The 1,153,433-nt window shown below is 36.7% G+C and overlaps 1 protein-coding gene and 1 long non-coding RNA gene across 3 annotated transcripts; one reads left to right on the plus strand and one right to left on the minus strand.

Annotated features, from left to right (window-relative positions):
• Positions 1 to 73,958: 73,958 nt before the first annotated feature.
• On the minus strand, positions 73,959 to 951,020 carry IL1RAPL1 (interleukin 1 receptor accessory protein like 1). 2 transcript variants are annotated; one of them, XM_039335732.1, is made up of 11 exons: positions 950,046 to 951,020; positions 830,447 to 830,552; positions 512,260 to 512,539; positions 427,347 to 427,533; positions 425,257 to 425,410; positions 282,743 to 282,817; positions 116,073 to 116,205; positions 114,667 to 114,812; positions 97,175 to 97,318; positions 80,342 to 80,512; positions 73,959 to 77,189 (listed from the first exon to the last, which is right to left on the minus strand). In XM_039335732.1, exons 2-11 carry the CDS (start codon positions 830,526 to 830,528, stop codon positions 76,471 to 76,473), a joined length of 2,091 nt encoding a protein of 696 aa, XP_039191666.1. In that variant the 5' UTR covers positions 830,529 to 830,552; positions 950,046 to 951,020; the 3' UTR covers positions 73,959 to 76,470. The 2 variants fall into 2 exon arrangements, with proteins under 2 accessions (XP_039191666.1, XP_039191665.1); XM_039335731.1 differs by having other exon boundaries at positions 950,042 to 951,020.
• A 122,671-nt stretch (positions 951,021 to 1,073,691) lies between these two features.
• LOC120304770 lies at positions 1,073,692 to 1,078,427 on the plus strand. Its single transcript, XR_005555824.1, has 4 exons — positions 1,073,692 to 1,073,768; positions 1,075,731 to 1,075,773; positions 1,076,357 to 1,076,429; positions 1,076,829 to 1,078,427. It is a non-coding gene; the product is annotated as an uncharacterized LOC120304770 (long non-coding RNA).
• The last annotated feature ends 75,006 nt before the right edge of the window (positions 1,078,428 to 1,153,433 follow it).

Genomic DNA, 1,153,433 nt, shown 5'->3' on the forward strand with positions numbered 1-1,153,433 from the left:
CTTTTGTATTTTGATTCCCTCCCTTTTGGAGGGAGGAATGGACATTTTATGATCTGGGGAAAAAAAAAATCTGGTGTCTGTGAATAAAAGCACCGGCGATCATCTTTCCTTTCTGCCAGCTCACCTTGATGCATTCAGTACAATTGCTTTTTTAAATAGCGCTTTCGGATTGTATTTTTTTTTAATCTTAGCTTTTTTTTAAAAAAAACCTGGGGTTGGTCTCTGCCCTTGCGTGGGGGGGGGGATTGCAAGCACCTTAACTGAGTCTCCCCACCCCTATCCATGGGATTTTCCTCAGGGTTGCTAACAACTGTGTTCCTAACTTAATAACTGCAGTGATTCACTTAACAACTGCAGCAAAAAATGTCATAAAATGGGTGCAACTCACTTAACAACTGCCTTGCTTAGAAAACAGAAACGTTGGGCTCAGTCGTGGTCATAAGTTGAGGACTACCTGTAGTTGTGGAATTCCTTTTGTTGGATGGTTCTATCTTCTGGAGTCTAGAGTCTGATCCTGCATATCAGATATTTACATTACAATTCATAACAGTAGCAAAATTACAGTTATGAAGTAGCAACGAAAATACTTTTATGGTTGGGGGTCACCACAACATGAGGAACTGTATTAAAGGGTCGCGGCATTAGGAAGGTTGAGAACCACTGCTCTAAGTGATCTAAGGCCAGCCTCCTTTGAAGTCCATTGACTCTTATCTGGTATCACATTGCTCAACCATTAGTAGATCAGCTTCTGGTGTATAGACAGTATGGAATAAATTAGTAGTACTTTGAAATCTACCCTGGCTCCTGATTTCTTGAACCTGACAATGGCTACCTAATAATGATCCTCATATTTGCTGAATAATTAATGAGTGTTCTTTAAATATGATTTTAAGGCAACTATGTAGCTAGTATACTTAACTAGTATGGTTATCAGTCACAGGATAATTCTTGATGGTTTTGTTAAATCATGATATATTATGTATATAGAATACTCATAATTTATGAAGGAAGTTCTATGATTTAAAAAGTGGCAAAGTTAGTCTGGCAAACCTATTCTTGCTAAATCTATTCTTTCATTTTATAATTACAATGTTGTTTTCAAAGTAATTAAAAAGCTATATATTTATCATCTAAAATATTTTCAAGTATCAATGGCATACTGAATGATACATGGTTTCTCAAATGTTCCTGTTTTTCTTTTTTAAAATAAAAGGTTTAATCTCCTCCAGTTATCTACTATTTTACCTTTTCTCCAGGATTTTCTCAATGATAATAAGTTAAGTTACATATTTGGCCAATTCCTTTAGTAGATGCAATTGCAGATTTTTCCATTTTTCCAGGTAAAATTTTATTTGGTTTAATATCCCAATTTCTAGTCTATGCCAATTGGAGTAGATTCATTTTCTAGCCTGGTGCCCTGTGAATCTGTTCATAAATTTCCTACTCAACATAGCAATTGCCTGATTACATAGCCTTATCTAAAACAATTGTCTATTAGATTTTGCTTGTAAAATGTAGGTTAAATATCAAATCGGTCTTTCTAATTTATCGAAGGATATCTATTCCTCATTTGTCTTTAATCTTCTTTAATCTCTTCTTAAATCTCTAGCTTTTCTAATCTACATTCCAAGGTTAAAAAAATCAAACAATTATTGTTATGTAGAATATGTTTATGCATACTTAAATTGTCTAAAAAGAAGAAAGGTGAAAAGTAAATCTTCAGTTTAATTCAGTGTTAATCTACCATGTTATATTTAAGGGATTTTACTCTCAATGCAAGACATGATATTAAAAAAGGTTAGTGACTAAACAATTCATGAACAATGCTGTAAATATGGGAGTCAAATCATTGTAGAACGCTAAATAATATGGGTGACTTGACTGTGCCTTCACTAGTAACTGTAGATTTGTTCTTAATTACTGACTTAATCTATTGATACAAAGTAAAGATACATTTCTGCATACCTTGCTGAAATATTTTTTTAAAAAATATTTTTCAAAAACTTGCTTAGGATAGTGTCAGTTCTACTCAAAGAAAGCAAAATTGTGTAGCAAATTCCAGAAGGTAAAAAGTAGCAGCACAGAGTTGGGGAGTAATGTAGTTGAAACAGGACCATAGAGAATTAGTTTGGTGTAGTGTTAAAGACATCAGGTTAGACATGAATGACATCGTCAGTTTGACAAGGAGTCTGACAATGTGTAGCCAGTTCTAGAGTTGCTAGATGAACTGAAATACTGCCTAAGTGGCTGGTAACCAGAAACACAGCTGCTGCTGGTCTCAGAAGATGAGCTACCACTCCTTCCCATTGCATCCTGAGTAATTGCATTCCAAGAAAGAGCAGAGCAATGACCTTTTAAAAGAAAGGAACCTCATCTTCCAAATGAGCAATACCAGGTTGTTTCTATTTAAGAAGAACAGCAAGCTCAACCTCTCCTTTGACAATAACCATTTCTTTACCCAGAGTCTTGACTCTCAACTCTGGATCTGGCGCTGCTAATGACTCTTCCACAATATTAGGACTTTGGACTTTGCTTGACTACTCTTGTGCCTGCTATTTTGCATGTGTAACTCAGTCAAGGCAAACTTTCTGGATTTGAGGGGACTTGATTTCTCTAGTCTAGTGTGTGTGCATTTGCACTCACATTTCCTTTGCTGCTTGCTTATTTCCTTCCCAAACCTCTCAATAAAGTTTGCAACCACCTCTCTGTATGTTTGTGGTTGAGACAAGACAGTAAGTTCTTTGGGCACAAAGACACCAAGGAGATTTTGGGTTGGTCACTCCTTGTCATCCAAGAAAGAAGTCAATGATTTTCATTTCTGAAAATCTTGCCCAGAAAACTGCACATCCAGGAAATTGTTAAGACAGACTTCAAGCATGCATAAATACATACATGCATATAAACAAACATATACACACAAAGTGAATTTGATGCCTTAAATTCCATCAATAGTAAAGATGTAGCAATGAGACTGCTAGGATGAAAATGCTATTTTCCATTGCCTCCAGAAGCAAAGTCTCTTGTAGATGTTCTCCTTTAGAGCAGTATGTTTTAACAATTAAATCAGGTATTGATATTTTTTAAAAGAAGTTAATAAATTCCAGTACTCTTCTGGGGTATTTTTGTTCTTTTCAACCATATATTCTCTTTTTCCATAACCTGATTTTCCAATACTGACATTTTTCAGCACTCCAAAGAGATTTAGATCTTCATTTTATTCTCACATGGAATGGAACATGATAGCTATTTTCAATTTCTTAATCTGTAGGCATTTTATTTAACTGACTTCTAGTCTCATGGAAAACAAAAATAGTAAATATGTAAATATTTGCAAATGGACGAGCTATTGTTATGAAAAATATGATAAAGCTACTTCTGTGGTGGTACAATGGTTAGAATGCAGTACTGCAGGCTGCAAGCACGTCAGTTCTTAACGGCTCAAGGTTGACTCATCCTTCCATCCTTCCGAGGTCAGTAAAATGAGAACCCAGATTGTTGGGGGCAATAGGCTGATACCGTAAATTGCTTAGAGAGGGCTGTGAAGAACTGTGACGCGGTATATAAGTCTAAGTGTTATTGCTATTGCTACTTATAAATCACTTTTTGTTTTTGTTTTTCATTTTACTTGCCTGTGTTTTTAAATAATTTGTTAAAATGGAAGGTGGAAGAGGAAAAGGAAAATATAGAAACAGCTGTGTATTTTAACCTTGATAAGGACAAAATTACAACAAACATATTGAATTATGCAACATCTTGAACTAGTAGTTAAATTTAGCCAAAATGTTTAGTATAAGGAAGTATGTCACTCTTATATAGTGTAATAAAGTCAATAGCATACTTCTTATATCTGATATCTACATCATTTATCAACTTATTCCTGATATTCTTGTAGATCAGATATGCATAGACACAGGCCCAGTGCCACAGATAGCTCCCAAAGCTTAAGGGCCAGCCTCTTACGTCCTCCAAATCAGGTGTTGAATTAGGATTTTGCAGTGTTTTAAATGAGGAAATTTAATAAATACACTTGAAGTAATATTAGCTGTATTAAATTTAATGAAATCCATTAGGTTTTTGTCCAGACTATGATAAAATGCCTACTTGTACATCTCTTTCAATTGCAAATGACAAGACTTTTCATATCATCATGTTCTCTCATGATACAATTTAGTGTTGAAGTATATGAGAAGATAATAAGCACCACTTTTTAGTAAGAAAAAAAACAACACCAAACTTAGTGAAGAACTAAGGTTTGCTGCAAGGATGACCTGCCAAATTAAACTAAGAAAAGAGGAAAAAAGTGAGCAAATCAATCTTGCTTTCAAGCAACTTTTTAAAATAACCTTATGGTAGCTTTGTGTTTCACTGGATTTTTGAATAAAATAATAACAAAAACATTAAACTTTAATCAGCAAGTCTGCTCCAAATACTATTAGGCAATATTCTATAACAGAAAAACAGACTCTCAGCTCTATACACATAATCTTTTAAGTCACCTTTAACTTTGTTGAGATTTCAATAATATTCTAGTAAAGTCCTGCCAATCAGGAAAGGAGACCACAAAGTTCTATAATGAATCATTTTTTCAATGGCAGTTATTCAATGGCAGTCCATCCTATTAATTATAGTTAATAGGATGGACAAGCAGATTAGTTGGTTATGGATTCAGAGGGGGAAAAAACCTTCTGCAATATTCACTATAGAATTACTTAAATGCCAATAAAATAAAATTAAAAAAATAGACTAGTGCATGTCCTCCATTATCAGTCAGTCTTAAGCCTATAAAGCATAGTTTATATTTTGTTCTATAAAAAATAGGAAAACAAAACTGTAAGAATTTTAAAAATGTTACGCAAGTGGTTTTTAGTTAATGACCACTTTTTCAGTGACCACTGAACTTACAAAAGTGCTGAACAAGAGGTACTGATGATGGGTCCTCAAAGTTCCAATTGTCACAACATCCTGTGATCAGGTTTTGCCACCTTTTCTGCTGGCTTCACAAAAGCAAAGTGAATGGGAAAGCTGGCAGGAAGTCCTAAGTTGTCGTCAAGTGAGGTCCTCACTTAATGACCCACAGTGCTTTGTTTATTGAGAAGACCAGGAATTTCTTGAACTGACATCCCTAAGCAGTATTGTCATGTTATATCATGCTTTATAACTGCATCTCTTAGCAAAGAAATTCCAGTTCCAACTACAATCATTAAGCAAGGACTACATGCGCACTTTTATTTATCAGTTGTTGTGGAACTAGATAATATACAGTATATCTGAGATTGCTCATTAGACTTTCCCTTTTTTGAATATTTTATTTTCAAGTTACAATACAGGATTTTCTCACTGAGAAGTAGTAGTAGAATTTTTTTTATGATCCTGTAATCCCTTTTATAGGGGTGGAGTTAGGGCAATTGAATGGAGCTGAGCATTTACTGGCTGGATGCCTGACACCTAAGCAGAGTTCGTAGAAGATATTTTCTCTTTGTGCTCTGATGGAGAAACATCTGTTACTGGGATTGAATTCTCAATCTTCAAAGTGGAAGCAAGCATCTTCACTTCTTGGCCACAGCATTGCTCTGAAAAGAAGTAGTAGAACTATTTCAAATGAATAATTTTTGGGGACAAATCTCTCTCAATTAGACTAGGAATTCTATATCTCAAAACAATGCAATAAAAGAAGTTGAGTAACTCAGGACTAAGTACCATAAATAAACAGAATATATTACATTGACACAGTGGTGGGATTCAGCTGGTTTGCACCGGTTCAGTAGAACTGGTAGTTAAATTTTGCTGAGTTTGGAGAACCGGCTAAATGCACACTGCTTCCAGAGGCCCAGGTCTGCATCCAATAAGAGAATCAGTTGTTCAGGTATTTGAATCCCACCACTGCATTGACAGTCATTTGTAAAAATAAAGGAAATATTTTTTCATTTTAAGTATTTTCAATGCAGCAGGGTTTTCCTCTAGACTGCCTTTCTGATTTGCTTAACATCTGAGATTAGGCTAAATTGTGATGAGAAACCTAGTGTCTGTTCATGTTCTTATTGCTCCCAAGTTAACTATTATACATCGTTGGTTCTATCTATTTTTAACTATGCTACTTGTGGCAAAACTGCTATCATATATTTTTGCCTTCTCAGAAGATTCTTCAAAGCTTTAACAAGTTTCTTTTGTATGTGTAATATAGAAAAATGTTCAGGTCATTTTCTTGATTTATTGTTGGTATGTTTCTTTTAATTATTAAAAATCAGTCAGGTTTTTTTTTTTTTTGGTTGTCTAGTATAACATCTTGTTTCCATGTAATTCTTGTAGCCTGTCATTTGTAATTTCAAATCTCAACTCAATCTCTATCTTGTGAAGTAATACCTGTTGCTGTTCCATAACATTTTTCAAGAGGCTGTCTATCCATAAACTGAGAGATCACTGTTGACATAGTTAATATTAATTTCTGATTCTATTTTAAAAATATCCTTCAATATTTCCAGTGTCATAATATTTTGTGCCATTCTGTAATTTTTAGTCACATTTATGTATTCTCCTTTAATCAAAATCTTTGGTTACCCCTAGTGTCCAAAGCTTAAAATCTTACTTTTTTATGTTTTCTTTAATAAAAAAACCGTCAAAGCAAAAGCATTTTCTAATTGTAAGAATTCTTTATAATTAATTCCAAAAACTTATATCAAATGTATCTTGATCCCTAGTCTATTTGTAGTTTTCTAAAATCAAAGTTATATTCTACCGTTTTCTGTTTATTTAAAACAAGTTCTTAAGCTTAAAGTAGTTAATTTTCTTTCATTAAGGATCAAAGGCAAATATTCTCAGTGTTTTCAGACTTGTTGTTTCAAAGATTTCTAATGGTGGAAAAGTAATTAATAATCAGTTTCTAAGTATGATTAGAAAAGGAAAGTGATTGTTCTTTCAAAGGTGACAGCTGCAGTTTGAGCAACATGACTATTCCCTCATCTTTCAGTGCTCAAAACCTGCCATAGACCACTGCCTTGCAGTCTCCCCATTAGGAGCAATAGTTCTTTTAAGAACTCACTGACAAAAGTGATTGCATAATCTCTGTAGAAGTCATATATTAAATACATAAAATAAGAAACAATTATATAGAGCATTTGTGAGTGATCTCTGGTGTTCTCCTTTGTCCAGAGAGGTTCAAAGATCTGGTTTACTTGTCAGTGTCTTTGTTCTTTCTATGACCATCGGCTCTGCTTTTTGCAGATTACTTTTCACTATTTTTCCTCCAAAAATTCAAATCTGCAGCAGGAATCCTGGAGTAGTGTTGGTTTATTCCATTTTGGTTTGGGTTATTTACCAGATTTATATTTTGACCCACTAGTAGGACATCAACATTTCACTCATAGATATAGCCAATTTCATTTCTTATAACAATTTATTATAAGCTGAAAAGAAATGGTATTACTAGTTTCTCTTTCAAAAACTTGTAAGAATATACCCTTAATCAGTTTTAGAGGTGTTCAAAGATTATATTTCTTCTTGATGTATAGAGGCTATATTGACTTGTAAAATTCAATAAAATACATGTGTTTTCACACAATGGTGTTTTCTTAGTGTATTTGTCATTAAAATTATAATTAGGTGATATTAAATACACTTTTATTCTAGATATCTTTTTTCATACCAGTTCTCTATAATTAAATGATATTTTTTCCTTTGATATACATTTCTTTTTAAGTCAGCAAAGCTATTTTAGATAAACATTGCTTTTTATGATTTCTCGGCAAAAATCTAGGGACTCAGTGATAAATGTGTCAAGTTCAAATGATTATATTTTTGAAAACAAAGCTATTACTGCATCTAAAAATATAGAAAAAGTAACCATGTAATTACCTAATGAAATCTTTGGTTGAATTAATTAAAAATTTCCACTTCAAAACACATGCAAGGGTATATCATAAATATTGTATTGGAAGGTATTTTTTTAAAAGAAAGAGACATTTTGCTATGGTGACTTCTTCCAGGTTGCTGAAGAATTACTATAATACAAATCATCACCATCATCATTTTAGTCTATCCACTGCCGGATGAAGGTCTCTTCCTCATGTTTCCAACATCATACTTGCTGATGTTCTTGGTCCATCTTATTTTAGGTCTCTTTCATGGATGCTTTTTATCAAGTGGGATCCATTCTATGACTGCCTTGGTCAGTAGCATTTCTTTTCAGACAGTTTCTCTACTCTTGCTTACAGGAAGCTGCTACCACACAAGGAGGGTAACTGGATAAAATGTATGTTTTTCACTTATGTACAGATATATATTAAATATTGCTACTTCTTTATCCAAGAACTATCCTTTCAAGGCATACAAAGCAAAAAAGTATATCTACTGTATATATTTCTAAAGATTAATATTCCAGCTTTCATTCTGATTATTATTCTTAATTATATGAACACTGTCTTGGTTTACAATTTATCAATCAATAGGTACATTTCAATTTGAAAAATGTTATTGTGTCTGCTGTTTTATTCTAAGTCTTACGATAAAAATAGCTGAAGTGCTTGAGGAATAAAAGTGTTTCCATAGCACCTAAACATAAGGCATCATGTGAGCATCTCCAGGGAGAAAAGCCTGTTACCTTCAAGTGGTTAATACCCAAAACAGATTTTTTTTTTATGTCTGAACGTTACTTATAAAAGATCAAGGGCAGCTGCTAACTTGATTGGTGGAGAAGGAGACAGCCACTCATATCTGTAAAACTTCCTTACCTGTAAAACTAGATGTCATGGTTACTACTAGAAAGAGTAGTAAGGCTATAATTAGAATAGTATGAATATACATCAAGCTTTGAGCATAATATTATGTACACACAGGGCTTTTTTTGTCATAGAACGCCCAGAACGGAGTTCCGGCACCTTTTTTTGGATGAAACCTTGTAGGGTAGGCAAGGCGGATTGTATGACATGTGTGAGTTCCGGCACCCCCCTTTTTTTTTTAGAAAAAAAAAGCACTGTGTACACATATATATGTGCTTAAAAGTCAAAATCTGAAGTTCAGAGGAAAAACAATGATCTCACATGGTTTTGAAACATTGTCCTATGTGGAAGAGGGAAGGGAAACTTTGTTTGCCTTGCTATGTCCCAGAATTAGAAACTGCAAATTTCATTTGCAAAGTTTGGGGTGGAAGAAACAAAACTGCTTTGGTTTTCAACCTGGTGATAACGAAAAAAGACCCTGGACTGCTGCCTTACGTTGTCTCTTTCAATCAATTTTTCTGAACCTTAAAACACATTTGGTGGCAAAGATGAAATATATTAATGCATTACAATGTTCTATATTTTTTATATTGAAGAAAAGCATATTATATTTTCTGACACTTTAATTCCTATTTTGCTAATATAGAGTAGCACTATTTAGTTGTACTATACCCCAGCCTATTTTTTAAATATGCAAATAGATTTTGCAGTTGCAATGTCAGAACAGTTTCATGGTCTGCTATATGTAACACAGAAACACAAAAACAGAGCAGTCAATATTATTTAAATGTAACTTTGTAATTCTTTTATATCTGGTCTTGATCTTGGGTCTTGGAAGTTAATGGTAGTTTTTTGCCTAAATGGGTCTGGCCCACCAATTATACCCATTCTTGCAGAAAGTAGATCTAATCATAGTGCATAAGGTATAGTGACATCTTCTCTGCATTGCTGGAAGGTACTGTTTATAGGGATGATATTGAACAGTATTTGTAGAATACAAATGGTTCTGAATGCTTCACCCTCTTTATTGACAAGCACTGAACATATAAAATGTGTTACTCTATCATTGAAAGAGCAGCATCCACTTTCAGTTGTTTCTGGGATCCATTTTAATTTTTGGTTATTGTCCTTTAGATCTTAAATGGATTAGGAACATAACATTTATAGTCTACCTTTTATGAACTTGTGCATCTGCTGAGATGATTCTCAGAGGACGTCTTGTATTCTTAACAACTCTTAAAATCCATCTGGCAAGACTAGGAAGATATATACAGTCTCTTGAAATACTTATGAAGGGAAGTTCTTTTCCCTCATTAAGAATCTTTCAGAAGCTGGTGAAGACTATTCTGCCGGAGCATCCAGTATTTAATCAAATTGCGATTTCAATATTTTTTGTATCATTATTGCTTTTATTGAGGCTTCTTTTCTGGCCATTTCATGATATGATTTTATTACTGCTGTAAAGTGTACAAAAATCTGGTCTTGGTGGGTTTAGAATATTTTCAATAGATGAATCTGTTTATTGGGAATTTTATACACATAGATTAACTAAAGAACTATTGAATATTCCACTGAATATAAAATGAATAATTAGTTTCAATTGAATAGGTACACTTCTAAATCTGAATTTGTATAATTTTGGGGAAGCTTTTTGGAAGGGTTCATATTTTTCAAAATCCGACTTCTAAGATAAGTCAAGGTTGCTAATATTCAGAATGCTTTCTTTAACATCCTACAGTCATCTACAATTTTAAAGATCTGCATTGATGATAACGTTAATGATACTGTAGTAGAATATTTAAAAGGCCTCAAAATATACACCAATGAATTTTTAAAATAATTATTCTGATTAATAGGTGAACAGCAAGTACTGCTGAAAATGCAGTATCAGCATAAGAATAAGCATCCCTCCTGATTTTCACCTTGAAGTCATTTTCAAGAACAAAGTTTCTCAGCATGACAGATCTAATTTCAAGAAAACTCTTTACAAATGTACTATATTCTATTCTGAGTTCATCTAAGGCAGCATTTTTCATGTGCTAGTAAGCTAAGGGTGTATAATATAATTTGAATTGATTGAAATTACATGGCAATCTAAAGACATGTTTTTGCCATAATTTTTTTTTTGTAAAAGATTTTTTTATTTTCAATTTTTTCATTACATTCATAAAAAGTACTTCAGATAAAGAATAAAGTAAATTTATACACACAACTTTCGGTATTGCTCACCCATCTCCCCCCAAACTGCATCCACCCTCTAATCTCTTCTCTCACTTCCCTCTTTCCCTCTTCTTCCTCACTCTCCCCCTCTCCTCCTTCTCCTCAACCTTCCTACTTACTTCTTCCCTTCCTCATATCTTCTCACTCCGGATGCGATCCAGGGGAAATGCCCGAGCAATTCCTCTCTCCAAGTTAAAACATCAATATTATGTACAAAAAAACCCAACTATTTCTACTTATCTGACCTATTTAACCTCCAACCCATCCTCCCCCCACCCCCTCCCCCCTCCATTGCTTCCTTCCATTGCAGTGAGCTAGTCTGTAATGCACAGATTTCTAAACCTCAAGGGAAAGAGAATTGGCTTCTGAGAAAGGGTCTACTGAAAGAAAACATGGAGTGTTACCTCTTTTACCCTTGGTTATTTTCTCCGAATTAGGATGATTTATGTTTTAGAGCCTGACCGAGAGAAAAATATATTAAAATGAATTCAAATCCTTTAGGATAAAATCATTAAGTAGAAGAAAAGATTAATATCCTCTCTTCTTTGTGTCTCCCATTAATTTTCTATGACAAACATGGATTTGGGATTCCTGTTCTTGTTTTCTTGCCCTTCTACCTGAGACAAAAGGTGGCAAGTTACACAAATGTCCTAGCTTACATACATATAGTAAACACATACATGTTCATATGCATAAGACTGCTTCCAAACTTCTTCCCACTTCCTTGCTGCATATTAACATCTCATCTTCCTCATATTGCAAATCCACTAGTCAATAAATCATACAGCATGATTACCTTTGATAAGGTAATCAAATCAATCCTGGATAATTTTTTTAAATGAGCAATTTAGAACAATCAATAAAATGGTTAACATGAGCTAAAATGTTAAAACCTTTTCATGTAAACCGTATCTGTGCACTGCAGAAGAGGCACAGATGTCTGAAGTACCACTGAGTAAGGAAAATAGAAAATGAGCAAGAGAGATGGTCCATGGTTATACACAGAATTACACGGAAAATACACATTATCAGAATTTCCATTTATGTAAAAACAAATAACATTCTGCAAGGAAAACATTTGTTTGAAGAAAATTGTATAGTATAAAACATTGAGCTGTGACAAGATAGAGAACAGAGAAAAGAAGCAATATAAAAGAATAATATATCATTCTAAAGCCAGACCCCAAAATCTGATTTTAGGTTGATATTATTCACAGAGAAGTAGATACACTCTGTGCTTAACATATGAATTTGTCAAAAACATGTTTCTCTTAGTGCTTTGAACAGTTTATCAGCTATATCCTTATGGATGTCAGATCTCTACAGTTAAAAAAAAAAACACCAGGAAAGAAAAATGTCTCACAGAATATATTAGGTCAGCTGATATACTTGGCAGAGGCAGATAGGAGGAACAGTTCTCTAATTATACCTTTGATTAGAATTTAGACCCCATGAAACATCTTATGCTCGTACTGGAACATGTAAAAAAACATTGCATACAGTATTTATTCCATATGAACTGAGTATGAGCCTGTGCAGTTATTCCATACAGCTGTCTAAATAAATGTTACAATCATCATGGTGTCATCTCATATAGTGAAGCAAAACTACAAAATCAGCCTAAACCCATTTATAGCTGCTTGTGTATTTAATTTAACCTGTATTTTTAAAGAAACATATTAACTTTCTTAATTTTATGCTCTTGAATTTTATGCTACCATTCTTAATAAGAGTTGAAATTGGAAAGATAGGGATTAAGGACACAGCATCATTATGGAACCAGTGGACATATATCTACGTTGTAGACCTGGAACCAAGCTGCTAAATTAAAGTTTAAAAAATGAGAGAAGATACAAAAATCATATGAACCAAAAATAGATCCATCTTTCCTTACAGTCTATATTTCTTTATCTGCTTCCTGGATTTTAGACTGATTTGTCCTTTTCCTTGTTTATCACAAGTCCCAATTTTATTTTGCCTTCCCCCAGCACATTAAATCTAATTTTTAGAATCTCTTTTTGAAGAAATTATTTTGTAAAATTGAACAAAAATTTTGTTCTTCACTTTCTTCACCTAAGGCTTTCAACATTGTTCTATGCTGATCTAGCTCTGCTTGAAGAAAGATATTGTTGAACATGAATCATACCAAGCTGTAGCTGCAAACCAGTAATAAATCCCTATTCTAGTACATAAGAGGACATCACTGGGCCAACATATCTGAACAATTTGCATCCAATTTCCAATATTCTTATTTTTGGGAAGGTTGTTGAGAAGATGGTCAGACATCAGGTCCAGAGAATACTGGAACAAATCAATTATCTGAACCTTTTTCAGTTTGATTTCAGGATAGGATATAGTATGGGAATGATATTGGTCATGTTTGTCAATGACTTTTGGTAGAGCTGGAATAGATGTGGTAGATTCATCCTAGTACTATTTGACCTCTCAAGGATCACGATGTTTTTAATCAAGTTGATCGTGGTATTTTTCAGGACAAACTGTTGTGAATGTTGTGGTGGCTATACTTTTTTGGGGAGGGTTGGTCTCCATTGAAACTGAGAGGGAGAAAAGATGTCATGGTCTTTCATTTGTGGAATGTTTTAGAGGTTGATGCTCTTTTTCCTTTTGTTTAATTTCTACATCTAATAGCTGGGAGAGATTATCCATCAATTTGGAGTCAAGCTTCATAAGTATGCTGATTGTACATGTCTGCTATGGGTTGACTAAATTATGCTGTTGAGGGCCTGCCCCAATATTTAGAATTCAGATTAGAATTCTGAAGGTCTGATTAACAGTTACAAAGATTTAATGTCATAAGCTTGGCTATTTGAAAGACTGCCTATCTCTAATTGCTTCTGACCAGTGAAACTGGGCAGTGTTATGCTTCAAATTCCTTTTATAAACAAGTTTAATTTATCAGAACCCAGAGGTACACATTCTCTGCCATAGCCCCTGTCCTCCAGAATAGCCTTCCTCCATATGCTCCCACCCAGATGACATTCAGAAGTCATTGAAAATTTCTCCGAGGTCTTGAGGAAGATGAAGATCAGGCCTTTATACAATCTTTCCTTTTCCTTTTCCCCTCCACCTCATTTTATTATTAACATATCCAACATATCTTTGTCTTTTAGTTTCCCCACCACAAAAAAGGAAAAAAAAATGGATCCAGGAAATTACAGACCTATCAGCCTGACCTCAATACCTGGGAAGATTGTGGAAAAGATAATCAAACAACGAATCAGCGAACACCTAGAGGCAAACAAAATCACTACTAAAAGCCAATATGGGTTTGTCAAAAACAGATCATGCCAGACAAACCTTATTGCATTCTTTGACCAAGTGACAAAATTAGTGGATCAGAAGAATGCTGTGGATATAATTTACTTGGATTTCAGTAAGGCATTTGATAAAGTAGATCACAACCTACTACTTGATAAGATAGAAAAAAGTGGGTTAGACTGCATCACCACCAGATGGATTCGTAGCTGGCTGACTGGCCATATTCAGCATGCGGTCCTCAATGGAACTGCATCTACATGGAGGGAAGTGTTTAGTGGGCTGCCCCAGGGCTTTGTTCTAGGCCCAGTGCTCTTCAACATCATCATGAATGATTTGGATGAGGGGATAGATGGGGAACTCATCAAATTTGCGGATGACATCAAGCTGGCAGGAATAGCCAACACTCCAGAAGACAGGCTTAAGATACAGGAGGACCTGGACAGACTTGAACACTGGGCACTATCTAACAAAATGAAATTCAATGGTGAAAAAAGTAAGGTTCTACATTTAGGCAAGAAAAACCAAATGCTCAGATATAGTATAGGGGGTACCTTGCTCAACAGTAGTAACTGTGAGAGGGATCTCAGAGTCCTAGTGGACAATCACTTAAATATGAGCCAGCAATGTGCTGCAGCTGCCAAAAAGGCCAACACAGTGCTAGGCTGCATTAACAGAGGGATAGAATCAAGATCATGTGAAGTATTAATACCACTTTACAATGCCTTGGTAAGGCCACACTTGGAATACTGCATCCAGTTTTGGTCACAGCGATGTAAAAAAGATGCTGAGATTCTAGAAAGAGTACAGAGAAGAGCAACAAAGATGATTAGGGGACTGGAGGCTAAAACATATGAGGAACGGTTGCTGGAATTGGGTATGTCTACTTTAACGAAGAGAAGGATGAGGGGAGACATGATAGCAGTGTTCCAATATCTCAGGGGTTGCCACAAAGAAGAGGGAGTCAGGGTATTCTCCAGAGCGCCTGAGGACAGGACAAGAAGCAACAGATGGAAACCCAATTAAGGAGAGAAGCAACCTAGAACTAAGGAAAAACTTCCTGAGAGTTAGAACAATTAACCATTGGAACAACCTGCCTCCAGAAGCAGTAAATGCTGCAACACTGGAAGTTTTTAAGAAGAGACTGGATAGCCATCTGTCCGAAATAGTGTAGGGTTTCCTGTCTGAGCAGGGGGTTGTACTCTTCCAACTTTATTATAATTATTATTATGGATCATCGCACAGTCAGCCAGATATTCAGACTGGATTTGGCATTTTGTCTACCTATCGAGTCTTTACCCAGGACCTGGGATAGGCAGATGTGGATGTTTGATGGTATTACAGATATCGTCGCAGGATGGAAGCAGTTCCTAGTAAGGCCGCCTTTTGCAATTGACTAATAGCGAATTTGTCAATGCCAATGGTGTTCAAGTGGTGCTCCAGTTGTTTTGGGATTGCACCCAAGGAGCTTATCACTATTGGTACTACCCTTGCTTGCTTTTGCCACAGTCTTTCTATTTCTATTTGTAGGTCTTTGTATTTTGTTATCTTCTCCAGTTCTTTCTCTTCTATTCTGCTATCTCCAGGCACTGCCACGTCCACTATCCAGACTTTTTTGTCTTTCTTATCGACAATTGTTAAGTCTGGGGTGTTATGTTGCAGGTGCTTGTCTGTTTGAATTCTGAAGTCCCAGAGCAGTTTAATTTTATCATTTTCTATGACTTTCTCTATTTTATGATCCCACCAGTTTTTGCTTACAGGCAAATGATATTTTTTGCAGATCTTCCAATGCACCATTGTTGCTACTTTGTCATGCCGCTGCTTGTAATCTGTGCAATCTTCTTGCAACAGCTTACCAGGTGGTCCACTGTTTCTTCAGCTTCTTTGCATAGGCGGCACTTACTGTCTGTTGCTGTCTTCTCAATTTTGACTTTGTATGCATTTGTCCTTAAGGCTTGGTCTTGTGCAGCCAGAATTAGTCCCTTGGTCTCTTTCTTCAATTTTTCTGCTCTTAGCCATTGCCAGGTCTTGTTATTATCTGCTTTCCCAGCTATTTTTTTAACATATTGGCCATGTAGTGCTTTGTCTTCCCATGCCTCTATTCTGTTCTTCATTTGGTCTTTCTTGTAGGCCAGTTTGGTCTTTCCAGTAGTTAGTAAGCCTTCCTGATATACTAATTTCAGTGCATCTTCATCATTGTTCTTCAGATATTCTTCCAAAGCCATTTTTTCTTCTTCAGCCATCTGATGTACTTGTAGCATTCCACGCCCACCTATTTGCCTTGGTAGATAAAGTCTATCAATGTCACTTCGTGGATGAAGGGCATGATTCATTGTCATTATTTTTCTGGTCTGCCTATCCATTGCTTTTAGTTCTGCTTGAGTCCAGTCCACTATTCCAGCTGTGTACCTAATGACTGAATTGCCCAGGTGTTGATTGCCTTTATGGTATTTCCTGCATTGAGTTTGGACTTTAAGATCTTCTTCACTCTCTTGATGTATTCACCTCTAATCTTTTTCTTGACTTCAGTGTGCTTGATGTTGTCAGCTTGAAGGATACCTTATTATTATTATTATCAATCATCGCACAGTCAGCCAGATGTTCAGACTGGATTTGGCATTTTGTCTACCTATCGAGTCCTTACCCAGGACCTGGGATAGGCAGATGTGGATGTTTGATGGTATTTATTTATTTATTTATTTATTTATTTATTTATTTATTTTCAAATATTTATATGCCGCCCAATCCCAAAGGGCGGCGTACAAAGTTAAAACAATCATAAAACAATAAAATAATACAGTCATACCGCGAGTCCGATCATATCCCGGCCCCCTGGGGACATCAGCCCCAGGCCTGCCGGAACAGGAGAGTTTTAACGGCTTTCTTAAAGGCCGGCAGGGTGGGAGTAGTTCTAACCTCGGGGGGAAGTTGATTCCACTAGGTCGGAGCCACCAGAGAAAAGGACCTTCCCCGAGGGCCCGCCAGCCGACATTGTCTGGCCGACGGGACATGAAGGAGGCCCAATCTATGGGACCTCACTGGTCTCTGGGAGCTGTGCGGCAGAATGCGGTCCTGTAAGTAACCTGGCCCTATGCCATGAAGGGCTTTGAAGTTGATAACCAACACCTTGAATTGCGTCCGGAGACCCACAGGAAGCCAGTGCAGCTCGCGGAGGATAGGTGACATGTGGGCGTACCTTGGCGCGCCCACAATCGCTCTCGCGGCTGCGTTCTGAACTAACTGCAGCCTCTGAACGCCCTTCAAGGGTAGCCCCATGTAGAGCGCGTTACAGTAATCCAGCCTTGAGGTGACAAGGGCATGAATGACTGTGAGTAAAGCCTCCCGGTCCAAATAAGGCCGCAACTGGTGCACTAAGCGAACCTGTGCAAAGGTCCCCCTGGCCACAGCCAATAGATGTTGTTCCAGATTTAGCTGTGAGTCCAGGAGGACACCCAAGTTGCGTGCCTGCACTGAGGGAGGTAAATTTGCCCCCCCAGGACTAAAGATGGACCATCCAGTTGGCCTTTGGGAGGCAAGACCCAGAGCCACTCGGTCTTGTCAGGGTTGAGTCTAAGCCTGCTCACCCCCATCCAGACCCTCACATCTTCCAGGCACTGGCACATCACATCGACTGCTTCACTGAAAGGACACGGGGTGGAGATATATAATTGGGTATCATCCGCATACTGATGATACCTCACCCCGTGTCGCCGAATGATCTCACCCAGCAGTTTCATGTAGATGTTACAAAGGAGGGGGGACAGGACCGAGCCCTGAGGCACCCCATGATCGAGGCGCCTAAGGGTTGATCTCTGTCCGCCCGCCAACACCAACTGCGACCTGTCAGAGAGGTAGGAGGAGAACCACCGCAATACGGTGCCGCCCACCCCCACCTTTCCGAGACGACGCAGAAGGATACCATGGTCGATGGTATCGAAAGCCGCTGAGAGGTCAAGAAGCACCAGGATAGAGGAATAACCCCTATCCCGGGCTCTCCAGAGGTCATCGGTCAGTGCAACCAAAGCAGTCTCAGTGCTGTAGCCGGGCCTGAAACCAGATTGAAAAGGGTCCAGATAATTGGTTTCATCCAAGGATCGCAAGAGTTGAGACGCCACCACCTTCTCTACAACCTTCCCCACAAAGGGGAGGTTGGAGACGGGACGAAAGTTCTTCAAAACAGCTGGGTCCAGGGAAGGCTTCTTGAGGAGGGGCCTCACCACCGCTTCCTTTAAAGGTTGCGGGAAAGACCCCTCCATCAAGGAGGCATTGATTATCGCCTGGAGCCAGCCTCGTGTCACCTCCCTACTGGCAGAAACCAGCCAGGAGGGGCACGGGTCCAATAAACAGGTGGCGGCATTCATTGCCCTCACGGCCTTGTCCACTTCATCAGGGGTCACAGGCTCAAACTCGCTCCAGATAACATGACTAAGACCAGCCCCTGGCAACTCGGCTGGCACTGCCCAGTCGGAGTCCAGGTCTCTCTGAATCTGAGCGATTTTGTCCGAAAGAAACTGAACAAACTCCTCAGCTCTCCCCTGCAAGGGTTCCTCCACCTCCTCCACTTTAAGAAGGGAGCAGGTCACCCTAAACAAGGCGGCCGGGCAAGATTCTGCAGACGCAATAAGTGCGGAAAAGTGAACACGCTTTGCCGCCCTTATCGCCACTAAATAAGTCCTAAGATAGGCTCTTAATAGTGATCGGTCAGATTCAGAGTTACTGGCCCTCCAACGTCGCTCTAGACGTCTCTTGTGGCGCTTCATCTCCCGGAGCTCCTCAGTAAACCAAGGCGCCCTCCAGGGACCATCACCACAGAGAGGTCGCAAAGGCGCAATTCGATCCAGGGCCCCGGATGCCACCTCATTCCAGGCCGCAACCAGGGACCCGGACAAGTTGTGGACAAGGGAGTCAGGTATTTTCCCAAGCTCCTCCTGGAACCGCTCTGGGTCCATTAGGCGCCTGGGGCAGAACCACCTAGTCGGCTCCCTCTCCCTGCAATGGGGGAGTGATGCTCTGAAGTCCAGCCTCAATAGGAAATGATCTGTCCATGACAAGGGCGAGATCTCTATTCCCCTTAATTCCAGATCATGTCTCTATTGCCCCGAGAGAAACACAAGGTCGAGTGTGTGACCACCCCTATGAGTTGGATCCTGAATTACCTGGGTCAGGTCCATGGTTGCCATGGAAGCCATGAACTCCTGCACCGCCTCTGAGCGATCGCTGAGTGATGGTAGGTTAAAGTCCCCCAGTACTATAAGTCTGGGGAACTCCACCGCCAACCCGGCTACTGACTCCAGCAACGCAGGCAGGGCTGTTGCAATGCAGCTGGGAGGTAGGTACGTCAGCAGCAAGCCCAACTGAACCCGTGAACCCAACTTCAATAGGAGGGACTCACACCCAACAACCTCCGGGGCAGGAATCCCACGAGGGCTCAAGGACTTCCGAGTGATGATTGCCACTCCCCCACCCCTGCCCTGATGTTGAGGCTGATGAAGCACCACAAACCCATCCGGGCACATCTCTGAGAGGGAAACAGCCCCCTCAGGGCCCAGCCAGGTTTCGGTTATACATGCCAGGTCCGCCCCGCTGTCCAATATTAAATCACGGGCAAGGGGGGCTTTGCTGACAACGGACCTGGCATTAAGCAACAGCAGCCTACAATTAGGGCCCTGTACTCCCCTGTCACTAGTACTACAGGATGAGCCTTTTGAGGGGCCGGAACAAGGAATCGCTCTAACATAGCGAGTCCTCGTTCCCCAAAGATGGCCTGCCCCTCGGCTCCCGCCATATCTGCCCATCCCAGTCATGACCGGGATGCTCCGACCTTCTCCCCTCCCCGGAGTACCCCCACCCTCATCAGCCTTCTCCCTTCCTGACCGGACTCGCTTTCCATACAGACCAAGCCCAAGGGTAAGTCCTGCCCCCCCCTACTTTTGCTATTGCACTCAGCAATTACAGGTATCGTTGCAGGATGGAAGCAGTTCCTAATAAGGCCGCCTTTTGCAATTGACTAATAGCAAATTTGTCAATGCCAATGGTGTTCAGGTGGTGCTCCAATTGTTTTGGGATTGCACCCAAGGAGCCTATTACTATTGGTACTACCCTTGCTTGCTTTTGCCACAGTCTTTCTATTTCTATTTGTAGTTCTTTGTATTTTGTTATCTTCTCCAGTTCTTTCTCTTCTATTCTGCTGTCTCCAGGCACTGCCACGTCCACTATCCAGACTTTTTTGTCTTTCTTATCGACAATTGTTAAGTCTGGGGTATTATGTTGCAGGTGCTTGTCTGTTTGAATTCTGAAGTCCCAGAGCAGTTTAATTTTATCATTTTCTATGACTTTCTCTATTTTATGATCCCACCAGTTTTTGCTTACAGGCAAATGATATTTTTTGCAGATCTTCCAATGCACCATTGTTGCTATTTTGTCATGCCGCTGCTTGTAGTCAGTCTGTGCAATCTTCTTGCAACAGCTTACCAGGTGGTCCACTGTTTCTTCAGCTTCTTTGCATAGGCGGCACTTACTGTCTGTTGCTGTCTTCTCAATTTTGACTTTGTATGGATTTGTCCTTAAGGCTTGGTCTTGTGCAGCCAGAATTAGTCCCTCGGTCTCTTTCTTCAATTTTCCTGCTCTTAGCCATTGCCAGGTTTTATTATTATCTGCTTTCCCAGCTATTTTTTTCATGTATTGGCCATGTAGTGCTTTGTCTTCCCATGCCTCTATTCTGTTCTTCATTTGGTCTTTCTTGTAGGCCAGTTTGGTCTCTCCAGTAGTTAGTAAGCCTTCCTGATATACTAATTTCAGTGCATCTTCATCATTGTTCTTCAGATATTCTTCCAAAGCCATTTTTTCTTCTTCAACCATCTAATGTACTTGTAGCATTCCACGCCCACTTATTTGCCTTGGTAGATAAAGTCTATCAATGTCACTACATGGATGAAGGGTGTGATTCATTGTCATTATTTTTCTGGTCTGCCTATCCATTGCTTTTATTTCTGCTTGAGTCCAGTCCACTATTCCAGCTGTGTACCTAATGACTGGGATTGCCCAGGTGTTGATTGCCTTTATGGTATTTCCTCCATTGAGTTTGGATTTTAAGATCTTCTTCACTCTCTTGATGTATTCACCTCTAATCTTTTTCTTGACTTCAGTGTGCTTGATGTTGTCAGCTTGAAGGATACCCAAGTATTTGTAGTACTCTTCCTCATCCAGACTCTTAATGTTATTTTCGTGGGGCATCTTGATTCCTTCAGTTTTCACTATTTTTCCTTGTTTGATAGTAAGTGTGGCACATTTGTCCAAGCCAAACTCCATTACAATATCTTGGCTATATATACGGACAGTGTTGAGCAGCGATTCTATTTCAGATGATGTTTTTCCATACAGCTTCAGATCATCCATGTAAAGGAGGTGGGATAGTCTAGCAGATGTTTTTGATGTTTGATAACCATGTCCTGAGTTATTCAGTATTGTTGACAGAGGAAACAGTGCAATAACAAATAGTAATGGTGATAATGAATCTCCTTGAAATATTCCTCTCTTGATATTAACCTCTCCCAGCTTCTCACCATTGATCTGCAACTGTGTCTTCCATTGTGCCATCGATCTTTGCACAAATTTTCTGATGTTTCTACTGACTCCTGTTATTTCTAGGCACTTGATTATCCAATCATGTGGCAGAGAGTCAAATGCCTTTTTGTAGTCAATCCATGCCACATTCAGGTTGGTCTTCCTTCTCTTGCAGTTTTCCAAGATCATTTTGTCTATTAGGAGTTGATCTTTTGTTCCTCTGCTATTGGGGCGGTTTCCTTTCTGCTCAGGTGGAAAGAGATTGTTTTCAACTAGATGCTGTTGTACTGCATCAGCTACCACACCAGTTAGTAATTTGAAAGTTGTTGGTAAGCAGGTAATTGGCCTGTATTTACCTGGTGTTGCCCCTTTTGCTGGATTTTTCATTATTAGGTAGGTTTTCCCAGTTGTTAGCCACTTTTCAATTTCTCCTCATTGTAGTATATTGTTGAATGCTTGACAATGAATGGGTGTATAACAGTTAGATGTTTCAACCAAAACCCATGCAGTTCATCTTCACCTGGTGCTGACCAATTTTTGATTTTCTTTGCTCTTTTTTCTACCATTTTTGTTGTTATTACTAGTTCTTTCATTTCAACTTCTGTTTTATTTGCATCCACCTCTTTTAACCAAGCCGCATCCTTGTTGTATTTCTTTGGGTTATCCCATATCTGCTTCCAGAACTGCACTGTTTCTTCCTTGTCAGGTACTGACTGATTCCTTGCAGTTTCTCCATTGATGGATTGGTAGAAACGTTTCTGATTGGATTGAAATTGGAGGTTCTGCCTATAGTTTGCAATTCGAGCTTCATATCTACTGATTTTCCTGGCTATAGCTGTTATTTGTTGCTTTATTATTTCCAGTGCTTCCTTGATCTTCCTTGTTTCTAAGTGGTATTTCTTGATTAGGTATTCTTTGTCTTCTTGTTCTTCAGCTTCTTTTCTTTCATCTGTTCTAGCTTGCTTGCATGTGATCTTAACTTGCTGATCTTATTTTCTAGTCTAACCTTCCATTTTTGTGGTGCACTGTTTGTTTGTTTTTCTTTTTTGTTGATTTTGCATCCCAGGTATTCTGTTATAACTGCAGCTGTGCTGTACATTAGTTGGTTTGTTTCTTGCAGTGAATTGGTGCTTATACTTGCTATTGCAGTATTTGCATCTTTTAATGCTTGTGCTAGCTGTTTCTTTGGAACAAGCTTCAATGCAGGCAGCCTTATTCTGTTGTTTTTGTGCTGTTCTAGATGCTCAGTTATTCTTTGTTTCAATTCTTTTATTTCTTTAGTTAGAGGGTTTTGTTCTTCCTGAGGTAGAGGTGCCTGGTTTCCAAATGAGAACAGTTGTATATCTCTGCTGGATTCCTTCACTGCCAACTCCCCTGGTTTGCCTCTACATTCTGAATTACTTCTGGTAAGGCTTTGATTTCTTTGCCCTGGGTAAACCTTTGCAGTTCGTCCAATTCTGTTTCTGTAAATACTTTATTTCGTGTTATAAATCGGCGTTGATCTGCTAGTCTCTGTTCTGTTATTTCTGATTCTGGATGTTGTTCTTTCCAGAACTGGTGCATTCATTTTAGATATACTCGTCTTGTTGGACTTGATCTGTAATAACAGATCATTATTTCTTTGTTTTCCATCACTGTGTATCTGCGACGGGTAAACACCTTTTCTTCCAGTAGTTCTGCAGCTGCTGGCCCTGGTTGCTCAGCCAACAGTCCTGAGTCCTGTAACCCATTTTTCACCAGATATCCAGAACTCCAATATCTAGCGCGGACCTTGTTAACCCGGTCGACGTCCGAGCCGGTATGGCATTCTGAAATTTACGTCTCACCATATTTTTTATGGGAGAGACACTCTTTGTCTGACTCCTCTGATGAGACCTGTACAGTATGGTTGAACCTCTGGCATAGCTCTCATCTTCCTCAGAGTACACAAGCCCCACAACCACGTCAAGGTAGTGCCTCACTGGGGGAAGGTAGTGCCTCACTGGGGGTTGTTATTATTATTATTATTATTATTATTATTGATCATCGCACAGTCAGCCAGATGTTCAGACTGGATGTGGCATTTTGTCTACCTACCAAGTCCTTACCCAGGACCTGAGATAGGCAGATGTGGATGTTTGATGGTATTACAGATATCGTCGCAGGATGGAAGCAGTTCCTAGTAAGGCCGCCTTTTGCAATTGACTAATAGCGAATTTGTCAATGCCAATGGTGTTCAAGTGGTGCTCCAGTTGTTTTGGGATTGCACCCAAGGAGCCTATCACTATTGGTACTACCCTTGCTTGCTTTTGCCACAGTCTTTCTATTTCTATTTGTAGGTCTTTGTATTTTGTTATCTTCTCCAGTTCTTTCTCTTCTATTCTGCTGTCTCCAGGCACTGCCACGTCCACTATCCAGACTTTTTGTCTTTCTTATCGACAATTGTTAAGTCTGGGGTGTTATGTTGCAGGTGCTTGTCTGTTTGAATTCTGAAGTCCCAGAGCAGTTTAATTTTATCATTTTCTATGACTTTCTCTATTTTATGATCCCACCAGTTTTTGCTTACAGGCAAATGATATTTTTTGCAGATCTTCCAATGCACTATTGTTGCTACTTTGTCATGCCGCTGCTTGTAGTCAATCTGTGCAATCTTCTTGCAACAGCTTACCAAGTGGTCCACTGTTTCTTCAGCTTCTTTGCATAGGCGGCACTTACTGTCTGTTGCTGTCTTCTCAATTTTGACTTTGTATGCATTTGTCCTTAAGGCTTGGTCTTGTGCAGCCAGAATTAGTCCCTCGGTCTCTTTCTTCAATTTTCCTGCTCTTAGCCATTGCCAGGTTTTATTATTATCTGCTTTCACAGCTATTTTTTTCATGTATTGGCCATGTAGTGCTTTGTCTTCCCATGCCTCTATTCTGTTCTTCATTTGGTCTTTCTTGTAGGCCAGTTTGGTCTCTCCAGTAGTTAGTAAGCCTTCCTGATATACTAATTTCAGTGCATCTTCATCATTGTTCTTCAGATATTCTTCCAAAGCCATTTTTTCTTCTTCAACCATCTAATGTACTTGTAGCATTCCACGCCCACTTATTTGCCTTGGTATATAAAGTCTGTCAATGTCACTTCGTGGATGAAGGGTGTGATTCATTGTCATTATTTTTCTGGTCTTCCTTTCCAATGTTTTTAGTTCCGCTTGAGTCCAGTCCACTATTCCAGCTGTGTACCTAATGACTGGAATTGCCCAGGTGTTGATTGCCTTTATGGTATTTCCTCCATTGAGTTTGGACTTTAAGATCTTCTTCACTCTCTTGATGTATTCACCTCTAATCTTTTCTTGACTTCAGTGTGCTTGATGTTGTCAGCTTGAAGGATACCCAAGTATTTGTAGTACTCTTCCTCATCCAGACTCTTAATGTTATTTTCGTGGGGCATCTTGATTCCTTCAGTTTTCACTATTTTTCCTTTTTTGATAGTAAGTGTGGCACATTTGTCCAAGCCAAACTCCATTACAGTATCTTGGCTATATATACGGGCAGTGTTGAGCAGCGATTCTATTTCAGATGATGTTTTTTTTAATTATTATTAGTATTATTAGTATTATTAGTATTATTATTATTATCTTGACAGACAATGACTGGCTCAAGGTTATCCAGCTGGCTTTCATGGCTAAAGAGGGGCTTGAACTCACAGTCTCTTTTTACTGTTCTTATTTCTTAAATATAACAGTCATTTGGATTTGGCAATCTATAAGCTGCATTAAATAAATAGTAGAAAGGAGTTATATACCAAATCTCTGCATGACAATGCCAAAGTTATTCCAAGTACTGCATTCCCTTGATTCCATCTCCTAGTAATGGAATGGCACTTATCTATAGCTGCTTACACTGTTTTTACTACTGTGCTATTATGATATCCTTAGCAAATTTTAAAGCCCAAATCACAAATAATGTTCATTTACATGCTTTTATAAGCACATAAATAGTTTCCCAAAAGAAATACAGAAAACATTACTGATTTTGAATATTCAGCACTAGTGATGATTAGACATGCAAAGTCAAGTTTTAATGACACTGATTCACTGGCAACAGATGAAAAATAATGTTACTTTAATATGGGTTAATGTATGCTAACACACACATACTATATTTTTTCATTACATTAAAAAGTGTATTACAGTTCAAATGACTGTGATTGTACAGTATAATGACAACAGAATATGGTATTATCATGTAAAATAATATTTATTACAATTATAATGTATAGTTAAGAACCAGAAAATTAGCTGCGTTACACTCAATTAATGCTTATGTAATAATGAGATTAAACAAAGAATGTTACCATATATATATTTAAATGAGACTCAAACATGACCTTGTAACATCAATGTAATTAAATATCCCAATGTAATTTGATCATGCATTTGCTCTCACTATAATTATTAGTTGTGCAACACCAAGTTATAACTGTAATCAGATTACAAAAGTCAAATACTGAAATTGTATGAAAGTTGATTCCCTTTATGAAAATAGTCACTAGTGACATGCATCATGTTATTGCCCTAGATGCTGAGAAGGATTGCTATGTTATTCCAAATGCTAATTTAGGCAAGTTTAGGTTATTCACTGAGGCAGTATATTGCCCATAGCTATTGTCCCTACATTATGTTTAAGCAATTATTCTGTCATGGATGTGAAAATTGTTCTTATGATAACCTGAGTTCTCATTTAATCTCTTTAATTCAATTTTGCACCTCTGGCTTCTAAGGTAATTACAGATTGTAAGTATCTCCGTTACTTAATATGTATTTTTGACAGCAAATTTCTAAGAACTGTAAATTGTGCTTACTGAACTTAAAATACTTTTTAAGTCAGAATACCATTTTTCAATTGGCCATCAGTACTACACAGGTAGTAATGTTAATAAAATGCACAAATTTAAAAAAGAATTAAATTCTAACTCTCAAGACCAATTCAATTTTCTACATTTTCATTAAATCCACTTCAAAGTCCCAAACTTCTATAATTTCTTGTTTAGAATTCAATATTTCATAGCTTTATTTTTTTTCTACAGGAACAGCAAACATGATATCATAAATATGTACCAAAGAGTGCCAAAGTTATGGATGATATTTCTATAATTTTTACACATCTGCACATACTATTTGATTATTGCCAATACTATGCTATGAATCATTTTGTTGGGATTTTGCAGTAGTTGACATTGAGGCTAGTGAGAAAATATATAGGCCTTCTAGAAGATTACAAATTAGAAGTATTGTTTTATTGTGTTCCTACACCTATCTGAATGGAAATTTCCAATGGATAGTCATGAAGGAAAAGAAATTGAATATGTAGTTGCTCAATGTAGCATTCAATTACTTTTGATCCTCTACTCTGTATTATTATGAATATGAAGCAATCTGGAGAGATCATCTGTCAGTTGGGGTAGGTGGGTGGGGTAATATCAGAATACTGATGATACACAATTTTACATTGTGCTGCAGGTCAAGATACAAATAATGTAGAAGTTTTGAGTTTGTATGTGATGGCTGTGAAGTTTGGATGGTAAACAGTTTAAGTCTTGGCAAGAAAGAGCTGCTATTTGTAAAGGTGTTGCCTTTTCTGTGGCATCTGTGGCTCTAGACTGAGTAGTCCTTTATGTACAGAAGCAAGTCCATGGTGCACAACTTTTGCTAGACTCACAGCTTTGGTTTAAACAACAAGTAGAAGCCATAGCCAGGAGAACTACTTCCTTGTCATAATTTTACCTGGTACCAGAAACCTCAATGATAGTGACTCATGCCTTATCATCCCATGTCTCAATAACTGCAACACACTGCACATAAAGCGCTGTTGTTTCTATACTGTATAATATTTCTTTCACTGTTTATCTATCTATCTATCTATCTATCTATCTATCTATCTATCTATCTATCTATCTATCTATCTATCTATCTATCATCTATCTATCTATCATCTCTACTTTTTTGCAGTTTGATTTCTTGTTCTGTATACTTGCGTGTACATTCTGTATTTAAAGTCCTAGATCCTAATAATCAATTATCTTTATAACTATAAATTTGTTACTTCTAGTCACTTCTGAGGTACTTTATATTTTCTCTTTCCTAAGGACATCTTTCACCATCTTTTGTTGACAAATCCAAACTTTAGAAATGGGGAGAAACTAGATCATTTCTCTTCCTATTCTTTCCCCAGGTGCTTTAATTATTTTTTCTTTGACTGCCTTGTTTCTGGTTTTGTTTGTTTGTAAGAAGCCTGTTATTGCACCTGGCATTGTATGGCTGACCTGTGTTTATGAATGCTGCTGGTCTGCTACTTTGGCCATACTGTATTGCTGTATTTAGGAAATGTTCTGTTCTGTGCGTTGGTAAGGCATTGAGACGAGGCAGGAGTCATAACAGTTGTTACTTTATTAAGCTTCAATAAAACCTCAACAGAACCACCAACAAGATGGTGCGGATCTCTTTTATACCCTTTTGCAGGGACAGTATCAGCCAATAAATGCAACGTATTTTTCCTGCTTTGCAGATGCGCAATAGGCTGGTGACAGCCTGTCTGGCCCAGGCAGCCACGTGGTCTGCCCGGGTCTCTCTGCAGCTTCCTGCACCTGCTCTGTTAATCAGAGGCCCAGGACATAACACCCCTACCCTCTTGGTTAAAAAAACATACAAAACTATTGTTAACTATGCCAATTACTCTTTTTTAAGCATGTTCTAATTTCTAGAGAACTACTAGGCCCACCCACTTACAGACAGGAATCTTAAATAATCCTGTAAGAACTTTGGAGGGCCTCTGGCTCGCTCTGACCATCTCGGAGCTGCTGCAAGTGCCTGGTCTGCAAGCTTGCTTGCCAGGCTCAGCAGACCAGGACTTTGAGGCCCAGTAGATATAGGTGAACCCGCATCTTGCTGACTGGCCTGGTCTGGTAGACCCAACCCTTTGTCCATCTGACTTTGGCTGGGTCTTTCCGGTAAGCCCAGACCAGAGTTCCTTGGTGGGGTGGAATTCCCCAGGTCCACAAAAGACCCCTATTGGGAGCACTGTCCTGTAGGCACAGGGCCTGCAGTAGGTGTGGCATGAAAAGCCGGTTGCGTGTAATGTCCCATGGACCCAATGCCAGAGTCAGGAGCTGCCTCATTGGCAAAACTCCTATTTGTAGAGTGCAAACCCTTGCTTTAACAGAGAGACTGAGATCCACGATCGTGATCATGGTCCTCCCCCCCCGAGAGTAGAGTCAGGAGCGGAAGGGTGACTAGGTAGCCTCCATCGCAGCTGGTCAATGTGCTGACGCAGCACATGACCATCTTCCAAGGCCACTTCATATGACAGTGGCCTCATGACCTTGCAGACCACTGCTTTCACCCAGAGATGTCCAGGTCCATAGTTCCTTGTCCAAACCAGATCACCCACCTGTAGTCTCCTAGGTGCCTGTGGCTGTGACACCTGTGAAGTCACCTGGTCTGGGTGCAACCTGTCCAGTTTGGTAATGAGACAGCGACGCCAGCGGAGTTCAGCTGGAGTCTTGCCTGTAGCTGTGCAAGGTGTGGTGCAGTGGCAAAGGAGAAAATCAGCTAACCTGTGGTGCCAGCTCCTGTGAGTGAGCCTCTTCACGGCGTCTTTGGTTGTGTGCACCATGCGCTCAGCTTAGCCATTGGAAGCCGGATGAAAGAGTGCTGAAGTAGCATGATGAATCATGTTGGCTTGCAGGAAAGCCTGGAACTCCGAAGAGGTGAATTGAGGCCCGTTGTCAGAGACATCTGGCAGCCCATAAGAGGCGAAGATTCCTTTCAGTACCTGGATGTCGTAGTGGACACTGGAATGACCTCTAGCCATTTAGAGTGACTGTCCACAACAATAGGAAAGAATTGTCCCTGAAAGGGGCCAGCGTAGTCGATATGAACCCTCAACCAAGGAGCATGTGTGTCCTCCCACCTATGTACAGGTGCCTGTGGCATTTCAGGCCTAGACTGTTGGCAAATGTGGCACCCCTGGACCTGGGTCTCAATCTCCTTATCAATCCCAGGCCACCAGAGATAGCTGCGTGCAAGAGTCTTCATCCAGACTATGCCCGGATGTCCCTCATGCAGAGATTGCAAGACTATAGTCTTCCATGAGGTAGGGATCACTATCCTGCTACCCCACAGGACACAACTCTTAAAGGTGGATAGCTCATGCTTCCTTTTCCAGAAACTCAGGAAATTAGTGCCAGGGTACGTGTCAGGCCATCCTGACAGCACCCAGTTCAACACGCGTGTAAGCATGTGATCAGTGGCTGATTCTGCAGCCACATCCCCTGCAGTGAGGGGAGACTCAGGCAAATCCTGGATAGCCAGGATGTGGTTAGCTGGAGCAGGATCTGATTCTACAAGCTGTAGAGGCAACCTACTAAGGCCATCTGCATGGCCCATTTCTTTGCCTGGTTTGTGAACCAGGGAGTAATCATATGCAGAAAGGAAAATTGACCACCTCAGCATTCTAAGAGAAATTATGTGTGGGGTTTGCTTGTTCATTGTGAAAAACCCCAGCAATGGCTTATGGTCTGTAAAGACCGTGAAGTGGCGACCATACAAAAAGTCATTGAACTTTTTTATGCCAGCCACTATGGCCAAGGCTTCTCTGTCTATCTGTGCATAGTTACGCTCCACAGAAGACAGAGTCCTTGAATAGTATGCTACAGGAACTTGTGTTCCATCAGCCTTGAGGTGACTTAAGACAGCCCTGATCCCATAAGGGGATGCATCGCAGGCTATACACACCGGCAGCTGCTCATTGAAATGAGCGAGAACAGCATTTGAAGACAACAATGCCTCAGCAAAACTCCTTTTGTGGACTTGTGTGCCGGTGTAATGGCTTTGCCACTGCAGCTTTGTGGGGGAGGAAGGAATGGTAAAAATTTAGAAGCCCAAGGAAGGCTTGAAGCTCGCTCTTCGACTTGGGACTTGGGGCCTGCTGAATTGTTTTGAGCTTAGATTCAGCAGGATGGATGCCTTTGGCATCTATGCAAAACCCCAGGAATTCAGTGGAAGTTACTCCAATTTTGCATTTTTCCTGCTTAAACTTCAGTCCCGCTTCACAGAAATGCAGCAAAATGGACTGAAGCCTTTCAGCCAGATTTTCGAGTGATTCCCCAGCGATGAGGACATCATCGAAGTAAGGACAAACTCCCTGAATATTACAGAGCATTTGGTCCATCACACTTTGAAAAATGTCAGGGGCTACGTTAACCCCAAACTGCAGTCTTCTGACTTTGAAAGCTCCCTGGTGCGTTACGCTCGTCTGGGCCTCAGCCATTGCATCATCAACCGGTAACTGTTGATAGGCCTGAGCCAAATCGAGTTTGGTGAAAACTCAGCCTCCTTTAAGTGATGCCAAAATGTGGCTCACCACAGGCACTGGATAAGAGTGCTGCTGTAATGCTTTGTTTAGCATGCATTTATAGTCAGCACAAATGTGGACTTCCCCATTGGCCTTGAGTGGCATGACTATGGGTGTTTCCCATGGACTGCTATGCACAGGTTCGAAAATACCTTGCTGTAGCAGTTTATCAAGCTCGGCATTAATATTTTGCTTAAGCGCAAAAGGCACCCAGCGAGGCTTAATCCTAATCGGTGCAATGGAGGGATCTAACCGCAAAGCAATGGGAGGCCCTTTGAACGATCCATGCTCTGGGCTGAACATGTCAGCAAACTCCTTGCAAACTTCTGCAAGGCCTGCCGTTTGCAAGCTGTGTAGCCCAGTCACTTGAATCCCAAGTGCCTTGAACCAATTGAGTCCGATTAGACTCGTGCAGTCACCCTCAACCACGATGATATCCAGAAATCCCTCGAAATGCTTACGCTGCACTCTGAGCATGGCCTCCCCTTTCACACTGACTCGGGAATTCTGGAAGTCAGTTAAGATAAGATCCGATGGCCTGAGTTTAATTCTCTGGCTGCTCCTCAAGTTGATCTGCTTGAGGGTTTTCTGGGAAATGATTGACAGAGCTGAACCCGTGGTCCAGCTCCATCATTAAGGGGAACCCCCTGCAATTTGACATCAAGACACAGCTTCTGCTCTCAAAACACACTTGCGGGACGCGCAGAAGCCCACCCTATTCTGGCTGGGGACCCTGATACCTTTCTGAGGTAACTCTTTTGATAGACGGTCCTTCTTGTGAACCAAACAGATGGTGGCTATATGGCAGAGCGAAAACGGCAGTCGGAGCGCTTGTGGCGTCCTCCACATCCGAAACACCAAGGGAATAGAACTGCCTTGTCAGACCCCTTGTCAGCTCACTCTTGGGGCCTTCTCTGGCTGCTGCAGACAGTCGACTTCATTTTCGGAATCCAGTTCGGATACCTCTTGAGCAACCTCTTGATGGATGGAGCCCGAACTTGTAGGGTTCTTGAAAAGCCGCAAGGCCTGAACAGCTCCTCCCGCTGCTTCATCAGCCGTGATCCCCCTTAGCGCATCTTGGAAAGAAATGCATGACGCCATGCGATCACTGAAAGTTTTGGTTCAAAATGCTCTCTTAACATTTTCTTAAGTTCAGTATAAGCGATGGATTCCAACGGTGCTGGGGTGACTAGATTCTCAGCAATATCAAATGTCTCTTGCCCACAGACACAAAGTAACGTTGTGGCTTTGAGTCCATCCTCCTGAACTTGGTTTACCCAAATGTAGTTTTCTACCCGGGCAACGTATGAACTCCAACGTTCAGAGTGCACTGTATCGAATTCGGACAGATGCCCAATCTTAGCCATCACTCCTCCTTGGTGGCCTCGTCAATGCATCGTGCTGCTCTGGCTTGTGAAGGGGTTCCAGAACAAATCTTGCCAAACTCTCCTCCAGCGTTTTTGTATTGGTAGGCAGAGTCACACAAGTCAGAACGCTGAACTTCCCAGCCTTCGGCCTTCCTCGGTGAGTCAGCACAATCCCACCCTCATCGCCAATGTTCTGTTCTGTGCATTGGTAAGGCATTGAGATGGGGCAGGAGTCATAACAGTTGTTACTTTATTAAGCTTCAACAAAACCTCAACAGAACCACCAATAAGATAGCGTGGATCTCTTTTATACCCTTTTGCAGGGACAGTATCAGCCAATAAATGCGACATATTTTTCCTGCTTTGCACATGCGCAATAGGCTGGCGACAGCCTGTTTGGCTCGGGCAGCCATGTGGTCTACCCAGGTCTCTCTGCAGCTTCCTGCACCTGCTCTGTTAATCACAGAGCCAGGACATAACAGGAAGCTTCCCTGGTGTATTGGCATTTGCTGTCTTTACTGTCTTAGCCACAAACTGGCATTATTGAAACAATATGCACCGTGCCATACTTGAAGGAAGAGGCTGCTAACAATACTCTTGAACTATATGCTACTTTCTGTGATCTACCACTTATTCATTAGTGGTTTATCCTTTCTCACTTCTATGTTCTCTTGCACCCTGTTTATGCTCTTTGTTGTTGTTCCTCTTCTTCCACTCCTTATATATGGAGTGAAATTTATATGTATTGCAACTCCTTATATATGGAGTGAAATTTATATGTATTGCACAATCATGCACCACACATACAGATTTATTTGTATCTAGTACAAATGGCAAGATGACATCTCATCCAATTCTATACTGTATGTTTCTATCTATAAATATGTCCTATTGATTTATTCTTAAAAGGGAGTATCAGATCCGACTTCACTTGATTTTTAAGTCACTAACCTGTTACCATTTTAATTTGCAGATTACCTCAATACCCAATCAATAGTTAATAGTAAACTTATATTTTATATATATTGAACTAATGACTGTGTTGCTGCATGATGCAAATTATCATTATGAATGAAAAATATGCTTTTATCTGATTTTATCATCAGTTGGAAAATGGAAAATCATTGGTGTGTTCTAAGATAGACAAATTACCTCATGTCATTGGAAGTTGAATGGCATACATGTTTAAAAATTATAGTTGGTTGCATAGTCAACCAGTTGTTTAGACTGGATTTGGCATTTTCATTTACCTATCAACTCTTTTCCTAGAACCTGGGATAGGTAGATGTTGTTGTTTGATAGTGTTAAAGGTATTTGCCACAGGATGTAAGTTGTTCCAAGTAAAGGTGCCTTTTGCAATTGATGATTTTATTAGTACTGATCATGTTCAAGTGATGCTCCAGATATTTTGAAATTTCATTCAAGTCATCTATTACTATTGATACTATCTTTGCTTTCTAGCTCTACTTGTATTTGCAGACCATTGTAGTTTGTGATTTTCTTCAGTTTTTCTTTTTTCTAATGTGCTGTCTCCAGGTACAACAACATTCACTATTTCTGATCAATAATGGTTAAATCTAGGGAGTTACAGTATTAGTATGGTTCATATTATTACTATTGCTCATATATTTTTTAATTATTACATATGTATTCATTGGTGTTTTTTATTATCTGGAAACACATAAATTTCATTTAATATATATAAAGATCAGTAGTTAAATGAAGAAAATGCAATCATAGCAATATCTGGAAAAGTCAAGCAAAGGTCACAGAGCTGAGACTATATTTCTCATTTTGCATTTTGCATTTATATCTCTCAACTTAGCTCCTAGTAGTAGCCTGAGAGCATTCCAATTTTTTGCTTTGCAAAGGGAGAATGGGAAGAAGAAAGGAAAGAAGGGAGGAAGGAAGGAAGGAGAAAAAAGAAAGCAATAGAGAAAGCAAAGTATTTGTAACTAATAGTCATTGTCCTAGTAACAAACTTGGCTGAAAGAGCCAACTACAGTTGTGATCTGCTACTTAACATAATTCTGGAAGGATTCTTCAAATGCTCCAAAATCTTAAGTGCTAAACAAGCACCTTTACTACTTTGCTATGAACTTTTCTCGATACAAACTGAGGCTTCATTCATTGTCTTGGCAAAGATAAATCTACAGAATTTATGACAGTCTGAATCTATCTAGGCTTGGATTTTAGATATTTACCAAGGAAGTGTTTAAATAGCAGATTGCCCAGTCCAGACTAGTAATTCAAGGGAGCCATACAATACATTTATAATCTAGATGACTTCCGAAAAGTCTAAAAATGTCTATATCATTGGTTGAACATTAGAAATCATTCCTGAGTACACAAAGCCATTAAACTTATCCAAAGCAAAATTGATACATAATGTGAAAGTATCATTCGGCTTTATCTTGATCGGCATGTTCTTTTCTATGTATACAATTGAAAATTATTCTCAGTAGATTTATATTTATGCAGATTTCCTTATTTTTTTTCTAGATACTGAGGGGAAATGACAATAATAGAAGGAAACAAAATTATACATCACATCTATTCAAAAAAAGACATTCCACTAAGTATTTTTGATTGTTTTTCTGTGCCCCAATCTGAATAGTTTTTGATTAGAGACCAGATGTGTAGACAAATAGGGATTACAATCTCCCACACTATATCCATTTGTGGAGATCGGTGTGGGGGCTATATTTCACATAATTTACATGTGTTAAAATTTTTAGTATGAAAGGCAAATTCTATGGTGTGTATATATGTAAATTTTACTGTAAATTTTATATATGTAACTTTTAAAACTTGTGCAGAATTTTTAAGGTGTTTCTTTTCTGTTTCTCTGATCCTGTGAATTGACATTCAGTATCAGACATTACTTTTTATATCTAGTCATTGCAAGTACAACATTTGAAATATCACCACATAACGTATTATAAAAATATATCCAAAACAATATGCCTTCCCTTTTTCTAAAACAGGAAGTTCACACCAGAGAGTAAAGAAAAAAATACACTTGCAATTTAGGACAGAATGTTGAACAGTTTGTACATTCAAGATGTGTTCATGTTTGAACTGAAGGATAGGAACATTTATTCCAAAGTAACAGTATATTAAATTTTTGCATAGAAAATGCTCTTATTTAGAGCTATGCTAGGCTTACAAGCTCCTTTTCCATTCTCCAGTATTCTTAAATGTTGAAGTATTAGTGATGTTTTGCTGTATCTTTTAAACACGCACATCTGTCTTCAATCAGAAGTCCTACATTAAATATTTCAAAGAATTAACTCCACTATCCCAGATATAGTCAGGTTCACAACTGGATCATGAAAAATAAATGGTAGTACAAAAGAATACCAACTATGGAATCTACTATTTTTATTGCTGTTTTTTTTTTAATTTGAAGAACTTTCTCTCTGCCAATCTCTTTTTTCCTCTTCCTCTCTTCTGCTAAAGTGCTATGTTTTAAATGTAAATGCCCTAATCCTTCTATTATTAAAGGTACTAAATGCATACTAAATTAGTATGCATTTATTTTTTTATATGTAATTCAATGTGATTAGAATAACACAGAAAATATTAGCACTGTTTAATTTCCCCACCTCCCATTTTGAATGCATTTCATTTCAGAATTATTGGTGTTCCCCCTCCAATGAAACTATTAAACATTCTAATACACAAGCTGGAAGATAATGCAACTTTGTCCCCTAGGAGTTAGCAGCAAAATTGAATGCAGCAGGGATTCAACATTAACAAATCTATTGCTGTAGCTCAGAAACTACAAGCAACTTAGAAAGCAACCTAAACACTGTTAGGGATCTGTAAATAGCAGCTATAATTGACTTGCTTAAAGCAATGAACAAAAGTAAGAGATAGCACAATTATAAAAGTTATCATTTAGCACCTCTGTTATTTAAAGATTTTTTGAAAACTTAACAGGAGCCAGGTTTAAAACAGAGAAGTTTAGATTTAAGTAAAGATCGTATAAAGAACCAGACTGGTGAAGTAATTAAGGCATCAGGTTACAGACTAAGGGATTATGAGTTCTAATCTAGACTAAGCAGGAAGCTAGCTGGGTGACCTTGGGGCAGTCGCGTTCTCTCAGCTCTAGGAAGGAAGCAATGGCAAACCAATTCTGAAAAAACCTAGCCAGGAAAACTGCAGGGACGTGTCCAGGTAGTCTCAGAGACAATTGAACAGAAGAAAAAAGGAAAAAAGAACTTATAATCAAAAAATGTGGGGATGGGAATAGAAAATACATTCCTAGACATGGTAACATGTAGATGTATAGTTCCATATCTCTCCGTCTCCTATCAATCCTATACAGACGTCAAATGCTAAGTAATAGTCAAATCCAAGGTTTGTGTATTTTTAAGTTTTCCTATAAAAGTTGTAACAAAAGTTCCAGCAATTGAATGTAATTAGTAGAAGAGAATATAGGTAGCTCAGGATTAAACTGCCCAGTGTTCCCTAAGCTTGGTTGTTCTTTTGGAAATATTTCAGTACCAATGTAAGTAGCATTGTCTAAGTGAGGGAGAGTGGGATTTGCTGGCTAGGTTATGTAGCTTACGTTGCGGGTCTTAGTGGGGGTGTGACTTTTTCTTTGATGGTTCCTTGATTAGGATAAGTTTCTTCTCTGATTGTTGATCTAATGTTATTTCCATATTATTGGCTGTTGGCTACTAGAAAGGATGTATTCTAAACTGTTTGTTTCTTCCTCGGCTTTGACTGAATCTTTTAAATGGGATTTACAGTAAATAGGGTTTATCTCTAGGTGTCTATTGAATTGCTTGATCTTCAGTGTAAGATTACAGAGATCTATACATGTATTCTGTCAGTTGTTATTCATTGCAGATGTCATCATCATTGTTTATTAAATGGGAAGACTGGTCAAAAACTGCAGTACAGATATTTGATTATTAAACTGATATGCTCCCCAACTTTCAATGACTTGGGATAGCTCACACAATCCCACATGATGATTGATACAGTCCTTATATTGTATGTTGTATATAACTTCTTTTTTTGGTCTTCCTACAGTACTAGATCTTTTGCATTACTTAAACTGTTTTTGGAAGAATATTTTTTGTTTGTGTACTACAGTGATGCTGAATAGTAGTCTTTTGGTAGTCTCAGAAATGTTTTTGATGAAATATCCTTTAAATAAGTTGCACTGTTTTTGTTATAGTGTAATTAGATACTCATTAAGTTGAAATATGTTATATAGGTGATTTATTTCCTCTTGTTAGTATTTTAGGTTACTGCAGTGTGATTGTGCTTATATAAATACTGTTTTTTTTAACAGTTGTTTTGTTGAGTGGGTTGTTTCTTTGGTAGTTTAGCACTTGCTTAGAATGAATTGTTTTTCAATAACTTGGAAAACAATAATGTAAAAACATTATTCAGACAACACAAACATATTGTAATAATCTGATCCACAGATACACACAGTATATAGCAAACTCCACTCTCCCTCATACTGATAATGTTATTACCTCTAGTGAAATATGTGCAAGAATAGAACTAAGCTCAGAAACCACAAAGAACTCAATGATAATAATGTAATATTTTGAACACATATTCCCTATTATCACATAATGTCTTAATTTTGAACAAGCAGAATTACAGAATGAGAACATGCATTACATGCTACAGTGGAAAAGACCTGCTATATAAAATAGTGGTTATACAGTCCTTCCCTAAAGTTCATCTGCACAAAGCAAGGCATATCAAAGTACTCTCATGTTTTTGCTATTGAAGAATGAATATAGAAAGGACTCTGGGAAGTTGAAATCTATTTCAACAAAGCAGAGGCTTAGTGTAAGTGTACTTGCTAACATTTTATGTATTTGTGCATCAAAATATTTGCATCTCATTTTTTTATTATTCAGAGTTAAATTAGGTGATGGCAATTTTGTTTTTCCATTTTATGCATGCTGGTTTAAACACAAACAAGGGACAAGACCAACCATTTCTTTTGGGTTGAAAAATCAACCTAGATTTTGGTGATTTCTTTCAACACTGTGGGGCTTCTGTACTCTACAATCAGTACATCCAGTTTATCAAACTACTGTTAATAAAAATTGTATCAGTGTAGATATGTCAAAAACCTGTCTTTCCATCCCCAAAATGCTGGTTTGCTGGTGTTGGAAAGGTTTGATCAAAACAACTCAGCCTGTTTTTTTAACATTATAAAAGATAAGGGATAGGAAAAGAAGTAGAATATTTCTTCCATTCACACTCTTAATTCTATCCAAATCCCTAAACTGGCTTAAATTGTGGAATTTTCATACCACAATATCAATTTCTGCAGCACAATTTGGGGTCATCTTCTTTTTTAAAAAAACTCTTAAAGTTTTAAAGGGCATTGTAACTTTAACAACTCAATTGGCACCTGTGTAGAAGGAAGTGGTCTGGAAGATTTGGGGTTGGATATCGTTTTAAAGTAAATACTTGGTCAATTAAAAAAATGTGGCATTATAGGATGATTTGTCCAATCTTTTTTCTTATCCTCAAATTTGTTTTGTGGTGTTAAAGTATAAGTTGTCTTTTCCAAATCCAGTATTTCTTGTAATATTTTTTCCACTTGGGTTAAATCATACTTTGTTTTGTTAGGTTCAATCTTTAAGTCTCTATTCTCAAATTTGTATTCAGTTGTCTGTTTTATCTGTTCCTTCTCTGTTGTTGTTTCCTGGAATTTTTTTTTGTTGTAAAGTTAAATTGGAGATGAATTGGTTTATATTTTCAAACATATTTCGGATTTCTTTGAGGTTTGAAATCATTGTTATTTGAATTAGTTGCAACTTATCATATGTCTCCTCTTGAAAAGTATTTATTTTTTTCTTGATAAATTCTTTCTATAAATCTCTGATTTTCCATAAAGACCAAGAATCCAAATTTTCTTTTCTCTACAAACAGCTTTGGGGTCAAAGGTAAATAGATACTTGTAATCCAGAAAGTTCAAAAAAGGTGTTTTTTTCCCCCTGAAGTTTGTAAGTCTCACTTTGTCTGCAGCCCTGATTGTTTTCTTTTTTTATCACAGCTGTTCGCTATTGTTAGAGCTTTGAAGGTCATAAGTTATTAGTTTTTTTCCAGATTTTGCCAAGTCCTGCATGAAAACTATAGCTGTCATAGTCTCCATCCACCACTAGATGTCAGCACTGGTTTATTTTTCAAATTTTCAAAATGAACAAATTGTCTCTAAAATGAGAATTTTAACCATTCAGTAATTTCAAACTTATCCAAATTTAGGTTTATAGTCATTTCATTTCATTTCAATATATTTTGGTCCTCCATAAAAGGTTTAATTCACCACTTCCATTAGTGGAAGAGTGGGGCAAAAATCCCCTTCCTTTAGTTTCAGAGGTTTTTTGCTTCTTGGGATTTTTTCTTCTTCAGGAAAGTTGATAAGTAGGATAGAGAAAATCAATGTTCTTACCCAGATTCAAACATGCTTAAAATCAGCTTAAAATAATGCTTTTGACTTAAGTTGCTTGCAGCTTGGGCTAGACTCTGAAGTTAGGCTGGCCTTTCTCCTGTTGGTTTCTGGAAGGCTTCTCCTGGCCTGATCAGGTTGACTGCTGTCTCTCCATGCTCCCTGGGACTTCCTTCCTTTGTTGCCACCTCTTCAGGGTGGCTTCTGGCACATTTAGGGTCCCCTAACAGGAAGAAACTCAGCAGAAGGGCACAGAGTCCTGAACCCCTCGACTGCTGTGCTGCTGCGCAGGACCAGAACTCCCTGTGGAATATGGCTTTTAAATCTGGTGACATGCTTGCACTTAGAACAGCCAGAATAAATCTGAAAAGTGCCATAAAAGGTGCAAAGCAAGCCCATTGCCAGAAAATTCAGAACTTTTTTCAGGACCCAACAAACACCAAGCGAATGTGGCAAGGAATCCAGGCCATTACAGATTATAAGGTGACTCCATCGAGATTCAAGGGATGACACAGACTTCCTAAACCAGTGGTTCTCAACCTGTGGGTCGGGACCCCATTTGGGGTCGAACGACCATTTCACGGGGGTCGCCAAACAATGCAGTCCGCCATTTTTCCCCCTTTTCCTACTCCCTTTTATTCTATTGGCTTTCAAAAGCCAATAGGAATTGTCCAGGCTGTCTCTGCCCTGCTGAGCCCGCCAAAAGTCCCATTCTGCAAACAGTGCTGCACCAGTTGGGTAGTCTTCGACTTACGACCGGTTGAGTAGTCCTCAACTTACGACTGGTTGGGGGGGTCGCGGCATTAAAAAGGTTGAGAACCACTGTCCTAAACAAACTGAATACAGTTTTTGGTAGATTTGAGGCATCAAATAGCACTCCTTCTAGGAAAGCTGTGCCCAATCCTGATGAGCAAGTGCTAAACTTTGATGTTACTTCCATTCAGAAAACACTGCAGAAAGTTAACATTCGGAAAGCAGCAGGCTCAGATAACATCCCTGGTCATGTCCTTAGGGAATACACAGATGTGCTGGTTTGTGTTCTCACAGACATTTTCAATCTCTAATTGAAGCAGGCAGTGGTCACATCGTGTTTTAAGATGGCCATCATCTTGCGAGTGCCAAAAAAGTCCACAATTACAGGTCTCAGTGACTACCGTTCGGTTGCACTGACATCCACCATTATGAAATGCTTTGAGAAGCTGATAAAGGACATTACTGTATCTAACCTCCCACTAGCATTTGACCCACTGCAGTTTGCCTACCGACCAAATTGCTCTATGGAGGATGCTATTTCTTCCGTTCTTTATCTGAGCTTGAAGCACTTAGAGGAAAGAAATACTCATGTGCATTTGTTGTTTGTTGACTTCAGTTCTGGATTTAACACAATCATTCCCCAGCATCTAGTAGACAAACTGGGGCCTTTTAGGCTTAAACACTCTTTTGTGCAACTGGATTCTTGATTTTCTTACCAACAGACCCCAATATGTGTGAGTTGGAACAAATACCTCAAATACCATTTTCTTGAGCACAGGTTCTCCTCAGGGCTGCATCCTAAGTCCACTGCTGTTCACCCTGTTGATCCACGACTGTTGTGCTAGGTTTGCCACCAACCATATTGTGAAGTTCGCAGATGATACAACAGTAGTGGGCCTTATTTATGATGACAATCAGGGTGCTTACTGCAAGGAGGTTGAGGGATTGGTAATCTGGCATAAGGAAAACAGCTTAGTTTTAAATACCAGAAAAACCAAAGAGATCATTGTCGATTTCAGAAAAGGCAGGCATAGCTACACTTCTCTATGCATTAACGATTCCCCTGTGGAGATGGTTACCAGCATCAAATTCCCTGGGTGTGCAGTTAACAAGTAGGCTGGCTTGGTTGCTTAGTGAGACACTGGTGAAGCAGGCATAGAAGCACCTGCATTTTCTGCATTGTATGAGAAAAGCACATCTTCCTTCTCCTTACCATTTTCTACAGGGGGACGATCAAGAGCATCCTGTCATACAGCATCACAGTCTGGTTTGGAAGCAAAAAAAATCTATTCTTTTGCAAATGTATGTTATAGCAAACTATCTAGCTGCAAACAATAAAAGGGGGGAAATGTAATTTATGGGGTCAAAAAATTCACAAAATATCCCTTCTCCTCTCCTTTCTTAAGGAAGGCAAAAGTTGTCATATCAGAAATACAGAAAAGAGAATATATGACAATTTGTCTTAGTTTTCAACAATTTTGGGGTGTATCAGAAATGAAACTGGAGGATAATTTCTGAAAGGTAAAATGCAGCAGGGCCAAAAGAGGAAGGAAAAAGGGTAGGTGGAGAGAATAAAGGGGTCTAGCTAATTATGGGAAATAATAATACTTGTAAGCACTATAGCAGTGAGTCACTGTTAAAAATGTTAATGGATTTTTATTCATACATAATTATGAGAAAGGACTGAATATGCCTGAAATGGTGTACTATGCTGAAACTGTTAAATATACTGATGATAATTTCAGTTGTGAAGGAAACAGCGTAAATGCAGGCTAAAATGTGCCATTAAGAAAATGTATGACATATGAAATATGCAAGGGTAATGCAAAGTGCAGTTAGAAAAAATGATGGAAATGTGAAGAAGGTTGACAGATGATATTTAAACTGTGAAACTTAAACAGGGAAAATGATTCAGACACTCTCTTTCATTAAGAGAGAGAGAGAAAGAAAGAGAGCAAAAACTGCTGTTTGATTTTCATTTGCTACTTACATAGGACAGAAAAAAATAAAAGATCACTAGTTTTAATGAAACACTGGATGACAGATAACCCAATACCAGGAAACCAAGATGAAAACTAACGGAGTCTGGGAACAGAACCCGTATTCTTTTTGCTCATAATATGCATGCCAGAAAAGAACATGGAAAGGAGGGGGAAAGTGGAGATAAAGATCTCCATTATACATACATATTCTAGATCAGGGATCTTCAAACTTGGCCCTTTTATGACTTGTAGACTTTAACTCCCAGAATTCCTCAGCCAGTGCCAGTAAAGGACAGTGCAAGATTTACCTTGCTAGAGAGTGTGTCCACTGGTCACAGCTGATTAAATATGGTTTATATTAATAACCAGGAAGTATATTTTCCAAATGCTTTTAAACTAAACCTGTGAACAGATTCCCTAGAACAGACATGTCAAAGTTGCGACATCATGTGATGTTACGTGACGTATCGGAACTTTTTCCCCATTATCGGCAAAATGGTCATGGAGGTAATGCAGAGTGAGTGAAGAGAAAGATGCATGCATACAACAGCTTATAATACATCCCACATAAACCTGTCTTAATCTTTCATTGGTAGAGGACAGGAAGATGGTAGAGGACAGGAAGACCTGGAGGAACGTTGTCCATGGGGTCGCGATGGGTCGGACACGACTTCGCAATTAACAACAACAATCTTTCATTTTATTCAAGGATTCCTTTTTTATTTTCTAAACAAGTTTTGTCTCTCTTTTTATGATCTCAACTTTATTTACAAGTTAAAAACAAGAAATAAAAACAACAACAATCTTATGCAACAATCAAATAATAACATATTCTAGAAGAGAACAGGGAAATGTGAAAACAAAACAAAAATTGGAACAAGATATTGGCAGAAAGATTGACTGATGGACATTTACACAAATTCAATCTAAATATACAGAGGACAAAAAATTATATGAAATCCAAAAAGAGCCGCAAGAATTTTATAAAATTATATGTGGAACAGAAATAAAATTAATTAGCAATTTATACAAATACCTATTGAGATATAAAATGGAAGACAAGGTTGTCAAAGACACAATGATTAGATGGGCAAAAAATTTCGGATATAATATAGAATTGGAGAAATGGGAAAAAATATGGAAAATAAATATAAAATTGACTATGTTGGCGGCATTCAAGGAAAACCAGTTGAAGATGTTTTACAGATGGCATCTTCCACCAGCAAAGCTTGCCAAGATGTTCCAGAATAATTCGCCAACATGCTGGAAATGTAAAAAAGTACATGGAACATATTATCATTTATGGTGAACATGCCCAGTTGCAAAAAAATACTGGACTACAATAAAAAAATGGATCAAAGAAATAATAGACCAACCCATAGACTGGAGACCAGAGATCTTTTTGTTGGGTATTTTAAACAAGAAATACAGTAAAGAAATATGGTACTTAATTTTACATATAACAACGGCGGCAAGAATAGCATATGCACAGTGCTGAAAAAGTGTGAATATACCATCAGAGGAAGAAGTGATAAGAAAAATCCTGGACTGTGCTGAGATGGACAAATTAACAAAATAGATAAAAGAAAAGGAAGACACAGAATACTATATAACATGGAACAAGTGGTATGACTGGTTGGAGACTAGAAATAATAGAGGAGAATAAATATGGAAAGGTCAAAAGTGAAAATATGTGTATAATAATGTATAATAATAATAATATGACCTATTCTTAGTAAGAAGTAGAATATGAAGGAAGAAAATGTAAATAAGAAATAACGGAGCAATAAGGACAAATATTCTAAAGAAGAATAAGGGGGAAAATGTAAATAATAGAAGATTACCATTATGCAATCGCTGTTAAAAAAAAAAGGGAGAGGAGTATATACTCTGTGTGTGTGTGTGTGTGTGTTATGTTTTGCTTTGTTTTGTTTTGTTGGTTAAAAATAAAAAAAACAAAAAAAAACATTCTAGAAGAGTGATTCCCTCCCACCCACACATACATTGTTACACAATCATAGGACATTCCTTGGGAATGCACTTTGGTGTTCTCCAGCATGATTGGATGGAGAACCCACGGATGGAGTTGTCTTAATCTATCTGCTCCAATTAGACTAAGTCTGAATCTTAGTACCGCCCCCGCTGTGCCAATTGCACCCCAGTTTTAGACTTCATCTCTTTGCTCTAAAGACGCGTTTTTTCTTCGCTCCTGGAGCAGAAGACTGCAGTAATTTCTCATTCACTTTGATTTAGACTAATTATTTCATTATTGATTATTTTATACATTTAACCTTTTTTTTCCATTATCTGGAGTTCACTCCTCCTCAAGCCTGGCTGCCCGGCTGGGCTGACAGGCTCGGCACCTTCCTGCATGCCCTTCCCTTTCAGCTCATTTCAGAGAACTTTCACTTCATAAATTAAACAGCTTTAAACAGCCGTTTTCACAATCCCCACCAGCCAGCTCTTCGTCGGGGGCCTCCGAATTTTAAACTGCCGCCCAGACGATCTCCCTCACAGTCAGCTGTTCATCGGAAGATCTGTTTCACAGAGACAAGCCTCGCTGACTTCCCGGGACTCTGGAGATGAGGGTAAGCCTTGCTGATCGTCAGGGGGGATCCATAAGCAGCGACGCATGTCATCAGGCCTGGAGGGATCATTTTAAGGTCCCTCAGCCACAGCAGACGTTACCAGAAAGGGGGGCTCTGCAAATGGCAAGCTGCCGGTTATTTCAGACCGCTGCCCAGCTGATCATCTCAATTACCCTCAGCCGCATTAGGAGCCCAAGCGTTTCTTTGGAATGAGAGCTCATTGCAATTAAGGCTTCAGACCTCACAGGCCTCCTCCTCAACGGTCATTTTGGCATGCAGACGGTTGCGGCCGCCATTTTGAGGCAGCTGTGGCCGCCATTTTGAACAACCACTGAGGCCTAACTGCCTGCAGGAACATTCCAAAGGACAGTTTTTTGACGTGTTTGCAGCTGTGGCCGCCATTTTGACTGACTACTGTCATTCTTATGAACCCTGACTGAATTGGGGAGGGCAAGCTCGTTCCGGAAGGATGCACTGCCTATCATTAACCCCCACTGCCCCACCCTCACCTGGGCCGGATTGTCTCTGCTGGGCTCCCTCAGTGATATTACAATGCTGAGAGGGGGGGCGTTTTCGCTGAGGTTGAGCCCTCAAGGTGTATTCATCAATCACTCAGCATGGCAGAAAAAGCTTCCACCGAACCGGCCAAAAGGAAACATGCTACGGAGGCAGGGGGGAGAAATACCTCAAAACGAGCCAAGTCAATCAAGGAAGCCAATATTCAGCATATGTTGGAGGATGAGTCCCACAGGTTGAGGGCAGTTTCCCCAGGTCAGACAGGCACCACCACAACAGGAAGGTCCATCTTTGAACCCCTTTCCTCACATTGTGCCTCAGCCCCAGGGGCCTGGTCTCCCCCCAGGGGAAGTTCTCAATCTGAATCAGTCACAAGGGCTGTTCCAGGGACACAAGGTGCAGCTGGTCAGGACACTATTACTTTGGGACCTCAGGCTACATTCACTCCCATGCAGTGGGGCTCTGCTCTCTTGAAGCTCAGACCTTAAATCCTGAGCAACTTCAGGCCATGATAGCTCAAGCCGTGGCTCAGTTCATGGCTTCTACCACTACACAGCCACCCAGAGCACCTCCACAGTCCATATATCATTCCCAATCTCCAGATATCATTGATGAAGCGTCATCGGACTTAGAATCAACAGGGGCTGAACCATCAGGCCTGATGATTATGATGAAGGCATTACTCCATCTGACCCTGCTCCTCCTGTCGATCTCTTAGACTGTTCACTCTTTAATTCTTTATTACTCAAGGCTTGCACAACTGCAAACCTTCCTCAGGAACAGGAGACCCCACCTACAACATCCAAAGGTCCTCACGCCATATATGCTGAGCCCTCGGTCTCTCAGAATCATATTCCCTGCCCTCCCTTTTTTCTCAACATAGTTCAGAAGCAATGGGAGAATTTAGGATCTCTTTCAAACCCTGGAGCCATAGAAAAGACACTATTCAATGTGGCTCCTTCCCTGGCCTCCTTATTGGAGATTCCCCAGATTGATGAACCCCTAAATTCACTGTTCCCCAATGCTAGCATTCCAGGGGATGTTAATGAGGCACTTGGGGCAGAGGATAAAAAGATTGAGGCTGCCTTACGCAGGTCCCATTTGGCGTCAGCCTGGGCAACAAAGGCATCAACATCCATGGCCTTCTTTGCCAGGGCTTCAGTCTTATGGCTACGTGAGCTCCAGGACATGATTCCTCTGGACCAACTCAGAGCTTATCAAAATCTGGGTAAGTTGGTTGCTGCATCCCAGTACTTGGCCGACGCCTCTCTGCACACGGCCAGATACACTGCCCGGACCATTGCTGTGGACATCACAGCATGAAGGCTCCTTTGGCTCAGGAATTGGTGAGCAGACACCAAAGCCAAATGGCGTCTCGCCTCTAAACCTTACACAGGTGGACATCTCTTTGGTAAGGCCCTAGAACCTTACTTAATAGAAGGTAAGGACAAATGCAAAACTGTTGTTAACTCAGCAAGGAAAGGAGATAAGCGTTCGGGGAACAGTCTATCGCAGGGCAATTACTGAAGGCAGCCCTTTCGGCCAGCTCCATCCTGGGATTGGGCCCAGGCATCTCGTTCTTTCTTTCAGAGACAAGAACGACAGCAGGATCGTTCAGCATACAGAAGCCGACCACAGGTCCAGACCAAGCGGCCCTTTCGAGGCGCAGGGGGTCGTTCCTTTAAACGAGGCAAGTGATCTCACAGTCTCACCTCCTATAGGAGGCCGGCTGACCCTTTATTCCAACACTTGGGCAGCCACTACTACAGACTCATGGGTGTTAGACACAGTCACTCAGGGTCTGAGACTAGAGTTTTGGTCCTGACCACCTGACAAGTTCCGCTCTTGCCCTATTCCCAGGAACAGGACTAGAGCGGATCTTATGTCAGAGGCCATAGCTTATCTATTACAAATACAAGCAATTGAACCAGTACCACAAGACCAAGAAGGATGAAGGTTCTACTCAAACCTCTTCATCATCCCTAAGACTTCGGGGGGCTGGAGGGCAATCTTAGACTTAAAAGGTCTAAACCTTTACCTGATGTATAGGAAGTTTAAGATGCAATCACTGCAATCAGTCCTGGCTAGCATCAGACAAGGAGACTTCCTTACGTCAATAGACCTGACTGAGGCATATTTGCACATTCCTATTTTTCCTGACCACCGTAAATTCCTCAGATTCAGCTATGCCCAACGCCACTACCAGTACAGAGCCTTACCATTTGGCCTCTCATCAGCACTGAGAGTATTCACAAAGGTACTGGCAGTGCTAGCAGCCCACCTTAGACAGATTCCAATTAGAATTCAATGCTATCTAGATGACATATTGATATAGTCATCATCATTCCAGAACGCTCAGTCAGACCTCGCCCTAGCCATCAAGACCCTTCAGGAGCATGGGTTTTCTGTTAATTTCAGAAAAGCCATACTGTACCAACAACTCGGCTCCTCCATCTGGGCGCTATTATAAACACAAACAATTGTACGGTCTACCTATCACAGGACCGATGGAACTCTATTCAGACCCTTGTACGACGGATCCGAAAGGACAGAGTAGTAACGTTGGCCTTGTTATCACAGCTACTGGGAAAGATGGTGTCCTGCATGCAAATTGTGCCATGGGCACGTCTCCATGCCAGAGAATTACAGTGGCTTCTTCTTCCATTTCAGAGACTTCACACCAGCACATCCCACCAGAAGGTCTGAGTTCCACGGTCGTTGTTGAACTCCCTTTGTTGGTGGGACTCTCCAGCACTGTCATGGGGAACAGAATTTAAAGAACCAGACAGGATTACCATCACCACAGACGCAAGCCTGTTTGGGTGGGGGGGCACACCTCCAGACACACAGGGCTCAAGGTCGGTGGTCCAATCAGGATCTAAAGAACAATATAAACTGGCTGGAGCTCAGAGCGATACATATGGCCCTAAAGAGATTCAGCAGCATAGTACAGGGCCAACATGTCCTGGTTCTAACCGACAACATTACAGCCAAGGCCCATGTCAACAGACAAGGGGGAACAAGATCCAGGCCTCTCATGCAGGAGGCCAAATTGCTGAGGTCTTGGGCAGAATTGAATCTTGCTTCCATCAGGGCAGAGCACATATCCGGAGTGACCAATCAACAGGTGGACTCACTGAGCAGAGACACCGTGGACCATGCCGAATGGCAACTGGACCCGAAGGTGTTCAGAGAGATCATGGACAGGTTTGGTTCCCCAACCTTAGACCTTTTTGCCTCCTCAACCAACTCACAACTTCCCAGATTCCTTTCCAGGTTTCTGTCTCCATCTGTGGAGGGGACGGATGCGCTCCGCAGTCCTTGGCCCAGGGAACTGCTTTATGCCTTCCCTCCCTTACCGCTTCTTCCCGCCACGATCCGGAAGATTCTTCACGAATGGGCAGAGGTCCTCCTGGTTGCACCGCATTGGCCGAGATGTTCATGGTTCGCCGACCTGATGGAGCGCTCCGCCTCCCCTCCTTGGAGGATCCCAGCAAGTTGCATCTCCCTCATTCAAGGGGAACTGCACCATCTGGACCCTCAGTGGCTCCAGTTAACCGTCTGGCACTTGAGAGGTAGGCCTTAGGCCAAAACTCATATTCGTCAAGGGTCATAGCCATGATTCAGCAATCCAGGTGACCCTCGACGAATAGAATATATGATGCCACATGGAAGAGCTTCTGTAATTGGTGTTCAGGTCACAAAATTGACCTCTTGGCCGTTTCAGTGCCAATTATCTTAGAGTTCCTGATGGATGGCCTGGACAAAGGGCTCTCCACAAGCACCATCCGTAGACAGGTAGCAGCACTTGCCACGGTAATTACTTGTGGCAATGACTCTTTGACACATTACCCCATGATACGCTCCTTCCTAAAGAGAGCTAACAATGCCAGACCACCAACTGTACACAGATACCCCTCATGGGATCTTCATCAGGTTTTACAGGCTCTTGTTTCTTCACCTTTTGAGCCTATTGACACTTGTTTGTTTAAACAATTATCGATGAAAGTGGCATTTCTTGTTGCTGTAACTTCAGCCAGAAGAGTTTCTGAGCTGGCTGCTCTTTCAGTGAGAAAGGACCTGTGTACTTTCCATAATGACAGGGTAACCCTTAGGCTAGACCCCTCCTTCGTGCCCAAGGTTAATTCCTTGTATCATAGGTCACAGGAAATAGTTTTGCCGGACTTCTGTCCTAACCCATATAATGACATAGAAGTACAGTGGAAGAAGTTGGATGTGCGCAGGGCCTTACATTGTTATATACAGAGAACCTCATCTTTCCGCAAAACTGAGGCTCTATTTGTGTCCTTTCACCCTTCGTCACTAGGACAGAAGGTTTCTTCATCCACAATAGGCAGATGAATTAGAGCTTGTATTTCTCTGGCATACCAGACTCAGTCATTGCAAGCTCCTAGACATATCACGGCCCATTCCACCCGAGGCGCGGCTACTACAGTGCTTGGGCTACCCAGGCCTCCATAGAGGAGATTTGTAGAGCAGCAACATGGGCCTCGCCCTCTTCCTTTGTCCGTCACTACAAGATGGACAAATATGCCTCTTCTACGGCTTCATTTGGCCGCAAGGTACTAGAACACGCATTAATATCGGACGGGACCCAGGCCCAAACTAATTCCCACCCTTAGGGACACAGGGCTTTGGTATGTCTCATCCGTGGGTTCTCCATCCAATCATGCTGGAGAAAGGGCGTTGTCTTACCTGAACGCCTTTTCTCACTCCCTCCTATAAGGTCAGTTAGCCTGGTTCCGATATTGATCAGACGCGTCGGACTAAAGTCTGAGTATCGCCTTAGCCTAAAACTGGGGTGCAATTGGCACAGCGGGGACGGTACTTAGATTCAGACTTAGTCTAATTGGAGCAAATAGATTAAGACAACCCCATCCGTGGATTCTCCATCATAATGCTGAGAAAAGGCATTCAAGTAAGACAACACCCCTTTTTCAAATGTTTCTGCACCCTTTTCCAGCTATTTCATTTGATGTTTTCATATACTGAATGAAATGTAATTAGTAACATATGATGTATTAAATTCTGTAATATCAATCTCCCCTTCTTATCCTATGACACATATGTTTTTTCTTTTCAAAAGAGGAATTATTTTTCAAATATACAGCCAATTGTCAAATGTTTCCAATTTAGTAACTGCCAGGTTAATGTTCTACTGCTCTCAGCACAAATATAATTCATGCAGTCTACCCTATTTTCAGAGAAAATAATGTATGTGGCCATCAGTGCTGTCCCAGTTATGTAATAAGTGCCTATTGTGAGTACTTAGAACAATGACCAGTCAGTTAAATTTCATGAATATTCTTTTTTAACATCAATGCAATGATGTTAGCATAGAGAGAAGAATGATATTCACTAGTGTTCAAAATGAGAAATATAATCATGCCTGTTTCATCAGTTCTTGTCTGAATTTTTAAAATGGAAATAGGAATGTACAAAGTAATTTTAATAAAAATATAATGAATGTCATATCTAAGGCTTCAATTTAGATCAAAGTAGAGTAAGACATATGATCATTATCACTTTGACTTTGGGGGGAAAAGGATCTCAAATGATTTGTGCACTTTAAAGATTCCTCTTCAAATAAGTTAAGGCTACAATTCTGAAGGTATTTTCTGTAGACTAGTCACAATGCTTCATCAGCCCAAAACTCTCAAAAAATCTCAGTTTCTCATTGTTTTTAATGATTCTGGAAGCTATGGTTGAGTAGCCCATTTCTCTATCTCACCCAATTATTTCTTCTGACCATACATCATTCCAATGATTTTTCCTTGTGGCTGTTTCCTTGCTTTGCTTCCACTTTCTTCCTTTCGTCTACATGTTCTTTTCTGCTTTTTCTTTTTACACCATTCAGTCATTCTAGATTCTAAGAATAAATACGACAGAAATAAAATAAAATTCATGTCTAGCAATCTGTCACGATGCAGAACTGTATTTTTGATTGTACTTCCAAATAGTTCGTACTAGTTGGATACCAAAAAATTTTAAAGTTTATTTTTAATTGCTCTAATGCCATAAGAAATGATTGATGACAAGCATGCCATCATTTTGTCACTAAGAGACAAATAAAGAAATGAAAGAGTAAGCATTTTCACAGCATGAAAACTGCAGGAATGAGAAGCAAGAAACTTTGCACAAATAATATCATTACCTTTTTTAATCAAGTAGATGTCTACAATAAATAATTAAATCTGAACTATTACAAAGATTTTAAAAAATTGCTTTCACCTTTTAGCGTTGCTAACATTTGCTTTAATCTTGCATTTAAATGCATTCTAATTAATAGTGGCTTCATAATATGATTTTTAATTGATGGAGATATTGTTGCAAATGTTGTTATAATTGGAAGAATTATTGACTTGAGTGAAATGAATAATATTTTATTTTGAAACTGCATTTCATAACTGGATATTGGGTTTAGCCTGAGCTTTAAAATAAATTAAATTTCATTATATTCTTTTAAAATACAATGGTTAAATTATATATAAAATAATTGTTTGAAATTGTTTCCTTGTATAGCATGATTTGTAAAAATGAAAAAAGAACTTAACAGTAATATAATACACAACATTAATTACAAAAAGATGTTATAAATGGTATAAACTAATATCCTCTGATTGACTGTTTTTATGATGATCATAGAAAGCATTAATTCATTAGGCATTTTAGATGTTATTTTGATTTGTAGCAGCTTTTTAAGATCCTCTTCAGTACCATAATGAATTCTTTTGTTTGCTCAAAAGGATGAGAGCCTGTTCAGCAATACAGTAGGTGTCACAGAAAGCCCTATATGCTGGAAAGATGTGTGCCAGAGTTTTATGCAGCTCTAGAGGCAAAAAATAACCAGTACTACTTAATTAGACATGCTTGGACAGGATCATTGACATTAGTACATAAAACATAATGCACATAGTATGAACACTGTGTATATTAAACCAGCTGATCTGACAATTCCAGAAGAATAACACTCCAAAGGTATGTTGGAGCATTGCTTGTTATCTGAAGCAAAATAGAAAAAAAAAAATGGTTCTGTTCTTTAATAGTCAAAAACAACAACAAAAATATTTGTGATTATTAAATGGATTTTAATTAATAGTGGCATGTTGTTTCAATACTCTGGTGTGGAATCTTTAATTTAATTCTGAATGACTTAGAGCCTAGATTTCTAGGACAGTTATAGCACTTCTCTTTCAAATAAATGCCCTGAATAATAAGAAAGAACAAGATGGAACCTGTGGAGTCACAAAATCTTTCCAAGTTGGATGCATTAGAGTACTTTGAAAGTCACCACAATATTCCTGTTCTGTGCATTAATATTAATTATCTATACGATTTGTAGTAACTTAGAATGATAATAATCTCTTCATGTATTGATTTTGGATTTATATCTTATTCTTAATTTTTACAGGAGTTGAGAGCATACAGTATAAGATCAGTAAATTATGGCATGGAGCATCTTGCCCATTACTTTTACCACAGCAACAGAGAGGCAGGGTTCTAACAAATAAGTTGACTCCAAGCTCTTACAGATGCTCAGAATTTGCATTTATATAGTTCTAATACTAGTAGGCATATTTGTAACAAAATACATTCTATATCATTTCATGAAGACAGAGATCTGTCCTTTCTAAAAGCTGATCTAAAGAATGGAGTAGCTATTGGCTTCATAGGTAAATAAAGCCAGCTTTCTACATCGTAGTTCATATAGAGATGGAGAGATGCACAGGCTGTTTTGTACACCTGACAGACAGTTGGATTTCTGTGGTTGGTACTTCTCAGTTTTGTCAATTTTCTTTCCAGCTTAGAAAGGGAAGATTTAAACACATGAAATTGTTTATGTATTTAATGGATCCTTCATGGACCAGTAGTTGCAAAGGCAGAACAAAAAACTAATATTTATTTTACCTATTTTCCAATTACATGCAGCAGGATAGAAATTAAGCAATCAGGAAGCATTACAAAAAGCCACTGAAGATAAAAAAAAAGGTGAAAAAGAGCTTTGGCATCTAAGCTGTCATCTGATGGAAACTATTGCTAGCAACTTTACTCTCAAGATATAGAAGTTTTTCTATGTCACGAGTGTCAAACTTGCTATGTCACGTGATGTGTCGTGAAGTATCATGACTGTTTTTGCATTGGGTGGGCATGGCCTCTGTATGATACAACCAGCCCATGGGCCGGCAGTTTGACACTTCTGCTCTATGTCCTTCATTTTATTTATACACACACACAAATAGGTTAAAAATTTTCGATGAACTGAAGATTTAACTTGCAGGGAACCAATGTCTTGGATTACTTGTAAAGTGCCTTTCAGAAAAGGTGCCTGGATCCAGAAGGTATTTCTGTATCTTTATTTATTTTATTTATTAATTTCATCAATTTATAAGGCTGTCTAATAAAAAAATGACTCTAGGTATCTTACAGCAAGTTTAAAACCATATAAAATCATCAACCTTTACAAACTTTATAAACTAAACAACTAGTAAACAATGACAACCAGTCAACTCCATAAAGCAGGGTTGTTGTTTTAAAAAAAAATTCTCATAGATGGACTTGCTCAATGCCCTTGTCCAATGTCAATGGAAACAGCTAATTCTTCAGGGCATTTCTAGAGGCCAATAAGGCTGGGGGAGGGGGAAATAAGCTGCTCCACAACACAGGGACCATGATAGAAGAATTATGTTGTCATCAGATGACATTGTGGTCTGTTGGATTTTGTGGGACAGACAAAATAAATAGGAGACAAGTGGTCCTGCAAACAACTTGACTCTGTACCATGAATGACTTTTAAGATGGCAACCAGGACTTTGAATTGCTCTTAAAAGACTATTGGAAGCTAACGCAGCATGTGGAGAAGTATGTAAAATGGGCATACTAAGGCACACTGAGAAATATTTAAGCTGTTGCCTTCTGGGCCAGCTGCAGTTTTTGAGTGGTCTTTAAGGGCATTTCCAGCACACTGCAGTAATTCAAACAGGAGGTGACTAAGGAGTAAGTGAAGATGGCAGAAAAGACACCATTTTGATGCACTTTCCATTGCAATTTCTTGTCTCCTGAAGCTTTGATATTTTTAGGGTTAATTACTTTTCTATAAAGTTTAGAGAGTGATCAATTAAGACTGATAACAAATTAAAAGAATGTTCTAGTTTTATTCTGAATAATAATGTTTTCTTGCCTTGGGCGTGAAAAAAAATCGTTCCTTATAATTTCAGCTTCTGGACTAAAAGATATAGAAATCTGAAAGCTGGACATATCTTCACTTAATATTATCTCTAATATCTCTTCATGTTCATTTCCCCCCTTCTTGAATTGCACTATTTTCTTGCAAGTATTTAAATTCCCTGTTTTATATTATTTATAACAAGTGTTTCTATGAATTTCAGTTTTTAACAGATTTTCTTGTGAGGCTTTCACTGAGCCCAAACTAGATGCAATTTCTGCCTTCTCCCAGATGCCTGAGAATAGGTCCATCAGTTTCCCTCATTTTTTAAAAATACATAAGACCGCAGTGTGATTCTTCCAATTCATCCCTTTTACCCATTTTAAACGTTCTTTGATTATGATTATTTCTAGGTGTTTAGCAGTTTGTACCTCCCTTTCTGTTATTCTTTTAATTCTTCTGCATTTGTACATCTACTTTCCCAATTATATTTTAATAAAACTCAGTGATTCATTATTTTATCTTCCAGCTCTTCTCCCAACTGACCACCACCAGTTCACTCATTCTTTTTTTCTCATTCTCTTCTTATGTTTGCTAGTTTATGTATAAAAATAACTGCGTTCTTTCCCTTGAACTTCTATATATCTGTGCAAGCATCTATGGCATATTTTTTTCCAATCATCATCATCACCATCATAATCTTTTATCATGGTAGAAGACCAGCATAAGGAAGGCGGGGTAACATTTTGTCATGGGTATGAATTCCTTGATTTTCAATTTCTTGTTTTTCTATTAAGTTCAGATATAAGAATCATTGAAGACTTTGTCCATTTTAATAATTTCCTTCTCTCTCCACTCTAGCACCTTCCATCCATCCATCTCCGCAGCCAGCCTTCCATCTATCCCCCCCCCGGGGGGGGCTTTGAATTCAATAGATTCACATTTGAGTACAGCTGGAGAGTATCATTTGGCTAGAGATTCTTAAAAAAAATATTTACTAAAAAAATCAGCATTACTAAATTCAATGAGACCCATTTCCAAATAAACATGGCATGTTTTATTTTGTTTTGCTTTGCTTTATTTGATTGATAGTTGAAGACAGCCAATCAAGCTGGGAAATTAACATGATATCGGGGTTGAATTTAGTTATGTAAATCAAAAGAATGGATGCAGGAACACAAAGTGTTTTTCCAATCAGTTTTCAGTGAGTTGCTTTTAAGGCCTTTACATTTTTGTAAATACAACACATATTTCATGCATCAAGAGATACAGTGATTTAGCCCTAAATAATTTGACTGTGGTAAGAATTTAACCTCTTGACTAAGACCAATTGTTCATTCTTTCCTATATTGTAGTACAGTGTCCAACTGAGTCTAATCATTGGTCTAACATTTACAGCATCTATTATTTTCTTTTTATTTCTTCAGCCAACTGGAAATGCCAATCTTTTGCATGTATCAGGATGGCTTCTGCCACAGAGTTGTATCTCTTATCCATTCCTCAATCAGTCATAATACCTTAATATTAAGTCTCATTCAATACAATTGTATTCTTAGTGCACATTCTGGAGTGTTCTGAAAATATAATAAGGAATTAACTAGTTTGGAATATATTTCTATATTTTACATTCAGTATCTCTTTTATCAACAGGAGAATGTATTGAAATGTTTTAATATTTACAGATAACATTTGAAATCCTTATATTGAATATTCATTAAGCTTTTATGTTCAGCATTATTTGAGCATTATGAATGTTTGAGCATTATGAATCCCAATGTAGTATTCAGAAGGTTGTGAAATTCTGTGATTAGGACAGTTTGGCCAAGTTTCTAAGCAGCTTTTGGTTAACTCAAATCAAGCAGTTTATTGAATAAAATGATTGAAGTGATTAAGTGAATTTATTTGGATGTATTCCAAATGTTTTGACAGCTTGTTGGTATTTTCTGGCTTTGTCAGTCCCTTAAGCTTTCTTGTAGCTCTTCTTTCATATTTCAGTGGTAGTTAACATTAACAGATCAAAACTGCAACTTGGCTTTTCCACCTTCTAAAGCTGATAATGATGTGATGTCACCAGGTGTAATGGGCCTAATTTGGGCTAGATTTGCGGGGCATTAAGAGTGGGAAAGAAGGCTAGATGCTACAGGAGGAAAATTACTTTAGCTATGTCCATAAGACTTTCTTATTTCCCTCAAATTCCTCAATAATCCATACAATACACTTTTTAATATTACTGACTTAGCCAAAGCATTACTATAGTCTCTTTTAAGTTGAGGAAAATAAACAGCATGACTGTAGCTATTGCATCTACCTCTTTGAAGAAAGGGATTACATTCTCCAGTTAACCACTGAAGTATGGGGTAGTCTGTAGTAAGATGTCTCAGGAACTGGCCATAGCTGCACAATTTTTTTTTTTGAACTTTAGTTTTGATTTTTCGGTGCATCTATTCAATGCCATTTTGACTATTGTCTTCACATGAGTTTGAAGCAGATTTTAACTATTTTGTAATTCTCAGTTCCTACATTCTTTTCGTTTTGCAGCTGAGGTTTGGGAAAATGCCTCCTAGATTGTTAGGAGCTATTTTTCAGAATTCATTTACATAGAAAAAAATTAACAGGAGTGAAAGCCCAAAGCAATAAAGAAATTTTTTTTTAACTTTTGACAAATGAGAACAAAATATATATAGCATAGCTGTCTATATTTAATCTATAACACATGAACAAGACTATCATGTTTATCAAATGTTCCTAATTCCAGCTTTAAATAAGTAGAATGTTTCCCTGAGGCCTTGTTTATTTCACATGATTGCTTACAGATTATTTATAATGTACTATTTTCATGGTAATTGTCTGCTTCAACTACATTTCAGAGTCATTCAGCACTAATAGAAATGCAGTAGGCATTTACCATGGGATCAGTTTCTGAGTTTTTATTCAGCTTGTTTGAAGATTTGTCATTTAAATAGGTTATATTAGGGAAAATCTAGCATGGGATAACCTTATTATCACATAAATAGTTAAGAGTAAGTTAAATACAAATATTTGTAAAAAACAAAGTTATGGAGGTTTTGAAACTTAAAAGTGAAAACATTTAAGTATATGCATATATCTCTCCCTTGCTATATTTATTTGCCTATTGGAAGTCCTTAACATTTAAATTATCAAGTAATTTCACTAGGGTTTGATATACATGGTAGAACTTTCTATATGTTTTACATCTGACAGACATCATGCCATCTTTTCCCCCATCAATATATTTTAGAACAGTGGTTCTCAACCTGTGGGTTGGGACCCCATTTGGGGTCGAACGACCATTTCACGGGAGTCGCCAAACAACGCAGTCCACCATTTTTTCCCCTTTTCCTTAGCTGTGCTACTCCCTTTTATTCTATTGGCTTTTGAAAGCCAATAGAATAGACTCTCTTGAATAGAGTCTAATTCTATTGGCTTTCAAAAGCCAATAGGAATTGTCCAGGCTGTCTCTGCCCTGCTGAGCCCGCCAAAAGTCCCATTCTGCAAATGGTGCTGCACCAGTTGAGTAGTCCTAGACTTACGACCAGTTGAGTAGTCCTCAACTTACGACCGGTTGGGGGGTCGCAGCATTAAAAAGGTTGAGAACCACTGTTTTAGAGATTATATAATTAAACAAAGAAAATGCATTCATTCTTTGAAATATGGTTCTTCATTTTATATTATATTTCTTATATCTCCCAGGGAGTTTTCACAAACATTTTGTGGAAGGCAGTTTAAAAAAATACACATCCTGTTTCAGACTTACAAAACAAAGATAAGATTTTAAATAAATCTGTGGGCTCAATCTGGAGCCCAGAAACATTGTCAGAAAGAAATGTATAGTATCCTAGCATTCTTGTGGATAAACTGTAATTGTAAAAGGTGTTCAGGCTTTCCTCTTAAGGAGAATATTAAAATAAAAATTCTGGATTGAAATTAAATTAACATTAATTAAATCAAAATAATAATAGCATGCAACAACTTTACAATATTTGACATTTCTGAAAGAGGAACTGCCAAAGAGAGAACCATGCCTCACCAAACAGGGCAAGCTACTGAATAAAAATAGGGAGCAAACTCCACACTCATTATCACTGATGATATTACCTAGTTGGGTAATGAAATATCTGCAGGAAAACAACCAAGCAGCTCAGTTCAATCCTCAGCTACACATATTTCCTTCAAATTGTGGTGCACTCATGATAAACTATTTGCTTTGATCAGGAATGATAGGCATATAAGAGATTGCTAACATTCACTACTGAATTGATCAGCACTTGGTCCCATGAGTCCATTTTGAATCTGATGTCAATTGCAAAACTCATTGTTGAAATGTCTGTCCTAATTTTCTTTTTCTTTTTTTGTACTTTTACAATCATTTGCTTATTTCAATAACTTGCTGATTGATGAAGAATATCAGGGAACAAAGAAGACTGTATCATTTTGATGCTTTGTGGTGCCTTGTAATAAAGACAATAATCAATAATAATATATTACTTTTTTCTTTTCTATTTTTCATGGATCTAAGCGTCTAATAGATGGTTATGGTGTTAGTTTATTTCTAGAAAGAGCACAGTTGTTAATCCTGGTATTCATATCAATTGAGATGGTTAAAATAAGAAGGAGGCTTAGTGGAAGCTGATAGATATTTCCCACTATTCCACTGTCCCTTCCCAGCTTCCAGAATATTTTATTTAATACAGGCAGGAAACCCTGTGTGATTATGATAATAATCTTTTCAGCCTCTTTCTAATCTTAAACTAATCTTAATCTCTAATCTTAAACTAATACATAATAACTAGTTTAAAGTTTAAAATTGATTTATTCCTACTTCCACCAAAGAAGTAGCATCCTGCCAGTCAAAGATCGTTCCTTATGCACCAGGTTCTGAATAAAAACTGCTGCCACTAACAGCGGGTGGAAGGACTTGACCAAGACACTGAAAATGTTGTGTAGAAAAAAGATCAGTATCAACATTTTATCTACTCAATCCAAAGATGCTATCCTTGGTTCCTCATTACTTTGACTTAAAACTGATGTGGTAAATACAATATTTTGCTCTTAATGATACAAACCAACAGTATTTGTCAGTACAATTATCATATTGGTACTGCAATTTTACTCTGAGTGAAAAAAAAATAGAAAGATAGAAATAGTAAGAGAGATAGGAATAGGTAGATATATAGAAAGGTATGCATATATAGATATATAGAAAGGTTATTTCTATATTAGTATGTTTTTCATACATATTTGTAATTTTTAGAAATTGATGACAATCTTTTTTCTATGAAAGGTTTGCATAGGTATCTTTTGCACTAATAGTTCTTATTGCTATTTCTCCCATTTTTGCTACAGGAATAGTTTTAAAATGTAAAGAATTAAACTAGTCAATTGTTTTAAATAACGTCTATCTACTTCCATTTTAATTAAAATGATAGAACATAATATTTGCCCTGGAGATTAAATCAGTCATGGCAGTGCTTTTAAAACCAAATAAACACATTTCTTGAAATCCCATTTTGAACACTGCGTAAGTATGTATTTAGAGATAAAAATCTTGATTAAACAGTTGTATAGAGTTCTTCCTTATCTTTTTAAAAATATTTTTATTAAAATGTTTTTAAAGGGAACTTAAAAAATAATGAAAACAAAGGTTAAGTAAAACAAATGAAAGGAAAAGAAATAAATAAAAAATAAAGTTACACATGCAACAAAGGGGGAAAAACTACAGGAAAAATAGAAAAGAAAGAAAAAAGATATACAAAGAAATAACTTCCTATCTTCATTACAGCAATTGTGAGTATAATTATAAATTTACCCATTCCTCAATGTTTATAACTTAACTTTCTTTTTTCTATAATCTATCCTGCCTAATAATCAAAACCATAACTCATTTTTCTGTTTTTTGCTGTTTTATGCAAAAAGTCCATAAGAGTTTCCATCAGCAATAAACAATGTGTTATTTCTGATCAAAGACAAATTAGCCATCTTGGCAAGTTCATCATCAATCATTCTTCCACTGTGGGTGGCATCAAATCTTTCTGTCTTTTTGCACACAATAATTTTACTACAGTTATCTTGTACAAAAATTGAGTTCCACGACTTTTCTCCATCTCTTTGTCCATCAATTTCAAAAGAAAATCTCTGGTTTCAATTTTATACAGAATTTTATATGTGTACCTAGCATGATAAAAATGTCCCTTCATGTTGTTTACATTTCCAACATAAATTGGAAATGTTTTCATATATTCCAGACTGTTTCTCTAGTGATATGTACCAATGAAAAATCATTTTGTAAAAAATATCTTTAAAATTATAGTGATGCTTCTGAACTAATATTTTTTTCTATTTTCCCTCTGTATTTTATAACCATAATTTTAGTCCACTTGATCATATATTCTTTCACTTCTTGTTTCAAATTTCACTATTTATCATTTGTATATAATTCTATTTTAAACTCACTCTTACAATGTTCAAAACATATATTCTTTTATCTATTTTAAAATTGCAACAAGTGTAAATAAGAAAATGATTGACAACTATATCCTCTGCCATCAGTTCTTATCTTGATTTTATTTTACATTTCCCTTGACATAGTTCTAGTATCTCATGATAAGTTAGCCATTTATGTTTGACTATTATTTCTCATTTATAAAATGCTTCTTGTGCTGTGAACCACAAAAGTGTTTTCAGGAACAACAGAGGTTTGCATTTATTCCATATTCTCATGCATAGACAATGTTTTTAAAATCCACATTAACCTTTCCTTTATCATACCACAAATATCTATCCAAATTTCAGTTTGTGTACTAACTCCAAAAGTCTTCTACTTTTCAGCAAGGTCCACCCTTTTGTTCAAACAAAACAGTAAGCTGAAAAATAGAATTCAAAATCAGAGAAACCCAATCCTTCGCTTGCATCTTATAACATCTAATATTTAATATGGCTTTTTTCTGTTGCCTCACAAATATAGATTTATCCGTTCATTATTTAAAAGGTACATCAGTTGTTAAAAAGGTATTGTATTAAACAAGAACATCGTTCTAAGCAAGGTATTCCTTTTCATCACAGAAATTTATCCCATTGATGATTGTTTTAGTTTCTTCCCTTTTAACATCTTTTTAAACTTAATTCTATCTTTTAACATAAATATTTTGAAATAACATATACTATGTTTATCATAGTGATACCTAGACATTCTAATTTTTTTTATCAATTTTAAAACTTGTTTAATTCATTGATTATGATTGATTTTCTATTTTCATATTTTTCTTAAGACTTACATCTTCTGTTTATTAATCTTGAAACCTGATAATGCACTAAAATTTTATTTTGTCCATTAATATTTCAAATCCCTTTAAAGGACCTTCCAAAACCAACATCAAGTTCTTAACATATAATCTATATCAATATTTTCCCAAACCCATTGAGGAAATAATATTCAGGTTTTATGGTTAAATCATCCAAACTTGTAAACAGATAATATTATCTTACAGTTATAACAATAGTCTAAGCAATCAGTGTAGATGAAACCATTGATTGGACAAGGAATACCCACTTGAAAAGAAAGAAGAGCTATATTTTGGGCTTACTATACAGACAATATAATTTACATATCCCATATTTAAAAGCTTTGCGTCAGAAGAAACACTATAAATCCCTAGCAGCACCAGAAAATGAGCAACTTTTCATATATCTTAGACCCAACTGTTAGGAGCAGCACATGGGCAAGACCCTACCAAATTCTGGAGGCAAATTGTTGATGCCTCAATAATGAGTCATACTGAAGCAATCACATGGGAATCCTGCTTTCAAAATCTAAACGAAGATGTGAAGTTGAAACCCCCCTAGCTGGAACTATGAGATAAACCTTTGCCTGAGAGGTTTGCCAGTTATTGCCTTTGAGGTCCACAAACTAATTAGACAATTAAAAACAGGGAAACTCCTGGGGTGGATTTGATCTCTGCTGAGCTGTTATGCAAGAATGAATGGTGGATTCCCATTCTAGCATCTCTTTTTACTTATATTGGCTAAATCTGCTTATATCCGTAGTGACTGGGACTTGGCTATAATTATTCCTTTATTTAAGAAAGAGAAGAAAGATGACCCAGTCAATTACTGCCAAGTGAGCCTCTTTAGTTTAATTAATAAGATCTATGCCAGACATAATTACTGAAACTTCTGGACTGAATGGAAGATGAGATTCTGAAAAATAAAGAACTGGCAAAATTTAGAGTGAGTTGCTCTGTGCTAGATCATTGTTTGATAGTATCCCACCTAATTGAAAAATAAACTTAGGGTTCTTAGTCAGCCCTGCTCATACTGTACATTTTAAACAGGTTTTGATTTAGTATCCAGGGAAATTTTTGCCACAGACCTAAATTCTATACAACTGATAGATGTAACCTGTAGTATATCTACTATATAATCTATGGTATGCCTAACAGCAGTTTGTGTTTTGTAGGAATGGCTGATGGGGATGACAGGAAATAAAGCAAAACAAGATCATGTACTTTATAAGGGTTAAAAAAGGCCCAGGATATGGGAAGTCTGACAAACAAGCATTTTGTTTTCTGTGTTTAGGATTTGTAGTGCAATACAGGAGAGGGTAAAATACACATACTGCCCAGATGTTCCTTTATGCCCAAAGAAGCCCAACAATAATTCTTACCATTTTTTCCCTCTAGTGATTCAGAGAATTACAGCTGAACTGTGGATATTTCTATTTGTGGTCAAATTATTGGACCAACAACTCCATGACGCTAAGCTAAACCTAGGTATCAGTTACATTAAACTTGTAAGAAGGTAATTTCTTTTGAAAGCTGCTTCAGATAACAAGATAGCTTCTTAAGACAGCCCTATGGCTGGAGACATGACAGTTGAGGGCTGAATCAAGGTCATTGTTATGTCCCGAGCCTTGCAAACGGGCTCGGGGCGTTTGCAGGCAGTCCCGGGCAGGTGCAAGCTGCCCGGGACCAGACAGGCTGTCGCCAGCGCCTGTGCGCATGCACGGGTGCTGGCGCGGGAAAAGTAACACAATTACCCGGGAACTGCCTATATAAGAGGCTAGGAGCTTTTGGGCGTTGCTGAGCCTTCACTTGTAAGCTGAACACAGAATAAAAGGAAACCTGAGAACTACAACTGCTTCTCGCGTCTGCTTTTCGCCAAGGACTCAACACTGGCGATGAAGGTGGGATGCCTTACATGACCTGGAAAGGAAGAGATGTAAGCTTACCCAAGTGAGTCCTGAGTGGCGGAACGACGGAACGGCATTGACTCGGCAGCTACCCGCCAATCCAGTGCGCATTCGGGGGTAGGCTGGCTGATAGACCCGTCTCCTGAAATGGCAAAGGTTGGAAGGCTTTCGGAGTTCGACGTCTCACATCCAGAGTGGTGGGAGTCCTATGTAGCCAGGGTGGAAAATTACCTCAAGGTGAACCAACTGAGGGAAGATAGCTTGAAGGCTGCCACCCTGCTTTGTGTCTGCGGTCAAGACGCCTTCGAAATCGCAGAGAACCTTGCAGCACCTGTCCCATTAGAGTCTGTCAGCTACGCAGATCTAAAGAAGCTATTGAAGGAGCACTTCCAGCCCAAGATGTCCGTCATTGCATGGCGCCACACCTTCGAGCAGAGGGATCAACGATCCGGAGAGTCGGCCAAAGAATACATCGCCGCATTGAGGAAGGCCGCCAAGCACTGCGAGTTCAAGGACCTCGAAGAACGACTGAGGGACCGATTCGTGTGCGGCTTAAGGCATCGAGATCTACAACAGAGGCTTTTCGCCAAAGAAGAATTGTCCTTCCAAGATGCCTTAAGAGAGGTCACCGCAGAAGAAGCAGCAGGCGGCGCTGTCAAAAACATGCGGCCGATCAGGAACAGTCCAGATGTTGCATCCGTGCACCAAGAGGACGTCCAAGGGAACTCCGAGGAGGATCCGGACGAGGAAGTCGACCGTCTCCACCCCACGAAGGAAGGGAATCAGAAAAGAAGCTCTGCAGTTCCCCTCAAGTGCATCGGCTGTGGAGGTCACCACAGGAGAACCGACTGCAAGTTCCGCTCCGCTATCTGCCGGGCGTGCGGGAAACAAGGACATATTGCAGCTGTGTGTCTGGGCCGACGAAAGGTACAACCTCAGGAAGAACTGCGCCTGAAAGGTACCAGGGTCCCCAGCCAGAATAGGGTAGGTTTTTGCGCTTCGCGAAGAAGCATCTTCAGGCACAGATCACACACTTTCACGTGTCCTTTCTTGGGTTTTGTCTGGATGGCCTGAGCACTGCCTTAGTCCTGAGTTTCAGAGTTTCTGGTCCAAAAGGAACGAGTTGTCCACTTCTCAGGGTTGTCTGCTTTGGGGAAACAGAGTTGTCATTCCCACCTCAATGAGGACTAGGATCTTAGAGTCCCTCCACGAGGGTCATCCTGGCATTGTTCGCATGAAGGCCCTTGCGCGCAGCCACTTGTGGTGGCCTGGTTTAGATAAGGACATTGAGGCTAAGGTGCATGCATGCCACCTGTGCCAGCGCTCTCGCCCAGAGATGCCCCAAGCTCCTGTGCATAGATGGGAGGATACACAGTCCCCATGGTCTAGGGTGCACATTGACTACGCTGGGCCCTTTCAGGGCCAGTTCTTCTTGGTCCTCATTGACAGTCATTCAAAATGGCTTGAGGTTGTACCTGTCTCATCCACCACCACTGCAAAGACTATTCAGGTACTGAGGGGGATTTTTGCTGCACACGGGCTCCCAGATGTCATCGTCTCTGACAACGGCCCTCAATTTACTTCCTCCGAATTCCAAGCTTTCTTACAGGCTAACATGATTCGTCATGCCACATCTGCACCCTTCCACCCGTCCACCAACGGTATGGCTGAACGCATGGTCCGCATCACAAAGGATACCTCGAAAAGATTCACCTATGGGGACTGGCATCACAGGTTGGCTGACTTTCTCCTTTCTTACTGCACCACACCGTCCACTTCTACAGGGAGAAGCCCAGCTGAACTTCGCTGGGGGCGCAAACTTACTACGAAGCTTGACCAGTTGCATCCGGACAGACTGCCTTCATCTACCTCACATCCTAGGGCACCTAGACAACTACTTGTGGGTGCCCCGGTTTGGACTCGCAATTACGGGCCTGGTCATACATGGGTCCCCGCTTCTATTTCCAGGGTCACAGGTCCTCTCTCCTATGAGGTAGCCCTGGACAACGGTCGTGTCCTGCGTCGGCACATCGACCAACTCCGCCCTAGGCGGGACCTTTCAGATGAGACTCCTGGGTCTTTTCCAGGGGGGAGGGGGACCCTTTAGAGCAAAGGGAGGGGCACGAGCTGCTGCCCACCTCCAATCATGGAGCCACAAACGGCCCATTCCAAGATTCCGCGAGTGCCCCAAACAGGAATTCTAAGAGCCTATCCAACTACCAGGCATTCACGCCTACTCCAGCCAGGGAGTCACCCCGGGGGTACAAGCACTATTCACCTGCACAGCACAGTACTCCAGTCAGGGAGGATACCCGGGAGCATCCCAATGAATCATACCCCGCAAGAGAGCTGGCACATAATCCCCAGAGTTGGCCTGACCTTACCCCAAGTCCTACAGGGGGTCAAACTTACAGGGAAGTGGTCGAGGAACCAAGTCCCGACCGCAACACCTCTAGCCCAAATCAGGGAGTAACTGAGTTTTGGGAAGGTACAGAGACCCACACGAGCCCGGACACAGAACGGGGCTTAGGGATTGGACAGCCTCCTGACAGGTCTTGGACGGACCTAGGAGGTTCTATAGAGACGCCCAGCAGTGGCTATCACTTCAAGGGGCCCGAGGGCCTACAGTTAGGCAGGTCAACCAGGTCACAAAGTGACAGAAGCCCTGGCCTGACGAGCCCGGTGGGCGAGCAAGCAGGCCAGGCATCGGGGCACAGTCCTTGGAAGGCACCAAGGCATGATAAGGAGAACAGGCTCACGTCTCCCCTCAGTCAGGAAACACCTGTCAGAAACCCAGAGCTGAGAAGGTCACAGAGAGCAAGGAAATCTTCTAAATACTCAGAGGATTACATAACATTGCTGGCCAAACAAAAGCCAGTAAACAGTAGGAGCACTGGGGAGTAGAACACTGCATCAAGAAATAATTGTATGTTGGTAGTAGTCTTAGCCCGGGGGAAAGGGGTGTTATGTCCCGAGCCTTGCAAATGGGCTCGGGGCGTTTGCAGGCAGTCCCGGGCAGGTGCAAGCTGCCCGGGACCAGACAGGCTGTCGCCAGCGCCTGTGCGCATGCGCGGGTGCTGGCGCGGGAAAAGTAACACAATTGCCCAGGAACTGCCTATATAAGAGGCTAGGAGCTTTTGGGCGTTGCTGAAGCCTTCACTTGTAAGCTGAACACAAAATAAAAGGAAACCTGAGAACTACAACTGCTTCTCGCGTCTGCTTTTCGCCAAGGACTCAACAGTCATGGTTATGTATTTTCAGGTATTTTCAAGTATTAGTTAATGATAAATTTCAACCCCAGAGTTGAATATTTTGTGCTTTCTTATTTTGGCAAACAAATGGCAAACTGCTTGGGAACAGCAAATTGAAGACGTTGTTCAGAAATTTGATTTTGTCCCTGAAGTGCTGCTGACACTGGAATAAGAGCAGGGTATGGCAGTTCCCAGACAGAGGAGTGTGAATTCAAAACTGCAAACTAAATGCAACAAAATTCCAGCTGGAATACAACGGGGATATAGTACATTCCAATTCAAATTGGTTTGGTATCTTAATAAGTTCCAAATGGTCTTTCTTTTATTTTGACAGCTTGCCATTGGCTGAACTGGAGGGCAAGTTTCAGGTAAAAACCTAGGCATGTTCCTTTCAATTTGAGAACATTGAATCAGTGGCCAAATGATTTCAATGTAAATCTCCTCCTGTCAGATAAAGATTCTAAAATCACATTTGTTTGAAAATTGAATTTGTACCTTGTATAACTCAGGCTTCACTAATGGCAATCTGACTTGGGTTTCAGTGTGCTGAGTATTGTGTAGAGCAGGGTTTCCCAACCTAGGCAACTTTAAGATGTGTGGACTTCAACTCCCAGAATTCCCCAGTCAGTAAGGTTGGCTATGGAATTCTGGGAGTTGAAGTCCACATGTCTTAAAGCTGCCAAGATTGAGAAACATTGGTGTAGAAATTTAGAGAGTTGTATCATCCCTAGCTAATTCAATTGTATCTTATTTTGGTCTTCCTACTCATTTTAAAATTCCTTTTTAATGTATTTTACTTGATTGTTTTTATTTTGATGTGCTTTGTGGTTCTATGATCTATAATAATATTTAGTTTCAGCCTAGACAAGAAAGTCCATAAATATTATAAGCAATTGTTCCTCCTTATTTTTCACTGAATGTGTTCTTTCTATAATATGAATGATAGATTACATTAAAGTAATATAAGTTCTCTGCTGTAGTGTTAATGAAAAAAGGTATATTTTTATATTCTTTTCTGTTATTTCTTCACACTATTGTGAATGTAGAGGGAAGGAGGCATTCTATTTTCTGCTGACATGTCAGAACTTACTCTTCATAATAAAAGCCTAATAGATACAATTCCTAGCATATAAGAACCCTTCTATGTTACTAGTTACTAGAACAGTTCGTATTTATCCATCTAGGTTTAAGATAGGGGCTTCTCAAATCAACTGACAATTTATCATCCCTCACAATACATAGATCTGACAGTTGTCCCTGGATCCACTGCTGATTGTTTGACAGGCAAACCATTTATCTTCTTTTCTTCTATCTATCATCTGTGCATGGCCTTTTAGAAAAATGCTCTATGGTGCATATCGTCTTCAGTACTCTTCGGATTTATTTAGTTATATGTTTAAAAGCCATTTTTTTACAATAAAGATTTATATTCTTTCCAAGATTTTGCCCTCAAATGCTTTTGTAAGTCTTTTCCTAGTCTCACCCAGCAGCCATAAATCCTTATTAAGGTAAATTGCTCGATCTGTTTAAGTTGACAGGTTGACCTTATTCTGGATAGGAACAAACAGACCAAACTCTATTCAAGAGCCATTGGAACTATTTAATCCATGTTAGCCCATTTAATTGTCAGCCAGATCCTTCTTTACTCAGCTACTTCTCTCCAGAACTGTATTTGATCTTAACATATACCAGGTATTTTAAAATTATTTTCTTTTTGGCCAACAACATACTACTACTTCTAATAAAACTATGTCGTGTACTGTAAAAATCTAAATTACTAGTCTCAGTAGGTTACTAGTAAAAGAAAGTACAGTGTTACAACCACTAAACCCTAATAGTCCAGAGTATTTTGCCTCCCAGCAGCCACTCTAGAATGTTATATGCCTATGGGATAATAAAAAAGTAAGCAATAAAATAAGCAATAAAAATAAACAATAAAAAGATAGCAGATTCAGACTTGTTACAATAGGAACATATTTTTCCTTTATAAAAACTCATCATAAGATGTGATTATTGAGAAAGTATTAATATACGATCATAACATTCTAAAATCATATTTCTAAAGCCAAAGTATAATTAATCTTTTTTTAAAATGAAAAATATGCTTTTGAAAATCATTTGGCATTCATTGATCATAAGCTTCTGATATGTTTTAATCCACATTTTTAATTTTTTTTTAAAAAAATCTTCATATGGATCTCAATTATTCTTTTATTGTTTCTTGTAAGGAGAATTATTAAAGCAAGGAGAAAGATATATCTCTTTTGGGCATGTGTATGTGTTTGTGTATATGTTCATTTAAATGTGGAAGGCTACAAAATGTGAAAGTCTACAAAATGTTTACTGCCTTTCATAACTGTTGCAGCTAGTTGTAGATTATATACACACAAATTCACATGCACACACATAATACATATTCATATACATGTATATGTATAGTATGCACAAAGTTTGATGTGGTGATGCAACAAAATGGAGCCTCTATAATCTGTAAATTGCAGATGTTATCTCTGCAACAGTTTATAATTTTACTCATATTTTAAACTCTACTTACACTTTTTTGTGTGTCAAGGGAGTACAAATGATGCCTTTAGATCATGTACACTGAAATAAACTGTTCATAACTTCTATATTAGCGTCAGTATGAGTGCATATTCTGATGGACTATAAGATTCTTGATTTTCAAGAATTTGATTTTCAAGAACTTAATTTTCAAGTTCAATTCATATCATATCCTGGAAATAAGTCTTTAGATCTTGGGTTTCTCTGTGCTAAAAATGCAGGTGTTAAATCAAATGTCAAGGGGTTCTTATAAAACTTGTCCTGGAATCAATTCAGATGAGGCTAAGAATTTCTTTGTGAATGGCTGTTACTTTGGAGTAATTATATCTATTCTTTCTGGATTTTCTGAATGCATTCTTAATAGACAATACATATGCATAAACACACCCATACCCACACACAGAAATATATGTTTAGCATCTATTATTTTGAGAGTCAAAAAAAGAAATAACATTAATTGCTTAAAATGCTGAACTAAAATGCTGAACAGCTTTGAGGTTGCATTTTTGAAAGTTTATTTATCTTGATTTCAGCCTAGACTGTCAATTAGTCTAGTCTAGTCTAGTCCATTATGTATTAAATTTTGCCCGTTTCAGTTAACTAAGAATGAAACAATGGAAGTGTAAAATATAAATAAAATTAGTCTTTTTAAATAATAAGATAAACTTATGAACATATCAGCTTTACATACTGAAATGGAGGTAGTTCTTGGTTAATGGCCATTCATTCAGAGACCATTCCAAATTAGTGCTGAACAAGTGGTACTTACTACCAGTCCATCCCAGCATATCATGGTTATGTGATCGCAACATGGGCCCTTGGCCACCAGCTCGCACTTATCACCATTTATGAAGTTCCATGTTGGCTTCCCCTGAAGCTAAATCAATGGGAAAGCCCACAGGGAAGGATGTAAGTTGCTCTGTTAAGTTTTCTGAGTAGCAGCAGCCACCACCAGCTTCACTGGGCTTGTGCTGGACCTCATCAATCACCCACACACTCTCCCCCATCCTGCAGCAGCCACTTACCTGCCTGCTGGCCTGTTTGTAAGCCACCTTGGACTTATAACTTCCTGCCAGCTTCCCCACTGACTTTCCCTGTTGGAAACTAGCAGAAAGTTGTGAGAAGGTTTTTGCTTAACAATTTATGATCCTTGCCTAATGCTGGGATTGCCTTTGATAAGTGATGCATTGACACCACACTTTACAACAGCATTGTTTAGCAATGGAAATTCCAATTACCATCACTGAGCAAAGATTACCTGTATAGGTAGAATAAATCTGGCAGTGAGTTAAGTATATATTCTTCGATTTTTATAAAAAAATGATTTGATTCTTACTGTATGTCATTTTTAGACTCTTGAAGAATATTGAACTTTTTTCAGTTCATATTTATTACTTTCATAATTCATTACCCCTAAGATGTGAAAGACTTGGTGGGTACAGCTATGTGTGCATACAAATACACATACCCCAAATCTTCAGGACCTCAAAGCAGCTGAGAAATGTAAGGTTGAGAGATTACCTCGTATCATTGGTCTATGTATTTTATCCCCCAGTAGGAAGGGCAGAAGAAAATGATCTCAGAATAGCAATTTCATCTACAATGAACATGCTACATAATAGATAGATACAAACAAAATAGTTAATTCTTTATCTATTCCTTAATAAGGCTTTGTGGCCAGTTGGTTGCTATACTGGACCAGCAGTACCATTCAATTTAGATCTCAAACAGTTTTTCAGACTTTACAGTGTTACCTAGAATGCTGGATCTCCAGATCATATTCACCTAACTCAACTGACCATGATTACACGATTGGCCAAGATTAGCTAAGTTAGCTAGCTTATCAAAGCCAGGCAGTTTTTTTTCCATTGCCATTTATTTTTTCAAGAATATGCCCATATATCAACATAGAAATTTTAACATTCTGTTTTGCACATGGATAAAACTACTTTATATAAATGAAGGGAAATAAATTCAGACTTTATCAGACCTATTCTTTTAGTGTTACAGAAGTATAAATATTTACGTATTTTTCTTTACTGCACATTACTGGGCTATCATAATAGTTCTTTCCAATTCAGCCAGAAAATGCATGGGATTTGGGAAGGGGTGGGTGGCTTAAATGGTTACACTGCAATAAAACATGACAAACCATTTTACAAGTGTGAAAATATTAGCTACAATTGTATAGCTTACAGATAGTATGATACTTTGGTACAGTAGTGGTCAATATTCTCTACATGATTAGCTGATTATTTAATCCTTCCTAGTCAGCAGCTGAGAATTTCTGGTGATACTAGTTGTATAAGCTAATTATGTAACTTTTGCCATTGAATGGGTGGGTCTTGTACTTTCCCTTTTTCTTGCCCCCTTAAGAGGACTGCTGTTCATGACAGAGGTGCATGAACAGTTCATCAAGAATTAACCTGTGGATTTGTATAAATAATTTAGAATACATATCCATTACAGAAATACTTCAAAGGGGTGGTAGAATTCCAATACCTGACTAAAAAGGTTTGTCAGTAAAGTCCCTATTTTTATTGACTGGAGTTGACATGAATGAAATTTGAAAGCATCAAGTATACTTGCATCCAGAGAGCTGTTCTGAGTGCCACTTTTCCAGCAAGTGGACTATGCTCTTTGCCTCTGTGCCAAAGAACAAGTTATTGCTGAAACATAGGGCAAAGACACCCCATTACTTTCACACACTGGATGTAAATAAATGTATCCAACCCTATTCAGCATTTGATATCAATATCTAGACAATAAGAATTATATATTATCCAGTACTGTGGTTATTTCACAACTGGAAGTATATTCATGAACTGAATTGTCTAGACTTTCTCTCATAAAATATTGTGCAAGCCACTGCTGAGATGTGGAATAAAAATAATAGCGTGTACTAACAAAATGCTAGGAAATTGTTTCCAGGATTATGCATTGGAGCCAGACAGTTTCAGTTGTGAAAGTAATTATCAGCAAAGATTTTCAGCAAAGACAAAATTGAGATAATCTTTGTGGAACCACACGCTTCTAATGGCATTTCCAATACTATTCTGGAATTAATATTGTATTATTTGGACTAGTTTTTCAACAGACTGCAACTGGGAGGAGGAATTTGTAAAAATGTGCATTATATCCTAATTGTCAACATTAGAATTCTTAGTCAAACCATACTGCTGATATTCATAGGAATGTTTTTTTTAAATAATCCCGAGTCATCCATTTTCTGCTTTCTTCATTTTGAACTTTTATGTTACAAAAATAAAAGATGACAGTGAAGGTTTGAAGGTCCTGAGAATTGTAGCTCAGAATTAACAAATGTGAGATATTAAAAATATTTCAAACATAGTTATGAGATTATGCAGCCTTATAATTGGTAATGGCACTCGAAGAGAAAAACATCCTTTTCCTACCAATTAGGCTTTCAACTTTATTTCAGTAATCTTGAAAAGAGAGTTATACATGCTAACATTTGCAGAGATTTGAACTTTCTTTACATGCATTCTATTTTAAGGATGGCCTGAAATTTGGCTTTGCATGCAAACACTGCAAAATTAGAACATTTTCCTCCCTCCTCTTTCCCCAATAAAAAAGAATGGAGCCCAAGAATTAGGGCAATTTTTTTTTCTTTTTATTTTGTGTTCTAACAGAACTTTAGTCAAACATTAAGTATGCGTTTTGAACAGTTGACAGTTCCTTTACTGTTTCTCAAACAGAGCTGTTTATAGAAAAAGAATCACTTGGGTGGAATGTTTCTCAAGCCATTAATGGCTTTTTTCATCTGTTTTGTGTCATTTCCTCAAAACAATTCTGTCATTTCTTTCTGAACAATATGCCAAAGCATTATAAGAAAATCTTTACTTTAAGTAGCATGAATATCAAATAGTATCTATTAATTCCTGAATCATGCTATTCAAAGTGCTTCAATCTACATTAAAACAGAGGACAAAAGTGTTCCTTGTGAGGAAAAAAAAAAAAAAAAAGAATACCATCCAGCTAGAATCTACAGTGTGACTGTGGTCAGATTGCAATGTTTTACATTACTTCACAAACAAAATGTAGATTAAAAATTTCAAAGAGAAAGCAGTTGCATCTTTTGTTAGTTATTTGAAGTTCTCAGATTTGGAATTTTATCAATAGTGATTAATTCCACTAGTGCCTGGCTGGTGTCTATAACCAGTAATAACTATTTTAAATTTTCAGAGAGTGGACTTTCAAAGAATGTGAACTTTCAAATCCTAGCTGACAGCATTAAATGCTTGGTGTGATTTTATTTTGCACATGTCCACATTTTTTCTTTTTTATGTGGTAAAGGTAGAGACCAGCAAAATAGCAAACTACTAGAAAAAGACTTGAGTGAACAGTCACAGAAATGAATATTGCTAGTTAAATTATATCAAAATACATCCTATACATTTTAATTCAGCTTTCAGATGTTTTCTTGACTAGCTTTATTATAATACCAGTAATTTTTCATGTACCAATGGAACCCACACATCTGGGTTTTAGGTTAAAATTAATTGATAACATCTTATTTGACCTAAAATATAGGCCTTTTTTATGATGACAGTCAAAATAAATGCACAATACATCCATTATATTGACTATGTATTGTTATGTAGAAAACTCTCTCCTTTTCTTTCTAATGAAGAAAAAGATCTGCAGTTTCACGTGATTGTTGCTGTTAAATTGTGGCATTTTTGAATGCAAAATTAAAAATGTTATATTCTCCTCTAGCATGTTAATTATTATCAGTAATCCACTACATCAATTTATGTTGTAAGAAATGTGCTCTACTAGTCTAATGCTATAGTAATTATGTAATCTATTGTTGGCTACCTTCTTATATGAAAGGTGGCTGTTGCATTGGTAAGTGGAAATATGAATAGTAGTGCTCATTCTGTTAACAGTAGTGAATGACGAGTTAAATCTGTTAATATTTATGACAAATTCTTATTGAATCCATATAGACAAAGTTCAGTCCTTAGATTTATGCAGAAATAATTGCAAAGCCAAAATACATGCTTTTTCTTTCTTTAAAGATGAAATAATACATTTAAAATAAAACTAGTTTATTTTATTCAATAACATTATTTCCAACATTTCTCTTTCTGATTTAAATATTAATATTTTATAAAATATTGATGTTTGTTGGTATTTACTTTTTGCAACCTCCTGAGATCTCCTTTAAACAACCTTGGAATTAAAAAATGTAGTGTTATTACAAGCTTAAGAAAAGATAATAATGAATAATAAAGAATGCTAAATTCTGGATGTATCAGTGAAAAGAAAAGGTGATGACCAAACTTGAATATACATATGTTTCAAACTTGTTGAAAAAGTATGTTCCATATTTCTTAAAAGACAGCATTTTATGTAATACAATGTGATAAACCATTTTTGATATTGTCCTTCTATTTTAATTTGGTTTGGAAGCCATCATTGGAAATCTCTCCAGGATTTAATGGACTTCAGTGCCTACTGCCTTACTTGCTTGGCAGATGTCAATAATCTCATTTGAAGAATGTAAAGAAGAAAAGAAACCATTGATTTCAAGCAAACAGACAAACAAAATAGGTAGTAGGAATTACAACACATACAACACTTTCCCAGGAAGTGAATGAATTAGAGTTGGCATGTTATTTCTATATAAAATGAATACAAACAACTCATAAAATCAAACAGAAAAATCTATTATTCTTTCTATAGATTCCATAGTGGTTATAGTGGTTATTGTGAAGCAAGTAATACAGACTGGATTTTTTTTTTTTGCTGTTCACAACTATTTACTACGTGAAATATTAGACAATTAGACCATCTTTAATTTCACTCAGTGTGCTGCTTTAAAAAGGTGAGGGGAAAAGGGCAGAGTGTAGCAGTGTGATAAAAACATGAAGAAAGGATTATGAAACATTTGTGGGGATCTCCCAAGAACAAGTGTTTTCACACATATACATGCATGCACACAGGCACCTGTGTGCATGCACACACATACACACACACATACGCACACACATACACACAGACAGACAATGGTGAATTGCTGCAAGCATGACTCTGGGTATTGGCCTAGGCAGACCAAGAAAATGGATACTGCTTCTAGATTAAAAACAGTTTTATCCAAGCATTCCCCAAAAATGTTTAAAATGCACACACAAACTATACTAATGAAGAAAAAAAATTCCTATCTATACAGCAGTCTCTCCATTTCTCTCTTTTTTTAAAAAAAAATGTAAATATACAAATCTTAATGACATATAAAACAAAGTCAATGTGTGGATGGTAAAGACATGGGTAAAACAGGAAGACTGATGCTACAAAGAAATTTGCAAAACCATATGTACAAGACCCTGTTTTTCCTCATATTTCATAGATTGTAATGCATGTTTAACAGCAGCAGTCGAGGATGTAGTTCCAGGCACCAGACTGCAGACCTTGCTTCTGATCAAGGGAGGTGATTTCCCCCTTGCACTGATGTCACCAAATGACACTGGAGATACTAGTTTCCCGTGGTAAGAGGGGCAGGATTGCACTGTTTGTATGAGCCTCGTCAGGATTCTGCTCTCGGTTAGTTTTTGTCTGTGGCCTCTGTCCATTAATAAGTGTCATTGGGATGTTGCAATAAGTATGCTGGTTACCTATTGAGGTAAGAGGCAGGGTGCCAGTAGGAGGTACGTCGTATTCATAGCTTCGATAATAGTGTTTCTGACGCATCTGTGAATGATATGTGTTATGAAAAGTGGAACGCAGATCAGGGTGGGCAGTGGCAAGAGCAGTGGAGGTAGCAGCAGCCATTGAAATTGCTGAGACCGTCTGCAGTTCCCCAAAGGGCCCCTGCTCACTAACATCTAAAACCTGCTCGTGGGTAATAGGTTCTATCCTCTTAAAAGGCATTTCATACTGTAAACGTTTCCAGAATTTGGAATTCAACTTGTTGCATTTTGGTCCATGCCATTTAATAACAGTTAGAAGCTTGATGGTATGTTTCAGTGCCTCAACTTCCTGGTAGTTCATAATTCCTCGGAGTTCACTGCATTCAATGAGGATCACTTTAATTTCTCCTGTAATGAGCATGTTCCTAAGTCTGGTTTCCAATTCAAAGATGCTCCAACCTCTTCTGACCACATAATTTGGAGTCATGACAATTATCAGTCGCTTGCTTTGGTCTACACATCTTGCCACGTCTTCTATGTAGGCTGATAAGCAAAAGAGCAACTCAAGATCAGAAAAAATCTCTATGCCAGGACTGTGAACTGTAAGCATATCTTAAATAAGTACTATTAATTTACATCTTAAAAAGCATTCAATGTAAATATTGAAAGATCTATTCACATGTTCATCTCTGTTAAAGAGGTATTGTTCCTCTTTAAACCCATTCAGAATAGGAGAAGAATATGAAAAAAAATAGCTCCCTCTGGAGCTGTGTGTAAAAACTGCTAGCAAAGTTGTCTTTCCCCCCTTTCCAGGAAAACAGAGAGCAACCTTCTCTGAATGAAGAATATAAAGAAATATTTCCTTTTTACTTCCTGGAAGAGGGAAATCAGTACTTCGGGTAAATTTAATTAAAAAAACATAAGGAAAGAGCCAATGTTTCTACAATACATATTTATTTTTATAGAATATGTCCTATCCAGATTTTTATTTTTATTTAATTGCATGCAGATGGACCTATTTTTCCACTTTTGGAATATAACTCAGTGGATTCCTTGGTGGCAGCCTAATGCAATCTAATTTCATCATTTCACCAAAATTGCATGTTATATCTCTGCAAACTGCAAGGGCAAAAAGGATATCTTTATTTAACTGGAACTGTTGAATCCTGTCTGATGTACACTTTCAGTGGGTGGTGTCTATGAGATAATCGGTTTTATTGAGGAAAGGTGAATTTGGTCTAAGTTGTCAATGGAAAAAGATGACTATAAAAAGATTGTCTAATAGCTTTATATTTAAGAGTAAAGCAACTGATGAAAATGTGTCATGCTACAGTAAGTTGCTATTAATCCAAAGACATTTTCTCTTGTGTGCTATATTTCTTGATAGTCTCCATCATTTCAGGCTTCAAAGAGGACTCTCACAACTGAATATTTTCAATAAGAAGTATATTTCCACTTAATAAAGAATACAAATTAGGTATAAAGGATACAGATCTATTTATGGGCTGACCTTTCAGCTAGCTTTTAATCTCCAATGGATGTTTGTGGTAATGGCAACATAGGAAACCATTCAAACACCATCTTGCACAATCTCTATATATTCTAGAACTATATTAATTTAGTTCTAGAATATATCTAATTCTAGAATACAACTAGAATATACAGTGGGGCAAAAAAGTATTTAGTCAGCCACCAATTGTGCAAGTTCTCCCACTTAAAAAGATGAGAGAGGCCTGTAATTGTCATCATAGGTAGACTTCAACTATGAGAGACAAAATGAGAAAACAAATCCAGACAATCACATTGTCTGATTTGGAAAGAATTTATTTGCAAATTATGGTGGAAAATAAGTATTCGGTCAATATCAAAAGTTCATCTCAATACTTTGTTATATATCCTTTGTTGGCAATGACAGAGGTCAAACGTTTTCTGTAAATCTTCACAAGGTTGGCACACACTGTTGCTGGTATGTTGGCCCATTCCTCCATTCAGATCTCCTCTAGAGCAGTGATGTTTTGGGGCTGTCGCTGGGCAACATGGACTTTCAACTCCCTCCAAAGGTTTTCCATGGGGTTGAGATCTGGAGATTGGCTAGGCCACTCCAGGACCTTGAAATGCTTCTTACAAAGCCACTCCTTCATTGCCTGGGAGGTGTGTTTGGGATCATTGTCATGCTGAAAGACCCAGCCATGTTTCATCTTCAATGCCCTTGCTGATGGAAGGAGGTTTGCACTCAAAATCTCACGATACATGGCCCCATTCATTCTTTCTTGTTCACGGATCAGTCGTCCTAGTCCCTTTTCAGAGAAACAGCCCCAAAACATGATGTTGCCACCCCCATGCTTCACAGTAGTATGGTGTTTGGATGCAACTCAGCATTCTCTCTCCTCCAAACGCAACAAGTTGTGTTTCTACCAAACAGTTCTACTTTGGTTTCATCTGACCATAGGACATTCTCCCAATCCTCTTTTGGATCATCCAAATGTTCTCTTCAGACATGCCCAGACATGTACTGGCTTAAGCAGGGGGACACATCTGCACTGCAGGATCTGAGTCCCTGGTGGCGTAGTATGTTACTGATGGTTGCTTTTGTTACGTTGGTCCCAGCTCTCTGCAGGTCATTCACTAGGTCCCCCCGTGTGGTTCTGGGATTTTTGCTCACCGTTCTTGTGATCATGTTGACCCCACAGGGTGAGATCTTGCATGGAGCCCCAGATCGAGGGAGATTATCAGTGATATTATATGTCTTCCATTTTCTAATTATTGCTCCCACATTTGATTTCTTCACACCAAGCTGCTTGTCTATTGCAGATTCAGTCTTCCCAGCCTGGTGCAGGTCTACAATTTTGTTTCTGGTGTCCTTCGACAGCTCTTTGGTCTTCACCATAGTGGAGTTTGGAATGTGACTGTTTGAGGTTGTGGACAGGTGACTTTTATACTGATAACAAGTTCAAACAGGTGCCATTAATACAGGTAATGAGTGGAGGACAGAGGAGCCTCTTAAAGAAGAAGTTACAGGTCTGTGAGAGCCAGAAATCTCGCTTGTTTGTAGGTGACCAAATACTTATTTTCCACCATAATTTGCAAATCAGACAATGTGATTGTCTGGATTTGTTTTCTCATTTTGTCTCTCATAGTTGAGGTCTACCTATGATAACAATTACAGACCTCTCTTATCTTTTTAAGTGGGAGAACTTGCACAATTGGTGGCTGACTAAATACTTTTTTGCTCCACTGTATAGTCAATTCTAGAAAACTGACGACTTGGTCTGATTTGTTGCTCCAGTTGGTTTTACTGCTGTTAAAAATATATGGAAGATTTTATTCTTGTACGTGCAAGAAGATATAAGACAAATTTTATTTAAACACTTTTAAGTAGGCTAGACACTTTTTAGTTAGGCTGTTAACTTAGCTAATATATGCAATGAACTTTTCAAAGAACATTTAATTCTGTTACTATATATCCTATCTTATGTTAATAAAAGTTAGCATATTATACATATAGTTATTGTATACAGTGCTTATTATTTTTAGTGTTAGTACCATAGTACTTATTATGAATATGCTTTGATTATTTATTTTAATGGAATGTATAATAAACAGCATTAGAACAGTATCACATTAAAATGTACCTAAACAGCATGTGCTATGCAAAATGAGTCTATGTACATAAGTGTGTGTGTTTAAAAACTTACTTCCAGTTGGAATTAAATCTCTGTCAGGAATGAATAATTTGTACCCATAATGCTTTTCAAGCATATCTGGTAAGATCTCAAGAGCAAATCGTTCTTCTTCCCCAGTTTCCTGATTCCATTGGTCAGGATCCACTTTGGTATATGACAAATAGGCATCATAATCTTTGTTATCTGTAAATATAAAGGGACAGAGAAGAGAGACAGTTGAAAAAGAAGATAGATTTTATTTCATATTGATTTACCGAAGTCCCTATTTTATATGTCCATTTATATTATTCTGATATATTTCTTTTTTATTCTTCATCTTTTCTATTTGGCCATATATTACTAAGTAGCTGCTTGTGCTCCATTTTCTCTATAGTATTTTCATAATTAAAAAAGCCTTTTTTTCTAGATTTCCATTTCAAATTGAAAACTAGATTCTTTTTTCATTTCTCTACCTACAGCCTTCATAAAACATTTGCGATATTCATAGCAGCTTCAGCATTTTAATCTAACTAAGATCCTAATGTATGTTATTGCCTTGGGGCTTAAGAAATGCAGTCAAACAGACAACATCAAAAGTGACAAACACATGCCCATTTGAAACTATAGGAAAAAAGAATTAATTTTCACAATGTGCCTTGGAAAATTTCTCTGAAAACAAGTGGGGGTGGGGAGAGAGAGGGGGAGGGGGGGAGGGAGGGGAGGGAGGGAGAGAGGGAGAGAGAGAGAGAGAGAGAGAGAGAGAGAGAGAGAGAGAGAGAGAGAGAGAGAGAATCATCACAGAAACATATTAAGTAAATAATTTCTCTGCCATTCAAGACCATTACTACCAACTCTATGAAAAGAGAGGAAGATAGGTAGCTGCCACAACAGAAGATTAGTTGAATCCCTCTTTCCCCCTCCTCTCTCTCTTAACTGATTGAGTGATCTCCACCAACTGATTTATGGGAGTCATGCCAGAAATGTTTTTGTTTTTTAAAATACTGTATTTTCCCCACAAATGTTTATATTATCAAATAGAATAGAGCTGGAAAAGACCTTGGAGGTCCTCTACTCCAGCCCCCTATACCATTTCAGACAATGACTGTCCAGCCTCTTCTTAAAAACCTCCCAGTGATGAAGCACCCACAACTTCTGAAGGCAAGTTGTTCCATTGGTTAATTGCTCTCACTTTCTAAGAAGTTTCTGCTTAATTCCAGGTTGTTTCTCTCTTTAATCAGTTTCCATCCATGTTTCTTATTCTGGTGCTTTGAAAAATAAGTTGACCCCCTCTTATATACTGGAATATTGTTATCATGTCACCTTAGTCTTTCTTTTCTCTAGACTACCAAAGCCAAATCCTGCAACCATTCTTCATATGTTTTAGTCTCCAGGCCTTTAATTATCTTAGTTGCTCTTTGCATTTTTTCCAAAGTCTCAACATCTTTTTTGTAATGTGGTATCTAAAACTAGATGCAGTATTCCAGGTATGGTTTTACTAAGGTTTTATAAAGTAGTACTAATACTTCACATGATTTTGATTCTCTACTTCTGTTTATACAACCAAGGATTGTATTAGCTTTTTTGACATGTTGGCTCATGTTTAAGTGATTGTCCACTCAGACTCCAAGATCCCTGTTTTTCAGCCAGGTTTTGCCTAATCTGTACTTGTACCTTTGATTTTTACTGCCTATGTATAAAATCTTGCTTTTTGTCAACATTAAAATTCATTTTGTTGGATAGAGCCCATTGTTCAAGTCTGTCAAGATCTTTTTGGATCCTGAGTTTGTCTTCTAGTGTGTTGGCTATTCTAGTGTGTTGGCTATTGCAGTCTAGTGTCATCTGCAAATTTCATGAGTTACTCTCCTATTCCCTTGTCTAAGTCATTTATGAAGATATTGAAGAGTACTAGGTCTAAGACGTAACCTTGTGCTACTCCACTGCTTACTTCCCTCCATGTAGATGTAGTGCCATTAAGGACTACTCATTGAGTTCAATTTGTCAGCAAGTTACAAATCCATCTGGTGGAGATGCTGTCGTTTTTCTAGCTAACCAAGTACTTTGTTGAATGACTTACTGAAATCTAAGTATACTATGTCCACTGCATTCTGCTAGTCAACTAATTTTAGTCACTTTCAAAGAATGAAATAAGACTGGTTTGGTAAGATCTGTTTTTAACAAACCTGTACTGACTTCTAGTTATAACTTTATTTGTTTCTAGATGTTTGCAGATCTGTTTTTTGATTATCTTTTCCAGTATCTTGCCAGGTATAGATGTTAGGCTGATTGGTCTGTAATTTCCTAGGTTTGTCCCCCCCCTTTTTTTGAAGATGGGAACCACATCAGCTCTTTTCCAATCCTCAGGTAATTCCCCAGTGCTCCAGGATTTTTGAAAGATATGGTACAATGGTTCTGAGATAACATCTGCCAGCTCCTTCAGAAATCTGGGATGTAATCTGTCAGGTCCCAGTGATTTACACACATGTGTTTTCTTGATTTTTGTTGTTGTTAATATGTTGAAAAAAAACTTTTTTTAAAATTATCTTTCACTTTTTTTGCAAGTCTTTGTTCATTCTGAGCCTTTGCTTTCCTGACTTCATCTTTTTAGATTCTGGCTACTTGCTGATACTTTGCCTTAGTTATGTGTCCCTCTTTCCATTTTTTGTTCTTGTCCTTTTTGCCTTTCAGTTTATCAAAGAGATGGTTTCTTATTTTTCTTTTTGAGGGGCATTGTGCTGGACTGGGCTTTTATGATCATATTTTTAGAATTTCCCATGCTTCTTGAGTTGTTTTCTCCTTTAAGATTTCATCCATGGAATCTTTCCTAGGCTTTCTCTGAGTTTGTTAAAATCAGCTCTTTCAAAGTTTAAAACATTGGTTGGATTATGTTCTATTGCTTGTGTTTGCATTATATTGAATTCCGAAATGACGTAGTCACTTTTGCCAAAGGTTCCCACAACTTCAATTCCCTTTATCACTTCTTCTCTATTAGTAAGAATTAAGTCCAGTACAGCTCCTCTAGTTCCCTCCTCTATCTTTTGGATGACAATGTTCTCAGCTAAGTTGGTTAGGAAGCTGTCGGATCTCCCACTTACTGCAGAGTTTGTCTCCCAGTTTATATCAGGGTAGTTAAAGTCTCCCATTATTATTCTGGTATGTTTTCTACATACATTTGTTAATTGATTAGCAAAGAGTTCATCTATTTCTCTTGCTTGGTTGGGTGGCCTGTAGTATACTCCTATAGAAATGTCATTCTTTTTTCCTTTTATATTGACCCATATGAATTCTAATTTTTTAAATCTTTGATCATGTGTATTTCTATAGATATGTAGAAACTCTTACATATAGTGCAACTCCACTTCCTCTTTTTGTAGATCTGTTTCTTTTGAACAGAAATATTTTTGAATATTAATTTAAATCCTATTGGAAAGATTGTTCCAATCAATGGGATAGCATCTTTAAAACTGTCACAACAGTTTTCTTGAAATACATGCTCTGTAATTTTATAAATGAAATGTAGTAATAAAACAATTAATAATTTTTTAAAAAAATCTCAATAATTTTTAAAAAATATACCCTAAATTTACATACTATACTAATAGTATTTGTCCACACATGTGAGTAAGAATATATCTTTTGGAATGTTTGGATATTTTCTTCTAAATATAGCACCATCTGAAAATCCAATTTTTGTGGATAGAAGTTGGTGTGAAGGAACTTAATCTAGAAAGTCTATGGAGAATCTCAGTGATCCATGTCATGGTTGTTCCAAAGGTGCTTTTTAAAGAGGCAACTGGGCTTTCTTGTTTTTCTTTGAAGACATTTCACTTCTCACCGAAGAATCTTCTTCATCTCAGAGCTTCTTGAATGAGAAGTGAAATGTCTTCAAAGAAAAATAAGAAAGTCCAGTTGCCTCTTGAAAAAGTACCTTTGGGTTAATCTAGAAAGGTAACTTATAATGTGTCACATAAATTCATTTCATAAATGGAACAATAAATAGGATGTCAAAAGTCATGAATATCATAATTGTTTTTTTTAATTCAACTTTAAATTGACTCAATTCATTGTATGAAAGAGACTTGTTTTGTACATAATGGTATTTCTCCTCTAATTTAATTTATACAATACTTTCAATACATGCATTTGGTGTACTAGCCTGTAAGAGTGAATGAAGGCAACCATCATTAATTTTCATTAAAGGGTCAATAATGCCAAATATTCTGAAACTAATTCAGTAGTAAATAAGGTCACATTCTGATTTTTGTTGTGAAAAAAAGAGGACAAATCAATGACAAGAGCAAGGAAATGTTTACATTAAGGCTCCAGGTAGTATTTGCAGTTGTTCCTAAAAGAAACTGGTTGAATATCCTACTATAAGCAATGTTACACTATTTCAGTGCTTAGTAACAGGACATATTTTTCTGTCTTCTATTTTACACCTACGGTCACAGCTGTTAAAAATAAAGCATGTCAGCTCAAGCAGTGCTTCTGGTTGGCCATTTCACTTGTCTGTAAAAGGAAATTCTATAAACTTTTTCTTCCTTTGCTGGCAAGAGCACAAAATCCACAAATTTCTGGAGGCAAGAATGATAGGGATTGGTAATAAAAAAAACATTATATGCTTATCTCCAAGTAACAGACATCTTTGAAAGTTTTACACAGTAAAATTCTGGACCCAGTGCTCTTCAACATCTTCATCAATGATTTGGATGAGAGGATAGATGGGGAATTCATCAAATTTGCAGACGACACCAAGCTGGTAGGAATAGCCAACACTCCAGAAGACAGGCTGAGATACAGAGGGATCTTGACAGACTTGAACATTGGGTGCTATCTAACAAAATTCAATGGTGAAAAAAGTAAGGTTCTATATTTACGCAAGAAAAACCAAATGCTCAGGTATAGTATAGGTGGTACCTTGCTTCAAAAACAGTAGTACTAACAAACAATACAATCTTACTGCCAGGCAAAATATATTAAAATATTTTTATGGTTTAAACCTTTGTATTCTATCTTGAATGGTAGAATACAATATATAGGCTATACAATATATAGCCCTCTCAAGTCAATTACTTGTGCGCACAGGCTTTAATGTACAAGCTATTAGTTAAACAATATATTAGATCATAAAAGAATATGTGAGTAACTATAGACTTACAATAAACTATAAAATAATTAGTATTAAAAAACAAAAAAACAAAAAATAATTAGTATTAAAAAACAAAAATAATCAATAAACTGGTGACAGCAATACAAAAAAGAAGCCTGAAAATAGCAAGCTGTTCAAAACCCAAATAATTTCCTGGTGATATGTAGGTTGGCAAAGGTTTGCATATCTTGAACATCGTGAACTCATTAAGATAATTGCCATCAAAACATTTATAAAACCCAGCAATTACTGAAAGTTCTTGGAGATTCTCCACTTGGCATGTCCAATCCTTCTTTTGCTTCCTTGAGTTTGTCTTTTACCATTCCTCTTGTCTTGGTGCTTGGTAAAATTCACCTCTAGATGATGAAGTATTTAAACTGCATTATCATCACTATCTTAATGAGACTCAGCATGATCTGAATATCTTTTAAATCATTTAAACTAAAACATGTTAAATTTTATTAACACTTCATTTTGCTTCCAAACCCAATTCAAACTATTTTTTTTTATTATTTTCCTTTAAAGCCTATTCACAGGCAATTTTTGATAGGTCCAGACATGCAGTATGTCTGAATTTTCTGTCAGGTCTCCTTTTTGGGAGTCCTGCCATTCTGATGAGCATTTTTTGCATTGTTTCACTTCTGCTATAACTGCACAGGAATTAGGGAATTAGGAATTGTGGCCAAGAGGGGCACTGAGTGACAGAATGCAAAACCAGCCATCCAGCCAAGAAGACCAGGCCAGATCCTGTGGGGAAGCCCACTAAAGTGCAACCATGAGCAAAGAGACAGAGCTGAAAGGAGTGGAGGTTGTGGAATTCACCCCATCACCAAAAAGATCCAAAGGAACTCTGACCCCAACAGATGACCACCAGGGTTAATGGACACTGACTCTGATGATGACCCACTGGTAAGTGACCCAGTCATGCCAGTGACTGTCCTATAGAACTGAGTTTCCCTGGGTCCAAACTGAAAGCTAGTCTCAGAGCTCTATTAGACTCAGGCTGCACCAGATGCTTGGTAAATCCAGAACTGGTCAAGAAACTGGCAATCCAACAGGCAATTAAAAGTCCCGGTGGCATTTTGTCAGCTGTATGGCTCTGTCGTGGGGGGCATCCCAGCCACTTTTGTCACTGAACTCATAGAAATGCACATGGGGAGCATTCAGAAGGCATGAGCTTCATAGTAACACTGGGGATGGAAAGACCCCTAGTCCTAGGGTTAGCCTGGCTAAAAAAGTGGAACCTTTATGTGAACTTGAGGAAAGGACTACTAAAATTTCAGATAAACTGCTCCTCCCAAACCCAAGAGAAACCGAGAAAAGTGATTACCCTGAAGCACAAAATAGGGGCTGTCATGCAGGGGAATGATCTTCCTGTCATCCCTAAGGAATATCGAGATCTCTGAGATATATTTAGTGAAAGGGGCTTAGATGAATTTTTCCTCTACAGACCTACTGACTGTGCTATAGAAATCCTGCCTGGTGCCAAATTGCCAAAGCCAAAGTTATATTCACTAATTCCCAGAGAGCTGGAATAACTCTGGTTGTTCATTGATAAGAACCTGGCCTGAGGCTTCATTCAGCCAGCACAACCCCGAGTTGAAGTCTCAGTCCTGTTCTGGAAAAAGAAGTATGGGATTCTTTGTCTATGTGTGGACTATAGAGAGTTAAACTCTGCATCGTAAAGAATGTTTACCCCCTACCTCTGATAAAAGACATGCTAGCCCACCTCCCCAAGGGCAAAATCTTTACTAAACTGGATTTGCAGGAGGCATATTACCACATGATGATTAGAGAGGGGGATTAATGGAAAACTGCTTTCAATTGATTTCTGGATATTTTCAAATTCAAAGTACTCCCTTTTGGACTGCAGAGACCTCCAACTGTGTTTATGAAATTGATGAATTAGGTCCTGCATGCGCATCTGTACAAGGGGTTGCTTGTGAATTTTAATCTACACTGAAACCAAGGCAGAACATGTGAAACTAGTGAGAGTGGTCCTCCAAAAATTATGAGCCACTAAGCTGTATGTCAAACTTTCTAAACGTGAGTTCCACCAAGTAAAATGGACTACCTACGCTACCTCATCTCACATGAAGGGATTGAGATGGATCCTGAAAAAGTCAGAGCTGTGCTGGATTGAGCACCATCTTGCACTAGGAAGCACTGCAAAGCTTCCTAGGATTTGCAATTTTTTACCAACAATTCATTCTTTCATTTGCCCAAATAGCTCTCCCCATTATGAACTTAATTAGGACAAAAAGGGGGGACAAACCTAAACCTAGTCAACTACTTAAATGGTTGATGGAATGTCATGTCACTTTTGAGAAGCTCAAGTGCTTGTTCACAGCTGAACCAGTTTTAAAGCACCTTGACCCAACAAAGCCATTTGTTATACAAGCTGATGTGAGCAATGTGGTTGTGGGAACAGTGCTGCTGCAGGAGAATGACAGCAGACAGATGAAAACTTGCACTTATACCTCCCAAAAACTTTCTGAGACTGAACAACAATGGGCAGTGTGGGAGGAAGAGGTTTACACAGTGAGATGGGAGCTCCTGTCCTAGAGGCGCTTCTTAGAGGGGAGTAAAATATCTTTTGAGGTGTGAACTGATCACAAGAATTTAGAAGCATTGAAAACCCTTCGTAAGTTCTCTCCTAAACAAGCATGATGGGCACAGAACTTTAACCACTTTGACATATCCCGGGGAGAAGAATTTTCTGGCACACTGTCACATATGCCACATATGCCACTGTCACATATACCACAATAACATTTCTCCAAAGCAGAAATAATCAAATCACTGCTTCTCTCCCATCAGCTGGCAGCTCAAGTAACCATGTGAGCACAGGGGAGAGAAAAAAATTCCAATATCCAAGGACATGACCTCTGCCCTTAAAGTTACCTTAAAGGATGATAAATGGCTTCAGACTCACAGCAATGTTTGCTCAATCCAAGATGGGCTAGCTTGCATGGGGATGAAGCTCTATGTTCCAGAATGTCAGAGACACATGGTTCTGAGGAGTTGCCATAACTCGAAGACAGTGGGACATTTTGACTTCATGAAAACATTGCACTTAATCAAGAGGCAATTTTAGTGGTCATCCCTCAAAAAGACATTGAAGTTATGTCGCCAGCTGTCTGGTATATGCCTCAGCAAAACTGCAGCAAGGGAAATCTCTGGGACTTCTTCAAACAGTAGCTAAGCCATCAGCACCTTGGAGAGATATTTCTATGGAATTTATTGTGGAATTCCCCAAAAGCATGTGAAATTACAGTAATTTGGGTGGTGACTGATTTATTCTCCAAACAAGTGCATTTTATCATGTGTCAAAAGATCCCATCTGCCGGAGGTCTTGCAAAACTATTCCTGCATCATATTTATAGACTACACAGAGCACCCCAGTGCATCATTTCAGATAGGGGGTGTAATTCACATCCAAGTTTTGGTGAGCCTTCATGGACCTACTAGGTACAGACCAAGGACTTATTTCCAGTCATCACCCCCAAATGAATGGGGGTGTGAATGAACAAACTCAGTATTGGAACAATACCTAAGATGCTTTATTAATTATCAACAAGATAATTGGACTGACCTCTTGCCATTTGCAGAAGTGGCATACAATAACTTTGTACACAACAGTACTGGTTTCACCCTTTTCTGAGTGGCTACAGGTCACTTAAACCTATGTCTGAGCTGCCTGTTAATGACTCTGGGGTGCCATCCCTGAAGGAATGGGTCTCCCAGCTACTAAACACCTGGCCCATTGTATGAAAAGCCCCAACTGAAACTTGCGATGCTTATAAAGCACAAGCTGACAAAAAAGAAAAAGAAAAAAGAAAAGAACTGAGCCAAAACCTTTTAAAATGGGAAACTGTGTTTATCTAATCATGCAATATTTACAGTCACTTCAACCTTCTAAGAAATTGGGACTTAAGTTTGTGGGGCCTTTCCCCATCAAATGCCTTATGAACCCTGTCACTTTGCTGGGTCCATCTGGTTTTTCATTGCAGTTTACTAAAAGGTTTCTTCACCCTTTAGCCCAGCTCCTTCCCCTGTCCCTGAACCATTATTAATAGAGGGCGAAAAACACTTTGAGGTGAAGGAGATTTTGGACTCCTGCAAGCATAGAGGGAACCTCTGCTTGTGGCATGAAAGGACTTTTCTCCTGGCCAGAATGAGTGGGTTAACCATCGACATATTAGAGCATCTTGATTAGTGAAATGCTGACAAACCTAAATGACCGTTCTAATTTTCTTTTCTTTCCCATGTCTTCTGCAGGTTTAATCCCTCTTTTTTGGGTTGGCAGCATGTCAACACCTTTTTGGGTGTTCTGCCATTCTGGTGGAGAGGGAAGGAGGATGCTTTGCATGCTTTCACTTCTGCTGTAACTGCATGGGAATTAGGGAGGGCAATTGTTTTCAGAGATGGAACAGACTCCCTCCCAGCCGGTTCCAGCCTGACTCCAAGATTGCTGCACCCTGAGGATGACCGTTATCTATCCTGTATCTCAGCATTCTTAAAACAACTTTGCAGCACTGTATTGGCTGCTGGTGGACTGGTCAGGGAGTTGGGTTTCAAAGAGGGAAGAATAGCTTTGTGCAGAATGTTAGTTTCCACTTGACCTTACTACAATCACTGTTTCTCAGCAAAAGTTCTTTCGATTAACCACATGGCATCAAGAATTGTAGTTTCCTGAGAGGGCCAGTGGGGCAGGTCCCAACACTTTCATAGTATTTTATACATTTTTCCTATTTTCTTGCAGTATCAAAGTTAAGAAATAAAGAGTATTTAAACATAAGCAAAAACTGTGGAATTCTCTCCTCTTTTTTTGATGAGAGCTTCCACCTTAAGTTTCTATACCAATGATTCTTCAGATGGAAATGTAATTGACTTCATGGTTATATTTTGGCTTTAGGTTTGGATTATGCCATTTGAAAAATCTGCTTTTTATTACAGTAATATATCTTAGTGATGAATACACAATTCTTTCAATTTCTACCCTAGGAAGAAAAACAACACCTGTTTTTGAAAACATAAAATACAGAAGGCAAAAATAAAATAAAAATAAAATTAGAGTCTTATCAGCTGGCATATAAATATAAAACTTGAAATTTGAAATGTTAGCCATCCTATAATGGCTAAATAGTCAAACCTTATCAGTTGTCTATAGAAAAACTCTGACTGAGTTTTATTGGAATGGGAATATTAAGCACTACAGTGCTTAATGTTAACCAAACTCTGCTCCCATCATCAGTCACAGCAAATTTGTCTTATAATAGTTATTATGCTAAAATCTATAATAGCTTCTGTATCAGTGAAGCAGAAGTATATATTAATAGATTTTTTTTTAAAAAAATCTGTCTTTATATTAAATGATCTTTTCTTAAAGTTTAAAATTTTTAGGGGTATAATAAGTTATGTGACAAGCTTATTAAAGATTTTCCAAATCTTCTGTTACATTACAACTTGCAAAATATTACTGATACAGAAAAGATATACTCCACAAATAGTATATCATTTTCAAAATGATAACAACATTGTGTTACAACTTATACTTTTGCTGAATTTCATTTGTTAATGAGACTTGACACTGATGGAGATACTAGATGAGATGTTATGTAATTAGCTTCAAAATGAATGATCTCTTGTCAAATATTTGGTCAGTTATAATCAAATAACTTTAAAAATGCTTGATAATTCTCTTCTCTGCATGATGTATTTAAAATAAATTCTGCTAAGGCAATATTTATAAAAGAAAATTCTAAACATTCTCTTAGAAGTCAACATGAGTGATATAGAAAAGTTTAAAACTCATCTGAAACAGTCTAAAGCATGAATATTTTAAATATTCTCTCTGTTCTGTGAGATATTTATCTGACTCGTATACCTACGAGAATAAAACAAACGGAATAAACAATAGCTAGATGTCCAAGGAATGAAAGATAATGAAATGCTATTTTATAAAGCTTACCACTTTACTACATGTCATTCTGTGGGTTAGATACAGATTACAAACTAGACTGGTGATGGCGAACCTATGACACACATGTCATGTGATGTGCCATGACATTTTTGATGAGACACCAGGCCTCCAGACTCTTTGGAGGTTATGCAAGAGAGCCCTGCTCTGCCTCTGTTGCCACTTTTCTGCTCATTTTGGAGGCTTTAAGCATGCAAATGCATTCTCTGAAGTTTCCAGACCTTGTGCAACATAGAACTGCCTTGGATAGTATTTTTAAAAAACCATTTACAATAAATAATCATTAATTTATTAAATAATAAATTTAAATCATTTAATTTAATTTATTGTTCTTTTTCTTCTGCATCCAGTTTGGTCACCATGATGTAAAAAAGATGTTGAGACTCTAGAAAGAGTACAGAGAAGAGCAACAAAGATGATTAGGGGACTGGAGGCTAAAACATATAAGGAACGGTTGCTGGAATTGGGTACGTCTAGTTTAATGAAGAGAAAGATGAGGGGGGACATGATAACAGTGTTCCAATATCTTAGGGGCTGCCACAGAGAAGAGGGAGTCAAGCTATTTTCCAAAGCACCTGCGGGTAGGACAAGAAGCAACGGATGGAAACTAATCAAGGAGAGAAGCAACCTAGAACTAAGGAGAAAGTTCCTGACAGTTAGAACAATTAACCAGTGGAACAACCTGCCTCCAGAAGCGGTGAATGCTCCAACACTGGAAGTTTTTAAGAAGAGACTGGACAGCCATTTGTCCGAAATGGTATAGGGTTACCTGCCTGAGCAGGGGGTTGGATTTGATGACCTCCAAGGTCCCTTCCAACTTTATTACTACTATTATTATTATTACTATTATTATTATTACTATTATTATTATTTTACGAATGAAGGCAAATATACAACTCCCAGCATAATGTTTCAGGATCCAATCTGGGTTGGTCACTGGGACCAGAGGTTCAGTATTCCAAACTTTTGGACTTGTGCTGGAGCTCGTCTTCAGGGAACTTCTCTCTAGCAGAGTGTGTGTTTTTTCTTTTAATCTGGATGGGAGAGGGTGACATACCAGCAGAATCAAAGGTGCTTTTTCACGAGTCAATTGGACTTTCTTTTTCCTCTTTGAAAATGTTTTTGCTCAGAGCTGAAGAAGCTTCTTGGATGAGAAGCAAAACATCTTCAAAGAGAAAAAAGAAAGTCCAGTTGCCTTGTGAAAAAGCACCTTTGGGACAACCATGACTTGGATGACTGAGAATCTCCATAAACCAAGATAATATTTTTTGAATTTTTAACATATCGAGCCCAGAAAGTTTGCCATCACTGACCTAATGATGAACTAGCCCCTGTGCAATAGAAGGGATCCAGGGAGTGTCATATTGATTGGATTTGGTGGGAAAGGAAAGAATTTTGATTCCTTCCCAATTTACTCCACCCACTTCCCTCCTTTTCCAGAAGAAACTCCACTTTCTGGATATAATGTAACTGAAGGCTTCAAAGAGAAGGGAAGCATAGCATAATCCAGGTAATATATGATTTAAAATCAGCTGCAGCAATAGCAACCTATGTCAAACTGCATCTATCCATCCACGTCCAGCCTGACATAGTTGCTTGAGCTTAAAGTGGTTGTAATTGCTCTTTTAAGTACCTCATTGGTCAATGGGCTTAATATGAGTCCATTAGTTGGACTATTAATTTCCCATTGTGGCTGTTCTGCTTCGTCCATTATTTCTTCATGGGCAGAGATGACATCTGCTCAGTGGTGGGATTCAAATACCTGAACAACCAGTTCTCTGCATGGACGCCACTTCCGGAGGTCTGTTCTGAGCTGGGGAGGTCTCCCAGGCCCAGAATGGCTTACTGAAAATGAGTGGATGCCACTTCAAGAAGTATTTTCTGATCCTGGAGGCCTGGGGAGGCCTCCCAGGCCCAGAATGGCCCATTGGAAGTGTATGGACGTACATCCGGTGGGCCGTTCTGGGCCTGGGAGGTTTCCCCAGAACAGATTTCCTGGGAGGTTTCCCCTGCTCAGAACAGATTTCCACTTCTGGCAAGCCATTCTGGGAAGCCTCCCTGGCTCAGAACAGACTCCCGGAAGCGGCATCCACGCACTTCCAGTGGGCCATTCTGGACCTTGCAAAAAAGGGCTAGGGAATCAGCCAGTTCACCAAAGTCAACAAAAAATAGCTGTTGGTTCTACCAAAATGGTGTGAACTGGCTGAATCACATCACTGCATCTGCTCCATTGTCCTCTGTTTAAGGAGAAACAGTAGATTCACACTTCTGCTTTTCTCTATTGTTTGAGGAATTCCATAAAGATAGGATAGGAATATTGAATCAGAAACTACAATTTAGGGTCACTGAATCGGCAGCAAAATCTAGATTATTACTGAATGGAAAAAAGATATTAAAAATTTCTTTGCTACCCTATGAATTTTCTGTGTATTACAGCATAGATCTGGTTGTCTTATGATATCTAACACATGATATTTACAAATAAGTGATAAATAAGGTGGTTTACTGAATGCATGGAACATGGTAGGCAGTGCCCATCTGCTGTAATGGAACAGCCTTCACTATGTATATGAATAAAATATTTATTTATATAAATGGAAATTGGCTGTTGTTTAAGAGAAGGCAGAAAGATTTCTCTCAGCAGCTTGAAAGCCAATAATTAATTGCAGTACTTTCCCCAGATCTATAAATAGAGCATAAAAGATGTAAGCTCTATGAGCATGACAAGTAAATACCACCAGATGTCATATACACATTAACGTAAGGGAAAATCAGATGTAGTTGTCCCAATAGAGGCAACAGGCGAATGGTTCATTGGCAAAAAGTCCTAGTTTAAATCCCCAGAGATCTCAATTAAAGAATCTAAGGTAACAGAATTGGGAAAGAGTAAAACCACAGAGGCCTGATCCTACCTAAGTACAATGTTTTTTATAAAGATTTAGATTAGTAACATTGCCATGAGCTGTCTGGATAATCTTGGGCCATTCACTTCATATAGGTCTATTACCTCCCACCAGCTTATTCTGGTGATAAAAAAAAAACCTGTAGGAGTGGAATCAGTTTTCAGGTTCTTGGAAGAAAGCATTATTTAAATATCTTAAGCAAAAATAGTGCACATACGACCAGAACTTCAAGGGCAGTTTGAGCCAGAGGCATCTCTGTGTTACAGGCAGCATTTTAAAATTAATTGTGAAGCAGAACTGGTCCCTAATGATGATGTAAGCCAAAAAATCATGCTGTTTGTTGAACACATGGATACTTTTGTTTGCCTCACATTGTTTTTATTTTGTTTGACAATGTAATTTAGAGGTATAGTAATTGGAGTGACATTATGGAAAGTAGATCATACAATTTTTATTTTTATTACTCTTGTGAATGTATTGAATTCTATTTAAAAACAGAAAGGATGAAGTATGAATTAAAGAAATCATTTTGCATCTAAATATATATTTATACTGGTGTTCAAACAATTATGATAAATCAAACCTAGAATTAGTTTTTCTCTACATTCTCTAGAAAAATGAGTGGCTAATGGTGAAAAAATTTCAACAAGGAGCTTTGCATTCTGAGAAGTTGTGTGCACGGGACACAATCAGGATGTGTGGACCAGATGTGTGGAAAAACCTCAGGTATTTTAATAATGTGAAGAGAATTTTGTCTGAAATGGTATAGAGTTTCCTGCTTGAGCAGGGGTTTGGACTTGAAGATCGCCAAGGTCCATCCCAACTTTGTTATTCTATTATTCTATTGTTCATATTAGTATATTTTTCAAATGTTTCACACTGGTCTATTTATTATAATATTTTAATATTAACAAGTACTGAAATTATAAGTCTAATTTGAAAAACTTGATAGTATGTAAAAATAATATAAAGCTAAAGCTGATATTTGGGTTCCTGGCATTTAAAAACCAAAAAGTATTTGGCTGCATTGCAAGAGCAAGAACAGGACAAAATAATTGTAGTGTTCATTCATTAACTTCGTTATAATGTGTTAACTGAATGAATGACTCATTGTCAAAATTTATCTTAAATTTACTCCTTTTCCTTTCCTGTGTATACATCACAGATATTCATGGCTCTTTAGTGTTTAATATAACACTTAAGGTTTTACTTCTTAAACCAGATTCTTACTTAGGCATAAATGGAAACAGGACTAGCAAAGGGATATAAGGAGCAAACTAATGCTTCAATTTTTAAAACCCTTTCCTGATTTAAAACTGCTTGAATAATAAATTAATTGTCCCTTTCAACATCCTTAATCATTTGCAACATGTCAATCATCAAAATATAAGGAGATAATAGTCTACATCTGACAGTTGTAGAATGGATTTTAATTTTTATAAAATACTTAAGGTTAATTATAGTGTGTCAAAAATAATCATTTTTAATTGAATTCATTAGTGGATGAAACAAAATGACAGACAAAATAAAAATAACTTTTCATGATGGGTAAAGATAAATATGTAGCAATTGGCCTTTGCTTTTATATATTTTATATTTTTGTGTGTCTGTCTGCTAATATTAAACTGCCCAAATGGTGGTAAAACTGCTTAGGTTAATTTTTCCAAACTTCTGAAACACAAAGAATTTACTGTCAGCTTATGTGAATATTATTGACCACTGTTCCAGCTATCATCCAAGAGAATTTGTATTTGGTTCCCCCAAGAATCCTGGTTCTGGAAGGTCTCTGACCTGCTAGAATTGTAATCAGAAGAATAAATAACCTTAAGGAATAAGATGAACAGCTGTTGTCTAGTTCACAGATAAAGAAACCTGAGTCTGGGGCAGAATTGTACTGAGGTTTGCTAGACTGATTTCAGCCCTTCATGGTAGATCAGACTAGGAAATAAAATCATGCAGATCAATATTAATTTTATTATGAAGCTCCCCCACTCTGTTTTGACTTATTTCTATATGTACTAAATGGAATTAGGATCATATAAACTTAAAGTTCTGAATCTGCTACAAATATTGTATTATTTGTACCTTATGCATGAGCTAAGAAACTGTACATACTAAATTTGAAGCACATTATCAAGTTCAGATTGTCTAGATTTGTAGACATGAGTGTCAGTGTGATAATCAATCATAGGTTTCAAACAGAGTAAAAGAGATTTTTGAAATTCCTACTTCAGTACCATATGTTGAATGGGCTGAATATCTTTAAATACTTTCAGGCAATTTGAGGGATAATACATAAGTGGGCTAAAATGGATTTACTGAAGATTAATACTCTTAGATAAAAGGTATTTTAGCCACAGAGTATAAACCCATAAACCCATGAAAGGTTTTAGAGATTAAACTTTGTACAATAAATTCTGTAATTACTGTATGCCCAGAGGCAAAACTAAATGTAAATTCAGGAACATAGCTTTAGCATTTTTTTCTTAAGCAATTATTAAGAATATAAACAATTATTAGTCTATATAAAAATGACATTCTAGAACATAAATATTCATAGTAACAGGAAAAGATATGAACAACTCTTGCATTTTAGAAAGTAACAAAATGGGATCAGTAACAAGCAGAATTTATGATATGTTGTTTCTGAGGTTGGGAAGTTGGAGTGATACAATAGCTGTTGGACTAAAATTTCACAAGAAAAAAAATCAATGAATTTATTTTTACCTTATCATATCCTCTTAAAATAGTAGAGCTCTTTATTAGAATTTTTCACTCTTTTAAAATAAAATCCTACATTCAAACAAAGCATATGTTGAAGCATATTTGCTTACCTCCATCTAGTTCTTCTGCACCAAAATGGTTCCTGTAGAATAGCATAATTTCTATCTTGTAGCACTTGTAAATAGTCACTAAACAAACAAGTAGCAGCAGAATGGCACCAAGCCCTCCAGCAAGTTCAACTGTATACATCAGCTCTAAAAAGAAGAATAAAAATTAATAACAACCACATTCTGAACTAAAAACACTTATTTGTTATCATATCTTGGGGAAGAAGTAATTTTCTGGTTTTTTTGAATGCAGAAACAATGACTTTTTCTAATTTCTTGGTATACAGAGAGAGACAGAGAGAGAAAGAGAGATAGGGGGAGAGAGTAGGCATTAATAATTTTGTGGTGTACAACTGGTGTATGACATACAACATTCACATAGGATGAAGCTAAGTATCAGTCCTTTTCTCAACACAAAATTGCCATTCCTTTTTTATCAGCTACATTTGTTTTAATATATCCCTCCTTCCCTGGTGCTATACAATTCATAACTTCTCCTCTACTATATAAATGGGTTTGACTTTTTTTAAAAAAATGTTGAAAATCATCTCAATTTGTCATTTTTGACATTCTGACATTAAGAGGTGAAATATTATCATTTTCTTGTGTAGCATTGTACCATGGGATATTATATGATTGATTGAAATCACTGCCAGGTTAGTTTCCAAAGAAGAAGAAGCTTGGGCAAATGTGGTTATATCTGTCTGTTTTCAATAATCATTTGGTACTGTCATTTCTGATATTATGTCAGTAAATGGCAATGTCATCTTTGGTCATTGTCCTCACATTTTCTAAGCAGGTAAAGACATGTACATGTACATGTAAAGACATTTCCATTTGAGGTCAACTATATTCTGGTTGTTTGCCTGAAAGTTCTATGATAGATGAAAACCACTAATAAAGCTGCAGTGCCAGACCATTTCCCTGGAAATAACCCCAATAAAAATATGATTTCTTGGAAATTATTTCAGTATCATAAGGATGTTATACTGAATTTTCACTAAGGATGAAGAATTGTATATTGTTCTAAAAAAGTGTTAAAGTTGACTTGGATAGTACGTTGTGTAGCATTTATCTTTTAAAAAATGGATTATGACTGGAGTAAAAAAAAAAGCCTAATAGAAGAATACAGACACAAACAACTCTACTTATATTCAACGATTTCTGGGTAAAGACTGTTGGTGGATCAGATATCCCTGCAAGCAGCTTCACAACTGAAGACGGTTCCTAGTGGTGGAATCACCACTACAAGACAGTTTTCTAGCAAAAGAAAATGTCTCTGGAGAAAAGATCTAGGAATGACTCCCTTCTGTTTCTTGTGATGAGGCCACAGGAATTGAATTTATAACACATTCTTAGCCACTGTGTGCAAACTGTGCAGATATTTCACAGTAAAAGTCTCATTTTCTTAAACACCTTTGGAACTTATTGATTTACAACCTAAGACCAATATTATAAACAGCATGGAAGATCAAAGTCTCCAATCAATTGCCTTCTTTCTGAAACTAAGATTAGGGGGAAAATGCCTTCTTAAAGGATTTTAATTTAAAAGGAAAAAGCTTAACAATATTGTGACTGAAGAAAGTTCTAAATGGATGTAGGTGAAAATATTTTTTTCTGACATATCTACCTTTCAAAGTAGCAAAATTAATTAAACTAATGGATAGGTCTGTTGTGGACACGTTTATTGTTTATTATTAAGGACAGTAGATAATTGGTGGACAAAACAAGTGTGTGAGTGTGCATGTGTGTGTATGCATGTGTATAATACACACACACACACACACACACAAACACTAAATTTTAAGTACTATGCAAAGCTTATTGTAATTAAAGTATAAAATGTACAAAAAAGCAAATAAAAAGTAAAAGAATAAGCCTGCTTTTCACTTTTACTATTGTAACTGGCATACTTTCACTTTCTCACATAGCAGCCGCAAGAAAAACTGCTATGTTAGGAGAAGGACATGACCACAGGGATGCTGTAATGGTCATAAGTGTGAAAAATGATCATAAGTCACTTTTTTCAATGCCATTGTATCTTCAAATGATCACTAAATGAATAGTTGTAAATCGAGTGCTACTTGTAGAAAGTTATGTTGTCTGTCATGAAAATATACTGAAAGAGATTGACGCAATCTTTAGTTACATCTGTGCATATTTTACTTGACCCTTTGGTATTGTAAAGTATTTATAAATTCCATCAATATTGTTAAACCTGGGGAAGACAATATGAATACAAGTTCAATGCCATTGATGGCAATGACATTCAGAATACAGGATTGTTAGCTCTAGGAATATTACTATTTTGGGTTTGTTAGCTCAAAAATATAATAAAATGTTTATGTCCCAGTAATTGATCATTACATTTCCACAAGACCCTTACTCTTTTCTTGAAAGAATCTGGCAGGCTAAGCTTAACACTATCCATGTTGCTATGTAGGATTTAGTTTAGAGAGTCTATTACTGCATAGCACCATAGACCGTATTTCAGTTAGAGCACTGCAAACCTGGAGGGAAAAACATAAGCAACTATATTTATTGTCTTTGCTTAGGTATCTTTATGTTTATATTTCTCTAATGGAGATGCATGCAGTTGCTATAAAAGCTTCAGAATTCTCTAGCAGGCAATAAAATGTAATTACATATGATTTTTTTAAAAAAGAATTTATTGTTAATACTCTTCTCTTCAAAACTCTGGTGTAATTTCCTACATATTCTAAAGTTTTTAGTTTCATATATTTGACACGTTTTTATCTATAGGAAAAATAAATAAACCCACAACAGCTAAATTAAAATTGTTATAAAACTGAGTAGAAATTAAATGGACATAAAAATTATATAGCATAGCCTCACCATAATTCTTTTTATTAGTTTCTGTCACATGTGATGCAGCTGTTCAGCAGTAAACAGGAGATGGGAATTTAATGTGCTAGGTTCAAACTACACCATTTATGTCCCTTCTATAATGATAATGCATCACATCAAGGAGAAAATATCAGCATAAAAACATCTACCCTCCTATCACCAAATTAATCTGGGATGATTTCATGGATTTTTTTGTCATTATATATGCTCCTAAAAACACTTCATTTGGGATCTTTAAATAAGGTTTATGCTTTAGGTGTTATAGCTGTCAAATCCCTGTAGCATATAGATTTGTTTGTTTCAGTTCGGTGCAGTGTAATATAATTGCATTTAAATGTTTATGGGCCATGTCTTTGTTCCCTGATTTTGTGTGCAATCTGTAGTTGCTGTCTATAGCATTCCTTGCATTATAGTTTAGACCAAAATTTCTGTGTGGAAGCTCTTCCATGCCTTCTGGATTATAAGCTTTTAAACTGTATGACCTGAGCTCCATCAGGCTCAAATAATTATAGGCTGTTTGGGAGTTAGGAGTGAAATCCTTCCATCACAGGTTAGTGGAAAAAGAATGAAAAGGTACACCATTCCCCTCCTTTCAAGGGGAAAAAGGCACAGAAATAAAGTGCTCAGTGAAATAAAAAAGGGCAATGAAGAAATTCTCTTGGGGATTGAGCCAGCAATTTTTATTTAGAATTTTAGCCATTATATTATTAGAGAACTCATGAGAGGAGTAGTTCTAAAATATACTCAAAAGAAATAGGACAATTAGGATTTTTTTTTAAAAAAAACCTTTCCTTATTGTGCCTGCACATATGTGAATTTTTATGCAATAATCTTGGATGTACAAATTCAGCTTAGCATTGTTTGTATGTATATATGTAATGTACTGTATCACAATGTATGTGTATGTGCATAGATATGTGTATAATGTTTAAGTTTAGGAATATTATACTTATACATTATATTGACATGTGAAGGAAAATGATTGGTCATTGTTTTCTTGGAACAGTAGAACAGCAGTTGAATTGTAAAATAAGAAGGTGTGGTAGCCTGCAGTCCAGATAGAATACATTGCAAACTGTTGCCAAATTCTCTGAGTCAGAACATTTTTAAGTCAATTTAAAGGTAAGCTGGCATGAGGACAGCTTAAATATTAAGTGTAGATAAGCCCTAAATTAATTTAACAAAAAAAGTATCAACAGAAAAAGAAACTGCACATAGGCTTGGCAACATAGATAATGTATGCATGATATATCGGGCATTGTAAGAAATGTCCCTGTGATTTTTGTGGATTCCAGTGATTTTTAAAGACAATATAAGAAAGATCCCATGTATATGTGGCAGATGCCTACCATAAAATTTAGATTTTGGAATCCATTACTTCAATACAAAAATATATCCGTCCTTTACTTTGGGAACTTACTGGATGAAACCATTACAAATGAAAAGCATAATGGTTCTAAGTCTATATGAAATTAAATAAAAACAAAATATAGATATACAGTATGTGTTATGAATATATAGCATGCTGTATTATTAGACATCTAATAATATATTATATTTTTTATTTAATTTTAAGCTTTTTTCAAAGATTTCTTATAACGAAGTCCCATGGCATGTTGCATGCATTTTTTTAAAGGTTCTGGGGAAAACAACTGCAATTCAAATCAAGAATTGCCTACTTTGCTATTGTGTTCTAATATTAAATTACAGGTCCTTCAGTTTTTAAGAAATCAGCACTCTTAAAAGCTGTCAATGAAAATTACCAGATGTTTCCTATGAGAAGTAGCATTATGCCAACTGCAGGAAATATATGAGTGTCAAATAGCTACATAGGGGGACAAAACAATCATTTAGCAGTTAACAATATTCATTTGGCAGAAGAAGTCTAAATTTATTTTTAGGGAAAATCCATTAGTAGCAACAGTAGTATATTTTTTGGGGGAAGGAGATTGATTGTTTAATAATAAATTGTTTTAATGCCCTATAAGTGATTTGATCAAGGCATAGATCTGTTCTCTTATCTGGATAATTAAATCACCAACCTCAGTTAAAGAACAATTAATTAAAATTTATATTTTCTGGACACATTGAATGGCATCATGAATGATAGATGTGTTTATTTTATAAAAAGTTTACTATAATTATCAGATGCATTTATGGGCTATATATTTCATCTGCACCTGTTTTTAATTTTTGATGAATTTCCTCAGCAATGACACACAGGTAATTTAGTTATCATTAACTGCATTTGCACAGAGAAGTAAATAATGAAAGAATGTTCTCAGAACATTCATACACCATATATTTCACTTTTATAAGGTTCATACTTAATGAACTGTTTGTGATATGCTATATATCTATCACATATAACCAAATGTGTGAAATTTCCAGAGAAGAATGATTGACTGAAGAAGGGTCTGTGAAACGAGTGAAAAGAGAACATCTGGGGCAGAAAAACAGAAAGATGATGAGTCAATTGGCTCCTTCAACCCTTTCTGGACAAAAAGAAGATATGGGATTGCCCAAGCTGTGCTTCATGTGGTTGCTTCTCATGATGGGACTGCAAAACAACAGTCTTCAGAGGGTGGGAGAACTGGGAGCTGAGATAATTCAAATCCAAAGGACAATACATTTGTACTTCCCTTGCTAATCATTTTCAGAAAAGGCCTATTAATTGCTTTAAATCACAAGGCTATAAAATACTGGGTGAGTGCATAAGTATAAGAAAATGAAGAATTTAAAATAATCATTGAAAACCAAGGCAAGCTTTTGGCTATAGTTTTCTCCCTATAAGACTTGCAATAACCTCTTCAGAAGTTTTAAATGGATTAAAGGCTCAAGAGTGATTAGCATATTAGATTTTGAATATTAAGACTCTGCAATTATTTTTAAAGAATAAATGCATTTACATGGGGAAGTAAAATTATTTTCAATACTGGAGACGTGACAAGACAAGCAACTTTTAATGGAGTACATAGGCAGTTTTGAAGATCTGCACTGGAAGTTTGAATCAATAATGTCAATTGTTTTCTGTCTTCTTTGGAAAAGTCTGTTCCCAAAGAAGAAGTTACAGACAAAGATACACAACAAAGTTTATCCAAGAACAACAGGAATAAGAATTTAAACAAAAAATGTATACTATATCATTAGAATTTTTTTAAAAACCAGAACACTTTAAAAATTAAGAAGGAAATAAAAGTGACAATCCCAGAGAGCAATTGGAATAATTTGGTCTTGCTAGACTTACAAAAGAGGCTATTTAAAATTTTGAAGAAATCCAAAACAAGGATCAATGATCATTTGAAAGGATTAAATTTTACAAGATTGTTTTATGTAAACACAAGCAATACAAAACTGGTTTATTCTGATCAGAATTAAAATAGAATATGCTTTATGTTGAGCAGGTATTTTTCAATTTGCTGACATCTGGCATGGAAAATTGTTGTGTATTGTATTGGCTATAGCTAATATAGTTATCCTCTGACAGCATTTAAGTTGGCTTTGTATTAAATTGGGCTTTCAATTAAAGTAAGGATTTTTTTTTTAGTTTTTTTCTCTTAAAACGGAAATTATCCCTCTTTCTGACATTCAATTTTAGTCTTGTTCATGCTAGAATGCTGGGACCACTTCTAAATGTGGTTTTATTTACAGTTAAGAACTGAGATGAGGAATGCTGAGGTTTATATCTGTTAATAAATGTCATTATTTTACTGCTCTGTTTGGACTGTTTACTGATACCGAATCGAAGAAGATGTTATTGGATTTGCTTATAGTTAAGAGATGAATTATAGGATGAAAACCTTCATATCTGTTAATTAAGAGGAGGTGAAGAAATAGTGAAGTTGTTTATATTTGTCATGAGTGTTTTTTTCTTTTTCTTGTATTTTTCTTTTTATTATAGTTTACTATAATATTGTAATTAAAATTAATAAAATTATTTAAAAACTAGCTGAATGTGCACTAGGTATTACATTTTTAAAGAATTATGAATTAATATGTTGAAATATGACTCGCAATTGCATACCCTTTCAAATATTTCCTACAGTTATTTTGTACATTGTATTTGACTATTTTTCATTCTTACAAAAGCCTAGCTATGCTGGTTTCCTGTTACACAGGTGGATAATGAATAAATTACATCAGTTTATTTTCTTAAAGACTAAGCACCTAATTAAAGAGCTGCTAAACTGGAAATGCTGTCTCCTTGAAATATCAATCTCTAAGTATAAAAACTACTCAAATTCATCATGAAATCAGAGGCGCCAAACTTGAAGGTACTTGTCTTGGTTCACTATGGATACAAAGCAAAACAATATTTTTCATTTTGTTTTGTTTTTGTCAAAAAAACATTTATTCTATTCGTTGCTCTCACAGTATGTTGTTTTGCAGGGCTTCCTGGGTTCCTAAATTACTGTTCCATGAAAAGGTGCATTTGACAGCTTTTTCACAGCTCTGTCTAAACACATGCTAGACATAGAATCATTTATCTCATTTTTACCAGCATACATGTTTTCATGCAATTTGTTTTGCTGCTTCATTAGACTTGCAATTTATGGACTAAAAGTTGGAATTTAGCTCAATAATATAGACATGCTTCAGCTTTTTCTTCAGTATCATAGTGACAATGGAAAGATTATGAGAAATGTATGCAAATGTAATGAATTATCAATCTTTTTCTTGTTTAAAATGGTGATAGTTGTTTGGCAAATAGCCAAGATTTCTTCTTCAAAACTTTCCCACTGTGCCAGATGCTAAAAATCTGGCCCTGTTAATGAGTCTGCCTATTATTGCAGTTAACAATTTAAAATGCATTGTTTGAAAAAAAATTTCAGAAAAAAAGATTATGAACTGCCAGCTGTTCATGCTTTCCTGGATCAGGTAGGGAAGTTTACCATCTAGCTATTCAAATGCATTGATACCGCCAGAAACTTATAGGCAAATTTAAGAGCTATTTCTAATTTATTTAAAAAATTGCCATAAGTAACTTTCAGCTGCTTTTAGTAAATATGTTTATAAAGATGTTATTAAATTAGTACCCTACTACCCTGGCTACTCAGCTCATTATTCATATTTTATAGCAATATGTTTTGGTTAAAAATATGCTAGTTGTAATTCAGCTTTATCAGACAGATGGTAGTTTGCCTTCAAAACAGAGCTAGCATTGGAAGCTGGAAATAGTTTCCTACCTATAAGACTTGCATTAAATTGTTCAGAAGGGCTTATCCCTTAATATGAAACAGATTTCCTGTGTAAATATAGTAATAAATAATAAAAGTAATTTAATATTTATATAAAAATAGACACATGCTTTTACAGAATGGTCAAATCATTCCTCCATTTTCTTTGCAAGATACAGGATTAAATCCTTCTTCAGCAGAAAATTTAAGTGACATTTATTTCCTGATAAGATACTGGTTATTTAAATATCACTAATTTAAACAACACAATTATTATTTTTTGGAAAGGAAGCCACCTCAGTTGCTGGAGTCATAATTAGATAATGAAAAGTCTGAGATATCAAATCAAGGCTAGTTAATTTAACATCTTATTTTCTTTGCTGGGCAACTAAATACCTCTAGGAGTTCATAAGCAATGGATTTCCATCATCCTTTCAACAGATTGAAGAAATACAGTATGTGGTGCTGGAAGGATCAGCCCTGGATCCTTGTCCCTGTTTTTAATAATATTAAATAGGTAGAATGTTGTAAAACTTGCAGGAGTTGCAAAATTGATCGAGATAGTTAATATCCAGAAACAAAATTCAAAATCAATTATTTGAATAAGTTGAATAATTGTATGAATAGATTGAAAGTCATAGAATAAAAGTTAATGGATATCAATACAGTTATTCATTTGGGAAAGAAAAATGAAATGTACAGGGATGCCTAGGGATAGGGATGCCTGAATAGGACCTCCAAAAATGATTTGGGATTAGTAATTGATTAGACAAGGCAGCAATGTAAAGAAAGGAAATGTAATTTTAAAGTCAATCAGATGACTACCGGTATATTTTCCAAATATCTCTCTGTCTCTGTCTCTCATTCATACTCTCTCTCACACACACACATATACAAACACACACACACACACACACACACACACACACAGAGAGAGAGAGAGAGAGATAAAATAAAATAAATAAAGTGTTTTACTCTCATCTGCTTCAGTTAGGATTTGTTTCAATGGATATGTCCAGCATTCCCCATCACACAGGTACACAGAAATTATAACAACTTCTGACAATGTTTATTTATTTACTTATTTCAAATATTTATATAGTTGCCCATCTTGTACCAAAATAACATCTATTTATGATAGAAAATATTAAAAGTAAAATATTACGACCCAAACACCTGGAGCCATAGCTAAATTTTAAAGCAGCCCATAAGAAGCAGGCTATGCAGAGAAGCGTCTAGTGAGGAATAGCAAATTGGCATCTTACGGACAGCTAGTTGCTAGATCCAGATGGTAGAAACTCTCTCTGGAGCAAAAAGAAGTCTTGAGATCTGGAAGGTTTTTTGTGTGTGTGTGAATAGATAGACGATCTGTGTTTTTTTTTTTTTTTGTGGGAGTCATGGGATTCCACCAAGCTCAGGGCCAATAATGTAATTTTTTTACGGACTTATGTTTTGAGAAAACCTCAATCTTTTAAAGCATTTTGGGACACTTTTTCTTTTACTGCTTGTAAAGATTGAAAACTTTGAGAACTGAAAGTCTGGTTGTATTTTCTGGATAGGTTCCCTTTCAATCATTCAACAAAGAAAGTTATGAGTTTAAAATTTTATATAAAAAATATTTTGGGGGGAATACATAGCAACAGAGTGATTACAGTATTGATTTTAGAAGGTTTTAAATGGATTAGAGACTCAGATATATTTGAATTAAAGAAATTAATTAAAAGAATCCTTTCTCATGGTAAATCTCTTTGTTTAATCCTAAACAACTGATATCACAACAAACTGATGACTTTGAAGTTTGGATGGTAAAGGGCATTAGAAAAAAAATAAACAATGGCTATTTTAAAGGAAATTTTTGATGATTGGGGTAAAGATGCAATTATAAAGTTATCTGCAATTACAGAGTTGGAAAATAATATTGATGAAAAGCAAATTCTACTGAGTAAAACTGATTTCAATATGGATTAAAAATGATAGTTTATAAGAAATAAATGGAAACAATGGATTTTAAAATGAATCTGGAATGATAATTTAATATTCATAATGGCTCAGGTTAAGAGCTTGATGACATCTGGTGTGAATTTCTTCATTAGCTTATTATGTTTATGGCTCAGGTTAAGAGCCAATAAGGTTAATAATAATAATAGTAGTAAAGTTAGAAGGGACCTTGGAGGTCATCTAGTCCAACCCCCTGCTCAGGCAGGAAACCCTATACCATTTCGGAAAAATGGCTGTCCAGTCTCTTCTTAAAAACTTCCAGTGTTGGAGCATTCACCATGTCTGGAGGCAGGTTGTTCCACTGGTTAATTGTTCTAACTGTCAGGAAGTTTCTCCTTAGTTCTAGGTTGCTTCTCTCCTTGCTTAGTTTCCACCCATTGCTTCTTGTCCTGCCTTCAGGCACCTTGGAAAATAGCTTGACTCACTCTTCTTTGTGGCAGCCCCTGAGATATTGGAACACTGCTATCATGTCCCCCCTCATCCTTCTCTTCATTAAACTAGACATACCCAATTCTAGCAGCTGTTCCTTATATGCTTTAGCCTCCAGTCCCCTAATCATCTTTGTTGCTCTTCTCTGTACTCTTTCTAGAGTCTCAACATCTTTTTTACAGCGCGGTGACCAAAACTGAATTCAGTATTCCAAGTGTGGCCTTACCAAGGCATTGTAAAGTGGTATTAACACTTCACGTGATCTTGATTCTATCCCTCTGTTAATGCAGCCTAGCACTGAGTTGCCCTTTTTGGCAGCTGCAGCACACTGCTGGCTCGTATTTAAGTGATTGTCCACTAGGACTATGAGGTCCCTCTCACAGTTACTACTATTGAGCAAGGTAACCCCTATACTATACCTGTGCATTTAGTTTTCCTTGCCTAAATGTAGAACCTTGGTTTTTTCATTGAATTTCATTTTGTTTTCTTTATTTTTTTTTTTTTTTTTTTTTTTTTTTTTTTTTTTTATTAGCGCCCAGTGTTCAAGTCTGTCCAGATCCTTCTGTATCTTAAGCCTGTCTTCTGGAGCGTTGGCTATTCCTGCCAACTTGGTGTTGTCTGCAAATTTGATGAGTTTTCCATATATCTCCTCGTCCAAATCATTGATAAAGATGTTGAAGAGCACTGGGCCCAGAACAGAGCCCTGGGGCACCCCACTACACACTTCCCTCCATGTAGAGGTTAGTTATAGTTTTATTATTAAGTATAGATTAATTGATTTTCTAACCATATTGTCCAAATAGTATTACAGGGAGCATTCTTTCCAAATCTACAATAGACCTTTTAAGGCATCAACATCAGAATCATACAGATATCTCAAATATTCCAATATTGAATTTAATAAATAGATACACTGGTGAATTGGTACAATCAGTTAGTGAAATAAAACTAGATGTACCAAGAGACACATAAATAAACTTGATAAAATTTAGATTTAGAATATACAACATTCCTTTAACTAAAATATAATTAAGAACAATTAAGTTGTACTATGTAATTACAGTCACTTGTCAAAATGGTATAGGTTCTCCTGCTTGAGCAGGGGCTGGACTAGGAGTTCTCCAAGATGCCTTCCAGCTCTGTTCTGTTCTATTATGGTAAAAAAAGTCAACATGATGGCCCAGACGATGTGATTGAATTTCTCTCAGTTTATTTGTGTTCCCAGATTATAAACACTGAAAATAAAGGCTGTGTTTCAATTGCACTATTATGGCCACCTTCTTATATTTCTGATCATACCTTGAGGATATCTTTAACTCCTTGTTATCTTAAGGAAAATTAACAATATTACAAAATATTACTACTTAGTAGCACTAAGAGTTGTAGGTTCTACTGTTTCAACCTGTAATGAATGTAGGGCAGGATTTCTGCTTTTTATTTTCCCAGATTCTTTGCCTGACACTACTTTATGAAATATAACACATAATTGATTACTTACAAATTAACTACTCAAGAAATCATCAATTTAAGCTCATAAAATAACTTCATTTTTGTAAAGGTAAAGGTAAATATTTGTAACCAATTTTATCAATATATATCTCAAATATCTCAAATATCTGATATTAGCAATTAAAAAGATGTACAGTATAGATTCTTTACATCAAAATGAAAAGGCTATGCATGCATGTGAGACATTCCTGGAAAAAAAAATCCAATTTGCAAAAGATCCAATTTCAAAAGTTTATTCCTACACATTAGGAAGCAATTATTTGGAATGGTTTTCATAGCCCTAGTTCAAATATTAAGCAATATTACAGTTAAAAAGCATTTACACATAGTGATCTGGAACCACACATTATAATTCTGTGGGCTCACAAGCACAGTCACCCAATACTATTCCTGTGTCTTGCAAGCAAAAGTGAAATTACTGTGATACAGAATTTCCAACTCCATCTCAGAAAATTTCGTTAGAGTTATCATGGCGGTGACACTAAAAACTGCTGAAAGAAGCAGCAACTATCTCTCTCTTTTTCTCTGCCTCTCTGTCTCTGTCTCTCTCTCTCTCTCTCTCTCTCTCTCTCACACACACACACACACACAAACACACACACGAAGAGAGAGAGGGAAGGAGGGAGGGAGGGAGGGGGAGAGGGAGGGAGGGGGAGAGGGAGAGGGAGAGGGAGGGGGAGGGAGGGGAGAGGGAGAGGGAGGGGGGAGGAGGGGAGGGGGGAGGGGGGGAGGGAGGGAGAGGAGAGAGAGAGAGAGAGAGAGAGAGAGAGAGAGAGAGAGAGAGAGAGAGAGAGAGAGAGAGAGAGAGAGACTGTTTCTATTCCAAAACCAGGTAAAAGTGTTAACAAAATCTGATGTTTTCCAAGAATGTTCATCACTTTGGGAATTAATGGGTCTCTCATTTTTGTACTCAACAAATAATGTTGTGAAACTAAAATGCTCATTTAACCATGACAAGTGGAAACACTAACTTTCCTACTATTCATGGAAAATATCCCTAATATCTGGAGGCAAGACTAAATAGTGTCCCTTTTCTCTGCATTGAATTGGGACCATGAAATCCTGACTCAGATATACTAGAGAAGCATCAGAATAAATGCTGAAATCCCCAGGGACACCCTTGGGCCAGATTGATGGTGCCCCATCTCCCACTGATATGAAGATTAGCATTTTTAGAATGATTTGAAAGGAACAGCAGTATTTGGTGCTTCCTAAGCTTTGTGGCCATAGTCTAGTGCAGTGGTTCTCAACTTGTGGGTCGGGACCCCATTTGGGGTCGAATGACCATTTCACGGAGGTCGCCAAACAATGTAGTCCGCCATTTTTTCCCCTTTTCCTTAGCTGTGCTACTCCCTTTTATTCTATTGGCTTTTGAAAGCCAATAGAATAGACTCTCTTGAATAGAGTCTAATTCTATTGGCTTTCAAAAGCCAATAGGAATTGTCCAGGCTGTCTCTGCCCTGCTGAGCCTGCCAAAAGTCCCATTCTGCAAACGGTGCTGCACCAGTTGAGTAGTCCTCGACTTACAACTGGTTGGGGGTCGCGGCATTAAAAAGGTTGAGAACCACTGGTCTAGTGCCTTCTTGGCTTTAGCCTAAAGCTGGCCCTGATTGAAACATATTGCTGTTTTTCTATGGGAATTATTTATGAGTTAACTGGAAATTATTATTTTTTCATTATTAGAGGTAGCTAATAAGCAAGAAATATATTTTGTACATGGTATGTAAGAATCAGCAATGATAAATATATGGTTATATATTTTGGTAAATATACATAGCTTAAAATTCAAGTTGAAAATTCTAAGAAAGTCATGACATTATATATATATATATATATATATATATATATATATATATATATATATATGCAATTTTTAGTTGCTTTGTAATTAAATAGCACTACAGGAGACATGTTCCATGTTGTGAAAAAGTCTCAAATTATAGTGCTACCAGTAAATGCATATATTCTGTTAATTTATTATATTATATTTCATTATTAAGAGCTATTATATTAATAAATTGTGAGCTTTCATCTCCCTCTACTTCTCTTTCTTTCTTTCTTTCTCTCTTATAAAACTGTATAACATGTATTTTTAACTGTCTCCATTCAGTTATGTTTTCAGTTGCAACCTCTATAATTCCCATAATGGCTAAGAAATTATGGAAGTTGTAATTCATACAACTTAAGACAAGTTGCATTAGATTGTATTGTATTCATATAATGCTAGTTTCAGAAAATGACCATGTCTATTATCTAGTGCATTTATTACCGACAAAATGGCAAAAGGACTTAGTTGAACAACGCATAAAATGGTATAAAATACTTTTTTTTTTAATTTTTCCAAAAGTTGTCTAAAATCTCTGTGTCTGCAAAGCATTAAAAGTTGCTTGATCTTGATAAAATTATTACTGTGAAAAAGAACAAATTTCATTGAAAAAAAGTATGATCAACATAGTTTCTTCAAATGGAAATAGCATTTTGCAAAGTACTTTGATTTTTGATAAAATCAGTAAATTGGTCAAAATGATGATCTGCTAAATTAAATAGTTTGAAGATTCTACAGTAACTAACATTTAACAAGTTTTAATCATAATAATTAGAACAGAGTTAAGAACAAAATATTTGTCGAGTTGTCCTAATGATGCTTTTTCAGGGGGTAACTGGACTTTCTTGTTTTTTCTTTGAAGACGTTTCACTTCTCATTCAAGAAGCTTCTTCAGCTCTGAATGGATGGTGGGGAATTGAAGAATTTATATTCCTTTCAGGCAGCTGGTCATTTGTGTTCTTATAGTTGTTGAGGCCATTTGGAGGTTTATCTGTGTCCTCAAATTTTTGGCTTCAGGATGTTTTCTGCCCTGTGTCTCTTCACAGTTGAAGATAGGCGCAGGCTGTTCATACTCCTGCACCATTTGAAGGGTGTTCATCCTAAAGTGCATAGCTAAATGCACTTTTGGGACAACCATGACCTGAATGACTGAGAATCTCCATAGACATATAGCTATGCACTAAGGGATGAACACCTTCTAATGGTGCGGGAAAAAGAATGGATTTCCAGAAAACATTGCAGACTACAGGAACCATTTATGCTTCAGTTTGACATGCAGACAACACAGACTCATCCCCAATAGCCTGTGCCTGTCTTCAACAGTGAAGGGACACATGGCAGAAAACATCCTGCAGCCCAAAAGGCTCCACACACATTTGCACTACTCAGCTGAGGATACAGGTAAACCTCCAAATGGCCTCAATGACTCTCTAACAGAATGTAAATGACCCGCTGTCTGCAAGGAGTATAAAATGTCTTCAAAGAAAAATAAGAAAGTCCAGTTGCCTCCTGAAAAAGCACCTTTGGGACAGCCATGATCTGGATGACTAAAAATATCCATAGATATTTGTCAAGATATAATCTATAAGCCCTGATGATGTTGGGAGTCCCCAACAAAAGCTCGGCGGTTTTTAGTAAAGTATATTTTTATAGTTAAACTCTCCTGGTGATTGTATTTTATTATATATATATATATATATATTTATATATATATATATATATATATAGGTTGCTAACAAAGAATAAAGAGAAAACTGGTATAGTTATTTCGAGTTCCTTTAACTCTCTTCAGCCAGACTTACTCTTCTGAGATTCGAACCTGGGCTTATCTGCATGTTAGGCAGTTGTTATAACCTCTAAGCCATAGGCTCTCTCCCACTCTGTTAGCTATCAGGAGAGAGACAGGGGGAGGAGATTTTACCTTGAATGTGCACCCTGTCAGCCCAAATATGGGAGAAAGAAATCTTCTTTCTTTTTCTTTTCTTTTGCCTGTATCAGCTCAATCTAGAGCCATCCACAAGCAGCAGTCGCCAACTGCGACATCATTTTACATTTTTAGGTTGCTAACAAAGAATAAAGAGAGAACTGGTATAGCTATTTCGAGTTCCTTTAACTCTCTTCAGCCAGACTTACTCTTCTGAGATTCGAACCTGGGCTTATCTGCATGTTAGGCAGTTGTTATAACCTCTAAGCCATAGGCTCTCTCCCACTCTGTTAGCTATCAGGAGAGAGACAGGGGGAGGAGATTTTACCTTGAATGTGCACCCTGTCAGCCCAAATATGGGAGAAAGAAATCTTCTTTCTTTTTCTTTTCTTTTGCCTGTATCAGCTCAATCTAGAGCCATCCACAAGCAGCAGTCGCCAACTGCGACATCATTTTACATTTTTAGGTTGCTAACAAAGAATAAAGAGAGAACTGGTATAGCTATTTCGAGTTCCTTTAACTCTCTTCAGCCAGACTTACTTTTCTGAGATTCGAACCTGGGCTTATCTGCATGTTAGGCAGTTGTTATAACCTCTAAGCCACAGGCTCTCTCCCACTCTGTTAGCTATATATATACATATGCAACCCCCTGCAACTCAGACTAACCTGAGCACAACAAAGCCCCCACCCAAACAGAACACTCCCCCAGCCAATCAGAGCACAGCCAACCCCCCAGCCAATCAGAGCACAGCCAACTCCCCAGCCAATCAGAGTACAGCCAAGCCCCTAACCAATCAGAACACTCCTCCACCCAATCAGAACACAGCCAAGCTCCCACCCAATCAGTTCATACCCCCACTGGCAGTTAAAAGGAAGAAACAGCTAAGACCACACATTGCTCTTCGAAGCACGAAGCTGAAAACACCAGCCTGAAGATGACGAATGGGACTTCTTCGAAACGTTGCCAAGACACTTCTAATTTTACGCGGGAGAAAACCCGAACAACCAAAGACCTACATACAAACACCCGCGAAAACCTCAGAAAACATATACACACACACACACACACACACACACACACACACAAACAAAGAAATAAAACGTGAGCACCAGGAAAAGTTAAAACATTAAAAGTTTTATAAAACGTTAAAAGTTTAAATATAAAACATTTAAAAGTTTTTTAAAAAGCAGACCTAGCTTTCGTTGGCTCCTGCCAACATCATCAGGGTGCAAATGAATTAGTGGGAGAGACATTTATAAACAAGCCAGTGCCTGCGCTCGACTCCTGGACCGCGTAACAGGTCCCAACCGGCCAATTGTTGCACCTGTGTCAATTGCTACATAATTGCTCAGTTTGTTCTCATTCTCCCCATCCACATGCGTACTAGCTTTTACTTTCCCACCTCTCTGCATCTGTGACTCAAGAGGGCACATAGCCTTTCTACAATCCAGTGTATGATCATTATCACCAAGTTGCTTCTCCCCCTCCTCTCCCTTAAAACCTTCTACACAGATGGACCTCTGCTAGGTCTGCTTTTTAAAAAACTTTTAAATGTGTTATATTTAAACTTTTAACGTTTTATAAAACTTTTAATGTTTTAACTTTTCCTGGTGCTCACGTTTTATTTCTTAGTATGCATACACCCAGGAATCACTCTTTTATTTTTACCATTAAATATATATATATATATATATATATATATATATATATATATATATATATATATACGTATATATATATATATATATATATGCATATATTCACCTCTCTTAAGTAGTATAACTGTAGCATGTCTGCGGCCATATCCATTTTCAACATAGCAGGAATAATTTCCAAGATCCCCTTCTTCCACTGAATCAAGAATTAATGAGATGGAAACTTCTTGTTCTCCAAGATGTTCTTTAAGGACCCTAATAAAAAGAAAAATATTTTGTTGAAATATTTTTGATTAGTGAAAAATTGTTGAAAAATAATAATGCATGGAAGGAATCTTAATATGATCTTTATAAAAAAAGTAGTAGGGTTGATATAATTAAACCACTAGTTTATTTTACTATCAATATTTATTTATACATGTTTGTAGATGCTAATGAGATATGGAATTAAATTGATGTTTATAAACATTGTTTTTGCTAAAAAAAATCAGCAGTTACTCTTGTTCGTGATCATCTTTGAAAACCCATTTTAAGATTAAAAAAAAAAATAGAACCAAATGGAACAGGTTCTGTAAAAATGATGATTTAAATACCAAATAACTTTACTATATTTTTTTGCAATTAAGGTGAAATGTTTTTTTTAAAAAATAAAATGTATTTCTAGATTATTCCATTTTTAAAAAGTTAATTAACAGATATTAATAACCACAAAAGATATATGCAGTTCTTTGAGTAATTTTAGGAGTAATCTCTTTTCTTTGGAATTTCAAGCATTGTATATAATTCTTTATGCTCATAATACTTGTTTGTTTGAAAACAGCATATATACTCAAGTATAAATATCAAATATGAATATCACAGATGGACTTTGTATATGTATAATTTCTAATATATATAGTTTCAGTATTTCTTGTATATGTATAGGTATAGGTATAGCCATATAGGTATAGGTATAGGCATAGGTACACACACACACACACACACACACACACACACACACACACACACATGTACTTTGGGATCTGTCTTTGTATGATAACTTTCATAAGACAGGAATGCCATTATGTACATAGTGGCAAGCTGTGTTCATATATCTAACGGACAACTGTGAATCAATATATGAATATATCTTATCTGCACACTTCTTTTCCACTCTCATTTTTTATTTCTCCCAATGACACGAGACTCATATGTTTCTGAGTATACTAACAGAAGTGACTATGTATCACAGAATTTTCGGTTAGCATTTTATCATGTTAATTTCTAGACATTTTTACAGTTGCAGAATCATCTTCTTGCTTTAATAGTAGACTCTAAAACTAGCAGTTTTAGAATAATTGCATATACATGAAACATCCATTTTCTATGCCATTCTCAATACTTGTTCTGCAAAAGAACAAGGCTCAGATGATTTTGTGTACTTTAATAATGTTGATTCCTCTTTTAAATAGTATTTTATTCATTTCAAAAAACTAGATATTAGTTCTGACAAAACATATGTATATTTTTTTTTACCTAATGTCACTCTCCCAAACCCGACTTTCATCCAAATCCTCAATAAACTTTTCACCTTTCATCCAATACATTAAAGGACTGACTTCTCCACTGTATCCAAAGAATGCTCGACAAGTTAGATTAGCAAAATGACCTGGAGAAAAGCATTAATAAAGAAAATACGTTAGATCCAAACTGACAAAACTAATTTATTTTGAGATTGACAGTAAAGTAATATGCTTTATCATATAAATCTTAGAGGACATTACATGAAAGTTAACTTTAGGATTCATATGTATTAGAAACATTTTTGAACATAATAAATGCTTAGGAAAAGGAAGTCAGTGAGGAGGGAGGAAGGGAAGAAAAGAGAAAACACCAGGGTCATTCCAAACATAAAATAAAATTAATAAATACCTAAATGAATGTCATACAACAATCTTACATAATAAATGCCACTTCTCTTGCATATGTTTAATGTACTTGAGGATACACATTATAAAATAAATCAGATATGGAAGTTTTATGCATTAGTCCAAAAATATTTGCAGCCCATGACCAAATATTTAATTGATAATGTCAAAGCAATACATGATTATTTTAAATCAATACATTAAGCCTATTCTTTCTACTGAATACATATACAGACACCTGATGCAACTAAAATAGAATTCATTATTTTAATGACAATTTTTTTAAAAAATTAGTTATTTGGTTTTCTTTAAAAAAACCCCATATATATATATATATATATTGTCAAATACCTCCACAGGCCACAGAATTAAAAAAAAATAAAAAAAAATAATAGTCAGTCAAGCTCAAGTAATAGTGCATTACTGAAATCAATATTTTATTACTAGTAAGCAAAAACACTTGTTATGAGATATGGCTACATAAGCCAAGGCCTGCAAGTATAGTTCAGCAACATATGGAATACCACACATTAACCACTTCTGTCCCAGAACATTGCATTTCCTGACATGTTATTGTGTACTCCTCTTTATTTGCTTTATTTTGCTTGCTGCCATCTGAGTATCTAGTTTTATGGGAAGAGTACAGGAAGTGAGTACCTCATTTTGTTATGTTCAATTTCATCCCCAATAACTAAGAGGCCCAGTTCTCAGCTAATCAAAGTGGCATGATACTGTGGAGCTAAAAATGTCACTAGAACTATTATTAGATTCAGAAATAGTTTAATAAATACAAAGCATGGACTATCACATGTTCAGGTGTTCACAACACATACATATTTATTTACAGAGTTCACACCAGCATACAGTATGTTAAAATTATTCAGTAATGAGAAAATAAATGGTGAAACACCATTAAATACCACATTCTAGCAATCAGTATGTGGCGCACAGCCATTGTCCAACTGTGGGAAGAATCAAATAGTGATCATAAGCAGAGTCAACTATAGAACTGAGGACTTCTCTTGACCCTTCAAAGATAAAATATAGAGACAGTATAGAAATTATTATTTACTATAGTTACCTTTATGAAAATGATGGGATAAATGCTAAGAATATTTGATGGTTAGCTATAATAATAGAACCCTGGTCAGGAAAGGTTTGCAAAAAATATTGCCAATCAATCATACAGATAAGAATAAAACTTTTGGATGGGCCCACTTCATATTGAGTGCCTTTTTCTTGAAACATTTGTGTAAGAGGACATGATATTCTTTGGGTCCAAAGCTCAACATATCAAGTTGTATCTCTGACTCATAAACATTGTGAATCTCTAAATTAGAACATACATTCATAAATACCCATATTCATATAGCAATAAATACAATTCCCTTCTATAAATACCTTATTGTGGTATTAAAAGCAGAAGAAAATCCAAGAAGAATCCATTTAACTACTCTGTTCCTTGTTTACTGAGATAAGCATGCCATTAAGGCAATAGCAATAAAAGTTACAACTCTAAGAATATAACTAGATATAGATTCAAGAGTCAGGTGTCCATTTGGCCTATGCTTCTTGTCTGAAAAATAAAACTGAACTACTAGATGAAAAAGTAAAGTACTGCCATATGTGCAGCTAAGAGGGCAAGACATACAATAGATAGCAAATATTTTCATTATGTGAAGGAACTAATCCCCCAGAGAACTGACAGTTCCAATCCAAAGCAGCAGAATAGCTAAAATATGGAAGGACCCAGAAAGGCATTTCAGACAATGAAACCATCTGTTAATTTCACTTTTTTGCATACTGTGGCTTCTCTAGGAATCCCAAAAGAAATACTAGTAGACTGCATGTGGTCTAATCTGTACTTCTTGCCCTCCAGTTTCAGCTATAATTATAGACCAACAAACTACAGACCATTTGGAGTGTATATTCATGTTATAAGTTCCTCTTAAATCTTCTTGGAATGTGAGGGGAACTTTTAAAGCCTAAACTTCTTTTAAAGTTATGATTGTTCTCCATAAATCTTAGGAAATCCTCTCCTCCCTCACCTTCAGTAAGAGTTTTAAACACAAAACATTTCTGAGACTAGTTATTTGTACTTTTACTAATGACCTTTTTAATGAATTACTACTTATAGGAAAAAGGTAACAGGAACACTTGTTTTATTCCCTACTTCCTGAAATTAGTATGTTCACTTGCATAAGTAATTTATACGAAAGCAAATGTCATACTAGGAATTGCTCACACATGTCAAAATGGTACTTTTTGAAACAGGCAGAACAACATTCTTCAAAGATTTTAAAAAATTCTCAAGGGAGAGAAACTTAGGTTTTTCTTGGTGTTGGTTTGATGATGCACTGAATTTTCTTATGTTCTCCACCCAGAGTTTCATGGCTAGACTGGAGACTACATGCACTAAATCTGGTTTATAAATAAATGCATAACTTAAAACATGTGTTTGGTAGATCATCATTTGGACTATATATTTTAGAATGAGAATAAATGTTCACTGTGCTACCAGAGTTCAAATATGAAAATGCCAAAGAAATCTGTAAGTAATGTGCTTTGGATGGTTAACCACAAGACATTTATTACACAGAAATAAAAATGGAAGAGAAGTAGTTTGTTGAAGAACTCAAGCAAATCCAAAAGAGATGTCTGAGCAATAAAACGTGAGGCTACTATTTTCAAGCGTGTTCTGCTTCCCTAGAGAGACATGAATGTCAGAGAGTAAAATTTCTATCTCTCAGTAAATTTTCCAAATATTTTTATTTCTTCCTCTGTCACTAAACACCTGCCCCAGACTCATTTTTCTTTGAATTACTGACTTCCTAAATACTTCTCCCTCTCCATTCCTCACTTCTCATTCATTTATTTAAAATTAATACATGAATAGAATGAATATATGGTGCCCAGTGTGAATTTGACTTTAAAGACAATAATAAACAAAACCTAATCAAGATCACCAGAAGAAGCAACAAACCAATTGTAATTAAGAACAGGAGCTTTGTATTTTTTGTTCATAACCTCTTTTCTTCCAAGTCCAAGGATGGATCTAATATTGAATGTGTAGATTGCATAGTTTTGCAAATCTTTATTTCTCTTTCTTAACATCATGAAGATGCTGGTCAGTGATGTGTTAACTGGATTACTGTACCAGGTGAGCAGGCAAATTCAGTATCCCAAATGTCCCTTCGAATTTTATCCCTTTACAGTTCTGTACTTTATAATCGTAAATGTACTCACACAAAACTGAGATACTTAGATTTTTCAGATTGTGTCCCATGCGTATTTACTATAGGAAGTAAACTTAGTACTAATTGAGTAGATATTGGTTTTATGTGGGTAAGACTAGTCTGCAAAGTTTGCAAATACAACAAATCAATTTAGAGTAGGAAATTATTGATTTTATATTATAAACAATGTTTGTTTTTTTTTTAAAAAAAACAATATTGGACTTGATAAGGAGATAAGTACTCTATCCCCTTTAAAGCAGCAAGAAAAGAAGCTGTTATGTAAACTGCTAAACCTGCCCGATAATTTTACTGTTACTCTGAGATAGAAGAGGTGAAAGTAGGTGTTCTGGCTCATTTTCCATTGCAATTCTTATTCACACTTTGCTAAACTATGCATTGTCATCCATTTTTATTCAAACAAGAGCTTCAAGGAGGGAATATTGGACTTGACAGAAATATATAAGAATGCTAGACTATTGCTCATCCTTTCCTCTGGGTAAGAAAATGCAAGAAAAAAAGAGACTAGAACATTCTCTTCAGCAGCCAACACTCAGATAAACAGGAATCAGTATCAGACATACCAGCAGGCAGAAAACAATAGTCTAATTAAAAGAGCAAACCATACACCTCCCAAACTGAGAGAATAGTTAGATTATGTGCCACCAAATTGTTGTTTTTATTCGGAGCACTCACATAGATTTTATTCATGACACCTATTTCTAACCTTTCAGATTTTCCAATGGTGTACTTATTGCATCATTGCTATAACAGCAGGTGGCGATTACAGCCTTTGCACCACTTCTTTTGTGCACCAGTTCCTGGATCAGGAGTCCCAGCACCCAATCACTCAAGCTCTAGCCATCTCATATTTGGACTACTGCAATGAGCTCTACATGAGGCTTGAAGAGCATTCGGAAGCTACAGCTGATGTAGAGTGAGCAGCGTGCTCGGTTCTTAGGACTCCTATAGTGACCCATGTTACACCACTGCTACACGTGCTGCACTCATTGCCTGTTTGCTTCCAGGTGCAATTCAAGACGTTGGTTATCACCTTTAAAGCCCTGCATGGGATGGGTCCAGGTTACTTGAGGAACTGTCTCATCGCAATGTGATTGGCTTGCCCCACCCATGCTGGCAGAGGGGTCATACTGTGGAACCTGTCAGTCACTAAATTTAGGCTGGCAGGTCCAGAAGAAGAATCTTCTCTGTCCTTAGGACTATCTTGCCCCCTGTGGTGATATTAACTCCCATCTGACCTTCTGCAAGAACCTCAAGATCTGGCTCTACCAGATGACTTGGGCCCCCAATATGGGAGTATTACATTGGAGGTGGTTGATTAAGAGCTAATCCCATCTCCCTCCCATGCATTTGGCTCCTCTTTCCCCATCTTGTGATAATAATTTTAATTTGATTGTATTACCATTTTATTGGGTTAGAAATATTTATTTCTGATGATTTTAATGTTTGTATGCTGTAAGCCAATATATATGAAAACACGGAGAACTGATGGATAATAAATGAAACTTTTCCATGTTATTTTTTACATAAAGTCACTCTTTACTTACATTTGAAGTGAAATAGGTAATTAATGACTTATCAATGTGAGCAAACTCTTCCCCCCCCTTAGCTCCATTATTGGGGGACAAATCAAAATCATTATATAAAATGAGACTTCAAAAATGAAGATATGCTTGTACTTTTTAATAAATTCTATTTGGATAAAGGCTGTTTAAAATGAAGGAGCGGGAATTGGAACCATCCTTGTTCTGTAGTTGAATGCAATGAAAGAATTGCATCAGATAGCCAATGACGATTTCTGATGCCAGGGTTTCTGTAATTAGTGAAGACTTGTTTTTCAAGCTCTACTATGACTTCTTTCCTCCACTAGAGGGCAGTGTCTATCTTTAGAAGGAGTAAACCATTTTTTTTTAATCTAAAGAGATTGCTTGGTGTATAAAGTCTAATTAAAAACATCAGCATTCGAATAACCTGCTAGCTGCAATTAGCAAATAGTGAATGTTTTGAGCCTGAGTAAAATGTCACCTCGTATGAATAGCCTAAATTATATTTGCACCATTTAGTCATACATGTTATTGTATCTTGCAATGAAATCCACATTAGTTTTTTTTTATTAGTGATGATTCAGCACTGGTAGATCTTTCTCTCTTCTGAAGTGACAATAATTAGCAGAATATATAATAAAATGTCATTTAAAATATCAAATATATTTTTCAAGCTTTTCATGCTAGATAATCTTACTCTGAATTAATATCCTGAAATGTCTTCAAATGAAGTTTGCTTTCTAGTTACTGTTTTTATGCCATTTTCTTGGAAGTGGCTTGCTACTATTTTCTTCCAGGATGTTTTACTAACTGTCCAGTATAGCCCTAGAATTCCCAAGAAGTGTCCCATCCAAGTAGAATCCAGGGAAATCCCAGCATAACTTAGATCAGCCAAAGTTGGCATCAAATTCTAAAAGTATTGGGGGAAATATAATGCTAAAAGTCATTTGACAAGAATAATCAGGGGATCATCCATATTATAGTACACATATTAAGACAAAGGGATGTCACTTCTATTGCATTGATTGATCCTTTAAAACAGAATATAATAAAAGTTAACAAGACTGAATTTTTACCTCCCACATAATTACTTACATTCTTTCTCTCTCTCCACTGATAGTAATAATGATAAAAGCTTTCCAAGGCATTTTTTAATTTTAATTAAAATTAGTTAGGATTAAAGACATGGTCATTTGACAGCTACAGGAAGAAGGATATTCAGTTGTTCTCTACCTGTCAGTCACCATGATTGGAATGGGACAATTTGCCACCGTGATTTCTTGACAATGTGAAAACATGAGAATCGTTTTGTTAGATCAGGTCTAGCCTATCTAGCCAGCATTATATCTCACTTGATGACCTACTAAATCCATCTAGGAAGCCACAAATAGTTCCTCAGAGCTGCCCTTTGCCTCATTAAGTAGACCAAGTAGATCAAGTTCTTTCTGAGCCTGTTATTCAAACATCAAGACTGACATCCTAAGTGACAGCTACTATATTATGTAAATAGGTGGGATGTAATTGTTTTCCATAGTACTAAATATAAGTACAGTTTAATAACACAGTTTATTATTCTGCAAAATTGTTAAATTTCATTTAAAAATCTTTTTGGACTGATGGTGATAGTGGCTTTTTTATGGACAGAATCTCATGACAGCCTGATATCGTTTCAAAGTCTAGTACAGTAGAGGTAATAAAGTCCAAGATCACCCAGCCTTGTCAATCTTCAATGTTGCCAAAACAATATTTCATAGGATAATTTCATTGAAGTATTATCTGAGTGCATGAAATTCATGTATAGGTAGATAGTCAAGCCAAAAATGTCTTTTTTGTTCAGACAGAGACAAAACATTACTGGACTATAGCAGAAACTAATGGAACTATTGTAAGATTTTTCACACTACAATTCTCCAAAGTGTAACCAACATAGAAACTCAAATACAGCAAAGCTTTTGGGAATGTATTTTTAGATTAGTTTTATGTTCACTCTCCAATTTCAGACTAGGTTTTCATATATTTTTACTTGTACAAAATAAAAGAAATATTTTCGTATACAACTTTCCTTAATATTTTATTTATTTATTAAACAAACTTAGGTAGCTACCCATCTATCAGAAAGAATTCTAGACAGTGAAGGAGAAACCACAATATAAAGTAAACAACAAACAAGCCATTTAAAACAATACTGAACATTTCCCCCCTCAATAAAACGTGTTTCCCTCAATCACACCATGCTAGTTCCATTAACATCCTGACCCAACTGGCTGAAGTAAAACCAGGTCTTCATTGCTTTTCAATAAGGTTGGGGCCAACATATAGAACTTTTTTTTTCTATCATCTTCTAATTTAAAGTTATAAGCAAAGTTTTAGGTGTCTGGTCAAATTTCCAGGAATCTCTAAGTAACAAGAAGCTGACACAAACTCTATATAAGGAAAAGATAAACACAATACCTTTTTGCAAATTTAAATTATAATATTATATGCAGTTGTTAATAGATCAGATTCAAAACAGCTGCTGCTATTAAGGATGTATATGGCTTAGGAACTAAGATGAAATTTGTGCAGTGTGCAGATGCACTTGTTAACAAAAACCATCTTTACAGTTTTGGGGATGCTCTTGAATTCCCATTTGTACCATGGTAACAGCTATCATAAGGAACACATTTGCACAATTATGACTGTTTGTTAATGTGCCAATAGTGATTCTCCTTCAGCTGTCTGGGGCTACTGACAATTTTATGTGCTTTGGTTACATACTATCTTACAACTGCAATGTGCTTTATGTGGGGTTTCCTTTTGAAAAGTATCCAGAATTTCTATCAGCTTGTAATCAGTGTAAGAGTGTCTGTATTGAAAGATATCTGCTGAATGCTATTGCTTACCAAACCCAGTTTTAGGTGCCAGTTTAAAACTTTAACCTGCTTAGGACCTATCCATATGAGGAACCATGAGGCAATGTGCTAAAATACCAAAGCAAATTAAAAAATCTATAAAGTCTGAAATACAAAATGTGATGCCAGTTGATCAGAAATATATGTCTACATCAAATATGAAGTTGTCAGCCCCACTTGGTTTACCAAACCTCAAAATAAATTTCAAAGGATGGTTAAAATGACTTTTATGAAAACAGTCTATAATAACAGAATATTGCAACTGTATGCTATGCTCTTTTTATAGTTAGTGAAATAAGGAGGTTTCTGCCTGAACCACTCCCAAATATTATCTCATTGCTCTACATTTACTGTAAAAATGTTCTACACTCTTTCATCTTAGTAATGTTTCTTGCATATTTTCATCAAAGTCAACTTTCTTACTCTCTGCAGCAGGTATTTATAGCAAAACAACAACAACAATAACAACAACAAAGATTTTGGGATGACCTTCACAGATCCCAGACTAAAATATTGTGCTGTGATCTCAAACCTGGAGTGCATGCAAGAAGACTTAAGAATATTTCTGAGCTAGAGGAGTAATGCATGAAAAAGTGAGATAGTAAGAATTCAAAATGAAGTTTAAGAAAACTCTTAGACTCTTACAGGAAACATGGGGAATCTGCTTTATTAAAATAGTGGCTGAATGGGAGTGACAACTTTTACACATTGCATATACCGTGTGTGGTTTGAGCCAAACATTAAAAGGCTAAATCTCTCCAAATTAAATAAGCCACAAAGTTTATTTTCTAAGAATAAAAGGAAAATATTCCAATTAAAAGCTATTTGCCTTTCCTTTCTTTCAACAAGACACAAGAACTACAATTTCACATCTGTGGGAAGCATAGAAGTACTTTAAAGGGAATATCAATCATACTCAGAGTAATAATGATTACAATATTAGTGATACTATTATGAGACAAATATACAAATGGTGACAATGAGGGCACTAATCAAAATGATATCAATAATTAGGGTAATGGTGATCATCGGAATGATAAAAATAATAATTGGGATAATACTATTAATATCCATATTCTCATAAACTTATATTTGCTTGAATCCTTCCCATTAGTCTGTTGACAACTTTAGGGACAGTGGGATTAAATGGTGGTTGAATTGACATTCTTTCATGCCTATTTCTTCTCCTCCTGGAATGGTGGATGTCAGCTTATTAGTCTTAGAAATGAATTCACAGGAGAAGAAAATACATTTAGATATTGGAAGAAGTGGTTGATGGGAAGCATAGATGTTAAGGAGAGAATAATTTAATATATTGGGAGAAAGAACATATGGGATCTCTACTAGGCATCTTGAGGCCTACCTGTAATCTTTCTATAGGCTATGATCTGCTTTACATTGAGGATTTTTTTATGCATTCAAGAGAAAGTCCTTAATGTTGTTCCTGACTTTCTTGCTAGTATTCACACTTTGAGCAATGTATATGTCTAAAGACCAGGCATTCTACAACTGCTTTAAAGGCATTATTTGACATGCAACAAGGAGTATAAATTTGCTGATTTACACAATGATATGCCTCATTATGACACACTCTAGCCAGTTCATTCTTAGCCTCAGGAAAATATGCCAAGAGCAACTTCCCTTCTCTTAAAATACTCTGCCTACAAAAGGAAAATGCATCAGTAATTTAGAGGATCCTGTGCCAAAAATTGATTTGGATAGACATACAAAAAGTTATCTCTGTTAAATATTTATTTTTTTATTGCTTTCATCTTTATTCCATGAGGATTATAACACATTCAGGATCCTGAAATTCTATTTAAACTATGTGATAACCAAATGTTATGACTCCAACTGTGGCTTTCTGTGCTTTATTTAAAAGACAAGAGCTTTTTATAATATATCAGGCTTTTCTTTATTAAATTTACATTTTCAAACAATATATGTGTCCTACAATGAGTTCCAGTCCACTAAAATTTGAAGTTGCAATTACCCTTCCAGTCCACTAAAATCTGAAGTTGCAAAATGTCCAACTTTTTGTCCTATTTTCCTACTCCAATATGTGGATTAATTCTAGGAAGGCACTTGTAGTAACTTGGATAGAGAGATACAATATTTAGTTTTTCCTTTCATTCATCTTTCTTTGCACTAGGGGAATAAATGTCATAATTACAGTTGGGTTCAATTTGAAGCTAGAATTCAAATTAATCTGAAGTAATTCACCAAAATTGGATTAGTGGAACATCAGATGTATTCTAAAATTGAATAATTCTTGTTGTCCAGCATCATTGACTACTTCAGTCATAGTTTTTTGGTATCAAGATCATGTAGCCAGAGACAATGGTATGATTATTAGTTAAATAGATGATTGTGCAAATATTCAGACTTGATCTTATATAGGAACTGGTAAAATTGGCAGCCAATTTAAAGATGCCTATAATAAATAATGTCAAATTCAGTTTGATTTTAGAAGACAATGGAGTTGTTATTTTCAGAAAGATTAGCTGAAATAAAATTGTGCTTGGGTTTAGAGAGAGAAATGTCAATCTCTTCATTCCACTGTATATAACTTAACACAACATCTTGAAAATAGCTGTAGGTCCTGCATGGCCATATGGTGGAAAACACTTGACAAGTCAAGATTGAGCTCTTTGCAGAACTTTTATTGAGAAAGTATGTATCAGTCTAGGAAGTAGCAATTAAAAAGAGAGTTTGGCTGATTTTTGAAAGGACAAAAGAGATAAATATATTTGAAAAAAAAGGGTATTTTTAATAGTGTAAAGAAAATTACTATAGAAAAACAAGAATGGATCCTACTCCTGAACAAGTACAATTAAATATTACATTTGTTGTTGTTGTTAGTTGAGAAGTCATGTCTGACCCATCACGACTCCATGGACAATGTTCCTCCAGGCTTTCCTGTCCTCTACCATCTTCTGGAGTCCATTTAAGCTCACGCCTACTGCTTCAGTGACTCCATCCAGCCACCTCATTCTCTGTCGTTCCTTTCTTCTATTGCCCTCAATCTTTCCCAGCATTAGGCTCTTAAATATTATATTAGGGTATTAAAATAAGCTATTTTGGATCCTCAGATTAAGCTCTAAAACCACTTCATAGTCTTTGTACAGAGTCTATCTAATATGTTATTCTGCCATGTGTGCAAACATATACGCCTTGTATTCCATAATGAGAGTTGGAGGGAGGAGTGCAATAAATGTTAGCAACCAACATATCCTTCCTATATTCCTGCAGCAGGGTTGGATTCTTTTTTTCAAAGGGTCTCTAGCAATTCCATGAAGTCACCTAAAGTCAGAATGCTGCATGTCTAAATTTCCTTTTACTGGAAACATTGGATGGTAGTTTTCTGAATTACTCTTAAATAGCAGTGATAAAGAGAATCTCATGCAAATAATTTTGGCTTTGCTAGAAAGACTAGCTATACAGTAAACTTTAGATATCTGATTTTATTGAAATCAATAGTACATAGTAAGCTAACCTGTACTGTTGTACTTTCTGTCTTGCCATTTTCTTATCTATAATGAAATTTGGTTTCTGCTGGTATCATTTACTATGAATTTTTAAAGAAAAAAAATGATTGAAGCATAAACTTTCATGTAGCAGAAAGCATATCCATGCTGGCATTTAATTTGACAAAAGACTCCTTTGTGATATAAATCTGGAAATCCTACCTAAGTATATTCAGAAATGTTCCATTATACTCAATGATGCTTCTTCCTAATAAGTATGTTTCTGATAGTAGTTTTTTTGTGTAGAGTGACAAGAGAAGGAAAATTAATTGTAGAGTTTTACCAGCTTCCCTTCTACTTCAGCTTAACAGGACATGTTCTGTAACTCTGGAGAAATGGAAGTCTTCTTGGCAATAAATGCCTGTCCCTGAAGACAAGTCTGCCATTTTTTATTAAATGAAACCATGTGAGCTTCACAACCAGATAGTGTGTAAAATTATGCTATTTTCAAAGGCATGCACTGTGTTTTGAATTGCAAGTTAAAAGCAAGGATTATGTTTTTATTCTGACTGCACTGGTGCTGAGCCCAATTCATGCCTTAACGGACTTCAACATTTTGGAAGTCAAGAATTAAAGGGTCTGATATTTCAGTACTTAGATTGAAGCTGTTTTTACAGTATTTCATGATCTCCATGGCTACCATGGTATCTAGCTAGATCCTTTTGCATCTATCTTTGAAATAGATCATATTCTTAATACGTTTGTTTGGCCTGAAGAGGTAAGAGCAATATATCTAGGCGTCAAATAAAATGGATGTGACTCATTGTTTGATGAATAGCTGTGAGTAGCAGGAGAATACTCATTTTTTTTCCAAATCTAGTTGGCAAATAGTAATGATTTGCTGAAGAGATGGAACAACCAATACTCCCAAGAGTTTGCTGGGATGGCTTCTAAGAACCTCATTCCTCATATCAGAACTTCTGATGCTCCATGGTGAATGGAACGACTGCAAGAGATGACATTGGAAGGAAGGCAGTTTGAGCAATTATGGCACAAGTCCATACTATTGAAAGCACTAAGGAAAAATAGTGATGGGTCTTCTTTGTGATTACGGAGTCATGCTTTATGGTTTTATTTGATACTAAATTTCCAGAGTTGATTCTTGATTATGGTAGTATTAAAGTGCAGTCAGTCAATCAATCTGGTTATTTTCAGGGCCATTCATACTTATACAATCCATGTTACACTTGTATAAATGGAAATAAATACCTTATATAGAGATGCATATGCTTAACATTAGCAACTAATTCTGCCTAAACAATTTGTTGCTGATATCCCTTACTATTTAGAAGGCCTTTTAGTTTTAGTTAGGTTTTAATAATTTGTATTGTTTATGAAACTTAATAGTTATATGAAGTCATCAATGGCAATGGATAATATATATCTTTTAAAAATATAATTAAAATAAATAGTGAAATTGGAGTAATTTTTCAGCTTTCTCTATTGCCTTTAATGGAATTTACTTCTATATACTGTAAATATGAACATGTTTGTATTACATGGATAAAATAAGAATAGACTTAGATAGGAAAATGGGTTTCTTAACACCGGTAATACTATTTTGACAGTTATTATGATAATTGCAGAGAAGACAGGTTGAATGTTTTTGGAGAAATTACAATCTCAAACAAAATAAAATCTGCTTTAATGAAACATTGTTGTGTGTTAAATTCAAAAACTAGCCATGTTTGCATAATATTTAATCTCTAGAATAATTTTTTAAAATTTTAAATTAGAGGGAACCCTCAGAATATGTGTATTTTTCAATCTTTTCCAAATGTTTTTTTTCTGATGAAGTATTTTATTCAAAGTAAGCTTGCATACCTTATCATATTCAATGGCTATCAGTAAAATGTCAACTTTTATTAACAACTTCCATTCTGATACTAAAGATCTGGATCTTATTTCTTCTTCAAGAAAAATAAGCATATTAAAACTTTTTGGAATAAACATTTTTAAAAAGCCCTGTCTTCTTAAGTGGTAGTTCTTCTCTGGGTTTCAACAGTAAAAGACAAATTTACTTGACACTATACTAATCAGAAATATTTTATTTCTCACAGTGATTATGTCTTCTTGCATTATGATTATGTCTTCTTGCATGTTTTTATCTTGGCAGGCAAGTTATTTTGCCATTCTATTTTTTGTCAGCTGAAATGCATTTATGGGGGTGGAAAATTAGATACAGCAATTGACAAATAATTAAAATCTTGGTAACTGATTTTTTTTAATGATTCTCTGCAGTGATCAAGAAAAAGAGGTTAATATTTACTCATATGATAATTATTGTTCTTTCTTTACAGAAAACAAATTCTACAAACACACATATTCGAACTTCTTGAAATCTTGTTTATAAATCTTTGATAAAGATATCAAATGGAACCTGAATTGAAATAAGAGTTACCTTTTCTGATTAAGAATTCCTTTGACTAGTGGGAAAAACTGTATCCATCAGAATTATGGATGCTTGGGATTCCATCCAAGACTGAATCTAGAAAAGTAACTTGTTTAGGGATAACCTCATTATGATTGTAGCTATTGCTACCATACAAGAAGTCTGAATTCCATATTATTATATTATATTATATTATATTATATTATATTATATTATATTATAATATTATATTATATTATATTATATTATATTATATTATATTACAACTTTGACTATATGGCCATTTATAACATATGTGTAATAATTGCCAGCTACGGTATGAGCTTCATTCACTTTTATTCTTAAGTTTAACCTTTTTTCAATATATGCAAACATCATATGTGTTCCTAGACAGGTGATTTTAAAGAGAAAATTAAGTTGAAAATACATCCTGAGTTTGTTGGGTGGCAGTGAGACATTCTTGTATTGTGATGGCCTTACTGTGATTTTTATTTTACATCCTATTTAGTTTATATCCTTTTTTTTGGTTTGCTGATAAAATAGAGATTATTTATTTATTTATTTATTTATTTTATGAGACTTATATACCGCTTTAAGTGCAAGCACTCTCTAAGCGGTGTACACCAGTAAGCAATGTATATATATATTTACATTGCCCCCAACAATCTGGGTCCTCATTTTACCTACCTCGGAAGGATGGAAGGCTGAGTCAACCTTGAGCTGGTGAGATTTGAACCGCTGACCTTCTGAACACAGTCAGCTAAAGTGGCCTGCAGTACTGCACTCTAACTGCTGCGCCACCTCGGCTCATTAAAATTCTGTAATGGTATCATTGCTTCAGTTATTGCTGCATTCAATTACATGATAGTATACCTCTGTCTGCTATTCCAAAGTCATCTAACACTTTACCAAAACCCTTATTTTCAAGCTCAGTTCTGATGCAAAACTTAAAATTTTGAAATACTTATAGAATCTCAGCATTGTGCTTCATTTTTCTTTGGAAGCCTACATGCCTGTACACTATAACCTATAATAGAAATGAGGCTCTTCTTTACAATTGACTACCTAAGTCAGAGGTAGGCAGCCTTGACTCTTTTATGACTCGTGGACTTCAACTCCCAGAATTCCTGAGCCAGGCTAGTTCAGGAATTCTGGGAATTGAAGTCCACGAGTCATAAAAGAACCAAGGTTGCCTACCCCTGACCTAAGTCATTAATCCCTGATGAGTCATATTCTTCTTTCTCTTTTTGTACACCTTCCTACTAATCATAGACTAGTCCTTCCTCTAGTCCTAGGTTATCAAGTCACTAGCTAGTATTGCAGAAGTACTCCTAAACATTAATTTACTTTTGTATGAGGTGATTGGTTATTATATATGAAGCAATGTGCAATCATTACATAAAGGTGCTACCTTCATCTTTAAACTTTATCTACTGGTCAGTTGCCTCAGTCCTACATATTTTATTAAAAAAAACATGTGGCGGTGGAAAGCAGGAATAAATAAAAGGAGCATTATTACTCAAGTTTTTGTTTGACCCATTATCTAACACCCTATTAAAGTTAACAGTTTGTATGTATAAGAGATAAAGATAGAGACAAACATTTGCTACTGGCTTTGTGTTCCTACTGTTATTGTGCCACATCATTTCAGTTTGAATCCTCTTTTTTCTGTCCAAAAGCCACACAGAACAACTGATAAAAAAACAAAGTATAAACAGTTACAATCAATGGAAACATTTAAAATCACAATTAATTTAAACTGAAAAGTCTGGTTAAGGCAAAATATCTGCTCCTAAAATAGAAAGAATTGGGACTGAATTGGGTATAGTTCCCATAGTTATTATTCACTGGCATAGATGTAATGAGACTTTGATTTAATCTGTTGCCAGTTCATTTCTTTACACTTTATTTACTTTTTAATTCACATCAGTTTTAAAACAAGATACTTTTCTTTCATATATCTTAGTAAGTACATGCCAGGAGATTTCAGGATTTGCCTTCTGTAAAAAATGTATAATCTGTGGCACTTAAGAGAAGTTCTTGCCAGCTTTCTCAGAAGGATTCCTTTAGTGAACCATAGGGGTCATCGGTCCAATGGTTTTGAAAATAGAATTATAGTCCATTGAAAATCAGTCAGATTCAGTTCAGTAAGTCTAATTTAGAGTGGTAGTTTTAACAGTGAAAATTCATATGACTGAAATAGTAAGAAAAATGATTCCAGGAAATTATATCTCTGGTCCTTTGCCTCCAGCACTTAAGCAAAGCATCTGTATACTGCTGTTCCTCTGCTTTCTGATTATATTATTGTCTTCCTTCAATATAGCTATAAACAAATTCAACAGAAAATGAAAACGTAAATGTGTAATGTGCCGAATAATGGCCTGTTGTTTGCTGCCTTGCCTAATAATGGCTTCTCTTCCTTTTGCCTAACTTGATATAAGTTTGTTTGTGTATTTGTTTGATTACCTTAAATTTTGTTTATTTTTATTACCCTGCATATATTCTTCAGTCATTGATTACTTTTTAATTACTACTCCAATTCAATATTTGATTTTGAATCTATATTAATAAAACAACATAAAATTTTATTTCACAGACCACAGCTTACTTTGGTAGCCTGTAACTACCATGCAAAGATATGCAATTTGAAAAAAAATGTAATATGACCTCATTTTATAAAATAAAAACCCTAGACAACATGTAAGTACATATCTATCAGTGTTATGATAAAAATAATTAATTTCTACATCCTTTTTAACATGTATTTTTTTCAAAACTATAGATTTAAGCAGCAAAAATAATTATTTTCATATTTATTACCAAAATATAGTTTAAAGAATATAATAAATATGGATATTTTACATTTGACAGCATACTGTGATTCTTAATTTCTTATTCTTCTCATTCTTCTGATATGCCCTTTCTCTGATGGAGACTAGATTTTATGAGAAACTACCATATTTTCCAGCGTATAAGATGACTTTCTAGGCATCATAATCGGCGCCGAAGTCAGGGGTCGTCTTATACGCCGAGTCGTCCTATACGCCAGAAAATATGGTACTATATTTCCCTGCAGTCAAAATCCATTGCTTCTGAATTTAGAGCAATAAAGAACAAATATGTTTCATTTTCTGAATAACAATCAAACAATCATAATCATATATTTAAAAAAATCTCAAAGTCTACTTTTCTTCTTTGTTAAGCAAGAAGCAATTGTTCTTTGCAGGAAATAATTTTCCAGTCTCTTCACAGTGTTGATCACTCTTTATTGGACATTAGTGAAAATTTTTTTTTCCCAAAAATGCATTTAAAAATATGGCTTGACAAATGTAGAATTGTTAAATGCATTTTAATTCTTTCTTTTCCTAAATAAAGTCAAAAACTGTACACAGGCTAGTCTACAGAGTTGCAATTTCTATGAAAGCAGAAATTCCCATTGTGTTGGCGTAATTCCACAAGCAGAATGTTCATTGATTCAAAAAGGAGAAAAGCAACTTCTCCTCACCTCTCCCAAAGTGATTGGCATTTGGGTGATTGTTCAGAACAATAAGGGAGGTAATATATCTGAAGAAGGTATTATGGAAAATTGCCTCCTCCCATTTGTTGATAAACCTTGGATAGATGACAGGCATTCCTTCAGTAAAATGATGCCAACTTGATACAACCAAATGTTGTAGTGATGACTTATCCTTAGGAGCTATTAATCTAAATTTAAGTTAGAATTATTTTAGTTGACTTAATTTTTCCTCTTGCTTATTGTTTTTAATGAACTGCAAATTTATATCCATTTTCTAATAGTATGGCATTATATGGTTAGTATAATAACTTAACTGCCTTTTTGTGAAACAAATAGCTACTGGAATAAAAAAAACTAATACAACATTTGATACTGTTCAGATAACTTGACTAATAAAAATCTATACTTTTACATTATAGATAAAGATAAGTATGCTGATGAAATCAATAAAACACAACAGAGAATGCAGATGAAGATTTCTCAGAACATATACAAGGAACCAAGCAAATTCAGTTTCTTATGGAAAAAAATAGAAGTATGTAGACCAGGGACAAAGTTTTGCAGAATGGAGGAATCCTAAACAGGGTAAGTGTGTTGTGATTAAGAATAATTACCTACATCAGAGCTACTATATCCTCCTGATTTGATAAATATGCTTCAGAAGTAGAATTTTCAAAAAGAAAGCAACAACAATTTTAAGATACATAAAGAATACAGCCCGAAACTACAACTCTCAGACACATCTGTAATATTTTATCTTCTTCTAGTCTATACTCCAAGAAGAATTTAGGCAAACAAATTCACAGAAGAGCACTAAATGTGCTAAGATGACAGGAAACTAAGTCCTACAAAGAAAAACTGAAATAAGTTTGCACAATTAGCCTAAAAAAAAGATTGAGAGGCAACATTATAGCACAATTCAAAGTGTCCCGAATTCCTGAAAGTATTTTACCTACAACTATGTCAAAATATGATGTCTATTAGTCAATGGAGCTAAGTTACAAGGCAGTAGATTCTGTCCAAATATTGGAAATGTCTTCCCCAAAGTAAAAACAGTTTGAGAGTAGGACCAGTTACCTAGACAGGTAATGGCCTTTCTTTCATGATGTATGTGTAAGCAGAGACTAGTTACAGTTACAGTTAAGAATGCTTCAATTTAGATGCCTGTATTGAGCAAGGAACTGGACTCATTGGACCAAATGTCTGTGATTCTAGGACATTTGTGATATACTGTCACTCTCAGTTACTTTTTTATTTAAGAGTTGAAAAATAAAGGAAGATGATTTGTAAGCAGCCCCAGGGAATAAGAAGGCCAGATAACTTGCACATCCTAGAAGACATGTAGACTGATTGTGTCACACTAGACAGCCTCAGCATTTCAACTGCAGACTCAGCAAAATTCCACAGGAAATAGTCTAGATTTTTATTCCATGCATTCATTTAAGTCACTAGTGTCAAACTTGCCGCGTCACGTGATGTGTCACGACAGTTTTTGCATTGTTGGAGCTAGGGTGAGTGCAGCCTCCATATGATGCAATGGGCCCATGGGCCAGCAGTTTGACACCCCTGATCTAAGTCATCCACAACTAAATACTCCTTTGCCTTCTGCTTTGTACTATTCACATGGACAAGCTAATAATGGCATATTATTAATTTTGTTTTCTTCTATTCAATCATGTCTGATCCTCAGAGAGTGCCTGTACAAGTCCCTGAAGTTTTCTTGCCAAAGTTTTTTCAGAAGTGGTTTGCCTTTGTTTCTTCCTAGGGCTGAAGAAAGCTGACTAGTCCAAGGTCACTCAGCTAACTTTATGCCAAAGTTGGGGCTTGAACCCTTAACTACTACACAGAACTGGCTGTTGTGACAATAATAGCTTTATATCATTGTATGTGACGGCCCTAATTAGGTATCAATTTTGCTTTGCCTTTTCTAGTTTCTTTCTTTTTCAAAACAAGTTGATTAAATCATGTCATTTTATGGATGCCATCTCACATTACAAAATGGAAGGCTATCTTAAATTATAGGGAAAATCCATAGTTCAATGTATTTGTACAGATAGTTCTTGACTTACAACCACAACTGAGCCCAAAATTTCTGTTGTTAAGTGAGACATTTGTTAAGTGAGTTTTGTTCCATTTTATGATCTTTCTTGCCACAGTTGTTAAGTGAATCACTTTAGTTGATAAATTAGTAACCTGCTTGTTATGTAATTCTGGCCTCCAACATTGACTTTGCTTTTTAAAAGATCTCAGACAGTGGTCATAGGACCACAGGACACTGTAACCGTCATAAATATGAGTCAGTTGCCAAGCATCTGAATTTTGATCACATGAGGACAGGGATGTTGCAACAGTTGTAACTGTGAAAAACGGTCATAAGTCATTTTTTCAGTGCTGTTGTAACTTTGAATGGTCACTAAATGAATTGTTGTAAGTTGAGGACTACCTGTAGTTAGAGGCAAATTGAGAATTCTTTCAAAGGCAGCATAAAAATAATTTTAAAAAACTTTAAAAAATTAAAGCAAAGCTAAAAAAATTAAAACCTAGCCACAAAAAAGGATATTTTTCTAATTAACAGATCACTCAAATACATCCTTCAAGAAGGAGCAACAGATCTAAAAAATGGAATGTTATCTTCTTTCCAAAACTCTAGAAATGCAGAAATTAATCTAGCCAATTACAGCATTATGCAGAACAAGGAAAAAAAAACAATAATTGGCAAGGGTGAAAGGTTCCAAATAAATATATTTGGTGGGTACAGTATCCTTTGATTTTTTTGGGTAAACCCAAATACAAAAATCCATTGTTCCAGGTCTCAGTTCTTAACAAGAACAAATATTGAACAGTTGAAGATTTGCATATTTTTCTTCCTTCAAACAGAGTATATAATTGTTGTAAAGGATTTAGACGTACTTAAGAATCTCATAAAGGGCCAGTTTTAACAAGAACTTTAAATGAAGTATGTCAAGCAGACTGGTACAGAAACTAGCATACATTTCAAATAAAAATGCACTGAAGGATATTATGGATAGTTCTTATGAACTTAGATTGTGCTACCTGTACAGAATTTTAATATTTATAGTGGCAAATCTGCAAACTACAAAGCAAAAGGACAGCAAGAACACAATTATCCCTGCTGCTACTAATGCAATCAAATCTAAGATTGCATTAGCAGTTTTATGGATCCAAACAGAGCCATGTTTGATTTGCTTCTTCCATGACAAAGATGACTGAAAACTAACTCCAAGGTATTTGAAGTCCTTGATTTGTTTTATAATAATGATGTTAATTATCACCCTATGATTACAATTTGCATGCCATTTAGAAAGCAATACTACTTTGGTTTAGGGCAGATGACCAGTTTTTTTTTATTACAATATGCAGCAAAAGCAGGAATTTTCCAGTCAAAGACTAGAATTGCATAAAAATAACATTCTCAATCTATCCAGTATCAAAATGTAGAAGTTTGTTTTAGAGAAATCTAGAATAATAGAATTAACACAGGGAAAGGGGACACTGAAATGTCCCTGTGGCCTATCCTGTTTAAAATTGGATTGGCCATTAAGGATCACCAAAATGCCATTTCTGACCTACCTACATAAAATTGCTTCATGATTAGACAAATAATCAGAAGGCTATAGTATAAACTGCCAATTTGTCCACAATCTATCTCTAAAAATGGAATTAAAATCTACTTTTAACTCTATAAGGTAGTTTAGCGGGTACTTTGAAGCAATACAACACTATGGTAAAATGATTATCATTAAATGGTGAAATTTAATTTCACTTTCTGGATGCCCACTTCACTGAACAATCATTCGATCTTTTGTTAAAAACAGCAACAACAATAGCTTCAGGAGGAGGATATGGACTGAAAACAGCAGTCTTTAGGCACCTATGTGCAGGTTTGTGCATCTTGGAATTCCAGTTCCTGTTCTAGCTGTATTTCAGTGTTTAACTTAACATTTCCAATTCTTTGCATTTACTGAGAATTGATCATAAAAATTTAATTATCAAATTTAATATTCAATGAAGACCTTAGCATAAATTAAAAACTTTTGCAGGGAAAGTTTGTAATCGTTCTTATTGGATAGTGTTAGCCCTTTAAGGTAGGCCATAAGAAATTAATGCCTTATGAATCAGGACTATTTTTATTGCAACAGCTGTAGTAACAAAATCTTGCAAAACTTAATGTGCTTCCCCTCTCCCTCACTTTGTTTTAGTGTAAAGCCGGATCTCTTTGAGATGTTTATTCAACCTAGGGTTAACTCTACAATGAACCTGGCTGCAGCCATTTTTTCATTCTAGGTTGCCACAAGGGGAGGAGGAGATGGTATTTCTGGTAATTTAAACATGAGCAACTCTTGTGGGAACCAAGGTCATTCCCACGCTGGCGGGAAGGAGCAGGATCGTTAAGTGGGAAAGTCCACCAAGGTGTTCTTTTGGGTAGTGTGAATAGAAGGGTGGGAATTGTTAAATTGTATTACTTTGATTCTTGGATGGAAAGTTTAGATCTGGTTTCACTTTTGAATGTGCCAATATTATGTATCCAATAAACATGTTCTTTGAGGAACTTTCCTGCCTCAGAGTTCTGGTTTATTTGGTCTTATTGATCAGAACCTTGACACCTAGTTTATTGGAATGGGTTCAAGCTTTGGCTGTCTGCTCATTGCCTTGGTAGGAATGTTATATTCCATCTACATATAAACCAAGCTATATTGTACTGGAAGATTAGTGGGCTTTCTTGATCATTTAGTTGGCCAATGTAAGAGCAGACTATTAGAAGTAAAAATAAAATTGAAATCTAATTTGGTAATGGCCTTTTGTAACAAAACTGTGCAAGCTTTCAAATATTTCTGTGACTCAGTATGTAAGATAGGCAAGTTCAAAAAATATGTGACAAATGTCATATTGCCATTGAGAATATTTACAACTTACATCTGAACTAAGTAAGAAGAACCAAGAAATAACAGAAATATAATTGGGTATAAAGTAATACTGTAGAGAAGCACAGTAAAAGTATTTTTCTCCAAATTATGTCATCTGAAAGGAAATATTCAATGAATAGTGATATTTTTAATGTCTATAAGCAATTATATTCTCACATAATATATAATTTGACTTTCAGTAGGGTTGTTATTTATCCAGAGTTATAATTATTAATGCTAACAATGAAGCCAGAATATTTAATAAATGTAGTATTGTAATTTTACAATCTCTAACAATAAAGAACATTAGTGGAATATTATTGCATTTTTTTCTACTCAAGTGGCTTGATGGCAAATAATCAGAATGGTACTATCACCAGAATAGTGAGATAATTTAAGGTATCTAAAACGGATCTGATTTATAATATGCACAAAAATCTAAAACTTGCTTTCCTAGAGAAAATGTACATGGAATAAAAAAGTATTAAGCTTAATTCTTCCTGAACCCAACATTTCTGCTCTTCTAAATTGTGCAAATTTCCTTTTTTTCCTGCTGTCATATTAAATTTGTGTTTCTTCCCAAACAACTGAACTAAGAGGAAAGAAAGTTATAAAATTTCATCTCCCTTCTTGGAGTAAGTGAAACAGCTTTGTTTTAGATCAGGCATGTCAAACTCATGATGTCACATGAGGTCACATGACGTATCGGGACTTTTTCCCCATTGTAGTTTTGGCATGATGCATCCGTCCCATGGACCGGCAGTTTGACATGCTGTTCTAGATTTTGATTACAACATACTAACACATATAGGACAATATCTGCCATATGTCAGCAGTTTGGTTTATGAATGTCTGCAGAGGATGGGGATGGTAATGTCCTGTATATCATGTTAGAGTGCAAATGATACCATGGATCATTTATGTAATGTTTTGGTACAACTGATAATTTTAATATATATCATTGGCATGATGTCATTTATTGGTTTGTTTGTTTGTTCAATTTCTATGGCTACCCATCTCAGTCAATGACTCTGGGTTGGGTGGCTTACAATTCAGAAAATATGTAATAAAATTTTAAAAAAACACTTTAAAACATCAAAAACATCCAATTCAACATACACAAGAGCAAGATATTTGGCCAGTTAGCAACAGAGCCAGGAAATGGGGCCCTTGGCATATTTAGCACCCCAGGCTCAGAAACATAAACAGGTTTTTAGGGCTTTACAAAAGTCTAACATGGTTGGGGCCATTGTGAGTTCTGAAGGGAGGATGTTCCATACAGCAGGGGCCACTACAGAAAAAGCTCACCACCTGATACACACCAGCTGATATTCTTTGGTTAATGGGATCTGTAGCATGCCCATTCTGCTTGACCTAGTTGGACTGTTAGAGATCCTTGAAAAAAGGTGATCCCTCATTGCTTGGCTGTGTGGCACAATCCTGGCAACTAATTCAATGTGGCCACTGGTGACCATTTCCAGGATAACATCTCATGGCTCAGCAATGGAGCAGCCTACCCTCTTTCCCTAACCAAAGCTCTAAAGCTCTCCAGATCTTCAAAAGGTAAGTGCATGGTGAATAATGTGTGGTGAAAAGAAGGGTATGACGTCTGGTGGGATGCGAAGCTAGGACAGAAAGCAGAGCACACGGGATTCCATATTCCATATTCCACATTCCATATTCTGCTTCATGACTCACACATCTAACAAATGCATCAGAGAGAGCAGGGATGAAGGTTTATGAGGGAATCATTGCATTTAAGGACTGCCTGTAATTCAAAAGATTCCAACTAAAGAATCAATCCCAATTATTAAATATTATTAGTACTAAGTGATGGTATTATTTCTATTTTTAAACTTCAGTTACAATGTATTATTCAGAACATCTTGAAAACTTTGTACCTCCATACAAACTTATAATATACTCAGGTGTATATTACTTTGATGAAATTGACCAGGTCAGTCCAACTTTTCCCCCTCACTTTTAATTGACTAACACCTAGCATAGATTGGGTTTCACATCCTGGCTTTCTGTGTACCCCTTCAGGAATCAGACTCAGTGGTTAGGCAAATAATGTTAGAGAGAGGATTTGCTGCAACAAGTCCCAACAGTTAGACAGCAAGAGATAGTGGAGAAAAAGCAGGGAAGAAGGAATTACTTACGGAGAAGTTGGCTGGGTGAAAGCAAATTCTAAGTCAAGCAGTCCAAGGATAAACTGAAGATTTACAATGCCAAGTCAAGAGAGATACAAAGTCTTAGTCAATTAACAAACTGAGGCTGTGAATAACTGCCACAAGTGTCAGAACAAGATACCACAGCTCAAGTTGCTTCTAGCAAGAGAAAACTCTAACTGTAAAGTTTAACTTTCCTTCCTGCTAAATGTGCATAGGTGTTCCCAATTTTTCTTTAAGCTCTATTGGTCAGTTCAATGACTTGCTGCTGGTTCACAAATTATACATTTCAGCTGGATACACAGATCCCAGGAGGAATAGCTGGAGTGGGGGTTTGTGAATGCATGAAACAACCTGTGTTGAAACTGAGTTTGATTCTGAGAGCATGACAACTGGCTTAGCAGTACTAAGAGCAATATAACATAATGGGATGCTGGAAATTAGCACAAAAATATGTTGCATTTCTGGACTATATTAGAACTAGCCCAATATTTTTAGTCTATATTCAAGTGGAGAATATACATTTAAAAAGTCAAAGATGTTCCCAAAAAAGGATGTTATCATAAATATTTCTGAAATAATTATACCTTATTATTATTAATATTAGCATATGGTGTTGTTACATTAGTCAGGAGACCACAATGCTATTCCAGAGTAATAGTAGTAGTAGTAGTAGTAGTAGTAGTAGTAGTAGTAGTAGTAGTAGTAGCTCTGTTGTAGGACATTCTTGTGTGCTTCCCAAGGTGAGCCACAGTAGGGCAAGCTAGTTTCACATCAGAAAGATAAGTGGCTCTTCCTGCAATATCATCCAAGGCTCCCTACCCTCTACTGGAGTTGCCTTGCAAACAGGTGTTGCAACCAGAAAGGTTCAGAACCAGCAGGAATCTGACTATCTGCAGAGAGCACAGCTTGTCTCACCACTGAAGTAGTACCTATTTATCTACTCACATAGAATATGCTTTTGAACTGGTAGGTGGGCAAAAAGCTGAGGCAAGTGACAGGAGCTCACCCTGCCATGCTGTGCTAGGACTCAAACCGCTGAAGCAGAGACCTTCTACAATGTCATTAAGCCATGAGCCACCAAGCCTCTTAATTATAACTTGAAAAATATCCATGGTCATGAAGCAGACAGAAATGATTGCAAAGTTAAGCAAGCTTTTAGCATTTCTTAAAGCCAGTGAACTATTTCTATTTATTTTCCTGCCAAGGAATCTTTTCAGAATGCTAAGCTACTTTTTAAAAGTACTCAGTACTACTACTAAGACTTTTTAGCTTTGTCATCCAAACTGAGATTTTATATTTGATATTAGAAAATATAGAAATAGAATGACTGTGGCAAAAGGAAGAAAAGATATTGCCAAGAGTAATAGGAGCATTGGGTGCTATTCCAGAACATTTGGAGCACCACTTGAACACCACTGGCATTTGACAAAATCATCGTAAGTCAATTACTTATGATTTTAATCTGGAACCAAAAAGATTCTAAGTTGTATACAGTATATCTTATCAGGAACATGATAGGAAGCCACTTTGGGCAAATGAAATTAAGTTTTTTTTTTCTAAATTCTTCTCATATAACTGATGTCAATGATAATGTCAGCAGACTAATTTTAAGCCTTGCAACACCTCTAAAGTATCTGAACATTTTCAGCTATATTTAAAACATTCCCACATATTTATTATATCTAATTTGTATTAATATAAACAATAAAAGTGCACATATATGCCATATCATTGATGTTTACATCACTTAGATATAAATTTGGTTATATCTATATCTATTGTTTTTAAATTACACTGTTTTTCTTTCTCTTGACTTAAGATTTTGCAGGTAGTAGCTATTCGCAAAGTTGATACATAATATAAAGGAAATTTGGGTGGGGAGAAGCGATAAGGTCAACCTACATATATAGAGAACTGGGATAAGGAATCAATGAGTGACACACCAAAATAGAGGAAGAAGTGCTTTCATGTTTACTTCTAAGGTAATTCCATTGGTTTCCATTTCTCCCAGCATACCTGTCTTTGAGATATCAATGAGAAATGGATGGTAAGGAATGGAGGATGAGACAATTTGAATATATCAGGAAGATTTTAAGAGAATATTCCCCCTGCCCTGTTTTCCTCTTCTCTTAGACTAGAATGTTGAATGTCACATTTATTGCCAAATTTTAGACATTTGATTTTGTAACAATTTATCAACATAAGTAGAAGAAACATTATTTGACCTTTTATAATAATACTGAAGCTTTAGCTAAAGAAATTAAAAAACATCAGCAATCTGATTTGATTTTTAAGCCCCATGTACATAGCTTACCTCAATAACTTAAAAGGACTAAAAGAATTCCTGATCAAAGGGCAAACATACAGAAGTTTCCTTTTAACGGGCAAAAGACTAACAATCCCTCATTGACAACAATACATTTTTAAAGCAAACTACTCACAGTCCCAATAATCAGTCTCACTATTATCAGATATTCCCTGGAGAGCAGAGAAACAATAATTCCCCATGGAAGTGTATGAATGGAGATGAACATAAACTAACAGCTTTTGTCTACCTCAAATATATACACCACTTTTTATGATAGAAAATAATAAAATGGTTTTTCATTTGCAGTAATCATAGGTAATATAGTAACATAGGGAAATATAACATTAAAAGTTGTCAGCAGTGGGGCTGGCACATCACAAAGAAGCATGAAACTCATGCTGTCATATCTGCCCCCACTTGGTCCTTTAGGAAAGAAAAACTCTCAACTCCATTTACAGTGAAAGGTATACTTTACTAAAAGCCAACTACTTTACAGTACAGCAAAACCAGAACTGAAGTTCGCATACCAAATTTTCTTGGTTAACTTCCCCCATCCGGTGCCTCTCCCTTGCTGGTTCTTTATTGTACAATAATATTTGAATAAATTGTTTTGGAATTGTCCCTTGAATGGTGGGTTGGTTGGTGAGCCATTGCATTCCATTCCCAGGGCTTTGATCTTCAGATGGCATCTCGACTCCCTCTCCCCATAGTTCATGGCAGACTGGCAGCTAGCGAATGCAAAGGTCAAGCATATGATGGTAGTGCTGACACATACTACTGCAGAGACTTGTCGTGGCTTGCCAGTGTAGCTGTCTGACAGTTTCAGAAAAGGAACCTAAAAGTTGTAGGTTCCTGAGAGATGTAATTGGGAAGTGATAAGATAATGTCATGGTGGAAACTTTTTGAGATATGAAGTGCTGAACATTCTTATGTAATAAAAAACAATGTGAGATACCACTCATCAAGTCTTCAAGTACATTTTATGCAATAATTGCTCTTCAGAAATTTTTAAAAAATCTTCAAATAAATTTCAAGGAAGCTATTTTCTGACAAAAAATTTAATTGTCCTTTATATATTTTGGAGTATAGCTTCCATTATCTCTTACAATTTTTCATGTTGACTGGGATGGTTTGGGGTTAAAGTAGAACACACCTGATAGGTGTTGTCCTGCCCTGAACATTTTCCAGAAGTTTGCTTGGTATGTTTTTCCTAATGTGTCTTTCTAAATATGAATTCCAACCTAGTAGGAGGGTCCTGCTATAGGGGAACCACGGTGGGGCAGAGAAATGGGGCAGGAAAAGTCACAATTTTAATAGATCTGCTCTGAAGAATCTGAAGCATTGGTAGCAAGTTAAAATGATGTTAAAATGATGAGTAATATGAGTTATGGCATCATTTCACAAATGATGTGATTGTGCACTTGTGCTATGATATTTGAGAGAAGTATTTGATGCTCTTATCATGCATTTGTCACACTTCAAATGCCCAGAGGATTACGAGAATTAATACATGAAATGTAGAACCACTGTTCATACATTACCTGAGATCCAAACTTCTTTTGATAAAGAAAACTAGGCATTCTTCAAAGACTTCCTCTTGCAAGAAAAGAAAAATCAGGGTTTCCCTGCATTTAAGTGCAGCAACATTGCTAGTGAAATCTAAATTTCTTACCAACCAGAACCTATTGTTAATACAGTTCTACCTCCCATCTCTTTTGTACACACCTACAATATGACAAATAGGACATGCCAAATAACTGTCTTATATTGCTGTCCACCAATCTTTAAGGCAGAAGTAAGCATGCAGGCAGAGTTTCTTTGAAGGCCAAATTCTGTTCTGCCACAGTAATGAGATGATTCAACCCAAGTCCCAAAATAGTCCAACTAACATTGCTTGATGGAAGAATGTAGAATGAAGCAAACGTGAGCAATTGATAATGCATGAGTTTCATACTTGACTAGTGCTGCACGATGGCAGTGAATCTCACACTGTCGTTGCAGCTGCCAGCACTTACAAGTAGCCGATGGTCAGGCAGGAGTTTAAATAACATTTTCTCCAAAACAAAAAGAATATTAAAACAGTAAACCCACGTAATAACATTTGTTGCTTGGACAAAGGAAAAACCTGTAAAAATCTGTAAAACCTGTAACCAAAACTGCCCAAAGCTGATCTTTTTCTTATTTAACTTTTCTTTTTTTTAAAAAATAAAAATGCTAAACTTGTGTTTAAAAGGAAAGCATTGAAATCCTGAAAGTGGATTTGAGAATGCAAGTCAGGCATAATGCAGGCATTTGCCTTTTCAGAAGCCAAGTATCCAGTCTTTCTGAAGCCCAAGTCAAAATGGCTATGGAAGACAGATGTAGAAGGGCATGAGGGCAGCAGCCTAGATCTGACCCCTGACAATGGAAACAATTATATCATCCAAGCAGTGCTTTTTTTCTAAAAAAAAAAAAAAAAAGGTGCCGGAACTCACACACGTCATACAACCTGACTTGCCTACCTTACAAGGTTCCATCCAAAAAAGGTGCCGGAACTCTGTTCTGGCCATTCTATGAGAAAAAAAGCCCTGCATCCAAGCATCATGTCAGAAAAGGAGACATCAAATTAGAATAGCTTTAAGACTTTAAGACAGGGGTGTCAAACTTAATTTCATTGAGGGCCACATCAGCATTGCAGTTGCCCTCGGGGGGGCAGATGGGTGTGGCCAGGATGGGTGTGGCCTACTGGGTGGGCATACCCAGCTCTACATCGTTTGCATCAAGGGTACCTGTGGGGGCCTGGGCAGGAGTGGGACCGATCTGAGGGTCTCTGGCTTCTTCCAGAGGTGGGACCGGGGCAAGCGCCAAGGCATGGTCCATTTCTTCATTCCACACAAAGGGTGACACCTCCCCAGCATGCACCCAGGGGGCAGGGCCAACATGGCAGGGCCTGGTTCCTCGCCGTTTCTAGACGGCCTTGTGGAGCTAAGACTGAGTGCGTTCAGCATAGATGGCCACCACAAAATTGTACATTGGCTTCTGGCCAACCTGGGCCAGGGCCAAGGCAGTGGGGGCCACATGAAACCACTTCGCGGGCTGCATCCAGCCCCTGGACCTTGTGTTTGACATGTCTGCTTTAAGATGTTGGAGATATGTAAAAGCAATATATGAGAGCTTGGCTAATAATAAATTTTGTGATAATCCTTTACTTAGGATACTGTGAAGATGAATCATAGACCAATTCTTTTAATATCAATAGAAGCTTCAAAACAGTTCTCACTATTCACTTAATTTTATTCACATAACTGGATTTTGATGAAAATGTTTTAAATGTTATGCGTGGTTGGACAAAATGACATTGCTAAAGAGAAGGGAAACTAGATTTTCTTTCATACCTACTAAGAATTACAAAACCCTGTTTTTCATTGCAGGTGCTCAAGATATAATCTCTACAGCTACAGTTTGGTGCAAAAACAATTTCTGGTGAGAAATGAAGTATATGATTGAACTTGTGGAACTGGATGTCAACTGATAGAAGAATGTGAAAGAATTGATTGTCATTACTTCTATGATCAAATCTACTTTTAGTTAATCAATAATATAGAGTTTACTTCTTTTTCCATACTTCTTATGGTAGCCAATAGTAATTAAAAATTACACTGAAAACAAGCCAGAAAACAAAATGTTACCAAGGGATAGGTTAAATTGCTCATGTTAACATTATCATTGTTTTTTATTGTTTTATGGCTGGATTATAAACAACAAATAGTTCTATTTGGACTGGGACAAGGCACGGAATCTGTAGTATTGCTGAGGTAAAATTTTTAATAGTCCCAGAAAGTATGATCAATAGGAAGGAATTCTGGGTGAAATAGTTCATGAACATCTGGTTAGTCTTTCCACCACTGATTAGAAATATTTTGAAGATATTTGAATCAATAAATAAAGAAAATAACAATACTTAGAAATTCATACTGTTTTACCATCTCTTGCTAGAAAATTATTGCTGAAACACATATATGCGCTCACACACACACACACACGCACACACACAAAAACCAAAACAAAACAAAAGATTCTACAAAACTGTGAAACATAAAATGTGTAAAATTGCTGTATTTTGTCCATGCCGCTACTATGTCATATAGAATTATTTCACCTGTCATTGTGCAAGAGGTTATCTGACCTAAATCTTTTTGAAATTATGAACTGGTGCTGAAGAAATTGAGGAATAAATGCAAGGGAGAAGAAAATAACTGTACAGTAATACCTCGAGTGAAAAGTAAATAATAGTCTTAAAGTGCCACCAGAATCTGAAGTGCATAACCTAGTACAATTATATCCAGTCATTGTCTCCCAGTGTTCAGCTTTTGATTCCAGAACAGTTCACCTGCTTCTGATTTAAAAGGATTTGCTATTAAAGGAAAGAAATTATGACTTTCATTGTTTTGCTCATGGAGACCACCAATAATAAGTTAAGATTAAAGCCACATGGAATAAATAAAACTAGTAAAGAAAATAACAAATAAGAAAACACAAATCATTAAAAAATAGCCATGTGTGATACATTTCAGGGAGTATAAGATCAATTTTTGAGCTATCAGAAATGATATATCTTTTATTGTAGGAAATGTTAACATATTCTGGCTTCTTAATATATGCAAACAGTTCAAATACATAATGTGAAATTGTAGGTGTACAAGTAGATCCATTAATCTACTCATAAATATCTTGAAATTGTTTCTCTGGTGAATATGCATGAAGTAAGAACAGACTCTCAAATGTGCTTCGTAAAATTGCATGCTTACCTGTTTCCTCTTTAACCCCAACTTTTTGACAATTTTCAATAAATAAAATATTTCTAAGTTGTCAGACTTATCAATATCTTTTGTTCACAACTTAAAAAAAATAAGGAGGTTTAGGAAACTTAAAGTCTGATAATATATGGATGAATAACAAAACTATGTGAATAATTACTTAGGTTGTAGGGCTTAATATTGTTTAAAGTATTTTTGAGTCATTTGAAAAGTAATTAAGAGAGAGAACATATGTTAATATAATGCTCATTTAGAAGTGGCCTTCAATTAATATGAAAACTATGCAGACTGTGAAAATATAATTGGACTATATTTTAAATGATAAAGAAAAACTGAATAGTTAAGAATAGTTTTTGAAAAACTAAGTAAACTTTTTTTTGCTTTTAAGAGTTTAGATTTAAACTCTAATAGTGGGTTATATAATATTGGGTCTTGTCAGTTCTTTTTATTCTGTTCTGATCAATAGAATAAAAGCCTTTGAAAAGTGGATTCATAGAGAATTATCTAAAATATCATGGCTTAATGTATATAAAATGAGATACTCCTGCAAAACAGAGGTAAAATATAATAATTATTAATACCATGAAGAAAAAAAATGGAATATTTAAAATACATGATACTGAAAATCATAACTAATTAATTATAGAAAAGAGTCAAGTAAAACACATTACTAGGTGGAAAAAAACTATATGCATACTTTAACAAAAATACAACTTCCTTGTACAATACAGTAATATCAAAAGAAGAAATAGCATTGATGATCACCAACCTCACTATAAAGGCGCCAAGGTGAGCTGCCAAGGTGGAGTGTCCTTGCTTTCCCAAAAGAGAATGAGTCATCTTAAATAGGGCTGCTGAACAACATGCCAGCAATGCAGTAAGAACAGAAAATACCGTAGTGCCAATATATCTATGGTTGGGGGTATATTTCTCTCTCATTTTATGTCACTTTGATGTAGGTATTGCTTTTATTAATTCATCTCCCATTGCTTTTTGATAAATAAAAAATGGCACCAAACAGAGGAAGCCGGGTTTTTTTGGTTTTTTTGGAAAATCCGGGTAAATATGTTAATTTCCTATTAATTCCAGAGCTCATTGAAGATTGTGGTAAAACTACTCATCATATTTGCTAGGAAAACCCAAGGACCAATTGAGAACCAACTGGATCCAAAAAGCAGATCATGAGTTAGCTGTTCCAAAGAAAGGACTAGATCCAGCATTTGTCTGCCTGAATGTTATGAGCCAATTTATCAACTGTGATGAACCAGTGTTTGCACTATTAGTAAAATATTCTCACATCCACACATAGAACCCATACCCCAGGCACACTGACTGAAGTCCTTGAACACTAATCTCATTCATAGTGACATCAGCAACTCTATTTCTGCTACATGAAAAATCTTAAAATAATTATTTTATACCAGCCATCAAGAGACACCTTTTAACTTTTTTTCTTACATTTTCTTTCTCTGCATACAATTTCTTTTTTCCCTCTTTACATTCTAATTTTATTTCTTCTTCAGTTTTTACCACATGCCCTTTACTTTTCATTTTCTTTCTTCCACATCCATTTTCAGTCTACTAATTCCATTTATTACTTACATTCTTTTAATTTCTACTTCATCCATTTCTATGTACATTGTGTTCCTTCTCCACACATCTGTTTCCTGCATTTCCCAATATATAAATGGTCATTAATCTGCTACTATGATAGGCTAGATAGTTTTGTGTAAATGTCTTCCCTAAGAGAACTTTTATTTACTTTCATTAATTTACACTCTACTTCTCCTTATAAACTTAACGAAACATATATAAATTTCTCTTTAATTTAATCCCAGGACAACCTTCTGAAGTGAAAAAAAAAAGATGATATGTCAAAGTCATATTGTGATTGAATGGATGGTTCAATCAATTATTTGTGGATGAATGAAGATCTGAAACAGTTTCTCTTTTCTCAGAGAGACATTTTCTATACATTTATCTTGTGGCCTATCATTTCAAAGTTTCCAGGCAGATAAACAAACCTGCTCATATGGATCTTTTCCTGAAACCTGGAAAAACACATTTTATAGAGCATCAAAGATAAGCCCAAAATTTCACAATGCAACTGATTTGAATAACTATCAAGATAATAGCTCTTAGTGTAATATGTTGTGGTTTACAGCATGAAGCTAAAAATAAACATGGTATTTTTCACCAAAAAATTGTTTCCCTCTCCTGAAGAGAAGTGAAGGGTCTGAAGACTTCATGCATTACAAATGTATATGTTTTAAATTGTTAGAAAATTACCTGTGTTTTGCATTTATTCATTTCTGCCAAGCTCAGCATTTACACCTTATAGCTGAATACAATCACTAAACTAACATTAAAATCAACAGTTAGGCTTCTAATGTCAGGAGGCAATGCCTTTGAAAACATTAGGTAATTACAGAGAAGTTGTTTGTTCACAAACATCTATTTCAATTTTCTGAACTGAGCTAGTCTGATCATTTCCTAAATTCCTGCCTATAAACATTGTGGCATGAAATTTACTAGAAAATGAATTTATTCTCCAAACAGGCTCTACAATAACAAAAGCATTCCATCCAGTGATATCCACTATTTTAGTAATTTCCTAATCAAGAATCCAGAAAATGATATAGGAAGGGGTAGAGGTCACTTTTAGTTATTAAATATGCAATGTTGTATGCTTACTTTGGCATGCTAAGATGTGTAGTTGAAGGCAAAGAATAAAAGGAGTTATCAAAAAAGCAATGTTACTACAAGAAAAAGACAAACACTGGGAAGTCCCATTCATGATGAATATTTCTTTCTGAAGTTTCTTTCTGGGAATTTCTATTGGATGATTGCCCAGGAAGCATCACTGAAGACTTTATCTTTCTATAAGAAGGCCTGTAACACTGATTTTAAAAAAAATACTAAAAGGGAACCCTTATTTACTGTATAAACTAAATAAAGCAAGCCCTATTCCTTGTGATTCTAGTTTAAGCCAAAAAGTAAGAAAACAATCAAAACAAAGGTTCTTCAACAGGAAATGTACTCTTAAGTAATGAAGCATTTGAGTTGATTATAAATCTGCAAAGAAAAACAATGGATTTATAGATCTTGTGCATTCTTAATTCTATTAATCGGACTTTTAAAGGTGAAAGTTAATTCAGATACAAACCTCCATATTCTTATTATTCATTTTAGGCTGAGAGGGGAAAAAAAGCAAGTTTAAAGCAAGGGTCCCCAATTCCCAGTCCGTGGACCAGTACTGGGCCACAGCATGCCAGCAACCAGGCCGCACAAACAAGCAAAACCCCATCTGTGAGATGCAGGTTGCCCACAAAACCACACACCCTCTGGTCAGTAGAAAAAACTCTCTCCACAGAACCAGTCCCAGGTGCCCAAAAGGTTGGGGACTTCTGGTTTAAAGAATAGCTCTGTATAAGCCAGCTTGAGTTTGCTTTTATGAAGGAAAACAGAGTAGGAGCTATATAGTGCTTTGTGAAGCAGCTACAGTAGCTCACTCAAGAAAAGTTTTCTAAGAAAACTTCAGTTTTACTTAGTTTATGGAACTGATAACAATTGATCATACATGTTTGTGGCTCCAATTGTGTTGCTACACCACATACAGACAATAAAATAAAAAATACAGAAAGGCATATATTCTCTACCAAAATATGGCAGAGAAGAGCAACAAAGATGATAAAGGGTCTGGAAATTAATCATATGATGTATGGCTAAGAAAACTAAACTAGATATGTTTAGCCTAATGAAGAGAAAGCTTAGGGGAGATGTAACAACAGTCTTCTATTACCTACAGGGCTGTCATAGGGAAGAGGCATTAATTTATTTTTCATAGCATCTGAAGGCAGGACAAGAAGCAAAGAGGAAAAAACCCATCAGAGGGACAACCAACCTGGAAATAAGGAGGAATTTCCTGACAGTGAGAACAATTAATCAATGGAACAGCTTGTCCCTCAGAGTTGAGGGTGCTCCATCACTGGAGGTTTTCAAGAAAAAAATGGATAACCATTTGTCTGAAACTATATAAGGACTGAGCAGGTGTTGGACTAGAAGATCTCAAAGGTCCTTCCAGCCCTATGATTCTAAAATACTGTGTTCTGTTTAATACAATAGTTTCTGCTTTATTAAGTTTCTAATGTTGTGGTGTATCTCCTAACATAAGATAGAAGAACTTGGAAACTGTCATGTCTCTTCACTTTCTTGCCAGAGAAAAGAGCTATTTTAATTGCAGACAATTTCACAATTCTGTCTCTGAAAATAAGTCCTGGAGCTCCCCCCCTTTCTCAACAGGAGAAGCAACTGTTTGGAAAAGAAATTTGAAGTGAAAAGTATCGGAATGAGAAGGGACGAGCAATTTCTGTCTTTCACCAAACTAGCTCCACCTAGTTTGTGCTTCAAATTAATGAAAAAAAAAAGAAAAAAAGAAAAGGAGCACTGGACATTAAATAACACATGATTATTTGTAGTAAATACAATATTCATACTTTCCTAGAGAAATGATTGTACTGATTTCAGCTGTTAATTTTTTTTTAAAAGAAATTGTTCTGTGGAAGGACATTTTAATTACCCTCAAAATCATTAAACTGTACAAAAACCTATTAAAATTGATTGTTTTATATGGCAAAATAGCTTGGATCAATAGTCATTATAGCTTCAATTTGCTCATTCCCTCTGCTGAAAAAGGTTTTTATATGAGCAGTAAATATAAATAAAATTGCAGAGATTACGTAGTATCTGAAGTGATACCAGAAATTTAAACAAGAATAATGATCAATGCTGTTTATTAGCCTAGATTCAAATATATTAGAGTTATAACATTTTCAGTAATGAATACGATGAGTAAAGAAGTTACTTCAAAAGATATAAATAGTTAAGATACTTATTGTCACTGCTACTGTAATAGGACATTATTGTGATAAAAACCTTCAATTTTCTTGACTTGCTAAATGGTATATTTAATTTTAAAAAAAATGATAGCCCAAAGAGACCACTGAACTGAAGGACAACTGCATCAAGGTGATTACTTCAGATTACACACTGATTTAATACATAAGTTATTGCTTTTAGTACTGACAATGGTATAATATTGGGTCAGTCAGTGTAAAATTTAAAAATGTGTCACTGAAGTTTTTTCCTCCTTTTTTATTCATTTTATTTCAAATAAAACAAGTTTTTTTAAAAAAAGTCAAGATTGTTCTGAGGTAGCTGGTATCAATCTCTGCAAATATATCTTTCCTCACCTTCAGTTATAACTCATTTATATCATGCAATTTTATTACATGTATCAAGTACAAACTGAAGCTATAAATAGTTTGCTTAGACAGATGAGAGTTTTTGGATACAATTTTGGGTGGCATATACATGCACACTAAAAACTTCCCCCCTTTTGAACAACTGTTGAACCTAATTTATAAATCTCTAAATTTCAGATAGGTAAAGAATGATCTGTTTTCAATTAATTTGCTTGGCTTTTTTTCACATTAAAATAGCTCCACTCATTATTATCTGACTTAAGCTGTGACCATTATCTATTCTACTTTTCTCTTTTTTGATTGAAAATGAATCGAAATTGCATATTCCATGCTCTGCTTTCTTCCAGTATATAATACATTACATTTCATATCCGCTATTTTTTTTAGTGAAAAAAAATCATTAAAAATAATTACAACACTCAATAATTTTACTGCTGAATTTCAAAAGTGCACTATTGGGCTGTTGGAATATTGCAAATAGGTGTTTCTTGTTCATTCCTTCATTCAATTTCCGCTTGACTTCACTTAACTCAACTCGACTCCACTCCACTCCACCCCAGTCATTGCTCAATTTGTGGACTATAAACCTTAAAGCACTAGTGCTACATTCTTCAGGATAACCACTCACAATTTCTCTTAGCAAATGAGCAAACAGACTGAAAACCAGATCAGGAATGTGAGACCCCATGGGGATCAAATGTTATTTATTTCAATGCAAGTTCTTCCCACCTAAATCCTTAGCTTCTGAAATAGATCCATCTTCAGTCCATACAGATAATTCATAATGTTCCCTTGATTCTGGTGTGGAAGTATAAACAAATGGAGTTGTACCCTTAATTATCTTGCATAGGAAGAACAAATAAATATGTACTTGCTATCTTGTTCTGTTGCTTTTAAACTCATTTAAATTTAAATTCAACTTACATTAAGGAAACATAAATATAAAGCAAGAAGTCAAACACAATTTCATCATAGCTGAGACTAGAAAATTTGGTCTATTTGTAATATTTTTCTTAAAATGTCCTTTATCTTTTAATTTTTATTTAAAAATAATTTAAAATATTATTTATATAACTTTTAGAGATCAATTACATCACTATTAAGACATAAAGCATGCCAAATTCTTTAATTTTCTCTTTCTTGTTGCCTTCCACATACGCATAAATACAATAAATATAGATATAGCACAGATACATAAACGTTCAGGCAAATATTTTGACAGGCCTTTGTATAATTGCTGGTGATATTTAAGTATATTATATAAGAATTCATGCAGTTTACTTTTAAAAATAAAATCACAATCCTTAACTATGAGATTTACTTTGCCATTATGGATGAATAATAAGAAACAATGAGGTTACCATAGTTCTTTCTGTTTTCACCATACCCCAAATACTGTAACTGGAAAATTTATCTTAATTTGATCTGAGGAATGATTGATCTGACAGCATACTTCGATTCAATATTCTTTTCTCCAGAACAATTTTTCATGAGATCAACCATCGTCCATCCACACTGAGTTTGGAATTGTGAAATTGTGTAGTGGTGGGGTATTAACAATTATGAACACACACATGAACACATTCCATAATGTATGGAATATTACAAAGTAAGTAAAACACAAGATCCTGTACTTAGAATGTCAACAATCTCTTTCTTTATTATATAGTGTAATTCCAGTAAAGTAAATAATAAAGAACGGATAAATTGATAGGGTGAGAACACCTCTTTGGAGTTAGTGTTTTATGTCTGATGTTTCAATCTGCTGCAACCCAGATGTATTGGAATTGCAGTTTCAAAACTCCCATTAAAGATGAGATAATGGTGACATTGGTTAAATAGTTTGTGTGCCTATACTAAAGCATCTGGAAGTTTGATTATAGAATCAAAAGAATGTGGTTGACTCAGCCTTCCATCCTCCTGAGGTCGGTAAAATGAGGACCCAGATTGTTGGGGGCAATTATGCTGACTCTGTAAATGGCTTAGAGTGGGCTGTAAAGTACTGTGAAGTGGTATATAAGTCTAAGTGCTATTGCTATGGTGAAAGGCTTCTTTAAGGATTTTTAAAATGTGGAATTGTGAAAGTCAGCCATTAAAGTTTGAATTCTATTACAAAATTTTAATAAAGTTGTGATCAATTAGAACTTCTAATATCCTGGCTGCTCTGAGTAGGAACAATCTGTTCTGGTTTTGACTTGCTTGTGCACTTACTGTTTTAACAACATGTCAGGTTTTATGCTCGCTTTAAAGAATACTTTATTAATGATTCAACTCTAGGATTACCTTGCCATTTTCTAAGTTCAATGGCACACAATTGTGTGGTGTAGCTGTTACTTTCCTCCAATATGTGTATTTCACAATATGCCTAATCCAACATCAATGTCTTTTTCTTGTTATTCTATTCATGACACTTTGATAAGTGCTTTAGCATCATGCTTTCATAAATCAAAAAACTGTACCAAAGTTACTGTGTAACTAATGTGCATTAATATTTTCAAATGTATCAGGAGGCAAATAACATGCTTGTAGACCTTTAATCCTGTTTCAGAAATGGGCATACTAAAAGGTATATTGGCATTTGTATCTATCATTATGTGTAGCTTTGTTTCCTTATTTGATGGATGTTTGGGAAATTTTAAGCATTCATGTAAATAATACATAAATCCATTTCTTTAAAAATGAACATGGCAAACATTGCAAATCTATACATATTGTATAATATTTTAAAAAGTGAAATACAGGAAGTCCTCCTCAGATATTTTCCTGAACTGAGAGGATTATGAAGTGGGCAGAGGATGGAGTGATATATCTTGCCCTAGCTACTTCTCTTTTCAGTCTCCACTCTGAGAGGTAGAAGGTCTGAAGCAGATCTTCGATGAAAATTACTCTTCACAATATCTGAGCTTGTCCCAAAGGTGCTTTTTCAGGAGGCACCTGAACTTTCTTTTTTCTCTATGAAGATGTTTCAATTCTCACCCAAGAAGCTTCTTCAGTGCTGACTGGATGGTGGGAATGGAAGGAGAAAGAGGAAAAAAAGCCCAGTTGCCTTGTGAAAAAGCACCTTTTGGACAACCATGACCTAGATGACAGAGAGACTCAGTAGACATGACCTGAACTTGCTTTAGTAGGATCCCAGATTGTGCATTTACATATATGTTCCTACAGGTGGGAATATCTCTCAACTAAATCTGTGACAACCTAGGAACTGATGATGTGGACACTATAGGTGTTCTTTTCTACTCAGTTTGAAATGTTTACATGACCATACAAGTGTCTGTTAGCAAAAACTCTTGTAGGTGTAGGGAGTGGGTTATATAAATTGTACATGCAAAGATTCCTGAAGGACAACTCAAAAAAGAAAGAAAGAAAGAAAGAAAGAAAGAAAGAAAGAAAGAAAGAAAGAAAGAAAGAAAGAAGTTTCAGAATACTTTTATTTTCACTCACTCACTCACTGCTTTAAATACCATTTTAAATACCATTTTCCTGAAGCTTCAGTTTTCCCTAATCAAAAAATAAAAGAACACCAGAGTACACCAGATACAGAGCTTGGTATCCTGACATTTCAAGTGTTGCATACTATCAAATACTCTTTCATGCTTTTGCTCAGGGAAGCCAGCTTACTTCACCAAAGGTTTCCTTTGATATTTTCAGCAGATCTCAAACAAGATTTCTTCCAATTCAGTTTCTTGAAAAGTTTAAGCAGCCTAGCAGCCAGATCATTTTAAGTAGATTATCTTCAAACTGAAGACTATCTTTCTGTCCAGGTCCAGCCAATCAACTCACATCTTACTCCTCCTAAATTTCTTTAAATATAGAATAGGACTTCTCTAGTGGACAAACTCTCCAGCTTCTCCAGACTGTAGTCAGCAAAATCTTCCAACACACAGGCCAGAGCTGCACTTTCTGCATGCTCATTAACAGTACAGGCTACTTCCTGAGCACCTTCTGACCCCCCTCCATAAGTATAATGCCACCCACTTTCAAAGTATTGTTTTCTCTTCTGATAAATCTCCTTATAAAGAATTTAGTTCCATGCTTCATTCCAGTCTAGTTATATCTCTAGTTCTTATTTGGGATGTAATTAGAGGGATCTTGGAGGAAACTTGGAGTTCTAGTGGACAGCCACTTAAATATCAGCCAACAGGGGACATGATGGCACTGTTCCAATATTTGAGGGGCTTCTACAAAGATGAGGGGGTCAAACTATTTTCCAGAGCACCAGTAGACAAGACAAGAAACAATGGTTGGAAACTAACCAAGGAGAGAAGCAACCTAGAACTAAGGAGACATTCCTAATGGTGAGGACAATTAGCCAATAAAATAACTTGCTTTCAGAAGTTGTGGGTGCTCCATCACTGAAGGCTTTCAAAAAAAAAAAAAAGACTGGACACCCATTTGTTTGAAATGCAGCTTGGCCAATTTGCTTGTCATCCAATGATGCTTTCAGTGTTATAGACTAGACTAGACTAACTAGACTAGACTAGACTAGACTAGGTTAGGCTAGAAGACCTTTGAGGTCCCTTCCAACTCTATGATTATATGTTCTATGTTCTATGTACTGGCTACAGTGCTGGCATCCTGCTTCCTATGCAGCAGCTGGTCTCTGTCCTCTGTGACTATTAATCCATATCTGGGAGCGTCTAAGTTTCCAACTGATTGATAGCTTCCTTACAAATGTACGCTAAACATCTATAGGATCCTTTATCTAGAAAATAAATTAACTATAACTAAAATAATATTTTAGCACAGAAAAATTTAGAGTCAACTATATGTTATAACATTGTATCAGGTCTTAATTTTTTTCTTTAAAAAGTTCTGTGCTGTTATTACATGAAATAGGAATTCGTAAGTTATATTTTAACTTGTCTCAATATTTAATACTGCACAGTAGCAAGAATCTTTTGAGTTTATTTCAGAATATCTATTAATAAATTTGCTATGACAATAAAGTGAAATAAATAAAGGAGAAAAGTCTTTCTCTCATGCATCGGTACTGTCATATAACAGAGTTTATCAAGAAACAGGATCAAAGATAGCATTATATTGAAAAAGAAGTTGCATACATTGTTTGAAACAGAGTTGATTTTTTTTTAGGATATCTTTCACTAAGATCATCAGGATTTAAGATGAATCAGCTCCAATTTCAGTGGCTAGAGTTTCAGTATGGATTTATTTATAAGTGACTCAATGGACGCAGAAAGTCAAATATTCTATAACATTGAACACATCATTGGATGACAAGCAAAACAGCCAAGTTGCATTTCTAGACATAGATGTGCTGCAGAAGCCTGCATCCAGTGGCACACTTTTTACAAGTATTGAATGTTAAAATAAGGGGAAATTTTAAATGATTTATTCAATGAAAAATTGCCTTCAATTTTTAATCTTATCTTCCTTTGATAAGTATGATGATTTAGAAATTGTCATTCTTTTAAGGTTACTTAAAAGTCACTATTTCATACATTGAAAACCTGCAGTATGCCTTCTTTGGCATCAGAACAAGGGATAGGAACACTTACATAGTTATTTTAAGAGTGTCATGCAGTTATTAACTTCTTACATAAGAATGACTATCAACATTTTAAAACTTGAGATAGTCATCTATCATATTACTCTCTTACTTTCATTTTCTTATGTAAATGTAAGAAAATAACACTTAATTTTTAGTGAATCTATGAAGGAAACTAATTTCCTTGAAATCTGAAACATGTAACGTTGTAACTGCTCAAAATACAACAGTCACAAACTACTTTATGGACTCAGAGCTCCATTTGAATAACATATAACATTTAGTACTAGTCTAACAGGTCATATCTGAATTTGGACTTTCCTTAAAAGTGCAAAATATTAATCCACTTCTGAGATAACTGAGATGCTAAAAGTTCTTAAAATCTTTAAACTAAAAAAAATACCCTATTAATTTTTATAGATATTTGTTACCAATAAATCAATTTGACATACATATGTTAAGAAATGGGTGGAAGAAAGAACTAGTGGTTCCTATATTGTCTAGACAATAGGAGAGTTTCTTAATTTCTATAGCAAGAGTATTAATGGACCTCATATTACAATTTACAGTATATAACAAAAAGTAACATTTAGAGTTTATTGACTTCATTGGATTTGCACAGAAATGGGCTGTCAAAAATGGTATTTTTTTGGAGATGTAATAAGAATAATGCTTCTTTAAGACACGTTTAACAAGTTTCAGGAAAAAGTGGTGGTTTACATAAAGATGTGAGAAAAAACCCTAAACTTTTCAGTGGATAATAAATGTAAGGACCTGCTCCAACTGTGCCTCTCAGGAAAGCACAACTCTTGATGCCATGTGATTAATCAAAAGATCTTTTACTGAGAAGTAGTGGTTGCAGTAAAATCAAGCGGAATCTAACATTCCCACGCAAAGCAACAAACTAGTTTTCCCACATTGAAGCCCTACCCCCCACCGGCAGCCAATACAGTGCCGCAAGGTTGTTTGATAACACTGAAACACAGGACAGATAATTGTTCATTTTTGGGGCATAGCGACCTTGGTATCAGGCTGGAACTGGCTGGAAAGGAGTTTGTTCCATCTCAGAAGACCATCTCCCTCCCTAATTCCCAAGCACCTATAGCGTTGCAGTAAAAGCGAAAGTATGCAAAGAATGCTTTCCCCCCCCAGAGGCCTCCTCTCCCCTCCATCAGAATGGCAGGGCACCTGAAAAAGGGGACCTGACAATAGTATTTTGAACTATATAACTAGTATATGGAATTTGACAACCGAACAACAGACATAGATTCTTCATGACCTTACAATGGCTAAAAGACTGGTTTTGTAGCATTGGAAAGATAAAAGAATGATTCCATATATTTACTGGATTGAAGACACTTTTGAATGGCTTGCCTAAACAAACATTTCTTGCACTCAGGCATTCTTATGTTATGTATTACCCATATCATCACATTCTTACTATTTATTATATTTTAAACTTCTGTTTCCCTTATAGTATTATTCAGTGTTGCTTCCCATTTTTATCCCACCCAAGGATTCTGTGAGATAAGCTAAAGAAATATCATCCAATATCCTTAGAGTACTTTCTCTCTAACCAACATCATTGTAATCTCTTACAGCCTCTGAGAAATTGAGAGAATTTCAATGAGGAGAAATTTTCATTGAATTTTATATGCTAAAATCTTTAAACTGTGATATATTTATTGTCATAGAACATTAGAAAAAATTCTATCACTAGAATAATTTAAGCCTACTCTGAAAAAAGAATTGAATGCTCTTGGGGTAAATAACACATTGCACTTGTGTACTATTTCCACATGGCCCTTCTGATTTATTAATCTCTAAATTAACTTAAACATGAGTATTAGAAAAATGCTTCCTATCTTCATGGGTAGTCATGTTCAATTATTTTGAGGGTAATGTTGCACCAAATAGCCTATATATTTATTGAATTTAACTTTGCCACAAAGCAGGAAATAGTGGTGCTGCAGATATAAAATTTTAACAGTACTGAAGCCTTCAGATTAAAAAAAAAATCCTCCAACACTTTTTATGAGCCTTTTCACTCACCTCTTTTATTACAATGTTTGTTGCTTAACAGGTCACCCAGAAACAAGATTTAAGAGTATTTTCTCCCTTGAGCAATGTAATTAATTACTCTTGTTTCCCCCAAAGGATTTCACTTTCAGATCATTTATTTTCTAGTGTCACTGATGAGCTGACTGGGAAAATGAAGCACTTGAGTTTAATTACCAGTTAAAATTGCAGCTTTGTGAGCAGGTACTTCATCTTCTACACTTTTTATAATTGTACCTTCTTATGATATAATATGGAGTTGTATCTCCTTTATTTCACAATATAACAATATATTACTAACACTTTCCTGATGAAAAAAACATATATGATTATGTAATTAATTAAGGGTAGCCAAAAGCATTCTGCTTAGGGTGAATTTGAGGCTTCCACATATGCTTTCAATGGTTTTTGATAACACATTGTATTAGAGAATGCTAAAGTCTGGAAAATGCTACAGACTGAAAAGCAGCAAGTCAATTTATTATTTCCCTGTGCAGCATTAAGCTTTTGTCTGGCTATTTTTAAGACCTGACAGTCAATCCCAAATTGCAAAATAAATGAAATATTATTCATGAGTCTATGTTGTGAAATAAAGGGTGGCATTTAATGTCAAGGATTTTTATTATTAAGACTTTAAATTAGTTGGCTGTTTTTCTGTATAAGCATATTTAAAACTGATTTTAAATACTGAAAAAAAACAAGAACTAGTTAGAGGTATACATTGGAAAATGGAAACATAAGACTTAGAAATATATGCTAACTTATTTTCTTTTTTTTCTTTTATCTATAAATGTACTTCTGTAGTCTGCACCTGTGCTGAAAAATAAAAATAGTTTTATAGTAGTTATAGAAAGTAAAAAAAGAAAAAAATGTAAGGACTAATGCAAATATAAATTATCATTTAGGAGAACACAGTTCATCTGAATATGGAGCAGAAATCAGGCAGACTATATTTAGCTATTGTCATCAATTTTGTTTTCTCTTCTGAAAGGATTTGCCAACAGTGAGTGCATAAATGGGTTCTCTTTTGCTAAAAAAGAAAGTAAAGATTATATTTATGTTTAAGTGAAGAAATAGAGTTGGATAAATTTTGTTGATTAATACTTGTTCAATATGAAGAATTACGTATGTTCTACTGTACATACCTGCAAGATTCAAAACAATGACTTGACTTAGGGGTAACTAAGCAATTTGGAATTAAAAAAACAAAATGATGGGAAAATATTCCAGAACAACTGATTTAAACTATGTGAACATTAACCACATAACAAGTGCTACATGATGAAGTCTGTAATTACCCAGGAAAAAAGATTTTGGTCAAAGTGAATACAGTGCTATGATGTCAGATAAGTGTGAGACAAATACTAAAAAGGCAGAGTATATGATTGGGATTATAGTATAATAAAATTGCTAACAAAATATATCAAAATGCCACATTTTAATTCTGTATAACTTTGATTGCTGTTGCTCAGAAGGATAGATTTTGATTGGATGAATTCATGGAACACAGGTCTATTGAAAATGCAATTTCTGGGTTGGGTAATATGTCTCCATTAGTTACAGATGAATAAAGCAGACAAGATAACATACCATGTCTCAAACTCCTCCTTGCAAGCATGAGAGACACCTGTTTAGCTACCGTAAGGAGTAAAATGCTATACTAAAATTGGCCTTGCCTGACCCAGGAGAGTTCTTACATTGCTATGAACTAGTTAAAAAGGTACACGAATAGAGGCTTTACTGTCAATGTTCCATTATCTGAAGACAGCTTCAAGGAAATGGCAAAATGTCAATCAAAGGAAAGAACTGAAGAGTTTAAACTCTAGAAGATAAGTTATAAACCAGCGGAAAAAAAGTTCTTGGAAGCTGAGGAAGAAAGAGGGTTAGACAGCTTTGTGGTAAAGAGTTAAGTTCCTCTAGGCCAGTGGTTCTCAACCTGTGGGTCGGGACCCCATTTGGGGTCGAATGACCATTTCATGGGGGTCGCCAAACAAGGCTGTCCGCCATTTTTCCCCCCTTTTCTTTGGCCATGCCCCTGGCACCCAGTGATGTATAAGTGGTTGGGGGTCACCACAACATGGGGAACTGTATTATGGGGTCGCGGCATTAGAAAGGTTGAGAACCACTGCTCTAGGCAACGTAAGGTTAAACAGTATAGAAAGGGTTCAGGCTGGAAATAGTTTTATGGTTCTTTATTTTTTCTGTTTAGAATAATTTGGGGCTATTCCCATTTTGCCATGCTCTCTATATAAGCATGAGAAATCTCAGGAAAAATATAGGAGAGTAGTACCTCAAATTTATAACAAGCCTTCATTTTAAGGTGAAAAAAGATTTGTGATATTTCCCAATTTCACTGTGCTGGTGAAATAACATTTTACCAGTTTACTTCATACTAGTACTATTGAAAAAATAGGGTTTGTGCTTTTTTTGCTAACATTTTTATAAGACATTCTTAAATTCATTTTATATACTGTTTGCACGTTACTCATGTGTATTTCTCTTCAACCCTACTCATATCAAAAAATCCTTTAGGTAAAGAAATAAAGTAAACGTATCAGTGTAAACTACAGATTGTCTATGTCCCACTTTAAGTCCACACTTCCCTCTCATTTGGTATGTTTCCACTTAGACCAGAGGTCCCCAACCTTTTGGTCACCAGGGACCGGTTATGTAGAGAGAGTTTTTTCCCATGGACCAGAGGGGGTGTGGTTTTGTTTTCTGCCTGCATCCTGCAGATGGGGCTTTGCTTATTTGTGCAGACTGGTTGCTGGTATGCTGCGGCCCGGTACTGGTCCATAGACCAAGGGTTCTATGGACCAGTACTGGGACCCCTGACTTAGATGGTGCCATATCACTTAGCATATTGTACAAATGTATATCACACTTTGCGGAAATATTTATTCTATATAAAATAATAGTCTGCCCATTTAGTTGTGTGTATATGTGTGTCCATGTGTATACATTCAAAATTTACTGAAGTTTTTACTGAAGTTAAAAGAATAAATTTACGTATTTTTTTCCCCCAAAGCTATCTGCTCCATCTTCTGTGTATGACAGAACCAGGTCTGGCAAACCATTTTTGTGCTCAAAACTTAAAATAAGATGAGATGATTGTTACTTAATTGTTTTGATGACAAGTCATTCTTGTCTCTAACACATATATATCCAGGTTAAAATATTTCAAAGTTAACAGAAATCTTCAAACTAAATTATTTTTTTCCTATTTATTCTGAGTGATAACTTAGTATTTTCAGTATCAACAGAGACTAAATGATCACAACTGAGAAGAAACAGAGACCAGATCCTTCATTTCATGAGGAGAGGCTGCACTTCACTGACCTATATAGCTGAACAATCACATGACTCTTAATTTTGTCCCTCCAGATTTTTACAGGTTTAGTTTACATCCTTTATTTAACTTTAAAAAATAAAATAAAATTGTGGATTCTGATGTACATTTAGCCATAAAATTCTTGCTTTTATTTGACTTTGCATACCATAAGAACTGAGACAATGTAGTGTATTATAGTCTATAGTCTATGTGACTTATTCAACAATGTGTAAAACATGCTAATTTAGTACAATATATGAACCCAACCATCTTATTGAAATGATAATCTTCCCTTTTATACCATTCTACATCACTTGAAGAGACAGTGATAGCTTCCCTTGACATGGCATGAAATAGGCAATAACCCCTCAGACACATGTTTTTTGATGGCTAGAATTATGTTTCTATTGTAATTATGGATAAAAGGTAATTACTAATCTTGAACAAGTGGGAAAGATATTATAACATTTATGCATATTTCAATTCTTTTAGAATCTTTCTCTATGGGACCTCCTATGTTAGTCTTTCTCTTTTTCTGCTCCTGAAGGTGGTTTCATGTTTACATTAAATTGCTGATCTCTTGCTAAGTTTCAGTTCTCATCCCACAATAGTTCTTTGAAAAGTTAGTAAAATGCAATAAATAAATAATAACTGTGAAACTCCTGTTTTCTTAATAGTGAACACACTAATCAATTTCACTCATTGGAATAGTGTATCATAATAATACTGATTACATACATTCTTTTTTCACCAACATTTTATGTGAACTTACTGAGAAAATGCTATACATCAAGGGTGTCAAATTCAATTTCATTGAGGGCTGCATCAGCATTGCGGTTGCCCTTGGGGTCTGGGTGAGTGTGGCCAGGGTGGGTGCAGCCTACTGGGTGGGCATGGATGGAGTGGGTGTGGCCTACTTGGTGGGCATGGCCAGCTTTATATCATTCACGTCAAGGGTGCCTGTGGGGGCGTGGGCAGGAGTGGGACAGATCTGAGGGTCTCTGCAGAAGGGGGTGGGACCAGGGCAAGTGCCAAGGCATGGTCCACTGGAGGAGCTTCACTGTTCCTCTCAGGCCATGTGGGGGAGCTGGATGGTGGTACGGGCTGCCCGGAGCCCTGTGCAGCAGAGGTCAAACACCCAGCCTGGCCTTCGAGCACCCATGGCACCAAGCCGAGCCCCACTTCTTTTTGGATTTGCGCTGCATAGCTCAGCCTCTCGATGCTGTGAGGAGAGCGCCCTGCTGCCTGCCAAAACCAGGCAGGCTGGGGGCTGGATGGCATCGTGCTTCTTTTTGGATTCATTCTGCCTGGCTCAGCCTCTTGGTGCTGTGAGGAGAGCGCCCCGCTGCCTGCTGAAATTGGGCAGGTTGGGGGCTGGGCGTCATCGTGCTTCTTTTTGGATTTGCGCTGCCTGACTCAGCCTCTCGTCGCTGTGAGGAAACCGCCCCGCTGCCTGCCGAAACCCCTCCCTTGGAGCCCATCAAGCCGGATAGGTGAAGTAGGCGAGGGCCATTTGCTGACACTTCCAGGCGATGATGCATTTCTTCATTCCTCACAAAGGGTGACATCTCCCCAGCATGCACCCAGGGGCAGGGCCGATGTGGCAGGGGCTGGTTCCTCACTGTTTCCATATGGCCTTGTGGAGCTAAGACTGAATGCATTTCAGCATAGATGGCCACCACGAAATTGTACATTTAAAGTTGGCAGAATAAACAAGAATAAGTGAATGCATACAATATGTCTTAAATAGGAGTGCTCCACTATTAACTTCTTTCTGTACATTATAAATGCACGCATATATATAATGGATGCTTTTCTATGACTGGAAATGACTTGTCATTGTCTTCTTCTTCCCAGGGTTAAAAGGGAATCACAGTCTAGTCAACCAGCTGGTTTTGCCACCTGATTTCCTGCCTGGCATCTTTACGTAATGCACTAGCTGATACTACATACCACTACACCAAACTTGCTTTTTAAGCATACATAAAACAGATTGCATGGAAATCCTGGCTATGAAAAACTGCATTAACAAATGGAAAAAACCTGAAATCATAAGGGTTTCTTTTTTCTTTCCTGAGTGATAAATTCCTTTAAAAAATGCCAGTGATTTGTTGATATGATAATGGTGGCTCAGATTTGCATAATGATTATTTTGGCCACCCTCCAAGGAGGAAAATAGTTTTAGGTGATCTATAGATTTTTGGCATTTGTATTCTTGACCTGAAATTATCACATTAGCAATCTTTGGATTGCAATCCCAAAAGTGGAATTGGTAGAAAATTTCCAACAGAATGAGTTATTATTCTAATCACTAAATTTAAAGTAAAGTAATTCATTCCCCATTAAACATTCTCTGGAATATGTCGTAAACATAAAGTAGATTTTTTTGTTGTATTTATCTCATTTTAAGATCAAATAAATAAATTTTGCATTTAAGATTATGTTCCACTGGTTTACAAAAACATCATTCATGGCCATTATTCCAAATTAGTAATAGTATGGAAAGTAGTATTCTACAAAATACAGAAAAGGAGTAAGAAAAAGTGAGAAAATTTTGCTTCTACAATATTTAATCAAGTCTTCACAATTCAATCAAAACCCCAATCCTCACCATCTCTGTGATAAAAAATAATACTCTCATTTATGTATGTGAATATTAGAAATATAGAACAAACATATTAAGGGTGTGTCTGTGTGTTATGTCTGTGTGCATGTACAGTATATCCACATCAATAAATCTATATAAAACTATTAGCTCTTTTTTCTTCTCCAAATATTGAGGAGAGCCAAGAATATATTGATCTACAGCTGTTCTTCGTATGTTTTAGTCTCCAGGCCTTTGATCATCTTAGCTCTTTGAATTTTTTCCAAATTCTCAACATCTTTTTTGTGAAATGGTGACCAAAATTGGCTGCAGTATTCCAGGCGCAGTCTTATTAGGGTTTTATAAAGTGGTACTAATACTTTGTGTGATCTTGATTCTTGCCTCTGTTTATACAATCCAGGATTGTATTAGCTTTTTTGGTTGCTATGCACACTGCTGGCTCATAGTCGAGTGATCATCCACTAGGACTCCAAGATCCCTCTCACCGTTACTGTTTTTAAGCCAGGTCTCACCCAATCTGCACTTGTACCTTTTTTTCTTCCTAAATGTAAAACTTTGCTTTTCTCCACATTGAAACTCATTTTGTTGGATAGGGCCCATTGTTCAAGTTTGTCTAGATCTTTTTGGATCCTGAGTTTGTCTTCTGGGGTGTTGACTACTCCTGTCAGTTTGGTGTCATCTGCAAATTTGATGAGTTCCCCTTCAATTCCCTCATCTAAGTCATTTATGAAGATATTGAAGAGTACTGGGCCTAAGACGGAATCTTGTGATGCCCTACTGCTTACTTCTCTCCATGTGGATGTAGTGCCGTTAAGGAGTATTCGTTGAGTACGGTTTGTCAGCCAGCTACAGATCCATCTTGTGGTGATTGTCTATTTCACCTTTTTCTAGCTTACCAAGGAGTAGTTGTGGTCTACTTTATCAAATGCCTTACTGAAATCTAAGTATACTACGTCCATAGCATTTCACTGGTCTACTAATTTAGTCACTTTATGAAAGAATGAAATAAGATTGGTTTGGCATGATCTGTTTTAACAAACCAGTGCTGGCTACTGGTTATGGCTTTGTTTGCTTCCAGTTGTTTGCAGATCTGTTTTTGATTATTTTTTTCTAGGATTTTCCCAGGTATTGATGTTAAACAGATTGGTCTGTAGTTTCCTGGATCCATTTTTTTTCCTATCTTGAAGATGGGAAACACATTAGCCCTTTTCCAATCCTCAGGTACTTCCATGGTGCTCCAGGATTTATGAAAGATGTGGTGCAATGGTTCTGAGATAACATCTGCCAACTCCTTCAGAACTCTGGGATATAATCTGTCTGGTCCTGGTGATTTATATTCATCAAGGTCGGATAGGTGTTCTCTTACCATTTTCTTGCTTATTTTAATGTTTGTTTCTAGTTTGTCTTTTGCAGTCGGTTTCTTGGTATGTTAGGTTATAGTTTCTTTTTGTGTGAAGACTGATGCAAAGTAAGAGTTAAGCAGCTTTGCTTTCTCCCTGTTGCCTGTTATTACCTTGCCACCTTCTCTCTTTAGTGGGCCTACAGTTTCCTTGATTTTTTCTTGTTGTTAATATGTTGGAAGAAACTTTTTTTTTATTACCCTTGATTTCTGTTGCAAGTCTTTGTTCTGAGCCTTTGCTTTCCTAACTTCATCTGTGCATGTTCTGGCTGATAATCGGCCTTAGTTATGTGCCCCTCTTTCCATTTTTTGTATTTCTTCTTTTTGTCTTTCAGTTTGTCAGAGAGATCTTTGTGCAGCCATGCTGATTTCTTCTTGAATTTCTTGTTTTTCTTTCTCAATGATATTGTGCTGGTCTGGGCTTTTATGATTGCATTTTTCAGGGTTTCCCATGTTTCTTGGGTTGCTTTCCCCTTTAGGATTTTCATCCAGGGGATCTTTCCTAGGTTTTCTCTGAGGTTGTTAAAGTCAGTTGTTTTGAAGGTTAAGACACTGGTTGGATTGTTTTTTATTGCTAGTGTTTGCATTATATTAAATTCCAGTATGACGTGGTCACTTTCACCCACGTTTCTGGCAACTTCAATTCCCTCTATCACTTCTTTTCTATTAGTAAGAATTAAGTTCAGTATAGCTTTATATCTAGTTCCTTCTCCACCTTTTGGGTGACAAAGTTGTTAGCTAGGTTGGTTAAGAATCTGTTTGATCTCCAGCTCACTGCAGAGTTTGTCTCCAAGTTGATATCTGGATAGTTGAAGTCTTCCGTTATTACTATAGTATGCTTCCTATATACATTTGTTAGCTGGTTGGCAAAGAGTTCATCTATTTCTTCTGATTGGTTAGGTGGTCTGTAATATACACCTATGGTAATGTCACTTTTTTTCTGTTATATTGACCCATATACATTCTAGAGAGATTTTATCTTGGATCATGGATATTTCTGCAAATATGTAGTGTTCTCTTACATATAGTGCAACTCCCCCTCCTCTTTTTGTAGACCTGTTTCTTTTGAAAAATTTGTATCCAAATTTTTGGATACAGTCATGGGTTTTGTCCCACCAGGTTTCTGTTATGCCAACTATGTTATACCCTCTCTCATGTACTATTGCTTCTAGTTCACCCTGTTTGTTCCCCAAGCTTTGAGCATTTGTATATAAGCATTTAAGACTTTTATGCTTGTCTGTGGGTATGGTTCCTGCATCTTCTAATTATTTGAGTTTTCCTTTTTTTCTCATCACTGCCTACCTCATTATTTGATTTGTTTTCTTGGGATTTGTGATTGGTTTTGGGTTCTAGAGATTCTAGAAATTGGTCACCCTCCCCCTCAGTTTTAGTTTAAAGCCCTCCTGATGAGTTGGGCCACTCTTTTTCAAAGTACATTTTTGCCTGTTTTCGTGAGGTGCAGCCCATCCCTTGCCAAGAGTCCTTCGTGTAGAAAATGTAGTCTTTGATCCAGGAAACCAAAGTTTTCTTGGTGACAGCAACCCTTTAGCCAATGGTTTATTTCTAAAATTCTTTTTTCCTTAAATGGGTGTTGACCCTGCGTTGGGAGAACTGATGAGAACACTACTTGTGCTCCTAGCTTCTTAACTTTATTGCCTAGTTATTTGTAATCTCTCACTATTGTACTCAGGTTGTTTGTTGTGTCATTCATCTCAATGTGGTGGAGGAGGAAGGGGTAGTAATCTGTAGGCCTAATTATTTTGGTTAGGTTCTCAGCTACATCTTTGATTTTTGCTCCAGGGAGACACATACCCCCCTGGATTGTATGTCTGGTCTGCAGATGGATGATTCTGTTCCTTTGAGGATAGGATCTCCTATTACCAACACTCGCCTTCCTTTGGGGGGGGCTGCAGTCTGGGGTGCTTTTCTATTTATCTCAGGTGTGTTTGTGTAGCTTTTTAAGGGATATTTGAAGTGGCTGTTTTAAGGATAGTTGAAGTTTTTCTTTGCTAGGAGTCTACATGTTTTCTTTGAGGGGGAGATTGTGAGTCTGCATGTTTCCATCTAAGGGGAGAAATCAATTGCTCAGTTTTAATGAGGTTGCTTCTGGTTGGGTAGCATTGGGCAGAAGAGGTTTGTTTGTTGTATGCTGTTTCTTTCTTTGAGTATTGTGTTTCCTTCTGTGTGTGACATACCTCCATTTGTCTTCCTCCAAAGGTTTATCAGTAGAGTCAAGTCCTCTGGGAATTATTTGTTCATTATTTGGTTCGGTTTGGGTGGAGCTTTCTTTCATACATTGGAGTTTGGCTAGAGTTGCCTCTAAGTTCCTTTTTCCTGGAGTAGTTCACATAATTTGCATCTAATGTATGTATAGTTATGGTGTTCTTTGGGCATGAGCGCATACATGGAACATGTATTGCATATTACAATATTCCCAGGCTGTGGGAATCGGGCTGTCTCTTCTTTACTGGACTCTGGGTCAGGCTGCCTGGCTGCCCCCTCGAGCTGGGCTGCCTTGATTGGGATGTGGGCCTAGGAAATTGCTGAATAAATGCTGTGAGTCACCAGTTCACTGCTTCCAACGGTCTCCCTCCTTGTCTGCCATTCAAATGCTGATTTGTTGCTGTCAATTATCTTTTTTCCCAGCGTTGGGCTGCTTAGATGTGCTCTGGAGCTGGCTCTCTCATTCTCTGTTGCTGGCTGCCTTTGACTCCATGTGCAGCCATTCATTCTCTGCGCTCCTATTTGCTGGTGTTTTCCTCCTTACTCCAGTTCCTTCTTTTCCTTTATCCTTTCTATCTTCCATATCTAACTTTCTGCTTCTTTTTCCTCCCTTCCCCCCCTCTTCTAGTACCTTCCTACTTAGTTTGGTTACTTCTCTCCCCGTGATCCGATACTGCTTCCTACGCTGCCACCATCTTGCATCCAATATATATATATATATAAACAGTTGAACAAAAGTGACAAAGTAAATCATTTGTTCCACCCACAATGTCAGCTGCTTGTGAATACTAGTTATAGTTGATTCAATTTTTAATAAGAATATTGGAACTCAGGGTCCCTGTATATTCCTGTCATATATCTCATGAAAACAATTTTCTTTGTCAATCCAAAGATTTTTTTATGAGTTTCAAACCTGAGATTCTATATAAAACACACACGCATGCGCGCACGTGCGCACACACACACACACACACACACACACACCAATTAGTTTGAACATCCAAGGACAATGTTCTGTTTCTTCTCTAAATTTGCTTCTCTAGTTTCCACTTTCATTGCCAGCCTAGATTTCATTGGATCCATTTGTATCCAACTCTCATATTTTTCTAGTACCAACTTCCAGTTGAGATCATAGTCTTTTTCCCTTTATTTCCTATTTACAGCTTCTACTATTTTGAATTAATGTTCTGATTTGCAGCGTCTTGGCATACAATCAGGAACTATTTTCTTCTCTGTAAAACAGTGGTTTCTTTCCATGTTTTTATTTGCGATTAATAGGAGGTTACATTCTTAAACTTTGGCATTTATTTCAGGGAACTGTTTATCATTGTAGTACCTTTATATAAGCTAAATATGCTACATTCCAAATATTAACATTATTAATTTATAAATCTTTCAAATCAGTTCCTGTTTATAGGTGATCACATGGCATGGAGAACTTCTGGCTATTTTCTAGAGCTTATCTCCAATTTGAAAAATTAATTTCATGATAATATATTTTGAAATGTTAATACAATTGTAGCAACTGTTATGAAAAAAAGTATTACAAAATAAGTTTTCTATATCATAAAAATCCCTATAGCTTATTGCTGTTATTTCATTAATATGCTCATAATGATGCCCTACCTCAGACATGTCAAACTCGTGACTCCCCTAGCTGTAATTGGATAACTGGAAGGAATCATATGGATGATTCCATGAAGTCACCAGAAGCTGAATTTGACTCAAAGGAGACTTCAGGACTCCATAAACAGATCTTACTGTTTAGTCTCTTTCTGCTTACTTAGCGTCCATTTCCTTGTGCCTTCCTTTCTTGTTTTCTTGGTTACCATTTTTACATTATAACATTTCTTATTATTATTTTTAAAGTGCTATGTACAAAGCTGGTTTTTTAAAAAATGTTATGTATATTTTAGGTAAGTAACTAAATTCACTAAAATGTTTATAGTGCAAGCTTGTTGAAAGAGAGGATAACAGATTACATGACCTGCTAGGTCGGAAGCTTATTTTTAGGTTGGGAGAAATCAAACAACACAAGAAATAGCTGTTGTATACAACCATAAAGACTTTACTAGTCTATACTAGTAAACAGTATACATCTAACAACAGCACACATCTAATAACAGCATACATCTAACCCCTTTTTTGATTATAAATATTCTGCATTTAGCAATCACTGTGACATTTGATTTATTAGTATGTTAAAAATGCTGCTGTGAAATATTGCCTTATGTTTAGCAGCTCCAAACAGTTGCTGTCTAGAAATGACAACACTTATTTACTTTGCCAATTGATTTTGTTTCTTCTTTGATGTGAAAATGTAGTTATAAATAAATCTGTTGAAGAATGATGCTATTCTTGCTAAGTTGCATTCCTTCAGTTTATGCAAGCAAGCTAACTGAAATAGACCAGGAATGTTGTTTTTCCAAGAAAAACCTTGAGCACTAAGCCAAAATCATAAATATAATGGGAAAGGATTAACTTTAGATCTTATGTCAATTGCAATATGAAATCAGTTGATGCACTGCTACATCGATCTACAGTCTAATAAATTACTGGCCTTATTGACTATGGATGTCTATAGATCTAAGGAGCTAGTTTTCAGTTACATGTTTAAAACGCTGTCTGTGGATTGTCCTTTTCCCCTGGTTGTAGAAACAAACAAAACAACTTTTTACTTTCTCCAAGAGACAATGTAATATTTGTTTCATGTGGCTATTCAGTCTATAATTGCTTGTCATCTTGTCTCCAACTTTTTTCCTTCTTTTTAATCATCCAACACTGTAATGGGAAATATGTCCTGGCGCCACTCTCATTTGAGAGTTTGGGAGAAATTTTCTCTAACAAATGTTAAATGTTATTTATTCCTTCATTCCTCCTGTTCTATTCAGTTTGTCTTCTATTATTTCAGTATTTGAACTTATTCTTCTCTGTTTCAGTGGAAATTGAAGGTATAACATGGAAATTATTTAGCAAAGTCATTGTGAAAGGGTGTCATAATAATTTGGAGAAAAAAATGAATTTTTTATTTACCCATTTCTAATGAATGCATATCCCTTGGTTCAAGGAAGGATAGAGAATGATGATTGTTAAATAACATCAGAATGTTTGCCTTAAATGTAACCTTGTCACTCCTACACAATAGTGAATGGGTATCTTCAGTAACCTTGGGCCAGTCACTCTCTCTTAGCCCTAGAAGCTTCTATATCAGGCCAAGAAAACTGCAGGGAAGGAATAAAAAATGCACAAAGGCACACACACAGACAAAGAGTAATCCAATAGGCATGAGGAAATATTTCTCAGTATTCTCTTGTGATATATATAATACAAAATCAAACAGTGGAAAATAACTGTGTGATGTCTTTCTATTCAAAAATAAACTATGTACAATCACAATACTTATAATTCTAATTTGTTTAAGCATTGCAATGGACATTTAGATGAACATATTATGTTTTATATTTGCTCACTATAAGATGTAGGGATACATATATGAATTGTTTGGATGAAGGTGTTTATATATGAGAGGAATTGTAGTGATATATCTCAATACTAATAAAATATGATCCCAAGTTCAATAGTAATATTTTGTAACATTAAAAAGCAAGAAATAAAAATAAAATTCTACCACATCTTAAGAACATATTTTTCACAGTAACCACATACTGACATACTGTGTCAATTTTAAATGTCAAGGATTTTATGTGCACTTCTTGGAAAAAGACATTACTTTCAAGTGTTTCTATAGCATATCTTTTAAAAAATTTCTAAAAAGTGGTTCATTAATCCATAGTGATCTTTGCTCTTCCTCGTATACTGAACTCCTGGTGAATTTAAATCATTTTTTATTTTTCAACCATCTCAAAATTATTTTACGCTTTTCAATTTTATGTATAGAAAATAAAGTCTCCAAACCAAACTTGATTTGTGGTAACTTTATAGATGTGTCCAAGTTGCACATTTGTTAAACTTCTCTGCCTAGAAGTCTAATATTTCTGGTGGTTCTCTGTCCAAGCAGAAACCAGCTCTGACTGGAGTATTTTCTCAAGGACAACCAATATTGGATAGTTGGGTTGTTGCTATTTAGTTGAGTTAGAATATCTGTCTGTCTGTCTGTCTGCCTGTCTATCTGTCCATCTTCCATTTAACCATGTCAGATTCTCAGAGACTGCCTGGTCAAGTCACTGAAATTTACTTGACAATGTTTTTCATAAGTGCCATTGCCTCATTCCTGGGCTGAGAGAAAGTGATTGGCTGAAGCTCAGCCAGATGGCTTTATGATTGAGACAGGACTATGAACAGCTCAATCAAAGGTAATTAACTTCTGCATGCCAGAAAGATGGGACTATGACAGTCAGAACATCATCAGAGTGGCCTCTTTGTAGATCTTAAAATGCAAAGGAGTTTTTCACCTAATTAGACCCTTCCAATCATGTAGTTGTATCCAGTAATGGTAAGCAATGAAGATCTTTCTGCATATGTCTCATATGTTCCTTGTATTTTGTTGTGATTAGCAGCTTTGCAGCCACATTTTGCAAAAACTGGAGTCTTTTCAAGAGTATCTCAATAGTGGTATTTTTTAGGTTTGAAGTTTCCTAAATAATAGTTGAAATGGTGGTTACATGGGGAACATGAATCTTGGTGGCAGGGATGAATTGTCTTTAAAAAAAAAAAAACCTTTCATCCTTTTTACTTGATAAAATGGCACAGTCCAACTTTGTTTTGGTTGTGTGTATATATCACAAAATAATAGGTGAGGAAAAAAGGAAAAAGGATATAACTATATTTTTTTGTCCAAAAATAAAAGGGACATTATAAAAGGAATACAATTAAAACAGGTAATGTTGACTGATCATATGGTTGAAATCCAATGACAACTGGATAACTGCACAGTACAGATTTCAAACATTCAAGGATCAGAGTCCAAATTACTATGTACAAACTAGACAAAAGAGAAGAAACCTCTTCTATTTCTACTCTATTTGTACCAATTCAATTTTTAAATCCATTTTATTCAGACTTTGTGCCAAAACTATATACTATTTTGTGCACTATTCACTGCTTAATTTGGTATTGGTCCAAATTAAATTTCTGTCACTGAGTCTGAAGACAGAAACAAAAGAAGTTACTTTGTTGTCATGTTTTGCTCCTAGCTGTAGGCTTTTATGTGGTGTGATGTAATGTAATTTAAATTAGTACTTAATTCATGGGCACTTTCCTGCTGAACAGCCAAGTGGGTTTTAAATTATATATATGAACATATGTGCATAATGATAAAACTATTTTGTAACTGCTAATTGTCAGAGGTCAATAGAGTTGCCTAAATTTCATGTTAAATGTTAACAGAAATATATGGAATAAATAATAAAAGAACAACAGAAGTCTGGTCCAAGAATTTTTTTTACTAAATAAGCTGTTTCAACAGTACGGGGAGTTAAATCTATTCTTAATTATTTTGTTTTTTTAAATTAAGAAGTAAATAACCATATTAAAATGAATGCTTTCTCTTGTCATATTAGCTTGCTCTATGAGATACAATTAGTTCAGGCCATGGCTGAATTACAGAACTCATTTTCTCAATGAGAAGACAAACTTTTTTTAATGTGTAATATTTGATATTTATTGTCAGCAAAGCAATGAGTTTAGTGCATCCGCCCGAAGAATCTGTTTTCCATATTTCATTACTGTAGAATCACAGATTTCACAGTAAAGTCTAATCAAAACAGTTTCTACTAAGAAATAGTCTGTAACAGAGATGATCTGGAAGTTCTGTAGATCTGAGAAAATTATATTATACCAATGCACTTTTTATGGAATTTGAAAGTAGCTTGGATGATCCAGCAGTCTAGAATGTCATACAATAGCTGATGCAACAGACTCTGAACTGGTTATGTAGCTCTTTCAACAATGTTGCTACCAAGATAAATTCAAATTGTATTAGGTGGCTTAGACTTAGATATCAGATGCAACATGTTATATATCAGTCCTGGAGGAATGCCCTTTTGATTATGCTTCATTAACCAGGAATTTGCTTTTGTTCACCTTGCTTTTGCTCAGTGTGTACATTATTCTGTATTAAAGAATGATGTACACACTGACTGTAGAGCTTCACTCCTGTTCATATATGACCTCTGGAACAACTGTAAGCTTTCAAGCCCCGTTGAAAATACATTTGTTTATCTAGGCCAGGGGTGTCAAACTGCCAGCCTGTGGGCCGGATGCATCACATGGAAGCTGTGCCCACTCGATTGCCGGCAATGGCAAAACCGTCCCGATACATTGCGCAACATCACATGATGTCACAAGTTTGACATGTCTGATCTAGGCATTTAATAGAAGACATACTGTGCTTTTGTTTTGCCTTCTCTTATTCTTGTCATAGTAAACTCTCTTTTCCAACAACCCAAGAGAAGGCTCTATACATGGACATCACCAGATGGTCAATACAGAAATCGGATTGACTATGTGCTCTGCAGCCAAAGATGGAGAAGCTCTATACAGTCAGTAAAAACAAGACCAGGAGCTGACTGTGGCTGAGATCATGAGCTTCTCGTTGCAAAATGTAGGCTTAAATTGAAGAAAGTAAGGAAAAGCACTAGGCCACTCAGGTATGAACTAAATCATATCCCTGATGAATATACAGTAGAGTTGACAAATAGATTTAAGGAATTAGATCTGATAGACAGAATGCCTGAAGAACTATGGACAGAGGTTCGCAATAAGAGGTAGCAACTAAAACCATCCCAAAGAAAAAGAAATGCAAGAAAGCAAAATGGCTGTCTGAGGAAGCTTTGTAAATAGCTGAGGAAAGAAGGGAAGCAAAAGGCAAGGAGAAAGATACACCCAGGGGTTTTTTTGTCATAGAACGCCCAGAATGGAGTTCCGGCACCTTTTTGGGATGGAACCTTGTAGGTTCCATCCAAAGGCGGGTTGTATGAGTTCCCGCACCTCTTGTTTTTTTTAACAAAAAAAGCACTGGATACACCCAATTGAATGCAGAATTCCAGAGAATAGGTAGAAGAGATAAGAATGCCTTCTTAAATGAACAGTGCAAAGAAATAGAAGAAAACAATAAAATAGGGAGGACCAGAGATCTCTTCAAGAAAATTGGAGATATGAAGGGAACGTTTCATGCAAAGAGGAGCATGATAAAGAACCAAAATGACAGGGAACTATCAGAGGCAGAAGAGATTAAGAAGAGGTGGCAAAACTACACAGAAGAACTATACAATGAACTTAACATCCCAGATAACCACGATGGGATGGTCACTGACCTCAAGCCAGTCATCCTAGAATGTGAAGTGAAATGGGCCTTAGTAAATCTGAGTAACAACAAAGCTAGTGGAGGTGATAGTATTCCAGCTGAGTTATTCAAAATCTTAAAAGACGATGCAGTAAAAATGCTACACTCAATTTCCCAGCAAATTTGGAAAACTCAACAGTGGCCACCGGATTGGAAAAGGTCAGTTTACATTCCAATTCCAAAGAAAGGCAATGCCAAAGAATGTTCAAACTATCACACCATTGCACTCATTTCACATGCTAGTAAAATTATGCTTAAAATCCTACAAGCTAGACTTCAGCAGTATGTGGATCGAGAACTACAAGAAGTAAAGGCAGGATTTCGAAGAGGCAGAGGAACTAGAGATCAAATTACCAACATACGCTGGATCATGGAGAAAGCTAGGGAGTTCCAGAAAAACATGTACTTCTGCTTCATTGACTATGCTAAAGCCTTTGATTGTGTGGATCACAACAAATTGTGGCAAGTTCTTAAAAAGATAGGAGTACCAGACCATCTCATTTGTCTCTTGGAAACCTATATGCGGGTCAAGAAGCAACAGTGAGAACTGGACATGGAACCCTGATTGGTTCAAAATTGGGAAAGGAGTCTGGCAAGGATGTATACTGTCTCCCTGCCTATTTAACTTATATGCAGAGCACATCATGAGAAAGGCAGGGCTAGATGAATCAAAAGTTGGATTTAAGATTGCCGGGAGAAATATCAACAACTTAAGATATGCAGATGATACCACTCTAATGGCAGAAAGTGAAGAGGAACTAAAGAGCCTCTTGATGTGGGTGAAAAAGGAAAGTGCAAAAGTTGGCTTGAAACTCAACATGGCATCTGGCCCCCTCAATTCCTGGCAAATAGATGGGGAAGAAATGGAGGTAGTGACAGTTTTATTTTCCTAGGCTCCAAGATCACCGCAGAGACACTAAAAAGCAGAGACATCACCCTGCCAACAAAAGTGCTTATAGTCAAGGCCTTCTTTTTCCCAAGTTGCAATGTATGGCTATGAAAGTTGGACCATAAGAAAGGCTGAGTGCCAAAGAATTGAGGCCTTTGAACTATGGTGCTGGAGAAGACTCCTGCGAGTCCCTTGGGCTGCAAGGCATTCAAACTGATCAGTCCTAGAGGAGATCAACCCTGACTGCTCTTTAGAAGGCCAGATCCTGAAGTTGAAACTCAAGTACTTTGGCCACCTAATGAGAAGGAAGGACTCACTGGAGAAGAGCCTAAAGCTGGGAAAGATTGAGGGCAATAGAAGAAGGGGACGACAGAGAATGAGGCAGCTGAATGGAGTCACTGAAGCAGGCGTAAGCTTAAATGGACTCCAGAAGATGGTAGATGACAGGAAGACCTGGAGGAATGTTGTTCTTGGGGTCGCGATGGGTTGGACACGACTTCATAACTAGCAACAACAACAAATTCTTGTCTTAGTTTTAAAAAAATCTGTTATTTGTTTGTTTATTAATTTTTAATTATTTCAATGTATTTATTTACAAGTATTTTTATACCATTTAGTGTAAAAATATTCCTGGATATTTACAAAAAAACCCCTAAATTAGGTAAATAAAACTGCATAAAATAAGTCATTTCTTTAGCCAATTGACAAAAAATGCATTTCTTGGGAGTAAGTTTAGTAAATAAGTTACTTTAGGATCATACCAAGAAAATGGATTCTAAACAAAATCAGATCTTTTATCTAACTGGAAAACTTTTCCTTTTTTATTCTTGTATTTTTGTAAGTGCCTCTTAATAATATATCTATTTTCTGGTTGCTTTTTTAGTAGGAAAGGCAAATGAGGCATAACTGCATCTAGAACATGGTGCTTGGTAGTAATTTGCTCTAAATTAAATTAAAGAAATAAGTGAATCATACTTAATATCTGGGGAAAGGGAGGGATGAAGAACATAATTTGTTTATGCTTATTGATTCTGGCATCTCCTGAAACGATTAGAAAAACTTCATCTGAAAACCTGGTGAAAAGCTATCAACTGGAGTTACATGGATAGTCTATTTCCTATCTTGGGTTAAATATTAAAAGTTTCAAAACAAACATTTGTAATAGGCAGAATTTTAATTATTTTGTTAAAGTACCGTACTTTCTGGCCTATAAGATGACTTTCGCAAGCGTTAAAATCGGTGCTGAAGTTGGGGGTTATCTTATACGCTGGGTCGCCTTATACGCTGGAATATACGGTAATCTTTTCCCGGTTCCTGCTTTTTTTAATTTTTATTGAATAACAAAAATTAAAAACATTGAACATGGTAAATCAGAATTGACATACATCTCAGTTCATATTCACAATTAATTACTAATATAAGAAAAAAAACCTTTACAATAACTTCACTCTAATTTCAATCTTAACATATCTCATTACAATGACTTCCATATTTTTTCCCCCACCATCTATAAAATTTGTTCCAAATTTGGTAAAAATCCATTTCATCCTGATTTTTGAGTCTTTTAGTTAACCTATCTAATTCTGCGTAGTGCATAATTTTATGAATTAATATTTCCTCACTAGATATAGCCGTAGCTTTCCAATTTTGAGTGAATACAATTCTTGCCGCTGTAGCCACATGAATAAATAAATACATATCTTCTTTACTAACATTATTTTCAAGAATTCCTAACAACGTCTCAGGTTTATACTGGATGTTTTGCATACTCATTTCTGTTACCCATTCCCAAACCATACGCGAATAACTCTGTGCTTCTTTACCTAACCACCAAAAATGAAAATATGTGCCCCTTTCTTTTTTACATTTCCAACATAATGATGAGTATCCTTTGTACATTTTGGCTAATCTTGCTGGAGGGAGATGCCATCTGTAAATCATCTTATACGAATTTTCTTTTTATGAAGACACCAAAATAAATTTATTATTTCGCATTCACACCTGCTGCCATTGATCCAAATTGATGTTGTGTCCTAGCTCTATCGCCCATGTCACCATTGCTTTTTTAACCTGTTCTTCAAATAGCCTGTACTCCAATAGGTGTTTGTAAATATTCCTTATTTGTTTTTTTCCCAGACCAAGCAAAATTTTGTCTAGACCCGTATCTTGGCTATAAATACCCCATTCATGATTATCTTTCAGGTATCTTGGATAAGACCACCATTCTATCTCTATTCCTTGTTGTCTTAACTCTTGTTTGGATTTTAAAAGACCCTCTTCTGTCAAAATGTCTTTGTACCTGATAATCTTATCTTTCCTGAGCAAATTGGGGTATATAACTGCCTCCAATGGCGATAACCATGCCGGAATCTTTGTGTAATATTGAGATTTGACAGTATTCCAACTTTTAATTAACCCTTGCCGGACCTTGTGTTGTAAAAAAATATTGGTAATTTCTATTTTGCCCCTTCCACATATGAGTATGCCATCCCTGCTGAAGGTCATAACCCTCTAACTGAATACATCTTTGATTCTTTAGGGTTATCCAATTACTAATCCAAGATAGGGCCGCGGCCAGGTAATATAATTCCTAATCAGGAAAGCCTAAACCACCCCTTTTCTTGGCATCCTGTAAAGCCTTTAATTTAATTCTAGCCTTTTTACCAGACCATACAAAATCTAAAGTTATTTTATTTAACTCCTTAAAAAAGTTTTTATCCAAGAAAATTGGAATATTCTGAAACAAAAAAATCAATTTGGGTAGGATATTCATTTTTACAGCAGCAGTTCTCCCGAGTAATGAGAGGTGTAAATTTTTCCAACGTTCTAGATCAACTTTAATTTTTTTGTATTAATTTAACATAATTTTCTTCTTTAATAGATGAACAACGTGCGGAAATGATTATCCCTAAATATTTAAATTTAGAAACTACTTGTATACCTAATTTAACCTCGATTAATCTTTTTTGAATATCAGTCATATTTTTAGTGATAATCTTTGTTTTATTTTTGTTTATTTTTAAACCTGCATAATCTCTGTAAACTTCTAAAATTTCAAATAATTTCTGCTCAGAGTGTTCTGGGTCTTCCGAAATAAATACTAGGTCATCTGCATAAGCCTGAAGTTTATATATTTCTTTCTTAATCTTAAGTCCTCTAATCTGTCCTTCTTGCCTTACTGCTCTAGCAAGAATTTCTAGAATATAAATAAACAGCAATGGCGAGAGAAAGCATCCAAGTCTAGTGCCTTTCTGTATGTTAAATCTATCTGTGGCCACCCCATTTATTATAATCTGCGCAAATTGTTTGGAATATATTGGAGTTATAACATTTAAAAAATTTCCTCCGGCTTCCATCAGTTTTAATTGTTGTATCATAAATTGCCAATTAACATTATCGAAAGCCTTCTAAGCATCCAAAAAGAGAAGTGCCATTTGCTGATCATTATGTGATTCATAAAATTCTAAAATATCTAAGATTGTTCTCATATTCTGTTTAATCTGTCTGTTTGGTAAGAAGCTGTTTTGATCCGAGTGTATAAAATCTATTAAATATTTTTTAAATCTCTCCGCCATTATTGAAGCAAAAATTTTGTAATCTGAATTCAATAAAGATATGGGTCTATAATTTTGTATCCATATTTTTTCCGTATCTGCTTTTGGAATCAGTGTTATATTTGCCTCTAACCAGGATTTAGGTATTTTAGCTTCAGTAAGTACTGCATTAAAGACCTCTAATAGATATTGATTAAAAACACTCTGCAAGTCTTTATATAATTCAGCAGGTATTCCATTTGGGCCTGTCGCTGTATTAATTTTTTGTCTATTTATAGCCCTAGTTAATTCAGACATGCTTATTTTCCTCATTTAACATAAATTAAATTTTTGGCAGCTCTGCCTTTACCAAATATTCTATTTGGCAGCTCTGCCTTTACCAAATATTCTATTATCTGTTCCATGCTTCTTCCCTCATTACTCTTATATAAATTTTCGTAAAATCTTTGAGCAATGTCCCTTTTTATAGTCTCCTCCCCCGGATTTCTCCATTTTCATCTACCAGATTAGTAATCCATGATTTCACTTTCTGTTTTTTTAATTTGTACGCTAGCCATCATCCCGATTTATTTGCATGCTCAAATTTCTTTTGGTTAGCTGCCTATAATTTTTGTGCATATTTTTCCGATTCCTCTAAGTTAAGTTTGTGTTTAATTAAATCCATTTTTATTTTCAATCCTTTATTTCCAGGATCTCTCTGAAGTAATATTTCAGCCTGTTTATAGTTTGCTTCAAGCCTCATCTTATATTGCTGTTTCTCTTTATTTCTCTTAGCCGTATGAGAAATAATAATCCCCCTCAAATATGCTTTAGCCGTATCCCAAAGATTCTGCAAAGATGTGTCCTCATTATCATTTACTTGAAAGAAAAGATGCATTTCTTTCTCCACACTTTCTCTAAATTCTTTTTCCTTAAGAATCCCTCTTTGGAAGGTCCATCTTGGCCTATATCTTTGACCTTTCAAACATAAACTTATCAGGTTATGATCAGCCCAAAGACTGGGTTCTATATCTATTTCCTGTATTTCTGAGGCTAAATCTTTGGAACACCATAGCATATCTATTCTAGTCCATGATCTGTGCCTGTTGGAATAATATGTATATTCCCTCTTATCAAAATTCCTCTGTCTCCAAACATCCTGTAAACTAAGATCCATACACATCTCAAAGAAAAATTTTGGAAGAATTTTTTTATGTCCTTTCATTGCCTCTGTGCATTTATGGTCTTTAGTTTTATCTACAATCGCATTGAAATCTCCGATTATGCAGAAACCATCTCCCTCCGTATCTCTCAGCCTATTGTATAGATTTTTTAAAAAGGATACCTGAGCACCATTTGGAGTGTATATTACAACAAAAATTATATTCTTTGTGTTAAGCTTAAATTCAACGATCAGAACCCTACCTTCTTTATCATTATATATTTGTTTCGAGATTATCTTCTGCTTGATGTACAAAGCAACACCCCCTTTTTTCCCAATCAAGTGAAACATATAATCGACCTAATTTAGGTCGTTCTAATAGAAATTCCTGGCCAGATTTTATATGAACTTCCTGTAAAACTATAATATCCACATTCAGTTTAAGGAGTTTATTAAAAGCCTTCCTACATTTTGCTGTTACATTCAACCCTCTAATATTTGTTGACCAAATCTTATACTCCTCTCCCATTATTCAGCTTTTGTCATGACTTTGTACTTCTGGTAATTCTTAATTCCTTCGCCTCAACTAAACTTCTCCCCTGTTCCAGCCTGTCTTGACTGTTTCCTACGCTTATTTCCTCCATACTCTGTTCTATCCCTCTTTTCTCCAACAATTGTTCAACATCCCTTCTTTTTACTACCATATCTCTTCCTTCTCCAGGATCCCTCAAATCTTCCTCTGAGGTACAGTATTGTCGATAAAAATCTTCCGCTTTCTCAACTGTATCTAACCTAAACCTCTTCTCCTGCCAGGTCACAATAATCCCTTCAGGTGTAAGCCACCTAAAATTAATATTACTTTGATGTAGCCTAGATGTCAAGAAGAGGTAATTTTTCCGGAGGTCTCTCATCCTCTTAGGAACCTGTTTTAATACAATAATTTGTTTCCTCCATATTCTAACTGGTCATCACGTGTTCTGTATAACAATTCATCCCTAATCTTCTTTCTTATAAATTTAACATGGACCTCTCTAGGAAGATTATGACGTCTTCCATAATTTGTTTGCACTCTATAAGTCTCATCCATCTCAGCAATCATCTCTTCTTTTTCTCTCTCTAAAGCACCTGCTAGCAACCCAGCCATCTTATCTGAGAGATCTTCTCCTCTTTCTTCAGTGACATTTTGAAACCTAAGATATTGGGATGCCTTCTCCACTTCCAAAAGTATCACTGCTGTCATTAACTCTTTATCAGCCTCCATTAAATTTTTTCCCATCTCTTCCACTTTCTTTTCTTCATCATCCAATCTTTGCTCCACAGCCACCAATTTCTGTTCATTTTTAATGATTTGCTGTTGAAAAACTTCAAGCCTGCCATCCATCGCCTGGATCTTCTCTCTCATTTCTCCTGTGACATTCCTGACTGCTTCCAGCTCCGCTTTGATTTCTTCATGATTCTTCATCATGACTTCCTGAATAGCCTGCATCATTGCTTGCAGTTCTTTAAGTGGGTTAGGATTTTCTTTTTGAAGCATAACATCTAATGGTCTTTGGAATCATTGGACTGGAACCTTGAACTATGTTTTTCTTCCCTCCACCAATCTTGACTGAGTTTGGATTACTTGCCATTTTAAATAGAATCTATTTAAAATGGCCTGCTTTTTTCTTTATCACAGTTTCTAAACAGATTATATTTTTTCAGATAAGATGCACATTTTTTTAAAAAAAAAAATCATATGTTTAGAAAACTTTGGATACTCCTATTTGTTAATGGAGAGCTTCATATGTTCTTGCAGGAAAACATTATTTTATTGCACCTATTGTTTCTGCACTTTTAGAAAACAATATATGGACACTACCAAAGTGAGGGAAAAGTAAAAATATCATATAATTTTTCTATAAATATTCATATGAGGCAGAGAAATCAGAAGTAAGAAATGCCCACTCCAGTGGCTCATAAACATGAATCCAGTTGTATATTGATTGCTTCACTCTGAGCATACATGATGCATAGTCCAACTTTTCCTTTTAGTGTTGAAAATGCATTCACAAACTTATTAGTTTTAACAACATACTAGATCAATTTTTGTTTGGAAGAATAGACAAAAATTATGACTAATATAATTAACCTAAATTATCTTGTTTCATATGCAGAGGATAAAAAGAAGACAGTGTGGAAAAGTCCACATTTTATTTAATTAAATGTAAGTTGATTTTAAGATCAGAAATAGTGTACAGGAAGCATAATAAAAATAAAATACAATATCAATAGTACTAAATGTTTGCTTTATTGAGGTAATTCAAAATTCTTTTCTGAAAGTGGAAAGAAGTGAGTGGATGGGAATAATTCCTGTTGGATTCCATTCCATATCTTGGAGCAATGTAGCAATATTTTTTTTATTAAAGGTCTATAACTATAATGTATTATTATGTAACTTTAGTTTTCTTTCTTATGTACCGATTTTCCATATTTGGCATATAAAGTAACTTCATGAATCTCCTGTTTTTCTACCTAAAACAATTGCTTCCTATGAAATATGTACATATTATTTTATTTAAGCCCCCCCCACAAATAGTAGAATACTATCTATGCCATTTTGCATTTCTAGTATTTTAGTGACTAACTGGAACCAATATGGAAAATAATTCCCCAACAGCAGAACTGTAGATAATGTTGGTGATATAAAATTGCCACCTAAATGTATTTATTTAGAAATAAGAAAACTCATAGATCATGGACTACTACAACGTATTTGAATGTAGGACTCAATACAATATCCATCAATAAGAAGCAAGAAGCTCTTTAGATTATTAAGAAAGGATTTTCAATTTCAATTACCATACTTAACTGTATCAAATAAATAATGTTATTAGTAATTTATAGAAGTAAGTATTGTGGCTTTTTCTTTCTTTTTTTTAAACACATTTTATTGGTTTTTTTAATTCTTAAGAAAAGGTACTCAGGACACACTGTGGTGTTTGGGTAATCAAACATTCAAAAGTGAAAACATATATTAACAACTCAACTCAATACAATCACTGTCCCCTCTCTATTTCCCTCAAATAGCATAATACGTTTAAAATACTCCATTTCTAATTTAAATTTTTATTACTGCTAAACCTGTTTTAAAACTTTGTCAGTTTACAAGTACCATAATCAAATTTAACTTTAAATCAACAAGTTATCAATTCAGGTATCCCTTCCAGATATATTCTAATTCTTAATCTCTCACATCCCTCATTTTATCATCAATCTCATTTATTTCTTCTTCCACTACACAATAGATATCCTAATTAAAATAAAAAAATTAATCTACCCTATACATATATAATCCCAGAATCGATCAATCTCTTTAAGATAACAAAATAATATTAAACCTTAAATCATTTCAATTCATTAAACAAAATTCAAATTTCATCCAATTGATTATCATGCCTTATCACATCTATGTTATCATACAGAAAGGTCATCTTACTAATTTAAAACACTCAGTTAATTATTGAAACCATCCAAATCTAAAAAGTCAACATTTTTTCAATTCCAATACATAATAATTTTCATCAAAATAAATCTATTATTCCAAAAAGTTCTTAATCTATTTAAAATATCTATTCTAATAGCCACCCATCATATATATATATATATATATATATATATATATATATATATATATATATATATATATATATAAAAATTGGAAGTGTCTTGGTGACATTTCGACGAAGTCCCATTCATCATCTTCAGGCTGGTGTTTTCAGCTTCGTGCTTCGAGGAGCACAAAGCTGAAAACACCAGCCTGAAGATGATGAATGGGACTTCGTCGAAACGTCACCAAGACACTTCCAATTTTACGTGGGAGAAAACCCGAATAACCAAAGACCTACAAACAAACACCCGCGAAAACCTCAGAATACTTACTTCTAACTCTAAATCTTAATCCTTAATCTTAATCCTTAAAACGGTCCATAAATCCAACATTGCCTTTTAATCCATTACACAATTTTAAATTTCTTTTTTCAGTCTGATTCTGGCTTTTTTTCTGTGCCAGGCAGGTTTCCATAACCAAGCTTCCCTTTCAGCCAGTAGACCTATTTTTGTTGCTTGCAGTGGTCTTTGAAAGGGTAGGAATACCATCCTCTGCATTAGGCATCTATTTCTCTCATCCTTAAAGCATCGTTGCTTTGTAGTTTCAAATCTCAGTCTTTGCTTCTTCTGTTCCTCAAAGTTACAGATGGAAAGTTTATAAGAGAATACGTTCCTCTTTTATCTCTGTTGATTCCTCTTCTAGTATGTTTTGATTTATAGAATAGTCAGCTGTAGTCTGGACATCAGTTTGAATGTTTGAAGTGAGATTTCTGGATCTTAATTCTGTAGTAAACTCTTTCATTGTAGCACATATTTCTGCAGTAGCCTCATAAATCTTTTCCAATACAAGTTTACAGTTTAATTGTAACTGAGGTTTTTCCATTTTGACAGTAATTAAAAAGAGTCTTTTTTCTTTTTGGTGGAGGCTATATTTAATAAAAGTTAGGCCATGTCCACCCCCACAATTCTCACAGCACAGTTTATCTTTTCTCTTCAAAAATAATTTGAAGTTCAGGTCTATTCCATCTTCAACGAGTAACCAGAAGTATTAGGTTTTTGCCACTGGATATCCTCAGTAGGTTAAAAAAAAGATCTTTTCCAGACACCATTTCCTTTTTTCTATCTTTTAAAGTATAGTGTGAAAAAAAATAATCTTCCTGCATAAGATGATAGTACAGTTCTTAGAAAGAGAAAAAAAATTCTGTACCCCCCAAAATATAGAAATAAAATATAGTCTTTAAAATTTTGTTCTATTTTTATACAATGCCTTTCTTCCCAAACATGTAGAAGCTGCTTTTTCAAGCCAGGAAAATAATTCCAACAAGGCTCTTACAGGCACAGAAAACAAAGCAGAGTAGAGAGAGTAGCAAGGAAAAGTCTCACACGGATTCACCACGGGGGTTCTTACAGCTTAGATGTTCTTTGACTTGTGGTTTGAAGTGGCAGGGTGATCGGTCATTTTACTGGCTGATCTTCTTCTCCGTCGGCCCTCAGATAGCTCGGACAGCTGGGGGAGCTGCCGCTCCTCCTTAACTGAGCAAAGCCTCCTTGACAGAAGTTGCACCCTCCAGGGCGACTTTCGACCTGCATAAGGGTCTACCGGCGGAGGGAAAACTAGCCGACAAGGAGACGAGGCTCTACGTGCGACTAGGGACACCGCAAACCGGAACTGGAAGTCAGTATTGTGGCTTTTTCATATGTCTCAACTCATAAATTCAAGTGGAAAATAATACAGTTAAATATTAATAATTATTAATCCATTTTCTAGGTGGTCTGTTTCCTTAGAATATTTTATATGGATTATATAGCAGCATTTTATGGGTAAAGTGGCATTATGCACACATAAAAATTTCATATCTGTAAAATGGAGTTAAGTGTGAATAAATTATATGCAACAGTGATAAATATATGTGGCTCCCGAACTGTTGGGTCTTTATTCCACTGCTTGAAGTTGCACTTCAAGAAGAAATAGAAGCTCAGGGAAACCCAATTTCTGGAACATCATAAAAATGAACCTGTGTGTTTTCACTGTGTTGTAAAGAAACTCTTCACCTTCATTTTCACCATTTGCTTTTGTCATCTTTTATTCTTGATAAAACCACTCATCTTTTTCCGATACCCCATTTTTTTGGTTAAGTGTCACACAGTACTTAGGTCAACACAGTACTACTATAAATGACCAAAATTTTGACCTTGAGAATCAAAAATTCAAACATGGTGCATTATTTAAAACGCTCTGTTATTGTAAGTGCTCACTCCTTTCATTGCACAAACCACAGCAACATCTCACTACATGAAATGAAAGAACAGGTGCTAAAGAAAATGTCAAAGTTTGGGGGCCTCAGTACTGCCATATTTTGCAGCTTATAGTATTGAGGGCATAACTTTTCATCCAAGATTTGTATACATTTTATGAAATGCACAGCTTAGAAAAACATGTATTGATTCAATTGATTCCCAGAGCTACAAAGCCACTTTTTCTTCTGAGGAAATGTGTATACATTTTGTAAAATACAATTGCTCACAATTGAACAATAGAAGATCCTTTTTTAATTGTGAATGGATCTATTAAAAATAATATACTTTCTTGAGAGAACATTTGATACTATTCAAACTAATGTAATCTAGATAAATGAGACCTCCAACTAAAGGTCTACACCTCTGGGTAAGTGAACCCTCATTTTTGCACATTCAACATTTTATTTATTTGTTTATTTATTTATTTATTTGCCACCTAAAACAACTGTGGGTTACTTTAACTTAGATAAAATGTGCAGGACTGAAGAATGGTGACAGTTCAAATCTCTTGAGTTTGTATAAGTAAAACTAGACCAAAATGAAAACAAAAATCCAGGGGACTTTGTTTACAGTTAGAGATTGATAATATAAGCCAGTGGGAAATTCTTCACTCCTTCCATCAAGCTTTTTAGTGATCTATCTAAATATTTCTCGGATGAAATGAAAAAAAAGGGAAGAACAAAAATTAATATCTGATGTATATATGTGAATGACTGGATCTACTATATATACTTATGTCATTTTAAGCTGAGCAATTGATGTAATAAGTGTCCAGCCCTGATCTATAATCTTGATTTCAGAAATGAAATTCATTCTCCACATAACCAATTATTATAAAAAATTGTTTAAGCTCAAAATGAAAGATGCAATGAAACTCATAAGATTGTCTCTTAGACACATTTACTTTCCTCTTACCTTTTTGGTGCTGCAGTTCTCATGGTAGAATTGATTTAAATAATGTTAATAATATTCATTATGATGTTAGTTAAATAGTAGACAAAAGCTCCTATATTAGAAGTACACTGAACTAGTTACTTGATCAAATAACTATCCAACAAATCTGTGTTATGTCAGATTTCACTAGGCACATACCTAAAACACTGAATAATGACATTCTGATTAGAAAATTTCAATAGTAACTCAAAAGGTCTAGCTCTGCTCTTTCATGCAATCTATTATTATTATGGTTGGTTGCACAGTCACAGAGATGTTTAGATTGGATTTGGCATTTTATTCACCTATTAAGTCCTTCCCAAGGACCTCGGATAGACAGATGTTGTTTGTTTAATGATGTTGAATATATCATTACAAGATATAAACTGTTCCAATTAAAGCTGCCTTTTGCAATTGACAGAATTATTTTGTCAATGCCAATGGTGTTCATGATTTTTTGGGATTGCACACAAGGCACCTGTTCCTATTAGTGCAGTCTGCTTTTTTTTTTTTGCCACAGTCATTCTACTTAGGTTTGCAGGTCTTTATATTTTGTGATTTTTTTTCAGTTCTTTCTCTTCTATTCTGCTGTCTCCACATCTACTATCCATACTTTTTTGTCTTATCAAAATTGTTATGTCTGCTGTTTGAATTCTAAAGTTCCATTTTTCATTACTTTATCTACTTTGTAGTCCCACCAATTCCTGTTTGCAAGCAAATGGTATTTCTTGCAGATATTCCAATGTACCATTGCTGCTATTTTTTTTTTCTTGCATTGGAGTTGTCAATCTGTGTGATCTTTTCTCAGCAGCTAAGATAACCCAGATTGACCACAACAATGCAAGAAAAAAATGCACTATTTTTTCAGTTTTTTCCATAGGTGGATGTCTTCTCAATTCTTGCTTTGTATTCATTTGTTCCTAGAGCTTGGTTTTGTCAAGCTAGAATTAGCCCCTCTCATTCTCTTTGTTCAATTTGCCTACTCTTAGCTATTGCCCGGTCTTGTTATCTGCTTTGCCTGCTAGATTTTTTTTTAATGAACCGACCATGGAATAATTTGCCTTGCCATAGAATATAGCAGTGGTGGTGAACCTATGGCATGGGTGCCAGAGGTGGCACTCAGAGCCCTTTGTGTGGGCACATGTGCCGTTACCCCAGCCTTGCCTCCCCCATGACCCCCTCCTCTCCAGCAGCCCTGAAGGAGAGTCGCCCTTGAGTGTGGCCCACACAGAACAGTGCAGCCAAGGACATGGCAGCCAGGTAGCGTAGACAAGACTCTGCCCTCACACCCCATCATGCAGTTGATGCTGCAGGGCATGGGCAGAGGGTGTGGTCACCATAGCGCTGCTGGGCTGCCTGGGAGATCTGCAGCAAGCCCTGTAGGTGGTGAGTGATCCTGTGGGCAGGCGGGGCAGGGGATGGGGGCGGGGCCAGTTTTTGGGCATTTGGTCTCTAAAAGGTTCGCCATCACTGGAATATAGAATAACAGAGTTGGAAGAGATCTTGGAGGTCTTCTAGTCCAACCCCCTGCTCAGCAGGAAAACCTATACCAGTTGCCCAATTTCTTCTTAAAAACTTCCAGTGCTGGAACATTCACAACTTCTGGAGGAAATGTTTCCCACTCTCAGGACATTTTCTTCTTAGTTCTAGGCTGCTTCTCTCCTTGATTAGTTTCCATCCATTGCTTCTTTTCCTCCCCTCAGATGTTTTGGAGAATAGCTTGACTCCCTCTTCTTTGTGGCAACCCCTGAGATATTGGAAAACTGCTATCATGTCACCCTAGTCCTTCTCTTCATTAAACTAAACATACTCAGTTCCAGCAACTGTTCTTTATGTTTTAGTCTCCAGTCCTCTGATCATCTTTGTTGCTCTTCTGTTCTGGCTCATGTTTAAATGATTGTCCACTAGGACTCTAAGATCCCTCTCACAGTTACTACTACTGTGCCACCTATACTGTACCTGTGCATTTGATTTTTCTTGCCTAAACATAGAACCTTACTTTTTTCACCATTGAATTTCATTTTGTTAGATAGCACAAGTATTCATGTTTGTCAAGATCCTTCTGTATCTTAAGCCTATCTTCTGGAGTATTGGCTATTCCTGCCAGCTTGATGTTGTGTGCAAATTTGATGAGTTCTCCATCTATCCCTTCATCCAAATAATTGATGAATATATTGAAGAGTACTGGGCATAAAACAGAGCCTTGGGGCACCGTACTGCATATTTCCCTCCATATAGATGCAGTTCCATTGAGGACTACATGTTGAATGAGATTGGTCAGCCAGTTACGAATCCATCTGGTGGTGATGCTGTCTAACCCACATTTTTCTATCTTATCATGTAGTAGGTTGTGGTCTACTTTATGAAATGCCTTACTGAAGTCCAAGTAAATTATATGTTTGTTTTCTATTCTTCATTTGGCCTTTTTTTTGGACCAGTTTGGTCTCTTCAGGATTGAGCAAGCACTCATCGTATACTAACTTCAGTGCATCTTTTTCATAGTCCTTTAGATATTCTTCCAATGCTTTTTTGTCTTCTTCATGCAATATTCCACACCTACCTATTTTCCTTGGTAAGTAGAATCTCTCTACATTGTAATGTGGATGAAGGTCATGATTTATTGACATTGTTTTTGGTCTATTGTCAAGAAAAAACATTTTCTAACAAGTGAATTTGTAAATGTCTTTGTTGAGTGATTTAAAATAAAAAAAATAGGCATTTTGAGAATCACATTAACTGGATCGTGGGAGGAATCTTTGAGCTTTCTGAGCTAATTACACAATCCAGCTACTGTCATCCTTTCTCTTTCTTCTTCTGTGCTTCACGTAGGCTACAGCAGGGCTCAGTTGACAAGTATTTCAGGAAATCTATTGAAAGGATTTAGTCCTAGGTTTAGAAATGAGTATGAAAATGTCTTTTGACAGAATTAAGATTTGAAAAATAAACTGTTTCTTAACTTACATTGTTATCTTATTCATATTTTTTTTCCTTCATGATCAAACAGGAAGTTATAAACTGCATATAGAACAAAAACTCAAGAAGGGAAAATATAAGATGAAGAATGGTTATTGAACCATGTTATGCTATCAGCTAGATCCATGCAACAACTGTCCTCATTACTGTTCTTAACAGATTATTAAGATTATTAACCGTGCCCAGCTCCAAAGCATGTACAAAAAGAAAATCAACAACAGCAATAAATATTACCAAATGAATTATGAAACAAATGTTGTCATAAACTCAACACAGAGAATTTATGTTGCTTGTCAAATCTCATTTTCTTTAAAAAATTAACAAATTCAAATTTATATAATATATGCAGACAGCCATATGAAATTAATCAGGATAAAATTTGCTGTTATATTGCATTAAATATGAACTCACATTACTCACAAAAACGTGTATTATAAATATGCCTTTTTGCTACAGCAGATCCTGTAACTTTTGTGGCACTCCTCAGTTTGACCAACTGAATTTGACCAATATACATTTTCAGTATGATAGGGAAATATTACTGAATTGTTTGGATATAGTTCTCAAAATATATTGATCTGCTAACCAAGAAAAAACTTGCCTAATTTCATTTATTATGGTATGATGTTATAAAAGTGTACAATATATCATTGTAAAATGACTATTATGATTGGTATTGCTGGTGAGATGAATATAAAATGTTGCAGGAATTATCTAAACAGCTTTCCTACTAATTTCCTATCAACTGTGGATCTTGGCCAACTCTTTCTCAAACAAATAGCTTAGAAAATGAATAACAGGAAAACAAAATGGATAGGTAAGATAAACAATGTTGTTATCCAGTTATTACACTCAGAACAGATACAACAAATTTGATTTAATAGAGTTGCCAGTTAAATCAAACTGGAAAAGTTTGAAAATCTTGTTAGGAGGTTAGAGTGGCTTCTAATGAAAAAGGGAAGGGAAGATAGGCACCTAGGACAATAAATAAAAGTTTATATCTTTAATTTTAGTTTTAAAAGAAAAACAATCAGAAAAATTGGTTCAGCTAATTGAGGCAGCAAATTTAAAATATTCATTCATATTTTGGCATAGTTGAGCAATCTACTTTTATTTGTTATATGCTCCATAAAACAGCACAAATTCTGTCACCTAATTGGAGACCACAATAATTCCTAAAATGTTTTTAGATAGATAGATAGATCAACTGTACCTATCTGGAAGATGAGACAAACAATTGAGCCAACTGAAGTCCTATAAATTCCCTGACAGTGATTGTATTCCCATTAAGATCTTTAAAAAATAATACTGATTGTTGGACCCCAGTACTGATAGCACTTTTAGATATATTGATAATATCACTTATATCCCAGAAGACTGGAATCCAATTTCTAGAAAAAAGCAAAATAAAAACCATGTTGATTATTGTCCAGGAATTTTCCTGAATATAATACAGAAATTAAATTGAGTGTATTATTGCTGAAAAGAGATGGAGGAGTTCAATTATAGAATCAAAGATATGGTCAGGCGCTGATTGTGAAACAAATCATGAGCTGCTCATGTACAATGTCCATGTTAAGCTAAACAAGAAAAAGAAAGCTTCCATAATATGGTATTGAACATATACTCACAACTTTCAAGTAGAACATCAGAAATTGTTTTGAAGTTCTGAACCACTGATAGAGAACCAGAGGATTTACGAAATTAACTTAAAAGAAGTTTTCAACAATAAATGTGAAATGGTGTTGGAGAAATCTCTTGAAAATATCATGGACAGTCAAGGAAATAAACTGATGGATCATTGAACAAATTAAACCAGAGTTCTCAGTTGATGCACAAATAACAGGCTCAAGTTATCCTACTGTACTTCAATCACATTATGCAATGATTCAGCTCTAATACGGGGAATGGTAGAAGAAAAAAAAAAAGAGGATGACCAGCAGCCAGGTGGATAGGCCCAGTAACAGAGGCGATGAGTAGGATACATGAAAGAACTGGCTATGGACAGATTGTCTTGGAGAAAATGTTTTGAAAAATGATTTGATGACTCATAATCAATCCATCCATCCATCAACCAATCAATCAAAGATTTATTTTATGCAATTTTTGTAAACATTAAATTTGCTTTATATTCTATATACAAAGAGATATGGAAGAATATTGATTAATAATAAACCTCACTTATCCTCCTTGCTGCCCTCTTACCCTCCTCGCTGCTTGCTTCACCACGTGCCCATCTTTTATTCTCATATCACTGAATCATTTTCTTTTTCATTAATGATTCAGTTGTTCCACTACCTTTCTACTGATAGGTTTACACTCTTTTCATTTCTCCTGTTTAATTGCTGTCAGCCACTTAAAGCAGCCCCAAGGTGAGATTGGTGACAAATAAATTTAACAAATAAATAAAATGAATTAACAAATAAGAAACTACTGCCTACTAATGTCACTAAATGACTGCTGCTAGTGATGTATAAACTTAATAGTAACACCAACTTGAGGTAAAATGTGCCCTTCATAGGCAGCTGACAAATTCAGTTGACTCCACTCCATCGAGTGTAAAACAAGGATGCATCCTTTCACCACTACTCTTCAATCTTTATGTAAACTCCATTATAAAATTTCTTAACAAAAGTATATTTAGTCCTAAATTAGCTAATAGACATCTATCTTCTCTTCTGTATACTGGTGAGCAATGTTTGATGCATCACTTTTTGCAGTTATTAATGGGGAATATAATAAAACCCTTTAATGAATATTTCTGCCCATGTGACTCTCATGCCATAAAAAAATTATAACATATTTTACTGTATTGCAATTTCTAAAGACTTATATAATACTTTAATTAGGCCTTCCATAAAATGACCCCCATTGCTTCTAACCCTCTTAAAAGGTTATGACTGATATACTTCTATCTCTTGGTAAATATTGTATTTACTAAAAAAATAGCGTATCATAATCTATCCACAATTGATTTATTTAACAGAACATGTGTTTAGAATGTAACTAATAAGATCTTATCTAAAGAACTCTTCTGCATCTGCTTATAATATGAACATGTTTGTAATTAATTTAAAAATATAACTTTGAATATATATAGTAAAATTAGTACCTCTTTTGATACAAAGAACAAGTTGACCCAAAGAATAAAATAGAAGATTTAACTTCTGATCTAGGTAACTTCAAGTGTTTTAATAGAAAGAAAAAATAGATAAATGCAGGGATCTTTAAAGGCTAAAGTTGCATTAATAAAGAATGAAGATAATGACATAGAATAAAATATATAGCTATAAATATTTATCATATAAACTAAATAAATTTCATATGAATACTTTGTGAAATCCAAAGATAAAAAGTGAAGCTAATCAAAGGAAACCAACCAAAGAGAGAAGCAACTTAGAACTAAGGAGAAATTTCCTGACAGATAGAACAATTAATCAGTGGAACCACTTGCCTCTAGAAGCTGTGAATGCTCCAACACTGGAAGTTTTTAAGAACAGACTGGACAGCCATTTGTCTGAAATGGTATAAGGTTTCCTGCCTGAGCAGGGGGTTGGAGTAGAACATGGGTGTCATACTCGCAATGTCACGTGATGTGTTGTGATGTGTTGTGACTTTTTTCCCATTGCTGGCAATGGGTGGGCAAGGTTTTGGAATGACATATCCGGCCCCTGGGCAAGCAGTTTGACACCCCTGGATTAGAAGACCTCAAAGGTCCCTTCCAACTCTACTACTACTACTACTATTATTATTATTATTATTATTATTATTATTATTATTATTATTATTATTATTATTATTTAATCATACAAATGAAAACTGAAACTGGAAAGAACACAAACACAAACAGAGCATGTCAAGGTATGAGTCTTCACTGTGAACATGTGGGCACTTATCACAAGGATCAAATATCTTAACCATTAGCCCCATGGACTGCCAACACAAGACAATTTAAATATGTAGCTCCAAATAAAAATATCTTAAAGGAAATAGAGAAAGTTGATATAAGTCAAAGAACAAAAGGTTCTTCTTACATATGATTCAAAGTTTGGAGAAAAGAGGAGTAAGGAAAGATGAACAGCTTGAAAGGAAGCTTAAAGAACAAAGTCATAATTAAATTAACCAGCAACAGAGTATGAGGAGAGACTCTTGCCTTACATGAAGTTGAGTCAAGCCACAAAATAGTCATGCTCATTTGAAAATGGATCATAAATCAGATCATAACTCTGTCTCTTAAACCAGGCTTTCAAACACTATGTGCAAATATTTATGCTGTGATTATAAAGATAGCTTCAGCTGTATTTCTACTTCATAGCCTGTTCTAAAATTCACTATGTATTGGCTCAAAGTGAATAGCATCCTTCTCAGTGATCTTAATGTGCTTTTATTGAAAAGAAAACACACCTTCAGGGCCATTCTGCACATATTGTAGATGTTCATGCATTAATTGCTTCATTTAAAAAGGGGCAGGGGGAGAGAGAAAGGAAAAGATCACTTGAATTAGGTCTTGGAGTTGTACCAGACAAATCTGACTCTCTTAAGGTTCTTTGCTTCTTAATATTGGCCTATTTTCTAACTTTTAAAAACAATTTAATATATAATCAAGATTAGAAAATAATATTTCCATTGAGAGGAGTACAATCTAAATTGGCACAGCTAGTGTTTGCTGGGAATACAAGAAGAAATGCCTCATTTGCTTTTAAAATTGACACACTGGATATAACACATGTAGGGAAGAATTAACTAACTGTAGCGAAATGTTTTTCTCAACTGCTTTTCTCTGTTGGAAATTCAACTTAAAAAAAGCAAAGATAATGAGAAATGCTATAAGCTGCACAAAAGCACTATCTTTATTCATTTCAATCTGCTTTGATGAGAATGTGAAATATTGTAAAACAGACCATTCTTCCTTACCTTGGCTTCATATTTCTAACATTACCATGATAGTTGTTCATGTTCATAATTTTAAAAAGTCCTCTCCCCATAACATAAACAGAATTAGCTGAAACAATGTGCTCCAATGCTGACATGAAAGTATATGTTGACAGTAGCATAATTTAACTGAGGAAGGAATGGAATATACTACATACTATGTCTGACAACATATCTATGTATGTTAGATATGAGAGCAAGATAGTAACAACAAAATATTTGCATTAATATGAGTTGAGACAAATAAGGTAGCAAAAATGATACTGCAAGCTTACTAGAAAATGCCAAATTGTTACATTTATCTCTTTATTTTCTTACATTACCAAATATTATATGATATTGTAAACCTACAAACAGTTTTGCCATTATTTATAAGAATATGAATTAAACAATTCAACCGATTAAATAATTAAATTAAGCAATTTCACTAGCAAAATTCTTGCACTCAGTGCTATTTCACAGTATGCAAGTGTTTGAATTTCCCATATTTCATGATTAGAAATAAAAGATATGTATCAGATTTTGTAAATATATTCTTTGACCTTGAAGCATCATCTATACCACATTATTTAAACCCAATGATTCATCATCTAAGATCTTTTCAGAAGTTAAAAATCCATATCCTCCACCTGTGGTTTCTTGCATAGAAACAAACATGCATACATATTGCAAAATGAATGTAGTAGAAAGGTGCCATATGAGTGAGGTTGACATGAAGCAGGTATATTGACAGCACTCTTTCTATTCAACTAGATATCTGAAGGGTCATCATAGAATGAATATGAATGAATTGGGGATTTAATCCATGTTTGCTTTGCTGATAAGAACAGCAAAATATATCTCCAACAGCTTGATTAGATTGACCTTCACCATGTTAGGGCAGGATGAATAGCCTTGGAAGGCATTTTTTTGATAAAAACCCTCATATTTGATTGGGGCTGGACATCATATTAGCAGAACCAAAAACTTAACTGGGTAAGTTAAAAAGTTATATTTTGATCATACTGATCTTGCAGATGTGGAAAAGATTCCTTATACTTTGAATTCTGCTACCTGTGCGCTGGATTCCATATATGAGCAAATATTGGATGGCAGCATAGCTGTAGTGGCCTTCTTTTTATTTTCTTTAGCAACTGTAGACTTTTCTCAGTAGTAAACAATCATAGAATTAAAAGAAATGTAACAAAACTCAGTAGGTTTAAAACATAAAAAATATTTCTGGATGAAAAAAGTTTAGAATAATTAAACTGTCACTTTTATATTACTGTTTTGTGCATTTACAGTATATAATTACTGAATATTGAATGTTCTGTTTCCAGTCAGGATAATAAGAAAGGAAGAGAATAGAAGATAAAGAAGGAAGAAAGACTATGGATTTACATGACGGACGAGCAAGCAATCAGTTCATAGCAGTTGCTCTTCCCTCTCTTAGCAGAACCTTCTCAGCAGAACTACGATTATCTTTTTTCAGTACTCTTCCTGGAAACATTAATTTATCAGATTGTATGATAAATGCATTCCAAGAAATTGAAATTTTACAAAACATTTTTCATAAATTGAAGTAAGAGAGACATAATGCAAAGAAATGGCTTGATGTAACATTGCATGAAATAATATTGATTATTTTTAAAGATAATGCAATTGAACAATATGAGAAAGAAAATGAACACTTACTATTAGCATTGTTCTAACCATTGCATGGTGGTGCAGTGGTTAGAGTGCAGTACTGCAGGATAACTCACTGCTCACTCCAGGAGTTCAATTCTCAGGCTTCCATCCTTCTGAGATCAGTAAAATGAAGACTCAGATTGTTGAGGGCAATATGTTGACTCTGTAAACCGCTTAGAGAAGGCTATAAAGCACTATGAAGCAGTATATAAGTCTAAGTGCTATTGCTATTGCTATTAATCTTGTTTCACATTTAAAATACAATTCATTGATGATGGCTAGAGTAACAGTAGATAATATACAAATGCTAGAATGTTTCCTTTTAACAGAAGGATTATTAGGATGCCATCCAAGAATCCATATGTTCTCAGAATTTCATAATCTTAATCCTCTAGGTACACACCAAACAGCAGGGTTTAATGAACTGTGCTAGACTTTGCATGATGTCCCTTTGAAAATGCAGCAGCTTTATTGAATCAGGTTAGTGAAAAGGCCACTCACTTGTTCACTTATTTCTTGGGAAAGTGTAGAAGAGTACCTTTGAAGTAGTTTTGTAGTAGTCCATAACTAAAACTTTCAACCCCCTAATACAGGGATATTGCGACATATCATGACTTTTTTCCCGTTGCCAGAGCTGGGATGGGCGCAGCTGGCAGTTTGACACACCTGCCCTAATAGTACCTTATGCATTTCTTTGCAAATACCTATTGCATTTATGTGAGTGAAAATATGTTGTGTTCTTGAAGGTCAAAGAGACAGTGACCATGAATATTATTAATATTATTAAACATTATTAATGCTTATGTGCATGCAGATAACAAGAACATAATACTGTATTCTCAACATATCAGTGAAGTTTGCTTAGGATCCAGTGATAGAATCCATACCATAAATAGATATTTAATAAATACTCTAGGATTTTTTGGGGCTGCAATACTTATAATTCTTATTGCTCACCATGCTCCTGGAGTTGCATGTTACATTCCAAATACTTAAAGAACACCAGGATATTTCAAAACTTATGTTGTATATACTCAGGGTATTGAAGCCTTCTGTTGTCTTGGCACATTGGAGTTCAGCTAAGAATATAATGGAAATATCTTCATTATTTCCAAAAGTTTTGTTATAAGTTGGCCACTCAGAAAAATTTATGAGGAATAAAAGTCTAACTTTTGCCCATTGCCCTTTAACAAACAAACATGCACATATACACACAAACCTATACAATTTATAAATTACATAATAGTTTAATCACTGAATGAACATGTTTCTATATTATATGTCTGACTTGCTCTTATTCCCAGGTCATATCTGACCAGCAGTTTTGAAGTAGCATTTTCCTTCTTCTCCTACCACAGATTTTGTTGTGTTAGGTTGTTTTTCAGCTACTGATATAATCAAGCATGTTTCATTGTGGGGTTGATGTTCTAGTTAGAAGCTAGGAGCCTTGTAGGCATTCATGTGGCAATAATGGGATTGGGAAGAACAGTCTAGTCTTGAGCGTACTCTTTTGCATATTCCATGGGCTATTCCTAGTGCTTCTGGCCACAGCTGCATAGTGCCAGTTCATCTGTGCCCTTGTAGCCCTTGTAAAGCATAGAGCTTGTTTGCCATTTATTGTCCCTTCTCATCTCACCCTTGCATCCTGTTAGCTTGAATAACATGTTCTAAGTGCAAAAAAAAAGCACTGTGTGATACAGGAGAAAGAACTCCTGAAGCTCTTTACAATTCTCCCGATGTCCTTGATCTGTTAGTTGGGCTATTTCCTAACAAGGGTATAGCATACTTAAAAGAGAATTAAAGCTGTAGCCAAAATTAGATAGACATAGACCCGAAGACAGTAATGAAACCTGGGACCTTTGTAGTTTAGCAATCTAAATAATGTAATGGTGTATACGAATGACCTAGGGAGGCAGAAGGAAACGTCTTCTGACTAGACAACAACAAGACTAGACAACAATCAGTTAAGAGGCAGCTGAATCCATAGAAGCATTGGGGCATGATATGTGTCTCACAGGGGACCCTCCCTAGTTTCTTGGACTCTAAAGGGAAAGGGGAAGAGATGTACTCTCATATGTGCAAGATTCAGTTAATGTAAACTTATAATGAAAATAGAGCTACTCTTGAATGGGCATCTTGTCTGGGCTACTTCATAAGACTGATAAGGGTGTTCAACACACCAGTGCAAGTATTCCCCTAGCCTGTCCCATTTCACATTAAAGTGGTCATTTTTCTACCAACAGGTAATACCTGGTTAAAGGGGAAATGAAGCCAGGGATTCACCAACTACCTTCCTTAACTTGTTCCATATTAAAACTATAAGGAGAATAAGATTGCAGATATGTTTACAATAGGTGTCTAAAAGATATAAAACCAGCAAGTTCATGACTTTCAGGAGAGGCACATATCAGATTGGAAGAGCTATTGCATAGAAAGCCAATTTGTAAGATGACTCTATTAAAATAGATCCTGGTAATCAGGAAAAACAATTCTATCACTGATGACATGGGAAGATCTCTATTAATAAATCTTAAAGCAAACAAGCAAACAAACAAACAGACCTACAACTTTAAAAATGCTTTCAAGTGTCCTGAATCAGAATGCTGCAGAACTGGGTAGTTGTTTGTCTCAAAGAGGAATGACCCACCCACCCCCATAATTGTCTTATGCACAGGAACAATGGGAAAATGTATTGAACATGTTTAAAAGTATATGGAAAAAACTCCAGATTTTGACAGAATTACAGACTACATAAATCACTATTTCATCTCTAGATAAAACACTGGATTTTGAATCAAAGCCAAAAAGGATAATATAGTAGCTTTGGGAATGCTGTTTGATGGTTTTTATGCATAGTTTGACTAGAAAGCATGAGGGAAATAAACCAAGAATTTAAAACCCTGGCTTTATTATTGACTTGAAAAATGTAACAACATTGATATTTTTTGTTTGCGATCCATCTGTAATCATCCATTAAAAAGCAGAACAGATTAAAACTTTCAGTCAAAATTTCTGCACCTGCAAGGAAGACATTGATTGTTCAGTCTAAAATCATTCATTGAGCAAGTTATAAATTCTTTCTGGCTTGAACTCATTATCTGGAAACTTCATGTTGTCTGACCTATAAATCCGTATGATCTCTTAAATTTTTCTGTATGCTTTGGTTTACAGTTCAAATATTATTTGATTTACTATTAAGTTAAAGTTTCCTAAAATTGATTTTTAATATGATGCCCTTTTTCTTTCATGCCTTTCTACATTCTTTGCATATATAAATTCTTGGAGGAAGGCTGATAATATTATGGTATATTTTGGGGAATTTTTTAACAGAAGGATATCCCATCTTTTGAGGAAGCAGATTCACTTCACAATTTTACATGATGTTATTTGAAAAATAAATAAAAGCAAAAGTGGCCAAAATATCAAGAGCTTGTAAAAAGCACAACTTTGTGACCATTTTGTTTTTTGTTTTTTACATGAAATGGTGGGAGTTGTTAGCAACTATGTAGCAGTGTGACAGGAGCGGCAATGCCAATGTGTGCCTGAAAGGAACTGTTCTTCACACATACTCTCAAAGTCTTGCTTTCTTATAAAATATAAGTGCTGTTTTGTTTCTTCAGATTCAGGCTGTTTGATAAATTATTGTATATTCACAAAGGGATTTTAGACAGTGGGAAGAAGAAAAGGTATTCCTTTTAGTTTTTCATGAAACATTCAAGTATAGTTCATTTAGGCAGTGGTGGGATTCAGCTGGTTCGCATCACTTCAGCAGAACCGGTAGCTAATTTTTTTGTTGCCCAGGCCTAGAATGAACTTCCAGAAGCAGCATCCACACAGAGAATTGGTTGTTCACATATTTGAATCCCACTACTACATTTAGGGAAAATAATATTTGCCCATATCCTTTCATGTATAGTGTCCCAGCATCCAGGTTATTTGCTTATTTAGGGCTATTCCATTGCCCCTTCTTCTGCAGCATTTAAAAGGTAGACAGTTCCTCCAGCTCTGGAGGGAAAAAGCTGACCAATCAGTCCTGCTACAGGAATATATTACAAGTGTTCTATATAGCCTAATGGATATATAGTTAACGCATTATAAAAGTTATTTTATAAGCAAAATGGGAAATTAATATACATAGATTAACACATTTCCTTTTAATTTCAATTTCTAATATTGTGGAATATTCAGCTAAACTGTTTGTTTTTCTTTCCATAGTTGTTTGACATATCAAGTCCTTCTAGCAAAATAAAAGGCAAACTCAACCCCCCAAAACACACACACACACACACACACACACACACACACACCATCTGCATACCACCAATAATTTGGAAAGATATGATAAGATAATTATCTTTTGAGAATCTTCATTAACAAGCAATCTTTGCCTACGCAAAGAAGCTTGGCAAGTACAATTATCTAAAAGGTTTGTTATGTTAATTTACTTTTTTGCATTTTGCTATGTGCAGCAGAGCACTGAAAAAGCTGAACAGAATGTAATAGATGTTTAAAGTAAAACTCACCAACTAACTCACAAACTGCTATATTAAATCTATTCATCTTATGCCTTTACAATTCTCACTTTTTGGTTTTCTCATTTTGGGTAATTCTTACAATCAGCTCCATAGAAATACTTTTCATCTGAACACAAATGAAGAAGTCTTTGTTTCCTCTTTCCATTCCCCCAACTTTCAGTTTGATAAGATATTGGCAAAATTCTGATATGAAGATAATTAGAGCCACTGTATGTATGTGAACAGTACCTGAACAGTTGCCATACAAAAGGAATATTTAAACCAATCATTGGTAATTCACTCAAAACTTTTTGAATGCATGAATTCTCCAATTACAAAAGGAGCCTTAACTGATCAGGTCTTGTTTCCTTGAAAATGTAAAGGAAGAGCTGCTATTATTTCAGTGTTTGTGTATTACCACAAAGATTATTAAGAAAGTATTTTGTAGGGATTCGGGATGCCTCCTTGCAATCTAATAAAATCCTTTACTGTCAGACCTGCTTCAGTTTGCTCTCTCAGGAAAGTAGGACTAATGACTCCATTTAATTGAAGCAAAGAAAATTTTACTGAAAGAAACTGGTTGCAGCAAAGTCAGGTAGAGTCTGGTGTTGCCGCCCAAAATACAAAGCTATTCCTTCCAACTCCCAATCTCTTCCCTATGAACAGTTACCTGGCCAGCCAATGTGATGCTGGTAAGATGTTTTGAAAATCTCTGAGGTGTGGAAACTGGTAACCAGTGCTTTTTTTCTAAAAAAAAAAAAAAAAGATGCCAGAGCTCACACACGCCTTGCCTACCCTACAAGGTTCCATCCCAAAAAGGTGCCAGAACTCCGTTCTGGGCGTTCTATGAGAAAAAAAGTCCTGCTGGTAACATTCCATTCTCAGGGCAAATGGCTTGGTTTGGTAATCTGGTCTTCTGTTGTCACTTCACCCTCCCCATACCCCCACCACCTCCTTATTTCCCACCATTTGATACACAGGTGTGGATTGCCCAAACGCCTCCCCCTTCCTCCCCCCCTTTTTAAGACAAGTTTTATTGGTTTTTTTATTTTTAAAACAAAGTACTCAAGACACACCGTGGTGTTAGGGTGGTCAAACATCCGCAGACAAAACATATAACATAATTCAATCAATACATCAAATATTTCCTCTCTTTTTCCCTTAAGTAATGTATTTTATTTAAAATAATCCAATTCTAGCTTAAATTTATTCAACCTAAACCTTTTTTTAAAGCTTTATAAATTTACATTACCATAATCAAAATAACTTTAAGTACAAACATTATCAGTTCGGGTATCCCTTCCAAATATATTCTAATTCCTTAATTTTATCATAGATCTTATTTATTTCTTCTTCCACTTATTTAAAATAAAATATTAATCTATCCTATACGTATCTAGAAGAGATCAACCCCGACTGCTCTTTAGAAGGCCAGATCCTGAAGTTGAAACTCAAATACTTTGCCCACCTAATGAGAAGGAAGGACTCACTGGAGAAGGGCCTAATGCTGGGAAAGATTGAGGGCAATAGAAGAAAGGGACGACAGAGAATGAGATGGCTGGATGGAGTCACTGAAGCAGTAGGTGTGAACTTCAATGGACTCCAGAAGATGGTAGAGGACAGGAAGACCTGGACGAACCTTGTCCATGGGGTCACGATGGGTCGGACACAACTTTGCAATTAACAACAACAATATGTATCTAATCCATCGATCAATCAATCTCTTTAAACTGACAAAATAAAGTCCAACCTTAAATCATTTCAATCCATTTGACAGAATTCAAATTTCATCCAGTAAATTTTTATAACTAATCACATTCATGTTATCAAACAAACAGATCATCTTATTAGATTAACTCAACATTACATAATAATTTTCTTACAAATAAACCTATCATTCTAAAAATATATGTAAAAAACCACATTCTTAATCAATTAAATATATGTATTCCATTAATCACCCCTTTTTCTCTTACTTTTTAAGCTGAAAAGATAATATCAAACCTTAAATCATTTCAATCCGTTGGACATCAAATAAACAAATCATCTTATTAAAAATAATAATTTTCATATCGATAAACCCATCAATTCAAAAAGTACATTCTTAGTCAATTTAATATATATCTTCCATTAATCGCCCATTTCTCTTACATCTCACTCATAATCTTAGTCCTTAAATCAGTCCATAATTCTAAATTGCCTTTAATTCATTACATAAAATTTTAAATTTCACTTCTTTTCAGTCTTATTCTGGGCTTCTTCTTCTGCCAGATAGGTTTCCATAGCAGAGCTTCCCTTCCAACTGATAAGTCTCTCTTTATTGCTTGCAGTATCATTTGACTCCATGTAGACCATCTTGGCCTTTGCATTGGCCCTCTGTTTCTCTTAACCATACAATTTCGTTGCTTTGACATTTCAAATCACAGTCTTTGCTTTTCCTGATCCTCAAAACCATAGGTGAACTGCTTATCAGGCAAAGTCAATTTCTCTTTATTCTCAGTTAAGTCCTCTTCTTGTGTATTCTGTTTTATAGAATAATCAGAAGTAGTTTGAGAGTCAATTTTGAAGTTTAAAAGAGAGATTCTGGCTCTTAATTCTGTAGTAAACGCTTTCATTGTAGCATATATTTCTTTTTTAGCCTCATAAATCTTTTCCAGAATAAGTTTACAATTTAAGTGTGAATGCAGCTCCATTTTAAAAGTTATTCAGCTGGATCAGGTTATCTTTCTCTCAAAAAAAAAAAAAAAAAAAAAACAGTTTGAAAGCCAAACATCTCATCTCCAAATACTCAACAATTACAATATTAGCTTTTGGCCAGTAGATGTCCTCAGTAAGCTAAAAAATCTTTTTCAAGTCATTTTCCCCCTTTCTTTCTATTTTTTAAGGAAAAAGTGGAGAAATATTCTTCCAATATAAGATAGTAATAGTGCTCAGCAAGGGAAAAAAACAACAGCATAAACTGATAATACAGCTCTTAAGAAAAAAAATTTCGATACCCCAAAACATGTATAAAAAAGAAGTAGTCTTTAAAATTTTGTTTTATTCTTTTGTTCAATGCCTTTCTTCCCAAACAAGTAGAAGTTGCTTTTCCAAGCCAGGGAAATAATTCCAACAGGGCTCTTACAGGCAAAAAAAAGAAAAAAAGAAAAGAAAAGAAAGAAAGAAAAAAAGAAAGTAAAAAGAAAGATAATTCAGGACGGAGAGAGGGAGGAAAGGTCTCACCTGGATTCACCATGGTGGTTCTTTATGCTTAGATGATTCTCTGACTTCAGCTGGCACAGCGAAGTGATCGGCCATTTTACTGACCGATCTTCTTCTCCATAGGCCCTACAGAGTTAGCTCGGACTGTAGGGGGAGTCGCCGCTCCACCTCGGGGGAGCCGCCGCTCCACCTCAGCCGAGCAAAAGCCTCCTTGACGGTGGTCACCCCTGCAGGGCGATTTAAGACCCACATAAGAGTCTACCGGTAGAGAGAAAAACAGCCAACGAAGAGCGACAGCTCTTCGTATGGCTGAAGCTGCCATACGATGGCAGGAGCCCAGCAAGGCATCAGACCAACAATGGAGATCCTGACACTTACTACTGTTCGTCAAGCTGGATTTTTACCAATATTATCTCTAAAGGCTTTGTGAAGACCAATTTAGTTGACAGAACAGGAGCTCTCCTTCTTTCAAGTGTAAAAAAGACTTTACATAACTTGGCAGATCATATAGAAAACTTTGGTATCTTAAAACCTTCATCTGACTTGTTGATATTTGGGAAAGGAATAATTTACAATATGGAAGATAGAAGTTAAACTTATTCACTGTGTAATGGAATTCCAAGATTTATTAGCCAGGATTTATATTAGATCTGATTTGAGAAGAATATAAGCCTGCATAGCCTGTATGTTCTGATCTTATTCACTTTTGTACAAAGTGAGAGGGTGTAAATGTGTTTGAATAAAATAAAACTGGCTGAAGATCTTGGATATAGAAAAGATTATAGAGGCAGTATCTAAAGTCAAAGTGAGTTATATACCAAGAATCAGGTGCAATGAAAAAAATGTGAGTTATATTGGAGTGTAAACTGGGTTTTGATAATGAGACTCACAATGATTTGATCCATGTAATATACAATATATTTTATAATAGTATTTTGTAATTAATATATTGCAATAATGTATGGTATTTATCAGTAAACCAAAAATATTGATAAATTTAATGTATAAGTTAGATTTTTTGTTTTATTCTTCTTTAGGATGATGATGATGATGATGATGATGATGATGATAATAACCTACAAATAGAAATAGAAAGACTGTGGCAAAGGCAAGCAAGGGTAGTACCAATATTAATAGGTGCCTCGGGTGCAATCCCAAAACAACTGGAGCACCATTTGAACACCATTGGCATTGACAAATTTTCCATTAGTCAATTGCAAAAGGTGGCCTTACTAGGAACCGATTCCATCCTGCGACAATATTTGTAATAACATCAAACATCCACATCTGCCTATCCCAGGTCCTTGGTAAGGACTTGATAGGTAGACAAAAATGCCAAACCCAGTCTGAATATCTGGCTGACTGTGTGATGATTAATAATAATAATAATAATAATAATAATAATAATAATAATAATAATAGTAACCTCCCAGTGAGTCACTATCTTGATGTGGTTGTGGGGCTTGTGTACTCTGAGGAAGATGAGAGCTATGCTAGAGGTTCAACCATACTGGCCAGGTCTCATCAAAGGAGTCAGAGAAAGAGTGTCTCTCCCATAAAAATATGGTGAGATGTAAATTTCAGAAAGCCATATTGGCTCAGATATCACCCGGGTTAACAAGGTCCACACTAGATGTTGGAGTTCTTGGATATCTGGTGAAAAATGGGTTACAGGACTCAGGACTGTTGGCTGAGCAACCAGGGCCAACAGCTAGAGAACTACTGGAAGAAAAGTTCTTCGCAAATACACAGTGATTGAAAACAAAGAAATAATGATCTATTATTACAGATCAAGTCCAACAAGAAGAGGATATCTAATACGAATGCACCAGTTCTGGAAAGAACAACATCCAAAATCAGAAATAACAGAATAGAGCAGTGGTTCTCAACCTTTTTAATGCCACGACCCCCAACCAGTCGTAAGTCGAGGACTACTCAACCGGTCGTAAGTCAAGGACTACTCAACTGGTGCAGCACCGTTTGCAGAATGGGACTTTTGGTGGGCTCAGCAGGGCAGAGACAGCCTGGACAATTCCTATTGGCTTTTGAAAGCCAATAGAATTAGATTTTATTCAAGAGAGTCTATTCTATCGGCTTTCAAAAGCCAATAGAATAAAAGGGAGTAGCACAGCTAAGGAAAAGGGGAAAAAATAGTGGACTATGTTGTTTGGCGACACCCATGAAATGGTCGTTCGTCCCCAAATGGGTCCCGACCCACAGGTTGAGAACCACTGGAATAGAGACTAGCACAGTGGTTCTCAACCTTTTTAATGCCGTGACCCCAACCGGTCGTAAGTCGAGGACTACCCAACTGGTCGTAAGTTGAGGATTTTCCCTGCCCGGGAGCCCCGTGCATGCATGGTGCTGCCCCCTGTGCCGGCCAAGGCATAGCTGGCAAGGAGCAGCAATGGCGCAGGGTGACCACCGGCTGGGCCACCAGCTGGCCCAGCCCAAGGGAGGTAAGGCACCCCCCAGGCCCCATGGGTCCCAGCAACCCTCCCTGAGCCCGCCAACCTCCCACCTCCCACCCTTGGCCCTCTTTTACTTACATTTTTAGTAGTTGCTCAGCAGGGAGGGTTCCAGACAGCTCGCCTTTGCTGCAGACAACTTGCAGCACCGTTTGCAGACTGGGGCTTTTGGTGGGCTCAGCAGGGCAGAGATAGCCTGGACAATTCCTATTGGCTTTTGAAAGCCAATAGAATTAGACTCTATTCAAGAGAGTCTATTCTATTGGCTTTCAAAAGCCAATAGAATAAAAGGGAGTAGCGCAGTTAAAGAAAAGGGAAAAAATGGCGGACTGCGTTGTTTGGCGACCCCCGTGAAATGGTCGTTCAACCCCAAATGGGGTCGCGACCCACAGGTTGAGAACCGCTGGACTAGCAGATCAACACCAATTTATAATATGAAATAAAGTATTCACAGAAACAGAATTGGATGAACTGCAAAGGTTTACCCAGGGCAAAGAAATCAAACCAGGGGGAGTTGGCAGTGAAGGAATCCAGCAGAGATATACAACTGTTCTCATTTGGAAACCAGGCACCTCTTCCACACAAAGAACAAAACCCTCTAACTAAAGAAATAAAAGAATTTAAACAAAGAATGACTGAGCATGTAGTACAGCACAAAAACAACAGAATAAGGCTGCCTGCATTGAAGCTTGTTCCAAAGACACAGCTAGCACAAGCATTAAAAGATGCAAATACTGCAATAGCAAGTATAAGCACCAATTCACTGAAAGAAACAAACTAACTAATGTACAGCACAGCTACAGTTATAACTGAATACCTGGAATGCAAAATCAACAAAGAAGAAAAACAAACAAACAGTGCACCACAAAAATAGAAAGTTAGACTAGAAAATAAGATCAGCAAGTTAAGTTCACATGCAAACAAGCTAGAACAGATAAAAGAAAAGAAGCTGAAGAACAAGAAGACCAAAGAATACCTAATCAAGAAATACCACTTAGAAACAAGGAAGATCAAGGAAGCACTGGAAATAATAAAGCAGCAAATCATAGCTATAGTCAGGAAAATCAGTAGATATGAAGCTCGAAATGCAAATTATAGGCAGAACCTCCAATTTCAATCCAATCAGAAACATTTCTACCAATCCATCAATGGAGAAACTGCAAGGAATCAGTCAGTACCTGACAAGGAAGAAACAGTGCAGTTCTGGAAACAGATATGGGATAACCCAAAGAAATACAACAAGGATGCAGCTTGGTTAAAAGAGGTGGATGCAAATAAAACAGAAGTTGAAATGAAAGAACTAATAATAACAACAAAAATAGTAGAAAAAAGAGCAAGGAAGATCAAAAATTGGACAGCACCAGATGAAGATGAACTGCATGGGTTTTGGTTGAAACATCTAACTGTTCTATACCCACTCATTCAGAAGCAGTTGAACAATATACTACAAGAAGGAGAAATTGAAAAGTGGCTAACAGCTGGGAAAACCTACCTAATAATGAAAAATCCAGCAAAAGGGGCAACACCAGGCAACTACAAGCCAATTACCTGCTTACCAACAACTTTCAAATTGCTAACTGGTGTGGTAGCTGATGCAGTCCAACAGCATCTAGTTGAAAACAATCTCTTTCCACCTGAGCTGAAAGGAAACCACCCCAATAGCAGAGGAACAAAATATGAACTCCTAATAGACAAAATGATCTTGGAAAACTGCAAGAAAAGGAAGACCAACCTGAATGTGGCATGGATTGACTGCAAAAAGGCATTTGACTCTCTGCCAGATGACTGGATAATCAAGTGCCTAGAAATAACAGGAGTCAGTAGAAACATCAGAAAAATTGTGCAAAGATTGATGGCACAATGGAAGACACAGTTGCAAGTCAATGGTGAGAGACTGGGAGAGGTTAATATCAAAAGAATAATATTTCAAGGATATTCATTATCACCACTACTAATTGTTTTTGCACTGTTTCCTCTGTCAACAATACTGAATAACTCAGGACATGGCTATCAAACATCAAAAACATCTGCCAGACTATCCCACCTCCTTTACATGGATGATCTGAAGCTGTATGGAAAAACATCATCTGAAATAGAATAACTGCTCAACACTGTCTGTATATATAGCCAAGATATTGCAATGGAGTTTGGCTTGGACAAATGTGCCACACTTACTATCAAACAAGGAAAAATAGTGAAAACTGAAGGAATCATGATGCTTTACAAAAATAACATTAAGAGTTTGGATGAGGAAGATTACTACAAATACTTTGGTATCCTTCAAGCTGACAACATCAAGCACACTGAAGTCAAGAAAAAGATTACAGGTGGATACATCATGAGAGTGAAGAAGATCTTAAACTCCAAACTCAATGGAGGAAATACCATGAAGGCAATCAACACCTGGGCAATTCCAGTCATTAGATGCACAGCTGGAATAGTGGACTGGATTCAAGCAGAACTAAAAGCAATGGATAGGAAGACCAGAAAAATAATGACAATGACTCTTGCCCTTCATCCATGTGACATTGACAGACTCTATCTACCAAGGCAAATAGATGGGCGTGGAATGCTGCAAGTACATCAGATGGTTGAAAAAGAAAAAATGGCTTTGGAAGAATATCTGAAGGACAACGATGAAGAGGCACTGAAATTAGTATATCAGGAAGACTTACTGACTACTGAAGAGAACAAACTGGCTTACAAGAAAGACCAAATGAAGGGACTTCCGGTGGATCTGCGTTGGGCGATGGCGGCTACTTTCTAGCCGTCCTCCTGGGTAAGTGTAATGAACCGCTATGAACAGCAGACATCAGCTGTTCAGCGGTTCAAAATCCCCCTCCCGGGCAAAGGGGGGGGCAGAGGGTAGTCTGAATAGTGGTAGAGCCTCTTATGTACCCCCAATTTTCCTTTTTTGGGGGTGATAGAGTGCTCCCACGGAGTTCAGACTGTCTCCGCTTCCCAGCTGCTTTTGTCCTTGGGACAAAACAAGCCCTCGCAGCCACCTCCGCGTTTAAAATGATCTAGTGAGTTTTTTTTAAGAAGCGGACAGAGTTGTTTAGAGGATTTATTTTTTTTGCTTTCCTTGACTTTATAGGTATTTTAAATTTAAAGGTTTATTCTTTTGTTATAGTCTTTCTTTTTATTTTTTGCTTTTTGCTGAAAGGGAAAGTAAAATGGCGATCGGCAGACTTTCTAGCGTTTTTTTTTTCGGAAAGTTAGAATGGCGATCGGCTTTTTTACCTTCTCTCTTTTTTCTTTCTTCTTTTTAAGGAATTTTTGTTGTTTAATTTTCTAAAAATTATTGTTCTGGTCTGATTTTTTGTTTTTGCTTTTTGTATTTTTAAAAGGCAGGCATTTTGGTTTCCCCCCCCCCTTCTTTTTTTCACTTTAACGATTGGAGTGTATATTCTAATTTCTTTTATTGATTTATTTTTCCCCTTCTTTGATTTTATTTTAAATCCAAAGGTTTATTGTTTTGTTTATAGTCCTTTTTTTCTACTATTTGCTTTTCTGTTGAAAGAGAAAGCAAATGGCGATCGGGAGATCTTCTAGCGTTTTTTTTGGAAGCTAGAGTGGCGATCGGCTTTTTTTTTACTTTCTCCTTTTTTTTCTTTTTAATGATGGATTTTAGAAGTATTATTATTGTTTTGGTTTTATTTGTTGCTTTGTCTTTTGTATTTTTTGTTTTGCTTTTTGTAAAGGGCAGGCATTATTTTTAAAAGGCAGGCATTTTGGTTTTTCCCCCCCCCTTTTTTTTCCTACTTTAATGATTGGAGTGTATACTTTAACTTTTTGTTTTGGTTTGATTTGTGGTTTTGTCTCTTGTATTTTTAAAGGGCAGGCATTCTGGTTTTTTCCTTCCCCTTTTTCTTTTTTTTTTTTTTTCTCATTTTGTATATCTTAATTTTTTTTTATTTTTTTTCTTCTTTTTTAACTCCCTTTTTTTATTCTTTTATTTTTCTTATTATTTTAAAGATTTTTCTTTGAGGGAGTTATGATTTTCTTTTGAAGGAATTTTTGTAATTTTTAAGAAGGAGTAAAGTTTTTTTTTTAAGATGGCTCCAAAGCGTCCAGTGAATTTCACAGTTCCTAAATCTTCTGTGGCTCAGCCAACAACTGTGAAGGATATGCAACAAATGATGGAAAATTTTACAATTCAAATTAGGGCAGAAATGAAAAAGATTTTGGAAGAAAATAATAAGATTTTGAGGCAAGACATAGTTTTGGCTCTAAAAGGAGTTGCTTCTGTTCTTGAAAAGTTGAATTCCCATGTGGAAGAAGTAGCTGAAAAAGTGGAATTAATGGAGGGGAAAATTGAAAGTATGGACAAAGAAATGGAAAACGAGATTCTTATGCTTCAATATGGTCAAATGGAATACGCCTTAAGAATTAGGGGCTTGGAAGAGTCCTTGCAAGAAGATCTGAAAGAGATGGTTGCAAAGGACTTTGCCGTAATTTTGAATAAAGAAAAAGAAGGAATACTTAGTGAAATTGAAAAACTATTTAGAGTTAATTCTGCGGTGGCAGTACAAAAGAATTTGCCAAGAGATGTGGTAATTTACTTTGGGAAGAAATCTTTACGCAATGAAATTATACAAGCTTTTTATAAGAAGAGATTTCAAATTTCTTCACAAGATGTTATAATTTTAAAGGAGATCCCATCTAAAATTTTAAGAAGAAGAAAGGAGTTTGCCTTTTTAGCAAATGAACTTAAAATGAGACGAATTTCGTTTAGATGGGATGTTCCGATTGGAATGGTGGTGAATTAACTGGGAATATGTTATAGACTTAATACTGTTTCTCAAGCAAAAGATTTTTATACTTCAGTATTGGGGGTATGTTCATCTCCATCTATTAAGTTCAAGACTTTGGAAGAAATGGATGTAGAATTACAGTTTGAAGACTCTAAAATTGGGCAACCCCTGTTTAAGAGATCTCAACATGTTCAGATTGAGGAGCAGGAGACAACCTGTGTAGCACAAAACTGTGAAGAAAAGCAGCAACTGAAGAAGAGTAATGAAATTTCACACCTAGTGATTGCTGATTCTGTGAGAGAAGCAAGACCCATAAATCCTTTGGAGCAATCTTCAAGGATTGAAGGGTCACTTGAGATGAAAAAGGGGAAATTTCAGCCTGAGGGGCGTCAACAAGTTGAGAAGAAGGGGCAGAGGAAAATCTGTGCAACATATAATTGTAAAGAAAAAGACCAACAGAATAAGGAGCTTAAGGAATCCCCACATGTACTGGCTTCTGAGTCATGGGGAGACTCAGAAAATTTGGAGCAGCTTTTGAGGACAGATCCTAAAGCATTTGTTTTAAGCTTTATAACGAAAATGGACAATCGAGGCTGACGATAATAATATCAGTATGATAATGAATGGAGAATGAAAATTGACAATTGAGATTGATAAGGACTGGGTTTTTTGTGGTTGCAACTTGTTATTGATGAAGATTTGAATATCTATTGTGTTTATGGTGGATGGAATTTGTTATAGTGTTTCTTGTGGGTGGAATTTGTTATAAACTGTCTACTTTGGATGGAATCTGATAAGATTTAAATGAGTATAAAGGTGTCTTGTTTCCTTTTTTCCTTCTTTAAGTTTAAGTAACGTATAAATTTGTGTTTTGGGGGAGTTTATGAAAATGATAATAATATTTATGATATTAGAAGGATTGGAGTATATTACAATGTGTTTAGTGTTTGGGTGGGGTTTTTAATGTTTAAAGTTTTAAGTAATGTTCAGATTTGTGTTTTTGATTGATTATAATTTGTTTGTTCTAATGTTTCAAGTTCTGATTGTTTAAATTTGTGTTTTGGAGGGACTATAACTTGTTTAACTAAATGTATTTAGATTTGTTTATGATTTATGCTAGACTTTATATTGTAGTTATAGATGTTTAAAGAAAGTAGTGTTTAAAATTGGTTTTGGAAGAAATTTATGTAGAAGGATGGATAATATTATAAGTAAGATTAGAAGATTAGAAGATTTTTAGAGTATATTATAATGTGTCTATTATTATTTTCTAGAAATAATTCATTTAATTTAAGGTATTTAGGATTGTTTAGGATTTATAGGTGTTTTAAGTTTTATATGTGTTTTAAGTTTTTTTTCTTTTTTTTTCTTTTGAAATATTTTGGATAAGCCTGTAATCAACTCTGGAAGGTTCAGGGGAGGGTTAGGGAGGTTTGGGGCTGGGGGAGGGTATGGGTGGGTGGGCGGGTTTGGGGAGGGGATTTATTTTGTAAAATGTTAAAAAATTTCAATAATAAAAAAAAAAAAAAAAGAAAGACCAAATGAAGAACAGAATAGAGGCATGGGAAGACAAAGCACTACATGGCCAATATGTTAAAAAAATAGCTGGGAAAGCAGATGATAACAACACCTGGCAATGGCTAAGAGCAGAAAAATTGAAGAAAGAGACCAAGGGACTAATTCTGGCTGCACAAGACCAAGCCTTAAGGACAAATGCATACAAAGTCAAAATTGAGAAGACAGCAACAGACAGTAAGTGCTACCTATGCAGAAGAAGCTGAAGAAACAATGGACCACCTGGTAAGCTGCTGCAAGAAGATCACACAGACTGACTACAAACAGTGGCATGACAAAGTAGCAGCAATGGTGCATTGGAAGATCTGCAAAAAATATCATTTGCCTGTAAGCAAAAACTGGTGGGATCATAAAATAGAGAAAGTCAAAGAAAATGATAAAATTAAACTGCTCTGTGACTTCAGAATTCAAACAGACAAGCACCTGCAACATAACACCCCAGACTTAACAATTGTCGATAAGAAAGACAAAAAAGTCTGGATAGTGGATGTGGCAGTGCCTGGAGACAGCAGAATAGACGAGAAAGAACTGGAGAAGATAACAAAATACAAAGACCTACAAATAGAAATAGAAAGACTGTGGCAAAAGCAAGCAAGGGTAGTACCAATAGTCATAGGCTCCTTGGGTGCAATCCCAAAACAACTGGAGCACCACTTGAACACAATTGGCATTGACAAATTCGCTATTAGTCAATTGCAAAAGGCGGCCTTATTAGGAACTGCTTCCACCCTGTGATGATATCTGTAATACCATCAACATCCACATCTGCCTATCCCAGATGCTTGGTAAGGACTCGATCGGTAGACAAAAATGACAAATCCAGTCTGAACATCTGGCTGATTGTGCAGTGATGATGATGATTATTATTATTGTTAATAATAATAATACGGACTTGGAGGTCATTTAGTCCAACCCCCTGCTCAGGCAGGAAACCCTATACATTTCAGACAAATGGCTGTCCAATTTCTTCTTAAAGACTTCCAGTGTTGGAGCATTCACAACTTCTGGAGGCAGGTTGTTCCACTGATTAATTGTTCTAACTGTCAGGAAGTTTCTCCTTAGTTCTAGGTTGCTTCTCTCTTTTGGTTAGTTTCCATCCACTGCTTCTTGTCTTGCCTTCAGGCACTTTGGAGAATAGCCTGACTCCCTCTTCTTTGTGGCAGCCTCTGAGATATTGGAACACTGCTATCATGTCCCCCCTCCTCTTTCTCTTCATTAAACTAGACATACCCAATTCCAGCAACTGTTCCTCGTACATTTTAGCCTCCAGTCCCCTGATCAACTTTGTTGCTCTTCTCTGTACTCTTTCTAGAGTCTCAACATCTTTTTTACATTGTGGTGACCAAAACTGAATGCAGTATTCCAAGTGTGACCTTACCAAGGCATTGTAAAGTGGTATTAACACTTCACGTGATCTTGATTCTATCCCTCTGTTAATGCAGCCTAGCACTGTGTTGGCTTTTTTGGCAGCTGCAGGACACTGCTGGCTTATATTTAAGTGATTTTCCACTAAGACTCCAAGATCCCTCTCACAATTACTACTATTGAGCAAGGTATCTCCTAAACTATACCTGTGCATTTGTTTTTTCTTGCCTAAATGTAGATCCTTACTTTTTTCACTGTTGAATTTTGTTTTGTTAAATAGTGCCCAATGTTCAAGTCTGTCAAGATCCTTCTGTATCTTAAGCCTGTCTTCTGGAGCATTCCTACCAGCTTGGTGTTGTCTGCAAATTTGATGAGTTCCCCATCTATCCCCTCATCCAAATCATTGATAAAGATGTTGAAGAGCACTGGGACCAGAACAGAGCCCTGGAGCACTCCACTACTCACTTCCCTCCATGTAGATGCAATTCCATTGAGGACTACATGCTGAGTATGGCCGGTCAGCCAGCTACGAATCCATCTGGTGGTGATGCTGTCTAACCCACATTTTTCTATCTTATCAAGTAGTCGGTTGATATCTACTTTATCAAATGCCTTACTGAAGTCCAAATAAATTATATTCACAGCATTTCTCTAGTCCACTAATTTTGTCACTTGTTCAAAGAATGCGATAAAATTTGTCTGGCATGATCTGTTTTTGATAAACCCATGATAAAAGTTGGCTTTTGGTAATGACTTTGTTTGCCTCTAGGTGTTCACTGATTCATTGTTTGATTATCTTTTCCAGAATCTTCCCAGGTATTGAGGTCAGGCTGATAGGTCTGTAATATCCTGGATCCATTTTTTTCCTTTTTTGAAGATGGGAACTATATTACTCTTTTCCAATCCTCCAGTAGTTCCCCTGTGCTCCAGGATCTTTGAAAGATATAGTTCAGTGATTCTGAGATCACATCTGCCAGTTCCTTGAAAACCTTGGGGTGTAATCCATCTGGTCCTGGTGATTTGAACTCGTCTAGGCTGGACAGGTGCTCATTTCCCATTTTCTTGCCTATCTTAACTTGTGTTTCTAATCGTTTTTTGCAGTACTGTTTTTAATAGTTTGGGCTGCTTTTTCCCTTTGTGTAAAGACGGATGCAAAAAATGAGTTAAATACAGTAGTTCTGCTTTCTCCCTGTTGCTTGTTACCTTCTTGCCACTTTCTCCCATTAATGGGCCAATCTTTTCTTTGATTTTTTTCTTGTTTTTTACATGTTGAAAGAAGTTTTTTTGTTATTTTTGACTTTTGTCGCCTTAGTTTATTTTGAATCTTTCTACTTTTTATACTTGTCCTTTTTGTCTTTCAATTTATCAGAGAGTTCTTTATGCAGCCATGCTGGTTTATTTTGAGAGCTGTTGTTTTTCTTCTTCTTTGGTATTGTGCTAGACTGGGCTTTTATTATCTGACTTTTCAAAATTTCTCAAGCTTCTTGAGTTGTTTTCCCCTTGAGAATTCTCATCCATGGAATTCTTGCCAAGCTCTCTCTAAGTTTATTGAAATTAGCTCTCTTGAAGTCAAACTCTAGTTTGATTGTGTTCTATTGCTTGTATTTGCATAATGTTGAATTCCAATATTGCATGGTCACTCCCCCGCAAGGTTCCTGTGGCTTCAATGCCTTCTATCATTTCATCCCTGTTAGTGAGAATTAGGTCCAATATGGCTAATCCCCTAGTTCCCTTCTCTACTTTTTGGGAGACAAAGTTGTCTGCTAGGTTTGTCAGGAATCTGTTTGATCTTCCACTAGGTGCAGAGTTTGTCTCCCAGTTGATGTCAGGGTAATTAAAGTCCCCCATTACTATTGTGATGTGCTTCCTTAGTTAACTGACTAGCAAAAAGTTCATCTATTTCCTCTGTTTGGTTGGGTGGCCTGTAGTATACACCTATGGCAATGTCATTTTCCCCTTTTATATTGACCCAAATGCATTCAAGATTGACCCTAATGCATTAAAAAAATATTTTCTCTCTTTTTATTTTTATTGATTTTTTTTCATTACATTTCCACAGAGTTTCATTTGTGCTGGAGGCTTTATTATATTTAGTATATTTTTTGTAACCAGTATTTTGAAAATTTAAAGTAATAAAGAAATAGAAAACCAAGCAAAATAAATAAATAAAGCTAGATGAAATGTAGCGATGTGTTACCACATGTTGCTACCAAACTACTGTTTCCAACTAGGAATAATTAGTTAATTAATGTCTGCTTTCCAATATTATCCTTTGCTCTGAAAATTTAATCAGAAAAATGTAGGAAAGATTAAGGAAGGAGGTCATAAGCAGATGAAAAAATAATGTATACAAATACTCTAAGAGGCATCTTTTTAAAAACAAGGAAAATTATATGTAAGATATATTCTTATTATATATATAATTCCAGAACATTTAAAAGAAAATAATCACAATTCACTAAGTTATATACTGACAACTGCAAGAACAATTTAGGTACAATACTGGAAAAAGAAGAAATTTGCCAATATCAGATTGAAAGACCAAAACTGGAGAACATGCAGAATGGCAAATTTGAAAGTACAGATAATTTTCCTGTTTACAATTATTAGTTTTACAACCATTCACTGAACCAAATAAAGAGATTTATGGCTGGTTGTCTAAGTTGCAGTCATTACAGCTTCTCTGCAGTGATGTGATTGTGATTTGCAATGTGATTACAATGGACCTGTGATCTCCATTTGCAATTTCACTGCTGGATTCCAACAAGCAAAGTGATTGGGGAACCCAGCAGAAGATCCATTGGATACTTTTAATACTTAATGTAAAGTATTAACATTTAGGTTATGGTTGGATGATGGAGAAATAAATGAAATTTAAGGGAAGAATGTGTTATTAAAAATAAATTCCATAATGTTTTTATCTGTGCTTATTAATTGCCTCTGGTTGTGTTAAGTCTTACTATTTAGTGTAGACTTCCCCCCCCCCTTTTACATTATTCTTATTATAAAATATCTTTAAAAATAAAATTTGTTTCATGAAACATTTGTCCTGCTGGTGAACTAATACCACATAGTTAGTTTTTAATGTCACTGAGCAGTGAGTAGAGGGGTTCTATATTGATACTGTACAGTAAATTATATAGAATTTAATAACTCCCGTGAACAAATAAATCTTTATAAACCAAGAAGTCAGCTTTGGAATACATTTAAGCATGCCAGATCTCTATGTTAGTCTACTTTTATTAACTATGGAATTAAGCCAGCATATTTTCACTTACTACAGCAACATGATGATAGCACCATCAGAGGCAAGAAAGCTGTTTATTGAAAGTTACCTATAATATATCTTAGTGTGTTTTAGAATAAACAGCTATTAATTAATGTATTTCTCAAGATTTAGAAACTGGTTTATTTCACAATGATACATTTGAATTTATCTGAGTGTTATTTTCAGTATACATAATATGCCTCTGAGTCATCATACACCGGGAAAAATAATCTAATAAGATCTGCTAATATTGGATAATCACATTTATTAAAACAGAAACATAACATCAATCTAAAATTCTAATTTTAATTTAAATCATACCCTGGCTAAAATATCATTCATTGATTCAGAAGTTACAGCAGGTTATATAACTTGGTCTCTTTCAAAGATGCTGGGTGTGTCAAAATCCATACAGCTGGGAACTCAGAATCATTTATGAACATCAAATTGGGAATGCATACATTAATTACCAAATTAGACAAAACATTTACCAGGATAATAGAATTAATTATAATTGTAGTAATACAAAGCTTTCAAACATTATTGTTTAGTGTGTGCATTTGTACCAGTAATTTTTTGCTCTAAAAGACTCACCAGCCTGTATTGCTATATTTTCCTATGCTAAAAATTTTGCACTTGCTCAAATATAAAAGCATGACAAATTGTGAAAGCATGGAAGTAAACTTAGTTAGTGAAACTATAATGCTGTCTTCCATCGAATGTGAACTGCTTAAGTAGGGGTTGGTTTGGTAGCAAATGTCCAAATTAGCCATTAAATATATTTCAACACTCAAAAATTGCTTGAGTCAAGAGACTAAGGGTTTTTCACATTTCATATCACATTTGAAAGCACAGGTCACATTGCAGATTGTGGGATTCTAAGTAATGTAACTTTATTCATTCTAATGGAAGGAAGGAAGGAAGGAAGGAAGGAAGGAAGGAAGGAAGGAAGGAAGGAAGGGAGGGAGGGAGGGAGGGAGGGAGGGAGGGAGGGAGGGAGGGAGGGAGGGAGGGAGGGAGGTTAGATGTAATAGATTGCCAGGATCATGGATAAGAAGGAATACGAGGAAGTAGCAGGACATGTAAGAACAGAGAGGAAGAAAAGCTTCTGTATCTTTTTAATGCTTCTAAGAATCTGGACTGATTAATAACAGCTTCTCAGGAAACTTCAACTCCTCCCCTTGGGATGGTGCCATAAGGCAGGGATCCCTAACCTATGAGACTGGGCTGCAGGCTCTTGGCCAGCAGGCTGCAGAAATGCTAGCCAATGTGAGCATGCATGGGTGACCATTCCCCCCCACTCACACTAGCGCCCACAGCCCCATTTGCGCATGTGTGTGGGCGCAAACGGGGATGCTAGGGCAGGTGTCTGTGGCCCATTTGCACATGCTCAAATGGGGCTGCTAGCTTTGGTGGGTTGTGCGACCCATTTGCACTGTGAACAGGGCCGCTAGCCACCATGGAAGGGTGTAGCCCAGTGCACGCGTGCACCAATTTTGAAGCTGCTCTCCTTCCCTCCAGTCCATTAGCCCAGAAAGGTTGAAGACCTCTGCCAAAACAACTAGACAAGGACAGTTTTTTTTCCCTTGTGCCCTCACTCTGCTGAACACTTAATTCTATGTCTATGTATATTTACCCATGTGGTATGGTTGTAGAATTATTATTTATCTATTATTATTATTATTGTTGTTGTTGTTGTTGTTGTTGTTATGTTGCTTTGCATGTACACTGAGAGCATCTGCCCTGAAGATAAATTTCTTGTGATTCTAATGACACTTGGCCAAATAAAGTATTCTATTCTATTCTATATTATACACAGTATGTTTATAGGTAGCCCAGTAAGGATGAGATTGGTGCCTAACATTCCCTTTAGTTAAGTGCACATGACTGTGGTATTAATATAACCATAGACATTTCTTGAGAAAGGTACAGATCATAGAAGAAGGTGGTGAGGTGCAAGAAACAACTGCTGCTGAATAAATGTTGATGATCCAGGACTATTCAAACATTTCAAGTGGTAGCCTACTCTGAAGAGTTTCATTGTGCTTCATGGAGCTCAGCAAGTAAAAAAGTTTCATGCTTTCCAAAGGTAGTGAATAGAGAAGTTTCCATTCAATACTTGTACGATTAAAAATTTCCAAGTGGAAAAAAATACAGTAGCCATAGTTTATGTACTAAAAAAATCCATAATGATGTTTATTAGTTTTGTTGCATATGCTTTCTGCTGCACTGATTTTACAAGACCAAAGGATTGGACCAATGTAGCTAGAAATTTGGCATTCCAGCAAATCACTAGACAATATTCCATAGGTGGAAAAAGATAAGAAAAGAATAAATTGAAGGCCATCATTGATAATCAGCATCACTTGAAGACTGCATCAGATTGTCTTTTCTGGCAAAATGCTTATTGCCTTTCTGAGAAATTCTGCTCCTCAGATCTAGCACTTTGATCAGCAATATGTGCCAAACAATGACAATTTGTTTGGTCTCCTATATACATTCCTTTTTTCAACTGCAGAGAAAAAACCAAGTGTAGTGACTCAACTGTAAGAATTTAGAGTTTGAAATTTCTAAAGAAATGTATATCCTGGGAATCCTCATCAATCAATAGAGTCAAGAGACTTGTAATAGAAAGTATTACTGGAGATGGTGTGTAGGTGGAGATAAGCAAATACAGGGACAGGAGTCTGAATGGTGCAGTAAGTGTCAACTCTAGAAGTGAAGTTTCTTGAGCTGACACTGTACATTGATTTCTCAAACAAATTCTATGATTAATTGAGCAGATGACCTTGAGCTACTGATCAAAACTCCAGAAGCAAGAAAGACTTATTAAAAGCAAGAACTATTTTTTAGCGGACCCTGTTCCAGCCCATTCATTACAACTGATGCAAGAAATAACATGATGTTAGCATTTTCTGCATCAAATGCATGAAGTCAGGAAGCAAAACATATACATAAAATCTTACATAAGATAAGGAAATACAAATTCTTGATTCCCCATTTATGCATGCATATATTTGTTTCATTTTGTAATTATTTTTGCAGAAAAAAGTTTAGCATTTTTAATGGGAAAAATGGAAACAAATAGATTGCTTTATTGTATCCATAAACCAGTGTATGAGATATTCAGTATTTGCTTTCCTGTGACAGGTATGATTTTTTAAAAAAATACTATGCCAGTAAGAAGGCTTAAAAATTCATAGAGGAGGGCAGTATCAAAATAATTTAGCCATCACTGAAGTTAAGCTGTGTGGTGATCTTATCAAAGATATTTTCTGTTTCTTGACTCAGATTCTCCAGCCCATCAGACATTCAACTTCTGCATAAGATGTCTTTCCCAAATGCTCACTCTATTGTCCCATTTCATTTGTTTTCCAAAGCAATCTCTCAAGTATAAAATAAAATCATATACTCTATACATTTCCACCTCTCTGCATGCATATGTATATATGCACATATACACACACAGATATGTAACTGGTTACAGTATATTCAATTTTATGCAAGTGGATTTCTATTTATACAGCAGGACTTATCATCTATTTCTATTAGATATGTTGCAGAAAGTCTTCCAACTTCCTAGAACAGTAATATTGTTACAATTTTGGCAATTCTGGATAATGTCTGGCTTGTAGATGTGCATTAAACATGAGGCACATTTGCTTTCCAATCCTACTCTTTTCACCCTGCAATGCTAATTTTGAAAACATGCAAAAGATAAGGAGGAAAATTCCACCGAGAGATGCAATTCTGGTCAGCCAAACTATTTACAGATCACATTGTGTATACCACTGGAATGGAAGTGATTTCTCAGTGACGAGAGTCTTTTTCTGGTCACTAACTACTATCTCACCCAGTAAAAAGACCAAAATGAATAACTATTTCTCTATCTATACGGTATCTTAATTGAGAGCAGGAGTTTTAAAGAACCCTTAAACACCTTTAATAAAATTGATTAATTTAGATACAAACTCTGAATTATAAAAATAAATAAATAATATAAGAGATATTAGCAAAGACTATTCAGAAAGACTGCAACACACTGAAATATGTTTCTTCACTGTATTAAATTGGCTTAAAATCAACTTAAAACCCATGAGTTACTTCCATTGGGTTGCAGACTGGCCTAAAGTTTGGGAGAGCTGATGAAGGCAACCAATGAACATACTGTCCTTTGAATCTAAATTGTTTCTTTGGATACATTGCTTTTTCTTTTCTTTTCTTCTTGTCGTCTTCTTCTTGCCAGATCTGCTCTGTGGTTCACACAAATAGAGGATATAGGTAAAAAAAGAAGCCTGAATGCCATGGTTTCTCCCTCCTGAAAGTTGGCATTTATTTCATATATCTGAAGTGTCAAAAGAAAATCAGTAACTTAAGCTTATCAATATGCAGAGCACAGAGGAGAGCACACAGAGAAGAGTTTGCCAAAAACCCTGTTGCTGCTAGCAGATCTCCCTAGATACTTCTCCACTGAGCTCTTTGGGAAAATACATTTTGTCTTCTTAATGTAGCCCTGCAGACATAGCAATGAAGGGGATTTGCCTCAGAAATATTGCTTGTTTGTTTGTTGTTTTGGACTGGGCTATATAAATGGGAGTTTGATATATGGTGAAATATCAGCTAGCTGCTAGAGCATTTACAGGTTTACAGTTTCAGCTTTCATTTTAGGACTCCCTTCTCTACTTAAAATATATATCAGAAATACCTGTCACTCTTCTATCACATTGAATAAATCATGAAAAATACCATATTATTTTTTTAAAGCCGATGCATTAGCAATTGCTCAGCTACCAGCTGCAAGTCATAGCCTAAATTTTAAAACAATTATACAATTAAATCCACTATAGGAGAAAATAATAATAATAATAATAATCTCTCAGTGAGGCACTACCTTGACGTGGTTGTGGGGCTTGTGTACTCTGAGGAAGATGAGAGCTATGCCAGAGGTTCAACCATACTGGACAGGTCTCATCAGAGGAGTCAGACAAAGAGTGTCTCTCCCATAAAAAATATGGTGAGACGTAAATAGCAGAATGCCATACCAGCTCGGACGTTGCCCGGGTTAACAAGGTCCGCGCTAGATATTGAAGTTCCTGGATATCTGGTGAAAAATGGGTTACAGGACTCAGGACTGTTGGCTGAGCAACCAGGGCCAGCAGCTGCAGAACTACTGGAAGAAAAGATGTTTACCCGTCGCAGATACACAGTGATTGAAAACAAAGAAATAATGATCTGTTACTACAGATCAAGTCCAACAAGAAGAGGATATCTAAAACGAATGCACCAGTTGTGGAAAGAACAACATCCAGAATCAGAAATAACAGAACAGAGACTAGCAGATCAACGCCGATTTATAACACGAAATAAAGTATTCACAGAAACAGAATTGGACAAACTGCAAAGGTTTACCCAAGGCAAAGAAATCAAAGCCTTACAAGAAGTAATTCAGAATGTAGAGGCAAAGCAGGGGCAGTTGGCAGTGAAGGAATCCAGCAGAGATACACAACTGTTCTCATTTGGAAACCAGGCACCTCTTCCTCAGGAAGAACAAAACCCTCTAACTAAAGAAATAAAAGAATTGAAACAAAGAATAACTGAGCATCTAGAACAGCACAAAAACAACAGAATAAGGCTACCTGCATTGAAGCTTATTCCAAAGAAACAGCTAGCACAAGCATTAAAAGATGCAAATACTGCAATATCAAGTATAAGCACCAATTCACTGCAAGAAACAAACCAACTAATGTACAGCACAGCTGCAGTTATAACAGAATACCTGGGATGCAAAATCAACAAAGAAGAAAAACAAACAAACAGTGCACCAGAAAAATGGAAGGTTAGACTAGAAAATAAGATCAGCAAGTTAAGATCACATGCAAGCAAGCTAGAACAGATGAAAGAAAAGAAGCTGAAGAACAAGAAGACCAAAGAATACCTAATCAAGAAATACCACTTAGAAACAAGGAAGATCAAGGAACCACTGGAAATAATAAAGCAACAAATAACAGCTATAGCCAGGAAAATCAGTAGATATGAAGCTCGAATTGCAAACTATAGGCAGAACCTCCAATTTCAATCCAATCAGAAACGTTTCTACCAATCCATCAATGGAGAAACTGCAAGGAATCAGTCAGTACCTGACAAGGAAGAAACAGTGCAGTTCTGGAAGCAGATATGGGATAACCCAAAGAAATACAACAAGGATGCGGCTTGGTTAAAAGAGGTGGATGCAAATAAAACAGAAGTTGAAATGAAAGAACTAGTAATAACAACAAAAATGGTAGAAAAAAGAGCAAAGAAAATCAAAAATTGGTCAGCACCAGGTGAAGATGAATTGCATGGGTTTTGGTTGAAACATCTAACTGTTATACACCCACTCATTGCCAAGCAGTTCAACAATATACTACAAGGAGGAGAAATTGAAAAGTGGCTAACAACTGGGAAAACCTACCTAATAATGAAAAATCCAGCAAAAGGGGCAACACCAGGTAACTACAGGCCAATTACCTGCTTACCAACAACTTTCAAATTACTAACTGGTGTGGTAGCTGATGCAGTACAACAGCATCTAGTTGAAAACAATCTCTTTCCACCTGAGCAGAAAGGAAACCGCCCCAATAGCAGAGGAACAAAAGATCAACTCCTAATAGACAAAATGATCTTGGAAAACTGCAAGAGAAGGAAGACCAACCTGAATGTGGCATGGATTGACTACAAAAAGGCATTTGACTCTCTGCCACATGATTGGATAATAAAGTGCCTAGAAATAACAGGAGTCAGTAGAAACATCAGAAAATTTGTGCAAAGATCGATGGCACAATGGAAGACACAGTTGCAGATCAATGGTGAGAGGCTGGGAGAGGTTAATATCAAGAGAGGAATATTTCAAGGAGATTCATTATCACCATTACTATTTGTTATTGCACTGTTTCCTCTGTCAACAATACTGAATAACTCAGGACATGGCTATCAAACATCAAAAACATCTGCCAGACTATCCCACCTCCTTTACATGGATGATCTGAAGCTGTATGGAAAAACATCATCTGAAATAGAATCGCTGCTCAACACTGTCCGTATATATAGCCAAGATATTGTAATGGAGTTTGGCTTGGACAAATGTGCCACACTTACTATCAAACAAGGAAAAATAATGAAAACTGAAGGAATCAAGATGCCCCACGAAAATAACATTAAGAGTCTGGATGAGGAAGAGTACTACAAATACTTGGGTATCCTTCAAGCTGACAACATCAAGCACACTGAAGTCAAGAAAAAGATTAGAGGTGAATACATCAAGAGAGTGAAGAAGATCTTAAAATCCAAACTCAATGGAAGAAATACCATAAAGACAATCAAAACCTGGGCAATCCCAGTCATTAGGTACACAGCTGGAATAGTGGACTGGACTCAAGCAGAACTAAAAGCAATGGATAGGCAGACCAGAAAAATAATGACAATGAATCATGCCCTTCATCCATGCAGTGACATTGACAGACTTTATCTACCAAGGCAAATAGGTGGGCGTGGAATGCTACAAGTACATCAGATGGTTGAAGAAGAAAAAATGGCTTTGGAAGAATATCTGAAGAACAATGATGAAGATGCACTGAAATTAGTATATCAGGAAGGCTTACTAACTACTGGAGAGACCAAACTGGCCTACAAGAAAGACCAAATGAAGAACAGAATAGAGGCATGGGAAGAGAAAGCACTGCATGGCCAATACATGAAAAAAATAGCTGGGAAAGCAGATAATAATAAAACCTGGCAATGGCTAAGAGCAGGAAAATTAAAGAAAGAGACCGAGGGACTAATTCTGGCTGCACAAGACCAAGCCTTAAGGACAAATGCATACAAAGTCAAAATTGAGAAGACAGCAACAGACAGTAAGTGCCGCCTATGCAAAGAAGCTGAAGAAACAGTGGACCACTTGGTAAGCTGTTGCAAGAAGATTGCACAAACTGATTACAAGCAGCGGCATGACAAAGTAGCAACAATGGTGCATTGGAAGATCTGCAAAAAATATCATTTGCCTGTAAGCAAAAACTGGTGGGATCATAAAATAGAGAAAGTCATAGAAAATGATAAAATTAAACTGCTCTGGGACTTCAGAATTCAAACAGACAAGCACCTGCAACATAACACCCCAGACTTAACAATTGTCGATAAGAAAGACAAAAAAGTCTGGATAGTGGACGTGGCAGTGCCTGGAGATAGCAGAATAGAAGAGAAAGAACTGGAGAAGATAACAAAATACAAAGACCTACAAATAGAAATAGAAAGACTGTGGCAAAAGCAAGCAAGGGTAGTACCAATAGTCATAGGCTCCTTGGGTGCAATCCCAAAACAACTGGAGCACCACTTGAACACCATTGGCATTGACAAATTTGCTATTAGTCAATTGCAAAAGGCGGCCTTACTAGGAACTGCTTCCATCCTGCGACGATATCTGTAATACCATCAAACATCCACATCTGCATATCCCAGGTCCTGGGTAAGGACTCGATAGGTAGACAAAATGCCAAATCCAGTCTGAACATCTGGCTGACTGTGCGATGATCGATAATAATAATAATAATAAATATTGAAGAGAAAAAAGGGAAATATGAGGTGCGTGATGACCATAATGAAAAGAATATCTTGATTTAGGGTTTTGAAATGAGCTAAATTTAGTATACCAAAGTTATTAAAATGATTAATAATGACATGCAATTCATATTGTAATTGCGTTACTAATCACAGGGGTATTATGCAAAGTTCTTTAAAATGAACAGATCATTTGCATCTGTGATGTTGCTAATTAGTTTGGTGCTTTTGTACTACTAAAAATGGTCACACAGTAGCAGTGTATATTTAGAGGAAGTGAACTAGAGGCATTTATTAAAGTCTAACTTTCCAGGCTTGGTGGTGACAGTGACTTCTGTCAGTGGGTTTGAACTTTCTGCCCCCTTCATTGACTATGATAAAAGAGGGCAATGAACTTGTGACTCATATACCATAATGACAGAAATCATTATAGTAGCTTTCTCAAAATAACCCACAACTCTTTGCAAAAAATGTTGTTTAAAAATAATGTCAGAGCATATAGTAAATGCTGACAACTACAAGCTTATTTGAGCTATGCAGCTGAAATTAAGAACTTCCTTGATATTAGCTAGTACCTAGTAACCAAGGCAACATAAGAGAGATCAGGTATGTCATAGAAATACCTAGTGGGACACTCTTTTGTAATAGCTTTCAAAGAAGCAAAAACTGACTACAACTCCAGCTTGACTCACTCCTGGCTGAGCTTCCAAATATGAACTGTCTATGTGGCAGAACTGTCTCTTTCTTGTACATTGGGTAGAACATAAAAGGTTCCTTAAAGGTTTTCCTTAAAAGTGAAAAGATTGAAAGGTTCTGGTATACTTGCTCTTGTCTGCTCCTCTGCTGCTCTTCCTGCTGCCAATTTATTGACTCCTGCCAAAGAAGCAACTGCCAGAGTTTCTGTGGACAAAATAAGCAACAGAACACAGCAGCCAAAAAAACCAACCAAACAAATGTGTAAATCTAATGGATCGGACAGAAGTCTCTAGTTCACTAATGTTCCTATTTTCTACAGTAGACAATGATATACCAATGACAAGATAGTGTGGAAAGGATAGTGGCCAACTAGGGTTCAAGACAGTGGTGGGATTCAGCCAGTTCGCACCACTTCAGCAGAACCGGTAGCTAATTTTTTGTTGCCCAGGCCCACAACGGACTTCTAGAAGTGGCATCCGCACAGAGAACCAGTTGTTCACATATTTGAATCCCACCACTGGTTCAAGGACCACATTATTTTCTGCACCTGTTTGAAGTGACTGGCATATAGAAGAATATTTTATATAATCATGGAAGTAACATATAGTCATCAATCAAAATAGTTATGGGAATGATTAGATTAGATTAGATTAGACATATGGATGCAGTCTAATTTATTCTATATATATATATATATATATATATATATATATATATATATATATACACATATACATATACACATACACATACACAACACACACACACACACACACACACAACACACACACACACATATATATATATATATTATATATATATATATAATATATATAGGTCTTTGGTTGTTCGGGTTTCTCCCGCGTAAAATTGGAAGTGTCTTGGCGACGTTTCGACGAAGTCCCATTCGTCATCTTCAGGCTGGTGTTTTCAGCTTCGTGCTTCGAGCAGCAATGTGTGGTCTTAGCTGTTTCTTCCTTTTAACTGCCAGTGGGGGTATGAACTGATTGGGTGGGAGCTTGGCTGTGTTCTGATTGGGTGGAGGTGTGTTCTGAATGGTTAGGGGCTTGGCTGTGCTCTGATTGGCTGGGGGAGTGTTCTGTTTGGTTGTGCTCAGGTTAGTCTGAGTTGCAGAGGGGTTTAAGATTTTGGGCTGCCTTGCTATTTTTTGGCTTCTCGTTTGTGGTTGTGTCTCCTCTTCATGGAGGGTGTCAGTTTGCTTCATGTATGGATTGGAGGGGTTTAAAGTGGCTAATGATGCAGCTGTGGTCTGGCTTCTGGTTTGTGGTCGTGCCTTGTCATCGGTGTGGCTTTGGGTTTGTTTTTTGCGTGGATGTGTGGTGGTGACATCCTGTGTGGTTTTTGTGAGTGTGGGTCTGGTATCATTTTTTGTGTTAGGGAGTCGTTTGTCAATAAGGGCGGGTTTCCAAATGGCTGGTAGGCGGGAGGTATCATCTCGCTTGTTCATGCTGTGTGGGCGTTTTTCTATCTCGATGGCTTCTCTGATTATTCTGTTATTAAAATGTTCACTTTTGGCAATGGTTCTGGTATTTTTAAAGTCAATTTCATGTCCTGTGGCTTTAAGGTGTTGGACCAGGGAAGATGTTGGTTCCTCTTTTTTGACTGAGTTCTTATGTTCTTCAATGCGTGCACTTATTCTTCTGTTGGTTTGTCCGATGTATGTGGTGGGACAAGTGGTGCATGGGATTTCGTATACTCCTTGATTTTCTAATTCAATTTTATCTTTGGGGTTTCTAAGGATGGTGGATATTTTTCTGTTTGTGCAGAATGCTGTTTTGATGTTGTGTTTATGGAGGATCTTACTGATTCTGTCTGTGGTGCCTTTTATGTATGGGAGGAGGGCTTTGCCGTTTTCTTGTTCTTTGTCTTGGATTTTAGTGGGGGTTTCTTTTTGGATTAGGTTTGTAATCTTATTTCTATGGAATCATTGGATGTTAGTACATTGGTGAGAGTGTGTAGTTCGGGTTTTAGGTGTTGTTCGTCAGCTAAGCGTTTTGTTCTGGAGATGAGTGTCTTGGCTACAGAGTTGATCTGTGCTGGGTGGTGGTGTGAGAGAGCGTGCAGATAGCGGTTTGTGTGTGTTTTCTTCTGGTAGATGGTGTGTCCTAGGGAGCCATTGGATTTCTTGTAGACTAAGACATCCAGGAAGGGAAGTTGGTTGTTAGCTTCTGTTTCCATGGTGAACTGTATTTTGGGGTGTAGGCTGTTGAGGTGTGTGAGGAAGTTGTCCAGTTTTTCTTTCCCATGTGGCCAGATTATGAAGGTGTCGTCTATGTATCTGAGCCAGAGTTTGGGTTTGTGATCCGATTTTTCTAGAGCTTGGGTTTCAAAGTGTTCCATGTAGAGGTTGGCAATGACAGGTGAGAGGGGTGATCCCATGGGTGCTCCTTCTGTTTGTTTGTATTTTTGTCCATTATAGATGAAGTATGTGTTGGATAGGCAGTGGTTGGTCAGATCTAAGATGTGTTTGGGGGGGTTATATTTGTTTTGAATAGCTGTCAAGGCTTCTTTGATAGGCACTTGGGTGAAGAGGGATATGACATCGAAGCTCATTAGTAGGTCGTTGGGCTGTAAGTTTTGTTTCTTTCTTCTTCTTCTTTGTTCTCTATAAACTGGAATGAGTTTTTTACGTGTGAGGTGATGGATTCTGCATAGGGCTGTAGTTGTTTGGCGAGAAATTTGGCTAGGTTTTGTAGAGGTGAGCCTATGGAGCTGACTATAGGTCTGAGTGTGGTTCCTTCTTTGTGTATCTTGGGGAGACCATAGAGCTTGGGGCATCTGGATGATTTCTCTCTGGGAATGATTCTTTGCTGGATCTCTTCGCTAATGGGGGAGGCTTTTATTTTGGATCTGGTGGTTTTTTCCAGGTAGGTGGTGGGATCTGTATTTAGGGGTTTGTATGTGGAGTCTTGGAGTAGGTTGGTTAATTTGGTTTGGTAGTCAGATGTGTTCATAACCACCGTGGCGTTGCCCTTGTCTGCTGGTAGGATTATTATGCTGGTGTCTTCTTTCAGGTTACGTAGTGCTGTCTGTTCCTCTTTGGGTAAGTTGCTTTTGGGTGGCTTGCTGGTGCAGAGGATGTTGGTGATTTCGAGTCTGATTCTGTTGGCGTCGTCGGGGTTGATTTTGGTCAGGCTGGTTTCAACTCCACATATAATGGTTTCAGTGGGGATGTGTTTGGGAGCGACTGCAAAGTTGAATCCTTTGGAAAGGACATTGGTTTCGGCTTTGGTGAGGATCCTATCTGAGATGTTATGCACTGTTTGTTTCATGTGTGGCTGTGAGGGAGGAGGGGTTTGTTTCTGGCGTTCTTGTAGTCTTCGGAGTTTGTTGGTGTGTGTATCTGTCTTGAGGGTGGTCTGTGTTTCAGCTCTCCAGACGGCGAGTTGTTTGGATTTGTCCCATTACACACCTCAACAGCCTACACCCCAAAATACAGTTCACCATGGAAACAGAAACTAACAACCAACTTCCCTTCCTGGATGTCTTAGTCTACAAGAAATCAAATGGCTCCCTAGGACACACCATCTACCGGAAGAAAACACACACAAACCGCTATCTGCACGCTCTCTCACACCACCACCCAGCACAGATCAACTCTGTAGCCAAGACACTCATCTCCAGAACAAAACGCTTAGCTGACGAACAACACCTAAACCCCGAACTACACACTCTCACCAATGTACTAACATCCAATGGATTCCATAGAAATAAGATTACAAACCTAATCCAAAAAGAAAACCCCCACTAAAATCCAAGACAAAGAACAAGAAAACGGCAAAGCCATCCTCCCATACATAAAAGGCATCACAGACAGAATCAGTAAGATCCTCCATAAACACAACATCAAAACAGCATTCTGCACAAACAGAAAAATCTCCACCATCCTTAGAAACCCCAAAGATAAAATTGAATTAGAAAATCAAGGAGTATACGAAATCCCATGCACCACTTGTCCCACCACATACATCGGACAAACCAACAGAAGAATAAGTGCACGCATTGAAGAACATAAGAACTCAGTCAAAAAAGAGGAACCAACATCTTCCCTGTTCCAACACCTTAAAGCCACAGGACACGAAATTGACTTTAAAAATACCAGAACCATTGCCAAAAGTGAACATTTTAACAACAGAATAATCAGAGAAGCCATCGAGATAGAAAAACGCCCACACAGCATGAACAAGCGAGATGATACCTCCCGCCTACCAGCCATTTGGAAACCCACCCTTATTGACAAACGACTCCCTAACACAAAAAATGATACCAGACCCACACTCGCAAAAACCACACAGGAGGTCACCACCACACATCCACGCAAAAAACAAACCCAAAGCCACAACGATGACGAGGCACGACCACAAACCAGAAGCCAGACCACAGCTGCATCATTAGCCACTTTAAACCCCTCTAATCCATACATGAAGCAAACTGACACCCTCCATGAAGAGGAAGCACGACCACGAACGCGAAGCCAAAAATAGCAAGGCAGCCCAAAATCTCAAACCCCTCTGCAACTCAGACTAACCTGAGCACAACCAAACAGAACACTCCCCCAGCCAATCAGAGCACAGCCAAGCCCCTAACCATTCAGAACACACCTCCACCCAATCAGAACACAGCCAAGCTCCCACCCAATCAGTTCATACCCCCACTGGCCGTTAAAAGGAATAAACAGCTAAGACCACACATTGCTGCTCAAAGCACGAAGCTGAAAGCACCAGCCTGAAGATGACGAATGGGACTTTGTCGAAACGTTGCCAAGACACTTCCAATTTTTACACACACACACACACACACACACACACACACACACACACACACACACACACACACACACACACACACATATATATATATATATATATATATATATATATATATATATATATATATATATTATACATACACACACACACACACACATACACACACATACACACACACACATATCCTTGGGGATTGTAGAGCCCATAAACTGGCATATCTGAGTAAGAGTATCTCAGCACAGTGAGAATTACTAAACATTATGCCAGGTAAACATAAAGTACTAAAATGGAAGGGGGACTGGCTAGAGAATTCTGGAAGTCAGAGTCTACACATCTTAAAGTTGCCAAAGTTGAGAAACACTGATATAGTTTACAAACACACATAAATTGCAAATTGATATTGCTTGTTTTCATGCAAAGACTTGGTATCTGTAGCTAATTTAAGACTGAGATGGCTTGACTCTTTTTTTGTATTTTATTTATGATATCACCATCACTCATGCAGCCACCACACATTCACACAAATGGATTTGATATTGGCTTGCATTGGAGAGCTAATTTGGTTTAGGAGTTAAGGTGCTAGAATAGAAACCAATGGATCCTTGGTTTATCTGGGGGGGGGGATCCTTGAATCCTGCACTTGCAGAAACATGTGGCTTATATGAATTAAAGTACAATAAATAAATATGATTCTTTTTCAGTTCCAAATTTTCTTAGTTTATCAAAAATATAAAATACAAAGTAGGGGAGGAACAAGGGAAGAAGAAAAAGTGTATGAGAAAATGAGAAAAAGAAAGAAAAACACAGTAGAATAAGATAACATAGAGCCCCAACTACTTTACTTTTATATAATAATATATACTAGCCATAAGAGATGCAGATTGGATTTTGCAATACTAGCCATTTCAATAACAACAACCCTATCTAATCAATAAAACACAAAGTCAATGTTTCACCATTTTCCACCTCAAAAACAAAGTCCAGTAGTGGTTTCCTAGTGGAAACAGTTAACTGTATCCTTTTCTTTTATTAAGGCAGTCAATTTAGCCATCAGTTTTTTCAGCCAGACATCCATTTTGGGAATTAAAGTATGTATCTTTCCATTTTTTTAGATAGAGCATTCTTGAGGTTATCAGCATTTATAACAACAAACTTCCATTTTTTTTCATTTTGTCCATTAAAACTAAAAGAAAATTCTTTGTTTTATTTTTATATTCACTTTAAGAATCTTCTGTATTAAGATGTGACTTCTACTCCTATATATAATTCTTTTTGTGGCTGGATGATGGTACCCAGAGTAGAAACCAAATTTATGGTTTCATTTTCATTGGCAAACTTGAAGTTAACTATATGAAAATATTTAATAAATATTTTCTATTTGTAGTTTATAATTGTGTTTAATACATATTTAAACTATATTTAAATTTTATTTATCTTGGAAAGATTGGGAGCAGATTTTCACTTTTGGTTTTGCCAATATTTCCTGAGTACAGAAATGGACGAGATTATCATCCTCCAATCCACAGTCCATTGCAAGTTTACCACTTGTTTAATTTTCCATGAATCAAAACTGCTGTTTTCTGATCAGAAACATGTTATGTCTTTCAGAGTAGGCAATTTTCAATCCTTAGCACAAAGGCTAGTTTCAATCTGCTGCAGGGATGATACCTTTTCCCATCCAATGCTGGTCCCTGCCTTGTGCAAACATTTTGTCCTGGGATGTTAGGCTGCCACTTTACATTTTTAAAATAATCTTGAACTTGAGACAACAATGGCCTGTTAAGTCAGTAAACTATCCTCATGTCTAGAATGTCATGCTTCATTTATCCCTTACATCTATTCTTTTAGTTTGAGCCCAGCATGCATAAAGCATGCTTCCCTTACTTTTTTACTCCCTGCTCACAGTGAAAAGTTTCCTTCCCCTTTCCTCAATTTTTGTAATCTTGAAAGGAACAATAGAACAACCTGTTCACCTGTTGCACTAATTATTGTAAACTCAGAGCAATTGCCACAAGGGAGAAAAAAAGAAAAAAAGAGCCTGGTGCCAAAGTACATAATATGATAAGAGAGTGAAAGCATTCATGTAAGGAGAGAACAGTAAGTAGGGAACAGTCACTAAAGTGAAAAGCAGGCAGTGATAGACTTGTCCATACAAATAAAAGAGTCTTAACTTCCCTGCATGGAAGGGAAGGGACAGAAGCAAGAAAATGATTGGTCAGGTCTAGCAGTGGCTATAATCTGGACTAAGCATAATCTGACCACTTTCTAATCTATTACAGGCTAGACTGCAATTTCTGAAGTTGACTTAATAAACAGCAAGGAGTAACTTGAAAGCAGCCTAGATTGCAATGCGGAATTATCCTCAATGTACTTTGTTCCCATCTTTGAGTCAGGGGAGAAATACATTGACATGTCCCCTGTGCCTCAACAACGAATCCAGGTAGTCATTCATACAGTGCAACACATTCAACAATTCAGAGAAACAATTGGTGGATTCCAACCATCATTTACCTTTCAGCCCACAAGACCAAAAGAAATGAATTCTCTCTCCTGAATATGGGACTGGAGGTTCAAGCTTTATTTGTTATTGTTTAGCTTAATTTTTTTATTACTTACAATGTGCTCCTTCTGACAGAGATTGATTGCTTCTTTTGACAGGGACTTGTCAGAGAAATAGAAGATCAATACACCTTTGTCAACCTACCTCTCCACAAAGTCTGCTTCAGTGACCAAAGTAGCAAATTTGAATGCAAGCTGAGGAATCTGAACAAAGGAGCTCATTTACACTATGCTTTTGGAGTTTTACTTTCTTCCTGAAACCAGTGTTACATATAAAAAGATTTGGTCAGGCAAAGAGGCTCTTCTCACTACCTGCCTGTTATGTAAATTTGTCTGTGTCATACACTTTACAATACAATACAATGAGTTCTTTTATACCCATATAAACACCCAATCACCACCACCACACACAAAGTGCCTGGTGGGCTGATCTGATGACTTCTGGTTGATGATTCATTTATTTGATTAATAGGCTCTATGCCTGTCTCAATCTGGAAGGATTCTAGGACAACATAAATTACATAAAAATAAACTTTACTATCTTACCTAACACAAACCTGATGCAATAGGTTGATAATATAAATAATATAAATAATAACTATTAATTAAATTTATATTAATGCTAAGACTAAAATAACTGATATTAAGAACCAAATCAATCAACTCAAGGAGTTTGATATTCTATTGTAAATGGAAAATATCCAGCTCATTTACAGCCAGACCCAGAATGACTATGGAATTGCAATGTACAGGAATTGGATAGGAGGGAAGCATTTCCATACTAGACTAGATCTGTCAACTGAAGCTCAGCAGATTTCTGTCCCTGAATATGAATTCCCAGACCAGACTCAAAGCCCTCCAGATAGGGGTTTCAAACTGGCGGCCTGCAGGCTGGATGCATCACATGCAAGCCATGCTCACCCTGGCTCCACAAAGACAAAAAATGTCATGATACGTCATGATACATCACGATACGTCACGTGATGCTATCAAATTTGACATCCCTGCTCTGGATGATCTGTAAAGTAAGTTTTATTTCAGAAGGAGGAAAACATTATTTCCAAGCTGGAAAATCAGTGGTTCCTACCCTCAAAACTGCTTGGCTAATATGCTATACATGTAGTAGCCTCTAAAGATCACTAGAATACTTCACTTAGTCCCTGTTCTAAAGTGAATGCTCAACAACACAGGCATATTGCCATATATACTGGCTTCCAGTACTTGGCTAATGAGTGCAATTCAAAGGGTCAGTTTGGTAAATAGATGGAGACCTTGCAAGCATTGATTCTGATGATGACAGAGCTGTGGAATTCCTTGATTCAGAACATTATTACAAACAGAATGTTTAAAGTGATTTTTTTTTTTTTTTGTAATTTACTGACTGAGAGACAAAGAAAATAAAGAAGCAGAAATAGTTAAAGGCAGCTTAAATAGTGGGCTACAAATGAGAAGAAGACAGCATCATAAGGACGTGTCCCTTAAGAACAGTTATCAAAGGCTCTTTGTGCTATGGCAAGAAAGCTAAACCTTACCATGATATGTTGGTTGGTTGATGATTCATTTATTTGATTAATAGGCTCTATGCCTGTCTCAATCTGGAAGGATTCTAGGACAACATAAATTACATAAAAATAAACTTTACTATCTTACCTAACACAAACCTGATGCAATAGGTTGATAATATAAATAATAACTATTAATTAAATTTATATTAATGCTAAGACTAAAATAACTGATATTAAGAACCAAATCAATCAACTCTTTATTTAGAATAAAACAGAAAGTTCTTCCCCTTGGATCAGATCTGTTTGCAAGAAATTTGTCAATTTGTGCATGTATTAATGCAGTTTTTGAAATGTTCACTCCTTGTTATATTTTTATAATGTACAAACCACAGAATACAGAAACTGTGCTGATATTAAGCAGCTTCATCTTTGGCAGGAAGCAAATTAATTTTAAATCAACTATGGATAATTATGTCTACCATATTTAATAGATCTAGTTTTGGCACAGTGAGTTTATTGTTGCTGCACTGAATACTTTAATAACTTTCATATGCAAATGCTGAAGACATTATAGCAAGCTCATTCATTTTAATTAGTCATCTTATAAATTATGCTAGTGACATCACCCCACTGTCTGCCAGCTAGTAAAATGCAGTTTTTTTGTGCTCACATGTAAATAATGGACATGGCAATTAAGAAAATGTTGATAAAGGACTGTGTAATTACCACCATTATTACTAACCTTAAAAACAACTCAGACATGTTTTATACCTGCACAAAAAGAAGATTGCTTTGTACTAAAGAATAAAAGCTTCATCTCTTAGACTAGCTTTATTTCCTTTACTTGGCAGCTACTCATTTAAATGTACTACCAAAAGAAAAAAGGATGATCTAACAGTCAGTACCAGAATAGTGCAATTTAAGAAATTATGCCAAATTAAGACTCAAGTACTTGAACATACAGGGATCTCTTTCTGAACATTTTTTTGGTTGTTGTTTTTTTAGGAAGACCAGTAAACATTTAAATTAAAAAGAACTTACTTCTATGTATCCAACATTATGTAGTCATTATACTAGGTATCAGAAATATCAAGATGAAATTTGTTATGTACTCTCATGTTGGTAGGCCTGGATATTACTTCTTAGATGCTCTACACAACAGAGGCAAAAGCTAAGCTATTTTAAGAATGTCTACATTTTTTAAAAAGAAAATCAAGTACTCAGAGCATTGAGTGCCAAGTTAAGAATCTGTTCAGCTGCCATCAGAGAGCTCTCCAAATGAGTTTGGGCATGCCCTTCTCCATGGTATTCTGTCAGAATGGTGACAGCTGTACAGTTTATGCAGTATAGCCAGTTTTTCAGTATTCATCCTTGAAAGAAAGGAAAATACAATGTTCCCCCAAGTGAGATATTTCTTTCAGCTAGATATGAGCTATAAGATATATTAGGCCAAACAACTTTATAGATTCTTGCTATAGTTGGTTCCCACATGTCTCAAGAAATGTGTTTTGTGCATCAAAAAACAATGTAAATAGTCTTGAACACTGCCTGGGTAACATCCTTCAGAAGGTACTTTGAAGGAGTTTGAGGGAGCATGTCCTGGTACATCTATCTACTCTAAGCTTAACTTGACAAAATTGACATAGAATTTTTCAATCACCATCTCGTTAGGCAAAACTTGCCTATCTCATATGTTCAGTCACAAAAGGGTTACCTATGGTCCCACCCTGATAAGAATTGAAAGGACCTAAATTCAAATAAATCCTTCTTTGTAACAATTTCCCTCTTTTGAACTGCTGTTAAATTGGTTTGTTTCAGCAGGAGTTCAGTGACTGATTTTACTGTTGGTTGACATTCTGTTTTGAATTGCCATCTTTTATTTCTTGATTTATATTTGTGATAGGATCACAACAGCCTTAAGCCTTCTGTACATATTAAAGCTGCAATCATTGATTCATCTAATGTTGTTCAGAAGATACTTGAGTTTAGAAAGAAAGAAAAAAAATGCAGCTTCTAACAATTTGTCCACTTAATCCAGGTTTTCAAATTTCTAGATTTCAAATGGATTAGCCTTAGCACTAACTTATAAATTAACCTTCAGCTGTAGTAACAAGCTGGGAAATTTAAGCTAGACTAATGAAGGTGAATTGCCAAGTCAAAGATTAAGCTAAATAAATAACAAGTTCAGTTAAAATAGAACAAGGACCCAGAGTTTAAACCTGGAAAGGAAATCATAACTGGAAGAATCAGGGAAAAAATCTGGAAGCATTGAATCTGAAATATATGATTTTGAGAAATGAGCACATGATTAATTTCCAGTAAAAGACCTCCAGATAAGAACTGTTTCTTCATTCAGAAAAGATGAAAGCATCATCTAGCAAATGTAGCTGTAGAAGCAACATTTGGGACCATATAGCACTTAGGAAAATGTCTTCTCACAATTTTTGCCTTTAAAACCTCTTGGAGAACAGTGTTAATTGATGAGAGACATGTGAGAAAGGATTGAAGAAAAAAAGGGACTATCAGCAAGAGTTCTGATGATAGGAGTAAGTTCTGTATTCATAATTTTTTCATGTAAATAATCCATAAAATTCCCTAAACTAATTCAAATGTGGTCTAAATGTGTACTAGAAAGCAGTAATCAGAGCGAAGAAATTAATTAGTCACTGGAGAGAAACAGTATATAATGAGTATGAACTCAAAGCACATGAGTTGAAAAAATTAAAAAAGAAAGAATGCAGATGAATCATTAGAACTCTCAACCTTTCTTTTGAACAAGAAACATCAATCTTATTTTTTAAGAATTTACATTTTATTCCTAGAAACATTTCAAAGAAGACTAAATTCTTTCACTATTTCTGGCTCTGAGTTAAAAGGCTGAACATATGTGATGTGATGCTTAACTACATTCTACCAAATTCTAATGCTATCACTATAAAGAGCAAAATACCTCTTTTATGATGAAAAGGTTGAAAGTAATAAAAAATGACCTTTTAAGCATTAATTGAATTCTATCATTATAGTGCACAAAGATGAGTGAATGATCCAAAGAAACCCAGTCAAATAGATCAATTTCTTGTATGGCAGTACCTTTGGAAACTGAAGGATTGGGTTGGGAACAGATTAACTCGGACTATCTATGTGCTCATTAAGAGCTGACATTGACTTAATAGCACATAATAATAATTGTTTAAAAGTGAGTAATGTTTAGATGGTTGGGTTATCAACAAGAGGTGCATTTTTCATGGTATTTTGGTTAAAAAACTGAGAGTCAGCTTATCTGCAGATGGGTTTATCCGTCAGTATACATGGTAGATTATTAGTCTAAAAGAACTGTGTAATGCTATGTGGAAATGATGTTGAAGAATAAGGGGAAGAGTTATTGTCTAGGACAGACTTGTCAAACTTGTGACATCACGTGACATCACGCGACATATCGGAACCTTTTCCCCATTGCCGGCAATGGGGTGGGCGCAGTTTTGTCGTGATGCGTCTAGCCCCCGGGCCAGCAGTTTGACACTCCTGGTCTAGGAAATAATCAGACAAGACAGGGAGAAGGCCTCAGTGGCTTAGCAGTCAAAAGCAACTTAGGAAGGACTGGCCCTAACTGATCAGCAGTTAAAAGTAGCAGTGGACAGTTTGTATCTTTAAACTTGTAAGATTCAGTTAACATAGCCTTATAACAAAGTAAAAAAAAGTTCATTGAATTGTGTTTCCTCTCTGGTTTACCCAGGAGGGCTGACATTTTGAATATTTTCTATATGTAGAGACCTTTTCATTTATTTTAAGGGAAAATTAACATCCAGCTTATGAGATATTAGGTTCTTTTCCCACTTTCTCTTTAAAGGAATATACTAAAAATTGGAATGTGAATACATATCCAATGAAAGGTAATTATTCTGAAAGTCAGTGAAAAATATTCAGATCAAAAGAACATGCATAAATAGCCAGTTAATTTGATTTTGGTGTAATACAGTATACTGTATTTTCTAAGATCTGATATTTTTCTTCTTTTTGCACAATAAAATAGTCTTGCATTTAGCCTAAGTTATATACTTCATCATTCAAGCAGAAGAAATAGGTCCCTCTAACTGCAGTGCACGTGCAGTAGAAATGTCAGCAAATGAGATGGCACCCAGCTATTTACTAGTAGATTGGACTCCACTCTCAGCAGGCATGCGGTGTCAAAATGGTCAAGGCCCACAATTATTACTTCACTTAAGTAATGTATTGCTATAATTTGAATCTGAAATATCAGTGGCTTGTACAAGCAGCCCTTATGCATCCAAATCAACAAGCCTTGCTTCCTATAAACAAAAACAAGCACCAAACTGAGAAAAGAAATGTAAAAATGATATTCACAAAACCCAACAAGGACAAATGAAAAGCAATTATACTAATTTGCATAAGAGAACTGCGAGTTTCAGCATCTAAAGTTATTCTCCCAATACAAATAATAGTTGTTAAATCATTTACACCTCATGAAATCCCTGCAGGAAGGCATGGTCTTCTTTATAAACAGATACAGTTAATGTGGAAGTTACACTGAACACTAGAGTTTTGCAGAACAGCATGTCAATTACATCAACAATCAATGGCCAACTTGCACCAAATCTGAGAAACTGAAACAAAGTGTCCATTAAACTGTCCCAAAATAATGTTTGCCCCAAATGATTTTATTTTCCATGTGAATAGAACAAAAGGCAGTTTATTTATTTAACATATGGTGTATCATACATGGACTAGCAATATATATTAACACAAGGCAGTGTTCCTGCATGAAGATAAAGTAATCTGATATGCCATTTTCAGATACATTTCACTTTACAATTTAACATGATTATTCATTATTTACTATAATTTGTAATTTAATATGATTTAATTCATCACTATATTTTTTTCCTAAAGCTTTAAATCATAGTTTTGCCAGACTATAAAAGATACAGGAAAGAATTCCATCTCTTGACCAGACTCAGGTCTGTCCTCTTTCATAGCTTGATAATATAATCTTCCCATTAATTTTTTTCATGTCCATTCAGCTCTAGCAGAGTTACTGGACTGCAGGGAGAACAAGAAATACTTAGGTATTTTTTGTTTAACTGTGAAACATGAGTCATAAATTTTAACTTTAATGCTTTTATTTTCTTTCCTGAACATGGTGTAACTAGAAAGTTGCACTGGAGTTAGAAAATAAAGAAATTTGGTGGAAACTGGTGGAAACTTTCCAGGAAAACTAAGAAAATTAATTTAAATGATAAGCATCTGGCTGCAACTGGGGGAAGTCAGAAGCAAAGCCTGGTTTATTTTTTACTCTGCTGCTAGAGCAAATAGAAAGAAGCCATTGGAGGAGATGGGAGTTTCTTGGCAGCCCTAGAAATAATAATTGCTGGCAATAAAAGGACTTTAAGAGAAAAAGAGGAACAAAAGACTATTTATGATAAGGGTAAAAAGAGAAGGTATAACACTTTCTTTTGTGCACTACCAAAGCTACAAAGAGACTGAATACCTTTAGGATACAAATGATTCAGGACAAAACACATGGATATAGAGGATCATAAATTTCATCAGCAAGAGTTTCACCAAATAATTTAGCTTAAGAAGGTTTATAAGTTTATGTATTTATTGGTTTGTTTGTCTATCTGTCTGTATCCTGCCTTTATTATTTTTACAAATCAAACATACCTCCGTCTTCCTATTTTCCCTCAACAACACCCCTGTGAGGTGATTTGGGCTGAGAGAATGTGACTGACCCAAGGACATACAGCTGGTTTTCATGGCTAAGGCAGAACTAGCAGAGTTCATGGTCTCCCACTTTCAAGCCTAGTACCTTCAGCACTGTACCAAAAAAGGCAATAGGGAGATAGATTACTACATGATATTTTTTTTTCAGAAGCAGCCATGGTTGTTAGCATTCTTACCAAGTGAAACTGGCTTGCTTAAGCATGTTTTGATGTACTGCATGATATATATGAGTTAATACCACTTTATAACGCCTTGATAAGGCCACACTTGGAATACTGCATCCAGTTTTGGTAACCATGATGTAAAAAAGATGTTGAGACTCTAGAACAGGGGTGTCAAACTGCTGGCCTGCAGGCTGGATGCATCATAGCAAAACCGTGCCCACCCCACTGCCGGCAATGGTGAAAAAGTCGCGATATGTCACAACACATCACGTGACGTTGTGAGTTTGACACCCCTGCACTAGAAGGAGTGCAGACAAGAGCAACAAAGATGACTAAGGAACTAGAGGCTAAAACATATAAAAAAAGGTTGCTGGAATTGGGTACGTCTAATTTAATGAAAAGAAGAATTAGGGGTGATATGATAACAGTGTTCCAATATCTCAGGGGTTGCCACAAAGAAGAGAGAGCCAAGCTATTCTCCAAAGCACCTGAGGGTAGGACAAGAAGCAATGGATGAAAATTAATCAAGGAGAGAAGCAACCTAGAACTAAGGAGAAATTTCCTGACCGTTTGAACAATTAATCAGTGGAACAACCTGACTTGAGAAGTTGTAAATGCTCCAACACTGGATGTTTGTAAGAAGAGACTGGACAACCATTTGTCTGAAATGGTATAGGGTTTCCTGACTGAGCAGGAGGTTGGACTAGAAGACCTCCAAGGTCCCTTCTATCATCTTCATCATCATCATCATTATTATTTCACAGCTATATAGACTTCTGTGCTATTGGGAGAAAGAGGCTGTTATATCATAACATGGTTCCCTTCAGGACATCAGGAAAATCATCCTATTATTCTTGTTTATTATTCTTGTTTATTATTCTTATTATTCTAGTATTCTTATAGTTCTTGTATTCATAAAACATCATCTCTATGGATATTGTTTTTCTAATACAAATATAAAAATGTTTTTGTATGTTCCTAACTACAGTTTTGAAATGTTCTTATTCAATCCACAGAAGGAGGGAGGAAAGACAAGGCCTGCTGATTGTTTAGAATGAATTAAAGCAAGAGCTGAAAGGGATTCTACCGAGAAATCCACTCAGGAATCAGGTTATAAAATATAGAACCACCTACATCATCTTCACTTTATTATCGGATCATGTTATGTAGTTTCTTTAATATAAACTGTACTACTTACAAGCTCTTGGATCAAATTCTTATTTTTAATTCAAATGGCTGTTGCCTTTCATGATAAACAAAGCAATTTAGAGTTTCACCAGAGAAAATTTCTTCCCAAATACTTCGGTTTATTCATGGCACCAATAGGTTAAATGAAATCAATCATTTGCCTGGGCAATAACATTATCTTTTATGCCAGTTTATGTGCACACAATTTTTCATTATGAACTAAGACCAGCTGTCATGCATCTTTATACAAATGAAGTACATTTAAATGCAGCAGAAGTATCATAAAGTTTCCCATTTATGATTCAGATAATTCCTTTAGAATATTCGAATGGTTTCTTTAAGAACAATAAAAAACTGACAGCCTTGTAGGTAAGATCTCAATGTTATTCATTCTTTTTTTTTCTACTGACATAGAGACATGAAAGTAAAATATTATTCATGTGTGTGTGTTTATGTGTGCATATTTTTTTTAAATTGGGAAGGCCATCTATAAATCAGGCAGAATTAATGAACAGAAAATTCATATACATATAGTCCTCAACTTATAACAGTTCATTTAGTGACTGTTCAAAGTTACAACAACATTGAAAAAGTGACTTATGACCATTTTTCACACTTATGACCTTTGCAGCATTCTTGTGGTCACTTGATCAAAATTCAGATGATTGGCAACCAATTCATATTTATGACCGTCATGGTATCATAATGTCATGTGATCACATTTTGCAACCTTTTGACAAGTAAATTCAATGGGGAAGCCAGATTCACTTAACAACTTCTAATTTATCAACTGTAGTGTTTCATTTAACAATTGTAGCAAGAAAGGTTGTAAAATGGAGCAAACCTCGCTTAACAAATGTCTCACATAAGAACAGAAATTTTAGGCTCAATTGTGGTCATAAGTCGAGGACTACCTGTAGTACAAATTATTGATGTGGTTAGTCTTTGTGGAATGTAAACAATGCGCATAATAATATGCTCCCCTCCAAACTAATCTTGCTTAAAACTTATTAATTTCTCTCCAATTTGCTTAATATTTGATATTTTCATTTAATTTTTAATCAAATAAATAAATGGCCTTTGATTTTTAGGTTTATTAAGATAAAGAAAAAAAAGAGTTTTTGGGTATTATTGAGAAACAATAATATGACTTCCTGCACAACCTGAAAATGTTGCTAGAATTAGAACTAGATTGTTTGGAGTTTCTCAATTTTATTTGCACAGGCTCCCTCTGGTATCCTGTTCCTTGTGTCTACTATTCCAGGAAGTTGCCTTAGACAGAACGGAACTACATCATACGGGACAAGAAAATGCTGGCTGGGAAGGTGGCCTTTCAGACCTGACGGTACATTTGCTACATTTTTTTAACCAGTCTGTTCAGAACAATGTAACTGTAACATTTTGAATGTTGTATGAAAAATAAATACAAATTCATTTGATAATTATGTTCTAATCCTTGATGGTTAGGTTGCTTATAATAATCCTTTTCATGACATTAAATATTAATAAGAACAAAAAAAGAATGGAAGTATTAATCTAAGCATTCTCTTTTTTTCCTGGGAATAGTCTCATAAACTACTTCTGGATTATACTATAATGAACATTTTCTTCATGCAATGGACAGACAGCTGGAAATCAAATACCAAATTACCCTGATTAGACCATGATCTCATTTTGGGGGGGTCATCACAACAAAAATACTCTGAGTCATATGAAGGGTCTATTCGAAACATAGAATGACTATGTATACTTACATAACTAATCATAATAGCCTCTCCAAGTTTGATTAGGCTTAATTTTATGAAATCTTAAAGTTCTATAAAACCAAATCCTATTTTTGCCAAGAAGCAGATTATATAAACACAAGTACTTCAAGACCAAGTCTACATAGTTGTCTTATTTTATCACTCAAACTAGATTTATCTCTTATGCTAATTCTACACACAAAGATTTTCAGTGATGACCATAGCTGTTTTGATTTTTTCTCAGCTTTACCATAAACAAGTTCATTGTGATTTTTGTTAGCCTCTATGTTTCAATAAATATTATCTGAGTATTTAAAGTCACTATATAGTTCTCACATTTATTAAGGTTATCTGCTAGCAAAGGACTCTAATTATGTAGGCCTAAAATTGATCAGACCTATTTTGAAGGCATATCTTCACAAGGAAGAGAAGTTTTCATTCACCAACATAAGCAATATTTCACCCTGATCCTCTCTTCTGAAGATAAGAAACATTTTTGTCCTTTTAAATTTGTAATTTTCAGGAAAAAATAATTCAGGTAGTATTTCTGAAAGAAATAGTATCAAATCTGTGAAGGAATTTACATTAGAATTTATTTTTATAACTTCTTTCTTGTGCTGTTATAAACTCTTGATTTTATTTCTTTGTGCAAGTTCAGCAATCTTCAACTATTTCATATGCATATCTCAAGATGTGCCTGAGAAAATGAGTTATCTATAGTATTTTGTGATTTGAATAGTAATTGGAAGTCCCATTCCAAACTCTTTACAATGAGTTCCATTCTATTTTCATCAGATTAGTACCATTTTATGGTATGCCTGGAGTATTGTGTTTTCTCAGGTAATTTCCAGGATGTGAATATCTCTGTAATTATTTCATCATCAGAGAACTGTAACATTTTAATAAGTAAAGTAAAAAAATGTATGCATGGGTTTGTTTGTGTATGTACGTACATATTTTAAATCAAAATTTATCCAACCTCTTCTGATATTAACCTATATCTGAATGGGCTGAAACATCTAGCTACATTTCTCTTTGGTTTTGTCCAATTTTTATATCTTTTAACTGCAAGAAAATCAGCAAAGGGTATTTCTCTCACAAAGCAGAATTCTTTAGAGATGGCAGGCAAGATGTCCCTGCAAAATAAGTGATGCAACAGAAAATACCAAGCTGCAATCCCAAAACAGAAGGTGAGTCCAAGATATAAACTCTTAAACCTGGGAGAAGAGGTTGAAGATTGATAGACTTCCATCCTATAGATTTAATCAATGTTTCTCTTGCAATTACCAGAGTGATAGAGCAAAGCGTGGTTTATAAAAGTGTTTAGATTTTGGTAGAAAGTTGTAATTAAATAATTATTGGGGGGGGGGTTGTCTTCTTCCCAAATTTATTAATTTTAATTCCAGAGAGAAAGTTGTTAATAATGTCCAAATTTTGAAAGGATCTGAGGTTTCCACAGAAGTATATGTGTTTGGAACCCATGAAAATGGTAATATCAGCAGCAAAAATAGCATATGAATGAAAAATGAGAACAATGATGGGAGGAACAAAAATGTGTCTTTACGTTGCACCTTATATCCTGAAAATATTAGACATGGGAATGGCCAAGGTCTTATATCATGGTATAGGAATCCCTATTGATAGATTGCTTCTTGGAGTAGAATGGAAAAAGAAAAATATCTTCAACAAGTACAAACATTTAGCATGGCCACAGAAGCTTGGCCATAGATACATACTATACATACCATACACAATTATTAGGCTGATATATTTTGCTGTCTATGATCACTTGGGTATAAGTTTGATTAAACTAAGATTAACTGTATTTATGCATTGTATTAAGATATAATCTAAAGTTTCTAACTCCAGTGACACTAAGCTATTATCAGCTTTAACAAATAAATCAGATAGGAAACATGGCGAGCTAAGCTAATTCAACTTTATTTTTCATTAACAAAAACTTGCAAGTTTAAAAGAACAGTTCTCCTACCATCACCTTTAGAGCCACATAACTTAGGGAGGATCTCTCCTGTGCCAATTGCTCCACCAACTATCCATCTGTGGGTTATAATCCTGCTTATTTTATTGTTCCCTAGGCAGTATCTTTTTGCCCAATTTCCAGAGGTCATTCTATAAAGCAAACAAATCTATTGTAGTATAGCATAATATGTAAACATAATAAGTATATTTTGTATCTGTAAAATGAATATTTTAAGAACTGTGGATTGCACATTTACTTGATAAAAAACTGCATTGATTTATAGGATATATTCAATCAAATTTACATGGAGGACTAATTCTCATGAACCCTTTCAATAACTGGGAATCACAGTACTGTATCAGATTAAACTGACTTTACATGCACTTGCCATATACTAAACAAATACTGTATTTAATTTCCACTATTATGTACATAACTCAGTGATAAACTCGTATCACAAAGTATATTTTTGAACACTCATACTGATGTGTCAAAGGGCATTTTCATATGTAACATATTGATGTTTGTATAACTTCAGGAACTAATTGATAGAAATTAACCCATATTCTCTTAAAGCCAAAAGAGAAGATAAATAAATTATTTGGCTAATAAAATAACTTTAACTTCTTTTAAAAATATCAAAACATCCATATATTGTTCAGGAAGTGAAACTCAGCCTTACAGTTCTCTTAGAGTTTATGGCTATAAATATAGGTAGTCCTTGATCTACAACTGTTCATTTTGTGACCATTCAAAGTTACAACAACACTGAAAAAAATGACTTATCACCGTTTTTCACATTTACAATTATTGCAGCACCCCCATAGTCTATTCCAGTGGTTCTCAACCTTTCTAATGCCGTGACCCATAATACAGTTCCTCATGTTGTGGTGACCCCGAACCACTTATACATCACCGGGTGCTAGGGGCGTGGCCAAAGAAAAGGGGGAAAAAATGGCAGACAGCCTTGTTCGGCAACTCCCGTGAAACGGTCGTTCGACCCCAAATGGGGTCCCGACCCACAGGTTGAGAACCACTGGTCTATTCCATAGATGCTTGGCAACTGACTCATACTTATGATGGTTGCAGTGCCTGAGATCATATGATCACCTCTTGTGACAAGCAAAGTCAATGGGGAAGCCAGATTCATTTAATAACCATGTTCCTACCTTACCAGCTGCAGTGATTCACTTAACAACTGTGGCAAGGAAGATCATAAAATGGGGTAAAATTCATTTAAAAATGTCTCACTTAGCAACAGAAATTTTGGGCTCAATTGTGGTCATAGGTTGAGGAACACCTGTAATAATAATAATAATAAAGTTGGAAGGGAACTTGGAGGTCATCAAGTACAACTCCCTGCTCTGGCAGGAAACCCTATACCATTTTGAACAAATGGCTGCCCAGTCTCTTCTTAAAAACTTCCAGTGTTGGAGCATTCACCACTTCTGGAGGCAGGTTGTTCCATTGGTTAATTGTTCTAACTGTCAGGAAGTTTCTCCTTAGTTCTAGGTTGCTTCTCTCCTTGATCAGTTTCCATCCATTGCTTCTTGTCCTGACTTCAGGCGCCTTGGAGAATAGCTTCACTCCCTCTTCTTTGTGGCAGCCCCTGAGATATTGGAATACTGCTATCATGTCCCCCCTCATCCTTCTCTTCATTAAACTAGTCCACAGGTTGGCAACCTGCGGCTCTGGAGCTGCATGCGGCTCTTTGAGCCTTCCCCTGTGGCTCCCAGCCTCCTCTGCCATTTACAGAGAGAGACAGAGACATAGAGAGGCACTTGCGCTTCCCTGCTTCTCTGTCTCTCTCTGTCTCTGTCTCTGTCTCTGTCTCTGCCTCTCTCTCTCTCTCTCTCTCTCTCTCTCTCTCTCTGTGTGTGTGTGTGTGTGTGTAAAAGAGAGTGGACTCACTGTGTTCTCGGACAAACTGAAAATCTTTTGGGGCGTGGGCTCCTCTGTTTGCTGCATCTCTGCAGGAAGCAGGAAGCAGGAAGGGCAGGAGAGAGCTCGCTAGCCCAGCTATGCTGACTCAGGAATTCTGGGAATTGAAGTCCATGAGTCATAAAAGAGCCGAGGTTGCCTCTGAGCTTGTTGGAGAACAGCTTGAGGCCAGCTTGCCAGAAGATTGGAGAGAGGGAGAGGGGGGAGAAAGAGAGAGAAAGAGAGAGAGAGAGAAGGAGAGAGAGAGAGAGAGAGAGAGGAAAGAGAGAGAGAGAAAGAGAGTGGGGGAAGAGGACTGGCAGACCAAGTGCAGAAAGAAAGAGAGGGAGGGAGAGAGAGACAGAGAGAGAGACCCTTTTGATATCTAGAATGAAGATAACACTGCATATATCCTTTTTTACCTTTATGAGATATATATATATAGAAAAAGAAAAAGAAAGAAGATTTCTTTCTCCCATATTTGGGCCGACAGGGTGCATCAAAAAAACAATCAAGGTAAATATGTGTGTGTGTGTGTGTGTGTGTGTGTGTGTGTGTGTGTGTGTGTGTATATATATATATATATATATATATATATACATACAATGGCTCCCTAAGACACACCATCTACCAGAAGAAAACACACACAAACCGCTATCTGCACGCTCTCTCACACCACCACCCAGCACAGATCAACTCTGTAGCCAAGACACTCATCTCCAGAACAAAACGCTTAGCTGACGAACAACACCTAAAACCCGAACTACCCACTCTCACCAATGTACTAACATCCAATGGATTCCATAGAAATAAGATTACAAACCTAATCCAAAAAGAAACCCCCACTAAAATCCAAGACAAAGAACAAGAAAACGGCAAAGCCCTCCTCCCATACATAAAAGGCACCACAGACAGAATCAGTAAGATCCTCCATAAACACAACATCAAAACAGCATTCTGCACAAACAGAAAAATATCCACCATCCTTAGAAACCCCAAAGATAAAACTGAATTAGAAAATCAAGGAGTATACGAAATCCCATGCACCACTTGTCCCACCATATACATCGGACAAACCAACAGAAGAATAAGTGCACGCATTGAAGAACATAAGAACTCAGTCAAAAAAGAGGAACCAACATCTTCCCTGGTCAAACACCTTAAAGCCACAGGACACGAAATTGACTTTAAAAATACCAGAACCATTGCCAAAAGTGAACATTTTAATAACAGAATAATCAGAGAAGCCATCGAGATAGAAAAACGCCCACACAGCATGAACAAGCGAGATGATACCTCCCGCCTATCAGCCATTTGGAAACCCGCCCTTATTGACAAACGACTCCCTAACACAAAAAATGATACCAGACCCATACTCACAAAAACCACAGAGGAGGTCACCACCACACATCCACGCAAAAAACAAACCCAAAGCCACACCGATGATGATGTACGACCACAAACCAGAAGCCAGACCACAGCTGCATCATCAGCCACTTTAAACCCCTCCAATCCATACATGAAGCAAACTGACACCCTCCATGAAGATGAAGCACGACCACGAACGCGAAGCCAAAAAATAGCAAGGCAGCCCAAAATCTCAAACCTCTCTGCAACTCAGACTAACCTGAGCACAACCAAACAGAACACTCCCCCAGCCAATCAGAGCACAGCCAAGCCCCTAACCATTCAGAACACACCTCCACCCAATCAGAACACAGCCAAGCTCCCACACAATCAGTTCATACCCCCACTGGCAGTTAAAAGGAAGAAACAGCTAAGACCACACATTGCTGCTCGAAGCACGAAGCTGAAAACACCAGCCTGAAGATGACGAATGGGACTTCGTCGAAACGTCGCCAAGACACTTCCAATTTTACGCGGGAGAAAACCCGAACAACCAAAGACCTACATATATGTGTGTGTGTGTGTGTGTGTGTGTGTGTGTGTGTGTGTGTGTATGTGTGTATATATATGTATGTGTGTATGTATGTTTGTGTGTGTGTATATATATATATATTTGGGCAACAGGGTGTAACATACAGCATTCTAGATAACTCCTCCCCTGTTTCTTCCCTCCATAACACAGCTGGCAAAAGTGAGACAGAGCCTGTGGCCTAGAGGTTAATACAGCTGCCTAACATGCAGACAGCCCAGGTTCGAATCTCAGAAGGGTATGTCTGGTTGAAAAGAGCTAAAGAGTTCGAAATAGCTATTCCAGTTCTCCCTTAATTCTTTGCTAGCAATCCAAATTTTAGAAATGTATATGATGTCACAGTTGTGGCTGCTGCCTGTGGATGGCTCTAGTTTGAGCTGATACAAGGCAAAAGATTTCTCTCTCCCATATTTGGGCAACAGGGTGTAACATACAGCATTATATATACACATACACATACATACTAGGAAATAAAACATGAGCACCAGGAAAAGTTTAAACATTAAAAGTTTTATAAAACTTTAAAAGTTTAAATATAAAACATTTAAAAGTTTTTTAAAAAGCAGACCTAGCTTTCGTTGGCTCCTGCCAACATCATCAGGGTGCAAATAAATCAATGGGAGAGACATTTATAAACAAGCCAGCACCTTCGCTCGACTTCTGGACCGTGTAACAGGTCCCAACCGGCCAATCGCTGCACCTGTGTCAATTGCTACATAATTATTCAATTTGTCCTCATTCCCCCCATCTACATGCGTATTAGCTTTCATTTTCCCACCTCTCTGCATCTGTGACTCAAGAGGGCATATGGTCTTTCTACAATCCAGTATGTGATCATCATCACCAAGTTGCTTACCCCCCTCTTCTCCCTTGAAACCTTCTGCACAGATGAATCTCTTCCCCCCTCCACCCTTTCGACATCCATCACCATCATGTTCCTGCTCAATAGAGAGTGGCTCTTTGAGTGTTTTGGGTTGCCTACCCCTGAACTAGACATACCCAATTCCAGTTCCTTATATGTTTTAGCCTCCAGTCACCTAATCATCTTTGTTGCTCTTCTTTGTACTCTTTCTAGAGTCTCAGGATCTGTTTTACATCATGGTGACCAAAACTGGATGCAGTATTCCAAGTGTGGCCTTACCAAGGCATTGTAAAGTGATATTATAAGAAGCAAACCGTATTTTGCAGTATTATTGTTTGTCTGATTTACATGCAAGAAGCACTGGTTTACTTTCTTGGAATCTTATGATATTTAAATCAATAATCCTAGTAGCCATCTTTCATGTTGAATTACTAGTAATATCTGATTTTAAAGTGCTTCTCCTATTATGAGGCATATTGGAATACAACTATTCTATTAGTTAGCTTAGTCATGAAAAATGTTTGATTTGCTTTCAGCAATTTGGTTAGGAAAAGTGAAAGAATGTGGGAGGACTAGCAGGTGAAGGAAATGGACTGTTTGATTCTAACAGTTTGTCCTAATGATGCAGGTATCCAAAAGCATCCTCTGGTGGCCAAAGACAGGAACTTATTACCTAGCTTGATATATATGCTCATATTTTGGGAAATGTACTACTTTATTCCTGATATGTAATTAAAAATCAAATGCATTTTTGAAAGAGACAAGACAGCTGAATATTTAGCAGAGATGATAGATCCATTTACCATTGTTTTAAAACTTAGATACTGCTTGTGGGATTATTAGATAATAATCATATAATTTGGAATCTGATCTTGCCTGGAGTCATTAATTGTAATAAAACATGTTTAGAAAAACAGATTGGATGAAACTGAAGCAGAACAGTTAATAATTTAATAAAAGAATCTGGCTGCTTTGTCTCCTTGTCCCCTTGTTTATTAATTTGAGAAGGTTGTAGAAGAAGGTAAAACATTAACTACACTTAGAGGCATTTCAGTTGAACACCCCTATATTGTTCTATATATCTATTATAAACAAGAGAATCAAAGTATACTCAGGAAAAGAGCTTGTGACAGAAGTTGAATATTAGTATTCAGAATGCCTGGCCAGAAATACTTCAACAGCCACTCCATGTCAGCTACAAGCGACAATGCAATGACAACTGAAACAAGACATTGAAGACAGAGCTGTGTGCAACAGTATTATTCTGCTATTTATTTTTACCCCAGATTTATTTATTTATCAAACGTCTATCCACTACAATGTATAATTAACCATTAAAATATTCATAATCAGAATTAATCACAGTCACCATCACAATAGTAACAACATAAAAGCCTGAACCAAAAATTGTTGAAACCAACCTATAAAGTCAAATAAAAAAATAAGAGAAAAAGAAAAATATGGTGTTAAGTAAAGACGTAGAAAACATCCTCCAAAACAATATAATATTTTTTGTAAAAATTAGCAGTGGGAAGAGAGATGGCCAGATCTCTGCTAGAAAGCTTTTCTACTTCTGATATTTAACATTTATTACCTACTTTATGAAGCTAATATAAAGTCACTTTATAAATAATACTGAAATTAAGCCTGTTGGGTTCATTCAGTGATGATCTATTGTGCAATCTGTTTGTAAATATATTTGTGCATGTGTCAGAATCAAGATTATCAGGGTAGCAGAAACTCCAGCTTGGTATCAGTGCTCAAATCTATGATTTCTAGCACCCATCAAAATATTGCAGAAAGGGAAAAAAAAGAGCTCGAATAATTATAGCCCCAAACATACTTCCTTAGTCTAAATAACTATGTAATGTATAACGTTACAGATATACAGCAATAGCACGTAGACTTACATATTGCCCCATAGTGCTCTATAGCATTCTCTGGGTGGTTTACAAAGTCAGCATATTGTCCCCAACAATCTAGGTGAGGGCTAGGCAACCTCGGCTCTTTTATGACTCATGGACTTCAACTCCCATAATTCCTGAGTCAGCTAAGCTGACTCAGGAATTATGGGAGTTGAAGCCCATGAGTTATAAAAGAGCCGAGGTTGCCTAGCCCTGATCTAGGTCCTCATTTTACTGATGTCAGAAGGATGGAAGGCTGAGTCAACCTTAAGCCCTGTCAGGATCGAACTCCAGACTCTAGGCAGAATTTGTCTGCAATATTGCATTCTAATTACTGTGCCACCAGGGCACTTTTTAATATATGATAATGATCCTATAATAATACAACAATGTTATAAGAAAAGTCAACCTTTCAGATCTAAACTAGTTCTTGAAACTGTCAACATATTTTGTCAAGCATAAGTTCATATATTTTAAGTTGCAAATTTTCTATCAGTCCATTTGGTCACCTGATCCAAATGATTGTTTGAAGGATGGTATTTAAAAGAATATTTAAAAAGTGATACATGGAATATAAGATAATTCATTTTCTCACTATAAAGCACTGCGGGTGTCTTTCTTAAGTAACTACTCAGACCAGCAAGTCTTTGTCTGTCCCTCTTGTCATTCCTTTGAATAAGAAATCCAAATTTCTTATAGCATTAATATTCTTGGTTTCAAAAAAAAAAATAACAACATAAAGAAAGCAGGAATTGTGAGCAGTAGTAATTTAGCTTTCCATATAAATTCTCTTTCACTGCTATAGCACAATTACATGGTGATATATTGGTGGATTGAATGCCTTTCACAGATGTCTGTTTAAAAATCAGACCTTCTTTGCTTTTATATATATATATATATATATATATATATATATATATATATATATGTATGTATGTATGTATGTATGAAAATTATATGGAACATTTATATCAGGCTTCCTGTCTACTAAGCCTCTGCTGAGGTGTAGTTGGAAGAAGTCTGAAACATTATCTCAACTGCTTTGTACATCTGCAGTTGTGGATATGCAATAATATTCTTTGGTGCACACACAAAAGAATCTAATATAATCTGATAAAGAGAGAAAAACAAGAGATCTATTACTTTCCCTTGTGGCTTTGGACAGGTTGTTATTGCTGGGAAAAAGATGTAGGACAACGTTTGTACCTTTAGTAAAGAATTACTCTTCTGCACAGTTACTTACAAAATAGTCCCAATGGAAATCATAATGGTTATCTGCCTCAATAAAAGCGGCATGACTAATTTAATACTGTATGACATTAGAATTAAGTTGCAACATTCATGACAGCATCAGCAAAGAATATCTTTTTTGAAAAGACACCATATTTTTCTCTCTTTCAATACAAATATAGCTAAATAGACACATATGGAGGTAAATTCAGTATGACTACTATTCTTGCCCTTTGCCCCATTTTAATTGGGAGTACTTGTAATTTGCTAGGTTACCTGAATTCAGCATTTAGTTTCTAATTTGTCTTTTTTATGTAATTGCAATTTCATATATAAGATAGAGAGACTGTTTGAATTAGCTTTGGGGTTAAAGCCCTTATGCAAAGAGCACACATTAGTATCATTTTTATGCTGAGGCCAAGTAATTCTCTTAGGCTAAATTTTGTGTTAATACAAAGTTCAGAGCACATACAGTATATAGACTAAGATTTAAATGCAGAGGGACCTGCTCCCAGTCTCAGTGCAACATTCTGATCATTCTGATCATCCCCAAAAAGCTAGAATGGGTATTTTTCCTTGCTTGTGTTATATAGTTGAAAACAAAATTGTAATTTATTAATTACCTTAACTTTCTACATCATCAGAGCTAGGAGATAGATTTCCTTCTTTTAAACTAAAGAATTACACCATAGCTGCTGACAGAGTATTTGCTTTTAGCAAGATTTAGAGAGAACACCGCCTCACAGAAAAAAATATAATCTATTTTAATGCCTGCAGGAAATTGTTGGAAAGCATTACTTTAAGGGGGGGGGGGAATCAGTTATCACATAGAAAAGAGACACACTGCTGTTGAACAATTAATATTCTATTTCAGTAACTTTTTGGAATTCTGTAAGGAATCCTACAGCAAACATTCAAAGGAATATGTCTATGGAGATTCTCAGTCGTCCACGTCATAGTTATCCCAAAGGTGCTTTTTCATGAGGCAATTGAACTTTCTTGCTTTTTCTTGAACACATTTTGCTTCTCATCCAAGAAGCTTCTTCAGCTGTGACTGGATGGTCTAGTCAGAGCTGAACAAGCTTCTTAGATGAGAAGTAAAACATCTTCAAAAAAAACCCCCCAAGAAAGTCCAATTGACTTGCGAAAAGGCACCTTTGGGATTTCAAAGGAATAAAGAGTAAACCTTAAAAGCAGTAACTGACCAGGAAACAGCCTTTTGGGATTCCAGAAACTATTTTAGCCAAATCCTCTAATTAAAAATTACTAATTCTTTTCAAAATTTTACTCCTATAAAAGTATTCCTAGAAATGTTTTTGGTATGAAAGCTACAACAATATTTATTATTAACTTCTGCAGATATATTCTTGAGAGGAAGGAGTGAAGAATGTCAAGAGTGTATGCCCAAAAAATGTATATTTCAAGCAGAATCACCCAAATAGTAAAGGTCAACCCAACATCCCAGTTAAAACAAGAACAAATATGGGGTATCAGCAATATAAGAAGTTGATGGAATAAAAATGCTGACTTTTGTGACAATAGCAAAAGCATCAATTTCTACTGCACAGAAGAAATCATTCCTGTATTTTTACCAAGAAAACCACATTTATAAAAAATATAAATGAATGACAATATAGTGCTAGATGATGGGTTCCTCAAGTCAAATGGCACTCAACATGCTAGAGAAAAATTGCTGAACATCTTTCACAGTCTTAATGTACTTATGATGTAGATTTAAGCCTTCAGGGCATTTAGTTTTTGATGCTGCCATACACAAAAATAAAATTCAAAGCTGCAGAGATAGAATTACAATAGGAACATGGACCTTAACATGCACAAACATGGGAAAGCTCAATACATTGAAAAAGGAGTTGAAATGACCTCAAACTGACATGCTAAGCATTGATGAATTGAGATAGACCTGGATCATACACATTCAGTGTGAAGATCACAATGTTTATTACTGAAGGCATGAAACACAAAGAAGAAATGTGTGGCTTTTATAGTTAGGAAGGGCATAGCAAGATCACAGCAAAGATAATATCAATTAGACTTCATTTTATATGAGAATCATTGAAGTTTATGCTCCAGAAGAAGATGATCAAGTTCAATTTGAAATCTACAGGACATACAAGCAAGATGTGCTGCTTGTGATTGGTGACTGAAGTCAAAGTTGGAAACATTAAAGAGGAAAATGTAGTTGGATTGTTTGGATTAGGAAACTAAAATGAAGCAGGAGACTAGCTTATAAATTTCTGCTACTACTCTGGATGTAAAAGAGCTCAATTAAAACATCAAAGTCATGACCAGGTACTGACTGTGAAATAGATCACAAGCTGGTCTTGTGCAAGTTCTAAGTTAAGCTAAAGAAAATGAAGAAAGCCAGTTAGTTTTCAAGATATGATCTTGAACATATACCTACAATTTTCAAGTAAAATGTTGAGAGTCTCTTTGAAGTCCTGAACCTCATTGGTAGGACACCAGAGAATTTGTGGAATGAACTTTTTAAAGGAACTTTAAAAAAAGGAGAGTTTCAGAGAGCTGTTAGAAGAATACGGAGTAATAGAGCAACATTTATGAAGACATGGAAGTTGAAAATAGACATGAAAAAAACAAGATATTTCAAAAGAACTCTGAAAGAAGGAGGTTCCAACTTCAAACTGGTATGCAGATACAAATAGATAGATAGTAACTGATTCAAAAGAGATCAGACAAAGGTGGAAGGAGTATATTGAAATATTGTATGTTAGAGAGGTCAACATCTAAGATATCATATAAGATATTTCCTTCTTACAAGAATTTGGAAGATGAAGTTAGATCAGCTGGAAGCTGGAAGATTACAGGAACTGATGGGAAACTCCCTGAAATATGGCAAAAAACAATCAAGCTTCTAACCAACCTATGCAGAAAATCTGTAGAACAACACAGTGGTCAATCCACTGTATATTCCAACTTAATAATAATAATAATAATAATAATAATAATAATAATAAAGCAACAAATAACAGCTATAGCTAGGAAAATCAGTAGATATGAAGCTCGAATTGCAAACTATAGGCAGAACCTCCAATTTCAATCCAATCAGAAACATTTCTACCAATCCATCAATGGAGAAACTGCAAGGAATCTGTCAGTACCTGACAAGGAAGAAACAGTGCAGTTCTGGAAGCAGATATGGGATAACCCAAAGAAATACAACAAGGATGCGGCTTGGTTAAAAGAGGTGGATGCAAATAAAACAGAAGTTGAAATGAAAGAACTAGTAATAACAACAAAAATGGTAGAAAAAAGAGCAAAGAAAATCAAAAATTGGTCAGCACCAGGTGAAGATGAACTGCATGGGTTTTGGTTGAAACATCTAACTGTTATACACCCACTCATTGCCAAACAGTTCAACAATATACTACAAGGAGGAGAAATTGAAAAGTGGCTAACAACTGGGAAAACCTACCTAATAATGAAAAATCCAGCAAAAGGGGCAACACCAGGTAACTACAGGCCAATTACCTGCTTACCAACAACTTTCAAATTACTAACTGGTGTAGTAGCTGATGCAGTGCAACAGCATCTAGTTGAAAACAATCTCTTTCCACCTGAGCAGAAAGGAAACTGCCCCAATAGCAGAGGAACAAAAGATCAACTCCTAATAGACAAAATGATCTTGGAAAACTGCAAGAGAAGGAAGACCAACCTGAATGTGGCATGGATTGACTACAAAAAGGCATTTGACTCTCTGCCACATGATTGGATAATAAAGTGCCTAGAAATAACAGGAGTCAGTAGAAACATCAGAAAATTTGTGCAAAGATCGATGGCACAATGGAAGACACAGTTGCAGATCAATGGTGAGAGCTGGGAGAGGTTAATATCAAGAGAGGAATATTTCAAGGAGATTCATTATCACCATTACTATTTGTTATTGCACTGTTTCCTCTGTCAACAATACTGAATAACTCAGGACATGGCTATCAAACATCAAAAACATCTGCCAGACTATCCCACCTCCTTTATATGGATGATCTGAAGCTGTATGGAAAAACATCATCTGAAATAGAATCGCTGCTCAACACTGTCCGTATATATAGCCAAGATATTGTAATGGAGTTTGGCTTGGACAAATGTGCCACACTTACTATCAAACAAGGAAAAATAATGAAAACTGAAGGAATCAAGATGCCCCACGAAAATAACATTAAGAGTCTGGATGAGGAAGAGTACTACAAATACTTGGGTATCCTTCAAGCTGACAACATCAAGCACACTGAAGTCAAGAAAAAGATTAGAGGTGAATACATCAAGAGAGTGAAGAAGATCTTAAAGTCCAAACTCAATGGAGGAAATACCATAAAGGCAATCAACACCTGGGCAATCCCAGTCATTAGGTACACAGCTGGAATAGTGGACTGGACTCAAGCAGAACTAAAAGCAATGGATAGGCAGACCAGAAAAATAATGACAATGAATCATGCCCTTCATCCACGCAGTGACATTGACAGACTTTATCTACCAAGGCAAATAGGTGGGCGTGGAATGCTACAAGTACATCAGATGGTTGAAGAAGAAAAAATGGCTTTGGAAGAATATCTGAAGAACAATGATGAAGATGCACTGAAATTAGTATATCAGGAAGGCTTACTAACTACTGGAGAGACCAAACTGGCCTACAAGAAAGACCAAATGAAGAACAGAATAGAGGCATGGGAAGACAAAGCACTACATGGCCAATACATGAAAAAAATAGCTGGGAAAGCAGATAATAATAAAACCTGGCAATGGCTAAGAGCAGGAAAATTGAAGAAAGAGACCGAGGGACTAATTCTGGCTGCACAAGACCAAGCCTTAAGGACAAATGCATACAAAGTCAAAATTGAGAAGACAGCAACAGACAGTAAGTGCCGCCTATGCAAAGAAGCTGAAGAAACAGTGGACCACTTGGTAAGCTGTTGCAAGAAGATTGCACAAACTGATTACAAGCAGCGGCATGACAAAGTAGCAACAATGGTGCATTGGAAGATCTGCAAAAAATATCATTTGCCTGTAAGCAAAAACTGGTGGGATCATAAAATAGAGAAAGTCATAGAAAATGATAAAATTAAACTGCTCTGGGACTTCAGAATTCAAACAGACAAGCACCTGCAACATAACACCCCAGACTTAACAATTGTCGATAAGAAAGACAAAAAAGTCTGGATAGTGGACGTGGCAGTGCCTGGAGATAGCAGAATAGAAGAGAAAGAACTGGAGAAGATAACAAAATACAAAGACCTACAAATAGAAATAGAAAGACTGTGGCAAAAGCAAGCAAGGGTAGTACCAATAGTCATAGGCTCCTTGGGTGCAATCCCAAAACAACTGGAGCACCACTTGAACAGAATTGGCATTGACAAATTCGCTATTAGTCAATTGCAAAAGGCGGCCTTATAGGAACTGCTTCCATCCTGCGACGATATCTGTAATACCATCAAACATCCACATCTGCCTATCCCAGGTCCTGGGTAAGGACTCGATAGGTAGACAAAATGCCAAATCCAGTCTGAACATCTGGCTGACTGTGCGATGATCCATAATAATAATAATAATAATAATAATAATAATAATAATAATAATAATAATAATAATAATAATAATAATATTAATAATAATAGATTGTGCAAATATCATTAGCAAAATTATGCTAACAAAATAATGCTTATGATCATCCAATGCAAATTAGAGACCTACATGAAACATTATTGCTGATACACTCTGGATAATTGGGAAAGCTAAAGAAACCAGTATGTGATTCATTGGTTATAGTAGGCCCTTTGATTGTGTTGAATACATCAAACTGGGAATGTGCTCAGGAAAATAAAAATCCCGAAACATTGCATGGTCCTCATTAGAAACGTTTATACAGGTCATAAAACCACAGTATGGATGTAACATAGAAAAACAGACTGGCTCCAATTTGGCAGAGGAGTGCAACAAGGCTATATACTCTTTCCTTATTTATTCAACCTATAATATATACACAATATATATAGTAAGGGAGGATGATGGAAAAAGATGGACATAGTTTTAATACCGGAAGAAGAAAGACTAAATTAAATATAAAAAAGAACTCCCTGTGATGACATTGCAGCCCCTCCACAGGTTGAGAACTACTAATCTAAGATATTCAATCACTATGCCCAGAGTAAAAGTACATGAACTTTAAATACTGAAAAGTAAAAATACTGATACTACACTTGTTGATGACTACTATAACAATAATGTTTTGTAGAATCCAAAAGTCCAAAAGTGCTAGAGAATTTCTAGAAGCCTGGCACTCTGTAAAATTGGCTATCAATAGATTCATAGACATAAACAGCATCTTCATACTGTGCAAAAAAGACATCAAAAACCAAGAAGGGAACAAAAAGACCAAAACACCTCCCCACCACCAATCAACACCCAACAATCAAGAAGTAAACAGTGCCCAAATTAAGGAACCACCAAACAAGCAATTCAAGCAAAGAACCTCCAAAACCACTCCCAGCAACACTGACAAGGCAAGCCACTAAAATGTAAACTGAGAGCAAACCCTACTCTTTATTAACACTGGTGATGTTATCTAGCTTGGATAATGAAATATCTGCAAGGAATCAACCAAGCTCAGAGAACACCAAGGACCTCTCATCTGAAGCCTGAGTTACAAATATTCTCCTGAATTACTGGTGTTAGATGGAAGAAATTCTTGAGATAATGGACACAGGTGGTGCAGTCAAGAATTGAGTTTAAAGCTTGAGACCTAGATGTCATTGTAGACCATGGATGTCAAATTCGCCACGTCATGTGATGTGTTGCGATGTATCGTGACTTTTTTTGCATTGCCAAAGCTGGGGTGGGCGTGGCCTCCATATGATGCAACCGGCCCATGGGCCAACAGTTTGACACCCCGTTGTAGACCAATCTCATATCATATCATATCAATTCATATCAATTTGGTCAGTGCTGGGGTTCAGAGGTCAGGCTACTCCATCACATTTTTTTCCTTTTCTGTCAAAAATTGTCTTTTCTACAACAGTGTGTGTTCTGATTATCTCCAAATGGAAATAAAGTAAAAGAAGAATTTAGCAGCATAGATTGTTTGGGGGCTTCCAAACCCCTGCTCTAACACTATCATTCTTCAGAAACATCATTAGCTCCTAATTGCTTTATGGCTATATGCCAATATTTTAATCATTTTATATAAAGCCCTGCATAGCTTGGTATCTGACCACCTTACACACTCCGTCCCTGACACCCTATCTCTAATTCCTATGCTGACTGAGTTCCCATAGCAAGGTGTTCTTCCCATTCCTTGCTACCCAGTAGAATGTCTAAAATGTGAACTCTAATTAAAATATAATTATTATATTTAGTTCAACAGTTCTGTTTATTCATTAAAATAAACTAGCTGTTAATAAGATAAAAAGGTAAATCTTTCCTTTGAATATATGTATTCCCATCAGGCTGGGCTATATCAGATTTGATAGGGTTTTTTATTGTTATTCATTTCTATATGTATGTCCTGCCTAGATAGAGACGATGAACTAGATAATCCTGTTTTATTTATACATATAGTTCTGCTGCCACGTATAAAATAGGGATCTGTAAAATAAAATTTACCTATAGTAAATTAATAATATGAACTTCAGACCTTGTGGGAGTAACTATATTTTTAAGGCTTTTCTCTGGATTTCAACTGAGACATCACTTTATTAGAGACAATTATCTAATTAGCCCTTTTCTAGAACACTAATGAAATAAGCCTTCCTTTCACTTCTACACACTGTAGAGCAAGGCTGTCAATCAATGATTGATTTCCATTTCTAAACAAATAAAAATGTAAACACCAGTGAATAATCAAACATTCTTTTCAATTAGGAAGACTTGGCAGGGGAAGAAATGATTTCTGCCCAGGTCAAAATCCTTCCTCATGGCAAAAGAAAAAGACTATATTATTAAATGAGTTATAAAAGTCTTCTGGTTACCAAGTGTGATTGATGAAGAAGTCAACCTAGAACATGGGTTGGCAACCCGTGGCTCTGGAGCTGCATGTGGCTCTTTCAGCCTTCTTCTGCGGCTCCAGTCCTCCTCCGCCATTTGCAGAGAAAAAAAAAGAGAGAGAGAGACAGAGAGAGGCACTAGCACTTTGCTTTCCCCCTCTCATGGGGCTCCTGATTGGCCCGGTGCCTGGATGCCACACCCCTGGGAGGAGCATGGCCAGAAAGTCCCTTTTCTGGGTTGGCCCCATCCAAGGTGCACGTGGCCAGGGAGCTGTGTGGGGCAGCCCCGGAATCCCCCCTGGGAGCACCCCACCAGAGCCTTCACTGAGCAGACCAGCCCTCCTGAAAGCTGCAGCCCCAAGGGAGTGCAGCCCCTGCGATCCCCACTGGAGCTACTGTTGGCCCCACTGGCCGGGAAGGCGTGCTGGACTCCCGGCTGTCGGAAGGCAATTGGCCCCTCTTCTCTCCCAGAAGAGGTAAACTGTCAACCCCCATGGGCTCGACCTGAAGGGGAGGGGGGAGGGAGGCAACAATACTGGGGAAACCAGGAAGCTAGCGATGCCACTGAACAGCTGATGGTAACAACCCCAAACACCGAACGTGTTTAAGGTTGCAGACCCCTGACCTAGAAGAAAACTTTTATAAAAGAGGTATGCCTTTTTGACTTTCTGAGTGGTGGCCGCCAGACAGCTGCTCAGTACAGGAAACCCCGGCAGAGGCTGGAAGCTGGGATGACACCTGGAGAGATGCCGGGGATAGTCCTATCTGCCCTTCAAAGCCATCGAACAGCTGAGCGGCCATGCGTGCTGACAAACAGCTGTTCAGCGCAGGAAAGATACTCAGCACTAAGGACCGAATAGCAGACCAGAAATGAGAGCCAGGGGTCTGCGTTGCTACTTTTCAAGATACCCACTGGATGCTGGCTAGCTGGCTGGGGGGGGTGGAGCTGAGGGGACAGACTGAAGATAAGAAAGAGAGAGGGAGGGAGGGAGAGGAAAAAGAGAGAGAAGGAGAGAAAGAGAGAGAAGGAGAGGAAAGAGAGAGAGAGGAAAGAGAGAAAGAGAGAGGAAAGAGAGAAAGAGAGAGGGGGGAGAGGAAAGAGAGAGAGAAGGAGAGAAAGAGAGAGAGAGGAAAGAGAAAGAGAGAGGAAAGAGAGAAAGAGAGAGGGGGGAGAGGAAAGAGAGAGAGAGGGAGAGGAAAGAGTGAGAGAAAGAGAGAGGAGAGAAAGAGAGAAAGAAAGAGAGAGAGGAAGAGGAAAGAGAGAGAGGGAGAGGAAAGAGAGAGAAAGAGAGAGGAGGAGAGGAAAGAGGAAGAGAGAAAAGAAAGAAAAAGAAAGAGAGGGAGGGAGGGAGGGAGGGAGAGAGAGAGAGAGAGAGAGAGAGAGAGAGAGAGAGAGAGAGAGAGAGAGAACTCATGCACAGCAGCCTCTATTTCTTTTTAATTAAACTCTTCAATCAAGCTCTCCCCCCTCGCATGCGCGCACATGCACACGCATGTTTTGCAGCTCCCAATGTTTTCTTTTCTCTGGGAAATGGGTCCAAGTGGCTCTTTGAGTGTTTAAGGTTGCAGACCCCTGACCTAGAAGAAAACTTTTATAAAAAAGGTATGCCTTTTTGACTTTCTGAGTTATTTTATTTTTGTGGACCAAATAGTTCCACTTTCTTTTTTGCTATAATGTAGGAAACAGGATGGCCTTTCTCAGATCAGCAAACAGTCTAGCAGTGAAACAGAAAATTAGAATCCTGGCCTGTTTAATTGCCTGATTCAAGCCAATTAACATTTTAAAATGAGACTTTGGTCACATATTGCACTAAACATTGTATACAGCATGGTTTGGTCTGGGCTTACCACATTGTATGAAGCCAAATAAGTCTTGAAACCTATGAGATTATGGAATAGGTTGCACTGGACTTCCAAAACATAAATCTATAGGGAGTTTAAATGGACAGTGTTTTTTGTTTTTAATTCAAAGTGTCTTACTGGCACAGGTTTTTTTATCTACAATGGGATACTTATCTTTAAAATATCCTATATAAGTGATGGCGAACCTTTTAGAGACCCAATGCCCAAACTGCAATCCAAAACTCATTTATTTATCATCAGGTGCCGTGTGGGTGTGGCCGTGGTGGTCATGGCAGACTGGGTGGGCAGGGCCAGGGTGGCAGGGGCCAGTCCCTCGCCATCTCCAGGGCACGGCACACGTGCCCACAGGGAGGGCTCTGAGTGCCGCCTCTGGCACACGTGCCATAGGTTCGCCACCACTGTCCTATATAGTCAACTTTTATTTATGGTTTTATACAGAATGTGAGATGTAATCTATTTCCTCATATCTGCATTATATATTATGTGTCTTTATAATAATTAATAAGTAAAAGAACATTTCAGATTTCTTTTAGCTCTCAAAGAAATTTCTGTTAATATGTCACAAAATAATTGTAACATCTGGCACAATTACAGCAATAAGTTGTAGCCATTATGTTTTACTAGAAAACCTTGCAATTAATAATGTGACCATCATATGGGAAGATTTCTGCATGAAGCATTAATTATTTTATTTATTAACCTTGACTGTCACTTGACTCCCAATAACTCTCAAACATTGCCCATTACTGCATAATCATAAATATAAGGAAACACAACTTTAACAGTCTAAAATGTAAGGTAACACAACTTTAGCACTCTATTTTTTTTTAAATAGTATTCAAAGCAAGTATAGCTTTACCATGAAATATTTGCTCTCATGAAAGAAAGAGGAACAGTATCTGTATGCACAAAGTATATTGAAAAATGAAACTAACAAAAAGGCTTTCGTAGCTATCTTTTAATTAAGAAACGATGTATTCATCATAAAAAGGGAAGATTCAGGGTGAATGGAAAGTCCAGAAAGTTTTCTACATTATTAATTCATTAAAACTATTTCTTAAAAGAAAAGTGGAAGATATCCAATTTGTATGGCTGTCTTTTGCTTTAATAACTAATGTTCATTACTAGAAGGAAAAACATGCCCACTAATGTACAAGTTAAGCAGAGATAAATGAGCTATAGCCACCAAGGTTATTCATTCCCTGAAATATAATTTGCAAGACAACTTTGAGATAATCTTCTATTGGGAAATATACTTGACCATTGGCATTTAACAATAATTCCAACAAAAACAAGGGCAATGATTTATTGCTCATACTATACCATAATGAAGAACTTTTTTTCATGAAACTGCATAGCATGGAACTTGATTGACTGATCTGAATAAAGATAGTGGAATCATTTAAAATGTAGTATTTCCTAACCCAAAGGGAAAAAAAGAAAAGAAAATAGGCTTCTTTTTCTATCAAGAATTAAAAGGTTCTAGTCTTTAAAAAAATGCTTGGCCACAGCCCATGTTTTGTTATATTTAATCATATATAAAATTCCTATAGTTCATATTATCTTCCTCGGCAATTCCTGAATCTAGCATGCTAACTTAAGTAACTTGGAAGATTAATTTGAGCTTAATGCATATGCTAAAAAAATTCACAATTGCTAGTATGAAAGTGGAGTCTACAGTGTTTAGCTGCTAACTATGTCTAATATATTATGACAAAATATAGTACAGTACTCTGGGAAATTCTCTAAGGATGCTTAAGTGCCTAAGGATTTTTTTTCCACATGTAATTATGAGAGACTTTTATGGAAGTGTCTCAGGGCTTTGAATGTTTTTCTGCTATTAAGGGGAAATGGATATTCCATGCAGTATCTATTTTAACCAATATAATAATAATAATAATAATAATAATAATAATAATAATAATAATAATAATAATAATAATAATAATAGTAAAGTTGGAAGGGACCTTGGAGGTCATCTAGTCCAACCCCCTGCTCGGGCAGGAAAACCTACACCATTTCGGACAAATGGCTGTCCAGTCTCTTCTTAAAAACTTCCAGTGTTGGAGCATTTACTGCTTCTGGAGGCAAGCTGTTCCACTGATTAATTGTTCTCACTGTCAGGAAGTTTCTCCTTATTTCTAGGTTGCTTCTCTCCTTGATTAGTTTCCACCTGTTGCTTCTTGTCCTGCCTTCAGGTGCTTTGGAAAATAGCTTAATTCCCTCTTCTTTATGGCAGCCCCTGAGATATTGGAATACTGCTATCATGTCCCCCCTTGTCCTTCTCTTCGTTAAACTAGACATACCCAATTCTAGCACCCGGTCCTTATATGTTTTAGCCTCCAGTCCCCTAATCATCTTTGTTGCTCTTCTCTGTACTCTTTCTAGAGTCTCAACATCTTTTTTACATCGTGGTGACCAAAACTGGATGCAGTATTCCAAGTGTGGCCTTACCAAGGCATTGTAAAGTGGTATTAATACTTCACGTGATCTTGATTCTATCCCTCTGTTAAGGCAGCCCAGCACTGTGTTGGCCTTTTTGGCAGCTGCAGCACACTGCTGGCTCATATTTAGGTGATTGTCTACTAGGATTCCGAGGTCCCTCTCACAGTTACTACTATTGAGCATGGTGCCACCTATGCTGTACTTGTGCATTTGTTTTTTCTTGCCTAAATGTAGAACCTTGCTTTTTTCACCATTGAATTTCATTTTGTTAGTTAGTGCCCAGTGTTCAAGTCTGTCCAGATCCTTCTGTATCTGAAGCCTTTCTTCTGGAGTGTTGGCTATTCCTGCCAGCTTGGTGTCGTCTGCAAATTTGATGAGTTCCCCATCTATCCCTTCATCCAAATCGTTGATGAAGATGTTGAAGAGTACTGGGCCCAGAACAGAGCCCTGGGGCACCCCACTACACACTTCCCTCCATATAGATGCATTTCCATTGAGGACCACTCGCTGAGTACGGCCGGTCAGCCAGCTACGGATCCATCTGGTGGTGGTTCTGTCTACCCCACATTTTTCTATCTTGTCAAGTAGTAGGTTGTGATCTACTTTATCAAATGCCTTACTGAAGTCCAAGTAAATTATGTCCACAGCATTCCTGTGATCCACTAATTTTGTCACTTGGTCAAAGAATGCAATAAGATTTGTCTGGCATGATCTATTTTTGACAAACCCATGTTGGCTTTTAGTAATGACTTTGTTTGCCTCTAGGTGTTCGTTGATTCGTTGTTTTATTATCTTTTCCAGGATCTTCCCAGGTATTGAGGTCAGGCTGATAGGTCTGTAATTTCCTGGATCCATTTTTTTTTCCTTTTTTGAGGATGGGAACTACATCAGCTCTTTTCCAGTCCTCTGGTAGTTCCCCTGTGTTCCAGGATCTTTGAAAAATATAGTTCAGTGGCTCCGATAGTACATCTGCCAGTTCCTTGAGAACTCTGGGGTGTAATCCATCTGGTCCTGGCGATTTGAACTCATCTAGGCTGGACAGGTGCTCCCTAACCATTTTCTTGCCTATCTTAACTTGTGTTTCTGTTTTGTTTTTTATGGCACTATTTTTGATAGGTTGGTCTGTTTTTTCCCTTTGTATGTAGAGAGCCAAACACACACTGTAACTGTATTCAGCATAAGCTACACTGTAATAGGATTTTCTTGTTTGATCTGTAAGCCATGATATTATTTATTTAATATTTAATATTATTCACAGTTAATCAAATTATAGCTTAACTTTTTAAAACCATAGAAGCTTCTTTTTAAAGCAATAACAGCTAAAATAAATAGCAAACAAACATTTAGAAAAGACACCTTACAAAATGGTAAGGTTTTTTTTTTATGTTTGGCCAGTAAGCACTAAAAGATATAACGATCTCACTTTGTCCTACTTTCTGTCATAAACATTTGGCCTAAACCCTAATTCATGCCCCCCCACCCCCCCAAAAAAACTATTTCAGCAATTCTGAGATATCAACATCTTTTTTTTTCCTTATGCAGAATGTTAAAATCTGGAATCCCCATTTGGAATTCATATAGTGAGAATGATCTACCACAATCCACAGTATATCAGCTATTCTCCTTTTACTGTCAGCCCTTGGAACAGAGGTGTGGAACTATGGCCCTTTATGACATGTGGACTTCAACTCCCAGAATTCCTGAGACAGGCTAGCTCAGGATTTCTGGGAATTGAAGTCCACAAGACTTAAAAGGTCCATAGTTTCCCACCCCTACCTTAGAAAATGTGCTTTTCCTATATCTAGGCTGAAAGATAAAATGCTTTGCATTAAAAACTGCACCTTCTTATAATTTTGTTTAATTTATTGCTAGTTTCTAACAGAGCTACTGGATTAACATCTGTAGAATGGCAAAATTCTGTAGACTGAAAGGGAGGAAAGAGAATAGTAGGGAATGTAACTATTGTTAATTGTTAATCAGTGCTTCTGTGTGGATGATATGGAGACACATTCCTGACAATCAGTGGAGGTGGCTTAAAAAAATAAACTTAACTCTTTGTGAAAATCAGCTTTCAGGGGCAGTAACCCAGTGGTGGGATTCAGCCAGTTCGCATCACTTCGGCAGAACTGGTAGCTAATTTTTTGTTGCCCAGGCCCAGAATGGACTTCCGGAAGCAGCATCCACACAGAGAACCGGTTGTTCACATATTTGAACCCCACCACTGCAGTAACCCTGCTAGTTTGGGACACCTCTGCAAACTACTTCTCTATGTTCACAAAACAGGTCCTTCAAGAACATAAAACATAAGATGAATTTGGCTCAATTGTGCAATGCAACCATTTCCCATTGTAGCCAGGCTTGTTCCGTTGGAGGTTAGAGTTAACTCTGTCTGATGTTATTTGGAACACCAATATAGGCAAAATTAGATTGTTTCCAGAAATTGAGCTTTACTGAGAAGGTAAGAAAAAGTGGAAATGTGATTTAAATGCACTTATTGAAGATTTATAATTGCCACATGCTTGAGGTTACATATGAACCTGTGCCAATATTACTTAAATACACACCTACATGTTCAGATGTATTAGAATAGAATAGAATAGAATATCTTTATTGTCATTGTGTAACTCACAACAAAATTAAGTGCTGTCCACAGTGCACACTACACACAAGTAAAAACCACAAATAAGAACATATATATATATACAAACATCCTTCACATTCTATTCACCATTATGCTACCCCTAATATTGTACTTCAATGTTGCATTATACTGTGGTATTTAATATGATTACAGCTCTGGGATGAAAACAATTTTTCAGCCTATTTGTCTTTATTTTTATTATCCTGTACAATCTGCCAGTTCGTAATAGTTCAAAAAAAGAATGTCTGGGATGAGATGAGTCTTTAAGAATAGTTTGAGCTTTCCTAAGACAACAGGAACTGTACAGTCCGTCCGGAGGGGGGGGGGAGAAGAGGGCAGCCAATAATCCTCTGGATGATGGTAATGACTCTCTTGAGGACTTTCCTATCTACTACCGTGCAGCAAGCAAACCACAAACAAATGCAATAGGTTAGAATGCTCTCTATGGAGCAACGGTAGAAGGTCACCAGCAGTTTTTCATTCAGTTGTTGTTTCCTGAGAAGTCTCAAAAAATATAATTTCTGCTGGGGCTTCTTAACCAATGCTATAACATGAGCACTCCAGAGCAGGTCCTCCTTTATGGTAACACCCAGAAACCTAAAGCTTGTCACCTGCTCCACACAGTCTCCGCTGATGATCAGGGGCTTAATGTCTGATCTATTCCTCCAGTAATCTACTATAAGCTCCTTGGTCTTAGTTGTGTTGAGAACCAAATTATTGTCTCTGCACCACAAGAGCAACCGCTCCACCTCATCCTAGTAGGCAGACTCATACCCCTTGGAGATAAGCCCCACCAAGTCCCAGTTATTAACTCACAATATTGGCAATTTGTATCATCTGCAAATTTGCTGGGATGAGTTGGGTGTGTGGTCATAAGTGTAGAAGGTGTAAAGTAGGAGGCTCAACACACAGCCCTGTGGGGAGCCCATATTAAGAATAAGGGCCGAAGAGATATAGTTGCCTAATCTAACCCTCTGAGAGTGGCCAGGCCAGACAAGAAGTTCATAATCCAAAGGCAGATTGAATGTGAAAGTCCAAGATTGACAAGTTTAGACACCAGTGTGAATGGAAGAAGTGTGTTAAATGCAGAGCTAAAATCCACAAAGAGCATCCTTACATAGGTCCCCCGCTGCTCCAGATAAGTCAGAGCACCATGGAGAGTGATAGCTATGGCGTCCTCTGTGGATCCTTTTGCTCGGTATGCAAACTGGTGATTGTCAAGTGTGTATGGGAGGCAGAACACAATGTGCCTGTGGACCAGTTTTTCAAAACACTTCATGATAATAGAAGTGAGTGCCATTGGTCTATAATCACTGAGACTATTAATAAAGGACTTCTTTGGTAATAGAACAATGATGGAGGCCTTCAGACAGGATGGAATAGTGGACTGGGATAGAAACTGATTAAAAATTTTGGTAAAAACCCCAACCAACTGGTCTGTGCAGTCTTTAAGCACTCAGCCAGAAATGCTGTCAGGTCCAGCAGCCTTCCTTGAGTTCACAGCTCTTAAGGTACTCCTCACCTCATGATCCTCCACGGTGAGGAGAGGGCTGCAGTGGACTAGTGGCTGTAGCACAGCTGCTTCTGATGGCTTCACTTCAAAGTGGGCAAAGAAATGATTCAGCTCCTCTGCCAACGAAGCATCCCTGTCAACATGAGTGATGTTATTAGGTCTATAGTTAGTGATTGGTTGGATCCCCTGCCACACTTGCTTTGCATCATTCCAACCTGCATGTGTTTAATGCCACTTTACTAATATTATCCTGTATGTTTTATTTATGTAAATAATATTCATATTAAAATTTAAGGCCAGTATAGATCCCTAATATTGTGAGTTAATAACTGGGACTTTATAAACACAATTTAATGGCAAAGAGAAAGAAATATAAACTTTATTCTACCAGAAAGAGAAGCAGCTGGAAAGGAATGTCTGGCTAGGGAAATGTTTCATATAAATATAGTTGACCAAAGTTAGCAAAATTTGTAGGGTTATGTAATTTTTATGATCGGACACTACTACATAGAAGAAACAAGACAGGTTATATAAAATGAATAGTAAGCTTAGAAGGCAAGCTAGTATGAGATTATAAAGGAAGCAACCACATTAGCACATAAATATAACCCAGAGATAATTAGCCTACTTAAAATGCTTAATTAGCTGTATTTTACCAATAAAACATGTTTCAAGAAGCACGGCTTTTGACTTACATCTATTTGCCTGCATAAAAAAGCATATGCATGTGCTGAATACTTAACAATCTAAAAGTGAGCTTGTACAATTAAATAGTCACTGCATAAATATTAAAACCTATTATTCAAAAGTATTCAGATCAGATGTTTAAAGATGAACGATTTGTTTATTTTTCTCTGACATCTACCACTATTCTGTTTTTCAAGAATATATTTTGAATTTCCCATCAGAACATCCAACATTTATCCAAATGTTAAAATTGGAGGTTCCATTGGCTATGTTAAACTTCAGGTCAAGCACCTCTGACATTTCTTCAAATTCACTTAGATGCAATTTGCTTCCTGTTTCTTACTACTGCATGCCTATATTAGAGCCAGTATTATTTTACGGAATTTACTAAAATAGTAGGGCATATCTAATTATTTGAATACATATATTTTTAAGAGAATGAGATCTGCTTTATTCTTTTTTCTCTTTATCTCTCAATACACAGCAGTTACAATGGTACATGTATTTCCAGGTTTTGATTTTGAATTCAATTATTATGAAATTTCTAGTTCTGATACTTTCTTCTATGATTCTTGGTACAGTAGCTGAGAACTCACTATATATTATCACTTAGTCAGGTGAGAAATGTGATGAATAGATAAATAAATAAATATTGATTAGATCCATGGAAATAAAAGCTGTTCATGTACTGTGCACCAGTGATTTGTTCCTGCTCTAAATATCCATCCAACTTAACTACTATATGTGAATAACTAGATCATTACAAAAAAGTACCCAAACCCACTCTCAAGTTGGACTATTACTCTCAAGAAAACTTTCCCTTACTATATAGTACTGACCTGTCTATCAGTCCTCTATTTTACAATTTTCACATACGTGTATTCATAGTGGCATAGTGCCATATCAAGTTCTATATCCATTGTTTTAACTGATTCTTTAGGTCAGCTTTATACATAGTCTTCTAAACATATTATGATATTACTGATTACTGAGTCAACATAGTCATCATACTCTTTTATTGGCAAGTCAGATCTACAAATACGGAAAATGCATGAAGAGTAACATCGAAATGAATGCTTCAGAAAGGAAGGCAGTGCAGAGAGTGGTGACGATGGCTGAAAAGATCATTGGCAGCTCCCTCCCTCCCATCCAGGACATAGCACAGAAGCGTTGCTTGAGCAGGATCCGTAAGATCATCTGGGACACTACACATCCTCTTCACGACCTGTTTTCCTTGTTACTTTCTGGGAGGAGTCTTTGTGGCATCCGTAGAAGAACATCCAGATTCAGCCATAGTTTCATTCCATACAGCATTAACCTTGTGAACTCTCAAGCTTCCTCCTTCCATTATATATTCAAGGTGGACAGTTTTTAATATTTATTTGTTATGTATATGTAGGGTGTGGGTCTATACATATGTTGCACATAGCATGTTTAGGTGTGTGTCATGTATGTGTTTCACTTTGAGAGTGGGCAACTCAATTTCATTTTTGATGTGTGCCGTTGTGCCCATAGTTAAAAAAAATGACAATAAAGATTATCTTATCTATCTCTTATCTTATCTTATTTATATCATAAGCATAAAACTATTCTTATATTTATTTAGCTAGCCTTTGCTAATACTGATTTTAAAATATTCTAATTATTAACTTTTAGGCTTTAAATGAAAAAACAAACAAATAAATGGCTAATTTGTATAGTTTATATTCAGAAAATATAAACTGTTCACATTAGAAAAGTCCTGGATTTTCAATAAACCAGTAGCAGCAAGTTATTAAAATGTGCAATATCAGTATCAATCTGCTGTGCCAAAATAAATATTTTTTAAAGATTACTATGAATTGCAACTGCGTATACACATTTTAAGGCACATAGTCTTGCAGGACATTAACAACAAGAAGAAAAGCTTTTAAGGATGCATCGGGGTTTTACTTTGCTTGACAATTCATTTCCCATTATTGTTGTGTTGAAAGATACTTGTCTTACTTAAAATATCCCTGGAGCACTGGCCTATTTTGGACTTAAAGCACATCTAGCTAAGCAGTCATCTATCTACTAACAAACACAATTGCTTAGTAGATATCATTTGTATACATTATGGTGGCCTTTAATAAATGAATAACAATGAGACAGTTCCCTTTTTTTACTCTATATTGTTTACCTCAGGAAAACTAGATAAACTGCATAGCTTGCTTTCAAACAAAGGATCCTTCTAAACCAACAAATTGTAGCTATAATGGAGAATACATTAAGAAATAGGAATTATATACTTTGTGGACGTCTTCCTTCATTTTATCACAGCAAGCTGAAGCGTGAAGAGTGAAAGGTGGTGATGGATGTGATTATAAGCACAAAAGCAATAGGAAAATATGAAGAAATACATACTTTTTCTTTATTTTTTTCTGTTCCATGTGGACCTTAATTAACTAGATGTCCCCAGTGATGGTCATTGATTTCAAAATGGTAGACATGACCAAAGGAGCAAACTCTGCTCCTTTTTAATTGCATTATATACACTCACATGTATAAAAAGGTTTCAATTGCCTCATCATTTTGTAGCCATTGATCACCAATGCGGATTCCCCTGAGGAACAACTTTATATTCTATAGTGCTTTTATTGAAGCCCAATGGACAAAAATCTGAAGACTGAATTTTCTCCAGTTGCCATATTAGAACTGGTCAGCAATTTCATATCAAGGAGGCAAGTTCAACCATATCTTTCCAAGATGAATTTGAAATATCGAAATCTTTTTGTGGAGAAACGTAGAATAAGTTATTTCTGTAAATCTGAAATCTCTCTCTGAATTTATAAATAAGATAAAAACACTGACAAGACTAAACAGCATCCTGAGTTTCCATTCCTATTCTTCCACTGAAGTTCAGGTTACTTCCATTGAACTCAATAGTTATACCTCTGAAAAAGTCATACAAGGTCAGTACCAGATGGACATTTACTAAAATACACACCTCCTCTTCAATCTGCAATTTTTTCTGTTGCAGAGTTATTGCAGTGATTATTTGTAAGATGCCTGTTAATGCTCCCTAATGCTGGGAAAGCCTCCTTATGTGCAAATTAACATCCTGTGCAGCTGAATCTTTAGCAGATGTTTCAGCAACAATTTCAGATAATCCCAATCTGTGCAATGTTCACCTCGAGCTTATTTTGAAAATTTTTGTTGAGATGAATGGCAAATAACAATTTCTTTCAAGTCAAAGAATAACTAGGCAAATTGTCAACTCATTTTAGGGAGAAAAATCTGATAATTAACTTTGTCCATTCATACCAGTATAATCTACAACAATGGCAAATGAAATAACGAGACATTTCCTGACCTTTTATTACACCCTACATGTCCGGGATGGGATTGTCTAATGGCCCTGCTAAACTATATATTTCATTATAAATTATTATATTCATATTGCTTTTCACTGAGGAAGAAATGGATTCTCAATATTTATTGATCTCTACAAGAAATATCCTCAGGTGACATTACTGATTTTCATATACTGTATCATATTAAGATGTGGTATATACTATTAAAATTTTTGACACCTCAAGTATATAATAATAATATATATTATCAGTGATTGGACTTCCAAAAAAGTATCAAATTTCTTTATGAATTGCTGGAAGGTGAAGGAAATTAATAAAGAGTAGAGAAAGAAATAACATTATCAGGTAGGTGATCAAGTCTTATACTCTAGTTTCTTTTTTAAAATAAGGATAAGACCATTAATATTGCATTCAGCTCTATAGAATTTGTGCTAGGTATGACATGTTCCCATTAAAATAAGCCTATGAAAAAGCCTATAAAAGGGCAATCATTTTATCATGTACAGTATAATTACATATGCACTAAATGTGTTTTAATTCATAATTCCGGTGCTGTATTCTCAGAAAAATCTTTTTTTAAAAAAAAGTATCACTAGCAGCAAACAGAAAAGGAATAGAAATTGCATCATAAATGTGCAATAATTTTCTCTAACGCCTATGATCATTTTAAAATGTAAATCCAAGAATGATTCTTAAAGAAACTTTCTAAAATATAAGCTTTCTTGGACTGATACATACTGCTGATAGTGTGGTGAAAATTTTGTTGAACCTTAGTTTATAAAAGTATTCAAGTATATTCACTGATTAACTGGATACACATTGCTCTGGCGCAGCTCAGGTTTGCTTTTGCATTATATTTTTCTGCTTTTAAATCATTTATCTCTGTGAGAGTCTTGTGGGGGGGAGGTGGGACAGCTTTAAGAGAATAATTAATGGAAAGTAAGTGATTAATGGAAAAGAAGTGGATAGTTAAATATTTAGCTTCCAGGTCACTAAAAACATGTAAAAAGAACTCCACAGATTATAAAAGCTTTTGAAATGGTGCCTTTATACAACATATTTTCTAATGTGTCTGCTACAGTAGTTATGTGAGCAGTAACTAGGTTTCATAATTGTCAAAGAATCTCCAAGGATTAGGAAAAAAATGTTTTTATCATGTACCATATAAACCCCATTATTTATTTAGTCAGATAAAGCAGAAACAATGCACTCAGAAGAAGTCATGTAATATAGGGGTTAAAGTGTGGCCAGGACAAAAAACAGCTCCTGCAGAAAGGCCACATATACAGTAAATCTATAAAAAATATACATGCGAGACAAATGTTATTTCCCATGTTCATATATAATATGGTTGCTAAGCTTTCTAATGTAAATATGAGCAATGAATGCAGAGGGTTGTTTTTTTTTAATTTATTGGGAGATTTTGTAACTGAACAGACTATATGAGTCATGGCCATACAGGATTGCAATCACATCTTTTAGCCAAAGGCTTCATATGGCATTAACTGTCTTATCCATCTCTCATCTTCTCAATCAACCTACTAATAAAAAATACCCAGATAAGACATGGCATTATGCTAACATGGCTGAACTGAAGTGTGATTAGTTAGGACTTAATTTTATCATCTAAAAATATTTCTAGAAAGGAAAAAAAATAATATCAGGTGAGAAAAATGATCATGCATTCCAAATTAATTTAAAAGTACCTTTATTCATTAAATAAAATCTTGATATAAAAAGGTCTAATAGCCCTCTGACAAATATGTGTCTCAGGAAAAGTCATTTAAAATTGTATTATTTGAATGATATTTCACTTTATGCAGCCTCAGAAGTCAGTTTTGTCATATATAGATTTTAACTATATTTTAATTAACATAAAAATCATTTTAGGCCAGAAAATAAAAACATGTTTGATTTGAAGTTCAGTTTAAGTGGCTGTACTCATTTTTTTTGAAGAGAAAAAGTTTGAAAGATGTTTGGGCTATAAAATAGGAGATCTTCTTTCTGATCTTCTTTCAAAGCATTGGGACAGTTGGTATCAGCCCCATTAGACATGGCACACACAAATCAATTCCACTGGAAGACTAGAACTATAGTTAATTGAGATTGGTTATAAAAACAGAATCTTGCAATCTTATGCTTTACTTGTCCTCCTCCTTATACCCCCAATGAATCAGGGGAACAGCTACCTGAGTCACTTCCAAATACCTTGCTTTTCAGGTTTTAAATAATGTTTAGCTCTCTTCTATTATGTAAGAGTTCTTGAAGAGTACTGTCAGAGCCATTTCCCATCCTCTGTACATCTGCTTGGGAATGAAACTCAGAACTATATGGATAGCTGGATGAATTCTCCAGAATTCCAGGGAACTTGCAAAACTTGAACAATCTTACTTGTGCAAATAGCCCCTATACAAATTATCCTGAGAGGTAGCTGATTAATAAAGTGAGGAATAGTTTATTTATAGCTTCCAATGTATGAGTTCAAATTATGAAATAACCACTTCAACCACTTCAGTTTGAAAATACTATAACTGCCTGTTTAACGTTTGACTAATTTTCTCTATTATGTAATAATTTTATTTCTTACTCAGTAAGTATATTTGCAGGTTACTCAAACATGGAATCTGGTTACGCTGCTCTTTGAAGAATAAATTACCTGTCCATAAATTTTACCTGTCCATAAATTTTAATAGGAGAGAATTTCAAAATAAGAGCTGGTTGAAATGATGAATTTCTGCACATTCAATTTAAGGCTTGTTCTCTTGAAGACGTTATTGAACCACCATAAATGCAATTGAGCTGGCCAAAGGCTGATATACCTCTAAGGCTTAATTTAAAAATGCTAGCCAGTGTTTTTTTCTGGATAATACAAATTTTGGCAGTCCAGAAATTATCTACAATAGATTACTTAATAATTTTTGGAGATCTGGCTCTGGGACTTTGGCATAGTCTCCAGGTCCAAACTATTAATTGTCCTTTAACTCATCTTCACCCAAATGCTCTCAAACAACCCTTCTGCAAACAGAGCCAAAATTCTGTGGGTAGAAAATCTCATATAATTAAAATAATAAAATAATGTCACTATTTTGTTTTCTATTTTGTTAAAATTGCAAATCTTAAAAATGAATATAGGATAGTAGGACTGAATGGGCAACTACAGATGAAGCACATCAGTGAAAAGCAGCTGCATAAAATGAAATTCTAGGTTTCATAATACAATGTCAAGATGAAGAAAAAGTTACTCATCCTCTTTCTGCTGCTTTGATCAGACCGCTCTTATAAATACAGTGTTCAGTTTTTCAAGAAATGTAGGCAATGATGGGGACATGTGTTGTGCACATGTGACCTTGCTGGTTCACAAACTGCACATGGATTCTGGATGGAATTCAAGGTGCTGGTTCCTATCATTAAAGTGGTTCATGGCATAGGGCATGAATGTCTGAGCATCACTTTTGACCAATTGTCTCTGCTTGTCTAGTTTGGTTGATGCGATCCAGGTCCCATCTATTAAAGAATATTTCCTTGTTGAGCCCAGGAAGCACAGCTCCTCTGCTGCAATTCCTGTCCTTTGTAATGGTTTTCTCTTAAGATTTGTATAGCTTCCTCTTTATGCCATTTGGGAAATTATTAAAGATATGATTATTCTCCTAGGCCTCGAGATAGGATGATGGTGACTGTTAGTCATTACAGTTGTTTAGATTGGCAGTTCTTCTAATCAAATCAAAATTATGAGGAGACAAATCCACACAACATTCTGCTATGATTTTAGAGTGATTCAGAGGAGATAACAGTATCATAATTAAATATGACACATGTAATAAGTGTATAGTAGATATAGTAAGTATTGGAAAGCAATACAAAAGAATACAACAATAATGCAATAATGATCACGGGATAAACTTACATTCTACAAATTAAAATGGTTTTCATAATATTAAATCCATATGACTCAATGTACAGTTATTATTTCAATATATAATATTTAGATTCAAATCAAAACATGTTCAGCAAAATTACTGGCTTTACATAGAGGTAACTGAAAATATCTCTTTTAGAATATCTAATGTAAAATACTGGCTGGATGTTGTAATATTAATATAATATTGCCTTTGAATTAATATATTTTAGCTTTTAGGTAATTGGGGAAAGGATGATTTTCATATATGACTCTATATGTAAAAATAGATGCTTTCATGAAGTGGTAAATTTTATCAACTAAGGACTTTACTATGGGAAAAATAGAAACATGAGACTGAACCTTAAAATAAGCAGTAACTTGTAATTTCCGCAGGAACAGAGGAAAGCTAAACAACTCCCTTCATTCAGTACCATTAGCTTAGCCTGACTCTGTCATCATGGAAGAATAAGGATGCAAGCAATAACAGCCTTCTATTTGTCAAGAACCAAAAAGTCAAGTCTTACAATGACAGACCACTGATTTCTGGAGTAATCTGTCTATAGGACAACAAATCTGTTTTGACAGTGTGAAAATATATCTTACCAGATTGCAAAACATTATTTTTGACAGAGTGCTTTAAAGAAAACTTAAATTTTGCAGTCGAGTATAGTCAAATTAAATCCATTTTCTGGTTTATCCAACAGTTTTCTTAGTGAACAACACAATTCATCAGCTGGAACACTTATTTTATATAGCTTATCAATCACAGATACTTCTTTATTTAGTTCTAGATAACTAAAGGAATAGGACACAGCAAGTATTGTATAGTTAAGGTAAATAAAATATTATTATAATAATCTGCATAGAAACAAGTATAAGGACCCTTTCTCAATTTTAAGATCAGACAATATTGTCACTTCTAGAATGTCACTTACCCAGCTGTGTCTCTTGAATTGTCAGTTTACTCTCCAAAGGATACAAAAGCTTTGGTGGTTTTTCTGTAAGTGGAGCTAGAAAAAAAACACAGACACATATTTATTCTTTTAGAACATTCTTAAACAATGTTAAAATGTTAAATGTTAAAATACTTTCAATAATCCAGGATCACATAATTATCCAAATAGTTAGAAGTTGTAATAGACTTTATTGTAAGAAAAGCAGGGCAATAGACTTCTACATAGCAGATTTAATAAGAAGAGATCAAGAAAAATAAACAATGATATAAAAAATGTGGGAAAAGGCATGAGAAAGAGAAAAAATGTCAAGCAGACAGAGACAGTGTTTGCAAAGCTATTCCAAACTATTGAAATCTCGGTGGCAGCACAAAGAAGATTTAAGGCAGATAAGGAGACTTAGATGTTTGCATAAATACATAAGCACATGATCAATGCATATAAGAATCAGCACCACCCTACATCATTGCTTGGTTGGATTACTGTGATGTGTTCTACATGGGATTGCCCTTGAAGGCCATCTGGAAACTGACCAGTCCAGAATATGATGGCACAAGCAGTTCTGGACACTCTATGATGTGCTCATATTACATCACTGCTGCATGACCTGTCCTGGCTTTTAGTTTCTTTCTGGGTGCAATTCAAAGTATATCACCTTTAAAATCCTAAATGATATGGGACTAGGCCAGAGGTCACCAATGTATTGGGCACCAGGGCCTGGTTACGTGGAGAGAGGTTTTTCCGCGGACCTCAGGGTGCGTGGTTTTGTGTACTGCCTGCATCTTGCAGATGGGGTTTTGCTTATTTGTGCAGCCTGGTTGTTGGCATGCCATGGCCCAGTACTGCTCCATGTATCGGGGCATGGGGACCCATGGATTAGGCCAGGGGCCGGCAACCATAAACACTCAAAGAGACACTTGGACCCATTTCCCACAGAAAAGAAAACACTGGGGGCTGCAAAACTTGTGCGCGTGTGCACCAGAGGGAGGGGCTTGTTTGAAGAGTTTAATTAAAAAGAAATAGAGGGTGCTCTGCATGAGTTCTCTCTCTCTCTCTCTTTCTCTCCCTCCCCCCTCTCTCCTCTCCCTCTCCCTCTCTCTTTTTCTCTCCCTCCCTCCCTTTTTCTCTCTCCCTCCCTCCCTCTCTTTTTCTTTGTCTCCCTCTTCTCTCCCTCTCTCTCCCTCTCTCTTTCTCTCCCTCTCTCTCTCTCTTTCCTCTCCCCTCTCTCCCCCCTCTTTCTCTCTCTCTTTCCTCTCTCTCCCTCTCTCTTTCTCTCTCTCTCCCTCTTTCTCCCTCTCCCTCTCTCCTCTCCCTCTCTCTCCCCCCTCTCTCTGTCTCTCTCTCTTTCCTCTTCCTCTCTCTCTCTCTTTTTCTCTTTCTCCCTCTCTCCCTCTCCCTCTCCCTTTCTATCTTTCTTTCCTCTCTCTCTCTCTCTCTCTCTGCTCACCTGGCAAGCTGACACACATTCTTATTGGGCTGGCTCTCTTCTGCCCTTCCTGCTTCCTGCAGAGACACAGCCAAGGCAGGAGCCCCACCATCGTAGAACACTGTGAGGCCACTCTTTTCACACACACACACACACACACACACACAAAAACACACACACACACAGAGAGAGAGAGGGAGGGAGGGAGGGAGAGAGAGAGAATGGAAGCGCAAGTGCCTCTCTCTGTCTCTGTCTCTCTCTCTGCAAATGGCGGAAGAGGCTGGGAGCAAGAGAAGGCTCAAAGAGCCACATGCGGCTCTGGAGCCATGGATTGCTGACCCATGGACTAGGCCACAGGTCAGCAACCTGCAGCTCCGGAGCCGCATGCGGCTCTTTGAACCTTCCCCTGTGGCTCCCAGCCTCCTCTGCCTTTGCAGAGAGAGACAGAGACAGAGAGAGGCAATTGCGCTTCCCTGCTTCCCTGCTTTTCTCTCTCTCTCTCTCTCTCTGCTCACCTGGCAAGCTGACACACATTCTTATTGGGCTGGCTCTCTTCTACCCTTCCTGCTTCCTGCAGAGACACAGCCAAGGCAGGAGCCCCACCTAATAAGCTTGTCAGCTCATCGTAGAACACTGTGAGGCCACTCTTTTCACACACACACACACACACACACACATACAAACACACATACACACACAGAGAGAGAGAGAGGGGGGGGGAGGGAGGGAGGGAGAGAGAGATGGAAGCACACAGTGCCTCTCTCTGTCTCTGTCTCTCTCTCTGCAAATGGCGGAGGAGGCTGGGAGCAAGAGAAGGCTCAAAGAGCCACATGCGGCTCCGGAGCCATGGGTTGCTGACCCATGGACTAGGCCACAGGTCAGCAACCTGTGGCTCCGGAGCCGCATGCGGCTCTTTGAGCCTTCCCCGGTGGCTCCCAGCCTCCTCTGCCTTTGCAGAGAGAGACAGAGACAGAGAGAGGCAATTGTGCTTCCCTGCTTCCCTGCTTCTCTCTCTCTCTCTCTCTCTTTGTGTGTGTGTGTATGTGTGTGTAAAAGAGAGTGCACTCACAGTGTTCTCGGAAGAGCTGAAAAGCTTGCTGGGCGGAGCTCCTCCCTTTGCTGCGTTTCTGTAGGAAGCAGGAAGCAGGAAGGGCAGGAGAGAGCTAGCTAGCCCAGCTAGGCTGACTCAGGAATTCTGGGAGTTGAAGTCCATGAGTCATAAAAGAGACGAGGTTGCTTACCCCTGAGCTTGTTGGACAACAGTTTGAAGCTTGCCAGGTGAGCAGCAGATAGGAGGGGGGAAGAAAGAGAGAGAGAGAAAGAGAGAGAGAGAGGGAGAGAGAGAGAGAGAGAGAGAGAGAGAGAGAGAGAGAGAGAGAATGGGGGAAGAGGAGTGGCAGACCAAGGGCAGATAGAGAGGGAGGGAGGGAGAGAGACACAGAGAGAGAGACCCTTTTGACATCTAAAAATTAAGATAACACTGCATATATCCTTTTTTTACCTGTGTGTGTATGTAATTTTATTCTCTTAAAGCATTCTCTTGGTGATCATTGTTTTCATAGTGTGGATATTCCCAAGAGTCATATTTTTACTTTTATTTTTAATGTGTGTGTGTGTGTATATATACACACATACGCACACACACACACACACACAAACACACACACACACACACACACACACACACACCTATAATAAAGGTAAAAAAGGATATATGCAGTGTTATCTTCATTTTAGATATCAAAAGGGTTTTGCGGCTCCCGATGTTTTGTTTTTGGTGGGAAACGGGTCCAAGTGGCTCTTTGAGTGTTTTGGGTTGCCTACCCCTGGACTAGGCTATGTACAGGATCATCTTTCTCTGAGGGTAAGTTATGTTGGGGAGCTCTAGGTCAGAGGTCCCAACCTCTTGGGCACCAGGGACCGGTTCCATGGAGAGAGGTTTTTCTGTGGACTGGAGGGGGTGTGGTTTTATATGCTGCCTTGCGGATGGGGCTTTGCTTGTTTGTGCGGTTGCTTGCACGCCGTGGCCTGGTACCAGTCCATGGACCAATGATTGGGGACCTCTGCTCTAGGTCTCTTCCCTTAAATGTTGTCATCTAGCAGGGCCTAAATGAAAACATTTTCTTTTCCATAAAAGTTTTATAGACTTTTTATTAAATTTTACTTTATGATTGGGAGGGTTTTTTATTTTTAATTGTTTTGTGAACTATTAAATATTGTTATTACAATGTGTGTATATATATTGCACATACACATATATTAGAATATATATATATATCCAAGTAATCCTTGAGTTACAATAACTTTATTAATTTTTTAAACAAGAAAGATAACAGAAATGAATAATTAAAATAAGAAAAAGAGAAAAAATAAAGCAAGAAACAGAGAACAAAGCCAAAAGTGCAGAAAAAAATACAGAAAACAAATATAAAGAAAACTTTCTTTCAGAGCAGATATAAGTATATATTTACATTAAATTCTTACAGTAAGTTTATAATATATTTTTCATTTTTATTATATACCACTTCTTCTAATCATCAAATCCATATGTCATATATAATTTCATTTTTTATGTTTCATGCACAAAGTTCAAAAGGGGTTTCCAATCATCATTAAAATGAATCAATATCTTTTCTCTAATCAAAGCTGTCAATTTTGTCATTTCAGCCAACTTCACCACCCATTTTTCCATTCTAGGTAATGTCAAATCCTTCCATGTGCATATAAAATATAGTCCTCAACTTCAGTGGCAGCTGGGACTGAAATTTCTATTACTAAGCAATGTCATAAAGTTCACATGATTGCACCATTTCACAACAGCAGTCCCAGCATTCCATATTGTCTTTGATAACTGAATTCCACTGGTCATTAGCCAAGGACCTATCTCAATCCAAGTTTGGATCAAGGTTGACTCAGCCTTCCATCCTTCCGAGGTAGGTAAAATGAGGACCCAGATTGTTGGGGGCAATGTAAATATATATATATACATTGCTTACTGGTGTACACCACTTAGAGAGTGCTCGCACTTAAAGCGGTATATAAGTCTCATAAACAAATAAATAAATAAATAAAGTCAGTCTCAGCTTGATCCCTCCCAGCCTGGAGCCTTGGTTTCCAAAGTAAGTCTTTCAAGATAAAGGTCTGCCTCCCCTTCAACTCCTCCAATCTGCCTATTCTACCCCATATCTGTCCTTTTGGCTGCCCTGCAGCCTGTCTTGTGGTATGCCAAGTTATCCCAGGAACATGTGGCTCTGGACCCACTTGCCTTGCTTTGTCTCAAGGGCTGCAAGAAGGAAACCACTGTATTCAACCTTGGGAAGAAAGCCTAATGTGCCCAGTGACAGCTGCCTTGAAAGTGCCAGCTGCCCCAGTATGATCCAGCATGGCAGTGCAAGTGGCACAAGCTACAGCTGCCCCAGGAAAGCCTAGCCCAGGCGAGGCCAGACCCAATCACAGCTGATTCTCTAATGTGATGGGAAAAAGGAGATGCTATGAAGCTTCAGTGAGAAAGAATAGGCAAAAAATGGCAAAAGGGCTTATAAGAATCAAGAAGGGTATTGGAAGGAAAAGGAAAGATATGCTAAAATGTTATTTCAGTGTGGGTGTCCTGATAGAAAGTGCCACAAGCAATTCACAGCCTGCCAATGTTTTGCAAAATGCAACACATTGCTTTAACACTGAGTACCTATCTTGAAAATGAATCTGGCATTGTGCAAAAGTAAACATTTTCAATCTTTCCGTTAAAAATGAGCATTTGATTGTATGATATTTCTCCTTGATAATTTTGAATGAAATGGTTTAGGTGAAGCTATCAATACCTGTCCTAAGGAACAGTAAAAATGAAGAACTAGAAAGCTGATTCTAACAATATCCTGAAAATTGCATAATTATCAGTTACTGCCCTTACCTTTTTCACTGCTTTTATCTATGTGATGAGAGTTGATGGAGTAAGCACCCTTCAAACATAAAGATTCTGATGCCACCTGAAGGGAGTTGCTTTGCCTAAACAATTTGGTAACATTCCTTTCAATTTGCAAAGTGCTCCAGTTTGTATCTTTTAGGAGGAGATCAGGTGACCTACTAGTCAAATTTAACAGTGATATTAAAAGTATTAGTATTTGGTGACTAATATGCTAGTTTAGAACTGTCATAAAGCTCTGATTTTATTCAGTCACCCAAATATTTTATCAATTTCCTAAGATGCCAAATTACACCAGAAAAGCAAAATGGAATATTTATTCAAAGTCTTGCATGAAATGTTCCTGGTTAATGTTTTAGCTCAGGGGTGTCAAACTGCCAGCCTGCAGGGCTGGTTTCATTATATCAAAGCTGCGCCCACCCCATTACCAGCAATGCAAAAAGAGTTGTGATGCATCGCAACATGTCACATGATGTGGCGAGTTTGACACCTGTGTTTTAGCTCATCATTCTCATCTTGTTCCTGCTGGATACTTCATTCCATCACTAATCTTATATTTCCTTTTCTTCTGGTTTTCTTTGCTTTAATATTTTGCAAAATGTTGTACTTCTGGAAACATCAAGGTTTTCTTGAGTATGCTTTTGCCTTGTTCTCAACAGCCCATATTAGTTACAGTCCTGTCAATATTCTCTAGCTGAGTTTGCTCTTAGAGGGACTGATGTAGAATAGCAGACATATAACTCACTTGAATTTCTAGTTTATTGGCTCTTTTGTAATGAATGAAGATGTTCTAAATCAAATGAAATCTAATTACTCTGACTTTACTGGCATAATAGCTCTAACAATTGGGCTATTGGGCTATTAAGCAATAGGCTTAATAGCTGTAGCTCTGGGATCAGTAACCTCTTAAAATAAGATATTACAAGTACAATCACACTCTATTACAAAAAGAGGAGGGAAATGGTGGACAGCTGGAACCAATGTGTGCACATAAGGAGATTTTAACTAAGATTAAAAGGAGATATATAGGAGATTGAATACTGGTATAATTCCCATTGAATCACAGCTAAGTAGCACATATCTACAGAAAGGAAGTCAAAAAGGCTAAAGCAGAACTAAGACTTTGCTTCAGTGTTTTTCCAAAGGAGAAATTATGGTTAAATGAAGCCAAGGACCCAAGGAGAACAATTGACATAAGAAGGAAGTGATAATCAAATATAAGTAGAAATATCTTTAGGTTATACCCATCTATCATGAAAATGTTTGTTTCCAGAACAAGACCAATTACATCTGAAACTCTAAAAGAGCTTGCACTTTATCTCAAAGCCTTTCTCTCTGTGATCTTTAAAAAAATATGGAGAACACACATAAATATTTTTCTTGCCTAAGTGTAATACCTTACTTTTCTCTCCACTGAATTTCATTTTGTTAGATAGGGCCCAGTGTTCAAGTCTGTCAAGATCCTTCTGAATCTTGAGCCTATTTTCTGGGGTGTTAGCTATTCCTGCCAGCTTAGTGTCATCTGCAAATTTGATGAGCTCCCCTTCTATTCCCTCATCTAAATAATTTATGAAGATATTGAAGAGTACTGAGACTAGAAAAGAATCTTGGGGTATCCCATTCTTTCTCTCCATGAAGATATAGTTCCATTAAGGACTATACATTGAGAGAAGTTTGTCAGCCAGTTACAAATCCATCTGGTGATGATGCTGTCTTTTGGAGTTAGGTGGCTAATAAATTCAAATAAATAAAAAAGTATGGGAATACTATAGAATCTAACTAATGTCAATAGCGAGAAGCAATATCAAACTACTCTGGTTTAAGAAAGAGGCATGCATAAAATGATATGGAATTGGCCTATTGCAAAAGTACAGTCTGCAATTTTAAAGGACTGTAAACAGCTCCTGGTAAATTATTAATCCACAATTTACTGCTGGTACTTTGATTATGAAAAGGGCCAGAAAAGATAAATATATTTGCAAGTTTCTGAATCCCTATCCTTGCATAGCAAGGAATGATGACCCTGAAATAGTAATTATTTTTTGCTACCAAACTATAATCTTTCTTATCCTGCCTTTTTGGATAAGGAGTTAAAGTGTCTGATGTATATATATATTAAAAATAACTTGATGGCTGGACTTTCAATAGTGTCCCATGAAAATAGGAAAATTTAGGTGGAAAGATGGCCTGTGGATTCAGTAAGAAATATGCATATTTTTTCTTGTCTTTTTCTTTTTTTAAAATGCCATTAATTTAACTAGTAGTTCTTTATAACATCCTTAAAAAGACTCCACATTATCACTATATAGTCATCTTTCAGAGACTGCCCAGTATGCTATTAAAATGTAGATTTGTCTTTTATGTCAGTCTCAGCTCAATTATTTCTTATCAGATAGTATTTCTGCAGACACTTTTCTTATAAATCTCTTAACTCCTTTCAAAGCAAAGTTCTATCATGGTCTCTAAAAAGTAGAGCAGCTGCTCTAATAATCCTAGTACAAAAGACATGCAGGATAGGGAAAAACAAGTTCCGTTTATTTTACGAACTGATGCATTACTTACTGGAGGCCACAGACCCCAGGTGGCAGCTTTCTTTGTGAAAATAATGCTGTTTTTAAACAGCAAGGGATTAGAAATGTTCATGTCACAGAAATTGTGTGGCAATCTTATCTGTAACATCAATCTGTCTCACAGCAACCTTGTCATTGTAAGGTATGCTACCTTATATAACAGTGGATTGAGGTTTTGTTTGCGTGACCCTAGACCTTTGTAACCTCTATGAAGAATAATGTGCAATTTTCATAATTTATTTAGGATGCATTAAAATTTTTCTCTTGTTTTTTCCAGAGTATTTCACTAGGTCATTTCTATATGCTTGGTGAGCAGATTGTCTCTTCTTATTTCAACATAGATTTACTAGGACATTTATCACAATACAGCATCAGCCTTTCCATTTTATTCGATAGAAAAACTACAACTCACAAAGATTTGTCTGTAGTTGAAGCTCCACTAAAGACTATGAAACGTCTGGATAAAGGCATTTGCGATTAATGACAAACCTTCATCCCATGTATGTGTCATGAATGTCCTTGAGTCATTTTAGATTTGAACCTTACCCACCAGGTGAGGCCCCAGAACTTTACTTTGGTGGAATATGAATATTTTCTAGAAAAGAAGCTTTTAAGTACAGAATTATTTACATGGATCAATATTTGCCCACAATAGGTCAGAATTTAATATGTACTAATTACCTAGTATTCTTTATAAACAGATTTCCAGATTAATTTGATTTTTCTAGTCACATGTCATTCTATGAAAGGTTTTCTAAACAGATCTAGAAATGCTATTACAGATCATGCTGACACTTCATTTTAAGCTGTTACATAGTTAAGATATAAAAATAACCGTATTTTAGATACAATATTGCAAGGCATGATTTCTGCTCCCAGAACAAAACCAGGTGTCTAACAGTAAAACTTTGACAAACAACAAATACTATTTTTCTCTGAGCATTCAAGTATAGTGATAAAACTGTAAATTATATTATTTCCTTAGGATCACAAATATAATAGAATCACTTTGTTGAATCTGACATTTAGATAGGGATTTTGCATACATTACTGAGTTATTTTAAGGTAATGTGATATTCAGTTATTTGAAATCTTGTAAAGAAAACATGCTTAGATTAGGAAGAATTTTTATAGTTCCCTCATTCCCATTTATTTGGCACTTTTTGTCACTTGAGGGGCTATGGAGAGTGCAGAAGAATGCATAGTGGTATTTCGCATTACAAACCAATAAGGTATCTGAATCACCTATGCTTTTATTAATTTGGTATATTCATCTCTAGTCTGAATCTATATATATTACAGAAAATATTTGCCTTACTAGAATAACTTTTCTTGATATGATGCATTCCAGATATCTTACAACTCCAAATAATAGAGTTGGATAATACTTTCAACTTTATTTAAAAAATAATATAATTTGCTCTTCCTTTATATTCCAAAATATTAAAACTTAAGAATAAGTATGGCTCCCTAGATTTGAATGAAACATTTCAAATAGAGGATACAAACCTTATTGGAGAAGAGCTTTGATGTGATGCAAATGTGTCTGGTACTAAGAAAAGGAAGGCGGTATACATAAAGTAAATGCAGATTAAACTATTTCAAAGGACTGTTCATAAAGTTTTAAATTGATGTGGCCCCTAATGACCATGGATAATTTGGGAATATTTGGAATGGATGACACATGTGTGAACAGATGTTGAGATTCCTCATTATCTATTCATGTCTAATTGCAGCTGACATAAAATTTGAGCCAACCTAGTAATTGAGGTAAATTGCAGATACTGCTTCTTTTTTATATTAAGGTTCTTGAACATTCATTGCTATTCCCAAGGGCCTGCTTAAAAAAGAAAAAAAGAAGCTTAAAAGAAAAAGCTGCAACAATCAAAATCGTGGCTTCACAGATGGGTATTTTCTAAAATAACAACAAAAAGAAAACAAAGTTTTAAAGTTTCAGGTCAAGACAGAACGTTCATATGTAAATGTCTAGTTTAATGAAGAGAAGGACAAGGGGGGACATGATAGCAGTATTCCAATATCTCAGGGGCTGCCATAAAGAAGAGGGAATTAAGCTATTTTCCAAAGCACCTGAAGGCAGGACAAGAAGCAACGGGTGGAAACTAATCAAGGAGAGAAGCAACCTAGAACTAAGGAGAAACTTCCTGACAGTGAGAACAATTAATCAGTGGAACAGCTTGCCTCCAGAAGCAGTAAATGCTCCAACACTGGAAGTTTTTAAGAAGAGACTGGACAGCCATTTGTCCGAAATGGTGTAGGGTTTCCTGCCCGAGCAGGGGGTTGGACTAGATGACCTCCAAGGTCCCTTCCAACTTTACTATTATTATTATTATTATTATTATTATTATTATTATTATTAAATGTGTACTACAATATAAGTCAACTGATCTGGAAAGTTTTGACCTGGGAGGCTACACATTTATTCTTTTGCTTGTTTGTTGAATTTATTATGTCACTAACTGCTAACATTTCATTGATTTATAAGTGGAACATTATATTTTATTATCTCCAAACAGCACAAGACTTTCCAATGAGCCATAGGTGAGATGATATTTAAACCATTGTATTCTCAATTTGTTTTGTAGTTTGCTAAAGTCTCCAAGATCATAATTTCCCCACTCTCATTTGTTTTTTTTGTAATTTCTAATGTTGTATAATTCCAAAGTTCCATGGGATTAAAGTAATGACCTAAATTAGACCTAAATTAATTATATTGTATTGCTACTTATATTAATGGCAATTGTTAACCCTTTGATGTAAGCCATGTTTAGAAATAGGAGCAGCAGGGATTCCAAGAATGCTGTTCATTGTTGAAGGGTATACTAACACATCCAGAGCCTATAGACCAGGGGTGTCAAACTGCCGGCCCATGGGCTGGATGCGTTATGCTGAAATCATACCTACTCCATTGCTGGCAATGGAAAAAAGTCATGATACATAGCGACATGTCACGTGATGTTGCAAGTTTAACACCCCTGCTATAGACTTTCTCTGCCCCATCTTATACCAAATAAAATCAAACTCGGTTTCTTTTGAGTTTTTTTCTCAAGCTTCTACTTTCTCAGAACTTCTGGTTCACCTCCATTAACATTTAATTGTTTCCTTTTCCCATTCTATAGGCCAGATCTATATTTGAAAGAAATATTGTAGCTCAGAGTTGAAATATGGGGTCTTTAGTGCTCTCTGAGCATGTTTATTTTCTTGCAGACATTTCATTACCAAACTAGATAATACTCACTGCCAAACTAGATAGCACTCATTATATTACCTAGTTTGGTAATGAAGCATCTGCAAGAAAACAACCAACCTCAGAGAACACTAAAGACCTCACAGATCTATTGTACATTTTTTTCACACTGGTTGGGTATCTGCATATATAGCTGCCCCTTTCACCCATAGAATTTCCAAGCAATACTATTAATATTATACTATCAAATAATTTTCTTAAAACTTTCCTGTAATATAATTACCATATAGAATAGAAACCTTGATATGAATTACCTGTATATCTTCTTGCCAAGCTGCCATAAAATATTTTGCCTTCTATGATGGAATTTTTCAATTCTCAGCCTGTAAATTATATTTGTTGTTGTATCAAGCTATCCAGATATATTTCTGTACTGATAACCTATGTCTAAAAATATTGTTATTTTGGCATAAGTCGAACTTTTGTTGTTGCTGTTTAGTTGTTCAGTTGCTTATAAGTCATTTTGCCAGGATAGTCCAACAACAATTTGCATCTCTTTGAATTCTTGTATCTCATTATTGTCAAAAATGATATTAGCTGGACATCTTGTCTACTGATGGCCTTTTAAAACTACCTTTTCCAATAAAGAGCAAAATCTGATCTGCTTCTTAATATTAGTATAAAACACAATTGTCACCCATTCCAGATTATGTCAACAGGCAATGCTAATCCAATGCAAATATATAGAGAATTTAAAATAGTAACTGTTTTTTCACTATGGGATAGTAAAATTATTATATGTCTTACTTTCTATCATGAAGTAGAAACAATTGAATTGGATGGAAATGGAAGAACTTCATATCAAATTACTTCAAAAGAGCATACCTGTTATGCAGAAATGAGATGTATTTCTCATTGTATGATATAATTCTGAGAAATGTGAGGAACATTTTAAAAAGCTATGCAGTCAACAAATATTTCAAATATCTTTGCACACTTAAAATATGCTCATGTAAAAGAGTTTATGTTGCCTATAAAATTATTTGCTTTTGATGGAACCAATAGAAATTGGATTGTTAAAAATCCTATTCATACATTATGCCCAGTTATCAAAAACACATGGAAATCATAAAGCATCTAACACCTTTTGATATTTTCTTAATTACTACATATTATTGGTCAGAACAGTTCATAAAACAATAGAATTAATTAGATAAAAGGTTGGAAGCACAATAAACAACCTACATAGTTTTACCCTAATGGAATATTTAAGAAAGCCAACATATTATTTTTATCCACTTGAAAATATAATGAATCTTGCTTTTGTGTCTGCCAAATATTACATTAAAAATTTTGGAGTATTGCACATGCTTTCATATAAGTTCTATGCTACATTTTTTTCTCCAATTTTTCATTCAAATTCCTGAGAAAGAAATATCACATTGCATTTAGAAAGAAATAAAAAAATATTATTAAAGAATAATTAGGCCGACCCCCAATTATTTTTCTTCAAAATAGAAACATTTTCCATGCTATTAAACCCACAAAACAATAAAAACTAATTCAACTGGGCCTCCACCCGTCATATTAACATATATTATTTTTGAAGGAAATTCAATGAAAATTTGATAATAATAAAAGCAGACACATTTTCACTGACAGTTTATATATCCAATGTCTCAAACTATGACTCAATTTTTTTCTTAAAAAAAACTTTCAAAGCTTTCAAGCTAAGTGATTTTAATATATTTTTATTGAAATAGAATTTTACACAAACAGAAAATTAGTAAGAAGTTTTTAGTTTTTAACCTATAAATCACCAAATCCTCATTTTATTGGTTTTCATAAAGAAAAGTTATTTTTTTCAAAAAAAAAAAATACAAACTAAAGAAAATGGAACTAATTGAGAAGGTAGCCTCATATCATCTAGTTATTTTGTTGCTGATCACAAAAATTGCCCTGAATTGCATTCAGTTCAGTAAGAGCCATGGCATTTTAGCATTTCTTTACAAAAGTCACACTTTTACCAAAAAATTTCTGTGAACTCAAGGTCTATTCAACATCAGCACAAGCTGAAAATTAAATCTGTTAATTAAATCTGAAGGTTAAAAAGGTTAAAAAGTAGAAGAAAATAATGTATCCCTCTTTTCTTGCAAGTCTTCTTAAAGGTTACCTATTAAGGAAATATGATTGCTGCCAGCAGTCAGGCTGAACCTCTTGACATCCTAGTCAGTTCATCTGGAGAATTCTTATACTTTCTAGCAGGATTTCTGTTTTCAACCAACCCTAGAAAAACTGGAAATTTACTTTAAAGCAGTGTTTCTCAAACTTGGCAATTTTAAGATATGCTAACTTCAACTCCCAGAAATGAGAAACACTGCTTTAGATCTTCCAGTCTAAGACACAACTTTAACAAATCTTTTTTGTTGAATCTTGAAATTCAAGAGTAACTTGCTTAGATGCAGATTCTCATTGTTACTTTGACTAGCATTTTTTTTTAAAAAAAGAAATATTCTTGGTTTTATAGGATAAGTGAAATCCAGTCTTTTCATGGAGCCTAATTGTTACTTTCCCTATTCAAGAAAAATGTTCCAACTCCAAGTCCTAGATCAGGGGTCTTCAAACCTGGCCCTTTTATGACTTGTGGACTTCAACTCCCATAATTCCTCTGCCAGTGTGCCTGGCTAAGGAATTCTGGGAGTTGAAGTCCACAAGTCATAAAAGGGCCAAGTTTGAAGAACCCTGTCCTAGATATAGCCAGGAAATCAGAAGTTGTTTAGAAGCTAAACCTAAGTGTATGAATAATCATGTTGAAATGATAGAAACAAATAATGTTGTCCCTTTGTATCATAAAAATTACATGGGAAAGCATATTTGCAAATTAATTCATTAAAAGAAAACTGAGTTCCATTAAGTCAGGTATTTCAGCTTGGGTTGAATTCATCAAATGTTTACTGGAATATTTTTATGCCATACCAATACTAGGGGTTTCTCATAGGGGTTTCTTGTCTCATATACTGTACCAATCATAATGTGGTTTACTGGCTGAATTATCATTTGTGTAAAATAAGCCAATTCCTCTTATCCAATAAACCATGGCTGAGTATACTGTTTCTTAGCCCAATATGTGAACCTAGTTTCCCTTCTATTTCAAAAGACCAGGGCTTTTTTTCTCATAGAATGCCCAGAACGGAGTTCCAGCACCTTTTTTGGATGGAACCTTGTAGGGTAGGCAAGGCGGGTTGCATGACGTGTGTGAGTTCCGGCACCTTTTTTTTTTTAGAAAAAAAAAAAACACTACAAAAGACTATTCTAAATTAAGCCAACAAATCAGCAATGCATGCTATCCTGAACTCATAGAAGTAAGGCTGATGCAAATATAGTATTATAAAAATACAGTAAAATTCAACAATTTGAGGTTCTTGTCCTATATATGCTTACTATAGCTAAAAGTAAACTCAAGCAGAATCACTTTTCATTGATCAACCAATCTAATATACATATGCAGGAGTCAATATAAGCAAGCAAAATGAAGTTACAAGACTATTCTGCTTCAGTAAAGTATGTGGTCTTGCTTTATTTTATGGTTTGTTTGTTTTTTGAAAAGGCCCTCAAAGTCTTGGAAAGCCCTTTGAAGATCCATAGGCCTAAAATTTGCCTACTATTGCTGCTGAATTGATAACTTCTATTTTAGCTTCCAAAGGCAATTCAACAAGCATTGTAGTGAGGAGGAAAAACATCTGTATATCACTTTTCCATTACCTGTTTTTTTTTCCCTAGTTTATTTGAAATGAAAGAAGAACAATGAAAAAAGGCTCAGAAATGGATCCATAGCCTCCAAAAATTGTTGGATTGCATCTCTCAGCAGCATCAGCTTGCATGGATTATAATGAGGACTGCTAGGAATACTGTAGTTGTATTCATCTAGGATAACATACTGCTCATTCTTGGATAAATGAAACTAAGAAAAATTCTTATATGTCCAAGTAGGCAATTAGTGCTGCTAGGGATATGCAAAGATTAGAGCTATTATGTAATATTTGCCTGGTATCACAGATAAATTAAAACTTTTTTGATGCCAGGGTGACAATAGGAAGGAGGGAAGAAGGGACAGAGGAAGGAAGGAAGATCAATATTAGGCTTCATTTAGTATAAAGAATCCAACGAAAAATGTTGGAAACAACCCTGTTCTATGTTAGCTATAAGTATAGTCTTGATAATTTGGCACAGAAAAGCCTTTTTATAAGTACTACCTATTGACCATTATTGCATCAACATATATAGTGTCCATATTATTTTTACAAACTGATTGTGAAAGTTTCCTCTAATTCAAAGGTGATTTGATAATAGAAGGACTTTGAGAAGAAATCTGTCCTCTTAGATGAATACAGGGCTTTTTTTTGTCATAGAACACACTGGAACCTTTTTTCAACGGATTTTTCAGAGTTGTGTTCTTTTCCTATTGTTGCCCTTCCTATCCTCGTTTGCTTTTGAAAATGCCCCGCTGGTGGTAGTGTGAGCCCACCTGAGCGGGGTCCCCTCCGGTGCTGTCCGCCTCCTTTAGGAGACGCCGGAGTACCATAGCCAGAGTATGGCTTGATTGGTTGGGTCAAACCATGTGGTGTGGAAGCCAATGGTGGTGGTGGGGAGACACATAACATGGAGGCCATCTTTCACGAGAGGATGAGTGAGCCTTTTGCCTTCCCTTACAGAAGGTGGGGTGTGAGGTTAAAAAGAGGGCGAAGCGAGAGGAAAGAAAGGCAGCTGGCATGGAAGCTTGCCTGACAGTGAAATTTTGCTGTTTTGTTTCATTGGATAATTCAAAGCTGGGATGTCTACGAAAATCTCTTTTTAGTCTTTTATACTTTATATTCAAACTGTAGAGGGGAAGAATAAGAATAAAGCCAATGTCTTGTGATTTGGAGGTATTATTATTATTAATAATAATATATATTAATTATGTATTGGTCATACAGTATGAAGTTTAATCAGATTTATTTATTAAATTGGGTTTAACTTAAAGATAAATTAAAAGTACTCTGTTCACTGACAAAGTTTCAACTTTAATTTGTTTCAAGACAATATTCATATTAAACTCCAAATATAAATTTTTCCACCTTGTTTGACAACTTCTTAAAAATAATTCAAACTTTTACAAGCAACCAAATTTTGTTTTATTGGACTAATTTTATTCCACATAGAAAGCTGGCATATCCATTCATTAAACTAAATGGATATGCCAGTGGTAAATGTCCCAAAAGTTTAATAAAATGCCTTCTTGTAATTTAAAGCCACACAGTGCATGGTAACATTAATAGTATTAACTTACCTTGAACAAAATCCTAGTCTTTTAGATACACTAAAAATTGAAGGGTTTTTTTTTTCAACTATAAAGGTAATCCTTGTAGAGTAGGCAAGGCGGGTTGTATGACATGTGTGGGTGAGTGTACAGTGATTGACTACATGCAAAAGGTAAATAATTTATTTATTTTAAAAAATCATTGCTGAATTGAAAATATTTTTTAAATTTTTTACTGTAAAAGTGTGACCCAAAATTTAAAAATGAAAAAAAAAATACTAATTACTTCTCAACCACCAGTCCTGCTAATAAAATGGTCAGACACAAGGTCAGAACACACGAAAATAATGACATCTGTTGATATTTCTGAATCTGATCTTGAGAAGCAAAGCCAAACTACAAATGACTGGCTGGACTGCTGGACCTATGATCAAAAAAATGATTTTTGCTTGAAAAATGAATGGCTCTATGTTTGGAAAATGAAACTTGGCTGTATGCCTTGTAGAAAAGTTGGAACTTTTGGAGTTGAAATAAAAATGGGAATGAAACTTGCCAAAGAATGGACCAACAATGAGATAACCTATTCTGGCAAAGATAGGAAGCAACAGTTGAGCTCACTTCCCCCCCCCCCAAAAAAAAAAATTGATCACGGAGGATCTGCTGCACATAAAGCATTAAGAATAGTTGCTGGAAACAAAAAAAATGACTCTTGAGAATGTTTTTTTAACGTCATTATCTCATGAAAAAATAATAACTGCAAAAAAATTTTGAACTGCATATAAAGTAGCAAAGGAAAATCAAGCAGTCCACCATTTTGAAACTGAAATTGATCTGCAAGAACTGAACAGAGTTGAAATGGATCATATTCTTCATTCTACAAATGTGTGTATTAACATTGTTAATCATATAAGTGAAGAAATGAGGAAAACTGTGGTTAAAGAAATTGTTCAATCCAATAATAAAATTTCATTTATAATTGATGAATCAACTACAATAAGCAAAAAGAATCCTAACCTCATAGTACATGTTTGATGCTGTATCAAAAGTGCTGAAATGAATTCACCAATAAATTTGTTTTTGGACTTGGTAGAACTTGAAAAAGTAACGGCAGAAGGAGTATTTTATTCCTTATTCCAATGTCTTCACTCTTATGGGATGACAGAAGATTATTTTAAAACATATTTGGTTTCTCTGGCGTGCAAGGCACTGCTGTGATGATAGGCTGAAAAATTGGAGTGAAAAAATTGCTGTCAGAACATTTTCCTTCTATTATAGTTTGGCCTTGTGCTAATCACAGACTAGAATTATCATAGGTGATCCTGTTAAAGAAACTTCAGGAGTAAATAGATTCAAATCATTTATTGATAAATTTTACATCATATATCACACTTCGGCAAAGAACAGTAGACAGTTGTATTTATGTGTAGAATTACTGGGGGCTGAGCTGCTGAAAATTGGAAGAATTTTAAGTACCCGATAGGTGTCATCTAGTTTGCATATAGTTTTGGCTGTGTGGAATAATTTTGAATTCCTTGTGTATCATCTTGAAGAAGCAATGCATGATCCTACAAGAGATAAAAATGATAAATGCACTTATGATGGCTTGAAAAGAAAAATCACATGTATAGAATTTTTATTGGACCTAGAATTGAAGTGTGACGTTCTCCAAGAATTATCAGAATTAAATTTGGACCTACAGGACAACAACATGGACCTGTACAAGACAAATAAGAAAATAAAAATACTGGTACAAGTTTTTGAGGAAAGAAGACAGAACTTTGGGCCCTATTATAAATGCACTGTTGCTGCTGTACATGATCTTTGCTTTCGTGGAGTTTTACTTCACGGAAAAGATTCAAGAAAGGATCCTCCAATTGACCCAAGTACATTTAATACAAAATTGAAAGAGTTAAACGAGAAAAGATTGCATGATAGCAAAGACAATGAGTTGGCGTCTTGGTCTCGCTTATGATCCAAAACATTGGCCTGAAGATGTTAACAGTCAACTGACATTTGGAGAAGTGGAAATTAGAAACTTGTCAATCAGACTGCAACTAAATGAAAGAGAAATGATTCATGGATTCCATGAATACATTCTCGAAAAGACATATCCAGAAAAACTGTTGCATTTGATACGGACTTTGAATACCATTCCCATTTCTTCAAGTGAATGTGAACGTGGGTTTCCGCAGATGAATCTAATTGCCACCCCAACAAAAGCTTTGTTGAAAACTAAGACAATTTCAGCACTTTTGTTCATCAAACATGTTGGACCACCTCTGAGACTTTTTGATCCTTCAAAGTACATTTATCTGTGGTAATTCAGAGGACGACATTCGGCCATAGATACTAACAGCAAGGAAAGGAGTCAAGAAGATTTGCTGGACGAGAATTGGACAAAACTTTGGAATTTACTAGGAACATTTGTCTTAAATACAACAAATTAAATTTATGTTAAGAACTGAATATATAATTTTTTAAATAAAAGATTAACAAGATGTGAGTTCTGGCACCTTTTGTTTACAAAAAAAGCACTGGATGAATAGTACAGGTAGTCCTTGATTATCGATCATTTGTTTAGTAACTTTGAAGTTATAATGGTCTGAAGAAGAAGACTTATGATTGGTCCATGTAACTGCAGCCATTTCAGTGTCACTGCAGTCATGTGATTGTGATTATGACACTTGGCAACTAGCAGGTATATGGTAACATCCTAAGGTCACATTTTCACCAATCTTCACAGCTGGCTTCTGACATGTAAGGTCAAAGGGGAAGTCAGCAGGTCACAAGTCACTATCACATGACATCAGATTTAACAACCCATGGTGATTCACTTAACAACTGCAGTCAGAACTGATGTTATAACTTGGTAAAGTTACATGACATTTCACTTAATGATCATGCCACTGAGAAATGGAAGTGCCAGTCTCAAGTGCAGTTGGTAAGTGAGGACTACCTATACTATGATAGTATTTGTTTATCTGGAATTCTGCATGGCTGAATTGCTTAAAATAAAGGACATATTACTCTATGTCTTATTTATGTAATTGTTGTGATTCAATACATGAATGTCAGATGAAACTCTTCAAAAGAAATTCGAGGCATTATTTACCTTAAATAATCTTTTATTCGAGAAACAAAGTATTGGCACTACATAGTCAAAACCAAAAATTAAATTCCCCTCCCCTGGATACAAAGTAACAAAGCATAATTCCCTCCTCTGATAAACAGTCATAAATCACATTCCCCAATTAGCCTGAAGCGCAGGCTTTCTCCCCATCTCTCCAGCCCACCAAAACTTTATCAACTCTGGGCCCAATGACCTTGGGTTCCCACGGCTGAATTATTATTGTTATGACTAGCTGGACTCTCATCCATATTCCCCCTACCAGCATCAATTAACTCTAAAAGCAATAAAGAAAAATGGCTGCATTTCCATCTGTTGATGTTAGCAGTGTTGACATCCTTAGTAATTCCATTCATGTCCAAATTAATCAGTGCTAGTTAAAACAATCCTCATCAAAGTATATATTGATCAAAAACATATTTAAATGCAATTTAATTTCACAATATATCTTGATATGTCTATGTTGATACCTAAAACTACTAAGCTTTTGGTCACAACCTTTGGAGAAATATGAAATCTATTCAAATTTACACAAATTTTCTAAGAGGTTTGGACGACCATTTCACAAAAGAATATTGGAATTCCCCCTACTTAAATCTCATTGCATAATAGGTTGCAGACATTTTGTGCATTAATGCGTATGGTATACAGTATAATTTGGAAAGTTAATTGGGCAGTTCTGAAGTTTTCTGGCCTGCAATGATTTAAGCATAAATAAAAATTTAGAGAAATTCATAAATTAGGCTTTTGCATTATAATGTAGATCACAGTCAAAATATCTACTTCTTTTTCTGGCTACATATTTATTTTGCTAAAACACTGCAATAAAAGTAAGGTAGCTATTTTCTATTTTATGTCCTGAAGGTTACTTCAAGTCCCAGGAGAAACAGATCAGCTTCATTATGGCAGATGAAGCAGAGAAAGGTAAATGATAAATTGCAACTCATGTCCTCACAATTTATCATAACTGCAGTTTTATACACACTTGGCTTATCAAAGCAGTCATCCAGGAATATTTTAACCCTGCACAATCCTCAAGTAAATACCTTTTGGAAACTAAGTCTCTTAGGAACGGTTGGTTTCTGAATTTCTTGACAGTTCTGTATTGCAACAGATTATATAGAATACTTATTATGCATAAACAAACAAACAAACAAACTGCTAGGTCCCCAAAGGAGGAAATAGAATATAGCAATTGAGTGTGGCTACCATAAAACTAAAATTAGTGTAGCAAATGCTTTTATACTGCTTTCATTGAGTGTGGCTCTTTCTGCTATTACTTGGCAACAAGGTAAGACTATGAAGCATGAACACTTGTTCTGCAAAAATGATTCTGGAACTAGTGGTTACACAGTTACTAATTTATTTCCAATTCCAGTTTTAAAACGTGGAAAACAACAATATTAATATAATGGAAGATGCTCACTGTCAGGTCCACATAGATCCCTATTGGGATGCTGCCATTCTGGTGGGAGGGGGGAACCTCAGGACTCTTCTATGATGTATCCATTTTACTTTGTTCCTCTTTTGCTTTGATGTATTTTCCTGGGAATGGGAGGGAGAGGGATGAGCCCAGCACCATCTGTTTTGTCTCAGCTCTGGAGAAACAAGATTGCAGCGCCTGAGAACAACTTTTTATCACCTTCTCAGCCCAGCATTCTCATAACACTTTTGCACCTCTGGATTGGCTCCCTGTGGATTGGGCATTTGGGAGTGGTTTGGAAGAGTGGGTTTTAACCTAACATTTCCACGCGGGAATTTTAGATCCTGCCTGTTTTCTCTGCATTCATTATCTCTCAATAAAAGTTTCTTTTGAAATGCTGTTTTGCTTCAAGAGTTCTGCTTTCTTAACGAAATAGCTGAGGCGAGATCTTACACTCACAGAGTTCATCCTAAACATTGAAATTTTTGCTGAATTATCTAAGTTGTGACGGTCATAAAGTATGTCATTATGTGACTGAATTGATTTTACAACCTGAAGCATCACATGACCTCAGGTGGGAGCTGACCATCAGAACTGGATTGTAAATACTATTTGGGAATCTGTTGTAACTTTGGTTGCTAAGAAATTAGACTTAACTCATTGACTAAATGTATTTTATCTAACAAGTCAGAATGACTTGGTTGTATATAAATTTAAATTGAATATTAATAACAGAAACAACAAAATGTTTGATGGGAAAAACATTTGGCAATAGATATTATTATTATTTTTAATGATAAGCAATATATAATATTAAAAACACAAAGTTTTTTATTCCTACCCATCAAAAGCAGTTCTTCAAGCTTATCTGAGAACTTAAGGAATATCTGTTCATTTACCTGAGAGTAAAAAGCATCTATTACAGTAATTCAATCTAAAGATATACCCTAAACATGTTTACTGGGAATAAAGCATGATGTCTTAATATTGCCATAAAAATTCCCTGATTTTTTTCATGTAATTATGCACACACATGCACCCATTCATACCCTTTTGCTATATACATTAAAATGAATGGATTCAAGCTTTCAGTGAATTCATCAATGCTCCCAACAGCGTGATGTATGCTTTTAGAGAAATATATCCCTTAGGCAAATTTATTATATTTAGACGCAAATGGCCTTTAAATTTATGGGTATAGAACTCCAAAGGTCAATTTCTCTCCATAGAAAGGAGTAAATTTCCAGCAATTATTTAAGGGCAATATTACTCTTTAATGGCAATAGTTATTGCCACTGTTGACACTGTCCTTTTGACATCTTTGCTGAAATTTCATTTGAAAGTTATCATAAAATAAATGTCATCCTGTTTACACATATTCTTTACCAAAACTAACCTCAAGAATGGCATAACTAATAAACAAGTATACCATTCCCCATCAATTTGAATTTCCAAATATCATGCTAACTATATAAAATAAAACTTTATGGAAACAAACATGACTTATCTCCTTCTATTTGACTTTCAGTCTTTACAAGCAAGCAAGATCTTTCTTGAGTCAGTATATAAAAGTCTAGAGCAAAATATGAGCTTGCCACATTTCTAAATCGTCTATTAATGGAAATCAAAGACATTCAACTGAACCTCTGATATATAAGATGAAGGTCCTCAAAGGCTGAAGGATTTTCAACATGGCTGCTGCAGGGCCCTCATCAGATGGAAGGACAAACTATTTCATGGAATTCCCATGCCCCAGTGATAACAAGTTAAAACCACTGAAATTGTCCTCTGTCACTTGTGGGCATTTGTGGGCATCTATCCATTACTCCTGAAGTTCTCAAATTGTATGAATCAATATTGTGTCCATGGAAAGATTTGGCTCCATGGAGTTTAGCTTTATAATCATTATATGCTATACATATGTGGGTATGCTATTATTATTTAATATAAAGATTGGAAGATCAGTACTATTTACATGAATAGCTCTATCTAACAATTACCTGGAATTTTTTCTTTTGGGTTATATCATATGCTGATGAAAGTCTGAAATGAAAATGAATTGATTGTTATCTAATTGACAGATTGGACCAGTAAATTATTAATTACTACTCTGTTAATTGTCAATAAATGCAAACATACATACATACACATGTACAATACAGATACCTGCAGTGGCACAAACATTTATTATCTAGATCCTTATTTGAATCCAAAATAAAACTGAGCTGCAATTTACCTGAACTTCTAAAAATAATTTGCTATTTGTCACAGGAACAGCAAAAACAGCTGCCATGTCAGTTATACCAATGTATTGAATGAAATTTTCAATATCTTTCTAATTTACAAATGCTTATTTTAAAGGCTAATACAATAAACCTAACACGATAGATTACATTACATACAACTTCTTTAAATTTTAGAAGTAGCATACAAATAATAAACCAGTATAGATTAAATGACCAAAACTGAAGAAGCTGTACTACATAAATATTGTTATATAATTTAATTTGCAAGTAATTTCATGCTCATTCCAAATTGTTATAGTTCCAAATATTAATGTTGTCCTGTATTATTTTTGGAATACTGTAAAATTCTATAAGGCTTACTAATATACTGAAATCGATGAAACCAAGTCAGCTCTTGAAAACCTCCACAATTGTATTTTCCTTATTAACTTCCCATATACACTATATTACCTTTATATATCAGGATTGTGCTGCTTTTTTTATTCAGTTTGGAAGAAAACATGTGTTCTATATACTAAATTATAAACATAGCACCTGTCTACAATTGTTTAAAGCAGTAGCACCTTTTCCAATGATCAAGGGATTGCCTCTGATGATTGTGGGCAGCTTCAGACTCTTAGGAAAGCATGGCTACTTTAAAAAGTTGCAAGGAGATGCTATGTTTTTATTCTTACATGCCATGAATCAGTTTTTAATCAAGGTCAAATGAAATCCAAAACATTACATAGCTGCAGTATTTATGACTTCACTAACATTTTTCATGTACAAATTAGTTTTTAAAATGTATATTTTATCCACATAATAAACTTAACCGTGCAGTGACTATGTCAAAAATTCATTAGTTGTTGTATCTGTATGCACTTGTGAGATTGTGTGGAATTTGCCTGAGACGATTTGCCACCAGCTAAGATATTATGTAAACATTTATAAAAATGGAAAACACTCATCTAAACAATATGAGGTTTCATTACAACAGTTACTCAGTATTCTGCACATCTTTCCCTTTATCTGATTTGTGCCATCAGCAATTGAGACATAGTTTTGTTATTCATTAATTGATGATTCACTTAAAGTCATTATATATGATATACCTGATAAGAAAAAAAAATAATGTCCTACAAAGTTGTGCCTGCATTGAATAATTTCATCAATTAATAATGTTCAGGCAGACTATAATGTAGTTCAAACTTCATACTATGATGTCTTCTCAAACTTTTTCTATAGGATAGGTAAGTTAGATCAAAATGACATCTTTATTTAAGAATAATTATTGTAGCTAAAACAGAATTATATAGAAACTTATGGGACTATATCATGTATAATTTACTAGCACAGAGCACAAGCCAGGAAAGTCTTCAAGTTATTATACTCCAGATTTGTCTGAGTTTTTAAAAGTTATTTTATCGGTACAATGCAATTAAAGCTTTTGAAGATTTATGTATGCTGTTTACAATTTTGACTACTCTCTTATTTTGGATCTGGATTGCTATTATCCTACACCACAGGTGTCAAACTTGATATGTCATGCGATGTATCATGATGTTTTTTGCTTTTGCGGAGCTGGGGTGGGCGTAGCCTGTGGGTGATATATCCGGCCTATGGGCCGCCAGTTTGACAACCCTGTCCTACACTGTTTCACTTGGTTGCTTTACACCTAATGAAGAGATCTCTGTTTTCCTGATGACTCAAGAACATAGGTTAAAAGAATGGATAACCCTCAGAAGTAAAAGGTTGTTATACTAGAAGGACATGACTTGCAACTTGGATGGCACACATTTTTATTGTATGAAAAGAATAAAACCCATAGATATTTCCAAAACCACTACATAAGAAATGCATTATTATGTGTATGGGAAAAGATAAAACCAAAAATCTATATGAAAATCCCAGGATGACTATCAACAATGGAAGCATTTGTTCACTCAAACTTAGTTAAACTTGAGAAAATTCTAACATATAAGGATATTCTGAATACAGATAGGAAATTAAAATCTCAACAAGAGTTAGAACAGTGGTTCTCAATCTTTTTATACCGGCGACCCCGATCATGAGGAGGCGGCGCGCATGTGCGGCGCCGCCCCCTGCGTGGTATGCATGCGCGGCACCGCCCCCTGCGTGGCACACCTGCACGGCACTGCCCCCTGCGCGGCACGCATGCGCGGTGCCGCCCCCTGCGCCGGCTGAGGAAAAAAAATGGCAGATTGCATTGTTTGGCGACCCCCGTGAAATGGTCATTTGACCCCAAATGGGGTCGCGACCCACAGGTTGAGAACCGCTGAGTTAGAAGATCATGGGTATTGACATACCATGGTGGCCTCGATTGCAAATGCAATCAAGGTATGATAAAAACGTTAAAATATATGGGTTTTTTTAAATTGTATTTTATTGATTTTTAGCATAACAATCTTTAGTACTTAGTAAACAATGTGTTGTCTGCATTCATATATTTAACAACAGTCAATAATAATTTCTATGCTTTCATAATCAATATCCTAACTAGAAATACCTTTCCTTGGTCTTCTCTTCTTCCAATAGTATTCGTCTTTTACCAACATTGAGCAAATATAGTTCTTAATACTATCAATACATACAAAGTTGAATACAAACATTTTTCTAGTATTTAACAATAACATCAGTATGTAATGTCTTTTCTAATCAGCTTATTTGACAGTTGCATTTGCAAAAAATAATCTTATGTAAATGCTATAAGTCCTGTTTTCATAACTCTTATTTAAGCTTAGTTTCCCCTCAGTATTCAAAACATTTCTTGTCAATTATAGTTTTCTGAAAAATGATTACATTTAAATATCTAAAATATTTCATACATTTAAATTATCCCAATATTTTTACGTTTCCCATATCATAGGAAAAAATACTATACGACTTATAAATCACATCTCTCTTACTATAAAACCCCTTCATGTCCAAAATTTGATTATTCTTTTAACCATATTCAGACAAATGTTTGGTCATATAATACTCCATCTGGTATGTCAAGTCATCTCTCTTGAGTCTAGCTCTCACCTGTTCTTATTTAAGCTTAATTTCTCTTCAGTATTCAGAATGTTTCTTATCAGTTATAATTTTCTCCAAGTTAATTACATTTGAATATCCAAAACATTTTATTCATTTAAGTCATCCCATTATTTTTACATTTTCCATATCATAAAAAAATACTATACTACTTATGAATCAGATCTCTTACTATAGAACCCATTCATTTCCAAAATTTAACTATTCTTTTAACCATATTCAAACAGGTGTTTAGTCATATAGTACTCCATCTGGTAAGTCAAGTCATGTCTCTTGAGCCTAGCTCTCATCTTCTTCTTTTGCCTTGCAGCTTTCCAAGTCAGTGTATTCAGCTTGCCATGGGATTATTCCTGTATTTTAGAAGTGTTGTTAAGAATGGGAAAGACAAATTGAGTAAGGTGCTTTTAAGGGGGAGTTTCACCCATTTATTTTAGTTAAGAAGCTTCCACTTTTTTTCTCTCTTGATTTCTCTTTTCATTTTTTGTCTTGCAAAATCTGGTGATTCTCCTGACAGTTCTATTGTCCATTTTATCAAATCTTCTTTCTTATCTTCAGGTTTGTTTTGAAGTTCTGAGAGATAAAATGTCTTTTCCATTTCCAATGTTATAGCAAAATCTTGCAGATTTTTTTTTGTCTGTGTTAAGCTGTAATTTTCTTCATTTGTAGCTTCCATCTTTGGGTCACTTTCCTCTAGTTTTTGTTCTATTTTCTGATTTATTTGTTCATTTTTTGTCACCATTTTCTGAGAATTTTTTGATTGTGAGCTTAGGTCAAGGATATGCTTGCTCATTTATAGCATCAAAGTTATTTTTAATCTCATTCTGATTTGAAACAATTGTCATTTCAATTATTTGCAACATAGCATACATTTCCTCCTGGAAAATATTTGCCTTGTCTTGAAGTATTATTCCTGCAGATCTCTGATGTTCCAGACTGGGAATTTTGTAAAAAAATATTGTTTGTGGTTTCTTCCCATTTTTAGCTATATATGCAATCTCCATTTTTATCAAACCAGCCAGTCTTAAATTCCAAACACTATAGTTTTATATGACTTATCTTTATAAACAGTCCAAAATGTTCAACCACTTAAAAACAATCTGGTAATTTCCCTCCTAGAAGAATAGCCAAAAAGTAAAAGTTTTTCTTTCTCTGCAGACAATTCTTAAACTTGAATATCACACCTCAGTAAGTGTTTATAATCCAAGAAGGTCAGCAGTTTTCATAACAATTGTATTTCTTATTCTTCAATAGATAGCCCAGTATATTTTCTTCCTTCTATTCCCAGCTGTTCTCTGTTTAGCTAAGAATCACTGAGGATCAAAGGGATAAATTGTGCTCTGTTTCTGGGCATTTTGTCAATTTCTGAGGCAGGGCAGCTGTAGTTCTATACTCTGTTCCACCACTAGATGTCAATAGCTGTTTATTTTCCAACTTTTAAAACAAAAATATTTTTTCTTATAATTTCATCAATATTCTTTTAAATAGAAAATCTTAAAAATTTCCATAGTTTTCAGTTTTATCCAAATTATAGCTTTACATTAATCCATTTCTACAATTTTGGTTAGAAAAGATGTTAGGAAAACACATAAATTTTAAACCTGAACTGTTTTTATTAGGTATAATTCCAGAAAAATTTGACAATCAAAGTGTATATTTAAAATTACATGTATTAACAGCAGCAAGGATTGTATTTGTACAGCACTGGAAAAATGAAAAAACACCATTGAATGGAGAGACAATCAAGAAAATACTGGACTGTGCTGAAATGGTTAGACTTACATTGATAATCAAAGAAAAAGAAAACACAGAGGACTTCCAGTTTTGCACCATAGCGCCCAGTCGTGGGATCATAGACCTCCACACCCTGCGGCTAGTTTCACCCTGCCATGGGGACCCTAAATGGGTCTAATGTCACCCTAAATGTCGCCCCGGAGAGGCGGCAAAGAAAAGAAGGATGCCCTGATGTTTCTGGAATGACAGCGGTCATTTCGCTCGATTTGGGGAAAGCCTTCTAACCTGACAGGAGAAAGGCTCATCACACTTTGTTGACCAGCCCAAGATACTTATAGCAAAGTCCAAAGGACTAACCAGCACAACAGTGAACAGCATGCTTGAAACTGGGTGAGGAATTTGATCTTCTCTCTCCTATTTGATATCTGATTTTCTGGAAAAGTTCGCCAAGAAGCAAAAAGCTTCCCAAAGTGAGAAGGGAGGGGATTACCTTACTCTACTATAGACAGAAGTGTCGAATTAATCCTGTATGGGGAATAAAAATATAAAATATTACAGTTTAGATAAATTTGAAAGCTAAGAAAATTGTTAAAACTCTATACCTGAAAAAGCACTGATGAAATTATTTATATACAAAAAGAACAAAAATAACTCTTTGTTCTAAAAAAGTTGAAAAATGAAACAGGGACATCCAGTGGAGGATTAGAGAAAACTATAGCAGCATTGACCCAGAATTTGTCAAGACGCCTAGAAATAGCAAAAAGCAGCTGGGAACAAAGCATTGAGCTATCTACTACTGAGTGAAACTACATATGTTTAGAAACTGCTGACCTTCTTAGATTATAATCACACTGAGCTGCGTTCTTAAACCTAAGAACTGTTTGCATAAATAGAAACATTTTGGCCTTTGGCTAAGGAGAAATTACTGGAAAACTTTTAGATGGTCAAATACTTTGGACTGAATCCTGACTAGTGGATGAATACAAGACTTCTGAAAAGAAGAACTGTCACAAAGTATTGTTTTCAGTGGTGCCTTGACAATTGGAAATATATTGGATTACAAAACCATTATATAAAGATAAGAACTATATAAGTTGGCTGTTTGCATTTTAAGATGGGCTGGCTTGATAAAGCTAATTAAAAAGATTATGACACCGATGAAAAACTACTTAGAGGGGAGAGATAAAACAGATATTATATACCTATCTAAAAGTGATAGAAAACCATACTCAACACCTTCTCCTGAAGACCCCAGTTTGGAGCTTTAAAGATCTGCAGGAACAATGACTCAAGACAAAACAAATACATTCCAGGAGAAAATGTACACAATGCTGTGACAGATTCAAATGATAATTGTTTCAAACCATGATGAGATTAGAAATAAGTTTGACAATATAAACAAACATATCTCTAACTTAAACCTAAATTAAATAACACTCAAAAAATGACATCAAAGAATGAACAAACAAATCAGACAACAGAACATAAATTAAATGAAAGTTACTTAAATAGAAAAGTTACAAATGAAAAAAACTACCATTTAATTTAAAAAAAAATCTGCAAAACTTCACTATAATAAAGAAGACAAAAAAGATGCTTTATCCTCCAGGACTTCAAAACAAATTTGAGGATAAAAAAGAAGAACTAATAAAATGGATTAAAGAATTGTCAGAAGACTCATTAAAATGTGGGAAACAAAAACCTGATACTTTACTTGATTTGTCTTACAACACTTACAAAAATACAATCTGGCAAGCCAAACTTACTGATTTGGAAAGCGACCTGGCAAAAGAAGAAAATTAAAGTTGGATATAAAGAGGCCCTAGAGAAAGATTATTAGATAGTGTATTATAGGATTAAATATTGTTGGAATATGGCCAAAAGAATAAATAAAGCTTGTAAAGGGACCCTATAGTAAGAGGAATAAGATATATAAGTAGTATAATATTTTTAGAATATATGAAATGTTAAAACATTGAGAGGGTCTAATTCAGCGGTTCTCAATCTGTGGGTCGCGACCCTTTTGAGGGTTGAATGATGCTTTCACAGGGGTCACCTAGGACCATCGGAAAACACATATTTCCGATGGTCTTAGGAACTGAGACACTAGTGAGAATTTCTGCTCAAGGCTAGCTCCGCCAGCCAGCTCAGGCAGACAGGAAAGCAGCTGCTTCAGCAGCATGGCAGGGCTGCGCTACCCATCGCAGAGCAGCTACTGCCGCGTCGCCACGGCTATGAACCTCCTGCTCGGCGTCTTTCAGGTCCTCTTGCCTGGCTTCCATCTGGGAGAAGAGCAGGGACAAGGTAAAAAAAAAAGCCTTGTGAAATACTCCCAAGGGGTAGCATTGATCTGTAGCGGGAGGTGAAGGGGGTGGGTGGGTGGGTGTCGACCAGAAGGGAAGTGGGTCTGATAAGGGCGAACATTGAGTGAGGTTTTCCCCCTCGCCCCTCTGTCTGCCTCCCTTTGTGCAGTGGCATCTCTGGCTTCTGCCTTCCCAGTCGCCGAGAAAGGGAAAAAAAAGTGCCGTGAGCGAGTTCCCTTTCTGCCTTGTTGCTGAAAGCTTTTTTTTTAAAACGGCCGCTCATTCAGAACTCCTCGGGGCTTGTTTGCATGAGCTTGTGGCAGATCAGTAAATAAACGGGTGGGGGAACCAAACCGTCCAAGCCGTTTGCACCCTGAACATGTGGATGCTGCTTTCATGACTTGCTACCACCGCCCCCTCTCTTCCCACCCTGCTCAGGCAACGCACTGCTGCTGCTGCTGCTGCTGGCTGAGCTGAGCTGCGGCACCGAGCCGATCCCCATGCCTCCTGGTTGCCCGGCCATGCTTCCCCCTCGGCCACCCTCCGTGCCACGCTGGAGCCTCCCCTGCGCCGCCCGGCCACCTCCCTTGCCATCGGAGGGCATCTGTGTGTGTCTCCAGACCTTACTGGACTACCATCCCCAGCAGCCCTAAAAAGCACTGTGGAAGAGTGGGGAATGCTGGGAGTTGCATTCATCACCATCTGGAAAAACATGACTCTCCAAAGATCAATCCTTCCTTCCTTCCTTCCATTCATCCATCTCCTTCCCTTCCCCTTCAATCTCTCCTTCCTTCCTTCCTTCCTTCCTTCCTTCCTTCCTTCCTTCCTTCCTTCCTTTCCCCCTCAATCTCCTTCCCTCTCCATCTCCTTCCTTTCCCCTTCAATCTTCCTTCCTTCCTTCCTTCCATCTCCATCTCCATCCCTTCCCTTTCAATCTCTCCTTCCTTCCTTCTTTCCTTCCCCCTTCAATCTCCTTCCTTCTCCATTTCCTTCTTTTCCCCTTCAATCTTCCTTCCTTTCTTCCCCTTCCCTCCCTCCCAACATTTTTGAGCAAGGAAGAGTAAGCTTCTCCAGCGAGTGTTGCTATATTGTTTTTGTGATTAATCACTATGCTTTAATTATGTTCAATTTGTAACAATGAAAATACATCCTGCGTATCAGATATTTACATTACTATTCATAACAGTAGCAAAATTACAGTTATGAAGTAGCAACGAAAATAATTTTATTGTTGGGGGTCACCACAACATGAGGGACTGTATTAAAGGGTCACTAACAATCTTGAAAACAGGACATATAATGATTTAATACAATGACTTTTATAAATACAATGGAAACAAGCTGATTAAAAACATGTTATATGTTGATGTTATTATTATATGCATAAATACTAAAAATGTTTATATTCAACTTGGTGTATATTGAAAATATTAAGAATTATATTTGTTTAATGTAGACAAAAGGAGAATATTACAGAAAGAAGAGAGGATCAAGAAATATATTACCAACATATTGATTAATTGTAGAAATTAATTATCATTGATTGCTTTAAATATATGAACCCAGACAACACACTGTTCACGATGTACTAAAGATTGTTATTGTAAAAAATCAATAAAATATGTTTAAAAAGAAAGAAAAAGAAGACACAGAATATTTTCAAACATGGAACTTATTCTACCAATGACTGGAAAAATGGGATAGAGAGTAAGAACTTAACTTGTATTACTAAGCAAAACAAAGCAACCCAGACAACACATTGTTCATTAAGCACTAATGAATTGCAATAATAGAAAATTAATAAAATGCTTTAAAAAAAGAACATAGGAAATGAATGAAAACTTCTGGATCATTCTGAATAAATTTAAATAACTTGAATTGAAAATGTAATTTACAGTGAAGAACTAACTGAAAACTTTTAACAGTTTCAGAAGAGAGTATATTATTTTCATGACAACAGTTCTCAAAATAATTATAGAAATAGTCAGAGGTACTGAGGAACTTCATAAATTATGAGTTTAACTTAAAAAAGAAATCCCTGACCAAAATAAGACTGCATGCGCACACACACACACACACACATACACACACACACACACACACACATGCCTTTACAGAAACAGGAGCATTAATTGTTCAACACAATGACCAGTCTGTCTGTCTGTCTATCATCTATCATCTGTTTATCTCTAGCCTATCCAAAATAATGTAAAGAAATTTTCAAAGAAAAAAAATATAAAATATAATGAAATGCAATGTATTCAAGTAGCAAAACATTCCAAGAGCTTTGTTTTTTGAAGTGCAATTAGAATTTCCATGGATAAATTGTTATCAGTGTGTATCTTTTAGTTTCAGATTTGTTTTTTTTTAGATTACTTTTTGCTCTTAGTATTCATTTGGATTTAGTAATAAATTATTCTTTTTCTGTAGTTTTATTTAATGTACTCTGCTGAAAGTCCTTTGGAACTGATGATATATACTGTGTTTGTGTCTCTCTCTATGTGCATCTTTATTTCAAGATTGCCTCAAATATAATCCAAACATTAGTTCATGAAGGATCACTGGATAGCTTCTTTACACAGTATGAATTCTCACTGATGAAGAATAAAGAGAATGGCAGTTCAACATGTTCTGGCAAATGTTCTTTTCAAATTAGAAATTACAGATGAAGAAACAGTAGATATATAATAAAATATGGGAGATTCCATTCTATACCTTACAATGAGCGTCTCTGCATTTGCAGAGCAGCAGAGGTAGAAGACTTGGCTCACATACTATTTGATTGTTGCCTGTACAAGAGGGTGAGAGACAGGTACCTTGGTCTTTATATCAAACGAATGACTCATTGGGATCCCCATATCAAAACAACTTACCTTATGTGCAGCCAGAACTTGAAAATAACATTTAACACAGCACAGTATTTAAACAAAATGGTTCGGTTGAGATCTGCATATGTGGGACTGATTGGGGTAGATTGCAAGGGTGACTCCAATATATAATTTTATCATATTTTATCTATATTTTAGATTACTGTACTCTGTTTTAATTTCATTTTAGACTGTATTTTACTCCAATTTCATCTTAAGTCATATTTTACCCTAGTTCCATTTTAAACTGTATTTTATCAAATTTTATTTTAAATTGCTTTTATCAGACGTTGGTAATGATTTGTTGCTGGAACTTTGCACTTTGATATGGCCCAAGGGCTAATCAATAAAATTTATTATTATTATAATAAAATATATATTTAAAAGCTCATGTACAGCATGGATTCCATATGCAACCAAAGCTTGTTAAGCCTAAGAGGTTATTTCTTTATATTGCCTTAGGATACCTCAGAAGAAACTAAATATTCTTAAAGAATTCTAAATTATTTTAATTACGTTTTCAGATTATAGGTATTGTGCTGGAAACTGTCTATAATCTGTTTTCTTCAATAAACTCTTATTTTAGTGACTACTTGGAAAACTTGAAAGTCCTGTCAAAGAGCTTTAACATGTTTCAAAATCTTATTTGTTTGGAACTTATTCACGGAAACCTCAGACAGATTGGGATAATCTCACTAAATTGTAGCAGCTATTTAGTTAATATGCTACTACTTCATAACCTGATCTGAATATCTAGATTTAAATTTTAGTTAAAAAGAAAAAAAGTAATAGTTGCCATATTAATTAGCTAAATCACAAAATTGCACCTGCTTAATCTGAGAGCAACTCTAGAAAGACTTCTATTTCTTGTTATTAATCTATGCACCTCCTTTGTTTTACAGATGTCTGAAACATAAATCATTATGAGGTTTTTAAAAATAAAATTAAATCTGCTTAAGTTCTTATCTCTCTGGAAGATATTGTCAGTGTTAATTAAAATCAAGGTAATTAATATCTGGGGAAAAATTGCCTGATTAATCAACAGAAAATGCAGCAATGCTTCACATACAAGATGAAATGAATCCTCCTGTGCCCAGGCTTCTTCTCATTTTTCTCCTCAACATAGGGAAAAGGACTTTTTGCATTTAGTTTCACTTTTCTCTGATTTATAAATGCTCACAAACCAGACATTATAATGTAAACAATACTCCTTAGAACAAGGTACTAGCAGGCCTTTTTTTGTAATAGAACGCCCAGAAAGGAGTTCCGGTACCTCTTTTGGATGGAGCCTTGTAGGGTAGGCAAGGCGGGCTGTATGTATAGGAACATAAAATAGAAATATATATATAGGAATATGCTGGAAAATTTGCATAAAAATACGACTCCTGGGCATGTCTATGGTACAAATAAAATACGAACACCAGGAGAGTATAAATATAAAAATATACTTTACTAAAAGCTGCCAAGCTTTCGTTTGGAAACTCCAAACATCATCAGGGCTAAGGAGCCAGTAAACAATGATGACTTAAATGGGTTTTGCCGGCATCTGCACCCGGCTCATGGACCGCGTCACCGGTCCCGGCCGGTTAATTAGTGTTCCAGATGTTTCTTTATTACTCTCCTTACGCTTCCTTCTATGGTTCTTCCGGATCATTCCTTCCACTATCTCATTACTGGTATTCATCTCCTCCACCACCCCTTTATCCTTATTTCCTTCCATAGCACTGACCCTCCTCCCCTTTTTGTTTTCATTCTCCACCCTGGGGGCATCTGTTTCTCCTCTATCAGTGTTACAAGCTTCCCTGGGCTCACAGACGCTCCCCCACACACACGCTTTTCCCAATCCCTGCTCCATACCCTTTCTTCTCACTCTTCCACTGTCATGAGTAACTTTCATACGGGTGTTACATATTTGGGGGTCTATGCCCTCCTCCTCTGTCCTGGCAATCTTCGTGTCGATAGTTCTCCACCATTCCATTTGTTTGCTGCGTGATCGGGTGCTTACCCCGTCTCTCAATTCATCCCTCCTCCCTATCGCACGCTCTTCCCCATTGCTGATAGGAACGGTATTCAGGCGGACACCAGGTCTCCAGATCTCTGCATTCTGATTCCCCGCATTCTCACTCCCCTCTTCTGTGCTCGTCTTTGGGGGGACTTCAAAGTGTTCGTCCCGGGAGGGGGCTGCATTGTTGGTGGGGGTATTCCTTGTCTGCAGGGAATCCAGGCAGAATTCCGTGTCTCTCCCTTTCACCGTATGCCTAGGCAATCGAGCCATGCTTTCGTTCTTCTTCTCCCCCCTACCCACAGCGTCAGGCTGCAGGCTCCTCATGCTGGATCTTCCACACTCTCCACAGTTGTTGTTAAGTTCTGGGGGTGGGGGTCTATCATGATGATATTGGGGAAGGGGGAGGTCTTCCATCGGTGGATGATTACGTGTGTTTGACAGTGGTAGCCTCCTCAGACGTTCATTAGAGCGGTATTGGTGTTGATCGGGCGAAACGGGGGTGTCCCTGGAGTGTAGAGGGTTGGCCAAAGTTCCATCTATCTGTTCAGGATGGAGACCAGGTATCCTGTCACGTTTACAGCTGTGCAAGCATTGTTCAGGCCGCTTATAATAATTGGCATGGTGTTTAAAATCCCATTTCCTCAATGCTTGTTGCGCTGGATGTAAGTCAATGTGACGATTAACCGCATCTTTGTTGGAATACCACGCCTCTTTCAATAGCCGGCCTCCCTTAGTGGCATCCTCAGACATAATGCAAACATTCACAAAGTCAAACTGGTGGCCATGTTGTGCCATATGCATCCACAATTGAGAATGCTGCTCGCCCCTTCTTATAGCTAACTGATGTTCATGCAAGCGAGATCTTAAATGCTTAGCTGTTTCACCCACATAGTTGCCATTACAGTTCTTGCAATTGATTTTATAGATTACTGCTGATCTATCCATGGCAGGGAGTGGGTCCTTGGGGCGAACGACTTTGGACCGCAATGTCTGATTGGGTCTGTGGGCCACTTCTATTCCATGGGGGGCCAGCAGTCTGGCTGTTGCCTCCGAGACGTTATTAATATATGGCAAAGAAACACGCACTCTTTGTAATGATGGTTCCTCTCTCTTTTGGTTGTTCCAGGACTGGGGTGTAAGACCGTACTGTCTGATAAACCTCAAAGGATACCCATTACGTTGGCAAATCCGGAAAAGGTATTGCCTTTCTTTCTTCTTAAACTCCTCAGTGCTGCAGTGGGAGTCCACGCGCTTAAACAATGCTTTAATGCAGCTAGCTTTATGAGATACGGGGTGGTTGCTCCTATTGTGGAGTATTCTGTCCGTGTGGGTGGGTTTACGAAACACCCCTGTAAGTAACGTCCCATCCGACTGATGGTATATTGACACGTCCAGGTAGGCTAGGTGACCTTGTTTTTCTTCCTCCACTGTAAACTGGATGTCGGAGCAGATTAAGTATTCTCATAAAGGTAGCTACATGTTGTTTTTTAACAACCGCAAACGTGTCATCCACGTACCGAACCCAAAATTTGGGTTGGTATAAGACCATAGCCCTGTGTTCTAGCTGTTGGAGTACTATTTCCGCTATAGTGCTAGAAATGGGGGATCCCATAGGTGTCCCTTTAACTTGTTCGAAGATGGTACCCTGGAAAGTGAAATAGGTGGTAAGACATATTTCCACTAATCGCAGGAAGTCATCTGTCTGAAGGGAGTCCTGGTGGTGGCTCCCTTCTGTATTCCTCAAGCGCTCTCCCAGGGCTGAAATAGCTAAGTCCTGGGGGATGGAGGTGAAGAGGGAGGTAACGTCGAACGATACCATCCTCTCATCATCCTCCACCCTAAGGGTCTTAATTCTGTTGAGGAATTCTTCTGCAGAATTGACCGTTGTGGGGCTACCTTCCACAAGGTGGCCCAGACGAGTGCTAAGCCACTTCGCTAATCCCGATGTGGGGGTACCTATAAATGACACGATAGGGCGAAGTGGGGTGCCTTCCTTGTGGATTTTTGGGAGCCCGTAAAATCTAGCGAGCACCATGTCACAGGGGCGTATCTTCTTTAGGGTATCATCTCCGATTTTCTTACTGCGTTTAAGATTATTAAGCAGTTTGTTGATTTTATTCCTAAGGGTAACTGAGGGATCCTTCTCAACTATCCTATAGGCTGTTCTATCATTGAGGAGTTCGAGCGCCTTGGTGGTATACAGCGTCTTATCCATGACAACGGTCATCCTCCCTTTATCTGCTGGGAGTATAACAATGCTATCATCTCTTTTAAGTTGCCGAAGGGCTTGGGTTTCATCCCTAGATAGCACGTGATGGTATCTATGGCTTGTAAGTAGCCCAGTGACCTGTTGTCTTATCAAACTCTTAGTATCTTCATCCCCCCCTATGTTATGCATAGCTGGCTCTAAGGCCGCTATGAAATCTAAAGCACTAGCGTCCATCAGGTTATGGCCTATATCACGCTGCAGCAAGGTGAGTTGTGAATGGGTAAGTATTTTAGAAGAGAGGTTGCAGATTATATGTAAAAACATATAATTTACATAATTATTTTTTATAAATAATGCTTAAAGGATCTTGAGCACAAAGAAACCCAGTATCAGCAGAAGGCTTGGTATAATCATAATTATACTTACTTGGAAATAAATTACACAAGCACTATTGACATCATTGATTTTTGATTCAAAGTGTTAAATATAGTGGGGTTTTTTTTCTTCTCAGAAAGGGCAAAATCAGTTTGGTTAGACTTGTTTTTAGGTTAAAGATCATACCTTGCATTGTGGTCTGCCACAAGCACCCATGGTTTTCTTTCAAAGGTATCTTTATTTGTTGCCTCACCGTTTGGAGTTAAGGGTGTGCAAATCCTAAAATGAATGCTTTCTTTTGATAAAGCATCAAGTTAAGCGCCTTACCGAACCTTTTTTTATAAACCAGAACAGTTCCCTCTCTTTTTAAGTGAAGCAGAATGATTAAATGCCGCATTCTTCTTTGGAGCTTTCATCCTTTAGAGAAGTTTGGCAATTATTCTGAGAGCTGTGCAATGAAGCATAAAGTCCTAATGCAACAACTATTAATAATCTGCTAGTGCTCTAAATAGTCCTTTGCAAACAAGGTAGATTGACCTCAGTATAGTCATTTCTGCAGGGTCATTTTGCTAGGGCAGGGGTGTCAAACTGGTGACCCATGGGCCGGATGTGTTATATGCAGGCCACACCCACCCCGGCTGCACAAAGGCAAAAAACTCACAATACATCATGTGACATGATCAAGTTTGACACCCATGTGCTAGAACAAAGAGGTTCTGTGATTCTCATTAACAAAACAACTGGAACCCCCTCAGGCCAATAAGATAGTAGATTCTGTTCAGCCTGCTCCCCGGTGCTAGTGGAAGTGCTTCCAGTCTGGTTAGCTTTTAGATTGCTATAGCAGGGGTGTCAAACTGCCGGCCTGTGGGCCGGATGCATCACAAGGAAACTGCGCCCACCCAATTGCCGGCAATGGGGAAAAAGTTCCGATACATCATGTGATGTCACATGATGTCACACGTTTGACATGTCTGGCCTATAGCATAAACCAGAGTGGAGAGCCTGGCAAGATCTTCAGCACTAAGGTTGCTCTAAGTCAACCACTTCACATATTACAAGGACATTTGTAGCATTATCTGAAGCTTCCCAATTTGGAAGCAGCTCATCTGATGCTGGGAGAGAAGACTTTTACAATATTAGCTTTGCAGGAGAAGACTAAATGTTGCCATGGGCTGGTCGCACATGTGGATTACAAATATAAGTCTGAAAAGGAATATAAACACAATTTAGTTTGCAGTATCTAAGCAAAATAACAAGCACATCAGGAATGTGTTTTGACTGAATTATTGTACAAATGCATTAGATAAAATATATGTTTCAAATGCTAACAGCATTTTTTAACTTTTATTATTTAACATTATTCATCAGGATGCAACCAAAGGCAGTTCAGCCTGCAGTAGGAATATGTGCAAGGCAAAAGGCTTCCTTATTTTGGAGCTCTAAATGGGGCAGGAGAAAAGAAGTACTTTCAGACCTTTCAGATTCTGTTAATGTAACTTTACAATAAAGTAGAATTAGGTCATGTGGTCATGTTTCCTCATAAAACTGTCAATTTCTCATACTATGGGAGATAATGGTTGAAAACTGATTGTTCAAATTAATAGTAGCAAAAAATAAAAAAAAACTTGAATGTACAAAATCTATAATGGACACTATAAAATAGTAGGGAAAAAAATCAGATGATGTATTACTTATTTTTGATTGATTTTTCTGCTATGTATTGTTCTTCAGAAGTTCCATTCACTGTTATCAATTACACCCAACATCAGCACTTTAGTTAATTAGGCATTTTTCTGTGTATAGACAGAATTGAGGTGTTCTTTTAAAAAATCTATGACAATCTCCCAGCTAGCCCCTATTAATATTATACAACTGTGCCATCCTTGAATATTGCCACTCTGTCCTTATATACATTTCTCTTGTATCTGCATTTTGGAGGCTATGTATCATCTCATTAATATGATTGCCACACATGCACAGCAGGACTCGTGTAACTATGTAACATCAAAGTTAAGAGACAAATCAAGAAGGGTGCCATGAAGATAGGATATAGGGACAGAATGTTATTATTATTCATTTTGGTAGGTCAGTTGAGACACTAGTAAAACTGCAGTAATTCTAATTGTATGGGAGAATGATCTTAGATGACAGGCAAAGAGCCACAGCCAAGCAAATACTTGGATAAGATTCTTGGCTACTTAGTTCACAAAATGTCTCAGATAGGACCCTCCTTGGTTTCTTGGGATGTAAACGAGATGGGGGGAAATGTAGTTTTAAGCTTCTGTTAATGTAGCCTTACAATGAAGTAGAATTAATTCATCTGATCATGCTTCTTGCCTGGATTATATCAGAAGATTGACAGTAGTACATCATGATTTCTTTTTATCACATACTCTTTGAACTATTCATTTAGAAAAACAGCACATTTTGGACTACTCAGTCTTATTGGTTGCCAGTGCACACAAGTTTAAATAGAACACATTGCACAAATTAACATAATCTCCATAACTTGTAGAATTATGATTTCTTCATGACTCACATTAACTGCTTACTAAGTCTGAAGGTCAAACTACAATTTTAGATAAACAAATGACTCTGAGATTCAAATGTGCTTTTAGACAGAAATGATGGATTGAAATTGGGGTCATTGCTGCATTGATCAAGATCAAAGCCAAATTACTTACATTCAACTGTTGCTATAATTTATGAAGCACTTGAAAAGCTAGACACTGTGCAATCAATACAGATAAAAATCAAGAAGGACAGATAATATGCAAAGTGGGTAATGAGAAGAAAAATTAAAAATTAAGTATGAGCTGAAAGGGGGAAAACGGCAGATTCTAAGTAGGTCAGAAAAAAGTAACAATAATTTAAAATGCGTGAGTGAAGTAGGGCAGGTATGAATAACTGGAAGTTATTTCTGACATATGGTACAACTAGAGAGAAAGAGCAATAACAAGAGCAAAAAATAGAAAAAAAAAACCAAGATTTTGAGCTTTCTAAAGACATTTAAAAATAAAGTGATTAGAGAGATGTACGAATAGAAATTAGAGAGAAGAATTAAAAACTAATTTATTCAAAAACAAATACTAACAATTATATGCTTTCTGTCCTGTATGCTTACTAAATATTTTTCCTGAGAATATACATACTTAAAAAAAACTAGGTTGTCACAGTTTACCATGAAAAGCTACTACAGAAGTTGCATTTTTTTTTTAAAAAGGTTCCCATTTGTTTTAAAATTAAAAAAAAATAAAAAGAAACAATAGCAAGAAATAGAAAAACAAAGTGTTATAAAAGTTTATTCAAATAATGAAGAGGCTGGATGATGTTAAGGATTATGCCAAAAGGGGTAGTAATCTGACAGGAAGATTTACATTCCAGTAGTAATTAATGTGTGCAAGAATCTATTTTTTCACAGCAAACATATCTTCATTTAACCACTTTAATAATTTGAATTATCTTCATAAACCTCATAATTAAACCAGATCCACTGCCAGCTGTCATGGCAGAATGCAAGATTTTTTATAAATTATTTATGAACGCAAGATGTACTGGCATATTTACAATCAGTTTGGGAATTATTTTTATGAACTTTTCTACCTGGATATGTTTTTTAAAATATTAAAAAAGCAATTAAGACCTTATCAAAACTAAAGCAATGCTATTCTACTGTTTGCTAGACACATGAAATCTCAGATAATGTTTTTATTAGTATGAACCAAAATAAAATCTATATTATACTTATTATAAGTTGGCTTTATATAATTTTATTATAGCATGTGGGCTATAGAAATAAGTTGAAAAGATGAATCAGTGTATTTTGGTATTGATCAAGGGATTTGAAAATTATCAATTCCAGGGCTATCCTAGAGATTTGATTCAATCAGGCTACCAGTGCCTAGATTTGAAGTGAAGTTCAGAAAATAAAACTCTCTTACTTTTTTGTCTAGTCTGTCTAATTTAATAATGTAACCATTAGGCTTGTACAATATGATTTAGATTTCCTTCACTTAAAAGATGGGCCAAATAGGTACAAAGGGATTCTCTTGTTTAAACCAAAGAAAGAATAAAATTAAGGAAATTAAAATAATGTCCAGAAACCTATGCCTTTGTCTCAGTCTAAAAATTAATTCCAGATGGCAAACTATATGTTTACTGTTTTTTATATGAAATATTTGGAAAACAGGAATATCACTGGTATAGGACATAACCTGATTTTTATGAGTCCAACTTTAAATTATTTTTGTTATTTATGTATTGACAGATAACAGTATATCTATTTCTGGTATATACAACAAGGAGAAATGGATATCTTATAGAGATACAAGCATTTTATTTCACAAATGGAGAGAATTGTTTTCACAGAAACACTGATGGAAGAAAACTACAGGTATCTATGTGTGTGTGTGTGTGTGTGTGTGTGTGTGTGTGTTAACATTATGTTTTCACTGCTTCCCTAAGCAACTCATCTCAGGTGGGAGGAGTGCTGGATGATGGATTTGAAAATGTAGACTTTATTCAAAATGAAAAACCTGTTCTTATTGGAAAAGTAAAACTAAACATTAACCTGGTCTCCTTCCTTCTGTTAAATAGGATGGAGGAACAGAAAATAGAATCACACTACAGCAAGTCACTTCAGGGCAAGGCTCCACTGAACCACAGGAGCTTGTGAAGACTTGCTAATGCATTGTGTACAAGTCTCTGCCTAGGACTAGTCAGGTATTAGAATAACATCTGCTGCCGACTAAATTGCATTGCCACAGATCTCTGAAGCTGAGCCTACTATTATCTCCTTATCTCTACTATTGCTTTGACCATACTACTGATCAATCTTTACAACTAGCCTCTTGACACTTGCCTTGATCAAATAAACCATGAATGTGAATTTCCAAAGCACAGGTTTTAGAAAAGCCAACCAGAGCCAGGATACATGCAAAGTATAATAGATTAAATGAAGAGAAAGAGGGAGAAAGAGAATGAGATTCAAAGAACCCTAGATACTTATATATAATTCAGGATATTTTATCCTCTGTATTTAAATACTTAACATTATTTGAATGCACTTTCCCATGTGATTTAATTAGCTTTAATTGTGCAGATCTATTTAGGGTGATACCTATGATGCATGACATGTCCTTTCAAGTAGGTGTACAATTACTGTGGAAATGAATGTAATCGTAGAATCAACTAGCCCAAGGCAATTATAATTACAAGAGATGCTTGTTTAGTTAAAGGTCAAAATCTGATGCCTTACTTTCCCCTGTAATACTCTTGTCACTTTACAGGTTCAGACAATTACAGTACACTTTTAACAACCATATTTAAACATAACTGAAAAACCCTAGTTCAAAGCAGATAATCTAGTGTTTGTGTACATGTGCATGTACCAACATTTTAGCACAGAAATTTTCTTATTGCTCACCAAAAGAAATAAAAAAAATTAAACCACCCTTACCTAACTTCATTTTTAACAAAATGTTAATTTTGGATCTATTTCTTAGATATAACTATGTTAAGAAATACTAATAAAATATTTTAACATTTTTATCTAGCTAAATCCTTAATTTAATTACCTTGAAATAAGTTTAAGACAACTTAAGAAATTTGTTATAAAACAAAGGTTAAAATATTTGATAATTCCATCAAATGGAAGTTGCCAAATTATTACAATTTTTAAAAATGTTTACAAAAATATGTATAACATATGAATGTATTTTATTATCAAAAACAATGAAATCTTGAGTTTGTATCAGAGTACATATATGTTCTGGACATACTTTGTTAAATGATGAAAATTTCATTAAGCAGATATTAAAAAGTGTCATTTTTTTTTTAAAAAAAAAAACAGGCCTGAAGTTTCATCATTTTCAGTGCTAGGACACATTGTGCAACTTCTGTTCAAGCTATTATCAGAACATACCTTTAGGGATTAAAGGGATACGGTAAAATCCCGGAGCAATAACATTAAAGGACACAAAGTTGTAACTTTTTAATCCTCCCATCCATCTCTTCAGGAGGATCTCTGATCTTACTAATATATGAACTGAACAAGGTTTATGGTTCCATTAAATCAGGTCATTGGTATTGTGAATGGTAGAGAAGTGTCAGAATCCAATTATATTTCATCTCTAGTTATCAAATATAGAAAACCCCAATTCTGCCTTCTCTGGATTCTGCCATACGAGGAAGGGAAGGGGGTGAACAAAGGGGCTTTATGGCCCTCACTTCCTTCAGTATACTTCAAAGGAACTTAATGTGTGTATTGCAAAAAGAACTAACCATAAGAATGGGGCCATTGCCTTTCATGTAGTTTTCTTTGAAGTCTCCATTCAGCCGGCAGTAATGAAAAGGGGGTGGAAGTGTAATGCTTGAGACTGTCGCTGAAAGAGGGGGTTGATTAGGTGGGGCTACTGGGGAACCCCTTAAAACCTTGAATTGGAGTGCTTGGACCCCAAGTCCTGTCTAGAACACCTGCAATCATTTTCTCTTAATAAAGGATTCCTGTTGGAAGAATTATTCCAAGAGTTCTGTCTTCTTAAGATGCAAAGTGGGGTGGGTCCTTACAAGAAGTCTACTATAAACTACTGCATTTTAAGCTTACACAAATTATTTAAGTCTAATAGTATCCTTTAATTGTGTTACAGTGGAGAAGTGAATAGATTCTGGGTTTATTAACAACTTTTAAAAAAGATTCAAATTGAATAATTATAATTTCTGATCAAAAGATTATTAAATCCGAGGTAGGTAAAATGAGGACCCAGATTGTTGGGGGCAATGTAATATATATATATCCATTGCTTACTGGTGTACACCGCTTAGAAAGTGCTAGCACTTAAAGCGGTATATAAGTCTCATAAATAAATAAATAAATAGACCTCGTATTATTTAAAAGAATCTATCACAGATTTTCTGAATCTTACGTTAGGCTCTGGTCCCCGAAAGCTTTCCTGTTAACTGTTACAAAAATAATATGTATGCCTTCTTATAGCAAGTGCCAACAACAAAGAGTGCATTAACGTGGCACACAATGTCACAATGACATTGAAATGGTGTGGAGGACAAGGGAAGAGGTACTGCTTAGGAAGTAATCAGACAAAAAAGGGAAGGAATCACAGTCATTTAATGCTCAGACAAAGAAACTTAGGAAAGACCCACCCTAGTAAATCCAGAAGTTAAAAAATGGCAGATTTGTTCTTTCAAACTTGTAAGATTCTGTTAGTGTAGTTTTCAATAAAGTAGAATTTAGTCATCTGGTCATTTTCCTGCCTGGTTTCCCTGGGATGGCTGACAGACATAATAACTTTCAATCACTTATTCCCAATTTGTTGCATCATTATACAACATTGTTTTGTATTATGATCTAATGGTCATTGCCTTTCCTTCCCCTCTTCCTAAGGATGCTTGTGTTCTTATTCCCTATTATACTTGAGGTACATGTTGTGTTATGCATTTATATGATTTCTATACTATCTTAATCTTATGACTCTGGATATTTCACAAAAATCTTAAATAGCAATCTCTCTTTACCATCTGTTTTCAATGAATCAAACATTACACTCCTTCCCAAGTTGGGCAAGTATTTTACAATATATTCCAGTCATAGAACAATTTCCTTCATAAATAAAGATGCTAACATTTTAACAGCTGTCATGTCTTACAAAGAACAAGGCTGAAAATGAAAGCATACCCTTAAGCCATTATTGTTTATTGATCTATACAGGAGGATCATTTTTAGAACATCTTGTACTGTTTTTATAAACCAATCTCCTTTATATTATCTGTGAATCTTTTTAATTAATATTGCATATAACATACACTTGCTATAACACTGTCATATCTATTAGCAATAACCTTCTGCTATTTCATCTGTAGTGCATCCACTAGATATTTCAGGTAACTTATTCTGTTTAATTTACCTCAGAGTAGTTCCATCTGTTGTTTAGAGAAGATTTGAATAGGAATATATTATATTTTAGGAGTTCTTCTATAGCCCAAAGAAATTTCTCACACTAATATTCAGAGAGTGAAGGGTCACTCTTGATCTCAATAGGTTTTTATAGCTGTTACCCATTTCTAGGAGAGATTCTTGAGAAAGTAACAGAATGACAGAATAACAAGAGTTGGAAGGAACCTTGGATATCTTCTAGTCCAGAGGTAGGCAACTTTGGCTCTTTTATGACTCGTGGACTTCAACTCCCAGAATTCCTGAGCCAATATGACTGGCTCAGGAATTCTGGGAGTTGAAGTCCATGAGTCATAAAAAAGCCAAGGTTACCTATCCCTGTTCTATATATAGAATATATCCCTTGCTCAAGCAGGAGACCCTATATCATTTCAGACAAATGGCTGTCCAATCTCTTCTTAAAAACCTCCAGTGATGGAGCACCCACAATGTCTGAAGGAAAGCTGATCCACTGGTTAATTGTTCTCACTATCAGTAAAAGTAGTAAACTTGTAATTGATTGAAAACCCTGGATAAAGTGGATTATTTAGATCCATCTCAGTGAGATTGCATATCTCAATTTAGTACTTATTCAGCTTGGTCACACCTGTCAATGAACTGTGGTAGAATCAGGCAGAAGTGATGCATCCATCCTTATGTTCTTTGATCTCTCTGTCATTTTTGATACCATTGACCCTCATATCCTTCTGAGCTGGATCTAGGGCAGTGGTGGTGAACCTATGGCATGCACGCCAGAGATGGCACTCAGAGCCTTCTCTGTGGGCACATGCGCCATCGCCTCAGCCCCATGGCCCCCTCCTCATCACTAGCCCCCCCAGAGAGTCACCCCTGAGCACAGCCCACACGAAGCAGTGCAGCCAAGGACATGGCAGCCAGGCAGCGGGGACAAGAGTCCGCCCTCATACCCCATTGCACTCAGTTGATGTTGCGGGATGCGGGCAGAGGGTGTAGCTGCCATGGTGCTACTGGACCACCTGGGCGATCTGAAGTGGGCTATGGAGGCGGTGGGTGGCCCTGAGGGTGGACAGGGCAGGGGGTGGAGCGGGGTGGGGGAAGAGTGGGGGTGCAAGGTGGAGGTGGGGCCAATTTTTGGGCACTCGGTCTCTAAAAGGTTCGCCATCACTGATCTAGGGGCTAAAAATGAAGGGCATCATTTTATACTTGTTCTCTTCCTTTCTTTGAGGCTACTCTCAGTCGTGATGATTGAAAGAAGCATGTTTTCCTGGGCCTCATCTGGTAGTTGCTGCAAAGTTCTTCTCTCTCTCTCTCTTTATTTCACTTCTTATTCAATATATACACTGAAAAACCATTTATTGAATCATCTGTCAGTTTGAGGTTTGATATCTGTATACTGATGGTTCCCAGTTATATTTTTGACATTGGGCCATCCAAATGAAGCTGTAGAGATACTGCTCTGAGGATGTTTGAATAGAGCACTTCTTCATTCAAGAATAGTGTATAAACTGTTTTTTTTTCCCCTGAACTCACTGCTCTTTCCTTGATCAGGAAGTTGTTCGGACAATTACTTACCCCATTTCATTTTACAGCTTTACTACTGCAATGTGTTTACACAGGACTGCTCTTGAAACCAACCATAAATTCAATTGGTCCAGACTGCAATAGCATGGGCAGTAATAGAATGTTCATATATGCAAATTATGAAATAATATATTGCTTTTGACTTATATAACTCTGTATATTGAAGAATCTCAAGCTTCCTCCTTCCATTATATATTCAAGATGGACAGTATTTAATATTTATTTGTTACATATATGTAGGGGTGTAGGTCTATACATAGTATGTTTAGGTGTGTGTCATGTATGTGTTTCACTTTGAGAGCGGGCAACTAAATTTCATTTTTGATGTGTGCCGTTGTGCCCACAGTAAAAAAATGACAATAAAGGTTATCTTATCTTATCTTATCTTATCTTATCTAATCATAGTTTGTTTCCAAAGGCTTTTATATGCATATTGATTTTCTAGTATCGCAAAAGAATGCTTCAGTAATGTAAGCGTACTTATACTACACTGAAATATAATAAATATTACTTTCATGACTATCCAATACCAAGTTTAGAGGTAAATCAACAATTTGTATAGAGCTAGCACATTTCACATAGTATGTCTGTTCATATAAATTCGTATGGGATGCCATTCATATGTTTGAAGAGCTTTGCCTGAAGATGCTAAAAGAACCACCTGCATATAAAGGCCTAAGGCATCTTGTTGAATGTTTAAACTGTCAAATGTTGTCTTGAATTTGAAGATTGATTTCTTATCACCAGTCACAGTATATTAAACTTTTAAAAGGTTAAACAGATGAACTGAATAATTTTAACTAGATGAGACATTTTCAGATCATTATGCCCTCATCGTAAAGCAAGGGAGTAATATACTGTCATTCATTCATCAACAAGTTGGTGAGTAATACAACAGCACATAGTTTAAATACAGTTTTCTTGATTGGATATGATTTTTTTTCCTTACAACAGACACTGTTCAGATCACATTCATTCAGTAGCATAATTAAATGTCAGCAACTCTATATGATCTTTCTGACAAGCAATAAATTATGAGAATAATATCATCGTGAAATTCTAGTAGGTGGCAGTACCTGGTCAACTTTGTCTCAGCCCTAATTTCAGGAAGGTCAGGTATGGTTAGCATTTGATAGGGATACCAGTAAAGAATATGGGGCTTTAGGGTAAACTGAACCATAAAAAAACAAATAATCCCAGAATAAGGAAAGGGCAATCCCTTTCTACGGTGTTTGCAAGAAGAATATGTGGATATGTCCACAAAGAAACAAAAGTTGAGTTCAATTTAAGGAAGTTGTTACTTATTATATTGAAAATCTAATCCAAATGACTGCTTTGCAAACCTCTTTTCAAAAGTCAACATTTCAAGTCATGATTTCAAATTTCAGCTTTTTAATGTGTCCTTTCTATCCAAAATGCCTCTGTTTTTATATTCAATCTTACAGGATAAATTATTTTTTCTATAACAAAACCTTGTTTGTAATGTAAAATTTTGAGAATGTGTTAGATTGTATTTGATATAAAGCAAGTCAATAGTCTTCCATAGGTTTGTACATTTATTCTAATTGTTTTTAGTTTTTATTATTTAATATTTGTCATATAAATATAATTAAAGGCAAGATTATTATTACTAATAGTTATATATTGCTGCATCTGCATCACATTACTTATAAACTCCCAAGAGCGACAAGTTTACTTTTTAAAGAAAGAATATTTATCACTAATAGAAGTATAAACTGGAAAATAAATGGTGATGGTATTTATGGTTGGAGAGAATCTCCAATCAGAATGAGGAGCTGTTGAACAGCAAACTGTTCATGACAATGAGAGTAGTTCTCTAGCATTTAATATCTTCTTTTTAACAGTCTCTAATGAAATAGTCTGCTGATTTTGCATTCTGGAAATGGAATTTCAGGGTTTTTTTAGGAATACATTTCAATAATATAAATATGGAACCAGATGTAATAGCGTGGGGAAATGACCTCGGCAGAAAGACAAAGAGCTGCAGCCAGGGCAAAAGGCTGATGAGAGGCAGCTTAGCCTACAGAAGACATGTGGATATGGCAAATGTCTCAGAAGAGACCAGATTTGTGCAATTCTGTTAATGCAGCATTATAATAAAGTTGAGTTAGTACTGGATTTGCTTCTTTTCTGGACTCCTTGACAAGGCTGACAATTTTTCACACTATGGGAGATAAAGGTTGAAAATTGCACACTTCAAATTAATACTGGCTAAAAATGAAAGACTTTTAAATGTACAAAAACCTAAAATAGCTACCATAAAATGGTAGGGAAAAAATCAAGTAATGAATTACTTTATTTTGAGTGATACTTTTTATGTGTCTTGCTTATTGCAATGTGCTGGTAAAAAAGACGAACAGTTTCTTCCTGTGTGACTCCTTTTGTCTAAGTACTTTATTCAGAAGTAATATGAACACAAGAGACTCTTATTCCAACTGGCAAAAGGCATTATGAAATAGAAATCATATTATTTACTTACGAAATGAATGAAGGATTTGGGAGATATACTATATATCTTCAAGAAAAGAGAATTCCGTGAAGTGGGTGCCTCTATTGGGGGATCTGCTTCCTTGTCAACACATCTTTTCATAAGGTTCAAGCATATCATGTGCTAGAGAAGATCAAACCAAAAGAGGCAGCCATAGTCAGATGTGTATGGCCTTGGTGATTACACTAGATAACACTAGCAGTTGTTGCATCCTTTAATCCAACCAATTTCAGTTGGTAAAGCCAGGGACTATGGTCAGAATAGTTAGTGTTGAGATATAGCTGAAAAGAAGAATAAGATGTTTTATACAGATTATAGGTTATAAGCAAGTAAAGTCTAATATTAGACAGCTGTAAATATAAAGTGGAAAAAAGATGATGCGAAGAAGAAATAGGTAGCAGAACTTAGATAAAGTGTAACAGAAATAGGTTAAAAAGCAGAAGAATAACAGGCTAAAATAGAAGCTTAAGTAAAGCTAATTAAAGAAAATAGGATAGGATTTAGATTAGTATAGTTTACAGAAAGAGGAGATGTATGATAAAGATTATTGTATATAAGAAAGTGACAGATTAATTGACTGACAAATCCACACAAAGTTATGGATACTCCTCTCCTTTAAAAATACCCACAACATCAGATTTTTCTCTACATATTGGTTTAATATGTTATTTACTCTACTGATGTGATAGCCATTTACTTGATGAGAAATAGCCCTGAGGAAATGCTACAGCTGTCATGCATTAATCTTACTCAGGGGTTGTTTTCTGGCAACAATTGGATTAAATTTGTATAGATGTTTATCATTAATCATTGATTTGTTTAAAAGTAAGTATTCTAAAACAATATATGTAAGCAGGCCTCCACAATGGGAAATATGTTGTTTTTCTTTCTGAGAACAAGGAATAACTGGTAATAGATTTCTTAGGCTTCAAGCTCCCACAACAATTCAGTTCTGTTTTGAAATTTGCATTTTAAATCTCCATATCTTCTACTTTGAAACACATTATTTGAATAATCTGATAGAACTTATTTGTTAGAAAATCTCTGTTAGTGGATATATCAATCTGGTTTAAAATAATACAGCAGCCTAGAGAGGCATTGTTAGGAACTGTAACATTATATAAAAATCCTTAATAAGGGCAAATGTTTAAGAGATATCTTCCAGTTTCTTGTAATAGTTTAGACAAATATTTATTGACACTACCTGTGAAATAAAAGAGGTGAGAGAAATTCAGTATATATAGAGCTTGCAGAGTTTAACATCAGAATAGATACTATACTTTAATAAAATAAAACCCTTCTTACAAAAATCCTTCTTAGGCAAACAGGTTAAAATGTCTGAGTTTCTCTGTTTCCACACTAACTCTGAAAAGAACTTGAAGCTATATTTACAAACTATTCTAACTCCAACCATTTTATTTTAGATGATGAAGATATTTGGCCCTCTAGTAGATGTATAACAACAACATCTTTGAAACATAATGAATCAGATTTAAATAAAAGTTTATTTCTTATTCAGAGAAAAAAAAATGAATTAAGAGTATCCTGGATGAGAAAAATCAAACTAATATTTGGTGGTTCTTTTGATTCGGAGAGGATCAGATTTGTCAATTTGAGAGTACTACTTTGTACCAGGATGCATTAATGGCAAAATCTTGTTATTATGTGAGGAAAATGAAGAAAAATAGTAAGAAAGAACGTATAGTACAATGCATACAAATTACATTTCTCTTGCCCAAGATGGCATGCTGAACAATTCTTTTTCTTCCACCGACAAACAGCTGATTTTGTCACCAAGGCTGGATATTTGGTGGCTCTGCTCCCGTTTTTTTGAAGGGCAGACTAGGAAAGACCCAAGATGACCTTTGGATGATCATGCACTGACAGAGAAGAGGGGGTCTGGATCCCACAAGGCTCAGTAAGGAGTAATCAGAAGGTCTGGTCTCTTGCTACCTTTTCTCTTCAGCTGCTTGTATTTCTTAAACATGTCTGGGTTTTAATTGTACTTTTTGAAGCTTTACAATATCTTGATTTTTGACTAGTTGATTTCTGATCTATTTTATAACCCCTTGCTGAACTTTTACAACTTTTTTCCTATTCTTTCACTATTTACTATTAAATTCTAAGCTATGTTTTCAGCTGTAAAGAATTTTGTGGTGGGACTTACATTTACACAGGATTATATTACAAATTTTGTTCTTTCTAACTTTTTCCTTTTTTTAAAAAAGAGGATATTTATATTGATATTTATCATTTAATTTTTGATAGAAATATTCTCCTGTCTCTTCTTTAACTCTGGGAGGGGGACCTTTCCTTGTGGAAACTGTTATGACTTATCTTTCTCTTTTGTCCTTGAAGAGAGAACAAAAATGTTTTTCACACCTTTAAAAGGAGATAAAAGTTGTTGGGAGGCAATTGAAAACAAGAACTTACAAGTTAAATTCAAAAATATAAACAAAAAATTTGATGGAGCAATGACAATTCTGCAAACTCAAGATGCTATCCAAAAGCTGGAAATAATTTGGATCTGATTTGCAATTTGAGGAACTGGAACCTGTTCTGTTCCTATCGGTTGTGAAAAAAAGTGTTTGGTTTGAAAAATATAGATCTGACAGAAAAGATTGTAAAGAATACAAATATAAGAAACTTTGAAATAATGGATATGATAAGGATGAACCAGACTTTTTTGGCAAGAGGAATGTTGTCTCATCAAAGACAATTATTTTACAACAGAGACTTATGAACTTTGGAAATGAGATGCAATTGTTGGGAAAGTTCCCAATTAAAAACCTAAGAAGAGATTTCATTATTAAGAACCAAATAAGGGTATTTGACCCTGGACTCAGAAATAATGTTTGGGGTGATTTGTGGTAAATAAACTGCATAGACTTTCTGTGAATAAATTAAAATAATAGTTTGTTTACAGAGTATTTGAACTTTAATTTTGCAGTTGTTTAAACTGTTAACTATTTTTTCTTTCATATATGTAATGTATTACAAGCCAATTGGGTTGTAAATAGATGTACAACCTTGCAAATTTTGGACCTCCGTTGCAAGGGGGAAAGCTATTATTGCAATAGATTCACCAGTGTTCAACTGGGAAGTATGTGCTTTTGGTTTTTTTTAAAATTCACATTTTTTTTTAATATTTTTGTCTAGTTTTATCTTTGTTTAATTTTTTTCTTTTGTATTTTAATCTTTTGATTAAATAAAACACGTTTTTAAAAAACCCAAATTATATGTATTAATTTAATTTAATAATTTTAAAGCTTCAGAACTGTAATACACCTTCCGATACTATATGTGTATTCAAATTTTTAAATCCCAAATCCATACTTTTGAACATGTAATTTAGTGTCTTCTAAGAATTATTAATGGCTATTTTAAGCTTGGTACTTTGAAAAGGAGATGTTAAATCTTTTATATTGGTTTCTGAAAGTTGTCAGTTTATATCTAAACATCTAAAGTAATATAACTGATGAGCTTCTACTCTGTAATTTTTGCCAAGTGATACCGATACTGAAACTTTTTCAAATAACAGAAATGGTTTATCAGCAATATCTTAAAACACGGATGGTTAATGATAAAGAAGGAGCAACACTCATTCAAATTGTCAGAGAATTTCAATTCAGTGTTACAAAATCATTCAACCTTAAAAAAAGTTTAGAAGTTCTAGCTGATGGAGAATAACAGCTTTTGTTTAATTTGAAATATATTTATTGGCAAATCTCAGAAAAATGTCTTGATTGAAACCTACCCAGAGTTTGGTATAAGATGGGAGCTATATAAATGGTTTAAATAAATATGGTAATAAGAACACATAGGTTTAAGTAAGGTGTTTTTAATGCTAATATTAGGTGTAAATATAGAATATTGGAAAGTGCAAGTGAAACTTACAAACTTCGCGTATTATTTATTTTATTAACACAGAATCTTCTGGAATGTTTTCAATTGGTTTTTTCCTAGGAATATATGGACTGAATTCCCATTTATGAGTTATAAAAAAAAACCAATGAACTCTTTTCCTGTTTAATTGTTAATATGTAATATTGCTTCTGTTACTCTCCCAGCACCCCCATTAACTATCACATCTTTATTATTTATTCTTTAGTTACTTCAACAAATCTTAAAGCCTACCCAAAATGATTCCTAGGAATGTCCTCTTCTATAATCAACTTTTGGGATCTTCAAATACAGTACAAGCTGAACTTCTATTGTCTTGAACATTTGTGAGATGAAGACTCACATCAGTTTTGCATTGCCTTGTACGAGGTGCCTGTTTTCAGTTCTTTTTTTATTTCCATAGGGCTGTTAAAAGTAATACATCCACTACAGTTCCATGGTTGTCTGAGGTTAAAAACTACTCACAGGTTTCTTTTCTATGAAGACTATAACAATTTGGGCCTCCCCACCCCATGTTTGAGTTCCATTTCCCCCTACAGAAGCTCTTCTCTGTGTAATTTTATATTTAATTTTAGGTAAAGGAATTTCTTTTTGTAAAGGAAATTAAATTTATTTCCATTTCCACCCTACTTCTATATTTTGGGTATGGCTCCCTAAAGGACAAATACAAAAGAAATACACTCCTATATTATGTAACAGTTATTCTGTAAACAATTTCATATTATAAATTAAAAATGTTTTGCTTTTTGGGGAGTTGGAAGGCATATAAAATGTCCTCTGCTTGAAATGCCCAGAGAACTATCATGCCATCATTACATTTTTCAGCACTAAAGCTGATAATTATAGATCAGTTTTCAATCTACATGTAAAATAATTTAATACAGAAATAAGGGTTTTCTCCAGGTAACTCTTTACCTTTGGGGCATTGTAAAGGCTTGCACTGTTTTGTAGCTGTGAAATCTGGACACTGAGTGTGGCAAGTCCACTATAATTGGATGCCTCATTTATTGCTTCCTGAGAATTGGAGGGAAGAATCCCTTTAACTCACATAGCCAACCTAGAGATTTTCCTCATATATTCTAGGGCTCATGGGATTTAATCAAATCCTTAGAACACACAATTTAGAAAATAATACATCAAACACAAGGATTTTTTTTAATGTGCAAGAATTAGGATTCAAGAATAATAGCCAAGAACTTTCTGATCTAGCAAATGAATAGAATAGAATAGAATAGAATAGAATAGAATAGAATAGTTTTTTGCCAGTGCAAAAACTTTCAGTGTACACGCAAAGCAACAAGGTAATAATAATCATAATAATGAGACCCATAAGAGGGGATAGTAAAGAATATGGGAAGGAAAATAATACCACAGACATACAACATGGATGAATATACATAAGACAGTACTGTGACAATTAGGTGCTCAACAGAGTCATAGTATGAAAGAAATTCTGTCCCTGTGTCTAGTTGTTTTGACATGCAATGTCCTATAGCAATGTCCCAAGGAGAGGAGTTGAAACAGTTTATTTCCAGAATGTGAGGGGTATATATTTTCTCAGCCTTCCTTCTGACTTGCACAATATACAGGTCTTCTATGGAAGGCGGGATGGTTGCAATTGTTTTTTCTGCAGTCTTAACTATCAGTTGGATAGTTCTGTCTGTTCTGTTTGGTTGCTGTATCAAACCAGACAGTTATAGAAGTATAAATGACAGACTCAAAAATTCCTCTGTAAAACTGTATCAGGCTGGAGAAGTCTGAACTTCCTGAGTTGATACAGGAAGAACATTCTTTATTTTGCCTTTTTAAATGATGGTTTTAATGTTACGTGTCTACTTCAAATCCTGAGAGATTATAGAACCCCAAAACATGAAGGATTCTACTGCTGATACTGTGCTGTCAAATATAGTAAGAAGTGTTAGAACAGAAGGGCTCTTCCTAAAATTCACTCTCATCTCTACAGTTTTAAGCATGTTCAGCTCCAGATTGTTCTGGCTGCATCACAGGGCCAGCTGTTCAACTTTCTGTCTATATGAAGATTCATCACTATCTCAAATGAGATCAATGATTGTTCTATTATTTGCTAACTTCACAACCTAGAGATGCAGTGATACACAGCCCTGAGGAGCACCTGTACTAATTGGCCAGGTATTCAATATGATTTTCCCTAGTTTTACCTGTTGATTTCTATCTGGCAAAAAGCTAATAATCCACCTACAAATATAGACAAGCACAGCTATCTGAATCAGTTTAGAGTGAAGAATTTCTGGAATGATGGAGCTGAATGTTGAGCTAAAGTTTACAAAAAGGACCCATGCATAGGTTCCTGGAGATTCCAGATGTTACAATATGTAATGCACTGCCATATTGACAGCATTATTGCCAACGTATTTCCTTTGTAGGCAAACTGCAAGGGGTCAAACAAAAGATCTGTGATTCAGGTGTGCCAACACTAACCTCACAAAGTTCATCTTAACTACAGATGTCATTCAGCTCCTTGATGGAAGGTTTCTTGGGAACAGGGATGATAGTAGAGTGTTTGAAGCAAGAAGGAACATGACACATCTCCAATGATTTATTAAAGATGTGGGTGAAGATGGTGGCCAGTTGTTCAGCACAAGCTTTCAAGTAGGATGGAGTTATTCCATCTGGGCCTGGTGCTTTTGCAATATTTTGTCTATGAAATAGACCTCACACATCTTTTTCTAAGATCATCAGAGGTAGGGAGGGGCAGAGGGATGGAGATAGGTGTAAGAGATTTGGCTATTGTTGGTGTATCTGAGTTAGGGAAGATAGTAATAGATGACAGTGGTCTCTTTTCAAACCTACAGTAGAATACATTCAGGTCATCTATCAGTTGACTATTCTTTTTAGTAAGGTAGGAAGTTCTGCTGTAGCCAATGATATCTTTTAGGCTTCTCCATATATTTTCTGGTTCATTAGCTGAGAATTGATTAGCTTTTCAGAGTAGCTTCTCTTTGCTACATTGATATCCCTTGTTAATACATTCCTGGACTGATTTTATAAAATCCTATCTCCTTTCCTGTATGTCTCCTCTTTGACATGACGTAACTGCTTAAGCTTAGCTGTGAGCAAAGGTTTATTATTATTATGCTGTATATGCACAAGAAATTGGTAGGCACAATTATTCCACAGTTATGTTTTCTTATAGTTTTATGATTTTGCTGTTAAATATTTAAGTACTTGAGAACTTCAGAAAAAAACCTTACAGCCTGTGCTATCTAATACTGTACAAGAATGCTTTCATAGTTAATATTAGACAATTTTTTCATTCCAGCTATTATTAAATAAGGCACATTTGCTCTTTTAGCTAAGGTGCTCCCATCATGTCATTTTATAATCAATTAGCCGGCAAAGGCAGGGAACCATCAACAGTGACAGACAAGTAGACAAGAAATGTCACTATGGTAGCAGGTGTGTAAAAATCAATCAGAATTTGTGTGGCAAAAAGGGACAAAAGAACCAGATATAAAATTATAAAAATGTCAGCATGGTCAGCAGCAAAGAGGTGTTTTATTAGTTGCTGCATATAAAGTATTTTCATGCACCAATAGATTCATGTGGATCTTTTATTTTTACAATCATATGGGGAGAAAGACAAAGTTCTCATGATTAGGAGACAAACAGAAGCCTTCTCATCAGGAGAAACAGCATGTACTTTCCACTGATGTGTATATAGATATGAGAATAGGATGGCACTGCTAGCTGTCCCTAGAAAACAAGAAATTTATTTATTTTATGCTTCTAACCCAGTTTTGTCTACTCTGATTGACAAGAACTTTTCAGGGCAGCTATTTTTAATGATTCCCTTTCTATGTTCTATTTTTTAATGTTTTCTTTTTTTCTAAAAATAGCACCTGCAGGAATTCAGTCTGTGAATTCAATCAACAAACTATTTCATCTTCTTGTAGGAGAAAAGAGAAGAAAAAAGGTTACTGCAGAAACCATTCAATCACCACTAAGGTTCTGTCCTCAAGGTTTTCCATATGTTTGCATAGAATACAACCAAAATCCTGTTCTCATTCTGAATTAAGGAAAGAGTAATTACATATCATTTGCCTGCAAGCAAAAACTGGTGGAACCATAGAGTAAGTCATAGAAAATGAAAAAGTTAAATTGCTTTGGGACTTTAGAATTCAAACACACAAGCACCTGCCACATAACACTCTGGACAACAATTGTCAATAAGAAAGACAAAAAAGTCTGGATAATGGACGTAGTAGTGCCTGGAGACAGCAGAATAGAAGAGTAAGAATTGGGGAAGATAACAAAATACAAAGACCTACAAATGTAAATAGAACGACTGTGGCAAAGGCAAGCAAGTGTAGTACCAATAATAATAGGTGCCTTGGTTACAATCCCAAAAGAACTGGAGCACCACTTGAACACCATTGGCATTGACAAATTCAGTCAATTGCAAAAGATGGCCTTACTAGGAACTGCTTCCATCCTGCGACGATATCTGTAACACCATCAAACATCCAGGTCTGCCTATCCCAGGTCCTTGGTAAGGACTCAATAGATAGACAAAAATGCCAATTCCAGTCTGAACATCTGGCTGATTATGTGATTGATGATGATGATGATGATGATGATGGATGGGGCCTTTGAAGTCTTCTAGTCCAATCCCCTGCTCAGGCAGGAAACTCTATCATTTCAGACAAATGGTTGTCCAGTCTCTTCTTAAAAACTTCCAGTGTTGGAGCATTCACAACTTCTGGAAGCAGGTTGTTCCACTGATTAATTGTTCTGTCAGAAAATTTCTCCTTAGTTCTAGGTTGCTAGAATCCAAGATCCTGAATATAATTTTACATTGGTGGGATATGAAAGTTGATTTGGCTTGAGAGTTAGGCAAGATAAAGAAGTAAACAAGTCTTGGATTGAACGTGATTTGAATTAAACTAAAATTAATGTTATTTTAATTACATTTAATATATTTTTAAAAATCTTAAAATGGTCATATAAAAGGCTTTTGTTTAGGTTAATTCTGAAGCTGAAAGAAAATGAAAATTTCTGAAATCATCATTAATAACAAGCAAATGGATATTTCAAGATCATTCTTATTTAGAAAAAAGTAGCTAATCTTGTATTCTAGGAGAACAAGCTTAAGATGTCCAGATTAATTAATTCACTAATAAACTAGTGCTAGAATTATTCAGTTTCATTTTTTGCAGTAAATTTAACTAGTGAGACTTATTGCAAGTCATTGTTCTTGAATTATGGGTTTCATAAGTCATAGGGGTAAGCATTCATGTCAATAGGATTTGTTATGTAATAGGGCAAAATTATTTCTGCCACAAAATGACATCTCATTGTTAATATAAGAAAAAGTAGAGGATATTTTAAAAGTTTTTAATATCCATCCATACATTCATATATTAAAAATTATAAATAAATAAATAAACAAACATGCACAGTTAAATGTGTTATAATGGACTAGCCACAGATATGCTTGTTTTATCATGTGCCATTGAAGATGTTTGAATAACTATTGATCTATGTAATAGCATTTCTTAAGGTTTCCCCTGAAGCTCTCTTTTAATTTTAAAAGAGCCACATTTGGAGAAATCTGTAAATGATATTCAAACTTCGGGAATTACTTGTGGTATGCATCTTCAGTTCTGCATTCCTCATGCATATAAACATCCCAAAGTAATGTAACCTCTGTATATAACAAAGTGGAGAATATGTTTTTGTCTCTAAATATTATATGATATATTTTTTTATAAAAAAGGAGATGAGGAAAGCATGTTTTTATTAGTCTGGATTAGAATCAATCAAATGCCAGCTTGAAACATGTTTATACTAATTTATGTGACTACAGCTTTAAGCTTGCTGTAATTCTCTGTCATCTGTAGGAACAAAGGAAATGAATCATGAATATCACATAAATGGTAGGTCAGAAGCAGCACAGCAGATCAACAATGCACTTAAATCAAAAGTAAGACTCACTTCCCTTTACAGTAAGTTGTCAAACAGTAGCCAGCCATAATCACAAACAGAATGTGAATTGCAACATGAATAACTTCTTAAACTGCCCCAGAAAATCAGGCCATGTTTTTACATCTGAGGGCAATTCACAAGAAGTATAGCTGTCCCTCTTTCACCCTCTAAATCTTTTAAATCTTTTAACTTGTCCACCTGCTTGTCATAATTCTTCGGATTATTTTCCCATCTATCATTTGCCTTGTTCTTGCTTTTTTGAAGCTTTGAATTTTTTTTCATCCCTCCTTTACACTGTGCTTGTATCTATGCCAACAAACAAAAATGACTGAGTATGTCTAGGACTGTTGCTATAGCTGCAGTCAGCAGGTTCCTTGCCATATATAGAAGTCATGGGAAGAAACATTTTATTGGCATCGCTGCAGGTTAGTTTGTTCTCCATATAATTAATAGTGATTGTGTTAATCTAAGGTAAGCAAAGGCTATTACTATTTTTAAATATTTTAGCTACACTGACAGCATTAGAGTTAGATGCAGATGCATAATATAAGAGCAACTTATGAAGGAGTCTTCTAGAATTTGTTTTTTTCAGGAACATTTACAAAATAATACAGATTTAGGATAGCTATTCTTCAGTATAATATTCAAATAACAAGTTCTTTTTAAATAGTAATTTTATTAAATATTACAAGTATAAACAATTTTAGTAACTTATTACCTTCTCTTAAAATATAACAAATTATTTCTTAGTCCCATATCTCATCTCTTATATATAAGCAAATCCTTAAAACCTCATTGTTCAATCTTGATCAGGAAAAATCCATTAGGGATTACCAGAGGTAATAACTTAATCAAATAAACAAATTTTATATTCCTTACTTTTACATTTAACAATTTTGATTACTAATCCCTTCAAATAATGTTCTAGAACTTTATTTTCAGTTTTTCATTGTGCCTTTCTTATGAGAAACAGATTCAAAACTATTTTTTTTATTTTAAAAAAACTTTACAAAATTATTCTAAAAAGGAACATTTTAAAACTGCTTAAAATTATATTTAATATCTTTCATTAACAGTTGAAAGCAATTTACCCAGTATTTTTAGATTTGTTACTTCAAAGATTTCTGGTAACTAAAGAAAAATTAATAAACAATTTTCAAAAATGAATAGAAAAGGAAGAATGTGAAGCCTATGTCAACATAGGAACCAAATGTGATTTAGGCTAAAAATGGTGTAATATCATCTCCCAGAGCTCTAGACACCACTAGACACCACTATCTCCCTGTCTCCACATGAGAAGCAACTTTTCTTCTTCAGAGGTCCCAACAACAAAACTTCTTATAATAAAACTAACCAGTATTTATACAGGAAAAAATCCATATTAATTGGAAAGTAAATGCTCTATATAAATATGCACAATTTCTCTTCATGAATAAAAAAATGGATTATGAAAACTTCATTTTAAAATTATATACAGATAGCCCTCAATTTATGACAGTAATACAAACTAACTGTCCATGTTGGAAGTTGAGGACTACATTAAATTAAGTGCATAACTAATGGTGTCCCCTTCTCTGCTTCCCCAGCCAATCTCAATCTACCTAATAAAGTTTATTTTTTTAAAAAAATATCTAGCCACCATTTGTCTCTTTCACAGCCAGGAGAATGGAAAATAAATCAAATATAAATTGACTAATCTTTCCAGCAAGTGATGCTTTACTTTGCCCATATTTCTATCTTTTCCAAAAGATGCTTTTAATTAAAATAATTGCTATTTTCTTCAACAAATTCTCTTCATAAACTTCATCCAAGTTCTATACTTGGATTTTTTGATGATTTTTAAACAGTGATGATCAGTATCAATAATTTTCATATTGTTACCCACCATTCTTTCCTATAAACTGGCTTTAGATTTTTTTATGGTTCAAGAAAATAATAACTGAGATTTTCTTTTCAATTTGGTTCTAGCTTTAATGTTTAGATCCATTTTATGATTTACAAACTCTGCCAATATTATATGTCTCTTCCTGCTTTGAACTATGGCATTTGTTCTGTTTTTACTAAAGCCATTGAATTAAAATATACCCTGAGGCCTAATTTGTTTAGGCATTTAAACCGAATAGCCTAAATCACTATGTTTATTGTGTTCTTCAGTAGAATATATTTTTCAGCCTCTGTTCTCCAGAGAGATATCAGGCTAATACAATTGCTTTTCTATAATAAGTGCAACATATATATTAACACATGTCCAAGACTCTGTTTTAAGGGAAAAAGCAGAATCTTTATCAAGTAAGCTATAAACCATCTTAATAGTTTCATGTTGGTTAGATTCCACTGAATCAGATTCATTGCAGTACAAAATGTATAGACATATTTTTGACATCTTCAGTAATAACCAGGAGGTAGCTCTTCCAAGGATAGTCATATAATTTCTTTGATCTGGTTCATTCCCTTATTTGCTGTATTTTGTTACCTTACCTACTTTACCATACCATATAATTTTTATGTTCAGAAACATCATACATTCCAATGAATTTTTGAGTGCTGATCAGCACTTGTTTTTGTATGGATTGTGTTGAGTCCTCGGCTTAATGGTGAATGAGCACAGAACATCTCATGGTTCCAACAGGTCTTTTATTGCAGTCTTTTCCACTCCGTCACAGCGCTGAGGCTCGCAGGCCTCCCAGCTCCTTTTAATAACATTCCCCAGGCAGAATGGCAACAATTAGGTGCGCTCCACGCCTCGCACATGTGCGCAAAGCCGGCGCCAGCCAGTCTGGTCCCGGGCAGCTTGCAACTGCCCGGGACCATTGCAACGTCCCGAGCCTGCCTTTGCAGGCTCAGGACACAACAGATTGGTTCTTCTTACAATCTGTGGAACTATTAACAACCAGTTCTATAATACAGAGGCACTTCTCTCTTCTTTTCCAAGAAGACACATTTTTCTCAGTATCCAGCTTTGACAGCCATTCATACTAATTGGCTGTATTCCTTTCCATTTTAATCTGCATTGTTATAGATAAAATTTTGTAAAAGGATATTTCTGAGCTTATAATTGTCTTCTATACAGGATAAATTTATCTATAACACTGCACACTGCCCATCTTTATCTATTCTTAGTTTCAAGAAAACAAAACTATCCACACTTTCACTTCTTTGCCATCAATGATAACACACAGCTGCATTTTATATCTCTGGTAGAAGAACTAAAAGACAATTAATTGTTCCACATGATAGTGACATTGCTGTCTCCTCAATGCAAATTTATAATACTTTGAGGTGTTTAGATTTGAACAATCCTCTGAGAAGTTAGTCAAAAGTCCTCGAATAACCATGGTAACAATGAGAATGGCTATTAAGCAAGCAGCTTAAAATTAGAATTCTCTTCAGGAGAAATACATCTGGGCTTAAAATTGTTCACTTGATATTTTAATGGAAAGTAGATAATTAGGAAAAGATTATTTTTTGCATCAGAGTACAATTTACATATATGCCTTAGATAATTATTTCAGGTACTATATTCTGAAAAAGATGTGAAACATATCATGGTTTGGAACTGGTTCCCACCACACAGTTAACCAGGTCAAAAGGGTGATACTGTTTTATAGGAATACTAAAAACAGGTCAAGATGATACAGTTAAAAAAAATCCTCAGAGTTTATACTTATCCTTATAAGTCCTGGTCTTGCATAAGATTAAATGAAACTAACTGCTGTCTACATTGCAATAATTTCCTATTTTGCCTATTTAGTCCTAGAGGAAAGAAGAGAGAGAAAATAGAGAGAACACAAGGGAGAGCTGGAATGAAAGAATGCTTGAAAAATTCCACTCACCATTTTAAATTGCAATTTAGTATTTCTAGCAGCACTGAACATGCCACCCTAATGCTCATTTACTATAGGGACAACTGCACAGGCAAACACACCAGTTAGGCTTCCTCCAAGCTCATATTGTACAAACAGCAATGAAATAGAATAGCAAATAGCCTGTAGTGCAGCCTCTTACACTCATGCTCTGTAAACTCTTGTATACATTCTCACATACACCAAATATCAATATTTCAAACAGTGCTATTTGGAAGTATCCCCTGAATGTCCAGAACTGAAGATGGAGCAAGAATTTGATGTCTGATGTGCTATTTCTGAACTCTGTCAGTTTCTTCCTTCCTCCTATCTCCTCGTTTGCTTTATGATCCCTGGGGCACATGGTTGTAGAAGGTTCTTTGTTGTTGCATTTTCCCTTCATAAAAGATTTTGTTTTTCTTTCAAGCAGCATAAGTCTGTTCTACTATTACTGATCGTTAACAAAGGAGAAGAAAAGAAGCAAAACTCTACATACAAACCCCACCACACTGCAATTAGTTTGCTTATTCTCTGACTTTATTGATTATGTGTCACTAGGAATGTCTGCAACTAAGCATATTCTGACACCACACTTTAAATGAAATACTTGTTGAGGGATCTTTTTAAAGACTCAAATGCCAAACTGCAGTTCGAGACAAATTGCCTATAAGAAATGTTAGTTCAAAGCTAAAGTACAAATGCAAGACAATAAGCATATAGATAGGATAACAATGTTCTTAGAAGCCCAGCAAGTTAGACAAGGTTGCAAACTTGTAAAATATTAATATTGCCAAGTATTCTTCCTTCCTGATCATATAAACATACAGGTGCTTGTCTATTTCTGCAGGAGACTGCAGCTATAATGAAAAAGATTACAAGTCTGTTATATCTGAGCAATGTATAAGACCAATGTAAAGGTAAAAAACATAAGAAGGGAATGATTTATCATAAATGAATAAAGTTTCAAATATGTGAGTTATTTTTATTTATTTATTTGTCTACATTGGTATACTGTTCATCAAATGGCTCTATGCAGCTTACAAAATTTACTTAAGGTTAAGCTCTTAAATTGGGAAATTGCTCAGAATATCTTGATCATTGATGAATACTAGGATTAGGAATTAGGAATTAGAAGCTGTTTCCTGTTTTCCTGAACACATACTGACTTCTATCTTATTTCTATTATGTAATTTTGAGGAGTGAAAAGTCTATGTAAAATTTCATACATGGTGTTTTGTGCACACTCCACTGTACCTTTTCTTGTAAGGTATTTTCCCAATACATTTTTCTGTACAGTTTTGCTTTACATATTCATTTTATCTCATTTAAAATGTTGGTTTCAAAGAATAATTGCAGATGCTAATGAAATTAACTGAAATTCTTGGAAGCATCTTTCATGTGTTTATATATGAGTCAAAATTTTATTTTTGCTAATGGAGTGTGCATAATTCTTCAGCATGGCATGTGAATGGGGCTCTTCAGCCTAAGGGTTATATCAGTTGCTGGTTTAGTGCCAAAGTTTCTGGTAAAACAGCTATTACCCAGGATTAATCTTGTATGAAAATGCTGATTTGGCGTGTATGATAAAAACCTGCTGACAGAGAAGTGGGGAGTTAACTTTTCTCTCTTCTTTCTGCTGGATTATTCTGTAATGCAACTAGAAGAGGGCAAGAAGCTGTGACTGTTCTCTGCAAAAAATCTGTTTTACTGACAAGAAGTTTTATGTAATATTTTTACCAATTCTAAATGTCTGCTCCTACATCTCGGTTGCCAGGACAATGGAGCATCCTCCCCACTGCATAACAACTTTATATGGATGTGACAGTCTACTACCCTAGGCTTATTTGGGGGCACTTTCATATCCATAGTAAAGTTGCCCAGGATTTCATTTTCCCATAATGACAGGGGGTTTGCACAAACTGGTATCAAACCTCATGGAACAGGCCTACATAAATACATTAAAACTTCCATTCAGCAGACACAAGAAAGTAAGATAAGTAGCTATACTGCAGAGAAGGTGGAAGCTGTACATATAAAGAAATATTGCAGTAGCAGCACAAAGGAAATCTTCCTTATGTGCAGTATGAATGTGTATAATTCCAAGGCTCAAATTTTGAAACCCTATCTCCCACCTAATAGGGATTTTAATGCCCTTTTCCTGTCTTTAAAGCTTTCTGCCATTCATTCCTTATTTACCAAATACCTTTCTCTGGCATGAGGGGCTCTCTTCTCAGTAACTCTGACTCTTACTTACAATCAGTTTGGTATTCTATTCAGCTGGGGCTGGTGACTTGAAGGTAGAGAAACTGCCAACTGCCTTTGGGTGGGACAATCACTTCCTTATTAGTTTTAGATTGGCAGCTACTATAAACTTTGGCTGGGTTAGAAGAATAGTTGAAATGATGAATTCAAATAATTTACAAATGCGTTTAGGGAATTTTCCTTGTGGTCTCTCAATAAACCTGGCTAATCTTGCCAAAGTAATTGATACTATAATACCCAAGTGTCTTGTTCCTTCTAGCAGAGCTAAATCAGAACCTGGGAACTGAGAACAATGAAGCATATAAAAGACTGGTGCTTACACGGATAAATTCTTTAAACCAATCAGAGATTGAAGCCGTATGTGAAGAATCAGAACAGCAATTTGCTTGCTCACGCCTTTGGTTGAGTGGAATTCAATAAGACATTTCTTTTTAAAAAGTCCTCTTTTTTGGAATATTGGAATATTGGAATTAAAAATTGGGTAAAACTTAAAAACAGGACATGGATATGTATAAGCAAAAAATATAGTGATAAATGTTTTAACTAAGTTTGTCATAATTAGAAATTTACAAGCCTAAGTATGATATAGCAAATGTTAAGGGAAATAGAGAAGGAATTTTTGATGATGTAACCTGACATATGTACTAAAGATTTTGTTATTGAACCACCGATTACCCAGTCACCACGCTGCTTTCCGAATACTTAAATGTAAAACTGGAAAACAATAAAATTTGTTTTAAAAAAAGTCCTCTTATCATGAAAATCACTATTAACTATGGCTGGTTGCAAATTCTGGTCAAGGTGTTTGAAAAGATGATGAGCCTATATTTCCAAATTCAGTACATTAAACTAATTTTGATTTCATTTGGAATCTGATGGTGGTACTGTTTTGGTGGTCTTGGAAGATGACTTACACTGGAAACTAGATGGGCACTGGGTTTTAATCCATTGAACATGGGTGGTCCTTGGGACAGTGTTTTGTAATGATATACATCCATATCTTCCACCCTCCTCAAAAAAAAGTATCGCTAAAATATTATACCCACTTTTTATGAATGATCTCACTGATTGAAATGGATACACATTTGAGAAGTCATCATATATTATGATATAATGGTTATAATCTAAGACGCTTGCAAGTGTGACTCATAAATCTAAGTAAATATGGGAACTGCCATATGTTTAATCTATTCACCTGAAATTAGTTTCTGTAGCTTGTTAGGGAAAAGAGGTTTCTGCCTGTTCAGTTGAAGGGGTCACCCAGAGAACAGTTTGATACTGGCTAAGAACACAACTAGATAATAATCATATTAATAATGTGCAAAATAGGACCTAAAACAAATTCTTCCTTTTAAGGCTCAGCACCTACAGTATATTTCTAATTCATTTAGCCTTATTATTTTATGATAATGTCTAAACAATTTCAGCAATTTAATACCTTCTTTAATGTTTCAATTTTAAAAAATCTTCTCATATCTTCTCATATCAAATTATTCAATTCCAGTCAGCAAAAGTCTATCAAGATCTACCAGAAATAATAAGACAGATATTTTAACCTACATCAAATAAATTCATTTTGTATTCCAACTTTTCATTTTCTCTAAAAAAAGAAAAAGGTAGCCTCTCCCCATTTATAAACAGATCTTTAAAGCCTCATCATTCAGTCCCGATTAAAAAGAAATTCCATTAGTAGCTACCCCAAGCCTCAATACATATATTTTAACCCTGGTCAAATAAGTTCATCTTATATTTCTTCCATTTATTTTAAAAAGCTTGATCTTTAATCCCATGAAATAATTACCCACAAATTAATTTCTTATCTTTTTCTCTTTGTCTCTTTTCAGGAATAGCTGCAGTAGTTTAATACATCTTTTTTGTAAATCCAAGATAAGATGAATTTATTTATATGTTTTCTTTAGTTATTAAGAGATCAGCTAATTTCAATGGTAAATCCATTGTGGCATCCTTTACCATATAATGTTGCAGTCTTGCATTTTAAAATCCATTTTAAAATCCATAGCATCTTTTTCCATATTATTCTTGTAGCCCATATCATTCTTGTGGCATTTTTAAAAAATCTATTTTCAAAACCTCATGCAAATCAACTTCACTCTCTGTTTTATCCAGTAAAACTGGATATCCTGTTCTTCTTCTATATCCACTGTTAAATCCATTCTTACAGTATTAGGCAATCTTGTAAGTAATTTCTGAGTGCATTGTTTCCAAACAATCTTAATTTCTTCTATAATCAAGCAGTATTGCTCCATTATATTAATGGGTCTCTTCCTTAATTTCAATTCTTAGTTCTCTCTGGTTCTTTCTGGTCAACTTTCGAAGTGTCCTCTTATCATATGTTTATTTTCCAATCAGCAAAAAACTTTCCCACCAGAGAAACTTTCCAGAATCAACACTCTAGTCCCCTTTTTGCTATTTTCCTGAAAATTAAAGTTTTTTCTTATTAATCCTTAAGCTTACATAAAATCTCTTTCATCAAGGGTAAAAGGAAATTCCCCCAGTGTGATGAAACTAGCTGTTCAGAAGGTTCTTAATACCAGAAAATCAATAACAAGCATCTTCTTAAAGTAGTTAAGAGAGGAAATGGGTGAACTCAGTGTTGTTTAATTAATAGAGCCAAATCTTGACTTAGGGGCAATGATTTTCCCTTGGAAATTGCTATTTTATGATCTTTTAATGGATATCCTCTGCACAGAACAAACTTGTGGGTGATCCTAGTCATCTACTTTATCTGGAGATGAGTTCCAAGGAACTGATCCATCCATCAGTTCTTGTTATTGTTGAAGTCCTGGGCCCTAACATTATTTTTGTAGAAGTATGGACTGCATTACTTAACACTATGGTTTGCTTTATATATTCCCATATGCTACTACATTTGTGCTATCAGGTGAAAGGCAACTTTTGTAAAATAAATAAAATCTAGAAAAGGATCATTCATAGTTCAGAGTTGAGTGTAAATCTTGTTTCAAATGCCCTACCTTGAATTATATTTGGCATTTTATTTATATATCCTATGCTTTATGAATGTATAAATAGAATTTAAAAGTTTTTGAAAAGGTCTTACTATGTATAATGAAGAAAAAGAATAAAAAGGAACATAAATATAATACACAGCAAATTTAATCCACACAGCAGGACTTTTTATACACATACATTCATTTATATTTATTTTTAAAACAGCATAACTTCACTACATACTGCAACTTTTAAAAATCTACTTCCTGTTGATCTAAGAACATGAAATCATTAGAAAGCCCAAGATCTGAACAAATAGAAAATATATTTTCCCTTCTCAATATATATTTGATAAAGGAATTTAATAGTTCTATTCCATATTGGGCTTTTGAATAGAAAAATGCCACAATAAACAATTTAGCTTTTCAGCAACCAATTTTCTAAATCTCTAGTAATTTATTTACATATCAGTAGTAATTTTGACAAAGCCAAATTAAAAAATAAATAAAGCAGAGTCTTCAGAATGAAATACTTGGGGACAGAACTATATGAAGTAGCAAGACAGGAAGATTCCTTACCCAGAAAAGACAAAACCCCTGTGACTCTGCACCTGCAGAAATAACAGAGATGGGCTTCTCAAGTGCCTGTATTACAGACGCATTCATACTAATTTCATCTCAGTATTATTGCATAAATACCCTGGGTACACAGGATAAATTTACACCTCCGTTGTGCTGCTTTCAGGTACTAATCCTGCTACAGCATACAATGTTGCCCGGTTCTTTAAGCAGTGCTTAAATTCCATCAGATGATGACTTGTGCCATAAATTAGTCTTAATGAGCATTCAGCTCATTATACTAGACTGCTCTATACTATGATACTCTGCTATATACTAACCTTTATGTGTCTCTCCACCAATCTAATGCTCCTATTAGATTTTTTTTCTGTGTATAATTTTGGTGGTACATTGTTAGCTTTTTATAATTATTATTTTTAGACTGATGTATTTTCTATGCTTTTTAATGAGAGTACCCCACCCTTCTTATATAGGTCTTAGATCATAATAAGGATAGAGTTTAATTTGATTTGATTTGAAGTAGCTATGGAAGGAATGCTTCTCCAGCATACATTATAATTCCATTTCTTTTTTTATCCCATACTCGCTTCAGCAATTCAAAACATCATTTTTCAAGCTCATCTGGCCATCAGACATCAAAAAGACCCAACAAATCAAAATTTGTAATCAAAGTTTGAAGCATAGTCGGGCATAGCATTGTAATTTGTTTGTGAAAGTGAAACATGCCATTTTAGATTGTGAAATCTTAGAAATGTCATTTTTAAAATATTTGTTCTTGTGGTTAAGAACTAGGCTAGAAAGCCAGACACTGTGAATGCTAATCTTGAAAGCCAGTTGGGTGACTTTCGGCCAGTCACTTTTTCTCAGTCTAACTCACCTCACAGAACTGTTGTTGTGGGGAAAATAAGAGGGGAAAGGTCTTTGTGGTATATTCAGCATCTTGATTTACTTATTAAAAAAATGTGGGATATAAACAAATAAATAAAAAGATCTTTTTAGATCTGAGTGGTGCAGAAATGAGATCTGCTTAGCTAACAACTACAAAATTCTAAAAGTATTTTTGTCAAGACTAACTTAATAGTTATTTAAATTACTTTTTGACTGAATGAGAATTAGAACTACACAGGATCAGATTGTGTGCTCAGACCTTTTCAGAAGCATGCTGTACAATGAACAGGAAAAGACCAATATTTTATACAACGAAGAAAATAAATATGACTTAAATGCTGTATATTTTGGTCAAAATCAAATGTAGGTCACATGAGCAACAACATTTATGTAATATTTGGCCATTTATAAAGGCCAAAGAAAGGAATAATAAATCATTTTTTTAAAAAAATCATGCTTTTAAAGTATGACATTAAACAAAAATGTAGGAGAAAAGTTGAGAAAAAGTTATTTCTAATGAAGAATGTGGAATAAGGAATGGAAAAACTTTCTTCAAAACCTTCTCTTGTTGTTCCATATTCTGCCTAAGGAAAAGCTTGATGGCATTCAAATATTCGCTTAAAAATATAGAGTTTGAAATGATTGTATATAAACATGGATATTTTGAGAGACTGTTGGCAACATTAATTATTTCTTTCAATGTATTACCCATAGAACAATGCTTAGGCAGAATAAGCAATCATTTTCAGCAGCATGATTACTGTGCTTGCTGATTTAGAGACTTGTCAGTCAATCTAAGGAATATTTTTAACATTGCTATTACATCAGACTGAGGAATATTTTTAACATTCTTCTGTTCGTTGTTGCATGAATAGAAGGTCAGCTTATTTGGCATAGACTGGGGAGCCCAATTGTGAATAATATTAAATGTACTGCTTATAACAAGCACTGTATGGGATTTTTTTTTTTTTTTTTAAAAAAAGAGTACATTCTCAGAACCATCAGCCTTCCCCTGCCACAGTCTGGATATTCATTCTAATTAAGCACAGATCCTTCCTTCCTTCCTTCCTTCCTTCCTTCCTTCCTTCCTTCCTTCCTTCCTTCCTTCCTTCCTTCCTTCCTTCCTTCCTTCCTCCCTCCCTCCTTCCTTCCCTCCCTCCCTCCCTCCCTCCCTCCCTATCTCTATACTCACAAGAATGGATAATCTTACTGAACACCATAAATAGCACATTTAATGTTAAATATAGTTGAGCCCTAAAGCAGTAAATAAAACAAACATAGTCTAATTTCTTATTGACTTTTCATTTTTTTCAAAATATGCTCCCTTGATAAATCTAAAATTGGATCTATATGACCATGGAAAATGTATTTGTTGCAGTGAGAACAAGACTAGAGTAGAGACTCTATGGGGTAGAAAACTTGAGCATTCATAGCTGCTAATTAACATGGTCATTGTAATTGTAAGGAACACAGAATTGTAAACGCTTTTGTGGCACAAATAGAAGGTTGAGCTGCAACACCTAAACCCAGAGGGGAATCAGAAAGAAAAACAGTTTAATGGACTGACTGATAGTCTTTTCACTTAACTTCAACTGTGCTGGAGAACAAAGAAATAATGAGACAAAATTATAACCATTTCTAAGGCTTGGAGCTTTTATCTTAATTTAACATTCTGTCCTAGTTCTTCTCTTGGCTTCATATTATCACCGTTTATGTGTAAAAACCATTTTCAACTCAGGAAAGAAGATTATTGCGATACAACAAGTCATTTAATCATTTAATCATTAGGGCTACTGGAATTAAAATGATTAAACAGATATATAGCATAAGAAAGATAGTAAGAGAAGAATGAAAAGAGTGAGCATTTGCATTGTCCTTATAACCTTTCTGATGCCATAGTTTCTATAAAATTTTCTGTTGGAATACATGTTAGAATACATGTTTTGTACTGCAACCACTACAGAATTATTCAGCCAGTAGATGGCAGCATTTAGTTTGCATTTATGGTTATAATTTATTTTCTGAGGAGAGTTTCCTGTGACAGTTGAAACCATTAAGCAGCAAGGGTCATGGTGGTGACTTTATTTGATTTGTATGGCTATGTAACCATCATCTGCTACCAATCTGTATGGCTTTATAATAATCCTATGCTACCATTTATATAGAATAAAACAGAATTTTCTAACAGGTTATGGGCCCAGTACCCAGAGATATAAGCTCAGATAAACCAGGTAAACCAGCTTCAACCCAGAAAAATCAGGTAAATCAGAGATAAACTCAGAGATGAACCCAGTATAAACCCATTATAAACCCAGATTAGAAGAGAAATATAAGGTTCAGCACAGAACAGAGCAAGCCAGTCATAGCCAGCTACAGTAAATAAGTGCAAGATTCAGCAACAGAAAAAAGACTGTAACAGAATAAATAAAAGAAAATGGCCAGTAACAAAGCTGAAACCAAGATTTCACTTGTGAATCTGACAAACCACAATTACCAGTCTTGGATATTCAAGATGAAAATACTGCTAATAAGAGAAGGTATGTAGAAATGTAGAAATGAAGTTAGGCCAGAACACCCTTCAGATGAGTAGATAGAGAAAAATCAGAAAGATCAGAGCACAGTCTCTCTTTGTATAGAAGAGGATCAAATCATCCATATATGTAAATGTGAAACTGCTAAAGAAATGTGGGATGGATTATAAAAGGTGCATGAAAGAGCTAATCTCAGTAATAAACTGTATTTGAGTAGAAAGCTATACCAAACCAAGCTGACGAAAGGCTAGGATATGCAGATTACATAAGGCACACCTTGGGGTTGAATACCTGAGAGATATAGGAGAAGAAATAAAATATTTTCATGTCACAGCATTATTACTTAGTGATTTACCAGAAAGTTATGAAATGCTCGTCACAGCACTTGATGCATGTCCAGATGACAAGTTAATATTGGAATATGTTAAGGTCAAGCTTACAGATGAATATAAGCATAAAAACAGAAAGCATTAATAGTGACGGTGCTTCTATTGCAGAGTCTTATTTTAAAGATGAAAAATAGGAATAAAAACAGTTACATGAAGCAAAAAACACATGAATGCTTTGTGTGCAAGAAAAAGGGTCATTTAAAGGTAAATTGCAGAATCTGGAAAACTAGAATGCATAAATTACAAAAGCCCAAAAGTGTGAAGAAAGAAACTAATTTTGCTTCCAGCAATGAATATATTTTTCAATCCCAAAGTTGCAGCTCATTTTTGAAAGCATGATGTGTTGATTCAGGAGCTATGAGTCACATGACAAATGGCAGAAATTTCTTTACTCACCTTGACCAGAGTAAAACAGAAATAATCACCACAGCTAATGGGCAAATAATAGAATCAGAAGGAATAGGAAATGGTTTTCTTTACTGTGCTATTTCTCAGAGTATAACCAGAAAGATACTGTAAAAAAAATACTGTATATCCCTGCTCTTAAAACTAAGCTTTTGTCAGTGAAAAAGCTCACAAAACAAGGCAATGTATGACTTTTAAAGTAGTTATATCATCGCAAAAGGGGATATCTTACTTGCAAGGGCTAAAATTACAGATCAACTGTATCAACTGAACTGCAGTTAGGAGTTAATATTGTCAAGGAGGAAAAAACATTCAAACTGCATTCACACATGACACAGGCAACTTGGATACAGAAGTCCTGACATAATAAAGAAATTAACTGAGAAAGACTGTCCAAGTGGAATAAAAGAGAAATACAGGCCACAAGAGGTTTCAATCAGGAAATACACCAGAAGCAATAAAGGCATCTCAGCCAAACATCTGCCCTATGTTGCTCGCAAAGCATTAAAACCCAGACATGAGAAGGAGAATCCAAAAGAGACTGCAGCTGCCACCCTGGTCCCCCCAGTCCAACCAGAGCTAGAGCCAGAGCCCCAGCAGCTCCAGTGCCAGTTTTTTGGAGAGCCAATGCTGAAGCCACAGCAGCAGTGCCAGCTCTGTAGACAGCCAGGACAGCAAGAAGAAGAAAAAGAAAAAAGACAAGAAAAAGCAGAAGAAACAGGAAAAAGAACTAAGATCAGAAATGGGACTATTGTAAGGAGTAGTTGTTGAATGGGGGAGTTGGAATACATGTTAGAATGTATTTTGTACTGGAACAGCTACAGAATTAATCAGCCAGTAGATGGTAGTGTTTAGTTTGCATCTATGGTTATAATCTATGGTTCCTTTATGTTCGGAGGACATGGTGATGACTGATCTCTGTACACTTCATTTGATATCTATGGCTATGTAACTATCCTCTGCTACCAATCTGACTGGCTATATAAAAATTGTTTGCTACCATTTATATAGAATAAAACAGAATTTTCTAACATTTTCCAATGACAATGAAACAATTTCATTTTTCTGCAATAATTATCTCTATACCTTTTAGGCATTAAAATGTGTTCAGATAGTAGAGCTTTAAGGCACCAAAACAAAAAAACAAAACAAAACACTTGGGCGTTCAACGTTCTTGAGAATATAACTATTCAAATTATAAATTTTATTTCTGTTTTATCTTGGAAATCTCTTATTTCTAATATCACATCTGTTGGCTCTATTGCTGCCTTAATATGATATTTAATTATAGTTCTTATAGTTTAATCTAATATATGCTGGGTGCTGAATGTCCATTGGAAATAAGCAAACAAGGCTGAAGCAAGGGAAGAAGAAATTAAGGAGTGAATGATAGTGGTGATAAAATGGGATGGCAAAACAAACAATGAATATCAAATTAAAGAAGAAACACTATTATGTCCTGCTATATCAAGACTTCTGGTTCTCCAAGTGAATGATAGTTTGGCAAGAGAATAAAGCAGGTATTTGATATAATAAATGAAACAGAATTTCAAGGCATTGACTAGGTAGCACAGGTATGTAAAATAAGTTCAAGATTTTAGATTTCATGACAAGGAAAATAGGGTGGTGCCAAAAAATGCAAGCTACACCTATTTTATATAGAGATTCTTTCCTTAGTGCTGTCGCATATTTCGTTGGCCTTGTGGTTGAGTCACATCATGACATATACAAAACCGAAAATGAGAACGAGAGAAGTAAGAGGTAAATTAAGGATATTTTTTATTTATTTATTTATTTTATTTCTAAAATTTATATGCCGCCCAATCCCAAGGGACTCAGGGCGGCGTACAAAATTAAAACAATAATATGACAATAAAACAATAAAATAAATACATTCATACAGCGTGTCCGATCATATCCCCCCCCCCAGGGACATCAGCCCCAGGCCTACCGGAACAGGAGAGTTTTAATGGCTTTCTTAAAGGCCGGCAGGGTGGGAGTAGTTCGAACCTCGGGAGGAAGTTGATTCCACCAGGTCGGAGCCACCACAGAAAAGGCCCTTCCCCGAGGGCCGCCAGCCGACATTGTCTGGCCAATGGGACCTGAAGGAGGCCCAATCTGTGGGACCTCACCGGTCTCCGGCAGTATGCGGTCTTGTAAGTAACCTGGCCCTATGCCATGAAGGGCTTTAAAGGTGATAACCAACATCTTGAATTGCATCCGGAGACCCACAGGAAGCCAGTGCAGCTCGCGGAGGATAGGTGACACATGGGCGTACCTTGGCGCGCCCACAATCGCTCTCGCGGCTGCATTCTGAACCAACTACAGCCTCCGAACGCTCTTCAAGGGTAGCCCCATGTAGAGCGTGTTACAGTAATCCAGTCTTGAGGTGACAAGGGCATGAGTGACTGTGAGTAAAGCCTCCCGGTCCAAATAAGGCCGCAACTGGTGCACCAGGCGAACCTGGGCAAAGGTTCCCCTGGCCACAGCCGATAGATGTTGTTCCAAATTTAGCTGTGAGTCCAGGAGGACACCCAAGTTGCGTGCCTGCACTGAGGGAGGTAAATTTACCCCCCCCCCAGGACTAATGATGGACCATCCAGTTGACCTTTGGGAGGCAAGACCCAGAGCCACTCGGTCTTGTCAGGGTTGAGTCTAAGCCTGTTCACCCCCATCCAGACCCTCACATCTTCCAGGCACCGGCACATCACGTCGACTGCTTCACTGAAAGGACACGGGGTGGAGATATACAATTGGGTATCATCCGCGTACTGATGATACCTCACCCCGTGTCGCCGAATGATCTCACCCAGCGGTTTCATGTAGATGTTAAAAAGGAGGGGGGACAGGACCGAGCCCTGAGGCACCCCATGATCGAGGCGCCTAGGGATTGATCTCTGTCCGCCCACCAACACCGACTATGACCTGTCAGAGAGGTAGGAGGAGAACCACCGCAATACGGTGCCGCCCACCCCCACCTCTCCAAGACGACGCAGAAGGATACCATGGTTGATGGTATCAAAAGCCGCTGAGAGGTCGACTTCCGGTGGTCAAAGCGGTGGAGATGGCGGCTACTTTGTAGCCGTCCTCCTGAGAAGGTGTCAGATCCGCGGAGCACAGCGTTTATCAGCTGGCCCGCGGCTCGCAATCCCCTTCCCGGGCGAAGGGAAGGGGTAGAGATCGCATGAATAGAGGTAGAACCTCTTAACTCTCCCTGGATTTTTATTTTTAGGGGGGTAGAAAGAGGGTTCCCTCGGAGTTCATTGCCTTCTCCGCCTCTCAGCTGTCTTTGTTTCTTCGGAAACAAAGCGAGACGCCGCTACCATCTCCGTACTTAAAGAAACCGTGAGTAATCTTAAACCGGACAGAACTGTTTAAAGGATTTTATTTATAGTTTAGCTTTATTTTATTTTTTTTAGTTTATTTAGTTTATTTAGTATCTGCTGATTTTTTTTTATTTTTTTGAGCTTTCTCTTTTTTTTTTGGGCGGAAAAGTGAGAGTGAAAGTAAAATGGCGTTTTGAAAGTTTTTTTTTCCTTTAAAAGACGGATCGGCTGAATTGTTGTTTAATATTGCTTTTTTTTTACTTTTTTTACTTTTTTATTCTTGGGGACTTTTAGATTGATCTTATCTTATTCTATTTTATCTTATTTTTAATTTTTTTTGGATTACTTATTTTTATTGGTATTTTTAAGAAGAAAGGAAGATAAATTAAAATGGCTTCAAAACGACAACCAGCTACTGCAGCTTCTAAAGTAACTTCTTCTCCTGCTACTTCTACTGTGCAACAACAACTTAAAATAATACCCTCAGTGCAGCAACCTAAATCTACTCCACCTTCACCTCCCCCATCTGGCACATCAGCACAAGACATTAAAGAAATAATGGTAAGTGCTGTCTCACAGTTTAGGGAGGAAATGAAACAACTTTTGGATCAGAATAAATCTGAAACTAAGGAGGAAATGAAGAAAGAGATGAAGGAGCTTTTAGAACAGAATAATGCTATTTTGAGGGATGATATACTTCTAGCTCTATCTGGAATGGCCTCAGTGGTTGTGAAGCTGGACTCCAGAGTAGAGGAAATTGAAGAAACAGTTGAACTTTTGGATTATAAATTTCAAGATATGGAGAAAAAAGTGGAGACTTCACAAGATGATATTCTTATGTTCCAGTATAGACAGATGGAATATGCTTTGAGAATAAGGGGTCTGAAAGAAGATAAAACTCAAGATTTGATGGAAATGGTGATTAATGACTTGGCTGTTATTTTGAATATTGATAAAGAAGAGTTACGTGGGGATGTGGAAAGAATTTATAGAGTTAATTCTTGGATTGCAAAACAGAGGAATTTGCCTAGAGATGTGGTGATATATTTTGCTAAGAAGTCTTTGCGAAATCAGATTCTACAAACTTTTTATAATAAAAGATTTCAGATTGCTGCCCAAGATATTATTATTTTAAAGGAAATTCCACCTAAAATTTTAAGAAGCAGAAAAGATTTTGCTTTTTTAGTAAATGAACTTAAAGCAAGACAAATGCCATTTAGATGGGAGATTCCGATGGGCATTGTTTTGAGCCATGCGGGGACACGTTATAGACTTAATACAGTTGCTAAAGCTAAGGAATTTTATAAAACGGTCCTGGGAGCAGGCTCTCCTTTGCCCATGATGCATAAAGTCTTGAGTGACAAAGAGATGGAACAGAAATCTGAAGGTACAGGGATGATGACTGCTGGACAGGTGGTATGGATGTCTCAACCAGAGGTTAAAGAACAGAGAATGACCCGTGCAGCACATAAACGTAAAGAAAAAGAACAACAGAAAAAAGAAAAAGAAAAAGAAATTGAAGAATCTACTCAGCAAATTGCTTCAGTGCCGGTGGGAGGAGCAAGACCCAAAAGCTCTGCTACATATTCATCAGCAGCAGAATTTGAGCGGATCTTCTCCAGGCTGAAGGCCAAGGGAGATGGCAAAGCTCCTGTCCTGGAATGTTAATGGATTAAACATTCCTCAAAAGAGAAAAAAAATTTACCACTATTTGAAACAACACAACAATGATATTATTTGCTTGCAAGAAACTCATATTACAGCTAAAGATCAAAAATATTTAAATAATCCTCGCTTGGGATCTCATTTTGTATCTCCCGCCCCTGGGAAGAAAGGGGGTGTGGTAATCTATGTTAAACAGAATTTATCTGCTACCTTGTTAGAATCAGATCCTTATGGAAGATATGTTATGCTTGAACTTGGTTTATATGGCAAGAAAATTCTTATTGTGGGGTTGTATGCACCAAACCAGCAACAGGAGCAATTTTATAGGTTACTACATCAGAAAATAACTTTGTTGGACTATAGATCCGTGATTTTAATGGGAGACTGGAATGGTGTCTTAGATATACAAATGGACAAAAAAGGCTCTTCTACCTTTTTTAAACAGGCTAAATTACCTAAAGCCTTTTTTGACATGAAAGAAGATTGGGAATTGAGAGACTATTGGCGTGAACGTAATCAAGAAGAAAAGGATTTTACGTTTTTCTCAGATAGACACCAATCTTTCTCAAGAATTGATTTCTTTTTGATCACAACAGATTTATACAACAGGGTGAAAAATTGTTACAGCTATTAAACAATTGAAATTGGGCAAAGCGCCGGGTACGGATGGGTTGACATCTATTTATTATAAAGCTTTAGTAGAAGAGATGATCCAACCGTTGTGTGAACTGTTTAATAATTTATTACAGGGGTTAGAGATCCCTCCATCCTGGCGTAATGCATTTATATCATTGATTCCAAAAGATAGTCAAGATCTTACTTTGCCTAAAAATTATAGGCCTATATCTCTTTTAAATGTGGATTATAAAATTTTTGCAAAAATTTTAGCTAACAGGCTTATGGGGATCTTGCAGCAGTTTATACATAGGGATCAATCGGGTTTTATAACTGGAAGGTATATGAAGAATAACGTTAGACAAATTATTAATTTATTAGAGTATTTAGAAAAGAATAACCAAGTCTCTGCAGGCCTTGATATTTTTGGATGCTGAAAAAGCCTTTGATCAAGTGAATTGGCAGTTTATGCTGTGTTTAATCAAGGAGATGAATTTTGGACAAAATATATTACAAGTATTATCCAATATATATCAAAAACAGACTGCTCAAATTATTGTAAATGGGGGTTTGTCAGAGGCTTTTGTAATAGAAAAAGGAACAAGACAGGGATGCCCGTTGTCTCCGTTATTGTTTGTTTTAACACTGGAAATTTTGTTGATTAAAATTCGGGAGTCTCAAGAAATAAAAGGAATAGAAATTAATAAAAAAGAATATAAATTAAGAGCCTTTGCAGATGACTTGGTTGTTACTTTGTCTCAACCTGTTTCTTCGGTGGTGAAATTATTACAATTGATTCAACAATATGGACGTGTTTCTGGCTTTAAAATTAATAATAATAAGACCAAAATATTAGCTAAAAACATGACTAATGGTGATAAACAGGCTCTAGTTAACTTAACAGACTTTGAAATTGTTGATAAGGTAAAATATTTGGGGGTTACATTATCTGCTTCTAATGTAAAATTGTATAAAAATAATTATGAAAAGCTGTGGATGGAGGTACAGAAGGATTTAAAAAACTGGAATAATTTACAGTTATCCCTTATGGGCAGAATTGCAGTTATTAAAATGAATGTCCTGCCAAAGTTTATTTTTTTGTTCCAAATGTTACCTATCTTAAAGAACGAACGTAATTTAGATGAATGGCAAAAAGGTATTAATAAATTTGTTTGGGCAGGGAAAAAACCAAGGGTGAAACTTAAAATAATGCAAGATTTTCGTGAGAGAGGTGGACTCAAGGTACCAAATATGAAATTGTATTATGATGCTGTAGTATTGACATTGATTAGCGATTGGGTGAATTTAACAAATACAGAAATACTTCATTTGGAAGGCTGGGACCTATTTTTTGGATGGCATGCCTATTTAATATTTAATAAAAAAGTGGATTGGGTTTTTAAGTCTCATATTATAAGAAACTCTTTGCTAAGAGTGTGGAGAAAGTATTATAAAAGTGACTTCAAAATACCATTATGGGCTATACCTCGGCATGCCATAGAAGGTATAAGGAAAGGGGTAAATATGGACAAGGTCTCTTACGTACAGTTATTAAGATGGGATGGCCAAGACTGGCAGTTAAAATCTTTGGAAGAATTAACACATGAAAACTTAACTTATTCATGGTTCCAATATAGACAAATAGTGGATAGATGGAAGATGGATTGTAAAATGGGCTGGCTTAGAGAAGATGGAATTTTTTTAAAACAAGTAAGAGATCAAAGGCCAACCCATATTAAGAGAGTTTATGGGGTTTTAGTGGAATTAGATTCAGAACTTGAACTAGTTAAAGATTGTATGATTAAATGGGCACAGAATATTGGTGAAACGATTTCAATGGATACTTGGGAACTTATTTGGATAAGAAATGTTAAATTCACACAAGCGCAAAATTTAAGAGAGAATTTTTATAAGATGTTTTATAGATGGCACCTTGACCCAAAGAAAATGTCCATTATGTACCCTAATCTACAGCCGAAATGCTGGAGATGTGGATATTTGGATGCTACCTATTACCATATTTGGTGGACGTGTAAGCATATAAAAGCTTTTTGGATTAAGATATGGTGGAATATTCAAAGAATTTTTAAAAGAAGGGTAAAATTTACTCCGCAATTATTTTTACTAGGTATTGTTATTGACTGTGATGCTAAGGAGGTTATATTGATGTTAAATTTGATTACAGCCGCTAGGTTGTTAATAGGACAATATTGGAAGAAGGAATCTTTGCCTACTTTACAAGAATGGTTTCATAAAGTTTCGTATTTGGCAGAAATGGCAAAGATTTCGGCTTTCTTAAAGGAGCAATCTCAAGAAAAATTTTTTGCGGTATGGGAAAAATGGATAAATTTTATACAACATAATTTGGATATGGAAAAATATTATTTAGCCTTTTTATAATTTGTAATGATTGTTTTTTCTTTCTTTCTTTCTTCTTTTTCTTTTTTATATATATACATTTTTAATGTATTATTATTCATATATTTTTTTTTTTTTATATATATATATGCTTTATTTTTCGTCTACTTTCTTCTTTCTTCTTTCTCTCTCTCTCTTCTCTTTTTATTTTTTATTTTTTTTCTTTTTTAGTATATATTATTCATTTTAAAGTTTATGTTATGTATATTATTTCTATATATATTATTACTGTGATTTTTATTATTATTATTAATTATTTTATAAATTGCAAATGTTATTTTTAAAATATTTGTTAAATAATCCTATATTCAGTTCTGGGAAGTCGGGGGGGGGGGGTGGGGTGGTTGGGGAGGGGGGGGTGGATTTTTATTTGTAAAACTTTTGAAAAATTTCAATAAAAAAAAAAAAAAAAAAAAAAAGCCGCTGAGAGGTCAAGAAGCATCAAGATAGAGGAATGACCCCTATCCCGGGCTCGCCAGAGGTCATCAGTCAGTGCGACCAAAGCAGTCTCAGTGCTGTAGCCGGGCCTGAAACCAGATTGAAAAGGGTCCAGATAATTAGTTTCATCCAAGGATCGCAAGAGTTGGGACGCCACCACCTTCTCTACAATCTTCCCCACAAAGGGGAGGTTGGAGACAGGACAAAAGTTCTTCAAAACAGCTGAGTCCAGGGAAGGCTTCTTGTATTTTAAACAATATTTTAATTACATTGCAGTACAGGTAGTCTTCGAGTTTGAACTTAATGGAGCCTGTCCATTAGGCTTGTAAGTCAAAAAATTCGTCAAATGAATCAGACTCAATTTTACACATTTTTAAAATCAAATTCATTAATTGAATCAAATGGGATTGTTAACTGAATGAAGATCTGAATTACTATTTCCTCCAATCTGTTAACTGATTGCTACTAAGAGGTTTTTCCCACTGCTGCCAGGGACCCATTGACTGTTTCCAGTGCAGCCTTCCACTCAAGAACTAAATTGCCTCCAAGCAGGCTGTAGAGCTCTCAGTTTGCAACTGCTTTTTTTAAAAAAAAAACATTTGTTGCTAGTTTGCTTTAAAAAAAAATACTTGTCACTAATTAGCTTAAGAGTCTCCAGCCAGTCACCCAGAGGGAGATGGGGGAGGGGTTTACAGAACTCTCAGATTGCAATAGTAACAGAGATAGAGGGGACCTTGAGGTCATCTAGTCTAACCCACTGTTCTCACAAGAGAGTATTTCTGATAAATGCCTATCCAGTCTCATCTTAAAAGTTTTCAGTGATGAGGCACCCACAACTTCTGGGGGCAATTTAAATTACCTACAAATTACAATAATATATGCTAATCTCCAAAATAAAAGCAAGGAAACACAATGTTATAGAATGCTTGTGTAGATGCTGGCTAGCATTTTTACAAGCAGTTTCAGGGAAAATGCAAACAAACTTTATCTTTGCTAAGTATGATATTTACAAATACAATAGTTTGCAATGTATGGTACTTAAAAAGAAGAACAGTTTCCACTATTGTGTAACCCATTTTTTTTAAAAAAAAAATACTTACAGAAGTAATTCTAGCACTCCAGTACGCAAACCCAGGCAGCACTGACTCTTGTTTGGCCAGGCACACACACACACACACACACACAAAACCCTTTGGGCTTCAGGAAATTGCATTCGTAACCTGAACAGCACAGGCAAGTCACAGAGTTAAAAATGGCCACTGCTGCAGCAGTGACTGAATCCAAGTTACATGGATACAGAGGCCTCTTTTTGGTCGCAATTTTGAATTTCTAATGTAACTGCCCTTTCTGAATAAATCCGTTTTTGTGAAAACTTGCTAAATGAATGTTCATACCTGGGGGATTACCTGTATTACTTTTAGTTATTTGTCATGAATGATGTCAGCAGAACGATCCCTCTCCAAACTATTTAACAAGTATAACAATATAATGTAATAAAGTCCTTATCAGAGAATCTTACATTTATCTTTAAAGCAGGCATGTCAAACTGCGGCCTGTGGGCCAGATGCGTCATGCCAAAACCACCCCATTGCCGGCCATGGGGAAAAGGTCCCGATACGTCACGTGACGTCACGTGATGTCACAAGTTTGACATGCCTGGTTTAAAGTAACAATGCCATGGATGATTGTGTGCTATATTTTATCTGCAAATTCATTAGGTTCTTATTATTCTTTTCTTATTACCATCTTTGTCTGATTTATTATCTGCAGTGCTTTTTTTCTAAAAAAAAAAAAAAAAGGTGCTGGAACTCACACACATCATACAACCCGCCTTGCCTACCCTACAAGGTTCCATCCCAAAAAGGTGCTGGAACTTCGTTTTGGGCGTTCTATGACAAAAACAGCCCTGATTATCTGTACATCCCTATGCAGTATATGTACACCATGTTGCTCACATTTCTATACTATAGAAAGCCAGGCAAAACTGTATAAATCAGTCAAAAATATAGTATAATTATTTACAGACATTTTTGCCTTTGAGAAGCCATGTGTGATGATTAGCCAGTGTATTGTTTTTAGAAGGATCTAAAAAGACTACTGGAAAATGTAATTCTTTGGCTGTAATATGTACGTTTTGCTGAACCAGCACAGTTAGTTATTTTTAGAGAAAGAAACAATTGAAACAGAATCTACTTTTGATCACCACTTTGAAAGCTTCATTAGTACACTACTATTCAGCTCTACAGCTGCTTCTCTCTAATAGCTGAAAGTAATCAAACTGTAAACCCATCTTTCAGGAGTCCTCAAAGCAGCTCTGTATTTCTAGAGCTATCCTAGCAATCTCTAAAGACAGTGTCGGACTATAGAGTTTGTTTTCACAATATGATATCTTTATCAAAGAATGGAAAATATTGATTTTTTTCAAAGGTTTCTTTAAAAAGTATCTAATATCTGTTAAAGAAGTAAAACAGCTATCATTGCTTCTTCATTTTGTAGTGAAGGAATAGCAAATTAATACAACTTTCTACAACATAATTTAAATTATCTGCAGTAAGCAAAATAATATGCACATTTCCAGTCACCAATACATTTTATAAATATCAAATAAATTAAATGTGTATGCTAAAAGAGCTTATAATTAAATGCTTAAAATTCTAAATGGTGCCTCTGTCACTGGAAATTATTTCAGCATTGTGACAGATAGCTACTAAAAACAGGAAAAAAGGCTTGTGACGATAGGTCAAATACTGTGAAAACTGATTTCTTGTTTTGTAATTCCATATGGAAGATCTGCTTGTACCAAAATGATTGGTTGCAAGGCCTGGGACAGAGGAAATAATAATTTGATGAAAGCGATCCTTCTGGGAATGCCTGCAGCTTTCCTTAGTAAGTAAAGCATTGAGGAGCTACCTGCCAAACCTTTTGATGATACTGTTTACTGAACAGAATGCTATTCAGGTTACATTAGCGTACCTGACTGGGAAAGACCTGGGTAAGAAATTCAGTAGTTTTCATGAAATACTTCATTTTTTTATCTTTTGGGTTGCATTTTCAAATCCGCAGAACTATGCACATTTAGTGCAAATCCAGCTAAGTTCAGTAAATGTGTTAATTTAAAGGAACAGCAAGACGTAGAGCAGACTTTGACCTCTTTACTACTGTTCCTTTGAGAAAATTATAAGTAATGGATGGGGAGCTATTTAATTAAAAAAACAACTCTCCATGGTTATGCATGATTAAATTCACAGCCCAATAAAGATTAACATATAACATTTGCTTGTTTTAACAATGCTCCATGGGCCTATAGAGCTGTGAGAGGACAACAGTTATTCCTGTGACTAAGACTTAATACTGTTATAGTGGCTGATCTGCTTTTAATTTGCTTGTTCTGAATATCAGAATCACAATAAATATATTTTTGTTTCTTTTTTTAAACAAACTACTTGATCTGAAGTTGATTTGTCTTGATATTTTCCTTCAATTAAATCGGTAGAAAAATAAACAATTGAATTTTAAAAAAATGTAGCGTTTAATTAAACAAATCTATGGACAAATACAGAAACACACTGAACCGAGTTTAATTCAGTAAAGCTGTACTCAATTTGCTGCAGATTATTCTGATCTCTCAGAAAAGGAGAACTGCCAGGTGAAAGGTTGGCTGGGTTTTGGCAGATGGCTAAACAGCAGGTCTATCCATCTTTCAAAACCATTGCCTATCAGTACAACTGGTGGATGATTTTGCTGCCAGTTGATGCTATTGGGAATAGAAGGAAGGGCAATGTATCCTACACAGGAATTGAGGAGAGAACACTGTTGGCCAGCTGTAAGCAAAATTAGAGGCAAGAGGGATCAGCAATGGGAGAAGTAAAATCTATGCCAATGTAGTTTTTATTGGCTCCCAAATGGGAGTAGAGCTATGGAAAAGAGCCCCATGAAATAGTAAACATCTTTTTGACATTCACTGAAAATCTTGAAAGGATTTGATATTTCCCTAAAGCAACAAGCACAAAACATGGTATCTGTTTGCATCTGAATGATCTTAAGTAAACTAAGGTGAATGGAGATTTTAGAGCTGTTTTTTTTGTTGTTGGTTTTTTTTTAGAAAGAACTGGAAGTGTAGACTCAATTCTTCTTGCAGGATATTGATGAAACAATTACAAAATGTTCTTGTGTTCATAAAAACTCTTGCCTAGCTTTTAAAATTCATCTTTATTGCTCTGAAAAAGGGATTGTTACATAGCAACTAATGCCATCTGCAGGCTCATTCAACACTATCTTCTTTGCATACCGCTGCCCCCCCCCCTTTTTTTAAAAAAAAACCTTTTGCCAAAGGTACGAAGCCATATTGTTGTTATGTTTATGCACAGCTGCACTTTAATTTGTTCTATGGACATTATCCTGATATTTTAGAAGAATCTATTTTGTTTGAGAAGAAGCAGTTTAAGTAGAGGCTTGGGAGACTATTAAAAAGAAAATTCATGCCTTAGGTAAGTGCATTAAATAGAAAGGGAGCTTTTTATTTATTTATTTATTTTGCTTAACATTGTTTTCATGTCTTCTCATTAAGAGTTTGTTCTTAAAGAACTGCCAACATGCGCAGATGTCTACCTGACTCCCAAGTTTCCATTTGACCTTTGATGAATTGGCTAATCTGCTTGCTTTTGTTGGAAGACAGTCCAATTCTGAAACAAATTTGCTAGCAGACCCCTTGACATGTTTTTTAACCTGCTTTTCTCTCTTAGCATGGGATTGTTACTAAATAAAGGGCCTGCAATTTATTTTTATTCCTTGAATAAAATAATAGATCTTGTTGTCCTGCTTCACCCAAATATAGCTTCAAAGCCTCCCACATTTTCAAACATTGTTAAGTATCTTTAGTTTGAAACCCTGTAAATTACATCCTACTTTCTTAGCTAACCATGTAGCACATTAATGAGCATTTCACTTAAGACTGAAACAGTATTTGCATCACCCTTAAGACAACTTTTTATTTAAAACAAATATGTTTCCAGTATAAAGTGTTTTAAAAACATTTTTTCAGGTTTCTTAAAATTAGCAACCTGTCTGCCTGATAATCAATCTGCCTAACTATCTGAACATCACACTGAAGATTTTACAGACTCACAAATCTTTTTGAACTCACTGACACTTATCTCTATTTTTTTCCTTAGTTGCTGTTCCCTCCTCCCCCCAACATACTTTTTGTACTGAATTTAGCTCTTACTCCATCATGGACTCTGGCTTTTTAATGAAAGCATTATTATTTTTTTTAGGATACAAGTGCTTTTTATGTCTGCTTGAGAAGTCACCAGTATGTCTTTTATGGAGACCATGATTTGATTACTAATGTGCTAGTTATCTCAAATAAGCAGTTTTAGACAAGTCATCCATAGCAAGGAAGAAGAAAGAATTAAGTACCTGGAAAGTCTAACAGTCAAAGAAGCCTTAATATTGCTAAAAACTCTAACATAGATTCTGAAGACACAGTTGATGGTCTCTTCACATCTTATACTCAAAGGCTGTTGTCCAAAAAAAAAAAAAAAGAATCACATTAAAAATGAACTGATAGCACCAATGAGAATAATTTGAATTCTGTCATGAAGTACCTGTCTGTGGTACAAGATTCCTAGTAAGAGGAATCTGCACCTCCTGAAAGAGAAATGAAAAGTAATGTGATCATATCCAAACTACTTTAAACTGAGTACTATGAGGAAAGAATAAAACTCTCACAACATTAGGGTGATATTAAATACTGAAAACAGCACCTGGAGTGAATTTAGAATGAGGAGTCACTTAATAATGATCATGGAAATACAGGAAGTACCTATAGTTTAAGGAACAAGTCTTTAAAATATATCCCTAATTGTTCTTTCAAGTCTCTTGATGGTGCATTCATCATCTCTGTAATTAAGCCAATCCACCTTGCAGCAGTTGATAGTCCTTGTCTCTTTTTTACATTTTCCCCAGCATTGTAGCCAAGTACTGTTCTTGCTATGCCCTTCCTAACTATGAAAGCAACACTATTTTTTCTTCACTTTTCATGCCCTGAGTGTTAAGCAGTATGATCTTCCAATTGAAAGTGTTCCATCTCAATTCATTTCAGTTTCTTGATTACTAAGATCAATTTTTTAGTTGTTTCATTTCATTTTTTAGTCAATCACTACCAGGACTTATATGAACAACTACATATCAGGATAGGAGACAAACACATCTGTTGGCTTGTGAAAATGTGCACCAAGATGGCAAAAGACATGAGACACTACATGTGCATTAAAAACAAATATGGACAACTATAGGATAAAGTCAAAATTATGAAATACCGGTAATAGCACTTTAACCAAATCTCTAATGTTGAATTTTCAGACTTGCCAATTCCTGATGGCTTAGCTAAGTCCAGTCCTGCACATTACATCTGAAGAGTTATCAGCAGCATAAAAAATTTAAAAGCACTTGGCCTAGACAATCTATCAACAGAAATCTGGAAATTAAAAGAACTTTGGCTGGCTGACTCTTATGGCATTGTGTAATCTGGCCACAGGCCTGCTGATTGGACCATGAGTATTAAAGTTTCCCTCTTCAAGAACAAAGACAACTCAGCAGATTGCTCTAATACCAACCAATCTGCTTCCTCTCACCCACAGTGAAAATTTTTGAGCAGATCCTCAACAATGTCTCCATGACATTATTGAAATCAGTATTAACCAGTGCAGTTTTGTCGAAATCTTGACTACTACCAATTATATTTTTGTGGCTTGTATGTTTATTTTGTGGTTTGCATGCTCATAGAGGGGAAAAAAATAATAATTATACCTATCTTTCCTTTTGACCACATTTCTCATTAGCTAATATAGTACAACCTATGTGACCATGGTTTGCCTGACCATTCATAAAAGGGGGCCAGATACTTTATGTTAATAGCAGCTGAGTATTATGCAGCACTGGTCTTTCCAACAGCTTTTCTGTGAAAGTTGGTGTGCACTACAACTCAGCATTATCATTATTGCTGTTCATTCTCAATATGGACACCATCATTCAAAATTGGCATCATAGTGTCTCCTGGGCCTTTCTCTATGTCATCAATGTATTGCTCACAAAGAAAGAGCTTCAACACTATATGCAGAAAAGGAATGACCATCTTAGCCAATTTGGTTGTGCCTCAATATCAAGAAAACTGAGTATCTAGAGATACCTCCACCATCTAGGTTGGTTGTGAAAATGTAGAGAACATCTAGGTTGGTTGTGAAAATGTAGAGAACACAAACTCCTCCTCCACCATCTATGTTGGTTGTGAAAATGTAGAGAACACAAACTCCTTCCATTTCTTAGACTCCCATCTGATGATGGTCTTAATGAAGAAGTATGTGCAAGGGTGATTGCAACATGGTTGATGCGGAAAGAGATCATTGGAGTGCTCTGTAATAGGCATATGACAATTTGCCTATTTAAAGTATATAAAATTATAGTCTGCCCAATAGCACTGGATAGTGCTGAGTGCTGACCAACCACCAAAAGAGCTAAGTATCTTTACATGCCATGGACATCTGCAAGATTTCCCTTCTTGACCATGTCAACAATGATAAAGTTAGCAGTAGCAATAACATAAAGAAGCAAGAAAAACATCTACAGTGGTATGGCACATTCTGCTAGTAGCATCTATACCAGGCATGTCAAACTTGTGATGTCACATGATGTCATGCAATGTATCGTGATTTTGGCGTGACGCATCCGACAGTTTGACATGCCTATCCTGTACTGTTATTGAGTTGAATACTAGAAAATTCAGTAGATTTTATGTGTCATGAATACATTAGCATGATTAATAATGTATACCTTTTTTTATTGAAAATTTTTAAAATTTTACAAAAAAAAAATTTCCCTTCCCCAGACCCTCCCAACCCACCCCAACCCTCCCCCAACCTTCCCAGAGCTGAATACAGGCTTAGTTAAAATTTAAAAGAAAAAGTTTTAAACACAAATAAATCATATACAAATTTGATTACAATAATTAAACAAATTATAAAATACTTTAACACCCATATTTAGAAAACAAAAAGAGAAAAAGAAAAGAAACAAGAAAAAGGAGAAAAAAAAATCTTAAACTTTAAATATAAATTATTCAAAAACTAAATAATATTTTTATATCATATTTATATTGTATAAAATTTATCCATTTTTTCCATACCAAGAGGTACTTCTCTTGCGACTGGTCTTTCAAGAAAGCCGAAATCTTTGCCATTTCCGCTAAGTAGGAAACTTTAAGAAACCATTCTTGCAAAGTAGGGAAAGATTCCTTCTTCCAACATTGCCCTACTAACAACCTAGCCGCTGTAATTATATTTAACATTAATATAATTTCTCTACTGTCACAATCAGAAACAATACCCAGCAAAAACAATTGTGGAGTAAATTTTATCCTTCTTTTAAAAATTCTTTGAATATTCCACCATATCTTAATCCAAAAAGCTTTTATATTTTTACATGACCACCAAATATGATAATAAGTAGCATCCAAGCAACCACATCTCCAACATTTAGGCTGCAAGTTTGGATACATACGAGACATTTTTTTGTGGATCAAGGTGCCATCTATAAAACATTTTATAAAAGTTTTCCCGTAAGTTTTGGCTTGTGTAAATTTAACATTCCTCACCCAAATAGTCTCCCAAGTATCTAATGGAACCGATTCATCAAAATTTTGTGCCCATTTAACCATACAATCTTTAACTAGTTCTGCTTCTGAATCCAATTGCACTAACACCCCATAAATTCTTTTAATATGGGTTCGTCTTTGATCTTTTATTTGTTTTAACAAATTCTCATCCTCTCTGAGCAAACCCACATTGCAATCTATCTTCCACCTTTCCAATAGTTGTCTATACTGAAACCATGAATAAATAATATTTTCTTGTATTAAGTCTTCCATAGATTTTAGTTGCCAATTTTTGCCATCCCATCTAAGTAATTGTGTATAAGAAATACTATCCATCCTAACTCCTCTCCTTATCCCTTCTATTGCATGCCATGGGATAGCCCATAATGGAATTCTAGAATCACTTCTATAATATTTTTTCCAAACCCGAAGTAAAGAAATTCTTAAAATGTGAGACTTAAAAACCCTATCAACCTTTTTATTAAAAGTTAAATAGGCATGCCATCCAAAAAGTAAACCCCATCCCTCCAGGAGGAGTACATCTACATTTGTTAAGTTAACCCAATCACTAATTAATGTTAACACCACAGCATCATAATACAATTTCAGATTCGGTACCTTGAGTCCACCTCTCTCACGAGTATCTTGTATAATTTTAAGTTTTACTCTTGGTTTTTTCCCTGCCCAAATAAATTTATTGATACCTTTCTGCCATTCCTTTAAGTTAGCCTCATTGTTTAAGATAGGTATCATTTGAAATAAAAAAAGAAACTTTGGCAAAACATTCATTTTAATCGCTGCAATTCTCCCCAATAGGGATAATTGCAGCGTCTTCCAATTTTCCAAATCCTTTTGTATTTTAACCCACAGCCTTTCATAATTATTTTTGTACAATTTTGCATTGGAAGCAGATAAAATAACCCCCAGATATTTTACCTTATTAACAACCTCAAAATCTGTCAGCCTAACTAGGGTCTCCTTATCCAAATTGGTCATGTTTTTAGGCAATATTTTAGTCATTATTATTAATTTTAAAACCCGAAACTTGTCCATACTGATGTATCAATTGTAACAACTCCATTACAGAATAAGTTGGTTGGGATAAAGTAACAACCAAATCATCTGCAAAAGCCCTTAATTTATATTCTTTTTTATTGACTTCTATTCCTTTTATTTGCTGTGATTCCCGAATTTTAATCAGCAAAATTTCCAAAGTTAAAACAAACAATAATGGTGACAGTGGACAACCCTGTCTAGTCCCCTTCTCAATTGAAAACACCTCTGATAAACCTCCATTAACTATAAGTTGTGCCGTTTGTTTTTGATAAATAACACGAAGAGCTTGTAAAAATTTTTCTCCAAAATTCATTTCCTCAATTAATCTTAACATAAATTGCCAATTTAACTGATCAAAAGCTTTTTTAGCATCTAAAAATATCAATCCTGCAGAAAATTGGTTGTTTTTATCCAAATATTCTATTAAATTAATAATTTGTCTAACATCATTCTTCATATACCTTCCAGTTATAAAACCCGTTTGATCCATATGTATTAATTGATTCAACACCCTCATAAGTCTATTAGCTAAATTTTTCGAAAAAATCTTATAATCTACATTCAAGAGAGATATGGGTCTATAATTCTTTGGTAAAGTGAGATCTTGGTCTTCTTTTGGGATCAAAGATATGAAGGCTCTGCCCCATGACAAGGGGGTCTCTGAACCCTGTAATATATTGTTAAAAAGTTCCCTTAAAGGTTGTATCAACTCTTCTGCCAAGGTTTTATAATAAATAGATGTCAGTCCATCAGTACCCGGTGCTTTACCTAGTTTTAATTCTTTAATTACTATCTCAATTTCCTCGATAGTAGTCAAACCATTAATTTCTTGTTTCTGATCTTCTGTTAATTTAGGGAAATGAGCATCTTGTAAATATTTAGCTATATCTGAAGCCTGTACTTCCGTACCCAAATATAATTTTTTATAATAATCTAAAAAAGATTTCTTAATCAACTCCTCCTGATATACCAATTTACCATTATAATTTATTTTATCTATAGTTCTCAGCCTCTGCTTCTTTCACAATTGATAAGCCAACCATCTCCCTGGTTTATTAGCATTGCAAAATGTATTATGTTTCATGTACAATAAGTTGGTTGCAGTTTGATCAGCCATCAACATGTTAAATTGTGATTTAAGCAATTTTATAGATTCTTTAATCTTCTCATCTATAGGATTCAAAATTAAGGCTTTTTCTTTTAATTTAATCTCATCTTCCAACTCCTTACGTTTCTGCACCTGCTTCTGTCTATAAACCTTATTCATTTGTATCAAGACCCTAATAATGTATACCTTAACATGATTGATTTTTCCATAGATTTAATGTCAGGCAATACTGAAGATTGTACAGAACTTTCACATTGATTCTTTCATCCTTTCATGTTCTTCCTTCTATGCTGGCATGGAAATAAGGAGCTCACAAAGTATACTGTCACTCAAATAATTACAAGATATCAATGCTTACTATCTTCTGGCCAGGATAAGCAGACTGGATGAAAGAATATGCAAGCTGGAAATCAGTTCTCCATCTTATTACCAGCAATTTTCAAGTTTGCTTATGATCAGCAAGAAAATGTTGCCCTATTTTTCTGTCACAGTCTTGTCTGCCTGACCTTTTGATAATGGCTGTAATGCATATGTATAACGGGAACTTATCAACAGTTTCAATCTGTGACATCATGTAAGTAAGTAATCAAAATGCAAGCAATGCAGATATCCTTAGGTCATGAACTCTCCTGTTATCTAACCCCATCAGGGAAGGCTGCTTATCAGCATTAAAGCTAATTGGTGGAGATTACCATAACTATTCACTTGATTGCATTGACCCCTGGTAATCTTAGGGCTTGACTATATAAAAAGTTTGTATTTTGAAACAAATTCTATTTTAACCATTTTTGAAATGAATAAATAAAGCCCTAATAATTTTATTGGTTTTTAAAATCAGAACCTTAAATGCAGGAACCATAACAATTTCTAAACTACATCCTGTTTTTCTATCTCTTTGGAATGTCAAAAATATATGTTAACTGGAAATACACACAAAGGATCACACCACAACCACAGAAAAGGCTTTTCTGCCTTTTGTGAAAGTTAAATTCATACAAACATGTTTGCTACGTTTCACCAGAAACACACAAGCGATCATATACTCTACTGTAACCATCCAGCAACCCCAATGAAAAAATGAATATAGCAAACCCTAACTTGAGCTTTATGAAGAAAATAATAGTTAGTGGGGTGGGAAAACTTTAAGCTCCTCTGCACAAAGGTTTAAATACAAATCTGCAGATGAACAGAGGCATTCTGTATATGCCTTTCCAATGACTGTAGATATCCTGCAAGGGAAAGTTAATTACATGTCCAGGAATGGTCAGAATAACTACTCTAGGCATGTGCAGAGCCTACTGTGCAAGGGAAAGCAACTGTTATTTAATAAAAAGTATATTAGCTACCCGTTCTGTCACACCTGGTAGAACCAGAATACTTTTTCATATGAGGTGGAAGTTGATTTGTGTGATATAAAATTGATCCCTTAGCCTCCAAAGCAAAGGATTAGAAAAACAAACTTAATTGTTTCTTTAAGGAGAATGCAAAGGGTGGAGTTAGGCGTTTTTGTTATGACAGGCTTTTGTAGAATATCAGTCTTGTGGGGCAAACCAGATAGGATGAGTTAATTCTATTAAACAAATGAGCTAATTCTACTTTATTGTAAAGCTACATTAACAGAATCTTGCCACTGATTGCAAGTTTCTCGCCCACCACTCCCATCTCCTTTTAGCCTGAGAAACTAGGGATGGTCTCTTCTGAGCTCCTGTCCTGTCCACTGTCTAACTGTGAGTTATGCTGTCTCTTATCTGACCATTCCCTTGACAATGTCTCTTTGCCCATCTCCCATGGCTTTTTTCAGATACTATTACAATAGCCGTATAGTTTTCCCAGTTGCAATGCATGGCTGTCAAAGTTGGACCATAAGAAAGGCTGGGCGCAAAAGAATTGAGCCCTTTGAACTATGGTGCTGGAGAAGACTCCTGCGAGTCCCCTGGACTGCAAGGCAATCAAACCGGTCAGTCCTGGAGGAGATCAACCCTGACTGCTCTTTAGAAGGCCAGATCCTGAAGTTGAAACTCAAGTACTTTGGCCAACTAATGAGAAGGAAGGACTCACTGGAGAAGAACCTAATGCTGGGAAAGATTGAGGGCAATAAAAGAATGGGACATCAGAGAATGAAGTGGCTGGATGGAGTCACTGAAGCAGTAGTCATGAGCTTAAATGGATACCAGAAGATGGTAGAGGACAGGAAGGCCTGGAGGAACATTGTCCATGGAGTCACGATGGGTCAGACACAACTCCACAACTAACAACAATTACAATAGCACTAGCACTTAGATTTATATACTACTCCTCAGTGCTTTACAGCATTCTCTTGGCAGTTTACAATGTCAGCATATTGGCCCCCAACAATCTGAGTCAACCTTGAACTGGTCAGAATCAAACTCCTACTTTGCTCTCTCCAAGCAGACAGAGGGCCTTGAAGAAGGAATTCAACACTCATTAAGCAAATAGCACCTTAGCTTTGAAGGAAGGAATGACAAAGACTATCCAATTTTAATTCTCTTTGGTATAACCAGTGGAAGAAAGAATTATTTGTAAGGTTTTCAAGATGTTGTTACTGCATTACTAAAGTAGGGTTGCAGTACTCTTTGTGGAGTCTGTTTCAAAATGTTGACAGTTTACAGTACAAGGCATGGAATATATAAAAACTAAGAAAAATAGTTCTTTAGGTTAATTTTAAACCCAGCTCCCCAATTCTCTTGTTATTTTTAGAAATAGGCAGGTCTCAAACTGTAAGCATGAAACAGTTCAGCTAGCTTTTATCATGACAATTATCCATCATTGTCAAATGGGCTACCTATGTGACCAAGAACAAATTGATGTTTGCATTGAAACAAAGTTTAAAAAGCTTTTGCTATAGACATTTTAGACTTTTTTGTTGAAGCAGTAACCTTCCTAAGTTACATTGAGGAGGTGACCAATCTATCTTTAGTGATGTTAAAATATTTCTGCTATGTTACCTGCTAGTCTGAAAAGGCTCATTGTCAAACTGTTACTCCTGTCAGCTACAAGAAAATGTTAATATTCTCCCACTGAATTTATAGTAACATATATTTACATGTAAAACAAAAAACTATTTCTTATGCAGACTCTGTTTAAACAAGCCAGATTATAAAACAGCCAGAGAAGAAGGGGGGAGAGAGAAAGTGTGTAAAATGAAGTTGTTGGTGAGAAAAAATTGGAAAATGAAATGGCTTCCTTGAAGAATAGGAATTTCCAGAGAGAGGACATGTCCTCCCAATAACCAAGACAGGAAGATGAGTCAGTTGTCATTGGTAGAATCCTGTTCTATGGACCAGATCTGGGCAGAAGACCTGAGAGAAGGGATTTTTTTCTCCCAACAGAAAAAGAAGCAGATCTGAGGGAAAAGATATCTGGTGCTGAGCACACTAGCTATAGACCCAGCACATGTTTTTCTTTTCATTCTCTGTTGATAAGCCCGGAAATTAGGGGAGGGAGAAAGAGTGAAGCAATTCACAGGAAGGCTACAGGAGACTGACCTTTGGAGAGATTCAGAGGAATAAACCTGACACTGGCTAAAAACCAAGATCATGTTGTTCTGTATATCCTTTGTACATATCTGTTGTAATTATTTTCAGTACATATAATAAAAAAGCATGAAAGTCTCCACTGTCTTCCTTCCTGGATTATGAAATATGTAAAATGGCAGCTCTGCTGACAGAAAAATATTATTTTTTTCAGAATGTAAGCATAAAAGAAGAGTCTGTTTAAACTCATGTTTCAGTTGAGGAATAAAAATAATCTGCCTACATTTCTAGAAATACTGTAGTTTTATATCTACTTGTTGTTGCCTTTTGTTTCCTGAGCTGCTCGGACTACTATTATCTAAGTCACTACAATATGAAGTGTCTTCTATTCATCCCCAAATGTACAGCTGTTATTTAATAATCTTTTATATTTTCTTGTAGTTCAGCAAATGTGTAAGCTCTTCTTACTCATAACATTTGTTCTGGATAAGACCGGATAAGAAAATATTTGCAGAAAGAAAATACAATTGCATTTATGATGAATATAGGACAACCTTGCATGTGACTATAACATTATCAAACAGTAACAAATTTAAACATGAAATGAATGTTATAATTTAACATTCAACCAAATAACAATAATAACAATACCTATAACTATAACCTAAGGAGTCAGTTATTTGGAAACAGTTAAATATATTTTTAAATACTTTAAGGTTACAAATCCTCTCTAAATGTACATAGGGAAATTATAATTAAAAATATCAGAGAAGCAATTCAGATGCAGATGGCTCCCATCCTACTGATATTTTGAAGGAGCCTAAAGACCTGATTCTTATCCCAGGCCATTAGCGAAGGTGACTGAAGCTCCCTTGAGTCTTCGCCCCCACCATTTCAGTCCATTTTTGTCAGCTATTATCTTTATTTCTTAGGAGTTGGGCAGCATACAAATTTAATCATAAATATTTTTTTATTTAGCCTTATATGTTTTAGATCCAGAAGTGTGAGTCAGTCATTGATAAATAAGCTATGTCAAACAATATAATGGGCTATATACATATACACATGCAAACATGCACCAAGAGCTCTCAGGCTCTTTCAGGATTACTTTCCTAATCATCTTTGATTGTTGTGAACATTTAGTGACACCCCAGCTGAAAGGACTATCAAGATTAGACTGTGCACAGTGGCCTAACATAATGTGGAGATTAGCAGCTGAACCAGAATTCCAAGTTGAAAACAAAGTAAATTGTAATGGTCAAGATGTACCATAAATTAGAACTTAGGAACAAATAGAAGTTAATACTGAGAGTCAATAGTCAAAACTACTGAATAAAAGAAATTATGAAAACCCAGGAGCTTTATGTTGCTTAGATAAAGTTTCAACTCTTCCATGGAACAAGTATTTTTGCAATGATTCTGACTGGGTGTCTGCTATAAATATAATCTTACATTTGGTAGGCAGATCTACATTTATTTCATCTAAGTATTAACAGTTTATGAAATAAAAACATTTTCCCCTTGTCAGCAGAACTTGAACAGCCCCAGTGCTTCAATAATACCTGAAACACATAACATTTAATATATGGAAGAATGCCACCTCTAAACATAAACATCACCTCACTAATTCAAATGAAAGTAGAAATATCAGGAACATAATTAATTTAACTACTTCAGGTTCCATTGGCTAAGGAATTATAGTTGGCAGGGATCAAAAAGTATGCCTTTTTTACTGGGGTGCCTGTCCTATAGAACATTCTCCCTCCAGATATTAGAAAGGTCTAGAGCATGCTATAGATCTGGTTCTATGCTGGGGCCTGGGGCCCCAAATATGTGAAGGGGCCCATGTCCTGACTTTATTTACTATTTGTTGGTCATATTATTTCCTTGACTGCTATGATTTTATTTTTTAAGTTTATGATTGCATTTATTTTTATTTTTATTTAATATTATTCAGTCCAGAGTCACTTGTTTAATGGACAGCTATATAAATTAAGTAAATAAATAAATCTGCTTTTCTGATGTCAGAGAAACCAATTGCACAGCACATAAGTGAAATGTATTTATATTACTAGCATCTTCAATATGTATACTTTATAAATATTTTCAGAATCTTAAATAAAAAGACATAATGATCAATGAAACATAACCTACAGAACCCTAGCCTATAGTTATAATTTAAAAAAAAATAGAAAATATAATTATTTTCTGAAATATAAAACTGGTTGTATACATACTATTTTTGTTGTGTGGATATAGATGTGAATATCTGGAACAGGTTGATTTTGCTTTCTAAATTATGTATAAATCACAATGAAAGTGCTTAAAATGTATTGACATTATGAACTTGTCCTGTAATTCACTCTAAAATTCTCAGATCAGAGCACAAAATGAAGAGACATTGGTATTATATCATCGTTGTGATGGAACACATGCAACTATTTTCAGCATCAAGGTCAGCTTTAACATTAAGTAATGTTAATTTAAATCTGCAGAAAATTATTTGTTTTAATTTTGAATAGCTTGGAAGTTAATATTAAATACAAAAATTTGTGTGAAAGTATCTCTATATTAGTGCCCATAATTAATTTCCAAAATCAAGATTCAGATATTGTTGTGATGAAAATATACCTCTTGCCCATCATGAAGGTATCATAAATGTCTAAACATAGAAACAAAGCTTTATATATACACAGTGTACCTAAAATTATTTTTCATTAAATTCAGCTATGTGGCACAGCATGCATCTAAGAATTACATACATACATACATACATATTCATTTTCAAACTAAGTTCGGTTGAAATTTTTAGTAAATATTATACATTTATTGAAGGTACCAGTTTTGTCTTACTATTTCTGGAAAGTTAGAAGCATATCACTGCAAGTGAGGAAAGCATATCATCTCTAGCTTGTCCAAGAAACCATTAGGGCTGAGGAAATCATATGTTGGTTCCCACTGAATGTGGATATATTCAATTCCCAATCCTATACTAACACATATTATGGAAAATGAGCACAAAAATGCTCATTTCCACAGAAACTATTTGTATATTATTTAAAAAAATGTATTCTTGGTAGATAATATATAAAAATGCAAATTAACTCATAATGCAATTATCCTAAAGTTGAAAAAATGAGAAATAGTGAAACTGGACATGACATATTCACCACATATATTCTTTAACTTTTCAGAGATAAATATGATAGATATAACTATGCATAATTGCAAATACAAACAAAAGGATTATATATCATATATTCAACAAATTATATACACACACAAAATCACACATATATTAACATTTAACCAAATTCCTAGGCACTTTTGATCTTTGCTTTCATCATTAAAACTTTACATACCAACCCCACAGGATAAATTGCCAAAGCTATTTCTCCCAGTAACTACTATTGTAATACTTCTATTTAGGTAGTTATGAGCACAAAGGATACAGTGTATAAAAGTGTGCAAAGACCAGTTAGAATGGCTATACTGGTTCCCCTGTACCTACTTCTTTCTGTAAATTGTATGAAATGTCAAAAATTTGTAGTTTTGATGGATCCACTTGAGCAAAATATATCAAGGTTCTTGTTTCATTGCATTCATGTTTAATGGGCACTCTGTTCTTGAGTCTAATAACATGCTACATAATAGTTTAATCAATAATTCTAAATTACAGAGCCCACATAGTCATTTTCTATTGTGACCTCATGATGCAATATATTGGTTATGAGAAAATAATTCCTGGGTCCACAAGCAGCAGTTAAATTATAAGAAAGAAATACCAGTGCAGTTCTAATATTTAGTGTTGAAAAGCAGAGAATTGTTTGGAAATTTGTCATGTAAATCCCTAACCTAAAGATATATTATCTAATAATTTGATTAGACTGTAATAATTCTAGAATTATAAGATACTTTTTACAAATTACTGCTGTGGGACTGGAGTGTTCAAATTGCTAATAAGGATTTTAAAATGTAATCCTTTTCTCTTCCAGGTGTGGAAAGCATTTTTATACAGGTAGATAGAGAAGGCAGAAAAGATAAACAACTATTTTTATATAAGTTTATTTCATAGAACAATAATGTTGCTTGTCTTGGATTATCTTATGTATTTGCTTGGATTACATTGGAAAATAATTTTATTTCACAGATCATAAATATTTTCTTTTATTTTCCCACACAGACAGTGTCTTGAAAGTTATGTCCTCTTCCCATTCTTCCCATTCTCACATTTTTTAGTACACAGATATGCTGTGGAAAGGTATTGTTTAGTCAAATTTTCATAGGAACAGCTCTTCAAAGGGGAATATTTATTCCAATACTTAGTGTAGAGGGAATATTTTCAAGGAAAACAAATGAGGCTGGAAAAACTATCATCTGTTTCCTCAGAATCTCTTCTGTGATTATCTGTTTTTGTGAAAAACAGTCTCCTAAGCAAAGTAAATCTGCTACTTTGTCTGTAAGGCTACTTTGAATATTTAACTCCTTAGGAGAAAAACATTATACAGATTAATTGGGATTTCTCTTTTTCAGTTACTGCAATTGCCTCAGATGAGACAGCATAGCAACATTTTATACCTGCACTAGTTTAGCACCCTGAACCTTAAGGATCCAAAACCAGCCATCCCATATACATTGTCCATACATTATTATAATTATAACACAGAAATAATGGGCCTCACCTATAGAATGGGCACACCCCCTAGTGTCCCCTTATATGAGCCCTGGTAGTGCAGTGGTTAGAATGTAGTATTGCAGGCTATCTCTGCCCAGAGCCTGGAGTTCGATTCTGCCTCAAGGTTGAGTCAGCCTTTCAGGTCAGAAAATGAGGACCCAGCAATATGCTGACATTTGTAATCTGCTCAGAGAGTGCTGTAAAGCACTGTGAAGCAGTATATAAGTCTAAGTCCCATTACTATTTTTATATAGGTTATGTTTAAGACTTTTGTTCTTAAGAAGTGCAGACTGTTTTATACTTCTGTTTAAACCTAAGGAGAAAGAACAGAGAGGGGCAATACTGCGCTATCTTTACCATGGCCACTGGAGTGAATACTCCCTGCAGAATTTGAAGAAATGACAGCATGAAGGAATGAAGGAAAAAGCAGGTTATCCTTTGGACTTTGACATATTGAGCAGAAATTGGTGAAACAAGACACCAATGAGTCGCTTTACTGCCTTATTAATTACAAGATTTATTGTGTCTATCTACCTACACCTTTGACTTAGGAATGGCATAGACAGGATATAAAATCCTCCTTCTTCTGAATGTTGAATATAGCCATCCTATCTAACGTAATAGTTTAGACAGATATCCTTAAGAGAGGCAGTCCCACAGACAGTCTGGCCCTGCGTAATAAAGGGCTTTAAAGGAAATAACCAGCATCTTGAATATTTCCCAGAAAGCAACTGGGAGTTAATACAGTTTATATAACAGTGATGTAACTTGGATCAACCATGGAGCTTCTAGATGGTTTTCAGGGACACCTTATGTCAGCGGTTCTCAACCTGTGGGTCAGGACCCCATTTGGGGTCAAACGACTATTTCACAGGGGTCGCCAAACAACACAGTCCGCCATTTTTTCCCCTTTTCCTTAGCTGTGCTATTCTCTTTTATTCTATTGGCTTTTGAAATAGAGTCTAATTCTATTGGCTTTCAAAAGCCAATAGGAATTGTCCAGGCTGTCTCCACCCTGCTGAGCCCGCCAAAAGTCCCATTCTGCAAACGGTGCTGCAAGTTGTCTGCAGCAAAGCCGAGCTGTCTGGAAGTTTCCACCCCTCCCTGCTGAGCAACTACTAAAAATGTAAGTAAAAGAGGCCCAGGGGTGGGAGGTGGGAGGCCGGCGGGCGCAGGGAGGGTTGCTGGCATGCGTGGGGCCCGGCGGGTGCCTTACCTCCCTTGGGCTGGGCCAGCTGGTGGCCCAGCCAGTGGTCGGCCTGCGCCATCTCTGTCGCTTGCCAGCTACGCCTCAGCTGGCTCAGGGGCCGGCACCACACATGTGCAGCGCTCCTGGGCAGGGAAGTCCTCGACTTACGACTAGTTGGGTAGTCCTCAACTTACAACTGGTTGGGTAGTCCTCAACTTACGACCGGTTGGGGGTCGCAGCATTAAAAAGGTTGAGAACCACTGCCTTATGTAGAATGCATTGCAGACAGTCAATTTTAGTGTAGGGCATGAATGACCAGGATCAAGGCCTCTTAGTCCGGGAATGAGTGGAACTGGTAAACAAGAGAAATTTATAAAAGCAAGTCCCCCTGGCCATGGATGCCACCCACTCTTTCACAAAAAGTAGCAATGCCAAGATAACTCCCAGATTGAGCACCGGATCTCTCCAGGAGAGCGTTAGCCCATTCAGAGTCAAATATATCAACAATCTTAATTTACAATCAATTAGCTTTGCTAAGATTAAGTTACAGCTGGTTTCTCCCAATACTGCACTTTAACCATTGCATCACCAGAGCTCCTGTAAGCCAACCCCTGGAAACTCATTGAAATGAACTTTTGTGTGGGAGTTAGTATTTAAGCACTAAATATAAGACAGTTATTTAAAGGAGCATGATGACACTGGTCTCTATGTCAATTTGCTAGTAGAAGGATTAAAATTCTCTGCAGATTATTGTTTATTCACAAGATGCCATTTAATTCACACAATATAGTTCAATAAACTAAATATTAGCTTATCCAGAATACGAGATCTATTAATGTAAACCAAGAGGACTAAAACTGGATGTTAACATAATACAATTTTCATCAGTAATCTGTTTCTATTTTAGATTGTTTTGAGATAAGCTATATAATTGTTAATGATAGTACAGGCAGAATAGATTTTACACCATAAAAAAGAAGAAAATATTACCAAGTAACAGCACAGATAAAATCTAAGCAAAGCAACGCAAAAATAAATTGGATACTATTAATGATTTTTGTGAATTATTTATTTAGTTTTGTCTGTTATTCTTTTCTTATTTCAAGAAACATTCCAGCCAAGTTCAAATATTTTAAAATTATCATATTTTTTTTCCTAAATAATATAATACCATGCATGCTTAATCCTGTAATATTTACTAAGGATCTTTTTGCATTGCATCAGTGAAAGGATCTCATTTAGTGTAGGAGCCAGAGAAAAGAATGTTTGTTTAAACAAATCATGGTTGCATTTCCTTCTTTTATTCTGCCTTGGCAACAAAACACATTACAGATTTTGTCTGCCCAAGAAATGAGGGGAGAAGAGGTCTACAGTAAAACTGCCAATAGCTTCACCACAGAAACCAAGCCAAAACAAACCAGACCTCAATGCTACACTCCTATTTACTAATGCTTGTTCTCTGTCATTCGGTTTCTTTTCAAAGCTAAACAACATGCAAGGTCCAATGGCTTTATAGGAGATGCATCATAAAGAGCAATAGACATAGGTGCATGCTTATGGCACTTAGCTTTAAAGCTTCAGATGACTGTCCCAGTGGCTACATGTAAATATTGAACCCATGGGTGGCAAGTTGCAGTTAGTGCAAATGTGGTAGCTAGGCTGCTAACCAATGCAAGATATTGGCTCATACTTTTCCTAAACTGAAATAGCTGCACTTGTTGTTTAATATGTCTATTAAGCAATATGTCTATTGCTTAATAGTCATAATATGTTTTGAGATTGACTTTCAAAGCCCTTAATGGCTTAAGAAGTGTTCTTTCTCCCATTGTGAAACTCTGTGCCTGCTAAGAACTGCAAGACAAGATGAGATGGCCTCTCTCTCCTTCCAGTAAGAGGGAAAATTATTCTGATTTGGATCCAGGATATGGAATATATTCCTCAAGAGTTGTATTTGCTCCTATGTTAGCATTTAACAATTCTGCAAATAACATGATACAGGTAGCCCTTGAGTTACCAGTGTAATGGAGCCTGCACATTCCAGTTATAACTAGAAAACTTGTGGGAGTGAATCCCGTATCTCGAAAGAGATCATTCCCTTGCTCATTAAGAGGCATGTGGCTAGTTAAATGAACATGAGGTATCTCGAGGTGGGAAAGGCCATGGAGGGCCTAGTGATGGAATAGGCCCCAAGGCCTCCCCAACCCACTAAGATACCTCATGCTTCCCCCTCCCTTCCTGCCATGCCAGACTCATTTACCTTGAAAAATCTGTTTCCTCTCTGCAGCGGTTTCTTTCCCTTTGAGGGAGAGGAGAATCAGCTTGGAAATGCTTTTCATGCCAACAATGGAAGTTCTGTGTCGCTCAGGTCTCCGTTTGGATAAAAAGTGTTTGAGCGCTTATGGGGCTATTCAAAATGCAGGGATTCACTACGTTTTGAAGCTCCATGTGACAGTCCTTTCTGTTTCTGAAGTCCCCCACTGGCAGGCCTTTTCTCAAGTGCTTTCCTGGCGAAACAAGCCCCTGGAGTGAGCGCGCCTTGCTCTGTGGCTCCTTTTTCACAGGAAAAAGCCTTTTCTCAAGCCCTTTCCTGGTGAAAATGGAGCCACAGAGCAAGGCGCGCTCACTCTGGGGCTCATTTTTGCCAGAAAGGGGCTTGAGAAAAGGCTTTTTTCTGGTGAAAATGGAGCCACAGAGTGAGGCACGCTTGCTCCAGTTTTCCTGGTTTTTACCAGGAAAGTGGCTGGCTGGGGAGCAGAGATCGTGGCCACTCAGGTGGCTGTTGCTCCAGCTGCCACCCGCAGCTTGGATGCAGGTGCAAGGGGACTTGCCCTGTGATGCCTCCCCATTCAGTTGAAGGCTTCGTTCCTACCCTCAAACCAAGGCTGGCACACATGAGCAAGCAGCTTACTTGAGCCATGGATGGAATTGGTTCCTGAACCTGGCCATCCTTTGCTCAATAAGCATTCAATTGAAACAAACATTCCCCCCCACCCCCAGAATGGATAGATCCGGGGGCCATGATCTATTTTGCAGACAATTTGTGTTTGAACTCACACAATATTACGGCACCCAGGAGCTTCCATTGTCATCTTGAAAAACATTTCCAAGCTGACTCTTCTCTCCCTCAAAGGGAAAGAAACTGCTGCACAGAGGAGACAGATTTTGCAAGGTAAGTGAATCTGGCATGGCAGAAAGGGAGGGGGAAGCAGTTGTGGGGAATAGTATGTATGTTGCAGAGCCTCTATGGTCACTCGTAAGGGTGAATGACTGCCGTGGTGCTGCAATATTTGTAATTTTGGGATTTGCTCATATTCACTAGGGGGCACTGGTTGCGTAACTTCAAACAAACATGGGATTATCTGTACTCATTTCTATTTGTCTTTGCACATACAAAAATGTGGCACAAATATTCTACTTTTTTACTCTGGCAGGAACTCAAGATAATTAACAGTTTTAAAACAATAGAAAATGCAATATAAAAATTAAACACATAGATTATTTATTACCAAGTTTGTTCTAATTATTTAACTATTAAAAGTTTATATTTCTGGATTCTTAAATTTTACTGGATTTGCAGATGGCAACTGTAGTGCCTTTACACCATTATTCAAGACTCTGCCAGCTGTAAACTTTTTGGAACAGATTGGACTTGAAGACAATTATCTATGTCTTTGTATCTTGTTTTCATTATTGCAAAGTCATTTCCAAAGTACTAGCTTAGTAGCTTCAGTATTATCACACAAGACAACATTTATTTTTAAAGGAAATAGTCGACTAATAAAATCTCTTATCTACACCTGGAATACTGCAAACAATTTTGATCACCATACTACAAAAAAGATGTTGGAAAAAGTTCAGAGAAGAACAACTAAGATGATACAAAGCCTGGAGGCTAAAACATATGAAGAACGGCTGCAGAACTTGGGTGTGGCTAGTCTAAAGAAAAGAAGAAATAGGGGAGACATGATAGCAATATTCCAGTATTTGAGAGGCTGCCACAAAGAAGAGGGGGTCAAATTATTCTCCAAAGCACCAGAGGGCAGGACAAGAAACAATGGTTGGAAACTGATCAAAGAGAGAAGCAACCTGGAATTAAGGAGAAACTTCCTAACAGTGAGGACAATTAACCAATCAAACAGCTTGCCTTCAGAAATCGTGGGTGCTCCATCACTGGAGGTTTTTAAGAAGAGACTAGACAGTCACTTGTCTGGGATGGTATAAGTTCTCCTGCTTGAGTGGGGAGCTCGACTAGAAGACCTCCAAGGTCCCTTCCAGCTCTGTTCTGTTCTATTCTATTCTATTCTATTCTATTCTATTCTATTCTATTCTATTCTATTCTATTCTATTCTATTCAGAGCCCAGTAGTAGATATAGATATGATCCAAATCATAGATTACTATCAGAATACCAGGAAAAAGAAAAGAATATTTATAGTCTATATCATTTATTTTTATACTACAATTGAATAAATAATATTTATAGATATCTTCTTCAAATATATATGTTAGTAATCTAATAATGCAATAATTTATATGTTAAAAGACTCATCAGGCAACAATAGCTAGTTGTGATCGAAAAAGTAAGAAACATTAGGTCTATATATTAATCCTTCGATGGAGACACCAAGGAAGTTTTAAAAAACTGAAGAAGACAATCCATATTTTCAAACATTTTAATTATAGTTGACTATTGACAGTCCTGTACAGAATGATAAAGATAGCAAGCCAAAAACAGTTGAACTCAGTGTTCATTTCCTATACCAATATTAATTTATGCAATTAGAATCCATGAAGTTTAGCTTTTATTAAGGATAAAGAATTACAGCATGGATTAATATCTTTATATGGAAAAGAAAAAACTTTGCTCAATTAAAATTAATGAATCTATTAGATACATTATTAGCACTTTGAAAAATATAGTACTTGGATACTTGCTGTATTGCTGAAATACTACATTAATATGCCAGCCTTCGATATGTGAAGAAAATATATGGTTGAAATGTTGGCTGTTGAATGTTGTGGTCCTATTGAAATGTTGAAGTCCTATTGATTTGAACTATTAGACAAATTTTATATCTTTGCTTTTGTAATGAATGAATTATGAAAACCTATCTAATCTTGCATGAAATAAATGCATATGTTTCAAAAATCAATTTTGTTTCTACTTTTATGCTAATTGTCCATAATTCAACTGTTCAGTTGTTGGTAAAATTAAATGTTTTTTCTTAATTTTTAATATAGATTTTTATTTAAATTAAGAAAAAGAATAATAACAATAATAATACAAACAATGGATAGTTTATTGATTGGTGACTGTTTTATTGATACCATATCTGGGAACTATAATTTTAAAATAAAGTAGGCATTGTAGAGTTGCCTTTATGCATTTTTTTTTTTACCAAGAACCATTTTAATATGGTTCCTTAATCATGACACCTACTCTATCTCTTTTAAATAGTTCAACATAAGTTCTGTATTTCTTTCCCCATTGTATTCACTTATTCATCTTCCATGCCAATCAGGATTTTAACCTATATCTCTAACTCTAAAAATGGAAAGGAACTGGTATAGTATGCCAGTTTTTCTATCTGTTTTTTAAATGTCAAACTATTATGAAAATGTTGAATATATGATATTTATCAAAGATGCTTTTGCAAAAAGCAAGTACTCTATTTTTCCTTGAGGAGGAGGAAGAAGAAGACATTCACTGCTCATCCAAGAAGTTTCACTGATTGAATCTTCTTGGATGAGAAGCAAAACATATTCTTCTTCCCCGAGGAAAAACAGTCCAGTTGCCTTTTGCAAAAGCACTTTTGAGACAACTATGACCTGGGTGACTGAGAATTTTCATAGACAATACGTGATGCGATGTACTTTTGGAGAGAAAAAAGTATATTTCAGTTTCTGAAGAACACTTTCATTCCACAACCACAGAATAGGACTGACCAGCTGATATTCTTCATTTACAGTAGTTAGGTCTTCAATTCCTTTCAATGATTCCTATCAGTTTAGATAGCACTGACAGTAACGCAAATATAGGTGCCCCAGGATAGTATTTCAGGATCCAATCTGAGTCGGTCACTGGGACCAGACATTTATTCTTCCAAGCTTTTGGACTCATGCTGAAGTCCATACTCAGGGAACTTCTTTCTCTCCAGAATGTGTGCACTGGGCTGTTCCATGTGAAGTATTTATAGGATGCCTGGTTGTGTGTGGTTTTTAGTTGTTAATTGGGGTGTTGATGGCTGGCTATTAAGTCGTTGATTCTTGTTTCCTTGTGCCCCTTGGAAATGGACCTCTTGTTAGTCAACAGGAGTGTTGATTTACCATCAGTTTACCTGGTACATAGGAGCCAATGGTGCAGCAGCACAAGGAAACAGTGATCAGTGACTTAATAGCCAGCCATCAATATCCCAGTTAACAACTAAAAGCCATACACAACCAGACACCATATAAATACTACGTATAGAACAGCCCAGTGCACATATTCTGAAGAGAGAGAAGTTCTGTGAGAATGGGCTCAAGCATGAGTCCAAAAGCTTAGAAGACTAAACCTCGAGTCCCAGTGACTAACTCAGATTGTATCCTGCAGCACTGACAGTCTTAATGTTAGCTGACAATATCTGAAAAAGTCACCTATACCTGCCATTGAATATTGTACTCTAATCAATCATTAAAACAAATTCAGATTTTCCATATTCCTTCTCTTTAAACCCTTTCCAGAATAAAATGGATTCATGTTTCAGATCAAACAATATTACACAAGTTTAATTTAATAAATAAATAGGCAATAAAAAACAGCTTGCTTCATTTCAGGCTGATAAAGAAGCACTGATTTTGATTCAGTGCTTGAATCTGTACTTCAGTATCTCACATTAACTATAATAGGACATCAATAACTTTTATTTATTTTTTTTCAAATCTTTCTGCGCCACCTGCTGCCTATAACTTATTTCTGTTTGGCAGAAGTTGATGAAGTTTGCCAGCCACATATTTATATTTATTCATGTTATTCATTAAATAGCAACACCTTTAGTCTAGGAGCTGCATGTAGTATAGAAAACTTCTTCAATTTTCCATCAAAAAGATCCCTGTGAGATAGAATGTTCGATATAGAACAACATAGTTACTCAGTGAACGTCAATAATCTTCCAATCCTAGTCTAATACCTTTGTCATTGTACCCCATGGTTTTTTGATACAGCAATATTTTTCTAGATGAAGCTAGATAAATAGGTTCAGGGATTTTCTATTAATAGGGAGCTTCTAAAAACAGACTCACCTGTTCTCTTTATGGTTTCTTTGTACATAATAGCTAGAAAAATGATACTTGATAGAGAAATGTCTCTATTAAAGAAAAATGCATTATTTCAGATACATTGAAAAAAGTGTTTCATTTTTTACTTATTTTCTCATTCATTCATTCTTGAATGGCACAGCCCATATTGTGCATGTGATAGGGAGACAATATTATTTCTTTTTTTCCTTTTCTTCACTCCTCCACATGTGGTAAAGATGACATACAATATTGTGTTGACAGGAAACTTGAAAAAAATGTAAAAGGATGGATTTCAGTGTGTTTTCAGATAACTTGTCACAAGTGCCATCAAGAATTGTTGATGGCACAGGGTAAATAAAAGCAGGATTTCCATATGTAATATAGTGGTACTTTAAAGCAGTACTGAACTGTTTTGAAACTCATCGGCTTTCATCAACGCATTTTGATTTGAAAATTTTGATCCAGTATTCATTGTTTGTTTGGTACTCAACACACAAACTAGAACTTGTCTGTGTTGGCTGTCTTGTGATTCATTACATTATTCCTTATGGGAAAAAAAATTGTTTAGTACTCATCATTTTTGGTACTCATAGTGCCATCCAGAACCAATTAATGAAGAGTACTGAGGTACCACTGTACTTCCAAATTAGTATAAGGTGCAAAACCTCCACAGGTTTCACCTAATCTCATTTAGTATTTCTTCTTCCTAGATTAAAAGAGTACTGAACCATAGAAATATATTACTGAAATAATTAAAATTATAAAAATTTGTAGCTGTTCTGTTAACACATCCCCAATCAGCACAATAATCTGGATAGCAAATTTAAAAGATTTGTTAAATTAAATTATTGTGTGTGTGTGTGTGTGTGTGTGTGTGTGTGTTTCTGTATTTCTAATTCATTATAACTTTGTCAGTGTTGTTTGCCTTATAAAAGAAGCACTGAATCAAAGTTTCTACTATATGAGCCACATTTGTACAAGAAAGGTATTTAGTACAAACCCATACTCCCCCTTTTATTTTTAATGAATGCCTGATTGTCTATTGTACTCTTAACACTGCTAGAGCAATCTTAAAGAAAAAAGTATAGATAACAGGATATATTGCTGCTTTCTTTCTGCTTTTCTCAAAACCAATGACAATGAAATGAAAAATCTTGAATTTTATTGGAAAGAAAATTGCCATTTTATATTGGATTTGGATAGTAGCTACAGCCTCATTATTCATCTCTTTTGTATCTTAATAAGATGGCCTTATGTTCTAAATAAAAAAAGTTCATATCATTTCTCTATAAGACATAGAAAATAATGTTTTAAAATAGCTCTACACCTTATTCTGTTTCAATTATATCGTTGGTGATTCTGATTTTACTATTATAATCATTTCAAAGAAATATCAAAAAGATAAGTTAATATTTTTATTTTTGTAGTTAATTCAAGTTATTGCTTGCATTGTAGTACTTATTAACCAAGAGTGGTTTTTAATGTGCACTTCCATATTGAATTTAAATCTTAAAAATTAAAATTCTAATTCTAATAGTAGAGAATATATGTAGATCAGAGGTGAGTTAGCTTGGTTGTTTGCTTGCAGACATCTTCAGGATGAGGGATAGTGAGATTTGCTGTTTGTTTTCTGCTTGTCTGGCATTAATCCCTGCTTATCTGGGTGTTAGCTATTGAAGGGATGTATTCTGTTTTTTTTTCTTCCTAGGTTTTGTTATCTGTTTTGAATGCTCTATAAATATGATTTATTTCTATATTATTAATAGCTGATTTGTCTGAATGCCAAGCTTCCAGTGTTTCTGAATTTGACATATTCATGGTTTCCCAGTTGAAACTGTGGTAGTCCAAGTGTTGTGAAATTAAGACATTTTCATCATGTATTCTGACTACTAGTTCATGGATGCTAGGGTTCTGTATCTGTCCTATACATTGACTACATAATATCAACAGTAGAGACCTTCAAGTTTCTAGGTTCTATAATATCTCAAGACTTGGACACTTAACATTAAAAACGTCATCAAAAAAGCACAACAAAGAATGTTCTTCCTGTGCCAACTCTGAAAGCTCAGACAACCCAAGGAGCTGCTGATACAGTTCTACAAAGGAATTATTGAATTTGTCATTTGCACCTCTACAATTGTCAGGTTTGGCACAGCAATCAAACAAGACAGATATAGACTTCAATGGATAGTTGGGACTGCAGGAAAAATAATTACAACCAGTCTGTCTTCCATTGTGGACCTATATTCTGCATGAGCCAGAAGAGGGCTGTGAAAATATCTACAGACACCTCACATTCTGGACATAAACTGTTCAAACTTCTTCCCTCAAAACGACACTATAGAGCATTGCACACAAAACAACTAGACACAAGGACATTTTTTTCTCCCATGCCATCACTCTGCTAAACAACTTATTCCCACAACACTGTCAAACTACCTACTAGGGCTGTATTACTACTAACCTTCTAATTTTTTCTATTACCTATCCTTATCTTCTTATGACTATAACTTTGTTGCTTACAATTTATATTAATTGTTTTATTTAGTATCCTAGTATGATTTAGATTGATTGCTTATTTAGTATCCTAAGACCATCACTGAGTGTTGTCACTTATGATTTATGATGAATGTATTTTATGATTATAATCATGATTTATCACTTATTGCTTGTATGTACACTGAGAACTTATGCACCAGAGATAAATTCCTTGTGTCCAATCACACTTGGTCAATAAAGAATTCTATTCTATTCTATTCTATTCTATTCTATTCTATTCTATTCTATTCTATTCTATTCTATTCTATTCTATTCTGCCTTACATTGCATTGTTCGGATGAGTCAGAGATCATCAAGGACTCCACAATTATAATTCTACTTATTATCATGAATTAGGCAGTTTTAGAACACAAGTGTCCAGTAGGTGAAACAGGAAATTTGAAAAGTAGAAGTACATAAATGTATAATATAATTATATTTTGGAAACTGAAAAATGATATTTCCAATAATCTTTGAACACTAATAAATAAAGTTTATATTCTTTAAGGCAGCAGATTTTGGTTTACAGTACTATATAGGAATTGTTTTAATAACTATTGTATGTTTTGTTTCTGACTACAAATGCTTAGGTTGCATATCACTTGGTCAGTTTTAGCAGAAAGATAAAGGACAAGTCAAGAACATTTATATTTCATGAATGTGGGGATCACCAGCTATGCACCATCAAAATGAAAAATGGACCCTCTGATAAAGATGAGAGAAAAGTAAAAGAGATTTACATAATATTTGTTTGTGCTAACATATGTGTACATATACTTCAATAAATAATTACTATAATGGAAACTTCAAACATGTCATCATAGACTAAGATTATAAACAGTATCTGTTCTGTCTGCTATTCTGAGCTTAATGTTGATGGGCATGTTCAAGGCCCCTTTTTTCACTTCTGAAATACTATTTTTGTAAACCTCACAAAGTTTCAAAAGATTACATTTCTGTCTCTAGAAAGAACAGTATATAGCCATCATATATAGAGATATGACAGTCTGAATATTCTTACCCTAAAGACTTCTATGAAGCATTTTGCTTTTCAAAAATGTCCATATATTGTGAAACACCATGAGTATTTGAGGAAGAAAGATAGTATATGATAGCTTATAATTTAATAGGTTCCAGTTCAGAGTAGCATTCCATTAATAGCATTAAATTCATTTGTGCTTTTCTATCATATTTAACCAGAAAGGTTATAATGAAAGAAATACTTTCTGCCTTATCTGCAGACTCACAGGGAGATGACTATGGCAGACCTAATTATATTCAAAATGAACTAATAAAGAAATGGTGCAGAGGTGAAATTTTCATTAAAACAATTACTCATATCACCAAACACTAATCCATATACAGAGTCTAAACTATATAGTGATGAATTTTCAAATTCAATATCAATTGCATTCAAGCATCAGTGAGCATTCTGAATACTTGCACAAGAAAGTACATATTCAGAGCTTTTACAGGGAAAAAGTGATAAAAGAGAAATAAAATTAAATAAGTTCATCTTCGTGTAGTAGCTGAGGCTGACAAGGCTGGAACCAATGATTCCCAGGCTAAAAGGCCTGTAAGGAAAAATATGTCAACCAATGCTAAGCAATCTGTCAAGCTTAAATTCCTTTGGAAATGTAGGAAAAATAAATCTAGAATTTAAATCCTTAAGGATGTGGTCTTGAGAGTGTGTGTCAGTACTACAGAGTATTGGACATGGTGCAGGGTTTTGAGTATCTGCACTACTCTCAAGAATCTGGACTATTGCTTCTAAAGCAGTTATCATGGTTGGCTCAGCACCCAAACCTCTTTTGCAACCCTCATCAGCAACAGGAAGAGGAGGGAAGGCATTGGAATGCAAGGGGGGGGGGTTATTTGGAAGAGTAAAGGAATATAAGCCTGAGGCAGATCCAGCACCCCAAGGTCATCAGCTGGGAAAGTCTGAGGCAGAGAGACTGTTCCCAAAACAACACAAGTGCAAATGATTAGCTAGACAACGGACAGTGGGTGGTCCAAGTGGAAAAGGGAAACTTTTCCCTTTTTGCACGCAAAAATGTTAGAATTGGTTTTTCCACATCTGTACCCACATGGAATTTTCAGTAAAGTTATACTCTTAGTAAAAGATGTCCCAGGAGTTTCCTTTGCTGTCTCAACCAGCAGTTATATCAGCAGTTGTATCAGTTATATAAAGAGAGCAAGGTGTCATGCAGCAGAAGGCTTAACACATATATATTGCCCTTGTATCTTGCCAGTCTAATTATTATGTAGCAGAATTTTGTGCCCATATAGCAATATCTCAGATATGTTTCCAAAAAAAAGGAAAGAAAAAAATATATGCTTAGATATTTAAAGACAGTTTGATTGCCACTGATTTTCATTTTGTTGTACCCCAAAAAAATACTGCTTCAGCAGATAATTCGAACTTTAGAATATTATATCTGCTCCATACAGGCAAATATTCACTTTAACAAAATTAGATAATCTACCTTCAAAATTAATGGAAGACACCTTAACAACATCCTGTTTCCAAGATCACCTATGTGTATGTTCATATTCATGGCTTAAAACAATTGCAGATTGTTTTAAGACTGGCTTCGTTGTTCACTCTGAATCATATTGTTTCCTATGATAAAATGATTTTCCTATCAACTGAACCCACATAAGATTTATAAATATCTAATAACCAAGAGAACTGTAAAGTGGGCAACAGCACAGTTTTTTTGGTGCAAATTTGTGGCATGCCTAAAATTAATTAGAGAGATCCTCTTAAACACATGACTGACATGAAATCTGTCACTTTCAAACCAGTATATTTTCACTGTGGGAGTATGCCGCTGAGTTTCATCTGTTAGCTCAGGATGAGGACTGGAATGAAAGATGATTAAACATTTCAGAGAGATGCTGTTATAAAAATACTTAACAAATTCATCAAGGAACCCTAGGGAATATGACAGCATTAATCCAGATACTCCGGAGTATTGATGGAAGATTCAAGGAACTGTGGCATAGAGTAGAAGAGAAGATACCACTATTCTTTTTCGTGCTGACTTCTCAGATTCCCATTTTCCATTGCACTTTGGAAATTGAACTCATATAATTGGAAGCTGTCAGCACTCACTTCTGCTAAAGTTGTAGAATATACAACTTTATACTATGTGTCTAACATTGTGGATAACCATGCCATCCTACTAAAATTCCCCCAACATTTATGAAAATGGGATATTTATGGTAAAGTAGTGCTTGCAAGTATCTAGTCCCGTGGTGGCAAACCTAGGTGGCACACAGAGGCCTCTCTGTGGGCACATGCACCATCACCCCAGTCCTAGGCCTTCAGCTGGGTTTTATAAAACCTTTTTACTTTAGGCATCTGCCATGTGCAAAAAAAAAAAAAAAGGTTCAATCATCAATCAATTTCAACTTCTTGCGAGGAAATAAAAGATCTCACAAAGTTGGAATTGATTGATTGAACTTTTTAGTCCCACTCAGTCTGCCATTACCACCGCAGCCATGCCCACCCAATGGGCCACACCCACCCAATTAGCCATGTCCACCCGGCACCTGACGATACATAAGTGGGTTTTGGGCACTTGGTCTCTAAAAGGTTCGCTATCACTGATCTAGTCTAACTTCAAATGTAGGTATATTTTTAAATTAACTATATACAAAGTAAAGAAAAAGAATATATAAATGAAGACAAAAAAAATCTTAAAAAAGAAACCAAAACATTCAGGGCAGTTATTCACATACATACATAAAGCTGTACAATAAACATTTCAATAAATAGAAACCATAATTCATTACATTCGTCCCAAGCTAATCTATATTGATCAATTCTGTAGACCACTGAATAGCTGGAGTCATATATTTGTCTTTCCAATGCTATACCATAAATCTTTTGGCTATAAGTCAGGTACAGAAAATCATTTTGTTTGTCTAGAGGGCTACTTCAAAAGAATATAAAAATATGAAATTGTTAAAGCTCAAAGTTAGAGTTTGAATGACCATTTGAAGTTATGGTGGCACTGCACAAATGGTAGATATGCCCAATTCCCAAAGTTGCAGCTGCTGCAACATTCCTGCAGTCACATAATCAAAATTTGGGAACTACATTTACTACTGTAGAGATACTTCAACTCCATCCATCCATGTTCCCTTCCCCCATCTATGCTATTTCAGCCCCATTGCATTCCACTGCCTTTTGCCCTGGGGTTCTGTTGCAGTACTAGTTGCTGTAGACAATGTTTTAGTTTACACTGTTCAGTAATCACTATAGGAAAAAAATAATTAGCATGTATATGTTAATAATATGTTAGTGAGTAAAGTGAAAACATGCAAAGCCTGATTAGTTAAGACAAAGAATACACGGATGAGCACTGTTGATAATTTTTATTCACTAATTCATATTCATTCCATATATTAAAATATATGGAATATTAATTTCATATATTAAAACACAAAAAGGATCAAACATATCACAAAATAAAAGGAAAAGATAAGCATGTGGAATAATTGTTTCAGTAGATTAACGAAAAGTAAACAAAATCAAATACACAAATGTCTTGAAGTTTTATAATTCCATATGAGATTTTAAGGTTAAGAAGTAGAAAAGTGGAAAAATTGGGAGAAGTTGCAATTATCTCTTTTGGGAAGAATTGCGGCGATTAAAATGAATGTTTTGCCAAAGTTTCTTTTTTTATTTCAAATGATACCTATTTTAAAGAATGAGGTTAATTTAGATGAATGGCAGAAAGGTATTAATAAATTTATCTGGGCAGGGAAAAAACCAAGAGTAAAACTTAAAATTATACAAGATATTCGTGAGAGAGGTGGACTCAAGGTACCGAATTTGAAATTGTATTATGAGGCTGTGGTTTTAACATTAATAAGTGATTGGGTTAATTTAACAAATGTAGAAATACTCCTCTTGGAGGGTTGGGATTTACTTTTTGGATGGCATGCCTATTTAATTTTTAATAAAAAGGTCGATAGGGTTTTTAAATCTCATATTATAAGGATTTCTTTACTTCGGGTTTGGAGGAAATATTATAGAAGTGATTTTAAAATTCCATTATGGGCTATACCATGGCATGCGATAGAAGGGATAAGGAGAGGAGTTAAGATGGATAGTGTTTCTTACGCACAATTACTTAGATGGGATGGTAAAAATTGGCAGTTAAAATCTTTGGAAGATTTAACACAAGAAAATATTATTTACTCATGGTTCCAGTATAGACAAATAGTGGATAGGTGGAAGATAGATCGTAATGTGGGTTTGCTTAGAGAAGATGAGAATTTGTTAAAACAAATAAAAGATCAAAGACGAACTCATATTAAGAGAATTTATGGGGTGTTAGTAGAATTGGATTCAGAAGCAGAATTAGTCAAAGAATGTATGATTAAATGGGCACAAAATTTTGGTGAACCAGTTCTACTAGATACCTGGGAAATTATTTGGGTGAGGAATGTCAAATTTACACAAGCCCAAAACTTAAGGGAGAATTTTTACAAAATGTTTTATAGATGGCACCTTGATCCACAAAAAATGTCTCGTATGTATCCTGACTTACAGCCTAAATGTTGGAGATGTGGATGTTTGGATGCTACTTACTATCATATCTGGTGGTTGTGTAAAAATATAAAAGCTTTTTGGATTAAGATATGGTGGAATATTCAAAGAATTTTTAGAAGAGGGTAAAATTTACCCCACAATTGTTTTTGTTAGGTATTGTTTCTGATTGTGATACTAAAGAGACTACATTGATGTTAAATTTAATTACAGCGGCAAGGTTGTTAGTAGGGCAATGTTGGAAGAAGGAATCTTTGCCTACTTTGCAAGAGTGGTTTTTTAAAGTTTCTTATTTGGCGGAAATGGCAAAGATTTCGGCTTTCTTGAAGGATCAATCGCAAGAGAAGTATTTTGTGGTATGGAAAAAATGGATAGACTTCATACAATACAAGTTGGATATAAAAAAATATTATCTAGTTTTTCAATAACTTATATTTAAAATTTAAAATATTTTATAGATCTTATTTTTTTATTTTATTTTTTTATCTTTTTCTTTTTTCTTTTTTCCTATTCTTTTTCTTTTTAAGTATTTTTTGTATTTATGTTTATATATATATATATATATATATATATATTATTGTTAAGTATCTTATAATCTGTTTAATTAATGTATTTAGATTTATTCATGGTTTATATCTTTTTAAAGATTTTTTGAAGAAATTTCAATTAAGCCTATATTCAGCTCTGGGAAGGTTGGGGGAGGGAATGGGAGGGTTGGGGAGGTTTGGGGAAGGGTTGTATTGTTTTGTAAAATTTAAAAACTTTCAATAAAAAAAAGAAGTAGAAAAGTGGATACAAAACAAAATTTAAAATTTATTTCCTTATACTTAGGAGTCTTTCTCATGCTTTTTCTCTCAGCAATAAGGAAGTGTCAGCAGTGGCATTTATTTATACCTGCCTTTATCAAAAACCTGTGCAATATCTACACAGTAATCCCAGTAGTAATAGAGTGTGCAATATTTATAGTGATAGGAATTTACTGCAATATGTCCTCATATTGCATTTCTTGGATATCAAGCACAGTGACATAGAACACTCAATACTTATAATAATATCCTAGAACAATGCCAATTATTCTCTTTAAGGCCTTCTTTTCCACCTATTATCTCTTGTGGTAGCAAGGTAGCCAAGAGCAACAATGAATGAAAAAGAACAATTGAGTGAATGGTCAGAGTTCTTATTCTTATAGGTAATGTTCCATGCAATAAATCATATAATCATATAACAAGCAGCATAATTAGCACATGGTGATAATGAGCACATGCATTTATAAGGAAACTACAAATCCATGAAATCATTGATATAGTTGAATAATACTTTTAAGAATCTTGTTTAAAATAAACCCTAGTTTTCAGTAAAATAATAATAATCAATAAAATAATAGTAATGGGCAATCCCATTCGGATGCACTCCAAAAACATGTGGCGTACCACTTGAACAACATTGTCATTGGCAAAATCACCATCAATCAATTGCAAAAGGCAGATTTACCTGGAACAGCTTACATCCTTCAAACAACATCTGCCCATTACATGTCCTTGGGAAGGACTGAATAGATGAATAAAAATACAAATCCAGTCTAAACATCTGGTTGAATGTGCAACCAATTATAATAATAAAGCTTGGTAACAATTTTCCCTACCAAAATTATTTTGAGTTATAGATTTTTCAATTATAAAAATCCAGTAATTCCTAATAAGTAAATATGTTTTATATGTTTATTTATTCCAAATAAATGTTTGTTTTTATAGTTAATGCTAAGAAAATAATACAAAATAGATACTCCAGATATGTATAGGATACATATATATGCAATTGCTTTGACAGATTGGACATATTGATAGAAAATTTCACTTATATCTTCTGACTATTTAATTCTTGTAATCAGAATAATAAAGACCATTAATCAGTTCTTTCTGGATTCCTAAGTAATAAAAATTTATGACAGAAACATTAACAGATTCAGTATCTGTGGGTCTATCACATATTTTCTCCCTTTTCCTGCAGGTAAAGCTGCGGGTCCATATAATATCTCTGGGTGAGTACTTAAGGAGTATGCTGACCAGCTGGCCTTTGTTCACACAGACATCTTCAATCTCTCGTTGCATCAGGCTGTGGTTCTATCATGTTTTAAGAGTGCAATCATTGTACCAGTGCCCAAAAAACTATAATCACATGCCTTAATGATTACTGTTCAGTTGCACTCACTTCCATTATGATGAACTGTTTTGAGAGATTGGTAAAGGACTATATGGAATCATGCCTTCCTCCTACATTTGACTCATTACAGTTTGCCTATTGGAATAACCGCTCTATAGATGATGCACTCTCCTGTGTGCTTCATCTTAGCTTGGCGCACCTGAAGGAGAAGAATATTCATGTGCGAATGCTATGCCTATTAGGTTTTAATACTCCTTTATGTAACTGGATACTTGATTTCTTTATTGATAGGCCCCACTTTGTGCAAGTTGAAGAAAAGTTTCCAACTCAATCTCCTTGAGTACAGTTACTGTGTCTTGAGTCCTTTACTGTTTACCTTGATGACCCACAATTGTTGTGCTAAATCTGCTATGAATCATATTGTGAAGTATGCAGATGACACAGCATTGGTGGGTCTTATCCAGGATGACAATGAAGATGCTTATAGGGAAGCGCCAAACTGGTGCAATAAAAGTAACCTAGTTCTAAATGTTGATAAAACAAAGGAGATCATTGTAGATTTTAGAAAGAGCTGGCAAAATCATACTCCATTCAGTATCAAGGATGCAGATGTAGAGGTGGTCAACAGTATTAAGTATCTGGGGATGCAGGTAACTAATAATCTGAATTGATCTCTCCACACATCATCCTTAGTGAAGTGTGCAAACCATTTCCTGCATTGGATGAGGAGAGCACATCTTTCTCCTTCTGTCCTGGCCACTTTTTATAAAGGCACAATTGAGAACATTTTAACAAACTGCATCCTATTTGGTTTGGTGGTAGCAGAGCCTCAGATAGAAGGTCTATACACAGAGTGATAAGGACAGCTGAGAAGATCATAGGAAGCTTGCTTCCTGGTATTCAGGAGACTGCTTATAAGCATTATGTACTTAGAGCTCGAAGCATCATTAGAGACCCTACATAATCACTTCATGGTCTGTTTCTGTTGCTCTCCTCTGGGAAGAGGTTTCAGAGTAATTCCAACAGGACTACCAGATTCTGTAATAGCTTTGTTCCCTATGCCATCTATCTGGTAAATTTGCAAGATTCGTTTTTCTCGCTATGTACATGTATACATCTAAACTAGACAGTGTTGTTTCTCTGTGTCATAGATTATATGTGGGTATATGCATTTTTCTTTTTTGGTCATATTTATGTAGTGTATATTAGAGGTGATGACCCTTTGAGAGCTATATGCAACAAAATTTCATTTTAATGTATGCCAATTAGTGTACATTTAAAGTGACAATAATGTTATTCTATTCTATTCTATTCTATTCTATTCTATTCTATTCTATTCTATTCTATTCAAATGGATCATCAAACAAATCAACCCAGAGTTTTCATTTGATACCCAAATGACCAGGATCAAATTATCCTACTTGAAAACATGCAAAAACCTAGCTCTCTAGAGAAGATTCTATTACTTGGAAAGCTGGAAGGAAAAAGGGCAATCAATTTCAAAAATGAATGAACTTAGTTACAGTGGCATGAATGCATTGTTGGAGGACAATGGAGAAAATCAAAGTGGTTGATAAGAGTCAACACCAATTTAATGGCACAATCAATCAATCAATCAATCAATCACGTGCCTGTCCATTAACAACATCATCTTTTTTTGCCAAAACTCACTATTTTTATTTTATGATCATTACTTCATAAAGTTCATTCTGAATATCAGGAAGTAAGATTTCCCTGAAATATACTATGAGCACAGCACAGATTTCATAACTTTACTCTGAATTGCATCTTGTTTTAGTCAGTAATATTATACCCAGTATTCACATTTCAACAATCCCAGTTACACAAAGTTTCTATTGAATAAAGGTATTTTTTTTGGGGGGGGTCCTTGGTGTTCTCTGATCTTGCTTGTTTTCTTGCAGACATTTCATTACCCTAACTAGATAACATCATCAGTATTTTTTCCTCTAATAAAGAATATGAAAACAAAGCTTTCTAGAACAATTACTTTTGGGAACTAGTCAAATTTCATATATTTGTTATACTACTATTAATTAGATACATGAGAGCAATTTGGTATAGTGGTTAAGGCACCACAGAGACCACTACTGATTAAGGCTCCCATAGAAACTGGGAGACCATGAATTGTAGTCCTAATTTAGGCATAAAGCCAGCTGGGTGACTTTGGATAACTCATTCTGAGCCCTAGGAATCAGGCAATGGCAAACCACTTCTGAAATCTTGCCAAGAAAATTGCCCAGATTTGTTCAAACATATTAGTACACAGGAGTTAACATGGTTTTGAAGGCACACATACATGCCCCCCACCATATGAAGATTCTTCATATTCAGCTGTGAAATTATACCATCACATTTGATTACTGCTATGTAATAAATTAATAGAATAGAATAGAATAGAATAAATAAGAGCTAAACAGAACAGAGTAGAGAGCCAAACAAAAAACAGAATAGAACAGAACAGAACAGAATAGATTTCTTTATTGGCCAAGTGTGATTGGACACACAAGGAAGTTGTCTCTGATGCATAAGTTCTCAGTGTACATACAAGCAACAATCAATAAATCATGATCATAATCATAATATACAATCATCATAAATCATAAGATACAACATTCAGTGATAGGCATAGGATACTAAATAAGCAATCAACATAAATCATAAACAACAAAGTTATAGTCAGTGCTTTTTTTGTAAAAAAAAAAAAAAAAAGGTGCCGGAACTCACACATGTCATACAACCCACCTTGCCTACCCTACAAGGTTCCATCCAAAAAAAATGCCGGAACTCCATTCTGGGCGTTCTATGACAAAAAAAGCCCTGGTTATAGTCATAAGAAGCTAAAGAAATAGGAAAGATGAGAAACATAATAGTAATACACTTTGAAATGTATTGTTTTAAAAAACTTAGCATTTATATCATAAAAGAGTTCTTTTTGGAAGCATTTTCGACCCGGACCCAGATAGAAATTTCCTGAACTTATTTAAAAGAGTGTCAGTGCTAAGCAGGAATGTGGAAGAAAAACAGAGGAAAAGAGAAAAAAGAAACTGACTGCAATTGCAGAGTGGAGGTTAGGTGGCATAAATTTTAATATATTATCATTACCTTTGAACTTTGTTTGAACAATATAAGAATATAGAAAAATCCATTGATTTTTCATCATTTAGCCACTTTTTTATGAATTCTTATACCTCATCTTATTTTTAAAATTAATATAGCCTTGATAGGAATTAAATACATCACATCACAGGGCAGGGAGAAGATTATAGAAGATGCATTGTTATTGTAATTTATCTCTCTATTCAAAGAATTGTCGTGATGATTCCCCCGTCCTCAGGCCAAACTAACAAAATGAGGCATTTTTGTTATCCTACAGTCCTTACTTTCTCAAAATGAAAGTAATTGTATAAAAATATATTAAAAACTATTACATTAAATATTAAAACACTTTTCCATATTTCATCTTTGTAATATGAAGACTTGAAATAAAAGTTACTAACATTTATGTTTAGAAATATTAATACTAAAGAAAAGGAGTTGAAATGTCAAAATAAATATTTTCCAAAAAAAATACTACTCAATCTATATCTACATATTCAGCAGTGCAAATATAATTAAAATTTTCTACTGTTTAAATAAATAATATCAAAGCAAGCAGCTGTAGAGAAAGCACTGTGTACTATCCAGAGGGCAAGTATTCAATCCTGTTCTCTCAAGAAACAGCATTTGAAATTCAAATTTGTATCCAATATGCCTGTTTGCAGTGCAATTCAATGAGGGCTATAAGATATGGTGAATATTCTGACTTGGCAACTTGACACCTTCCTTTTGATCACACATCTCCAGCTTCAAAAGAGGTGTAACATGCTGTAAATTTTCAAATATTATGGTTTCTTCACTTCTCTTATTAAAAAGTTTCTTTCATCCCTTTTGAGCTTCCACTGTGTAGTAATATATGTTCTCCCAGCATGTGTGGATCTCTTTTTCTGACTAAATAGTAGGCCTACTGTACAGCTTATGTTTCTGTTTGTAAAGCCTGAGACAAGCCTTTAAATCATGTGCCCCAATATGAAAATCAGAAGGTCCACATCCTTGTAAACATAGTGGAAAATATTCACCAAGATACTAAGAATACATCATAACAAAAGCAAGATGCTTCTCCCAAACAACCATGATACAGAAATGTACTGCCGATACAAAGTAAAGAAACCATAGTTCCCAAAAGTGACCTACTCAGGGCACAAATTTGTAGTCAATCTCTTTGCACATTACTCATATTCTTCATACTTGGCTATGATGGAGGCAATAAGGATATCAAGGTGCTATCAGCAAGTGCAGAATTACAAGAAGAAAGCTATACAAAAGCATAGATGAAAACAGCAAGATAAAATCAGTACAATATTTTAGACATTATCTATGGATCAAACAAGTTACAGTCTGATCAAGAGAATTAACTTCTATTAAGTTCAAAGATGTTTACTCCCAGGTAAATGGCTACAGAATTTAAGTGTAGTTCCCTCTGTAGTTGATTACAAGCAGAATACTTTGGAAGACAATATCCCTTGTTATTTTTCCTAATAACTACAGAACTATTAATAATGGTATAATTATTAATTTGATAACTTTCAGTGATAAAATACCAGGTTATGCATATATAATATATCATAATATGTTCCCTCTGGAGATCAGGATGAACCCAACCCTGTTGGCCTTTTATAAGTCTCTGAAAATTTGGTTCTATATCTGCACCTAGGACCTGAAGGAGTGCAGGGAGCCTCTTCTTGGTTATCTAGTTTGTGTGGAAGTTGCTATATAGTTTAACTTTTGCATCATTTAAAATTGTTTTTATTTTATTTTAACTTGGCCATGCATAGTCACTTGTTGAAATGGCCACCATATTAGATGATAGATAGATAGATAGATAGATAGATAGATAGATAGATAGATAGATAGATAGATAGATAGATAGATAGAGGAATAGACAGACTGCTTTCTGGGATGACAATATTCATAATAAACTCTGAAACTGTTTGTTATCCATGCATTTCAGACTCCATTCTGGTCTTCTTAAAATGCTAGTAATACCTGATGAACCTTGGAATTAATAATTAATACATGCACAAACAAGATTTTAAAATGTGATAATAAATGAATGAATGAATAAATAAATAAATAGTGTTCTTTCTAATTTATTCAGAGCTATTATATTTATAATCAAGAGGAGAACTGTCACATCACAGATATCATTTCTTATCTTATTTTTGCATTATAAGGATCTTTCTTCTTTAAATCATCCAATCAATGTCATGCTTAAGAGCCACCTCTTTTTTCTTATAAGAAACCTGATTAGGTCATGTACTCATGTAATATTAATAAACAAGGAGCTGTTCATGAATACAGCATACATGGGAGTCTAACTACATCTGTGAATGTTCCCATGTAAATTAATTACAACCATATGGAAGCCCTTGTGTACATGTTAAGGCTTCCCAATGCACTACTTGAATTTGCAGCACAACTTATAGAAAGAATTATCACTCTTCAGATATTCACTTTAGATACAAATGCATTATCTGAACTGTCTCCAGCTCAGATTTCTCATTCTGTATTGCTGTAACTGAAACCATATAACTGAAACTTCATCATACAAAACAGTGGGTGTGCAGTACCTACGTTTAAATGGTGTATGTGTAGTTGGCTGGGCTCTGACACAGAATTTGAAAAAAAAAACAAAAAAAAATCCCTTTAATATTTGGATGATATCCAAAACAGGCACTCTCTTTCAACTACTTTTCACAGCTATTTCCCCAGTACAGTGTTTTACTTCTCTACATTGTTTAAATACTTTGAAGAAACAAACTTAATACAATAAATGTGTAATAATGTAAGTAATGTATATTAAAATGTAATTAGTAATATTTTTGGTGGGTGGCTTATAAATGCATGCAATTCTTTGGGCACATCAGGAAAGAAATGTACAAAATATTTACATTTGTATATAATTTATCAAGACAAACATATACCTTAACTTTAAGGGAAGTAAGCAATAGATTGTGAGGCCATTTTCAGCATACTACATACTTTAAAAGTGAATATACTATATACAGTGGGGCAAAAAAGTATCTAGTCAGCCACCAATTGTGCAAGTTCTCCCATTTAAAAAGATGAGAGAGGCCTGTAATTGTCATCATAGGTAGACCTCAACTATGAGAGACAAAATGAGAAAACAAATCCAGACAATCACATTGTCTGATTTGGAAAGAATTTATTTGCAAATTATGGTGGAAAATAAATATGTGGTCACCTATAAACAAGCAAGATTCCTGGCTCTCACAGACCTGTAACTTCTTCTTTAAGAGGCTCCTCTGTCCTCCACTCATTACCTGTATTAATGGCACTTGTTTGAACTTGTTATCAGTATAAAAGACACCTGTTCACAACCTCAAACAGTCACACTCCAAACTCCACTATGGTGAAGATCAAAGAGCTGTCGAAGGACACCAGAAACAATATTGTAGATCTGCACCAGGCTGGGAAGACTGAATCTGCAATAGGCAAGCAGCTTGGTGTGAAGAAATCAACTGTGGGAGCAATAATTAGAAAATGGAAGACATACAAGACCACTGATAATCTCCCTCGATCTGGGGCTCCACGCAAGATCTCACCCTGTGGGGTCAACATGATAACAAGAACAGTGAGCAAAACTCCCAGAACCACACGGGGGGACCTAGTGAATGACCTGCAGAGAGCTGGGACCAGCGTAACAAAGGCAACCATCAGTAACACACTACGCCGCCAGGGACTCAGATCCTGCAGTGCCAGACGTGTCCCCCTGCTTAAGCCAGTACATGTAAGGGCCCGTCTGAAGTTTGCTAGAGAGTATTTGGATGATCCAGAAATGGATTGGGAGAATGTCCTATGGTCAGATGAAACCAAAGTAGAACTGTTTGGTAGAAACACAACTCGTTGTGCTTGGAGGAGAGAGAATGCTGAGTTGCATCCAAAGAATACCATACCTACTGTGAAGCATGGGGGTGGCAACATCATGCTTTGGGGCTGTTTGTCTGCAAAGGGACCAGGACAGCTGATCCGTGTACAGGAAAGAATGAATGGGGCCATGTATCGTGAGATTTTGAGTGCAAACCTCCTTCCATCAGCAAGGGCATTGAAGATGAAATGTGGCTGGGTCTTTCAGCATGACAATGATCCCAAACATACCACCCGGGCAACAAAGGAGTGGATTCGTAAGAAGCATTTCAAGGTCCTGAAGTGTCCTAGCCAATCTCCAGATCTCAACCCCATAAAAAACCTTTGGAGGGAGTTGAAAGTCGGTGTTGCCCACGGCAGCCCCAAAATAATCATTGCTCTAGGGGAGATCTGAATGGAGGAATGGGCCAACATACCAGCAACAGTGTGTGCCAACCTTGTGAAGACTTACAGAAAACGTTTGACCTCTATCATTGCCAACAAAGAATATATAACAAAGTATTGAGATGAACTTTTGATATTGACCACATACTTATTTTCCCCCATAATTTGCAAATAAATTCTTTCCAAATCAGACAATGTGATTGTCTGGATTTGTTTTCTCATTTTGTCTCTCATAGTTGAGCTCTACCTATAATGACAATTACAGGCCTCTCTCATCTTTTTAAGTGGGAGAACTAGCACAATTGGTTGCTGACTACATACTTTTTTGCCCCACTATATATGGTCAGTATTATTAGAGGTGAGCAAGACATGGCATTCTGAAAAACAGTTCACTCAGTGAAACATAGATCAGACCATTTCATAAAACTTTTCTAATTGGTTAGCTATTATATATTTGTCTGATACACTATTCTCAAGGTTTTTATTACCATTTCTATTGCATTATGTTTCTTACACCCCGTGAAAGGAATAAAATTGCAGACAAAGATGCTAAAAATCTATTTTTATAGCTAATAAAAAAGAAACAGCAGCACATGCTTTTATTAAAGAAAGCTTCTGAAAAATTAAGTATATTTCTTGTCTCGAGAGTGCAAGGTCCTCCACATTTTCCTTTAGGAATCCTGATTGCAAAGAAGGGATTTGCAAACTAAAATATAGACTATAAAAGGCAGTGCTCAGAAACTGAAAGAGTACAAAAAATTGCAAAGGATTAAAAAGAGGATAGCTGAAGAAGATACAGAAGACACAAATGGAAGCCACAAAATGTTCATAAAAGCCGGTTCCACATAGATATTCATATTATACCCATATAATACATATAATATACATATTATTAATAGCCAAAACACAATACAATTCAAATGGCTTTCTCTATTATAATATAATATTCAGCCATACCATTTGGTTTTGGCACTTTGGCAAGGTTTTCAGCACAATCTCTTGCATCTTGCCCATTGCCTGCTGTGTCTCTGCACAATATTTCAGGCTTTCCCAAAAATCTATTGCTTACTAAAGTCACATATTCTTTATATTTACCCAGTATTTAGCTGTTATATTTCGGGATCGGTGAGGCATTGACGAGGCAATGGGTGCAAACAACAACCCATTTATTAAGTTAACACAGAAGTAGCACTAACTGCTGCTTAACCTCTATTTATACAGATCACCGCTAGGTGGTGGCCAATAGAATTAAAGCAGTATTTCCCTCTTAAACACAAGCTAACAAGTATGAAGACAGACAGATTGGAGTTTAAACAGACACATTTTACCGTTTCCAACAGTTTCCAAATAATTCACATCAATACATAACACCCCTTCCCCCTAGATAGTTCATAATGACAAGTATTGAACATAGTCCTGTAAATACTTTGGTGGCCTTCTCAACCGTTCTGAACATCTCGGCACTGCTGAAGGCCCCTGGTCTACTAGCTCACCTGCCAGGCTGGGTAGACTGGGACTGTTCGCTATGGATAGACCTGAGTCTCTGTGGCTGGTCTGTCCAGGTAGACCCAAGCCAGTGTCCATTGGTGGAACAGTTTCCACCGGGCTGGAAATCAGAGCCGTCTGCCGGATTCGCTCAGTGGGTGCAATCTCTGCGTTCAGGGCCAACTTGCCTTCTGCTAGTGCCCTGTCCCCTCTTCTGGGATTCTTGCTAGCGCTCAAAGACTCTGATGCATGGCTGCTGTTGTGCTGCCCCTGGATTTGACTTTCATGAAAGTCATGAGTCAGCGGCTAGTTCGCTAGCCTCCTGCGCAGTTGATCGATGTGCCGATGTAGCACGTGACCATCTTCCAGGACCACTTTGTAAGAGAGTGGCCCTGACACCTTACCAAACACAGCTACCACCCACAGTGCCCCTTGACCGTAGTTTCATGCCCAAACCCGGTCACCAACTTGCAAACTCTGCGGTGGCTTTGGCTGTGCTTATTCCGAGGCAACTCGGCCTGGATGCAGATGATCCAGCTTAGTGATTAAACGATGGCCCAATCTTAATTATGCTGGGCTTCTGCCCATGGAAGTGCAGGGAGTTGTGTGTTGGCAGAGTAAAAAGTCTGCCAACCTATGCTGCCAAGTGCTGGTTACGATCCTCTTTGAGGATTCTTTGGTTTTCCAGACCGTGCGTTCCACTTGTCCATTTGAGGCTGGGTGAAAAAGGGGCCGAAGTGGCATGTCTGATCATGTTAGCCCTCAAAAAGGGCTAGAATTCCGCAGCAGTAAATTGACTCCCATTGTCTGAGACTAGCATATCAGGTAACCCGTACATGTCAAAGATCCTGTGCAGTTCCTGGATGGTCCTGGCAGTTGTCATAGTTGGGACAGGTGTGACCTCTAACCACTTAAAGTGACTGTCCACCACAATGAGGAACAGCTGTCACTGAAAGGGTCCCACAAAATCAATGTGGATTCTTGACCACAGGGCTTGTGTGGTTTCCCAGCGGTGGACTGGGGGCTTGAGGCATTCCTGGCCTGGATTGCTGGCAAATGTAGCAACTGTGTACTTGGGCCTCAATATCTTTAACTAACCCAGGCCACCATAGGTAGCTTCTTGCAAGTGCCTTCATCCGGACTATTCCTGGATGTCCCTCATACAGAGACTCTAACACTTTAGGCCTCAAGGAGTTTGAGATTATGACCCAACTCCCCCACAAAAGGCAACCTTTGTGAGCTGATAGCTCATACTTCCTCCTACTGAAGCTCTGAAAGTTAGGCCCCAGACTAATGTCTGGCCATCCTGTGAGCAACCAGTTCAACACATGACTCAGCGTCTTGTCTGAAGCTGTTTTGGCAGCCACGTCCTCCGCATTAAGGGGAGACTCCGGCAGATCCTGGATAGCCAGGATGTGAGCAGTTGGAGTGGGGTCTGGCTCTGAGTGTGGCAGGGGCAGCCTGCTAAGGTCATCCGTGTGGCCCATTTCCCTGCCCGGTTTGTGAATTAGCCTGTAACTATAAGCTGAAAGAAAGATGGACCACCTCAGCATCTGTGGGGAGAGGATCTGAGGTGTTTGTTTGTCTGTCATGAACAAACCCAGAAGTGGCTTGTGGTCCATAAAGACCGTGAATGGCCGACCATACAATTAGTCATCATTTTTTTTGATACCAGTTACAATGGCCAATACCTCTTTGTCTATTTGGGCGTAGTTGCGTTCCGCCAAAGACAGAGTCCTTGAATAATAAGCTATGGGAGCTTGTCTCCCATCAGCTGTTAAATGGCTCAACACAGCCCCTACCCCATACGGGGATGATCACAAGCAATGCTGATAGGCAGCTGTTTGTTAAAATGCATCAGTACCAAGTTTGAAGACAGCAGTGATTTGGCTGCCGAGATACTTTTCTTCTGGACACTTGTCCACTGCCACTGTGCTTTTTTGTCCAAGTGGCTCTGCCACTGTGGCCTTGTATGGAAGAAAGGCATGATAAAAATTGAGTAGTCCTAAGAATGCCTAAAGCTTCCCCTTTGACTTAGGACTGGGAGCCTGCTGAATTGCTTTAAACTTGGATTCAGCTGGGTGAATGCCTGCAGCATCTATGCAGAAACCAAGGAATTCGGTCGAAGCTACCCCTATTTTGCATTTTTCCCTCTTCAGTTTCAGCCCCGCTTCACGGAAACGCTGAAGGATGGCTTTGAGCCATTCTGCCAATATTTCTACTGACTCCCCAGCTATGAGGACATCATCGAAATAAGGACACACTCCTGGAATGTTTTTGAGCATGTGCTCCATCATGCTCTGGAAAAGCCCTGGGGCTACACTGACCCCGAATTGTACCCTGAAAGCTCCCCTGTAGGTAATTATAGTCTGAGCTTCTACCATGGCATTATCCACAGGCAGTTGCTGGTAGGCTTGAGCCAAATCTAATTTGGCAAATACACAATCTCCCTGTAGTGACACCAAAATGTGGCTGACTACAGGCACCGGATAAGCATGTTGTCACAGTGCTCTATTAATAGTGCACTTATAATCTGCATATATGCGCACCTCACTGTTGGCCTTAAGTAGCATAACTACGGGGGTTTTCCATTGACTGCTATCTACTGGCTGCAACACGCCTTGTTGCACCAGCTTGTCCAGCTCTGCATCGATTTTTGGTTTGAGGGCAAAAGGCACTCTACAAGGCTTGATCCTTATTGGGGTTATGGTAGAATCAAGGTGGAGAGCAATTGGAGGTCCCTTGTACTTTCCTAAGTTAGGGCTGAAAACATCAGCAAATTCCTGGCAAACTGCCTACAGGTCCACTGCTTGCATTCTGTTTATGCCAGTCAATGGATGCCCATTGCATCAAACCAGTCTAGCCTGATAAGGCTTGTGCAATGGGCGATGGGCACCTGTCTTAAACACACTCCTTCTGCTGGAGCAATAGCCAACTCTATGTTACCCTGGAGCCCCCGTACGTTTCCTGGGGAACTCTTCTTGTGGAATTTCCCACTGGTGACTTTTATAGACGGCAGTGATGTGGCCTTGTTTGTCACACGTACGGCATGTTGCTGTGTGGAACCTGCACTCCGAGTGTCTATGTCAGCCTCCACAGCCCGCACATCGAGTGTCGAATGGCCATTGGGCTCTTTATGGTGGCTTCTGCAGCCAATCGATCTCATTGTCCATGTCAGGGCCCTCAACTCTTTTGACATCCTCATGGTGGATAGTTTCTGGGCTGGGAGTGTTCTTGGAGGGCTGTAAGGCTTTGATGGCTCTCCCGGCAGCTTCTTCAGCCATAACTTCTTTCAGAGCATTTTGGAACATCAGGGTCTTCTTTGCAAACAACTTCTGCTGAAGGTCCCAGTTTCTCAACCCCATACTAAATGGTCTCTCAGTCTCTTTTTGAGGTCTGTGAAATTGCAGAGTTGGGATGCCTGTCGTAGCACAGCTATGAACTCAGCAGTAGACTCACCTGGTTGCTGCTCCCTTTGTTCAAATGCATGTCTCCAGGCAATAACGAAGAGTTTCGGCTCAAAATGTTCCTTGAGCATTTTTTTTTAGTTTGGAGTAGGCGACTGACTCAAGCATAGCTCGAGTGACTAGGTTATTGGCTACTTCAAACGTTGCCTGGCCACGCACGCACAGCAGCGTTGTGGCTTTTAAGCCATCTTCGCTACCTTGGTTAGCTCTCAGATAGTTTTCAACTCGAGAAATGTATGAACTCCACCTCTTGGGATATGACATGTCGAATTCTGACAGTTTTCTGACCTTGCCATGGTGAGTGTCACCGACATCTCAATGCCTTGTGCTGCTAAGGCTTCTATATTGGTCCTAGGGACTGGTCCCTCAGGATGTGGGCCTCCAGCCTTGCTTGCTGGCAGGCAGAGGGGAGAACGTGGTTCCTACCAGGGCGCTGAGGCCTGATCTCACCCCTAGTGATTTCTGGCTCTCTTTCCCTTAGCAGCACATCCCACCTTCGTCACCACTGTTATGTTTCAGGCATTGACGAGGTAATGGGTGCAAACAACAACCCGTTTATTAAGTTAACACAGAAGCAGAACTAACTGCCTCTTAACCTCTATTTATACAGATCACCGTTAAGCGGCGGCCAATAGAATTAAAGCAGTATTTCCTGCTTAAACATAAGCTAACAAGTATGTAGACAGAAATCTCCCAAAAAAATTAAAATATAAATGATGTCGCAGTAGTGACTGCTGCCTGTGGTTGGCTCTAGATTGAGCTGATACAGGCAAAAGATTTCTTTCTCCCATATTTGGGCCAACAGGGTGCATCAAAAAACACTCAAGGTAATTCTCCTCCCCTGTCTCTTCTCTTCCCTCCCTCACACAGCTGACAAAGTGAAAAAGAGCCTGTGGCCTAGAGGTCAACACAGCTGCCTAACGTGCAAGCAGCCCAGGTTTTAAACTCAGAAGGGTATGTGTGGCTGATGAGAGCTAATTAGCTCAAAATAGCTATTCCAGTCTCCCTTAATTCTTTGTTAGCAATCCAAAAATTTAAAATATAAATGATGTCGCAGTAGCGACTGCTGCCTGTGGATGGCTCTAGATTGAGCTGATACAGGCAAAAGATTTCTTTCTCCCATATTTGGGCCAACAGGATGCATCAAAAAAACACTCAAGTAATATATATAATAAAATAATCCGAACACCAGGATAATACTAAAACCCAAACTGTTTAATTGACTCTATCAATCGCCATATAGAGCTTTGCCTAGCATACCAAACATTTAAGGTACGGGAACAACATCTGAATCCACAACAAAGACAAGTGGCACATCCCTCATGGAATCAGAGGGAAGGAAGAATAGAGGAGATAACCCATCCATGGGACAAAGAACCTATAAGAAGAACAGAGAAGGGATAAGAAACATCCCCCCCAGGTATCCCAGATAAGCATACTTCAACTCACCCCATAAAAAGGAAAAACAACGATGGGGTGAACAACAAAGGGGGTTGGATGATATCCCATGGGACACCTGCTCCACGATCCCTGCTAACATGAGGGGAGAGATGGGTTATTCTACTGACGTGAATAGGAAAGGAAAACAGAGACCTATGATGGAAAGTGATGTTGTAAGGCCCCGCATGTGTGCAAAAAGAGCAAAAGAACCGATGAACCCAACACGCGAGCAAGTAATGAGGAGCCTCAAGAGGAGGGGGACAACTAGAAGTGGTACAGCATACTCACGGACACCCGAGGAGGAAGACAGCATCTCTGGGTGGAGGAATGCAGCCACCAGGGATTGTGCAGATAGGCGTCTGGATCCGCTTGACACACACTCTCCCTCGAATGCACGTAAGCATAGTCAGTCCAGGGAGGATCTAACAGACCATGGAATGGGGCTAGAGAGGATGACAGATGTGAGAGTGGGTGAGCAGAAACGGAGAGTGGTTGGATCCAGGAGGAAGGAAACAGCAACTTCGGAGGTCATTAACACAATAAAGGATGTGGGCCCTTTAAGAAACCAGATGGAGAGAATGGATGGACCAGTAACCAGGTCAAGGAGCCGAGTGCAAAGCTGCCCGGCAGCATAAGAAGGACTCCCAGCAATCTTGCATCACACTTTGATGATGTCGGTAGTGTTGACTGACGAAAAGCTCAGCTTTTAATTAAACAGTTTTGTTTTTAGTATTGTCCTGGTGTTCAGATTATTTTATGATATGGATTTACCCAGGATTTGTATTTTTAGCATAATTAGAGACTATATATATAGTTTCAGCGCCAAACCATACGGATTTTAATCAATGACCACCATAGACGTATTAACACCTGGTCATCTATGATACGAAGATGCTAGGAGCTCTGTCGATCCACGCTGACACAGCAGCACTACAGGATCCTCAGCTCACACATATACGAGGCCACGAACAGGGTGCGTCGGAATAAGACCGAAACGCTCCACAGGAAGATGGAGACCCTGAGACAAATGCACAATCGTAATCAGAACTCCAGATTGGTCCACAATATATCATCAAGAGACCTCACAGATGAAGAAACCAGATTATTAAAATGGGATGTGGGCCTCAATTTGGGGGACGCCCAGCCCATTGACTTTATTGTGGCCGTAGAACCAACCATACAAGGTATGGCCACTAGTGAGACAGAGAAGAATGCCATAAGACAACGAGTTACGGGATTGCTTACAGGCCACAAACAACACCATGTACTAACGGCAGGGGAGAGAAAGGTCTTGGAAGAGCTGCGCAAGGACAAATCCATCGTGATCCTGCCAACAGATAAGGGAAGGGCCACAGATGTCATGGACAGAGCCACGTATAATGGCAAGGCCCAGACCTTACTGGATGACAACAGTGCCTATAAAGTAATTAGGACTGACCCCACAACGTCCATGAAAAATCAACTCAATAAGATCATAGATGGACTTAAGAAACATGGAGGAATAAATGAAGAAGATCTGAGAGCTATACGACCAAGGGACTTGGCTATGGCGAGATTTTATGGCCTACCCAAAATACATAAGGAAGGGACACCATTGACACCCATTGTGGCACTTAGGGGCACACCCATGTTCGGTCTGGCTAAATGGCTAAGTCGAAGGTTACAACACCTGGTGGAGGACAACACGACAACTGTGAAATCCTCACAAGAATTCCTACAGAGGTTAAAGAGGATGAGGATACGGGATGATGAGATTATGATCTCATTTGACGTAACATCACTATTCACGTCCATCCCGCAAGAATTGGCCATTATGACTATAAAAGATCTATTACAACTGAAAGGACTACGGAGTCAAAGTTCCCTTGGGATAGAAGATATTGTCAGATTATTACAGCTATGCTTGAAAACGTACTTCACATTCCAAGGAACAATATATGAACAAATTAAGGGCACGCCGATGGGGTCTCCTATTTCGGGGGTTATCGTGGAGGCGGTCCTACAGGATTTGGAAAGCAGGGCCATGGCGGATTACCAACCGGAGTTTTGGGCCAGGTATGTGGACGGTACTTTCGTCATCGTCAAACAGGTGAGGGAAAACTGCCTTCATGGAGAAACTTAACTCAATATTCCCAGATATACAATTCACGGCGGAGGAGGAGGCCAATGGCAGCTTGGCCTTCCTAGACGTTTTGGTTACATGTCAAATTAATGGTGCCCTCCATACGATGGTGTATAGAAAAACCACTCACACCGACAGGATGTTGCATTATATGAGCAATCAGCCAGCAGCCCATAAGATCTCATGCGTAAGGACATTATTTGCACATATAGACACGCACTGCAATACCAGGAAGGCTAAGCAGAGGGAGCGTGCGCATCTTTATCAAGTGTGCAAGTGGAATGGCTACCCAACTAGCTTCATTCGGAGGTATAGCAAACGTCAAGAACCCTGCAGGGCACCGAAGTATCCAGGGGCAATGGCCCGGACAACGATACCGTATGTCCAGGGAGTATCGGAAGCAACAGCACGCATATTGGCACCTTATAACATTAAAGTTGCTCACCGGCCTGATCAAACACTCCGGATGAAAGTCATGCGCCCTAAAGAGCCATTGCCGAAGGAAGAAAGATCAGCGGTCGTATACAGAGTGCACTGCAAAGACTGCCAATGTAATTATATGGGGGAGACAGCCAAATGAATGAAAACATGAACATAAATTGGCTGTCAGAAGGCAGGAGCAATACTCTCAAATATGGACGCACATGATTAACACCGGACATTCTTTTGATTTCAAGGAGGCAGAAGCCATTGCCCAGGACTCCTTCAAAGGAAGACGCTTACTAAAGGAGGCCTGGTTCTCCAACACAGAGTCCATCAACCGATGTATAGAACTGCCCTCGGCGTATCAGGCACTAAGAGTGCAGGAAGAGCATGTCAAGAGACGATGTCGATTGTCAGAGGTGAAACCAGGACTGGGGGGGGGGTATTCACTACATGACCAGGCATAGGGAGGATCCGATAGACACATTAAAGGTAGAGACAGATGAGGAAGTATTAGGGTCACAGACAGGTAAGGGTAGTAAGGGAAGAGGAGGTGGGTATGATGAGGGACTGCAAGGAGAAGGGGACCAGGGAAGAGGCTTGGGAACAGCAGAATTGATCGTATGATCCAGAACACGGGGGAGGGGTATGCCCGACCCCAGAGGACTGATCAAAAGAGAAAGGGAGAGAGAAAAGAACAGAAAAGATGAGGCATGTAAGATTGGAAGCATATTTACGGGGGGAGAGAGGACGTTTGAGAAGGGAGTAAGAATGGAGGAGAATATCAGGAACAGCAGGCAGAGCTGCGGATTAGAGGGGGGGAGGAAACAGGAGAGGGTGGGATTGACAGGAATGGAGAAGGGCAGGCAGGAATAATAGGCAGAACGGCAGTTTGGGGGGGGAAGTTTGGGAAGGAGAGTCCAACAGGAACGCATGTTGGTAGGTGGGAACAGTACGTAGGACAGCAGGTAAGGGGAGGAAGAATGCTGGAAGGAACAGCAAACAGAGCAGTGGATTGGAGAGGAGGGGAGGAAACAGGAGAGGGGGGACTGATAGGAAAGGAGAAGGGCAGATAAGAATAACAGGCAGGACGGCAGATTGGGGGGAAAGAAAGCTTGGGAAGGAGAGTTTAATAGGAACGGATGTTGGCATGTGGGAACAGCATGTAGGACAGCAGGTTAGAGGAGGAGGAATGCTAGAAAAGAGAGGATGGACAGAAATGGATGAACAGCAGGCAGGTCAGCAGATTACGGGGGGGACATTGGAGAGGGGAAGATGGACAACAGTGGAGGAGGGCAAACAGGAACAGCAGGTAGAGCAGCGGACCAGGAAGGGAAAGATATTGAGGAAGAGAACATCGATAGGAATGGTTGACGAAAGGCAGGAGCAATATGTTAATCAACAGGTGGGAGGGTTGAAGGAAGGGGGATTGACAGGAATGGATGACGTAAGGCAGGACGGGCAGGTTAGAGATAGAGGAGAATTGGAGAAAGAAGGGGTGATGGGAATGAATGATGTAATACAGGCATGGACGGATTGGCGGGTCGGGGGGAGAAGTGTTGAGGGAGCAAAGAAGGACAGGAATGGATCGGGCAGGACAGGAACAGCAGGGGGATCGGCAGACTGAGGGGGTAGACCAACTACCTGAGAGAGGAAGGTTGATAGGAAGGCAGGATGGGAAACAGGAACAGCAGGGAGACCAACAGAAGAGGAGGAGAGACAATTTGGAGAAGGGAAGAGTGATAGGAGAGGATGATGGTAGGCAGGAATGGTACACAAGTAAGCAGGTTAGGGAAAGGGAAAAATTGGAGAAGGGAAGGATGACAGAAATGGACAACAGAAGACAAAAAGGGTGTATGAATCGGCAGGTTAGGAGAGGAGGGGAGTTGGAGGAGGAAGATGAGATAGGAACTGGCAATGGAATGCAAAAACGGCAGGTAGACCAGCAGCCCAACAGGGAGAATAAAAAGGATGAACTCCGTGACAGGACTCGTGTAGTGTCGAATAGCTGTCAAGGCTTCTTTGATAGGCACTTGGGTGAAGAGGGATATGACATCGAAGCTCACGAGTAGGTCGCTGGGCTGTAAGTTTTGTTTCTTTATGATCTCTATAAATTGGAATGAGTTTTTTACGTGTGAGGTGATGGATTCTGCATAGGGCTGTAGTTGTTTGGTGAGAAATTTGGCTAGGTTTTGTAGAGGTGAGCCTATGGAGCTGACTATAGGTCTGAGTGGGGTTCCTTCTTTGTGTATCTTGGGGAGACCATAGAGTTTGGGGCATCTGGAGGATTTCTCTCTGGGAATGATTCTTTGCTGGATCTCTTCGCTAATGGGGGAGGCTTTTATTTTGGATCTGGTGGTTTTTTCCAGGTAGGTGGTGGGATCTGTATTTAGGGGTTTGTATGTGGAGTCTTGGAGTAGGTTGGTTAATTTGGTTTGGTAATCAGATGTGTTCATAACCACCATGGCATTGCCCTTGTCTGCTGGTAGGATTATTATGCTGGTGTCTTCTTTCAGGTTACGTAGTGCTGTCTGTTCCTCTTTGGGTAAGTTGGTTTTGGGTGGCTAGCTGGTGCAGAAGATGTTGGTGATTTCGAGTCTATTCTGTTAGCGTCATTGGGGTTGATTTTGGTCAGGCTGGTTTCAACTCCACATATAATGGTTTCAGTGGGGATGTGTTTGGGAGTATAACAGTGCATAACATCTCAGATAGGATCCTCACCAAAGCCGAAACCAATGTCCTTTCCAAAGGATTCAACTTTGCAGTCGCTCCCAAAGACATCCCCACTGAAACCATTATATGTGGAGTTGAAACCAGCCTGACCAAAATCAACCCCGACGACGCTAACAGAATCAGACTCGAAATCACCAACATCCTCATGACAGCTATCCAAAACAAATATAACCCCCCCAAACACATCTTAGAACTGACCAACCACTGCCTATCCAACACATACTACATCTATAATGGATAAAAATACAAACAAACAGAAGGAGCACCCATGGGATCACCCCTCTCACCTGTCATTGCCAACCTCTATATGGAACACTTTGAAACCCAAGCTCTAGAAAAATCGGATCACAAACCCAAACTCTGGCTCAGATACGTAGACGACACCTTCATAATCTGGCCACATGGGAAAGAAAAACTGGACAACTTCCTCACACACCTCAACAGCCTACACCCCAAAATACAGTTCACCATGGAAACAGAAGCTAACAACCAACTTCCCTTCCTGGATGTCTTAGTCTACAAGAAATCCAATGGCTCCCTAGGACACACCATCTACCAGAAGAAAACACACACAAACCGCTATCTGCACGCTCTCTCACACCACCACCCAGCACAGATCAACTCTGTAGCCAAGACACTCATCTCCAGAACAAAACGCTTAGCTGACGAACAACACCTAAAACCCGAACTACACACTCTCACCAATGTACTAACATCCAATGGATTCCATAGAAATAAGATTACAAACCTAATCCAAAAAGAAACCCCCACTAAAATCCAAGACAAAGAACAAGAAAACGGCAAAGCCCTCCTCCCATACATAAAAGGCACCACAGACAGAATCAGTAAGATCCTCCATAAACACAACATCAAAACAGCATTCTGCACAAACAGAAAAATATCCACCATCCTTAGAAACCCCAAAGATAAAATTGAATTAGAAAATCAAGGAGTATACGAAATCCCATGCACCACTTGTCCCACCACATACATCGGACAAACCAACAGAAGAATAAGTGCACGCATTGAAGAACATAAGAATTCAGTCAAAAAAGAGGAACCAACATCTTCCCTGGTCCAACACCTTAAAGCCACAGGACATGAAATTGACTTTAAAAATACCAGAACCATTGCCAAAAGTGAACATTTTAATAACAGAATAATCAGAGAAGCCATCGAGATAGAAAAACGCCCACACAGCATGAACAAGCGAGATGATACCTCCCGCCTACCAGCCATTTGGAAACCCGCCCTTATTGACAAACGACTCCCTAACACAAAAAATGATACCAGACCCACACTCACAAAAACCACACAGGATGTCACCACCACACATCCACGCAAAAAACAAACCCAAAGCCACACCGATGACGAGGCACGACCACAAACCAGAAGCCAGACCACAGCTGCATCATTAGCCACTTTAAACCCCTCCAATCCATACATGAAGCAAACTGACACCCTCCATGAAGAGGAGGCACGACCACGAACGCGAAGCCAAAAAATAGCAAGGCAGCCCAAAATCTTAAACCCCTCTGCAACTCAGACTAACCTGAGCACAACCAAACAGAACACTCCCCCAGCCAATCAGAGCACAGCCAACCCCCCAGCCAATCAGAGCACAGCCAAGCCCCTAACCAATCAGAACACACCTCCACCCAATCAGAACACAGCCAAGCTCCCATCCCAATCAGTTCATACCCCCACTGGCAGTTAAAAGGAAGAAACAGCTAAGACCACACATTGCTGCTCAAAGCATGAAGCTGAAAACACCAGCCTGAAGATGACGAATGGGACTTCGTCGAAACGTCACCAAGACACTTCCAATTTTACACGGGAGAAAACCCGAACAACCAAAGACCTATATATATATATATATATATATATATATATATATATATATATATATATATATATAATCAAATATTAAAGCTCTTGGCAATAGAAAACAAGATTCTCACAAAGTGTCAGGTCCCCAAATCCTTATTGTCTTCCTTGCATATTTACTCTTGTGCTTTTGTTTTGGGGCCTGCCATTCTGCTGGGGATAGGGAATTTCGCTTATCAGGGAGACAGTTACAGAGAAATGAAACTGGAGAAGATCTTGAGATGTGCACGAACTGTGCCAGTTACCCACACATCATGCCATCTGTGGATTGGCTGGATTTCAAATGGACATTAGGACTTTGGTGGGAGGAGGAATATTACTAGTTTAACTACACCATTTAAGTGGGATTTTTCCCAGATCTCACCTTGACTTCCTACTGTCACTAACCCCTAATAAAAGTTTCCTTTTGAGACAATGCCTGTTTCTTGGGTGGTTAGCTGAGGTGGGTCCTTACACAAAGTTTTCTTTAATCAGATTTATTGAAAGAAAAAGAGTATTCTATTGCAGAAATCTCAACAACTGAATACTTTCACTTTATCATCTTGCTTTATCTATAATCATTTCTAAGTTTAGTAGAGCAGGTACTTTTCAATTTTCTTGTTAAACACCCATTTGCTTGAGATGGAAGAGGGCTAATTGTCTTCCTGATATGATTTTTTTTTTTGCAGATATTCCAAGCTAACAATCTTTGGTTAACCACTATCCAGTTTCAACTTAGCTTTAATTAAATAGGAGAAGACACCCATTTTCACTGATTTTAGTATTCTGACAGTGAGAATGATTAATCAGTGGAACAACTTGCCTCCTGAAGTTGTAGGTGCTCTATCTCTGGAGATTTTCAAGAAAAGATTGGATAACCATTTTCCCAGGATGGTATAAGGACTTCTTCCTTAGATAGAACTTTGGTCTAGAAGACCTCCATGGTCCCTTCCAGCATTATGATTTTAAATTCTAAGTATATAGATCATAAAGTGAAGCAATTCTACACTTTTAAGCCTGACCTTAATGCAAATCTTAAATTACCAGGGTTAAGAAAGTTTTCTTTTGTATTTTCCTCTTTTTTGTCTTTCCATGGTCATGATTTATTAATAATCTTTGTCTGTATAACAAACTATATCTACTTTATTCCTTAAACCTTTAATCGTTTAAAAATAAATTGAAAGTAAAAATCAGAAATGTCATATAATAAAATGCCTGTACATTTATTTGAACCCTCATTGTTTCCCTGAAATAAATAGAAGTAAAAGATAAAATATGTGTGGGGGGATATTAACAACAATAACTGTGTAAGTAATAATTTTTCAACAACTAAATTAGCTTCTTCACAGAGTAAAAGAACTAAAGTAAAGATTCTCTCTCATTTTCACACAAGTAATTTTCTCATTGGAAAGCAATTTAATAAAGACAGAATTATTTCATCAAGCACTACAATACTTCCAATAAAGGATAATATTTATAGCTCAGGGTTGAAATGAGGAGTTTTCTTGCAGACATTTCATTATCCAAACTAGGTAATATGCACTGATGATATTACTTAGTTTGGATAATGAAACCTCTACAAGAACACAACTCAGATTGAAGACCACCAAGGACCCTTCACTACAACAAGTTATACACTTAAGTGAGCTGGCATAATGCCCAAAGGCTGCTCTGTCATACAGATATGTTGTCCTTCAAAATTTTAAAACTCTGTTTACTGCAGTTTAAAGTAACCAACAACTCTTGAAAACAGGTTTAAGATTAACCTGTTCTAGATTCTTGAAGTCATTGTTTAATACAAAAAAGTTTAGCTTTTTTAAAGAAAAACATGGTTGTGAATTGCTAAAACACCAATAAAAAGAAAAGCGGCTCTGATCTAAAACAAAAATATACACTTAAAACCTCTAATTACCTGTAACAGTTAATTCTGTGGTTCTTCTGACAGAAAAGAGACCATACTTTAATTCACAAGTGTAATTTCCAATGTCATCTTCTGTGACCTCCCGGATAACAAGAGTATCCTTTTTGAACAAAATGCTTGGTCTCCAGGTTGTGACTTGGCATTCCTGTGCAAAGATAATTACAGTATTTTAGTAAGTATAGCCCTTGTATTTTTATTTGTCACATCAGTTTCATTCAAAACCTGTAATCTTAAAAGCTTTTTTAAAAAAAGTCTCAAAACAGTACAAAGTTCATTGCATTGATTGACAGGAAACTATTTTAAATCATATTTAGAACCTTTGGAATACTTTTTCCTCAAACACATTTAGAAGAAAAATATATCCATCCATATAAGGACTTATTTCTCTTTCTTTTTCTTTTTCACAAATTCTCAACAACCACACTGATGAACTTTGGAACAAACTTTTCTCCCCTGGAATCATATCCTTATAACACTGAAATAGAAATAGAAATAGAAAAACTGCTTCATGGAAATGTAATAATTGCTTCATATATCCTTATGGAGAAAACACTCTTTCTCCTACTGGTAGACCCTTAATTCTGTGAAACACACAGATATTTAAAAATATCTTTGAGAAGAATATTTCTCATCGATGGAATGGGGTGATATGGGTGCACTCAAATCCTTTGTCTTTTATTACACAAACATTTCTGTAGAGGCTTCCTCTCTCTGGCTTCTTATGTTGCCATAAATGTAGAGGCTTCCCATCCCACAACAGGATTAAATGGAACATCCAGGAATACTTTAATGTGGGGGGAAAATATAACATGTCCGGAAAATATATTGTTATATATTATGTGCCATCTAGAGTAATAAAATGAACACAAATGTCTCATCAATTAAAAAATGAAAAAAAAAATCTCAGACATGTGGAGAACAATTAGGAAAAAAAGTTGGCCTCTTTTTCATGGGTATGACATGTTTCATAAATAATTAAGACGTCCTGTGACAAGAGGCAGTGCTATGACCACTACGCTATCCAGCTGCTATATTTACTTTTGTACTACTATCTACTTGATCAGAGGTATGGAGTATTAAAAAAGGGAATACATAAACCAATGATTGCGAAAGAAGTACCATGGAAGGTCCGGAAGGACAGAAGAGGAAATGCAGGAAGCATAATCTATACTATAGCCATTTATAAAATAGTTATTGGCTTCTATATTGTTCTTAAATTGCTTAAATTCCCATGGTTGATTCTTCCATGGCTGAGTCACTAGTTCTAATAGTGCTGTATCTGTTTGCATGATCCTTTTTTTGGTGGCCCTTCTTGTGCTGTTGTACTTCATATCTGCTTCTCAGGTTTTCTTATAGTCTGTCCTAGCCCTAATCCTAATCTTAATAGAAAGCATTTTTTTCTGGGCACTTAGTTTTAGTTTTATTAAGAGAATGATGCAAATTTACTTGTTTAAAATGATGTCATTGTTTCCTTTTCCATAGAAAATAGCTTTCTTTGGGTAGGGCAATTGGATGAAAGTATATATTTAAAGAGGGTGACACATTCATGTTGTGGGTGCAACATTTTAGTTTTTTTTTTTTTTAAAGTACAGGAGCCATTGCCTGAAATGTTAGTTATTAAAATAGAATATCACTATGTGTCCACCCTTGCAACCTCACTTTTAAAACCTAAATTATGATTTATTTTATTCATATTTTTATTTATGTACAGAACTGTCTTGTTAGTACTATACACCAAGGTTTTTAAAAACTATATCACTATGTACTATGAATGTGTCTATTATCTAATTGCCATATTTTGTAATATATAAAGAATGCAGCAGCTATGTATAAAATTGAAAATATAAACAGAGAAATTTCATTTTCAGAAGCCAAAAAAATGACCTACTGCATTTAGAAATTTGTCTATCAAATATCACCTTGCTTCTGTTTTTTTCCCATTTTTAAGTTAACCTTTTTTAAATTACAATTCTCAAAATCTGATGAAGCTGTGCATACCATCTATAAGAAAAATTCAGATACTAGAAATGGAGCAAAACAAGACATGTAATATTTTGTTCAAGATTTTTAATATTTCTTACCTTATACCATAAGATTTCTGGCTCTCTATATGGAATTAAAAAATCTTGTATGTCGGGGCATGAAATTTCTTTGCTTTTGCTAAGTTCAGCCTTTTCGAAATATTTCATCTTTGAATTGTAGCACAGACCAGTATCATTTTCACCCACTGTCAGTGAAATGGAAACCTTCATACAGTAGGTTGAGTTTCTGCCATGGAACAAAATACAAATAATAAAAAATGGTTAAAAACAGCATTAATTTCCCCAACTGCAGTAATGTTTTTTCAAGCACAACAAGAATCTTCATCAGTACAGTAAAATAGGGGGAGGAGAGACATCTAATTTTCAATTTTTATTTAATTTTGAAAAATTAGTACATTTCATTTACTTTGCACAAAGTATTATACCTCAAAATTTCCTTAATTCTAATTATTTTCTAATTATGGCAAGACAAGTTCCTGCACGGAGAGAGTAAATTTATAAAGCCAGTTATTTACTAATCGGTATTAAAACCTTAATGTTCCTCTGTTGATCAAAAACTACCACAACAAATCCTTATAGCTGAACTAATCAGTTTATAGCAATATATTTTAACCCTCCCAAATTCCTAAAACTTTGCACCATAAACATAAAAGTTAATTCATCTATTCGTTACATTATTTTTTGAATGAATAATAGTAAGACATATTCCCTATAATATTTATTTAAATTTAACTACCACCCATCTCACTCTCAGAGTGACTCAAAAACAGAGTGACTTGCTTAATATCAGCCAATGTAAACTGCAGCCGTATAAATAAGACACCTACTCATTTATTATATTCCTGTACCTCTTTACTTTCAACCGTTCTGCTGAAGTGACTTAAGAATACAGCACTTTCTGGTAATATAAATAAGAACACAGTCAAAACTTCCATGTTTTATGTTCTACGTGACCCTTTTCTCCTACTTATGCAGTTTCATTATATTCACAGAGAAACTGGAAAAGTGTGTCTCAGTTAGATGGTGCTGAAATCTTACAAATAGAAATGCATATGGGAAGTATTTTGTTTCAGATTTGTTTTGTTTTGCCTGGGTGGTTTAAGAAAACATATGAGTCTTTTTGCTGAACCAGCATCCAATCTATTTGGATGTTTCTAAGCATGACTACACATAAAGTGCATTTATATTCTCTCATACATGATCTGTTGAGATAGTAATTTGTATGTTTGGTTCATCAAGAAAGACAATACAATGATATTTACAATTTGTGAAATAAATAGAAAATAGAAAAATAGAATAGAAAATGTAAATGAAAAAGGATCACTAGATCTTGATTTTAGGGGATAAGGAAATGTCTATAAAGGAAATGATACTGTAGCATTTATACTTATCAACAATATCTGGAGATAATAGACCTCCCTCTTCCCCCCCTTTGAGAATAGGCAATGTCAAACAACACTGAAATCATGAAAATCTTTCTCTTTGTAACAACCTTCAAATATGCCTTATTTCCTATCTATATATGCTCTGTGGAATCCTACCATGATTCCAACAAATCAAAAGAGTGATCTCTTTTGGTTTGTTGTAGAAAAATGAATATTAGAGGATCAAACTATTTAGAGGCAAACTATCTAACCTGAGAATCTGCCATTCCTGTATGTGTGATTGTCACTGTCATTTTACGCTATCAGAGGAAAACTTAAATATATGTCTTATGGGAACTGGTTAAGCAGGAGGGAATAAAATACTGAAATGCATTTATTTCTATAAAACACATCCATTCTGCTTGGGTGTATTGAATATTGTAAAATGAATTTAATTAGCTGATAGATTTACAGATTATATGATTTGTGTCAGATAAAAATCATGCTTTTTCTTCCACTTCCATTGGAGTAAGCTTCTGATGTTCACTACAGGTAGTCCTCCACTTACAACAGTTCATTTAGTGACTGTTCAAAGTTACAACAACACTGAAAAAAGTGACTTATGTCTATTGCAGCATCCCCATGGTCCAGTGGTCAAAATTTAGACACTTAGCAATTGACTCATATTTATGATGTCTGCATTGCCTTGGGGTCATCAGCTTCTGTGATTTTCTGACAAGCAACGTCAACGGGGAAGCCAGATTCATTTAACAACCATGTTGCTAATTTAATAACTGCAGTGATTCACTTAGCAAATGTGGCAAGAAAGATCATAAAATGGAGCAAAACTCACTCAGCAAATGTCTCACTTAGCAACAGAATTTTTGGGCTCAATTGTGGTCATAAATCAAGGATTTGTAGCCCACCCAAAGTCAAAATTAAAAAGAAGTTGGTTAGAAACATCTTAATGTTTGAGATCTATTATTATACACAGTTGTAGTTGTAGACATATTAGGATATTAGCAAATTTAAATCCTTGTGGATATTTAAATATTGTCAACTGATGCAAATTTATACGCTTGGATCCTATCTAAAAATTTACATGCTTGAATTCACTTCATACCAAAGTAAATAAGTTTCTGGGGAAGAGTAAAAGATACATGTATTAATCTTCTTCTTATTTTATCCAATTTTCTGAACAATATGGTTACAACATGTAGCGCTTAATAAATTAAGAATCATTATGAACAATTTTCCTCCTGCTAATTGGAGGCTCTGATTCAAGTGGTTACAATCCAAATGGAAACTCCCTGTAGGTTTTTCATTGTGTACTAAAAATTGGTACAAACCTCACAGTCGGTGCCCTTTTCAATATTGTACCATTACTAATGCAACAGAAGTTCATCCAACCCATGTTTATAAATTGAGGAAGAAACAATTAATATGGTAGAACTTCTATTCACTATCAATATAAATGTATAATAGGACAACTGTCTTAAATGCTAAGCTATGTTCCAATATTTATTGTTAACAGGGCTTTATCATAGGATAAAAAGTACAGGATAAAGTTACTGTTTAAAAATTTCAAATGTGTAATAAAATTACACTCAATATTAATATACGGAGGCAGATCAGAAATCAAGTATGGACTATCTATGCTCAGAGATTAATTATACGATAATTATATTTGATTGAATTTATTTATTACACTGATAATGTAACACAATGGCTGAAATAAAAGATTCCAGGGAAAGGGAATTATTAAGACTTCTAAATGTATCACACAGGTATTTTTGCCCCAGAGTATCCAGTTCTCTTAGAAGAAGAACAGCTTGTTGGCAACTCTATTTTGATGGCTTTTGAATTAGAATGCAGTCACAAGGTACTGCTTCTATTACTACTACTTTAGAACATCAACAGAGACCAAGTTCTCATTAATGCCCCTGGCAAAAGAATTGGGAAGGGAAGAGAGCAGCAACTAATGAAAGAAGATTATAAAATCCTTTTCTCAAGAAAGATCACTTTGTGTCAGTGTCAGTGTCAATGTCAGTGTCATTGCCATTAGGTACTATTTGAGTTTATTTTCCCCCAGATTTTGTGCTGTTGTCATTTTCTGTTTTACCCAAATTGTTAATCATAATATTTTATATAACTGATTCTTGTTCTTGCTCTGTGTTGGAAGTGGTCACTTAAACAGCACTGCTTACTTTTCAATACATTCTGATCTTATACCTTTTGATACTGTCCACTAATTTGCTTCTTCCCTGAGCTTAATTCATTTTTATTCAAGACAGAAAGTCTAGATTGGCAAAAGTTCTCATTGATCTACACGAGCTATTAACTGATAGCATCTTACAATTGCACATTGGATCTTGTTAGATGCCCAACTTGCCACCTTCAAATTGTGGCTAGTCATAAAAGATAATTTTAAAAATGCATTTTTCCCCACAATCTGTAGATTATGGACTATTTTATAGTATGCAACAGGAAGTCTTGTTGCTGCCATAATGGGCCCATCCTGACTCCTGTAAAATCTGAGACATCCCAAAACAATCAGTGTCATGTCACTTTAAAGAGGCGAAAAACAAAGCATAGGAAACTATTTCCCTACTAAAAGAAAGCATAGGAAACTATTTCCTTACTAAAAGGCACTGGGATAGGTTGTGGTTTGAGTCTGAAGAAGCCAAAGTGTTGTGGAACCAGATTTTTGTTAGCATTGTGTTTTGTTTTTACTACTTTTGTGAGCCAGAATTGTGTCTTTTACGGGCAATTGTATATGAAAAATTAAGAAACCAGTAAATCAACAAATCAGTAAATAGATAACACACTCAACATAGACACAAACAGACTACATTTATTCCTCCTTAACCACCACAACTGAGCTCAGAAATTTTGTTGTAAGTTATTGTGGTAATTAAGTACAATACGCTTAATTTTATGACCACTTTTATGCCAGTCATAAAGCAGGTTAAAGTGGTCATTTAGTAAATCATGTGGTCATTAAACAAACCATGTGGTCATTAAGTGAATCTATTTTCCTGAATTAAAAAAAAATTGAAACCAGAAAAAAAATGCTATAAATTGTGATCACTCGACACTGCAACCAGTTATACACAGTGCTTTTTTTCTAAAAAAAAAAAAAAAAAAAGGTGCCGGAACTCATACACGTCATACAACCCGCCTTGCCTACCCTACAAGGTTCCATCCCAAAAAGGAGCCGGAACGTCATTCTGGGCGTTCTATGAGAAAAAAAGCCCTGGTTATACATGCAAACAAATTGCCAAGCACCCAAAATATATTCACATGACTGTGTGTTTGTGTGTCTAGAGAGAAAATCATAATTCAAGGATGGGTCAGCAGTATCTTTTTTGGAGTCCATTGTAATTTTGAATGATCATTAAATAACCAATCATTAAGCAAGGACTAGCTGTAATCTTTCAACTGTAGACATATCATGATTTGAATTCACATGGACACTACTACAAATTGATTATCATTTCATTTTTTGAACAAACTAAAAGAACAAAAGACATGTTGTACAGATCTGTGTAAAACAAACAATAAATTTATATGAAAATTTTGAGGAATGTTATGCTATCAGTTTTGATTGGAGTCTCTTTACATACATTTACATAGGAAAACTCAGAAGCAAGATAAGCTATGATAGCTAGATCTATCCTATATATGTGTCTACCAGGTATCAATAAGACATTTATATTATCTTTAAAATGGGAAATACTTTAATTAATCACAGTTCATGTTTGTATAATAGTATATAGACATTACCCAGTTTACATATTTACAAAACAACTCAAAAACAAATTGTGTATTTGTTATTCTCTCTTTAAGTGTTATAGGCCAAAACAGCAGTCTTGTAGCATGTTATGAGATAGTAAACATACTGTTTCATCAAGTTTGGGTTGACATAAACTATTTTGTCAAATCCATGTATGGACAGTTCATTACTAAATATATTAAAAATAAAAGATAAAATAATGCAAGCAATTACAGTAGGGCTCTCACAATAGTTTACCTAGAAGGAATGCAAGGAAAACATTGCAAGAGCTAATGTGCATGGATGTAAGTGCTACATCATATCTCCATCTCAAGAAAAAACTTTCCAACCAAGTAGTGCATATTATAAATGGATTTTAAATCTTTTGCCCGAAATCCATTTATTTAGAAGCAATAGAACATTTATTTTAGAAAACAAGAAATGATCCAATTGATTTTGCACATATGGTCCATGCTGATAAAGAATTGCTAAATATGTCCTCTGTTCGCTTTCTTGGCTGTGGGAACTAGCAGATACCATGATTCATTCTAGTACTATGATATAATTATTTAATTCATTTGAATTCACTTGCCTTTCCCTTTCAAGCAGGCCAGCATACTACTATCCATTTCATTGTTTGTTTATTCCTTGATTAATTTCATTCTTTAATCATATCAAAAAATAAATCAGAAGTTCATGTAAATAAGGCAGTTGTTAACTCAGGATAACAATCGTACAAATACTACCTTTACCTTATACTGCAAAACAAATTAACTTTAATTGTAATATGCAAGAGATTTTTATTTCCCCTCTTTTAAAATTAAATCAACTTTGAAATGATAAACAACTAGATTTCGATTAACACCTCATCCACAAAAGACATTTTAATACCACAAGGTATTTGTTTTAATTAGCTTAGCCAAATTAATCACACCGAGAAACAGTGACCTGCTTTATTGTATGCTTCAGTTCTCAGAAGCGGTCATTTTTAAATTATAACTTATTTAAATAAAATAAGCAAATGTTATGGTTGCAAATTGTCATGAATTTTCAGGGTATTTTGAAAATGATGCCATGCTTAAATCTCTATCAGAGTATAGTGCACTATGCTCATGAATTAGATTACATTTCTCTTAATAAGATTGTCATTTATTGGTTTGTTAACCAACTGGTACATTTGAGATATTTTTGAAGATGAACAAAAGATGGTATATATTCTGGAAATACTAGAATCATTTTGATTCTTTTATTTCAGTGTGTTGTTGGATTTTGCATTAACTTTATAAATGAGAAACTAAGAAAAGGCAAAATAAAATTATTCATCTTTGTGTGTGATTATATAAATCAAGTTGAACAATGATAAGCACTATGTTCAATGTTAGTCCTACATAAAATTATAAATTAAAATATTTATTATACACTTCAACTCAGTGGACTAACAGAATGGCTTCAGTACAATCAGTGATGGAGAAAAAAAGCTGAAATAAAATCTGCGAATAAGAGAAAGAACAGGCAATACTTTATGCAAAAAAGAAAGAAGAAAAGCAAGAATTCACAAACAAATTTCTACTAAGAACATACAAAGGACACCTTCCTTCTTTCCTTTCTTCTTCCCTTCCTCCCACCCTCTCTCCTACTCCCTTGTGTTTTTTTTATTAGTAGTAGTTTGGAAAGTAATAGGAGCTGATTTGAAAGGGCAACATAAAGAAACAAATGTTCCACACTTACAGACCATCCATTCAGCAACTTCTGGAAGTTACAATAGTGCTGAATTTTATGCCCCATTTATGACAATTTGTTCTTCGCAGAGTCCATCAGTCATAATATTCCTGATCACCAATATTTTACAGTCAGTATGTGTTCTCCTATTCCTGACCAGAGAAATTGGAGAGAAAAGGATTGTAAACTGTTCGCTCTTCCACACATAATATGATCATTCCGGCAGCCTGCTACAGGTGCACTACATAAACAGCTTATAGTACTTTCTTGAAATCTCTTTTTCTTCAATATTTCTGGTATGAGAAGGGAGGGAAGAAAAAAACCAAGCAATTTCTGAAGGTAATTTCTCCTTTGCCACAGAGCAGAGAGATTAGAAGGCAAAGGATTGCAAGAAAGTATGCTGTTTGCTGTTCTACACATTGAAAGCAATCTAATTGTGCCAGCAGTGGGACAGACCATTATCTTCATAAGTCTCTAACAAGGATTCTTCAGAAACCTGTAGAAGGTTGCAAATGTCTTATCAATAGCTATAGCTGCTAAAAGCCATCCAGTTATTCCTTTATGTTATTGTTATCCCTTAACTGTTTTAGAATTTTTCCACAATTTTTTTAAAATTCTTCTTTAATCGTTATTGTATTCCCTTTACAGTTACTGTAGTGTATTGCTAGTCTTTCATGTATTTGGTCTTGGACTATAATTAAGATCAATTGACATTTCTATAATTTTATTTTATAGTCTCTTTCCCCATATGTGTGTGTGCAAGAATTTAGTAGGAATTTGATTTTGATTTGTTTGAATTGGCTACCAAGAACCTGGATAATTTCACTTTGACCATGACAACTTATTTTTTCATTACTGACTACTGAACAGGTTGGCAGTTCTTTATTCTGATTTTGAAATCAGAGTCAACTTCAGAATCATGTGAATGTGGAAAATAATAAATTAGCTAATGTTATTTTTAAAATGATGCAACAATGGTTGCTATAGTTGCATCTCCTGTTATTCCAATTCCTCCAAAAATGGTACTTCCTTTTCCAGGGTTATTAGAAGACACATATAGTGGTTTCTTGGATACATTCAAGTTTTTATCATGAAACTTGTACATGTACCTGAGACAAACTTAGTTTTCCATGAAATGTGTTCAAGTGGGATTTATTCTTAGTCTCCTAACATATGGACTGTAAAATAGGCAATTTTCATTTTAGACAATAATGATCTTATGATGGATAACTGCCAATTTAATATGTGTACATTCGTGTTTCCTTTGATGAACTTGACAGATAACTGATCAATTAGTAAAATGTTACAAGATACAGTAACTGCAGAGTAAAGGTATATTTATAGACTTTTAAATGTATTAGAGAGATGTGAGCTGGAATAATATATAGCAGGGGTGTCAAACTGCCAGCCCGTGGGTCGGTTTCATCATACCGAAGCTGCGCCCACCCCATTGCCAGCAATGCAAAAAGAGTTGCGATACTATGTGACAAGTTTGACACCCGTGATATATAGCTTTATCTGATAAATTTTCTAATGAATTTTGAAATATTCTAGATCAGGGGTGTCAAACTGCTGGCCCATGGGCTGGATGCATCATCAGGAAATCATGCTCACCCCATTGCCAGCAATGGCAAAAAAGCTCCGATATGTTGCTTGACGTCACATGATGTCACGAGTTTGACATGTCTGTTCTAACAAATTTTATTAATTTTTCGATTTTTACATCCAAGTATTTAGGAAGCAGCATGGTGATAGGGTAATCAATAGTCCAATAACAAGATCATTCATACATATCTCAGGTTACATCATTAAAAGTTCCCTCTCTATTTCCTTAATTATTATATCCCATTCAAGTTAATACATTTCTAGTTATAACTCAGTCAATCAATACATTTGTCAATATAATTTTAATTATACATATCCAAGTCCTGTTTTTAAATTTTACTTAATTCCAATTACCGTGTTCCAATTTAGCCTTTAATAACTATAATATTTAGACTTCAGGTAACCCAAATTTCCCTCATTTCATTACAAAATAATTATCATGTCTAAAATACACATATTGTTCATAGAATTACATTCTTACTTTGTTTCACAAGTATATTCTATTTCTTGTCCTGGTAGCTCCTCATTTACTAATAAAATATCTTTCATTGTCACAAACCCATTTCCATGTTATAATTCAAAACTATAATCTAATAGCTAATTTTCATTTCCTTTATAGATCTAGGTCCTAAATATTAAATCAATCAATCAATATCTCTAAAAATATCCTTAAGTAAAATTTTAAGCTATTCCATCATTAGTCAGCAAAAAAGAAAAAAAGGAGAAAGAAAGTCCCATTTTTAAATCTAATTCTGGCTTTCTTTTTGTGCCAAGCAGGCTTCCATACCAGTGCCTTTAAATCCTCAGATAGGTCTCCATTCATTCCTACACATGTTGTTTGAATCAAGGGAGAGAATCCAGTTATTAATTTTTCAAAGGAACTGGCCCCTTTGTAGTTATTAGGTTGTTACCCTAATAGTTCAAGTCTCCATGTTTGGTTTAGGATATTTGTCATCAGTTCAATCTGGTCTTCTTCTTCTTCTTCTTCTTCTTCCAGTTTTGTCTGGCTAGAATAAAAAGTCATGTCCAGTGTTATAATTGTTATTTGATTGTCTAGATTGTCTAAGTTCTCAATATATATTTTTTGTTGATCAATTTCTGTTGCTTTTGGAGTTACAGTTACTTTAGTTGAAATCAATATTTGATTATCAACGTTCTCAGTAAATTGTGCATGCTGTTGTGTAGAATCCTCTTTGATGTTAAATTGTTCCTCTTCTGTTGTTTTTTGGCTTGTAAGTTCATCAGCTGGAGTCTGAGCTTCAATTTGTAGTTTTGGGGTGACATCTTTGTCTTTCACTCTGGAGTTCATTAGCTCAGTGGCTTCAAGGATTTTTTTGAGTATAAGTTTATAGTTAAGTTGTGGGTAAAATTTCTCCATTTCTATGGTGATTACAGATAGTCTTTTGGTGAAGGCTATGTTTAGTAAAAGTCAGCAACCATCACCTCCACTATTCATAGAAGTTATTTTCACCAGCCAGCTGTTTCAAGTTCTTATCTCTTTTAGATAGTGTGAAGGGCAAATCTAGGAAGTAAGCAGGCCTCATAGTCAAAGAATTTCAGTTGCTGTACCAGACTTCACCACAAGATATCCCCAGTAGGCTATGAAATCTTTTTCCAGATACCAGTTAGGCTTTTATCCAGTTAAAAAATATTCCAACTTAACAAATAGATAAGAGAAACGTTTTGGGACCCCAAAGTATCTAAAAAAATTAAAATCCAATTATTTAGTTGTTTAGATTAGTTATTCTTTTCTTTTCTTTTCTTTTCAAAACTTAATTTCCCAAAGTAGGCAGACACCGCTGTGTTAAATGTGGGAAAGAAATTTCAGAAGGCTTTCACAGGAAGATAGTTGGGGTAAAAGAAAGGTAAGGAAAGGTCTCACTCAAATCCTCCATGGTGCTTTCATTGTGCTTGGTGGTAATTTTGGCTTTTGGCTGGTACGGCTTAATGATTGGCCATGTTGATGGCCGATCTTTTCTCCGACGGTCCAAAGGAGCTGCCTCAGATCAAATAGAAGGGCAGCTACCCTTCTGCGATCTGTCGAGGGTCCTCCTCCCAGTCATCGCCCCTCCAAGGCAACTTACGACCCTTTTCAGGGTCACCCGATGAAGGGAAACTGGGCAGCAGCGCCGTGATCCAGAACCGGAAGCCCCTTAATCCTACACGTCTGTTCTAGATCATCAGAACATACCAGATACCTTAGAGCATTTGCTCCAATGTGCTATAATAAAAGGTTAAACACCTGAAATTCACTCAGATGAAAAAAGAGAATTTTGTATTTTTTCTACACTCATCCTCTTTTCATCCTCACTCTTTGGATACTTCTGAAGTTGAATACACACAGTCAGAAGCAAATATAAATCCCCTTGTAAAGTAGACACAAAGCAGCTATGAATTGGGTATGTGTCATCTTTGTGGCAACTTACCTGCCCAGCTAAACTCTTTAGCATGAGTCAGCTTTGAAATACCATATGTGTGGAATCAAAGGCTGTATTGCTAGCAAGTGTGCCAAATATTCCAAGCCTGAATATTCAGCAAATGGGAGAGCTGTGGTATGATGAGAAAGCTGAGGGCAATCAAGCAATTAAAGAGTAGTTAGAGGTAAAATGCAGAAGCAATATTTTATCCTGCCTGTTATTCAACAGTCTCCATTTGGTTCTGCTTTCTGCATTTCTGGAGTGGCACAATTTATTGACAAAGCAATTGCACAACAATTTGCTTACCTACTCAAATGACTAAACCACAGAGTTTTAATACCTGGCTGAATCATTGAACTTGCTACTACCTCATTATTGATGGACATCTAGAAACTTTATTATTCCATTGACTTTTTCTTTGCATGTTGTCATTGTCTTGAGGATAGACTAGCAACAGACCTATAATATTGATATTAACTGGATCAAGGAACTCTGTCAGTTACATCCCACAATTGCTGAGATCACCATTTTCGGGCTTCAAGCCTCATTATGCCATTAGTACTGGTCAACAAGTTATTCCTTATCTTTTATCAGAACCCACAGATATTTTTGGAAAGAATGGGAGAAATATATTACTACCAGTTAGGTGTCCTGTGATTATGTTGTTAGTTTAGTTCCTAAAGTCAGATATATACTTAGCACCTATATCCTATATCTGGAAACGAATTGCTTTCTTTGAAGGAAAATAAGGATCACAATCTGTAAAAGGGATTTATAGATCTTCATCTCCTGCATCTGCTCCCATATTTTTTATCAAAAGGATAGCTATCTGAGAGTGGTTCACTACTTCAGATTTTTAAATTCTGTAACCATTAATGATCACTGCCCACTTCTACGTATCTATATAAAACTGCAAAAGTCCTTTTTTAACTAAATTGCACATGAGGGGAGATTACAAAAAACTGTTTTGAATGGATAAACCCGCCTTTGACATGTGTAAAGGAAAATCTGAATACATGATGATACCTTTTGTCTCTGAAAATCCAGATGGCCATATTGAATATGTCAAACATGTTCTGAAAATAGTTCACTCAGATAGGCTGCATGCTAAGATAAAAATGGTGCTTTTGATCTTCCTTCCCTGGACTCTTTGGGTATATAATTTGTTCAGAAGGCATTTTGATGGATCCTATTAAAGTGGACATTCTTTCTTAACACACTTCTAAGACTATCAAAGACATGGGGATTTTGTAATTCTTACATATATTATGTATGCATTATGCAGAATGCAGAAAGGCGGAGTAATCTAGTTAAGTGGATTTCATAGACTTATTCCATGATGTGAAACAGCCTTTCAGGTCCTAATTTCTAATGTGTGATCCACACCCCAACTGCTGTTTTGCACAAATATTGCCAACTTTGCATTAAACACTATTCATGCCACAACAGATATAGAAAAGATCTGTTGTCTTTAGATGCTTTTACCCTCTGAATGTAACTATTATGTTTTAAAAAAAGGCTGCCTTCCAACATTGGAGATATCTTTTGGAAAGTTTAGCATGCCTTATCTAATTCCAGACTGAACATAACAATTGAGAACATCCTCAGACTTTTCATAAAGTCGAATTATGTGGATCCAATTTATTTTTCTTTTTACTTTCTACATTATCTCTGTTTCTAACTTACTGAACCCACAATATGATGTTCTCTCAATTATAATTCCCCCCGCCCCATGTCCCACCTTTAACCACAATAATAAAACTTGAGAACTTTGCTTCCCTTACATTATACCAATTTCAATTACTGGGACCCTGGGGATAAGGAGACACACTGCTGATTTTAATTATCTAGTTTGCATTTATTATGCAAATGTATAGGTTTGGACAGATGACCTTCAGATAACCTTGTGATAATTTCTTCTCCTTTTCTTAAACAGAAATATCAACGTGGTTGTCTGCATATTTTCAGGCAAGTATCAGGGAAGAGTCTTAAACCTCTGTTGTGACAAAGCATCCATGGGGTGAATTTTTAGAATTTACAACAGAGTATGTATAAAGAAATAAGTTTACTCTTATTGCATTTGCTGTCAAGTCAAACCTTTAATTACCAAATGAGCTGTATTGTTATAGTCCCATTTCTCTCCAAAAGGATCTTAGAATAGCAACTGTCTGAATTTTATTACTGACTTCCAGAATATCAGTACCTTACAACAGTTAACTGGCCATAGTTAACAATCAAGCAGTAAACAATACCCCAATTAAGAAACTACCAGCTCAGATAAACAATAAGACAATAAATATCAGCCTAATCAAAGAACCACCAAGAACTTTCCCATCAACATTGATAGAGCAAGCCACTTGTACACAAAGAGGGAGCAAAGTGCACTCCTTCTAGCACTGATATTATCTAGTTGTGTAATGAAATATCTGCAAGAAAATGACAAAGTTCATAGAACACTAAGAACTTCACAGTTCAACCCTGAGCTATAAATATTTTCTTCTGTTGGTACAGTTTTCATACTTATGGACACATTTGCAAAATTTCTCATTTTGTTCCATGTAATAATTGCTAATTATTTCATTTCATAAAGAGGCATGCAAAATTTACAGAGATTTTTGGAATGCCTTATTCCCGTTTTATTCATTTTCTATCTCCTCACCAAATTTGGATGGTAAAAAAGAATTGATTAATTTATTTATAGAATAATATTTTTATAACCATATTTTATTATTTTTTTATAATCACAAATCCTTAATATTTCATCAGCAACATGTTGTCTGGGTTCCAATATTTAGCTTACTAATACATGTTAAACTGCTTTCTCTCTACCTCATTTTTCCAGCCATTATTAAAATGTATCCCATGTATCCCATATTCTGAATCTTCTTTCTCCTTCATTTTCTATCCATTTCTGCACAGTCCAAATTTTTCCTGATTATCTCTTCCTCCGCTGGTAATTCTTCATCTTTCCAATGATGAGCAAATACAATTCTTGCTGCTGTTAATACGTGCAACATTAAATATACACATTCTTTCTCATAATTTTCTGCAATCATACCTAACAGAAATAATTCTGGCTTAAAATCTACGTGTATTTGTTGTCATTTTCTCTTGATATATATGCTTGATCAACATCTTTTAGCCTTAGGGTATGTCCACCAAAGATGATAATATGTGCCTGGTTTTTGTCTACATTTCCAACAATTGCTAGACATATTTTTAAACATTTTTGCTAACCTCACAGGTGGTAAGTGCCATCTGTAAAACATTTTATATAAGTTTTCTTTGTAAGCCACCGCCTTTGTTATTTTAGAGTTTCTTTCCCAAAATCTTTGCCAGTTTTCTAGCTCTATGTTATGCCCAAAGTTTTTTGCCATGTTATCATTGTTTCTTTAACTTGTTCCTCTTCCATCTTTAAACTTAACATGTACTTATACAGTTTCTTAATCAATTTTTCATCTGATGCCAATAGTACAGCGGTTCTCAACCTATGGGTCGCGACCCCATTTGGGGTCGATCGACCATTTTACGGGGGTCACCAAACAAGGCGATCTGCCATTTTCCTCCCTCAAGGGGTGGCGCCGCGCATGCGCAGCACGTTTGTGTGACGGGGGTCGCCGTCACACAAATGTTGAGAAACACTGCAATAGTATTTAATCAAGTTCTGTCTGTTCTTTATAGAATCCAAATGTTTTGGCATCTTTTTCACATCTCATTTGAATTTTCAGATGTGACCACCATGATAGATCAATACTCTGTTCTTCTAGTTCTTGTCTAGATTTTAGTTTTCCTTCAATATTTAAAATGTCTTTATAAGTCACAATTTGCTCATAGTTAATTAGGTTTGGGTGAACAAACACTTCCATTGTTGAAAGCCATCCAGGTATTTTCATGTAAATTTTCACTTTTATCTTTTCCCATTCTAAAAGAAGTATGTTTCTTATATAATGGTTTTGAAAGTATCTATGTATTTTATTCTTTCCATACCATAGGAAGGTATGCCATCCAAGTTGTAGGTCATGCCCTTCTAGGTATAGTAATCTTTTATGTCTAAGGGTTATCCATTCTTTTATCCATGTTCGTGCAGATGCTTGATAGTATAGGGCCCAATCTGGCAGCCCAAATCCTCCATTTTCTTTTGCTTCTTGTAGCATTTTCAATATAATTCTGGATTTTTTTCCTTGCCAAATACATTTAGTTATTTAGTGTATTTAGTTCATCAACAAAACTTTCCCCAATTTTATAGGTATTGTTTGAAATAAGAAGAGTAATTTTGATAAGATATTCATCTTCACCGTTGTTATTCTCCCTAACAATGAGAGTTGTAGGTTTTTCCATTTATCCAGGTCTAGTTTTGTTTGTTTTAATAGTTTTGCATAGTTATCTTCTTTTATTGTTGCACATCTTGCCATTAAGTACTATATATCCCCAGGTATTTAATTTTAACTATTTGAAGATCTGTTTTTTCTGACAATTGATTTTTATGTTTATCTGTAAGGTTTTTGGTTATCACTTTGGTCTTCTCTCTATTTATTTTCAGTCCTGCCATTTCTCCAAATTCTTCTATCTTTTTCAGAAGCTTGGGGCTTGTTACAAGTGCTCTTCTAATATGAAAACCAAGTCATCCACAAATGCTTGTAGTTTATATTTTTCATCTTTTATCTTCATTCCTTTAATTTAGATAAGATAAGATAACCTTTATTGTCATTTTTATACTGTGGTCAAAATGGCACACATCAAAAGTGAAATTTAGTTGTCAACTCTCAAAGTAAAACACATACATCTAAACATACTATGAACAACATATGTGTAGACCCACATCTCTACATATACATGAGTCTTGCCTAATATTTCTATTTAATATTTCCAGTGTTAATATAAATAATAATGGGGATAATGGACATCCTTGTCTTGTGCCTTTTTTAATGTTAAAATTTTCTGTAAAATGTCCGTTTACGATTATTTTAGCTATTTGCCTAAGATAGATTGCTTTAATTGTATTTATAAAGTTTTCTCCAAAATCCATTTCATTTAGTTGTTGAATCATAAATTGCCAGTTTATGTTATCAAAAACCTTTTATGCATCTAGGAATATTAGCTCCATCTGCTTCCCTGGGTGTATTTCATAGTATTTTAAGGTGTCTAAAATTATTCTTAAATTGTTTTTTATTTGTCTCTTAGGTAAAAATCCATTTTGGTGTGTGTGTATAAATTCAGTCAGAAATCTCTTTAATCTTTTTGCTATTATTGAAGCAAATAATAGCACATAATCCACATTTAATAGTCTATATTTTTTATCTATGTCAAGTCTGAGTCTTCTTTGGGTATTAAAGTAATTTTAATGTCTGTCCAAGTATTTGGTATTTTAGCCTCTAAAAGTACCTTGTTACATAGTTCTTTCATAAAAAAGCTCCTTCCAACATATTAACAATAAGAAAAAATCATGGAAACTGTAGGCCCGCTAAAGGGAGAAGATGGCAAGGAAATTACTGGCAACAGAGCTGCTTAACTCATTCTTTGCATCAGTTTTCAGACAAAAAGAAACTACAGCCAACATACCAAAAAAGCCACTGCAAAAGACATACCAGAAACAAAAATTAAAATAAGCAAGAAAGTGGTAAGGGAGCACCTATCCAACCCCAATGAATATAAATCACTGGGACCTGACAGGCTACATCCCAGAGTTCTGAAAGAGCTGGCAGAAGTTATTTCAGAACCATTGCATCACATCCTCCATACCAGAGGATTGGAAAAGGGCTGATGTGGTCCCCATCTTCAAGAAAGGGGAAAAAACGGACACAGGAAACTACAGACCAATTCAGTTAAACATCAACACCTGGGGAAATCCTAGAAAAGATTATCAAAAAACAGATCTGTGAACAACAAGAAGTAAACAAAGTCATAACTAGTAGCCAGCATGATTTGTCAAAAATAGATCATGCCAAACCAATCTCATTTCATTCTTTGATAAAGTGACAAAACAATAGACTAGCGAAACTCAATGGGCATAGTATACTTAGACTTCAGTAAGGCATTTGACAAGATAGACCACAATCTACTCCTTGGTAAACTAAGAAAAGGTGGGATAGACAACACCACTACCAGATGGATCTGTAACTGGCTAACAAACAGTACTCAACGAGTAATCCTCAATGGCACTACATCCACATGGAGAGAAGTAAGTAGTGAGGTACCACAAGGTTCCGTCTTAGGCCCAGTACTCTTCAATATCTTCATCAATGACTTAGATGAGAGAATAGAAGGGGAACTCATCAAATTTTCAGATGACACCAAACTAGCAGGAGTAGCCAACACCCAGAAGACAAACACAGGCTCCAAAAAGATCTTGACCAACTTGAACAATGGGCTCTATCCAACAAAATGAGTTTCAATGTGGAGAAAAGCAAAGTCTTACATTTAGGCAGGAAAAACTAAAGGCACAAATACAGATTGGGCAAGACCTGGCTCAAAAACAGTAACTGTGAGAGGGACCTCAGAGTCCTAGTGGACGATCACTTAACTATGAGCCAGCAGTGTGAAGGAGCAACCAAAAAAGCTAACACAATCCTGGGTTATATAAACAGAGGCATAGAATCAAGATCACGAGAAGTATTATTACCACTTTATAAAGCCCTAGTAAGACCAGACCTAGAATACTGCAGCCAATTTTGGCCACCATACCACAAAAAAGATGTTGAGAGTTTGGAAAAAATTCAAAGAAGAGCAACTAAGATGATCAGGGGCCTGGAGACTAAAACATAAAAAGAACAGCTACGGGATTTGGGTCTGGCCAATCTAAGGAAAAGAAGAAATAGGGGAAACATAATAGCAGTGTTCCAGTATCTAAGGGGCTGCCACAAAGCTGAGGGGGGCAGGTTGTTTACCAAAGCACCAGATGGAAGGATGAGAAACAATGGTTGGAAACTGACCAAAGAGAGAAGCAACCTGGAACTAAGAAGAAATTTCCTAACAGTTAGAACAATCAACCAGTGGAACAGCTTATCTCCAGAAATCGTGGGTGCTCCATCACTGGAGATTTTTAAGAAGAGACTAGACATCCACCTGTCTGAGATGTTATGAGGTTCTCCTGCTTGAGCAGGGGGCTGGACTAGAAGACCTCCAAGGTCCCTTCCAGCTCTATTCTATTCTAAATTGTAGGTATTTATAAAACTCTGCAGGTAGCTCATCTGGACCCGGGGTCTTATCATTTTTTTTTTGCGTTTTTATGGTTCCTTTACCTCCATCATTGATATTTTTTAATTTAACATATTTTGGATAGTCTCTGAGATTTTTGATAAGTCAGTTTTTTTATATATTGCTTTATTCTTTCTTGCAAAATTTCTTCTGTGTCTTAAAGTGTTCATAAAAGTCTTTGTTTATTTTTTGATTATGTTTTTTTGAATTGTAAATTGCCTTTTGAATCTTGTAGTTTGTTTATCAATTTTTTTCTCTTTTTTCAGTTTGTTTGCTAACCACCTACCCGGTTTATTAGCATTTTCAAAAAATTTCTCTTTTGCCCTTTTAATTTGTTGGGCTATTTTTTCAGCCTCTGCTAGGTTTAATTTGTGTTTTATTATTTCCATTTGCTTTTAAAGTGTTTTCTTTTGTGGGTCTCTTTGTAGTTCCAATTCCAATTTTATAAATTCCTCCTTTAACTTCATTTGTTGCTGCATTTTTTCTTTATTCTTTTTTGCTATAGCCAAACCTCTAGCTGTATCCCACACATTTTGAAGTGATGTCTCTTCTTTTTTGATAATTTTTTTTTAAAAAATCCATTTCCTTTGTTGCTATTTGTATAAATTCTTTCTCTTTCAGTAAAGATTGATTCAGAAATCATCTTAGTTTTTTCTTAGCTCCTCTTCAAGTCATCTTTATCAGATTATGGTCTGCCCATTGGTTGGTTTCTATCTCAATCTCTTGTATAATCATGCTTAATTTAGGGGATATCCTTATCATATCAATTCTAGACCATGATTTGTTCCTGTTTGTGTAAAATGTACATTATGATTTTTTGGGGGGTTCTTTTCTCTCCATATAACCTGTATACAGATTTCTTCTGCCACTTTAAAGAAAATATTAGGTAGTGTATTCCTTCCTCCCCCCCCCCCCGTTTTGCTACTTCTGTAGTCCAGCTTTCCATCTACTATTCCATTAAAGTCTTGATATTCCAATTCCACTATATTTTTGTGTAATTTTTGATAAAATTTTTCTTGTTTGTTATTAGGAGCATATATTGCTACCATCAATATGTTTTTGATTTATCATTATTTCCACCAATATTCTTCCCTCTTCATCTGCGTAGATTTGTTTGGGGTTCATTGTCTCTTTGATATATAAAGCTATTCCTCTTTTCTTTTGTTGTGCTAGTGTGAAGTGAAGTTGTCCGATTTTCAGTTGTTCTAACAGTTTGTAATGTTGTCTTTTAATATGTGTTTTCTTGGAGATACACTATATCCATTTTTAATTTTTGTAGTTGTGTAATTTTTTCCCTTTTTGCAGGGGAGTTCAATCCATTTATATTCATTGAAAGAATCCCATTTTTCTTTTCCAACTTCTTCAATTATATTTAGGTTTTATTCTCCTAGTTGTTCTTATCTGTCTTTGTTCTTTTGCTTTTGCCCCTTCTTCTATGTTTATGTTTTCTGTTTCTTCTTCTTCCCTTGGTTTGGCTGCTCCTTCTACTGTATTGCTATCTCTTCCTGGTTTTTGCTTTGCTTCTCTCTCTGCATGAAATTCCAGACTTTCCCCTTCCAAAACAGCTTTGTATCTCTCATAAAATTCCATTGCCTTGAATGCAGTGTCTAATCTGTATCTTTTCATGTCCCAATTAATTAAAATCCCTTCCAGAATCTCCCATCTGAAGTTCACTCCTTTTTCAATTAGTTTTCTGGTCGGGAATTGGTATTCTCTTCTTGAATCTCTTATCCTCCTGGGGATCTGCTTCAGCACTACAATTTCCTTTTCTTTATAATTCAGAGGATCATCTCTTGCTCTTCTCAATATCTCATCTCTTATAGATCTTTTGATGAATCTAACATGTACTTCTCCAGGGACTTTATTTCTCCTCACATAGCTTGAATTGACTTGAAATATCTGGTCTATCTCTCCTTCCATTTCCTGTTTCCAGATTTCCAGTGTTTCAGCCAATAGCTCTGTCATCAAATCCATCAGATCCTCTTCTTTGTCGTCCATTACATTTTGAAATCTTAAAAAATAAGATGCCCTTTCCATTTTCAACACTGCCATTGACACTTCCAATTCTCTATTTGTCTGCATCAGCCTCTGATTTTCATCTTTTATTTCTTCCATCTTCTGATCATCTCTACTGACTTGTCTTCTATTTTCTGAATTCTTTGTTCATTCTTTGTAACTATCTCTTGGAGGTTTTCTAGTTTTTATGTTATGAATTTCTTGATTCATTTTCTCAAAGTTGCATTTTGTCTCCTCATGGTTTTTCCTTGTATCTTCTTTATGAGAGGAGATTACCGCTTGGATTGCTTGTAATGCTACTTGCATCACCTTTTGGAAATTGTTAGATTTTTCTTGTTAAAGCATTGATTTGATTGATCTCTAATACACAGGGCTTGCAGAGATGGAGGATAGGGATAAGGTGTTTTCTTGCCAGTTTTAGCTAAATTTGGAACACTCATTTTTAACTCCACTCCCCAAAATTTTTATCAACTTTAATACTTTCCCCAGATGTCTGCCTTATACCAAACCATTAATCTTGTATTCAATACCACAATATGTCATTTAAATTTGTCTTAAATAACTCTTATTTTTCTCCCTGAAAAAGAAGGGAGAATGAAAGAAGAAGAAGAAGAAGAAGAAGAAGAAGAAGAAGAAGAAGAAGAAGAAGAAGAAGAAGAAGAAGAAGAAGAAGAAGAAGAAGAAATAAATTTTGTAATCCAATTCAGTTTATGGGGCTCACTTCCAGAGCAATTATCCAAAATCCAAGATTATTGCTCAGTCAAAATTTATAATCCACAAGGTCCTGCTATTCAAAATTAACAATACATAGAGCTTTATCCAAAGAAAATCACCAACAGTTATGCTTTCACTGTCCTTAAGTAGTTCTGAGACTAAAAGTTTATAATCCAATAGGCTCTCCAGACAACAAGAAGAAAAAGAGAAAAAGAAAGAAAAAAAAAGAAAAAATAAGGACAGGGGAAAAAGTTTATAATCCACTTCTATCTTCTGACTCCAGCTCTACCCAATTGTCCAAAAATCCAAAATTGCCAATCTGCCAAAATTATAATCCAAAATGACTTACTGTAGCTAGTTCCTTGCCATTCAGTCTGTCTCTAAATAGTTTGTAAAATTACAGTTCAAACAATATTTGTAATCCGAGGAAGCCAGATGGCTTCAAAATAGTTTGTAGTTTTAATTGTAATCCATCCTGCAGAAAAGACAGCCCGAAAAGTTTTTCTCTTTTTCCATCTGCAATCTACAAGGTTATGAAGTTCAGAAACATCAAAGGATTTAATCTGTTATCTATATCTGGGCATCAGGCCAAGTTCCCTCACTACAGAAAAATATAGATAAAGCTTGGTGTAGTTCTTTTTTTCCCCAGCTAGATGTCATTAGGTATCCGTTTTGTAATTTTCCAACCAAAAAAGTTTTTTTCTTTAAGTTTTGCTCCAATATTCTCCAAGAAAGGTAAAAACAAAAAAGAAAAAGAAATTATAACTCCCCAAACTTCTTTCTTTCTATTGTGTCCAAATTAATTTTATAGTCTCTCTATTTTCCCCCAAGAAAGCTTAAACCCACTGCTTTTATTCTGGGAGAGGGGGTGAAAAAAGGAAACCCCCCTCCCTTTAGTTCTGGGAGTTTCCTTGCTTTCTGATCATTTTTTTCCAAGAACAGGTTTTAAAATCATAGAAGAAGGAAAATAATTCCACCCAGATTCAGACATGTTGCTTGCGCTTATTAAATACCACTTGTTTTCTCCAGAGTCAGCAACTTCTGACTGGCTGTATGAGTGCAGCCAGTCTTTCTCCTGTCAGTTATGAGGGCTTCCTTGGATCAAGAGGGTCAACTGCCATCTCCCCACAATCTACAAGGGTTCCCTCTTGTTCTGTTGCCTCTCTGGGGTGACTTCAGGCCCTTTTCTGGGGCCCAGCAGGAAGAAATCAGGTGCGGGAGGCAGTGCCCTGCTTCCCTGCATCACTTTACCACAACGTCAAAACTGGAAGTCAGAATAATACTTTTATTGATATATAAATTACCAGCTAGACAACTAGCTCCATCAAATTTACATAGAATAAATCAGAACATTTTTTAAACTGTCATACTGCCCTTATATCATTCCAACCAATTATTTGAACCTGCTATTATTTTCTGTTCTTGATGCTTCTAAATGTTTACAAAATATTTCTAAAGAAACATATGGATAGGGCTAAGAACCCCTACATCAGTTTGGACTTATACAGTGTTTCTCTCTCTCTCTCTCTCTCTCTCTCTCTCTCTCTCTCTCTCTCTCTCTCTCTCTCTCCCTCCCTTCCTCTCTCTCTCTCACTTACCTCGCTGAAATCATTAGGTTATATTATGGGAGAGGGAACACAAATTCCATTTATTGTTTTAGAGAACTGTAAAAATACCAGAAGAATCTTATAGTGCAGAGAAGAGCAACTAAGATGATTAAATGCCCAGAGATTAAAACATATTAAAACAGTTGCAGGATTTAGATCTGGCTAGTCTAGAGAAAAGAAAGAGTAGGAGTGACATGACAGCAGTATTCCAGTATTTGAGGGACTTCCACAAAAAAGAGGGGGTCAATTTATTTTCCAAAGCACCAGAGGGCAGGACAAGAAACAATGGATGGAAACTAATTAAGGAGAGAAACAACCTGGAATTAAGGAGAAACTTCCTAACAGTGAGGATTATTAACCAGAGGAACAGATTGCCTTCAGAGGTTGTGTTTGCTTCATCACTGGAGATTTTTAAGAAGAGACTGGGCAGCCAATTGTGTGAAATGGTATAGGGTCTTCTGCTTAAGTAGGAGATTGGATGAGAAGACTTCCAAGGTCCCTTCCAGATCTATTCTGAATCTGAATCAGAAAAAAAGTAATAGTTTATAGAGTCTCAGACATTTAATAGATGTAAACCATATCAACAAATGTACCTAAGAAATGTCATATTTTTTTATTACAGAGAATCCACTTACTCTATATCTACTTGCCTGCATACCTATAATTAGGGACTGAGTATCTAATTTAGTCAAAATGAAGAATTAATTTGTTTTTATGTTCTCCTGTTCTTTTCTAATTCAACTATTTAAGACAAATCTGAGATAATTCAAATGCATTCTGGCACTTAAGTAACATTAAACTTGATACAATCATAATTAGACTTTTGCTGTTTCATATTTATTTATTATGCACATGCTACAGGTTTGGGTTCTTTCACCCTAAACTTTCTGGCTCTAACATGCTTTCTCTCTTAGCACATAAAACACAGAGATGATGTTAAGAACCTGACTCATTTACTTCTCATTAAAAGGTGGATTTGGATCCATTATTCTGAATGTAGGAAAACCAATATTACATAGGCATGTTCCCATCTTAATCTAATTTCAACTTCTCAATAAAAGAAATGCTTGAGCAATTCATGACAAAATACTACACTATGTCAGGAAGCAACAGCATTCACCAGAGGGCTCAGACAAATAAATGTAATGTAGTTTTGTATTATCATCTCCAAAATTTAAAATGGGAATCAAGAGTTATAGTAAGTGTGCATAATCAAGTGAATGATGCTTCTGTGATCTTGTGCTGCAGGGACTGAGGTAGAAACCAGTTTTCCCAAGCCATGAATGGCCATATATGATCAAAAATATAAATCTTACTTGGTTTCAAGCATAAAAGGAAAAAAGTAATTGAAACCCTGCTCATTTTATATATACACACACACAAAGGGGAAAAGAATTTCAATCACCTGGTCATTATAGACAACTTTTTGATCTTCTGCAGATGTTTTGACTGCAATACCATCAGCTACATTATTGTCTGAAATAATGATTCTAATCTATCTGACTCATGCTTATGAACCTAATGCTAAGGCATGTCAAGATATTGAGCTAAACTATGAAATGTCAAGAAATATGTGTTTTATTTCTGAGTCTTAATTGGGATGTTGACTTTTGGATTGACAGATGTTCCACAGACATTCTGACCTGCACATAAATCTCCTATTCATGCACTGAAGAAGATTTGGAAGAAAAACATGATCTTTGTGAAACATGTAAATACCTGCTCAGCCTAAAGTATTCTAGTGCTTTAATAACAGAATAAGAGTTGGAAGGGACTTTGAAGGGTCTTCTAGTCCAAATCCCAGCTCAAGCAGAAGACCCTTTACCATTTCAGACAAATAGCTATCGAATTTCTTGTTAAAAACCTCCAGTGATGGAACATCCACAACTTCTGAAAGCAAACTGTTCCACTGAGCAATTGTTCTAACTGTAAGGCAATTTCTCCTTATTTGTGAGCTGGATCCCTCCTTGATTATTTTCCATACATTGCTTCTTGTCCTGCTTTCAGGTGCTTTGGAGAACATGTTAACCCCATCTTTTTTATGGCAGCCCCTTAGATATTGGAAGACCTGTCATGCCATCCCTAGTCTTTCTTTCCATTAGGCTAGACATACCCAATTCCTACCAACCATTCTTCATATGTTTTAGCCTCCATCTTTGTTCCTCTTGCTTCTCTGTGCTCTTTCTAGAGACATCTTTGTTGCTCTTTTCTACACTCTTTCTAGAGTCTCATCATATTTTTATATCATGGCAACCAAAAAAACTGGTTGTAATATTCCAAGTGTGGTCTTACCAAAGCATCATAAAGCAGTACTAATACTTCACATAATCTTGATTTTATCCATCTGCTAATGCAGCTTAGGAGAGTGTTGGTTTTTTTTTTTTTTTTTTTTTTTTGCAAACTGCAATACACTGTTGGCTCATATTTAAATGGTTGTCTACTAGGACTCCTATAGCCCTCATACACTTACTCCTATTGAGTCAGGTACCACCTATTTTTTATCTATGTATTTGGTTTTTCTTGCCTAAATGTAAAATTTAAGTATAATCTTGAATTGCAATTAAAAGACTTGTAGAGCATAATTAATATATTCCCATTTAGTGAAAAAAAACCCACCAATTCAAATAGAAGATTGTTATTCAAAATGAAATTTTAGGGTCCTATACCAAAAAACTGAACATAAATAAATATTTTTATAGTAAGCATACTATAATTAGCCTTTAGTTGGATCTAGAAGAATTGTGACCCAGGTGCCACATGAATGGGTGCGGCCCTGTCCTCACCCATCTCAGCAATTTGAAAGCAGACAAATGTGAGTAGATATTGTAAAATGGGAAGATAACAGCGCTCCATGATGTCATGTTGCCCACATGCCACAGAAATGTCTTCAAACAACACTGGCTCAATGGCCTTGAAACCGAGATGAGCCAAATGACTACAGACCGGTTGCTCTGACATCTATAGTTATGAAAACCTGACATCTGTAGTTTTGAAAGGTTAATGCTGGCCCACTTGAAAATCTATATGGACCCACTTGCAGGTAGTTTGCCTACCATGCAACTAGATCGGCAGATGATGCTATTAATATGGCACTGCACTATATCTTACAACATCTTGAATCCCCAAGGACCTATGCAAGGCTCCTTTTTCATTATCACCATCCCAGAAACTCTTCACTCTAAGCTGACTCAGCTAGCTATACCTATCCACATTTGTACATGGATTATAAGCTTTCTGACAGATAGAAAGCAGCAGGTAACATAGGTAAAATCACATCAACTACCCATTCAGTTAGCACAGAGTTGTATGCTCTCTCCATTACTGTATGCTCTCTCCAGGGCTGTATGCTCTCTCCATTATTCTTTTCTCTATATACCAATGACTGCATCTCAAAGGATTCCTCAGTTAAAGTACTAAAGTTTGCAGATGATACAACAGTCATTGGTCTCATTCGAGATGGTGACGAGTTTGTATACAGATGGGAGGTTGAACAGTTGGCCTTGTGGTGCAGCCGGAATAATCTGGAGCTGAACACATTTAAAACTGTTGAGATGAAAGTGGATTTTAGGAGGAGCCTTCCTATACTACCACCTTTTATAATATGATATGACACAGAATCAACAGTAGAGACCTTCAAGTTTCTGGGTTCTATAATCTCCAGGATTGAAGTGGACACCTAACATTAGAACCATCATTAAAAAGGCACAATAAAGAATGTTCTTCCTGTGTCAACTCAGAAAGTTCAGACTGCATCAGGATACAGTTGCTGATACAGTTCTACAGAGGAATTATTGACTCTGTGATTTGTACTTCTATAGCTGTCTGGTTTGGTACAGCAACCAAACAAAACAGGTACACACTTCAGTGGATAGTTAGGACTGCAGAAAAAACAATTGGAACCAGTCTGCCTTCCATCGAGGACCTGAATAGTGCATGAATCAGAAAAGATGGCTGAGAAAATATCTATGGACCCTTCACATCTTGGACATAAACTGTTTCAGCTCCTCCCCTTAGGACATTACTACAGGGCATTGCATGCCAAAACTACTAGACACAAATACTGTACAGTTTTTTCTCTTGTGCCATCACTCTGCTGAACACCTAATTACCACACTACTGTCTTATGTTTATTTATCCATATAATATGGCTGTATTACTGTTATCCTTGTCATATTTTATATTATCTTCTTCTATTGGTATTTTATGATAGTATTACTTTGTTGTTTATATGTATACTGAGAGCTTATGCACCAGAGACAAATTCCTTTTGTGTCCCATCACAATTGGCCAATAAAATGTTCTGTTCTGTTCTACTGTACTCTATTTTGATGCAGTTTTATCTTTCAACACAAGATATTAATGTAGACTTGGAAATCCAAATCTTATTCCAATTCTCCTTTTTAATTTTTGTTTATAGGTCTTTTTCCAAAGTGATTTCCCAATCCATCTACAGGTAGTTCTCAGGTTATGACCATTTGTTCAGCAACCATTCAGTTATAACGGTACAGAACAAATGATACTTATGATCATAGTTCCAGCTGAGACAGTGATCAGGACCACAGTATCTGGTTCACAATGTGGCACCTGGCTCACAATTATGACATCACAATGAGCTGCAGTCACATGATCACAATTTCCAATGTTCTCCTACAAGCTTTTCACAAGCAAAATCAAGGGTTGTGGTCATGTCAGGCCCTTGCTTAATGATCCATGCATTTTTGTTTAACAAAGGCAACCAAAACTGCTAGAATTACCATCACTAAACAATGTGATCAAAAGCATTCCTTTGCTTTTACAAATCAGTGAAAGTCGTAAATGCAGGCATTGGTCACAAATTTATCTCTCCATCACCATGGTAACTGCAAACAGTCCCTGTCCAAGACAGCTAAACAAGGATTACCTATATACGCATGCAATTCTAAGTAGAACTTCCTGCAGTTTGAAAGATAAAAAGGACAAGTATAGAAAGTGGAAAGAGGGGCAGATAACTAAATCAGATAGTCAAAAATAACAAAAAAAGCTTCTTTCAACATGTAAAAAACAAGAAAAAAGTGAAGGAAATGATTGGTCCATTAGTGGGTGAAAGTGGCAAGAAGGTGACAAGCAATAGGGAGAAAGCAGAACTATTTAACTCGTTTTTTGCATCTGTCTTTACACAAAGGGAAAAAACAGACCAACCTATCAAAAATAGTGCCATAAAAAACAGTATAGAAACACAAGTTAAGATAGGCAAGAAAATGATAAGTGAGTACCTGTCTAGCCTAGACGAGTTCAAATCACCAGGACCAGATGGATTACACTCCAAGGTTCTCAAGGAACTGGCAGATGTGATCTCAGAACCACTGAACTATATTTTTCAAAGATTTTGGAGCACCGGGGAACTACCAGAGGACTGGAAAAGAGCTGATATAGTTCCCATCTTCAAAAAAGGAAAAAAAGGGGATCCAGGAACTTACAGACCTATCAGCCTGACCTCAATACCTGGGAAGATTCTGGAAAAGATAATCAAACAACAAATCAATGAACATCTAGAGGCAAACAAAATCACTACTAAAAGCCAACATGGGTTTGTCAAAAACAGATCACGCCAGACAAACCTTATTACATTCTTTGACCAAGTGACAAAATTAGTGGATCAGAGGAATGCTGTGGATATAATTTACTTGGACTTCAGTAAGGCATTTGATAAATGCCTCAATAAGATAGAAAAATATGGGTTAGACAGCATCACCATCAGATGAATTCATAGCTGGCTGACCGGCCGCATTCAGCGTGTGGTCCTCAATGGAACTGCATCTACATGGAGGGAAGTGTGTAGTGTGGTGTCCCAGGGCTCTATTCTAGCCCAGTGCTCTTCAACATCTTCAACAACAATTTGGATGAGGGGATAGATGGGGAACTCATCAAATTTGCGGATGACACCAAACTGGCAGGAATAGCCAACACTCCAGAAGAAAGGCTTAAGATACAGGAGGACCTGGACAAACTTGAAACCTGGGCACTATCTAACAAAATGAAATTCAATGGTGAAAAAAGTAAGGTTCTGCATTTGGGCAAGGGGAACCAAATGCAGGTATAGTATAGGGGGTGCCTTGCTCAATAGTAGTAACTGTGAGAGGGATCTCGAAGTCCTAGTAGACAATCACTTAAATATGAGCCAGCAGTGTGCTGCAGCTACCAAAAAAGCCAACTCAGTGCTTTTTTGGGATAGAATCAAGATCACGTGAAGTATTAATACCACTTTACAATGCCTTGGTAAGGCCACACTTGGAATACTGCATCCAGTTTTGGTCACCACAATGTAAAAAAGATGCAACAAAGATGATTAGGGGACTGGAGGCTAAAACATATCAGGAACGGTTGCTGGAATTGGGTATGTCTAGTTTAATGAAGAGAAGGACGAGGGGGGACATGATAGCAGTGTTCCAATATCTTAGGGGCTGTCACAAAGAAGAGGGAGTCAAGCTATTCTCCAAAGCACCTAAGGGCAGGACAACAGATGGAAATTAATCAAGGAGAGAAGCAACCTAGAACTAAGGAGAAGCTTCCTGACAGTTAGAACAATTAACCAATGGAACAATCTGCCTCCAGAAGCAGTGAATGCTCCAACACTGGAAGTTTTTAAGAAAAGACTGGACAGCCATTTGTCCAAAATGATGTAGGGTTTCTTGCCTGAGCAGGGAGCTGGATTTGATGATCTCCAAGGTTCCTTCCAACTTTTTTTTTAATTATTGTTATTGTTATTATTATTATTATATATCCTAAATAAATGTAGCCATGTCATTCTATTACTTATTACTTAGATATACCAATGACAATTTTTGTCACAATTATTCACAGTACTGGGGACCCACAAGTTTGCAAATATACTCTTTCCCAGGCAATTTATCCTTTAGATTACATGAACCATTGTGAATATATTAGCTGAATTTTTTTTTATCTACCAAACTTTTTTATAGCATAAGGAATAACTAGGCTTATCCCACTTGAATCTCTAAATAAATCGTTGGGTGTCATGGAATGTCTTATACAGCTCTCATTTTTAATCAATATTTTGTTGGAACCATAGTGCTCACTGTTAGTTCAGTATTTTAAAGTGCATAATAAAAAAGATGGAGGATGCATGCATGTCATAATCACAAAATGAATATGTACTTAAATAGCTTGTTGCTAGTAGTTTTTGAAATAAGGAATAAGGTCAGAGGATTTGCATATATATTATAAGATTTTTTTCCTCCATAGCAATAAAAAATAGTAGAAACCCATTCCTAGCTATCTTGAGAGAGAAATATATTATCCCAATAATGATTTTGTATGATGGTAATCACCTGCAGAGATAGTCTTTTTTATAAATTAAAAAAAAACATTTTAAAACTAAACAGCTCCTTTTAAGTAAATAAGTAAGTAAAGTAAATAATATTGTTTCCTTCAAAATGGCTAAGAAGGAATGCTGTTACAGAATGGGAACATAATAACATTCTATTGGCTTTTAAAGTAGAAATAGCACAGATACCAGCAGTAGCTAACATATTTGATAACATTCAGTTTACTGAAATTGCTTCCTGCAAAACTCATCTGTCAGCAAATATGTCAGGCTAGTCTGCAATGACATACTGTATATTTGAAATATATTTTTAGAAAATGGCCCAGATGTATATAAGTTCACTTTTAACCAAAAAATAGAATTATTTGTGCAAAAACAAACCATGAAAGTATGTCCTGTTCCTGAACACAAAGAAAATAATCCATTATAATTCTGTATCCCATCTGATAAAGGTTTGCTAGCACGGCTATACTCCCCAACATAGTAACTTATCTATTGATATGAAAGAACAATTGCATATCCATGTCTCTAGAGTTATTAGTCTTTGGCACCTTACAAAAGTTTATCACTTAAGTATGTGATGTCAGATAGAATAAACCTTATGAGATAGATTTTATACAATTGCTGGAAGATTATGGAAATAAGTAGGAAGAATAGTAGAAGCATGTTTGGTCCTTATGTTGAGAGGGAAAAATGACAAAACAACTATTACAGGAGACTCATAGGTACATGAGGCTCACTATTTTTTCCTCTGGATTGTACTCATTTGCATTACAGATTTCAAGTTGGTTATGCTATTGTAAATAAAACCACTAGAGAATTCACTTGATTCTAGTGAATAAATAAAACCACTAGGGAATTCATTTGATTCTGTAGCAAAGATGTAGCAAAATAAAATTGCCTCAGTTTGAAGGCCCCACTCAGAATAAGGCTTAAATAAAGAAGCATGAATAGAGAAACTTTGCACAATCAAATCTAAGCCAGTCCAACATTCTGGGTAATCCAATGAAAAACAGATGCATCTATGGCCCCAACTCTCCTGGTCTTTCATAAGACTTTAAAGACCTGGACTGGGCCAGGTCCAGGTCCTGGGTATGTGCAGGGACCCACTTCTTGATTGTATTAGAGACTTGAGATTGTTGTTTCTCAACTGCTTTGTATTTTAATTTTTGTAATGTTTGTCATTATTTTTATTTTATTTTAATTCTGTTTGCCATGTAGCATTACTTTTTGAGATGTATAAATAAATAAAGATATTCCTTTTTCTGAACACAAAGACTCATTTAACTAGCAATGTGCCAAGAGAGAAACAGGTATCCGAATCCCAAGACAGCCCAACTCTTTGCCTCGTTTATATCTTGTCCTTTTCCTAGTACTCAAAATAGGCAAATAGGAACAAAGAATTAATACAATTTTAGTTTATCCGTGGATTATATAAAGTGCTCTTAACTGTGAGAGGGATCTCAGAGTCCTAGTGGACAATCACTTAAATTTTTGCTGCAGCTGCCAAAAAAGCCAACACAGTGCTGGGCTACGTTAACAGAGGGATAGAATCAAGATCACGTGAAATATTAATACCACTCTTCAATGCCTTGGTAAGGCCACACTTGGAATACTGCATCCAGTTTTGGTCACCACAATGTAAAAAAGATGCAGAGACTTTAGAAAGAGTACAGAGAAGAGCAACAAAGATGATTAGGGGACTGGAGGCTAAAACATATAAGGAACGGTTGCTGGAATTGGGTATGTCTAGTTTTTTAAAAAAGGATGAGGGGGGACATGATAGCAGTGTTCCAATATTTCAGGGGCTGCCACAAAGAAGAGGGAGTCAAGCTATTCTCAGGGTGCCTGAAGGCAGGACGAGAAGCAACTGATCAAGGAGAGAAACAACTTAGAACTAAGTAGAAACTTCCTGACAGTTAGAACAATTAACCAATGGAACAACCTGCCTCCAGAAGCGGTGAATGCTCTAACACTGGAAGTTTTTAAGAAGAAACTGGACAGCCATTTGTCTGAAATGGTGTAGGGTTCCTGCCTGAGCAGGAGGTTGGATTCGATGACTTCCAAGGTCCCTTCCAACTTTATTATTATAAACCATATTGCTTTCCTGCATTTAATTCCAATGGATGGCTTTAAATTCTAAATACTGTGTCAATATTTTTTTATTTCATACCATACAAAATGTTGTGTCCTGAGCCTGCAAAAGCAGGCTCGGGACATTGCTATGGTCCCAGGCTTCTGCAAACTGCCAGGGACCAGACTGAGCGGCGCCAGCCTTGCGTGCATGCATGAGTTGCAAAAGCGTGTCATTCTCTGTAGCTATTTTGCCCGGGGATCCGGTCACTAAATAAGAGGCCTGCGAGTCTCAGTGTTGTGTTGGAGTGAGCAGAAGAGAAATAAAGAGCTGTTGATTATACAATGTGTGATCTTCATTCGCCATCGATCGAAGGACTTAACACTGGTGACGAAGGTGGGATTGCTTGCAAGCTTAAAGAAGAAAAGCTGTAAGACTTACCCAAGGAGTCCTTGAAGAAGGGAAGATGGCATTAAACTCAGCCTTCTAGCCTGCCAGTACAGCATCGCTGGAGGTAAGCTCAGCTGATAGACTCCTTCCGAAGCAAAGAAGCAAGGATGGTAAAGATAGGTCGCTTATCTGAGTTTGATGTGTCACACCCAGAGAGATGGGAGTCTTATGTTGCAAGAGTAGAAAACTATTTCAGGGTAAACCAGGTCAGAGAAGACGGCTTGAAGGCTGCGACTCTGTTGTGTGTCTGTGGTCAGGATGCATTTGAAATTGCGGAGAATCTGGCAGCCCCTGCTCCTCTAGCGTCTGTAACGTACACAGACTTAAAGAAGTTATTGAAAGAACATTTCCAGCCCAAGATGTCTGTTATTGCATGGAGACACATGTTTGAACAGAGGGACCAGAGGGCAGGTGAATCAGCTAAGGAGTTTATTTCAGCCTTGAGAAAAGCAACCAAACCATGTGAGTTCAAAGATTTGGAAGAAAGGTGAGAGACCGTTTTGTATGTGGTTTAAGGAACAGAGACTTACAACAGAGGATCTTTGCAAAGGAAGATATTTCATTCCAAGATGCTCTGAGAGAGGTGACGGCTGAAGAAGCAGCAGGCAGGGCAGTCAAGAACATGTGGCCCATCAGGAAAAATCCGGAGTCAGTAACCGTGCACCATGAGGGAGTCCAAGAAGGATTGGAGGAAAATCCTGAAGAAGACGTGGATTGGCTTTACCAGTCTGCAGAAAGGAAGCAGAAGGAAGGCAGAGAAAAAGCTCCAGCAGCGCCCAAATGCTTCGGGTGTGGAGGTCGACATAAGAGAGCCGACTGCAGGTTCCGTTCCGCCATCTGCAGAGCGTGTGGCAGGCAAGGCCACATAGCATCTGTCTGTTTGGGTCACCAGAAGGTACAACCCTGAGAAGAATTGCGTCTGAAAGGTACCAGGGTCCCCAGCCAAAATAGGGTGGGTTTCTGCGCATCGCGCAGGAGTATTTGCAGAACAGGCACACACAAACCTCTTAAAAAAGCTGTCACTTAAGGTTAGGTTGCAAAGGGTTCCTTTAGTCATGGAGCTGTACACTGGGTCCGCTCTTTCAATTATTTCCATTCATACATTTAGAAAGATTTGCAACAGCAGTGGCTTTCAGGCCAAACTTAGGCCATCGAACATAATACTAACAGATTTTCAAAATTCCAAGGTATGTGTAAAGGGGGAGGCCACCCTTACAGTGCAACACAAGGATTTTGAGGGTCCACTAGATGTGTTGGTTGTTGGGGGTGAACGAACGAGTCTTATAGGACTCAATTGGTTTGAGGCCTTGGGAATCCAGGTTACTGGACTGCAAAATTTGCAAACGCTGGGCCTAGCAGAAGTCTGCAAGGAGTTTGCAGATGTGTTTAGTCCACAGCTTGGGTCCTACAAAGGGCCTCCAATTTCATTGAGATTAGAGCCAACCATCACACCCATCAGGGTTAAGGCTAGAAGAGTACCCTTCGCACTTAAGGGCAAGATTGATGCTAAGCTGGATAAATTGATCCAGCAAGGCATTTTAGAACCTGTTGATTCAAGTCCATGGGAAACCCCCATAGTAACGCCTCTCAAGGCTAACGGGGACATATGCATATGTGCAGACTATAAGTGCACACTAAACAAGGCGATGCAACAGCACACGTACCCAGTACCAGTAGTCAGCCATATCTTGGCCTCCCTCAAAGGGGGGCGAGTTTTTGCAAAGCTAGATCTCGCACAGGCATATCAACAATTACCTGTGGATGAAGCAGCTGCTGAGGCACAGACCATTGTAATGTATAGGGGTGCATTCAAGGTCAAGAGACTGCAATTTGGGGTAAATGTAGCATTTTCCAAAGTATCATGGAGAGCACACTTAGGGGTATCCCTGGAGTCTGCCCCTATTTCGGTGATGTCCTTATTGCTGGGGAGTCATCTCAAAACTTAGCAGAGAGGTTAAGGGCTGTCTTGCTCCGTTTTCGAAGAGCAGGCCTTAAGTTAAAGAAAGATAAGTGTAAGATTGGAGTCACGTCTACTGATTTCTTAGGATTCAGAATAGATGCCCAAGGTATTCACCTTGCTGAATCTAAATTGAAGGCTGTACAGCAGGCTCCAAGCCCCAAGTCTAAAAGTGAGCTGCAAGCTTTTCTGGGCCTCTTGAATTTTTACAATGCTTTTCTTTAGTTCACAAACCAGGTAAGGAAATTGGCCACGCTGATGGGGAGATTCCGGCAACTCCTGCCATCAATATTCTTTCCATTCAGGAGTTGCCGGAATCTCCCCTCAATGCCAGGGATGTGGCTGCAGAAACTGCCACAGATCACACTCTTACACATGTGCTTTCATGGGTTTTGTCAGGGTGACCTGATAGAAGTCCAGTTTCTGGCTCAAGAAGCACAAGTTGTCCACTTTTAAGGGTTGTCTGTTGTGCGGTAGCAGGGTAGTTATCCCAGCCTCCTTGAGGCCTAGAATCTTGGTCCCTCTGCACGAGGGACATCCTGGCATTGTCAGAATGAAAGCGCTTGTGTGCAGCCATCTTTGGTGGCCTTGGCTAGATAAGGCTATAGAGGCTTAGGTGCATGGGTGTCAGTTGTGCCAGCAGTCACGGCCAGAAATGCCCCAGGCCCTGGTTCATAGGTGGGAGGAAACTCAATCACCATGGTCCAGAGTGCATATAGATTATGCTGGGCCCTTTCAAGGGCAATTCTTCTTGGTTGTTGTTGATAGCCATTCAAAGTGGCTAGAGGTTGTTCCTGTTTCCTCCACTACCACTGCCAGGACAATCCAGGTGTTGAGAGGCATTTTTGCAGCGCACGGCCTTCTGGATGTTCTGGTTTCAGATAACGGTCCTCAATTCACTTCTTCTGAGTTCCAGGCTTTTCTTCAGGCCAACATGATCCATCATGCGACTTCAGCTCCTTTCCACCCACCCCCACCAACAGTATGGCTGAGCGTATGGTGCGCATCACCAAGGATGCCCTCAAGAAACTGACTTACGGTGACTGGCATCACAGGTTAGCAGACTTTCTTCTTGCATACCGCACCACACCTTGTACATCCACTGGAAAGAGCCCAGCTGAACTCCGCTGGGGTCGCAGAATAATAACTAAGCTTGACAGATTGCACCCTGATCGGGTGGTGCCTCCGGGTTCACAGCCATGGGCACCATGGTGTTTGCAAGTGGGGGCTCTGGTTTGGACCTGGAACTACGGGCCCGGTCATCTTTGGATTCCAGCTGTGGTCTGCAAGGTCTCTGGACCTTTGCCCTATGAGGTGTCCTTGGATGACGGCCGCGTTCTCCGGCGGCACATAGATCAGCTGTGTACAAGACTGGACTCTTCCTCTTCCACTCCTGGCTCTTCTCTGTGGGGGAGGAGGGTTATGGTGTGCAGGTGGGGGATCGCTGGCAGCAGTCACTGGCCGCTGAGGAGGCCAGGAAAGGCTCAGGTTTCCACAAGTGTTCCCAACAGGAATTAATTGGGACGGGGAACATTCCCCACACCATCACTTACTCCAGCCAGGGAGTCACACAGGGGGTACCCACACTACTCACACACACCATACAGCACTCCAGACAGGGAGACTAACCGGGGGTATCCAAACAAATCAAAGAATACAAGAGAACTGGCATCAACCCAAGGGAACTGGCCCAATTCTGCAACTGCTCCCAGAAGGAAGTCACTGGGAAAGTGGGTAGACAGAGAGGTGAATCCTGATTCTGGCACCTCTGGCACTGAATGGGGGGGCACAGCAACTACCCCGGACAATCCATCTGCGGGGTTAGGGGATGAGGGGCTGTGTTCCCAAAGAAGGTCCATTGTGGACCTGGAGAATACCACAAGTCCCAGGAGTACTGGGTGGGACTCAGAAGGTCCAGACAGCCTACAATTGGGCAGGTCAACTGAGTATGGAGAGGAGCAAAGTCCTGGTCTGCCAAGCCTGGTGGGCGAACAAGCAGGCCAGGCAAAAGAACCAAGGTCACCTGGGCAACCGGGGCAGCAAAGAGCGGGCACCCCAAACCTGGTAATTGAACAGGGAAGCCAGGGGTGTTCCCTGGATCTGAGGAGGTCGCAACGGGTTAAAAACCCACCCAAACACCTTAGGGAGTTTGTGACGTGTTTGTCGAGTCACGGGAAAAACAAGGCAGTAATGCCATAAATGAATGGTGGAGTTATTGGTTTGTTTTTGGAATGTCAGGTATAATTATTCCCAAAACGATAGCATGGCATCACACAAAGGTGTGATCCATGAGTAACATACATATCCACTGTCCATACATTTGAATAATGGAATCTTATACCATGTCCCTTCAGAAAGGTCGCACATGTGTGTGGAGTTAGCTTCATCTGGGGGTAAGGGGTGTTGTGTCCTGAGCCTGCAAAAGCAGGCTCGGGACATTGCTATGGTCCCAGGCTTCTGCAAACTGCCCGGGACCAGACTGAGTGGCGCCAGCCTTGTGCGCATGCGTGAGGTGCGAAAGCGTGCCATTCTCTGTAACTGTTTTGCCCGGTGATCCGGTCACTAAATAAGAGGCCTGTGAGTCTCAGTATTGTGTTGGAGTGAGCAGAAGAGAAATAAAGAGCTGTTGATTATACAATGTGTGACCTTCATTCGCCATCGATCGAAGGACTTAACACAAAATGTATTAAATTTGCATCTAATGTAGCTCTTCTACATGCCACTGGTTAAAAATCACAATAGTTGGTGTCAGAAATTGTACAAGAACAAAGAGCAAACAAATGATATTAGGATTCTTTACTTACATATTTATTCTTAAAAACTGGCCCTATTTGTTTTGAAGGGACCAACCATGTTTTATTGGAAGATGAAGAAGGGAGTGCCATGTAGTCCATCATGCGCTTCAAAGACATATTTAAAATAAATGTTATACAGAAATTTGTGCAATATTTAACATGACAATAAACCTGCTTGTGTAAAATGCCACTGTAATATTATTTACTGAGTATCTCTATTAGTATCATTAATTGCATAGTCAGCCATATCTTTAGACTGGATTTGACATCTTTATCCACCAATCAAGTCCCCCCCAAGGATCCAGGACAGGCATATGTTATGGTTTGGTGGTGTTAAGTATTGCCACATGCTCAGTTATTCTTTATTTTAATTCTATTCAGTGAGAAGCTTTTGTATTTCTGAGGAAAAAGCAGAGGAGAGGGTGTCTCTTTTGGGAATGAAAATGATTCAATATTTATGCTGGCTTCCACCTTGCTGACTCCCCTGGTTTGCCCCTACAGTCTGAGTTATTTCTGGCAAGACTTTGATTTCTTTGCCATGAGTAGTTCTTTGCAGTTCTTCTAATTCTTCTTGAATATTGCATATTATAAATCATCATTGATCTGCTAGCCTCTGTTCTAATATTTCTAATTCTGAATGTTGTTTTTTCCAAAACTGTTGCATTTTTTTCATTCTAACATCTTCTTGTGGGACTTCACTTGTAATAAACTATCATTATTTCTTTGTTTTCAATCTTTATATATTTGCAGTGGGTAAACAACTTTTCTTCCTGGAGTTCTACAGCTGCTGGTTGCTCAGCTAACAGTCCTGTAGCCCATTTGTCACCAGATGTCCAGGAACTTCAACTCCTGGCACTGTCTTTGTTGACTTGAACAGTGACTGATCCGGTATTAGTTTTGGTAAATTACATCTCATTGTATTATTTATGGAAGAGACATTCTTCATTTGTTTCCTCTGATGAGACATTGGTAGAATATACATGGTAGATTGTTTGCACAGCTCTCTTCTTCAGAGCATACAAGCCCCACAATCACATCAAGGTAATGACTCACTAGGGGATTATTATTATTATTATTATGTCTACTTGTCAGTTATCCAAGATTTATTTGTTTTCACTTTTTAAATTATCAACCATATATTCCAACATTACATATGAGAGCTTGCAGATATTTTTGTCAAGCAAACAAAAAGCCCTTTTCTCTTTCTTTCATATTCTGTTCATTGCTATGCCATAATGCACCATTGTTACTGTGATTTGTTTTAGAAATTCCATATTTAGAGGAGTAGTCTTAGATTGTTGCCTTTCATCTTTCAACACACAATGGTGCCTTTGCTTCTGTTCATCCAAATATAGTACTGCTGCTTCCATTAATCAGCTCCATAAACCCTATTAACTATATCTATTAACTCTATTACATTGTTAAAATTGAATATATATATATATATATATATATATATATATATATATATATATATATATATATATGGTCTTTGGTTGTTCGGGTTTTCTCCCGCGTAAAATTGGAAGTGTCTTGGCGACGTTTCGACGAAGAACAAGAAAACGGGCAAAGCCCTCCTCCCATACATAAAAGGCACCACAGACAGAATCAGTAAGATCCTCCATAAACACAACATCAAAACAGCATTCTGCACAAACAGAAAAATATCCACCATCCTTAGAAATCCCAAAGATAAAATTGAATTAGAAAATCAAGGAGTATACGAAATCCCATGCACCACTTGTCCCACCACATACATCGGACAAACCAACAGAAGAATAAGTGCACGCATTGAAGAACATAAGAACTCAGTCAAAAAAGAGGAACCAACATCTTCCCTGGTCCAACACCTTAAAGCCACAGGACATGAAATTGACTTTAAAAATACCAGAACCATTGCCAAAAGTGAACATTTTAATAACAGAATAATCAGAGAAGCCATCGAGATAGAAAAACGCCCACACAGCATGAACAAGCGAGATGATACCTCCCGCCTACCATCCATTTGGAAACCCGTCCTTATTGACAAACGACTCCCTAACACAAAAAATGATACCAGACCCACACTCACAAAAACCACACAGGATGTCACCACCACACATCCACGCAAAAAGCAAACCCAAAGCCACACCGATGATGAGGCACGACCACAAACCAGAAGCCAGACCACAGCTGCATCATTAACCACTTTAAACCCCTCCAATCCATACATGAAGCAAACTGACACCCTCCATGAAGATGAGGCACGACCACGAACGCAAAGCCAAAAAATAGCAAGGCAGCCCAAAATCTTAAACCCCTCTGCAACTCAGACTAACCTGAGCACAACCAAACAGAACACTCCCCCAGCCAATCAGAGCACAGCCAACCCCCCAGCCAATCAGAGCACAGCCAAGCCCCTAACCAATCAGAACACACCTCCACCCAATCAGAACACAGCCAAGCTCCCACCCAATCAGTTCATACCCCCACTGGCAGTTAAAAGGAAGAAACAGCTAAGACCACACATTGCTCCTCGAAGCACGAAGCTGAAAACACCAGCCTGAAGATGACGAATGAGATTTCATCGAAACGTCGCCAAGACACTTCCAATTTTACATGGGAGAAAACCCAAACAACCAAAGACCTACATACAAACACCCGCAAAAACCTCAGAAAACATATATATACACACACATACACACATATACATATATATACACATATGTATACATATGTGTGTGTGTGTGTGTGTGTGTGACAAACTATTTCTGTGTTAAATAGATTTTTGCTGACAAAGAATTAAAGGGAGACTAGTATAGCTATTTCGAGCTATATATACATACATATACATATACAAAAAAGAGCCTGTGGCCTAGAGGTTAATACAGCTGCCTAACATGCACACAGCCCAGGTTTGAATCTCAGAAGGGTATGTCTGGCTGAAGAGAGTTAAGAAGCTCGAAATAGCTATTCCAATTCTCCCTTTATTCTTTGTTGGCAATCTAAAATATATATGTAAATGATGTCGCAGTTAGTGACTGCTGCCTTTGGATGGCTCTAGATTGAGCTGATACAGGCAAAAGAAAAAGAAAAAGAAAGAAGATTTCTTTCTCCCATATTTGGGCCGACAGGGTGCATCAAAAAAAAACAAAAAAACACTCAAGGTAAATATACATATACACACACAGGGCTTTTTTGTCATAGAACACTCTGGAACGGAGTTACAGCACCTTTTTTTGATGGATTTTCCAGAGTTGCATTCTTTTCTTATTGTTTCCCTTCCTATCCTCATTTCTTTTTGAAAATGCCCCACTGCGTTACAGGTCCCCTCCGGCACTGTCTGCCTCCTCTAAGAGGAACCATGGCCACAGCTAGAGCCTGGCTTGATTGGCTGGTCAGACCATGTGGTGTGGAAGCTGATGGTGACAGTGGGAGACACATAAACATGGAGGCCGTCTTACATGAGAGGGTGAGTAAGTCTTTTGCCTTCTCTTACAGAAGGTGGGATGTGAGGTTAAAAAGAGGCAAAGCAAGAGGAAAGAAAGGCAGCTGGCATGGAAGCTTGCCCGACAGTGAAACTTTGCTGTTTTGGTTCCTTGAGTAGTTCAAAGGCTAACAAATAAAAGAAAAAATGAACACCAGGATATAATAAGCCAGCCTGTTTAATATAAACAAGACTGTGGTTAAGAAGAGTTACTAAGCTTTCATCCATTCAGTCATCAGAGTTAGAATAGCAGGAAATTGGGAAGGCAGCTCATATAGCCTCCTGCTTCTGCACCCGGCTCCTTGAGCGCGTCATCAGCCCGTTGATTGTGTTAATCCATATCGCACAGAGCTGTTCCACATCAGGCAAACTGTCTTTGATTCCACTGGTTGTTTTACGATCCTGAAGTGTTCTTTTAGAGTGTGTGCAAGCACTTGGAGAGTGGCTGTCAATTCGTCCCTGAGCCCAGTCCCCCTCCCTCCTAGGGCCGTTATCCTCCCCCACCCCAAGGCCATTGTTGTAATTCCTCCGCCCCAGTCCTGCAACAAGCAGCTGTTCCGGCATTCCTGCTCTCTGTCTTCCCCCTCCTTCCAGATCACCTTAGCACTTCCGTCCCTGGCTTAGGGCCATTTGGTCCATCATCTTGGTCCATGGGAGTCGTGGTCATCCCACCTACAGAGCCATCGTCCCAATTATGCAAAATGCTGTCATCGTCTTCCTTAGAGATCTTGCCTGTCTCATCCATCATTCTACCACCCCAATCCTGCGAAGGAGGAGTTATATGTCTTCTCAGCAGGCCATGGTGCTGTTTTTCCCATTTCCTAAGCGTCTGGTAGCTCTGCCTGTGCTACAATGGGAATTAACCTGTTTAAATAGTGTCCGGATGCAGCTGATTTTATGTGCTACCAGGTGGTTGCTATTATAATGTAGCATTCTTTCTGTATGGGTGGGTTTATGGTATATAGACGTGCACAATGTGCCATTAGGGCGTCGGCTGATCAGTACATCCAGAAAGGCAAGACTGCATCCAGATGCTATTTAAACAGGTTAATTCCCATTGTAGCATGGGCAGAGCTAAAGCTGAGGAGAAAAAACATCTCCATCACATCTTCTTGCGCAATGGCTATTCCATGGGGTTTCTGAGATGGTATAGTTGACCACATCGAAATCATAGAGACTCACACTCCAATGTGACAGCAATGCCGGCCACATGAACAACCCTCCCTTACATTCATAGTGTCTCCGAGGCCACGGCATGGCTGTTGGCCCCCTACAATATGAGCGTTGCCCACAGGCCCGAGCACATCCTTAGGTCCAAGGTCATGCATCCAAAAGAACCGCTCCCCAATGTTCAAAGATCATTTGTGGTTTACAGAATTAATTGCAAGGACTGTGCAAGCAATTACGTTGGGGAAACTACTAAAAGACTGAGGAACAGGGTTCATGAACATGAACTGGCTATTAGAAGGCAGGAGCAACGCTCACAAGTGTGAGCCCATATGTCCAGCTCTGGCCACACTTTCGATCTAGCTAACGCAGAGGTTATAGCTTGTGCGACTACCAAGGGTGGCCGCCTACTCAAGGAAGCCTGGCTCTCTAATGAAAATCCCATCAACTGGCATATAGATCTTTTGCCAGCCTACCAGATGCTTAGGAGATGGGAAAAACAGCACTACGGCCTGCTGAGAAGACATTTAATTCTTCCTTGGCAGGATTGGGGTGGTAGAATGATGGATGAGACATAATTGGGACAATGGTTCTATAGATGGGATGACCACGACTCCCATGGACCAAGATGATGGACCAAATGGCCCTAAGCCAGGGACAGAAGCACTGAGGCGATCTGGAAGGAGGAGGAGGGAGGGGGAAGACAGAGAGCAAGAATGCCAGAACAGCTGCTTGTTGCAGGACTTGGGCAGAGGAATTACGACAACGGCCTTGGGGGTGGGGGAGGATAATGGCCCTGGGAGGGAGGGGGACTGGGCGCAGGGACGGATTGACAGCCGCCCTCCAAGTGCTTGCACATGCTCTAAAAGAGCACTTGAGGATCGTAAAACAACCAGTGGAGTCAAAGACAGTTTGCCTGATGCGGAACAACTCTGTGTGATACGGATTAACACAATCAATGGGCCGATGATGCACTCAAGGAGCCAGGCGCAGAGGCAGGAGCCTATATGAGCTGCCTTCCCGATCTCCTCCTATTCTAACTCTGATGATGCCGGTAGTTTTTTGGCCGGACGAAAGTTTAGTGACTCTTCTTAACCACAGTCTTGTTTATATTAAACAGGCTGGTTTATTATATCCTGGTGTTCGTTTTTTCTTTTATTTGTTAGCATGATGTCCAAGATTCACATTTTTAGTATTTTAAAAGACATACATATACATATACATATACATATACATAAATGGGTACCAAAATAAAAACAATTATAATTGCAGTTTTAAAACTGAAAAGTTATCAGTTTCTTAGTAGTGAGAATTCCTGTACCAGAAATAAATTGTATATATTTCTTATTTGTATTTGCATATGATTGCTTTAAATAAACTGCTATTATTAAGATTCAAAATTAATTATTTTGAAGTCTCATATCAACTTGCTACAATACACGTCCTATATTAAAATATATAAAAATAATGAATTATAAACAAAGCTGCAAGTACAACTGAATGGAGTATGTGCTGTAATTACTTACATATTTGACTTAACTATATTCATTATTCCTGGGCCAAAATTTTAGTGAAAATCTATGGTGATATTGTTATATTTTCGGCATTAATAAAATTGTTTTCCAAGTGAGATTATGATAGCAAAACTGTTAAAAAACATGTCCTAAATCAGCCAAAGGCAATGCAGTTCACAATGAAATATTGAGCAGTTTAATTTTGAAGCAATAGTTGGTGTTCAATGAATGGTTGCTCTTTATCCAGATTACCTGTAGCCAAGAAACTGATGTCATCCTATTAGTATTGAAATTAATAAGAGCCTCAATAGATCCTTTTGCCACTAAAAGCTCAGTAAAATCAATTGGTATTTTTAAAGCACAATTATTAAAAATGGCAACTCAACAACCACAATAACTAATATACTTATTAGTATATTTATCTAGGATTCTCAGAATCTTTCCAAGAAAAGGAAAATTGGACTCATGATAGAAATTGCCTACTACAACTGAGTCAAGAGATTTAGGAGCAGACATATTCTTCATGATAACCCATAAACCTCCCAAATTCAGAACTCATTCTGCAGAGAACTCTATCTTTTCCCAAGGTCAAAAAAAATAGACTGACTTCAAAACACATTTTCCCAGTCACCTCACTAGACTCTGTTGAAGTGATGTTTGGACATATATCTCTGGGTCTTTTCAAACTCCATTCTGACATCACTGAAATGTTTCATGTCTCATGAAAATCAATGTACATACAGTTTTATGGGCATACATTTTCATCTTGTAAAATGTTGCATCAAAGTCCAGTTTGAGATGCTAATTATTTATAGTATACATAATATTCCAATTTTTTTATCCTGAATTTAATACTATCATTAAGTTGCATTTTACAACTAGTGGACATAATCATAATTAAGTCTTTAGTAGTAGAGATGAGAGGTACATTCTATTGCAGCCCCTCTGAAACTGTTAAAAATACATAGGCCTACTGTACACATAGTATTCACATATCATGTCTGTATGTCTCTATAGAACTGAGAAGGGTTGGATTACAGGTTCTTTTGGATTTAGAAGCAATGACCATACTGATATGAGTAGTATTTTCATTAAATTTATTATAATGAAATATAATAACATCTGGGGCACCTCTTGGACTCATGACTCCCACTTGATAAGCAGGTGACTGATGTGGCTAGGAGTTCCCTTGCACAACTTTATACTGTGCACCAGATGCACCCATTCCTCAATTAAGGGGCCCTAATCATGATCACTCATGCTATAGTTGGACTATAGCAATGTATTCTTCATGGGGCTGTCCTTGAAGAATATATGGAAACTTCAGCTGGTGCAAAATGCAGTAGTTCAAGCAGTTTTGTGTGTTTCTGATAAAACAAACATTACAAATCTGCTTTGTAAATTGCATTGATTACCAGTCTCTTTCCAGATCCAATTCAAAATGATGAAGTTGACCTTAATGGCATGGGACCAAATTACTGGAGGAATTGCATCTCCTGGATTTAATTTGCCCATCAAACAAGATCCAGGAGAAAGGGCATACTAGAGGCTAAGGTTAGAGAACTACTCTTGATGGGTCCTCAGTAGCAGGCATTTTCTGTCATGATGCCCACATTATAGAATCTTCCCCCTAAGTATGCCAGCAAGCCTAGGAACTTCAGGGGATAGGTGAACTTGTGAGATGGCTCTCTTATTATTAGAGAGAAGAGAATAGAATAGAGCTGGAAGGGACCTTGGAGGTCTTCTCATCCAATCTCCTACTTAAGCAGGAGACCCTATACCATTTCACACAAGTGGCTGCCCAGTCTCTTCTTAAAAGCAGCTATAGATTTTAATGTCTAAAAATAAATGCTTATTTAAGTCTATATTTCATACTAATCAGAACAAAGGAATTTAACATTCTATACACCATAAAACTTAAAAAAAAAAAAAAACACTAACACACCACTGTTGAATTCTTCCTCACCAATATTTTGGTAAAGCCACCAGCACTACATCAAGTAAAAACATGTAAGGAGTCATTAATTTAAAGGAATAAACCTATCTGCTTTCAAGTCTAGCTTTATTCCTTAATTATGCTGTTTTGTCCTTAATATTATGAGACAATAATAATATTCAAATAAATTAATTTTCTATAATTTATTTTACATGTCTTTTTTAAAAAAAAGAATACAACAGTTTGAACAGAAGCTTTACATCCAATGTAAAATTAAATTATTCACATTTTGTTCATAAAAAAAGCAAAAAACCCTGGACTTCAATTCATTATTTTCTAATGAATTTTTCCAATAAATAAGCATAATCACAGTGCTAGAAATCTTCTTCTGCTATGGGATTTTTTTTTTTAAAAAAAGGTTCTCCTTAGCTAAATTATATAAAACCTATTTTACATAAAAGTATTCTATAGATTGAGCTATTTCCAGAAGACCCTTGTGATTTAGCATTAGAAGTTAAAATAAATTATCATTCAACAATTTATTCTTTTAGTATCTGTTTGCTATTATTATTACAGCTGAACAATCCTACTTACATTTCTATTAAGGAACTCTTTTACCGTAGCTAAAACACCATACTGGAAGGTCATATTTAATCGGTTATCTCTTCATGACTTATGAGACCTTTTTAGAATAATGGCTTTCTGGAATAGATAAAGCTTCCTATCTACCAATTAATCTTTATGTTTAGATACATGGTCTCACATTTGCCCTTATTAAAATGCATTGTGCTATGTAAATGAGCTTACCAACCATGCATATCCTCTGCTCTTTTATTAGAAGTACTCTGTTTATTGTTTTCTTAAAATCATGTGTTCTATTTCTTGAACAAAAGACTATTTTATCAGTATTACATTCAGCACAGAAATTACTCTGTATAAAGAATATATATAATATCATATCTGTCTATCTGTCTATCTATCTATTTACCTATCTAAATACTTCTGGAAACAAAAATTTGCTCCTTTTATTGATGGATAACATAATAAATTAGTTTTTTAATTTATTATAAAACTTATGGCAGTGTCATTTTTATAATAAATAATATTAAGTAATTATTATAAATAAGTTTAATGAAATAGATTTCATTCTAAACCAGGCAATATATCTGAGTTAATTATATGGATATTTGTCACCAGCATATCCCGTTTTCAGTATTTTTACAGTCTGATGAAATGTCTGTATTTCAGCAGGCACAAAAGAGGATTTTGAGTTGGCAATAAATACATTTCAGAATGAATGTAGAGAAATAGAAATGATTCTCCCATTCACATCTGAAATAAAAAATTGAAAGTAACTAAATAAACTAATGGACCAATGTAAAAATAAGAGCCATGGCATAGCATTGCTCATTGCTTTTCCTCCCTAAGAAGGATTATTTTAAAATGTTATATAGACATGGGTCTGAAATATCAAGAAATACAGAGGTTAGCATGCATCTAAATTATACAATTATTTGTATTTTTTCTGCATATTAGTTTATATTATGGTACCACACTTATCTTCAAATTCTATTGTTGGATTGTAACAAATTGTCTTGAATATTATTTTGAGAAGACATGCTATTGTAAAAAACATAGTCTCATGTTATTTTGAAATAATGTTCCAGGATTAGATGTCATTGAAGCAGAACATTGTTGATGGATCTTGATATAGAAATAGCATACAGCAATCTTGCACAACTGTGTTTGATTTTATTTTCCCATTACAGGTGATCCTCATTTAATGAGCCCTTGTTCAACATTTAAACTTATGATGGCATTGAATAAGTTGTAATTACTCCCTGTCCTCATACTTATGACCATCAAGTATCCCTGTGGTCATATGATCACAATTTGCAACTTTCCCTGCCTGCTTCTGACAATCAAAATCAACAGGGAACCCACAGGAAGTCACAGGTTACAATCACATGAAGCACTCATATAATGACCCACATAGTCTTCACTTAACAATAGCAATCAGGACCACCAAAACCACCATTGTTAAGTGATGTAGTTGCATGGTTTTTTGATGTATGACTGTATCTTTTAATGATGGAGGTTCTAGTCCCAACTAGCATGATTAAGTAAAGACTACCTGGATAAAATTTATGGGAACCTTACTAATGATCTTGATGATTAATCATAATGAATCATAAAATAATTGTGTGAACTACCAAGTTCTTTTCCAAAACTCCCAAAATCAGGTATGAAAGTAAAATAGATTTTCAACTACACTTTAATTCATGAAACCTATTTTTGGGATATATGTAGGGTACTAGTTGAAGATGTCAAAAAATAGGCATTACTTTGCTTGCCAAAGTGACGATCAAGGGATCAGATAGGTAGTATAGTCCAAAACATGAAATGATTAATTGAATCATTTGAATCAAGTGAATAGCAATACATCTGAAGAGCAAAAGAGTAATCCAGCAAGATGGCATGTTTGTTTCTGAAAATTAGAACTCCAAGATCTATATAGTAGCAAGAGTTACAAAGGACATGACTATAAATCTCAGTTGCATTTTTACCCAGTTGAATAATATTTCTGGATATTTTTCACTGATTTCCCTTTATTTGTAGCATTAGTTTTGGCCTATTTATTCCCACATAATCTGATTCATTAATCAGAAAAAAAGAGACTCATCTTACACTGAAGGATAAAAAGGACTAATTCTGTGAAAATTGCATAACAAACTTGTCACCCACAACAAAGCATTCTCACAGAGAAGCAAAAATCTAAAGGCTTTAATTATAATCACAGGGAGACTCAGGTAGTAAGTATATTTCCCTTAGAAAAGATGTAAAATGGTATTGGAGCAGTTGTTAACATGAGCACATGGTTTATACAGAAAAAGTAGCAGTAAAGGAAAATTTTTGGCAGTAAAGGAAAATTTATTTTCTGAGAAACTGGGGGTGGGAGAAGAGGGTTTAGAATCTTATAAGATATCCCCACATACTACAATGATTGCTGAATATAAACAATAAAACTAGTTTAATTTAATTAAACTTCTACTGGAGTTATTTTGTGAGTAGGCGTTCAACTTCAACACAAGAAGGGTTCTGAAAACTGAAAACATGTTCTGTTTTCTTTCACATCACACAAATTTAAAATGTAAAGACTCATTGTAAGAAATGAAACCAAATATCTGTCTGCATACTGTCAATCAATATCTAACTTTGCAATGTGCAAAGTTATATTTTTGTCTGAAATATGAGTAACACCATTGAAAGCACAGCTAGAAAACTTTTTTTTAACAAATTTTATTGGTTTTTTTAACTTTTACAACAGAATGCTCAAGACACACCATGGTGGTTAGATGATCAGTCATCCAAAAACAAAATCATATAATAGCTCAAGTAAATACATTAAATGTTCCCTCTCTATTTTCCTCAAATAATATAACCTATTTAACATAATCCATTTCTACATTACATATCTATAAATCCTAATCCTGTTTTGAACTTTATTAATTTACAGTTACCATAGTCCAATTTAATCTTAGATAAACGTATTATCACTTCAGGTATCCCTTCTAAAATACTAATCCAAATATATTCTAATTCATAATATCATAAATCATTGATTTTATCACAAATCTCTCTTATTTCTTCAGATAGCATTTAAATCTCATTCAAATAATTATCATGTCTAAAAAAATGAACACATCTATTATTACACAAAACATCATCTTACTAACTTAACACACTCAATTAGTTGTTTAAGCAATCCAAATTTCTAAAAACCTCTTTCATATTCTTATTCTAATTCCATTACAAAATAATTTTGATACAAATAAACGTATTATTCCAAAAAGTACATTCTTACTCTGTTTAACATATATATTTTAATAATCACAAATTTTCAACTCTAAATCTTAGTCCTTAAATCAATCCATATTTCTCAAAACCTTTTTAATCTATTACATATAATTTTAAATTTTTTAAATTAAAATTTTTAAAATTTTAAAATCTTTTTAGTCTTATTCTGGCTTTCTTTTTATGCCAAGCAGGTTTCCATAACAAAGCCTCTATTTCAGCAAATAGATCTCCCGTTATTGCTTGAAATGTCATTTGGGTCAGTAAAAGACCTCCCATCCTCTGTTTTTGATGCCTGGCTCCTGTCTGCTGGATAAAACACTCGATCATGTCCAATTTTATAATTAGTAGATGATTATCAAAGTTGTCATAATTCTCCAACAGTTGTAATTTCAATTCCATTTCTGTTAGTTTTGCAATTGTAGATAGTTTAGTTACAATCATTTTCTGGTCATCCAAAGTCTCCATAGGTTATATGTAAATTAATTCCTCTTCTATTGCTTTTTGGTCTATGGAATGATCAAATAGAGTCTGAAGGTCAGTTTTAAATTCACAGTAGAATTTCTGTTTATTATTTCTGCAGTTCTCTCTCTTATTTGGGAACATATTTCCTCAGTAGCTTCATAAATTTTTTCTAGTATGAGTTTACAGTTGAGTTGTGAATATGGTTTCTCCATTACAGTAGTAACACAAACAAGAAGCGGTTGCAGTTTTAAACTTCTCCACAAGATGTCCTCAGTGAACTATGAAAGTCTCTTCCAAACTCCAAGAATGAGATTAGCAAAATCAAAGAGCTATGAAGTCTCTTTTCCGGCTTCTCATAGAGTTGTTTTTTTTTTCAAACAATAAAGATTTATCCATTTAAAAAAATAAGTCCAAGACATAGGAAAACAATATTCTCCAGCTTAGAAGATATAATAATAAAGTTTTATGATAAGGATTTTTCCAGGGCCCCCAAGTAACCAAAAATAAAAATAGTCAATAAAAAGTTTTTTCCTTTGTTATGGAAAGCTCTTTTCCCCAGATAAACAAAGGCAACTCTTTCAAAGCAGGGAAGTAATTGCAAAAGCCTTTTAACAGGAGAGTAGTTAGGCAAAAAGAGAGAGGGAAAAGTCTCACTGGGATCATCCACAATGGTTTCTTAATGCTTAGATGTTCTTTTGACTTTCGGCTGGAGCAGCTAAATGATCAGCCATGTTACTGGCCGATCATTTCTCCGTCAGCCCTGAGGAGCTGCCTCGGACCGCAGAGGGAGCTGCCTCTTCCCCCCGCAATCAACAAGAGTCCTCCTCATTGGTAGTCACCCCTCCAGGGTGACTTTTTGACCCAATTAAGGGTCTACCGGAAGAGGAAAGGCAGATAACGAAGAGAGAAGCCTCTTCATTACCTGCAGCCACTGCAACCCAAAACCAGAAGTCTAAAGCACAGCTAGAAAACTTGATAGACTTACAGACAACATAAGTGAAAATGTTTTTTTGTGCATACAACATATCATGAATCATGTTGCAAGTATGACCTATAGTTGGGCTTCTAATGGGGGCCTAAATGTGTTCAAATAATGCAAATTAGGAAATATATAAGAGGGGAAAGTAAAAAATGTAATTTTTTTATTCCCTTTTTAATTATCTTTTTTACTTTTTGCATTTTAAGTTTTGTAAAATTAGCTCTATCTATCTATCTATCTATCCATCCATTTATCCATCCATCCATCCATTAATCAAATTTATGCAACAACCATCACACTATCGAAGTGAGCAGTTTACAAGTGAAACACTAAAAATCCTTTTAAAAATAGACAAAATTAAAAAATGGACAGAGCACTCTCAAGTCACTAACCATCCTGACCTCTTGCTTGAATATATATGCATAATGCATGCATGATCACATACATTCACAGTTATGTGTTATCTAAATAACAGAATTCTAAGAATTTGTAACTATATTATATAAATATCATTGGGATGAAATAATCTAATTATAATATTTTAACAATGGATCCCATCCACCGTACCCTAAAGCCTAAAAGAATAGCCAGATATCATTCAAGAGGTCAAGGATAATGACAGAGGAAAGATGACATGCTTTAATCAAGAGGATGCAGAATTTGACCTCCTGGAAAGACCAAGCAACAGGATTATATCATCTGCTTTTTGCTCTTCACTTGGAATTAATCATTTCAAGAAAAGATTTCAGGTTCCTGGATTATGTACTCTCATAGCGTAGGGAAGATAACTTCCAAAGACAGGAACAAGCTACAGATTTAACTGCATATTTGAACTGTATATTTGAAACTTCCACCTCCCAAATGTTAGAATATCATTTATTGAAAAATATTTTGTCTTAGTTATTATTATTTTTTGTAATAGTCTTGCCACCAATGACTCATTATTTGTTAGTTAAATTCTATAAAAGAATCAGCAAAAATGCGGGGGGGGGGGGGAGAAAGAGATTTTGATATTTTCTCTGTTTTGTCAGATAAAATTTGTTCCACATCTCTCATTCTTTCATTGACATCTTTTATATATAGCCTGCCCATAAAAGCAGACATCATTTTGGAATGTGTTGATATTGTAGTTATTCATTTCTAATTCCATTCTTCAATTTATAATTATGAGATATTTGTAGTGTTACAATGTTTTGTGTCATTTTTAAGTCCCAGTATTAAGAATAGGCTTGTATGCTTTTTTCTTCTGCTTAAAATATTAAATCCCTCATGTCCAGTTTGTAATGTGATCACTTAGTTTTTTTTATGACTTACAATAGCTATGATAGCAACAATAAGTCTGTTTTCCACAAAAAACTATTGTTTTTAATAGTTATTTTCAAAATGTTATATTAAAAGTCAACCTGTTTATAACTTTCATATTTATAAACTATGTTATAAACATAGTTATAAACTTATTTAGCTTTTTGCTGTTTATTTCAAATTATTTAGGTTCTTAAGCATATGATTATTTTTTTCTGTTATTCAGAGTTAAAAATAAATTCTTCTAATAAAGACTTTTCAAACTTGTTGTTCTCAAGCTCTCTGAGAGTGTTAATAGGCAATTTCCAAAAATGATTAGAAAGTGAATTTGTGAATTTAATGTCCTTTAAAAGGCTCTGCTGTGTCTGTGAGCAAGATGGCCAATTCCTTTGTCTCCCAATGCTCAAACCTGTATAAAACCATTGTCCTGCAATCTCCCCATAAGGAGCAGCCCTCTGGAGTATATTTTCCATCCCTTCCTTATTAAGAGAGGTTCAAACCTATTTATGCCATTATAAATACATACGAAAAGCTTAATAATTAACTACATGACAAAAATTGCTAACATAGAGCAAATGTGTGTATGTGTGTGTGTATCACTATCTTTTCATAATCAAAGACTAGAATTCTATGTAGAAATATGTCTATAATAAAAATCAAAGAAGAAAAAGTGAAATCACCTAATATTTACTAAATATATGTAGCAAAAATTAACAACAGTAGTTTTTCAAAGGTTTTAAATCTGTGGAAAAATATCCTTTTAAAATATTGTTATAATACTTAGATTTACTTGTACTTTAGCAACCAATCCCCATAGTCGCATTATCAACATTCATATGCTTGGCAATCACTACCGGTATGTATTTATGATGGTTGCAGTATCATGGGATCATGGGATCATCATTTGACACTTGCCTGTGTGGCTTATGACAAGCAGTCAATCATGGATGCTGGATTCACTTAATAAAGATGTCATTCACTTAACAACCATGGCAAAAATATTGTAAAATAAGGTACAACTCACTTAACAACTGCCTTAACAACAGAAATTCTGGTCATAAGTTGATGAATATCTGTATATATCACCTGGAAAATAGGTTCAAAAGTGGTGAAAATAAAATGCTTAACCAATTCAACATCTTTATAATGTATGAGTATTGAATAACACAGGAAAATGTAGCAAAAATGGATTACATCTATATCAGTGGTGCCGAACCTATGGCACGTGTTCCACAGGTGGCACTCAGAGCCCTCACTGTGGGCATGAGCACTGTCACCCCAGTCCTAGGCCTTCAGCTGGGTTTTATAAAACCTTTTCACTTTAGGCCTCCACCACCATGTACCAAAAAAAAAAAAATGGTTCAATCAATCAGTCAATTTCAACTTCTCATGGAAAAAAAAAGATCTTTCAAAGTTGGAATTGATTGATTGAACTTTTTAGTCCCATCCAGTCTGTTGTTACCACCGCAGCCACACCCACCCAGCACCTGACGATGCATAAGTGGGTTTTGGGTTGCAGTTTTGGCACTCGGTCTCTAAAAGGTTCGCCATCACTGATCTATATCGTTGTGATATTATATGATATTTTAAAACTCTTGGCTATACCATTCCAGTTCTTTAATATTATATAATAATAGTACTGATTGGTTCAACAACTACAGAATATTGTCAGTGTTTTTTTCAAAGACTTCTTCTCAGGCGTTCAAAGATCAGATTCTACATTAGAGGAATGTTTTTATCTCCTTTCTTCATATGATTAAAATAACAGACATTAAAATCATTTTCTTCTTCTCCTTTTATTCAAAAATCATCTTTACACTTTATACTGTATACTTGATATTATCATTTTTACACAATTCCCCTTTCACTTAAATTCTAGAAAAACTGATGTGTCCCTTATCTACTGAAATATAACAAATGAAATATAACACTTTTTTTCCAGAATTGTTAATTCAGAGGATTACAGCCACTTATTTGGTTTCTTCCATCTCCCATTCTCTCTTCAGATTTCAGAGAAATTGTTGGTAATATAATGCTGATATCAGCATATATTTAAGGTGAAACAAATCCATCCATGTTTCCTTCCATTTTGTCAATCATATGAAAAATATTTTGAATAAGATCAAAAGCATATGTAGCCTACATTTTGTTCCCACAAATGCCAATTAGATGCCAATTGAAAACCCAATAGCAAGATATAAGGGCAATAATATTTCTACTCTTGTACTCTAGAGGCTGATAGGCTCTGATCATGAATGTATTTAAATAATTATCATTACTTTTCTATTCAACTACATCCTTTATATATCTTCCTAGCATTCTTTTAAATCTATCTACGTTATGGTTTATCTTGCTGCACACTAGATTAATATTTTTATTGCCAATACAGTCTTTTTTATAAATCATGGTCAGCCTTGATTCAACAACTAGGAAAATGTTTATGTTGGTGTGAATTATTTTATACTTAATTAAGCTGATCTGCATTTGCTATTTTAATATCCATTCAGGTTTCAGATATACTACTAGAACTATGTGATGACCTTTTCATTTTAGTTATGCTAAATAATTTAGTATTATTAACAACTTTGATCAACATAGAGTTCAAGTCCTAATTTGAAATCATTTAAGAACAGGTTCATTTTCTATCTATCAGATGCAATTATGTGCCATTATTTCACTCTATGTGTTATACCTTTATTAACAAAAAAATTATTTATTATCATTCAATATTTTTATTTATGTTAAGAGTTATCACTAATTTAATCAAAACTAATTTTAAATTGACCTATGGTTACCTGAGATCATAAATCTTCAATAATTGTTTTTTTTAGTAATAGCTTATTATCTTCTTTCTTGCATTATATTCATTATTAGACTGTTATACATTTTTTTATAGAAAACTAACAAATTCACATCTGCTTAGATTGTTTAAGAATTTTAGAGAGATACCATCTGGCCCTGGTGATACATTTTCTAATGTTTCTACAACTTAATATTTTGTCGCAAAATATTTGCCTCAGTTATTTTGATTAATTGGTTTGATAGATTGCTTCAAGTCATTGTAAGCCCTTGCTGCCACACAGAGAGGTCTTCTTTGTGATCTGTCCCTAATTTGGTCTTTCAAATCTTCCAATGGTGCATTCATTTCCATGTACTTAAGTCATTGAATCCATCCATCTGACTGCTGTTCACCCCTTTCTTCCTTATTTTTCCTTCCACCTTTCCCAGCATTAGAGCCTTCCCCAGGGAAAAAAGTCTTTGGATAACATATTCAAAATATAGTAATTCCTGCCTTGTTCTTTGTGCCTTTGGGTTAAGTTGTTTCATTTTTTTTCACTGATAAATTGGTTTGTTTGTTTTGGCTGGCCACAGTATTCTCTGGCATCTTCTTACTATCACCACCACCACCACCATCAAGAAACTGTATTGATTATCTGATCATTCAAATCTTTTCCAATGCAAAGTTCAAAAGCATCCATACTCTTTCCATCCTGTTTTTCAATGATGCTTTGGTTTGTTTTCTTGATTATCCAAAGTATTTTCAGGAATCTTCTCCAACACCAAAGTTCAAAGGTGTCAATATTCCTCCTATCCTGCTTCTTTAAATCTATTTTTTGCTTCTACGGAGCTTACAGCGAATACTATGGCTTGCATATTTCTGATCTTTATAGCAGTGGTGAGATTCAGCTGGTTCGCACCATTTCGGCAGAACCACTAGCTAATTTTTTGTTGCCAAGGCCCAGAATGGATTTCTGGAAGTGGCATTCACACAGAGAACTGGTTGTTCACATATTTGAATCCCACCAGTGCTTTATAGGTAGAGACACATAATAGCATTTGAACATCAGGTGCTGCACTGTATTTCTTGACTGCTTATTTCTTTACTGTTGACAATTGGTCCTACAAGGCAGAAACTATCCACCACTTTGATATCTTCTTTGTCAGATTTGAGACTGGGTATTCTACAGCATTTTAAACTTAATTATATTTAATTTTAGTCCCATTTTTTTCCACTATGATTCTTTTAGTACTAAAGCCTGCAGATGTTTTTTTCATTGTCAGCTATTGGGGTAGCATCATGCTAATGAGGCTTAGCATAGTGCCGGTTATTGATATTTCTTGCTCCAATTTTAAATATGCTCAGCTTCTTTCAATCCAACTTCCCTTAATATATATTCAGCATATAGATTGAACAAATAAGGGAAGAGTATGCAGCCTTATTATACTCCTTTGCCAACCTGGGGTCAATTTGTTTCACCATGTACTTTCTGTACTGTGGCTTCCTAAACTGTATATAAGTTTCTACTGCGGCTTCCTGCTTGTATGTAGGTTTCTCATGAGGACAATGAGGTGTTCTGAGATTCTAATTTTTTTCTGAGAAATTTCCACAACTTGATCTGATTGGCAACGAGAGATTTTCTACAATCAATGAAGAACATACTGACTTTTGCATTCCTTGGCTTTCTTAATTATCTGGTATGTCTTGTGTTCTTCAGGTTTTTTCTAAAGCCAGCTAGAACATCTGGCATTTCTTTTTCCATGAAGAGCTCTGATCTGTTTTAGATGATCCTATTTTGCTTACATATGAAATTAAGGATATTATAGGGAAGTTTGCACACACTAGTATATGTCCTTTTTTGTCCCCACACACATGCATATACCAGGAGGGCCTATTTTGGCTTTCCATGCCCCTAATATTATTTCCCAGGACTCACCCCACATGGACCAAATGCAAAAACCAAAGAGTCTAAGCCATAAGCAACCTCAAGTCTGAGGGAAGAATCCATATGCCATATTCAAAGTCCAGATGCAAGTCCATAGTCCAAGCACAGCAAATGAAACCAAAGTTCAAGACCAAAATACAAAGTCCAAAGTCCAGTCACAGGGTCAAGGTACACGTCCAGAAACATGAGTAATGAAGTAGAGAACACACACATGGCAGGAAACAGATGAGTTGTCATCAGCGGCACTTTGCTCCACATGCTGGGCTAAGTAGCTTGCCAGTTGGTGTAATGCATTAGGAGGGGTGAGGCTGCTTTCTTGTGATAGCCTTGCTGATCTCCATTGTGCCTCCCTCTGTTCAGCCCTGCATGCTCTGGGATCCAGTGGAGGAGGCAATTCCTCCTTATCCCCACTGACTGGCTACTACTGAAATCCTTCTCCACTTTGGCCTTCTAACTGGGTCTCTGAGCCCTCCAGCTGCAGCTGTGTCTCTCCCTTTCCTCTCCAGCCAGGCACTCATTCATGCATTCCCTTGACAGCCCCTCTGAGATTCCTGGCTTCTCTTCTTCCTCTGGCCCATTGCTTCTGGCTCAGAGACCTCGAAGTCTTCCTGATGCTCCTCTGCCCCCACTTCAAAGTCCCTGGAGTCACCTCTTCTTTGTCAGAGCCTGGGGAAGCCATTACAGGCATCTCTACTTTTGGGGTATTGGAGTGTAAATTGACATCTTCCAATTGGTTGGACATTGAATTTTTCCACATATTTGCTGGCATAGTTTGGTTAGAACTTTGACTGATCTTCTTTGCTGCTTGTCATATTTCAGTAGGTTTCATCAGTTCCTGTAGTTTTCTGACTTGGTAACAACTGAAGTGTTAATCTAACCTCACTGTCTATAGGTTATTGTAAGGAATATCTTCTAAGATATCTTGGATGTTGATATTTTTACTGTATAGTGTTTTAGTATATTCGTTCCATCTTCATTTGCTCTCCTTAGGACTGATTATTGTATGTCCATTGGTATCCTTTAGTACATTAATCCAAGGTTGGAACCTGTTTAAGAGTGCAAAGTAATTCCTGATATTTTTCTTGAAAATGGTGGGTATATAATCAACATGTGGTAGAGATTGGTTTTCTTATTATTTAATAAAGCTTGGTACTTGCACATGAACAGTTCATGATCTGTTCCATAATCAGCACCTGATCATGCTATAGTTGAACTTTTCCACCTCTTTTTAGCAATAATATAATTGATTTGATTTCCATGTCCATCTGGTGATGCCCATGTACAGAGGTGCCATTTTGTAGTTTGAATACAGTATTAGCTATGAAGAAATCATTTGAGTGGAAAAAAATGGTATGTTTCTTATTTCATTTTGGTTTCTTAACCCATACAATCTATTTTCCTTTTTAATGTCTTCAACTTTGTCATTCCAGCCTTCAATCACAAGTACATCTTTCTTGCATGTTCTGTCAATTTCAAATTGAACTTAGTCATAAAATTGATCAGCCTTCTCTTCTTGTGTATCATTAGTTCAAGTATAAATTTGAATATCATATTAAAGAGTGATGCTTAAAGTCTAATCAATATTATTTGTCCATTGATTGCATTGTACCAAGAACTATTCTTGCTATATTTTTCCTAACTGCAAAAGCAATGTCATTTTTATTTTTATTTTATTCTGAGTAGTAAACAATAATAAACATTTACCTGATGCCCAAGATGTCAATTTATAAGCATTTTAATTCCGTTTTCACTGTATTGAGCTTTCTCATATTCATGTTCTTATATACCGTTTTCCTATTATAATTTTATGTTTGCAACTTTGGATTTTCTTTTCATATATGACATCATCAGCTATATTCCCTAAAGGCATTAATCTAACTACATCATAAAAACAGTAGTATTGTGATAGATGCTCAGCCAATTTCTCTTTAGCATGTTTAGTGCCATTTGACCTGAGGAGACAATCATCCAGCACTATATCATCGATCATTTTATGTTTTTTATCTATGTGGTTTCATGATAAAAACAGAAGTGGTTTATCATTGCCTTTTCCCACACCATGAATTGTTGCCTTTGCCATTGCACTAAAGTGATTATTTGCCTCCAGCATCTTCCTACATTGCTGCAGTGCAATACAGAATGTTGAGTCCTTGAGTCAATGGCGAAAGAAGAGCACACATTCTGATGGTTATAACAGCTTTTATTCTCTTCAGTTCACTCCGACAAAACTCAGAGGCTCACAGGCCTCTCTGCCTCTAAATAGAATCCCTGGGCAAAAAGGTAACAAAGAATGGCGCGCTTTCACACCTTGCGCATGCACGCAGGCTGGCGCCACTCAGTCTGGTCCCGGGCAGCTTGCAACAGCCCGGGACCATTGCAACATCCCGAGCCTGCTCTTGCAGGCTCAGGACACAACACCCCTTCCCCCCCAGATGAAACTTAATGAACCTATATAGATAGGTATACGCGACCTTCAAATGAACGTGGTGTGCTATCCCTTAAGGAACCGCACCACTTTTTCAGCTACTTACTAGCCACTCTATAACATGGTGCCATGCTATTATTTTGAATTAAGTGCCCAAGACTCATAATTCCAAGTTCACCCAACAGCAGGCACCCTCTTCACCTCCCTTGCTTTGACAGCAATGTCACAAAATATTCCAGGTATTTGGGAGATCTTTTAATCCTCTGTGACCTCCTCAGATGGTCCTTTGATCATCCTGTGCAGTGATTGTAGTGGAGTTGCCCCCTCTTTTAAGCCCTGGTGGTCCCCGTGACCTGGGTTCTGTTGCCTGGTCTGCTTGCTTGCCCACCGGGCTCATCAGACCAGGACTTTGCTCCCTACTGTACCTGGTTGATCTGCCTAACTGTAGGCTATCGGGCCCCTCTATGTTCCCACCAGTATTTGGCGATTCTGTGGTACTCTCCAAGTCCACAATGGACCTATCAAGGGAATGCATCCCTTCACTCCCAAGCCCCGTAACTGGGTTGTCTAGGGTTTCTGCGGTGCCCCAGTACTCGGTTGCCCCCCATTCCATGCTGGAGGTACCAGAATCAGGATTTGTCTCTCTGACTACCTCCCTGTATGCAGACTTCCTTTTGGGAGCAGTTGCAGCATTGGGCCAGCTTGTTTGTTTGGAGGCCAGTTCTCTTGTGTTATTTGGGTTGTTTGGATGCTCCCGGTTATTCTCCCTGCTTGGAGTGCTGTAGTGGGGTTGTGAATAATGAGTATGCCCCTTGGGTGACTCCCTGGCTGGAGTAAGTACTGGTGCCTGTATTGTTCCTTGTTCCCCTGAATTCCTGTTAGGGACACTTGCGGAACCTTGGGAAAGGCCTTCTTCCGTCTCTCCATTAGCCCCTGATTGCTGCCAACACCCTTCCCTTTGCCCACAGTGGTCCCCCTCCCCCTGGAGAAAACCCAGGAGTTGAAGAGGGAGAGTCCAGTCTCGTACGCAGCTGATCGATATGCCGCTGAAGGACACGACCGTCGTCCAGGGAAACTTCGTAGGACAATGGACCAGTGACCTTGCATACTACCGCCAGAACCCACAGGTGACTGGGCCCATAGTTCCGGGTCCGTACCGGGGCACCCACTTGCAGACATCTTGGTGCCCTTGGTTGGGAGACTCAAGGAGCCACCCTGTCCGGATGCAGCCTGTCAAGTTTGGTGATCAGTCTGCACCCCCAGTGAAGTTCTGCCGGGCTCTTCCCAGTGGAAGTAGAAGGTGTGGTACAGTAAGCAAGAAGAAAATTTGCCAACCTGTGATGCCAGTCCTCATAAGTCAGTTTCTTGAGAGCATCCTTGGTGATCCATTCAGCCATACCATTGGTGGAAGGGTGGAAGGGCACCAAAGTCACATGACGAATCATGTTGGCCTGCAGAAAAGCCTGAAACTCAGAAGAAGTGAATTGAGGACCATTGTCTGAAACCAGAACATATGGAAGGCCATGAGCAGCAAAAATCCCTCTTAGTACTTGAATGGTCTTGGCAGCAGTAGTGGAAGAGGCAGGAACAACCTCAAGCCACTTTGAATGGCTGTCAACAAGGACCAAGAAGACTTGTCTCTGAAAGGGCCCAGCCTAATCCACATGCACCCTAGACCAAGGTGACTGTGTTTCCTCCCATCTATGCACAGGAACCTGAGGCATTTCAGGGTGTGAACGCTGGCACAAGTGGCATCCATGCACTTGGGCCTCTATTTCCCTGTCTAATCCTGGCCACCATAAATGGCTGCACACAAGCGCTTTCATCCTGACAATGCCAGGATGACCCGCATGGAGAGAGGCCAAGACTCTAGGTCAGTGGTTCTCAACCTTTTTAATGCCGCGACCCCCAACCGGTCGTAAGTCGAGGACTACCCAACCGGTTGTAAGTCGAGGACTACCCAACTGGTCGTAAGTCGAGGACTTTCCCTGCCCGGGAGCGCCGCGCTTGCATGGTGCCGCCCCCTGCGCCAGCTGAGGCGTAGCTGGCAAGCAGCAGAGACGGAGCAGGCCGACCACTGGCTGGGCCACCAGCTGGCCCTGCCCAAGGGAGGTAAGGCACCCGCTGGGCCCCACGCACGCCAGCAACCCTCTCTGCACCCGCCGGCCTCCCACCTCCCACCCATGGCCCTCTTTTACTTACATTTTTAGTAGTTGCTCAGCAGGGAGGGGTGGAAGCTTCCAGACAGCTCGCCTTCGCTGCAGACAACTTGCAGCACCGTTTGCAGAATGGGATTTTTAGCGGGCTCAGCAGGGCAGAGACAGCCTTGACAATTCCTATTGGCTTTTGAAAGCCAATAGAATTAGACTCTATTCAAGAGAGTCTATTCTATTGGCTTTCAAAAGCCAATAGAATAAAAGGGAGTAGCACAGCTAAGGAAAAGGGGGAAAAAATGGCGGACTGCATTGTTTGGCGACCCCCGTGAAATGTACATTCGACCCCAAATGGGGTCACGACCCACAGGTTGAGCACCGCTGCTCTAGGTCTCAATGAGATAGGAATAACTACTCTGCTGCCCCACAATAGGCAACCCTGAAAAGTGGATAACTCATGCTTCTTGAGCCAGAAGCTTTGGAACTGAGTACCTGGACAACTCTCAGGCCATCCAGACAAAACCCATGAAAGCACACAAGTAAGCGTGAGATCTGTGGCTGATTTAGCAGCCACATCCCTGGCATTTAGGGGAGACTCAGGCAATGCCTGAATAGAGAGAATATTGATGGCAGGGGCAGGGTCAGACTCTACCAATTGCAGAGGTAATCTACTTAGGCCATCAGCGTGGCCCATTTCCTTGCCAGGTTTGTGAATCAATGAAAAATCATAGGCTGAGAAAAAAATAGACCATCTCAGCATTCTAGGAGAGATAATATGGGGAGTTTGTTTGTTAGTGGTAAACAACCCCACTTATGGTCAGTATAGACCATGAAATGTCTGCCATATAAAAAATCATGGAATTTTTAAATTCCAGCTACAATGGCCAAGGCTTCTCTGTCTATCTGAGTGTAATTTCGCTCAGCAGATGATAAAGTTCTGGAGTAATATGCAACAGGAACCTGAGTCCCATCAGCTCTTAAGTGGCTAAGTACAGCCCCCACCCCATAAGGGGAAGCATCACAAGTGATGCAGACAGGTAGGTTTTCATTGAAATGTGCAAGCACATCATTAGATGTAAGCAAGGCCTTGACCTCATTGAAGCTTTTCTCATGTACTTGGGACCATTGCCAAACTGCCTGCTTGTCTAAAAGCCTATGAAGTGGTTCTGCTACATTAGCCTTGTTAGGTAGGAAAGCGTTGTAAAAATTCAAGAGGCCTAGGAATGCTTGTAACTCAGCTTTAGACTTAGGCCTAGGAGCCTGCTGTATGGCTTTTAATTTAGAATCAGCAGGGTGAATACCCCTGGCATCTATTCTGAATCCCAGGAAATCTGTGGAAGTAACTGCTATCTTGTATTTATCTTTTTTAAGTTTTAGGCCTGTTTTTCTGAAACGAAGCAAAACAGCATTTAATCTCTCAGCTAAATTCTGAGTGGATTCTCCAGCAATAAAAACATAATCAAAATAGGGGAAAACCCCAGGGATACCTCTCAGGGTGTTCTCCATAAGACTTTGGAAAATTCCAAGAGCTACATTTACTCCAAATTGTAGTCTTTTGACTTTGAATGCCCCTCTATGGGTCACAATAGTCTGTGCTTCAGCAGCAGCTTCATCAACAGGTAACTGTTGATATGCCTGTGCCAGATCTAACTTTGCAAAAACACGCCCCCCTTTTAGGGAAGCCAAAATATGACTGACTACAGTACAGGATACGTATGCTGTTGCAATGCCTTGTTTAATGTGCATTTGTAATCTGCACAGATGCAAATGTTCCCATTAGCCTTGAGAGGCGTAACTATGGGGGTTTCCCATGGACTTGAATCAACAGGTTCTAAAATATCTTGCTGGATCAATTTATCCAGTTCAGCATCAATTTTCCCCTTAAGAGCAAAGGGTACTCTCCTTGCTTTCACCCTAATGGGAGTGACAGTAGGGTCAAGTTTCAAAGAAACTGGAGGCCCTTTGTAAGATCCTAGCTGTGGACTGAATACATCTGCAAACTCCTTGCAGACCTAACGTTTGCAAATTGTGTAGCCCTGTAACTTGGATTCCCAAGGCCTCAAACCAATCGAGTCCAATAAGACTCGTTTGTTCACCGTCAACTACCAATACATCCAATGGACCTTCAAAATCCTTGTGGTGTACTGTAAGGGTGGCCTCCCCCTTTACACACACCTTGGAATTTTGAAAATCTGTTAAGATTATATTGGATGGCCTAAGTTTGACCTGGAACCCACTACTATTACAAATCTTCCTGAAAGTGTGAATAGAAATCATTGAAAGAGCAGACCCTGTGTCTAGTTCCATAACCAATGGAACTCCTTGTAACCTCACCTTAAGCAACAGTTTCCTCTTAAGTGGTTTGTGTGTGCCTGTTCTACAAATACTTCTGTGTGATGCACAGAAATCCACCCTGTTTTGGCTGGGGACCCTGGTACCTTTCAGATGCAATTCTTCTCGAAGTTGTGCCTTCTGACGGATCAGACAAACAGATGCTATGTGGCCTTGCCTTCCACATGCTCTACAGATTGCAGAACGGAACCTGCAGTCGGACCTCTTGTGGCGACCTCCACACCTGAAGCACTTGGACACAGCTGGAGCCTTTTCTTTGCCTTTTCTCTGCTTTCTTTCTTTGGATGGGTAGAGATGATCCACCTCATCTTCATGATCTTCCTCTGAGCTCTCTTGGACTCCCTCATGGTGCACAGAGACTGCTTCTGGGTTGTTCCTGATGGGCTTCAGGTTCTTGACCGCCCCACCTGCTGCCTCCTCTGCAGTGACCTCTCTCAAGGCATCTTGGAAACAAATATCTTCTTTTGCAAAGAGTCTCTGTTGCAAGTCTCTGTTCCTTAACCCGCACACAAACCGGTCTCTTAGCCTTTCTTCTAAATCTTTAAAATCACAGGGCTTAGCTGTTCTTCTCAAGGCTGCAATGTATTCTTTGGCTGATTAACCAACTCTTTGATCCCTCTGTTCAAACGTGTGTCTCCACGCAATGACAGACAACTTGGGCTGAAAATGTTCCTTCAATAACTTCTATAAGTCTGTATAAGTGACAGACTCAAGAGGAGCAGGGGCTGCCAAATTTTCTGCAATCTCAAATGCATTTTGACCACAGACACACAGCAAATTAGCGGCCTTCAAGCCATCTTCTCTAACTTGATTCACTCTAAAGTAATTTTCTACTCTAGAATGGACATAAGACGCCCATCTTTCTGGGTGAGTAACGTCGAATTCAAACAATCTCCCTATCTTCGCCATCTTTGCTTCTTATTCTAGGAAGGGGTCTATCAGCCAGCTTACCTCCAGCAATGCTGTACTGGCAGGCCAGATGCTGATTTAACGCCGTCTTCCTTTTCTCCAGGACTCCTTGGGTAAGCCTTACAAGTCTTCTTTCTTTATCTTGTAAGCAATCCTACCTTCGTCGCCAGTGTTGAGTCCTCAAGACAATGGTGAAAGAAGAGCACACATTCTGATAGTTGTAACAGCCTTTATTCTCTTCAGCTGTCTCAGAGACTCGCAGGCCTCTCTGCCTCTAAATAGAATCCCCGGGGAAAAAGGTAACAAAGAATGGCAAGCTTTCGCGCCTTGCGCATGCGCGCAGGCTGGAGCCACTCAGTCTGGTCCTGGGCAGCTTCCAACAGCCCGGGACCATTGCAACATCCCGAGCCTGCTTTTGCAGGCTCAGGACACAACACAGATGTCTTCTTGTTTTAGCTGGGAGCTAGAATGACCTTTATGCCTTGTGCGATGCTTCTGGGTATATGTAACTTGGCATTCAGTCCCTATATTTGTCACTCATCCCTCCTAGGAAAAGCTCTCCCTTGGCACAATGAGATAGTTCAGGAGGACTGGGTGGGGGAAATGGGGCTCAGTTATTCAAACTTTATATCTAATACAATACAATCAAAGGGGAAAATAGGTATGTATCCTTATAGTTTTATCTGTCTCCGTGTCATTCAATGATTTTTCCCAAAGCTAATATATTTAATTATTTTTTTTAATCTTAGTAGATGTGTTGTAATGTTTTTCCCTCTTGGTTTTGCAGATATTAATTATTTCTTGCACTACTTTTTACAACATTAATGTTACAGAATTGCTCACAAAGTTATTTTTTTCAATACTGTTGGAACTATGAGCAGTTGTTAAAAAGGGCAGTCACTAAATAAGAACTGCTGCATAAGATCAGGAAATATTAATTTGGTCACTAATAATGAAATTTCTTTGATTCCTAGTGAGGACTTAACAAGTGATAAAAATTTGTCAGGTGTGCAGAAGCCTCTTTTTCCCACTTTTATCTAAGCTTCATACTTGAAGGGAGTGAGATATTGAGGTGGTGAGAAAATCTCTGACTAGCTAAACACTTTAGAGAAAATCTGCAGAAATGCTGACAATTTCTTCCTTCATTAAAGGGAGACTTTCGCAAAATCTCCATCTTTCTATCTTTCATTCTTACCAAAAAATTGTAAAAGGCAAAGTATATTTTCTTCTCCAAAAGATTGTTCTCCAAAGCTTTGTTTAAACCACAGATTATATTTTTCTCTCCTCCAAATCTCCAGGCAAGTACATATCTCTTGAAAAAAAGGAGTAATTTTGTTTTTCTTCTTAAAGAAGAAAAGTCAGAAAAGAGTTTGTATTTCCATTGGAAAATGAAATGAAATGGGAACATATTAGAAGAAGTGAACAAGAAAGGGAACAAAATTGCATCATTTCTTTGCTAGAATAAAATAAAATAGAAGTGATATTGCAGAAAAACCCATCTTGGGAAGCTATTTCAGAAATGATTGACATTGTATATATATGGAAGGTCTGGCAAGGGACTTTTTATAGATTCATACTGAGGCCCATTAAAATTAATATAGTAATTAATATACATGATAGCAGTGTTCCAATATCTCAGGAGTTGCCACAAAAAAGAGGGAGTCAACTTATTCTCCAAAATACCAGAAGGCAAAACAAGAAGCAATGGATGGAAACTAATCAAGGAGAGAAGCAACCTGAAACTAAGGAGAAATTTCCTGACAGTTAGTACAATTAATCAGTGGAACTACTTGTCTCCAAAAGTTGTGAATGCTCCAACATAGAAGGTTTTTAAGAAGAGATTGGACAACCATTTATCTGAAATGGTATAGGGTTTCCTGACTGAGCAGGGGGTTGGACTAGAAGACCTCCCAGGTCCCTTCCAACTCTGTCATTCTGTTAATCTTATATTACAGTATTTGACTTCCGGTGGTTAAAGCGGTGGAGATGGCGGCTACTTTGTAGCCGTCCTCCTGAGAAGGTGTCAGATCCGCGGAGCACAGCGTTTATCAGCTGGCCCGCGGCTCGCAATCCCCTTCCCGGGCGAAGGGAAGGGGTAGAGATCGCATGAATAGAGGTAGAACCTCTTAACTCTCCCTGGATTTTTATTTTTAGGGGGGTAGAAAGAGGGTTCCCTCGGAGTTCATTGCCTTCTCCGCCTCTCAGCTGTCTTTGTTTCTTCGGAAACAAAGCGAGACGCCGCTACCATCTCCGTACTTAAAGAAACCGTGAGTAATCTTAAACCGGACAGAACTGTTTAAAGGATTTTATTTATAGTTTAGCTTCATTTTATTTTTTTTTAGTTTATTTAGTTTATTTAGTATATGCTGATTTTTTTTTATTTTTTTAAGCTTTCTCTTTTTTTTCGGGCGGAAAAGTGAGAGTGAAAGTAAAATGGCGTTTTGAAAGTTTTTTTTTCCTTTAAAAGACGGATCGGCTGAATTGTTGTTTAATACTGCTTTTTTTTTACTTTTTTTACTTTTTTATTCTTGGGGACTTTTAGATTGATCTTATTTTATTCTATTTTATCTTATTTTTAATTTTTTTTTTGGATTACTTATTTTTATCGGTATTTTTAAGAAGAAAGGAAGATAAATTAAAATGGCTTCAAAACGACAACTAGCTACTGCAGCTCCTAAAGTAACTTCTTCTCCTGCTACTTCTACTGTGCAACAACAACTTAAAATAATACCCTCAGTGCAGCAACCTAAATCCACTCCACCTTCACCTCCCCCATCTGGTACATCAGCACAAGACATTAAAGAAATAATGGTAAGTGCTGTCTCACAGTTTAGGGAGGAAATGAAACAACTTTTGGACCAGAATAAATCTGAAACTAAGGAGGAAATGAAGAAAGAAATGAAGGAGCTTTTAGAACAGAATAATGCTATTTTGAGGGATGATATACTTCTAGCTCTATCTGGAATGGCCTCAGTGGTTGTGAAGCTGGACTCCAGAGTAGAGGAAATTGAAGAAACAGTTGAACTTTTGGATTATAAATTTCAAGATATGGAGAAAAAAGTGGAGACTTCACAAGATGATATTCTTATGTTCCAGTATAGACAGATGGAATATGCTTTGAGAATAAGGGGTCTGAAAGAAGATAAAACTCAAGATTTGATGGAAATGGTGATTAATGACTTGGCTGTTATTTTGAATATTGATAAAGAAGAGTTACGTGGGGATGTGGAAAGAATTTATAGAGTTAATTCTTGGATTGCAAAACAGAGGAATTTGCCTAGAGATGTGGTGATATATTTTGCTAAGAAGTCTTTGCGAAATCAGATTCTACAAACTTTTTATAATAAAAGATTTCAGATTGCTGCCCAAGATATTATTATTTTAAAGGAAATTCCACCTAAAATTTTAAGAAGCAGAAAAGATTTTGCTTTTTTAGTAAATGAACTTAAAGCAAGACAAATGCCATTTAGATGGGAGATTCCGATGGGCATTGTTTTGAGCCATGCGGGGACACGTTATAGACTTAATACAGTTGCTAAAGCTAAGGAATTTTATAAAACGGTCCTGGGAGCAGGCTCTCCTTTGCCCATGATGCATAAAGTCTTGAGTGACAAAGAGATGGAACAGAAATCTGAAGGTACAGGGATGATGACTGCTGGACAGGTGGTATGGATGTCTCAACCAGAGGTTAAAGAACAGAGAATGACCCGTGCAGCACATAAACGTAAAGAAAAAGAACAACAGAAAAAAGAAAAAGAAAAAGAAATTGAAGAATCTACTCAGCAAATTGCTTCAGTGCCGGTGGGAGGAGCAAGACCCAAAAGCTCTGCTACATATTCATCAGCAGCAGAATTTGAGCGGATCTTCTCCAGGCTGAAGGCCAAGGGAGATGGCAAAGCTCCTGTCCTGGAATGTTAATGGATTAAACATTCCTCAAAAGAGAAAAAAAATTTACCACTATTTGAAACAACATAACAATGATATTATTTGCTTGCAAGAAACTCATATTACAGCTAAAGATCAAAAATATTTAAATAATCCTCGCTTGGGATCTCATTTTGTATCTCCCGCCCCTGGGAAGAAAGGGGGTGTGGTAATCTATGTTAAACAGAATTTATCCGCTACCTTGTTAGAATCAGACCTTACGGAAGATATGTTATGCTTGAACTTGGTTTATATGGCAAGAAAATTCTTATTGTGGGGTTGTATGCACCAAACCAGCAACAGGAGCAATTTTATAGGTTACTACATCAGAAAATAACTTTGTTGGACTATAGATCTGTGATTTTAATGGGAGACTGGAATGGTGTCTTAGATATACAAATGGACAAAAAAGGCTCTTCTACCTTTTTTAAACAGGCTAAATTACCTAAAGCCTTTTTTGATATGAAAGAAGATTGGGAATTGAGAGACTATTGGCGTGAACGTAATCAAGAAGAAAAGGATTTTACGTTTTTCTCAGATAGACACCAATCTTTCTCAAGAATTGATTTCTTTTTGATCACAACAGATTTATACAACAGGGTGAAGAATGTAAAAATTTTTCCTAGGACATTGTCCGATCATAGTCCAGTTTGGATGGAACTGTTTGTAGAGAAGGAAGATAGGAGATCCTGGAGGGTGAATGAGAATTTATTTAAACAAGAAAAAAATGTTCATAAATTAAAGGAATGTTTAAAGGAATATTTTACTTTAAATATGAACAAGGGAACATCAATGTCAATGGTCTGGGATGCAAGTAAAGCTTTTATGCGTGGTATTTTGATAAAAATGAATAATTTGCATAGACAGAAACAGACTCAGAAACGGAAAGACTTGGAAGAGGAGATTAAATTAAAAGAGAAACTTTTAATTTCAAATCCCTTAGATGAAAAGGTTAAAGGAGCTTTAAAATTGCTAAAAACACAATTTAACATGCTGATGGCTGATCAAGCTGCAACTAATTTGCTATTTATGAAACAAAATACATTTTGTAATGCTAATAAACCAGGGAGATGGTTGGCTTATCAGTTAAGAAAAAAACAGAAACAGAGGAATATAGATAAAATAAATTATAATGGTAAATTGGTTTATCAGAAAGAATTGATTAAGAAATCTTTTTTAGAATACTATCAAAAATTATATAAGGGTACTAATATTCAAATTACAGATATAAATAATTATTTAGGCAAAGTTAACTTTCCTAAATTAACAGAAGATCAGCAAAAAAAGATTAACGGTTTAATTACTAAGGAAGAAATTGTTACAGCTATTAAACAATTGAAATTGGGCAAAGCGCCGGGTACGGATGGGTTGACATCTATTTATTATAAAGCTTTAGTAGAAGAGATGATCAACCGTTGTGTGAACTGTTTAATAATTTATTACAGGGGTTAGAGATCCCTCCATCCTGGCGTAATGCATTTATATCATTGATTCCAAAAGATAGTCAAGATCTTACTTTGCCTAAAAATTATAGGCCTATATCTCTTTTAAATGTGGATTATAAAATTTTTGCAAAAATTTTAGCTAACAGGCTTATGGGGATCTTGCAGCAGTTTATACATAGGGATCAATCGGGTTTTATAACTGGAAGGTATATGAAGAATAACGTTAGACAAATTATTAATTTATTAGAGTATTTAGAAAAGAATAACCAAGTCCCTGCAGGCCTGATATTTTTGGATGCTGAAAAAGCCTTTGATCAAGTGAATTGGCAGTTTATGCTGTGTTTAATCAAGGAGATGAATTTTGGACAAAATATATTACAAGTATTATCCAATATATATCAAAAACAGACTGCTCAAATTATTGTAAATGGGGGTTTGTCAGAGGCTTTTGTAATAGAAAAAGGAACAAGACAGGGATGCCCGTTGTCTCCGTTATTGTTTGTTTTAACACTGGAAATTTTGTTGATTAAAATTCGGGAGTCTCAAGAAATAAAAGGAATAGAAATTAATAAAAAAGAATATAAATTAAGAGCCTTTGCAGATGACTTGGTTGTTACTTTGTCTCAACCTGTTTCTTCGGTGGTGAAATTATTACAATTGATTCAACAATATGGACGTGTTTCTGGCTTTAAAATTAATAATAATAAGACCAAAATATTAGCTAAAAACATGACTAATGGTGATAAACAGGCTTTAGTTAACTTAACAGACTTTGAAATTGTTGATAAGGTAAAATATTTGGGGGTTACATTATCTGCTTCTAATGTAAAATTGTATAAAAATAATTATGAAAAGCTGTGGATGGAGGTACAGAAGGATTTAAAAAACTGGAATAATTTACAGTTATCCCTTATGGGCAGAATTGCAGTTATTAAAATGAATGTCCTGCCAAAGTTTATTTTTTTGTTTCAAATGTTACCTATTTTAAAGAACGAACGTAATTTAGATGAATGGCAAAAAGGTATTAATAAATTTGTTTGGGCAGGGAAAAAACCAAGGGTGAAACTTAAAATAATGCAAGATTTTCGTGAGAGAGGTGGACTCAAGGTACCAAATATGAAATTGTATTATGATGCTGTAGTATTGACATTGATTAGCGACTGGGTGAATTTAACAAATACAGAAATACTTCATTTGGAAGGTTGGGACCTATTTTTTGGATGGCATGCCTATTTAATATTTAATAAAAAAGTGGATTGGGTTTTTAAGTCTCACATTATAAGAAACTCTTTGCTAAGAGTGTGGAGAAAGTATTATAAAAGTGACTTCAAAATACCATTATGGGCTATACCTCGGCATGCCATAGAAGGTATAAGGAAAGGGGTAAATATGGACAAGGTCTCTTACGTACAGTTATTAAGATGGGATGGCCAAGACTGGCAGTTAAAATCTTTGGAAGAATTAACACATGAAAACTTAACTTATTCATGGTTCCAATATAGACAAATAGTGGATAGATGGAAGATGGATTGTAAAATGGGCTGGCTTAGAGAAGATGAAATTTTTTTAAAACAAGTAAGAGATCAAAGGCCAACCCATATTAAGAGAGTTTATGGGGTTTTAGTGGAATTAGATTCAGAACTTGAACTAGTTAAAGATTGTATGATTAAATGGGCACAGAATATTGGTGAAACGATTTCAATGGATACTTGGGAACTTATTTGGATAAGAAATGTTAAATTCACACAAGCGCAAAATTTAAGAGAGAATTTTTATAAGATGTTTTATAGATGGCACCTTGACCCAAAGAAAATGTCCATTATGTACCCTAATCTACAGCCGAAATGCTGGAGATGTGGATATTTGGATGCTACCTATTACCATATTTGGTGGACGTGTAAGCATATAAAAGCTTTTTGGATTAAGATATGGTGGAATATTCAAAGAATTTTTAAAAGGAGGGTAAAATTTACTCCGCAATTATTTTTACTAGGTATTGTTATTGACTGTGATGCTAAGGAGGTTATATTGATGTTAAATTTGATTACAGCCGCTAGGTTGTTAATAGGACAATATTGGAAGAAGGAATCTTTGCCTACTTTACAAGAATGGTTTCATAAAGTTTCGTATTTGGCAGAAATGGCAAAGATTTCGGCTTTCTTAAAGGAGCAATCTCAAGAAAATTTTTTGCGGTATGGGAAAAATGGATAAATTTTATACAACATAATTTGGATATGGAAAAATATTATTTAGCCTTTTTATAATTTGTAATGATTGTTTTTTCTTTCTTTCTTTCTTCTTTTTCTTTTTTATATATATACATTTTTTATGTATTATTATTCATATATTTTTTTTATATATATATATATGCTTTATTTTTCGTCTACTTTCTTCTTTCTTCTTTCTCTCTCTCTTTTCTCTTTTTATTTTTATTTTTTTTTTTCTTTTTTAGTATATATTATTCATTTTAAAGTTTATGTTATCTATATTATTATTATATATATTATTATTGTGATTTTTATTATTATTATTAATTATTTTATAAATTGCAAATGTTATTTTTAAAATATTTGTTAAATAATCCTATATTCAGTTCTGGGAAGTCGGGGGGGGGTGGGGTGGTTGGGGAGGGGGGGGTGGATTTTTATTTGTAAAACTTTTGAAAAATTTCAATAAAAAAAAAAAAAAAAAAAAATCTTATATTACAGTATTTGAAAGAAACTAGGAAGTTTCTTATTCAAAGGAATTATTCCAGTGCAACTAATACACTTTAAAAGCACAATCCTATCCATGCTGAACTTTATTGAATATTGATTTTTAAGGTATTTATTGTTGACATTTCCCATTTCTATAGATTTATTATCTATTTCTTTTTTCTAACTTTGTGCATTCGACATAACTAGTTTTAAATTTTCTCTGATGCTAAAGTCAAAAAGCAGAGTGTACTTTTATTTACATGTATTAAAAATTGTTAACACATATAACACATTCAAGAAAACCTGAGAATAATGGGGCTTGGAAAATAAATATTTATACATTTGGTTAAAAGAATCTTTATGTTAATTATCACTTGTTTTCTGTTTTTTTCTCTCAAGACAAACAAGAAAATATTTATTTTTATACTTTAAGAGAGAATGACTTATGAGATTGATATATTGGATTAATTATAAAATTGTTGATATTTAGCAAGTGCTATTTTATTTGTTTATTTATGACAGCATGCATCTCAGTTTACATGCCAGGTTATAGTTATGAACAATAGTTACAATAAATAATAATCAAATAAAATAGTTGACAGTTAAAAATACCCTATCTATAATGAAGGAAATCACAAATGTGGCATATTGTCTAACACAATCATCACTGCCATTTTTGTACTACAGAACCTTTGTACTATCATTCTTACTGAAACCAGACTAAAACAGATGTAGGAAATCAGTGTCATCAAAAGCCACTTGCAGTTGTTTTCACATATATAGTGTATAGAAAAATATATCTTAAATCCATAAAATAAATAATATTTTATTAGTCAATCTGATATATTGGACTAAGGTTGGAGAAACCCAAAAGCCAGTCCAACTCAGCAAGGAAACTCATTGAATGACTGTGAGATTCACTCCCTTTCAGTCTTATTTTATGTTATAGGCTGGTTGTTGCTGGAAAATTTGTAAAAGCATTATGTATACCAACTTCAACTAGAGCAAGAATGGTGGGATATGAAACTAGCAAATAAATAAAAATGCTGGTTTAAATTTATTTTATATACTTTAAAAAGTTATTTTGTAAACTATCCTAATCATCCTATGTTTGTAAAGAAATAGTTGCAAAAGTTTCTACAAGAACAAATTACACTTTTTCAGAAACTGCTTTTTTCCTTAGTTTATACGGTAAGGAAATTTTTACCTTTTTTTTGAACAGATGGAGCAGCTCTAAAAAGGAATTGCTAATTGCCTATTTAAAATTGCTTTATATGACTCAGTGAAACTGAATCCTGAAATTAGACAAACAGAAAAAACTACAATAAACTTTCATGCCCCTAACTTATGCAATTCTTTCTTTCTTTCTTTCTTTCTTTCTTTCTTTCTTTCTTTCTTTCTTTCTTTCTTTCTTCCTTCCTTCCTTCCTTCCTTCCTTCCTTCCTTCCTTCCTTTCTTTCCTCTCTCTCTCTCCTTCCTTCTTTTTTCATAATAAACTTGCTTTTCTCTCACAAGGATATTAACAATAGAAAGCAAAGAGGTTAAAAGGTTAGAAGCTAAAATACAGATGCCTCTTCAGTTTTACTTATAAGATATTGCATCCAAGATTCAAAGATTTGAGTGAAACTCTGAATGGATATTAGTTTTCTTCTAAAAAAATCTTAAAAGAACACAAATAAGGAGGAAAATACTTCATCCTCAATATGCTGAAGATAAGAAACAGATTTTTTTTTTCATGTTCACAAAGTTACAAGAAAGAAGAATTTTATGCAGGATGAATAGTTATGAACATAAACTTTGGATAATCCAATCTGTATCAGTTACCAGGACCAGAGATATAGTCTTCTGAGCTGCTGGACTTGTGCCGGAGCCCATCCTCAGGGAACTTCTCTCTCACTAGAATGTGTGCTTTGGGCTATTCTACATGTAGTATTTATATGGTGCCTAGTTGTATCCGGCTTTTTAGTTGTTGATTGGGGTGCTGAAGGCCGGTTATTAAGTCGTTGGCTATTGTATATATTAAACATCTAAATTGAGTCAGTTGGTGAAAAATTGCTGGAAAACCTATTCAAATTAGTTGAATATTGCTGAGTTGAATATTTTGCCCATCAAAGTGAAATAAATTTTGACTTTAAGAAGAAAAACTAATGACACATGTTTCATAAGGCTCTACCTCTGTAGCTCCCTCTGAGAGGATTTAAAGACATTTCCCATTTCTTTTTTGTACAATAAAAGACATTCATTTTCCATCTTGTGTATTATTATTGTTATTATTTCTACATTATGAGTTTGTCTAGCTATATTGTCAACCCATTAACTGATGGCAAAAAGTAACTTGGTACATATATGTGAAATATTATTCAAGTACTGTAGAATGAATTCATTTAGAAAGAGCAAAAAAAGCTGCAAAAACATTATATACTACTTCATATTTATTAAACTTCATCAAACAACAAAAAGAGTTCACTGGTAATGGGGCAGAGGGATAATATTAACAGCAGCAACAACAACAATTGAGAAGATAACAACAGACAGCATCACCTATGCAAAGAAGCTAAAGAAACAGTGGATCACCTCAATAGCTGCAGCAAGAAGATCGCACAGACTGACTATAAGCAACGGCATGACAAAATAGCAACAATGGTCCATTGCAAAAAATATCATTTCCCTGCAAGCAAAAACTGGTGGAACCATAAAATAAAGAAAGTCATAGAAAATGAAGAAACCATATTGCTCTGGAATTTTAGAATTCAAACAGATAGGTACTTGCTACATAACACCCCAGACTCAACAACTGTTGATGGAAAGACAAAAAAGTCTGGCTAATGGATGTGGCAGCACCTGGAAACAGCAGAATAGAACAGAAAGATCTGGAGAAGATAACAAAATACAAAAACCTGCAAATAGAACAACTGTGGCAAAAGAAAGTAAAGGTAGTACCAAAAGTCACAGGCAATCCTTTGGTGCAATCCCAAAACAACTGGACTATCACTTAAACATTGACAAATTCACCATCGGTCAATTGCAAAAAGTATCTTTACTCGGAACAACTTATATATTGCAACAATACCTCTTAACACTATCAAACATTCAGGATTCAAGAGGCAGACAAAAATGCCAAATCCAGGCTGAACATCTGGCTGACTGTGTGATGAACAATACTAAAACATCTGGAGGACCACTTGAATACCACCTGCACTGCAAAACCACCATCAGTCAATTGGAAAAGCTCTATCACACAGAACTCTCTAAGCCACTAGAAAAAATATTGTGGAAAATTAATATGAGCAGTCCTACAGGACCTTTAATTATTCCAGCTTTTTTCTTTATAGGTACCTAACAATAGCAAAATAAGATGGGAAGAAGAACACAAAGTAGCTTTTCCTTTTCACTATGAAGGATGATGATGAATCCAACAACAATAAATCTATTTTTCTCTGTATTCTTCAAACCTTGGATTAAGGTTACCTGATACCTGATTCTAAATAGCCACTTCAAGAAAGATTTAAAGGAAGTGGAACAAATTCAGAGATGGACAGTTAGGATGATCATGATGATATATCATTCCTATGAAACTAGATTGAGAGAATTGTGAATATTAAAATAGGAAAATTGTAGGAGTTATAACAGTTTTAGCCATTGAAAAGATTTCATATAAAAGATTTAAAACTTGTTATAACAGTTTTAGAATGATGATAATTTAAATTAAAAGAATGCAAAGCCAGACGGATTATAAAAGAATAAAAAAATCTTAATACTTAAGCAATTAGAGATGTGTAATTATTATTGATGACATTACAAACAATCTTCTTTGAAGGTTAAAAATAGATGTTCCAATGCACAATACTATTCATATGAATGGGAGCTATATTTTAATTTTGTAATAAAAGTGCTAGTTAACATCAGCATAGACATGGCTTCATCAATAACGATCTTGAAACAATGATAGCTGAAAACTGATTTAGATCCTGGAATCTGGATTCTTAACATATTTCATTTGAAGGCCACATATTCTTTTGCCTTTATTTCCTGATAGTTTTTCTGCACGATTACACAAGAATCCATCAAATTAAAAACAAAAAGAGCCTTAAAAAATTGACAGTTTCTCGCATGTTTTTCTATCTTATCTAGCTGCATAACACCCTGGCCTAGTTGAAATGTCTCAATCTATTTTTAAGGCAACATTAATAGAGTCCAGTACACCAAATAATAAGTTCAGTAATTACATCTGTTTACCATATGTATGTATGTATGTGGACGATACGTTTGTAGTCATCAAGAAGCAACACAAGACTGACTTTATGGGCATTTTGAATTCGGTATACCCGGACATCCAGTTTACCATGGAAGAGGAAAATCAGGGCACACTAGCATTTCTGGACGTATTGGTGCAACGCCAACTGGATGGATTTTTGACCACCAGGGTATACCGAAAAGCAACTTGCACGGATAGGATCCTCCATTTTGAGAGCAACCATCCGATAGCCCATAAAGTCAGTTGTGTTAAGACTCTATTCAAATGGGTGGAGTCACATTGCAGCACTGTCAAAGCTAAGAGGGAGGAAAGAAACCACCTCTTCCAAGTGTGTAAGCGCAATGGGTACCCGGCAAGATTCATTAATCAGTTTAGTATACCATCTGAACCCCGGAGTAACCCCACACCTAATGAGTTGACACCACAGACAACACGTATTACCCTCCCCTACATCTGCAATGTATCAGAGGCTATGGCGAGAATTTTGGCGCCATATAATATACAGATAGCACATAGACCCAGTCAAACGCTACGGGCAGCCATTATGCGCCCCAAGGACCCGCTCCCCAACATGGAGTGATCGGCAGCCATATATAAGATCGAATGTATGGACTGCCCGTGCAACTATGTTGGGGAGACTTCCAAACGAGTGAAGACCAGGGTCCACGAACACAGACTAGCTGTGAAAAGGGGCGAACAGCACTCCAGATATGGACTCATATGGCGGAATTGGGCCACCGCTTTAATTTTAATGAAGTAGACGTCTTGGCAAGTGACAGTACTAAGGGAGGCCGACTGCTTAAGGAAGCATGGCTATCCAATGGCAGCTCTATCAACCGGCATATTGACCTCTGTCCGGCACACTTGGCACTTAGATCATGGAGTGCGACCAACCACCCATCTCGCTACCACTGGCCCGATAGTAAACCCAGTGAGAGAACCATAGAGGATGTGCCAACCCCCCAACCAACTCGATGCAATTCAGAAGAGGAGGGACAACGATTGAGAATTCCCACTACCCCCGCAATGTTAACACGCTTGCAAAAAACTAAGAGAGCGATAGAAATTAGAGCCCAGAACCCCTGCATCACGAACATCGGAGATATCCCAATTAGCGTGCAAGGAGATACGATAGACAAAGATGGGGAGAGATCATTAGACCTGACACCTCACCGACGCTCAGAAAGAAACAGGATGACTCATTTGAGGGGAAAGAAGCGATCCCTCCACTCCGCATCGTCAGCCGGCTCAAAAACATATGGAATGCGGGGCGACACCGGGCATGACAGCAAGCTTGCGGACGCTCCGGAAAGTAAGGAGAAAAATGAGTCCAGACGGAGAGGTGCGCGAGAGGGCGGAGCTAACGAGATCAGCTCGCTGCGTCTTGTGCCGGCAACACCCATGGACTCCAAAGACTCCTGTCATGCACGCGCAGGAGCGAGAGGCGTCGGAATGAGGAGGAGAGTAGGGAAGGAGCGTTGTGACGCTCAGGAAGATCGCAACTCCACTCCCCCCCCAGATCAAGACCTCGGATTGTGGTATGCGCGATGGGAGCACAGAGGATAAAAAGGAAGGGAAGGGTGTGATGGCCAAAGATAATTATAACCATGAGATCACCCTCATAGAAAAACAATCCATTGAGCCACCCCAGCCAGTCTGGAACATTGTGCACGACCATTCTAATGACAGTTGGGCATGAGGGAGGGGCGTTAAGGATGAAAAGAAAGATACTCAGAGAGAAAGTGACTGGGTGAAGCGTGATTGGAGAAAGGAAAAGGACAAATGCAAACTACCACTTGAGCCCGAAAGGGGGAATGGATTGAGGGATAGAGACAATCGAAGAGGCAAGGGGTTTACATCACCTGCCTTCGAATCCAAAGAAAAGAAGGTATATGAAGATACACACACAGCCAGGAAGGACAGAAAGAAATGAACCACCGGAGCACAATTTAACCAATTGGGTCCGGTGACGAGATCGAGGAGCCGAGTGCAGACTCCGACCTGCCTATAAAATGACTCTCTCACACCCTGGCGGTCTAGCCCTGATGATGCCGGCAGGTGACGGCGAAAGCTTGGCATTTTTAAATTAAACTTTTATAGTTTTAATCAATACCTTGGTGTTCATTTTATTTTGGATATGAATATTCCCAGGGTTCATATTTTAGTGTTATTAACTATATATATATATTCAATGATGCAATCTTCGATCTCCGGGAAGAGTATACTCCAGTTATTTATTGTTAAAACAACATTTAAAACAATAAAAACAGTTATATACAAGATTAAAACAACTTAGCTTTCGCTGGTCCTCTGCCAGCGTCCTCAGAGTGGGGCTTAGAGGGTGGGAAGTTCTTTTTATCCCCTTGCTGATCCAATTGCCTACTCATTGCCCTCGTGACAGGGCCACTCTTCCTGATTGCCTGTGACTGCTTTAACTGTTCCGCCCTCTCTTTTTTGCACTCTACCATTGTATTTTTCTGCTCCGTCATCCTTGTGCTGTCATTAAAAATGCAAATCCTGGGCATATCAATAAAAATGTAAGAAAAACGAACACCAGGATAAAAATAAACAGGACCGTTTAATATAAACAAGCCTGTGAGTAAAAAAGTTACTTACTGAGCTTTCATCCAAACTACTGACATTATCAGAGTTAAAATGCTAGATGATTAGGGAACTTGCCTATATACTTGCCTGTTTCTGCGCCCGGCTCCTTGAGCGCGTCATCAGCCCATTAGCTATGTTACTCTGCAATGTGTTAAATTGATTCTCATCCGGCAGCCTGTTGGTGGATCTGATGATTGTAGCTCCCTCTCCCTGATCCTGCAAAGAACATCTATTCAGATGTTCCTGCTTCATACTCCCCCTCCTTTTTGTTTCTCCTTCCAAGCCGTTCATCATCTTCTCCCATAGCAGCTCTTGCCGCCTCATCTGCAGCCCTATCACTCCAGTCCTGCCAGTTGCTATTTCGTTGTAATATCACCCAGCCCCCCTCCACTTTTGCCAGTTTGCTGTCCTCCCTAGGGATCGCAGCTTCCCCATTTGTAGAGCCATAGTCTTGCTTTTGCACCGTATGGGATGGCCATCTACTCCGTGGATTGCCACATTGTTTCTCCTATCTTCTGAGAGTTTGGTATGCTGGTAGGAGGTCTATGTGCTGGTTGATGGAATTTTCATCCAAAAGCCAAGCTTCTTTAAGAAGGTGGCCACTCTTAGTGGTCTCACGAGATATGGTCTGTGCGTTTTCCAGATCGAATGTATGGTTCAAATTGGCCATGTGAGCCCACACTTGCAAGCGCTGCTCCTGCCTTTTGATTGCCAGTTCATGTTCGTGGACCCTAGTCCTGAGCCTTTTAGCTGTTTTCCCAACATAATTGCAGGGGCAGTTCCTGCAATTAATTCTATAGACTATGGAAGACTGTTCACCGTTGGGGAGCGGCTCTTTGGGATGCATAACCTGTCTTGCAGCAAATCATATTCCCCCTAATATTTCTTTTTCTTCTACCTTCTACCTTCCTCTCTAGAGCAAAATATAAACTTATCATCTTATCTTCTTCACAAAGACTTTTGTTTATTTATTTGTTAATGTTATGCTATTAACTACATACTGTAGATAAGTAGCAATGTGGCCATTATTAATAATAATGTTATTCATAAATTAGCAATTGGGCTATTTCATTAAACATTTCCTTTCCTTCTAGATGTGCTAAGATTGGCAGCTATAACAAAGCCATCTAAACTAATAATAGACATGACAAGACTAGTGGTGGGATTCAGCTGGTTCGCACTGGTTTGGCCAAACTGATACCTACTTTTTTCTTGAGTTCAGTGAACTGGTTGTTAAAAGGACACTTGAAAAAAGCAGAGTCCATGTGTGCATCTGCCTCATGCTTGCCCCACGTCCAGCATGCTCTCCACAGTGCACTGCAGCTGACCCAAGGTGGCCAGCCATGCACCGAAGTGCACCAAAACCAGCCAAGTTTGTGTGCGTGCCTGCCTTGCCTGTGTCAGCCATGGTCTCCCTTGCACGCTGCAGCTGATCTGAGAAGTGGAGAGCACAGCTGACGGGTGTGCTCATAGCAGGAATGCACACAGACTCTGCTGTTTTCAGCGGTGCTTCGGTGCCTAGCAGGCTACCTTGGATCAACTACAGCACCATGGAGAGCATGCCTGAAGAGGGCAAGGCAGGCATGCTCACAGATTCTGCTGTTTTCGATGGTGCTTCAGTGCCTGGCTGGATGTTTCAGATCAGCTGCAGTGCACCATGGAAAGCATGGTTGAACCAAGCAACGCAGGTGCACACACAGACTCAACTCTTTTGGGGGTATGCCTGCCCGCCATCTCAGTTCAGCTGCAGTGTGCTGTGGAGAATATGGTGAACATGGAGTGAGTGCGAGGCAGACGTGCACATGGACTCTGCTTTTTTCGGTGCTCTCCTGAAACACAGCATGGCAATTGGTTGGTGGACACATCACAAGTGGGGATTCACCATCCCCCAAATCCTGCCACTGCCAAAGTGGATCCCGAGCTGCAATGTGTGCTGCAATGGAGAGATGGGGAGTGGAGCAGCCAATGCAAGGGAAGGAGGAGTTGGGAGAAGAAAGAGAAAAAGTGGCCGAGTGAGAAGCACCACCGAAAACAATGGAGTCCATATGTCTACCTGATGCATGTTTGTCTGGCATTAGCCATGCTTTTCATGGTGCACTGCAGTTGATCCAAGGTGTGGAAAGCATGGCTGATATGGGGCAAGTGTATAGCAGGCGCACACACAAACTCTGCTGTTTTCAATGGTGCTTCGGTGCCTGGTGGGCCAGGATGGCCCTGCTTCTCAATCCTCTTTCCTCTCCCAGTTACTCTTTCCCTCGCACCAGCTGCTCCACTTCCATTGCAGCACATATTGCAGTCCAGGATCCACTTTGGCAAACTTTGTTTGTGGGACTGCACACAGTGGCAGAGGAATATGATGGATGAATGCATTGGGGGCCACAGAACAAGTGGGGTGGAGTGGGACAGATCCCCGATCACCTGCCCACCCACCCTCTTCCCTTTCATTCCCCTTCTGAGCCCTCTTCGCAGCTCTGCCCACACAGCCACCAAAGCGGCAGGTGGAGTGCTGGAGCTGGAAAGCTTTCAAGCTCTATCGCATTTCTCTGACGCTGCAGAGCTGGAGAGCTTGCCCCACCCACCACTGCCCAGATGCCCTCCCTTCCCAAAGCAATTCTTTGCTAATCTTCTTTCCAGCTCTGTCGTGTTCCTCTGCTGCGGGGTGCAGTCGCACAAACAAAAGAAGTTTGTGTGACTAAAAAAAAAAATTCAATCAATCAATCAATTCCAACTTCTCAAATTCTTTTTCCATGAGAAGTTGGAATTGGTTGATTGAACTTTTTTTTCTTAGTTACACAAACTTCTTTTGTTTGTGGGACTGCACACGGTGGTGGAGGAACACGACAGAGGAACATGCCAGAGCTGGAAAGAAAGTTAGCATAGACATGCTTTGGGAAGGGAGGGCATCTGGGCGATGGTAGGTGGGGCAAGTTCTCCAGTTCTGCAGCGGCATAGAAATGTGACAGAGCTGGAAAGCACCCACTATCGCCCAGATGCCAGCTCTGGCACTCCACCTGCCACTTTGATGGCTGTGTGGGCAGAGCTGCAGGTGGCCAAAAGAGACAGCAGTCTGGCTTGGAAGGGATGTGAAAGGGCAAACCTCCTAATGTTGCCAGGCACTGAAATGGGCCCTTCACGCTCTAGCAGCTGCCCAGGCCCGCCAGAGGGAAGGTCGGCATCTACCGGTATCTGCACTTATGGTAAACACAGCAGCATTCTGGCTCTGGCAGGGAAGGGGCAACTGGTATGGGCACTGCAGGCAGGACACTGACTTGCTTCAGTACCCTTCATGACCTCTGGTGCTCTACCAGCGCTTTGGCCTTGGTCTGCCATCACATGCCCTGCCCCTGCGCACTCGCCACCTGCTGTAATGTAAGACATCCCCCCAAAATAAGACCTAATGAATCTTTTGGTCCAAAAAATATAAGATCCAATCCAACATAATCTAGTTTTGTGTATCTCTTTTATTGTTCTTATTTAAGTATTAAATGCATTAAATAATAAACTACCTTTCAGTATATGGTTTTTTATACTTAAAACCATCATTAGGGCAGAAAATTGATTGTTAAATTATTTGAATTCTACCACTGGACAAGACCATTAGATTTTTACCATTTGCGATTTCATAATGTATTAATTGAAAAAAAAAATCTTGACTGCCAGCTTAGATTTGGAAAATGAGGATGGTTAAGCTTGCAAAGAGTCCTGTGTGTAATATTTTTCTGCTACTTGTTAATAAATATAGCTTGCTCAATATGTTAATTTTCTTAATTATGTCCTGCATTGAAACAATTGATAATCTGTTACCTCACACATATTTCACAGTTTGGAAGTACAATTTACATGTGAAAAGGAGCCTAGAGGAGGCCTTTCATAGTGTGTAATGATTAAAAATGCTCAGTATATCTCTAAACATAGTGCTGAATAAATGATTGAAACTATACAGCATTTTCAACAAACTAAAATCACAGATATACTGCAGATAAATTCCCTATAAATGTTAGCTGGTGTATCTCTGTCTCCTAATATCTTAGGATATAGGTCCAAACCTAAGTAATTATTTACATTTAGATTATGTTCATGTGTTGTATTTCTATCTAAAAGTAAATACAAAATAAATATTTATTCCATGGATAATAAAGTGCATAATGAGGCAAAAATGAGGCCTGATGCTTAAAGGGAGAAAATAACATTTTAAAAATTATTACTACCAAAAGCTAAATATTCGAGAGATACAACATAATATGATTTTATTTCTGTTTGTATTTTATTGTGGTTATGAAACCAGACAATTTAAATAATGGATATTATACTTCTAGGTCTCTAATTTGTTGTGGATCCTGCAATATGGAGGTAACTGCATCTTATCTACAATATGTGTCAATGAAGAGCTATCACAGTTTTTTATGGTCTTTCTGCAAAAAGCAATAAGCAAAATGTTTCAAGCCATTAGTAATAAACTGTGCATTTTCTCTGCAAGACTTTTCCTGCATTTTTATGTGCATCATTTAACCTCTCTCTAAATTAATTCTGTGTTCTCTGATAATTTTCAAAATCTAAGAGGGAGCCCAGATGGTGTCCGTTTTCTCCACAGGGAGAAAAGTATATCTCAGTATGAATAATTTTTGTGTTAGAGAATAAACCGAAGTAGATGAATATGTATTTCAAAAGCAGAAACTATAAAAATGATATATTAGTTTGGGAATATATGCATGTGTATTAAAGGTTAACTCTCAAGTTTCTGAACATTCTCGCTTCACTTCAAAAGATCTATTTGTGCAATTTATTAGAGAACATATTTTGCCAAACAATACATTTTGCATAAAATCATTCTCAGCTCTTCCATTATCACTGTTCATATTAACTCTTCACATATAACTGTCACAAACTTATCTATTCATACTTTTATACATACCCACAACAGCATAGATGGCACCAATTCATATTTAAATATACATTTTAGTCTCTCCTTTTGTAGAGACTATACTTAACTTCATGTTTTCATCAACTCATTCCACAAGATCCAAGACTCCTTATTCAAATCTGGTAAAACCTTTGTCTTTCTTTTAGATTCACATACACACAACACATATTTTTTCTCCTCTTTCATTTCATTTATTCATGTTCTTTACCATTTACTCTTAGATTGCAAGCTGAAGTCTTCCAACTGCTATGGTTGTGACAAGATGAGACTGTAAATACTGACTTCCATCATTCATCATGGATTTCATAAATGAAAGCTTTCACATAAAGCTTTTTATAAGATAGAAAATGAATAGACTAGGTTAGCTTTAATCACACCAATGACTTATGAAGAATTGTCTGTTAATACTAAGAACACAACTGATCAATTTTGACCTTTTCAGGCCACAAGTCATAACAGAAGTCCAGTTTTGTTATAGGGAAATTCATCTATGCTATGCAAACAAGGATTTTTAATATATAAACTACTTTGAAAACCATTGTATTGTGAACCATACCCTACCAGCTAAGAGATACAGTATGCAACATACCAATGCACACTTCTGTTAACAAGAAGAATCTCAAAGAGAGGGTAATCAAAACAACTCATTAGGGAATGCTTTCTAGAATATAAATGTAGTTGAATACAGACCAAATACATTTGTAAACTATTTTTTCCATTTAACATAAACATCATAAAGATAGTTTCTGTTTAAAATCTGTTTGCAAACAAAATGATTTAGACAGAAGAATAAATAATAAATAAATACTGTTTATGTACTTCTTGCTGATGAAAAAGGTTAAAACATACCTTATGACACATGCATAAAGCCCACTGTCTTGTGCCAGTGTTGGACGAAACCAAATAGCATCTTCCTCTTTGCTCATTCTATTTCCATCAAAAGCGATAGGTTCCTCAAAATCTCCAGGTCCGGAACTCTTGTACCACATTAAACTGAGTCCAGCACTTTGTGCGATGGTATAATTTGCTCTTATATATCCGTAAAACAATGCACATTTTATACGAACAGGTTCTCCCACTAAGACTTGATACTTTTTGTAATCCACTGACCAGTCAGTACATCCATCTGCTGAAAAAGGAGAGGGGGGGGAAAGACAAAAATGAGTTTTAAGAAGTTGTATTCTGCAAAATATTAAATAGTTTCTGCTCAGTCTAGAAAGCTATAATTTCATTTGGAACTATCCAATTAATGAGAGAAATGCTGATGGGAGACCATACATATTTGAGAAGTTTAATCTTTTCAAGAACAGTCATGACATTTCCTTATCATTACTGTATTTTCTTCAGTACAGAACATTACGTCCTCCTTCACAATTTCAAGGTATTTCTGAAATCATAGCTGCCAATTCTTTATCTGGCGTTGGTGTTAATATTCATCAATATTAATATGTTATAATGTTTCATAGTAGTATATGAACATATCTAAGCTGAGTGGCGTTTTGAACATATCTAAGCTGAGTGGCATTTTGACTGACAGAAACTGTATCAATGCACAGATTTTCTAAGTATCATCCAAGATTTCTTGCTATGGCAAGCAGTATGTTAATAATCATTGGGACCACCATGGCCACTTTATGCCACAATCTTCCAATTTCAATTTTCAGATCTTGATACTTTGTGATCTCTAATTCTTTGTTTTCGATTCTACTATCCCCGGGTATTGCCACATCACTTATCTATACTTTCTTCTTTTCAAGTAGAGTTAAACATGATGTGCTATGAGCCTATTACTGTTATAATAATTGCTATTATCATTATTGTGTGCTTATGTTATATGCCACCCAGAGTCACATTGTTTGAATCAAATCATATTATAAATCTCTCTATATATAAATAAACAAATAAGTAAATAAAGTGTGAGATACTTTAGCTTTTTGTGTTCTGTCAATTTTTTTTATTTTTTAAAAATATATGATTGTCACCCAGAGACATTTCTTAAGATGGGCAGCCATATAAATTTCATATATAAGTACATTAAAATAAATCCCAAGTTTGTAGAAAGCATTAATGAAATCTGAATTTTTTGAGAAGCCTGAGATGAATGAAATGTAGTTTGTAGTTTGACTGCAGAAACTTTTAGGCTTCTTAAGATTTGTTACTAACATAAATTTGTATGAATTTAAAGTGCTTAGCTGGTTGCTTTTCCAGTGCCAGTCAAACTGTATTTTATTATAATTATTTTCTTTTGCCTTTTATTTTACTACATATTTTATTACTAATTAGGAACTAGTATTGCTTTTTCTACCTTTTAAAAATATTAATGATTTATTTTGTTTTGTGGTATAGTTATTATTGCTGTTGTTTTTGTGTTGTTATATGGATGCAATTCAGTAGTGGGATTCAAATATGTGAACAACCGTTTTTTTGTGTGGATCCACTTCCGGAAGTCCATTCTGGGCCTGGGCAACAAAAAATTAGCTTCTGGTTCTGCCGAAATGGTGTGAACTGGCTGAATCCCACTGATGCAGTTACTTTTAAGCAGTGCTTTTTTTGTAAAAAAAAAAAAAAAAAAAGATGCCGGAACTCACACACGTCATACAACCCGCCTTGCCTACCCTACAAGGTTCCATCCCAAAAAAGTGCAGGAACTCCATTCTAGGCGTTCTATGACAAAAAAAACCCTGCTTTTAAGCTAAAAAATCATGTCAATAAAAATAAATCCAAAAAATGTGCATTATTTTGTGACACAAGAATCATTGGAATTGTATATCCAGTTGTTGAAATAGTTCTCAGTAAATGTTGAATTCCATGTAAAGACAAGAGTAAAAATGTTTCACCTTTGTTTAATTTAATTTTACCCTATAGGAGTTGGCAATGCAAAAAAGTTAATCTTCAATTACTACAGAGTATAATTTATTATGTTGTATATTTCTAATGAATACCAATTTATTTTATGCCAATTGATATCTACACCTACATGTCCATTATATTAGAAAAATATTCCTTCTAATTTCTAAAAACTCACTGTATTTTATCTTTTAAAAACATGCTTAAAAACACTATATTGCAATATGTGATAAATTTGGGAACTCATCCGATTTCAAAAACACAGCAAAAAAAATTGACTTTCAGGAACTCAGTCTCTCATTCAGCAACAATAGAAGCTTCCCAAACCCAACCAAGCTGTATTATTGCAGACAAGAAAAGAGGCAGATACTGTTATTGCAGAAGAGAACAATCAAATCTGGTATAATGGGTTTGGCATACAGTCATGGAAGTTTCACTTCTGAGCCAGTTCCTCCTGTTTTTTTACTAGACAATGGACTTTCGGTCCTTTTGCCAACCTTACTGCTTACAACTTACCATCCTCCAAAACTATACCAATATGGATGTACTGCAATAAATTACGATCATTAATAGCATATATTAATATGAAACAATATTTCAGAACTGATGTTTTAGTAACAACTGGTTTCGAAATTGGTAGTAAAGTAAAAACAAATAGTAGTAAAGTAAAAATTGGTTCAACATCCATGATGGCAAGATCACATGCTATCTACATCTCCTTTGTCTTATTCAGAATCTGAATGTATCAAAATATGTGATATAGTATAGTTTACTATTATATAGCTTTTGATTATTCCAGTTCAAGAAGTTACAATTCTTCCTGATGTCTGCTGTCTATATAGACTCCCTTCAATGTTAGCATGATTGCACCTATGGACATCTTATGAAAGGTATTATATTATATACTATCATTATACTTATTTTTTATGTTTTATTTTTTAATTATTAACTCTAAACAACAATCAAATTGTTTAATTAAAATAGCATTTAATTTATATTTTGCCAAGTATATCTTCTATTGTTATTATATATTTTAGTGGACAGAAGAGCAGCATGGGAAGGTATTAAAAATCAGTATAATAAACACACATACAAGCCAAATACTACTATTTGAAATTGGATCATCATATGCCATGTGATAAGTGTAATGTCTTACAATATCAATGCTGCCTTCAACCTAGACTTCTAATCCTATTTTGTATTTCTTATAAAAAAAAACCTCCTACAAATGCATGTTTCATAGATTTTTTATTGTTTTAAGTTTAGTTAATTTTGAAATATTCACAAACACCTACTACTACTGGACCTTGTCATTTTAACATGTTGTTACCCACAAGTACTGATAAATAAACTAAAAAGCTATGATACATTGTTTAAACAGCCATAGACAGTAGCAGTTGGAATGGCTCCAAATTATAGCAGATCTTCCAGATTAAATTGAATCAATCATATCTTCAACTTTAGCTGTATCATCTTAATCCACTTTTTCTTAGAGTCAAAGTTTGTCTGATTATAAAATTGTCTTGTACTATAATAACATGGGAAGTATCACTCCCACACTGTATGCTGAAGTCAAATACTAGTTTAATATTCTTGTTACAATAGATTTGATCTGAAAAATAAGTCTGTTTGCTTTTACCTGAGAGCATTGGGGCTTTTGCTATACTGCTTTTTTGGAAAGTTTCAGTGATTATCACCAATATTCCCAATCCACTGACAAATTATGCTATTATAAATTACAGATTATATTAGTTATTTTCCATTACCAAACAATCTTGGCAAGGTCAGAATCAAATAACTTCATTATGGCCATGAGGCCACAAAAAAGTGATAGAAAACCTAAACAGTAAGTAAATATAAATACATGAACAGGTAGTCCTTGACATAGAGCCATAATTGACCCTCAAATTTATGTTGCTAAGAAGATATTTGTTAAGTGTTTTTTCCCCGTTTTACAATTTTTCTTGCCATAATTGCCAATCACTACAGTTGTTAAGTTAGTAACACAGTTGTTAAGTAAATCTTAATAGTTGTTAAGTTCGCAAAAGGCAATCACATGATCCCAGGTCACTGCAACTATCCTAAATACATGCCAGTTGCCAAATGTCTGAATTTTGATCATGTGACTATGGGGATATTGCCACAGTCATAGATGTGAAAAATGGTCGTAAATCACTTTTTTCAGTACTGTTGTAATTCTGAATGATGACTAAATGAATAGTGGTAAGTCAAGGACTATATGTATATATAAATTTACAAGAAATAAGGATAAATATAAATATTAAGGGTAATATACTCATCCTTACTTCAAGAAATAGAATGAAATATATATAACATAAAAGTACAGGGATAAAAGTATAACAATTTCAAGAAAAAAACATGAAATACAAGTAAGCAAATGATAATCAGAATCCTCAACTACAAGTAAAGCAAATAATGTATATAGAGGCACAAAACTGGGGTCCTGTCAGATAAGAGGAGCAATAAATAGTAGTTGTGTTCTCTACCTGGAGTATCCTTTGCACATCCAAGGAAGATGGCAAAAAGCAGGGCATTCAGCCAGACTAAAGTAAAAGCCCTGTACAATTTCATATTATAATAGATGACAAATAGGAGGCCCACACAAACCCTTTTGGAGGAATCAGTGGTCTTCAACCTTTCTGGTTCCCCAGACCAGAAGTGTCAGCAGGGGGAGGGGACGGGGTGGTTTGTGCATGTGCACGCTGCTTGCACAAGTGGAACTTCCCAAGCTTGCCTGCCGCTTGCATGGCCCAACAGGCCACAGACCAGTAGAGGTCCACAGACTTGGGGGCAGGGGACCCTGCCCTAACTTATAGGAAGAGATACTAGGCTCAGATGAGACTAAAGGTGTATGTCCGAGATCCATTATTTGAATCCACTTCTGGAACTTTCACAGCATAATGAGCAGAAATTCTCCATAGAAAAGCCCAATCAATGATTTTGTCAATAGCTTTCTTAAGTCAGATTGATTTCTAAGGACTAAGAGATTGATTTCTAAGAACTAAGAGAACCAGACTGATGAGGGGAAAAAACAATGAAATTTATGAGAAAAAACTAAGCTGTAGCCCATCTCCTAATGTAAAATGTATTCTCAATACATTTTGCAAATGCAAGAATAGCTCCCATAAACTTAGGTTAAACAATTTCAAGAGTATTGAACTTAGTAAGAATGCAGATTTGAATACCATAGAAAAACTGCTGGTCAGATTATTCTCACTCTTTCTGAAAGATTCTTGAAGAAACTAATTATGTAGGATTATTGTAATAAGCAAAGAGATGCAATACAGATTCCTGGAATCAAGATGGATATACTGTGGGCATATAGCAATTCAGTATCTGGTTTATTTTCATATAAATGATGCTGTGATGGTTAGATGGCCTAGACATTGGTATTTCAATATAGATATTTTAATATTTATATTTTATTGTGTTTTATTAATCTCGGTGAAATATTAATATATATTGCAAGTTGATGTATGATATTGTACTCTTTATTTATCAGTAAATATGTTAAGAAAGAGCCTCCCTATTGCCTTTAATCTTCCGTTTAATAGAATCTTGTTTTAATAATTGCCTGTTTGAAATCACAGAAATATCCATCTGTTCTGCAATGTTTTGAAGCATCAAACTTTGTTCCCAGGATCAGAGAATCACATATAAACAGTGCTAAAAAGATCTGAGCTTATTACCCCATTTTTTCCAAAACTAATTCTCTCACCAACATTCTGGTTCACCAGTCCTGCTATGCTATGAATTTTTTGATCATATTATTTTGAATAATTGACCTATGACAAGAATTATAGCACTTTTAGTCCAACAAACTCCAAAATAAAAAAATAAAATAGTAATAGTAGTAAAGTTGGAAGGGATCATGGAGGTCATCTAGTCCAACCCCCTGCATGAATTACACCATGATTTATGTCCTCTGTGTACCTTGAAAGCAGTTGCATCATTTAATGCTTAAATGTTTTGGGTTTTTTTGCAAAATTGATTTGCTTAAATCCTTATGTTCTTGTTTCAAATGAATGTGATTAAGCCTTTACTTTCTCAAATTTATTGTGACAAAAATGCAACTGAGAAATACATTTCAAAATAAGCATATCATGATTAAAATCTTAAGCTCTTATATTCTATATTTCATATGGGAAATTGGAACTTATTATGATAAATTTATTCCATTATTCAATATAATTTTATAAAATTTATTCCCATATGCTATACAGTAGTGGGATAAGCACAGTGAATGGGAAAAGTAATCTCAATAGGAAAAGCTAGAAGTAAATACCAGATCTTTATTGAAAACATATTATAAGACTTGCATTTTCAATAAAAACAAGTTTTAAGGCATAGTAAAAATTGCTTTAGATATAATCAAAGTTTGTGGTTAAAAAAACAGGTCATGTTTTTCAAAAGAGGTTAATAGAGTTCAGTACTCAAATCACATCACAATTTGTGAAAATTATATGCTAAATTCCCTTTGGTTGCTGTAAAATTCCCAGCTGTACTTTATTTGATTGTTGGTAAATCCAGGCAATTTATTCTTCCGTACTCTGACCCTTCAGAAAGAAAAAGAAAGAAAGAAAGAAAGAAAGAAAGAAAGAAAGAAAGAAAGAAAGAAAGAAAGATGTGACAAAAATCTAACATACAGTAGGCTACAGTTATTTTATGATGTACTAGACAACCTATGCCCTGTTGCACAAAGTTTCAGAAATATTCCTTCCTTCTTTCCTTCTTTCTTTCTTTCCTCCCTTCCTTCTTCCCTTCCTTTCCCTTCTCATCCCATCAGGTAACAAAATAACAGAACAGAATAACATAGTTGGAAGAGACCTTGAACCTTAGTCCAATCCCTGTGTCACAGCGCTGACACCTGCTCAGGCAGGAAACCCTATACTATTTCAGACAAATGGTTGTCCAGTCTCTTCTTAAAAACTTCCAGTGTTGGAGCATTCACAATTTCTGGAGGCAAGTTGTTCCACTGATTAATTGTTCTAACTGTCAGTGTTTTTTTTTTTTTTTTACTTAGTTCTAGGTTGATTCTCTCCTTGATTAGTTTCCATCCATTGCTTCTTGTAATGTCTTCAGCTGCTTTGGAGAATAGCTTGACTCCCTATTCTTTGTGGCAACCCCTTAGATTTGGAACACTGCTATCATGTCGCCCCTAATTCTTCTTTTCATTAACTTAGACATATCCAATTCCAGCAGCTGTTCTTTATATGTTTTAGCCTCCAGTCCCCTAATAATCTTTGTTGCTCTTCTCTGAACTTTTTCTACAATCTCAACATATGTTTTACATTGTGGCAACCAATGTCGGATGCAGTATTCCAAGTGTGGGTCTTACCAAGGCATTATAAAGTGACATTAACACTTCACATGATCTTGATTCTATCCCTCTGATAATGCAGCCTAGGACTGCGTTGGCTCATATTTAAGTGATTGTCCACTAGGACAATCTCTCTCACAGTTACTACTATTGATCCAAGTACAACCAATACTATACCTGTACATTTGGTTTTTCGTGTCTAAAATGTAAAACCTTACTTTTTTTCACCATTGAATTTCATTTTGTTAGATCAGACATGTCAAGCACAAGGTTCGAGGGCCGGATGTGGCCCGTGAAGTGGTTTCATGTAACCCGCGAAGTCATCCTGGAAACAGTGAGGCTCCAGGCCGACCAGGAGCCAAGTACAATTTTGTGGTGGGCGTCTATGCTGAAACGCATTCAGTCTTAGCTTCACAAGGCCATTTGGAAACAGTGAGGAACCAGCCCCTGCTGTGTCAGCCCCACCCCCTGGGTGCATGCTGGGGAGGTGTCACCCTTTGTGAGGAATGAAGAAATACATCATCACCTGGAAGAGGCCAGTAAATGGCCCTCGCCTACTTCACATATCCGTCTTGATGTGCTCCAGGGGAGGGGTTTCAACAGACAGTGAGGCTTCTCCAGTGGACCATGCCTTGGCACTTGTCCCGGTCCCACCCCACCTTCTGCCAGAGACCCTCAGATCTGCCCCACTCCTGCCCAGGCCTCCACAGGCACTCTTGACACGAACGATGTAGAGCTGGCCATGCCCACCCTATAGGTCAAACCCACTCTGTCCACACACACCCAGTAGGCCACACCCACTCTGGCCACACACACACCCTGAGGGCAACCGCAATGCTAATGCGGCCCTCAATGAAATTGAGTTTGACACCCCTGTGTTAGATAGTCCAAATGTTTAAGTCTGTCAAGATACTTCTGTATCTTAAGCCTGTTTTCTGGAGTGTTAGCTATTCCTGCCAGCTTGGTAAGTGGCTGCTGTTAGGTTGGGGAGGAACTGAAAAATTGTGAGACTGGAGAACTGTCATAGAATGTTGAAAATGAAGATCACATGACCTCAGCAGCAGTTCAGCAGTTGCCAGTAGAGCACTGAAGCAACCACAGCTTTCTCAAACTTTATTCCTTCAGGAGTCATGGGTCCTGGATTTTGCATACATTCTGTATGTTATCCCATTTGAGGCACCTAGATTCAAAAAATGTTGCTGTATGATTGTTTGCCCAGTTAAAGGTCAAAACAATCAAGAGTTCTGGTAGTATATAGAGTTCTTATTGTTCCCCTGAGTTTTGTCATGTCCAGCAATTTTCTTCAACTGAAAATAATACTTGCCTCCAGAAATTGTGAATGCTCCAACACTGGAAGTTTTTAAGAAGAGACTGGACAACCATTTGGATATTTTTAAGAAGAGGTTAGACAGTCACTTGTCTGAAATGGTATAGGTTCTCCTGATTGAGCAGGGGACTGAACTAGAAGACCTCCAAGGTCCCTTCTAGCTCTATTCTATTCTAAAACCAGAAGAAAACTGTTTAATATTTTCACTGCAGAACATATAGAGCATGCCAGCACTTCTTCAGGGAAATTTTTTTTTAGCTAAATACTTTGTCAAATGCTTGTGTAAGACTATCCTCAAAATACAATTATTTTCAAGAATAAGAAAGAGTCTAATATAGCAGAGGAGAGGGGGGGAGGGGAATGGATGGGGAGAGGAGGGGAGGAGAAGAGAGGAGCTGATTATTTATGGAGTTCTAGGAAATTACAAATATTAGCTACATTTTTTTTCAAGTGAAATGATAAAGACCATAACTAAATTTTTAAAAGAGAGTCTAGCTTACTGATTTCCTGATAGGATATAGAGTCTTACTAACATTGATTAACAAACAAGATATAAAATGGTACTAGTTGGAAACCTCTCATAATAGAAAGATGTAAGAAGTAATTTTCTTCATATGTACAGTATTACGGACAAGTAGTTCTTTTTTAAATAGCTTGTTTTTATATTTTCTAGATTTAAAGAAAGAAAACAGAGCATTCAAGTATGGATGAATGATTTGTTATTAGTAAAATAATTATTTTAAACAAAATATAATGAACAAAATATGTTAAATAAAAACTAATTAAGAGTAAAACATGCCTTTTACAATTTGTGTTTTTATTACAGAATAAGTGTATACAGATATTTAGAATATATAAAGAGAAGCTTTTACAGCATGGAAATTGCAATAATAAGCTATAATAGTTAATAACATGAACAACTTTAAAAAAGAATTAGAAAAATTCATGGAGGATAAAACTGCTTATAGCTCAGAAGCAAGCAAGATACATATTAATTTAGATTAGCTCTCACTGGGAAAACAAAACAAAACAAAACAGGAAAGAACTATTGACTCAATGTCCTGGTTAATTTCCCACGGTTATGCCCATGGATATCTGTTTGGTATCAGTTTTTCTATCAGCGGTAGAAAATAGGGGACGGGGGTTGATAGCAATTTGGTTTGTGATGGTAAGGCCATTTTTTTTCTCACTAACTTTGACAAAATATAGCATGAATCTTATCTCCTGTATATCCAAATTAAATAGATGAAGCCAGGTACTCATAAAACTGAAAGTGCATTTTTAAGCCTTAAATCTGTGACATTTGTTTGTGGTGGCCACAATCAAGAACATCAAAAAAATTAGAACTGTTTATCAAACAATATCTTCACCTAGGTATCCTTATGACAGAACATTATGGAGTGACTCCATTCACTTGATCTTTGCATAGGTTTAGAATCTTGTCTGGTGTCATAGGCACTGATATAAACAAATAAAATATATATCATTAGACCACATGTAATCTACATTTTTAAATTTGTTACTATTTAGAATTTTCAGTGATACATCTCTCTCAGATTGTTTTAATTTAGCTGTTAGTACAATCTGAAAATAAAATTATTTTTATTTTGTTTTTAGTAAAAAAAATGCTATCTGGCAATTTTAAAGAAAGGATCTGACATATGTGAATCTAAGACCTACTTTTATCATATATCTCAGAACTCTTAACACCAAGATTGCTCAGAATTAATAGCTGAAGGATATCATTATCAGTGGTTCCCCCATTAATATTTGAAATATTAATTAATATTAATTAATATTAAGAGCCGAGGTGGCGCAGCAGTTAGAGTGCAGTACTGCAGGCCACTTTAGCTGACTGTGTTCAGCAGGTCAGCGGTTCAAATCTCACCAGCTCAAGGTTGACTCAGCCTTCCATCCTTCCGGGGTTGGTAAAACGAGGACCCAGATTGTTGGGGGCAATGTAAATATATATATATACATTGCTTACTGGTGTACACCGCTTAGAGAGTGCTTGCACTTAAAGCGGTATATAAGTCTCATAAATAAATAAATAAATATTTAAAATGGATGAAAAGACTATGCAGCAAACACAGTTCTGTACTGATGAATATGTAAATTAAGGTGACCAACTTTTTTACAATGAAAAGGAGGACACAAATAAATTGAAGAAAATATATTGTAAATAAAATTGTGCCCAGCAGCAATTCCTATTGGCTTTTGAAAGCCAATAGGGGAAGTAGCACAGCTCATGCAAAAGTTGAAAAAAAAACCATCAAAAAAAGGTGCCAGAATGCCGTTCTGAGCATTCTACGAGAAAAAAAAAGCCCTGCAGATTAGTCTTCAAATATCGAAAAGGAAGACATGTAGGAGGACACTTTTTGAGGGAGGACAGAACTTACAAAAGGAGGACGGTTGGTCACCTTATGTAAATGCTAAAATGTATAAACTTTTGTTGAAATTAGAAACAGAGGAAGAACAGCTTAAAGAATGTGTGATAAGGTGAGCTAAGAATTTTGATTTAAAATATCAATGGATCAATGGGATAATATGTGATTAAAAGGGAAATTTACTCTGTGTTAAGTTTTCAAACATAATTTTTATAAACTGATGTATCATTGGTATATGACACCAGAGACATTTCATAAAATGTATAAAATAATTTTAAAAATATGTTGGAAATATGAACAACATGAAGGGACATTTTATTGTGCTTGGTGGACATGGAAAAAAGCTATTTTTTTTTATCCAAATGCATACTTTAATACAGAGGATTTTAAAGATTAATATTAAATTGAAGCCTTTTAGTATTAATGGGAAAGCAATTAGAAAAAGGCCATGAAAGTTTATTTCAAAATTTATTTCTTTGTTTGTTTGATGGATTGATTGATTTCTATAGCCAGCCATCTCAGCAAATGACTCTGGACAGCTCACAATTCAAAACATATATTACAATCAAAATTGGAATAATATATTATCATAGCAATGAAACTATTGTATGCAGAGTTGCACACAGATTTGATAGTATCCAGCATGCAGGAATAGCTACTTAAGTTGATAGATTTTGCTGAAATAAGTAAATTAATTTATCTGATTAGAGAAAAGACTTTAGTAACACATATTGCGTACTGGAATCCTCTTGTGGACTTTTTGCATAAAAATGATCAAAATGAACCTATGGTTTTGACTATTAGACAGGATAGATTATAGGTAATATGATGTAACTTTAGAGAGAGAAAATATATGTTACTTATAATGCTGTAAACAATATCAGAAACCATTTCTTTATATGTTTCTTTGCTATTTTTCTTTTTAAATTTTCTTACAGTTTTTGCTTTTTCTTTTATTTATTTTTCCTTGCTTACTCTCTCTTAATTTGTATTAACTTTTTTTTTGTAAAAGTTTTTATTTTCAATTTTACAATACATTACAATCTTAAAAATACTTCAGATAAAAAATAAAACAAATCGATACACACCACTTTCGGTATTGCCCACCCATTTCCCCCCAAACCGCATCCACCCTCTAACCAACTTACTTCTTCCCTCTTCTTCCTCACTCACCCCCTCTCCTCCTTCTCCTCAACCTTCCTACTTACTTCTCGCCTTCTTCTTCTCACTCCGGATGCGGTCCAGGGGAAATGCCCGAGCAATTCCTTTTCCACATTCAAGCATTAATATTATATATGGTAAAACTATTTCTACTTTATCTGAACTACTTAAACTTTGACCCATACACCCCCCACCCCCCACCCCCCACCCCCCGACTTCCCAGAGTAAAGTACAGGATTATACAAACATATTAAACATAATCTATTTAAGTTTACTAATTATACAATGAACAAAATCATATTAACCCTTAACTCTCTTCAAACTTTAACATCATAAATTTATAAACAAATTAATTACTCATAAAATAAATGAAACTTTGTAGTTCCATACTTCTTCTGAACATATTCTATCCATCTTCTCCATACATTAAAATATCTCTCTTGTGAATGATCCTTTAAATAAGCAGAAATTTTAGCCATTTCTGCTAAATTAGAAACCTTAAATACCCATTCTTCTAAAGAAGGCAGAGTATCCTTCTTCCAGTATTGATCCACCAGTAATCTTGCTGCTGTTATTAAATTCAACATTAAAATAGTTTCTTTAACATTAAAATCCACAAACATTCCCAAAAGAAACAATTGGGGAGTAAACTTAATCTTCCTTTTAAAAACCTTTTGAATGTTCCACCAGATCATAATCCAGAAGGCTTTAACACCTTTACAAGTCTACCAAACATGAAAATAGGTTGCATCCATGCAACCACATCTCCAACATTTAGGTTGCAGGTTCGGGTACATACAAGACAACTTTTTAGGATCCAGATGCCATCTATAAAACATTTTGTAAAAATTTTCCCTCAAATTTTGGGCCTGCGTAAATTTAACATTTCTGGTCCAAATTACCTCCCATAAGTCCAATGAGATCGGTTCCTGAATATTCTGGGCCCATTTAATCATACAATCTTTTACTAACTCTGTTTCTGAATCCAATTTTATTAACTCATTGTAAATTCTTTTAATATGGGCATATTTCTGATCCTTGATCTGAATTACCAAATTTTCATCTATTAAAGTAATTCCCACTTTCTTATCTAAAGTCCATCTCTGCACTATTTGCAAATATTGAAACCACGATTGTAAAATATTTTCTTGCCTTAACACATCTAAAGACTTTAGTTGCCAATCAGTACCCGACCAAAATAGTAATTGTTTATATGAAATGTTATCAAAATTCACCCCCTTAGAAACCCCCTGAATTGCATGTCCAGGAATCCCCCAAATAAGTATTTTATAATTTAACTTATAATAATATTTTTTCCAAGTAAAGCATATCTTAAAATATGTGACTTAAAGACCCAATCTACTTTCTTATCAAAAATTAAATATGCGTGCCAACCATATAATAAATCCCACCCTTCAAGAACAAGAATGTCTTGTTTGAAATTGAAATTGTATTATGATGCTGTGGTTTTAACATTAATAAGTGATTGGGTTAATTTAACAAATGTAGAAATACTCCTCTTAGAGGGTTGGGATTTACTTTTTGGATGGCATGCCTATTTAATTTTTAATAAAAAGGTTGATAGGGTCTTTAAATCTCATATTATAAGGATTTCTTTACTTCGGGTTTGGAGGAAATATTATAGAAGTGATTTTAAAATTCCACTATGGGCTATACCGGGGCATGCGATAGAAGGGATAAAGAGAGGAGTCAAGATGGATAGCGTTTCTTATGCACAACTACTTAGATGGGATGGTAAAAATTGGCAATTAAAATCTTTGGAAGATTTAATACAAGAAAATATTATTTATTCATGGTTTCATTATAGACAAATAGTGGATAGGTGGAAGATAGATCGTAACGTGGGTTTGCTTAGAGAAGATGAGAATTTATTAAAACAAATAAAAGATCAAAGACGAACCCATTTTAAGAGAATTTATGGGGTGTTAGTAGAATTGGATTCAGAAGTAAAATTAGTTAAAGAATGTATGGTTAAATGGGCACAAAATTTTGATGAACCGGTTCTATTAGATACTTGGGAAATTATTTGGGTGAGGAATGTTAAATTTACACAAGCCCAAAATTTAAGGGGAAATTTTTACAAAATGTTTTATAGATGGCACCTTGATCCACAAAAAATATCTCGTATGTATCCTGACTTACAGCCTAAATGTTGGAGATGTGGATGTCTGGATGCTACTTATTATCATATCTGGTGGTCATGTAAAAATATAAAAGCTTTTTGGATTAAGATATGGTGGAATATTCAAAGAATTTTTAGAAGAAGTGTAAAATTTACCCCACAATTGTTTTTGTTAGGTATTGTTTCTGATTGTGATAACAAAGAGACTATATTAATGTTAAATTTAATTACAGCGGCCAAGTTGTTAGTAGGGCAATATTGGAAGAAGGAATCTTTGCCTACCTTGCAAGAGTGGTTTTTTAAAGTTTCTTATTTGGCGGAAATGGCAAAGATTTCAGCTTTCTTGAAAGACCAATCGCAAGAGAAGTATTTTTTGGTATGGAAAAAATGGATAGACTTTATACAATATAAGTTGGATATAAAAAAATATTATTTAGCTTTTCAATAACTTATACTTAAAATTTAAGATATTTTATAACTTTTTTCTTTTTTCTTTCTTCCTATTTTCGTGTATTTCCTTGTATTTTTGTTTTTTTATACATATATTATTGTTAACTAGTTTACAATTTGTTTAATTAATGTATTTAGATTTGTTTATGGTTTATATCTGTTTTAAGACTTTTTGAAAAAATATTAATTAAGCCTGTATTCAGCTCTGGGGAGGTCGGGGGAGGGCATGGGAGGGTTGGGTGGGCTCGGGGAAGGGAACCGTATTGTTTTGTAAAATTTAAAAATTTTCAATAAAAAAAAAGAACAAGAATGTCTCTATTTGTTAAATTAAGCCAGTCACTTACTAAAGTTAAAGTAGTCGCATCATAATATAATTTCAAATTTGGTGCTTTAAGTCCACCTCTTTCTCGAGCATCTTGTAAAATCTTAAACTTTACCCTTGATTTCTTCCCACCCCAAATAAATTTATTAATACCCTTCTGCCACTCATCTAAGTTAGCATCCTTCTTTAAAATGGGTATCATCTGAAACAAAAAAAGAAACTTTGGTAGAACATTCATCTTCACTACTGAGATTCTCCCCAGTAACGATAGTTGTAGCTTTTGCCAATCATTTAAATCTTTTTGAACTTTAACCCATAAGCATTCATAATTATTCTTATACAATTTTCCATTAGATGTTGTAATATAGACTCCTAAATACTTAACTTTATTAACTATTTCATAACCTGTTGTTTCACCTATAAAATCTTTTTCCTTCCTAGACATATTTTTCAATAATATTTTAGTTTTATTCTTATTTACCTTAAAACCAGAGACCTTCCATAGCTGTCCATACTGTGCTAAAATTTCAACCAAATCTTTGACCGAATATGTTGGATGGGATAACGTCACAATCAAATCATCAGCTCTCAACCTATAATCAATCTTACTTATTTTTATTCCTTTTAATCTAGATGAATCTCGAATTTTAATAAGTAAAATCTCCATTGTTAATACAAATAGCAAGGGGGATAAAGGACAATCCTGTCTTGTACCTTTTCCTATTTTAAATACATCTGTTAATCCCCCATTAATTATAATTTGTGCTGATTGTTGTTGATAAATAGCCTTCAGAGCAGACAAAAATTTATCTCCAAAATTCATTTCCTCTACAACTTTCAATAGAAATTTCCAGTCTAATTGATCAAAAGCTTTCTCAGCATCTATAAATATTAAAGCAGCAGGGATTTGGCTGTTCTTTTCCAAATACTCTATTAAATTAACAATTTGTCTTACATTGTTTTTCATATATCTCCCCATTATAAATCCAGATTGGTCAGTATGAATCAATTGTTTCAAAACCCGCATTAATCTATTTGCCAATATCTTTGCAAAAATCTTATAATCTGTATTTAAAAGAGATATAGGCCTATAATTTCTAGGTTGGGACAGATCCTGGTCCTCCTTTGGAATTAATGATATGAAAGCCATTCTCCAGGATGGAGGTAACTCTGCTCCGGATAAAATATCATTAAAATGTTCCTTTAATGATTCTATCATTTCTTCAGATAGCATCTTGTAATAAATCGCTGTTAGCCCATCAGTACCTGGAGTCTTACCAACCTTCAATTGTTTAATTGCAAAAATAATCTCTTCAGAGGTAATTAAACCATTAATCCCATCACGCTGGTCACTCGTAAGTCAAGGAAAATGTGCTCCCTGTAGATATTTTTCTATATCTGAAGTTTGTATACTTTCACTAGCATATAACTTTGAATAAAAATCTAAAAAAGACTTTTTAATCAAATTTTGTTGGTAGACTTCTTTACCTTTATAACTTATTTTATCTATAATCCTTGATTTCTGTTTCTTACGTAATTGATAAGCCAACCATCTACCGGGTTTATTTGCATTACAAAATGTATTATGTTTCACATACCTCAAATTAGTTGCCATTTGATCTGCTAATAACATATTAAATTGCTCCTTCAACAAAGTAATAGAAACTTTTAAATTATTGTCCATTGGATTTGATATTAAAATCTTTTCCTTACATTTAATCTCATCTTCAAGATCTTTACGTTTCTGAGTCTGTTTACGTCTATGGGCATTGTTCATAGAAATCAAAATCCCTCTCATATATGCTTTACAAGAATCCCATACCATTGGCATCGAAGTACCCTTGTTCATATTCCAAGCAAAAAAATCCTTTAAATAACCTTTACATCACTTTATATTCTCTTCATATCTAAATAAATTCTCATTCAACCTCCAAGACCTTCTAATCCTTTCTTCCGATGAAATTTCCAACCATACAGGACTGTGATCTGAAATTATTCTAGGAAATATCTTGATATTTTTCACCCTAGAAAGGAAATCATTAGTAACCAAAAAAAAAAATCAATTCTGGAATAAGATTGGTGCCTATCTGAAAAAAAAGTAAAGTCTTTTTCCTCAATATTCCGTTCTCTCCAAATATCTCTAAGTTCCAAATCATCCTTTAAATCAAAAAAAGCTTTAGGAAGTCTTGCATGATTAGAAACTTTAAGGGAACCCTTCTTATTTTTACTTGAATCTAAAACACCATTCCAATCTTCCATCATGATAACTGACTTGTAATCCAAAGAAGTTAATTTCTGGTGAATCAACTTATAAAAGTATTTTTGTTGTTGATTGGGAGCATATAAACCGACAAGAAGAGTTCTCTTATCATTTATTAGTAAATCAATAATAACATATCTTCCTTGTGAGTCAGAATCAATTAATTTTGGTGAAAGCTCCTTTCTCACATAGATAACTATTCCTCCTTTTTTCTGCAAAGCAGGCACTATAAAATGTATCCCCAGCTGGGGATTAAACAAATATTTTTGATCTTTAGAAATAATATGAGTCTCTTGTAAACAAATAATATCATTTCTGTGTTGTTTCAAATAATGAAAGATTTTCTTTCTCTTCTGTAGTGAGTTGAGCCCATTAACTTTCCAGGTTAGAAGCTTTGCCATTCTTGGCAGGATGAAGCCTTTGGAACAAAACCTCTAGATTTGCAGTCGATGACCTCTTTGGTCTTGCTCCTCCCACTGGCTCTGTAGACTGTGGTAAACCTCCATCATCTGCCTTTTGTTGTTGTTGCTGTTGTTGTTATTTTTCTCTATGTTTATAAGCAGCACGTGTAATTCTCTGTTCCCTTGGGTCTTCTGTTATTTGCAAATTCTGTTGCATAGCTTCAACCAACAATTCTTCTCCCAAAGATGGCATTGAACCTACAGCCAACTGTGCTTCTGCCTTACTCTCATCTTTCTTTGATCTTGGAGATGGTGGTGGACTTGCTTTTAAAATAGTAACATAAAAATCTCTTGATTTTGAAACTGCATTAAGACGATATCGTGAACAAATGTAAGTCACCACTATCCCCACAGGTATATTCCATCTAAATTGAATTTGTCACTTCTTAAGTTCTTCAGCCAAAAAAGCAAAGTCTTTTCTTTTTCTGAGAATTTTAGAAGGTATTTCCTTTAAAACTATACATCCTGAGCTGCAATCTGAAATCTTTGTTTATAGAAGGCCTGTATAATTTCATTACAAAGTGATTTTCTCGCAAAATAAACCACCAAATCTCTTGGTAATTTTCTCTGTTTTGCAGCCCACGAATTAACTCTAAAAATCTTTTCTATATCTTTCAACATTTCTTCAGGGTCAATTTCCAAAATAGAAGCCAGTTCTGCTGCGATTTCTCCTCTCAAATTCTCCTGAATATTTTCCTTCAGGCCTCTTATTCTCAAAGCATACTCCATTTCTCTATATTGTGACATTATAATTTGTATTAACTTTTATCTACTTGTTTAAAAGTTTTAATATAAATTATTTAAACATTGTGACAATCATTTTTCTGTAAATTTAAATTTTGTTCATTGTACCACATGTTCTTTATTACAGTTTAATTAAAGTGTGTAAAATTGGGAATTTGAAATATCTCTATGCCAGCTGTACAATTTACAAAAACCTTTACCTTAATCAACCTGAAGATTTTGTCCTATACAAAAATATAATTACTGTGAGATAAAACAGCATATTAAAAGCTCTGCCTGTACATCATGATATTCATTATGTTGTAAATTCAATCATTTAAACATTTCTTTGAGAATCTTTTTCATTATTTTAATTTAAATGGTCAAGTTCACTTATACATGGTTATAGTTTTTTGTACTATATCAACTACCCAGATCAGATGAAAGTCCAAAGTGCAATAATCTGTTCATAAATAGTGTTTTTTTATTCAAATGGGAACAGAATTGGTTTTGGTATTATGCATATTAAAAAACACATGGACATAATTTTCTTTCTCCACTAGCAATAATGATTTAATGATTAAAATAGTTTCTCTCAGTTGAGGAATTGTGTTCTTATTTGAGGCCAGCGATATAGACTGTTTCTATATAGACTGTTGTATAGACTATAATTAGTATTTATATTTTCAATTATTTTATTTCTTTAATTACAAGAATGTAAATTGTTTGCCACTCAGAGTTGGCTTTGATGTCCATGTCTTCTAACCTTGGTAAAATAAAAAAAAGGAGATACAGTATTCAAATTTTAACACTTACTACATTTAAGATGAAGTTACATTTATTCCTATTTATATTCTTATTTATTTATTAACTGCATGAAAAAGAGCCTTATATTACAGGATATCTGTGGGCATGTGTATATTAGAATATATGTAAAAGAGAATATTTGTCATCTACAAATCTTTTTTTTTTGACCTTAGTTTATTTATAAAGGAACCAACTCTAAACTGTTATTATGTTGAAATCATATTGTATTAAAATTCATTGCACATATCTATTTACACAAACACACACAGTGTCTCTATCTTTCTATATGCACATTGCATGTATATGCTCAAATAACTGGAAGTAATTCATTAGTTCAATCAAATGATTCTTATTTAATCGTTATCACCCTTTAAATTTTTCTAATGTTTGGTTTTGCAGAGTTGGAGTAAAAATGGACATCTGAATATGGCTTTTTGTAAATGTGAAATTCAAGATTTAGTAATAATTGCAGTTTTAATCATGTGAAATATGGCAAACAGCAAATGGTTATCAGTATTTCCTGGATGACATGACATTATATATTACAAAGACTTAGCTAGAAGTTTTACTGCTAAAATTGCATTGAGATTTGCACTTCACACAGGATTAAAATTATTCTATTTCACACTTCATTGATTGAATACATTTTCTAGATTTAACACAATGACTTTTCAAAGCACAACTCATTTTTTTTTTGCAAATATTTATCATCTTCTACAGAAAATGCATTCATGTTTGTCACTTCTGTGACACTTTTCTTCATCAAAGTCTCACTTTTCCCCTAAATGTATAAGCAGCATGGGAACTTGCAACACCTCATGTTACATTTCTTCAGCCTTTCTGATTTATTCACTTCCCTACCATATGCTAATTTATCGCAGCATGCAGGAGGAAAAGTGGGACTTTAACAATTCTTCTGATGTGTTTATCACTAATCCCCATTGGTATGGTTAAGATCAACCAAAGTTAAAAGTTTATTTCTTCCAAACATGAATTATAGTCTTTCCTAAATATTATGTCAATCTTGATGTATTTATCATGCCTGATTCCCACCATGTTCATTAGATCTGTCTTTTTTTTTTCTCAGAATAAAAAATACAGTCTAAAATACAGTCACCTATTGACCGAATGCTGTAAGTACTTCTCTGGTTAACACAGCTGGACTTGCACAACATGTTCTCCAATTAATGAGGGTTTATAAACCATATTTGATGATTTCACACACCCAAAACACAATTGCTTATTATCTTGTGTGAGAAATTCCAACCATATCAGAAGATCTTTCCCAACAGGATTGCCTTTGGAGTTGCTCTGTTCCTGTGAATCAGGCTGGAGAGCAACAGGTTAGAGAAGGCTGAGTTTGTCCCTGATTTTTAAGCGATTTCTGGCATTTACTGATCTTTTAAAACTTTTAAGAATATAGCATTTTAAAAATATCCTGATTTTTTCTAGTACAGCTGTCTGGCTGCCTAACACCTATATAAGATTGTGGTTTATTTTTTGTTTTGAACATTAAGTATAATTTTTTTCTGGTATTTTCTACTACTTCTTTCATAACTTTTTTGTACTTTCAAAGTTTCTTTTCCATCTCCATACAATAAAAAAAAACAAGAAATTGCTCTAAATATGTAATTACATATGATATCTGGAATATCTCTACCATAATGAAAATAATTTTAAAGTTTGAAACTATAAAGTAGTAACACTTGAACCAGTGAAGAATAGTGTTTTAACACAGGTTGATTTATATTTGTATAGGGATATATATTAAAAAAAACACTAAGACCCACAAGACATTTTATTTGGTCTCAGGCATACCACAAAGAAGATAAGGGGTTGATTTTAACCTGTGAAGTGTGTTTTAAACCTAGGGCTTTCCAGCAGTAGTATGACTAAAATTGCGACAGTTTTCAATGCATATTCAGGAAGCCACAGGGTGCCAGGAAGCTATGCTAAATAGGACTCCAAGTATTCAAAATATTACATTATGTTTTTAATGAGTCTGAACCAGACTGTATCAACTTACAGTTGTAATCCTGTTTTAACTACATACTCTAACTGGCTGAATAATTTCTGATGGACTTTGAATTATTGTTGTTTTAATTCTTCTGATGTTTGAGAAGCACTTGAAAGTGAATGAATTTAATTAATCTCTCCAGTTATATATGTTCTGCTCCCCTTAACAAATTAAAACATATGGTAGCATCAGTTATGCTCTAGAAATGAGCCACATATCTAATTTATTATATTAGTAACATTACAGAACAAAACTTTCAAATAACTGTGTTTAAACATGATTAGGGAAATTTATGTTAACAATATTGTGGATAAGAAAAATATGGCTCTGAAAATACATTTTGCAAGATCCTACAAATATCACTAAATAAGATATTCAACCAAATACATTTAATTCTGTAGCTATGATTCCTAGAATCCCTCACTACCTATATTCATCAATTTAGAATGTAACAGATCAGTTCAATAGTTATATAGATGAGCAAGGAATATATAATAAAGTAATAACTAAAAAATGGAATCCATATATCCATTCACTTTATAAAGTACCAGTAATTTTGTTATTATGGTGTTAGTTGTGATAACTAACAACATTAATTTTACCAAGAATGCTAATTGTCATATTTTGGTATACTAATCCACAAATATAGTTGTTAGTACATGGTATGTGTGTGTGTGTATTCACATTAGTCTTTATGTATCAACTTTATGTACCTGTCAACTCTACAACAAACCTGGCTGCAGCAATCTTTGTCGTTCCTAGGTTGCCAGAAGAGGGAGAGAGGGGATGAGATATTTTTGCTAGTCTAAACATGAATAGATCCCATAGGAACCAAGGTCATTCTCACACCATAATGGAGAAGGAGGGACATCCTGCCAGAAAGCCCGCCAAGTAGTTTGATTGGAGAATAGAAGGGTGGGAACTATTATATTGAGTTACTCTGAATCTTTGGGGGGGGGGAGGTTAGATTTGGTTTCACTTTTGACCATTTATCCAATAAACATGTTCTTTGAGGAAATCTTGTGCTTTGGAGTTCTGATTTATTTGCTTCCATCAGTCGGAACCTTGACGGTACCATTAAAGCTCAATAAATTCAACAAAAATCTTACAACTATATGTAACACAGTGCTTTTTGTCCTGCACTTCAGATATGTCTATTTCTGCTGCTTGGTGGGTTTTTGTCATGGATCCACCACTGGACCCCTCTCCAGATGTGAGTTCAGAGAAGGAGGGTGAGTTTGAGTCTGCAGAGGAAAGCATGGAGCGAACTATTGGTCAGGATCTGGGCTCAAATAATGCTAGTCTGATGGAACAGCCTCAGCTGGGTTGACTGGACAAGTAACCAGGCTGAGGCTGAGGAAGGTGACCCACAGCTGCAGCAAGTTGACCAGGAAGCTTCAGGTGAGGACCAGGAGCAGCTGCCACCTGTTAGCAATGATGAGGAGGTGGAGTCCACACCTCCTCCTGATCCAAAGACACATAGAGCAGAGAGGAGAGAGGCACAATGCCAGTCAGCTAGACTACTCATGAGGAGGCAATCTTGCCCCTCATGAAGGGCTGCACTTGCATTGCCTACTTAACCTAGCCCAGAGGACATGAGTGTTTCTGGAGCAATGTATTTAGTTCTGTGTCTTGTATGCTTGTGCCATGTATTTTGGCCTGTTTGACTGCTGGACTGCTTTCCTGGACTTGTGTGTGCCCTTTGGATTCAGTTACCCAGTGACTATTGCTGTACTGATCTTGGAATCATACAGCGCCCTTGCTGACCTTAATAGGGACATTAAGGAGACAGGTAAAAATATTTGTGATGATAACTCAAATAAGCAGGGGATCATGGACTAAGATGAAGAACTTGTTTTCAACAGGGAGAAATGCGAATCAGGTATTACACATCAGTCATGCAAGAACACAAAAGCATCCAAAAAGAGAAGCCACCTTCTGGCTCGTGATTCAATTATAAGGGATGTAAATTTAGGAAAGGACACAGATGTTTCAAAAGAGGTCAGGTGTCTCCCAGGTGCTTCTGCCAGTAAAGACAAGAAGTGTTTTTCTAAAATAATCAAGAATGCCAGCAAGGACTGTGATGTGGAGGTTATTATACATCTTGGCACTAACAATCTGTCCCCAAAAGATGTACTCTCTGTGCAGAATGATTTCCAGAGCTTGGGGCAGGAACTTAGCAGAATAGGCTGTAGGCTTACTTTTTCAGAGGTTTTACCAGTGTATAAGGAGCAAAATGGAAAAGGCCAGCATATAGCACAATTCAATATGTGGCTAAAGAAGTGGTGTAAAGGGGAAAGCTTTGGATATATTAGTCACAATGTCAGGTCCAATGAAAAAATATGCAAAAGAAATGGTTTGCATCCATCAAAGAAAGGGACTGAGTTACTCGGCTATAAATTCACAGATTTTCTGGGGGAATATTTAAACTAAACAGCAGGGACAGTGAGTTAATTGATACAGAACATCCCTGTCCCTGGCAATCTAAAAATTATAGGACTATCAGTGCATGTAACATAGATGTGCCACACAAAGTGCACTAACCAAATAAGTGGTAAGACAATAGGGGAACTCAGGCACCACACAGGTTATGTAGAAAGTAAACACAAGGTCAGTCATAAAGGACTCAAATGTCTATACACCAATGCACAAAGTATGCAAAGCAAACAGGGTGAACTAGAAATTCAGGTTAATGAGGGCAGATATGATATTGTTGCCATTACGGAAACATGGTGGGATGAAACCCAAAACTAGAACACACAGCTAGAGGGATTTAAATTATTTAAAAGAAACAGACCAAATAAAAGAGGAGGTGGAGTTGCTCTCTATATAAGAAATAACTACATCTCTACAGAAATAGAGCACAACAATGATGAAAACTGTCTTGAACGCATTTGGGTTAATATAAAAGGGAGAAAAAAAATGACATTGCCATAGGTATATACTATAGGAAACCCAACCAAACAGAGGAAATAGATGAACTTTTTGCTAGTCATCTAACTAAGATATGTAGGAAGCACATAACAATAGTAAGGGGGACTTTAACTACCCTGACATCAACTGGGAGACAAACTCTGCACCGTGGAATATCAAACAGATTCCTGACAAACCTAACTTTGTCTCCCAAAAAGTAGACAAGGGAACTAGGGGATTCACCACTTTGGATATAATTCTCACTAACAGAGATGAAATAATAAAAGGTGTTGGAGCCACAGGAACCTTGAGAGGAAGTGATCATTATGGAAGCACAAGCAATAGAATCCAGTCAAACTAGAGTCTTGGACTTTAAGAGAGGTAATTTCAATAAACTTAGAGAGGGCTTGGGAAGGATTCCATGGATGAGAATCCTCAAGGGGAAAACAACTAAGAAGCTTGGGAAATTTTGAAAAGTGAGATAATAAAAGCCCAGTCTAGCACAATACCAACAAAGAGGAAAAATAACAGCTCTCAAAAGAAACTAGCATGGCTGCACAAAGAGCTCTCTGATAAATTGAAAGATAAAAAGGACAAGTATAGAAAGTGGAAAGAGGGGCACATAACTAAGTCAGTATATCAGCAAATAGTCCGAGCATGCAAAGATGAAGTGAGGAAAGCTAAGGCTCATAATGAACTAAGGTTTGCGACCAAAGTCAAAAATAACAAAAAAAGCTTCTTTCAACATGTAAAAAACAAGAAAAATGTGAAGGAAATTATTGGTCCATTAGTGGGTGAAAGTGGCAAGAAGGTGACAAGCAATAGGGAGAAAGCATAACTATTTAACTCATTTTTTGCATCTGTCTTTACACAAAGGGAAAAAACAGACCAACCTATCAAAAATAGTGCCATAAAAACAGAATAAAAACACAAGTTAAGATAGGCAAGAAAATGGTAAGTGATCACCTGTCCAGCCTAAACGAGTTCAAATCACCAGGACCAGATGGATTACACCCCAAGGTTCTCAAGGAACTGGCTGATGTGATCTCAGAACCACTGAACTATATTTTTCAAAGATCCTGGAGCACTGGGAACTACCAGAGGACTGGAAAAGAGCTGATGTAGTTCCCATCTTCAAAATAGGAAAAAAAATGGATCCAGGAAATTACAGACCTATCAGCCTGACCTCAATACCTGGGAAGATTCTGGAAAAGATAATCTGAAAATGAATCAGCAACACTTAGAGGCAAACAAAATCACTACTAAAAGCCAACATGGGTTTGTCAAAAACAGATCACACCAGACTAATCTTATTGCATTCTTTGACCAGGTGACAAAATTAGTGGACCAGAGGAATGCTGTGGATATAATTTACTTGGATTTCAGTGAGGCATTTGATAAAGTAGACCACAACCTACTACTCGATAAGATAGAAAAATGTGGGTTAGACAGCATCACCACCAGATGGATCCATAGCTGGCTGACCGGCCATACTCAGCATGTGATCCTCAATGGACCCGCATCTACATGGAGGGAAGTGTGTAGTGGGGTGCCCCAGGGCTCTTCAACACCTTCATCATCAACAATTTGGACGAGGGGATAGATGGGACACTCATCAAATTTGCAGACGACACCAAGCTGGCAGGAATAGCCAACACTCCAGAAACATGGGCTTAAGGTACAGGAGGATCTGGACAGACTTGAACACTGGGTGCTATCTAACAAAATGAAATGTATAGGTATAGTATAGGGGGTACCTTGCTCAATAGTAGTAACTGTGAGAGGGATCTCGGAGTTCTAGTGGAAAATCACTTAAATATGAGCCAGGAGTGTGCTGCAGCTGCCAAAAAAGCCAACACAGTGCTAGGCTGCATTAACAGAGGGATAGAATCAAGATCATGTGAAGTATTAATACCACTTTACAATGTCTTTGTAAGGCCACACTTGAAATACTGCATCCAGTTTTGGTCAACACGATGTAAGAAAGATGTTGAGACTCTAGAAAGAGTACAGAAAAGAGCAACAAAGATGATTAGGGGACTGGAGGCTAAAACAAATAAGAAACGGTTGCTGGAATTGGGTATGTCTAGTTTAATGAAGAGAAGGATGAGGGGAGAAATAATAGCAGTGTTCCAATATCTCAGAGGCTGCCACAAGGAAGAGGGAGTCAAGCTATTTTCCAAAGCGTCTGAAGGCAGGACAAGAAGCAATGGATGGAAACTAATCAAGGAGAGAAGCAACCTAGAACTAAGGAGAAACTTCCTGACAGTTAGAACAATTAATCAGTGGAACAACCTGCCTCCAGAAGCGGTGAATGTTCCAACACTGGAAATCTTTACGAAGAGACTGGACAGTCATTTGTCCAAAATGGTATAGGCTTTCCTGCCTGAGCACGGGGTTGGACTAGATGACCTCCAAGATATCTTCATTATTATTATGGATCATTGCACAGTCAGCCAGATGTTCAGACTGGATTTGGCACTTTGTCTACCTATCGAGTCCTTACCCAGGATCTGGGATAGGTAGATGTGGATGTTTGATGGTATTACAGATATCGTCACAGGATGGAAGCAGTTCCTAGTAAGGCCGCCTTTTGCAATTGACTAATAGCGAATTTGTCAATGCCAATGGTGTTCAAGTGGTGTTCCAGTTGTTTTGGGACCGTACCCAAGGAGCCTATTACTATTGGTACTACCCTTGCTTGCTTTTGCCACAGTCTTTCTATTTCTATTTGTAGGTCTTTATATTTTGTTATCTTCTCCAGTTCTTTCTTGTCTATTCTGCTGTCTCCAGGCACTGCCACAACCACTATCCAGACTTTTTTGTCTTTCTTATCGATAATTGTTAAGTCTGGGGTGTTATGTGGCAGGTGCTTGTCTGTTTGAATTCTGAAGTCCCAGAGCAGTTTAATTTTATCATTTTCTATGACTTTTTCTATTTTATGATCCCACCAGTTTTTGCTTACAGGCAAATGATATTTTTTGCAGATCTTCCAATGCACCATTGTTGCTACTTTGTCATGCCACTGCTTGTAATCAGACTGTGCAATCTTCTTGGAACAGCTTACCAGGTGGTCCACTGTTTCTTCAGCTTCTTTGCATAGGTGGCACTTACTGTCTGTTGCTGTCTTCTCAATTTTGACTTTATATGCATTTGTCCTTAAGGCTTGGTCTTGTGCAGCCAGAATTAGTCCCTCGGTCTCTTTCTTCAATTTTCCTGCTCTTAGCCATTGCCAGGTTTTATTATTATCTGCTTTCCCAGCTATTTTTTAACGTATTGGCCATGTAGTGCTTTGTCTTCCCATGCCTCTATTCTGTTCTTCATTTGGCCTTTCTTGTAGGCAGTTTGGTCTCTCCAATAGTCAGTAAGCCTTCCTGATATAGTAATTTCAGTGCATCTTCATCATTGTTCTTCAGATATTCTTCCAAAGCTATTTCTTCTTCTTCTTCTTCTTCTTGTTGTTGTCATCGTCATCATCATCATCATCATCTGAGCCATAATGGTGCTTTCCGACGACATGTTTGGCGGTTTGATTAAGACACCTGTAAAACTCTTGCCATATGTTCTTGTGTATGGGGGGAGCAGGGCAGCACAGTTTTAGATCCTCCATATGATTGGGAGCCAAGGTCTTGCAAGGGGGCTGATCTTGATCTCAAACTTTCTCAAGATCACATTTGCTTCAAAACCTAAGGCTCATCTATGAAAGGATTTTGTCTTTATTTTTTTCCAGAATGAGTAGGTTAGATTTTTCTGTGGTAGTCATATTTTGAAAACTAGACTTTAGGATTAAAATCAAAACTAGGTTTTAAAAATACCCATCAACTTGTTTATATAATAACTATATTCATGGCATTTCATTAGATGTCTAATCCTTGATCCAAAGATATTACAATTAGTATTTGATGTAAATGCTCAATGATATATATTTACTTTTTTGTCTAAATAAAATATAAATCTTTAATTACCATTATAGGTAGAAATGCATATTAATCTAGTGAAAGCAAGAAATCTTATTTCCTCAAAACAGCTGCTATAGCTTCTTTTCTCTAACTTGCATTTCAAATCTCCTTCATTTTATGTTCCTTAATTATTCCACAGGTTGTCCTCACTTAATGACCTTAATTGGGACCAGCAACTTTGATTGCTAAATGGGAAATCATGCTATGTTTTGTGGCTAGAGACATATAAGACTACTCAGTTTCACACCTCTGCCTTTTGTTTGCCCACTAACTCCTGTTTTTGGAATGTTCATGTGCTGTTTCCCATTATACAAATTTCAGAATAGCAATATGATTACCCCACAAGCCTCAGGCTGGAAGCTGTGGGCATACTATGCAAACAGCTTATTCTCTTCAGATCCATTTCTCCAATCTCTCTTCTAAGTGGGGGAGAGGGAGGAAGAAAAAAGAGACAGTAATTTCTGTAGGCAATCTCTCCTATTTCTCATATTTTCCTACTGCCAGCACAATCACATTGCTTTTCTTAAGTAGAAAAGCATACAGTTTATTCTCTTGCAATCCTTTCTTCTCCCAACTCCTCATTCTGGAAAGGGGGAAGGAGAAAGAGGTAAAAGCGCCTTTTCCATTAACTTTTGCCTTTGCATTATGTGTCCTATATTTAAGCTACATTAGTGTTTCCAGTCAATAGTGTGGTTTTACTTCACCTACTATTGAATAATTTGTTAGTCTTATCTATTTTCTTGAGACCAAAAGCTATCAGTTTTATCGTTTTCAGCCTTTTGAATGATTTCTCAGTGGGAAGCCTTAGTTGCGACAATACTCGCATTTGCTGTCAGCATGAAATCCATTTAATTTAATATAAATAATCTTATCTTTTTCCAATATTTTCCAGATGTTTAGAAGTATCTATGGATTATATTTAGAATGCACAAAAGCAATTGCAACAACTGGTATATGAGTGATACCAAACTCTAGTCAAATAATGAGACATTACATTCTACCAAGAGAAGAGAAGTTGAATTTTGTGAGTGGAAACTTGCTGTCTAATAAACTGTAAGCAGAGTTATTCTTCCTTAAAGAAGGCCCACTATAATCAGGGTGATAGGTTAGCCTTGGATGTCAGGCTTCACATGCATGCTCAACAATAAATCATTCCTCTCCAGAGATTTAAACTTTCTAGTTCAGCGGTTCTCAACCTTTTTATACAGCGACCCCCAGTCACACGGACGCGACACACATGCGTGCCGCCGCCCCCATGCGCAGCACGCATGCGCGGCGGCGCCCCCTGAGGGGGGAAAATGGCGGATCGCGTTGTTTGGCGACCCCCGTAAAATGGTCGTTCGACCCCAAATGGGGTCGCGACCCATAGGTTGAGAACCACTGTTCTAGTTCAAATCGAGGGTTCACTTAGAAAAATACTCACAAATATTACTTCATTAAATTGGAAAATTTATTGTAGACAAGTATCACGTATAAGTTGATACCATTGTGCTGCAAATATTTTAGTAAAAATAACTTGTAAACAAGAAGATAAACATAATAATAATATAATATAAAACAAACAAGGAAAAAGAAAAAAAGAAATCAAATGCAAAAACAAAAGTGCAGAAAATTAAATTGAAGAAAAATAGAAAGAAAAAAGTATGCAGAAGTTCCTTCCTATATTCTTCATAGCAGTTATAGGCATCAATATATTTCAGTCTTTCTCTCTACAGTTATACTCTCTACAGTTATTATTCTTTCTATAATCTAGCAGTATTCCAATATCTCAGGGGCTGCCATAAAGAAGAGGGAATCAAGCTATTTTCCAAAGCACCTGAAGGCAGGACAAGAAGCAACGGGTGGAAACTAATCAAGGAGAGAAGCAACCTAGAACTAAGGAGAAACTTCCTGACAGTGAGAACAATTAATCAGTGGAACAGCCTGCCTCCAGAAGTAGTAAATGCTCCAACACTGGAAGTTTTTAAGAAGAGACTGGACAGCCATTTGTCTGAAATGGTGTAGGGTTTCCTGCCTGAGCAGGGGGTTGGACTAGATGACCTCCAAGGTCCCTTCCAACTTTACTATTATTATTATTATTATTATTATTATTATTATTATTATTATTATTATTAGTCTGTCTAATCCTGAAAACCATAAGTCACTCATTTTTTCGTTTTTATGCAAAAATACCATAAGAGATTTCTAGTCACCAATAAATGTAGATATAGATATCCCTCAACTTAAAACCACAATTGGGACCAAAATTCTGGTCATTGTGTGAAGCAGACATTAAATGAGACATACTACCATTTTGTTCAATGATCACAATCCCAGCTCTCCAAATTACAATCTTTAAGCAACAGTTAGATCATTTAACCAGACAGAGTGAAAGAGCTGCCTGCTGAAGAAGGGCAGGCAGCTTCCCTATGTTGTGGAAGAGAATTTTTGTGGCAGACGGTAGAAATGAAGCTTGGATCCTCAAGATTGAGCATCATTTCTACTGTCTGCTACAAGAGTTCAGGATCCAAGCTTCATTTCTGCAGCTCTCAGAAGTTCACTCCCCCCATGTGCAGATGGGGAGGGGGACTCCTCTGAAGGACTGCAAAAACATAGGTCAGATCCAAAGATCTGAGCTCTTGTTTCTGCAGCCCTTCAAAGGAATTTTCCTCTGCACATGATGGGAACCAAACTCCTCCAGCAGGATGGAGAATTGGAGCACATATCCCAAACATCCCAGCTCTGTTTCTTCAGCTTGCTGGAAGAGTTCAGTTCCCTTCTGTGGGCAGAAGGGAATTTCTGCAGTAGGCTGCAGAAATAACATGCAAGTATGTATGGAGAGGACAAATGGGGTCAGATCTTTGGCATCTGATTTCCACTTCTGCAGCCCATTGAAGGAGTTCCCCTATCCTCAGCAGACAGTCCTTTCTCTCTAAAAGAGTTGCTTGTGGGGAAGGGGTGGAATATCAACTCTAAGTAGAATTGAAATATTCTTCTGGCTCAGATTCCCTTCCAGCAGGTAGTCCTTTTGCTCTGAAAGAACTGCCTGCCAGGAGGAAATCTGTAAGTGTTAGCAACTGGCAACCTTCCCTGCTGGCTTCCCCATTGATTTTCTGGGGAAGCTGGCAGAGAATATTGAAAATGGTGAATCACAAGGATCACAGGGCATTTGGCAACTGGTCATAAGCTTGAACAGATTGCCAAGCACCAAGAACACAATCACATGACCACAGGCAATGCTTTACAATGGCCAGAAGTCTTTCTGGGCTATAAATCATCCATACCAAGGCTGCTGTACTTTTGACTGGTTATTAAATGAATGATCATAAGTCAAGGACTATATATAATATCTTTTCTTTAATCAAAGAAGACAATTTATTCATTTTGGCAAAATCTATCAATTTCCTCCTTTGCATCTCTATAATCTTGCTGCCATAATCAGATATTGAAATAATCTTTTGTGGTTTTCTTTTGTAATTATTTGTCCACTAATCCTAAGTGGAAAGTTCTGTCTTCACTGCAAACATACTTTAAGTATTTCTACTTTAGGTGTCTCAGATTAATAGTTACTTGTTGGGTTACTTAATGGTTTCAGGCAGTTGAGACAGATTTACAAAATAACAAACTCTAGTCTGGGAATCACTGATCCCTATCTTACTAGCTTCATTGATTAAACCACTTTCTCTGTTTTCCCTTTATCCTCTTCCTGTGACTCTTGAGGTGTTAGATGCTTCTGGACTGTTTATCTTCTACTCATATAGAGAGGATTGTCCCATCACATTTTAGAAACATTCCATCTTGAGATAGGGCAGTTGATGTGCCTCTGTCCTAATTAAAATTATTTCCCTCCTATTCTTTAATGATGTTTCTTCTCCCTTTGAAATTATATGGCTAGCTAGGCAGTTTAGACATTTCAGGTACTGCAGATAGAACTTCTGAAGAACATGTTGTATATGTACATTATGTACTGTCTTCCAACATTGTTCAGTCTTAGAATTAGTATCAAATATACCAGTTTGTCCTATCAAACACCAGATTGATTCTACTGAAGATTTTGCCATGGATTGTAAACCACAAGGGGGCTGGCTGAAACAGTCTCATTTTGTTAGATGTTGAACATTATGCATTTGCTTGCAAAATATCTAATTTTGCCATAAATATAATCACTACCAAAACTCTTACTGTGGAACCCTTGTGAGGGATGAATCTCACTCAAAGTGACCAGGTTCTCCATAGTATAGACATTGGCATGATGACTTTCAGCACTACTTTTCTCAGGTGAATAGAAGAGTTCAGATACCTGGATTCAACTTCAGAAGCCACAGATATTTGAAGGAGCAGAGTAAAGGAGAGGACTGAGTTTTAGTTTTCTATTTATGTCTAAGCAAATCTAGAATAATGTTTGCATGTTTCTAGGGAGGTTTGATAATTGAGTGTGCCACTTTTTGAACTAGCCAGTTAATCCACTTTCATTCCAGTCCACATTCTGAGTTAACAGTTGAAACTGAAAGTTTGTCTTTTGCTCTCACGTAGCCAAAAGACTTCACTTGTAGTCTTTGTAGTCACATGCTTGATTAAATCCTTGAAGTTAGCTCTCAGGTATGCCACAACATTGGCATAGTTAAGAAAATCTATGTTGTTTTGAATATGAAACTAAAACAATAAATGCAAGCACACTTCACTTTTTCAACTTTTTAATACCAGACCTGGCCGTATGGCCCAAAATGCTTATGGGGGGAGGGATGGTGGGTATATTCACAGCAATGGCATCAGGAAGGAGAGTGAGTGAATCTGAGGGCAAGTCAGCAGGGAGCCTAGTTGAGCACAGGCGGATAAGGTAGGAGGATAGGGGGCAGTTGTGTGTACGCACACCCAAGCACGGAGAAAGATCGGAGAAAATAAGGCCCAGAGGGACAGATAGTGGAAGGCAAGAACAGTAGATGGATCAGCGGGGTAAGAAAGAGAGGGGGCAGCAGTGGAGAAGCACTGACAGTGCCAGTGTTCAGCCCAGAATGACCGCGGGAAGACAGCCGGTGGATGCAAGGATAGGATTGGCAAGGATGACAGGGAGCGAATTCTGGAGCGAGCTGGCAGGCAGCCCAGCTGATTGCAGATAGATGAGATGGAAGGATGGGGCAGGGCTGCATGCACACACATCCAGACATGAGGAGAAACTGAGGAAAATAGGACTCATGATGATAAACAGTGGAAGACAGGAGCAACAGGCTGATAAATGGAATGGAAGAGAGGGGAACAGCAGCAAAAGGGCACCTGGGATACTGGATCCGGACCTGCAGCCCAAAGTGAGTGCGGAGGAGCAGCTAGAAGACACACTGATGGCAACAACACCAGGAAGGAGAAGATGGACAAGGAGGGGAGAGAGAAAAGTTGTGTTTGTCTCTCTGTGTGTGTATGTTTGAATAATAGTTTAATGGCAAGCTAAAATGAATATTTGTATAATGTATTCAAGTCAGAAGCAAGTTTCTGATTAGCAGAGTAATTATTAGCAGTGCAATTACTCATGTTTTTAGGTGAGTTCACTCCTACATCTAACCCAATAGCAAACTTTCATAATTTTCTCAGATAAATTATCAAATCTGCCAGTCACTTGTGTTATCTCCAAACCTAGTTTCTTGTTAATATTAAATTATTCGGGATCAATAAATACAGAAATTATGAGATGATTCTTGATGTATTATTTATATCAAATTTTGCATTTTATATGTATATGTACATATACATATACAGACACAAACATACATATTTATAAAGATTCAATGATGTAGAAAAGTGAAATAGGTTGCCCCATCACCTAATAATTTTGTGAAACATAATTTTTGTCCATTTCTAGAAGGACAGTAGCAGGAACACTGAAAAGTAGAAAGGTGAATAGCTAATTTAATTTTTCTTCTCAATAAACATCTATTAAGTCACTGAAGCAAATTAATTGGTTGTTTGACATCTATTAACTTTTCCCAATTGATTGTCTTCTAATGAACACAGATATACACACAAATTTTTTTTAACCAATGACATTGGATTTATTTTAATTCCAGTCTGTACTGAAAAAATGCCCTTGCAAGAAATTTTCCGAAAGTACTGTAGTTCCATCAAAAAAAAATTGAGTTACAGGAGTTAACTTACCCTCTGTTGCTTAAAGACAGAGTTAGTCATAAATACCAATTACAGAATTAGTTATAAACACTAACCACATAGTATGTAGTGCCTTGGATCAAGAATGAGTGTCCTAGTACTGCAGAGGTAAAGCTACTATGATTTCTTGGTCAAACACCACTACTCTGCAAGCTTCACTGGTCTGTAGGCTTCCAAGTACAATTCAAGGTGTTGGTGGTCAGCTATAAAACTATTTATGACATAGGGCTTGAATATTTCCACAGTCACATTTCCTCAATTTTTTCTGCCCATCCCATAACATCTGACAACAGCTGGCATGTTCTAGTACAATTCCACCTTATGAAACCCAGAAAGTATGCCTTTTCTGCTGCAGCACCTACTCCATGGTTTAGCATCCTTCCTAAGATCCATGTCATCCTGAGTCCATTTGCCTTTAAGAAAGCAATTAAGGACATTCTTTTCAGAAGCTTTTCAGTACATTTATCTTTTAAAGTTTAGCTTGTTCATTTTTCATACGCTGCCCAGATAATTTAATGAATGGGTAAGTTAAAAACAGATTGATTAAATAATACAAAAATAATTATCTGATGAAGTTTAGTCTGATAATGGCATATCACAATGCAGGGATGGGGATTATGTTAATATGGCCTGCTTCAAGAACCTGTGAGTTATAGTACATTCTTAAATGCTCAGGGGAGTTTCCAGTGATCCTGGGTTGCCATGGGTGAATTGTGTGGCAGAATGATCTATTGGCGTGATACTATGATTTACAATTTTTTTCTGTTTTTCTGGGCAATTTTGGACAATGACAGAGTCAGAAGAGAACAAGCACATAATCTCCAGTGTGAATCAACTGAACATAATCATGTTTGTCATTACAGTGAAGGTTTAAAAAACTGAGTTTGCTGTTCTATTGTGTCCTCAAGTTATTGTCCAGTAGAGCTTTTAGAATAATTAAGGGCTTGCTGTCAGCTGATATTTGAAGAACTTCTAATATTATGTCTCTGCACATTATATAATATAGCTTCTTATCTCCACTATGTGACAGATTTATATTTTATTTTTTACACTTTTGCATTAAAACATTTTTAATGCGTTTTATACAAATTATTTGAAAACTGACATACTTGGAAATATTTTATGGGAAATGGTGCATAATGTATATCTTTTAAGTAAATATGTAACTGATATTCTCAGCTAAAGAGTATAGTAATAACAAGTTTCAAGAAGAAGCACATGTGCATACCTATAACATGGGAAAGACATGTAATCATGGAGGTAGGAAGACATGTTCATTAACCTGATGGATCTATTTCAGAGCTGTCAAAATTCCTAAGTCAGAGTTAGGTGAGCTGGAACATGGGCTTAAATGCATTATTTGTACACACTTTTTAAAATGGGTCATTTTGGTGACCCAGTTTCATAAAAAAAGAAACTTCTATATATTTCAATTTTCCAATAACTAAATATCTCATGCTACTTTAATTTGTGAATTTTATATAAAGCTTTGAAATGGAAGCTTTCAAAAAAAAAACAAAATATTTTTTTTTTTACTATGGAACGTTAGAGATTTGGAGAGAAAAATCTCCTGGTATAAAATCATTAAGTTTATCTTTCTTATGAATGGAATCCTGGGTAATGGCTTGGGAACAACCGAAAAGTTGTAAACTTTTGTTTTTTCTTTCAGCTAACCTCACCTCAGAATTAACTAACCAAAGAAAGATGAAAAGGAAGACTAAAACCTAGTTAGAGAGGAAACTGGCTTATTTCTCTGTAGTTATAAGGAAAGAAAGCTATTGAAATAAATTATTGTGCCTAGGGACCATATCTTGACACCCAACCATGAAAAAATATTTTTTCAGCTCCCATATTTTCTTTTCTCACACTATGTTTTTCTTTATTTATAACAAATGTGGGCAATGTTTTGAATCTTCCACTTTTTATTTTAGGAATCCAACTCAAGAATTCTTTAATACTTTCCCAAAATAACCTACATTTATGATGATCGACAATTGCTGCAGAAAATATAGATTCTTAATGAAATTGCTTCTTTCTTCCCTGAAATTGATACAATTCTAAGCCACAAACTGCAATAAGTTCTTTCATTATTATCTAGAATTATTTCTGGTTAAAAAGAAACCTGAAAAAGCAGAAATAATAAACATGCCATGAAATGTTAACAGTGCAATAATAACCAAAAAACAGTGAATTTTGGAACACTTGTAAACTGATATGAGATGGTTTAATGCCATCCAATTAACTTTATATAAATACCTAGTTTAAAAATAATTTACACATTTTACAGTTCAATGGCATGCAAATGTCATTTGTTTTCTCCTGCAATGTTATGAGATGAAGCTTAAGATATTGCTAATGTTACATAAGTAAGATGCTGAAGTGAATGAAATAATATTTTTCACTTATGCTAGTAAAGAATCTCTGTGAAGAATAGATGAATGAACACTAGAAGTTTCTATGAACACCACTTTATCGGTATTGAGGAAAGCTTAAAGTTTCTTGTGAAAGCACAAGAAATAAAGGAACCCTTTTCACAATAACTATATTGTAGTAACTTTCCATAACGGTTGCTGGTTGTTCAAATTTTGATGTGCTCTGATATTTTCATAGATTGACATGATCCCAATATATACAAGTTACTTGTAGTTTATTAAATAAGCAGGAAATATGAATGAGGTGCTGTCTGTTTTGACAGTTTTGGCAAACCAACATTTTCATTGCCTTGATTTCTTGCAGCAGCCTGTCATAGAGATATATTACTTGTTGAAAACTCATAAAATTCCTGAGCGTTAAGCAAGAATATATAATGAATTTATGTACGCCAGATCTTTTTGATTAGTTACAGAAATACTCTCTTACAGCAGGATTGGATGCTTTCATATTAAGAGTGTTTTAGCAAGAGCAGCAATGACAGCAAAAATAAAAATAAAACCAGCGCAAATACTTCAATTTATTAATAATCCTAAAAGTTTGGACAGAAACTTTTGAAGGAAAGAATGAGGGAAGATGTAAGATCACTATAGCAAATGGTTTTATTTTATTGACGTAGGGGACTTGTTACCACAATGTTGTAATTACTATAAAAGCAGAATTGTAAACACAGCTGCCTAGAAAAATTCAGATCTTCTGTTTTAGTTATTTTGTAAATTATCTCACAATCTAATGGCATCCTAGTCCAGAATTCTTGACAAAACAGAAATGCACACATTATTACCTTGAAGCTATCTTCACTTTTCTCCCTCACTTTATTTTGAGTTTCAAGTCTAGACTGTTTTTTTATCACTTTCTTTTTCTAGCACTGCTGTTTGAGATGTTGTATTATAATTATTGTAACCTTTATTTTTGTATACATCAATTTCCCAAATAACAGATACAGTATATCTGGGTTAGCTAATTATAATAACATTATAAATGTTATTATAACATTATATTTATAGTAACATTATATTATAGTAACATTATAAAATGTTTATAAAACATTATATTTATAGTAACAACACTATCTTCTAATGTCAGGGTTAGGTTGACTCCCTTTGCTTTCATCTGACTAAACTAGTCTTTAATCACTTCTTTAGTCATAAAATTAGCTGGAAGTATAAAACTAATGTTTTCCAGGAGACCCGTTAGGAGGTTTGGCTTCTCACATTGCTGTCTTACCAGAAGTCCATTTCATCTCACAGCATCTTTGAGTCTATTAGTTTTTGTGATCATAAAATGTGCTATGATTAATTTATAGGTTACCGTTACAATTATTGAATTTATAGAATAGAATGTGAAAATAAAACTAACTTTAAAACATGTCTTTAAAATATCTGATGAAGTGATAAAGAAAAACAATCGACAGAACAGCATGTAGGGAGGACGTTTTTCACAGAGTCTTCTCATGAGCTTTCTCTCATGTTGTCTTTATTATTATAGAAATGTCAGAGAAAATATAACCGTCAGATCCAGGTCACAGCACATGCTGGGAATGAAGAAGGGAAGAATTAATCCAAATACCAGGTCAGGGATTTCTGCACATCATTACATGTAGAAGTAGTGGATCTCATATTGACCACATATAACTTACAAAAATTTTAGAAATGAAGTAAAGATTGATCAGCTTTAAAAAGCATTTTAAAGACATGCATATTGTACAAAAAATATTTGCCCTTTGTCCTACATTTGTGTTACCCAGTTACTTCCTGAATTGCTAATCCTAACTGGATGACAGTAAATTATTGCCCATTGTAGAGATTGTGACATAAACAAGGTCACTGTAAAATTCAGTATCTATCAATGGATATATTCATGGAAGAACGAGTACAATACCCAGCTAAGAAATTAATTGGACCACTGGGAAAAGCTATCTTGTTAAGTGTCTGCCCTAGATGTTTCTTTACTGCATATAGATTTTCCTTCCTCCTGAATGTATTAGTTTTAGTTACATTTCCTATACAGGTCTCTTATGTTAATAATGTGTTCTGTCCATATAACCTACATTGTAGAGCAGGGATTTTATCCTGGGATGTACATCACTGGTATACAGTAAATGGCTCTATTTACAAAACATAGAGGTATTAATCTATATAGCTACTTGTAGTATGTTGAAAAAAAGAAAACAGCTGCTAATGCCATTATCTTGAAACAATGACTACATCTGAACACAAAACAAAACAAAACAAAATAGAAAAGAACTTCCAATTTTATCTTGTCATTAGCTCCTTAATCCTTTTAAAACTGAAAGTGACACCTAATGGGTTTTTAGTGAAGATGCTTGGGGAGTCTGGGATGTAATCCAATGCATCTGGAAAGGTCCAGTTTGAACAATATTAATCCATATAAATGGTTGTGGGGAAATTCGGGTTTTGTCCCATGAAAAATTGAAAGTGTCTTGGCGACGTTTCGACGAAGTCTCATTCGTCATCTTCAGGCTGGTGTTTTCAACTTTGTGCTCCTAGAAGCAATGTGTGGTTGTAGCTGTTTCTTCCTTTTAACTGCCAATGGGAGTATGAACTGATTGGGTGGGAGCTTGGCTGTGTTCTGATTGGGTAGAGGTGTGTTCAGATTGGTTAGGGTGGTTGGCTGTGCTTTGATTGGCTGGGGGAGTGCTCTGTTTGGGTGGGGGCTTTGTTGTGCTCAGGTTAGTCTGAGTTGAAGGGGGATTTGAGATAGTGAGCTGCATTAATATTGTTTGGCTTTGCGGTCGTGCCTCATCTTCATGGTGGGTGTCAGTTTTCTTCCTGTATGGATTGGAGGGGTTTAAAGTGGCTAATGATGCAGCTGTGGTCTGGTTTCTGGTCGTGCCTCATCATCGGTGTGGGTTTGGGTTTGCTTTTTGCATGGATGTGTGGTGGTGACATCCTGTGTGGTTTGTGAGCGTGGGTCTAGTGTCATTCTTTGTGTTAGGGACTCGTTTGTCACTAAGGGCAGGTTTCCAAATGGCTGGTAGGCGGGAGGTATCATCTCATTTATTCATGCTGTGTGGGCATTTTTCTATCTCAATGGCTTCTCTGATTAATCTGTTATTAAAGTGTTCAGTTTACCAACTGAAGATGAGGCACGACCATGAATGCGAAGCCAAATAATAGTAATGCAGCTCACTATCTCAAATACCCCTGCAACTCAGACTAAACTGAGCACAACAAAGCCCCCACCCAAACAAAACACTCCCCCATCCAATCAAAGCACAGCCAACCCCCCATCCAATCAGAGCACAGCCAAGCCCCTAACCAATCAGAACACACCTCTACCCAATCAGAACACAGCCAAGCTCCCACCCAATGAGTTCATACTCCCACTGGCAGTTAAAAGGAAGAAACAGCTACAACCACACATTGCTTCTAGGAACACGAAGCTGAAAACACCAGCCTGAAGATGACGAATGAGATTCGTTGAAACGTCGCCAAGATATTTCCAATCTTACGCGGGAGAAAACCCGAATAACCAAAGACCTATATATATATATATATATATGAGAGAGAGAGAGAGAGAGAGAGAGAGAGAGAGAGAGAGAGAGAGAGAGAGAGAGATTTGATTAAAATACCCAATATAATTATTTTTTTTTATAAACAAGAATAAATAATCATGTTATTAACAAATCTATCGGCATTATTTCCAAATCATGTTGCAAGTTTTTTTTACATATATTTAAGTAATAATATATTATTTTTCATCTCTCCATTTCTATCTCTGTCTCTATCTGTTACGTATATTGCAGAATGATGTCCCAGATGTTCATTACTGGGCTTTAATCCATGAAAATTTAGTATGTACAGTATCTACAAATACACATTGTACTTCTAACCTGTGAAGTAGGAGAAGCTATGGGACATCCTTTGGAATTTTTATTTTCAGAAACAGAAATGCTGTATTCACCTGCAATTATTAATTGATTGAAAGTTTCTAATAGGGATTCAGGTTGTTACATTTTTGGAGGAAAGATTGATGTCTTTTTAAAAATAAATACAGTTAGACAAAAAAAAATCCAGTTTCTTATAGAATATATTTATGAGGTTGTATGAATGGCCTTTGAAGCCATTATGGGTACTTATGTCACCCCTTTTTTACTGGGATTGACTATAGCTGGAGATGATATGTAGGAAATACATAGCCTTTTCAAGTAGTTACAAACAGGAACTACTTCTCCAGTCAAATTAGGAGCTCAATTCTTCAGTTTCCTGATAAGATAGGTAGTTTGATTTCTTGAAAAGGTCAGTGCTTCAGAATCTCAATAATTCATATTTTGGGGCAGTGGAATAATTTCACCCCGAAAATATTAGGGCTGTAACATTGTTAATTTTAAAATGTGGGTATTATTCTAGAGAATGAAAAGGACAGTCAGGATTTTTGAGATTCTCAATATAGGTACAATGTACAATATAACTTGTTTCTCTTTGTTGTTTTCAGTCATTGATTAGACTTTTCCTGCATTTGCTATTTTCAATATTTCAGATATATTTCTTTGGAAATTCCCCAACCCAAAAATGATTAACTGTGCATGAGGCAATCCATTTCATCTTTCCATCCAAAGGAAGGGTCTCTGATACCATAAACTTGGATCATTCCCTTTATAATTTTGTGAAGCTGTGATAATGGACTATGAACTCAACTAAACTCTTGACATGCTATCTGAACCTTATAATAAACAGAAAATCAGATCACATATAAATAGCTGCAGAAAACTTTTGTTCATGTTTCCCAAAGGTCTGTGGGCAAACAAGACAGTTTATTGAACATTGATGAATATTATCTACAGAAAAAAACTATTTTTATTAGAAGTGAAACAGCTGGAATAATCAATAGAAACTTAATGAAGATCTATTGATATTGGTTAATTTTCTTGTTAGATATATATTAGCCTTAATCTTGAAAGCTTTTCATGGTCTGCGACAATTAAGATTATGTTCCCTACAATGACATTTGAGATAAACTTCCCAAAAATTAGCTAAATATTTATTAAGAACTCAAAAAGAAAGGAACATAGATTTAAGATTCATATACTATATTAAACTACTCAAGAAGGACATTGATAGATAGAAGGAAAACAATTTTGAAATTTAAATGTAATTAAGGACCATTCTAAGGAAATGGCTTTTTCATATTCCAGTCTCAGTCTTTTTGAATAATTATTTGAAAACTACCAATAATTCTACATTCTAAATTATCCAATGTGGTAAATTTAACTTGAATGGAGAATATTGAAATTATAAAGGGTATATATCTTCTTTAAAGAAAGTAATAATAATAACAACAGAATAACAGATTTGGAAGGGGGCAGTTAAGTTGCAGGACCTAACACTGTATTAAAGCATTAGTTTATCTACATCAGTGCTGATAAAATAAGTCAGCAATCACTGTCCATGATTAAATATAATGATTTTTCACACAAAAGAACTTACACTGGGTTCTTCCAAAATATAGAGTGAAGGGTGAAGGACTTAATGATATTATGACTGACTGAACTGATGCAATCTACAAATATATTTTTATGATTTTTTAAATTATTCTTTCCATAATCACAATCCCAACCTATTACAGAACTTTTCTTTTATGATTACCTCATTTGTATTATCAGGATTTCAGGAGGAATAAATATACTGTCCTAACTTCTTGTTCCCTTTCATTTTCAGGAAAATGTTAAATCACAGAGCCTGTGAACTTGACCAGCATTCGTCCATTAATAGCTTATTGCAAAAGCCTGAAAGCAGGCGTTCTCCATATTCTCCGCTTTTTCTTACAACCCAAGGATAAGACCTAATGTCATCATAAATTTTTGCTGTGCTTGGTAACAGGTTTGTCAGATTCAGTGATCATTTTTTCTCTATATGTAAGAATAATATAGTACTTGTGAAGCCTTTTGACAGGAAAGTATTTGGCATGCAGCCAAGCAATAAACTATTATTTACTTCTAAAGGTTAGTTTCTAAATAAATAGGAACATGCAAGTCAGTGGCTCAATCATTTATTTTACTTTGCTTCTGATTATGTGTGCTTTATCAAGCACCTCATTTCTCAAAGCTAATAAATCTTTTTGCTTATATTACAGTGAAAATGTTTTCTGATACATGTTTTGTTACTTCTAGAAAAGAGATACAATGTCTGAGCACAGCTCCTTCTCTGTTTCCTCTGATTTTTTTAAACATTTATTATAAGAATACATGCTGCAAAGTGAAACTCCTAACATCCTTCCATCAACAGCCAGACAATAGTAAAGTATATTATGGTAGATGCATTTCAATGCTTATGTCAACTCTACAAATGAGCACGGCTGCAGCCATTTTTCCTACCCATTTTCAGTTGAGTAGGAAAAATGGCTGCAGCCTCAGAGTTCTGCTTTATTTATTTCTGTCTGTCGGAACCATGACAGCTTCTTTGGAAGTACAGATTCCAATACCCCACGGAAACAACGTATCTCCATCTTCTAAACTGGCCATTGGAAATAATTATGGATGTCTAGATGTTTCCATCACAACTCTCATCACATCTCCCATAGCCTGACCGTTGTTAGAAGCTAATGAGAGCTGGAGACTTCCGGTTAAGGACATGATGGCTTCAGACGTGCAGGGGGAGGATTCTCTCTGCCATCTGTTTTCCCTTCATTGGAAGACCCTGGAAAGGTCGAAAGTCTTCCTGGAGAGGCGACCACCATTGTGGAAGACTCTCGCAAGATCGTAGAAGGGCGGCAGCCCTTCCGTTTGATCCGAGGCAGCTCCCTAGGACCGATGATGAAAATATCAGCCATTAATATGGCCGATCACTTAGTCGCACCAGCCGAAAGTCCCAATAACAGCTAAGCATATGAAGCAGGAGTGAAAGATTTGGGTGAGATCCTTTTTTACCTCTCTTTTTCCCTAATTACCTTCTTTGAAAGCTTTTGGAAATTTGTTTCCCTGCTCTCGATTCACCGACGTTTGCATATGTGGGATTTTACAGCTTGGAAAGAAAAGGAAAGAACTACTAACTTCAACAACCAAATAATTGGATCTTTGTTTTGTGGATACCTTGGGGGCCCAGAACCTTTTATTAAGGAGACTTAGCATTTTTTAAAACTTTTTAAACTATTAACTTTGCAAAATATCCGCTTTTTGTGTGTTTTAACTGAATAAGAGGCTATTCAGCATTTGGGAAAAGATTTTGTGGTCTGCTGGGGGCATCTTGTGGCAAAATATGGCATAGCAACTGGATTTTTTTTAACTTTGCTTGCTAACTACTTTGATTTGTCCTTCATACTATCAAAAAAGATAAGATGTAGAAACAGCTGGGTGGTGACAATAATTCTTACAAATTGTGGAGGTGGACAATGGCTGAGTCTTACTAAACATAGCCTCCACTAAAGGACTATCTTTAATCACCATGGAAATGGATGAACCCTATCCATAACTTAATTACAAACTTATCCTTGAAAAAATCTGTGAAGCAACAGAGCTAATCATTTCAGGAGTGTAAGCCAGACATTTTTACAAAACTACAAATTGAACCTCAGACTCAAACTGATCAACCTATAACCCAAAAAATAACAGAAGATGAACAATTTAACATTAAAGAAAACTTTATACAACATGCACAAGTGGCTGAGAACTTTGATGTTCAATCACTGACTTTAACTACAGCACCTGTAACTCCAAAAGCAGAGACCTTAGACATTTTAGATAACCAAACAACAACAACACCGGATATGATTCTCTACTCTACTCAGATGAAATTGCAAGAAGAAGAAGAGGACCAGACTGAATCAACTATAAATACTCTAAACCAAATATGGGGATTTGAATTATTAGGACAACAACTTAACAATTACAAAGGGGCCAGTTCTTTTGAAAGACTGATAACTGGACGTTCTCCCTTGATTCAAACAACAGCTGTAGGAATGAAGGGAGATTCATCCGAGGTTTTAAAGGCACTGGCATGGAAACCTACTTGGCACAAAAAGAAAGCCAGAGTTAGATTTAAAAATGGGATTTAGAAATCTACTTAATGGGTAAAGCAGATTTTCAGAGATAATGTTTTTTTTAATATTTAGGATATAGATTTATAATGGGAGTTAAAATTAACTGTTAGACTATAATTTTAATTGTTATATGGAAATAGATTTGTGATAATGAAAGATATTTTGTTATTAAATGAGGAGTTATTAGAATGTAAATCAGAATATATTTGTCTATAAAGGAGGTAAATTTTGGAATAATAGGTGTATTTTAGTTATGTTAATTATATTATAATGAAATGAGGGAATTCAAGGTTATCCAAAGTTTAAACATTGATTATAAAAGGCTAAACTGGAATATATAAATTGGAATTAAATAAAACCCCTCAACAGGACTTGGATATATATAATTAAAATGCTATTAATAAATCTCCTGATTGATTGAGCCTAATTAGAAACTTATTAGCATAAATATGATATAATATTTGTGGGAAACAGTGAGGGAATGTTATTGATGTAACCTGAGATATATATGAATGATTCTGTAATTGACTGATTTCCCTAGCACCACGCTGCTTCCTAAGTATCTGGATGTTAAAATTTGAAAAATTAATAAAACTTGTTTTTTTTAAAAAAAAAAAGAAGAAGAAGAAGAAGAAGAAGAAGAAGAAGAAGAAGAAGAAGAAGAAGAAGAAGAAGAAGAAGAAGAAGAAGAAGAAGAAGAAGAAGCTAATGAGAGCTGGAGTCTAATAACACATGGCTGCCAATGACCAACTATGATGTTCCCTGTCCCATCATTGAAACTGGAAACAATGTTCAATAATATTCCATTTCTAATATTTCCAAAATGATAGAAAATAATAGAAAGCATTATTGTGCATAGGCAATCCCAAGATAATGATTGCCTTTTACAATATTTAAACCCTGAGCTCTTTTTTGATGCAGACAAAAGTCATATTTATAATGGAACATAATAACAAACATCATTGTATATTTCTGTTTCTAATATTTACTATTTTCGGACAAATTTCACAGACTATTCTGCTAAGTATTGCATTTGCCATTCGACAGTCAGTTCTGCAATCCAAAATTCAAAGAACACATTCAAATTTAATTAAATACAGTAATTTAATTAAATAATTAAATACAGTCAGCATTATTGCTTGTTTTGTTGCATGAAAATTAAAATTATGATAACATTTGATTGATCTGGGAACATCCATATCCAAGAATCTCACAACTGCTTGTATGTTATGGTGATATTATTTTACTAGAAAAGTATTACCAGAGTGAAAATGTTGTAAAGCAAAGCAAATTCCCAAATTATTTTGATATTTATCTCAAAAATTTCACTTATTGTTTTCTGTTATCATCCTAGCTTACGTAAATAAACTTAATTCTGTAACAAAAATTTATGTATATGAGAATTCAGCATAATCCATTTTAAATATCATAGCAATGTAGTATCTGTCCTTTTTCTATCCCCCCCATCCAGAAGTGGGTAATGTTAAGATTACACACTGACAGAATATATATTTGTAAATGTATTCTCTCTTAATTTAACTTTTTAAACAGTAAAATGTGAAATAGCTTCCATTTGGCAAGATGAATCATACACATGAACAAGGCAAATTCACATTTTCCTCTTAATAAAATGCCCTAATGTGTAGCATTACCAAAAAATACTAAATGAATGCAAAGAGGCATGTTTTCCTGAGGATACAATTATCAGTATACTTCACAGTCATGCTAAGTCCAGATTTGAAATATCTAGTTTGTTTATGCATCTTGACAAATATTTAAGGGAGGCAAGAGGCATACAAAATTCACTCAGAAAGGAGAAACAATTAATCATTGCAAAACTCCCATGTCAGAAGAAATCTACTCAAACTTCTCTTTCAAAAAGGTTTAGAATTTACTGGTAATATAGGATGACCAGTTTGCTGTAGAGCTACAGTGAAATACCCCAATCACCAGTATTAAACCATTAGTTTCACACAAATACAGACACACAAACTCACAGATATATTTAATGTTATGTTGCATGTTTTTCAGTTACCCCATATAGTCATGTTTTCTTTTAAACATGAATGTTTCACAGCTTCTAGAAATCAGCTCCCAAAATAAGAAAGACCGTGTGTAACATACTGAAAGGAGTGAATGATATTGGATAGCGAACTTTATTTTTCTCTTTCACCCATAACAGGTTAATGTGGTATGTCTTATTAGCAACTGTAGATGTTTGGAGTTTATTTTAGAGGGATATGGGAATTTACTGAGGAAACATGAGTATTTTAAATGTCAGATAGTTATTTAGCTCTTGAAAAATATTCAGTAGCCTGTTTGTGGTACTACACAGCTGTACAAATATTTTGGATCTAGAGATTCTAACCTATCTTATGCTAGGCAGGACAGATGACTTGTTTTATATTTGAATGAGAGTCAAAGAAAATAGAATAACTCAAATTCTGTATCCAGCACATAGTTATTTCCAAATATATTGGGCTGATTTTTATTTTATTCCTATGTATTCTATAATCAATAGGCTTAACAAAGTAAATCCGAAGAGATCTCTGACAGATCTGAACAGATATGCAAATAAACATAATTTAATATGGGTTTATTATGCACAAGTTTTTTAAACACTCTCCTGTAGCTTATTTTTTATATGTTTTATTGTAATGGTTAAGGTGTGTTGTATTGTTTTGTTTTTACTGCATGATACCCAAGGTCACTTTCATGAGATAGGTGGCTCTATAAACAAACATCTTCAATCTTGATAGTAAATTACTACTACTACTACTACTACTACTACTACTACTACTACTACTACTACCACCATCACCAAAACTACTACCATCTTCTCTGGAATAGTGTTCCTGAGATACCATACCTTACCATTTCATACAGTATATAAAAACTGAAAACATAGCTTTTCACTAGGTAAATAGAGGGAGGCATTTTGTGTCATGCATTATATGTGTCATTTGGAATCCACTGCTGGTTCCAATAATTTCTGAGCATGAATATACATAAATCCTGCTGCGTGACTTTGGCCAGCATTCTCTCTTAGCCCAACCCAATTTTACAGGGTTATTGCTGTGGGTGAAATAAGAAGAGAGAACATTATGTACACACCTTGAATTGTAAAAATAAATAAATAAATGATGTATAAATCTAATCAACCAACAAACAAATGTAGTTTTCATACAGAAACATTTGTTTTGATTTCACTGTATATAAGTTGGAGAAAGTTGTGTCTGACAATGCCAAAAGAATAAAAGGCTTTCTGTCTTTGTAGAACTATACATTTTTCATAGATTTTTTAAAATTTCTAAATCATGGATTAGAATGGAATTTAGATGTTGTTACTGGAATAAAAAGCAGGCTGGAAGCAATAAACAAAACAACAAAACACTAAGTCAACAAAATGAGAAAAGTAGAATCTACATTTTACCTATCTGCTTTATTTATCATAAATCTATTGATGCTAAATAAAATTAATCTTCTTTAATTAGATTTTATCAAGCCCACTAAATATGATAAATAAAAAGAAGAAAAATGTAATTTTCCAATATATTTGAAAAAAAATATCACTATTGAAAACAGTCAACCTGAAAAACTAAAAATATATTTCTCCTTTGAATTAATACCTCATCTTCCCTTTTAAAGACATATACATGTTCTTCTGTTGTATTAAACATGCTTGTTTCTACTGAAAATTGTGCTTTCAGTAGCCAAATACTGTACTGAAATAATGTCAACAGTAACAGGCTTATTATAGTCACTGAAATCTGAAATTCCTCATATACATAACCTCGTCTTGTAAGAAACATTTTCACTTCATTATGGAAGGCAGAATTTAAATTTTTGTGTTAATTATGATTACTACTAATATAATCCAGAATCACTGGAGTTGGCTGGCTAATGAATTTAACTAAATAGTAAAATAATAACAATATTATTGATTATTTGTCATCCAGTTGGTATTGACTCTGAACAACCATACACTGTAGGTTTTCTTTATGATGATCTATGCCCAATCAAGTATTCCAATTGTGCCTATTGCTGCTTTAACTGACTCCATCCACCTTGCTGCTGGTCTTCTTCTCTGTTTTCTTTCATCTTCCCAGCATTATAGATTATTCTGGAAAACAAGGTATTCGTGTAATATAACTGAGGTAATATAATTTAAGCCTGGTCATTTATGCCTTGAGTAAAAACTCTGATGTGTTTCATATTGTATTTGTTCATTTCTTGGTTATCCATGGTATTCTCAGAAGCCTTCTCAAACATCAAATTCAAAAGTGTCAATACTCTTTCCTATCCTGCTTCTTTAAAGTCCAACTTTTACTTTCATAAAAACTTTCCATAATCACAGGCTTACATAATTCTGATCTTTGTAGGTACATACACATCACAACATCTGAATATCTTTTCCATGGCCAGTGTGGCTGCAGTACCAACTGCTAGTCTGCAGTTAACCAATCCTAAAAGGTAGAACTTACTTATGACTTTAATATCTTAATCGCTAATCCCAAGGCAAGTTGCATATCTGTTGCAGTCATATTTCAGTACTCAACTACCTCAAAACTCATCATATTTAGTAATTGATGTGTTTTGAAGTAAAATCTTGTCCTGGTCTTTTCTCCTGCTACTCAATATGCAAGGCATTAGCTCAGTGGTTCTCAACTTTTCTAATGCCGTGACCCCATAATACAGTTCCCCATGTTGTGGTGACCCCCAATCACTTATACATCACGGGTGCCAGGGGCGGGGCCAAAGAAAAGGGGAAAAAATGGTGGACAGCCTTGTTAGGCGACCCCCGTGAAATGGTCGTTCGACCCCAAATGGGGTCCCGACCCACAGGTTGAGAACCACTGCATTAGCTGCTTCATGACTCGCTACTCCTTCTGGCCGAAATAAAGGGTTATGTTCAGTACTCATTGTTTTTAGTACTCGTTGCTTCTCCTGGAACAAATTAAGAGATGAGTACCAAGATATCTCTGCTGGACTCACTGGACTCACTGGAAAAGGGCCTAATGCTGGGAAAGATTGAGGGCAATAGAAGAAGGGGACGACAGAGAATGAGATGGCTGGATGGAGTCACTGAAGCAGTAGGTGTGAACTTAAATGGTCTCCAGAAGATCGTAGAGGACAGGAAGACCTGGAGGAACGTTGTCCATGGGGTCGCGATGGGTCGGACACGACTTCGCAATTAACAACAACAACAACAACCAAGATATCACTGTATTATTAGCTTTACTTGCTTTATATTTAATCTTAGATCCACTTTTTCCACTATTAAGGGTTGCAGATCATTTTGAGCTATTAGAATAAGTCATCAGTATAGTGTAGGTTATTGATATTTCCCCATCCAATTTTAAAATTGTATTCATCTCTTTCCAATCCAGCGTATTCAGCAAATAGACTGAATAAATAATGGAAGAGTAAACAGTCTTGTCTGAGCCAATCTGTTTCATCTGTATTATGGCTTCCTGACCTGAATTTCACATGAGGACAATGAGATGTTTTAAGATTCAGACAGGAAGGCAGTGCAGAGAGTGGTAAGAATGGCCGAAAAGATCATTGGCAGTTCCCTCCCTCCCATCCAGGACATAGCACAGAAGCGTTGCTTAAGCAGGGTCCATAAGATTATCTGGCACACTACACATCCTCTTCATGACCTGTTCTCCTTGTTACCTTCTGGGAGGAGGCTTCGTGGTATCCATAGCAGAACATATTCAGTCATAGTTTCATTCCATACAGCATTAACTTTGTGAACTCTCAAGCTTCCTCCTTCTGTTATATATTGAAGATGGACAGTATTTAATATTTATCTGCTACGTATATGTAGGGGTGTGGGTCTATACATATATTGTTCATAGTATGTTTAAGTGTGTGTCATGTACATGTTTCACTTTGAGAGCAGGCAACTAAATTTCATTTTTGATGACAATAAAGATTATCTTATCTATCTTATCTTAAAGATTCAAATTTTCTCAGCACATTGCACAGCTTGACATAATCAACACAACATAACACAGTTAAAGCGTTTTCTATAATCAATGGAGCACATACTGACTTCTTTTTGCTATTCTTTGTCTGTTTTGGTTTGAAAAAACAATATTGCATTGTTTCATACCGCCCAGCCTTTTCTAAAGCTAGCTAAGTTTGATTATTTTGTGCTGCTTGCCATATACAGTATCTGTAGATCTCCAGCAGTCCTTGTAGCCTTGTCACTTGGTAAGGATTAGATTGCTGATCTAATTTCATCATCTTCTGGCATTAGACTATAGCTTCTAACATTAGATGTTAACTTCTCTGCTGTCTAAAACATCAGTATACTCCTTCCAACTTTATTTGGAATTAGTTATCTGTCCTTTAGAACAGGGGTCCCCAACTCCGGTCCATGAATCGGCACTGGTCCACAGCTTGCCAACAAGTGGACTGCATGAAAAAGCCAAGCTCCATCCTTGGGATGCTGGCAGTATTGAAAAACACACTGCCTCCGGTCCACGGAAAAACTTTTCTCCCTGGCACCAGTCCTGCTGCCCAAAAGGTTGGGGATCTTTGCTTTAGAACACCAATTTGCATTCTTTAGCATACCAATTCAAAATGTCTTTCTAAAAATGATAAATAAAAATGATAAATAAAATCAAGAAAGAAAAGAAAAGATTCTCAATGAATATGAAGGGGTGAAACCTTCCTATAAAAACATCTTACCTGTTTTGCCTTTTGTACCTGCAACAACATTTTTAAGATTATGGAAAGATTCTTTGATTCACTGAAGCATAATGATCAGGAAAGATGTTTGCCACAAAAAAAAAAAAAGGCTAATGTGAGAATTACAAAATTAGATGATGGGATTTACCAGAGGGAATATTTAAAAATTAAACATCTGTTTGAATATGGTTAAAGAAATAGAAAGATTTTGGATATAAATGAAGATTAGTTTAAGAGGATGAACCCCTCAAATAACATAGTATTTTTTCTTTCTTTTTTCCTTTGTGTTTTTATTTATTTATGAGACTTATATACCGCTTTAAGTGCAAGCACTCTCTAAACGGTGTATATTCAGATGAGAAATATAAATGGTTTGGGATGATTTATATAAAAGAAATGTTTTCTCTGTTTTTTTCCCTTTTTTAAGATATGAGAAATGTAAAAGTGTATGAGAAAAAAGACTTAAATACTTAAATGTAACTAATTCTGAGAAAATCTTAACCAGTAAGAATGCTTTGAATATTGTGGGGAAAACAAATTTAAATAAGAATTTTGTAAACAGGATCTATGAAGAGGCAATCAAGATGATCAATTAGAAAAGAGGCTTTATATTGATGTGGTTATTATTTGCAGAAACATGAGAAAATGTCTATATTTAATTGTCATTTGTTCAAATGTGTTGGTTTGGAGTTGGGAAGGGATAATATTGTTGGAAGAAAAGAAAATCAAGCAAAGCCATTATATGGACTAGTAATTAACTGTTATTGTTTTTTAAATACTAACCCAGATTATGTTGAAAATCAATAAAACATATTAAAAAAAACAAAATGTCTTTCTAAGTTCAGAGATCTATTGGAAGTCTCCTTGTTTTTCCAGGTCTATTTCCATCTTCCATGTTTTTAGATATGTTATAGCAATGGTGGCGAACCTATGGCACGGGTGCCAGAGGCGGCACTCAGAGCCCTCTCTGTGGGCATGTGTGCCATCGCCCCAGTCCTAGGCCTTCAGCTGGGTTTTATAAAACCTTTTTGTTTTAGGCCTCCGCCGCCATGTGCAAAAAAAAAAAAAGGTTCAATCAGTCAATTTCAACTTCTTGCGGGAAAAAAAAGATCTTGCAAAGTTGGAATTGATTGATTGAACTTTTTAGTCCCATCCAGTCTGCCATTACCACCGCAGCCATGCCCACCCAATTGGCCATGCCCACCCAATTGGCCACACCCAGCCAATGGGTCACACCCAGCCAATGGGCCACACCCATCCAGCACTTGACGATGCATAAATGGGTTTAGGGTTGCAGTTTGGGCACTCAGTCTCTAAAAGTTTCGCCATCACTGTGTTATAGTAACTGCTACTTGACTTTTCTATCTGCTTTCTGAAATCCTTTGTTAAATTTGTTAACTTCTTCCTAAGAACGTAGTCTTTTTTGGTTTGGCTTTTTTTCCTGACAATGTGCAAAATTTGTTTTGTCATACATTTTGCTTATTTCTGTTTCTTGATCTTTGGCAGGTTTTTTTTCACTTTTAAGGACTATTACCAAAGGACTACTTGTTGGAAAGGCAGAAATTGATGTCATTATCCTGCTTCATTTTAGGTTTCAATATGTTTGATACTGATATTTTTAATTTTGGTATTCCAGTCTCCAACTACATGCTGCATATTAACTGTTTGCAGTTTCTGTCAATTTTAAATTGAACTTAATCATAAAAATGATCAGCGTCCTCTTTTTTGTCATCAGTGGTAAGAGAATAAACTTGGACCTGAATTAATAGCAGAATGACAATCAAGCAGTAAACAATACCCTAATCAAGGAGTACCAACTCAGATAAACAATCAAGCAATACACAATAGCTTAATCAAGAAGTCACTAAGAAAACAGTACTTGCATCAACACTGACAGAACAAGTCACTGTGAACAAACTCCCTTCTATCACTGAAGATGTTACTTGCAGATGTAATGAAACATCTGCAAGAAAACAAACAAGTTATTGGCATTAAATCATCTGCCCCCACAGTCTTTCTTTTTCATTATTGCTAAGTATAGGTATCCACTTGCTTCAGCTGGTAGACCTTCACATCTTGGACGGGTATGATAGAATGATATTCCCTTGGCATACATTCTCAACAGTCTTTGCTCTTCTTTTCCAGGAATACTGCACCTCCCTCCCACCATACGCCAGAACAATAAAACTTGGAGAAAATCACTTTTACTCTATATTATGTAATTATTATATTACATTTTGACTATAATCATACAGCAGACAAAAATTCTATCATAAAACTGAAATGAAAATCTCCCCTGGAATGAATTAATGAATTAATTAAAACTGCAACCTAAGCAATTTTGGTTGTGTTTTGTTTTGTTTTGTTTTTAAATTAAACTTTAGTTGTTCAAAATGTAGGTGAGGACAATAATAATAGAATAAAGTTCTAGGGGCTGTTAGGTGAAGAGACTCAGTTGAAAAGTGTAGAAGTTTACACATTTAGATGAAATTAGATAAGTCTGATTTAAAATATATTATTGGGGATATCAGTCAAAGATAATATTCAGTATTGAGGATAGGAGGAAATATGAGAATGAATGTAAGTGGAAGCTTGTTAGTTTTGGTAATGAAATATAAGAAAACAACCAGGCTCAGAGAGCACCAAGAATCCCACTTGAATTATTAATAAATTTGCTCCATGATTTTGTATGTTTTTAAATTAACTTTGAATGTTTATTGCAGATCTTTTAATTTGTACCATGAAATTTTTACTATTGTATTGTTATTTTGTCAACAATTGTGAGCATTTAGCACAGTGGTTCTCAACCTTTTTAATGCTGCGACCCCCAACCTGTCATAAGTCGAGGACTACCCAACCGGTCGTAAGTCGAGGACTACCCAACCGGTCGTAAGTCAAGGACTTTCCCTGCCCGGGAGCGCCGTGCATGCGTGGTGCCGCCCCCTGCGCCAGCTGAGGCGTAGCTGGCAAGCAGCAGAGATGGAGCAGGCTGACCACTGGCTGGGCCACCAGCTGGCCCTGCCCAAGGGAGGTAAGGCACCCACCGGGCCCCACGCACGCCAGCAACCCTCCCTGCACCCGCCGGCCTCCCACCTCCCACCCATGGCCCTCTTTTACTTACATTTTTAGTAGTTGCTCAGCAGGGAGGGGTGGAAGCTTCCAGACAGCTCGCCTTCGCTGCAGACAACTTGCAGCACCGTTTGCAGAATGGGACTTTTGGCGGGCTCAGCAGGGCAGAGACAGCCTGGACAATTCCTATTGTCTTTTGAAAGCCAGTAGAATTAGACTCTATTCAAGAGAGTCTATTCTATTAGCTTTCAAAAGCCAATAGAATAAAAGGGAGTAGCACAGCTAAGGAAAAGGGGAAAAAATGGTGGACTGCGTTGTTTGGCGACCCCCGTGAAATGTTCGTTCGACCCCAAATGGGGTCACGACCCACAGGTTGAGAACCGCTGGTTTAGCAGATTGCAATGGTAAATATAATATATTATTTATAAATAAATGAATGGATTATAATTTATTCCTTTTGACAACACAGTATTTTTTCCTCTTTTTCTCTACTGCTATAGGAAAAGGAATGGCAGAACCTGAGTTAGAGTCAAAAGAGTAATCAGCCTAGAGACTTAGGTAATCACAGTTGGACTAAACCCAACCCCTCTTGAATTCCATTGACCCTTACCCAGTGCCAAAGTATACTAACTGTTAGTTAAGTAAATTCCTGTGCATCGACATAAGTAGTAATAAATCACTTTAATTGGAACTTCATGTGTAGTCCTGGTGTCTTGTGCCCAATAGTTTCTAAATATACATTTTAAAAACTGCAGTAATTCAAGTATTAAAAGAATACCAAAATCTACTTCCTAACAGAATCTGATCAACTGTTCATAATTACATACATATGTAATTATGTAATTATGATAAAAACTCTCCTAGATGTAATTCTGCTTTAAATTTTTGAATCAAAGAGTTGTAATATACTTAAAAGTTTATTTTTCCAAATTAAGACCTAATTAATTTAGGCTATTTATTGTTTGAGTTGATTTTTGAAAAGGTTATAATAGTATATTACTATTGATTTCATTTCAATACTAGGCCAAACTTTAAAAATGAAACACTGGAATTAAAATAATTTAGTACTAATGTAACATTAGTACTAATGTAACATTAGTTTTTATGAGAACTTGTGATCTCAGGCTTATCTTTTAATTTGAAAAACAATCTTTGATTTTTGTTGTTGTTGTTGTTGTGATTTTTACTTTCCCCTAGAGTTAGCATTGATTGAACAAATCCCTTGCCATTGCCTCCTTTCTAGGGCTGAGAGTAAGTGATTGGTCCAAAGTTTTATGGACCTGGCTGGCTTTATGCCTAAGGCAGAACAAGAATTATCAGTCTCCTGATTTCTAGCTTGATGCTCTAACCACTACACCAAATTTGCTGTAAATGTTACTGTAGCAGCATGTTATTTGTATAAAGGCCCCCAAATATGGTATAATGCATATAAAAAAATCTGAATATTTTTTTCTCTAATGCATTAGCTCTACTGCTTTAATAAAGACCAACCTTTTTAATTAGAAAAGTGCAAATAAAATGTATTTAGGATTTGAATGATGTTGGCAGGTTTTCTGGCCTTAACTGACAATATATTTCCTCCTTTCATTTCTTTTTTGTCATTTTAAAGATAGGTTTGATTGCATTTAGAATTTTTAATGGGTTTATCCAGCCCAAAAGAAAACCATAATAAAATATGTCAGCGAGATACCAGACTCATTGCTATCTTGCTATGGACATCACTACCTGTAACAGCCCATATTTCCATATTTTGGGGAGTAGTGGCAATTTAGCCTCTTTGAAGCTGGTTTATATAACATAAATCCAAAAGACAGAGAATCTGTTCAGCTCTTACTATATTTGGAATAAAGGATTACAACTATAGATCTTAGATTGTATTGACCTTAGATTTCAGAAATAAGACAAGTAGATTTGTACATGTGCAAACCTGTGAATATATGCAATCATGGAAACTTGAAAAGCATACTTTCTGCATCAGCAGGAAAATTATGATGATGAGAAATAGAGACAATTTAATTTGGTATAAGTTGGATCATTTTGAAATTACTTGGGTCTTTTAAAACCATTAACCACTTTCTAGCTGTTGCTACCATGTTTTTCCAAAAGTAAGTCCTATCCCGAAAATAAGTCCTAGCTTGATTTTTGGGGGCGGGCCTAATATAAGCCCTAACGACAAAATAAGCCCTAGTTTTGGGGTGAAGCACATGCCTAAAAATCAAGCTAATGCAGGGGTGGGGGTGGAGCTGCCCCACATGTCCCACAATGGCTTACTGTTGCAGCTAGGCCTCCCACCTACCAAACCTCGACAGCCCACTTCTTCTGAGGCTGCTCACCCCAGGCCTCCATGTCGCCATCAGAGGCCTTCAGGAAATTTGTCTGCAGCTAAGAATGGAGCTTCAGATTGATGCGTCCCCAGCCTCCATTTTTTCATCAGAGGTCTTCTAGAAAGGTCTCTGCAGTGGAGAACCAAATCACGGATTGAATCGGTAAATCAGTTCTCTTGTGCAGAAGCCTTTCCAGAAGGCCTCTGAAGGCAAAATGGAGGCCAGGGGTAGTGCACATGAGCAGCAGCAAGCAGCCGCAGAAGAAGTGGGCCAGCTGGGCAGGGCTGTCGGTGCCGCCACCTCGAGCTAAGACTGTGGAAAAGACACTCCCTGAAAATAAGGCCTGGTCCCTCTTTTGGGTCTTATTTTCAGGGAAACACGATATGATTCTGTCAGGAACTTGGAATAAATTAATTTTGTGTATGTAAAGGCACTATGGATCAGATCACCTATAACACAATTTTTTAAAAAAAATTGCTTTTGATTGTGGCTATGTTGTTAGCAATCAAGTCTTTATAAACACAAAATTAAACATTTTATTTTAAGCTCCAGCTTCATAATTCATAAAGAGGCTTAAAGAAAACAATACATGTAGAACAGTTTCTTTAAACTTCCTTTCTACATTTTAATTATGTAAGCTTTTGTACTGGAACCTCCATCCAAAACAAATGCAAAGACCCCATCCTGATCTACTGGTAACAACCCAATCCCTCAGAAAGTGTGCACAGTCTTAAATAAAAAATGGAAGAAAATGCAAATCTCAAGGTTGATCTGCAGTTTTACAAAAATAATAGTGAGCCAAAATTCTCTAGCTTTTCCTCTATTTCATATCCTTTGATGAAAAGTGATTTTTCATAACTATTATGGATGAGAGAAGGTTTCTCCGATTACTTCATTTTATAAGATAGCTAAAAGTTCTGCCCCTCCCCATTGTTCTTTCCGTCTGGTCAATTTACAATATAGAATGTTTATTGCACTTTCCATTGCATTTCTAGGAACAATTTTAAATAGAGACCCAGGGAGACTGAAAGGAGAGCTGGGTATATTTATTTCTACTAACTTGAGAGCAGAGCCAACACTTATTACCCCTTTAAAACATATGGTTATGGCTCTTCTTCTCAAGTTGGACTTGGTCCTGCTTCTAATAATTAATGTTTATCTCCCTCCATCACTAAGAAAAGCTGAAATCACTGAAATCATGGCTGGAATTGGAACACTATGTTAGTAAACTCCTCATGGAAGACCCAAATGCCAGGGTCCTGTTAGGGGGAGACTTCAATGCTAGATTGGGACCAGATGATTATACATTATTTATAAAATATCATCAACACCCATCATCGGAGGTTTCCATACAAACCAGCATCTCCCTCACATGACTCTCTAAACACCTTAGAGCTAATTATGCGGGCCTCTATTTTGCAAAGATGGCGAATAAATTTAACTTTATCATGGGCTGGTGACTATCCTGGTGAGTTTACATTTATGGCAGGCCCAAAACTAGCACCATTGATTATATCCTAACTTTTATGGACTTACTACATTATATAGAAAATTTTGAAGTCCTACCTTACCTAGAAAGTGATCATCTACCACTGTGTGTACACATGAAGCCTTTTATCTGGCAGATGCCCTCCGGGGACCATTTTATTCCTGCAATTTCTATAGCAGGAATGGACCCAATAACTTGACCAGAAGGTGAGGAGCGCCCTACCAGATGACAACTTTCAGAACATCCGCTCAGCCTTTATATCAAGATTTACCAGAACTACATAAAAACATAGTTCATAAGCTACAACCACTACTAGCACATGACAGAAACTTCTCAGCTAAGAAGCCCTGCATTGCCTCCAAACCATGGTTTGATAAGGATTGTGTAGAAGCCAAGAAAACTCTTACCTTGGCATATAAGGTGTACAAAAGTGAGACTGCAAATGGCAATAAAACAATTAAACATCTACTCACACTCAAAAAACAATTTAAGCAGTTGATTTCACTCAAAAAGAGACAAGACATAAGGTTTTCCTCAGACCAACTTATGAGGCAGCAAAGCAGAAGAACTTTTCTTTATTCTGGCATCTAATAGCTTACCACTCAGAAAGAATCTATACGCCATTAGACTCCCATATACCTCTTACAACCTGGGAACCCCACTTTTGGAGAATGTATGAAGACCCTTCCAGTGAGAGAATAAGGTATACAGTAAAGGATTTAACTTAGTGGCCTCCAGTTTCAGAGTCTGAAATTAAATCCCTGGCCAACTCAAGACCGGGAAGGCTCTAGGAACTGACTTCATTTCTGCTGAACTACTAAAGAACAATATGGAGTGGTGGATACCAGTCCTGATGACACTATTCACCTATATAGACTCACTGGCCATGTCACAGAGGATTGGGGCTTGGCAATTGTGGTCCCAATTTATAAAAAGGGAAAGAGAGATGACCCTGCCGATTACAGACCAATAAGTCTGCTAAATATAATCAGCAAACCAAACACCTCCAAGATAAACTAAAGGAGTGGCTAGATCTAGAGAACTTGATTGCTGAAGAGCAAGCGGGTTTAGAGATGGGAGAGGCACCATAGATCAGAGCTTAGTTCTCCATCATTTGATTGAAAAATATGCATCAAACAGATCTGTATCATTATATGCTGCCTTTATAGATCTCAAGGCAACTTTTGATACGGTTACAAGGACTAAGCTATGGGAGAAGCTGGAAACTGCTTCAATTGATCACAGGCTTCTCCATCTGTTACATGCCTTACATACTAAAACATCCCTCAAGGTGAGGTGCAATATGCAAGGGCCCCTCTTGAGGTCAGCTGAAACTCAAAAGGAAGTTAAACAGTGATACATTTTGGCCCCCTTGCTTTTCAACTTTTATATAAATGACATGGTAAAATGAATAAATAAACCAAATTACCAACCCCCAAAATAGGTGACCAAAGCATCGTCCTGCTGCTCTATGCAGATGATGCTGTGATCCTCTCCAGGACACCAGTAGGCCTTAAAGGAGTCTTGCAAGCCCTCATCCAGTATTACAATTACAATAAACTGGACACACATTACAAGAAAACAAAGGTTATGGCTTTTGCAAGAAGGCCAAAACTCTACTCATGATATCTTAATGGTCATAATAGAGAGCAGGTAACTATCTTTAAGTACCTATGGGTGGTGATCCATGCCATTGACTCAAGAAAAGCACATGGAGAATATGCAGCCACCTCTGGCCAAAGATCAGTGAGCACCATCCTCAAATTTTTCTGCACAAAGGGAGGACACTATGTTCCAGCCACAATTAAGCTCTTTCTGGCCAAGTTGCTAGCACAGCTTCTCTAAAGGACCTTGCTCGGACCCTCAGCTTTGTGTTTCACATCATTGGAAAGAGTTCAATCCAAATTTATTAGAGCAATTCTCCAGATGCCGTGTTGTATCTCAAATCACTTCTGCACCTGAAGACAGGATTGATAAAAGTCAAAGCAAGAATCTGTATAGCTTCTTTAAATATCTGGCTAAAGCTTAATTTCTTTCCACAAAGTCTTGCTCCATTAATCCTCAAGACAAAATTTCCTCATCATGGATTAAGGCTGTCGAGTCCAACTTTGCCAAACTAAGCTTCTCTTCAGCCTCAATGCTCAAATTGGTTAAGACCAAACAAAACAAACCTTGCGACAAAGAATAGAGATCATTGAGAGGCAAGCAGACTTAGGGATAGGTCCATTGCTTCTGGCTCCAGACTCTATTAGATATGTTGTTATCTCATCAGTCATCTTAGCTAGTTGGAGTCAGCAAACCACCGGAAAGCATTTTTGCCCGCACAGTGCCATGCGCTTCCATTGGCCATCCTGTACAGCAAGTATAAAAAGATACCATTGATTGAAACACTCTGCTCCTGTGGCTCAGGAGAGGTGGAGACCACTGGACACATACTCCTTCGATGCTCTTTCTATATAGATATTCAAAAAAAACCCCATATTCTCCCAATAATCTATAGCAATAGTGGCGAACCTATGGCACGCGTGCCAGACAGAACCTTCTCTGTGGGCATGCACACCTCACTCTTTGGTTAAGTTTTTGCAGGAAAAAGCCATTTCTCAAGCCCCTTCCTAGCCAAAACAAGCCTCCGGAGCGAGCTTGATCTGTCAGAGACTGCAAGCTCCATATGGCTGAAATGGGGTGTCAGGGAAATGGAGCCTTCTGTCAGATCTCCATTGGGATAAAAAAATGTTTTTGCACCTATGGAGTGCTTCCAAATGCAGGGACTGGCTGCATTTGAAAGTGCTCTATAGGAGCTAAAATACTTTACCCCAATGGAGATTTGGCAAAGACTGCAAGCTCTGTATGCCTAGAATGGGGCACTTGAGAAACAGAGCCTTCTGCCAGATCTCCATTGAAATAAAAAAAAAATGGGACGCTTGAGAAATGGAGCCTTCTGCCAGATCTCCATTGGGATAAAATAATGTTTCCACACCTATGGAGCACTTCCAAATGCAGGGACTGGCTGCATTTGGAAGCACTCTATAGGAGCTAAAAGACTTTATCCCAAATGAGATCTGGCAGAGATTGCTATATCTGTATGCCTGTGCAGTCACACAGAGTGCTTCAAAATGCAGGGAATCCCTGCGTTTGGAATAGCCCCACCAGAGCACAAACACTACACAATCCACAATACCAAACAGTAACCCCCACCACACCCCAGGGCATCCACAATGCCAAATCCTAACCCCCACCCTAGGACAACCACATTCCTTCACTAACCTCCTTTCTAGTTCTGTTCTTCATGTGCAGGGCAACAAAAGAATTTTTTGGGACTAAAAAGTAAGATCAATCTGACCTTCCAACTTCTTGCGAAAAAAAAAAGATCTTGTAAAGTTGGAAGGTCTGGTTGAACTTTTTTTTTTAACCCGTAGTCCAACAAGTTTCTTTTGTTGCCCTGCACGCAGTGGCGGAGAACAGTGGTGGAAAGGAAGTTAGTGAAGGGAGGCTTTGGGGAAGCAAGGGGATACAGGGAAGGGTCTGCTCTGGCCTCCGCTGCCTCAGTCCACCAGCATCAGGGCTCAAAGGGTTGTTTTCACAAGGAAAAAGCCATTTCCCAAGCCCCTTCCTGGTGACAACGAAGCCAAAGCATGCCTCACATGCGAAATCCTGCGAAAACAAGAATGACAAAGGACAGCACAGTGAGTTCTGAAAATGAAATCCTTAAAATGTGGAATTCTCTGCCAAATAATTTTAAGTCAATGAAAGTACTTGGGATTGCTTTCCTTACTTTGTTTGGATCATCTTATGCTTGTGAGCAGCTGTTTTCAGCTTTGAATTATATCAAATCTGACACCAGAAACAGACTAACAGATGACCTGAGTGCTGCATGTTTTGCTCTCAAACTTATAAAGTATGAGCCAAGGTTAGACAAATTATCAGCATAGATATAACAGCAAAAATCACATTAATTGTTCAAAAGAATGCCAAATGCAAACATTTACCTTTCAATAAAAAGTTGTTTGTATCATTGAAAGCTTTGTTATTGTGTTTTTCTTTTAAGACAAAAGATGTTAATGTATGAGTTGTTTTTTCTAAACTAAAACCGCATTTTTCAGGTTAAATTGCCGTATTAGCACTTTGCGATAAATAAGTGGGTTTTGGCTTACAGTCTGGGCACTCAGTCTGTAAAAGGTTTGCCATCACTGATCTATAGGAATCCTGGCCATTCTGACACTACTTATCTCCAGTGGCTACTTAAGGATGAACAGGCTGTGATTACGGCACAGGTGGCTAGATTCTTCCCTGGGGATTCGTCGGAAACATAAATAAGATAAATATTATTTTTAGATCTTTTTAATATTTTTTTTATTTTAAAATTAATTTTATTATATGTCTTCTTATTTATCATTAGATCATGCTCAGTGCATATATATGTCTGTGTGTGTGTGTGTGTGTGTGTGTGTGTGTGTTTTCTGAGGTTTTCGCGGGTGTTTGTATGTAGGTCTTTGGTTGTTTGGGTTTTCTCCCGCGTAAAATTGTCTTGGCAATGTTTTGACAAAGTCCCATTCGTCATCTTCAGGCTGGTGCTTTCAGCTTCGTGCTTCGAGGAGCACAAAGCTGAAAGCACCAGCCTGAAGATGACGAATGGGACTTCGTCGAAACGTCACCAAGACACTTCCAATTTTACGCAGGAGAAAACCGGAACAACCAAAGACCTACATATATATATATATATATATATATATATATATATATATATATATATACACATATATACATACATATACACATATACATATACATATTACATATATATACATATACATATATATATATATATATATATATATATGCTGTATGTTACACCCTGTTGCCCAAATATGGGAGAGAGAAATCTTTTGCCTTGTATCAGCTCAAACTAGAGCCATCCACAGGCAGCAGTCACAACTGTGACATCATATACATTTCTAAAATTTGGATTGCTAGGGAGAACTGGAATAGCTATTTCGGACTCTTTAGCTCTTTTCAACCAGACATACCCTTCTGAGATTCGAACCTGGGCTGTCTGCATGTTAGGCAGCTGTATTAACCTCAAGGCCACAGGCTCTGTCTCACTTTTGCCAGCTGTGTTAGGGAGTGAGACAGAGCCTGTGGCCCAGAGGTTAATACAGCTGCCTAACATGCAGACAGCCCAGGTTCGAATCTCAGAAGGGTATGTCTGGTTGAAAAGAGCTAAAGAGTTCGAAATAGCTATTCCAGTTCTCCCTTAATTCTTTGCTAGCAATCCAAATTTTAGAAATGTATATGATGTCACAGTTGTGACTGCTGCCTGTGGATGGCTCTAGTTTGAGATGATACAAGGCAAAAGATTTCTCTCTCCCATATTTGGGCAACAGGGTGTAACATACAGCATTCTAGATAACTCCTCCCCTGTTTCTTACCTCCCTAACACAGCTGGCAAAAGTGAGACAGAGCCTGTGGCCTAGAGGTTAATACAGCTGCCTAACATGCAGACAGCCCAGATTCGAATCTCAGAAGGGTATGTCTGGTTGAAAAGAGCTAAAGAGTTCGAAATAGCTATTCCAGTTCTCCCTTAATTCTTTGCTAGCAATCCAAATTTTAGAAATATATATATATATATTTGTTTTCTGAGGTTTTCGCGGGTGTTTGTATGTAGGTCTTTGTTTGTTCGGGTTTTCTCCCACGTAAAATTGGAAGTGTCTTGGCGACGTTTCGACGAAGTCCCATTCGTCATCTTCAGGCTGGTGTTTTCAGCTTCGTGCTTCGAGCAGCAATGTGTGGTCCTAGCTGTTTCTTCCTTTTAACTGCCAGTGGGTGTATGAACTGATTGGGTGGGAGCTTGGCTGTGTTCTGATTGGGTGAAGGTGTGTTCTGATTGGTTAGGGGCTTGGCTGTGCTCTGATTGGATGGGGGGGGTTGGCTGTGCTCTGATTGAATGGGGGTTGGCTGTGCCCTGATTGGCTGGGGGAGTGTTCTGTTTGGTTGTGCTCAGGTTAGTCTGAGTTGCAGGGGGGTTTAAGATTTTGGGCTGCCTTGCTATTTTTTGGCTTCGCGTTCGTGGTCGTGCCTCATCTTCATAGAGGGTGTCAGTTTGCTTCATGTATGGATTGGAGGGGTTTAAAGTGGCTAATGATGCAGCTGTGGTCTGTCTTCTGGTTTGTGGTCATGCCTCATCATCAGTGTGGCTTTGGCTTTGCTTTTTGTGTGGATATGTGGTGGTGACATCCTGTGTGGTTTTTGTGAGTGTGGGTCTGGTATCATTTTTTGTGTTAGGGAGTCGTTTGTCAATAAGGGCAGGTTTTCAAATGGCTGGTAGGCTGGAGGTATCATCTCGCTTGTTCATGCTATGTGGGCATTTTTCTTTCTCGATGGCTTCTCTGATTATTCTGTTATTAAAATGTTCACTTTTGGCAATGGTTCTGGTATTTTTAACGTCAATTTCATGTCCTGTGGCTTTAAAGTGTTGGACCAGGGAAGATGTTGGTTCCTCTTTTTTGACTGAGTTCTTATGTTTTTCAATGCGTGCACTTATTCTTCTGTTGGTTTGTCCGATGTATGTGGTGGGACAAGTGGTGCATGGGATTTCGTATACTCCTTGATTTTCTAATTCAATTTTATCTTTGGGGTTTCTAAGGATGGTGGATATTTTTCTGTTTGTGCAGAATGCTGTTTTGATGTTGTGTTTATGGAGGATCTTACTGATTCTGTCTGTGGTGCCTTTTATGTATGGGAGGAGGGCTTTGCCGTTTTCTTGTTCTTTGTCTTGGATTTTAGTGGGGGTTTCTTTTTGGATTAGGTTTGTAATCTTATTTCTTTGGAATCCATTGGATGTTAGCACATTGGTGAGAGTGTGTAGTTCAGTTTTTAGGTGTTGTTCGTCAGCTAAGCATTTTGTTTTGGAGATGAGTGTCTTGGCTACGGAGTTGATCTGTGCTGGGTGGTGGTGTGAGAGAGCGTGCAGATAGCGGTTTGTGTGTGTTTTCTTCTGGTAGATGGTGTGTTCTAGGGAGCCATTGGATTTCTTGTAGACTAAGACATCCAGGAAGGGAAGTTGGTTGTTAGCTTCTGTTTCCATAGTGAACTGTATTTTGGGGTGTAGGCTGTTGAGGTGTGTGAGGAAGTTGTCCAGTTTTTCTTTCCCATGTGGCCAGATTATGAAGGTGTCATCTACATATCTGAGCCAGAGTTTGGGTTTGTGATCTGATTTTTCTAGAGATTGGGTTTCAAAGTGTTCCATGTAGAGGATTGCAATGACAGGTGAGAGGGGTGATCCCATGGGTGCTCCTTCTGTTTGTCTGTATTATTGTCCATTATAGATGAAGTATGTGTTGGATAGGCAGTTTGATAGGCAGACCTACATATGTGTGTGTGTGTGTGTGTGTGTGTGTGTGTGTGTGTGTGTTTTGTTTTCTGAGGTTTTCGTGGGTGTTTATATGTAGGTCTTTGATTATTCAGGTTTTCTCCAGCGTAAAATTGGAAGTGTCTTGGTGACATTTTGACGAAGTCCCATTCTTATTCTTCTTTTGGTTTGTCCGATGTATGTGTTGGGACAGGCGGTGCATGGGATCCCATGCACCGCCTGTCCCAACAGATATATCGGACAAACCAACAGAGTCAAAAAAGAGGAACCAACATCTTCTCTGGTCCAACACCTTAAAGCCACAGGACATGAAATTGACTTTAAAAATACCAGAACTATCACCAAAACTGAACATTTTAATAACAGAATAATCAGAGAAGCCATTGAGATAGAAAAACGCCCACACAGCATGAAGAAACAAGATGATACCTCCCACCTAGCAGCCATTTGGAAACCCGCCCTTATTGACAAATGACTCCCTAACACAAAGAATGACACCAGACCCACACTCACTAAAACCACACAGGATGTCACCACCACACATCCACGCAAAAAGCAAACCCAAAGCCACACCGATGATGAGGCACGATCACAAACCAGAAGCCAGACCACAACTGCATCATTAGCCACTTTAAACCCCTCCAATCCATACATGAAGCAAACTGAAACCCACCATGAAGATGAGGCACGACCACGAATGCGAAGCCAAACAATAGCAATGCAGCTCACCATCTTAAACCCCCCTGAAACTCAGACTAACCTGAGCACAACAAAGCCCCCACCCAAACAGAACACTCCCCCATCCAATCAGAGCACAGCCAACCCCCCATCCAATCAGAGCACAGCCAACCCCCCATCCAATCAGAGCACAGCCAAATCCCTAACCAATCAGAACACAAATCCACCAAATCAGAACACAGCCAAGCTCCCACCCAATCAGTTCATACCTCCACTGGCAGTTAAAAGGAAGAAACAGCTAAGACCACACATTGCTCCTCGAAGCACGAAGCTGAAAACACCAGCCTGAAGATGCCGACTTTGTTGAAACGTCACCAAGACACTTCCAATTTTACGCGGGAGAAAACCTGAATAACCAAAGACCTATATATATATATATATATATATATATATATATATATATATATGTATGTATGTATGTAGGTGGCCCACAAAATCAGCTGCATTAGAACCCTTTTCAAAAGAACTGACTCACACTGCAATACGGCCAAGGCTAAAGCTGAAGAAAGGAAATACCTGTTTCACACCTGTAGACGTAATGAGTACCCCACAAAATTTATTAGACGCCATAGCGCTCTATCCAGGCCTCCCCAGAACCCATCTACTGGGGTGTTGCCTCCACAGACAATTCGTATCACCCTCCCTTATGTCAGCAATGTTTCTGAAGCCACGGCCAGACTATTGGCACCCTATGCAATAAGGGTGGCACATAGACCTGATCGAACGTTGCGTTCCTGTATTATGAGGTTGAAAGATCCACTCCCTGTTACTGAAAAATCTGGGGTGATCTATAAAATTCACTATATGGATTGCCCAAGTAATTATGTGGGAGAAACCTCGAAAAGAGTTAGGACAAGAATACAGGAACACATAAATTTATCTGGGCAGGGAAAAAGCCAAGGGTTAAGTTTAAAATTATGCAAGACTTCCGTGAGAGGGGTGGACTTAAGGTACCAAATTTGAAATTATATTATGATGCGGTGGTTTTAACACTAATCAGTGATTGGGTAAATTTGACAAACTCTGAGATACTTTATCTAGAGGGATGGGACTTACTTTATGGGTGGCATGCCTATTTAATATTCAATAAAAAAATGGATTGGACTTTTAAATCTCATATCTTAAGAATCTCTTTACTTAGGATTTGGAGAAAATATTATAAAAGTGATTTCAAAGTACCATTATGGGCTATACCTTGGCATGCGATAGAAGCAATAAAAAGAGGGGTTAAAATGGATATGGTGTCCTACAGACAGTTACTTAAATGGGATGGACAAAACTGGCAATTAAAATCACGGGAAGAGTTAGCACAAGAAAACTTTATTTATTCTTGGTTCCAATATAGGCAATTATTAGACAGATGGAAGATGGATTGTAAGGTGGGTTTTCTTAGAGAAGATGAAAATCTTATTAAGCAAGTGAAGGATTCAAGACAAACCCACATTAAGAGAATTTATGCGGTTTTAGTTGAATTGGATTCAGAAACGGAACTAATTAAAGATTGTATGATAAGATGGGCGCAGAATTTTGGTGAGCCAGTTTCATTGGACACCTGGGAAAAAATTTGGGTGAGAAATGTCAAATTTACACAAGCACAGAATTTAAGGGAGAATTTTTATAAAATGTTTTATAGATGGCACCTTGATCCACAAAAAATGTCTTATATGTACCCTGACGTGCAACCCAAATGTTGGAGATGTGGTTATAAGGAGGCTTCCTATTATCATATTTGGTGGTCATGCAGAGAGATAAAAGCATTTTGGATCAAAGTATGGTGGAATATCCAGAGAATTTTTAGAAGGAGGGTAAAATTTACTCCGCAATTATTTTTGTTAGGTATTGTTACAGATTGTGATACAAAGGAGGTTGTATTGATGTTAAATTTGATTACAGCCGCTAGGCTGTTAGTAGGACAATATTGGAAGAAGGAATCCTTGCCTACATTGCAGGAATGGTTTCTTAAAGTAGCTTATCTGGCGGAAATGGCAAAGATTTCGGCTTTCTTAAAGCAACAAACGCAAGAGAAGTTTCTTGCTGTTTGGGATAAATGGATAAAATTTATACAATTTAGATTGGGTATACAAAAATATTATATAGTTTTTTCATAAGTTTTATTTTTATATATATTATAGATAATCTTTTTATATATATAAATATAAAGTTCTTAATTTAATTTTTATTTTTACTTTTTAAGCCTATATTCTGCTCTGGGAAGCTCAGGGGGGGGGAAGGGAGGGGGGGTTTTTTGGGAGGGGTGGGGGGTTTTTTTTTTTATATATGTATTGTTTAGTTTTATTTTTTTGTATATGTTGTCTCTTGTTTTGTATTCTTTTTTCTTTTTTGTAAAATTTATAAAACTTTTAATAATAAAAAAAAGAATACAGGAACACAAGCTGGCAATAAAAAGAGGGGAGCATTATTCTCAGATTCTAACTCATATGATAGAGCTTGGGCATAGATTCGATTTTAACGGGGTACAGGTTGTCACCAGTGATGCCTCTAAAAGTGGTAGACTGCTTAAAGAGGCCTGGTTCTCAGACAACGTCCATTAACTGATGTGTGGAATTAAGCCCGGCACGTCAGGTTATGAAAGCATGAGAGGCACGTACCCGCTTTATGCGGAGGAAATACCCCAATGGTAATGATCCCGAATTTTCATCTGAAGGGATGGATAATGGGACGAGGGGGATCTTACCATCTAGAGTGCCCCCGACTAATAATCCCCACATGCATCCGTTGGAAATCGAAGAACCCATTGACAACAGTAACCCACCCTTAGGCATCCTAGACGCTCCGGATACTCCTCCTCAACATCGTGCCCAATCCTCAGAACCGCATATGGTGTGTGCTCTCCTTGGTACGAAGCAGGACCATCCTCCTTACAGCCGTATTGGCGTTCACGCTTCTGGGGACGCCCCTGTTATGACTGGCTTGGGCATTCGTTTGAACATCGGTGTCCCCACAATAGACAATGATTGCAGCCGCCCCATTGAGGGTGTGGTCACACGCTCCCGGATGACGGCACGACAAATGCAGGAAAGCGTGGAGATTGGACTTGAAGCTCCCTCAGAATACACTCAGGGGGGGAGGGTTAAACGTTTTCAGGACACTGAGCCGACACGGACACGGACCGCAACGAAACATCACGAACCCCATACGCAGACATGTGGTGTATTGAGAGTTGCAGGGGGGAATGGGAATGAGGACATGGATGTGGCTGTGCACCCCCAGAGAGTGGTACGGCAAATGCGGGAAAAAGAGGTGACTAGACCCGGGACCCCTCCGGATGATCGATCTAATATTATGCGGGTGCAAAGTGATATGGGATATTCTGCCCCCGGTTTAGGAGTCGTTAATAGCAAAGAAGAAATCAACCGAAGGAGCACAAAATTCAAAAATACACTTTACGATACCATGAGAGATGCAAGGATCAGCCGGCCGGGACCCATCACGAGATCTATGAGCCGAATGCGGGCGTGGCTGCGCTCATAAGCGAACTTCTCCACCCTCTGGCTTTTACACCCTGACGATGATGGCAGTGATATAGCCATCGAAAGCTCGGTTATTTATTAAAAACTTGATATATATATATATATATATATATATATATATATATATATATATATATATATGTAGGTCTTTGGTTGTTCGGGTTTTTTCCCACGTAAAATTGGAAGTGTCTTGGCGACGTTTCGACGAAGTCCCATTCGTCATCTTCAGGCTGGTGCTTTCAGCTTCGTGCTTCGAGGAGCAATGTGTGGTCTTAGCTCCTCGAAGCACGAAGCTGAAAGCACCAGCCTGAAGATGACGAATGGAAGTTCGTCGAAACGTCGCCAAGACACTTCCAATTTTACGCGGGAGAAAACCCAAACAACCAAAGACCTACATACAAACACCCGCGAAAACCTCAGAAAACATATATATGTTGGATATTTTTTATTGTTTATTTGGCTGTAATAAACTGATTTGAACAATTATAAATACATTTTCTGCATACTAGTGGAAAAAAAGAAGAAAAAGTATATCTGCATACAGATATGGTAAATTCTTCATACTTGTTTCAAGAATACATGATATAATGTTTCATAGTAGTATATGCACAGATCTAAGCAGAGTGACTTTTTGTAATTGATTGATAGAAACTGTAAATATTGTTTTCAAAAAGAGAATGGGAATCCTATCTACTTAGGATGTTATTGTATCACTAGATAACTTATTTATAGTAGCTGTATTTACTTCAGTTTTTCAATTACAAATGAATGGTACGTGAACTTCATTTAAGCAACTGTTAGCCTTGTTTTTCAATTGTTAGGCCATTGTGACTATTTGATTTTTTTGTTTCTTTTATTCTTTTGCTTCAAAAACAATAAAACTTGAATAAAAATTAAGATTTGAAATAGCCTTCAGTAGTTCTTAATTCTTTGTGCATTGTTATTATTTAGTCATTTTAATTTTTTCAAAGTGTCACAATTTTGCTTTATTCCTATTTAATAAGTGTCAAAGTGTGAAAGTCAAAAAAAGTTTAGTATAGTTTTAAACAGAAGAAAATGTAAGTGTTTGGAAAGGATAATGCATACACCATGCGCTGCACTCTTATGGATAGAACTCAACTTAAATAATATTATGCATGTTTGAAACAATCTTGTTTGGAAGAAAGATTTTTTAAACTTATTTACCACCATTCATGGAAATGAAATATATATGCATATGGGGAGTTATGATGTTGTTCTTTTCTCCCAAATACATTTTTGAGATAGAGAGATAATGTATGCAGTGACAGCTCAAGGATATATGGCCACATTGACTAATGGTTCCACTGCCTGCCAATGCAAAGATCTGTACTTTTTAGAATAATTTGGAATGAAGGGTGGAATTGGCACCCTTAAACTTTGTCACCCTACCCCAATGGCTATTTGGTCTTAACCTGCTGACTGCCAGCTGCCAGCAGTTTGGCAGTTCGAGTTTCACCAGACTCAAGATTAACTCAGGCTTCCATCCTTCTGAGGTCAGCAAAATGAGGACCCAGATTATTGGGGGCAATATGCGGACACTGTAAACTGCTTAGAGAGGGCTGTAAAGCCCCATGAAGTGGTACATATGTCTAAGTGCTATTGCTATTCTCTTTTTAGACATTGTTAAAGTCCAACTTATGATGAACAGCATCCAGATCACTGTATTCCATGTAATACAGCAGGCACAAAGGCAAAGGAAAAAAAGGCACCAGCAAATACAAGTGCAAAGATACTTAATGTATTTCATGAAAAATCTACAAAGAATGTAATATGTATAAATTGTACTAAAATTAGTCTTATAATGACAATGGGGAAAATAGATCTTGAACAATGAAAGGAATCTCATGCATATAGGATATTACTTGATTGTTACTACAAAATATAGATGACTAAATATGACAGTGAGTCACTTAATATCCATATAATGATTTTAGTGTGCTTTGAACTTTGTGATTCATACTAAATGTGATTCTTTTCATGAGGTTCCCTCTTCCCTACTCCCTTAGGACTGGCCTATTTAAGAGTTCCCCTCATGGGCTTATTGGAGGAAATGGTTCTTCTTTCCAACATTTGCTAGACACTGCTTTCTCTTAAGAAATTTCTTCCTGCCCAATTAATAACAAAGCATATTCTGCTCTTTAATTCAGTCAATAATAGAGGCACACATGCAGTAATAGAATTAGTCTTTTTGTCCTACTCAAGTTCTGAACAACTTCCTAGTTTTAATGAAATTCTTCTAACCAAATTTTATCAGTTGTATTGAACGTGCAGAAATTATATAAAGGGATTGCAATTTAATGTCTTTAAAAAAATTCTTTTTATACTTAGTATTGGTATACACTGTTGCATTTAATCTCTTTCCCAAAATGTAACCCTATAAAAACATAGAAATCCCCATGGGAATTAGGCCAAAAGCTCACAATGGCATTTTGATGTTTCTAATGTTGACCAGATAAGTTTATTAGCAGTCTACTAAGTGTCTTCTTTGTTTCAGTCATTTCATAATGAGAGCTGAACTGTTTTTGTATAGATGTCTTCTATTTCTGTCATGAATAATTGTCACTGACAAATGTATACTTCATGAACCAATTTGATTTGTTAAGGTATCTGGTAGATGTTTGAGCCCACAATAGACATTTTTGATAAAGTGACAACTGTAATCTCCTCCTCAGTTTGTTTACATTAAAGACAAGTAGCATTAAAAACTGGAAAAACAAGATAAGATGTTTAAATTGGCACTATTTCAGATGCTGAGACAAACTATGTATGGGTAATCTTGTCAGACTATGAGAAAAAGTTTTCCAAGTTTTGTAACCTGTGGAATGAATAGCATAGATTTATTACAGAAAGGAAACTAGGACTCTTTATTAGTGATGATAATAAACCATAGGCTGGGTTACCAACCATCCTATGTCTGGTAAAAATTATCTGTCAGCTGCTGACACATTCTACTCTTTAACATAGCCTTGTCTTTGTCATGAGACAAAGAAACAACTTTGCATTATACAAAAGAACCCAGTGACACATACTGTAGATGTGATGATCATTGAAGGAAAACAACAACAACCTAGACTTGCTTGATTGTTTCAAGTTTTTTAATTTCAGTATGATAATTCAAAGGCTTTTTATTTTCCTCTCTAAAATATATTACAATATTATTCTTGTTTATATGGAGAACTTTGTAAATGGACTTTTTGCTTTATAACATCAAACTATTTCTATTTCTCACTTTCTCACTTTGCTTTTTAATGCTGTCATTTCAAGAACTTTTGCAGCTATGTTTGGTCCATTTACATCCTCTTGTCTAATGTTTTATTAATAATAAAACATATTAATAACTAAAATAAAAAAGAAAAAGAAAGAGACAAGAGGAGGAGAGGAGAATTCAGATCCCAGATTTAGCATCCAGCTTGGAATAATATCAAAATAACAGCTGTTACTTCCCATGCCAGGATGAATAGTGTCATTTATCCACCTTCTAGAACAGGGGTGGCAAACTGCTGGTTGGTTGCATCATGCAGAGGCCGCACCCACCCCAGCTCCAGCAATGCAAAAAAAGTTGTGATATGTTGTGACATGTCATGTGACACAGCGAGTTTGACACCCATGTTCTAGAATGTAAAGAAAAAACTGGGATATATCGTAATTAGTTGAAATGGTCATCATCAATCAAAGGAGGAAAGGCCATTGCCACCTGGGACCATCTCTTCTTGTGACCTAAAATGAATGGCACAATATCCTAGCAAACTTTGGCTGGTCCTGAAAAATTAAATTGGGCTAATATCAAGAAATTCCAGAGCTACACAATAACTGTGAAGATAGAAACAGAGACAGAGAGGCAGGCAATGGCAAAACTATTCCATATTCAAAGAAGTTATCAGGGCTGAGTTTAATTCAAATACATCACCTTTTACATGCATACATTCTATCTATATAGGGTATGCTTATATACACGTACAGCACATTCCACACATAAATCAGAATTCTAAAAGAAACATACTCTCTTTATCCACTGTATTCCAAAGAATGAATAACTAGATTGTTGGTGTGGGCATGTCTCTGGAACATGATCAATTGAAGCTGAATAAAGTCTTCCTTTAACAGGCAAGTTAAATATAAGCCACCTGTCAGAACAACACTTTTCTCAGTGCCAGACTTCAATTTAATTATAAAAGAAAGAAAAGATGCTGAGAAGACTAATATGTCAGTAACTATCAAGATCATTAAACCTAATCCCCAAGAACAAAATGCTGAGTCATCTCCAGAATCCTAAAATGGAAAGACTCTTGGCCTTTTACCAAGTCATTCTGAATCTCTGCCCAGAGCTACTCTGGTTATCAATTACACCAATCTGCTCACATAAAAATTACAGCTGCAGAAAGCACTTGCACCTCTGGTAAAGGGAAAATAAGAAGACTTCCAGGACCCAACAATGTTTTGTCAAAACAGACTTAGGTTTCTTTTTAATCACAGACTTGAATAGTTCATTAAGTTACAATGTTGCCACGAAACATTATTGTTGACTTTCTGATTGGTCTACATGGGCTTATTGGAAGTGTAAAATGTAACAATGTCCTTGGCATTCAATCTTGTGCATTCATGAAATAACTCAAATGGATATGCTTATTACTGGCAACCAGAACATCTCTTGGTTTTGATTTATACTATATCACTTTGACAACATTCATTAACTTGTGGTCACACTTGGTTTGTATCAATATAAAGAGAAAAATGCATGGGAAGAGGGTTTTTTTTTTCTTTTGGTCCAAGGGTAAGAACAGTTATAGCAAAGTTTACAATGTCACTAAGCCCAAGGCTCAATATACAGCTGTAAGGCTTACTTCTGCTTAAAGGTCTGAATGGGTTTTTCTACTAAGAACAAAGGGAACCAGTGATGCAGATGGTGGAAATAAACTATTATTTATTCCTGGCTGTTTATTTTTGGGCTAAACATTCCAAATAAATTATCATTTTTTGTATAGCTTTGCTAAACTCTCTGCTCAAATGGATACACACTAACTATAAATGGGTCAAGATACCATGCTGAAGACAAACAGTGTTTTATAATATTACTTAACTGCAGAAAAAAATGTATTGATTTAAACAAATAGCACCTGCAGCTAAAGAAAATGAGTGCAATCATTTTGACCTCAAATATTCAAACTGAAATTATAACAATATCTCTCAAATTGCAAATGGTAACACGGCATAAAATGTATTTTGTATGACAGCACTTACTATTTGTAAGACAGTAAAATGTTTTGTGTCCCAAACAAAATTGTTATTTGATTTTTAAAGATCACACCAAAACAACTTGCAAAATGGTTCATTGACTACCATTTTTTTAAGGAGAGTGATACATGCTACTGATACATGCTTAAAATGTGTTATGTTTGTTACATTTATAAAGTAATAATGTTTGAGAAGATATTTAGTTTTCAGAGAATGCAGCATGCTTACTCAGATGTCACTTAAGTGCCATCAAGCTGAACCTGGTTTCTAATAAACAGATTTAGGGCTAGAAATGATGTTTTGTATAATGATATTTCTATTTACAGAACCAAGTTGTTATTATCTTGTGTAACCACATTTAAAAGTAATATTCTATAAATTTTGTAATATAAAAAATACTGACTATTTTGTATTTAGAGGTAGATACCGGATTATTTGCTAAAAAAAGGAAATGTACTTCCGATTGTAGCTCTGAGTTGGTTAGTTCACACTAGTAACTTTTAGCTGTTGCTTCTAAAAGTTATTGCTATGATAATGAAATATTGCTAAACTTACTGCTAGACTTAATAGACTTAATTGCTATAGTAGGGAAAATATTCCTCCATGTAACCACATGATCATTTTATTATCAGCCTACTACCCAATAACTACAAAATTGGAGATAGTGTGGTGTAATGTATGAAGTTTTAGACTGGAAGCAGAAAGATCAAGGATTTAAGCTCATGGGGTGACATTGGAGCAATTACTTTATCTTAGTCCAAGCCAACAAGCTTATTTGGGATGAAAATGGAAGGGAGGAATGGTATGTATGCTGCCTTAAGTTCCCAAAAGGAAGACATACTGTAAACCAGTGTTTCTCAACCTTGACAATTTTAAGGCATGTGGACTTCAACTCCCAGAATTCCACAGCCAGCATTGCTGGCTGTGGAATTCTGGGAGTTGAAGTCCACATGCCTTAAAATTGTCAAGGTTGAGAAACACTGCTGTAAACCTAAGAAACAAACTGAAATAAGTATTGTATGTAAGCTGCATCCATTTATTTATTCTACCAATTCATTCCATGATGTACAATAAGTGAAGTACAGGAAGCAAATAATAACAAATCTTGTATAGTATTTGTAGTGTCTCTGAATAATAAAACTAATCTCCAAAGGCCTTTTGGTATAACCAGGTCTTCACAGTTCTCCAGAGGGCCATGTGGAAAGAACCCACTTTTGTTTCTGAAGGCCAACTGTTCTTTAGGAAGGAACCCCATGCTTGTTTCCTTGTCCTATTGCTGAATGTTCCAGTAGATTGAGACCTTCAGTAGACACTTTCTGTCCTATTGAGTAGACAGTAAGCCTCAAACCTATCCAGATCCTAAACAATGTAGCAATTATAGGTAAAAACTAATACCTTGAAAACCAGTGTAACTTTCATAGCAGCATTACTGTATGACAACATCAAATCTGGTATGTAAGCACATACACAGCAGCATTTAGTATTAGCTGAAGTTCTTAGGTGAGCTTAACTGCCAATCACACAGAGTTTAAGTATATTCAATGAGAGATGACAAAGAAATGAGGACTATCTTCAGAATATCCTGCCCTAGGAATAGCTACACAAGATATATTAGTTGAGGCTAGGCAAAGGTCACTTTCAGGTAGTCTTCTAACATAAGCTGTGAGTTAAAAGGACACAGATTGTGATCATGCTCATTTAGCAATAAAGTTAGAGTAGAATAATCCAAGAAGCAGCATCCTTCTGAATTAATAGCTATTTCATTTTGCTTGGATTGGATCTAAATAAAGTAGACCACAACCTACTACTCGATAAGATAACAAATGTGGGTTATACAGCATCATCAACAGATGGATTCGTAGCTGGCTGACCAGCCATACTCAGCATGTGGTTCTCAATGGAACTGCATCTACATGGAGGGAAGTATGTAGTGGGGTGCCCCAGGGCTCTGTTCTGGGCCCAGTGCTCTTCAACATCTTCATCAATGATTTGGATGAGGGGATAGATGGGGAACTCATCAAATTTGCAGACAATACCAAGCTGGCAGGAATATCCAACACTCAAGAAGATAGGCTTAAGATACAGAAGGATATTGACAGACTTGAACATTGGGCGCTATCTAACAAAATGAAATTCAATGGTGAAAAAGTAAGGTTCTACATTTAGGCAAGAAAAACCAAATGCTCAGGTATAGTATAGGTGGTATCTTGCTCAATAGTAGGAACTGTGAGGGGGATCTTGAAGTCCTAGTGGACAATCACTTAAATATGAGACAGCAGTGTGTTGCAGTTGCCAAAAAAGCCAACACAGTTCTAGGCTGCATTAACAGAGGGATAGAATCAAGATCATGTGAAGTGTTAATATCACTTTACAATGCCTTGGTAAGACCACACTTGGAATACTGCATCCAGTTTTGGTCACCACAATGTAAAATATAAGGAACAGTTGCTGGAATTGGGTATGTCTAGTCCACGGGTCAGCAACCCGCGGCTCCGGAGCCGCATGAGGCTCTTTGAGCCTTCTCCTGCAGCTCCCAACCTATTCTGCCATTTGCAGAGAGAGAGAGAGAGAGAGAGAGAGAGACAGAGAGAGGCACTTGTGCTTCCCTTCTCTCTCTCCCTTTCTCTCTCTCTCTCTCTCTCTCTCTCTCTCTCTGTATGTGAGTGTGTAAAAAAGAGAGTGGCCTCATGGTGTTCTCTGAGAAGCTGACAAGCTTACTGGGCACGGCTCCTCCATTTGCTGCATCTCTGCAGGAAGCAGGAAGGGCAGGGGAGAGCCAGCCCAATAAGAATGTGTGTCAGCTTGTTGGAGAACAGCCTGAAGCCAGCTTGCCAGGTGACCAGAAGATTGGAGAGAGGGAGAGAGTGGGGGGAGAGAGAGAAAGAAAGAGAGAGGGAGAGAGAGAGAGAGAGAAAAGAGAGAGAGCAAGAGAGAGGGAGACAGAGAAAAAGAGAGGGAGAGTAAGAGAGAGAGAGAGAGAGAGAAAGGGGGGGAGAGAAAGAGAGGGAGAGAGAGAAAGAGAGAGAGGGAGATAGAGAGGGAGAGGGAGAGAGAGAGAGAACTCATGCACAGGAGCCTCTATTTCTTTTTAATTAAACTCTTCAATCAAGCTCCCCACCTCTTGTGTGTGCACGTGCATGCACACACAGGTTTTGTGGCTCCCATTGTTTTATTTTCTCTGGGAAATGGGTCCAAGTGGCTCTTTGAGTATTTAAGGTTGCAGACGTCTGGTCTAGTCTAAGGAAGAGAAGGACGAGGAATGACATGATAGCAGTGTTCCAATATCTCAGGGGCTGCCACAAAGAAGAGGGAGTCAAGCTATTCTCCAAAGCACCTGAAGGCAGGACGAGAAGCAATGGATGGAAAGTAATCAAGGAGAGAAGCAACCTAGAACTAAGGAGAAATTTCCTGACAGTTAGAACAATGAATCAGTGGAACAACCTGCCTCCAGAAGCAATGAATGCTCCAAGACTGGAAGTTTTTAAGAAGAGACTGGACAGCCATTTGTCTGAAATGGTATAGGGTTTCCTGCCTGCACAGGGGTTGGACTAGATGACCTCCAAGGTCCCTTACAACTATTATTTTTATTATTATTATTATTATTATTATTATTATTATTATTATTATTATTATTATTCCCTATAGTAAGATGGTCAGTCAATAAATTTAATGAATAAATAAATAAACACATTTCTTGACATTAAGTCAAGACTTCTACTTCATTTTCTTTTTAGCTCACAATGGGGATGTATAGCTGGGTATTGTTAACATACTGATCATTTCTCATCCTATATCAACAGTGTCACCAATGTCTTCACCAATGTCTTTATGTAAGTGTTAAACAAAAATGGGAGAGAGAACTGACTTTGGAAACCCTGAGGGCATGAACTCTTCTCCCCCATAATCATAATCATCCACTTAGGAGGGAATGAAACCACTGCAGCATGCTGATCCCTGCTCCCATGCTATGTCAGCAACCCAGAAGAATATTTTCAACAATATCAAAGGCCACAAAATCCAGCAGGACAAAGACGGTCCTTTTTCTCTATTCGGGTCCCATTATAATTCATTCATGAGAAGGACTAATACATTTCTTTTGCATTTAGGCCTCAGTCTTAATTGCAAAGGTAACCTATTTCATCCAGTTACCTTTCTATTTGCCATACAACCAAGGGTAGATATAAAGCAATAGCTATCTAAAACTGATGAGTTTAAGATAGGCTTCTTGAAGAGTAGGTAAATTAGTATCTTCTCCATAGAGGGGCACTGGGCACTGGTAGGATCTGGATCCCTGGCCCCTCCAAGCAGCCATTACCAGGAACAGCAAGAGTGAAGCCTTTAAGTGGATAGTAAGTGGCATCATACAAGACCCTGTGTTCATCCTCAATCCATAGACACAAAAAAACTCTGAAGTAACAAAAGAAGATGGCACACTTTCAATTAATCGCATCCTGTTTCCATCCAAGATTGGATATGAGCTATGTTATCCACAAAATAACTAGTCAGATAATTGCAACAAAGACTAAGTAGATATTCTGGGTCATCTTTCTCTAGTAGGATCCAGGTTACTCTAAAGCAGGCATGTCAAACTGCTGGCCCATGGGCCGGATGCGTCACACTGAAACTGCGCCTACCCATTGCCGGCGATGGGGAAAAAGTTGTGATATGTCACACGATGTCACATGACCTTGTGAATTTGACATGCCTGCTCTAAAGAATCATCAATTAATAATCTATGGTACTAATAAGTGAATATCATTATGAACATCATAAGTTTAACTTCAGTAGACATTTTGCTATTATAAATTCAGGACACTATTTTCCATTACTAAACTTTTCACATGTTTTTTCATTATTTTCTAATGCACATTCCATTATTCCTTTGTATTGTGAACATCATGACAGTTCACATTTGGAAAGGTCTCCTTTTTTCCCTTGAATTCATGACTTTGTTCTCTCATGTCAAAATATATTTATGTTCAACAGTATTATATAAAAGTGCCTTTATTTAATGGACCAAAGATCAAAATGTTTTATAATTTATTGTGCTGGGAGGGGGAAATCACTGCATATTTCTGAAATGATGCATAGCTCTTGAATGGCCTCAGTGTTAAGCTAGGATGTGAAAACAAGTCAAAAAGTGATTTTGTTCCTAAGTTACAAGGCATGTTGCTCAATATCTTATGCAAACTTCAGTGTGAGATGGATTTTAAATTTCACATTAATATTCAGATTCTCCTCTTATTTAAGACTTCATTTCCATAAGGATTCATGCTATAATGCTTCTAGATTGCAGTAGCTTTTATTTAGATTGCTCCTACCTGCAGTAATATAATCACTTTTAGATAAATCCCATAATTAGAATATAATGAAAATGTGCATTTCTTTTCTATTAGTGGTGATATTTTATTGTTATCTATTGCAGGATAAATTTCCTACAATTCTAAAAATGTCAATGATCTCTCATGCACAATTGTTATAGACTTTCTGTTTCAGATAGCTTAGAAGTTTGGTTTTTAGTTTGACACATTTTAAGGACTTTGGATCAGAGGTTCTAACTCACTTTGTATTCTGTTCCCAAAAAATCAGGATCGCTGGGGACAGGTAGTAGTAATGACAGAAATAAAATACTATTTTGTAACTAGTCACAAATTTATGGTGGTAGCAATAACAAGGGCACTCCCAGTGACTCCTCCCTTTTGCTTTGGCAGACAGTTGAACAATCAAATTGGAATCGATTTACTTTCATTGTTAATATAGAATTATTGTTTTCATAAAATATGTGTACAGTATGCTTGTATATGTTTTCAAACTACAGATATAATATACATCATACAGTAGTATTATTTCATTGACTGACTTTGGTATGTCTTCATTTATCTGAGTTAATTTAGTTCTAACAAAAGGTCATACTGACAACATTTGCATTTATTTCTGGGACTATTTTATTTCGGTCATTATTAAAGTTGGAGATTTAGAAATAATATTTTGTTTTTCATGTGTTAGGAAAACAATTATTTTTAAATTATACTTTTGCCTTTGAATAACATATGCTATTCAGTGTTGATCTGACTTTTGATTAATCCATTTGTTGATTATGAAACATGACACAGATAATGAAATAATGGTTGCCATCATTGTCAGCCATTCAGTCATGTCCGACCCTCGGTTACTCTATGGATCAGCACTCTCCATGCCCCTCTGTCTTGCACCATTTCCTTCAGATCCTTCATGGTCATCCCAGTGTCATCCTTTATAGTGGGTACTAGCATGGACTTTCTTTTCCACTGATACTCCCAGCATGACTGATTTTTTGAGTGAGTCACCTCTCATGACATGACCAAAGTATGATAGCCTCTGTTTGGCGATCTTGGCTTCAAATGATATTTTTGGTGAAGTTCATTTTAGGACTTCTTTGTCTGTTATTTTTGCAGTCCATGTTCAATAATCACCTACAGCATCAAAGTTCAAAGGAGTCCACCCTTCTCCTATCTGCCTTTTTCAGAGTCCAAATTTCACAGCCATAAGTAGCAATTTGAAAAATTATTGCATTAACTAATCTGCATTTGGTTCCGAGGCCAATATCTTTACTCTTCCAGATGTTATTCATGCCAGCCATTCCAGTTTCTACAAGTGCTATACACCTTCTGGTCTCAGAGCCTGCAGTTACCACTTTATTGATTTTAGAGCCCAGGAATATGAATTCCTTTACTGTTTCAATGATATTGTTGTTGATCTGCATGCTGACCTATGTATTCTAATAATGGTACTGAAGTCATAATTTTAATATTCAGTAACAACAACAACAAAACCCTGGGCCAACTGCTTTTTGCAAAATTGTTGGAATTCCAAGATCCCTAACAGTTTCATAAATTTGGAGAAGGCCATTTAAACTCTTCTGCTCAATGCATGGATCCAAATTAAAGCTATCATTGACAAATGTTTCATGAAGTTACAAATCCACTCCATTTCCACTTCAACATATCCACAAGACAGAATTCATTAACTCCCCAGGTAATTGTTTCACTCTCAAAGTGCTGTCAGGAGGTTTGCTTCTCCCTCCTCCATCCCCACAACATTCAACTAGAATTTGCTTTCCTATAACTTAAATCTGTTGTTCTGTGTCCATCAGGGGTATCAAACTGCTGGCCCGTGGGCTGGTTGTATCATACGAAGGCCGCATCCATCCCAGCTCCAGCAATGCAAAAAAAGTTGTGATACGTTGTGACACGTCATGTGACGTGGTAAGTTTGACACCCGTGCTCTAGAATGATAGATAATGGTCAGGTCTTGCAGTTCCCTCTTTTTTCTCTTCTCAAGGCTAAACATTTCCAAATTTCTTCCATCTGTTTTCACAGGAATTATTTTTTATATTGCTATAGGAGTAACATAGATTCACTCAACAAAGATTTGCATCATAGATGCAATTATTGTACCAAAAATAATAACATTGTTTCAAACTCATGTGCACCAAAGTATAGAGAAAACCATTTTAAAAATAAATGCTGCTACTTCATTTTGAAGATATAGCACTACAATATGTACTATAGTATATATTATAATACTGTGGTATCTCTTATGTTTAAAATGTCTTTGACAGTTGAATATTTGTAGCAATAGAAATCTAGCTAGAATTACATAAGTAAATCTTTTAATATTAGTCTTCGTACACTTTGTTATTTTTGATACCATTTTGTGGGTAGATTTGTGCTAATCAAATTCTTAATTTCTATTAATGTGAATATACATAGACATTGTGTTTTATCTAACATTAAGTATGTTGAGTTTTAAATATGAAGACTAGCTTGCCTTCTCACTGCCATTTCAAAGTTGGCAAATAAAAATTATACGGAAAGAGCTTTTTGCAGGAAAATTATAGCTGGAAAAGAGAGAAAAAGAAAAAGAAAAAGAGAAAGAGTGAGTGAGTGAGTGAGTGAGTGAGTGAGTGAGTGAGTGAAAACAGATTTAGTAGAAATTTATTATTTAATTATGGGTTTAAAGTTATTTTATATTCATAGTGTTAGATAAATAGAAAGCATTAAGAAGACTTGTGGCTCATATTGATCAAAACTTCATTCTTGCCAATTAATTCTTAAATCTACAAATGTTAATTGTCTTGGACAGGCACTGTGGGAACTTAGTTATAGATCATTGTATGACATTTCATTCATCATTATTTCTTAGAAATAATTCTGTGATGAAGAAAAGGACTGCTTTTCACCATAAGGTGGCTGTTGTTGGCTCAAATGGCCTTTTTGCACTTCAAAGGTATTACACTGAATTAGCCTTTTGACCTAACTATTGCCAAAACTATTTGCCCCTCTGTGTATTTTTAAAAAGAATGCTAGGAAAAAAGTAATCAGCCTGTTCTGAGAGGTTCAGCAAAGTAGTCTTACCAATCTTTTACTAGCCAGCTATTTAGTCAAAGCTGCCTTCTAGGGGACCCAACTATATCTGCAATTAACTAATTTTATCATATTCAAGAAAGTATTTAGCTCTATGATACAGTATTACCCATTTTCTAAAATTGATACAGTATCACCCATTTTCTAAAATTGGAGTGTGTGTGTGTGTATGTGAAAAGCATTTTCAATAGTAGGTAATGTAGACTAGGATTAAACCAAGAAAATATGATAATTCTTTATTAGGCCAATGTAATTTATTTGAGTGCCCCCTTGAAGCTTCAAAGCATATGTAGTCAATCAAAGCATTTGTGCAGCTGTTTCAAAGCCTTCCTAAAGTCTTCTGGGTATCTAAAATGAAGAGTCCTTAAGTGACTCAGCTGCTTCATGGCTTCAAGGAGCAACATATAATTTGCACAGGAGACAATTAGGCAATAACATCTAATTATATGACAGATAAAACATTAGAAACTCTTGGAGCAATCTATTATGTCCTTGGTCATTTAAATATGAACTATGGTTACATGAGTATTGAGCAGCTCATGCTTATAAAGTTTAGTTTTAGTGACTTGCAAAAGTTAAAACCTTTTGAAAGTGTTTAGTGTAAATGCTTGCAAAAGGCTCAAGGGTACTCTTAGAGCAATTGTTTTCCTGTTTCCTTATCCCAAGGCTCAACATTTTTCTTTGGTAATGTGGAGTCTGTAGCTACTGTCATAAGATACAGTTCAAACAAACTCTTTGAAGCAAGTGAACCGTAATTTTAAACCTTGTTTAATGGGACATAGGAAATTGGTTCCCTGAGAGAATGAGCTGAAGTTAAGCTAAGCTATAAGCCAAGATGTACAGGTTTTTTTTTTCCTTTTATGTTTATTCCTGGCCTCTGAGGGCCACTGATAAGCATCTTCCTAGACCACATGCCAGATGAAAATGCACTATACCAGGAAATATCCAAATGGGATTTGAGGCACTGCATTGAGCCAAGCCAAGATCATTTCAGAATGTTTTGGTTGTTCATGGTAAGATTTAAATTTATCATAAAAAGTAAAATTGCAGTTCACTCTTCAACATTTTTGAATTTGATAAGCAGTTTTTTTTTAGGTCTGATCTTGTTTCCATCTCTGTTTACTTATCTACTACATGACTGATCCAGGACAACAAGATTGAAATGGGTCAAAATGAAACATTGAGCAGTTGGCCTTTAAATCATCAAGTACAATTCTCTGTTCAGTTACTAAAGTCCTTGCAATTAATATGGTGACAGAATAATGGTGATCAGTCATTCCACAGCAAGATGAAGGCCTTTTCTGTCTACTAGATTGAAGGTTGTCTTGTAAACTTGTCATGCTTGAGCAGCACAGATTGGCAAGCCATAGTATAATAAGACCTCTCACGTAAAGCAGACTAAAAATCAAAAGAAATGTAACCATCTACATCTTCAGATCATACTTTAAATGTCAATAGCTTTTTTTTTTCTTACAGTGACTGTCAAGTGAAGAACACTAAATAAAATTATTATAGCCATGGCTTTGGGCAATATCAGAGATTACCAGAAATACAAATGAGATAACATTCTCATTTTGATATGGGACAAAGAGTAAAATGAAAGAGTGTATATATCAATATCTAATTTTAAAAGGAAGATGTTAATATTTCATGTTCAGTCAGGTTGATCAATTTGTCATGAATTGTGAGCTTTGAAATCTTTAGCTGTTTATTAATACTAGAGAATGTGGCTCGTTTCCATTAAGTAAGATATGTATTCGGCTTGTGCAAAATTACATAAATCTGCTTCACCAAACTGATTCAGAACAAGAGGTGGCCTCATTTGCTTGACCAGAGTGAAGTCCTTCCACTATTCATTTCAAAGAATCAATGTAAGCAGCTTGAATTACTTCTGCTAGAAGTGAGGGAAAGCTTTATCTCAACTTTCTCTCACAACGCTTTCTGAATTTTTTGTAGGCTTTTTGTTCTATGTATTGGGGGGGGGGCAGCTAGCATTAGACATGGACTCTCTCAACTGTTTGTGAGGTGGTGAACAATTGGGAAAGCCAGAAATCATCACAGACTTTTCCACACTGAAAGTCTTTCTCAACCTAGAAAGCTTATCTGGATTGTTAATTGAGATCTACCTAAATGCATAGTATCTCACTATCCAGAGTGAGAGTAACGGACTGCTGCTTGATTTACCCTTCACTCAAACAACAACTGACCACATGTTCTCCTGGCAATATTCAAAAAAGAAGAAAAAAAAACCTCTTAAAATATTTACTGTATATAGGTTATAGCTCAGGGCTAGTTTTTCCATTAGGCAGAGTGAAGGGGCTGCCGCACAGAACAGATTTTTAGCATCAAAAGGGCACCATTACTAGTACTTAATATAATATTGCAAGTGATATTTTTGATATTTTAATGTAAAGAACAAGAAAAAAAAAACATTTAAAGTTGTTTTTCCCTAACTCAGAGAACAAAATGACTGGAGACCACCACAGCACCATGACTTGAGAAAGGGGAAAAAAAAAAATCATACTCTGTCTCAGGCAGTGCAGGTAGTCCTCAACTTAATACAGTTCATTTAGTGACCATTTGAAGTTACAATGGCACTGAAAAAAGTGACTTATGACCATTTTTCACACTTATGATCATTGCAGCATCCTCATGGTCATGTAATTTACATTCAGTTGCTTGTTAACTGACTCACATTTATGACAGTTACAGTATCCCAGAGCCATGTGATCCCCTTTTGTGACCTGCTGACAAGCAACGTCAATGGGGAAACCAAATTCACTTAACAACTATGTTATTAACTTGATAACTACAGTGATTGTCTAAACAAATGTGGTGAGAAAAGTCATAAAATGGGGCAAAACTCACTTAACAAAGTTCTCACTTAGCAACCTAAATTTTGGGCTCAATTGTGGTCATAAGTTGAGGACTACCTATAAATGTTTCACATTCTTTTCCAGCACCTCAATTCAAAAGCAGAGAAGCAAATATGGACCCTGCTTTATTTGCAGCCCAGAGCATCCCAATATGTTACAGGAAGGAAAGAAATGGCAGATCTTTTGGCCTAATCACATTAAGCTTTTTCTGTTTGCTTGTTTGTTTTTTAAATGAAATGGTTCCAGCTTGCCCAATGATGCCATCATATCATCAAATATACTGCCTGCCAGTACTAGACACAATAAACATCATAACAAAAATATGTACTTGCCTGGGTTAAACATTATTGTTTGCTCTTAGACTCAAATGGCTCAAAGCAATGAAACAATATTTGGAATGGAAAAGAAATTGCAAAATATTAATCCAAACATATTCAAATGATGTGCTAAGCCAGCTTGGAATCAATCATAGGCAAAGCACTTGGTTGCCATGTCAGATAACTGTAGATTGTCATTATCTTCAGTATTGGCTACCATCCTAGTTTACACACACATAAAAGCATGAATGAAATTAAAATGAACTTCCCGTGCTTTGATCGAAGCAATATTGAATGCAGGCTGACCTTCTCCAGGTTCTTGTTTTATTTTTCATCCCACATGCCCTCTCTTTCATTCTCTGTCTCTGTCCTTCTGGATATAGAATAAAAGCCAGGAGCAATAGACATGCTTGGTTGGAGCAGTTCATTTTAACAGATATTCTTGTCATCCATTTAACGTTATATAAATACCTTCCTTCCAATCAAGTATAAGCAACATGAAATCTCATGTTATCCTATGGGCACACAATTAATTTCTGTCTGGCTTAACCACAGTTAGTCAATGGGTCAGGTTTGTGTGCTTTTGTAGGCTAACCCAGTACTGCATTGCATAATGTCTATTATTGTAACACTTGTTTAAACTCCATAAAAGTTTCTGTAGCATATATCTCAATACAGGTACCGTGTTTCTCCCAAAATAAGATTGGGTCTTATATATATTGGACCAAAAGACCCATTAGGGCTTATTTTCAGGGAATGTCTAACTTTGCAGCCACCCGCCCACTCCAGCCCACCTTCTGGTTGCTCATGGTTGCAATGGAGCCACCACAGTGAGGTGAGGCAAGGCAGGTGGGAGATGGAGATGCCGCATGAGCTTACCTCAGGGCCCTCACAGCCAAGCCACTCCTCAGTTGGTGACCTCCCCCCACCCATCTGCCCACTTGCCTCTTCCTTTTCACTCCCCTTCCAAGCTGGAATGCCATGCTATGGAGGATGGTCATGGGAGACTCAGTTGTCTTACCCAGCCCCTCTCTGCTGTTTTGGAGCCAGGGGGAGTGACAGCGAAAGGCTCCACCACCTGCTGTTCATTTGTCACCTGTATTTTATGGTTTCAATGGCAGCAGCTCTGGAAGCCGGTGGTAGGCTCTGTGCATCATCCCTGAAACCACCAGCCACATTCACGGCTCTGCGCACACAGTCACAGGAGAGTTATACCAGGGCTGGCAGCAGGGGTGCTCTGAAAACTGTGCTGCTATGATTACAGCTGACAACTGGCTCGCCTCAACTTGTGGCAGCGGCACTGGCACACTGTGCAGCCTCCTGCTCCATTGCAGCTGCGAGCAACCAGATCATGGGATGGAGTGGGCAGGTTCTTAACTAGGGCTTATTTTGGGGGGTAGTTTAGGCACATGCTAAAAAAATCATGCTACATCTTATTTTCTGGGTAGGGTCTTATTTTTGACTTACAACCACAATTGACCCCAAAATTTGAGTTGTTAATTCAGACAGAGTTTTGCCCCATTTTCTGACCTTTCTTGCCACAGTTGTTAAGTGAATCATTGCAGTTGATATTAACCCTTTGCTAAGTGAATCTGGCTTTCCCATTTACTTTGCTTGTCAGAAGGTCGCAAAATGAGATTACATGACTCCCCAGATTCTGCAATGGTCATAAGTATGAACCAATTTCCAAGCATCTAAATTTTGATCACATGATTATGGGCATGCTCCAATAGTCGTAACTGTGAAAAACAGTCGTAAGTCACATTTTTCAGAGCCGTTGTAACTTTGAACAGTCACTAATCAAACTGCTGTAATCAGTAATTTTAGTATCATGAACTAAAAATAATAAAACAGTATGGTATTATATAAGAAAGGGAACAAATTAAAAATTTAAAAATACACATTTAAAAACCTACACAACCAGTTACCGTACTTTTTCATGGTACCCTATGGTAAGTTAAACTGCATAAAAATGTTATTTAATATGCACATAGAATGCCTGAGCAAAATGTCCTTCAAAACAATTGGAAATGATTATTTGTGTGCATTTTTCGCATTTCTTTATTACAGATAATAAAGCCTTAGTAAGCAAATAACATTTTAGCAATAATGTATTAGTTTCCATATTAATTTTGCTACTGTGAATGTATTTGCCTGGAGTAAGTTACAATGGAGCTTACTTTTTTTTTCTTTACAAAGCATGCATATAACTGTTATGGCTTCATTTTTATGATACATTATACATTTATTTATTTAATTATAGCTTATTGAATAAACTAAAATTGTCTGGATTCATACCATATATTAGTCATGATTTAAACAGCTAAATGCTGTGGTTAAATATATAGCTCCTTTAGTCTTTGAAATAAAGTCATAAAAATAATTGCAAGAATTATAGTGAATACTACTTTACTTATCATGTATTTCTACTTTTATGTGGATACTCATAAAGTGAACTTTAAGAGATAGAAATGGTTGTACTTAATGATGAGCAGTGATACAGTGTTGAAGACCAGGGAGAGCTGGTCTATGGGGTAGTCATGGAAGATTACTCACTGACTTTGTTAGCCAACCTATTCCATAGGATTGCTATTTTTTGTCTGTGCATCACTGCAGAAGTGGTTTTATTATCTTAGTTTTTTATGTATGTAATCTTCATTCACTGAATAGGTACCACTTATGAATAATTTCTTAACTACTTTGTTTAACTGAAGACAGTAGAAAGTACATCATCGGTCAAAAATAGCCACTTGATTTTGATGGCAAAACATAGGCTAACATGAAGTGGCCCCTAAGAAATTCATGCAGAGAAATATATTGCTCTTATTAGGCTAGTTAGACATGGACGTTAAATCAAGGAGAAGAACTTTAGCCAATTTTAAATTGCACTAAATACATGTCTTGGAGATTGCACTTTCCTTGCACTATTAAGACACTAAGTCAGAACTTTGCCAATGATAAGCACAGCAAAACTGAAAATAAAATTTAAATGTCATTACTAGTACAATAAAAATGGCATTTAAAAACATGTGTGAACAATATGTCAAATCTATATGGATGCATATCCTGAAATGACAACCAGATCCTTTACCATCTTCTTGGCTTCAGTAACAATGTCAGCTTTCTTGCAAGGGTAAATCTGCCAAATATGCTAATAATAACTAGCAAATACTTAAACTTGAACACATGCAGGACCATTGAAATAAATATTTAAAAAAGGCTTCTTTGAACAAGGAGATAGAAAAAGGAAGCCCATAAAATCTCAATGTTGTGTTGTTGACATTTAAGGACAGATCCCAGGTGCCCACCAATATTTTTCAATTTTAATTTGCATCTTCTCCTTTGCCCTCATGTCCCTTTAAATAGTATAAGTGAGTAGAAAGGAAGAAGCAACTAGATCATGGGTGTCAAACTCGCCACATCACGTGACATGTCGCAATGTGCCGTGACTTTTTTTGCATTGCCGGAGCTGGGGTGGGCAACTGGCCCACGGGCCAGCAGTTTGACATCCCTGAACTAAATTACTATCCAAATTCCATAAGGCCCATAAAAGCTTCTTGTCCTATTCCAGAATTTCCAAGGGTAGTTAATGAGAAGTCAACAAAGATAAAAAGAGGTAAAGTAGCATTCTATAGAAATCTCAGAAGACTGGATTGCAGCAAGAATTAAGAAGTGATTGCTAGGCAAATTAAAATCACTTTCTACTTTTAATGATAATAACAGCAGAGGGCAGGAGAATAGCATCAAGTAGATCAGAAACAAAGTCAGCATTCTGAATCACAGAATCAAATTTAAGAAACCCATAGTTGGCCGTAGTCATGTACAGTGCCAGAACTACAACAGCTGACAGTATAACTGTTAACAGAGAAACCAAAGACTAAAATATAAATTTGAATCACAGCATGTTACTCAGCATCTTGAGCAGAGACAGAGGAAGGCAAAAGACCGGATCCAATCAATTCAAAAGGAATACTGCATATTAGGGACTTTGTAAGAACATCCATAAATATCTAATTCTAATTTGATTTCTAAGCAATTAATACCTTTAGTCACTTGAAAAGTGTAATTTGTCTTCGAATGTTTTATAATTTTATAGTTTTGTTTTACTTGCACTCTAACAAATACATCAAACTCTTTTTTCTACAAAATAAGGTATGAAGAATGTACATCAACTTGAACTATACAAAATTTTCTTTGCAATCAGTGAATTATAAGTACACTAAAAGTACACACTGACATCAGTAGCATATGTCTTATATATATGTCCAAGTAATTAAAATTGTTTAATGGAAATATAAATATTTAATTTTGTAAATGGAACTGTTTACATGTGATAAAGAAAACTATAGCTAGAAATTACCTTTGACTTACATTTGAATGTGGTAAGATGTAATCTTAGTGACTAAAGTTTAAATTTCACTCAAAAAATGATAAAAATAAATTTGTTTTATGTTACATCTTACCAGAGCAAATTAGGGTCATAAAAGTTTGCTATCACAAATATAGTTAATTTTCATTAAAATGAATGCCATTCATTTTAATAAAAGTGGATTTATTTGAATTTGGGTCAATTAAAAGCAGACATGCCATTATTATTTTTTCAAACATTTCTAAAATAACTCTGGAGTACAACTGTCATATTGATAAAAGTGACAGCAGCTGCATGACATTCCAGTAATATTTCTTTGGCAAACAATGGATAGACTATAGATATTTTCAAAATTCAGAGTGATATTTTACTTTAATGTTTTGCAATCTCATCTGCTTGAAGATATGTAGACTTCAACTTCATTTGGCTGGAAAATTCTGGAAATTAAAGTCTAACATCTTTCAAGTGGCTGAGGTTGAGAAACACTGTTTTAAAGGATTTCTTTCACACTATCATTTAAATTTACAACCTTCTGCATGAATCTTTTCAAGGTCATATTTGAAAACTATTTGAACCTTGGGTAAATAATGGATGCTAATTTAGAAATACTAAATGTCCATGGATTCATTATGGCTTACCAGCTTTATTAGAAGGCAGGTTATTTAAATATATCTAATCAAAGCTAATAATCACTCTAGAAAACTCTGGTCTATATTGAATTATAAATGAGCATGTTCAAGTCTTTCTGCTGTGCTTTCTTGGTCCAAAAACTAAGCATCTGTAATTTATGAGTTACATGAGAATTTATGTCTGAATGAAAAATGAGTTGTCTTTGAAATATTTGGCATATTGTTTTTTATTTCATAGTAGATTTATATCCAACCATTACTGTATACAACTCGCATAATATTCCTAATTTCTATTTTTTTCCAAAACAGTGTAAAGTAGATTGGGCTGAGAAAAAGTGACTGGCCTGATAAATCCAACATACAGGTAGCCCTCAACTTACAATTGGTTACTTAGCAACCATCTGAAGCTACCTCAAATGTTTGCAACCCATTTTCTTTTTTTTTTAATTTTTATTTTTAACCAACAAGACAAAACAGAACAAAGCAACACACAACACACATACACACACAATATATACCTCCTTTTTTTTACAGCAATTATGTAACGGTAATCTAATATTTACATTTCCCCCTTATTCTTCTTTAAATATTTGTCCTTATAGCCCCATTATTTCTTATTTACATTTTTCTTCCTTCATGTGTACACATATTTTCACTTCTGACCTTTCCATATTTATTCTCCTCTATTATTTCTAGTCTCCAACCAGACATACACCTTGTTCTATACTATATAATACTCTGTGTCTTCCTTTTCTTTTATCTCTTTTGTTAATTTGTCCATCTCAGCACAGTCCAGGATTTTTCTTATTACTTCTTCCTCTGATGGTATATTCTCATTTTTCCAGCACTGTGCATATGCTATTCTTGCCGCCGTTATTATATGTAAAATTAAGTACCATATTTCTTTACTATATTTTCTATTTAAAATACCCAACAAAAAAATCTCTGGTTTCCAGTCTACAGGTTGGTCTATTATTTCTTGGATCCATTTTCTTATTGTAGGCCAGTATTTTTTTGCAACTGGGCATGTTCCACCATAGATGAGAATATGTTCCATGTACTTTTTTTACATTTCCAACATGTTGGTGAGTTATTCCGGAACATCTTGGCAAGCTTTGCAGGTGGAAGATGCCATCTATAAAACATTTTCAACTGGTTTTCCTTGAATGCCGCTGACATAGTCAATTTTATATTTATTTCCCATATTTTTTCCCATTTCTCCAATTCTATATTATATCCAAAATTTTTTGCCCATCTAATCATTGTGTCTTTGACAACCTCGTCTTCCATTTTATATCTCAATAGGTATTTATATAAATTGCTAATTAATTTTATTTCTGTTCATGTATAATTTTATCCAATTCTTGCGGCTCTTTTTGGATTTCATATAATTTTTTGTCCTCTGTATATTTAGATTGAATTTGTGTAAATGTCCACCAATCAATCTCTCTACCAATGTCTTGTTCCAATTTTTGTTTTGTTTTCAAATTTCCCTGTTCATTTACTAATTCCTTGTATCTAATTATCTTATTTATATCCAATAGATTTGGGTATTTCAAAGCTTCTGTTGGGGATAACCACATTGGAATTCTTGTATAATGTTTTTGTTTTATTTTTTCCCAAGTCTGTAGCAATGCATTCCTAACTATGTGTCTTTGAAAATATCTGTGTATTTTATGTTTTTCGTCCCATAGGAATGCATGCCACCCTGCTTGCAAATCATATCCTTCTATTGTTAAGACTCTAGTATTTTTCAAATCCATCCAATCTTTTAGCCAAGTTAAGCTTGATGCTTGGTAGTATATTTCCCAATCCCCCTTTATCTTTTGTGTCTTGCAAAAGTTTTAATTTAATCCTGGGTTTTTTCCTTTGCCATATAAATTTAGTGATCAATTTATTTAATTCTTGAAAGAATGTTTTCCCTAATTTTATTGGAATAACCTGGAACAGAAATAATATTTTTGGCAATACATTCATTTTGACCGTAGTGGTCCTCCCTAAAAATGAAATTTGCAAATTTTCCCAATTTTCTAAATCTTTTTTTATCTGGTGTAGTATTTTATCATAATTGTCCTCCTTAATCGAGGAGCATTTCGCTGTAAGCCAGATCCCTAAGTATTTTATTTTCTTGGTTATACTTATCTTTGTTTTATCTTCCAATTCCCTTTCTTGTGCCTTTGTAAGATTTTTTGTTATTAATTTGGATTTGTTCCTATTAATCTTAAGTCCGGCTATCTCACCAAATTCTTCTATTTTTTGAATCAATTTAAAGCCGGTTTCTAATGGATCTTCCAAAATAAATACCAAGTCATCAGCAAAGGCCTGGACCTTATATTCTTCCTTTTTAATTTTTAAACCCTTTATTTCTTGATCCTCTCTGATTTTTGTAAGAAGTATTTCTAATGATAAAATAAATAGAAGAGGAGAAAGTGGGCATCCTTGTCTTACTCCTTTGGTTATATCAATTTTTTCTGTCATTTTCTCATTTATAATTACCCTAGCTGTTTGTTTAGTATATATTTTCTCAACCATCTTTCCAAATTTTGTCCCAAAATCCATACAGAACAATTGTGTTATAATAAAATTCTAATTCAAATTATCAAATGCCTTCTGGGCATCAAGAAAAACCAGCGTAGCTTGTCTTTCAGGATGAACTTCGTAAAATTCTAAAGTATTCAGTAATATCCTCATGTTATTTTTTATTTGTCATCCTGCTAAAAATCCATTTTGATCTGGGTGAATATAATTATTCAAAATTTTCTTTATCCTTTCTCCTATTATTGTTGTAAATGTCTTATAATCTGTATTCAGTAAAGAAATCAGTCTATAATTTTGAATTTGTTGTAGGTCTGAGTCTTCCTTAGGAATGAGGGTGATAATTGCTTCAGTCCAAGTTGTTGGTATCTTCGCCTCTTCCAACACCTCATTGTACATCTCCAACATTATCCATTGTAGTGACTCTTGTGTATTTTTATAAAACTCAACCGGAATTCCATCTGGGCCTGGTGATTTGTTGTTTTTTTGTTTTTTCAATGCTATTTCTAATTCTATTGCAGTTATTGGTCTATTCAACATTTCCTTTTGTTCTTCAGTAATTTTACCCATTTTTGCTGCCTCAATATATTGTTTGACTTTATCATCTGGTATATCTTCCTGATGGTACAGCTTTGAAAAGAAATTTTGTATTATTTTCTTTTTTTCTTTCCGTCTATATTGTACTGTTCCACTGTCATCTTGTAGTTGATATATTGTTCTTTTGCCTTTTTCTTTTTTTAATTTATAAGCCAACCATCGACCAGTTTTATTCGCGTTTTCAAAGTAATTTTGTTTTGCCATCCTGATTTTCTGTGCCATTTCTTTTTGTGTTGTCAGGTTAATCTTGTGTTTTATAATATTCCATTTTTCTTTTATCTTTTTGTTTTGTGGGTCCTTCTGTAGATCACCTTCTATTTTTTTTAATTCTTCTTGTAATTTCCCTTGTTGAAGTCTCCTATCTTTATTTTTCTTTGAGTTGTATGCAATTGTCAATCCCCGTATGTAAGCTTTTGTACTATCCCACAAATTTTGTGTTGATGTCTCTTCCTTTTTATTTACCTGAAAAAATAATGTCAACCCCTTTTCTAGCATCTGTATATATTGTTTATCTTTACATAGTCTTTGATTCATTGACCATCTTTTTCTCTGTTTCTGGCCTTTCTATTTTATTATTATTGGGTTATGATCTGCCCAATCATTAAGCCCTATTTCAATTTCCTCTATCCCTTTTTGTATGTCTGTTGTTGCCCAGGCTATATCGATCCTAGACAAAGACTGATGTGGATACAAGTAGAATGTATATTGTTTGTCTGATCTGTGTGTCTCTCTCCATATATCCTGAAGATTGGGTTCTGTTACCATGTCAAAGAATGATTTTGGTAATATATTTTTCTTCTTTTTATTCTTTTTACTACTCTTATAATCTTTCTTAACATCAACTATTGCATTTAGATCCCCAATCATACAAATATTTTTGTAATCCAGGTCCACTAGTTTCTTATGTACCTTTAAAAAAAAATCTTGTTGATTATTATTTGGTGCATATACTGCCGTTAATAACATTTGTTTTTGCTCTAATTCTATTTCCAACATTAAAATTCTCCCCTCTTCATCCGAATATATTGATTTTGATTTTATTTTTTCTTTGACATATATAGCAATTCCTCCTTTCTTGTTTTGTGCTAAAGTTGTGTATAGTGTTCCTAATTTTACATTCTCTAGTAATTTTCTATAATCCTTTTTTATATGAACTTCCTGAAGACATATCACATTATGCATCCAATTTCCTTAATTTGTTAAATGTTTGTGCTCTTTTTCTTGGTATATTTAATCCATTAATGTTTACAGAGAAGAGCTTAATTGCTTCTCCCATTTTTTTACTTGATCTATTTTCTTTATGCTTCTTGTCTCTATTACTCTTCCTTTTGCTCCTTCTATTTCTAACCTTTCTCTTTCTTGTATCTTTTGTATTTCTCTCTCTCGTTCAACTTCCTCTAATACTTCTTCATCTTGACTTTTACTCTCCGACTCTTCCCTACTTTCTTGTTCTTCTCCCTGTGTAAAGTAACGTTCATAAAAGTCCTGCACTTTCTCAAGTGTATCTATCTTATATTTTTTTTCCTGCCAAGTTAGAAATATGCCTTCAGGTATTAACCATCGAAACATAACTTTATATTTAATTAATTGGGTCGTTAGAAATTGGTATTCTTGTCTCTGGTTTCGTATACTATGTGGTATTTGTTTTAATACAATTATTTCTTTACCCTTATATATTATTGGTTCATCTCTTGTTTTTTTATATATTTCATCCCTTATTGATCTTCTAGTAAACCTTATATGGACCTCTCTCGCCAATCTATGCCTTCGTGCATAATTTGTATATACTCTATATATTTCGTCTATGTCTCTTCTTACTTCCTGTTTTTCCTTGCCTATTATCTCCGCCAACATCTCCGCCATCTTCTCTCCCAAATCTTCTTCCTTTTCCTCCACAATATTTTGGAATCTTAGAAAGAACGAAGCTTTATTCATTTCCAAAAAAGCAATCGATTCAGTCAATTCCCTATTTACCTGCTCAGATTTCTGCACCATCCTTTCTATTTTGCTATCAACATGCTCCATTTTTATTTCGACTTTTTGGATTCTTTGTTCATTTTCCATCATTGTTTGTTGTATATTGCCTATCTTACCATTCATATTTTTAATTTCATCTCTCATTTCTCCAATATCATTCTTAATTTCTTTATGATATGTTTTCGTTTCTTCATGATTGTTTGCTATTGCCTCTTGTTTGCAACCCATTTTCAAAGTTATGCTAGCTACGCTCCGCATCATGTGATTGCATCTTGGGTTTTTGACAGCCATTTGCGGTGTCCTACAATCGTGTCACCATGATTTGCAATGGTTTTTGCCACTTTGGTATTTACTTCTGGTTTCTGGCAAAAAAAAAAAAAAATCCATTGGAAAAATGGATTTGCTTAATGAATGCAGCATTCAGTTATCAACCATGGTGTTTGCTTAATAAACCCCACAAAAATTGCTGGAAAGATCATGCAATGCCTCAATTTAAGATATTAGTGACTTACAACAGTAAGTCTCAGTTATGGCCATAAATCAAAGATTTCCTGCAATCATAAATATTTAAAAAAAAATTCTATATAAGTGATCTCTCTCTCTCTCTCTCTCTCTCTCTCTCTCTCTCTCTGTGTGTGTGTGTGTGTGTGTATGTGTGTGTGCGTATGTGTGCACATTTATTGTTTAGCTATTGAAAAACACGATATATGGAAAAGATCACTATGGATTATTTGATTTTCTTTTTAAATGTGTGTGTTGGAGTGAAAAATTCTAAGACTTAAGTGTGAATCAGGAGTTTATACCACCTTTTTCCTATTCATAACAATTATATTTTAAAATTCAATTTCTTGCATATTTGCTTTTAAATCTATGAAGTTTTCTTATTTTTCATATTAAATGTTACTAGTAACTTTTCCAACATTTCTGCATTTCAAGAGACCATTTTTTTTTTATGTTAACAGTGTTTCTGTTCCAGAATTTTTTCCATTCCTTTTAATCTCACAGTTTTCTCAAATGTTCACAAAATATGCCCATTTATTTCCCTTGACACTTGTATTACATTTCTTGTTTTTGTTGAATAAAGGCAACACATTTCAAACCAAATGTCTTGCATATCAGGCAATAGTACTATTAAATTGTATTAATTATTCCACTACACAAAATCCTAGAAAATAAAGAAGAATTAATTCCATCACCATTAACTAATTTTTTTTTCTGCACACATGGTTCAAACACCACAAGCTGATCCCACAATCTGCCATGCCTGGGAGATTTTTATCTTCTTTTACAATACTTAAAAGAAATTTATTCTGTATACAAATAAGTGTTGCTAGCCATATATACCATTGAACTATAATTCACAATATACTTGCCCATTGATGATGCTAGCAGGGACAGCTGGGAGTTAAAATTCAGTTTATGCCCTACCTTGGGATAACAGTTCTAAAAAGATGGATCAATTAATCTGTTTCCACTAGCAATAAATAATGTTATGATTTCTTACATGCTAACAATTAATTATGCCACATACTTCCAAGAACATAAATAAAAATGGCTGTAGCCATTCAAACTTATAGTATTATAGTCTTTCTTTTGGTCTTTAGCATGTCTTCATAATTATTCCTAAACACCAGTTATAGGTTTTAGGTCTAAATCACACTTGGTGGAAAGGATAGAAGTATACATTTAAGTTATCATGTGATTTTTTAAAACACTATGTGACTAATCCATGTTTTTGATACATGATATATGGTCCATGTTTTTGATATATATATGTAGGTCTTTGGTTATTCAGGTTTTCTCCTGCATCAAATTGGAAGTGTCTTGGCGACGTTTCGACGAAGTCTCATTCATCATCTTCAGGCTGGTGTTTTCGGCTTCGTGCTTCTAGGAGCAATGTGTGATCATAGCTGTTTCTTCCTTTTAACTGCCAGTGGGGGTATGAACTGATTGGATGAGAGCTTGGCTGTGTTCTGATTGGATGGAGGTGTGTTCTGATTGGTTAGGAGCTTGGCTGTGCTCTGATTGGATGGGGGTTGGCTGTGCTCTGATTGGTTGGAGGAGTGTTCTGTTTGGGTGGGGGCTTTGTTGTGCTCAGGTTAGTCTGAGTAGCAGGGGGATGTGAGATGGTGAGCTGCATTGCTATTGTTTGGCTTCGCGTTCGTGCTCATGCCTCATCTTCATGGTGGGTGTCAGTTTGCTTCATGTATGGATTGGAGGAGTTTAAAGTGGCTAATGATGCAGCTGTGGTCTGGCTTCTGGTTTGTGGTTGTGCCTCATCATCGGTGTAGGTTTGGGCTTGCTTTTTGGGTGGATGTGTGGTGTTGATATCCTGTGTGGTTTTTGTGAGTGTGGGTCTGATGTCATTCTTTGTGTTAGGGACTTGTTTGTCAATAAGGGCAGGTTTCCAAATGGCTGGTAGGCAGGAGGTATCATCTTGTTTGTTCATGCTGTGTGGGTGTTTTTCTATCTCGATGGCTTCTCTGATTATTCTGTTATTAAAGTGTTCAGTTTTGGCGATAGTTCTGGTCTTTTTAAAGTCAATTTCATGTCCTGTGATTTTAAGGTGTTGGACCAGGGAAGAAGTTGGTTCCTCTTTTTTGACTGAGTTCTTATGTTCTTCAATGTGTGCACTTATTCTTCTGTTGGTTTGTCCAATGTATGTGGTGGGACAAGCAGTGCATGGGATTTCGTATACTCCTTGATTCTCTAATTCAATTTTGTCTTTGGGATCTTATTGTCTTATTTTTCTGTTTGTGCACCCACAAACACCCACCATGAAGATGAGGCATGACCACGAACGCGAGCCAAAAAATAGCAATGCAGCTCAGCATCTCACATCCCCGTGCTACTCAGACTAACCTGAGCACAACAAAGCCCCCACCCAAACAGAACACTCCTCCAACCAATCAGAGCACAGCCAACCCCCATCCAATCAGAGCACAGCCAAGCTCCTAACCAATCAGAACATACCACCATCCAATCAGAACACAGCCAAGCTCTCATCCAATCAGTTTATACCACCACTGGCAGTTAAAAGGAAGAAACAGCTATTATCACACATTGCTTCTAGAAGCACGAAGCCGAAAACACCAGCCTGAAGATGATGAATGAGACTTCGTCGAAACATCGCCAAGACACTTCCAATTTGACATGGGAGAAAACCCGAATAACCACAGACCTCCATTCAAACACCCGCGAAAACCTCAGAAAACAAATATATATATTTGTTAGCAATTTAATATATATATGTATATGTATGTGTGTGCGCGTGCGCACGTGCATATATATATATATGTATGTATGCATATATACATACATATATACATACATACATACATACATACATACATACATACATATATTAATGGTTCTTAACCGTATATGTGCTTCCCCTGACTGGCATTCCAAAAGGACTTAAAAATCTGGACTTTTTCTCAGACTTTGGTCTAGTATGGTTAGAGACCTTGTCAGATTCATGAGATGCTTGTTATTGATCTTATTGGGGACAGACTTAAGGATTCATGTTTCCAATGCAATTTGCATAAATGACTATATGTGGCAAATCAAATCAAATCAAGATTATTACTGTACAGTCAAAGATCAGAGACCAGAACAAATAAAAACACTCAAGGAGTATACACTGGTCACTGTCAATATTAATCCCCATTCCTGTTTTCACTGCCTAAAGCAGGTATGTCAAAGTTGCGATGTCACATGATGTCACACAATGTATCATGACTTTTTCCCCATTGCTGGCAATGGGGTGGGCATGGTTTGGGCATGATGCATCCAGCGCATGGGCTGGCAGATTGACATGCCTGGCCTAAAAGAATAGAAGAAAGCTGATAGTTTATACCTTTAGGAAGAAATTGTCTATGTTTACACAGTTGGTCTATATTCTTTTCATATTGTAATATATCTGCACCAGTTTTTCTCTGCTCTAAATTTCTTCAGCTGATACTAGGCCCAAATCCATTTCAGATGCAAATCTGGGCTATTTTACAACAGACATCTGACATTTTTTAGTCAATGGAAATTATATTTATTTATTTGTTAATCAAATTTGCATAGTACCCATCTCAACAAAAGCAACTCTGGGTGGCATACAATAGCTGTATAAAAAAGACAAATATAAAAACAACAGATACAAAAAATATAGAATTAAGAAATAAATAGTATACCCTTCATATACAAATCCATAGGAGAAGAGAGGATAAAAATGGCCACCTCATCAATACAGCCATCTAAGCAAATCTCTGGTTTCCTTCAGGACTGATCACATAATTAGACCTTGAAGAACTTACAGAATGTCAAAAGAGATGGAGCTAATCTTATTAATATTTAATATTATTGTGTATTACATATTATAATATATGAAAATTAATGTCTCTGTGAATTTGAAATTCTTTTCAGTCTTGGTGCTCCCCAACTGGTAGACTGGAATGATAAATAGGTCAGCAACTGGGTTCTTAAGAATTGGATCCTTGCTGCAATAACAACAACAATAATAACAACAAAGATTTGTGTCCTTTTACAAATCATTTTCCTGGCTTCTCTACTTTGTTGCCCTGAAATGCAAAACCAAACGAACAAATTTTCCCAACAACAGTGTAAAATTGTTTGTCATTGCCTTTTACCAGGATGTTTGTTTTTGTTTACTCATTTTAGGCTACAGTCCTAGAATTCCACAACAATCTCTTATCCAAGTATTAAATCTGTTTAACTTCCAAGTCTAGGCAATATATAAACCATAATCTGAGTCTGACAGCAAATGTGGAAAAAGAGTAGCAATAGGTACAGTATGTATATATCTACAAATCTAACATTTTCATTCTGAGAGGTTTCTTATTAAAAAATACAAAACACAGATTTTTTTGTCCTTGTGAATGAACAGATGAATGGGAATTTTATTGCATATAATTACCAGTAACTAAGCACCATTGAATACAGGCAAGGCATTCTTCCATAAGAACAACCATGGGTCATGCATGATACTGTTCCTCTCAAATTTTATTTCTACTGAATTATCATTCTTTATTAGTAATGTTGATTAGTTCATTATTGCAGATAAGTACCCTCTGCCCACAGGATACTAACCTCTTTTGTTTACTTTAATACTCACAATTATAAGGACTACAAGGGATTTTCCTGCACATTGTTGCTGTGATATTTTATTTCAGTGTGCATCAAAGCTACAGTTAGAGCTCCCAGTTTTCTTACTTCTTATTTTCAGCACAATTGTTAAATAAAACTGAAGGAATTTTAATATTAATAGAATAGTGGAAAACTATATACACATACACGTGCAAAATTCTTTTTCCTAACTTATTGTATTCAGACCATTATTTTAACTAGCAGTGATGAGTCACTTACATTACTGGAATCTCTATATTAGGGATACTGTAAGTAAATTCAAATAATCCAATTCACTTTATTATCTATGATAGTAAAGTAGAATTCCAATCATATTGCCAATAATTTAAATGTATTTTCATATGTAACATTTCCTAGTTCACATTTCTTTGGCATGACTATATTTAACTAAGCAGGTCTCAGTTAAGTATCAAAAAGCACCTGAACTTTAGGATTCAGGTCAAAGTCAAGTGTGGTTAATAAAGACAGTCCTCTACTTAAGTTAATTTCAAGTTATGAAATTTTGCCAATATGAACAAACCTGTCTGCAACTCCAATCTAGAAGAGAATGCTTCACACATTTTGAAAATGTCTGGGGCTTAAAACAAACTGATTCATATAGGAAAGTACTTGCTTTTTACCCAACCTGGAACTACTTGAATTGAATGTAAAAAGTTTTGTATATTTTTGTGTCACCAAGAGAATCTGTTGATTTAATAAGTAAATATCAGTTTCCTGGCTTTTTGGTAAATATACACTAATATACGTGTAGACAAATGTATGTGTACACAGAACGGCAAGGCATAGTACAGCAAATGAGATACAATAAATTCTGGGATTTAGAATCGGAACATCTTTTACTGATATCAAATAATAGTAAAACTTCATGAAATTATTGCAAACAGAAGTCAGAAATTCAAATTTATCCCAAATAAAACTGAATGTTATCAGAAGTAATTTTTTTCAGTCATACGTATCTCAAGGAAGTTAAAATGCTTATCTAACAGAATAACTGAGTTGGAAGGGACGTTGTAAGTCTTCTAGTCCAACCCCCTGCTCAAGCAGGAGATCCTATACCATTTCAGACAAATGGCTGTCCAATCTCTTCTTTAAAACCTTCAGTGACAGAACACTCACAACTTCCAAAGGCAACACCGATTAATTGTTCTAAGTGTCAGAAACATTCTTCTTATTTCTAATCTCCTTGATTGGTTTCCATCCATTGTTTTTTGTCCTGTCTTCAGCTGCTTTAGAGAATAGATTGATTCCCTCTTCTTTGTGGCAGCCTCTTACATCAGGGGTCTTCAAACTTGGTTGTTTTATGACTTGTGGACTTCAACTCCCAGAATTCCTCAGCCAGCGTGCCTAGCTGAGGAATTCTGGGAGTTGAAGTCCACAACTTTATCTTTCTTTTAAAAATCTTTTGAATGTTCCATCAAATTTTAATCCAAAAAGCTTTTATATTTCTACAAGTCCACTAAATATAAAAATAGGTTGCATCCAAGCTACCACATCTCCAACATTTGGGCTGTAAATTAGAATACATACAAGACAGCTTTCTGGTATCCAAATGCCACCTGTAAAACATTTTATAAAAAAATTCTCTTAAATTTTGAGCCTGTGTAAATTTTATATTTCTAACCCAAATTATCTCCCATGTATCCAACGGGATCGGTTCCTGAATATTTTGAGCCCACTTTACCATACAATCTTTAATTAGATCCTTTTAAGAATCCAATTCTATTAAAATATTATAAATTCTCTTTATATGGGCCCGATTTTGATCTTTAATCTGTTTTACCAATATCCCCTAAAGTAATACCAAATTTTTGATCTAAACTCCACCTAACCACTAATTGATTATACTGAAACCAAGACTGTATAATATTTTCTTGCTTTAGCTCAACTAAATATTTTAATTGCCAATCACTCCCTACCAATCGAAGTAATTCCTTATAAGAGATCCTATCCAAATTCACACTCCTAGATACCCCTTCTATTGCGTGTCCAGGAATCCCCCAAATTGGTATTTTATAATTTAACCTATAATAATACTTCTTCCAGACACGCAATAAGGCACTTCTTAAGATATGGGATTTGAAAGCCTGATCTACTTTTTTACTATAAATCAAAGATGTGTGCCATCCATATAAGTCCCATCCCTCAAGAGATAGTATATTTTTATTTGTTAAGTTAACCCAGTCACTAATCACTGTTAGGGCCGCCACATCATAATATAATTTCAAGTTAGGCACCTTAAGCCCTCCTCTTTCCTGAGCATCTTGTAAAATCTTAAACTTTACTCTTGTTTTTTTCCCTGCCCAGATAAATTTATCGATACCCTTCTGCCATTCATCCAAATTAGTGTCTTTTTTCAAAATGGGTATGATTTGAAACAAGAAAAGAAACTTTGTAGAACATTCATTTTAACAGCTGAAATTCTCCCCAACAAAGATAATTGTAATTTTTTCCAATCATTTAAATCCTTTTGCACTTTTACCCATAGTATCTCATAATTAGTTTTATACAATTTTCCATTAGAAGCTGTAATATATACACTCAAATATTTAACCTTTTTCACTATTTCAAAACCTATAAATTTAGCTAAAATATCCTTTTCCTTCATAGTCATATTTTTAGGTAATATTTTAGTCTTATTATTATTTACCTTAAAACCAGAAACTTTCCCATACTGGGTTATAATTTCCACCAATTGCATAACCGATTGAATCGGTTGAGATAATGTCACAACCAAATTATCAGCAAAAGCTTTCAACCTATAATCATTCTTATTTATTTTTATTCCCTTTATTGTAGTTGATTTGCAGATTTTAATTAATAAAATCTCCATTGTTAAAACAAATAACAATGGCGATAATGGACATCCCTGTCTTGTACCCTTTTCAATTTTAAATGCCTCTGTTAATCCCCCATTAATTATAATTTGTGCTGATTGTTGTTGATATATAGCCTTAAGGGCATATAAGAATTTATCCCCAAAGTTCATTTTCTCTACAACTCTCAATAAGAATTGCCAATCTAACTGATCAAAAGCTTTCTCAGCATCCAAAAATATCAAAGCTGCAGGAATTTGATTATTCTTATCCAAGTATTAAGTTAATAATTTGTCTTACATTATATTTCATATATCTTCCAGTTATAAATCCAGATTGATCACTATGAATCAATTGCATTAACCTATTTGCCAATATTTTCGAAAGGATCTTATAATCTGTATTCAAAAGAGATATAGGTCTATAATTCTTAGGCTGGGTAAGATCTTGATCTTCTTTTGGAATCAACGATATAAAAGCCCTTCTCCAAGATGGAGGTACATCTGCTCCCAACAAAATACTATTAAAAAGTTCCTTTAATGGCTCTTCCATTTCTTCAAATAACATTTTATAATAAATTGCTGTTAATCCATCTGTACCTGGTGCCTTACCCACCTTTAACTGTTTAATTGAAAAAATAATTTCCTCAGAAGTAATTAAACAATTCATCTCATTTTGTTGTTCATTTGAAAGTCTAGGAAAATGTGCTGCATGTAAATACTTATCTATATCTAAAGCTATATCTAATCTTCTTGATTGGTTTCCATCCATTGTTTTTTGTCCTGTCTTCAGCTGCTTTAGAGAATAGATTGATTCCCTCTTCTTTGTGGCAGCCTCTTAGATCAGGGGTCTTCAAACTTGGTTGTTTTATGACTTGTGGACTTCAACTCCCAGAATTCTTCAGCCAGCGTACCTAGCTGTGGAATTCTGGGAGTTGAAGTCCACAAGTCTTAAAACAACCAAGTTTGAAGACCCCTGCCTTAGATATTGAACAGGGCTACCATGTCACCTCTCGTCCTTCTTTTCATTGACTAGACATACCCAATTCTTGCAACCGTTCTTTATATGTTTTAGCCTCCAGTTCCCTAATCAACTTGGTTGCTCTTCTCTGCACTCTTTCTATAGTCTCAACATGTTTCTACATTGTGGCAATCAAAGTTGGATGCAGTATTCCAAGTGTGGGTCTTATCAAGGCATTATAAAGTGGTATTAACACTTCACGTGATCTTGATTCTATCTCTCTGTTAATGCAGCCTAGCACTGTGTTGGCTTTTTTTGCTAATATAAAATATAAAGCTGCTCTCCAGATTCAGGTAGATTTAATCAGGTAGTGTTAGCTTTTTTTTCATCTAAATTAAAATCTAAAGCTGCTCTCTATAATCAGGTAGATTCAGTGCAAATATAGATCAGTATTTTAGGGAAGAAAACATAGTGTCATCCTCTATTTATACTCAAAATTTCTGCAAATTTGCCTGTCTTTTCATACTATAACTCAAAAATAATGCTCTCTGATTTGTGCCATCATATAGTTCTTCTGTTGCACTTTATTTCATTGTCGGAGTAGAAATATTTTCTCATTCCTTTATTCTTGGATCAATTGGCTTGCCAGTATAATCTAACCTCCACTATTTGTTGGTGAGCTTTCATCCAAATATGAGCCAGGACACATCTCTTTTTGCATTTAGTGTGAGCTTATTGTTATTGTTATAGATTATAGATATTGTTACCAAGTGCAGCCTAAATGCATAAGGAAATTTAGGAAAACAATATAGTGCGTAAAAGCAATTATATTGTTACACATATAGTAAATCAGACTTATCAGTTAACTGCTTGCAATAATACCATTATAAAGAAGAGAGGGACACATATACTGCACCGTAATGTCATATCTTGTCTTGTGAAATCAACGATCCATCAGGATAAATTGCTTCACTTCTATTACAGTGCAATTTTGCATATTCTTTTGTGTTTTCCTTCTTTTTGGTGTACTTGCCTTATGTCTTATCAGCAAGGCTTCCTTTTGAATCATAAACTCTCTTCTCATTTTAGTCTGATGTGTAGTCTAATACTTTTTCAAAATGCAATAAAAGTTTTAATCTTTCTCACACAGATCCAGCTGCAATATACAAAATATTTGGTTATCCAGCTACTTTCATATAAAAGCAAATCAAAGATCTGGTCTGCTACTTCATTTAAAAAATATTTGAAGTACCACACATGATTGTTTCTAAAACATTTTGAGCACTGACTATTTTTTTTTTCTAATATATAGAACTGCAAAAAACCTCTGGTTATTTTAGTAACTGAAATAAAACATCAAATGATTTATAGCATGAACACCACTAAATAATTTTTGCAGTATATTATCTTTCACAAAAGAATAAAGAACAGCTAATATTGTTGAGACTGATATATCCTTCAAAATATTTTCTGTTGCAGAAAAGATAGTCATTTTTCTTGCCAAGAGAATGTTATCATATCTTGGTCAACTTAGTGATATCACCTAACCTTGACAAAAAATTTACAATATATCTTAGAGAAAGAAGCACTACACATTAAATCAGTTTTTCTTGTTAGGATTGATATGTACTCTAAAATCACAGATTATTATTACAACATTACTTCATTATCAAGTTTTCTGTCAGCGGTTACCTAGGAGAAATAATCTTGTGTATGCATTTTTTGAAATACATTCAACAATAGGACTATGGAATGGAAATTGAAATGAGACAACTATTAGAAATACAATTCAGACAGTATAGAATACAAATACTAAGTGAATGGGAATAAAAGGCATATTATGTACCCCTATCAGAGATGATCAAATAAAGAATGCTAAATCTTATTAAGGTAAGTTCAAAATACTGGCCCTGAGGAGTTTTATATTTCCATTATTAAAGCAATCAGTACAGGTGCATGAGCTATCATATTCAAGGGGATAGCAACAAAATTTCTGTTGCTATAGTAACATGGATGCTACCATGACTCCCCTGTTTTTCACTTATGTGCTGCTACCATATGTCATGCTTACATCCAGTAACTATACAAACTGAATTAGTTGCATTTACTTTTTTCCCTGAAAATATCATAAAACTGACCTATTGCAGTTTCTATTGATTTCTCTTTCTTTTATTATGACATTCAAAGATTATTTTTTAGATAAAATTCCACAATGATGACTTCTGAAACACCATTTGGCATTTTCCCAATAAAATGATAAATTTAGGTACAATTCAAATAATTTTACTTTTTAAAATCAGTGTGAAAACTCAATCAATACATGTAATTGGAGCTCAGACTATTGCACAAATATATATAAATTAACATCATATTAATGTTCATTTTATAATGAAGGTTGAAGATGTGTCTTTCTTTGAACAGTTCATAGTTAGTTTGGAAACATAAGAATATCTGCAAAAACATGTATCTATACAACTATTACTTAAAAAAAACATTTATTTAACCTGAAATATAGTTTAAGAAGTTGAAGATATAACTGAATCAGCTAGCAAACTATTCAACCTAGTCACTAATATAAAGACTAGATTTATTTTGAGGAAGAAACGAGTAAGAACCAGGATACATATTACCTTTTATCCTTCATGCTAGCTATTTTTTTTCCTCACTTCAGCTTCCTTGCCAGTTGTTTATCTGTTAGAGGATAATGAAATGGCACCTATTGTTTATTATCTGAATTATGTAACTTTGTAAAATTAATTAATTAATTAATATTAACCAAGGAAGTTAACTGACACTGACACTGGTAAATATCACGATATGAAGAAACAGTGAAAAAGAAGAGTTAAACATTTTACATTATACAACTCAGGAATCTTTAAGATATACTTGTTGCCATAAAAGGATTAGGTTCTGAATTACTTTACATTTTTAAATAAGCAATTTCACACAACAGTAAGAGTAAAATCACAAGCTGTGTGACCAATTAAAACATGTCTCCTTTCCATATATTAATCATCTTATAATGACACCAATTGTAGAGCCAATGAAGTTTCTCTCAGGACAAAGTTATACATATACCGTGTGCACAATTATTAGGCAAGTAGGTATTTTGACCACAACATCATTTTCATACATATTTTCCACCTCCAAGCTGTATAAACTTGAATACTTAGTGGATATAAAGCATATGAGGTGATATGTATTTGTGTAATGAGGGAGGTTGTGGCCTAAAGAAATCAACACCCTATATCAAGGTGTGCATAATTATTAGGCAGCTTCTTTTCCTCAGGCTAAAATAGGCCAAAAAAGAGATTTAACTGACTCTGAAAAGTCAAACATTGTAAAAAGTCTTTCAGAGGAAGGCAGCACTCTTGAAATTGCTAAGATATTAGGTGTGATCATAGAACCGTAAAATGTTTTGTTACAAAGAGTCAATAGAGTTGCAAGAAACGTGTTGAGAAAAAAAGACAAGGAAAACATTACAACTCTGTAAACAGTGTCTGGGAGGCTGTGGTTGTGGCTGCACAAAACATTGATCACCAACAGATCAAGAAACTGACAGACTGCATGAATGAATCTTCTTGTAAAGAAGGCTGGCTATATTGGTCACTGATTCATTATTATTTTTTAAATGTCAGGAATGTTTATTTATACATGTTGAGTTGTTTATTATTCTCACTTTAACAGATGCAAATAAATGAGTGAGATGGGCAAATTTTCATTTTTCATTTAGTTGCATAATAATTCTGCACAATAATAGTTGCTCAATAATTGTGCACAGAGATATTCTCCTAAGAAAGCCAAACCCTCATTTTTACTTTGTTAATAATAATAAATCTTTATTGATTAGCCCTTGGGCCATATCAAAGTGCAAAGTTCCAGCAACAAATATTACTAAAGTTTGATAAAAGCAGTTTAAAATGAAATTTGATAAAATGCAGTTTAAAATGGAATTAGAGTAAAATACTACTTAAAATGAAATTGGAATAAAATACAGTTTAAAATGAAATTAAAACAGAGTACAGTAATTTAAAATGTAGATAAAATATGATAAAATTATATCTTGGAGTCATCCTTGCAATCTACCCCAATCAGTCCCACATATGCAGATCTCAACTGAACCATTTTGTTTAAATACTGTGCTACATTAAATGTTATTTTCAAGTTCTGGCCACACATAAGGTAAGTTGTTTTGATATGGGGATCCCAATGAGTCATTCGTTTGGTATATTGACCAAGGTACCTGTCTCTCACCCTCTTGTACAGGCAACAATCAAATAGTATGTGAGCCAAGTCTTCTACCTCTGTCGCTCCACAAATGCAGAGACGCTCATTGTAAGGTATAGAATGGAATCTCCCATATCTGACCATTGCATCAAGCTGTTCGAATCTCGCTCGCGTAAATATCTCACTAAGGTGTTTTGGCAGTTGTAACTTCAAATAGCTATCTACTTGAAAAGTATGTTTATATTTACTCAGCCATTTCAAATTACCCATCTTACTAAGGATCACTATATCATTTTGTACTTCTATATCCTTAATTCTTTGGGCAGCTCTTTTTTGGAATTGTTCTCCTGTTACACAAGAGACAGGAAGACCACAGCTTCTTACAAAATTTGTTAGTTTGGTGATCCAGGAGATTTGTGATTGTAATTTTATTTGCTTTAGTAGACATAACTTGGGGAGTCTATCAGTCTCCATTTCATTGACTTTGCACCAATAGTTATAAGCTGTAATTTTGGATAGAGCATGAATTGTATGAATTCCCAATTCAGCCCTAACTGCTGCAGCAGATGTTCTTGGATCTACACCCAGAATACATCTCAAATGCTGGGACTGTGTTTGTTCTAAGACTGTGATTGAGTAAAGACCTTAAACTTCTGCTCCATGCAAGAGCATAGTGGTAATCTTAGCTTGATATACCTTAATTAATGGGGCTAAGGACCCTGGGTAACTATGGTTCTTTAGTTTAAGGAGATTCAGGTGGGCTTTTGCTCTAAATATACTTCATTGATGATGGCAAACCCAAGATCCAGTCTTGGAAAAAGTTATGCCCAGATATGCAAAGGTGTTAACCTGTTCAATTGGTTCACCATCTAATTGCCACTTATGTCTCTGATGGTGTCTTTCAAACACCATTATTTTTGATTTAGTTTTACTAATGATTAGGGAGTTATCCTGACAGTAAGAGCTGAAACTTCTTAATAGCCTACGTAATCGTACTTGTGAATATGATAATAAAATCATGTCATTGGCATCATCATCATCATCATCATAATCATCATCATCATCATCATCATCATAATGTTGGAAGGGACCATGGAGGTCATTGAGTTCAACCCCCTGCTCAGGCAGGAAACCCTACACTATTTCGGACAAATGGCTGTCCAGTCTCTTCTTAAAGACTTCCAGTGTTGGAGCATTCATTGCTTTTGGAGGCAGGTTGTTCCATTGAATAATTGTTCTAACTGTCAGGAAGTTTCTCCTTAGTTCTAGGTTGCTTCTTTCTTTGGTTAGTTTCTATACATTGCTTCTTGTCCTGCCTTTAGGCGCCTTTGAGAATAGCTTGACTCCCTCTTCTTTGTGGCAGCCCCTGAGATGTTGGAACACTGCTATCATGTCCCCCCTCATCCTTCTCTTGGTTAAACTAGACATACCCAATTCCAGCAACTGTTCCTTATATGTTTTAGCCTCCAGGCCCCTAATCATCTTTGTTGCTCTTCTCTGTATTCTTTCTAGAGTCTCAACATCTTTTTTACATCGTGGTGACTAAAACTGGATGCAGTATTCCAAGTGTGGCCTTACCAAGACATTGTAAAGTGGTATTAATACTTCACGTGATCTTGATTACAGTAAGTATTTAGGATCATCAGCATATGTACCATGGGATCCTTCATTAACCCTGGCAAGTCATTGATATATAAACTAAATAATAATGGGGCCAGGATACACCCTTGCCTTATCCCTTTATTTGTGTGAATCCTGTTAGTCATATTGTTAAATATTCAGGTTTGAGGTTTATTAACATTTAGGATTGACCAAGAGCACTATAGTTGTTCAATAAGAAAATTAATCCTCTTTTACAAAGAGCAGACTCCACTTGATAAAATACTTTTAAAAACAGATGAACATTTGATTAAGAAGCTTTATAAATACTTATTAAATTGGAAGATGGAAGAAGAACAAGTAAAAGAGACAATGATAGTATGGGTGAAGAGCTTTGGATATTCTATAGAACTAGAAGTCTGGCAAAAACTGTGGGATAAAAATATCAAACTTACTAAAGCAGTAACTTACAAAGAAAACTTATATAAAATGTTTTATATATGGCATATGACACCAGTTCGCTTAGCGAAAATGTTTAAAAATTTATCGGATACATGTTGGAAATGGAAGCAAAAACCGGTTACTTATTATCATTCCTGGTGGACATGTTCTATTGCAAAAAAAATATTGGTCTAAGATTCATAGATGGTTAGAAAAGATGATGAAAATCCAGATAGAATTTAAACAAGAATTGTTCCTGTTAGGTATATTAAGACCTAATTATGGCAAAGAAAATGATTATTTAATATTACATGTATTAACAGCTGCAAGAATAGTATTTGCCCAGTTTTGGAAAAATGAAAACCTACCATCAGACCAGATTATAATTTTGAAAATCCTAGATTGTGCAGAAATGGACAGATTAACGTTAGAGATGAAGGAGAAAGAAGATTCAATCTTCTATAAAACCTGGGGAAACCTGGGGAAATTTTATCAGTGGGATTTTAGAGCTTTATTATATTAAGTAATAAGCTTGATGATTGGAAATAGTTGTTATGCTATTAATTATGTTAATTATTTAAAGGAATATTACTGTTTTACTAAATGTCAGTTGTAACTATATCGATTTATTCTTATAAATGTCTAGTATTATATAAACAATAATACTCAATATGAAGACCTGGACGACAGCTTGTTCGCTGAATTATGTATTTACTGTAGTTATCCATACTCTGTCCCCTTTATACCAATTTCCTTGTACCAAAACTGACCCCACCTTTTCCCTACCCATATAAAATCTAATAAAATATATTAAAAAAAGAAAAAGAAAATTAATCCTCCAAAATACAACTTGCCTAATAATTGTGCCCATAGTTTGTGTGTGTGTGTGCATATATCACCAATACAGCTGAGCCAGATGTGATGCATCCAATTATATGCAGACAGCAATCAACAGACCTATCGCATGTTCAATGGCTAAATTATTGGTAGTTAAATGGTTATAAAAACAATGTCTCTCTAACATTGGCTTATTCTTTCATAATGTTAGCAGCAGATAACGAAAGCTCAGTGCAAAATATACTTTTCATCCTGGAGATCAATATGTCCTCTTTTTACATACATACATACATACCTTACATACATACTGTGTGTGTGTGTGTGTAAAAAAGAGGACATATACATACATATACATACATATACATATATACGTTTATATAAACAAATATATATATATATATATATACACACATTTATATAAACCAAATACCACAGATTCAAAATACATATAGACAATCAACTGAAGTGACTCCTACAAGTTGTGCCATTAAATTTCATATTGGATATGCTACATATTTTTAGACCAGCATGATAAGTAACAAATTACTGTCCAGTTTGTTCTCCATATCTATGTATTTGGAACAAATAAGATTTACAAAATAGTTGATCTTTATTCAGAGTATAGAAAAAACCTAAAGAATATGTGATACTAACAATCCTGGACTATTGTGTACTATATTAAAATACAAAAAACCCTGGCAGCTTGCTTTGTTCATATTCCCCTCCCACTCCAAATTCCTTTTATAGATTTCCAGAGAGACTGAAGTATCCAGGGAAGAGGAAAGAGATAAAGACAACTGAGGTAACTTCCGCCATTTCAGCTGCTTAGAACAAAAACAAAACAAAACAAAACAATAAATTGCTTTGAGTTACGTCAGAGAAAAGCACACAAGAAGATCAGATTTCTGTTATATATGACAGGGGTTCCCAACCCTTGGTCGGTGGACCGGTACAGGGCTGTGGCATGCCAGTAACCGGCACAAACAAGGAAAGCCCCATACAGAGGATGTAGACAGCACACAAAACATGCCCCCTCCAGTCCACAGAAAAACTTTTCTCCACATAACAGTCCCTGGTGCCCAAAAGGTTGGGGACATCTGATATATGATGCTTAATTTTAGTGTTTGCAGACAGGCTGTAGTATCAATATTGGATGACAGTGACTTATGAAGCCACAGTGGGACAGAGCATAAACATGACTACTTAATAATTTCTGTCTGTGATTATTTGCTGGGATTTTCACTCCTCCAGAAAAAGAAAAGAAATGGACTTGTAGCATTTACAAGCTGATTCTTATTGGGAACATTCAACAATGGAGAAAGATATGCAAATGCATCTATTTTTTCCCTGCTCTTCTGTGATCATTTTTGCATTACAAACAGATTTTTCATTAAAAAAAACCCTCATACTTCTTTACACATCCTTCCTGCTTAATTTTAATGAGTTTTTACCTACATTTTCGCATAACTTGGAGCTTATTGTAAGCTCTTGACATCTGCATTTGTGAGTGTGCAGTTGATAACAAATGAACAAATCTATTCCCATTCCAGTCTCCCAGTTGGGCCTTGCCATTTCTCTTCCCACTGTGGTGTCTTGTCAAGAGCAGATGATCCCAAACATCTATCCTATTCTGATTGTGTTATCAACCATGTGACTGCCACATCCACACAGAAGATGGGAGGAAGTGGAGTCAGAAGTATCGACAATCCTGCTTCTGGAAATTCCATTAGTACTATATAACCAGTGACCCCACTCTGACTTTGACATGATCACTTACCCACAAGCACTGACAGTAACTCAGTCTTAGTTCAGTTATTTAGTTCTATGTTAACGAGTGAATTAATGAACTTTGCAAATATAACAGGTTAACCAAAATGCAAATGAGTGCTAACAGGAAAGTAGACTCTGCTTCTCTGTTTGAGAAGACCTAGCTGGGCATAAAGTGGAGAATCAACATGCTTTATTTATTATGTTTAGAATCGTTGAACAGTTCTAAAAACAATTTATCAAAAATTTAGCTCTTGAACTTAAATATTGTGTGTTGAACCTTGGATTTCCTCTGATATTATCTTTTGTATCTCCTATGGATATGTCATGTAATTAATAGTTTGCTGGTGTTGATCCCTTTTTACTTGTTTGACCATGAGTATAGTCAATCCTCAAAGATATTGCAAAATAACTTTTTCAAATGATGTTTTATCCAGAGACAGGACCTAAGCCTAACTTATCTCTGACATGCAAGTGCAAGTAGCAAAGCCTGCTACTTTGCCTCCTGGCACATGAAATGATGATGAGAACTTTCAATAGCTTAATAAGGAAACATCTGAGCAACAGTGTGACCTATGCTGACAACAAACTTTTATAATGTTCAACATTTCAAGGAGAAACGGAAGAAGGAAGAATTAGGAAGGGTCATTACTTAGGAAACGTACATTCAGTCAGACTAGAATGGATTATAGGCACTTTCCAAGATCAACTTTTCAATTTTTAAGTTGCCATTTCTTCATCCTGAAGGTAAGATGTACAAAAATTCAATGATTTTGAACTATGGGGGTAGATGAACTGTAACAGTAAGAAGTAACTCCAGACACAGAGTTCAAAGTGACATCTTTGATAACTGATAACCAAGCAATGGAAATCCTTCCTCAGGTAAATTTGATTGATTGATTTCTCAGTTAACAAACAGCTACGACCAAAATGGAGGCCAGGGAGGATCAAGGAAGAAGCTATGTCCTTACATTTGTCTACATGTTGGAAAAGTTTAATAGTGCACTAGGATATTATCATCCACATTTTGAGGGGACTCCTACATTGTATAAAACAAATAAAATCAAAGAGTAGTTCAATATAATAATACCACAATACAGTGCCTAAAAATGAAATGATGCTATTGATATATTGTACTTTTTCCAGAAGTATGTCCCAAAGTTCATTGTTCCCTGTGTATGAATATAAATGGCAATTTAATTTACAAGCATAAAAATCCAACAATAAAACTAGTATTTTGCAAATCCAAGGCATTGAAGAAATGGTTATTCAGAACATCCTTCTGGATCATGTTTTGATAAGTTGTTGTCTTAATGAATAGTTTAAAAAACCATTGTTTTTAAATCATGGGGACATATTCAATAGATCATTATGTGGACCCAATATTCATATTCAGTACTATCCCCAATTTGTAAATGACACCAGAATCTGCTATTTTCACGAAAAAAAAATGATTATAGAATGATTATAGAAGTTATAGAATGATTTTTTATTGATATGAGACAATCAATATTACTAGAAAGTTTTCCATGTAATCCCCATATGATTTCAAACATATACATTTTTAAAAAGTCAAAGAATATTCTATTTAACAGAAATCTTACTAAAGTCCTGAGTGCATTATTTAAAGTGCCATAACAGCAGTGACCAGGTAAGTTCATGATTAAAGATGGTAGTGAAAAACACTGAAACAGCTGAATTTTTATTTTTCTCAAGATCAGTGAACATGTTATCTATTCTTTAATAACTGTTGATCAAGCATGTTATATAATAATTGTAACTTTGAAATCTGGTGCAACCATAAGAATGCAAAATGAACTTTCCTGGAACAGATTAAAGGTCTCATCTAATTCAGTATTCTGATCCTATTTCCAGATGCCAGTGAAAAGCTTTTCAGCTTTCTGACTATTATCAAGAGATATAAATTACATCTTTATTTTATGTCCCCCTCAAATTACTAATCAAATGCTTATTATTCAACTACAAAACAGCAATCATTGAAGGGAAAAAAAATCAGCTTTTGGAATCCTAAGAATCATTTAAATACAAGCTTTTTTTGTCAGCGAATTCTGAGTTTAGTCAAATATATGAAGGTTTATTTTTTTTAAAAAAGAACGAAGATTTCCCCAACTTCATTCATTAATTTCTGCACTGTGACTCTATAAGACCTACTCAAGATCATAGATGAACTATGATATTTTAGTTGGAATGCTATTGGTGACTTTGAATGCTCTGGGCATTTTTTGTCCCCTCTGTTGTACAGGCTGTTCTGTATCCAGAGCAGACTTTTATACTGAGATCAACCTGGCAGCTGATAGGATGGATGAATGGGATTCATAACACAGGGGGAAGCTGACTTCCACATTGCATTGCAACCTCATTAGCAGATGGGGAGGATATTTTAAAGAATGGATTTAAAAGAGTGTCTACCCCCTAGTTTAAAAATACCCTAACAGATGTACTATGTTTTATAGTACAGCAGGAGTGTGGACAATTGCACTGTCCAAATTCTGCCTTATTCAGTCTCTTCTGTAACAGCTAATAGACAACTGACAGGTTGTGTGATGCAGCAGTGGGGATACTGTGAGTTTCTTTGCTGCAGAGGGACTATATCATACACCTTCAGCTGATACACGCATGATGCAGCAAAAATCTCTCTCCTCCTGTGTTTCATATTGCTTTTGAACTGATATTCGGGGAGGTTCTGTGATGCAGGAGAAAGACCAACACCACATTATGAAATTGGTAAGTCTCCCTTCAGCTACAGTGCAGAGCTGACTATTTTGTCTCTGAGCCATTTTTCCCCCGCTTCTCCTACCTCTGTTCCAATTTGGCAATCAGTTCAGGGACTGGAAGAGGTGGCAGTTTAATGAGCAAGGAGGCTTTTTAGAAATCCATAGATATTCAAACTGCATTTTCTCCCCTAGGTAATTTTAGGTAGGGTTAATACAATAATCATTTGTTCCATAGCAATCCCTGCTTATCTGAAGTAAAAATAAAACAGTACTGTTAAGCAGCCTTCATTCTCAAATTTAAAATATATTCTCAATTGTTTTATTATTTAATAGACCAATCTGCTAAAGATCAGTTTCCAAAGTTATACCAGGATGATAATTTACAGTGTAAGTAAGTAACTGTAAGTAAGTTTTACTGAGTTCAGTAAGATTTACTCCTAGTTAAATATTTATAATAATACTGCCTCGGGCTAGGAAGCCTGTTGATTTTTTATAGTCCAGAATATTGGATGACTGTTCCATTAAAATTCTCCAGAAAACCCGAGTCCCTGATGATCTGATTTCAAAAAGACAAACATGGTTTATTTACAGATATGTCAGTTTGTATCTGACAAATATAGAAAGTTAGCAAATAAGCAATAAAATCCTCTTTGGCATCCCTCATTATTTTATGAAAACAGTAATGAAAAAAAGCAGGGCTGCTGAATCTAAAGGTACAATACATTTTGAAGTAGAATAATGAAACAATACTCATTTTTTTTCTTCTCCAGATAAAATAATTGAAGTCTGATCTCCTATAATTTACCTTGTTAAAAACCTGGACAGAGATTGGTAACAAAGTTAAAAATGGGAGGGGGAGGTGAATAGTTGAAGCAAACTCAAGAAGCCAAATACTAATGGAAAAGCAACAAACATTTGTGGCAGTGATGGCTAATAACAAAAGGAGTGTCAGAATCCAATTATACTTCATCTCCAGTTATCAATTATAGAAAACCCCATTTCTGCCCTCTCTGGATTCTGTCATACAAGAAAGAGAAGGGGGTGAACAAAGGGGCTTTATGGCCCTCACTTCCTTCGGTACAACTTCAAAGGGATTGAATGTGGATAGCACCAAAAGGCCTTATCATAACAAAGGAGGCTATTTACCTTTCATGTAGTTTTCTCTGAAGTCTCCATCCATCCAGCAGAAAGGAAAGGGGGGTGGGATTGTGATGCCTGAAACTGTCACTGGAAGAGGGGGGGGGTGATTGGGTGGGACTACTGGGGAACCCCTTAAAACCTTGAATGGGAGAGCTTGGACCCCAAGTCCTGTCTAGAACGCCTGCAACCATTTTCTCTTAATAAAGGATTCCTGTTGGAAGAATTATTCCAAGAGTTCTGTCTTCTTAAGATGCAAAGTGGGGTGGGTCCTTACAAGGAGGCTACATCTGTAGTTTTCAGCTCAGCTTTAATCATATTCAACAAAAAACTGACCTCACCTCCAATATAATCGGTGTCAAAACACTATAGTTTTTACAAATTTTAAAACTGATGAGATAGTTTAAGGGCAGAAACTCTACTTTACAACTAATACATATAATGGTGACTTAAGACTGTTTCAATCATGATTTGGCGATTAAATAATGATAGACAGACCCATTAAGGTGTACTGATTAAGGAGCTGGCTGGGTGATTTTGGACCAGTCACTCTCAGGATTTTGGCTAAAGTAGAAGGAGGGAGGAGTATTATGTATATCAACCTCCTTGAATTATTTATAAAGTAATAAAGGTGAAAATAAAATTCTAATCTATGTGTGCAATTTTAACTGCTGTTCTGACAATGCTCCAATCATAGAGTAGGAAAAATCTCTTATGGATAAAAATTATCAACCCCAAAAAGGTGGCCCAACATTTTTTCCTATCTTAAATTAAAAAAAAATATTTCTGGCTGCCTTTCAATGAAAGTTCATGAGCAACTTATTTAATAATAGCAAAGCAAACCTGTTTCTACAGCTTCCAAAGCTTGATCACTACATATAATTACAACATGTAATGCTGGTTACCATTCTTATTAGCATTTCTATCTATTAATTCTCTACCAATATCTATTTTGCAATCTCTCTATCTCTGTCTCTCATCTCCAAAAAAAGAAGCTTGTTTTGTCTGCCCATGCAAAGGTAGAATGGGTCAATGTGTCTTAATTGTTGTTATCTTCAAGGAGAATGATTTGAAGAAGTTTATATTTATGTGCTATATGTTGTCTTTTTAACAGAGTGGCTATAGATATATATGGAGACATATGTTTGTATGTGTGTGCGTATGTTTATTGAGTCAATAATTAATTAAAAAATAAATAATGTGTTGTGTATCTATGACAATACTTCAGGGCACAATTAAGAAAAAATCACACAGACTTTAACAGGAGTCCTTATGCAAGAATTAGTAACTTACAGCCCTATTTTACTAATGTATTCATAAATGCAGTGTCTCTTTGAACATTTTAATCTTTTTTTCTTGCAACCCAGACTGAGAGCCCATTTATGAAATAAACTACTAATTAAATCCTCTCACAACTGTGGATTATTTAATTCTAGAATTCTTTATTTCATCAAGTGTATAGCATGAAAGGGAAAAATATAGTGAAATAGCAAGGAATGGTTAAAATTAGAGGCAAAGAAAATACACCATCATCATCATCATAATCACCATCAGTGTTTTGAGAGGTGGTGAGAGCTAAAAGGATCCTCTAATAGAATGAATGATATTAAAAATAAAAGTGATTAAAATTGAGATGGAACTAATCTAAAGGAAAGCTGGAATGAATGAAGATTTATAAAAGAACAGTAGTGATATGTCAAAAACATTGGATTTGGAATAAATACTGTTTGATTTTCAAAGGACAAATGTGGAAGAGAGTTATAACCACTGAGCATACTGTGCATTTAAATATTTTTAGAATATATGATTGCTGCTTCAGCTTTGATTTTGATAATACATATTATTATTCTATGACTTTATGTTGCTATTTGCTATAATATATTAAAATGAAAGGTTTAGGATAAATTGCACTGTTATAAATTATTCAGAAATAATTATTACTGGATTGTTGTAGTGAAGGAAAACTTTGGGACAAAGAAGTAATGCATTAACAAATACTTCAGTATATCTTTCTTTTCTTTTAATTTTAGAATAACTTTTTTTTTCCTTGATTGTTTAAGTTTTGTGACACACCAGTTACTACCTGGCAAAAATTAGAAAGGTGTTACAATGTTTTATAAGGTTTGTTGCAACACATGAAAAAATGAAGTTGCTATCGGTTATGTTTGAAATAGTTTGAAATGTTTAAACTGTATAGTTTCTATAGCTTTCCGGTGCAAATGGTGGAGCAGAAAAGAAAAAAAGCACGCTAATAAAAGAATACATTCTGATGCCAGTATAATTTTAAATCTTTTCATGTTCTCCTTAGTTTTATATTACAGTGTTTGTGTTTACCTTTTACTAAAGGAGTTTATTTAGTGATTCCCTTCAATGTTCTCTAATTCTCTAATTAGAAATTTTTATTTTATACTTTGAGCCATTTTATTCAGCAAGCAGTTATATATCTGTTTAAATGTTTATGATTGCCAATAGTAAGCATCTTAAAAAGCTCTCAATTAAATAATTTAGCTGTGGTTATAACTTTTCCTTGATGTTTATGCTTCTGACAATTTATTGCTGCTATAGGTCGATGTGTGTCATTCTTTCTTCTTCTCACTTTGCCCTTCTCTTTTCCAGAACAATATTGCTCTACTTCCTAGAAAAAGTTGAATAAGAAAGCTCCTTCCTATGTAGTTAGTTAACCTCAAGAAAATGTGAGAGATACAGTACTTACACAGGAATTTAGCCAAATATACCTATCAAATTACCTTACTAGAAGTAAAGCTATTATGTGATTCAGAAACTGATAATATCTGATTCACTTCATTGAATCACAATGAACTTCCTTATTTTTGCTAACATCAGACATTTAATAATGATTGTATTGTTCATAAAAGTCATGAAGCCAAGATGTGGTATAACTAATCAAGGAGGGAAGCAACCTAGAACTAAGGAGAAACTTCTTGACAGTTAGAACAATTAACCAGTGGAACAATCTGCCTCCAGAAGCGGTGAATGCTCCAACACTGGAGGTTTTTAAGAAGAGAATGGACAGCCATTTGTCCGAAATGGTATAGGGTTTCCTGCCTGAGCAGGGGATTGGACTAGATGACCTCCAAAGTCCCTTCCAACCTTATTATTATTGTTGTTGTTGTTGTTGTTGTTGTTACTATTATAATCCTAGGTCTAATTTTACACATGCTTAATTTGATGCATCAAATGTTTCATCGGATCAAGGGATGAATATTATCTTATGAGGGTAGAAAAACTTAAATAAAGCTAAAGTTTTCTGTGTCCTGTCATATCCGAATCTAGGGGTGGTGCTCATCTCCATTTCTTAGCCAGGGGAGCCAGTGTTGTCCAAAGTCATTTCTGTGGTCATGTGGCAAGCATGACTATATGCCAAGATGCACAGAACACTGTTATCTTCCTACCGAAGTGGTACCTATCTACTCAAATTTGCATGATTTCAAACTGCTAAGTCGGCAGGAACTGGGGAAAGTAATGGGAGCTCACTCCATCATGCATTGCTCGGGTCTCAAACCCAGGTTGTCAGCTTTCTAGCTTACTAGCTCAGCATCTTTAACTGCTGAACCATCATGCCCCCAATAGACAAAATATTCTCTTAATATTAATAATACTATAAAGGAGGATGAACCCTAAATCAGAAATTAATGTTAATGCACAAAAGCTAACAGTAAAAAGTAATAAGTTTAATTAATCTATGTTTATTTCTGTATTTTACAGTTATTTATGAATTAATAACTCAGGATATTTAGTGGCAATATTATTTTTTGTGTTTTCAATATATTGATCTCTTTATATATTATGCAAAGATATTATTTCTTCAGAATGAATATATACATAATAAATGTACTCTGAGACCTGCTGATTAACATTTGATAGTAAATTGCATACTCCTCCCCAAGATGGCTGATGAATGGTAAGAGACTTTTTTCCTGTGGCTGATGATCTGCCAATTTTGCTACCAAAACTGGCTCTCTGGCAATGTTGCTCCCTATATTTGAATGGGAGCACTTAAGAGTGAGCCAAGATAGCTTTTGAATGGTTGTGGACCCACTTGGGAAGAGGAATCTTGAAGATTCCAGTTCCCTGTGGGAGCAGTGAGAAAGTTACTAGATAGATCTTCCTCTCAGTAGTTTATTTTCTTAAGCAAGCCTAGGTTTTATCTTCACTTTTCAAATCTTTTGGTTTATTCTACTTTTACCTTAAAAGTTGACCAGTTGGTTGAATGCTGATTTATTTTAACCCCCTGCTAGACTGTAGCTGTTCTTTTTTCTTTTGATTTATGTTGTGGTTTTGAATAACATTTGTTTTCCATAAACAAACACAGCATGTTTTTTTATTTGTGTTTTTATTTGATTTACATTAATCCTGGACTGTCACTGCAAGGTTTTTGCAATTTTTTAAATAATATTTTATTAGTTTTCTAATTTTACAATTAAATATTTAAAAAGCAACATGGTGGCTGGGTAATTAATAATTCCATAACATACATAAATCTTTGGCACAAATCTCAAGTTACATCATCAGATATTTCCTCTCTTTTTCCCTTAATGTCATATTGAACTAATACAATTCTTATTGTTATCAACTAAGTAAAATATTTTTGTTACATTTATCAACATTTTTAACTTATACATATCTTAATTGTGTTTGCATTCAATATTATATACATCAATATCCTGTTATTGCTTTTTTCCCAGGCTTTAATTTCCCCTCAATATTTAATTTAACATTTGGTATGTTATAATTTTCAAACTTTAGGTGACCAGAGTTTCCCTTAACTCAACTTCTACATTTCCCCCTTTTTATAACAAAATCTAATATTCTAAATACACATCTTATCTATTTGCATAGATCTATTTGCATATCTATTTTCTAAAAATTATCTATTTTCCACCATATTAAACCAAAAATCTATTAGTCTTATTACACATCTTACCTATTCCATTATAATATTACTTTTTTTCTAAAAAGAATTATCTATGTTCTACCATATTCAACCCACTAATCAATAGCATAGAATCCCCTCTAATAAATCAAAACCCTAGTTTCTTTCAGCCTTACTCTGGCTTTTTTCCTTTGCCAACTAACCTTCCATGTCAGTACTTTTGATTCCTCAAACAGTTGTCCCTCTATTATTATATGTATTATGTGAAGTAAGAAAGACCATTTAATTACAGTTTTTTTGAAGCACTAGCCCCATTGTATTGATTTAATCACTTTTCCATTACTCCAATTTCCCACAATTGTCCTGATAAGTTTATCTTCCATTCAATCTGTTCTTCTTCCTTTTCCTCAAGTTTCTTCTGATTTATAAAAAAAGTTTTTTTTTCCATTTTCAATATTGTCACTTTCTTTTCTAATTTCCCTGTTGGCTGGCTCTGTTGGTCAGTTGGGTTAGTATTTAGTTGTTCCACTTATCCTGTTGTTTTCTGCATTGTTAGATCTTTGGTTGTAGTCAAAATGTGGGTTTGTATGTCTAAAATGGTATCTTGTTCCTTTGTGTTGCCTCTCATTTTGTTACACATTTCGTGTATTGATTTCAACATAAAAAGGATTTTTTTCCTGATCTTCATCCATGTTCCTTTGATAATGTATTAAGTTAAGAATTTTAAAATCAAATGTTAAAAATAGTTTTTTGTTTTTTATAGCTCAGTATTTGACATCTATTTTGCGTGTTATAGGTAGTCTTATAACAATTTCTCACATATAACTCTGAAAATCAATAAAGGTTTATCTAAAGTTCAAACAGGCCAGATATACTGCCTGTTCCTTCTTTACAGCTGGGCTTCTCACAGGTGGCATCTGTCAAGGTCGAAAGAGTTTTTTTCTAAGTTCTGGTCTTCAAGCCAAGTTTCCTTTAGTCAATAACAAATTATAGTACCATACTTTGCCACAAGAAGTCACCAATGCCATTTAAAACTTTTTAAGTCCCAAATTTTAATAATAGTTTGTCAAGGTTTATTTCTTTTCCTTTTAGACAGAAACAATATCTCCAATAAGAATAGGAAAACTTTTAGTTTCCAAATTTCAAGCATCCAATTAAATTAAAGTTTTAGTTTTTTAGAATAGGAAAACTTTTAGTTTCCAAATTTCAAGCATCCAATTAAATTAAAGTTGTTCTTATAGTTGCTCTCTTTCCCCTGGGTAGTCTGTTGCCACTATTCTTAGAGAGTGGGGTGAAAATTCGCTTCCCTCTCTCCTCACAGGGAGAAAAATACTTTGGGTAGATTTTGCAGGAAAAATATTTAAAGTCTTAAAGAGAAGATCAGATCTCACCCAGTTTCATCCACATTGCTTTAAAAGAGCTTGGTTGTAGTTTTGACTTTGGCTATCAGCAGCTTAATGATGAGCTATATTTCTATGGCCGGTCATTTCCCCACCAGTTTGGAGAGCTGCCCTGGATCAAGCAGCAGGGATCCCACCCTTCTGTGATCAGGCAGGGGTCCTCTCCTTGCTTGTCACCCCTACAGGGTGACTTTTGACCCTTTCCAGGGTCCCCCAGCAGAATAAAACTGGACGCTGAAGATGGAGCTTGCCTCCATGCATCCTCAAGCACCGCGATGGCAAACTAGAAGTCGGTTTTTGCCATTTTTAATTTGCCAAATATTTGGAGTTCTTTTTTTTTTTTTTAAATTCTTTTAATCTTGGATCAAAATATCCAGGAAATACCTTCCCTGCCACTCTTTGCTTAAGCTTTCTTTGTTTCCTGGCAAAGCAGCACATACCAACAATGGATCAAATTATAGACAAGCAAAAGCAGCTGAGCTCTGCAAAAATAGCTTTTGGTAACATACAATTCTTAGCTGAAAGTTCTTTTTAAAGTTTGATGAAATGATCATAACTGTGGAAAATATTCTATATAAGTTAGGTCTACAACATTTACAAAAGAAAAGTGTTTTGGGGGCCTGTTTCATAAGGGTTAGAAACCAATAATCTGTATTGAACTAGATGGGATAATATGTGTATATGTGTTGGGGTTTTTAAATGTACTTTTTAAATGTCATATTTGTTCTGTGCTTTTCTTTTTTTTCTTTTTTTGAGTTTTGTATTTTAATAAAATAAAAATAGTTATTAAAAAGATTTTATAGTAAATCATGATCTATCTGCCCTTTCCTTTTCAATCAGTTCATATTTCCATTTTCCTGTTAGTTTGGCTTTGATTACCATTTTTTATAGTCTAATACAGCGGTCTCCAACCCTTGGTCTATGGACCAGCACTGGGTTGTGGTATTCCAGAAACCAGTTCATGCAAACAGACAAAGCCCCATCCGCGGGATGCAGGCAATACATAAAACCACACCTCCTCCAGTCCGTGGAAAAACCTCTGTCCACAGAACTGGTCCCTGGTGCCCAAAAGGTTGGGGACCTCTAATACATGATGCTTAGCCTTCTTTTCTTTCAAATGCATTGTTTTCTCATGTTCATTTAGTATCTGTATATCATGAGATGGAAATACTATAAACAGATATGTTATAAACATGTTCTGAACTTTGTTTTCATTTAAATTTTATTTTGCCATTTGATGAGTTTCATCTCTTTCATGCAGCAAATGAGTTTTCATATGCATATTACAAAATCGATAATGAGGTAAAATCATGCTTGACTCCTAGTGAATGAATTCTGCAATTTTCTTGGCATGTAATAGAATTGGGTTCTTTTAACTATTTCATTTTCATAGTTCTGTGCAATAGTTTTCTGTAATAATGTTCCTAGCAGTTTTCACATCATTTTTTTCTTTACATCTCCTTTCAATCATCATGTTGGGAGATTTTTTTCCCCAATATTTTTTGTAAATAGCTCATATTTTATATTGCTACAATCATTCTCTAGAATGATGTTCTGATTACTAGTCTAGCACTGTCATCAAACTGTACACCAAACTGGCTTTCAGTCATGATCTGTATATACAACAGAGATTAATGATATTTTAACTTTGCACATCAAAGTTAGACTTCCACTAATTTCTACATTTTTATAATATCTTCTATAGATGAAATGTATACCAAAGTATTGACAGAAGTTATAAGCCAAGATATAATGACCAGGTATTAAGCAAGCTATTAATCAGGTACCATCCTATAGAAATGTAAACATTATAAAACCAAAGCTCAAATTTGCTCAAAAGTAACAGAAATTGCAAATCCTGTCACATAGCTGACCAGGATTACAGCTATCAGTATTTTATTTTTCTATTACAGTTAAGCACCATTTTCCTGAAATCTTTCCACAGCCTGCTATTGATCACAAGTCAGGTACTTGCTGAGATCTAAGAACAATTTTACTAATATTTCAAGCTTGCTTCTTTCAAATGCCAAATTAATTTTAACATAATTATCCTTTCATTCCATCACATTCTTCTGATAAAAACATAACTTTATCTGTATTACCAATATTAACTATTACAAAAAAACCCTACCTTGAGTGATGACACTGGGCTAAATCTAAAATGTCTGGAAATATGATAAACCTAAATGAACATGTATTATTACACACAGTGCTTTTTTTGTCGGAATTCACACGTGTCATATAACCCGCCTTGCCTACCCTACAAGGTTCCATCCAAAAAAGGTGCCGGACCTCGGTTCTGGGTGTTCTATGACAAAAAAAAGCCCTGTTTATATACACATGTTTATATATGTTTCTGAAAAATTATGTTCCTCCAAAGATTTTGACTGTTAATATGCAACTCAATTATTATGATTAAAGAATCCCACAAAATGATTGCATTATTTGAACTTGCACCATTCAATGTGATATTTCTATGGAAAATATGGTAATTGGTTTCAGCTCAATGGAAATAGACAATGAAAAAATGTTAAACATAATGTTTATAAATATATTAATGAAATAATACCATAAAGGATGAAAATAATATACTTTTAGTTTAAATTCATGGTTAACAAAGTCATTTATAGTATATAACAAAATAGTTATATAAAGCAAAATAAAAACAGAAAAAAACTACTAGACCTTCAAGCTTTCCAACGTCTCCTATTTTAACATTGTGTTACAATAATGTTCCTGTTGGACTTCTGGTTTTGTGCAGTAGTGCAGCAGCCAAGGGATTGCGGGGATCCATTCTCTATGGCTAATTTCTGCCTGCCAGGGGACCCTAAATGGGCCTGAAGTTGCCCCGTAGAGGCAACACAGAAGGGGAGGAGTCCCGCCGATTGTGGAGTGATAGCAGTTGATCCAATTGGTTTGGGAAAAGCCCTCCAGAAACCAGCAGGAGAAGAGGCTAGATCAACTTCTAAGTCTAGCCCAAGCTACAAGCAAGCAAAATCAAAAAGTACTACTTCAAACTGACGGTAAACAACGTGTTTGGAACTGGGTAAGAACAGTAATTTTCTCTCTTCTATTTGGAAATTGATTTTCTTGGGGAAAAAAAACAAGAAGCAAAGGGCCTCCGAAAGTGAGAAAGATGGGGACTTTTGCCCCACCCTCCTGCAGACGGAAGCAGTGAATTAATCCTTTCAGGGAGAATAGAAACATCTTGAAATAAAAAGAATATAAGACTTAATTTGGATAAGTTTGAAATCAGTGGAATCTGTTAAGATTTTCCTTTTATATTATCAAAAGAGAAGTAAATAATTATTTATTATTGAAAGAACTGGTGCTGACATCTAGGGGTGGATGAAAATATTACAACAGCTGCTTTACTACAGAGACTGGCAAAGCCCAGGAAAAGATAAATTTGATCTTGGTGACATTTAATGTCTTAATAACAAAGATCAGCTGTGACAAAAAAAGGAAACATCTTGGGCTTTCTATAAAGTGAGGATTATTTTTTAAAACAGCTATCAGTATTTTACTTTTCTATTACAGTTAAACACCATTTTCCTGAAATCTTTTCGCAGCCTACTATTGATCACAAGTTAGGTACTTGCTAAGATCTAAGAACAATTTTACTAGTATTTCAAATTTGCTTCTTTCAAATGCCAAATTAATTTTAACATAATTATCATTTCATTCCATCACATTCTTCTGATGAAAACATAACTAAAAAAAAATAACTAAAAACATAACTAAAAAAAATTGACCTTTCTGGACTACAAATACTAACTCAATTGTGATTCTAAAGCAGGGGTGTCAAACTGCCGGCCCGCTGGCTGGATGTGTCATGGCGAAACTGCGCCCACCCCATTGCCAGCAATGGAAAAAAAGTTGTGATACATTGCGACACATCACATGATGTTGCAAGTTTGGCAGCCCTGCTCTAAAGTCATCTGCAGAGAAAGAAAAAGCCTGATTGTTGGCTATCATTGAAAACCAGAGATCTACAGAAAGAATATACCAAGAAAAAACAAATACTTTCCAGAAGGAGATCTATGCTACATTGCAAATAATCCAAACAACAATAATCTCAAACAACGAGGAAATTAAACATAACCTTGAAAACATAAATGAACACATCTCCATTTAACTTTGGAACATAAAAATTCTCAGAAAATAAAAATAGAGAGTGAGCAGAAAAACAGACAACTGATTATGAGACAGAGGAGAGAGATTTCAAGATGGAATTTAATAATACAAGGAAATATGACTTAACCCAGATGGAAAAAAAAATACAGGGAACTTTGGACATGGACAAGACAAACTATACTTTAAGTTTACAAAATAAGTTTGAGGACAAGAAAAAAGATTTGGTAAAATGGATTTTGCCATGAAAATTACAAGATCTTGAGAGACAAAAAATAATAAATAAAATCAAGGAAGATAAAAAGGAAAAGATTTTCAGTGAATATGAAGGGGCGAAACCTTCCTATAAAAACATCTTACCTGTTTTGCCTTTTGTACCTGCAACAACATTTATAAGATTATGGGAAGACTCTTTGACTCATCAAAGCATATTGAACAGAAAAGATGTTGGGCAAAAAAAAAAAAGGCTAAAGTGAGAATCTAGAAATTAGATGATGGGAATTACCAGAGGGAGTATTTAAAAAATAAAAATCAATAAAAAGAGTTTAGACGTTTAACAATTTAAGGAAATTAGATGTAGATGTGATGTATCTTTAGGAAGTTTACATAAAATAGGATTATAGAAAATTACTAGAGAAAGTAAAATTTAGAAACATTATACACAATATTAGCATAAAACAAGAAAGGAGGAATTATTATATATGTCAAAGAAAAATAAAATTAAATAAATATACTTGGATGAAAAGGGGTGAATTTTAATGTTGGAAATAGTATTAGAGTAAAAACAGTATATGCACTAAATAATATGAGAATATTTGTATGATCACCATGCTTAGATGGAATTCCGGTCGAGTCTTATAAAAATATGAGTGTTACTACAATGAATAATGTTGAATTCTTAGTAAGTAGTAGAATATGAAAGAAGGAAAATGTAAATAAGAAACAATGGGGCAATAAGGACAACTATTTCAAAGAAGAAAGAGGGGGGAAATGTAAAGAATAGAAGAGTACTGTTACAAACTGCTGTTAACAAAAAAGGATATATTACGTGTGTATGTGTGTAATTTTTGTTGTGTTTTGTTTTGTTTTGTTAATTTAAAATAATAAAAAAATAAAAATTAAACATTTGTTTGAATATGGTTAAAGAAATAGAAAGATTTTGAATATAAATGAAGATTAATTTAAGAGGGATGAGCCCCAAAGTAATATAGTATGCCTTCTCTTTTTTGGGGGGAGGGGACATGAGAAATATAAAAATGTTGGGATGTTTATATAAAAGAAATGTTTGCTTTATCTTTTTTTCTCTCTTATTTTCTTTTAAGAAATGAGAAATCTAAAAATGTGATGGCTTGTATGAGAAAAAAGATTTAAACACTTAAGTGTAACTAATTTTTAGAAAATCTTAACCAGTAAGAATGTTTTGAATACTGTGGGGAAAACAAATTTAAATAAGAATGTAAACAGGATTTATGATGAGGCAATCAAGATGATCAATGAAAAGAAGCTTTATACTGATGTGGTTATTTGCAGAAACACGAGAAAAATGTTTATATTTAATTGTCATTTATTTAAATAAGAACTGTATTAATTTAAGGTTGGCAAAAGAGAATTGTGGTGGTCTCCCATGGAGAATGAGACATGCACGCAGGTATCTCGGGATGGTATTTTATTGTTACTATCGTTTTTACATCACACAGCGTAATCAAAAGACGTATATAGGGGTGGTTACAATGTATCGCATAACAGACACTCTCCATATGCAAGGCTATGCAGGTGTTCTTATCAGACTCTGTCCAAATGGTTGATGAATGTATTCTGTCCGTTTGTTATCTCAAGGCCTTTGTGGAGGCAGTCCGTTTGTTATCTCAAGTCCTTTGTGGGAACATGTCTATGGACATATTTGTGCAATTAATCCCACATCTCCTGCTTTTGTGTTTTTTCAATGTTACTCACTTCCAGTTCCAGAAGGGATCTTGATTCACTGATTAAGGCGTCCTTCCTAGTGGAGGGCGTAACATTTTTGCACATTTGCAGGAGGGAGGGAATACATTGAATGCAGCAACATAGCAATACAATTAATATCAAAATGGTTACTATAATAGAAATCAAAGATCGTAGCCAGGATCCATCCGGTAGCCAGGACCAAAGGGCACCCCAAATATCCACGGTGCCTGATCCATCACTGCGTAAGGGATTATTTTGTATCATAAATTCCATTTTCCTGGCTGTAGCAGAAATATTAGGTTGAAAATCATGTATATACATACAACAATGAGAATGAATTAAAGCACATACACCGCCTTTTGCTGCTAAAATAATATCTAAAGCATACCGATTTTGCAAAACTACTTCCCTTATTTCCCCCATTTCTTGATTAATCATTTTAATGCTGTTGATTGTTTCATTAAACATATGAACAGTCCAATTGTTAAGCAAATGAAGGTCCCTATAGTTCATGGCAACTCCTAGATTGGGTAATATTCCTCTGCTGATTTGAGTCTCTAAACTACCACCCAATGTTAGGGGTGGATCCAAGGAACCAGTATCATGTTTGTTCCGTAGGCGTCCATCAGGGAGATGAGGCAAGGCATATACAGCAGGGGTCAAAAGGCCCAGTGTACAGGTGCCTTTCCAATCTTTAGGCACCTGGCGATAGGCTCTACGGCCACATAGTAGCCACATATCGGGTAACTCATAATAACCCTGGTGAGACTCATTAGCAAATGTTATTATGGATTCCATGTCAAGGCAAGCCATGTAGGTACTGATGTTTGTCCATTGATTGCTTCAATAAGTGTCATTTATCTTAGTAAGGTTGCTTTTGATAGATTTGCATTTCTTTGCTGAGTTCCATATAATAACTTGTTGACAATTACTATAAGTTCCCAAATAAATGGCAGTACAGAATAGTCCTGAGCTATAAAAACAAAATCTGGCAGGTTCCATTATACGAGCGCCCACAGCATATGTCATATGCAATGTCTCTGTAGTTATGTTCCACAGCTGCTTCCATCCTGTTTCATTGAATGGAATGGCATGGAAAATAAGGCCACCATGACTGTCACCAGGAATTTGCATGCAAATCCAACAGTTTGTGACGTTAAGTGTAAGAGCAGTGCGCCTGGCATCCCGTACAAAAGCATTAAAAGCCCACAGTCCCTGATCCTCATATGCCTGGCTGAGGTGGTGTACGTTGAGCCATATAAGGATGAACACAACGAGCTGGAGTCCAAATGATCTCGCCATGGTCATCTATTGCAGCGTAGCCTCGACCCCAGATAATGAGGGAGGCAAGCCCTTTCCAGGTGGGATCAGGCAAACGTCGATAGTATACCTGGGGGCGTGAAGAATCTGTGGGAGAAGCAGAAAAATGCCTGCTTGTGGCAGTTGAGCCAGGGGTGCTAGAAACATTCAAAAAGCTTAAGGTAAAAAGTACAAGATTAAGAGTGTTTTGTATCCCAGGCAAGCCGGGAGTATTTTCCCCTGCTTCATGGGTGAAGGAGGCATTATTAGTCTTCCAGAGTTAACTTCGCATTAAATTGAGAGAGTAAGTCTCTGCCCCATAAATTTGTGTGAAGAGGGAGGATGACAGGTTTAAATTTAGCAGAAATGCCTTTTGTGATTCGTTGTGCAGTAAGCCAATTTTTACTGGAGCTTGCTTGTTGAAGTCCTCCCACTCCCCTGACTGCCGGTGAGGATTCGAGGGGCCAGTTAGAGGGCCACTCAGCTGTTCTTATGACTGAGACATCCGCACCAGAGTCTACAAGACCAGAGAAGAGAATGCCATTGATTAAAAAAGGCATCACCAGTTTTTCGGCAGTAATTTGCTTTGTTAGTGCCAATAAATCAGAGGAAGAATTCCCAGAGTGAGGTGCATATGCAGCCTCTAGAATGGATGGTGCTGCACGTGGTAATAAAACCAAGCGTGCCACCGTATCCCCCCGGTTCATTGTGACAGGGAGATTGGTATAAAATTGGACTTTTAGGGTGTCTCTATACATGGGATCTATCATACCTGGAAGCACAAACACTCCTTGTTCCCGAGCAACAGGTGTGGGAAGGATTATTGCCTCCGTTTCTGGAGGCAAGGGTCCAGAATAAAGGGTTTCAGCAACCGTGAGTAGGTTAGGAAAAGTAACAGAAAGATCAGAAGCCAATTTTAAATCAACGCCAGAAAAAACATTGCGAAGCAGGAGGAATAAAGTCTGAAAAGGATGCAGCCTTTGGAGAGGGGTTAGCTGCAGACCCCTCTGTTAGTTTCCCCGATTGGACTGAGAGGAACGGCACTGATTGGCCCAAAGAAAACCCTTTTTACATTTTGGGCACACAGTTTTGGGCTTGGCTCCGGGGATGGCAGCGGGTCGAGCCACGCCGCCTCCTGGGGCTCTGCATTGCTTTTTAAAATGACCAGGTTTTCCACAATTGAAGCAAGTGCCTTGGGGTTGATTCCCCTTTTGGATTGCAGCTGCAAGAGTGTCCATTTGAAAAGCATTGGTTCCCACAATGTGGCAGGCTTTAAGAAAGTCCGTTAGGGTGGCCGTGGGACTGGAAACAAGTGGTTTAAAAATGGACTGGCAATCTGCATTTGCATGTTCATAAGCCAATTTTATGAGGATTTCATTTGCTGCATCTCTGTTTGAAATTTGACGCTCAATGGCAACTTGCAGGCGATTCACAAAGTCTGCATAGGATTCAGTTGCAGTTTGGTGAATGGCAGAAAAAGATTGAATCGGGGTGCCAGACTCATCAACACGAGCCATGGCAGAAAGAACACAAGTATTAATGATTGGAAATGCAAAGGGAGTAAAAGTTTGAGCCTGAGCATTAAGGGTAGCAAAATTGCCTTCTCCGAAGAGTTGTTCTGCTGTCCATTGTGAACCTGGGTGATTAGCTCTGTTTTGTGCCTCTCTTTTATATTCAGATTCAAAAACTACGTATTGCGTTCTGTTAAGAAGCATGCGGAACAGATCTTTCCAATCTTGAGGCAACATTTGATATGCACTAGCAACTGAGTGTATCAGTCCTCTAGTATAGGGACTGGTTATGCCATAATCTTTTGTAGCCTTTTTCAATTCTCGGATCATAGCCAGGGGAAGTGCTTCCCAATCAACCACTATGCCTGCTGCAGTCTGTTGGTAAGTAACAGGGAACAACTCTGTCTCGGATAGTTCAGAAACGCTTAAATCACCATTTTTTAAAGCCTTTTGAAAAGCACCATGGATGATTCCGGGCCGGGAGACAGGCGGCAATGTGGCAGGAACAGGAGAGGCTGTTTGTTGTTTATCAGAATCCATAAAATTTGCAGGGGCAGAAGGAGGGTTAAAACCAGCTCCAGGGGGCAAGGGAGTGGCCAACGTAACAGACGGACTTTTATATGGTGGAGGGTCTAATAAAGGCTGATGAGGCGAGTCAGCATGGGTTTGAATCAGAGTATAGGCAATTTTCCAAAGGCACAAAATCTCTGGGGGGGCTCTCGGAGACTGATGGAGGACGGCGCCGATTTTCCTCCATGTATCTACTTTTAAAGATCCAGACTCCGGATAGGATGAGCAGTTAGCCCATACATAAGCAAGCAATTTAACAGCCTCAGATTTAGAAAGGTGACGGGTTAATTTCTGTTCCTGATCAGTAGGATATTTTTTCCTGCCAAATAGCCTCAGCTCTTCCACATGCTGCTTTTGAGCGTGAGACATTCCACCCCCCCATACTTACGAAGAGGAGTTAGTTGCCAGCAACTTCGTCGGGTGCACCAAGCCTATTCCAGGCGATAAGTAAAGGGTCGGCAGGGACGTATCCCTCAGTGGATCACGTCGGGGTCACCAGATGTGGTGGTCTCCCATGGAGAATGAGACACGCACGCAGATATCTCGGGATGGGAGCCCAGAGCTGACTCCAACACCCTATTTTATTTTTACTATTGTTTTTACATCACACGGCGTAATCAAAAGACGTATATAGGGGTGGTTACAATGTATCGCATAACAGACACTCTCCATATGCAAGGCTATGCAGGTATTCTTATCAGACTCTGTCCAAATGGTTGATGAATGTATTCTGTGTCTGGAGCAGTCCGTTTGTTATCTCAAGGCCTTTGTGGGAACATGTCTATGGACATATTTGTGCAATTAATCCCACAGAGAATATTATTGGAAGAAGAGGAAATCAAGTAAAGTTATTATATGGACTATAGAATTATATAAATTAATTGTTATTGATTGTTTTTTAAACACTAACCCAGTCAATACGATGTTTACCATCTATTAAGGTGTATGTTAAAAATCAATAAAACATATTTTTTAAAAAAGTAATGTTCCTGTTGTTCAATTAAATCTAACATTTACTTTAAAATATTAAACATCTTCTTCTTTTAAAAACTTGCACTGTTTTCTTCTGAAAGAAGTATCCTTTTCTCCACTTTCCACACATGTAGATTAGCATGTCTAAAAACACAATAGCGACTGTGCATGCATAAGCCTGAGTTGTACACATATTACCCTTACATTAACTGAATTTTGGGTCATACTAAAAATGATTTGGTATCAGTTTACAATCTGCACTAAATTGAATCCAAACTTACACTAACTGAAACGTAAACAACCTTGAAAAGCATCAGTAATATGAAATAAAAATATATCAGATAAAGTCTCTAGCTCTAACATTTTTACACTGAAATTACATATTATTGACTTCTGGAAAAGATAAGGTGAACTGAAGATAATTCTTCAAAAGTAGAGTCATTGACCACTGCAAAGATCAAGGATATAGTAAATAGATACGTATCTTGCAACTTTTCTGGATAAGCAGAAGTAAAGAGATTGCCCACAAGTGCTCTGGACAACTTCTCTTCACAAAGAACCTGCATGGCAATAGTTTTCCACAGGTTTGAGTACCATATTTCTGGTCTGGTTTATTGTGTTATGCTTGGCATAGTATTCAGTGCCTTTCTGTTGGGAAACATTGAACTAAACAGATATTAGCTTTGAGTACTTGTGCAACCACAAGAGATCCAGAATTAACACACACACACAAACACACACAAACACACACAGAGACATCTTAAGCTTCACAGAACTTTATCTATCAGTTGGCAGGTTGAAGCTGGCAGTTGGGGAAGATTCCTGTGTAATAGACAGAATGAAATGTAGTAGTAAGCTTGAATTATTCATAAATGGGTCTGGTTGCAGGTGCCTGACACTTTGATTCATTAAACAATAAGATCTTCTACGCCTTTATTTTTTTCCAAAATTCATGTTTGTATTGCTTAAACATTTCAAAAATCCACAGTAATGAAATATAGGCCAGAGGAATTTATCAAATTATAACAAAAGATTAACCTCTGACAAAAAGTTTATTCAGTTGCTTGAGCTTGTATGAAATTAACATATGCATTGTTGTTAAATAAGAAACAAACTTATTAAAATAAATTTAATATGGAATTAAGGAATTTAATATGGAATTAGTTCCATAGCATCGCTCTCTATGTCTCTAAAGATACATGTCTCTAAAGATACATATCTTTATTAACTAAAAAAATCAAACTCTATTCATTAATTTTGCAACAGATAAACAGTGCATATTTCCAACTCAGATTGTGTTTTTAAATGAGTTAATTGCAAGTTATTATAATAGTTGTCATTTAGGCATATCACGCAGATATATGATCAGATACAATATTAAAAAAAAGCGATTTCCAAGCCAAGAAAAACCAAATTATGAGATCTAATGAGTTTCAACCTTCTGAACCTGAAATGATTATTCAATATATCCAGTGTTGGAGAGATATTCATAATTTACATAGCACAGACAAGCAACTGAACCAAATCATGGGTAAGAGCACACACACAAATATCGTGGTTTTCAATATCAGTTTGGGATTTTCAAGTTGATTGTACTAGCCTTGGAAAAATATTAATCAAGGGAGAAAAAGTCAAAGGAAAAAATCATGAAAAGATCAAGCTTGTGTTTCCTGAAAATCTGTTCTGAAATGCCAAAACTTTTGGCATGAAGCCCCAATACTGATTCCCCACTCCTAAGGAATCTTATTTCAACTTATGTAAATAGAAAATAGTGTTGTGTATAAAAGAAATATCCCAAAAGCTCCACTAAAAATATTCAGAAGAAATTGTGAGTGTTCCATCAGAACAAATGTAAAAGATTCTATGGGGTAAGTAGTAAATGCTGTATGCTATCTGATTTCCAAATTGGAGGGAAAAGGAAGGGAGGGAGGGGGGAGGGAGGGGGGAGGGAGGGAGGAAAGAAGGGCCATGATTCTTTCTGCTATATTGAAAAATGCTTCAAAACAAGAAAGTCAATCACAAATCCCAAAAAAACCCAATAGCTGACTTATAGTACTTCAATTTTCAAAATACTCTAAAAAGAACACAGTTTGAAATGAAATGACTTTTTTATCCTGAGTTCTGAGCAAAGAATATCCTTCAGCATATTTTTTAAAATGTGTTTATTTTTTAAAAAGGTCAAAATGGCTGTTCTGAAAGAGATAACACCTTTAGAACTTTCAGAGGCAATTAAGAAACAAAAAAGTAACAAAGCCCCAGGGCCAGATGGTTTACCTGTAGAAATGTATAAAATCGTACAAGAATCTTTAAGCTCAATATTGTTGGAACTATTTAACAAGGTCTTAACAAAAGCTAAAATACCAGCCTCACGGGAGGAAGCTCTCCTCACCCTGATTCCTAAGGAAAATTCAGACCTGGCACACATTAAGAACTATAGACCCATCTCACTATTAAATTCGGACTATAAGATTTGTATGGCTATAATGGCGCAAAGACTTGAAAGATTCCTAGCAGATTTTATGCATTCTGATCAAAATGGCTTCTTATCTAAAAGATACATAAGAAACACTGTCAGGACTGTTCTGGATGTATTGGAGTATTATGAGGTACACAATGAAAAGCAAATGGATTTAATTTTCCTCGATGCACAAAAAGCATTCAATAATGTTGTATATGGACTTTGGGGAAAATTTTATTTTTGTTCCAATGTATACCCATAAAATTAGATAAGAAATCTTCCAAAACTTTAACAAAACCATACTCAAATTTATTTGGCAAGGAAAAAAAGCAAGGATTAAATTAAAATTACTGCAGGATTCGAAGGAAAGCGGTGGACTTGGCCTCCCTGACCTGGAAAAATATTATCAGGCCATAGTATTATTATGGGTACAGGACTGGATATTATTGAAGAATAGGAGATTATTATGTCTGGAAGGTCATGATTTACAGATAGGATGGCATGCTTTGCTATGGGATCAGAAATATAAAACACACAAATATTTTCAAAGGCATTACATCAGACGAGCTCTAATTGATGTATGGGTTAAAACTTGGCAACCAAATTATATTCAAGTCCCTGGCTGGATCTCAACGTTAGAAATGCATATACACCAAAAGTTTATACAATTAGGGAAGATTATAACATATAAAAATGTACTAGATGAGAAAGGGGAATTGAAACCCAAGAAAATTCTTCAAGACGAAGGGATAGAATTAGAATGGTGGGCATACCTTCAATTACAGGCGAGATATTGGAAAGATAAAAAAGAGTTAGGCATAAAAGTAGAGCCGACAGGGCTGGACAAAATATTATTAGGTACTGAGGATAAAATGATTAAAAAGCTATATCGTTATTTGTTAGATCAGGCAATGTATGAGGAACAGGTAAAAGAAACCATGTTAACATGGAGTAGGGATTTTGATCTCAACTTTGATCTGCACATCTGGCAAGAATTATGGGTAAGAAATAGGAAGCTTACTTTGGCCACCTCCTACAAAGAAAATTTCTACAAAATATTCTATAGATGGCACCTCCCACCCACAAGATTAGCTAAAATGGGTCCAAATTTTTCTTCCATGTGCTGGAAATGTAAATTGGCAATAAGGACATATTACCATATGTGGTGGGAGTGCTCAAAAGCCCATGACTTTTGGAATAAGATAAAAAAATGGCTGGAAGAAATATTAATGATAGAGGTAGAGCTACAATCAGAACTCTTCTTATTAGGCATAACTACGCAGAAATATGATAAAGGGATATTTTACCTGATGTTACACATTCTCACGGCTGCTAGATTGGCATATGCACAAAACTGGAGGAATAAAGAAATTCAACAGAAGAAGAGATTTTATATAAAATTTTATCGTGTTCTGATATGAATAGGCTCACAATGGAAATGAAGGACAAGACAGAGTGTGATTACTTTGAAATCTGGGACAAATTCTGCTACTGGTGTGAATCAAGGAGGACTGTTAGGGTTTTAAGCTAATGTTAAGATAGAAATATATATAATTGTATGTTAGTATATAGAAAATAAATTAGATACTGTATTGTACAGAAAAATATGTATATATAGAGACTACGAATTATATGTATGAAGAGGAACAAATTGTTAGAAATATTTATACTGGAATTTTATGTTATGTCCGTTTTTGTTTTAACTGTATTATAAATAAAAAATAAAAAAAACTTTTTTACAAAATGTCTGTTATGAAGGCAGAACATATTGACCTCAAAATATTTTAAATATTCTATTTGGAAACTCCCATTATATCAAAGGTTCATTGGAGACCTATGGATGTTTAATTTTTAGTACTGCATTTACTTTAGAATTTAGAATTAATTTAAAACAATTGCAAATACATTGAATAATGACTTCAACCCACAATGAAAAATAAGATAACAATACTAGCATTGTATTATTAAGTGCAATAATATTTATTAATTTAGCAAATTTCAGAGATTCGGTGTAAATTAAAACATCAGTTTACCTTAGGAATTAGCGAACTGTTTTAAACTTCCAAGAATGATAATGCATCATTATTTCATATTTTACTCAATTGAACTAATCAACACACATACACACACACACATACACACACACACAAATAATAAATACAAAGAAGATGCCACAAGAACTGCCACAATCTGAGATTTAGAATCTTAGTTTATAAAGCAACACTCTGTTCTGGTAGCCTACTTGAACTGCAGTGAAGATTCTGAGTATAGATAGAAATGTAATAACTACTACTACTATTAAGATATTTCACTGTATACAAAGGAACTCAGGTTCCATCTTAGAGAATCAGACCTAAAGCTAGAAATATTGCTTATTTAAAGATCACTACCCAAGAGAAGAATGCAGAGAGAAAACATGCTTAAATACCCCTGCTTTTAAGTACAATTTTTCTTTTTCTTTTCTGAGTAAATTCAGTATTTAAGTTTAGTAATACTTACTAAATGTATTTTATAGACGGCTAATTATTTTGTCTAATATATTATAGAAGCAACAATTACAAAATAATAATCTATATCTATCTATCTATCTATCTATCTATCTATCTATCTATCTATCTATCATCTATCTAACTATCCTCATGGGTTTTTCGCATTTGCCCCCTTTCTATGCCTGGTTGCTTTTCTCCTATCAAAATGTATCAGATATTTTGATATATTATAGATAGGAAAGATTATTTATTTATTTGTAACCCACCTTTATTATTTTTACAAATAACTCAAGGTGCTGAACACATTCAACACACCTTCAACCTCCTATATTGTTCACTACAACAACCCTGTGAAGTGAGTTGAGCTGAGAGAATGTGACTGGTTCAAGGTCACTGCTGGCTTTTGTCACTAAGCCATACAATAGCAATAGCAATAGCATGTAGACTTATATACCGCTTCATAATGGTGTTATATGCCTCTCTAAACAGTTTACAGAATCAGCATATTGCCCCCAAAAATCATTTTACCGACTTCAGAAGGATGGAAGTCTGAGTCAGCCTTGTGCCAACCAGAATTGAACTGCTGTCACTCAGCAGAATTAGCCTGCAATACTGCATTCTGCACCACCATGTCTCTTTAAGGCGGAACTAGAACTCACGGACTTTAATCTAGTGCCTGGACCAGTCATGTCAACTGCCGGCCTGTGGGCTGGATGCGTCATGCCGAAACTGCACCCACCCCATTACCAGCAATGGAGAAAAATTGCGATACGTCACACGACGTCATGTGAGTTGTGAGTTTGACATGCCTGCACTAGACCAAACTGGGTCTCACATTATCTCACAATATTAATGTGGCTTATCACATTATCCTAATGACATCAGGGAACTCCTGACAAGCTGCTACATTTCATCAATATGATTAGCTTTTAAAGGAGAGGTAAAATTTTCTATCTTATACCAGATTAGGATTTCCAATCAAAAGATAATCATAATAATCATGGAATTTTTCAATGAGCCATTATGAATTAGTAGGGGTATAAACTACATTCTTAGTGCTTTTACTAACTAAGATAAATATTCAGGGATGGAACTATAATTTCTTTCCCAAGTTAGGTACAAATAACCCAAATTGATGAGAAGTGTTTATTCTGTGGACCAATGTATTTAAGAAGCAAGATTCTTTATTAAATTAAGAGCATTGAAAACTCCAATTCCTCTGAAATAGTTCCAGTATGTATTGGCCTTACCAATAAATGCTTTTCAACATTTTGAGGATCAGCTTTCCTTTCCCTTTTTCTAACAAACAAATAAATGCAACAAATGGAAAGTGATTCAATTTTATAAACATTCTGTTTAAAATGTCTGCTACCAAACTATAGACAAACGCTATCTTTGATTCCATCCTCCATCACCATAAACTAGTCAAATCTATTCTATTCTATATAATGGGCAAAGTCAAAAGACTTGAAAGACTTGAAGACATGAAAGAAAACTGAAGGATGCTGATATGCTGCAAAATAAACACCACTGAATACAATCCTAAGGAGCTAATATTCTGAAAGTTCTAGAATGTTCTTGATGTAGCTCTGTAGCCTGACTTCTATGTGTCATTCTAATTTGAGCTAAAATAAGTTGGTTTGCCTTGGAAATAAACAGATAATATTTTAATCTTTAAAAAATATTATACTTTTAAGATTTTTTTGCATAAAGTAACATTAGTAACATCACTAATTCCCTGGAAATTGAAAGGTTTCAGAACACCACCAATCACCCTTCCAGTGCTACATATCCCACAGATGTATCTCAATATGAATGTTTTGCAGTCTGAAAGACAGATTGTTCCAAAATGTTACATTGTTTCACTGTTATCTCCAGTGATGTTCTTGTCAGGCAATATTGATTAAGCAAAGAACAAATGACCAAACCACTATCAATGGCCTCAACAGATTGCTGGGGATGGGGTGAAAGAGGGATTAGAAGTCTATGTGCCAAAGTTTACTCAGGCAAAATAAAAATGATGCACCATAACCTAATATTTCATTTTTCGAGATGTTTCTGTTTCTTATACATTTGTTTTAACTACATCATAATGATACTGTAGTATTTAATAAAGGGAGGTTAATTTGAAAAGTTTTAGGACTTCAATAATAATTGGCATGGGAACTCTTAACAAAAATAATTATTGCATAGTAAAAGAAGTTGTTAGTAGATAATTTATTTCTATTTAATATCATAGTATTTAATATAATGCTTAACTTTAATTGTAGTGATTTCAATCATTATAGGATCTGGAAGTAATCTATTTGAACTGAAGGATGGGCATGCTATATGCATTTCTCATATATAGAGGTCAACCATCAGTAGCACTGAATATTCATGGAGAATCTCCATTTAATGAATGTATCTTCTACAAATTCAAGAGAACATGGAAACAATGCAGAAACTTTTGTGGTTGATTACATTTAGAGAAATAATTCTTATTTTCTAATATCTTCAAAAGTTCCAACTTGTTGTAGAAGGCTATATTAGTAGTGTGATACTACTAGTGATATATCACAGAGATGATCACTCAGGACCAGTTAATTAATTTTATACAATTGTAATAAGAGATATAAATAAAAAAAGTAAAATCAGTAAAGTGAGTACATAATCTTATTAGGGTCAGTAACTGATAAACTACCACAGAGACTTAAAACATAGGAAAACAAAACATATATTTAAAATTGAACTGTATATTGTATATTAGTTGCCCTTAAAGTTAGGGAATAATTTTCTGCTTTAAGCATTGACAACTGAAAGAAATACTGTAACTCATCTAGTGTTGTTATGATTGTGGTCTAACAAAAGGAAGCAAAATGAAATTATCCTGAGAAGTAGTGGAAATATATTGACAAGCAGAATGATAAGGGCAAGTTGCAAATTGAAAGAACATCCGAGAAATGCATGTGCTGGAGGTTCAGATGCCTTGAGGTCAAGAGGACTGCAAAGAGACATTATTATATCTTGTCTCTAGAACTGCAAGACAGTAAGGTGGTCCTAGGAAAGAGCTCTGCAGTTCATTGGTAGATGGGCTTCCAGATCCTAGTCCAACACTTTTAACTACCCCTTCACACTGGATAGTTATCTCAAAGAGTTTGTCTTTCGCTATCAGTAGGTTGATTCTTTACTAGTGATAGATTTAAATTGTGCACTAATATTATTTGCTGCCTGAGAGATGTACTTCTGAATTAAAAAAAAAAAGTTTGGAGTGGTTCTGCTCATGTCCAAATCTTTAGAGATTGTAATAAATAATATATTTTTAAATCCTGTAATGATAGCCAGACATGTAACATAATACCTCCAAGAGGCTATTACGGTTAATTGTGCAAAGTCTCCAACTATTCTTTTTCTAGTGTCTTTCAACTAATAAAAGCCTTGCTTGTGAATCATAAGTCAAGATTCATTATCTTCTTTTTAGAAATTAGAATGAATGAACTATGGTTCTTTTATAGCCTTTGCTATTCTGAAATGAATGGCAAAGCGTAGAATGCTCTGGGACACCTCCAAGCTGAGGCTTGATACTTGGTACAATTAAAAAGTTTTAATTGCTGCTAGTTGTTGATGGCAAAAGGGATAGAAAACTGCAGAGCTTTGATGAGCTTGTTTCATTCAGTAGTGATTTGATCAAATCACCTCATTAAGGCATATCTGTGAGAAAGAAAAGCTGACTTCCTTATTTCCTAAAGAAAAACAAAGTGGATGTGTAGTGAAACAACTACCCAGAACATTGCTGAACAATTCAAAGTATTCAAACCCCAGGTGGAAGTGGGGAGAATTATGTATGTGCGAAGAAAAATTAATCATTGCTCCCTGTTCTCACCTTCCCAGCCTGAACTGTCTTCTTTGACTTCCGAGTTTAAAACAAAAAAAAAGATAGGAAGTTTTATTAGAAAGACCACTTAAAAAGGTGCTTTTTTTAAAAAAAAATAAAAATAAGAATGGTGTTTGATGCTAAACATAAGGTTATTACTGATTGAATATAGTACAGTATATGGTGGAGAGAAAACTGAGATACTGTATTTTTCATTTCAACAGAAATTGTTAATACTCTGCAAAAATGCAACCTGTCCTTAATTTGGTAGTTCTTGCCAGCCAGGATCTCAATACAAAATGCAGATTTTTGAAACCAAACTGCTAGTTTGCTTTAAGCCATATAACACACACATACATTCATGCATATACATGCACAAACAGACACACATATCCATACTCATATACACAGCTTTTAAATGTTTCCAATTAAGAAAGTTAAAATCACTGTATGTTAATTTCAAGACAACAATGATGAGTCAGTGGATATAGAAAACCAAATGGTGAGTAGGTGGGAGCAGGAGAAGACTGAACATGTGCTGTAGGTGGGTGAATTAGGGATAAGCCAATTATGTTCACTGGATAGGGGAAACAGACCAGGCATGGTAGGTGGGAAAGTGAAAGGCCAAATAAGCCTTAATGGATTGTTGGAGTAGGAAATACCAGAAATATACAAGGGATGTCTGAGAGGGAGCAAAAGTCCAGATAATTGGAAAGAAAAAAACAATGCTTTTTTTTCAGATGTATTTCTCAGAAACAAATTTCCTATGGTCTGGATTTATCAAAAAGGAGAAACAATAATGGGATTTGTTCAGTGCTGCTAATCCTGCCCAGGGCTGGACTACATTTGATAGAATGGATGTTGTTGTCATAGAAATGAGTACGCAATTTCTTTTGTGTCTCTAGGCAAGTGGGCAGATAGCAGCAGAATGTTCACCAATTCTATAGATCCACAGATCATGCTGGCGAAAATAGGAGGTAGCATGCTATCCTTTTCAGCCTGGCATAATTGTTTAGTACCAACATCATTATTTAAAGTATCAGAGGAAATGTTCTTATAGAAGCTCTTGCAAAAGTATGATCTACAAATGTCATGCATCTCAGATATAGGCAAGAAAACTGCCCAGTAATTCAGATGAAATGTGGAGAAAGAACTGTATAAATAATTGCTGTGCTCTCATTCTCATGTGCTCTCTTTTCCTCTCTTTCTGAATATGGATATAAATGTTAGATAATAGAGATAGAGAGATAGAGAGATGATAGATCATAATCATAATCATAATTCCAGCTGTGTATCAACACATGGGCAATTCCAGTCATTAGGTACACAGCTGGAGTAGTGGACTGGACTCAAGCAGAACTAAACGCAATGGATAGGAAGACCAGAAAAATAATGACAATGAATCATGCCCTTCATCCATGCAGCGACATTGACAGACTTTATCTACCAAGGCAAACAGGTGGGCATGGAATGCTGCAAGTACATCAGATTGACGAAGAAGAAAAAATGGCTTTGGAAGAATATCTGAAGAACAATGATGAAGATACATTGAAATTAGTATATCAAGAAGGCTTACTGACTACTGGAGAGACCAAACTGGTCTACAAGAAAGACCAAATGAAGAATAGAATAGAGGAATGGGAAGACAAAGCATAACATGGCCAGTACATTAAAAAAAATAGCTGGGAAAGCAGATAATAACAAGACCTGGCAATGGCTAAGAGTAGGAAAATTGAAGAAAGAGACCAAGGGACTAATTCTGGCTGCACAAGACCAAGCCTTAAGGACAAATGCATACAAAGTCAAAATTGAGAAGACAGCAACAGGCAGTAAGTGCTGCCTATGCAAAGAAGCTGAAGAAACAATGGACCACCTGGTAAGCTGCTGCAACAAGATCGCACAGACTGATTACAAGCAGCGGCATGACAAAGTAGCAACAATGGTATATTGCAAGATCTGCAAGAAATATCATTTGCCTGTAAGCAAGAACTGGTGGGATCATAAAATAGAAAAAGTCATAGAAAATGAAAAAAATAAACTGCTCTGGGACTTCAGAATTCAAACAGACAAGCACCTGCAACATAACACCCCGGATTTAACAATTGTCAATAAGAAAGACAAAAAAGTCTGGATAGTGGACGTGGCAGTGCCTGGAGACAGCAGAATAGATGAGAAAGAACTGGAGAAGATAACAAAATACAAAGACTTACAAATAGAAATAGAAAGACTGTGGCAAAAGCAAGCAAGGGTAGTACCAATAATAATAGGCACCTTGGGTGCAACCCCAAAACAACTGGAGCACCACTTGAACACCATTGGCATTGACAAATTCGCCATTAGTCAATTGCAAAAAGCAGCCTTACTAGGAACTGCTTCCATCCTGCAACGATATCTGTAATACCATCAAACATCCACATCCGCCTATCCCAGGTCCTTTGTTAGGACTCGATAGGTAGACAAAATGCCAAATCCAGTCTGAACATCTGGCTGACTGTGCGATGATACATAATAATAATAATAATAATAATAATAATAATAATAATAATAATAACAACAACAACAACAACAATTGCTTCCATCCTGCGACGATATCTGTAATACCATCAAACATCCACATCCGCCTATCCCAGGTCCTTTGTTAGGACTCGATAGGTAGACAAAATGCCAAATCCAGTCTGAACATCTGGCTGACTGTGCGATGATACATAATAATAATAATAATAATAACAACAACAACAACAATTGCTTCCATCCTGCGACGATATCTGTAATACCATCAAACATCCACATCTGCCTATCCCAGGTCCTGGGTAAGGACTTGATAGGTAGACAAAATGCCAAATCCAGTCTGAACATCTGGCTGATTGTGCGATGATCCATAATAATAATAATAATAACAACAACAACAACAACAACAACAACAACTGCTTCCATCCTGCAACAATATCTGTAATACCATCAAACATCCACATCTGCCTATCCCAGGTCCTGGGTAAGGACTCGATAGGTAGAGAAAATGCCAAATCCAGTCTGAACATCTGGCTGACTGTGCGATGATCAATAATAATAATAAAAATAATAATAATAATAATAATAATAATAATAATAATAATAATAATAATGATAAAGTTGGAAGGGACGGAGGTCATCCAGTCCAACCCCCTGCTCAGGCAGGAAAGCCTATACCGTTTCGGACAAATGGCTGTCCAGTCTCTTCTTAAAAACTTCCAGTGTTGGAACATTCACCGCTTCTGGAGGCAGGTTGTTCCATTGATTAATTGTTCTAACTGTCAGGAAATTTCTCCTTAGTTCTAGGTTGCTTCTTTCTTTGGTTAGTTTCCATCCGTTGCTTCTTGTCCTGCCTTCAGGTGCTTTGGACAATAGCTTGACTCTCTCTTCTTTGTGGCAGCCCCTGAAATAGTGGAACACTGCTATCATGTCACCCCTCGTTGAAGTCCCTTGTCCTTATTTCTATATAAGTTATTTGCAGACTTGAAGACAAGCATGTATGTGGGGGAGGGGATAAGTATTTTAGCAAATGGGATGCAGGAAGAAAGGGCTCTGCCTTCCACATCCAATTTTGTTAAAATCGTCCTGAAGAGGCAATGAAGAGGAGGGGTACCTTGTTGATCACAGAGAGACATCAATCTTTCTGTTCGATCCAAGGAAAGCCCTCCAAACTGGCAGGGGAAAGATTGGCTACATTCCTGTGGCCGGCCATTAGGTGCTGACAACCGAAAAAGAAAAAAGCACCAATTAATACATTGTAAACAGCATGTTTAGAACTGGATGAGAATATTGATCTTTTCTTTAGTATTTTACAACTGAATTTCCTTGAAAAGGCTCCCAAGAAGCCAAAAACTTCCGAATGTAAACGGAAGCGGCGTTTCAATTTTATGGGGGACATAAACATATAATACTAAAGTGAAAATAACATGAAGCTATAGTTGTGATAAATTTGAGAACTGAGATAACTGTTAAGTTTTTCTCTTTGAAAAAACAAACAAACATTGAGACGAAATATAAGAAATCAATCCTTTGTTTTAAGAGTAGTAAATGGACATTGAGTGACATCTAGTGGTGGATTTGTTATACATTTATCAAGTTTTCTCTTAATTTTGGATTGGAACACCCTTTTCTTTGAAAAGAGAATGAAGGATTCTAAAAGGGAGGGAGGGAGGGAGGAAGGAAGGTCTTTCCAAAATCTTTGCTGTAATAAAGTATAAATGATATTATATGAACGAGTCCAGTCCTGTATTTTTTGCAATATTTTTCTTGTATAAAATAGTAATAAATATGTTTAAAAGGGTCTAAACCAGGCATGTTAAACTTACAACGTCACATGACATTACGCAACATATTGTGACTTTTTCCCCATTGCCGGCAATGGAGTGGGCGCGGTTTCATCATGACGCATACGCATACGGGCCGGCAGTTTGACATGCCTGGTCTAAACTATAATGTCTCAAGCTGTTATTTTAATATAGTTAGAATTATTCTTTCATTATTAGCTAATTTTGTTTAATGTGTTTATTTTGTTTAATGTGTTTCATCCTGAAAGTTAAATAATAAAAGAAGATCCAATTCATTTTCAAAACTGTTTTTGCCAAGTCTCCTGGTTGATCAGGGAAAAGCAGTACTTAGGCAGGAATGATAACAGGCTGATCTATGTGCTCCTGCAACCAATGGAGTTCAGTATTGCTTCTGCAGTTTCAAGAACAGCTGATATTTACAGTATAATGCCAACAACTCCATAAAACAATCTTGCTTAATTATTACTTTGGACTTTTGTGCTGTACTTTTTCTCCCTCTCTCATTTAGAATGTCAACCTTATTTTTAATTAACTATAAACTTTTCATGGTATAGAATTAACTTATTCCATGACATTCTAAATAATGCAGCTGAAACAAAAAGGAGACCTGCTATGATTAAAACAAAAATGGTACATTCTTGAGGCCCTAAGAAATTTTTAAGGAAAATCTATTTGATCACTAATTCAGTTACAGGAAATGTAGGGCAAAAGAAAAATTATTACTTTATATAAAAGATATAGTAGGCAAATTAGCTGAAGATGAATTAACATTTATTTACCTCATTTTACTTACTACTTTTATATCTGAACTTTTGTCTGAGAGTTCAAGGTGCCATGTGTAGCATCTCTTCCACCATTTCCCCACATTTTTCCCTATGAAGGAAATTGAGCTGAGAGATAGTGACTTTAGTTAGCTTTAGTAGTTGAAGATGGACTTGAATCTCTCTCTCTCATGGGTCTTAGTCCAAGTCAGAAGCTAGACAATCCTGCTCATTATTAATCATTTAATAGCAATTTGACTGTTGTAGGAAAGTCCCAATGTATGTAATGAGTTAGATCTGAACTTAGTAATATGTTGTAATAATAATAATTTCTGCCTACTTCTTACTTTTATTCCTTTCTATCACCTATATGTGTGTTACCCTAATCCATATTTTCAAAATATGGGTCTACTAGTTCTCCTAATCTGATAAAGGTAAGGATAAGAGCCCTTGTTCAACTTTGTGTTGTGCACCAGTTGCCTTTTACTGAATTGTGAGGTCCTGCACTTAATCACTCATGCCATAGTCATCTCTCTTTTGGATTACTGCAATGTGCTGGAAGCTTTCCTTAAAATAGTAGGTGTCACATGTAACACTGCTGTTATGTGAGCTGCATTGGTTGATGATTTGCTTTTGGATCCAATTCAAGATGATGATTATCATCTTTAAAGCCCCTTATGGCATGGGCCACTAATTGTCTTGCCCCAATAGGATTAGTCTATGCCACTGATTCTGGCAGAAAGGGGCCGTTGCAGACCTTGTCAGTCAAGAAATTTCAGTTGGCATTGTCTAGGAGAAGACCTTTTCTGCTATGACTCCTGCACTTTAAATCATCTTGCCACCAGAGGTGAAATCCCCCTCCATTCTTCTGGCGTTCTAGAAGAGCCTTAAAACTTGGCTCTGTTGGTTGGCTTGCTCCAATGGGAATACTCTAAGCTGGAAATGGTTGGTATAGTGACATTTAGGTTTGTATTGTATTTGGGTTTTTGTTTTGTTTTGTTTTGTTTTTTTGTATTGTAAGGTCCCCGAGTCACTTAGGATGATGAGATGGGCAGCATTATTTATTTAATAAATAAATGACAATGTTTTGGTCTCTCAGTTTCACCAAATACAGATAGTCCTCAACTTATAACCATTCATTTAGTGATTGTTCAAAGTTAAAACAATTGCTGAGAACAATGACTTACAACTTGTTATCACACTTATGATTGCTGCAGCATCTCCATGATCACATGATGAAAATTCAGGTACTTGGCAACTGGCATTTATTTATGATGGTTGCAGCATCCTGGGCTAATGTGATCACCATTTGTGACCTTCTTAGCTGGTTTCCAATAAGCAAAATCAATGTAGGAAGTCAAATTTGCTTAAGGACCACATGATTCACTTAACTAGGTAGTTTCACTTAACAACCATGGCAAAAAAAGTCACAAAATCAGGTGTGACTCATTTTTGTTTAGCAACAAAAATTCTGGTTTCAGTAAGTTGAAGACTACCTGTAGTGACTGTCCACTTAGAGAAAAAAATAACTTCCACGAAATCTTTGTGACCAATCCCCCTAAGTTCACTTGCTTATAGAGGTGACTGAATAGAAACTATCTACTTTATATTTCATTTTGTTAGATTCATTTTTATGCATGATGTTATTTCTTTTTATAATCTATAGCCTTTTTCTATTACTTAAGCTGGTGTTCTTGTTCAATCAGATACAATCAGCTGTGTATCTAATCTGTATTCCTCCTTTTACATATTAACAGCAAGATACACCCATGTATTCACTGAAGCATCTTGTTTTGCACTATAAACTAAAAAAGCCTTATTATATTAGAATCATTTTATCAGAGTTTGAAACAACTTCAGTTCCATGAATACACAAAATCTTTCATATACTTGGGCTAAAGCATGATCTTTTTAAAAAAAGTAAGATAGCACTTTCCGTTTTAAACATTATTTCATTTTCTGAAGTTGCATTATTCTAATCCTTTTGATGCATTAGTGGATTTTTTGCATTGACTTTTAATACTGAGTATGCACAGAATTGTTTTGAGTCATTGCTTTGGTTTCACAGAGTATATCTAACTGACTTTCCATATTCATTGTAATTTTGTTCAGAAAAGTACATAAAATAAGGTTCATAATGAAATGGCTTATTGCCCTACCTTGGAACATCACATATAGCATTCATTTTCATCTTCACCTACATCAGCGGTTCTCAACCTGTGGGTCGGGACCCCATTGGGGGTCAAACAACCATTTCACGAGGGTCGCCAAAAAATGCAGTCCGCCATTTTTTCCCCTTTTTCTTAGCTGTGCTACTCCCTTTTATTCTATTGGCTTTTGAAAGCCAATAGAATAGACTCTCTTGAATAGAGTCTAATTCTATTGGCTTTCAAAAGCCAATAGGAATTGTCCAGGCTGTCTCTGCCCTGCTGAGCCCGCCAAAAGCCCCAGTCTGCAAACAGTGCTGCAAGTTGTCTGCAGCAAAGGCGAGCTGTCTGGAAGCTTCCAGCCATCCCTGCTGAGAAACTACTAAAAATGTAAGTAAAAGAGGGCCAGGGGTGGGAGGTGGGAGGCCGGCGTGCGCAGGGAGAGTTGCTGGCGTGTGTGGGGCCTGGCGGGTGCCTTACCTCCCTTGGGCTGGGCCAGCTGGTGGCCCAGCCGCTGGTCACCCTGTGCCGTCGCTGCCCCTTGTCAGCTACGCCTCGGCCGGCGCAGGGGGTGGCACCAAGCATGCACGGCGCTCCCGGGCAGGGAAAGTCCCCGACTTATGACCGGTTGGGTAGTCCTCGACTTACACCGATTGGGGGTTGTGGCATTAAAAAGGTTGAGAACCACTGACCTACATGGTTATAATTCTATTCTATAGTTTGATTTTACAGTTTGAGTTCAGACATAATATATACCAAATCTCAGTCAGTCCTGAACTGAAAATTTCAATTTAAAGTGGTGATAAATTTTGAAATACACACAAATTTAATTGTACCTAAGAGGAAATTTAAATTTAATGAACTCACTTTTTTGTTTTTACTCCAGTTCTGCTCATGTTATTTACCTGGTGTCAGTGAGAATCTGGCCTCTTGGAAGCCTTTAAATCTGTAGCCTTTTTCATGAGAAAGCTACATAGTCCTTACATCGAGATTCATTTCAGTTTCTTTAAGTGTAGAACTTTTAATGCTGTCTCAAGGGGTGTCTTAATATGCTTCATTAGATTGCTAGTTCTTTTCTCTTTGCATGTTAACTTCTATTTACAAGATATCAGTTAAGCAAATAAATAAATAAACAAAGTAATAAATTTTGAAGCTCTTACATAATTTGTTACATTTGCCCAGTGCAAACATGAGGTAACTCTATTAATTATTTCATACTTTGCATCACCTGGATTGCTTTTTCATTCACTACATCACATTTTCTTCTTGTGATTCTTTTTGCTTGTCTGCTCTCTAATCTGCTTAAAGTAATGGAATGCAGGTCTGTATTATTTTTAATTGGTGAGTTCAATCTGAAGTTGATATGGCTTAAAGTAGGGGGAAAAAGGGTAATAGTTTTAACTCATGAGCACAACATTAGACTAGTATGTTATATTCATCTGGCCATCATATTTCTCTCTCTCTCTCTCTCTCTTGAAGCTGCTCGAAGCACGAAGCTGAAAACACCAGCCTGAAGATGACGAATGGGACTTCGTCGAAACGTCGCCAAGACACTTCCAATTTTACGCGGGAGAAAACCCGAACAACCAAAGACCTACATATATACATAACCCTAACGGCATCAAGGAGGAGCAACCAACCCCCCAATTGATCCGGGGCAGCCTGAATGAGGAAAGACAATCGGAGAACACCTCCACTACATCTGTAACATTACTACAGCCCCGAAGGGTTAAGGAGGTGGTGGAAACCAAAATCCAGAATTCGGACACTATGAATACCCGAGGTGGTGCAACCTGTATAAAGGAGGACATGACCAATGGAGGAGGAGAGGGAGCTCTGGATGCGACAGCTCACCCACACACGGAGAAAAATATGATGGCCGATTCGGAAAGAAAGGAAAGCCCCCCCCGTCGGACCAGGATGGCCAGATTGAGAGGGAGAGAACTACAGAGCGCGATCAGAGGTGGACCCACGAACGGCATTGGAGAGGGAGAGAAAATACAGGAGACCGGATCATCACGCCCCCCGTTTGCGCATCCCTGGGAACTCCGGAGGACCCGTACAGATAACAACGATGCAAGAGGGAGGAGGCAAATCGAAGAGAGACGCTGCGACGATCAAATAGAACATGATCCCACCGTTACCCTCCCCGGACCGATCACCCGTAGCAGGGGGCGTATAAGACAGCTGTGCGCAGTGGTGGCTAAGGAACCACCCCCCCGCCTACGGTTGAACAATCTAGCCCCCAACTTCAGATCGTCAGCAAATTACATCCACCCCGGAGGGATTCACGAGATTGCTCAGACGGGGTTTGTAGAAGTGTTGAAGCCAAGGGAGGGGCCCACCGTAGGAGGAGCCATGGGACGAAGGGGGAGTGCAAGACAGGGACAGGATGTGTATTGCCATCTGAACCCCGGGGGGGGAGCGAAAACACAATTCCACCGCCACTCCCCCCGGACTGACTAAGCACAGTATAGTACGCGCAAAGCAGCTGGACGCAATGGTAGCTGGGGAACCACCCCCTCCTCCCGTGACTGAACAACCTATCCTCCAGCCCCAGACCACCGGTGGTTTGCATCCACTTCGGAAGGCCTTGCAAGATCATCTAGACGATGTTTGCATAAGAAATGAAAGTATTGAAATCAAAGGAAAAACTTGCCGTAGGAAGAACAATGGGACGAAGGAGGATTACAAAACAAACATGGAATGTGTATTACTACCTGAACCCGGGGGGGAAGGGTTAAAACATAGGGACCACCATAATAAGAGAGATATTTACCCATCCACCCTAAGACCAAGGGAAAGAGGGATGGATGATGATGAACACGCAATTGAAATGAACAGGAAAGAACAGACCATTTGTGCGCAGTCATACCAATCGGGCCCGATGACGAGGCTGAGGAGTCGTGCGCAGACTTTGACATGCCTTTAAAAGTGATTCTCTCACTCCCTGGCCACTAGCCCTGAGGATGCCGGCAGGTGACGGCGAAAGCTAGGTGCTTTTTAATAAATTTTATAGTTTTTATTATCCTGGTGATCATTTTATTTCTTGCCATATATATATATATATATATATATATATATATATATATATATATATATATGTGTGTGTGTGTGTGTGTGTGTGTGTGTGTGTGTGTGTGTGTGTTTATGTCACTTTGTGTGTCTGTGTGTGCCTTTGTGTGTGTGTCTGTGTACACATGTGTTGTATTATAAGACAAAATTTTCTTAAGCAATACAAACTGCATGGATAGTCAACAGGCTAGGAAGTCCGGGCAACATGTATTATATTACAGCTATACACAATCCATCACAATATACATGAACTAACACAATAGTGTACACAGGATAAATGCTAGAGTGAAATTTAACATATAATTTGAAGGGAGAAGAAATTTTGTTATTGCTAAGAACTATGAACTATCATTTTCTGCATATTTTATAAATAATGTTTTTAAAAGCTTTGCATAAAAGATTTAAACAAATTATAATTAACACTAAACCTGGAAATGGAAATTACAACAACATAAAGTTTAATTTGACATAAAAAAGGTGCATAGATCTTGCTTGAGAAAAATAAATGTTAAATAAGTTATTTGGGGCAAGTTCTGTCAAAGCATATCAACCAAAAAGCAAATATGATACTATTATAAAGTTATTTTAGATCAGGCAGAGGAGAATGGTAAAACAAGAAATAATATCTTAAAGTGAAACAAAACATGGCATTGTTTTTGTCTCATTACACATTATATAAATATTTGTCATTGTAATGAAGAAAGATTAAGAAGTCTCTCATCTTGTGGTTATTGCATGCAGGGTTGGAAAAAATAACGGATGCTTCATTGGCACACACGATAGCAGTTTATCTTCTAGTTTTCTGCGTCACACTGAAGTCAAGGTTGTATCTTTAGTCAAAGAGTAGCATTTACTGGCTCAAGGTGGCAGAGTTTTCCAATGTATATGCAATATAGTTTCTAATTGGGTTTATTTTTAGAAACCTTTGTCTGCAATTGCATAGGGTCATCATTAAACTTGGCTGCTCTTTCTTAGTATTTTTTTCTTTTTCACTAACTAATGGCAGCCATCCAACTGTTGATAGATTTTATTCACACAATATATTAATATTGTAGAGATTTTACCTTCCTCACTAATGCATTTTGCAAGTTTTAGCACATTTTTTGTACTGGTATCGTTTAACATGTCATAATTTGCACTAAAGGATTTACTGGCATGTAAGAACTAAACTCTCTCTCTATAACATACTTAGCAGACTTCTTGGTTCAAGGAGTGAACCCCATTGTGATTTACCTGCTATATATAAACACAATCTGCAACATCATTGCATGTTAATTAATGTTAGGATGAGTCTGAAGATCTTTTCCTATCATTAACATTATCCCAACATATAAATGGGGATGATAAATAAGGTGAATAATCTGCTGCCTATCTGAGTCTTAAAGTATGACAAGCTCCTTGAATGATGATGTTATAGATGTTATAGATACTTGTAATTTGTTATTATGTGAGGCCTTTAAGTAGACCAGACTATGAAACCAATATCATATAGGTCAATACATTATTGTAAAACTATAGAAACATAAGCTTGCATGACTGAATGCCCTTTCCTCCTTCTTTTAACTAAGTGAGAACTAAGGAAAGACCTGTCTGAGATGTTTATTGAAACTGCATTCTTGCTCTGGACCTTCTGACCATTGCCTTGGTAGTGGCTTTTCCTGCTATCCCTCAGAGCATTTCCTCTTCCCTCTACATATACCTCTGTGTAATATTTTTTTACATGTTCTATTCATATAGTGTGCTGCTGAGAAAGAAAGCATTCCTTTGCAAACAGTTCATTATTTATAAAATTAGATGTATCATGACTGAGCAATATCCACCAAATAATATGTATAATAATGCATTCTCATAAAAGTTCTCCATAATTGCCTAGTAGCTGATTTTTTAAATATATCATATTCCTATGAACAGTACAACAAAATTTTATAAAAGCACAAGAAGATTTAACATCGAATATGTTTGGTATCCAGTTAAAGATTGCATCATAAGGCAAAGTGGGATAATTTTAACCGATTTATAATTACTTGCATCTGAGGAAAAACTCTATTCCCAATCTCTTTCAACAGTGCTCAATTATATTGTGGTGCTTTTGTAAAACACGTGGGAAGGTGAGAAAAAGAAAGCATTAGATTCTATAATCAACAGGTCTGCCTTTAAATGAAGGTGTAATTATCTTTCAATTACAGTAGTTATTACTTTAATGTCTTGGGTGGGAAAAGCATTGGGTAGACACATATTCAGAGACTGAATTGGATTAATCTATTTGTAAGTAATCAAGATTTTTCTGGAGCACCAAATTACTGACCCAATATGACATAGTGATTTTTTACAACATAATGACAAGAACCAAATTATGTTATTTCTGCCATGGCCAGCTGGATTTTGATGTGGAAATCATCAGTAAGCAGCCATTTCCAGAGTTGCTGGTGATACTTATGTTTTCCTGTTATATAGAAAATACCTATATTGCTTTGTAGCCCCTTGAAATTTGGATGTGTACAGACACATCAATGAACTTTTCTTTAAGCATTTCACTTCTTCTAGGGTAAGAAAATTAAATCAATTCTTTATATTATGTCTAACATATATCGCAAAACTAGACAAAGTTCTTAAATTCAAGCCATATGGCATTGGAAGACTATACCACATATAATCAATGGTCACTCTGCTGCCATTTTTTTGATTGAACCTAGAAATAAGGAGAAATTTTCTGACCAGTGAGAAAAATTAATCAATGGAATAGCTTGTTTCCTGGAGTTATGGATGCTCCATCACTGGAGATTTCCAAAAATTTGACCGGGATGATATAAGGCTCCTGGACATAAACTGGGTTTATGGTCAACACTTGTCTGAAATAGTCTTTACTTCATACTGCTTATTGAGTATCTAATTGCCTCCCCTTCCCCTCCACTCCCCATTCCATTGTCATGTAATAGAACATAGAACATAAAATAATAGGATTGGAAGGTATTTTATCTCTCAGTTTATCAGAGATTCTTTATGCAACCATGTTGGTTTTGTCTGGGATCTCTTGTTTGTCTTTTTCTATGGTATTGAGTTAGACTGGGCGTTTATAATCTAATTTTGCAATTTTGCATCTTAAGTTGTTTCCCCCTGTAGGATTTCCATCCATGGAATCCTTCTTAAGCTCTCTTAAAGTTTAAGACACTAGTTTGAATTGTTCAATTACTTGTTACTGAATTATGTTGAATTCCAGTATGACATGGTCACTCTCTCCCAAAGTTCCAACAATTTCAACCCCTTCTATCATTTTATCTCTTAGTAAGAACTAAGTCCAGTATAGTTGATCCTCAGGATTCTTCCTCTACCTTTGAAGGAAGGTGTTTGATCTCCCACTTGGTGCAGAGCTTGTTTCCCAGTTGAAGTACTTTTTCCCATTACTACTGCAGCCTGTTTCATGCACATTTTAGTAACTGTAACTGAGTAGCAAAAAGTTCATTTGTTTCCTCTGCTTGGTTTGGTGGTCTGTGGTGTACACATATGACAATGTCATTCTTTTTTTCATTTTATATTAACCCAATTGAATTCCAGAAAGTTTTCATCCTGGGTTATTTTTATTTCTGTAGAGGTGTAGTTATTTCTTGTACATAATGCAACTCTACCTCCTCTTTTGTTAGGTCTGTTTATTTTGAACAATTTAAATCCTTATAGCAGTGTGTTCCAGTTGCAGGATTCATCTCACTAAGTTTTGGTAATGGCAACAGTGATATACCTGTCCTCATGTACTAGGACTTTAAGTTCACTGTTTGTTCTTCATACTTCGAGCATTAGTGTATAGGCAGCTGAGTGCTTTCTGACTGACCCTGCATTTGCTTCCTATGTCTCTTGTTTTATATCTGAGTTCCCCTTCCTTCTCACTACTTGATTGGTTGTCCCAAAGTTTTTGCTTGGGGTTAGGTCCTAAGGATTGGTCTCCCTCCCCTTCCAATTTTAATTTTAAAGCCCCTTCAGATAAGCCCAGCCAGTTGTTTTCCAAGCACATTCTTCTTGTTTCTTGTAAGATGTAGCCCATCCCCTGCCAGAATTCCATCATGTAGGTAATGTAAACTGTGATCTAGGAATTCAAATTTCTCTTTTTCTAATCTTTTAATTTTTAATTTTAATCTCTTTCTAATCTTTTAGCTATGAAAAGCTGTACAAATGAAAATTCAGTTTGCCACTGAGGCTATTTCTAACATAAATAGGAGCAGTATTTCAAGTGATTCAAATCTGAGGTAAATTCAAGCAGGAAAGACTATTCTGCTGGATCCTGACAGGGATAGAAAACTATAAGCAGAGTGTAATCACTTTCTACCTAAAAGCGGGAACAGCTGTACCAAACATATGGAGCTGCCATGCAAGAAAAGCGACTGGGTTTGTCAAGTGAGACCCCTAATCAAAGGGATTGATGCAGGAGATGATGAACAAATTCAGCAGAAATCCCTCTTGAATGAAGATACTCAGGAGATAAATACAGCAGGCTTGAATAAATTGGGGCAGACTGCAATACTGCAAGGATAAATGCTAATATTCTTCTGAGTTATGTTTGCTATGAATCATTTTCCTCCATTTCTAAATATTTAAACATTGAATGGTAAAGTGGCAACTGGGCCTGTATACATCCACTCATAGCTGATAACTAATTATTCTACATAAGTAAAAATAAATCTCGTTATATTCTTGATAATTGGAAAAGATATACTGCAATATGCAAAGCAAGTAATTTCTGTTAAGGGTTATTCAAAATGTATGGACAATGTGTCCTCATTTTATTTGCTCTATATTAGTTCTGCCTCCAGGGATTATAAAGGAAAGCACACACAGAAACAGATTTTGCTTTTCTTTTTTACAAAGAGACTCAGAGCATTCTAATATTAAAACATTAGTTCAGCAGAGCACAATAACTCACTTAAAAAGAACTGGCTTAGCAGCAAAGAACACATGTTTTACATGTAGGGGTTCTTTGACACGTGAAGGAAAATTAAGAAGTTTTCTGAAATCTTAGGTGGCTTCTCCCTAACTGGAACTTTATATATGTATGTTTACATAGATATATGTAAATTTATGCTGATATTTCATGGGCTGTGTTCAAACAGGAGCAACTTCAGAATTCTGGACCAGAGCGTTGGAATCTTCCTTCCTTCCTTCCTTCCTTCCTTCCTTCCTTCCTTCCTTCCTTCCTTCCTTCCTTCCTTCTTCCCTCCCTCCCTCCCTCCCTCAATAACAGCTTAAGTGAAAAGAAAAATGTACAGACATTGGAACTGAAAAGCAAAAGTGAGACACAGAGATGGCTAAAATTCTTTAATTCTAAGTATATAATAAGCAGAATGTACAGTTTTTTATTTAATTGACAAAATATATTGAGGTTTCATAATGAAATAATAACAAAACTAGTTTTAAAATCTAGTAAGTGCTTCTTTAACTCTTTTCATATTCTTGTCCTTCTTTAGATGAAGTGCAATATAATTCTATTTCAAAAATTTTAATGATATTCATTACTTGATGCAAATGAAGTGAGCTGAAAAATATAACAAGCATATAAAAACAAATTCATAATGCTAATTAGAATTTTACTTACTTTTTAATAAAAAATATGTCTTTATAATAAATAACATTTGAAACAAGCTTACATCATTTGTACCTAACAAGGTGAACAACAGTCTTCAGGCAGGAAGTAACAAATGCAATAAATTTTCTCATATTTTGAAATTGTAAATATGCGAAGTCTGCTATTGCATTGTGACTTTTTATTCCTGTTAGCAATGTGAAGTTCTATGGTCACTTTTGACAAATAGTTCCATTAACATCAGCATAGTCATTGATGATTACATGGTTTCATAATAATAGTCACAATGGCTGGACAGAAATCAAGTTTTCTAAATTAATCTTTTCACTAGCTTTTGAATAAAAATGCATTCCTGTGATGTTACACAACTTTCCCATTGCATAACAAGAAGAGCAGCTTGTGAAAGAAATTAGGGTACAGAACTTGTCTGTTCTTATTTCCTGAAGACTTCCATGCAGCTGGTCATAGAATTAGGACAATTTTCTATAAATAAAACTTTAAAATAGTTTATGTGAAATTAAAAAAAGAACATTGAAAAATCATACAGATTTTCATGGCATTCCTATAATATCTTGCTCATTTGTTCATTAACAATTATCCAACTAAAAAGAAACTATAAACATTATAGATGGTAGATAGATAGATGATAGATAGATAGATAGACAGACAGACAGACAGATAGATAGATGATAGAGATTATATAACATATAATATGTTATATAACATATTATATATATGTTTTCTGAGGTTTTCGCGGGTGTTTGTATGTAGGTCTTTGGTTATTCGGGTTTTCTCCCGCGTAAAATTTATTCGGGTTTTCTCCCACGTAAAATTGGAAGTGTCTTGGCGACATTTCGACGAAATCCCATTCGTCATGTTCAGGCTGGTGTTTTCAGTTTCGTGTTTTCTTCTGGTAGATGGTGTGTCCTAGGGAGCCATTGGATTCCTCCTAGACTGAATCAACAAAGATCTCCTCACACTTCACCTCAAACTCAGCAACAAGATCCACCCCGCACTTTGGGACAAATCCAAACAACTCGCCGTCTGCACAAGCACAAAGCCAAAGACCCCAGCCTGAAAATGATGAGTGGGACCTCGTCGAAATGTCAATCATACACGGGAAAAGACCTGAATACACCAAGACCTGCATATCTATCTATCTATCTATCTATCTATCTATCTATCTATCTATCTATCTATCAATATATTCTGTATCACCCATCTATATCTATATATACATATATACATATACCTACATACCTACATATATATGAGTTTCTTTTACTATTTCTCACCTATAGACAGACAACTTGTCAAACTAAAGCAACTATTTGCATCACTATAGATATACTCAGAGAATTGCTAAGGAGGAGCTTTCTAAACTCTATTTCTCCTGACCATCTATCTAAGCACTGCTGTCTCTTTGCCCTTTGGAATGCAGATTTTGCCCTTCCACCTACCACAGTCGGTGACATTAAAAGAAACAGCTGGATTGTGCCCTTAAATAAGTATATATTAAATAAGAACTTTAGAAAATGTTTCATTTTGAAAATGACAAAAGATGTGCATATCAATGTATACAAGCAGATGATATAAATTGAAAGTGGTGTTCTTACTGGACCACACTGATCACACAATAGGTTTCATACAAATTAATTCTTTGTTGAATTCTGAATGTCTAATAAAAATTGTTAAAATTGAATACTTTAAATATATCTAAAAATATTAACATAAATGATTAATGATATTTTATCATTCAAATAAAACTGACGATTAAAGCAGATATCCTGCACAAATTTATAGAAAATTTATTTCTCATTTACCTAAGCAACAGATATAAATCTAACCAAGGGAAATTTAATATTTGTAGCTAAGGTCTTCTTATTAATATATTCTTTTGAAATCAATAAATTTATTCCAAACATTATATTCTGAGAGAGAAACTGGCAATAATATTAAGTGCAGGATACCACTACTGTTTTCCTGCAGTGTACTGATGCTGTAGTAAACGTTTTATTAATTATAACTATAACATAGTACAACTCCATTGAATTGAATGGATCAATGTTCTTTAAATTCAGTATGTCATAGAAATCAATAATCTTGTATATCTGGAGATGACTTAACAGTTTCTTTGATGAATGAGTGAAGTAGAAGAATGAAATAATATATGGGTTTTTTCAATAACAACTACATAGATTTCATTCATGTGGAACAGATCCAACTTGCTTAGCAGAAGTCATAAGCAATAATAAATCATATTTCATTAGCTTCATATATGTCTCACAAAGAGTCAACAAGGAGTGTAGAACGATTTAATAAAACTCCATGGAATTGTCTTTGTTTGAAAGGAATAAGAATCAAAAGTAATTATCAGGAACTATCTTTTTAAAATAACTTAGTGGTTATTTAAATATACAGTACAGAAAATTTTTGAAGATATTTTCCCCTCTTTACTTCATATTAGATAGCTACTTATCTCAGCTATTGCTCTGGTGAAATTTATCTTGATAAATAGTTTGTAATACATAAATGCCATATAGGCTCTCTTCTAGCAGGCAATATTCACTGTCTTTAGCCTGACTATGTAAAAATCCAGCACTAGCAAATTAACCACCAATTTTGCAATTCTTACAGATTAAGTTTACCCCTCAGTTATTTTTCACATATTTTATGCAAAAAATTAAAGAAATATCAGATTGTTCATTCTTTTTTTATTTGAATCATCTTTTTCAGTTTAAAAGGTTGAATACAAATGTGTCTAAGTCTCTGAAAGACATTTTGTGAAAGAAATAGTATCTAAAGATAATCTAAATAGTCTCTGAAGCTATATTTAATTGCACAATGTAATCCAGAACACATTTTCTTTCCATTTTCTTCAATAGCTATATAAATATAGCTGAAGTTATTACAACCATTCATCCTTTTCTATCTACTACATCTCTTCAATAATGCTATTATAGAATTTGAGTTCCATCTTGACAGAAGCAAGAAATTATTTTTTTCCTCCCAAGCAAGTTATCTATACATTTAGAGATGTTCAGTTTAATTTTGATCTTTCTCATTTAATTTGGAACTCTGCATCGAGCAAGGATTGGACTAAATGACCTAAAGGTTTGGCATATATTTTAAAGAAAAAGAAATTTCAGTAGCAGTGTTTGAAATAAAATTTTAAATTCAAAACCCATATAGGTAAAAATAATAATTCATATTATTATCGATATCATATTCCAGCTGAAAAGCCCAATCAAACAAAACACTAGAAATATAATGAGTTTCAATATTAACTTTATCAGGCATAAACAATCCAGCAAGTTTGAAGAAAAGCTAACTCTGAAACTATGGTCGGAAACAGATAATTAAAAAAGCAAAACTTCCCTCCCCTTTCTGACAGTTCACGTCACATTGTCCAATACATCTTCCAGCAATTGTTATGAGAAGAAACTTCAGTCCATCAAAACATTCTCTCAAAGGTCTTCAGCTCTCAGGCTGATAGGAAGGACCTGAGAATCCCAAACTCTTCCATCCCTGCCCACCATAACTGTTGGCAAGCTAACAGCTCTACAGTGATCCTAAAGACAGTAGGCTTCATAGCTTGACATAGACCAGCGGTTCTCAGCCTGTGGGTCGGGACCCCATTTGGGGTCAAACGACCATTTCACGGGGGTCGCCAAACAATGCAGCCCGCCATTTTTTCCCCCTTTTCGTTAGCTGTGCTACGCCCTTTTATTCTATTGGCTTTTGAAAGCCAATAGAATAGACTCTCTGGAATAGAGTCTAATTCTATTGGCTTTCAAAAGCCAATAGGAATTGTCCAGGTTGTCTCTGTCCTGCTGTGCCTGCCAAAAGTCCCATTCTGCAAATGGTGCTACAAGTTGTCTGCAGCAAAGGGAGCTGTCTGGAAATTTCCACCCCTCTCTGCTGAACAACTACTAAAAATGTAAGTAAAAGAGGGCCAGGGGTACGAGGTGGGAGACCAGCGGGCGCAGGGAGGGTTGCTGGCGCAGGGAGGGTTGCTGGAGCGCATGGGGCCCAGCGGATGCCTTACCTCCCTTGGGCTGGGCCAGCTGGTGGCCCAGCCGGTGGTTGGCCTGCGCCGTCTCTGCCGCTTGCCAGCTACGCCTCGGCCAGCACAGGGGGCGGCACCACGCATGCACAGCGCTCCCGGGCAGGGAAAGTCCTTGACTTACAACCAGTTGGGTAATCCTCAACTTACGACTGGTTGGGTAGTCCTCAACTTATGACCGGTTGGGGTCACGGCATTAAAAAGGTTGAGAACCACTGACATAGACAGTGAAATTGCAAAGCAAAAACTGTTTGCTTTTGGAATTGTAACAGAGTTCTGAGGAATATGCTCCTTTTTCAAGAATCACCAAGAAGAAACTAAAATAATAAAGAAACTAGGATGGACAGATCCTAATACCTGATTGTTATAAAAGTGAAGTACAGAGATCTTCATATATGAACAATGATATGGAAAACAATGAAATATTTTAAAAAGCCATGCTTAATTATCTATTTAGTAAAAAGATATAACAAATCCATATTAAATATATTAATTGTATTTCTTTCAGTATATGATTTTTAACTTGCAGATACCTTTAAGTAGAATAGAAATGTTTAAACGAGGTTTCTTGAAGACCCCATAACTTAAATTGCAAACCAGTATACATACTTTCATATCTTTTTGCCCCATTTCTTACAAGTGCTGACAGCAGATTATTTTTACTATAGCATTACATAGGTCAATAACATTCATCTTTGCTACAAGAACAAGCAGCATGGTATTTCTGTGCTAACATTCAGTCATTCCTCAAACTGTATTAGTTCTTAAATCTCAGTGCAATATTTTCAATGGAGGACCTGATCAAAGTCATGAAACTACTCCTAGCAAGACAACAATGGAAACAGTGGAGCGGGGCCTAAGACTTCTTCATAGAGTGCATTATCTCCATTCAAGACTTAACAGACATGTATTGTTCTATTCAGTGCTTTTTTTGTCAAAAAAAAAAAAGGTGCTGGAACTCACACATGTCATACAACCCACTTTGCCTACCCTACAAGGTTCCATCCAAAAAAGGTGCCGGAACTCTGTTCTGGGCGTTCTATGACAAAAAAAAAGCCCTGGTTCTACTGCAATAGCACACTTACATTATGACTAAGTTCAGTAATGAAACTGGTCAGTGGTTACAGTTTTAAAAAGGGGCCATTTGGGATATGAATTGGTGGATTTTTTAGCTCTTCTATTTCAATGCCTCATTCTTAATATTCAGATTGACTTTTGCATCAAACAATGGTTCATGTGGGAAAGCAACAGTTCTATTTAGGCTGTCAAAGATTATAATGAATCTGCATAATTGCTATAGATTTCCAAATTAAACTAAGCACACTTGGAATTTGTTTCCCATTCCATGATTACTTCCTGGTATATTTACAATCCTGATACTGACTTTCTATTGTTTTTTCTAAACAAAAAAAGCCTTCTCAACTTTTTTAATCTTATGTTTCTTCCTCTATGCACTCCAGTGAAACTTAGTAGAGAGACTGAGCTCAATTTAAACAAGGATAAATGGTGCTTACCATCCTCTGAAGGAAAGTCACCAGCATCTAGTAGGAAAACTGGGTCTTTTATGCTTAAACACTCCTTTGTGCAACTGGATTCTTGATTTTCTCATTGACAGGCCCCAGTATATGCAAGCTGGAACAAATATTTCTAACACTATTTTCTTGAGCACAGATTCTCCTCAGGCTATGTCCTAAGTCTGCTGCTGTTCACCCTATGGACTCATGACTGTTGTGCTAGGTTTTCCACCAACCATATTGTGAGGTATGCAGATGATACAACAATAGTGGGCCTTATTCAAGATGACAATGAGGATACTTACCGCAAAGAGGCTGAGGGTTTGGTGAACTGGTGTAAAAAAACAGTATAGAGATCATTGTTGATTTCAGAAAAGGCAGGCACAGCCACACTCCTCTGTGTATTAATGATTCACCTGTGGAGATGGTTATCAGCATAAAATTTCTGGGTGTGCAGTTAATGGGTAGGCAGGCTTGGTCACTCACCAATAAGACACTGGTAAAGCTAGCACAGCAGCGCCTGTATTTTCTGTGTTGCATGAGAAAAATACATCTTCCTTCCCCTGTCCTTACCACTTTCTACAGAGGGACGATCGAGAGCATCCTGTTGTATTGCATTACTGTCTGGCTTGGAAGCATCACTGCTTCAGACAGGAAGGTAGTGCAGAAATTGGTGAGGATGGCAGAAAAGATTATTGGCAGTTCCCTCCCTTCCATCCAGGACATAGCATTTAAGCGTTGCTTAAACCTGAAATGTTCTGTTTTTTTTCTGATAACAACATCCCTGGAAAGTCAACAACATTTATTTACAATGTTTCACATGGTACTGTCTCCAAATAAGACAGAGGTGCTGATCAAAAGGAAAAGGCTACATTTGCCATAGATTCTACAACAATATGGGATGATTATGATAAAACTTATTCCAGATAGGATTGCAGTCCCTAGAAAGAGCAGGATCACAGTTTGGGAGTGCAATGTATTTAGATTCTTTGGCACATTTATTTCATGTAACTGTAACATAAATAAATAAATAAATAAATGATGTCAGCATTATTAAATAGAAATTAATAACTATAAAAATCATGAACTATACTATATGTAATAATGAGACACCTTTAATCATTAATATGGAATACATAATAGGTCAATCCAATGACTTTGAAGGGCAGAATTGCTAAATGATATGGGCTTTGAAGAAAACAAAAATAATAACAGGTAATCTGTAGTCAAAGGGATACATCCCTAAATAATCTATTCTCATTTCTACATAATATATTTGAGCTAAGAGCTCAGATCTGGCTAAGAGCTCAAAAGCACTAAATGAAGTCTTTCACTGCTAAAGTTTTTATTTGTGCAGGATAAAAAGAGAGAGCACATGCCAGAGAGTTAGATGCTGTTTCCTTCCATTTGCAGCTGCATAAAGCAGTCACTTTAGAAAATGAACACTTTGTTAAATTTATAGCTCTTGTGTTCCCATTTAGCCTAATCTGTGCTAGCTCAGCAAAACAACATCATCTAGACTACCATTCAGCATCTTCAGCAAATTTTGCACCAGTTAACAAAAAAAAGACCACAAACCCTACTAGAATATATATCATTCAATTGACCATCTTAATATTATCATTACGTCTTTCACAAACTGAATAATAAAAGCAAGAAAACAACTTAAATGTACCTTTCTTTAGCCATTTGTACTTTTGTGATGATGCTTACTTTTTAATATTGGTATGATCTTAACATGCATTAACCAAAATGATGAGACAGGTAGACAGTGGTATCATTATTTTATTGCACAAATGATAAAAACATGCATAAACCACTTAACTTTCACAGACCTTTTCATACATTCTCCTATGACTTGATGGAATGACAATACATATATTAATAGATGTGAATAATTAATCCTAGGATATTATATGTATTTTTTAAAAATAAATCTGAATTAGTCTTCCTATAATACTTATTCTGGCAATAAAACAGGGTATTCAGAATTTCAGTTAAAGCACATGTGGTAATTTGGTTAGCAATAACTGTATATATAATTTTTTAAAAATCTTATTTTTCAATTCAATATAATATTTATTTATTTATTTATTTATGAGACTTATATACCGCTTTAAGTGCAAGCACTCTCTAAGCGGTGTACACCAATGTATGTATGTATGTATGTATGTATGTATGTGTGTATATATATATATATATATATATATATATTTTTTTTAGGTTTTTAAGTTTTGCTAACAAAGAATAAAGAGAGAATGGTATAGCTATTTCGGGTTCCTTTAACCCTCATCAGCCAAACTTACTCTTCTGAGATTCGAACCTGGGCTAAAGTGGCCTGCAGTACTGCACTCCAACTCCAACGGCTATGCATTAGTTATGGTTTATGGAAACAAATATTTTAAAACAAAGTGGCATTGAACATTATGAAATTTATGGTATTAGAACCTTATTTTCGGGTGGTCATTGACTTACAACCACAATTTGAACCAGAGTTTCTGTGGCTAAGCAAGGTAGTTAAGTGAGTCATGCCTGATTATACACCCTCTTTTTTTCACCACAGTTATTTAAGGGAATCATTGCAACCATTAAATGATTGACTTTGCCTGTTGGTAGCTGGCTGGGAAGGTCACAAATGGCAATCAGATAACCTGGAATGCTGCAACCATCATAAATACATGCCAAGTGCCTGAATTTTGATCATATAAGAGTGGAACTGCTGTGAAAGCCATAAGTCTGAGAACTGGTTGTAAGTCACTATTTTCACTGCCATTATAACTTACATGGTTGTAAATTAAGAACTTATATTTTATACAATTTATAGTCCATCCAATTCTAGGTAGACTATAGTCCACCCCATGAATCTAGGCATCCTACAATTAAAAAGGAAAAAAATAACAATATATAATCAAAGTACTACTACTAGTAATAATAATAATAGAGCCGAGGTGGCGCAGTAGTTAGAGTGCAGTACTGCAGGCCACTTTAGCTGACTGTGTTCAGCAGGTCAGCGGTTCAAATCTCACCGGCTCAAGGTTGACTCAGCCTTCCATCCTTCCGGGGTAGGTAAAATGAGGACCCAGATTGTTGGGGGCAATGTAAATATATATATATATACATTGCTTACTGGTGTACACCGCTTAGAGAGTGCTTGCACTTAAAGCGGTATATAAGTCTCATAAATAAATAAATAAATAAATAATACTGTGGGTGCCCAATGCAGTACCAGATGTGGATTGCTTTCCTACACAGAGCTGAACAATAAATGCAGATGAAATCTTGTAAAATGGAGGTGGCCTTCATACTGACAAAATTATCTGGAAACAGATGATCAACATTTGTCACGCAGTAAAATCCTGATTATATTTGTTGTCCAATCAACTGTATTTACTTCTTAACATGGAGCCATGTTAGCAATATATGGACTTTGCTCCCTGATAATCTCACCAGCCTATTGTATCCAATGGTTAAAATGGGGACATGTTAGCTATGAGTAGACTTGCCCAACTGAAATGAACATGGATGACAAAAAGAAAAACATACGATGGTTGTTATAAAATTAAACAACCAAACAAATAAGCTCCATCATACAATGTTCCCTTTTACTAAAAGAAGCAAATGAGCAAAACAAATCCAACCACTATTTTGTTTCTTATTATCTAAGTACAAGCGACACATTCATATTTCAAGACATTTTCTATTTATAAGAAGATAGTTGTTATTCCTTTTCTGACAACAAAAGACCAAAATAAGTAAGGTGACTTTCTAAACATGAAAGAATCTTTCTAATAACAACAGTAACCTTTGAATAATATTGGCTGTGGTTTGCTTATATGAATAACATATAACATATAATTATTTTAAGACAAAGCTTCTTTTTGTATGCCTCCCTCTCTTTCTCTCTCTCCTCCACCCCTTTTTAATATAGTTTAACAATAAATTAACCTAGGGAGAAAAAAATCTACAATTCCTTTTCTAGCAGGATAAAATCTCTACATCTTCACTCCATACCTCATGCCAAAATGTAGTATTATCTTGCTTATGTTTGGTTATGTTTACATGATTTTTTTTTCAACTCTTGCTTTCATGCTTTGCATTATATAAAGACCAGTTCAACATCTGGTTACAATATCTATGTATATTTCCTGGCAGAAAACTTAACGAAGTTTGCCACTTAAAGAAGTTTGTCTTCTTTTTTAATATCCTAATGTACAGAACAGCCCTGGATTTTCTGGATTTAATAAGTACAAAATGGCTACTACAGTAAAGTTTGTTATAAGAAATCACTTTACAGTAAAGACAAATATATGATAGCTCTCTCACACCACCACCCAGCACAGATCAACTCTGTAGCCAAGACACTCATCTCCAGAACAAAACGCTTAGCTGACGAACAACACCTAAAACCCGAACTACACACTCTCACCAATGTACTAACATCCAATGGATTCCATAGAAATAAGATTACAAACCTAATCCAAAAAGAAACCCCCACTAAAATCCAAGACAAAGAACAAGAAAACGGCAAAGCCCTCCTCCCATACATAAAAGGCACCACAGACAGAATCAGTAAGATCCTCCATAAACACAACATCAAAACAGCATTCTGCACAAACAGAAAAATATCCACCATCCTTAGAAACCCCAAAGATAAAATTGAATTAGAAAATCAAGGAGTATACGAAATCCCATGCACCACTTGTCCCACCACATACATCGGACAAACCAACAGAAGAATAAGTGCACGCATTGAAGAACATAAGAACTCAGTCAAAAAAGAGGAACCAACATCTTCCCTGGTCCAACACCTTAAAGCCACAGGACATGAAATTGACTTTAAAAATACCAGAACCATTGCCAAAAGTGAACATTTTAATAACAGAATAATCAGAGAAGCCACCGAGATAGAAAAACGCCCACACAGCATGAACAAGCGAGATGATACCTCCCGCCTACCAGCCATTTGGAAACCCGCCCTTATTGACAAACAACTCCCTAACACAAAAAAATGATACCAGACCCACACTCACAAAAACCACACAGGAGGTCACCACCACACATCCACGCAAAAAACAAACCCAAAGCCACACCGATGACGAGGCATGACCACAAACCAGAAGCCAGACCATAGCTGCATCATTAGCCACTTTAAACCCCTCCAATCCATACATGAAGCAAACTGACACCCTCCATGAAGAGGAAGCACGACCACGAACGCGAAGCCAAAAAATAGCAAGGCAGCCCAAAATCTCAAACCCCTCTGCAACTCAGACTAACCTGAGCACAACCAAACATAACACTCCCCCAGCCAATCAGAGCACAGCCAAGCCCCTAACCATTCAGAACACACCTCCACCCAATCAGAACACAGCCAAGCTCCCACCCAATCAGTTCATACCCCCACTGGCAGTTAAAAGGAAGAAATAGCTAAGACCACACATTGCTGCTCAAAGCACAAAGCTGAAAACACCAGCCTGAAGATGACGAATGGGACTTCGTCGAAACGTCGCCAAGACACTTCCAATTTTACGTGGGAGAAAACCCGAACAACCAAAGACCTACATACAAATACCCGCGAAAACCTCAGAAAACATTATATATATATATATATATATATATATATATATATATATATATATATATATATATATATATATATATAACTGTTTATTCTAGGAAGGCTGGATTTTAATCTCTTATAAACAGATTGATTCAATTTTCTATTTAAATGACAAAAAGTTTTGACAAAACATCCATAGCAATATTTAAGCACTTCTTGTGTAGTAAGCTTATTTCAATAGAACACATCTCTGATAAAAGACACATTGGAATAAAGTTATATTACCAGTGCTGCACAATAAATGTATAATATAATTTCAAAAAAATGTTCAATTTTTTTGCAAGCAATGGATATATTTATAAAAATCTAACTTTCCTTCCTGAAATATTCATACATATATACCTGTCTTCACGTTTGCAAAGAATGTATACGGAAATAATGACAACAAGCTTTGATTAAGCTTTAAAAATATATTTAAAATAGTACAGACCAGGATTTGTGAAAGTGTTTTGAACGTAACCCAATTTGTATTGAGAAATAACTGGGTACCAGAGATGCTCTTTTCAATATACAAAATCTAGCAGAAAGTTATAGAGATATGATTGTTGATGTTTATGTTTGTTTTATTTAGTTTGAAAATGTGGTTCATAGCAAATGGCTAGATGTATTAAAAACTATAGGATTGGTTGTTAGAACTATACAGATTATTATTAATATATAATAAAAGCAAATACTATTAAAGAAAAAGGGAGAAATAAGTCTGATATTATATGGAATATGATAAGAGTGCACTATCAGCCTTGCTTTTTAATATATTCAGAAGCTAGTATAAAAACAACTTTTTAGAAACATCAACAAGATATAAAAATAAACAGCAAAACAATATACAATGTATGTTATGAAGATAACACCTTTCAATTAGCAAATGCAAGTAGCATTCATAAATTTTTTGTGAAGTACATTATAGTACATGAACTGACTATAAAAACAACAACAAAAATAATAGTTATCAGTAAAAATAAAAATCTGAGCTAAATATTATGCTAATAGAAATATAAGTGCAAGGTATGTGACAATATAAATATCTAAGATGAATTTTGAATAAAGATGAATCATAACAGGGAAAAATAAGGGTTGGATAGACTTTTTGAACAATAAAAAAACTTGTTTGAAGTTAGGAGGCAAGACTGGAACTTGATCTGTTTAATTATAAATAACAATAGCATACTAGAAAATCCTTACAAATTTATTCCTGGAGAAATATTTAATTTATGAGGATGATACTATATCTTTCCATTAGCAACTCCACTTTTTAATATTATTGGGAGAGGGAGAAATTTTAAAATTTAGAAACTGGGAGACCATGAGTTCTAGGCCCACCTTAGGCACGATGCCAAGTGGATTATCTTTTAAACAACCTTGTTCAGAAAACTGCAAGGACTTGTCAAGGCAATCTCAAGTAAAATCAGACACAACTGAACAGAAAAAATTATATGATAAAGTGGTAAGAGAAATTAATAGAGAAGGCCGTTCTTTAGTATTAAACAGTGGTAGCCCTTCTGTCTGAGTTTGTCCCATAACTGAACCAGGTTGTGACCATTACAAATGTTTTAAAAACAAATTTTGTAGTTTGCCAAAGATCTATGTGAAATACTATTTATTATAAAATGTGTACATCTTGTAAGATTCAGTTATTAGCCTGTCTTCTTATGTGCTCTCTCTTTGTCTCTTGTTGTTCCTGTATATATGTGAGTGTGTATCATATCTGACAGATAGAGGACATTATGTCATTAATTACAGTTCCTTGAAATTCAAATCCAATTAATTAATTATGAATTAGTCTGATCTTCTCAAAGAACAATATATAGTCAATGTCTTTGTGTGTAAGCAAAGTCCTATGAAAGTCACTTAAAACAAAAAAGAAATAGATGCAGCTTCTATAGATGAGTTGTTATTGTAGCCTTCATTCATAAATTTCTTCCACAGATAATATTCCAATGTGAAGATGATGCAATCTTGGAAACCAATCGATCAGTGATGTTGTGCTGGTTCCCAAGATTGCATCATCTTCACATTGGAATATTAGTATGAGATAATCAAATAATACATTTTTGTAGTACAGGGAAATAATTTTCATTAAAAATATTCTTTACACTTATTCCAAAGCATTAAAATCAATGGATGTGTTCATTAAGATAGACACTCTGAAGACCTGGAAAGAATTACTTTATTTCATATATAAGTGATGGTCCCAAAGTACAATTAAGGGCATAGACTTTTCTCTTAAAAGGAGTTTATTGAAGCTATTCTAGGCTGTGTAAAGTTTATCTATTGCCTTGTCCTTAATTGTTCTTAATGGTATAATTTGTCAGGCTTTTTGCAGTGAGAATTAAAAGTTCTATAAGAAAAAAAGGGAAATATTCCAGAACCTTAAAAGCCAAGAAAATAAAATTAACTTGCTTTTAAAAGGTATGTTACTGGGAGTCTGGGAGAGGAAGGTGGCTATAAAGGACATAGAAAAAGGTGCTGCTTGGGATGAAAATAAAGAATTATTAGTGGGAGAAAGGTCAATAGAAGAAAGTCTTGTTATTTATAAAAATAATAACTTGATTAACAAATTAACAAATTCTTTGCTTACAATTACTGCCCTAAATTTACAGTGCTAGATAATTTGATGTTATCATATCACACATCATATCATATCATCATATTATTATAATCTTGGCCACAACCACTTGTGCTGTCTCATCTATTTTTGTGGAAGTTACACTTCCAGTATGCCAATCAAGACCTACTAGCATCAAGACCGACAATAGAAGTTCCCTAGCAATTAGGAAGGTGAAGCAAAAACTTCATATATCAGCTATGTTTTTGCTTTTGCTAAACAAGCAAATTTACAACTGCACTATAGATCAACTGTAATTTTCATACAATTTTAGGATCATGTTATCTCCTAATGCTAATCAATTGTAATATTTGAGATTTTAAATCCCGTAGAATAATAATAAGATATTATTGTCTGAAAAGTTCCAATAGGATTAAACTGGCTGTATGGTTCCTCCTGGTTGCCAATGTAACTATAAATATTTTTTTTAAAAAATTCCACCAAGGGTCTTGTAAAGTTGCAGTGATTTCTCAAACATGCCTAGAGGGAAAATGACATTCATATTTTGGTTATTGTTGGCACCCATTCTTTTTATTTTTGTTAGGTCTTTTTAGTCACTATTTAACATGATGTTGTTGTTGTTACTGCTGCTGCTGCTGCTGATGATGATGATATACTTAGCTCTATTCACTCTCAAGAGTCTTTTACAAAAGATTGGCAGTTTGTTTTATTCAGCATAAATTGAATGAAGCAAATTTTATATATAAATGTATAATAAAGTTCACTATAATAAAATAATAAAGATGATATCTAAATAAATAAAATTAATTAAATATAAAAATGTTAATAATTGATTAAATTGAGGCTATGCCACTAGAATCTTTTCCAAAAGATGGAGGTATCCATTTCCACACTTACAATATTTGTTCAATCATAGGCACTCAACAAATGCACTGCATAATTTAAGCACATGTATGTTCAAGTATTATAGTATCTTCAACATACAGGGACCAGATGAAAGACAGGGATTGGATACATGGAACACAACTGTCCAGGTGGTAATATTATTTTAATATTTTGTCACATGTTTTTGGACAAAAGTTCAAAATACTATAGGTTTGACCTATAAAGCTGTATATTTATATATATTTTTCTGTAAGTTTATATATTATGGAGTTGGGACATCTCTGTTTTCCTGCAGAAAGGAAATAATTGATGGGTACTTGGACTAAGACTTTTTAAGTAAAAGAAGCTTGTTCAAATTCTTTCTCAGAATGCTTGTCTCTTCTCACTGACTTTTATAGCTTTTAAACATTCACTGTACACCTATTTTTTCTCTCCCAACAATACAGGCTTTTAGATTTAGTATTTTAAGATACTGCTTTTAAATGTACCATGACATTACTTTACCTGAAATATGATTTTATGGTCATCTGTTCTTTTGATTTCAAATGATTTAAGATAGTGTTCTCTTTCTGTGTGTAGGTGAATTTTAATGATAGTGAGCTGTGAGAACAACTCTATTCCAAAGTAATAAATAAAAGTGACAATCACAGAAGCTGACACAGCTAGAAGCGTGTACTATTTAGTAATCTCAAATTAGTAGCACAGTATTGTAATATATGCATCTCATTTCATTGGGAATCTGTGTTTTGGCTGTTATATGTTCCTTCCCATTAGTGTTCATGTGTTTCTGTGTTTACAGGTTTAGAATTATATATCAATTTTGTTTTTTAAAAAAGCTTTATAGTATTGGTTTTCTGTAATCTTCTCCCTCACCATCAATATATACTCTAAATATGTCAGTTTTGTAGGTCTTTATGTTCCCTATATGTGAATAAAACATGCACTGAAAATAGGCATTTATGTGTTGCATTCTCAAAATATATTAAAAATAACTTCTTTCTCAATTTTACTTAAAGGCTTGGGCAATATGATCATGTTTGCATATAGGTAAATATTATATTTTTGTCTTCCATGTAGCATCACTGCTGATACTTCTTCAGACCCACCCCTAAAAAGGAATTAGTTGAGGACTGAATATATAACAATATTTGGAAGAGAGTAAAAGAAAACCATAAGAAGGGAGAATAGACAAGAATCTTGAACAAAGAGTAATCCATACAGCATTTTGCTGGCAGTTCATTTTGTCTCTCTAAATGACAGGCACTACTATTTTCATTACTAGGATAGAATAATTCACTGAATAATGAGTGCAACAGAACAACTTACTAATTTTGCATTATAATGGACACATTTTCTTCTAAACTATAGTTGGGTAGCTAACTGAGAAATGCACTTATTTTTTTTTTTTTTAATGGATATCAGTCAGTAGAAAAACTAGCAAATCTCCAAGGATTATCCTTAATACAAACACAGTAAATGAAAGGGGTAGGTTTATTTTTATGTATGCATGCTTGTATGCATGTATGTACAGTGGGGCAAAAAAGTATTTAGTCAGCCACCAATTGTGCAAGTTCTCCCACTTAAAAAGATGAGAGATTCCTGTAATTGTCATCATATGTACACCTCAACTATGAGAGACAAAATGAGAAAACAAATCCAGACAATCACATTGTCTGATTTGGAAATAATTTATTTGCAAATTATGGTGGAAAATAAGTATTTGGTCAATATCAAAAGTTCATCTGAATACTTTGTTATATATCCTTTGTTGGCAATGACAGAGGTCAAACATTTTCTGTAAGTCTTCACAAGGTTGGCACACACTGTTGCTGGTATGTTGGCCCATTCCTCCATGCAGATCTCCTCTAGAGCAGTGATGTTTTGGGGCTGTCACTGGGCAACACAGACTTTCAACTCCCTCCAAAGGTTTTCTATGGGGTTGAGATCTGGAGACTGGCTAGGCCATTCCAGGACCTTGAAATGCTTCTTACGAAGCCACTCCTTCATTGCCCGGGCGGTGTGTTTGGGATCATTGCCATGCTGAAAGACCCAGCCACATTTCATCTTCAATGCCCTTGCTGATGGAAGGAGGTTTGCACTCAAAATCTCACGATACATGGCCCCATTCATTCTTTCCTGTACACAGATCAGTCGTCCTGGTCCCTTTGCAGAGAAACAGCCCCAAAGTATGATGTTGCCACCCCCATGCTTCACAGTAGGTATGGTATTCTTTGGATGCAACTCAGCATTCTCTCTCCTCCAAACACGATGAGTTGTGTTTCTACCAAACAGTTTTACTTTGGTTTCATCTGACCATAGGATAGTCTCCCAATCCTCTTCTGGATCATCCAAATGCTCTCTAGCAAACTTCAGACGGGCCCGGACATGTATTGGCTTAAGCAGGGGGACAAGTCTGGCACTGCAGGATCTGAGTCCCTGGCGGCGTAGTGTGTTACTGATGGTTGCCTTTGTTACGCTGGTCCCAGCTCTCTGCAAGTCATTCACTAGGTCCCTCCGTGTGGTTCTGGGAGTTTTGCTCACTGTTCTTGTTATCATGTTGACCCCACGGGGTGAGATCTTGCGTGGAGCCCCAGATCGAGGAAGATTATCAGTGGTCTTGTATATCTTCCATTTTCTAATTATTGCTCCTACAGTTGATTTCTTCACACCAAGCTGCTTGCCTATTGCAGATTCAGTCTTCCCAGCCTGGTACAGGTCTACAATTTTGTTTCTGGTGTCCTTCTACAGCTCTTTGGTCTTCACCATAGTGGAGTTTGGAGTGTGACTGTTTGAGGTTGCGGACAGATGTCTTTTATACTGATAACAAATTCAAACAGGTGCCATTAATACAGGTAATGAGTGGAGGACAGAGGAGCCTCTTAAAGAAGAAGTTACAGGTCTGTGAGAGCCAGAAATCTTGCTTGTTTGTAGGTGACCAAATACTTATTTTCCACCATAATTTGCAAATAAATTCTTTCCAAATCAGACAATGTGATTGTCTGGATTTGTTTTCTCATTTTGTCTCTCATAGTTGAGGTCTACCTATGATGACAATTACAGGCCTCTCTCATCTTTTTAAGTGGGAGAACTTGCACAATTGGTGGCTGACTAAATACTTTTTTGCCCCATTTTATGTTCCTTCTACTTTTGATAAACCCAAGTTCATGTCCATATTTAATTCTACTATTTCATGGGTTTTTTTTCCTCCAGCTACAGTCTATGAGAAAGATTAGGATTGAAAGAAAATAACTGGCCAGGTCTCATGCTTAAAGGAGGATTAGAATTCATGAATTTCTATCTCACACTTTAGCCACTACACTGCACCAAACTGACTGAGCCTTTGTCTGCTGACTGAAGTTCCTCATTAAACATATTGTCCATTTGGTTTAAAAGTGCTTGGAATAACACATTTTGTGTCTTCTATTGTAAGCAGAATATTTCATGCTTCATGGTGTATTATAAATAACTACTTACATTTTCCTTTGATTCCTGAAAAACTAAAATAGAATCATTTTTACAGTAACAGTAGTATACCTTTTCAGATAGATTGATAGACAGACAGACAAACATGGAGATAGATGTTAGATAGAGAGATAATAGATGATAGAGATCTATGTACCAGTGATCATTTAAGAGCCACATAGACTATACCATTTGCAGATCCCTTGCTACAGTTTTAATAAACCTAGATCCTAGTTTCATTCAGCTTTCTGTTGTGTTAATGCTCAGAGGCAAGAAGATATTGCTCATATTAGATACTGAGTACACTGCTTTGAATCAAAACAGATCAATAACAATGAACCGAAACATCTTATTTAAAAAGATATAAATTAATGACTGTGAATAAATTAAACTCATTTCATAATATTTTATTTTTGTTCTTAATTTAAAAACTAAATATATTTAGATCTTGATCACATTGTTGGCTGTATAACATCATAATTGGGTATCATGCTGATGACTTTGCAATAGTGAAAAGTTTAATTTTAGGCTAATGTCAGCTAATGTTCTATCACATTACCATATTTATTATATTGCTAATTTTTCAAAATGAGCACATATCAACCACAAAGATATTTAAATATACTTCTGCTGAATTCTTAGATGGAAAAAAGAACCCCTGTTGTTTTTCTCCTTGTTTTTAAGTTCTGTAGTTTTGCAAGCTAAGGAATAGCTTAATTAAAATCAATGGGAAAATCTCTGAAAAAACAAATTAAGGACTATAAAAGATTCTCTTTCTGTGAGGTAATAAGAAAGTCCTTTATTTTGATTTCACATTCAAGTTAACTCTAAGCAAAAGATACACAAATATTTGTTACCTATTATAAAAAGAAGTACTGTATTGGCAGAGTTTCCAGTGGCTTTGATTTTCTAAAGTTGAAGCGAAGAAATGTTAGGTTTTGAAAGGGCATCTAACTAAAGGAGCCCTTATTCACCAGAATGTGAACTCTTGAGAACATAATACTAGAGTTACCTACAAATGAGGAGTTGGAAGTAATTGGATACTAATTGTTCTGGTCTTTGCAATCCATATTAGGTTCACAAGCTTTCTGCTTGTGTTTCTCCTTTTTTCATGCTATTGATTTTACAAAAAGACACTTTTTAAAAACTAAACTTTAACTTTCATAGCAGATGGGTAAGGAAAAAAAATAGTGCACAATAGTGCACAAAGCTTCCACATATCAACCAATCCTTGAGGTCTGTCCATATATATTTGTAAAATGCACAAGTATTTTTCTTTCAGTCAAAAATAGCATTTTGAAGAATAGCTAGTATAAATATTTTCTCAACCTTTTAATTATAGAAAAAGTTCTCTTTTGTGATCTTTGGACTTCATTATATCCTTACTTGCTATTTTTCTCTCTTTTAAAGTCATGGCTTATTTCATTTTTCTGAACAACTAACCTGCTATTTACCAAAATGGCAGAATGAACAGAATGGTATATTAAGGCTAGATAGTTGTTTATATCAAAAGTGTAAAAGCACTTCCTTGGAACACTATCATTGTTACTATGTAAATGATTAGCAAGACAACTTTTACCTCTGGTTGATTTTACAAATTCTTTTAATATTTCCTTTCAAATGTTTCCATTTCTAGCTAATTATAGCTATTGTCTGTATATGTTGCCAAATACTTCTTGACACTCTTACATATCAGAAAATTTCTATTATTTTTTTCCAGAAAATATGAGCAACTAGCTCACATCTTTCACCAGAGAGTCCTTGAAAAACAAATGGAACCTGGTACGTCCTTTTACAAATTCTTTGCTCACTATTATTGCCAGGAAGTTGCAATATGTTGCCATGTTCAACCCACTTGACTTTTACCAGAATTATCTGTCTGCATGACTATCTAGGAAACTGGACAAACCATTTCTAATACATTGGGCAGCACTTGAATATGTCATTGATTGGAAGGGCTATCCAGACAAGGAGACAAAATTCTCTTGCAATAAACTCATGAATCCAAACCTTCTGAATGGCCTCATGCTCTAGACAAAGTATCATCTAACATTTTGATGCTTGGAAACAAAATGGAAGAGAACAAGTTCTGTATAAGAGAGAACTGCTTATGTTTTTGAAAATCTGGACATTCCTGGAACCTGTAGGAAGGAACCTGCAAATAGGAGGAAGAAGAGTGAATAAATTCTTCAGAAAAATCTGACTTAAGGGTTGAGCAAACTTTTCCAGCAGTGTACATCAAGGACAGTATGAGTCTGTCTTTCGTAGATGGAGGCATAGCTATTGCATTCATATGTCTGCAAATTTAATGTTCTGGCTAGGGAATGCTCAAACAGCAAAGCACAGAACAGGAAGACAGATCAACCAGTTAGGACAGATGTGCACCTCTGCACAACACACAGTTGGGCTTTGAGAGATGTGTGCATTGGTCCACCTTCAACCATCTGCAACCTATGCTTACCCATCAATCCCTTCACAGCATAGGTATGTGGCGATGGCTACAGGCAGTTGTAGGAAACTCTAAATCAGCTTTTAGCTGAAGAAGAAATGGAACATCCTCTTCCTGTTATTCCTGAGCAGAGGAAGAAGGAGTACAAAGATATGGAATGTCAAATGATAAATCTATTCAGGTAATGTTCTTGGCATATTCCTAGTAAGAGAAGAAGAAAACAGAGGAAGTGGAATCAGCTGGCAAGGTTCCATGTAAAAAGCCTGAGTCCAAACATGTCCACATCAAAACTTAATAAAACAGCAGCAAATAGTCAATTAGCATTTGAGGGCAGGAAAAGGAGATGCCAGTTTTAAATTCTGGAACTTTATAAGCAACTTCTTTGTCATTATGTTCTCTGCAATAAAACTAAATCATCTATGCAAGTCTGTTCTGATTCTTTCACCCCAACTCCTGAGTACAAATTTTGATTTCACGAGAGAGAAGATTGATGTGCACTGACTCATTCTCTGACACAAATGATCTCTGCAATTACAAATGGCAACATTATCTCTTATAATTAGATAATGCAATTTCTTATAAATTATTTTTGATTTCTTATCTCTAAATTTAGTGCTAAAGAAGGGAAGAATAGAGGGGAAAATGGAGAAAATGTTTAGGGCTGTTTGAATCAGTCCTAATTTGAATCAAGCAAGATATGATTTAAGAATTTGCTTTAAGAATAAAACAATTGGCGTTTTAAAAAGTTTAACAAATAGGGTGCATGGGGAACTATCAAAATGCTGCAGTTGTTTCATTTCTGGGAGAATGTGATGAAAATAGCACGAAAGAGTATGTTTCCCCATTGTACCCTATGAATATAAGACTATATGAATTCTGCTAGGCATTGAGTTTCAGATAGGCATTTTCAAAGACTTTATTGCAGTAATGGTTGAAATATTCCCTGTACACCTCTTCAGGCATCTATAATACTATTGAGAAAAGGATAGTATAGCAGCTTCCAAATTATCTAGCAAAAAGCCTAAATTGTGATGATTGAAGCAATACAGAAAGCATCCTACTTCACTATAAAAGATCAATTTTAAAAAATCTTGTTTTGCTTCATGGTTTTCTCAGATACTTGGTTTGATATGATATTGAAAAATAACTACCGACTTGTGGAGTAATGTAATGCTGCCAACTTTAATCCCTGATTTTATGGCATACCATGAAAAGCTGCAAAGCTGATTGTCAAACTTTGAGAAAAACCATTGCTAATCATTGGCTTAGTAAGTTGGAAAACTCATCAAAACAATATGGCAAAGCTTGGTTTCTTCTCAGCATGAGTTTGAATAGTGGCTTGCTGATAATGCATTGTTTTACTTAGGCAGAAGAAGCAGGTTGGGATAAAAAAGCTCAATACTATAAAGAGAAGCCACAGAGGACGTGAATTCTAGCCTTCATCTCCTCCTTTCTAAAACAGCTTATCGGCCATTGCCTATGGGATTCATTCAGACCTGTTCCAATCATGGAGAGTTTAGAGCTAAAGGTTTGATCCAGGAATGTGTACCTGATAGTTAGGGTTAAACCCATATTCAGATTGTACTAAACTCCCAGGTATGAGGGCCAAACTAGCATGGAAGAGTGACTTTCCATCAGCACAAAAGAGAACAAAACGTGTGGCTAATGTCATTAAAGTTGTAAGCTTAAAAAGTGAATGAAACTGAAGAAAAATTAGCTTTACCTTTCAAAAGAAATGTAGAATGTAATAAAGAGACAACAAGCCTTGATCAGCTAATACTAATATCAAAGAGCCCATCATACCCCTAAACCTCCCCTAAGCATTCTGCTTTTACTGGGGGGGGGGGGTGGTGGTTAAAGTGCTGGGCTATAAACCAGGAAACTGTAAATTGTGTTCCTGCCTTAGGCATGAAAGCCAGCTGGTTGACTTCAGTCCATTCATTTTCTCTGAGGCCAATGCACCTGACACGGTTGTTGCTATGGAGAAAATAAGAGACAGGAATATTAGGTATGCTCAGTATCTTGAATTACATATAAAAAGGCAAGATAAAAATATAATAAAGAACTGGCAGGTGTGATTTCACATTTTTGTGAATATAATAACTTGCCAAAATGGTTCACTGGAACATCTGTAGAAATTATCAGCCAAAATGATTCATTGCAATATTTGAAAAAATTATCATGTGTCAGTGATGAAAAAAAACCAGTGGAAATAGGATTGAAAAAGTAGTCAAAATGAGGAAGTCAAAGGTTATATTCTCTGTTAAGAAAGATTAAAATTAAAATGTTAACAAAGCTTATAAACATCATATAGGTATAAACACAAATGGTGAAATTCCAGCACAGAAGGAAAAGGCAGTTTGAATAAAACCTAACTTGTGGATATCTAAAATTTTTTATGAAGGCTTGGAGGGAAATGTTATAACATATGTTAGAAAAATATTATCAACAATATTGATCATAAGTGGCAATCAGTTTTGTTTTTCTTCATTTGGGGGCTTGATTTGTCTTCTGTAAAAATCTGTTTGCTCAAATCTGTGTTCTCAAAATGCTATGAATATCGCATCATTCTTCTAAAATAAAGAAAGTCATAAGCCCTCCAACTGCTTCCATTTCTAAAGAAAAGATCTTTAAGGTAGATTGATTGTTGGTTTCTCAGAAATTTTCCTAGGAAGGCAAACAAAATACTGAAGCCATGCTTGGATCTCACCATAGGGCAATAAGAATACTGTGAACAATGCAGGTAATGAATAATTCCCTATTTTCATCCTGCACTTCAACAACTCTAGCTGCACATCCACCTAATGTAAAACTATAAAACTATCCTTTTCTTTTATATTTAGTAGAGAATATTGATTCTTTACCATGAGGTACATGTAGTTCTTGACTTACAACCATTAGGTTAGTGACAGTTCAACATTACAACAGCACTGAAAAAGGTGACTTGTGACCAGTTTTCACACAATTGTTGCAGCATCCCAATAGTTACATGATCAAAATGTGACTGCTTGGCAACTAGTATGTATTTATGAGAGTTGCACTTTCCTAGGGTTATGTGATCACCATTATAACCTTCCCGGTCAGCTCCTGACAAGAAAAGTCAATGGAAGAAGCCAGATTCGCTTAACAATTGTGATTTGCTTAATCTGTGGCAAAAAAAAAAAAAAAAATGTAAAATGGGGCAAACAACTGTCTTAGTGTTATAAATAAATTTTGGGCTGAATTGTTGTCATAAGTTGAGGATTTCCTGTACAACAATAATGTACAACAATAATATATACATACCAAAAATGCTTATCCATGTTGTTGCACACACTATAACACACACACAGAGAGAGAGAGAGAGAGAGAGAGAGAGATTTTTTTTTGATAAATGTTTATTTCCTTCTTTAGCCAAGGAATATAGGAACAGCAAAGGCTATCATAAGAATTCTCTATAAGAAAGGCTGATAATTTTCTTCTCAAAGGTTTTAGAAATGTTATTCAGCTTAATAATAATACTACTACTACTAATAATAATAATAATAATAATAATTAATAATAATAATAGAATTTCTAGTTAATCTTATCTCCTGAGAGAGGATTGTCAATGTGTCATTAACCTCATTTAGTAAAGTACAGTTCTTATTAGAGAAAATTACATACCATAAAAGCTGTCTCTCTCTCTCTCTCTCTCTCTCTCTCTCTCTCTCTCTCTCTCTCTCTCTCTCTCTGTGTGTGTGTGTGTGTGTGTGTGAAAGAGAGAGAGAGAGAGGGAGGGAGGGGGAGAGAGTTGGAACAAGGTATTTTTTTTCTACAAATGCAAGGAAACAGAAACAGAAGGAAACAGGATAGTCAGTTGATACTGATCTCTTACTAACAACAGAAGTATCACTAAAACTGAAATCAACAAGGCAACTTGAAGGGGATGTGGATGAGTATATATCACATATACCCTATTGTGTTCTCTACCACACTGTCCCATTACACATATCTTGTTCTATTGTCCACCACACTGTCCCAGCATATGCCTCCTTAGGAGATGCCAAATTAGCTATAGTCTAAACCAGGGGTTCCCAACTGGGGGTGCTCGCACCCCCTGGGGATATGAGATGACATTCCAGGGGGTGCAAAAACTTGGGTTTTCAAAATTATAGTGCAGTGGTGGCAAACCCATGGCACGGGTGCCAGAGGCAGCACTCGGAACCCTCTCTGTGGGCACACATGCCATTGCCCCAGCCTCACCTCCCCCTGTGACCCCTCCTCTCCACCAGCCCCCCTGAAGGAGAGTCGCCCCTGAGCATGGCCACGTGGAGCAGCGCAGCCAAGGACATGGCAGACAGGCAGCATAGACAAGACTCTGCCCTCACACCCCAGTGTGCACAGTTGATGCTGCAGGGCGCGGGCAGAGGGCGTGACCGCCATAGCACTGCTGGGCTGCCTGGGCGATCTGCGGTGGGCCCTGGAGGCAGTGAGTGGCCCTATAGGCAGGGGGCGCAGGAGATGTGGGGACAGAGCAGGGGCAGGATAGGGGGAGCAGGGGCAGGGCCAGTTTTTGGGCACTCGGTCTCTAAAAGGTTTGCCATCACTGTTATAATGTATATGTATAATTCGTTGCCATTATTTTGAACTTTTGTAAGGGGTGCGATAATATATCAGAAGCATTATAGGGGTTCAGAGTATAGAAAAGATTGGGAACTGCTATAATAATCTTTTTTTCACCCACCTCAAAAGAGATAATGATCTTATTATTTTGTTTTTCTCAAGTCATGGAATTGTATTGAAAGAAATGCCAGAAATAGAACTCTCAGCATCAATTGATAAATAAGCATAAATATTTTTGATTCTTAGACCGAATCAAATGTGCAGGTAAACTAAGGAAATGTTAGGAACAAATAGTGTACAGTTTAAGTCTCTGGCTTCCTTATGCTGTATCTCTACATGCTGTAGTCTAGCAGATGTTAATCAAATTTGTTAATATTGATGGACTGAATTCTAGTTCACCAAAGTTCTAGTTATATAATATATATATAACTATAATATATAATAATGAATTTTAATCTAGCTTAAACAATTCAGCAAAATACTAAGGCTGATAGAAAAACTGATCTATTCTGGAAAACATATTCATCATCTTCACTTTTTTACTCTAAAGACACCATATATCAAAGCTTAAAAATTCTGTATGGTCACTAAGTGACAACCCATGTTTAGGATTTCCTGCATCTCTTTACTGTCATTTAATGATCATCTAAATTTATGCAGCCTAGACATGGTAGCTTTAGTCTAACTCTAGTCTAAAACCTCCACAAACAGATTATAACTTGTCACCTCCTTTGTCTCACATATAAGACTATAGATGCAAGAAGATCATTTAATTTTTTTTGCAGAGTAATAACACTAAATGTGAATTTATTTTAGGCTAAGCAATCAGCACAGAACAATTGCTTTGAGACTGCTTGCATACTTTAATATGTATCACTCTCTTGAGAAGACTTGTGCTAATTCCTTTTTAATAGCTTTTTAAAAAGGGACTGAGCACCTACCAGGAGTACACAGGGACTTCTTAGGAGCCGGTTACCTCAGAGTAAATTATTCATATGATGACTAATGTACTGTAAACAAGTCTAAAACAATCTGGATATAGAAGCCCAATAATAACTCATACATCAACCAATGTTTCATGCTTTGTTCATGGCATTGTTCTGCTACTTATGTTCAGACAAAACTGTTCATGAGTCAATTGCCATGTGAATAGAATTCTATGAAAAATATTCAGATACACCAAAAAGTAAAGGAAATAACTAGGGTTGGGTCAGCTGTTTTACCCTTGATTAATTCAAAACATGTTTTGGAATCTTTTAAGTTCCTGAATTATATCCATAAACCAATCAGAAAACTTAAAAAAAAAATCTCATTCATAGTCTGTCCCCTAATTCCCAGATTTCATTAACCTTCCTTTCTTCTTTCTGTGCATGACAACAGTTATACATATATATTTAGTTGTGAATCACCTACCACTTATATATGTTTATAAGTTAAATTAATATATTATATACAGAAATGCACACATAAACACACACAAATAAGTACTGCCTTTCAAGAAAAAAGTACTCTAATGCTTTTAAAATTAAATAAATAATTGTCCACTGCAGATATTAATAAATGAAGCTAAAAGGAATACTTAGAAATATAATATCAGTATTTGAATTAAAATAACAACATGCCTATTAGGAAAGGTTGCAATGAATTCAATGGGACTAAGTCATGATGAAATGAGCAATATTCAGTGGATTAGTTAATAACCAGAGCTTTGAATTTTAATATGATTTCCTTTACTGCATGTAGTGAGTAAAGAAGATGACCTTGATGGGGATAAGCAAGATCCATTCCGAGGGTAATGAGGTGAAAAGGGTGATTTAAGCCCCAAACAATTCAATTTGCTGTCTTGTAAGCCCAGACTGAAATAGCTTTAATTTCTTCTGTAATACAATTGTAATGAAGTACAATTTATTTTTGAAGTTTTTTTCCAATTATAATTTTTAATCACTATTTAGAAAGACAAAAGATAGACAATGCAGTAATCAAAAGGTCATACTACTAATTTTGAAGAAATGGACATAAACACCAGCCCTCAGATAGTATGTTGTTTAATAAACAAGTTCCTCCATAAGTTTGATCATTGGATATTCCAAAGTATGTCACAAAGTTATCCAACTTACAGATTTTTTGAACGAAGATAATACTGAATGTAAGATAATCCACCTTCTGAATTGAAGATTTTTATGTCTATAATTTTATCTAGAGAGAGTACAGATATTGCTAAATAAACTGTTTGCAAAAGTTTTACCCTAGGCTCAAATCTGAATTTAAACCACATATATAGAACAAGTGGTGGGATTCAGATATGTGAACAACCAGTTCTCTGTGTAGATGCCGCTTCTGGAAGTCCATTCTGGGCCTGGGCAACAAAAAATTAGCTACTGGTTCTGCCGAAGTGGTGCGAACTGGCTGAATCCCACCATTGTATAGAATATACATGCACCCATAGACTAATTTTCTCTATAATTTATCTACAGATTCAACAAAAATAATTTAAGCCAATTTACTGTTATGACCTGAAAAACAGAAGTAAATTCAATATGAATTAATTTCAATATTAAATAGTGCAACTGGCTCTTTTTGGTTATCTTTTTTGGTGTTTCAGAGCAGTGTAATGAGTGAGTTGTACAATTCATATTAAAATAACCTTGTACAATGGTTTATATATAAAACTCTAGCAGTTTTTGCTGCAGTTATAAAACCTAGATAATTTAAGGTAACCATTTTTAGCACATTTTCAGGGATAATCAATAGTTGGGAACAACATGACCTCAATTCTAGAATTCTACCTTGGACATCAGTAGATAGTATTAGAAATGAAAGAGATTAGAAGAAAATTTAAAAAAGAATTATGTATTTCTGATAAAGTGCATGTTATATATCTCTAACTAATCCTACCATACACAAAAGGGATGTCAGAAATGATAGCCAGAATTCTCTAACCTCTAGGAATAGCAATAGTCCACAAACCCACAGCCACACTCTGCCAGGAATTATCCAGAACCAAATACAAGATACAAAAGGCAAAATAAACAGTGTAATCTACAAAATAAATTGTAACCATTGCAACAAATTCTACATGGGACAAACATCACATCAATTAAAAACCAGGATCCACGAACACCGGATGGCAGTCAAATACTACTATTCCAAATCCTTAATCTCTATCCATACCAACATCAAATAGCACCAGTTCGATTTCAGCAACACAAAAATCATCAGCCACACTACTATCCACAAGGCTCGTGAGTTCATCAAAGCCTGGCACTCCACAAGCAATTCCATCAACAGACACATTGACCTACAACCAGCCTATGACCCTCTCAGAAACCAAATTAACCACACAGCCAACCAGAGACAGTACTGACCCTCAACATCCCATGCAAGCCCCCCCACCAGCAGTTCACCTTTCAATGACCCTGACATAATGCAACCCCCCCATCACAAGACCCATCACAAGACTCACTGATGACTCACACCTGATCCATCACAAGACCCATCACAAGACCTTCACTTGACACACCCACACCTGAAGCCTTTATAAACAGAAGAACACTGACATTGACATCCCCAGTTTTATACTGTTGCTAGATATAACCACTGTCAATAACATACCGTATTTTCCGGCGTATAAGACGACTTTCTAGGCCACAAAAACCTTCTTAAAAGTTGGGGGTCGTCTTATACGCCGAGTCGTCTTATACGCCGGAAAATACGGGTATTCTATTTTATTCCTTTACACATGTGGTTTGGTATATTACTCATCAAGTTTTCTCTCCCCCCCTCACTCAAAAAGAGTCCTTGATTGGTAGAGTGGCAGTGGGGAGAGCAATTAAACTCTAAGCTGTTTGTTTCAGCAATCCGTCCCCGTGTGTTGTGTGTGTGTGTGTTGTGTGTGTGTGCGCGCACGCTTCTCCTCGCTGCTTTCTGAGCTGGGAAGGATTGCATTTTCCGAGCTGGAAATCGGGTGGGAAGGAAGGATTGGAGGGAGAAAGGAGGCGTGTGTGCATGTGTGTGTGTGTTCTCCTCGCTGCTGTGTGTGTGTGTGTGTGCGCGCACGCTTCTCCTCGCTGCTTTCTGAGCTGGGAAGGATTGCATTTTCCGAGCTGGAAATCGGGTGGGAAGGAAGGATTGGAGGGAGAAAGGAGGCGTGTGTGCATGTGTGTGTGTGCGCACGCTTCTCCTCGCTGCTTTCTGAGCTGGGAAGGATTGCATTTTCCGAGCTGGAAATCGGGGTGGGAAGGAAGGATTGGAGGGAGAAAGGAGGCGTGTGTGCATGTGTGTGTGTGCGCACGCTTCTCCTCGCTGCTTTCTGAGCTGGGAAGGATTGCATTTTCCGAGCTGGAAATCGGGGTGGGAAGGAAGGATTGGAGAGAGAAAGGAGGCGTGTGTGCATGTGTGTGTGTGCGCACGCTTCTCCTCGCTGCTTTCGCACGCTTCTCCTCGCTGCTTTCTGAGCTGGGAAGGATTGCATTTTCCGAGCTGGAAATCGGGGTGGGAAGGAAGGATTGGAGGGAGAAAGGAGGCGTGTGTGCATGTGTGTGTGTGCGCACGCTTCTCCTCGCTGCTTTCTGAGCTGGGAAGGATTGCATTTTCCGAGCTGGAAATCGGGGTGGGAAGGAAGGATTGGAGGGAGAAAGGAGGCGTGTGTGCATGTGTGTGTGTGTGTGTGTGTTGTGTGTGTGTGTGCACGCTTCTCCTCGCTGCTTTCTGAGCTGGGAAGGATTGCATTTTCCGAGCTGGAAATCGGGGTGGGAAGGAAGGATTGGAGGGAGAAAGGAGGCGTGTGTGCATGTGTGTGTATGTGCGCACGCTTCTCCTCGCTGCTTTCTGAGCTGGGAAGGATTGCATTTTCCGAGCTGGAAATCAGGGTGGGAGGGAAGGATTGGAGGGAGAGGGAGGAGGGAAAGGAGGCAGTAAATACTAGCCTGAAACCGGCTAGAATTCATGGGATGGAATACCAAGAGGAGGAGATCCAGTCTCCGGAGATCCCGGTGCGCAGCCCGGGGGAGTCGCATGCATGCCACGCGCACGCACACACTCAGCACTGGCATAAAAGGGTGCCTGCGGAGGAGAGAATACTGTACTCATTTGGGCTTACAGGTGGCCAATGAGAACTCAGAAAACTTCGCTCCCTTTCCTCCCTCCCTCTCCCCTTCTTCAGCGAAAGGGTGTATTAGCTTGTCCATTTTTTTCCCTAGGGCATATAAGACGACAGGAAGGGCTGGGCAGGCAGGGAGAGCTGACCCACCCAATCCAACCAGGCTTTGTATACAACAACAAGCCAATCACCGGTAAGGTACATCGCTTGCCAGTGATAAGGTATATTGCTTGCCATGATTGGCTGGTTGTTGTATACTGGGTACGTACCGGTACAGTACAGCACCAGTATCTGTACCAGTTCATACAGTAGAACACCAGTACATACAGTACTGTATACAAATGTCCAACAGTCAAGATGCGATCATGGCTCCACCAGCAAGAAGAAGGAAATATGAAGCCAGTTTCAAACTTAAAGTTGTAAACTTTGCCATGGAACATAATAACTGCGCTGCTGCAAGACAATATGGAGTAACAGAAAAGATGGTTCGGGACTGGAAAGCAAATGAAAAAGCGTTAAAGAGTATGGCAAGGGGTAAGTGTGCATTAAGAAGAGGCACCCCACATTGGCCAGAACTTGAAAAACATGTAGCAGACATGGTGAATGAGCATCGCCAAAATGGTTATGTAGTGACACGAAATAAAATATGTTTGTCTGCACTTCAGTGGGCCAAATCTAACCCAGATCACAGCAACAGATTTAAGGCCACAGTATCTTGGTGTACTAGATTCTTGAAAAGACATAATATGGTACTGAGGCAAAAGACAAAAATGGCACACAAATTACCTGCAGATCTTGATAGCAAAGTAATTAGTTTCCATCGATACGTAATACAACAGCGCATTAAACATGGCTATGCGTTAAGTAGTATTGGAAATATGGATGAAACTCCAATGAATTTTGATATGGTTGGAAATAAAACTGTCCATCAAAAAGGTGAAAAAACAATTTTAATTAAAACAACAGGACATGAGAAGTCCAGTTTTACAGTGGTACTAGGATGCACAGCTGATGGTGCCAAACTGAGACCAATGATTATTTTTAAAAGAAAAACAATGCCGAAACTCAAGTTCCCTGTTGGTTGTTTTGTACATGTGAATGAAAAAGGCTGGATGGATGAAGAAGGGGTAAAGCTATGGCTTGATAATGTATGGAGCAGGCGACCAGGTGGACTTCTTCAAAAACGTAGTCTACTGGTGTGGGATATGTTCAGGGCTCATTTAACTCCCAGCACCAAGCAAAGGCTTGCAAGAATAAACACAGATGCGGCAGTTATTCCTGCAGGATTGACATCGTTGGTACAGCCACTGGATGTGTGCCTAAACAAGCCATTTAAAGATCGCATTCGAGAACAGTGGAATGAATGGATGGTTAGCGGCGAAAAGTCATTCACAAAAGGAGGAAACATGCGTGCTCCACAGTTGGATGTTTTGTGCAAGTTTGTCATAAAAGCCTGGAATGATATTGATGCAGAAACAGTAATCAAGTCTTTCAAGAAGTGTGGCATATCAAATTCATTAGATGGTATGGAGGATGACTACTTGTGGCAAGATGAAGAGGAAGCTGAAGCTGAGACCACACCATCTGATACGGAATTCGATCCATATGATGACTGCCTTACAAATGTACCACAAGATGTCATTGATATTTTTATGATATCAGATGATGAACAGGATGATTTTGAAGGCTTTTAAAGGGAAACTGTCACACAAGCAAAACCTGTAAAAATAGCTTGCAGTTATGATGGGCGTTGCTGACTTGCCAGGGACTTGCCCGGCACTTGCTCTTTCTATTGTTTTTTATCTTCCTCCTATCATCATCAGTTCAGTTTGGTTGACAGCTTAGAAAACAAACAGCATGGCAGCTCCCATGGTTTTATTGTCTTATCCTTTCTTTCAGCTTTAGAGTGAATTAGGAAAAGTTTAATCCACTTGCACTGTTTTATGTTTATATGTTTGATGACTGCCTTATGTTTATAAATGACAGTTTTTCTGCTAAGTACCTGCATGTCATAAGCATTTGAATTAAAATTACCATATTGAAATCAAATCTGATGTTTTTAAATTTTTATTTGGTGTGCGTTGGAAGAGGGGTAGTCTTATACGGTGAGTATAGCCCAAACTCTATATTTTAACTGGAAAAGTTGGGGGTCGTCTTATACGCCCAGTCGTCTTATACGCCGGAAAATACGGTACTTGCTTCAAACATTCATTTGGAGACATAAATGAAGTACTAAGATGTCCATGTAATCAAGGCTATTTAAAAATAATTAAATATGTACAATGCATCTATTTAATTTTTGATCTTATATGAAGTGCACTTATTATATATGAAGAGAAAATAGCAAATCCACTTAAATGAAGACAGAAAATTAAGAAAATCAGACTCTCCATTGTTTTTCTTTCTGCTAAGCATAAGCTTTCTTTGTTCTATTGCTACATTTTTACTATAATTTATTGTTTTTCATTTTACTTTTATGAAAATTACTTCTTGAAAACCGTATCAAATGAATGCTTTGTTTTTATTTTTCTCCAGAAGAGGAAGGTTTAATAAATGTTTATCTGACTATAATTTTCTTTGCATTTGTTGAAGATATTTATCTTTCCTTCAGTTTCATGAAAAACACATACACCAAATCAAAAGAATGATTTGCATCTTGCACGTAGAAGAATTGGTACAAACTGCTCTCAACTAAATTTAAAACTGTGATTCTAATAACTCAAAAAAAACCCCTTATCAACATTCAACACTGTCACTGTAATTTAAATGTGGTTTACAATCTGATATAGTGTATAATGAGATGAAATTAAGAAATGTGTAATTAATTTAGTCTGTGGTAGTTCTGGAAAGTGAATGGCTTGACTGTCTTCAGTAAACTACTATATTAGAAGCTGTTCCACACATTACATCTTTTTATTAATTTTTACATTCCCATAAAATACAAACATAATTAACACAATCATTTTACTGGCACATTTAGCAGGATATACTCAACTTTCTCTTGAGTTACACATAGCAAATAATTTCCTCTTTCATCTCAGTTTTGACCCAAGAGGATTCAGACTTTTCTATTTTAAACCAACTAAATGTCCTTCTGAGATGTAGAATTGGTGTATGGTTTCTTGAAATTAAGGTGAATGGTATCCAGCTGCACTCATGGCTTAAAGGCCACCTATGCTCCCTCAAAAGTGTGGTGTGACTCATAGAGAGTTCTTAAACTTTTAACAAGATACCATTTTTTTAAAAAAACTGTCTTATTTAAGCAGGATGCATAAATTTGCAAAAAAACTCTTCTTATAACATAAGAGGATGAGAAGCAAGAGAAATAATGTTATTTATACAACCTTATTTTTATATCTTTAAAAATACTTAACTGTAGTATTAGATTAATGTGCAAAACTGTCCCACACTCAAAGTTATATAGTAAAAATCCATGAATTCATTAGTATTAAACAAAAAAAAATCACTTCAACTTTCCATTTAGACCAGAAATGTCAAACTCGCAATGTCATGTGACGTCGCACGATGTATCGGAGCTTTTTCCCATTGCCGGCAATGGGGTTGGCGCGGTTTCCTGGTGACATGTCCAGCCTGCAGGCCGGCAGTTTTTTTTTTTTATTATTGAAATTTTTCAAAAATTTTACAAATAAACATCCCCCCCCTCCCAAACCACCCCACCCTCCCCCCCGACTTCCCAGAACTGAATATAGGATTATTTAACAAATTTTAAAAAATAACGTTTACAATTTATAAGATAATTAATAAAAATAATAAAGGTCATAATAATAATATATATAATAATATATAATAATAATATGCATAACATAAGCTTTAAAATGAATAATATATACTAAAAAGAAAGAAAAAAAAGGGGAAAAGAAAAGAGAGAGAGAAAGAAAAAAGAAAAAAGTAGACGAAAAATAAAACATATATATATAAAAAATATATATAAGTAATAATACGTAAAGAAAAAAAGAAGAAAGAAAGAAGAAAAAACAATCATTACAAGTTATAAAAAAGCTAAATGGTATTTTTCCATATCCAAATTATATTGTATGAAATTTATCCATTTTTCCCATACTGCAAAAAATTTCTCTTGAGATTGCTCCTTTAAAAAAGCCGAAATCTTTGCCATTTCTGCCAGATACGAAACTTTGTGAAACCACTCTTGCAAAGTAGGCAAGGATTCCTTCTTCCAATATTGCCCTATTAACAGCCTAGCGGCTGTAATCAAATTTAACATCAATATAACCTCCTTAGCATCACAATCAGTAACAATACCTAGCAAAAATAATTGCGGAGTAAATTTTACCCTCCGTTTAAAAATTCTTTGGATATTCCACCATATCTTAATCCAAAAAGCTTTTATATGCTTACACGTCCACCAAGTATGATAATAAGTAGCATCCAAATGTCCACATCTCCAGCATTTCGGCTGCAGATTAGGGTACATAATGGACATTTTCTTTGGATCAAGGTGCCATCTATAAAACATCTTATAAAAATTCTCTCTTAAATTTTGCGCTTGTGTGAATTTAACATTTCTTATCCAAATAAGTTCCCAGGTATCCATTGAAATCGTTTCACCAATATTCTGTGCCCATTTAATCATACAATCTTTAACTAATTCAGGTTCTGAGTCCAATTCCACTAAAACCCCATAAACTCTCTTAATATGGGTTGGCCTTTGATCTCTTACTTGTTTTAAAAGAGCTTCATCTTCTCTAAGCCAGCCCATTTTACAATCCATCTTCCATCTGTCCACTATTTGTCTGTATTGGAACCATGAATAAGTTAAATTTTCATGCGTTAATTCTTCCAAAGATTTTAACTGCCAATCTTGGCCATCCCATCTAAGTAACTGTGCATAAGAGACCATATCCATATTAACCCCTTTCCTTATGCCTTCTATGGCATGCCGAGGTATAGCCCATAATGGTATTTTGAAGTCACTTTTATAATACTTTCTCCACACTCTAAGCAAAGAGATTCTTATAATATGAGACTTAAAAACCCAATCCACTTTTTTATTAAATATTAAATAGGCATGCCATCCAAAAAGTAAGTCCCAACCTTCCAAATGAAGTATTTCTATATTTGTTAAATTCACCCAGTCGCTGATCAATGTTAATACTACAGCATCATAATACAATTTCATATTTGGTACCTTGAGTCCTCCTCTCTCACGAAAATCTTGCATTATTTTAAGTTTCACCCTTGGTTTTTTCCCTGCCCAAACAAATTTATTAATACCTTTTTGCCATTCATCTAAATTACGTTCATTCTTTAAAATAGGTAACATTTGAAACAAAAAAATAAACTTTGGCAGGACATTCATTTTGATAACTGCAATTCTACCCATAAGGGATAACTGTAGATTGTTCCAGTTTTTTAAATCCTTCTGTACCTCCATCCACAGCTTTTCATAATTATTTTTATACAGTTTTGCATTAGAAGCAGATAATGTGACCCCCAAATATTTTACCTTATCAACAATTTCAAAATCTGTTAAGTTAACTAAAACCTGTTTATCACCATTAGTCATATTTTTAGCTAATATTTTGGTCTTATTATTATTAATTTTAAAACCAGAAACACATCCATATTGTTGAATCAATTGTAATAATTTTACCACCGAACAGGTAGGTTGAGACAGAGTAACAACCAAGTCATCTGCAAAGGCTCTTAATTTATATTCTTTTTTATTAATTTCTATTCCTTTTATTTCTTGAGACTCCCGAATTTTAATCAACAAAATTTCCAATGTTAAAACAAACAATAACGGAGATAACGGGCATCCCTGTCTTGTTCCTTTTTCTATTACAAAAGCCTCTGACAAACCCCCATTTACAATAAGTTGAGCAGTCTGTTTTTGATATATATTAGATAATACTTGTAATATATTTTGTCCAAAATTCATCTCCTTAATTAAACATAACATAAACTGCCAATTCACTTGGTCAAAGGCTTTTTCAGCATCCAAAAATATCAGGCCTGCAGAGACTTGGTTATTCTTTTCTAGATACTCTAATAAGTTAATAATTTGTCTAACATTATTTTTCATATACCTTCCAGTTATAAAACCCGATTGATCCTTATGTATAAACTGCTGCAAGATCCCCATAAACCTATTAGCTAAAATTTTTGCAAAGATTTTATAATCCACGTTTAAAAGAGATATAGGCCTGTAATTTTTAGGCAATGTAAGATCCTGATTATCTTTTGGAATCAATGATATAAATGCATTACGCCAAGATGGAGGGATCTCTAAACCCTGTAATAAGTTATTAAACAATTCACACAATGGTTGAGTCATCTCTTCTACTAAAGTTTTGTAATAGATAGATGTCAACCCATCCGTACCCGGCGCTTTGCCCAATTTCAATTGTTTAATAGCTGTAACAATTTCTTCTTTAGTAATTAAGCCATTAATCTCTTTTTCCTGATCTTCTGTTAATTTAGGAAAGTTAACTTTACCTAAATAATTGTTTATATCTGTAGTTTGAATATTAGCACTCTTATATAATTTTGATAGTATTCTAAAAAGGATTTCTTAATCAATTCTTTCTGATAAACCAATTTACCATTATAATTTATTTTATCTATATTCCTCTGTTTCTGTTTCTTTCTTAACTGATAAGCCAGCCATCTCCCTGGTTTATTAGCATTACAAAATATATTTTGTTTCATAAATAATAAATTGGTTGCAGCTTGATCAGCCATCAACATGTTAAATTGTGTTTTTAACAGTTTTAAAGCTCCTTTCACCTTTTCGTCTAAAGGATTTGAAATTAAAAGTTTCTCTTTTAATTTAATCTCCTCTTCTAAATCTTTACGTTTCTGAGTCTGTTTCTGTCTATGCAAGTTATTCATTTTTATCAAGATACCACGCATAAAAGCTTTACTTGCATCCCACACCATTGACATTGATGTTCCCTTATTCATATTTAAAGCAAAATATTCCTTTAAACATTCCTTTAATTTATAAACATTTTTTTCTTGTTTGAATAAATTCTCATTCACCCTCCAGGATCTCCTGTCTTCTTTCTCAGCAAACAGTTCCATCCATACTGGACTATGGTCAGACAATGTCCTAGGAAAAATTTTTACATTCTTCACCCTGTTGTATAAGTCTGTTGTAATCAAAAAGAAATCAATTCTTGAAAAAGATTGGTGTCTGTCTGAGAAGAAGGTAAAGTCCCTTTCTTCTTGATTACGTTCACGCCAATAGTCCCTCAATTCCCAATCTTCTTTCATGTCAAAGAAGGCTTTAGGTAGTTTAGCCTGTTTAAAAAAGGTAGAAGAGCCTTTTTTGTCCTTTTGTATGTCTAAGACACCATTCCAGTCTCCCATTAAAATCACAGATCTATAGTCCAACAAAGTTATTTTCTGATGTAGCAACCTATAGAATTGCTCCTGTTGCTGGTTTGGTGCATACAACCCCACAATAAGAATTTTCTTGCCATATAAACCAAGTTCAAGCATAACATATCTTCCATGAGGATCTGATTCTAACAGGGTAGCAGATAAGTTCTGTTTAACATAAATTACCACACCCCCTTTTTTCCCAGGGGCGGGAGATACAAAATGAGATCCCAAACGAGGATTGTTTAAGTATTTTTGATCTTTAGATGTAATATGAGTTTCTTGCAAACAAATAACATCATTATTGTGTTGTTTCAAATAATGGTAGATTTTTTTTCTCTTTTGAGGAATATTTAATCCATTAACATTCCAGGTCAGGAGCTTTGCCATCTCCCTTGGCCTTAAGCCTGGAGAAGATCCCCTCAAATTCTGCTACTGAAGAATATGTTGCAGAGCTTTTGGGTCTTGCTCCTCCCACCGGCACTGAAACAATTTGCTGAGTAGATTCTTTGATTTCTTTTTCTTTTTTCTGTTGTTCTTTTTCTTTACGTTTGTGTGCTGCACGGGTCATTCTCTGTTCTTTAACCTCTGCTTGAGACATCCATACCACCTGTCCAGCAGTCATCGCACCTGTATCTTCAGATTTCTGTTCCATCTCTTTATCACTCAGGACTTTGTGCATCATGGGCAAAGGTGAGCCTGCACCCAGGACCGTTTTATAAAATTCCTTAGCTTTAGCAACTGTATTAAGTCTATAACGTGTCCCCGCATGGCTCAAAACAATGCCCATCGGAATCTCCCATCTAAATGGCATTTGTCTTGCTTTAAGTTCATTTACTAAAAAAGCAAAATCTTTTCTGCTTCTTAAAATTTTAGGTGGAATTTCCTTTAAAATAATAATATCTTGAGCAGCAATCTGGAATCTTTTATTGTAAAAAGTTTGCAGAATCTGATTTCGCAAGGACTTCTTAGCAAAATATATCACCACATCTCTAGGCAGATTCCTCTGTTTTGCAATCCAAGAATTAACTCTATAAATTCTTTCCACTTCCCCACGTAACTCATCTTTGTCTATATTCAAAATAACAGCCAAATCATTAATCACCATTTCCATCAGATCTTGAGTTTTATCTTCTTTCAGGCCCCTTATTCTCAAAGCATATTCCATCTGTCTATACTGGAACATAAGAATATCATCTTGTGAAGTTTCCACTTTTTTCTCCATATCTTGGAATTTATAGTCCAAAAGTTCTACTGTTTCTTCAATTTCCTCCACTCTAGAGTCCAGCTTCACAACCACTGAGGCCACTCCAGATAAAGCTAGAAGTATATCATCCCTCAATATAGTATTATTCTGTTCTAAAAGCTCCTTCATCTCTTTCTTCATTTCTTCCTTGCTTTCAGATTTATTCTGTTCCAAAAGTTGCTTCATTTCCTCCCTAAACTGTGACACAGCACTTACCATTATTTCTTTAATGTCTTGTGCTGATGTGCCAGATGGAGGAGGTGAGGGTGGAGTAGTTTTAGGTTGCTGCACTGAGGGTATTATTTTAAGTTGTTGTTGCACAGTAGAGGTAGCAGGAGAAGAAGTTACCTTAGGAGCTGTAGTAGCTGGTTGTCGTTTTGAAGCCATTTCAATTTATCTTTCTTTCTTCATAAAAATACCAATAAAAAGTAAATAGTCCAAAAGTTAAAAATAAGGTAAAATAGGATAAAATGGAGTCAATTTAAAAGCTCCCAAAAGATAAAGAAAAACTTAAAAAGGAAAGCAGTATTAAACAACAATTCAGCCAGTCCGTCTTTCAAAAGAAAAAAAAACTTTCAAAACGCCATTTTACTTTCACTCTCACTTTTCCGCCCGAGAAAAAAAAAAAAAAGGGAAAGCTCAAAAAATAAGAAAAAATCAACACATGCTAAATAAACTAAATAGACTAAAAAAAAAAATAAAAAAAAATAAAACTAAACTATAAATAAAATCCTTTAAACAGTTCTGTCCGGTTTAAGATTACTCACGGTTACTTTAAATACGGAGATGGTAGCGGCGTTTCGCTTTGTTTCCAAAGAAACAAAGACAGCTGAGAGGCGGAGAAGGCAATGAACTCCGAGGGAGCACTCTTTTTACCCCCCTAAAATAAAAAATCCAGGGAGGGTTAAGAGGTTCTACCTCTATTCATGCGATCTCTACCCCTTCCCTTCGCCCGGGAAGGGGATTGCGAGCCGCGGGCCAGCTGATGAACGCTGTGCTCCGCGGATCTGACACCATCTCAGGAGGACGGCTACAAAGTAGCCGCCATTTCCACCGCTTTAACCACCGGAAGTCTCAGGCCGGCAGTTTGACACCCCTGATTTAGACTCTTTATGTTCTTTATATGCCAGTGATTTTGAATTTACCTTATTTAAATGGATAATGAAATAAAGCACATTCTAAGTATTTATATTTAGGTGAACTATTACTATTTGCAGTCATGATGCAATTTTAATTTTAAGATACCATGCTTTGCTTTCTGAAAGGATAAAAGCAAGTGAGAATTTCCCTTTAGAGAAATTACTAAAACAATTTAATTGTTGCATCCAATCTAGTTCCCATGTATAGAACATTCATTAAATGAACTCATTGTCATTAGCAACACACATGATTTTTAAAGCTTATCTGAAACACATGTATAATCTATCATGATTGCATTAACTATAATATGCATGCACACATGAACACATATATATCATCACTTAAATTGTGGTGATATAGGTGTGATGACTCCCCTGGTGCTTCCCCAGTTATCTCTCCAGATGTCAGTTTGGAGGAAGATGAACCACTCCCAGGCACATCTGGACGGGAGCTGGTCAATGGCTCCAAGCAGCTGTTTGAGAGGCATTTGGCAGCAGGACAGCCCAGAGACTTCAGGTGAAGAAAGCATGCAGCTGGAGCCAGCCAGTGATGAGGAACAGAAACTGCTTGCTGCACCTGATCCAATAACACGTAGGACAGAGAAAAGACTGGAGCCGAGACGGTCAGCCAGATTACTAGCAAGGAGAAAGCCTTGCCCTTCTTGAAAGGCTGCACCACAAACTGACTATTTAGCACAGCAGAGAAAGGGAAGTGATGCTGGGAACAACGTGTTCATTTCCTAGCTGTGTGTTTTCTCGTCATTGTGATTCTTGCCTTGCTTAGGATTGAAACCATGGCTTGACTTGGATCATGCCTTGTGAACTCTGGACTTTACTTGCTTCATGACCCCCCTTGTATTAAGGATATAATTTTGCCTGGTGGGTGTATTTTGATTGGGAAACTTTCAAGTGTTTTGTGGACTCATTGGTCTACTTGTGGCTGGACTTAATTAGTACAGTTCTGGATTTTTGATGAAGGGAGTTGAAGGGACATATTAATAAACCCACTAAACCGCAGTTATCTGTGTATGTGTGAGGAGGACAGTACAGTGGGGCATGGGGAGTAGCACCAGGAATAATCAGAAATGGCCATGGAATTCTTCCTGGCTATTGTTATATTTTATATATTGTTTATATTTTCTCATATCTAATCAATGTCTTTTGTTATCTGATTTGTTGCTTTCTAATGCATCGCATATATTGAATGCATGTATCATTTATTTCTATGCCCTCAATAAAGATGACTCATCTTAATGCTTTTCAATTTGCCTGAAGTATTTGTAATTCATATTGGGAGGGCGAGGCACTTTGCAAAGGTATTAGATCAGGGTCCCCAACCCCTGGATCGCAGCCCATTCAGAAATGGACTGCAGAAGTGATGTTTGTGAAAGTGGTGCATGCACAAACCTGAAACCATCCCTTGTTTCACAATTATTATGGGCATTCTGCTCCACTGAACAAATAATATATAAAAAGTTGTGGCATCCACTGTTCTGTTCTGAAGAGCAGCTAGTGAAAAGTCAGCACAATCTTTCATGGCATTCCCTGGAAATCATTTAATAAATATAAAGTATATTATAATCTTAATCTTAGATTAATTCAAATATTCTATTAGTTTGTGAACATTTAGATAATAATGCTTTACTTGTCATAAGGCAGCATGATTTTATCAGGCACCAATCATGTCATACTAACTGTTCTTTCAGTTTTGAAAGAGTAATCACTTGAGTTAATCATGGGAATGTAATGGATGTAATGTTTTTAACTTTAGCAAAGACTTTAAAGGACAGGATATTAAAAAAATAACAGGTAACCAGAACCAGCTCATGGATATGGTGGTTTTCAGAACAGAAATGAATAATAATTGCATGTAATTATTCAGGCAAAAATAGATATAATTTAAAGGTGCATTTGAAACAAGTCAAATAAATTTTCCAAATTAAAACAATAAGTAAACTCAGATTGTCAAATTCAATCATATGTCACCCAACTGATTCGACTATGCAGATATTTCTAGCTGTTAATTTGGCTTTTTCTGAATAAATTTTGAAATCCAAATCAAATTGATTCAATTTCATATTTAGATTTAAACCTCAAAATCAAATTGATGCTTCAAGTGTACTGTATTTTTCCTTGCTTGCTTAGGACTAATATCATGAACATATCAAATGTAAAGATAGCAATTATTCATATTGGACATTTAATGCAGAAAAGAATTTGGATATTACATACCACAATTACATAATATATATCTGTGCAAAAATTCAGCAAAAATTCAAAGATGTTAAAGTATCCTGGTAACAAGAAATTTTAAAACTTTTTTTTTAAAATAATCTAACTTAAGTCTAGTAAACTTAGAATAAAATACAGATTTTACTTTCTTAAAATAAACTACAGATGTTTCAGACAAGGAAGATATAACAATATCAAAAAACCCTTAGCCTTTTTATCATCTTTTGGAAAAGCAACTGGCAAAGATCTTCCAGATATTAACAAAGAAAAATGTTCTGCTCTTGATCTTTCATCTAATTAAGATTTTTCATCTTAATTAGATGAAAGATCCCATTAGTATATTACATCACTGAAAAAAATGGGTAAAAGATAAATATATAGTCATCCAAATTGTATCTTGAAATTTTGGTATGTTCTGCCAAATGTTAAACGTTAGATGGGATTCAGTGGCTTGATATATGACCAGAAATAACTCTAAATGGGAAAGAGATCTACAGGAACTACCACAAAAGCCGGATTAGTGGAATACTATTCCACTCACCGGATCACTAGCACCAAGTGACCTGTAGGAAAGATCTTTGAAGAAAGAGGGAATAGGTCAGGTGACAACATCACACAGACCTGTTCAGTTGGATTCTTCTCTTTCCTTCCACAGGGCCATTACCACCAACTAACCTGTAGAAAGTTCCCAGAAATGTCTTTGTTTGATTTTAAGTAGCAGTTATTGAATTTTATTTGTATTACATTTCATTAGAGGCCTTAGGTTTCCTGAATCTTAAATAGGATACAACTAAATTAAAAACATTACTTTTCTTGGCTGTCTTTTTTATATGCCTTCTTGTTAAGGGAGCCTAACCAATTGGGTCGCTTTTTTCAAAACTGTTATGTACATTTTGTCAAATAGTACAGTGAGAAATGATGAATTTGATGATTCCTAAAATGGAATATGTTTCTCCTTTAGAAATTCAAATGGTAGCACTTACAGAACATTCAATAATGATTTGACTTGTTGCAAAATATATTTCTTATATTTCTTATCATCATCATCATTATCATTATAATTGTCATCGTTATCGTTATTTTGTTGTTATTATTATTAAACACAGCATCCTCAGCCAGATGTTCAAACTGGATTTGGCATATTTGTCTACCTATTGACTCTTTACCAAGGACCTGGGATAGCATATTTGGATCTTTGATGGTGTTTAGATATTGCAGGATGGAAGCTGTTCTCAGTAAAGCTGTCTTTTGCAATTGACTGATGGTGAATTTGTCCATGTCAATGGTGTTCAAGTAGGTTTATCAAGTTTTAGCTGACTCCAATCAATTATTCCAGCTGAGTATTGTATTATAGTCATTGCCCAGGTGTTAATTGCTTTTATGATATTTCCTCCACTCAGCTTTGATCTCAAGATTTTCTGGACTTGCTTTATGTGTTTTGTTGAAGTAGCTTCCTTGATTTGGTTGGTCAGAGGCTTCCAAAACTCCTAAGTACTTGTACCCTTCTTCTGGTGTTACTGCTTTCATCAACTCTTTATTATCCAGATCGGATCCATCATCTTCAACAATTGTTCGTGCCTTAACAGAAATTGTTGCACATTTGTCAATGCCAAATCACATTTCAATGTCTCTGCTAAATTACTCAGTGCTTTTCAACAGAGAACAAAATCTAGTGTTTGTTTTTCCAGACGGTTTTAAGTCAGCCATGTAGAACAAATGGGAAATTTTCAATCCTTTTTTAGCCAATTCATAGACACCGTTTGTTTTGTTCAAAATGCTTGTCGAATGTACAAATAACAGAGGTGACAATGAGTCACCTTGGAAGATTCCTTGTTTAATTTCAACTTCACCAACTTCTTTGCAGGCTATCAACTTAGCTTGCCATAGCTTTTGCCATAGCTTCATGGAAATTTCTGAACATCAGGGATTTATGGATGTTGCTGCTAATTCTAAAAATGTCTAAGCATTTCTCAATCCAGCTGTGTGGAATAAAATCAAATACTCTCTTATAATCAATCCAGCCCAAGAACAAATGTGTTTGTCTTTTCTTTGAATTCTTCAAAACAATTTTATCAGTCATCAGTTGATCTTTGATTCCTCTTGAACTTCTGAAGCACCCTTTCTGTTCTACCCTTTACAGGTAGCACATCCTTGTTCTCTAGATATCCATCAGTTTGGTCTGCAATAAAGCCTGTAATTTGTATATTGTTATTGTTATTATCCTCATCATCAGGGACATCATTGAGTAGTGAGAGTCATTGGCTTTAAAATAGTAAGCATGACTAAGAAATCAAAGTTCCATTTTGTAACCAGTGAAAATCACTTGGTGTCCTTATTATAATGGGTAAAGAAATGCTGCTCACATAGACATTTTTTGAACTTTTAGATTAGATTTTTAAAATTATAATTTATAGATCATTAGCAAACTAATTTTATCTAATATGAAATAGAAATTTAATTTTCATTAATGCCAATTAATTTTATGTTATTTAAAGGATGATAATTCAGTTCTATGTAATTTTAATACAGAGATTAAGAGAACTATAGCTTTAATTATGTTAATGTAAACAATTTAAATAATCAGAAGAAATGTTTAGTTAATGATATACTTTTCCCACTGAATGACAGGAGTACATTAGTACTACAATTAATATTTCTAACACTGGTTGGCAAGGATGAAATTCCAGAGTTATGCTAGCTTTAAAAAATAATATATGGATTGTGTAATACTAACCTGAACAAAATAATCATGTAAAATAATAACACTGATATATTTAGCAGTCTGAAGTATTTATTAACCACATATATTTCCTTACTAAAAGGTCACAGGAGAGACATAAAGTAAAATACACTAGTCATAAACTCGTATAGATATAATATATTGTCTTTATTCATCTCTCTAGACCTGCAAATGCTAACAATAAAAGACATTCAGCTATGTGGCTGTACTTTTTCTTTGTGGATAAAAGATCGTATTTCAAACAAAATGCCTGTTTTAAAACAATATGTCAGTGTGGGGAAAACGAAATGAAGACTAATAACATTAGAAATGTTCATCCATAATGATGATGTGAAATATCATTTTATGGTTATTTACATGTTTTGCAGAAAACACCAAAGAATATGTAGTTATTTTAGCCTTTAAAATGCAATTGGAATTGTGTGGGGAGAGAGAGCAAACTGACTTGAGAAGGGAGAAATTTGTTATTGTAATGCCTTACTAAAGAAGACTATAAATGTTTCTTTTTACCATCTGCTGTTGAAAGTGCAGTGTTGAAAAAGGGTAAATCGACTGTAATGGGTTTATTCAAAACCCTCTTAGATCCTCATGGTGCTCAATGTTGAGTAGCTATAAAGGATTGACCTGACTATATTTCATTAATTCTGGCTAGACTTATTTCAAGATAAGCCTAGTCATGGGTGCAAAAATGTTTAAGATGTAAAGACATGAGACTTGTGATAAGCATAACTTTGAAAAACAACCATTTAGGTTTAAATAGATCTAAGCAGAATTAAATTGAATACTTATTTCATTATGACAGTGTCTGAACCTAGGTCATTGGACACTATTTATTTGCTAGATTAATATTAATGGAATTCTACAATTATAGAACATTATCTAAGTAGAATGGGGTATTAAATAAGTTTAAAAGCTGTAACATTAACTTTATGTATAAAATATTTTATTTATTTTTAAATTTATTTGCCGCCTATATCACCAGAAGATACTTTAGGTGGCTTACAGTTGGACATATACAGACAATATAAGACAATCAAAATAATAATAAACCAGATAAATATTTATAGATGTATACATCTATAAATCTAAATCTAATAATATAATCATAAATATTATATGATTAACTATTATCTGCATGTAAAAACTCCCAAGTTCACTTTCCAACATTTTCGGTTAAAAAAAGATGTTAAGTAAAAATGCTAAAGAAAACTTCTATTTGAAACCCTACAGACCTGCTTTTTAACACAACACATTTTTACTAAATATCTATGCAAGCTGTATACCGGTAATTCAAATGATTTTGCTCATATACTGTCAGAAAGAAAGAGCGAGAACAAGCCCTGATAGTAGCATCCATTCATGGAGCTTTTCCCTGTGACTATTGAATGTCTGGAAGTTGGCTCCATCATTCTCAAAAAAGAGTTCCACAATTCAGAACCCTTCATCAGATTGCACAAGAGGAAATATCAAAGTATTATTTGTATTTGTTATTTTGTGGATTTTGCAAATCCACCATGGGTTCTTCAAATTCTGCTTTCATTGTTGTGGACTAATTATAAACTAAATTATCAGTTGTGTGGAAGATAGTTGGAAAGATATTGATGTTTCAAGGTCTTTTAATGTTTTATTGTTTCAGTTTTGAGTTTGACCTGTTACGCTTGTAATACTATTTTTTGTGAAAAGTTATAAATCTGTATATCTATCTGTCTCCCAAACTCATTAAGAGCAGAATGCACTCTCTTTTAAATTAACTCAATCAATAATGATAGGTAGGGAAACAGTTTCATAGCCCTAGACCAGTGATGGTGAACCTATGGCACGTATGCCAGAGGTGGCACTTGAAGCCCTCTCTGTGGACCACACACTGTCACCACAGCCCTGCCTCCCCCATGGCCCCCTCCCACCAGCAGCCCCCCTGGAGGAGAGTCACCCCCAGGTGCTGCCTGCATGGAGCAGCACAGCGAAGGACATAGCAGCCGGGAAGCAGGATAAGACTCCGCACTCGTGCCCCATCATAAACAGATGTTGCTGCATGGCGCGGGCGGAGGGCGCTGGGCCACCTGGGCAATCTGCAGTGGGCCGTGGAGGCAGTGGGTGGCCCAGCAGGTGGGTGGGGCAGGGGAGGCAGGAGGCAGAGCTGGGGCAGAGGCAGGTGGGAGGGGGCAGAGAGGTTTTTGGCCACTTGGTCTCTAAAATGTTCGACTGTCCTAGACCAACACTTGTACAAGTGTGCATATTTATATAAAGTTCTCCAAAACAGTTAAGTTAGTTAAAAATAAAAAAGAGACAAGATAAATTTTGAAGATATCGATGAAATGCTATTTTATTAAATAATATCTGCTGCCTACCCTCTTGGCAATAAGGTGAAATTTGGCAACTTTATGCATTATAGTGATTATATGATTTACCAAAAAATAAACTATGTACCAGTAATTGTTCTTTCATTAGAGTTCCTTTATGAAAGGCAAAATAATATATCATATATATCTGACTAGGAATTAAAATTCCACAGAACATGCTGTATATGTTTATGGCATCAGAATAACAAAATCATTTGTGGAAGGGATTTTTTTATTTATTTATCTTCATTTACTGCTGAAGGGAATGCATTGACTCTAGTCAAGCAAATGTGATATTTATAATTTATTTATAATCAGCTAGAGTAAAAGTCTCCAAGACTTTTTTTCATCATGCTAAACTGTGTCAACTGTATTTTTTTTTGGGGGGGGGGTTGGTTATAGCCTATCCTTTTTATTGCCTCATTATAGAAACAATTGGTTTCTGGTTCTCCTTTAATGGATAACTTCCAGGTAGATTGGAAGTTATGCCTCTAAGCCAGGAAAGTCAGACCTACTTGGTTAAATGGTAGTTTTAACCAGCAGTTAAAAATAACAATCCAGGTTAAGACCTCTATATTTATAATTCCTAGTTCTAAAAGTTTCATTTGACACCTGGAGACTTGCACGAATGATCTTTAAAATGTGGCCTGTTTTTCTCTGTTGCAGTTATGTTAGACTAATGTTCAAGTTGTATCTTTTTACCTCAACTTGTTTTCTGGCAGCTGGAATTAGTGTCCACTTTTAGAGAAATAAAATAACAATATGACTATATCATTTCTGTTAGCTACCTGCAAAATGTGGGCCAGATATGATGAATAAATTAATAAAGTAATTAAAGCATTCAATTTATTCTATGTTACAGCTCTTAGCTATGAATTTTAGATCTTTTGTTAAAAGTCACAATTTTTGTTTTTTGTAATTTATCAACAATTTTTCTTTTTCCCAATATTGAGAAAGGAATCTAAGGACATTTTAAATCTATGTCACAAAATAATCATTTCATGAGCATGCAGGAGAATTAAAATTTATATATTAGCTAGATGTATTCTGTAACTAAACGTATGTAAAAGAAAGTAATGTAACAAGGATACATTCTTGCTTTACTCCAGATGCTATAATTAATGAGTTCGTCATCTGCCCTTGGGGATCATATCTAATACTCAGGTTGGTATTGCTTTAACTTTTATATATCAATGAAGGAGAATATTTGTAGCTCATGGTTGAAATGAGGGGTCCTTGGTGCTCTCTGAGCTTGCTTGTTTTCTTTTATATATAAATCAAAGTAATTCTTTACCTCTGTTGGTAGATGGCAGCTTCTTCCACAATAGTTCTTTTGATATATTTAAGATCTATAAAAACTGTGTGAATCTTTGGATACACAGGTGTATTTCTCTACTAGGTGCTATAATATTACCACTTGGTCTATTGTAGACTGATCTAAATCCCGCCTGTCTTTACCTAGGATATTGTTATCTCAATTCAATCTAATTCCTTTGCAAAATAAAGTTTAGCAAAGATTTTGCAGATTGTATTCAAAAGTGTGATTGGATGATAATTACTTTTTCTTTTGTTGTTTTTTATAGATTGGAATAAGGATGGCTCATTTTTGGGGGCTATGTGTCAATAAATAAGAAAAATGCTATGAGGACTGGGGCCCACTCATGAATATTTTTTTTAAAGACATCAGTAGTAATAAGATCATTATTAGGTTCATTTTATCATATGTGGTAGCCTTGCAAATATGTGGAAATATGCTGGATAAACATAACAATGACAAAGCAAAAAATATTTAAGATACAAATATTAACGAAACCTAAAGCTTTTCTTTTAGGTATCATGGACAAGTCAATTGAAAAATGATTTGGGTTGCTATTCCTTCACATGGTGACAGCTCCAAGGATTATACTTGTCTAATACTGGAAAGAAAAAGAGATGCCAACTGTTGAAGAATGGATTTTGAAATTGACTGAATTAGCTGCTTTGGTTAGAGATAATGGACTAGACAGCTATATAAGAGACTGGAAACCATTTGTGGATTTCTGTGTGCTAAATATAATAACAGATCATTAAGAGAAGGAGAATCAGAATATATATACAGACAGACATTTGTAAAAGGGGAGGAGAATTTATTGCTTTTTTTCTTTTCTTTGATGTGCTATTTTTTGAATGGAAGTTTGCTATCGCATTTCAACATAATTTTGTACATAAAATATAAGGTAAAATTCCTGGTATTCCTAGTATCTTCCAGGAATAAAGAATAAGCAAAATTATAATCAACAAAAACTCCAGCTCATAAAAATATATAAGCAACAAACATTTTAAATGAATAACAAAGTGCATACCACAGATTATAAATTAGAATGTTAAAGAAAATTCAATAATTTTTAAAAGTATGCTTTAAATGCTTCTCACTCAAAATATATATTTCAAAAATTTATAAAAGAATACTGAAATTAAAGCTATTTAAGTAACATGTAAATGATAGGAAAGCAATGTCCACCTCCTTGAATTTTCTAGGAATTCTGTGTTGCTGAAACTGGATTAAAAAAAGCAATTTATGTCAGCTTCAGGATTTACAAGGTGGTGAACTAGAGGAGAGAATGACTTTAGATTCAGAAGATATTCAGCCAATCTATGCCTCACTTAACTCATTGTAACATGTTTTATTTTGTCCATTTTCAACAAAACAAATAGAAAGGAACTAGCCTTGAAAGCTTTTGCAGGGGCCAGAAATATCTTGAAAGTAGATATTATTCTTTGAAATCATAGCTCTAGCTCAAATTTCAAAGAGGAAAACTAAAAGAAAATTATGGCCCTGTTCTGAAGTATCCTCAGTAATCTGCCTGGGGCAAAAATATTTTAATTTTTGTACTGAGCTCACATATTTATAAGATTATTTTACATCAGCTGTTCTCAACTTATGGGTCGCGACCCCATTTGGGGTCAATCGACCATTTCACGGGGGTCGAGAAGAAAGGCTGTCTGCCATTTTTTCCCCCTTTTCCGGCAGGTGCCTTACTTCCCTTGGGTTGGGCCAGCTGGTGGCCCAGCCGGTGGTCGGCCTGCTCCGTCTCTGCCGCTTGCCAGCTACGCCTCGGCCAGCGCAGAGGGCGGCACCACGCATACGTGGCGCTCCCGGGCAGGGAAAGTCCTTGACTTACGACCGGTTGGGCAGTCCTCGACTTACGACCGGTTTAGTCCTCGACTTATGACCGGTTTAGTCCTCGACTTATAACCAGTTGGGGGTCGCGGCATTAAAAAGGTTGAAAACCACTGTTTTACATTAATTGGGAAAAGATTGTTGTTAGTTGCAAAGTCATGTCCAACCCATCGCGACCCCATGGACAATGTTCCTCCAGGTCTTCCTGTCCTCTACCATCTTCTGGAGTCCATTTAACCTCACGCCTACTGTTCAGTGACTCCATCCAGCCACCTCATTCTCTGTCATCCCATTCTTCTATTGCCCTCAATCTTTTCCAGCATTAGGCTCTTCTCCAGTGAGTCCTTCCTTCTCATTAGGTGGCCAAAGTACTTGAGTTTCAACTTCAGGATCTGGCCTTCTAAAGAGCAGTCAGGGTTGATCTCCTCTAGGACTGACCGGTTGATCACCTTGCAGTTCAGGGGACTTGCAGGAGTCTTCTTCAACACCATAGTTCAAAGGCCTCAATTCTTTTGCGCTCAGCCTTTCTTATGGTCCAACTTTCATTGCAACTGGGAAAACCATGGCCTTGACTATATGTACTTTTGTTGGCAAGGTGATGTCTCTGCTTTTTAGTATGCTGTCTAGATTTGCCATAGCTTTCCTCCCCAGGAGTAAGCGTCTTTTAATTTCTTGGCTGCAGTCCCCATCTGTGGTGATCTTGGAGCCCAGGAAGATAAAATCTGTCACTACCACCATTTCTTCTCAATCTGTTTTCCAGGAATTGAGAGGGTTGGATGCCATGATCTTGGTTTTCTTAATGTTGAGTTTCAAGCCAACTTTTGCACTCTCCTTCTTTAGTTCCTCTTCACTTTTTGCCATTAGAGTGCTTTCATCTGTATATCTTAGGTTGTTGATATTTCTCCTGGCAATCTTAATTCCATTTTGATTCATCTAGCCCTGCCTTTCTCATGATGTGCTCTGAATATAAGTTAAATAGGCAGGGCGACAGAATACAGCCTTGCCGGACTCCTTTCTCAATTTTGAACCAATCAGTGGTTCCGTGTCCAGTTCTCACTGTTGCTTCTTGACCCGCATATAGGTTTCTCAAGAGACAAATAAGATGGTCTGGTACTCCCATCTCTTTAAGAACTTGCCACAATTTGTTGTGATCCACACAATCAAAGACTTTAGCATAGTCAATAAAACAGAAGTAGATGTTTTTCTGGAACTCCCTAGCTTTCTCCATGATCCAGCGTATGTTGGCAATTTGATCTCTAGTTTCTCTGCCTCTCCGAAATCCTGCCTGTACTTCTGGAAGTTCTCGATCCACGTATTGTTGGAGTCTGGCTTGTAGGATTTTAAGCATAATTTTACTTGCATGTGAAATGAGTACAATGGTGTGATAGTTTGAACATTCTTTGGCATTGCCTTTCTTTGGAATTGGAATGTAACCTGACCTTTTCCAATCCTGTGGCCACTGTTGAGTTTTCCAAATTTGCTGGCAAATTGAGTGTAGCACTTTTACTGCATCGTCTTTTAAGATTTTGAATAGCTCAGCTGGAATACTATCACCTCCACTAGTTTTGTTGTTGCTCAGCTTTCCTAAGACCCATTTCACTTCACATTCTGGGATGTCTGGCTCAAGGTCAGTGGCCACCGCATCGTGGTTATTAGGGACGCTAAACTTGTTCTTGTATAGTCTTCTGTGTAATTTTGCAACCCCTTCTTAATCTCTTCTGACTCTGTTAAGTCCCTGCCATTTTGGTCCTTTATCAATGCCCATCTTTGCATAAAACATTCCCTTCATATCTCCAATTTTCTTGAAGAGATCTCTGGTTCTCCCTATTCTATTGTTTTCTTCTATTTCTTTGTACTGTTCATTTAAGAGAGCATTCTTATCTCTTTTAGCTATTCTCTGGAATTTTGCATTCAATTGGGTGTATCTTTCTCTTTCTCCCTTGCCTTTTGCTTCCCTTCTTTCCTCAGCTATTTGCAAAGCTTCCTCAGACAGCCATTTTGCTTTCTTTCATTTCTTTTTCTTTGGGATGGTTTTAGTTGCTACCTCTTATACAATGTTGCAAACCTCCATCCATAGTTCTTCAGGCACTCTGTCTATCAGATCTAATTTCTTAAATCTATTTGTTACCTCTACTGTATATTCATCAGGGATATGATTTAGTTCATACCTGAGTGGCTTAGTGTTTTTCTCTACTTTCTTCAATTTAAGCCTAAATTTTGCAACTCATAATCTGAGCCACAGTCAGCTCCTGGTCTTGTTTTTACTGACTGTATAGAGCTTCTACATCTTTGGCTGCAGAGCACATAGTCAATCTGATTTCTGTGTTGATCATCTGGTGATGTCCATGTGTAGAGCTGTCTCTTGGGTTGTTGGAAAAGAGTGTTTGCTATGACCATCATATTCTCTTGACAAAATTCTGTGCCTGTGCCCTGCTTTATTTTGTACTCCAAGGCCAAACTTGCCTGTTATTCTGTTTATCTTTTTGCTTCCTACTTTAGCATTCCAATGCCCCATGATGATAAGGACATCATTTTTTGGTGTTGATTCTATAGTGTGTATGAAATCCAAAGTGAATCATAAAGAATAATAGAAAAAAAAACTATCAGAGATCATTTCATGAGGGCTGCCATTGGCGGTGCCATCTTGAGGTGTATGTGGAGATGAAAAATCTGAATGAAAAATTGGAACTACTGACTCTTGGGAAGTCATTCAGAACTATCTGTTTCATTTTCTTCTTCTTTGTGATTGGTGATGGACATTTTCATTTAGATCTAGCAACAGAACTTTGACTGCAGGTATCTCTCATAGCTTATTCATGTTTGTAGAAGCTTCTTTGAGATTGAGAGTCTTCAACTTTCTTTTAAACTGGAGTAATAATTCAATTATGAATTATTCATTGTTCCATGTTGTTTTATGTATTCTAATTTTCTACAGAAGAGAGAAAAACAATAGCAGTATGCTAAAACTCCATGCTGTAATGTATTTGGTAGAAGAATAATGTTCTTTCTTGGATAACACAAACTTGTCTGAACTTCTTATCATTTTCTTTTCTTTTATTTCCAGAAGCTGTTATAGCTGAGGTCAAATTTATATACTGTATTTTGTCTTTTTTGAAACAAAATAAATGAGACTGAAAAAGAAATTAAAATGTCAAAATCTAGTAAAGAATATAAAAGAAATATATAAAGAAATGATTTCCTTTTTCATAACAAGTAGAAATAATTTTAGTAATTTGTCACTTTCTTTTAAAATACAAGAAAGGATCTCATCCTCCCATAATTCATCTCTTCTATAAAAAAAATATTTAAAATCTTGTTGTTCAGTCCTGATCAGCAAAACTCCATTGAGAGTTAACAGAAATAACATATTTATTTTAATCTTGATTAAATAAACCAACTTTAAATCCATAGCTTTCACTTTTAGCAATCCTGATCATTAATCCCTTCAAATAATGTTCTAAAACTTGATTTCTTTTCATTTTTTCTTCATCCTTTCTCACAAAATTCTTCAAAACTTTCATAAGCCTCTTTTGTAAATTTAATATACAAGAGTTACCCATGTCATTCTTTTAGTTTGTTATTTGTATAGACCTTTTAATTATATTACAATATCAGCTATTATTATTTGTATAGCAACTTTTTTTTCCCATATCATTCTTGTAGGCTGTCATTTTAAAATCCACTTTCAAATCAGTCTCAGTCTTGTCCTGTAAAACTAACATAACATCTTTGAAATCAACCTATTTATAATGGCAGAATTAAAATAAAAATCTGAGTCTATTGTTCCCAAATATCATTCAATACATCCAAGGTTAAAGTATTATGCTCCATTTTATATGATGTTTTCCTTTAATTGTAATATTTAGTTTCTTCTGGTTCTTGCTAGTTTCCAACCTCCAAATTCCCATCTTATGTTTTTATAGAATTCAGAACAAAAGTATTTTCCCATAAGATTTTTATAATTAACTTCAAAATCTTATTTTAAAAATCTTTAGTCTGTATATAAACTTTCCAAAATCAATATTCTATTCACCATTATGCTATTTATCACCAAAAGAAGTATTTTTAAGTCTTTAAATCAGTATTTAAAACTTCTTTCATTAAGACTTGAAAGAAATTTACCCAGTGTAACAAACTTGCTGCTTTGAAGGTTCTTAATACTTGAAAAGCATTTAATAAGCAGTTACAAAAATTGATTAAGAAAGGAAATATATGAACTCTGTGTTCATAAAGGTGTTGATCACAGGTAGGGCTAAAATGACATTACTTCATCTCCCAGAACTATTAATCCATGGATCAGAACACTTGTGAGCAATCCCAAGTTCTCTCTTTGTACAGAGAGGAATCCTGAAGAACTGGTTATAGTCGGTTCCATGTTCTGCCATGGTCTGATCTCAATGGATCCATATTCACTCACCATTTCTTTGCAGGAAGTTTTTTTCTCTGTTTTTTCTATTCTCTCTTTCTGTATTTTTTAATTATTTTCAGCACTTTCTATTTTTTCTTTTCATTCCTGTCTTACTTTAAATTAATTTTTATATTTTTAATTATAATGTTTAATAAATTACTTAAACAAAAAAAGGCAAACTATTTTTTTATTTTAAATAAAAGCTAAACAAATATTCATGAGGATATATTTAAAGGGAGGGAGAAAATAAAAAATATATATGTGGTATAACTTACATATTTGTTCCACATGCAAGAATATAATGGTAGTCCTTGCACACTGATGCCACTGTGCAATGTCCTACATTTGAAATCACTACAATTTGCTTTAGGTACCATTGATTTTTTTTTAAAAAATGTATTTCATTGGGTCACTTAATGTTCTTTATCATGCAATTTCACATAATAATGAATGCTATTATAAAATAATATTTGAAGCCTACATAATCAAAGATGTCTTCAAAATATATCACCAATTAAAAAGAAATGAAAAAGAAAGCAGAATATAGCAGAATAAATAATCCAAATATTAACGTATCTTTTGAATGCATTTGATATTACTTTATCAATTTTAAATAATTAGATAAGCATGTACTTATTCACCACAACCTATCTGAATTTGAACAAATTACTTGTTTCATTATAATTACTTGTTTACTTGTTTCATTATAATCAAATCCCATCTAATGGGTATTTCTACTTTCTACAATTGTTTAACAATGATTTTATGTAGGTCCAAATATTCATTAGGTTCAAAATTATGGACACAGATTTAGCAATAATCAGTAGGCCAATGCCTATAAAAGTACCTATAAAATAATAGCCAAGTTCCAACATTTCAGGATTATTAGACATTTTCATTGAGATCCTTCACCAGATAGTATAGCATAGATTTATTAGGTGAAGCTTTTTATAATTGACAACTCCTGGGACCCTTATGTCATGGTTTTGGTTTTTTCCCCAAAAAGGATGACTTTTATCCATATGAAAAAAAAAATCCAGGTACACTTATGATAAAAATGTTATACCAGCTTTAAAAAATTGAGCATATTTCACTGAAAAAATATATGATTACATAACGATTACATTATGCATTGTAGTATTTTCTAAATTGCTTTTTTAAATGATTATTAATTCAATTACATTTAATTTAATCGTTATTAAATGATTTGGAGCATTCTCTTCCAGAAAATTAACAAAGTTCAAGATTAAAACAGTAAGAAAATTAAAGTTTAATTGGAAATAAATTACAGCACATAGGAAAGTGCTTCCAGTTTTGTTTCATAGCAATGTGGCCAAGGGATTGCGGAGCTCCGCACCCCATGGCTAGTTTTGCCTTGCCAGGGGAACCTAAATGGGTCTAAAGTCGCCCCAGAGAGGCAACAAAGAAGGAGGCTGCCCTCATCGATCACAGAATGATGGTGGTCGATCCATTTGATCCAGGAGAAGCCTGCTAACCCAAAGGAGAAAGGCTGGCTGCACTCCAGTGTCTAGCCCAAACTACCAGCATCTGAAGTCCAAAAGCACCAACTAAGAAAAATTGTGAACAGCATGTTTGGAACTGGGTGAGAACATAGATCTTCTCTTCTCTATTTTGAAACTGATTTCCTGGAAAAGATCCCCAAGAAGCAAAAAATCCTCCAAAAGTGAGAAGGAAGGGGATTATAACCCCACCCTTCCATAGACGGAAGCGGTGAATTAATTTTTATTGGGGACAGAAATACATTGAAATGGATTAACCTGGATAAAACTGAAAACTATGATAATTCTTAAGATTTTTCATTTGAAAGAATATTGAGAAAATTTCAAGAAAATAATTTTTTTCGTTTTAAAAGTTGGAAAATAAATAGCTACTGACTAGTGGTGGATGAGAGTAGAGAACTACAGCTGTCCTGCCTCAGAAATTGACAAGATGCCCAGAAATAGAGCACAACTTGTTCCTTTGATCCTCAGTGAATCTTAGCTAAATAGAGAATAGCTGGGAATAAAGGAAAGAAAATACACTGGGCTATCTTTTGCAGAATGAGAAACACAATTGTTATAAAATCTGCTGACCTTCTCAGATTATAAATACTTACTGAGCTGTGATATTTAAGTTCAAGAATCGTTTCCAGAGAAAGAAAAATGGTGGAACATTTTGGACTGTTCATAAAAAAAAGAACTATATAAGACTATGGTGTTTGGAACTTAAGATTGGTTGGTTTGATGAAAATGGAGGTTGTGGTAGGAAAGTGGTAGGAAACCACACTCAATATTCTTTTCTAAAATCCCCAGTCTGGAATATCAGAGATCTGAAGGAGTAATACTTCAAGACAAGGCAAATATCTTCCAGGAGATATTTGCATGCTGTGTTGCAATTAATTCAAATAATTGTTTCAAATCATGATGAGATTAAAAATAATTGTAATGATATAAATAAGCACATCCTTGACCTAAACTCATAATTAAAAATCTCTCAGAAAATGATGACAAAGAATGGACAAATAAATCAGATAATAGAACAAAAACCAGAAGAAAGTGACCCAAAGACGGAGGAAAATTACAGTTTAACACAAAGAAAAATCCGCAACATTTTGCCATAATATTGGAAATGGAAAAGACATTTTATTTTTCAGGACTTCAAAACAAAACTGAGGATAAGAAAGAAGATTTGATAAAATGGATTATAGAGCTGTCAGGAGAACCACTAGAGTTTGAGAGAAAAAAGATGAAAAGAGAAATCAAGGGAGAAGGAAAGTGGAAGCTTCTTAACAAATATAAATGGGTGGAACTCCCCCTCAAAAGCGCCTTACTCAACTTATCTTTCCCATTTTTAACAACACTTATAAAACTACAGGAAGAATCCTCTGGCAAGTTGAACACACTGATTTGGAAAGCTGCCTGGCAAAAGAAGAAGGCAAGAGCTAGACTCAAGAGAGATGATTTGACCTACCAGATAAAGTACTACACTTGTTTGAATATGGTTAAAAGAATAGTTAAATTTTGGATATGAATGGGTTTTATAGCAAGAGAGATGTGATTTATAAATAGTATAGTATCTCTTTATGATATGGAAAATGTAAAAATAATGGGATGAATTAAACAAACCAAATGTTTTGGATATTTAAATGTAATCAACTTGGAGAAAATTATAATTGATAAGAAATGTTCTGAATACTAAGGGGAAATTAAGCTTAAATAAGAATAGGAGAGAGTCAGACTCAAGAGTGATGATGTGACCTAACAGTTGGAGTACTATATGATCAAATACTTGTTTGAATATGATTAAAAGAATATGAACATGAATGGGTTTTATAATAAGAGAGATGTGATTTAAGTAGTATAGTATATTTTATGATATGGGAAATGTAAAATATTGGGATGATTTAAATGTATGAAATATTTTGGATATTTAAATATAATCAATTTTGAGAAAATTATAATTGACAAGAAATGTTTTGATTACTGTGGGAAGTTCTGAAAACAGGACCTATAGCAATTTACATAAGATTTTTTTTGCAAACGCAATTGTAAAATAAGCTGATTAGAAAAGACGCTACATATTGATGTTATGGTTAGTTGTATAAATATTAGAAAAAAATATATTTAATTTTATATGTATTGAAAATACTAAGAACTATATTTGTTTAATGTTGGTAAAAGGAGAATATCATTGGAAGAAGAAAGGATCAAGGAAAAGTATTTCTAGTTAGTATGCTGATTATGAAATCATAGAAATTAACTATTATTGATTATTGTTAAATATATGAACCCAGACAACACATTGTTTAGCATGTACTAAAGCAGTGGTTCTCAACCTTTCTAATGCCGTGACCCCATAATACAGTTCCCCATGTTGTGGTGACCCCCAGGGGCGTGACCAAGTGGATGTGACCACCAAGTGGGTGTGACCACCAAGTGGGCGTGGCCACCATGTTGTGGTGACCCCCAACCATAAAATTATTTTAATTTCTATTTCATAACTGTAATTTTGCTACTGTTCTGAATCGCAATGTAAATAATTATTTGGATGTGATTTGAAGTTTGTGTAATGAATTGAAATGAAGTAAGGTTTAACATTGTTTCTTTTTTTTAACTAAGTTAGTTATTATTGGAAGAAGATATAAATGAGACTGGTGATTAAAAGAGGGATGAGAGAGATTAAGAACTTGAACATATCTGGAAGAGATAATTGAAGTGATAATCTGTTGAAGTAAAACAATATTTGATTATGGAAATTGTAAATTGATAAAGTCTTAAAACAGGTTTAGTAGTAACAGAAACTTAAACTAGAAATGGAATACCGTATTTTCCGGCATATAAGACGACCCCCAACTTTTGAGAAGATTTTCAGGGTTTAGGATTCTAAACCCTGAAAATCTTCTCAAAAGTTGGGGGTCGTCTTATAGGCCGGAAAATACGGTATTTCCTAGTTTGATGTTACCTAGTTTGGTAATGAAACATCTGCAAGAAAACACAGAGATCACCAAACCACAAACCAGAAGTCATAGGCAGCACATTGCAGAAGTTACCAAAACTGTATCAAAGATCTGTATCTCCAGATCACCAGTTGATAGCATCAGTTGAGGCAAATTCTAATCCACACATCAAGAGGGCATCCAGGTGAAGAAGATTCATTCAGGAGGAAAGGAAAACAGACTGACACCATTTGAGTGCACAATCAGCTCAGCTAGTTGACTGGCTCCCTCCCAACCCCTTACTGATCTCAGACAGTGATTCTGGGCCAAACACAACGCAAGCAAAATGCCATCAACATACTGATGCTACCTCCTTCCAAAATCCAACCTGATTTCTTTGAGCATTTGTTTGTACTTGGAAAAAAGCAGAGTAGAGGAATATTTTTTAAGTGGATCTGAGTCAGTGGGGACAATGGAAGGTTGCAGGACCAATTCTGGGCATCTGCAGCTCTGTATCTGGTGGACATGGCCACCCCCAAATGACACAGGTTGTAATTTAAAAAAAAAAAACATTTCTCTGGATGTTTCTAGGAAAACTACAAAGGTGACTGGAATTACTTTTAAAATAGTCAAAAGAGTTTCAACCTAAGCCAAGATTTACTGATGAAAAAGTTGCCAATTGTAAACCATGCACCACAAGCTTCTTTTGGAAGAGAACAAAGTCAAAAAAAAAGAAAGCCCTTTAAAACAAGCCTTCAGACCAGAAAGGATTTTATCACTATGCTTAAAAAACAAAAATCCATTAGTAATACTATATCACTGCTGCTTGCAAAGGGCTCCCCTTTATGCCGAACCAGGCACCTGATGAACTCTATTAGCTGAATAAACCATAACAGCAGCTTCCACAGTAAATCATGGTTTAACAACCACAAAACCAAGATAAGATTTGTTGGTTTGTTTTGGATGCTGGGTGAATCAAATCATAATACCCCAGGCTCTTTAGCCACTGCAGGGGAACACTTCTTCTCACTGAATGTATGGGATGGTAATTTTTTGCTCCTCCCCCTTTTATTATAATTATTGATACAATATATTATTTCAATGCAGATTTCAGTGAATTAATGTTTAACAATATGATTAAAATTATTAACATTTTTTAAAAAGTGTTGAAAATAAAACATTCTATTAGTGTAATTGCCATTTAGGACATCAATATTACAAGCATAAGATTATTTAACTTTTTATGCAAAGTTGAGTAGAAGATATTTCTCCGTTTTCATTCATTTAGCTACCATAATGTTCCCCAAAGGAAAACTCCATTTTTCCCTGATCCAGACCATGAAGAGGAAGTTTACACACAGTTGATTGGTTACCTCTGAAAATTCATATATCCATGCTATAATCACAGCAAGGACATCATGCTAATCAATTTCATTCGCTGCAGGGAAAGACATTTTGAAGATGAGATCCGAACATTAGTGACGGGTAAAAAGGATCAAAGGCTCTTATTTATAAAGCCCCAAGTGGAGTGGGCCTAGGACTCAGTCAACAACGTGCACAGAAAGAGCCACTATGCAATTAAATCAGAAAAGCAGATGCCAGATTCTGGAAACTTACCCTAAATAAAATTAGAAAGATAATATTTCCTGCTGTGCAAATCACCAAAAAGGAAGCATGGAAAAGAAGGGAATGGACAGCCTCGCAGCCCCGTCGCTGATCCCAGACCTCCTGCTCAGCTGAATATATTGAGCACGGCTTTTTTGGTTCAGGGAATGCGAACGTACTCGAGCTGGTGGATGGGGGGGGGGAAAACCGGCAGAGAAAGTGGGGGCACGCAGGGCTTTTTAGGAAAGGTAGTCCTTGACAGGCGGTCCCTGCTTTCCCCCCTCCACTGCAGGCGCAATCAATGCCCAACCCGAGGGCCCATTTTTAGATGGTGGCTTGGCTTGGGTGAACGCGATATGGAGGAACCTAAGTTACCTTCCGAGGTGGGGGAAAATAATAGGTGAAGTTTAAACGGCTTTCTCTTTGATCCCCCGGTGTCAGAAGAAGCGGCTTTTAAGGGACGCCCGAGCTTTAGGGTTTTAAGCTGGGCTAATCGGGGAAGCGCTCTAGTAAGCAAACGAGGCAGGTCTTGGGTTTAAAGGGGCAGAGAAACTTTAAACGCGTTTTCTTGCCAGAGGTAGAATCTGCCGGGGAGAATATGGGCATCGCTGTGTGTACTGGATTCGCTCGTTTCTGGAAATATCCCTGCGCCCCTTTTCGCCTCCCGGAATTGTGTGGCTCCCTGACCAGATCTGCGTGAGAGGCCAGACTCAGAAATTGGAGGGGGGTTTTGGGAAGTGTAACAAAAGGTGTAGATGTCTTTCCCCTGTTTCTTTCCGGCTGCAGCCTTTCTTTCTTCTGAATGGGGTCGGGCTGGATACGCCGCGAAAGAGATCGGCTTGAAAACCCAGTCTGTCGCCTTTATCATTATCTCCCCTCTCCCCACACACACTTTTTGTTGTTGTTTTTTGCTGCTGTTTAAACAAACACACACACACTGACACACACACACACACACACACACCATTGCTGTGGGTTCAATGCCGCCAGAGAGAGATGGAGTTTTGATTCTGCCAGCTTATCGCAAAGGCATTTGAACAAGCAGACTAAAAGGAGGCGTGTAAGTCGTGGCTTGACGTTGCTGCAACAAGACTTGGTGTGTGTTTGGGTGGACGGTATGCATGCTTGTCATCTTCTTTATTGCGATCTCTTTTAAGCTCATGGCACCCTTTTGCTAACCCCTTTCCCCCAGAGAGGAAACTTACCGCTTTTGGTTGTTTCTCTCTCGCTTTCTGCCATTTGTCCTCTGTATCGCTTTCCGCCACATGCTCTGAAACCAAAACTTCCTAACTTTATATAGAAAAAAGCTGCGCATGTGCAAAGAAGAGGGAGGCAGGAACGGCACTTTTGAAAGCCAATAAGAGGGAGTAGAACAGCTAGGGAAAAGGGAAAAAAATGGCAGACAGCGTGGTTTGGCGACCCCTGGGAAATGGTCGATCGACCCCAAACCGCTGTACTAAAGACTTTTATTGTAAAAAATCAATAAAATATATTAAAAAATAAAATATATATAATTTTCATTGAGGTTTAATTTAGTTTATAGAGTTGCAATTATTTTCATTCAGTACTCAGTTTTATCACCTTTTTCATACATAACATAGTTTCATACGTAACTAATTCACGTGAAGTCCATTGGCTTAAGAAAATTCCATAATTCACTGAAATTATTCTATTAACAAGGCAATAGTGGCACTGTCTATAATATAAGAATAAATCAAGTTAAAAGCAAAAATAAATAAAATAAATAAATCAAGTTAAAAACAAAAATAAGTATTTATTTGTTAAATTTATTTGCTTCCATCTTGCTGTGAGGCAGCCTACAAAAATAAAAATTAAGAAATGAAAAGAGTGTAAACAGAACAGAAATAAAATAATAGAACATTAAAGTAGACAATAAAAAGAACACATCAAAATGCATTAATATGATAACAAAAAAAAGGTGGAGGAGTGGAGAGTAGAGAGCAAGGAGGGAGGTGTTGTCTGCCATCAATCCAGCAGCCATCTCCAGTGTGGAACTCCTCCATTTGGTCCCCAGGCCAACTTCAATGCCAGGTCTTCAGGTTCTTGCAGAAAGATAGGAGGGGGGAGGCAGATCTTATCCTAGAGAGTAAGATGTTCCAAAGAGCTGGAGCTGCAGCAGAGAAGGCTTTTCTTTTGGATCTCAATATTCAGAGTTCTTTATCAGTGGAATCTGAAGTAGGCCGTCTCTGCCAACATGAGTAGGATGTCATAACTAACATCTTTAACTCAGAAGCAGATCAGTAGCCAGTGAAGTTCTCAGAGCAGAGATGTAATATGGGTCATTTAGGAGCCCCAAAGTCTGCTCTCGCTGCTGCAGTTTGTACCAGCTGAAGCTTTCAAATGGATTTCAAAGGCAGCCCTATTGCAATAATCTAGATGAGAGATGATCAGGGCTGGAGTGTAAGAAGACATGATTCAAGAAAGGTCACAGCTAGTGTATAAACAGAAGCTTTGAAAAAGTTCTCCTAGTCACATCTACCACCTGCTCATTGAGCAGGATATGTGAGTCCAGGAGAACCATAGGTTGTAAACTGGGTCTGAATGGGGTGATGCAAACCAATCCAGAACTAAGGATGACAAAACTTGGATCCTGTGGCTGCATGCACCAAAGCTACTGATGGGCCCAGATTGTTGAAATGGGACCCCTTTAAAAGCATTTCTAACTTTTGAGAAACCTTGAAAAAAGTTTTGCTTTTAAGGAAAAGCTGATTAGAAAAACTAGATTTGTTACACATTAAATTCTATCATTCAGTGAACATTCATGGTGATTTACAAACTTTTCTCTTATTGGTTCTTGTACTGAAATTCTATTTACTGGAATCTGTGGCTGGATACAAGCAGTATAGAAATAATAAGGATTTCCCCCCTTAATTTGAGAATCCATCTTAAATACTGGTATGTGACAAATTCTGAGAGCTTTGAGAAATAATTTCATTATGGAACTGCACAATAAGCACTGTACATTAATTCTAAAAGCTGCAGTAACAACATATTAAAAGAACCTGCTGAGCAGTAAATGTTTATGCATAAGCCACACTTCAGGAATTGATAAAGGAGCAATGTTCACTCACTGATAGAGAAGTCTTGATTGTATGTGAAAATATATTCCTAAACCTAGGAATGGGTAATCCCAGAAGTGGGATGCTCTATATTCTCCACCATTTTGACTAAACACAGTGGAAGAAGAATTAAAGGCATTAATTTCAGATAGGAAACTTTAGAACTGCCTAAGAATAAAAATCATAAAGATTATTAAATGCCTGCAGGGCTTACTAATAGATAAAAATTGTCAATTAAGCTATATTTTAGGAATTGTTTTTAAAAAGAACCTTTGTTACATTAAATTCAAACTCTCTTGGCATTCCCTATGAATTTTCATATCAAATTATCTATTTTCCTGACAGGAATGTATACAAAGCACTGATACTTTCTTTGCTTTGCATAGTTTTTCAAAAGTACTTTGGCCCTCTAATATATTCAGTTTGTTCCCACTCTGCCCACTCTGTTTTGAATTTTGAAAGTAAATTATATGATATTACCTAATCAAAACAAGCTAAAATCAGCTAAAGTAGAAAACAAATACTGGACACCAACAATTACTAGGTATAGATATGAAAAGATGTTCAACAAAATGAAAGCGGATATGATACAAAGGACTGAAATCAACTCCTTTGAGGTGAGTTGATAGATGAAGTGATAGGTTGGGGTAAGTAACCTTGGCTTTGGTTTATTGCCAGCTAAATATTGTGGCAGGATATGGCTTAACAGCACCCATACCCAAATGGTCAATGTCCAACTGTGCCAGACAATGCATATCATTTCTGGCATATTGCATCCCACTCCTGTGTACTGTTTACCAGTACTTAGCAATAACACACCATCTCGCGTTAGAAGACAACAAGCTCTCATTTGGCTATGATCAAGGATGCTGAACAATGCCCTCCCTATTCACCAAGACAATGCACAGCCCAATTAATCACAAGATTGAAATCCTGTAGGCCAACACTTAACATCCATCCAATTTAGCCCTGAGAATGTCTAGATCAGTGATGGCGAACCTTTTAGAGACCGAGTGCCCAAACTGCAACCCAAAACCCACTTATGCTTCGTCAGCATCATCAGGTGCTGGGTTGGTGTGGTCCATTGGGTGGGTGTGGCCAATTGGGTAGGTGTGGTCCATTGGGTGGGCGTGGCTGCAGTGGTAACAGCAGACTGGGTAGGACTAAAAGTTCAATCAATCGATTCCAACTTTTCAAGATCTTTTTTTCCCCACAAGAAGTTGAAATTGATTGATTGAACCTTTTTTTTTTTTGCACACAGTGACAGAGACCTAAAGCGAAAAGGTTTTATAAAACCCAGCTGAAGGCCTAGGATGGGGCAACAGCACGCATACCCACAGAGAGGGCTCTCAGTGCCGCCTCTGGCATCCGTGCCATAGGTTCGCCACCACTGGTCTAGATGGAGGAATGGCCCAAGGTACTTTCTTGTGGCCTGACCATTAGTGATCTTTCTACCAAACCATCTGGTTTTGACCTGCCTCACTTTGTCTGGTTAAAATTGAACAGAATTAGGTGTGATACTGGAAGAAGCGCCTCTGCCCTGTATCAGTGGGGATGGAAAGATTCCCCTTGTTGCAACTGTGGTGTTGATATGCAAACTATTAAACAAACTGGGCAAGATTGCCCACAATGTATGTTATCTGGTTCCCTAGAAGATCTGCATGAAACAATGGACATCCAATTCTGAAGCGACTGCCATACACTAAATAATAATAATGGGTTGGAGTTAGAGTTAGGTTAGGGTTGAAGAAGGAGGAGAATCTATACTTATATCCTAGGAATAATCTGACCCTAATCTAATTCTCAAGCCTTATGCACCCAACTTTAACATTAAATAGCTTTAATCTTGTGTCACAGCCATGCTGGGTAAATGGAGCATGTGAGTGAATCAGATATATAAGTCCTATTGGGGGCCAACTTGGCAAATGTTCCTTGACAATTTAGGACAGGAAAGTTATCAATGAAAAAAATATTTGAGATTCTTAGAAATGTCTATGGACAGTCTCAGTCATCCAGGTCATGGTTGTCCCAAAGGCGCTTTTTCAAGAGGCAACTGGACTTTCTTGTTTTTCTCTGAAGATGTTTTGTTTTTCATCCAAGAAGCTTTTTGGATGAAAAGTGAAACATCCTTAAAGAAAAACAAGAAAATCCAGTTGCATCTTGAAAAAGCACCTTTGGGACTCTTAGAAATGAATCTGACAGCTTTCATTATATTTTAAGCTGGGTTTAACATATAGGTTCATAAATAGTGAAGTGACTAATGGGCCCAGCTTGATAAAATGGGATCCTAGTAGAAAAAATTCTAGGTATTTGGGCCATCTGAGAGAATCCTAGTTAGAAGTATAGATTCTTCCTCTTCCTCTTCCTCCTCCTCCTCCTCCTCCTCCTCCTCCTCCTCCTCCTCCTCCTCTTCCTCCTCTTCTCCTTCTTCTTCTCCTTCTCCTTCTCCTTCTCCTTCTTCTTCTTCTCCTTCTCTAACCCTAACCGTAACTCTAACTGTTAAGTCCTTTGATCCACGATGAAAGGCGAAGACTCATCTTGTGGTTCACAGCTTTTTATTTGTTAACAGCTACTCCAACTCTCTGACAAAACAGCGAGGCACGCAGGCCTCTCTTAACTGCCCAGAGCCCCGGACAAAATTGCAACAAAACGCGGAGCGCTTTCGTGCCTCTCAGTCTGATCCCGGGCAGCTTCTGCAATGCCCGGGATCGTTGCGACACAACATCCCTCCCCCCTAGAGGGAACATGCCTATTCCTTCTCACATGTTATCTCTTGGGAGAGTATTATACATTCCATCAATCAAATGCACTGAATGTGGAATACCCGATGTTGGCACCAGGCAAAACTCCCTCCTATTGTTTTGGGAATACATGTATCTGAAACCAGAAAAATAATACAACTAACTTGCCCTTTATTCTGGGCCCCAATGAGTAGTTCCCCTTTAACTGAACAGCGAGTTTACAAACTCCCTAAGGTATTTGGGTGGGTGCTTGGCCTGTTTCAACCTCCTCTGACCAGGAGAGATTGATGGGCCCACCTGCTCACCTACTAGGCTAGGTGGGCCCAGACATTGCTGCCCTAAGTTTCCAGATGCCCCTGGTGCCATTGCCTGGCCTACCTGCTCGCCTACCAGGCTCAGCAAGCCAGGACTTTTTTGCCCCACACCCGGTCGACCTGCCCATCTGCTGGCTGGCTGGACCCTCTAAGTCCAAGCCAGCGTACCTTGGAAGGGTGGTAGTCCCCAGTTCCACAATGGACCTTCCTTGGGAGCACTATCCCTTGGACCCAAGGCCAGCTGATGCTGAGTGCTGGGTAGTGGGATTACCCCAGTGCTTTGAAACTCCCCAACATGTGTCTGAGGTGCCGGAATCAGGAGTCGCCTCCCTGGCTACCCCCTTTCCTGTGGACCTCCTTCTGGGAGCAATTGCAGAATTGTGCCCTTGCCTCTGCTGGAATTCTCGTTCACTGTCCTTTTGTGAGTTGTTGGGATACCCCCGGTCATTCTCCCTGTCTGGAGCACTATCTGTCAGGAGTGAATAATGTGGATAACCCCAGTGTGACTCTCTGTCTGGAGTAAGTGTGGATGAGTGGGATGACCCCCTATCCGTTGAATTCCTGTTCCGTGCACTTGCGGAATCTTGTGATGAAGCATCCGTGGCCTCAGCAGTGGCTAGAAATGGCCCATGACATTGATCCCCAGAATGCATATTAGCATCCCCCTCCCCCCCGAGCAAAGCCAGGAGCGGGAGGGTGAGGGTCCAATCTCCCATGCAGCTGATCTATGTGCCTGTGAATGACGCGGCCGTCACCCAGTGTTACTTTGTAAGACAACAGCCCAGAGGCCTTGCAGACCACAGCCATTACCCAGAGATGACCAGGCCCATAGTTACGTGCCCAGACCGGATCACCCACTTGCAGTCTCCTCAGTGCCCATGGTTGTGACACCTGTGAAGTCACCCAGTCAGGGTGCAGCCTGTCCAGCTTCGTTATCAGGTGGTGACCCCAGTGGAGTTCGGCAGGGCTCTTCCCAGTGGCAGTGCATGGAGTGGTGCGGTGTGCAAGAAGGAAATCTGCTAACCTGTGATGCCAGTTACCGTAAATCAGTTTCTTGAGGGCATCTTTGGTAGTGCACACCATTCTCTCAGCCATTCCGTTGGAGGGAGCCAAAGTCATGTGCCAGATCATGTTGACTTGAAGGAAAGCCTGGAACTCAGAAGAGGTAAATTGAGGGCCATTATCTGAAACCAGCACAGCTGGAAGGCCGTGTGAAGCAAAAATGCCTCTCAACACCTGGATAGTCCTGGCAGTAGTGGTGGAGGAAACAGGAATGGCTATCAACAACAACGAGGAAGAATTGCCCCTGAAAAGGCCCAGCGTAATCTGGACCATGAACCATGGGAATTGAATTTCCTCCCACCTATGCACTGGGGCCTGAGGCATTTCAGGCTGAGATTGTTGACATGCTTGGCACCCATGCACCTGAAAGCGTAAGCGCTTTCATCTTGACAATACCTGGATGTCCCTCATGCAGAGAACACAAGATTCTAGGTCTCAATGAGGTAGGGATCACAACCCTGCTACCCCATAACAGGCAGCCCTTGAAAGTGGACAACTCATGCTTTTTTTTCCAGAAGCTTTGAAACTCAGTATCCGGGCACTTATCAGGCCAACCTGACAACACCCATGACAGCACGCATGTGAGCGTGTGATCAGTGGCAGTTTCTGCAGCCACAACCCTAGCATTGAGGGGAGACTCAGATAATTCCTGAATAGACAGAATATGAATGGCAGGAGCAGGAGCAGGCTCCAATTGCTGCAGGGGCAATCTACTCAGGCCACAAGCATGACCCATTTTCTTTCCTGGTTTGTGAATTAGCATGAAGTCATATGCTGACAGGAAAATGGACCATCTCAGCATACGAGGAGAAATGATATGTGGGGTCTGTTTGTTAGTGGTAAACAACCCCAGAAGGGGCTTATGGTCAGTATAGACCATGAATTTGCAGCCATATAAGAAATCATGAAATTTGTTAATGCCAGCCACTATGGCCAAAGCCTCTCTGTCAATCTGAGCGTAATTCCGCTCTGTAGAAGACAGAGTCCTGGATTAATAGGCCACAGGGATCTGAGTCCCATCAGCCTTCAGATGGCTGAGTACTGCTCCAACCCCGTAAGGAGATGCATCGCAGGTGATGCAAACAGGCAGTTGCTCATTGAAATGAGCTAAAACAGCATTAGACATGAGCAAGGCCTTAACCTCATTGAAACTCTTTTCATGGACTTTAGTCCACTGCCAAGGAGCCTGCTTGTCCAAGAGCCTGTGTAATGGCTCTGCCACAGCAGCCTTGTGAGGTAGGAAAGCATGGTAAAAATTTAAGAAACCCAAGAAAGCTTGTAGTTCACCCTTGGATTTAGGGCCTGCAATTTATCTTCAGCAGGGTGAATTCCTTGAGCATCTATTCTGAATCTTAAGAAGTCAGTAGAATTGACTCCTATTTTGCATTTTTCCTTTTTAAGTTTAAGGCCTGCTTTTCTAAAACGAAGCAAGACAGCCCTTAATCTCTCAGCTAAATTTTGAGATGACTCCCCAGCAATGAGGATGTCATCAAAGTAGGGGCAGACCCCAGGGATACCTCGAAGCATACTTTCCATGATGCTTTGGAATATTCCAGGGGCTACATTTACTCCAAATTGCAGTCTCTTGACTTTAAATGCCCGTCTGTGAGTTACAATGGTTTGGGTCTCTGCAGCTGCCTCATCAACAGGCAGCTGTTGATAGTTCTGTGCCAGGTCAAGCTTTGCAAAGATGCGGCCCCCCTTAAGGGAGGCCAGAATGTGACTTACTACAGGTACTGGATAAGCATGCTGTTGTAGTGCCTTGTAATCTGCACATATACGTATATCCCCATTAGCCTTTAGAGGCGTTACTATGGGGGTTTCCCATGGGCTTGAATCTACAGGTTCTAAAATACCTTGCTGAAGCAATTTGTCCAGTTCAGCATCAATCCTGGCCTTGAGGGCGAAAGGAACCCTCCTTGGCTTAACTCTGACGGGCGTGATGGTTGGGTCTAACTGTAGTGAGACTGGAGGCCCTTAAAGGATCCAAGCTCTGAACTAAAAACATCTGCAAACTCCTTGCAGACTTCTGCCAGGCTCAACGTTTGCAAATGGTGCAGCCCCGTAACCTGGATTCCCAGAGTCTCGAACCAATCAAATCCAATAAGGCTCGTGCGTTCCTCGCCCCACAACCAACACATCTAGGGGACCTTCAAAATCCTTGTGCTGTATGTTAAGGGTGGCCTCTCCCTTAACACACACCTTGGAATTTTGGAAGTCTGTAAGTATTATGTTGGATGGTCTTAGTTTGGCTCGAAGGCCACTGCTGTTGCAAATCTTTCTAAATGTGTTGCTAGAAATAATAGAGAGAACGGACCCAGTGTCCAATCACAGACAATTTGGGCTAGAAATGTTCCTTTAGCAGATTCTTCAAGTCAGTAAACGTGACTGACTCCAGAGGTGCAGGGGCCACCAGATTCTCTGCAATTTCAAACGCTTCCTGACCACAGACACACAATAGGGTTGCAGCTTTCAAGCCATCTTCTCTGATCTGGTTTACCCTGAAATAATTCTCCACCCTTGCAACATAAGAGTCCCATTTTTCTGGGTGGGAGATATCAAATTCAGAAATGCAACCAATCTTCGCCATCCTGCAGTTATAATCTTCACCACTCACTTCTCTACACTTTCTATTGGGGGGGGAAGGGTCTTTCAGCCGAGCTCACCCTCCAGCGACACTATACTGGCAGGCTGAGACGCTGATTCAATGCCGACTTCCCCACTTCAGGACTTCTTGGCGAGTATTTACAGCTTCTCTTTCTTCTGCTCGTAAATCATCCCATCCTCATCGCCGTGTTAAGTCCTTTGATCCACGATGAAAGGCGAAGACTCATCTTGTGGTTCACAGCTCTTTATTTGTTAACAGCTACTTCAACTCTCTGACAAAACAGAGAGGCACACAGGCCTCTCTTAACTGCCCAGAGCCCCGGACAAAATTGCAACAAAACACGGAGCGCTTTCGCACCTCGTGCATGTGTGCGAGGCTGGTGCCTCTCAGTCTGGTCCCAGGCAGCTTCTGCAATGCTCGGGACCATTGCAACGTCCCGAGCCTGCTTTTGCAGGCTCAAGACACAACACTAACCCATTATTATTATTTAGTGTATGATAAGACCATGACAGAACAGAAGTAAATATATATACACAGCCATATAATTATAAGTAAAACTTCTATGGATAAGGAGAGAATTTGTAAGTAGCTTTTCAGGGTATTAGGAGGCCTGAGAAAATTCCAATATGGACCAATAAGGAGTGATTTGTATATGTCAGTAGGTAGAGATTAAGCACTTATTCTAAATACAGAACTCTATTATTTATAATTGGTACTCTTTTTCCAAAACAGAAAGTCTGGTCAAATAAAAGGAGCCACAGTGTAAAATATTATAAAACAATTAGAAATACAGCAGAATGAACCAATAGAAACCTGAACAGCATCCAATATATTAGAGTTGGGTAGAATTTTCTTTGGAAGCATAACAATTAAAGCCCTTAAATTGTTACCTCATACGGAAATTATTATCTTGCCTGCTGAGAGTGGAACTCTACAGCGGGAAGACACCACTGAGAAGAAAGACATCTTCTGGCTCATCATTCCTGATGGCTCACTGGAATGCAATAAGAATGCAAGACAGGAAAGCACTACCAACATCTGAGAACAATGGGATGAGCAATATATATGAATGGTTTTTAAAAAGAACTCTTAACATTAGTTTCATTTTCTATTGATCATGATACTGGCACAGTTTTGAACAATTACTTGTATAATAATTTCAAATGAAATTTAATGGATTGCAACTAATTGTGCCAAGATCATCATCAGCATTATAGACTTAGATTTTAAATCTAATTTTATAAAAAAAATATGAATATTATTGTGATAAGAATTTTTTTGTTAAAGTTACAGTATGTATGGTGATTTTTTCCATTATCTAAAATGCTGGAGCAGGTTAGTACATTTAGGTAAATTGAAGAGCTTAGTGTTCAAAAATTATGCATTAGATAAGAGAGCTACGTATGTCTGGGCATTCCTCCCCATGTTTATGCTTTTGTAGAAAAGCATAAAATAAACATGTATGATAATACTGATCCTCAGACATCCACATCAGAAAAGCTATGTAATTCATAAGAAATGAGTTTGCTTTTCTGTTTAGATATAAAATTCCAATAAATTTACATGAATTAATGCAAACTGAGATTTTATCGGTAGTGAAACACATTTTAGGAATTAGCCCTGATTATTATAATTATGAACTGAAAAAGCCAATTTATGTGATAGAAATAATATGTAATGCATTTTATTTGTAGTTATGGATCATTGTCAAATCTTGCATTTAATTTTTGATTGATTATTATATTTTCTAACTTTATATAGTGAAAAAATATATGTGACCATAGAACCATGAATTCTAATGCTCCTATTTTTGAACTATTATTAAAACGAATATAGAGTTATCACAGATATGAAAAGTTAATTGTGTTTATGAAAATATACAAGCAGACATCTTTATGGCCCTGAGCTATCTGAAATAAAATGACATTTTAATTATATGGAACAAAATTATTGTGATGCTACTTCTGGACAATTATTTCACCAAACATGCTTCTTAAGCATTGCTGTCATTATTGAAGTTTCTCCTGTTATTTCTAATATTTCCAGAAAGGCTGATGTTGGTAATACAGAATGAATAATCATGTTATAAATAGTAATGCCTATTCATTCCTTTTACTGGTTATTAATTATTAGCTAGCAGCATCTGAAGAAAATATGGATTATAGCCAACATTATGAAATTTTATACCACAGTATTTTCCCCCTTCTCTTCCTTGCAACTCCCTGTATCTTATGGAATTAGAACCAGCAATGTTTTGGACAAGAACTGCCTTACCACAGATAAAAATTTCCACTATGATAAAAACAATTCATGGAAGGCCTCACAGATAATGAATTATTAAAATTATCTCATGATTAATGTCTCTTCCTCAGAGAGGGCCTTTCCTGTAGTAGCATGCCTCATAATTAGCTTTTTTTGAGTTCCAGCGACCTGTCAGGCCTGTCCCAGCTTGGATATTCAGGAAAAAGACCCTCGACTTCATTTGTAATGAAAAGTATTCTTTTACTGAAGCCACGTGGTTACAGCATGACAAAAACAGGCCTGAGGATTTCCCATGTAACCCCGCTAATTTTTCCTTCATCCAGATCTTTCCCTCCTTGGTCATTTTGATGGTGTCCAATACAGTTACAATTAAGTGTTTAGGTAACAGTTCCATATTTTGGCGCCTCTTTGAATGGGCATTTCACATTCCATTCCCAGGATTATATCCTTCAATCTTTCAACTGTTGTCTCTGGATGGCATATCTGGTTCCTCTCACCCCGGCTCCCTACCTTCCCATTCCTTCTCCCCACATTTTATGGCAGGCTGCCATCAAAGCGAAGCAAAGTAGCGATGAAGCAGTTTGATGGCAGGTCTGACACAACCCTATTCACCCTCACATTTTATAAAAGTTGCAAAACTACATTTTTCTATCATACTATAAATCTATTTCATGATTTTGGACATATATTTACTGGAATTAAACTAGAGATATTTTAATTATAATTGTCAAATTATATGATTTATTTTTACTTTGAATTTGCATATGTATGTATTATTTATAATCTTTCTTTACTTTGTTTCAGGATTATGTCTAACTTTCATCACATACAATTGACTTCCCTAAACTGAAAACATGCAGATTGTTCTATCACACTCATCCAACATAGGAGTTAATCCAAAACATTCAGAGGGCATTCAGTTGAATGAAGCTTACAGCTTAGTATGAGATAATATTTATCATGTAGTTGCCCAGGTTCGAACCCCTGAAGGGTGTAACTAGCTGATGAGGGCAAATGAGCCTGAAATAGCTATACTAGTCTCCCACTAACTCTGTCAGCCACAAAATTAAGGAGATATATATATCCTTAATAAGATAGATAGATAGATAGATAGATAGATAGATAGATAGATAGATAGATAGATAGATAGATAGATAGAAGATAGATAGATAGATAGATAGATAGATAGATAGATAGATAGAGATAGAGATATAGATATATAGATATATAGATATACTGTAGATATGGATAGTTATGGATATAGATTATATAATAGATAGATGTAGATGTAGATATATAGATATATAGAAATTAGATAGATACAGATACAGATAGAATTAAGAAACTGAATGTTGTTCCTCTTACAGAGATGAATAGCTCTGAAGGAATAAGAAAAAGACATCTGAAGGAAGGAAGGAATTTATTAGCATTCTGTAGAATGATCGCAGTACAGATTTTATGGCCTTGCTTAGTAATAGGATTAAATTCTTGTCAGAGAATAATTTATATCACTTTTGAAAAATTATATTCTCTTTCCACTCTCCAGACAAAGCCTTTCCCCCAAAACGTCCAGATAATTATTTCATCATGTTAAAAACAGTTATTAGAACTTTTGCTGCCTCATTGTGCTTTAAAGAATAAATGGAGTTTTTCAAGAAATCTCATGAGAGGATTGGCACAAAGGCCATGTCTTTTAGATAGATAGATAGATAGATAGATAGATAGATAGATAGATAGATAGATAGATAGATAGATAGATAGATAGAAAGAATAAGTTCTATGTTTGAAAATATTCTGTATTTTCTTTCTCTTTAATTCTCAGTGTAAGTTTATCCATTTCCACACAATCCAGTATTTTCTTAATTATCTCTTCATCCAGTGGTGTTGTTTTCATTTTTCCAGTTCTGTGCAAATACAACCCTCACTGCTGTTAATACATGTAATGTTAAATATATACTTTGTTTATCAATTTTTGTCTGAAATTATAATAAAAAGAGTTCAGGTTTAAAATCTATGTGTTTCCCTAACATCTTTTCTAGCCAAGTATGTATTTTGTCCAACACAAAATGCTTTAACACATGTCCACCACAAGTGATAATATGTACCAGGGTTTTTGATTACATTTCCAATATTTGCTAGACATATTTTTAAACATTTTTGCTAACCTAACAGGTGGTAAATGCCATCTATAAAACATTTTATATAAGTTTTCTTTATACGAAGTTGCCATTGTCAATTTATCATTTCTATCCCAAAGATTTTGCCATTTCTCTAATTCTATACTATATTCAAAAGTTTTCATTCATATTATCATTGTTTCTTTCACTTGTTTGTTTTCCATTTTCAAATTCAATAAAAAGTTATACAATTTCTTAATTAATTTTTCATCAGAACTCAACAATATCTGGTCAAATGATGTCTGATCTTTATAAAAAAACATGTATTTTAACATCCCTATTATACCTCGATTGCATTTGCAGTCAGGGCCACCATGACAGATCAATACCCTGATCTTCTAATTCTTGTTTAGATTTTAATTTCCCATCTGTAGTCAGAATATCTTTGTATGTTAAAATTTTCTCAAATTTAACTAAGTTTGGGTGAACAAATGTTTCCATCATTGATAGCCATCCTCGGATTTTCATATAAATTTTGGGTTTTATCTTTTCCCATACATATAATAATGCATTTCTTATATAGTGGTTTTAGAAGTATTTATGGGTTTTACTCTTTTCATACCATAAAAATGTGCGCCATCCAAGTTATAAGTCATGTCCTTCTAGATATAGCAACCTTTTATTTCTAAGGGTTATCCATTCTTTTAACCATGTTAGAACGCATGCTTGGTAGTATAGGGTCCAATCTGGTAATCCAAATCCTCCATTTTCTTTAGCTTCTTGTAACATTTTCAGTTTGATTCTAGCTTTCCTTCGTTGCCAAATAAATTTCAAAATCAATGTATTCAACTCATCAAAGAATTTTTTCTCTATTTTTATAAGTATTACATGAAATAGGAAAAGGAATTTTGGTAAAACATTTGTTTTCACTGTAGTTATTCTTCCTAGCACTGATAGTTGTAGGTTTGGAAAAAAGGCTATTCTGAATTATTGTTTCTTGGCTGAATAAATAAAATGAACAAGTTTTCCCCACTTTTGAAGGGTGTTTGTTTTGTTTTGTTTTTACATTTACCAAATGAAAATCTAATATGGAAACCTCTAAATCTCTAAATCTTCAATTGTGTATGATAAATTTGGTGATAAAAATATATGGGTAAAAAGAAATTCTCCTAAGGTTCCCAGGTTGTCATTCCTTTGTTGGTTTGAAATTTATGAATGTGAAATGATAGTACTTTACAACCAAATTGTGTTTCAAATATTTTCCTTCTCTTCTCTTAAGGCAGGTAAGTGGCTACTACTGGATAGGAAGCAAGGGCTTGTAAGACTGGCTAGGACACTATAAAAAAACATTGGCAATTAAACAACAGCCCAGCATAACAGACAGTAGCACTGCAGCAGCCACAACATCCCCAAATTTCATTACTCAGCAGCCATCGGTCCCAGATTTTGAATGCATTCTGTAAATTAGCTTATTTGAGGTATCTTAGTTAAAAATTGTCCCATGATGCAGCATTTCACCAAGATACATATTGCTGTCATCAACTAAATATTTTATTCTCCTCATACCATAAAAATCTGAATTACTTAATATATTTTTAAAAGTCAAATAACACTTTAAAAAGTACTGTTTTCTCTTTATCAATTATTCCAGAAAGATCTTTAACTTCAACTAAGAGTGAAGACAACTTTATTGTCATTATATAGTCTATGTTCTAGTGAAATATTTCTCCATACCACAGTTAACATTAAATCCCAAACTTCCAAACACTTCTTGAGATTACAGTACACAATATATTATCTAACGTACATTGTATGGTCTAAAGAAAATATATGATTTTGCCTAATACATTTTGAATGTCCAATGATAGATAATTTCCTCTGATGATAAATAAATGGACTTTCATCCCAAATCCAATATCCAGACACAGTATACCAGCTGAAGAGAGGATGGCAAGATCTAGTTAGAGTCAAAGCCACTGTCCTGGATGAATCCCAGAGCACCCAGGTGCATCAGTAAGATGACACCCGAAGATGAATTACTCAGAGGAAGGTCAAGCAAAGGAAGTGTCATGGCAAGACAAGATATTCATAAGATGTACCATCAATAATAGCTAAGGTGGCAGACATTGGGAAAGCCTACTATTGGCTGGAAATGAACTAAAAGACAGCGTTATGGCACTGATCATAGCCACACAAGAACAGGTACTAAGAGTAGGCATCTACCACATTAGATAGGAACCAAGGTGCCTCAAAAAGTCTGACATGGTAGCAGAATGTAAACTGCAGACAAGAACAGCATACACTGAACCACAGCCAAGGAGCTAGCATTTTATAGAGGAACATCTGCTAGACTCTCTCAAATTCAGATGGGACATTTCATAGAAGATTATGGAGAATAACAGGGCTAAGATCTTATGGGACTGACAGGCACTGTCAAATCAACTAGACATCACAGTTGTAGACAAGGATCAGAAGACACAGTAGTGATAAATGTAGCAGTGCCAAGTAACTGCAATATAAGTAGAAGGAATATAAGAAACTGGAGAAGTACCAGGGCCTGAAGAAGGAACTAAGAGAATGTGGAAAGTACAGGTAAAACTGGTCCCAGTGGGGGTAGGATCTACAATTCCCAAGCTGGGGAAGTGATTCCATATCTGGGGAAGTGATTCCAACATCAGAATTAGAATGCAGTGCTAGGAACAGCTAAGGTACTGAGCAGAACTCTCAAATTGCTAGACCTTTGGTAGAGGAACTAAGAGGATGTGGAAAGTACAGGTCAGTGGTCCCAGTGGCGGGGCTGTGACTCCTAAACTGGGAGAGTAACTCCAACAGATCTCAGGAACATCAGAACTCTCTGATACTGTGCAGAATCCTTAAAGTTCTGGGCCTTCGGTAGATGACCCAAATTTGAGGAATATACATAGCACCCATAGAGGTGAAGTGGTTTTTTTAAAAAAATATGTATATCTTTTTCTCATGGCAGCGAACATACCTAATATTCTTGTCCCCCATTTTCCCTACAGCAGCCACCCTGTGAGGTAAATTGGACTAAATAAGAGTGGCTTGCCAAAATCACTCAGCTGACTTTCCTGCTTTTTAGGCCAGCACCTGAACCATTGCACCAAACTGGTTGTCAACAGGATTTTGTATGTTTCCTCTAAAAATATTCTCTTTTCATCTAATTCTCTTGATTTAAGAAACAGAAGCATGTCCTATTTCAAGATAATTCCTTTAGATATTTATTTCTGAATTAGCATGAATTTCATTATTAAAAAAGGACTTCCATATGCATTCTGAGGCAGAGCTTCAAGTTCACAAAAATATTCAGAGCATTCTCAGTGTTCTTGTTAAAATGTTATTACATTTGAAATAGAAGATAACATTTGTGAAGAAAACATCAAGAAAATATATTTGTCTAAACTGCTGAAAAATAGTTATTTCCCCCCTATAATCACCAATTTCCTTACAAATGGAACAAGAACAACTAGAGTTTTAAGTTTAAAAAATGCATTCAATCTTACTTTTTTTAAAAAAGTACACTCTCACTTCTTAAGAACTAATTTTCTTCCACAGTTAGCAGAACACATAGAATGGTCTGTCCTTCTCATTTTAGTTATAGGCCAGTATAATATTTATTTATTTTATTAAATAAATAAATTTGCTGCTCATCTCACCATGAGGTATACTGATGGGTATTACCTCTTGAGTATTCTTATTCAAAAATTTGTTTAATCAAGCTATCCATTTTCATATAATAGATCTAAGGAATACTTTTATTTGTATATAATTTAAAATGTGATACAGGAACACAAGATTGTTGGTTCTCAATGACACAGAAGCAGGTGTAAATATTTCTTGATTTCTTCCATGAAAAAAATAATATTGTGTGTGAGAGAGACAGTGTAAAACTGCTTCATCAGAAGGGAGAAAGAAAGAAAGAAAGAAAGAAAGAAAGAAAGAAAGAAAGAAAGAAAGAAAGAAAGAAAGAAAGAAAGCTACTTTCTGAGTTTTCTGATACAGCTGACTATGAAGCTCACTTTTCAACAAGAATATGATAGATATATGTATAATAGATATAATAAAGTTTGACTTCAATAAAACATTTAACAAATTACCCCATGTCATTCTGATTAGCAACATTGATTGCGAAAGGTATTGGGAATTCAGCAAATTTATCCTTGAAAGGGGGAAAATGAGGAAGTGATATCCAAGTCCACTGGTTTTGAGCAACCAATAAATTTAAATAAATAAACATGATTACACTTCAAAGATACAATCAAAAACAAGGACGAGACCTATTTTCTCTCCTCCAAAGAGAATAAGAATAATGCATTCATGTTCATTTGGCATTGTACCAAATTGGAAAAGACCAGTATCAAAGCATTTGAAGCCCACCAAAATTTAAAAAATTAGAAAACTGAAGTAAAGGTAGTCAGAAAATGGGACAATCTGAAATCTGACCCAAGGAATTCTAGCACTTTGACATACATAAATTAGAAACAATTATCCCACGTTTTTCATTTTATTGGTTATAATATTACTAATAAGTGATAGACTGCTAATGGGAGATCTTTAATTGTGCACTTCAGGATATCTGAATTTATGTACCTTGCCATGATGTAAAAGTATAATTATTTGATCCACAGGCTATCTTAAGAACTGAAGTTGTTACTAAATATAATAATTCTAAGTAACAATAAGGCACTTTATTTTTACTTTCTCTAGAAAACCTGTCAAATTAGAGTACAATTCTGCTTTTATTTCAAGATGATGGCTGCATTTTATAGGCTGTGAATGCTTCTAAATGGGGAACTCATTTACATATAGACACATCTTACAGAGAATAATATTAGAAAATTGTAATAACTCTAATGAAAGTGAAAACCCTTTTTGAAGTTGCTACAGGCAAGCCACTAATACAATTAAATTCTAATATAAAATTGGTGTATCATATACTTTAAAGAATACTGGATGAGGCTATAGCCTATTAAAACAGCGAATGCAAAATTCATCAGTTATAATAAAATTGATCAACGTTAGTGTCTTAGTGCAGCAGGTTCAGTTTTGCCTCCAATTTATATTGAAAACTAAGGTACAGAAATCCCTGAATCTTAGGGAAATTGAACAGGGCTCTTCTTGCTTAAATCACGTTGAACAGGGCTCTTGAAATGAACAGGGCTCTTCTGCTTAAATCATATGAAAATGTTTCTGTTATAGATGATTCTGACTGGCTGCTCAGGGGAAAAGTTACGTATCTACAATGCTAATGGTGCAATACATATTCCAGAATAGCCTTGCATAATGTTTAAGAATTGGAAAATTACATTATGTGAAAAAGGAAGGTTAAAAACAGATATGCACAGCCTACATCTACTGTATAAGATACAGACCAGAGGAATAATTTCATCCTGTTTCTCTTTCATTCATACGTTGCATGTACATTTGTACTCAGTCAACAAATAATTTTGTAAATGCCATTATGCATGCCACACCGTTAATGCTAATTCATTTCTAACTTATAAAGGCTATTTGCATAATTTGTTTTATTCTGATATATATACTTTCTTTATTTTATTATGTTCCTCAAAGGCAATACAAATTATGATGGCAGATGACATTTCTGAATCCTCACCAATTCTTTGCATATCTTCACTTTTAAAACTTTTCATTATAGATGACAGGAGCCTTACTCACAATCTACAATGTATTGTTAAGAGTCTGAAAGCTTCTGCCTGAAAATAAATAAATAAAATCAATAATGTCTGTAGTTCATTTGAATGAATATTCCATGAATAAACAGTAGCATAAACAAATCAACTCTCTCTAGATGATATATTAATCTTGGATGCAGTCAGGAAAATGACAGTATATGATTAGAATGAATAATTTACAAGCATTATTATAGTATAATTAAATGAAGAATGATGGAATCCTACAGATATTCTTATCTCAATCTTTTTTTTTCTTTTTGGACTTGTTAATTATGGTGAACATTACAAATTTTCTAGCAATACTACTACACCAAGCATTTTTCACTGCAAGATTTTTTTAAAAAAAGTTCATGCCAGAAGAATTGCAAAGTTTGTTACCTTCAAATGAAGGTATTTGAAAATTTATTAGAATTTACCAAAATTTATTTTCTTCTAATTATGTATGTTTTGTCTAAGCATGATAACCTATTAAACAAACAAATCCAGAATGACAAACTTGTAAATAATTTCATCAGATCGTACAGTTGGATATACTGCATGATATACATATCTCCCACCCAATTATTCAGTATAGTATGATCGACTGATAGTTTCTCAGAACGAGGTGAGCCAAGGTGTGAGAAGTAATGGAAGAACCCTCTTGTTCAAACGCCTAACAAGCAAGGAAGGGCATGGATCTAAAGAACAAATTGCTGACCTGATACTCCTAAGGATCCTATTCACTTCATCAGGTCAAACAGGTTCAAACCTTTTCCAACTACATTAGACTCCACCACAAGGATATTCTTTGGATCTGCAATAAGGCCATCTGTGAGCCAATACGGGCAACTTTGTATGATAGATACTGAACAAATTCTTCTGTGCAGACCTGCAGTGATTCTCTGAACTCCCTCTGCTTAAGAGGGCTCGTGCCATCAAAACAGGGCCATGGGATGGCTATCCTCTGATGCAATAAAGACAGAGATGTACTGATACTTCATCGCCCTTACCACCATAAAGCAGGCCTTAATAGAGGTACTAACACACGTTCCAGTTTGTTCCCTGCATAAAGCCAATTATTCTCTAGATATATATTTTTGTTTTATCTGTCTTAACTCCTCCATGAATCTTGGAGCTGGTATCCACAAGAAGGAAAAGATTGCATAGGCCCAATCCAATCCAAAGCCTCAGGTGCCCTCTTATGCCAAGCAGTGGCCAATATGTCAGATGAACTGTGCAGCATATCAGCAGAAACAACCCCAGCTCCCTCTGAAATCTAACAGGGTCCATCAGACACTGAGAGCCGACCTATCTAAAGCTTCCTCTTTCCGCTATGTATTCAAGATGGACAGTGATTAATATTTATATGTTATTTATATGTAAGGGTGTAGGTTTATACATATGTTGTATATAACATGTTTAAATGTGTGTTATGTATGTGTACACTTTTGAGTGCAAGAAACTAAACTGCATTGTTAATGTGTGCCAATGTGCCCACAGTAAAAAATGATAATAAAGGTTATCTATCTATCTATCTATCTATCTATCTATCTATCTATCTATCTATCTATCTATCTATCTATCTACCTACCTACCTACCTACCTACCTACCTACCTATCTATCTATCTATCTATCTATCTATCTAATTAGGCTGACCTTGTTGCAATTTCAGCACTAGATAATCCTACAGTAAATAGGGAATGATCTGACCATGACAAAGAAGATATCAAAAGTTTCCCCACTTTTAGATTGTACGGCCACTACTCCACTAGAAACACTAAATCCAATGTCTGGCTATTATGTCAAGATAGGCTCTGGATGACCTGGAATAGGTCCATGGCCATCACATGGATAATAATCACTACACTTTCACCCATGCTGAGGGTCTCAGTTGATTCCACATACAAAACCCAGCTGGACACATCTCAAAAAGATGATCCTTCTTCCAGATTCATCCAGGTCTTGGTAATACATGTCAGTCAGTCTTCTCTTCATTAAATGACAGATGAGGGAGGTCTTTTTTTACAGACTGACCTAGCATTTAGAAGTAGCAGCCAAAGCCAGTCTACTGATCAGGTAGAAGGTCTGAGATAAAGGAGCTGGAATGCAAAAATGATACAAGATAAGCTGCCTTGCATTTCTCAAGATTGATCTGCTCTCTATCTCCTTCCATATTTCCCATCCCCATCCCCACCATAATATTTTTGCCCATTAGCATCCCCCCAAGGCCACACCATTTCCCAATCAAAGTCCCTTCTCAAGGCATGACACACAAGGTCAACCATCCCAGGGAAGGAGAGCCAGGCAGCCCAAGGCATTTCGGCTTCACTAACTTTCAGTGCCATCAGGATGCAATTGGTTTGAGTGCATGGTTCCTCTCCAACTCCAACCACCATCACACATACAGACCCACACAAACCCACACTCATAGTAAACGCTCTGTGCCACTTTCATTCTTCCACGCACTCTTCTTCCTTATGCTCCCTTCCTTGCACTCAAATCAATCACCTCCCTCCAGCTCTTACCCAGGAAAAGGAATCAGTATTCAGTTGAAAAATCCATCAGCTACAATCAAGCGCTTGTTCTGTTTCAAGATTGCAGGCACACACACAAGCACAGTACTCAGAAGCTGAAGTAACATACTACAGTTTAGGCAGATAACAAAGGCAGGAATGTAATTCAATTGCCTAGCAGAGAGCGCTTGTCTGAAAAGCATTGTTTTACAGTCCAACAATCCTAAGTGTAGTCCAAATACATTCCAAAAGTCACTGAAAACCAAAACAGGTAGTCAAATGGTCTAAAAGACAAAGGGTCACAAACAAACAAAAAGAAACCAGAATCATACACTAGTATTCAAATATTATTTCCAACAGGGACTACAAACGAGACAGTGACAGCTGGCTGCAATTATTCATGCCTCACCTTTTGAGCCTTATTGAGGAGCATTGCTCTGTTCATCTCTGTATGTGGCTAGACTTGGGACTTGGGGTTGTGCATGTCATCTGTTCCATCTGAACAGGAAATGCCTGAGGGTGGTGGACCAAAATTGAATCAACATTCTCAGATTCAGCACCTGGCTAACAGATGGAATTAAGCTGAAGTGCTTATTTTCTCCTTCTCTAAAACTAGCAGACAAAAAGTTCAATGAATTCCATAGAAGGGGCTCAGTGGTGGAATTCAAATATGTTTACAATCGCTTTTCTCTGTGGATGCCGCTTCTGGAAGTCCATTCTGGGCCTGGGCAACAAAAAATTAGCTATCGGTTCTGCCGAAGTGACTGAATCCCACCACTGGGGGGGGCTCCACAGTAGTGTACCACTCTACTGCTACTCCTCCCAACTAACACCATCTCCAAAGGTCCAGAGTTTTAATAAGCCTACCAGACAAAAAGCTGCCAGAATGTAACTCTTAATGAACAAACTCACATTGTCCAAAGAGGTAGAGACACTAGCAGAAACAGAGCTGCAGGTATAGCAGAAGGGACCCTTAAAGAGATCTGTAGTATAAATACACTCTGGCTTGCCCCTTGGAACCTTCTCCTATCTGCTCCTCTGGCTCACTTCCCCAGACTCCAGCTCCAAGCCTTCTCCTAAGGTCATGGGATAAATGTTTATCTGACTCCCACCTTTCATTTTTCTTTCACTCCTACAAGAAGCTGCAGGTACTGCTTCCGTATGTTTTAATTAAAGTTTAAGTTTTTAAAAGGGTAATGAAATAGTTTTTGTCCTGGATCTGGAACACTTTAAAAGAAATTGATAGAATAATGGAAACATATTTCATGGGAGAAACAAGCCTCATCCCATCATTGCTTCCCTTTCTCTTCCTTCTGCTCCTCACCCTTTTCTTCCTTTGAGTTAATGGCCTAAGGTGCCCAATTTGGCAAGAATACAAAATGCTGAAATAACGTAAATTATATTTAAATTGATTAGGTTGCCTATCTGCCTTGGAAAATTATTGTTCTATCTGATTTTGAATACAGAAACACTTTGAGAATCTGTAACCTCAAGGGCAATTGCTCACATTGTTTCTCCCACATACAGCACACACAAAGGACTCTGCTTCTGCATGTTCATTTTGCACATGATAAGATGTAAGAAAAGACTATTAATGCAAACATAACTTTGAAAAATGTGAATGTTGGTAAAAGATTATTGTTTTTTAAAAAACAAAGAGGCTAGAAAAAAAAGATTAAGTTTATTTCTAACCTGTTTTTCTCCATGTATATATTCTTAATCCAGATTATGCTATGAAAACAATATATCCTATCTATACATTAAATAAGTATGTAAGTAATTAAGCAAGAGCAGCTGCATGCTACATGGTTTTCCCTTAATATTGAGGGGAGGGCTCTTTTAAAATAATGTAATCTGTATTCAAAAAACCAATGCCCCATGCAATTGTCTTTCTTCACAAACTCTAACCCAAATTCACAGGAAAAAAAGAAAAAAGGGAAAAAAGGTTAAGAAAAAAAGATAAAGTCCTTATGTTCATTCCTAAATGCTACTAAGATCTCTATACTTCAGAACATTGTGAATGGCAATGTGCCAAATCAAAATACAATGAAAAACTGAATTATTACCACCAATGAAAGCAAAATAGTCTTTATAATTACATTAGAAAGCCTTTATGCCTGACAAAAAGTTCATCCCATATTCAAAATATTGTGCACAATTTCAACAAGCCTAATAAAATGTGCTTCTTTAGAGATTTTCATCATATTCACTAGGACCAAGGCACTAATTCTTTGTATTAAACTATTAGGGTTCACTCTTGGGTTATTCTGCTACTCAGTTCAATCATTGTAATGCAGGTTGTCATGCCTTTCATCCCAGCCCCTAATGATTCTTCTTTAACTATGAAATCAAATATATGAAATATTAGACAGAAATATGGCTGCCTCCAAAAGTATGGATGAAAAATAAAGATGTCTTAAAAGGTGAAGAAATGCAGAATCTCTGTTGCCTATGCCTGAAGGTATGAGGACAGGAGAGGGAATAAATAAATAGTTTTTTTCAAAGATGCTGAAGATCTTGGGGATAAAATTTTGCCACACAACCACAGAAAAGATTTTATTTTTCAAAAAAGATATAGATTTCTTGGAATATCACTTTTTTAAGAATTGTACCTGCGCGTCCCTCCTGGCCTCCATTCTCGGCAGCAAAGGGTTTTTGCAAAGATGACAAAAGGCTTTGAAAATGGGGAAGGCTTTGATGTCCATGCTCATCATGTAGCGCAATCAGCACCGCTTCCCTATGTTTTTCTTGGAGCAAGAGTTGCTATTTTTCCTCGGGCCCATCCAAAGGAGCTTTCCAATAAACCACACCTCCCTAGAGGTATAACCGGTCCCACTCTTTATACATCAACCAAGTTACTCGCAGCAAGTCAGTTAGCAGGGCCTCCCACTGACCACTTCTCAAGGCCCTTGCAGACAGGCCACAAAGGGAGTCTTCTGCTTGATCCCTTTATTGGTCAAAACAAGCAACCCCCCCCCCCGTAAGTTGAATGGGGTTGCAGTACAGCTTAGGAATATTGAGGTAGTAACTCCTACTGCTTCTGCCCCAATTGCTTCTCGAACCTGGTGTTTGACCCCCTGATACAGGGCTTCTTCATGCCCGGCTAGTACCTCAGGCTGAACCTGAAGTCAGAGAGGGCAGCTAGCCACCAATGTCCTTTGGCATTGAATTTGGCTGTCATGAGCAGGTACATGAATGGGTTATTTTCTGTCCTAACCTCAAACTCCACTCCGTATACGCAATCCTTTGACTTATTTACTACTGGCCATTTAAGTGCCAGGAAGTCCAGCTTATGGGTGGGATTGTTATTTTTGGCTGAGGTGAGGACCCTGCTGATGTATGTGATGGGCTTCAGGTGTTTATCATGTTCCTGATACAGTATCCCCCTAAGACCATCCCAACTATCATCAACATGTAGTTCATATGGCCAGTTAGGGTCGGAATAGGCCAAGACAGGGGTATTCGTGAGTTTTCTGTTCAATTGGTTGAAGGCCTGCTCGCACTGCTCAGTCTACTCTGCCTGAATGGATTCTCAAGACTTCCTGGGTCCCTTATTCTGATGGACCTGGTTTGAATGACCAGACACATCCTCTATCTCTTCATTCTTCAATAGATCATTGAGAGGATGGGCTATCTTTGCAAACCCTTCAACAAACCTCTAATAATATGAGCAGAACCTAGAAATGATTGCAGTTCAACCACATTTTGGGGTCTGGGCCAAGAAGTGACAGCCTTAAGCTTTGTGGGATCAGTTGATATCCCTTCTGCAGAGACAACGTGACTCAGATATGTGACTGATGGTTGGTAAAATTGGCATTTCTCTAATGACAGCTTCAATCCTTTTTTTTTTAAAGATATTTTATCGTTTTTTTTAATTTTTAAGAAAAAGTACTCAGGACACACCGTGGTGTTTGGGTAATCAGACATTCAAAAGTAAAAACATAAATAAATAACTCAACTTAATACATTCACTGTCCCCTCTCTATTTCCCTCAAATAACATAATACGTTTAAAATATTCCATTTTAAATTAAATTTCTATTACTACTAAACCTGTTTTACAGTTTATCAGTTTACAATTACCATAATCAAATTTAACTTTAAATCAACAAGTTATCAATTCAGGTATCCCTTCCAGATGTATTGTAGTTCTTAATCTCTCTCATCCCTCCTTTTATCACCAATCTCATTTATTTCTTCTTCCACTACACAATACCTATCTTAATTAAAAAATAATGTTAAACTTTAATTCATTTCAATTCATTACACAAATTTCAAATTTCATCCAATTGATTATCATACCTTATCACATCTATGTTATTGTACAAAAAGATCATCTAACTAATTTAAAACACTCAATTTTTAAAACCATCCCAATCTAAAAAAAAACATTTTTTCAATTCCAATACATAATTTTCATCAAAATAAATCTATTATTCCAAAAAGTACATTCTTAACCTATTTAAAATATCTGTTCTAAAAATCACCCTCGTATATATATATTTATATTTTTTCTTGTTTCTAACTCTAAATCATAATCCTTAAAACAATCCATAAGTCCAACATTGCCTTTTAATCCATTACACAATTTTAAATTTATCTTTTCAGTCTAATTCTGGCTTTTTTTCTGTTCCAGGCAGGTTTCCATAAAGACGCTTCCCTTTCAGCCAGTAGATCTATTTTTGTTGCTTGCAGTAGCCTTTGAAAGGATAGAAATCCCATCCTCTGCATTAGACATCTATTTCTCTCCTCCTTGAAGCATCGTTGCTTTGTAGTTTGAAATCTCAATCTTTGCTTCTTCTGTTCCTCTAAGTTGCAGATGGAAGGTTTATAAGATAGAATAAGTTCCTCTTTTATCTCTGTTGATTCCTCTTCTAATATGTTTTGATTTATACCATAGTCCGGTGTAGCCTGGACATCCATTTGAACGTTTGAAGTGAAATTTCTGGATCTTAGCTTCTGTAGTAAACTTTTTCATTGTAGCACATATTTCTGCAGTAGCCTCATAGATCTTTTCCAATATAAGTGTACAGTTTAATTGTAACTGAGGTTTCTCCATTTTGATAATGATTAAAAAGAGTCTCTTTTTTTCCTTTTTATGGAGGCTATATTTGATATAATTTAGGCAATATCCACCCCCACAGTTCCCACAGCTGCACAGCTTATCTTTTCTCTTCAAAATTATTTTGAAGGTCAGGTCTGTTCCATCTTTAAACCAAGTAACCAGAAGTTACAGTATTAAATTTTCGCCACTGGATGTCCTCAGTAAATTAAAAAAGGTCTTTTCCAGACACCATTTCTTTTTTTCTATCTTTTAAAGTATAATGTGAAAAAGAAATAATCTTCCAGCATAGGCTGATAGTACAGTTCTTAGAAAGAGAGGAAAAGAAAAAAAATTTTCTGTACCCCAAAAAATATAGAAGTAAAATATAGTCTTTAAAATTTTGTTCTATTTTTATAGAACACCTTTCTTCCCAAAGAATGTAGAAGCTGCCTTTTCAAGCCAGGGAAATAATTCCAACAAGGCTCTTTCAGGTACGAAAAACAAAATAAAATAGAGAGAGTAGCAAAGAAAAATCTCACCTGGATTCACCATGGGAGCTCTTACAGCTTAGATGTTCTTTGACTTGCGGTTTGAAGCATCAGGATGATTGACCATTTTACTGGCCGATCTTCTTCTTCGTTGGCCCTCAGAGATGGCTCAGACAGCTGAGGGAGCTGTCGCTCCTCATCAGCCGAGCAGAGCCTCCTCGACAGAAGTCGCACCCTCCAAGGTGACTTTTGACCCGCATAAGGGTCTAGTGGCGGAGGGAAGGCTAGCCGACGAGGAGACGAATCTCCCTGTGCGACTAGAGACGCCGCGAACCGGAACCGGAAGTCAGCTTCAATCCTTCTTAATGGAACCTGGTCAGAACCTTCTCTAAGCGCTTCTCATGTTGTTCAAGAGTCTCACCAAAGACAATGATATAAACTAGCACCTTTATCAAGTTCTTATTTCCCACAGTCTGCTCCATGAGACTTTGAAAGGTCGCCAGGGCCCCTGATAACCTTTGAGGCATTCAATTGAATTCATAGAACCCCAATGGACAGATGAAAGCAGTTTTTTCCTCTATCATCTGGATGCATGGGAATCTGGTGACAGCCACTTCTCAAATCCAGCACACTAAACCATTGATAAACAGTGCAGCACATCTTTGATTTGAGGAATTGTGTACTGATCTGAAATGCTCCTCTGATTGATGCTATGGTAATCTATACACATTCTCAGGGACCCATTCTTCTTCCAGACTACCTTTATGGGAGAGGCATAGGGACTTCAAACTTCTTAGATGATCCCAGTCCTCTTCAATTCCTCTAGATCAGTGATTCTCAACCTTTCTAATGCCGTGACCCCATAATACAGTTCCCCATGTTGTGGTGACCCCCAAGTGGGTGTGGCCACCAATAAGAGGGAGTAGGACAGCTAGGGAAAAGGGGAAAAAATGGTGGACAGCATGGTTTGGTGACCCCCGTGAAATGGTCATTCGACCCCAAATGGGGTCCCGACCCACAGGTTGAGAACCACTGCTCTAGATGCTCTCTAAGGTCATCTAAGTCACTTAAGGAAATCCACCAAAATCTCTCTCAGAAAGGCTTATCTTCTTGTAGATGGATTATATGTTGAGCACTCTTAGCACATGCCATGTCAAATTCATCTTTTGAGAACCGATGTTGCCACCTCCAAGATGGTCTCTAACCCTCTCTTGCCACTCTTGGGAAAACTGTGTGTTCTTCGGGTAGAATTGATCTGTTGAAACCTCACCCTCAGCCTTTTTCTTAGTATCAGGCAGTATAATTGGGATAGCTAGACTCACTTGTCCCAACACCTGGTCATTCAACCTCACAGGAAAGTTGGTAATATTCTGGACTCCAACCAAAATCCGTCCTCTGGCCTGCTGCAGGGCCTTTGTGGAGACCACCTCTGGGATTACCTCCACTTCAATGTTCAGTCTTCTGGGATCAGATTCAAGGACGAGGTAGGGCCCAGTCCAATCTGACAGAGACTTGTAGACACACCACCTCCCCTGGTTGTAGTACTTTCTTTGTTTGGTCCAATTTTCAATGTCCCCCCCTGTGGGGCCCTGTTGCTCTTGCATCAGGTGTCGGTATACTGCCTGCAGTGTGGGATGAAAATCTTCTATCACTGAGTCATTTCCTATTGGGACAATTGGGGTGAGCAGACAGTGAGAGTATCTGGTCTGACAGCCCAGGCTTGAGTCTCTGAAGGCTGTTGCTGAAGCCTCATCACTTTGACCTTGATAGGCCCTAGGATATGGGAGTATCTCACTAAAGGAGATGCTCCACCTACTCCTATCATTGAGGGGGGCTTTGGGGAACTCCATTTACGAAGGTTGACATCCAAGGCTACCCTCAACTACCCTTTGATTGGAGCTAGCTAGTATTTCTGGACACCCAATTGGCTCCCTCACTGGGGGTCCTCTGTAGTTTCCCAAATGGGCCAAATTTCATAGTTTTTGCAACTTTATACAAGTACGCCTGTAATGCCCTGCACCCCCACAGTTATAACAGATCATTGGCCTTACCAACTAGTCATCTGAAGCAAAAGAGCCCATTCCCCACTGACTGGCCTAGCCAGATCTCCATTCAAAGGTGAATCACCGATTGCCATCATCTTGGTTAAGTTAGATATTTGAGCTTGCATAGTGGTTCACTGGGCATCATCACCTCCAGCTTTCCTCACTCCCATGCCTGAGGGCTATTCTGGTGGTGAATCGTCTGTAGCCACTTTGGCCTCTTCCACCACTTCTATTACCCCAATTCTCCTTATGAGCTCATGATACCCCCAGGTGCTCCCTTTGGCTTCAGTCTTCATTTGATTCCAGACTTGATCTGAGACTAAAGTACCCCATGAAAGTTGCTCCATCCTGGCCTGTTCTACTTCAACTGGATCCATCCTCTCTCTTTCCACAATCTGACATAGTAACTTGTTCAATTGTCTTATGTACTCATACAGCCTTTCACCTCTCTTCTGGTACATTTGCTCAAACCGAAACAATGGGTTAGAACCTGTTTCAGCAGATCTGAATTTATCATGCAGTAAACAGAGGTAATCATGTATGGTGAAATGCCCTTGGCTGAGTGTTAAGCTTCTAATGGCTTCTGCAGCAGGACCTTTAGGCTCTCTGTGACCCTCTGCTTCTTTTGAGCATCTTATGCATCCCATTCTTAAACAGTCTGTACTTCCTGCTACATCCAGGTTTCATATTCTTTTTCCCCCGATGTATCCCTGAAAATATAGTTTTTTATACCCAGTCCCAGTATAGTAGTTGCCAATCAGGGATTTCCTTCTGGCTTTTCTCCAAAAGTGTGTGGTAGTCCCATCCAAGGACATGAGCCAAATGAGTAAAATGGACTCTACCACTGTCACTAAGTGGTGTGAGGACCAGAACAGTGAGGTAAAATTGAGTGTAGCAATTGTCATCCCTGGGGATGCTTGGCCAGAATTACAAATTCCACAGGCAGTGAGGGCCCTTGTCCCTGACCAAAGGGTATACATGATAGACACAAAAGTGGACTCCTCTCTTTATGTGCTATTAGAGTGGAAGAAAAGGATTCCAGAATGCCTCTGCTCTTCTATTCCCTTCTTTCCCTCAGGCTTGCCCCACAGAAGCGTCTCCTCTTCTATTTTCTTTTCCACCTCAGGCTTGCCACGCAGAAGTCTCTCTCATTCTATCCCCTTCTCATCCTTAGGCTTACCCCATAAATGCCTCTCCCATTTCTGGCTATCATCTTCTCCATCAGGCTTACCACATAGAAGTCTCTCTCATTCCTCCCTATCATCTTCTCCGTCAGGTTTACCCCCCCCCCAAGCTGGGCTTCAGTAAAGCCTCAACTGCCCTCTTGCTGACTCATCCCTGGGCATCACCTGGCACTGCCTCTTCAGCTCACCCCATCCTTGCTACACTAGGAACAGCCAGGACTACACCAGGTTCTAGTACAAAATGTGATATAAGCAGATAGACTTCTCTAATTATATGTGGGAATGTCCTTGGGGACTGGTCCCAAAGACTCTGTCCAGGGAATAGTCAGAAAAGAGATAGCTTAATCTACAGCTGATATTGGGCAGGGGCTCAGATGAAGCTCTTCCTAATTTGTTCAAGGTAAAGGACACGGGAATAATTGTACTTTCAGAGCTGAAAGATTCTAATAACACAGCCTTATGAGGTAGAATTAGATCATCTGCTGTTTCCTGTCTGATTTACTTGGTAAGGCTGACAATTTCTTACAGAGAGACAGGTTTATTTAATCTGCCAACTCTGTGCTTATCAAACAGTGAGCTTATTTTACCATCAGTATAACGCAGTGTATTGAATTCAAATATGGGCCCTGTACTATACCAAACCAATGATTGCTGTAATCATGGTCTATATATTTCTATTTCTATTCTTTGAAGCCAGACATCAAGTACTTTATTTCCCTCTCCTTTGCCCCTTCCCTATTAAATACATTTAAATATTGCCAGGCAATGAAGAAATACATCAGAATGAATTTGCACATTGACAAGGAGGATGGCAATTGCTAGGTTACATTGCCCAAGTACAAGTCTACTTAGAAGCCATAACTTGTATCTTCTTGTATCTACACTAAAAGAGTAGCAACTATCATCTTAACATTTTCTTACAAACTTAAATAATCAGAGAATTCAGATGAGTTGTTTCCTTGTTCTTCATTTTCAGATTGGTTGCTATCAAATTTTGACAAAATAATTACATTCCTGCCATTTTTTGTATTATTTTTGTGAGGGAGGGAGGGAGTAAGGAATAGAAACACATAGTGAAAGACAAATGCATTAATGTATTTATACCTTTTTCTAATTCTTTCTCACAGAAGTAAAAAAAAAATCCCTTCAATCCTCAATGGTTATATGGACATATCAATGTTACTTTCTCAGTAATTATACTAAGGTGGCTTGCAACTGCATTCTTCCAAAGTATTTTAAAAAGAGACAAAAACTTGGTGGTCGTGTAAAAATATAAAAGCTTTTTGGATTAAGATATGGTGGAATATTCAAAGAATTTTTAGAAGGAGGGTAAAATTTACCCCACAATTATTTTTGTTAGGTATTGTTACTGATTGTGATACTAAAGAGATTATATTGATGTTAAATTTAATTACAGCCGCAAGGCTGTTAGTAGGGCAATATTGGAAGAAGGAATCTTTGCCTACCTTGCAAGAGTGGTTTTTTAAAGTTTCTTATCTGGCGGAAATGGCAAAGATTTCGGCTTTTTTAAAGGAGCAATCACAAGAGAAATTTTTTTGCCGTATGGGAAAAATGGATAAATTTCATACAATACAAATTGGCTATAAAAAATACCATTTAGCTTTTTCATAACTTGTATTTAAATTTGATATTTTATAGATTGTATTCTTTCTTTCTTTTCTTTTTCTTTATTTCTTTTTTTCTTTTTTTTCTTTTTTTTAAGTATTTTTTTAATGCTTATGTTTTTATTGTTATATATATATATATTATTGTTAATTACCTTATAAGTTGATTAATTTTTTTTAGAATTTTTAAAATTTTAATTAAGCCTATATTCAGCTCTGGGAAGCTCGGGGGGGATGGAGGGGAGTGGTTTGGGAGGGTTTGGGGGAGGGTTGTTTTATTTTTTGTTGTTGTTTTTTTGTTTTTTGTAAAACTTTTAAATATTTTTCAATAAAAAAAAAGAGACAAAAACTTATTGCTCTCTCTCAACTCTGCTTAGCTTTTTCAGTGCCAAGATCACTTAACATGTAGAGTCATATTAGCACTTTTGATTTATTTGTTCAAACTAACACTGATCTATATGACCAGAAGAACGGTGAGGCTGAAATGCATGAAATGAAAATATCTCCTCATTTAAATTTAGGTAATACACCTTTGCTCTCTTCATATTACAAATCTTCTTATATAAGAACCTATACAATACCAGAACAAACATATAAAATGTATGAAAATTATTTTTTTCCACAAATTTTATTGATTTTCTAATACAACATTCACATATTTGAAAAGCAATGTGGCGGCTGGGTTATAATAATTCAGTTACATACAGATACCATTAGTACAGATTTCAAAGTACTACCATAAACATTTCCTCTCTCTTTCCCTTAATAAATACTGTCCATATGTAAATTAACACAATTCTTATTCTATCAATCACATAAAACATAGCTTTCTTACATATATCAATAGTTTTTAATTTGTATATATTCTAATTATTTTAACATATAATCTTTTAGATAATCAATGACCTAATAAATTTTTCCAATTTTAATTTCTATTAATATTTAAATTTAACGTTTGATATTTATCATTCCCAGGATTTTAAATACTCCCAATTCCTCTATCACCATTCCTCTCAAAATCTAATATTTAGAATGCACATCTTATCAATTTAACTTCTCACCCTCTATATCGACAAATTAATAATATAATATGATATCCTTATTTTCTGCTACTTTTCGAATTTCTTAAATTAGTGATCAAAATTTCTTTTATTTCAATATTTAATACTTCCTCTCTCTTCCTCTTTGTATCTGCTATCTCATGTTTGAACTAATACTTTTTGTTTTTAATGTTCTATATAAACCCGTTTATTACTTTCAATAGATTTTAGCTTATCTAATTCCTATTCACCTTTACATGACCTTTATACATAAATTTCTTTCTTTATACACAAATCAATATTCAAATTTAGCTATTAGTATTTATGCTACTAAATTTTAATTGCCGAAAGCTTTCCTTTATCTCAATTCATAGCTATATCTTATATTCAACATATGCATCTTATCTATTTAAATATATTCTATTTTAAATTTTCATAAGACAGTCAAAAACTCCATTCTTCTTCAGTCTTATTCTAGCTTTTTTTCTTGGCCAAGTCATCTTCCATGTCCTTATTTTTGGGTCATCTAACCAATCTTCTTGTATTGTCATATATGTTATTTGACGTTGACAAAACCATCTGGTCATCATTTTTTTGAGAGGGCTAGAAGATTTGGCAGGTCGTCTCTTTATTTTTCCATATTGACATGGTTGTTCAGAATTGTTTATCTTCTCTTCCAACTGTTCTTTTTCTGGATCCTCCAATTCCTTCTGATTTATATAGGAAATCTTTTCCTTTTTCCATGTTATCGGTGTCTTTTCTGGATTTTCAAATGCCATTATTTGTTGAGCAGTTAATTCTTCTGGCATGGCATTTAAATGTTCCACTTTTTCTATTGTATTTTGTATAAATGGTTCTTTAGTTGTGGTCAAAGTTTGAGCTTTCATATCTGGGCTGTCTTTTTGTTCTTTTCTGTAGCCTCTTAATTCTTCATCGGCTGTGATAAGAGTTTGAATAATTGTTTTCAACATTAAAAGAATCTGTTAATCTTTATCCATAAGGAAATTCTGTTCCTGATCTTCTTCCATATTAGTATTTTAGACTAGAGGCTTTACAATTAAGAAATCCAAAAGAAAGAAAATGGTTTTTTTTAATAAGAAGCATCATAGAGCTTTTTGCAGCTGTTATTTCAAAACTTTCAAGGTTACATATGTCTTATCTGCTTTCTGGGCTGTCAGCCAAGCCCATGGAGAATAACAGATTGAGATACCAAGTTTGACCACAGGGTGTCGCTTCTATGCTTTAAAGCAGCGGTTCTCAATGTTTGTGTGACGGCGCACATGGGGGCAGGGGCCCCGCGCGCGGCGCACATGCGCAGCGCCACCCCCGGAGGTGCGGTGCCGCCCCCATGTGTGGCGCGCATGCGCGGCGCTGCCCCCTGGAGGTGCGCCGCCACCCCCACGCGCGGCGCGCATGCGCGGTGGCGCCCCCGGAGGCGCGCCGCCGCCCCCACGCGCGGCACGCGTGTGTGGCACCGCCCCCCCGGAGGCGCGGCACGCCCCTGGAGGGGACAAAATGGCGGATCGCCACGTTTGGCGACCCCACAAAAGAGGTCGATCGACCCCAAATGGGGTCGCGACCCATAGGTTGAGAACCGCTGCTTTAAAGTTTCCCTTTGAGTTCCAGAATTTTTTTTAATCTTTTCAGTTTTTCTTTATAAGGAAAAACCCAGATTTTCAACAAAAATAGATAGTAAAAAGTAAAGAGTAAAAAATCTTTTAGTCCACAAGATTTAGGAAATAAAATTCCAATTGGGATCCAGTTATTTTTTCATCATTTTAAACTCCCCTGCGTAGTCGGTTGCCACTCTAGAGGGAGGGCTAAAATCTCCTTTCCCTCAACACAGGGGGAAAGCTTAGCAGCTTATGCAGGTAGAAAAAGTAATTAAGGTGTAAAAGAGGTAAATCTCACCCAGTATCTTCTGCACTGCTTTAAAGTGGCCTGGTGGAACGTGTCACTTCAGCTGTCTGCAGCCTAAGGACGAGCCATAGGGATCGCCAGCTCCAACAGGAAAGTTGCTGCTCTCCCGGGATCCAGCGAGAGCCCCTCCTTGCTGGTTGCCTCTTTGGGGTGACTTTCGGTCCTTTTCAGGGCCCCCACGTGATCCAAAATTGAACGGGGGAGAGAGAACAAATCTCCCAGCCATCCATGGTGGCCGTGCAGCAAACTGGAAGTCTGAAAATTATTTATTATGGCTTCCTGTGTTTCTTCAAAGTTTCAGACACATATTTGCACTACATCTTACATTTATGAAAAAATAAAATACTTGTTCCTGTACTGATACCTTAGTCTGGTTAATCAAAATAAGTTCATGGCCCTAACATTATTAGCCATGTGTCTTCTGCTCAGTTGCCAGAGCTTATAAACCACTTTATTTACATAAAACAGCTTTGTATAGGGTTTCTCATTATTGTTTCACAATGTTAAACAATATTTTCAGTGAGATGGGTGGCAAACAAGTCTAATAATAAAATTTTAAAAAATATTAAATTCAGAAGGAGTTTCAGAATGAAAAATGATAGATGACACCATTAATCCTGCAATCAAATATATTATATATTTAAGTTTCAGTAAGTGTTAATATAAAACCACCCGTATTTGTTTAGTAATCAGACCCTTGATTAGGAAATCGGGGTTTTTTTTGTATTGGTATCCACTGATCATTCACTTAATTCCGATTTTTTAATAGTGCATGTCAAAGGATTTTCACAGATTTTAACTGCAAACTGTTTCTGCATTGATGCATAAAAGAAGGTAAATAAAAATAAAGGGTAAAAACAATTTTCTAAATTTTTGTTGGATAGTATACTTTCTACAAAACCTTTTTTTTCAGCTTTAAATTCTTGGGAAAAGAAACTGTAAAAACAGAAATCTAGAGTACAAGCAGAAATTCCCATTTTTATTTTCAAAAATAAAATCTAACTTGAGTCAAGCTCAACTTGACTACAGTGTTTTTGGCAAATATTTGAAAGTGATATATCATTATATTTTTCTACGATACATTTCAATCTTCCGGTCTAGCTTACCCATCTGTTACTTTCACATCAACTACTATCTTAGAATGACTATCCTTAGCTTTAAGGTCTGGATGAGGTCAGTAAGGTGCTACTATCTGCTAAAGTTTATTTTCAAAAGCCTTCCTGAAAAGACTGATAAAAAGCATGTATCATTATAACTGGGGCTGTAATTCTAGATCTTCTATTTCAGAGGGTTTTTTTTATAAACTTTGACAAATATACCAATTTAAAAGAATGTAAAAATTTAAATGAAAATTTTAAAATAATACTTTTAATATTTAATTTAATATTTTGAAAATAAAATACTTTTAAGTATTGCTTTGAAATATCAGTTGATTATTTAGAGTATTTAGAGATGAAAGAAAAGATGATGATAAAAACATTTTTTTAAAATAATGCCATAAAACTAAGCTTGGCAATTAGAATCTAAACGCACACACATGTGTGAGCAAAACAAAAATACACTGGGATTTGAGTAAATGAAAAATACACTGGGACTATTACAGATTAGAAATGGTTACTTTCTTCTTGTATTTTGTTATTTATATTCCTACTTCAGAAATAATAAGAACTAGTCACCAATTTATGTAATTTACATTTGTGTGACTGTTATATCTTCGGTTCTTTAGGCATTGAATCAGGCAGAGTGTTGAAACAGCAACAAGTTTATTAACTCAGAACAGAAGCAGCCCTAAAGGCTGCTGCACAACTATTTATATAGTTAGCCTCTAGATGGCAACCAGTAGATTTAAAGTAACAGTTTCTCACCCCAAATCTCATTATCAGCTTGGAGACAGCCATTCTGGCTTTCAGTAACAGCAACTGTTAAAACAGTTGTGGCTATTACATTACACCCCTTCCCCCTAGATGGCTCAAACTCTCAATTGTTGGACATAGTCCTACAGTTATTTAGGCAGCTTTCTTGACCGTTCTGAACATCTAGGGGTTGCAGGGGTCTCCTGATCTATCCACTCACCTGCCCGGCTGGGTAGACCAGGACTCTGAGGTCCAGTGATGTCAGGTTGACTCGGGTCTCTTTGGCTGGCCAGTCCTGGTCAGCCCAAACAAAGTCCAATCGTATAACAAAATCTGCAGGGCTGTCCCTTAGTGCAGTTTGCCGGTCCTGCTCAGCAGATACTGTCTGTCTGTCTGGAGGAAGCTGTCCTACGGCCTTTTCCACATCTCCTTGAGTAAGAGTTCTGTTGGAGCATGCAAGCTCCTCTCTTGGGCCGCTGTCGCACGGCCTTTGTGTGCGGCCCTCTTGAGAGGCCTGAGCCAGTGACTGGTTCACTAGCCTCTGACGCAGCTGGTCAATGTGCCGGCAAATGACTTGCCCATCTTCCAGGACCACCTCATAAGAGAGTGGTCCCAACACCTTAACAACCACAGTTGCCACCCACAAAGCCCCTTGCCCACAATTCCCAGTCCAAACCCAGTCACCCACTTTCAAATTCCGAGGTGCCTTTGGCTGAGCAGAATCCGAGGCAACCCGGTCGGGGTGCAGCCTGTCCAGCTTGGTGATCAAACGTTGGCCCCATCTGAGTTTGGCAGGGCTTCTGCCTGTGGCGGTACAGGGAATTGTGCACTGGCAGAGTAGAAAATCTGCCAGTCTGTGGTGCCAATCCCCTGTGGCAATCCATTTTAGTGATTCCTTGTTGTGCGGACCATGCATTCTGCTTGGCCATTCGAGGCCAGGTGAAAGGGAGCCGACATGGCGTGCCGTATTAGATTTGCCCTGAGGAAAGACTGGAATTCAGAAGTGGTAAACTGAGCCCCATTGTCAGAGACTAACACATCTGGAAGTCCATGAGTTGCACAGATTCTGCGCAGTTCCTGGATGGTCCTGACAGTAGTCATAGTAGGGTTGTTGCTCCCACTGCTCAAAAGCATGTCTCCATGCTATAATGGACAACTTGGGCTCGAAGTGGTCTTGGAGCTTTGTTTTTCAAGTCAGCATAGGTGACTGACTCGAGCGGCGCCAGAGTGACCAGGTTCTCTGCAATGTCGAAGGTGGCGGGGCTGCACACGCAGAGGAGTGTCGCAGCCATCAATCCATATTCAATTACCTGGTTGGCGCAGAGGTAATTTTCGACGTGGGAGATGTAGGACGCCCATCTCTCCGGGTGAGTTACATCAAATTCTTTGAGCTTCCCGACCTTCACCATGGTGGTTTGTTTCCTTGTTCAATGCCTTGTGCTTCTGGCTTCTATGTAGGCCCTAGGACGGATCCTTAGGGGGTGGTGGTCTCTTGCGTGGCTTGCTGGCAGACTGAGGGAGGGAGAACATAGTTCCTCTCAGACTCTGTGCTGACCTTACTCCCTAGTGACTTCAAGCTCTCTCAAGGAAGCAGCACATCCCACTTTCATCGTCACTGTTATATCTTCAGTTCTTTAGGCGTTGAATGAGGCAGAGTGTTGAAACAGAACAGAACAGAAGCAGCCCTAAAAACTGCTGCACAGCTATTTATACAGTTAGCCTCTAGATGGCAACCAATAGGTTAAAGTAACAGTTTCCCACCCCAAACCTCATTATCAGCTTGGAGACAGCCAGTCTGGCTTTCAGTAACAGCAACTGTTAAACAATACAGCAATGTAGGTCAGACATTAAGCAAGTGAATTAAAACAGTTGTGGGCAATACATTACAGTGACAGTCCCACATTGCAATGGAATATACAGCACCAAAATCTTGAGATCATTTTACCCTTTTTGCTTTCCAAATTCAAATTATAAAAAATGCATAATAAAGGTTTGGTTATTAGATCTCAATTCACTAAGCTCATATAGATAGTAATGAAAAGTTTCCAAAGTGCATAATAGGTAATTATTATTTCAGTAACCCACAACAGAAACACAATGTTTCTTTATATTTTGGTACAACAATATTATGTAAGAAACGTCTAATAAAATGTTATACCTAGATTGCTATTTGTTTAAAAACATTTTATTTAGAACCTACACACATTTTAAATATTCCCAATTACAAATATAATTTGCATTTCATTAACCTGATATTTGTATCATTATCATGATCACCATACCATTTTCACCACTAGGACAAGATGGCAAACTATTGCATTTAGTCTCCAATAATTTAAAAGTAAATAAAACCAATTTCTATAATACAATATTAAAATTGTTTTCTTAACTTATATCACTCAGAAATTCTTTCTGTGATATTTTCAGAACTAGCCTTGCTGGGTCAGTGGGTGCAGAATATTCTTTGTCCAATGTTATTATTCAGTTCTCACATTGCCAGGAACAATATCAGACAGACAGGTATAAGTTGTAAATTATTATGCAGCAAGAACTGATGAGCAAATAGAAGCTATAATATTCAAACAAATGACTTACCTATTTTTCATTTAGAAAAGCTATCCTTCAGTCTTGGGCCAATTTTTCTTCATGTTTCATTCTCTATTAACAATATTTAAAACTGAATCAAGAAATACCCTGTTCCCCCAGGGACTCTTTCAGTTTACATCTTGGAAGAATTTTTCTCTAAAGAAGTAGTTAATATTATTCATTTTCATCCACTCATTAGTTTCTTCTGCTATCCATTGTATTGTATCCCATTTTCTATGTATCTGAATTTAATCCTATTTTGGAGAATCAGTTTTTGTAAACAGTGGAGATTTCTCCTTTAGTACTCTTTCTGCCTATATCTTATTCTGATGTTTCTACCTGGGTTTCTGTCTTATATTATTCAATTTATGAACTGTTTTTTTAACCACTGGTAGTTTTCCACATGCTTTCAAAAAGGCTCTTTTTCATTTTTTTAATGAAGAAAATGTACCTGAATCTCTGGCCTATGCCTTTGCTTCCTTTTTATTTAATGTCCTAGAAAGAGTTGTCCTGTCACTAGCTTTCTTGACTAATCTGAAGCAGCAAAATGTTTTATATCACAAGAAATATTGAAGATGGTATTTTTGAATCTGACAAGCATTTGGTACCTTGTCCATTGAATGCTGTTGTCTATGTTATAGTTTCTTGGCAAAATTGGCTGATCACTTAATTTTTTTTTTGGGGGGGAGCCTTGTTCTTCTTCTATATTGCATTGTGGGTATTCCTAATTTTAGGAATTCCTCTTATAGTAGACATTTTGGGAGGAAAGCAGCTATGGCAGCTAAATATCAGAAGGAATTTGGTAGCACCATATCTGACTAACAGACTTTTATTCATGAGCTCATTTCATCATATAAAATGTACTACATTTCACAAAGGTATGTGCCTTTTAATAACACTGCTCATCTGAAAAGATTCTACCACTTTTCTGGTTTTTTTCCCCTCTTTATAGTAGCTGTATCTCAGAGGTTTTTCTAGGTCATATTTTCTACTTGGGTATCTGCTTAATCTGAATATGAATAAAGCAGAAGTTGTTGTGTCCGTTTATTCTTCTCCTCATACTCTATTGCATTTGTCTATATGTCTTCATGGCTCCTGAATTAATTCAGTTTACTTCAACTGCAATTTTGAGTTCTGGATTAATAATAAGATGATTTCAGTCTTGATCATTAATCACACAATGAGAACTGGTAATTATCATTTGATGGACAGTTATAGGATCTGGAGTTTAAATTATGGTGCTTCTTTCTCCCTCTCTCTATTTCTCTCACTCATGCTCACCCACCCATCCACTCTCACACACAGAGGTTATTTGTTTGTCCTTATTTTTTCCTATTTCTCAAGCTTTGATACAGCACTTCCTTTTTTCTTTAAATGACCTGGCACTAACATCTAGAATCACTTTCCTCTTTCCTGCATTATGTGAAAATGTGTCAACTTTTAAAAGGTTTATATAATATTTGTATTTCTTAAGTGGTTCAGTTTTTGGCCTATCCCATCCTAGTCTCATTAATTGTGACACGCTATAAATAAATTCTTGTTTTCATTAATTACAGAGATATACATATTTGGTCACATCACTGGATGTTTTAAATATGCATGGATGTTATATCTAATTTGCTTAGATGTGAATATTTAGTTAGTGCTTTCGCTGTTTGAATTTTTACTACATGGAGCATTGTTTCTCAGATATTATTGCAGGCATAAGGGCATTTTATTATGTTTACGTTTATTTTGAGGCTATACCTTAAGGACAATTTGAACAACCTGATTTCTTCATGTTCAGTTAAATAGTTTGTAATGAAACTTCCTAATAATTACATGAAATAATTTTAAGAAAGAAAGCAAGGCTAGATTTTAGATAAGTTTATCTTAGATGTTGATTTATTTTTATTCCCTAAACTATTTTTTTTTAAATCCTCTTCAATGGTCATTATAAGAAAAGTGGCTCTGAAGGACATGTTCACCTAAACACTGATTTCAAGTACAGTAATTCTCCTTTATGCTACAATTCAGCCCATGATTCAAGCTGTGAATTCAACAATGTACTCAGCAGTTTTCACATGGGTGAAGATGGTTTTATATATATTTTAACACCCAAAGCAGTTATAGCAAAAGTAAGTACACAAGGAAGCAAGCTCTATTAAACTAAAAATTGCAATCACCTTCTTGTGACACTGAAATGTTTTAACTATTTCTTTAGGATCCTTCACTTTAACATTTTGTTTTTGATTTTGGCAATTTCTTCTCTTTAAAGAAAGAAAGAAAAAACTAGGAACAAATCATTCCTGACAGAATTGTGTACCCCCCCCCCACTCTCTGTCTGTCTGTCTGTCTGTGCATATGTGTGTGTGTGTGTGTATGTGTGTGTGCGTGTACACAAATTTATGTATATACACAGAGAGAGATGATATTGATGATGATGATGTAATCCATTCAGTTGTGTCCAACTCTTGGCAATTCTGTGGGCCAGGTCTCTCCACATGATCTGATCTTACACAAGTTCTTTGAGTTTTTCTATGCTTTTCTATGTTTTTCTAGTGTCATCTTTGGCAGCCTTGGTTTCTTTTTACTACTAACTCTTCCAAACTTAATTGTTTTCTCCAGTGAATTTCCCTGCATGACATGGCCAAAATAAATGATACACATGTTTGTGATTATCCAGTGACATGTCTAGTGTTATGTCCTTGCTTGTTAGTCAACTTTGCTGCCAAAGAATATGCAGGAGTCTTCTCCAACACAGCAGAAGTAAGTCAATTTTCTTCCACTCCAACTTCTCACACACAGACACACATACATACATGTATACATACTTACAGGTTTATACATACAGTACATGCACACAAACATATGTACAGCATGTGTGTGTATGTATGTATATATATAATATAAAAAACTACTAAAAACATTGCTCTCCGAGACTAAAACTTTTATTAAGAACTAAGCTTTCGTCAGCAGCTGCTGATGTCGTCAAAGTATAAGCCAGGGTCTGGGAATGCTCATCCTTATAGTCTTTGGGAAGCTAAAGATTTGGACAATGATTGTATCATAGTCTGTCCATCCCCTCGCACTTACAATTGGCTGCATCAATCTTGTTTCTGCTGTGCTAACTGACATCCATTTGAATTTTACTGCTCTGCCTCTCCCCGCATGCCCCGCCCACCTAGAACGTTCATCTTGCAGCACACGGTTGTTTGACATCGCCACCTGACTATTCTCCCCACTGCCTTGCTTAGGTGTATTCCCCACATGCAGTGCTGTTGCTTTAGCTCGCAATCTCTCTGCTGTGCCAGCATTGTTGGTCATGTTAGTTCGATGTCCTTTCCTGGAGTTTGTAAGTCTGGTCTACTCTTCCATGCGCCCAATCATCATAGTCCCTTGCCATGCCAATATGTCAATTGGTGTACGATCATGGTCCTTTGCTCTCCTGTTTATAAGGGAGAGAAGTGATCGTTGATTCATCCATTTTGCCCTTCTGCATGATGATTCATGTTGCCACAACGCCTGGTAAGCTGGCAACAGTTCGATGTGTCGGTTAATAGAGTGTTGATTAGATAGCGAGGCTTCCTTCAGCAGGCGGCCACCTTTCGTCGAATCATGGGCAATGACTTTGGCCCCTCACAAAGTTGAATGTATGATTATGCTCAGTTGTATGCACCCACACCTGGGATCACTGTTCGTTGACAGCTAGTTCAGGCTCATGGACCCTTGTCCGAAGGCATTTTGTGGTTTCTCCAATGTAATTGCATGAGCAATCATTACAATTGATTTGGTAGACCACAGATGACATATCACCTTTGGGCAGGGGCTCCTTGGGGCACATTATTCTTGTGCGCAGGGTCTGGTTAGGTTTGTTTGCCACTTTGATGTTGTGCGTCGAGAGTATTTGTGCAGCTGCTTCCGAAACTTCATTGACATAGGGAAGGGTCACCCAGGTGGTAGTTGTTGTAATGTCATTGACCATCATGGTTTTTGTTGCCAACAGCAGCATCTGATAAAGTCTGCTGAGTAACCATTTTGTGTGTAGACCTGGTAAAGGTGTGCCCATTCTTTGGACTTTTCTGCTATTGTGCTGCAATGTGTGTTGATTCTATTAAACAGTGTTCGGATACAGCTGATTTTGTGCATGGTGGGGTGATTGCTGTCGTTATGAAGAATTTGAATAAGAAAGAGTACCATTATGCTCACATCTAATAAGTACGTCAAGGAAGACAAGGGTGACATTGGCTTCTTCCTCTGCCATAAACTGGATATCAGGATAGATTGAATTAAGTTTTTTTATGAATCCAGTTTTATCCTGGCGTTTAATAACGACAAACGTATCATTGCCTCATACGATCATTGTCCAAATCTTTAGCCTGCCAAAGACTATAAGGATAAACGTTCCCATATCCTGGCTTATACTTTGACAACGTCAGCAGCTGCTGACGAAAGCTTAGTTCTTAATAAAATTTTTAGTCTCGGAGATCAATGTAAATAGTAAGCACCAAGGAAAAGTTTTCTGTATTATCTATTATCTTCTTAATTGTAGTAGTAACCTACTTTTTGCTTTCCGAACTCATTTTCCCACCATGGCTTGGTACATATCTGAATCTATATACAAAATTACCTAACACATACTTTCTGGACCAATATGTGAACTCAAATTTAATTAGATTTTGCACCTCTATTTTTTTAGAAGAAAATATATACTTAAGTACTTAAGAATTGTATAAAGCCTTAAAGGGTATGATCAAAGCCTTGATTAAAAGAACCTTGAAGATGTTCCATGAAAGGACATTATGCAATATCATGCTAAGCATGGTATCCCAGAGAAGCATGTGGAAAAAAAGGGCTTTTTAAAAAAATAAACTTTAAAAGTTTTCAACTAGATTGAGATAGTTTCTTACCAGTTCAGCACAAATTGGGTTCCTTTTTTGGACAATGCTGTCTTTTCCTCATACCTGACACCTTTGCCTTAAAAAGGTGCAGGGGAAATATGAGATATGTTATTACAATTTAACACTTAAAATATCCAGCTGACACTTGGCTGAGATATTACTCTAAATCATCGATATTTTTACTCCTACTGCAAAATAATAAAGCAGTTGTATGTGTTTTGATCCTTCCTCAGTATATCCTAATGATTAATCTTTAAAAATCAAAAGAAGGTGACACAAACTGAGTTAGTTTATCTTTAAATCTCAGATCACAAACTTAAATCAAATTATGTTGTTGTTGAATCAAGGGTCTCCAATTTAAATCAGTACTGATTTATAATTCATGAAACAGTGGGTAACCTGATCAGAGGTTCTGGTCACAGAAACACTTTTTTTCCAGCCAAATATAATTAGGATTCATTTCAGACCTATCCTTTCAATCTGATCAGAGACATTAGGAGAAATGGACCCCTATCTCTCTTACTTGTTTTAATGTATCCTATTGAGGCTTAATATTTAATTAGAACTTTAAAATAAGAAAAAGCAGTGGGGAAGTATAGGTTCAAAGAAGGAATCATGCTGAATGGCAAATTTTGTTAGCTGAAGTCCATACATCATCAAGTTCCACGGGAGGGAGGGAGGGAGGGAGGGAGAGAGAGAGAGAGAATTTATAATATATAAAATCAGTTGAATTAGTCAGAAAATTAATTGATTGAGAGCTTGTAACATGGGGGTTATGTGGTGTTTTTCATCCAAAATAAACCAAACCATACAGTGAAATTGTGATCTACACTTATAATCATGCAAATATACTTTGCTGACTTGGATTTTCTTTTCAAACTCATAATGCTTTAGTATTTGAAATAACTGATTACTCTTGTAATTAATAAAACACTATTCAATATTCTTCGACTTGCAGACATTGTAAGAACTTGCTTCTATATATTCCATCTGGTACCTGAGGTTTATTTCTCAGTCCCAAACAAAATGTTCTAGCCTATTAATACTCCAATACAAAATTCAGTGTTCTGTTTAACAATAGTGATGGGCGCATCATTGGCAGATACAAAGGACCAGGTTGAAAACAGATTGTCCTGGAGAAAATCCATCTACATGGTTGCTAAGAGTCAACACTGAGTTGAATGGAACTTAAACTAAAATCAATTTTTATGCTTAGCGATGCCAATTTCCTAAACTATTGAGCACAGCATCTACTTATGTGCATTTGTGTGTTCTACAGACTTGATATGATTATTTTACTTGTTAACTCACTGAAAAAATAATGCACATGATAGTTTAATTGTTAGAACTGTTGCTTTTATGCAAGTGCTAGTAAAGCCTTGGAACAAGCCCTATACCTTTCTGTCTCTTGCAAAGAAGAGAAAATTTGAATACAATTTTTTTTACAAAAGCTGGTCCAATAATATTGATCCTCCAACTATTATGTTTCTAGGAAATCTGGGATTGTCAGAACATATTTGAATATGATTGGCTTGTATATCATCCAATTAGGGCAATTTATAAGCATGAATGTTAAAATTCTATGATATTGGTTGGATCTATGAACTTAATACAAATACTAATTTATTACATGTAACCGGCAGATGTTCTGAGTCATATTTTTACATATTTGAAATAAATCAACAGATCAGAAAAACAGTGATAATGTAAAATTATTAAGGTATATTCTAAGGCTCTACTGCAATTCAAATGAAATATATATGTAAAAAGCTATTAGATATATTTCAAAGTCACAGACACTTGTACTTTGGATTAATCAGCTTAGACTTTCAGTGTAGTTTATCTTTATGTGCAGCAAAGATAATTTACTTTATCTTTAGACTTTAACCACCTTAAAATTATTTTAGTCAGCAATTTTGGGAGAAAATTGTGTTCTAACTATGATAAAACATAATAAACTTTCATGGGTTGAGGGCCGAATCCTCCAGCATTTTATTAGAACTTTCATGTATTAAAAAGTATAAAATATGTACTTTTTCTTTCAATATCACATGACAGGTTATATTTTTCTGCTGTACAATTTTATGCAAGAAAAAATATGCATTCTTTAGGAACAGAAATTAATTGCATCATATGTTATTGTTTTTTTCTATTAATTTTTATACTTTTACATAACAAATCAATATGAAAAACTTGATACAGAAATTATTATTTGTGTAAAGCAGTGGTTCTCAACCTTTTTAATGCTGCGACCCCCAACTGGTCGTAAGTCGAGGACTACTCAACTGGTCGTAAGTTGAGGACTACTCAACTGGGACTTTCAAAAGCCAATAGAATAAAAGGGAGTAGCACAGCTAAGGAAAAGGGGGAAAAAATGGCGGACTGCGTTGTTTGGCGACCCCCATGAAATAGTCATTCGACCCCAAATTAAAGAGGATCTCTCTATGTATACATGAGTGCATAGGAATTGGCATTTTAACACTGGTTCTCAAACTGCAGTTGTTTCTAAGATTAATGGAAGATAAAAGTCACTTCATCCTCACAAGTTATTTAGAAATAGTCACCTGTGATGGGTTACCCAGATATCAGCTTGGAGGATGAGGAAAAGCTACCTCCTGGGACTTTGGAAAAAAGTATGAAGGAGCAGTGGAAAGTTACTGAGGGCTCTAAGCCAGGAATGGAGAGCCCAGGTAAATTGGAAGGGTAACTGAAGAAGCAATTGGGTGAATGCCCAGCTGGAACAGAAAAAAGTGAGACACAGCTGCAGCCAGAGAGCTCAGAGGCCCTGTTGCAGTGGTGGGATTCAGCCAGTTCGCACCACTTCGGCAGAACCGGTAGCTAATTTTTTGTTGCCCAGGCCCAGAATAGACTTCCGGAAGCGGCATCCACACAGAGAACTGATTGTTCACATATTTGAATCCCACCACTGCCCTGTTGGAAGTGCAAGGTGGAGAAGGCATGCAGCTGCAGCTGGCCAGCAGGAATGAGGAGGAAATGCCTCCTCCACCAGATCCACAGACAGGACTAAGCAGAGACAGCCGCAACAGAGGTCAGTGAGGTTACTCATGAAGAGGCAGCCTTTACTCTCCTGATGAGCTGCACTGGCATGTGCCTATTTAATTGGGTGAGTGGAGTTGGAGGTTGTTGAAAACAAATAATCATTCTCATGGTTTACATCCTTTATCTTTGTGATCTTGCATCGTTGACTGTGGACTGTTCTGTGTGTGACCATGTTTTTGGATTTTGGACTTGATTATGGAATTTGGACTCAGATCTTGAACTTTGAACTGGACTTGGATTGTGGACTTTGTGGACTCTTGCTGTGCTTTTGTATTCGGTATCATTTCCCTAATAGCTCAATTCAGCCAATATTAATATAAAGTGTTTAATGTAAGAGCCCTCTCCATAGTTCTAATTGATTGGAGGATAGCCCAAATTTGTACCTCATATCTCTGCAACTCTTTTGTCCCCTCACTTGATTATTTTAATTGCTGCCCTTTCATAGGTGTCCATGTTTGCATCAAGCAACCAATTCTCTATGCACTGGCTAATGGGAAAATGTGAACTCAAGAAACTATCTCCATCTGCTATAAACCATATAGTAAATTTAAAAAACATACTCTTCCACTTGAAAAGACCAACACAATCCCCTGAATTTTGAACAAATAAGCCACGACACTAGTGTCAGATCAGCCTAACCATCAACTATAGAAAAAGCAATGAATGATCATGCATACAAATATATGCATGTTTAACTTTTAAGCAAGCTAAAACTCAGCACCCTTTTATCACTGTAGATATTTGTACTGACAATGCAACTAATATCATATGACAGATATATATGGAGGGAGCTATTTTGAGTACCTATATTTAGAGCTCCAAAAACATATTTCTAAATAGAGATGCAATATTATTCATTTATCCATCTATCCATCCATCAGACTTAGATTTTTTTTTGTCAATAGACTCCAGAAAGGAAACATCTTAATTAAACTGTGACTTTTGTATATAATAAAAGCAATTTGATAGCATGCTGACATAGCATGAATGTATTTATTCTCAATATAAAATACAGTCATTTTTAAATATGTTATACTAAAACAATGATCTAATCTTGCATAATTCTAAACCTAATGTCTCAGGACAGGGCTTTTCAACCAGTGGTACGGGTACCACATGTGGTACATTCGCACCTGGCAGGTGGTATGCAACCATCCTAGAAAAGTGGTAGCGGGAAAGGGGAATGAGCTGAACCAGTGGCAGCACTGCACAAGCCTGAGCGAGAGACGGCTGGAGCTGCAGGGCTGTCAGGGCTCAGTGGAAGTGCCAGGATCAATGCCAGGCTCCAGTTGGAGCTGGAGAAGAAGAAGCACCAATCAGCTGGAAAGCAGCCCTGATCCTTGCGCTTCTGCTGAGCCCAGAAGAAGCACTGATCAGCTGGAATGTTGAAGCATCTCCAGGGTCTTGTGATTTACATTCAGATGCTTGGCAACTGATTCATATTTATGATGGTCACAGTGTCCCAGGGTCATGTGAAGTGCCCAAAACCTGCTGCAACCACCCAGCAGGTGGGGGGAATAAAACCAAACACCCCACACCCACTCCCACTGCCAATCCTCAACAGAAATGCCTCACAACAATGAAAACCTCAGAAGGAGGAAGAGTGTTGCAGGCAGGTGTCTTGCTCAACTGTGCTTTGGGGGCACTTTTTCAGTGCTATTGTAACTGTGAACAGTCACTAAGCGAACTGTTGTAAATCAAGGACTACCTGTACTTTATCACTTTTTTCCTTTTTTGACACATTGCTAGGCGACTGGTGGTACTCGGATATTGCCATATCCTAAAAGTGGTACAATGGGTGAAAAGGTTGAAAAGCCCTGTCTTAGGATACATAAGTATTACTATATATGTCTCCTATGTATATTAGTAGAATATTAAACATCACATTTGACTAATGCATAGATATTATAAAGTATTTACAGCATTTCTGTTCAGAAATTTGAGACATCAAAAATATCCAGACATACCAAATAGAACTACATCTCTACTGTTTCATCATATTTACAATATATTCAGCAGACCTCTGGGGAAATAATGGTGAACTAGTACATCTCTGAATGAGTGGAGACAATAACTATGACAAAGAGTAAGGTATCAGCAAATGGACCAATACTTTAGAACTTCTCTGAATAAGGAAAGGTTAGGAGATCACCTACATGTTTTCTGGATGGTTTCTTATTGCAAGATCTCAGGGTGGTAGTTTTCCCATAGGTTTGAGTACAAGAAGACAATAGGATAAGCCATCGTCTGTCAACAATGGCCTAGTCTTTTAAAGGATAGTGGGCTTGTTAAACCTCTTCTTCTAAGCACTTTCATAAATTACCTTTTCAACTGTTGTAATGAAAATTTTGAAAAGCTACCTGGTGAGTTTACTTCATTCTTGAATAAAAGAAAAAATAGCTATAAACTTAAAAATGTAAAGAATTAGAAATAAATGGCAAAATTATAAATGAATTTAGGGAACCAGCAAATATGAAATATTAGGATCTTTACTATAAAATTTAAGAAATAATTATATAAGTAAATAGCCTTTGTTTTGTCTATCCAAAATCATAACAGAAGTTTGAGACTTTATTATTTCAGAATTTGGACACTAAGAAGTGATGTTATTACATTTGAAATACTCCTTCTATGGATAAACTATATTCTAATAACTAACAAATGCATGCAGGAAGCATACCACAGTAGTAATGGGAGACTTCAACTACCCAAATATCAACTGGGAGACAAACTCTGCAGTGAGCAGGAGATCAAACAGATTCCTAACCAACCTAGCTGACAACTTTGTCACTCAAAAGGTGGAGGAGAGAACTAGATGTAAAGCTATACTGGACTTAATCCTTACAAACAGAGAAGAAATGATAGAGGGAATTGAAATTACCAGAACCTGGGCGAAAGTGACCCAAACTTCAAAAGAGCTGACTTTAACAAACTAAGAAAGAACCTAGGAAAAATCCCATGGATGAAAATCCTAAAGGGGAAAACCTTTAGGTTTTGGGAAACCCTGAAAAATGTGATCACAAAAGGCCAGACCGTCACAATACTACTGAGAAAGTAAAACAAGAAATCCAAGAAGAAACCAGCATGGCTGCACAAAGAACTCACTAACAAACTAAAAAGCAAAAAGGACAAATACAAAAAATGGAAAGAGGGGCACATAACTAAAGCCAATTATCAGGAGACAGCCAGAGTATGCAAAGACGAAGTCAGGAAAGCAAAGGTTCAGAACTCACAAAATCTAGCAACAGAAATCAAGAACAATTTTAAAAAAAAGCTTTTCCCAACATATTAACAACAAGAAAAAAAATCAAGGAAACTATAGGCCCACTAAAGGAGAAGATGGCAAAGAAATTACAGGCAACAGGGAGAAAGCAGAGCTGCTTAACTTATACTTTGTGTCAGTCTTCATACAAAAAGATACCACAGCCCAACACACCAAAAAAAAAAAAAACCACTGCAAAAGACATACCAGAAACAAAAATTAAAATAAGCAAGAAAATGATAAGGGAGCACCTATCCAGCCTTGATGAATATAAATTACCGGGACCCGACATGCTACATCCCAGAGTTCTGAAAACGGTTATCTCAGAACCGTTGCATCACATCCTCCATAAATCCTGGAGCACCGGGGAAGTACCTGATGATTGGAAAAGGGCTGATGTGGTGCCCATCTTCAAGAAAGGGAAAAAAAAACGGATCCAGGAAACTACAGACCAATCAATTTAACATCAATGCCTGGAGAAATCCTAGAAAAGACTATCAAAAAAAGAGATCTGCAAACAACTAGAAGCAAACAAAGTCATAACTAGTAGCCAGCATGGGTTTGTCAAAAATCGATCATGCCAAACCAATCTCATCTTATTCTTCGATAAAGTGACTAAACTAGTAGATCAATGAAACTTACTGGACATAGTATACTTGGACTTCAGTAAGGTATTTGACAAGGTAGACCACAACCTACTCCTTGGTAAACTAAGAAAAGGTGGGATAGACAACATCACTACCAGATGGATCTTTAACTGGCTAACAAAATGTACTCAACAAGTAGTCCTCAATGGCACTACATCCACATGGAAAGAAGTAAACAGTGGGGTACCACAAGGTTCTGTCTTAGGCCCAGTGCTCTTCAATATCTTCATCAATGATTTAGATGAGAGAATAGAAGAGGAATTCATCAAATTCGCAGATGACACCAAACTAGCAGGAGTAGCCAACACCCCAGAAGACAAACACAGGATCCAAAAAGATCTTGTTCAACTTGAACAATCCAACAAAATTAATTTCAATGTGGAGAAAAGCAAAGTCTTACATTTAGACAGGAAAAACCAAAGGCACAAATACAGATTGGGCAAGACCTGGCTCAAAAACAGTAACTGTGAGAAGGTCATTGGAGTCCTAGTGGATGATCACTTGACTATGAGCCAGCAGTGTGCAGCAGCAACCAAAAAAGCTAACACAATCTTGGGTTGTATAAACAGAGGCATAGAATCAAGATCATGAGAAGTACTATTATTGCTTTATAAAGCCTTAGTAAGGCCACACCTAAAACACTGCAGACAATTTTGGTCACCATACCACAAAAAAGATGTTGAGAGTTTGGAAAAAATTCAAAGAAGAGCAACTAAGATGATCAGGGGCCTGGAGACTAAAACATATGAAGAACGGCTATGGGATTTGGGTCTAGCTAGTCTAAGAAAAAGAAGAAATAGGGGAGACATGATAGCAGTGTTCCATTATCTGAGGGGCTGCCACAAGGCACAGGGGGCCAGGTTGTTCACCAAAGCACCAGATGGAAGGACAGGAAACAATGGTTGGAAACTGACCAAAGAGAGAAGCAAACTGGAACTAAGGAGAAACTTCCTGACAGTGAGGACAATCAACCAGTGGAACAGCTTACCCCCAGAAATTGTGGGCACTCCATCACTGGAGATTTTTAAGAAGAAACTGGACATCCACCTGTCTGAGATGATATAGGTTCTCCTGATCGAGCAGGGGCTGGACTAGAAGACCTCCAAGGTCCCTTCCAGCTCTATTCTATTCTATTCTATTCTATTCTATTCTATTCTGTTCTGTTCTGTTCTGTTCTGTTCTGTTCTATTCTATTCTATTCTATTCTATTATGTTAAGGAAGAACAACAGATGAGAAAACATATTTTGAGACTTTTGTCCAATGTAGAAATATTAGAACTTGGAATACTGGAAAATTTAAAAAAGTGAATTACAAGACAGTAAAGCAACTAAAATTAAAATAGAAATGAGAAGCCAAGACAATGATCTGAATAAGGACTTTCTAATGTATAGTGAAAAAAAGTTGTTAAAACTTGGAAAATTAAAGTGGAAATCAAATGAAAAATCAAGAGATCGACCTACATTTTACAATTATAAAAGAAGCTTGCTAAAGTTTCAGAGAAGCCTTTGGGATGGCAAAAAGTAAAACTGAAAAGAGATCAAATCCCATGATAACATCTGAATGGGTAAAAGATCAAGATTGTCAAAAGTAAAAAGAAGGAATATAAAGTTGTTTATTTGACCAAGGTTAAAATATAAATCTGTAAATATCTATAAACCTGGTATCTCTTTATGGATTTTTTGCTGACACCAGAAAAGGAAAAAATGATGGTTTATCGATTTCCATATAGATAAGGGATGGGTTATTGGAAGAATAAACATTTATTTGTAACCTTTTCAGGGATGAAAACTAATTAAATTTCCTTATACATTTTGTGATGAAGATCAGAAGTCACCTTAAATGTATTTTTCTTTTCTTTCTTTTTCTTCTTTATTTTTCTTTTCCTTTCCCTGAATCTTTTTTTAACCTCTCTTCTTTTCTCTGAGTTTGATTGGATTTGATTTGGCTATTGTAATTAAAATCTTCAATAAAAAATATTTTAAAAAATAAAACTTTTTCATCCTCTCAACATTTTTGGTCCTTTTTCTGGCATGCTACATCTAGTGTATGGCTTATCATAAGAAAAAATAAATAAAATGTAGTCATGGCAAGGAATAGGTCAAGCAACAAACTTCAAATATACCAGCAATAATAAAATAATATGGATAATTATTTATATTTATATAAATGAATAAATGTATAAATTTTCACATATATAAAATATATGAAGAAAATTAAAAAAAGAAATCCTATCTGTTTACTTAGCACTGAATATTAATCTACCTTATCAATATTTCTTTTACCAATATGTTTCTTTTTAGATGCTTGCTTGGAGTAGGCAGTGATTTATGAAGTACACCTTTGCCATCCTAGTACACTTTTCAATTTTTACAATTATACTTATACAGAAAGTCTTTTTCCCTTTTTTTTATAGCAACAACCTTCAATATTTTTCATTTTTACTCATGCTAGACATTTTCAACAGATACAGCATGAAGTCAAACTATATCCAAATTCATAAAGGATATTTTATAAATCAAAAACAAAGTTCTTAATATTAAACTACTAGTCTTTTATCATGAAATAATGAATAATGTCTAATTAAGAGACTAATAACTAGAATAACCATGGAGTAGAGTTCTTCCAGATGGTGAAGAATAGAACAAGTAGATTCAAGGTTACCAGCAGGGTAGAACCACAGAAGTATTGCTATTTCCTATGCTGCCACATAATTTTAAAGCTCTCACAGATGAAACCTGCAACATGTATTTTGCCATTAAATCTGTTTCTTGGGGAGATGAGCTGTAGCTAGGTCATCAGGATGATCTTTGCACAATAAGCCTTTCTAAAAAAAATTTAATTGAAAGAAGCGCCACTAAAATGATTTTTCTGCTTTGTAACAAAAAAAGGAGTAGGAGATGAAGTAGTGAAGATAACCCTTTTCCTGTTCCCCAAATAAGTAATCTGTTACTTTATTATTTTCCTGGTTTTCAGTTTCATTGTAAGATCATAGTATTTAGCTATGTAGCAAAATTCTGCTACTTCAGGGAGACTTTTCTTTTATTATAGAAACTAGGGTTTCCTTCTGCTTTATCTGTTGTTCTTCTATATGTATATTATGTGTTTTTTGGTTCACATGTAGTTTAAGTGTAGTTAATTTCCACAGGCATAAAATACGTTTGTCATTTTCTAATGGGTTATTTTTCCCTTCTAATGGATTATTTTTCCCTTCAATTATGTCCTATTCTCAGAGACTGCCTGCACAAGGGCCTACAGTTTTCTTGGCAAGGTTTTTCACAAGTGGTTTGCTATTGCCTGAGAATGAGTGACTGGAGCAAAATCATCCAATCAGCTTTTATGCCCAGTGGAACTAGATAGAACTCATGGAATCCTGGTTTCTAGCCACATGCCTTAATCACCAAATCAAACTGTAGAATTACAATAGGTTGTAAGGACTGATTCTTGCAAGATGTAAGCCAGCAGCTGCCAAGTTAGAGAGTACAATTATATAAACATAGTTCAGCTGTTATTAAAAGGATATACAAACATTTCTTAATAAAGAAAGGTGGGACTAAAGCAAAGTAGAATTAAAATTTTCAAGCAGATATATATATATATATATATATATATATATATATATATATATATATATATATATATATATATATATATATATATATATATATCCTTTTCAGCATTGCATAATTTATTAAAGGTACCAAAGGCTTCATTCTAGAAGTCAATGAATATTCTGATAAGCCATGTTTTGTCAGATTAAGTCAATTGCTGAATAAGGAGCTAAATGTATAAAGGAATGACTTATACTGCCATGGCCTGGGGTGACATGCTTTTTCTAAACAAGAAAAGCAGTTATTTAGTACTGTTGAAATCAATTGAGGTAAAACAAAATGTTTTACACAAACACATGCACATTCAATCTCATCAGTATTATGGAAAATTAGATATGCTTGATTAGGAAATAAATGGTCAGCTCCCCCCGCTGATTTTGAAATTAATACACACTCGCATATCTCTTGATGGCTTCATTTCAAAATCCATTCCATTTAGGAGAGTTAGAGAAAATTCTAGGAAATTGTTGAATGTTATTTTCTGAATTGTTCTCATTAAGATAATAGTCTCTCAACATATCTCAAGGAATCCATCAAATTGGGTAAAAAGAGAAAAATATTTTTCTTTTAAAGTCACTTAGATGTTACATCTTGAGGTAGTGCTTTAATATAGTGAAATACATAAAGATACTTCTGTTTTCATCATTTTAGTCAAAAAAGACATTTGAAGCAAAGTAGTTTGTCCTCCTTAGTTGTTAATAAGTCCTTCACTGGTATGTAGTTGCTCGTAAAGGGAATTTTAGATCAGTTTAATGGTACTTAGTAGTCTGAGTAAGACTATAGTGCTTATTGTTCCTATTTCCCAAACTGTCATCCTTACTATATTGGTGCTGGTAAGAAAGTGGTGAAATGCAATGTCTTTTGAACAGCAAGAACATTAATTCTTGCAAAATGTCTTGAGAAAAATGTCGGTTTCTTTCTGCCAGGGAAGCCTAGAATCAAATTACTTCTGGAATTCTCTAGGCAGAACAGGTTGTTCTCCTTCTTTTCACAAGGTACATCATTTCCAGTCAAAGGAAGACTGGAAGGCAGAAGACACAAAGAAAATTGAAAAAACGAAGTTCTTATGAGCCAAGATTTTGTTCAATAATAAAAAATCTACAAAGGCCTTTTTACCGGCTAACACCTAAGGGCCAGCTGCGATTCTGGGAACTCGACATTAATTTTCAGTCCCATGATGTTATTACTGAAATATATTTCTTTTGCCAAGATCAACAAAGAGATGATAATCTTTTACTCTTTTACTCTGTTATGTGTTTTATATTGGACATGTTTAGCAGTCAAATACCATTCTGGACTTATGCTTATATAATGATAAAATCTATTTGAAACTCACAAGTACAGTTGAGATAGAACATGATATGAGACTGGAAAATTACTTATAAAGCCATCAGCACCTAACTTCGATGACTCTGAGTGATGTTCCAACTATCTTTTTTCCATCTAACATTATGCAGTCCTTTGTTATCTTATGTCAGAGTTTTCCCATGTGCTTAACTTAAAAACACTGTAAGAAAGTTAAGCTAGTACATAAGATAGGAACCCCTTCAAAGCTCGCACCTCTTCACCACATACTACATACTAGGGGAAAAAAGCCTGAACACTATGCAAAGCCATTGGTTCACTACCATGAAGGCCAATAAAGTTCTCAAATTCAAGATTTTCTATCAATGTAAGGTGACCAACCGTCCTCCTTTAGGGAGGACAGTCCTCCTTTTGTGAGTTCTGTCCTCCCTTCAAAAGTGTCCTCCTACATGTCCTCCTTTTTGATATTTGAAGACTAATTTGCAGGGCTTTTTTTTCCTCATAGAACGTCCAGAACAGTGTTCTGGCACCTTTTTTTGATGGTTTTTTTTTTCAGCTTTTGCATGAGCTGTGCTACTCCCCCATTGGCTTTCGAAAGCCAATAGGAATTGCTGCTGAGCGCGCCAAAACATCCGACTGGCAAACTTTGCACATGCAAGTTGTCCACAGCGAAGGTGAATTGGCAGGAACTTTGCACCCCTCCCTGCTACCCAACTACACCATCTCCTAGTTAGTCCTGAAGATACCTGGAGGAGACTAACTTCCATTTAGGGATGGAAAAAATAAAAAAAGAGGAAATTCCATTTCAACGATAAATTGAATAAGGAATTTCCATTCATCACATCAAAGAAGGATAACATTGTTTTCTGCAATATTTGCAGCAGATGATTTTCTATTGCAGTTGGGGGCAGAGCAGATATTACGAAACACTTGACCACCAAGAAACATAAGCAATCATCAGATGCATCTGCTTTCAGTTGTAAAGTAACAAGTTTTTTTTAAAACTTCAAAGTATTCTGAAGATGAAAAACAGTTAGCTGCAATGGAGGGAACATTTGCATTCCATACCATACCATAATTCACAATCAAAATTTTTGTAGTATGGATGTACAACTAAATTATTGAAAAAGTTTCATGATGCTAAATTTTCATGCGCCAAGACAAAATGCGAGGCTATTATTAAATCAGTATTTTAAAATTACTGTGACAAAATACTTACAGAAGACTTGGAAACTGCAGCATTTGTAACAGTTTTATCTGATGCATCCAATCATAATGAAACTAAATTGTATCCAATACTAGTAAGATATTTTAAAGTTACCAAAGGCATTCAAGTAAAAATTTTAAATTTAAAATTGAGGGCGAAACTGCTGAAATTTTGTCAAACCATCTATACAGAGTAATAAATGAAAACAATTTGAAATCCAAAGTTGTTGCACTAACAGCTGATAATACAAACACAAATTTTGGTGGGCGAAGACGCAAAGGGGTGAATAATGTGTATGTAAAATTACAAGAGTTTACTCCAAAAGAAAATACTAGGAATAGGTTGTAATGCACATATTTTGTCAAATGCAATCAACACGGCGTCATGTGCCATGCCAATTGATGTAGAAGTAATAATAACTACAAATTTATTTGTATTTTAGTCGTTTTACTATTTTTTATTATGCATTTATCATATTACAGTGTATTCTGTATTGCTGTTGCAATGAATAAAATGTTTCTTTTATTTACAATATTTTTTTCAATTTATTTGTGTCCTCCTTTTCATTGTAAAAAAGTTGGTCACCTTAATCAATGGCTACAAAAATGATGAACTCCCAGCTTTGGAGAATGATGGAGATTGTTGTCTCTGTGGGAAATGGAATGAACTTTGTAAGACTTTGATGGACACAAAAATATTTCTATGACATTATTTTCTATGCAGATGTCCATGAAATAACATAATCCCGCCAAGTAACACACATTGATGTGTGGCTAAAATCATATTTAACAGCATTTTAAGGATGAGATTTCAAGTCTCTTCCCCCTTTAAAAAGGTTTTTAAATACTACAATGAGTTTTCAAAACTACATCTCTAATGAAATGCTATACATATTGACTTTAATCAGTATGAAAATTTTTCTTGCAGAGTTTAAACAGGCCTTACTAGTTGAAAAATAAATGGAAAAAAAGAAACTATTGCTCTGCTGCTCTTGGATTTGATTAGTCACCTGAGCCAGTCACATTCTCCATTGTCTTAACATGAATCTAGGCAGGAATCTAATACAGGCCAAAGAATTTAACACAAACAGAGCCAGAGTACTGCATGTGGCCATAAACAACAACAATAAGAAAACCATGAGAGCCTTTAAAGATCACACAGTATCTTGTCTCCTTTTTATCCCATTCCTGCTTTGAAAACCTCCTCATTCTTCTTTTCATATCACCATTCTACAGTTTAATTTTTAACCCAATTTTGAGGTTTTTAGTTCTCAGGTTTCTGATCACTATTAAGGATAGATGGTTATAACAAGAGAATCAGGAGAGGGTCTTATAACTTTCCAGCCTTTGGCAAACTTCCTGGCAGTCTCAGTAATGACTATACTTATTCTTAATTGCCTTCAACACACTTACACAAGAGTTACATTCAGTTGAATTATTTCCTGGATTCTCTCTAATTAATCTGAAAACAGCAGCTTTAGGACCTGGGATGATTAATGGTTGCAAGACAGCTAAATGCCTTGTGAAAGGGAAATCTCTCCAAAACATATGTACATACAACCCCATTCTTGTCATCCAAGCACAAGTAATTCCAATGCAAGCAATTTTCAGTTGAGCATGTTATCAACTCCTTGAATAATCAGTTCTAGCTAAACTTCAGAACTGTGTGAAGCTAATTAATCTTTTGAATGCGTTGCTTTGTAACATATGTTGTACAGTGTTTTCAACACATGCACTGTAAATATAAGCATTAGCCTCAAATTGCCCATGTGACAGTCATGAAGTAGGAATTTAGGAACATTATTTGTGTGACATAGCACTCTCATTTAATCCTGGGTGGATAAATATATACTTTAGCACTAAAATGATTAGCTAATTCTGTTTCGTAGTACTTTGGACCACAAATGTTGCATGTAGGACAGGTAATTGTGCCAAATGTGCCAAATGACAGATAAAATAATTACAAACAAGATAAATAATTTGGTATTATATTATGACATAGACCAGGGGTGTCAAACTCAATTTCATTGAGGACTGCATCAGCATTATGGTTGCCCTGGGGGGGGAGTGGCCAGGGTAGGTGCAGCCTATTGGATGGGCATGGATGGAGTGGGTGTGGCTTACTAGGTGGGCATGGCCAGCTCTACATCATTCGCGTCAAGGGGGCCTGTGGGGCCTGTGCATGAGTGGGACAGATCTGAGGGTCTCTAGTAGAAGGACATGGGACCAGGGCAAGTGCCAAGGCATGGTCCACTGGAGGAGCCTCACTGTTCCTCTCAGGTCATGCGGGGGGACTGGATGGTGGCACAGGCTGCCCGGATCCCTGGGCAGCAGAGGTCAAATGCCCAGCCTGGCCCTCGAGCACCTGCAGCACCAAGCCCAGCCCTACTTCCCCAAGGGGGTGCCCAGCTGCACTTACCTCCTTCTCAAGGCTGCTGCTGCTGTGCTTGCTCTTCTTAGCCAGGTGGCTCATGATGGGTACAAGGGCAAAGTCAGAAAGAGCCCTTTCTCTCTCCATGGGAGGAGACCTGGCTTTGTATCCAAAGCTTCCTTAGCAATAGAATGGGAGACCCCAGGATAGACCAGGAGGAGGGAGCAAGGGCAGGACTAATGCAGGACTTCCTTCAGACCCCCCGTCTCCTTCTTTCCTTCTTTCCTTCCTAAGTACAGAGTGGTGGGAAAAAATATTTAAGATAAGGGAGGGAGAAAAACAGGTAAGAAACACAGCTGGGGAGGCGTCATCCTTTGTAAGGAATGAAGAAATGCACCATCGCCTGGAAGTGGCCAGCACATGGCCCTCACCTACTTCACATATCTGGCTTGGTGGGCTCTGGGGGAGGGGATGCTATGAGCAGCTTGAGAGTCAACATTACCTGTGCAATGCCGCCCAGCCCCCAGCCTGCCTGGTTTCAGCACGCCATGAGGCGCTCTCCTAACAGCGCCGAGAGGCTGAGCTGTGTGGTAAAAATCTGAAAACAAGTGCGAGGCCGCCCAGCTTCCAGCCTGCCTGGTTTTGGCAGCAGCAAGCCGTTTTGCTCACAGCACCGAGAGGTTGAGCCGGGAGGTGTGAAGCTCGCCAGCTTTGCACCTTGCTCCCTGCTGAAACTGGGCAGGCTGGGAGCTAGGCAGCATTGCAGATTTGCGCCACCCAGCTCAGCTCTTGGTGCTATAAGAAGAGTGCCCTGCTGCCTGCCGAAACCCCTCCCCTGGAGCCAATCAAGCTGGATATGTGAAGTAGGTGAGGGCTATTTGCTGGCCACTTCCAAGCGATGGTGCATTTCTTCATTCCTCACAAAGGGTGACACCTCCCCGGCATGCACTCAGGGGGCAGGGCTGATACAGCAGGGGCTGGTTCCTTGCTGTTTCCAGACGGCCTTGTGGATCTAAGACTGAATAGGTTTCAGCATAGATGGCCACCACAAAATTGTATATTGGCTCTCGGCTGGCCTGGGCCAGGGCCAAGGCAGTGGGGGCGTTCCCTCACTGTTTCCAGGATGGCGTTGCGGGCCACATGAAACCACTTCGCGGGCTGCATCTGGCATGTGGGCCTTGTGTTTGACATGTCTGACATAGACAGTACAGAGTCTTCTGTAGCATTGGAACAAAGATCTAGATCTTACTGCTATCAGTTTACTAAAAGTTCAAATAAGTATAATGTTATGAATGACAAATTGTTGATCCATTATGAGTTTCAAGCAAGCTGGAAGAATGACAGGTTGCCAGTTATTGAATTGGACTGATCCCTCAGACCATTAAAACTTTCTTAAAGGGAATCTCTTTAGAGACTGAACACCCCAGCCTCTCTTTGTCTCTCAATACTATAGATACTGCTCAGCAGCTCCAACATCTTCTAAAACTGGTTGGAATCAAAACTAAAAAATAAACAACCTATGATGAAGGCTAAATCACATAATGAAATATTAATTTCTCTAACATGGAAAAGAAAATGTCTAGCCCATATAACTAGTAGCTATAGCCTCACATAATTATTGAAAACATAAAGAATGGAAAATTCAGTACAAGCAGTGATCAAAGCCTCTTGGGAGGTTTCAATTAACACCCCATAACAAATCAAATAGGCATTTCCTTCCTAAACTGAAGTCAGGAAAAACAAACAAGCAAACAAAAAAAAAACATTGTCTCGTGACCACAATACTCTTTATCAATTGTGCTACAAAGAAGTGAGCCAGTAACTGATTTCTAAGGAATCAACAGTACAATACAAAAAAGATTTACTATGGTGTAAATCTTACTCCTTTAATACAACTTCTTGTACACAGTGGAAAATCTATACACTTATCAACAAAAAACAATATGCCATTTTTACTGTGACTCTATTGATACAAATGGAATAGATGTAATTATTTGATATGTGCACACTTTAAAAATAATTTGGAAGATGTTCTTTGGACCTTGTATATGGATGTATTGTTGTGCTATTAATTAAGGCAGCAAGCTCCTTTTTTCACTTCTGTTTGAGTCTGAAGTAAGATGCCATTACCAAATGAAAGTTGGAAAAAATATGTGGCTACTTTAATGAATAGCAGAAACTATTCTGGCCACACAAATTTCAAAGCAATTTTGCCTAATCATTTTTTAAACATGCACCACCCTAATAATTACTGTATATCTTTACACATCTCTCTTTTTCCTTCTCTTTCATATATTTTAGGTAAATAGATTTAATAGTTTGCAACATTATTTCTATCTTTATGCCAGAAGCAAAGGTATGGATAGAATCATTGTAATCCTATATAAATCAATTGTTAAGTTTATATACATTTTATTTGTCATTCAATGAGAGGTGGCAATACAAATTAAGGGAAACCTGAATAATAGTGAAGTTTACATTAAATACCTTCTGCAATTAAGTTATCACATTTAGGAAAATAAACAAATACAACTATATTTATAGCTTGTCTTCTTTTTTGAAGCAGTTCCCTATGGTCTGCCTTTTTAAAATAAGATTGTGAATCAAAAGATTATAGATATTAATAGCATTTCTGAGAACAGGATTAATATTATTGAAATGAATATTCCTCTTTGATTGATTTAAGACGTATTCCAGTGTTAATCCCAAATCAATATTTTTTTTTAATTAGAGCAATTATTGAGTAAATTTAAAAGGGAAAAGAGACCAACAAGCATTTTATTGACTAGACTGAGATTATCTTTTGATGATGGTGATTTTAATTAACTAGATTTTCAAAAATATAATTTGACTTTTGTTTTACTGTTCACATTTATGTGGAATGACGATTAGTATGCTGTCAACCTCTGTAGACCTTAATGGAAATTATGACTTATTTTTCTGAGATCTGATCAATTAGTTGGTATGTAGTAAAATGGACTTTTCTTTCTAGGATAGAGAACAGCTAGCCATATGTAAACCCTTTGGGTCACAGACTGAATTTTAATGCCAAGGCTTATAAATAGGTAACCCACAGAACAATTCAACCTTAAAAATAGGTGGTAAGGTGTTCTATTGAAAAGTAAAGGTTGTCCTCACTTGTCAGCCGCAATTGGAACTAGCAACTCTATCCCTAAATTGTGTGGTCATTAAGTGAAACATCATAGGACCATATCAGAATTATGTCAGTTCTGGTTGTGGTCATTAAGCAAATCACCCACAATTGTCAAGTACAATATCACAATCACAATTTGTGACTTATTGCTAGCTTCCTCATTGATTTTGCTTGTTGGAAGCTGCCTGTGAAGGCCACAAATAGTGATCATGCAACTACAGATCACTGCAACAGTCATAAATCTGTGTTGATTGTCAAGCACCTGAACTGCATCATGTGACTGCATCATGTGACATCATGCTATGAAGTCTATAAATGTGAAGTCTACAAATTCAAGAACCGATCATAAATCTCATTTTTCAGAACCGTTGTAAGCTTGAATGGTCACTAAATGAGGCAGTCATTAACTGCCTGTATGGGCAGCATCTGAAATAATAACTCTTAAATCAATTATTCTGTAATGATTGTTTTAATGATTTCTTGCAATTTCATATCGAATTTCATTTACCTAATTCATAACAATGACAATACTATCAACTCAACCATATCTTGATAGCTCACTCCACCATCAGGATTGAAGTTATGACTCAGGCACACTCACATGATATTTTTCTTAACAACCATGATGGAGTTGTCAGTCCTTTTTTTAAAAAAAAAAAGTTTTTGTTAGTTTTTTTCCCCATACATTCAGTAATAATTTTTCAACCAATGTGCTGTCTAAGTTTACATTCGCTAATACATATTTAATTCCTAATCCTTTATTCTTTCCTCTAGCCATCGATAAAATAAGTCCCAAGTTTGGTAATATTCCGTTTCTTCTTTTTATTTCAGTCTAATAGTCAGTCTATCCATCTCTGAGCATTCTAGTATTTTTTTAATTATTTCTTCATCTGATGATATTCCTTTATTTTTCCAATATTCCTCAAATATTATTCTTGCCACGGTTGTAACATGCAAAATCAAATATATGCTTTGTTTATCAATCTTTTCTGGCATTATACCTAATATAAAAAGTTCAGGTTTAAAATCTACATGTTCTCCCAACATCTTTTCTAGGAGTTGTCACTTCTAATTTTGGTCAGTAAGTGAAGATTAAGTGTAATTAGAACCAGATGTTTTAGCTACTTTAGACAAACATAAGAAGCCTTATTTTTAAGTTATTCAGTGCTCCAAATAATGTACTTGAAAGGAGAAATGTCAGATTTTTTTTCTGTTGTTGATATAAAAAAATTGAGTAATCATTAACTTGTATGATTCGGACTTATAAATTATTGGTATCTTTGTATTTTGTTTTTAGTTGTGAAGTTGTGTCCGACCCTTCGTGACCCCATGGACAACATTCCTCCAGGCCTTCCTGTCCTCTACCATCTTCTGGAGTCCATTTAACCTCATGCCTACTGCTACAGTGACTCCATCCAGCCACCTCATTCTCTGTCGTCCCCTTCTTCTATTGCCCTCAATCTTTCCCAGCATTTGGCTCTTCTCCAGTGAGTCCTTCCTTCTCATTATGTGGCCAAGTACTTGAGTTTCAACTTCAGGATCTGGCCTTCTAAAGAGCAGTCAGGGTTGATCTCCTCTAGGACTGACCGGTTGATCACCTTGCAGTCCAGAGGACTTGCAGGAGTCTTCTTCAGCACCATAGTTCAAAGGCCTCAATTCTTTTGCGCTCAGCCTTTCTTATGGTCCAACTTTCATTGCAACTGGGAAAACCATGACCTTGACTATATGTACTTTTGTTGCCAAGGTGATGTCTCTGCTTTTTAGTATGCTGTCTAGATTTGCCATAGCTTTCCTCCCCAGGAGCAAGTGTCTTTTAATTTCTTGGCTGCCGTCCCCATCTGTGTTGATCTTGGAGCCCAGGAAGATAAAATCTGTCACTATCTCCATTTCTTTCCCATCTATTTGCCAGTACATATGCTGAATTATGCCCCTAAAATTTAGAAGTTTATTTTGTGAAATTGGACAAGCGTTATTAATCCAGACCTAATAAATTCAAGACATATAATGTATCCATTTTGGGGGGAAAAAACAGTTTTTCCACCCAAAATATGTCTCCTTTAGCACAAATCTAATGATACTGAACAACAGCATGATTCCCCCCCCTTCTGAAATTTTCATATATTGATAATATTTAAATTACAAGTGACATGTCTGGCTGGTTCCTTCTGTTTCCTTTTTCTATTTTTTTTTCTGGTTTTGTTATCATTGATTATTATGGTTTTTCCATGACTACTTTGTTTGTTTTTTTGTAATTAATTTCTTTGCTGCATCTTAAATATGAAATAAAATAAATTATGACATCTATAAATGTACCAATTTTATACAAAATCTACATGTAGCCTACTATAAAATAACATTGTGCTTACTACCATGAAACAAAAAACAATTTGAGAATTTTAATTTAGAACATTTGAATTCTTTTCCTTTTCTAAAAAAAATATCTAAGGCACCTAATAATATGAAACTGGTTCATACAACTATCCCAATTGTACTCAAAATTATTAATATCAGTCTTCATAGATTCTAGAAAAGAATCATACCTGCCTTGCTGAGAAATGCAAATTTGGAGTAGGAAATTTCAAAAATGTTTTTTTTTTCACTTTCTTCATTAGAAATTCCACTTTTAACTCCAGTTTTATTTAATCAGTTTGAGGAATGTTGTTACAAGTACTCAAACCTAATGGAAGAAAGCAGGTCTCCTAGTGGGCATATCCATCCATCCATCCCATGTCACCCCTGATTACATGTTAGAAAACAACAAGAAGTATGGTCAATCAGAATAACCTTCTTTGTGGGGTAGGAGCTCTATTCATGCACCAGTATGTGAATATGGTTTTTACTTTAATGCACTAATTAATTCAATGGACAATGAAAGGCATGCACAAGAATATGTAATAATGATAATGATGATGATGATAATAACAACAATACCAGTACCAATAACAGCAGCAGCAGCAGCAACAACAACAATAATAATAATGGACCACCTGGTAAGCTGCTGCAAGAAGATCGCACAGACTGACTACAAGCAGCGGCATGACAAAGTAGCAACAATGGTGCATTGGAAGATCTGCAAGAAATATCATTTGCCTGTAAGCAAGAACTGGTGGGATCATAAAATAGAGAAAGTCATAGAAAATGAAAAAATTAAACTGGTCTGGGACTTCAGAATTCAAACAGACAAGCACCTGCAACCTAACACCCCAGACTTAACAATTGTCAATAAGAAAGACAAAAAAGTCTGGATAGTGGACGTTGCAGTGCCTGGAGACAGCAGAATAGATGAGAAAGAACTGGAGAAGATAACAAAATAGAAATTAAAAGACTGTGGCAAAGGCAAGCAAGGGTAGTACCAATAGTAATTGCCTTAGGTGCAATCCCAAAACAACTGGAGCACCAACTGAACACCATTGGCATTGACAAATTCACCATTAGTCAATTGCAAAAGGCAGCCTTACTAGGAACTGCTTCCATCCTGTGACAATATATGTAATACCATCAAACATCCACATCTGCCTATTCCAGGTCCTTGGTAAGGACTCGATAGGTAGACAAAAATGCCAAATCCAGTCTGAACATCTGGCTGACTGTGTAATGATTATTATTATTAATCATCATAATCATCATAATCATAATCAGAAGAAGAAGGAAGAAGAAGAAGAAGAAGAAGAAGAAGAAGAAGAAGAAGAAGAAGAAGAAGAAGAAGAAGAAGAAGAAGAAGAAGAAGAAGAAGAAGAAGAAGAAGAGGAAGAGGAGGAGGAGGAGGAGGAGGAGGAGGAGGAGAAGAAGAAGAAGAAGAAGAAGAAGAAGAAGAAGAAGAAGAAGAAGAAGAAGAAGAAGAAGTAGTAGTAGTAGTAGTAGTAGTTGTTGTTGGAAGGGACCTTGGAGGTCATCTAGTTCAACCCCCTGCTCAGGCAGGAAAGCCTATACCATTTCAGACAAATGGCTGTACGGTCTCTTCTTAAAAACTTCCAGTGTTGGAGCATTCACAACTTCTGGAAGCAGGTTGTTCCACTGGTTAATTGTTCTAACTGTCAGGAAGTTTCTCCTTAGTTCTACTGTAGGTTGCTTCTCTCCTTGATCAGTTTCCATCCATTGCTTCTTGTCTTGCCTTCAGGTGCTTTCAAGAATAGCTTGACTCCCTCTTCTTTGTGGCAACTCCTGAGATATTGAAACACTGCTATCATGTCTCCTCTAGTCCTTCTCTTCATTAAACTAGACATACCCAATTCCAGCAACCATTCCTTATATGGTTTAGACTCCAGTCCCCTAATCATCTTTGCTGCTCTTCTCTGTACTCTTTCTAGAGTCTCAACATCTTTTTTACATTGTGGTGACAAAACTGGATGCAGTATTCCAAGTGTGGCCTTACCAAGGCATTGTAAAGTGGTATTAACACTTCACATGATCTTGATTCTATTCCTCTGTTAATGCAGCATAGCACTGTGTTGGCCTTTTTTGGCAGCTGCAGCACACTGTTGACTCATATTTAAGGACTCCAAGATCCCTCTCACAGTTACTACTGTTGAGCAAGGTACCATCTATACTATACCTGTACATTTGGTTTTTCTTGCCTAAATGTAGAACCTTACTTTATTTTGTTAAATAGCGCCCAATGTTCAAGTCTGTCAAGATTCTCCTGTCTCTTAAGCTTATCTTCTAGAGGTTGGCTATACCTGCCAGCTTGGTGTCATCTGCAAACTTGATGAGTTCCCCATCTATCCCCTCATCCAAATCATTGATGATGTTGAAGAGCACTAGGTCCAGAACAGAGCCCTAGGGTATCCCACTACACACTTCCCGCCATGTAGATGAAGTTTCATTGAGGACCACACGCTGAGTACGGCCGGTCAGGCAGCTACAAATCCATCTGGTGGTGATGCTGTCTAACCCACATTTTTCTATCTTATCAAGTAGTAGAAAAAAGTGACTTATGACCGTTTTTCAGACATACAACCATTGTAGCATCCCATGGTCATATGATCAGAATTCAGATGCTTGGGAACTGACTCACATTTATGACCAATGCAGTGTCCCAGGGTAATGTGATAATCTTTTATGACCTTGTGGCAAGCAAAATCAATGGGGAAGCCATATTCATTTAACAACTGTGTTAAGTCCTTTAACAAGTGCAGTGATTCACTTAACAGTTGTGGCAAGAAAGATTGTAAAATGGGGCAAAACTCACTTAATAAATGTTTCACTTAGCAACAAAAATGTTGGGCTCAATTGTGGATGTAAATTGAGGACTACCTGTATACAGTATATGGTACAAATACAGGAGAACTGCATTAGGCACCTCATTAAAGAAGGCAGATGAATATAACATTTTTTTATCAAATTAATTTTCCTCTTTTAAAAAGTTTAGAAGCAATTAGTTTTCTCTTTTGTATATAAAGTTGACTTCCATATTGAATTTCCCCTGGTTTTATATTTTTATTAGTTTGCCCAAGGACCTAAGAAAACATTGCAGAGACAAAATTAGAGACTAAGCTCTCCTGCTCAGCTATCTTGGTTGGGAAATTAGGACATCACGCAGTCTCCCATGACTCTCACTTCTATCCTGTCACATACATACGAAGATAGAAATGTTGGTTTTTTTAGTTGATAACAAACTGTGACAGTTGAAATGATAGTATATTTTCACACTGGGAAAAAGCAACTGCTTTTCTGACAACATAAAGAGGAAAGGAAAGACCTGGGAGAAAGAAGAAGAAAAGAAATGGCTGATGAAAACAAAATAAAACAGATTCTAGCAGAATTGTCTATTAAAATCTGGTTAATTATTTGTGGTTCCAGAAGAACATGACAGAAAAATCTAGCATTGGATTGAGTGGAGGTTCTAAAAGGAAGTAATGGAGAAATAAAGGACTTATTTTCATAAGAATGTATTGAAGTACCCTGTAATATGGTAGAAATTAATCAGACCACAACAACAAGGAACAGATTCTGGGAATCAATACTTAGACATAATTCAAAGCAATATATTTTCAGCCTTCAGTTTGTACTTTCTCATCCCTTCACTTATCTTATATGAACTTCAGACCAAATCAGAAGCTCTTGTATTTGAATTGAACACAGAAGAATATACTCTGACATTTAAGGATTCTTATCTGGCTTAAATATCTAACAAGAAAAAAAAAGAATCTAGTCAGAACTAGCATCTTAAACTTCAAAAGAGCTGATTTTGATAAACTCAGAGAGAACCTAGGAAAGATTCCATGGATGAAAATCCTAAAGGGGAAAACAACTCAAGAAGCGTAGGAAACTTTGAAAAATGTGATCTTAAATGTCCAGTCCAGCACAATACCATTGAGAAAGAAAAACAAGAAATTCAAGAAGAAACCAGCATGGCTGCACAAAGATCTCTTTGACAAAATGAATGACAAAAAAGACAAGTACAAAAAATGGAAAGAGCGACAAATAACTAAGGCTGATTATCAGCAGACAGCCAGAATATGCAAGGAATGTCATAGAAAGCAAACAGAATGAACAAAGACTTGCAATAGAAATCAAGGACAATAAAAAAAGTTTCTTTCAACATATTAATAACAATAAAAAACTCAAGGAAACTCTAGGTCCACTAAAGAGAGAAGATGGCAAGGAAATAACAGACAGTAGGGAGAAAGCAGAACTGCTTAACTTTGCATCATTCTTTGCATCAGTCTTCAGACAAAAAGAAAATATAACCTAACACAGGGGTCACCAACCTTTTTGGATTGGCGACTCAGTGGAAGAGGGAGGAGCAGGTGCCTTACACACACATGCACAAATGTGAATGTGGCCACACATGCGCGCACACATACAAACAGGCTGTAAGCATGCGCACCATGCAAACAGGGCTGTGAGCATGTGCGCAAGGCTCTCAGTGATGGTGGTGCCTGTGTGAGGCTTGTTGTGCCACTGCTGCCAGGCTTACGGTGATGCTACCACTACCACTAGCACGACAACCCGGCTCTGACACGAGGTTCGTGCTACGACTCCGTGAGGATTGCGCCACAGCCCACAGTGATGACCCCCGGCAAGAGGCTCACACCACCACCTCCATGTGAGGATTGCACCATAGCCCACAGCAATGCTGCCCTGGTGCGAAACTCATGCCGCTGTCCCCATGCAAGGATCGCGCCGCAGTGATCCTGTCCCAGCGGGATCAAAAAACAGATCTGCAAACAACTAGAAGCAAACAAAGTTATAGCTAATAGCCAGCATGGGTTTGTTAAAAACAGATCATGCCAAACCAATCTTATTTCATTCTTTTATAAAGTGACTAAATTAGAAGACCGGCAAAATGCCTTTGCATTTGGCATCCCAGAAGACAAGCTTAGGATCCAAGAAGATCTTGACAAACTGGAACACCAAAATGAACTTTAATGTGGAGAAAAGCAAAGTTTTACATTTAGGCAGTAAAAATCAAAGCTATAAGTATAGATTAGGTGAGACCTGGCTGAAAAATAGTAACTGTGAGAGGGAACTTGGAATCCTAGTGGATGATCACTTGACTATGAGCCAGCAGTGTGCAGCAGCACTCAAAAAAGCTAATGCAATCCCGGGTTGTATAAACAGAGGCATAGAATCAAGATCAGGTGAAGTATTAGCACGACTTTATATAACCCTAATAAGACCACACCTGGGATATGCAACCAATTTTGGTCACCATAGTATAAAAAAGAAGTTGAGACTTTGGGAAAAATTCAAAGAGCAACTAAGCTGATCAAAGGCCTAGAGACTAAAACATATGACGAATGGCTGCAGGAATTGGGTTTGGCTAGTCAAAAGAAAAGAAGAAATAGGGGTATTCCAGGGGTATTCCAGTATTCCAGAATTAGAGGGGTTGCCACAAAGAAGAGGCAGTCAAATTATTCTCCAAAGCACCAGAAGAAAGGACAAGAAACAATGGTTGGAAACTGATCAAAGAGAGAAGCAACCTGGAATTAAGGAGAAACTTCCTAACAGTGAGGACAATTAACCAGTGAAACAGCTTGCCTTAAGAAATCATGGGTGCTCCATCACTAGAGATTTTTAAGAAGAGACTAAAGTCTAGACACTTATCTGAAATAGTATAGGTTTTTCTGCTTGAACGGGGATGGACCTCCATGGTCCCTTCCAGCTCTATTCTATTCTTATATCCTTAATCTGCTACCTCAAAACTGCTACTGAATGCTAATGCTGTATATGCAGAATTGAATTTAGAGACTAAATTTAAATTGAATTTAGGGAAATCCAAGAAGCTCTGGTTTTTTTAATTTGTTTGTTACTTGTGATCAGGATGAGGGGGAAAAAATTAGTAAGAATCTGAGATGTCAGGTCTACAAGGGCAAAATATATTATGGTATGTACAAATATATAATTAAGCATTTATCTTGATCCTATTGAAGGACAAACAATCTCATTTGAGACATAGCAAGGAATTTGGGATAGGTTCCTAAGAGATTTGGTATGGATACTAAAAAATTCTTTATTCTAAAGAATCATAGGAATTGTATGGGCTTAATTGGGCATTGAATAACAGCAGGGCTTTAACTTTATCTGAATACAGTTAAACTGCAGTAAGTACAAATAATGCCCATTATAGAAGAGTGATTGCAATCCTGCTGCAGTACCCTGTGCTTTTTATGTTATATATTCTTTGTGCAATTTGCATTGAATATAGCATGAAGGACTGTACCTAAGCATTTGCATGATAATTATTTAATGTCCAAATATGTTTTTAGGTCATTTTGTAAAGACCTTTGCCTTATAATTAATTTCCAAAGCCTCTGAAACACAGTAATCAGTGCTCCCCATGCCTTTTTTAGGCCAATCAGGATAGAAAATTAGATAAAATGTGAAAATTGTCATGGCTGTAGCTACCATATCATCTTTCTGAATTTCCAATTGAGTAACCCAAGACCAATCACCGTTGCTGTGAATGTTATCAGAAGTTAATCTCTTTTAGCACTGCAGTACATAAACCAGGGCAAATGCATTGTTAATGTCAAGACTCATTTGGAAAGAAAGGAGACAAAATTCAGTGTTTGAAGGACTGAAAGGAAAATTCTATGAAAGAGAGAGATTATTTCTGCACTTTTTTTCAAGAAGGCAGTGTAAATAACAAATGGTAAATATCATTTCGATTTGAAAAGAAGAAAAATAGAAAGGATTTTTTTACGTGATATATTTGACTAAAAGTCAATATGCTTTTTTTAAAATTAGAAAAAAGAAAAAAATAGGCTAATGAATATATAGTAAAAAAGAAACAAGACAAAATGTATTAGCAAACTATAAATCCCAGAGCCATTTTTTTAGACATAAGCAAATATCAACATGCTTTGGCATTTCAAATTAACTAAAGACTATTTTCTGAAACAGCTCTTATAATAGTAGTGATTATTTGTGACAGCAAAGTTGAACATGGGAAGAACTCGCTTTTAATCTGGAGAATGAAATAGAAGAAGGAATTTTTCCAAATGGCAGATGGAAGATTCCATAGTGAAAATGACATACTAAATCATCATTCAATTATCTTGCCAATTTTTAGCTAATTCCGTTTCACAGAGAATGTAGTGGGCATGACAAAATGCAATACAGCTTTTAAACCTGTCTTAAGATCTAGCTTTAAATTATTGCACAGATTTCGGTTTCAAGTAAACAAATATTCTGAAAAGTGCTGTGAAATTTTCAAACAGCAATTGGCTGGATGGCTGGATGGATAGCTAAATATAGACTTGAATAATAAAAAAGAAAATGATAAAGTAATGAATACTGCCTGTATTTGTAAACACAACTACATTAAAATTACAAAAAAGAAATTTCAATGAAGGCCAACTTCAACTTGAAAGAAAATGAGTCTTTTTTTTTTCTTAAAAGTAATTATTCCAATTATATTTGCCAGGATGATGACTTCTTTTAAGACCCTGAACAGGGCACATGATTGAATTATATACTTGTGAAATCTCTGTGGATTTCCTAATAAAGTATGTTAGAAATAGCAATAGCAATAGCAATAGCATGTGGACTAACATACCACTTCAAAGTGCTTTACAACTCTCTCTCTAAGCGGTTTGCAAATGTCAGCACATTGCCCCCCACAATGTTAATGTTGGATCTTCCCTAACATTCTAACACAGTTTGAGGCTCAAAAAGGATCACAGGACATTTTAAAATACAGAGTCTATTTCAAAAGCACATGTATTAAAAAAATTATTTATTAAATTTATTTTCTTCCCATCTTGTATCGAAATGACTCAAGATGTTCTTTAATAAAATCAATCTTTTAGAATGTTAAAATAGATGAATGTGGTTGCACTCTTCTGTATCTTGAGTGTATCTTCCAAACTGTTGGCTATTTTCCCTAGCTTGGCGTGGTCTGCAAATTTGATGACTTCTCTGTCTGCTCATCTAAATAATTTATGAAATTGTTGAAGAGTACTGGGCCCAAGACAGAACTTTAGAGTACTTCACTGCATGCTTCCCTCCATGAAGATGTAGTTTCATTCAGGACTACACATTGAGTGTGATTGTCTGCCACTTACAAATCCATCTGCTGGTGATGCTGTTTATCTCATATTTTTCTATCTTACTAAGAATTAGTCTGTGGTCTTAATGCTGTTCTGTGCAATAAATGAAACCTTTCAGCTTATGATCAACACCAGAAATAGAACTTGCCTAAGAATTATATAAACTAACAAAAGGAAATGACAATCACAGCTTTTTTGATTGATAGATAGTAAGGTGACCAACCGTCCTCCTTTTGGGAGGACAGTCCTCCTTTTGGGAGTTCTGTCCTCCCTCAAAAAGTGTCCTCCTAAATGTCCTCCTTTTCCATATACCACCCTCCTTTTGGGAGGACAGTCCTCCTTTTGGGAGTTCTGTCCTCCCTTGAAAAGTGTCCTCCTAAATGTCCTCTTTTTCTATATTTGAAGACTAATCTGCAGGGCTTTATTTTCCTCATAGAACACTCAGAAGGCGTTCCAGGACCTTTTTTTGATGGTTTTTTTCAGCTTTTGCATGAGCTGTGCTATTCCCCCTATTGGCTTTCAAAAGCCAATAGGAATTGCTGCTGAGCGCGCCAAAACACCTGGGTGGCAAACTTTGCACGTGCAAGTTGCAGGAACTTTGCACCCCTCACTGCTACCCAACTACACCATCTCCTACTTAGTTCCAAAGATAGCTGGAGGAGACTGGAGTGGTAAGTTTCTCTTGATCTTTCTTGTTCGGTTCTACACAGGGATGCACAGGGTAGGCGGTGGTGTTGGGGGGTGGGAGGTGTGTGGCTGCAGGGCTGGAGCCGGCGTGGCTGGTGCTTTGCGAGCCATAGGGCCGGCTCTATGGGGATGCGCAGGGTGAGCAGTGGTGCTGGAGGGCAGCTGGGAGGGCAGCTGCAGGGCCAGAGCCGGGGCAGCTGGTGCTTTGCCTTTGTGAGCCGTGGGACTGGCTCTATGGGGATGCGCAGGGTGGGTGGTGGTGCTGGGGGGGCGGCTGGTGGGGTGGCTCCAGGGCCGGAGCCGGCGCGGCTGGTGCTTTGCCTTTGCGAGCTGCGGGGCCAGCTCTACAGGGATGTGCAGGGTGGACAGTGGTGCTGGGGGCAGCTGGGGGGGCAGCTGCAGGGCCAGAGCCGGCGCAGCTAGTGCTTTGCGAGCCGCAGGGCCGGCTCTCCACAGCAGGGCAGCAGTACTGGCGGGGCGGCTATGGGCGGGGGCGCAGCGGGCAGTTGACCTTCTGTGGGCCACGCCAGCTGGTGGTCTATGCAGTGCTGACCTGCACTGCCACCAGCTCGCCCTGCACACCTACGTGGCCGTCCTGGAGCACCTGGCTCACAACACCTGCCTCTGCCGCCCATCCCCGTGCAGTCTAGCTGTGTAGATTTTTGGACAAGTGAGAAATCGAGATTGAATGTTGGTACTCTAGCTGCAGCACTTGCCGTAAAATTCAGATATTTCCAGTATATTGTTAGAAGATGATACATTGACAAAAAATATTCATTCAATGGAAAAGTACTCATTTAAATAATTAATAGGCATGTAAGCATAATCACAATATAAAATATTACTGTTACAAATGTTTTTATTATGCATGTATCATATTATAGTGTATTCTGTATTACTGTTGCAATAAATACAATGTTTCTTTTATTTACGATATTTTTTTCTTCAATTTATTTGTGTCCTCCTTTTCGTTGCAAAAAAGTTGATCACCTTATAGATAGCCTTTATTGTCAGTTTTTACTGTGGGCACATTGGCACACATTAAAAATGAACTTTTGTTGCTTGCTTTCAAAAGCGTGCACATACATAAAACACATTTCAACCTGCTATATACAACTTATGTATAAACTACATCCTTATGTATAAATAACATATAAATATTAATCACTGTCCATCTTGAATACATACAAAAAAGAGGAAGCTTTAGAGTTCCCAAGGTTCATACTGTATGGAACAAAACTGTGACTGAATCTGGATGTTCTGCTTCTGATACCATGAAGCCTCCTCCCAGAAGGTTACAAGGAAAACAGGTTGTGAAGAGGATTTGTAGTGTCCCAGGCAATCTTGCAGACCCTGCTCAAGCACTGCTTATTTGCTATGTCCAATTCAACAATTGTTGAATTGACTTAGCTGAGAGAAGCTAAGAATTTTTAATGTGGATAATTAGGAACCTTGGAGAAAGATATTTCATGGATTAACAAAAATATCATAGCATGAGATGAAAGAAATCAGAAAAGAAGGATTTCCTAAAAGAAAATATATTTTAATTAATATTGATGGATCTAGCACCTTGATACCTTGATTCTTCATCTTTTAGTAATTTTGGCAGGCAATCAACAGAATTGCTGTTACTCTTGTTTTATAGTTATTGCATAATAAATACAATAGTCAAAATGCTCCTAAGTTTCCTTAGTTTCTCTAAACATGAATAATTTTTCTGCTCATTTCCCCTTCTCCATTCTCTGTCAAACCAGCATAGTTAATATAATTTTCTAATTTATGCATAAAAGCAGATATTTAATAATCAATACTTAAATCAAACTGCTTTGTATTATATATTTAATACTTCATATTCAGTATCTGATACCATCAATAATATAGCATTAAATATTTGACGCTATAATCAGTTGCTAAGGAAACCAATCGTTACAAGCTCAGAAATGCTAATTGTGTATTAATCTATTGAGTGTTTTTGTTTGTACATTCAGTTTTTCTTTAACAAATGAACATTAGGTGTACATATCTTAGCTCTAAGCACTTCATAAAAGAAATAATTTAATTCTACAAATTCTAGAACATTCAAGTAGTGTATATCTGTTTTGCAGATCACATATATGCTATGCTTTGGGAAAGCAATTTTATTAGCATGAAGCCAAATTTGTTAAAGGCAACTGGGTGCTCTAGAAGACTTTTATAGTGCTTCCTGACTACCTACTGGTATGTAATCTCTACATAGGCAGACAATTGCTCTGATGAGACTGCCACTCAGTATGCAGTGGAACATAAATACTATGCAAGCCATTCAGAGGAGCAGTTCCTTTAAGGCTTTCATGTGCTTTGCCCATGCTAATATACTTTTTCTAAATGCTTTCATATTTCATTATTGATCATGGTGTTCTTCAGGAGAAACTCTGCATATATAACATTGTAAAGATTCCACTCATATTTTGATGCCTGTTTCCAAAAGTGGTGCAAAAGGTTTCTGTCCAGCCCCAGTTATTAAATATTTTTATAAAAAGACTTCCTGAAATTGAGTGTTATTTTTTTTACCTTGTAGTTTTCTTGTCCCAAGCCTTTGTATTACTTTCTGCTTCAGTTGTTATGCAGTTTAAAAGTTGTTTGTCTTTATAGTTTCTTAAAGATAGCAAAAATCTTTTAGCAATGGATACAATAATATTAAGTAAATGAAAAACACATTTTTATGAAGAATATAAAGAAAAATGGAAAGGGATCTCTAAAAACTCAATAAAATTACTTTTAATATAGTTACAATATAGCTTATCTTATTGCAAATCAGTATAAAATTATAACTTAAATTTGCCTAAAATAAAATGCCATAAATATGTTAATTGACATCCCTAGCTGTACCATGCTTATGGTAAATATTGGTAAATTCACAAAATGTTCTGTTGGTGTTTTTTTTAATGAAGATTATTATAGCTTTTAGTAGGACAAAAACAGCTGACATCTAGCAGTTTTTGGTAACATCTAGTAGTTTTTGCATGTGAAGCAGTGGTGGGGTTCAGCTGGTTCGCACTACTTCGGCAGAACTGGTAGCTAATTTTTGTTGCTCAGGCCCAGAATGGACTTCTGGAAGCGGCATCCACACAGAGAACTGGTTATTCACATATTTGAATCCCACCACTGATGTGAAGGTATATGGGATAACATCATAAAACTTAATCATCTACTATGATTAATTAGGCATTTTATCTCATTATATTTTCAATCTAGAGATGTTTCAAATTCATCAGTTGAAAAATAATTACAGGTAGTCCTCGAGTTTACGGGTGTAACGGAGCCTGCACATTCCATTTATAAATCAAAAACTTGTAGAATCTCATTTGAGGTATGAGATCACTCCCTTTTTCGTTAAAACGCACACGGCTCATTAAGCGAACATGAGGTATCTCAGGGTGGGAAAGGTAATGGAGGTCCTAGTGCTGGAACAGGCCCCCAAGGCCTCCCCAACCCACTAAGATATTGCATGCTTCCCCCTCCCTTCCTGCTGCACCAGACTCACCTGGAAAAGATCCGTCTCCTCTCTGCTGCGGTTCCTCCTGCCGCTCTGATTTGAGGCTAGGGAAGGCTTTCATGCCCCCCCCACAGCCCGATTTGGGATGCAGAAGCCTTTTTCAAAGCGCTACAGCCCAGATCTAAGGCTGGCGGAGGCTTTCGCGCCCTCCCTGATCCAGGCTCCAGAGGCCTTTTCCTCTGGAGCCTGGATTGGACCATGGGAGGGGGGGGAACCTTCCCTAGCCTTAGATCCAGGCTGCAGTGCCCTGGAAAATGCCTCCAGAGCTCTGATCCAGCCTCTGGAGACACACAGAAGCATCCCCCGGCTTGCAGAGAACAGAAGCCTAAATTACCATGAGATTATGTGAGATCAGTAGCATGAGATCTCGCCCCACTGATCTCGCTTGATCTTGCATTACTTTAGGCTTCCATTCTCTGTGAATGCACTGAAAGCCTGGAGCAGCCAAGAAAGTGAAGGATCTCGATCTTTGCAGGATGAGTATTGACGGCCTGGTGCGTAGGGAGACCTGGGTCGGGTTGGGGAGGGAGGGAGTAACCACAGGGAATGTTGCAGAGCCACTGAGGTCGCTCGTAAGGGCAAACGACTGCCATGGTGCTGCAATATTCATAACTTTGGGACTTGCTTGTAAGCACTAGGGGGCGCTCATCACATAACTTTGAACAAGCGTTAAGTGAGTACTTGTAACTTGGGGATTACCTGTAATATATGCATAACACCCAAGTCTACTTCCATTTTTCATCTAAAGTGGTAAAGTGAAGTGGTTTAGCTGAAGTGATAAGAGTCAGGATGATAATTAATTAATTGGCAGTATGTTATTCACTGGAGATACCTTTTACTAGCTCAGATGGTGCATTGCTTGCTCTTGTTGCTTTGCAGGCTCAGATTAGATTATTTCATGCTTTTGAAATTAGTATAGAAACTTCTCCAGTGAAAGATCTGGAACACTGATAATGAATCTGAACATTATAACATGCTGTGCCAATACTAACCCAATGACACATCTAAGTTACTTTCCATCTTCCATCCAAAATGCTGAATTGTACTTGTCATAATTTGGAATAAATATAAAGGCTGGACTAATTGAATGGAAATGCTTCATAAAACACTACACAGGGGAGGGGTGAATTTCTCCCCTTGCTTTAAAAAAATACTCCAGTATTTTTCTTTTTCTAAAATAAAACAACAAACAAATAATCAATAAAACAACAAAGAGATCATCCTTGTTCCTATGCATTTAGATTGAGAGTGACTAAAATTTATTTCCCCAGAAGTGTTCTATTAAAATGATAAAATTCATCTGTTTGAAGAAGAGAACAATAGCAACTATGCTATTTAGCTCAGTACTAAATGAAAACTGAGTATTTCTATATCTGGACTTTGCACAATGTGTTTAAGAACTGAGCTATTTTTGTCAGCTGCATTTTACTTTAAAACATATTAAAATTAATTTCACATTTTTTATTTGTTTTTCAATCCAGTGACTCTGGAAGTTCAAGTGTTGACTATTCCTGCTCTACCACCTTATTTTATATAGAAAGACAGAAAAACAACTCTTAAAATTTACATCAGTAGAACTGCTAGGATCCATATGGGCAAATGTACTGAGCATGAAGTAAGGGGAAGGTACTGAAGCAATTTATTTTATGTTCTTTTTGCACATAATTGGGTTCAGACAATGCCACTTTTGCTCTTCTTTTGTAGCATTTCAAGATTGGGAGGTTTAACTATAATCAAAGATCATAGTTAACAGCGCTGTGGAAGTCCCCTTTAAAAAAATAGTAACTATAATAAGTATTCATTTTTTCTCTAATATGCCTGTAGACACACATATATTTTGAAACAATCAGATGACCTTCCTGATTGGTAATTGTGCAAGGCTGGAAGAAGGGGCAGCCAATTAACAATTCAAAAAGAGATGCTTTTTAAGTGTTCCTGTGTATTTTAGAAGCATACTTGTTGAAGAACATGCACAATCTATTGTGCACTGGAAAAGAAAGACAGACAGGTAGATAGTAGAAAGTTATAATACAACTGTAACAGGTTCAGCAGCTGTGACCTTTAAAAATACACAAAAATAAGAACACACTTGTCAGTAATGCTGCCCTCAACTGATGTCTTTTTCATCCTGTAAGCAATGACTCTGTTTTTCTTAGGTTATTCTAGCAAGTCCAGGGCTAACAGGATTTCTTAAGATTGATTCCATCTTGGTATATTGTGTTTACAGTTATAGAGGTTTAATGAACTCTGTTTGCCAAATTAAACAGATTAGCCTGCAGCAGATACAGTTTAAGATCATTAAACCGCATGTAAGATGATCAAAACACCATATTGATTATATGTTTCTGACCAAATAAAAAAAAAACAAGGCAACACATAACAGAATGCTGGGCTAATTTAACCATATGAGCACAGCACAATATGTTTAAAAAGGTACACAAACCATCACAATTATTTTAAAAGGTAATTTATATTTGCAAATAAAATCCTCTGATTTATCTTAATGGTGCATATGAACTGGCAACTGAGATCTTATACATACATGGAAAACTAGTATAAAAATGGTACATTGATTGTATTTAACTCCTGATAAAATTATCAAAGATGTATAAAGAATGATCAAACAAATGTTGGAAATGTAATCAATCTGAAGGTAGCTTTTATCATTTCTGGTGGATGTGATCCTTGAATAATTTACTACCTCACTATTACACTAGGAAATTTTCTGATTTTCTCTGACTTATCTCTGTTTTTTTTTCCTAATTCCTTTGAATTAACTGAATTTTGAATTATAATAATAGGAGACAAGGTGGAACTAATTAATACATCTTTTATAATTGTCTTTTTTCAGAAGACACCTTCCTAAGAAGGTTTGATAAAGTTTATTTATATTTTGTAGCTCATTGTGTGATTTAAATAGACATAAATGCAAATACTGCATGTGGAAAATTTATCACTATCTCATGTATCTAAAGTTAGAATCAAATACACCTTAGCAGTGCAAATAATTAGAACTGTGTTAAAGAGGATCTGGGAAGAATCTGTCTAATTTAAGAACTAGACATTTAGTTTTCATTGTTGGAAGTGTGTGCTCTTTGAGGCCCTCATAAAGAAGATTCTATATTCATATTCCTTTGGAATATGGAGAGGGATTTAAAAAGATTGACAAACAATTGACAATCAATCATATGCTGGCCATAAGGTCATGTACAAGTGGAGAAAATTTGAAAGAACTGCCATCTTGCCCAGGTGAGGCCATCATAGCAAGTTCAGTCTGAAAACAAAATGCAAGATGCTGAGATAAATCTCGAAGAAACACAGAATTCCATCATGTAATCTACAGTTAGCTACAGTTAGCTCTTGTCACTTTTAATGTCTAAGAATCTATAATTAAAAATAAATTGTATAAATTAGTTTTACATGGGATGTGTGCCAAGAAAAAAAAACTTTTGCTGTTGAAAAACAACATCATGATAAGAGTAAAATTTGTTGTTGAACATCTAAGCAAAGACCGGGACTTCTCAAACAGTGTTTTCCATTTTGATATTGATCTCAATCTTTGAATTAACAAGAAGCTGCTTAGACAAGCAACCTCTTTCTATTTTCTCTTACAGTGGAGAAAGTGTCTCATAAATGACCGCCTCAGACCTGTTTTTGGAAAAGGGAAAAGTAAAAGATGCTTTCAGACTTGCAAGATTTGTTACTGCAGCCTTATAAGAAAGGAAGTGTTAATAATCATGGTTTATGCTTCTTAGTCTGGACTATCTTGAAGGACTGACATAATGGGAAATTAATGTAAATATGATGCTCTTTGCTTCAATCCTGGTCTCTTTTTTAATGTTCTCATGCTTCAGTATCTGTCCTGCAAATTAGCTGGCTGTCAATATCCAACTTGAGAATCCACTGCATGGTAAAGTTGAAGCAAAACTAATTCTGAGGTTCCTAGACACCTGTTCATAGAATTAAACAATAATTTCTCTGGCCAAACCCCCACCCTCTCACATAGTCCATGTAAACTATTTCACTTTGTTATGGGAATTGTCTGCTTCCTCTCTGTACCTGCTTCAATGTCCTTAGAAAGGTTTCAGGCTCTCACGGTTTTCAGCAAAATCGTAGAGGTTTCATTTCTCTATCTAACCAATTCTAAAGCAACACTTCTCCCCCTTACTCAAATGGCAAGTTGAAACAAAGAGGCATGTAGCTGCCAAAGTTTCATTCTTCAACAAAAGAACCAGAAAATGTGTTTTGGACTGATGAGGCAAAAATAGAATTATTTGGCTCCAATATCAGAAAACATGTTTGGCAAAAACCAAACTCAGCATTTCACCAGGAGAATCTGACACAAAGAACAAAACAGTGGTGGAAATGCTATATTTTGGGACTGCTTTTCTTCATCAGGACCTGAGCAGTTCACCAAATCACTACAGATACTTTGTTGTACAAGAGACACTTGAGAATATTATGAGATCATTTGTAAGAAGACTGAAGGTCAACTAAAAGTGGACCTTGCACATGACAATGATTCTGCAGCTGCTTTCTGGCCTACATTTTGCAGTCAGGCCTTTCCGGAAAGCCTCTACAGCCCAGTACCAAGCTATGGATTCAGTCCAGTTCTTGGCTGCAGTGGCCTTCCAGAAAGGCCTGTGACTGAGAAATGCAGGCCTGGCTGCAGAAGACGCCATAGAGGAAGTGGGGGCAGCGAGGAGAGACCTGGCTACAAGGAAAGTGGGCAGGGGCACGTGGGGCAGCTCCACGCTCCCATCCCCCAGCTTGATTTATAGGTGTGTGCCTTGCCCCAAAACTAGGGCTTATTTTTGAGGTAGGGTTTACATTAGGCCCTCCCCCAAAAATCAAGCTAGAGCTTATTTTCAGGGTATGCCTTACTTTCGGGAAAACACGGTAGATCCAAAGGTGTAATTGTTCCACAGAAGGAAATGGCATGCCTATTAATGTTCGCTAATAAAATTAATATTGATATGTCCCCATATATTTTTTTAAAAAAACCTTTCACTTAGGGTGTAAAGGACAAATTACTTTACTGACTGTATATCCTAGAGCAGGAGTGTCAAACTGCTGGCGTCATCCGGAAGCCGCGCTTACCCCATTTCCGGCAATGGCAAAACCGTCCCTATACGTTGCGCAACATCACTTCGCAAGTTTGACATATCTGTCCTAGAGTACTGAACAAGCTGGCAGCAGTAATCTCAAAACTCAGCTGTAATCTTTGAAAATTCTTGAAGGCAAGGGGTCAGAAGACCAGGGAAGAGAAAATATAATTCTAAAATTCAAACAGGAGAAGAAAGGGCTTCAGGATCAGAACCTGGGAGGAGAACGTGTAAGAGTGACGATCTGTTCTTTGCTGGAGGCAAAAGAAAAATGGCCAAAGTAATGTAATCAAAACATGGACATTCAGGCTGAAAGGAGAATTTTTAGGGACAATTTCCTAATAATAAGAACTGTCAAGCAATGAAATAATTTTAACCAGTGCTTTTTTTCTAAAAAAAAACACAAAAAAACCCTACAAGGTTCCATCCAAAAAAGGGGCCAGAACTCCGTTCTGGGCATTCTATGAGAAAAAAAGCCCTGATTTTAACAGCAAAGATTTTAACAGCCTTATGAGGATTTTCAAATGAGAGTTGTATCAGGATGATTTAGTGGATTTTTGAAAATATAACTGGATTCATATGAACAGAAAAACAATTATACAATTAAAATTATATTAATTATGCAATTAATATGATTTTCATTTTTAACTTGGAACAGTGATATGAACCTAATTTTATGTTAATTAGAATGGGCTGACAAAAAAAAGTTGCAGAATAAAAATAGTGTTCCACAATTGCCTGTGCCACTTTAAGACTCAAAGTGGCCAAAGTTGCAAAAATGGAAAGGCAGCCATTCTTGCATGGAAATTTTGGGCTCACTCCATTATTTATTAGAAGTGAACTATCACTTGTTCTCTCTATCTTGTATGTAGTGAAGGACTTAGCCAATAAACTTGTGAACTAGTTTAAATAGTGAAAATGGCAGTTGCCATATAAAACCAAAAATAGATTTTCAAAACAAAATTTTCCACACTGAATAAAGCAGGAAACAAAGAAAAAGACTGTTTTGTTTTTGTTGAAGAAATAATCATAGGAAAAAAGTAATCAGGATTATTATTATCTTCTCCTCCTTATCCTTGATACTAACCCTTGTGTTTGAGATGTTCTTGTGCTTTTCACATTTGATTTCCAAGCAAAACTTTTGATTAATTATCACCATTAGCCATAATTGTGAGCGGTGCCAAGAACTATTTTGGCAAAATTTCATTCATTCATTCATGTATATGTGTGTGTATACTTATACATACGTATACACACACATATGTATACAGACATGTATACAGACACATATGTATGAATATATATACACACACACATATACATACATCAATGAATGAATGAAATTTTGCCAAAATAGTTCTTTATACACATATACATACACAAATAAATAAATATTTTTTTACAAAATTAGTCCTTAGCACCCCTAACATTTATGGCATCTTCATATGCACTGTAGAATGTTAGAATTGTAATCTTGTCTAATGTCCTCTATGATAATCACACATATGTATATTCACACACACATACACATATAAGCATATACATCATACAGTATTACTAAAGAACACATTTAAAATTCAGAATAATCAGAACACTTCCACTAAGGAATCAGTACATTCTGCATTTGTACACTCTTAGCACATATTTGATAACTACTGTATTTCAATAGATCTTCAGCAGCTTTTCAACACATTGCAGTAACATAAAACGATTAATATTTTTCTTTCTCTCCAATAACAAATTGATCTATAAGCCAAAAACTAAGGCATTCACTGTAATGTCAATGATTGCACCAATATTCATACATATGTTTGTTAGATGTTGTGTCCATAAGACAATATATGTATTAATATTCTGATTATTTGAAAAAAAATGGCTATCTTTGTGTAAATCATGGAAATGTTTTCTTATAATTGTATCAAACTAAAATGAATTTTTCACACAACATCTATGACTTTTTGAGTCATTTCACATAATTGATATGCCACTGAATATGTGAAGTCACCCACTGTACAAATTATGTACAAAATTAATCAGGTCAGTATGATTCAAGCAGTACAGTAGGATGTCTATTTTCCTGCCACAGTAGGAGAATATACATCTGAATAGAGTTTAAACAGTTTATTTACAATGTTTTCCCCTTCCAGGTATTGGGAGGAATATTTTGCTATCATTTGATGAATTATCTTGTCCTTTTAGCTACATTTTTTTAAGCAAAAAATAAAATAGTTTGATCATTCCTTTCTCTGTATTGCCTTCATTTGAGGCTTTTTCAGAGAGAGCTATCTCTCAAAACATTATAATATTTATTACATGTGTATGTATAGAATGTATCTCTATTCCTTAAAACCTTCAGATGCATCATAGGTTTGATGGCATGAGTACATGAAAATTTTGTCAGGTTTAAATCCATATGATCTACACTAAACAGTGTATAAACCTTAGAATAATAATCAGTGTCTTTATATCTAAATACTAATTTTATTAGTCTGAGACCTTTTAAAAAAGGCAAAAAAAATATTTGCTGAGTCGTTCCCTGCTGTAAAACATGCCATTGTCATTCTAGATAAGTGGCTTTTCACATAAAGAAACTCATTAGTGTATTAATACTAGATTTTTTATCTCACCTTCATGATTCATTATTTATGAAGGTCTACTGGGAAAGAGTGTAGTGAAAGGCATGCAGGTTTCAGGATTACAATGTAATCAATATGCAGATTGCATCAAGTTTAAATCAGAAGGGGCAATCCTTGCTGCCCTCGTATCTAAGGAAAGCTGAACAACAGAAATAATCTTTACTGAGGGGAATCAGGTATTAAAATGCAATTAGTTATCCTTTTATGAATTCAGATTGTCCCAAGAACAACATTGGCCCTTTCTAGGACATCTAATTTATCTCTGCTGACTTGCTGATTCAATGTAGTAAAATTCCTTAGTCCTAGTTATCTCCATGACAGGATTCACTTACAGATCTCCCATTTGTAATGCTCCATCTAGGGAACCACAACCCTTCTGACTTTCCTTCTACAAGTCTGACATCAAGGCAAAAGACCTGCCTATGCAGAAATGGAGCTGAAGCAAAACAGAAATAGGATATCTGACTGCCACATTCAGTGTGGTCCATTTCTTATTTCATTATATCAACATTTCTAGAAAACTTCCTGGGCCCTATCAGATTCCTGAAGAAGTTCCTTGAAATTTCATGAAGGGAATTAAGTTGACAGAAAATTTAAGGAAACCCCAACATTTAAGTTGTGAGAGTGAAAGTGAAACTTTATGTTCTCTTTGTGGAATAAAACATTTGTAGTCACATGGATTTAAAAATTGGAAGCCATTTTAAAATGATTATTAAAAACAAACAAAACTTGAAAACAGTTACACAGGGATTTAAAACAAGAGTACTAAATATTTACTGAGCAAGAACAGAAATTGTAGACAGTTCTGTTAGGAATGATTGGTAAATTAAGGTAACATTTTGATTTCACTCTTGGTTTTTCTCCTGTTTCCATTGTATATACAAGCACTTCTCCCCCTCATATCTCATACCACAAGAAAGTAAGGAAGCAGCTATAAAAAAAAATGAAAGAGAGTCAGTTATACACTCAATAATTGTACGGAAAAAATAATATAACATAAAATGGACATTCTTATTCGCATGTTAGTAAGGTGACCAACCGTCCTCCTTCAGGGAGGACAGTCCTCCTTTTATGAGTTCTGTCCTTCCTTCAAAAGTGTCCTCCGAGCTTCCGGTGGTCAGCGACGATGATGGCGGCTACCTTGTAGCCGTCCTCCTGGGACGGCGTCAGATCTGCGGAGCACAGTGCGCATCAGCTGGCCCGCGGCTCAAAATCCCCTTCCCGGGCGAAGGGAAGGGGTAGAGACCACACGAATAGAGGTAGAACCTCTTAACCCCCCTGGATTTTTTTGGGGGGGGTAGAAAGAGTGTTCCCTCGGAGTTCGTGCTTTCTCCGCCTCCCAGCTGTCTTTGTTTCTTCGGAAACAAAGTGAAACGCCGCTACCATCTCCGCGCTTAAAGTTTTCTGGTGAGTGATTTTTAAAGCGGACAGAACTGTTTAAAGGATTTTACTTAGAGTTAGAGTTGTATTTCTTTTTATTTCTCTTTTAGCTTATGGTGATTTTTTTTTCTTTTGTTTTTTTTTTGGTGGAGAGTGAGAGTGAAAGTAAAATGGCATTTTGAAAGTGCTTTTTTTTTTTCCTTTCCAGAAAGAAAGAACGGACATAAATGAGCATAGTTTTTTTCTCTTTCAAGTTTCTTTTTTCCTTTTTCTTTTAAAGCGCTTTGGAAGTTCTTTTTTTTTGCACTCTCCCTGGTCCTTTTTTTTAATTTTAAGGATTTTAGTATCTTTTTTTTTAAGAAGAAAGAAAGAGAGAATAAGACTTTTAAAAAAAAATGGCTTCAAAGAGACAACTAGCTTCTATAGTCTCTAAGGTGGTTTCTTCTCCTGTAATTGCAACTGTACAACAACAACTTAAAGTTACACCACCAGTGTTGCAACCTAAGGTTACACCTCCATCTTCTCCTCCCTTGCCAGCCTTGTCTGCACAAGATATTAAAGATATAATGGGAAATGCTGTATCTCAAATCAGGGAGGAAATGAAGCAACTTCTTGAACAGAGCAAGTCTGAAAGTAAAGAGGAAATGAAGGACCTTTTTAAACAGAACAAAGATCTTCTTGAACAGAATACATCTGAAACCAAAGAGGAAATGAAGGAGCTTTTAGTGGAGAACAATATTATTCTGAGGCAAGACATAGTTACAGCTTTATCAGGATTGGCTTCTGTGGTCGTGAAGTTGGATTCCAGAGTGGAAGAAGTTGCAGAGAAAGTAGACCTCCTCGAGTATACATTTCAAGATATGGAAAAAAAGATGGAAACTTCACAAGAGGATATTCTTATGTCTCAATTTGGTGGTCGTGTAAAAATATAAAAGCTTTTTGGATTAAGATATGGTGGAATATTCAAAGAATTTTTAGAAGGAGGGTAAAATTTACTCCGCAATTATTTTTGTTAGGTATTGTTACTGATTGTGATGCTAAGGAGGTTATATTGATGTTAAATTTGATTACAGCCGCAAGGCTGTTAGTAGGGCAATATTGGAAGAAGGAATCTTTGCCTACCTTGCAAGAGTGGTTTTTTAAAGTTTCCTATCTGGCGGAAATGGCAAAGATTTCGGCTTTTTTAAAGGAGCAATCGCAAGAGAAATCTTTTGGTGTATGGGAAAAATGGATAAATTTTATACAACATAAATTGGATATAAAAAATATCATTTAGCTTTTTTATAACTTGTATATAATTTTTGGTATTTTATAGATTGTTTTCTCTTTTTTCCTTTTTTTTCTTTTTCCTATTTCTTTTTTTCTTTCTTTATTTCTTCTTTTTTTTTCCTTTTTAAGTATTTTTTCTTTTTAATGTTTATGTCATATATACTTTATTATTAACTATTTTATAAGTTGTTAAAATTTGTTGTTTCTTAAAATTTTAACTAAGCCTATATTTAGCTCTGGGAAGCTCGGGGGGGGGATGGAAGGGGTGGTTTGGGAGGGGTTGGATGAGGGTTGTTTTTTTTTTTTGTTTGTTTGTTATTGTTCTTTTTTTGTTATTTGTAAAAACTTTTAAAAATTTTCAATAAAAAAAAAGTGTCCTCCTACATGTCCTCCTTTTTGATATTTGAAGACTAATTTGCACGGCTTTCTTTTCCTCATAGAACGTCCAGAACAGCGTTCCAGCACCTTTTTTGATGTTTTTTTTTTTTCAATTTTTACATGAGCTGTGTTACTTCCCTATTGGCTTTCAAAAGCCAATAGGAATTGCTGCTGAGCACGCCAAAACATCCGACTGGCAAACTTTGCACATGCAAGTTGTCTACAGCGAAGGCGAATTGGCAGGAACTTTGCACCCCTCCCTGCTACCCAACTACACCATCTCCTAGTTAGTCCTGAAGATACCTGGAGGAGACTAACTTCCATTTAGGGATGGAAAAAATAAAAAAAGAGGAAATTCCATTTCAACGATAAATTGAATAAGGAATTTCCATTCATCACATCAAAGAAGGATAACATTGTTTTCTGCAATATTTGCAGCAGATGATTTTCTATTGCAGTTGGGGGCAGAGCAGATATTACGAAACACTTGACCACCAAGAAACATAAGCAATCATCAGATGCATCTGCTTTCAGTTGTAAAGTAACAAGTTTTTTTTAAAACTTCAAAGTATTCTGAAGATGAAAAACAGTTAGCTGCAATGGAGGGAACATTTGCATTCCATACCATACCATAATTCACAATCAAACTTTTTTTTTTGTATGGATTGTACAACTAAATTATTGAAAAAGTTTCATGATGCTAAATTTTCACGCGCCAAGACAAAATGCGAGGCTATTATTAAATCAGTATTTTAAAATTACTGTGACAAAATACTTACAGAAGACTTGGAAACTGCAGCATTTGTAACAGTTTTATCTGATGCATCCAATCATAATGAAACTAAATTGTATCCAATACTAGTAAGATATTTTAATGTTACCAAGGGCATTCAAGTAAAAATTTTAAATTTTAAATTGAGGGCGAAACTGCTGAAATTTTGTCAAACCATCTATACAGAGTAATAAATGAAAACAATTTGAAATCCAAAGTTGTTGCACTAACAGCTGATAATACAAACACAAATTTTGGTGGGCAAAGACGCAAAGGGGTGAATAATGTGTATGTAAAATTACAAGAGTTTACTCCAAAAAAAATACTAGGAATAGGTTGTAATGCACATATTTTGTCAAATGCAATCAACACGGCGTCATGTGCCATGCCAATTGATGTAGAAGTCATAATAACTACAAATTTATTTGTATTTTAGTCGTTTTACTATTTTTTATTATGCATTTATCATATTACAGTGTATTCTGTATTACTGTTGCAACGAATAAAATGTTTCTTTTATTTACGATATTTTTTTCAATTTATTTGTGTCCTCCTTTTCATTGTAAAAAAGTTGGTCACCTTAATGTTAGCAACAGTTAAAATAATATGATTCAAGCCTAGGTATGGGATTTTCATTCCTTCAGGTACTGCAAGGAATATGCCTTTGAACTGCCTTTACTGCTACCACCATAGGCAGTATATTTCTAAGTATATGTTCTTCAAGGCATTCTTCCATTTTTTAAATTACACTTTTCAGTTAATAAATTTGAAAAATAGCAAGGTTTTTTCAAAGCCAAAAATGCTGTGCTCTATACAAAATACTTTCTTAAAATTAAACACACCAAGTATTTTAAAAAGCCTTTACATAAAGGTCCAATATTTAAATTTTTAACAATAAAAGAAAAGGTTTTCCAAAATATCTAATCTGATAACACAATCTTTTTATGTGTGAAGAAGTTCTTATTCAAAAGGTTGAGTTAATACCTATAGGTTAATACAACTTTAACTTTTTCCTTTGAGAATTGCCATTTAAACCACTACAGTGGTTTGAAATTAAGATTGGGTACATGCATTTTATATTATTTTGTTAAAAGTCTTTCTGACTAGTGAATATGAAAACATTGGCTTTATTAAATGCCCCATATTGTTAAACTCCCCTGTCTGTATTGATTCCTTTTTTGTTTTTATTTTGTCTGTCTTGTTTATTTAGTATATTTTCAAAACCACCAGATGGCATTGTAGTGTTCAATTATTTTATTAAGCATTCCTTATAGACAGCATTAAGAGAAATTGCTTAATTTTTCCTTTTTTTCTGGTCTACTTCACATTTAATTAGTATGTCAACTCTCCATTACCAACGAATCATAGTCCTCTATAATAGGTGTTTAGTGGCTCAATCAGAAGAAGGAATATAATAAATTTAATAAACACTCTTTCTAAAATGTTTCAAGACAAAATTACCATGTCGGAGTTTAACAAAATATTTGTAAATTGGTAGAGATGTAAAATATATGCTCACCAAGTAGCACATTTGTTTTTATTTTGACTTACAGTTTAATTTGAACTGCACAACAAGATACCTTCAGATAGACCATAGGAACCAAGCTATTTAGAACTCACTTCAATAAAGTTGGCTAAACATAAATAAGAGGCATAGCTACTTGCTAATGGAACCACCAGGTTTCCTTTCTGCTTTTAAAATAGGCTCTTTCACTACCTGGAAGGAACAGAAGGAAAACATTACTAATACAGACAATATATACGGAATAGAATGCATACTCTAAACTTGATAAATGTTGTGCAACTTCAAAATGAAAAAGCCATCAATATTCCCCTTCACGTACTGTCACTTAAGTAGGAAATACTATAACAACATCTATTAAGTATGCAGTAAGTATTAAGTATTCATCTTCACAAGCAATATAAAAACTACTTTCTTATATGACATTAAGGAGCTCTTTAAAAAGCTTTTTTAAACATTGGCTGAGAAACTGATAAAAAGTAGTAGTAGTTTGTGAGTCATATGATTCTTTGCATGCCTATAGCAGCATATTTCATCAATTATAATTTTATATCTTAACCTATTGCAGAAGCATCTATAATACATTCACTTCAAAGGACTGATTGTCTTTGACTGGATCTGGATCTTGGAGAGATGATAATTTTTCCTACAGTAGAATCTTTTCCATCCTCATCTCTAAAGGTCTCTACTCCCATACTCTCATTAGTCAATTTAAACACCTGAATTTATAATAGTCTATCCTGTTGGAAGTTGGATACAGTTAATTGTTAGAAGTTGGATACAGTTAATAGTTGCCTTTTCCACAATACAAAACATTTTTATCACAATAATAATTGGAACTAAGAGATAATTATCTGCATGTAGTCTTATACATGAAGAAGGTATTAATGGAAATTTATTTGTATTATAATTGATGAAGACAAGAGTTTATCTGTAAAAAGAGAAAGACAAAAAAGGGAGAAACAAACATCACATGTTAATCGAAGTAAAATAATCACTGATTTACTCTACATGTTACCTTATTCTTGAGTATAGCCTATACACAGAGAATATTATCATGAAGAATATTTTGTTTTCCTTCAAGATATTATTAGACAACCTCTCTGTAAACAAGTTCAGTATAGGAATTCACATTTATTGGAGTCATATAAGAAACTAACAAAAGTTTAGTCCACTTTTGATGACACTTTCAATGTATGATGCTGCTGATCTACCGAGAATAAGTCCCGCTCACAACGCAATTGACAATGCCCAATATGCAATCTACAGTATACTTCTCCAAGGGTATATTCCATAGAATATCGAGGAACTAACTCCTCAGTAAATATTCATGATTAATATGTAGAAATAATGAATGCCAAGAGATACAAATTCAGGAATCTTCTTTCCCAGGGACTATAATTATTTTAGACCTAATCAGCAAGGCCAGGGATTAAAACAGAGTCTCCATAAATGCTAGCAATTAGAACAATCATGAAAAATCTCCAGTGTTGCTAGAAACACTGGTAGAAATATTGTTCTTCCATAGAGACACTGATGATGTTATAAATTCTCTTATTGCAATTAAATGGTAAAGACTTCTATGAAATAGCTGAAATTTCCCTTAAGGAAACATTCTAGAATCGCTTTTTCCTTTTTCCTTAGGTACAGATTTGTCTTGTTTCAATGTATTTCATTCAAAAAATACTGTAAATACAAAATAGTTCTTCTAAACAAGTTTTATGTTTTCAGATCCAGCTCTAACATTCATTCTCTATCAGGGCAAATGCACTCAGTGGCATAATAACGCTTTCACTTTGAAAAGAAATGCTGATTTCATTAGTCAACAAAGCCACAACTGATTTTTTTTTTATTTACTTCTTCAGCAAAGGGGAAAAACAAGTATCACTGCTTTTATTTCACAAAGATGATGAGGAAATATTTTTTAACAAGGCACCAAAATTAGTTATAATCTCCAGAATTGTTATGGCAATGGATAGCAAATATAGAATAGTGGTTTTTGTTAATATGAGAACAGTACCCCATGGGAGCACAGATACTGTGTCTATGCTTTCAGACTGCACATACTTTATTATTTTGTTAGGAAGTGTATTATAGTTTAATTAAAAATACACAAAATCATGCATGCACAATTTTATCTCGTATTTGTCCCCAAAGTATAATGTGACTCTGTTTAATAACAATACAATAAACTTTAATATTAAATAAAGTGCAGAAATGTATCCAATTATATTTTGTTTTATCTTCATTCCAAAACACCCCCATTACACTAACAGAAAAGCAGGAACCAATATTTTCTGTTTTTGAATAAACAGTGTATTTTGAATTGCTTCAAAAAAATTCACTTTTTATGAAATAAAAGTGAAGCAGAAAGATAGAAATGTCGTATTAACCTACATTTTTCTATAGTTCTTGGCTGATCATATAGGCAAATATACTAATCATTTGGTGCAGAAATCAAGAAATAGGTAAATAAATTTCCTTTTCAGTTATCACATAACAAAGATACAGGTACTAAGACAAGGCTGGGAATTTTCTGATATGCAAGACATACAGTATAACTAGAGATTGATATATTGAGGTTTGGTATTTTAATAACAAAATAATGAAGAACTTGAGACAGTATGAATAATTGTTTTAGATAAAACTTGTTCTTTTCCCTTCCAGAAGTCATGAAGATTGCAAGTGGGTTTCCTAATGTATTTGGCAAGAATTATATATGTATGTCATTCTTTAATCATTCAATCAAATCATTCTGCTAATTCGTTCTTGCATGAAGATTCAATCAAATCATTCTGCTAATTCGTTCTTGCATGAAGTCAGACAAGAGGACATTGGTTATACATTAGCTAATCCTAATGTTTCTCTAGCAAAAAAACTCAAAACCCTTGAGTCCAACTCTAGGAGCTTGTTAAGTATATTTACTTTATGAAAGGGATGACTGCTGCTGAGGCACATTTACAATATATATATATATATATATATATATATATATATATATATATATATATATATATATATCTGTAGGGAACTAGTCTCTACCCTAAAGTACTAGAATTTCATGATACTTATAAATACGGACATTTTGACACAAGAATTCTTGGGCATCTAAATTCACTTGTCCTTTTGAGTTTCATGAAGACGGCAAAAATATCCCAAGAGATTTAAATATATATTTACAATCTAGATAATAAGCCAGAGATCCACAAAATCTGGGAAGTTTTGTTGCTATAAACAACTAGTCAGTAACAGAGATGCCAATTATCTCTGATAACCTTTTAAAGGGGGAAGGAACTACCTTAATTTCATTGTTATTCTTTTATCTTTTAAAGTATGATGAAAAAGCATATTTTTTAAAAAAAATCTGGTTCCACCAGCTAAGTACAGCACACCAACCTTAAGAAAGGTTTGAGAATAAGAAGGAAATAACTATTAAGGCAAATGAATTAGAATTAATATAACGTAAAAATTAATATTATGGGTTGAATTGTACCTTAGTCCTATTTTGTCCTTCCTTTGTCCTTTGTCCTGCGTGGTTGGATACTTATTATATCTTAGAACAGGGGTTCTCAACCAAAGCTGGCTGAGGAATTCTGGGAATTGAAGTCCACAAGTGTTAAAGTTTCCAAGGTTGAGAACCCCTGTCTTAGAAGATGAACTGTATGTTAAATCTGGAGGATTTATATATTTTTTCTTTCCCGTTTTCCTATTATCTTTAAGTCTCAATTAGTTCCTAATTGTAATTTGCATTATAAGTAACTTGAATATTTTCTGAGATTACAATCTCATTCTAACAGGGAGTGTAACTACCAGCAAGATACTTTCCTATCTAACAAAAACAAGAATGCTGAGACCAACTTTTTAAAAGTAATTTCTTTTTTAATAAAAGGAAGGAAGGTGGCAGTGACCAAGACTCACAGAAGAATTCTGAAATGTACAATAGAAAGATAAGTTAAGGTTCTTCTGGCTCCACCTGAAGAGTCAGAAGGACCAATGCATATTATCCCCATGGATGGATTTTCAAGTGCTCACACCATTATGGAAGTTGGACAAGTGCTTACACTATTACTGGAATATTTTTTTAATACTGTCTCGTTAAATTCTTCAACAATCAAAAATAACTACAGGAATTAAAATTCATGTGCAATTAATATAGTTTTTTCAACAGAGATATAACTAAAATGAAAGTTAAGGAGAAAATGCATGAAGTCTGTCTAGTACAAAGTCCTTCACAAATGATTAAAAAACCCAGTCACATTTTTCTTAATTACCTTCAAAAATCAAGTTAAGTATTTCTAAAACAAAATTTGCTATTAAAATGTATGCTGATCATAATTCAATGTAAACTTTTTCAAAGTGCAAAACTGCATATAATTCAATTTGGTATACTGTTAACTATAATTCAATGGAAAATGAAATAAAATGGTTTCTTGATATAAAAATGGCTATACCACTTATCTAATGCATAGATACCATATTACATTATTATACTTTTAATTCCTTTTCTTTTACTTTTCCTCTGATTTCATATTTAATTAATTTTATCCTTCCCCAGTTTATATTTCAAAAGTGTTCTTTATATAAAATATCAAATAATATTAAAAATATCTTCCATGAATATATTAAATCAAATATAGTTATGTCTTATAACTAGAAGATTTCCTATCCATTATTTCATAAAAACAATGATTAGCAATGACATTTGTAATGCTTGGATATTTTGGACATCATGCATTCTTTTGTATGCATAACAGGAAGTATATAAATGCTGACTTGCTGACATTAGTCCCTCAAGTACACTTTCTTTCAAAAAGCAGCTGTCTGAGATAACTTAAAGGTTAAGTGAAGTTACCTGAAAAAACAAGCAAATATGCCACAAAAGAAGAATCCCTATTATAAATTTTAATATGAAAATTAAATATCTAGCTACCTACAAGGTCTCTTCTTTAAGCAGCAGTTTCTGATATGAATACTAGAAAACCATGCTCAGAATTAAGCATATTCTAAAACAACCTGTAAAGCTTATTCACATTACTAAAACATCTAATATTGTACCTTTGCAAAGAATAATATCACGAATTATATATAGTCCAATTCATGAATTACAAAAAACCGTTCAAACAAGATTCCATTTATAATCTCGATTAATTTCCACAATATATATATTGTACTTTTTTAAAAAAAATCAAAATTCCACATAAATACATGTCAAAAAATTGGAATCTAACCCAACGAATAACATCTGGTTACAAAATGATTAATTCATTAGTAATTAATATATAATCCATATAATATATAATCCATGTATTAAAGCTGTAGTAGAACTCACCTATGATTGGACAACCAACTGAATACAAAATTTGCAGGCAGCACATGAAACACTAATTATACAAACCTAGTAACATTAACTGAATAATTATGCATTTTAACATTTCCAACCTAATTAGAACAAATTTCAGATATATTATGGGCCACATATGCAAAACCGACTCTTTTGCTTCAATGAAAAATCTGTACATCAACAGCACAACTATATATTAGAGACAGATTTTTGTTTTTGTTTTTATCTATAATCTATGATTAATATAAAGATTTATTAATTGAGCATCACTAAAATCAATTTGATTTTCATTAGTTTTTAATTTCCATAGGTCTGTTGTAAGCATGAATGAAGTAGAATCCAATCCTTAGCCATTGATTAACATCTTCAAAATGCACATGCAAACACATATTACATTTATATATACTATATATGCAATTTCATTTTCATACATTCTGACAAAATGAAAAGCAACCTTCTTACCTGAACCCCTTTTGGTCACAACCTTCAAACTTTGAACAAGACTAGCATAGAGGATAATTAAATGAGGAATTGGAACTTTCATCTTCTAGTTCTCCAAGGCTGTTCCCTAAAGCAAAAAAAAGACATAGTTGAAATATGTTATTGGTTTTTAATAGCAAAAAACTTTAAGAGTCACAAAGAGTTTACCACTTGTATTATACTCTATATATTTAAAGAATGTTGGTTATGTTTAAAATCATTTTTAATTGTTTTTAAAATCATAAAGACCCTCTTTCCCACTCAGTGAGTTACAAGTTAAAATTTTTAAACAATTTATAAACAACTTACTTAAATACTATTGTCCCTTTAAAAATGTGTAAAATCTTATTCCTTTGAGAAATGTAAATGTTCATATAGATGTACATATAAGAAGGAAATTATACTTCTTAAAAAGAAGAATGTATTGTATACTATAGCTCAATTTGAACAATGTTAATTGTAACTACATTGCAATCAGTGGGAGTCCATACTGAATTATGGTCCATAATATTATACTTAAATTGAAGTTTAAATCAGTCTGTGAATCAGACTTTTAAGGCAATATTATTCATCTGTGCCTTCCTAGAATGACAATATTAAATTATGCTTAGATTCTTCTTATTTGAAGTAAATTGTAGTCTGATGCAGTTAGCTATTATTAGAATTATACAGCCAAAAATTTATAATATATTCTGAATATTTTCTTCCATATCTATATCTCCCTACCAAATACTGAGGCTGCAATTTGTTGAGGTAGGGAATGGAACACTTCTTAACCTGACAATCGTGAAAGCTAGAATCTAGAAAATATTGGGATGGCAACTGGGTGTCTGTGTGTTCATGTGTGGCTGTTATACATATGTAATTCCCTACAAATCTTTGCGAAAATGAAGGGTATTCATTACGTGTAAATTCCTATTGAAAACACAGAAGTTGACTAAAAAGACTAAAAAGTTGGTATAAAATTTGGTAGTTGTACATTTATTTCTAGTAATGCTCTACCAAATTTGAGTTCAGTATTTTTTTTGGGGGGGGGCAATTCTTATTCAGTTTTATGATAAAATAATTGCTTTTAATAGCAGCAGGGTTGAATTTAGATTCTGATCTTTTTTTTTTTACTAACCTATGGGTGTGATAGAGGATTGATTCATTCGTTTTCACTCACTCATTCATTCATTCATTCATCCATCTTGTATCGCCAACTCGTAGCATCTATGAATTATATATTAGCACTATTGCTTCAGCAGTCTGCAACTTTTGGCTTCTCACATTTCAATTAAACTTCGAAAAAAGTTCTTCCCCTCAAACCTTTTCTGATCAAGAAGCATACTCAACCAACATGGTTGCAGAACAATTGGAGACATCTCTAATACAACACAGACCAAAGCATCAGCAGCATTTTCAACCACTATGCTTTAAACATTTCGTTTACACTAACCAGATCTAAAAGGAATTCTGAAGCTTCTTGAAGCTTCTTTGGCTTTAAATACTGAAAACAAGTATCATGACTGTGAGAAGGTTTCAGGAAACACGAAATTGCATATCACCTAGATTTCTATATGTGAATGCAGAAAAGGGAACAATAATTGTGCAGTCCAATTACAGAGCAATATGGAATTACCACATTTTGCCAATCTTCATGTTTTGGATAAAAGGAATAGAAATGCACCAAGAATATAAATCTAGCCACAAAGCAGAATCTATGTATTAATGCAACCTCATAGTTGTTATTTTAGAAACAATTAAGACATTAACTTCCAAATATTAGGTACAATTGCAATGAGCAGGAGATCAAACAGATTCCTAACCAACCTAGTCAACAACTTGGAGGAGGTGGAGGAGGGAACTAGATGTAAAGCTATACTGGGTTTAATTCTTACTAATAGAGAAGAAGTGATAGAGAGAGTTGAAGTTGCTGGAACCTTGGGTGAAAGTGATGACGTCATACTGGAATTTAATATAATACAAATACTAGCAATAGTAAACAATACAACCAGTGTCTTAAACTTCAAAAGAGCTGATTTTAACAAACTCAGAGAAAACCTAGCAAAGATTCTATGGATGAAAATCCTAAAGGGGAAAACAACCCAAGAACATGGGAAACTCTGAAAAATGTGATCATAAAAGCCCAGTTCAGCACAATACCAATGAAAAAGAAAAACAAGAAATTCAAACCAGCATGGCTGCACAACGATCTCTCTGACAAACTGAAAGACAAAAAGGACAAATACAAAAAATGGAAAAGAGGACACATAACTAAGGCCGATTATCAGCAGACAACCAGAACATGCAAAGATGAAGTCAGGAAAGCAAAGGCTCAGAATGAACATAGACTTGCAATAGAAATCAAGGATAATGAAAAAAGTTTCTTCCAACATATTAACAACAAGAAAAAAGTTAAGGAAACTGTAGGTCCGCTCAAGAGAGAAGATGGCAAGGAAATAATAGGCAACAGGGAAAAAGCAGAGCTGCTTAATTCATTCTTTGCATCAGTCTTCACACAAAAAATAATTATAGCCCAACAGACCAAAAAAACCCACTGCAAAGACAAACTAGAAATAAAAATTAAAACAAGCAGGAAAATGGTAAGAGAACACCTATCCGATCTTGATGAATATAAATCACTGGCTTAAAACAGTAACTGTGAGAGGGACTTTGGAGTCCTAGTGGACAATCACTTGATTATGAGCCAGGAGTGTGCAGCTGCAGCCAAAAAAGCTAATGCAATCTTGGATTATATAAACATAGGCATAGAATCAAGATCATGCAAAGTATTAATACTGCTTTATAAAACCCTACTAAGACCACATCTGGAATACTGCAGCCAATTTTGGTCACCATATCACAAAAAAGATGTTGAGAGTTTGGAAAAATTCTGAAAAGAGCAACTAAGATGATCAAAGGCCTGGAGACTAAAATATACGAAGAACGGCTGTAGGATTTGGGTTTGGCTAGTCCAGTGGTGGCGAACCTATGGCATGGGTGCCAGAGGTGGCACTCAGAGCCTTTTCTGTGGGCACGCACACCCTAGTCCTAGGCCTTCAGCTGGGTTTTATAAAACCTTTTCATTTTAGGCCTCCATCGCCATGTGCAAAAAAAAAAAGGTTCAATCAGTCAATTTCAACTTCTCACGGGGAACAAAAAAGGTCTTGCAAAGTTGGAATTGATTGATTGAACTTTTTAGTCCCACCCAGTCTGCCATTACCACTGCGGTCATGCCCACCCAATAGGCCACACACACCCAGCACTCGACGATGCATAAGTGGGTTTTGGGTTGCAGTTTGGGCACTTAGTCTCTAAAAGGTTTGCTATCACTGGGCTAGTCTAAAGAAAAGAAGCAATAGGGAATCTTCTTCTAAGACCTTTGCCAGCTCCAACAAAATTTGAAGGGAAGAGTTTAAAAGGTTATCAGAAAACAAACAAGCAAGCAAGCAAATTATTGAAAACAGATTTACAGAGCCCTAAATTGATACTCAGAATTTGTACATATTTAAAAGTGTATTAATAGAAGGAAACCACGCAGAGGTGAAGCAGAACAGATGCAACTAAAGCTATGTCACTGAATATGAGGGCCTGAATTGAATGTTTCTCTAAGCCAGTGTTTCCCAAACTTGACAATTTTAAGGCATGAGGACTTCAACTCCCAGAATTCCACAGCCAGCAACGTTGGCTGTGGAATTCTGGGAGTTGAAGTCCACATGCCTTAAAATTGTCAAGTTTGGGAAACACTGCTTTAAGCCAAGTTCCATCTTTTCAGACACTGCACTAAGTGATGCTGCAGGAAATTTCAATGCTTATCTCTTCAGTCTCTAGGTTACTAGAGAGAATCAGTTCATTGCTCTGCATGATCCTAACAAATATTATCCAAAAGAATCACTGACTTTTAAGTAGCATTTTAAGAACAATAGATAAAGTCTGGCTGTGATAACAGGGCCAACCACAGACATTAAGAGACGTTCCTACAGCAGAAAGTCTTGCCTATAGCTGAAGGAAATGTAATACTATAAAGCACTGACAAAAAAGAAGCAAAGCTATTGAGTCAAAAGAGACACAAAAATAGTAAACAAATATAATTGATAAATTGCAATTCATGCACTCCAAAGTCTCATATATAAATAATGTAAATAATTTGAAAGTGGATATGAGTTTTTTATGGTCAAAAGGTATCATAAACACTATAAGGGGAAAAATAGTAATGAAAAGATAAAAACTAGGGTTGTATATTAGTATAACCAGGGCTTTATTTCTTGTAGAATGCCCAGAATGGAGTTCCGGCACCTTTTTTGGATGGACCCTTGTAGGGTAGGCAAGGCGGGTTGTATGACGTGTGTGAGTTCCGGCACTTTTTTTTTATTTAGAAAAAAAGCACTGAGTATAACTAAATCTTAAGTTGAATTTGGTCACTTCTTTGTTTCTCCAAGGTAAACTATAGTTTTTTCCAAAAAGATTAACAACAAATATTGACCATATCAAACATTTTTGAATACTTTGATGAGTTGCAAAAGAATGGGCATCTTCTAACAACAGGATATTTTTGTTAAGCTTTTACAGAAAATGAAATTATTTTCTTGTTTCAAAGACCAGGACATATTGATCAATCATAATAAAAGTAGCTTTTGACACACTCAGTGTTCAAATTGCTAAATTTTGTCTACTTTTTTTATTATTAGGCAGCAGTTTTTAATGTTTGGGATTTGACTATTAATTATTGATTTTTGTCCGGTTATTAAAAACAGATCATATTTGAATTGATAGGACTGGTTAGAAATGAGTTCATCAAACTGAACACAAAGCCTGGTGATGTGAGCAGCACAGTTGTAAGCATATTAACTCTAAAATTGCACCCAGTTTTGTGTACTCAGTCTTTAAGGTCTTGACAAAATTGTCAGAAAAATGTATTTATATTATTCTGAAAATCATAATTGTATGCTGTAAAAATTCTCGGGATTTAGTTTCCATTTTAAGATAATTTTCATGCTTTAATGAAATAAAATCAAATTGTTATAATTCACACAATTCTGCCTTTTATTAGTGTGTAGACCAGATCATTGGTTTCTTATTTCCTTCCAGGAATATGTGGGCTGAGATTTTCATCTCATAGACACCTTCCTTCCTTCCTTCCTTCCTTCCTTCCTTCCTTCCTTCCTTCCATCCATCCATCCATCCATTAATTTTAATTTCTGAAGATTACCTCAAGAAATTCATGAAATGTTTTCAGATGTGTGTTAACAGAGTTGTGGAGTTAACAGAGTCACTCAGAGAGCTTTATTCCTACGGTGGGACTAGAACTCAGTGTCTACTAGTTTATAGCCTGGTACTCCCCACGGTCTAGGAGCTGGGGGCAGATGTCAGCCAAACCTATTTAAGTCATTCTTGTTAAACTGGCTTTTTAGCCCTGACGATGTTGGGAATTCCCAACAAAAGCTTGGCAGCTTTTTAGTAAAGTATTTTTCTTACTTAAACTCTCCTGGTGATCGCATATTATTCATTTTATTTATAATTATGCCCGGGAGTCGTATTTTTACGGATATATATATATATATATATATATATATATATATATATATGTAGGTCTTTGGTTGTTCGGGTTTTCTCCCACGAATGCGAAGCCAAAAAATAGCAAGGCAGCCCAAAATCTTAAACCCCTCTGCAACTCAGACTAACCTGAGCACAACCAAACAGAACACTCCCCCAGCCAATCAGAGCACAGCCAAGCCCCTAACCATTCAGAACACACCTCCACACAATCAGAACACAGCCAAGCTCCCACCCAATCAGTTCATACCCCCACTGGCAGTTAAAAGGAAGAAACAGCTAAGACCACACATTGCTCCTCGAAGCACGAAGCTGAAAACACCAGCCTGAAGGTGACGAATGGGACTTCGTCGAAACGTCGCCAAGACACTTCCAATTTTACGCAGGAGAAAACCCGAACAACCAAAGACCTACATACAAGTACCCGCGAAAACCTTAGAAAACAAATATATAAATATATATATATAGGTCTTTGGTTATTCGGGTTTTCTCCCACGTCAAATTGGAAGTGTCTTGGTGACGTTTCGACGAAGTCTCATTCGTCATCTTCAGGCTGGTGCTTTCGGCTTCGTGCTTCTAGGAGCAATTGCGGGAGAAAACCCGAATAACCAAAGACCTACATACAAACACCCGCGAAAACCTCAGAAAACAAATATATGTATGTATGTATGTATGTATGTATGTATGTATGTATTAAAAGACGCTTGCTCCTGGGGAGGAAAGCTATGGCAAATCTAGACAGCATACTAAAAAGCAGAGACATCACCCTGCCAACAAAAGTGCGTATAGTCCAGGCCATGGTTTTCCCAGTTGCAATGTATGGCTGTGAAAGTTGGACCATAAGAAAGTCTGAGCGCCAAAGAATTGAGGCCTTTGAACTATGGTGCTGGAGAAGACTCCTGCGAGTCCCTTGGACTGCAAGGCATTCAAACCGTTCAGTCCTAGAAGAGATCAACCCTGACTGCTCTTTAGAAGGCCAGATCCTGAAGTTGAAACTCAAATACTTTGGCCACCTAATGAGAAGGAAGGACTCACTGGAGAAGGGCCTAATGCTGGGAAAGATTGAGGGCAATAGAATAAGGGGACGACAGAGAATGAGATGGCTGGATGGAGTCACTGAAGCAGTAGGTGTGAACTTAAATGGACTCCAGAAGATGGTAGAGGACAGGAAGACCTGGAGGAACATTGTCCATGGGGTCGCAATGGATCGGACACGACTTCGCAATTAACAACAACAACAACATGTATGTATGTATGTATGTTATGGTTATATATGAGTGAACTACATGCTCTTTGAATAAGCATATGTATATGAGTATGCATGTGTGGTATGTTTGTATAGGTAGCACATGTTCAAATAGTCATCCTATGATTAGACCTGGAATCAGAATTTAAGTTCTAAGTTGCTAAGCGAGATCGTTGTTAAATGAGTTGTGCCCAATTTTAAAACCTTTTTTGCCATGGTTGTTAAGCACATCGCTGCTGTTGTTAAGTGAATTATGCTGTTGTTAAGCTAATTTGGCTTCCCTATTGATTTTGTTTGTCAAAGATTGACTGGAAAGGTTGCAAATGGCAATCACATTAATGCCAGGCTGCTGCAACCACTGTAAATACATATTGATTGCCAAAAGCCTGAATTCCGATCACACAACAGAGTCATGTCACTTTTTTCTGTGCCTTTGTAACGTTGAATGGTCACTAAACAAATGGTTGTAAGTTGAAGACTATCTGCATTTATGTTAATCATATCCCCCAATACAACTAAATAGCCCTATTTATACATATGTGTGTGTGTTTGTTTGTATGTGTGAGTTTTAAGTATTGTAAAGTCTGACTTGTAAACTTGTAAATCTGAAGCCATCTGTCAGACCTGCCCCAATCCAATCTCTTAGGAAAGAAAAGCCTTTGACACCATTTGATTAAAAGCAAAGGGTTCTTTTACTAAGATTGTTGGTTGCAGTAAAGTCAAGCCAGCTCTGAAATCACTGTGCTCACTGGATGCAAAATAAGGTGTAGATTTGCCCCCAGCCCATCCCTCCCCCCTGCAACCAGTCCATTTCCAGCCAACCGGAGTTCGCCAAGATGTTTTGAGAACTCTGAGATGTTTGGGGCTAATCTGCATATTTTTCAGGGTGCCTGGCCATGGGATGCTGGTAGAAACAGAATCTGGCTTCTCTGGTACTTCTCACCTGTCATTTCCCCCCCACCCAATTTCCTGTCACGTATACACAAAGCTTTATTGCCCTTCCATCTTTCTCCCTTTCATCCTTCCTCCCCCCTTCTTCTTTTGATGTCAGGATGCCTGTGAGGCTCCAGCCAAGCAGGCAGAGTTGACATTATCGCTAAAAAATAATACAAAATGAGTGCATTAATCAAGATGGAAAATTCAAACTATTGTGATGCTTTAGATTCTTATAGTGCTAGCAGCAAATAATCTCATCTGAAAGAAAAATATTGATTAATTTTTACACAGATTTCTTTTCCTAATTAATAATAATTTATTAAATTCATTTGCCACTCAACTCCCAGTAACTCCAGGTACTTTACAATTGTTAAAACATTTTAAAACAAAAAACAATATAACAATATAACCCCTCTCAAAAAACCCACACAAAAACAGAATAAGGCAAAAGTACAACAAAGAAAACAAATCCATTTTTCCTTTTTTTTATAAATGTTTTTTTTATAAAAGTTTTATTGATTTTTTCCATTTTTTACAAAAGCTTAGGACACAACGTGGTGGCCAGAGTGTCAAATCATTCAAGAACAAAATCATATACATATAGCTCGAATTAATTATAAACAATTTCCTCTCTATAAGGAATAAATTACTTATTAAAATTAATACAATTTTAGATAAAGTTCCATCAAACAAAAATCCTCAATCACCTTGCAATTATGATAATCTATATCCTGTTTTAAGCTTTACTAATTACAATTGTCATATTCCAGCTACATTTCAATAAACATCTAATTGGGATTTCAGATATCCTTAATATTAGATCACTCATTAAGACTAATTTTTTCCCTATCACATGTAGCTCTTACAACATATTTTTCATATTTAAAATAAGAATATAAATCCAACAAATACAGTTCTATTTTTAAAAATATATTCTATAATTTCATCAATCTACATCTATAAAAAATCTTTTTAAGCCCTTTTATGAAGTTTACACCTTCAAATACTTATCAAGTATAATGTCAAGAAATTCCCTGCCTTCATTCATTATTAAATCAGACAGAAATTCTCTATTTCAAAATAATTATCATATTTAAAATAATAATGTAATTCCAAAATATACATATCTATTTTTAAAAACATGTTCTATCATTTTATCACTCTACGTCTATAAAATCTTTTTAACCCCTAAACAAGTTTACTCCCTAATAATTATCAACCATAATAACAGTCAATTCTCATCCTTCTTTCATTATTAAATCAGACAAAATCTCTAAAGCCTTTTTAACCCATCAAGTAGCGTTTTATCTCACATTTAAACCTGATTCCAGCTTTCTTTCTATGCCAAGTAAATTCCCATACTAAAACTTTTCCATACTAAAACTTTTCGATTATAAAACCTCAAACTTTGATTACAAAAATTTCTAACCAATTCAAATTGAGCAAAATTTTCTTCTCTTCCTGCCAATATCATCCGAATATTGTATTGACTTTTATTCCATGTTATAATTATGAATAAGTTATCTGCTTTGTTGTATTTTCTGGAGAATTGTATCTGAGTGTCAATCTTTGTTATTTTTGATATTTGAACTGAGTCAGTTACAGTTAGTTCTTGATCATCCAAGTTATCCATCCGTTGTAGGTAATGTTGTGTAGAATTGGTTGGCTCAGTGGTTACCACCTTTTTCTCCCAGCGTAGATTCATCATTAGGTTGTAAGCATAATATCTCTGTCTCTTTAAAATATGTGTCTTGATGTGAGAAAGCCTATTCAGAATTGCTCTGTTGTTCCTCTGTTGTTCCTTGTTCCATGGCTTGATTCATTATTGGAGGGTCAGTTGGAAGTGCCAAGATGGCGGCTTTAGATTGTCTCCTAGATTTCCAATAAGTTTTGAAGTCTTCTGTCATTTCAAAAATTTTCTCCAATATTAAATCATAGTTAAGATGTGGAATGTTTTCTTCCATTTTGGTAGTAGACAAGCCTGTTCCTTTATTAGAAATTATATTTTAGAAAAGTCCACAAATATCCACCTCCAAAGGTCTAATAGCAAGCTTCACCGCCCGAATGTCAGATTATCTTTTCTCTTTTACTATTGTATGAAATCCAATCCCTCTTCCAGTCACAATGATAGATTTATAATGTCACTTTTGGCCAACAGATGTACTCAGTGGACTGAAAGATTTTTTTTTTTTTTGCGTTGATAAAGTTAACAAAGAAAATGTTTTTTTTTCAGTATTATTTAAAGTTTAACAAGAAAGGTATCTCCAAGATTATAAAGTTGATAGAGACAAATAGCAATATCCTCTTTTTCCCCCTTCTTTTCCCCCAAATATTGCCACAAAGAGAATCCAATGGTAGAAAAAACAACCAAAACAGAGTTCTTTTCTTTTCTTTTCTTTTCTTTTCTTTTAAGCTCTCCTTCCGATATAGGCAGCCGCTGCCTTCTTAGCAAAGGGAAATATTCAGTGCTCTTTACAGGAAGAATCAGAGTAGTGAGAGAAAAGGGAGTCTCACCCAGATTCACCACGGTGGGTCTTCATGCTTAGTTGTTCTTTTGACTTGTGGTTGGTGCAGCTGGGTGATCGGCCATTTTACTGGCCGATCTTCTTCTCTGTCGGCCCTCAGAGCTCACTCGGCCACCTGGGGGAGCTGCCACTCCTCTTCAGCCTCCTCGACGGTAGTCGCACCCTCCAGGGTGACTTTCGACCCCCATAAGGGTCTACCGGCAGAGGGAAACTAGCTGCTGAGGAGACGAGTCTCCTCGTACAGCTAGAGGTGCTGCCTCCAAAACCGGAAGTCATTTTTTTTATATAAATGTTCATTCCTTGCAATTCATATAAGCTACTATTTTTTATTAGTATTTGCATGTCTTAAAATTTATCCATTTACCTATTGATAGTATACTTCGTGCAAAGGCAGTATTGGTTCACAATTATTATATATCATCAGCCATACCTGAAAGGTGGCAGGTGAATATTTCACTGGAACATATTTATGCTTCTAATAAGTCTCATGAATGTTTTTCAGTACAGGTCACTTCATCAATTAAGATAATTCAAGGCATGCTTATACCAATAACAAAACTCATAAATGCTTGTTGTGATAAATTAATTATGGTATTCAGCTGATGGCTTTAATATTTTGCCGTATAAATTATCTAAATGTTATATACAGGTTAATTATAGGTTAGCAAATATTAACTTATGCCAGAAACAAAAAAAATTAGGCAGCATTATTTTAGCTTTGAAGTTGTAAGCCTAAAAAGAGATATTTAATGTACTTTCAGTTTTTTGTTCTTAGAGAGTGAAAATACTTCCGCAAGCTCTGTGAAAGGCTGAGCTTTGATCCAGACCTTCTACATCTGATATTATCAACAGGGATATAAATTATGCTTCTCCTAAAATAGTTGAATTGATTTGTCACTGTATGTGGGTGTCTGAAGAAGAAAGTGCATAGCCTCTGATCTTTATTACTAGAAGGAAGGCCAGGTAGCCTCAGTGTAAGGAATACCCACTAGTTCTTGGGTGGTTTGCCAAGTCTATAATTCCATGACCAGAGTAGCCTGGACAAAATGATCCATATCTTAGTAGCTCTATCTAAAAACTGCTGTTATGTTGGGTGAGCTTTGATTACAATTCAGATTCTTCAGATGTTGAAATATAGTGTTTCATTACCTGTGGCATTACAGACTATATTTGCACGAATCTGCATTACCTGGCCAGTTACACTGAAAATGGTAAGCTCATAAGTGTTAATTGTAGCTTAAATATTTGTTCAAGTGTGTCTTCTGTTTTATATTAACTGGTTTTAAAGATATTTGTAATGAAAAATATCCAGAATGTCATTGGGTTCATTGAGACACAAGTACTTTTGTACATGCATTCTAATGTCAGTATGCCTGATAAATGGCATGAATACATCCAGCAAAAAATGTGCACTTCACTTGGTAATTGGTTCTATTATTAGACTGCTCTTAGAAATAGAAAGTTTTCCTAGTATTCAACCAAAATCAGTTTTCTGATCATTTAAGACCATTATTCCATTTCCTGAACTCTCAGAGAATAGAAACAGGGTTTGACTATGTTCTGTGCAATATCGCTTCAGCACTTTGAAAAGTGTTATCATATTCATTTTAGGCATCTTTTTCAAGACTAAACTTCCCCAATTATCCTGTTTTTTTTTAAAAAAAAAACTTCCTTCCTTCATCACCACTGTCACAGTGTTGTTGCATTAGCTTTCCTGTTTCTATGAATATGTCTTAAAATATGATGCCAGTTTAAGAGAAACAACTTTGTAGAATATAATCAACATTTATTGTCTCTTATTTTTCAGTAACTTTTTGACTTTTAACTTTTTGTTGAGTTTATTTAGCATTCTCAACTTGAAAAGTTGAAGAGTTGTACTTGACCTGCATGTCTTTCTTATAATTTATTGATTGAGGAGATCCTGTAATAAAGGCTAATAACATAACTGATTTTATTTGATGTTCCTACACAGCAGGATGTCTAATGTAAACTTCTAACCAAGTTTCTTAACTAAGAAAGATGAAGGAATCCTAAGATTATAACATGATAAAGATTCTTCACTGAGAAAGATTTGGAAGAGACTGACAAATAAAATAAAATAAAAAAAATAGGAGAGGAACATTTGTAGAAATGGTTTCTTAGTAGTTTACTTCATAAATAGCACTTCAATCCAGACACAAAAAGACCTTCAAACATCCAAAGAAATTTTGAATTAATGAACTAATAAAAGAAGCCTAGAGGTTCTTCTCATAGTCCTCCAAGCTGTTGTACCTTGTTCTTAATACTTACTTTAATATCATTACTGATCTCTGTATAATATATGCTTCTTTAATTATGCCTTGCAATTTGGAATTTGACATAGATTCCTATAGCAGGTCACCAAATAGAATTTAAAAATAGGATGTATTTGAGGAAAAATTTCTGCATTATAACAATCTGCAAATTTATAAAGTCTATGCAAGTTTATGATAAATTCTCCTAAGTGTACATTGATACTTTCAGTCTATAATATTAATTTCTGTGTACATGATTCAAAGTACATGTAATGTTGCAAATAATTTTATCAATATGTTTCAAACATATTGGCACATTTCTGTATCTATATTCTGTAGACTTAAGAACTAAATCACAAATAATATAAAAATGTCAGTGATAACAGATATTTTACGTTTCAAAGATTGATAAAGCTCAATAACATGGAACCCTATCATTGGCGATTACAACAAGTGATCAATTTTTCAGGAGATTACTAAATCTTGTTAGATTTATTATCACAGATAGAATTCTCATAATCTCACAAATTTGAGAATTTTGTGAACTTTGATGTCATTGACAGAGGACATATTGAAATTCCTGGCACTTGAATATATAGGTAATTGAGAAGGGGCGTTGGTCTTACCTGAACACCTTTTCTCAGTACGGAGATGGATAATCCATGGATGGGTTTTCTCTGTCTGCCTGCTCTTGAGACCAAGTAGCCAAAGCTTGACACGCCCCCACTTCCTGTGGAGTCCATTCTTAACGAGGGCGAATTGGCTGATGATTGACGAGGTATTGGCTCTCAGCTCCCTACTAGCGGCCTGCTGGCCTTGGGGTGGGTGTGGATTATCCATCTCCGTACTGAGAAAAGGCGTTCAGGTAAGACCAACGCCCCTTCTCCAGTACAGGAGATGGATAATCCACGGATGGGACGTACCAAAGCCTCACTGTCCCAAGGGGTGGGAAACAGATAAGGCCGGTAGATTGATCTCTGAGACAACTTGCTGGAGGACCCTCCTACCAAAGGAGGCGTCCGCCGATGCAAAGCGGTCTATCTTGTAGTGTCGTATAAACGGGGAAGGCGAGGACCATGTCGCGGCCCTGCAAACTTCCTCGATTGACGCCTGGGTAGCCCATGCCGCCGAAGTTGCAGCGCTTCGGGTGGAATGGGCTGTGAGATGACTTGGGGGCGGCAGGGATGATACATTGTAAGCTTCTGCGATACAGCTTCGGATCCACCTTCCAATGGTGCCCGCGGAAACTTTCCGCCCCAAGGTGCCCGCTTGGAAGGACACAAATAGGGCCTCCGATTTGCGGAAGGGTTCTGTACGCTTTATATAACGCCGCAAGGCTCTGCGGACGTCCAATGTATGCCACTGCCGCTCCCGGTCATGTGTTGGATTTGGACAGAAGTTTGGGAGAATTACTTCCTGTGTCCTGTGAAAGAGTGAATTCACCTTCGGTATGAAGGCAGGATCTAACCTAAGGACCACCCTGTCCTTGTGGAAAATGCATAGGTCGTTTCTGACTGACAGTGCGGCCAGTTCCGAAATTCGTCTGGCCGATGTGATGGCAATCAGGAACGCCACCTTTAGCGACAGGTGTCGCAAGGAAACGGTCGCCAATGGTTCAAATGGTGACCGAGTGAGTGCGTGAAGGACTCGCGGTAGTTCCCAGGACGGGTACCTGTGAATTACTGGAGGTCTGGTGTTATAGGCGCCCTTGATAAAGGCGCGGATCCTGGGGTGGTGAGCTAAGGGAACCGAATCCGTGCAGGTGAGGAGGGTGGACAAGGCCGCCACTTGCCTGCGGATGGTCGCGGGGGCGAGGCCTCTGTCTAGTCCCTCCAAGAGGTAATCTACTATCTGAGGGATGTAGAGTTTGTGTAAGTCAAACTGCCGTTCCCTGCACCAAAGGCAAAAATTTTTCCAAGTGGAGTCATAAATGCGGTTTGTTGCCGGACGGCGTGAAGCTTGAATTATGGTAATGGCCCCGGGAGAGAATAGTTCCTGTGCCATTATCTGGCGCTCAAGTGCCAGGCGGTCAGTTGTAACCATTGGGGTTCCGGGTGACTGATGGTTCCCTGGTGTAGGGACACTTGATGAGGGGGAATGTTCCATGGGGCGACTGAGACAGGTTCATCAGGTCGGCGAACCACAGTCTCTGTGGCCAATATGGTGCTACTAGGATCACTTCTGCCCGCTCCTGAATCAGCTTTCGGATGACCGCCGGTATGAGTGGTAGTGGGGGAAAGGCATAAAGCAGACCCTGAGGCCACTGAGTTCTCAGAGCGTCCGTCCCCTCTGCTCGCGGGTTGAAGTAACGAGAGTAAAATCTGGGGAGCTGGGCATTGTCTGATGATGCGAACAGATCGAGGATCGGGTACCCGAACTTGCGGGAGATGTCTAGGAACAAGTTCGGGTGTAGCCCCCACTCCGAAGGGTCCACTGTGGTGCGGCTTAGGAAGTCCGCTTGCTGGTTGTTGACCCCCGATATGTGTTCCGCTTTTAGTGACTTCAGATTGGGCTCTACCCAGCTGAATAGGAGTCGTGACTCTGTCATCAGGGTTTTTGATCTGGTCCCCCCCTGCCGATTGATGTGCGCCTTGGCTGCTACGTTGTCTGTTAGGACTAGAACGTGGTGGCCTCTGATTCTGTCTTTGAATTGTTGCAAGGCTAGGTGGATAGCCCTGAGTTCTAGCCAGTTGATGTTGTTTCTCAGATCCGTGGCGGACCAACGTCCCTGTACAAACCGGGAGTCCAGATGGGCTCCCCAACCATACAGACTGGCGTCTGTAGTGATGGTAACTCTGACTGGTTCCTTGAAGGGTGACCCCTTGGTCACGGCCCGAGAGCACCACCAGCGTAGCGCCCTGCGGATTTGTGCCGTGACCCTGACTAGGTGGTTGGATGCGCTGGTGTTCTGCCGTTGGTACGGGAGCAGAAACCACTGTAGTTCCCGTAGGTGGAGCCTGGCCCAGGGTACAATGGCTATGGCCGATACCATCTTGCCCAATAATTGGGAAAGTGTTAGTATCGGAACTGAACGTTGCCTGTGAACCCAGCGAGCCAGTTCCCTGATGCCGGCCACCCGGTCTTGGGAGAGATAGACCATACAGTTGGTTGTGTCTATCATGGCCCCCAGATGCAGCAGCCTGGACGAGGGAACTGTCTGGCTCTTCTGAAAGTTTACTGAGAATCCGTGTAATTGGAGGACGCGAATGACGGTCCTTACGTCCGCCTGAGCTGTCTGTAGGGATGTTGCTTGGATTAGTATGTCGTCTAGGTAACATTGGACGCGTATTGGGATTTTTCTCAGTTTGGCGGCTACCGCTGCTAGTATCTTGGTAAATACCCTGGGTGCCGAAGATAGACCGAAGGGGAGAGCTCTGTATTGGAAGTGTTTTCCCCCGTAACAGAAACGTAGGAACCGGCGGTGGTTTGGGTGGATGGGGATGTGAAGGTAGGCTTCCGTGAGGTCTATCGATGCCAGGAAGTCTCCTTCTCTGATGCTTCCCAGGATGGACTGAAGGGATTGCATCTTGAATTTTTTGTATGTGATGTAGCGGTTGAGGTTTTTTAGGTCCAGGATTGCCCTCCATCCTCCTGAAGTCTTTGGAACCACAAAGAGGATGGAGTAAAATCCTCTGCCTCTGTATTCCGCTGGGACCGGTTCTATTGCTTGAATGTCCAACAGGTGTTGGATGGCCTCCTGCATGAGTTTGCGTTTGGTGGGGTTCCTGGAGACCGAGCAGTTGATGAGTCGGTCTGGGGGTGTGACCAGGAACTCCAGGGACAGCCCGGACTTGATGGTTTGTAGTACCCAGTTGTCCGTGGAGGTCTGCTCCCACTGGTGGAAGAAGTGAGCTAGTCTTCCTCCAATGGGTAGGTCTATGTAAGAGTCATTTTGTCTTCCGGTATGGACGACCCGTTCCACGAAAGGGTCGTCTCGACTGGTTTTGTTGTCTGGGCTGGAACCCCGGTCTGTCGTAGGGGCAGCCGTACGGTTTGTTCTGCCTGGGAGTGAATGGCTTGGGTGCCTGACTGATAGGCGTGGTTGTCGGTTGACGAAAGGACTGCCTACGAAAGTAAGGTGTGGTACGTTTGTCTGACCTTTTGTTCAAGTGTGCCATGACCTTCCGCTTGTCTTTGTTCTCTACAAGATAGGGGTCCAAGGCCTCCCCAAACAGACCGTTGCTTGAGTAAGGGGCGGTCGCTAGCCGCCACTTAGCCTTGGTGTCAGCTTGCCAGTGTTTTAGCCATAGCATTCTCCTGGCAATTATGTTGGATGCTATGGATCTGGATGAAAAAATGGCCGATTGGAACGTTGCGTCTGCAGCGTATTCCGTGGCTGCTACCATCTTAGCCAGGTCCTGGTGTGTTCGTATGTCCTCCATAGGAACTATGGTTTGTAGTTGTTGCAACCAGATGAGGGTGGCCCGGACAAAAAAGGAGGCCGAGGTGGCTGCTTTGATGGCCCATGCCGCTGTCTGGTGGGTTTTGCGAAAGGCTTGTTCCCACTTTTTGTCATCTGCCTTAAGGGCCTCCACTAGGTCCCCAGCCATGGCTGTCTGGGAGACCAAGGGGGTCCAGGCTTCATCTACTTTAGGAATTTCTAAGGCCTCATTGAGGTCTGTGGCAGTGCTGTATAATTTTTTGTCCGTACCACTCACTGATGGGAAGGAAGCGGGAGAGTCCCATGGCTTCTTGATCCCTTTCAGGAAAATGGCGGGGCAAGGTATATGGTGTTGCGTTGTCACCTTTTCTACGAATACGGGTCTGGATGTGGTGGCCGGTGTCGCTTGCGGCTGAGAAAACTGATCCGTCCCCATGTCCGCAATGGCTGTGGCCTTGCGTAGTATCGTGAGGAAGCGGTTGGGATTAAATAATCCCCCTGAGGGGGGCTCAGGGGGAAGTTCCTCATCCTCTGACATAGAGATCCCAGGTTGATCCTCCTCTTGTGGTGAAGAATAACCACTCATGGAGGACTGGGCCGGGGAGACGGGTTCCTGAATGCCTGAGGACTCTGAGGGGAGTTCCGAGTGTGGCATGGCTGAGATGGAAGGCCCCTGGTCGTGGTGGGTGGAGCGCTGTGCTAGGGCTCGGTCCACCACTTTGGTTAATAGGGCCTCTAGCCGTCCATCTGCCCAGATGTCCCCTATGTCATTACCTTTGGGTGTGGTGACCGCAGGTGGAGAGTTGGACTCAGTGGTTGTGCCTGCCGCCGTGGTTGTTTGTTGGGCTGATGTAGATGGCGGGTCCAGTGGTTGCGGTGTTCCTGGAATGGACCACGCGCTCTGGGTTGATGTGGATGGACCCAATGGTAATTCCATCTCGGTGGCCGCCATTTGAACCAATTCCAATTGGGCCTGCCTCTGCGCTCTGGAGAACTCCTTCTCCAGGGCCTGGTGCCTACGGCTGGCTTGCTTTTCCGCCAACTTGGAGGGCCTCTTGAGCGAGTGTTTTGTCTTCGCTTTGCACTTGCCTGCCGCCTTCTGGTCAGAAGGTGTGTTGCAGCCGTAATTGGGAGGTGGAGGGGTCGTGCTCATGGATTGAGGCAACGAGGGTCCCTCCATTCCGCTTGAGCAGTCCCAGAAAAACTGAGAAGACGCTCAGGCAGGCAAGTATTGGCGGGAGCGAAATTGGAACAAGTACCAGGACTGTTCCCCTGATCACCCGACCACAACAAAAATATTCTCTCTGGGCTAAGGTCACGGTAGCTGAGGGAGGTACCGAAGGCACGTTTGGAACCACTCTTTGGGTTCCGCCCGGAGGCCTTAGGTGACCAGGCAACGTGCACCAGTAGAAAAAGGAAAAGGGAGGCAAAAAATATCAGTGGCGACCTCAAAAGGGTCTGTAGGCCTGACTTAATACACAGCAGGTATCAAATGGCGGTCACCTAGAGCGGAATTTATTCTTATTAATACTATTACTATTATACTAATAATAGGAACAACAATAATAGTAAAATAATAATAATAATAACAACAACAACAATAATGGTGATGATGATAATATTGTGTGTTCTGTCTTTAGGCCTGTTGGCCCTGCAGTCGCTTAATTTTTAGCTTTAAAAAAAAATTTTTTTTTAATTATTATTATTATTATTATTTTTAAAATTTATGTATCTATTTTTATTATTATTATATTTTGTCCTATTATTATATGTGTGTATCGGGGGTGGAGCGCTGGTTGTGTGCTCCTATTCCGCCTCTATCAGTGATTCCAGATATGATGTAGAGCTTCCTTAAGCTCGGTTTGCCTTTCTCTGGCAAGAGATGGCAGCCACAGCTCGTTTCTCCCTGAAAAAGGGCTTTGCAGATCCCAGGAGGGTTCTCTAGCCTCCGTTTCTTGGTTGGCTTACTCCCTTCCTGTGCTTCGTTTCCCTCTGAAGATAAGCTCCGCAGCCTCCCAGAAGCTGCTTGTGCCCGGGGATTTAAATTTGGCGCGCTGTGACGTTTTAAGGTAATCCCAGCCAGGGATTGCCTTTGTTGTCTGAAAACGGCAACTAAAATGGCGCCCGCGGTTGCCCTGGGCTGCTAGGGAATCTCCGATGATCCGAATTCAAGTTTGAATCCGGACCTGGAGATTGTTATTTTTTCCCCCAATTTGAGGAAAAAATCCCTTGGAAGGTTGGGGAGAAAAGCTCAGCAAGTGGTCTCTGCTGATGCCTTTTTTCCCCCCCTTTTCCACCTCCAGAGCCCTGGGGCTGACTGGGATCCGTGGGGAGTTTCCCCCCCCACACCCCCTTTTTCAATTTTAATATAGGATCAGGGATGATCCCAAGGAAAACTTAGTGGTTGGGGAAAAGGTTCAGCAAGTAGTCTCTGCTGATGCCTTCTTCCCCCCCTTTTCACCCCCCAGAGCCCTGGGGCTGGCTGATATCTGTGGGGAAATTTCCCTCCCCACCAATCCCCTTTTAATTTTAGGTTTGAGATCAGGACTGATCCCCAGAAAATTTTGTGGTTAAATTCCTATAGGTGGAAAATATTTTTTTGGGAAGGGGAAGCCAATTATCAAGGGATAATCAATCAATGGATTTCTTGTCTAACCTGATAAGCTGAGAGCCACGCCAAAACGAGTCTTCTCCGAGCAGAGACCAAGTTAAGAATGGACTCCACAGGAAGTGGGGGCGTGTCAAGCTTTGGCTACTTGGTCTCAAGAGCAGGCAGACAGAGAAAACCCATCCATGGATTATCCATCTCCTGTACTGGAGAAGTTGACAAATCCTAGAGTAAAAGTTTAAGATTAGAAGTGTAAATTAATTAAATATATCAGTACTAAATATTTAAGATTAATTTGAAATTCCACTGTATTTGAATATTACATGTTTGCAACTCATTTCACAAATAATCTGGTAGATCTTTAATATTTTTTAAATGATTTTTTACCTCAGTGTTTCTCAACCCTGGCAACTTTTAGATGTGTGGATTTCAATTCCCAGAGTTCCCCAGCCAACCCAGGTGAATTCTGATATGGAATTCTTAAAAGTTGGCAAGGGTGAAAAAAATAGTGTCTTACATCTAACATTAAACAATAGCAAGAGATTTGTGAAGCATTATACATGTTTTACTTAATATTTGCACAAAACATCCATGATTTTCCAGCTGACTGGCTTTTGGTATTTCTTACAAAGCTTCATAGAAACTTCTGAAACAAAGACACTGTCATTTCATTCAGTCAGCTGGCATTCGCTGCAACTAAACCAATTCATGTCAACTTGTCCTCAAGCCACTTTCAGATCTTCTGTGTCATGGTGAAGCAATTTATTCATTTCTGGAGAATTTATGTTTTATCAGTGATAATTGATGCCAAATCCTATAATGCTTTCTGAAAACTGGGCAGTAGTGGCTGTGTATTACAGATTATCTCTGTTTCACATATTGTGAGCTCCAAAAGCCTTGAACTGAAATATAGCTTTTATATTTAACCTATTGTATCATTTTCTTAAGTGACATGGCTGTGTGAAGTTTCAAAGGAACAATTCAGCAAACTGTCCTTTGATGCTGCTTTGCAAAGCAAAACTTGATTCTTCTTTTAGCAGCAATGTGAAATGAACATCCTATTTTTATCTGTTTCTGCTGTCTTTTACTGCCTTAAATATGTAGCAAAATACTTTATAAGGGCCTTCTTCCTCCCCAGTATTAGTTATCAGGGGCTAGTCTGGTCTATGTCCAGTATAGGGTGATTGAAATACAATAACCCATGTGAAATATTTGAACCTTCTAAGTGTACGAGAGGTATTTTTGAATCTGGACACATCACTCTAGGGATGTCAGAATCCCAGGGCTCAAATATCTGATGCTATACATTGTGTCCCCCTAACTTAGTAGCTATTCAAATCCTGAAAAGATACAGGTCCTACATTTGTAAACTCACATGGTCCAAGTACCTTTATGGAATCAAATTTGAATAGTAGATCTTAACTACTATTAATGGAATTAAAAGTTCACTCATAATATAGATTGCAGAATTAGTTTTGCAATAAAGCACTTTGGAGTCCCTAAATAATTGTTCTGTACAAAAATGAGTCAGCCTTAGTACTGAGAGGCAGTAGCTACTGTGTAAGATTTCAGGGCAGAACAATTTCTACAAGGTTTTGCCATCATTTAATTAATTTGTAAAGAACTCAAGCATCAGTGATTTACAGTGCCTGTAATTATCTTTTATTGAAGTTGTATAGAGAAATGGCTGCAAATTGGATGTGATATTTGAAAATCAACATTGCCATCCATTAAGAGTTTATTCAATGATGCTGTGGTGGAATAGGTTTCTTTATTGTTGCTTTAACTTGGAGCTAAAATTAATGACCTGACCTTTCAAGTACATCTAAATCAACTCTCAATACATTACATGTATTTTTCTCAAAATATATGAACATTACAGTTATCACTATGAAAAAGACTTCATATTTGTTATTACTGTTTATCTAAATCATGCATTCCGTTGTTTTGAATTCCCTAGTATACCTTTTTTTATAACCAGTTTGTTATTGTATTGAAAAAGGATCACTTCTAAATATAGTTAATATCAAACAGAAATATTCTGTCACAGGAAAGGAAACATACTGTATGACCTGATAGAAAAATACATTTTTCCACTGCAATTGTTTCAACACATATAAGGTACAAAAATAATATTCTTAAAAATACAGAAAGAAAATGTTAGTAAGCATTAAACTAACTTTTTAAAAACAAAAAAAATGCTGTAAGCATTTTAACCATTTTAAATGAATAGTATTATATTTAGAGTAATAAATAGAAATTTATTTAAAGGTAACCATTTCCTAAAGCCAAGCTATTGAGCTATGCTTTTTGAACTCCTTATAATACATGTATCAACTTTTGCCCATTTGTTCATTGATATCATTGATATTTGTTCATTGCTTATCAAAGATTGAAATTGTTACTTAAGTTGTTCTGTATTCTCATTATTTTAATTGCCTTCCTTCACAGGATGGCACTCACAGCCAAAAGAAGATATGTTCATGAGCAATCATATTCTGCCTTAGATTTCCGAGGTGAGATTAGTCCCAATCTCCTTTAGCTTTACCTTTATATATAGTGCATTCAGAAAGTATGTAGATGCCCTACATTTTTGTCAATTTTGTTATGCTGCAGCCTGATTCTACAGTTGAAATTCATTTTTTTCTCATTAATCTACACTCAGTACCCCATAATGACAATCTGAAAGCAGAATTTTAGAAATGTCTGTAAATTTATTAAAAAGATAAAAACTGAAATATTATATTGGCATAAGTATTCAGATCCTTCACTCAGTACTTTGTTGAAGCACCTTTGGCAGCAATTACAGCTTCGAGTCTTTTTGGGTAAGATGCAACAAGTTTTGCACACCTAGATTACACGGGTTTCTGCCATTCTTCCTTGCAAAACCTCTCAAGCTCAGTCAGGTTGGATGGCGACCATCAGTGGACAGCTATTTTCAGGTCCCTCCAGAGATGTTCAATAGGGTTCAAGTCAGGGCTCTGGCTGGGCCATTCTAGGACATTTACAGAGTTGTCTCTAAGCCACTCCTATGTTGCCTTGGCTGCTTAGGATCATTGTCATATTGGAAAGTGAACCTTGGGCCCAGTCTGAGATTCTGAGCACTATGGAATAGGTTTTCATTTAGAATATCCCTGGACTTTGCTCCATTCAGCTTTCTCTCAAAACTCACCTGTCTCCCAGTTCCTGCTGCTGAAAAGTCCTCACAATATGTTGCTGCTACCACGTTTCACTGTTGGAATGGTATTGGGCAGGTGATGAACAGTGCCTGGTTTCTTCCAGACATAATGTTTAGAATTGAGGTCAAATTGTTCAATCTTGGTTTCATCAAACCAGAGAATCTTGTTCCTCACAGTCACAGTCACACAAATTCCTTCAGGTTTTTTTTTTTTTTCCAAATTCCAAGGGGATTTCATATGTTTTGCACTGAGGAGAGGCTTCTGTCCAACCATTGTGCCATAAAACCCAGATCAGTGGAGAGATACAGTGATGGTTGTCTTTCTAGAACTGTGTCCCATCTCCACACAGGATCTCTGGAACTCAGTCAAAGTGACCATTGGGTTCTTGGTCACCTCTCTTACTAAGGCCTTTCTCCCAATTGCTCAATTTGACCATGTGACCAGCTCTTGGAAGAAATCTGGTTGTGCCAAATTTCTTCCATTTGAGAATGATGGAGGCCACTGTGCTCTTAGGAACCTTCAGTGAAGCAGAAATTTTATTGTAGCCTTCTCCAGATCTGTGTCTTGCAATAATCCTGTCTCTGAGGTCTGCAGGCAGTTCCTTTGACCTCATGGCTTTTGCTCTGCTACAGTATGCATTGTCAGTTGTCAGAAGACCTTCTATAACAGGGGTGTCAAACTGCCGGCCCCCATCATACCGAAGCCGCACCCAACCCATTGCCAACAATGCAAAAAGAATCACGATACATCGCAACATGTCACGTGACATAGCAAGTTTGACATGGTGTTCTATAGAGGTATGTGCCTTTCCAAATCATGTCAAATCAATTTAATTTACTGCAGGTAGACTCCAATCAAGGTATAGAAACATGTCAGCAATCATGAAGAGAAATGGGAGGCACCTGAGCTAAATGTCAAGTGTTGTTGCAAAGGGTCTGAATACTTATGCAAATGTGATTTTTTTTTTATTTTAATAGACGTACAGACATTTTTAAACTTCTGTTTTCACTTTGTCATTATGGGGTACTGAGTGTAGATTAATGAGAAAAAAAATGAATTTGAATAACTGTAGAAGCAGACTGTAGCATAACAAAATTGACAAAAGTGAAGGGGGTCTGAATGCTTTCTGAATGCACTGTAGGTATTGTTTATGTCTATGTGTCTATTGATCATAGAAACTATGGTGTTAACCATAGTTTGAATTGGGAACTGGAACCATCCTAGATTAAACTAAGTTAAAAAACATTAGGGAATTTCTAGAATCCTGGCACTCTGACAAATTAGCCATCAAAAGATACATAGACATGAATAATATCCAAAGACTATGCAAAAGAGACTATCAACAACCCAAAAAGGGAACAAATAGATCTAAGCACCTCTTCACTAGCAATCAGCACCCAGATGAGCATAGATTAACTCCAAGATTAACATCAGACCAACAATCAAGTAAACAATACCCAGATCAAGGAGCTGCCAAACAAGTAAACAGCCCCACCAAAAAAATGTCTAAGACCACCCCCACCAACACTGACAGACAAGCCACTAGAATATAAACTGAGAACAATCCTCAATCCTGATGATGTTACCTAGTTTGGGTAATGAAATGTCTGCAAGAAAGCAACCAAGATCAGAGAGCATCAAGGACCCTGTAAAATGTGTACATTTTCCATTAAAGGAAGATTCCAAGCTCATAGTCAAGAATTTTCTAATATTCAGATGGGACTAAAGGTGATAGATTGGGAGGAGCTGGCTTTAATAAAATCTGTTCTCCCATAAAATGTATTCTCTCTATCTCTTTCTGTTGTATCCTATCTCTATTGCTGTTTTAATCAGGCACTTCTATAGCATCTCTTTCTGTATTTTCCCATTCATCATGATTGTTCCTCATATTGGAGTTAAAGTATCATCAAGTTTTATTAGTTATATTTTGTTTTTCCACTTTCTTGTTTCTCATACATCTATGTCCCTTCTATGTTGCAAAGATTACTTGATAAAAATACATGATCATGCTTTAATTAAGGATTAAAGAATAGGCTATATGTAAATTCATCTGGATTGGAATCTAACAATTATATATTGTATATCTGTAGATTCATTTGATATTAAGATAAAAAAAACTGATTGGGACTAAAACTTTTTCAAAAACACAAACTTACATACTTGCAATAAATTCATAAATTTAATAGTTTATTGTTAAAAACAGTTACAATGAATTTCAGTGGCTGGATGGATGAAGCTCTTATAAAGCTTGCAGCATGTAACTGAGATGTAAGAAGATAATCAAATATGTCAGTCCTAAAAGCACAATATAAGCTTCAACAATTCATATGTCAATCTAACTAATTTTCTTCAGGTGATTTCAGAGATACATTTACAAACTAAACAAAAATAGATTTGTACTGAAAATCAGAAAAGAGGTTTCTATTGAAAAGGTAATACAATCAGACTAGGCTCTTTCAAGATGATTTAGGGTTAATAGCTAGCTCTTGTGGAATAATTTACAATACCCAAGTCTATTATAGAAACATAGATTGTATAACCTGGTAATCTCAGTAATTTTCAGTAACCCTTCACCTTTGTGAAACAGATTAATGATAAATGTAAATAATGCATGTATATGCCATGCACACAATACAACTGCATTGCTTTTATTTTGAAGGCAACTATCTTTTTTTCAATTTGTGTTTGTGTGTCCGTGTGTGTGCGTGTGGGACGTGAGCCTCTTCACAGCCCTAATGTTTTGTTCCTCAGTTCTCATGTGGACCATTGGCAAAAATAATTGCCTACACCTGCTTTACAAAGTTCTATGAGGATAGCTTGTCTTATGTTATCCCAGATGTAAGAGTGAAAAGACTATTCCAGAAAGAGTTCTAAATCTCTTCATCACTTGGAAGTTCATTCGTCTCCAGTATTTTATTAGCATAAGGAAATTCTGCTAGCTTTTGATATGAGATACCAAAAATTCATCTCTGTTTAGACATAAAAGTGTGGACCACACCACCACATCTTTAGAAGATAATTTTGTAAAGAATCATATGATAGAATCCAGACTACATGGCACCTAGAACTTTAAAATGTATTTTTTTCACTTTTACTAGCATGACTTCTTTCCCAAAGTAAAAATTATTTGAAGTTTTACTGCCTGCAATTCAGCTAAAGTTTTAATGTTTATCATCATGCACAGTCATCCTAGGAAAAGTGAAAAAGGAAGACATCTTATGAGTACTGACCTAAAACTAGATAATACTATGTCAGTATTATTTATTCCTTTTAATCTTCTCTGTTACATTTTTTTCTTTAAAGAATCTGAACTTTATAAAGAAAAGGTACTAATCATTCTGCTTTCAACTTCCCCTCATATGTTTTTTAAAAAGAAGTAAACAAACATATAGGCTTGTATTACTAAAATAATAAAACACTGGGGAAAATCAGGTTCAGCAATCAGAGCTCTACAAAAAGAAATGTGCACTGCAATTCTTAATGATCCTTTTCTAAATTAAGCTGTCTTCAATTCAACCTGCTCCTGGTTACACTATAACTTCACTGAATGCTATTACTGCAATATATCAAATATTGTATAGCTAAGTGCATAAAAATTATTAAATGACTTTTTGCAATTTTATTAAACCTTCCTAGATTGCCTCATCATTTGATCAAGAAACACAGGGCAAAATGTCCACTTTCAAAGAAGGTAATTTGATAGCTTTCTGATCTATTTTTAAAATATATGCCCTAGTTTTTCAGCATTGATTTAAACCAGTTGGAAGACAACTCTTGCATCCTTCATATGTAGCAAAGAGGGAATTGGTTTCTGTGAAGCAGAAAAACTTTGTAGGCATTTTTCACAAAATTGAAATGCTGCCAGTTATGTGGGAAGAACTTTGTAAGGTACTCTATGATGGCATCATTCACATAAAGCAACTGGGTGTGCTGCAACAAACTCTTCATGCAAAATGCAACTCCCCACAACAAAGACATTGCTATAGTTGGTAATAAAATTACTGTGCCAACTCCCAAAAAGAAACATAAAATATATCATCATTTGGTAAGGAACATACATTCCGAATTCAGAATATGCAATCTCAGTTCTCAGGCTTCAACCATAAATCTAGTCCTACTATGATATTGTAAGTTTATTTGTTTGATGTTTAGACCATGTAAATCATATGAATTCTGGCATTTTATAAAAAAATAAAATGTTCACAGTATAATAGTGTAATAGTTAATATAAAAGTAAATCCCTTGTCAGCTGCCACTTTATACTTACTTGTGGTTTGCTGCTATGTGGTGACAGACTGCCATGAACTATAGGGATGGATGATGAAGGGGGGAATGCTTAGGAAAACAAAAGTAAGTACTGTGTTTCCTTAAGATACTTACTCAAGGTCATCCAGCTGGAAGAAAAAGGGAGCTGCTTACCAAATTATGCTTGGACTGATCATTATGAAAACTTTTTGCTTGAACCTGATTGGTTACGCAGGGATGGGTAATTAGAGACAGTAAAGGGAGGAAAAAGTTGAATTTAGGGATTTTGGCATGGGATTATCAGTTCTGGGTTTCCAATACTGCAATATACTTGATCTCTAATGAAGATCAACTAATGGAGCCAAAGATTGTTTCTATTTAGAGGTTTACGTTGTGGCAGATTTGGTAGCCCCTATCATTAATCTAAACATAGCAACCTATACAAATCCCAGTGGAACTACTCAACAGTTTAAAAGTCATCTGCAAGAACTTTAGGACTAGACGATTCCACAGAATGAGGGCTTATAGCACAGAAGCTCATCCTCTTAGACCAGACATGTAAAACACAAGCCTACGGGTTGAATCTGGGCCGCAATTGGTCCATATTTGGCCCATGGGGCTTACCTGGAGATGGTGAGGGACTGGACCCATCACCCAGCCCTGGCCCCACCCAGCCAGGTGCCCCCCCCAGGCATGCACACAGGAGGCGGTGAGTGCACGGAGGCCAATAGTGACTGGCAGCTGGGGGACTCCGCAACCTGCTGCCACCACTGAGCTGGCCCTCCAAGCAGCAGGCGCAGGAGCAGCACTGGCAGCAGGCAGAGTTGGGGGGGAGGGAGGCACATGATGCATACTGCCGGATGTGCCTACTCCATCCTGTCTATTTTTGCTAGGAATTGGAGAGCAAGTTGCCACTGGTTATCTCAGCTCCCTCGCTGGTCTTGCCCTTGGCCCATGCATGGAGCACATTCACCTCACACACCTGACGCAACTCAGCCCTGCCACGGGCTGCCACAACCACCAAAGCCGCCAGCAGCTTGTACAGATCCATTGGGCCACTGTCACTGCTGCCGTCCAGAGCAGCAGGTCTGCCCAGCACACAGTAGGCAAAGCAGCTGGCTAGGAAGCCTGAGTAGAGGTGGCAGAGAATGCCTAGTCCCAGCAGGCAAAAGATGGCCACCCTGAGCAGAGAAAGCTAGATCCCCATAGGTACCATGGCCCCCCAGGTCCAGCCAGGATCACATGCCTCCCCCCATCTCTGCTTCCAACATAGAAATATAATGTCTTTCAAAACTATAATGCAAATGTTGACTGGGTAGAACAACCTAAACATAAAATAAAAATCCTGCAACCCAATGGAATTCCTTTAGGAAAAAACAATGGAAAGGAAAAATATTTTTAAAAAGTGATCAAAGGGCAACATGATGGTTGTAGTCATAGCATAACTGGCACAGAATTTTACAAAGGTGAAACTACCTTTGAAAACTAAGAATACAAGCTATGCATACAAGCAGTCCTGTAGTAGGAGCTCAGCTGTTGTAGAAATGCAGGCAGCCTGATATGAAAAAATGCAGCTGTACATTTTATCAAGCCCTGAACCACTACAAGTGTCAAAGATAAGTAGCATAATAAACAAACAGCAACATACACAACAACCATGCTGATGTCAATAATGTCCAGGTTGATGTCAGTGACCTTTTTATGATGTTACTATGTAAATGTTTCAGTTGCAATAAAATATATATGCAAGTATGTAAGCATGGTTTTTCCATAATTATAGCATCATACATATATTATCATTTGCTCCTCCTGTGGACATCCATGATAATAGCCCAACAGCCTGCAATTATATTCCTATCCAACGCAATACAGTGTAAAACAGAGAGCACTTGCTTTGATCTTCTACCCATTTCTATAACATGGAAGGCACACTTGTATGTGTTGAAGTTTCCAAATTTTATTTTAAAAAAGCTCCATACAGATACCATAGACCAAGCAGTCCTGATAAGCTGAAAAAATTCCACAAGGTAGATTGCCTACCATTCAGATCTGCCTTGTTGTAATAGTACCTTCTATGTCTGTACATATGCAAGTCTGGAAAATATCTAATAAAGTTGACATATGGGGGATAGTGGGGGGAAAGGATTGGAAGCCTGTAGTATAATAAAAATAATGAATGGAAGAAAAAAAATTATGCTATTCAATGGGGCAGCCAAATCTTAAAGGATGCATTAGGATGTGAGCCAATGATGAATATGACTGAAAACAGAGAAAAGCTAGAACATTCAGTAGTCTTCAAACAAATAATACTATAGTATTCCCACTTTTCCTAAAAAAAGGTTTCTAAAAACACTTTTGCAGTATTCTGAAACATTGGAATAATTCTGTCATATGTCACTTCAACATATCTCAGAAAAAAATAAATGTGATTTTAAATCCCAGAAAAAGCTCTTATCTGTGATTAGAAGCTAGAAGTGACAGGCAACAGTTAGAATAGCTTGAACAGTGTCAAACTCAATTGCATCACGTGACATATTGTGACAACCCTGGGCTAGAAGTTCCCTTTCATTTCCTCTTTCTTTCACTTCCTTCTGTGAAAAGCTTTGGGAGAAATTTTGGAAGATTTTTTTTTAAATCACATTTTCTATTGGTTTAGGATTTCATTGACTCTAGCATACATTGTTTTGGAAAGTACATAGAAAAAAATTAATAACAGGAAAAAAATTGCAAATTATTTCTGGAATCAATCGTAGAAGTAAAATATCATCTGAACATATTAGTGTCCATGCCTCTAAATATACAAACACCGAGACACAAAGCCATACACAAATAGCAGCCCTTAATTTTCTTGATAAAGCAAGTAATCAACTAACCTTTGATAAAGATATTATATTACTTGCATAGAAGCCAAAGAAGAGGCAGACGTTGAATTCTTATAGAATAAAGAGTCTTTTCTTTCACAGGTTTGCAATGATCTCTAAACCTTGCAAAGTTTCAAATTCAGTGTAAGTCACTTAGCCAAAATGAATGACACTGCAATTTCACTTAACATGTGGTGATTATAGGGACATGTAAAAATATCCGTAAAACATTTGGCTTAAAGAAAATGTAGCGTTCAGATACTAACCAATGATAAATTGCTTGCAGGAAAAAATGAACATTACTATTTTTTTTTTTTTTGCCTTTCATAAAGCTAAGGATTCATAACATTCAGCTGCCCCAGTTGGACGGATTTAGTAAGGAACAACAGAATCCTGTTTTATATTCTTGTATTACTTCCCCATCAAATGATATATTAATTCTTCTGTGCTTGTCTGGCTGACATTTTATACATCTCTGTATAACATGATCAGAGAGAGAAATTCTGGTTTAAACTGATGAATGCATCTGGGAAAATGATGAAGGGAAGAAAAAAATATTGTCTTGGGCCATTTTAGAATCTGAACAAAAGCATTTGCCTAATTCAAGCTGATAATCACTATAAAAACATACTTATTTCTGTTTCCTTTCTTGCTTTCATTTGGAAGAATATGTATCCTTAGCAACAATTAATAAAAAGCCAAATAATGTAAATATGATCTCCACAGCACACAAAAATATAATCTACATTATTTTAGGAATGCTACTTTGGTACTTGAAGAAATTATTAAATTCCAAAAAATTATGGCTGATGCATCTGTTGTAACCTTTTATGGACTGGGAAGCTCATAATATGTTCTCATTCTCTTGCATTCAGACTATTGCAACATATTTGACTTAGGACTACTTTTGAAGAGCTTACAAAACTGCAATTGACCGAAAATAAAGCTCCTACCTGTTGTGGAAATTATTTACTTTAGCAGCATAACACTATTTCTTTGGTCACTGCATTAGCTACTAATTAATTTTCAGGTCCAATTCAAAGGAAGTTTTAATCCATAAAACCCTTATGGTTCCATTCTCACATACCACCAGAACTATATGTGTCTGTAGATGGCCATATCAGTTAAATAAACCAAATAAAATTATAAATGAAGATTATCTTGTTTTGTATAAAAGACACATAGAGAAGTCTCCTCTCTACATATGTACTATAGTTAAAATAATCAATTCTGCAAAACCAAACAATAAGATGCTATCATGCTTAGCTTAGTTCTATGAGTACAAAATAATCTTCCTGTATTAAATCACTAATGAGGGGAAAGGTACTGCTGATTTCTTAGAGGGCTTAGTAATTTCTTTTTTTCAAAATTAGTTCAGTAACATAGAAAGTGAAATGCTATTTAGATGAGAAATATGAAATAAATTTTAATGATGTAATGATTATGAACACAGGAGGAACTTAATTGCTAGGTTAATTTTCTTGTTACCTCAGATGTATTTTGATGAAATAATATGTGACTCCATTGGATTTGTTGATTTTTTTCATAAGTCTATTTATTTTTCTTTCCTTGCATCCTCAATCATGTCTCAGTGAATAAGCAGCTCTTGTTCTAAATGGATCTACTTTGACAGATTACAAAAAGAAAAAGAGGGAATATCCACATTTTGTCTCTTATAGTATAGTGAAAGCCTCTATCTATGAATAAAGCAAGGCTAATTACCCAACTGCTCAACAACTACTAATATGCCATTCTTCAAGAGAATTAGGAAAAGTTATTGGCTATAATCAATCAGATATTTTGACAGAAGAACAAAGGATAAAGTATACTGTAAATGTTTCAGCCCCAGCCCAGCATTTCTATAAAGACAAACAATCAGTATTTAGAAAACTGTTTCAATCATATATTTCACTTCATTTGGGGGCAAAAAATTAAGTCCACATACAGACCCACAGACAGAAACTCCAAACTAAGTGGTTTCTTGGCACTTGTTAGAGTGGTATTTTTGAGAAATAGACACCTAAACCCTGTTATATATATACATGTAGGCTGAACAACTGTCAAGCACTGTAAGATTTAAGAGAAGATTTATTAAGTGGTAACTATAATAAAATGTAATAGCATATGCCCATCCCAAAAACAAAAGCAAAATCCTTTTGGTTAGGAAAAAATGAAAGGTTGAGATTCAACCCGTCCTAAAAGATTCACAACTGAGATGATTTTTGAGCTAGCACAGGAACCAGACTTAGGAGTAATGTGGTGGCAAGGTACACAATTGCACAATTATAGTTAGTGCATCATTTGCATCCATTCTTGAACATTTGAGATGTGGCAATAATTACTGATACCAAATTAAATCACATGTAGGCAATACAGGGCTATTTTTAAAGAACATTCAGAAGTTTTACGTGCTGATAAATTCAATACTTAGACCTGATAGATGGAATCAGTATCAACATATAACTATTTCAAATACAAGAGATTTAGCAGCTTCCTAGTAGGAATTTGCCTTGAGACCTAGTATGGTACTCCTCAAAAGCCAGATCTGGGGAAAAAAATTGTCAGACTAAATACAGCTCTTGAATAACCAGCCATCAAATGCACCCCCCTGTGCATTTATAGGCATGACAGGTTACATTTCATAAGCAGATATATAGCTCATAAGCCCAGATAAGCTACTCAGCAAAAACAGTTCGCATGGCATTGTTATAGGTCATAATGAAGTTGAAAATCCAAGTTTATGAAGCCAAATTTTGCATTATATCAAAACTTCACATTTTTACTATCTACTTCTTATTCCTTAAACAAAAAGAAGTCAAGGCAGAGATATAAATTCTTATCCCTTAAAACAATATATTCAGGCAAAACATTTACAAGAAGTAATTATTGTTTTCTTTGGAGTGTATGAAAATATAATGGATTACCTATACAGGCCAGATTAATTTCTTGACATTATCAGTAGAAGAATGGTAGATCATAGAAAAAAAACCCTCTTGTTTCCAACCAGGCAAGCTACCATTAATCACTCTATATATATTTGCTTAATATCTAGTTTAGTCTTAAAAATATATTATTCATATTCAGGATACTGATACATTAGAATGGTTTTTGTACTTTTCATAATTATCTATGCTAATTATGATTACAACATTCTTTTAAGTAATGAGCAATATTTCAAAATAATTTTTCACTTATCCACACACACTATTGTACCTGATGTGTATTTGTCCAACAGACAGGGGTTTGCTTGTTTGTTATTCTGATAGGAATTTATTTTCTCTGAAATAAGTAGGAAAAGCAAAGAATTCATCAGCAAATTTATACCAGTTGTGAAGGCTCTAGCAGTGATATGTGAACCGAGAAATCCAAAGTAATAAGTTAAGAGAGATTGGTTGGAATAACAAAATTCCATGGACATTCAGAATTTTGTAGGCTTGCACAGGCTTAAAACGGCATACAATGTCTAAGGAAAAAAGTGGCTTTCAAGTTATACTTTCCATGGCAGTGTTAACAAAAGCTGCTCATTTTAAACAATACAGTTTCTAAAGCAACCTTGTTGTGTTCCTTCTCTTTTGTTCAACAAAAGAGGCTTAAATGTCCATGACTATTAGTTTACCTATAAAAATATATAATGTTGCTCTGAAGAAAATTAAAAAAAAAAACCCTACTTCATTATCAAACAAAAGCAGTCACTATTAATAGCTACATATGTCAGATACTTTGAGAGTTTCAGGAACACGTACATTTGCTCAATTCTGCTCCATAATTAAAAAAAAATCCATGGAAGATGAAAACCTTCACTTGTTGGAATTTTTCTTTGTACCAATTCTGTTCATCAATAATGAATGTTCACTGATAGGAAATAGCTATTATGAGTGCAAATTGTTTAGCACACATGCACTGTAAATGCCCCATGAAAACAAGGTAACACTATTTGAAGTATGCAATGGGAGAAATAGTGTGAAAGTAAGAAAAGCAAATCAAATTAAGTACATACTCCAAATATTGGTCACTGTCAGCAACATTTTCTTTTATGCTGTAGTATACACAGTCAAAGAGAAATATTCAAAAATGTACAGAGATAAAAGTACTGTACCTCTATCTCTACTTTGTCTACTGACCAAAATAATCTGAGAGCCAAAGAATAGTCATTGATGCTGCTGTGGTTGAACAAGTCTTCCTGATGCTAGGAAGTGAGGGGAAATCCAAATTTCACAAACTGTACAATTTTCTGTCATATAGCATTTGAAACATCTCATAATATATGTATTGATTTCAAGGGGAGATGACCACTTACTCGCAGTTTTACATTTACAGGTATTAGCTGGGATCATAAAAGAGTGGTATGGCCAGCAAACCATGTTCTCTTCCACATTGGGAAAGCCTGTGAACATGCATTCTCCTTTCCTGGAGTACTGTTGAAGTATTGTACATAGATTGCTTTTGTACACATCTGTCACAAGTGTGGCAAATATGGTGAGACATTATTCCTATTCAGACATCATTAATGAGAGCACTGAACACATGAATGAGCTGCATATCCCTTGTTATCTTGTCAAACTTGTTTCAGTGACATCTTTTTTATGCAGATAATACAAATGTTTGCCACAGAGAAACGTTTAACTACACTTGCCTTAGAAATTCAATTCAATTTGGTAATAACATGGGGTCTTGCAATTGTAGAATCCAACATGGACCTAGTTTCTGGGAAAGCTTGTTTATCATAGACATTCACAATGAAGTCAAGTTGAGTTTCTGCATTTATAACGTTTGAACGAAGCTTCATGGACAGTCTTTAAAGCCAAAAAGTACAATGCCTAACAAATCACTTTCACTTGCTTGTGAAAACTTCTTAAAATCAATAGTGAGAGAAGTTGATTCAGAAAAGTTTATGTTTGTGTTATCTTTAATTACATTAACTGTCCAGCAATTTTCTGAATCCTTTGGTTGAAGTTTTCCAGAGGCTGAGCTTCAGAAAGAAAATACTCATTTGTCAATTAGTAACTTCATAATTTACCCCTGGAAACTGAATTCATGATATAGAAACATAAAGAAGAAAAGGAAAACAAAATGAAATGAAAAAGAAAAAGAAAGAAAATTTCCAGACAAAATAATTAATCAGTGGAATGGCTTGCCTTCAGAATTTGTGGATGAAGGTTTTTAAGAAAAGATTGGACACCACATGTCTCTCTGAAATGGCATAGGATCTCTTGCTTGAGCAGACCTCCACGGTCCTTTCCAATTTTGTTATTTTGTTACTCTGCTAAAACAGTGTCCAAACAGGAACTCACTATCTATGGTTTAACCCTAGGAAACTGATACTTCACATTTGTAATATGATCAATATCATCCTGTGGAAATCTGCCACTACTATCACTCTCCAGACCTTCATTTTCTTAAAGACAACAATGCTTAAATAAAAGAAACCTAGAATTTTAGAAGCTTGGCTCAGAGTTTAAGGAAGAAATCCTAATTAGATTGCTCCAAATCAGTGCTGAACCATTGCATTGTAAGGTGCTCTCCATGGTACTGATTATAAAGACCAATAGGACCTTTCATATCATATTTGTGAAACTATCCAAAACCACCTCTAACAGTACTAAACTTGCTACCAATATCTATCCTGCTTTTCATTTTCTCTGTTCACATGATACACTTCTTCCGGATTAATTTAAGCCATTTAATTTACACATATTCTGAGCATATATCACCCACTGACTTAAAACTAAGTACATGTACATTTCTACTTGGCTAAAATAAGATTGCTAGTTTATGATTCAATATTTGATGTTAACACACCCACAGTTCTGTCTTGAATAGTGAAAGTCCTGAAAGATCTAATGATGTTGTTAATATTTAATATACCAATAAGTTCCAAACATTAATCTATTCATGTTTAATTTTTTGGTTTTATTCTTGAAAGTCAGCTGTGTTTGACTATCTACTCTACATTCTGCAATAAATAAATAGAACTAATTAGCATGTGCAAAATGTGAACATTCACTAAAATTAACATAATTCCACATATTTAAGCAATCCTCTGCATTTGATGCATATCTCACTCCATTTAGTCTGGCTCACCACTTTCTCCTTATAGGCTACAGAGCTCGATTAAACAAACAATCAAACTTCTAACAATGCAGATGTTACCAGGTAATTGTAAGGAAAAGATGATAATGAAAACATCATATTTTATGGCCTTAAAAAGAAGTTCACATTTATTGGACTGGTGTACAAAGATAAAAGGCAGTTGGTCTTTTAAACTATATGAATTAGATTTGGCTTCTGCTAAAACTTTAAATGAATCCAAAGCATCAGATACATGTAAAGTACCATTAACATATTGCATTTTTCTTAGTGTATTCTGACTTCATCACCTTCATGATATAACTTCATGATATAATTTTAGCACAACTTATACTTTAGCAAATATAAGATCTCAGAATCAGAGTTTAGCAACTGCTTCCCTGCTGCCTGTTTTGTTGGTGTAGGTCAGACATGGTTTACCCATCAGTCTGCATGTTTTCATCCAAAGGCCTAGCCCTTTCATGTACTATGCAATGATACCATATCCAGGACAAAGGAGAGTGTACTGACATTACAACTTATTGATATAATTTGGCTATCCACAATGAGAATCTGGAACATTTTGGTCTAAAGCTTGATTGGTTATCCAATCTTATGTATCTATGGCCATTTTCTCATTACTGGATTAAAATGCAATCATAGCATCAATGAATTATTGACATGATATAATGCTTGTCTTTATTACTGTTTTATTTTGTCAGAATGATAGTTGGATGATCTTAGACAATGCTATAAATCACTAAATGATTATCTTTGTAATATGAATAACCTGTGATGTTCAGTACACCTCTTACCATGGATTAAATGTGTTTAGATTTCTCCCCCTCAAAAAAAATGTTTTTAATAACAATGGCCCTCAGGAAAAATAAGCGGAAAATGATTTTCTTTAATGTAATAAAATAATTCCCAGATTCTCTGCAATAGTTATTTGAAGATCAAAAATTAAAAATATTCAGTAAAATAGAGATACCATAATATTTAAATGTTAATTATTTTAGACTTATAATACTGCAATACAATATCTAATTTCTTTAAAGTCCATTCATATGTAGTTAGCATTCCTGTTTCCATCCCTAAGGCTTGTAAGTGAGTAAAATAAACTTTAGTCATAAGTAGCAAGCTTTAAAGAGAATAAGAATATAGTAGTGATAATTTACATGATGGATTTTTAACAAAAATAGCAATAAACAAATTAAAAAGGGAGTGAAATAAAAACCCCAGTAGGGTCCTTTCACCTCCCACCACCCGAAAGGGAGGAGAAAGGACCCTACTCAGCCCCAGAGTTAACGATGGAGTTGTGCGCAGTGGAGTACGGAGAGGGGATAGGAAACAACCATACGCTGACACAAGAGATACACTTAGAAAACAGCACGATCAGCTGGGACCGGTGACGCGATCTAGAAGCCGGGTGCAGGCAGTTAGCGATTGTATATAAGCTTTCTCCCAATGACTTCTTTTAACCCTGATGATGTCAGGAGTGCCCGACGAAAGCTAGATTTATTAAATATTTTTCTATTTATTCTCTTGGTGATCGTTATTTATTTGTTTTTATAATAATATCTATATCTATATCTAATCTATATATGTCTGTGTTTCTTTGTGCTATTTTTTGTTGGTTCTATATTCATCCAGTATATCTTACTTTTTATATATATTATCTTTATATGTATTATCTTTATTATCAGCGATGATGTATTAGATAATGATGGAAATAATTAAGGATTTGTAAATTATAATGTAAAGTATGTATTGGCTTACCATCAAATTATATAGTGTAGTTTCAGAGGAATCTACTATAAACAATGAAAATGTTGTAATCAACTTAAGAAGTATCTTTTTTTAATTTCAGGAATTCATATTAATTTTATTTTACATTAGCACATTATTGCAAAACATTTCCAGCATGTTATTTTTGTCTGTGATTGTGTGAAGTTTATTCCATATATTGAAAACATATACTATTAGTGATATTCTTCTGTAAATCACTTCATCTCATTTGAGAATTTCTTGAAAATTGTAGGCCTATATTGAATATTCTAAGTGACAGTAAAAAAAAAATTGTATCAAAAACTTTGTCAATAATCAGATGTTTACCACCCCAGGTTTGCAAAATTAATTATTCCATTTACAATCAGTAGATAGTAAGAGCATATACTGTGTACTGCAAACTGTCCAGTGAAAATGACTATTCCTTGCAGATAAAAAATATCATAAGAATGATATTAACTAAACAAAGCAGTGACTATCAGAAGCGAACAAGCTTGTTTCAATAGAATAACTTGTGTTTTATAAAAGTTACATGACATGTATATCTTCAGTAAGCTTACAGTATGTACTGAGGATGCCATCTCAAAGAAAAACAAACAAAATGTATTATAATAGTTTATGTTATGTATATGCAGACCACACCACATCCCCTTAAAATAATTGTTCTAAACCTTCATGAAAACTCTGCTGCCTTAATGTTTCAAAGAGATACTTCAGAATAATGCTTCACTCATTTAAGGCTATATAAGAAAGATTTACAGGAATGAGGGGAAGAGTTGTGGCCTAGGAAATAATCAGATCAGAAGGGAGAATGACCTGTACTAACTGAGAGCCTGTTAAAAGTGACAGCAGGAGATCTGTACTTTCAGATTTGCAAAATTCTGTTCATGCAGCCTTACAATAAAGAATAATTAGCTCATCTGGCAGAGTTTTTTGTGTTTTCTGTCTGGTGTACCTGGAAGGGCTGACAAAATTATGCCATCACTATGTATATTGTACAGCCTTCAAAGCTACAAATCCTGCACAATAAGAATTCACTCTGTGGAAGATCACATATTCATCTTAACATACATTAGACATGTTCTCTTTAGTGACCTTTGTTAAGAATGTGGAAAATAGGATGGAAAAGGACCACTGAACTGCTTGCAAGAAGCCTGAGCAAGTGGCAGTAAAGAAGATAAGTGGAGCTACAAGATCTGCCAAAAGCACCACCGATTTCATTCAAGGTCATCATTATGAATACTTTGTAATAGTGGAAAACGGTGCTCAAGTTTGTACGTTTTGTTCATTTCTTCTGCTATTAACTTAATTTCTCTGGATTAAAAACCTTTAGGCAAGACATAGCTATAGAGGCTGAGAGATTTCAGGGCTGAAAACTGGGATATGCAATTAAATAAAATGGTAGGAAGAGAATGGATTTTCTAAGATGATGGTGCATGTATGCATTGTACCACTTTTACCTAAAAGCATGCTATTCTTGTTATAGGAAAGATATTTTATTTATTCATAGATTTCTGACCCTGTTTTCTCATTATATACAAATTCAGAGTGAGATTTTGAATAGCAGAGTTTTTTCTAACATATCCTGTCATTGGGCATTGTAAAAAAATAATATATAAGAAATAAAATATCAGATATTTCAGAATACGTAAGGGACTCATCCTCCTCAGTTTCAGAAGTCATTAAATTACCATATTTTCAACTTTAATCTTTATATTATCAATTTTCTATTATTTCCTCCAGTAGCTAGCAGACTGCTGTTTTATATATTTTATTAGTACAGTCTTAATTAAACTTGCCCCTTTATGGATTACTGCCTTGTCGTGGCAAAGGGGCTTGTGTAACTCAATGAAGCTATAAGCTATGCCGTGCAGGGCCACCCAAGATGGACAAGTCATAGCAGAGAGTTCTGACAAAATGTGATCCACTGGAGAAGGAAATGGCAACCCACTCCAGTATATTTGCCATGAAAACCCCATGGACAGTACTAAAAGGCAAAAAAATATGACGCTGGAAGATGAGCCCCTCAGGTCGGAAGGTGTCCAATATGCTACTGGGGAAGAGCAGAGGGCTAGTACTAGTAGCGCCAGAAAGAATGAAGCGACTGGCCAAAGCCGAAAGGACGCTCAGCTGTGGATATATCTGGTGGTGAAAGGAAAGTCCGATGCAGTAAAGATTTTTTCTCCATAGGAACCTGGAATATAAGATCCATGAATCAAGGCAAGCTAGACTTAGTCAAAAAAGAGATGACAAGACTGAACATCGACATCTTAGGAATCAGCGAACTAAAATGGACAGGGATGGGTGAATTTAACTCAGATGACCATCAGGTATATACTGTGGGCAAGAATCCCTCAGAAGAAATGGAGTAGCCTTCATAGTCAATAAAAGAATAGAAAAAGCAATACTGGGATACAATCCCCAAAATGACAGAATGATCTCAATTCGAATCCAAGGCAAACCATTCAATATCACAATAATCCAAATCTATGCCCCAACCACTGGTGCTGAAGAGGATGAAATTGACAGGTTCTATGAAGCCCTACAGCACCTTATAGAATTAACACCAAAAAATGATGTCCTTATCATCATGGGGGATTGGAATGCTAAGGTAGGAAGCCAAACGATAACCGGAATAACAGGCAAGTTTGGCCTTGGAGTACAAAATGAAGCAGGGCACAGGCTGATAGAATTTTATCAAGAGAATACGATGGTCATAACAAACACTCTTTTCCAACAACCCAAGAGACGGCTCTACACATGGACATCACCAGATGGTCAACATAGAAATCAGATTGACTATGTGCTCTGCAGCCAAAGATGGAGAAGCTCTATACAGTCAGTAAAAACAAGACCAGGAGCTGACTGTGGTTCAGATCATGAGCTTCTCGTTGCAAAATTTAGGCTTAAATTGAAAAAATAGGGAAAAGTACTAGGCCACTCAGGTATGAACTAAATCATATTCCTGATGAATATACAGTAGAGGTGACAAATAGATTTAAGGAATTAGATCTGATAGACAGAGTGCCTGAAGAACTATGGATGGAAGTTCGCAACACTGTACAAGATGTAGCAACTAAAACCATCCCAAAGAGAAAAAAATGCAAGAAAGCAAAATGGGTATCTGAGGAAGCTTTGCAAATAGCTGAGGAAAGAAGGGAAGCGAAAGGCAAAGAAGAAAGAGAAAGATACACCCAATGGAATGTAGAATTCCAGAGAATAGCTAGAAGAGATAAGAATGCCTTCTTAAATGAATAGTGCAAAGAAATAGAAGAAAAAAACAGAATAGGGAGGATCAGAGATCTCTTCAAGAAAATTGGAGATATGAAGGGAAAGTTTCATGCAAAGATGGGCATGATAAAGGACCAAAATGGTAGGGACCTAACAGAGGCAGAAGAGATTAAGAAGAGAAGGCAAAACTACACAGAAGAACTATACAAGAATGAGCTTAACGTCCCAGATAACCACAATGAGATGGTCACTGACCTCGAACCAGACATCCTAGAATGTGAAGTGAAATGGGCCTTAGAAAATCTGAGCAACAACAAAGCTAGTGGAGGTGACAGTATTCCAGCTGAGCTATTCAAAATCTTAAAAGACGATGCAGTAAAAGTGCTACACTCAATTTGCCAGCAAATTTGGAAAACTCAACAGTGGCCACAGGATTGGAAAAGGTCAGTTTACATTCCAATTCCAAAGAAAGGCAATGCCAAAGAATGTTCAAACTATCGCACCATTGCACTCATTTCACATGCTAGTAAAGTTATGCTTAAAATCCTACAAGCTAGACTCCAGCAGTATGTGGATCGAGAACTACCAGAAGTACAGGCAGGATTTCGAAGAGGCAGAGGAACTAGAGATCAAATTGCCAACATACGCTGGATCATGGAGAAAGCTAGGGAGTTCTAGAAAAACAACAAAAGTGCGTATAGTCCAGTCCATGGTTTTCCCAGTTGCAATGTATGGCTGTGAAAGTTGGACCATAAGAAAGGCTGAGCGCCAAAGAATTGAGGCCTTTGAACTATGGTGCTGGAGAAGACTCCTGCGAGTCCCTTGGACTACAAGGCGTTCAAACCGGTCAGTCCTAGAAGAGATCAACCCCGACTGCTCTTTAGAAGGCCAGATCCTGAAGTTGAAACTCAAATACTTTGGTCACCTAATGAGAAGGAAGGACTCACTGGAGAAGGGCCTAATGCTGGGAAAGATTGAGGGCAATAGAAGAAGGGGACGACAGAGAATGAGATGGCTGGATGGAGTCACTGAAGCAGTAGGTGTGAACTTAAATGGACTCCAGAAGATGGTAGAGGACAGGAAGACCTGGAGGAACATTGTCCATGGGGTCGCGATGGGTCGGACACGACTTCACAATTAACAACAACAAATTAAACTTACTCTTATTTAAAAATATATATTTTTATTGCATACCTATATCCCAGCTGCAACATTTTATCTCAGAAAACACAAACTGAAAAGATTTGATGAAAAAAATAATCTGTCTAAGTCAGACATGTCAAACTCGTCACTCACGTGACGTCATGCAACGTATTGGAGCTTTTTCGCCATTGCCGGCAATGGAGTGGGCGTATGATGAAACCGGCCCATGGGCCGGCAGTTTGATACCCCTGGTCTAAATACAATACAAACTGAGACCAGAATCAGTTCTACAGAATTTATACAGAAAGAAAGATAATTAATACTAATAAAATTATTACATTTTGCAAAGAGTGTGATCTGACTAACATTTATTCAAAATTGTATATTGTCCTATTAGGAGATGTCTTTGTTTCTATAAATTTCCCCAAAGAAATCACTTTAAAATGTGAAGGAAGAAGGTGGCGGATACTGCTTTTCACTTAAAACTTTAGAATGTTCATATTTAGCAAATTTGCTCTGTTAACCAAAAAGGGATTTAATTTTCTTTTTGTATAGTCACATTTTTATTAATTCAATTCAGATTCATAGAATACTTTCTATAAAAGTAATTTATAACCAATAACTTTTTATTACTTTTTTATTTGGGTTATCTACTTTATACATAAATTTTGTTAATAGTGCATATATATAAAATTTTAGTTGATTATAAGGCTTTGTATATGTAATATTTGTGATACGGTAATCAAAAAGGCAATTTTAAAGCACTATTAAGAATTCTGACAAACTGAAATAGATACAAAGAAAATCAACAAGAAATAATTGGAGAATTGGAAACAAAGAATGAACTATACACAATTAATCTCAATAAAAAAGTAAATATGATAATATAGTTAAAGAACACCACATAGAAGACTAAGAGCCTGTCTCTTCTATCCCAGAATATAGGACATAGAAAAATGGATTCATATTGTAGGATTTCTTCAAGCAAAATCTGAAATATGCAGTGTTTGTATGAATGGCTTAGTTTAAACTCTACATTGAACAAGTCTGGACCAAGAGCTGCTTCCAACTCTATGATTTTAAATTATTTCCAATGAAGAAAAAAAATCTTTTATTTTACTATTTAAGCAAAGTCACATGATTTCTCTACCAAATTACAATGATGAATTGGTTACAGAGACGATTATATCTTTCTCCAGAGAAATAATTTTTATCAATATTGGATTTATTTGGATTATCTGCAGTCTTTTGGAGGCAGCAAGTTCATTTAGTGACTGATGACCCTTTTTAACACATTGCAACATCCCCACGGTCACATTATAAAAATTCAGACACTGGTGACTGGCTCATATTTATGAAGATTGCAGTATTCCAGGATCACATGACTTTCTGACAAGCAAAGTCAATGGAAAACCAGAATAACTTAACAACCGTGTTACTGATGTAACAACTGCAGTGATTCACTTAACAAATGTGGCAAGAAAGGTCATAAAAAAGGACAAAACTCACCTAATAAATGTCTCACTTAGGAACATAAAATCTTGGGTCAATTGTGGTCATAAGTTGAGGACCGCATGTAGTTGTTTTCAAAAAGTTACATGCATAAAAATAAAATAATTTGGAAATTATTAATTCGGAGCTGTAATTTTAACCAAACCTTAAACTATCTGTGCTTCCTTTAATTCCAGTTTTTAGAAGCTGATCTACTTTGTTCAACTGATTTAAAAAAATATGAAGGAGCTAAATTAATTCATAATTAATTCAAAAATGATCAGGCACTTAATATGCTTGAAAATGTTTCCCAGGAAACTGCAATATGGAAGGGCATGTTTGCAGATTTTCTTCAATATATATAGGTTAGTATTTTAACCATCATCTGATTTATTTCCCAGGTTCATTAATCACTTTTGTAGTTGTCTTAAACTGTTTCTATTGCATACAGAAAATTAAAATTGTAATTAAAAGTCTAATAGTTACAGCTTTTGGAAGGAAAAGAGACTGTTCATATGTTGCCTAAATTGGAGACTTGTTGATTGGCTATACATTTCTCACTATTATATTCATATTTTCTAGATTTTTATTTTCTTTTTCAATGAAGCACAAATTTATCATTTTCCAGTGAGAGAAGGTAAGCTTTCTCATTTAATAACAATATCACTTAGACTTATATACAGCTTCATGCTGCTTTACAGCCCTCTCTAAGAAGTTTATAGAGTCAGCATGTTGCCCCCAACAATCTGTGTCTTCATTTTACTGACCTTGGAAGGATGGAAGGCTGAGTCAACTTTGAGCCAGTTAGAATTGAACTGCTGAACTGTTGGCAACTGGCAGTCAGCAGAGTACTGCAGTACTGCATTCTAACCATTGCACCAGGACGTGCAATGGTTAAGTAAATATGTTCCTTGAAAAATTATGTTAAGTTAAATTATGTTAAGTTAAAATAACGGGAACAAGAGCAGGAAACAGTTCAAAGATAGACAACCAAACAAGAAAGACACCAAAACAACAGTAGCAGGCTTTGGATAAAATAATATAATCCAATGTTCAAGCACAAAAAATACCAATAATCAGGAGCTGTGCAATCAGGATGCACTAACCAAACAAAATAGTCAATATCAGATGTTATTCTACTGAAAAACAAAGACTTACTTTAAAGCCCCACTCCATCCCATCTGTGAATCATCAGAAATTAACTGTTATACTTGGAAGCAAGGCATGAGTTGAGTCATTATCTCCAAGGCCAAGCAAGTGCTTTCACACAGTTGTGGCAATAGGAGTAGAGTAGGGAGAGGCAAAACAAACAAAATGGCAGTAATAGCATGGTGATCAAATACTATCTCCTTATATGTGCATGCAACATTAACATATATTCCAAAAGGGCAGAGCATTGATCATAATGCCTCAACCACCTTCTTGCTTGTTTGTGGATACCACATTTGTTCATCTACCTTTATCCTTTATCTACCTTCTGTCCTTAAAGCTTATGATATTATGTTTTCATAAATAAGCACTGGATTCTTTGTCATATGGGGGAGAACTATATAGATGACTACTCAATGAGAAGAATATTATTAACAGTTTGCCAGGTTACTATTTTTTTTCATTGAGAGAAACTATCTTCTTTTAGGACATCCTTTCATCTCTAAACACATATATCTTTCCTCTCACATCTGCATATTTGACAACTCTGCTCATACAGTTTCAATATACAGTATAAAGTGATTCACACTGCAGTTTTAATACTATATATATTGAAAGCAGAAATAAAATGATACTGTTAGTGATTAATATTGTTGGTTCTTAATCAATGCTTAGGGTGAAGCCATTCAATTAACATTTTACTCCTGATATGTGATCTTTAGTGCTATTAAGAATTGCAGAGTAATCATATGAAGAAGCCAGATGGCAGGGTAATTTGTACAGTTCAATTTCTGACCAGTTTATTATAATTCTGCTGGTGCAGACAATTATCTCAAATACTCTTTATAGCCATTTCTAGCGGTTGGGAGGGGTTGAAATGATAGCGGTGTTTGGATATACAAACTCTTTACCAAGCTAATCAAAGAGGAATGGTTGTATTAAATATTGTCTGGCTAGCTAGATGTGCTGAAGATAAATATAGATGATAAATACAAATACAAACATATTTTTCAATGTATGTAATAAATGTATGCTATATTAATACAGAATTTATTCAGGTATGTAAAACAATAGAAGAAAAGGAAAAATGGAAAGAGACATGGAAATAAAGGAAACTCTTATCCATAACCTAATGTGATTCTTTAGAAAATTACCATTTTCAGTAATGCAAGGTCTTAACTTGCTAACACTGCTTACATTCTATTAAGACAAAAATAGGAATCCAGCCTTAATAGCCCGAAATTCTCTATCTTACTTCATATATTATCTTTACTGCAGTACAGGTGAAATTGTAACAGCTAATTACTTATCACGGAACCCTAAATTTTAACTTAAATAATGCTCTAATCCTCTCTTGTAAAGAAAATTCTCTTAGAAGGCAAAGGGACAGTTAAAGTTGTTTATCTCAGAATAGATATGTATACCAGCTTACTTGGAAGACATTTTCCATTAAATTGAATTCCTCATACTTGCAACATTGTATGCTATGAATCAAACATAAATGTAGCCAATTTATGCTTGATTGATGGCTGTGATGTTGTATCATGAACCAGTTCTTCTATTTATTTGTTTATTTTTATTTTATTTTCCATTTATGTTATATTACATAATATTTTATTTGACTTATTTTATGGGGAAATGTGCAGCATGTAAGTTTAATAAATAAATTAATAAATAATATTTGCTCTTTAATATTTTTTCAATTCATAAGATATCCCATGCATGCATACAAAATTTATGAAGATTATGGATTAGTCCTCATTAAAATAAAACTTCTGAAGTACCCAGGAAAATTGTCATTGAAGACACTGAATTGTTCATAATTAAAACAATATTTTGAGGATTTGAAGGCCTCTATCCTTCATGGTTAAATTATTGGGGAAATAATATTATTATTATTAAGTGACTATACCAGGGAACATTGTTCTGAATGAGTCAAGATTGAGAAGAAGAACAAGCCTAGAGATACCTCAGTGCCAAGCTGCAGAGAGTAAGGAAGTTGACCTTGTCAGAGATACAGGTCAACTTATGACCTCAATTGAGCACAAAATCTATTACTAAGCAAGACAGTGAGTTTATTAAGTGAGTTTGTTATTAAGTGAGCTTGTCCATTTTATGACCTTTGTTGCCAAAATTGTTGAGCAAATCATTGCAGTTATAAGTGAATCATACAATAGTTGCCAGGCACTCAAATTCTGATCATGTGACCATGAGGATGCTGCAACAGCCATAAGTGCAGAAAATGGTCATGTCACTTTTCTCAGTGCCATTATAACTTTGAATGCTCAATAAATGAATGGTTGTAAGTTGAGCAGTACCTATAGACAGCTTCATTATCAAAGTGAAAAGAAGAAACATAATCCAAAACAAACAGAAAGTATGTGCAAAGGGCTCAGCAGACACCATTTTAAATTTCAAGGTATTAAAAAAGGAACAGATACAGCACAATGAGACTTTTAATATTCTATTATTATGCCAATCACAATAAAAGTAATCTTACCTTCCATGTGGAGTTAATCTTACCTTCCTTGTAGAGTAAATTCAGGCCACATAGTGGGGCTGACACAAGTCACATAAAGATTTAAAAGTCAAACCCAGAACTTTAAACTATACATGGAAGCTGACAGCCAGTGAAGGAGTCGTATCACATGCTCATATTGAGAGTCCCTGCCTGTAATTAGATTAATAATAATAATAATATGGGCAGATCTAGCAAGCTGTCAGGAGAGTAGATTCCAATGGGAATGTACTTCAGCTCTGTATCTGTGCTTCAGCTATCCACCATATACATTTGTTTAATAGATTAATTAATTGATCTGATTGTGTTGGGGCATACTTTTATGGTCGGAAACAAGTAAACAGAGCTTTTAAATTTGTCTCAGTTATGCACCTGTTCCTGAATCCCAATTTAAAACAGATACAGGTGATCCAGTTCCAGTAGGGTTCCCTGACATCACTAAACAATAATTTATCTTTCAAAAGAAAGGCTAAGTACAGAGTGAAAGTAATCAGATACAAATGGATCCAAGGAGGGCATGTTGAAGCTACTCGTGTCAGAGCCATGGTGGACAGTGATTAGAATGCAGTATTGCAGGATGACTCTGCCCACACTCGGGAGTTCAATCCTGATTGGCTCAAGGTTGACTCAGTGTCCATCCTTCCAAGGTCAGTAAAATGAGGACCCAGATTGTTGGGGGCTGTAAACCACTTAGAGAAGGCTGTAAAGTACTATGAAACATTATATAAGTCTAAGTACTATTGCTATTATCCCATGGTCTGCTACCCTTTCTCCTAATTGGCTAAGGAGCCATGACCCTATCCACTTCTCAGAAGTCACAGGCTAGAATCAATTCTAGATACAATTGCCCTCAAACCCTCCAAAAAGTAGCATTTTTGTGTTGCTTTGTTTTGGTATATGGGAAGAATGTTGTTATTTTCACTCTTATACCCTCTCATTTCAAAACATAAAGCAAACACAGAAAGTTTTAGATCCATCTGCCTCAAGGACAGAATGTCATTAACAATCTCCTTGGTAGTGCCCATGACAAAAAATGCCCGGGTATGAAGCATTACTAGATGAATATAGTACAGATCTAAACTACACTATCACTTAGTATACATGTGACCCCTTGTATGGAACAGCTTATCTTCCAATATCAGAACAGCTCATTCTCTCCTGATCTTTAGGAACTCTTTTGAAACATGGCTACTCCATTAGGTCAAAGGGGCTTGAAGAATGTGAATACTGCTTCTGGGCATAATTGATGTTTTAATTGTTAATCCAGTGAATCCCAGATTCTACTTTTTTTACATTTTTAGTTTTTACTATTGATTTACCTACATTATAATATTGTAATGTTTAACTTTCTATTAATTTAATTTTAAGAAGGTGGAGAAAGTCAGATTTGATTTTAGTAGCTTTGAAGTATACAGATAAATAAAATAAAAATCAGTGACAGTATTCATCATGGGGATGGGGGGAATAAAATGTCTGATAAATATCTATGTATCATATTTTATATATTTTATTGACCAGTCATTTTCTTTACTGGTTGTTGTTTTATTCTGAAATTTATTATTTATTTCTTTATTGTTCATTAGCCTTATATACTGATCCAAAGATCAACCAACACTAAGCAGCTTACAGTTCTGTGATGTACCAAAAATGTAAAAATATTGGAAAAAGTCAACAACAAAATAATACACATATTGTGTATTATTCCTATACTGAGGAACCATAAACCAATAACTGGGTTTTAATGGCTTTCAAATTCCCAATAATGTTTGAAATTTGCTGTTTCAAATAAATAAATACATGATATTCATCTTTCTTAGATACACTTTAACATTCTAAACAAGATCCCACACATTTCTGACAAACATTGAAAACAATTCTGATCATATATTTCCTTTTTTTCTACCTTGAAAGTCTAAATATCATAATTAGTTCTTCATACTCTCTGTGACTCATACATGCCGTTTTTGGTATATGTCACTTGTCATCCAGCTTTCAGAATAGTGAAGCAAATGGTTTAAGAAGATTTTTATCCACAAACCAAACATGTTTTTGGAAAACTCACTTATTTCAGATGAGCCAAATATGTATCATTTTAAGGTGCTGTTATAAAATACAACAGTCCTTTCCAACATCTAGATGTGCTGAAGACACAATCCCAATCAATCCCAACATGTTACAATCTATATATATCCAGAAAGGATCATCTTGAGAATAGTAGCTTCATATATTCTTGAATATACAAAAAGGAGACTTCTTCAAGATACTAGGAGTAAGTTACAAAAACATTTTGGTTAGTCCATCACACAGTATTCAAACCTGAAGGAATTAATTAAAATAATGTACAGGTTTAATTAATTGGAATCTACCAAAATTGTTTCAGAGCTAGTTGTCAAAGCCTTTTCCAAAATGTTCTAAAAATGAAAATATAGTACAGATAATCCTCGATTTACAATCACAATTGAAGCCAAAATTTCTGTTGCTAAGCAAGACAGTTGTTAATGAATTGCACCCTATTTTATCAGCTTTTTTGGCACAATTGTTAACATTGCAGTTGTCACCTGGGAAGGTTGCAAAAGGTAACATGACACATGATAGTATAACTGTCATAAATACATGTCAGTTGCCAAGTGCCCGTAGTCTGCTTATCTGACAATGGGTATGCTGCAACAGTTATAAACCGGTCATAATTCACTTTTTTTTTAATGCCACTGTAACTTCAAATGGTCACTAAATGAATGGTTGTAACCTGAGTACTGCCTGCATTCACATATTTGAATAGCAACCTAATAGATAGGTATTAATGTGTGTTACCTATAGGCTGATGTATCACTTTTCATTTGTGTTAAGGAAAATATTATTCTATTACTAAGAGCGTTCATTTGAAGGTTTATATTATGTTAAAAGGAAAAAACAAATCATGAAAACTTCGCCTTCAAAAAAAAGGGGGGGGGAACCAGATCTAGGAAATTACAGCCAATCAGCCTGACATCAATACTTGGGAAGATGCAGTAGGGTTCCCTGACATCACTAAACAATAATTTATCTTTCAAAAGAAAGGCTAAGGACAGAGTGAAAGTAATCAGATACAAATGGATCCAAGGAGGGCATGTTGAAGTTACTCGTGTCAGCACCATGGTGGACAGAGATTAGAATGCAGTATTGCAGGATGACTCTGCCCACACTCGGGAGTTCAATCCTGATTGACTCAAGGTTGACTCAGCTTCCATCTTTCCAAGGTCAGTAAAATGAGGACCCAGATTGTTGGGGACTGTATACTGACAAGTAGACCACTTAGAAAGGGGTGTAAGGCACTATGGAACAGTATATAAGTCTATATACTGGAAAAGATAATCAAGCAATTGATCTGCAGGCACCTAAAAGCAAGCACAGTTATAGGCAGAAGCCAATATGATTTTGTCAAAAACAGATCATGCCAAAGAAATCTTATTTCATTCTTTGATAAAGTGACTAAAATAGTGAACCAGAAAAATTGATTTTGATTTCTTGGATTTTAGCAAGGCATTTGACAAAGGAGACCACAACCTACTTCTTGGTAAGCTAGAAAAATATGGGATAGATAACATCACCACCAGATGTATTTGTAACTGGCTGACAAACCACACTCAACATGTAAGTCCTTAATGGAATTACATGGAGGGAAGTAAGCAGTGGGGTACCACAAGGTTATGTTTAATGCTCAGAACTCTTCAATATCTTTATAAACTATTTAGATGAGGGGATAGAAGAGAAACTTATCAAATTTTCAGACAACAGCAAGCTGGCAGGAACAGCCAACATCCCAGAAGATAGCCTCAAGATCAAGATGGATCTTGACAGATTTGAATACTGGACCCTATCTAACAAAATGAAATTCACTGTGGAGAAAAGGAAGAGTTTACACTTAGGCAAGAAAAACCAAATGGACAGGTACAGATTAGATGAAATTTGGCTCAACAGAAGTAACTGTGAGAAGGATCTTGGAGTCCTAGTGGACAGTCACTTAAAAATGAGCCAGCAGCTGCCAAATAAAGCCAATGCAATCCTAGTCTGCATTAACAGAGGGATACAATTAAGATCATGTGAAATGTTAGTACCACTTTATAAAGCCTTGGTAAGATCACACTTGGAACACTGCATCCAGTTTAATATAAATATATAATATTAAAATATACAATATAAAAAATATGTTGACACTCTGGAAAAACTGCAAAGAAGAGCACTTGTTAAAGGGCTTGGAGGCTAAAACATATGAAGAATAGTTGCAGGAATTTGGCAATGAAAAAAAAAAGGATTAGGAGTGACATGATAGCTATGTTCCAATATTTGAGAGACTGCCACAAAGAAGAGGGGATCAACCTATTTTCCAAAGCACAAAAAAGGCAAGACAAGAAGCAATGGATGGAAACTAATCAAGGAGAGAACCAACCTAGAACTAAGCAGAAATTTCCTGACAATGAGAACAAAACACAGTGAAATGGATGTCTTCATCCTTGGAGGCTTTTAAAAAAGGACTGGACAGCCATTTGTCTGAAATGGTATAGGGCAGACATGTCAAATTCAAATTTAGATCTGGTCTGCAGGGCTGTCCTGGAGATGGTGAGGGGCTGGTCCCTGCTGTCTTGGCCTTGGCCCACTCCAGCCTAGCTGGGTGCTCCCCCTGAGGTTGTGCAAGGAGGTGTCGAGCGTGTAGCAGCTGGCAGTGCCCGGCAGCAGCTGCAGCTCATTGGCCCCTCAGCCTCTCATTAGCCAGCATCAACAGCTAGCCGTATGTGAGCCTGGGGCATCCAATAAGCCATACTCGGCCCTGCCCCACCTGCACTGCACTCATGCATCTCGGGGCCCCACAGCCCCATCACCTGCCTCTCCTTACCTTGTCTTGCCTCACCCCTGTGGTGGCGGCACCAGCAGTACCAGCAGCACTCCTGTCTAGCAGAAGGCCCCCCTGTTCCCCACTCTCCTCTAGTCTGGGAAGCTTGTGAGCCCAGAGGGGAAGTCGCCATCACAGCCCGTGGGGCAAAACAGTCACTTTGGAGCTGTACCCACAAGCCTCGCCCGCTGCTGCTCTCGTGTACCCACCATGAGCAACCTGGCCAAGGAGAGCAAGCAGAGCAGCAGCAGCCTCGAGGAGAAGGTAAGAGTGGCTGGGAGCCTCTTTGGGGAAGCCGGGCTGGGCTGGCTGCTTCCATCCAGTCACGCCCACCCAGCCACACCTACCTAGTCTCAGCCTATCTAGTCATGCCCATCTGGCCTTTGAGAGCAACCGTAATGCTGATGCAGTTCTCAATAAAATTGAGTTTGACCCCCTGGTATAGGATCTCCTGCTTGAGCAAGGAGGTCAAGGTCCCTTCCAATTTTGTTATTCTGCTTTATACTTGTAAGCTGCCCAGAGTTGTTTTTTAAGATAGGTGACTATATAAATGATTTAAATAAAGTAATAAAGTCCAATTGTTTCTCAAATCTATGTAAGATATATTCCTGGATATTTCTTAATACCTATGATTATGCAAAAATCTGGATGTCTTCAGTCTGTAGTTAGATTGGAATAGGAATGCTGGATAAACCACCCAAAAGAAAGGTTAATATTGGAGATCATTTCATGCAATTGTCTGTTCAGTTCATTACTAGAACATATCTGACCATTTTTTCCTCCAAAGTGGCATATATAGTTATAATCCAACACCTTAATCGGTACGCTACACTTGTCCACCATCTAGCCTTCACACTTCCATAGAGTCCTCCTTCTTTTGATGAAAGTATATCACTTTTGAATAATTCCCACATTAAGTATTTTTCTTGTCAAACAAACATCTATTTCCTTATAATTTAAATCTAGTATTCCCGACTTTGGAAAACTCTAGGCAGTTTTGTCCAGTCTTCTATATGGAAGCCTTTCAAATTCTTGAAATATCACATTTGAAGTTTTTATACTAAATGACTCCTCTCCTCTCCTTCTTTCCTTAACCCTCATCATTTTAAACTGGTCTGGGAATATTCCAGTTTGTCTTAGTTATTCCTAAAATGGAATATCCAGAACTGATTACAATATCTATGTGTGGCCTCACCAGTGCAGAACTGAGAGGAACAATGATTTCTCATGATTAATACTACTGTTGAAGCTTAAAGTTGCATTTGCTTTTTTCTCAGTGGAATTTATTATTAGGTTATTTGCATTTTACACTCTCCTAGACACCTAATCCTTTTTGCATCTAACACAAGTTTTAATAATAAAAGCACTGCTATGAAGTAATAGTGTAGAAAATGGTGGGGAGAAGTCAGAAACCTAATTCTAGCATTCTATATGTAGAAATATGGTATCACACTTGTTTGCACCATGTTCTGAATATCAGAAAATGGGAGCTGGATGCAACAGAAAATAGCTGTGTATAGTTTTGTTCTTATAACACACTGAACACAATGATTAGTTGTTTTCTAATATAGATCACACAGACCTTTCCATTAAAAAACCTATAAAATGATTTTTTATATGTAGCAGATCACATGTTATATTTATGTAACTTCATTGTATGTTTGTTACAAATAATATTCATGAAAGCATCTTTAAATTTACAGGACAGAAAAGGGGCACTGTCTTACCTAAACGCCTTTTCTCAGCATGATGATGGAGAATCCACTAGTGGGTTGTCTTAATCTTCCTGCTCCAATAAGACTAAATCTGGAAAGTTGCCACACCTCTGCTGTGCAAGAACCCCCCAGTTTGCGATGAAGGTGAAGCACAGACATTAGTCCGATGCGTGTACTCATCCTATACAGATCCTCTGACCAAACAGATATTAAAAATGGGAGGGTGTGGATTCTCCATCATCATGCTGAGAAAAGGTGTTTAGGTAAGACAACGCCCCTTCTCCAGCATGATTGGATGGAGAATCCACTAGTGGGACATACCAAAGCCCTGTTGTCCCTAAGGGGGGGGGAAGAAGTTTGGGCCTGAGTTCCACTGGTAACTATCACCTGCTGTAACACCCTCCATCCGGATGTGGCCTCCACAGAAGCAAATTTGTCAATTCTATAATGCTTGACAAACGAAGATGGTGAAGACCACGTTGCCGCCCTGCAGATCTCCCCAATAGGTGCCTGGGTATCCCAAGCTACTGATGTGGCCACACTGCGGGTGGAATGGGCAGTGATGCGACTGGGGACGGTCAGCGATTGGGACTGATAGGCTTGGGAGATGCAAGCCCGGATCCACCTGCCAGGAAACCTTCTGACCCATGGATGACGGCTGAAAGAAAACAAACAGTGCCTCAGATTTGCGAAAGGCAGAAGTCCTCTTGATGTAACGTCGCAGGGTCCTGCAAACATCCAGTGTATGCCATTGCCTTTCTAGGAAGCACTACCTCCTGTGACCTATGGTACAAGGAATTAACCTTGGGAACAATGGAAGGGTCCAGGCGCAGAGTCACCCTGTCTGCATGGAAAACGCACAGGTCCTCTCTGATGGAGAGAGCGGCCAGCTCTGAAATCCATCTGGCCAACATGATCACTACCAGGAAGGCCACCTTCATAGATAACAGTTTCAGGGACAACGTGGTAATGGGCTCAAAGGGTGATGATGTGAGGGCCTGTAACACCCGGGGTAAGTTCCAGGAGGGTAACGGCAGACTGCCGGAGGCTTGGCATTGGTGGCCCATTTTAGAAAGGAATGCACCATGGGGTGTTGCCCCAAGGGGGCGGAATTGTCATACACGATCACCGTGGAGAGGGCTGAAACCTGTCTGCATATGGTCTTAGGTGATAACCCCTTGTCCAACCCATCCATCAGGAATTCCAGGATAACCGAAATAGTGATGCCCGAAAGATCGACTTTGTGATCAGAACACCAGGCACAGAAACTCCTCCATGTGATATCATAAATGCTATTTGTGGAGGAGCGTCTGGATCATTGCAATCACCCTTGATGAGTAGGAGCCTCTGGTCAAGGCCCGCCGCTCAAATGCCAGGCGGTTAGCTGGAGCCACTGGGGATCCGGATGCTGGAGTACTCCCTGACTGAGGCTGATGTGATCTGAAGGAATCCTCCACGGCCAAGAGATGGAAAGCTCCACCAGGTCGGCAAACCACGGATGCCTTGGCCAGTGTGGGGCAATCAGGACGACCTCCACCTGTTCGTGTAGTATCTTGCGGCTTGTCGCCGGAAGCAGAGGAAGGGGAGGGAAGGTGTACAACAGCTCCCTGGGAAAGGGGCTGTGGAGGGAATCTGTCCCCTCTGCTCCCCAAGACAGAAACCTGGAAAAAAACCTTGGGAGTTGAGAGTTGGTTGGAGAGGCAAAAAGGTCTAATGCTGGATGGCCAAACCTGTCCGCGATCTCCCTGAACAAACCGGGTTCCAGGTGCCACTCTGTGTGATCCACTGTGACCCTGCTCAGGGGGTCCGCCTGTTGATTTGCCTTTCCAGAGATGTGTTCCACTCTGATGGAGGACAGATTATTTTCCGCCCAAGTCCCCAGCAACTGGGCCTCTTCCATGAGAGGCCAGGACCTGGTCCCCCCCCGCCTGTTCACATGAGCCTTTGCAGCAATATTATCTGTGAGCACTAGGACATGCTGCCCTGCCACTCTGCTGCTGAAATGGTGTAAGGCTAGATGTATCGCCCTGAGCTCCAACCAGTTTATATTGTTCTGTAAGTCTGTCTGGGACCACTGGCCCTGAGCCAATTCTGAGTGAAAGTGTGCTCCCCAGCCGAAGAGGCTGGCATCTGTTGTCAGGGTAATCCTGATTGGTTCTTTGAAAAGGGTGCCCTTTGCCATTGCTGGGGAGGCCCACCACCGAAGGGAACTCAACGCCTGACACGGAACTCAGACCTTCCGGTTGGAATTGCTGATGCGTAGCTTCTGGAACAGAAGCAAGACCCACTGTAATTCCCTGGAATGACAATTGCTATACAAGACACCATCTTCCCCAGGAGTTGAGACAACAATGCCAGGGATACTACCCGCTCCCTCTGTACTCGTAGGACCAGTGTCCATATGCTGTCCTGTCGGTCCTGTGACAGAGAAACTGTGCAAGTATTTGTGTTGATAACCACCCCCAAATGGAGGAGACAGGTTGATGGGATTGTCTGGCTTTTCTGAAATTGACAGAAAATCTGTGAGTCTGGAGAGTTTTTATGGTGCGGGCTAGGTCCGACTAAGCCTGCTGGAAGGATGGAGATTGTATTAGAATATCATCCAGGTAGCACTGGACATGGATTGGAATTTGTCTCAGGTGGGCTGCCAACATCTTTGCGAACACTTGGGGAGCTGAGGAAAGCTCAAATGGAAGGGCTCTGTATTGGAAATGCTGGTGGGCAGAGCAGAATCTGAGGAACTTGCGATGCCCAGGGAGGATGGGTATGTGTAAGTATGCCTCTGTTACGTCTATTGATGTCAGGAAATCCCCTTTTCTAATGCTGGCTAGGATCGACTGGAACGACTGCATCTTAAATTTCCTGTAATCTAGGTAGTAATTCAGTCTCTTTAAGTCCAAAATTGCCCTCCAGCCCCCCGAGGTCTTTGGAATGACAAAAAGATTGGAGTAAAACCCCCGCCCCTTCTGATCCTCCAGGACAGGTTCTATAGCCCTTATCTGTGATAAATGTGAAATGGCTTCTGACATGAGTTCTGCTTTGCTTGTGTTCTTGGGGCTGGGGCAAGGCCAGAAATGTTCCAGAGGATTGGACCAGAATTCCAGAGCTAGACCGTGGGTGACGGTGTTTAACACCCAAGAGTCTGTGGTGGTGTCCTCCCATAGGTTGGTGTATAGGGACAGTCGACCACTTATGGGTGAAATATCTCTAGTCACTTGGATCTTCTGAATGGACAGTCTCCTGAGCCTCGAAAGGGCCACTTGGCCTGGAACTATGTCTTGTCCCTGGCTGTGGAATGGTCCTGCTGGCGGCCTGGTCTCTGGTTAAAGGTACAGGAGCTTTGAGGCCAGTCTCAATTTGAGGCTGGTCGAAAGGACTGCCTGCAAAAATAATGGTGTGAAGTGCCACTGCCTGGACATCTATCTCCCTTCCTATTCATGTTTATCATGGTCTTATGTTTGTCCTTGTCTTCTACAAGGTAAGGGTTGAGAACCTCACCAAAAAGGTGACCCCCATTATAAGGCTCAGTAGCCAGCCACCACTTGGCCTTTAGGTCCGCACACCAGTTCTTGAGCCATAGAAGTCTGCGTGCTGAGATGTCTGCTGCTATGGCCCGTGAGGAATACCTGGCAGCATGGAGTGAAGCATCAGCCACGTACTGTGATGTGGCCACCAACTTACCCAGGTTCTGATAAGCTCGAACCTGGTCAGGGGGCACCAGGTCCTGGAGCTCACAAAACCATATGATGGAAGCCCGGGCGAAGAAGGCCAGGGATGTAGACGCCTTGATCACCCAAGCCGAAGCCTGGTGAGATCTGCAAAGTGCAGATTCAAATTTCTTGTCCTCTGCTTTGAGCGCTTCTTCCATGTCCCCTGGAATAGTGGAATTAGAAAATAGAGAGTTTAATGGTTCATCTATCAGGGGAACCTCCAACAAGGATGCGAAAGAGGGAGCCACATTGAATAGAGTTCTCTCTGAGACCCCCAGAGTGGAGAGAGATCCCAGCTTTGCCCACTGCTTCTGCACCGTATTGCGGAAGAAGGGTGGACAGGGAATATGCATCTGCATTACCACCGGTTCAGAGTACAATGGATTCGGGTCCTGAGATGTAGAAGGAGTCGGCTAAGTCTCCTTTTCTGGAGCAATATTAGCTGAGGAACATGCCTTGAGCAGCAGCGAGCCAAATAAGGATTGATCAAACAGTCCTGTGAGAAGTGTCGGGTCTGGAGGGGAGACGTCCTCATCATCTGACAGGATCAGTCCGGAAGGATCGCAATCCTCAGGATCCAATTCCGAAGAAGCCTCCTGGAGAAGCGCCGGATTATCCGTCTGATAAACTGGCCATGAAGATGCTGCTGGAACCTGTTGGGACCACTGACCAACTGAGGAGACCATAAACTGAGTGAAGGCCTGAACCATCATGGCCTGGAATTGATCAGGCCACGCTGGCTGTGGCTCAAAGGAACAGAGACCTGCTGCAGTGGGTGTAAACGTAGCCTGTAACCCTGGTTGTGGAGTGATAACCCTCTGTGATTCTAGACCCTGGGTTCTAGTTGCATGGCCTCCCTTGGAGGGGACCAGGCCCCTGGGGCCAGACTAGAGGGGACTATCTGGGGTTCAAATAGTGATGTCACAGTTGGAGAAGACTTGTAAATCTCCGTGTTTCCTGGAGCCAGATGACCTGCCATGGAGAATTCCCTTCCTAGGGCCTGATGTTCTCTGACCTCCATGTCTGCTTTTCTTGAGGTCTTTCTATTGGGCTGGGCCCTGGCCTTTGCCTTTGACCTCCCCACTGCCTCCATTGTGGAGGCTCTTTGTTTCTTCCTGGTGGGGGAGTCGGGAATGCCCTGGGCTTGAGACTCGGAATTATTGGCCATCCTATTAGGAGAACAGAAATGGTTCAATTATTATGCTGCGTCCAGTTGGACCTTAAAGGCCCCAATAGTTTTCCCTCTAGTCCAGTGGCTGATAGCATTTGTCGCTATCCTAAGTCATCTGAGGTGACTCAGTGTCCCCAATGATATTAGGGACCGTTGACTGGTCCCTCCCTCCAGGCTATAGGATTCTGTAGAGGAATCAATCTGCTGGGTGGGGTGGGGAGTGGGAGGCAAGTTCTCAGGCAATGCGGCCCTATTGGGCTGGATTGCCCTCTACCAAAACCAACTGGAGGGGGGGTGACCAATCCACAGGCAATGCAGCCCTATCAGGGCTGGATTGCCCTCCCCAGAATCCAATACAATGGGACCCTTCAGTCGCCCTGGAATGGTAAAGGGACAGGCCTCCGCAGTTGCCGTCCAATTATGCAAATCAGGCCACGTGGGAGTTCAAAATGGCGACTGTCCCACTATGCTAATTAAGCTATGTGGGCATTCAAAATGGTGACTGTCCCACTATGCCAATTAAGCCATGTGGGTGTTCAAAATGGGTGTTCAAAATGGCGACCAAACATGTAAATTAAGCCATGTGTTGTTCAAAATGGCTGCCGCGCGTCTTTTGAATTTGGGTGGCTGAGCAAGTCCCATCTGGCACGGTGATACCAGCACTGCTACGAACCGCCGAAAGGCCAAGAGGAGGGAAAAGGGCAAGCCTGCGTCAGCTCAAGAATTAGCCAGCTTTCCCCTGGCACTGTGCCTTCAAGAGACCGTCCCTCAATCTGCTAAGGTAGTTTGCCTCCAGCTGCGGCTTGCTCTGCCACAGTGAGGGGAAGATCAGCGGCCTTCAAGGCTCTTTACAACCCAACGCCGATCAGATGCTTCAATCTAGATCATTGAGAGGGCTCGCGCTAACCCTCCCTGATTGTTGTCAGGTAGAGCCTGCATAGACTCCTGAAATTGGGAAAGGAACTCCCCTCAGCCCCAATCCCTGCGACCTCTTGTAAAAGTAATCCAAATTATCTAGAATATGTTCTTTATTGTGAAATAAATTAAGAAGGAAAATCCACTAGGGATGATACAACCTGCTGCTAATCCTGGAAGGAAGCATGAAACAAGCGTCTGATGAGCAAGAGACTAAGTCGTAAACTGGGGGTTCTTGCACAGCAGAGGCGTGGCAACTTTCCATACTTAGTCTTATTGGAGCAGGAAGATTAAGACAACCCACTAGTGGATTCTCCATCCAATCATGCTGGAGAATAATATAGTCCAGAAATAAATTCAAACTTGAAGGTGTTCAGAGGAAGATATGGTAACCAGGAAGACATTTTATTCAAAAATGTCTAAAGATTTTATTGAACAAATCCTAACAGTCGATCAGGTTATATTAGGCAGTTAGAAACACCATGTATGATTGTGCCACAGGAAGTTGCCCTCTACAGATTCTGAGAACAGTAATCATTGCTATAAATTATTTTGTATCTAGAACCTCTATTTCAGAAGGATTCTTAATATTTATATGCCTTCATAACAGCCATCTGTTGTAGAATTGTTCTATGTGGAAGAAAATTTTTGATTTATCCAAGTTCACACAACAAAAGAGAAATGTCTCTGTTCATTTTCTTTCCCCAGCCTGCTAGCCCAAAACAACTTAGTAGCATTTGTCTAAGCAACACACAATATATTGTGGTGTGATTTTCATCTTATTACAACTTTTTAAAACTGTTACATTATGTGTAACTTTGTTCTGAACATAATCATTGAAAAGGCCAAAGGAATAAAATCAAATTATCTTATTGGCCTGTAAGCCAAAAAATGAACATATTTTCCAGTGGTTTGAAAATATACTTAAAATGTAAACTTTACTTATTATCTACAGTAATTAATATCTGTAAAGAAGGCTATTGATAAAGCACACTAGCAAATTTTAATTCTAAAATTCTAAATCTAAAATTTGTATACAATTCTAAATGGGAAAGCATATAGAATATTAAAAAATCAGAAATCGGTGTGCCATAAAAAGCAAAAAAAAAATTAAAAGACTCAAATTAAAATTGTTCTATTACCACAACTCCAGGAATTTGAACAGCATAAAACTACTAATTTAGAATAACAATGAAAAATCTGATATAATTTTACAGTATTTAACATCTATATTTCCATAACAGAAAATTGTCCACATAAATTATGGTGAATAGAAAGTCAAATTGCCTCCTTAAGTGTGGAAATGGTAATGGAGTGAATATCCCCAAAGATAACTTCTCCTATGAGATATAGAATTGATCAGAAATTGAATTTAGTCTTAGTACATAGTCAGCTTTATGGATCATGGTCAAAAGCAAACATGGAACTAATAGGCAGAAGCATTTAGTAATACAGTACAGGTAGTCCTCAACTTACAACCTTTCATTTAGTGACCATTCAAAGTTACAACTGCATTGAAAAAAATGACTTTTCACATGTATGACTGCTGAGCACCTGAGCATGGCCCTATGATCAAAATTCAAGCACTTGGCAACTGACTCATATTTATGATGGTTGCAGCGTCCCGAGGTCATGTGGTCACCTTTTGCGACCTTCTGACTAGCAAAGTCAATGGAGACGCCAGATTCACTGAACAACATTACTAAATTAACAATTGCAGTGATTCAATTAACAACTGTAGAAAGAAAAGTCATAAAATGGGACACAATTCACTTACAACTATCTCATTTAGCAACAGAAACTTTGGCTCAATTATGGTAATAAGTCAAGGACTACCTGTAAGTACTTGGTTTACATAACTTTTCATTTCATTGAAGCCCTTCTTTTTTCCTTAATGTAGCATTTTCTAAAATAATTCTTTTTTATGCCTTAGTAAATGTGTAAATTTGTTTAACGTGAGTTTGATCATAGGATGACCAAGTGTAAAATTCAAGACAGCGGATATTCAAAATTGTATATATTTTATAATTAGATTTGCTAAGCAGTATTTTTCTTTGTTTTTCTTCTAATACATCAGAAAGGTAGAAACAGCTATAAAGCATAATTCTGCTGGGAAGAGAGAAAATGTAATTACCTGCTTCATAACCTGGCCATCTAAAGGGACCCTCATAACTCCATTATATCTAGATTTTAAATTACCAGATTAATTAAAACGTACCTAGGTCTTTTTATAATTATGAAATAAGGGAGACTTGCAGCAGTTATTGCTGAAAGTCATGTCATAATGACTAAATTTAAAAAAAAACTTTTGTAACTATTATTTATGAATATTTATGCATCAATAACCAAAAGCAAAGCTAAATATAATTCGGTAGCTTGGTAGATCACATTGTGAAATATTTTAGACCCTAGTAACATTTGTAGCAACGATAGCTGGAAAATCTTGTAATAAAGCTTTAATAAAGTATTTATTGAAAAACTTCCAAACAGTGTCACATTTAATAACTTCCTCAGTTATTTTATTTGTATTACATTCTTGGGTTTCAATGGGTTCAACTTCAGATTAATGCAATTTTTCTATCAGGGAACTCATCCTGCAACATCTCCTCAAAAAATAAATCTGCCCACGATAGGGTTAAAAAAACTGCAAATTGCAAATTTACAGGCCAAATTTCATTTTGTGCCTCATCATTTTAATATTGAATGCCTAAGTATACAAATTAAACTGACTCATTGAAATTGAAATAAATAAAAAAAATCATTATACCATCCTTCAGTACTATTACCTTTGTTCTCTCAATTTCTCTGTGGTAACATCCATAGAAGGGTGTTAATCATCATCATCATCATCATCATCATCATCATCATCATCATCATCTGCCAGTGAGGCACTATCTTGATGTGGTTGTGGGGCTTGTGTACTCTGAGGAAGATGAGAGCTATGCCAGAGGTTCAACCATACTGGACAGGTCTCATCAGAGGAGTCAGACAAAGAGTGTCTCTCCCATAAAAAATATGGTGAGACGTAAATTTCAGAATGCCATACTGGCTCGGATGTCGCCCGGGTTAACAAGGTCCACGCTAGATAATGGAGTTCCTGGATATCTGGTGAAAAATGGGTTACAGGACTTAGGACTGTTGGCTGAGCAACCAGGGCCAGCAGCTGCAGAACTACTGGAAGAAAAGGTGTCTACCCATCGCAGATACACAGTGATTGAAAACAAAGAAATAATGATCTGTTACTACAGATCAAGTCCAACAAGAAGAGGATATCTAAAACGAATGCACCAGTTCTGGAAAGAAAAACATCCAGAATCAGAAATAACAGAACAGAGACTAGCAGATCAACGCCGATTTATAACACGAAATAAAGTATTCACAGAAACAGAATTGGACGAACTGCAAAGGTTTACCCAGGGCAAAGAAATCAAAGCCTTACCAGAAGTAATTCAGAATGTAGAGGCAAACCAGGGGGAGTTGGCAGTGAAGGAATCCAGCAGAGATATACAACTGTTCTCATTTGGAAACCAGGCACCTCTTCCTCAGGAAGAACAAAACCCTCTAACTAAAGAAATAAAAGAATTGAAACAAAGAATAATTGAGCATCTAGAACAGCACAAAAACAACAGAATAAGGCTGCCTGCATTGAAGCTTGTTCCAAAGAAACAGCTAGCACAAGCATTAAAAGATGCAAATACTGCAATATCAAGTATAAGCACCAATTCACTGCAAGAAACAAACCAACTAATGTACAGCACAGCTGCAGTTATAATTGAATACCTGGGATGCAAAATCAACAAAGAAGAAAAACAAACAAACAGTGCACCACAAAAATGGAAGGTTAGACTAGAAAATAAGATCAGCAAGTTAAAATCACATGCAAGCAAGCTAGAACAGATGAAAGAAAAGAAGCTGAATAACAAGAAGACCAAAGAATACCTAATCAAAAAATACCACTTAGAAACAAGGCAGATCAAGGAAGCACTGGAAATAATGAAGCAACAAATAACAGCTATAGCCAGGAAAATCAGTAGATATGAAGCTCGAATTGCAAACTATAGGCAGAACCTCCAATTTCAATCCAATCAGAAACGTTTCTACCAATCCATCAATGGAGAAACTGCAAGGAATCAGTCAGTACCTGACAAGGAAGAAACAGTGCAGTTCTGGAAGCAGATATGGGATAACCCAAAGAAATACAACAAGGATGCGGCTTGGTTAAAAGAGGTGGATGCAAATAAAACAGAAGTTGAAATGAAAGAACTAGTAATAACAACAAAAATGGTAGAAAAAAGAGCAAAGGAAAATCAAAAATTGGTCAGCACCAGGTGAAGATGAACTGCATGGCTTTTGGTTGAAACATCTAACTGTTATACACCCACTCATTGCCAAGCAATTCAACAATATACTATAAGGAGGAGAAATTGAAAAGTGGCTAACAACTGGGAAAACCTACCTAATAATGAAAAATCCAGCAAAAGGGGCAACACCAGGCAACTACAGGCCAATTACCTGCTTACCAACAACTTTCAAATTACTAACTGGTGTGGTAGCTGATGCAGTACAACAGCATCTAGTTGAAAACAATCTCTTTCCACCTGAACAGAAAGGAAACTTCCCCAATAGCAGAGGAACAAAAGATCAACTCCTAATAGACAAAATGACCTTGGAAAACTGCAAGAAAAGGAAGACCAACCTGAATGTGACATGGATTGACTACAAAAAGGCATTTGACTCTCTGCCACATGACTGGATAATCAAGTGCCTAGAAATAACAGGAGTCAGTAGAAACATCAGAAAATTTGTGCAAAGATCGATGGCACAATGGAAGACACAGTTGCAGATCAATGGTGAGAGACTGGGAGAGGTTAATATCAAGAGAGGAATATTTCAAGGAGATTCACTGTCACCATTACTATTTGTTATTGCACTGTTTCCTCTGTCAACAATACTGAATAACTCAGGACATGGCTATCAAACATCAAAAACATCTACCAGACTATCCCATCTCCTTTACTGGATGATCTGAAGCTGTATGGAAAAACATCATCTGAAATAGAATCGCTGCTCAACACTGTCCGTATATATAGCCAAGATATTGTTATGGAGTTTGGCTTGGACAAATGTGCCACACTTACTATCAAACAAGGAAAAGTAGTGAAAACTGAAGGAATCAAGATGCCCCACGAAAATAACATTAAGAGTCTGGATGAGGAAGAGTACTACAAATACTTGGGTATCCTTCAAGCTGACAACATCAAGCACACTGAAGTCAAGAAAAAGATTAGAGGTGAATACATCAAGAGAGTGAAGAAGATCTTAAAGTCCAAACTCAATGGAGGAAATACCATAAAGGCAATCAACACCTGGGCAATCCCAGTCATTAGGTACACAGCTGGAATAGTGGACTGGACTCAAGCAGAACTAAAAGCAATGGATAGGAAGACTAGAAAAATAATGACAATGAATCACGCCCTTCATCCACACAGTGACATTGACAGACTTTATCTACCAAGGCAAATAGGTGGGCGTGGAATGCTACAAGTACATCAGATGGTTGAAGAAGAAAAAATGGCTTTGGAAGAATATGTGAAGAACAATGATGAAGATGCACTGAAATTAGTATATCAGGAAGGCTTACTACTACTGGAGAGACCAAACTGTCCTACAAGAAAGACCAAATGAAGAACAGAATAGAGGCATGGGAAGACAAAGCACTACATGGCCAATACATTAAAAAAATAGCTGGGAAAGCAGATAATAACAAGACCTGGCAATGGCTAAGAGCAGGAAAATTGAAGAAAGAGACCGAGGGACTAATTCTGGCTGCACAAGACCAAGCCTTAAGGACAAATGCATATAAAGTCAAAATTGAGAAGACAGCAACAGACAGTAAGTGCCGCCTATGCAAAGAAGCTGAAGAAACAGTGGACCACTTGGTAAGCTGTTGCAAAAAGATTGCACAGACTGATTACAAGCAGCGGCATGACAAAGTAGCAACAATGGTGCATTGGAAGATCTGCAAAAAATATCATTTGCCTGTAAGCAAAAACTGGTGGGATCATAAAATAGAGAAAGTCATAGAAAATGATAAAATTAAACTGCTCTGGGACTTCAGAATTCAAACAGACAAGCACCTGCAACATAACACCCCAGACTTAACAATTGTCGATAAGAAAGACAAAAAAGTCTGGATAGTGGACGTGGCAGTGCCTGGAGACAGCAGAATAGACGAGAAAGAACTGGAGAAGATAACAAAATACAAAGACCTACAAATAGAAATAGAAAGACTGTGGCAAAAGCAAGCAAGGGTAGTACCAATAGTCATAGGCTCCTTGGGTGCAATCCCAAAACAACTGGAGCACCACTTGAACACAATTGGCATTGACAAATTGACAATTGCAAAAGGCGGCCTTATTAGGAACTGCTTCCATCCTGCGACGATATCTGTAATACCATCAAACATCCACATCTGCCTATCCCAGGTCCTGGGTAAGGACTCGATAGGTAGACAAAATGCCAAATCCAGTCTGAACATCTGGCTGACTGTGCGATGATTGATAATAATAATAATAATAATAATAATAATAATAATAATAATAATAATAATAATAATAATAATAATAAAGTTGGAAGGGACCTTGGAGGTCATCGAGTCCAACCCCCTGCTCAGGCAGGAAACCCTACACCATTTCAGACAGATGGCTGTCCACTCTCTTCTTAAAAACTTCCAGTGTTGGAGCATTCACAGCTTCTGGAGGCAGGTTTTTTCATTGGTTAATTGTTCTAACTGTCATGAAGTTTCTCCTTAGTTCTAGGTTGCTTCTCTCCTTGATTATTTTCTATCTGTTGCTTCTTGTCCTGCCCTCAGGCGCTTTGGAGAATAGCCCTCTTCTTTGTGGCAGCCCCTGAGATATTGGAACACTGCTAGCATGACCCCCCTCGTCCTTCTCTTCGTTAAACTGACCCACCCAATTCCAACAACTGTTCCTTATATGTTTTAGCCTCCAGTCCCCTAATCATCTTTGTTGCTCTTCTTTGTACTCTTTCTAGAGTCTCAGCATCTTTTTTACATTGTGGTGACCAAAACTGGATGCAATATTCCAAGTGTGGCCTTACCAAGGCATTGTAAAGTTTACAGTATAGTAGATTATTTTATGGGAAAATGAAGGATCAACATCAAATCCACATAAAATCTAGCACCCTTTCCCACTGGCACAATAGATCCTTCATATCAAGTTTATTTTTCTTTTATTGTTTAAGCTGTCTTCAACTTTGATTTTATGTTTTCTATTTCAGTAACAGTTTATTTTTATTCAGTCTAATTGCTGTACATGATCTCTGTGCTTTTATACTGCAATTATTTGGCTGTTCTTTAGAGGCAGAAACTAGACTAAAGTAGCTTGCATTCTCCATTTTCTTTTGTTGAAATATATTTCCCCATTAATTGACAATGCCAAATATATTAGAATTTTCTCATTGGGGTGCTATGGTGGCAACAGAAGGACATTGTGTTCCAATCTCTAACTCTATTGATGTCCATAATTAACACAACATCTTAAACACATTGCAAGACAAGCTTGTAATTGTTTCAAAGCAAAAATATCAGTGCTAGTCAAACATAAAATTATTGATTGCATGGTGCATGATAGAGCAAATGCTGTGTTAGAAAGATGCTTGGGGAGCACTTATAAATTATTTTAAAGTGAGCATTTGATTGAAGGAACTGAGAAGCCTACAGCAATAAGCAAATATGCAAATTTTCAACTTCAGTGTTGAATTTGAACATATAGAATAAGTGCATTACTTTGCTGTTTTTATATACATTGAAGTTAATTATCAAAAATTACAGATTGGGTTGAGTAAACTCTTGCTACTACTCAAGAAAGAAAGAAAAAGAATTTACATGACTATTCATCATTCATAAACTATTCAGTTAAATTAATATTCAATATGCTCACATTTTGTGTACATATATTGTAAAATTAATTAGCTTATAATTTTGAAGATGAAAAACTATAAAGATACAGAATTATGTATTTTTACCAATTTCTGAATAGATAGCTGATTAAAAAATTACAAGTTTTTTATTTAAGAATGGAGAGAAAGAGAAATTTAAAGGATAGCTTTCCATCCTTTTTACATCAATCACTTCACAAACATAAGAGTGCATAATGTCCACTTCCTTTATCCCTTTCCTAGTTTTGTCATTCTTTATATTTCTAAAGAACATCAACATCTGTCAAGTGTCAACTCTTGTAAATCATTTGTAAAATAATGTCAAGGATTCTTTGTAAACCAGGACCACATTTTATGAGAAAATGCTTTTTTAAGCTCAATACTAAAACATATCTATGTTTCCTTTTTCTAAATCAATGAATAAATGCTGATCTTCATAAGAAATATGCCTCTTTAATGCCAACACAGTAAAAAAAAATTCCTGGAAAATCCATCATTTGTTCCAATGAAGATATTTATATATCTATATCTATAATCTATAAAAAAAATTAAGTCAATGACCATTGACCAAAAAGATTTCAAAATAAGTCAAAAGTATACAATAATCGGGAAGAAAAAGAACATGGAAGCAATTGAGTTTGTTAGCTGACATGCAATTGTTGTGTTCTGTAAATGAGTGAAGTTCAATAGAGAGTACTAGAAATTATCAAGGCTAGCAAACTTCAACACACATTATTAGAATAAAGAGAGTTGACTCTATCAAAGACTTTAGTAGTAAGCAGAAAAACTTAATTAGCTAATTAACAGCTGTGGTGGCACAGTGGTTAGAATTCAGCATTGCAGGCTAACTCTCCCCATAGTCTGGAGTTCAATCCTGGCCTGCTTGAGGTTGACTCAGTCTTCTATCCTTCCGCAGTCAGTAAAATGAGGACGCAGATTGTTGGGGCCAATATGCTGACAATGTAAACCACTCAGAGAGTGTTGTAAAACACTAGAGAGCAATATATAAGTCTAAGTACTTTTCTATTGTTATACAGCAGGACCCTAGTCTTTAATAGGCATTAGTACAGTTATAACTTTCACAAATTTCTTGGATATTTCAATATATAGGTCTTGCAGTAGATTGTCTATTTTCACACTTTGAGAGAGATGAGAATGCCTGATTCAATAAAGTCGACATTCCAAATATAATACGAGTGAAAATTTAGTAACCTTTGTGTTAGTTTCAGCCTTGGTGTGTGATCATATATATAAGTTATCCTAGTAAGCAAATTTGTTGTATCTACTATTAATAATAATTGAAGGCAAGGCAGTAAAAATGCCTTTTTGCCAGGCATGAAGGTTACAAAAAAAATCTAGTTGTAACAAAGAGGCACAAATAAGCTTATAATAGGAAGGTGTGGTTTTCTTTACTTTGACATTTAGCCCAATGAACCTCCATGTCTTTATCTGGAGGATAAGAGAATATAACTAATAGGGATACCCCACAGGAATCTGAATCAAGATCTATTTGTTTTTCCAAGGAACATATGTGACTATCCAAGAGTGTAAGCTGGATCAAGAATTGACTCTACAGTATTTATTTTAACCAGAATGCAAGTAATCAAAGTCACAAAGAGGCCTTAAGGGAGAGCTATAGTTAGCTGAGTGTCATCTGGAGAACTGTATTTGTAGTGTATTAAGAAACATGGAGAATGACTCTAAAAGTTCAATTTCTAAGATAAATGTTTCTATTTTATACACAGATATTAACTCTCTTTCTGTGTGTGTATGCATGTGTGTGCATGTGTGTACATGTGCATGCATGTGTATATGTATGTGTATGTATATATGTATTAAACAAATACATTTAAACTGTGTTGGATCACATTTGAAGCCTTATCCTGTTTGTACATGCCTGCAATATTGTCATATGTAATCAGTGAGCTCAAGAAGCAAGAACCACACTAATTCAGAAAATAAACTTCAGTGCTAGTCACAGTAAAAGCATAGCCTTCAAAACTGCAAAAGTAGGTTCCCAGGCAAATTTATAACAAACCAGTTAATGTTGAATCTTTTTGAAACATTTTCCTTTTCATGGTCCATATCTCCAGGCACAGCTTTGATTGTAATTCTGGAACATGGAGATTTGATTCACTGTGTGGATGGATGACTTTGTAACTGTTACAAACAACATTGTTGTGCAAAGGGGCCAGATGTGTAATCTGTTAAGTGTTGGATGCTCACAGAGAGAAATAGAGAGGACACAATTAACTTGATCTAATATTTATCTGAAATTCTTCCGTTAAGGGCCATTGGTTATAACTGAGGTCTAGCTATTTCAGAACAAACAAAAGTGAGATAGAAAAAAAAAAAAAGAAAGAAGAGAAATCCAACAAAGACACTGAAATTCTCTTTGTGTGAGATACCAGGCAGAGAATAGAATATTTTGAGTCTAAGCAGAAAAATTCTCTTAGCCTCCTGGCAGTGAGATTTCTTGAAAGGACTTGCACAGCAATAGCTGATCAGAGCAGAGTTCCAGATAAAAGGTCCTCAAAAGGCCTTGGGTGAAATGATTAATATTTAACAGAATTATTGCAAGAACTACATAATTTCGTATTTATGCTATCATTGTAGTTCACTGGCTAAACTAAAGCTAGAAGTCTTCCTTCATCTCCTTAACAACTGAGCTATTATAATTAACTTCTTAGGACTCAAACACTTCAAAATCATCTCTTTTTCAATCACTACCCCTCCTCCCTCCAAGATATGGTCCCTCCAAGACATGCCAAGACTTTAAAAAGTATTATTTTTCTCTGATGGGCTGTCTGCGAAAATGAAGCAAAGCTATGGCATGCCCTTGAAAGAAAACTGGGATGCCTGTAAATGTGGAGTCTGTCTGGCAAGAACAAAGAATGTTTATTCACAGACAATATGCATGTGTAACAACACTTATATCAATTCTAGGTGGTTAGAGGAGGGATAACAGTAACAAAGTGTTAGACATCTTGCATACCTCAGCTAGACGTTAGGAATATGGATGGCCTGGAGCAAATAGAATGTGTGTTAGATCATTACTAAAATGTTTATTAGATGATATGTTTTATATACCCTGTCTTATCCCACCTTCCGCTTTAGTGGAAATGTATAAAGCTTTCTTAATTTTATTGTTCGAGGTTCTTCGGCATTTTCTAGCCAGAAGCCCTTTTCTTGGATGCTTCAATAAAGGGAAAGAAAACCTCCACCTCGTATCTGGTGTAACTCATCTGCTTTGGCATCAGGCTCAGACCTGAATTGGGGACAACCTTACAAAAATCCTTTGCTATACTTTATAATGCCAAAGCTGGGTACCAATAGAAATCCATTTAAAATGATCTCATTAGTCTTTTCCCTCCACTTCAGAGACAGGCAGTAAATTCATTTTAAAAAAAACAACAAAAAACCCGACACAACAAGACTTGATTTAAATGGCATTAACATTTGAAGTTGCATAACTATCCATGGAACAAAAAGTTTCTATAGAACCAATACATATAACATCAGCTATTATATAAATATATTGCAAAGTATATTTATTGGAAGGGACATAGAGGTTGCAATCCTGTAATCTCTTCTTTTTCCCTTTTCATAAAAAACAAGAGCAAGATAGTTCAAGAACAAACCATCTATAAATAATGATACATTTATTATGGTAATATTTACCATGACCTCACAATTCCTTATGTGCCAACATTATTAAATGCCTATCCATAAGGACAATTCTATTCTATCAATTATATATGCTTAAAGGGATATGTAAGTAGAAGCAATAATACCTCTGAAAAATAATGGAAACTTGTTCTTATAAAACCACAGTGCACATAATTCAATGTACCATTAATTTATTACTGATTAATGTGTGAATGTATGGGACTTATTTTGAAAACCACTTTTGGCCTTCAAGGCTAGAAAAAAGAATTCTGATGAGATGGAGTAAAATAAAAATCCTTGAAAATTGGTAGGTTGGGTTGTCTCCTTGAATGGCAACAAAGTTAATATGTTTTAAAGTGTCTAAGATTGAAATTGTCTCATTAAAAGTCTCAGTGAGTTTCTAGAAAATGTATGATTTATATACTTTTACTGTTAAGAGAGTTCTGTCAAGGACTGACTTGATTGGAGGAAAATACATTTATTTGTAAATTAGATAATAAAATGTGTGTAATTTAATGAAAGCTTTATAACAATTGTAATGCACATATTTTTTGTTTGATGCACTGCATAAAAGCATACTATTTACTCTATGTACTTTAACCCTTGTATCTGAGCAATTAGATTTTTATTACTGATGAAACAAGGTGTTCTACTCTTGTTGTGTAAGGATTACAAAACCACAGAACCACAAGTTAGCAGTAAGCTAGGTCAAGAGGCTACAGACTGAGCAAAACATTCAAAGTCAATTATAAGCAGGGTCAAAAATTAGGCCATAGAACAAAAATAGGATTCCAATAGAGACAAGCATGAGGCAGAATTTCAATATAATGCAAGCTTCCAAAACAATCCTGGGTCAAGAAGCAGAGGCCATATAAAAAAGCTATGACAGTAAGAGAGGATGCAAAGCTGGTATACAAATAGCAATAGCACTTAGACTTATATACTATTTCAGTCTTCACTTTTAGGAATTATGGTATGACAACACTCAAGCATCAACTACTAACCATCATTTGATCAAGAAAGACCTTTCCCTGTATTTTATCCTTCAATCATGTACCAAATCTCAAGTGTCTCTTCTCATTAGGACTTTGACCTCTAATGTGATTAGCCAGTCTCTGGCAATGTGAATATCTAATCAAATTCTTACACACACAAAGCCAGATGTTCTGTAGAAGATTCTGAGTCATTCCTCCTCAACTATATTTCTCAGAGATGTATGGTATATATGGAGATAAGTCAGAATTATTGATCCATCTGCTTTCTTATAAAATAGTGGCAACTGCTTTAAAGAGAATTACTATAATAAGTTTTAAGAACCTATCATTACTAAGATATAGCAAGAGAGAAAGAGAGATTATAGATGATAGATAGATAGATAGATAGATAGATAGATAGATAGATAGATAGATAGATAATAGTTTATTTGGTTCATAGTTAAAATATTCTTGCCATTACTTGTCATATTACTTTTGCTTGCATGAATACTTTATTCATAGGAGTATGTATAGGAGTTTATAAAGGTTTTTTTGTTGTTGTTTAAATATCCCTAGTTTTTATTTTGTTTGCATTTTCCTAAATCTTTTGTTTACATTATACTTGTTTCTAAATATTTGTCCAATTATATGTGCTGTCATACTGGTTTAAAATTGTGGTCCAGATTGTTACTCCAGCTCCACAGCTGACTTTCCCATACTAAGCACTTATTTAATAGCAGGCTAGCTCTCCAGAGCATTTAAAATGTTATTGCCGATTAAGAGAAAAGTGTGATATAGCTGAAAGTGGCATTTCTATAATATGGATTTGAATCCATGTTTATCAAATTATGCTTCTATCTAGTTAACAGATACCAATTCTGATACCAACTGATACAAATACCAATTCATATTCTAAAAACTGTATGTTTCTAAATATAGGAATTGCTGTGATTCTTACATGTTTGCCCAGAATAATGCAAAGCTCTGATATATTAATATATGACTAATACAATATGCCAAATACACAGCTAAATGAAATTGTTACTAGATTGAATTTTGAAGTTTGTTTATTTATTTATTGTTTATTTCACATTCTAATGCAAACATACCTAACAAAATAACATACTAACAGAAGTTTGTTCATTCTTTAAAATTATTTATTCATATAATTTATATAGCCACCAATTTTGTTCTCATACTCTGGGAATCTACAATACACTAAAAACCAAGATAAGAAACTCAGCAACAAAATTTGAAAAACCTGTAACAAAAATGATACAATAAAAGCAACATTTCTCATTCAAATCACAAAGTTTGGGCTAGCCTAACAATCTGGCTCCAACCCCAGATAAAAGTGATAGATTTGTAATCCCTTTTTACAGGCTAACAGATTTGTGACTAACTGAATCTCAGGAAAATGCTGCTCCGAAAGGCAAGCGTTGTGAAATGCTACCCTATTCATAGTCAAAGATAAAAAAAAAAAACCCTGCATATTCAGGGAACTGTAAAATCTTTAGCCATTCACTCATTCTAGGATTGAGGTGAAACTTCCTCCCCTCCCCCCCACCAAAAAAACCTCCACTATTTCCAGATACTAGGAAAGTATCCTGAGAACTTCACTTGGTCAGCCAGATCTGCAATGTATATTTGATCTATATTTAATTAGCATAATTATATTTGATCCTGTGTTGATAGGTGACATTGACTTCCAGTAGTTACATGATGATCCCTTGTTGAATTTGGCAGAAGAAAAGAATAGAGCAAAATGGTACCCTCACTCTAACTCCTTGTGTCAGTTCAGAAGAATGCCATAGCTGATGGGATCAAAAGCTACTGAGAGATCAAGAAAGGCGAGAATCGATGTACCATTCCTATCCAAATATTGTTGAGATTCTTCAGTACTGTTTCATAAAATTATATTCAAATGACACATTGATTGATACTAAGATACTTGCATTTCAGAAATGATCTGCATTTAAGTAGTAGTTGTTAGTATAAAGTATAAAGTTTATTGCACAAATTGCTTAAATAATAAGTGCTGACAAAAATAAAACAGGTGAAAGAACTATAAAATTGTTGAGTTAATGTGATCATATAGCTAATAATACTCCGGAATCGATGCCTAGGCGTTGTCTATATACTTAAAATTATAGTTATAAAAATAATATGCACCTAGTATAGAAAGAAGTTATTAAGTGCATTGATTTGACAAAGATATAGAGTTAAAAATGTTAAAAATGTTGATTTTTTTTAAAAAAATGCATGCTACTTGAGGAAATTCAAAGGTAAATGGAATAATGAATTGCTTCTTCCTGCAAATCGACAGACCATTGATTAAAATCTGCTTCAAGACTTGCTAATTAATAAAGAAAAAATAATTAATGGAAATTAAGGAAAATAATTAATGATGCTGTAAAATGAAAACTCCCTCAAGTCAAGCTTGACTTCTAGTGATTTCATAAACATATTTTCCAGGCTTGCTCTATAGCCCTAGAATTTCTGAATGGTCTTGAATCCAAGTATTAGATACAGCAGGCATGACAAAGTTTAGCTTTTTTTTTTTTTTCAAAATTAGTCTCATTTTGTTAGGTACTACTATGAAAGATTAAACCAAGTGTTCTGAGGCACTTTGCATGCTCCTCCATGATGTAACAAAATTCTTGCATCTCAGTGGAGAAGCCTTCAATTGCAGTACAGAATTCAAATAAGTAATCCCTTGTTTGCCTGACTATTTACTACTAATGGAGAGTATGATCTAAAAGTTAATCATATAATTTTTCATATTATTTGAAATAATTTAATTTATGGTGTGATGGTGGAGACTTCACTTTCTTATCTGAAACTACTGTAGGATGAAATTATTCTTTTTTTTGTAATTATTTTTGGCAAATGGGAGAGTTAGGCAGAAATATGATTATAGTAAAAATTCATCAAATAGAGGATTTCAAATACTTATTTCTAAAATCTATATTACATGCTCAGGTATTTAACCACACTAAATGGGTACTGTCATTTCTTTTCTGAGAAGTGTTTCATATTTAACAACTATTTAGCAGATAAACAGGACCCTTATGTGCTGGGAACATCTGTACCTTTTGAATATGCAAGTGTGTGTCTGTAAAAATTTAGCTTGTTTTTACCATAGTCTACAAAGATCTTCATAAATAGGGCAAATACTTTGAATTTGAATGCCCTAAATCAGGGGTGTCAAACTCGCAACATCATGTGATGTGTCACGATGTATCACAATTTTTTTCCCATTGCTGGCAATGGGATGGGCGCGGTTTCGGCATGATGCATCCGGCCCATGGGCCAGCAGTTTGACACCCCTGCCCTAAATCAAAGGGACAGATATGTCTATGTTTAACTAAGATGGGAATACAAAGCCAAAATCCTTTGCCTTCTTTTAGGCTTAATTAAAAAGAGGCAATTGTTTCAGTTTCCTGCCATTCTCAGTTTAGTCTCTAATTCTAAGCCCCTTCTATCTCTTTGGAAATTTGCTATTTTTTTGCTACAGCCGTTCTTGGATTTCCTGTCATCTTCCCAACATAATTTATTTTGTTTTCACTTCTTCAGATTGTATTTTTCTAAGTAAACTTGGTTTGTTCTGTTTTTCACAGTATTGTCCCATCTCAATAAATTGCAATATTTTGTTATAATTCTTCATTTTTAAAAGTATACTTAGATGTGGACCAGTTCGATACAACAAAATGGAACAGGTTGATCCATTTCGTCCATGCATATGGTTCTGGTGAAAACATTTTAGAGTATGAGCAAGGCAAACTAGACTAGATAGTGGCCGAGAATTCCCTCTGCCTGTGTCTGATCTTAACAAAGTCAGACTAGGTATTTTCCTCTTGAAATACTGAAGAGTGCATCTGCAATATTTCTACAGTTCTTAGAATGTAAGGTCAGAGATCAGAGAAAAAAGTAAAACCATTAAAAAAACACATCAGAGGCACAACTCTCCCAAAACGGACTTAGAATAAGTGAATCTCTCAGATTCTCTGGCAAGCCTTTTTGGTCCTCCCTGCTTTATATCCTTCAATCTGTTCTAAATGCTTGGCATTGCATTACAAGGATTCTAAAGGAGGAAGGTGAATGTTCACTATCTCCAATCATCTGGATTTAAGCCAATTAATAAATTATTTTTATCCAACAGTGTTTGTTCTCAAAGTTGTTTCAAAATAATTTCATGATTTCAACATCAAATGTGTTAAAATTCTCTGTGTGTGGATCACCATCACATTTATTTTAACATTGTTGTCCCATTGAATGCCACGGTACTATAAAAATAAGATCCAGTAAACAGGAGAATTGAACTAAATATCTGAATATAAGTAACAAGCCATTTTATGTCAGTTCTCATTCCCTCATGTTTAAGGAAGGTATAATGCCCACTTTCCTTAGAATTTAGTCTGAACAATCCAGCGTAAATGGTAAAACAGCTTTAAATTAAAACAAGTGGTACAAATTAAACTTCTCAACTGAAGTGTAATAAGTCTTGTGTTCATTATTTGCAAGGGATAAAAAAGAAATGAAATGAGTTCACATTTATTTCATGTTGCAGGCTCTGAAGGACTTCAGGATGTAAAATGTAGGGGGGAAATGAGTAGTCATAACAAAATAATGCTGAATCCAGGATATGAGAAGATTGAAAATAAACAGAACCCTTTTCAGACCATAAGTGCATTTTAATAGGCTAATTCTGTTGGTCGATCTCTATAGTGTGAGAAAGAGAAGAGAATAATGAGGCTTTTCCCCCTCTGGCAGTAGTCACAGTCATAACATAGCTGCTAGCAAGAAACTGAGTAGCCTAAATAATTGGCAGAGGCAGGTCTTCTGCTGCTAATCACTCACAATAGAGACATTGAGGTGTGGCGAGGACATGTTAGCAGCTGACAGGGTTACACTGGGAAGTGCACAAGACTTCCTACTCAGTAAGTGAGTCCTCCAGTCAGCCTGGAGGCATGATTATATTCTTCTCAGACATTAATGCTTCCCTTTCCTTTTTCAGAACTCTGCAGTTCCCCATTGCTTTATAGATACTTAATTAATCTCAGTATACATCTGCCCAGAAGTTTCATAAAGTAGCTTTAAAGAAAGAGAGAGAGATGGTCACTCAAGACTCTTTGTACATTGTATTTCAAGAAATGTAATTGTCATGGAAAGGGAAAAAAGAGCATCGTCTATAGCAGGGGTAGTCAACCTTGGTTCTTTTATGACTCGTGGACTTCAACTCCCAGAATTCCTGAGCCAGCTGTGCTGGCTCAGGAATTCTGGGAGTTGAAGTCCACGAGTCATAAAAGAGCCAAGGTTGACTACCCCTGGTCTATAGGTATGTTAGAAAAGTGTATAAATGATTCAACATGGTAAACCCTTGCTATTAAAACACATTTAGTACCTGAAAGCAGAAAGTGATTTATAAAGAAATTCAGATAATAAAAACAAAGAAAGAACATTAGCTGTTCTAATATTTCAGTGGCTTTCAAGAGATAATATAGTGTGTCAGAATGCTGGTGATTAAAGAGACAAAAGAATACAGAACTTTCTTCCAATTGATATGTTACTCTGAGAAATAAACATTTGAATAGCTTCTTTAAAATATGGATCCAAAGCTTATAATGCATATTTTTAACAATGTGCAATATACTATAGCAACAAATACTGTAATATCAAAAATAAACATATTAATTAATTAACTCTGTATACTTGCCACAATGCAGTTTCCAGGTTTCAACTTCCAGCTGCTCAGACATTGTAGAACTTGTGGCAGTAAGAAGGATCTTGAATTATACTCAGTTTCTGTAGTTTAATGCATTATCTCTCTAACTTTCTTTTAGAAAAATAACACAACATATGATCACACATAGGGGAAAAAAGGAAGAGTAGAATGGTGTCTAGACTGAAGGTTGACTCTCTGAGATTGGTGAATATGGCTGCATGCTGATGAACATTCATTTTCAGCATATCTCTGAGCATTGGACTTGCACAGGGAGTTTAAAAGGGCAATCTAATTAAACTGTGAAATTTCAGAATTATTTTATTTTATGCAAATGAAAATGAATAGGTCACACCTCTTCTTGTGATACGACATTATAAAATCCTTATAAAGTGATTAATGTAGTCTTAAAAGAGCAGAATGATAATTTTGAGAGAGACCTCAGAGGGAGAAAATAAGTTTATTTTGTTGGAGAAAAATAATGTAGAATTTCAGAAAGATTATTAGCCCTTACCATCTTGTGAAAGTAATTCAAATTCAGAAATAGACAGTTGTGTGCAGAGCTTAAAGCCATTGGACTAGAAAAGGGTGAGTGTGAGTTCTAGTCCTCAAAGCCAGCTAGGTGACTTGGGACTGTCATTCCCTCTGAGCCATAGAGAGGAGGTAGTAGCAAACCACTTCTGAAAATGTTGCTAAGAAAACTGCCTGGATGGGCCTTTATAGTTGCTAGAGTCAAGACTGGCACAAACAAACAAATAAATAAATTTTCTGAACTTATTTATAGACTCTTTTTTTTCTAAATGGAAGTACTAATAGACAACCAGCTGGACAGAAAGAAGCAACTAAAAAGCAGCAGATTAAAAAAGATAAATGCAATTTTGAAAGGGGTTAAGAGAAGCACTGAGTTCAAATCCTGAGAGACAACAGTTCCATTATATTTGTGCTGCTTTAACTGTGCTTAGAATACTGCATCCAGTTCTGCACACCAACAAATTATAAGAAGAATTGTAAACTGTTGCAAAGCCTGTCAGTCAGTTTATTACCAGTACAATAAGTGTGCCCATGAGAGATCCGTAAATCTATCAATATAGATCCATAAATCTATAAATCTATCTTAAGAAACTATTAAATAAAATTGGAGCCAAATTATTCAATAGAAAATTAAATTATAATTAATAAAAATATCAGAAGCCAATCATAAAGCCAGGGATATCTGGACTAAATAAAACCAGATTTTCCTTAAATACGAGGAAAAAGAAAGATTGAGCATAATATACTAGAAGTTGAAGTGAAAAATGAATCATATATCATCATTTTAGTGATACAGCTTACATTGCTATAATTTAGAAGCTATAGTATAGCTCCCTTGACCTTTTCAGCTATTTAACTTATATCTGTTTGGAAAAAACAGAGAAAAAACTAAAAACAAAAAAATATTAAGATAATTATGAGGTAATTTAATGTAATTTTCTTATTATTGTAATTTCCTGAATTATCCAGTGAATAGCGGTATTTATTTGGTATATAAATATATTTCCAAGAGTGTAACAGTGTAATTAACAAAATAAATAAATCTTATAATTCTCATTCTTAAACTATTTGAGTCATAAACCCTTGCTATTGTACTAAAAATCATCCCAGCATCTACCTATGAATCCTACCTGTTAAGTCCTTTGATCGTGGGCGAATGCTTTTCGAAAATGAAGCAATACAGCCCTTAGTCTCTCTGCTAAGTTTTGAGATGACTCTCCAGCAATGAGGACATCATCAAAATAGGGACAGACTCCAGGAATACCCCAAAGTGTGCTCTCCATGACACTTTGGAATATGTCAGGGGCTACATTTACCCCAAATTGCAGTCTCTTGACCTTGAAGGCCCCTCTGTGAGTTACAATAGTCTGGGTCTCAGCAGCTGCCTCATCAACAGGTAGCTGTTCATAGGCCTGTGCCAGGTTAAGTTTTGCAAAAATGTGCCCCCCTTTGAGGGAGGCCAAGATGTGACTTACTACAGGTACTGGATAAGCATGCTGCTGCAGCGCCTTGTTCAGTATACACTTGTAGTCTGCACATATACGTATGTCCCCATTAGCCTTTAGAGGCGTTACCATGGACTTGAGTCTACAGGTTCTAAAATGCCCTGCTGGAGCAATTTGTCCAGCTCAGCACCAATCTTGCCTTTGAGGGTAAAAGGTACCCTCCTAGGCTTAACCCTGATGGGCGTGATGGTTGGGTCTAACTGTAGCGAAACTGGAGGCCCCTTATAGGATCCAAGCTCTGAACTAAACACATCTGCAAAGTCCTTGCAGACTTCTGCCAGGCTCAATGTTTGCAAATGGTGCAGCCCAGTGACCTGGATTCCCAGAGCCTCGAACCAATCGAGTCCAATAAGACTCGTGCATTCACCCCCAATAACCACCACATCTAGGGGACCTTCAAAATCCTTGTGCTGTACCTTAAGGGTGGCCTCCCCCTTAACACACACCATAGAATTCTGAAAATCTGTGAGTATTATATTGGATGGCCTGAGTTTGGCTCGATGGCCACTGCTGTTGCAAATCCTTTTGAATGTGTTACTGGAAATAATGGAGAGAGCAGACCCAGTGTCCAACTCCATGGATAAAGGAACCCCTTGCAACCTTACTTTAATGGACAGTTTCTTCTTTAGGGGTTTATGTGTGCCTGTTCTCAAAATACTCCTGTGCGATGCGCAGAAACCAACCCTATGTTGGCTGGGGACCCTGGTACCTTTCAGACGCAATTCTTCACGAGGTTGGACCTTCTGGTGACCCAAACAGACGGATGCAATGTGGCCTTGCCTGCCACATGCTCTGCAAATGGCGGAGCGGAAACTGCAGTCAGCTCGCTTGTGGCGTCCTCCATACCCGAAGCATTGAAGAGCTGCTGGGACCTTGTCTGGACGTTCCTTCTGCCTCCTTTCAGCTGTCTGGTGAAGCCTATCCACCTCTTCTTCAGGATCTGCTTCCGAACATTCTTGAGTGTCCTCTTGATGGACGGTGGCTGCCTCTGGAGGGCTCCTGGTGGGCCGCAAAGTCTTTACTGCCCCGCCTGCTGCTTCCTCAGCTGTCACCTCTCGTAAAGCATCTTGGAAAGAGACATCTTCTTTTGCAAAAATCTTCTGCTGTAAGTCTCTGTTCCTTAAACCGCATACAAAGCGATCTCGCAGCCTCTCTTCCAGATCCTTGAACTCACACGGTCTGGCTGCTCACTTTAAGGCCGCAATAAAATCCTTAGCAGATTCACCTGTCCTCTGGTCCCTTTGCTCAAACATTGCCTCCAAGCAATAACAGACAACTTGGGCTGGAAATGTTCTTTCAGCAGTTTCTTCAAGTCACTATACGTTACTGACTCCAGAGGTGCAGGGGCTACCAGGTTCTCTGCAATTTCAAAAGCTTCCTGTCCAGAGACACACAACAGGGTTGCAGCCTTCAAGCCATCTTCTCTAATCTGGTTTACCCTGAAGTAATTCTCCACCCTTGCAACGTAGGATTCCCATTTCTCTGGGTGTGAGACATCAAATTCAGATAAACGACCAATCTTCGCTATCCTGTAGTTTACAATCTTCACCACTCGCTCCTCTGCAACTTCTATTGGGAAAAGGTTCTTTCAGCCGAGCTCACCCTCCAGCGACGCTATACTTGCAGGCTGGGACACTGATTCCAACACCGTCTTCCCCTCTTTGGGATTTCTTGGGTAAGTCTTTAAAGCTTTCTTTTCTTCACCTTGTAAAGAATCCCATCCTCGTCACCAGTGTTAAGTCCTTTGATTGCGGGCAAATGAAGACTCATTGTGCAGTTAACAACTCTTTATTCGTTTAACAGCAACACCCCAACAACACAATCGGCACGCAGGCCTTTCTTTATCTGCCCAGAGACCCGGACACAATGGCAACAAGTAGCAGAGCGTTTTCGTGCCCTGCACATGCGTGAAAGGCTGGTGCCACTCAGTCTGGTCCCGGGCAGCTTTTGGGATGCCCAGGACCAATGTAACGTCCCGAGCCTACTTTTTCAGGCTCAGGACATAACACTACCTATCTTTCCTCTCACTCTATTTCAGTGGGTATATTAATTCAGGATTTCAGCATATATTCCTTTTTAAAGGAACCATGAAAGTGACATCAATAGCAATGAATCTTCTGTCTGTTGAGGTCAGTTGAAAAACATTTTGTGACTTTAATGGCCTTTCAATACAGGGTGGAATGAACGATGTAGAACAATCACTCCTCAAAAGGGGTGTTGGTCTTACCTGAACACCTTTTCTCAGTACGGAGATGGATAATCCACCGATGGGTTTTCTCTGTCTGCCTGCTCTTGAGACCAAGTAGCCAAAACTTGACACGCCCCCACTTCCTGTGGAGTCCATTCTTAATGAGGGCGAATTGGCTGATGATTGACGAGGTATTGGCTCTCAGCTCCCTACTAGCGGCCTGCTGGCCTTGGGGTGGGTGTGGATTATCCATCTCCGTACTGAGAAAAGGCATTCAGGTAAGACCAACGCCCCTTCTCCAGTACAGGAGATGGATAATCCACCGATGGGACGTACCAAAGCCTCACTGTCCCAAGGGGTGGGAAACAGATAAGGCCGGTAGATTGATCTCTGAGACAACTTGCTGGAGGACCCTCCTACCAAAGGAGGCGTCCGCCGATGCAAAGCGGTCTATCTTGTAGTGTCGTATAAACGGGGAAGGCGAGGACCATGTCGCGGCCCTGCAAACTTCCTCGATTGACGCCTGGGTAGCCCATGCCGCCGAAGTTGCAGCGCTTCGGGTGGAATGGGCCGTGAGATGACTTGGGGGCGGCAGGGATGATACATTGTAAGCTTCTGCGATACAGCTTCGGATCCACCTTCCAATGGTGCCCGCGGAAACTTTCCGCCCCAAGGTGCCCGCTTGGAAGGACACAAATAGGGCCTCCGATTTGCGGAAGGGTTCTGTATGCTTTATATAACGCCGCAAGGCTCTGCGGACGTCCAATGTATGCCACTGCCGCTCCCGGTCATGTGTTGGATTTGGACAGAAGTTTGGGAGAATTACTTCCTGTGTCCTGTGAAAGAGTGAATTCACCTTCGGTATGAAGGAAGGATCTAACCTAAGGACCACCCTGTCCTTGTGGAAAATGCATAGGTCGTTTCTGACTGACAGTGCGGCCAGTTCCGAAATTCGTCTGGCCGATGTGATGGCAATCAGGAACGCCACCTTTAGCGACAGGTGTCGCAAGGAAACGGTCGCCAATGGTTCAAATGGTGACCGAATGAGCACGTGAAGGACTCGTGGTAGTTCCCAGGACGGGTACCTGTGAACTACTGGAGGTCTGGTGTTATAGGCGCCCTTGATAAAGGCACGGATCCTGGGGTGGTGAGCTAAGGGAACCGAATCCATGCAGGTGAGGAGGGTGGACAAGGCCGCCACTTGCCTGGGATGGTCGCGGGGGCGAGGCCTCTGTCTAGTCCCTCCAAGAGGTAATCTACTATCTGAGGAATGTAGAGTTTGTGTAAGTCAAACTGCCGTTCCCTGCACCAAAGGCAAAATTTTTTCCAAGTGGAGTCGTAAATGCGGTTTGTTGGCGAACGGCGTGAAGCTTGAATTATGGTAATGGCCCCGGGAGAGAATAGTTCCTGTGCCATTATCTGGCGCTCAAGTGCCAGGCGGTCAGTTGTAACCATTGGGGTTCCGGGTGACTGATGGTTCCCTGGTGTAGGGACACTTGATGAGGGGGAATGTTCCATGGGGGCGACTGAGACAGGTTCATCAGGTCGGCGAACCACGGTCTCTGTGGCCAATATGGTGCTACTAGGATCACTTCTGCCCGCTCCTGAATCAGCTTGCGGATGACCGCCGGTATGAGTGGTAGTGGGGGAAAGGCATAAAGCAGACCCTGAGGCCACTGAGTTCTCAGGACGTCCGTCCCCTCTGCTCACGGGTTGAAGTAATGAGAGTAAAATCTGGGGAGCTGGGCATTGTCTGATGATGCGAACAGATCGAGGATCGGGTACCCGAACTTGCGGGAGATGAGTAGGAACAAGTTCGGGTGTAGCCCCCACTCCGAAGGGTCCACTGTGGTGCGGCTTAGGAAGTCCGCTTGCTGGTTGTTGACCCCCGATATGTGTTCCGCTTTTAGTGACTTCAGATTGGGCTCTACCCAGCTGAATAGGAGTCGTGCCTCTGTCATCAGGGTTTTTGATCTGGTCCCCCCCTGCCGATTGATGTGCGCCTTGGCTGCTACGTTGTCTGTTAGGACTAGAACGTGGTGGCCTCTGATTCTTTCTTTGAATAGTTGCAAGGCTAGGTGGATAGCCCTGAGTTCTAGCCAGTTGATGTTGTTTCTCAGATCCGCGGCGGACCAATGTCCCTGTACAAACTGGGAGTCCAGATGGGCTGCCCAACCATACAGACTGGCGTCTGTAGTGATGGTAACTCTGACTGGATCCTTGAAGGGTGACCCCTTGGTCACGGCTCGAGAGCACCACCAGCGTAGCGCCCTGCGGATTTGTGGCGTGACCCTGACTAGGTGGTTGGATGCGCTGGTGTTCTGCCATTGGTAAGGGAGCAGAAACCACTGTAGTTCCCGTATGTGGAGCCTGGCCCAGGGTACAATGGCTATGGCCGATACCATCTTGCTCAATAATTGGGAAAGTGTTAGTATCGGAACTGAACGCTGCCTGTGAACCCAGCGAGCCAGTTCCCTGATGCCGGCCACCCGCTCTTGGGAGAGTAGACCATACAGTTGGTTGTGTCTATTGTGGCCCCCAGATGCAGCAGCCTGGACGAGGGAACTGTCTGGCTCTTCTGAAATTTTACTGAGAATTCGTGTAATTGGAGGACGCGAATGACGGTCCTTACATCCGCCTGAGCTGTCTGTAGGGATGTTGCTTGGATTAGTATGTCGTCTAGGTAACATTGGATGCGTATTGGGATTTTTCTCAGTTTGGCGGCTACCACTGCTAGTATCTTGGTAAATACCCTGGGTGCCGAAGATAGACCGAAGGGGAGAGCTCTGTATTGGAAGTGTTTTCCCCCGTAACAGAAACGTAGGAACCGGCGGTGGTTTGGGTGGATGGGGATGTGAAGGTAGGCTTCCGTGAGGTCTATCGATGCCAGGAAGTCTCCTTCTCTGATGCTTCCCAGGATGGACTGAAGGGATTGCATCTTGAATTTTTTGTATGTGATGTAGCGGTTGAGGTTTTTGAGGTCCAGGATTGCCCTCCATCCTCCTGAAGTCTTTGGAACCACAAGAGGATGGAGTAAAATCCTCTGCCTCTGTATTCCGCTGGGACCAGTTCTATGGCTTGAATGGCCAACAGGTGTTGGATGGCCTCCTGCATGAGTTTGCGTTTGGTGGGGTTCCTGGAGACCGAGCAGTTGATGAGTCGGTCTGGGGGTGTGACCAGGAACTCCAGGGACAGCCCGGACTGGATGGTTTGTAGTACCCAGTTGTCCGTGGAGGTCTGCTCCCACTGGTGGAAGAAGTGAGCTAGTCTTCCTCCAATGGGTAGGTCTATGTAGGAGTCATTTTGTCTTCCGGTATGGACGACCCATTCCACGAAAGGGTCATCTCGACTGGTTTTGTTGTTTGGGCTGGAACCCCGGTCTGTCGTAGGGGCGGCCGTATGGTTTGTTCTGCCTGGGAGTGAATGGCTTGGGTGCCTGACTGATAGGCGTGGTTGTCGGTTGGCGAAAGGACTGCCTACGAAAGTAAGGTGTGGTACGTTTGTCTGACCTTTTGTTCAAGTGTGCCATGACCTTCCGCTTGTCTTTGTTCTCTACAAGATATGGGTCCAAGGCCTCCCCAAACAGACCGTTTGAGTAAGGGACGATCGCTAGCCGCCACTTAGCCTTGGTGTCAGCTTGCCAGTGTTTTAGCCATAGCATTCTCCTGGCAATTATGTTGGATGCTATGGATCTGGATGAAAAAATGGCCGATTGGAGCGTTGCGTCTACAGCGTATTCCGTGGCTGCTACCATCTTAGCCAGGTCCTGGTGTGTTCGTATGTCCTCCATAGGAACTATGGTTTGTAGTTGTTGCAACCAGATAAGGGTGGCCCGGACAAAAAAGGAGGCCGAGGTGGCTGCTTTGATGGCCCATGACGCTGTCTGGTGGGTTTTGCGAAAGGCTTGTTCCCACTTTTTGTCATCTGCCTTAAGGGCCTCCAGTAGGTCCCCAGCCATGGCTATCTGGGAGACCAAGGGGGTCCAGGCTTCATCTACTTTAGGTATTTCTAAGGCCTCATTGAGGTCTGTGGCAGTGCTGTATAATTTTTTGTCCATACCACTCACTGATGGGAAGGAAGCGGGAGAGTCCCATGGCTTCTTGATCCCTTTCAGGAAAATGGCGGGGCAAGGTATATGGTGTTGCGTTGTCACCTTTTCTATGAATACGGGTCTGGATGTGGCAGCCGGTGTCGCTTGCGGCTGAGAAAACTGATCCGTCCCCATGTTCGCAATGGCTGTGGCCTTGCGTAGTATCATGAGAAAGCGGTTGTGATTAAATAATCCCCCTGAGTGGGGCTCAGGGGGAAGCTCCTCATCCTCTGACATAAGAGATCCCAGGTTGATCCTCCTCTTGTGGTGAAGAATAACCACTCATGGAGGACTGGGCCAGGGCGGGTTCCTGAATGCCTGAGGACTCTGAGGGGAGTTCTGAGTGTGGCATGGCTGAGGTGGAGGGCCCTGGTCGTGGTGGGCGGAGCGCTGTGCTAGGGCTCGGTCCACCACTTTGGTTAATAGGGCCTCTAGCCGTCCATCTGCCCAGATGTCCCCTATGTCATTACCTTTGGGTGTGGTGACCACAGGTGGAGAGGTGGACTCAGTGGTTGTGCCTGCCACCGTGGTTGTTTGTTGGGCTGATGTGGATGGCAAATCCAGTGGTTGCGGTGTTCCTGGAATGGACCACACGCTCTGGGTTGATGTGGATGGACCCAATGGTAATTCCATCTCGGTGGCTGCCATTTGAACCAATTCCAATTGGGCCTGCCTCTGAGCTCTGGAGAACTCCTTCTCCAGGCCTGGTGCCTACGACTGGCTTGCTTTTCCGCCAACTTGGAGGGCCTCTTGAGCGAGTGTTTTGTCTTCGCTTTGCACTTGCCTGCTGCCTTCTGGTCAGAAGGTGTGTTGCAGCCGTAATTGGGAGATGGAGGGGTCGTGCTCATGGATTGAGGCAATGAGGGTCCCTCCATTCCGCTTGAGCAGTCCCAGAAAAACTGAGAAGACACTCAGGCAGGCAAGTATTGGCGGGAGCGAAATTGGAACAAGTACCAGGACTGTTCCCCTGATCACCCGACCACAACAAAAATATTCTCTCTGGGCTAAGGTCACGGTAGCTGAGGGAGGTACCGAAGGCACGTTTGGAACCACTCTTTGGGTTCCGCCCGGAGGCCTTAGGTGACCAGGCAACGTGCACCAGTAGAAAAAGGAAAAGGGAGGCAAAAAATATCAGTGGCGACCTCAAGAGGGTCTGTAGGCCTGACTTAATACACAGCAGGTATCAAATGGCGGTCACCTAGAGCGGAATTTATTCTTATTAATACTATTACTATTATACTAATAATAGGAACAATAATAAAAATAAAATAATAATAATAACAACAACAACAACAATAATGGTGATGATGATAATATTGTGTGTTCTGCCTTTAGGCCTGTTGGCCTTGCAGTCGCTTAATTTTTAGCTTTAATTAATTTTTTTAATTTATTTATTTATTTTTATTATTATTATATTTTGTCCTATTATTATATGTGTATATCGGGGGTGGAGCGCTGGCTGTGCGCTCCTATTCCGCCTCTATCAGTGCTTCCAGATATGATGTGGAGCTCCCTTAAGCTCCGTTTGCCTTCCTCTGGCAAGAGATGGTGGCCGCGGCTCGTTTCTCTCTGAAAACGGGCTTCACGGATCCCAGGAGGGTTCTCTAGCCCCCGTTTCTTAGTTGGGGCTTACTCCCTTCCTGTGCTTCGGCTTTTTAAAAAGGAGGGTGGCTGAGGCTCGTTTCCCTGAAAATGAGCTCCGCGGCCTCCCGGAAGCTGCTTGTGCCCGGGGATTTAAATTTGGCGCGCTGGTGACATTTTAAGGGAATCCCAGTCAGGGATTGCCTTTGTTGCCTGAAAGCGGCAACTAAAATGGCACCCGCGGTTGCCCTGGGCTGCTAGGGAATCTCCGACGATCCGAATTCAAGTTTGAATCCGGACCTGGAGATTGTTATTTTTTCCCCAATTTGAGGAAAAAATTCCTTGGAAGGTTGGGGAGAAAAGCTCAGCAAGTGGTCTCTGCTGATGCCTTCTTCCCCCCTTTTCCACCTCCAGAGCCCTGGGGCTGGCTGGGATCCGTGGGGAGTTCCCCCCCCCACACCCCTTTTCCAATTTTAATATAAGATCAGGGATGATCCCAAGGAAAAATTAGTGGTTGGGGAAAAGGTTCAGCAAGTAGTCTCTGCTGATGCCTTCTTCCCCCCCTTTCCACCCCCAGAGCCCTGGGGCTGGCTGATATCTGTGGGGAAGTTACCCTCCCCACCAATCCCCTTTTTAATTTTAGGTTTGAGATCAGGACTGATCTCCAGAAAATTTTGTGGTTAAATTTATTTTTATTTATTTATTTACAAATATTTATATGCCGCCCAATCCCAAAGGACTCAGGACGGCGTACAAGGTTAAAAACAGTCATAAAAGAATAAAATAATCCAGTCATACCGCGAGTCCGATCATATCCCGGCCCCCCGGGGACATCAGCCCCAGGCCTGCCGGAACAGGACAGTTTTAACGGCTTTCTTAAAGGCCGGCAGGGTGGGAGTAGTTCAAACCTCGGGGGGAAGTTGATTCCACCAGGTCGGAGCCACCACAGAAAAGGCCCTTCCCCGGGGGCCCGCCAGCCGACATTGTCCGGCTGACGGGACCTGAAGGAGGCCCAATCTATGGGACCTCACCGGTCTCTGGGAGCTGTGCGGCAGAATGCGGTCCTGTAAGTAACCTGGCCCTATGCCATGAAGGGCTTTGAAGGTGATAACCAACACCTTGAATTGCGTCCAGAGACCCACAGGAAGCCTATAGGTGGTAATTTTTGGGGGGAAGGGGAAGCCAATTATCAAGGGATAATCAATCAATGGATTTCTTTGTCTAACCTGATAAGCTGAGAGCCACGCCAAAACGAGTCTTCTCGAGCAGAGACCAAGTTAAGAATGGACTCCACAGGAAGTAGGGGCGTGTCAAGTTTTGGCTACTTGGTCTCAGGAGCAGGCAGACAGAGAAAACCCATCGGTGGATTATCCATCTCCTGTACTGGAGAAGGGATGGTTTGCCAATTCATCTACTCTGTTAGTTTTGATTACTGAAGGTGTTGTCTGTTTAAACAGAAAAAAACCCCAAAATTTTTCTGCCTTATTGGCCAAAGGATTCAAAATCAATTTATGCACATACTGAAAAACATCTTGTTTTATTTATTAAAATGTTAATGATATCATGTACATATAAAACTATTGTTGTTAATTAAATATCAGTGCTAATGTTCAAGAGGGTATATATAGGGACTGAAAAATTAAAATGCCTTTAGTGAATCCTTTATATGTCCTTTCCTTGATAGTTAACTTTTACACTCTCCTCAAATAATTAATTTGCATCAGTTCTCTGAAATTAAACTTGTTTTAGTCACCAATCTGGAGAGAGAATTTGTATTCTCAATTGTCCAATTTTCTACCTTAATTAATATTCAGACTCTAAAATTAACTTCTATTTATATATAATGTTTCTTTTCATGATAGATACCTTATTCAGTTTCAAACTACAGAAAAAGGAAAACATTCAATACAGAGAAGTCTAGAAATCCAAACTATCATGTTCCATACTGGAAACAAAAGTTTTTGTCATTACCTTAATAAAAGGGAACAAAACTTCTAAGAAAACATGTATTTCAAAGTTTGAGCCAAGATAGATTTCTGTTTTAGCACAAATAGTCAATGAAAGCCACACCTAATTCAGGAAATTGTTTCCCTTATCAGGTGGATGCTGTTGCTCTAGACAATATTTACATAGGTAGTAAACTAATATATGTATTAAGAATGTATGTGTATGGGGGAGACTATATGTGAGATTTCAGTGCTGAGGACCTCCAAAGTCTTGGATCCAGTTCTCTTCCTCCAAACTCTAGTAAGTTATATGGGACTGTTCATATTGATTTGATTTGATTTCAGTTCACATTTTATTCAGTTCCTACCTAATGTTGGAAGTTTTCCAAACACCTCTCCAAATTTAATGCTACTATCTGTTGGAAGAAGGATTTTTTTGTGGTGAGGAGGTATAAAATATGGCTTTGTAATCTCTACTACAAGCAAATAGTCTTTACACGCCTGCTTTTTTTTTCTTTTTTCAGTTATAAATACATTTTTAAACAAGTATAGTGAAAAAAAGAAATGATTCACTGCTCTTCATTGGCACAATGAAGGCTAATTCTGGCATTACATTATTTATGCATGCATCTTTAAGATCTTGATAAATGCATGGAAGTCTCTCTCAGTAATGGTGTCAAGTATCTGTTTCATTGCAAAGGCATGGAGCTGACTGACTTTGGTATTTAGAGAGTTATTGCTTTGTGATAAGAAGCAGAAGTATTTGCAGCTTTAAAATACATATTTCCAGAATTTTGCATAATAATTATATATAAGAATAATAAAGTTATTGAAAGACAGACTTTATAATACCCAAGCTAACAAAAAGTTGAACACAGAGATTCTAAGATAAATATTTTTGTTTATGATTTATTACTTCAACAACTACTTATTAGCCTGTATTTATTGAACAGGCTATCCCTATTGAAGCTGCACTATATAATTAGCCATACAATGTACAGAAAGTAATGGTTAATAATATTATGCCTTACCTCTACTTTTTTACTTCTTAAACATATGAGTTTATCTAAAATTAAGATTAATTTACATGCATATCCACTTTAAAGACATTTTTCCCAAATAAATGATGAAAACAAAGCTAAATGTATAGATAGGGATTGTTTTTTCATGTATGTGTATGTATGTGTGTGTGTGATATATATAAATATTTCCTCTAAAGTAGCATAAAGTATAAAGCAGTATAAAGCATAAAGTAGCGCAAATTAGCACAGAGTCCATTTCCTTTTATACAAAGCATAGTCTTTGGAATCCAGTCACTGGTTGTTAGCTTATACTGTACATGTTAGAAAAGCACAAAGCCAGTTTATACATATAATTGACTTTAATAAATAAATAAAGCTGCTCCTTTCCAATCCCCACTTCAAAATGCAGGACTGAGGCTGAAATATAATTGTATAAAGAGCTTTCATATCCATTATTCCAGCCCTTCAGAAAGTCCTGTCAGTTTCATTTCACAGACACAATAGGCATCAAAGTTGTTCCGTGCTACATAGAACTTTGTCCTCTACCCATTTAGTTGTTGCTATTTTATGTTATTTAAGGTAATGAGCCATTTTGTTGACTATATAGTGAAAAGTCACAGCAACAAAAATAATGGGAAAAATGGGCCAGTGATTTGGCAAGATTAGTCAAACAGATCTTTCAAAGAGGAAATCGGATGTTCCTTGTACACAGTCTGAAGCTCCAGGCAAAGACTATGTACGCAGGGCTCAATAGCCTTTATTAAGGCAATAATAAAGTAAGCCTTGTTTTGACACTGCAGCTGCTGAAATCTCTTCATGTTGCCATCCTCAAAAAATTCTTTCTCCACTATTTCTCTTTAGTGTTTGAGATGACCTGGAAATAACCTTGTTTTAAGCAATAGTATAGCATCCTAAAAGTCAAATTGAATATGAAATGCAACTGGTTGCAGCCTGATACATTATCAAGTTGCAGGGGCCGGGGCAACTGCTGCCTGACACCATCGGCCCCCCACACACAGAGGCCAGCGAGCGCATGGGGGCCGACAGTGTCCGTCAGCAGCCACAGCTGCAATTCACCTATAAAACAGTCTTCCTTGTGGCTAAAGCACATAAAAAAACTATTTTCAGGCTAATCGTACTTTGAAGAATATTCACAAGAAAGTGCAGAACCTCTTTAAAGCCCCTGCATCATTTCCAAGGTTTTCACAAAAGACTAAAAAATAGGTTTCTTCAATGAGTTGAATCATTACTGCAGCTATATTTTACTATGACACTTTTTTTCAGGCTCATGTAGAAGCCTAAAAGAAAATGTAGCTATTTCAAAGAATGTTTAAAATTTCTGATTCAAATTGTTTTGTGATTAAAAACAAGCACAGTTCTAGCTGTTACCTGATATAAGCTGCTAATAGAAAAGGAAAACTTTATTTTTCTATAAAGGCCAAGGTTCCTGAGAAGACACTGTTGGATCAGATGAAAGTCACATGCAATGTATCTGATACATAAATAGAGGTTTCTCATATTAATATAGAATTATTAAGTGGATTATGTGGATTAAATGTAGTATCTGGCAAATATGGAGAGGCGATGTCAATGACTTCTGAGTAAAATTTAATCCCAGACCTTAACATGCAGAAGATATAAAGCAATTTAAGATATAAAGCCACACTAGATCAGATATTGCTGATTTCTGATTGCCCACAGGCTTTCCGTGATGATGATGTAGAAATTGGTAAAATAAAGATTCTGGGAAAACAGCAGCTGAACAATAGCATTTAACACATTAGATTTGTTGCATAAGCAGACTGTAGAACAAAACATTTCTAGTGTGGAGAAATACTTGAAGAATGAATGCAATAGCAATTCAATAAACATCAGGTCACCTGTGATAAAGATGAGACACTGAGAAACAAGCTCAAAACTACTCTACCTTGATTCTCTTAGATATAAGAAAAGCAGAAAAACTCAGCCAGACTTTTAAGGTTCTGTTATTACACCCTACAACAGTAAAGTTCCAGAAAACTTTATGGTGTGTATTTCCTGACCTCATTAATTTCAAAGGCCCAACATTCATTAATTAAAGCTGCTCTATTAACAGAAAAATAGAGTGAAATTAATATTCACATTGTTATTTCCAGCCATTACCATTTCACCAAAGGGATACGGACCCTCTCCTGCCAAGCTATTAAATGATCAAGTTTCACCACTGTTATTACTTCCAGTGGCTTCTTCACAATTAAATGGATTAGACTCCTATTTTTCACTGCAATCTCTTTCAGGACCACAGGCATTCATCTTGCATTGGTTTTTTTTTATTGTTATCACATGTATTAATTCATTTCTTTTTATAAAAAATCTAGAAATAGACTCCCCTAGGTTCAAGTCGCCTTTAAATATTTCCAAAGCATGTAGGTTCTATAAGCATGTAGGTTCTATATGCAAAAAGATGAGTTTGTTAGGTCTATTTGGCCTAATATTGCCTTTCATACAGAGACCTGATAAATATGATTAAAAGATGGAAATGAAGGAAAGATAACACTGAAAGAAATGAATCTGTCATTAATGAGTAAAAAGAATGTATTAGACTCCAAATGTAACAGGATGGATTATACTCTCTTTTGAGTTATATATATTATTATAATTGTATGAATTTGGATTTGAGCTAATATAAGTGGATCCTGAACTTCAGCCACTAAAAAGCAACCATTTTTTTTACTAAAGATTTATCCTGAATTAAGATGAAATTGATTTTGTGTTTTATACTTTCCTGTTGTATAACCAGTATATACTTTTTATCTTAAAGCTTATTTTGAAAACATTTTACTAATTTCTTAGACTTCATGAACCTTTTCTTGATGGTTGTAATAGAATGCACTAGTGAAAGGATAATGGGAATTGAAAACAAGCAGATACAATTTTCTACCTACATAATTAATTGCAAATACAGTTCAGCTGTACATAGTTTATAGCTGCCAAAATCTGTAGTCTTTAGGCTGTTACTGTTCAAATGCTGCAGGTTAAAAAACAATAAACAGCTGTTCAATATCTGAGCTTTTGCTAAATAATTCAAGATTAAATAAACAATGTAACATTCTGAAATAGTATCAAAATAAAAATAATTAGATTGAATAATCAATTTAAAACAAATCAAGTTTAAAATTATTATGGATTAGGATATGTTAAGTCAGGGATTGCTTTAGAAGGAAAATAAAATGGAGTTCACTATACATCATTTGTAATAAACATTCCAAATCTGATGAATGCACAAAGGATGACTATTTACTAATTTATTACTTTCCTCTAACAACCTTTGTGATCAGTCCAATGTATTTTCAAATGCTGAATAGTGGTGAAAACATATTTCTATGGGAATCTGTAATAAGGTATGAATAATATATTTCTTATCTGCTCATATTGTCAGAAACTGAAAACAGAAACTTATTACTTCAAATATTAAAGGTAATAAATATTCATGGTGAAAAAAAAAACCTTGATGTCTTTATTCTCCCTGTATCTGTCCACTTAGTAGATATGTCAAACACAAGGCCCGGGGGCCAGATGTGGCCCGCGAAGTGGTTTCATGTGGCCCACGAAGCCATCCTGGAAACAGTGAGGGAACGGCCCCCGCTGCCTTGGCCCTGGCCCAGGCCGGCTGGGAGCCAATGTACAATTTTGTGGTGGCCATCTGTGCTGAAACGCATTCAGTCTTAGCTCCACAAGGCCGTCTGGAAACAGCGAGGAACCAGCCCCTGCCACGTCAGCCCCGCCCCCTGGGTGCATGCTGGGGAAGTGTCACCCTTTGTGAGGAATGAAGAAATGGGCCATGCCTTGGTGCTTGCCCTGGTCCCACCCCCGTCTGCCAGAGACCCTCAGATCTGTCCCACTTCTGCCCAGGCCCCCACAGGCATCCTTGATGTAAACGATGTAGAGCTGGCCATGCCCACCCAGTAGGCCACACCCACTCCATCCACACCCACCCAATAGGCTGCACCCACCCTGGCCACACACCCCCAGCCCCCCCGAGGGCAACTGCAATGCTGATGCGGCCCTCAATGAAATTGAGTTTGACACCCCTGACTTAGTAGATATGAATACATCTTGCAGAGGTTAAGTATATTCTGAAAGAACCTTACATCTCTTCATTTATAATAACAGTACAGTGCCTCTCTCAAAGGTCTTCAAGCATTCTTGATGGGGCTTATTTTTCTAAGTTCTATTATTTTTTCTTGAGTAGGCTTTAAAAAAAACATTCTAAAAAAAATTAAAACTACAAAAAAAAAAAAAAAACCAGCCAGTGCTAAGCTGTTGCTGGAACCAGTTTAGGAATTATAATTTTAACTAAAAATAAGTTTGGTCTAGTGGTTAAAGCACTAGGCTAGAAAGTTGGAGTCCATTCAAATCCCACCTCAGGCATGAAAGCCTGCTTGGGCCAGTCACTCTCTCAGGCCAAGCAACCTCACAGGACTGTTGTTGTGGAGAAAACAGAAGGTGGAAGTTGTGTTATTTGTAAAAAGAATAAAGGCTGGATATAAATAAAGATGATGGATGGATGGATAGGCGGACAGACAGATGATAGCAAATACTTTAAGAGATATAATTAATATTCGGGGAGATGTTACAAGCTGGAATGAATTGAAACTAGCAAGATGAATTTTAGCATATGCAATCTACTTTATTCGGATAGGAAACATTAAAGACCTCTGTATAAACCATAGGGACTATGGGAAATGATCCGGTGTTTCGATGGACTATGAACTAGGCACGAGCCAACAGTATGATGAAACTGCAAAAAAAGCACATTAATCTGAGAAAAAAAGCATGAATAGAAGTAGAATGTCATTGTTCTTTTATATTTTGTGGTAACCAGACCATATCAGCAATGTGAACCTAAGACTGGGTACTACATTTTAATAAATTCTTTGACAAATTGAAGTATGTCTGGAGGAAAGAAAACAATACAATAAGGATCTTGAAAGAAAAGCATAGGAGGAAATTATAAATAATTGATATAGTTAGAGTAGAAAAGAAGATTCTGGGAAAACATGGAAGCTTTTTCTAACCCTAAAGGTTTGTCATGTGGCAATGGCACAGATTTGTTCAAAGTTTTCTTTTTTTTTCAGAAGATATAGAACAATGGGCTTAAATGAGAAAGAAATAGATTTTACTTGGACATCAGCAAAAAATGTTCTAATAGCAATTGCTATTCAAAAGTGGAACCGACTTTTTCAGGAGATGGTGGATGCTAATTGGCTGAAGTTTGAACAAATGTTGGCTGGGTATCTGTAAGGAATACTTGACTAGTGGATTACTGCACTCAACTGGAAGTTAGCCATATGATCTCCAAGATCCTTTCCAATTCTTCCATTTTGTAATTTAATTTTAGGATTTATTTAACTGTGGTATTGGGAAGATAATCCAGATTGTATTTATTATAGTATTGTGCTGAAAATTTATATTTTTATTTTAGTTAAATAATCAGTATAAAAGCTGTGACAATAAACACATGTTTGTAAATACATTTGTCTGGATGAATTCTACTACAATGCCATAAGCTTAAGTTTGTTTACATGCAATGAAATTGGTGAAATTTAAATAGATTCCAATTTATTTAGACGAAAAAATGGAATCTAAAGTAATCTACAGTATTTACCAGCATGAAAAATACATCAGTTTTCAACACAGTTCACATAACTCTCCAGGTTTTCCACTTTCTTTAATGTGGATAAATTCCAATCCCATCAAAGCCTCTAAATAGGACATGGTTATTTAACAGGCTGCCAATCTCCCACAGTATCTGCCCAGCTAATTTGATCTTGCAAGGTTGGTGCACTCCAGGTTTCTTCAATTAAGCAAAGCCATTTATGAAGACGTCACAGACACTCCTTCTCTGTAGAAGTAACTGCCCTCTTGGGTGGTTCTCCCGATATCCAGATGTTGCACACCCTGCTATTGTTAAAAAGGCTACAAAGACATGATTCCTCATGCAGGCCTTTGGAAAGAGAGAGTAAAAGCTCTGGTTTCATTCTTTGTAGAGGAAGAAGAGTCTGGAGATGGTGTCAAGAAAACTCAGTCTAGATTCTAGAATCATTGTTCAACCCTCTTGAATTCCATTTACTCTTATCTAGTGCCAGTTTATTGCTGACTGTTAGTAGACTAGATTCTTGTGTGTAGGCTTTAGCAATAAATCTTAACTAGAACTTAATGGATTATCCTGTTTCTTTGCACCTGACATTCCTATCTAGTTTGTAATTCTTGACATCTTATATTTCTCTGTTTTAGGTGTTGTGAACTGCCCAGATTCATTGGGAATCAGGCAACATACAAAGTCAGTCAATCAAATAAAGCCTGTCACCCCTAACTTTTGTTTACATTTGTTGATAAGTAGGGATTTGTGTGAGATCGAATTCTCCTTGCCAATTTTATATTATACAAGAAGAAAATCTATCAAGAGCAGATTTTGTGCTGCAGATTGATTATGATGAGAATTTTTGTATTAAAATATTAAACCTATTACTTGCAGTGAAAGAAAAATGTTCGTCCTTCCTGGATCTAGAATAGGGATAAGCAATTTCTGGCACTTACGAGATAATACTGTGGCTGTATTACAACTCTGTTCCCTCAGTATTGATTGCTGTCAGTTGCAATTCAGACATATTTGTAATCCACCAATTCCCTGCTCTTCATCTAGAACAGACATGTGAAACTCGCGACATCATGTGATGTCATGTGATGTATCGGAACTTATTTTCCCCATTGCCAGCAATTGGGTGGTCATAGTTTTGTCGTGATGTGTCTGGCCCACAGACCAGCAATTTGATACCTCTGATCTAGAAAGGTACCAGCAGTTCGAATCTCACTGGCTCAAGGTTGACTCAGCCATCCATCCTTGCAACATTGGTAAAATGAGGACCCAGATTGTTGGAGCCAATATGCTGACTCTGAACACCACTTAGAGTGGGCTGTAAAGCACTGTGAAGAGGTATATAAGTCTAAGTGCTATTGCTATTCACATCTTTAACTAAATATAGTTTAACATTCCCATTAAGAAATTATCATTGTCACCCATTAAATCAGGCATGTCAAACTCATGATGTCACATGACATCATGCCATGTATCGTGACTTTTTCCCCATTGCTGGCAATGGGGTGGGAGCGGTTTTGGCATGACGCATCCGGCCCACAGGTCGGCAGTTTGACATGCCTGCATTAGATGTATGTATGTAGGTATTATGTATTCATTCAATTCATATGGTCACCCATCTCCAATTCATTACTTTGGTCAGTAACAATACTTAAAAACAAAATAAAAACAACATAACACAAATATAAGTAACATATCAGCTACAAAAAAATGTAGCAACAACTATTTGTGCAAGCATGATAGACCTCAGACATACATCTGGGCTCTCAGGCCCCATGAAATCAGGTTTTCAATGCCTGAAAGACCAGCAAAGTCTGCTAAAACAATTTGTAATAAATACTAATTGTATTTGTATTCATAACAAAAGCATTAGTCAGAAAATTATCTCTGTCTCATACCTGTCTTGATTGATGCAAAAAGCTTGGTAAACTATGTCCTTTGGGCACACACATTATCTGAGTTGTATGATGAATATAACCACATCAGTTACCCAGTAAGGAGCCAATGGATGAACATTCAGATGCCAAGGTCTTGCAAAAATATTTTCTAGAGAATCAGGGCAATTGCATGTCTTGAAGTTGTAAATAGTGAGAAGAAAAGCTGATAATTTTTGCCTAGTTTGCACATCCCTCTAATGCAATTTTTGTTTGTTTTGTTTATAACATTACCTATTACAATGTAGAATTATAAGCACATCAAACTGTTAGGGTCTCTCAATAAAAGAAGCATGTGCAAGTGGTTTACAGTACTTCCTAACAGTTGGGTTAATATGCATTCTTTCTGTCATTGAGCTGGCAGAAAATTATGTCCCTCAGCAGTGGGACAACCATGACTTCTACTTTATGTATCTAATGTGGAGTAATTTCAGAGCATAACTAGTAAATTTCCCAGCTTCCTTTTCCTTCCTACCCATCATCATAAGCAGCAGAATAAATACTCACCTATCTTTCTCAAGAATAAATTGTGGTCTCTTAGCCAATCATCTGCAGTACAATTTGTTTGGTTTGACCCAAGGCTAATGATTTCTCAGAAGATTGGTAGTCCTGTGTTAATAAAGAAAAAAGTTTTTTTTCCCTCTTCTGTTCCTCTTTTATTCCTCTTTAATATATAGATTATTTAGAATTACTTCTTCTTCCATTATTGAAGAAAAAAGCAGCTTTTGGAGTTTTTACTGAATGTAAAAAAAAAGGATGAATTTAGTTAATCTCTATCTTTCTACAGTATGGTATGAGTCCTTGAAGTTTATTTATGACTCTAAGTATATTTGCTCAGTGGCAATCAGTGGTGGGATTCAAATATATGAACAACCAGTTCTCTGTGAGGATGCCACTTCCAGAAGTCCATTCTGGGCCTGGCCAACAAAAAAATTAGTTACCGGTTCTGCCGAAGTGGTATGAAGCCCATCACTAGTGGCAATCCTATCATTAATGAAATCAACCTACTCATGAGTAAGTATGTATTGGCAGTCTTTTGGGAACATACACGTATATGTATCTCCCAAATTATTTTGTTAATAATTTTGGGAGATACATAATTTTGGCATTTTTTTCTGGTTTTTATTTTGTGCATCCCAATGCAGTTTTGTAGAGAGGCTGAATGTAATTCAAGCAAGTTAGCCCTGGAAACACATTGTGTGAGTTTCGTAGTTTTCTGAAGAAATGGCACCAAGGTGGAGCTGAATGGATACTTTTCTCTTAAGGGAAATAGTAAACTTTCTTCTTTTCCCTCCATTTTTTCACAATGCTGCCTTTCCCAACAGATTTGTAATGGAAGGAATTGTGGCTACTTACCATAGCAGACAATAATCTTTTTTTTTTTAACATGAACATATCTTATCGAAGATCAGTATTTCCATGCCAAAAGAATAAGCTATTCAGACAGAGAGCTTGAACAGGGATGAACAGAGAGCTCCCCCACCCACTCATCCCATGTTATATTACTCCCTACCAGCAATTGCTTGACAGAGTATTATTGATTTCTACTGTTTAAAAAAACAGAATTATAAATTTCCATGAGGACAGAACTATGCTAGCTAGATATCCAGTATTTCTCACATCTATCCAAGCCAAAATAGGAACGGAATGCAGTGCCTAGGCTGCCTTCATGGTAGATTGTCCTTATGATGAAATAAATGTTTGACAGAAGAGGGCAACAATTATCTTAATATTAGAGCAACTAAAGACAGCTTTTGTCTGCTTTTGCAGCAATCTGAGGATGAAACAAGGTGAATGTCATAAGATCATAACACATAAATACCGATGGTTAGGACTTTTTGTGTCTGGTCAGCAGCACATGGGGGCAATACTTAATGGTATGTAAGATTGCATCCATTACTTTCTATATATTTAAAATAAATTACACCGTGTCAATTCCCACTTAATAAGGAATGAAGAAAGGTAATCCCCGAGTTACAAGTGTTTCCTTAGTGAACGTTCAAAGCACCCCCTAGCGTTTATGAAAAAGTCCCTTAATTACGAATGTTGTCACACCACAGTAGTCGTTCACCCTTACAAATGACTGCAGTGGCACTGCAACATTTCCCCTGCCTATTTCTTCCCTCCCCAGGTCTCCTAGGCACTAGGCCTTGGATAATCATCTTGTGAAGATTGAGATCCTTCGCTTTCTTGGCTGCTCCAGACTTGGAGGCCTTTTCTGGGCCACTGCCACCTGGAAAGGAGGCTGGGGGATGCTTCCATGGACCTCCAGAGGCCTGATCTGGGCATCAGGACCTTTTCTGGGCCCCCAGACAACTCCTTGATTAGAAAAATTAACATATATTTATGAAAAAAATCCAATAAAATCTTTATTTTAAAAAAGGACCTTTTTTGAGCCACTGCCACACAGAAAAGAGGTTAGGGGTTGCTTCCGCACACTTCTGCAGGCCCAATCTGAGCATCAGAGGCCTTTTCCAGGCTGCTGCCACCTGGAGATGAGGCTGGGGAATGCTTCTGCAGACCTCTGGAGGTCCAATCCAGGCATTGGAGGCCTTTTCTAGGACACTGCTGCCTGGAAAGGAGGCCAGGGGACACTTCTATGGGCCTCCAGAGGTCCATTCTTTCTCTGCTCCCGGCAGAGCATAGGGAGGCCTCCGAGGCCCAGAACGAAGGCTGTGGGCAGTGGCCACATACTTCCAGAGATCTGTTCTGGGCCTCGTAGACCTCCCTCTGCTCTTGCTGGGAGCAGAAAAAGAAACAGAGAGGCTGGAGAGGAGATAGCTCTTCACAAGGAAAGTGACCCGGTGTGGCAGGATTGAGCAGGGGAGTAATTGTGGGGATCCCAGGCGAGGGAGCATGAGGTATCTCAGTGGGGGGCTTGGGTAGTCGGAAGCAAATGGTCTGTTCCATCACTAGACCATGGCTTTTCCCACCCTGAGATACCTGATTTTCACTTAATGAGCATTAAATTAGCGAATGTGTGGGCAAAAGCTGGGAGTGAATCGTGTTCAAGGTACAAGATTCATGCCTATGAATCCTCGAGTTACAAATGGAATGGGCAGGCTCCATTACATTTGTAACTCGAGGAATACCTGTATTAGTCCATTACAGGTCCCTTTAACCTGACAATGCAGCTCTGTTCTTCATAACACAAACAGATTTAAAGGGGGAAAACACTAGAAGGATGCTTGGCAGCACCTTAACAAACTTCTTTACAAGGCATGAGTTTTTATTAGCAATAGCAATAACAATAGCACTTAGACTTATATGTCTCTTCATAGGGCTTTACAGCCTCTCTAAGCAGTTTACAGTCAGCATATTGCCCTCAATAATCTGGGTCCTCATTCTACTGACCTCAGAAGGATGGAAGGCTGAGTCAACCTTGAGCTAGTTCAGTGGTTCTCAACCTTTTTAATGCCGCGACCCCCCAACCAGTCGTAAGTCGAGGACTATCCAAGCCCCCCACTGAGATACCTCATGCTCCCTCGCCTGGGATCCCCACAATTGCTCCCCTGCTCAATCCTGCCACACCAGGTCACTTTCCTTGTGAAGAGCTATCTCCTCTCCAGCCTCTCTGTTTCTTTTTCTGCTCCCTGCCCAGGAGCGCTGCGCATGCGTGGTGCCGCCCCCTGCGCCAGCTGAGGCCTAGCTGGCAAGGGGCAGCGACGGCACAGGGGGACCACCGGCTGGGCCACCAGCTGGCCCAGCCCAGGCAGGTAAGGCACCCGCTGGGCCCCACGCATGCCAGAAACTCTCCCTGCACTCGCCGGCCTCCCATCTCCCACCCCTGGCCCTCTTTTACTTACTTTTAGTAGTTGCTCAGCAGGGAGGGAAGCTTTCCTTGCAGCACCATTTGCAGACTGGGGTTTTGGGGGTCTCAGCAGGGCAGAGACAGCCTGGACAATTCCTATTGGCTTTTGAAAGCCAATAGAATTAGACTCTATTCAAGAGAGTCTATTCTATTGGCTTTCAAAAGCCAATAGATTCTATTGGCTTTTGAACGCCAATAGAATAGAGTCTCTTGAATAGAGTCTATTCTATTGGCTTTCAAAAGCCAATAGAATAAGAGGGAGTAGCACAGCTAAAGAAAAGGGGAAAAAATGGCGGACAGCCTTATTTGGCAACCCCTGTGAAATGGTCGTTCGACCCCAAATGGGGTTGCGACCCACAGGTTGAGAACCGCTGAGCTAGTCAGTTAGTTGCAATTTACTTCAGCAGATGCATACAATAGTCATGTAGGGTTTAAATAAGATGAAGTAGAGTGGAAAGGAAAGAGAGGGGAAGACAGAATGTTATGCAGATCCATGTTATACAGGTACCTTCTCAATTAACAATTAGCAACTGTAATGTAACTCATAGACACTTTGGTGAGATGGTTAAGGTATCAAGCTAGAAACTGGGAGGCTGTGATTTTAATCCTGCTTTAGGCATGAAGGTGACCTTGGACAAGTCACTTGGAAGGAGACAATAGCAAACAAATTCTGAAATCTTGCCAAGAGGTACTACAGGTACGTGTCCAGGCAATCACCAGGTGTCAAGACTGACTCAAGGGCACCTCCTTATTCTTTCTCATATATAACATCCATCTGCACACCCTCTCCCCACCTCATTCCAATTTAAATGTAGGAATATGTATATTGATGTTTATGATAGCTGGTCTATGACAGTAATAAAAGCTACTATTACAATATAAGTAGGTTAACACAAAATATTAAACCTAAACAGACATTCAAACATCTAATCTATAATACAAAAGCAAAATAATTATTAAAACAAGATTGCCTAGCAACAAAACACTGTAAAAAATGTCTTACAATAACAATGTTAAAATAGAACTCTGTAAAGAAAACCAGTGCAATTCCAGAAAAGCAAAAGCAACATTACATGCTACTTTTCAGAGTTCTTTACAAAGCAGAAGAATATTTGCATAAAAAGCAGATGGATTTTTTATATTAAAATTTGCTCACATCACATTCCATTATAATGTTGATTTGGAGACAGCCAAGATAACAGCTTAATTGAAATATTATAAATAGTGTTATGATCCCATACCATTCACATCAGAGCAAAGCCCATTTAATTCACTCAGACGTGCTGCCAGGTTGGTGTATACAGAATTGCATTCTAACCAATACAAAAAAAGGTGCTGACATAAACAAAATGATGGCATCATGCTTTTCAAAAGACTCAACATGAATGTTAATGATGAAATTGAGGAGAGAAAGAATCTGACAGTTTCACGTGTTTTGTTTGCTCACTTAACAAACATTGCAATATTAATATATCTGTTAAGGTTAATATTTCATATAGTGCCCTGAATCTTGGCAACAATGTGTTTCAGGATAAACATTAACCGCAGTCTTTGGCTCACTCTTGTTAGAATCAGCCAAGGAGCTTTGCATTTCTATTCATAGTACCTTTGATCCAAAATTGTCTGCTTTTAATAAAGCCAGAAAGATGCATACATTTTCTGAAAGTACAATTGTTCAAAAAGATGCAAATTTGCTGACTTAACAAGGAAAAAGACTGCTATATTCTCCATTTCTTCATGCTTACTTTGCTTGTTTCATTTAGAATCAATTTAGATACTTAAAAGATCTTAAAGATCACTTTGATTGTAGAATTCAAATGGTTTTAAACTGTTACAACTTCAAAAACATAAGAACGAAATGAATTAAACTATTTGAAAAAATACATAAAGGCCAAATTTGGGGAGGAAGACAAAACTCTGCTCTTAACCTCTGGAACAGGTCTGTAGGTTGCACTGACTTACAGGCCCCGAGAACAGTTTCTACTTACCCATTCTCAGGAAGAATTTATTTATAAAATTTGTTGGCCGCCCATCTTACCATAAGGTAACTCTGGAAGGCATAAGAATACATTTACAGTAAAACAAGAGTAAATTAAAACCAAGATTAAAATCAAGGACATGTGGGGAGGGCAGGGGTGGAATGGGGGGAGGTGGAATCAGTTGTTACTCAATCAACCAGCTCCATTGAGCTGTTTTCCCAGTGGGGCCCCAGGCCAAGTGGCAAAGACAGGTCTTTAGACCCTTACGAAAGGATAGGAGGGTTGAGGCCAACTTCACAACAGAGGACAAGATGTTTCAGAGAGCAGGAGCAACAGAAGAGAAGGCCTCCTCCTGGACCCTGCCAGCCAGAATAATGGGGCTAACGGGACCTCTAGCATGAGTGGGATGGGCCAATCTCAGTGGAATTAGATGGTCCCTCAAATAACCTGGATCCATGTCATGAAGGGATTTAAAGGTGAATTGCTCCTTTATATTCTTTTACAAACTGAAGTATTGCCTAGTGAATCTATGTGGCTCAAGCAACTGGGACTATATATAAGGGTGCGGGAGGGCAGACAGCAGGGCCACCATGCACACTCCATTTTCTCTCTGCTTTGAGGCTTCAACATCCCTCATTTAGGTATAAAAGGCTGGTGTTACACAGGCATTTGTAAGGAATATTTTTAGTGTTTGATTCCAGATTGGTGGGTGCTTCTTAATTCAAAGAACCATATAGCTGGGAGACCATTTAGATGAGTGTTTCTCAACTTTAGTAACTTTAGGATATGTGGACTTCAACTGCCAGAATTCGAGAGTCAGCAAGCTGATATCTAAATCAGGAGTGTCAAACTGCTGGCCCATGGGCCGGATGCGTCATGCCGAAACCGTGCCCACCCCAATGCAGGCAATGGAAAAAAAGTCTCGATATGTCATGACACATCACATGATGTTGCAAATTTGACATCCCTGATTTAGATCATTCAATCCAAGTTCCTCACTGCAGAAATGAAAATCAAAGCTTTACTGACAAATTGTTGCTTAGTTTCTGTTTGAATGCACCCAACCAAGGCAGCCCACCTCCTTTCAGGTTAAGCAATTCCATTGTTGCACTGTGTTTGTTGCCAGGTTATTCCTAATAGTCATTCATTCAAACTTAATCCCTTCTTTCATATTTGGCATGCTAAAAGACTAGAAGATAATCTAGTTCTTCCTCTGTATAGTATCTTTCAAGTATGCAGAAAAAGATATGAGCTAGATGGTTGAAGTGGTTAAGCTGGTCTAGAAACTAGGAGACTGTGAGTTCTAGTCCCATCTTAGAAATGAAAACTTGGCTGGATGTCCATCTCTCAACCCAACCCATCTCACAGAGTTGTTATGGAGGAATCAGGAAGAGGAAGGAGTGTTATATATACTCACTGCCTTCAGTTACTTATAAAGTAATAAAGGTAGAATTTTTAATGAATGAATGAATGAATTTCACATTCCTGTTCCATCTTCTCTTAAGGCCTAGCATTTCCAGTTTTTTCAATCTCTGTTCATGATCTTCTGGTTTTCTAACTATCCTTGTTATGTATTTTTGAGATCACTTCAATTTCTTTGAATACTTCCTATATAGGCTTCTAAGCAAATATGAGAGGAGACAGAGTGTAATTAAATACAGGTGGAGATGGAGATATATAATTATAAATATTTTCAGAGAGTGCTGTTTGTTGGCTTGCTAATACTTTAGGGAACTTTTATCACTTTACAGACATCATAGGAGGAGAACTTAAGAAGCTATCAATAGTATTTTTTCAGACTAACAGATAAAAAGCTTATGCCTTTTAATAAAATGTATTAGTCTGAAAAAGTACTCTCAGACTCCTTTATTTATCATTTTAGAACAGCCTTTTCTTCTTTGAGGCCTTTTATATATGTTGGAATATAATTCCAATCATCTACCAGACAGCACAAATAATAGGATTGTAATCTAATATATCTAGATGGAACAGGTTGCTGAAGATAATTTTACAGTCTAGATATGCAGTGGATTTCCTGGAAACCTTAAATTGTGTAAATGCCTCTCATTGGTTTTTTGCCTTATTTCTATCCTATCATTTATATTGTAAGGAGAAGGCAGGGACTGTCTTGTTGTTTGTTATTGATTTTATGTAAGGCATTCTGGAGCTTTTTGGTTGAAGAGTGGGATAAAAGCTGTAAATAAATAAAGATGAATAACCACAGTGAAAGTGGTGGTAACTATCCAAGCCCTGATTGTCTGCTTGCAGTCTCAGTGGAAGTAATAGCAGATTCTTGCTAAACAAATCAGCAGCATGGTAATTTTCTCTTGTCCTGCTTTTTATGGAGAGATGGAATGGGATGTGCATTCCTAGTCTGTCTTTTTCTTTGGTACCACAGTTACCATGACACCGGTATTCTGATCAGTCTTCTCACATTTTTAATTCACTAAGCAATAAAAAAAGCTTCATTTTTATTTTTAAGAAGAAAACAGTTTTCTCTCCCAGAACATTATTGTCAGAAAACTGCATGTTGACCAAGATCATTATAGATGCTTTGCATTGCATTGTTCCAGGTCTCATGGGACATTATGGCTTGTGTAATGAAGCAGCCTCTCATACGAACACATTAATATATGTATTTGGAAAAGCACAGCTAAAGAAAATATAGTTCTTAGCATGACTCACAGACTTGCAGCTTGGAAAAAGAGAGTTGATGGCTCATCAGACAGATGTTGTATTAGCCAAATTCCAGCCATTTTTAATAAATGGCACATTGCTCCCACTAATCAAAGACCACTACAAAAACAAGGCTGATGCAAAGAATATTGCACCAGGAGAGAGATGTTCAAAAGCCATTCAGGAAAACTCTATCCACCATTAAAAAATGTGACCTCTGTTGTTAAGTAGATTGTGTTGCAAGACCATGTGATGATTGTACACTGAGAGGTCCGTGGTAAATTTTCCAGTAAAGAAAAATCCCAAGGATATAATTAATAAAACTACAGCATCCTATTAGAATTCAGGGAGTTTAAAGAATTTGGGCTGGTGGGACTGGCTCTGATATTAGGTCATAAAACTAACTGCACCATAAAGATGCTCACTCTCTTGTTCTTTGCTCTTGTTTGTGTTCTCTATTTGGCACCAACCGCCTTTCTTTCTCCTTCTTTCCTGCCAAGCTTCAGAATCCTTGGACTTGGTGACTGAAAGATAGAGAGGAGTTCTATATCACTTTTCCATACAGATTTAGTAAATGTAAACTGACAGTTTTCTCTTTCTCTTCCAATTTTCCCTTTCTTCAATTAGAGATGTTCTGCTTCAGTAGAAATGTATCTCTAGCTATCACATTTATAATTGTTTTTAACTTATGCTTAAAGATGTCTAAGGGTTCAGCTTTGAACTTATTATGTGCTTACCATGTAATATTTGATTGCCAAGCTGATTGCCAGTTGATCAAGATTTGTTCCAGTTTTCTGGCTCTGTATTCTATGTCTCAGAACTGTACTTTAAAATTGGACTAACATTTTCAACTTTTTGTTTTTCTCCATTTCTCATGTGCATAGATGTAGATCTAATTTATATCACAAATATTACTTAACATGTAACACTTGGTTCAGAATTAGAACAGAAAAAAAATGCTACTATACAAAAGCTGTGCCAGAAAGGGGAAAGTATTTTTCAAAGCCATGACATATAAAGGCCTTCCAAGCAACACTGCTTTGTAACACTAGCATCAGCTTATGATAGGTATTCCATTAAATCTTGCTTTTCTAAGCAGTCATGTGAGAAATTTATTGTACATTCTTATGCATGTTTATTTCACTCAAATATTGTGCTGCTGATTTTATTAGGATAGTAACTGCACATGGAAATTTGTGGTTAAGATGCTTTCACATGAGACTTAGACAACAGTACTGCCATACCTCTGAACGTTATATCAAGACATCTCCCCTCCCCCCCAATTTGGAACCTTCTATGTTTTCCCTTTGTTTTCTCTCTCTCTCTCTCTCTGCCTTGACAGAATACATGTTAAGAAGGAAGATATATGTGAAGAACAAAAATGGGGAAAAAAAACTGAATACCTAGGCCACATCTGCTGAATAGTGGATGTAAAACATTGGCTGGAAGCACCATTTCTGTACTGATCAGGAATATGTGTTAAGGTCACATATGTGATTAGAATATTGTACTATAAAAATACTATAAAGCTGTTCTTTACATTTGAATTTATACTAGAATCATCACATTGAGATGTGATCTTCTGCATTTGGGAAAAGCAGCTGCAGTCATGCGAAATGCTTCCACTTCTATCCCCACTTCCCCAAGGCTCAGCACAGCTTATACTTCTTCCCAAAACGTAGTAAAAGCTTATAGCCCCAGAAAATTGAGAGATGGGCTCATTCGTTCATTTATTCCTTCATTCCCCTCTCACAATTTACTTACAAACTTTCATATGTGTTGGGCTAATTGAGCCACACTGTAGTGTTTTTTGGAATGTTCCAAAGTCCATAGTCACCCTCATCCCACCCAGGTCTTTAGCCTGCAAAATTGTGGAAAAAGAGAAGGGGATAACAAACAGACAAGGACGCAGTAAGCGGGAATGTATAGCTATTAGAAGTAAGCAAAAGAACTATCAGTCAAATGTCAGGACCACAAACTATAGTAAGCAGCCTCTTGTGGTGTGATTCCTGCCTGGACTACGGCTCAGAACTTATCCTGGAGCTTGATAGCAACCAGAAGAAGAGTAACCATACTAAACTAGCACCTAATCCCAATGAGTAGAAGAACCTCTGGAGGCAAATGTTTTATGCCACATTATAAACGTTAAGATTTTATTTTTTATAAGGATTAATAATCAAGAATAATTATTTACATAATTGCATCAACTTGCAAAGTCTAGGATGGTGGAGTAACACAAGGCAACATGAAAGGTGTGTACCACAATAAAGTATTTTTTACAGTTATCTTCTGTGCTGTGATGTGTCAGTCCTTGGGACAAAGAACCCTGATAAGATGAACTTTCATTTCAGCTTATTAAGCAAAATGAGAATACTCATGCTTTTTCTGACTGGCATTAAAAATTTTAAACTTTTACTGTAATGTTTGTTGATTATTATCTTTTGCTGAGTGTCCTGGTCAGGGTGGATAATAATCGATGATTTTTTTTTAAAAAAATATTTTTTTTAATTTATATTGGATTTTTTTTTTATTTTTATCAAATTTATTTTAATAAAATGCTTTTGGAGTAAAACTCTATCTAAAGACAGTTTTCTATTTAAGATACATTAATAATTTAGTTTATTCAGCATGAAATGGAGCTTAGTTATGTAGCATGAGGCTGTATATTCTGCACTATTTACATTTTTGGTAAACTCATTCAATGAATCCAAGCTCTGCAAGCTGAGATAACATGCACTGCATTGATGCATTCACACAATTTCACAGTAACCACGAGATAAATCATAAAACAAAGTTCATGAATATTCCTTTATCCCATTGTTTTGCAAATCTATGTACACTACAAACTTTATGATTGTTTGAAGAGAAATGCATCTGTACCAGGATCTAAGTGTTTTAATTAAATAGAAGAATTTGAGTAGTTCTCCAACTATGTGTGATTAACCTGTTAACCCAAAATCAGTTCTGATATTGCTGTTTTATTAACCTGACAGTTTATTATTCTAAATAGGAAACCTTCATTTTGTTTGCAAATAATGATATTAACTACCAGCAAGAATGAATCCTTACATTTAAAGAGCACCTGACATTTCAGATCCATCATGGCAGCTCCTGTTAGCAGGTATCCACACACCTGCTGCCCGCCACGTCCCTCACCTTGTTGTGTCCCTGCTGCATCACCAGCTGTCCCGTTAAAGTGAATGGGACTGTCGGTGAGTCAACAGCGGGTCAGAGGAGGAGCTGCTGTGGAACAGAGATGACAGTTGCTCTTTAAAAATTATGATTTAAATCGAGATGATTTAAATCAAGCCTTTTTACTAATGATTTAAATCATGATTTAAATCGACTTGATTTAAATCAAATCTACCCTGGTCATGGTAGACTGCAGAAAAAGCATGAGCCAGCAATGTGTTACATCTGCCAAAAGAGTCATTACACTTTTTCACTACAGCAAAAGAGGAATAATCTCAAAGTCCAGGAACTGATAGTTATTCTCTACACTGCACTAGTCAGAGTACACAAACTAAACTGTGTTCACTCTGGGTTTCAACAATATAAAGATATTGAGGTCAGTGTTTAAAGAAAAATGACAAAGATGGTGACAGTCTTGGAGGCTAAATCCAATGCAAAAAGGTGAAAAGATGGGTATATTTAGTCTAAAAAGAAAATCAAGAGAAAGCATTATAATATGCTTCTAATATTTGAAGAAGTGTCAACAAGAAAAGAGTACGGAATTATCTTCCATAGTATCTGAGAAGAAGACAAGAACAAATGGGAGGAAGAGTTTCAAACTCAACATGAGGAATTTCCTGAAAATAAAAAATATGAAGCAGTGGGAAAACCTATTTCTGGGAACTGTGGGTGCTGAATTACTGGAAAGTTTCAAACAAAGGTTGTTTAGCCATTTATCTGGGATGGTATGAAGACTCCTGTCTTGGATAGGAATTAGAAGATATTGAATGTTCTTTTAAACCTCATGATTATATTATACTTGTACAAATACTATTATACCTGAAAAAATATCCTATGTTAAAATTACCTGCAGGGATCAATCACACAAAATTCAAAGTATTTCAGTTAAATTAGTCCCTAGGCAGGAAACATGATTTAATTTTGTTACTAGAATCAGATATCAGCAAAAGGAACAAATCATACAAAACTATTTTTTCACTTATCCACCAAAGCCCTTAAAACCTTATAATGCAGCTATTAGAAACTTTAAAAAGTAGAGTTGAACATGACATAATAAAAAGACTGAATTTTATTCTTCAAAGCATAGTCATAGAAATGCTCCTTAAAAACTCCTTGTTTAAATGGTAGCTTTATCAGTTATTCTGCTTTAGCTTTCCATTTACTTTTTATGAGCAGCTGAAACCAGAGTCAAATGTATTCAAACTCCAAAACACTGAATTACTTAGAATATCTAGAGTCTATTCTGAATCCATCTAATAGCATCTCAATTTGCCAGCTTTGTCAGAAACGTCCCTAAAAAATGCTATAAGCAAAATAGCCAATCCTGGTAGGCATATCTCTAACATTTTACAGAATTATATTATGGATCACTTTCTAAGTTGCCTCTTTGCAGTACTTTGGCTCTCAAGATTATATTTTGGTTTGGATGTAAACACTTGTTTTTCCAGTCTTTCTATTTATAATTTGATATGCCCTTGATAAATCTCTAATGAAAGACATATAGCTTTGCAAATTATGGTTGCTTCTAGACAGGTGGTTAGTGCGTTAGTAATCATTTCTGTCTCACTCTAAACTACAAAAAGAATTGCAATTGATTTTCCACACTATTAAAATCATTGTACTTGTTCTGTATGTTTATCCCATTATTTCCATCTATGCAGAGAACATGGCATGTTCTTAAAAGCCATGGCATGTTCTTAAAAGCCACTTGAAGCTTAATGCATATCACCATAACCTTTGCAATGAGTGCCATTTCTTTAAAATTCTAACAAAAAAAGCAAACTTAATTGTTGCTAAAATGCCCTTTCAGTTCCACTAGATTACTGAAATGCTACTAAAATGAAACAAGCATTACAGTATAACATTGTCTACTATATTATAATAGTATTTTTAACAAAAAAAAAGCCATGGAAAGAAGCCATTTTAAAATTATATTTAACTGTGGTTATTCTTCAACAATCCCCTAAGCTTCTGTTGCTTTATTTCATGGAAAATATGGGACTAACAAGATTCATTGATTCTAAATGATATGGGGAAGCTAACATGAACAGTGCTACACATTCATTCCTTAGCCCATGAAGATCATAGCTCAAGCACTTAAATTTTAATAAATGAACAGCCAATGAATTCTGCAATTCTATTTGTTGGTGTTGATAAGAACATTTAAATTCTACTTACCAGTACTATACAGAATTGAGTAAAATACTTAAATGCTGAACATATTGAAGTGTATTTATGAACAATGGACCCAGAAATTAATTTTGTCTGCCATTATAGATAAGCTGTGTTTAAAAAATATTGCAAAAAGAACATGAGATTGATCTGAAAGTGGATTTCAAAATAGGTTACAAGAATGATATGAAAAAAGATGCTACATTGGATGGGCAAAGCAAATAGTCTGATGTCTTAATAATTAAAAGGGATATACAAATAACAAACCAAAAGAACAACCTAGATAACCTTCCTATATTGGATTTATAAAAGAGACCTGTTAAAGTGTGAAATAATTTTGTCAGAAGGACAAAGAAAAAAATGAAAACAAATCAAGTTCGAGCACATTATATAAACGGACTAAAGATCAAGCCTATAAAGAAACAGAACATAAAATTGGTTTATATGATCAAAGTTAAAATAGGTATGTTACCTGTAGTAATCCTTAATGGACTTTTGCTGTTCAAAACTGAATTACAAAGATTTAAGGATTTGTTCATAGATGAGATATGGAAAAAAATATTTTAAAAGAAGCTGATAAATTACTAAAACTGTTATGCTTGTGATGAAGGGGAAAGTTATAAATTGCAAACTGTCAATGGGGAAAAAAGAGAATCTTATACTGATTGATCCCTTTAAAAGAGGATTCAGAAAAAAGTTTTTTTAAGCAGTATGTTAATCAAGAAGATGTATTTGAAGAGGAATAAATCCTTAAAACTAAATTATTTTAAATCAGAATGTTCATTTTCTGAGGAAAATGTTGTATATTAAAAATTACAACAGTGAATACTCTGTCACACACACACACTCACACACACAAACATAGACAGAAAGAGGGAGGGAGGGAGAGAGAGGCAGGGAGAGAATGTAATTTTTACTTTAATTAAAAAAGTGTTCACAACTACAGATAAAACAGAACAGTCCAGCATTATCTGGACTTCTGCATTCATACTTTATATTATATTTGAATCCCAGATTGCTAGAGAATTGCACTGATCTTTCACTTTAAATAGGAAAAAAATCATTAGATTCATAAAAGGGTAAGAACAGCGATGAAAGTAGACTTTTCTAATTTAATATTATTTTTTTAAAAAAATTATGCAGTAGGAAGTCCTAGAATATATTTTATTGAATAAATTATGAAATTTAACAAAAAGTAGTTATTAAAAGATTTATGACAACTGAAGAAATAATATTAAAAGTAATATTTATATTTTTGAACAATATAGCCTCATAAGCGTCAAATACTCTAGATCTATGGAAATTCTAAGTAATTATACCAAAATACTCTATATTTCCTATGTTAGGTCTTTTGCAGATAAATGACCAAGTTATACAAATACTCTTCAATGTCCAAAATAATTTCAAATATATATCTGACATAGTATTTAACTCAATTTAGAAACTATTTTTAGATTACAATTTAATGTGTCTTGTACAAATTTTGATGAAAATTTGTCAAATGCAAAATCTGTATTTCTCTTCAGCTTTAACTTTCTATTCTCCAATGATCTGCTAAATGGAAATAGTTCTTCAACTACCTGAATAGTAATCATTGTAATTCTTAATCTCAGTTTATTATTTACCCTTTTCTGATTATTACTGTTGATATTTATATCTCACCTGCATTTGAACAATATATTGTAGCTTTTAGAATATCTTCAGTTATTTAAAACAAAAGAGTTATTGAAAAAATTAACCCTATTTTATGATGCTTGTAAATTTCCTGCTTTTTTGCCATGTATTTTATCTTTTTATTTTATTTTTTATTTTTTCCTTGTCTTTCTTTTTTCATTTCTGAAAAATACTTAATAAAATATATTTTAAATCAAATAATTCAGCAAAATTTTGGTACTGCTCAAAAATGCATGTTTCATTGAATGAGTTATGGTTTCACCATATACTCATAGCCCCCATGCTACTTGCAGATCGTAAGCAACAATTTCAGGTACCAGTTCCTGGGAGCTATTGACTCACAGAGGTGAGCTCTGAGGGAACAGCACAGCTGCTTCTTAGCTGTAAAGGTTGATAGCTACCTTCAACAAATCTGCCCATCATTAGTGCTACAATAATGGCTAACTCTTATCAAAGATACTGTGTAAAAAGCACAATCTTGTCTTTCAGTTCAAGGTGTCTTGAGCTTTGCTATGTACTTGTATCAGCAGTAACACAAAAAGTCATTTTGAGACCCATTTTCATCAACTTTATGATAGACTCCTATTCTATATGTCACACACTAAAATGGTCAAAGCATTTTAACTTTTATGCTCTGCTTTTGAGTACCTTCATAACAAGTACAGAATTTACATTTGCTGATTGATCGCCTAGTGCTTTTTCCCTTTCTATTTATGGATTCATTATCATCCATAAAAGTACGCTGTTAGAATCATTTGAGAACATTCTGCTATCTGTAAGCTGAAGATGTTAAAACTTCCAATTTCATCTGCCTATGACTGATCAGACTAAATTGTACACAGTACTTTTTAATTCATCAGGAATGCAGCATCTGTTATACAAGACATCCTATCTGTGATTCCAGAGGACATAAATAGCTATCAAATTGTTAGCTCAGTCCTTCATGAATTCATCTAGTGCCTTATTAAAATCAGGTCAATTAGTGGCCATAATCACAGTTCAATTATGCACCAGACCAAGCCTTGAATCTCCTAAATATTTTATTTTAATGGATGACCTTGTGTTATAACATTCTAAGAGGAGGATACACACATCACATTTCCCTCTCTACACATGATCTATCACACATTTCCTCTTACTCATCTTATTCTCCAAGTTAAATAACCTTAGACACTGCAATTCTTCTTGACAAAAGAAATGTTATAGCCCTATGATCATTCTGATGTCTCTTTTGTGTATATTTACTAGCACTGAGATATCTCCAGCCAATTCATACGTTCCTGCCATTTACAAATAAAACTATTTATCAACATGGGCAGTGTGATCTAATGAAGCTTTACCAACTAGTACATACATGGTGTAACCACAGCTCCCAGAATTCTAGCCAAAATTAATTTAGTGCTGTCAAAGAATTTTGGAATTTTAGCCTAAGACATTAACAGGGCATCACGTTTAGAAAACTGATGTACTATGATAAGTGAAACATTTTCAAATAACCAGACTTGATAATTATTAGTAAAATCTATATGTTTTTCAAATGGCGTGGTCCTAGCCAATAAGAACCAATGCTTTCACATTAATAGAACCTTTCTCTGGCACTGAGTGTATGTGAATTCTTAAGTGACCAGGAAGCTATTCATATATTTCTGGTAAGATATAGTCATACTGTTATCAATGACAAAGGTTTCTGTGACCACTTGAAACAAATTACAAGATGATAGGTGTCAATACAGTGTATGCAACACTATACACACATATTAAAAATGTATTATAGTATATTACAACATTCATTAGCCAGATTTTACAATTATATTTTAGATAATTAGCCAGCAGACTAAGACAAGCAAGGCAACAGAAAGCATCAGGTGTTTAAAATAGTGGGTGATCGCTTTTTTCCTGACTCAGAAGTTACTATATTATTAAACTGTACTCAGAAATGTTATACTCACGTCTCATCTGAACATTCATACATGGAAACAGGGTCTTCTAATCTTTGTTTATCAAAGCACATCCAATCAATAAAGACACTGATTATATCATCATATCACATATAGTCCATCTCTAGTCTAGATTTATTTGCACTGCAAAAGTCAAATGCATACATAATTGAATTGGTGAACTATATTGATTTATTCCCACACAGAGACACAGACACCCCAATATACATGGCAAAATTCCAAAATTACATCTGCAGCATAGTTTACTAATTTGATTTACTAAAATTTGATTCACTATTTGATTTTAAGAGTCCTGAGTATAAAAACTTCCTTCTTTGATCCCCAGCATGAAAAATAGCAACCCAATCCAGATATATAGAGGAATAAAAATATTGACACAACCTTTATCTGTAGCTATGAAAACAGTATGGTTCTATAATTGATTTTCATAATATGAGCTCCACCAATAACTTGATGATTTTTTAAGAAAAAACATATTAATTCAAGTTATGTCCTTTGTCATAAAGTTAAAAAAAAGTGCTGGGATTGACTTGGCTACAAACAGTTTGAAAAAGAAAGCATTTCATTACAAAACAGATTTAAAAATCAGACATATTTTCAATAATTAGCTGTATTTTATAATAATGTCAAACTTTTCCTGCACTGTTACAACAGAACCACAGTTCTGTACAAAACCTTTTAGAAGCCAGGATACTGAGATGAAGAATTCAAGAGAACAACTAAGATTGTTCTATATACAATATATTGTATATACATTGGACTTGATGAACTAGGTATAGGAGTGGATTGCATATTACAAATATGTTACTCTTGTATTGGTTTTATTTCCAATATAAAGTAACTGATTATTCTCCTCAAGTATAATCAGAAATTTATTCAAGGAAATTTTCTATAAATCAGTTGGCTGTGATTTATAGACCAAACTTTATTAGCCATAGTTCAAGTTTGTTATACATTAGGGAAATAAACTTACTTATTTTTTTAAAAAAATCACCACAGTTTTCTATAAACTCATTTTTAAAAGCAAATTTTCTGTGTACCATTTCAGAAACATGAAGGCCTCATTCTTTGTGGACTAATCCTGATGGCATAATTACTATTAAATTTACTTGGCCTTGAGCTTTCTTCTAATGAATACAAGTTTCAAGATGTGTTTTTGTAAGCTTGAGCAACTAAAATCTCATATAAGCATTTGGTAACCAGAACAATAATTTACATTTCATACTAACTCTTTGTAGGAGATAGAAACATCAATATTGTATAATAGTATATATTATTACAAATGAAATAAGATGGAGGTTATCATTTGAAGGTAATTTAATCCACTTCTATACCTAGTTCATCAATTCCAATGAAATCAGTTTACGATTCATATATATTGAATATAGATTCATCTTAGCTCCACCTACACAACTGCTCTCTTGAATCCTTCTTCATTTCAATATACTGGTTTCTAAAAGGTTCCGTACAGTGCAGGAAAATCCTAAAGTAATTCAAGAATTAGAATATACACAGTGAAATGTGATGGAGAAAAATTTTGATGCTAGGAACATTCCTACAAAATTGCATACTAATCTTTAAGAGTTGCCATAGTGTTATTCTGACCCCTGAAGGATGGAAACAGGAGTTAATTTTCTCTGTGTTTGTGGTGTGTGTGTGTGTGTGTGTGTGTGTGTGTTCTCTTCGTTCCAATCCCTAACTTGTATTAATTCAATGTATTAGTGTTATGTGTCAGATTGTCCTAGAAAAAAAAGAAGAAAAAAAAGAAACCTAGGGAACCATTTTAAAATAAAGAAGTAGAAAAGATGTTTAAGGAATTGTGACTCCAGACTGCTAAGAAAATTTATCATTTGCAAAGTTTCTAGAATTGAATATACCATCATCCTGAGGTAGATGCTGTTTCTCAAAGTCTCTTGTGCCCCTGTTGTATATTCTTTAGTCATTCATTTTGTATAAAGGGGGACATTACAATTAGCCTACAGGAGATATGCAGGGACCTCAACTATGTTGTTAATTAACTACTTATTTCATGTAGTTTCACATTTATCAACAATTTAGGAGAGCCACCCTTATCATAATCTTATATTACAAAAGGCTCTATTTAGTAACTTAAAGACTTGACTAGTATGCTTAACCAGTAAATAAAGCTGCACAAAGCTTTTAGTTAATACCCAACCAAAGCTCTAAGGCATCTTTCTTTCCATCAAGACCAACCATGTCCTTATTCCCACAATGATCTAAGGATCCACTTTGTGCTTTTACATTTCTTTTATTTAATTATCAAATTTGTATCCCACCACATCAAATAACTCCAGGACACTTTTCTTAACTAGACTCTTGTCTGGGGGGATGTCAAGCCTTTAACTCAAAAAAAGCAGGTTACACTGATTATTCAGTTTCAGTCAACTTGAAGTCTATTGGAATGTGCGGTTCTGATGGGTCAGATTATATGTGATTGAACAATTTTATGTATTGCCCTGAGAGCAGGTGTGGTTAAGTTATATGTGTAATTTCCTATTTTTATGGCATTATCCCAGATAGAAGTTTGGTGGGAAGATAGGAGTTATTTATTTCCCTCAATATCGGATTAGCTGTGTTTGTCTTTATCAGTAGTTTTCCAAAGTTAACCCAACTAATAGGTAGAATAAAAATGTTATTTGATGCATTCAAGTTACATAATAGTTCATTGTGCTCAGCTATAGCTATCTATCTTCCTTTTCAAGCAACATATATGTTACCACCACATCCAGTAAGAGTGAACCATTAGCTGTACATGGGAGTCTACATTCTAGCACACACTCTATAAGTTTAGCATTGCAGTGCAGTGTATTGTACCACGTCATCACTATTGATTCCCACAGTCCTTCCTCTCTTCCTCTGATCAAAATGCATTTTGCAGAAAAAGGTTGAGCAATGGATATTGTTTTGCACCAAGGGAATATTGGTTATGATGTCTTTCTGATCTATCAAGGCCCTGGATACATTTGCCTCGGTAAGCTTTGGGCAAAGCTGCTGAGGTCATATCACTTTTTACTGATCTCCAGCTCCCTTGCACGTGGCTGGGTCTCAGGGTATCAAGACATAACTATTTGGGCAAGAAATGCCAATGTTTTCCCAGAAAGGGGGAATACAAAGCAACAGAGAGCCATCTGAAACATTATGTGCCTTTTTTAAAGAAAAAAAGTGTTCATTGGTCAAATTTCCCAGCAATGTCAGGCTCCATAGCAGCATTAATTTCTACTACCTCATAATGCCAATGAATCCAGATTAAGCACTTTAAACTTCTGCAACTTGATCAAAGCGAGGGCTGTCACTGTCTATTGCAGTTCTAAGATAATACTGCACAGAGCTTTGGGGGAAAATAAAATAACCCATTTTACATTAAAAAGGGTCTATCACTGAGTGCTCCTCTGACTGCTATAGATTCTGTTCTATTCCAAAATACGTCACATAGAGAAGATGGGAAGGACATGGAAGAATGTCTATCCAGACTGCAAACAGGCTGATTTTCCATCTCAGGTGATGAGTTGGCTTGCCCATGCTTTGATTTATCACAAAATGCACTCTCCAAAATACCTACTGCAGTTCTTCTACTGAACTAATAATAGTAGAGCATTCCCTCTCTCTCCCAGTGACACACACATAAACACACACACACACACATACACCAGCAAGTGAAATGCAGCAATCAGAAAGTAGCAATTCAATTACAAGCTGCCAAGTTTAGCAATATCTCTGATTAGTTTTTGCATAGGTTTGGGGAAGGGGGGGGGAAGAGGAGGAAAGAGAGAAGGTTATCTTACCCACCACAGTCTTGCAAAAATTCTTCTCCCGGTATCAGTCAGTAAGATTAGTACTGATCATCACAATACGTAGTCAGGGAACCCACGATGTTTAAGAACTCCTCTGGATTCTTTTTTTCCCCTGATGCTAACAATTAAGAAGGGAAAAGAGATGCCCATTTACAAGCGCCAAGTTCACCATCCAAGCGGATAATTCCATGTAGAGCTAAAGATCCCTTGCAAGATTTGCTTCCTACTGGTCCTCAACGTGGCCAGGTTGTTCACCGATGGTACAATCCAGGTGAGAAGCCCAAATTAAAATTAGCCGATAAGATGAAAGGCAAAAGAAGACGGAAAAGCTTGCTAGAAGCGTGTGAAGAGGACGAAAAGATCGATGAGCCAAGAAGTCTGTGAGCTGTGGGACAAGAAAGGGAGTCCTGGGTTATGAGCAGGGAGCCTTTTCAAAACCTCTCAGAACACATGTAAAAATTCCAAAGCCACCGCACAGCCATAAGAAGCCAGAATCCCGGGTATATTCACAAGTATCCTACAATAACGAATCCGACGGGGTTTTCCTTGCACTGTACTGCTATGTGGAAAGCACACAGTTCCTGCTGTTTCAGAGGATGTCTCCTGGGTCCTAAAACTCGAATGGCAGAAGGCTTCTTTCCCCCCCCCCCCAAAAAAAAAAAAACAAGAGGAAAGCAGGAGGGAGGAGAAACCCCACAGTTGTCCGTTTGCCTTGAATGATGCTAATCTTCGGTGAAAATAACAAATCAACAAACCAAAAGAGCAAGCATGAGGAAAAACGTCAATCCACTCGGAATATCCCAAGGCAGGCAACAAAGGAGGGATAAAAAGAGGGAGCAGGAGAGAACGAAAGAAGAAGACGAAGAGAAACTGCAATGCAATGCATAAATGATTCCAGTGTTTCGACAAGATTGGCTCATTTGACTGAATGCATTCCCTGCTTTGCTGCAAGTCATAAAGAAACTGTTACTGCCACCCAATGGATAGTTCAGTCCTAACCAATCCACAACAGATTGCCTCTCTGCAAAGCCTTCATAGGAAGAAGAGGCGGGGGGGGGGTGTTTGAGGAAAGGGACAGTAAAGAAAGAATCGTTACTACCCACTTGTTTCGGGGACAGATCACCATAAGAGCCCCTTTGTCCTCCGCCCCACCCTATCCCATCCCATGGAAATGAACGCCGAAGATAAAACGTCGGGAGGAAACGCTTGATGTAGAAGTTCGACATTGATCAGCCAAGCCGCCTTCCTCCAGAAATTTCTCTAGTGAAAGGTTGTTTTAAAAGCGATGATGCATTATCTATTCTTGGATTTGTGTGTTTCTGTATAAAGCAAACTGTGGGACTTGCTGTTGCCATGGGATCTTCTTTGTGTGAACTCTCTGAACTGTGTGGGAGCAAAGATTTTTTTTATATATTTAAAAAAGACCCTTTCCTTCTTTATTTTCTTTTTAAAATTAGCTCCCTCTATTTTATCCTACCCCTTTTACAAATTCTAAAAGCAGGTAACAAACTCTTGCTGCATTATTGCTAATTAAGACCTTCAGAAGCTGCAAGGTGTACCTAATTAGGATTTTAAATTACTTCACCAAAGATATACTCATTTGCAGATGTTTAAAAAGTTAAACAACTGTTCTGCTAAATTTTACACTTGAAAATTCACACCCTCCAATCCTCCACCCCCAATATCTAGATATAGATAGAAAAGCCAGGATGCTTTCTACATGAGTAAATGTGTGGGGGAAGTAGACATAAAGGAGAAAGAAAGGGAAGACTGCAGGTTTAAGCCTATTGATTTGCAAATATGTGTAATAATAATAAAAGTCAAAGGAACTTCTGGGAAATGTAATTACAATCAAATCAGAAGAATTCCTCAGTGATTCCCATTCTTCCCATCAACATGCTTTCCATTTTTATATTTTTTACAATCAGGGTTCCTGTGCTAAAAACTGGCATGAGATGCAGTGATTGAACTGATGCAGTTTTTGCCTCATACACGTAGGTTGCCATAAACTCTACATGTGGTTGGTCCATTATGTAGCAACTACAAAAATAAAGCTTTTCTCAAAATTAATGACAAGTTTTTACTTATCAAATTATTAAGATAAAGCAAGGAAATACAAGATCTCTGCTAGGAAAAAGTTATGACCTTGACATGGATTGTTCAGAAATTATCATAAGATGTTTGGAATAGAAGCATTAAGCTTCCTTGATTATATTAACAAAACTTTCTTTCTTTCTTTCTTTCTTTCTTTCTTTCTTTCTTTCTTTCTTTCTTTCTTTCTTTCTTTCTTTCTTTCTTTCTCTGTCCCTTACTCACTCACTCCCATCCTCCCTCTCTGGAAGATTGTTTCCTCTACTATAGGCCTTCCTGTATACATGAATCTTCTAAAGAAATTATTTTACAGATGTTATATGAGGGAAGGGCCTTCCTCAAACTAGTGACTTAGCTGTAGAGGTCTGGAAGGGAAGCTACGGATGGATTGGCTTCCCTTTTAGCTGAACATAAAGAAACTAAATCTACCTATTATCGAAGATTGGCATTATCAAAGATTGCCAGCCAGCTGTCTTACTGGAGGCTGGAATTTTTTTTTCCATATTCATAAACACAAATTTGGATGACAGGAAAATGAATCAAATGGGGAAAGAACAAATGAATGAAACAAGATTAGAAGAGAGGATGAGATGCAAATATCATGTGCATATAAAGTTATAGTGTGATTGTGGAGACCTCCAGTGCAAGAGCCCTTTGATCAAATTATGTTTATAGAACAGGAAAATACATCTGAAATTGTATGCAAATTTTGTTACTGGAAAGTGGTGTCAAAAACTTGATTTTAACTTGATTTGGGGGGAAAAGTGAAATTTCAGTTTAGATCATGGGTGTCAAACTCGATCGCATCACGTAACATATAGTGATGTGTCCAGTGATGGGATTCAGCCAGTTCGGACCACTTTGGCAGAACCAGTAACTAATTTTTTGTTGCCCAGGCCCAGAAAGTGGCATCTACACAGAGAACTGGTTGTTCTCATATTTGAATCCCACTACTGGATGTATCGTGACATTTTTTGCCTTTGCAGAGTCGGGGTGGGCCGCCAGTTTGACATTCCTGGTTTAGACTAAAGATTTTTCTACTCTGTAGCCTTAAATTGCTAAACTCCCATGTATCAACCAGCTAGAAATAAAGCTGGTTTAAGCCATCTTCCCAAAAAACCCAAGGAAGTCCAGTTGTTCTTTGAAAAGCGCCTTTGGGACAACCCCAGGGTTGTGTGCAATTTTACAAGCCCCATATGAGTTGACAGGGCTATGTCTTCAAACTCTTGAAAGGCCAGGAGAATGTTACTATTACTGTATTATTTCAACTAGAAATGATAGGTGATTACTATTTCATCTTTTCATTCTGTCATGAGTTCTGCTTCTGTTATCTTCTAGTATAAAGTAAAATGTTAAAGAAATTTGGTACATTAAAAATAGCATACTGTTTCAGAGCAAGAAAAAAGAAAAGAATTTTCATAAAAGTAGACCAGCAGATTTTTGTAAAGGCAGATTAATGGGAAACATGGAATGAATTTATGAACCAATGTTTTCACTTGTCATGAGCTAAAATTAGTTCCTCTCTAATAAATATGCAAGTAGTCTTGGTCATTCATCAATTTAGGCCAAGGGCTCCAATTGGCCTTTGAGAGGCAGGTCAGGGACCATACTTCGCAACAGTGTGTGGGGTTAAAATTAATTTAATTGTGCTTTCAACTCATTTATATTTAATTTTCAACTCAAATATTTCTGATATAATTATTCTCCAATCATGTATATAACTGTTTACCTTTCTGTCACATTAAAAATTACATTTCAGTATAGGTAGTCCTTAATGATGGCAATTGGTACCAGAATTTCCATCACTAAACCATATGGTCATAAAGTGTAATGTTACATACATCATTTAGTGATAGCAATCCCAGTGTACCTGTTGGCTATTCTTATGCAAGGACTATGGGTTCTTAAGTGAGGACCTTCCCACAACTTCCTGTTGGCTTTTAACAAGCAAAGTCAACGGGGAAGCTGGCAGGGAGTTGCAAGTCACAATGCAGACCACTGGGAAGGTAAGTGGCTACTATGGTATGGCATGGATGTGTCTGGGCTGGGCAGTGGCTGCTTCCAGGTGAAGGAGTGTATACAGGGAACCATCACAGGCTTGTATTTGCCTCCCCAGAAGAAAAAGCCACGAGAATACAAGCAACTTACTGGAATGACTTGTGACCTTCTCTGCCAGTTTCTCCATTGACTTTGCTTGTGGAATGCTGGCCTGGAAGTTGCAAATGATGATCATGTGATAACAACAACAGTAATAATAATAAAAAGTTGGAAAGGACCTTGGAAGTCATCTAATCCAACCCCCTGCTCAGGCAGGAAATCCTATACCAGAGGTAGGCAACTTTGGCTCTTTTATGACTCATGGACTTCAACTCCCAGAATTCCTGAGTCATGCTGACTCAGGAATTCTGGGAGTTAAAGTCCACGAGTCATAAAAGAGCCAAGGTTGCTTACCCCTGATTAATTGTTCTAACTGTCTAATTTCTCCTTAGTTCTAGGTTGCTTCTCTTTTTGTTTAGTTTCCATTGTCCTGCCTTCAGGTGCTCTGGAGAATAGCTTGACTCCCCTGAGATATTGCTTCAATCATAATGATATCCAAACCTTTAGGGAGTAAGTTCTAGTAAATTTATTAGGACTTGCTGCTAAAAAGTAGACATAGGTTAACATATCAGTTATGATAATATCAAGGAAGTTATTCCTTGTTTCTAAACTATTCTAAACTGGGATTATGCAATACATTATATTCCCTTTGAAAACATAGTGCTTCATATTGTATAGTTTAACCTGGAGAAAATGGTTGTACAAGTTTAAAACAACTTTAATAATTATTAATTTCTTTCTCTAATCAATGACTCTTGTTTCCTGACCAGCAAAGAATGGAAAATGCAAATATAGAACAAATATTCAAAATATTCAAAACTTTACTTTTCATTTAATATTCTTTTCTGGAGAGCATCATCATGGATTACAGTAATTCTGCCCTGGTTTACAGGATTCAAGAGGCATTTATAAAAGACATCAATCTGTGTCGTAAACTCCTTAAGAAGTTATGAGATGTTTTATATATTGTTAAAATGGCCTTTTTAAGAGTTCTACTTTAGGGGTTAGCATCATAAAAATAAATGGATAATGGATGGGTACATTCTGATAAACTAGGACTGGAGTCATTCTTTTCCCTGACGAAAGCTTTTTGGTTAAAATTTATATTAAAACAGGAAAGGTTTGCAAAAGATGAATTTATGGGTAAAATGGCCCTATGTGAAGAATCACAAAAGAATTAAAATGAAAAGGGCTTATAATATAATATATAATACCTATATGTTCATATCTATAGATATTGATATAGATGGATAGATATAAATATAATTATTTCATAGAACTTGCTCAATGTCTCCTGCTGTAAAGAATAGAAATAGCAGGAACAAGCCCTTGCAATATTCCAAAAATTTTCTTGTCCTGTTTTTCTTCCTGATTGTAAGGTTATTTTTGCATTCTTTCAAGTTTTCTTTGTAGTGCTTTTGAGTGTTTGAACTGGCAGAAGGTGCATCTGGTATAGGTGTTGTTTTCTTTATATATATTTCCATTCTTCTGAAGCTTCCTTGGCTGCCCACTCTTCCCAGTCTGAAAAATAGATAATGAAAAGTGAAAACCCTGGAGGCTGCAAACCCCTAAAAATAAATTAGTTCACAATGAAAGTGACACATTCATACACTGTTTTAGCCAGCCTGAAACTAGTTCAGGAATGGTACACTTCACCAGTGGATGTTCTTCTCGTTTAAGAGGGGGTTTTTTTACCCCAAACTGAATAGGATAGTAAGGAAAAAAAATATTCCTTCACTTCCCCCTTTGTACCCCTTTTAAAATTTCTTCTAAAAAGTAATCCTTTAGTGGCAATAAAAAACCAATGCTACGCTTGCAATAACTTAACACATAAAATGTGCACCCAACATCTGAATGAATCAGTGTGAATGAGTTCTGTTGCAAATGAGCTTAAATCTCACCAATTTGCACATTTAACCTTTCCACATGCTGTTTAAACATTTACTGATATAACTTCCAATGTAAATGGTGACATTATCTATTCTGTTGCTGTACCAGGTAGACTGATTATTCCCTCATTTATGATAAAATATGCTCAGATGCCAATGGAACAAAAGCATTCTTCCAATTTAGGCATCAATAGGCTAAGGAAAAACAGTTCTTAAATAGTTGTATGGCCTGTTTGTTTGGCCTGTTAACGAAACAAGAGAGACTTAGTGAGAGGGTATTGTCCTTTAGCTACATAGCTTTTGAGAAACATACAGTTTAAGAGAATAAACCAATTATGAGACCACATGCAGCTTAATAAGGATTCCAGCTACTCACTGTCAACAATCTATAAACATTTTGAAACAAACTTTTGTCAGTTCTGTGTAGAAATTCAAATTCCCACAAATACATTAGTTGTCCCCCGCCACAAGTGCTTCACATTAATTATTCTCTTGTAGGAAATGTCTTTATGGAGAAAGGCTGCAGCCATAAACACAATCCACATCATACAGGGAGAACAAGCTTAGAGTAGCAAAAAAAATAAGATCAGCAGCTCTGGAGAGTTGACAGAACACTTTGGTCTACAACCTGTGAGAAAAATAAATTCAACATGGAGCTTTCGCCTCAATTGATCCTAAAATGTTAATCTATTTTGAATGTTCAGTTGCTTTCTTCTTACAGAGGGCAACAAGCTGTTTCTTTTGAGAACAACTGCAAAACATACTGAGCTGGTTGGCAATTTGAAGGAGGTGGTTTTGTTCTGAGACCAATATAGACAGAGATGCAATAGGAGAAGGGGAGAAGGAGAAGGAATGAATAAAAGTGGGGGAAATGAAGCAGTCTGAAATGAAAGCAATATGATCAGAATTTTGATGAAGTGTTGGCAAAATAAAAGATCTTCTGACTCTCTCTTTCTCTTTCATTTTTACTGAGTAAAATCTGCCCTGTTGAAGCATGCATATTCTATTTTTACAGCCCAACCTGAATAAATGGCTTTCATGATCAGCAATGACAGCATGGTGCCAGTTACAAATTCAAGACTATGGGAAAGGCTAAGTAACTGTTCTTGTCTTATATCTCTATACATTTTTTTGTAAATAATTAGGCATATATAATATTTGAAGTTTTTATATTAAACTTTCATTTCGACAGAATATAATACAAATTTATATTCACTGAGTTCTGAATGAAGCCATATTCATCAAAAATCATCACTACATTAAAGAAGAGCTGACTATCACATGATCTTTTTAAAAATAAATGCTTTTTTAATTTTTAATTAAGCCTATATTCTGCTCTGGGAAGCTCAGGGGGGGGAAGGGAGGGTTTTTGTGAGGGGTGGGGGATGGGTTTTTTTTTTTTATATATGTAATGTTTAGTTTCTTTTTTGTATATGTTGTCTTTTGTTTTGTATTGTTTTTGTCTTTTTGTAAAATTTATAAAACTTTCAATAAAAAAAAAATAAAAAAAAAATAAATGCTTGATATTGGATTTATATTTATTTCATACTTTCATGAATTTTGGTCTTAAAATGTTGCAAATCTTGCAAAAAGCCAACTCTTAACCAAATATTTCTTAATAATGAACCTCATAATTGACTAATGAAGACATCATATTATTTATGCTGCATTATAACCAAAAGTTATATAATATGTGACTGACCACATTGTGTAATGGTTCAAAGCAAAGGTTTATTTGTTACAAAGAAGGTAATTGCACACTACAGAAACTTAAGAAGATGCTTGATTGATTTAACTAGTGGAATCATGTAATGATAAGAAAACCACTTTTTTCATGTAAGTCTACATAGGATTGAACAATAAGCCTCTCTGAAACAAATAAATTAAGTTTCACAAAAAATCTGCAGATATTACATGTGGGATAGAGACGGAAATGCATTGTGCAGCAAAGTACATCTTTTGTTGATGTCATGATGCACCTACAAAAGACATGGAGTTGTGCTGTACCATCACACCATTGCTTTTATCAGATCGACCTTCTCTGTGGATGACACATGTAGGAAGTCATTTTGAGGTGCTTGAATATCTAGGTAAACTTCATTAGATGTTGTAAATTTGATTTGAAACTTCCAAAACTATTTACAGTATATCAACAGGAATTATGACTAAATAGAATACATTCATTTGAAGATTTAGTTATATTGGCATTCAAACTTGAAAACTGAATGCTGAACTAGACAACAGTGGTTCTAATTCCACTCAGTTCTACATTTTAGCACTCATTACACGTCGTAATATAGTTAGTTATCAAAGGCATTGGCACATTTTCTCCAGTGTGATAAAATTTGAATGTATTTAAGGCCACAGTCAATTATCTATTTTTAAGGAGTGGCATCTTCTACTCCCAAGCGAAATATAATATGCTAAGTTTTTAGTCATTTGGTCATTACACACTTCTCCTTTTCATTATCAGATAAAAACAAGAATTAACAAAAAGTATACCTTGTCATTTCTCTGACTCTGACTTATATTTGGTCTCAGTTCACAAATATTTTCATGAAGTACACTTCTGAAGTTGTTCAAGATAATTTAAAAAAATCCTTTCAAGTTTTTTCTGGGATGAAAGCAACTTTCATATCACACCATGCCATCAACAACATTATAAATTAGGATTCCATAAATCAGATACTTATAAAAATATGCTTTCAAGATGAATAGCTTTGAACCACATGCAGTATTTTTACTCCTCCCCTTTTACAAATACAGCAATGTCTTTGAAGACAATGGGAATCTGCCCTTTATAAGGAACAGAAAGACCAAGGTCATTCTTTCTAATATTGCTGATGGATTTCACTTTATTCAATTTATTCACAGACAAATGGTGCATAAAAAATAATGCTCTTCCTGGGATGATGTATATCATAAAATGTGATCCTTATAATTTTGAAAATCCAGTAAGAAAAGAGAACGAATAGCAAATGAATCTGTATGTGCTTATCTTAAAGTAATGTGCGGCATAAAAGTACTGTTGTCATAAACCTAATATAGTAAAATAGAATATATTGATCAATATTACATAATCAAGCCACTATTTTTAAATTTGTTATTAATTTTTTGAAAATCTGGATTCTGTAAGTATGCAAATATTTGGAAATTCTGTTTCTATCACCCATGGTATATTCTATTAAAGTCATTCATTTGAACATACAATGCTGTATGAATAATATTATGTAAATGTTTGATATATGTTAATCTAGGGAGGTATGTTATTTTCCTGGAGAAAAAAATCAAGGATGTGACTGAGAAACTTACTAAAATAATCAGCCCCACAGATTACTACCCCTTTCTTCTCCTACACATGATACAACAATGAATCTAAAAACAATAACAAGAGATTACAATAATCTAGGGAAGAAAGTTAAAGAAATAGGAGCTCAAGTGGTGTTTTCATCTATACTTTCAACAAAAGGCCAACATCCAATGAGGGAGCAGAGGATATTAGAAATGAACAACTGGCTTAAAAACTGGTGTCATCAAGAGAACTTTGATTTCCTAGACCATGGTCTGCATTACCCACATGAAGGGCTGGTGGCAAGGGATGGAGTGAACCTCACAAGAACTGGAAAGAATATATTTGGAAAATGACTGGTTCATCTTATTAGAAGGGCTTTAAACTAAAATTGAGGGGGGACGGAAGGCAATCTTCAAGATCTTTAGAACCTGATTCCAAACAAAAGCCACTACATAACCAATCAAAGAAAGAGGCATGGAGTTAGAGAAAGAAGAAGAAAAAAAGGAAAAACAAAGTGAAGTAGAGAGTAATGGAGAGGATGGAAAACCCAGATATAAAGTAGGAGATATAACAAACATACTCAAGAGTCCATAAAGGACTCAAATGCCTATATATGAATGCTCAAAGTTTAGGAACAAACAGGGTGAACCTGAAATACTAGTACATGGAGATAAATGCAATATAGTTAACATTACTGAAACATGATGGGATAAAACTCATGACTGGAATGTATTGATGGAAGATACAAACTATTCAAAAGAAAAAATTCTAACAAAAGAGGTGATGGAGTTGCATTATATATAAATGACCACTACATCTCTACAGAAATCCACAAAAGAATGAAAACCTCCTAGAATCCATATGGATCAACATAAAAGGAAAAAAGGATGCCATTACTATAGGTGTATACTACAGGCCAGCCAACCAAGCAGAAAAGATAGATGAACCTTTTGCTAAACAACTAACAAATGTATGTAGGAAATATACCACAGTAGTAATAGGAGATTTTAATTACCCTGATATCAACTGGGAGACAAACTCTGCAGCAAGTGGGAGATCAAACAGATTCCTAATCAACCTAGCTGACAACTTTGGTAGAGGAGGGAACTAGAGGAAAAGCTATATTAGACCTAATTCTTACTAATAGAGAAGAAGTTATAGAGGGAGTTGAAATTGATGGAACTTTCGGTGACAGTGACCACTTCATATTGAAATCCAATGTAATGCAAACACAAGCAACAGAACATAAAAGAGCTGATTTTAACAAACTCATAAAGCCTAAGAAAAACTCCATTCATGAAAATCCTAAAGGGAAAACAACTCAAGAAACTTGGGAAACTCTGAAAAATGTGATCATAAAAGCTCAGTCCAGCATAATACCACTGAAGAAGAAAAACAAGAAATCCAAGAAGAAACCATCAGGGTTGCACAAAGATCTCTCTGATTAAACTGAAAGACAAAAAGGACAAGCAGAAAAAAATGGAAAGAGGGACACATAACTAAGGCAGAATACCAGCATATAGCCCAAATCTGCAAAAATGAAGTCAGGAAAGCTAAGGCTCAGAATGAACAAAGATTTGCAACAAAAATCAAAGATAGTTTCTTTCAACATATAAATAACAAGAAAAAGGTCAAGGAAACAAGTCCAACTTACCAAAAAGCTAATCATAAAAGACAGACTATAAATAAAAATTGAAATAAGCAAGAATACCTATATGATCTTGACAAATATAAATCATTGGGATCTGATGGTTTACATCCCAGAGTTCTGAAGAAATTGGCAGATGCTATCTCAGAATCATTGTACCATATCTTTCAAAAATCGTAGAATACCGTGGAAATTACCTGAGGATTGGAAAAGCGCTAATGTGGTTCCCATCTTCAAAAAAGGAAAAAAAAACAGACCCAGGAAACTACAGACCAATCAGCCTAACTTCAATACGGGGAAGATACTGGAAAAGATAATAAAAAAACAGATCCGCGAACATCTAGAAACAAACAAAATTATAACTAAAAGCCAGCATGGGTTTGTCAAAAACAGATCATGCCAAACCAATCTTATTTCATTCTTTGACATTAATAGACTAGCAAAATGCTGTGGACATAGTATGCTTAGATTTCAGCAAGGTATTCAACAAAGTAGACCACAACCTACTTCTTGGTAAACTAGAAAAATGTGGGATAGACAGCATCATGACCAGATGGATTTGTAATTGGTTGACAAACCATACTCAATAAGTCATCCTTAATGGTACTAGATCCTTAATGGAGAAAAGTATGCATTGGGGTGCCACAGTATTCCATCTTAGGTCCTGTACTCTTCAATATCTTCATAAATGACTTAGATGAGGGAATAGAAGCAGAACTCATCAAATTTGCAGATGACACTAAGTTGGCATCCCAGAAGACAAGCTCAGGATCCCAAAAGATCTTGAAAGACTTGAACAATGAGCCCTATCCAACAAAATGAAATTTAATGTGAAGAAAAGCAAGGTTTTATATTTAGGCAGGAAAAAACAAACAGATTAGGTGAGATCTGGCTCAAATAAAGTAACTGTGAGAGAAACCTTGGAGTCCTGATGGACAATCATTTAAATATGAGTCAGCAGTGTACAGCAGCAGCCAAAAAAGCTAATGCAATCCATGGTTGTATAAACAGAGGCATAGAATCAAAATCATGTAAAAGTAAACCTTAGTAAGACTTTATACTGGAATACTGCATCCAGTTTTGGTCACAACACTACAAAAAAGATGTTGAGACTGAAAAAAAGTGCAAAGAAGATGATTAAAGGCCTGGAGACTAAAACATATGAAGAACAGTTGCAGGATTTGGGTTTGGCCAGCCTAGAGAAGAGAAGGATTATGGGGGACATGATAGCAGTATTCCAATATTTGCCACAAAGAGGAGGGCATTAACTTATTTACCAAAGCACCTGTAGGCAATATAGAAACATCTCTTCCAGCTCTATTCTGTTTAAACTCCTCTTTGATCAGGAAAAATATCCATGCCAATAAGATTAAATACATATTTGCAGATATCTAACCTATATTAAGATCATAATCTAACTTGGTGAGTTTTTAATTCAAGGCAATAGAGCTGTAGACATTGTTTTTTTATATATATAGAAAAGAAGTAAATGATTATTTGTCAGAATACTAATCAATGTGGGGATCCTTTTTACACAAGAGTGGAACAGTCTGGCATACACTGATGTTTAGGACCAGCCCTCCTAAGACCTCCTGGTTTATCACTGTCATCTACTGACTTTTGTTTTCTACATTTTATAGAAATGCAAATATTTGGACATTCTGCTTGACACCAATAAATAATACTTTTGACTACCATGAAAATCACATTATGGCTTTATTATGATAGTTTGTCACACAGAGCCAGAGATTCAGGCTGGATAAAGGTATTTATATCTACCTATCGAGTCCTTCCAAAGGGCCTGAGATAGGCAGAAAACAGATACCATTTTGCCAGAGAGTTTGCACATAGAGATGACCATAAATTTAATCATCCTTTCCTGTATGGCAAAAATATTGTGCTCTATAGCCATCACTGTGTACTATTACCTTAGAAATATTTCAGGTCATTGAATTCAAGAAATTATGTATTGGGGGACAATTTGCAAATCAAGTTTTGTGCATATGATTAATAACCTGTCTTAATTAAATTTCTATCAAGATCCTGAGCTTTGGGACTTGGAGCATCTGAGCTGTGGACAGATAAGTGTGACTGAGGGTAATCAAATACATTGTAGTCTTCTGAATAAACAGAATGTTTTTAAGAAGGCCTTGAAGTGCCAACTGCTGTTTGACCTTGTTCAAGCCACTTCAGACTGTTTCTGTTGCACTTTTATAAATGCCATTATGTAATCAATGAAGGACATGTACGTTAGAGACTGTTCTACGTGTATCAATAATTGCCAACTATCATTTGCACATCTTTCAGATTTATTACCAGTGCATAAGATCAAATGGAATAAGCTGCTTACATACTGTACATTGATCACTAGGGAAAATATTTTTTCAGCTTTTAGTGTTTTTAGTTATATCTTTCTTCTGAATTTGAGAGGAAAAAAAAAAAACAGAAGTGTATTTTTAATTATGAATAGTAAGTTATGAATTTTTGTATGCTTTTTTGCAAGGAGATGCCTTATATACTTTTTTGTTTTGTTTCAGAGTAACATAAAATTACAAACTCAAGATTTCAATGGACAATGTGTTCTTCACATCAGAAGGAAAACTGAACTAGGCACAAAAGCATACATATACATTTGCATTTGGTATGTCTTTAAGAGTTATCACAAATATTTATAATATTTATTCTGCCATCCTTGAAACTTTAGAAAATGTCACCAAGCATAATATGCAGCACTATAAGCATTATGAATAGTGATAAATATTAAATCCCACTTTGAGAGAGAGAGAGAGAGAGAGGGAGGGAGGGAGGGAGGGAGGGAGAGAGAGAGAGAGAGAGAGAGAGAGAGAGAGAGAGAGAGAGAGAGAGAGAGAGAGAGATGTTCATGTATCATAGATTCATGTATCGTAGATTCTATACAATAGATTAAATTACCCAAACTCTGCTGTGGTAATCAACTTCATAAAAAGCAAATTGGATGAGAAGTTTGCTATTTCACTATCTTGATTAGAAGTTACTATAATTAAACTTTAGAAGTCAGCATGAGGATATTCATTAGTGATGGGAATATCTAGTACTTTAAACAATACTAGCAGCCCTTAAAATAAAAGTGACTCCCACTGAACTGTTGCAAAATTGTTTAAAGATTGGGTGATATTTGGGAGATGACATTGAAAACTCTGCCTAAGTTGTACCTATCATTTTAATGCCATTGACAAATGTACACTGTCTTAAAGTACAGCAAGTACTTTACAAAGTTTTACAAAAATCAACCAATAACAAAATCATAACATAGATTAAACATTCTTAATATAAGTGAGGTTATTATTCTTTTAGAATAATCAGGGCTTTTTTTCTCATAGAACACCTAGAACGGAGTTCCGGCACCTTTTTTGGATGGAACCTTGAAGGGTAGGCAAGGTGGTTGTATGATGTGTGTGAGTTCCAGCACCTTTTTTTTTTTTACAAAAAAAGCACTGAGAATAATAATTCTTTTGGAAGTATACACAACGTGACAGTGATGATAGTTGTATTAATTATTCACTTTAGAGCAGTATTTCTCAACCTTGGCAATGTTAAGAGCATAATTTTCAGCTCCCAGAAAAGTACATAAAAATCAATTAATACCACCATATTTTAGCTTGAATAGCTGAAGCTATTCAAACTTTAAAGACTTCTGGAAAGAAAGGGGTTAACGAATTCTGAACACCATAAGAATGGGGTCCACTCTTACCTTTTGAGACAAGCAGCTCCAAAGGAGGAATTACTAGCAAGAATGCCCACCTTGTGCCCCCTTTTGATGGAAAAAGCCTTTACCAGACACTATTAACCTGCACTGAGCAGACAGAATACCTGGGTTAAACAATTTCAGATATAATCAATCCCCAAATCATATAAGGTTTTACTATATAGATATTAACCCACACCCTTAATTGCACTAAGAAATAGACAAGTAGCTACTGGAGCAGTGGTCTTATATGGCAACATCATGATTAAACAGTAAGCAAACAGGCAGGATGTCAGAATCCAATTATACTTCATCTCCAGTTATCAATTATAGAAAACCCCATTTCTGCCCTCTCTGGATTCTGTCATAAAGAAAGGGGGGGGGGGTGAACAAAGGGGCTTTATGGCCCTCACTTCCTTCGGTACAACTTCAAAGGGTTTGAATGTGGATAGCACCAAAAAGCCTCATCATAACAAAGGAGGCTATTTACCTTTCATGTAGTTTATCTGAAGTCTCCATCCAGCCGGCAGAAAGGAAAAAAAGGGGTGGGATTGTGATGCCTGAAACTGTCACTGGAAGAGGGGGGTGATTGGGTGGGACTACTGGGGAACCCCTTAAAACCTCGAATGGGAGAGCTTGAACCCCAAGTCCTGTCTAGAACGCCTGCAACCATTTTCTCTTAATAAAGGATTCCTGTTGGAAGAATTATTCCAAGAGTTCTGTCTTCTTAAGATGCAAAGTGGGGTGGGTCCTTACACAGTTAACATTTCTATCATCCAGGTCCTAATGGTGATCTTCAAGAGCAATTTCAAGTAAAGCAAACTACAGTAATCCAAGAAGAGGTGACAAGAGCACAAGATTGCTCTCAGTGCATTCTTTTCAGGGAAGGACTACAGAAGAAGCACCATTTAAAATGGAGCAAAGGCCCTATTGCTTCTGTAGTATGACAGAATAAGTGTTCTATTTTGTAACCATTTGAAATGAGGATGGTATTAGAAAGGTAATGTTCTGATGGGTCCTCAGATTTACAATTGTTGCAATGTCCCTGTGATCACAGGATTAAAATTTGGGTGCTTCACAATTAGTAGGCATTTACAACCATCACTGAAGCCCATGGTTACATGATCTCCATTTGTACACTTCACGACCTACTGATAAGGAGAGTCAACATTTGCATAAGCAGGGATCAATTCCAGATAAACAATCCAACAGAAAACAGCAGCTTAATCAAGGAAGAACAAAGGAGAAAAGTTACATACCCACCTACACTAGCAGGGCAAACTACTATATAAAAACAGAAAGAAAACCCCACACTCACTGCCATTAATGAGGTTACTTAGTTGGATAATGAAATGTCTGCAAGCAAACAGCCAAGCTTAGAGAGTACCAAGGACTCCACAGTTCCACCTTGAGCTAATTATATTTTCCTATTCTACCTTTATTGTGAAGAATATTCTGCCTGGCTTTTTTTGTTGAAAGTATTACACTTTCCCTTATTAGCTTGACAGAATTATACTCACTTGTTTTCTCCATTCCTTCAAGTCTCTTAACACTTGAGGTAATTAACACTTCTGCTAATTAAATTTACTGTGCTTGGGACCTGTTCATATAAAGTAATGCTGCTGCTTTATATTATTTCATATATAGCTTGTATTCAGAGGGTGTTATGCAGATTATCAGCTGTGTCATAGTACAAAATCATACAAAAGGTTTTGTCTGATGCATGCCCTTTGAAAGTAGTATGGCAACTTGATTGATGAATTTTGTATAAAGCAGTAATAGTTAACAAAGGTTTAGATCAGAAGAAACATGCATTATTGATTGAGATGATGGAATACTTTGGACGATAAACCTTTGATTGATGAACAATTTTTAATTGCTCTTCTCTCTCTGGACAGAAAGGATGTGTTTTTCATTGGACAGAAAAACTTTTTAAATCCCTAAATAGATTGGACTATAAAGACTACATACAAAAACAAAATGGATGTTTCATACTTAGCTTCAAATGGTAAAAAACTATCCCTAACACCTGTCCCCAAAGTCCCCAGCTTGACATACTAACAAAAAAATGTTGATGAATTTCAGAAAGAAATTCTTTCTACCAGTATGTTAAAATCAATACAAGAGACAATTGACTTAGCTCATGATGAGACTAAAAATAACACAAAGGAGATAAAAGAACAATTTTTAATCTAAATCTACAAACTCAGAAAATGACTACACAAAAGGAACTAGCAATCCAGAAAACAGAAGGAAAATCAGAAGCAGATCCAAAGATGGAGGACCTAAAGAAAGGAACTAACAGACAAACTCAGACTAATGAAGAATTAGAAGACATAGTGATAATATCAGAAATGGAAAAGATACCTTAACTGTCAAGATCTCAGAATGCACTTGAGGATAAGAAAGAAGATAGAGGATAGGATAAATGGAAGATAGAGCTGTTAGGAGAATTGTGGAAAATTGGAGAAGGAGGGAGGCTGTTTAATGGGCTGAGCATCCTTCCCAAAATACTTTAATCAAATTGTCTTTCTTATTCCAAACAATATATACAAAAATAGAGGAAGAATTACTTGATGATTCAAATGCATTGACTTGGAAAGTTTGTTGGCAAAGGAAGAAAGCTAGAGTAAGACTGCAGAAAATAGAGGTTTTGACCCATTAGATGGGATATTATACTATTAATCAGATGTTTGAACATGGCTGAGAATAGATAATTGTTAGAAATAGAAGTATTATTATACTGTAACTAGAAAAATAGGATTTTTAGAATATTGTATTTTGGTATGAAAAGGAAAATATGAAATTGCTAAGAGGGTTTGAATAAGGGAAGTTTTTGGTTACCCAAATATAACTTATTATGAGAAAGTATAAGTGATAAAGACATTTTGAACACTGATGGAAAATTAAAATTTAAAAAAAGCAGGAAAAACAGGATATTAATTGAACAAATGGATATTAAGTGCAAATCCAATTAAGATATATTTTGGTTAGAAAAGATATTTTAAACTGACATTATTGATATTATTAGGAAAATGTAACAAAGATGTTGATATTCAACTGTATATGTATTAACAATAATAAGAATTGTATTTGCCTAATTTGGGAAAATGTGTACTACAGGAAGAAAAGAGGAAGCATGAGATGGTGGAATATTGGGCCTAGATTGAAGAAGTTAATATGTACCACTGAATTACTAATGGACCTAAGACAACACATTGTTTATTAAGTACTTATGATTGTAAAACTAGAAAATTAATAACATATGTATATATATATATATATATATATATATATATATATATATATATATATAATGGCAGCAATGACTTTTTAGCTAGGGCAATTTCAATATTAGATCATGAGTGATAGGAGCTATTATAGGAATGAGTATTTTTTAATATTCCAGATGTTCTTAAACCCAAACCACAAGCAAGTCTAGTCACCATTATCAAAGTAATGTAGTCAGCAAAATTTCAATGACCATATATTATTAACCTTTGTTTTACAGTTTTTGTTTTCACATATCTTTCAATTCACATCACATAAATCCCAGTCTAAATTACAAGTTTCTGTTGTTGTGTTTAATACTCTGACAGGTTTGAAAATCAGGCATAAATATTTTAAATATTTAGGCTGTCATCTCAATAAGGGATACTCTTAACAATAAACACAGACTCTTGAAACCAAGTGACATTTACTAAGCTATTAACATGCACAGCCAAAACTAAACATTTAAAACCCAGTCCCATATGAAATACTGAGAAAAGCAACACTTTGTGTAAATCCATGTTTTAGTAGTTTATTATACCAAGTTTTGATCCTTCTTTCTATAAGATTCTACAAATGTTTCACATAAATATGCCTTACAGACTAGAATATTCTGAATGCTTTTTTGAAAAAGACATTTGAAGGTGAGAATCTGAAACAACAAAAACAAAGGTTTATTAAAGGCTCAAAGGCTTGAAGAATTTCTAGGCATAATTTTCAATTAATTTATTCAAATGATTTTAAGTAGCAGGGGTATTTGTCCAATGGCACAGGTTCAGCATCTTCATTAATTAACAACTTTTCTGGTTTCTTTTCTATATCTCTGAAAAAGCATGTTTTTAAAGGAAAAGTATATTTCTCTTCAAGTGGAATGTTAACATGAAAGCAGTTGCTGATACTAGTTGATAGGTTCTGAATCTTCAACATGAACCTGTTGGCATCATAGTTACATCCTATGCCAATCACAGACCCAATGCTCCAACAGTTAAATGATTAACAGAGATTAAAAACGCTAGCGGACTAAAAAGCAAAGCAACAGTTTTATGCCTAATCATTATTCCTCATAATCATTCAAATATGTATATAATTTTATAAAAAAAAAACTATATTTGTTTGGAATTGCAACACCATTACTTTTTCTACCTACCAGTAAAAAAACCAAAGATGGTAAGCTGGCAAAAACTGAGAACTGAGTTTGCTGTCTGCTAACAGGCCACATCAAGCCCTGTGCTTTTGTTTTGTTCCCATAGCACGTTCAAAATTCCAAATGTGCCCACTAACTGAAAAAAAGCTGGTCACTCATTTTCAACTTCTCCAGTTGGTACTTGTTCCATATCCTCTAGTTCTCATGGAGTTATAAAGATCACTCAGAACTTTAAAACTCAAGAATCTTTAAATCTGAACTCACAAAAGTTTGCAAGACAAAGACTATTTCAAATTATTTCTAGCATCCACATAAGGAGATAGTCACTTCAGTACTTTGAAGATGTTGTTCATCAAAAGATTATTCTTCATTAACTACAATTAACTAAAATTGCAGTGTTTTACTGGTAAAACTGATTGCTATTTATAATATAAGAAAACAGGTATTTTGAAAACTTTAATTGTATTAAAAACAAAGTTTTGAGGATAAGTAATGGCACTTCCACATCACCATTGTTCTTGTCTTAAATCTCTCTCAAAGAGATCATCTGCAGTCATATTTACTGATTGTGTCATAACTGCAATAATGCATTATTAATGCAGTTGTTGAGGGCAATAATGTATTTCCATAAAAGACACAGTTGCTTTAAAAATTATCATGCAATTGCTATATGTTCTGAATTACTTTGTCAGAGCTAGATCAAAATTCTGAAATAATCTATAGTTTAAATGGTTGTGGGGCAGATCATTATTAATTATTAGGAAGTTAATTGTTGCTAGTGCTTTTCAGTTCATCCAAAGATGATCTGCAGTTAGAGTGAACATGCTCAAACAGTCAAACAAAACTGATGTGTAATGATTTGAAGAGGTCCAAAGTGTCATTTCATTTTGGCAAATATTACTCCATGTAAACAAATTAAAGTTAAAATAACAATCTGTACTCTAAGGACTCACAAATTCATTATCACGTGGGATTATAGGTCATCATTATTAACCATGGAATTCATAACAATACACTAGAGTCAAAAGACTAAGATCACTATACTGTAGTCTTCTAAAGTGTAAAGTGATGCATGTTAGGGAACAAAAAAATCCATCTCTCACATTCTCTGTATGAATATAAGAACAACTGTTTGATACTGATGAAGTCTTAATCCTGAGTCAGTGGTAAGTGATCAGCAAATGGGATCCTGGGACACTGGAATATGTTAAATAAAAATATTTAAACAATGTGCATTACTATCAATAAATAAAAAACATTTAATTGAGAAAAAAGCAAAAATGCTGTTGGTAACTAATATATTTTCTATATTATCTTTCCCAGAGCTATACTTTCTCATTTTGTTAGTTGCTTACCCAAGTGTTTAATGGCTTTATATCCCAATAATTCATATTTATGCTCATTTTGTTTAGTTCCCCAGATTAGTTTCTTGAGGTCCTATTTTACAACTTGTCCTGCCTGTTTCCATGCCTGATCTTTTAATCTGCTAGTTTGTGGCTTCCATCTCACAAATCTATATTCTCTCTTTTCCCAACCCCTTTCTTTTCTGGGAAAACATTTCTGGAAGCATCTCTGAACTTTGATCAATGTTTTGGGGACTGATGCAGGATGTTGCAAAGTCTGTATCCTTGTCCTCAGGGATAAACAGAGGGATAGCAATAGTGACCATTAGCGGAGTTGCTTGTACCCAGGTAGCTTCACTGTATTTGTATAGATTGTAAAGGCACTTTTCCTTTAGGCAAGTCAGGCAAACACAAATAGATTTGTAATTGTTACATCTCCTAGATTCACAATTCATCATTTTAATGTCTCTTTGAATAACTTCCACTTTGCAAGCCTTGGATGAGCACAAAAACTTATCTCATTTTGTGACCAGAAATATACTTAGTCAAAGCACTGAGAGCTTCATGAGAATGTTACTTTCTCCATGCAGAATTGACCTTAAAACATACTTAGTATGCTTCTAGTCAAACAAGGATTCTTCTGTCAGAGGTTACCAATATGTAAGTAGGGACAACCTTTGCTGGGAAACATTTTGACTTCTTTGCTAATTTTTGCAATTGTTCTTCTAATGCATCTCCATCACACATGTATACTTGTGGGATTTGCTGATCTGCAGAAAGAGAAAGTTCATAATCCAAAATAATTGCCAATGTTTTTACTTCAAAGAATAAGCAAGTATTACAAGGAGCAAGGCAAAAATATTAGACATTTTCCTCAGTACAAAAATTAATTTTATATTTTCCAATACAAAGACTTTTTTTAATCTACATTTGAAGACTCACTCTAAATTTCAGCTGCATCTAAGATGACCTTTAGATCTTTGAAGGATTTGATACAAACCATTTTGAAGCTGAGTGGTCTGATACAATATCTGCATAACCCATCATCCAAGATCAAGCTTATGACAAGTTAGTTTTCTTTCACTCAAGATTCATTGGAACTTTTCAGGAGCATTACATGGTCCATCCTGATAGAGTCTTGACTTACCTCCAAATCCAGGTACTATTATTGATCCTTATAAATCTGATTCATGTCTCCTGGACCATTTGCTGAATTGGGATACTCATGTTTTAGAACCTTCTCTAATATTTGTTCAATTTAAACTATACAAGTTCATAGAAAAAGTGATATATACATTCTTTCAATCTAATAAATACATTGAAGAACTATAGTCTTCAATGTTCATGTTCTTTCTTTATAGCAATCAGTTATCAATACAGTGCTCAGTAATACCGCTAAGTAATACAGTAATGTATGACTGGTTAGGTGTGATGATGGTAATAACACTACTTCTAATAACAGTGCCTCCATCTTGGAGAAGGGCTTTTATATCGCTGATTCCAAAGGAGGATCAAGACCTTACCCAGCCTAAGAATTATAGATCTATATCGCTTTTGAATACAGACTATAAGATTTTCTCAAAAATACTGGCAAATAGATTAATGCAAGTTTTGAAGCAAATGATTCATAGTAAAATATGATTATGAAGGAAAAGGAAATGTTAGTTAAATTGACAGGTTTTGAAATAGTGAAAAAGGTTAAATATCTGGGGTATATATTACAGCCTCTAATGTAAAATTGTATAAAAATAATTATGAGATATTATGATTAAAAGTACAAAAGGACTTAAACAATTGAAAAAAATACAATTATCCTTGTTGGGGAAAATTTCAGCTGTTAAAATGGATATTCTACCAAAGTTTCTTTTTTTGTTTCAAATGATACCTATTTTGAAAAAAGATGCCAATTTGGATGAATGGCAGAAGGGTATTAATAAATTTATTTGGACGGGGAAAAAACCAAGAATTAAATTTAAGATCTTACAAGACACACGGGAAAGAGGACTTAAGGCTCCTAATTTGAAATTATACTATGATGCGGTGGTTTTAACGCTGGTTAGTGATTGGCTTAATTTAATAAATAAAAGTATACTTCACCTTGAGGGATGGGATTTATTATATGGGTGGCATGCATACTTAATTTATAACAAAAAAGTTGACCAGGCTTTTAAATCTCATATTTTAAGAAGTGCTTTATTGCGTGTCTGGAAGAAGTATTATTATAGGTTAAATTATAAAATAGCAATCTGGGGGATTCCTGGACACGTAATAGAGGGGGTATCTATGGGTGTGAATTTGGATAGGATTTCTTATAAGAAATTACTTAGATTGATAGGGAATGATTGGCAATTAAAACCGTTAGTTGAGTTAAAGCAAGAAAATATTGTATAGTCTTGGTTTCAGTATAATCAATTGTTGGTTAGGTGGAAGTTAGATCAAAAGGTTGGTATTACCTTAATGGATGAGAATTTGGTAAAACAGATTAAAGATCAAAATCGAGCGCATATAAAGAGAATTTATAATGCTTTAATAGAATTGGATTCGGAAATGGATTTAGTTAAAGATTGTATGGTAAAATGGGTCCAAAATATTCAAGAACCGATTCCATTGGATATATGGGAGGTAATTTGGGTTAGAAATGTAAAATTTACCCAGACCCAAAATTTAAGAGAAAATTTTTACAAAATGTTTTATAGATGGCATCTGGATCCTAAAAAGTTGTCTTGTATGTATCCCAATTTACAGCCCAAATGTTGGAGATGTGGTAGCCTGGATGCTACTTATTTTCATATCTGGTAGACTTGTAGAAATATAAAAGCTTTTTGGATTAAGATTTGGTGGAACATTCAAAAGATTTTTAGGAGAAAGATAAAGTTTACCCCACAATTATTCAGCTGGTTTTGTTTTGTATTCTGATTCTTTGTTAGTGGTAGAAGAAAATGTTCAAAAATTGAATTTATTATTTTATGCTTCCTTAGGTCAGCTGCTTGCCTTCCAGCTCCAGCTGACTCAAATCGGCAGCTTTTTATCCAGCTATACTTAGCAAGAAACACACTTCCCAGTTCTGTTATGCTTAATTTCCTAGGTTAATGATTCCTCTTCAGCTGAAATGGTAGCTATCCAGGAATGAGAGAGCTGAGCTTTTAAACAAAAACTGAGCCAACATGATCAATTTAATATTTTGACTATGCAGAAGCATAGGAAACATTTAAATGTTGTCTTTAAGCTACTAAAATAGAGATCACCCTTTAAAAGTATTTATTGGGTTTCTCAAAAGCTAGATTCTTTTATATGGATTTACTTTGTCCCCTTTCAGGTTCAGACTACAGGTAACAAGATCCATGGTTCTAAAATCAATTTTCTTTCCAATTACACAATGAAGGATGGGATTTCAATCATATTATCAAAAACAGCACATTGATAAATTCACTACCTTCCCCCCACTTCCCTGCAGCTTTTCATTTGTATGCTAAATCTATGCTACCCTGAATTCTCTTCAGGGTTAGAAGAGATCTTTCCCAGAACAAAATGCTTTGTGAGAAATTTCAGAGAAATAAATGGCAGAATTCATTTCTCAACTTTATTTAGTCTGCAAAATAATTGTCATTTCTCATGCTATATACTTGGGCTGATTCTGATTGCTTTTCACAAAAAAACATAATCATAATCACCACATTTAAACTATAGATTGATTGTGTTAGGAGTGTGCAGTATAGAAACACAATAACATAATTTTTATTACAACATATTACATAATTAGTATAATGTGGAATTTTAAGAGTTAAAATTCTTTAAAAGATTTTCTAAGCTAAGATTTTGATTTTTATATGTAAATCATTTTCTCTGTGTTGATAAAAAAAATTGCATAGAATGAAGACACTTGCTGGGATTCAGGATGCCTTGGGAACTTAGTTTAAAGTGACCCTGAAATGAAATGAAAAAGAAGTCAAATTACAGAAAGCAAAGTTGCATTTTGGGAAGAAGTATATAAAAAAGGTTCACGTTATCATTAAATAGAAATAAATTTAGATTATGACTGAAAACAAGACTAGAGCACCAGTTTCAAGGTTAAATCAAGTTATCTTATTGGGGATCTTTTCGTGTTTATGTCATATAATTAATTATTTGTCACTATTGATGTATCTTTATCCTTTAAAAATCTATCCTCAGAGATTTCAGTCAGCTTTGTTGAAGGCCGAAGTGATCATTGTTTTAGGGTATTTCAATAAAGAAACTTTCTCTGGACTCCATTCCTTTGGTTCATATTCACAGCCATAAGTTATTTATAAAAATTAAAATAAGATAAAATCAATAATAAATACATTGTAAATGGCTATTTTTTCCATGACACAATATGGAAATGAATAGTATTTATATTAAGTGCAAAACCTCAGTTAAATCAATAAAGCAAAGCTTTCTAATTAATTCTTCTAGATTAAGGGCTGGTCCTTTAGAAAGGCACTCTGAAAATTTCAGCTGGCCCAGAATGCAGCAGCACAAGCAATGATGGGCATGCCTTGATATGCCAATGTAACACCTCTGCTTTATGAACTGCAGTGGTTACCAGTTTGGTTCTGGGTGTATTTAAAATTGTTGTTGTTGTTGTTAATTGCGAAGTCATGTCCTACCCATCGCGACCCCATGGACAACGTTCCTCCAGGTCTTCCTGTCCTCTACCATCTTCTGGATTCCATTTAAGTTCACACCTACTGTTTCAGTGACTCCATCCAGCCATCTCATTCTCTGTCGTCCCCTTCTTCTATTGCCCTCAATCTTTCCCAGCATTAGGCCCTTCTCCAGTGAGTCCTTCCTTCTCATTAGGTGGCCAAAGTATTTGAGTTTCAACTTCAGGATCTGGCCTTCTAAAGAGCAGTCGGGGTTAATCTCTTCTAGGACTGACCGGTTTGAACGCCTTGCAGTCCAAGGGACTCACAGGAGTCTTCTCCAGCACCATAGTTCAAAGGCCTCAATTCTTTTGCGCTCAGCCTTTCTTATGGTCCAACTTTCACAGCCATACATTGCAACTGGGAAAACCATGGGCTGGACTATACGTACTTTTATTAGCAGCGTGATGTCTCTACTTTTTAGTATGCTGTCTAGATTTGCCATAGCTTTCCTCCCCAGGAGCAAGCGTCTTTTAATTTCTTGGCTGCAGTTCCCATCTGAGGTGAGTATTTAAAATATTGGTCACTAACTATAAAGCTCTACATGACATAAGGCCTGGTTGTTTGAGGGACTACCTTACTCCCATAGTATCTGTTTCACTGTTTGATCTGGCAGGATTAATATGCTCCAGGTTCCATCAATTAAACAATAACACCTATCAGGTCCTTGGAGTGCACCTTCTCTGTAGCAGCATATGCCCTCTGGAATAAGGTTCTCCATAAAATATGAGTGGCTCCCACCCTAATGGAATTTTCAAAGGATTTCAAAGACCTGGCTCTATTGTTAGGACTATTGATGCTCCTTTCTTTCTTTCTTTCTTTCTTTCTTTCTTTCTTTCTTTCTTTCTTTCTTTCTTTCTTTCTTTCTTTCTTTCTCTTCCCCTCTGCTGTTTTTTTCCCCCTTATCCTGACTGTTTTTATGTTTTTGTGTTGTTCCTTGTATCTTATAAATGTTTTAACAACTGTAAGTCACCCAGAATTGCTGGGAATCAGATTGGCATATAAATTAAATAAATTATTGTTAATAGTAATAGCAACAATGAAGAATAGTACTTGTTATTTAGAAAACATTAACAGATGACATATTGATAGCATATTCTTAATTCTTAATAACAGCACAGTGAAAAAGTTACATGACACATATAGGCAGCATGATGAGCATCTGGGAGATATTTGCTTACTGAAAGCTCAATTCAAATATATGGATTTTTAACAAGGGGGAAATAATCCAAGAAAAACAAGAACAGGAAAAAACGTACAATTTAAAGCCTGTTTTGTTGCTTGTTATGTGCTGGAGTAGCAGAAAGAAAGTAAAGAAATGAATCAATTTACTTTCCTTATGGCACATTTTGGTTCATTTTCTTTTCTGTTCCAATAATTTACCAATCTAGATATTTTAAAATTTATTTATGTAATTTATATAATTCCAAGTTCAAATGCTCACTTATTTCTTCTAGAACAACTCATACACTGTTTTAATGATAATTGATTATTTGAGTTTTCTGTGTCCTATTGCCCTTTCTTTGACATCCAATATAATGAAAACAGTTTGTCGCCTTTCATTTCTTCTTGTAATTAGATTTCATGTTTCCTAAATTACTCTATATTGAAAAAAAAATCTAAAGGTAGGTTTATTTCTATATAAAAAATATTGATGAAAACTGGAAATCTTAGAATCTTACATTCAAAACTGAATCTCATTAATTAGATGTTTATTACTAGGAACTGAACAAATTCTCTCATAATGCTAAACCTGCATTTCTCAAAGTATGTTTGATAATTTGTGGAATTTCACTTTCACTAATCAGGCAAACATCTTGTCCTTTAATGAAGAGGAGGAATAATCAATCAGAGGTCACACTTGAACACTTAAAGAAAAAAATCATTAGATTTTTAGATGAAATTTCATAGCAAATTTCAATGCACAAGAATAAATATCACAATAACTGAATGTTGTGAAAACAGAAGTTCATCCTTTCACAAATTTTATTCTGTACACTAGTGAACATCTCATCATATGCAAACCTTTATACTCCATTAACGTTGATAAGCACTGCATTAAAATAAAAAATAATATATAATTAAAAACATGCTTCACTATTTTTCTTCAGTTTTTAAAGAAACAAAGTAGTGATGATCTTGAAAACTTTCAGAAATACTTTTCATCCTTAAAAAAATACACAGAGATGGGCCCACTAAAAAACAGCTATGGAATCAGCTTAGCTCTAAACACTGGTTTCAATTTTAAAACAGACTACATTGACTTTGCTAAAAATGTTCTATTCCAACTATTCCAGAAACAATGCTAATCCAAAACAGCACTATTTTGAATCCCAAAATCATGTTTTTGCCCAAAATTAAACTACTTCCCAAATGGTTGGAGCAGCACCAGGACACTTGATAAAATTACAATAGATGTTTGAATAATTTTTTATTTTATTACAGCCAAAGGCCACACATAAATAAAACATCCAAATAAAACAAAACTAGACAGAGCCATCACAAGAGGACATAGCAATACATCACAATCAATGATGCAATCAATGGGCGACCAAAGTCTGCCTAGTTTTACAGGCAGTATATCAAAAACAAGCTATCTTCAGAAAACTGAATCATACTGACCTGACACTAAAAATACAATGAGTATAGTCTAAAACTGGATAAAACATGTAATAAAATCAATTTTAAAAGATTATTAAAGAGATCTAAAATGTTTATGTTATGGCGAATCCCCGATGCAGCTGCACAGAATCTCTGGCCACCTGCGCCATGATCTCTGCCTGTTCATCCTTAAGCAGCCACTGGAGATAGATTCTTTCTGAATGACCAGGATATCTCTCAGTTATGGGGAGGATATGGTTTTTCTGAATGGCTCTGTAGAAGGAACATTGAAGGAGTATGTGTCCAATGGTCTCCACCTCTCCTGAGCCACAGGAGCAGAGTCTTTCAGACAGTGGTGTCTTTTTGTACTTGCCATACAAGATGGCCGATGGAAACGCATGGCACCGTGCAAGTGAGAATGCTTTCTGGTGGTTTACTGACTCCAACTGACTAAGATACCTGGCAAGTGTAACCACATATCTAATAGAGTCTGGAGCCAGAAACAGCGGACCTATACCTAAGTCAGCTGGCCTCTCAATATCCTCTACCCTTTGACGCAAGGTTTGTTTTTAAAACTTGTAAGATTTTGGATTCAAATCATTTTTTTATACCACCTGCTTTGGTTACTGCCTCTCAGCTGTTGTCTGCTGCTAGTGCTATGTGTTGAAACACAAACAATATTGGGGGAAAATAGATATATCATCTCTGCAGGTGTACCTTATCCTCCAAAACTTTGGAGATGTCCTTTTTCCTCTGAAATTGAGTGAAATAGACTGTTAGTTTCTTATCCATAAATAAAGTGGTAGACTTGTGCACAGTTCTAAGAAACAACCATCCTACTTATGTCTGTTTCTAGGATTCAAACCTAATGGAAACTATTGATCAAGAAGATTGAGTTTGGAGGCCTGCTTTGGCTTGTTCTGCTATGAACTCAATCACAAATGTCCTTATTTAAATCTGAATGGCTGTCAGAAGAAGAAGGTGAATTGTTCAGAAGAAAAGCTCAGAAAAAAATCCTATGAGACTTATTCAGTCTTGGAACAGATAATGTGGGGAAGTGATAGACTTTCCTTCATTAGAAGGATATGAAACAGAGGCAAGATAAACATCTGTTAAAACTCTGCACAGTATATTCCTGCAGGCAGACAGTGGAGAATGGATTATAACCAAGCTTCTTCCAACTCTTATTTTCTGATTCTGTGCCAACATTCAAATATGAATTGGTTAAAGCAAATCTTATTTCATTCTATCATCTTTCATGAGAGAAATGGCGTTGCTTTTTTGTTTAACTCTAGGATTGTGTGCTGGAGAAGACTCCAGCACTTATGGTGCTGGAGAAGACTCCTGCGAGTCCCTTGGACTGCAAGGTGTTCAAACCGGTCAGTCCTAGAAGAGATCAACCCCGACTGCTCTTTAGAAGGCCAGATCCTGAAGTTGAAACTCAAGTACTTTGGCCACCTAATGAGAAGGAAGGACTCATTGGAGAAGGGCCTAATGCTGGGAAAGATTGAAGGCAATAGAAGAAGGGGACGACAGAGAATGAGATGGCTGGATGGAGTCACTGAAGCAGTAGGTGTGAACTTAAATGGACTCCAGAAGATGGTAGAGGACAGGAAGACCTGGGGGAACACTGTTCATGGGGTCGCGATGGGTCAGACACGACTTCGCAATTAACAACAACAAGGATTGTGTTACACCTGTCCAACTACTTCGTTAGGCAACCTCTGAAATGATGGCACACTATCAGTAACTGAAATCCAACTATTATTTCTTCATCATTCCTATCTCATATTTAAGAAAGAAGTTTTATGAAGAGTGCTTCTGGTTAATCACTATGTTTGGGAAATACAGTCAGACAATGAAATTTTCTGTGGGGAATAAAGTTGAATTAGATTAGGTCTATTATGCATAATGAAATGAAATTGAAAACAAATTTATGAAAAAATTGTCTAAATTCCTCTGCTTGATCTTTGGATACAGACTTTATTTAAAGCAATACATTTCTTTAATTAATACTTCATCATTGAGTAAGCTTGTTTCTGTCTCTTCTCAATTTGTGCTGTTCTGTCTTTTGTATTAAAGGTTGTGTTTATTCAGAAATTATTGTTTCCAGGGTTTATGGCATTCAACCAGTTCTCACCAGTTCGGCAGAACTGTAGCTAATTTTTTGTTTCCAGGCCCAGAACAGACTTTTGGAAGCGGCATCCACACAGAGAACCAGTTGTTCACATATTTGAATCCCACCACTGGTTTATGGTCATAAATTTAAAACCAATATATGCATGAATTTTACTTGTGCATATTCTAATCATGTGAATGGATGAAATGACAGTCCAGTTTAATCTTTTCCCATGTGCACATGAACCAATATGCACCAAATCTGTTGTACATCTAAGTGTTAAATATCAGTGCTTCATATTTTCTGTATGATTTAGCTATGATTAAATTAATGTATGATAATGATCTCTATGTCCTCTATAATTGTCTGAAACAAAGGGCACTTTTGAAGTGTTAATAGTAAATTTTATCAAAATTATTATACTTATCATGTTTTACACAGTTGCTGAATATAATATGTACATTAATTGGGGATTTTAACTAATAGCTTTGCTATTCATGCTATGTGACCCTTAAGTTCTTAAACTAAAGGTAGCTGTTCTCAGAATTAACAAATCAAAATAATGTTGATATATAATGAACATGTAATAGCCCAAGGAAGTTTAGAGGACATTTGAAATGTGTATGTGTATATTAGTAGGCACTGACATTAGATGATATTTGATTAAAAATCTTAACATGTTGTGGAAAGGGAAGTTTACTCTGAGGACTCTATCCATTTCATGATTCAATTCAAATAGGATGGTTATTAATTTTCAGAATATTGCTCCTATGCACATCTGAAGCCTGCATTTTCATGTTCAAGAGATATGGTTTCTTGACTATGAGTCACAAGAAATAATTACTGTGATGTTAGGGAATCTTTTCCTTCTTCTCTTCTGCTTGGAGACAGCTGCTATCTTTTGAGGCTTACAAAATATTTATCTGAAACACTAGGAAGCATTTGTACTGATTTATATCACTGTTGGAATTCTTCATTTATGCTGATTACAAAAGTAAATGTTCTTTTTCTTAAGGTCTCAAAAACTGAATGCCTTTGTTCATGAATCTAGCTAGTACATTTTATCTGTAAATTTATGAGAGTATTAGAAAGAAATGATGCTTTTCTGCTCAATAATAAAATCTATTAGCAATCAAACTAGAAAGACTACTGATATCTACTTAAAATGAGAAGACTTCTGTGGAAGAAACACCACAGACAACTAACAAACTTCTCTTATATTAATTTATACATTCTCAGCAATTTTAGTCAGTTATGAATCATAGTAGAATAGCTCAGAAATGACATATTTTGGCCTTTGTACCTTTGAGAATCACTATCAACAATAGCATTTCTGCTTGGAAAAGGAAGAGTAGAATAAAATCAATAAAAAATTATTCTTTATCAAATGTTGTATATTCACATATATACATATTTACCCATCATGCTATTCTCTTTCAGGCCAAACAACATTATGTAGCAAACAGATATACCGTAAAAAACAGAGCCGAGAAATAATAAGCCAAAACTTGAAAAATTGATAAAACTAATTTAAACCAGCATCATTTATTATACCTCTTTATACATGTCTATCTTTGCAGATCATTCTTGCTTCTTCTGTCATAACTCACCAATTCATACATTACTTTAACTGAATATATAATGAATACATATTTATAAAAGTCTTAGAAGAAGATTGTGACAATTGTCAGTGAACTGTGAGTGAAATATAACGGTAGTACATGAAAAATGATATTACTAGCAATAATTAACACAATTTGTATTATCTAACATAAGCATGAAAGTAAAAATGTTTTTTTTTAGCCATTGAGAACTTTGATGGGAGAATCAATCAGATCTTGATATGAATCCATTGAAAATGTCCTATAATGGTTATTCTATTTGAAAGAATCCCAAAAGTCTTGAGAATTAGAAATTTCCAAGCCAAAGATAGAAAAAATAATCACTTTAAAATCTTTGCATGTTAAAATAAATTATGATATAAGTTTTGGAATATACATATCACATTCAATACAATTTGGAGACTATAAATTGACATCTGTATATGTATAAGTTACATTTATTTTTTCTGTTGCTGCTAAAGCAATCCATTATTATCTTGCTTTGCATTGCAGCCAGATACAGTGATGACTATAATATCCATTTCAAACTATATACAGGAAGAGTTTCTAACCTGAATCAATAATTTCATGTTGTGAAATCCATGGCTGTGTAGTCTGAATTAATCAGTATGAATCCATGATTTATACTGCAAATGATCTGATTTTAATATACTTTCTGTTATGTTTTGGGATCGGTGATGCATTGACGAGGCAGCAGGTGCAACAACAACTTTTTTATTTGGTCAAAACAGAAGCAGCCCTAACTGCTGTTTAACCACTATTTATACAGCTCAGCACTAGGCAGCAGCCAATAGAATTAAAGCAGTATTTCCCTCTTAAAGAAAAGCTAATTAACATGTAGACAGTCAGTCTGGAGCTTAAACAGGTGCAGCCTTTTAGCCGTTTCCAACAGTTTTCAAGTAAATTAACCTCAATACATAACACTTTCTATGATTCATATTGAAAAATGAAATAATAAAAGCCCAGTCTAGCACAATACCAACAAAGAGAAAAAAATAACTCTCAAAAGAAACCAGCATGGCTGCATAAAAAACTCTCTGACAAATTGAAAGATAAAAAGGACAAGTATAGAAAGTGGAAAGAGGGGCACATAACTAAGTTAGAATATCAGCAAATAGCCCGAGCCTCCAAAGATGGAGTGAGGAAAGCCAAGGCTTGCAACCAAAGTCAAAAATAACAAAAAAAAGCTTCTTTCAACATGTAAAAAACAAGAAAAAAGTGAAGGAAACGATTGGTCCATTACTGGGTGAAAGTGGCAAGAAGGTGACAAGCAATAGGGAGAAAGCAGAACAATTTAACTCATTTTTTCCATCTGTCTTTACACAAAAGGAAAAAACAGACCAACCTATCAAAAATAGTGCCATAAAAAACAGAATAGAAACACAAGTTAAGATAGGCAAGAAAATGGTAAGTGAGCACCTGTCCAGCCTAGACAAGTTCAAATTGCCAGGACCAGAAGGATTATACCCCAAGGTTCTCAAGGAATTGGCAGATGTGATCTCAGAACCACTGAATTATATTTGTCAAAGATCCTGGACCACAGGGGAACTACCAGAGGACTGGAAAAGAGCTGATGTAGTTCCCATCTAAAAAAAAGGGGAAAAAATGGACCCAGGAAATTACAGACATATCAGCCTGACCTCAATACCTCGGAAGATCCTGGAAAAGATAATCAAACAATGAATCAGCAAACACCTAGAGGCAAACAAAGTCATTACTAAAAGCCAACATGGGTTTGTCAAAAATAGATCATGCCAGACAAATCATATTGCATTCTTTGACCAAGTGACAAAATTAGTGGATCAGAGGAATGCTGTGGACATAATTTACTTGGACTTCAGTAAGGCATTTGACAAAGTAGATCACAACCTACTACTCGACAAGATAGAAAAATGTGGAGTAGACAGCACCACCACCAGATGGATTCGTAGCTGGCTGACCGGCCGTACTCAGTGTATGGTCCTCAATGGAACCGCATCTCCATGGAGGGAAGTGTATAGTGGGGTGCCCCAGGGCTCTGTTCTGGGCCCAGTGCTCTTCAACATCTTTATCTATGATTTGGATGAGGGGATAGATGGGGAACTCATCAAATTTGCAGATGACACCAAACTGGCAGGAATAGCCAACACTCCAGAAGACAGGCTTAAGATACAGAAGGATCTGGACAGACTTGAACACTGGGCGCTATCTAACAAAATGAAATTCAATGGTGAAAAAAGCAAGGTTCTACATTTAGGCAAGAAAAACCAAATGCACAGATATAGTATAGGGGGACCTTGCTCAATAGTAGTAACTGTGAGAAGGACCTCGGAGTCCTAGTGGACAATCACCTAAATATGAACCAGCAGTGTGCTGCAGCTGCCAAAAAGGCCAACACAGTGTTAGGCTGCATTAACGGATAGAATCAAGATCACGTGAAGTGTTAATACCACTTTACAATTCCTTGGTAAGGCCACATCTGGAATACTGCATCCAGTTTTGGTCACTGCGATGTAAAAAAGATGTTGAGACTCTAGAAAGAGTACAGAGAAGAGCAACAAAGATGATTAGGGGACTGGAGGCTAACGCATATAAGGAACGGCTGCTGGAATTGGGTATGTCTGGTTTAACGAAGAGAAGGACGAGGGAGGACATGATAGCAGTGTTCCAGTATCTTGGGGGCTGCCACAAAGAAGAGGGTGTCAAGCTATTTTCCAAGGCGCCTGAAGGCACGACAAGAAGCAATGGGTAGAAACTAAGCAACGAAAGAAGCAACCTAGAACTAAGGAGAACCTTCCTGACAGTTAGAACAATTAACCAGTGGAACAACTTGCCTACAGAAGTGATGAATGCTCCAACACTGCAGGGAAGTCCAGCAAGAGTTTGCCAGTATAATTTAGGCTGGTCGGGAACAGATCCAACCTGTACACGTACGTGAGTAATGAATAAATCCTGTAAGAGGAGACTGGACAGCCATTTGTCCGAAATGGTATAGGGTTTCCTGCTTGAGCAGGGGGTTGGACTAGATGACCTCCAAGGTTCCTTCCAACTTTATGATGATGATGATGATGATAATGATGATGATGATGGATCATCGCACAGTCAGCCAGATGTTCAGACTGGATTTGGCATTTTGTCTACCTATCGAGTCCTTACCAAGGACATGGGATAGGCAGATGTGGATGTTTGATGGTATTACAGGTATCATCGCAGGATGGAAGCAGTTCCTAGTAAGGCCGCCTTTTGCAATTGACTAATAGCGAATTTGTCAATGCCAATGGTGTTCAAGTGGTGCTCCAGTTGTTTTGGGATTGTACCCAAGGCACCTATGACTATTGGTACTACCCTTGCTTGCTTTTGCCACAGTTTTTCTATTTCTATTTGTAGGTCTTTGTATTTTGTTATCTTCTCCAGTTCTTTCTCATCTATTCTGCTGTCTCCAGGCACTGCCACATCCACTATCCAGACTTTTTTGTCTTTCTATCGACAATTGTTAAGTCTGTGGTGTTATGTTGCAGGTGCTTGTCTGTTTGAATTCTGAAGTCCCAGAGCAGTTTAATTTTATCATTTTCTATGACTTTCTCTATTTTGTGATCCCACCAGTTTTTGCTTACAGGCAAATGATATTTTTTGCAGATCTTCCAATGCACCATTGTTGCTACTTTGTCATGCCGCTGCTTGTAGTCAGTTTGCACAATCTTCTTGCAACAGCTTACCAGGTGGTCCACTGTTTCTTCAGCTTCTTTGCATAGGCGGCACTTACTGTCTGTTGCTGTCTTCTCAATTTTGACTTTGTATGCATTTGTCCTTAAGGCTTGGTCTTGTGCAGCCAAAATCAGTCCCTCAGTCTCTTTCTTCAATTTTCCTGCTCTTAGCCATTGCCAGGTCTTGTTATTATCTGCTTTCCCAGCTATTTTTTTTAATGTATTGGCCATGTAGTGCTTTGTCTTCCAATGCCTCTATTCTGTTCTTCATTTAGTCTTTCTTGTAGGCCAGTTTGGTCTCTCCAGTAGTCAGTAAGCCTTCCTGATATACTAATTTCAGTGCATCTTCATCATTGTTCTTCAGATATTCTTCCAAAGCCACTTTTTCTTCTTCAACAATCTGATGTACTTGTAGCATTCCACGCCCACCTATTTGCCTTGGTAGATAAAGTCTGTCAATGTCACTGCGTGGATGAAGGGCATGATTCATTGTCATTATTTTTCTCCTCTTCCTATCCATTGCTTTTAGTTCTGCTTGAGTCCAGTCCACTATTCCAGCTGTGTACCTAATGACTGGATTGCCCAGGTGTTGATTGCCTTTATGGTATTTCCTCCATTGAGTTTGGACTTTAAGATCTTCTTCACTCTCTTGATGTATTCACCTCTAATCTTTTTCTTGAATTCAGTGTGCTTGATGTTGTCAGCTTGAAGGATACCCAAGTATTTGTAGTAATCTTCCTCATCCAGACTCTTAATGTTATTTTCATGGGGCATCTTGATTCCTTCAGTTTTCACTACTTTTCCTTGTTTGATAGTAAGTGTGGCACATTTGTCCAAGCCAAACCCCATAACAATATCTTGGCTATATATACAGACAGTGTTGAGCAGCATTCTATTTCAGATGATGTTTTTCCATACAGCTTCAGATCATCCATGTAAAGGAGATGGGATAGTCTGGTAGATGTTTTTGATGTTTGATAGCCATGTCCTGAGTTATTCAGTATTGTTGACAGAGGAAACAGTGCAATAACAAATAGTAATGGTGACAATGAATCTCCTTGAAATATTCCTCTCTTGATATTCACCTCTCCCAGTCTCTCACCATTGATCTGCAACTGTGTCTTCCACTGTGCCATCAATCTTTGCACAACTTTTCTGATGTTTCTACTGATTCCTGTTATTTCTAGGCACTTGATTATCCAGTCATGTGGCAGAGAATCAAATGCCTTTTTGTAGTCAATCCATGCCACATTCAGGTTGGTCTTCCTTTCTTGCAGTTTTCCAAGATCATTTTGTCTATTAGGAGTTGATCTTTTGTTCCTCTGCTATTGGGGCGGTTTCCTTTCTGCTCAGGTGGAAAGAGATTGTTTTCAACTAGATGCTGTTGTACTGCATCAGCTACCACACCAGTTAGTAATTTGAAAGTTGTTGGTAAGCAGGTAATTGGCCTGTAGTTGCCTGGTGTTGCCCCTTTTCTGGATTTTTCATTATTAGGTAGGTTTTCCCAGTTGTTAGCCACTTTTCAATTTGTCCTCCTTGTAGTATATTGTTGAACTGCTTGGCAATGAGTGGGTGTATAACAGTTAGATGTTTCAACCAAAAACCATGCAGTTCATCTTCACCTGGTGCTGACCAATTTTTGATTTTCTTTGCTCTTTTTTCTACCATTTTTGTTGTTATTACTAGTTCTTTCATTTCAGCTTCTGTTTTATTTGCATCCACCTCTTTTAACCAAGCCGCATCCTTGTTGTATTTCTTTGGGTTATCCCATATCTGCTTCCAGAACTGCACTGTTTCTTCCTTGTCAGGTACTGACTGATTCCTTGCAGTTTCTCCATTGATGGCTTGGTAGAAACGTTTCTGATTGGATTGAAATTGGAGGTTCTGCCTATAGTTTGCAATTCGAGCTTCATATCTACTGATTTTCCTGGCTATAGCTGTTATTTGTTGCTTTATTATTTCCAGTGCTTCCTTGATCTTCCTTGTTTCTAAGTGGTATTTCTTGATTAGGTATTCTTTGGTCTTCTTGTTCTTCAGCTTCTTTTCTTTCATCTGTTCTAGCTTGCTTGCATGTGATCTTAACTTGCTGATCTTATTTTCTAGTCTAACCTTCCATTTTTGTGGTGCACTGTTTGTTTGTTCTTCTTTGTTGATTTTGCATCCCAGGTATTCAGTTATAACTGCAGCTGTGCTGTACATTAGATGGTTTGTTTCTTGCAGTGAATTGGTGCTTATGCTTGATATTGCAGTATTTGCATCTTTTAATGCTTGTGCTAGCTGTTTCTTTGGAACAAGCTTCAATGCAGACAGCCTTATTCTGTTGTTTTTGTGCTGTACTAGATGCTCAGTTATTTTTTGTTTCAATTCTTTTATTTCTTTAGTTAGAGGGTTTTGTTCTTCCTGAGGAAGAGGTGTCTAGTTTCCAAATGAGAACAGTTGTATATCTCTGCTGGATTCCTTCACTGCCAACTCCCCCTGGTTTGCCTCTACATTCTGAATTAGTGCTGGTAAGGCTTTGATTTCTTTGCCCTGGGTAAACCTGTATTATTATTATTATTATTATTATTATTATTATTATTATTATTATTATTATTATTTAGGTGAATAGCCTGGATTTCTGTACAAATTAGATTGTTTAGATTTTGCACAACAATGTCATATAGCAAAGCATTTTTTTCTGAATTTGTTGCCACTTTTGTTTCATAATTTCATCTCTGTTTCAGTACTATATGTAGAAAATGTTTCATTCTGTTTCAGAGAGTACATTCTGAGGAATGATTCACTGTTCATTCACTGTTGGTGAGAGCTTTAAATTTTTTAAAATAAACAATTTGTAATATCTTGTGATTTATAGTGCTGGAGATAGTAAACCCATTCTAATACAGGTGATTTAAAAAAAAAAACCTACTGAATCTCTCATATCAACAATGGTCCAGAAGAGGAATAGGAGTATTTTTGTATCTTTTAAAATCTGTTTCTTGAAATCAAATTTCTAAAAGGAAAAATAGGTAAAACTAGTTTATACCAGCATCTTTTATATATCTGTCTTTTATATATAAAATCTTCACAATTCCTTCTGCCCGTTCTTTAAGAATACAGTAGATTACCTTCCACTGATAAGGAACTTCAAAGGAACTATAACTTTGCTTTATATGCAAGGTAAAGTTGGCTTCAATGAATCCTGTAAAATACATAATGGATAAAGTGGAATCTTGTTAAATATGAAAGGAGTGCACTGATTTCTTCATCTAGTCTGTAATTGGTCTGTGATTTCTTTCTTTCTTTCTTTCTTTCTTTCTTTCTTTCTTTCTTTCTTTCCTTTTCCATCATTATTTACAAATCACAAGCAACATATACCATATATAATATCATGGTTCTGGTTGAAAAAGCCCAACAAAGTAAAACCTTCCCTCCCCTCTCTGACAATTCAGCTCACATTGTCCAATTAGTCTTCAAATGTTTGTTATGAAAAGAAAACCTCTATTTGCCAAAACATCTCTTTGATGACCTCAGCTTTCATACTGATAGAAACCACCTGTGCACTCCAAACCTTCTCCCCACTCCCTTCGAACTGTAGACAAGCTAGAAGCAGCATGGCAGTTCTAATGCAAGGGATCTTCATAGCTTGATGTCTATGGAGATTCTCAGTTATCCAGGTCGTAGTTATCCCAAAGATGCTTTTTCATGAGGCAACTGGACTTTCTTATTTTTCTATGAAGATGTTTCACTCCTCATCCAATATGTTGTGTTGGCTGAAGATCCTCCTGAGCTTTTCCGATATTCCTGCAATGTAGGGAATGACTACGTTGCATCGTTTATCATTTTCTTCATTTATTATGGAGCAGCTCCTGCTGGGTCTTTTTTGAGATTTGATGAACGTCCACTTGAGATAGTTCTGAGGGCTTCCTTACTGTGTTTTACTTCATAACAGACAAAGGAAAGTGTAAATGAAGCATTCCCTATATTGCAGGAATATTGGAAAAGTTCAGGAGAATCTTCAGCCAACACAACATATGTGTACAGTTCACACCCAAGAATACACTAAAGCAGAAACTTGTTGACCCCAAGGATAAAACACCCAGACATAAACTCAGCAACATGTATATGCAGTACAATGCAGTGAGCCATGTGCAGATCTGTACATTGGGGAAACAAAACAACAACTTCCTAAATGTATGGCACAACGTAGGAAAACAAACCCATCAGGACAAGATTTAGCAGTCCATATGCATTTAAAAGACAAAGGCCACTCTTTCAAAGACAGCAAAGTCCACATTTTGGACAGAGACGACTGATGTTTTGAAAGAGGGATCAAAGAGGCCATCTATGTCAAAATTGAACAGCCATCTCTCAACAGAGAGGGAGGGATATACCATCATTTATCTCCAGTTTACAATACAGTCCTTTACACAGTTCCAAGAAGGCTCCACGCATATTTGCACTACTTAGGTGACCCTGAAGATACAGATAAGCCAACAGATAGCACTAATGACTTGCTAAAATAATGCAAATGACTAGCTGTCTGCAAGGAGTATAAATCTTTCCATTCCCCACCAACCAGTCAGAGCTGAAAAATCTTCTTGAATGAGAAGTGAAATGTCTTCAAAGAAAAACAAGTCCAGTTGCCTCATGAAAAAGCATCTTTGAGACTTCATAGCTTGACATATAATTTGCTGGTTAGGTTTAAAAGGCCTCTAATGATTACTGTGATCTGTCAGAGATATTACCTTGACTGTGATAATGAAAGAAGCCAGTCAAAGCTGACATAGCTCTGTTAGGTAGAAAGAACAATGCACAAAAAGAATAGATGGTCAAGACCTTAAAGGTACCTTCCAGCCCTATGATCCTCTGATTCTCTTGTCTAAATTTGATTATACCACTTGGCTTCCACATATTTTAGAATCATATTATTTATTTATTTTGTTTTCTCATACTGTTCAGTTTTTTTCTTGCCCTCTCTTCCTACAATACAAATATTTTTTTCTTTATTTTTTTATTATTTGTGATCCTGTGACAATACAGCAGAACTTATCTGCTAGTATGTTGGTGTGCAATTCAACTATAAATAACTGAGTAAGACTGCAACAGATGTCATTATGCCTAAGCATGTTCTTTGCTCATAAGCCATAATGTCTGGTGTGCTGATTGTTTAATTGCTGCAATTAATTTTGGGTTAGATTGAGCACTATAAAGTGAGTAGGGCAACTAGTATGTGGAAGTGGAACCACTTCACTCATGTGGATAGATCTGGGTTTTTGAGCACTGATTGGGGATTTTAAGTTGTAACATGATTATTTTTGAGCAAATGTAGGTTTTATCTATTTTTCACCTCTAAAGAGTAGCTGCAAAGGAATTCAAAGCTGATGCTGTGAAGGTATGAAAGAGTCAATTAAGGATGAACCTGGACATCAGAATACAGTATCCTTGAGAAAGATAGACAAAATAACTCAGTCTTAATTTTATCTAATATAAGATGGGGCAGATAGAAGTTTTCAAGATTTCCTACAGCATTAAGGCAGCATTTCTTAAATTTAGTGTCTGTTTTTTGGCCTGGCCTACCTTGAAGTGCTAAAAATGGCACATTTAGAATGCTTTAACAGATCAAAAAGAGGTATTATGCTTTTTCTGCTAAGAAATGTTTAAGCTATTAAATATTTGTTCTTATCTCATATGCTGCAAGAGATCATGAAGAAGTAGAGAAGCAAATGGAGGAACCTGAGACATAAACATCTAACAAATACAAAGCATTTTATTAGTAGCATTTCATTAATAGCTTTAAAATAACAAACTGGGATTGTTATTTTGAACAATTTGTAGTGTTTAAAAAAAACAAAAAAAGCTTGTCTTTCATTTCCAGAAGATTGGATGTTACTATTTACTTATTGACAATTTTTCTCATAAAAAACTGAGATAGTTGATATATTGATATTCTTTATTATTATTTGTCATAAATATCTCGGACCATTTCCTTGTTGACATCTTTGCAGTTAAGAGTCCTTTTGGTGCAGTCATTAAAGTGCTGAGTAGAAACTGGGAGACATAAGTTCTTGTCCTGTCTTACATAGGCATGAAAAGCAGCAGGAACAGTGTGGTGGCTCAGCAGTTAAGATGCTGGGCTTTTCAGTTGGAAAGCCAGAGCCCAGGTTCAAAACGTAGCACCATGCAATGGAGTGAGCTCCTATCCTTGCCCCAGCTCCTGCCAACCTAGCAGTTTGAAAGCATGCAAATGCGAGTAGATAAATAGGTACCACTTAGGTGGGAAGGTAAAGGTAAATGTGTTGTCATGTTGGGCACATGACTGTGGAAATGTCTCCGGACAGTGCTGGCTCTATGACCTTGAAACAGACATGAGCACCACCTCCTATAGTCGGCAAGGATTAACAAAGTAAATTCCACAGGAACTCCTTTATTTTTTCCCCTTTTGCCGAAATCAGCTTCCATGGTTGTTGTGGGAAAAATAGGAGATAGGAGCATTATGTACCTCACACTGACTTGTATAAAATAAATGTAGGAAAGAAATACATAGCAATAACAATAAGAAGGAGAAGTATTGATACCCAAGTCTAGCTATAGTAGTCATTTATTTTATCCTTGCTGTGCTAGTTATCATTCCTATTTATCTGACTTTCTCCTTATTTGCATTTATTTGCTAAATTCTCTGTGATGTTCCAGTTGTTTAAACACCATGTCCAGTTTGTCCTTCATAAATCCATTAAATATATTTTATGTACCTTTTGCCATGGCTGCATAAATAACACAATTACACAAGTAATGGGATGAGTTATCATCGTATACATTTTTAAATTTTCATCAGTCTCATGGTTTTTAGGAGGAATTGGCTTTGAGAATCTCCCAATCTTTCTTCCATTGGTGAGATTCCTAGGGCAAGTGCTCACAACTTCATCAAAGTTTGTTAAGAAAAAAAAAAGTCCTCCCCGAGAAAGAGGAGGACTCAAAGCAACTAACTTGAAATTATACTATGATGCAGCAGCCTTAACTTGGATAAGTGATTGGCTTAATTTAACAAATAAGGATATTCTTGTTCTTGAAGGGTGGGATTTAATGTATGGTTGGCAATGTATTTAATTTTTAATAAGAAAGTGGACCGGGCTTTTAAATTACATATTTTGAGGAGTGCCTTACTTCGAGTTTGGAAAAAGTATTATTATAGGTTAAACTATAAAATACCTATCTGGGGGATTCCTAGACATGCAATTGTGGGGATTTCTAAGGGGATGAACTTTGATAAAATTTCGTATAAAGAATTATTAATCTGGTCAGGTTCTGATTGGCATTTAAAATCTCTAGATGTATTAAGGCAAGAAAATATTCTACAGTCATGGTTTCAGTATTTACAAATAGTGGACAGGTGGACTGTAGATAAGAAAGAAGGAATAACACTAGAAGATGGAAATCTGGTTATTCAGATTAAAGATCAGAGTCAGGCCTATATAAAAAGAATTTACAATGCTTTAATAGAATTAGACTCTGAGGAGCTTCCGGTGGGAGGCGACGGCGATGGCGGCTAGCTTTTAGCCGTCCAGCTGGGGAAGTGTCAGAGCCGCGGAGCGCAGCGCGCATCAGCTGGCCCGCGGCTCGGAAATCCCTTCCCGGGCAAAGGGAAGGGATAGAGAACGCAAGAGTAGAGGTAGAACCCCTGAACCCCCTCTGGATTTATTTCTAGAGGGGGTGAAAGGAGTGTTCCCTCGGAGCTCTTGCTGATCTCCGCCTCCCAGCTGTTTTTGCTTCCTTGGAAGCAAAAGAAACCGCCGCTTCTATCTCCGTGTTTACAGCATTTTGGTGAGTAATTTTTAAACGGACGGAGCAGTTTAAAGGACTTTTTCTTATATTTTAGGTGTTTATTTTTTTATCTTTTGATTTTTACTATTTTTCCTCCTTTTCTTTGTTATACTAGTGAAAGGACTTAAGATGGCGTTTTGAAAGTGTCGGAGTTTTTTTTTCCTTTCTCTTTTGTTTTACTTTCCCTTTTTAAGGATTGTTTTTTGCTTTTGCTTTTGCTTTTGGCTTAGAATTTTTTTTTTTGAATTGTTTGCTCTTTTATTACTTATTCTTGGGATTTATTCTGGACTTTTAATGATTATAGTTTGTCTCTTTTTAAAAATTCTTTTTTTCTTTTTTTCCTCCTCCCTTTTTGGCTGGAGGGGAAAGGGAAGTGACAATTGTGCTTTTTAAAATGGCTTCAAAGAGGCAGCAGCCTTCCTCAGTACCCAAGGTTATTTCTTCTCCTATAACTTCCACTGCACAGCTACAACAACAATCTAAACATGCACCACCGGCTCAGCCACCACCCTCCCCTCCTCTACCTGGACTTTCAGTGCAAGAGGTTAGAGGCATAATGGGAGAGATTGTAGTTCAAATGAGAGAGGAAATGACTCAATTTGTTTCACAGATTAAATCAGAAATTAAATCTGATCTCAAAGAAGAGATAACGGGGATAAAGTCTAAATTGCAAGAAAATAATAATGAATTACGACAAGATATACTGGCAGCTGTTTCAGGTTTGGCTACTGTGGTGGTTAAGCTCGATGCAAGGCTTGAGGAAGTGGAAGACAAAGTTGACTCTTTAGATGACAAAATTCAAGACGTGGAAAGGAAGGTGGACTCCTCACAAGAAGATATTTTGATGTTTCAATACAGACAAATGGAGTATGCTCTGAGGATTAGAGGCCTCAAGGAAGATATGAATCAAGATTTGATGGAGGTGGTTCTTAGTGATCTGGCGCTGGCTTTGGATATGGATAAAGGAGAATTACAGAGAGAAGTAGAAAAAATTTATAGACTCAACTCCTGGATTGCTAAGCAGAAGAATTTGCCCAGAGATGTGGTGATTTACTTTACAAAGAAGTCCCTGCGGAATGAGATTATACAAGCTTTTTACAACAAAAGATTTCAGATTGCCGCCCAAGATGTCATCATTCTAAAGGAAATCCCATCTAAAATTTTAAGAAGTAGGAAAGACTTTGCTTTTTTAACCAATGAGCTTAAAGCTAGATCGATGCCATTCAGATGGGAAATTCCGATGGGTATCGTTTTGAGCCATGCTGGGACACGTTACAGATTGAACACAGTTGACAAAGCTAGAGATTTCTATACTTCGGTCCTGAGTGCAGGCTCAACTTCATCTGGTCGGAAATCTTTGAGTGCTAAGGAACCTGAGCAGCAATCTGAGGCACTAGATTTGGTTTCCGCAGGGATGATAGAAGTGGCAAAGCAACGCCAAACGGAGGCTAAAGAGCAGAGGATGACTCGTGCAGCTTATAAGCGTAAAGAGAAAGAGCAACGTAAAAAAGAGCCCAAAGAGAATTCTCCTGGAAGTGCATCACCGCCGGTGGGAGGAGCAAGACCCAAGAGTTATGCAACACACGCAGCTCTGTCAGAGTTTGATGGTGTCTTCTCCAGGCTGCGTGCCAAGGGAGATGGCAAAGTTTTTGACCTGGAATGTTAATGGATTGAATTCTCCTCAGAAACGGAAAAAAATCTTTTATTATTTGAAACAACATACCAATGATGTTATTTGTTTACAGGAAACTCATATTCTACTTAAAGATCAGAAATATTTAGTTAATGCTCGTTTGGGATCTCATTTTATATCTCCTGCACCTGGGAAGAAAGGGGGAGTTGTTATATATGTCAAACAAAACCTGCCAGCTTGTCTGGTAGAATCAGATCCCCAGGGGAGATATGTGATGATTGAACTTGGTATTTATGGTAAGAAAGTACTTATAGTTGGACTTTATGCTCCAAATCAACAACAGGAACAATTTTATAAACAGTTACACCAAAAAATAACTTTGCTTGATTATAGATCGGTGGTATTAATGGGTGATTGGAATGGTGTCTTAGATACACAAAGGGATAAGAAAGGTTCCTCTCCTTTTCTTAAACAAGCAAGGCTACCTAAAGCCTTTTTTGATATGAAAGAAGACTGGGAATTAAGGGACTATTGGCGGGAACGTAATCAAGAGGAGAGAGACTTTACTTTTTTTTCTGACAGACACCAATCTTTTTCAAGAATTGACTTTTTCTTGATTACCACGGATTTGTATAATAAAGTAAAGAATGTAAAGATTTTTCCTAGATCACTGACGGATCATAGTCCAGTTTGGATGGAGTTGATTCAAGAGAAAGAGGAAAGAAGATCCTGGAGAGTTAATGAAAATTTGTTTAGACAAGAGAAGAATGTTCAAAAACTAAAGGAGTGTTTAAAGGACTATTTTGCTTTGAATATGTATAAGGGGACTTCAATGTCAATGGTATGGGATGCAGGTAAAGCATTTATGCGCGGTGTTTTGATAAAAATGAATAATTTTTATAAGCGAAATCAGACTCAGAAATGTAGAGAACTTGAAGATGAAATTAAACTAAAAGAAAGGGCTTTGATTCTAAATCCTTCTGATGAAAGTACTAAAGAATCTGTAAAGTTATTAAGGTCACAATTTAATATGTTGATAGCAGATCAAGCTGCAACCAATTTATTATTTATGAAACAAAATACATTTTGTAATGCTAATAAGCCGGGGAGATGGTTGGCTTATCAATTAAGAAAGAAACAGAGACTGAGAATAATAGAGAAAATAAATTATAAGGGTAAACTAGTTTCTCAGAAGGAATTAATTAAAAAATCTTTTTTGGATTATTATCAAAACCTATACAAATCTACTAATGTACAACTGTTAGATATAAATAAATATTTAGCTGAGGCAAGTTTTCCTAAACTGACTGAGGATCAGAAATATGAAATTAATGGTTTAATTACTAAGGAGGAAATCGCCTCAGCAATTCAACAATTGAAATTAGGGAAAGCACCGGGTACGGATGGGTTAACAGCTGTTTATTATAAAGCTTTAATGGAGGAGATGATTCAACCATTAAATGATCTTTTTAATGGTATCTTACAGGGTTTAGAGATTCCTCCTTCATGGCGTAGTGCTTTTATATCATTGATTCCAAAGGAGGATCAAGATCTTACTTTACCAAAAAACTATAGGCCTATATCTCTTTTAAACGTGGATTATAAGATATTTGTAAAAATTTTGGTAAATAGGCTTATGAGGGTGGTGCATCATCTTGTGCATAAAGATCAATCAGGGTTTATAACAGGAAGGTATATGAAAAACAATGTTAGACAAATTATTAACTTATTAGAATACTTAGATAAGAACAACCAAGTTCCTGCAGGGCTCATATTTTTAGATGCTGAAAAAGCATTTGACCAACTGAATTGGCATTTTATGCTAAGAGTAATGGAAGAAATGAATTTTGGTGAAAACATATTACAAGCCCTTAAGGTAATATATCAAAAACAAACAGCACAACTTATTGTTAATGGAGGTTTGTCGGAGGTTTTCACAATAGAGAAAGGTACTAGACAGGGGTGTCCTTTATCGCCATTGTTGTTTGTTTTAACATTGGAAATATTATTGATTAAAATTCGAGAGTCTCAGGAAATTAAAGGAATATATGTTAATAAAAAAGAATATAAGTTGAGAGCTTTTGCGGATGACTTGGTTGTTACTTTGTCGCAACCTGATTATTCTGTAGTAAACTTATTACAGTTGATTCACCATTATGGTTTGGTCTCGGGTTTTAAGATTAATGTAAATAAGACTAAAATTTTACCTAAAAATTTGTCGAGTCAGGAGAAGCAGATTTTGGTTAACTCGACGGGTTTTGAGATTGTTAATAAGGTAAAATATTTGGGGGTGATGCTGTCTGTTTCTAATGCAAAACTATTTAAAAATAATTATGAAAGGTTGTGGGTCGGGGTACAGAAAGACTTGAAGAATTGGGAAAAGCTGCAATTATCCCTCATGGGAAGAATTGCAGTGATAAAAATGAATATTCTACCCAAGTTTCTTTTTTTGTTTCAAATGTTACCAATTTTGAAAAATGAGATTAATTTAAATGAGTGGCAGAAGGGTCTCAATAAATTTATTTGGGCAGGGAAAAAACCAAGGGTTAAGTTCAAAATTATGCAAGACTTCCGTGAGAGGGGCGGACTCAAGGTACCAAATTTGAAATTATATTATGATGCGGTGGTTTTAACATTAATTAGTGACTGGGTAAATTTGACAAATTCTGAGATACTTTATCTAGAGGGATGGGATTTACTTTATGGGTGGCATGCCTATTTAATATTTAATAAAAAAATAGATTGGGCTTTTAAATCTCATATTTTAAGAATTTCTTTACTTAGGATTTGGAGAAAATATTATAAAAGTGATTTTAAAGTACCATTATGGGCTATACCTTGGCATGCGATAGAAGGAATAAAAAGAGGGGTTAAAATGGATATGGTGTCTTACAGACAGTTACTTAAATGGGATGGACAAAACTGGCAATTAAAATCACGGGAAGAATTAGCACAAGAAAATTTTACTTATTCTTGGTTCCAATATAGGCAACTACTAGATAGATGGAAGATGGATTGTAAGGTGGGTTTTCTTAGAGAAGATGAAAATCTTATTAAGCAACTGAAGGATCAAAGACAAACCCACATTAAGAGAATTTATGGGGTTTTAGTTGAATTGGACTCAGAAACGGAACTAATTAAAGATTGTATGATTAGATGGGCGCAGAACTTTGGTGAGCCAGTTTCATTGGACACCTGGGAAACTATTTGGGTGAGAAATGTCAAATTTACTCAAGCACAGAATCTAAGGGAGAATTTTTATAAAATGTTTTATAGATGGCACCTTGATCCACAAAAAATGTCTTACATGTACCCTGACGTGCAACCTAAATGTTGGAGATGTGGTTATAAGGAGGCTTCCTATTATCATATTTGGTGGTCATGTAGAGAGATAAAAGCATTTTGGATCAAAATATGGTGGAATATCCAGAGAATTTTTAGAAGGAGGGTAAAATTTACTCCGCAATTATTTTTGTTAGGTATTGTTACAGATTGTGATACAAAGGAGGTTGTATTGATGTTAAACTTGATCACAGCCGCGAGGCTGTTAATTGGACAATATTGGAAGAAGGAATCTTTGCCTACATTGCAGGAATGGTTTTTTAAAGTAGCTTATCTGGCAGAAATGGCAAAGATTTCGGCTTTCTTAAAGCAACAAACGCAAGAGAAGTTTTTTGCTATCTGGGACAAATGGATAAAATTTATACAATTTAGATTGGGTATACAAAAATATTATATAGCTTTTTCATAAGTTTTATTTTTATATATATTATAGATATCTTTTTTATATATATAAATATAAAGTTTTTAATTTAATTTTTATTTTTATTTTTTTTATTTTTTATTATTATTATTTCTTAAGCCTATATTCTGCTCTGGGAAGCTCAGGGGGGGGGAAGGGAGGGTTTTTGGGAGGGGTGTGGGGTGGGGGTTTTTTTTTATATGTATTGTTTAATTTTTTTTTCTTTTGTATATGTTGTTTTTTGTTTTGTATTGTTCTTGTTTTTTTTTTGTAAAATTTATAAAACTTTTAATAAAAAAAAAAAAAAAAAAAAAAAAATAGAATTAGACTCTGAAACAGAATTGGTTAAAGACTGTATGATTAAAAGGGCTCAGAATATCCAGGATCCGATCCCATTGGACTTATGGGAGACAATTTGGATTAGAAATGTTAAATTTACACAAGCTCAAAATTTGAGGGAAAATTTTTATAAAATGTTTTACAGATGGCATTTAGATCCTAAAAAATTATCTTGTATGTATCCAAATTTACAACCCAAATGTTGGAGATGTGGTAATATGGATGCAACATATTTTCATGTTTGGTGGAATTGTAAAAAGGTAAAAGCTTTTTGGATTATGATTTGGTGGAACATTCAAAAGGTTTTTCAAAGGAAGATAAAGTTCACCCCTCAATTATTCCTATTGGGTATCTTTGTGGATTTAAATGACAAAGAAACTACTTTAATGTTGAATTTATTAACTGCAGCAAGGTTATTAGTAGGCTCATATTGGAAGAAGGACTCGTTGCCTACTTTAGAAGAATGGATATTTAAAGTTTCTAACTTTGCAGAAATGGCAAAAATTTCTGCTTATTTAAAGGATCATACACAAGAAAGATATATTATTGTATAGAGAAGATGGATATATTATATTCAGAAAAAAATATGGTACTATAAAGTTTCATTTATTTTATGAGTAAATTTTATAGTAATTGTTGTAGAGATTTGTTTATATGTCTTAATTTAAGGGGAGTTAAAGGTTAAGTATGATGTTTTTTTTTTCTTTTTTCTTTCTTTTCTTTCTTTTTTTCCCTTTTTTATTATTGTTAACCTTCTTATTAATAATCCTGTACTCTGCTCTGGGAAGCGAGGGGGGGAGAGTTGAGGGTGGGTGGGTGAGTGGGTGAGTGGGTGGGTGGGTAATGATAATATAGTTATGGCAAATGCTTGGGCATTTCCCCTATGCTGTGTTCATGTGTGTGAGAGGGATGAGAGGGGAGGAAGGAGTAGGGAGGAAGTAGGATGGTTAGAGGAGATGGGGAGGGGAAGAGAGTAGGAGGGGAGGAGAGAAAGAAGAGGGAAGTAGGGAAGGTTTAGAGAGGGTGGACGCAACCTGGGGGGAATGGGCAGGCGGTACCAATGGTTAATTGTATTTTGTATGAATAAATGGAAAATAAAAACTTTTTTAATAAAAAAAAAGAAAAAAAATCTACACTGAAGGATTGTGTGAAGCTTCAAAAGCCCATATTATAACAATGAACCATCAAGCAAGGTGTATCCCTGAAGAAAAATTACAAAGCAATCTGCTCCAAAGCTTTGCAAAGAGCTTTAAAATAGGGCAATTTACTTTGCACTGTGCATAAGCAAAGCTAGAATGTGAGAAGTAGGCTAGACCTTGTGATCAAGCCCATCATTGCACCAGATTAAGTGAAGCAACCATCTAAAATAACATCAAGGAATGGTGTACCCAATATATAGTGAATGATACTATCACCATTTATAAAGTTAGGTCTTTGACTTTTCTTAGTTTTACCTTTATTAGCAGCATTTCACCTGACTTTATTAACTTCTCCTTCTTTTGTCTGAACTTATGGTGAGAAGTTTTGGAGTTCATATTTCTGTCAATGAATTCTATATTTATATATTTGTTTCACTGAGCTTACAATCAATTCCACCACTGTTGAATGGAAAGTTAAGCATTGCATAATGTCTGCAAAATCAAGGATTTTGCAGTGTTCTGCTTTATAAGCAACATATACTGCTCAAAAAAACAAAGGGAACACAAACGTATAGGATCCTATATGTTTATGTTCCCTTTACTTTTGTGAGCAGTATATATTGAGTTCAGACCACACTAAATTATAAAATCAACACAGATGCTTTCTAATTGTACTGATTTTCTCAGTTCTTCTTGAAGGATAATTTGCCCTTCTTATAAAGTATTTTCTTGATGCCATAATTTTCAGCAAAGGCTTCTGTCAGAATGCTGTATCCTGCATTGCATGTAATTCAAGGGGAAAAAGAACATCTGGCAACAGCTATTAAATTATCTTCTTCTTTTTTAAAATGTGAGAAATGGCCTAGACAAACCTAACACTGACCAATATCATGGTATAAAAATGTATTAAATCCACATTCAAAAAAAATGTCACCTACGATAAAACAACTTTCACTGTGCAGCTGGCTGTAAATATATTGAGCATTGATATTAATTTGCAAGGGTGGGTTGCTAGATTGCTTGGAAAACAGCTTAATTAACTAAGTGAGATGTAAAGGTTATGATGAAAGTTGTAAAAAAACGGAACACCAGAAATGGAGAGATATGTAGTTTCATTCTGCAATGTACAGAATTTAATACATGAATGGGTGGAAAAGGGGCGTTGTCTTACCTGAACACCTTTTCTCAACATGATGATGTAGAATCCACCGGTGGGTAATCTCAGCCTTCTTGCTCAGATGAGACTAAGTCAGAACTTTAGTCACACCTCCCTCTGGGAGTGTCCTCCAGTTATTGATGAGGCGAAGCATCCATGACGAAATCTGATGCAATGGCTCCAATTATCATGACACCTGCCTAGACTGCCCTAAAGGGAGGGTGTGGATTCTACATCATCATGCTGAGAAAAGGTGTTCAGGTAAGACAACACCCCTTCTCCAGCACGATGAATGTAGAATCCACCGGTGGGACATACCAAAGCCACTCATGTCCCTACGGGGAGGGAAAGGTCTAGACTTGTGTCTCCTGAGAAGAAACTACTTGCTGCAGAACCCTCCTACCAAACGAGGCATCCGCCGCTGCAAACTTATCAATCTTGTAATGCCTGACAAATGAGGAAGGGGAGGACCACGTCGCTGCCCTACAGATCTCCTCGACTGAAGCCTGGGTGGACCAAGCCGCTGACGCAGCTGCACTGCGCATCAAGTGAGCAGTGATGTGTGTAGGAACTGGAAGTGACTGAGAAGGATAAGCCCAAGCAATGCATGCTCTGATCCACCTACCAATGGTAGAAGAGGAGATCTTCTGACCCATGGCAGAGGGCTGAAAGGACACGAACAAGGCCTCCGACTTGTAAAAAGCCAAGGTTCGCTTGACATAATGGCGCAGAGCCCTGCGCACATCCAACTTATGCCACTGTCTCTCCAGATGATGTGACGAATTAGGACAAAAATCTGGAAGAACCAGATCTTGGGACCTATGAAACCAGGTATTGACTTTTGGAATGAAGGAAGGGTCCAATCGAAGGACCACCCTATCCTCGAAAAATGTACACAAGTCACTCCTGACTGAGAGTGCGGCCAATTCCGAAAACTGCCTAGCTGATGTGATAGCTACTAAGAATGCCACCTTTAGAGAAAGAAAATGAAGAGAACAAGACCTGATAGGCTCGAACGGTGGAGAAATCAGAGCTTGTAACACCCTAGTCAAGCCCCAAGATGGATAACGATGCACCGCGGGAGGCCTAGTATTAACCGCCCCTTTCAGAAAAGCACTAACTGCCAGGTGTTGCGATAAAGGAACCAAGTTGTCGCAGGTAAAGACCGTTGACAAGGCCTCAACCTGTCTGCGGATGGTACTAGGTGATAAACCCTTATTCAAACCATGCAAAAGATATTCCAATATGTTGGGAATGGTGACCGATAGTGGCCTGAGCTGCTGCTTAGTGCACCACGTGCAGAAATTCTTCCATGTGGCATCATAAATCCTATTAGTCGAGGGGTGCCTTGAGGCTTGAATCATCGAGATCACCCCAGATGAATAGGATTGCCTAGGTAAACTTTCCCGTTCAAGTGCCAGGTGGCCAACTGGAGCTACTGTGGATCTGGGTGCTGAAGATTCCCTTGGCTGAGAGCCACTCGGTCTGGGGGAATCCTCCATGGTGGCAAGAGCGATAGATCCACAAGGTTGGCAAACCACGGACGCCTTGGCCAATGTGGAGCAATTAAGATTATCTCCACCCATTCCTGAATCAGTTTGCGAATTGTTGCCTGTAACAACAGAAGGGGAGGAAAGGCATAAAGAAGTCCCCCTGGCCACTTGCACCAGAGGGTATCTGTGCCCTCCGCCCCCCCCCCGAGTCGGGAACCTGGTGAAGAACCTGGGGAGTTGGGCGTTCATTGGGGAGGCAAAAAGATCCAGATGTGGATGACCAAACCTGATCGAGATTTCCCTGAACAGTGCCGGGTCCAGGTGCCACTCCGAGTGGTCGACTGTGACCCTGCTCAGGGAATCTGCTTGTCAATTCGCCTCCCCGATATATGTTCTGCCCTGATGGAACCCAGAGTGGACTCTGCCCACAGACCCAGGGCCAAGGCCTCCTGCATGAGTGACCAGGACCGGGTCCCTCCCTGCTTGTTGATGTGAGCCTTGGCTGCCACGTGTCTGTCAGAATCAGGACATGTGCTGCCACTAGGGAGGAAAACCAACAGAGTCTAGGTGTATGGCTCTGAGTTTGAGCCAATTTATGTTGTGAGCTAGATCCAACCGGGACCACTGCCCATGAGCCAGATGAGTCTGTAGATGGGTGCCCCAACCAAACAGACTGGCGTCTATAGTCAAGGTGAGCCTGAGAGGCTCCTTGAAAATGGTCTCCTTGGTCATTGCGGATAACGCCCACCACAGGAGAGATAACAGAGTGTGGTGAGGAGCCATCACCCTCTTTGTGGATGAACTGAGGTTCCATTTCTGGAAGGGAAGGAGGAACCACTGAAAGCTTCTGGAGTGAAGTCTGGCCCATGGAACGATCCCCATGCAAGAAACCATCTTTCCCAGGAGTTGAGACAGCTGAAAAAGAGGCACTGCCTTCTCTCTCTGAACCTGGTGTACAAGCTTTTGGATGCTGACCCAGCGCTCCTGTGAAAGATAAACCTTGCAAAGATTTGAATCTATTATCGCCCCTAGATGAAGGAGGCGCTTTGTGAGAACTGTGTGGCTCTTCTTGAAATTCACAGAAAAACCATGATCCTGAAGAGTATGGATCGTGATTACCAGGTCTGACTGAGCCGACTGGAAAGAACTGGATAGGACAAGAATATCATCTAGATAGCATTGTACGCGCACCGGCATCATCCTGAGGTGGGCCGCCAATACTGCCAAAATTTTTGTGAAAACCCTTGGAGCTGAAGAGAGACCAAAGGGAAGAGCCCTGTATTGGTAATGCCAGTGCGCGTAACAAAACCAAAGGAATCTGCTGTGTTCTGGAAGAATTGGGATGTGTAAGTATGCTTTTGTCAGATCTATGGAGGAAGGAAGTCCCCTTTCCTAATGCTGGCCAAAATGGACTTTAGGGTCTGCATCTTGAACCTTCTGCAGGTCAAGAAGTAATTCAGGCCCTTTAAGTCCATTATCGCCCTCCATCCCCCTGAGGTTTTGGGTACCATGAACAGAATGAAGTAAAACCCCTCTCCTTCCTGTTCCTGGGGTACCGGTTCTATGGCCTTGATTTCTATCAAGTGGAAGATGGCCGTGGCTACCAATTCTGCCCTGGTTGTGTTTCGTGATACTGGGCACTGTATGAAATGGTCTGGGGGAGATGAGTAAAACTCTAGAGCGAGACCATATTTTATGGTCTCTCTGACCTAAGAGTCGGTGGTGGTAACCTCCCAAATGTCGCTGAACAGCACCAAGCGACTGCCTATGGGAGAGTTCTCCTTGGCGTCACTTGGACCGCCTGTAAGGATGGCCCCCCGAGCCCCAGAAGGGACGTTTGGACATTTGGACTGATATTGGCCCTTGGCTCCAATGTTCTGGCAGTCTGTTGATGATCCTGCCTGGGGGGAAAGGATCGTGAGCCTCTGGGCCAATCCCAGGACTGCCCAGTCCAAAAGGGCTGTCTCCACTCCCAGGTACCGCTGGGACGGAAAGCCTGTCTGCAAAATTCCTGCTGGGGCCGCCTATCCGACTTGAGGGGTCCTTGCCCTCAATTATGTGTGGCTCGAGGACTGAACCGAATAAATGTTTAGCACTGTACGTGGCCGTCGACAGACACCACTTAGACTTTAAGTCAGTCCGCCACTGTTTCAGCCACAGTAGCCTACGAGAGGCAACTGTGGCTGCAATAGATCTAGCAGAGTATCTGGCCGAGTGAAGAGAAGTGTCTGCCATGTACTCTGATGCTGCCACTAGCTTCCCTAGGGTCTGATGTGTCTGAACCTGGTCAGGGGGGACAAGCGCCTGGAGTTCGCGGAGCCACATGATTGATGCCCTTGAGAAAAAGGAAGATGAAGTTGCAGCCTTAATCGCCCATGCTGAGGCCTGGTGAGCACGGCGAAGGGAGAACTCGAACTTCTTGTCCTCCACCTTCAGAGCCTCAGCCATATCCCCTGGAATTGCAGATGTGGAAAATAAAGAAGTTAGAGGAGTGTCCACAGCAGTCACCTCTGAAAGGGAAGCAAATGAAGAAGAAACATTGAAAAGTTTCTTTTCTGTACTATTGGGAGAAGGTAAAGTGGCCAGAGATGACCACTGTTTCTCCACAAAAGACAAGCAGACAAGGAATCTGCTTCTCCTCCACAACCTGTTCTGCAAACAAAGGGTTAGACTCTTGGCTAGTGGAGGTGGAAGGTTTGTCTTCCTGTGCCAAAGTGAGGTTGGCCGTGGTACAGGCCTTCATAAGTAGAGACCTGAAAAGAGAAGGATCAAAAAGACCTGAAGTTGGCGCCTGTTCAGGCGCTGCCTCCTCATCCTCTGACATGGGCATGTTGGCTATCTCCAGGTCTACTGACCCCTCCTCACCCATTGGGAGGAAGTCTCAGAGATGCCAGAACCGGGGACTGTGGCACGTCCCGTTTGAGAAGGAGGTGTGGACGGAGGCAGTGGTGGTCGCAAGGGTCATTGACTCCTAGGGGATGACATAAATTGCATAAATGCATGATACATGAATGCCTGGAACTGTTCTGACCACATATCCCGTTGGTCCATAGAACTAACCCCAGCCTTAGTTGGGGTATACGAGGCTTCAGGACCCTGTTGTGTAGATGAAGATGAGGAGCGAGGGGGACCAACCTGTTCAGTTTGCCCCTGAGGAGACCATGCCCTAGGGGCAACATGGGAAGGTACATATGGAGGCTCAAATGGAGAAGTGTCCAATGGAATGGGGGGAACCACTTCAGCTTCACTGGACATGAGCCTTTGGGCTTTGGAGAATTCCCTCTCCAACGCCTGATGTCTCCTCGAGGCCTCTTGCTCAGCTGCCTTGGAGGGCTCTTTGATGGATATGTGCTTTGTCTTGGCTTTTTTCTTTTCCCCCGCATCCAAATTAGCTGATCTGCGTTTTGCTTGTGCGGGGGGGGATATCAGAGCCTTGTGATGCCTGGGGCGAGGCACTGTCTGCCATTGCAGTCTAAATATTCCAGGTAGGAGATATCCAGAAATGGGGGGAACCCAAACACACAGATCTAGTTGTCAGAGAGGGAAACCAACCCACGCTCTGAACAACAAAAATGGCAAAACAGCCAGACAGTTCACTAGAACTACCTATCTAGGCCTTGTGGCACAGCGCCACAGACTAAATGGAACAGGTGGATTCTAAAATAAATTATCAAGAGAATCACTCATGTGATTCTCTTGATAACACACCGAGTTATCCTGAAAAGGCATTAAAATGCTTCCCCCAGGTAAAGGCCTGACACAGCAGGCCAAGGCAACTAATAAAGACAGGCCTCAATAGAGCTCAGAGGAACATGAGGTCCCTACAAAATGGCGTCCGTGCCTAATACACGCTCAAAATGGCGGCCATGCCCTGACCACACATTCAAAATGGCGGCCGCACCTGTTCAGTGCCTCCTAAAAATGGCAAACATGCTGAAAAAAGGAGAAGAGGAAGCTACAAGATCCCCTGGCAGGGAAAAAGGCCTTGAAAGAATCTCACAATTTAAATCAAGCCCTCTTCCCCCCATTCCTCTTCCCCCCATTCCTTGCTGTTTGGTTGTGCAGCCTCCACTGCGATCCGAATTTGCTTGCTTCTGAGGGAAACCTCATGGCATCAACGACAGTGGAAAGGGAAGCCCTCTGGTCTGCCCAAGCTCCGAGGAACTCCTATTCTCCGCAAGCCAGCTGTACGGCTGATCCACGCTCCCGCTGATCAGCTCAATCGGAGCTAAAAGCCCCAACTGAAAATTGGCCTGTAGCCTGCTCCGCAGGAGCCTGTTAGGCTCGCTGAGGCCCAAAAGGCCTGAGTAATCTCTCAATAAGATAGTACAGTCCAAATTTTTCAAGTTTGAGTCCAAATTTCAATAAAGAATAAGACACATTAATTTAGAGACTTTTGAATAAAATAAATTCCAATTAGAGAATCAACAATCAATTAACCTAATCTAACTGAGGAGCCAAAAAAGTTGCGTCCTACTGAGCTGAGACTAAGTCAATAACTGGGAGGACACTCCCAGAGGGAGGCGTGGCTAAAGTTCTGACTTAGTCTCATCTGAGCAGGAAGGCTGAGATTACCCACCGGTGAATTCTACATTCATCATACTGGAGAAACAATGCAACCTTAGTTGTTTTCTAGTATATTCTGGTATCTGATATTGCACATCAGTAGTCTATTGTGGAAATCAAAATTCCAACAAAATTGTGACATTTATTCATAACAATCTGATTCAAATGCAGGCAGAAGATTGTAAATATTTTAATATTTGATCCCTCTAACGATTTTACTCAGTGCATTATATTTAGGCTCAATATAATGTTTCTCATTGTATCATATTTTTGCTTTTATGTTCAGATATACATATGGCTCAAGATCTCAAGGACATTGGGTCATAAAGATACTCTTCAATGGATGGTTGTTGATTGCTATGTAAACAGAAAGAGTGGAAAGGAGACAAAAAGAACAAAATCTCAAAATGTTGCTTTCTGGAAGAAAAAATAATAATGGTGGTTGATAGCTTCCTGTTGATAATGATAAAAAGGGAGGGAGGGAGGGAGGGAGGGAGGGAGGGAGGGAGGGAGGAAGGAAGGAAGGAAGGAAGGAAGGAAGGAAGGAAGGAAGGAAGGAAGGAAGGAAAAATAATAATAATGGTAATTGATAGCTGACTGCTGATTGTGACAAAAAGAATGGGTGAGGTAATGAGTGAGTGAATGAGGTAGTGAGTGAATGAGTGAAGGAGGGAAGGAAGGAAGGATATGCTTTTTTAAAAAAAAATGCATACAGTAAAATACAGTCCAAATATTTATGATTATATTATTCCTTTTCCAAATTTCATCCCTTTTTAGAAGAGAACTAAAATTAAATTATACTTATTTTGGTGTATCCATGCCATCATAAGTATCCATCTAACAGCAGTGCTGAATTATAAAACAATGAAGCAAAGATGGTTTATCACTGAGATAGTTGTAATCATGTAAGGGTATTGGGAACGACCCTGGGAGACAGGCTGAAGAGTCGCAGGCTAGATGACCAACATGCAAAAATATCTCAGCCCACAGAAGCAGAGGTGGTATAAGATGCATTTTGGAAGAAACAACTCCCTTTCTTTTTACTGTCCAGAACAAAAGGCAGGCTCCTTTCTGAAATGCTTCCTTTCTTTTTCTGTGGGCTGACACACATTTTGCATCTAGGCTGCAGCGCTTCTTCCTGTTTCCCAAGGCCATTTTCCATAACATTATAAATCCACTCTGAACTGGCTGGATGGTTGAGACCTTTAAAAGTAAAAGCAGTCAAGGAAGATGGAGGAGAAGGACAAGAAGAAGGAAATATCTCTGTTCAGCTGAAGAAAATATTTTCTGTGCAGTATTTATGAGATCGTTTGACCTTTGGAAGGCTTTGACTTTCAAGCTGCAATGCATCAGGTTGCCATCAGTTATTGTAGTCCTGTTGATGTGGCAATAAAGGTGACTGAAGAAAAGTAATACTGAGCTAAATTGTTACTAAAGAAATATATGGATTGGCTGTCCATGAAGTTTTGTAAACAATAAGGATGCATTTCTTTTGGGGTCAGAAGGGCATATTGGCATCTTCTGTCACTCTTGGCAGTTCTTCATGGCCTTTTTTCCCCTAAGGTTGGGGCATGACTGACTTGTATTCTATATAACTGTGGTTCAATTGAATTGAGGTCTGCCTGGACCCTGAAAGATATATCCCATAAAGGCAGAAGATCTGCAGTTATCCTGTTGAACTGGTATGACATTCAATAGTATTTCATCAAGGTAAAATCTGCTCTTATCTATCTTATTGTCCTGTTTTTCATTATTTATTTGCTTGTCTGTTTGCCTAACCAGACAGTGATTGACTGATGAAAGCAGAAATGCATAAGCACCAAAGATAAATTATATTTTGCTGTTTTCAGTTGTTAAACAGTGCACATTTATGGACACTGAGGACAGAACAAACCATAATAATTTTTCTTCTTCTTCTGATGGTTTACATGTACTTCTGCAGATCCAATGTATGCACTCACCTCCAAGAAGCATTTCCTGTTTTCTGCTTGATTTTATCTGGCATTTGGCAGAATTTGCCTTCAAGGTTATGACAAACAGTCTAAGTTGAATCAGCTAGCATTACTCTGGTTTTAACCTGCCCAGATTGTAATATCTATATAGCAAGCTTTTGGTTTCTTGTTGTTCTTATAATGCTTGAAGTGCTTTGCTTTTATGCAGTGACCTGTTTTTGACTTGTTATTGAGGTAGCCTTGGGTATTCTGTCTGATGACATGCTAGCCAAGGACTCTAGCTGACACAATCAATCTTGATGGAATCAGAGATGCTATCTTAAGTAAAAGATTGTATTTATAATGTTTATTATTACATTGCACCAGGAGAATTGTAAAGGGCTGCACTAGCTCTCATCGGGTATTAAAGATTTCAGCTCATCTAGGGATATATTTCTACATAGTCATGCTGTGGGGGAAAGTCTGCACAAGCTGTATTGCTTTGCAGGATTAGCAAATCTGCACAAAGGCAGTTGCCCTGCAGTTTCTAAGATAAAAGAGACTGAAATAGATCATGTATTCTGTCTTTTTTTGATCCAGAAAAAGGATCGAAGAAGCTACAATCCTGTACTTTTGTATTGTTTATAAAGCCTTTAAGCAAAAACACATGACCAATAAGAAGTAAACTACTGTGGTATATATGACAAACGATAAAGGAAATTACTCAGAAGTAACTATCGGTATGTATAGTTTTTGTTCTTGGGAGCATAACAGTTTCACTTTACTTGATTTTTGATAAAAATACAAGGCACAATACTCAAACTCCTATGTTCTTTCACGGAATATTTAGAGTATGGAATGTTGAGAATACATCATAAACAATTTTACAAAAGACTTGCCCTGATACAATGGTCTTTCAGTGAAACACTGTATCCGTTACTATGTGGATTCTTTCTTTAATGGCCATTCATCCTCCATATCATGGGAGGTATTCTCATCATATACTTTCCAAATACCATTAACATTCCAGTAGAGCTTTGCTTTTTTTTCCAAGGCAGGTGGACTGGATTGTTCATTTTATCATGCAACCACATTGTCAACGCTGCTAACATCGGATGTTCTTGCTTTGACAACAGATGGAAATGTAGCCATCTTTTCTCTATCACTTTTAGAGTTCATTGATGCTGGGAGGGGAAATGTGGATGAGAGTCTAGCTAGTCATAACAATAATAATTCAGCTGTGAGAAACCAAGGTTATTGCGCCCAGAGTTGATAAAGATTTGGTGGGCTGAAGAGCTGGCGAGAAAGCCCGCGCTTCAAGCTAATTGAGAAATGTGATTTATGACTGTTAATTGGAGGAGAGAATTGTGCTTTACTACTTTGTATCAAGGGGAGGAGAATTCAGTTTTTGGCTTTAACTATGTAGTGCCGATTCTTTGTTTCTCGAATAAAAGATTCTTTAAGGTAAACAATGCCTCAAAGTTCTGTTGAAGGGTTTCATCTGTCAGAACCATGACACACACATTTAGTTTTTGTGTTTGTTTTCTTCAGAAACTTTTTTATGATTTGTTCTTGAGGTGCTCTTTGGTGCCCTTAGACTTAAAGGGTTTTTTTTTTTTGGTAATAGAATAAATACTATGGCTAGCTTGGGGTTTTTGGGGGGAGGAGTTTGGTTGGTTAGCTGATTTTCTTTAGTGTGCCAGCTTCCCATGGTTACTTTTCAAACAATTAAAACTCCCCACAACAACTTAAAAATTTTAAAGGAGTCTAAAAAGATACAAAGGATTTAAATATCATATGTAGATATATACCTATAAAATGAAATGTAGCACCTTTGGGCATGGTAAAGTAAGTAGGTTAATCTGTGATCTTGATTTTACTCTTCCTTGGTCAAATCACCAAATGTACAGCTTGTTCCCCACTGACCTTTCTCCACACTATATTATATATACAACTAATTACATGAAGAAATTTAGCAGCAGTTTGAACTCATTCTGATTTTCTCTGGTTTATGCTTTATAAAAGACTTCCAAACTGAGGTCCAAAATATTCTGTTGATGACAGTAAAATTCTATCAAAATTAAAGGGGATGAGTGTATTTACAATAATGAGCAATCTGCATGTTTCAGACTCTGGAATAAATTATAATCTGATTTGAAAAATAGGCTGTGCAATACTGCACATTAAATTTAAGGAATTTTCCAACACTATAATTCAGTTCAGGTACAGATTGTAGAAAAAATTTCATTACATTCACTAGGGGATATTTAATTATTAGAAGTGATTGCATGATTTAAGATGGCAAGATAATTTCATATTAGATACATTAAAGCCAGTTTCTTGTTTGGTAGGTGTAAATACAAGTAGTCTACAATAGTATATCTTAAACTAATAATGCAAGTGAAGATTGATTCTTTGTACCAGCAGTGAATGACTAATGCTTTTGCAAATGTAATATGCAGAAACATTTTTGTCTATACTGAACTAATATAATTTATTTTCTTGGTTTTCTTTTAGTTCCGTTCTCTAAATGATAGTATTCTTGATTCATGGATATTCAAGAAACAGATTGAAAATTTATGTCAATAGTAGCCACAAACAAAATGCTAAGCCAGAAGCTTCCAAATTCTGCCTTGTAGTCTACAAGAAAACATGCATAGTCCCCAATCATGCTGTCCTTCTACATATAGGATGCTTAAGCTAATTAAAAATGTAACTATATAATATGTTTATTAACTTAGTTCTTTATATGTAAAAGATACCTTTGTACCTTGGCTTCAGATTTTGGCAGTTTAAAATGACCTACCAACTATCCCACTTTGGAGGTCAAAATTAGCATATTTAGCATATTTCTCTTTAAAAAGCTGTTGTTTCAAATGTAGGTCTTTGATATAGGATGCATATTTTTCTGGGATTTCAAGGGCATCTTGTTCTTATTTCTAATTTTAATAAGAGGCTTGATGACTTTCTTATCTGATTATAGTACATATATTAAGATGCAGAACATTTTCTAGAAAAGACAAATGTCTTTTTATAATTAAAACTCTTGAAGGCATGATAGAAATAATTTAGTTATCCTTATTTACAATGACAACAAGAGCCATTCTAGTTGTTAACATATTAAGAAGGATGCAGATAGAACTAACATGACATGGAAACAGGCAGCAGAGACTAGGTAGCAGGGCCTGAATAATTGGGGTAGTTCTCAGGGGACCAAAGATCATTTCTCTGACAATAAGGATCTGAGCTTAATTGAGTCATTAATTACCAGAGCATAGTACAGGTAGAGGGGCATGACCAGCTTGAATGTGAATATTAAAAATATTATTAAGTGTAGTTTTGCAGTATTTCTTGTACTGGTCTTTCAATCTGATGAAAAACAACCTTAATTACTTATTTACTTTTAAACAGAAGGAAATGTTATGGATGGTTCCAGAACTTACTTTAATTATGAGCTAACCAGTTATGAGGTTTGAAAATCCTGTTGCTCATTGCACAAGTTTCTCATAGTTAAGTTAAATTTCCAAAGAAGGGTTTTCTTTTCATTTACAATTTATTCATTTAACTTTGATCAAAGATCCACAAAAAAGAAAAAAACTCAAATCCACACCCAAATGCACTCTTCCTCAATAAAACAGATTACAATTGTGTGTGTGTATGTGTGATAAATATAATAATAATTACAAAATGGTTCTAGATTAAGCAGAAAACACGGAGACAAGAAACACATATTAACTCTATGGACATCCATTTACAAATCTCTATGGTTGAATACAAAGAATTTGGAAAAGTAAATGTTACATTTATTTTAATATTGAATGCAAAAAAATTAAGTATCAGATCAGAAATCTTCTAGACAATAGATTAAGAATAGGAATAACAGATTTTAAATATTCTGATAGAAGTGTGTGAAATGATACTCTATAGGTAGGAAGGGAAGTAGGAGCTACATTGAATTTTTTTTTAAAAAAAATACAACTGTGGACAGCTTACGGTTGTTTGAAAACAATGTATATCAAGCAAAAAAGAGAACAACTCACTCAAGACAAAACCCAAAGAGTCAAGTAGGAAAATAAAACATAACTAAAGGCACTTAATCATATCAATGTGCAGAGAGTACTGGGTGAAAAACAGGAGAATTTTATGTATTTCTAATATTGTAATTTAATAAATACAACCTGAAGAGGTGGAATTCATGATTAAAAGTATATAATTTGTTCAAAAGAAACAAATTGGTCTGTATATTTGAAGAATGATCATATCTGTATAGAAAATTTATGACACCACTGGAGAAAACCTTAACAAAGGCATCGATGAATACTAAGGAAAAAGAAACAATAATGGTTCTGTTGTGGATGTTGAACTACAGACCTGCCAACCATGCAGATGGCATACATGAAATCTTAATAAATCATGTTGTTAAGGAAAATCACCACTTTGTAACAGAAGATATCAACTGGATAACTGGAAATTAACTGGAAATCAAACTTGCAGCAAGTAGAAGGTCCCATAGGTACCTGAATGATTATGAGACAATTTAATCATCTCCAAAGTAGAAGATGGAACTTTAACCAAGATGGAACTGCTGATGGCTGCCTTGGTGAAATGCTCTCTGATAGTTTTGCTGTTGTTTTTTTATTATTCTCTGTGATTCACTTTTGATTTCATACTCAAGAGACCAACTGTTAAGCATCAAACAACTTCTTTTAATGGGCAGTTTTCTGTGATTACACCCCACCCACCCATCCGTCTTTACAAATGCAAAGGAGATTCTCATCCGGGGAAAATGGCAGCACTCTCTGTACAATGGGAAAGCAAAAACAAAAGGAGGAGATGATAGAGGCGGGGAAGGGATAAGTGAGCAGAGATTTTTGAATAGACTAAGGAAAAGTGAAATAAAAATTCCTCTTCCTTCACTCTTTCTGACTAATTTACATTCACTCAATAATAAGTTGGATAAAATACTTCTTTTAAACAGATGCAACTCTGATTTTTATAACTCAGCAGCCCTCTGTTTCACTGAAACCTGACTGAATGAGTCAGTTGATGATAGCAGCTTGCATATCACAGAATTTCTGATACAGGGGGCAGACAGAATTGCAGAAACATCAGTAAAAAGGAGGGAGAGGATCTTTGCTTTATATGAACAACTGACAATTCAAAAATTTAACTGCACTAAAGAAATTCTGTAATGTGGACTTAGAGACATTAATTATCAATTGCAAACCATTTATTCTTCATAAGAGTTTTCCTCATTACTTCTTTTTGCAGTGTATGTTCCTCCACAAGGTTGCATAAACAATGTGTTACAAACTCTAGCTGACCAGATTATGTGGGCTGAAGAAAAATATCCTGATTCACTCCTCATTGTGTTAGGACAGGGATGTCAAACCAGTGGGCCAGATTCATCATGGGCCCGGTTCTGCAAAGGCAAAAAACATGATGATATGTCATGATACATTACATGATGTGATCGAGTTTGACACCCATGTTAGGAGATTTCAACACTGCTAATGTAAGCCAAGAGCTACCCAAATACTTTCAGCATGTCAACTGTCTTACTAGAGGCAAGAATACTTTAGTTCACTGCTACAGAGCATTAAAAGATGCTTATCGGTCTTTACAATGAATATCATCATTGTATGATTCACCTTGTACCTGTTTATGGACTATGGCTTAAAACCATATAACCAACAATTACATCAGTGAAATCTTGGACTGAGGGGGCAAAGTTATAGCTTGACTGCACATATTGGAATGTTTTCAAAGATACCTATGCAGACTTGGATGCACTTACAGATACTGTAACATCATAAGTTAGTTTTTGTGAAGACCTATGTGTTCCGTCCAGAAACCTGTGAATATATAGTAACAACAAGTCTTGGTTCACTGCTCAACTCAAGCAGCTACGACATGCCAAAAGGAAGCGTACAGGAAAGAAGATAGAATGCTGTACAATCAGGCCAGAAATATACAAGGGAGATCGGAGCAGCAAAAAGAAGCTACTCTTGAAAACTTAAGGAATCAGCTCTCAACAAATGAACCAGAAAATATATGGAAAACTCTGATGAAAGTTAGCCCAGAGAAGAAATATTAAAAAGGGCAGAAAAATATATTTTTCCTCAAAAGGACTTTTTAAAACCAAACCTGGCCCCAAATCTATCTCTCTGCCCCAAGCAAGAGCTAGGCCCATACAAATGCAAATGTAAAACCATCAGAAAGTTGAAGCCAGAGCAATCAAGAAGACAAAAGAGAAGATCTGCATACCCCACCCAAACTCTAGGAGTCAGCCCCATCACCTGGGAAGCAGAATATGATAATAGAATTAAACCACAGATATCAAGGCCTAGACAAACACTGAGAAACAGCTTCAAGGTTCATGCCACAGGAACAGGAAACTATTCCAAACAAAAGGCTAGGGGGGGTATAAAACCTACTGCCCATGTGCTCAATCTCGCTCTCCTTCTTCTCTCCTCTGTACTTTCCTGAAGACTATCTTTCTGCAATAAACTGTAACCTTCTTCCCAAAGCAGTCACCATGTTTGCTTATTTATTCCCGGCTTGGATGAACCAGGATGAAGACTTTACTTCTAACAACTCTTAAAAATATCACTGGTTACAGAAAACTTCCTTTCCATGTTGAAGGGTGTCAACTATCCAGTTGGTATTTCGAGAAAAAGAAACTCCTGGGACAAGATTTTACCAAGAGTAAAATATTTTACTGAAAAATTATATTGGCACAGAAGAAGTGAAATCAGCTCTGGTTTTCCCATATGAAAGCTTACTTAATTAAACAATAGATTCCCTTGCCCCCACCCACCGGGTGTTCAAATTATCCAATCGTAATACTTCTTAATATGGGAAAAGTCCACTTCTCTATCTAGCACCTGCGTTAGTGACCTTGTACGCTCTCAAAGATGCCTAGGTTGCCTAGATACCATCCCTCCCAACTTTGCATTCCATTCCACATTCTTTATTCTGCTTTTTCTCAAGCTATAAGTGAGGGAGAAAATGTAGGTGAAAGGGTGAATCAATCTTGACAAAGGGAATGACAACTGGCAGATGACCTGAACATGTTTTACTGTAGGTTTGGAAGAAAGCCACTGTCACCTATCACCATGATCTCCATCTCAGATACACCACAACAGCCAAGCCTCCTACAACTGATACCTTCCCTTTGGACCACAACCTCTGGTGATCACAGAAAATGATGTATGAAGTGTATTTCACAGACAAAAGCCTGGAAAAGCACCAGGCCAAGACAAGATAACTCTTTCTTGCTTGAAAGTTTGTGCTGAGCAACTGGCCCCCATCTTCACCCCCTTCTTTAATAAATCACTAGAGATGTATTATGTTTCTTCTTGCTTTAAACACTCTACTATCATCCCAGTGCCAAAGAAACCCTCCATTAAGGAACTGAATGACAACAGAAAGGTTACTCTGACATCCGTAGTTATGAAAACCTTTGAAAGGCTAATGCTGACCTACCTGAAAACCATCACAGATCCTCTGTTAGACTGCAAAATCACATTAGATATCTGTAAAATTACCACAGCCCCCCCCCCCACAGGGCTGTGTACTCTCTCCATTACTCTTTTCTCTCTATACCAGTGGTTCTCAACCTGTGGGTCGGGACCCCATTTGGGGTCCAACAACCATTTCACGGGAGTCGCCAAACAATGCAGTCCGCCATTTTTTTCCCCTTTTCCTTAGCTGTGCTACTCCCTTTTATTCTATTGGCTTTTGAAAGCCAATAGAATAGACTCTCTTGAATAGACTCTAATTCTATTGGCTTTCAAAAGCCAATAGGAATTGTCCAGGTTGTCTCTGCCCTGCTGAGCCTGCCAAAAGTCCCATTCTGCAAATGGTGCTGCACCAGTTGAGTAGTCCTCGACTTACAACCGGTTGAATAGTCCTCGATTTACGACCGGTTGGGGGTCGCGGCATTAAAAATACAATGACTGCATTTCAAAGGATCTCTCTGTTATTGCAGATGATACAACAGTCATTGGTCTCATTAGAGACAATGACAAATTTCCATACAGATAGGAGGTTGAACAATTAGTTTTGTGGTGTGGCTGGAACAATCTTGAACTGAACACACTGAAAACTGTAGAAATGGTAGTAGATTTTAGGAGAAACTCTCCTATTCTACCACCTCTTGTCATATTAGACCAGGGAGATGATTGTCATATAAACTAAGAAAACAGATAGAAAAGAAGATGATAACCAAGCTTCAAGAAGGGAATAAGACTTATATGGATAACAAAAACATTAAAAGATTATTTGGAATTATATCAATTCATATAAAGAACAAGAAATCGCTTTAGATATTATGGAGGAGTATATAAAAACTAAAATCTTCCTAAATTATTGGAAAACTACAAGCAAAGTTTGAATAGTCCAATAACAACTTTTGAACTAACAGAAGCAATTAAAAGAGCTAAAACAGGCAAAGCTCTGACCAAATGGCCTACTGAGCAGATGCTATAACATTTCAAAGATCAGCTACTTCTTCCGATGAAGGACTTAATGAATTCTATGTTACAAGAGACGCCTATACCAGACTCATAGAAGGATGCCTACATTTCTTTAATACTCCAAAATGGACTGGATTTAACTTCTGTAAAGAACTACAGGCCAATTTCTCTCCTTAATAATGACTACAAATATTTTACATCTACTTTAGCTAAAAGACTTAAAAAGGTTTTACAGGATTATATACATGAAGACCAGTGTGATTTCTTACTAAAAGACAACTAAAAGATTATGTAAGAGGAATTTTGAATATAATTGAATATTTATGACAATGTAGCAACAAACAGGTTGCATTAATCTTCTGGATGCAGAAAAAGCTTTTGACAACTTGAACTGGGCCTTTATGTTTAAAGTAGTGGAAAAGATGGATTTTGGATTGGGCTTTATACAGGGTCTGAAATCCATCCATACACTCCAGAAAACTCAAATCATGGTGAATGGAAACTTTACATCTTCTATTCTTTCGATTGTTCCTGAAAATTGGTTTGAGGAAAAACAAGGACCTTTATGGAGACTAGTTCATAAATGCATTTGCATTGTCTGGGGAGTGTGTCCTAGATGTTTCTGACAGAATAAATGAGTGACAAAGACCAGAACACTTAAATAAATATCTAACAGCTGTGGTATGTAATCATCATTTGAGCATTATGTAGGACTTCAGCTAAAAACATCAAGTCTTGAGAATTTTGTTCTGTGGAATTGTATGGATTTACAAAACTTAAAATTGGTTGAACATCCAGATGATAAATCAATGCTATTAAAATATATGCAGCTGTAGATGACACTTCCTTACAGTTCATCTCTAATTACTAAGCTGCATTCTATTGCTTTGTTCTCTGGGGCTTGAAGTGTTTGTGTGTTTACTAAAATTGTTTCTATGAAAGAAGCTTTGTGATTATCCAGTAAGCATTTAAAAAGTTTACAGGAACCAATTTGCATTAGAAAGCACAATTGTTATTGTGTTCGGTGTTCATAAATATGTTGTTAATAATCCAACTTTTCTACAGAAAATGTGTGTTTTTTTTTAATGAGCAGGAAGAAGAAACTTAGATAAATATAACATAACTAAACTAGTGTTACCTCTGTCAATTCAGGTAAATGAAGGACAGGAAGAAAGTGCTGTTACTGATATAGTAAAAATGTGCTACATAACAATGTTGCACTGATACAGTTACTAATTGTGCTGACAGTGTTCCTGACCTCAAAAACCTATTTCAGAATTGCTGACAGATGCTGAGTGAGCACATGGTACAATGCAGAAACTACTTGTAGATAAATTTACTTGATAGCACATTGGGACCAGTCCTATCCTACTTTAAAAACAAAACAAAACAAAACAGCATAGATTTAGCCTGAATTTGACATTTATATGTTTATCTTAACCCTGTATATCTGGAATATCCCATTACATAAAAAGACATATACAATCTCATATACATGGCTTTGCATTCTTAATCCATAAAACAATTGAATGAATTTGATTCTTAATACCTTTAAGGATTAATAATTTAAAAACTAATAGTTTCATCAGTATAAAAGCTGTTAAAGGTAATCATGAAAAATAAGTTGGTTATTTATAATAAGTCTTGAATTCAAATCTAAAACTTTCACTAAATTAATTAAAGTGCCAATAAATACATAGTATCAAAGTTGTTAAAAATAAATAAATCAATAAATTTACCTAAAAATTATTATTTACTTGATCTATAGAATTTTTTTTGAAATAGTAAATTATTACTAGGATGCTATTTCATATTTAATAAATGAGACAAAGAAATGAAAAAGATTAAAGTTGCTTCATGAGGACAATATGTTCCATTCTTATTGGATACAATCATAAGATCCCACCTGCATTTTTCACTTTTGGCATACTTTTAGCTGGAGAGCACTATGTATAATTAACAAGAGTTAATTATTAGAGTTATCTGTACTATTTACATACTATTACGGCAGCTAAGGCTTGGATTAATAGACCATATTATTATTGCACAAATCCATTTACATGGATATATGTATATATTTGTCAAAATGGACATTTTTTTCCCAGAAATGTGACAGTTACCCAGCAAACGTAATGCAACAAGCCCTAGCTAGTACATATAGGTAATGAATATATTGATTTAATTAAGAAAGGGTACATATATTTTAGAAAGTGTGAATTGGGCTCATTTTAATTGTTGTGGGGTGAATACGAATGCATAAATCCAGACTTCCAAGTAGCTGAATGTTCATCTGTTCTAGGCAATATTAATAATGGAAGAACAATTTTGGGAAAATTGTGAAGCACTTTAAATGAATGTGATTGAGGGAAAATTACAGGAAGACCTGGAAGAACGTTGTCCATGGGGTCGCGATGGGTCAGACACGACTTCGCAATTAACAACAACAAAAATATGAATGATCTGGGGGGATAAGATAGGACAGTTCTGTTTTGGGGTTTTGTTTTGTTTTTTTTTAAAAAAAACACAAGTCTCCAAAATGAATTAAAATACTTAGAAAACAGGCTGATGTTTTTGAAATATATGATTGAAACATATATTTATTTACATGCACACATGACAAAGGTATGAATATAAATCTAAAGCATTACTAATAATGTAATTATTGTGAAATAATGAGATAATTTGGAAATAACAAGCCATTAATGTTTTTGACTTGTGACAGGACATTATTTGGGAAATTGAAGAATGGATATGTGGAAAAATGGACCTGAAAATAAAAGAAATGCATGCAAAAAACAAGTTCACATAGAACTGGAGGGAAAGTACAACATCTATATTTAAAAAAAAATAGACAATCTAGTCATCTCCCTACAGAATAAATGGAATGAGGACAAAATGAAACAAGATGTATAAACAGCTTGGCAGAGTGAAAAAAAATTACATTATAAACTTTCACAGAAATGTGAATAGTTATATTAGGATAGGGAACAAATACTATAAAAAGATAGAAGATGCTACATAATCAGCATTGAAAACACTGCAAAACTTTAATCAAAGAAATTTAAAAGGATAAATGAAGAATATTTTTATTGGTAATTTAAAAAATTGGACGTGGTAAAGAAGACTAAACAAGGAGCTTTCTGTAGAATCTCAAAATCAAAGCAAAACAAAATAATAGGAAATGTGCTAGGGAAAGTATTTGGTAGAATTTTGGCTGAAAATATAAAAGTGGAGATAAAAAACCCCCAATGTTTTGGATGTAGCAGAAGGCAATTTTATGCCAGGTGACTCAATAGAGAGAGTTTCTCCCTGAGTATTTTTTTCAGGGCATTTAACAAAATATATATGTGAGAAACAATGTGCATTGCATGTCTTGCCTGTTTGTTGATTTAGAAAAATCATATGGTAAATTAGTTTTAAATATGGAATTTTGTGCAATTATAACCTGAATATAATAATAAAGCAACTGTGAGAATAAATAGAATTTTTAGTGTATGAAAGGCTGGGAAAACAAATATGTGCAATTTTTTATGGAGACAATAATGTGTTTCCCGAGAACTCAAATGATGGATAGAAGAGACAGACAGACAGTAGTGGTAATGCAATAAGGATTATATATCTGAAAGTTAATGAATTGAAAAAACAAGGTAAAAACCATTACAAAGTTTAATGGTTAATATAGAAAAGTGATGGCGAACCTTTTAGAAACTGACTGCCCAAAAACTGCCCCGGCCTGGCTCCGCCTGCCCGCTCCTGCCCTGCTCTCCCCTCACCCCGCCCACCCTCAGGGCCATCCATGGCATGCCGCAGATTGCCCAGGTGGCTCTGCAGCACCATGCCCTCCATCCCCACCCCACAGCATTATCTGCTGCCCAGCTGCCATGTGCTTGGCTGTGCAGCTCTGCACGGGCCGCATCCGGGGGTAACTCTTCTCCGGGGGCTGCTGGTGAGGAGGGGGCTATGGGGGACGGTGGGGCTGGGGCAACAGAGTGATTACCCACAGAGAGGGCTCTGAATGCCACCTCTGGCACTAGTGCCATAGGTTCGCCACCACTGATATAGAATGAAATATATATATATACTTTGGTTATTCGGGTTTTCTCCCGCATCAAATTGGAAGTGTCTTGGAGACGTTTTGACGAAGTCTCATTCGTCATCTTCAGGCTGGTGTTTTTGTCTTCGTGCTTCTAGGAGCAATGTGTGATTGTAGCTGTTTCTTCCTTTTAACTGCCAGTGGGGGTATGAACTGATTGGATGAGAGCTTGGTTGTGTTCTGATTGGTTAGGAGCTTGGCTGTCTCTGACTGGATGGGGGGTTGGCTGTGCTCTGATTGGATGGGGGTTTGGCTGTGCTCTGAGTGGTTGGGGGAGTGTTCTCTTTGGGTGGGGGCTTTGTTGTGCTCAGGTTAGTCTGAGTTGCATGGGGATGTGAGATGGTGAGCTGCATTGCTATTGTTTGGCTTTGCGTTCGTGGTCATGCCTCATCTTCATGGTGGGTGTCAGTTTGCTTCATGTATGGATTGGAAGGGTTTAAAGTGGCTAATGATGCAGCTGTGGTCTGGCTTCTGGTTTGTGGTTGTGCCTCATCATCGGTGTGGGTTTGGGTTTGCTTTTTGCGTGGACGTGTGGTGGTGACATCCTGTGTGGCTTTTGTGAGTGTGGATCTGGTGTCATTCTTTGTGTTAGAGACTCGTTTGTCAATAAGGGTATACGAAATCCCATGCACCACTTGTCCCACCACATACATTAACAACAAACCAACAGAAGAATAAGTGCATGCATTGAAGAACATAAGAACTCAGTCCAAAAAGAGGAACCAACTTCTTCCCTGGTCCAACACCTTAAAATCACAGGACATGAAATTGACTTTAAAAACACCAGAACTATCACCAAAACTGAACACTTTAATAACAGAATAATCAGAGAAGCCATCGAGATAGAAAAATGCCCACACAGCATGAACAAACGAGATGATACCTCCCGCCTACCAGCCATTTGGAAACCCGCCCTTATTGACAAACGAGTCTCTAACACAAAGAATGACACCAGACCCACACTCACAAAAGCCACACAGGATGTCACCACCACACGTCCACGCAAAAAGCAAATCCAAACCCACACCGATGATGAGGCACGACCACAAACCAGAAGCCAGACCACAGCTGCATCATTAGCCACTTTAAACCCTTCCAATCCATACATGAAGCAAACTGACATCCACCATGAAGATGAGGCACGACCACAAACGCGAAGCCAAACAATAGCAATGCAGCTCACCATCTCACATCCCCATGCAACTCAGACTAACCTGAGCACAACAAAGCCCCACCCAAAGAGAACACTCCCCCAACCAATCAGAGCACAGCCAAACCCCCATCCAATCAGAGCACAGCCAAAACCCCATCCAATCAGAGCACAGCCAAGCTCCTAACCAATCAGAACACACCTCCATCCAATCAGAACACAGCCAAGCTCTCATCCAATCAGTTCATACCCCCACTGGCAGTTAAAAGGAAGGAAACAGCTACGATCACACATTGCTCCTAGAAGCACAAAGCCAAAAGCACCAGCCTGAAGATGACGAATGGGACTTCATCGAAACGTCGCCAAGACACTTCCAATTTTACGCGGGAAAAACCCGAACAACCAAAGACATACATACATACAAACACCTGCGAAAACCTCAGAAAACAATATATATATATATATATATATATATATATATATATATATATATATATATATATATATATATATAAAATCTGATCCCCAATCTAGGGTCCTCTATCAGAAACCTGGGAAGGTTCTATGTAGCATCTTTGCTGTTATTAGCACTGCACTCTTCTGGACAGAGACCTCTGATGTTGTTTCTGGCATTTGTTGGAGCCACTAGCCCAGCTTAGAGTCACAGTCCCAAGCACTCCTACCATTGATGGCAGAATGGGACAATTTGCCAGGGCCAACTCACCATAGCCAACTCACTACTGCCACTGTCATAGATCCCATTGATGGAACCAATTTGGCCTTTACTTTCCACAATCTTCCAGTTTCTCCTTCAGGCTCTTGTACTACTCCAGCTTCTCATACTCCTTCTTGCTGAGGCTACTGTGATTGAGCACAACAGCTGTATATAGTACTTTGATAAAATGTTTGCTAAAATTGGAAAATTGAAAGAAAAATATGTTAGAAAAGTAGTGAATACCAGGTAGTCTGTGGCAAAGAATGGAATGGTTGATAAAAAGAAAAAAGAAAGAAAGATAAACTAGCTGGCTGAATATAAAAGTATGCTCTTGAGTCACTGGGAATTGGGACACAATTCCCACAGTTAAGTGTAAAAGCAAGAATATATGGAGTCAAGAATGAATGGATGCTGAATGAATATAAACTGAAATCAAGCTTTTATTTAAAAACAGTGGGAATGGATGACAAAATACACATCCTAAGAACACACTTTCTGACAATGTAGAATAATGTGGACCTTATTGTGGAACCCCTTAGCCTGGCAAGCAATGATACATACATAAACTTTTGTTTAATGAATTCCCTTGCAATTTAACCTGCACAGGAAACAAGAGTTAATACCGGAGGATTGCATAAATAGAGCAATGGGAAGCCTTCAAGAGTCAACATGTCTGACCTCCTCCATTACAATATGAATTCTTCAACCATGCTACCAAAAAGCACATAGTTGTTTAATATTGTTTAGATGAGTATCTTGGTTTTATTTTGGAAATTATTCCTCCATCTGTTAAATGAACAACTTGAAAATATGAACATTGTTGAAAAGGTCACATTTTACACTTGAGTCAGTACTCAATTTAGTAGGTGGTATTCAGTAGTATCTGCACACAAAGTAAAGGTTTTAAACATATATATTTATTGCTTTTTGTTACATTAATTAAAGCTTTAAATGACAGGTAAATTATTAGCCTTAGAATCTTCTCCGACAATTCCTGAAAAGACTTTTTAAAGTGTGTGCTGTGTACTATGGCTCGCCAAGTTAGTGGATAAAACACTATTATCATACAGTACATGACAGCAATTTTGGTGTTTCTTTAATTATATGGAATTCAGGCAGTATGGAATAAACTATAGTGTCTGAAATAACTTGAATTCTTAATATAAAAATACCTTTCAAGAAAAAAAATCTAAAATGTCTGAAATTCATATGCTTTGTTTCTGGTCCTCTTTATTTTTCCTTTCCAGCACACAATTACTTTTACTTTTCCTTCTTTAATTTCAGTTATATAATCTCTTTTCCTTTTTCAATTACATTCAAATGTTTATTCATCAATTATACTTTTTGTCAGAACATCCATTTTGTAGAGCTAAGGAATAAGAATAACTGACTTTTGATGATAACTATAATTTAATTTTAATTAGAGAATAACAATATCCCTATTGCGTAACATCTGTACAATAAAGTTCCATCAGTCAGAGAACAAAGACGAATACAGTCACCCTATAGGTACCAAAAACTATTAATCTTTGTGTATCTGCTTGCTTATTTGTTCTCCTTCTGCCATTTTAAACTACTAAAACAGTATCTGTGCAGTTAGTTGCCAAAAAGGATCTTCTACATAATATTGCTGCAAAAACAGCAAAGAATTTGGGCATCTTAGAACAAATAGATTTATAGCCATAGCAGCTTTTATGAGCCAGAACTGATTACACTGACAACTGAGTGTGTCTGAAATAACTGGAACCAGAACTGATTGCAAAATTATAATCTCTTGGATTGCTTAGCCTAAACTTTAAAAAAAAGCAAAATTGGTGTCAGTTGTTATTTCTGCTATTAAATTATTGGACTAATAAGAGCCATTCCTTGGCTGTTGGAGTAGCTGATTTCACAAAACCTGAAGTGTAGTTCACATACTGGTCCTAGGATATGTTTAATAGCATCACTACTCAGTTGCATAAGGGCAAGAGAGTTGGTTACTTTTTTCTTTTTGCTGAATAGAATGTCACATTTGCTATATTTTCAAATTTAAGAAACAAAGCTTGTTCCTTGCTGATACAGATAGGAAAGGTGAATTTAACTTTTACTACCTCCATCAAGGCCAAGTGCTAAGATTCATTCTGAGCCTATTCAAATGTTGAAAATCTTGACCAGAGTAAGTTTCAGCCTGAACCTATGTTATTTCCTGAACTGAGGACCCTAATGTCTATTGCTAGGTAAATTGTCTTATATTTCTTACCTGATCTATGATGAATTTTGTTTTGGTTACTATTAAATTTTGAGTTCTTGAAGGCATGGACCAGACCGATCTAATGCACATGCTTTATTGCAAGAATAACAGAACTGAACTCAACTGACAGACTGTCAGAAATTTATACATGCCACCACTAGGCGGCGACCAATCAGATTTAAAACTGGTTTACCCGCTCAAATATGAACTTCAGTTTCCCTCCAAAACAGTTGGAGACACATTTAAACCTCAACACATTAACGCTCAATAACAATACATAACAGTTACTGTGTCCCTTTTGGCTGTATTAATTAAGGACAGGAAGCAAAGATGAAAAGGTGCTTCTATAGGCTCTTGCTCATATAACACATAGTTTTTAATTACAACATTGACTGATTGATTTATTTAGTAAAATAAAGTTCCTTTATTTGTATATCTTCTGTCAGATAAGGGAAATCATATTAAAACAGCAAAATAAGCCAGCAAACAATCTCAGCTCTTTTAAAAGTCTCAATGTGTGTATGAGGAACCAGGTCTTAACTTTCTACTGAACTAAAGCTAATCTCTGTGTCAGCTAGGCCTCCAGGAAACAACACTCCATAAATGGCTCACGCTAGTATTTTCACTTCATGTATTGGATGCTCTGCAGATTTTAATACATGGCTGTTCCCTCAAATACGCTATTGAAAGGTGTTTAGAACTTATCATATTATTTTCTAACACTTGGAGCTATTCAAAGCCGGTTTTAATATGGTTTCTGTTCCCAGCTGGTTCACAACACTTCAGCAGAACCAGTAGCTAATTTTTTGTTGCCCAGGCCCAGAATGGACTTCTGGAAGTGGCATCCACACAGAGAACCGGTTGTTCACATATTTGAATCCCATCACTGACTGTTCCTAATAACAATGAAGTTACTGCATTCTGTACTAAATGTAACCACTGAGTTATCTTCAAGGGCAAATCTATGTAAAGTATACAGGAGTAAAGTATTTTACCATAGTATGAACAAGTTTGGTTATGTTCTGAATTCATTTTAATTCAACTGTAGCTTTAACAATATCTTAATAGTAATATTTTTCTCTCAGATTTGTAAACAAAGGTTTATTTAAAATAAATTTATCTGAGATTTTTTTAAACATTGGGTTCCTTCATCCATGAATTGTATAAAATTAAAAAAAATAAACATTTCTCATTTTTGAAAAATAGCAGTACTTTATAATTTTACAATCAGATTGAGAAAGAATTCAGTTTAATCAGTTCTGAATGAAATATTTATAGTTAAAAGAACTATACCATATATTCCGGCGTATAAGACGACTGGGCATATAAGACGACCCCCAACTTTTCCAGTTAAAATATAGAGTTTGGGCTATACTCGCCGTATAAGACTACCCCTCTTCCAATGCACACCAAATAAAAATTAAAAAACATCAGATTTGATTTCAATATGGTAATTTTAATTCAAATGACATGGATGTATTTAGCAGGAAAACTGTCACTTATAAACATAAGGCTGTTTGTCATCAAACATGTAAACATAAAACAGTGCAAGTGGATTAAACTTTTCCTAATTCACTCTAAAGCTGAAAGGAAGGATAAGACAATAAACCCATGGGAGCTGCCATGCTGTTTGTTTTCTAAGCTGTCAACCAAACTGGAACCGATAATGATAGGAGGAAGATAACAAACAATAGAGAGAGCAAGTGCCGGGCAAGTCCCTGGCGAGTCAGCAACGCCCATCATAACTGCAAGCTATTTTTACAGGTTTTGCTGGCGTGACACTTTCTCTTTAAAAGTCTTTAAAATCATCCTGTTTGTCATCTGATATCATAAAAATATCAATGACATCTTGTGATACATTTGTAAGACAGTCATCATATGGATCGAATTCCATATCAGATGGTGTGGTCTCAGCTTCGGCTTCCTCTTCATCTTGCCACAAGTAGTCATCCTCCATACCATCTAATGAATTTGACATGCCATACTTCTTGAAAGACTTGATTATTGTTTCTGCATCAATATCATTCCAGGCTTTTATGACAAACTTGCACAAAACATCCAACTGTGGAGCACGCATGTTTCCTCCTTTTGTGAATGACTTTTCGCCGCTAACCATTCATTCATTCCACTGTTCTTAAATGCAATCTTTAAATGGCTTGTTTAGGCACACATCCAGTGGCTGTACTAACGATGTCAATCCTGCAGGAATAACTGCCGCATCTGTGTTTAGTCTTGCAAGCCTTTTCTTGGTGGTGGGAGTTAAATGAGCCCTGAACATATCCCATACCAGTAGACTATATTTTTGAATAAGTCCATCTGGTCACCTGCTCCATACATTATCAAGCCATAGCTTTACCCCTTCTTCATCCATCCAGCCTTTTTCATTCACATGTACAAAACAACCAACAGGGAACTTGAGTTTCGGCATTGTTTTTCTTTTAAAAATAATCATTGGTCTCAGTTTGGCACCATCAGCTGTGCATGCTAGTACCACTGTAAAACTGGACTTCTCATATCCTGTTGTTTTAATTAAAATTGTTTTTTCACCCTTTTGATGGACAGTTTTATTTCCAACCATATCAAAATTCATTGGAGTTTCATCCATATTTCCAATACTACTTAATGCATAGCTATGTTTAATGTGCTGTTGTATTACATATTGATGGAAACTAATTACTTTGCTATTAAGATCAGCAGGTAATTTTTGGGAAATTTTAGTCTTTTATCTCAGTACCATATTATGCCTTTCCAAGAATCTAGTACACCAGGATACAGTGGCCTTAAATCTGTTGCTGTGATCTGGGTTAGATTTGGCCCACTGAAGTGCAAACAAACGTATTTTATTTCATGTCACTACATAACCATTTTGGCGATGCTCATTCACCATGTCTGCTACATGTTTTTCAAGTTCTGGCCAATGTGGGGTGCCTCTTCTTAATGCACACTTACCCCTTGGCATACTCTTTAATGCTTTTTCATTTGCTTTCCAGTCCCGAACCATCTTTTCTGTTACTCCATATTGTCTTGCAGCAGCGCAGTTATTATGTTCCATGGCAAAGTTTACAACTTTAAGTTTGAAACTGGCTTCATATTTCTTTCTTCTTGCTGGTGTAGCCATGATGGGGTCTTGACTATTGGACATTGTATACTGTACTGTATGTATTGGTGCTGTACTGTATGAACTGGTACAGATACTGGTGCTGTACTGTATGTACCCAGTATACAACAACCAGCCAATCACAGCAAGCGATGAACCTTGGCTGGTTGTTGTATACAAAGCCTGCTTGGATTGGGTGGATCAGCTCTCCCTGCCTGCCCAACCCTTCCTGTCATCTTATAGGCCAGGGGTAGGCAACCTTGGCTCTTTTATGACTCATGGACTTCAACTCCCAGAATTCCTGAGCCAGCATAGCTGGCTCAGGAATTCTGGGAGTTGAAGTCCATGAGTCATAAAAGAGCCAAGGTTGCCTACCCCTGTAGGCCCTAGGGAAAAAAATGGACAAGCTAATTCCATGAGGGAGGGGGAAAAGGGAGCACAGTTTTCTGAGTTCTCATTGGCCACCTGTAAGCCCAAATGAGTAGCTCAGGGTGTGTGCGTGTGCGTGTAGGCATGCGTGCGACTCCCCGGGTCCCTTCTGTTGCCCCCCCAGTAGCAAGCTCCAGCTTGGAGCAAGCGGGCTGCACACAGGGATCTCCTCCTCTCAGTCTTCCACAGCCTCCCTGAGCTGAGTGAGCAGAAAGCCTGCCTGTTTGTCAAAGGCTCTGCCTTGTCAATTGCATGCACACCTTGATGAAAATTGCCCTGCCTGCAAAAGAACTTCTCAGCAGCTTTTTAAAGCAATACTACCAAGAATGAAATTGGCGACAGCCAGAATGTTTAAGGAAGAAGGAAAGGAAGTAGTTAATAAACCGAGTAAGAAAGGCATTCGCCCTTCGAAAACTTGCATTTCCACAAATGTGATAAGTTGCCCCCTTTTCAGGTAATGGGGGGGGGGGGAGTAAATGCTTTTCTTTTAATTTTGACTTTCCTTTTAATTTGTTATTAAAACTCAGTGCACTACAGTACTTATTGATGGGAGCCAGATTGATCAGCCAGGATCTGTCATAAATAACACCACAAATGCACCATGCAAGTTTATTTAGGCGGTGGGAAACTGCTGGCATAAGCTCAGAAGTCAATGGGCGAAAGGATCGTGTAGCTGTTTTCTGTCCCCCTTCCATTCCTGCTTTATAAATCCGAGAGGAATTTAGCTGACACCCCTCCCCTTCCAGACCCATAGCCTCCTCCTCCTTCCTCTTTACTGTGTGGGGGGGGGGAGGAAAGAGGGAACGCCTTGCGCTGCTGCCACTGCTGCCTGCCTGCCACTACCGCCGCCTGCCTGCCACCGCCGCCTGCCTGCCGCCGCTGCCACCTGCCTGCCTGCCGCCGGTCGCACGCTCAGTATGATCCACCACTGCATCCCCCATGAGCATCTCCTACTGCCCCACCTCCTTTCAAGCTCTGCCTCCCCAAGCTACTCCCACTGGGGGTGGGAGGTAACTGCCGAAAAGGCCCCACATGAAGAAGTGCTGAGAAGTGCCTTGAATGGATGCAGATGCTTAGGTTTGTTTTCATTATATTAAAAAAAAAACCCTACAACTCTTTTCCCCCCTCCCCCATTACCTGGGCCATCCCTTTCTACTTCCTTTGAATTAATTAATCATGGGACAGCCACAGCCACTACCAATCCGCAGTTCTGGAGGGATGGGCAAGGAATTGGGATGGCAAAAGAGAGGGAAGAAGAGAGAAGGAGGCAGTATGCAATGTAGCATTATAGAATGGGGAATAAACCTCCAGGAAATCTTACTGTCACAACAGCCAGATAATGCCTATCGTACTCCCAGTATAAAGGCTGGAAAGATATATCTTTAGTTGATCGGCTGGTTTTAATAATAATAACCCTAGGACTCTTTTTGAGTGAGACGGAGGGGGGAGAGAAAACTTGATGAGTAATATTTTTCCGGCGTATAAGACGACTGGGCATATAAGATGACCCCCGACTTTTGAGAAGATTTTCAGGGTTTAGAAAGTCATCTTATACGCTGGAAAATACGGTAATCTTTCTTTAATGGGAAAAAAGCTTTAGACAAATAATATTTTACAAAATGGTTGAATTGGATGATACTTCGCTGTTTGTTAATTATCAATGTAAATGATTGTATGTATATGTGTATGTGTATGTATCTCCTTCATGGATTACTGCCTTGTCGTAGCGAAGGGGCTTGCATAACTCAATGAAGCTATGAGCTATGCTGTGCAGGGCCACCCAAGATGGACAAGTCATAGCAGAGACTTCTGACATTGTCCATGGGGTTGCGATGGGTCAAACATGACTTCACAACTAACAACAACAACAAATGTATAAGTATATATATATATATATATATATATATATATATATATATATATATATATATGTCAAAACTGACTCAACTCCAGAGTTGCACTTGCTGTTGCTCCCTGTTTGCCAAACAGCAAGAGGGGGGGTAGGTGGGCAAATTTCTAAGGATGGAGGAAGCTATGGAATGCATGAGAGCCTTCTGTTGCTGGCAAGACATTATCCACCAAGGTCAAGTTATAAAATGTTGAAATGGAGCAGTCTTTTCCAAAACAAGAGAACTGAACTCAGCTGGTGAACTATGAACTATCGGTGGTCCAGAGGGGGAAAAGGGGTTTTAACTATGTGGGTTTTCAAGAAAAATCCCAGAACTGACTTTGCTTCTGCTGTACCTAGATGCGTCCTTCAGTAAAGCTACACTCTTGGTAATTTAAAAGAGCCGAGAGTTTCTTTGGTTGAATGTACCAAATGGGATGGTTGACATTAAGTCAATTCTCTTAGTAGTGTTTACCTGGATCCACTGAGAGGCCAAAGACCCGAGATATTGGCAACAGGCAAAGAATTGGAGAAAAAGAAGAAGAAGCCAGAGGAATCCTTGACTCGAGAAGCCCCAGCAGCACTGCATACTGGGGCAGGGGTGCAGCTGATGGGTGTGCATCCAAAACTGAGGGCTGAAAAGCCAGATTTGCAAGTGACAAGCCTAAGGAGAAGAAGACTCACTGAGTAGTGAATGTGGGGTAGGCAGCAGAAGCTGATGACCCCCTAATTCCTGAAGGAGTCAGTGTGACCAAGGGAGCAGATGGAAGGTAAGACAACTGATCGAGACACAGCTCAAAGTGGGAGATAAAGTGTACTTGTCTAAATTTCTCAACCTAAAGGCAGCCTTCTAAGAAGCTGGGTCCCAAATATATAGGATCTTTCCAAATTATCCAGATCATAAATCTGGTTATTGTAGAATTGCAGCTGCCAAAAAGCCTGAGGCAAGTCCACCCAGTATTTCACTGCAGCCTGCTGAAATCTTTCTGCAGTTTGGAGTTAAGATCTGCTGTGGAAGCACCTTTTTTAATAATAATAATTTAATATTATGGAGAGGCTACCTTTTAGCTGATGCAGAATGGGTGACAGCAATGGATGTAAAGGCAGCTATGTTAGTACATAGATTTCATGTCGAGCATCCAAGTCAGCCCAAGTGAGGGAGGTTGTGGAAGTGGACAGTGATGTCTAATGTTGTGTGCCCTGTTGTGTTTTATTTTCCAGGATTATCAGTTGTCTGGTGGGTTGGCAGTCAAACCTGACTCATCTCCATAGTTGCACCTGTTGTAGCTCACAACAAGGGGGATGAGCAAATTCCTAAGGGGGGGAGGTGAGCTCTGGAATGCAAGAGAACCTTCTGTTGCTGGCAAGATGTTATCCACCAAGATCAAGTTATGAAATGTTGGAGCAGTGCAATCTTTTCCCAAAACAAGAAAACTGAACCCAATTGGTGAACTATGAACTGTGGGTAGCTTGGGGGGGGAGGGTTTTACTTATGTGGATTTTCATGGGAAACTGACTTTGCTTCTGTTATACCTAGATGTATCTTTCAATAAATACACTCTTGGCAATTTAAAGGAGCCGAGAATTTATTTGGCTGAATGTGTCAAATGGAACTGTTGACAATATGTCGGTTGACTGTATGTGTGTGTGTGTGTGTTTGTGTGTATGCCTCACAACTACTATGTAGTTGTAAACTATGTAAACTTATAATTGATATTTTGATTCATATGGAAAACTTATGTGGAAGACTTTAATCATCATGAACTATATGAAATATAAAGTGTTTGGGAAAGCACTCAAGTGAATGATCCGCAGATTTCTGTTGGATTAAATTTATTCTGTCTTCATCCAGTTTCCCTTTTAATACTTTATATCAGATCTTCTTTAAACTCTACAATAAACATGAAGTGCCAGTTATATGATTTTTTTTCTAGCTCAAACTTAATCTTATGTCCTACATATTTTTGAGAATAACTCATAATTTTCTCGTCCAACTTTTGTGGGAATTTCTGAAGTTGTAGTTCTTGGAGCTTGAGGACAGATTTTTTTGGAAAGCAACTTTTGATCTTCTATCTACTTAAAAATAATTTCATGAATGACCTCATTAATCTGTTCTCTCTTTAACCATCCTGCCTTTACTTTATGTTCCTGATGCTGCTTGTGGCATCTCTTTCTTTTAGTTAATCTATTTTTAGTCCATCTTCAATTTAAATGTCCTTATTCGTAACCCATCTCTGAATAATCCTGTACCAGCACACTATCTTGTAGGCACTATATCAACTTGTGAAAAATTGAAAGTAGACTTTTCCTACATGAACTCATTGCTATTGATAGCTTTCTTGTATATTTTTATGGAGAAAGCATTTCACAAATTAACAATTGCAATCATAGATACCAATTTAAGATCTGACTAAATTGTCTTCTCTCCATCTCTCTCTGAATGTGTTTGGTGTAGAAAAGAGGATATATAAAATATACTGTACATCAAATGTTGCATCAGGTCTCCTAGGTGTTGAATAGTTTACTGTGCTAATGTTCTTTTATGGAAGCAGTAGGATTGCACCCAATTTTAAGATTCATAAACAGCATAAAATCTAGATATATTAATCAGAGAACTAAACTGGAAGTTTAACAAAGATTTATAAACTAACACGTGAAGTCTGAGATATAAAAACCTAAGGTTCATCAATAAAAACTTTTATCTGCATTATATCATATATAAATCAGTGCAATGTACCTGAATCTGAAAGCTAATTGGTATAAATCAGAATTCTGAAAGCTAGTGTGAATAGATCATGTCAAATATACTGCAGGGAGAGGTTTGTAAAAATGGCATAACTATATTATTTATTAGTGTAAACTGTAGAGATATAATATTTGATGTGTTAATTTAATTTTAATGTAAGAATCATTTTACAGCCATTCACTAGCTAGTCCTTTGTGTCATTTCAGGATAACAGACTGATTGCCAATAAACCTGTTTTTGAGAGTAAAACTAAAATATAGGTTTTTTTTAAAGAGTTCTGTATACAAACTATATACATTTAGAATAATGTATATTATTCTAAATGAACAAAAATGTATTAGCTGCAAGTGTGTTGAAAGAGTTTTTCAAACGCTTCTGTTGTCCAGAGAGAGATTCTGAAGTGGCCATTGTTTATGGGTTCAAAGACTAGTTCAAAACTGCAAATGATGCAGATGTGGTGAAAAGAGATACTATATATTTATACAAGTTTAATTTTATTAAAAACTTATGCTTTTAATAAGCTTCATTAGTTGGAAAAGGTGCTGCCACTCCTGATTTTTTTGCTACCATGAACTAACATGACTCTTCTACAATATCCACAAAGGATAAAGAAAGATTCAACATCCAGTGAAATGTAGCTACCATAATTATGGGTAATTTATTCTACTTTCTGTGCCTTCTAGGATGATATAAAAGACATCATCACCTTTTTCTATGTACATACTGTATACAGTACTTTCAGATACAGTACTTAAAGACCACTATTATTTTCTGCCGTCCCCTCTCTTCTCCCCATTGATTGTTCTCACTGTTAGGAAATTTTCTAGGCTGGATCTCCCTCTGTCTAACACCACTCATTGCTTCTGGTCCTGCCCTCAGGTGCTATGGAGAATAAATCAACCCCCTTTTCCCCATCTTCAAATTTTGGAAGATGAATATCATCAGTCAATTTAAAGATAGCTATGAATGATTCCTGACATTTTAACTATTAATTGTGTCACATTGTTGAAAGAAAATCTTCATCAGAGTCCAGTCCAAGCTGGGAATAAACAAAATGGATACTGCTTTAGAAAGAAGCTTGTAGTTTATTGAAGAGCAGAGCCATACAGAAAGGTGACTCTGGGAAAGCTGACCATATGTAGTAGGGAGTGGTGGGTTTTTAGACCTTCTTGAGCTTTTGTTTGGAGTTGTTCCTATGGTATGAACTTTGACCTGAGTTTGAGTGTGCCCTTCTGGTATTCTGATGGGGGTGAGTTAATCCTATTATGTCCAAAAGGTCATATCCTGCTTCCCTGGGTTGTGTGGCTGATGACTATCCCGTGTTGGATATTTTGGTGTGGGAGATTGTTGATTCTAGGGATCTTTGTCTTTCTAATCCTATCAGCTCCAAGCTTCCTGGCTCCAATCTTTCTGACAAGATTATCACATCTGCATTTCTACAGACCTGATTCTGTTTGGGACAGAGAGACTTGGGGATGATGGTTTTTGCCTAAGATTTTCTATTATTCCTTTAGGGAAATATATTCTGCCTTTTAAATATTCCTCAAAATATTTCTTTTCCATAACCTTATTATTGGCATCTGAAGGTTTTGAAAGCATTCTTTCCATTGTTTCATTTATGTCAATAATAATAATAAATAGGAGGATAGGACACAGGATTAAATCATGTGGCAAACCACTCAAGACTTCATCTAATCTGATCAAGAATAATTGAGCAACATTTTCCAAGTACAGTTTTCAAGCTGTCTATGTCTCCACTTAGTTGGCATTCCATCCAGGATCCACCAAATCTAATAAGAATATCACTGCACTTTATCTCATGCCTTACTGAAATCAAGATATCTTCATAGCATTTCTACCAAACATTAAGAAAGTTACTCAAACAAACAAACAAAATAAAATAAGATTAGCAAGATCAGGCTTGGTTGTTGACAAAATCATGCTGACTCTAGTAATTACACCACTGTTTTCAAATAATTTGTTTTATTGTCTGCTTTGGAATATGTGCATGTATCAGTGTCAGGTTGTGGGACAATAGTTCCCAGAACTCTATATCCTCTCTCTCTCTCTTTTTTTTTTTTTAAAAAAAATAGAGACAATGTTTGCCCTTCTCTTCTGTTCTAGTATTTTCAAAGATGGAAAAAAACCCAGTCAATAAACAGGCTACTTATTATCCTAGGACCAATTCATCTAGGTTCAGAGATATAAACTCATTTTGAGTAACTCAGCTTCTGCATCTTGGTGTTCACAATTGCCGGTGTAACTCTTATTGAAGACAACTAGAACTTTAATGGTTCTATCTCTCTCCTTTTTTCATTAAGAAAAAACAGAAATAAACTTTTCATAGAACAAGGTAATATAAACCAGAGTATAATGAGAACGACATAGTAAGGAGAATGAAATAGTAAGTTCTATTAAGAACTAAAATACTATAAAGCAAATTGCTAAAATAGCAAGATTTCAAATTACAGAAATACTAACTACCATAATACACAAATAATGTATTATTAAAAGGCTAGGATATTGATATCTCACACATTAACCCTACAGCACTCTTTTCCTTTTCATTCTATGGTCTGTTCTGTTCAATATTGCCTTATCCAGCAACTTTCTGTGCAGAATTTTGCCTCTTGCCAAATAATATTGGGGTCGTGATCTGCAAGTAAATATCTGGCATAAAAAACTAATTTTATCAACTTCACTGAGCAGCTGGTATATTATTTTTTTTCTTTCCTTCTCCTGTCTCTCTCATTTTCCTTCCCTCTCGTCTTGTATTTGAAACACATCCAAAGAAACTCTTCACAAAACTATGCTCATTCTCAGTGTTTGCTTGATGACACTGAGTATATTCTGTCTTGTAAATCCATTGTTTCTCCTATATGTAGAGATTTATTATTATTTTCAAAGCATCTCTAAACCTTTTATGCACTGTAGCCACACTGGCTGCTTCTGCTGTTTTTCATTAATGGTCATTGGAATTGTTTGTATTTGTGATTTCTATATCTCCTTTTTTAGGACTCTTAACTATTTGGGCCTCCTTTATAATTATTAACCAATATGTAAAGTTATGTTATTCTGAGTTTATAAAAACCCACATTTTCAGAGTCCAAATATGGATTGCATTACAGATTTAATGTATATTAAAAGTGAAATCCCAGGCACTAAATGTCACTTTCACCCAGGATTTTTTATTTCTATATATGTATCTTAGGTTTTCCTATAGAATATTAACAAATAATTAAGGATAACTGATTCTCTTGTTTTTCTGGAGAATATTGTCAGCAAGAATAGTACTAAAAGGACCATGCAAGATGTACTTTGTTTCCCAAGTGTAGTCTATCATTAATTTGCTTAATCTATAAATAATTATACTCTATATAAAATAATAAAGGAATAAATATAATTAAAAAACAAACATTACCTTCCAGATATTAAATCTTAAATTAAATATATAAAAAAGAACAATTAGTGAAGTAAAGTTGTCCTGGATTTATCTTGGTACCTGAACACTGTACAGGTTTAGATGGAGAGAAACCGTATCTGATTCAAGACTGAGTGTCTTCGGCTATTGGACCAGCTAGATCTGAAGATACTATGACATTAACCTTGGATGGGTTTGCATTTCCCCATTAAATGTGGTGTGGAATCCAAGATGTCTTCATGGACCTACAGCTCCAACTCAATGGCAGTTTTGGCTTTTGCACAAATTTATGCTCCTGTTGCACTTTTTCCTGGACTGAGAGGCCCTTGAGTTAGTTACTCGTCCTCTAATGACTTTACTACTGGATAGCTGAATTGGACATCTAGTTATGAGGTCACTGCCATGTCCCCCCATAGAAGTAGTGGGTATAATTACATGGATTGTGTGTATATGTTTACTTCTCATCTGTCATATTCTCATCATATGCTAAATAATAAATAATAATAACTTCTCAACTATTGCAATGTGCTCAGCATGGGGCTGCCTTTAAAAACCACTTAAAGCTTCAATTGGTCCAGAATATAGCAATATAAGCAGTGAGAGGTATGCCTTAGGATGCCTATGTGACACCTTTGCTTTGCAAGCCTCAATAGTTACCAATATTTTTCAAGTTGCTGGTTATGACCTATAAAGCCCTAGATGGCATGGGGTCTGGTTACCTGAGAAACCATCAATGTCCAATGGCATCAGACTGGTATATTTGATCAAGCAGAGTAAACATAGTTCAATCCTCCTCAATTATCTGCTCTCTGGAATAACATTCTCACTGATACCCATGGGGCTCCCATTCATCTGTCATTCCAGATAGCATTAAAACACGGCCGTTCTCCTAGACCACAGGTCGGCAACCTGTGGCTTCGGAGCTGCATGTGGCTCTTTGAGCCTTCTCCTGCGGCTCCCAGCCTCCTCTGCCAATTGCAGAGAGTGTGAGACAGAGAGGCACTTGCTCCCCCCTCTCTCTGTGTGTAAAAAAGAGAATGGCCTCACCCTATTTTCCGATAAACTGACAAGCTTATTGGGTGGGGCCCCTGCCTTGGCTGCATCTCTGCAGGAAGTAGGAAGCAGGAAACAGGAAGGGCAGGAGAGAGCCAGTCCAATAAGAATATGTGTCAGCTTGCTGGAGAACAGCTTGAAGCCAGCTTGCCAGGTGAGCAGAAGATCGGACAGAGGGAGGGAGAGAGAGAGAGGGGGGGAGAGGGAGAGGAGAGAGAGAGAGAAAGACGGAGAAAGAGGGGGAGGAAAGAGAGAGAGAGAAAGAGAAGGAGAGGAGAGAGGGAGAGAGAGAAAGAGAGAGAGAGAGGAGAGGAAAGAGACGGAAAGAAAGGGAAAGAGAGAGATGGAGAGAGAGAAAGAGAGAGGGGGAAAGAGAGAAAAAAGAGGGAGAGGGACAGAGAGAGGGAGAGAAAGAGAGAAAGAGAGAGAGAAAAAGAGAGGGGGAGAGAAAGGGAGAGGAGAGGGGGAGAGGGAGAGAGAGGGGGAGAGAGAGGGGGAGAGAGAGGAAAGAGAGAGAAAGAGAGAGAGAGAGGGAGGGAGAGGGAGGGAAAGAGAGAGAGGAAAAGAGAGAGAAAGAGAGAGGGAGAGAGAGAAAAAGAGAGGGAGAGAGACAGAGAGGGAGAGAGAGAAAAAAAGAGAAAAAAAGAGAGAGAGGGAGTGAGAGACGGGGGAGAAGAGAGGGAGAGAAAGAGAGGGAGAGAGAGAGGAAAGAGAGAGAAAGAGAGAGGGAGGAGAAGAAAGAGAGAAAGAGACCGAAAAAGAAAGAGGGAGAGGAAAGAGAGAGAGAGAGAGAGAGAGAGAACTCATGCACAGCAGCCTCTATTTCTTTTTAATTAAACTCTTCAATCAAGCTTCCTCCCCTTCGCGCGCGCCCATGCGCACACAAGTTTTGCAGCTCCCAGTGTTTTCTTTTCTCTGGGAAATGGGTCCAAGTGGCTCTTTGAGTATTTAAGGTTGCAGACCTCCTGTCCTAGATCTTGGATTAAAATGTTTGGAGTCTCAGCTGAATTGTATGAGGATATGGCTGATTGTATCTGCCATGTTTTTTGTTGTTTACTTTATAATTATTGTAACCTATTTGTGTGCTGTCACTTTTATTATACATTGCCCAAAGTTGGTTGGTTTGATAATGTATAAACTAATGAAATTGAATTATTTTTATTGAATTTTATTTTCATGGATCCTGAAGGTTTTTTACCAGTTGTGACGTGTCGCGACATATCGCGACTTTTTTGCCATTGCCAGCAATGGGGTGGGTGCAGTTTCACTATGATGCATCCGGCCCATGAGCCAGCAGTTTGACACCCCTGCTTTAGATTAACTCATTATTTTCTGAGTAAAGATCTTGCTTCCTAATAAACTGAAGAACCATTCATGGTGCCAATAACTAAAGAAACATTTAAAGTGCTTAGCATGAAGCAGCTACCATGCAGCATGCTCAACAAATGTTTCCGCAACAATATACAGCTGAGGTTATGTGCTACAAAGTTATTGTATCTCTTTCCCAGCCAGGATATAGATTTTTGAAGAAATCACCCATAGATGTCTCTGAAAGACAAAAGAGAAAAATGGCAAGCAGTCAATTCTCTCTCCATGAAGATATGTACTCAGTCTAATCCTTTGGTGTGTTAGAGAAATAGACAGGGAGTTAAAGGGGATGAAGTCTGGTGTGCATATGTATGTATGTATGTATGTATGTATACATGTATAAAATATGATGAGCTTGGTGTTGATTATAGAATCCCTCAACATTTTAGCCGAAGTCATGCAACTTTCAGGGTCAAGAGAACAGAGGGGGGGGGGAAAGATTATTGAAATGGCTCAGACAATTCAGCTTATTTTTAGCATTTGATCTTGAGATTTCTATAAAGAATTTGAACAAATCAGTAGTTTCAAAATCTGTCTAACAAGGAAAAAAGTGTGAAAATAACTGTATGATAGTATTTTATCATGTCATAAATGTTTTAGCCTTCCTTAAAAATGTTTAAATAGTAAGGTTATTTATGAATGTAAACATTATTAGACACTTCATTAAAAACATACATTTCAAATATATTCATGTTTTATGTGACAACGATCAAAATAACATATGTAGGGATTGCTTTTCTGATGAGATAATTATTTTTTGATTTGTCAACTACAGTTTCAGTTTTGTGTGGTTTCCCAGTCTTTTCAATGCAGGTTCCTTTCACACAATTCTTGCCTCAGTAAATTTTTCAAATAAAAGTATAAATAAAAACCTGACATAAAAATTTGCACCTAGTTTTATATTCATTTTCAAAAGAGTGAGATTTTTTAATGTATTTTAATACTTTTTAATATTTTCATATATCCCCTAAATGTATACATATTTCATGCACACTTTTAGTGTATATTTATATACTTGTATACATGTATATATATTTGCAGTGAACCATACTGCAAAATTCTAAAAAATTAGAATCTTGCATTGTGTCTCAAATGCACTTCTGTGCCTGGAGACAGGATTGATAAAAGTTGAAGCAAGAATCTGTGTAGCTTCTTTAAATATCTGGCTAAAGCTTAATTTCTTTCTACAAGGCCTTGCTCCATTAACCCTCCAAGACAGAGTTTCCTCATCATGGATCAAGGCAGTCGAGTCCAACCTTGCCAAACTCGGCTTCTCTCCAGCCTCAATACTCAAATTGGACTATGACCAAGCAAAACAAACCTTATAACAAAGGGTAGAGGACCTTGAGAGGCAAGCGGACCTAGGGATAGCTCCATTGTTTCTGGCTCCAGACTCTATTAAATATGTTGCTACTCCCACCCGTTATCTTAGCCAGTTTGAGTCAGCAAACCACCAGAAAACATTTTTGCTTGCATGGTGCCATGCGCTTTCATCGACCATCCTGTACGGCAAGTATAAAAAGATAACATTAACTGAAAGACTGTGCTCCTCTGGCTCAGGAGAGGTGGAGACCTTTGGACACATATTCCTTCAATGCTCTTTCTATAGAGATGTTAGAAAAAACCATATCCTCCCAATAATCGATAGGTATCCTGGTCTATCTGACACTACTTATCTCCAATGGCTGCTTAAGGATGAACAGGCTGTGATTACAGTGCAGGTGGCTAGATTCTGCACAGCAGCCCTGGGGATTCAGCAGAAACATAAATAAGATAAATATTATTTTCAGAGTTTTCTAATATTTTTTAAAATTATTTTTATATGTGTTCTTATTCATCATTAGATCATGCTCAGTGCATTTTTATATAAGTATGTATGTAAGTAGCCTACAATTGGATATTTTACTGTTTCTGGCCATATGGCTGTAATAAATTGATTTGATTTGAATCTCAACAGAAATATATTCTTGTTTAAAAAAAGTGAAAAAATGTCCAGATTAATCCTCAGCTTTGATACAATCACCTTTTAAAAAATGCAAACAGGAGTCAAAGTGAGATTGATATTAGAAAATTGGGAATCTGGAATAAAGGAAAATTTCAATCATCCCTATCATAAAATGTTTTCCTTTCTTCTCTTCATAGGATATAAAGATAGTTCATTAAGGTAAAAAAAGAAAGGATCCACTTGAACAACTTGCAGACTATCACTGTAGATTTACCCGAAAATTCTGTAGCCAGCCCAATGCTCTTGCATTCCTTCTCAAACATAAAATATAGAATGAATCCTTTAAATGATCTTTCTAGGCAGGAAGAAGAGGGACAAAAAAATTGCAACATGAATTTATGATCCAGTTATTATTATTATTACAAAGAAATGCAACATCTAAATAAAAGTTCAGTATTGATTAACAAAACAGAAATAGGTATCTTAGAGACAACTGTAGGTGGAAATGAAAGAAAAGAGAAATATGTTCTAAGAGTAAGTTACAGAAGCCATGGGAAATGTAATGAAATTATAGTTTGTAGTAAACTATTATTGATAGAAAATAAAGGTGTGACCTTAAAGGGAATTGGCTTTGAAATACAGTGACTAATAAAAGCACCATAAAAGAATAAATGAGAAATAACAATGTTTATTTTAGAATGTCAATACTAAACATAGCTAAAGACACATTAACATGAGTACTGTCATCAAAAACAGACTACAGAGGAATATTTAAAAGAGCACTTAGCAATATGTATGAAATCAAAAGTGGAATAATCTCTTTAGTTTTTCATCAGTAGAACAGAGAGGACAACAATGTTTAGTGGGCATCTGCTTGTATCTTTCCTATCTGCTAAGGAAAAATATTATGAACTTCAGTAACCAGCCAGCAGAACTTAGATATACCAAATACACAGCTTGTGCAGATGAGTTTTAGAAACTACATTTCCATAAGGAATCATACTTGTTACATAAACATAGATACCTGAGGAAAATCAGACTCCTTTCCAAATACAAAACTGAACTGGAAGGAAAAGAGGGAAAAGAAGCTATGAGCCCAGGGTGGTATTTCATTAAAATGTGGGTTTGGCAGAGAAATGTTCAGGTAATAAACACATGGTGACATGTCTTTGTCCATGGGAAGGTAGACTGTTTCTGATAGAGAAAGTGATATAGAGAGATAGTGAAGAAATGTGAAAGCCTTTAACCAGAAATGGGAAATAAATGAAATATTAGTGCTGAAAGAATTTAGGGAAAAACTCAAAATGATCCTACCAGGATTCTGCATAGCAGAAGAGAGGAGAGGGAGAACTCTGGCAGACTCTTAACATTTTGTTATTCTACCTTACAGCAATAAAATAGAGTTAGAGATGGTATAGTTCAGTGATGGCGAAACTTTTAGAGACCAAGTGCCCAAACTGCAACACAAACCCCACTTATTTATTGTCGGGTGCTGGGTAGACATGGCCCACTGGATGGGCATGGCCACTGGGTGAGCGTGGCTGCAATGGTCATGGCAGACTGGGTGGGCGTAGCTGGGGTGGATGTGGCCATCTCGATGTTGCTTTTGGGGAGGGATGCCTGTGGGGGCCGGGCATGGTTGGGGGAGATCCAGGGGGTCTCTGGCAGGTGGGATGATGGGCAGGAGGCTCGTCCTGCAGGATGAGGCAAGGCACGGGGCAGGGCAGTGCTGCTATTTCCATTCAGCATTTCTTGCAGATGTTTCATGACCCAAACTAGGTAACATCAGCAGTGCCAGAAGAGAATGGGGTTTGTGGAGTTGAGGAAAAGAAAAGAAGAGAAGGAAGAGGACAGTTGTGGGTTCCTTGGTCCTCTCTGAGCTTTGTGTCTTTCTTGCAGATATCTCATGACCCAAACTAGGTAGCATAATTAGTTCACTTATTATCCCACTTTGGGTCCTGAAACATCTGCAAGAAAACCACTATCCTCAGAGAGACCCCCCCCAGGACCCTTCATTTTAACCCTGAGCCAGAAATATTCTCCTTTATTGGCATGCCGGACCGCTTCAGGGCAGAAGAACCTGCCTGGCAGGACCTCATTCCTCTTTCACATGGGGCACATCCCAATGCCCCCATCCTTCTTTCACCATTTCCTGGACCCTAAAGGCCAATGAAGTTTCTCTCAACCACCAGCACCAGCACTCCTGGTTCCTCCGAGCTGCTCCACCACCTCCAGCTTTGCTTACCTCTTGGGGCTTCACCTGAATGTGGCACACCCCCCATTCATGGATTGGGATGCTCCTCCAAAGGCTGACTGCATCCTCCCTCCCGGTGGCTCCCCTGACCTTTCATCACCTAGCTCCACACAACCCTTCACAACCCCCAAAATAACCTTCCAGGAGCAAATTCTCCTCCTTTTTTGTCGCTCACCCCAGCCACCCCTCACAAATACCTTGCCCTTTCCCTGCTCCCCTCAATCCCACAACTGGTGCCCCACTCCAGCAGCCCCACTCAAACTGCTGGTGGGGCTGGGTCCCTCAGCGATGGTCGGGTGATGTTGAGGGCCAGCAGCATCAGTTTCCTTTTGGCTGGCATGGTGGCAGCAGCAGCAGCAGCAGCAGCAGTGGTGGAGGCTTGGGCTTGTATTCTGTAGCGCCTAGCAAGGGACCCACCTCAGAAGCAGCAGCAGCAGTGGCATCATCATCATCACCAAGCTTGGTTGCCTTAAGTGAGGCTGAGGCTGCAAGTGAGGCCTAGACCTCTCAGCCTGGCCCTGAAGTAAAAATGTGAATAGGCGAGAGGAGGAGAGGGTGTGGCCAAAGCGTGAGGGCACCCTTGGTGGAGAAACTGGGAAAAAACATCTTCTCCCACCAACTCACCATCCCGCCATTGGCTGGGGCTCTCGCCACCACCCACCCACCCTCTCCTCATTAATGGATGGCTTGTCTGGGAGGTTGAGGCAGGCCAGATAAAAAGACAGATCAGGCTGTAATTTGAGGACCCCTGAGCTACAGCTTTGGTGGCTCTGTAGGCAGAGCTGTGAAATTCTCTTCTCTGTTAGAGAAGAGAACTTCACAGCTCTGCCTACAGAGCCACCAAAGCAGCAGGTGGAGCACCAGAGGCTCGGGAGAGAAGGTGCTGAAGTGGGCGGTCGGCCCATTGGCAAGAGCAATGCATCTGAGCAGAAAGTGGCCTCAGGACAAGTGGGGCAGGTAAGGAAAAAAATCCTTGCTCCCCCAGAAACTGCCTTTCTTTCCTTACCTGACTCCCAGATCCACCACCGCTGCCATATGCAAGGGAACAAAGGAAGTTTTTTTTGGGGGGGGGGAATGGTCAGTCAATCAATTCTAACTTCGTGATCTTACATTTTAATCACTGTATAAATAAAACATTCAACCAAACCTTTTAGATCTATGATATTAGATTATTTATTTGGATAAAGAATCAGACTACAGAAGATTTATTATTCCTGTTAAGGAGAGCAAATGTCTTCTACAATCTTTGAGTCCTTCGAGGTTTTGTTTTTGTTTTTTCCATAAGACTTTATATAATCTCTGATAAATGCATTGAAAGCTAGCTAGAAAGTTAGAAAAAGTATGGGCTCTGATACCTTCAATGTTTTTTACTCTAGTTTTACCAAACAAGGACCTGGGCCTAGGACTGTTGTTTGGAATTTTATCCAAAACATACTAAGTGCTAGATATTAACAATCAAAAGTCTCTAACCAGAGCTAAAGCTATAGATGGAGTCATGGAGTCAGGCTTCTTCCTTCACACAACCTTCCTTTTCTAGGTGAAAATTTATTTGATCTTGGAACATCTATTATTGGACAGGAGCTTTTACTGCTACTTTGGGGACTAATGGCACATGGTCATTATCTGGCCAAATACCATTTGGAAATAATATTCAGGAAAGCTCAGTAATTGACTTCCTTAACTGATCCATTCAGTATAATAAGATGAAACAACCAGCAACCTCTTTAATTTATTCTAACAGCAAGTGTAGGTCCATCTTGATGAAGGATAGTATGCCAGGATATTTTCTCCTGCAGAGAATGGTTCACTATCAAAATAAAATGAAAATAGCTATATTTGCTACAAACCTTGTCATACAGAAGCATATGTAGACAACTTTAGCACTAGTCAAATTTAGTAATTAAAATATCTCAAAATATGTTTTGGTGCTTTAATATCCTGAAATTAAACAAAGGAAATGGTGGTGTGTGGGTCTATCATCCTGCAAATGTTACTTTGCATTTTGCCATTCTTAGTGGCAAAGGCCATTCTAAAGCAGCAGTCATGATCTGTACAGCAAAGGCTATGAGCTATTTGATCTCCAATTCACTACTTTTATAATATTGCAATCAACACGACTTCCGGTGGTTAAAGCGGCGATGATGGCGGCTACTTCGTAGCTGTCCCTCTGAGACGGTGTCAGATCCGCGGAGCACAGCGTTCATCAGCTGGCTCGCGGCTCGAAATCCCCTTCCCGGGCAAAGGGAAGGGGTAGAGACTGCATGAATAGAGGTAGAACCTCTTAACCTTCCCTGTATTTTTTTTTTAGGGGGGTAGAAAGAGTGCTCCCTCGGAGTTCATTGCCTTCTCCGCCTCTCAGCTGTCTTTGCTTCTTCGGAAGCAAAGCAAAATGCCGCTACCATCTCCGCACTCAAAGCTGCTTGGTGAGTGACTTTTAAAGCGGACAGAACTGTTTAAAGGATTTTACTTAGAGTTAGAGATTTATTTTCTTTAATTTTTTCTTTTTAGTATAAGCTGATTTTTTTTTTCACTTTCTTTTCTTTGGGCGGAAAGTGAGAGTGAAAGTAAAATGGCGTTTTGAAAGTTTTTTTTTCCTATCTCGGGAAAGAAAAGACGGACTGATTGAACTGTATGCTTAATATTGTTTTTTTTCTTAAGTCTTTTTTTTCTTTTAAATTGCCTTGGGAGTTTTTATTTTTATTGTATTTTTCCTGGTCTTTTTATTTCTAAGGATTTAAGTACTTTTTTTCCCCTTTTTAAGAAGAAAGAAAGATACTTTAAAATGGCTTCAAAGAGACAACCAGCTTCTATAGCCTCTAAGGTGATTTCTTCTCCTGTTACTGCAACTGTTCAACAACAACCTAAAGTAATACCACCGGTGCAACAACCTAAGGTTATATCTCCACCTTCTCCTCCCCCATTAGGCACATCTGCACAAGATTTAAAGGATATAATGGGAAAGGCTGTGTCTCAATTTAGGGAGGAAGTGAAGCAACTTTTGGAACAGAGCAAATCTGAAACTAAGGAAGAATTGAAGAAGGAAATGAAGGAGTTTTTTGTACAGAATAATACTATTTTGAGGGAAGACATAGTCTCAGCTTTATCTGGATTGGCTTCTGTGGTTGTGAAGCTGGACTCCAGAGTGGAAGAAGTTGAAGAAAAAGTAGAATTTTTGGATTATAAATTTCAAGATATGGAAAAAAAAGTGGAAACCTCGCAAGATGATATCCTTATGTTTCAGTATAGACAGATGAAATACGCTTTGAGAATCAGAGGCCTTAAAGAAGATAAGAATCAAGATCTGATGGAAATGGTGATTAATGATTTGGCTGTTGTTCTGAATATAGATAAAGATGAATTACGTGGAGAAGTGGAAAAAATTTACAGGGTTAATTCTTGGATTGCGAAACAGAAGAATTTGCCTAGAGATGTGGTGATCTACTTTGCCAAGAAGTCTCTGCGTAATCAGATTTTACAAGCTTTTTATAACAAAAGATTCCAGATTGCTGCTCAAGATATTATTATTTTAAAGGAAATCCCATCCAAAATCTTAAGAAGCAGAAAAGATTTTGCTTTTTTAGCAAATGAACTTAAAGCAAGATTGATTTCATTTAGATGGGAGATTCCGATGGGTATTGTTTTGAGCCATGCGGGGACACGTTATAGACTTAACACAGTTGCTAAAGCTAAAGAATTTTATAACACGGTCCTGGGTGCAGGCTCATCTTCATTTATTCAGAAAGCCTTGAGTGATAAAGAGGAGGAACAGCAGTCTGAGGGATCAGGCTTGATGGCTGCTGGGCAGGTGGAATGGATGCGTCAAGCAGAGGTTAAAGAACAGAGAATGACCCGTGCAGCATATAAACGTAAGGAAAAGGAGCAACAGAAGAAAGAAGCTAAAGAATCTGCTCATCAGATTGTTTCAATGCCGGTGGGAGGAGCAAGACCCAAAAGTTCTGCAATACATTCTTCAGTAGCAGATCTTGAGGGAATCTTCTCCAGGCTCCTGGTTGAGGGAGATGGCAAAGTTCCTGACCTGGAATGTTAACGGTTTAAACATTCCCCAGAAGAGGAAGAAAATTTTTCATTATTTAAAGCAACACAACAATGATATTATTTGTTTGCAGGAAACTCATATTCTACTTAAAGATCAAAAATACTTAGCTAACCTTCGTTTGGGATCTCATTTTATATCTCCTGCCCCTGGGAAAAAAGGGGGTGTGGTAATTTATATTAAGCAAAATTTACCAGCTTGTTTGGTAGAATCAGATCCACAAGGAAGATATGTTATGGTTGAACTTGGTTTATATGGTAAGAAAATACTTATTGTGGGATTGTATGCACCAAACCAGCAACAGGAACAATTTTATAAGTTGTTACATCAGAAAATAACTCTGTTGGACTATAGGTCTGTGATATTAATGGGAGACTGGAATGGTGTTTTAGATACACAAAAGGACAAAAAAGGTTCTTCTATTTTTTTCAAACAGGCTAAACTACCTAAAGCCTTTTTTGAATTGAAAGAAGATTGGGAATTGAGAGACTATTGGCGTGAACGTAATCAAGAGGAAAGAGATTTTACTTTTTTTTCAGACAGACACAAATCCTTTTCAAGGATTGACTTCTTTTTGATCACAACAGATTTATATAACAGGGTGAAGAATATTAAAATCTTTCCTAGGACATTGACAGACCATAGTCCAGTTTGGATGGAATTGGTCGCTGAGAAAGAAGAGAGGAGATCCTGGAGGTTGAATGAGAATTTATTTAAACAAGAAAAAAATGTTCAAAAACTAAAGGAATGTTTAAAGGAATATTTTGCTTTAAATATGAATAAGGGAACATCAATGTCAATGGTATAGGATGCAAGTAAAGCCTTTATGCGTGGGATTTTGATAAATATGAACAATTTTCATAGACAGAAGCAGACTCAGAAACGTAAAGAATTAGAAGATGAGATTAAATTAAAAGAGAAACTTTTAATTTCAAATCCTTTAGATGAAAAGGTTAAAGGAGCTATAGAATTGTTAAAAACACAATTTAATATGTTGATGGCTGATCAAGCTGCAACCAACTTATTGTTCATGAAACAAAATACATTTTGTAATGCTAACAAACCAGGGAGATGGTTGGCTTATCAGTTAAGAAAGAAACAGAGACAGAGAATTATAGAAAAAATAAATTATAATGGTAAATTTGTTTATCAGAAAGAATTGATAAAGAAATCTTTTTTAGATTATTATCAAAAATTATATAAGAGTACTAATGTACAAACTACAGATATAAACAATTATTTAAGTAAAGCTAATTTTCCTAAATTAACAGAAGATCAGAAAAAAGAGATTAATGGTGTAATTACCAATGAGGAAGTTGTGATAGCTATTAAGCAATTGAAATTAGGCAAGGCGCCGGGTACAGATGGGTTGACGTCTATTTATTATAAAACTTTAGTAGAAGAGATGACTCAACCGTTATGTGAGCTTTTTAATAATATATTACAGGGCTTAGAGATCCCTCCATCATGGCGTAATGCTTTTATATCTTTGATTCCAAAAGAGGACCAAGATCTCACCTTGCCTAAGAACTATAGGCCCATATCTCTTTTAAATGTGGATTATAAAATTTTTGCAAAAATTATAGCCAATAGGTTTATGGGGGTTTGGCAGCAGCTTATACATAAGGACCAATCGGGTTTTATAACTGGAAGGTATATGAAAAATAATGTTAGACAAATTATTAATTTATTAGAATATCTAGATAAAAACAACCAAGTCCCTGCAGGGCTGATATTTTTGGATGCTGAAAAAGCCTTTGACCAGTTGAATTGGCAGTTTATGTTATGTTTAATTAAGGAGATGAATTTTGGACAAAATATATTACAAGTTTTATCTAATATATATCAAAAACAGACTGCTCAACTTATTATAAATGGGGGTTTATCAGAGGTTTTTACAATAGAAAAAGGTACAAGACAGGGATGTTCATTATCTCCGTTATTATTTGTCTTAACATTGGAAATTTTGTTGATTAAAATTCGGGAGTCTCAAGAAATAAAAGGAATAGAAATTAATAAAAAAGAATATAAGTTAAGAGCTTTTGCAGATGACTTGGTTGTTACTTTGTATCAACCTACTTATTCGGTAGTTAAATTATTACAATTGATTCAGCAATATGGGTGTGTCTCGGGTTTTAAAATCAATAATAATAAGACCAAAATATTGCCAAAAAATATGACCAATTGTGATAAACAGACTTTGGTTAATTTAACAGATTTTGAAGTTGTGGACAAGGTAAAATATTTGGGGGTTACACTATCTGCTTCTAATGCAAAACTGTATAAAAATAATTATGAAAAGTTGTGGATTGGGGTACAGAAGGATTTAATGAATTGGAATAATTTACAGTTATCTCTTATGGGTAGAATTGCAGTTATTAAAATGAATGTTCTGCCAAAGTTTCTTTTTTTGTTTCAAATGTTACCTATTTTAAAGAATGAACTTAACTTAAATGAATGGCAGAAAGGTATTAACAAATTTATTTGGGCAGGGAAGAAACCAAGGGTCAAACTTAAAATTACGCAAGATTTCCGTGAGAGAGGTGGACTCAAGGTACCAAATTTGAAATTGTATTATGATGCGATGGCACTAACATTGATTAGTGATTGGGTGAATTTAACAAATGTAGAAATACTCCATTTGGAAGGCTGGGATTTACTTTTTGGATGGCATGCCTATTTAATTTTTAATAAAAAAATGGACCGGGTTTTTAAATCTCATATCATAAGAATTTCTTTGCTTAGGGTGTGGAAGAAATATTATAGAAGTGATTTTAAAATACCATTATGGGCCATACCTTGGCATGCGATAGAGGGAATAAAGAAAGGGGTCAAGATGGATACGGTTTCTTATATACAACTACTTAGATGGGATGGTCAAAATTGGCAGTTAAAATCTTTGGAAGACTTAACACATGAAAATTTTACTTATTCATGGTTTCAATATAGACAAATAGTGGATAGATGGAAGATGGATTGTAATATGGGATGGCTTAGAGAAGATGAAAATCTTATTAAACAAGTAAGGGATCAAAGACCAACCCATATTAAGAGGGTTTATGGGGTTTTAGTGGAAATGGACTCAGAATCTGAATTAATTAAAGATTGTATGATTAAATGGGCTCAAAATATTGGTGAATCAATTTCACTGGATACTTGGGAACTCATTTGGGTGAGGAATGTTAAATTCACACAAGCACAGAATTTAAGAGAGAATTTTTATAAAATGTTTTACAGATGGCACCTTGATCCAAAGAAAATGTCCATTATGTACCCTGATCTACAGCCTAAATATTGGAGATGTGGTTGTTTGGATGCTACTTATTTTCATATTTGGTGGTCGTGTAAAAATATAAAAGCCTTTTGGATTAAGATATGGTGGAATATTCAAAGAATTTTTAGAAGGAGGGTAAAATTTACCTCGCAATTATTTTTATTAGGTATTATTACTGATTGTGATGCTAAGGAAGTTATATTGATGTTAAATTTGATTACAGCCGCTAGGCTGTTAGTTGGACAATATTGGAAGAAGGATTCTTTGCCTACTTTGCAAGAGTGGTTTTATAAAGTTTCTTATTTGGCGGAAATGGCAAAGATTTCTGCTTTTTTAAAGGAGCAATCTCAAGAGAAATTTTTTGTTGTATGGGAAAAATGGATAAATTTTATACAATATAATTTGGATATGGAAAAATATCATTTAGCTTTTTTATAATTTGTATAGATTGTTTCTTCTTTTCTTTTTCCATTTCTTGTTCTTTCTTTTTTATCTTTTTTTTCTTTCTTCTCTTTCTCTTTCTCTCTCTCTTTCCTTTCTTTCTTTTTTTTTCTTTTTTAAGTATTTTTTTTATTAATGTTTATATATATTCTATTATTATAAGATGTAAAATTTGTTTAGATATTTTAAAATTTTAGATAAGCCTATATTCAGTTCTGGGAAGTTCGGGGAGGGGGGAGGGAGGGGTGGGTTCGGGAGGGACCGGGTGAGGGTTGATTTTTTTTTTTTTTGGTTGTGTATTTGTAAAACTCTTAAAAATTTTCAATAAAAAAAAATATTGCAATCAACACCTCTTTGAAGTTGTTCAGTCAAAGTTCTTAAGGGCTCAGCTACATGTCTATTATGCATTCAACTACTTATTAAGGCTGGTTTCAATAAAAATCTAGAACCCACTGTGCTGCCTAAAAATACTCTCTCACACTCATTTATTTTGAAGGCTTCCTTGCATTCCTGATATTTCAGGATAACTTTACAACCTCATACTTGACTGAATGCATTTTGCTTTAAAATCCCATGGCTTCAGTCTCAAATTCCACCACTCAAATTGGCTTGGGAGACCTTTTTCAGTTGACCCCTGGATGAGAGAATATAGAATATATTATTCACAATCTGTGCTAGGTGTACATTGTTTAGCTTTTTCTTTTACTGTTTTTATTAATACTTCTAACTCTTTTATTGTTAATCTTTGATCACAGCTTACTTTGATTAAAAAGTGGATAAATAGGGAAAAGAGTTCATAAAAAAACAATGTGTATTACATACATCTAAGACTATGACAGAGCATCTCTCTCACATGCTTGAGAGCAGAACTTTAGCCATTTTTAGCTAACCTAATAGTTATACATTATTCAGTCTCTGTGGTAATGCCACACAGAAATGACTTTCATTTAAAAAAATATCAGTCCATTAACTGAAAATGAATTACTTTTCAAGAACTTGGTAAAAATTGTATGTCCGCCTATGTGCCTGGGTTGGCAGTTTGCCTGAAGACACTCTAGGTCCATTGTAATGTAATAATCAAAGAGCTAGAGGTTAAGATAATTTGAATTATCTTAGATAATGGACATGTACTATGTAGAATTATTATGGAGTTAAAATATGTGACTGTCAATTAGCTTCTTCAAGTAAAACATGAAGGTTTTATCATTCATGTATTAGTGTGGAGAGAAAGGGTCACAGATGATAGATTTTTTTTCTTTTAGTCAGACTGTTTGCGTTATATATAGGCAACAAGAACCAAAGATCTACACATATTTCCCACAACCATCTACCCTTTGCCCTTTGTTTTCTCAAACAATAGTGGTCAGTAGAGTCATATCAGCATCTCTAAAGAGCTACATGTATCTAATCTGCACATGGCATAAGTAAGAACAAAGTTCATCTTCCTCTGTGATTCTGGACCTGGTAGTGGAAGTTTAGCTTGAGTCAAGCTTCCTCTCCTGATAAGTCATGATATATAGGGTCTTCCTGACAAAAAATATGAAGGTTTTGCAATTTTTTCCAACATCCTCTCCTAGTCCACAGCTCTGTGATTTGTTAGTGAATTTAATTAATTCAAATAGTAACCAGTTTTAACCTTTCTTAGCATTCCAAAATTAGCATTCCAAACGTAGACATTTGGATGTATATAGAATTGTTCAATATGCAGCTTCATCCTTTCAGAACAACCCAAGTGGCTAATTATGTTAGAAGAGTGTCCTAACTCCTCAGTACAATTTAGGATTCACATACTCAACCAGTGAGCAAACAATTGTATTGTTTTAGTTGGGCTATCATCTCCTAAAAGTAAAAAAATAATAATAATCCAAACTCTTTTTTTCTTCTAAGACAGGCAATCATTAATCTAATTTTATATGTGTTGTTTTTAAAGCCAGTGTCATTTTTCTTGCTTTGAGTTGCTTGAAGTTAGTTTTGGACATTGGGTAACTTTTCAGAAGAGATAAATAAAAAGGGGGGGGGGCTTCAAGGAAAAAGGTACCTGATGAATCTTGCATTCCAGCTTCTTGAAACCTATCTACAAAAAAGAAATACATCCAATCTAAAATAACATAGCTTATTTTCAAATCTAAACTAAACTAAGTTCTCCCTCGGTTGTCAAAATGGTTTTCTTTGAACTTCAGTATCAGCTAGCTACTGAACTTCAGTAAGATTTGCTCATTTTAGTAGGATATTTATTAAGCAATCCTTTTCCGTTCTATAATGAAGATTTTACTATTTGATATTTAACATTAGTGGATGTTTGACACTAATGTTTGGTTTTTGACAATAAGATAAATAAGTGGGAAATTTTAAATCCTTTAAAATGCATACTTGATTTCACTAGTGCCCTATCTTACTGTAAGACTTAAATTATCATGAAGAATCGCCATATCATTCAATGTTTTATACAGTATTATTATGGAATTTAGTTATTTAAGTAATAAATCTTTATCCTTTTTTTAAAAAAAAAATTAGGCTGTATTTATCCCATTGGAATTTTTATTAAATATGAGGATATTTTTGAATAGATTCTGAAATCTATTCAGTACTTCTTGTGATTATTTTATCAGGCAATCTGTCACTGAAGAAACTTGAGATATTCATGGAAAAAAAGCTCTGAAAATTTTCCAAATAATGCAATATCTTTCAGGTAAAAGCACAAAAAGGAGTTGTACTTCATTTTTGAATATATTTGATGAACCATTAATAATATTTCATGTTGGTTTTGGAATGGATTTTGTTGTTGTTATGTTTTGATAGATGATATGAAAGGATAATTTATATTAGAGAGTTGGTGGATATGAAATTTCATACCTGAGCTGCCAAAATCAGAGCCATTGAAACAGTTGTGACAACAAAAATAAATGTTAAGCATTTAAAATATGAAGATTTAAAATATGAAATCCATATTTTAAATCTGAAATATATCATTCCACATTTGCATAATATGTGCATTGACAAAAAATTTTATGACATGTATCATTTGTTTGGGCCACGTTTTCTCCATAGGTCAACGAACCTGCCATCAACATATGGTATTCTTGGCCAGGTCCATAAGACCCCAACAGGGCCCATCATCCTTGATACTCCTTTGAAAAATTATCTGCAATGTTCCCAAAGTAGCAACAATCTGGACACAGTGAAGATATAAAGTGCTATGGGAAAAGTATTAATTGTGCTATGGAAGAAGCATTAATTGTGTCCACCAGAACCAGAACTGGTTACAAAATTGTTTCTTTAACAATGAATGCCTTTTACTGTTTTTAGCTCTAAGGAGAACTTCCTGAAATAAAATTTTTCAAAATAGGATCTACTTTGGGCCTTAGGGGAACATAAAGTAATCAATATGTATTGAGGTAACACAATTAACATATATTACAATCACACTGAATTTGGACATCTGGATAGAGTAGGAGACATTTCAGAAAATCATATTATACTGTATTTTTAAATGCAATACATATGAGTTAGCTAAAACGCTCAATATAGCAATAACAAATAAATATCATTCAAGCAGTTTGGCATTTAGTTGAATATTTAAATGTAACTTTATTATCCTTGAACTAGTTCTCAAGCTGTTATTAGCTTTTTATATTGAAGAGATTCATTTTAATATTATAGGAAATATTTTGTGAAGTAGTCTTTTGTCACGCAGGAAAAGAAACTCATTTCTTCTTTAACAACTTCTTCTTTAACAACTTTTGAGGAAGAAGACTCACATATGCAAAGATCAATTCTAGTATTATTAAATCTTTGGTCCCTATGTTTTTCTCTGAAAAGTTAATATTGCCAATTATTTTAGAAATATGTAGAATTCTGACATTACTGAAACATTTTAAGCTTGAACTGTGGAGATACTGAATATTTTAAACAACAGTGGACTTTGAAACACTTCTATATCTTTTACTGTTTTATATAGCATCATTGTACCAAGCAGAATTATTTAAATAATAAATCTATCTCATTAGCAACTTTGCCAAATATAGGGATATTTATTTTCCTAAACTATTCTCTATACTTTCTCTAGTATACTTTGTAGTGTTTGTTATACAATAGTTTTATGCCATATACTACATTTATTTATCTGTTTTGTTTGTTTGTTTAGATGGCTGCCCATCTTAAGAAACATAACACATAACATAACAATGACCATTTAAAAAAGAGTCAAAAAAGCAAAATCCTGACCATCTTTCTCTTATGTATCCCCAAAAAATCACTTCTGAGAGCCAACCTAATCCTGTGCCTTTAGCTCTTTACAGGAAATAAGAGGATGGAGACTGCTGAATTCCAAATTGGAGGCTGTTCCACAGGGCAGGAGGCGACTATGGAAAAGACATACTTCCTAAGTTCCATTAGAACATAGCACTTAAGCACTTAAGGGAAGGGACCTGGAGCATTCCCATTCTATCCAATCTGATGCAATGGGAAGATACCATCAAGGAGAGGCAGTCACACAAATATCCTGGCTCCACGCCTCGGAGGTTTTTTCTCTTTTTATTGTATTGTATTATTATAAAATGTAAGTAATATATTATTAGAGTAAAATGATATACATGCAGTATTGACTAGTAATAATTAACATTTTAATATTTGGATAACTTAAACCTTTTAAGATAAAAAAAGTTATATCAATATTAAATCATTAAAAATGCGAATGTTTGGCTTAAAATTGATTATTTTTTTTCAACCAAAGTATGGCATTAATAAATAATAAATAATGGCAAAATACATTAAACTACTATAAGAAGTACTGTAAGAAGATGTTATCTGTTCATCCTTTTCCTAAATCATGAGGTATGTCCATCCACAGGAGCCTCATGAACTCAAGATTGCTTATGTAGGGAAATAATCTTTTTAAAGTTACTTTTCTTATCCTATCAGTAATCTGCAAAATTGCTATGGAACTAATACTGGAACATATAAACATATTTTGTCTTTTCAATCTCATCACAGACATTTTTTGCCTTATTACCAGAATCCAGCTTCTCTTTTTCCCCATCTGTGGTGTCCCCATTTTGTTATGACTGGTTTATTTGTTTCTTTAACAACTGCAGTATTAATGTCTTTTCAAACCCTGCCTGCAAGGTATCCACCCCCCTCCATCTCTCCATTTCTTGTCCTCTGTTCTCCATTCCTCATGTCTGACCAGCAATGCCTCTTCTGGGAGAGTCACCCACAAAGGGGGGAGGGGGCACTATTCTCATATCTTTCAGTCCTGCACTGATGACCCCCCAATCTTTGGAAGCAGAGCACACTGACCCAGATACTGCCTCCATTCATTTGAGCCAAGGAATTGGGTATGACTCCAGCCATCCACTAGAAAACCACCATGCAACCAAAGTAGAACAGATCTTCCCAAGTCCTACCTCAGTCAGATCCAGTGAAAGCTGCAGAGAAAGGAAGGACTCCTGGAGCCATTGCCCCCATGTGAAGCCTCAGAAGATAACTGGAAAAACTATGTGGGGGGGGGAGGGAGAGCAGAAACTCACTGTAAGATTTTTTCTCTTGCTTCATTTATGTTGTAATAAGCCAGTTAAATGGATTCGTGGAGGGATGGCATTTGAGAATGGTTGGCATGGCAAAACCTGAACACCTTGGACTTCTGTCTGATGGGAGGGAAAAATTGTCCAGGAAGTTTGAATTGCATGTCTTGTAGAAGTAGCTGCACGTGCGTGCGTGCACGCACACACACACACACACACACATGCACACACACGCACACACACACCATTCAAAATCACACTGAGTCTATCCTCTTTACCTACCTCCATGTAAAGTTCCCCAGGCTGGTTCTTACTCTGTGAAACTAAGGCCTTTGTATGCATAACTTCCTGCAAATTCCATGGGGGAGGGAACCATGCCCCCTCAGGTGATTTACAATTCATATGCCCTCACTGAGGAGGTAGCAGGAAAGAGATCTCCAAACCCAAGAACTGAATATATTGCACTGGTGGTCACATTAGTAGGAGTCCCACAGCTCGTTGTGTGCAATTTAAGAAATATTAATAGCCTGGCTTGCAAGGCAAGTTCAGGAAGCAATCCTTGAAAACGGGCAGCCAGTAATTAGTTATTAAGGCAAAACATGGCTGTAAAGAATTTTGGGGCATATGCAAACCTAACTGGACGCTCACAGGAAGTGACATCAAACATTTAAAAAGAATTGGCATGGAATATTGGATACTATAAATTTCTTTTCTACCTAACAGAACTTTTTCCCTGACTTCTAGACCTTCATGGTTGAAAGCTCCTTGTTTTGGGAGCCACTATCAGTGCTTTCCCATTTGCATTAACAGTTAAAAGTTTGTTGCCCCACATCCTGGAACCCTCCCATAGAAGCACCCATCAAGTCTCCCTGACTAGATTCTTAATCTTGTGCCAGTAAAAGAGTGTCACCCACACTTATATGGCACAAAGGGGAGATTGTAAGAAGTCAGCACCCCCCCTTCCTATAGAAGGAAATATTTTGGGGGGTATTAAAAAAGGCAGACTATTATTCCCCAAAGGAATAATAGAAAATCTTAGGCAGAAACCACCCCAATTTCAACTCCTAGAATTCCTCAGTCAATTCAAACATTGCTGGAAGTTCTGAGAATTTAAGTTCACAAAGCTAGAGGAAGAGCCTGTCTTTTCAGTCCTGTTTTTCAAATAGGTTCACTTTCTATTTAATATGTGTCAACTTTTGCTAAGAATCTGATTTTCCTTTTTTAGAAAATATATTCATGTATCAAAGTGCCTACTGGGTTTGAAAGAAAAATTAGTGTTTTGGAGGTTTGCCTCAAGATCTAGAGAACTAGCATGTTTAGTGCAAACTTAGCAATAAATTAATTTCAAATTATTTCTTTCAAACTAATTTTTTGCAGATATGGACACTTGGTAAAAATAAAAACAACTTCTCACACTTATTTTCTTTATATTTGTCATTGAATGCTTTCCTCTTCTCGTCTTATTTCTTTCTATTTTTCTCAGCCATCTGGAAAGACAATTTTAATTTGACAAAATCTGTCTAACTTGTCAATCATAATAAGTTCACACAGATAAGCAAATGCACCTATTTCATATTTCTTATTTGCTCTGAAAAATCAGGTCCATGATAATTTTATTTACTGGGTATTGTGAAAGATTACAGATCATGTGAACTGTATGAGATTTATTTAAAAACTGTCATTTTGACTGGAATTATTTGCATTCACTTCAGTATATTGGTACTATGGCTTTTTATTTGAAGGTAAATACCAATAACATAATACAAATAATAAATACTGTTGTATTGGCTCATAAGAAAAAAATCCCAGATCCATAGATGTCAAAACTTGTATTGATCTCTTACCAGAAATATGAAAGTAGTGAATTTCTACAAAAATATTCTGTAGGTAGGACAAAACCTAGGGTGTTGTGTCCTGAGCCTACAAAAGCAGGCTTGGGATGTTGCATTGGTCCCAGGCATTCCAAAAGCTGCCTGGGACGAGACAGAGCACCGCCAGCCTTGTGCACATGCGCAAGGCGTGAAAATGCTCTGTTCCGATTGGTTGACATTGTACGGGTTTCTGGCCATATAAAAAGGCCTGCGTGCCTTTTGGCTTTTGCTTGGTTGTTGGAGAAGGAGAAGTAGGAGTAGTTAACAGTTACCATGTGTCTTCATCATTCGCATGCGAATGAAGGATTCAATACTGGCGATGAAGGTGGGATCCTTTGCAAGCTGAAACAAAAGATTTAAGGACTCACCCAGGAAGTCCGACGAAGAGAAAAACAGCATCTGAATCAGTGTCTCAGCCTGCCAGTACATCGCTGGAGGGTGAGCTCGGCTAAAGGACCTTTTCCCAAATAATGGCTTGCAGAGGAAGCGATTGGTGAAGATCGTAAAGTTTATGATGTTGAAGATTGGCTGTTTGTCTGGTTTCAATGTCTCCCACCCAGAGGGATGGAATTCCTACATAGCATGGTTGGAGAACTACTTCAGAGTAAATCAGATAAGAGAAGACAGCCTGAAGGCAGCAACTCTTTTGTGTGCCTGTGGACAAGAAGCTTTTGACATCACAGAAAATCTGGTGGCCCCTGCACCTCTAGAGTCAGTAACATATACTGACTTGAAAAAGATGTTGAAGGAGCACTTCCAGCTGAAGTTATCCATCATTGCTTGGAGGCACGCGTTCGAGCAGAGAGACCAGAGGCTGGGTGAATCTGCTGCTGACTTTATTGCTGCCTTAAGACAAGTGGCCAGGCCTTGTGAGTTCAAGGATCTGGAAGAGAGGCTGCGAGATCGCTTCGTATGCGGTTTGAGGAGCAGAGACTTACAACAGAAGATTTTTGCAAAAGAAGATGTCTCCTTCCAAGACGTACTACGAGAGGTGGCAGCTGAGGAAACAGCAGGCGGGGCTGTGAAGGCCTTACAGCTCACCAAAAACCCTGCAGACATAGCTACCATCCATCAAGAGGATGCTCGAGAATGATCAGAAGTGGATCCTGAAGAAGAGGTGGACAGACTTCACCAGCCAGCTGAAAGGAGGCAGAAGGGACATCCGGACAAGGCCCCAGGATCTCTTCAATGCTTTGGGTGCGGAGGACGCCACAAGTGAGTGACTGCAGGTTCTGCTCCGCCATTTGCAGGGCATGTGGCAGGCAAGGCCACATCACATTTGTCTGATTGGTTCGCCAGAAGGTCCAACCTCGTGAAGAATTGCTTCTGAAAGGTACCAGGGTCCCCAGCCAACATAGGGTGGCTTTCTGCGCATCGCACAGGAGTATTCTGAGGACAGGGACACACAAGCCCCTTAAGAAGAAACTTTCCATTAATGTAAGGTTGCAAGGGTTCCCTTATCAATGGAGTTGGACACTGGGTCCGCTCTCTCAATTATTTCAATTAACACATTCAAAAGGATATGTAGCAGCAGTGGCCTTTGAGTTAAACTCAGGCCATCGAATCTAATACTCACTGATTTTCAGAATTCTGTGGTGTGTGTTAAGGGGGAGACCACCCTTAGACTACAGCATAAGGATTTTAAAGGTCCCCTGGATATGGTGGTAGTTGGGGGTGAATGTAAAAGTCTTATTGGACTTGATTGGTTCGAGGCTCTGAGAATCCAGGTAACTGGGCTGCACCATTTGCAAACGTTGAGCCTTGCAGACGTCTGCAAGGAGTTTGCAGATGTGTTTAGTTCAGAGCTAGGATCCTACAAGGATCATGCCCATCAGGGTCAATCCTAGGAGGGTACCTTTTGCCCTCAAAGGTAAAATAGATGCTGAACTGGACAAGGCATTTTAGAATCTGTGGATTCTAGTCCATGGGAAACCCCCATAGTAACGCCTCTAAAGGCTAATGGGGAAATATGTATATGTGCAGACTACAAGTGTACACTGAATAAGGCGTTGCAATAGCACGCTTATCCAGTCCCTGTTGTAAGCCACATCCTGGCCTCCCTCAAGGGAGGGCACATTTTTGCGAAGCTTGACCTGGCACAGGCTTATCAACAGCTACCTGTTGATGAGGCATCTGCAGAGGCCCAGAGTATTGTAACTCACAGGGGAGCCTTCAAGGTCAAAAGACTGCAATTTGGGGTAAATGTAGCCCCTGGCATATTCCAAAGTGTCATGGAGAGCATACTTCGAGGTATTCCTGGTGTCTGTCCCTACTTCGATGACATCCTCATCGCTGGGGAGTCATCTCAAAATTTAGCAGAAAGGTTAAGGGCTGTCTTGCTTCGTTTTCGAAAAGCAGACCTTAAGCTGAAGCAGGATAAATGAAAGATAGGAGTCACTTCCACTGACTTCTTAGGGTTCAAGATTGATGCCCAAGGCATTCACCCTGCTGAAGCTAAACTACAAGCTATTCAACAGGCCCCAAGCCCCAAGTCCAAGAGTGAGCTGCAAACCTTCTTGGGGCTCTTAAATTTTTACCATGCATTTCTCCCACATAAGGCTGCAGTGGCAGAGCTGTTACATAGGCTTTTAGACAAGCAGGCTCCATGCCAGTGGACTAAAGTCCATGACAGGAGTTTCAATGAGGTTAAGGCCTTGCTCACTTCAAATGCTGTTTTAGCACATTTCAATGAGCAATTGCCTGTATGCATTGCATGCGATGCATCTCCTTATGGGGTGGGAGTTGTACTTAGTCATCTGAAGGCTGATAGGACACAACACCATGTGGTCTATTACTCAAGGACTCTGTCATCTGCAGAGCGGAATTATGCTCAGATTGACAGGGAAGCCTTGGCCATAGTGGCTGGCATAAAGAAATTCCATGATTTCTTATATGACTGCCACTTCATGGTCTATACAAACCATAAGCCTCTGCTGGGTTTGTTTACCACCAACAAACAGACACTGCATATCATTTCTCTTCGTATGCTGAGATGGTCCATTTTCCTGTCAGCAGATGACTCCACTTTAGTTCACAAACCTGGAAAAGAGATGGGTCACTCAGACGGCCTCAGCAGATTACCTCTCAAACAAATAGAGGCAGATCCTGCTCCTGCCATCAATATTCTCTCCATTCAGGAGTTGCCTGAATCTCCCCTCAATGCTAGGGACGTGGCTGCAGAAACTGCCACTGATCACACGCTTACATGCGTGCTGACATGGTGTTGTCAGGATGGCCTGACAAGTGCCCAGATACTGAATTCCAAAGCTTCTGGCACAAGAAGCATGAGTTTTCCACTTTCAAGGGTTGCCTGTTATGGGGTAGCAGGGTAGTTATCCCAGCCTCATTGAGGTCTAGAATCTTGATCTCTCTGCATGAGGAACATCCTGGAATTGTCAGGATGAAAGTGCTTGCACGCAGCTATCTTTGGTGGCCAGGGCTCGATAAAGCTATCAAGGCTCAGGTGTATGGGTACCAGCTGTGCCAACAGTCATGCCTGAAATGCCTCAGGCCCCAGTACATAGGTGGGAAGAAAGTCAAACCCCATGGTCTAAGGTGCATATAGATTATGCTGGGCCCTTTCAGGGGTAATTCTTCCTGATTGTTGTTGATAGCCATTCCAAGTGGCTAGAGGTTGTTCCTGTTTCCTTCACTACTACTGCCAGGACCATCCAGGTGTTGAGAGGAATTTTTGCATCACACGGACTTCCAGATATCCTGGTTTCTGATAATGGCCCTCAATTTACATCTTTTGAGTTCCAGGCTTTCCTTCAGGCCAACCTGATCCGGCATGCAACGTCGGCTCCCTTCCACCCATCCTCCAACAGAGAGGATAGTGTGCACCACCAAAGATGCTCTCAAGAAACTGACTTATGGTAACTGGCATTACAGGTTAGCAGATTTCCTTCTGGCACACCACACCACACCATGTACATCCACAGGGAAGAGCCCTGCTGAACTCCACTGGGGTCACCGCCTCATCACCAAACTGGACAGGCTGCACCCTGACCGGGTGGCTCCACAGGTGTCACAACTGTGGGCACCTAGGAGACTCCAGGTGGCTGATCCAGTTTGGGCACCGAACTATGGGCCTGGACATCTCTGGGTCGCAGCTGTGGTCTGCAAGGTTTCTGGGCCGTTGTCATACAAAGTTGCTTTGGGTGATGACCGCGTTCTTTGCAGACATATAGACCAACTGTGTTGGAGACTGGACTGCCACTCTTCTGCTCCTGGCTTTGCTCTGGGGGGGGGGGAGGACCATAATATGCATTCTGGGTCACAGGTTCCCAGGTCTAACAGGCCCTCACTAGCTGATGAAGTTGTTGGGGCATTATCCCAAGGTTCCGCAAGTGCTCCAGATAGGAATTCACTGGATAGGGGGTCATCCCACAGATCCACAATTACTCCAGACAGGGAGACTGACCTGGGGTATCCACATAAATCACAAACAGCAAAAGAAAAGTAATTCCATCAAGGACGCCTGCATAATTCAGCAATTGCTCCCAAGAGGAAGTCACCAGCAAAGGGGGTTGCCATGGAGGCGGCTCCTTACTCTGGCACCTCTGGCACGTGCTTGGGGGGCACAGAGTACTGGGGCACTTTCGCTACCCAGGCCTCTCCATCTGCTGGCCTTGGGCTCAAGGGACAGTGTTCCCAAGAGGAGTCCATTGTGGACTTGGGGACTTCCACCCCTCCAAGGTATTCTGGTCTGGACTCAGAGGGTCCAGCCAGTCAGCAGCTGGGAGGGTCAACTGGGTATCTGGTGCACCAAAGCCCTGGCCTGCCTAGCCTGGTAGACGAGCAGGTAGGCCAGGCACCCTCACCAGGGTCAGCTAGAAATCTGGGACAGCAACGCTCTGTCTTGCCTAGCTTGGTAGGCGAGCAGATCGACCAGGCAATATCACCGGCCCTTAGAAGGTCGCAGCGGGCCAAGTGCCCACCCAAACATCTGAGAGACTTTGTGAGGTTGCTGTCAAATCATGAGGGACCTTCTTATGAGGCCCCTGAATGAAGGGAGTAACTCGTGGTTATATTATTTTGCATTATTTTGATTTCGGATACATTTATTTGTGTTAATAAATATTGAAAGGGGTTTGCCTGTGTGCAGACTCGAGAGTTCCAAACTCTTTGCATTTGAAGAATGCAGCTGTGTGTCACTCTTCTCAGTGCACGACGTACCTGTGCTTATGCAAAGTATGTTCCATCTAGGGTGGAGGAGTGTTGTGTCCTGAGCCTGCAAAAGCAGGCTCGGGACATTGCATTGGTCCCAGGCATTCCAAAAGCTGCCTGGGACCAGACAGAGCACCACCAGCCTTGTGCACATGCGCAAGGCGTGAAAACGCTCTGTTCCTATTGGTTGACATTGTCTGGGTTTTTGGCCATATAAAAAGGCCTGCGTGCCTTTTGGCTTTTGCTTGGTTGTTGGAGAAGGAGAATAAAGAGTAGTTAACAGTTACCATGTGTCTTCATCATTCGTATGCGAATGAAGGATTCAACATAGGGGATGCACAAAAAGGATAAAAGCCTAAAAGGTAGGTTATTATCTTATATTCCTATAAAGTGGAGCTCACTGAGTGAAAAGAGCAGTCATGTTGTCTTATAAGAAGAAAGAAAAAATTGTGGCACTCTTCCTTAAGAACATATGCTTCCCTAAGAATATACGCTCTCTGAGAAGATACAATATAAATACAATAACTAAATGAAGTTGTTGAATATTGACAGCAATATTTTTTGCCAATTAAAGAAAATGTGAAAAATGAATATTAAGTTTAAAAAAGCTATGAAAAAATAAGCAAAATTACCTCACCTAAAACAAAACAAAATGAGGGGACTTGTGTAACCTGGTTATTCTTCATGAATTATATGTTCTTGCCTGTTTTGAATCATAAACCTTCCCAATGCAGTAATACTCATTAAAAATGTGTCTCCCTGGCCACCAAATAAAATAGTTATATAATATATACATTCTAATTATACACTAGCAACATACTGTTATATATTTCATTTTTTCTTGCTGTTGTATGGCTTTTTTAATTTGCATTTTTTTGTTCTTTTTAATCTTTGTTTTCTGGAGTTATAATTATGCAAATTGGACAACTATATAAATCTCATCAAAAAACAAACAAAATCTCTACTTAAAAAGGAAGTACATTTGGCAAAGCATGTAAGAGTCTTTCATTTGGAGGCACTTCTGGGTGAGGAATGGTGAACTAAGACATCTCTGAATGAATGGGCAAGACAACCATGGCTAAGACTGAAGAATTGGCTGGTAAACCAGTCTCACGGAATCTTTCAATACAATGAGAGGATGGAAGATTGCCCATTTGTGCTCAAGATGGTGGCTCTTCATGAGGTGATTGCAAGTTGGAGTCCTGGGAGATGAAGGAAACTATCATGTGCTCAACCACAGCAAATTCTTCTAAAGGACACTAAAGCCATTTGGAGAGTTTATCTTTGTTGTTAAATAAACTAAAATTTATGATAAGCTTCATACTTAAAAAATTAGAAATATATTGCAAAAAGCTAAATAAGAATTTGATTGAAGAAAGTTATAAACAAATTAAGGGATGTATAAATATTACCCAAGCACCTATTCATTTCTTGTCCAGAGACTGCAAAGTTTAAAAGGTTTTATCTAAAGATACATAGCATGTCAGTTGGTCCCAAACCTACATTTTCTCAATGGCCTGGGGATCCCATCATAGAGTGGAGCCTGTTAGATGGTATGTTTTTTTCCATCTTGTTTTTAATCCTTTTAATTTAGTTTTGCTATATTTTAATGGTTTTTGTAATGTACTTATTATGTACACCAACAGATTACTGCATGAGATAGTTGGCTGTATAAATATGATGAATAAATAAGCAAAAAATATTCAGAGTGCTGAGAGGTGAGTTGAATTCCATATGCAGTGACAACATTAGCACATTAGTGCAACAATTTATTAACACAAAAGAGAACAAAATAAAAAGCTGAGAGCATTGAAGAAGTTGAAAGCTAGAAAGGTAAATGAAACACAATGTATCATTAACCTTCCCACCTCAGAACAGCCGGATAAGCACAGAGTGTAATAATATATGATAAAATTCATTATTGCTCATTACCTGGTTTCCCATGCTGGTATCAAAGAGTTCATCACACTGCTTAATGCATCTTCATAAATCCCCATATATGGTAATTAAATTACAATTTTATATTGCCAGTAACAATGCCAGAGACAAGGAAAAAGCTGCAGAATTTGCAAAAGCTTCAACAGTCTACAACTTCTAATGAGTTAATTAGCTGGTTTGAGGCAAGTATTGAGTTTGATTAGGAAATCTTCAATTTGTTGATTTGATCAGTGTTACATCAAATAGAAGCAGCCCTTCAAAGTTTTGCCCAGCCCTAATATTTTCTTTACAGTCCAATTGTAACATTTTTTTTAATTTTAATTTTTGCAAACTAACAATTTATAATGTTAAGATGATCTTCATATTATGGGCAAAATCCACTCACAACCAAATTTGTTTATATAAATTAATTAAGCTTTATCAGTACTCTTTTTTCCAATCACTTCAGTGAATTAATATTTTCCAGATACAGGTTAATTGGCTTGACAATTTTATTTTTTAACCATAAAAGCAGTGTTTGGTTTAAGACTGCCACATGGATAATTTGCAAAAACCTTAATTTCTATAGATTGCAAGTATCATATTGAAATAATTTGTCAAGGTAAACCATCAATAAACCCTTATAATGGTTTAAACAGCTGGAAGGGATCTTGGAGGTCTTCTAGTCCAGCCCCCAGCTCAAGCAGGAGATCCTATATCATCTCAGACAGGTGACTGTCTAGACTCTTCTTAAAAATCTCCACTGATGGAGCGCCCATGATTTCTGGAGGAAAAAAATTGGTTAATTGTCCTCACTGTCAGGAAGTTTCTCCTTAATTCTAGATTGCTTCTCTCTTTGATCAGTTTCCAACCATTGTTTCTTGTCCTGCTCTCTGGTACTTTGGAGAATAACGTGACCCCCTCTTCTTTGTGGCAGCGCCTCAAGTACTGGAACATTGCTATCATGTCTTCCCTATTTCTTTTTATCTTTGGACTAGCCCAGTGATGGCGAACCTTTTAGAGACCGAGTGCCCAAAAACCGCCAACAGCCCCCACTCTGCCTCCTGCCCTGCCTGCTCTGCTCCCGCCCACCCTCTGCCCTGCCCGCCTGCAGGGCCATGCATCGCCTCTATGGCCCGCTGCAGATCACCCATGCAGTCCTACAGCACAATGGCAGCCATGGCCTCTGCCCACACGCTGCAGCATCATCTGCACACTATGGGGTGTGAGGGCGGAGTCTTGTCCCTGCTGCCTGGCTATGTCCTTGGCTACGCTGCTCTGTGCAGGCTGTGCCTGGGGTCGACTGTCCTCTATGGGGACTGCTAGTGAGGAGGGGGCTGTGGGGGAAGGCGGGGCTGGGGCAACAGCATGTGTGCCCACAGAGAGGGCTCCAAGTGCTGCCTCTGGCATGCGTGCCATAGATTCACCACCACTGGACTAGCCAGACCCAAGTCCTGCAGCTGTTCTTCATATGTTTTAGTTGCTCTTCTCTGAATTTTTTTCCAAATTCTCATCTTTTTTTGTGTTTTGGTGACCAAAATTGGCTGCAGTATTCCAGGTGTGGTCTTACTAGGGTTTTATAAAGCGTTATTAATACTTCGCATGATCTTGATTCTATGCCTCTGTTTATACAACCCAGGATTGTATTAGCTTTTTTGGCAGCTGCTGCACATTATTGGCTCATGGCCAAGTGATCATCCGCTAGGACTCCAAGGTTCTTCTCACAGTTACTGTTTTTAAGGCAGGTCTTGTCCAGTCTTGTGCCTTTGATTTTTCCTGCCTAAATGTAAAGCTTTGCTTTTCTCCACACTGAAACTCATTTTGTTGGACAGGGCCCATTGTTCAAGTTTGTCAAGATCTTTTTGGATCTTGAGTTTATCTTCTGGGGTGTTGGATATGCCTGCCAGTTTGGCGTCATCTGCAAATTTGATGAGTTCCCCTTCAATTCCCTCATCTAAGTCATTTATGAAAATATTGAAGAGTACTTGACCTAAAATGGAACCTTGTGATACCCCATTGCTTACTCTCTCCATGTGGATGTAGTGTTGTTGAGGACTACTTGTTGAGTACAGTTTGCCAGCCAGTTACAGATCCATCTGCTGGTTATGTTGTCTATTCCACCTTTTTCTAGTTTACCAAGGAATAGGTTGTGGTCTACCTTATCAAATGCCTTACTGAAGTCTAAGTATACTACATCCACAGTATTTCGCTGGTCTATTAGTTTAGTCACTTTATCGAAGAATGAAATAAGATTGGTTTGGCATGATCTGTTTTTGACAAACCTATGCTGGCTACTAGTTATAACTTTGTTCGCTTCTAGTTGTTCACATATCTGTTTTTTGATTATCTTTTCCAGGATCTTCCCAGGTATTGATATTAGACTAATTGGCCTGTAGTTTCCTGGGTCTGTTTTTTTTTCCTTTCTTGAAGATGAGCACTTTTCCAATCCTCAGGTATTTCCCGGTTGCTCCAGGATTTATGAAAGATATGGTGCAATTTCTGCCAGCTCCTTCAGAACTCTGGGATGTAATCTGTCGGGACCTGATGATTTATATTCATCAAGGTTGGATAGGTGTTCTCTTATTATTTTCTTGCTTATTTTGATTTTTGTTTCTCTTTAGTGGACCTACAGTTTCCTTGACTTTTTTTTGTTATTAATATATTGAAAAAAAACTTTTTTTATTATCCTTGATTTCTGTTGCAAGTCTTTGCAGCAATTAATGTTTGATTTATTTATTGAGGTTATTAAGGCTTATTTAGATTAATTATCTTGATAAAGGTAAAGCTTAAATTTCCCCTCTCCAGTCATATCTGACTTCTAGAGAGTAGTATTCATCTCCATTTCTTAGCTGAGTGAGCCAGAATTGTCCAAAGACAATTTTGTGATCATGTGGCCAACATGACTGTAGACTGAAGTGCATGAATGCTGTTACCTTCCCACTGAAATGGTACCTGTTTATCTACTCGCTTTTGCATGCTTTCAAGTTGATAGCTTGGCAGGAGCTGGGACAAGTAATAGGAGCATTCAGGTCTTGAACCTGGGTTGTCAACTTTCCAGATGACAAGCTCAGTATCATTAACTGCTGAGCCATCTCACCCCATTAATTATTTTGATAAGAATTTTTAAACTATTTTATTAGTCATGTCATCATTTAAAAATTATTTGTTATAAATTATCTATATTTGTTCCCAACAATGCTGCTATCATTCTGCTTTTTTGCAGAACATTGAATCAATTTGTATTTTTTGGATGAAGTCCTGTGTAGAATATAATAATATTGTTTCTGTATGACATCTGTTTTATAATTTATTGGGATATACTGCACCATTTCCAATGTTAGTTATCTATATTTGAATACTTGAGTCTCTCTCTCTCTCTGATATTTGAATAAAAGAAACAACACACACACACACACACACACACACACACACACACACACACACACACACACACACACATATATATATATATATATATATATATATATATATATATATATATATATATCTTCTAATTTCTGGGTGTCTGGAAAGTAAACATGCTTGAAAAAGTTATTTTTCTACTTATATTTCTTTGAGATTTTTTTTTTAATTGTGGATTTTCTTTTAGCAATGTTCTTAAACTTACTTTTTTAAAATTCTGACTTGGAGAAATTTATTTATTTAAATTTATTATAGCTGCCCAATTCCCCCCAAAAACAATAAAAACCGATAAAAGATAAAACCACTTATACAGCCCAGATTAAAATGATATAAAAGTGATATAAGTTAAACAAAACAAAGCAAAATGATTCTTATAAATCAGATAGATATCAGGCCAGACCTCAGGACATTGAAAGTACCCCCTTACAACTAAGATAATAACAAGTATTCTGCCAAAATGTTCTTTGCAATTATTTTCTTCATTAAGCTGAATAACAATACATTGTCAGCTAGAATGTGTTGATTGGTGGAGCCCAGAATGAAAGCGTTTTCTGATCTGATACCCACCATTTTGAAGATCATTTCCCCAAGATTAGATTGTCCTGTCGGCATTTTATAGGCCTTGAAAGATTTTGTGCTTGAGTCTGGGTTATTGGGCATGGTTTAGAGCAGGGGTCCCCAACCCCCAGTCTGTGGATCGGTACCAGGCTGTGGCATGCCAACAACCGGACCGCACAAAGAAGCGAAGTCCCATCCGCGGGATGCAGACAGCATACAAAACCATGCATTCTCTGGTCCATGAAAAAGCTTTCTCCACAGAATTGGTCCCTGGTGCCCAAAAGGTTGGGAACCTCTAGGTTAGAGCCCATTTTCTGGTTGTATAGATGATAGGTTAGATCATGCCTGGCTGCTATATGTTTTTATTTTTCTTTTATATTATCTATTTTGTGTTGATTATTTTACTTTTCATGCCATTAACTAAGGGAAAACTTTTGCTGATCTCCCTGGCACTGCTTCAGTCCAAAGAATGGATTACCTCTCCAGATTTATCACCACAAATGACAAATTGCAGAGTAAGCAACCAACAGAATTGAAAACTACAGAAATACAAGTGCATTATGAATGAAATTCTAAATTAGTTTAATTGTAAGGCTGAACTCACACATTATTTGTTCAATTATCTTTATGCAGAAATAAATCCCAATGAATCATGAAACTTACTCTTCAATACATGTATATTTTATCACAGTTCAACCTAAAGGCCAACATTATTAGGATTAACTCCAACAATTTATATTTCTACTCCTCAGTAGTGTTAAAATAATAGTATCTGGAGTGGCCATTGATCATATATTCCCTTATATATTTTTTAAAAATTCTTTTCAGGGGGTTGTTTAGTTTTGGTTTAGGGTTTTATTATTGTCTCCTTATACTTTTATCTGGGTTGTTGTAATTGCTATTATTACGATTGTTTGATTTGCTTTTAATTTAATTATGGATGTTTTATTTCTTTTATAGCCTGTAGGTTGTAAAAACTCATTTGATTATGATGGCATAGAAATATCATAAGTAACTTGTTAAATAGTTGAAATGCAATTAAAATAATGTACTCCTCTATATTTAAGAGAAAACAAAATGAAGGTGTCAATGGGATGAAAATGCATTAAAAGCTGCATTTGGATTTTCTGTATTAAAAATCTTTGAAATTCCCGAAGAAAATAAATAAATTCCCTTCCCACACACTGATATTAGAAAAGACATTTTAAGGAATATGATCTTTATAAAATTGTTTAGTAGAAATGAAATACTGTGTAGAACAAAAAGAAGAAATACTCTGCCATTCAACTCTCTTGTGATATCCTTTAATTATTCTGCATGTTCAAACCACCAGAAGTTCTGAAAGAGATTAATAGATGTTAAACAAGTGTTTTAATGAAATTAAGGGCAGTTAGAGGCATGAAAGAGAAGTAGTCATTTACCTTTGTATCTTATGTTTCTCAGAAACAATTAGCATGTGATAGATCATTTGAATCTCTTAATTGCAGTGATGGTGCTTGAAATCAGTCAGTAAGGGAAATCCATCAATGAATCAGTCACTTACAAATATATTTCAAGCATCTCATATTGTATGTGGAGCCACCAGTAACTTGTTAGCTGATTCATGTACAAATATATTAATTAGGTTCATATGTCAACTAAACTATAGTATACTAAAACATGTTTTGTTAAATAAACTATTTGTAATTTATTTAACTAAGCTACAAATTATGGCTTATAAACAATCTAGGTTATATAATATGGTAAGCCAATACCCAGCCAACTGCTTTGAGAGTCAATGTGATCTGTGAACATAGTCACCATGTACAATTGTGGATGTGAATTTTGCATAAGTTATGGGGGAACTAGATATATAAAATTGTTCTTAGACAAAATGAAAATACACAATAGAACTCCATAGTTCCTGATAAAATACTAGGCAATAAAATGTAACCTATATAACGTAATATGCAGCAGGGTATCTCTCTCACCACAACAGAGTTTTAAACCTTGTCTTTTCCAGACTGAATAGTGTAGCTTCAAGATATAGGACATCCTAAAAATATTTCTTCAGAAACATTAATCTTGAACTTTGCAGAACGTTAGAGCACAAACCATAATGTGTAAATAGATAAAACCCAAGACTTTACTGACAGCCATGTCCAGTAATTCATTCTATTTTAGTGACTTTATTTATTGCCTCCAAGATCAATAAAATGACCTGATTTCAGACAAAACTCCACATTACAAGAGAAAAATATATCTGTCCAGTGACTCACAGAAAGTAAAAAAAAAAAAAAAAAGGTTTTAATGACCAAAGGCAACTATGTTTCTATTCCTAAGGGTTGCCAAATATACTTACAGTTTGTGAAGACTGGAAGCATTGATATTAAAAAGATTTCCTTCTTCAAAACATATCTGCTGTTACATCCAAACAAGAGAATACTGCATTGTCTACAAGACAGTTTCTCTTGGAAGTACAGTGGTACCTCGGTCCTCAGTGTTAATTCTTTCTGGGAGGTACGACAGGTACTAAAAAGAATGAGTCCCAAACAAATCACATGACTTAACATGTAACCCTTTGTTTCAGCCAGGAAATTTTTTTTGTCTGTCCCTTTTCCTGTGCAATCTTTCCAGCATAGGCGATTTCCTGTCCACCTTCTGTGGCTGTCCCCCTCCTTTTGCAGCATGGCTGATTTCCTGTCCATTCCCCACAGCCATCTCCATCTTCCTGTAGCAGGGTATCGAATACTAAACAAAAGCCAAGTGATGGGACAACATTTTCATGTCAAAATGTGTCAAGAACCAAATTTGACAAGCTTTGAAGTAGTAGAGAATTGAGGTACCATTGTATTTTCCATTGTGCAGATGGATTCAAGTCAAGAAGTCATTATGAATCAAATCCTATTGAAGTTTTTCAAGGTGTTTAATATATAGTTCATCTGATAGAATGAATTATCCTATTTATTCCAAGTTGTTCTTTTGTCGGGTCTTTTTTTGAAAGCAGTAATATCAAGGAGAATACATGTGCCACTTGATATGTAAGTAGGCACACATACCTACATTAAAGATTATGAGATCTGAGCCTTTACATAAGTAGTGTAATGAGGCCATAATGTCTAGTATAATACTCAGCCAGGACTATATGGCCTTTTTTTCAGAATATTTATGGGAATTTGCTGCCTACTGTGCATGCATTCTAAAGCATCAGACTATTTACTGTGATAGTTCTACAAAAGTTCATATAATTGCATGGTGCCTGTAAGATAATTTTCTGTGACTTTCTGAAAATATAAGGTTGAATCATGAATGCTTTTGTCTCAGATCAATATCAGTTAGGAATGGCATCATACAGGAAAGACTGAAAACTGGTAGAAAGTATTGCTGTCTACTGAAGCAAGTCAAGGACATTAATTTAAACATACAGTGTACAGGTAGTCTTTGCTTAATGATGTAACCAGAATTTCTGTCACTAAGCAACGTGGATGTATAGCACAACACATGACCTCATTGCTTAGTGATGGAAATCCTGACAGGCCTTGTTGCCATTGTTAAGCAAGAATCACAGGTAGTTAAGTAAGAATCTTCACAATTTCCTGCCAGCTTTCAACAACCAAAGTTAATGGGGATGACAATAGGAATTCGTAGTTTCCAGGTGGGTCACAGGTAGGCCAACAAACACCTAAGTGGTGCACATGTGTGATTCTGGATCCAGGAGGTGGTTGCCAGGTGGGGAAATATGTGTGGCTGGTTATAGTGGTATGTGCAAGGGATTTGGGACCCAGGGGTGGTTGTTACTGGATGGCTTTAACTTTGTTTGAGGGAAGCTTGTTCATAAATAGCAAATATGAGACCACAAAGTGCTATAACTATTGTAAGTGTGAACTGGTTGCTATGTATTCAGATCACGATCTCATGATTGTGTGGGTACTGGGACAGCTGGAACTTTGAGGATTCATTGTAAGTAACTTTTCAGCAGAATCCCAACTTTGAATCACTGCTGAATGTGTTGTTGATAAGCAAAGCTCTACATATACATATGATCCATATTTGAGTAAGGGCCATTTGAAAAGTATAACATTTTAAAAAGTATATGTATTTTTAATTACATGTAGATGAACTATAATTGCTATCTGGATTAGACAGCATCACCACCAGATGGATTCGTAGCTGGCTGACTGGCCGTACTCAATAGAACCGCATCTACATGGAGGGAAGTGTGTAGTGGGATGCCCCAGGGCTCTATTCTGGGCCCAGTGCTCTTCAACATCTTCATCAACGATTTGGATGAGGGGATAGATGGGGAACTCATCAAATTTGTAGATGACACCAAACACTCAGCCAACACTCCAGAAGACAGGCTTAAGATACAAGAAGATCTGGACAGACTTGAACAATGGGCACTATCTAACAAAATGAAATTCAGTGGTGAAAAAAGTAAGGTTCTACATTTAGGCAAGAAAAAACAAATATACAGGTATAGTATAGGGGATACCTTGCTCAATAGTAGTAACCGTGAGAGGGATCTCGGAGTTCTAGTGGACAATCACTTAAATATGAGCCAACAGTGTGCTGCAGCTGCCAAAAAAGCCAACACAGTGCTGGCTGCATTAACAGAGAGATAGAATCAAGATCTCGTGAAGTATTAATACCGCTTTACAATGCCTTGGTAAGGCCACACTTGGAATACTGCATCCAGTTTTGGTCACCACGATGTAAAAAAGATGTTGAGACTCTAGAAAGAGTACAGAGAAGAGCAACAAAGATGATTAGGGGACTGGAGGCTAAAACATATAAGGAACGGTTGCTGGAATTGGGTATGTCTAGTTTAATGAAGAGAAGGACGAGGGGGGACATGATAGCAGTGTTCCAATATCAGGGGCTGCCACAAAGAAGAGGGATTCAAGCTATTTTCCAAAGCACCTGAAGGCAGGACAAGAAGCAACGGATGGAAACTAATCAAGGAGAGAAGCAACCTAGAACTAAGGAGAAATTTCCTGACAATTAGAACAATTAACCAGTGGAACAACCTGCCTCCAGAAGCGGTGAATGCTCCAACACTGGAAGTTTTTAAGAAGAGACTGGACAGCCATTTGTCTGAAATGGTATAGGGTTTCCTGCCTGAGCAGGGGGTTGGACTAAATGACTTCCAAGGTCCCTTCCATCATCATCATCATCATCATCATTATTACAAAGAATTCCATCTCATTGTTTGTGACACAATCATTTCTTCAAGATTGTCAATCAATAATTCTTGAGTTAAATATTGCTTGTGAACTGAAATGCATATTTAGTAAGAATACATATATTCTTAGAATTCTAAGAATTCATAGTTTGGTATAGTGGTTAAGTACCAGGCTAGAGATTGTGACAACTATTCCTGTCACTCTCAGACAGCACTCACTCTGAGTCCTGGAAGAAGGCAAGGCACATCACTTCTGAAAAACCTTGCCAAGAAAACTGCAGTCAGAAAACTAGTTCAGGCAGTCACCAGGATTCAATATTAACTCAAAAGCACCAATATAAATAAATTTAGTTTAGTTTAGCATTTGGTTATAATTCTGTATTTATCATTTAAAATAATGTATGGTTTTCTTATAATGTGTTTATATTATAGATAGTCCTTGACTTACAACAAGTGGCTTAACAGCTGTTCAAAGGTAGGTCGGAAACCCAAAGTAAAGTTCCAACTGCATCCAAGATTATAATCCAGCACAAGGCCTAGGATTTGGTCTTTCTAGAAGAAGTAGGCATTTTAGGTCATGTGATCACCCTACCCAGAAGTCATTAGTAGTTACAATGATTGATTTCCAAGTCCCACACAATTGCAGTTGTTGTTTTTCCCCTGGTCATATGATTGCGTGACATGTGGGGCTTTCACAGAAGGCCTGGGCATAAGAGTGCAGGACATTCAGGGCCTTCACAGCAAGGGCATTTGTATAATTGTGTGACTTTGCAGTCAGCATACCTTTTTTTCCTTTATGACTGTTGTGTGTAGGACCAGTGGAGTGATGCTTGAGTACACCTTACAAGAAAAGTAAATACTTTTTCCATTCAGTGTTGTATTAACTTATTCTTGCCTTTAATATTTTCCCAGTTTTTCTTTAAATTGAGTACAGTTAGAGATTTGTATCATGATATGAATCTTCCTTCCTTTGCCTCCCTACTTTTTAATTGTATTTAACAACACTAGTTTGCTGTTTTAAAAGTTTTTTATATTCCAAGGTATTCCTTCCTTTACAGTACAATTTTAGAAGCAGAAAGCAGCCAAGCTAATTACAAAGTATTGTATCTATTGCTGTATTACTGCTATAAGGTAAGCATTTTATTTACTGTAGCGTCATAGTGTTAATAGTTAGTTTATTGATCTAAGAGGTTTATTTTATTTTATTGTATTTATTTTTATTCTTGTTTAGTTTATTTTTATTTAAACAATATACAATACAGTAAGCTAAATCTTGCCGTGGTTGATAGGATTAATAATAGAGGGTATTTCTGGCTGGCTACAGGTATACTGTACTGTGCTGTCTCAGTGGCTGTGGTTGATCTAGGAGATTTATTTTATTTCATTTTTACTATACTTTATTTGTTTTATTTTTATTTTCTTTCTTTTATTTTAACTCCTTTTCCAATCCTTCAGAAATATTCTAGTAGCAATGTGTGTGCAAAATAATGTTGAGAATCTTCAACTGATTTCTCTGCTTTCTCTCTTCAGTTGTGGAGTCTCATCTACATTTGCTGTGTTTTCCAACAGCAACAGAAGACTGCACCAACAGCTCAAGTGGTGGAGAAAAGGTGGCCAGTGGCAACGTGAAGCTACTGACTGGTGTGGCAGCTGGGGTCAGTGTAGAAGCGGCAGGTGGTGGCAACACAAAGCTACTGACCAGTGGGGTGGCTGGGATAGCACAGAGGTGGCAGGTGATGGCAGCAGCAGGCCTACAGGTGGTGGCAAGGCAGCACGACAGAGGCGACAGAGCAGTGGAGGACCCAACTGGCAGCTCAAGAGAACCAGAGTGAATGTCAGAGACAGAGCAACGGCTGGAGATGGAGTGACAGAGCAATGGATGGAGGCAGTTGGTGGCAAGGCCCAGCAGAGAAAACTCGGCTACTAAACCTGATCATCAGAAATGGCTGGAGATAACTGGGGACAGCTAGAAAGACTGGCTGAGCACAGAAAGGGAGGCAAAAACCAAGGCAGAGAGGACAGAGATAAATAAGGAGCAAATTAAGAAAAGGAAGGACAGTGAAGAATTTTTAGAGAAGGAAGCAGCCCTGCCTTTCATTAAATAGCCCTATTCCAACACTAACTCTTAACTTAAATATAAATGCAATTTTTTTTCCTTTTAAAACCAAAGGGCACACTACCACATACTTATCTAAACCAAAATAGCAAGGCAGAAAAACAAGCACAAAAAGGCAGAAAAAAGGACAGAAAAAAATAGGCATAATTACCCAGAACAGAGAATCTAGAAACAAGGCAAAGCACATCCACCAACGAAAAAGAGGGATTGACTGATACTATTGTGGTATGCAATACATGTTCTATATATGCCCAAAGAACACCCAAACTATACATGCATTAGATGTAAACTATGTGAATTGCTATAGGAAAAGGTAAGGAACTTAGAGGCAACTCTAGCCAAACCCCAATATACAAAAGAAAGCTCGACCCAAAAGAACCAATTAATAAACAAATAACTCCCAGAGTATTTGATCCTATTGATAAAACCTTGGAGGAAGACAAATGGAGGTATGTCACACAAAGAAGGAAACACAATACTCAAAGAAAGAAGCAGCATACATTTAACAAACTCCTTCTGCCCAATCCAAACCAACCAGAAACAGCCCCACTAAAACTGAGCAATCAATTTCTCCCACTAGATGGAAACATGCAGACCCACAACCTTTCCCTCCCCAAAAAAACACAAAAAAAAAACCCAAAAAAAACCATGCAGACATCTAGCAAGGAAACAACTTCAAAATATTTCTTGAAAAGTCACTTCAAACATCCCTTAAAAAGTTACATCAACAAACATACCAGAGATAAACAGAAAAGCATCCCAGACTGCAGCCCCCCAAAAAGAAAACAAGTGTTGGTAATAGGAGATTCTATCCTCAAAAGAACAGAATCATCCATCTGCATCCCAGACATACAACCCAGGGAGATAGGTTGTCTCCCTGGAGCAAAAATCAAAGACGTGGCTGAGAACCTAACCAAAATAATTAGGCCTACAATTTACTGCCATATTTCCTCCATATTGGGATGAATGACACAACAAAGAACCCACAAACAACTAGGCAATAAAGTTAAGAACCTAGGAACACAAGTAGTGTTCTCATCACTACTCCTAACGAAAGGCCAACACCCATTGAGGGAAAAAAGAATTTTAGAAATAAACCAATGGCTAAAGGGTTGGTGTCACCAAGAAACCCTTGGTTTCCTGGATCATGGACTGCATTTCCTTCATGAAGGACTCTTGGCAAGGGATGGGCTGCACCTCACGAAAACAGGGAAAAATGTACTCGGAAAAAGACTGGCCCAACTCATCAGGAGGGCTTTTAATTAAAATTGAGGGGGGAGGGTGCCCAATCTTCAGAATCTCTAGAACCCCAAACTAATAATAAATCCCAAGAAAACAAATCAAACAATGAGGTGGGCAGAGATGAGAAAAAAGAAAAACTCAAACAATATTCAGGAGATGCAGGAAATATACTCACGGACAGGCATAAAAGTCTTAAATGCTTATATACAAATGTTCAAAGGTTAGGGAACAAACAGGGCAAACTAGAAGCAATAGTACACGAGAGAGGGTATGACATAGTTGGTATTACAGAAACCTAGTGGGACAAAACCCATGAATGGAATGGTCTGATGACTGGATACAAATTGTTCAAAAGAAACAGATCTACAAAAAGAGGGGGGGAGTTGCACTATATGAAAGAGAACACTACATATCTACAGAAATGCACATGATCAAAGATAAAATCTCTCCAAAATGCATAAGGGTCAATATAAAAGAGAAAAAAAGTGACATTACCATAGGTGTATATTATAGACAACCCAATCAATCAGAAGAAACAGATGAAGTATTTGCCAACCAGTTAACAAATATATGTAGGAAGCATACCACAATAGTAATGGGAGATCAACTGTCCAGATATCAACTGGGAGACAAACTCTGCAGTGAGCAAGAGATCAAACAGATTCCTAAGCAACCTAGCCAACAACTTTGTCATCCAAAAGGTGGAGGAGGGAACTAGATGTAAAGCCATACTGGACTTAATTCTTACTAATAGAGAAGAAGTGATAGAGGGAGTTGAAGTTACTGGAACCTTGGGTGAAGGTGACCACATCATACTGGAATTTAATATAATGCAAACACTAGCAACAGAAAACAATCCAACCAGTGTCTTAAACTTCAAAAGAGCTGACTTTAACAATCTCCGAGAGAACCTAGGAAAGATCCTATGGATGAAAATCCTAAAGGGAAAAATAACCACCAAAACATGGAAAACTCTGAAAAATGAGATAATAAAAGTCCAGACCAGCACAATACCACTGAAAAAGAAAAACAAGAAATTCAAGAAGAAACCAGTATGGTTGCACAAAGATCTCTCTGACAAACTGAAAGACAAAAAGGACAAATACAAAAAATGGAAAGAGGGGCATCTAAGTAAAGCCGATTATCAGCAGACAGCCAGAACATGCAAAGATGAAGTCCAGGAAAGCAAAGGCTCTGAACGAACAATCTTACAACAGAAATCAAGAATAATAAAAAAGTTTTTTCCAACATATTAACAATAAGAAAGAAATCAAGGAAACTGTAGGCCCAATAAAGAGAGAAGATGGCAAGGAAATAACAGGCAACAGGGAGAAAGTAGAGCTGCTTAACTCATACTTTGCATCAGTCTTCACACAAAAAGAAACTATAGCCCAACATACCCCCCCAAAAAAAACCAACACCCCACTGTAAAAGATACATTAGAAACAAAAATTAAAATAAGCAAGAAAATGGTAAGAGAACACCTATTCGACCATATCTTTCATAAATCCTGAAGCACTGGGGAAGTACCTGAGGATTGGAGAAGGGCTGATGTGGTTCCCATCTTCATGATAGGAAAAAAAATGGATCCAGGAAACTATAGACCAATCAGTTTAACATCAATATCTGGGAAGATCCTGGAAAAGATAATCAAAAACCAGATCTGTGAACAACCAGAAGCAAACAAAGTTATAACTAGTAGCCAGCATGGATTTGTCAAAAACAAATCATGCCAACCAATGTTATTTCATTCTTCGATAAAGTGACTAAACTAATAGACCAGCAAAATACTGTGGACGTAGTATACTTAGACTTCAGTAAGGCATTTGAAAAGGTAGACGACAACCTACTCCTTGGTAAGCTAGAAAAAGGTGGAATAGACAACATAACCAGCAGATGGATCTGTAGCTGGCTGGCAAACCATATTCAACGAGTAGTCCTCAATGGCACCATATCCACATGGGGAGAAGTAAGCAGTGGGGTACCACAAGTTTCCATTTTAGGCACTCTTCAATATCTTCATAAATGACTTAGATGAGGGAATTGAAGGGGAACTCATCAAATTTGCAGATGACACCAAACTGGCAGGAGTAGCCAACACTCCAGAAGACAAACTCAGGATCCAAAAAAATCTTGACAAACTTGAACAATGGGCCCTGTCTAACAAAATGAGTTTCAATGTGGAGAAAAGCAAAGTTTTACATTTAGGCAGGAAAAATCAAAGGCACAAGGCTGGACAAGACCTGTTTTAAAAACAGTAACTGTGAGAAGGACCTTGGAGTCCTAGTGGATGATCACTTGACCATGAGCCAGTAGTATGCAGCAGCCGCCAAAAAAGCTACCGTAAATGCCAGCGTACAAGGCGACCCGGCATATAAGATGACCCCCGTCTTTATAGCCGGGCCGCATTCCTAGAACGTTGTCTTATACGCCGGAAACAACCAGTATTTCTGGCATATAAGACGACTCCCGTCTTTGGCGCCGATTTCAGCACTCGCGGAAGTCGCCTTATATGCCGGCATTTACAGTAATACAATCCTGGGTTGTATAAACAGAGGCATAGAATCAAGATCATGCGAAGTATTAGTACCGCTTTATAAAACCCTAGTAAGATCACACCTGGAATACTGCAGCCAATTTTGGTCACCATATCAAAAAAAGATGTCGAGAGTTTGGAAAAAAAATTCAGAGAAGAGCAACTAAAATGATCAAAAGCCTAGAAACTAAAACATACAAAGAACGGCTACAGGACTTGGATCTGACTAGTCTAAAGAAAAGAAGAAATAGGGGAGATATGATAGCAGTATTCCAGTACTTGGGGGGGCTGCCACAAAGAAGAGGGAGTCACGTTATTCTCCAAAGCACCAGAGGGCAGGACAAGAAACAATGGTTGGAAACTTGAACAAAGAGAGAAGCAACCTAGAATTAAGGAGAAACTTCCTGACAGTGAGGACAATTAACCACTGGAACAGCTTGCCTCCGGAAATCGTGGGCACTCCATCAGTGGAGATTTTCAAGAAGAGGCTAGACAGTCATTTGTCTGAGATGGTATAGATTCTCCTGCTTGAGCAGGGAGCTGGACTAGAAGACCTCCAAGGTCCCTTCCGGCTCTATTCTATTCAAATTCAGTAGTTATTAATTTTTGCCAAAAATACAGTAATCTTGTGTGGTCCTTTGGTGCTGTTGGACAACAGAGACAAAATGAAGGTAATGTGTTGAATACTCCAATCACACTTCATCTTTTACAATATTTTTATTCTCTTTATATTTCAAAGAGAAGTCGAGGTATTGAAAAAAGAAACTAAAATAAATTATTTTGTTTGCATTTATAGTAATGCACATTACATGTTACACACATTGGGTGTGTGAGAGGAATTTACTGATCATGTAGATGGAAGAGACCCAACTTGAGGATAAAATGCTGATGAATCAATACTGTATTCATTGGCTATCTCTTCTCTAAACTCTTAAATTTCAATTTTGCAAACTATTTTCATGGGTTTTTTATCTCTTCCCATGATCGCTGGATTTTCCTTACAAATAGACTATATATAGACTCTGGCCTTCAGATTTCACTCTTTCCAATTGTCAGGAATCAGATTCAGTCTTGCACATGCTGCACTTTAAGGAAAAAATAACCATGAGGTATGGGGTGGCCAATTAAGAACAAAAATGGACTATGCAAATAAATATTTAATACACTAAATTTGACTTTGAAATACAGTATCTTTCTGCTAGCAGAAACTATAGCAGTACTATACTTTGCCGTTGTCCCTTTGTTTGACTGGTGATATCTTTGAACAGAAAAAAACTGAACTCCACTTTAGCCAGACATGGAGACAAGAAGCAAAGAAAAACAATAAGTCTAAATTTAAAGATGAAGATTATCAAATAGCTTGATGGGTGAAAAAGATGAAAATTATTGCACTAGAAGAAATGCTGGCCTATTCCACCACCTCCACTATCCTAAAGGATAAAAAAATGAATAGAAAGATGATTAAAGAAGCACTAGTAAGGATACCATCATTATCAACAGGGTTCATCCATAGGCAGAAAAAACTGCTTAAAATGTGGACTGAGGATCAATTTCAAAAAAAGGTTCCAATTAGCCTTCTTTTCATTGAGATTAAGGCATACAGTATTTCCAAAACCCTGAAGGAAAGAGCAAGCAAGGAATGCATGAGACATTCACTACCAGCCATGGCTGGTTCATGTGGTTTCAAAAAATATTTATTTATCATAACATATACAAGAAAGGTGAAGCCGCAAACAATGATGAAAAAGCTGCCTAATGCTTTCTGGATAAACTTGCAATCATAGCAGAAGGCAACTATTTCCCTGAATAGATCTTCAATGTGCATAAAACTGAGTTGTTTTGGAGAAAAATGCCAAAACATATCTACATTCAGAAAAAGGCCAAACCAATACCTGGACAGAAAGCATTCAAGGACAGAATAATCTTGTTTTGGGGCAGAAATGTCTCTGGATTCAAGCTGAAGCCATGTATGAGCCATAAATCAAAGAACCTCCATGCATTGAAAAAGCATCAGCAAGCACATTGTCCCTATTTATTCCTGATCCCATTGAAAAGCTTGCATAATACAAGTTGTCTTGAAGATTGGTTTATAAGTTGTATTGTACCCCAAGTAAAGACCTATTGCTTGGAAAACAGAATTCTTTCCAAAATTCTCCAGTCTTCAATATCACCCCTGGATAACCATCTCAGTAACCTCCACCCAGATGTAAAAGTAGTTTACTCCCCTTCTATAGCTTACAGATCAGGGATCTATTGAAACATTCAAGGCCTACTATTTTCATGCAACGTTTGCCAATACCATATTTACAATGAAGAATTAGAGACTATCACTGTGTGATTTTTAGAAAAGTTACAATATCCTCCATTGCATTGCACATGTTGCAGCAGCCTGAAAGGATGTCACTGCAAAACGCATGCAAGGCATTTGGGGAAATTGTTTAAAACATTTTGTAGCCCTTTTAAATAATTTTGAAGGTTTTGACCACAATAAAGATTTACAAAAAATAAATCAGGACATTTTGTCACTCACCAAATCCTTTTATTTACAAGTTGATGCTAAGAATGCGAATACGAATTTATAAATCAGATTTATATACAATCTAGTAACAAAAGCTGCAGAATTTACTCCAGTAGGGAAAAGGTTAATACTGTAGCTGTACCATACTGGGTACCTTTAAACTTATATGGTACTGTGGACAAAGATCCCAATGGAAAAAACTTTCAAACAGAATTCTAGGTCCGAATGTAGTCATAAATTGAAGACTGCCTATACTAGCTTTTTTTGTAATGAGCATTTCAATTAATGAACACTTCTCAGTTGGTGATTTATAACTCAGTTTGTTAAGTTTCTTCTGACCATCTGAAAACAATTTGGGTTGTATTTCAATAGCTGTGCCATACTATTCTTACTGGTGATAAGGAATACGTACAATTTCCAGTAGAGATGGTGCATTAGCACTTTCATATGCAAAATGGACAGCTTCCATTTTCAAAGAACTTAATTAACATGTAAATGAGGATAGTTGACTTGCTCACAAAATAGCTTAACTGTGTAATGCACTTGTAAGAATCAGAGAGGACATATAACATAAATTGCCACATAAAAAGATAACAAAATAATTTAAAATAGAACAGCAAACATATAATGCACTTTTTCCTGAAAAAGCAGGTCTTTTATGTAGGAATACATTGTTTTTGTGAAAAACATGCAAGGTATAAAGAACCTTTATTGCTCTGAATGCTATTGAAAAATGTACAAGGACACAACCAAAAATAACATGCTACTAGGAAGTGTTAGGATAAAACCAGACAAAATCCAAGATTTTTTAAACATATTTGTTTGTATTTTAGACTTACTGTATATTCTGTCTTTAATTCAGGAGTTTAAGATGGCCTTCTCACCTTTTATTTCTGTCCTCAAGAACAATTCTATAGGTAGGGTAGATTAGAAGATAGTGACTGTTCTGAAAAGTAAACCTGTGTGGCTGCTCAAGGATTAGAACCTGGTCCAACATTTTAACTATTAAACTGCAAACTCTGTCTAGGGATTGTCTTTTTTTTTTCATGACCCTGTAATCCCTTTTATTGGGGTGAGATCAGGGCAATTGAGTAGAGCTGATTGTTTCCTGGTCAGATGCCCTTCCTGATGCCATATGTGGAGTTATCCAGACATTTTTTCCTTGGTCCCAGAGACACAAATATCTGCCACTACCTAGGATCAAACTCACAAACTCCTAATTGTGAGGCGAGAGCGCTCCCTCTAGGCCACCACACCGCTCTGCCTAGGGGTTGCCTATTTGAGGTTTATCACAAACAGATATGCAATGCTACTAAATTGAAAATGTCTTTTTGTCAACCGAAGTAACTTTATTTTCATTTATATGCCCTTGAAGCATGGATATACCATATCTAGGTTGCAAAAATCCTGATAGTTACATATGACGTAGATTCTTCTGTCTTTTTGTTATCCTCTTATTTGATTGCCTGGCAATTGTTTGACTATTTTAAAGGGAGACCCAAAGTTTGATTCTACCACAACTAACTCCCTTGGTATTTTCTATAGGAAATTGTGTATATTGAAGAGTTTTTAAACAAAGGCATTTAGCCATTAGCAAGCTATAATTAATTTGGGGTACAACTCAGTGACAAAATTCATGCTTCCTATATACATTTGTTCTCTGGCATCTTTAAAATGAAGAGATTCTTCCTGCCCAAAATTTTGATTAGCTAAAGCAGGTAGAATACCAGCTTAAATTAATCAATATATAGCATCTAGTTTTTGTACTTTGAAAGTTCTCCACTATTAGAAAAACTAAAGATTATTTTGCAGAACCACAAGCTGAGCCTCAAACTTTAAAAGATCAGCCTATAGGCCAAGAAGAAGCCTATATGCAACAGTGTATACAATCTGAGATGGAAGAAGAATTTACTGATCAATTGAATTCTGGACTGGATTATGAGCTGATATTGGAAAATATATTGGAAATGACAGAGGAGATGAAGTCATGGAGAAAAACTAAAGACCATCTTCTAGAATCAGAAGCTGAGCCCCAAATTTTAAAAGACCAATCTACAGGCCAAGAAGAAGCTTATATGCAACAGTGTACACAATTTGAGATGGAAGAACTCACTGATCAATTGAACTTTAGAAAAATTCTGGACCCCAAATCCCAGATTGAGACTTTAAATGACTACTTTATAAATCAATTAACTACTACACAGGAGAATACTTCACAAGTCTATGTACAAACGGTGGAGAACTTTGAAGATCAAAAAATGATTATAAGTGAAGTATTCCCATTGCTAAAATCAACAGGAATTGACAGCCAGACGCGATCGATTGAAAGTTATGACAACTTGGATAATCAAGCTGAAATTATAAGATGGAATAAAATGGACTATATTGCTTACATGATATTGGAAGAAGGGGAAGAGAATTTTGATCAGATTGATTTGTTGATAAACATTAGTACTCAAATACTGAGATTTGATGACATAGATGTGACATTATGGAAACCAGCTTGGTATAGAAAAAAAGCCAGAGTTAGATTTAAAAATGTGATTTAAAATTTTAATTATTGGGTCAAAAAGGCTTTAGAGATTTGAACTGATTTGACAATCTAATTGAGTAAATGAAAGCAGTAAGATAATAATTGATATAATAATATGTTTGTCTTAGATACGATAGTTAATTTGGTTGAGATTTAAATTTTACTTAACAGGTCGAAATGATTCTTTTTTTCTTTTTTTACTCTGTTTATATAGAAAACTATTTTGTAATAGCAGAAGAATTAGAGAGATCTATGATAAGAGAAGAAAGGGTATTAATTAATGATGTATTAAATTAAGAGATGGAATATATGTGAAAATATTAGAATGTTATTCTTGGAATATTGTGTGCGTTGTAGAAGGGATATCCAAAGTTTTATTAATATGTTTGTTTAAGATTAATTGGAATATGATAATTGAAATTAGTGGAGCTTAAAAGCAGGAGTGATTTATATAGATGTAATAGTAGGGATGATTCTGTGGATTGATTGAATTTTAAGAAGAAATAGATTAAACTAAATTTGTTATATTATGTGAGGGAAATAGAGGGGGGAATTTTTAAGGTATTAATTTTAGTTATAAATAGATGACTTGTTTTGCTATGATTGATTACCCTTTCACCACGGTGTTTTCCTGAGCACTTTGATGTAAAATTTTTTAAAAAAACAATAAAATGTGTATAAGAAAAGGAAGTTCTCCACTATTAAGTCTCTCTGTATATTCTTTTCCCTATAACTTATACATTTGCACAATGCCTGTTGGAAAGCATCAGTACATGACAATATGACAATATAATTGAGGGCTGGAGGAAAATGGCAAAAGCATAGCATTTAAAAAAATCAACTTTGTCATGCAATGGAGAGAATTTTTAGATCAGGGTAGCCATTATTCTTTCCATTAAAAGTCACATTTTTTTCTAGAGGTAGGTTTGTTCTGCAGCCAAGAACTGCAAGACTACAGCCAAAATTCCTGCCCAGGGAAGGAACAGCTATCTCTAAAATAAATTTAAATTGATTTCTGGTCTCTAAGGATTTGATATTAGACTAAAGTCCATAGAATTAGGCCAAGAGCTACAAACATAGAGCCAGAGAGTGACAACCTCTGTCCTAGATGAAAGAATTATTGAGGAACTGGGATGGGAGCTCAATGTTGCAAGCACCATCCCTCACGTGTATTAGATGCATGACCCTCTTGACTAGTCAAGCTTCTGGAAGGCAACATATGTTTAGTATAAAGAATAGTACACGTGAATAATGGGAGTGTTTCTACCTCCTTAAGAAGCCATTGCTGGAGCCAACAATACTGGTCGGATTCCATCCAATTGTGAATCTTCTCTTTTGGGAGAAAATTGTTGAAGTGGTTTGAAGCTTCCAAAGGCTGTGGAAGAGAAAGACTAGAAGAATCCCTTCTAGTCAGAATTCATTTCTGGTGATATAATTGAAATTATATTATTGTAGCAGCTGATCAAATGTGCTGAAATGGGAGGCAGTGTAGCTTCCCCTTAATACTATTGAAAATGATATCGTTCTGGGCCAGCTCAGGGAGTTGAGAGTGGGAGGAAAGGCACTGTGGTAATTCTGATCCTTCTTTTTCAAGATCAGTTCCAGAAAAAAATATTTTGAGGAGAGTTCTAGCTTTAAGCCATAGGGTTCTACTCCCTCTCTGCTCCTATTTAACAGGAATATTAAGCTGTTGGGTATAGCTGGGCATAGCCACCATATGGGGTTATATATCATCAAATTGTGGGTGCTATCTAGGTATGCATCTCTACCGTAGACATTCCAAGTGAAAATTTCAAGGATCTTTCTCATTATATGGTGGATTTGACAATCTGGATGGGAGGGACAGGCTCTAGCTAAACCAGGGGAGTGGCTATGAATTTTGAAATACCCCTTTCCTCTGAATATTATTTTTGATTCTAAATGGGATGGTACTTCCTCATTCATGGTCGCACTGACCGATGACCTCTGGCGAGCCCGGGATAGGGGTTATTCCTCTATCCTGGTGCTTCTTGACCTCTCAGCGGCTTTCGATACCATCGACCATGGTATCCTTCTGCGTCATCTCGGAGAGGTAGGGGTGGGCGGCACCGTATTGCGGTGGTTCTCCTCCTACCTCTCTGACAGGTCACAGTCGGTGTTGGCGGCCAGACAGAGATCGACCCCTAGGCGCCTCGATTATGGGGTGCCTCAGGGCTCGGTCCTGTCCCCCTCCTTTTTAACATCTACATGAAACCGCTGGGTGAGATCATTCGGCGACACAGGGTGAGGTATCATCAGTACGCGGATGATACCCAATTGTATATCTCCACCCCGTGTCCTTTCAGTGAAGCAGTCGACGTGATGTGCCGGTGCCTGGAAGATGTGAGGGTCTGGATGGGGGTGAACAGGCTTAGAGTCAACCCTGACAAGACCGAGTGGCTCTGGGTCTTGCCTCCCAAAGGCCAACTGGATGGTCCATCTTTAGTCCTGGGGGGAGGCAAATTTACCTCCCTCAGTGCAAGCACACAACTTGGGTGTCCTCCTGGACTCACGGCTAAATTTGGAACAACATCTATCGGCTGTGGCCAGGGGGACCTTTGCACAGGTTTGCCTAGTGCACCAGTTGCAGCCTTATTTGGACCGGGAGGCTTTACTCACAGTCACTCATGCCCTTGTCACCTCAAGACTGGATTACTGTAACACGCTCTACATGGAGCTACCCTTGAAGGGCGTTCGGAGGCTGCAGTTGGTTCAGAACGCAGCCGCGAGAGCGATTGTGGGTGCGCCAAGGTACGCCCACGTGTCACCTATCCTCAGCGAGCTGCACTGGCTTCCTGTGGGTCTCCGGACGCAATTCAAGGTGTTGGTTATCACCTTCAAAGCCCTTCATGGCATAGGGCCAGGTTACTTACAGGACCGCATTCTGCCGCATAGCTCCCAGAGACCGGTGAGGTCCCATAGATTGGGCCTCCTTCAGGTCCCGTCGGCCAGACAATGTCGGCTGGCGGGCCCCCGGGGAAGGGCCTTTTCTGTGGTGGAATCAACTTCCCCCCGAGGTTCGAACTACTCCCACCCTGCCGGCCTTTAAGAAAGCCGTTAAAACTCTCCTGTTCCGGCAGGCCTGGGGCTGATGTCCCCGGGGGGCCAGGATATGATTGGACTCGCGGTATGACTGTATTATTTTATTGTTTTATGACTGTTTTAACTTTGTACGCCGCCCTGAGTCCTTTGGGATTAAGCAGCATATAAATATTTGTAAATAAATAAATAAATAAATAAATTCAGAACTGGTGTACAATTCAGAGGTCCCCCTGGATTCTCAAGGTCTGCTCAAAAAGCAGGCAACAGGATCAGGAACTTTGGAACTTTTTTTTTTGTGCTAATTGATTTATTTCTAGTTTGAGAGTTACTCATTACAGTTACTCATAGTTACTCATTACTCACTTCCCATTTGGATTCTTGAACTATGCTCTACATAGGATTATCCTTGAAGATCACTTGGAGGCCATAACTGGCCCATAATGCAGGTGCACAAGTACTTATAGAGATACCTCAGTTCAATCATGTAACAACTCTAATTTATGATCTATATGACTACATTATTCTGTAAGGTGAGATTATTAGTTTAGCTTCAATCAAGGAAGAGTTTGAGAGTAGTTTTTATACCCAGTCTTTCCTCCAAAGTAACTTATTTCAGTTATTTATTTTCATGCCTAATTTTAAAGCCAGCTATGATATGAGTTACTTCTGTATGCTTTGTGCATATAGATGTTTACAACATAATGCTACTGCTAAAATCAATACTGATGAACCATAAGTACACATTTAGTTTGATTAAATATATGATTTAAAATACTACATTTAAATTTAGGCTATTTGTGGAATTTATATAATTAAGAGTAGAAGCGTAATTTTTCAGTGCAGATGTACATAATGCAGCATGAAAAATGCTGGCTTTATAATGATTCCAGTGGTACATTACAATCTATTCACTGGAATTTATAAATATTTTAGCATATTTTTTTTACCACAACAGCACAGAAATAGAACATAGCTAAAAAAGGAATGCTCCAAAAATAACATTATTGGAAAAGAATAAACTAAATATTATTTTCTCTTTATTGCAATTCTAATTTTATATTTCTAAAGCGATAAACTGATATTGGATATTGATTTAGGTCAGAGGATTTGGTAGATCAAAATTTAGACCCACATAGAAACAATCTAGCAAAACATCTATTTCCTTTTAAAAAAAATGAAATAGACTAAGCCAATAGAACTATAAAAGCAAGTACTTAAAAGGAAAAGCATAGAGATTATAGAGCACAAGAGACTATCAAATAAATTATGTAATTCATAAACATATTTTGTAAGTACAATTACAACATTCACATAATCTTTTCATTGCTGTACGAATTTCAGTTCTTGACCACAAAAATTACAGGGGGTAAAAATCTTGCTAAAATTGTTGTGATTTTTTTTGCATTGCTATATTTAGATTTATTTCAAAATCTCAAACTGTATGATTTATTTTCCATTTTGTATACATTTTTGATGTAAGAATAGCTAATGCTGTTTATTCTCCACTATTAAAAATTACATTTTTGTTATTCATATCTGGTCATGAATTAATTAAACATGCATCCAGAGTGCCAGACTCAAAAACCCAGCATCTGCTTGAGATACAGTATTGGGAAAAATTTCTATTACCATGTCCTGTATTTTATGCATTATGTTTCATCCATGAGGCCAAATAATCGTTTTCCTACAATTGCTCATACAACAAATTTTACCACAATGAGGCTAATCTTTAACCAATGGGATTAATCTTTAACCAAGAAGTTTCTTCTATCAAAAAAGGATCAGCAACTGCTTGTACTCTACTACAGGTAATCATTATATGCTAGTAAGTTAATCAGTCTGATCAGCTTCTATAACTCTGTCAACTCCAGTTGTTCTAATTTAAGTATTTTTTTTCTATAAGGAAAGTGAGAAAAAGGGTATATGGAAAAGAGAGATCAGGCCCAAGGACATCCAACTCTTAAAACAATGAGTGGAAAATATGGATATTTATGATAAGGCTTGTTTCCATCTAAGGATGAGATCTGCAACTGGAGCAAAGGAACAGGTTGTGAACACTTAAGAGTCATAATTCATTGACAGAGGATATTCCTTGTATGCAGAAAATCCTAAATTGAATCCCTGGCATAAAATATTACTGGATCATGAAAAGATAATACCAGTCATTTCTGATGACCCTACAGTCTGACTTGGTATTCCCATGGTCTTTTAACTATGAATGAAACACATAATGAATATACGGCAAGATAAGTGTTGACTAATAAGGAAAGCTGTTTCTGAACTTACACATGCTCTGGGCAAGTTTATGCTGCATTTGGGTATAGGTGGAAAAATCAGGAGTGACTTGCAGCTTTGGAACAGTCATAATAAAGTAGCAATTATGGAATTCTAGTATAGTTTTGAATTATTTAAGTAAGATGCTAGCTGTTTGTTAGAGTTAGTTATTATCACACATGTTCATTAAATTACCACCTTTTCAATTTCACACAATTCAATATTTTGTACTAAACAAAACAGCCAAGTCAAATATGTATTAGAATATGCTTTTTGCAAATAGTTCTCTTTTGTTTCCTGTCTGATAAAACATTTATCTACTGGAAATATTTCAAGGTGAAAAGGAGTGCAGTCTTTTACCTTGACTGAAATATTTTATTTATTGTTAAAAGGTCTAACTTGTTTTTTTTCTAAAAAGAAATATAGTCAAAGGAGATATTATGTATAATCAACACATCACATTCCAAAAAAGTATAAATTTAGTCTAAAATAATTTGAAACCTTTGAGATAAAACTATATTCAATAAAAACAAAATCTAAAAACCCAAGCAGAGGAATTTATCTGTAATTGCATAATGATCCTATTGAAATTCTTTTATGTATTATCACTTAATATGCATATTCATATATGTGGAATGAATCAAAAATTAAACAGAAATCCTTATGCAATGATGAAAAATATGTACAGTATATGTGTATGACAAGATGTGTATTATTTTTTAATCTATACCAAAATAGTTTCAGGTGCTTCAGTAACTTACAAATGTGGGTGGCAACAGAAACTAAAAAACTCTGCCCAAAATTAAGATATACTGCCAATTTCAATGTCAATATTAATTTTAGAATGTCACAAAATGCCAACACAATGAAAAAGGGAATATTCATTCATCCTAATTTTGCTATGTGTAAGTTCTTTGTTATGATTGCTCATTAGTAATTTCTGAAATAAATATGGCACTCCATAATTATCCCTTCCTCTCCATATTGTATATTATGGCAGTCCAGTTTTTAATATAATTTGCATTGCTGAATTTTCAAGTGATAACTCTATTTAAGGTAATGGGTGATTTAAGACATTTTTAAAAAAATCATGGTGATTTTCTTCTAATATAGCATAATAACTAGATTCATAAGGATGAGTTTATGGATTGCTACTTTAGTTATGTTCCCCCAATTATTTTGTGTAGCTTTGAAATCTAGAAGAAAGCATTAAAGAAGAACAATTCTTCTACTGGCCAAATAAAAAGACAGTGAATTAAATTATATCTATAAATATTGTATTACTGTTTATTAACAACTATTTATTTCAGGTGGGTTTTTTTGGGAGCAAAGTGTGAAAGTTAAGCTTATCAGTGTTATTATTAATTAAAATAGATTTGGAAACCTCTCATTTCAGTGACACAGTTCAATAAATTGGTTTCACTTTTATAAAATTATACAAATCATACTTAATAGATCATTATAATGAAAGGTGAAATAGTATGAAAAGTCCCTGATGCCTTGCAAAATTTGTCTTTGATGTTAATAGTTGGTCATATTATTGGAAACTGAATTGGTAAGTTGAGAATCTGAGACAGTTGCAATTTTGCACATTTTGCACATTTAATTTTTATATACCATAGGGATGCTTCTGGCATAATCAGAACATTCAAACTAATTTTAACTCAGGAAACTGTTACATGAAAAAAAAGAATTATTGGAGTGTCAAATTATTAGATACAGATATGAATCATTGTATTTTAAGGAAATGGAATAGGACTCCGGTTCTATTTTGTTGGTTTTCGGAACCGGGGCCATGATTAAGAGGGACAGCCGGGGGCATTCGTATTGTGCCACTAGAGGTGAATCTAGAGGGGGCCTCAGTAAAAGCTGCTGCAAGGCCTCTATTCTGCTTGGAATAGTGGTACTAGACTGATTGATAGATTGATTGTGTGCCTTTATGTTATTGTAAATTATTGCAACTGCATGGATACCCAGTTTTTAGAATCATCTTTGTTGACATCTCTTGCCAGACTTGATCCTTTAGCTCATCCAGTTGTGAGCCATTGTCACATTAATTGAGTCCATCCACTTCATTGATGTCATCCTCTTCTTCTCTCTCCTTTTACTATTACAGCACTATAGACTCAAGAGAGATAGGTCTTTATATAATGTCTAAAGTATGTAATAATTTGAGTCTTGTCAGTGGTGTTTCAAGTGAGAACCTAGATTGATTTCTTCTATGATCAGTTTAGTTTCTTAGCTGTCCATTCATATCCAGAAGAATTTTCCACCCTCAAATTTCAAAAACATCAATACTATTTCTTTCCTGCTTCTTCAAGCTATCATATCCATACAGTGTCACAGGAAAAAGACTATTTCCTGTATGAAATGGAAACATAGGCATATATTTTTTTGAACAACTTTTGTTTAGAAACCTTCAGAGCTGCCCTACCAATTGCTGTCTAGCATATTTCTTGAATTCTAATTTCTTGACTGTTGATATTTAATCCTAAAAGGCAGTGATTCAATAGTTTCGTTGGCATTTGTAGGACTGGTTGTTGAAGCTGTTTTCATGAGTTTGTTCTTCCTTATATTTAAAACTGTTTGTTGTTATTATTGCTGTTGTTGTTGTGTTCCTTGACTTTCATTATTAGAGCCTTGTCTGCATGTATTATCAATTTCAGTTTGACTTTGACCGTAATATTTATCAATCTTTTCTTCTTCTGCATCAAATGTTGGAGAATAAACCTGGATAATTTTCATATTAAAGGCTGCCTATGAATTTTAATTGCTATTGTTCAGTTGTTGACTGCAATGTATCCAAGTCCTATCATTGCTATAAGTTTCTTGATCATGCAAACATTACTATTCTTTCTTTTTCATGTGTTCAATTGTAAACAGTGGGATCTTCTAACTGAAAGTATCAAAATTCAGTCTTTTTAAAAGGCTGACAGAGAACAAATTTCTTCAGTCCTTCAGTTTTAGTCCAGAGTTATAACTTCAAAAAACCCAAATCTATATGTATAGCTATGCTCAAAGCTCAGTAAGTCCAAAGTTTTCCATAAATAACTTTAATTAACATTTATAAACATTATTCCCCTTGCTACATGAGTATTAAACTAAAATGCAACAACTCATTTGAGCAAGCTCAAATCGCATGCATCTTAATTTCTTCAGATATGTTACATATCCAACATGAAAAACTTGAATACAGAATAACAGAGTTGGAAGGGACCTTGGAGGTTTTCTCAAGCAGGAAACCTTATACCATTTCAGACAAATGATTGTCTAATCTCTTCCTAAAAACTTCCAGTGTTGGAGTGCCCACAACTTTTTGAGGCAAGTTATTCCATTGATTAATTGTTCTAACTGTCAGGAAATTTCTCCTTAGTTTTATGTTGGTTCTCAGCTTGATTAGTTTCCATCCATTGCTTTTTGTCCTGCCTGCAGGTGCTTTCGAGAATAAGTTGACCGCCTCTTGACATCCAGTCCTTTTAAAATGTCTGTTGAAGTTTCTAGTAAACTATAAGATGTATTTTAATATAATATATTATACATTATTTAAAATATAAAATCATTGATTGTTAAAAGACAAAGCTGCAGCTCCATCTCTACAAGAGAACTTGGGCTCCTCCACAGCATTTTCCAATTAAATATGTAACTTAGGAGTTTCAAAAGCCACTAAAAATTGGGAATTCAAAAGATGATTTAGTTACATCTATTGCCATTCAGTAGATTTAAGTAATACAAATTCTTCTTGCAGTATGTCAAAAGTTTATAAATAATGATGATAATAAGTTGTAGTATTAATATATTTCTATAATAATAATAATAATAATAATAATAATAATAATAATAATAATAATAATAATAGTAGTAGTAAAGTTGGAAGGGACCTTGGAGGTCATCTAGTCCAACCCCCTGCTCGGGCAGGAAACCCTACACCATTTCGGACAAGTGGCTGTCCAGTCTCTTCTTAAAAACTTCCAGTGTCGGAGCATTTACTGCTTCTGGAGGCAAGCTGTTCCACTGATTAATTATTCTAACTGTTAGGAAGTTTCTCCTTAGTTCTAGGTTGCTTCTCTCCTTGATTAGTTTCCACCTGTTGCTTCTTGTCCTGCCTTCAGGTGCTTTGGAGAATAGCTTAATTCCCTCTTCTTTATGGCAGCCCCTGAGATATTGGAATACTGCTATCATGTCCCCCCTTGTCCTTCTCTTCGTTAAACTAGACATACCCAATTCTAGCAACCGTTCCTTATATGTTTTAGCCTCCAGTCCCCTAATCATCTTTGTTGCTCTTCTCTGTACTCTTTCTAGAGTCTCAACATCTTTTTTACATCGTGGTGACCAAAACTGGATGCAGTATTCCAAGTGTGGCCTTACCAAGGCATTAAAGAGTGGTATTAATACTTCACGTGATCTTGATTCTATCCCTCTGTTAATGCAGCCTAGCACTGTGTTGGCCTTTTTGGCAGCTGCAGCACACTGCTGGCTCATATTTAAGTGATTGTCTACTAGGACTCCGAGGTCCCTCTCACAGTTACTACTATTGAGCATGGTGCCACCTATGCTGTACTATGTGCATTTGGTTTTTCTTGCCTAAATGTAGAACCTTGCTTTTTTCACCATTGAATTTCATTTTGTTAGTTAGTGCCCAGTGTTCAAGTCTGTCCAGATCCTTCTGTATCTGAAGCCTGTCTTCTGGAGTGTTGGCTATTCCTGCCAGCTTGGTGTCGTCTGCAAATTTGATGAGTTCCCCATCTATCCCTTCATCCAAATCGTTGATGAAGATGTTGAAGAGTACTGGGCCCAGAACAGAGCCCTGGGGCACCCCACTACACACTTCCCTCCATATAGATGCAGTTCCATTGAGGACCACTCGCTGAGTACGGCCGGTCAGCCAGCTACGGATCCATCTGGTGGTGGTTCTGTCTACCCCACATTTTTCTATCTTGTCAAGTAGTAGGTTGTGATCTACTTTATCAAATGCCTTACTGAAGTCCAAGTAAATTATGTCCACAGCATTCCTCTGATCCACTAATTTTGTCACTTGGTCAAAGAATGCAATAAGATTTGTCTGGCATGATCTATTTTTGACAAACCCATGTTGGCTTTTAGTAATGACTTTGTTTGCCTCTAGGTGTTCGTTGATTCGTTGTTTGATTATCTTTTCCAGGATCTTCCCAGGTATTGAGGTCAGGCTGATAGGTCTGTAATTTCCTGGATCCATTTTTTTTCCTTTTTTGAGGATGGGAACTACATCAGCTCTTTTCCAGTCCTCTGGTAGTTCCCCTGTGTTCCAGGATCTTTGAAAAATATAGTTCAGTGGCTCCGATATCACATCTGCCAGTTCCTTGAGAACTCTGGGGTGTAATCCATCTGGTCCTGGCGATTTGAACTCATCTAGGCTGGACAGGTGCTCCCTAACCATTTTCTTGCCTATCTTAACTTGTGTTTCTGTTTTGTTTTTTATGGCACTATTTTTGATAGGTTGGTCTGTTTTTTCCCTTTGTGTAAAGACAGATGCAAAACACGAGTTAAATAGTTCTGCTTTCTCCCTGTTGTTTGTCACCTTCTTGCCACTTCCACCCACTAATGGACCAATCGTTTCCTTCACTTTTTTCTTGTTTTTTACATGTTGAAAGAAGCTTTTTTTGTTATTTTTGACTTTGGTCGCAAGCCTTAGTTCATTTTGAGCCTTGGCTTTCTTCACTTCATCTTTGCAGGCTCGGGCTATTTGCTGATATTCTGACTTAGTTATGTTCCCCTCTTTCCACTTTCTATACTTGTCCTTTTTATCTTTCAATTTGTCAGAGAGTTCTTTATGCAGCCATGCTGGTTTCTTTTGAGAGCTGTTGTTTTTCCTCTTTGTTGGTATTGTGCTAGACTGTGCTTTTATTATCTCATTTTTCAAAATTTCCCAAGCTTCTTGAGTTGTTTTCCCCTTGAGGATTCTCATCCATGGAATCCTTCCCAAGCCCTCTCTAAGTTTATTGAAATTAGCTCTCTTGAAGTCCAAGACTCTAGTTTGACTGTGTTCTATTGGTTGTGCTTCTATAATGTTGAATTCTAATATTGCATGATCACTTCCTCCCAGGGTTCCTATGGCTTCAACACCGTCTATCATTTCATCTCTGTTAGTGAGAATTAGATCCAAGATGGCTAATCCCCTAGTTCCCTTCTCTACTTTTTGGGAGACAAAGTTGTCTGCTAGGTTTGCCAGGAACCTGTTTGATCTTCCACTTGGTGCGGAGTTTGTCTCCCAGTTGATGTCAGGGTAGTTAAAGTCCCCCATTACTATTGTGATGTGCTTCCTACATACCTTAGTTAGCTGATTGGCAAAAAGTTCATCTATTTCCTCTGTTTGGTTGGGTGGTCTGTAGTATACACCTATGGCAATGTCATTTCCCCCCCCTTTTATATTGACCCAAATGCATTCAAGACAGTTTTTATCATTGTTGTACTCTATTTCTGTGGAGATGTAGTTATTTCTTATATAGAGAGCAACTCCACCTCCTCTTTTATTTGGTCTGTTTCTTTTAAATAATTTAAATCCCTCTAGCTGTGTGTTCCATGTGTGAGTTTCATCCCACCATGTTTCCGTAATGGCAACAATATCGTATCTGCCCTCATTAACCTGAATTTCTAGTTCACCCTGTTTGCTGTTCATACTCTGTGCATTGGTGTAAAAACATTTGAGTCCTTTGTGGGTGGCCCTGTGTTTCCTTTCTACATAACCTGTGTGGTGCCTGAGTTCCCCTATTGTCTTACCACCTATTTGGTTAGTGCACTTTATGTGGCACTCGCTATTAGAGGCTTCATTTTGATTGATAGCAAGGTTGGTATTCTTGTCCACACACACATCTATGCTACATGCACTGATAGCCCTATAGTTTTTAAATTGCCGGGGACAGGGTTGGTCCGTATCAATTGTTATCACAAAGCATCAATTTTTCATGTGGATAGGAAATAAATTTAAATTTCTGTCCTCAAATCATTCACCTTTGTTTTTCAGTTTTTAATGCTAGAAGCAATCCGATTTTAAAAAAGAAACCAAACCCTTGTTCAAATGTTAAAGTTGTGCAGTAATTATTATCTAATTGTGCCAATAAACCCCATATTAAAACAACATACCTTATGTGTGGCCAGAATCTGAAAACAACATTTAACATGGTACAGTACTGAGTAAAATGGTTAGCTGGAGATCGGCATATGTGGGACTGATTGGAGTAGATTGTAAGGGTGATACTGAAATATAATTTTATCTTATTTTACTTATCTATATATTAAATTGTTGTATTTTACTCCATTTCATCTTAAATTGTTTTTATAGGATTTTGTTAATATTTTGGTTTTGGAACTCTGTAAGGATATGGCCTATGGACTAATCAATAACCTAACCTAACCTAACCTAACCTAAAATAAAATAAAATAGAATAGAATAAAATAAAATAAAATAGTCCAATAATATTTTTGAAGTAAATTACTTTGATTCCACATGAAAAAGAAACCAGAATATAAATCCAAAAGTAAAATTGAAAATAATATTTTGAATATGGATATGGCATATGGATCTTTATCATTATTCTAGAAATCACTTGCTTCCTTTGGAGCTAACAGAATCACTTTGAAAATTTGCTTAATTTTGAGAATGTGCCAAATTTCAGACAAATTGGTACGGGAATTTTTGTAGAAGGAAGTATTTAAAGACTAGGCAGTTGGATAAAAACTTACTGATCACCTGTTTCTTCAGAAACAGAGTGGTTATAGAGGTGCTTCTATCATAATACATTTACCAAATTATAGAGGAGAATCAGAAGGTTCTGTATCAGACATAATTCAGATCGTTTGGGAGGAGAGAAAGTAATTCCTTACAGTTGTACTGATATTATATTTTTATGTTACTCTACTGTAATTTGGGAGAATACAATGAATGAGATTTTAAGGATTTGCTTAAGGATATTGGTCTGGATTGAGAGGAATTTCTGATTGATTCATATTTAGTCTTCAATGGAGAAATGAAATACGATGAATGTTAACTAATACAAAAAGAAAGTAAACATAGATGCTGAATGTATTGTGTGTGTGTGTGTGTGTGAATAGATAGATAGATAGATAGATAGATAGATAGATAGATAGATAGATAGATAGATAGATAGATGTTTTCCAAAGGAAATGTTTTATTTTTTTTTTCTGGTAAATCATAATTAACTTTTTTGTTATAGTATGAAACATCAGGCACAAATAATAGTTAGGGTATGATTACATTCATATATGTTGGACATAAGTGTTAATTATCTTAAATTGAATTGATTTGAATGAAACAACTGTGTTGTAAATATTAGATCCAACATATTATATTTAATTTATTTTGTGTTTCAGACTGAAGAAAATGAGCTAACCTAGCATTGTGTGAAAAAATAATTAATTATATAGAATTGCATATGCTTATTATTATGAAATAGATTAAACATTTGTAATGGTTTCCCAAGTATTAATAAAGCCTTATTAATTATAAATGAATATAGGATAAAAGTCTTCTTCAGATATTGGTTTGGGCTTGTTTCATTCATTGAAGGAGGGAGGAAGGTTGGAAGAAAGAAAGAAAATTGATTGATGATTGATTTAAAATATTTGCTATCTTTATAGAAGTATATTGTTTTGGCTTTTATAGAAGTTGCTGAAGTATTGTTATGAATACTTCATAACTTTGCTTGCCAAGTAAATAAGGAAATACACTCTTACTGATATATTCTATTAATAGATTTTATTTCACTTTCAGGATATTCCCTGGCTGGTTGAAAGTGACCTTCTGCTCCACAAACATTAATGAAGTTGAAAAGATGGCAGAGACCTAAAATAAATAGTTTGCTTCTCACTCAAAAGTACCTCATCAACAATAAATGGTCTTTTGAAGCTCCTCGGTCTCTAATGGATAAAAAGAAGGGATGTGTAACATTTGTGCTTTTCATTTTAACCGTTTTTTCCTTTTTTTTTAAAAAAAAAAGAACTCTCACTTTTCCTCATAAAAACATAAAATCTCTTTTAAATTATTGTGTGAGAAAGTTAGAATGACAGGTTCATCCATCCTGAAGTATAAGAATGTCAAAGAGAAGCTTACCACCGGACTTCTATTCAGAGCACAAATCCTATACTTAATATAACATGTGCTTCAGTTTTTAAGAATTTAAAACTTTCCATTGTAACTGGACACTTAGAAATTGCATTTGACTTCCACATGAAAGAATTCTCTAGCTCTCTGATTTCTAAAATGTAATTAGTTTCCACTCATAATTTATAATATATGTATAGTCCCTATATATGGAGGGCGGGGTAAACTTGAGAAAGAAAAAAAAAGGGAGAAAATATATCTTTTCATGATTCATTGAGAATGTAATCACAGGTGTCTGCAGCTAAGTGATGACTAGGTGAATTAAGCTTTTAGTAACAAAAATCCATGCTATCATCACTGAATGCAGCTTCCTACACAGAATTTTACATTACTTAGAATAAACAGCACTATAATTAGCGTTCACCAGCAAATTTACCAAAGCATTCAAATATGAATAAACATATTTGTGACAATAAATATTGATGGACTACGGTCCCTGAATCATATAAAATTAGAATAGCTTATGGAGATTGAAGGATAATACAATTTTTAAAAAATCCCAGCATAGTTTATAGATGCTTGAGATATTTATTGCTTATGGCTTTCAATAAGTGACTCTTTCAGCATTAATATATGAATGAATACTTAGTAACCCCTGGATTTCACATTTCCAATTCTCAAGTCACAATGATAGATAGATAGTTAGATAGATAGATAGATAGATAGATAGATAGATAGATAGATAGATAGATAGATAGATAGATAGACTGTATGAAAAGTACAATAAATGAAATTTGTAATGAAAAATATAATTTAGAAATATATATATTTAAAAGTAATCATTGTAATATTTTTAAGAACATATGTGTGTTCTTGTATCAAAATATTTTAAAAAATGTTGCTCTCTTTTAATCATATAAAAATTTTTATATGATTACGTCCATATTGTTTAGAGTTTTACAGTCAGGTAATAAAATTTTATTCAAGTTATCAATTTTAATACCTGCATTATAATTTATTATAGTTATATAGTTGTATTTAGAATATTGTTCCTAATTAAATGCATATACTATTATATTGTAACTCTATTTGGGAACTATAGGAAGTTCATTTCGATCAATTTGTGAATTGATATCCATTTTTATTATATTTGTGGGCATATAAAATGACTAGGAAGGTTTACAGGCTAAGCTCCTTTGGCTCATTACACATTTTTAATGGTCAGAGTTTCCCAATTTGAAAATCATTTACTGAGGCAGAAGCGAGACAATGAAGCAAAAAGTGGGAATGATCAGTTTTCTCACTCTTTTTTTCTTTTGGAAATTTTAGAACAGTAGTTTAAAATGTAATTGAGAAATTAAATGATTTCAAGTATACAAGTCATAAATATTTACACTATAGTTTAATATGGTTACTACTGCTATGCAATTAATATTGGGAAATAAAAGTTCCCAAACTGATAAAAAATACTGTTAAACAATATGGGCTAGTTTTCTGAACATTATATTTTGTTTTAATTTACTAATAATGAATGAAAATTGGGTTGTGTTACTGCTTTCTAAGTCACAGACTATCTATGCATTGACCTTTGGGCTCCAATCCTTTATACACTGACATATATTATATACACTCAACTGCTTTCTTTCCTATTTTAAATATACCTGTAAAATGGCATTTTTTCTCTAAAATTTATTAGATTTATTTTTAGGCTAATGTTATTGGTGGGATATTGCAAAATTCTGCAAGCCTGAAACAGAACAAAATGTAAGTAAAATTTTGTTAATTTAGAATTATGATTGACACTTATTACTTTCAATAAGTCCAAAGGAAGTAAATGTCTTGGCATTTAGATACCTTGGCAATAGATATCTATTGTTGCTTGGAAACAATTACAGTATCTTTCTACAGTACTGAAATAGTAGACAATGCCTAAATAATCCCATTCAGTAACTAACAAAGATTTGATTGTAAGCCACCCAGAGTTATCCTGAGGGAGCAAGGGCAGCCAATAAATTTGATTGATAAATAAATAAACAAACCAATAGAACTATTCAGTCAGATTGTGCCAGAATAAAATAGTTGCCCCTATTTTGTTCAATCATTGGTATAGCCACCTTATTTTACTAAATGATTTTAGCCTGCATATTCATTTATTGTTAAAGTAGTATAGAAATAGCAAGCTACTGTAATGGCCAGTGTGCCACATTAACATGCAATCCACCAAACTTTAGGTGGAAGAATGTGTTACCCATACGTTCCAAAACCTAGTGGGATAAAGAGATCATCAGTGGAGAACAATGCATATGATGAGTCCCACAGCAATCAACATAACTCATCATTCTACTGATTACAACTATGTGAATTCAGTCCCAGACTCTTAATCTCATATGATTCTTTTTAAAATGCATATGTTTCCCTTGCAAACAACGTTTTCCCAATATGGCTTGTAAACTATCACAAGATCAATTTTATATAACTGAAACTGAAATTATTGAATTAAATTATTAAATCAGTTGCTGAAATATGTGATATTCTGTTCTCTGGAGAAATATTCAATATTCAGTTTTAAATCTTTTTAATCAATAATTCATATCATTCTGTTCAGTGAAAACTGACAGGAGACAGATTACAAATTATAATACATGCATGCATTTCATATTGATATCCAGTATTTCCTAAAAGCCATGTTTCTAGTCAGTTTGTCCATATCTAATTGGCTTCAATAAACAATTCACAAAATTATTACCGTATTTTCCGGCATATAAGACAACTGGGCATATAAGATGACCCCCAACTTTGGAGAAGATTTGCTTGGTTAGAAAGTCGTCTTATATGCTGGAAAATACGGTATGTATTATCTTCTGATGAATGCTCATGAAATGTCAGTGGCTTAGCAATAATTCATGCTTTATCTAAAGCAGTGGTTCTCAATCTTCCTAATGCCATGACCCTTTAATATAGTTCCTCATGTTGTAGTGACCCCCAACCATAAAATTATTTTCGTTGCTACTTCATAACTGTAATTTTGCTACTCTTATGAATAGTAATGTAAATATCTGATATGCAGGGTGTATTTTCATTGTTACGAATTGAACAGAATTAAAGCATAGTGATTAATCAGAAAAATAATATAGCAATGCTTGCTGGAGAAGCTTACTCTTCCTTGTTCAAAAAAGTTGGGAGGGAGAGAAGAGGAAGGAATGAAGGAAGATTGAAGGGGAAAGGAAGGAGATGGAGAAGGAAGGAGATTGAAGGAAGAAGGAAAGAAGGAAGGAAGGAAGGAAGGAAGGAAGGAAGGAAGGAAGGAAGGAAGGAAGGAAGAAAGGAAAGATCTTTGGAGAGTTATGTTTTTCCAGATGGTGATGAACTGCAATTCCCAGCATTCCCCACTCTTCCATAGTGCTTTTTAGGACTGCTGGGGATGGTAGTCCAGTAAGGTCTGGAGACCCACATAGATGCCCTCCGACGGTGAGGGAGGCGGGCCAGGCAACACAGGGGAGGCTCTGGCATAGCTCGGAGGGCAGCCGGGGATGGAGCACAGCCAGGCAACCAGGAGGCATGGGGACTGGCTCGGTGCCGCAGTTAGCTCAGCTCAGCCAGCAGCAGCAGCAGCACGTTGCTAGAGCAGGGCGGGAAGAGAGGGGGTGGTGGTGGCGTCCACATGTTCAGGGTGCAAAGTGCTTGGATGGTTTGGCTCCCCCACCCCTTTATTTACTGATTTGCCACAAGCTCATGCAAACAAGCTCCGAGGAGTTCTGAACGAGCGGTCGTTTTTTTAAAAAAGCTTTAAGCAATGAGGCAGAAAGGGGAACTCGCTCATGGCTCTTTTTTTCCCTTTCTCGGTGATTTGGAAGGCAGCAGCCAGAGACACCACTGCACAAAGGGAGAGGGGCAAGGGAAAAAACCTTTGCCCTTATCAGACCCAGTTCCCTTCTGTTCGACCCCCACCCACCCACCCGCCCCCTTCACCTCCCATTACAGATCGACTCTACCCCTCGGGTGTATTTTGCCAGGCTTTTTTTTTTTACCTTGGCCCTGCCTTCTCCCAGACAGAAGCCAGGCAAGAGGACCCAAAACACGTTGAGCAGGAGGTTCATAGCCATAGCGACGCGGCAGTACCTGCTCTGCGACGGGTAGCACAGCCCACCATGCTGCTGAGGCCTGCCTGAGCTGGCTGGCAGAGCCAGCCTTGAGCAGAAATTCTCACCAGTGTCTCGGTTCCTAAGACCATCAGAAGCAACCCCTCTGAAAGCGTCGTTCGACCTGCAAAAGGGTCGCGACCCACAAGTTGAGAACCGCTGATCTAAAGCCTAAGAATTGTCTAAGTAACATATATATATGTATGTATATATATATATATATATATATATATATATATATATATATATTCTGAGGTTTTCGCGGGTATTTGTATGTAAGTCTATGTAAGTCTTTGGTTGTTCCCTGGTCCAACACCTTAAAGCCACAGGACATGAAATTGACTTTAAAAATACCAGAACCATTGCCAAAAGTGAACATTTTAATAACAGAATAATCAGAAAAGCCATCGAGATAGAAAAACGCCCACACAGCATGAACAAGCGAGATGATACCTCCCGCCTACCAGCCATTTGGAAACCCGCCCTTATTGACAAACGACTCCCTAACACAAAAAATGATACCAGACCCACACTCACAAAAACCACACAGGAGTCACCACCACACATCCACGCAAAAAACAAACCCAAAGCCACACCGATGACGAGGCACGACCACAAACCAGAAGCCAGACCACAGCTGCATCATTAGCCACTTTAAACCCCCCCAATCCATACATGAAGCAAACTGACACCCTCCATGAAGAGGAAGCAGGACCACGAACGCGAAGCCAGAAAATAGCAAGGCAGCCCAAAATCTCAAACCCCTCTGCAACTCAGACTAACCTGAGCACAACCAAACAGAACACTCCCCCAGCCAATCAGAGCACAGCCAAGCCCCTAACCATTCAGAACACACCTCCACCCAATCAGAACACAGCCAAGCTCCCACCCAATCAGTTCATACCCCCACTGGCAGTTAAAAGGAAGAAACAGCTAAGACCACACATTGCTGCTCAAAGCACGAAGCTGAAAGCACCAGCCTGAAGATGACGAATGGGACTTCGTCGAAACGTCGCCAAGACACTTCCAATTTTACGCGGGAGAAAACCCGAACAACCAAAGACTTACCTATCTATCTATCTATCTATCTATCTATCTATCTATCTATCTATCTTTGGTTGTTCGGGTTTTCTCCCACGTAAAATTGGAAGTGTCTTGGCGACGTTTCGACGAAGTCCCATTCGTCATCTTCAGGCTGGTGTTTTCAGCTTCGTGCTTCGAGCAGCAATGTGTGTTTTTAGCTGTTTCTTCCTTTTAACTGCCAGCCAAATGCTAGCCAAATTTCTCGCCAAACAACTACAGCCCTATGCAGAATCCATCACCTCACACGTAAAAACCTCATTCCAGTTTATAGAGATCATAAAGAAACAAAACTTACAGCCCAGCGACCTACTCGTGAGCTTCGATGTCATATCCCTCTTCACCCAAGTGCCTATCAAAGAAGCCTTGACAGCTATCCAAAACAAATATAACCCCCCCCAAACACATCTTAGATCTGACCAACCACTGCCTATCCAACACATACTTCATCTATAATGGACAAAAATACAAACAAACAGAAGGAGCACCCATGGGATCACCCCTCTCACCTGTCATTGCCAACCTCTACATGGAACACTTTGAAACCCAAGCTCTAGAAAAATTGGATCACAAACCCAAACTCTGGCTCAGATACGTAGATGACACCTTCATAATCTGGCCACATGGGAAAGAAAAACTGGACAACTTCCTCACACACCTCAACAGCCTACACCCCAAAATACAGTTCACCATGGAAACAGAAGCTAACAACCAACTTCCCTTCCTGGATGTCTTAGTCTACAAGAAATCCAATGGCTCCCTAGGACACACCATCTGCCAGAAGAAAACACACACAAACCGCTATCTGCACACTCTCTCACACCACCACCCAGCACAGATCAACTCTGTAGCCAAGACACTCATCTTCCAATTTTACGCGGGAGAAAACCCAAACAACCAAAGACCTACATATATATATATATTGTTTCAAGTAAATCTCCTTTATATAAAGTAAATGTTGCAAAGTTAGTTATTTCTATTTGTTTCAGCTACTTTGACAATTCTATTAGGTTTTTTTATGAAGAAAACCTTTACCACATTTCTCTACCAATGATTGATCCATTGGATTTCCTATAGTTTTTATCTCTGCATCTTCTTAGAAAGGTTGCAAACTGAATTTTATATTTTTAAATATTTATTTAAATATTTTAAATATTTACACAAACAATACTTTCTTTCCATTTTAACAACTGGATTAAAAATTCAGATCCCTTGAAAAAGGAGGGGATTGATTTTTTTGAGAACTGTCAAAAAAACCTCTATTTCTGAAATAGAGTAACAAAAACCAGAAACAAATTTAATGAATTCTTGTCTAGGAATGATATTCATTCTTTCATTTTTTTAAAAAATAATAAATTTGACACTTTTCACTTTATTTTTCGTCTGCTTTTACAACTATTTCTATTAATATATTATTTATTCGTGAGTAATCTAATTATTTTATCTAAATCTGCATATACTTCAACACCTGACAGATGTAAATAGTGTTGCTTGTGAACCATCTGATTTTAGGAACTATATACCAACATAAACCATTTAATTAAAACAATGAAAATAGATTCCTCTGAAAGAGAAACAGAAGCATTATAGGTGTACAAAATAGAGAATTATTTTTAAAATAATGTACAGACTATAGATTGTCTTGCTAAATTTTGTACTGACATTGCTTGTCTGTTAGGGTTACCTGGCCCAAACTTTTAAAGAGCCATTTGGGAAATCTCATTCTTTCTTTCTTGAAGCAATGACTGAGATCACCATAATTGAGTTGGGTGTTCTATTTTCTACTTTTCAAATTTATTGGCTCTCTCTTCTGAAGCTACTGTAGTCTTGACATGTGGAGATATTTATTGGACTGGCAGACTGTAAATCCTACAGTAATAGAGTGCCTAAGATAGGCTTTTGTCCATACAGTGTGAATTATGACGAAACACTGTATTAAAATATTAAAAAACATATAAACAAGGAAATTTTTGGACAATAGCCACAATTTCAGCTTTGTTTAACCTAGAAGCACAAATAGTCTGAAATTAGTAAAAATGTTGAAGAAAATAATTACTACAGTAATAGCAACCAAGGTTTTTCTTTTATTTAGGACAGAAGTGGAAACATCCTTCTTGAATACTGAGATGGAAAATATATCAGAGTAACCAGAAGATATAGGCACAATGAAATAAAAGTGGTTAATCTGGCATATAACTTTCTACTCATTGCTTCCCCAAATGACAATTGTGTGAGATAATTCTCACTTCCATCAGCTTCCCACTTTGTCCCCTTGAAGGAAAAGTTCAGAAACAAAGCAAAGTGGAACCAATACTGCATGTAATACACCAGTGATGGTGAACCTTTTAGAGACCGAGTGCCCAAAACCTGCCCCTGTCCCTGCTCTGCCTCCAACCCACCCCCCGCCCTGTCTGCCCGCAGGGCCACTCACCACCTCCAGGGCCTGCCATAGATGCCCAGGCATCCCAACAGTGCCATGGCGGCCATGCCCTCTGCCTGCACCTTGCAGCATCAACCGTGCATGATGGGGCATGAGGCAGAGTCTTGTCCATGCTGCCTGGCTGCCATGTCCTTGGCTGTGCTGCTCCGCGTGGGCCACGCTCGGGGGCGATTCTCCTCCAGAGGGGCTGCTGGTGAAGGGGTTGCGGGCAGAGGCGAGGCTGGGGCAACGGCACGTGTGCCCACAGAGAGGGCTCAGAGTGCCGCCTATGGCACGCATGCCATAGGTTCGCCACATTATCAGAATTAGCTTCTGTCAGATCTATTGGCAACATGTATTTCACCCTTGAAGGGTGAGGGGGATGGATAAGAGAAGTAGTGTGGTTTAAACAACAAAGGCATTCAGGTTTGCCCAAAAAAAATCGCACAACCTTTTCATTGGTAAGTAGGTCTATAAACTGGAACTTCCCATCCCTGAGTTATAATACTTATCTGATAAAGTATCAGGTAGACTAATGCCTCAACAGACAAGCAGGATAAATACTTCATGTATGTCATGGATCAGCTCTGCTAGCGGTACTTATTTGCAAATGTATAAAGATAAAAGTCTAGGGCTACTATATTTGAGCAGCAAAAATCAGTATAGCCATGAGATAGCAGTAGATGCTTAAAGTGTCTGCTCCCATCTAGATTTCTAGAGGTTTCTACACCTCAGCTCTGGTTACCCTATTTGGAATTCAACAAGCATGCCAAATGAGTCTTCCAATCAGAAGGACCTGATTTTTAATTCCAGGTCAGTTGCTTAGTAAAACCTATATTATCCAGGACAAACTACTGATTGGCATTTTGGGCTCCAGATGAACCTCACATTAGCTAAAAACAACAACAACATACAAGCATTTGTAGAGTACGACACTGAATTCCTTGCTTGTTTTTGCTGCCTTATATAAGCTATTTTGTTTTCTATTGTGGAAAGACAAGGTAAAAAAAAAAAACATGCACCCATACTTCTATAATATAAAGAGCTCTGCAATCTCCAATATATTATTTACAAAACTTATTTAATATATATTACTCTACTACTTAATTCTCTACATTTCATAGTGAGGACATTTCATATTTGACTAGTTAATTCCTGCCCTGTTTTATTAGGCACTTGTATCATATAGTTCTTAATTGATAGATTCTGGAAATATTTCCAAGAATAAAATTCATGTGTTTATTATAAATCACATATGTGAGATGGGTGGCTTTATAAATCAAATTCATACATACTATTTTCTTTTATATGTATAATTTTTATTAGTTTTCTAATTTTACAATTACGTAAGTATTTAAAAAGCCAAGTGGTGGCTGGGTTAATCAATAGTTCAATAACATACATAAATCTTAAATACAAATCTCAAGTGACAACATCAGATGTTTCCTCTCTTTTCCCCTTAGTATCTACTATCTCATATTAGGCTAATATAGTTCTTATTATTATCAACTAAGTAAAAACATCATGCATCAATAATTTTTAGCTTATACATATCTTAATTGTGTTTGCATTCAATCCTTATATACAATCGAAGTCCTGTTATTGCTTTTTTCCCAACCTTTAATTTCCCATCAATATTCAAATTAACATTTGATATTTATAATTTCCAAGCTTTAGGTAACCAAAGTTTCTCTTATCTCAACTTCTTCTTTTTTCCTTTTTCATAACAAAATCTACTATTCTAAATATACATCTTATCTATTTGAGTATAGTCTTGTTCTGTTTTCTAAAAGTTATCTATTTTCCACCATATTAAACCATCTAATTAATAATACAGTATCCCCTTCAATAAATCAAAACCATTGTATCTTTTGTCTGGGTTAACCAATAAATCAGTAATAATCATATTTTTTTCATTTGGGTCTAATTTTTAAAAGTTTAAACGCTCCTTCTCTTTTTCTGGTAATATCTTTTATCTCATATTAAGCAAACAGAATTCTTATTTTCAACTGATTTTCAAATATTTTAAATTAGGTGACCAAAATACCCCTTATCTCAACTTTCCCCCTTTCCCTTTTCATACCAAAGTCTATTAATCTTGTTACACATCTTACCTATTCAATTATAACAATACTTTATTTTCTAAAAGTTATCTATTTTCCACCATATTAAACCATCTAATTAATAATACAGTATCCCCTTCAATATAAAGTGGGAAAGAAATAGAATAACATAAAATAAAGAAGAATAAAGTATAATAACAATAATAATAATGAAAAATCACTAAAAGCAAAAATCATGTGTCTGCATAATCTCTGAAAGAAAGCTGTGTTAGCCAAAAGCTGTATTAACTATGTGAATGACCTAATGCATATTTAGAAACATTGTATAAAAAGTAAAAACTGCCTTCATTGTATTCCCATGAGAAATGGACCTAATGCAGGGGTAGGCAACCCAAAACACTCAAAGAGCCACTTGAACCCGTTTCCCACCAAAAACAAAACACCGGGAGCCGCAAAACCCTTTTGAAATCTAAAATGAAGATAACACTGCATATATCCTTTTTTATCTTTATTATAGGTGTGTGTGTGTGTGTGTGTGTGAGTGAGAGAGAGAGAGAGAGTGTGTGTTTGTGTATGTGTGTGTATACACACACACACACACACACACACACACACACACACACATTAAAAATAAAAGTAAAAATATGACTCTTGGGAATATCCATACTATTAAAACAATGATCACCAAGAGAATGCTTTAAGAGAATAAAATTACATACACACAAAGGTTAAAAAAAGGATATATGCAGTGTTATCTTCATTTTAGATGTCAAAAGGGTCTCTCTCTCTCTGTCTCTCTCCCTCCCTCCCTCTCTGCCCTTGGTCTGCCACTCCTCTTCCCTGACTCTCTTTCTTTCTCTCTCTTTCCTCTCTCTCTCCCCCTCCCTCTCTCTCTCTCTTTCTCTCTCTCTCTTTCTCCCCCCCCATCTGCTGCTCACCTGGCAAGCTTCAAGTTGTTCTCCAACAATCTCAGGGGTAGGCAACCTCGTCTCTTTTATGACTCATGGACTTCAACTCCCAGAATTCCTGAGTTAGCCTAGCTGGGCTAGCTAGCTCTCTTCTGCCCTTCCTGCTGAGACGCAGCAAAGGGAGGAGCTCCGCCCAGAAAGCTTTTCAGCTCCTCGGAGAACAATGTGAGTGCACTCTCTTTTACACATATATATACACACACACACACACAAAACACACACACACACACACACACACACACACACACAGAGAGAGAGAGAGAGAGAGAGAGAGAGAGAATCAGGGAAGTGCAATTGCCTCTCTCTGTCTCTGTCTCTCTCTGCAAAGGCAGAGGAGGCTGGGAGCCACAGGGGAAGGCTCAAAGAGCCGCATGCGGCTCCGGAGCCGCAGGTTGCCGACCTGTGACCTAACATGTGAGAAACTATCTGAATGTCACACAAAGTAGATTCCATATACAATGTAAGATTCCATCTATGCTTTCTTTGTTCCTGAGAAAAAGAAATCTATAAAGCTTTAGTTTAGACCCTCCCCCTTGTTCAGAAATTTGTTGATTGTTAAGTCACTTCTGAACCTTTTTGCGCAAAAATAAAGATCTCTCTTTCACCCATGGAATTTCATAAAAGCCCTTTATTTTTTTAAGGCTTTATTTTTCCACAAGAAATAAATCAAAACCATTGTATCTTTTGTCTGGGTTAACCAATAAATCAATAATAATCATATTTTTTTTCATTTGGGTCTAATTTTTAAAAGTTTAAACACTCCTTCTCTTTTTCTGGTAATATCTTTTATCTCATATTAAGCAAACAGAATTCTTATTTTCAACTGATTTTCAAATATTTTAAATTAGGTGACCAAAATACCCCTTATCTCAACTTTCCCCCTTTCCCTTTTCATACCAAAGTCTATTAATCTTGTTACACATCTTACCTATTCAATTATAACAATACTTTATTTTCTAAAAGTTATCTATTTTCCACCATGTTCAACCCTCTAATTAGTAATATGAAATCCCCTCTAATAAATCAAAACCCTAATTCTCTTCAGCCTTGCTCTGGCTTTTTTTTTCTTTGCCTTAGCCTTCCATGTCAGTGCATTTAAATCATCAAATAGTTCTCCCTCTATTATTATAATTTGAAATAAGAAAGACAATTTAGTTGCAGTTTTTTTTTTGGAAGAACTAACCCATTTGTATTCATTAGATCACCTATTATTCCAATTTTCCACGATTGTCCTGATAGGTTTATCTTCAATTCAATCTGTTCTTCGTCCTTCTCCTCAAATTTCTTCTGATTTATATAGAAAATCTTTTCCTTTTTCAGTGTTGTCACTCCTTTTTCTGAATTTTCTGTTGGCTGGATTTATTGGTCAATTAAGTCCTCTGTCTCAAGTGTTTGGTTGTTCCACTTCTCCTGTTATTTTCTTCATTGTTAATTTTTTGGTTGTAGTTAAGATCTGGATTGGGGAGGTTGGGGGGAAGATTGTTTTGTTTTTGTAAAATTTCAAAAATTTAATAAAAATTATCTTTGAAAAAAAAGATCTGGATTTATATATCTAAGTTGTCATCTTATTCTTTTATGCTGCATCTTATTTTATCTCAAACTGAGAGAATGGTTTCGTGTATTGATTTCAACATGGAAAGGATTTTTTTTCTGATCTTCATCCATATTCTCTTAATAGTGTATTAAGTTGAAGACTTTAGAATCAGACATTAAAAATAGTTCAAGCAGGCCAAATATGTTTCCCAGAAGTTCTCTTTACAGCTGAGTTTCTCACAGGTGGTATCTATCAAGATCAGAAGAGTTTTATCTGGAGTCTGGGCTTCAAGCCAAGTCTCTTTTAGGCAATAACAAGTTGTAAAACCATACTTCGCCACAAGATGTCACTGATGCCATTTAAAACTTTTTAAGTCCAAAGTTTTTATGATAGTTTTTCAAGTTTTATTTATTTATTTTTTTAATTAAAACAAACGTCTCCAGTAAGAATATGAAAACTTTTAGTCCCCAAGTTTCAAAAACAATTAGATTAAAATTGTTTTTATAGTTGCTTTAATTCCCCTGGGTAGTTGCCGCTTTTCTTGGAGAGTGGGGTAGATATTCCCTTCCCTCTCCCCTCACAGGAGGAAAAATACCTTGGACAACTTTTACAGGAGAAAATACTTAAAGTCTTAAATAAAAGATCAGATCTGACCCAGTTTCATCTTCTTTAAAAGTGCTTGATGGTAATTTTGACTTCTGCTGTCAGCAGCTTAGTGATGAGCCATATTGCTATGGCTGGTCTTTCCCACATCAGTTTGGAGGGCTTCCCCAGATCAAGTGGAAGGGCTACCACCCTCCGACTATCAAGCAGGGATCTCCTCCTTACTCGTCGCCCCTACAGGGTGACTTTCAACCCTTTCTAGGGTCCCCCAGTGGGATGAATTTGGATGCGGAAGATGGAGCTCACCTTCCTGCATCCACAGGCACCGTGGTGGCAAATCAGAAGTCCAAATTCATACAAATGTCAACGCTGCAAATATTGTATATTCTTGCTTTTGACAATATGCAGAGTTGTCTGGTAAATATAGAGTTAATAAAGAGCAGAAGGGGTGTTGGGGGTAAAGCCCGGGAAAGAAAGAGGAAGAAAACATTTGACCTTCACACTAATTGGATAATGTGAGATATGACGGCTAATTTAGGGAGAGAACATGCTGATAATTTAACTGCTCAGAGGAAGAGAACTTAGATCCTAGCATCCCTCTGTTGTGCCTGTGCCGACATTTTGTAACAATAAAAGACTTTTAGGAAAATAAATGCCTGGAAGTTCTTTGGAATGTTTCATTAGCCGGAACTACAACATCATGCTAGGATCTCACATTCTTTTCAATGGGATCCCGAGCCCCATCCACTATCTGTATGCTTGAGATTCTGGGAAGATCTCATTATGGAGAAAGAAAAATTGCCTGAACCCAGCCCCATGGCTGCAACAGTTTCCCCAGGGGGGGGGGGAAGTGACAGCCAGCATGCCGGGGAAGAGAGGAATTTGGCAGATTTCCCAGCTGAGAGCAAAAACTTCAAAAGCAGTATGGACAGATAACACAGTTATGGGTGAGTCATTGGAAAGATTTCAAAAGTTAGAAATGAAAACCAGAAATCATTTCCTACAAAGTGAAACCTACAGCCCTTCCATTGCAAATGTTCCTGCCAGGGACTCCAGCACTGAAGAGAGAGAGAATCCCAGTCTGAATCCTCTGCAGCAATGGGGAGATTGGGTTTCCCAGCAGGTGGCTGATCCATGTCCTTTGAACTTACCACAGCTTATAGAGACCTTGCAATGCCTTGGGGTGGTACAGAAGCCAGGAGATCAGCAGCTGTTGGGAGAACAGCCACAGCAAGGAGGTTGGCCACAGCCCCCAAACGTGCAACCCCTGGGCATAAATCTGCAGCCAGGTTGGGGCATACAGCAACTGGGGGGACCAAAAGAGCAGTGGGGAGCCCAGCAGGAAGCCTGTCAGACCCTGCCTTCACCAGCCAGAGACCCAAAACCTGAAGAGAGGGGGAGTTCCAGTCTGAGGCATCTGCAGCATTGGGTAGATGGGTTTCCCCAGCAGATGTATGATCAGCAGCAGAGGGCGTCACACTCCCTGCAGTCCAACAAACGAGAAGACCACTACAACCCCCACTTGTGCAGCCACCATTGGGAGGCCTACAGCAGCAGGGGGCACCATCAAACCCTGCTGGCCAGCAGCCGTGGAACCAGCCCCAGTGGGAGCCACAGCAGCCTGTGTTCACACTACCTTTCAATGAAACCTTTGATGGGACCCAGAGAAGCTGATTTTTTTCCTCAACCAAGTGCATTTTCACTTGAAACGCTGGGCCTATCTGTACCCGGAACCAGGGGCCATGGTCGATGTCATTGCGTCCAACCTAGAGGGAGAAGCATCTGAATGGCTGAACAATTTATATAGCGAGCAAGCCCCCGAATTGGAAGATCCCTACCGCTTTCTCTTAAGTCTGAGAGAACGATTTGAGGACCCATCCATTGGCCTCAAAGCAGCAGGACAAATTCATAAAATAAAACATGCCGGGAGGCCTGCCTTGGAGTATGTGCGAGAATTCCGCAAGATAGCGGTCAAATAGAGGGGTGGCCTGAGCAGTACCTCATCCATTACTTCATCAAGGGATTAGACGATCACCTCTCTCAGGCCTGCATCTATCGAGAAGTACCTGATCGGCTGCAGGAGTGGTACCAGACAGCCGTGAAGCTAGATGTTAAGCTCTCTTGCTATAAGAAGCCATCTGGGTGAAATCCAGTGAAGTGAAAGCTGACAGATTGGTCAAAAGGTTTCATATGAAACACCCCAACAAACTGAAAGTTAACCCTTAACATATGCTTTTGTTTACAGGATCTGTCCTTCTTGTAAGGGGGGCCAGATGTCAACGCTGCAAATATTGTATATTCTTGCTTTTGACAATATGCAGAATTGTCTGGTAAATATGGGGTTAATAAAGAGCAGAAAGGGCGTTGGGGATAAAGCCCAGGATAGAAGGAGGAAGAAAACATTTGACCTTCACACTAATTGGATAATGTGAGATGTGACGGCTAATTCAGGGAGGGAACATGCTGATAATTTAACTGCTCAGAGGAAGAGAATTTAGATCCTAGCATCCCTCCGTTGTGCCTGTGCCAACATTTTGTAACAATAAAAGATTTTTAGGAAAATAAATGCCTGGAAGTTCTTTGGAATGTTTCATTAGCCGGAACCACAACAACATACTTTTTTCTTACGCTTCTCTTTTGTAGTTATATCCTTTATCTTCCTATATTCCTTAGTTCTCCTAAACTGTCTATCCTCCAATTATGATGGCTAGCTACCAGTATAAGAACTTCTGGTTGGGATCTCACGGCGAGGCAGATGGTTGAGGATGGGGCTCCTTCTCTTGCATCTAGTTTTGTCTGCTGGGGGATCCTGGAAAGTGTTGAAGGTCACCCCATAGAAGCGGCAACTGAGGACAGGATGCTCCTCAATTGTGGGGTGGGGATGGCAACCCCCATGTGATCTGAGGAAGCACTCCAAACCTGCATTCGTGTAGTCAGCCCTAAGCTGTGGATTATGGAAGTCAAAAAGCACTACCAAGCATTTTTACAGCAATGTAGATCAAACTGGGTGAGACTCGATCCTTTCTTAATGATTTTGAGACCTCTTCCTGAAAAACTGCCCAAAGCACTTCCCCCGAGAGGAAAAGGGAATTTTTGCCCCACTCCCTCAGGAAAGAAAAGCAGCGAATTAACACTGGTGAGCATATAAGACTTATCTGGAACTAAAATATACTTACAGCTTGAAAATTTGGGGACTAAAAGTGTTTTTAAGACCTTTTTATTTTTATTTCTTCTAAAGAAAAAGACTTGAAAAGTTTAATATTATGTTTTGGATTTAAAAAACAGAAAGTGGCATTGATGACATCTAGTGATGAATTACGGTACTACAACTTATTTATGCCTAAAAGAAATCTGACTTGAAGCCCAGAATTAGATAAGGTTTTGACTGGCCTTGGAATTATTTTATTATTGAAAATTACAGTTGGGGAAAAAAAGGGAACAGGCTTGGAGGCTGCTTGTCTATGTGGCAGAGATGATAAACATTCTAAACTTGGCCTGTCTGAATTTAGTAATAGTAATGGTAGTAAAGTTGGAAGGGACCTTGGAGGTCATCTAGTCCAACCCCCTGCTCAGGAAGGAAACCCTACACCATTTTGGACAAATAGCTGTCCAGTCTCTTCTTAAAAACTTCCAGTGTTGGAGCATTTACTGCTTCTGGAGGCAGGCTGTTCCACTGATTAATTGTTCTCACTGTCAGAAAGTTTCTCCTTAGTTCTAGGTTGCTTCTCCCCTTGATTAGTTTCCATCCGTTGCTTCTTGTCCTGCCTTCAGGTGCTTTGGAAAATAGCTTGATTCCCTCTTCTTTGTGGCAGCCCCTGAGATATTGGAATACTGCTATCATGTCCCCCCTTGTCCTTCTCTTCGTTAAACTAGACATACCCAATTCTAGCAACCCTTCCTTATATGTTTTAGCCTCCAGTCCCTTAATCATCTTTATTGCTCTTCTCTGTACTCTTTCTAGAATCTCAACATCTGTTTTACATTGTGGTGACCAAAACTGGATGCAGTATTCCAAGTGTGGCCTTACCAAGGCATTGTAGAGTGGTATTAATACTTCACGTGATCTTGATTCTATCCCTCTGTTATTGCAGCCTTGCACTGTGTTGGCCTTTTTGGCAGCTGCAGCACACTGCTGGCTCATATTTAGGTGATTGTCTACTAGGACTTCAAGGTCCCTCTCACAGTTACTACTATTGAGCATGGTGCCACCTATGCTGTACTTGTACATTTGGTTTTTCTTGCCTAAATGTAGAACCCTGCTTTTTTCACCATTGAATTTCATTTTGTTAGTTAGTGCCCAGTGTTCAAGTCTGTCCAGATCCTTCTGTATCTTAAGCTGTCTTCTGGAGTGTTGGCTATTCCTGCCAGCTTGGTGTCGTCTGCAAATTTGATGAGTTCCCCATCTATCCCTTCATCCAAATCATTGATAAAGATGTTGAAGAGCACTGGGCCCAGAACAGAGCCCTGGGGCACCCCACTACACACTTCCCTCCCTATAGATGCAGTTCCATTGAGGACCACTCGCTGAGTACGGCCGGTCAGCCAGCTACGGATCCATCTGGTGGTGGTTCTGTCTACCCCACATTTTTCTATCTTGTCAAGTAGTAGGTTGTGATCTACTTTATCAAATGCCTTACTGAAGTACAAGTAAATTATGTCCACAGCATTCCTCTGATCCACTAATTTTGTCACTTGGTCAAAGAATGCAATAAGATTTGTCTGGCATGATCTATTTTTGACAAACCCATGTTGGCTTTTAGTAATGACTTTGTTTGCCTCTAGGTGTTCATTGATTCATTGTTTGATTATCTTCCCAGGTATTGAGGTCAGGCTGATAGGTCTGTAATTTCCTGGATCCATTTTTTCCCTTTTTTGAGGATGGGAACTACATCAGCTCTTTTCCAGTCCTCTGGTAGTTCCCCTGTGTTTCAGAATCTTTGGAAAATATAGTTCAGTGGTTCCGATATCACATCTGCCAGTTTCTTGAGAACCTTGGGGTGTAATCCATCTGGTCCTGGTGATTTGAACTCATCTAGGCTGGACAGGTGCTCACTTACCATTTTCTTGCCTATCTTAACTTGTGTTTCTATTTTGTTTTTTATGGCACTATTTTTGATAGGTTGATCTGTTTTTTCCCTTTGTGTAAAGACAGATGCAAAAATGAGTTAAATAGTTCTGCTTTCTCCCTGTTGCTTGTCACCTTCTTGCCACTTCCACCCACTAATGGACCAATCATTTCCTTCACTTTTTCTTGTTTTTTACATGTTGAAAGAAGCTTTTTTTGTTATTTTTGACTTTGGTCTCAAGCCTTAGTTCATTTTGAGCATTGGCTTTCTTCACTTCATCTTTGCAGGCTCGGGCTATTTGCTGATATTCTGACTTAGTTATGTTCCCCTCTTTCCACTTTCTATACTTGTCCTTTTTATCTTTCAATTTGTCAGCTAAAAAAGAAAAGTATAGAAAGCGGAAAGAGGGGAACATAACTAAGTCAGAATATCAGCAAATAGCCTGAGCCTGCAAAGATGAAGTGAAGAAAGCCAAGGCTCAAAATGAATTAAGGCTTGCGACCAAAGTTTTGAACATCAATACTGACTTCCAGAACTGTATTGTGGATTTACTTTTTTTTGTGGAAGAAATATATGGAACACTTTGGATTATAAAGTTTGACTGTTAAACAACCCTCAATGATTCTTTTTTCTCCCTGGACAGAAAAGATATATTTCTTATTGGACAGAAAAATTTGAACTTTATTTATATCTGCTTAGGGAAGATTCAGGAATGGACAGTCAGTTGGATAAATCTATACAGGTTACTTATAACGCTAAAATAAAATTCAACAAAACAAAATGGATGTTTCAGACTCAGCGTTAAATAGTAAAACATTGTCTTTAACATCTGTTCCCAGCAGCATTAATTTGCTATATCACCAAGAAAATACTGATGAAACACAGAAAGAAATACTCTCCATGCTGAAATTAATATAAAAAAACAATTATTCTAACTTGTGAGTAGGTTACTAACAATACAGAGGAGATAAAAGAACAATTTGCTAACTCAAATCTACAGAAGACAACTACACAGAAGGAACCAGCAACCCAGAAAATAGAAGGAAAACTAGAGAATGCTGAGGCAAACATTGATGATTTAAAGAAGGAAATATATTACCAGACTCAGATAAATGAAAATTCAGAAGATATAATGATAATATTGGAAACAGAAAAGACTTTTATAAACCAAGGTTTCAGAACATACTGGATGATAAGAAAGGAGAGCTGATGGAATAGAAGATAAAGTCACTAACAGAACTGTGGGGAACCAGAGAAGAATATCAATGTGCTAGCTCTTCTAAAATTATTTTAATTAAATTGTTTTTCTTGTTCCAAATAATATATATAAAAATAGAGGAAGAATTTTTTGATGACTTAAATGCATTAAATTGGAAAGTTAGTTGGCAAAGAAAAAAAGCCAGAGTAAGACTGAAGGAAATAGAAACTTTGACCTATTAGAGGGGATACTATATTATTGATTAGAGGTTTGAATATGGTTAAGAATAGATTGTTAGAAATAGAAATATTATCGTAACTAGACAGGATTTGTAATCAGTTAGGATTTGTAATTCATATCTTGGTATGAAAAGGGAAATAAGAATATGTTAAGAACTTTGAATAAGGGATTCTTTGCCCAAATATAATTTGTTTTGAAATTATAAAGGATTGGATACTTTGAACATGGATGGGGAATTAAAATTGAAAAAAAAAGCAAAAATAAGACATGGATTAAACATGTGGAAATTGAATGCAAAATGCAATTAAGATATGCTTTGGCTAGGAAAGATATTTTAAACTGATATTATTGACATGATTAGAAAACTGTAATAAATGTTGATATACAATTTTATGTCTAATAACAATAATAAGAATTGTATTTGCCTAATGCGAAAAATTGTTATTACCAGAAGAAGAGAGGATGTATTGGTGGGTGTAACATTGGACTTAGTTAGAAAAACTTATATGTATCACTGAATGATTAATGGACTCAGTCACCACATTATTTATGGAGCACTAGTTTATGAAAATAGAAAATCAATAAAATATTTATTTAAAAAAAGAGAACAATTCTTTGCAATATAATTTTAAGACTTTTTCTATTGGACTGAAGAAGACCAAATGTTCATTATCAAGGCTACAAGATGTTTGGAAACTGATACCTTTATACCTGGAAATATATTTGGAAACATAGTAATGATTTTTCCCTTTCATTACAATTTGAGAGAAAACTGATGATGACTATAAGGTATGTGACATCCAACAAATTACGTTACAGAAATAACACATACATAGTGGTGTGATTTATGGTGATTCTGCCATAAAAATATATTTGATACAAACTGAGTAAGCTGCTGACAAAATACTTGATTTAAATTCTCCAGCTTTGTTCCAAATGGCATTTTTTTGAATGCCAAATAATATCTCTTCTTACTTTGCAGATTTTAAGAAAAGAAACTACAAAAGAGCCATTACAAAAATCAAGCATTGTTCTTTGTGATAAAATGATACTTTACTATATGAATACTTACTGAATTAAAAATATTTGCCATTCATATCTAAGTTTCCTATCATAAGCCTTTCAGGTTATCTATTTTATTTTTTTCATCCTGCCAATTTTATTTTTATAAATAACTTAGGGCAGAAACCAAAACTAATTTTCCTTCCTCCTATTTTACCCCCCAACAACAAGTGAGGTGAGTTGGGCTGGCAGATTAATATATAATTAGACAATTGCTCAAATTTCACTCCACTCCATGTAAACATTGGATGTTCCCATTCTGATAACAGATGAAAATTGTAGCCATTTTCTCTTTGCTTTTAACATGCTTTTTCTGGTATTTAGAAATCAGGTGCAAAATTGGGGATTGGGATAAATGCTCAAGCTCAGCTAGCCATAATAATAACACTGCTTTGTGGGAATCCAAGGACGAACTGATAACATTTTGGCGGGCTGAGGAACTGGGGAGAAAGCTCACATTTTAGGCTAATTGGAGAATGTAATTTATGACAGTTTAATGGGGGTGGGAATTGCACTTTGTTACTTTGTATCTGGGGGAAGGGAATTTAGTTTTTGGGTTCAACTATGTAGTTGTTTCCTGAATAAAATGTTCTTTAAGGAAGAATTTTTGCCTTGAAGATTTTTTGATGGATTTCATCTATCGGAACCATGACACATGGGTTTCAAATATTCAGCAGCTTTTCATGGTGGTCCTCATGTCTAGTCAGATGAAAACTCTACTGATTTTCATGGGAGTTTTTCTCGGGGTAATAATCTACAGAAGTAGATGTATGGAAATATGTATTGCATTTTTTGATAAAACACACAATTATTTAATATATTTAATTTTTTTAAAATATGTTTTTTAAAAGACATGGGCAGATTGCTATGAAAATGTAATTAATCAAAATCCTGGCTAAAAAATTACAAATGTGATGCAGGCAAAAGATCTTTCTATTCTGTTTCCTAGGACTTTTTATTGATGACCTTTACAAAATACAACTTTGTGCACAAGGAATATTTCAGATTCAGAACATGATGAATAATTTCCAAATTTTGTAATTCCAAACATGTATAATAAATATACTGTACTTGCGATGATAGTAAAAACAGAATTCACAATGCCAGAAGACCTGTAACTTAAACAGTGACACTATATAGACCTTAAGCAGTGATACTCCATAGACCTTAAACAGTGACACTATATCTAAATATTTAATTACGCCATTTAAATATGAGCTACCATGTTTTCCCGAAAATAAGAGCTGTCTGAAAATAAGCCCTAGCTTGATTTTTATGCGTGTGCCTAATATAAGTCCTACCCTAAAATAAGCCCTGATTAAAACCCCGCCCACTCCATACCACCATCTGGTTGCATGAGGTAAGGCAAGGCAGGTGGGGGAAGGGACAGAGCTGCCCCATGTGCCCTGCATCTTCTTATGTCAGGGTACCCACAGCCAGGCCTCCAATGCCCCTACACTTGCCTCATCTCTTAGAAATCCAGGGCTAAACACTACAGAAGCAGAGGGACAGATGGGGTAAAGCTGGTTCACCAGATTTATTTTTTTAAAAAGTGGACAGTGATTCCCTTTCTTCTGTGCAGGAACTCACAAAGCTGTGGCCTGGGTTTCATCGGTGGGCTGAGCACGGCACTCCAGACCTTTGTACACAAATCACACCCACAGCCAGCCTCCTGAAGCAACCCCTGCTTCTTCCCACTTACAGTTGGTGCATCTAGCGATGTGCGGGCGAGCATTATTATGAACCAACACCACAAAGGAAGTGATGCCATAGAAAATCCCACAAAATGTGAAGATGCCAAAGAAGTACTGCTAATAAATTTCATAGAGAGTGGTTTGACCATCAGTTCAGAAGTCTATTGTGAAACATTACAAAAACTCAGGCGAGCCATCCATAACCAGCATCAGGGCATGCTGACTTCTGGTGTAGTTTGGTTCATGATAATGCTCACCTGCACATCGCTAGACAAACCCAAGAACTTTTGAAGCAGTTCCATTGGGATGTTTTTGATCACCCCCTTTATAGCCCAGATTTGGCGCCAAGCAACTATTACTAAGGAATTTCAAACCTTGTAAGACGTTATGACAAGTGCCTCACAATTTGAATGGCTATTATGTCGAAAAGTAATGTAATGTAGTTTTCTAGTGTGTATAATAAAAGTTCTGTATCTGCGAGTGTCTGTCATTAATAACCAAATGGAGGTTTATTTCCAAATTGCCCTCGTATAAAGTCTAACTTCTTCTTAGCCATATTTCATTGGAGCTGTTACCCAGTTCTTGTGGGATATTCACAAGAGCTACTATTATCAGGATCACTTTAAACAGATTTTTAACAGTTGTTCCTAAACCATAGTTGTGGTTGTTTTTTTTACCCTAACTTAAATTGCCCACTTGCTGGCATGTTCATACCTATGGGTATATGAAATGTGGAAAACTTTTCAGCTTCCGAGAAAGTCAAATGGGGTTAAGAAATCAAACACAATGACATTTGTACAAATGTATTTGGCATATGACAGTTTAACAGGCTGTTAGCTCTGACCTCATATAATTGATTTCTCTGTATAATCGCTGGAATAGCACTATATTTTCACATTTCTGTCTGTGCTTTTTCCATTAAAGCGGTGCCAGCAATTTTTGCTATACTGGCCTGTTAATCATACCACAGCTATTTTCAGGATTACCTATCACAGCTGTTTGTGACTCTTCTTATTAACATTTCCTATTCAGTTATTTCACAATGAAGAAGTCTTTGCCTGGATGAAAGCAGATCCTGCCCAGGTGTAGAAAAGAACAGCTTTTATGATTTCAGGAAAACGATGTTGATGCATACCAGCTGTGGAACCAGCTTATAATATTTGACTAGCAAGCAACATAACCACAGTGATTAACTCTATTCATTGCCTAAGTCTCTTTTGAGCAGATGCAGGCATTCAGGATAATGAATATGAAATCATGAGAGTCTTCTGTGCCTCCCATTCTCTTTGGTACAGAGGAGATTGTTCCAGTCATTCATTCCATTTTGATGGAAGCATAGATTAAAACAAGGTCCACAATGAAGAAGGGTTAATCCGCCACTCCAGAGATCACATCAATTGGTCTGTTTACTGGAGCAAAACGAAAAGGTTAGGCATATACTCATCCTCATTTCATGCTGAAACAAAGTATCTTGAAGTATTTGTATAATCAGTGAAACTCGCCCAGTGTTTTGTGCTGAAATAATTAAGGCAAGGAACAATATTTTACCATGTAGTTAACTAAAGAGATTGATGTTTCTAGAAATCTGTTTCCCAATATATATGACTGTTTCTTTATAATTTGAGAGCAGTACCAATATATAGGGACTTCACAAGGTGAGATAAATGACAGAATTAGACTGACTGATTATGCATTAGCTCAATGTTGACTTTCAGATCTTCTCTAAGATATGTCTCCAACTTCAAGTCTTCTAATCACCCACATATCACTATTGTGATAAAGTCTGTCCACATTGCTCCTGTTTTCTTTTATTCACTCTTTCCCAATGACATAGACTTGTGAAGAGAATAGGACCAACATGCATTAGGTCTGGAAAGGTAGCATCCTTAATAAATTTTATCCATGACATTCCTTGAATTCAGTATTTACATCACAGAAAATACCTAACATGTTTTCAGCTAGTATCTTTTAAATCTTATTCTCACTGAACTTTAAGACTTCAGAAATTGCAGTTATGTATTTGATCTCTTTCCATCAGTTTGTAGCCTACCTGGATATCTTAGTTTTCTAATTTAAAAAACACTCAATGGGAGGAAATTCCCAGACATTCAACTCAAGCAAGGGAAGGTAGGAAATTATGCTAAGATTATTGTACATGAGATACATTCAATCAGTCTGTCAGTAAATTAAATGCAAGGATTCTACATCATGCCACTAATGAGAATGTCACTAAAATATTTTTCTTTAGGAAAAGAGTTTTTTCACCCAAGATTAGAAAATGGTTGAAAAAAATCAGAATAAATTTTAAACCCAATGCTATTGCTAATCCCCAAAAACAAACTGTCCTAGTGATATTGAAAATATATGTGAAGGATGTATTTGGTCTTAGATAATAGAAAAAATAGTTTATAATAATAGAAGGGAAAAGCATAGAAAATTAGCTATTACATTTAATGGACAATAAATCTGGTTTGTTATACATCATGTTAATTTGAAATATAAATGAAGTCTATGAATGAGAAATGTAAACAGCCTTAAAAGCACACATTTTATTTAACCATATCCTTAGTAGAAAGCATTTAGTATTACACAATATTCCAATTCATTCTTTGCAATTTCATATTACATTTGTGCTAAATTAAAGCTCCTTTTAAGTTCAGTTGCTCATTGATGTTGTTAAATAAGAATGTGGAAACAATATTATCTTGCTTTTCCCACCATGCTCCAGACGGATACAATGATTGGAATGAGCTTATAATATTTGGCTAGCAAGCAACTTAACTACAGTGATTAACTATCTATTCATTGCCTTAGTCTTGTTTGAGCAGTAGAAAAATCCAAGATGACAACTGAATGTTCACAGCCTCATTCCCCCCCCAAAAAAATGTCTTTTAATTTTAGAAAGTCATCCTGAGTTGGCATTTAGTTTTGAGCCTCAGCTTTACTTTGCTTATTTTAGAGGTATTTTAATATAGGGAAAAGGTGTAATGAGAAAAACTAAAGCATGCAGATGATTTAAATTACATCCAGCTTTCTTACCATTAAATTTCTCATCTGTTTTCTTTAACTAATCTCAAATATACAGGTGTATGTTGAATGCTGGAGGAAGAGAAAAAGCTAACAGACAGAGATGGTATTTCAGCTTAACAAGGAACAGAAATTTTAAGTGGGTCATAATGAAAGGCACAGACAAAAATATCTAAACTCTAATAAAAATATTATATCATTGGATAAATATTTAGAATGGATACATAAAAAAACATGTGCTGCTGCTTTACATGTGAAATGCGGGTATTTTTATTATCTTCTTTTAAAACATAATTTCTTACAGATTAATCATAATGTAAAATACACACAATTTTCACTCTTGAAACAACATAAATGTTGCATTTGAATATTGTTTTCAGATATTCCTTATTTGAAGCAACCACTAGTGTGAAATGAGCACTGTGAGAATTCTGTGCCCTCCAAGGACTGGATATACCACAGCATAGCAAATCTGTATAAATATTTTATTGCAACATGCACCTTCCCCAATAACAGTCTACTCCTCTGGTCAAGTTCCTCTTCTAGGCTTTGTGGGTGATGTTGCCACATAAATATGTCTTTAATACTCAGTCTTTTAATATAATTTTCAAAAAAAATGTGTCAAAGTCTATAAAGGGGCATACAACCTTTGCCTTTTTCCAAATGTTCTTGCACTAGTTGGGTTGAAGTGCTGCTTCAATGTGGTTGTTCCTTTTCTGCTTTGTGTGGGGCTCCAGGAAGGATTCTCACCATGACATGCTGCTCACTGTAGTTTGTGATCCTAGCAGTTGAATGAAAGTCCTCTTATCTGCTTGTAAGATGTTGTTTCTGCTTCCCTGCCTATAGGTTATTTGCTTAACACCTTTCCTGCTATACACACCCTTCTTTCCATGCAGAGTTTGTTTTTGTAAGCTCAAAAGACTGGGTAGGGTGAGGCTGCTTCTGGATGGCAAGCATGTCCCTGGAAATACAGAGTGTGGTTCCATTATCCAGGTTATTGAAACACTGGCTTGAATGCCTGTGTGTACAATTCTGAGGGCAGGGATGGATGCTTGGGGGGAGGGGGGATTTTCTGCATGACCACAGGTACTTTTGAAAAGAGCAGACAGCCTCTTCATCACAGGCACAAAGGAAAGCTTCATCCTTTTATTAATTGCTTGTAATCAATCAATCAGTGAATCAATCAATCAATGCAAATAGGAAATAAAATTGTAACAGTTTATTGAAAAAAGAGTCAAAAGTTTAAGGGTTTTCTTTTCCTGAAGAAAAAAAATAGTAATATCTGCATTATTACTTGTTGACCTCATTGTTGGTCCTTCAGATTTCTAATTATGATTAACAAAATTGAATAGAAATGTATTTTTGTGCATCATGAAAGCCTGATTTTTTTTCCTGAGTATTCCCATGCATTTGAGACATTTCATTGATAAAGATGATAACTATCAATGTCATATGAAAAAGCAGGTCATATTTTAGAACCCAGGCAATAAAGAAATTCAGAGTGGCCTGAGGATAGCAAACATGGTCCCATTAATAGGAATGGACAGAATATCTACCCATCCATGTATCTGAGCAACTGTTTAGCTGTTTTGAATAGAGAACTAATTGCTGGCATTTGTTCATGATTAGTTTTCTAAATTACAAAGGTTTATTCTGCAGCAATCCTGGCAAGAAGATGCCTCCTATAATATTCATTTCCAAACTTTCTTTTTTTTTCCTCTGCAAGTTACTGTAAAATCTGTGTTTTTGACTTAAAAAATGAAAGTGGAATCTATGAAAATAGTTATATGGAAAAATAAATGTGGTCTGCTGTATTGCAAGCATTCTTTGAAAAAGAGATCTTGTAAAAGAAGTGGTTTTTCTCCCTTCCGTTGCCCCTTTTTCAGGAGCCAGGCATTATTTTATATGTACTTTAAATGGACACAGCGTTGCGATAAGGCCATAAGAGTTCTGAAGAGGTACCTCTTAAATGGATGTCAAAGGCCTGATACATACCTACAGAACCTTTAGCATTTCACATACTACCAGTCCAATGGGTATTATTGATTTGGTGGAAACATTAACCTTCATAGGTAAGTAGAAAAGAATTACATTGGACATTCATGCATTCTTTATGCCTTTGGGGAAATGGAAACTGCTAGGACAGTTTTAGAAATTATTTTTCATACTAATTATCTATTAATCCCTCTGCTTAGAAGAATAGATCAAGCTCTCACATTAGTGAAGCCATCAGAGCACTATCCTGCTTCTTTAATAGTGAGTGGTACTGTCGGTGTCAGGGAAAGCTATAGAAAGAAACAGGCAGCCAAATGACAGTTCTCTGTTCCTGTAATGAAAAAAAGGCTGTCTCCTTCTTAAAGAATTGTATTTGTATAGCTGAATGAAACCCAAAGGTTCTATTTCTTGCCTTTAGAATTGATTTCCTTTTTATATGCTGTAATACATACCCTATTTTTATAGAAAGCACTATGGGACAGTTTAGCATTTTGGGTATCATTTAAGAAAGATTGACTGCACATTGAATGGTTTATTTTTACAATACAAAAAGGGTAAAAAAAGCTTTTGCCATCTTCTTTTGAAAACAATACAATCAGCACATTGCCATGGCAAAATTCTCACTTGTACACTGTTATCAGGGAAGAAGCTTTTTGGCTCCTTGTAGTTCATAGATGTACCTTCCTATTTCTGTGTTCTAAAGTGCCTCATATCAGCTAGTTTTGGCATGCTTTTGAGTTCCATTGAAATCCTGGACCATTAATGATATTACAGCAGCCAGAAAAACAAAAGAAGAAAAAGAAGAGGAGGGAAAAGAGAAAAATATTTTTTTCAAAATTTTAAGATCATACATATTCTCTATGTGAGTTGAGAGTACATGCAGAAATACAAGAAAGAATCACATTTATTATGCTACTTTCAGAGAACAAATAAGAAATGCAAACAAATTGAAGAATCTTGTCTCCTGTACTTAATTTTGTTTTATCCCAAAGACAATAAAAAGTCCTTGTAAAATAATGGGAGGTAATGAATGCTCACTTGTCTCAGACATGTAATAATTGAGATATATATTGAAACTTTTAAATAATACAGTATGATAATAGACATCTCTTCTTTTAGAATGCAATCCTCAATTTGACTCCATTTATTTCCCATAATTATCCCAGTCCTAACAATAGCCCAATGAAGATGATGACTGCAGGAAAATTTCCAGTTCAAAATTGTTTTTAGTGAAAAATGAAGTGTTAATGGCATTTTAAAAATGAAGTATAGTCTTGTACCCTTTCTTTGCTTAAATGAACTGTATTCTCCTCTTGATTCTTTCAAATGGGCAGAGAGTAACTCTTTGCACTAGATCTGGCAAATCGTGAATTAAAATAGACATCTTTTGTGGTTCAAAGAGGAAAAGCAAAATTTGTGTTAAGTTACCAAAATGGATGAATATCAGTTTCAAGTTACCAAATCAAAATGCATAGTCACATGGATATCCTAAATTATCCAGGTCACTGTGATTGTATTTTGAATCTATCAGCATCATATCATCATCACTATCATCCAGGAAAAGAATTGGCAAAACAAAATAATATACTAAAGACTAATCAGTGACTGTTGTTATGACAACTAGAATTGGACTGATGTTTGCGTCTGGAATTTTCCAGTGCCTCGTTAAAGTTTAATATTTTTATAATATACTGTATGTCTCATATTTATTTGAATAACTCTAGAATAACATACCTAAGAGTCAATTTTGTACACAAAATGCTTGTTTGTAGAGTGTAAAATGTGAGTTTGTGTGTGAAAGAAAAACATATGAATTGACTAATGCAAAAAAGGCATGAGCCATTTAAATGTGCAGTTATTTCAATAAGTGAAAGAGCTATTCTATTTCTTGTAGATTTGAGGAAAGCAACAGATTTCTCCCTAATTTACTGGGCCTGCTAATGAGTCCATCTGTATTTATGTTTGTTCTTGATATTTAATATGTAATATTAAAAAGTTTAAACATAAAACATTGAAGCCAGAACTTTAATTATGATTTGGTAGGGTAGGTCAATGTATTTGCACCAATATTTCTGATTCAGGCATAGTTAAACATTTTAGTGTTATGTATGTATATGTATAAAAATGTCTAAATCCAAGTAGTTTAGTACAGTATTGCTGGATAGAAAATAAGAAGCTGGAATAGTTTTCTTTTTCTTAATCATTTGTTTAGAACACAACTTCAGTAAAAAGAAAATCCAATTCATTAAATAGGTTTAACTGCTAAACTATAAAGCTTCTAATAGCTCAAGCTTATCCAAATCAATTTGGAAGTGAACTCCACTGAACTCAGTAGGACTTAATTCTGGGCAAATTAGTTCAGCATTTGGGGAGATAAAAATACATTGTGACAGATAAGGATATGATAGTAGGCCAGAACAGCAGCAGCTACCTCAACTCATGTCTGCATCAGGCTCATCGTGATTCCCAAAGTCCACATATGTGTGTTTATAATTCAACTCATGGCTACCATTCTAGCATTTGCTTAGCATAATCTGAGTAGCGTTAATCCTACTGATAAAATTTGTGTAGTGTGATTGTTCAGCTTCTATAGTCCTGAGTGTTTGCTGTCTAGGCAATGGTTCATAATAAAATGCTCCCAAACATTGCATTCTGTTCCTAACACTGTACAGTATGCCAGGATGCTAAACAGGGAAGGTTATGAATATCACTCTCATTATCCAAAAGCAAGCTCTGCTCAAAGAGTGTTTTGATTCAAAATGTGTGAGGATATATGGCACATCACTACACAGGTTCTGGATTTCTCAGGTATTATTTATTTATTTATTTATGTAGCAGTCTAGTAGTGAAGACATTCACCTCCCACTTGGAAGACTTGACAGTTCAATCCTAGGTAGCTGCAGATGTTTCTCTTCTAGGGGGCAAAAAATAATATCTGTTGTGAATTCTGTGTGGTGTCAGAAAGGGCATGCAACAAGTAAATGCTCAGCTCTATCCAATCATCCCCATTCTATCCCGAATTAAGGCATTATAGGATAATAGAAAGGGAAATTATTTATTTCCTGCCTACATTATTTTTATAAATAACTCAAGGCAACACACATACTTAATATTCCTTCCTCCTCTTATTTTCCTCATAACAACATCCCTGTGAAGTTTGTTTGGCTGAGACAGAGTGACTGGCCCCAAATCATCCAGCTGGCTTTCATGCTAAGGCAGGAATAGAACTGAAAGACTTTTGGTTTCTAGCCCAGTGCCTTAACTATTAGATTGAAATTGGCACATAATCAGTGACTATGTGAGCTGGTCCCCAGGAAATGAAGTGGGGACAAAAATGAAAATTGTAGAAATGGAAATGGGAGAAGTAGAAGCCCTAAATGAAATTGGAAACTCACTATCCACGTACTCAGCCATTTATCAACCGTCAACCATTTTAACTTGTGAGAAGACTGGCAAATGGGGTAGGGTAATTTTGTGTTTTCTTAATTATAGCATTAGTTAATCTTCAAGACAGTGACCTATAAAAGAAGAAATATCCATAATGATAAACTGAGATACCTAATTATTATAAAAACAGCAAAATATATCCTGTTTAACGTCAAATGCATATTAGGTAGATCTTTTAAAGTCTATATTTGTTATTCTGCACTCAGAAAGCAAAAACTTATTTATTCATCAAATTTCTATATCACCCATAATGCTTAAGTGACTCTTCTTTCAGATCTTCAAGGAGATTTATTTTATGTTGCTTAAATTTGCTCGAGTTATGAGCATTGTTAAAAGCAAGCAAAAATGATTCACGGTCTGTGAAAAACATAATGACATGCAGAATGCTTTCAAGTAATTGGGATATATTCAGTAGGCCTATACAGGGTCATTTTTTAAAACTTCAAGTTTAACATTCTTAACAATGGAGAAAATAAAGCCCAAAGATATTAATTACATTTCCTGCAGGTAATAGACTAGATGGTATTGTAACAGCAGGGAAGATTAAAGAGATAATGCAGTAGAGACCCAGGAGGGATTGCTTTTTGGAGGGAGAAAAGAGACATTTATAAATATCAAACTGATTTCTTAGGGAGCCATTCCATGATCGTGAGATAAATTATAAGTTAATCAAAATTTAACATCATTATTTTCTTAGATTTGATCAGAGCATACAGTCAAGGAGTACATAGAAGTCAGTCTACATCTTTGTTAGTTTAACATGAAGAGATATAGGTTAATTCTTTGCTTTGTGGCTTTCATATCACCAGGCATTAATGCAAACAATCACAAAATAAGCATGAGTACAGTAGCAGCTACAGTGATAATTACTACTCAAGTTTGTTGTCTTTCTACTAATATAAAAATCGGACCGAGCAACCAAAAATATAGTTCTTCTAGCTTTCATATGTGATCAAACATCCAAGGTGAATCCACCTCTGAGTTATTTTGAACAATTTGTTTTGATCAAAAAGGAAGGAGATACACATCTGCCACTCATTAATATCTTCACTGATCTGTTTGGCTTTGGCATTTTGAGGGGGGGTCTACATTCCCTTAACATTTAGCCTGCCACTTGCCATGACTGTTTATTGTTATTGTTTCTATTTTGCCCAGATGTTAGATAGTTACAAAATGTTCTATTGATACTTATTAGTGGCTATATTCAATTCTTATCTTTATACAGATGCAATTTATTTTTCCCAATATTTATAGGAGAAAATAACAGATGGCAAAAGTACCTTGTTTCTGAAACCAAAATATTTTCTGATTTTATTCTTTATATAGAGATCCAGTTTGATGTTATGGTTAAATGCACCAACAATACGGGAAAAGTCCGGTTATTATTAGAGTCCTGAATTACAGGTAGTCTTTGATTTACAACAGTTGGTTTAGTGACTATTCTAAGTTACAATGGCACTGAAAAAAGTGACTTAGGACTGTTTTTCACACTTATGACCATTGCAGCATCCCCAGGGTCACATGATCAAAATTCAGATGCCTGGCAATTGGTTCATATTTATGACAACTGCAGTGTCCCGGAGTCATGTGATCACCTTTTGCAACCTTCTGACAAGCAAAGTCAATTGGGAAGCCAGTTTCACTTAACAACCATTTTACTAACTTAACAATTGCAATTATTCACTTAACAACTCTGGCAAGAAAGATCATAAAATGAGGAAAACTCACTTATCATAACTGTGGTTGTAAATCGAGGACTACCTGTATATCATTCAAATATTTTCAAATGTCTTTACTATAAATTAGCATCCAATTCAGTGTTAGACAACTTATGGCCTTCGAACTGAAGGTACCACAATGTATTTCCATGCAGACAATGGAAAGGACTACCAGAAGGTGGGGTGGGGCGGAAAGACCTGGAAAAGAACTTTTCAGATGTGGTCAGAATATGCTACAGTGAATGGTGGATGTTTTGCCTTGTTTTTCTTCTTAGTCTGAGACTGGCTAATCCTGTAGATTTGAAGAAACCTTTACTTGATTGTTAATGATGACAGCCTATGACAAATACAGAATAATTCAGCTCATTTCAGCTGAAATATTCAAATATTGCTACCTAATGATGGCAAAGTTTCAAAGCTTCTGTATTAAAATATAATATATATTCCAGAAACAAACAAAGGCCAATGCCTGTGTAAACATTCTCATCACCCTATAATGATTTTAGAGGAGTTATGTTAAAAAGAGAAAGGATAAGTATCAACCTTTTTCATCACAGTCCCATAAAACAATTGTCCATACATGAAATGTAATAGTAATAGTAATAGTAGTAAAGTTGGAAGGTACCTTGGAGGTCATCTAGTCCAACCCCCTGCTCGGGCAGGAAACCCTACACCATTTCGGACAAATGGCTGTCCAGTCTCTTCTTAAAAACTTCCAGTGTTGGAGCATTTACTGCTTCTGGAGGCAAGCTGTTCCACTGATTAATTGTTCTCACTGTCAGGAAGTTTCTCCTTAGTTCTAGGTTGCTTCTCTCCTTGATTAGTTTCCATCCAGTGCTTCTTGTCCTGCCCTCAGGCGCTTTGGAGAATAGCTTGACTCCTTCTTCTTTATGGCAGCCCCTGAGATATTGGAATACTGCTATCATGTCCCCCCTTGTCCTTCTCTTCGTTAAACTAGACATACCCAATTCTTATTTATATTTATGATGAATTGCTTTAATGATTGTTTTAGATTTGTTTTAAAGTGTTTGTTTTATTGTATTTATGTGCCCGGAGTCACATTTATGGGCAGTTATATAAATTTAATAAATAAATAATGAATGAGAAAAATATTATATGGCATTTAGAGCCTCTCTCCAATTATAGGTTGCAAAAATCCTGATGATCATTAGATGGCAGCAAGGAGTTAGAATTTTTCATGTCTTTTTGCTTCCATCCACTGGTGTGTCAAAAGGAACTAGATCTGGTAGCCTTAATGGAAATAAAAATAAAATTAATAAAATAAAATAAAATAAAAATAGATGTGAAACAGAACAGAGAACTATAATCTGTACTGATCCATCTAGCTCAGTCTTAATTCCCTGAATGGCAGCATCTACTGGCATGTTAAAATAATGGCATATAAAGCTTGAGTTCTACTTGAAGTTTTTTTTTTTTTGTACAAAGTCAAGCAGTTTGGCTAAAATACATTTTCCAAAGAACAATGAGATGGGATCTACATATGTGACTTTTTTTTTTAGAATACAAATGCATTCAGAAATGATCCCATCTGCCAGATGTAGAAAATTAAGTGACATCCGGACGTAGTATGCATTCTGATACTGCAAAAGTTGATGAAAATATTACAATGTCTGTTAGAAAAAAAAGAGAAGTGCTCCATAGTACAAATTTGAAGAGCAAAGTAAGTTGCACTTATCATTATGAATAATGTTATGAAAGTAGTATCTAATCCCTTACCATGCAGATCAATAGTTATATAACTATTCAGATTATATAAATCTTTTTACAGTTATTTTTCCAACATTAGCTTTGCAGCAAACAGCATAAATTAAAGTATCTCACAAGACTTCAATACAAACTGCATCAAAAGCTAGCATTACAATTTGAACTATATGAATTCTCTGGAGCATACAATAACAAACTTCTTGCTGAAATACAGTTGGCCATAGTCAGCAAGAAAATGAAAACATGCTTTAAAAGTTTACTGCATGATTTCAGGTAGTTTCAAGAGCATCTGTGAGAACACCAAAAATGTAAAAATGATGTCCATAACTGCATGGTTGAAGCCTTTCTTTAATAGATATTGCATGTGCAAGATATATAGAAAGTCATATGGTCATGGCTATCATCTTGACTCCCAGAGTCAATGGGAGTTGGGTGATATATATATTTAATAAATTATTTTAATTACTATTATTTTGCATCTTCTGCGGAACTCTTGAAATGTAGTTTATTTGCAAATATTCCATGTCACATAAAGACAATTTTAACTATAATAAATAGTTAATAATAATAATAATAAAGTTGAAATGGATCTTGGAGGTCATCTAGTCCAACCCACTGCTCAGGCAGGAAACCCTATACCATTACAGACAAAAACTTCCAGTGTTGGAGCATTCACAGCTTCTGGAGGCAGGTTGTTCCACTGATTAATTGTTCTAACTGTCGGAAAATTTCTCCTTAGTTCTAAGTTGCTTCTCTCTTTGGTTAGTTTCCATCCATTGCTTCTTGTCCTGCCTTCAGGTGCTTTAGAGAATAGCTTGACTCCCTCTTCTTTGTGGTAGCCCCTGATATATTGGAAAACTGCTATAATGTCCCCCCTCATCCTTCTCTTCATTAAACTAGACATACCCAATATTTTAGCCTCCAGTCCCCTGATCATCTTTATTGCTCTTCTCTGTACTCTTTCTAGAGTCTCAACATCTTTTTTACATCGTGGTGACCAAAACTGAATGCAGTATTCCAAGTGTGGCCTTATCAAGGCATTGTAAAGTGGTATTAATACTTCACGTTATCTTGATTCTATCCCTCTGTTAATGCAGCCTAGCACTGTGTTGGCTTTTTTGGCAGCTGCAGCACATTGCTGGCTCATATTTAAGTGATTGTCCACTAGGACTCCAAGATCCCTCTCACAGTTACTACTATTGAGCAAGAGAATAGCTTGGGGCAGGCAACCTTGGCTCTTTTATGACTCATGGACTTCAACTCCCAGAATTCCTGAGCCAGCCATGCTGAGGTGACAGGGAGAGGTTTCCAAGCTGAGCCATTCTGGCTCAGGAATTCTGGGAGTTGAAGTTCATGAGTCATCAAAGAGCCAAGGTTGCCTACCCCTGCCCTATACTATACCTGTACATTTGGTTTTTCTTGCCTAAATGTAGAAGCTTACTTTTTTCACCATTGAATTTCATTTTGTTAATAGCGCCCAGTGTTCAAGTCTGTCCAGATCCTCCTGTATCTTAAGTCTGTATTCTGGAGTGTTGGCTATTCCTACCAGTTTGGTGTCGTCTACAAATTTGATGAGTTCCCCCTCTATCTCCTCATCCAAACATTGATGAAGATGTTGAAGAGCACTGGGCCCAGAACACTGGGGCACCCCACTACACACTTCCCTCCATGTAGATGCAGTTCCACTGAGGACCACATGCTGAGTATCATCAATCAGCCAGCTACGAATCCATCTGGTGGTGATGCTGTCTAACCCACATTTTTCTATCTTATCAAGTAGTAGGTTGTGGTCTACTTTATCAAATGGCTTACTGAAGTCTAAGTAAATTATATCTACAGCATTTCTCTGGTCCACTAATTTTGTCACCTGGTCAAAGAATGCAATACAATTTGTCTGGTGTGATCTGTTTTTGACAAATCCATGTTGGCTTTTGGTAATGATTTTGTTTGCCTCTAGGTGTTCACCGATTCATAGTTTGATTGTCTTTCCCAGGTATTGAGGTCAGGCTGATAGGTCTGTGGTTTCCTGGATCCATTTTTTTCCTTTTTTAAAGATGTGAACTACTTCAGCTCTTTTCCAGTCCTCTGGTAGTTCCCCAGAGCTCCAGGATCTTTGAAAGATTTAGTTCAATGCCAGTTCCTTCAGAACCTTTGGGTATAGTCCATCTGGTCCTGGTGATTTGAACTCATCTAGGGTGGACAGATGCTCACTTACCATTTTCTTGCTTATCTTAACTTGTGTTTCTAATCTATTTTTTACAGTACTGTTTTTTCATAGGTTGGACTGTTTTTTCCCTTTGTGTACATACGGATGCAAAAAATGAGTTGAGTAGTTCTGCTTTCTCCATGTTGCTTGTCACCCTCTTGCCACTTTCTCCAAGTAATGGACCAATCATTTACTTAACTTTTTTCTTGTTTTTTTACAAAGAAACTTTGTAAAAGCTTTGAAAGAAGCTTTTTTTTGTGTTATTTTTGACTTTTGTTGCAAGCCTTAGTTCATTTTGAGCCTTAGCTTTCCTCACTTCATCTTTGCAGGCTCGGGCTATTTGCTGATATTCTGCCTTAGTTACGTGCCCCTCTTTTTATACTTGTCCTTTTTATCTTTCAATTTATCAGAGAGTTCTTTATGCAGCCATGCTGATTTCTTTTGAGAACTGTTATTTTTCTTCTTCGTTGGTATTGTGCTAGACTGGGCTTTTATAATCTCACTTTTCAAAATTTCCTGAGCTTCGTGAGCTGTTTTCCCCTTGAGGATTCTCATCCATGGAATCCTTCCCAAGTTCTCTCTAGGTTTATTGAAATTAGTTCTCTTAAAGTCCAAGACTCTAGTTTGACTGTGTTCTATTGCTTGTCTTACATAATGTTGAATTCCAATATTGCATGGTCAGTCCCCCCAAGGTTCCTTGGTTTCAACACCTTCTATCATTTCATCTCTGTTAGTGAGAATTAAATCCAATATGGCTGATACCCTAGTTCCTTTCTCTACTTTTTGGGAGACAAAGTTGTCTACTAGGTTTGTCAGGAACCTGTTTGATCTTCCATTTGGTGCAGAGTTTGTCTGCCAGTTGATGTCAGGATAATTAAAATCCCCCATTACTATTGTAATATGCTTCCTACATGCCTTAGTTAACTGATTAGCAAAAAGTTCATCTATTACCTCTGTTTGGTTGGGTGGCCTATAGTATACACCTATGGCAATGTCATTTTTCCCCCCACATTTATATTGATCCAAATGCATTCAAGACAGTTTTCACCATTGTTGTGCTCTATTTCTGCAGAAATGTAGTTATTTCTTATATAGAGAGCAACTCCACCTCCTCTTTTATTTGGTCTGTTTCTTTTAAATAATTTAAATCCCTCTAGCTGTGTGTTCCATTTGGGGGTTTCAATCCATTTGGGGGTTAAAATAAATACATAAATAATTCCTCAGTAAAGAAAAAACAGATTTGCATTTCTTTCTCAAAGATAAATTAAGCATTGGTTGACAACACACATACAATTGAAGCACATAACCACCAAATGTGTTGAGTAAGAACGATGCAACTTCTTACAACAAAAACAGGCTTTGCAGTTATCCTTTTGTTTTTTTTAGGTATCACAGAAATGCTCATGGATTTAGTTGTTATATTCCATATGTAATCATAACTTTGAGATAAACATGATGGAATAGCAAATACTGGATTATTTAATTGACTCTGGCTTCCCCATTACTTTGCTTGTCAGAAGGTCGCAAAAGGGGATCACATGATCCTGGGCCACTGCAACCATCATAAATATGAGTCAGTTTTCAAGAGTCTGAATTTTGATCCCGTGACTATGAATATGCTGCAATTGTCATAAGTGTGAAAAATGGTCATAAGTCATTTTTAGTGCCATTGTAACTTTGAACAGTCACTAAATGAACTGTTGTAAGTTGAAATGAATCTTACTTCAGCCTTGCATACAATATTAATATTTGTCAGAGTAATTATTTTTAAAATTAATTTGTTGTAATACAGATGAATTAAGTGAATGTAAATTTCTATGACTGATAGAGAACCAAGAGGGCAGTTTGATAAGGCCCTACAGGCACTGTTGCACTGCTTAGTAATAGCAGCCATCTTTTCTCCATATGTATATGAAGTAGTAAACAAGAATAGTTATTTAAACTTATTAAGCCTAGAAAATAAACTGAACAAACTTTAACTGTTGTTACACAAGGATGGACAATATGTGGCTTTTCATCTGTTGTTGAATTCCCAAATGTTTTACTGTAGGGGGGAAAAGGGGTCAAATCCACAATATTGTAGAGTATAAATTCAACTATATATATATATATATATATATATATTCTGAGGTTTCGCTGGTGTTTGTATGTAGGTCTTTGGTTGTTCGGGTTTTCTCCCGCGTAAAATTGGAAGTATCTTGGTGACGTTTCGACGAAGTCCCATTCGTCATCTTCAGGCTGGTGTTTTCAGCTTCGTGCTTCGAGCAGCAATGTGTGGTCTACCAGCCATTTGGAAACCCGCCCCGCCTACCAGCCATTTGGAAACCCGCCTTTATTGACAAACAACTCCCTAACACAAAAATGATACCAGACCCACACTCACAAAAACCACACAGGATGTCACCACCACACATGCACACAAAAAACAAACCCAAAGCCACACGGATGATGAGGCACGACCACAAACCAGAAGCCAGACCACAGCTGCATCATTAGCCACTTTAAACCCCTCCAATCCATACATGAAGCAAACTGACACCCTCCATGAAGAGCAGGCACGACCACGAACGCGAAGCCAAAAAATAGCAAGGCAGCCCAAAATCTTAAACCCCTCTGCAACTCAGACTAACCTGAGCACAACCAAACAGAACACTCCCCCAGCCAATCAGAGCACAGCCAACCCCCCAGCCAATCAGAGCACAGCCAAGCCCCTAACCAATCAGAACACACCTCCACTCAATCAGAACACAGCCAAGCTCCCACCCAATCAGTTCATACCCCCACTGGCAGTTAAAAGGAAGAAACAGCTAAGACCACACATTGCTGCTCGAAGCACGAAGCTGAAAATACCAGCCTGAAGATGACGAATGGGACTTCATCGAAACGTCGCCAAGACATTTCCAATTTTACGCGGGAGAAAACCCGAACAACCAAAGACCTACATATATATATATATAAGTTAGGTAACCTGTTACGTAGACACATTTCATTTTAAAGTTTACTCCATAAGCCAAACTGCTTTGATGAATTGTGACTATATCTTACGCACTTTTGACCAATCTGTCACTTCTATATTTCCCTAAAGTTATATAAGATTTGTCTTGCAATAGTTTAGTAGTCTACTGTGCATTTAGCCTGAACAGACAAGAGTTAAAGTTTGAGTTCCAATTCACTGAAACTTTTTTATTAATATTCATGCATGAAACTATTTAGAAGCACCTGAAAGCTGGAATATCCATGGGGAATTTGTTTATTCTTGAAATTTTTGTATCCCTCATATAGTACATGCAGGTTAAATGTTTGTGGAAAACAGCTATTGTTTCTACTGAAAAATTTGTATTTGTGTTTCAATTGTTCTCTAGCATTTTGCTGGTATTTGTAATTTGGCTGAACATTTCCTCTGGGATAGAAAGAAGATCAATTCAGAGGGCTTTTCAATTGTAGAACTTGGAGAAAATAACTTTGGGTGCCCTGAACTTTCCTCTGCTAAGAAAATTTCAAACAGATTTGGGATTTTATATATATACTTCCTCTATTCAGTTAATTCTTTTTATGTTACCTATATATAATTTGGTATGAAATTGTAACTGAAAGATAATGCATTGTAGCTTTATTATAGCATGGTATAACTATACTATACTATAGTATAGACTGCATTCTTGGCTGTTTCTAGAATGACAAATGGGAAAATGCCTTATAATGGGTCATTAATGAGTCAATATTCAATTTAACAAGACAAAGTGGTCTTTTCCAACTGATAAACCCTTGACCAATATTAAGTTTTTTGCTGTGGTTCAAAAAGAAGATCGAGTTTTTTTAAAGAAACTGATAAGATTTTGTAATTTTGACAATTTTAGTTCTTCAGTGCCTGACCTTGTACAATAACATTGAATTAAATAAGGCACATAGTCAGCATTTTGATATGAATCTTTATATATACAGATGATGATTTTTCATATGATACTGGATAATATCACCTTTGACTCTCAGGAAAGACATTAAGAAAGCAATAAGTAGAAAAGTTCTATGTTACTGTGTCTCCTGATATCAACTGTGGCTATATATAATTGGTGTAATAAAATGACATTTTTTTTAAATAGCTACACAAATTCCTCTCTAGAGAAAAGAAACACCATCTATTCACTTTCTGGACCTAATGCTACTTTCAGTTTTAGCCTTAATATGAAATTCAGTAAGCTGAATCTTTAGAGAGCAATTGGAAAGGGCAAATAAATTTGCATACTCCAAATCACTTGCCACTTATTTCCACCATCATGATTGTTATCATGGACAAGAAGCTTGGATACAAGCACCTATTCAGCCCAACCACACCTGACCTAACAGTAAACTGCTTTTTAAAACCATCTCTTCTACTTTTCCCAAGGTGCTTTTTCAAAAGGTAACTGGACTTTCTTTGTTTTTCCTTGAAGACATTTCACTTTTCATCCAAGAAGCTTCTTCAGTTCTTCTCTTCTACCCACTCATCTCCCATCTCTGCCCATCATAGTAAATGCAGCAATAGATATCTTTCTATCTGGAGCTAAGCATGAGTGAAACTGTTTCTTCAAATTGCAACTAAAGCAGCTGCATCAAGACAGGATTCACTTACAGTAGTTTTATTACTACCAATTACACCCTCTGTCTGTTCTATCTCACTAACCTGCCAGTCCTAAGAACATTTTTAAAGTAGAAATTGAGATCCAGCTCAAATCAACTAGCCTGAAATATAATATGTCAGAAACTCCAGTTTTGAAGGAGAAAAAAAAATGATGGCAGCCTGTTTCTACTTTTTTTCTGATATGAAGCTGAGCAGAACTACCACAGTCATCCAATAATGATTGGGTAAGTGATGAAGTGTCTTCAGTCAATTAATTTACAATTATTTGTATTTTTTTAAAAATGATTATTAATATGTCATTTTGAAGGATAATTGTTGTATATCTCTTTATATGCAGCAATTTTATTCAATATAATTTAAGTCAGAGTTACCCTATTTGGATTGCAAAAATCTGAATGATTATTAGATGGCACCAAAAGCTTTTTTATCTTCAGTTGGCCTTCAATGTTCATATGGAGATTAAGAGCTCAGAAATGATAGATTTATCTCAAAACAAGTGCATTCATAGGTTTGCTAACTGTAATAAAATACTGATGAGCTAGGACAGGGGTAGGCAACCCAAAACACTTAAAGAGCCACTTGGACCCGTTTCCCGCCAAAAACAAAACACTGGGAGCCGCAAAACCCTTTTCATATCTAAAATGAAGATAACACTGCATATATCCTTTTTTTACCTTTATTATAGGTGTGTGTGTGTTTGTGTGTGTGTGTGTGTTTGTGTGTGTATGTGTGTGTGTGTGTATATGTATGTGTATGTATATGTATGTATATATATGTATGTATGTATATATGTATATATGTATATACACACACATACACATAAACACACACACACACACACACACACACACAGAGATATGCAGTGTTATCTTCATTTTAGATGTCAAAAGGGTCTCTCTCTCTCTCTGCCTCCCTCTCTATCTGCCCTTGGTCTGCCACTCCTCTTCCCCCGCTCTCTTTCTTTCTTTCTTTCTTTCTTTCTCTCTCTCTCTCTCTTTCTCCCCCCCCCCCTCCTATCTGCTGCTCACCTGGGAAGCTTCAAGCTGTTGTCCAACAAGCTCAGGGGTAAGCAACCTCGTCTCTTTTATGACTCATGGACTTCAACTCCCAGAATTCCTGAGTCAGCCTAGCTGGGCTAGCTAGCTCTCTCCTGCCCTTCCTGCTTCCTGCTTCCTGCAGAGATGCAGCAAAGGGAGGAGCTCCGCCCAGTAAGCTTTTCAGCTCCTCGGAGAACACTGTGAGTGCATTCTCTTTTACACATACAGACACACACACACACACACACACACACACACACACACACACACACAGAGAGAGAGAGAGAGAGAGAGAGAGAGAGAGAGAGAGAGAAAAGCAGGGAAGCGCAATTGCCTCTCTCTGTCTCTGTCTCTCTCTCTCTGCAAAGGCAGAGGAGGCTGGGAGCCACAGGGGAAGGCTCAAAGAGCCACATGCAGCTTCGGAGCCACAGGTTGCCGACCTGTGAGCTAGGATAAGAATTAGGGATAAGAAACATAGCCCTGCTCTCTTTTTGTAAATGGGTATCCATAAAAGTTGTATAATAAAATCTTCTGGGTTTGCATTTTTATTATTTTAACACTTCTAATTGCCTAATTATCTGTTCTCCTGCAAACAGTGAAATATTTTTATACTTCTAATAACTTTACATATTCTAAACATAACCTATTTTAATTGGAAAATGTCACATTTCATTTTTATTATCTTCATAGAAATATATCCCATCCAGTCACTTCCATTCTAATGTTTAATTTTTTTAATTATACAGTATCTTTCTTCAGCAATTTTTTTTTATTCAGTGGAACCTGAAAACATAACAATAAGAAAGGAAGGACAAATCATACAATAAATTAGTAAAGTAAAACTGAATTTACCCATTTAAAACCAGAGTCTTGACTTGAGCCATTCTAGTTTAATATGACAAATGCTCTTTTGAGAAAAGGAGGTAGCCTTCTTGACATTTGCTTAATTGCTTCTTCAAACATTTATTTATACACTTTAATTAATTTGATCTAGATCTTGCCTTTCTATTCTGGCAAGTTCTCAAGGCAACTACCAAGTTAAATCCAAAACCAAAACCAGAATATATAACAAACTACACATAAATTTAAATTAACACTAACATTAAATCCTGCCTTTATAGGTTTTCTATAATCCTAGAGAACAGACCAAACACAGCTCCTGAGGGAGTGTGTTCCATACACTGGGAATAATACATGGGAAGGTCTCTTAATAGCTAGACAGATGAGTCTAACAGCTGTGTTGCTTTCAAAAGGACATTTCTTGTAGATTCTAACATCTGGACAGATACATAATAAAATACACCTGTCACATTCTAAGACTTTGGGGGCTTTAAAAGTCAATTCTAAAATCTTAATATATATATATTAAACATCTAGCAATTGGTGGAGATATTTCTATAAAGAAATCATGCAATTCTATCAATTTGCACAGGTTAGCAGTCTTGCTGCCACATTTTACAACTTGCCCCCCCCTAGCAACCCCCTGTAGAGTGCTATCTGCAGCATATAAACTTGAGAGCTATCTTTGAACAGTTAAAACCTAATGCGGTTTGGACTACATTGCTATTTGTCTGTTGTCATGATCAGATCACTTTCTGATTATTTTTCAGCTCACCAATGTCAGCCCACCTCAGAGGGAGACGGAACTTGTTAGATCAACACCACACCAAGTGAGTGATGGATCTGGCTTCTGTTTGAGAGTCTGGTGAGCAGCTTTGGGAAAACCTTGGTTGGCTCCTGGAATGGGTGAGTGATGGAGGCCTTATATATGATTGTCCCCTCTTGCACTAATGCAGGAGCATGCCTTAATTCTCTTAAAAACTCCAAGACATGAAACACAAAAAGATATGCCTGGAACAGTGTTGAATATAGTTGAAGAGTGAATCTGACTGAGCGTAAAAAAGAGCCCATCTTAGGAATCCAGGAATCTTATCTAAAGAAACTAGTTCTTGCTGAGGAGGATTATAGTGTTCTCTATCTGGCAGATAAAATTGCTCACATTTTCTCAAAGTTGGAGTGCAACTGGATAAGGGATAGCTGAGACCTAGAAGCAAGGTCTTGTACAGGTAGAATGAGTTTGATTCATTGATGTTACTTTAGAAATTAGATGGGGTTTTACAAGTCTGTCCTGGATGATGAAAGCACTCCTGCAGTTGGCTCAATATGGTGAGTCACTCTTTTTAAGAAAGGGCAGTGCTTTTTTTCTAAAAGAAAAAAAAAGGTGCCAGAACTCACACATGCCATACAACCCACCTTGCCTACCCTACAAGGTTCCATCCAAAAAAGGTGTCGGAACTACGTTCTGGGTGTTCTATGAGAAAAAAAGTACTGAGAAAGGGTATGGTCATCAATGAATCCCACAGTGCTGGACCACTACTGTCTAGTCTCTAATCTCCAGGCTTTAGAGAGGGTTCCTAGAGGAAGTTTATGATCTTGATCAATTTCAATTGGTTTAAAATCCTAATTTAATATAAACACTGCATTGATCAATTTGATCATTGATCTACTGTATGGCAGAATTGAGATGAAGGTGGTATGTTCACTTTCTGGTTTTTGTTCTCTCAATGGTTTTTGATAGTATTGAGCATGGCTTCAAGAAGTGGAGATGGGAAACACCATTTTACAGTGGTTTTTCTCTTTTCTATGTCATTAGGTCCAATTAATATCTACACGAACTGCTGGTTGAGGTCATTCATTGGTTTGGAGTTATATATCATAAGAATGCTGAGGATACCTAATTATATACATTTTGACCTTAGGCTGACCAGTGATGCTTTCTAAGTTCTATTCCAGTGTTTGGAGGCTGTTCACATCCTTATGGAGAGGAAATATTTAGGCTCAGTCTTGACAAAATTAAGCGGCTACATCTGTTTGAACACACACACCCTACATCTGTTTGAACCTATTTGAATCATAGCTATTCCATTTTTAACTCTCAATGATGTGGCCACTTCTCCACAAGATTTGTGTGTAATCTAAGGGTACTTACTAGTAGAAGCTGTGGACATCTTGTATATCAGTTGTGCTCTTTTCTGAACCAAGAAGTTCTTCAGATCTGTCACCTCATGATTGGATTACTCCAATGCTATGCAGGTTGGGGAGAGCTTCTGCATGGGCAGTATAGATTAGGAAGGATGTCCTGGGATGTGTAAGAGGTGCTGTGTGGATTGTTTAGAGGTGAGAGGTGGTTTGGTGAAGAAGAGTGCATGGAGGTCATGCTACATGTTACATCAGTCAAGTAGAACATGCAGGAGGCTGGTATGAGTCTAGAAGTATGCATGAGGGTCACACAAGTTGTGTGAGAGGTACCACACCAGCCATGGTTGGCACATGAAGAGGTGATATGGGTTGGGAAGTGTGCCTGGGGGTGTTTGAGAGTTCATAAGAGATGGCTTTGGAGGTCAGAGATAGCATGCAGGGAGCAACACAGGTCAGGAAAGGTACATAAAGTGTGGAACATTTCAGGGGGATGCACTGAGGGTAGCATGGGCCAGGTGGGAAAGCATCTGTCCTAGTTTTAGAGCTGCACCTTACTATTGATAGTGAAACTTTGTCACTATTTGTCACACTTTTGAAGATAAAAAGTTTTCTATTTCCTTCTTTATCTCTCCCTCTTTCTCTCTTTGCCAGAAATTAATTTCTATGGCTTTTCCTCATCATGTAGTTGTTAATCAATGTATTCTTTACAACATTCTAAAAGTTAATTCTGCTCTGCAACTACTCACTAAACATCACATTTCATTAAATTAACTTTGCATTTCCATGCTTAAATTTCTGGCAAAGGACCCATTCACTTCAATGAAATTTGACACAATGGAGTACTTCAACATCAGTTTCTTTTCCAGCCTTTATGATGAAATCATTCTCCTGTGGTATCTCAGTGCCACATATGTACAATAATATTGTCTGTCTTGGCTTGATTTGATCTCCCCGGGCAATAATGTGTGTTTTTATAAGCGGGATGTACAATGCCAGCAACAAAACCTAATTAAATATGAAGTCATTAGACTAAAGAGCAACAGGAAACCTGATCAAAAGTACAGCAGCATATTGAAAGAAGGAGTTGTTCTAAAAGGACAAGTCTACTAATCATTAAGTGGTAACAAAATAAATAAATATATATTTCACTGCAAAATCAAGTGTCATGTTGTTTTGGGAAACCAAGAATATTCTGAGATATTTAGGATATACCAATTCTAAACTTGGCTCAAGCTTTCCATCTCTCTTTTAAGAGAAATTACAGGTAGTCCTTGACTTATAACCATTTGTTTAGTGGCCACTGAAAAAAGTCCTTGCACTTAAAATTCAGGTATTTGATAACCAGCATGTATTTACAATAGTTGCAGTATCCCAGAGTCATATGTTTGCCACTTGCGACCTTCCTAGCCATCATCCACCAAGGAAAGACAGTGGGGGAAGCCTGATTCCCTTAATAACTACCTCATTCACTTAACAACTGCATTATTTTATTTAGCCACAGCTAAAATTGGGCATGACTCGCTGAACAACTGCTGTCAGACCTGCCCCAGGGTGATCCCCTAGGGAAGAAAAACCCTTGACTCCCTTTGGTACTTTTACTAAGAAATGCTGGTTGCAGTGAAGTCAGGTGGAATCTAAGTTTCCCCCCACATCAATACAAAACCATTTCCTTCATTCCCAGCCCACCTCCCATGATCAGTCCAATCCCAGTCAATGGGATTCTGCTGAGATGTTTTGGGAATACTGGGGTGTTTGGACTGGTTATTTACCACACTCAGGGCAAATGGCTTTGAAGATGTTTGGCACAAACTGGTTCCACGTTGATCTGCTTTTCTTCAGTTCTCATTATCCCTCCCAAATTCCCACATAAATGATACAGGTTTACTGCCCATTTGTCTTCCCATCTGTCTCCCCCCGGCCCTTGGATGGCAGTATGCCAGCGAGGCACCAAGCCATAAATGGTGGATCTCACATCTGCTTGATTAACAAAAGAAATTCTGGTGCCAATTGTGGTCATAAATTGAGGACTATTTGTAGTTTAATTATTGTAAGCACAATGTAGTAGAGAACATTCTGAGGTTGCCATGAGGCTATATACCAGCTTTTGAATTTTCAAACATGCCAACATAGTTCTTAAGAATTTGATATTTGATTAAAAATTGTGATTTCAAAAAAATGTTGTAGCAAAAGTGCTTTCAATTATAGGAATGTGAATACATATTTAAATGTACATAAAGAAAATAAAAAGCTATATATTTGACTTATATCTGAAAATGAGAAAATAAAAGGACCAAAAACAAGCTGATTTGTCAACTTCTATGTGAAGAAAAATTCTAGTGATTCCCCTTCTGAGCTACTGTAAAAGTATTAACAACTGAAGCTAATATTGCAGCTCAATAAGATCTTGTCATATTTGCCACTCGGGTGCTTTAGTTACCAACAACAGCCATGCCTGTCAGAAATGTGGAACAAGCTGTAGTTTCTTTCTCCTCCCCAAAGAAAGAAATCCAGGAATAAGAATGTACTGGTGTAGCTGTAAATAAATACATTTGCCAATATAAAGTCTGCTTTACTGGCAATATTCTTCACCTCAGTCAACAAAAGTTTCACCTCAAAGAATTGGCATTAAATAATTTCTATATTTTTCACTACAAAACATTTATTGTAGCTTTCTGGCTGCCATAACTAAGAAAAAGATTTTAAGAACTCTTTTGAAACAATGTTGGGGTGGATGCTATTTTATTTTACAGTGAAAAATTCTAAATTCAAAGGAAGTCATCCTTCATCATTCCATGAAGTAAATATCATTTTATTGTTTCCTAAATGCTGAGTAGATAGTGTGTGTGTGTGTGTGTGTGTGTATGTGTGTTACAATTTGGTAGAATAAAAATGCCATTCATATATATGAATCAAATTTTTGACTTTTGTTTGCAACCATCATTTTTAAAGTGGCATAGAATCTGTTTCTCTTTTCCTAATTCCTTCTAAGAATGATAATCTAACTATGTAAAAATAGAGAAAGCCCTGCCCTCCAGGGCTGCAATTAGACACAAGCTTTTTCAATAAAAGAAATAACAGGAGGGAAATAAAAGAGAATTAATACCATTTCCCTTCAGCCTGTGATTTTTTTATTGAGATTTTTTGCTTCCTATCCAAAAGGCAAAACATTTCTTTTAATTTTTAGGAGTACCTGCAGATTTTACTCCACTAGTCATTGCCGACTATAGAAGATGATGCTCATCTCCATTTCAGGGCCATTGAGCCAATGCTGTCCAAAGACATTTCCGTGGTCATGTGGCCAGCATAACATCATGGAGCACTGTTACCTTACCACCAAAGTGGTAGCTATTTACCTTTTCACATTTGCATACTTTCAAACTGTGGGATGACAGGAGCTATGGTGAAGATGGGAACTTACCCCATCACATAGCACTTGGGTCTCCAGCTGACAAGCCACTGAGCCACCATGCCATCCCTTTTTTCCTTTACCCTATTTAGCTATTGACCTCCTAAAATGCTTAAATTATAATTATACCATAGATGATTGGTGATATTGTCACTCATGTTATTTCTGCCAAGATTTTTAAAAACTTCTGATTTGTGTCTCTGCTTTTTTTCAAGACCTCTTGAATAATCAGAATGCTAAAATAGTGTATGATTAGTTTTTTTTTATAATCTGATTTAAATGTAATATAAAAAATTGGGTAACTTTAACAAAGCCTTTGCATAATCGAGAAGAATAAAATAACATCATTTTAAGAGAAAAGAAATCTGTACTATAATGGAAGACCTGACAGAGTTTTAAATACAGCAGCTGTAGGAGACCTATTTTAATTAGAACTCCAATAGACTGATTCCAGTAGAAAATAGAAAAATTGATTTCCACCATGAAAGTCATTAAGCTCCTGTTTACTATTGACATAGTTTACTGGAATTGTCATGAGGATGGGATAGTGGGTTTTTTGTTTGTTTGTTTGTTTTGAACCACAGATTATTTTACAGATTTTTTTTTACTTTAATTTACAGCTATTTTTTGCTTTAATTTTTATCTATTTTCCAGGAACAGTATTGCAATTCAATTATCAGACTCGATTGCACTGATCTCTTTTAATAATTAAGCTTCTATACAATATCTTCAAGATCTATTCATGATTTTTTGATTTAGTGTATCTGTATCTATAAAATGTCAAACTTAAACTACACATGTTTTTCATAAAACTTTGCCTCAATAATACATTACTGTTAATAAATTGTGTAAGAAAACTAAAAGAAAAAAGTATTTATTATTTGCAAACCTTGTAATCTAAGAATAAAGCAGGAATTGTAAAAATGCCAACAATCATACTTCAGGATAGTTCCCTGAAGTAAGTGCCAACATGATTAGATGTAGGAAAGTTTAATAATTACAAATTTTTATATTAACTAATTACACTCAAATGAGTATGAACTGTAGAGCTTCTTTATGGATTCCATTCTCTTCAAAATAGCACTGTGCTAGGTTAAAAATGTATATTATACATGCAAAATACGTATTTTGAGATAAATGCATTTAATTAAAATTTGCATTTAAATGTATTCTAGCTATAAAGATGGATTTTAAAGCAGGTTGTAAAACAATTAATGGATATGAAAACAGACTAGAATGTATTATCAAAAAATATAAACAAAAGTATTGGATTGGAAACAATATTCGATTTATCCCTCTTTTGTTTAGGCAATATTTTTTTTTTTAAAAAAAGGATATGGTTGGATGCTTTAAGGTTAAAATATTCAGAGTACAAATTACAGGATCTTGAACAACATCAAGTAGAAAAAACAAGTTAAATATTGGAAATAGTAAGACTGAATTTTCAGTCTTTTGTGAGATATAAGTTAGAGAAATATTTGATATCACCAAATTATTGTTGTGTCCTGAGCCTGCAAATGCAGGCTCGGGACGTTGCAATGGTTCCGGGATTTGCAGAAGCTGCCCGGGACCAGACTGAGTGGCGTCGGCCTTGCGCACATGCGCAAGGTGGGAAAAGCACCTGTTCGTTGCCGCCATTGTGTCCGAGGATCTGGACGTATAAAAGGAGGCCTGCGTGCCTCTGCTCATTGTTGGAGTTTTGGCTGGAAATGAAATAAAGAGATGTTCCTTGTAAGATGTGTCTTCATCATTTGCCATTATTCAGAGGATTTAACACTGGCGACGAAGGTGGGATTCTTTACAAGCTAAACAGGAGGAAGCTGTAAAGACTTACCACAAAGAAGTCCTGAAGAGGGAAGACGGCGTCAAAGTCAGCGTTCCAGCCTGCCAGTACAGCGTCGCTGGAGGGTGAGTTCGGCTGAAAGACCCCTTCCCTAAGAGAAGCGAGTGGTGAAGTGCAGATTTAGGATGGCGAAGGTCGGCCGTTTATCTGAGTTCGATGTCTCACACCCGGAGAGATGGGAATCCTATGTTGCGAGGGTGGAGAATTACTTCAGGGTAAACCAGATCAGAGAAGATGGATTGAAGGCTGCAACCCTTTTGTGTGTCTGTGGACAGGAAGCCTTTGAGATTGCAGAAAATCTGCTTCCCTGGAGTCAGTAACGTATACTGACTTAAAGAAACTTTTGAAAGAGCATTTCCAGACTAAGTTGTCTGGCATTGCTTGGAGGAACACATTTGAACAAAGGGACCAGAGGGCAGGTGAATCTGCTAAGGACTTTTTTGCGGCCTTGAGGCGAGCAGCCAGACCATGTGAGTTTAAAGACTTGGAAGAAAGGCTGCATGATCGTTTTGTATGCGGGTTAAAGAACAGAGACTTACAGCAGAAGATCTTCACTAAGGAAGATGTCTCTTTCCAAGATGCTCTGTGAGAGGTTACAGCAGAGGAAGCAGCAGGCGGGGCGGTAAAGAATCTGCGGCCCACCAGAAGCTCTCCAGAGACAGTCACCATCCACCAGGAGAACGTGCGAGACGATTTGGAGGAAGATCCTGAAGAAGAGGTGGATAAGCTTCACCAGGCAGCTGAAAGGAGATGGAAGAAACGCACAGAAAAGGCCCCAACAGCTCTTCAATGCTTCGGGTGCAGAGGATGCCACAAACGAGCTGACTGAAGGTTCCGTTCCATCATTTGCAGAGCGTGCGGTAGGCAAGGCCACATCGCATCCGTCTGTTTGGGTCGTCTGAAGGCACAACTGCATGAAGAATTACATCTGAAAGGTACCAGGGTCCCCAGCCAAAATAGGGTGAGTTTCTGTGCAACGCGCAGAAGTGTTTGAAGGACAGGCACACATAAACCCCTAAAGAAGAAACTGTCCCTTAAAGTAAGGTTGCAAGGGGTTCCTTTATTCATGGAGTTGGACACTGGGTCCGCTCTCTCCATTATTTCCCTCAACACATTCAGGAAAATTTGCAGCAGCAGTGGCCTTCGAGTTAAACTCAGGCCATCCAATGTAATACTCACAGACTTTCAGAATTCTAAGGTGTGTGTTAAGGGGGAGGCCACCCTTAAGGTACAGTACAAGGATTTTGAAGGTCCCTTAGATGTGTTGGTTGTTGGGGGTGAACGCACGAGTCTTATAGGACTCAATTGGTTTGAGGCTCTGGGAATCCAGGTTACAGGGCTGCACAATTTGCAAACGTGGAGCCTGGTGGAAGTCTGCAAGGAATTTGCAGATGTGTTTAGCTCTGAGCTTGGATCCTACAGGGCGCCTCCAGTTTCATTACGATTAGACCCAAACATACCACCCATCAGGGTCAAGCCTAGGAGGGTACCTTTTGCCCTCAAGGGCAAGATTGATGCTGAACTGGACAAATTGCTCCAGCAGAGCATCTTAGAACCTGTAGATTCTAGTCCATGGGAAACCTCCATAGTAACGCCTCTAAAGGCTAATGAGGACATATGTATATGTGCAGACTACAAGTGCACACTAAACAAGGCACTGCAGCAGCACGCTTATCCATTACCTGTAGTAACCCACATCCTGGTTTCCCTCAAGGGGGCGTACGTTTTTGCGAAGCTTGACTTGTCACAGGCCTATCAACAGTTGCCTGTTGATGAGGCAGCTGCTGAGGCTCAGACAATTGTAACCCATAGAGGAGCTTTCAAAGTAAAGAGATTGCAATTTGGGGTGAATGTAGCCCCTGGCATATTCCAAAGTGTCATGGTAAACACACTGCAGGGTATTCCTGGAGTCTGCCCATATTTTGATGATGTCCTCATTGCTGGGGAATCATCTCAAAACTTGGCAGAGAGATTAAGGGCTGTCTTGCTTCATTTTAGAAGAGCAGGCCTTAAGTTAAAGAAGGACAAGTGTGAGATAGGAGTCAATTCTACTGACTTCTTGGGATTCAGGATAGATGCTCAAAGCATTCACCCTTCACACAAGCTAAATTGAAAGCTATTCCAAAGGCCCCAAGCCTTAAGTCTAAGGGTGAGTTACAAGCCTTTTTGGGGCTATTAAACTTTTACCATGCATTTCTGCCACATAAAGCGGCAATAGCTCAGCCCTTGCACAGGCTCTTAGACAAACAAGCATGTTGGCAGTGGACCAAAGTCCATGAAAAAAGTTTCAATGAGGTTAAAGCCTTGCTTACTTCTAATGCAGTGCTAGCTCACTTCAATGAGCAGCTACCTGTTTGCATTGCCTGTGATGCATCTCCATATGGGGTGGGAGCTATACTTAGCCACCTGAAGGCTGATGGGACACAGGTCCCTGTGGCCTATTATTCCAGGACCTGGTCTTCTGCAGAGCGTAATTATGCTCAAATTGACAGGGAAGCATTGGCTATTGTGGCTGGCATTAAGAAGTTTCATGATTTCATATACGGACGCCACTTCATGGTCTACACTGACCATAAGCCCTTATTGGGGTTGTTTACCACTACCAAACAAACTCCACATATCCTGTTTCCTCGTATGCTGCGTTGGTCCATTTTCCTGTCAGCATATGACTACACATTGATTCACAAACCTGGAA

Source organism: Crotalus tigris, unplaced genomic scaffold, assembly GCF_016545835.1.
Source record: "Crotalus tigris isolate CLP2741 ecotype Arizona unplaced genomic scaffold, ASM1654583v1 scf7180000017658.5313226, whole genome shotgun sequence".
Taxonomy (NCBI): domain Eukaryota; kingdom Metazoa; phylum Chordata; class Lepidosauria; order Squamata; family Viperidae; genus Crotalus; species Crotalus tigris.

Excerpts from the sequence above, each read along its gene's own strand:
- IL1RAPL1 (XM_039335732.1), bottom strand. The coding sequence starts at position 830,528 with ATGAAAGTTCCAATTCCTCATTTAATTATCCTCTATGCTAGTCTTGTT. Across the intron at positions 512,540-830,446 it reads TGTGACCAAAAGGGGTTCAG|CAGATGGATGTACTGACTGG; the intron begins GTAAGAAGGTTG and ends CTCCTTTTTCAG. Across the intron at positions 116,206-282,742 it reads AATTCAAGAGACACAGCTGG|GTCATTTTGCTAATCTAACT; the intron begins GTAAGTGACATT and ends GCTTTTCTCCAG.